Source organism: Podarcis cretensis (genome assembly GCF_951804945.1).
Source record: "Podarcis cretensis genome assembly, chromosome: Z".
NCBI lineage: Eukaryota > Metazoa > Chordata > Lepidosauria > Squamata > Lacertidae > Podarcis > Podarcis cretensis.
The window spans coordinates 40,544,222-41,697,654 of record NC_137184.1 but is presented as its reverse complement, the minus strand read 5'-3'; the positions used below and the strand labels follow the sequence as shown (position 1 = coordinate 41,697,654).

The following is a 1,153,433-nucleotide window of genomic DNA, read 5'->3' as shown; positions in this document are numbered from 1 at the left end:
CTTCAACCGGCTCCCACGTAACCATCCAGCCACAGCTTCCAGACATCTGGTCAGTGTGTCTGGGGCCGAGTCAGGATGGCCATCCATCAACAGATAGAGTTGGGTGTCATCGGCATACTGATGGCAACCCAGCCCAAAACTCCGGACAAGCTGGGCGAGGGGGCGCATAAAGATGTTAAAAAGCATCGGGGAGAGAATCGCACCCTGAGGCACTCCACACACCAAGGAGTGGCGCGATGACAATTCTCCCCCAAGCGCCACTTGCTTATATAGGAGCAAGACACTTTGAACAACTGGATCACAAACTAAATTAAATAGGGCACAGTATATACCTGCTGAATCCTGTGGATGTAATCTGTGAAGGGGGGATTCTTTTTCTCTGCTTTGTTCATTATTGTTATGTGTTTGGCTTTGTTTTAATCAGACTTTGAGCCTTGGAGAAGGCCATGGAAATCTCCTTCATGAAAAGACATCAGAGATGAAGAGAGGAAAATAAACTTGACAAAACCAGGTCACTACACCAGCAAGAGAAAGAAAATATGAGCTGTCCTCCTGGATCAGAGCACAGCATCCATTGTAGTGCAACCACTGAGGTGGTGCCGATTCCAGCTTAAGAAAAGGCATCGGTGGCTGGTGCCCACTGGGACTGGCAGTGCAGAAGGCAGTGAGGCCAAGAGGAGGCAGAGCCAGAGTCAGGGACAGGAAGATACAATGAATTCTAATCTAAGTAACTACCAGCCAGCTGCCAATCTCCCTTTCTTGGGCAAGGTTCTTGAGTGGGTGTTCATGCCAGATCCAAGGACTCTTGGAGGAAACTGATTTTCTAGATCGATTAAAATTGGGGTTTAGGCCCAGTGTTGGCATGGAAACTGCTTTGTCCACCCTGTATGATGACCTCTGCCAGGAGAGATGCCGGGGAAATGTGTCCCTGTTAATTCTCCTCAACCTCTCAATGGACTTCAGTTCTATCAACTATGGCAGGCATAGGCAAACTCAACCCTTCAGATGTTTTTTAGGACTGCAACTCCCATCATCCCTATCTAACAGGACCGGTGGTCAGGGATGATGAGAATTGTAGTCTCAAAACATCTGGAGGGCCGAGTTTGCCTGTGCCTAGACTATGGTATCCTGCAGCAGCAGCAGCAGCAGCTGTCTGATCTCGTGGTGGGTGGCACCACTTTGTGGTGGTTCTGGTCCTACTTGGAAGGTCATTTCCAGAGGGTGATGCTTGGGGAGTGCTCTTCAGCCCCATGGAGACTTCATCGTGGGGTTCTTCAGGGTTTGATTTTATGCCCTACACTGTTTAACATCTGCATGAAACCACGGAGTGGGGTTATCTGGAGTTTTGGAGTAAATTGTCAGCAATATGCTGTTGGCACACAACTCTACTTCTCCTTTACAGGTGGGGCAGGGGATGTGCTGGACCATGCCTTGCCTTAGTAATGGACTGGATGAGGGCCAACAAACTGAGGCTCAATCCAGATAAGACAGAGGATACTGCTAGTAGGCGCTTCCTATGGATGGATGGATGGATGGATGGATGGATGGATGGATGGATGTGGGGGGAGATACACTCCTCAAGGAGAGGGTATGCAGTTTGGGGGATCCTTTGTTGTCACTTGTGGCCCAGGTGGCCTCAGTGGCACAGAGTCCCTTCCATCAGCTGCAGCTGCTCCCCTGTCTGGACAGGGATAGCCTAATTTCTGTAGTCTATGCTCTGGTGACCCCTAGGTTAGATTACTGCAACACATTAAATGTGGGGCTGCCTCTGAAGATGGCTTGTGACCATAATCAGTGAAACTGTCATGTCCTATGTCAGGCCATTTTCACATCTAGCTCACTGCCATCTCCTCTGATGGGCAGCCATCTCTCTCAAAGAACGTTTTCCAGCACTATGATACAAGCTCCATTGCCGCTCCTATTCCTGTGATTGTAATTTGTTATAAATTGTTTTTAATAGCGAACTTTAAATTTCTGTCACTCACCTTGGAACCTGATGGTGAAGGGCCAGTAAAGAAATCAGATAAGCAGTAATGAATAATACGTTCCTAGCAGTTTTGGGGCACTTAGGAGGGCTACGCATTTGAGATCTTGGTAAGACTTACAACACCTGGTAGGGTGAGCAACACATGATCTTTCTTATCCTGTGGGCAGCTGTGATGATAGCAGCTTGCCTTGCAAATTTGTCATTGGGGGAAAGTATGAACCAGAGTGATTTAGGAGAAGCTCTAGTTTTCGGGGGGCTGGTGGTAGGAAATTCTAGCTAATGCTCTTTGCCATTATGCTGCACTTCCTAAGCTATCATCAGCCACCGTGGTAAGGAACCCAGTGTGGGAGGAACCAAACTGAACTGGCTCACCCAGTGATACAAGGCACTAGGGCTGCATAGGATTCAGTACTGAGAGTAGCTTTGATGTGGCAGATGTGTCACTAGGTTGGCATCAGCATTGGCTTGCAGATGCATAGACTAGAGCACTTGGAGCTGCAGGAGCCTTCCTCTCTCTGGGGCCTCCAGATGTTTTGAGCTACAACTCCCTGTCTGGTGTTAAAGGGAGCTGTAGCCCAAAGGACCTGGAGGGTTCTAAGTTGGGGAGGCCTCTCTTACAGTAAGGTGTCATGGACTGGTTGAATGCAGAGGGATGGGGAGAGGAACCAGCTGGGGAACCCTCAAGGGAAGGAGGCTCAGAGCCCGGGGAGTGGTGGTGGGGCGAAGATGAGTGGTCAGAGGGAGAAGGGGGAGAAGATTGGGAAGAGTGTCGGAAGAGGTAACAGGGCTTAGTAAGCTGGGTGAGCCTGTGGCAGAGAGAAGTCCAGAATCAGAGGCAGAAGAAGGTGAGTGGGAGGAGGGAGGCCAAGAGGCAGAGAGGAGTCTGGCTGGTGAAGAGTCACAGGTGTCTGTCCCTCCTGCTGCAGCAAGCTTCCCTTCCCCCAGGTCTCCAAGAACCAGGAGAGGCATGAAGCAGGAGGAGCAAAAGCAGACACTCGGGTGCTTGGAATTCACCCTGGAGAAGAGGAGACATAGCTAGCTATGGGGAGGCAGGGACCAATTGCTTCATGGGGGCAAGACCTGAGTTGCTGTGCAGATCCTGTTTTGCTAATAAAGAGTTAACTCCAGGTTGCTCAGTGTGATTTACTGCTGGCTCACTCCTGTCACAGGGATGGTGAGCCTTTCTCAACCTAAGGGCCACCTTCTGAAGGTCACATGCTGGTGGTGGGTAGGGCCAGAGGCAAAGCGGGTGGAGCAAAGAATATTAGCTCTACCATTGTACAGTAGGCTAGTGTCTTCACACACTCACCCACCCCCTCTGTGCTTCAGGCAGGCAGGCAAGAGGCATTATACAAGTTCAAAGGCACATTCCAGAGGGGCAGAAATGCTCAAGAGCAGGTGACAAGCAAGGTTGGTGAGGGGTGCAAACTGGTAGACTGGGAGGGCTACACTTGGCCCCTAAGCCAAAATGAGGGTTCTTGTGTTAATTCACAAAGCAACTTGTGTTAATTCACAAAACAACTTTGGCCCAAAGGACCTTAAGGTCCATGTTATGTACTGAAGTTCTCACCCAGGGCCAGCAGGGGGATACTGTAGATAGTTCAGGTCCAAATAATAATAATAATAATAATAATAATAAATTTTATTTATATCCCGCCCTCCCCAGCCCAAGCCGGGCTCAGGGCGGCTAACAACAGTCAAATAATCCAACATTCTAAAAACATTTCATTATAAAAATTAATTAAAATCAAATTTATGGCAACCAATAAGCAAAATTCTGTGCAGATTGCCAGAGGGAGTCAGGCTGCGCCCTGACCAAAGGCCTGGTGGAACAGCTCTGTCTTGCAGGCCCTGCGGAAAGATGTCAGGTCCCGCAGGGCCCTGGTCTCTTGTGACAGAGTGTTCCACCAGATTGGAGCCGCAGCCAAGAAAGCCCTGCCTCTAGTTGAGGCCAGCCTAACCTCTCTGTGGCCTGGGATCTTCAAGATGTTTTTATTTGCAGACCGTAAGTTCCTCTGTGGGACATACCAGGAGAGGCCGTCCCGTAGGTACGAGGGTCCTAGGCCGTATAGGGCCGTACATATGCAAATAAGGGGTCAAAAGTGGTACTTTTGACCCCTTATTGGTACTTTTGGGTATGAGGGTCCTAGGCCGTACATATGCAAATAAGGGGTCAAAAGTGACGTTCAGTGATTGGATGGTTACAGAAAATGGTTACTGTTGCGTTCTAGTGGAACTCTATATAAGCAGGCTGACTGAACCCTTCAGTTCAGTTCAGTTCAGTTCTGGCCTGTGAATAAACAAGAGCTGTTTGAAGAATCGCTGTGTCGTCTGCTATGTTCACCCACAACTTAACAGTCCATTTGATTCCTGATACTCTGCCTTGATCACTAAGATTCTCTGATGGGGCACTTCTGGTGGCTCCCCATACCCTCATGTTTGGACCGTCTTTAGTGTGGAAGGCCCTGCCCTGTGCATTTACCTACCAGTGGAGGTCCAGTAGGAATCAGCCTTGCCTTCTTTTAGATCTTACCTGGAAATGTGGCCTACCTAGTCCAGCATCTCACAGTGGCCAACCAGATGCGTGTGGGAAACCCAAAAGCAGGAGCTGAGCACAAAAGGGTTCTCACCTGTGGTTTCTAGCAGCCACTGGTATTCACACTGCCTCTTCAAGTAGAGATTAGAACCTAGCCATCAGGCTCAGTAGCCATTGATATAACCTTATCTTCTGTGAACTTGTCCCATCCTCCTTTAAAGCAACATGTGCATGTGAATCTCCTGCAGCAGGGAGTTCCACGTCCTGGGTCCCCAACAGAAAAGACCCTTTCACCTGTCTGTGCTCTGAAGGGGGAGAGATGCACAGAAGGGTCTCGCCAACCAGCATTCTACCCTCCTGGAGGAAAATAAGTTGTGAAAAGGCTTTAGTATTCCCATGCAACCAATGGCAAATGCACCAGCGGGTTCTACTGAAGGTGATGTGCATTGGTTCCATGTCTGATGTGTCACTATCACCCACATCTTATCTCATCATGAGCTCACCCTGAAAGTGCCCAGTGATTCTGATTGCGAATTTAGTTGCTATGGAGCAGGGTGGCGGGTGGCGATGAGAGCAATAGGAAACCAGCAATTATTTTCCAGCACAATGCTGTATAAAACAACCATCTCTGGGCACAGAGAGGAGAAATGTTGCAATATAATTATTATGCTATATTGCCTCCTGGTTGCGTGTGTCAGCCCATGGCTGCAAAGGCAAACGAGTGCAAATAAAAGTTAGGTTCTTTTGTTTTCACAGAGGGATGGTGAGGATACAAATGATTAAAAGGCTGCATATGGTTTTGGTTGCAGAGGCTATAAAAGTGCTCGTCAATTGCAGCAATCTACCACCCACACAGTCTTTTTAAAATTTATTTTAAATTTAAGAGGGAGGGGGAAATCAACCTTTCTCCAAGAGAAGTGTACCTGGATTCTGGCTGGGCACAGCATACCAGCATGCAAGATCCCTCTAGTTCAGTTTTGTCTGCACTGACTGGCAACAGTTCTCCAGGGTTTCAGGCAGGGGCCATTCCCAGCCCTACCTAATTATATTATTATTATTTTATAATAATATTACCTTTCCCTTACCTTTCCCGCCCCGACCTGGTCACAGTGATCCATGCGACGGTCACCCCAGGCTTGACTCCTGTAATTCGCTCTACGCGGGGCTGCCCTTGAAGCTGTCCCAGAAACTCCAGCGGGTGCAGAATGCTGCAGCGAGGCTCCTCACGGGGTCTCTGCCATGGGAGCATATTCACCCAGTGCTTTTCCAGCTGCACTGGCTCCCGGTGGAGTACAGGGTCAGATTTAAGGTGCTGCTTTTGACCTTTGAAGCCCTTCACAGCCTAGGACCCTCGTACCTACGGGACCGCCTCTCTTGGTATGCTCCATGGAGAGCCTCAAGGTCTATAGATAGCAACACCCTAGTGGTCTCTGGCCCTAAGGAAGTTAGATTAGCCCCACCAGGGCCAGGGCCTTTTCAACACTGGCTCCGGCCTGGTGGAACGCTCTGCCTCATGAGACCAGGGCCCGGTGGGATCTGATTTCTTTCCGCAGGGCCTGTAAGACAGAGTTGTTCCGCCTGGCCTTTGGCTTGGAATCAACTTGATCCCCCCCCCTTTCTTTTTTCCTTTTTCCTTCTGTGACAGAACTCCTACTTGGGGACTTCCCTGGCTTTTTTCTGGCCCACGTAGGACCAGTCTGGATAGTTAGCCTTGGTGAAGACTTGACGTTTTCATCCCCCAAAAAGTTTTTGAGTTTCTGCTGAAATGAGGCTGCATTTTAATGTTGTATTTTAATATTGTTTTTAAGTTGTATTTCAGTCAATCTGTTTTATATTTGGTGTTAGCTGCCCTGAACCCGTTTTGGCTGGGGAGGGCAGGATATAGATAAAATTTATTATTATTATTATTATTATTATTATTATTATTATTATTATTTCACCAATGAGAATACAAAATACATAATAACAAAAACCAAAGCAAAACCAATAACCCCCTCCTACAAACACATTTCAAAGGCTATAGATTGTTTAATCAGCCCAGGGCCTGGTTACAGAGAGACGTTTTTGCCTGGTGCCTAATTATACGTAATGAAGGCACAAGGTGAATGTCCTTGGGGAGAGCATTCCACAAATTTGGAGCCACTACAGAAAAGGCCCTATCTTGTGTTGCCACCTTCCAGACCTCTTGTGGAGGAGCTTATTTTCCAACATTTCTCTGATGAAAATAGGGATGTCCTATTTATTAATAATAATAATAATAATAATAATAATATCCCTCCTATCTGACTGGGTTGCCCAGCCAATCTGGTGGGCTTCCAACAGATATAAAAACATAATAAACATTTTTTTAAAAAAACTTCCCTATGCAGGGTTGCCTTCAGATGGCTCAGGGGTCAGATAACTCCACACCCTCCAACATTTCTCTGATGAAAATAGGGATGTCCTAAGGAAAAGTGGGATCAAATTCCTGGATCAAATCAGAAACAGGGACAGCTTCTGTAAATCTGGGACTGTCCCTGGAGTCTTAAAGAAAGGCCTCAGATTGTGATCACAAGGTTTTGATCAGTTCATATGGGGAGAGGCAGTCCTTGAGGTAAGGCAGTCCTAAACCCATGGGTAGACAAACTAAGGCTCGGGGGCCGGATCCGACCCAATCACCTTCTCAATCCAGCCCGTGGACGGTCCAGGAATCAGCATGTTTTTACATGAGAATGTGTCCTTTTATTTAGAATGCATCTCTGGGTTACTTGTGGGGCCTGCCTTGTGTTTTTGCATGAGGAGAATGTGTTCTTTTATTTAAAATGCATCTCTGGTTTATTTGTGGGACATAGGAATTCGTTCTTTATTTTTTTTTTCAAAATATAGTCCGGCCCCCCACAAGGTCTGAGGGACAGTGGACCGGCCCCCTGCTGAAAAAGTTTGCTGACCCCTGCCTAAACCGTTTAAGGCTTTACAGGTTAAAACCAGCACTTTGAAATGGGCCCAGAAACTGATGGGCTGCCAGTGCAGTTGGGCCAGGATCAGTGTAACATGCTCAAACATTCTTGCCCCAATGAGCAGCCTGGCCCGCAAATTCTGCACTGGCTATTTGCTTTCTGAAAGGCAGCAAAGACGAGAAAAGCATTAAAGCCATCCTCATGCAAGCTCTGTAGGAGACCGAAATGAGGGGAAAGTGAACACTAGGAACATAGGAATCTGTCTTGGACAAAGGCTGTACTGGCAGAAGCTCTTCAGGTTTTCAGGCAGGACCTTTGACCTTCCCCACTGGAGGTCTCCAGGGCTTGAACCTGACACCTTCTGCATGAAAAGGCCAGCTACTCTACCACTGAGCTATGGTCCTACCCAACAAGTACATACAAGAAATCCTGGGGGGGTGGGCGGGGAGTGTGGAGGAAATGCCTTCGTATTAGCTTGTTTTTCATTTGCTAAATTGCAAAGGATTAATTATCCAAATTAACTTGCATTGCTTCAGCTGCATCTCTCAGGTACCTGGCTAGCCATTTATTATGAAATGATTTTTATCCCTTGCTCTCTTCCTATCTTACCGCTCCTGAAGGTTTTTGAATGAGGGAGTTCGGTCCTTCAAAGTCCCATTGATTTAAATGTAAGATATTTAAGTATGTTCTTCACGCAGCTTTGCAAGCCTACAGAATTACTAGCTCACTTGGCCAGACACATCAGGTAAGTCATTTGTGCCACATCAATACCCCCAAGGGGGGGGGGGCGTGGGTGGAATCCAACATGCTTCCTTTTTGCAAAAACTTCCTGCCCTGGTCACCTGGCATCAGTTTTGTGTCTTAAGTCTCTCTTCAATATCCTTTGGACTTCAAAATGCTCAACTTTGGCTGGATCATGTTATTATATGTTACTGCTGCATGCTTTGGTAACCAGGAAATACCTTTTTTTTATAAAACATTTTGCAGCTTTTTATTTGCAGAACATCTTATTTCTTCTCATCATGTTTGTTTTCTATGCCTCTGTTGCAAAGTGACCACATGCAGGAGCATTTTTTTAAAGTAAACACAGTCTTGGTGTTTTTTTGTTTTTTGTTAAGAGCTCCAGTCCTCCTTTTTATGAGATTTATGGCTTTAATTTCCTTTTGTCATGTCAAAAAGAGAGAGAGAAGAACAAAGAGTAACCCCTCCAAAAACAACCCCCATTTCGTAAAGGGCATTTACAGGATGGTTAATGTGAGTTGTATAACGGTGTCTAATTAAACTGCGGCTGTGCAGTGTAAATTTAACATGATTATCCTTTGCCTCGGCAGACAACTTAAGGGCAGTGATTTAGTTGGCAGTAGATGAAGACAGCAAGAGACTCAGAAGCTGCAACAAAATATTAGTACCCAGAAGCACTTCTCTGTTGTTGCTAATCGGCCAGGTACCAGACTTTCTTCACAAAGACAACAACCGCAGGTGTCAATGAGAAAATTACCTAGCAGATAGAATCTTACTTCTTTCTTTAAAACACACACATGCATGTGCAAACTGAGACTGGTTGCTGTGCCACAGACCTTAAAATCAGCGAATAAAGGAGTCAGTGAGAGGATTACGCCTTGCATAAGAGTTTTAATGTCTGTGCTGAAGGTTCAGGATTCATTTGTACTATGTCTCGCAAATTGGCATTGGACTGAGGCAGGAACTGAAACAAATTGTTTGCAACACTTATGGATTCCTTTCCTCCCCCCCCCCCTCCACCCACCAAGAGTGAAAACAAGAGTTTGCTGGGGCTGACTTTCAGTTCATTTCAGTAAGCAACAAGTTCATAAGACCATCACGGAGAGAGTGAGGGTGTTAGATTGGATTTCTATTTGGTGTCATGCAATTAAATGCACCCCTTTATTTCCCCTCCCCTCTGCCACCCTCCACTATAACTGCCAGAGTTATAAACTTTCGCTGGACAGTTAGGAATAAAAAACTATTTTACCCAGGTGTTATTTTGAGGGAGGGCTTTGATGTATTCTTAGGCAGCTGCTCTCAGTTAAGGGAGTGTATTAAGTAGCAGGTGTGTTTGTATACAGATGAGCAGCTATAGTTCATATCTGGACATTTTTAAAAGATCGTTTCTTTATTTAGGGTGCAATCCTACACCCACTTACCTGGGAGTAAATCCCCAAACTCAATGGGATTTACTTACTCCTGAGTACACATGTATAGGTTTGTGCACTCAGTGTAGTATTTATACCCTGCCTTTTAGAGCAAACCCATTGTAAGGTGGTTCACAGCAAAACAGCGAGCAATAAAACATTAAAAACAAGATCAGCAAGTTAGCAGTTGAAACAGCAGCATCTAAAATTATTGTTTTTAGAAAGGTAACTGGAATATTAAAGTTGTTAACATTCACTTGAAAGAGAACACATTTGGGGAGTCTTTGAAAGCAGGGGGTGGGTGGGGTGGGAATCATGGCTTCCCCAATCCTGGGAACTGCAGTTTGTTAAGGGTGCCTTGCTCACAGAGCTACAACTCCCAGCACCCTTAGCAAACTACAGTTCCCAGGATTATCCATGACTGTTCCAAGTGGTATAAGTGTGCTTGTAGAGTGTTCCAGGAGGTTAAAATGTTTTCCCACTTGTCTTTCACCATTGCCATTATTGATGCCAGATTTGTGGTCATTTATTATTTTGTATAGCAGCACAATGGGTGGTGCTTAGAGAACTTATGGTCCAAAACAGCTGGGGAATACCAGTTTGGAAAAAGTAGGAGTGTTAGCTATGGAGGAGAGAGCTAAACTATTCTACCATAATTTACAGCAGTTGTGTGCTTAGCATACTGTAAGGTACCCCTGCCCGTACGGGCCAGTTGTGTCCGACTCTAGGGTTGTGCGCCCATCTCACTTAAGAGGCCGGGGGCCAGCGCTGTCCGCAGACACTTCCAGGTCACGTGGCCAGTGTGACGAAGCTGCTCTGGTGAGCCGGCACCAGCGCAGCACACGGAAACGCCGTTTACCTTCCCGCTAGTAAGCGGTACCTATTTATCTACTTGCACTTAGGGGTGCTTTCGAACTGCTAGGTGGGCAGGAGCTGGGACCGAAAGACGGGAGCTCACCCCGCCGCAGGGATTCGAACTGCCGACCATGCGATCGGCAAGTCCTAGGCACTGAGGTTTTACCCACAGCACCACCCGCGTTCCCTAGCATACTGTATATATAATAAATTTAAGCACTCCCCCCAAAAAAAATTCCTTATGCTTCACATAGCTACAATTCCCAGCACCCTTAAGAAACTACAGTTCCCAGGATTCTTTGTGGGTGGTTAAATGTTCTTTAAATCTGTGGTGTGTATAGTGTGTATAGTGAGTTTGGAGCTGAAAAATCCTAACAGCTCTCTCTCTCTCTCTCTCTCTCTCTCTCTCTCTCTCTCTCATTGTTAACTTTCCACAGATCTTCTTACTCAGTTTAAGTGTTTCACTGAAGATGGGCACAAGGCTATCCAAAGGTAAAAGTAGAGAAATATAATTTCTGGCCTGCTCTTGTTTTTTATTTTAAGAACCAGAGTGCTATAAAAAGTGACGGACCCCTTACAATTTTACAGCCCACTATGATTTAACTGAACTGCAATGACTCATTAGTCAGGAAGCTACTAATATGCCCTAAAGCAGCACGGAAAAAAATACTTACCAAAACCATCTGCAAATTTAAAAAATAAAAAATAAAAAAATTGCAGGTCTGCAAAAATTTCGAGCTTTGAGGCATTTTTTGCACATTTCATCTCAAACTGAAACAATTTGCTGTGTTTTATGCCTCCCTTCCCACCAGCTAATTTAGTAGTACTAATAAATGTCTTCCAAATGTATAAAGTGGTTTTCTTCTCTCCCTGTCTCCACCACCACCACCTTGCCCTACATCTCAACGAGCTTTCTTGGCAAAAGCAGCTTCAAACAATCAGTCCAACATTCTTCAGCCAAACAGAACAGCTAAAAGATCATCTCATCCCAAACAAGGTATAACCAATGCTACATTTTTGGAAAAAGAGGTGCTGAAACTCACCATAAACGACTCCCTTGTTCTCTTATTATGGCAATGGCTCCCACCTGAGAGGTGCCAGAATTGAGTTCCAGTGAGTTCCGGCTGAAAAAAGGGCCTGATTATAACCCACTGGCCCAGCCTCAGTGCTCAGATATAACTAGCAGCCAATAAAAGGCACATATGAGTATCACCACGCCTGCCAACCTAGCAGTTCGAAAGCACGTCCAAGTGCAAGTAGATAAATAGGCACCGCTCTGGCGGGAAGGTAAACGGCATTTCCGTGCGCTGCTCTGGTTCACCAGAAGCAGCTTAGTCATGCTGGCCACATGACCCGGAAGCTGTACGCCGGCTCCCTCGGTCAGTAAAGCGAGATGAGCGCCACAACCCCAGAGTCGGCCACGACTGGACCTAAGGGTCAGGGGTCCCTTTACCTTTACCTATGAGTATCACCAACATAGCTTATTTTGATTCAAAGGCCTTTACCAATACATAGGTGTCTTCCGATGATCTTGGGTATGAATTAAACATTTGACTGTGTGTTTCTCTTTGTTCTGTGCTCTTCCCCAGGAGATCTCTTTGTTTTTTGGGGGGGCAGAAACCAGAATATAGAATGAAAACACTTCCACAACCCAGCCTCCCTGCCTCTACCTCCCCTTGTCTCATTTCCTTTTTGACACCCAAGCAAGCAGCTGACATCAAAGAAAACATTCTTTTTTTGGAAGCATTGCTAAACAAGTTCACACTGAGCTTTGCCCTATGTGCTGCTTGGTTTTTTAAATCCTTGCTCTCGTGTGCATCAATTTATCAAAGACAACAGTTAACCATGTCAGAGGTAAAGCATAGCTCAGGGACAGGTGCACTGCATGCAGAAGGCCTGTGGTTTTCTGGTCTTGGGTCACACACCCAAGTTGGAGGAAACCAACTCTAGGATGAGTCTAGAGAAAGCTCTGGCACTCTCTTCATTTCCACTCTGGTGTGGCTGCAAGGAAGAAATGGCAAGCTTTTGCCTCTATGTACCACAGCCTAGTGTTGCATCTGAACCCTAAACTGTGGTTATTACTATGCTTTATTTCTTTGTTGAAAAAGAGCAGCTTCATAAACCGTGGACATTGGCAATGTCTTGTTTCAGTAAACCAGGGATGGGGAATATGTGTCCCTCCAGATGTCATTGGACTCCAACTTTTGTCAGCCCTATCCAGGTCTAGAAAACTTTAGGATAGAGAGCTGAGATGCCAGGCTACCGGTTGGAATGGGCAATATTGAGCTTGATGTGCCAATATTCCAACTTTGACCAATCCATCTGAAGTACCCGCTACCTAATTTCAAAAGTGGTTCAGAAGATGGATGCTTTCAAATAAAAGGCTCTGTCTCCGCTTCTGCATGGCTTCCAAGAGGTGTCCTGAGAACCCAGCAGCAGCCGTTCCTCAGCAGTTAATTCTCAGTAAGAAATCCTAAAACAGCCTTCTGCATCATAGCACCTTCCAGATGTGTTGGACTACAGCTTCCCTCAGCCCTAGGCAACATGCCCTATGGTTAGGAATGATGGAGGTTGCATCTTAAAGAAGGGAACATCCCACAGGTTAGGGCTGGTGAGAGGTCTGGGTTAGGAGGGCTGGAGAGCTGGAGAGAGAGTCCTGGAGGTCAACATTTGATCCCCAGCCTGAGACTCTTCATTTATGGTATTGTTCTTGTCATTCCATAGGTATATGGTGCCAATGATTTTAAAATGATAGTACTTTGAGAGCATCTAAATAAAAGTTGAATCAAATGGGTTTCACCTTTGTTGTACATCCTAGTATGACCAAGCAATGAATATTCTAGTTCAGGGGTCAGCAAACTTTTTCAGCAGGGTGCCGGTCCACTGTCCCTCAGACCTTTCGGGGGGGCAGACTATATTTTTTTTTGGGGGGGGGAAATATATCCAAGAATCTCCTGACGAGTCTGCCGATTCTCCAGAGAGGAGGAGCAGTGTTCTGCTTTCTACTTATTCAGCTCCAGCACCAAGTCAGTCAGTCAGTTAGTGTGTCGGAGAGAGAGAGAGAGACTGAGTGTTAGAGATCGTGTGTAGAGATAAGGTTGCTGCTAAGAGCAGCTGCAGACACTCAGTGTAGCATTCATTTATGCTTAGACCTATTTAGCTCTGTATATAGTTTTGTATTATAGCTGTAGTTATAGAATAAAAGAAGATATTCTACAGAGCTGCTCTCCGAGTTGTTTATACACTGCCAGACTCTGCTATACTCTGCTGTGCGACGACTGCATTGTGGAAGTGAATCCAGTGCTCACAGCTCTAAGCTGTGAGTCCACAGCACTTTGACCTGGTGGTCTCTGGAAGTGCTACCCAGCTCGCCTAGCCCAGTCGGGGTTGAAGTGCATGAGTCCAGTTGGTGACACTGGCTCAAGGGCGATGCTGACAGATGCAAGAGCGCCACAAGCCCTGGAGGCTGCTTACCTGTGTCTTGCGAACATCAGGGGCTCCAGAGAGGGGATGCTTAAAATGACGGCCGCTAGAGCACTTGCTGATGCTGGCACCAACAAAGCCCGGCCCCCTTCCTCCTCTAGGCATCACGATGACCACGTACATACGCAATAGACAATCTTTATAGAATTCCTTCAAACCATAACAAGTACAAAATGAAATCTTTAGTCTCAAAGTCTCTGAAAATCTTTTAATGAAGCGAGGTACCAGGCTGTGTACAATGAAAGAAGCTGTGAATCTTTGTGTATTCAGCAAATATGATGTCCAACACTGAACAGTGATTCTGGTTATTGACTACTGTTTCGTATAATTCTTTGTCAGCGTGGTGGGAGGATATAGAATTGCTTCATAAACCCATCTTATTTTGAATGAATGTATGTAAATGAAAGTATCAAATGCTGTGGAACAGCGCTCATGTAATAATGTAGTCATGGGGAACATGAGCGCTGTTCCACAGCATTTCATATTTTCATTTACATACATTCATTCGAAATAAGATGGGTTTATGAAGCAATTCTATATCCTCCCACTCTGACAAAGAATTATACGAAACAGTAGTCAATATCCAGAATCACTGTTCAATGTTGGACATCATATTTGCTGAATACACAAAGCTTCACATCTTGTCTTTCATCATACACAGTCTGGTACCTCGCTTCATTAAAAGATTTTCAGAGACTTTATGACTAAAGATTTCATTTTGTACTTGTTATGGTTTGAAGGAATTCTATAAAGATTGTCTATTGCGTATGTACATGGTCATCGTGTTGCCTAGACATTGCTTACATTCTCTTTGCAACACAGGGGTTTGTTTGGTTACTACTTACCCTTCCTCCTCTAGGCAGAGCGGGGAGAAGCCAGGAGGGGGGAGACGTTGCTGCCACCACCGCCATGTGAGGGAAAGGGAAAGAATGCGTTCACTGGCAATCCACGTGGCAATTCCTGGACCCTCTGCGGGCTGGATGCAGAAGGCAATTGGGCTTGATCTGGTCCGCAGACCTTAGTTTGTCAACCCATGCTCTAGTTTCTGAAGAATGGATGTGATCTCTAAGAGGAAGAGATCAGCATCTCCCTCCTCCTAGAGAAGAGAAGAGACTCCATTTCATTCTCAAAAGGTCCCTAAATGAAACAAAGAAACGTTTATAGTTTAGAAACTTGTTTCAAATGTGTTGTGGGAACTGAGAAATGTAAACCTAGCTGAACAATGAAGGTGGATCAAGATGCCTGATGAAACTAAAGCTAAAGCTAGTTCTCAGAAATGTTGAAATAAATACGGGACTGATTAATGTTTTGAAAACAAGCCAGTTTTGCGTTTTGTTCATGAGCATGGCACTCTCTGGCTATACCTTGTGGGTGCCTGTTGCTGCAGGAATTAACACACCTAAGTGTTACCTACCTTGTTTGAACAATAAACAAAAGAGCATGTGTCAGGGGTTCAGGAGCAGAGACACAGGGGAGAGAGGAAATGGAGAGCGAAGGGAAAGAATCTGAGGGCAGCATAGGGGAGTATGACAGTGGCCCGAGAGATTCCATGAGCTTCTCCAGCGATTCAGAAGATTCCCAGAGGGGGGCGCCGATGGCCAGGGCAAGGGGGGTCCCAGGGGGGACACACCAGAAGCAAGGGGCCAGCGGGGACTCCCAAAGCAGCAGGGGGAGATCAGGACCAGTTCCCCCACCAGAGCGGAGTGGGGGGGAAGAGTCCCATGAATCAGGGCCAGCGTCTCCTCCAGTAGGGAGAGAAGATGTGTCAGAGCTGGCCACGCCTCCATCGCAGAGTGAGGGAACAGAGGGGAAGTCAGGTCCAGCTAGCCCCCCCGAGGGGGGAAGCAGTGACAGGAGCAGTGTAACGGTCAGGAGGAAGGTTGCTGGCTGGGCGCGCGCGCCAAGTTCAAATGTACAGGCGCGCGGGACAGCAGGAAGCACGGATTGGGAGCCAGGTCCTAAAGCACGCCGGAGGCAGGGGGAAGAATACGGGGACTCAGCATCAGAAGAGTCCAGAAAGGGCAAGACCCCAGCGGACAGGCGGACCCAGAGGAGGAAAGAGCAGAGGAGGAGGTGGAGCAAGGCTAGAGTCTTAAACTGGTGTCTGGGGGGTGGAGATTCAGACGGAGCTTCAGCGGTCTAGGGTTTAAGACGTAGGGCTGCACGCCGCGGCTTTGAAATCGAAACTGCGTTTCAATAAAGACTTTTGTATATAACAAGAACTGGCGTTGGTCCTTTGTGAGCTGGGACCTCGGGCAGCCCTGACAGCATGTTTATGCAGAGCAGGTCTGTGTAATTGGTCTCACATTTCTTTATTTTCTCTCTTTTCTCTCCTTTCCCCTCTGTTTCTGGAGGGCACTGCATTGCCTACCCTGGGCCAATTTTTAAAATGCAAGCAGAGGAAGAGAAGGGAAGCAGGGCTACTCCATTGGCTTTGCTGAGAGATTTAGCAACTCATCCTTTCCCAGAACAGTTTCCACTCTAGCTGTTGTTGAAAGAACTTCAAGAACTAGGACCCAAATTTGTTTCTTCCTCCCCCCTCTCAGTACTTTTTCCTTCTGTGCTGTATTTTTCAGATTCTAAGCCTATGAGCTAGGTCTGCCTTATAACTGGTTTTGGAAACCCTTCTGAGAGCTGGGTTAACATGACTGGAACTCATACATACATCTTTATTCAAATAAAATAAATATGATTTAAAATTGGGGTTGTTTTTCTTAGCCCCTTTGAGAGCAGGGGAGGGGGCTTTTATTTACCAGCAACCCACTTGGTACATTCCCTATTCCAAATGTGTATATTTAGGTTTATGGAACAAAAATTCCCTATACAGCGGTACCTCGGATTAAGTACTTAATTCATTCCAGAGGTCCGTTCTTAACCTGAAACTGTTCTTAACCTGATGCACCACTTTAGCTAACGGGGCGTCTTGCTGCCGTTGCACCACCGGAGCACGATTTCTGTTCTCATCCTGAAGCAAAGTTCTTAACCTGAGGTACTATTTCTGGGTTAGTGGAGTCTGTAACCTGAAGCTTATGTAACCTGAAGCACATGTAACCGAGGTACCACTGTATTGCCAAAGTGGGGGAAGAGGCTGAGAAGGAGTGATGTCCCAATCAACCAATGGTAGAGCTCTTATACCCTTGCCGAATAACAGCAAAGGTGGAGGGTTTGAACCACACCTTGTCTCCTCTCCCCAAATCCTAAAATGAGCGTCTGTCAAGGGTTGTTTGGGTGCCGGGGGAGATCCTTGTATGTTTGGGCACTGCAGCTAGACTGAGGGCTTCAGCAGTTAAGAATGATGGAACCAAACCTACTCCACAGGCTTGTTGCAAGGAAAAATTAGGAAAGGAGGACTAATGTATTGCACCTTTGTCTCTGTAGAAAGGGTGGCCATGTGTCCTGCTTTGCATAGGGCAGTTCTCTACTTGAATGGCTGCCTGGTCATAGAATCAAAGAACTGTAGAGTTGGAAGGGACTTTGAGCACCATCTAGTCCAGATGTTGTTAGACTACAACTCCCATCATCCCTGAGCTCTGGCCTTGCTAGCTAGGGGTGATGGGAGTTGTAGTTCAACAACATCTGGGGACCCCCAGGTTGAGAAAGGCTGATCTAGTTGTACCCCCTGCAATGCAGCTGTTCCATACAGGGATCTAACTTGCAAGCTTGGCATTATCAGCATGATGTTTTAACCCAGTGGTTTTTAACCAGTGTGCTGTGGCACCTTGGGGTGCTTTGAAGGATGGTCATGGGTGACGCAAGCAACACTGGCCTCTGTCCCTCTTTCCCTCCCTCCCTCCTCTGATGCCCTCTTGCATTTCTGCCCCCCCCCCGGCTTGCACAGGTGTTTGTTGCAGCAGCCCTGGCTACAAGCTCGCCAGGCGAATGGTGCCTCCGGGGCTGGCCAGGGGGAGCTTCCCAGGCACCTGTGCGGCAGTGTGAGGAGGTACCTCTCTTTGGGTCTGGGGGTGGGTGGGAGGCATCTCAGAGACTGCCCAGAGAATTCCCGAGGAGAGGGGAGAGGAGGCTGAGGGAACACTCCACAAGGCAGGGTGTTTGAAAAAGGTTGAGAAGCTGTTAGCTCTGCAGGCAAGGGGTGACATAACTGGGCTCCTGAGACCTACAGAGGTGTTGCAGAAAGAAGATAGTTGGTCAAGGGAGTCATGGATTCAAAAAGGTTGAAAACCTCTGACTTAGTACATGTGAATTTCATGCAAATCTGTCCTGGTTTTTGTTTTGTTTTTGGGAGGAGGAAATATATATTTTTTTCATTTTTTGTGGCGCATAAGTGACCCCTTATCCATAGAGCAGAAATGGGAAGCTTTTAGCTCCCCAGATGTTGTTGAACTACAACTCCCATCAGTCCTAGCAAGCAATGTTTGGATGGCCCCAGGCTTCCCTATACTTTCCTTGGAGCAAAGGCAGGCACTAAGTGTAACAGACAGCATTGTCATGGAGAAAGCTGCTTATTTGCAGTGAGGAAGTCTGGTCCTTTGCAGCAGAAAGGGCTGGGGAATTGGGCTCAAAGTAAGTGCATCTTCCTAGGGCCTTCCCCATGACTTTTCCTGGAAACCAGTTTGCAATGTTTCACGTTGTCTCCACCACAGCTAGATGAAGCTGCAAGCGAAAGGCAGAGCTGGCATTCTGGCTTAACCACAAAGTAGTGTTTGATCATCGAACAATTATTCAGTACATGGTAGTTTGGGTTTAGCTTCAAAAACTGAAACCGATGACCTCATCAGGGCTGGCTCTCAGCAAACGGAAAATCAATTTGTAGAGCTAAGGCCCGGCACAAGAGATAAGTGTACTGCAGGAGCAAAAAAACAGTGTTAGCTGTACCACTTGGAAACTTAAGAAGAAGAAAAGAAGCATATATTTAGCTGCTGTTATTTCTTTGCCTTTCATTCTCTGCGCCTAGATCCAAACCACTGGAAATTTATGGAAGGGCGCTGCAGAGTGGTATGCAGTCAGCAGCGGAGGAGGAGGCGGATAAAAAGCACGCCCGTATCTTTCTTGAATGATTCATTGAAACTTTTGCCCTGCAAACATGCTCCAGTTCAGTTTTATTGCCTTTTTCTTGCCACCAGATAATTCAAGCTGTTTGTTTTTCCTAAGCAGGAGGAAGAGAGGAAATGAACCAAAGGGGCAATTTTTACTTTTCTTTTTTTTAAAAAAAGAGCAATTGTTTCCAAGATAAGAGCCAAAACAGACACCCGGATGGCGCAGGACCCCTGTCATGGCTTTATTGACATTACTTTTCAAGAGTGTGTGGGACTGGGGAGGGGTTTTAATTAACACCATTATTTTTATTGTAGCAATGGCACTGGGAAAGGGGCTGTTTAATCCTTTACCCCAGAGGTGGGCAGGACCAGAAGCAGAAGTGGGGAGAGCAATGAGTGACTAATTCTACCTTTGTGCGGTAGGCAAGTTTCTACACACACTCGCTCAACCCACTGCATCCTCCATCCATGGGCGTAGCCAGGGTTTTTTTTTTGGGGGGGTGGCTTTTATTAGGGGGGAGGCCTTTTGTTGGGGGGGGGCAGAACCTCAGTCTGCTATATATTTTTGTTGATTTTTATTGCCCCCCCCCCCGGCTATGCCCATTCCTCCATTCATCCAAGCAAGCAAAAAACACTAGCTGTGTTTTCACCACTGTTTACTGTGAACTCGCTGCGTTTCCAGTGCTCGGTTTTTAATCCAGGATCATGCAACACTACCTACAATGCAATAAGCATCCTGTACTTTTGCTATAAGTCACTACAGTACTGTTGGATGCATTTTTCCTTAACTCAGCTCCGTTCCAGTTGAAGTCCTTAAGACATTCATCGTTGGGGGTAAAGACATTCCTGCACTGCTAATGCCCTCCTGATGTGTACACACACACTGAAACCAATCTGACACTAATGAAGCTGTGCTGATGTGAACGGCAAGTGGGGGTGGCGGTGGCAGCAGGAAGCCTAAGGGACATCGCAGGGCAGTCACAACTACGACATTGTGAATCGAGCAGAACAGAAGGCAAGAGGTGATGGTGGAGGGTGCCAAATTTTGGCCTTGTGCAGGGCGCCGTTGAAATTTGAAAGGCTGAAATGTTTTCCTGCAGCAGTATGAACACACCCATTCAAGGGCACGTTCCACCCAGGCGAAAACAGTGCAGATGTGAAGCAGGGCCATTGAGCAGTGTGGCCTGAATAAAAGGGTGTGTTGCCCTGGGAAAGCTTCACGGGCCCAATAGAGATGGAGGGCCACATTTGCTCCCTTGCCCAAGTTGGAGGTTCCTCTCCTTTGCTCTGTGTTGTTTTCCTGATTACCTTTTTCAAAAGGTCTCCTCCCTAGGGAGGAGAACAGGCACCATGTGGATACCAGCTGCTTCTCACCCACACTCCTTTTTTTTTTTTAATAATATTTATTGAACATTTTCAAATATAACAGAAAAAAGAAAAGAAATAAAACATCCATTTTATAACCTTGTTTTCATTGGCATCTTTCCAGGACTTCCCCACCCCACCCCCTCTTGTATTCCAATTCCTTCAAATAAATTCAACAGGTTCTTACCCCAAATTTTAAACTTATTATAGTTAACCCAATGTTTGAGTGTTTTTCCATCCCCTAAAATCAACCCCGCTCCCTTCCACGAATTCCCCTCTTTAATATGCAAAACAAATTAAAATAAAAAATAGAACAAAGAATAAAATATAATTTAACACCCTTTGGATTCCAAATTTCCCTCCCCCCTTTCCCGGTTGCGTTCCCCAATGTCCATCAATGCCTGTTGTCATCCTGGAGATCCCACATCTAGGCCGAAATCCTTCACCAGTCCACTTTGCCGTCTTTTTGATAGTCTTTGCCGTCTTTTTAATCATCTTTAGTTTCAAGCGTCCAATCTTGGAAAAGCTCTATCTCAAAAAGGTCCATTTTTCCCATCCAGATCTCTGTATTTAAGAGTAAAAACTCCAATTTTGTTTCTTTAGACCTTTCAAATCTGGATGTCCCAAATGTTCCCACTTCCAGCTTTGTCCAATTCTTGTTGTTCATGTTGTTCTTATTATTCTCTCTCCTCACTTTCCTCTAGTTTCTTTTCCTGCTCTCCTGCAAAAATGTTCCAATTCCAAAAGCTTCTAAATCCCCTACAGAGGCTTTGTTATTCAGGAACAAAACTTTACGTCAAGTTCCTTCCATTCTTCAATAGATAAATCTATTGTCTCCTTTAGTGTAGAGACCTCTGTAGACAAAATAGTGTTCCATTTCTGCAGTTTCCCAGGAGATAGAAAGTCCAATTCAAATTCCATGGCAGCAATACTTGTAATGTCCCACAGCCCCTCTAGAGGGATTATAGTAACTCAGTTTCCTTCCAGATCGCACCCAACAGTCAAAGTAACTTGTTGTTCCTTGTTTTAAACAATTTATATCTAATTTGTAACAAATGTAACCGGCAAAGTCCTCATAACAAAGTCCTCTTTTTATTCTTCAGCTTTGACAGCTCCTTTGACAGCTGTCAAAGCCTCTGTTTCTCCTCTCCCGGCGCTCTCGCGGATCGCTCCCGGTTCCCGGGGGGGGGGGGGTTGCATTTTAGCTCACATTCTACTTTTATCCTCCAGCCCAGTCTTATAATTTTCCATCGTGAAATTAGCGACTTTATCAAAATAAGGTAGCACTCGATCTTAGTTGTTAAATCCTTTGCTTTAAATCCTCTACAACAGGGGGGAGGGTGACTTCCTTTTTGCACCTCCCCCGCTCGCTCCGAATTTAAATTTTTTCCCCCTTTTTAAGTCCAGTTTCCAATTACTCACGGGTTATTCTTTTTAATCTGAATTTTCAATGGAAGAAGTCAGTGCTCTCCGCCAAATGGCATGCGGCTTCGCTCGGCAGGGGAAGCGGAGGACTCATAGCACCACACCCCCCGGCACCCGCTCCGTAGCCTTTAAAAACGCTCCTTCACGGGTCGGGGGGCGCAAACAGTGCCCGCTGAGTCACCATGCCCATGGGTTTCAGCGCCCATGGTTTTTGAGGGTCCCCGCGACGCCGACGCGGTAGAATCCAGCCCCTGCCGAGCAGGCTCCCTCCGGAGCTTGGAGGGAGTCCGCCATTCGGCGATGGCGCCAACCCGGAAGTGCTTCTCACCCACACTCCACCCGCATTAACAGTTGGTATGGAATCAAAGAATTGTAGAATTGGAAGGGACCACGAGTGTCAACTAGTCCAGCCTATGACAATGTGGTTAAGAGGGTTGGGCTATGACCTGCGAGAGACCAGGGTTCAAATCCCTACTCGGTTATGAAGCCCTCTGGGTAACCTTGCGACATCTCTTAGCCTAGCCTACCTCGCAGGGTTATGGTGGGCATGAAATGGAGAAGAGGAGAACCACGTGCAGCTCTGTGACCTCCTTGGAAGATAAAGGCAGTATATAAGTGCAATAAATAAAACAAGCAACGAAACAACGCAGGAATCTTTTGCCCAGCATGGGGCTTGAACCCATTACCCTGAGATTAAAAAGTATCATGTTGTACTGACTAAGCTAGGTTTTCAGTAAGGAAATTAGTGCAGGGGGGACAGTTGGAACAAGGACAACTGCCCAGGGGCCACGTGCCAGTACTGGGCAGGGCCAGAGGCAAAAGACCAATGGTAGGTGGAGCTAGCACCAATAAGAGCCATTGACTAAGAAGGAGGATTCATGTGTGGCACAATGGGTCAGTGCATCTGGCTGTTGTCCAGAAGGTTGGTGATTCGAGCCCACCCAGAGACAGCTGTGGGCAGGATTCCTGCATTGCAGGGGGCTGGACGAGATGACCCTCAGGGTCTCTTTCAGCTCTACAGTTCTATGATTCTAAGTGCCACCCCTTGGACTGGGTGTAAGGGTGTGGGTCCTGGCATATAAAGCAGACTGATGTTGTTGGGGATAGTGGCCCAATTGTCCTAAAAGCCCAGCTCGGAGGAGGAGAAAGAGGAAGCAGGCATCAGGGGGATGAGGCCTGTGCATTTAACTTACAACAACCCTCTCCCCCCCCCCACATAGCTTGAGCACTGCAAAGCCCTCCTTCCCTCCTTCCCTCCCTCCCTTCCTTCCTTCCTTCCTTCCTTCCTTCCTTCCTTCCTTCCTTCCTTTCTTTCTCTCACCTCCCCACACCCCAAGATTCCTGCTGTTTGTCTAGAACAAAGCCAAGGAATAAAATCTGGCAAGGAATTCACAGTGACTTGAAGGGATAAGAATCCTAACCGCTTCTGCCTGTTGCAAGAATGACCATTTGCTGACAGTTGGAACTGCAGAGCCAGACAGTAGTTCTGAATGATGTCAGACTGGAAAAGTCCTCTGCTGTTCCTGTCTAGTCTTCGAAATGGCTTTTGTGGCCAGAGTGAAGTCAGTGACGATGACCGCATCCCAACAAGCTCCCCCCCCCCCCCCGGCTCTTTGCTCCTCAGTCTCTCCCCTCCCTCCCATCTACTCCCGCCTCTGCCCATGCAGAAGTTAAATAAGAGTTGATATATCTCTGTTGGGAGCTGGAGTTGCTTTTGCGGTTACGTGGTGCTCTGGAAAGTAGGTTACTGGGTCAGGAACAACAAGTTCTGACTGTTTGCCAGGCTGCCCTTCCCCTCCTTCCTCTCCCTCCTCCCTTGATCATGTTTATGCTACTGTGACCTGTCGGGCTGAAATGGGTCTTTTTTAAAAAAAAAACAAAAAAACAAAACACACACACACACCCCATAAATGATTTTGGGCAGTGCTGTGAAAAGAAGATGAAGAAAGCCGAGGCATATCTGATTGAACTTGCCCTTTCTTTTGAAACTTGTGCCAAAATAAGTGCAGGATGTGTTTCTGCGCGGCTGCCTTGCAAAAGTAGTTTGGAATCTGATAATGGGGAGCTGAGCATCAGTGTTCAGTAAGTGAAAATGACTGCTTTTCCTTACTAGTGAGAGATCCAAATAATGGCAAGGTTTAAACCACAGAGCCTAGGACTTGCTGATCAGAAGGTCGGCTGTTCGAAACCCCGCGACGGGGTGAGCTCCCGTTGCTCGGTCCCTGCTTCTGCCCACCTAGCAGTTTCAACGCACGTCAAAGTGCAAGTAGATAAATAGGTACTGCTCTGGCGGGAAGGTAAACAGCGTTTCCGTTTGCTGCTCTGGTTTGCCAGAAGCGGCTTAGTCATGCTGGCCACATGACCCAGAAGCTGTACGCCGGCTCCCTCGGCCAATAAAGTGAGATGAGCGCCGCAACCTCAGAGTCAGCCACAACTGGAGCTAATGGTTAGGGGTCCCTTTACCTTTACCTTTATAGAATCAAAGGGAGAGTGTATCTATCTAACCTATTAGCCTCTGGTGCAACCTTGGTGTTATTTTATTTATTATTATTTTTTGGTGTGTGTGTAAGGGGGGAGTTTGCATCTGGCAAAGTCAAACCTAATTAGGTCCATGTAAGACCTCCTCCACGCCAGTTTTAGAAGTAAAATGTTTTCCACCAACTTGGGACATCTTTTCTCTCTGTGTCCATGCACTTTAACATAAGGAAGCAACTCCTTTATGCCAAGTCAGACTACACTGTTCTAAGTAGCTCAGCATCATCAATGGGGAGCCATGTCCCTCCAGATGTTGTTAAGAGTCCAACTCCCACTAGTCCAAGGCAGCTCAAGTTCAACCAATGGTCAGGGGCAATGGGAGTTGCCATCCCCCAGGTTTGGAGGGCCACAAGTTCCCCATCCACAATATTGTACTGAGCACAATTCTCAACCCTCATCCCTGTTCTTTACTGACTGGCTGCAACACTCCAGGGTTGCATATAGGAGCCCTTTGTAACCTAGTCTGGAGACACAAGGGATTGAATTTGCGACATTCTGCATGGAGATCATGTGCCGTGCCATTGAACTATGGCTGTCTCCATAGTCCTAGCTCCGTGAGTAGCAGAGAACAAACCCTATTCTATTTGAACAGTGCTACTCATTATGAGGAACGACTGATAAACACTCTTTGAATATGGTTTTCCTTTAAGTTGTGAACCTACCTGGTAGTATGATTAAGCCCACATTTAATCAATTTTCAAACCAAAATCTGTAGCTTTGTCAAATGCTTTTCAGAAATCAAGATAAATTATGTCCATGGCATTCCCACAATGTACTCAACTAGATTTAGAAAGTTACAACTCATCTGGAAGTTTGGGTTTTAGCACTCAATCAATGAGATTGGTTTTATTTTTCCCGGGAGTCTTTTTTGTTTTTATTTAACTGAAATCATCTTACTTTGTTACCTTCAAGGGTTTAACACCCTTTGACCCAAGAAGAACGCTTTTGTTCCTGCAGCCAGATTCTCTGAGCTCATAAATCTTTGGCATAAAAGTTGGCCAACTTAAAATCTGCTCATTGACCTTGACCTGATGTTTGGAAAGTTTCTGAAATCTTGTTTTGGAGGAATTCCTGATTTGCAGCCAACGTGTGCTTGTGTGGCTTTGCTTTCAGAATTAGTGGTTTATTTCAGGGAGAGCAGCCTTTTGCTTTTTTAAGCACACACACACACACACACACACACACACACACTATAATTAGATTTTTAAAAAGATGCCTTCTGGACATTTCTTTTCACACCTTTGTTCTTCAGTTGCCTTGTATGTCCCCAGGCTCTATTATTTTTTCGCTACAATGGATAACAATACCTGCTCCATTATGTGTTACAGAACAGCCAAAGGCCTGCTTCATCTAGATGGGCAAGGAACTTTCTATGGGCGTTTGAGCTGCAAAGCTGCTTGTTTTCTCCTTAGGTAACTTTATCCTCCAGGGCAGCAGCAGGCTTTAAATGAAAAAGGACATGATGTCCTTTCAAATGTAAATTACCTGTGTTTGTGTTTTAGAATTAAAAAAAGGAGGGGGGAATAACCCACTTGGCACTCAAGGAAGGTACTCCAGATACCCTGCCAGCAGGAGAGTGCAATCTCCTGTAATTAGGACTGTTAATTTCCCTTTGGTTTGACATACATTGACTGTGTGTGCTTGAGTGTTTGTTGTGACTGAGGCTGTGTGCACACTTTACCGTTGGTAGCACAAAGATGTACAGCAGGTCTCCCAGTATAGAATTGTGCACAGTTGTCCTCAGGATGCTGTTTTTATCCAGATTGATTCTAGAGGCTGCTGGGTGTGGGTACTTGATAACACTCTTGAAACCCCCCCCCCCTTAGTTAGGTTTCCTCCCCACACATGCCCCAGGTGAGTGAACAAGGAAGTGGAGATCTTGGTATACACCCACCCACAATGTGGTTGGGCAGATGCTGTAACATGCAGTTCAGCTGCATGCAAACCCAACAGCTGTGAATTAGAGCCCTGGCATCTCCTGGCCTCTGATGAGGGCATCTGGAGAAGGCCTTCCAACCATGCTCTTGGCTTCTGGGCAGGTTCATGCAGGAGCTGGCCATCTTTCAGGTAAAGGTAAAGGGACCCCTGACCATTAGTTCCAGTCGTGGCCGACTCTGGGGTTGCGGCGCTCATCTCGCTTTATTGGACGAGGGAGCTGGCGTACAGCTTCCGGGTCATGTGGCCAGCATGACTAAGCCGCTTCTGGCGAACCAGAGCAGCGCACGGAAACGCCATTTACCTTCCCAGCAGAGCGGTACCTATTGATCTACTTGCACTTTGACATGCTTTTGAACTACTAGGTTGGCAGGAGCTGGAACCGAGCAACGGGAGCTCACCCCGTCATGGGGATTTGAACCGCCGACCTTCTGATCAGCAAGTCCTAGGCACTGTGGTTTAATCCACAGTGCCACCTGCATCCCAATCCTTCAGGTAACCTGGCCCTAAACCAGTTAATTACTGCTGTGTGAATAAGTGGCTCCTTTCATTCTCAAACTAGTGCATTTTTAAAAATATCTTTATTGAGTATATAAACAAAAATAATAATAAGAAGAAAGAAAATACAAAGACCAAAGAATTTCCCATAAAGGAGAAAGGTAGCATTTAAGTTTATAAACTGCTCAAATCTATGTTCGAGTTCAATTAATCGTAGCTGCCTACATATAATTTAATATGCCTATATACAATGTAACAAACAGAAATAAAAAGAACTGTGAATAATTTCAATTAAGTCCATAATACTCTTCCTGCTGTAACCATTAGATCCAAACATCGCCTTCCTACTTACCGTATATCCAGTATTTAATTTTGTCATTATTGTTTTTTGTTTTAATACCATATGTTGTTATTCTGTAATGTCAGAATCAAACTAGTGCATTAAATGACCTTGTAGTTCTGGTGTTCAGGGAATGTAGCACATCAGTGCCCAATTATCCAAGGGACATCCTCGATGACTAGGTAATCAGTAGAATGCAAAAATTGGAGTGATATTTCCATATGGTTACACAGATACACCTGGGTAATGATCAGGCTATGTTTGAAGAGGAAATAGGAAGTTTTGAGTATTCGAGTTAGCACAGCACATACATTCCTGGCAAAATTTTGGTATGGAAAGAACGGAGGAGACAAATTCTTCTTGATTTTGTAACATGCAAATTGTCTTCAAAATACAAAACAATGGCCTCAACTGGATCCATTTAACCCCCACCATTTTGCTGCAAGTGTTTGCACCTTAAAAAAAACCCCACAATTCCACATTGCGTTAAATAACTGTCCGTCACTTAAGCTCTGCCCCCCTTGCTGCGTAGGAGGTGAACGTTTCTCTGAAGGGGATTTAACACAGTTATATAAAATAACAGAAAGCCATCCCGAATTGCTGCAGATAGATTATAGCTGCAGCTTTTGAGCTTCTGCTAGTGTCAGTGGAATATTCCTGAAAATGATTATAATTATGAGACACATAAATAAATGTAAATACTGTCAGTTATTAAGTCAGCATACAGAAACATAAGCAAACCCTGAAACAAAAGAACAGCAGGAAGCAGGAAGCAATGGAGTGAAAGCGTTCTAGTTAGACCATCCAACCTAAGCAATGGAAGATGTCAATAATTCCTTGAAGTATGGATCCTCAGGACTGAATCTTGAGGGCTCAGTCACATGAGAACTCACTCCCGCTGCCTCCACAGATCCTGCAAGATGAACCAATAAATATATGTGAAGATGTCACCTCGTGCCCTCTCCCCAAGCCTTTGAAATGCTGGGGTCAGCTGTAAGGTCAAAGTCCATGTTGCTTGGTAAACCAGATGAAGCAGAACCATTTTGACTAAAAATCTGATGCAGCCCAAGTGCCTCTTGCAGATTATGCATCAGATTATGTGTCAGTTTATTTTCCAGCCACAGTGATCTGCCTAAGCCCAGCATACCAATTCTCTAATATAATCAGGACTCTCTCCCCCCCCCCCCAGCTGGAACTTGCTGGAACTTAGTTCCCGCTCAGGTGGGTGCCATTGCCATTCTAAGAGAACAAGGGAGGTGTTCATGGCGAGTTCCAGCACCTCTCTTTTCTGGAAAAATTGCACTGAATATAATGATGATAATAATTTGCTAGTTCTAATGATTCTGCCCACTCCCTGCTTGTGCAAGAGATTGCCCCCCAGCCATCTGGAGCAGACTGGAGGTGGGGGCAGCGGAGACTGAAGCAGGGCAAGGAAGGAGAAGCCCTGCTAGGTGAGCAGACATCACCTCATGCAGTGGCAGAGCTTCATGCTCTGACACTGAGGGGGGGGGGGGCGGAGAGCAGGCGGGGGCGGGGCTGGCTGCGATGGCACCCCACCGGGATCGTGCTGCCAGGGGCGGTGCAATCCCCCCACCCCCCTTTTCCTCCGCCAGTGGCCTCATGTTGAATTGGATCCCTCTCATTATTTGTTGGTGCTTTAATTGTGGGGTTTTGTATTTTAAACATTTGCTTGCTTTGTAAGCTGTGTAGATCATTTTTATTGATGGGTGGACATAATAATAATAATATAATAATAATTTATTATTTGTACCCCGCCCATCTGGCTGGGTTTCCCCAGCCACTCTGGGCGGCTTCCAACAAAGATGAAAAATATACTAAAATGTCACATATTAAAAACTTCCCTGAACAGGGCTGCCTTCATGCCTACCCATCAATAATGTGTGTGTGTGATCCAAATAAGTTCTGATCTAAGTAAAGCCACTGAAATTAATGTGTCTAAGTAAGTCATGTCTAAGGGACGCGGGTGGTGCTGTAGTCTAAACCACAGAGCCTAGTGCTTGCCGATCAGAAGGTCAGCGGTTTGAATCCCCGCGACAGGGTGAGCTCCCTTTGCTCGGTCCCTGCTCCTGCCAACCTAGCAGTTCGAAAGCACATCAAAGTGCAAGTAGATAAATAGGTACCGCTCCAGCAGGAAGGTAAACGGTGTTTCTGTGCGCTGCTCTGGTTCGCCAGAAGCGGCTTAGTCATGCTGGCCACATGACACAGAAGCTGTCTGTGGACAAACGCCGGCTCCCTTGGCCTATAGAGCGAGATGAGCGCACAACCCCAGAGTCGTCTACGACTGGACCTAATGGTCAGGGGTCCCTTTACCTTTACCTTAAGTCATGTCTACTAATTTCAATGGGTTTGTTCCAAGTAGGGTTAGCATTGGATACAGGCTAATAATAATGTAGTGTGACTGTTTTCTTGTTTTACCTCACTTCTCCCAGGAAGCTCCGCTGAGCCTCAGAACATTGGACCTGTAACTCTGCTCGGGAATCAGCAGATGCAGAGGTTTATTAGAAAGGCGATAGCCTAATTCCAATTCCACCAGACTCAAGTGCATTTTTAATTACATTACCACAAAGGTGCAGAAGTCTGTATGAGACAAGCCTCTTGAAGATTACAGCTCACCACAGAGACTGGATGCTTTTAAATTCTCCTGCAATATGCTCACGTATTTTTTCATGCAAAGAGAGAGAGGTCAGCAGGATTCCTGCCTGGAACATCTACTGATACCAGTTTTCTCAAGTTGCATTAGGCACTGCGGAATATTGCTCTCTCTCCCTCCCTCTCTCTCTCTCTCTCCCCCCCCCCTTCTGTGATGAGGTTTTCTTGCTAACGTTTATGTCGGTTCTAAAGAAAAGAATTGGGACGCAGGTGGCGCTGTGGGTTAAAGCCTCAGCGCCTAGGGCTTGCCGATCGAAAGGTCGGCGGTTCGAATCCCTGCGGCGGGGTGCGCTCCCGCTGCTCGGTCCCAGCGCCTGCCAACCTAGCAGTTCGAAAGCACCTCCGGGTGCAAGTAGATAAATAGGGACCGCTTACCAGCGGGAAGGTAAACGGCGTTTCCGTGTGCGGCTCTGGCTCTGGCTCTGGCTCTGGCCAGAGCAGCGATGTCACGCTGGCCACGTGACCCGGAAGTGTCTCCGGACAGCGCTGGCCCCTGGCCTCTTAAGTGAGATGGGCGCACAACCCCAGAGTCTGTCGAGACTGGCCCGTACGGGCAGGGGTACCTTTACCTTTACTTTAAAGAAAAGAATTTCACATTCTAACTAGGCTCCCACATAGGAAATGTGTCAGGTTACTAAGCGTAAGAGGCTTTAGTCTAGGCAGGGAGGGAGAAGAAAATGTGTTGCTTCCTTAAGGAAGAATAAAATGAAAAAGAGGTCAGTGTGACTAGAGTAAAAGTGTGTCATTTAAATAGGAAAGCAAGAGAGCAAAGGAAGCAGAATAGCTGAGGAAATGTTGCTTGCATAATTCCATAAAACTAACCTAGAGCAGCTCAGAGGACCAATGACTGAGGCAGGAAGTGATGGCATACCCCACCCCAGTATGTTGGTGGAATGGAATTGTTCTTTTTCTGGTCATTTTGTCATTCTGCATCCAGGGCTGTGTGGGGATGGCTGGACCAGGGCTGGGGATTCTGTGGCACCCCAGATGTTGCTGGACTCACCAGTTCTCACCAGCATTAGCCAAATGGTTAGGGAAAATGGGAGTTAGAATCATAGAACTGTAGAGTTGGGTGGGACCACGGCGGTCATCTAGTTCAACCCTCTTCAAGGCAGGAATCTTTTTGCCCAACTCAGGGCTTGAATCCACGACCTTGAGATTAAGAGTCCCATGCTCTACCGACTGAGCTAAGACCTGGAGGGCCACAGGGTTCCCAATGAATAAACCAAGTTGGTATTTTGTGCCCAAACATGCAGAATTCTACAAGGTGCAGAACATAAACTTTGCATACATGACGAATAATCCTTCTGTGCTGTTCGAGCTTGTCATGGAAGCATAGAGCCTGAGGGGCACATTCCATTGTGAGCAACCTTCCAGCAGCCACATGCCACCGGTGGGCAGGGACAGAGGTTAAAAAACAGGGCGGAGCAAAGTCTGCACTTTTTAAAACCTTTGCAGAGTAGGCTGTTTTCTGCACATACTCTCTCACCTTGCTCCCATGTTTCACCCAGGCAAGCAAGAGTCACCACCAGACTTCAGTGACATATTCCAGCCAGGCAAAAACACTCAAGGAGGGTGCAAAGTGAGGGGAATGTCCTGGGGAGAAGAGGGTATGTGGAACCATCCAGTCAGCATGAAAGGGAAATTTATGGCTACTGAATCTTCTCTCCCTTTGTGCCAATTGGAGCTATTCACAGTGAAATAAGGTGACTCATCCCCTCGGGATTGGCTCCTAGCCCCATGTTGGCAGTGCCATTTTTGCCAATCTCCCATAAAAATAACAATTTAAAAATGGCAATTTTGTCATTTGCCCATGTTGTAAACAAAATCTGCCCTTTTCCCCTTACACTTATGAACATTACCATATATCTAAGACCTCAAAATTCCTATCACACCCCAAAAAAAGCTCACAACCTTTCATTCTGGATTTGCATTGTTTGAAATATGGCAACCCTACATCAAGGGACGCAGGTGGCACTGTGGTCTAAACCTCGGAGCCTTTTGGGCTTGCTGATCAGAAGGTTGGTGGTTCGAATCCCCGTGATGGGTTGAGCTCCCGTTGTTTGGTCCCAGCTCCTGCCAGCCTAGCAGTTCAAAAGCATGCCAGTGCAAGTAGATAAATAGATACCGCTCTGGTGGGAAGGTAAACAGCATCTCCATGTGCTTCTCTGGTTTTGCCAGAAGCGGCTTAGTCATGCTGGCCACATGACCCGGAAAAAGCTCTGTGGACAAATGCGGGCTCCCTCGGCCTGTAAAGTGAGATGAGCGCCGCAACCCCAGAGTTGTCTGTGACTGGACTTAACTGTCAGGGGTCCCTTACCTTACCTTACATTAAGGGACAATTTTCCTGCTTCCACCAAAGCTAAGAATTTAGGAACATTGAAAACACAAGGTGCTTCAATTTCCAGAGAATAGTATGTACATTTTCTTATGTACAATGGATCATCAAGGAAAACACAACTGAAGTCATTCAAAAATAAGATATTGGAGCTCTCCAAATCATTAGCATATATACATGCACAGAAAACAGTAGATCTAACTGAAAGGCAGCACATGGAGAACTGCATTGATCATTGCAATGCAATTACTACTACTACTATTACTATATAAGTATAAGATTAAAACCTTAGAAAGGGACATGGCTATAACTACCACGAAGGGACATGTGCTTCTGAATTTGCCACCACATTACTTTCCTTAACAAGCAACAGATCACTGGATTCTTTGGCCTTGACTGTTAGTGGTATGAGAGCATGCTAAATATATTTTGTGTGGATGACACCCAAGATTTTGATTCTGGGACTGTCTGCATGCAAAGTTCAGGCTTCTCCCTTATGTTCATCCCTAGCAAAGTTGCGACTGATAGAGGTGTTGTTGTGATTTTATAAGCAAGCAACTCGGCCACTTTCTGTAGGTGTGATAGACTTCTCAGCCATTTAGACCAGCTTGCCTGGGGCGTCTGCTTCCTCCTAATAAGCCTTCATTGCCTCAACGTCAGTGCTGTAAAACTGAATGACTGTGAATCGGGAATATTTGCTATGCTCTCCACAATCCCAGTGGGTCGTTAGCTTTTTCTTTCTTTCCCCTCCAAAGATCTTAATTAAAGACTGCTTCCTGTTAATTCTCTCTAGCAGCCTATTAGAGCACCCTGGAGTTTAACTGTGCTCTGCTGTCAGTCTTTAGAAGTGGGACAGTGCTTTCTTCATCAATATAGTTATGTGCATGAATTACTGCTTTGATCTGCATGTGGGCTGTGTTTTCTTGGAATCTAGTCATGATCCACATATAGGGATTTGGGTGCACTGATGTGAAACCATTCAAGTTTTATACAGTTCAGTAATTTTAGGGTCTTTTCTTAATGTGGATCTGCTTTATAAAAGAGCAGCTTCCAGGCTGTCCAATTCTACCACTGACCAATCATTGCTCTTCTGCTGTAAGTGGCATGTGGAATTGAAATGGACATGGGTGGCACTGCGGTCTAAACCACAGAGCCTAGAGCTTGCCGATAAGAAGGTCGGCGGTTCGAATCCCCGCAACAGGGTGAGGTCCCATTGATCGGTCCCTGCTCCTGCCCACCTAGCAGTTTGAAAGCACGTCAGGTAAACGGTGTTTCCGTGTGCTGCTCTGATTCGCCAGAAGCGGCTTAGTCATGCTGGCCACATGACCCAGAAGCTGTACGCCGGCTCCCTCGGCCAATAAAGTGAGATGAGCGCTGCAACCCCAGAGTCGGCCACGACAGGAACTGGTCAGGGGTCCCTTGACCTTTACCATAAGATAACAGTTTTTATGTGTGGATATTCCTTGGGCTCCACCATAACTTGTTTATTGAGTATTCATTATGATTTGTTTAGGTTAGATTATGTACTGCTTGATTAGGAATGGCTTAGAAAGTGGATTCCCATTTAGTGCTGTGCTTACCTAATTCACACATTATGAAAACATCTGAGACCTGAAACACAGCCATCCTTCAAAATCCGCTCTTCTGCGAATGTTGCAGTGCGGTTCTCCAGCCAAGTAATCCATACAAAAAAACACATGTGCAAATGTGCATGTAGCAAGTGCATTATACACATGACATGAACCAAACATTTAAATAAAATAACTTTTTGATCCATCTCCTCTTTGGCATCCTTCAAACTGCCATTTATTGCTTTGATGTTTGGTTCATGTTAAAATGAATCTGCTGCTTTCTCCATCAAAATAGAAGAACCTCAAAGTTGCATACAACAAAATTTAAAATTACAATAATAGAAAACAGCCAAAATAAAGTAATGCAGTTAAATAATGAAAATATCTGAGCCACGGGGAAAAAATGTGAATAAAATCACAGGCAGTGTGGTGAAAGTGCTTAAGAGTGTCAGGCTTAAAACATGAGAGACAGAGATTCAAAGCAAAAATGTTGTGTGAATCAGCCCTTGGACTGCATATCATCCATTGTTTAGTAAGCTCTAGGGATCAAAAGTTTCTATCCCTGGAGCTCTTTGCCTTTGATTTTCAGGGGCCAAAATGTCTAATGCCAAAACTGCAACCTACATAAACCAGACGGGCTTATATCGCACACTGAAAACATCTTTAACTTTTATGAACACCATTTGAATGTTTAGGAAGCTGCCTTATACAGAGTCAGATCATTGCTACATCTAGCTCAGTACTGCATGCACTGACTGGCAGTAGCTTTCCAGGGTTTCAGACAGAAAGTATTTTCCCAAGCTCTACCTGGAGATGCTGGGGATTGAACCTTCTGCACCCAAAGCAGCCCCCCCCCCCCTTTCGTTCTGTCAGCCTTATGATTACTTGCAAATCTCTCATTTTGGAGGAGCTTAGCACATCCTTTTCAAAAACAGCATGTGCAATTTCTCCTCCTGCATCTGCTGTGAAAGAGCTTTCGAGTGTTCTGTAGTTGGGTTGCCACCTCCTCTCACTGCCAAAATGCAGAGGTGATAATGATGTAGGTCATTGTGGCCTTCCTGACCTACATATGTCAATGCTCTTCTGGGGTGTTACTCACAGTTACAGATGTAGAACAGACTGAATGCTGTTCTACATCTGGACCTATTATCAGTTAATGAAGAGTCTATTTGTGTATTACCAGGTTATATAAAATAGAGAGCCTGTGAAATACAATAGTATATTCGCTTGTTTCACTCTTCACCACAGTACTGGACTGAATTTTCCATTCGACAGCATTCCATTTTAAACCAATTTCCACCCAGAAAAGAAGGGCTTCCCCCTTCTTATGCAGAAGGTATCTATCCCAAGATCTGGCCTGAGGCAGATGATGTAGAAAGTTTGCTGAACCAAAGCAGGCCTGGTTCTGTTTATGTCTGGAAGGTAGATTGCTGGATAACTCCTATGGATGCTGCCCTCAAGTTCATAAGAGAGAGAGAGAGAGAGAGAGAGAGAGAGAGAGAGAGAGAAAGGATACAATTTTCTCTATTTTTGATATTCAGTTGATAAATTCCAATAATTATAGCGCCAAAGTGGCACCACCCACATAGTAGGAGAAGGTATCAGCTACCTCGCAGAAGCTTCAAGGTTTGCAGAAGTACAAACAAATATTTCAAACATTCCCACCCATGGCCATAACACAGCCCAATTAAGAAGCTATAGAATGCTGAGTGACTGTCAAGAATTGGGTTGGAATAGAAAAATGGGTGAAGAGGAATGGAGTGGCTGGTATCTTGGACACTTGGTGCTTCACACTGCAACATTTTTTTAATAGACCTGTGTTATAGACCTGCCTTTCTAAAACCAGTAGAACCAACAATGGGAGCAACATGCCCCCCCACCAATTCACAACAAAATGGAAGTGGAAACAGATTTCACCCCGACACAAAATAAGGCATGCTTAGAATAAAGTAGGAAAAATATAGCAGGCATCCTATTTCGATTAGGGAACATGCACTGTACCAAAACACCAATAGTTCCTCCACTGCACAATCATGAACAATAGTAGGTTTGGGTTGTAGTCTATATTTCCCATTCGAAAAAGCTGAGAGGAAAACAGTGGTGATTTTAAACATTGGCAGACATTTGAGTAGAGTGAGCAGGAAGAAACACTGGTGGAGGAAGGAAGTGGCAGGTTTGACTACAGTGAGAAGGGAGTTTGGAAAAAACTGTTGTGTTGGCTTTCTGTTGTTAGTTTCTGTGATGTCATCCTTTACTAACAATCCCTTAGTTCTAGTTACAGCTAGGTAGCCATGTTGGTCTGCCATTGTTGAAACAAACAAACAAAAATCCTTCCAGTAGCACCTTAGAGACCAACTAAGTTTGTTATTGGTATGGGATGAAGTGTGCATGCACACGAAAGCTCATACCAATAACAAACTCACCATATTTTTCGCTCTATAGGACGCACTTTCCCCCCTCCAAAATTAAGGGGAAATGTGTGTGCGTCCTATGGAGCGAATGCAGGCTCCTTGGCTTCAGCGATAGCAACAGGACTGAAGCGCAGAGGGAGCGCTCCCAGTCCCACCAGGAGATGCTGGGGACTGAACCTGATGCCTTCTGCATGCTAAGCAGTTGTTCTACCACTGAGCTATGGCCCTAGCTCACAATATTGCTGTCAGGATAAAATGGAGAAGGTGGAGGCTGAAGTGTGTATGCTCTGTGGAGGAAAGGTGGGATAGAAGCATAAGAAGGAATAAAGTGTGTAAACCAGCCTATAAGTGAATAAACTACAGTATATATCTAACATAATTTCCTAATAATTTGTATATAAATTATAAAAGTGGTATATAAATTTTGTTAAATAAAAAAAGAGGAAATGTTCAGACTTTCAAACAGTATGTTATGCCTGAGCCTTCACTGCTGAAACTCCCAACAGCATTTTCATGCTCACAAACACCTGATGAAGGAACCATTGTGACATAACCCATTCAAGCAGAGTGAAGGGGCAAGAGGCTGTCAACAGTGGCAGTAGTTGGGGGCTCCCATCTATTCAAAAGCCACAGAAAGTCTTTTCATACTGCCTGAGGAATTAATCCCTTATTTAACGTTCATAATTGCTGGATCGATTTAACCAGACTGGAGCTAACATTTGCTTGGATTTGGCACCATTGATAGGGAACTGCCTGCTGCGTCCTCTGCTTTGAAGTCACCCTGGTCTTTGGGCCTCCAGCACCTTCTTCAGCATGTCCAACCCATCTAAGAGGCGTATGATACTGGTGTTCCACTGGGTTAGGAAGAAGCCCCTGACAGAGAAGCCGTGCTCTACCATCTCAGCCAGACCTTCTGCCTCTGCACCGGCTTGCAACACTCCTCACATTTCACCCTACTTCACGAGGAGCAAGACACAACCCGCTCTGCTCCAGAGGTCCAGCAGGCGCAAGGTGCCGCGATTGCCGAATCTCACCGACCCCAAGTTTTTAAGATCTGTCATTGGCAGCATTGGCCGGAAGAGAGCCCACAGGCGTGGCAAGCAAAAGAAGACTCCAGCAGGAACAGGAAAAGGGCTGAGGGCTAGGCTAGAGGCAAGAAGGCTCCAAAGCTATTGGCGGGGGGGAGGGATTGCTTTGGAAGATGCCTTCTCACAATCTCTACCCTTGAACCACGTAAGGACATCAGAAGTGCCTGCTGGATTGGCCTGTCTAGTCCAGCATCCTGTTCTCACAGTGGCCAACCAGAGGCCTGTGGAAACAAGAGCATTCTGTATTCCCTTCCTGCATCTTCCAGCAACTACTATTCACAAAGGTTACTGCCACTGACTGGAGGTAGAGCATAGCCATCGTGCCTAGTGGCCATTGATAGCCTTTCCTGCTTAAAAGCATCCAAGTTGGTGGCCGTCACAGCTTTCTGTGGGATTGAGCTTCCAGAGGGGTAGCTGAGCATGCCTGCTGCAGGAAAAACAGGCATTAAAAGCACATTTCTCCCAAAGAATCCTGGGAATTGCAGTTTGTAAAGGGTGCTACAACAGTTTCCAGGATTCTTACAGGGGAGAAGCGATAATGCTTTTAATGTATGGTGTGTACACAGCCTCAAATTAGCTCCACCAGCTCTGTAATATTAGAGCAAAGATTATAATGCATATTGTTGTTGTTGTTGTTGTACTTTTATAAATATTATAAAACCCATTCCTGCAAGCCATGTAGCCTGGAATAAACCCAGTCACCCCTCCCATCATTAATTGTTTCTACTAGGTGGGGAGGGGTGTGGGATCTGCTTCCCTGCCTTGAAGAAACGCGCAGGTCAGGTGTGTGCCCAGACCTGGTCACGCTTCGCAAGAGAGATGTGTTGGTTCAAGGTGGCCACGCTGCCTGCAACTTGCACTCCTTCCTGACATGTCTTCCCCAAACCCCTTCTTCCAGAGGCTGTGTTGAAGTTTTCCATCACGTGGAACACAAACTGGCGGAACTACCTCGAGGCTCAGGCAGTGGTGGAAACCTTCCTCAAGCATGAGACGCCAGAGAGCCTCTTGCAATACGAAGGGATCAAAGCAGCTGTGGAGTCTCTCCTACCATACACGGCACTTACAGAGGCTGGGCCGGTTACTGCAGGCCTCCATGTTCCTTGATTTTATGTGACAAAACGTGAAGTTGCCTGACGCTGCCAAGTGGGACGAGGAGATGGACACGTGATGAGCTTTATTTACTTATTTATTTATTATTAATTTTATTGAGTACAAATTATAAAAAAATACAAACATACAAAAAAAGGAAAATACCTGTAACCAATAAAAAATTAGAAAATATTTTACCTCTTCTCATATTTACAATTATTTACACCTCTACAAAACAATATTCACAATAAAGAAAAGAAATGAAAGGTAAAATATAAAAGAAAAGAACAAGAAGAAGATAAAGAAAAGGAAGAAATAAGATCAAGGATGAGAATTTTAAAAGTAGATAAGTATTCACTATATACAGCTATTTCCAATCTATATTTATGTTCAATAATGTATTTTCATCATATCCTTATCTAGCAAGTCCACCACATGTGGTATAACGTGCCTTTTGTCCTATTACATTTCCAGCATTTATTGTTGTTCATTTTATTCATTTTTGACAATCTGTCAGGAGTTAAGTACCATCTATGATGAATTTTTCTGTAGTTCTCCCTTAATAGGTCACACGCTGTAAAATTTATTTTTTTCTCACCCTTACATGGGTTTTGGATATACCGTATTTTCCGCTCTATAGGACACACCTTTCCCCCTCCAAAATTAAGGGGAAATGTGTGTACGTCCTATGGAGCGAATGCAGGCTTCTTGGCTTCAGGGATAGCAACGTGAAGCCTCCGAAGCGCAGAGGGAGCGCTCCCTCCACACTCCGGAGGCTTCGCGTTGCTTTCCCTGAAGCCTGGAGAGCGAAAGGGGTTGCTGCACACCGACCCCTCTCACTCTCCAGGCTTCAGGGATAGCCGCCTGAAGCCTTTAGAATGCAGCGCAAGTTCCCACTGCGTTCCAGAGGCTTCAGGTTCCTTTCACTGAAGCCAGGAGAGTCTTGCTCTCCCGGCTTCAACAAAAGGAACTCGAAGCCTGCAGAGTGCAGCGGGAACTCGCGCTGCGCTCCGAAGGCTTCAGGGATCTTTGAGGCTGGCAGTGGGGCAAAGCAGCGCTTGCCCCCACTGCCAGCCCCACAAGCTCGGGGGGCAGCGGGAAGGCGGTGTGCAGCCTTTGCGCTGCTCCCCAACCTGGTCTTTGAGGCTGGCGGTCTTTGAACAGTGCTTCCCCCCCCCCACCAGCCCCAAAGAGCAGGTTGAAAGGAACCTGAAGCCTCTGGAGCCCAGTGGGAACTCCTGCTGTGCTCCTGAGGCTTCAGGTTGCCTTCACTGAAGCCTGGAGAGTGAGAGGGGTCAGTGTGCAGTGACCCCTCTCGCTCTCCAGGCTTCCAAGGTAGCCGCCTGAAGCCTCCAGAGCACAAGGGGAACTCCTGCTGCGCTCCGGAGGCTTCGGGTGAACGCACCTTGAACGCACAGAATGCACCTTGTTTTAGAGGGGGAGAACAAGAAAAAAAATTTCATCCCCTCTCTGCGCAGCGCCCCTTCAGCGAAGCAGCAGGAGAAATAGAAGGGGCTCCATTTTAACAATTTTTTTTAACAATCCCTTAGTGTTACTTCACCCCTGCTTTACTCAAACCTCTGCTGCTGTTAAAAACTGTGGGAGATAAGCAGTCCAATCTAACAATGCATGTTCTTGCTAGTTAGCATGTGGAAGGGTCAACACCATAGAGATGTATTGTTGATAGGCAAACTCAGACCATAGAAATGAAATTGGTAGAGAAGGCTCTGTGTGATGTCCTTTCCCCTCTGCTCCTGAGAGGGAAGAAGCAAAAGAATTATTTCCTGTTCCTTCCTTTTATCTCTTTCTTTTCAACCAGCCATAGAAATGAATGTCTGTCCACTTGCTCCAGTAACATCAGGCACATGCCCGAAATGGTTTTTGCGTGTCGAGGTCCCCAGGGCCACCCCAATAACTCACACATCACACAGAATTTTTTGTTTAAGGTTTTTGGCATAATTTTGGCCACAACTTTATTAAAATACAAAAATGTGAGTGGTTGCTTAGGCATTGGTTGCGACTATCTGCCCCCACCATAGGGGACAGACTGACATTCCGCACAATGCGAAAGTCAGAAAAGGGGAATACACTTGGAGGTAGTGTCGGAGCAGGGAACCTGCCCTCAGCCCTCCCCAAATGCAGCCAGGAGCTCATTGCTATGGCCCGAGCCCCCTTGACAGGGTGGACAAGCAATAGTTAGCCCCCGATTTCTTTAACGGAATCCCTTGCAGCAGCAGCATTAGAAGGGCAGGCACAGCCAGTTCATGCCCCTCAACCAACCAAACCATAAACCAATGCCTAACCGTAACCTTACAAGTTGTGACGATTTGCTACACAGTAGGCAAAAACCAAAGGGCCCCAGCCAATCAGCCAGATGGACAAAATTCCTACCGGGCCCCTGCCCCAAAGCAGACGACCCCCATGACAGGCATAGTAAGGTCAAAGCGAACAACCCTATTCTAGGGAGGGAGGGACGGGCAATCCGATGCATGGGCGAAAAGAGAAAGCCCTACGCTCGTGCAAGAAATTTTAGCATTTCTAGCTGTCAATCAACAAATGGCAACATTAACTTCTTCCCAACAACAAGGGAAGCCCCAATCGCATCAGTGGCCAACGGTCAATCAGCCCGCCCCACAACTTTGGAGTGTCCTGGTGGCCCCCAGCGCAACACGTGCTCTCCATGAGGGAGAACACACTTTGCTGTAAACGCTAGTATTTTTCCTGCACTTATTTGTACTGCTGTTGCTGCTAAGGACAAATACTTGGCTGTAAGTAAACTATATGTTTGAACTTACTTTTCAGTCTGTAGCCTGTTTCTTTGATAAACAGGCTAAAAAAGGGGGGAGATCAGCCTTAATGGCTAATTCCTATGCCTTCAATTAATAATAATAATAGTAATAATAGTAATAATAGTAATAATAGTAATTTATTATTTATACCCCGCCCATCTGGCTGGGTTTCCCTAGCCACTCTGGACAGCTTCCAACAGAATATTAAAATACAATAGTCTATTAAACATTAAAAGCTTCCCAAAATTAAACTGCAGAAGATGGAATTTAAACTCTACTTGGCCCGACGCTTTAAAAACTGATCCCTTTGTCTGTTCACCCACACATGTGTGTCTGTGGAGGAATAAAACATGGTTAATTATATTTCCTCACCTACCTAATAAAGCCCATATAAACCAAACACTTCTTTCCTCTCAGTGTTTCTCCTTTCTTGCTGTACTCATATGTCTCCCTCTTCCATTCCTCAGTTGCCTTATATGAGAGAGATAAAGGATGCTGAAGCCTCAGATATTATACAGTACCTTCACAGAATGCATTTCACTCCTGGCACCATGTGTTGTTTTCGATATGGAGTTCCAGATTCAGTGTAGTGATTCAGAAGAGATATTTTATTAACAAGCAACACCCATATATGTGTAACATCAATCAACTGAACAAGCTGACAGGCTTGCTGTTAAAGATTCTATGCATCTTAAAGATGCAGCAACATATATCACCATGGGGTGTTAAAGAAAACTGCAGAATAGAAGGGAGGGTGAGGCATGGAAAATCGGGGTACCCTGTGTGCAAGGGACAGCTGAGAAAGGTAAGGAGGAGGGGACAAGGTAAAGGGGTTGAAGGTGAAAATGGGAGGTGCAAAGTGGGTTACAAAAAGGACTAAATAGTTTGGGGTGAAAAATTAAAGCAAGGGCATAAGAGGGTCTGGAGAATAGGAAGGGACTGTGGCTTCATAACTGGACAAAATATGAAAAAGGTGTTTAGCAGTTGCAATGTGTGGGAGGAGAAGGAGGTTACAGGAGGTTACCATAGGGGTGCTTTGTAGTGAATGGAGGGTTGCACAAAAGGCAGAAAAAGGAGGCACAAACATGGGTGAAAGTGGAAACAAGAGTGCCAAGTGAGGCTGCAGATCAGACTAGAGAGGCAGCTTCAGAAATATGGTTGGGAAGGTGGCAAGGAGTTGCACAGAGTAGGAAGTAAAAGCTCTAAGGCAGAACTTTCCAAACTCTGTGTCACAACACATTAGTGTGTCGGCTGCAGTGTGTAGGTGTGTTGTACGAACGCTCCCTGTGCTCCTCCCGGGGCTGAAAAGGGGTTAGTTTAACCTCCGGTTTGCAAGTAAAGCTGAATTACTGTGTCACGAAATGATGCATGTCTAAAAAGTGTGTCACCAACATGAAAAGTTTGGAAGGCTCTGCTCTAAGGGGTTGGGGGGGGGAGAATGACAAGGGAGTTACCAAGTAGAATTATTATTATTATTATTATTATTATTATTATTATTATTATTAATTGATATCTCGCCCATCTGGCTGGATTTCCCCAGCCACTCTGGGCGGCTTGCAACATATAAAACACAATGAAACATCAAACATTAAAAAATAAGATATCCTATACAAGCAACAAACAAACCAATAAATCAAGAAAAACCAATAACAACAACAATAATAAACAGTTTACAGTTATACCCAAATTAAAGTAACCACAAACCCCAACATTCAAAACATTCAACCAACACCAACCCAACAAAAATGAAACAGAGGAACCTAAAATAGAATTGTTTAAAACATTTTAAAACAGCCAGTTGCCCCAGCCCAAGAGTTGTTCCAGCAATGTCCCAGTGGCCTTCCGGGAGCCTCTTTTAGCTGTCCAGGGTGAGTCTGGGCCCCACCCCCTAGGCCAGGTGGAAATGGGTCTTGCAGCAGAGAATAGTTCTTTCTTCCAGCACTCACAGCAGCAGCAAGGAACAAGCAAGGGCAATGTGTATGTGTATCTTCTTCTTTGGCGATCCCTCATAGCCGAGTAAGATTGTCTTCCATGAACATGGTTTTAACAATGAGTCCGTAAAAGATTGTGGAGGCCAATTCTGGATCCATACGTCCTTCCACAGTGAGGACATTGGTTTCTGGGCAGGAGTTGATCATTGACTATAGTGAAGGCTTGCCAAATGTGCTTTCCTCTTAGCATGTTTCTCCCTTTCATCCTGAGTTTGAGCGTCTTCAAAGTCAATGACCACCTTCGGTAAAGGCTGTTCTCCCATTGGAGCACTCGCAATTCCATTCTAAACTATGAATAGCTGAACAAGTTTCTTCTTCCATCCAGGACACACTCAATAGGAAGCCACAGCAGGGTTTCACTTCCCAATATATGGACATGGAGTAAAAACCTCCAAATCTAAATAAAGAACTAAAACTGCAAGAGTCACTCAAAGTGTCCTTTTTTCTTTTTCTTTATTTCTATTTCCTATATTTTCCCAGTCAAACTTTCTAACTTCTCTAAACAGAGCTTAATAAAACTCACAGCTACCTCTTTTATAGTTGTGTGAGCTCATTTGTTTGTAAAGTGTGTTGAAATGGGGCAATCTGAAATGCATATATGTGTGTGTGTGTGTGTATGCACTGTTGTAAAACTTAACCTCATTTGGCGAATACCTTTATTCACACTTCTCAAACTGTTAAAGCTGCAAAAATCAGGTGCCGTAATCATCTTGTTTACTTTTTCTTCCTGTGAGATTTATTTTAAGGGGTAGCTTTGGAATGCCACACTTCAATGTATTCCCTCTTGTTGCATACACTGCGATGATTTCTTAAAAGACGCAAGATGGTCCCTAGTCAGTCTACTGGTGGTGTGTGGGGGAAAGCCCCCCCCCCCCAAGCAAACCATAACCCCAAATTGCCAGCTTTCATTTTACAAAGAGTATGTTCCAAAAATATGTTGTTGTTGTTGTTTAGTCATTTAGTCATGTCCGACTCTTCGTGACCCCATGGACCAGAGCACGCCAGGCACTCCTGTCTTCCACTGCCTCCCGCAGTTTGGTCAAACTCATCCTATCGTCCTTTCGGCTTTGGCCCAGCCGCTTCATCAGCTCTGAATCTACTTGTACTTGTCCTCCACTCTTCCTCAGTAGCATGTTGGACGCCTTCCGACCTGAGGGGCTCATCTTCCAGCGTCATAACTTTTATATGCCTGTTGTCTTTGTCCATGGAGTTTTCTTGGCAGGGATACTGGAGTGGCTTGCCGGTTCCTGCTCCAGGTGGATCACGTTTGGTCAAAACTCTCCACTATGACCTGTCCATCTTGGGTGGCCCTGCACGGCATAGCTCATAGCTTCTCTGAGTTATTCAAGCCCCTTCGCCACGGCAAGGCAGTGATCCATGAAGGGGCCACCTGAGATATCAGGAAAAATGTACATCTACTATTCTTCTCCTTCTTTTGTGAGAAACTGGCCTGTTCCACCTTTCAGTTTTTCACTTTGCTGCCCAGCCCTGGCACCAAATCATGCAGAGGGGTTGGATGACTTAGAGTTAAAGGAATCCCAAGTTATCTTCTAAGGGCACAAAACAAAGGATGATATCCAATGTTAGTTATACTCAGACTAGATGAGAAACAATGGATTGCAGTAACTTAAATAATTAATTTCAGTGGATCTACTCTGAGAATGACTTGGTTAGATGTCACTAAAAAATAATAAAGTGTCATTACCCTCCACTGCATAACATTTCAGGCTGCTGAGATGCCTCTCATTGGAAAGGCTTTCCAAAACTTGGGTATCCAGCTACAATTCCCATCATCCCTGACCACTGGTCCTGCTAGCTAGGGATGATGGGGGTTGTAGTCCAAAACCAGCTGGGAAATCCTAGGAAATCCCATTACTTATAGAGAACCCAAAACACTTAGAATAACACCTTACTTGTTGGTTGGGAATATTTCAAGCCCATTTGCTTCATGTACATAACACTTAGTACGGCTGAGTATAGACTCACTCTAGGCCCATATTCTGATATTAAAAGGAAATTGGAGTATACAGGCATTTAACTTTTTTAAAAAATGGTAAAGGTTAAATAATAACCCTGTAAGATTATTAGTTATAGGTTCAAATTCTGTATGTCAAGAATCTGGCCAATGGAGACTAGATAGAGGGGGTCATAGTGATGGGAGCCCCTCTGCTTTGGATGCCAAATGGAAGTAGCTGGGAGGATGGGGTTCCACCAAAGACGATTTGTCCACCTAGCCCACTGTTGTCTACTCTGACTGGTAGTAGCAGTCCATACGGACATAGGAAGCTGCCTTAAAGTGAGTCACACCAATGGTCCATCTACCTCACTACTGTACAAATTGACTTGCAATGGCTCACCGCAGTTTCATTCAGGAGTCTCTCCCACCCTACCTGAAGATTCTTGAGTTTGAGCCTTGGACTTTCCACATTCAAAGCATGTAGCATCTTCCAGTGTCTGGGGATGCTAGAAATTAGATCTGGGGCCTTCTGCAAGTCTTTCAACACCTCCGTCTCTTTGTCCCCTGCCTAAGGAGTGCCTGCTTAATCAACTGAAAACTTTCCATCAATGAATCTCACCATTTTAAGTTAATGAACACTGTAGCCCTACTTTTAATGCAAGGGTTGCCCTGCAGTGTCATGAGGCAATTGGTGAATATATATTGTGTGCATAAACAGAACTGAAGTCCAGATCTGGAGGTGCCTCCTGCACCTTTAAGAATGGTACAGAATGGAAAATTCCACAGGGTGTGGCTTCTCCACCCACTACACCACTTAATCATTTAAAACGCCCAACAACCTTCTCATGCCTATGCAACACTTAAAGGCACTGGAACTTAATCCAGGTCTGGACTTGGCAGCTGTGCTGAATAAGCATTGGGATGAAGAAGGGGCAGCTGCCATCCCAAGCAAATGAAGGCAAGAGTAATTGAAGTTGTTTGGAACAGGCTGTATGCAGGTTTGGAGCAGGATCGTGGGCACATTCCTTTCCTTTGGGTCCCCTCCTACCTTGATGGATCCTGACAAACTTCCCTGCTGCCAGGGACAGCAGCAGTGCTCTGAAACAGTACCAGGCTGCTGGAAACCATTTAAATTACCCACATGCCCTAGACCATAGGTCTTCAGCCAGTGAGTCAGGGCCCTCAGGTGGTTTGCAAGGCCACACTTAGACTGACCCAGACCAAAGGAACACTGCATGCATGCCTGGACTAGGACATGTTATTCTGGTGAGATGTTTATTTTATCAGTTTCCATGGCAGAAAGAAAGGCACAAGCCATATATATAATTCAGTATATTCAATATATATAATTCAGTAGTAGTGCTGAACAACACTATGGTTATTGCTATGTTAATATCCATTTTAGGGTTAATAGTGTGCCATCTCCCAGTATGCCCCATGGAGAGCCTCAAGGTCCATAAATAGCAACACCCTAGAGGTCCCGGGCTCTAAGGAAGTTAGATTGGCTTCAACCAGAGCCAGGGCCTTTTCAACTCTGGCTCCAGCCTGGTGGAACGCTCTGCCTCATGAGACCAGGACCCTGCAGGATCTGATTTCTTTCTGCAGGGCCTGTAAGACAGAGTTGTTCCACCTGGCCTTTGGCTTGGAGCCAATTTGATTCCCTCCTTCTCTTTCTTTTTTCTTTTCCTTTCTCCTCCTGCGATGAGGCTACATTTTAATATTTTAATGTTTCAATATTTTAATGTTGTATTTTAATTTTGTTTTTAAGTTGTAATCATTCAGCTTGTTTTTCTTATTGCTTGTTAGCCGCTCTGAGCCCGGCCTTGGCTGGGGAGGGCAGGGTATAAATAAATATTATTATTATTATTATTATTATTATTATTATTATTATTATTATTTTAGCACTATTAAATGTGAATCAAATGTGGAAATGGGTCCCATGTTTCAGCATTGAGTTAAGTGGGTGGTCTTGGGTCTGGATCAGTTGAGGACTACTGCCCTAGAGCAGGGGTGGGAGGTGTTTTTCGGCCCAAGGACTGCGTTCCCTTCCAGGGCCTACAAACCAGTGGGGTGAGGGGGAAGGTGCTGCCTGGAAAGGTGGGCAGAACATTGTATGCGACTCTTTCCTTTATACAGAAGGTTACATTCAGCCATCCAAAAGGCAGAGATTTCTACACTCACACATGCCTCCATCCACCTTTTGAGCCAGCAAGAGGCATTATCCCAGTTTAATGACACATTCCAGGAAGCTGTGTGGCCTGATGGAATCCCAAGAACCAAGCAGAGAGGCCTGGAGGGTTGCATTTGGCCTCCGGGCCTGAACAATGCTAAGCCGGGAGTGTTGTGGAAAATTAAAATGGTGGCTTCCCTATCCAGATAGTCTAAAAGAAAGGCAGGGCTGTTGCCTGCTAGTGTCAGGGTGCTAACACTGAGGCCAAATCCGTACCATACTTTTCATGCAGTATCCTACCACTTTAGGCAGTCATGGCTTCCCCCAAAGAATCCTGAAAACGGTGTTTTGTTAAATGCGCTGAGAGTTGTTGGAGTTGTTGTTATTCAGATCTACAATTCCCAGAATGGTTTAATGGTCAGTCCCTCTTCTCAGGGAACTCTGGGAACTGTAGCTCTCTGAGAGGAACAGAGCATCTTCTAACAACTTTCAACACCCTTAACAACCTATGGTTCCCTCAGCCTAGATCTGAAGAGAATGGGAATGTTCTGGACCTTGGGATGCTGGGCTCTAGGCCCAGAGAGGGGACAAGCTCTGGACAGTTGCCACCTATGGCCTCACTGGCCAGGTGCGATGGGAGTCCAGGCCAAACTGACACTTGTTGCTTTGTGCATAAAGGATGTGCACATGTTTGCTTCAGTGCGAACAAGCCATCTCCTTGCTGCGGTATCCATCCCACATCTGTAAAAGCTGTGAGACCTGGCAGGCTGCTTTACTGTAAGCCTACATTTTTTTCCCTTTTAATAAAGCACTAGAACTGATTGCTCTGGTGCTTTTGACATCCTTCTTTAGTATCCCTGCACCCAAACACTCCCACAAGCCCTTCTTTGGGCTTAGTGGATCAGGACAATCAGACATAATAGCGCCTCTGCTTGGGAAGGTAGCAGCATTCTTTCTGAACTCCCTAGCTATTCACCTCTGTTGGAGGGAAGAGGTGTGTGTGTATCATAGATCCTGTTTTGCACCCACTTAGGTATCCTGTTGCTGTTTGCATTAAAGAAAGAATAACCTTCCAGCCCAGGTGGCTTCTGTACTTGGGAAATATGGGGGGGTGGCACCATCTTTTCCTTTGCTTCAGGTAGCAAATGGCTGCTCACAAGTTATCCAGAAGCAAATGAAACGGAAATCATTTTACCACAAGGTTATATATGAATTTATGGGTTTAGTTTGTACCTATAAAAGTGTTCCATTGTTTGCATTTGGGGTTCCAGTTCTCACACATCAGATGCCTCTGAGAAGGACTGTGTTATCTGATTAGACTTTGTTCACAAAGTTGTGTGTTTACTCTCAAAGTTTATGAGAAAAAAGGAAAAGTACAAGTTACGTGTTTAGAAGACATGGCAAGTGTTATGAAATTAAAATGGCCACAATCCAATGGAGAATTAAGTATCCTTAAGTCTTTGTTGGATTGCAGCTGTTGCTTCTTGGATTTGTTTTCTTTGAGAGATCAGGAGGACAAATGTCTCTTCTCTGTGAATTGCTGAAGTCTTTGACTTCTGCATGCCTCACAGTTGCATATGCCAAAAGTTAAATAGGTGTGTTCTAGTAAGGGATGAAACCTGCTCATTTCACTTTCTGTGTCAGTCTTGAAATTCTAGAAAGTCAAGTCTTCAACCTACTATACAATAATCATCATAATCTATGGCCTGGTAGCTAATGAACTGGTAGCTAATCACATGGTTTTAAGAAACTAAACTTTGCACCGTGTGCTCCTGGAAGTGATTTGCATGTGGTTAGCCTTGGGGAAGTAACAGAAAAGGGGCTGTCTTTCTCATAACAGCCCAGTGCAGGTGCAACACATCTTGCTTGCCTAACCATGGTTAGCTCCTCCCCTTTCCTTCTCCTTTCTCATAGAAATCCCTACTTCCTTTTAGCTTCAGAGCTAACTTTGTCTTATAAGCACATTTCTTTTTGGGTTGGGTGGGTTTTGTTAACCATGGTTACCTCCAAACCGTTTGATTAGGTGCAAATCCACAAACCATACTTTCAGCTAACTAAGGTTACACTCACAGTAATTGGCTGCAATACTGAAAGTGATGCAGGAATGTCCCCTCAAGAAGGGAGGAGGAAGGACTCTGCAAACCCACTGGGTGTTTTTAAACTGCAGAACCATGGTTAAGCAGAATGATGCCTGCATTGGGCCTCTTCTTTGTGAATGAATTCCTGGGACAGATTCTGCAGAACCTTGGAGAGCTCCCCCCAAAAGGCAGATAATCCTGGTTTGAGGCCATTTCTAGAGTGGTCTTTCAGTCAATCTGTATAGGACAAGATTGTAAAACTTTGAAATCCCATTGCTTTCAATATATTAGTGTTCCTGTGTTAGTTTTACTGGTTATAATTCTAGTACTTCTGTCTTGTATTCTAGCATTTCTTTTACACTGTTGTGTTATGGAACTGTGGCTTTTTTTATTCATATACCACCATGCCATGCTAAATTTTAAATTGTGACAAATCACTATATGCCAGAATAGTGCTGCGAATTTCCTTATGGGAGCAGCAGTGGTGTGATCATGAAAACTGTGGGAAAATTACAGTGCAGAACTCCTACAATTTTCTGAGTTAACCATGTTCTCTCTCTTGAAACAATTAACATGGAAATGTATTTATATTCTATTTATTTTCTATACCTCCCTTCATCCAATGTTCATAGGGCGGTTTCCAATATGAGCACTAAACTTCTGCTAGATTCCACTAGATTCCAGAACTGCTTATACATGAAAAATCACTTAAAAATCACTAAAAATAACAGATAAGGAACTAGGAAGACAGAATAAAGTGCTGTCTGAATGCAGCCAAAGTTAAGCATTATTCTATGTGCTTCACTCGCTTTCTATCATCATATTTAGTTGGACTGAATGGCACTTCCCTTTGGGCAGACTTTGGCCATATTTTTTACACACAGTAACCATTTGATTGCATTCCATTCATCAGGAAAATGCAGTTATGAAAAAAAGAAGTTGCAAAATGCACATGAATATGGATGATATTTTAATGGTGCAATGAAACATTTCTATTTACTAAGATGGTGTAAACCATTGAGAAAAAAATAATTTAAATAGTCTGTATCTGTATGTGTGTGTGTGTGTGTGTGTGTGTGCGCGTGTTAAAATAAATAAATAGCATTACAAATGGTACCTGGAAGATTCACATTGAGAGAGAGAAAGAGAGAGAGATGTAATTATTACTTGTTAAAATTAGGAAAACATTTTTGAGGCCAAAAGAAACACAATTAGTTGTAGGTTATGGAAGGTAACGGAACTGCCAACCTAGCAGTTCAAAAGCACATCAAAGTGCAAGTAGATAAATAGGTACCGCTCCGGTGGGAAGGTAAATGGCGTTTCCGTGCACTGCTCTGGTTCGCCAGAAGTGGCTTAGCAATGCTGGCCACATGACCCGGAAGCTGTACGCCAGCTCCCTCGGCCAATAATGTGAGATGAGCACTGCAACCCCAGAGTCGGCCACGACTGGACCTAATGGTCAGGGGTCCCTTTACCTTTACCTTATGTAGCAAAAGCAGCACTGGCTACACACACAGGAGAGAGAGAAGTGTCAGCACTCAGTCTTGGGGCAAGACCACCCAGTGAGGGCTGAGCATGCTCAGTAGCCATGGAACACTGAATGTCCCAGGACAGGGGGCGGACTGAGGAGGTACCAGGATGTAAAAGTTTGCCATATAGAATACCTGCTGTGTATCTGAAGGAGACCCATATTCTCATTTTTCAAATCCACCTAAAAAAAATTCCAATCACGACCATTCTGAATTGTTTTAATTGCTTTTTAAAACTATTTTAGTTGTTATGACAGGCTTGTTTCATTGTATATTTTAATTATGGATGTTTTTCATCTTTTGATTCAACTGCTTTATTCTGTGTTTTAATTATATGTGGATATTTTACAGTTGATCCTTGCATGGCATCTTGGCATGTAAGTAGTATTATTACCATTATTGTTGGGTTGTATTTAACTAAGTCCTACTCAGAGTAGACCGACTGGGAGCACTGAACCTTAGTCATGCCCATTAACTTTGTTGGACCTACTCCGATTAGGACTAACATTGAATACCACCTTACACAGTCAGTCATTTCTGGCTAATAGGCCTATATCAAATCAACATCAACTTTTGGTTTTAATATTAGCTGTGGTTAATCACAGCGGTTCCTACTTTCTTCACCAGAGGCTGAATTGTGTTTCTGGAGATGAATAAGCTTGTCAGTGGGCTAGGTTAATGACCTGACATCTCATTCTGAGTCAGAAGAGACTTGCTAGCTGCATCTCTCGCAATAAACAGAGGCATTGCTCTGGGGAACAAAGCAGTCTGCTTGTAGCTTTCATTAAGAGAAAAGTACCATTTTGGCTCCACTGTGTACTCCACAGAGGATTGAAGTCAATGGCTCTTGCACTGTCGTTGAACTGGCTGGAGGTAGTTGTGATGAGATTATATATATATATTCCAGACAGTGGATTGATCCAGGCAATAAACAAAGAGGTTCTGTGCCAAGAAAAGCCAATTTCTGCTATCAGAATAGATAATGCTACTAAGATATGCTTTGAATAAATTTTGCTTTTGCAGGTCATGGGGCATCAATGTTAGAGCCTATGCAGAGCCTAGGAAAATTAATGGGGTGTACACATGATGGAGCAGGATAAGGTGGTAGAATAGACTCACCACATCAGACTACAGGTGTGAAGTGCCATTTTTAACTCTTGTGCATCATTTTAAAGAACCCCCTGCAAAGTAGCATGTCAGAGAGAAAGGTTTTTGACCGTCACTTTGCCTGCTCTGCTGGCCTTCTAACAGAAGGGAGTTGCTCACACACACATAGGGACATTAAAAAAGGAACCATTCAGAACATTAGCTGTCTGAAGTAATCCATTCTACCACCTCAGCTTCTGACTATTTCATTCTTCTGCATGTGTTGATCAGGTTCATCTTTGGTCACCTCTCACATGGCTTCTGTGATAGTACCAAAAATAGTCTGCACATCTCTTCAGGTGTATCTCAGCAAGCATAAGGGGCTTGTTTTCATTTAAAACATTTGTTTTAAATGAAAGCTGAGGTTCTCCAGGAGATCAGTTCTGCACCAGTTATTGCTTTCTGCATTTTCTTTTCCCCTGCACTGGTGGTTTTGCAGCATGCACACTGACCTCAGACAGCTCAGTTGATTAGAGAGTGGTGCTGATAATGCCAAGGTTGTGGGTTCAATCCCCATTCGGGACAGCTATATATTCCTGCATTGCAGAGGGTTGGACTAGATGATTCTGAGGGATCCCTTCCAACTCTATGATTCTATGATTCTATGACTGCTTATCATAGTCAGCCTTCCTCCCTTAGCTGAGTATGTGGTTGAAATGGGCTGGAAGATCCATTCCTTTGAAGGGGACCCGGAAACTACAACTAATCCAGAATGCAGCAGCTAGATTGGTGACTGGGAGTGGCTGCCAAGACCACATAACACCGGTCTTGAAAGACCTACACTGGCTCCCAGTACGTTTCTGAGCACAATTCAAATTGTTGGTGTTGACCTTTAAAGTCCTAAACGGCCTCAGCCCAGTATACCTGAAGGAGCGTCTCCACCCCCATCGTTCTGCCCTGACACTGAGGTCCAGCGCCGGGGGCCTTCTGGCGGTTCCCTCACTGTGAGAAGCGAAGTTACAGGGAACCAGGCAGAGGGCCTTCTCGGTAGTGGCGCCCGCCCTGTGGAACACCCTCCCATCAGATGTCAAAGAGATAAACAACTACCTGACATTTAGAAGACATCTGAAGGCAGCCCTGTTCTGGGAAGTTTTTAATGTGTGACATTTTGATGTATTTTTATCTTTGTTGGAAGCCACCCAGAGTGGCTGGGGAAACCCAGCCAGATGGGCAGGGTACAAATAAATTCCTCTTCCTCCTCCTCCTCCTCCTCCTCCTCCTCCTCCTCCTCCTCCTCCTCCTCTTCTTCTTCTTCTTCTTCTTCTTCTTCTTCTTCTTCTTCTTCTTCCAAAGCCCTGTATTACCAACATTGCTGGGTAAAATGTTGATATTACACTTGTGTGACAGAGCACAACTGTACTTGGAAACCTAATGCTTCTTCCTTGTAATATCTCCTAGCTGTCCTAAGAGCATGAACCAGGTGCAGCAAGGGAAAAGAGGATACTCTTCCTTCTTATTCCTTCATGTATTCCAGGACTGCATCAATCTGCCCAACCCAAATTTTCTAAAGCTGCTTTTGCAACATGCAACTAAGCCATCCAAAAGAAGCCACCAGCTGTCAATTGTGACCTATCGGGATATTGAGGAGCCCCCAATTTTTGTAGTCCCTGTTTATTAAGGGTTGGTCATGCATGACACTTTCAACCATCCCCAAACCCCCTCAGCCATCACTCTCTCCTTCTTGGAGATGTTGTACTTTCCTGAAAAGTTAATTGAGCTAACAGAAAAAGGAGACAGGCAATTGTTGTTGTTTTTTTGAGAGCTGTGGATGAAAATAGCCCCTTTAGATGAGAACAATCATCTAAAGAGCCCCTTTAGATGAGAACAATCTTGTTCAGCATCCTGATCCAGTGGTCACATCCACACTGTACATTTAAGGCGCATTTAAGCTTTCCCAAAAGAATCCTGGGAACTCTCACACAGTTTCAGCACAGGGAAGCATGAAACTGTGGTCTGCAGAGACGAGAGCAATGGGGAAAGGGCACTGCGATCAGTGGAGATGCAACCTGTTTGACGTACTCAAACTCCACACTGCACAGTCTCCAGAATAATGCAGATGTCATGGCAAGCATTTGAATTTCCCTTAGCAACTGCGGTGCTAAACAGCAGGAGAAAAGTGCTCCAGCCAATTCTCACAGGACATCCCTTGGCATTTTTACAACTTTGCTTTTCTAAAAGAAATCCATCTTTTCTCGATATTGTGCTGCAAAACTGTTGTTTTACATTTCCAGTATAATTCATGAAGTGGCAGCCAAGCCTAGAGATGTTGCCACATGGAGCTGCCATTGCTCTACAATTGTATCTCAACACCCCCCTGCCCCACCAAAGCACACAGTTTGTAAATGTTGTGTTCCCCCCACTCTTTCTTTTTTCCCTGGGCATCCACTAGGGTTTGTGTGTTTGTGACATGCATGCATGGATGCATGAAATAGTTGCCTCCAACTCTGATTCCTGTGATCCAAAGACCCATGCTCCATTTTTATGCTGGATTCTTTTGTTTCTGTTTTAATGGGTGCTGCTGCTGAAGGGCCCTGGACTAGATACCCTTATTGCAGGATGGAGAACCTTTTAGAACCTGAGGGCCACATTCCCTTTCTGGCAAGCTGCCAAGGGCCACAAGCTAGTGGTGGGTGGAACCAAAGGCCAAAATGGACAGCACAACAAATGTAAATTTGTACCTTACTGCAAAGCACTACTTTCTACACACTATCTTTATTTCTCGTCCATCCTGAGAAGCAAGAGGCATTTTGGGGGGCTCAAGGACTCTTACCAGCCAAGCAAAAATGCTCAGGTTGCAACGCAGAGCCAGGGAGTGGTGCAACCTGGGGACAGTTCTGAGCACCAGATAGAATGACCTGGAGGGCCACATTTGCCCTCCTGCGGTTTCCCACCCAGCCTTATTGAGTCCCCTCCACAAGCAGGGTCCATCTCCTCCTCACCACTGACATCACTGCTCCTTTCACTCACTTTCTTCCTCTGGGACCAATCCATGTGGCGGCCAATGGGGAGGGAGGACGAAGCGAACAAAGTGTGCCGCCCCCTTTCCATTCTCCTGTTGATCACAGCCTGCTTGTATAGAGAGGACTGTTGAACAGGCAACCAAGAGCAGCCCAAGATGTTTTGGCACCTGAGGCAAAACGCCTTGCTGCTGCTGCCATAATTGTGATGTGTGTGTGGGTGTTCTGCAAGGGCTTCCCCATAGCCAGTAACATTATGTGTGCTTGGTTTCAAATGCAAGAGGTGGGAGCTGCAGTAAGCTGCAATGTGTACACAGCCTTAGTGTTGCCCTTGCAGAACTTGTCTAAAAAGAGGATGGGGGCAAAACTGGAATTAGCTGCCATTGGCTTTGGCTCTGGCTTTTGTTGCCTTTCTAACCTTCTGCCTCACCAGTTCCAATAGACACGACCACCACCACTGTCCATTGTCCAAGGAAGTTAGTTGTCCAGTACAACCTTCATAAACCTGCAGACCTCCTGACGTTTTGAATTGCAACTCCCAACAGCTCCAGTGTTGGCCGGGGCAGATGGGAGTTGTTGCCCAAAGCATTTGGAGACTGCCAGGTTGGCAAGGACTCATTCAGCACACAAGTATTTGCCAGAGTTTCCTGCTTGTTCCTCTGTGCCACTTGTGTCGAAGGGTGGAGTAAATTCCTGTAGCTGGTGGCACCCAGAAGTATGCAGATAGACAGTTTTTATTTAGGACCAATAAAGCAGCTGGGACAAAGAACAAATGAAGGAAAGGTACACTGCACCAAAATACATGTGCTAAAATAGAACCAACTCTTAAAAAACATAAATTTCTAAGTTTTGAAGCAGGGGGGAAAATAAACGCTGAATCTATTTACCTTTGGTTTGTGTGTGTGTGTGTGTGTGTGTGCAATGAGGTTATAAGAGCACGTAATTATAACCATGCAAATTAACCACAATCCTATTTCAACCCTAGCCCTGCCTTAAATTAGCTCTTGACCAACACTGCTGATCCTGAAATTCCTGTTTAGGTGGGGATATGCCTATAAAACTTTCTCAGAAATTCCCTGCTTGGTTAGAAACAAAATAAATATTCATAGAAATATAAGGACTCGTTGTTTGCACAGCACAAAGTGGACTAATTGTGCCAATGTTTTGGTGCGAATCTGCTAATTCTTATGAACACAGTACAGTGGTACCTTGGGTTAAGAAATTAATTTTTTCCGGAGGTCCGTTCTTAACCTGAAACTGTTCTTAACCTGAAGCATCACTTTAGCTAATGGGGCCTCCCACTGCTACCGTGCCGCTGCTGCACGATTTCTGTTCTCATCCTGAAGCAAAGTTCTTAACCCGAGGTACTATTACTGGGTTAGCGGAGTCTGTAACCTGAAGCGTATATAACCTGAAGCGTATGTAACCTGACTCGTATGTAACCCGAGGTACCACTGTACCTTTGTTGACATTAGCAGTGAAATGCCATCTGACTACTGAAGAAAATTCTGCTTCATTCATAAATGGCTTTCAACACCAAGGTTGCAGCATTTGGGACTTCTTAGTTTACAGAAAAAAAGCGCGTCGGAGGTGACAAGATAGAAGTTTATAACATGACATGGAGAATATGGATAGAGAAAAGTTTTTCTCCGTCTCTTATAACACTATAACTTGTGGGCATTCAATGAAGCTGAAAGTTTCAAAACAGATAAGGAAAAGTACTTCATGTAGCACACAGCTAAACTATGGAACTCGCTCACATATTGGAGAAGTGGAGAAATTCACGGAGGATAAAACTACTGATGGCTTTATGCTAGCCATGATGGCTCTGCTCTGCCTCCAAGGTTGGAGCCACTGATGCTTCTGAATACCAGTTGCGTGTGAAGACCCCCAAACCCCCTCCAAAATAAATCACACAGGACACAGAATATTTGTTTAAGATTTTGGGGGGTTAATTTGGCCACAACTTTATTGATTACAGCATGGGAGTGGTTGCTTAGGCATTGGTTCGTACTACCTGAACCTGCACCGGCAGGAACAGGACTGACAACTGGAACCTCCAGAGGTCAGTAAGGGAAAACATACCGGGGGAGCACAGAGGCAGATTTCCACCTTCTAGTTCACCCCAGATGCTCCCAGGAACTCTGGCCTGGCCCTACCCCTGAGAGGGGATTGGACAGAGCAAATGGAGCCCCTGGATTCCTTTAACAAAATTCCCTAGCAGCAGCAACAAAAATGAGGGGCAGGCACAGCCAATCCATAATCCCCTCCACCAAAGAATGAACTAATGCCTAACCACCAAACTTACAAAGTTGTGACTATCTGCTACATGGTAGGCAAAAACCAAACGGCACCAGCCAATCATCCAAGTGGCAAAATTTCTATGGGGGCCCCGCTCCAAAAACAGATGACCTCTAGACAGGCATAGCAAGGTCAAAAACACAACCTTAAATTATAGGGAGGGAGGGAGGTCCGCTGCACGATGAGAAAGAGCAAGTACTTCGCCTCGTGCAGCCCCTTAAATAGCCCCTTAGTTGCCAATCAAACCCCAGCCTACAGAAAAATTTTCCCAGCAACAAAGAGGCAACCAATGAGGTGCGGAGGTCATCCAAATGGGCCCGCCCCAGCAACAAGCAGGCAGTTGGGTGATCTCACCACAACACGTGGCTCTCCATGTGTTGGCTCTCCATGTGTCCTCTCCTCTCCTCAGGAGGGGAGAGGTCTCTTGTGCTTGGATCTTGCTTGTGAGTTTCCTACATGGGCAAAACAACAACAAACCTCTGGTTATGTGAAACATATTCAATAAACACACAAGACGTAACCGACTGTAAGTTTGAAAAAATAATATATACTATTCATTGTACTGAATTGTAGCTTTCAACAGAACAGCCACTACTGCTATGCTATAAGATCCACTGTCCTGTGATATCATATATGAGCTTGTACTACTGAACAGGCTGATAGGCTAGAACAGGCTGATAGGCTAGATGGACCACTGGCCTAATCCAGAAGGGCTCTTTTGTTCTTACCTCCTCCGACCACATGGGAATGATGTGCTCTTTAGTGTTTCTGAATGGCTGCACAATCCCCCTCCACCACGTGCCCCCCTGGACACAGAGGACTTTCTGCACTGGTTGTTTCTTACGTTTGTTGCTTTGTTTTTATGACACCCAGAGAGGCTTTTCATTAATAAAAGGGTAGGAAACCTTTCTTCATTCCAAAGGCCACATTCCCTTCTGGGCATGCTTTCAAGAGGAACATGACAATGACAGGTAGGGCTGAAAGCAAAGCTGAAGAACAGATGCAAATGTTACTTTTCTACAGTAGGTAGATTCTTTGCTAGACAAACATGAGGCTTTATCAGAATTCAATGACACATTCCAGCCAGGAAATAACATTTAGGGTGTGAAGTAGAGCCAATAAGGGATGTGGTTTGGGGACAGATCCGGGAGCCAGATAGGGAGGCCTGGGGCCTAATGGGCCTGAAGGCTCCCATCCCTGCATTAATGCAATAAATAAACAAACAAACAACATAGCACTGGGCTACTTGTGAAATGTCTCTATAGCCATCCCACCCTCTTCCAGCAAGCACTTTTGCTAGAGAGGCATGCACTGTGTGGACTGTGGTTGCTGAAATGTGAAGGACTTATTTGAACAAACTGGTGAAGCAGGGTATAAATTGCTAAGCAAACGCCATATAAAATGTTCCTGGTGTCTCCACACTTGTGATCTACTCATGATGTCATCTAAAATAAGCACACGCTTTTGCCATTTCCCACCAGTCATCAAATACCAGTGGATTTTTGCTTCATTGCCTTGCATAAGAAGTGGTTTTAGGGTGGCACAGCTGGTGCTGTGGCACTGGGCATTAGCTGCAAGGGCACCATAACAATGCTGTGAAAAGGAGCGGGAGAGGTGGGGGGGGGACACACACACCTAATTTTAGCATCAAACAGGGTGCTGCTGAAATTTGAGAGCCCAGTGTCTGCCACCACTTAGGTAAAGCTTTGCATGTAGGATTGTTTGTTACCTGCCACGCTTGTCTTTTTATTTTTGTGCTTTACCAAGATGTTTTAGTGTGATGGCTTTTTGAATTTATGTACGTTGTCTTCAACAGGCCTCAGAAAGGTGGGACAGAAACCTTATTAATGGTTTTTTTAAAAAAATGTTACAGACTTGATTTCCAGCAGCTGCTCCCATGCTCAACTTACAAAACACTTGCATGTAAGTTCTAGAAGATCCATTATGGATTCCCTTTCATGGGTGTACACACTTGAACTTTGCATTTGCAGTCATTGTTTCTGAGGAAGCACACTCTCATTTTTAAAGAAGCCAAAGGTACCTTTGCCTCTTGTTTTTGTTACCTTACCTTACCTTACCATAGGTAAGGACTATAGCATCTAGATCAAGGGAAGTAATAGTGCCACTGTATCCTGCTCTGGTCAGACCTCACCTGGAGTACTGTGTCCAGTTCTGGGCACCACAGTTCAAGAAGGACACTGACAAACTGGAACGTATCCAGAGGAGGGCAACCAAAATGGTCAAAGGCCTGGAAACGATGCTTTATGAGGAACGGCTAAGGGAGCTGGGCATGTTTAGCCTGGAGAAGAGGAGGTTAAGGGGTGATATGATAGCCATGTTCAAATATATAAAAGGATGTCACATAGAGGAGGGAGAAAGGTTGTTTTCTGCTGCTCCAGAGAAGCGGACACGGAGCAATGGTTCCAAACTACAAGAAAGAAGATTCCACCTAAACATTAGGAAGAACTTCCTGACAGTAAGAGCTGTTTGACAGTGGAATTTGCTGCCAAGGAGTGTGGTGGAGTCTCCTTCTTTGGAGGTCTTTAAGCAGAGGCTTGACAACCATATGTCAGGAGTGCTCTGATGGTGTTTCCTGCTTGGCAGGGGGTTGGACTCGATGGCCCTTGTGGTCTCTTCCAACTCTATGATTCTATGATTCTATGATCATACCTTACCTTACCTAGCTTGTGTTGGCTAAAATACCTGCATAGACAATGCCATATGAGGAAAGCTGTTCTGTACAAAGGAGGCTTCCAACCTCTCAACATTTTCAGGTTGGAATTCAACAGCATGCCAGTAAATTCAGGTCTTGCAATTATAGTTGATGGGGGGTGTCTTTTAACAAAGCCACTTCCCCAGAAGATCAGGCTTTTGGTGATTAGGCAAATAACATGAAACTGCAGTATAAAATGTGAATTAATGCTCGCTTTGATGCAATGTCGTCTAGTCTCCCCACAAACAAATCAGGATGAATTCTCAGTAAGTAGGTTATCTGGAAGCATGCTGAGTCAAGCAACAAGGTCATCTAGTCAAGTACTATCTACTCGGGCAACATCTCTACAGCACCTGCAAGTTTATAGTCAAGGCCTTGTGCCCATTGATTTCATTAGGACAGTCCCAGCCCATATTCTGTAGTTGCATCATGGAAGACACTCCCTTATGGGCAGGTTTCATAACACTCCTGTAATAACGCCTGACTTAGGTGGAGAAAACAAGGCAGCCTTGTCATCTGGCTGAAAAACACTGGAGGAGAAATTAACAAAATCAATCGCTGCAACCATGTGGTTCTTTTTTTCATTGGCTGTTTTCCTTCTTCCAGATCATGTGAGAAACCAGATAATTCACCACATCCAAGCAGTTCCTCCATCGGAAACATATAGCTGGGGAGCCTGTGGTCCTCCAGCTGTTGCTGGATTGTAATTCCCATCATCCCTGACCATGGGCCAGAATGGCTGGAGAAGATAGAACTCAGAGAACAACAAAATCAGGAGAGTCACAGGTTCCCCATAACTGATCTAAATGTTATGACTGTTGAACTGGGACATGGAGAGAAATTAAAGGTCTGAATAGGCAGCCACCTGCACAAAGGGCTTATTTTCCCCCCAGGAGGAGATGTATGCTTACCTGAATAATACAGTGGTACATCGGGTTACATACGCTTCAGGTTACATAAGCTTCAGGTTACAGACTCCGCTAACCCAGAAATAGTACCTTGGGTGAAGAACTTTGCTTCAGAATGAGAACAGAAATCGTGCGGCGGCAGTGGGAGGCCCCATTAGCTAAAGTGGTGCTTCAGGTTAAGAACAGTTTCAGGTTAAGAACAGAGCTCCGGAACGAATTAAGTACGTAACCTGAGGTACCACTGTATGGCACATTCGTACTGAGACAATGGCATAATAAGAGTGGACTGGACTGTATATACTGCAGCTTGCCGCTGTGATTTGAAAAAGAGCTTTGTGATTTTGGAACTCAACATGTATGCTTGTGTGATACGCCAAATCCCAGTGCTTGGGCAGCATCCCTTCAGACCTCGACTTCCCCAGGGAGGGGAAATTGCCTGCAATTGGATGCATCAACAGATGGATCTGTCATCATGTATAAAACTTTGCTTTCGAAGACCAAAGTAAATAGAAGTGGCAATTCAAATTGGAGCTGACTCATTGCATGCAAGTTGCAAGCAAAGGAGATAAAGCTATTTGTTCAACAGCTATTTGTACACTAAATGAAGATGTGGGGGTTGGAGAGGTTATTCTAGCAAATAAAACACAAGAAATATTAAGTCACCGGAGAAGAAGTGACAACAGTGTTTGCTAGTTTGAAACAGTTAGGACCAGCCTTCTCAGATGTGCTGGCTGGGGCAGATAGACATAGCAGTCCATAGCATCTGAACAGCACCAATTTGACGAAGGCTGTTCCAGATTATCTAAGGGGCAACCTAGAAATTATGCTAAAAGTGTCACTTGCATTCATCTCAGACTTTTTATAAAAAAATACATGTTGGAGAGCTGAATTCTATTAAGACTACAGTGCACAGTGATGAAAATATCCCTCCCACCCGAACCTGATATTATATTCTGGTATCGAAACCTTCATTTTCTGTTTCACAATGAATCTGCTTGCCATAGAATTGGAAGGGACCCCAAGGGTCCTCTAGTCCAACCCCTGCAATGCAGTAATCTCAGCTAAAGCATCCATGGCAGATGGCCATCCAACCTCTGCTTACAGACCTCCAAGGAAGAAGAGTCCACCACCTCTCGTGGGAGTCTGTTCCACTGCCAAACAGCTCTGACTGTCAGAGACTTTTCCCGAATGTTTAGTCGGAATCTCCTTTCTTGCAAGTTGAAGCCACTGGTTCGAGTCCTACCCTCCAGAGCAGGGGAAAACAAGCATGCTCCCTCTTCCATGTGATAGGCCTTAAGATATTTGAAGATGGCAATCATATCTCCTCTTTTCCAGGCTAAACATACCCAGCTCCTTCAAGCGCTCCTCATAAGGCTTAGTTTCCAGACCCTTGATCATCTTGGTTGCCTTCCTCTGCACACATTCCAGTTTGTCAACATCCTTCTTAAATTGTGTTGCCCAGAACTGGACACAGCATTCCAAGTGTGGTCTGACTAAGGCAGAATAAAGTGGGACTACTACTTCCTTTGATCTGGACGCTATACTTCTGTTGATGCAGCCTAGAATAGCATTCGCTTTTTTTGCTGCTGCATCTCACTGTTGACTCATGTTAAGCTTGTGGTCCACCAAGACCCCTAGATCCTTTTCACATGTATTGCTAGTAAGCCAGGCATCCCATATCCTATATTTGTGAATCTGGTTCCTCCTGCCTGAGTACAGAACCTTACATTTGTCCACATTGAAATTCATTTTGTTAACTTGCGCTCAGTTCTCCAATCTGTTAAGGTCATTTTGAATTCTGATTTTGTCTTCTGCGGCATTTAGCTACCCCTCCCAGTTTGCAAATTTGATGAGCATCCCCTCAATTCCTTCATCCTAGTAATTTATAAAGACATTGAACAGCAATGGGCCCAGGACAGAACCTTGTGGCACCCCACTTGTAACTTTATTCCAGAACGATGAGGAATTTGTAGCTGGTTCAGTCAGTCAAACAGCTACAAATCCACTTAACAGTTACCTTGTTCAACCCACATTTTACCAGCTTCCTCGCTAGAATATCACAGGGGACTTTGTCAAAAGCCTTACTGAAATCAAGATACACTGTATCCACAGCATTTCCCTGATCCACCAAGTTTGTAATTCCATCAAAAAAAGAAAGAAAGAAATCAGATTGGTCTGGCATGACTTAGTTTTGAGAAACCCATGCTGGATCTTAGTAATCACAGCATCCTTTTCTAAATGCTGACAGACTGACTGTTGAATTATCTGTTCTAGGACCTTCCCTGGTATTGATGTCAAGCTCACCGGTCGGTAGTTACCTGGGTCTTTCTCCCCCCACCTTTCAAAATGGGGACAACAATTGCCCACCTCCAGTCTATAGGGACCTCACCTGTTCTCCAAGAATTGTCAAAGATAATAGACAAAGGCTCTGAAATTACATCCGCAAGCTCCTTTAGTGCCTTTGGATGCAGCTCATCAGGCCCTGGAGATTTTAATTCATTTAAAGCACCGTATTTTTCGCCCTATAGGACGCACCCGACCATAGGACGCACCTTGTTTTAGAGAGGGGGGGGCCAAGAAAAAAAAATTCCCCCTCTCTGCTCAGCGCCCCTTCAGTGAAGTGGCAGGAGAAACTGAGCCCCTTCCATAGAGCAAAAAATACGGTATATCCAAAACCCATGTATGGGTGAGAAAAACATAAATTTTACAGCGTGTGACCTATTAAGAGAGAACTGCAGAAAAATTCATCATAGATGGTACTTAAGAACAGAGGTTTTGACAAATGGACTACCAAAAACATGTGAGGCAAATGGTGGAAGTCTTTTAAAAATATTTTAATTAAGATAGATAAGGATATGATGAAAATACATAATTGAACATAAATATAGATTGGAAATGGCTGTGTATAGTGAATACTTATCTACTTTTAAAATTCTACTTCTTGATCTTATTTCTTCCTTTTCTTTATCTTCTTCTTCTTTTCTTTTATATTTTACCTTTCATTTCTTTTCTTTATTGTGAATATTGTTTTGTAGAGGTGCAAATAATTGTAAAGAAGAAGTAAAATGTTTTCGAATTTTTTATTGGTTACATGTATTTTCCTTTTTTTGTATATTTGTATTTTTTCCTAATTTGTACTCATTAAAATTAATAATAAATAAATAAATAAATAAATAAATAAATAAATAAATAAAGCTCGTCACGTGTCCATCTCCTCGTCCCACTTGGCGGTGTCAGGCAACTTCACATTTTGTCACATAAAATCAAGGAACATGGAGGCCTGCAGTAACCGGCCCAGCCTCTGGAAGTGCCGTGTATGGTAGGAGAGACTCCACAGCTGCTTTGATCCCTTCGTATTGCAAGAGGCTCTCTGGCGTCTCGTGCTTGAGGAGGGTTTCCACCACTGCCTGAGCCTCGAGGTAGTTCCGCCAGTTTGTGTTCCATGTGACGGAAAACTTCAACACAGCCTCTGGAAGAAGGGGTTTGGTGAAGACACGTCAGGAAGGAGTGCAAGTTGCAGGCAGCATGGCCACCTTGAACCAACACATCTCTCTTGCGAAGCGTGGCCAGGTCTGGGCACACACCTGACCTGCGCGTTTCTTCAAGGCAGGGAAGCAGATCCAACACCCCTCCCCATCTAGTAGGAACAATTAATGATGGGAGGTGTGACTGGGTTTATTCCAGGCTACATGGCTTGCAGGAATGGGTTTTATAATATTTATAAAAGTACAACAACAACAACAACAATATGCATTATAATCTTTGCTCTAGTATTACAGAGCTGGTGGAGCTAATTTGAGGCTGTGTACACACCATACATTAAAAGCATTATCGCTTCTCCCCTGTAAGAATCCTGGGAACTGTAGATTACCTTCTACCGCATAGCTACAATTTGTAGCACCCTTTACAAACTGCAATTCCCAGGATTCTTTGGGAGAAATGTGCTTTTAATGCCTGTTTTTCCTGCATCAGGCACGCTCAGCTACCCCTCTGGAAGCTCAATCCCACAGAAAGCTGTGACGGCCACCAACTTGGATGCTTTTATGCAGGAAAGGCTATCAATGGCCACTAGGCACGATGGCTATGCTCTACCTCCACAGTCAGTGGCAGTAACCTTTGTGAATAGTAGTTGCTGGAAGATGCAGGAAGGGAATACAGAATGCTCTTGTTTCCACAGGCCTCTGGTTGGCCACTGTGAGAACAGGATGCTGGACTAGACAGGCCAATCCAGCAGGCACTTCTTATGTCCTTACGTGGTTCAAGGGTAGAGATTGTGAGAAGGCATCTTCCAAAGCAATCCCACCCCGCAATTAGCTTTGGAGCCTTCTTGCCTCTAGCCTAGCCCTCACCTTTTCCTGTTCCCGCTGGAGTCTTCTTTTGCTTGCCACGCCTGCGGGCTCTCTTCCGGCCAATGCTGCCAATGACAGATCTTAAAAACTTGAGGTTGGTGAGATTCGGCAATTGCAGCACCTTGCGCCTGCTGGACCTCCTGAGCGGAGCGGGTTGTGTCTTGCTCCTCGTGAAGTAGGGTGAAATGTGGGGAGTGTTGCAAGCCAGTGCAGAGGCAGAAGGTCTGGCCGAGATGGTAGAGCCCGGCTTCTCTGTCAGGGGCTTCTTCCTAACCCAGTGGAACACTTCTATCATACGCCTCTTAGATGGGTTGGACATGCTGAAGAAGGTGCTGGAGGCCCAAAGACCAGGGTGACTTCAAAGCGGAGGACGCAGCAGGCAGTTCCCTATCAATGGTGCCAAATCCAAGCAAATGTTAGCTCCAGTCTGGTTAAATCGATCCAGCAATTATGAACGTTAAATAAGGGATTAATTCCTCACGCAGCATGAAAAGACTTTCTGTGGCTTTTGAATAGATGGGAGCCCCCAACTACTGCCACTGTTGACAGCCTCTTGCCCCTTCACTCTGCTTGAATGGGTTATGTCACAATGGTTCCTTCATCAGGTGTTTGTGAGCATGAAAATGCTGTTGGGAGTTTCAGCAATGAAGGCTCAGGCATAACATACTGCTTGAAAGTCTGAACATTTCCTCTTTTTTTATTTAACAAAATTTATATACCACTTTTATAATTTATATACAAATTATTAGGGGAGTAAGTTAAAGATATACTGTAGTTTATTCACTTATAGGCTGATTTACACACTTTATTCCTTCTTATGCTTCTATCCCACCTTTCCTCCACAGAGCATACACACTTCAGCCTCCACCTTCTCCATTTTATCCTGACAGCAATATTGTGAGCTAGGGCCATAGCTCAGTGGTAGAACAACTGCTTAGCATGCAGAAGGCATCCCTCTGTGCTTTGGAGGCTTCGCGTTGCTATCGCTGAAGCCAAGGAGCCTGCATTTGCTCCATAGGACGCACACACATTTCCCCTTAATTTTTGGAGGGGAAAAAGTGCGTTCTATAGAGCGAAAATACGGTAGCTGGGTGTTCCCTTACTGACTCTTTCCCTATACTGGGCTGCAGCTCCCTCTTTACATCATTTATTTTGTTATCACCAGGTTGGGCATCACTTTCCTTTTGGGTGAAGACAGAGGCAAAGTAGCTGTTGAGTAGTTCTGCCTTTTCTCTGTCACCCAATAGCATTCCTCCATCTTCCCCACGCAGAGGACCTACCACTTGCTTGTTCTTCCTCTTACTTCAGACATAGCTGAAGAAATCTTTTTATTTTTAACCTCTCTTGCAAACTTGAGCTCACCGAGCTTTAGCCAGCCTGACTTTCCCCCTGCAACTGTTGGCTACTTGTGTATACCCCTCCTTTGTGATTCTCCCTTTCTTCCATTTCTTATACATGCCCTTCTTAACTCTCAGCTCATCTGTAAGCTCCTTATGCAGCCACACCAGTTTCCTTAGATGCCTTCCACTTTTCTTTCTTGTTGGTTTTGTCTGCATTTGGGCCTTCAATATTTCTCCATTTACAAATTGCCATCCTTTTGGACTCCCTTCTCATTGAGTATTTCTGACCATGGGCTCCCACCCAGTAGCTCCTTCAGCTTTTCGAAACTGACCTTCTTAAAGTCCAGAGTGTGAGTGTCTAACTACACTCAGTTTTCCCTTGCCTCTGTATCCTGAACCCCAGGAGAACATGATCACTTCCTCCCAAGTTTCCAAGCACTTCCACCTCATGAATCACTTCCTCCCTATTGGTGAGAACCAGGTCCAAGATAGGTGATCCCCTTGAACGCCCCTGTTTGCGAGGTCTGGTCACAAGCTCCAAGGATCTGCACTGAGCCAAGTTTGACTGCTGCTGGTTGCTAATTGCTCCCCCTCAGATCCTGTGTTCCCACAGGGCAATCAGCCACACACACCCTCAGGCCTGCAAGGAAAGGAAAGTAATCAGGAAAAGTAATCAAGCCTCTGGCAGAGCACTCAGCCACTCCCTGAGTCCTGCTATCAATCTATCAAACTTTTAAACATCTCAGAAAAAGCAAGCAAGCAAGCAAGCAAGCAGCCTTACTCCAAAAGACAAGCTCACCCTCTTCTGTCTCCTCCAGCAATCCTTGTCCCTGTTTGAGAGGTCTAGTCACAAGCTCTCAGGATCTGCACTCAGCTTATTTTTGACCACCTTTATCCTCCAAGAGGAGACTCTTGAGAATCCCATGGACTGCAAGAAGATCAAACGTATCCATTCTGAAGGAAATCGGCCCTGAGTGCTCACTGGAAGGACAGATCCTCAAGCTGAGGCTCCAATACTTTGGCCACCTCATGAGAAGAGAAGACTCCCTGGAAAAGACCCTGATATTGGGAAAGATGGAGGGCACAAGGAGAAGGGGATGACAGAGGATGAGATGGTTGGACAGTGTTCTCGAAGCTACCAGCATGAGTTTGACCAAACTGTGGGAGGCAGTGGAAGACAGGAGTGTCAGCATCGCCCTTGAGCCAGTGTCACCAACTGGACTCATGCACTTCAACCCCGACTGGGCTAGGTGTGCTGGGTAGCGCTTCCATAGACCACCAGGTCAAAGTGCTGTGGACTCACAGCTTAGAGTTGTGAGCACCGGATTCACTTCCACAATACAGTCGTTGCACAGCAGAGTATAGCAGAGTCTGGCAGTGTATAAACAACTCGGAGAGCAGCTCTGTAGAATATCTTCTTTTATTCTATAACTACAGCTATAATACAAAACTATATACAGAGCTAAATAGGTCTAAGCATAAATGAATGCTACACTGAGTGTCTGCAGCTGCTCTTAGCAGCAACCTTATCTCTACACACAATCTCTAACACTCAGTCTCTCTCTCTCTCTCCGACACACTAACTGACTGACTGACTTGGTGCTGGAGCTGAATAAGTAGAAAGCAGAACACTGCTCCTCCTCTCTGGAGAATCAGCAGACTCGTCAGGAGATTCTTGGATATGGGAGGGGTGAAATCTCCTCAAGGAGTGCCTGGTGTGCTCTGGTCCATGGGGTCACAAAGAGTCAGACATGACTAAACGACTAAACAACAACATCTTCCAAGGATCTCAAGGTGGTTTACATGGTTCTCCTCCTCCCCACTTCATCCTTGTTGGCAGATACATGCTCATAGTAAACTCATTATTCACATATGGATCATTATGTAGCCAAAATGCTACCATCAATACACAAAAGAGAAGTATCATCAGGCTTGAAGAGCCCCAAGATATGAAGTTGAAAAAACAAAACTGCAGAAAATAATAAATATGAGAGGAACCCCTTCTGAAATAGTCAGATGAGGAGTGAGCATGCACAATGCCTGTTTGTGGGTAGGGAATGGGGGAATGGGGTGGAATTAGAGGGGAGAGAACAAAGCATTTTGGGAGACAGGATGGCTGGAACTTTTAACAGGAGCACTCCACACTTCAAAATTTCATCACACTTATCACTGCATTGAAGATGAAAGAAAACAAATTGAGAGATAGCACTTTGCCAGCAAAGGTGCTTCAAAATTGGGGCTTCATATTGCAAACAGATCCGTCAGATATTACGAGCGAGTTATTGGCAGCAGTGCCGCAGCACTTATTAGATTTACCTGTGGGGAAAGATTACATGGTGGCTGTAGGGAATATGCGCTGGCATTCTGATCGCTAAGGGATGGTTTGAAAAACTTGCATGTATGAAGAACACGGATCTCACGGTAAGCACTCACAGAGAAGCAGCCAAGAGAGTTCACAGTTGAGACTTCCCATATAGCACTGTCCCAACCATGTTTCAATGGGACATACTCATGTCCATGTGCTTGATGTCGCAACCATGCAGCAGAAATCTAACCATGTCTGCTCAGAAGTACGTAAGTTGCACTGAAATAAGTGAGGCCTCCTCCCACAATTACAACTGAGGTCAGGACTGAGGCACCATGATTCTGAACCAGTTTTTGCCTGGTAATCTTTTTGCCTAAGGGAAAGAATTCAAAATAAAACAAACTGATAAATATGTTCTTTGTTCATAGTATATAATGTATTTCTTTTTGTAAAGGATAGTGCCATCATTTTTTGGAGGGATAGGTCGGCTGTCCGTGTTCCTTCCCGAAGTACTTCCTAGCTGAAAAGAATCAAGCTGCCACATTCTTCTTTATTCCACCTGTTTGCCCATCTTCTCATCTATTTGAGAAACAGAGCTCTCTAAACAACAAAGGCTAACATTATGCATAGCAGAAAGATGCACAGAGGAATGTATGTGCTGCAGGGGGGAGAAATCATGACAATGGGAGGGGGGAAAGAGTAAAAAAGGGCGCTATGAAGAAGGAAGGAGAAAATGTTAAGTTAGTGACTCATAATGCTGTGTGACTAATAACCTAGAACAGCTTGTTTCAAGGGTGGGATCTGTAGAAAATATCTTGCTGAAGAAGCTGAGAGGTTATAGGAACTGATGTGTGGGTTCAGCTTGGGCAAAGAGTCCCCATGTGCCATTGACTGTGAAGGACACTGCTTCCTTTTCTATGCCAGAGTCCTCCTGGGTTCATTTGAGCAGATTTTTCAGTAATGACATCACACACACAAAATCTTTGGGAGATGCAGTTTTCCAGCCAGAAGGGAAACAAAGAAATGCTTAGATTAATGTTGCTAAATTGATGTGCAGTTCCATCCTGTTCATGTTTAGTTGGAGGTGAGACCCATTGTGTTTAGTGGGAGTTTACTTCCTAGTAGGTTACATGTTTAGGACTCAGGTAGGTAGCCGTGTTGGTCTGACGCAGTCAAAATAAAAAAAAATATATATTTTTTAAAAAATGTCCAGTAGCACCTTATAGACCAACTAAGTTTGTTCTGGTATAAGCTTTCGTGTGCATGCACACTTCTTCAGATAGTCTGAAACAGAAGTTTCAGACCATTATGTATAGTGGGAGGGTGATATGCTAAAGCTATATTTGCTCATCTGCATACTATCCCTTGCTTTTTCCTGTTGGACTAATTGCAGTCGTTAACAGTCATCAACAGGTTTACCATACCCATTGAGCCAATCACCCATCTCCTACTACCCTTCTGAGAAATACCCCACTCCACCCTCCCACTATATATAAGGGTCTGGTGACTTCTGTTTCAGTGTATCTGAAGAAGTGTGCATGCACACGAAAGCTCATACCAGAACAAACTTAGTTGGTCTATAAAGTCTACTGGAAAATTTTAATTTTTTAAAATGTTTAGGACTGCAACCCAAGAATGTAATCTTTAGGTCTCCTGCCCGGTTCAGGTGTGTGGCTTACAAGGGAAAGGATACACTGATTATGAATTACTTTCCTGTGGGATAATCACCTACCTTGATGTGATTTCAATGACAGGAGACATTTTTATTATTATTCCCCATTGTGGTGCTGAAACATTTCCGTTTTGATTTGTTTTATTGGTCATTTCTGCCCTGGGAACCTCTTGAGGAAGTAAGATATAAATCCTCTACAGAACTAACCTAGGAAGGCCTACTCAGAAGTAACTGCTACTAAGTTAGTTTTGGTTAGCTGATTAGTTAACTAATTTATATACTGCTTAGTGCCATAGTTTCAAAGCAGTGTACAATGGGGGGGGTGTCGCAATAGTGGAACACCATAAAATGAAGCAGAAAGGCTCACTTGAAATTCTTGCTGATATAATTATGATGAAGCTAATGATAATATAGTCTTCACCAAGAGCTGTAAGTTCAACCAGGGATAAGGCCTATTTGACCTCAGTAGGGAGTCTTGCTCCCAAGTTAAGTGTGGACAGAATTGCAGCCTTAAATAAATAATAAAATAGATAAAACCACACAACTAACCTCTGTTTGAACTCTCCTAGCTCTCATAAGGGTTTTGTTGTTGTTTTTAAAACAAGGCCTTAATAGTGGGAAACTGGGTCCTCCCTTAAAGAGGGCACGTATTGCGGTGAGACCTGGAAAACCGACACCCTGTGTTGTGGGTGGGTACGATTGGTCAGCCACAACACCCGACTGGTAGGTCCCTCGTAGCTAGGTGCAATCTGGCCATTGGGACGGAGTCCAAACGGTTCGAGGGACCTATTTATACCCATGCCCGTGACCCAGAGCTTTCTCTTTTGGCGCATGCATTTGGAACACCAACAGCATGCCCTCTGCGAGCTGAGAGAGCAAGAGCGATTTACCTTTGACGGACCGTCCTGGTGATAGCTTTCCATTATCCCTTCTTTTAATTCCTTTCACCCTCTTCCTTTTCCCTTATTTTGATTTAATCTTCCCCATCCTTGCCCTTCCCTTACTAAGAGGGGCTTTCGCCCCACGGGGCTTGCAGCCCCTTAGTGCTCCGTTTCAGAGCTTTTCGTTCCTTTAATTTTCTTTGTCTTTAGGGTGTCCCCTGAGCACTCCCTTTTCCAATTCTGTATTTGTGGCTTGTGTAGTGATTGCTATTCCCTTAAAGGGCTTCAGCTCTTGAGCTTGTTGATCCAGGGACTCCCGGTGTGCGGTGTTGCTGCAGTGTGGAAAAAACCTCTGCTCAGTAGCACCTCTTATTTGTTTTCAGAGGAGATTTTGCCCACAGGGTTTTGGCCTTTAGCATTTCTGGCTGTGGAGTTTCCTCCATTTCCCTGGACTGGGAGCAGCAATTTTGAGCAGTTATAGCCGCATCTTTATTTTAAAGAGCCTTGACTTCAGTTTTAGTGGGGCAAAGATTTTGAGTTATAGTGATTGTTTTGTTTGCTGTTTTGGCTTTTGAGAGTTCCCTTTCTGTAAGCTTGGTGAATTCTGTACCCCTCTCCCAATTGGCTTAAGGTTGGTTGGGGAAATTCCTGGGGCTGGCAAGCATTTTCCCCAGCTTATTTTGGCAGGAGCACCATCTCGTGCTGCCATCTTGTTTTGGCGGGAGCGCCATTTTAACGGCTTAAGAGTTTATTTATATATTTTGTATTTTGGGAGAGCTTATTGAGACGCCTGTTAAAAGGAACCCTAGTCCTGCTCTCCCTTCGAAAAGGGTAATTAGAGGCCTGTCTCAGTTGCTGCGTTCAGTGCAAGCCCCAGCAGTGCCTCAGCAAATGCTGGATCGTCTGTGTGCTATTGTGGCCAATATGGGTTCAAACCCTGTGGCCTTGACAAGGTTTAATTTGGAGCTTGAGTCATTGGCTCAGCAGTTTTGGAGGCAGCCTGATCCCCAGCCTGGCCCCTCCTCATCTTCTACTGGTTATGAAGCTCATGGTCCCTCTGATGCGAGTGAAGGGAGAGAAGCTTTTGATCCTTCTGGGGCTTTGTTTTCCCAATTGCAGTTTTCCAGGATTCCAGTCCCAGCTAGTTCCAGGGGTCGTCCCAGGAGTATGGGTGCCATGGTTCAGCAGGCCTTTCAGTCTGGACTGCCACATTCGCAGTCGGCACCCCCGGGTTAAGATAAGATAAGATAAATTTATTGTCATTGTCCGTATATACACAGTATACACAACAACGAAAATCAAACACCCAAGACCGGATTCACATACACATTTGCACGTATCTCCAACACTCTCATCCTATTCAGACATAATCTATTAAAACATACATAATCCAGAATATAACACAACCTATTAGAAGCATAGCATAACCTAAAACCTATCTCATTCCTTACTACTCACTGCTTGCTATTTCTTACAACTGGCCCTGAGATCATTGTTTAGTGCAATCAGAGCTCTTGGATAGAAACTATTCAGAAGGTGTGTAGTTCGTGTTTTCATTGTCCTATATCTTCTGCCCGAAGGCAACAGTTCAAAGAGGTTCTGAGAGTCCAGGGCTTCCAGCAGCGCAGCTTATGGGGAGAGGAACTTCTTCTCAGCCAAGCATCGCACATGTTTTTACTTCTGTTCAGGTGCAGCCGGTTCATTCGAGGGAGGCGCTCAGCATCCACTCTTCCAAGGAGGATCTTCCGGTGCCCAGAGTGTGGCAAAAGAGTCGTCGCTCCATGCGCAGGGCCAAGAGGGGCAAAGATACCCGTACTTCTACGGGTATGTCTTCTGAGACATCTGACGATGAGTCAGATGTGGTCCTTGGTCTTTATTGGGGCAACGGCGAAGGGGCTTCGGGCCTTCCCAGGTAGGTGTGGCAGCATAGAGCCAATTCCCACAGGGCTAGGTACAGGCTTCCCCTCGAATGTTTAGATGGCAAACCAGTCAAGGATGTTAAAGTCTCAACCAAAGCGGTCAGGGATACTTTTCCTGGTGCGCACTTGCCATCTAGGATCCGGAATAGGATTCTCAATGGCCAGTATGCTGACATTTTCAAACCCCTTCCCCCGAAGAATGTCCGGATAAGGACAAGCAGGTGGTAGGGGAAGGGGAAGGCCAGCTCCCTTAAGGCTGAGAGCTCTTTTGAGAAATGGATCGATGCCTTTCAGGTATTTGCTGGAGTTATTTCTGCAGCATATCCCCAAAAAAGTTTTCACCTGTGGATTTACCAATCGTTGGTGAGTAAGGATTCTGCATTGGCTGGTCAGGTGGCAACCATAAGCTACGACAAGAGTTTTAGACATTGTGCCGCCAGGATCCCTTCTACTCGATGGGATCAAAAAGACCTTGATGCGTGGACTACTTATGTTTCTCCGAATTTTGAGAGCAAGTCCACTGAGCAATCAAAATCCAAGCAAGAAGTTAAGAAGCCAGGAAGGCGCCTTATTTGTTGGGAATATAACAAAGGATCCTGCTAGCGTCAAGGTTGCAGGTTTTCCCACATTTGTGATAAATGTTTTGGGAGCCATTCTGCCGCTTCCTGTGGAGTCAAGCGGCCCTTTCGTGGGGCAAGGAGAGGTTCTCAGTGGGATCAGAAAGGATACTCTCCTCCAGCAGTCCACGATGTTAAGTGAGGTCTTATTGACCCTAGCTCATACTCCCATTAAGTTGCCCACCTTATGGGCGCAGGCACCCTGATACAGCTGCTGCTTCCTATTTGTGGCTTGGATTTTCTCAAGGCTTTCATATCCTAGTGATCTTCCCGCCTAGGGCTACCAAAGCTGAAAATCAAAAATCTGTCACAGAGTTGCCTGTTGTCGCTAGGAGAAATATCAGGAAAGAACTGGCTTTGGGTAGGATGGGTGGCCCATTTGCACGCCCTCCCTACCCAGATTTGCGTCTTTCTCCTGTGGGTGTGGTACCTGAAAAGGCCCCAGGTGAATTTCACTTAATTCACAACTTATCTTACCAGCAGGGTCCATCAGTAAATGATTCTATCCCTCCTGAGCTGTGTTCTGTTAAGTCTGCCACCTTTAACCAAGTGGTCAAGTTGATCAGGAGTTTCGGGAAGGGTGCACTTCTGGCAAAGTGCGATGTAGAAGCTGCCTTCCGCTTACTTCCTGTTCATCCACGATTTTAAGTTGCTGGGGTTCCAATTGGATGGAGCTTATTATGTGGGTAAAGCTATGCCTATGGGCTGCTCTATATCCTGTGCAGCTTTTGAGGCCTTCAGTACATTTTTGGGACTGGGCTTTGCGTACCAAAACAGGTTTTAGGGGCGTGACCCATTACCTCGACGATTTTTTATTAAATTCTGCAGCCAATTTGGAGGAATGCTTGCTTCTTTTGCATTCTTCTGTTTCCGGCTTTCCGCTTATCCAGGTGTTCACTCTTGGCTGACCTATGCTGGTGCCCTGGGTCAGCGCTACCTGCATGGCAGGGAGCTAGTTGAACCAGAGTCTATGCAACCATTCACTTTGTGTAATCAATAAAGTTGTGCCCTAAATTCTGCCAAAAACAAACCAAAAATTTGAGTCATGTGTGAATTCATTTAGGGGGGAGGTTTCTAGGTCTGAACACGCAAAACACTGATCTTAGAGCATAGATGACAGACATAAAATGCTGTTTCTTGGGTGACTTCCTCCACATTCAGTAAGAGCACACCTCTTTCTGTCTTGGTTCAAACTCTGAAATACCAGTTCTGCTAGTTTTCAGAGTGGCTCAGTTTGAATCTGAGGGAAAGCACCTATTGGCCTGCACCTGTGCCATCCCAATACACCTCCCTCTCCCTCCTCAGTTTCAGAGGGAAACCACTTTAAATGTTTTTTTATGACATCCCTAGGGAAGCTTACCTGCTTCCACCTTACCTCACTTTTCTGCTAATTGTTAAAGCATAGCTATTTCAAGCTCTCTCTTTTTTCCCAAGGCTTCATTCTAATCGTTTTTGAAGTTATGCGCTGATGTAGCTTCTTAATTACTGCATTCTTTGGTTGCATTGTTTAATGTGTTGTTGTATTATTAATAATACAAATCAAACGGGTTATTAGCTGCCTTGTATACTAATTTTTTTTTAATTTTCCTTGTATACTAGAAATATTTTAAATAAATAAATAAATCATACTTACTGACCTTCAGGGTTTGTTGTACAGTATAGATTATAATGGAGTGTATTTGAAATGGTTTGAACACCTTGAATGAGTTAATTACGATTAGTTACCAATGCCTACATGCAGAGCAATACCTCACTGGTCAAATTTCTTTCTGTTGGGAGTTTTAAAGCCAGTGCTAGAAAGAAAAATAAATTAAGGTGGCATCCCTAGCAATGAAGGAAAGGGGAAATTGCTGTCTCTGACTGTTCACAAAAATAGATGGGGCTTAACTCAGTCTTTCCCTGCTCTGGAATATTTTCTTCCTGTGAAAGAGGGACTTTTTGTTAAGAGAAATGGCACTTTCCATCCACTGCAGGGCATTCCTCCTCCCGCCCCCACCCCACCCCCCCGCCAGGCCAGTTCTTGTATCATGTTCCAGGTTTGAGAAGCGGCATTAACAACTTATCCTAATATTTACCTTTTAACAATATTTAAGTTCGAAAAGATTTCATGTGATTGTGTCTGCTAGGCTAATATATGCAAAGTACTGGAAATGAGCAAACAACTTCAAAGAAAAAGTAATCCAGCATTAAAGGAGTGGGTCACAAAACTGGAACATGTCTGAATGAAACTGAAAATGATTTACATCTTACTGGAATGTCAAGACGAAAAAATACTGTTGTTGTTTTTTTTCCCTTGCTTAGAATGGGAGTGTTAATCCTCTCCCTCAATAAAACAGTGTGTGCCTCTGCTTAAGTTATTTGCTTATTTTGTGATATTATTCTCCTATTTTATTATTTTGCTCATTCACCCATTTCAGTGCTTTAATGTTTGCAAGTTGCTTTTAAACAGAAAAGATTCAAATTATATATATTATGTATATATAATTGTATTACATATATACAAGTGAAGCCTGGGCACACCTTGTACATGCTTGGAGGAACTATTAGCCCAGCAAGGTTGTGGAGCTGTGCAATTTGAAGGGAAGGCTTCATAGCTCAGTGGCGAAGCACCTGCTTGGCATGCAGAAGGCCTCAGGTTCAATCCTTGGCATCTGCTTAGTTGGGGCTCAGTATATTAAGCTGAATAAAATCAGTTTTCCCTCCTCCTGGGTGTGCCAAAAAGCAAGAGTGAGGCAAATTCTGTGTGGGTTCTAATGAAGCCAAATTCTGTGTGGGTTCTAATGAAGCCATCACAAATACAAATACACACAGAGAGAGAGATTCAAAACGGCGGGAAAGGAGCAGCCCGTTTGTTCGCCTCGTTCGCGCGCGCGCTCCCTTCCCGAGCGGCCCTGGAGCGCTTGGACTCTCTCTTCCTCTCTGCCTATGTAGCTGTTGCCACCGACGCTCAGCTCTCGGGCTGACCTACTTTCCACGCCAGATTCCCAGCGTGCCAACCTGGGGAGCGCGCAGCACAGGAGCGCGCAGGAGCGCGACGGAGAGAGCACTGGGAGCCCTTGCTTGTCAACTCTCCGTGGCGGCAGCTCATCCTCGGATGGGACGCCTCGCTACGCTACGCTGCGCTGCCTGCTTGATGCTGCTGCCGCCGCCACCGCCGCTCCTCGGTCCTTTGGAGGTTGGCTGCCATCACCACTTCAGGAGGGATGTTCCTGAAATGTGTTCTCCCTCCTCCTTGGCTGTGCCAAGCGAGACAGATAAATAAATAGCGCGCGTGCACCCACACTTATACCAAGGCTCTCTTTCAGCGTGGGTGGCACTCTCTAGCCACCTCCGCCTGGCTGGGCATGATTGGGATGGGTTCAGTTGAACCCTTCCCCGCCTCCACCCCCCCCATAGCAACCCGGCTTCTATTACTATCCAATATCTGGACGGGATGGTGGTCCGACTCTCTTCTGTCAGAGATTCCCATTAAGGCGCGCTCCGTGGGAACATTTCCCCCTCATGCCCAGCGAGTTCCTTCTGCCGGTGCCTGAGGATGCGCTCCTCCTCTCCTTCACGTGCACGAGTAGGTCTCTTAGCTTATCTACCTAAATCTCCCCTCCTCTAAAGTAAGGGAGCTCTTCGTTATGCGCGTCCCACAGCACAGCAGAGGTTCGCTTCCCCGAAGCGCGCCGCCGCCGCCGCCCTACTCAGCGCTTCTCGCTTTTGACACAGCTCTTGGCAAAACGCTCTCTCTCTCTCTGTGTGTGTGTGTCTCTTCCTTCCTTTCCTCCAGTCCCGTCCTCCGCCTCGGCCCTCCCTTCAAAAGATGTGGCTGGCTGACTAAACTGACTGGACTTCTCCGCGAGCTAGAGGCGCGCGCACGCGCTCCCGGGTCCTACTGACCCAGGAGGAGCGGCAGGAGCGCGCCCGCAGCCCGGGCGATGATGCCAAGGGAGGACGGGCTAACCCCAGCAAGCCGTGCATGTATGTGTGTGTGTGTGAGTGTGTTGGGGAGTTACACAACCAGTCAGGGCAGATTGCGTGCTGCAAATGTGAGTTTTCCCCAAGTAAGCCAAAGCTCCCGTCTATCTTTCTCCACCTCTTACTTGGACCAACCCCGTCTTCTTATTTTTAATTTTTAATTTTTTGGGGCGCCCCTTCAAGTGCCCTCATTGTTACCACTTTCTGGAGACGTTTCCCTCCGCCCTTCCTTAAACAGTTTTCGGTTTTATTACGACTGTTGTTGTTATTCTGCTTGGGAAGGCGAGAATCGAAAAGATGATATGTGGTTCCTTCTCCTGGAGGCTGGCACCAGAACTGAGGACCCTCGCTGCTGTTGGTCGGGCATCTTCTTAGAAGAGAAGCTGGGTAAGTTCTTGCACTGGGGGCAGTTCGACTTTCTTTCAAACCGGGGTTCTCCCCCCCCCCACCCACCGCCCCACCACAGCGCGGTATGTTTGTTTTGCATATTTGCCTGGCATGTGCAGGCAGTCTAGGTGCCCGATGTGGGTGGTAACTTACTCTGTGCGGCATTAAAGTTTTGCGTTCTGGGGGTTGTCGGGGTTTATTTGCTCCCCTTGGTTGCAAGGCAATTGTTTTGTTTTGCAACTGCCTTTCCCTTTAATGAAGATGCCTGCAAGGTGAAGGAAATGGATGTGTTGGAAGATTCCCGGTCCGTCCTCGTTTCCTGATCTCCCAAATCGCGCTAAAGTCCTGTTGGTAGGACCTTTTTAAAACTCGCAGCAATGTATTTCAGCCTGAAAAGTAATTTCTTTCTTTCTTTCTTTCTTTCTTTCTTTCACAAATGTGACAGGTTTTGACATCCAGGGAATCTTTAGCTAGACCAGGGCAGATTGAAATGGTCTTGCTAGGTGTATATTATAACTTTGAATCAAATCAGAACCATGGAAACAAATGGAGAAGCATCTTTAATTTAAAGTCATCAAGGCTTACCTGTGTCTGAGTAGATTTTGGTGAACAAATAGCATAATTAATTCGAAATACTATGCATAGTTTGTGTTTCAAAGGTATCATATAAGGAAGAAGGCTGTTCCATAGTGTGCCCAGTTTGCTGTAAAAGAGAGTGATTTATCTTAGGTACAGATGATTGTGGTTGTGATGGATGTTGCCAGCTTTCTCAGTCTTTCATTGCAGAAGTCTATTAGAATGGTCCAACAGCAAAGGGGGGAAGCTAAGTCATATTCTGATATATAGATGTTACATGCGAGGTCAAAAAGTTACTCCCTGTCTGACTTTGCAGACTGCTTATAAACAGGGAATTGTGGAAAAATGCTTATCAGCCGACAAAAACTGTAAATTGATTGCTCTTGTGAGTGGTTTGTATTAGAAATGTACAGCTAAGCCGTGCCCAGGTGACTCAGGCAGTGTCATAACCATCTTACAGAATGCCTGGCCTTTGTAAAATTACACAATCCCAAATGTCAGATCTGAGCCACCAGATATCCCGTTTTACCAGTCTACCTTAGATCCACCGTAAGTAGATTTAGAGAAGCAGCCCTGCAATGAATTGGAGGAGGAGGAGGAGGAGGAGGAGGAGAAGAGGGGCAGTTGAGATGACATGATAATTAGTTGGGCTGTGATCTTCAAAACATACTTGGGAATAGTGCCATGAGCTTTAGTGGGAATAGTCAAGAACAAGTGGACTGAAAACTACAATTTTAAACAATTGAACAAACATCTTCCTGTTTCAGGAGAGATTTTAGGGGGATGGGGTTGGTATTAGCAAACCTTTTTAGCAAGGTGCACTTGAAAACAGACATCATTATCCTCAGACATCCTTAAAAAGGGTGCAGTAGGAATATGCTAAGAGGGAAGAGATTTATTACAGGGAGATTATTTTACCTTGCCCAGTAAAAGCAGTGTTGATCTAATTAGTGAGACAAAATGTTCCATTTGTTCAGACTCTGAAATGTCAGGAGTCATTCTGTTTCTTAATAACAACAACAAAAACCCATACTGCTAATTCACCTGTAGTTGCCTTCCCTAATTTATGGGATTCTTTTCTGCTAATACCTGGGGCTTTGGATAGGTCCATCACCTGATGAAATATATCTTAGCTGATTGGTAGCATGAATTTTAATTGATTCACCAATTAATTAAAGGCAGACGAATCTGCAAAAATGCACATGCAAGGAAATCAATACCGCTGCAAAGAAAGTAAGTAAAACGAGTTACTTAAAAAGAGGGATTAGCTCCTGTGTGAGGCAGAATAATGTGGTATCTAATAGCAGATTTTTTAAAAAATAGATATTTTAATACAAAAACTGTGCATAGAGTGTTTTGTAAGCCCTTGTAACACTTTTTTTCAAAAAAAGTCTGCTGTTAGTTAATCAGCGTTAACATATTTTTAGTAAATCAAGTTTTTTTTAAGAAAAAAGAAAAAACACACTGATTAATGTTAAACCATTTAATGGCCTAATAGTGCACATCTATGCTCAAAATAAAGGCATGCTGTGTTCCTTGAAAGTAAAGCCCATTGAACTCAGCGTAATTTACTTACAAATGTTACAGCTCTAGTTTTGGACTAGTAAGCAGCTTTTAAGATCCAATATCAAAATTGGTACGGACAAGTTTGATGCAAACAGTGTACCATCTTATGGGGGGGGGGGGAGGAAAAGCACTTGTACAGTATAATAGGTGTGGGGAAATCTGAGGTGCCAAATGCAGCCCCCCAAAGTCACTCTATTTGGCCCTTGAGATTTGCTCCAGGCCACACCCTTTTACAAGGTCATGCCCTTGTCATGTCAGGCCACATCCCTCTCTCAACCAGCCCCGCCCTGCACTCTCAAGTCATTTTGACTGACTGGAGCAGGCTTTCTCAACCTCGGCCCTCCAGATGTTTTGAGACTACAATTCCCATCACCCCTGACCACTGGTCCTGCTAGCTAGGGATCATGGGAGTTGTAGGCCAAAAACATCTGGAGGGCCGAGGTTGAGGAAGCCTGGTCTGGAGTGTATCAGTGAAATGTAATAATGCCTCTTGCTTGCCTAGATAGAAAAGCAGTGTGACTGTAAGGGAGAACATGAAAAGATGTGTGTGGTGTAAAAAAAAAACCCTCTTTAGTTTGTTTGGGAGGAGTGGGTATGTTGTGGTGCAGGTATTTTCAATTGTGTCCCTCTCTAGGTGTACCCATTGTTTTGTCTCATCTTCTAGTATGCATGGAATTATATGACGTATTTGGTTGGCAATGTAATATGCTTCTATGTTGGGGATTCCCCATCCTCCTTCTGAGGTGGGGAGGTGCAGGTATTTGGGGCTTATTCTTGGTTTTTTATGTGAGAAGATGAAAGAGTGTAGTTTGCCAACTGCGGAGTTGGGTTGAGGGGATCCAGGTTGGGAGGGTTTGGAATAGGTAGGTTAGTTTTGGGAGTGTGATCATTTTGATCATGGCTATTTTGTCTGAGAGAGTGAAATTCGTGTTATTCCATCTCTTTAGATCTTTGTTAATTTGCCGCCACAGGGGCTTGTAGTTGTGGAGGTACAATTTGTTGAGGTTTCTGGTTATTTGTACCCCTAGGTATCTGAACTTGGTGTGGCAGAGTTTTATTTTGGTGACCTTCGTGAGCTCTTTTTGGGTGTGAGGAGGGGTGTTGAAGCACATAGCTTCCGACTTTGTAAAATTTACCTGTAGGCCCGACACCATTGCAAATTTGTTGAGTTCTCTGATTAGGGAGGTTGCTGTGCTTATGGAATGGATTTGTAAAAATGTTACACGGGGGGGAAAAAATACGAGGCATTACACTTACACTGTAAAACAAGAAAACCCTTAATAAAATATATATATATTTTTTAAAAAAACCCTCTGACTATACAGCCCATGAGCTATGAACATCATTGTTTCCTTAGATTCTCAACCTGTGCACAGCAGCGGAGGAAGCTGCTCAGGCGCCTGGGGTGAGCTGCCCATAGGGATAGGGTGAGCGATCCATAGGGGCAGGACGAGTTGCCCATAGGGGTGGGGTGAGGGCAGGGCGAGCCGCCCACAGGGGCAGGGCACTCCACGGGGCCTCTGGAGTCTGCCTGCCTCCTCCCACTCAGCCGCCCTACAGCTGGGAGGGCGGCAGCAGGTGGACAGTTTGGGCAGGAGAGACGCATGGCTCAGGCACGCTGCAGGCCCCGCTAGCGCCACCCGGCATTTTGTCACCCCACCTGGGGTGACCCGCACCCACCACACACCCCTTCCTCCGCCCCTTCCTGTGCATTTAAAAGGCACATAAGTGATTTATAGATAGAAAATGAAGAAGTTGGCATGTTCAGATGCTTGGACACTGGTGCAGGATGGTCCCAGAGACCCATAGCTATCAGGATTTGATCTATTATGTTCATCAGAGGCTGTGGCCTGTGTGGGGTAGTGGTTAGAGTGTTGGATTAGTGCTTCAAGTTCAGAAGGGGACTTTGGACTAGTCAATACCTCCCAGCCTAACTTACCTCCCAGGGTTGTTGTGGGAATCAAATGAGGAGGTGAATCATGTCCATCGCATTGGGCTCCTTGGAGAGAAAAAAGTGGGATACAGTGGTACCTCGGGTTACATATGCTTCAGGTTACATACACTTCAGGTTACAGACTCCGCTAACCCAGAAATAGTACCTTGCGTTAAAAACTTTGCTTCAGGATGAGAACAGAAATCGTACTCCGGCGGCGGGCGGCAGCGGGAGGCCCCATTAGCTAAAGTGGTGCTTCAGGTTAAGAACAGTTTCCGGTTAAGAACATACCTGCAGAACGAATTAAGTACGTAACCAGAGGTCCCACTGTATAAAAAATAAATATAAAAAAGCACAGGTGGGCAACTTTGTCACCCAAAGGCTGCATGCATCCCTGATGTCATTTTATGTCGTCTTCTTAGGATCATAGAAGGCTTGTCATATACCAAGTTAGAACATTCGTCCACAGATGGTATTTAACATCCACTGGATTGGCGAAAATGTCTTTAAAAAGTAAAAAAAAAGGTATTATGTTGGAAGTGTGAAGAAAATGAGGGATCCTTTTGCCACATTTGGTGGTCCTGTAAAGTAATTAAGGAATATTGGAAAACTATATATAATGAATTTAAAAATATATTAAAAAAAAAAACTTTCCCCAAAGACACCCGAGATTTTCCTCTTGGGGGTGGTAACAACAGATGTCTACCCTCCACACAAAAAACCGAAAGAGTCTATTACTATACGCCATTGCCACAGATAGAACCTTATTGGCACAAAGGTGGAGAACAAGTCTAGTAACCACTAGTGAAGCTTTTAATGTTTGATGTATCACAGTATTTTAATATTCTTTGGGAAGCCGCCCAGAGTGGCTGGGGAAGCCCAGCCAGATGGGCGGGGTATAAATAATACATTATTATTATTATTATTATTATTATTATTATTATTATTATATAAGGAAGAATGGCAGTGTAAAATGCTCTAGTATGCTGAACTGTCTGGTCTGATGAACAGGATAAGAGAAAATGAAGATAGCAAATACAAGGAGGAATAGATAATGTTTATTGACTATTTCAAGAACAAGTACAGACAAATACACAGTTTAGCAGGTCTCGAGTAAATCCAGCAGAGTTGAAATATATATTTTTAACAAATTGGATGATTAAAAAGGTGTGGATTACACGGAGTAGCAGAAAAGCAAAGGAACCAGGAAAAGTGTGGAAGGGAAGTCATACGGTATATGTATACATACTGTATTTGGTACGAAGATGTAAGTGGGACAGGGGGAGAGGAGGGGGCTTAAAGATGCTATTTGTTCCTGTTTTGGAAAATGGAAATTAAAAAAATGGAAAAAAGAACATTCGTCTTTATGCACTGTACACTGACTGGCTCTCCAGGGTTTTAGGCAGGAGGCATTCCCAGCTATACCTGAAGATGCCAGGGACTGAACTTTGTACCTTTTGCAGGAATAGTAGATGTTCTGCTACTTAGCCGTGATCTTTTCCTATTCCTACATCCCATCAGGGCAGTTCCCTTCCCGTTTGCATCCTTATTTTCCTGGACTTTTAAAAGCTTTCCCTCACTCTTTCTGTGCAGTTTTAGATCAGTTGGAAGGGGCAGTTTTTCGCATCATGGAAATAGACGGGTTTTGATTAAATTATTGCTTGTGTGGCTTGTATATGTTTTATTCACCAGCTGTCTGAGAAAAAAAGTGCATAGGCTTCTACCATACATGTGTGAGATACTACTTTCACTTGAAAAGCAATATACATATTTGAGAGTAACTGCTTCAACCCCAGTGGGGCTTACTTCTGAGTAGAACTTCATAGGATTGAGATTCTCAGTTAGTCATAGAGAAAACTAAAGCAGGGTTGCGTCTCGCTCCATCCATCATTAGCTCTGACTCTGTCCACTATGGAATGCGTTCCTAGAGGAATGAATGAAAAATAAAATAAAATAAAATAAAATAAAATAAAATAAAATAAAATAAAAGAAAAGAAAAGAAAAGAAAAGAAAAGAAAAGAAAAGAAAAGTTACCCTTCCTGATCCAGACCACTCCATTTAAAGTACATTACGGCAGTTTTGTGTGCAATCCTAACCATATCTACTCAGATGTGAAACCTATTGAATTCAATGGGTCTTTTTCCCAGATAAGTGGGACTAAGATGGCAGCCAATTTCTATTTTTATTTTGGTGAAGACAGCTTGAATCAGAAAGCCTTTTGGGTGGAGTTGGAGGCAGGGATGTCAACACAAATGAAATACTGGAGGGGGGCAGATAAGCCCCACCCCACGTAATTGATCACAAAATGTGGCATTCACACCATTTGAATAGCCATGCCTATCGACTTTGGGGGTTTTCTTTTGGGGAGCGGGGTAGGATGAAAGGACCTCGGCCTCTAGGAGTTGTCATAGCAAGTAGGCCTGATGACCACTTTGGGGTCTTTTATATTCTTTATTTATATTCTTTATTAAAAATAAAAAAGAATTATAAGGCGAAAGAAGAAGAAAAGGGAGAGGGAAAACTTATAAACTTGCAAGATTGTTATTATACTCATCCTAAACCTGGAATAGGGGACGCGGGTGGTGCTGTGGGTTAAACCACAGAGCCTAGGACTTGCCAATCAGAAGGTCAGTGGTTCAAATCCCCGCGACGGGGTGAGCGCCCATTGCTCAGTCCCTGCTCCTGCCCACCTAGCAGTTCGAAAGCACGTCAAAGTGCAAGTAGATAAATAGGTACCGCTCCGGCGGGAAGGTAAACGGCGTTTCCGTGTGCTGTTCTGGTTCGCCAGAAGCAGCTTAGTCATGCTGGCCACATAACCCAGAAGCTGTACGCCGGCTCTCTTGGCCAATAAAGCGAGATGAGCGCCGCAGCCCCAGAGTCAGTCACAACTGGACCTAATGGTCAGGGGTCCCTTTACCTTTTAAACCTGGAATATTGCACCACTTGGAGATTGCGGTGGTATGCAACACTATTTTAGCTTTCTCTTTAACTAGCCAGTTTTCTGCCTTGGAGGCCTTTCCATCTTTCCATGCAGGAGCATTTGGGCATCTTGGTTCTAGTTGCAGTCGGAAGTTGCACAGTGATTTTTTTCCTTCCCCTACTGCATAGTAATAACAATCTACGGTTTTCAGTGGTAACTTTCCACTTTAAGCCCCCCCCCCCTTTTTCACCTGACAACTGCCGGCAAATATTGAAGTGTTATTGAACCAAATATCTTCTCCCCATATGCATTGCTCTTAATTTACTGCCCTTCGTATGTATTTATGGTGGTGTAAACGCCAGCAGGGATCTGCCCCAATGGATTTCAGTTTGCCAGTAACATCCAGGCTTGTACCATCGATGCTGGAGAAGACTCACCATTCTGTATCACAGCTGTACTGCCAGCCTCTGAGACAGAAGCATGCTGTTACAAGTATTGCTCTTTGCAAAAGCACTTTAAGGAGGAAATGAAAGTTCATTGAATTTAACAAAGTTTTCTTGTTTACTTCAGTTTCTAATAATGTCCTGAACCATATCCTAAACCCATCAGCTCTCTTACAACGGTTGATATGTTCAGGATGCTGTTAGGGACATGGAACTAGAGAACATTTACCTCTGTTCTATTGCTATAGCTGTGTTTCCTCCCCTATGTTTTTTACACTCAGTGGGTTGTAGTCTAGTCAAGAGTAAAACCCACTGAAACTAATGAACGTAATTTACATGGGCATATCAGTTTCAAGGGGTCTACTCTAATTTAGTTAAGCACAACCCCAAATCTAATGCCAAATGAATTCTGATCATGTTTAAGTAAGCGTCTGCAGCCAAGATTACAATCTGAATCCCTGGGACTTACTTCTTCTTAGATGTGCATAATTTTGTACTTTTAAGAACATGGAGAGTGACCTTTTATCTGATCAGACTGTGTGTGCTCTGCTGGGTTTCAGAAAGAGATCTTCCCCATCATGTGCTAACCCAGTGGATGCCTTGAATGATGGTCAGGGGTGCCGCGGGAAACACTGGCCTCTGTCCCTCTCTCCTTCCCTCCCTCCTCTGATGCCCTCTTGCGTCTCTGCCTCCCAAAGACTTACACAGTTGTTTGTTGCAGCAGCCCTCACTACAAGTGAATGGTGCCTCTGGGGATGACCAGGGAGTGCTTCCCAAGCCCCTGTGGGGCAGTGTGAGGAGATACCTCTCTTTGGGGCTGGGCTGGGGCCAGCTTAGAGACCAGGGGCGGCAGCAGCGACTGCCCAGAGGACTCCCAAGGAGAGGAGAGAGGAGAGAAGGCTGAGGGAACACTCCACAAGGGAGGGTGCTCAAAAAGGGGTAAGGGGTTGCCAGCTCTGCAGGCAAGGGGTGACTTAGCTGGGCTCCTGAACCCCAAAGAGGTGCCGTAGAAAGAATGCAGTTGGTCAAGGGGGCCGTGGACTCAAAAAGGTTGACAATCTCCGAGATAAAGGTAAAGGTACCCCTGCCCATACGGGCCAGTCTTGACAGACTCTGGGGTTGTGCGCCCATCTCACTTAAGAGGCCAGGGGCCAGCGCTGTCCGGAGACACTTCCGGGTCACGTGGCCAGTGTGACAAAGCTGCTCTGGCCAGAGCCAGAGCCAGAGCCGCACACGGAAACGCCGTTTACCTTCCCACTGGTAAGCGGTCCCTATTTATCTACTTGCACCCGGAGGTGCTTTCGAACTGCTAGGTTGGCAGGCGCTGGGACCGAGCAGCAGGAGCGCACCCCGCTGCAGGGATTCGAACTGCCGACCTTTCGATCGGCAAGCCCTAGGCGCTGAGGCTTTAACCCACAGCGCCACCTGCGTCCCAATCTCCGAGATGCCTGGGGTTAAATATAGAACTTTCTGCATGCAAGCGAACCTTTTCATACCACTGATCTACTACTCTGTCTTATTGGTTGGCTGCCCCCCTGCTCACCACCACCTTTGCCACTCATTTCCAGTTCCGTATGGGACTGGACTTGGATTCAGGTGGCTCTACTATTCTTTTTTAATTTAGTGCTGTGGCCAATCATTGTGTGTGCATGTGTATATATATGCATGTGTGTCTTAAGGATCTGAATAGTAAGGCTATTGTACACATTAAAATGCAGTGGGGTTGTTTCCTCCCACTGTGTTTCAAGACACATTTTTGTGTTTTTGCACATACCAGAGGGAGGGGCAGGGAAGTCTTCAACAGACCCACATTACTTCTTTGGTTTTCCCATGCTTGCAGCCCTCCTGAACTCCTTTTCGTAGAAGCTGCTATCTGCACATGTGCAAAGGCTGTCTCAAATGTACACACCTCAGCCTAACCACAGCTTACATTAAGCTGGTTTGAGGGAAAGCATAGCAAACAAGAGTTTCTCAAGAAATTGCATATGGATTGTAGCTAACATCATGCGTACTCAAAGTCACCAGCAGTAGCAGCACACTGGAGCCAAAGTTAATGATGATGTGTACACAGCCTATATCCTTGTCAATGTGTATACATAAATTACTAATCATGAAAATCTACAACCCCCTTTTCTCATTTGCATGCCCACGTGTGTCATTGTAGCACATCAGTGGCCTGGAACCAACTCTGTTCTGGTTTAGATAAGCTTCATTGCTTTCATTTGCTGAAGAAGAAGGCTTATTCACTGTAAGCGATCACTTGAGTGCTCATTCATTCATTTCACGCATTCCTATCCTTCCTATCAGTTTTAAGCTGTTCAAGTTACCTTCCAACATTAAAACCACACATAGATTGCAATTAAAAACACAGGAAAGAATGTTGTGAAAATACAGTCCATAAAATAGCATTGGGGGTAATAAAAAAATGCAGAAATCACCGTTCATTAAAGGCAAATGAAATTGTTTTGCATTGGTGTCTAAAACCCAAAGGATCTGGAACCAGGCATGCATATCCTGGAAGCCAGTTCTGTAGACTGGGTGGGAGTAAATAAAAAAATGTAATTTGCAGTTGCCACCCCAGTTTTTGTAGTCCCATCAGCTTCCCTTAAAGCAAATTCCATCTTCAAGAAAGGGGTTTCTACAGGACCTCAACCATAAATCACACACATTCACAGCTGATGCAATTTGTTCTTTTTTGTTTTAAAGAAAACCCTGCATGTTAGCCTCATTTAATGGCTGGTTCTTCCTGCCCTCTGCAACTCGTGTGCAGTTTGCCCAGAGATGGCTCTCGTCCACTTACTTCTGATCATGAACCAGCTGCACAGACTTGTTATTTCCATTTGCATAAGAGAGGTGTTTAATACACCCCCTCACCCCCTCCATCGTAGTCCACCATGTACTGATGCATTCTTCTGACCCCCATAACAAGGCTGTAAATATCTGCAGAAAGTAAAGGTGGGGGTGCATGTTAATTGTTTGGGCTTGTTTTGCCTGTGTGTGAGATGCTTCTGTCAGACCAGAGGTGAATGTGTTACTCCTCTTCTAGTGCACATCAGGTCCTTTAAAAAATGGGCAAAGGGAAGCACACAGCACATAAAACTGCACTAGGGTGTGAAGTCTTGGATGTTCTCCCTGCAGAGGAACAACTGTTTTTTCAAAGGAATTGTGGATGTAAAATATACACCGCCTCCTCTTTCTGCTAGGAACTGAAAACAATTTAAGATTCTTAGCCTGGAGCATAGATTTGACAGCTGATAAGCTGTCCTCTTCCTAGAATTTGAAATAGCAGTGCACTCTCAGAAAGTAATAAAAGAGGAAGTCTGATTTACCTCCCTCTGGTAAGTTATCTGATCTTATTTTGCTTCTCTTACTCTTGAAGTCAGGGGCAAGGCTTCCAAGTTTACATTTTTACTATGTGCCTCTCTCAGCAGATGCAACACGTGTTATATTAACTCTTCAGTTACCACGACGACTTGCATGAGTCAGCATTTTTTAAAAAACAGTAAATCTGATCTTCTCTTTTGCAGCGGACAGCAGTTTAGAGACTGTGGTTGATATTTCCTGTTTTCTATATTGATTTAATGACAGGGAGTCAATGGGCAAAGAGAGTTGCCAAAAATAGTAATTTATGGCTGCTGTCTGCTGATTGATGTTTGTATTGAACAAGTCACATTTGTTAATACTGGAAGATTGCCGGACATCTTAATTTAGGAGTTCGCTACTAACTGAATAATGAGGCACTTAATTTTGCAAAAACCACAAGGCTATTATTATTACAAGTGATTGTTTTGATACAGTAATCTCTCTTCTTCGGCAGGGGTTATGTTCCAAGAGTTCCACATACAGTATACACAAAAATCATGTATAGTATACTGAAACTTTTGGAGCTGCCCCATGGCTAGCTGTTGAGGGGAAGAAACAAAACATCTTTAACACTCCCCAGCCAGTGTACTGAGCCAGCCTTGGCCAGCAAGCAAGGTGGAGAGCTTAAAAGTTCTCGCTTGGTGTGACCCAGTGCAAAAAGAGCTTTTAAACTCTTTGCCTCGTCCGCACAGCATGCTAGCTCTTGGAAGGCTAGGGATACTCATGAGAGGTCTCACCTGGATTGCCCTGCAAAATCTCATGAGAGCATCCCAGAGCCAGTACACTGAGGGGGGCCTTGCATTTGTGCTGGGTAACCCAAGTGGACCCCATGAAAATAGCCTTTAAGTTCTCTGCCTTGCTTAGCATATGACTTGCACAAATTCAACCAGCCCATCCTCAACCGCATTATCAGAGGCAACACGACTGGTTCCCCCACAGTGGGTTACCTCACCGAGGGGGGTGCTGCAGGGCTTTGCAACTATGATGTAGTGGTAAATGCAGAACAGAAGGCAAGAGGTGGGATGGGGAGCGCCAAATTTTGGCCTTGCACAGGGTGCTGCTGAAATTTGGAAAACCAAATGCTTGAAATTGTGCAAGACGGGGTTGGACTAGATGACCCTCAGTGTCCCTTCCAACTCTACACATCTATGATTCTATGAAATTTAAATTGAATTTTAAATTGTGCTTTATTTTTTAATTAATCTGTTATAGTTCTTATTTGCTTATATTATATTTTTCTGATGTGTGTGTGTCTTGACATTGATTTGATTTTGCTTTGTGAACTGCCCAAGGGATTTATGCTATGGGATAGGCAAATATATATGCAACAGGAATCTTCGAATTCAAGCCTGTGGTATAAGCATGCCAACTTAACTTTGTACAGTACTTCAGGAATGTAGTTGATTGCAATTAATAAACAGGATCATATGAGTGAAGGTGGTTCTTTAGCTAGTTGGGTCAAAAATATTTAGTGCATCTTCTAGAATTCTCAGTAGAGCTCAAGTTGGTGCCATCACTTAGCGGACAAAATAGCACACCTATGGAGGGCAGATATACCGTACTTTCTTCTTTGGTTACCTGACTACACCTTGTGTTTGCATTTATCTCCTTCCCAGCTCTTTCTCTGTGTTCTTGCCAGGTTCCCCCATCTGTTTTGTTTTGTTTGTATTTTTACCATGTGTCCAATTCCTTAAGGCAAGAGCAGGGAACCCCTGTCAATCTGAGAGCTGCATTCTTCTATGGACAACTTCAACCTTTTAGAGGCTGCATGCTGCATGCCAGTGGTGGGCAGAGGTTTAGCCAGAGGCAAAAAGTTTGTGAGTGAGCGCAATGCTTCAGGACCACTTTTTAGACTGCATTATCCTTGGTCCCCACGATAGATGACTCTTCAGGAGAGGGACATGGGGAGTGCAATCCTGTTGCTCTTGCTTTACATCTCAGTGACTTTCAGTACTGTTGACCATGGTATTCTCTTGAGTTGGTGGCACTGTTTTCAGTGGCTTCACCTCTACTTAAGGGGCTGACTCAGAAAATAGTGATGGGCGATTATTGGTTTGCCCCCTGGCAGTTGTGCTGTGGGATGTAGCAGGGCATTATTTTGTACCCAATATAAAGCTGGTGACAATGGTCATTATGAGATTTGGGGCATGGTGTCATCAGTATGCTGATGACATCCAACTCTGTTTCTCTGTTAGATCTCATTCAGGAGACGCTGCAACTTTTCTGAGCTGGTACCTGGATGCAGTGGTGACTGGATGAGAACCAATAAACTGAGAATGAATCCTAGTAAGACTTCATGTGTGAGCAGTGCTCAGGACCAAAAGTTGGGGAGTTTTTCAGTTCTGGAGCACTCCCTCTGAAAGAACAGATAGGTACTGTAATTTGGGAGTAGTCCTAGATCTGCCTTCATCACTGGATGCTCATTAACCTCAATGGTGAGGAATGCCAATTATCAATATAAGTTGGTGCACCAACTGTGATTTCTTCCTGGACAGGAATAGCTTGACCACTGTGATTTATGCATTTGTAACCTTGCAATTAGTCTGCAGTAAAGCACTCTGTGGGTTTTCCCTGCACCTTGAAAGCTGGTGCAGAATACTTCAGCCAGGTAATTCAGTGGTGAACCTGGAGTGTCACCTTTTTCATCTGTGCTAAGAGAACTGTGTTGGCAGCCAATTAGCTACCTAGCAATGCTCAAGATCTTGTTATTAACATACAAAGCTCTGAACAACAATAATGTTGCCTGAAGGACCGGCTGCCCCTGTACAAATCTGCAAAATTGCTAGAGATCTTATTTGGGGGAGATTTTACTTGTGGTACTACACCAGTGACCTGCTACTGTATAACATAGCTTTCTATTTTTGTATGTACAATGTCCCTTTAAAAGCAACCCCTATTCCCCACTTATTTTTCTTCCCTTAGAAAGCTGCCTTACAACAAGTCACACAAATGGTCCAAATAGCTCTGCACTGCCTATAGCATTGGTTCTCAGACTCGCCCCCCCCCCCGGCTCACATTTTCAGAATAAAAATTTGCTCATGCCACACTGCATTTCTTATTGATAAGAAGTACGTCGGAAAGCAAAAAAAGAAACAACTTCTAGCAGTGCTTGATTTTGAAAAGGTATCTATCCATATTATGCAAATAAGATAACATTCTGATGCGATACCATATTACACTGAAATGTTTCTTTGTTTGTCCCTGAATCTTCCTGCCACACTTGCAATCCCCTCCTGCCAACCAATGTGGCATGCCACAACCTTTGAGAGCCATGGGTCTATGGTGCCTGAAAGTAGCTCTCCTAGGTTTCAGACAGCCCTACCTGGAGATGCTAGGAATTGAATGTGGGTCTTTCTGAACACCAAGCAGGTGCTCTAGCACTGAGCTACATTCTGTTGATTCGAATAAACCCTGCTTCAGAGCTGCCAGGGAACTGTGCATAACCCTTTAAATAAACCCATTATATTTACTTAATGGGGAACAACAGACAACAAAGGTGCCACCTTGTCTGAACCGTGACAACTCAGAGAAGGAGGAGGTGGTGGTTAAGAATTCTTTGGCCAACAACCCGTTAGCCCCTCCATAAAGTGGCCAGTTGTCAAAATCCTTGTTGTGCTATGTGGCTTAGCATCCTTTTGCCAGATGTAATGTCGTTAGGGGGTGCGGGTGGCGCTGTGGTCTAAACCACTGAGCCTAGGGCTTGCCGATCAGAAGGTCAGAGGTTCGAATCCCGGTGATGGGGTGAGCTCCCATTGCTCGGCCCCAGCTCCTGCCAACCCAGCAGTTCGAAAGCACATCAAAGTGCAAGTAGATAAATAGGTACCGCTCTGGCAGAAAGGTAAATGGTGTTTCCGTGCGCTGCTCTGGTTTCACCAGAAGTGGCTTAGTCATGCTGGCATATGAGCTGGAAAAACTGTCTGAGGACAAACGTTGGCTCCCTTGGCCATTAAAGCAAGATGAGCGTTGCAACCCCTGAGTTGTTTGCGACTGGACTTAACTGTCACCTTTTTACTGTTTACTGTTTTACTGTTTACCTTTTTAAAGTTGTTAGCAAAGACAAGAGGGCCCAGAGCCACTACCAAAATTGATGCTTTAGTCCACATATTTTCTTTCCATGCAGATGTTGCTAACTGTTAAGAAGGCAATCTAGTTTTGTCTTAGTGATTCTGGGGGTGGCTTGCTGCCCAGCTCCGTTTGAATAGCGAATATCTAACCAAATTCCACTTTCTGCAATTAAGCAGAGAGAAAGGTGCAAAGCCCTTGCAAAATAAACATTCAAAACATGGGTGTCATTCAGATATACTGATCTCTGTGCAAATCTTTTTATTTTTATTTTTACTGCCAAGTCTTAATGTAATGCAAGGAGATAACATAAATGCAATGCAAGTGCTAATGCAAGGAGATAACATAAATAAAGTACCTGTTTCATTACTGTTTTCCAATTTCACATGTAAAACGCTGGGAATGATGTTCCACAATAATGGAGTGTGGCTGGAGTTTATTTATGACTACACAGGGCAGGCTTCCTTACTACCCGAGGAGACAATTCTTGCTTCTTCTGAAGCCGAAAAGATACATGTGCATTCTTTGAAGTCAGTCTGCTTTTCTTTAACTGTGTGCGCACATGCGCAAGCACTGTAAGCCCTGTGAGTAAGCTCCTTGAGGATGGCAGATTTCAAGCTTGTTTCATCACCATGGGGCTCCATTCAAGCTATTAGAAAAGCTCTGCTCAACTTCCAGAGTCACAATTTACATACAGTGGTTTGCCAGGCACCATGTCTTAATGCATTTCTTTCCAGCAGCTGTAGTATGTTATTATAGCATAATGGTTGATGCCGTCGGTATCGGGTTCAGGCAGTTTTGCAGCACTATGATTTATATATATTGCTACCAGGCAGTTGTCAATGCCAGTATCTTCGCCATCTCAGGGACACGTAAGATTTGTCCAAAGACAAGTTGGAATGTGCTTAAGTGCTTTAATTAGCTGATTGTATCACTCTTCAGTTTTGCCGTCAATTTTCCAGACACTTTGTAACAACAAATTGTTCTTCGTTACGCACCAGGGTGTTCAGATTATTTTGCCGTTCTCAAAGCACTGCCAGGAACCCGAGAACCTTCCTAGTTTTCCACTTGCAGGCAGGAAGGAAATAGGAAAGCTTTGTTGAATCATGTCTTCTGGGCCTTCATGCAAGGCAAGTAGGTTTGTGTGTTTGCTTCTTCTTCTTTTTTAAAAAATAATGTTCCCAAAGATGGCAAGAACATGCAATGAACCATACACTTGTAAGGGCATGCAGAGAACATTTTGTGAGCTCCACCCTGGTGCAAGAATTCTCATTTCACGTCAGAAGTTGGCAACCCTATTTAGGTAATGTACCTGTACCAGGATGTCACTGTGGTGTGACATATGACTTGTATTTTATGTTGCTTTATTTCAGTGTATGCCTTTTACTGTACAGCCGTGTAACACTTTGGGATTTTTAGTAAAGGTAAAGGTACCCCTGCCCATACGGGCCAGTCTTGCCAGACTCTAGGGTTGTGCGCCCATCTTACTTAAGAGGCTGGGGGCCAGCGCTGTCCGAAGACACTTCCGGGTCACATGACCAGCATGACAAGCTGCATCTGGCGAGCCAGCGCAGCACACGGAAACGCCGTTTACCTTCCCGCTAGTAAGCGGTCCCTATTTATCTACTTGCACCCGGGGGTGCTTTCGAACTGCTAGGTTGGCAGGCGCTGGGACCGAGCAGCGGGAGCGCACACGCCGCGGGGATTAGCTGTTTGTAAATGCTTTTAATCATCCATTCATCTTTATTTAGTTAGCTTAGTTCAATTCTATTCCATTTTACACTTTTTTGGGGGGGGGTACCCTGTAAGCAGCTTATAGCATGTCTTAAAACACAACAAATAGAACATTGTAAAATATCAGAACATGACAAAGCGTGTTCTCCTTCGTGGAGAGCACGTGTTGCAGTGGGGGCCACCAGGACACTCCAAAGTTGTGGGGCGGGCTGATTGACCGTTGGCCATTGATGCGATTGGGGCTTCCCTTGTCGTTGGGAAGAAGTTAATGTTGCCATTTGTTGATTGACAGCCAGAAATGCTAAAACTTCTTGCACGAGGCTAGGGCTTCCTCTTTTCGCCCATGCATCGGATTGCCCATCCCTCCCTCCCTAGAAGAGGATTGTTCGCTTTGACCATGCTATGCCTGTCATGGGGGTCGTCTGCTTTGGGGCAGGGGCCCAGTAGGAATTTTGTCCATCTGGCTGATTGGCTGGGGCCATTTGGTTTTTGCCTACTGTATAGCAAATCGTCACAACTTGTAAGGTTACGGTTAGGCATTGGTTTATGGTTTGGTTGGTTGAGGGGCATGGATTGGCTGTGCCTGCCCCTCTAATGCTGCTGCTGCAAGGGATTCCGTTAAAGGAATCAGGGGGCTAACTATTGCTTGTCCACTCTGTCAAGGGGGCTCGGGCCACTGCAAGAGCTCCTGGCTGCATTTGGGGTGGGCTGAGGGCAGGTTCCCTGCTCCATCGCTAGCCCCAAGTATATTCCCGTTTTCTGACTTTCGCAGGCATGCGGAATGTCAGACTGTCCCCCCCATGGTGGGGGCAGCTAGTCACAACCAATGCCTAAGCAACCACTCACATGTTTGTATTTTAATAAAGTTGTGGCCAAAATCATGCCAAAAACCTTAAACAAAAATATTGGTGTGATGTGTGAGTTATTGGGGTGGCCCTGGGGACCTCGACACGCAAATGAAAATCAAGTGCAAAACCCCACCATCACATTTAATGCAGCATAATTAGCAGCAAAATAGAATACCCCCTTAAACATCAAAAACACTGCAAGTAGAAATCAAATACAATATTTTTTAAAATATCACGTGTTAAAGCAGGAGTAGACAATAGGCTAACTTCCAAATGTTGTTTGAAGTCCCATGTCCAATTTTCCATTCTCTGTTGCTTGCTTCCTGCATCCACATAAGCCTTGCTGTCAGTTTTAGATCATCCGCCCATCACATAGGTCTCCACCCCCTTAGTCTTTTGCAATTTTAGGGTCTCCATACTGACACTGCTTTATTCCATTGGTCTGAACTGTCTCTTGTCACATGTTCTTCATACAGCAGCGTAGCGTTGGTTGCAAGTGCCCGGGACAGGTGGGCATGTGCTGGGTGGGGTGTGTGAGAGCCCAGCCCTCACCATCAATGCTGCCAAAGCAACCTCACCCCTACTAGAGCAAAACAGGGCCACGTTGAGCTTGCCTGCCACCCGTGCAGAGTGGAGCCCAACTTTGCCAAAATGGCCCTTGACGGACAAAGAGGAGCACCGGGCCAGGCTGTGCTGGGGGTGCCTGGTCCGCGCCCAGTGCCATGCCCCCCCCCCAGCACCCCCATGCTATGCCCCTGTCTTCATATGTCCATTTTAACTTTTCATGGCCTTTCCCACTGTATCCGTAACTTTCGATTTCTGTCATATCCAATTATTTGTTTTTCTATCCTTTAATGTTATTCCTAACATTGCATGTCCCATGGCATGTTTCTCTGCATCGTGATCTTGTTTTCTGCTCCATAATGCATCACAGGTAATGCACACGTTTTGACCACTTTAGCTTTCAAGTCTAATGAAACTTTTTTAGTTTTCATTATAAAGCTGAGTTTTCCAAAGGCTGCCCAGGATTGTTTTATTTCTCTGCTTTATTTTCACTGTTTGATTTTCTGTGTCCAATATGACTTTTTATCCTGAATCCTCAGCTGCAGGGCCATCTAATATTTTGCCATGATAGCTGCGCTGTACCTGCATTGCTGGGGGGCAATGCACCTCTGAATGACAATTGCTAGGTACTGCAAACGATTATAGATATATTTTCCTGCCATACATTTAACAAATTGAAATGCTGTTCACATGCTGGCCAATATTTTTTTGTTTCGCTTCACACTTCATGGGTGGTTTAATGTTGTTGTTTCATTTATCTCGTTATAATTCATATGGCTTTCTTGTTGGTTTAACAATCAGCTTGCTATAAATGAATAATTGTAATTAATCACACCATCATCTCTATAAATTTTGCTCTGCTCTGTTGAGATGAATCAGATAATCTTTTTATGTTCTGAGTCCTGCCCCATCCCAGAAGTTACTTGAGGATTAGTGTACGGGAAACATTTCAGGGCCAGACAAGAAGAATGCTTTTTGGGCATTGAGATGATGATGATGATGATGATGATATTTATACCACACCCTTCTTACTGGGTTTCCCCAGCCACGCTGTGCAGCTCCCAACAAAACACTAAAAACAGAATAAAACTTCAAACAAAAAAAACTTCCCAAAACAGGGCTGTTTACACCCCCTCACAATAAACCTCTTCTTTGGCATCACTGAAAGGTCAGGATTTATATGTGATTTTGAAGTAAAAGGTAAAGGGACCCCTGACCATTAGGTCCAGTTGTGGCCTATTCTGGGGTTGCAGCACTCATCTCGCTTTATTGGCCGGGGAGCCGGTGCACAGCTTCCGGGTCATGTGGCCAGCATGACTAAGCTTCTTCTGGCGAACCAGAGCAGCGCATGGAAACGCCGTTTACCTTCCCGCCGGAGCGGTACCTATTTATCTACTTGCACTTTGACGTGCTTTCGAACTGCTAGGTGGGCAGGAGCAGGGACCGAGCAATGGGAGCTCACCCCGTCACGGGGATTCAAACCGCCGACCTTCTGATCGGTAAGTCCTAGGCTCTGTGGTTTAACCCACAGTGCCACCCGCGTCCCTATTTTGAAGTAATGTAGTACTATTGAAATGGTTTGGTTGAAATGGAGTTATAATGGTTCACTTTCAACAAAGTTGTGCACTTTCTGTTATTTTATTTCATATTTGGCTATCAGGACCTATATTTATGGACTTAAGCTGGATGGAGGAAGCTCTCACTCAATATAATGCCATCCTATGTTCCTAAAGACTAGGAAGGGACTTCAGCTTAGAGGTGGAGCTCATGTTCTGCTCATAGAAAGTCCCAGATTCTATCCTATGCATCTCCTGGAAGGACTGAGAAAAAAACCTCCGCCAGATGTTTGGAGGATTGCTGCCAATCAATGCAGACAATACTAAGCCAAATGCACTAATGATCCAAACTTGTGCAAGGAAGCTTCCTATTTGTTATTGACTCCCAACTTGTGATCATGATGAATGGGATTCACTCAACCAACCTGCCAATTTCTGTCTGGTCCCTAAAGATCCACAGCAAACTATGTGGCCACATTGGTCAGTGATGTAAACTGGATCTTCAGGAATTTGTGACTGCACACTGACAAATTCATACTCTCTGGACATTTTAACTGTTCCTTCTCCTCTAGCTAGGTTTCAAGGGCTATGCATCTTTTGAGAGCAATGTACAAGTCTCCTAGGTTTCTTTGGTAAAGGCAGTATATAAATGCTTAAAGGAGGACTTGAAGGAGCTGGGTGTGTTTAGCCTGGAAAAGAGGAGACTGAGAGGAGATATGATAGCCATTTTCAAATATCTTAAGGGCTGTCACATGGAAGAGGGAGCACACTTGTTTTCTCCTGTTCTGGAGGGTAGGACTCGAACCAGTTGCAAGAAAGGAGATTCTGACTAAACATTCGGAAAAACTTTCTGACCGTCAGAGCTGTTTGGCAGTGGAACAGACTCCCACAAGAGGTGATGGGCTCTCCTTCCTTGGAGGTTTGTAAGCAGAGGTTGGATGGCCATCTGCCATGGATGCTTTAGCTGAGATTCCTGCATTGCAGGGGTTGGACTAGATGACCCTTGGGGTCCCTTCCAATTCTAAGATTCTATTATTCTTTTTATACTCTGAACTTTGCACAGGTTTCTTTTCTTTTTCTTTGCAAAGGCAATAAATAAACACATACAATTTAGAGGGAGATGATTTAGAGGGGTGGAGGAGAAGGTTCTAAGTTACATTCTCTTCCCTGGCATTGTGGAATCTTGTAGAAACCAGACTCTTTAGTTAAAGGTCACAGACATTTTTAACTACTGCTTCTGGCTCCTTGCTATACATATGATTGTCCAGTATCTCATTGACCTTGACAGTGCTATGCGGTTATATTTTCACACAAATGAACTCTTTCTGAACCGTTTCTCAAGCTGCATGCATTCATTACATGAAAAAGGGCCATAGCTCAGTCGCAACTGCATGCTTAGCATGCAGAAGATCCCAAGTTCAACCTCTTGGGGAGCAGGGCCGGGGAACACCCTGCCCTAAGACCTTGGAGAAATACTCCTGAATTAGACACTGGTTGTGTTTGCATGGAACACTAGGTGGATTATATGCACAAGCAGTGTGCAATGGCACACAGGGCCTTTGTAGCTGCTATGTGCCTCCAATATGTTAGTGGCTAATAAGCTGAGATCCTAGGGTCCCATCTTCTGGAAACCCAGAAACCATGGTCAATGGCTTTGAAGCAAGTGAGGGTATGAAGCCATGGTTTAGAGATGACCCACTATCTTAGGTTGTTTTCAGTCTATAACTATAGTTCCTGGGCTCACACATAATGGCTTCATTTGCAGATTCCAAGAATCTGTGGATGGCTCTCTCCCAAGCAGGAGCAGGAGCAACAGGCCACAACCCCTGACTTAGCATGATTTCCAAAATGGAGATCAATATTTGTTTTGCTCTAAAATGAACCACGATGTGAAGCCAAGGTTTACCAAACATGGTTTGCTTGAGTGAAGCTAAGCAGGAATCCCAACTTGGAGATATAACTCTGAGCCAGGGATTGTGGTTTCATGCTTGTGCATGAAGGGAAGAATGAAGCAGGAGCAATCTCCGCATTCAGTGTAAACCATTAATTATGGTTAATCATGACATGCAAACGGGAACACTGGGAAGCTATGGTTAAGTACTGATTTCTGGCTTGTTCAGCCACTCATGCAAAGGAAGCAGTCAAGTGGCTGTGAAGGAGTTCTTGAGTATCTGAACAAGCTTGTGTATATTTTCCTCCTTATTTTTGACTTAGCTTTGGATGCAAATAGAGGGAATGGTGGACTAGAGAAGGACCAGTGGTTTAATCAGTAAAAGGCAGTTTCACCCCAAAAAAGTATATTCATTTAAGGAGGAGGACCTGGTATACATTTGCATGGCACAAGCTAGGGTTTGGTCATATCATTAGTTGCATGGCACAAGCTAGGGTTTGGTCATATCATTAGTTGTAGCTGACATAATTCTTACCTCCCCAAGCATTTTCTAAGTCCTAACCAAGGGAACACTGGGTTATAAACATGAGTTGTGCTTTACAAAATGCACAAAATGTACTTAATTTACATCATATATATATATTTTTAATTTCCAGCCTGAAATTTGAAAAGATTTTCAATGAACAAATGTAATGGCAAGATATGCTTGCCATCCATGATGATGGCTGTTAAAGAGTACCCTATTTCTTTCTTCTCCCTTTATGGGCTCCTTGCTAAAAGCTGCAGTTTTGTACTTTGGGGGATATAGTTATAAACCATAAATGCATGCCAATTATGGTTAATAATAATAATAATCATAATAACAACAACATTATTTATACCCTGCCCATCTGGCTGGGTTGCCCCAGCCACCTAGGGTGGCTTCCAGCACATATAAAAACATAATAAAACATCAAACATTAAAAACATTTTAAAAATAGTCTTTTAAAAAAATAAATAAATCAGAAGTTCCTGTTGATGCTGCTCCCATGCTGAGTCATACATTTTGTTAGTTCAATGGTCTGATTAACCACCCAGCCATGCAAAAGAGCTGTAGGAAGAAAGACATGTATAATTTAAATAAGGCTCATCAAAGCCCAAGGTCTTTCTTATATAGTATTTATGGTAACAATTAGCCATAATGAGTGGTCATTATTCCAAAAGGTTAGCTTAAGTTGAGTTTACAGATGCTTTTAAGACAATGCAGCTTTTCAATATAGATGTTTTGTTTTTGTTTTTTTGTTTTTTTACAAAATTTGAGATAAAACTGTTCTGCCTTTGATCAGACATACGTTAATCATACGGGCAGGTGGAGCTTAGAACTCCCATATTATTTAAACTGGTTATTGATTCATTTCGAAGCCTAATTCAAAATTCAGGTTCCTACCTTTAAAATTCTAAATAGCTTTTGTGTGTGTGTTTGTGCGTGCCAACCCCCTGCCATGAAGGAATCTTTCATCCAACATGGGACTCAAACCCATGCCCCGGAGATTCAAAGTCTAATGCTTGACCAACTGAGCTATTACCTGCATGCACCTTTCAGCTCTGGAGGCCCAGTTTCCTCTTGCAATATGAGATTCAGCACATAAGACAAGGCTTTCTCAATCGCTACACCTCAGCTGCAAATGCACTCTCCACTCCCAAGCTGGCCGAATTGTTTAGAAGCACAGTAAACTGCCATACAGCTCAGCACTGCATAATCTGACAGGCAGCAACACAGGCAGAGATTTAATTTGGCATGGAAAACAGTAACTTTACTGCTAAGCTAGTACGGCTGCTCCACCCACTATCTCTATATTTTGCGTGTCGAGGTCCCCAAGCCACCCCTAAATAAATTCACACTTCACACCATAATTTTGTTTACGGCTTCTGGCATAATTTTTGGCCACAACTTTATTACAATACAAACAATGTGAGTGGTTGCTTAGGCATTGGTTACGACTATCTGTCCCCGCCCAGGGACAGAACTGACATCCGCAAGCCTGCAAAGTCAGTAAGGGGAAACATTTTATGGGGAGTAAATGGAGCTGGGTACCAGACCCTCACCTCTCCCCAAATACTCCCAGGGGCTCTTGCAGTAGCCCTTTCCCCCTTTACAGAGGAGCAGACAAAAGCATGGGGAGCCCCTGGATTCCTTTAACGGAATCCCTTGCAGCAGCAGCATTGGAGGGGCAGGCACAGCCAAGCCTTACCCTTCCACCAACCAATTTTTTAACCAATGCCTAACCGCAACCTTACAAGTTGTGACGATTTGCTACGCAGTAGGCAAAAACCAAAGGGCCCCAGCCAATCAGCCAGATGGACAAAATTCCTACTAGGCCCCTGCCCCAAAAGCAGACGACCCCATGACAGGCATAGCAAGCTCAAACGTGACAAATGCCCTAAAATTAGGGAGGGTGGGTGGGTGATCCGATGCGCGTAGCGAAAAGAGGAAGCTCAACGCTGCACGCAGGAAATATATTCAACCAAGGCTGTCAATCAAAATTGGCAACATCAAACTCTCCCCAGCAACCCGAGGAGTCCAGTCACACTGTGGGCCAACCAAACCAACTTGCCCAGCAAAAGTGGGGGGGGGGTGTCTGGTTAACCCCACCGCAACCTGTGCTCTCTATGAAGGAGAACACGCTTTGTAAGGGATGCTGCATTTTGATTGCTGTTGGGGACAGGACTGGTCCAAAACATTTTGACACCCGAGGCAAACCACAAAATGCCACCTCGCTTCCCTGCCAGGAAGAAGGGGTGATTAAAGATCTATGTCAGGAATTAGGTGGGTATAAAGATCTACATTAGGCTCTGCTGCCCCTGTGGAGGCTGTCACCTTGCCTTGCCTCTTCGGTAAAGGTAAAAGTAAAGGGAGCCCTGACCATTAGGTCCAGTCTTGGCCGACTCTGGGGTTGCGGCACTCATCTCGCTTTACTGGCCGAGGGAGCCGGCATACAGCTTCCGGGTCATGTGGCCAGCATGACTAAGCCGCTTCTGGCAAACCAGAGCAGCGCATGGAAACGCCGTTTACCTTCCCGCTGGAGTGGTACCTATTTATCTACTTGCACTTTGATGTGCTTTCGAACTGCTAGGTTGGCAGGTGCAGGGACCGAGCAACGGGAGCTCACCCCGTCGTGGGGATTCGAACCACCAACCTTCTGATCGGCAAGTCCTAGGCACTGTGGTTTAACCCACAGCGCCATCCACTCTTAGGTAGACAAGCCTTATTTGGGGATATGATTGAAACGCTTCCAGAATCTCCATTTATATCTCATGTTTTCTTTCATATACTTGTTTTATCATTTGTTTTGTTTGATTATCTAAAGAGATGATAATGTTTACCACCTTGAATATCAAGACATATAGAAGGGTGGGGAATCTTTGTAATAAATAAGTTTAATTTTTTTTATCTGTATAGCTCTATATAGGTAGAGACAGGCATTGTTAATAATGCAAATACTTTATATATAATTGAATAGCCTACCCACAGGAGTTTTTGAAGTAACTTCAAATAAATCCACCTCATGAGCAGAGATTAATGGGTGCATGAGCTCAGAGGAGGGGAATTCTTTTATTTCTCACACACTTTTAACCATGCAGTCCTGCACATGTTTACTCAGAAGTAAATCCCTCTGGTTTCAGTGGGACTTTATAGTTATCCTTAAGACTGCAGCCTTAAACTTAATTACTGTAAACGTGTGTGTGTGCGCGCCTCTGAATTTAATTGGGTTACAATTAAAGCTAGAGGCATCAGGGGACAAATAAATCAGTGGTCTTTGTGTCTTTGAAGCCCCAAACGCTTACCCTATGTAAGACATGATGGCTGGTTGTCATTAATCAGCGGTGAGCAAAAAGCATTATTTGTTTTTGCAAAACATTATCCTTTGCAGAATTATTTGAACTGTGTTTGAAAAGTGAGGCAGGGGTGCCTATTGAGACACCATAGTGAACATGCATGTCATGCATGAGTTATCCTGCTCCTTACATTCATTGCTATGGAATCTTATTTTTGAAATACTATTAAAAATTCAGGCAACTGTTTTCTTTCTTTCTTTCTTTCTTTCTTTCTTTCTTTCTTTCTTTCTTTCCAGTGCTTTTTTTCTTAAAAAAAAAATGTTTAGGGGTACTTTCATTTTCCTACTCATATTGAGATACTGCCCCTCAATGAGGCCAAACTTAGATTCACAAAATGTTTAGGGATATGCGTACTCCTGCGTCCCCCCAGAAAAAAGCACTCTATCTGTCTATCTATCATCTGCATTTAAATCCCATTTAATATTTCAAAAAGTATCTAAGCAGTGTATCAAAAAGCAAATGTATAAGCATTAAAACAAAAACACAACCTGACTTACGATCAAACCTAATTAATCAGCAAATGCAATAAGTAAAAAAATCAACACACACACACACATATATGCACCGTGGTTTCTGTTTATTTCCTGTATGGAGGCCAATTGAGCTTCCAATCAAATTCTAATCAAGTACAGTTACCTATATATTTTTCTGAGTTTGTGGCATATGTCACCTGTAATTTATATATGGCTTAGTCAGTAAACTTGTTGTACCGCAAGCATAGTATATTAAGGATTGTCATACAGTGGTACCTCGGTTTATGAACAGCCCTGTTTATGAACTATTTGGGTTACGAACTTCCGCAAAACCAGAAGTCTATGAACTTTACCTCGGTCTAGGAATGGAATCCGAACGGTGGAAGGGCACCAACGATGGGAGACCTCACTAGGGTAGGGAAAGCGAGCCTCGGTTGAAGAATGGCTTCGGTTTCAACCTCTTTCACCACCAAAGGAACACAAATGAACAGCAGAGAACCTGCACAAGCAACACTGACACCAAACCCTACATACATTAAGCAAAATAGAAACATCGCCACCTGACCCCCCCCCCATCTCCACCCCTCCACGTCTCAACAAATGAAACTGATTTGTAAAAATGTTGTATGGAAAAAATATGAGAGACATTACACATACTTCTGTAAAACAAGAAAATCTTTAATAAAAGAAAATAAAAGAACGGACTTCCGGAACGGATTAAGTTTGTAAACCGAGGTACCTCTGTATTTACTCCTTTAGTGACTTTATTGTATTGCTCTCTGCGTGCCTGAATCTTTAATTCTACTTCAAAATAAAATCACACCATTAAAAATTTAAAAAATAATATTATAAGAACAAACAAGAAGAATGCTGCATGACAATACAGCAAGATCGCTAATTAAGGGGAAAGGTAAAATCACTATATCCTTTGTAGGCTTGTGGGACAAAAAGGCTCAATTATTAACTATTACTTAACATTTTTTTAGGGTTGGTTGAGCTAAAGCTCAGTTCTTGGATTAAGCCCTGGGCTAAAGTCTTATTCAGCTTTTTGAGGCTGCACCACTTATATGACCCACATATTACAGATAAGGTTTATTTTGACTGTGACATTTTCATTTGCTATATTTGTCACATGCATTTGTCAAGTCTTGTTCCTGGTAAATAAGAAAATGAATCTTCCAGGACCTGGTGGCCACAGGAAAATCAATGGGGGGGGGGCACTATTTCTTATTGTAGATCAAGGGTAAGAAATTTGTGGTCCTCCAAGTGTGATTGAAGAGCAGCTCCCATTATCCCTAACAATTGACCATGCTGGCTGGGGCTGATGAACCTGGAATCCAGAAACTCACAGAGATCATGATAAAGTTGATTTGCGATTTACGTGTGTTGAACATATGTGATATCAACATTACCTGGTTGAAGACTGGCCAGTTGAAATACACAAATTACCGCAAATGCTGAGAAGGCGGAGAGCTTAAAAGCTCTTTTTGCGCAGAGTTTTCCCAACACAGAAAGAGCTTTTAAGCTCCCTTGCTTACTGGGCTCTGAAAGGCTCTTGTGAGATACTGGATAGGCCTGTGAGATCTGGCAAGAATATCCCAGTGCCTGGTAAGAAAGGTGGAGAGTTGAAAAAGTTTCTGCCTTGGTTGGAAGGTAAGATCCATTTGGTGCACCAGCTCCGGAAGGTAAAGATTGCTTACGTGGGGGCTGGTTCCAAGGGGTTGTCTTGACTTTTTAATATTTCAGCTTTACGTGCTCTCCCTGGGACCGAACACCATGCAGAAGGTGAGAGTCAACTGCAACTCTGGGTTTATGATACGTGCATAATTGCAAGTGTGGAAGTTTATCCACGTGTGTCATTGACATTTTACATTTCCTAGCTTATACTTGAAACACCGAGGGGAAACAACATGTGCCTCACCACTTAGGAAAGTTGGTTCACAACATAGGAAGCTGTGTTATGCCTTGTCAGAACATTGGTTCGCTTCCCTTGATGATGCCTGCACTGGCTGGCAGTGGTTCTCCAGGGTTCCAGGCAGGAGTCTTCCCCACCTATACCTGGGCATAAACTTGGCACCTTTTGCACACAAGACCACATGCTCTGCCACTGAGCTATGGCCTTGCCCCTTGAGGCATCACTTGACATTTCATCACCAAAGGACTTAGGGCATATCCACACTTAATAATAATTTAATTATCTACACTAGGGTTACCAGATTTTTTTCAATGAATCCGGGGACACTTTTCAAAATCAGTTGAAATTGATTTTGTATTGGGACTGATTTGTAAATCCGGGAACTGTCCCCAGGAAATGGGGACGTCTGGTAACCTTAATTTACACCCCACCCATCTGGCTGGGTTGACACAGCCACCCGGGGTGGCTTCCAACACATATAGAAATATAATAACACATTAAACATTAAAAGCTTCCTGAAACAAGCCTGCCTTCAGATCTCTCTGAAAGGTCATATAATTGTTTAACCCTTTGGCATCTGATGGGAGGGCGTTCCAGAGGGAGGGTGGCACTGCTAAGAATGCCCTCTGCTCCTCTCTTTCCAGACATAGATTCATACTTAAAAGCTCTGTGTCTGCCTCCATGAAAAGCTGCTCTTTAGCACTCAGTTGGAGTTTTCCACTTATGTGATGTGATTGAGCACTAAAGGGCAGGTTTTCACGAGGAGCAAAAAAGAAAAGAAAATACACTTGGACCCACAGCTTTAAAACATGAACCAAGCCTGGAAAGAGCGGAAGAAAGGTTAAGTGTGGCTATCCCCATTCTGATGAATATTTGAGCTGGCCACACGCGCATACTTTCTTTCAAAACACTCCGTACAGTTCTTGCATTTATCATAATGATTTACAATTAAAGAGGCATGATATAAAAGCTGAGGAAAGGCAGTGCGGAAGGGAATTGCATTCTGCCATGTAATTCAGTTGAAAAAATGTCCAGGTGGAATGGACAGGAGTCTTGAAGAATTCACCCCCCACCCTACCCCGTTTCCCCTCAGTGCTTAATTTTTCTGCAGGAAAACTTCTGTCTCACAAATTCATTAGCGACAACAATTCAGTGCCAATCGCAAATAAGTATTAGGCAAGCTTGGCTGTTGCAATGCTTTTACCTTTGTTTGATCAAAGCAAGTAAAATAAACATTCTACATTATATCACTCTCTAGAGCATTAGAAACATTCCTGACGCAATTTGAATTTTTTGTGATGCATGCGCACAGCTAGTTTGCATAGGGTAGTGCGAATCACAATATTATCAGTTTGCATCTGGAGTGGCATGGCCTAGTTTTCATAGTACAATTTTCCAAATCAAAAATTTCTGCAAAATCCACACCACTGATAAGCAGTGCAGGGGATGTTTTCAGGAGAGGGGAACTCAAATAGCAACTGGTTCTAGCCACAAGCCAAGGGAGTGGGGCCTTGCTATCTATCACCTCTCAGAGGCACCCAGGTGGAAATGACAGCTGATGAGAGCTAGTTTTAGGAGGGAAGGAGCCAAATAGCTCTTGGTCCCAGGTGGAAAAGTGCCAATGGAAGGAGATTTGGGAGGGGAGGAGCCAAAGGACAGCAGTTTCCCCCACCAGGCTGATATGAGGGGTCTTGCTGTCATCGAAGATGTGTATTCGATTGCTGAAACAATTCTGAGCAATGAGCTTCCTAATGATAGTGTTAGCCGCCAGCACTCAATCATTACACTTCAAATAAGTGGGCCCAAAATGTCGGGGGGGGGGGGGGAGTGAAATTACTTATTGAGATTTAAATCGTAAGCCAAGAAGAGGCTTGATCTGATTAGTCAGGGCTGAATAAAAATAGCTCTAAGTAGAATCAAGTAAATGTGTTCAATATATTCCAGACTAGGAGGACTGACAGCTACAGGGTTTGGATCTTCGATGGTGTAGCAGAGGGCCTGTCTCTCAAAACAGTCCAGCTATGGTTGGGATTTGTTCTTCAGTCCCGCACTACCTGGGAACCAAAGCAAGCTGATTTTTCTGCTATCATTTCAACTTCTCAGCAGCCTTTGTAAAAGGAGGCAAGAAGAGGCGTCTGGGCCTCTTGCACTTTTAATAGTTACACAGTAGAGAGAATTTCAACATGTGTAGCTTGCATAGCAATCAACACCTACTGAAATTATCCCTTTTGCAACAACTATTAAAGGAGTATAAACTCTGTCCATTTTTTTTCATCTGGCCACAGCTGCAATAGACAACCAAAGATGTCCTCAGGCTTCCAATAAGCACAGACATAAAACAAGAACAACACATCCTTTTATCTGGATATCAATCAATCATTCAAGGCCTAGAGCCTCTAACCGTGAGACTCGAAGCCCAGAACCTCTAACAGCAACCAGCCATGTTATCAAATGAACAGCCAGCATTTCCCATGCTGCCTCTGAAACAGCCAGCCCCTTCTACGGTTATTAACTCTTTAACTCTGCTGCATGCCTGTTTGCACAGCCAACAGCTGATAAGAGTTGCTGGTGGTTTGGCCTCCTTATACCCTCAACACTTCTCTGGAAACAGCTTTGGCTGTTTACCGATCCCATGCCAATATTTCTGATCCAGCTTTGGTGGGCCACCTCGTGGTTTCTCTCCCACCAGTATGTACCTGCCCCTTTCCCACCGTGGCAGAGCAAATGTGGCAAGAGAACAGCAGTTGGGAACAAGTTCTTGCATGCAAGCGTGCCTGAGGAATACAGCGTTGAATCCTCCAGGCAAATTGCTGCATGCATGCCCACAGAACCCAAAGCAACATACGTGGGTGAGTTTCTTCTCGATGCGAGTGTTTTGATTTCCTTCTAGGATGTGTGTATGTGTTTTTGAAGCTTGTGAGTGACTGAGTGCATTAATGTCATGGCCTCCACTCCCCTGGGGAAGGGGAAAACCTTTCCATCCTGAGGGCCACATTGCTTCATGGGCAGCTTTTCAGGGGCCACATTTGCCAGAGGCAAATGGAGCTGGCTCTTAATTTTTGTGGAGTAGGCTGCATTCCAGCCACACACAAGTCAGGTGTCCCTACATGCGTGCATATGCACGCACACACATCTCTCCATGGTCCTCCAGGCAAGCAAGGGGCATCGTCGCCGTCCAAGACACATTCTAGGCAGGCAAAAATACAGAGCAAGGCTGGCGAGGGATGTGGCTTAATAAGAGTGGTTGTGGCCAGGGAGAGATGCTTGGAGTGCCACATTTAACCCTTGCTGTAGAGGAGCCTCTAACAGAGAACACTTGGCACCTCATCACAGTACACTTACCACATTTGTAAGCCGCTTTGAGGTTTACAATCAATCAGCGGCAGAAATAAGTAAAATAAACAAATGATTCTTTGGAGGATCCATGACAGTTAAACATGTGCCAGGGTCCAGCTGCACACTTGCATTGTTGATTCTTCGTTTGTGGTTATCTGCTGGGATTCTTATAGCTTGGAAAGTGATACAATGAAACCAATTAAGATATACCCTCCAACATCTCCAACATTTCTCTAGTGAAAATAGAGATGTCTGTTGTTGTTGTTGTTGTTGTTGTTATTATTATTATTATTATTATTATTATTATTATTATTATTATTTAATTAATACCTCATCCAGCTAACTTGGTTGCCCCAGCCACTCTGGGTGACTTCCAACAAATAAAAAATAATAATTTGAAATTAAAACTTCTCTATTCAGGGCTGCCTTCAGGTGTCTTCTAAAGGTTGCATAGTTACTTATCTCCTTGACTCGGTGTTCACATGACATTTCTCTGATGAAAATCAGGGCATCCTAAGGAAAAGTGGGACATTTAAGGATCAAATCAGAAACCAGGACAGCTTCTGTAAATCCAAGACTGTCGCTGGAAAATAGGGACACTTGGAGGGTCTGATAAAAGTTTGTAGCGAAGGCATAATACTAGTTTTCCTCTGTGTTTATAATATCTTGGATCTGCTATCTTGGCTTTTTCACCACTCAGGGCTGCGTGTGTCCCTATTTCTCTCTCTCTCATCCCCTTTGCATGCTAAATACTTTCAGGAGTATCACGGAATGACTTTGCAAGATAAGAATGGCATGCCTATAGAAAGGATGGCATAGCAGTGTCCTTAAGCTATCCATTTCCTTCCTCTGCCTTCTGACACTCCATCCCTGCCATCTCACCATCAGCTTTAAGATTATTTCTGTGGCATCAGTAAGGTCGCTGGGCCATGAATGGGGAGCTCAGCTGCAGAACAGATGTGAACCGGATCATTTCAGGATCTCTGAGCCAAATGAGGTTAACAAAGAATTGTGAGCTGTAAGCCTTTATATTCTTTCGGGCTTCTGCGCTCGTTTGTTGTACCTGGGTCAGGATAATGCAGTGCTATGTGTGCTTTTATTTGGCTTGAATTAATATGCACAGAGCTTAAAAATAGAAGATGAAGCCAGTTAATTCATCCCTGCTGTGACTTATTTTGATACTCATTTCAACAGGCAAGCTGATAAAAATCTGTGGGGAGTATCTAAACTTTAATTCTTTGAGTTTTTATGGTTTTGTGGCGGCTCCTTCTGATCACCTCCTTCTGCTTGCTTTGCTAGTGTAAGGATCCAGATGCATGTTTGCACTAAGTTCATTCTCTCCCTGCCCCCCCCCCCACCGCTTTCTCTATATGGCTACTTGCCAGGCTTTAAATATTATTTAAGATAAGCTTTGAAGTCAGTGAATGACTTCCTGGTTGTCAAGAGTTCTAGGCATTCCACCGCTAATACATGCACATGAAGATCAGATAGCAAAAAAGGAATTGTTGAGTAAGTTGTTCAGCTTTTGGGAATTACTAAGGCATTACTGTATAATTGTTTCCCTCTTCCCCAAGTATTTTATTCTGTCCAAAATCAAAATATATTTATTGTACTGACCATAGGACAAAAAACCAGTTACATATAAACAGTGTATACACAATCATTTTAGTCTGGCTCTCTGTTGGTTAATATTGCTACGGGCCTCCACAATCTTTGATGAGCAGTGTGACATCCTAGGCCTCTTGGTGCATATTTCCTTTGGAATGAGGCATGACAGAGACTGCATACCCTCCAACAGTTATCCAGTGAAAACGGGGACATCCTATTCCATAATAATGATAATTTTATTATTTATACACCATCCATCTGACTTCCCCAGCCACTGTGGGCAGCTACCAACATATAGAAAAACATAATAAAACATTAAACCATTTACAGGACTGCCTTCAGGTGTCTTCTGAACGTTGTATAGTTATCTCCTTGGCTTCAGGATCCTCCTTGGCAGGATCTTAGCACCCAGTACTCTCTGCTCCTGTGGTTTCCAGCAACTGGCATATGGGCTTTAAATGTACTTTTATTGTGTGGTGCATATGCAGTCAATGTTTCTTGTATCTGTTTTATTCAGTAGACTATTCTGAATTCTGGAGGGATGGAGAGCAGTAATAAAGTGAAACTGCTTTAAATTAAAACAAATAGAATAATAATACTTACCTACCTACAGGTTTGAAAAGATTGCTGAAACAAGGCATATGAAGTGCTTTGAAACTCCGAGAGCCAAACATTTGTTCAGAGAGGGCATGCCATATTGGAACGCAAACAAAATGCTTCGCATCTGTAAGTGGAAAGGAAACCCCACTGCAAGGAATAGCAGGGTATTGGAAGAGACAGAGTAGATCTGCTCAGTGCCAGCTTATACAGTGGTACTTCGGGATACGAACGGGATCTGTTCCGGAGCCCCGTTCGCATCCTGAACAGAATGTAAGACACGTCTGCGCATCGCGTTTCGCCGCTTCCGTGTATAATGTCATTTTGAGCATCTGCGCATGTGCAAGTGGCAAAACCCGAAAGCATAGTTGTCAACCTTCCCCTTTTTTGCGGGAAATTCCCTTATTCCATCGCCGTTTCCCGCTGCTATCCCGGATTGTTAGATATCCCATAGACTGTCCCCGAGACATGTGAGGCTGCTGATCCCTTATTTTCGAGGCTGCTGATCCTTTATTTTCAAATCTGAAAGTTGACAGCTATGCCCAGAAGTAACACGCTCTGTTATTTCCGGGTCGCCGCGGAGCGCAACCCGAAAATACTTATCCTGAAGCGTATTTATCCTGAGGTGTGACTGTACTGAGTTTTCCTCAGGAGGGACAGTTAGAATTGGGACTTCCAAGGATGCATTTCCTATCTCTAAACCACTTTCTAGCTATTAAACAGTCTGATACAGGAGTCTAGTAGTGGAGACAGCACTGCAGGGGGAGTAGGCCTCAGGGGACAGCGGGGAGCAAATTATGTCCTTCACTCTTTCTCTCGTGTCTGAACAATAGCACTCTTAAGATTCCTATTCCAGTTTATCATTTCTTCATGTCTGGAGCCAGGAACAGTGTTGTGAGATGGAAAATATTTCCAAGGAAGCACTTTTTTTCCATTCCATAAGTTCATTAAGTAGCAATGAATGTATGCTATTTGCAAATAGAATTGCTGTATTACGCAAGCTTGGCAGTTTCAGAGTTTTTAGCTCTGTTTACTAAATACAGGATAAGTAAACATGCTAAATTAGATCACTTTCTAGGGCATCAGAACATTTTCTGATGCAAATTCCCCTGTGAAAACAAGTCTAATTTGCACAGCGACATTTTCTGGAAATCACTCACTCTGGGGTGGGACAATACTGCAACATTTTGCTGCGGGTACTATTTATATTTATTAGTCCAGTTCTGATTCCCGACCTCCACCCTTATCGTGTGAAAACACCCAAGCAAAAGAACAACCCTGAAATTACTACTGCTCCTTTGGGATCGGTTAATAATCTTGACGTCTTCATTTTTGTTGCACCCCCAGAATTCTGTCAAAACAAATCAGCGGAAGAATTAATTTCATAAATATTTCTTCTGTTATGTAATTCCAGAAACCATCTTCATAAATAATTGCTTCAACATTGGTGTGGCAAGAATTCTCCAGCCTGCTTGGTGAGGATATGGCAGGCATATCCAAGCTTTCCATTATTTGCAATACCCATGACACTGTCTCTGTGTGAGTGAGTGATCATGTGCTGGTGTTGATGGGGAAATGGGGAAAAATCAAGGTCCGGCTGGGCCCTATAGGACTCATTAGCACATGGGCACTGCAACTGCCTTTGAATAGTCAGAGCCCATTGTGGGGATGGGTGAATCTGTCCATTTCAGTTTTATTCAGTTTCCCATTTTTACAATCTTAAGTTCAGCTCTCCATGTTTCCATGTGAGTTTGCATTATTGCATGGCAAGACCCCCAAGCCGACCCCCCATTAGAATAAAGAATTTCACACAGACACGGATATTTTGTTTAAGGTTTTGGGGCAAAATATTGGCCATAACCTTATTGATTACAGGAATGGGAGCGGTATTGGCTTAGGCATTGGCAAGACTATATCTGACTCCCGCCCACTTTGCAGGAAGTCTGTACGGGTAAACCACCCAAAGGGAAATTGCCGCTTAAAGTGACAGCAGTGTTCCCCACCAGGCACCTCCACTGCCCTCTCACTTGGATCAAATATTGTCTGCACAGGCAAGCAGACGCCGGTGCCCATTCCCATGGCAGTATGCGCCCAGGAGTGATGTTGCAGCAAGCAAAGCACTTTACCATACTGGATAAATTGTAAATATAGAACACATATAAGGGATTAGAAGGCAATAGAACCACTCCTTCCAACAGACCGCAGTAAAGCTCCAAAGCGATGCCCTTAAAGCCTGACAGATGAAAACAAGTGTGCATGTGCGAGTGATAGTGTGTATGTACAAACTATTATTCACCTGTTGAGTTATTTTCATGAATATATGTATCAAACCTATTATCAGTACTAATTATTATTATTATTATTATTATTATTATGTAAATTCCATGCAGTGGAAGCAACCCAAATTGATTATGCTAAACACGCCTGGTCAGGCCAATGCAATTAAACCAGGAGCTGATTGCTATAAATTTATTCGTTAATTTGACCCAAAGTGTGCGCTTGCAGCGGGCAGTACAAGAAGGAAAATAGATCCCAATAAATAATGCTATGTCAAAATCCAGAAAACCAAACAAGTTGCGGTACTTGAAAGGTTGCAGTTATAAGAAGGACTAGTTGAAAATAAACAACTCCCTTCTACACAGACAGCAGGATCAATCAATTATAATTGCTATTATAGCCTGCAGGGTAATAAAAATTTTAGAGCAGCACTTTTGCTGAAAGGCCAGTTGTAGCACTGAGCCCCAAGAAAATATAAGTATATATATAATTGTGCATAAATTTATATAAACTATTTATTTAGTTAGTTTGATTAATTGATTCTAGGCTGACGGAAGGGAGAACCAGAGTGGGCAAGCTAAAACCACAAGATCACCCAAATGGTGGCTATTATTCATCTATTTGTTTACACCAAATATTTATTATGTGATTTAAATTCTGCACTTAAAGCTCATTGGCACAGCCTCTGCCGTGCCCACAGAACCTCAGAACTATAGCATTGTGACTCTGAGGATCAAATGACCCATATAGGAGTGGAACCTTCAACCTCGGCATCATCGACACCACTCCAACCCGCTGAGTAGGGGTGGGAAATAACCCAAACGGCCCTTCAGAGTAGCGCTGAACAACCAGCGCCAGTGAAAGAAAACAACAGAACAATTAAAGGAGCCTGCAGGCCGAGAAATGTCAAATAAAAGCAATCAGTAAAAGTAAGCCCTTAAATTAAGTTACTTGTATTCGGTACACATGTACAGCTGTCAGCGCAGAACAGAATTATTTTTCTACGCAATTTCACCCAAAGCACACTTTTTTTGGAGAGAAAATTTTCCCTAGTACAATGCATTTTTGTATGTTGTTTTTACCAGCATATGTTTTACTACACACACTTTACCCAGGTTTGTGCATTTTTGTGCATTTGGCTGGAGAACTGTACTGCAGATTTTGCAGCTGTGTGAGTTTTGAAAGATGGCTGTGTTCAGTTTGCATATTGTTGTGGAATACTGTACTGTATTGTGCTCTTTTGAGTTTACCTAGCAAATACTGATCCAACGCATACCCTTACCTATTGCTCTGGTTGCCTGAGATATATATTTTAAGTCCTTATACTACGTACAGTCAGGAAATGTAGTATGTTCCAATCCAGTAATGTAGTAGTTCTTACATGGTTATGTTTCTGCAAAGTCTTCCGAGTTTTCTAGAGCAAGGAAGAGAGGACTGAAGTGCAGCAGACTCTCTTGAAGATTCTTTACTCTGCTGCTGCTTGTATCTAGGTTAATGAAACAGGCTTGTGCATGCAATAAGTTAAGGAAATATGTTACTGGGGCAGGAGAATTCCTGTCTACCTCTCCGTCCCAGAAGAGAAGAAGCAAAACTGTACATCTCCATTCCTCTTTGACATGGAAACATGGCAACTCTGGCCACCCTCCAAAAGTGTCTGTGAGTGTGCATGCTTTACTTTGGCTAGCTAAATGTCATTCTGAGTTTGCAACAGTCTGCCAACAGCAGGAGGCAAATTTTAATGCTGCATGTATAGACTCCTTAATTACCGCATTCTCAGTGCTTAAACCAGCCATAAGGAATATGGAAGCCCTGCCTGCTGTTGAAATGTCATCTATAAAAATGAGGCATAATTGAATCAGTAACACTTTACTGGAAAGGTTAAACTCACACTTTTCTTTTAAAGTCATTGTGCATTCAGATGTCAGACGCAAGCTGTTTCTTTCTGCCTAGAGTTGAGCTTGAATGGCAGATCCTGATTGTTACTATAGATGTGTGCAGCCAGAGCGGTTCAGAGAGCTGTCCTCCCTCCCCAAATGTAGTTATAACGGTATGCTTATTGTAAAGGAATTGTGGCAATCCCATATGTGCTCTGTTGCATAAGCTCGTACTCGGCTTTATGGTTCCATCATTGGAAGCCACCCAAAGACCAGGAAACCTCAAATTGCTTTGAAAGAAAGTCATGAAAATGGGTTTTTGTTAAGGACCCATCAGAATGAGAATTAAGCTTTGCCTAAAATTCTGTGGATTGGAAAGAGCTATCTGGGAAAAATATGGTACTTTGCTCAGGAAATAACCTTCATTCAGCTGTCTCCTCCTAGCTGTTACTAAGGTATGAGCACTTTCCTGAGTATTCATGCCCTCCCCTCTCTGCTTGTGTATGTTTTTATAGGGCTAGGATGAGTACCTTCTTCCTCTGTGGACATCGCTTTGATGGATGGTGTGAAATAGATTGAGAAGCAAACATTGCTACTAATATTTAGCACATACATGCTGCTGACAATTTACAAAGTGCACCACAACCTTTTTATCATATATTTGCCATCACAGTAACCCTCTAATCTGGTTGATGCTACTTCTACTTTGCAGTCAGGAGGCAAAAGGTCAAGGGCTAATGATATATAGGACTGAGTCAGATTTTTGTCAAATGTTGCATTTAGCCATGAAACATTGTTTTGGGGGAAGCATGAGGTTTTCTCAGGTTCATCCAAAGGGCACAAAGATCAGCTTTTGCTGTGAAATTAGAACATCCCGCCCTCGTTGGCAGAGCCTTGCCAAGAGGAAGGAAGCTATGCCACTGAGCTTAGCTGTTGGCATAGTTCGACACTCCTAAGTTAGTTTATACAGCAACTTTAAAGGGAGGGAGTTCACAGAAATATTCAGAACCCTACCCACTTCTCTTGGTAAGAGGGAAATTATATTACTGCACTTTGCTTCTGTTAAAATGTCTGTTGCCGTTGCTCCCTTTGGCAAGTTTGGAAAAGTTAGGGGACAGCAAAGGGAGGGCATTAGTCTCTCTTGTGCCCATCATGACATCATCAGTGGTGCAAGTCGTGGCTGATTCAGCAGAAGTCCAGTTTTGAAATCAGAGGCATTTAAGTTATCCAGACGATGCCATCCAAATTGTTTTCCATTTAAACAGCCCCATTCCAAACTGGATGTGGGTGGGTCTTTCATTACTAATTGCAGCATGTTGCAATTCTGCAAGCGTGCTAATGGTTGCCAAAGTAGCTTCTCATTTTGCACATAGTAAACTTTTGTTACACCTGCAATCTGCAGTTTACAGAGAGGCTATCGCCCTATGACCTATGTGCAAGGAACATGTTAATTCCCCTGGAACTAGGTAAAAATGCTAATATCTACATAGAAATGCTTCTCTGAATAATTTGGTAATTTGTATTCTTTTTTATTATTAATTTGTATACCACCCTTCGTCTGAAAATCCCAGGGCGGTTCACAACAGAAAAATACAAAATTAAAATACAAAATACATAATAAAACCAAACCAAAACAATAACCTACCAAACACATTTGAAAAGCCATAGAATGTTAATCAGCCAAACTCTAAGCAGTCATTAGTAAGCCTGTGACTTTAGGACAAAATGCAGGAAATGCATATTACAGATATTACACTGCAATATTTTGCTCCATATTGCAATTTTTTCTTTTGGGAGAATTACAGTAGCCAGTCAACATGCTCTTATTTATTAATTTGCAGAATTTGTATACTGCTTTATATCCAGAAGTTGCAACAATGGGGTTTACAATATAGTTTTAATTAATTAGTTAATTTATGAAGCATCCTGAATAAATCAGCACAGCAAGATGGAAGCAATCCCAACAAAAGCCAGTATCAACAAGAATGGAAAAATAAGACTGGGAGGACCAAAAGCTTTCCTAAATTAAAGCGCCTTTTCCCACTTTCTGAAAAGCAAGCAGGAAGGAGCATTGAAAAGCCTCTCTGTAGGAAGGTCACTCCAGAGAATCGTAGCCACAACTATGAAGACACTTCCTTTTCAAGGGCTTAATTTTGACTGGGTTGTTGATTGTTTGACTTCTGTTGATTATGCAGAGCAATAAAAGCAGCACTATTTTTCTAGAAGAAGAGGTCCCTTGTTTTCTTATACAGTCATACCTCATGTTACGTTTGCTTCAAGTTGCCCCTTTTCAGTTTGCATCCCACGGCAACCCGGAAGTACTGGAAAGGGTTACTTCCGGGTTTCACCGCTCGCGCATACGCAGATGTGCAAAAAGATGCCACGCGCATGCGCAGAAGTGGTGAATCGTGACTCGTGCATGCGCAGGTTGCGTTCTCTTCAGGTTGCGAATGGGCCTCCGGAACGGATCCCATTTGCAACCAGAGGTACCACTGTAATGGCAATGGTGCACACCTGAGAGCTTATCCCTGTTTTCCAGGGGCAGTCCCAGATTTACAGAAACTACTGGTTTCTAATTTGATCCTGGAATGTCCTGCTTTTCCTTCGGATGTCCCTGTTTCCACCTGAGAAATGCTGGAGGGTATGCAGTTATATGACCCCCAAACCAACCTATAGAACCTATACAACCTATACAACCTATAGAAGACCAGAAGGCAGCCCTGTATCAGAAAGTATTTTTTAATGTTTAATGTTTTATTGTGTTTTTATATTTGTTGTAAGCCACCTAGAATGGCTGGGGCAAACTGGTCAGATGGGGAGGGGTATTAATAACAAAAGTGTTGTTGTTTGTTGTTGTACAGGACATCCCTATTTTCATTGGAGAAATATTGGAGGGTTAGGGTGCAGGGCCATCCCCATGTTTCAGGGAGCCCTGGGACACTGGGAATCTGTGGGTGCCTTTGCCCCCTCTTCTTTCTCAACCATTGCCCTCCTGCCTATTGGCCTCAGCCCTTTCAAGTAAAACCAAGTACAGTATTGACCTATATGTCAGCCCATTGTCAAAAACCTGCTCAAATCTGCTGCTTTTAATGGTAGTTCAAATTTAAAATATACAGTGGTACCTCGGTTTAAGAACAGTCCGGTTTAAGAACAGTCCAGTTTACAAGCTCTGCAAAACTGGATATAGTATCCCAGTTTGAGAACTTTACCTCACCTTGGTCTATGAACGAAATCCGAACAGTGAAAGGGCACCGGCGGCGGGAGGCCTCATTAGGGAAAGTGAGCCTTGGTTTAGGAACGGTTTCGGTTTAAGAATGGACTTCCAGAACGGATTACGTTTGTAAACCAAGGTACCACTGTATATGTTTTTAATTGCCTGTTATTTTACATTTTAAATGTTTGTTTCATATCTGTTATTCAGTTAGAGGTTCTAATCACAGTCAAGCCATAAAGAAATTATGACCAAGATAGGTAATACGAAAAGAAAACTAATCATTTGAATTTCACTGATTGCTTTTAAAAATAATAATTAGCATACAGTATAGCTCGTGGTGCTTTTTCTCTAAAAAAAAGTTTAGGGGTACAGTGGGAACTTGGGTTGCGAACGTGATCCGGGCAGGAGGCACGTTCGCAACCCGCAGCCCCGCGTCTGTGCATGCACAAAGCACGATTTAGCGCTTCTATACATGCACAAGCATCGAAACCCGGAAGTAACTCGTTCCGGTACTTCCGGGTTCGTTGCGGTGCGCGACCTGAAAACACGTAACCTGAAGTGTCTGTAACCCGAGGTACCACTGTACTCCTATTTTCCTACACATATTGAAATACTGCCCCTCAATGAGGCCAAATTTAGTTTCACAAAATGTATAGGTGTATGCGTCCCCCTGCATCCCCCCAGAAAAAAGCACTGCTCAGAGGTATAACTTAACGTGCAATTTTAGGCACAGTCACCCAAGAGTAAAGTCAATGGGAGGACAGACATGTCATTCATTGAGATTATCCCCCCCCCAATGGCAAGGGTAGCTTATCTTTGATCTAATCCTTTCACCTGGACTTTAAATGGGCACAGCACAGGTAGACGGGCAGGTGGATAGAATCACACAGTTACAAGTTTGACCACATCTTATGAAACTTTTCTGACGTATCTTGAATCGATTCTATTTAAAGATCCAGCTTAAAACAAGACGGCGAACACTTTGCACTCAATGTAGCCCTAAACTGTTTAATCCAGTTAAGAATATTTTGACCTTATTTGTACCATCTAGGCTGATTCTTTTTACAGCTCAGCATTCTGCTGCATCATGGCAGAAAAGGCTGTGTGTGTTTTGGCAAACATTTTTACATGCAAAGCTATTCCCCCCAACTTGTGCTTCTAGCCAAGTAAATGTTAACTCCAGCTTTCTCATTTGTTTAGCTGTTCTGCTCTGGCACTCAGACAGTGCAAAGTAATTTGAACACTTGAAATGAGCTCTAATATATATATATATATATATACAGTATGCTGATTATCATTGTTGTTAGCACTGAAGCCTTAAAAATTAAGGATGCAGTCCTAACTCCCTGGTGCTGATGGACTCAAGGAGCATTGCTTTGCCATAAAAAGCCTCTATCAACCTGTAGCCCTCAAGTTTGGAATTGGTGCCCCACACTTGGAGAGCCATGGTTTCCCTATCCTTTCACTGGGGCCTGCTCTGAGACGTTCTCAAATTCTGTGCCCTCCAGATGTTTTAGACTACAGCTTGGGCATCATCTGAGGTGCACAAGGTTGAGGGAGGCTGTGCTGGAGCTCACATAGGGCATACCCAGAGATCCAGTGTTTTATAAAAAAGTGTCAGTGTGGTCAAAGCGTCAAACTTACTTAAACCTCCCCTACTGCAGCAAAACTTACTATAGGTCCTTGGGACACTTACACTCTCTCAGCCTAGCCTACCTCATGGGGATGTTGTGAAGAGAAAGTGGGTTGGAGGTGGGGGGACGACGACCACAAACACTTCCATGAGTTCTTTGGATGAAAAGCAATAAATACATGCAATAAATAAATATATATATATTCATTCAGCTTTTTTGATATGCTATTTTAGTCTTGCATTTCTTGCTTTAGTGTCTTCCCCACTTTCTGTTATGTGTAAAAGTACCTCTGCAAACATGTAAAAATTGCAGTTAGCCATCGGCTAATTAAATGATCTATGACCTTGTAAGGGACGCTGGGTGCGCTGTGGTCTAAACCACAGAGCATAGGGCGATCAGAAGGTTGGCGGTTCAAATCCCTGCAATGGGGTGAGCTCCCATTGTATAATCCCAGCTCCTACACACCAAGCAGTTCAAAGGCATGTCAAAGTGCAAGTAGATAAATAGGTACCACTCTGGCAGGAAGGTAAATGGCGTTTCTGTGCGCTGCTCTGGTTTGCCAGAAGCGGCTTAGTCATGCTGGCCACATGACCTGGAAAAACTGTTTGCGGACAAACGCCAGCTCCCTCGGCCCATAGAGCGAGATGAGTGCACAACCCCAGAATCGTCCGTGACTGTCAGGGGTACCTTTAACTTTACCTTTTATGGCCTTTTAAACTGGTGTGTGTGTGTGTGTGTGTATGTGATAATTCTATGTATTTTTGTGCTTTTAAATTGTAAACCGCCCTGTGACCCTGGAATGAAGGGTGGTATAGAAACATATAACATTTGTGGCTTTTTAGTTTAGATTAAAGATGACATCACAGGCATGTATAAAATCATACATTGTGTGGAGCATAAACATAGAATTGTAGAGTTGGATGGGACACTGAGAGACATCTAGTCCAACCCCCTGCAATTTAGGAATCTCAACTAAAACATCAGTGAAAGAGGGTCCACAATTTCCTGAGGGAGTCCATTCCATTGCCGAACAGCTCTTACTGTCAGAAAGTTCTTCCTGATGTTGAATCGGAATCTCCTTTCTTGTGACTTGAAGCCATTGCTTCAGGTCCTACCCTCTGCGGTCTACTATGACCTCTAGATCTTTGTCACATGTACTACTAGCAAGCTAAGTATCCCCCAACTTATATTTGTGCAGCTGGTTTTTCCAGCCAAAGGGGACGCAGGTGGTGCTGAGGTCTAAACCACTGAGCCTCTTGGGCTTGCTGATCATCAGGTCAGCAGTGTGAATCCCCGTGATGGAGTGAGCTCCTGTTGCTCTGTCCCAGCTCTTGCCCATCTAGCAGTTTGAAAGCATGCCAGTGCAAGTAGATAAATAGGTACTGCTGCGGTGGGAAGGTAAACGGCACTTCCATGCTCTCTGGTTTCCGTCATGGTGTTCTGTTGTGCCAGAAGTGGTTTAGTCCTGCTGGCCACATGAACCAGAAGAAGAAGAAGAATTTGGATTTGATATCCCGCTTTATCACTACCCTAAGGAGTCTCAAAGCGGCTAACATTCTCCTTTCCCTTCCTCCCCAACAACAAACACTCTGTGAGGTGAGTGAGGCTGAGAGACTTCAAAGAAGTGTGACTAGCCCAAGGTCACCCAGCAGCTGCATGGAGACTCAAACCCGGTTCACCAGATTACAAGACTACTGCTCTTAACCACTACACCACACTGGCTCTCCAGAAAGCTGTCTGTGGACAAATGCCATCTCCCTTGGCCTGAAAGTGAGATGAGCGCCGCAACCCCATGGTCGCCTTTGACTGGACTTAACCGTCCAGGGGTCCTTTACCTTTACCTATTACCTCTTCCAGCCTAAGTGTACACAAGTGGACAGAGAACAATTTATCTCCCTTATATCGCAGTGCCATTAAATTATGGAATTTGCTCCCTCCACAATCTGCTCAATGCGTCAGAGAGGACGTTCCTCTCAGGAGCATGCAATTCCTAATTATTTTCACGGCGATCAAGATTGACACTGACCTCAGTGATACCTAGCTAAATCATTGAGACTCCAGATGTGCCTATATGTCCCTGTCCTCTGCTTTTCCTGCATCTCCCCCCCCCCCAAAACCCCCACTCCCGTCTTAATAATTTTAAAGTGTGGGCGTTTTCAACATGAGTAGAGGAGTTGCTTCAGAGAAATGATACGTCTTACAGATAGACAATAAAATGATTCAGGGCAAAGAAAGGTCCTAGCAAATTAAAGCAATTAAAGATTTGATGTAACATGGAGAATCTTATAGATCAGTGGGTGGTACTGCCTCCTGGGGGGCAGTGGGATTAGCTGGGGGGCAAGGAGGCGGTGGGAGGTGGGGACTGGAGGTGTAAGTGACTACCAGGCTTTGAAAAGCTGGTGACACTGAAACAAGTTAATCAGTTTTGTTGAATTAATTCAGCTAAATAGTTTTACTTGGACATTGAATACATGTGCAATTAGTTGTTACGGTTTTGAATTCTACTGTGCTGTTATTTTCCTTAGAGAGTTGTACAAACCGCTAATCTCAGTAATGCTTTTTTATGGCTGCAACCTAGCAGTCTGGTGGGGGGGGGGCACCAAAAGTAGCATTGTAAACATCCCTGGATGGCAGAGTATAGCTGTTATAGTGCCTGAGAGGAACATTACATCATAGAAGTGGGGGGAACTGGGTGGATTTGATTTAAATCAAATCAGTTTATATTTTTTTTTACAGAAAGGTTCAGCCTTGCTGGCATCATCTTAGTATTGACAATCGGAGCAAGGTTTCATTTTTGGTATAATAAATTTTCAGAGTAGTATTTACAGTTCTATCAAAAATTACTGATTTGGTACTACTATTAGAAATACATAGACAGATAATTATGAAATTATTGTGAGGTTTAATAAGTTAACTGTTTATATTTCGACAACTTTTCTGCTGTACTTTATTGGAAGGAGAAAAATAACCATTTCCTTAATAACAATTTAAACAATTAACTAAAACAGTAACATTATAGCATATGCAGTGCTTTTTTCCTGGGGGTACACATACCCTTAAACATTTTGTGAATCCAAGTTTGGCTTCATTAAGGGGGGCGGTATTTCAATATAAGTAGGAAAATGAGAGTACCCCTAAATATTTTTTAGGAAGAAAACACTGAGCATATGTATCCATGTTTGTTAACTGATGTGGTTAAACAATTATTATTATTTTTTTAAACTTAGACTGAGTTTGGAGAGGCTGGCCTTCTTTTTCTAGTGGGGCGGAGAGATACACTTGGTAGGCCTGGGCTGGAAGAGGCTTGCAGAAAGAACAAGGAGGAGGAGAGACAGGCTGATGGAAAGCTGGAAAAGGGGAACCAGGGACTGGAGCAGAGAACTTCAGGGATTCCTGCTGCAGGACTGAAGTTCCGGGTAGAGACTTTATTGTTTGGACAATGCCAGGCGAGCCCTGGGAAGAAGGGCCTGGAAGCAGTGAACTCTTTTATTAGTTGACTGGCAAGCACTTCAAGGTCTCGCCATGGACTTAGAGATCCCAGTTACTATTTCCACACGCCCCTTTGGATTTGCTTCTACATTCAGGTGCCTATTTTGTACAGTTAAGTGTTAGTGCAGTTGTTGGAAACCAGTGCGACTGGGGAAAGGTTGCACTTGCCTCAAGTCTGAGTTGCACAGACATGCAACTGACTTGCACAATTATTACACAAAGATCCCAAGACTTGTGGAGTATTCTGCTCACAAGGCTGCACTTTCATTTTTACTGCTTCACACTGTGCAGATCTATTCCACTCCAAACAATCTATTCCTTGAATCTCTTGGAACTTAGCATTTAAGAGGTAAGGGGTCGATTCTGTGTATATAAATTTGCAAAGGAACAAAATGGGATTAAGGTTTTCCCCCCACAACTCTGTATGTTTATTTTATAACATTTTTCCTGTGAAGAAAAGGCATGTTACCTCTGCAGACACTGTTTCACACTTTTGAGAACTGTAAAAACAAGCATCTGTGAAATATCTTCTTGTTAGAAAAACTGCCTCAAATAATCTTACAGAAACCTCTGGAAGAGCATGACATTGTGAATGGATGAATGGAATTCATTTACCAAAAAATTTAAACATGGCATATAAAGCCTCATGCTACATAATTATAAACACTGTCCAACCACTTCATCCTCTGTCGTCCCCTTCTCCTTGTGCCCCCAATCTTTCGCAGCATCAGGGTCTTTTCCAGGGAGTCTTCTCTCCTCATGAGGTGGCCAAAGTGTTGAGGCCTCAGCTTCAGGATCTGTCCTCCCAGTGAGCACTCAGGGCTGATTTCCTTCAGAATAGATAGGTTTGATTTTCTTGCAGTCCATGGGACTCTTAAGAGTCTCCTCCAGCACCATAATTCAAAAGCATCAATTCTTTGGTGACCAGCCTTCTTTATGGACTATAATGTAACCTTACAGCCTTTGGTCTATAATGTAACTTAAATAGAAAACTATCTTTAGAAATATTTTTTTTCCTCCAAAAGCATTCTATTTTTAAAAAGCCAATTTAAATAATTTTTTTGATTTAAATAAAAAAATCCAATTTAAAATTTAAAAAACCATAATTTATTTATTTTTTTAAAAAAATCATTGATTTTTATCCTCCCTGAGGGGAACTGAAATGGAGGCTAGTTGCCTGAGCTTCTTGCTTAGAACCCTGGAAGTTGCTTAAGAATGCCAGGTACTAATGTCAGCCCTGTCTATGCTAACCTAATCTAATTCAGTGTTTGCATGCAATTTTTTTTTTTAAAAAATAATTATTTTCAAATAGGTTGAGATTTCTTACTGTCAGCCAAATTCTCAAATATTTGCCTATTTTTAAACCAGACATCCTTTCTAAAAAATTTTTTGACTGCTTATCCATGTTTTTAACCAACATCTTGGTTTTATCTGAATTTATTTTGAAACCTGCCACTTCTCCAAACCTTTTAATTTCTTCTCATGCTTTGGGAACACTCTCCAAGGGTTGTTCTAGAGTCAACAGCACATCGTCAGCAAATGCCCTTAATTTATAGACTCTAGGTCTCAATACCTTTAATTTTCCTGTTTTCCCTTATATTCTGAAGCAGTATTTCTAAGGTCATAATAAACAACAGTGGAGCCTTTTCTTCACTGCTATTTTTCTTTTTTAAAAAAGGAATGCTGGAACTCACCATGTTCTCTTAAAATGGCAACAATGCCCACCTGAGAGGTGCCGGAACTGAGTTCTGGCAAGTTCTGGCTTTTCTTCCATATTGTTCTCATGAAGTTTTAAAACTTATGTAGCTGTTAAATCATTTGAGGTGGCGGTTGCACCCACCTAAAAAATGTCCTGGGGTGCTAGGCGAGGTCCTTTGGACACACCGCTGAAAGTGGCTTGTGAGTTCCTGGGGTTGTTATTGGTTCATTACAGTCACTGATGGAGGATGTTTCTGATGGCATGGCTGTGATTAGTTCTGGTTGGGATTTTTTCAAAAGGGAGGATCATTCCCAGCAGTGTAAACGCTGGTGAAATCAAAAGGGTGTGGAGACAGATTGTGGCTTGGTTTGCCTGCCACAGCCCATCTATCAAAACTGGGATGTGATTTCTCATAATCAGTCTGAACCGATGGATTTAATGCAAGTCGTCAGCCGAGAAACAATTTGTTCCATAGCTGTTTTCAGTGAGTTCCATTGTGCTCAATATGTGATTTCACCCCCATTTTTTTCTGTGGTTTTGAACACGTAAACCATGTTCGAGATTTGCACACGGATTTAGCTTTCTGATATAGAAAAGCAAACTTCTCTCTATCTGACATGGGTTGCACTCACACGCCATACTAAATCAAATCATGGACTAGTGTAAATGCACCGGCTGCTGAGTAAGAGATCTTATCTGCTTTGCTCTCCCCTGCGCTTTAAATCAGTGTGGTGCAGCAATAAGCAAAGCTGTGAACCCCGGATCGTGGTTAACCATGATCTGTAGCCAAGGCTTGTTGTATGGCTAACTGGTATCAGCTGTGCAATGCTAACATAAAAATCGCAGAGAGGGCAATGCCCTTGCAATCTCAGGCCTATCATGATGTGTGAACCAGGTTGTTGTGTTTTCCTTTAGGAGAGGCATTTTTATGGTTCCCTATACACCTGAGGTGTGGGTGGCGCTGTGGGGTAAACCACAGAGCCTAGGACTTGCTGATCAGAAGGTCGGCAGTTCAAATCCCTGCAATGGGGTGAGCTCCTGTTGCTCGGTCCCTACTCCTGCCAACCTAGCAGTTCGAAAGCACGTCAAAGTGCAAGTAGATAAATAGGTACTGCTCCGGCGGGAAGGTAAACAGCGTTTCCATGCGCTGCTCTGGTTTGCCAGAAGCGGCTTAGTCATGCTGGCCACATGACCCAGAAGCTGTATGCTGGCTCCCTCGGCCAATAAAGCGAGATGAGCGCCGCAACCCCAGAGTCGGCCACAACTGGACCTAATGGTCAGGGGTCCCTTTACCTTTTATACACCTGAGGATGAGCCGTGGGTGGAGCTGTGGTCTAAACCACTGAGCCTAGGGCTTGCCTACCTTAACTGTCAGGGGTCTTGACATTTACCTTTTTATACACCTGAGGGCCATCTTATGATCTCTGTAATCCTCATCAGCTGTCCAGAGTTTTCAACACTGAAGTAAAACTTCTTTGTTTTCAAGGGCTTCATTGAAAGGTGACCCAACCATTCTGAGGTAGTTACTCTGATGTTTTATTATATGTTTGTTATTTTATGATTTATGGTGTCATATTGTTTACTGCTTTGGTATTTTAAAATGTAAGTTATATGCAGATGTTTATATGTAGATAAAATATTGAAAATTGTGTAGTTGGGTGTTTTGTTTTGTTTTTATCTATCCTGAGCTTGGGTCAGACAGGTTATTTATCTAAATGAATCAGCCAGCATATACAGCAGCATCAACAATTATTGGTTGATGAAGCTGCCACCTTCATAGCATTGGGCAATTGCCACCTTCATAGCACTGGGCAATGTTTCTCATGCCTCTCGTATTCTCCTTGTGTTCCAGAACTCTGTGTTGTGTAAACGAGCTGATGGACGAAGATGAGAAAGACAGGGCAAAGAGGTATGGATATAGGCGCATGTCATTCTCCAAGCTCACCTGTCCTTATCTGAAAATGCAACAACAGTTAACTATACCACTTCTGATAACAATGACTCAAAACCCAAAGACCCAAAATGGAGGGTCGTTTCTCACTCTTGTTTCTTATTCTGTAGTGGTACAGATTTGTGAACCATGCAAGATGGCATCTGTTTTCATCATGACTAACAAGGGTGAAATTATCAAAATTATCAAAGTTTATTAAAGGATAAAACTGTCAAAGTTCATTAGCCCCAAAAGTTCCTACATGCATCTTTTTGATGTTTTAGAAACTGTGGGTGAATAACTGAAATGTGGATCCACGTCATAATTATTCCACCCACACTTTCCCCTAGAATTTGGTTCTGCTGGAGTCAGGACACTGGGCTGGAAATAACTGGAAATAACTCTTTCCTAAGGATGTAAGATCTTCACAATCCTGTTGGGTTCATGCAAGCACAATTGGCCAACATTGTGTTTCCAATAGGGGCAAAGCCAAATGACTGCAGTAGGCTTCCCCCTAACATTTAGTATCCAGCTGTGCAGTGCCTAAGGTCAAGTGTAGTATTTATTCTTATCAGTTTTAAAAAGCACTTATTTCATACTAGGTTTCCTGGAGATTGCACCTGTAGACTTCCTCCCAAATTCAGGGAGTTGCCTCCCAAAGTGGTTTACAAACCATACACCAACACATACACAGTGAAGTATAATATTAAAACCATTTCAAACATCAAAAGCCAACATAAACCATACAATAATACTTACCAGCATAGATCTAATATTTCAGAGCCAGAGAACAGTATCGTATATATGTAACCCAATCACAGGTTGCTTCCAGATGACCTGTTTCTTGAGCACTTACCCTGATTTGTTTTCGCAAAGTTTGCAGAGAGGTTAGATGACACCGACTACTTATTCTTACTTATTTTAAGGGAGGTCATATAATGTTACACCAAGCAATTGTTACTTCATTTTCCCATCTGTTTCCTTATTGCAAGAAACTCACATTTGTGGAGGGTGGGAGTGGGTTTGTGCAGAAGAATGCTGAATCAACTTTAATTGAAGCACCTGAATATGCCAGTATCTAATTGAATCCCACCTAAAAATAACCATAGTCTGGAATCTAGCTGTGGAAGGCTATGGTAAGAAAACAGGTTTTTATGGCTGTTTTTAAAATGTTGAAATGATCATGACCTAAACCTCGATTTCACAGTTCTTTCATTATCCCTTCTTTATTTTCAATGCACTTTTGTGTTTTGATTGACTAGGGCATCACGCAACAAGTCAGAAAAGAAGAGAAGAGACCAATTCAACGTCCTTATTAAGGAACTATGTACCATGCTGCAAGGCCATGGGCATCCACTCAAGATGGACAAATCCACAATACTGCAGAGGACCATCGACTTCTTACAGAAACAGAAAGGTACCTGAACTGCCTGCAGGCTCCTTTTCTCTGCCTCCCTTCTTAGTAGTGCCATTGCTGTTTTTACTGTTACTGAAGTATATTGCACTACAGACATCTTAAAATGCATATCACAAGCTTTAAAAGGTGTGCAATGCCTTGCGATAACCCACCCCACCCAGTTAGCCTCTTTTTAAAGAGCACAAACAAACAGGATATATAATCCCTAGTTTGGGGAAAGAGGGAAGAGGGCATGTATTCCCAAGGCAAATATATTTTATAATAAGCTTTTGAAATGACAAGGATGTGGCTCTTAACGTGGTAAGGCATAAAAAAGGGGAGAGCCTTGAGCTTTTAAAATAAATACTTTAAAAAGAGCTGCATGAGTACTTATGCAAATTAACACGCAACCTTTGCATTTTTTCCCCTTACAAACTTTGTAAAACCCTTGTATGAACATATGGAGCTGCCTTATGCTGATTCCTAGCCCTTTGTGCCTATTCTGTTTGGCAAAGACAGAACTGTAGTACTCCAAAACATGTTGCCCTCCATATGTTTGGACTTCCACTCCCATCATTCCTGACAATTGGCTATGCTGTCTGCGGATGATAGGAGCTGTAGTCCAAAGCATTTGGCAGGCTTCAGATTGGGGAAGCCTCAGACAGAGCTTACAGAGCCTCAGTCAAAGGTCTTACAGAACATCTGTTACATGGTCTTTCTTAACTGGAAATGTCCAGGACTTCTGCATGCAACTCCTTAGAAACTGTTCCAAAACTATAAGAGCGTTGAAGAGAGGGAGATTATTTCATTGTCAAAAATGTCATGCAACCAGTGCTTTTCTTCTAAAAAAATGTTTAGGGGTTCTCTCATTTTCCTACTCATCTTGAAATACTGCCCCTCAATGAGGCCAAACGTAGATTCACAAAATTTTTAGGGGTATGCGTACCCCTGTGTAGTCCCCAGAAAAAAAAGCACTGCATGCAATTAAAGAGGTTTCTGGATTGGGAATCATGGACACCAGTAAGACATGAACATGATTGAGAATTGAATATATTTATGGGATGTGTGTTCAAATGCATGTTTGCCTCAGTGGTCCTATGCATTTGGTCCCATGCCAACTAAAACTGGACTTGGGCCGTGGCATTATCTGCATTCTCCTGTTTCCTAGTCAGATCAATAATTATTTCTAGTACAGGGCTGAATGGGTGATATATAATATGTCTAATTTTTTGATATTGCTCCCTTTAAATGGGCTTCGTATTTCACAGTGTTTGATACTCCTGTGCTGCTCAAAATCATAACTTGCCTGCCCTCCTTGTTTTTTCTTTTAGAAATCACAGCACAGACTGAGGCCTGTGAGATTAGGCAAGACTGGAAACCTTCATTTCTTAGCAACGAGGAGTTCACTCAGTTGATGTTAGAGGTAGGATAGAATTCAAATCGTACAGAATATGGGGGTGGGGTGCTGATGTTCAGTTCTCTTTGTCACCAGGTCATTAATCTTCTGTCCTTCTGAAAGGTCCTAGAAAAACCACACCCAGCGTAATACAGAATGCCATCTGCCAACAGCTTTATACGTGTGACAGTCTGGCTGTGAATTTCACTTTTCACAAACAGCTTGGCTGGCGATATGAAGAATTAAGATTTGAAGCATCTTTCTGGTTTCCAAAGCCTGACATCCAGTTGTTTTGGCAGTGAATAAAATGCCTAACAGCCCTTCTGCGGTTTGTTTAATCATATATTCCCAACTATTTCCCATGTTTACTGTGGGAATTGGGAAGTTCATAAACCTTACACTTGAAGCACCCTAACTACAGATATATTTGGACATTCGCCAAATGATTTTTTTACGTGTTCTGTGAATCATCCTATTTGGGTTTCCATTCTCAATCAGGCTGCACATTTTTATATATAAAAGAGTCCATCTATCTGCCTACTAACTTACCAACCCGTCTTGCTTTTAATTGTTTGCTAAAGCAAGGTTTCCCCTTGTTTTCAGATAGTTCTCTGCTTTTGTTTCCCTTGCCAATGTTTAAGGGTGTGCACTGCCCTAGAATTGCAGTGTCTTGATTATTTCCTTCTCATAGAGATGTGATGACTCACCTTCTTTGGAAAAGAAGGTATGTTTATCTCCATCTGCAAATGCCTCTTGATGAGCGAGTCAGTCCATAGCAGTTCAATCAAAACAGGCTCCTGCCTGAGACGAGACAGGCTCTTCGCAGGCTTCATTTGCAGATAGAGGACTATTTAATGAACCTTCTCTGTGCTCTTTATTTTTAACATTATTTTAATGATTTCCCCATGAATGTGAGGGAGCAGAATAAATTGGGGAGTGGGAAGGAAGGGTACTGGATCCCCCCCCCCCGTCCAAGCTGCTCGTCTTGGCTCCCTGCTGACCTGACAACAAGAACACTTGATCTCAAGAACATGTTGCCATGTGTGCAGCACTCATCAAAACTCCAAGCCTTTTACCACACTGACATAAATAAGAAACATTGACTAGGGAGAGAAATAATGAAATGGAACAAATTAAGTCAGAATAAAGGTAACAGAAAACTTTTGCTGCTGTGGACTCCCAGGTCTCTGTGTTGCTGTTTCAAATAATATGGCTGGGACTTTTCTATGTGGCTTGTGAAAACCTGGTGTTTTTTAATTTTTAAAATACAGTGATGTTCTGGGGAAAACAGATACATGGATGAAGGTAAAAAGGAGCAAAGGTTATTGAGTTCACTAAAGTTCTCACCAAATAGCCTCTGAAGTAGTTCAGGAATAAACTGCTGAAAGGTAGTTATTATCCCACCTGAACTCTTTATTCGCCTTCATGGCTTTGATTCTAAAATGACAAGTGGCACTGAAGAATCCTTCTTAATGGCAAGACTTACCTGAGAGTAACCCCTGAGCTCAATGGGACTTGCTTCGAAATATGCCAAAGGCTTCTGAGTTTGGAGTTTGTACTGCCCTCCCTAATGATTGTTCAAAAATGGCATTGCATAACCAGTCTCCCTCAACCTGGTGCTCTCTAGATGTTGCTGAAGTACAACTCCCATCACCCCTGCCCATTGACCATGCCGGATGGCACTATAAAGGGAGTTACAGTCCCAAACGTCTGGAGGGCAGCTATTGGGGAATGTTAGCATAGACTGTAATGTTATGTACACAGTGTATGTTTCTCAAAAAATCTAATTATACTCATTTCCCTAAGGTGTGGGGGACACATGATGTCATGCAGTGTATAGGTGTGCATTATGTTGGGTAATTATTGTGGGACGCTGAGTTAGGGAAACCTAACAATAATTTATTACTTCGTATTACAGAAGTTCACTCAATGTTATAATTATCCTAACGTTACCTGGAATTTTTAAAAAAAATACTTAAAAGCTCAGAATTTGGTGTCATTTAAGGAAATTGTTTATTTTAATTTTTAACCATATATTTTTTTTAATTAGATATGCAGTCAACTAAGCCCCATAGATTTCATTGGGAATTATGTCTGAATAGATCTGTTTAGGATTGTACTCTTAAGTGTGCTTGAAATAATATGTACTCTACCTGTGCAGTTGTTTACACATCCCTATGCACACAATGAGGGACGCGGGTGGCGCTGTGGTCTAAAACACTCTTGGGCTTGCCGATCAGAAGGTTGGCGGTTCGAATCCCCACGACGCGGTGAGCTCCCATTGCTCGGTCCCAGCTCCTGCCAACCTAGCAGTTCGAAAGCACGCCAAAAGTGCAAGTAGATTAATAGGTACCACTCTGGCCGGAAGGTAAATGGCGTTTCTGTGCGCTGCTCTGGTGTTGGTGTTCCTTTGCGCCAGAAGCGGCTTAGTCATGCTGGCCACATTCAGTGGTGGAGCTTCATGCTTCAGCACCGGGGGCAGAGAGCAGGTGGGGGCGGGGCTGGCACGCATCCCGGGGGTGGGACGCGCCGCCCAAAGGGCCGTGGTGTGCGTCCTGGGGGCGTGGTGCCCAGCACGGGCGGGGGGACAGCCACGATGGAACTCCACCGGGATTGCGCTGCCAGGGGCGGCGTGCTTCCCCGTACCCCTCTTCCTCTGCCAGTGGCCACATGACCCGGAAAAACTGTCTGCAGAGCGGACAAGCACTGGCTCCCTCGGCCTGTAAAGCAAGATGAGTGCTGCAACCCCAGAGTCGTTCGTAACTATACTTAACATGCACATAATAGCCTTTACTCCCAAGAATGTGTAAATAAGATTGCAGCTATTATCGCAAGGACTTACCTCTGAGTAAATGTACATAGGATCAAGCTGCATAGCTGCAGTATTATACGTACTTCTAGTCTTCCATTGAAGACTTACTTTTAAATAAATGTGCTCACAAAACTTTTCGAAATCAGTGCACAGATGGTTTTGCATGACATTTAAAATACCTCATGTTAAAGGAACAGAACCATTTAATTGCTAGCAGGGCCTCTTTATGAAAGGTACATATTGTCACATATGGTGGAGTTGCCCCATAGTTTTACCTTTCTGGAACAATGCTTTTCATGTAATGGGGGGTGAGGATCACAGATCAAAGTGTTTTAATTGCAGCTTTAGCTTTATTATATATACTAAGAACAGCATGATAAACCCAGATTAAAGATTATATTAGTTATATATTTCTGACTGCTAATGACATTTATCTAAGGGACGTGGGTGGCGCTGTGGGTTAAACCACAAAGCCTAGGGCTTGCCGATCAGAAGGTCGGTGGTTCGAATCCCTGCGACGGGGTGAGCTCCCTTTGCTCGGTCCCTGCTCCTGCCAACCTAGCAATTCGAAAGCACGTCAAAGTGCAAGTAGATCAATAGGTACCACTCTGGTGGGAAGGTAAACGGCGTTTACGTGCGCTGTTCTGGTTTGCCAGAAGCGGCTTAGTCATGCTGGCCACATGCCTCGGAAGCTGTACGCCGTCTCCCTCGGCCAATAAAGCGAGATGAGCACTGCAACCCCAGAGTCGGTCACGACTGGACCTAATGGTCAAGGGTCCCTTTACCTTTAATGACATTTATCTATAAGCATATATAAATGGTATTCTAAATTACAGTTTATTGAACTAGCAGAAAAGGTAACACAAAAACTACAGTTAGATAAAGGACAAATAAGACATCCTTTCTGAAGTATGGTATAACTATTATTTTTAATGGAAATAAGGCAGAAACCAGAAGAACACTGACTGTAGAAGTGACTGAAATCCCAACAATCTCACAATAAATCAAAAATAAGTTTTGAAAAAGATCTCCAAGTAATTAGAAAACCTTGGGGGGGAGGGGAAATCGATGAATAAAGCAACATATATAAAAATAGAAAATGTTTGTAAATGTTCGTGGCAGCAACAGACAACTTGGGGAAAGAATTGCAGAATAAAAATAACAATTACATTTGTTTCTAATTTATATATTTTGCTTATTATATTAAAAATCCTTAACCAAATAAATCATATTCAGAGTAGACCCATTTAAATAAATGGATTTAAATTGCTTATGTTCATTGATTCCGATTAGTTTACTTTGAATAAAACTAATGTTGAATGTCACCCAATAATATTATTTCTCTCTCACACAGGATGGAAGCAGGGTTTTTATCTAAATTATTTCTTTTTCCATATAGGCATTGGATGGTTTTCTCATTGCACTTACCACTGATGGGATTATTATTTATGTATCTGATAGTGTCTCTTCTCTTCTTGGGCATTTACCGGTAAGTTCTCACAACATAATGTCTGAAAATCTTACTATTTTCCTTAGGAATGTCAGTATGGATGAAATGCGACAACCATGCATGCAAAGTAATTTTTCAGGGACTTGGATTAAGTTTAATACAACTGTTGTTGTCCCTAAGTAGATATATTTGGATGTTGCTGTCTTTTCTAACCCATGGCTTTCTAGAAGCGTGACAAAAACTTGCAGACAAAAACTTGTTTGGTCAGAAATTGCAGGGGATAATAATGGGTACTTACCGCATGCTGTCTTTAAGTCTGTAGAAAAACTGTCATCCTCATCCCAATATGTACAGTGATGTTCTGAGATTCTGCACGAAGAACTGCCATGGTGTGGTCTAGGGATAGACAAATCGATTAATTTTGGTCTCTCTTGGTCTCTCATTTTCTCATTCTTAAGTACACTTTGCCTGAATTCCTCATGAGGAGTGTGCATTGTTTTTTCTTAAAAGTCCACATGACAGTTTGTGTGCATTTTCAGGTACATTCCCTCATATGGGTACATTAGGCAAAACTGGTATCTTTCAGGACATATGGTGTATTATACATATATACAACCTGACCATACGGTAGAAGAGTTCATAGCATTGATGCCCCAAGATGGTCTCGTTTCTCCCATAGCCAGCAGAAATCAGCCATGGCTCTGACCCTCTCTCCAGCTTGCCGCCTTTTCCAAACTGCAACCTTTTCCCTCCAGGTCACATCCCAACCAACTCTGACTTTGTCTTCTAACTAGGAGGGCTCCCACCCACTTGCCATTAGGCACAGAGCCCCTCTCCATGGCTTTCTTGATAAGCCATTGCCTTTCCTTTATTTTCTTAATGGTTCATTTCCCAGGCGATTAACCCCTCAGGAAACTGGCCTGGCTTATATTTTAACATTTGCCTTGACTAAAACCCGACTCCCACTGGATCCAGGAATTTAGGGGAGTCTGGTACCCACAAGCTCATAAAGTGGGTTGTAATACGTAAATGATATAAAATACCTGGAACATGTAAACTATGCCTATAATAAGAAATACAACATGATACTTTAAAATATGGAAGTTAAGAGGGAGTTGAAGAAAAATAACCAGATTAAGAATTGTAATATATGAGAGAACAGCAGCTAGACAGGGTAGGTTTAACCAGGAGAGGCATCCTTTTGTGTTTTTGCTGCCAGAAAGAGAAATCTAGCTACAGTCTCTATTAATTGTTTGAACCTGCCAAAGGGTACCGTAGTCCAGATACCAGACGTTAGTGTCTAAAATGCCCACCAGATAGTAATGCAAGATACTCCTTAGAGAGAGTGCTCATGTGCTTGACGCCACCTCTCTTAAGTAGGCGTTTTGTTTGTTTCTCTCTTTCCCTGAGTGTATGGGAGACATTTCTCTAATTAACTGTGCTGTAGACTATTCTCTTTTCCATAAGGAGTGCAGATGGCTTCGCTATCTTTTGTAGCTTTGAGCAAAACTGTCTGTTTTCTATGGGTGCTTTTTAAGGCCATCAGATTAACACCACCACCATCATCATCATCATTAACGTTGTGCAGCCAAAGGCCCACCTTTTTTTTTTTTTTTTTTGCTGGTGATATTCAGTTGGGTTCTTCTTTGCCTCCTTGTTCTCTTTGCTTTAGAACAGCTTTCCCTCACTGTCGGCAGAGACCCAGGGTAAATGCAGAGTCAAAATGCAGTCAGCACATTCTAACTTGGCCTTTTCATCTCTGGCCTACCAACTTCCACACTTCTTGTGTTCTGTTCTGCCCTGTGCTGAAGCGTTTTCTACCGTGGTTCAGTTGACAGCACATTGGCTTGAAATAGATCTGGGTTCCTGGCTGAGAGATGCAATTTTTTCAAGGGTGTTCCCCCCCCCCCCCCATTTAAAGCATTATCACTTCACTCTTTAGTCAAAAAAGGCTCCAAGAAAGGATTATAGATCAGTAAAAACAAGGCAGACCCTCTTCTCTGGCTTAACAGTCTAAAATTCACAACACCAAAGGGAAAAATGGGATACAGAGGCACTACTTAAAGTTGCAGCTATTATACAGGGATGGAAACTGGTCTGGCAGCCTGATGGAATAGCTGCTGCTAGGTGACAACTGAGGAACAGCCAAAGAAACTTGGTCTCTCAGCAGAGTGGATAGCATTTCCTCTGCTTTATTTCTCCCCTTCTGCTTTGCAGCCTGATGGAATGGTGCTGCTATGGTGGATAGTTGAGTGAGAGCCAAAGGTACCTGGTCTCTCAAGAGCCAGTTGAATAGTTCTGCTTCCTTTTTCTCCAGCCTTTTCCTAGATATTCTTGGGCAGGTTACTCTTTCCCAAGGTTATAATTAACAGGTCATAAGCCTTGCATGGAAGGATGACGATACTGACTGTGTCTCAAGCGACTGAATGCTGCTCCATACAAACAATTCCCCTAAGAACGAAAGATAGAAATCAGGATGTATTGCGTAGCCTTCTCCTGACATCTTGTTTTCTAAATGTTTGAATGTTTTACCCCCTAATGGGAGAGACATTCCGTCATGCACTTTGTTGGCATCGGTCTGTCTCTAGAAAAATGGAGTGTACCTTTGGGGGTGAAGTCACACTGCTGGAGAATCACAGCACCCGCTGTGGCTGCAGAGACCAATTAACTCATAACCGCTGCCTCTGATGCTGTTTTTGCTGTGTTAGAAGCACTGAAGTGACCTCCCCGGGGCACAAGCCTGGGCAGCGCTCATGGAGGTTCTAGTCTGCCTTGATGACAAGACTCCGCCTCTTGGCCTCCTTGGACCCCTTGATGTGGTCCAAAGGAAATCAGAGCAGTATATTTGGCACCAGCTTGGCTTCAGGAGTTGCTGGAAGGAGGCGTGCAAGATGGCATCAAATAATATCACCTGGACAATGGTTTACCACCTCAGGTGCTGCTCATGAGCATTTGGCCTCAGTTTTCCATATGCAATTCAGCAACAGTAGTACCCCGAGTAAATTGTTGTGAGGATGATAGGGAAAAATGAATGCAATATGGTTGTTGGCACATTATTAGGGTTAAAACCCTTTCCCTACATACTCACTACGTACGTAAACAAGATTTATTGGCACAGAGGTTATAGCATCTCAAAACTGTTACTGAAGTAATTAATAATCATCCTCTGTCTTCTAAATCTTTTTTCAAAAGACTTGTGTGTACATGTCTGCCTCTGAACCAGCTCATGTGTGTGTGTGCATGTGCCCATCATCTTCATGCAGCATCATTGGATGGCTTGCATATGTGAACACACACCAGAGATCTAACAACACCAGCAAATCATTTATGTCACTTGATGTCAACATAAATCCAAATTGCTTACAACAGAAGCAGTTCCCATATTTGGCTGAGGGTCTTCAAGTGCTGAGTGACTATTCAGTGCTGTTTTTAAGTGTGAACCAGCCCTTTCATGTGTTGTGATCATTTAAACACTCTGCTATCGAACATGACAAAGTGTTCTTTTGTATCAGTCAGATTTGGTGGACCAAAATATATTAAACTTTCTGCCTGAACGTGAACAGAGTGATGTGTACAAGCTGCTTTCTCCACACATGCTCATGACGAACGCTGTGGCGACAGATTTCCTGAATGGTAAGTAGCATTTTGTTTATTGTCTCTTTGATAGGAAAGAGAAGACCTGCACAGCAAGGGCGCATCCACAGCATAAATGTTAAGCACTGTGATACCACTTTAACAGCCAGCCTCTGAAATTCACAGGTCTCTGAATTTTGCAGTGCAGTTCTTGCAGTGCAAGAAAAGAATACAAAACTACAGAGATAATGGTGTAAAATTTGCATACAAATACACATAAGAGCGAAAACAACATACAAAATCCATTCTTTTAGGGAAATTTGCTTTGCAAAAATGCATACATTGGGCAAAATTTCCCACAAACATATGTATGTTAGGATGAATGTATACTAAAATCCTGTTGAATTTTCATGATGACTATTTCTCTCTTTTTTTAAAAAAATCACAAATTGATGTGGAAATGTGAAGAATTGAATTTAAAGTGGGGAAAACAGGAAACTGAAATAAAATAAAATGGACAGATCATATCTGCAATTTCAGTAGTGTTCATCTGCCATGAATTTGTCTAATCCTCTTTTAAAGCCTTCCAAGTTTGTGGCCATCACCTCTTGTGTTACCTTAGCCCTGTAAGTAGGACAGAACACTATGCAATGGCTTTAATTCTGCCAGGGCAATGTAAGAACCTCTATTAGGTTTTCCTATCCTTGCTGAAAGAACCGAATCTCTGTCCAGTGATTCTACAGACAGCTTAATTGTCATGTAAGTACTGATTAAGCTGGCAAAATAAGCCTTCACTGGGACTTAAGAGGCACACAGGGCTTCTTATGTCTTGTGCCCTCTGCCCTATTTCAGCCTTGAAGAAGGTTGCATGATTGAATGATTCAGGTGCAGGGTTAATCTAGAAGTCTTATTTAATTCCTGCAGCGTGCTGTTATTAATGTGAATGTGCTTTGGACAAAGGTGTTGGCGAGTGCAAACCAGTAAGCTTTGTTCTCAGCATAACTTTTAGTCCTATGGCAATCAAAGGAAGAAGCTACACAGGCAAAATGATTGGATTTTAAACTTGTGGAGATGTGTCACTTAACCATGGTTTGTTTTTGCTGGCCGTTATTAAGCATTGCATCCAATTGTCAGAAGTCAGAGTTCAGGATGGGCTCTAAACCTGAAGGCAAAAGCACGGTTGAAGTTTTTTCCATAGTGCAAGACATCTGAATAGAACAAACTGGTTGTAGTGACTGGAGGGCATCTGGGTTCTGGTTTGTACAGTGCCAAGCTACATTAATTGCTGCTGTTGTTATTAATGCTAATAGGCTATTTATTGTAATTTTTTTTTTACTTAAAATGTTTCTGCAATGCTCTTTCCTAAAATTGGTTCAAGAGCAGTTTACACAATTAAAATTTGTTGCAAAGAAGTGGCTTTTTCTTGCCATAGAGTGCTGTCATTTTGTGCCCATGTCATTACATTTCTTCTAAAATATTTTATTTTGGGGTTGGATATCCAGTGTTTTCTGAAGGGATGAGGTTACTATTGAAATTTTAAAAAGCATTTTCTCTCTCTTTCTCTTTCAGCTGAAAAACAGATAGAATTTTGTTGTCATTTAGCCCGAGGAAATTTAGATCCAAATGAACCCATTACATATGAATATGTGAAATTTGTAGTGGAATTTAAATATTTTACTAATGGTAAGCCATTGTATTATCACTGTCCCTCTCTCCCCTGCCTATATGCTCATAGAGTTGCCTTAAACCTGTTGAACTTCTATAGTTTCTGGTGCTGACAGTATGTTAATTGGGATTTTTTTTTTTTTAGTGCATGTGGGGGTCATCATTTTTTGCATTGCGGAATAAAGCCAGGGCATGGCATCACAGTGGACATCCACAGTGGACAAATCCCCACTTTCCTTCTGTTTTCTACCAGATCATTTTAGGTCTTCCAAATGTTTTTATTATTATTGAGCATTCATAATGGTTTGTGCTCATGATGATGGTATCAATACTTTAGAGGTTTCCCAGTGGACCTACCGCTTCATTCGCAATCAGTTTATGCTTCATAGTTTCCTGCTGAAATCTTTTAACATTCTGTAACACTGATGTTCTAGTTTATTGCTCCCAACTTGTGTTGCACTGAATGAATTAACTTTATTATGGTCACAGACCAGGATAAAAAAACAACAACATATAAATAAAATAGCAGTTAGGATTTTTTTTTTAACTGATAAATGTTGGAGCAAATAAGAACAAAGAAACAAGCATAGGATAAAACATCTGAATAAAATATAAGATTAAACACGGATAATGGATGGATAAAAACAGATAATTAAAACAGATAAGAACTAAAAACAAATAAAAACATGCAGTTAAAACAACTGTAAGAGCGTAAGAACTAAAAGACTCGCAGTTAAAACAACTATAAGAAGCTGCAGAGTAGAAGAAGCCTCTGAAATAGATGACACTCACAGCATTAGAAACTGATGTGCAAATATGGTTAAAACAGATAATTAAAACAATGTACAACAATAAACTATCCCAAGGGGTTGACTCAGAGTCACCCATGGAACCGAGTTTGGGGATTTTCATGCCGGACTATTTTGAGTCAGGCGATGGTCTGCGCCTACAGATTTGTACACAGAATCTGGCGACCATCCAGGTCTTCTTCTGATCTTTGCCTAACAGCAAAAGGTCAAATTTTTGCTTTTGTGGGAGGTTGTGTTGCACTGTGTAAGGCAAGAGTTCCCTTCCAGACGGTAATAATTTTAATGGAGTAATAATGGAGTAATTTTGGAAAAGCATTGCAAAACAACTAATAAAGCAGAATGATGTGTGGAGAATCCAAAGTAAATTAGCTACTAATGCTCTATGATTGCATCAGGGACATACAGCCCTTGCCCCTGCCCCAAAGAAACCAGTCAGGGTGGGGGGAGGCCCCTATTTTAGTACTGAATAGAGTTGTTTTCTTTTCCCTGTCCAAGGTCTTCGCGACCTTTTTGCAGCTTCATTTCACAATCTTTTCCAGTATAACAATGCTACGCCAACATTTCTGAAATAATCTCTCAAATAAAAAAGGCTTGTTATGCTGGATGTTCATAAAGTTTAGCTGGCTTGGTTTTATTGGCACTGGGTGAATATTGAGGGGGATGACAACCAAAAGTAGACAGGAAAGTTTTGGAAATGCTGTCTTTACTTAAGAACCTAACAAGAGCCCCAGTGAATAACATCAAAGGTGCAAATAGTTGAGCATTCTGTTCTCACAGGGGCCAACCAGATGTTTGGCACCCTTCTGTCTCAAGAGACAATGGAGTGTCCCTCCCAGGGTGAAGTCAAATGACTGCATTAGCAGAATCAAAGTAGACCTCTCTGGGGCGCAAGCCTGGCCAGCAGTGTGCATGGAGATCCTGGGCTGCCCAGATGACAAGACCCCACTCTTGACCTCACTGATGGAAAGCAGAACAAGGTGTTTGGCACCAGCTTGACTGCAAGAGTTGCGGAAGGAGGCGTACAAGTTGCCGTCTTAGGGACCCCACTCTGGATTTGTGTAGGGTTTACTCCTTAGCTTTTTCTTCTCCCAAAGATTTTCCCCAAGGCAGCGAAGCTATAGGGTCTTCCATGTACTATAACTATAGTACATAGGAAAACTATAGAGTTTTCCATGTCTTCTGCCTTACCCATCTGTCCCACTGTAGTCTATGGGAAGCCCAACAGCACTCCCCTCAGCTCTGATTCCTAGCACCCACTGTCTGACAGTGGAGGTGGAGCATAGCAATCATGGCTAGCCTTACCTTCCATGAATTTGTCTCATCCTCTTTACAAACAACAATGAAAACTCAGCTTCTGAATGATCGTTTTGTGCTTTTGCTTTCAGTGCCTACATCTTCTTACAATGGCTTTGAGTCTGCCATCGCACGAGCGTTCCGATCGGCCAACGAAGAGCAGGTCTGCCTAGTAGCAACAGTTCGTCTCGTCACTCCACAGTTCTTGAAGGTATGCAGTCTCTCTGATTAGTGCAGTGTTGTCATAAACCAGGGTAGGGAACTGTTTTCAACCCCCTTTGCATTTCTTTCCTGGGCCACTTAGTGGTGGGCAGGGCCAATGGAAAAAGTGGGTTGGGGCACAAATGTGAGTTATACCTTCGCATTTTTAGGCTGGTTTCTTCACACAGTTGCACACTCTCTGCCCTCCATGCAGGCAAAACCACAGGCATTATTCCAGCCAGGCAAAGTCACTCAAGGTGTGAATCAGGGGAAGTGAGCAGCGTAGCCAAGGGAGGCTTCTGAGGGCCTGTCAGGGAGCCCCAGAGGGCCACATTGGCCTGCTGGAGCCTGAGGACCCCCACCACTGTCTTAAAGGGGCAGGCTCAGTGGGTGAGAGGGGCAGAAGAAGAGAGCTTCTAATGAGTTTCACAAGATCAGCATCTGTTTGTTAATTTTATTTAAGCTATTTGTATACTGCTTAATTACCAAGGCTCCTAACCCAGTGTACATAAAAAAATTACTGAAACATCTCAAAAGTCATATGAGAAGCTGTGGAACTCTGCCGCTTCAGAATGCACATGCATTTTTCATATAACAACTGGCAAAAACCAAACTTCCTGATATCCTGGCTTTCCACATGAGCAGGAAGGTTTTGCTTTTGTTTTAGTATGGGGCAGTACTCCAGAAGTGCTACCATCCCAGAATGACTCTTACATATGACTTTCTATGAATGCATAGTCCAGTTATAAGCCCAAAGAAGGTACTTAACACTTGAAGCCAATTCTCACAAGCAGCAGATGAGCAAAACCATTAGCACTTCTGGACTTGCATGACTGAATGCTCATCTAAATAAACAGGCACACAAGCAAAATCCCCTATACATCGAAAACATACATGTAAACGAGAAGAGCTCTATCCTAGCCATCTGCCTGATCTGCTAGTTTTCTTGGGGGGGGATTATTGAACCCCACTTCATATGAGCCACACCTGTAGCCTGAAGTGGAATAGACCAGATACCAGTTTAATCACCTTATCTGCTGAAAGTTGGTTTTGACTGTAGAATCATGGGAACTTGACTGAATTTTCATACATCATGGATTCAATCCCCACACTAGAAACTGGGGCTTAGTTATAAAAAAAATATAAAATTGCTCAGTGCAAGGCCTGCTATGCAGTGGCGTAGCGTGGGTTATCAGCACCCGGGGCAAGGCAAGTAATTTGCGGCCCCTAACCCATGGATTTGCGCCCCCTAATCCGTGGATTTGCGCCCCCTAACCCGTGGATTTCCCTAACCCCCAGATGTTGTGCCCGGCGCGGCCAGCCCCCCCTGCACCCCCCACGCTACGCCACTGCTGCTATGTAACTGAGGCCCTTCTTCCCAGGAGTATCAGACATGCCCTTCTGTCTTCTGTCAGCTAGAGTTCACTCATAGGGCCATGCTATTCGCTTCCTTAGCTATATACAGCAGCCTGGTATTTAGGTTCAAGCCTTGTAGCAAGAGGTGAGAAGGAATTCCATGCAGGTAGGAGGGAGAGAGAGAGAGAGAGAGAGAGAGAGAGAGAGGGAGAGGGAGAGCACTCCATCCCTCCTAAATGGCTAGCACAGGAATACAGCAGACTGTTGCAGAACAGACATAGTTCTCCATCCCTTGCTAATCTGCCTAGTAAAGGTTTTGGCAGGCTAATGGAATTGGTAGGCTTATTTGCAAGGCTGTAGGTAAGGGCCAACACATGGCTACACAGTGAATCTATATGTGAGATTTCCAATGCTGGTGCAGAAGCATCAGGTTGCATGAAGTTTGTGACAGAATAGCCATGTCCTTTGCCAAGTGAACCTGCAAACCTTCTCCATTATCATGTTCACTTGAGGTTTCTCATCCTTGTTGTTCAGCAGCTTTGGGCCAATAGGTTGTAATGCTCTCTCTGACACTGACTCATTTAACAACCTTGGCTAAGTTAATGCAGCCTTTTGGTCTGCACCCATAGAAAAATAAAATAAGCAAGGAACGTAGAGGAATGTAGTTGGGAGCAATTCTCATCAGGTTTTTTCAAAGGCCTTCAAACCCAGCAGACTCATTCACCATATGGTCCATGTGTTTGTCAGAAAGATGTATTTGTTTTCCAAGAGCTGCATTTAAAAGGGGGGGGGGCGAGGAAAGAGGAGGAAAAAACCTTGTCCTACCATCTGTTTCTGCAGGAACTTTGCAATGTGGAAGAACCGTGTGAAGAATTCACATCGAGGCACAGCCTGGAATGGAAATTTTTGTTTTTAGACCACAGGTGAGATGGATATGTTTGTTTTAAATTAATGCATTTTTAAGAGGAGGGGAGAAACCACCTCAAGGTGGAAGTGTGGGGGGGGGGAAGAGTTGGAGAAGACAAACTCATCTTAATTCCTAATCAGGATTTGGATTCATAGTCGAATTAAGTAAATTTGAGAGCATTAAAATTGACACATTGAGTCAAATGTTTATTAGTTCAGCATTCTTTCCTTTCACAACATCTGCTATTGATCCCCAAGTTATAATACTCAGATGTTAAGAGTTGGTTCCAAAGATTCCCTTTTTATAATAGAAGGGCTTCCGTAACCCAAGGAATGTATTTTTTAAAAATCTACCTTATTTTGTCGCAAAGTATGGACATTACATTTGTGACTACCATTGCTCACAGCCTAGCAAACACAGAGCTATGCTTCATATGCTTATCTTAGCATTTTAAAAACACTGTGTGAATGTGTGCATGACCTTTGCAGCAACTTGTAGCCATGAGTTCCATAGGTAAATTGCACGCTCGGTTAATAATTGTTCCTGTTTCTGTAAAGCAAACAATGACCAAGTTTGGCAGAAAGGTCTGAAGCGGGGGTGGGGCTTATTGAACACATTAAACTGAACACACTTAGAAATTTCCATGCACTTGTGATCTCTGACTTTTCAGGATTTGTGCCTAATGCACAAAGGCCTGAGAGAAGCCCTGTGCATGTAGTAGAAATATGCCTCCTTGCTCCTCTACACATTTTTAACGCTTGTGTATTCTGTCAAAGCATTTGAAGACAACTCTGATTAAGATTTCACCTTGTGGTTTATATGCACAACCTGTTGTTTGACTAATGAATGTGCCTTTGGGATGAAGCCAGACCATTGGAGAGTTACAGCACCTACTGTAGACCAATATGGGAGAGACATGTTTTGTTGCAGCTGCTGCTGATGAATTGCACAACCATCATTCTACAATATGTGGGAAAGCAAGGGTAGTTATCATTCGCAGCTGCACTTGTACTTCACACCCACTAAACCATGGTTTAACGAGACATGTCGGAGCAGGAAAAGAGAAAATGAGAGTCTTGAGAGTGCATAGTTCTGCCTCCCACACAGCCAGAAGTAGAACATAGGCTTTGGCTTCTGTTTAAAACAAGCTGAAGAAACCATGTTTTGAAGTTAGCTTCTGTTGAAGCTGTCCAGGGTTTGTTACTAATTGCAAAACAAGCCAAGGGAAAATGAGAAAAACCTGCTAAAATCTTCCCCTTGACCACATGGAGGGAGGAGAGTGGAGAGGTTGACTTACTTACTATACTTCAAATCAGATCCTTAGCTAATGAAATTGATGTGGTATGAAACTGGGCCAGAATTTTTTTATATTCTTATTAAAAAGATCTAGTCGATTTACAGACCTCTTAGTATGTTTTTCTATTAAAAGATCAAATCTGCCAAGACAATACAAGCAATTAATTTGCAATAAAGTAGTAAACCAGACACAGGCAGCCTTAAATTATTTACATGGAAAGAGGACAATTACAAAGACAAGATATGGATTGTATACAGTGCTGGGGGGGGGGGGAGTATTATGGGAAACCATGTTACTATTTTAAACAAAAAAAGTCACAGGAAATCCTACCTTGAGGCAGTGGTGTGAAACCACTCATATACAGTGATACCTCAGGTTACATACGCTTCAGGTTACAGACTCCACTAACCCAGAAATATTACCTCGAGTTAAGAACTTTGCTTCAGGATGAGAACAGACATCATGCAGCGGTGGTGCAGCGGCAGCAGGAGGCCCCATTAGCTAAAGTTGTGCTTCAGGTTAAGAACAGTTTCAGGTTAAGAACAGACCTCCGGAACGAATTAAGTTCTTAACCCGAGGTACCACTGTACTCAGCCTCTCCCAATTGGATGCATATTATTCATGCTGTATAGGCTTGGCTATCCTAGCTTTCAGAATCCACAGGAAAAAGTTGTGTATATTTCAAAGTACAGTTGTACTTTGGAAGTCGAACAGAATCCATTCCAGAAGTCAGTTCAACTTCCAAAACATTTGGAAATAGGATTGCCATATTTCAAAAAATGAAAATCTAGACACAAAAGTTGTTGAGCTTTTTAAGGAAGTTCAGCAAAATAATAGGCTTCCTGGGCATTTCAGCGATTTCCAACACTGCTTCCAACTGCTATATTCTACTTATGTCCAGGAAATTCCGGACATATACCAAACCTGATCCTCCAGACTATAAGATACTGACAAAGGGCTGTGGCTCTTTAAAGCTCGCTTTGAAGCCATAGTTTCCAGTTCATGTGCAATGGGAAGTTATGGTTCACTGTGGTTCCTGGTTTGTTTTGATAACTCATGTGGAAGAAGGAGCAAAGTGTCAGCAAAGGAACTGCATGCAGGCATATAGACTGACTTATAAAGCTAGATTTGATTGGGTGAACATGGGTTTTGTGTGGGATGGGGCAGGTTAATACTGTGACTTTGCTGACTTGTGTACGTGTGTGCCTGGATGTGCAATATCCTCCTTTTGCTGTTTTATTTGCATTACTTGTCCTTATTCTCCATTTTCCCAATAGTACAATAGGACACTGCAATTTCTGTGTTACTTATTCTTGCATTTCATACCATGCTGAGTCACCAGTTTCCTATTCGGAAATCCTAAGAAGAATGTCCAAATTCCAAGCAGCACAGGAAGTTACAAGCAATGAATAACCTAAAAATGAGGGGGTATGCTTTTTAGCTTGTACTGCTAATACGCCAACTCATTAGCAGATCACAGCTAGGTAACTGTTAATACTTTTGTTATTACTTGAAGGATCTGTTCTCCTTCAACAGTACAGGCAGTTCTGAAATCACTTTACGATCTCTCCACAGCATTTTCTGGCAATTTGTTAACAACATGGCCCTTGTATTTATAAGTGCTGGACCAAAAAGAAAGTTTGACTTTTGCAGCGAATTAGGGGTTTTTTTTTTTGGGGGGGAAGATTTTTAGTGAGGTAAAAGAAATGCTACAAAATTTGGGAACCTGATAATATTAGCTAAACAAAGTGTAATCAAAGACACTTGTAATTCGTGATCTTATGCATGCATACTCAGAAGCCTCTCTTAGTTTTCCTAGGACTGCAGCCTTGATAAACTTCTCTATGGGAAATAATTGGCTTTGCATCAGAGCAACTTTCTGCAACCTGGTGCCTTCCTGGTTTTTTAGACTACAGCTATGTACACACCCCGAGGGAACGCAGGTGGCGCTGTGGGTTAAAGCCTCAGCGCCTAGGACTTGCCGATCGAAAGGTCGGCGGTTCGAATCCCTGCGGCGGGGTGCGCTCCCGCTGCTCGGTCCCTGCGCCTGCCAACCTAGCAGTTCGAAAGCACCTCCGGGTGCAAGTAGATAAATAGGGACCGCTTACCAGCGGGAAGGTAAACGGCGTTTCCGTGTGCGGCTCTGGCTCGCCAGAGCAGCGATGTCACGCTGGCCACGTGACCCGGAAGTGTCTCCGGACAGCGCTGGCCCCTGGCCTCTTAAGTGAGATGGGCGCACAACCCCAGAGTCTGTCAAGACTGGCCCGTACGGGCAGGGGTACCTTTACCTTTACCTTTATGTACACACCCCACCATTCAAAGCTTTATGACTGAGTGGGGGTTTGAGCCCACATCTCCCAGGTTTTAATCCAACACAAACCACTATAACACAGTGCCTCTTTATGCAAAGATGCATAGGATTGCATGGTTAGTGAGATAGTCCCTCAGGCAAATATGGAAGCACTCAATAGTTTTGCTCTGGCGTTCCATAAACATCTATCAATATGCATTCCATTGCCAACATAAGAAGAGTCCTGCTAGATTAGTGAAGCCCAAAATCAGGATGGAGACAAGCAACTAATACTCATAGAGGTGGAGGTCACGCTGCCTCTCAACCTGAATATTCCATTTAGTCAACTTACGCAGGTATTCCGGTAGTGAACTTATTGTCCCAAGAGTGGATCCCTTCTGTAGCCGAAACAGCACCATCCACGCACAAGGGAGCCCCAAGATGTTCAGAAGTACAAATAAAAAGTTTAAGGGCCCTAATGGAGGGAAATCTTAACATCAGCCCAGTGAGGACTGACCATGCTAAATAGCCATGGAATGTCTAGCTGAATGCTGAAGATGGGAAAGTAAGGCAGGTGGAATGGAACAACCTGGAAAAGGGCATGTTTGGCTGGAAACCTGAGCAGGAATAGTTTATACTGCAATGTTGTGTTCAGATTTTGCTTGTCAGTGTCTAGCAGCTACTGATAGACCTTTTTTTTCCTGCATGAAGCTCTGCTTCACATATACAGTAGGATGGCTCACCTGTTGTGAGCCACAATTTCCATCATTCCTCACAATTGGCCATGCTGGGAAAATCTGGAGGGCCACAGGTTAGGCAGTCCTGTTATACAAAGACAACCCACTCAGCCAGTTGTAGGTCTCCAATGAGCATATCTGTGTGAAATCTTTGAAAATATTGGGCATAAACCTAAGAAACACACATAACATGTACCATTTTTGCAGGGGAGGGAAGTATTCACTTTGGGTTGATTTCCGTTGCCCCAATACGTAGCACACTTTGCAACGCACTGCCCTCCCAGCTGAATTCAATCTCGCTGGTTTCTATAACCTATTTGTAGGTTGCTTTGTGACACTTGCCTTTCCTCTTGCAAAAAGCATACTGAGAGTGACTAAAAGGAAGGAAGATGTTATTCTGTTATGCAATAAAAAGCCTCCAGCTTGTTCTTGTGAATGCCGTAATTTCTAAGAGCATTAACTGTTTCCTCAGTGCATACGCACACATCTCTACCCTGAATTGTTTGCCCAAAATTGTGCAGAATTTGCTGTTAACTGTTCCTTCTGAGAGCCGACACAAGCTCTTTGTTGAAAGAGTGTTTGCAGTCCTGTGCATTTTTTTTACTTACCTGGGAGTGCAAAGCAAGACTCAGGTTTTAGTAAACAAGTTTCGGCTTGTGCTGAAAGGCAGGACTGAGGGCATGAACGTGTAGATTGCCAAATTATGCCTTATGTGGAAGGGAAGGATATGTTGTTCTGCTTGCAACTTATATATGGGCCTGTTCTTAGGTGTAATCAGAACAATTATGCAGGAGTCATTGTATACATTTTGTCACACAGCTGTTCGAAGATTATTCCCTGACCATAGGAGACTTGGCTTAATGAAAAGCTTCCCCCAGTGGTGGTTTGCTGTGGTTTGTTGAGATTGGGGTTGGTGTGGGAAGTGGAGAAACAACTCAGCCTACTAGTCTAGTATGCCTTTAACAGCAGGTTGATTTGATAGGTGGCCATAGATGAAGCTTCTCCAGGCAAGGACAAATTCACAGCTAGAGCTCCACTAGCGCTGGTTTGATCCCCATATGGGCCAACTGCATATTCCTGCATATGCAGGGGGTTGGACTAGATGACCCTCAGGGTCCTTTCCAACTCTACAATTACAAGATACTATGAACAGCTGGGGCTTCTGGGAATTGTAGTCCAACAGCATTTGGAGGGCCGTAGGACGCCCACTGCTGTGTTAAAAGGTGATTGTTAGATTAATTGATGGAGGGAACCTCTATCAATGGCTGCCAGCCATGATGACTGTAAGGGACATTTAAATTCAGAAACAGTAATAATAATTAATTTAATTTAATAAAACAAAACTTAAAAATTAAAAGGTTAAAAACAAAAATCACCTGTTATCATGATTTACCCTTACTTTGCACGGTTTCTTCCATATTATTATTATTATTATTATTATTAAAAAACAACTTCACATAAATTGTTCCTTCTCTGCTTTTCATGGGGGACTGGCGGACGAGGAGCTAGGGAGGAAACGGAAGCCCCAGACTTCTGACCACAGCAAATCCCCTGGTTTTGGCCATGTGATTTTAAGACTATGTGCTCATAATGGGTAGAAATATGATTCTTTGTTTAAACAAAAGGTTTGGGAGTCTTAGGAAGCAGCTTCTATAATCATGGCATGTACACACAGCACTAACCGTAGCGCACAAATTGTTTGGTTCCCTATCTGGGAACCCTGAGCGTATGTCAACTTATAAAACCTCCCAGGCATTTGGTAACGAATGACTCACTTCCCTCTCCCCATTTGCTGCTTAAATCCCAAGAAGTGAGTAAACTCCTTAACAACATACATAGGAAGCTGACTTAACATCAGCTCAGGCCATTGGCCCATTTAGACTAGTAGGGTGAGTTCTGATTGGCTCTCTCAAGGCTTAAGGCAGGTTACTTTTAACAACAATAATTATTTACATTGCCATTCATCCTCTTAAGCAATCTCTCTTCAGCGCTAGCTAAGATATGGTGCAATCCTAAGCTCCATTGAATTCAGTAGGACTTGTTTCCAAGCATATTGCAGATAAGATTGCAACCAACACATCTTTCTTGCAAGACATGATAAAATAATTTCAGGATAATGCTCCCCCCCCCCACTAAAGAGCTCTCAAAACAGCAAACTTTGTACTCACAACTTTCCTCCCCTCTTGTTCCAGGGCCCCACCTATTATAGGTTATTTACCTTTTGAGGTGCTTGGGACTTCAGGTTACGACTATTACCATGCAGACGACCTGGAACTTCTTGCTCGGTGCCACGAACACTGTAAGTGTCTCTGTTCACGATGTGCAATGGACTGTCAGATGTGTGTATTTTAATTGCATTTCTTGTTCTCTCCACCCTCCACCCTAAGCTTAGGACACCTGTGCAAATCACTGCAGCCATATGAAAACCATTTGTGATGGAAAACTTAACTGTAAAATGATGTCAACCCAGAGCCAAATTAGACTGGACATTAAACCTATATTTGCATTTAGCATGCAGTGTTGTTTGGCTGTTGTTGTTTTTTAAAATGCAGATTGTATTAGCTGGGAGTATTGATAATGAATGGAATTAGAACAGGCATAAAGGGAATTTACTCTGCCTTATTTGCCTTATTTGAAGTTAGTATCTTCATTGGGAGGAAATATCCTTCCCCTGCCGCCGTTGGGTTTTTCTGGAATTGGGAGAAAAACTCTCACTGGCTCAAACACAAATAGCAGTTTCAAAGGATGGATGGAAATCCATATTATTATCAGCCTAAACCCCCAGATGGAGCTGCTATTATAATTGTAATGGGTTTATTTGTTTTAACATTGTCTATTCTGTTGTAATCTGCCCTGGGACCTTAAGGTGAGGGGTGTGTACGAAATTGTGAGAAGCAGAAAAGAAATCATGTAAAAAAAAGAAGAAAGAAAATGAAAACATACAAACAAATTAATATTTGCATTTTTAAAAGCGTGCATGCTAAAAGCAAAGATGTATTTAACGTCAAATCTAGTTTGGGACTCAGCCTTCTTATGTTACCTCTCTACCACCTGTGTTTTTGAAGCTGTTTCAGAGGACTAAATTGAAGAGACATAGCCTTTATTATTAATATCTTACTTTGCTCAGTGGTTTGCAAGGCACATGCTCCATATATATATATATATATATATATATATATATATATATATATACACACACTCTTCATACATAGGATGATTTCTCTTGGATCTTGTAACGATGGACCCAAAAAGCCCCACCAAGCCATGGCAGTATTTGGTTTCCACATGAAATCTCCAGCAGACCAATAGATGTATTTTTGCTGCAGGGACTGAAGGGAGAAGAATTAAACTGATCTCTGCTGCAGTGCTCACCCTAACTCCTGGCGGTGTCTGGATTGCATGACCTGTTACAGAGTGTGCTGGATGTTCTCGTTAACCAGATTAAGAGGCGTACTTAACTCCCTGCCAAGTTTTGTTGTTCGCTTCTCTTTTAGGTCTCCTCAGGCCTTCGCAGACCCTGGCTGTCTCTCTGGCTGTAACTGCAGAGGGTCTAGGCTGCTTGCTAATACTTTGGGGTGGAGTGGCTGATCCCCCCCCCATTAGTGCTGCTACTATGCCTCTAACGGCAGCCCAATGCATGTAAATTTAACAGGTGGAACTAGATGCCACCCAAACCCCAGGATGCCAGACTTTTGTGTATGCCAAGCTGCTATTAACATACAAGAGGAGAGCCTGTAGGAAAAAGGGGCAGCTCTCACTTTGGGGTTGAGGCTGGAGGAGATAGAAATATATGAACATCTTGCATTTTGTTACTTGTCATTGGTAGGAAGCTTTTTGATATGTTTGTTTGTTTGTTTGTTTGTTTGTTTGTTTGTTTGTTTTGATCAGGGTGTGGGGTAATTGCAGCATTTAGGAGCTTCAGATTTCAGCTGCTTTTCTCAGGGTTCTTCGCTTTGCCAGTGTATTGGGGAATTGTTTCCTCAAGTGCAAATCCCTGCAGTGCTAACACAGGATTCTTTCTGATCAACTCTATGTAGAGTTGCCTGGTTGCAACACAAAGATTCGTGCTGAAGCTTTAGAATTACAGTGGTACCTCGGGTTACATATGCTTCAGGTTACATACACTTCAGGTTACAGACTCTGCTAACCCAGAAATAGTACCTCGGGTTAAGAACTTTGCTTCAGGATGAGAACAGAAATTGCGCGGCAGCAGTGGGAGGCCCCATTAGCTGAAGTGGTACCTCAGGTTAAGAACAGTTTCAGCTTAAGAACGGACCTCTAGAACGAATTAGGTTCTTAACCCAAGGTACCACTGTGCTAGTTAATTAGGACTGCTGGAGTGAGTTGGGCCCCCATCATTTCAAAGAAGCGGAACCTATGGCTCTCCATGTGTGTTGGACTCCAACTCCCATCAGCGTTACCAATAAACACAGGTGATGGGACTTGGAATCCCCAACTCTGCCCAGCAGTAAAAGGGGGAAAAGAGTGTACAACACAGAGACAATAATAATGTTGCAGCACTCAGGGAAGAAGCACCAAACAGCTATTTGTTTTTCAGGTTCTTGAGAAGTCCTACTACCCTTGTTTTTTCAAACAAGCAAGCATACCCCAGACTTGATTTTTCTTGAAACCTTGGAATTATTTGAGTTTGGTGGGTCACAAAATGTACAAGCCCCTTCTGGAAGGACAGAGCAACTTGCCAGTGTGCAGTCTAGCAACTGTGCTCCTGTCTTTCAGCTGATGTGGGAGGTGAGGGGGGCAGGCCTGTTTACAATTTTCGAAGTGCGAAAGCTGTGAACATTTTGAATTAGCAGCTATGCTTTTGCTTTTCAGATCAAATTTCTGCCTCTTTCCATTTTCCTGCTCTGAAAATAGACAGAGGTGTACTTAGATAGTTTGAAAAGGAGGCAGTGAATTTCTGACAGCAACAGCCCCCCCCCCCCCGGCTGAAAAACAAGCTTAAAAGTCAGAGCAGAGTGCAAAAGCGGCCCCAGATATGGCCGGGCAGGAATAGAAGTGGAGCCAGGAGATATTTGAAGGTACTGAGGAGTCAGAATCCCACCTGACACGTTCAACCTTTTTTAGACAGGCCTTTTATTCACTCTATATGAATTTTGGCCCTTACAATGGGTGTTATTTTGGCATGCACAGGGATTATGCACAGCTTTTTATGCACATGCCCGGAAGAGCATTAATGTTTCTCTAGATCAAAGATTACAAAAAGCCTAATACGTTGGTGATGTTAACTAAGTGGTTGTTTTCATATGCAGTGATGCAGTTTGGAAAAGGCAAGTCCTGCTATTACAGGTTCTTAACCAAAGGCCAGCAATGGATATGGTTACAAACACAGTACTACGTCACTTATCATCAGTGGAACTCCAAGCCTGAGTTTATCGTGTGCACCCACACGGTTGTTAGGTAAGAAACGGCACACAATTTCTGCCGCCATTTATCTGCGTCTTCAGCTATGTCTGTTCAAATATTTGGCTATGTGTATTGGCTCGATAAGGCACTCCGTTATATAAAATGATTAGGGTTGGGAAGTGGGGGAGAATGTCACTGTATTTTTATTACTCTTTTATTTTTGGCAGCCGAAAGAGAAGCCTAGAAACAGTATCAGCTGCCAATTTTACTCTGTTCTAGAGGGTCCCCTCTCCCAAGCAATTTAATGGGTAAATGAGAAAAACTGATAACAGGCAGCAGCACAATTAGCAACTTTTAAAGCAAATGGTTCTTTAGAATAAAATCATTTCTCCCTGTCTGTCATCGTATTATATATTAATGATGGCTGCATTCAAATGCAAAGGTAGAATGTGATTTAGTGTTGTGCTGCTTGAAGAGTTATAAATATAATAAGGAGTTATAAATGTAATAAACATTATGACAATGAGCAGCAGCAGCTCATATACTCTCCTCCTCATGAGTGAGGGGGAGATCAGAAGCTTTTGCTTCCAGTTTAGGATAGTCACAATTTATTCTGATGCCTGAAGCCATGGAGACTGTGGTTAGGCTTAGCTGTGATAAGTGGCTTCAACCATAGTTTACAAAGCAGGCTCCCCTCCCTCCGCCCCGTAACCATTGTTAAGATTCACTATAGTTTAGGATTTAGACACAATCTATAATGGAAGTGGAAGCTTCTGATCTCTTCCTTGTGACTTCACCAGAATGGGAAACCGTGTAAGGCCAGTGCTTGCCACAGCACAAACTGGCTATGGTAAACCATGGTTTAGCGTTATGTGCAAATTGGGGCAATAATTGGCAGCCCAGCTCTTCAACTGTAGTTTTCAAATTGTGTTTGAGCCAGTGTTCAGGAACACCTAACAGAGAACCCACCTAACCCATCTCCCACTTCCCTTCTGCTACCAAACTATGATGTTGTTACAGCAGGCATTTGATGAGTTTTGGGCAGATTTTGCCTGATCTCCCTTTGCTCTTACATTTGTTTTTATAGCATTGGTTTTTCAGACATGTTTTATAATTGCGGATTGTTTTAAGCCACTCTGAGCACTGTTCTTACAGTGAATGGGTGGGATATATAAAAAAAGGGGGGGGGGTCTCTTAAAGCCCTATAAGTCACTCCGGTTAAAGATTTTAGATTACCTAAGAGAGCCGCTGCCAGTCAAACTGTTGGGCTTGATGGACCATCAATCTGACTTCTTATGAGACAGCTGTCACATAGTCCCATTGCTCTGATCCAAAGTCAGTGTTCGCCATAGGAAAGTACTGTGCTAGTGGTGAAACTGAGTGGAATCATTAATGGCATACAAGCTTCTGCAAAAGGCTACTTTGCCTACCTCTTTGTCTGATCTTCTGCTGAAATGTATAGTCACTAAGGGTGATGGGTGAGTTTTGGTGAGAATCCTATATGACGAACTGAGTGTGCACTCTAGAACATCATTTCCGAACCTGGTGCCCTCTAGATATTATGGACTACAGTTCTCATCATAGTTCATTGCATCCCCAGTGGTCAGGGATAATGAGAATTGTAGCCAGCAACATCTGGAGTGCCACAGGTTCATGACAACCACTCCTACTGTGTGGATCCATTCAGCCTTTATGACCAGATCTTGAGTGTGCCATTGCATTCCAAGATATGATTAGCATCATGCAAGAGGGCTGTCTCTGAGGTGGTGCCCCAACTGTGGAAACCCTAACCCAGCTTCTCTATTCTTTTCCTTTCCTATGCGATATATACATATATATCACACACACACATATATAGTTATGCTGAGGTTCGAGCTGAAAGAAGAAGAGATCTTGGCCTTGAAGAGTCATCCATTGAACTAGCATCTTCGTCTTTGAAGGTATTGTGTGCTCGGATGAGCAAGTAAGAGCTGTTAGAAACGTGTTTTTGCTCCTGGTGGCAAGATAGCATTTTGGGGACATGAAAACCATCATCAGCATCAACATCATTAGTTCCTCCAGGTGTTACTGGACTCCATCACTCCCACCCAGCCAAGGATGCTGGGAGTTGTAGAATAGCAACTTCTGGAGGGTGCCAGGCTTCCCATCTTGGCAGCAGCTCTTCCAGGTTTTGTTAGGATGCAATTAGTCTTTTTCTAAGCTCCCCCCTCCCCTCCCCCCCAAATATTTTGATATATGATGCCAGGGATTGAAGCAGGATAGGAATGGCCTAAAAAGTTACATTTGGAACCTTTTTTTTGGGGGGGGGGGGAGACGGCATTTGGGTGAGGGACTAACGTGGGGAGAAAACTCTGGATTCCAAAGTTGGGTGAGCAGGGGTGGGCATTCATGTGCGCCGGTGTGTGTGTGTGTGTGTGTGTGTGTGTGTGTGTGTGTTACACATGGCAGTGGTTACAGGTAAAAGCTGGTCTATGGAGGAAGCCAGATTCCACTGATTTAAGTAGCTTCAAAAGGGAGGGGAGATTTGAAAGTCTACCTGACAGCTCCCGGAGTCTGTTACTGATAAAAGTTGGCAGTTACTTTCATAGGTTGAGCCTTTTTATCAGAGTCATTTGATAATTAGAGCTCCTACTCACATAGCAGAGACTCAGTGGAGACTTGACCAGGTGCCATCATCTCCCGGAAGTCTGTTTAATACTATTTTTTTAAAAAACAACAACAGAAGAAGGAATCTTTCTCCCCTCCCTCACCCACATGAATGTTGCTGATTTTCCTACTCCTACTGTTGAAAAGAAAGATTTGTCGAAGGTGGGACGGGGACCTTTGTGCTGGGAATGGCACAGGAAAAGCCTCTCTGGGTCAGATCCATGCCCCACCCAGCCTGGCATCCTCTTCTCTCGGTGGCCAGCCACATTCCTGGAGGAAACCCACAAACAGGACCTGTTTTCTGCCTCTGAGCTACGGATAGCATATAATGTGCACAGTCCCATGCTACCCATACGTGGAATGAGACGACTGGAGGCCAGTTGGCAGCATTTCCAGAAGCTACATCTGTAGGACTTTTATGCTGAATCACCTGTTCTGGCCAGACAAGGATTGGAAGTGAAGGAATGATTTATTGATCTGTTTTCTCTCTGGATTGCTGCTGTGTTTTTAAAGGCTAGGCAGAATGCTGTCCAGAGGGTGGGCAGAGCTGTGGTCATGACAACAGTTTCCATTGCCTTTTTTTTTAAAGAAAAGAAATCAATCGGGCATCGTCATAGCTTGCCCAGTTAATAGGGTCAACTCAGTTAACATTTTAAAAATAAACCTTGCCAGGGTTTTCATAATGAGATGCCGAAGCAGCACCAGAAATAAAATCCAGCGAAATGGATCCACGCATCCAACTACCAAGTTGTCAGGTGATGTGCTTGCCTGTTCGAGTTGGCTCTGTGGCTGCCCCTTTGCCATATCAGAGGCATACATTAGGGTAGGGAGGCCTTCACAGTCGTGGCAGTTCCTGCGCTGCGTCACACTAACATACAGCTGACCCACAGAATTCACACTGCCGGCTGGCACCATCACTGGTCTCTGTGTGATCAGGATCATTAATCTTTTATCCTGTTTTGTTCAGTGGTTAAACACAGACACCACCCACCCCAGTGTTGTCTACAGAACCCCTCAAAGTTGTACTTTTGTTGTGGAGAGCAGACTTAATGTTTTGTACTTGCGAGGTAATTGCATTTCCCCAAGGTAATGGAATCAATATTGTGTTTGCTACGTGGGAGGTTGTTGACTGTGATTGTACGGGCAACATGATGTTCGAATCCTATACATTAACTTAAACAGAGGGCTAACTAGAATTGGCCTAAATACAGCGAGGCCATTTTGCTGCTACGTCTGATGGGAGCTACCAATTAAGGGGCTAATGAAGCTCACGAAGGATATTGCCAGGAAACTGACCGATTCCTTTTTCACCTTCCATACTCATTCCACTCTCTGTAATATGAGTCCTCAGCAACCCTATTTTTCTAGTCGGCCTCCCTAATTTGGCCATTTATTCATTAATTCTGCATATACTGTTGAAAGCCTGTGACATGTTGAGAGAAAGTGGGCAGAAGGGAGCTAATTATAAAAGAGCATTTCTATTTTTATGCACGACTCTGCCGTCATACGGCAGTGATGGGTAAAAGCGATAGGGGAGCAGAAGGACAGAAAAGTCACAATGTCGTACCATGGAAAATGCACCTGGTGCTTGGCAACAGACAGCCTTTCCACCTATTTCCCATAGCAGTGATATGAACCAGTTCACCTGCAGGTAGCAGGTTTCTATTCTTGCAGATATACTGCATTGCCATGGATTCACAGACAACTTTGTTGCTTTACTATTGGGATTATATTTCCGAGAGATGCCTATGTGTCAAGTAAAACATAAACCCAGGGCACTCCTCCCCGCCCCAGCTGGAACTCACTGCAGCTCAGGTCCGGCAGCTCTCAGGTGCGCACTATTGCAATTGTAAGAGAACAAGGGAGGCCTTCATAGTTCCGGCACCTCTTTAATTTCCTAGAAAAATAGCACTTAGATAAACCTAAGACAGGAGTGAGGAACCTGTGGCCCTCCAGATGTTGTTAGATTCCCAACTCCCATCACCACCACCCAGCATGGCAGAGGTCGAGAATGATGGGAGTTGTAGCCCGGAGACACACTTGGGAGAAGGTGGAAAGAGGAATTGAAAAATCATTTGCTCCAAAGAGGGCAGTCTACCTCCATGTTGGAAGAGCAGTGCTTTGCTGCTTTTGCTGTTGTTTGTTAAGCATGTGGTGATCTCCGCTGCTAATGATACGATGCTTTTTTTCTCCTGGGCTTGCCTATTTCCAGAGTCACGGTAGCTACATTGATATCCGGCAATGTGTAACCAACCAAGAAGCCAGCCGGGAAAGGGTGTCGGTGTCATCTCATAGCTCTCGGCGATCTTCTCACACAGCGCTCTCGGACTCTGCATGTAGGTACCACGTGGGACAGCTGTGATACCAAAGGGTGGTTGTGGTTCTAATGCAGCTGGCCAGTGTTCAAGAGCAGCATAGGAGTCAGCCCATCCTTCCCTGATTCTGTTTTCCTTTGCCACTCTCCATCCTCTATAGCAGGACGGAGGCGGGCAGTTGGGTCTGGAGCAGATGGGTGAGGAGCCTTGGATTAATCCAGTTGTTTCTCCCAACCACTTCAGAGTATCCCTTGGCAGCATGAAAGCTTTGTGCCTTGGGCTCATTTGCACGTCCGCTCTCCTCCTGCTAGGTTGGGAAGAGAGACACTGGCAACAGCTCTCCCCCATGTTTCCCGCCTACTCTGGAGGCTAATTTCTTAGTTCCTCGGGAAGGGGTTTTCGGATGCTTTCTTCCATGCATCCTTGAAAGATGCTTCTTTTTTTCAGCCACGTCATCTGTACGGCACACGGATGCCAGCACCCCTACTAGGCAGTCGTTACCGATGGGCCAGTCGGACAAAGCACCTCTAAGACTTGCCTCAAGTAGCAGCACACAGGTAAGGAAGCAGCAGCAGCATCGTTCCCGAGAAAGGAAGCCAGGGAGGGGATTCACCCAAAGAACAAGAGCGCAGATCTTTAGAACACAAGGAGGAAAGCATCAATGTTTTCAAAACTTCTAATCTGAATTGGTACAGTGTATCTGAGCAGTCGGCTACAGTACCTATCCTGGCATTCAGGTAGTTAGTGGGCAGGTTACCTACAGGTTATCCAGAGAGTGAGGGGGAAATGACCTAGATCCCAGGAGTTGGGATTGCTCAATCAGTAGTACATGAGACTCTTAGGGTTGTAGGTTCGAGCCCCACTCTGGGCAAAATATTCCTGTATTGCAGGGGGTTGGACTAGATGACCCTCGCGGTCCCATCCAACTCATAGAATGATTCTAGTCTGAATATGTGCCTTTAACAAGCAGCTTGATATTCAGAAATCAGCATTTCTAACAAAGTTAAAGCAGGCATTATTGCCTGTAGAATAAGCTGCTGTTGAACAGCACATGAGGAGAGAGAGACAGGCTGGTAAGAAATAATAATAAGTATTGGCTACAGGGGTCTCTTTTTGACCTGGCCTAGTGGTCAGCTGACCTGCAGAAGTCTCTCACACAGGTAGGTTTTGGGAGTTTTAAGGGCTATATAAAGGGACTGAAGGGGGGGGGGGATCCATAGGAACATTTGGGATTGCCTTATGCTGAGTGAGTGAGTAAATAAAGATAAAAAATAAAAAATAGCACCAGTTGGTCAATCTGTCTCTGGCTGGCAGTAGTTCTCTTGGGGTTTCTTCAAGCTGTACTGCAAGATGCTGGAGATCAAGCTTGGGACAGATGTTATACCACTAAGCTGCAGTCACCACCAGTTCTGTAATGAATACTGGCCTGGGCTGGGTGCAGAAGTTTAGTCAACACTTTTAACAGGTTAGGAAGGAGATGGGGCAGGGCAGGTGCTGGGCATCTATTCTAAGGTCTTTTGCTTATCAGATGCCAAGTAAGAAGGGAATCTTTTGCTTAGTTCTCAACTAACATGGTGAAGCTGTGGACTGAACAATTGTTGACTGCATGTTTCTGCTTCCATAATTGAATGCTGCTCCATAAAACAATTTCCCTGTGTATAGAAGCCTAGGATTGAAACTTCTTCCTGACATGCTGACTCTACTTTTGCATGGAGGACTGTCCAGTCATGCGCATCTTTATTGCCTTAGTAAGAACTAGAGCTTTGATTAACAAGGAAATACTGTGGCAAATGTTGTGGCTAGATAATCATATTCATCATTGCACTGGGTGCATTACGATCCCCTATTCCCCCCCCCCCTCCTGCAGGGTATTATAACTCCTCAGACGCCCACTGAACATCTCGCTGAACATCTCGCACAGCACCATATGGCACAGGCGACTGTCCCGGCCCAGCAAGCGGTTATGGTATGTTGGAATGGGGGAGAAACTCTGCAATTTGGTTTGCAATTTAATGCAAGCCTACCTAATTCACACTTTGCAGAGCAATGTGCTAACTGAAATACAGCTATCCTTTGCAGTTCATATTTTCTCCAACAAATGCGTGCAAAAATAAGCTGGGTCTTTGGGAGTTATTTGTAGGTGCTTCCAGTCAGCACCCCCTTTTAGATGAACTAGGTCTTCACCTGCCCCACACAGTGTCATGTAGGAGGACTTAAGTTCCCTTCAGAGTGTCAGTATTTTGTAAGAGGGATTCAAGTGCATACCGAAACTTCAGGTTTGCCCACCTGAAGTGGATTAAAGGGGGTCCGCTTGCCTAGTGTAACATATCTACTTTTTAATATACAGTGGTACCTCGGGTTAAGTACTTAATTCGTTCCGGAGGTCCATTCTTAACCTGAAACTGTTCTTAACCTGAAGCACCACTTTAGCTAATGGGGCCTCCCGCTGCTGCCACGCCGCCAGAGCACGATTTCTCTTCTCATCTTGAAGCAAAGTTCTTAACCCAAGGTACTATTCCTGGGTTAGCAGAGTCTGTAACCTGAAGCGTATGTAACCCGAGGTACCACTGTATATAAAAAGAAATGCACTGCAAAGCATAGCTTGTATGAATGATTGACAGGAAGGCATGTTACACCATACAAGTGATTTGGGATGAATGCTTGTTGTCATTTAACTTCCCCACAAGCAAATCCGAATGCATGCTCAACCTCTGCATGAGGCTTGTGCAAGTAAATGAAGATGAATGCTCAATAAACAGATGATCTGCAAGAGATCATGTTGTCCTTTCTACATATGAATGTACAGCTTACTATCTGAAACAGTTCCCAAGCATTCCCCCCCCCCCCCCCGATATACAGCTGCATAGGTTGACATATATTCTTTAAACACCAGTCAATTTGCATATATCTCCATTCATCTCCTCACAGCAGTCCCATTTTCCTTCTGATCTATAACTTGCTCTCCTTGTATCTTAGCCCCCTGCTGTTGTTAGTTTGCATTGCTTAAAATAAAACAAAAATGCAATAAAAGTGTACTTAAAAAGAAACAAAACACCATCAACCCAGCAATACCAGGTGAGCCCCATAGGCGACTGGAGGGCTACAGTAATCATGGTGTGATAGAGATTGTTTAATCCTGCCTGCTGCAGACAGAAGATTCTGACCTTGACATGTTTTTGCATTTGATTTCGAACGTTGCAACGATTAGTTTGGAGACCATTTTTTTCCCTTTGGTATTATTTATAGCCCAGTAAAATGTTGGTTACTGGTTTGTTGTTCAACAGAACTGGAAAACAAATCCTTAAAGCAAAGTTTTAAAAACAATGACAATGAGCCCAATGAGTGGTCTGGGATCACCTGACACTGCAAAGTTGCTAAAGCTCAGCATGTGACAGATCTGCAGTGTCTTATAGAGGAGACCACAGGTCCTTTGAGAAATGCCTGGAACAATAAGTTACGTTTTTAGCATGGAGAAGAGGAGGTTAAAGGGAGACAGGATAGTGGTCGTCTTAATACACACAGCTGGACGATGGAGCAGACTTCATTACTCCAGAAAGCAGGACCAGAATCCAGTGGGTTGAAAATTGCAGGAGAAGCAGATTTCGGCTGAATGTCGTTAGGTGTAAGAGCTGTTTGATAATGGAACAGACTGGTGGTTTCATCTTCACTGGGCGTTATTTAGGCTGAGGCTGCCTGGGTCAGCGATGCTGTAGTTACCTGTTGCATTGCAGATTCTTAGGAACATAGGAAGCTCCCTTTACACTACATCAGGTCATCGATCCGTATAGCCCAGTTTCTCTGAAGGTGGAAATAATAACTGCATGTAAAAGTTGCAGATTGGGTAATGCTCCTTTCTCATCTATGCTTCCAGCCAGTGTATCACTTCCCAACTCAGATAGGGATGATGCATCATTTGAAGGAACAGCTTGAGGAGAGAACGCGCATATTGCAGGCTGACATCAAGACGCAACAAGAGGAACTGCATGTGATCAAAGAGCAGCTTCAGCTGGTGCAGGACTCAAATTTGCAGGTATTTCCTATATAGGGAACCTCAGGCACGGGGGCAAAATGTGGTCCACAGATATTTTGCAAGTCCATCTGTCCACATGTGTTCATGTCAGTCATTTATTGTAAAAGAAAAAAAAGAAAAAGTGGTGGGGATATCAACTTTTATAAAGCTTCCCTGACTGCGGGTGATTATTGCTTGCTATAGATGCAACTGCTGAATGGCCCACACTACAAACCTGAGTGCACTGAATAAACATGCTTAAATCACACAGAGTTGCACCCCTCTTTTATAAATTGCTTGGGTCACAGCCAAAAGAGAGGGCCTTTTCCATGTTGGAATATAGAAAGCTGCCTTTTATTTCTTTATTAAAATATTTATGTACTGCTGCGTCACAACAATATATCACAGCGATATAAAAGTTTACAATAGGAAAACAATCAAACCAGACTGTAATATCATAAAAAAGTTTTAAAGAATTTTAATGGAAAAGCAGCACTGTATACAAGTATTTTAAACAAGTAAATAAATATACTGGCAACTCTCTGCAATCAGGTATGCTGGATCCCTCTTTGCTTCAGCAGGAGTCACTGTGCATACGTTTGTTCCATAAGGCTACACAGCAATTCATTCACCTGACCTTGCAGTATTGCTAATTATGTGCAAAATAACCTCTGATTGCTCAAGTTATTTCTTCCCAAAAAGCCTTACATTTTCTCTTCAGAGTATGTTGGTGTAGGGAAAACAATGACCTGCAGCCATTTGGAAATTGGGGGTTATAAGAATAGAGTCCCATGACACCTTAAAGACTGATGAATTTAGTGTGGCATAAGCCTTCCTTATTCATCATATGTCATGTAGGAGCTACAGTTTGCTCTAGCCCTTTCATTTCAGCATGAGCAAGACTCACTGTCTGTTAGACTGAAACTACCAGAGACCTTTTTCCCACCAGCCTCTGCTGATATAAGCAGCATCCTGCTTATATAGATGCCCAACTCCACATGAGCGTCGAGGAAAAGTGGTTATTGCTTGACAAGTAGAGAAAAGGGAATTTCCTTAAAAGCAACAGTTCTGGGTGTGTTTTTAAAAGAAGTTTAAAAATGCATGTTTGCATTAAAATATAACCCATCCCCCCCCCCTGGTGTGCCAACTCTTAAGTTTTAATCACTGATGGGTTAACATGAGAATATGTTTGATGCTTGGGTGACACCTAATGGCTGTTCTGGATGTTGCTGCCCTTGGCGAATTCTTTTCACAGCACTGTGCTTGCCACAAGCTTAACAGCCCCTAAGGTGTTTTCTGCAACATGGACACAAAAATAGTGCAGTAGTGGTGGGTTTATTCTGCCAGAGGGGCAAGAGTTGGACAAAACTAAACCAAAACATTTGTTGCATAGAATGTTACAGGAATCCAGCTGGAAGTTATGGGATGTGCACTGCTTGGAAACAAAACAGTGTGACAGCCCCAAAACAACAGTATTGAAAGCAGAATTGAATGTGACTGCAGCAATAGCATCAGGAGCATGAATCATCGCAAGTGCACAATAAAAATGATGTCTGGTTGGCCAGCATCTACAGAGGTTACTTTATCAACTTCTGTGAGCCCTGTTTAGTTTGTGCATGCCAAATTTCAAGCCACCATCTTTGTAGGCGTTCCCATGTGTGCATTGCTAGTGACAACCCCCAATGTCTCTCCCCACTCCCACTTTTCCGATAGATGCTGATGCAACAGCCTATGCCCATGGTCTTCAGCGGGGTGCAACACCAGAACCCGAGGAGGCCTTCCCAGCAACAAGCAGCAGCAGTTGCGAGCAGACCAGCCGCGTCAAAGAAATCCCAGCAACAAGGCCTTATGGGATCAAAGCAGTTCTGCAGCACACACCTGGCATCGCCTCAGCAATTCCTCAGGGACCCTTGTGTCACATCATCCCAGGTGGTGGTTTTTGTTCAACATTGTGCTAAATGCATCACAATTTTAAAGCTGTATAACCTGGGGTGGATCTACACACCGGGGGAGTCAGAAATTAAATAGTTATAACAACAGAAAAAAAACCGCTATGGAAAACCACTTAGAATTTTATTTATTTATCTTGCTCTCCAGCACCATCTGGTGTTGCATGTTCATAACACATTCAAAACACTGATTTTTTTACTGATGTATCTGAGTCCCTGGTTACTGCCTGCTCCGCTATAGACCTACTACCCCGACTTTGTACTGCAGTTCTGGAACCCACCCCCATTGTGGTGATTCTTGTTCCTGTTTCTTAGATAAAAAAGTGTTTTTATTCTAGCAGCCTTTGTAATTAGGTTGTTTTGGATATTATATTGATTGCTGTATTTGATGGTTCTTTTGATTCTAGCTGATTACAGGGTTTAGTGACTGATAGTTGAACTTAGTTCACAATCACCACATTTTTCACTCCATAAGACACACCTGACCATAAGACGCACCTAGTTTTTAGAGGGGGAAAGCAAGAAAAAAAATATTCTGCGCAGAGCATGTAAGCGGCTCTCGCTTTTCTTGCTTTAAAGCAAGCAAAGCGAGAGCTGCTTACATGGCTTCTCTCCCGCTTTGCGCAGCTCTCACTTTGCTAGCCCATCCCTCCTCCTGCCTTGCTGTAAAAGAGGAGGAGAAGGAGACACCGCGACAGGTGCTATTTCAAGGGAGCGCTGAGCAGAGCCTGTGTGCGGCTCTTGCTGGCTTTTCCGGGAGGTGGGGAAGGGACGGAGCGCTGCCGTCAGGGTGCAAGGGAGCCTGGGTGCGCCCCTGCATTGGAGATAGTATTTTGGCTGCATTAGGCTCAGCACTCAAGAGAACGGTTTTCCTATTCGTATACCAATTTGCATGGTTGCAAGCTACTCTGAGCCCTCTGTGTAGCGGAAGAGAAGGATGTGAACATACCAAACAATGTGCTCATTCTGACAAAGGGGTGTGTGCATTTATGTATCAGGTACAGCAGCAGCAGCAGCAACAACAGCAGCAACAACAACAACAGCAGCAGCAGCAGCAGCAGCAAAAGCAGGCCATGAGAGGAAAGCAGGTCCAGCAGGCCTGCTTGCCAATGCAGATGAGCATTGCGATGCCGCTGTACAACAACCCAATGGTGTTCTCTCAAGCGCACCCTATCACTGGCTCTACTCCAATGTCAGCTGAAATTGGTGAAAGGCAACAGCAGTCCAATTACACCCAAGATCGGACTCTAAGGTACAGGTGCAGGTATATGTATGCTGAGAAGTCCAAGTAGGGGTCGTTACTGATGGTATTATTATTGTTTTTGCTCTCTCCTGGCGATGAGCGGATTCCACTTCCCTTTGCAGTTCGTTCTGGCAGCCTTCCCCTACGGTGGCTCTCCACATGTTGTTTGACTACAACTCCCATCTTCCCTTGGCTGTGGTGTTGATGGGAGTTGACATCTAGAGGGCCACAGGTTGGAGAAGGCTCCATTGCTTTGCTTCTCCTGGGCTCATTTGTATGAGTAGTCCTTCCAATAGCCAACTTTCCAAGCCAGATTGTGAAGTGTTAGGTACGTCCTGCACTGTTTCCCTGCCCTCACCCAAGGCAAATAATATCAGTGAGGTGAGGTGTGATTGTGGGGAAGGGGCAACCGTTTCTGCCCCTGCAGAAGCCCAGATGAAAATCCCTCCTGGAAGCTGGCATTTGCATTGGGAGGAAATCCCTTTTTGACAACGTGCAGCACCATTTTTTATTTTAGGAGGGATTTTCCTCTTCAGCCTCCGCTGGGGAGGAAGGGTTTAATGCAAAACAACAACAACAAGCACTTCAGAGTGACTCTGGCTGCAAGCTCCCTCCTTCCCTGCCTCAGTGCTGCGCCCTTGAAGAACTTGCAAGGGAGGAGGATGCAGGCAAAATTAGAGTGAGTTGGCTCTGTCTGCCATTGGCTCTGGCGCCACCTGGTGTTGGTCTTCCTATCTTCCTCCCTATCAATCCCAGTGTGCACCACCCACCAGTCTTTCTTCCCTGGTCTCTGAAGAGGCAAGCAATGGCTCTGAAACTGTGCTGGCAAGAGGCTATCGAACCTGCTCATTGCCACGTTGTTAGGTCAGCCTGTGCAGCCTGCAACATCTGGTGCGCATGGGAGCAATCAGTCTTCACAGATCAATACTGGCAGACAGAAGGCAAAAAAAGCCTTCCCACAATTAAAACCAAACAATTTCAGGGTAAGAAGCCTCTATATTAGAAGCTGTCTAGTCCTTTCCCCTGCTCGGCACAGGAATCTTTTAAACGAGGATTCCCTGACATGTGGCTGCACAGCATCTTCATAACTACTTCCACCAGGTCCCAAGATCGCTCTGCTCTGTTCCACTCTTGAACAAAACCAAAGCAAAGAGCGGATATCATGGGAAGCATGTAGAGGACGCATAGGCTGGGCTGCCTTCCTGTCAGAAGTACAACACAAAAAGGGAGGCTAGTACCTCTAAATGGGCAAACCTGACCCTAGACTTCCATTTTCAATTTCCATAGTAGTTAAGATATGAATGCAGGCTGGGCTATGTGCCCTGCATGCTGAACAAAATATTATGCACCCAGGCAACCTAAACTCTCTGCCATGAAAAGTTGGATTCTGCCAGCAGCACACATTATGCAGGAGAGCTCCCATTTCTGACTTTGCCTAAAGTATTCTGCATTTTTAGAATAGTTATAGCTGATTTTATTCTGTGGTTTGGTGACTACAAAAAAAGGGGAAGGAAGAGCCTTTGCTTGCTAGCCACATTAAACTCTTGTCCTGCCATCACTCCTGCTTCCGAGGGTTCAGAGAGCATTGCCACAACTTTCAAGCAGATTGTCACACCAGAGAGAGCTGAAAAAGGTTGCATCAGGGGGTGGTTAATCAGTGGGCACCCAGATGTTGCCAGGCTCCTGGCTCCATCAGCACCAGATCTAGTTCAGCAACATCTGGACGGGGCACCGTTCGGCCACCACTGCTGCGGAAAGGGTTGCGTTTTGAGGCAACCTCCGGTGGTTTTTGATCTGTTACCTGCTACTTGTGTTGCAGATTTGCTCCGGAGCAGCAAGGGCTGCCTGCTGCAATACAGATGCAGCCAATCACATGCGCCGCCACTCCGTCAACCGTCTTCACCTCCTCTGTGATGATTCCACGCGCCAACATCGCCCCACAGCAGAGCCACCCTCCTCCCAACACCCTCCACCAGTGGCAACCGCAGCCAGTTCAACAGCATCACCTCTACCTTCAGGTAACAAGCTACTAGTTTCCAGCGAGATTGTGGAAGGTGTGATGACTGATAAGAATGCCAAGGTGGGAGGCAAGGTCTATAGCTTTAACTATGCACTATGTGAAAGATTGCTTCCTTTTGCTAGTCCTCAAGGCTCAGCTTTACTAGGTGACCCAGTCTTCCAGTATTACGAGAGGAGGGGTACATATGTGGGAGGGCTGGGCGTTCCCAGTGCTAAAGGCTGTTGCATTATCCCGCAGATGCAAGGTGCAGCTGAGCCGGGCCAGAACCAGTGCCTGTTCCAGCAACCTCATGTACCGCCGCAGAACGCCACCATGGGATATTTTCACCACCCGCAGCCGCAGAGCCAACACCTGCAAGGCCAGCCTTGCAGTTTACAAGACCTGCCTGAAATGCAGCTGCCTTGAGGCCTTGGTGGTGGAGGCAGTCTTGGGGGTAGCGGCTGTGCTGAGCAGAAGTGAGTGGATGGAGGGGCAAAGCACAGAGGAGATGAAGGTCCTTCCTTCCTGGTACGCCTGGAAGGTGAGGAACATGCCCGAGGCCCTGGCTGGAGTGGAGAGCAGGTTGGGAGTTTCTTGCACTTACTTGGAAGGAAAACAAACAAAGGAACCACCCAGGAGCGACACTACTCCAGCAAAGTGGGATCAAAAGCCAAGCTTGGCATTTCTTAACCGCTTAAACTGTGTGCAGCTAGAGCATCTCGTCTGTACATCCTTTGGCTAGAGATGGGGGGGGTGAGTGCAGCCCGGGGGCAAGGCTGGTTTATTTTTGGATGCTTCTGTCTGCCAGGGAAGGTTCACTGGCCGATAGGGTTCCTTGCTCACCTGCAATAATTAAAACAAAAATGAACTTAACTTGCCCAAGTGAGGGGGAAAGGATTATTTTTCAGGAGAGCAGCCGCCTTTGTGTGCTGCAAAGCCATATATATGAATATTAGTTATATTTATAAATATGGTAGATGGAATTCTAGCCTGCAGGTTTTTTTGTTTTTTAAATAAAATATTAGTAAAGTTTACACGCTGATGTGTTATGCGGCAGAAAACCACACACCTGTGCAGGAGGCAGCCAAGTCTTATTTTTTCCTTTTTCTAAAATAATCGTTGCTGAAATTCACTGTGAATCACTGTGAACACAGATGGAACTGTAAGCATCAACCCACGACCATATAACTTTTTTTTCTTTTGTGGATGTATTTGTGTATATACAGATTTCATTTTTGTGTAGTAGTTCATGTGTGGATTACTGAACATATTCCCCAGCACTCTATCCCATTACCCAACCATTTCCCTATATGTGAATCCCATAGTTTCTTTGGATAATTGGGTAATGCTGCTGCTGTTTATGACACCACTCTTGCCTGAAATTCTTCTTTTTGCACCAGCCCCTTTCACTGTTAAAGAGTTATGAGAGTTATGATGTGTCTAAGAGTTTCTCCTATTTTGTTGCAAAGTCCAGATATATAAACCTACCTATTTCTACTGCCCATTTAGCCAAATATATATATATTTTTCTGGAGGTGCAAGAAAGAGAATCCTTCCCTTTCTTTCTCTCTGTGTATATCCAATGAACCTTTCTCTGGGGAAGGTATCTTGATGCCCAAAGACAAAAGCAAACTTTGTGGTTTTGCTACTTAGTAGGTAGAATTTGGCAAAGTGGAGTTTCTACCTAAACAAGGATACCTACGATGTTACAAGTCAGTAGCGTTAGCAATAAATTGTATTTTTTTAAATGGTCACTTTAAGTGTGTTTATATATTTATGAACATTTTCTTAAAAAAAAAGAATATATTCTTCAGTGGGTGTGTATACCAAAGTGTCCCCTACTGTTTTGTGTGTTTCCAAAGGAAAATTAATACTTAATTAATTGTTAGGGGCATTTTTTGTTTTGTTTTTGCAAATGTAAGTGTGCTCGACTTGTACATTTTTTATATGCTGGGTGCAGAAGGCAACTTTCACTAAAACTTCTTTAAAGAAAAGAAGAAATGAGGTTTCATTTAGGGATCTGGTTAACAACAACAACATCCACCTGTTGCTGGCTGTTAGGAAGAGGGTTTTTCTACCTGCAACATCAGAGTAGATTCATTTAGTAAAGGTTCAGGGCCATAACTTCAATGAAAAACAAAGCTACAATCGTTTGAAGCATAGTAGATCTGTATTCTGAAGATTCTCAGGCAGCACTAGAGATCAATCACTGTGTACAAGGGGCCTTTTCCCCTTTACTTACCAGTACAGTGGTACCTCTGGTTGCGAACAGGATCCGTTCCGGAGGCCCGTTCGCAACATGAAAAGCCCGCAACCTGAAGTGCCGTATCTGTGCAAGTGCGCAGCATGATTTGGTGCTTCTGCGCATGTGTGAGCGTCGAAACCCGGAAGTAACCCTTTCCTGTACTTCCGGGTCGCTGTGGGATGCAACCTGAAAAAAACGTAACATGAAGCAAACATAACATGAGGTACCTCGGGTTACAGACGCTTCAGGTTACAGATGCTTCAGGTTACAGACACTTTAGGTTACAGACTCTGCTAAGCAAGAAATAGTACCTCGGGTTGAGAACTTTGCTTCAGGATGAGAACAGAAATTGTGTAGCGGTGGCAGCAAGAGGCCCCATTAGCTAAAGTGGTGCTTCAGGTTAAGAACAGTTTCAGGTTAAGAACGGACCTCCGGAACGAATTAAGTTCTTAACCCGAGGTACCACTGTATTGTTAATTCTCTACTACTGATGTGCAAACACACACAACTAAAATTTCACAGGCCCTTCGAAAGTGTACAGGTGTACTTTGCTTGCTTTAATTGCAGTACATAGTCCAAACCTGCAGAGAGTCTACGGGGGGAAGTGGCCCTCTCAGCTTGCCCCGTGTCTTTTAAGAGGAGAATGTAAGGCATTTAAGAGAAGCTTGGAACCATCTTGCTTTCAAGTGTAATGGTGGGTACCTAAAGGAGAGCTTATATCTCTCTCCAATTCATTTCCCCCAGTCAATCTAAGGAAGGAAAGGCAGAGCAGTTGCCAGAGCTTCCTCTGTCTGGTACTTCCCAGTTTGTAGTGGCCCACCCTTCTCCACCAAGGTGTATGTGTGAGAACGGAAAACACAATAGATCTGGAACCAGCTCCTTTATTTAGTCCTTGGCAGGCCCAGGGCACAGTAGACACCTAGGCCAAAATGCCAGTCTAGAAAACAAACAAACAGCATTTCAAAGAATGTAGAATATGGTTTTCTTTATCCCCTTGCTAACTGCAGGAGAAAAGGCTGGAGCAACTCTAGGTATGTCATTATTTCACTGATAGCTGCTCCGCCACCCCAGCAAAATGTTGAGGCTTGCAACCAGCTACAGGGAGCCTGTTTCAAATGTTCGGATTTGTGGCTTTAATTTTTTTAAATAATAAATGTATTAACCACATGCAAGAAACCTAAACGAGAACACACTAAGCACCAACAATGTCAGCTTGTCTGCCATTTCTTGGAAAAAAAGGCGTAGGAAGGCATTATTAAACAACAGCAGCTGTCTGCAAAGGGTTTCACATGTGGGCGCTGTAATGTTGTGCCGGTCTCTGCCAACGAGCTCAGCACTGATGCTCATTTGTTACAACTACAGATGCAATGGAACTAAGGCATTATTAGGCCAGGGTTTGGAACCCAGTGGCCCTCCAGCTGATGTCTGATTCCAGCTCTCATTAGCCCCAGCCAGCGATCATGCATGAAGGGAGTTGCAGTTGGGAGTCAAAGGTTAGCCACCCATTATGTAAAGCTGTGTCTAGTTCTAAATGGGCACCACTGCCATTTCAAGTTGAGGGTTCTCTCCCCTCTCTAACCTGGAATAGGGTCACTTTGCTCCTGTAAGTAACTGGCTTTTGGTAGTGCTAGCTCTCCCTTCAGAAAATGCTGCCGAAATCATCCTATGCAGGGGAGAAAGTTTCTGGTGCCAGGAATCATAGAGGTGGAAGCGACCTTGAGGGTCATCTAGGAATTTGCAGCTGCATCAAACCTGCAGCCTTAGCATTATCAGCACCATGCTCTAACCAACTTGGCTATCCAGCTGAGACAGGAGACATCAGTAGGACCACTTTTAAGAGGGGAGGGGTGCACATTAGCTGCACACCCAGTTCTGCTGTTTACTTGTATCAGTAGTGATGTCAAGGCCACAGCAATCATCCAGTCCCCCAGCGGGATAAGTCCACTCCCAAGAGTAGCGGTATCAACACTTTCGGTGCGAGTGAAGGAGCATCCTCTGTCACTCTTAGGTCCTTTGTTCCGTTGTCACTTTGAGCACAGGGATAACAACCTGCAGAGGTTGTTGACTCTAACTCCCACCATCCCTAGTTAACACAGCCAATAGTTGGGGGTGCACAGCCTCTTTCATAGAAACACACCAATGTTACCTTTCTCCCCCTCCCATCCCCTATCTTCACGCACTTTAGAACACCTGGGGGGGGTCAACCTTAATAAGTTTTTGCAGCAAGTTGTCAACGTGACATCCTTCCCCACTTCCATTTTTTTTTTTAATGTGACAGACTCAGCAGAGGCTGTGGAGAGGAGGTCTGTATGCCCTCTCTGGCATCTACAGCTGGCTCTTTGTCTCCCTCGCAAGGCACTTTGGAATTTGAGGGACAAGAGGGAGCTCCTCATGCAAACCCACTAAGTGGGAGAGCTTGACTGTCTTATTTTAGCTATCTGCACTCAAAACTTTAAATCCAGATTTTGTGGAGAAAACTGGGCATGTTGGTGAACAAAATTAGTTTTGGAAAACACCCCAGTCAAACAGAACCAACATGGTTTGGCATGTCTAAGGAGGGATAATTCATGGATCATCTTACAGTCTTGCAGGGCATTTGGATTTCCCCCCTCTTTTTGAGCCTGAGTTATGCCCGTTTCCCCACAGCTATACAGACCTATATGAGACTACAGTTTGTGGTGGGCTGTGCTTTAGAAATCAAGCCCTTAGTATGGCAGCCACGTGCACTGGGGAAGAGATATTGTTTTACACTGGGGGAGAGGTAAAACCATGCACTTTATTAGTAAGGAACTTCTTCCTTCATAAAACGTTGCACAAGGTGGGAAGGTCGCTGCCTGGTGTTGATTCATCGCATGCACTGTTCAGGGGAGGAAGAAACGGTATGCCAAAATGCATGTTCCATTTTATTGTGAAGTTTGAACCAGTTCTCCCCATCCTCTGACAAGCCATGAGCTGGCACCTTCTCTTCAGTGTTTCTGCAGTGCCTTACTTAGGCAATTGCCTAGGTCAGCTCTGCATTGGGGACTTTAGATTTAGCTGCCACCCACCTTCAAGCTTTCTTTCTTTCTCCCCATCCCAAAACTGATATATTTTTTAAGAAACTGATGCTATCCAATGGTTTACCTCTGTGTTGTGGGAGAGAAGAGTTTGGAATTGGATAGAGTTAATTAGCCGGGAGAATCCAAGGGGACAGTTCTACTGGTTAACAGTTCCATATTAGATATAATGGGCCCATGGACTCTTCGCTGGTGTTTATTTACAACTCTGGCTCAAGAGTTTCCCATGGTGCCTCGAAATACAAATGTGAGAAGGCTATAGCCTCATTTTGATGTATAAAGAGGATTTGTTAACGCAATTAAAGGCTTCAGAAAACAAAGGCACATTTCTGAAGCCTTGCACTTTTAAATGCATTTTGTACATAGATATAAATATATATAAGCTAACGGCTGGTTGATCTGGCCAGGTTTGGTTTGACAGATACAGATTCTTCTAACGTACGTTGTCTATATCGTGGCATATTAACTATGTAAAAAAAAAAACCACATGAAAAGAAAGGACAGAAATGAAAAGATTTTTAAAAAGCAGCAAAAGCCTTAGAATTGAATATTTAGTTTATTTTATATGATGTCAAAGATAGATACATTTATAAATGTTCCTATTCATAAAAGTATTTTGTAAAATGGGCAGGGAGGGGGTGAGGAAGTGTCTTATGGGGGCATTTAAGAATTCTAGCCGGGAATACTCACGCTGTTGTGAAGGTCCATTGGCCAAGAATCAACATGTCTCCCATGTGCTTTAACAGATTTGTACATAGTATTTTGAAAGAAAAATAAAAATGTACTTTTATGAACTCTTACTGGGTGTCTACCTCTTTTGTACTTGGTGAAACGCGCAGTTTCCCCCATTCATGAGAACAGAGCAAGCCAGCTGACCGCTGAACAGAAGTCACCAAAAAAGGCCAATTCAGGATTTCCAGCGTATTACTATAGACAGATTATTTCTACCCCATTCTGCTTACATTCTCGTCAGTTTGTTACTTGCGCTTAGCTCAGTGAGGTTGCCCTGATTACCTTTTTTTTTTTTGAGAGTTAAAAGCAGGTTTATTGGGAGATGGACGTGGTCGAGGCTGCCATGTCCAGGCAGCACCTCTGCGGAGAAGAAGAGATGAGTTTGGATTTGATATCCCACTTTATCACTACCCAAAGGAGCCTCAAAGTGGCTAACATTCTCCTTTCCCTTCCTCTCCCACAACAAACACTCTGTGAGGTGAGTGGGGCTGAGAGACTTCAGAGAAGTGTGACTGGCCCAAGGTCACCCAGCAGCTGTATGCGGAGGAGCAGAGACGCGAACCCAGTTCACCAGGTTACGAGTCCACCGCTCTTAACCACTACACCACACTGGCACCGACTGCTTCTCTGGCCTAGCGGTACTTGGAGGTCAGCACAACGCCGATGCAGCGGCTGTCGATGGAGACGCTGACGCCTGGACCATTGATGTCCATTGCTACCAGGAGGTATTGGTTCGGCAGCCTGACGTTGACGGGGTCCGCGAGCAGGTTCTGGGTGGGCAGGGCACTCAGGTTGCCAAGAGCGCTGGCGATGTTGGTGGTGGGGCTGGCCGCGAACAGCCTGGGCACAGCCTGGACACCAATGTCAGCAGAATGGGACAGGATCTCAGCCCAAACGGGCTGCAAGTGGCTCTGGTTGACTCCGCTCAGCACCATCCTTGCAGTTCAACCTCTTCGGTGCTGTTGGAGTGCGGGCAGCCATTTTATCACCGTCCACCCCGGCCTCCCCCCCCCCCAAGTGGCCTCTCAGAGGTGTTTCTCTCGGGCTCTTCCTTCCATTAGCACTGCTGCCTCTCCCGTGTCCCAGCCTCCCACGGCCTTGGCTGGGATCCGGGACCACTGATTACCTTAACAGGGAGTAGTAAAGGGGCAGACACAACCTTGCCTCTGCTTCTTGACCTCTCTGTGGCTCCCAGTACCACTGACCATATCCTTTTTCCAGGACCAGATCTGTGGAATGGGAACTGGAGGTGCTGTGCTGCAAGAGCCAGTGTGGTGTAGTGGTTAAGAGCAGTAGTCTGCTAATCTGGGGAACCGGGTTCGCGTCTCCGCTCCTCCACATGCAGCTGCTGGGTGACCTTGGGCCAGTCACACTTCTTTGAAGTCTCTCAGCCCCACTCACCTCACAGAGTGTTTGTTGTGGGGGAGGAAGGGAAAGGAGAATGTTAGCCGCTTTGAGACTCCTTAAAGGGAGTGAAAGGCGGGATATCAAATCCAAACTCTTCTTCTTCTTCTTCAAGTCCAGAGCAGCATTTTGAGTGTTGTTTCTGGACTCCAAATCCCACCAGCCCCAGCTAACATGGCCAGTAGTCAGGGATTATGGGAGTTGTGGCCCAGGAACCTCTGTAGGGCACTAGGTTTTTAAAAAAATTAAAAGGCTTGTGGGAGGGAAGGGGATGGGCCATCTCCCTTTTCTCTAACAACACCTGCCCCCTAACCACCACCCAGTTCTCTCACAGTCCCAACGCCTACTCCTTTACAATGTGAAGAGGGTCTACTCTGAATATCTCCCTTTTGCCTCCCTCCCCAAGAAAACACTATTGAAAATCCTACCATCAACATTTTAACCATGGACAGTCAGAGGCATATTGTGAGCCAGGTTTCCACCTGCCCTGCTTCCATGAAATGATCGTTTATTCATCTCCTCTCATTAAAGATACAGTGAATTTGCTGTGTACAGAACATGGTCATCAAAATACAAAACGCCAGCACATAAACATATTTTATTTCCTTGGTAGCAAAAAGGATAAAATAATCCAGTTCCTCTGGAAAACATACCATATTCATCTTATTTAGAAATTTATTCTTAAAGACAATTACACGCATATTTTTTTGTAAGCTTATTTCAATATCTCTCTCCATAAGTTGTTTGTTAGACAGCCATTAAGATGAGGAACTTTGAAGAAGGCAGATAAATACATCTTTTTTGTTGCTGTTGTTGTTGTTGTTCTCCCTAAGAAATTACAGCTGCATCTTTGGCAAACTGTATTATAAAAGTTGCAACTTGTGAGGCAACAGCATGGCTACACACTACAGCAATGAACAATCATTGCAGTTGTTAGTGAAAATTGTTAGTGAAACAACAGCATGGCACAAACACGAAACCCAGACCCAGTGGCCTTCCACCATCTAAGCACACTAAGAAATGGATAGTAGACTTTGATCAAAACTAGCGCCAAGGAATTCGATCCCTAGAGTAGGTTTAATAGAAAAGAAAAATGCTTTTCATGGAAGGTGTTGATCCCAATTTGCCCATTCAGAGCCCTAGGGATTGCTTTAAAGTTCTGTCTTAATAAACTTCTTTTTATGTTGTGAAGGAGAGACTACAGCAATCCCATCCAACACAAAGCCAAAATACTTGTTTTTTTACCAGAGTAAAGGGACTGGAGTCCCTATGTTAGAAACATCCTCTCCAATGCTAGGTGCATGAAACAGACTGTGGCAGTAGAACAGACTTCCTCACCCTGGCAACAGGGTGATATCATTTCTGCAAGTTCTCCCACTTTCTGTTTTTAGAAAAAAGGAAAATCTGCAAGTAGAAAACTAATGCATCAGAGTGAAGCTTTTAATTTTTTTTTCCTGCTAAGCTTCACATTAATAAGGAGTCTTTCAAAAATGTCACTTCCCAGCTTGCATGCATAAAGCTGAAATAGATATGCATAGGTATAATGCTGCCTGCTAAACAACAGCTGTGAGGTCCTGTTTAATTCCCAGGTCAGGACTTCTGTTGCTTCCTGGAAAACATCGACTGAATGTTTCATTTCAGGCAGCCAAGTGGAAAACAACTGGATTTGGGTAAATAAGAGTTTCCTGTAGGAACTTAAAAATGGAGTATTTTGAAAGGGGTGTGGGAAGGAATCAGGCTGCATGATTTGCCCATATTGAACTGAGCAACAGTTTGGAAAAATAAATGCAGAATAATATTAAGAAAATGGATCTTTCTGTTTTGTTCTCATACCTGTGGATGAGAACTCAAGATTCCATCCTTAAAGAATGGGAAAGAGATAAGGGGAAAAGACACGTAAGCATGGAAAACAAGTTTGTAAAGAATCATCTGCTCCCAATATCCAAGCTGCATTCATTGGCAAGGTGTGTGGGTTGTGATCTAAAGACCCACCTCCCTGGGCAACAGAGACAAACAGAAATCAGTCCCTTTTAAAAGGCAACATACGCCTTCCACAGTGCTGGTGTATTTGCATAGAATTTAGAGCGGCGGAAAACTTTGGACCTGTTTCAAAATACTCATAATTAAGATTAAGCCTTGTCGGGGATGCAAATAGAAAGGTCCAAAGAGGCTAAGAGTAAGTGGACTGATTTCTCCTCCTCTGCCTTGCCAGTTGTTAAAGCTTTTCCCTTCAGAGCTGGAAAGCTCATTCTTCCTTGTCTTAAGCAAATATGCCCATTGCTAGCAAATATCTACTTTGCACATATCACCAGAGGCTGTTTGGTTAGATAAGAAGTCTGCACATTTCAAATGCTTTTTTTAAAAAAAGACCTGAGGGGAGACACAAACACACAGAGAGAAAGAACCCTAAACACAGTACCTCTGTCACTGGTACTCAAAATCTGATTAGTACATATAGTATGTATGCTGGTCATTCTGCATATAAAAGATTGTACCTACAAGGTTCTGGAAGATAATTTCCTTACAATTTGTAAACAGATCTATTGGATGACATACTTTGAAAATCAAAAGAAATTGGTTCACCTGAGCCATGGAGAGTTATGGATTCGCCAGGCTCTCTCATCACTCAAAATGCACTATGAACATAGTTCTGAATTGGAACTGCCATTTCCTCTTCTAGCATCAGCTAGCTCCATTTGGCTGAGAAAGACCCTGCAGGGACACTGGAGATTATTTGGGAGGAAGGGGCTTGTTGAAATTTTAGTGCTTCCTATAACCATTATGACATCAGCAATGTCAACAAAAGAGAGACAAGTGAAGAAAGAGACCATAAGCCCCTTGTGTGCGCACGCGTATGTGTGTTTCAATTAAACAGGTACTAGAAACTGGCTTAGTCCTAAAAGCCTACAGAGATATACAAGACACCAGCAGGGAACAGTTCTCCACAACAGTATTCACCTTAACTTCACAATAATCCTTCAAGTATCATGCAATCTGTATTACAAAACTGCTTTATGCTGGCCTTATTTCTACCTCAAAAAGGAAGCAGATGATTTAACGGAAGGCTGCAGCCGCAGGGACCTGATGCAACCTCCGTCCCAAGCAAAGCACACACACCACACCAGTCTGGGCAGTGGCAGCAAAAAGAAATACACACTGCAGACATGTTAGCCAGGGTGGGCAGAGACGTTTAAACCCCTCCATATGGTCCAGCATCCTGACGTGGATGCAAATCACCCAATTCTTGGTCATGAGATACATCATTTGTTGAGTGGACAGTAACCCCTACCCCACCCTCAACTGGTCAACATGAAGGAGAGGCTCTGTGTGTGAACATTTTAGAGTGTGGGGAGGCTACACTTTGGGCTACGCAGTGGGATTTGGCCCCTGAAGCACTGTCCAAGGGTGAATGTGGCCCCTGAGTAAAAAGATAAACTAAAATGTTAAACGCCCCCCATCTAAAGCCAAATCCACACACTAGTGCTGCATCACAGGAGCAAGCCATGACATCTTCCCTTTACCAGAGTGGATTTGGGAAGGAAGCTGCTGTCGCAATGTGGCCTCCATGCTGCTGTGAACTGGGCTAATCTAAGGTAAGCATGGCCAGGGAACCACAAGACCTCCCACAAGTAAAAGAGTCTAGGGCCAGAAATTAAAACAGTGGGGAGGTGAACTGGGTTTGGAAGCTCCCCAAGATTGTATCAACTAGCCACTTTTTAAAAAAACAACAACAACAGTAATGATCAAAAGCAGCACTTGGTCCCATTCACAGAAACAACACAGCTCCCCCCCCCCTTTTAAACAGCCACGCTCAACTGACCATCAAAAAATATCTCTCCCAAAGCAGGAAACAAATTCTACATTCAGAGCTTAAGAAGCAATTCTTTGGAAATCCAACCAACAGTTACAACAGAATAGGTAAAGGCCAAGACCACTCTGCAGCAAAAGTGGCAGACATTACATTCAGCGTGAGAACTATTAACACGAAACGGTGGTTTGGGAAAACAACAGCCACGAACCACCCCCAACTTTGCCCCTGACAGACCAGCTTGCTATTCCCTTCCAAGTTGGCTTGTGTTGGCTGATGTGGTTTAAGTCTCCTGAGTGTACTAAAAATGCAAAATTTAGGTGCAAATTGTCCTTCAAGCTATGCTTATTTTAACTTTGCAAAAACACAAACAACCCTGCCTATGGCGTAGAGGGGAATCTAGATGAATCTTTAACCCCCCCCCCCCAACTCAAGATGCTGAGCTCACAAACAGCCCTCCATCCTTCCAAGTGCCTCTGTGCGGAGCGTCAGGCAGGTGCTATACTCTGGCCTTCGCTTTCAACTGAGAAACTTTAGCGTTTTCCAACTTGGCTGCGACATCTACTGGCTTCTCGAAAAATCTCACCAAAGCAGGTTCATTTAGTAAAGACGCCAGCAGCTGCTCAAAGGCAAACGACCATTCATCAGGTCTGCGTGTGCTCTGAGGCCCACCTCTTTCAATCTGTGGGGTAGGCTGAATCTCTGGGGGCTTCCGGGCATCTTCTGTACCCACGTTGGAGGTGGAAGGGGCCATGCTCTTGGCTGGCAAAGTGGGGCTCTGGAGTCTTCGGCCGACCTCCTCCATCTTCAGCAAGAGGCTGGTGACGGTGGCAATGGCGCGATAGAGCAACTCCTCTTCTGGGTCTCCGTGAAACAAGTTATACAAAGTCTTTGAAAACTGGATGAACTGGGACTGGGGTGGGTGGAAAAGGGAGAAATAAGAAGGCATATTTTACAACCTAACTTCTATTCCCCCCCCCCCCCGTTTCTTTTTCTAAAAGCCTCTTAACATACCGTATTTTTTTGCACCATAACACTCACTTTTTTCCTCCTAGAAAGTAAGGGGAAATGTCAGTGCGTGTTATGGAGCGAATGCCTATGGATGGCGGGGGGATCTGCTGCAGTCGTGAGCAGAGGATCCATGGTTCCCCTTCCTTCCCTCCTCCGTGGCTCGCTTTGAAACAGCAAAGTGGGAGAAGAGCCGCTGAGTGGGGAGGAGAGAGGGACAGAGAGCCTGCTTCTTTAAAGGAGCAAAGCGGGAGAGGAGAGGAAGTGGCTCCTGTCCGGTTGGTTCCTTTAAAGCAAGCAGGCTCTCTGTCCCTCTCTCCTCCCCACTCAGCTCACTACATAGCAGCAAAGTTTTTCAGCTCGCTAAGCTGGGGATGAGTGGGGAGGAGGGAGAAAAGCAGAGCCTGCTTGCTTTAAAGGAGCAAAGCGGGAGAGGAGAGGAGCCTTCTCCCCTTGTACCCCTCTTCTTCATTATTAGCAGCATCCTTCTCCACCCACCCCACACATGCTCTTTGTCCCTTGAGTGCTTTTCCTTCCCTCCCCACTTAAAACGTGGTTACAAAGGATCCTCAGGATTTTTGCATTGGGCTACTCCAAACTCACTGTCAGATCACATGTCTGTGGCCACAGCATGAACCACAAAAAACATACATCCACTGTTTCATTTAGAATATTTTTTTTCTTGTTTTCCTCCTCTAAAAACTACGTGCGTGTTATGGTCAGGTGCGTGTTATAGAGCGAAAAATATGGTATTTACAAAGAGTGCTTCTAAGTGGGACATGCAAGCACGATCTGACAGGCTGGCAGGTACCAAAAGTGTAGCCAGCTACGTTTGGCTGCCAAACAAGGCCTTAAGGACCACATGCAGCCCCCGGGCTGAGTGTTGGACCACCCTGGTCTAGATGTTTCAACCTGCTTTAAATTGCTGCTGGTTTTATATTTTACAGTTACTTTTTTTCTTTTACCAGCTACTGAGGCTTTTACTTGATTCGGAAGATTATGCTAATGCAGTTTTAGTTAACTGTGCTTCTCTGTGGGCGTTCGAGTGTCTCTATGTTTGTACATATTGCACAAACACTTAAACCATTTTTCATGTTTTTATTTTGCAAACTGCCTTGCAAAGATTTTTTTGCCACGGCATAAAAAATACTTTTAAAATGGAACTGTAAAATAAATAACTGAATGGCTTTCACAATGAGGACGTGTTTTCTCTCCTGATCTAGAGGGCACATCTAGGGCTAAAGTTGCAGGATGGTAGATTTCTGCAGAACATAAGGAGAGGCTTCCTGACAGTAGGGCAGTTTGACAATGAACTCATTACTTTAAAAGAGACAGTCATGCCTTGGTTGTTGAATGCCTTGCGACAAACCCGGAAGTGAGTGTTCCGGTTTGTGAACATTTTTTGGAAGCCGAACGCCCAACCATAGCTGTCAACTTTTCCCTTTTTTAAAGGGAAATCCTATTCAGAATAAGGGAATTTCCCTTTTAAAAAAGGGAAACATTGACATCTATGCACCCGACGCGGCTTCCGCTTGAGTGCAAGAAGCTCCAGCAGCCAATTGGAAGCCGTGCCTTGGTTTTTGAACATTTTCAGAAGTCGAAGGGACTTCCGGAACGGATTCTGTTTGAGAACCAAGGTACAACTGTACAATAAAATAGGGCGGATTAAAAGAAGCAATACAAGTACAATTAAAAATTGATATGGATATTTAAGGTGGACATGCTGTGGACTGCATGAACAAAGCTCATAGACTACTGGTGGTCCATTTACCACAGTCTTGGAACGCCTTGACTAGGACTAGTTTGGGCAATAGTACAATATATGAAAATTAGGGTGTTTTTCCCTATCAGGAGGAACTACAGTGGTACCTTGGGTTACATACACTTCAGGTTACACACACTTCAGATTACAGACTCTGCTAACCCAGAAATATTACCTCGGGTTAAGAACTTTGCTTCAGGATGAGAACAGATATTGTGCTCCGGCGGCACGGCGGCCCCATTAGCTAAAGTGGTGCTTCAGGTTAAGAACAGTTTCAGGTTAAGAACGGACCTCTGGAATGAATTAAGTACTTAACCCGAGGTACCACTGTACGGATAAATGAAAACAGGGAAATGGCCAAGCAGCACAATCCATGTTTATCCAGAAATATTCCCCAATGATTTCCACTTCCCAGGTGAGTAGAGAATTGCGCACAATCATATTCCAAGGATTCATGCCCAAGCCCCACCTACACACGTATGTACAAGCACACACACAGATGGGCGTAGCCAAGGGGGGAGAAGTACAACTATACTGGGCTTTCCATGGCTGGGCACCTTCGAGCAGTGGCTGGGCACAGGGATGCCTGAACTCTGAATTTCCTGTGTCAAGAAAGGAATTAGACTAGATGCCCCCACCCCCAAACCACTTCTATAATTCCTTCTTTATTTTAATGACCTGTTACCCTGTTAGCATGTGTCAGGCTCAGGCCTCATTGTTTGCTCCCACCAACCAACCAAACCCCACATAACAACCCCCCCCCCCGAAAGTTCTCCCTTAGGTGAGTTTTACCTGGTCCATGCGGGGCAAATCCTTAATGCTTTCTTCTTTTTTTAGCAATTCATCCTGCCACTGCTTCAAATAGGCCTGGATGTCAACCTTTCCTTTACCTAATTGGAAGGCAACAAGACACAAATGAATAGTGAAATCCTCACTCTATCCACAGCAGTCTCTATGGAGTAGTTGCCCTTGCCAGTTCACACTGGGGCTTTGCAGCAGAGATGAGAACTCCCGAAACCATCATCAGGGATGGTGGGAGCTGCAGTTCAAAGATATCTGGAGGACATCATGTTGGCATGAACATAGTTCTCTGGGTGCCATCGTTTACATAGCCAAAACACTCAGAGGTTATCCGACAGCTTCGGGGGAGACCCAAGGTTTACAGAAGTGCAAAAATAAAAATGTTTAGGTTTAAAATTTGGGGGGGGGGGGGGGAGAGAGACAAAAGTGTCCCAATGAAGACTGAGTATGGTCGGTGGCCATGAAATGCTGTTTTGCAACAGACCAAAAGCTGAATGGGGGAATGGAACACAATGGAACATGGGAACCTGCCTTATCAAAGTCAGATTTTTGGTCCACCGAGCACAATACTGTCCACACCGACTGGTAGCTGGTCTCCAGGATTCAGGCAGGGGATGCTCCCAGCCCCACCTGGCGATAACAGGGATTGAACCTGGGACCCTCTGCATGCAGGTAAAATACCCTTCACCCCATGGAGTGCCTAGAATTCTCAGCATCTGGGTCCCCAGATGTTGCTGAACTACAACTCCCATCACCCCTAGCTAGCAAGGCCAGAGCTCAGGGATGATGGGAGTTGTAGTCCAACAACATCTGGGGACCCACAGGTTGAGAACCACTGCCTGATTGCTGCTACTGTACAGACTTTGGTCTTCCACACAGCAGTGGGATTTCTGTCTCTCCCCACCCCCCCCGGGAGGAGCAGAACTTCCCCACCCTCACTGCCTTTGCCACCTGAAGAACTTGACCTTTGGTGGACAGTATATGGACTGCCCCCATCCGACATGCTACCCTGAGATCTCCAGAGGACAGGCAGGACTCAAACAGAGGAAGAAGGGTAGGCAGATCAATAAAACAACCCATTTTCTCTGCTCTCCCATGCTTTCTATATTGTCAGCTGCAAGATCTGGAAGAGGAATTTGGTGGTTCAGGAGGGCATTCAAATTTCACGACAGCATGCTGGCAGGAGGGCAATGGAAGCTGAGTTTCCAAAAACTGGAGTGCAGCATGTTAGCTGCTCCCAAGATCAAGGGTCTGGAAACCAAGTCTTATGAGGTTGAGAGAAGATTCTAACTCAACAGGAGGAGGAAGAACGTTCTGTCAATAAGAGCTGACAAAACTCCCTTGGAAGGTGGCTGTGGACTCTCCTTCCTTGGAGGTTTAAAGCAGAGGTTGGATTTCTAATGTGTGCTCTAGGTGAGATTCTTGCATTGCAGGGGGCTGCACTTGAGGATCCTTGGGACCCTTCCAACTTTAATATATATATTATCCTAACTTAAATATTACAGCACAGAGTAGAAAACAGCATCTTCCCTACATGATATGTATAGATTGACGCAAGTTCTCTGGATATTAATCATAGAATCATAGAGTTGGAAGAGACCACAAGGGCCATCGAGTCCAACCCCCTGCCAAGCAGGAAACACCATCAGAGCACTCCTGACATATGGTTGTCAAGCCTCTGCTTAAAGACCTCCAAAGAAGGAGACTCCACCACACTCCTTGGCAGCAAATTCCACTGTCGAACAGCTCTTACTGTCAGGAAGTTCTTCCTAATGTTTAGGTGGAATCTTCTTTCTTGTAGTTTGGAGCCATTGCTCCGTGTCCGCTTCCCTGGAGCAGCAGAAAACAACCTTTCTCCCTCCTCTATGTGACATCCTTTTATATATTTGAACATGGCTATCATATCACCCCTTAACCGCCTCTTCTCCAGGCTAAACATGCCCAGCTCCCTTAGCCGTTCCTCATAAGGCATCGTTTCCAGGCCTTTGACCATTTTGGTTGCCCTCCTCTGGACACGTTCCAGTTTGTCAGTGTCCTTCTTGAACTGTGGTGCCCAAAACTGGACACAGTACTCCAGGTGAGGTCTGACCAGAACAGAATACAGTGGCACTATTACTTCCCTTGATCTAGATGCTATACTCCTATTGATGCAGCCCAGAATTGCATTGGCTTTTTTAGCTGCCGCGTCACGTTCACCAACCTTTTTCTGGGCTCCTGTTTAAAGCATCAGCACCTTCACGGTCCTCAGGAGAAGAAACTAGGATAGAAGAGGAGGATGAAAATGGACATAGGAAGCTGTCTCAAACCAGAGAGTTTATGGGTTGGTTTGGACAGAATGCTAAATCATATAAGAAAGAGCTGCAATGAACACTGGGCTCATAACTTTCCCACCCCTCCCTGCAACATGGCCACTTTTGCTTCCATCTTTTAATTACAGTATTTTTTCATAAATATTTTATTTATTGTTATTCATTTTTTTCCTAACCTGATAATAAATCTGTTCTTAATTTTGACAATGGTTTGCTGAGACAAATCATAGTTAAAGAAGCTGGCTTGTTTCAACAACCACTTGGTTAAGAGAGAGGTTTTCAATATTTTTGGGTCCACGGCCCCCTTGACCAATTACATTCTTTCTGTAGCACCCCTCTGGGGCTCAGGAACCCAGTGATGTCACCACATGCCTGCAGAGCTTGCAGCCTCTCACCCACCCTTGTGGAGGGTTCCCTCACCCTCCTCTCCTCTCCCCTCTCCTTGGGAGTCCTCTGGGCAGCTGCTGCTGCCGCCCCTGGTCTCTGAGTTGCCCCCTCTGCCCCAAACAGAGGTGCCTCCTCACACTGCCCCACAGGAGCCTGGGAAGCACCCCCTGGCCAGCCCGAGACATGATTCACCTGGGGAGCTTGTAGCCAGAGCTGCTGCAACAAACGGTTGTGCAAGCCTTTCAGAGGCAGAGATGCGAAAGGCCATCGGAGGAAGGGAGGGAAGCAAAGAGGAACAGAGGCCAGTGTTGCCCATGGCACCCCTGACCATCCCTCAAGGCACCCCAGGGTGCTAAAGCACACGCTGAAAACCACTGGCTTAAGATGAGCTACAGTTTAGAGTTCAGATGTTACACTTAACTTAAATTGAAGTGGAAGCTTCCAAGCTCCTTCTCAAGCCATGGTTTAGTGTCATGTGTGAATAAGTTCTATTCATCCACCTAGCTCAGCACTGCCTGTGTTGACAGGGTTCTTCAAAGCCTCAGCCAGAGAGCTACTTAAATCTTTTTTAACAAGAGATGCCAGTTTTTGTACCAGGGAGCCACTGCATGGAAAGCATACGGTCTGGTCTGCCCAATGAACTTTGGCTGTAATGTCTGAATTTTTTACTACCTGAAATTTTTACAGAAAAGAGAAGCACTGGAAAACTACAGGGTCCCCCCGCCCCCTGCCGCCAGCTGTGATGCATCAAATGCCTTTAAGTTCTGAAAGGCAGCTAAAGAAAAGGGGTCTCAGTTGCAGTTCACCCTATTTTTCTGGTGTCTGTTTCACAGCCTCAGCTGTCTACTGATTAGAAAGATATGAGATGCACACTTTAAAAATTCTTATTTCCTCCCTCAATGGGACAGGCAAATGGTTGCAAATAGTTTAGCTATTACCAAATACAATTTGCTGCATTTTTTTAAAAAAGGTAAAGTTTATTAGTGGTTCTGAGCCACTTTGCAAAAATGGAGCACCCTTGCCACTTTAAATTACCCCTTTCTCCCAATTCTGCTTAAAAGAACAGAGGGAGCGAGGAGAGAGAGAACAGGATATAACAAGTCCTGATAAAACAGAATAAACGGTATTGAAGCAGGATCGTATAAACCCACCCTGATACTGTCATGAACACAAATCATAATGAATGCATGATTTTAAAAAAGGACAACTGGAGGGTCCCAAAGTCTAAACACTATGTGAGCTTTGCACAAGTAAGGTAAAGGTAAAGGGACCCCCTGACCATTAGGTCCAGTTGTGGCAGACTCTGGGGTTGCTGCGCTCACCTCGCTTTACTGGCTGAGGGATCCAGCGTACAGCTTCTGGGTCATGTGCACAGCATGACTAAGCCGCTTCTGGCGAACCAGAGCAGCGCACGGAAATGCCGTTTACCTTCCTGCTGGAGTGGTACCTATTTATCTACTTGCACTTTGACATGCTTTCGAACTGCTAGGTTGGCAGGAGCAGGGACCGAACAACGGGAGCTCACCCCGTCGTGGGGATTCGAACCGCCGACCTTCTGATCGGCAAGCCCTAGGCTCTGTGGTTTAACCCACAGCGCCACCCGCGTCCCGCACAAGTAGATCATGACAAATGCTCATGAGGCAGTCTGGTGCAGCTCTAACAGTCTCACTTCAGTCAATTCTGGTTTCAGTATTTTTAAATGGCAGGGTGCAGTGTGGAGGGCAGCTTCTATATGAAACTACAGACCTGAAAATCCTGCTTCTTTTCCGTCTCAGAAGTTGGAACCTAAAATTCATTTCTTGGCACTTCATGTTGGAGTTCTGCTCCAGCGGAATGGGTGGGGGGAGGATTAATCTCCGCCTGGTTCTATAAACAGAGCATGCTTGAGGCTTACCATTTAATTGGCTAAAGTGGATCAACTCTTCTTTAGATAGCTGAGTCCCTTTGGAAGGGCTTAGGGATTCCACTTCAGTGAAAGCTGCAAAAAAGGAAACAGAATTTTGAGGATAGCAGAGAACCACTGTCGCTAGAACTTTGCATTTGCAAAGGACGTTCCACACACAAAAAAACTTTTGTTTAGTTTATCCTTGCAGCCCATTATTCCCATTATACAGATGGAGAACTGAGTCTGAAAAAGATCATTCCTGCCTCAGGCCACCCTGCCATACAGTAAGCAGCAAAATTGTTATCCTGTTCTTCCTTGAAAGAGCTCGGGGATATATCTCCCCGCTCTGCCACCCTCATTTTCACAACAGCCCTGAGAGGTAATTTCTTAATGAAAGCAACCTACTTTTCTACACAAAATAGTCAAAGCAGCTAATAAGGTATAAGCATAAAACAATAAAATAACTGACATATTAAAACAACATGATAGCCAGCGGTGATAGGCTAGGACCTGGGGCAGGGGGGGGGGGAGGGGACGGGACCAAGTTTCAAATCCAGATTCAGCCATGAAGTTCACAAGCTGATCTTGGGCCTGTTAGTGTCTCTCAGCTTACCTTGCAAGGTTGCTAAGCAGATAAAATGAGAGAGAAGGGGAACTACGTATGCCACTCTGGAGCTCCTTGGAGGAAAGCAATGAAGCTAATAAAATTGCATTTAATAAACACAGAAAATGCAAGCGAGATCTTTCACAATCCCAGGCAGGCAATGGAACAACTAATACATGATCTCCCAAAAGTGACTCACCCGGAGGTATGTGCAATTTGAAAAGCAGCTTCAGCTTTTGGGTAAAGCTCCCATGATACATGACATCTAACAAACAGAGAAGGATGGTGGGGGCGGGGAGAGAGAAAGGTTATTCATATTTAGAAGTCTCAGGTGTACAGGGGAGCGTCATCCCCAACTCTTGATGCCTGGGTGTAATGAAACTGATGGTAAGCATCTGCTTTGCATGTAGAAGGTTCAATCCCCGCATCTCCAGGTAGCCCTGGGAACTGGCCACTGCCTAAGACCCCGAAGAGCTGCTGCCAGTCAGTGTGGACAGTACTGAGGTACATGGGCCAATGAGTCTGGCTCAGGATAAGGCAGTTTCCCAGGTTCTTACGTGGACAATAATGGGCATTATGGACAAATAGTATAACCTGCTAAGATTATTAGCATATATAGAAACAGCTCTCTAAAAACGAACAGTGTGTCACAATATTTGGTTCCAAATCGGGAAAAAAGGTAAGAGAAAATTAAAGTAAAGGTAAAGGGACCCCTGACCATTAGGTCCAGTTGTGACCGACTCTGGGGTTGCGGCGCTCATCTCGCTTTATTGGCCGAGGAAGCCAGCGTACAGCTTCTGGGTCATGTGGCCTGCATGACTAAGCAGCTTCTGACGAACCAGAGCAGCGCACGGAAATGCTGTTTACCTTCCCGCCAGAGCGGTACCTATTTATCTACTTGCACGTTGACGTGCTTTCGAACTGCTAGGTTGGCAGGAGCAGGGACCGAGCAACGGAACTCACCCCGTCATGGGGATTCAAACCGCCAACCTTCCAATTGGCAAGCCCAAGGCTCTGTGGTTTAACCCACACGGATGAACAAAAACTGTCCTTAGTAGCACCAATAAAGCTGAAAGATATAACTAAAGCAATAAACAAATTCCTTCCAGTAGCACCTTAAAGACCAACTAAGTTAGTTCTTGGTATGAGCTTTCGTGTGCATGCACACTTCTTCAGACACGAAAGCTCATACCAAGAACTAACTTAGTTGGTCTTTAAGGTGCTACTGGAAGGAATTTTTTTTGTTTTGACTATGGCAGACCAACACGGCTACCTATCTGTAACTAAAGCAATAAAGAAATTTAAGCCACGTAAAGTGCCAGGTCTACATCCCAATCCCAAATAAAGTGATCAGTCTACATCCCAATCCCAAAGAAGGGCAGTGCCAAAGAATGCTCCAACTATCGCACAATTGCACTAATTTCTCACGCTAGCAAGGTTATGCTTAAAATTCTACAAGGAAGGCTCAAGCAGTATGTGGACCGAGAACTCCCAGAAGTGCAAGCTGGATTTAGAAGAGGCAGAGGAACCAGAGACCAAATTGCAAACATGCGCTGGATTATGGAGAAAGCTAGAGAGTTCCAGAAAGACATTTACTTCTGCTTCATTGACTATGCAAAAGCCTTTGACTGTGTCGACCATGGCAAACTATGGCAAGTTCTTAAAGAAATGGGAGTGCCTGATCACCTCATCTGTCTCCTGAGAAATCTCTATGTGGGACAAGAAGCTACAGTTAGAACTGGATATGGAACAACTGACTGGTTCAAAATTGGGAAAGGAGTACGACAAGGCTGCATTTTGTCTCCCTGCTTATTTAACTTATATGCAGAATTCATCATGCGAAAGGCTGGGCTGGATGAATCCCTAGCCGGAATTAAGATTGCCGGAAGAAACATCAACAACCTCAGATATGCAGATGACACAACCTTGATGGCAGAAAGTGAGGAGGAATTAAAGAACCTTTTATTGAGGGTGAAAGAGGAGAGTGCAAAATATGGTCTGAAGCTCAACATCAAAAAAACGAAGATCATGGCTACTGGTCCCATCACCTCCTGGCAAATAGAAGGGGAAGAAATGGAGGCAGTGAGAGATTTTACTTTCTTGGGCTCCATGATCACTGCAGATGGTGACAGCAGCCACGAAATTAAAAGACGCCTGCTTCTTGGGAGAAGGGCAATGACAGGCCTAGACAGCATCTTGAGAAGTAGAGACATCACCTTGCCAACAAAGGTCCGTATAGTTAAAGCTATGGTTTTCCCAGTAGTGATGTATGGAAGTGAGAGCTGGACCATAAAGAAGGCTGATCGCCGAAGAATTGATGCTTTTGAATTATGGTGCTGGAGGAGACTCTTGAGAGTCCCATGGACTGCAAGAAGATCAAACCTCTCCATTCTGAAGGAAATCAGCCCTGGGTGCTCACTGGAAGGACAGATTGTGAAGCTGAGGCTCCAATACTTTGGCCACCTCATGAGAAGAGAAGACTCCCTGGAGAAGACCCTGATGTTGGGAAAGATGGAGGGCACAAGGAGAAGGGGGCGACAGAGGATGAGATGGTTGGATAGTGTTTTCGAGGTTACCAGCATGAGTCTGACCAAGCTGCGGGGGGCAGTGGAGGACAGGAGTGCCTGGCGTTCTCTGGTCCATGGGGTCACGAAGAGTCGGACACGACTAAACGACTAAACAACAACAAAAGTGCCAGGCATGGATGGTATACCTAGATATTTCTATAAAAAATTATCTGAGACGTTATTGTCCCATATGCAAAGATTGTTTGACAGCATATTGGCTGGCAATATAGTGCCTAAGTCATGGAAAGAGTCTACAACTGTTATGATATTAAAACCAGATAAAAATCCAGAGTCATACAGGCCTATCTCATTAAAATGCAAAAAAAATTTTTTAAAAAAAATCACTGGCATTTTAGTGGATAGAACGGCAAAAATACTACCAAACATAACCTGTTGAGGCTGCTTCCACTGCCAATCTTGCCACCCCAAATGGACAGCGAGTCCATTGGCAAATATAACCAACCCAGCCCAAGACTGAGGAGTACATGACCCTATGGCATGCATTCAGCAGTGTACCCAGAGCAGAGGCAAATTCTTTGAAGTTTATAAGCCCATCTAGGTTCTCATCCAGCAACCGGAATGTCCACAGAGCAAGGGAGTCCCTGTTTGCACAATGAGCCCAAGGGCTCAGGAGATGATAGAGGACACGGAACTGCTGGCAGTCGATGCGATACTGGTCCAGGTAGGGGAGGCTGGGATCATGGTGCTTCACGGCTGGGCTGTCCATGCTCCAGTAGCAGGAGAGAAAATGCTCCTTCTGCAAAATATGCACAAAAGCCCATGTGTTAAATAAAAGCAATACCTGCGGGGGAGAAAGAACAAGGATAAGAACACATTGCTTACGTGTTGTCGCTCAGAGGTAACAGCGACAGGTAATTTCCCATACCTACAACTTTTTGTTGATGTCTTTGCTGCATACAAAAACATGTAGCCATCCCCCCCCCCCCCCCGCAAAGCAGAGAGATGGAAAGAAGACACAGTCCCTACCAGAGAAGAATGGCAGATTGTACTGATTCTCGGTAGTGGCACCCGCCCTGTGGAACGCCCTCCCACCAGATGTCAAAGAGAAAAATAACTACCAGATTTTTAGAAGACATCTGAAGGCAGCCCTCTTTAGGGAAGCTTTTAATGTTTAATAGACTATTGTATTTTAATATTCTGTTGGAAGCCACCCAGAGTGGCTGGGGAAACCCAGCCAGATGGGTGGGGTATAAATAAATTACAATTATTATTATTATTATTATTATTATTATTATTATTATTATGATGCAGAAATGGCAAAAAACGACCAGAAGAATTAGGAATCAGGAAGACCAAAATTTTAATAAGGAATGGGGGAAATATGTAATTTATATTGAAAATTGTTGTAAGCAATTAAAATTATGAGTAGGACTTGAACGTTGGACAATGGTTGCAATGGAGATTTAATAGAACTGGATCAACAGAGAAGATGCAGGAGGGGGAAAAAGTTAACATAAGGACCCACAAAGGGGAAGAAGGAAGTTCATGGGAATTTATGGAATTCATTTTTATTTATTTTTTTGGTTGCTTGACGATTGTTTGTAAATTTGAAACTTAAATATTATTTTTTTAAAAGCAGAGAGAAAGAAAGAAAAGGAACACAGGAATGACTTTTTAAATTTATTTTTACAACTGAAAACCAGCATACAAAATTACAGTCATACTTCACTGAATATCTGGTGGTATTTATTAACCATAATGAAGAATGAGAAGCTTGGGGGATATGGGGGTATCCAGCCCTGTTAATATAGTCAAAGGAGAAAAACAAATATGCCCTGAAATTGTCAGACTGAGTCTCTCTCCAGCATCCGTCTGTGTTCAGGTCAAGCGCCCCGGCAAACTGATGTTCCAGACATTTGTGAACCATGTTTAACATAGGAAAGCATCAGAGATAACTGAAAATGTCTGATGGTCAGTAGAAACGCTAGCTGTGCATTCAATTAGTAGCGTTCCGCCTGAAATCACAGGTCGTAGTTTGTGAGGAGTGTGTTTTTAAATGATATTGCACACACACACACACACACACACATACAAAATATCATTTTAAAGATGCACTCCCCACAAACTCTGACCTGTGATTTCCAGTGGCATGCTACCAGCTGAATGCCTAGTGCCTAAACTGTGTGGGGGGGGAAGAGAGAAAGTACATCGCCTAGAAATTATAAAAATATGAAGTGACTTGATAAATGCTTTAAAATAAGTAGCACTGCCTATTGCTCAGGGACTGCAGAAGCAAAAAGGGGAGGAAGAACAAAAAGTTGCTGGTTGCTATTCAAGCAAACTGGAAATAAATGTGAATTTACAGCTCCTCACTTTGTTCCAGCCTTGAAGCACTAATTCCACTTCTCTGCTTCTTCTTGTGTCCCTTGTCTTTTCAGTTTCCAAGCCCTTGGCAGTATCATCTACTCGCAGTATCTACTTGGCGAGTATCATCTACTCGCAGTATCTTTACACAGTGGTACCTTGGTTCTCGAATTTAATCCGTTCCGGGAGTCTGTTCGACGGTTTGAAAACCAAGGCGCAGCTTCTGATTGGCTGCAGGAACTTCCTGCACTCGACTGGAAGCCGTGTCAGACGTCCGGCTTCTGAAAAATGTTCGCAAACCAGAACACTCACTTCCAGGTTTGCAGCGTTTGGGAGCCGATTTGTTTGGGAGCCAATCCGTTCAACTACCAAAGTACCACTGTATTGATATCAGCCCCTTTGGAAAACTATGGTTTGCGGTTTGTATCCAACGGAGCACTATGTCACCAACCGGTTGATACAAGGATTTACACTTGCACAACTGGACTTCTGTTGCCTCTCCTCCCTTCTGCACACACCCCAAACTTGTTCTAGGGTTTCCCAAACTGCCCAGAGTTTGGGGGAGAACATGGAGTGCATGAGGGACGAGAAAAGTGTTTGTGGGGGGCGGGGGGAGTCCCTCTGTACAAGCATAAATCCTTTCACTGACAGATTGGTTACTTAGCACTGTATTGGATATAAACTAATAACTGCTTCAGGGGAAATACAGTACAAATAAATAAATGATTTATTATTATTATTATTATTATTAGTTTAAAAAGAAGATCAAGAAGAGCTAGCCAGTTTCTAGGAGTTAATCAATTCTCCTCTGTTCTGTCGGAGGTGTGTCACAGTGGGATACTCAAGGGGGAAACAAAGAAATTTTGGGAAACAAGCGCATTAGGCGAAAACAGCTTCTCACCTTGAATAATTCATACAGCTCTTCCAGGTTGCTAGGACTTATTTTCACATCCTGGGAGATAACACGCAGCTACAGAGGACAGAATGAGAGCAACCAAGTTAGGAGGATGTAAATCTCATTTCCCCCTCAGTTCTTTGAGCTTTGACATTAGCTGATTTTCAGCTCGTAAAAGAAGAGGCTGATTTCATCAGGCACAGAAGCAAAAAGCTGAGAACCTTTTGTGCAATTGGGTCGAAACACTTTTAGCTTAACTCTTCCATGTCCCCTTCAACCACTGAATGCAACCGCCTCAAATTTCTGAGCAAAGCCATTTTAGGGTGAAGACAAGGTGCATCTGTGTTCATTAGGAACCCCAAGTTCCCATGCCTCTCTGTCTGGCGCTGTATATCACTACACCTGTCTTCAGGCGATGCCCCTTGCAGACCCTGCTTCACACTCTGTAGAAAAGGAAAATTCTCCTTTGTGGCCTGTAGCCCTTGGGAATGTGCCCCTCAACATGAAAAAGGTTCCCTAACCCTTAAGAACAGAAACAAACCAATAACCTTCCACCACACACAGTTTAAAAGGCAATAGCTTAAGCAGCCAGAGGCCTGGGAGAAGAGGAACGTTTTTGCCAGGTGCCTAAAGGTGTATAATGAAGGCGCCAAGTGAACCTCCCTGGGGAGAGCATTCCACAGACGGGGAGCCACTGCAGAGAAGGCCCTGTTCTCGTGTTGCCACCTTGTGGACCTCATGTGGAAGAGGCACACAAAGAAGGGCCTCAGATCTCAGAGTCTTAGGGTCTGGTTCGGTTCATATGGAGAGAGGCGGTCCTTGAGGTGTTGCAGTCCTGAGTCATTTAAAGCAGTGTCAAGCCACTTTAAATAGCCACCCCCAAAAGAATAGGCTCCCCCAAAGAATCCTAGGGTGTTAAAGGTGCTGAGAGTTGTTAGGAGACCTCTGTTCCTCTCACAGAGCTGCAATTCCCAGAGTGGTTTCACAGTCAACCCCTCTTCCTAGGGAACCGTGGCTCTGTGAGGGAAACACGGAGGTGTCCTAACAATTCTCTGCACCTTAACAAGCTACAGTTCCCAGCCTTCTTTGGAGGAGGCCATGGCTGTTTAAACTGGTATGATACTGCTTTAAATGTATAGTGTGGATGAGATTTAAGTCTAAGAATGTGCAGCTAAAATAACCACATAGTTGCCTTCTGCTTCCCTTCTTGGATTTCCGACTGTAAGCCCCTTGAGGCAGAGATCTAGCCACTTGTACAGTGGTGCCTCGCAAGACGAAATTAATCCGTTCCGCGAGTCTTTTCGTCTTGCGGTTTTTCCATCTTGCGAAGCACGGCTATTAGCGGCTTAGCGGCTATTAACGGCTTAGCGGCTTTAAGAAAAAGGAAACAAACTCGCAAGAACTCGCAAGACGTTTCATCTTGCGAAGCAAGCCCATAGGGAAATTCGTCTTGCAGAACGACTCAAAAAACGGAAAACTCTTTCGTCTTGCGCATTTTTCGTCTTGCGAGGCATTCGTCTTGCGAGGTACCACTGTACTCTTAAAATAAAAAAAGCAAATTATTATAGCAATAATGCACAGCCAGCAAATAAGATGACGACAACTATGACGAACACATTGTGAAGTTACCATACAATGAACAGGGTGGATAATGTTCTTGTTCCACACAGCTCAAGGTATCTGAGCATGTAGTTCACTCACCACATTTTGCTTCGTAGTGACCTCCAGGGTCTGAATGACATACAACCTGTTACGGCGCCGCATGCTTTCTACTTCCTCAAACCGGATGTCACCATATTTCTAGGAGAAGAGCAGGAATCCATCAGGCCGCTTCCAGGGGCAGAGCTAACTGGATTGGGATGCTGTAAAATTCTAGCTACCTGAACAGCAGGATGCAAGACCCGCAATAGGACTGGTAAGCCTCTCCTACCAGGGAAGCATTGGAAGTGCAGTAGCAGGGAGCATTCCATTTGGAACTAAGGGTTAATTCTGTTATCTGTAAGAAGGCTAACCAAGGGGGGCGTGCAGGTGTTGCTTAGCAACCAGACAAAGTGCCTTGAAGTTTACTGAGGTAGGTACCCTGAATGGCTGTGCAGTTCTGCAGGAGCTTTTCCTCTGTATGCTTGGTTAAATGTCTCCCAGCTTTGTACACTGCCTAATGTCAGAAAGACAAAACCACTCTGTTCCTTTCCCCTCAAATGATGTACAGGTTTTGTTCAGTTTTCCTCAGTAAAATGCTCTCAGAATTTCTTTTCTCTCTGGATTATGTCTGCGTTATTTACGCAACTGTACTATCAGGAAGCAGTTTCTAAGATGGGAGGGAACCCCCAGCTCTCATAAAGCCTGGTTTACTTTTGGGGCTAGAGTGTCCAACTAGGACTTGAGAGGTAAAGGTAAAGGTAAAGGGACCCCTGACCATTAGGTCCAGTCGTGACCAACTCTGGGGTTGTGGCGCTCATCTCACTTTATTGGTCGAGGGAGCCGGCGTACAGCTTCCGGGTCATGTGGCCAGCATGACTAAGCCGCTTCTGGCGAACCAGAGCAGCGCACGGAAACACCATTTACCTTCCCGCCGGAGTGGTACCTATTTATCTACTTGCACTTTGACGTGCTTTCGAACTGCTAGGTTGGCAGGAGCTGGGACTGAGCAACGGGAGCTCACCCCATCACGGGGATTCGAACTGCCAACCTTCTGATCGGCAAGTTCTAGGCTCTGTGGTTTAACCTACAGAGCCACCCGCATCCCTAGGACTTGAGAGACCAGGGTTCAAATCCCTACTCAGCTATGAAACTCACTGGATCAGTCACCACCTCTCAGCCTATCCTACCTCACAGGGTTGTTTTTTAATTGATTTATCATAAAACATATGTACAAACTGACACATAGCCATACAAACAATAACAGAGCCATATACATAGCATATTCAGCATAAAAAGCAAATTATTGAGATGCAGTTGCCAAGTTTTAAAGATGTGTCTATATAGCCCAACCACAATGAGGAGTCATGGGATGAGTACTTATTTGACTCTCCCTATTTATATAATCCAAAAATAGAGACTCTTTTGGCTTCACCCCAGATTACCCATCTACATCTGAACCAGCGGTTCTCAACCTGTGGGTCCCCAGATGTTGTTGGACTACAACTTCCATCATCCCTGAGCTCTGGCCTTGCTAGCTAGGGGTTATGGGAGTTGTAGTCCAACAACATCTGGGGACCCACAGGTTGAGAAAGGCTGATCTGAACAGATGTTCCATACATTGCTCCATCACAGGTTTCTTGTGGGGATTAAATAAGGGGCTGGACCATGCGTTCCACCCTGAAATTCTTGGGGGGAAAGTTGGGATATAAATGCAGTAAAATAAAATAAGTCCTGAGGTTCTGCCCCAGGAGATAGAAGGGTATTTCACTGGAGGTATTTAAGCAGAATCTGGAAGGCTATCCCATTAGGAATGCATTCTAGAGCCTGCGCTGAGCAGTGGAGCTAGATTACTTCTAAGGCCCCTTTCGTTCTATTATTAGATACCTTGAAGGAAAAAAACAATTTTACCCACAAGAGGTGGCTTGTTGAACAGAGAGGGGCAATGCAGGAAAGAGGGGGAAAAGCAGCACCCACCCCTCTGAAGCCAATTGGCTTTACGAACCTCATTTGACTCTAGAATCAAGTCCGTGATGTCCACTTTGGGGTGAGAGCTCTTGGCTTCATTCGCACCCGAGGCCTGCTGCACTGCTGGAGGCAGAGGACTGTCCTTGTTGGTAACACTGTCAAAAAACCTTCATTTGAAATAAAAGGGAGTGGGGGACACATGTACAAAACATAGTGAATTAAAAGTGAGTAGAAATGAGTGTTTTTTTTAAAAAAAAAACCACAAAGAAAAACCTTGTTGTGCATGAAAAATAATAATACTTGTAATAGTTCTAGGGGTTGCTCGTGCGTAAATCGGCACCACGCTTGGCTGAGTTACCTGGGTGAACCCTTTCTGTCCGGACAGCCACTCACCTGTGGCTGTCTCAATCGCTGGCAGAATCCGTCAGTGGGCGTTTCTTGAACTTATTCCAGCAAAGAAGCTCTTTGACGCCTAGTCTCCGCCTACTCTCCCTGCGCGGAAGCCTTCTGTGCAGGGAGGGTGTGGGCAGCGGAGGACCCTTACTCTCCCCGCTGGTCTCCGGCGAGGAGTCATGGAGCCACCTCACCGATTCCCCCATCTGCCCCCCTTCTCCACTAGTGTTGCACTGATTTCCTTCCCCAGAAGATGGGCTGCTTCTCTCCCTCCCGGGACGCTCTCCGGAATCCCTCTGGAGCCCTCCCTCTCCCTCTGGCTCCAATGGCAGTTCCCTGACAATACTATAAATGTGCCAACCTGCTATTTTATTTATTAGTGTTGAGTAGTGCAGCTGTGGCTATTTTATGTTTTTTGTTGAGGAGGGGTCATCAGCACAGCGCCTGGGGGTGGGCAAGCCAATACTGCCTATAGCGCCCGTGAAATTCCTCAGTAAGCACCTCCTCAAAAATGGATAGGGCCTGAAATACCGTGTGCTCTTCCATCCCACAGTTCCTGTTTGTGCACTTTTCACTGGATGCCAGGAGGGAAAACTCACCCACACTTTTGTTCAGAACAGAGGAGTAAAGAGTTTTTGCCCATGAGCGAGTGATTTTGTGTCTTCATTCTGCATTTTTATGTTGTGAACCACCCTGTGATCTTTGGATGAAGGGTGGTACACAAATTTTAACAAGCAGTTGGCTCCTTACCTCTCTCGCCCTGACCTAGCCAGTGTGAACCACGTGACGGTCAACTCCAGACTGGCTTATTGTAACTCACTCTACGTGGGGCTGCCCTTGAGACTGACCCAGAAACTCCAGTGGGTGCAGAATGCTGCGGCGAGACTCCTTACAGTAGAAGACCCTCTGAACTGGACCTCAGTGTCCAGGCTGAATTTATTTACGATTACATTCATAGTCCACCTTCCTTCCAAAGAGTTCAGGGTTGCATAGAGGTTCCCTGCTCACCATTTTATCTTTGTGAGGTTAAGTTAGGCTGAGAGATGGTGACTGGCCCAAGGGCATCTAGTGAGCTTTTGTGGCTGAGTGAGGATTCAAACCCTTGACTTCCAGGTCCTAGTCCAACATTCTTACCCCCAAAACAACAATTGCTATTATTATTATTATTAGTAGTAGTAGTAGTAGTAGTAGCAACAACAAGTTGAACCAAACAGCACTTATTTCTGAGTCAATATGAACAGAACTGCACTGTCAGGTCAAGCATCTTAGGTTTTTTTAAAAAAGGCTCTATTACCTGTTGAGGACAGTCACAGCTTCTGCATCATCCTTACAAGTCAGAAGCCTGTCCATGTTGTAATCTAGCACAGCCAGGCCCAGCTGCAGAACAGCCTTGATCCCGTCGTAGAAGAAGCAGTCAACCACATTGACCGCGCTCTCGATGGGCAGCACGCTGATGAACAGAGTGAGGAACCAGGACAGGGAGACGGAGGAGAAGAACGTCATGTCTGTCATGTGCTCCGTCAGCTGCGGCAAATAGTTCCTGATCAGCTCCTCAAACACCGCTTGGTCTACCAAGGCACCTGCAAGACATGATAAAAAGGTAAAGGGACCTCTGACCATTAGGTCCAGTCGTGGCCAATTCTGGGGTTGCAGCACTCATCTCGCTTTATTGGCCGAGGGAGCCGGCGTACAGCTTCCGGGTCATGTGGCCAGCATGACTAAGCCGCTTCTGGCGAACCAGAACAGTGCACGGAAACACCGTTTATCTTCCCACCAGAGCGGTACCTATTTATCTACTTGCACTTTGATGGGCTTTCGAAGTGCTAGGTTAGCAGGAGCAGGGACCGAACAACAGGAGCTCACTCCGTCGCAGGGATTCAAACCGCCGACCTACTGATCGGCAAGCCCTAGGCCCTGTGGTTTAACCCACAGTGCCACCCGCGTTCCTGCAAGATATGATAGCCACCTTCAAATATCTGAAGGGCTTCCACACAGAAGAGGGAACATGCTTGAGTTCTCCTGCTCTGGAAGAGAACCAATGGACAGAGGCGGATTTAGGGCAGCGTAACCGGTTAACCCGCTGTATGGGCAATCTATCCAGAAGATAAATTGTATTTCGAGGAGTTAGTAATCTGACATGGTTACCTTTCCTGCCTCTGTTCCTTCCCTCTCCCTGTCTCTTGTTAATTTGTTTGATAACATGAAGAACAGCCTTTAATATCCTAATCAGCTGGGAGGAAGTAATAGTGCTAGGACTTCTTTGATGCTGGACATTGTTTTGAGAAAGTGAGGCATTGGGAGGGGGTGGCTAATGAATGATCAGCATGTAGCCAGTCAGGCAAGCCACACAGGCTAGGTAAAGGTAAAGGTACCCCTGAACGTTAGGTAGGTCCAGTCGTGGACGACTCTGGGGTTGTGCGCTCATCTCGCTCTATAGGCCGAGGGAGCCGGTGTACAGCTTCCAGGTCATGTGGCCAGCATGACTAAGCCACTTCTGGCGAACCAGAGCAGCGCATGGAAATGCCGTTTACCTTCCCGCCAGAGCGGTACCTATTTATCTACTTGCACTTTGACATGCTTTTGAACTGCTAGGTTGGCAGGAACGGGGACCGAGCAACCCCGTCCCGGGGGTTCAAACCACCGACCTTCTGATCAGCAAGCCCTAAGCTCTGTGGTTTAGCTAGCTAGCTATAAATCGGATGGTTGTGGGCAGAGTTTTGGAGAAGCTTGTGCAGGGACTGATGGCCATGGGGTTGTGCAAACTGAGGCTACCTGGGGGAGTCATTTTGCCGCTTCTTGAGGGCTTCCAAGTGGCAGATTGAAGTGCTTGCCTGGTATGTATACTGTATTTTTTGCTCCATAGGGCGCACCGGACCATAGGGCGCACCTAGTTTTTATGGGGGGAAATAATGGGGGGGGGATATTCCCCCCCCCCCAGTTCCAAAGAGCAAAGAAGCCAAGACAGCGAGCGGGATCCATCCCGCTGGCTGTCTTGGCTTCCTCTTTAGCCGCGCGCAACCTCTCCAGCCGAGAGAGGCTGCGCACGGCTTTGGCAGAAGCCAAGACAGCGAGTGGGATGGATCCCGCTCACTGTCTTGGCTTTGTTTTTAGCTGCGGGGCTGGGGCGGGGGAAGACCCCAGCCCCCAGAACAGGTCCAGGAGCGGCGGCAAGATTGCGTGCAGCCTTGCCGCCGCTCCCAGTGCTTGCAGGGCTGCTAAGGCTTGCAGATATCCAGGCTTCAGTGAAAGCAACGCGAAGCCTCCGGAATGCGGAGGGAGCGCTCCCTCTGCGCTTCGGAGGCTTCCCCTTGCTTTTGCTGAAGCCAAGGAGGCTGCATTCGCTCCATAGGATGCACACACATTTCCCCTTCATTTTTGGAGGGGAAAAAGTGTGTCCTATAGAGTGAAAAATACGGTATATTGCTTGCTGTTTAGAATAAAATCTTTCATCTTCTCATGCACTTGTGTTTTGTATGACTTCTGAATCTCATTTTAAAAGAACCACCTTGTACTGGGCAAGACACCTGCACAGGGCACTGAGACAAGAGGGGGCCTTCCTGCCTCCATCCCAAAGCCTAGTAAGTGCTTAGTTCAGAAAAGAGGTCCTAAAGTTTTCCTGCCTCTTTGCCAAAGCCTAGTTAGCACTTGTCCAGCTTTAGGAAGGAGACAGGACCCCACCAGAGCCTCACACCTTCTTCCCAAAGCCCAATGCCTCACTTAGATGGCTTTGGGAATGCGGTGCGAGGGCTGGGTGGGTGGGGCATCAAATTTTGGCCTTGCACAGGGCACCATATTACGAAATTCCTCCTCTGCAATGGATTCAAGTTAGAAGGAAGGAGATTCTGACTAAACATCAAGAAGAACTTTCTGACAGTAAAAGCTTCTTGGCAGCAAGTTCCTCAGAAGGTGGTGGACTCTCCTTCCTTGGAGGTTGTAAGCAGAGGTTGGATGGCCATATGTCATGGATGTTTTAGCTGGGATTCCTGCATTGCAGGGGTTGGACTAGATGACCCTCGGGGTCCCGTCCAATTCCATGATTCTAAGAGAAGGGGAATGACTGGGTTGTGTTTGGGAAAGTGTACTTAAGGTGACTGAAAGATCAACTTAAATTTTTTGGGGGAAACGCCCTACAATAAAATGATAGCCCTGCAAGAGAAGAAAGCAGAATCGACAGCAGGGCCTGCTTCAGCTGATCTTTTCCCCTCATGCACATGGCCAACCTGCACAATCTTCCCTGTAAGAAGGAAGAAGCATGGGAGGCAGGCAGGTAAACTCAACAACAGAACCAGCTCTGGTTTGAATGTACTCTTCCCCATCAAAACACAGGACCAACCATACATTTTATTTATTTGTGAACTGCCTGGGGTACCTTTGAATTAAGGCATCACTATAAATGGAAGAAAAGAAGGGAGGGAGAAAGGAAGAAAGGGAGGGTAGGAAGGACTGGAAGCAGCACTTATCTGGATGGGGCCAGTGGCCTCAGCTCAATATAGGGCAGATTCCTATAACCCAAACATGAAGTTCTGGCTCCAGATGTTGAGAGGCCCCTTGGACAAGCACTCCATGGGTCCCCTTCCCTATGCAGGCACCCCTGCTATCTCTGCGACCTGTTCCATATGAACTGCCTGCAGCACTGCCCGTTCCAAGAGGAAGGCTCTATTGCCATTGGGATTTATGCACTGGGAATCAAATGCTGGCATCTACTCTTACTGCACAGCAGGTTCTCCTGCCTATTCCTTTCATGTGTGAAAGCGATCATTAAAGTGAAGCAGTACCAATGATTTGGCGGTTGAAATAATCGGGCAGCATCCTTTCGCACACAGCAACCAGGAGCCAGAAAGCTTCTTCCTCCTTGGCGTAAAGGAGCAGCACTGATGTCAGAATGTTCATTGCCTATCGAGCACAGTAAGCAGTGTTAGGAGGGAGAGAGATGTACATCATTTCGTAAAAAGGACATTGAGGACTCGTTCTGCTCCTTGCAAAGCCTGCTTAGCTCTGAGTGTGGCACTTCCCGAATGCACAACAACCACCTGATTCTTGAGCGTTTGGGAAGCACTGTAAAGGTAGGTAAAGGTAAAGGGACCTCTGGACGGTAAAGTCCAATCAAAGGCGACTCTGGGTTTGTGGTGCTCATCTCATTTTCAGGCTGAGGGAACCGGCGTTTGTCCACAGACAGCTTTCCAGGTCATGTGGCCAGCATGACTAAGCCACTTCTGGCCCAACAGGACACTGTGACGAGTGCCAGAGTGCATGGAAACGCTGTTTACCTTCCCACCGCAGCGGTACCTATTTATCTACTTGTGTTGGTATGCTTTTGAACTGCTAGGTAGGCAGGAGCTGGAACAGAGCAACAGGAACTCACCCCGTCGCAGGGATTCAAACTGCTGACCTTACGATCTGCAAGCCCAAGAGGCTCAGTGGTTTAGACCACAGCGCCAACTGCCTCCCACTGTGTGCAGGGCTGAGCAGGCGATGTCAGGTGATTGACAGGTGGGTGTGTCAAAAATCATTCTCCTTACGTGGCCAAAAGCAGCAAGAACCTAAGCACAATCCCTAACAGGATTGAGGGAACTCTAAGGTTTGCAAAAAATAAAAATAAAAAAGTGCTTTGTACCCCAAACAGCTTGGTGGGGACTGAGTATGCTTTTTTGGCGCAGAATGCTAAGTAACTGTTTAAGGGAGGAGAACAGAAAACGAGGGGGAAGGAGGATGAAATGGAAAGGGGCATAGCATCCCTGGACAGGTGCAACCGTGTGGAACTGGTACCATTACAAGCGCCACAAATTACTCCTTCTGCACTTGCAAGAGATTGACCTTTCCTTTGTGCGGTGGTGCCCATACTCTGGAACTTCCTGCAGATTGATATCAAGCAGGTGCATTCTCTGTAGTCTTTTCTGCACCTACTTGAAACATTTTTGTTTAGGCAAGTCTACCCAGACATATAGAAGTTACATGTGTTTTATTTTTTAAGCTGATTTTAATAATCTTTAGAATGCTTCAAATACACCTTTCTACTGTTTCTCCCTTCCCCACCCCGGAATTTTAATGTTCTGTTTTATATTTTTGCAACCCCCTTAGAAGGTTTTTTAAAAACCCCACAATCAAATAGTATATACTTTTTTTGTTAAACAAAACAAATCCTCTGCTGCCAACCTTTTTTCTCCAGGTCCCACTTGTACATATACTATGAACAAACAAAACAATTTAAAAAGAAGAAGAAGAAAAAGAAAAGTTAGCAGTTTGCAGACTATACAAGGATGGCTGGGGCCACAGGCAAGTCTCACCTGGCAATATCCAATCTTGGGGTTCCTGTAGGCGTACGCCGTGAGAACCCTCCTCAGGGCAGAAATGCCTGTGTCACTCTGGAAAGCTGGATGCTCGGGCAAGGAGCGGCGCAGATCACGTTCGATTTCATCCGTTGCCAAAGTGCAGGTACCGAAGGACCTCTCCACCATGTCGGTGTAATAGCCAGGGTTGGTAGCCATGTCATTTACAGCGCCTGCCAAGGTGTTTAGGTCACACTGTTACAGAACAGCCAGGAAGAGGACATTTGTATTTCCCCTGCAACAAGCTGCAAGTGTGCTTATTCCCGCCACCATGTCGGAATAAGGGCTCAAGGCTGATTTGCACCCACAGATTTGCTCCCCACCTTTGATGCAGCCTTTGCCTACCTGGTGCCTTCCAGGCGTTCCAAACTATAACTCCCATCAGCTCCAGCCAGCACAGGCCAGCACTAAGTTGGCAAAAGCTCACCAGCGATCATTTTAAGCAGCCTTCTAGGAATAAACTACCTAGGCCAGTGCTACTCAAACTGGGATCCTGACATGCAGTGCTCCTGCGTGGGTCACACAATTTTTCTTTCCCCATCGTTCCAACCCTCCTCTTTAACTGGGCTAGCACCAAACTATTAACTGCTCTGCAGCCCCTCGAGACACAGGGAGCACCAGGGGCCTGGTGTACTTGGGCGGGGGGAGCATCCCTCCAAAACAAGGGGCTCATCCTCTTTTCGCACCCCCCCCCCCAATTCCTGGATTCCTATCATCAGCATATGCTGATATTTTTATTTCTCGCTCACCTAAAAATATACTTCGCCCGTTCTGTGCCCCCACCTCGATCCCCTCCACTGCCTTTAGAAGACAGCATCGTTCTCTCCCATGCAAAGCTTGAATTCTGTCTAAATACGTATTGCCTATATATATATACACACACACACATACACCTTAATGTTTAGTATGTTATATGGTTTTTATTGGACAGTTTTACAGACAATTGTTGCAAACAGCAACTGGACAATTTTTAAATTTTTTTATTTATTTTGACTGTCAGACCAAAACAGCTACCTACCTGAATCTCACTGCATTGTGGGGTTTTTTTTTTTTTTAAATGAATACTGTATGTAGATAAATAAACATAACTGAAAACCTTCCGAAAAGCAAGAAAAATCCATTACAGTAGTATCTTGGAAGTCGAACGGAATCTGTTCTGGAAATCCATTCGACTTCCAAAACATTCAGAAACCAAAGCGTGGCTTCCAATTGGCTGCAGGAAGCTCCTGCAGCCAATCGGAAGCCTTGGAAGCCCCGTCGGACGTTTGGGTGCCAAAGAACGTTCAGAAACCGGAACACTCACTTTCGGGTTTGCGGCATTCGGGAGCGAAAACGTTCGGGTACCAAGGGATCCAAGGTACAACTGTATTAAGAACGCTTGATTCCTTAACTCTGGAGGCAACCTTGTATGTTGTATTTTCAATACTATTTTATTTGTAAGCTGCCCAGGAAATATTTATTGATATCAATGTAGGTTCCCCGTTTGTGGGATGCACACCCTTGCGAGGCGAGCCTGCCTCCCTAACTACTGACTTTCGGGGGAAACTGAAAGGCAACCCCATAAACTCCAGACTTTTGATGGGCCCATAGATGGCAACCTTGAAATTATGGTACGGGGTTGCTTTTAAAAGGTTTTAGATGGTTTTAATTGCCTTGTTTTATTTTTAATTGTATTGTTTTAACATTTTGATGTCTGCCGTCCTGGGGTCCTTTGGGAGGAAGGGTGGAATACAACCTGAATAAATAAAATAACACTGCAATATAATAATAACAACAAGAATGCATTGCCATGAGAACACAACCGATAGTACCTGAGAAAAGAAGCCAAAGGTCTCCTCGTAACACCTCGGGTATCCCTTTGACAATCAGGTCCCTCGTCCTCCTCGTCCGAAACATACTTACACCACGGCCACATTCTACGAAAAGGATGTTCCAGGACTGCTCCTTCATTTTTTCTTTCAACTAGAAAAGCAAGGTATCATGTACTAGCAGTACATGTGAAAAGGACCTTGGGGTCTTGGTGGACCACAAGGTTAACGTGAGTCAACAGTGTGATGTAGCAGCAAAAAAAGCTAATGCTATTCTAGGCTGCATCAACAGAAGTATAGCGTACAGATCAAGGGAAGTAATAGTCCCACTCTATTCTGCCTTAGTCAGACCACACTTGGAATGCTGTGTCCAGTTCTGGGCAACACAATTTAAGAAGGATGTTGACAAACTGGAATGTGTGCAGAGGAAGGCAACCAAGATGATCAAGGGTCTGGAAACTAAGCCTTATGAGGAGCGCTTTTGAAGGAGCTGGGTATGTTTAGCCTGGAAAAGAGGAGACTGAGAGGCGATATGAGAGCTATCTCCAAATATCTTAAAGGCTGTCACATGGAGGAAGGAGAAGGCTTGTTTTCTCCTGCTCTGGACCAATGGCTTCAAGTTGCAAGAAAGGAGATTCCGACTAAACATTCACAAAAACTCTCTGACAGCCAGAGCTGTTCAGCAGTGGAACAGACTCCCACGAGAGGTGGTGGACTCTCCTTCCTTGGAGGTTTTTAAACAGAGGTTGGATGGCCATCGATCCCGGAGCACGTTCTGTCATGAGCACATTCAGGGGGAACAGAACAGCTTGGGTGGGGAAAGGGATGGGAAACTGGGTGGGATGGAATGGAGTGTCCTAGGAGATGTTGCCTGGCTGCCTCCCTGAACAGGACCACACCACAACTGCAACATTTTGTTGCAGATCCCATTTTTTTTTTGGGGGGGGGTGGAACGTGCACAAGAACGATGAACTCTAGGTGCATAAAACAAAACCCAATGCAAAGTAAGCAAAGATGACAAGTTGGGGTGCGGGGGGATAGAACAGATGTATTTCCAACAACGGGAGCTGCTTTTCCTTCTTACCATTTTAGCGTCCAGATTCTCCGCATCCTGAGGGTGGAAGACGGTCATGAGGGCTTCGGTACTAACCATCTTGCTGTTGTCTTTGTGGCTTGCCATCGGCTGCCCCTCAAAATAGTCTGTGAGAGGCTCAGCATTCGAGCCAGAAGCAACCTGCAAAAAACGCATTTACAACAGGAGCTGTGTTTTAAGAGAAGAAGAAAAAGCAGGCGCACCTCTGAGTGACCTCTTAAACCTTCTGGAAAGTCCCCCTATTCCGGCGTTAGGTGGTATATGAACTAACAACAAGCTCCTTCAGTTTGCAAACATGTGCCTGGTCCCCAAAAGTTTGCTAAAGGTAAAAGGGACCCCTGACCATTAGGTCTAGTCGTGACCGACTCTGGGGTTGTGGCGCTCATCTCGCTTTACTGGCCGAGGAAGCCGGCGTACAGCTTCCGGGTCATGTGTCCAGCAGGACTAAGCCGCTTCTCGCAAACCAGAGCAGCGCACGGAAACGCCGTTTACCTTCCCGCCCGAGTGGTACCTATTTATCTACTTGCACTTTGACGTGCTTTCGAACTGCTAGGATGGCAGGAGCAGGGACCGAGCAACGGGAGCTCACCCCGTCGCAGGGATTCAAACCGCCGACCTTCTGATCTCCCCTGACTCAAAGGAACATAAGGAGAACTCTGTTGGATCAGCTCAATGGCCCAACTAGCCCAGAGTCTTCTTCTCACAGTGGCCAACCCAGGTGCCTATTTTTGGGAGGCCCTGAGAAACTCTCCTCTCCTTCATTTTCCAGCAACTGGAGTTCAAAAGCATAGTGTCTCCAATGAACACAGCCATCATAAAAGACCACCCTCCCCACCCCAGAGTCCTGCAATGAATTAGACAAACAGAGCCTTTACCTCTGTGCTCATGCTCTGCTGTTGGCTTGCTGTGGTATCACATTTCTTCTTCAGTGTTGCCACCAGTTGTTCAAAATCCCGCACTTCAGAGAAACGGAAGGCTCTCTTCCCTCTGGTAGCGATGCTGACAGCTTTGCTACCAGGATCAGACACCTCAACTGAAACAACCTGCAAGTGTTCGCATGCACAAAGATGGCAGTAAGATTGCACTCTTACAAGGCTCGTTCTCACTAAATTTGGCCAAGCAGTTATGGCTTCAAAAGCCTCATTCACTCCGAGGACAGCTAGGGCTTACACTACAGCAGAGTCCAGGAGGTTCGCCCTCTTTTAATTTTGCTTTCAAAGCAGAATCATACCACTTTAAACAACCATGGTTTCCCCCAATGAATCTTGGGAGATGTAGTTTGTTAAGGGTGATAGGAGCTGTAGCTCTCTCTCTCTGTGGGGTGAACTACACTTCCCAGGAGTCTTTGCCAGGGGCGTGATATGCTTTAAATGTATAGAGTGTAAACCCACAACTCACGAGCACATTTGACTTTTGCACATTCAGCTTTACGTGCTTGGCAAAAAAATTAAAATAAAATAAATAGGGAGCAGAAAGGGGACGGGGAAAAAAGACTCCGGCAATTCCACCTGCCATTGAATCCAATGTTTTGATAATACATGGATTTGGCTTTAGGCACGATCGCCAGAACATAATCAAATGTAAGTTGCTGGCTTGCTGTTTGTAGCTATACTCGAACATAGCTCAGTCAGTAGAGCGTGAGACTCTTAATCCCAAGGTTGCGGGTTCAAGCCCCACGTTGGGCAAGAGTCCTGCACTGTAAGGGGTTAGACTAGATGGCTCTTGTGGTCCCTTAAAAGGTAAGGGACCCCTGACCATTAGGTCCAGTCGTGACCGACTCTTGGGTTGCACGCTCATCTTGCTCTATAGGCCGAGGGAGCCGGCATTTGTCCGCAGACAGCTTCCGGGTCATGTGGCCAGCATGACTAAGCTACTTCTGGCGAACCAGAGCAGCACACGGAAACGCCGTTTACCTTCCCGCCGGAGTGGTACCTATTTATCTACTTGCACTTTGACGTGCTTTCGAAGTGCTAGGTTGGCAGGAGCAGGGACCGAGCAACAGGAGCTCACCCTGTTGAGGGGATTCGAACCGCCGACCTTCTGATCAGCAAGTCCTAGGCTCTGTGGTTTAACCCACAGCGCCACCCGTGTCCCCTTGTGGTCCCTTACAATTCTACTATTCTTTTGTCTTTTGGAGGGTCACTAGGCTGGGGCCATCTGGCACCCAGAGCCAGAAAGTACCAGTCTGATTTACTGAGTGCGTCTCCACCCTGCCCTGCCAACAATTTCAAAAGGACTGCAAAAGTGTTGTTAAGATCCTAGCATTAAAATAGTAATAATATCACAACTTCTGGTAAAACAATAGGATGAAAAAAAAGCAGTTAAACCCAGTAACAAGCCCCTCAACTTGGATGTTTGCTAGACTGCAGTTGCTTTGATTCTAGAAGGGGAGGCAGACTTGACAACAGAGTGGCAGGTGGCGGCGGCGGCTTAGCCTTGGCTCCCACCTGACTCACCTCTCTCAGAGGGATGATTACGCAGCACAGGCAACCATCCTGGCTGGCAAAGCAGACGTAGTTCTCCGAGATGCACATTTTCCCCAGAGTATTGTAGTGGCTGAAAGGCACCCATAAGAAACACTCGTGCACTTCCCGCAGACACTCCTCCTTCGGCAGCCTGAAGAAGGCATTAAACTGCTCACTGTGGGCTCTGCTTTCAAGCCCTCTGGAGAGGAGAAAAAACAAGGGGAGGGGTGTAAAGAAAGAAGTGTGGTGGGTTAATTATGTTTGCCTTGCAAAACAGAGGCAGGAAGAAACCACAGTTCTTTCCACGTTATCTGTGTTTATGTTGCTTTCGTTTAGCAAGATTTAAGCACCGTTCAATCAAAACTATAAACAAACTTATAAGCGGTTTGCATTTTAAAATGCTGTAAAATATTCATATATTTTTTAAAAAAAAAAAACGCCACCAAAAATAGGCTATACAAAAACAGTAGGCCTAATAAAATGATCAAAAAACAAGGGCAGGGGGCCAGGTTTTTAAAAACTAACGTCCCTACATAAAATTACACATCTGGACAGAATTAAGTTAGGTGGGGAGGCTGAGCAGCCTAAACAAAGCCCCACTGAGCCTCTGGACTCTTCGGGCCTTCGTTCGCCCTCAATGAAGTCCTCTTCTGAGCTCCAGGGAGGGTCTCCTCGTGAGCCACAAGGGCTCTCTAGCTCTCCTGCCATTCCCTGGTATGATTCCATTTATTACCCTGCTACACATATACGTGGTTGCACTCAAATAGATCTCATCCAAGTGTGTGTGTGTGTGTGTGTGTGTGTAATGCCTGTAAATCTCTAGGTCATGTACAAAAATAATATAAAATCACCATCATAGGAAGATCACAGGAAGCTGTTTTATACAGTGTCAGACAGCTCAGTATTTCCCAAACTTGGGTCTGTTTTTTTGGACTACAATTCCCACCATCCTTGACCACTGGTGCTGTTAGATAGGGATGATGGGAGTTGTAGTCCAAAAACAGCTGGAGACCCAAGTTTGGGAAGCACTGATCTAGTGGATATGGACTACACAGGCTGGCAGTTTAGGGTTTCAGGCAGGGTGTCTATCCCAGACCTACCTGGAGATGCTGGGGATTGAACCCAACACCTTCTGCTCGCGAAGCAGATGCTCTACCAATGAGTTGCAGCCCCTTACTAGAATATCATCCCCAGCTCAGTTTTAGAAGCGAGCAGAGGCAGAAGGTCTTTTTCATTATTATAATACACACACACACACACACACACACACACATTACCTCTTAGTGATTTGCAGGGGATCATGGAGGACAGGGTCATTATCGAACGTCTCCTTGTCAAAGAGTCTTCGAACGGCATATAGGGCCAGCTGCTCCATCAGAAGGAATGTTTCACTGATGTGCAGGAACATGGAAAAATAGTGATCCTCCCCCCGGGAGCAGACATGGATGCTCTCTGTCAGGATGACGTTGGATGACTTTTCGAGCACTGAGATTTCATCCCAGGATATAACAAGTTTTACTGCAGGTGGGAACAAAAGAAATATGTTCATGCCTTTCGGCTTCACGGTGGACAGCTATTTTCCTTCAACCCTAAAGGGAGCATCCCATGAAATATTTTGCGTTTCCACGGAAAGATACCACTGCTTCACATTAGTCTTAAAACATAACAGCATTAAATTTCCTCTTTTAAGCGCTACACATCCAGCTTTGACAACCTGATGTTTCTGGTCACGTTCAGACCATACATTTGAAGGACGATGATGCCACTTTGAACAGTCATAGTTTCTCCCAAAGAATTCTGGGAGCTGTAGTTTCTCAAGGGTGCTGAGAGTTGTCAGGAGATCCTCCATTCCCTTCCCAGAGCTACAATTCACAGATCAATCCCTCTTCCTCATCAATGTTCATTCAGAATTCCAGTCTCACTGAAAATGCCCAGTCCTCATTGGGCTGTTTTTAGGAGTTTGGGGGTGGACATACTGATTTCTCCAATCCAATTTTGATTTCTCCATTGTTTTCTATGGACAGCATTCACTCTCATCGTTGATGAGATTTCAAAATAGCTTCTAGAAAACAGATTTAAGGACAGCACAAATATCCAGGACATACATTCAGCAGCTGGAGAAGGTTGTCAGGACAAATATGTCTCTATAAGTTTCCAGAAACTACAAGGAGGGGGGTACCTGTTGTATCTCAACAGGGAGGCTGTCCCACAAGATGGGGCAACCACAATGAAAAGCTCTGCTCCAAATACAGAGACCTAATGGGCATATGGAAACAGCTTTGACTGGCTGGCTAACCCAGATGAGGGTATCCAATTGGTCTCAAACCCTTGGCGAGTTACAATAGCGGTTCCAATGGTCAAGAAGGCGGTTTCGGCATGTGCTCAGATGCTAATGCGGAGAGGATCTTGGTACATATTAGAATTCTAAAATGGAATATGCTCATTCTTTTTTTCTTGTTTATGGTGTATTTATACTGATCTGCTTTGCAGTACAAGGTTTACAAGCTGTGCTTCTGCTTAAGAAAGCAGTTACAGTGGTAACTCGGTTTTCAAACAGCTTAGTTCCCGAACAACTCAGAACCCGAAAGCTGCAAATCCAGAAGTAGGTGTTCCGGTTTTCGAACTTTGCCCCGGAAGCCAAACGTGCTCCTGAGCTTCCGTTTTTACTGTTGCGCAGCAAATTTGAGTCCGCCGCATAGAAATTAAGGCTTTTTTACTCGCATTTTACCCTTAAGCAGCAAATTTGAGTGTCTCCCCCCTTATCATAATTAAGGCTTTTTTTTTTGCTCCCGTTTTACCCTTAAGCAGCAAATTTAAATCCCACCCCCCATAGTAATTAAAGCATTCCATTTCTGATTGAGGTTCTGAGGTGATATTTGGTGCTTTTCTTTTTGCTATTTTTTGTGTTTTTGTTTGTGTGGCTTTTTCATTTTTGTGTCTGTGGCTTGTTCTTCATTTTACGATTGATTGATTGATTGATTGATTGATTGACTGTGGAAATGGATAAAAGCCCCCCATCCAAACAATGACTATAATCAGTGCAGGTAAGAAAAAATTTAATTTTAATTTTTATCATCTACAATGCTGTCTTATTTATTTTAGAGTACAGAACACTGATTATTGCTTTCATTTTATGGATCAATGATCTCGTTAGATAGTAAAATTCATGTTAAATTGCTGTTTTAGGGGTTGTTTTTAAAAGCCTGGAACAGATTAATCTGTTTTGCATTACTTTCCATGGGAAAGTGTGCCTTGGTTTTGGAACGCTTTGGTTTTGGAATGGACTTCCGAAACGGATTAAGTTTGAGAACCAAGGCACCACTGTACTTCCCTTTATCTTTATGTTATGTTTTTTGATAGACAGTTGTCTTTTAAAGATAAGTATTAATTAATCCACTGGTAGCTTCAGACATAAAGCTCATTTCGAAAGGGAATCACGGCGAACGGGAGGACTCCACTTACTTTCAGCTCCCAGTAGGAAGGAGTAAAAGCTCAGAAAGTTGGTGCTCAGATACAGCCATCCTTGGCAGGGCACCCGGCCTCTCCAGTAGCTGCATGAGTAGTACGTCACCAGCTTCTCTTGTTCAGGTAGCCCGAAACACTTCCCGAACTTCAGGTGAGCCTCACGGAACTTCTCGGGATCCTCCTCTCTTATTAAGGACCCTTTTCCTTCTTCGGCAATCAAACCCTAGGGAAAAAAGGTGAATGAGGTGATGATTGCCAGGTAATCTACCCAAGTCACTCCCCTGAAGCCAAGAGCCTCAGGCCACTGCTTTGTGATGGGGCCAGAGGCAACAGCAGGTAGAGCAACAAGTATGGGCAGTAGGCCTCTTTCAGAACCCCCCCCCCTTGTATAGCTGCTCTATCCTGTACCCAGAAGTGTTGTCAGAGCAGAAAAGCTCAGGTCCAGTTAGGGGTGCAGCCTAGGGAGGGTTTTGAGGGCCAGGCAGCAAGGCCTAGAGGTCCAGATTCAGTCCCAGAGCCTTTCAGCACCCTCCCCTCTTCAACTTTTCTGCATTCCACCATGGCCCCTGGATGCTGGGTAGACACCTGGTTTTCAACATCTTGATATATCACGAACAAAACATTGTGATCCACCAATATATTACAATGTCTAGAATAAGGAGGGAGCTATGTAGAGGCACTGTTTGGCTTCACTGTCCCCCGCCCCCATATTGTGATTTTTGCTGCTGCCGCTGCCCCCTCCATGAGGCAGGGGAGAGCTAAGCCAGCAGAGTTAACAGGTGTTGCAGGAATCAAGAGAAGCATTGGCTGGCTTCATGGTTTTCCCCACACTGTGATGTTTGCATAGCACACATGCACACACATCATGATTTGAAATATATTGCCCGGTCAAAAATTATGAAACTGTTATCATGATGTGGATTTTAAAGTGGTTTTGGACGATATATCACCCAGCCCTAATACTGGGTGCAAGAGTCCCAAAGTTGCTTCGAACCAGCTTCTAACGTACTCTGATCTTCCCATGCACAAAGCTGGTGATGTCCTCACTGGAATCGAACACAGAGAGAGTCGTCATCACATTCTGCTCTAGCCAGTCCCAGTGCGCTGTTATTTCTTCTCTGCTGGCTCCTGATAGGAAACATTAACTAGTATTAAATAAACTTCACTGGGTACACTAGAAGATCCTCCACCAGCTGGGTAAACAAGAGTTCCCCCTTTTTTTCCCCCAGCGACAATCTCCTATCTTGTTGCAAAGTGAGAAAAAAGAGCACTGAGTATTCTGCTGATATTATTCTCTATTAGCCCTCCTGTCTTTTTTAGTGCAGTTGCCCCAAGAAAAGGGACTTGGGGGAGAATCAGAAGTAATTGAAATTGAGTTGAAAATAGGCTTATGATCACAGGGGGCTGCCTTACAGCAAATCAAATATTTTGTTTGTCTTGCTGAGTATCATCAAGGGCCCCATCTGTACTATGCATTTAAAGCAGTATCATATAACTTTCAGCAGTCATGGATTCCCTAAATTAATTCTGGGAGCTATAGTTTCCTAAGGGTGCTGAGAGTTGTTAGGAGACCACCTATACCCCTCACAGAGTGACAATTCCCAGAGTGGTTTCACAGTCATTCCCTCTTCCCAAGGAACTCTGGCGATTGGAACTCTAAGAGAAGAATTGGGGGGTGGGTCTCTTAACACCTCTCAGCACTACAGTTCCCATAATTCTTTAGCAGAAGCCATGACTGCTAAAACTGGTAAGATGCTGCTTTAAATGTATAGTGCAAGCGGGCCCTACATCAGGGATGGAGAACCTATTAAGAGGACTTGAGGATGAGCTTCAGAAAACAATTTCTCATTGGCTTTAGGGTGACACGTCCTTTGGTAAACAGCTCCCAGGTACTGCAGGAAGACAAACATGATTCTTGCTGTGCTTCTGAACAAAAAAACAATAAAATGGATTTCTTTCTCTCTCTCTCCTTTGTGTGTGCTTTCTTGGAGTCACTGAACAATTATCTGCATGAGGTTCCAGAGAACACAAGATTCAAGTGTCAGCAAGGCAAGCATTGCACTTAATATAATAGCACCTGGTTTTCTCATGGAGGGGATACGGTGGGGGGGGGGCATGGATGGCTTGGAGGACCCTATCCATAGCTTCACACTGAATCCAAGAGAAGCACATGCAAGCAGTTGTAAAGGGAACATAGGAAACTGCCTTTAGCCTCATTTGCGCTACAGATTTAAAGCACCATGCTACCGCTTCAAACGGCCATGAGTTCCACAAACAATCCATGCAGATGTAGTTTGTCCAGGGTGCTAAGAGTTATGAGGAGATCCCCTATTCCCCTCACAGCATAGCTGTCAACTTTTCCCTTTTTTAAAGGGAAATTCCCTTATTCTGAATAGGATTCCTCGCAAGAAAAGGGAAACGTTGACAGCTATGCCTCACAGAGCTACAATTCCCAGAGCAGTTTAACAGCCAAGCCTTCTTCCCTGGGAACTGTAGCTCTGTGAGGGGAATGGGGGGAGGGGTGTCTCCTCACAACTCTCAGCCTACCTTAGCAAATTACAGTTCCCTGAATTCTTTGGGGGGAAAGCTAAAGTACCCCTGCCCGTACGGGCCAGTCTTGACAGACTCTGGGGTTGTGCGCCCATCTCACTTAAGAGGCCAGGGGCCAGCGCTGTCCGGAGACACTTCCGGGTCACGTGGCCAGCATGACATCGCTGCTCTGGCGAGCCAGAGCCGCACACGGAAACGCCGTTTACCTTCCCGCTGGTAAGCGGTCCCTATTTATCTACTTGCACCCGGAGGTGCTTTCGAACTGCTAGGTTGGCAGGCGCTGGGACCGAGCAGCGGGAGCGCACCCCGCCGCAGGGATTCAAACCGCCGACCTTTCGATCGGCAAGTCCTAGGCGCTGAGGCTTTAACCCACAGCGCCACCTGCGTCCCGAGGGGGGGGATGGTGTTTCCTGCTTGGCAGGGGGTTGGACTCGATGGCCCTTGTGGTCTCTTCCAACTCTATGATTCTATGATTGATCCTGGGTCCTTCTGCATGCAAAGCATGTTCTCTACCACTGAACAACCGTCCTTCCCAAGGAACCGGGGGGAAGTGATGGGAACCATGATCTGACCCAAAGGTTTGATGTCCCCCTACCTCCCCCCACCCCCTGCACGCTAAACTAAAAGCGAAGTCTTTGTTCTGTATCAGGCAGCATTTCTTTCCCACAATGACAAGGCACCCCAAGTTATCACTGCCATCGTCCTGAGCTTGGCTCAGTTCTGAATTGTATGTACTCACCACATGCAATAGACCAGTAGACTTGAGAATCTGGTGTCTGGTGCAGGATGCGAAAAGGGGCAACTTTTGACGTAGAGTCCAAAACTGCATCCAGGGTCCCCACCAGGATGCCTGTGGGATATAGGACAAAGCTTGAGAGCACAATATATACAGTCGTACCTCATGTTACGTTTGCTTCATGTTACGTTTTTTCAGGTTGTGTCCCGCGACGACCCGGAAGTACCGGAAAGGGTTACTTCCAAGTTTTGCCATTCGCGCATGCGCACAAGCACCAAATCGCACCGCGCACCTGCGCAGATACGGCACTTCAGGTTGCGGGCTTTTCATGTTGCGAATGGGCCTCCGGAACAGATCCCGTTCGCAACCAGAGGTACCACTGTACAAGGTATGGTTTGCAGCGTCTGTTAGAGGCCGGGTTTTGCCTTCCATATGGTCCAGAGAATGATGTATACTCTGGAGCAAGGAAGATGGCAGCTGAGTGGTACATAGGGCCAGCTTTGGGACTGGGCTAGAGAACAATGGTACTGGAAGAAGGTTAAACAGCAAGGTAGGTATTATCTATAGATACATATACAGCTATAGCTATAGCTAGGGAGGGTGGGAATCACGGGTCTCCTGGCTGTATTTGCATTCCCTGGCTTTCAAGGACTGGAGTATAGAGTAGAACAGGGTTTCTACAACTTGGATCTCCAGCTGTTTGGGGACTACAATCCCCATCATCCTTGACCACTGGGTCCTGCTAGCTAGGGATGATGGGAGTTGTAGTCCCAAAACAGCTGGAGACCCAAGTTTGGGAAACACTGGACTAGACCGTTCTCCCCAAATTGAAGAAGGTGAAAACTTTTTTTTTACCAGAGGGGAAGGGAGAATAAGTTGCAAGTGGGCATTTCTAGTGGAAAAAAAGTGTGCTGAATCCCAAAACATCGGGCTGCATTTTTTGTTCTTATTATCTTGATGGCCAAGTTGGAACATAGCCACTAATTTTGGTTACTGTGTGCAATCACACCTATCTGCCATAGGTTGTCATATCACCTTTTGTAGCCACCTTCACAAAGATTACTGAATAGTTTACATTTTAAAAATGGGTCCATAAACAAAAAAGTTAATGGCATTTTGCCCCCCATGTTGCCATTTTTCCAACTTGTGAAATTCACGAAAACCCACCTGCAACCAACTCTCCCAAAATGCACTCAAGTTTTTTAAGAGGCCTTTTAAGGATGGGCAACATTGCATTGCACTGCATGATTCCATGTGTGTATTACCAATGGTGCTTTGTACACCTCCTTCTGGCAACTCTTCCAGCCAAACACCTTGCTCTGCTTTCCCTTGGACCACATCAGTGAGACCAAAAGGGGGGTCTTGTTGTCTGGGCAGCCCAGGATGTCCACACACTCTGCCCAGGCTTGCGTCCCAGAGAGTTCATTTCGGTGCTGCAAATGCAGCAATTTGAATTCACCCCTCAGAGGCGAACTCCATTGTCTCTCTGGATACCAAGAGGCGTGTTGAATTACCACTGGCAGCTGGGGCCCATTAGGACTTCTAGAGACCAACCATAGGTACAGCCAGAGCTAATGATGGGCAGAGCCACCCCCTTACTGGTTGGATGTAAGAAGGCAGGCAAGTGAGTCTGGCTGAGAGCAGGCTGAGATTGGTGGGGCAGTACCCTATTAATGGACCAGCTTCCATGGTGCGTTACACAAGAGGAAATCCTAAAACCCCAAGTGTTCAACTCGACGACACCATGAGTCTGCTGAAATGCAAATCAGGAACCAACTGTTGCTTAACCAGCCAGCACGGATTGTTCCCTACATTTCGTTGCCACATAGTTGGCCTTCAAATTACAGATCACAGGAACGTAAGAAGAAGAAAAAAAACCCTCCTCCTGTGCTGGATCAAAGGTCTATTCAGTCCATGGTTCCTGTCCAACAGCTCCCAACCAGGTGCCTCTAGGAAGGCTATAAGCAACCAGCTTCTTGTACTCAGTCCTAGCCATCTACTAAGCAGGAGTTCACTGTCCGTCTCTGAAAAGGGAGGTTGCATGTAGTCAACATGACTAACAGATCTGGAGTGACCTGCCCTTGTGACATTGAATTCTGCAGAATTCTGTGAAAGGAGCACTAACATTTTGCCTACCCCTGAACTAACCAATGACCAGGTTCACTGGATGAGCCCGAACTCTTACTGCGAGGGGCTTATGGGTGGGAACATCTTCTCTCAACCAACTCTCCCCCACCACTTACCATGTTTCTGCTGCGCATGCTCATGCCAAGATGCACGCAGCACACAATGAAGCCCAAAACTGGCTTGCTAAGAGGAGGGAGCTGTAAAATGAACTCCCCACCCCCTCACCCCACAACGATGCACAGGAACCACAGATCAATTCCTTAACATTTTAGAATAGCCATTAGTTGCTAAAACAAATCTGCGGCTCTCTTAAACGTTTGATAAGGGATGAAACACCCACACAGAGGGATCAATAAGTTGAGTCAAGCAGACAGACCTCATCCGGGACGGCGTCAGAACTTCGTATCGTTGGACGGGGTTGCCAGGGCTCCAGCCAGCTGACTCTCCAAGTGACCTGACATAGCATCACCCCAGGGGATTGTGGGGAAATTCATCCCAGCACTGCTCAGAATGCTAGGTATTCATCAGCAGTAGGTGGTGGAGGAGCCATTGGAGGTTGCCCAGCAAAGCCAGGTGCCAACTCTGGCTCTAATGAAATCTACTAGCTTGGCTTGTTGCATTGCTCAAATCTGTCTGTGCCAGATAAACCTGAGGGGGCCCAGCATCAGAGGAACGCGCTCCTCAAACACAGAACCAGATTTGAATTTCATTTCAGTGAGGGAGAGAGATAACACTTGCAGTCCGAAACCTAGAACTATTGCTTTTCCTGCATGTGTAATCTAATCTTCCCCTCCACTTCAGAGCCCTTAACCGCGACATTACGGATTACATCTAGATTCATTGGAAGAACGCTTCCTTGCTGAATTATTCATCTCGCCAGGCGCGTTTTGCAGCTGCCTCCATCTTCGCAGAGACTTCTTTTATCAGAACACCTTCTAATCTATTCCCGTTGCCCAGTTCCCATAATGACCATACTACAGGGCAGTGGTACTAGTCCATGTTTCCCAGAATGCAGAACTCCCAAAGGCAGCTTCTTACGGCAACGTCTCGGGAAAAGGAAGTGTTCTCGAAACACCAAAACATGCTCTGTATCAAATCAAGAGGGGCGACATTTCGTCAGCATGAAAAGGCGGCTTGCAAATTACCCCTCAAACTTATGCAATGCCTCTTTCCCTCACACATGCCTGCTTCAGCAAGGGGAGGAAAACCAATTAAAGTTGACAAAAACTTTCCTGTTTGCCTGGTCAACGAATGATTGAAAATGGCATGGTGCTGGGTTTGCCAGGCAAGCTGTTCATTGAGCAATCTATCCTGATTTGCTGGCGCAGAGGTCAAACTTGTCCACATCAATCAATAGTTTATCCTGTACTCTTTAGTTTATCCCAGAGGCTCCCAATCTTATTTGGTCTACCACCCCTTTTCCAGAAAGAAAGAAAGAAAGAAAGAAAGAAAGAAAGAAAGAAAGAAAGAAAGAAATTACTCAGTGCCCCCCTGGAAATCTACCTTCTTTAAGTAAACAAACAGAAAGATGCAGTGACAAATTTGCGTTCTTTTTATGTACCGATATTTCTACCTATGTCCTAGTAGAGAAAGATGTTGTAAATAAGACACCTTGAAACTTGAAATTATATATTTTTAAAAAAATTAAAATCTAACCATAGTAACATTTGCATTGCACACAGAAAATTAAGGTAACAAAGGATAATATTAAAATAAAAATTACGATCTGCTGGTGTTGCAGCCCACCTAAAGGTAAAGGACCCCTGACAGTTAAGTCCAGTCGCGAACGACTCTGGGGTTGCGGCGCTCATCTTGCTTTATAGGCCGAGGGAGCCGATGTTTGTCCGCAGACAGTTTTTCCACGTCATGTGGCCAGCATGACTAATCCGCTTCTGGAGAACCAGAGCAGCGCACAGAAACGCTGTTTACCTTCCCACCAGAGCGGTACCTATTTATCTACTTGCACTTTGACGTGCTGCTTTTGAACTGCTAGGTTGGCAGGAGCAGGGACCGAGCAACGGGAGCTCACCCCGTCGCGGGGATTCGAACCGCTGATCTTCTGATTGGCAAGCCCTAGACTCCCACCTGCCATTGGCCAAATAGGCATGCAAGCCTTGATCCACTTCCCGGGTGAAGCCGAAAATGGTTCACCCAAGCCCGGGGGAGGGGGGGATACCCCCCACCTCCAGCATGACAGCCGGAACCAGGGGAGGCATTGTCATCATCCCACAATAGCATCTGATCTGGCGGTCAACATCTTTCTTTCTTTCTTTTATTTTCATTTCTATACCACTTTATATTTTTAAGAAAAATCTCAAAGCGGTTTACAGCATATTAAACATCAATAAAACAATCCAAGAACCAGAGGTGGGGGGAAATAGGAGCCTCCAGATTTTGGGTTCCAACTCCCGTCAGCCCCCAGACAGCAAGCTCAGAAATAACGGGATTCCAACAGTATCCCCCACAACCTCAGGCCTAGACACTGACTCTGTCTCACACAACATACTTATCAATGAAAAAATTGTGCAGAGGGAATAGTTAAAAGATGTGATGTTATTTTCTTTTAAGTCCCAGAACTGAATATCCTATATTAATATAAAGGGTATGAATTTTGGCAGAAAGCATTTGCACTGATTACCGGATTACCGCCTTTCACCAGATAAAAACACAGTTTCTATCTGCAATATTAGTCATAAAGCAAAGGGGGGAGGGAATCTCCGTGACTCAAAGCTAGCTACAGTGCTTCCAGCTAAATTATTCTTTCTACATCCCCTTTGGCACTATTCAATATAAAACAAACTGCAAACTCTAAGATCCTGGCCTCACACCAACAGGCAAGCTCATTAAAGTTTCAAAAGCGCGGAGTAAAATATCATAGCTAGGTATCCCCCAAACCCAAAAAGTGACGCTAGCAAGTGTGTCTGTACATGTGCATATGTATGTGTATAATGCATTTGTGATCATTATGTTACCTGAGATAAACGGTTGCTTTATTAAGGCTCATGCTCTGGGTCAGTCTCATCAGCCTTGCAAATGCCCACTTGCCTGGCAGCCTGTGGTGGGTATCAATTGCTTCCAGGCATAGAAGAGAGTTTGTCCATTAGAAAAGGAACAGGTTCCTACCCCTCCCCAGCCCACGCCCTATTTACAGGCCATCAATCTGCTACAAATGACTAACACAAGCGTAGGTTGCTGTGCCGATGGGCTGGTGACGCCTTTGGACGGATCCGCATAGCAGGCATAACCCTATGCACGTGGCGATTGCAAGGACAAAAACGGGGCAACACTCTCCACTGCTTATAGGAAGCACAGCACGCAAGCAAGATGCATGTGGCCCAGTTCAACAGCCTCCTGGGGGTTGCATCAGCAGCAGAAGCAAGCCATTTTTTTTCTGACAAAGCATGCTGCTGCTGCTACTGCCTCACTCAAACAACCACCTGCTTTGAGAGCAGGTGTTGTGCAGTGGATTAAGGTTGAAAGCCAGGAAGAACGGGGCCATCAGTTGCAAACTCTGTGACAGCTTCAGGGCGCACCCCACCCGCCAACAAACAGAGAAGGCAATATTGGCTTACTGGAAACTGCCTCAGACCAGGTAAGGCTCTTTGTGCAGGTAGCTCAGGTTGTACCCCGAGATTGGCAGCAGCTCTCCAGGACTGCAGGCAGAGGGCGGTTTTCCACATCACCTGCAACCTGATCTTTTCTTTTTAAACAACAACTTGATTTATTCATTTATTTATTTTGAGATGTACAGATAGTTAGCCCTAATATAGAGCAGCTTTCTCTTTAACCTATGACTAACGGTTCTTTGGGTTTGAACCAGAAGCTGCAGCTGGAGAAGAACGATGGCGACTGGAACAATTGGTCATAAGCATGTTGCTTAAAACATTGCACGGGCTGCCAATTTGCTAACATGCCAAGTTCCAAGTTATAGTACTGTTGAAAGCAAACGAATCCCCATAACGACCTTGGACCACATTGTCTGGGGGAATGCCTTTCCCCAGTATAGATGGCCTGATCACTACAAATGTTATATCAGGCCTTCTAACTGTCCTGCAGCCTGTGCAGATCCATCTGGAGACAACCAGGAGAAAGGTTGTGTTGGCACCCACCTTTTGGAATAAAGTCCCAAGGCGACCTTGCTTGGGCTTCGACTCAGAATGGGGAACATGCGCATCTCCAGTCTCCCAAGTCCCATCATTCCCAACTACTGGCCAGGCAGGCTGGGGCTGATGGGAGTTGGAGTTCAACAGCGTCCAGAGTAGTGCAGGTTCCCCATCTGTGGTTTAGATGCTCATTCAATACTTATTTACTCAAGTATTTGATGCCACTGTTCATCTACTGCGGATAATTTGCATTTTCTGGTTTTACTGTACTGGCCTTAAGGAGATAAGTTTGCACACTTGCCTGGGATGTAAGGCAGTGGTATAAAAATGAATTATGAATAAACAAACAAACAAACCTTTGCAATGTACTGAATGGGGCTGGCGTTTCTTCTGAACAAGCATGTTTAGCAAGTGTGTGCTGGGGTGTGCGCGATGTAACTTACTTTTAGCACCACAGTCAGGCCATCCTGAGTCTACATGCTGCTTTTGCTTCTCAACATGCTGTTTCTGTTGCGGATGCAATCCCTAGGAGGCAACTGAACCGGGGCACAGGTATTTAGGTAGTTATCTCACCTGCAGGCTTTCCAGTGGGGAGGGCTATATCCCAAACATAGGTAACATACTGCCTTATGCTGAGTAAGATCATTGGGCCAACCTAGCTGAGCATCACCTACACTGACCGGCAGCTGATCTCCAGGGTCTCAGGAGGGAGTCTCTCTCAGCCTTACCTGCAAACTGAACCTGGGATCTTCTGCATGCTGCGCTTAAGCCCTGCCCGGGGGGGGGGGGGGCTACAGCTCAGCACAGAAGTAGAGGCATTTCCGTAGAGGAAGCTCCAAGTTCATTCTCCTCCATGCGTGATGAGCCGCTGCAGCTGCTGACCCTACTGGTCCATGAAACAAAACTAATGGGTGGTAAGCAAGCAGCCTAGCAGATTGACAAAAGAAACACATTTTCCCCCACACACAATGCATAATCAACTCATGGAATTTCACCAGAACCAACTTAGATGGCCAGTAACTCTTTTGTGTGTGCAGGGCTGTGCTTTTTTTAAGCGTCCATCAAACTGAAGGGGGGGGCGGGGATTCAATTATTAAAGGCTCTTTGCTTTGTTAGCTTAATTGAACCTTCACATTCAGTGGCCATGTATCTCTGAACTCACCAGGTGCTGGGGAAGAACATGGACAGACATCAACATCATGTCCAGAATACGGGAACAGAACACTGAATTAGATGCGGGCGGGGTTTTTTTAATCAGGGCAGGGAATGTGAAGCCTGGGGGCTGGTGGAGGCTCTCCATCCATCTCCATTTGTATCCTTAGATCAATCTCAAGACCCTGACTGGTCCGGCTTCACACCACAAGTGCATTTTTGCCTGGCTGGAATCACAGAATTGAAGAGTGGGAAGGGACCACGAGAGTCATCGAATACAACCCTGTGCAATGCAGAAAGAACTTTTGCCCAACGTGGGGCTAAGATTAAGAGTCTCAGCTTCTTGCTTCCCAGGATGGATGATGGAGTGCATGAAAAAACTAGCCTACCATGCAAAGTTAAAATGCACTCAACTTCTCCACATCTGCATGTGGCCCTTGAAGGATGTTGCAGAAGGGTATGTTTCCTGCAGGCTGGACAAGGATTCTCTGCCCTTGGTTTTTGTTATTCTTCAGTCCCTGTTCCACACTGTAACTAATCCTCAGTACACACCACTGAAAAAAAGATGCAACTGGAAAATTGCTTTCCCTGCCTCCATTTGGCTCTCCTTTCTCTGTGGTTAGTCCTACAGCAAATGTTCTGATTGTAAATGCCTTGGGGCAGGGGCCTGCCCTCTTGTGCTTTGTTAAACTGCCACACAGATTGAAGACACACTTATGAGTAGTTATAACAGGAGTTTTAAATGTTGCCTTGAGCTCATTTGGAAAAGCGAGGAAAGCGTAATGACAGGAACAGCAACAATCAAACAGAACGAACAACAATTAAGTAGAATTTCACCTGACCAAGAGAAGCAATTTATTCTACATAGCTGTTATGAAAAATTGTCTCATCCCTTATATACTCAATCAACGGCCATGTTCTGTAGGTGAGGGCCTCCTGCAGACACCAGGTCTTATCAGGGGATTCATTCCACAAAATGTAGGAGCAGGGTCTTTAGTGTGGTGGCTCCTGCTTAGTCGGTAGAGCAGAAGACTCTTAATTTCATGGCCATGGGTTCGAGCCCCATGTTGGGTGAAAGATTCCTGAATTGTAGGGGGATGAACTAGATGACCCTTACGGTCCCTTTCAACTCAAAAATTCTATGAATTTTCTTCCCTTGACTATTCAGCAGACACTGTCTTTTTGGCACCTGCTGAAGACCTTCCTCTTCCAAAAAGCCTTTTAATAGCAGAGTTCCCTCCCCTGACTGCATCTGTATTGGAACGGCTTTTAGATGTTTCTATTGTTTTATCACTTGTTTGTTTACCACCCTGGGCTCCTTGGGGAGAAAGAGTGGGATATACATTTAATAAATGAATGAATGAATGAATAAAAGCATAGGAACCCTTGTCCTCACTTAGAATCAGGTGTTACCAGGTATTCTTTTATTTGTTTGCTTTGTTTCCTAGGTGTTTTAAGAGCTGTCATGCTAGGGAAAACGCCAGCAACAGAATCTATTCCTGACCCAGAGATGCAGAAATGGGGGGAAACTTCGGCTGCCCACTGCGACCTTTCACACATCTCTGCAAGAAACCAGTTGCCTGCCCATTATTATTATTATTACTATTATTAAGAAGGTGGCGACACCCCGTGGTCATCTTAGCAAGCTAGAACTTTTAAGCACACCAGAACACAGCCAGTTAAAAATGACGGCAGCAGCAACACCATACCAAGCTGAGAACTAGAAAGTGTTTTCTTTTGCAAAGGTTTGCTAATGTGCTCCCTCCTGTGCTCTTAAATGCACCTGCTTCTCGAGACATTAGCAGGTAAGCAAGCTTTTATGCCACAGTCCAAAAGCTTCACCTGCTGGTCTCTTCACTTCAAGGGCAAAAAGGCGGTACCAGGCTCAGAGTGGACAAGAGGCAGAATAAAACACTGCTTCACACCAAGCTAGTTAAAACCTATGGAACTGACTGCCACAAAACACTGCAAATAGCCAATAAATTATACTGTTCCCCCCACTTTTTTTTTTTTTTTTTTGAAAGTAGATTAATTCAGAGGTGGTCTCCACCTTCGGCAGCAGTACAGTGGTACCTCAGGTTACATACGCTTCAGGTTACATACGCTTCAGGTTACAGACTCCACTAACCCAGAAATAGTGCTTCAGGTTAAGAACTTTGCTTCAGGGTGAGAACAGAAATCGTGCTCCAGCGGCACGGCGGCAGCAGGAGGCCCCATTAGCTAAAGTGGTCCTTCAGGTTAAGAACAGTTTCAGGTTAAGTACGGACCTCCGGAATTAATTAAGTACTTAACCTGAGGTACCACTGTATACCTCTTGAACAGCAAGTGCTTGAGACATACTATATAGAAAACCATTAGGCACAACAGTTGCATAGAGCTTCCCTGTTCAGGAGCAGTCAGTAACCCCTCGCAACTACCAGAAGATGGCTTTGAACCCTGTTTCTGGGCTTTTCCTAAAAATATCTGATTGGCTACTGATGGAAACAATATGCAGGGCATAACGAGGTGTTGCATTAGGCCATGTGTAGGGGAACCTTTGGTCTTCCAGATGTTGATGAACTACAGCTCCCACCATTCCTGGCTGCTGCCCTTATTTGCTGGGGCTGGTGTAAGTTGAAGTTCAGCAACATCTGGAAGATGAAAGAACCCCCCCACCCGCACCCCGCATATGCCCTAAACTGGTCCTTTGGTCAGATTCATAGGTGGGACTGTTTTTGCCTTTCTGGACAGCTGGCCACCTCATCTGCACTCAGAACCCCACCACAGCCAGGGTGCAAAAACAACTGGTGCAGTGAAGCGGACTAGGGCACCTCAGGGCCAAGAAGGGGGACACGGGTTCGAATCCCCCCTGCATGTCCAAGTATCTTTCAGCATTAATCTACCTGCCTCGCCAAGGTGCTTGTTGGAATCAAATCAGGTGTGGAGGGAAAGACCCATACCCGGATCTCACCCTAGAGTTCACCTGGTGTGGGGCCTTAGCTCTCAGCCTAACCTACCTCTCAGGGCTTTTTGTGAGGACACAGCGCGCGTGGGGAGGGGGAAAGGGAAAGGGAGGGAGAAGACCCAAATTGAAATCCCAGCTTGCCCTTGCAGGCGCAAAGCAATAACTCTCAGTCTAGCCCGGGCTCCCTCGCAGGGTTGTTGTGATAATGCAAGGGGGGAATCTAACCGGGAGGGGCGGAAAAGAGGGAGAGGGAGGGAGCCGCTGCCTTACCGGTGAGCCCTCCTCCGCCTTCCTCCCCACAGCCTCTCCTCCTCTGCAGGACGAAGTACCGGTTGGAGCGCTCCAAGACCCACAGCTTCAGCGCGTTCTTCAGCAGCACCTCCTCGGGAGTCAGCCACATTATTGCTGCTTGCAGAGGCAGCTCCGCTCAGCCTTCCATGCCCGCCTCCCGCGCTGCGCGCTGCTCCTCCCGGGCTCCCACGTACGCAGACAGCCGGCCAGAGGCTCCCCGGGAGAGGCAGAGGGAGGGGGCGGGCAGGCGCGCGCGACCTGCCCGCTGGGGACTGTAGTTCCAAGGGCTGCTCCTCTCCACGTCGTGCGCCTCCGTGGCGCACTACAAGCCCCGGCAAGCCTTGCGCAGCCAGCTCCCCCCCGCCAGGGCTGCTGCCTCTCCTCTAAGGGGCTGGCCGCCTTTGCCTTGACAGCTGGAGAGTTGGGGAGGGAAGGTTGCCCCCGCCACCGCACCCCAGCTCCCTCTGTTTGTTTTCAAAAAGTGGCCGACTTCTGCGGTTTGTTTCTTGGCTGAAGCCTTCCGGGGAGTGTTGGCCAACTCCGTTGAGGTGGTTAAGTTTGCCCCCCGCCATGCACGTCTCACGACATTGGCAGGGCTGGATCGTGTGCAGAGGAGGGCGCCCAAGTTGGTCAAGGGTGTGGATACCAAGCCTGATGAGGAATGGTTGAAGGAGCTGGGTGTGTTTAGCCTGGATAAGAGGAGACCGAGAGGAGATAATGATAGCCACCTTGAAATATCTTAAGGGCTGTCACATGGAAGAGGGAGCATGCTTGTTTTCTCCTGTTCTGGAGGGTAGGACTCGAACCAATGGCTTCAGGATGCAAGAAAGGAGATTCCGACGAAACAATAGGAATAACTTTCTGACAGTCAGAGCTGTTCCGCAGTGGAACAGAATCCCATGACAGGCTCTCCTTCCTTGGAGGTTTTTAAACAGAGGTTGGATGGTCATCTGTCTTGTTCTCTTTTTTGTTATTACTTGTAAGATGGGAAATGTGGTATTGTTCACTTGCAAAAACCCAATAATTATACAGTGATACCGCTGGATGCGAACGGGATCTGTTTCGGAGCCCTGTTCACATCCTGAAGCGAACATAAGACGCGACTGTGCGTCCGCGCGTGCGCGGGTCGTGTTTCGCTGCTTCTGCACATGTGCGTGATGTCATTTTGAGTGTCTGTGCATGCGCGAGCAGTGAAACCCAGAAGTTTCCGTTACTTCTGGGTCGCCACAGAACGCAACCCGAAAATATTTAAGCTGAAGCGTATTAATCCCGAGGTATGACTGTATTAAAAATTAGCCCACACTTTTATGTCTTTATTATTATTACCTTTATATCCCACCTTTAGGGACGCAGGTGGCGCTGTGGGTTAAAGCCTCAGCGCCTAGGGCTTGCCGATCGAAAGGTCGGCGGTTCGAATCCCTGCGGCAGGGTGCGCTCCCACTGCTCGGTCCCAGCGCCTGCCAACCTAGCAGTTCGAAAGCACCTCCGGGTGCAAGTAGATAAATAGGGACCGCTTACCAGCGGGAAGGTAAACGGCGTTTCCGTGTGCGGCTCTGGCTCACCAGAGCAGCGATGTCACGCTGGCCACGTGACCCGGAAGTGTCTCCGGACAGCGCTGGCCCCTGGCCTCTTAAGTGAGATGGGCGCACAACCCCAGAGTCTGTCAAGACTGGCCCGTACGGGCAGGGGTACCTTTACCTTTATCCCACCTTTACTCCAAGGAGCTCAAGGTGACATATCCCCCCCCCATTTTGCCCCTCCCAACCAGGTGTGTATGCACACTATTTGAATGGCAATGCCCATCAACTTTCGGGGGGGGGGGGCAGCTGAAGACCCCTTGGCCCCTAGGAGTTCGCTCCTATGCTCACAACAGCATGTAAGATAGGCCACACATTCTAGTCATAAGGAATCTAGTCCAACCCACACCATTGAAGGATGTCTGCTGCCAGGGATAATAACCCTGCTGACTTAAGAGCAAAGGCCCACCTCATTTAGCATTCTCTCCCCCCCCCCAACAGTGCTTTCCCTGCTTGTGGCTGTCCTCCATGATATTTCATTGGAGGGCCACGTTTTCTCACGGATAATCTTCTGAGGGGGCCACACAGCCATGATGGGCAGTGCCAGCAAATGCAACCTCTGCTCATTGGTCTTCTAACTGGTGATTCCGGATCTGCTATTCAGTATTCCAGATTGCCAATCAATATACAATAAAATATCAATAAATGGGTTCCCAAGTGCATGTTTGGAAGCGGGTACAGTGGTACCTCAGGTTACAGACGCTTCAGGTTAGACTCCGCTAAGCCAGAAATAGTACCTCAGGTTAAGAACTTTGCTTCAGGATGAGAACAGAAATCGTGCAGCAGCGGCTCAGCGGCAGCAACGGGAGGCCCCATTAGCTAAAGTGGTGCTTCAGGTTAAGAACAGTTTCAGGTTAAGAACGGACCTCCGGAACGAATTAAGTACTTAACCCGAGGTACCACTGTACTGGGTCTGAGAAGGTTGAAGACACCTGCATTTAGACTACCCTCCAGCCATGCAGGCATGCAAGCCACCAGGTTTAGCCACAGCACTTGAGAGCATGGAGCATGCCCACTGAAGGTTGCATCCTGGGGAGAGTCTCAAGGGCTAGAGAGGCCCATATTAGTGGGGCAGGAAAGCTGAAAATAATGCCAATATTTTTCACTTCCAGCAACCAATGTGCCCCCTTTGGTTTCAGATAGTATGTGGTAAGCAGAGTCTAAAAAGCCTGGGACACAAATTTTCAAGGCCCTCTAGTGGCTATGGTGGCTCATTTACCAGAATTAATGTATTTAGTGTTAATTCTGGAAGTATATACAGTGGTACCTCTGGTTACGTACTTAATTCGTTCTGGAGGTCCGTACTTAACCTGAAACTGTTCTTAACCTGAAGCACCACTTTAGCTAATGGGGCCTCCTGCTCCGCGCCGCCACTGCCGCACGATTTCTGTTCTGATCCTGAAGCAAAGTACTTAACCCAAGGTACTATTTCTGGGTTAGCGGAGTCTGTAACGTGAAGCGTATGTAACCCGAGGTACTACTGTATTAAATTCTGACCAAATTAAGCCTCCTAGAGCAAAAATACATTGGGGGGTTGGGGCTTAGTTTGGTCCAAATCAAGTATACACACTAAATACAGTGGTACCTCGGGTTACATACGCTTCATGTTACAGACTCCACTAACCCAGAAATAGTACCTCGGGTTAAGAACTTTGCTTCAGGATCAGAACAGAAATCGTGCTCCGGCGGTGCAGCAGCAGCGGGAGGCCCCATTAGCTAAAGTGGTGCTTCGGGTTAAGAACAGTTTCAGGTTAAGTATGGACCTCCAGAACGAATTAAGTACGTAACCAGAGGTACCACTGTACACCACTTCTGGTAAATGAGCCACTGTAGCCGCTAGAGGGCAGTCAAAATTTGTGTCTCAGCTTTTTAGACCCCCTCTACCCATGCACTATCTGAAACCAAAAGGGCACATTGGTTGTCAGGTGTGAATTGTTCTTTCCAGCTATCCTACCCCAGTATATCACCAGATTTGGCTCCCAGATGTGATGTTCCTCCACCCCTAGGCTAGAACTCTGGATTAGGCCTAGGAGACCAGAGTTCAAGTCCTGACTCAGAAAAAAATGCTCACTGCATGATGTTGGGGCCAGTTGCTGTTCCACAGCTTAACCTACCTAGATGAGGGTGGAGAGAACCATGTACAACTCCTTGTCGTAAAAGTGGGATACGAATGTATTAGTAAGTAAATAATCCCTTTTAAACATCATCTAAGGAGGCATCAGCCATGGGTGGCAACAAATTCCATAGCCTTTGTGTGCGTGCGAAGGCCTCCCTTTTGTTCTGAAGCTTCTTGCTTAGTTATTTTAAGGCAGAGGCATCCTGCCAGAAAACAACTTGGGCACCTTATTTCCTTTGGGGGAAGAAAAGGCCATAGCACATTGGGAAAGTGTGGACAGAGGAGTTCAAAACCTTGTTCAACCACCCAAAGACTCAGTGGGGTTTAGCATCAGGCCTTGGCCATGTCGCTCTCTCTCAACTTAACCCACCTCAGAGGAAATCTTTCTAGGACAGGGTTTATTCCACTTTATCCCAAGCCTAATGAAAGAAGGATATTAGAAAAGCAGCTGAGTGTTCCTGCAAGGCTAAAGGGAGAGGTTTTGTTTTTAGAATAGCCAATTGCCCATAGTTGTAAGGGAGACCTAATGCAGAAAAGCCAGAACCTAGATACAGGTAGAATTGAAACCTGCACAATATATAATGGTACCTCGGTTTTCGAGTGTCTCGGAAGCCGAAAGTTTCAGTCTTCAAACACCGAAAACCCAGAATTGCTTCCGTTTTTGAACGCGCCTCGGAAGTCGAACGGCTTATGTTGAGTGTTTTTCAGTTTTTCCAATTGAACTTGCAGCCAGCCCTTTGCACCTCGGTTGTCAAACGTTTCGGAAATTGAACTGTCTTCCAGAACGGATTATGTTTGAGAACCGAGGTACCACTGTACACGCTTAATCATATTAAATATTGATGCAGTGCAAAATTCTGTACTTTAAAAAATGAAACCTAAGAGCTTGTGAGTTGCCTAAATACTTTTAGGGTCACTGGCAGAAACACTGGAAGGTAGAACAGCTTACCTAGGCAAGTAAGAAGAACATACATTTTCCTCCCCTCACACCCCAAAGGAAGTCTTTTAAAATAAGAACAGTGAAAACTTAACATGCAAGGTAAAAGTCCTGGGATATATCTGACCATTAAAACAGCACCACCACACCCACCAAAACAAGAAACCACCAACACCAATGCCTCAAAACAAGTTTTTGCATCAAGGTGCTGCTGAGCAGGTCTCTAAACCTTGGCATGGTTTATTTGGAAGGTAATTTAATACCTGCTTTCACAATCTACTGGGAAGTCCCATTTCACTAATCCTTCTTTTGAAACATACCAGCTACTTCCTCTTTCATCCATGCTTGTGGCATCCTAAGTGCAATAGGAGGAGCCCAGTGGTTTTTTTTTTTAAAAGCGAAAGCAGTATCAGTGATCTTATGGCAACAGCAAGCCAGACATGCCCTCCTTTTGCAAGTGAAGCTAGCAATTTTGCAACAAGCTGCATCTCCCCCCCCCCCGCCCCCGCCCCAAAGCAACCATTTAGCAACTCTCTTTACTAGCAGAGTTAGATTTCTCCAACCTTTTAAACTAATGGACCATTAGGCCTGGATGGTGCTGTGGATTTCCCCACGTGAACCATTATGTTAGCTAAACTTTGTTCTTGACACTATATAGTGTTTCAAGGCCCAGTAATTACAGAGAAAGTTAATCAGTTTGCAGCAACATGATTTACAAAAAGAGCAATTCCAATTCAAGCACCAAAATTAGTAATTTGTTAGATTTACAGCCTACACCATCCTAAAGATGCATAACACAGGGATATAATCTCCAGCAAAACAAGTTAATGTCCATCATATGAAGTAATCTCTTTACATCTGTCTTTGGACTGATTTTCAGGGGCTACTACATAAGGGGCTGCATCTCCCAGGTAGATTTTCCTGAATAACTCTCGCATGTTAGCATGGGGTACAGACATTTCTGTCCCAAAGGGGCCAGAGGTGGTGGACCAGAACTGGAAAAAGGCACTGCTGGCCACTACCCAGGCCAGCAGTGGGTGTTGAATCTAGGAGTATCTCAAGCTGCCAAGCTGCTCCTTCCAAGGGAATGCAACCCTGTCCAAAACAGGCTATCTCCTGTATGCAACAACTCGGGTCCATAACAGCTGTCCCTTCGGGATCAAGTACAAGTGGTTACCAACTGAGCCATCCCCATCCAATATCATTAAAATATATATTCACCCTTAATATAGTCCTCATAACAGTAGCATCTTGTTATCTGTTATCTCCCTGTTGCAGCTGTGCCGGTTAGTCTCTCTCCACTGCTGAAGGCACACAAGTCTTATATACTTGAGATTATTACACATTAAGTTAACAAGATGGAGGTTATTTAACACTCTTAACCTTCTGAGGTTCCCCATCATGACGATGGTGGTGGGGGTGGTGCTGATGTCATTCAATGAGAGTTAGACTGAGACAAACCTGCTTATAACACAACTGCTTTTATTTATCAAAAATAAGGGAACATACTAAATGGGTATTAGAACAGCGTTATTTACATTTTGTATCCAACGCGGTGTTCTTGTTTTTAATAGAAATCAAATATTTACAACTTTATTCAACATGATGCAAAAATGAGGGGAAATGTACTGTTTTCTCCTGCTAAAAATCAAAACGTTAAAAAAACACAAACGAGAAAAAAACACACAAAAAAGGCCACTTCTGCTAGTGCTAGCCATTAGAAACAGAACCACAGGAGATGCAAAATAAACAATAAAGTGCATTATTCACTTTAGCGGATGAGTGGGTGAAGTTCCACGCTCCATCCTAAGGCACCCTGAGTACCCCCCCACTTAGCTTCATATCCAAATTGCTGTCTCACAAATCAGAAAAAAATAATAACAAAAAGTTCACCCATTCAGTAACTGCCATCTTAGCCATGTTCTCACCCGACCAACACCATTTGGGAACATTCATTTAACTGTTCCTTCAGAACAATGGCAACAAAAATTCCCTCTGAGTTAGAAATCTTCAGCCTTCATAAAGGCTAAAAGCAGCAATATCCAAAGTGGACAGATTTCTGGGCTATGCCCATGTGTTTGCACCAGTTAATTGTAGTCCACAGTAACCTTTGGTGAAGTGTACGACTGTATGTAGCTATTTTTTTCCCTGTATAACGTGCAGATTAAAGGCATCTTAACTTTTTAGTCAAGGGCAGCTCAAGCATTTTTGCAAATTTTAACCCTCAAATCCCATAGAGTAGGTGCAGAAAATTCCTGATATACTTTATAGGTACATCTGACTGGTCCCAGTAATTTAATAAATCAAGAGATGCTGCACTGACTGTAAGGCCACTCTTGCTGGTTTTATATATAAAAAATACTTAACCTAGGCTCATTAAAATGAAAAGAACACGCCCTACTAGTTAACTAAAAACATACGTTCATAAGAAAGCTAACTATGAGACTTAAAACAAGTTAATTCAAAACCAAAATGAAGCAAATGAAATTCTACTGTATCAAAAGTAGCTGAGCTCAAATGGCTTTGTGTTAAGATTCTGTCTTCCTTGTTTGCACTAAAAAAAAAACCTCCCCACAAATCTGTACTCGAGAGTACTAAAACTAATCCCACAAGAAAATAAGTAAATGGTCAGGTCACTCAATTTAATTGCAACCTTAAAATTTATCTCAATATCAAAGCAAAATTGCTGCTACAACAGTCTTATCGGTTCTGTCATTGTTTGATGCTGGTTATGTCAAGTAGATAGCAGATGCTGCAAGAGCTGCTTAGGCTTTCTCTTCACGTACTTCTCCTTCGTCAGCCTCAAAACCTGGATTGTCCAGGTGTGGAAGGACATCTACAGGTGGAGGATCAGTTGCGTTGTTCACAAGATGCAGATTATCACCTTTTACAAAGAAAGGGGGGGAAACAAGTTTAGAAAAAAAATCCCACCCAATCACAACTGATCAAGTTTATATTTTTGTGACATTTCTATGCCTTTGGAAAGTCGGTTCTAAGAAGTTATACTAAATTGGCTCTTTTCTGAAGGCTCTGTTTTGAATTGGCTCTTTTCTGAAGGCTCTGTTTTGGCAACATGTCACTTTTCCACCCTACAAGTTACAAGCCCGCTAGTAGAGCATGTGTCACAGAGAAGGAGCTGCAAGCACTATTGAAATTTCACCAGAGGGGCCTGAGGCAAGCCAATTAACAATGGATATACAGTGGTACCATGGGTTACATACGCTTCAGGTTACAGACTCCGCTAACCCAGAAATAGTGCTTCAGGTTAAGAACTTTGCTTCAGGATGAGAACAGAAATTGTGTTCCGGCAGCGCGGCGGCAGCAGGAGGCCCCATTAGCTAAAGTGGTGCTTCAGGTTAAGAACAGTTTCAGGCTAAGAATGGACCTCTAGAACGAATTAAGTACTTAACCCGAGGTACCACTGTATTGAGTACAAGTTTTTGGTTTTTTTACAAAACTAAATTGAAGCTAGTATTAGAATTGTTGGCCTCTAGAGACAATGCAATGTGCCCCTGGGGGTGAAGTCAAACTCAGCACCAAAGTGATCTCTCCGGGGTGCAAGTCTGGGCAGTATGTCTGGAGGTCCTGGGCTGTCCAGCCAACAATACCCCCGTCTTGGCCTCAGTAATGTGGTCCAAAGGAAAGCAGAGCAATACGCTTGGCACCAGCTTGGAAACCCTATGAGATATTTCACATGTAGCATCTGTGTCCATTGAGTCCATGAGTATGACAAAGTTAACTAACAATAGAAGAAACTTGGCACCTGACTGTTTTTATGTATAGTGGTACCTCGTGTTACAAACACTTCGAGTTACAGACTCCGCTAACCTGGAAGTAGTACCTCAGGTTAAGAACTCTGCTTCAGGATGAGAACAGAAATCATGCGCTGGTGGTGCGGTGGCAGTGGGAGATATTTTAAGTGGGCACAATCTGCTAAAAAAGGGAAGAGCTCCAAGGCTCATGTTGGAGGACTGAAGAGAATACACTGACGTTTACTGGATGTGAACCTCCAGAAGGTGGCAGCAAACACTAGTATTTCTTCATCATTTTTAACGCATGCCTGCAAAAGCTTAGGGTTCACACTCCAGTGCAGATAATTTAAAAATAAATAAATAAATCATGTCCTTTATGATTGGAACAGTGAAGTATGCAATTACTAGTGATATGAAGTGCACAATTGCTCTGCATTGCATTGTACTTTGTACTGTTGTTTAATGTTACCATAAAAACGTAAGACTCAGAAGTGCTACTGCACAGCCATTAAAATACTTACTTTCTGAAGGGGCCACTTCCTCTTGAACCGGCTCGTCATTCCCCTGGACAGAAGCGTATCCAGATGATCCTGTCTCACTAGGATTCTCCTCATCGGTGTGCGAAGGCATGTTAGAGGGTTCGTTGGAGACAGTGGCTGGGAGAGACTCCGCTCTCTCCTCTTCATCCACCTGCATCAAACAGACTTAATGTCAGGGAGCCTCTACTGTAAAGATGCCACTATTTCTAACTGCCAGCTATCCTCCCACCCTTTTCATGTATCGCTGCTGTTGAGCGCTTTGCAAAAGTTGTGATGTTTTAATGCCCCACAATGTAGCTGCAAATGTATTAATTATATATAGATTTTATGGCTGTAAATGACTTAGAAACTGTTTTGGGCAGTATATAAAGAATTAACGCAAAGTTGCTCAGCGATGACAAGCCAGCCTGGAACACAATGAGAAGATGCATATGAAATATGCATATTTTGTTTAGTAAATTAGTGGTGGAGAAATTTGTCTCACTGCACCTTTCATTGGGCCCAAATGCCTTCACAAACTTACTACAGCAGCCAAACGTTCAGTTAAGCTGCCACCTCCTGTCTAGAAGCAGCAGCAAGCCACATAATTCTTAAGCAGGAACTGCAGAGGTACCTCAATTCCCAGTGCCTTGAGTATGTCACATTTACACATGGGGCATGTCCTGTGCTCCAGCAGCCAAGGATCAATGCAGATCTTGTGGAAGAGATGACTGGAAAGGAAAACAAATATTTGTAATGTGACTCAGCAGGTTACAGTAAAACAGTGCTTGCTGAAAAAAGAAGAAGTTTGAAGTGAATGACATTGTTCAGGAGTGGCCCAGAACCTCAGGTAAATACCCTAAGCCACACAAACACTAAACCACAAAGTGTTTGCCTTTTAGTGATACAGCAGCATCTTACTGGGAGAAAAGAAACTGCACAAGCTTTGTGGAATTTTGGGGAAGAGGGGAAACACGCGTAGCTAGGATGCAAACTTGTTGATACAGAACCTTGATGGGAAACTTTGGCTACAAGTAGGGAAAGGGCTCTGTGTGCTCACATGGAGGGTGTGCTCACAGGAGGGTGTTTTGAGTGTCTGCATGTCTGTATGACAAGACCTAGAACAAGTATAAGGGACCTCTGATCCTCCAAATGATGCTGAACTTCAACTCCCATTCTCCCTGGCCACGCACCATGCTTGCTAGGGCTGATGGGAGCTGTAGTTCAGCAGCACTTGGGAGAGCCACTCCTCACCCAGAGACAGCAGAGACAAAGATGTAGGGAACTACAGAGGACTACTTCTACATTCTGCTTCCCTATTCAGCTTCCCACCCTTGTAGACTCTCGGTTGACACCACAGAGCTACAGAATGCCACTGCAGGCTCCTCTTCTCTGGTTCCTCTTTATGGCATTCCATGCGCCTGAAGAAAATGGTTTTGCTTTTGAAAATTAGCCCTGTGTGCATGAGTTTGCAGGTTTCCATTTCAGTTTTGATATTAATCTGTCTGCCATTTAAGGTGGTTAATCTGTCTTTAGTCCCCACTTTTCGGAGCAGGACTAAAATAGCACATGCAGAATGCTAGGAGAAAATGGACTTCAGTAATATGCAAACGGGCTGACTTGCATCAGAGCATCTGAACAATTTCTCCACCCGTCAGAGGCTTCCACCGAGCTATCCGCATGTTGTTAAGATGTGAAGCCATGGTCATTTTCTAAGCACTGAAAAAGTGTAATGCAGCCTTAATTGTATAGCTACTTTTTTTACAAATACTACGCATGAACTGCTAATCTGTTAAAAACATTGTCTCTTTCAGATTTCATTTATGTGCATGCACCTGATTAAGGGGAGTGCAGAAGTCATTCAAGACATGTGCAACAAGTCATACACTTTGCCACAGGGTATGGTTTTGCTGACATGGTTCGTCTCAGTGAGTAACATGGTACTCCTGAACTTTTGATAGCAGAGGCACACTAACACCCAAAAACTTTTACTTGTGGAATGTGCAAGAGAAAGAACAAGTTCAGTCCTTCTGTGTCTGAATTACTCATTTTCTAGGCATGCCTCCTTCTCATGGTGGGCAATACTGCCACATCACTGCACAGGGAGTGACAGAATGATTGAGTGGCATCCAATGCAGACACACAGTAGAATTACCTTAGCTGACTGGAAGGAAGAGAATGCTACAACACTCTTGTGGCAGGCTAGTGTGCTCAACAGAGTGTGGAAGTTACTGAGTTGGCCAGTAACTACAGGGGCACGTTTACAAATTCTAGGAAACAAATAATATCTGTCACTATTTAAAAGCTCTCTTTTCTACATATGGTAATTTTGTTAGTGAAAATCTTACTTAATTAAAAATTACCAAACAATTGAAGCAAGTTTTCTTTTATGAATTTGCAGCTAAAATATTTACCATTCTTGAGTGCACTCAAGGTTTTTTTATTCTTGTTTTGGTATAACCACCAACCTGCTGCCTTAATTCTCACCCCCATCAATGTTACATCTGCCAGTTCTTTTAAACATACTCAACCAAGGCCTTGTGCCCTATTGCTGCATCAAATTGTTGATGCGATACACCAGAGATGCAACATCATTGCTCAAAGCTAACTGCTCATATAATCCTTGGTTCCTTTTAAAAGCTTAAAGCCTTAATCCTTTGAAAACATTCAGGGTCTTGGAATTAAAGCATGATAGTAAATCAGGCAGCTGTAAACCAAGTCTGAAAGTAGCTAGAGCAAAGCTAGCAGGTAAATTGTCAAGTTAGCTAAATCAGGTTCCATCTGTAAAGTGCAGTAAAAGTTGTTGTGTTCGTTGTTTATTCAGTTTATATACCACCCTTTATCTGAAGATCCCAGGTAATAATTTACATAGCATAATAATAATTTTTAAAAATCATAGAAAAACTTTTAACAGTCCCACTTTTAAAAGACCATAGATTGTTTAATGGCCGAAGGCCTGGGTAAAGGAGAATGTTTTCATCTGGTGTCTAAAGTTATGCAGTCATCACCATCACCATCCTGCTTTTCCTTCCCTACTCACAAACTGCCAGCAGCAAATGGGAAAAAGAAGATTATCAGGGGTTCAGGTGAACTTTTACTACTTTTTCCACAATTGCATCCCTGAGTCTGCAACCCTGTGCTACTCATAAAATGAAGGTATGCCTTAAGCTATGGACAAGCTGTTAGGTAGTATAAATGCTTCTGGCAGCAAAGCTATCTGGCTTGCCTGAAAGATTATTTGGGCTGGAAATTTTCATCATTGTGTTTTAGAAGCTAGGTTTCAACAGGAGATACAATAAAGGAAGTTCCTGAACTGCCATAAACATCACACCTATAAGAACCCCTCTTTGGGAGACACCCAATGATGCCAGCAAATAACGACTCCTGTGCAAACCCAACTTGAGAGCTGTAGAAATATGAAATAAAAAGCCCTCACAATCCTACCTTTTTGCATTTACTTCCTGGCTCTCCTGGCAGAAGAACATGATTGAGAGCAGGGGAGGCCCATGCGATGCTTTCCAGATGTTGTGGGTTCCAACTATCTTCACTGAAGAGTAATAGTTGTAGTCCACAACATCTAGAGAACAACATGTTGGCAGCACCCACTGATCTACAGCTTTGGAAAGTTAACACTAACCCTGCTCATCTGAAGAGTGGAATAAAATAAATAAAAGCATTTACAACTTCAGTGTATATAAAGAGGGATAAAGACAGACATGACAAAATGGTCAGAATGTTTTAGCATGAGAATGTAACTGGGCGGTGGGGAATTAACCTACTTGCATGTTAAAATTCGCACAACATCATTTGGCTTGTACACTTCAATGCACACAGCACAGGTATCAGCATCAGCACCGGTTTCCTAAAGAAATGGAAAAAAAAAAACATCCTTGTTAGAGACCTTTGTTTTAAACAAGCATGATAGCATTTAGCAAGTGTGGTAGTCACAAAACAGGGAGTGGAACACTAGGCTTGCAGTATTCCAAAATACTATTCTACAGTTGTGGTGAGTGTTAAGAATACATTTTTGCTTTTTTATCTCCAGGGCGTTAAGGGTAACAATATCTACAAGACGTGGTTTAGCAAAAAGGAAGACCAAAATATATGTAATGGAATCTATTCCATCAAAGCTATTTTACTTTTGCAGTCTTGTAGAATTCAATCCAGTATAAAAATACTGCAAAAAGCCAAATTTGGTTCTAAAACTGAAGCATGGCCTTTCAGTGTTCCTCCTCCAAACAAACTATAAATGTTGTCTATCATTTCCACCCAACCTTTAAGTAAGGACTATTCAATGGCGTTTAAAAATGTGCAAAGCAGTTTTAACAGGCTCTTATCCTTTTATACCTATTTGGGAAATTCATGGCTACAAAAACATCTCTTTGCTGCAGGTAAAGAGGGGTCACAAACTGACCTAGTGTAATATTAATCTTTCTGTATTATAAAAGAAACAATTTTTGCATGATTATATTAGGAATGTCATTAGGATTAACAAAATATTTTAAGACCAAGGGGAGTTCTAAGTAAGCAGTTTTATACCTATGGGGCATTCAGAGCAGCTTCACAGAATAAGAAAAGTAGAACAAAAATTATTTTTTAAAAAACCCCCAAGAGATTTAAAATGTTACCATAACTAAAAAGCAGCAACCTAAAATGCAAATGTGGCAACAGGAGAATATTAAACACTAGCTACTTGCTGAAGTTTCCAAATTACTGTGAAGGTAGGTCAGAGAATGTGCACGGATTTTCAGCAGGATATTCTAGAGCATGTTCAAGCTTGAGTCTCCAGATGTTGAACTACAACTCCCAACATCCCCAGTCAGTTTAGCCAATGGGTGAGTGATGATTAGTTTTAGCCCAGCAACATCTGGCTATCCTAGGTTGAAGATCACTGTGGCATCACCACTGAAAGTTTTTGTCTTTCATGTTCTCCCAACAGACACCCTAATATGATGGGACAGGGAGAAAGAAACTCAAAGTTGATCTTAAGATCTGGTACGTGGGGAACCTTTGGCTCTCCAGATGTTGCTGAATATAGCTCCCATTATCTCTAGCCATTAACAATGCTTGCTGGGGCTGATGGGAGGAATTGTAGTGCAGTAACATTTGGAGGGACCAAAGGTTCCCGACACCTTGCCTAGCAAGTCTGCATGGGAGCAGAGGGTCCTTAAGATAGCCAGGCCCTAATAAGACAATTTAGGGGCTTTAAAGGCCAAGACAAGCACTTTAAACTGAGCTTAGAAACAGGAAACCTTCAAACTTAATATGGGACTGGAACTATATAATCCAATTGATAGTGCCAGACACAACTCACTTCTTTGTATGTGGACTGAAGATTAAGGTATAATTTTGATAGAGGGCTATATACATATAATTTTGTGTATTATTATTATTACTATCATTACTGGTGTTGTCTATGTTTCTTATCTCTGTTCTGTCCGCTCTCCCTTTTCTTTTTCTGTTCTTCTCTTTCTCCTTTCTTTCTAGTCTTTTTGATTCTATTTGTTTCAGATACAGTGGACCGCTCGGGTTCCGAACGTGATCCGTGCAGGAAGCACGTTCGCAACCCACAACGCCACTTCTGCGCATCAGCAAAACGCTTCTGCACATGTGTCGAAACCCGGAAGTAACCTGTTCCAGTACTTCCGGGTTCGGCACGGTGCGCAACCCAAAATCGCACAACCTGAAGCGTCTGTAAACCGAGGTATGACTGTACTATTTTATTGTATTGTGAAAACTTTAATAAAAATCTTGGTGGGGCGGGGAGAGAGACACAAGTCTGGCTGCTATATTTTGGAGTAGCTGAAGGTTGGGCTGTTTTTAAAGGTTGCCTTATATGGAAAGCATTGAAGCTGTCTGTTCTGGAAGAAACTAAAGTGTGGTTAACGGAGGTAAGTTAGTCTGTCTTCACTAGGAGAGGCCAAAAGCAGCATAGCTGTACAGAGTTGGTAAAAGGGTCTACAGGCCACTGCCAACAGCCGAGCACTCAAAGAAGGTGACAGGCCTGAGAACCCGCCAAATTGTTCCATCAGTAGAAGCGCAACCCCACCCAGAGCACCATGAACCACTTTCTCTCAGTTATATTACCTTGTCTCCCTGCTTCAGTGTACGTAGCTGAAGCTGTCCAATGGCTTTTTTGGCATCTGCTTTCAGCCGTCTCTGTAACAGACAAGCACTAGGTCAACACGAAACTTGCTCTCCCATAAAAATCTATAAACACCAACTGCTACACAATTCATTAACGTTGAATGAGGTGTTTCCATAGGCAGATGGATAACTCTTGCCTAACAGTGGCAACCGGAAGATAATTATGAGCCAAGATATGCATGGAGGTTTAACTGAAGTGTTTATTTAGCATTCCTAAAGAACACTGGAGTTTATTTAGAAGGCAACGCTTGCTTGCCACTAAAGACTAAAGGGCATCAAAGTTCTCAAACACAATTCCAATGTTTTCAGAAAGTACTTCTCATTAAAGTATTAAAAAGTCCTGCAGAGACTGACCCCCCCCCCACTTGTTTCAGAATCTCTAATATTCCTTGCATTGACCTCATGTTGGCTATACACAAAACAGATGCAAACATGATCTTTTTGTTCCAGTCATTAGCTTGCAATCACACTCTTGCAAGTCTCTACTGTGTGTTGAACTAAGCCTGTATATCATTTAAACAAAGTCACCCACCGCCCTTAGCTTGTTTGAAGCAATTTCTAATTGGAAAGGGAAAACGTGTGCATTTGATCTAATCTGGAAAGCTGCAGGCTTTTCTAGTCTCTTAATGACAGGAATACTCAAGTATCATGGAGTCTGGTTTGAAATGCACAAATGCATCCTAGCCACCAATCAACTAGAATATTGTGACTCTCTTCCATTTAGCTGCTAAGGAAATTGTTACTAAATTTATCGCCCCACCCTTCACCAGCAGGTACAGTACTAGGCTGTTTACAACAATGTAAAAATTTAAAACAGTTAAAGCAGATTACACTCAAGGGAATAGGCTGGGTCACAGTTGCCACAATGTCAGAAATGAAACTGGATAGGTGGCATTCTCCTCCTCAGCTAACAGAGACTGGCAGATGAGCACAGGCAAGCTAATCAAGTAACTCCTATTGTCCTCAATTTTTGTTTCAGTAGGCCAGCTCCAATCAAAGCTCTGCTTAATTGCCAGGAATGCTACAGCCTTACAACCACACTCACCAGTCTTTTATCAAAGCTGACACAAACCATTCCCAGATCTGCTCTGATCGAACACAAGCCATAGAACAGGAAAAGATGCTAAAAGAACAAGGAAGTTGTTCCCAAGCCTCATTAATCTGATGCTCAAAAAACTTCAAGGCAATAGTAAGCAATATTTGAAAGAGCATCATATTCGGAGCTTTTGGAAGCCTACAAGATCTGCTGGCAACAGGTTTCCAAAACATGCAGGCACTGAGGTGTTCAGGATATTTGCAAAATAAATTCCTTTATGAATGCTGATGCAGTCTTCCCCGCAAGTTGCTTCTTGGTTTCTAGCACCTCTCCTAAAACCGAAAGCCAACAAGCAAACACAAAGGCAACAAATCACCTATTGGTTCACTGCTTAAATTTGCCACTAACATTAACTGAATATACAAGATGAGGTCCTTCCCTGATACAAGAAGAGTCTTTCAGTGGCATGTGGCAGAATGGAAATTGTCTCTCATTTACTTAGAGATTAATTGTCATAATGAGCCCTAAAGATTCACATCCTTTTAGGAGGCTATAAATACTGATGAGCCACAATGAATACATTTTTGCACAAATACGACTCATTTATCATCACAACTCGTAATTTCAGCTAGGTTGGTAAGAAGCAAGGGAAAGGCTGTAATTATGCACTAGAAGAACCTGAATGGTAGCTAGATGCCTGCAGTCAGTCACACTGCTGTCTCTCAAAGAGGAGTCCAACCCATTTAGGATGGGGAGGGCACTACAAATTGGACACTTGGCCTTGGCTCCTATCATTGGAAAGATGTGGTACCAGGAACAGTTGCTCTTACTCCTGCAGTAACTCAAAAGATACTGTTTGAGCATTTCCTGGCAAAAACACATCAAAGAAAACCAGGCATTCATTAACAGTCCTTGAAGAGTAGGTGACTGCTTGATACCTACATATATAAAAAAAGAACATAAGTTAGAAGGTAATTGATTTTCAAGAGGAGCTTATTACAACAAGGTTATTTTCAGCCAGACAAAACTGATCAGTTAAAAAAATTATCACAAGGCAAATACCCTTCTCTGTCTAAAAATCAGGAAGCCTGAACAGTGTAAATTTCATCTGCCAAGCAAGCACTCTAGTCCCTGTTGTGGTTTCTATTTCCCACATTAGATATTGCATGAATAGAATGCTTGAGAGGGGAACTTAATTACAGTGGTGCCCCGCAAGACGAATGCCTCGCAAGACGAAAAACCCGCTAGACGAAAGGGTTTTCCGTTTTTCGAGGCGCTTTGCAAGACGAATTTCCCTATGGGCTTGCTTCGCAAGACGAAAATGTCTTGCGAGTCTTGCGAGTTTTTTCCTCCCCCCCCCTTTTTCTAAGCCACTAAGCCGCTAATAGCCGCTTATAGGGATGCTTCGCAAGACGAAAAAACCACTAGACGAAGAGACTCGCAGAACGGATTATTTTCGTCTTGCGAGGCACCACTGTACCAATACAGAATACACAAAACTGACTAGCCAGGAAATACTAAAGAAACACAAAATAAGTGGGAATATTTTATCCCTTTCAGCCTCTCATCATGATAATGCTAGGCATACAAAAGAAACTGTTATGCAGTTGTAGCAGTGAAATCTACCATAAGCATTCAGATTTCAGTAGAATAGAGGTGTGGAGATGCAGAAAGAAAAGCCAAATGGAACCACTAGTACATTTCCTATACTGGTGCCTTTATAGGCAAAGGAGTCCAAAAATTAGTAGGAGGGAGTCTAAGTACTTCACATCCCTATCACCTCTCAGTGATCAAGCTAACCTCCCTTGTCCAAGATAAACGACTGGGCTTGTCAACTTTTGGGGGCATGTGGGTACCTCTGGATTAGGATTGATATCCTAATCAATTTTCCTTCCCCTATCTTCCCTGGAACTTTTTGCATATAAATTAAAGTGTATTGCAATAATTGCTAGTCTTCATTGATGCCCCCAAATAAACTTTCCCCATGTTCCCATGCCCAGCGGCAGTCCTTACTTGCTATGGTCAAGTAGCTATAAGACTACAATAGGCATTCGCAGTTGTCACATCCTACCCCTTGTAGTGGGATGCAGGTGGAGCTGTGGTCTAAACCACTGAGCCTAGGGCTTGCCAATCAGAAGGTCGGTGGTTCGAATCCCCGCGGCGGGGTGAGCTCCTGTTGTTCAGTCCCAGCTCCTGCCAACCTAGCAGTTTGAAAGCACATCAAAGTGCAAGTAGATAAATAGGTACCGCTCCGGCGGGAAGGCAAACGGTGTTTCCTTGCGCTGTTCTGGTTTGCCAGAAGCGGCTTAGTCACGCTGGCCACACGACCTGAAAGCTGTAGGCCGACTCCCTCGGCCAGTAAAGCGAGATGAACGCCCCAACCCCAGAGTCGTCCACGACTGGACTTAACTGTCAGGGGTCCCTTTACCCTTTACCCCTTGGAGCACCCAGAATCACATTACATGAAGAATTCACTTTTCATATAAGGAACTTCAAACAAGTATTTAAACCATCTATTTATTAGAAGCACAGCTGATTGGGAAACTGGGAGACACTGCTTACTGGGCTCTGCATGGGTGATAAAGAGCTCAAGAGAGACTACTAGACTAATTAGCAATTCCCTGCATAGACTTTGAAAATCCAAGACAACACTCTCAATGTGTAAACATCACAGAACAGAGCTAACTTGTTTAGTTAATGAGATTCAAGTCTCCTTCTTAAGTTGCATATAAAGAGGTGAATCCACCATTTAAGACTCATGGAACCATGATTAATCTTAACACAGATTTTATATAGCATGCTGGCAGAAGTGAGTTGTGATAAACAGCAGCAACTGACCCCCTGAATCCAGCATTTTCTACACACCTGAGAAAAGTAAGCTTTAGCAAATGGCTTCACATGTCTTGAGGAGTAGGGGTGTACATTTCACCATAAACATGAGACTGTGAGAGAACCAGTGTCTACTAACAAGCAGAGGCAAGTTAGAGCAAAAATACTGGGACAATAAAGCCCAGAAAATGCCCTGGTGGGTCAAACGAAAGGCCCATCTAGTCTAGAATGCTGTTCTCAGTATTGAACCAAAGGCCAATTACATGTGTGCATCAGAAATTCCCAGCAAGTGGAATTCAGAGGCATCCTTCTGCCATCCTGCGAGGGACTATTACTGAGGCATCCGTAAGTCCAGAACATTGCCTATAGGGCCTCAGCTGCTAAAGCAAGATCAACTATAGCATGCTGGAGCACTTAGCATATGTTATGTCAGTGTTGCATCAGAAGGCCAGTGTTGATTTTGCTATGTAAATTGGCACATCCAGACTCTCCAGTGAAGAATGCATATGAGAAACTCACCTGTCTCCTGTTCTGAGCCCTTGCAAGTCTAAGCCTCCTTGCAGAATAAAATATAAAGTACCCGACAGTGGCTGCTGTGACGATGAAGAAAGACACAGAAACAAAGAAGATGGAGTAGTTATTCATCCATGATCCGTGTTTTTTCCCCACTTCAATAACCATGGTCACTTGGTAGCCTTGTTCCAGCCTACGGAGGATTTCAATGCCTTTTGAATGGCTAATCATAATGGCCACAGTGTTTCCTGTACCTGTGAGAAAAAGACAGAGGTCTGAGAGTTAGATTTCCCTACCAAAGTTGAGTATTAACCAATAAAAACCCATTTAGTATTCTATATCTTGTTCTCCTTTAATTTTAGGCAATATATGTAAGTCAGGACAGTTGCCTTGAATGAAAAACTGTGGCAGGCATGTCCAACTTTCAAGAGACTGCAATCTACTCCCACTATAAAAAAAACTGGCAGTGGTATATCCATTAAATTGACCAAAGTTGTTGAGGTTTTTTTTGGGGGGTGGCAGGTCCCACAACTGACCACGATCAACTCCAGACCCCCCCCCCCAGTCAGATCGTAATTGACCTGTTGGACATCCCTGAACTATACCCTCCTCCTTTGCCAAAAAAAACCTTAGGGCATTTTTATGGGATCTGCTCCTGGATTTGTTGGAGGGCACACATGGTTTTTTGGGGGGTGGGGGGTTGGTTGTCAAAAGCCAAGGTGACATGTTACTGACTCTTGGCATATTTTTGCACTGAGGCTATTGATTGGAGGGCCAGGATGTCTGATAGTTTAGTCCAGGGTAGAAAAACCTTCCTTCTGTAAAGTACACCACAAGACTCAACATCTATTTTTGTGCAAGGCTGCTCACATTGGAAAAGAACATAGCAAAGCAGCAGTTCAAAACAATGGCCAACCAACAGTATCTGTTGGGGACCTTGGAGAGCTGCAGGCATGGATCTCTCTAAACAGAAGACAGTCTTGTCTACTCAATTGAGAAAAAGTGTGCTCTTTCTAATATATCACTATTTAGTCTGTGCACAATCAAGGTACATGCTGATGCCTTTTATTTATTTACTCTGCCATGTCGGCGTGGGATTACTTTCTACACAGTGCTGAGTACTGTTTTACTTAAGAACATTATTACAATTGGAAAGGTCAGCTATTGTTATGAAAGTGAAGCCACAGACCTGAGGATGTAATGAAAGAGCGAGATGACTTTAAAAAAATAAAATCCCACTGTGGATCAACAGAAGCACAGACTGTCTGAAATAGTGACTGAATTGCAACGTACAGTGGTGCCTCGCAAGACAAAATTAATCCGTTCCGCGAGTCTCTTCGTCTAGCGGTTTTTTCGACTTGCGAAGCAAGCCCATTGACGGCTTAGCGGATTAGCGCTATTAGCAGTTTAGCAGCTTTTAGCGGCTTAGCGGATCAGCTGATAAGCGGCTTAGCGGCTTAGAAAAAGGGGGGGGGGGAGAGGGAAAAAAACCCGCAGGAACTCGCAAGACATTTTCGTCTTGCAAAGCAAGCCCATAGGGAAATTCGTTTTGAGAAGCGCCTCCAAAACGGAAAACCCTTTTGTCTAGCGGGTTTTCCGTCTTGCGAGGCACCACTGTCTTTTGGGGCACCACTGTATCTCTGGCTGCTTAGAACTAAGCTTAAACTCAACAGAATACAGAAAGGGGCTCTTCTCTGATACATACAGAGAAAATATACAATAGCAACATCTAACAAGGACAAACACTTCATGGGAGCATAATTTACTGCACAATTATGACAGCAAGTAAACCCAGCAGTGTTGGAATAGAACCACAAAACATTATAGTTCTTCTTAGGACAGTCAAAGTCAAAGGCATCAAAAGGGTTTCAATACAGTGGTACCTCGGGTTAAGTACTTAGTTCGTTCCGGAGGTCTATACTTAACCTGAAACTGTTCTTAACCTGAAGAACCACTTTAGCTAATGGGGCCTCCTGCTGCCGCCGCACCGCCGGTGCACAATTTCTGTTCTCATCCTGAAGCAAAGTTCTTAACCTGAAGCACTATTTCTGGGTTAGCGGAGTCTGTAACCTGAAGTGTATGTAACCCGAGGTACCACTGTATATCTCTTTTCATATTGCTGCATATTTGTTAATAGAGACTGAATATGTATTACCAATTTGTGATAATTGAACCACCATTTTAAGTTCAAAGAAGTTATTTAAAAGTGCAGCTGTGTTAATATAATCTTTGACCAATATTGTTTTATTAGATTATTAAGAGACTAGACCTAAGCAGCTCAATTTTATCTGCAAGTATAGAACAGCTATTCAGAATTAAACAAAAGAAAAGCCCCACAAAAGCAGCTAAGGTAACCGCTTCCATGAGAATGTAGGAAAGAAGGTTAGCCCAACATGACAATTTGATAAAACATTTCCTTGTATACCCCATTTAAACTCTATACACTAATCACCGATAAAATTATACAGCATGAGGGCTAAACTATGAGTTTTGGTATATGTTTTGAACAGAAATGCAATAAATTTGATTTAAGCATTGGTCAGCTGGGGACTGAAAAAAAGGACATTTAACATTTCCTGGGACTGCAAAGCTGTAGGGAAGCAAACTAAGGAAAAACTCAGAGGTCCACTCTTGCCTTCCAGTAATAAATGTTATTGCAAGGGGGAGACCTGCCGGGCCTCACCCAAAAGCAGCAGCAGTTGACTGGTACTGGCTTTCCCTGTCTTTGCCCACAAGAATACTTGGCTCCCAAATGTTGCTTGCACTGAGATACAGAGCGCAACAGAAGCTTACTCTACCACTATCAGCCAAAGAACAAACAGCTATCATGAGGGGCTGCACATCGCTTCTCCCAGGAAGAACGCTCTGTCACAAGAGACTAGGGCCCTGCGGGACTTGACATCTTTCTGCAGGGTCTGCAAGACAGAGCTGTTCCACCAGGCCTTTGGTCAGGGCGCAGCCTGACTCCCTCCTTTGGCAATCTCCACAGAACTTTAGCTTAATGGTTGCCATCAATTTGATTTTAATTAATTTTTATAATGAAATGTTTTTAGAATGTTGTACTATTTTATTGTTGTTAGCTGCCCTGAGCCCGGCTTCGGCTGGGGAGGGCAGGATATAAATAAAATTTATTATTAACATAGTAGCATGATAAAAGACCAGACAAGTTCAATGTTTGGGACAAACTTTCTGTGCTTTTTTCTTTCTTCCATCCTAAAAATGTCAGGCCCTTTAAAAGTATTATTTCAGGAGTATTAAGTATAATTCAGAATACAGCAAAGGTGCCTGCTTAAAACATTTTTGTTCAGGCAAGTCTATCCAGACATGTAGAAGCACCTACATGTATTTTCTCTCTTTTTAACTACTGGTTGACTTTAAAAATCTTTTGACTGTTTTAAAATATCAATTTCTAACCATTTTTCACTGATAATTTATCTGTAAACGTAAGAGCTTTTCTTATGGCTATAAGAAAGCAATATAGTGGTACCTCGGGTTACATACGCTTCAGGTTACAGACTCCACTAACCCAGAAATATTACCTCGGGTTAAGAACTTTGCTTCAGGATGAGAACAGAAATCGTGCTCCGGCGGCGCGGCGGCAGCGGGAGGCCCCATTAGCTAAAGTGGTGCTTCAGGTTAAGAACAGTTTCTGGTTAAGTACGGACCTCCAGAACGAATTAAGTACTTAACCCGAGGTACTACTGTATATACATTTTGTAAATGAAATAAACACTATTGTCTCAGATTGAGAGGGACAGCAGGCTCTCTTCCCTCTGTTGATTACCACCACCAGTTGAGTTGAGCTGCCCTGCATTGTCTACCTATCAACATTTTCTTGTTTCAAACTGGAGTACCAGTTCCTTCATGCACAAAGTCCAAGCCTCAACCTGCCTCCAAGCTCTAGTGAGAACTGCAATTATGGCAGCAAAGAGTGGCTGGGAGGGGCTGCTGATGCGCTGCAACCAAGTTAAGGCTATGTGAAAGGACATTATCTCCCACACAAACTTGCCTGGGCTCTGACATCTTTGGGAGAGGCCCTTCTCTCAATCCCACCCGCCTCACAGGCACACTCAGTGGGGATGCAGGAGAGGGCCTTTTTGGTGGCTGCTCCCATACTCTGGAACTCCCTCCCTAGAGAAGCTAGACTTCTTCCCTCAGGTTTTCTTTCTGCCAGCAGGTGAAGACCTTGTTATTCCAACAAGTCTTTAGGAACTGACTGTTCCTAAAGAAAGGGAGGGATGGTGCTGTGATGTTTTTATTGCTGGGATAGCTTAGCTCAGTCAATAGAGCAATCTGAGGGTTGAAGATTTGGTCCTTACTATGGGGCAAAGGATTCCTGCATTTCAGAGGGTTGGACTAAATGATCCTCCAAGTCCCTTCCGACTGTATAATTCCACAATTCTATGTATTTTTTACGGCTCTGTTTTTATATTGTTTTAATTCTTTTAGGTTTGGGCTTTTCCATTTTATCTGTGTCTTCTATTTTTATTTGTTAGCAAGTCCTGGTTCAGGAGAAAGGCAGGATATTAAATAAATCAATTAATCTATCAATCTATCTGCAATCAGCGTTCTACTCATGCAAAAGAACATTCAAATGAAATATTAAATGGTATGTTTGATACAGAACTTTGAGACTGCTGGATATTCCCGAACACCTGTTCAACCACAAAACAAAAACAACCCTAGGAATATCAATTAAATATTGGACTATAAGAATGCACAAGTATTGCCACCACTGATGCTTGAACACTTCTACCAACAAGAAATATATAACCTTGAATCTCATTCTCCAACTGTCAATGAGAAAATGTGGCCAGACTGGCAGGCATACAGCCTACCTGGATAAAAACAAAGCAATCTATCCAAGCGTATGTGAGACTGCACCTGTAATTATGTACAACAGCATCCGCTTTTGTATTCAGCCCAGATATAGAACAAAGGGCAGAGGCAGCAAAGCAGGGCCATGTAGTCTTGTACCTGTAATAATCAGTGTGGAGGAGGAATCAGGAAAGCCTGCTACATTATCGCTACCTTCCCACAGCACTAGCCATAACTTGCCATCTTGCAGAGCACGTTATCTCTCCAGCAGATGTGCACCGGGTCAAATCCTAACTAATTGGGGTATACAATAAATCATGACTCAATAGCAAAAGTGAGCCTCCCTGGCAACTGTCCATCTCATAAAAGGCAGAACAGCCTCAAACTCCTACCTTTAGGGCATCCTCCTGTGGGAGGTTTGCCTGGCACCTGCACTGCTATCTTTCAGGCACTAGGAAATGAGTTTTTTATTTTAGTTTTTTTATCTTAGGCATTTTACTTAGTAATTACATTTATATCTTTCCTTCCTTCCTAAGGAGGAAAGTCCTTTTAATGTTATCATGATTCATGATGATGAATCTGTACCTAGCTTTCTGCAAAATCAACTCAGTGCACAAAATCAACAAGGTACAAAATAAAAAATACAACTGGAATGGAATTTATGGTTGCTGTTGAGCAGTTTCAGTTATTTTGCTCATTGTAATTACAACTGCACTGTTTAGAATGCATTGTTGTAATTCTATAGCATAACATCCTGAGAAACAGAATATAAAATTATAAAGGCTTGGCTTTCTCACTTCCTTCTGCGTGGAGAAATCTAGATGAATTGTTCTATAAAGATTTTATATTAATCAAAGATGCACCGTCATGTGCTAGGGGACAGAGTGCAGCTACTGGCAATTTTCAGCAATGGATGATCTAAACAATACACCAGCAAAGTAGTTTGTTCAATCCCACAAGTGCACAGAAACCACTTGGCTGACTCAGGTTTCCCATTACCTTCCAGGATCAGATCAAATTACAAACCAATGCATTTACAAATGACCCAGAGCCCAAATGAGGCCCAATAGTCAACATATTGTGTGTGTGCACATGCCACAGTAAACTCATGCCAATATATCATTAGGTGGCTCCAGTACCCTCAAGCTGGCAATATGAACTCATAGGTGCATTTCTAGCCACGGACTCTCTTTTAAAAGGAGAAAGAAGAATTACTGTACACTTTTGGAAACATTGCTCTAGAACAGTTTTATGTTTTAAGGCCTTTAACACTCAAGTGCAAAGCAAGCAGCCAGGAAGCTGCCAATAGTACTTTCAAACAAGGTGTTACTGTTCTCAAGTATTACTTTTTCCTGCTTTGACTACCACCATCTATTTTGTGAGATTATATATTCATCTTTGTCAGGCATGCTTCCCTTAAGCATTGCCATGGCTACGAACATTTAATTCTGACATAAAAGTCTGCCCCAATCTCTTCGGCAAGCAGCATTGTCTGCAACATCGCCTCTGATCAGTTTCTTATTAAGGAAAAGAGTTGTTTCTTATTAAAGAAAAAAAGGCTTTTTTGAATTGTTCTTTCAAATCCAGTTTTGTAGTGTTAGCATATATTAAACCACTAACATCTGCTGCTGCATTTTTCTAAGGAAAAATATGATTTATAAAAATGCATTGTTTCATAAAAAACTAGTAACAGAGTGAATACCAGTCAAATATGCAAGCTTTAACCTTTTCTTTCCACATGGAAGTCTGCAAGCAAGGTATAATTTACTAGATAATATAAATGCATATTTCCTGGGGAAAGCTAAGTTTAATATATTAAAATTCAGCATTTTCCCCCTCTCTAATTTTAACAATGTAAGACATAAGTTACTGAAAGTTGAGTTGCTGTGTTTCAAAATACTTACTAACCCAGTAAAACTTTGCATTTGTTTAAACGTAACATTTAAACCGCATCAAGAATGGTGGCCTTTGCTTATAAGCAATAAAGTCTGCCTGGCTTGATTTTTATCTTAAAACCTTATAGCAAGTTTTTTTGGGGTGGGGGTTGGCTATTGGGGGGAAAACCCAGAATAAATGTAAAATAGGTTGGGGAGGGTTAATTTTGTTTACTGAACTTAATCAAATCCCAATCACTTAAGGTATCAGATAACTTTCTGTAATTCCTAGAACTGTAGCTTTGGGAGAAGTCTAATAATGTTTGGCTGACATCTGAAGGGTGGATATGCCCAGGCTTTACTGACAGTGAATATTTTAGAGCACTTCATACATTAGAAGATAATACACGAAAGATAGCTCAAGAAGGGGCACAAAATCTAGACTCACCCTTATTTCCAGTTCCAATGCTAAGTACGCTATATTGGATGATGCCCAATAGTAGTCATACTTTGAGCAGATGCATTGAAAGCAATGGACCTACCGTATTTTTCGCTTTATGACGCACCTTTCCCCTCCTAAAAAGTAGGAGGAAATGTGTGGGCGTCTTATGGAGTGAATGCAGGCAGGAGGCTCTGCTCAGCGCTCCCTTTAAAGAGCAGCCCTTCTCCGTCCTCGGGGGAAAGCCCCCAAGAGCCGCACACACGCTCCACGCGGCTCTTTAAAGGGAGTGCGGCTCTTGGCGAAGCCTTAGCCGCGCGCAGACTCTCCCAGGCAGGGGAAGAATTCATGCCACTGCCCGAGAGAGGCTGCGCACGGCTATCCCAGAAGCCAGGACAGGAAGCAGGATCGTGGAACTGCGATCCCGCTTGCTGTCCTGGCTTCTGGGATTCAGAATATTTTTTTCTTGTTTTCCTCCTCCAAAAACTAGGTGCGTCTTATGGTCTGGTGCGTCTTGTAGAGCAAAAAATAAGGTGCTCCAAGTTGTACTTAGACAGTCACCTATTATTCAGTTAACAATTTGCACAAGGTGAACAAGCCTGGAGGCATCAAGTCTACTCTGATAGGAAGTTCTTTGGGGGGAAACTTGCCACTTAGGGTTCCTGAACACTTCACAGCAGAATGTATCCGGGAAGCAATTCCAGAAACTCATTTTCTCACTGAACAGCTGTAAAGCAGTAGGGAGGAAATAATTTGCAGCAGAAGAGCAACCATTCCCCCTTGCAAGCCCCTTCTTTTTGCAGCAAATATGTTTGAAATTGGCAGCAGGGGAGAGGTACACAGAAAGAGTCAGGATAAGCACCCTTTCCCATCCAGGCACTTCAGCGCTCTAGGGCAGGGGTCAGCAAACCTTTTCAGCAGGGGGCCAGTCCACTGTCCCTCAGACCTTTGGGGGGACAGACTATATTTTCGGGAGGGGAAAATGATGCAAGAGCACCACAAGCTCCGATGGCTGCTTACCTGTGTCTTGCGAGCATCAGGGGCTGGCGGCGGTGGAGGGACGATGAGCAGAGCGCAAAAGGGCTCCAGAGAGGGGCTGCTTAAAATGGCGGCCGCTCAAGCACTTGCTGCTGCTGGCACCAACAAAGCCAAGCCCCCTCAGGACAGGGAGAAGCCAGGAGGATGGAGGGAGGAGGTGCCGCCGTCACCATGTGAGGGAGAGGGAAAGAACGCATGCACTGGCGATCCACACAGCGATTCCCGGACCGTCTGCGGGCTGGATCCAGAAGGTAATTGGGCCTGATCTGGCCCATGGGCCTTAGTTTGCCTACCCATGCTTTAGTCCAGGGGGGCATACAAGACTGCCAATCAACACTTGCTCAACCAAGAAATTCAGTAAAATTTCAAGGCAAGCTCCTAGACTCATCTCCATATCTTTCAGCCCATAGATTCAAGAGCCAACACCAAGAAGTTCAAGAGTCTTCCTTGAGACTTTCCTCCTTTTGAACCTTTGCCCCCCTGACACAAGCTCTGTACTGTGTTGTGGCAAGTAAGCAGCTACACCAGCACAGTTCTTAAAACAATGTTGAGAGGAATCATGCAAAGACACCTTTGTAAAATGCCCTGTTATCCTTGGATGAAATTGGCACTGTATAGATTTTTTTTAAGTAAAATAAAATATACCGTATTTTTCGCTCTATAACACGCACCTGACCATAACACGCACATCGTTTTTAGAGGAGGAAAACAAGGGGAAAAACATTCTGAATGAAACAGTGGATGTATCATTTTTGTGCTTCATGCTGTGGCCACAGACATGTGATCTGATGGTGAATTTGGGGTGACCCAATGGAGAATGCCTGTGGATCCATGCTTTCTAATGACGTTTTTGCACCATTGCAGCCCCAGGCAACAGTGGATGCGTGATTTTTGGGGGGCAGGCTGTAGCCATGGACATGCTATGTGCTCTGATGGTGAATTTGGGCTGACCCAATGCAAAGATCCTGAGGATCCATGTGGATCCATGCTTTTTAACCACATTTTAAGTGGGGAGGGAAGGAAAAACACAGAAGGGACAAGGAGCAGGAGAGGGGTGTGCAGAGAAGCAGCTGGCTAAGAATGCAGGAGAGGGGTATAGGGAGGAAAGGAAGGCAAAAGTTTTCCCTCACCTACCCACCCAAGCCAGCCAGCTCGCGCGCTCTCTCTCTCTCTCCCTCCTGCATGTTTTCAGCTTTCCCCTCTGCTTGCCTGGAGGGGAGGGGCTTTCCCTGCTCTTTGTTCCGTTTGAGCAAACACAGCAAGGAAACAGAGGTGGGTGGGCAGTAAGACCCTGAGGCAGAATGCAGGAAAGCAGCCGCTTCCTCTTTTCAGATTTCCCTTCTAGGAGACGCGCAATTTGATTTTTGCCTGCTTTTTTTTGCCTCCGCTTGCACTATTTGGCTCCAGGGACCACACACTCGCTCAATAACACGCACAGACATTTCCCCTTCCTTTTTAGGAGAAAAAATCTGCGTGTTATAGAAGGAAAAATACGGTAATATATATATATGATGCCTTACCTAGGTGTATTCACTTAATTTTTAGAAGGGGCCATGCTACCACTACAAAATGTGCGTTTCACACTTATAACCTCCTAAACTTCCAAGTAAATACTAATTTTCGTAGCACTGCATTGTACTTCCAGCTTAAATGGTATCGTTATTATCTGATGTAAATACAGTCATACGTTGGAAGTCGAATGGAATCCATTCCGGAAGTCCGTTTGACTTCCAAAAAGTTTGCAAACCAATGAGCGGCTTCTGATTGGCTGCAGGTTTTTGATTGTTCAGGAGCTGAAATGTGTGAGTTCCAAGGCATTCAGCAACCAAGGTACGACTTTATTGCATTCAGTATACCTAAGAAGAGCTTGGGACTAAAAGTGATACCTTGCACAACTCACTTTGGATTCAATGAGTCTGCATTGCTATGAAAGTGTCTTAAAACTATCCAGCTGAACCACAAATTATTCCTTTAACCCCGTGATTTTCAACCAGTGTTTCCTGGCACACTGGGGTAGCTTGAATAATGATCAGGGGTGCCATGGGCAACACTGGCCTCTGTCCCTCTTTCCTTCCTTCTCTCCCTCCTCTGATGCCCTCTCGCATCTCTGCCTCCCAAAGGTTTGTGTGGATGTGGCAGCAGCCCTGACTACAAACTCCCCAGGCTGGCCAAGGGGAGCAAGCAAGCAGGTGAGGGAACCCAGCCAGCCAGTCCTTGCTGTTGGGAATGGACAGACAAGTCCCAGGCCCTTGTGGGGCAGTGTGAGTAGGCACCTCTCTTTGGAGTGGGGGGGGGGGGGCAGGAAGCTCAGAGATTGGGGCAGCAGCGGCGGCTGCCCGGAGGACTCCCAAGGAGAGGGGAGAGGAGGCTGGGGGAACTCTACAAGGGAGAGTGAGGCTGCCAGTTCTGCAAGCAAGGGGTGACATACCTGGGCTCTTGAGCCCCACAGAGGTGCCGCAGAAAGAATGTAGTTGGTCAAGGGGGCCGTGGACTCAAAAAGGTTGAAAACCTCAGCTTTAACCACCTTGAAGTAAAAACTGAAAGGTTGTTCCATATGCACAACGATATAGTTGGCTCCCATCACCATCACATATTTATTGAACAACTACCAGCAGCTCTGACTTCACATGTCGCTATTCTAACAGCACTCATTGCCTCTTCTTAGACATTGTTGAAACTAGATTAAACAGCTGATCATTAAACCTAAATATTCCTAGTAATTAAGCCATTGAACAGTTTTTTCATAGCCTTAGCAAACATTTGTCATCCATCACTCAAAACCAATCACCCACCCCATATCACATACCACAGAATAATCTAACCTAACCTCTCTGGTAAATTCTCTCAAGAAGTTAGAGGAGAATCAAACCTCATCATTTTTTATTGCAGCTACTGTACATATTTGAAAAACGTAGAGTAGCCAGTCTCTGCTGAGTACTGCAGAGGTAAACTTTAGGCTTTGCTACTTCAGATGGCAGATGGCACACTACTGCACATATAAAGCCCGATGTCATGCAAATGAGCCTGCTCCAAAATGTTAGCTTTCTAATTGAAGGTTTTTGGGGTGTTTTTTAAACCAAGGAGCATTCAGACATGCAAACCCCCAGCAGCAGTGTGAAGTTGTTCAACAGATATCTGGCCAAAACCAAATTATAAAAATGGTTCATTTAACCATTAAGTAAACAAACGGTGTTTCCATGCGCTGCTCCAGTTTGCCAGAAGCAGCTTAGTCATGCTGGCCACATGACCCAGAAGCTGTCTGCGGACAAATGCCGGCTCCCTCAGCCTATAGAGCGAGATGAGAGCCGCAACCCCAGGGTCGTCTGCGACTAGACCTAACGGTCAGCGGTACCTTTATCTTTTACGCCTAATGCCAGTTGCCCTATCAATGTAGTAGCACAAACATGCTATCACGGCTGCTTTGAAGTTAAGAAAAAGGAGGTGGTGTCATGTCTGCTTTGGCCCTGATCATAAGACCTAAGTGACAAAATGGTGATTACTGGCAAAATGGCCAAGCAGCCCTATAATCCCCCAATGGCAACTCTACTCTTGGTTTTTATAGGTCGGATGAAGATGAGCAGGATGCATCGGCTCCAGCGCGAAAGAAGCGCAAGAGAAGTATGTGTCTTATTCCTTGAAACCTATCTGAGTGCTGGCCTTTTACATTGAAATAAGCAGCACCGGCAGCCTTAGCAAACTTAATATGCCTTCCTAACCTTTTACAGTAACATTATATGTTGTTTAGTTAGTAAAATTCTAGCTAAAGTGTTGGTTTTTAATCCTGGCTTAGTTCCCTAATGCCAAACGGAGATGATGGAGGAGAGATAACCTTGCTGCTTCAACCAAACCTTTCATTTTAATTTCAGTGAATCTTCCTTCCGGAGGCCCATATGCTACAAGGTCTTATGTTACAAGGTCTTACCCTGTTATTGTGAATAGCAAGGTGATTTCAGTTACCGTAGCTAAATTGCATACGTGAATTATCTAGCTTGGATCTTCTACATTTCCTGCTGGCCAGTGCTGCTGCCCCATTATGGAACCCTAGATTTTAATTCTAGAGTACAAGGCAGCTGCTTTTAAAAAACAACAACCCAGTGCCTGCCAGAAAGAAGAAGGAAGATTAATTTCTAGAGCTCTGCTGAGCAATAGCAATTTTAATCAAGTACTGTAACTGATGTTTACCACATCATTGCTAAGCTGAAACAACTATTTTGGTTTTCTGATTTTAAAGGTAAACTTTTGCCTCCTAATTCAAAATTAAGTGAATTAGAGTAAAGGGCCAATCCCGGAAGTTTATCAGAAATAAATCTTGCTTTAATGGGGCCCTTGCTTGGGGTGAACAGTGGTTTAGAAATATATCTATAAATAATTTAATGTCAAATACAGAACATAATTGTATTGGTTTATTTGGATTTTTAGCCTAATCTTGGTGAGCCCCAGTATACATAAAAAGATAACAGGAATAGTTACATAGCATAGATGTCTGCTGTCAGGATAATAGCACCACTCAAATTAAAATCCTGGTTTCTTAGCTCTAGTATTGAAATCAGATTATCACAGAGGAATATCTAAACTGTTAGTCTGGACACTCATAAGTTCTGTAACAAAGTTGAACATTAGAATTATCACATATTAACGGTAAAGGTACCCCTGCCCGTACGGGCCAGTCGTGTCCGACTCTAGGGTTGTGCTGCAAAACTCAGCAGGGTTGTAAGAGGCCGGGGGCCAGCGCTGTCCGGAGACACTTCCGGGTCACGTGGCCAGCGTGACAAAGCTGCTCTGGTGAGCCGGCACCAGAGCAGCACACGGAAACACCGTTTACCTTCCCACTATAAAGCGGTACCTATTTATCTACTTGCACTTAATTGTGCTTTCGAACTGCTAGGTGGGCAGGAGCTGGGACCGAAGACGGGAGCTCACCCCGCCGCGGGGATTCGAACCACCAACCATACGATTGGCAGGTCCTAGGCACTGAGGTTTTACCCACAGCGCCACCCGCGTCCCAGAATTATCACATATGGGCAAGCTAAAAATCCATTTATCCCAGTCTCCAGCTGTAGTCAGCCATCTGCTTTGTGGATACTCATGCAAAGGAAAGTTAAAACACTTGAAAGTCAACTGGGCTTTCAGAGCATCCTTTGATAGTGAATTTGGTTTATCCTGAACTCACAAGGAAAATTTTCTGGTACACTGAAAATGCATATTCTGTGCTGTATTTCAGTATGGAAGGAACATAGGAAGCAGACTTATTCCAGGTTAGTCTTCATGCCCATAGTGTCCACTTTCATAGCAGCTTTCCAGGGTCTCTGGAAAAATATTTCCTGCCTCACCACTACAATGAGTCCTCACAACCGTTTATTTAATTAATTGCTAAAAACCAAGCTATAAGTTTCCGGAAATACTCAACTCTTAAAGGTAGACAGGCTTTCTTTGAAGAGAAGACAAGAACAGAGAGCAATTAGGCATGATGGGGGGGGGGGGAATGTTCACCTCATAATTTTGTAGCTCAAAGTAATTTTGGTTATACCCATTTCAACTGTGCCACCACTATTATCCCCCTTCTCATCTTAATTTATTACCGCTCTTCACCCTAAGATCCCAGGATGGGTTACAACAATTTCAAAATACAACTTGAAGCATATCCTACTGCATTGTGGGCAATATGAGCAAGCAAGGGATCAACTGATCAAACTCTTATTGGCAAATTTGCCCGGAAAATCCGAAGCCTCCCATATTAAATATCTTTTGGAAGACAGGTCAAATGGTATTACACTGGCCGTGGCGAAGTTTCTTTCTGAGGTTATAAGAAACAAAGATCATTATGCCCTAGATAAAGCAAAGTGACTGCCTTGGTTTCTTCCATCTGTCTGTCTGGTCGTTTTAACTGTATCTAGTTTTGAAATTGTTTTGTGGGTCTTTGGACCGCAATAAAGATTTGAATAACTTCAAAAACAGTTTTAAAACCAATTATACTTCATTGCAAAGTAGATGCAATGTCGGGAATATGAGTGGACTACCTGTGGCCTGCATGCATGACCCCATCCCCTTCTTTCCCCAATCCAAGTCTAGAAAGAAACTGCTCTCAAGCAAAGTTTTAGAGCAATGTGGGAAATTTGCACACAGCTTTTTGCAAACCAACCAATTTGTTCTCTCTCACACCAATATGGCATCACTTCCGGGGTTAAAATGAGTAATCATTTACTGCTCATTATAATCAAAATGCTCAAGTCTTGTACAATAATCCATATTTGAGGAACGCAATATAGCTAATGGGGAAAGTGCCTTAGAAAAAAACACACTTTGTTCTGTGGGACTGTTTTTAATCCTTACCAATACAACAGCTTGCTTCTGAAGGTCAATACAGATTACACAAGAAGGGCAATTATCATAGTTATATACTTGGAGACCTGCCGTAGAAAGGTACCATCTTCCCTCAGTAAGCAGGTGATAAGATTCTGCCCTTACAAGTTCACAAAGCAAATATTTATTCTGAATTTGCTAAACCCTGGGCATCTTGCCCTGAAAAAAAAAGTATTATTATCATTATCAGCCAACATTTAATAGCATTTTTTTTTTTTGTTAGAGATTTTAAGTATCAGGCTGGACAAGTTATGCTGCTTCCAGACACTCTGCTCAAAACAAACTGTAGTAATAATCTAACTATTGTAAGTAGGTTAGCAAGCCAAGTTACTATCCTAAGACAAAGGTTCACATTATTATGACTTCATTTGGCCTGAAATGAGCAACATTCCTTCTGAAATGGGTGCTGCGTGTAGCTATATCCACTTACCAACTTGCTTGAGATGAGGGCCCCTGCTGAGCATGACACAAGCGATCTCCCAGAACTCTAGAGATATTGACCTGGGCTTTGAAGCAGGAAGAAACAGTGAGAGAGATTCATGCTGTTTCCGCTTGCTCCAAAAAGCCATTATAGCAAAGCTCTCTCTGGCATATAAAGAAGGGTTTGGAAGAAGGAAAAAGGGAAATGCTAAATTACAGCAGGCTGCTGATGCTCCATTATAAACAAATCTATGTATTATAAACCCCTCAATTTACTGGCACAATTTCACCCATACATGGTTGAAATTGCGCAACTCAAATCACAAACAAGGCAGAGAACTTAAAAGTTCTTTTTCTTCTGGGTTCACTTGGGTTTAGCTCTTTAGCTCTGGAAGGCTCAGGGATGCTATGTCTCCCTCCCCCCACCCACTCCCTAGCTATGGGGTGGCTCCAAGGGTTTGAATATATGTCATTTTCATGTATATATGGAACCCTTAGAACAGTGTTAGAAACTCAGATATATAATCTAGGCGCCAAATGGCTCCTTAAACCAAGGGTTACAGTTGCCAAAACGGAATGTCTAGTTGCCGTTTTGGCTCCAAAGTCTTATTTATCAAATGATGAATTGACTATGATTGATTATCAGTTAAACATCTGACTAGTTCATATGACAACCCTGAGCTAGATTAAGAACTTTGAAAACTTAATGAAAAGTCACTTGATCCAGCGACAGTCCACATATATACTGACTTTTTCCAACCTCCTTTTCTTAAAAGTGACTGTTCCTGCTGCACAGAAAAAGCATTTTGGTTCCAGAAATTCATTCCAATTGTGCAGATAAACTATAACTGATAGAATTCTACAGAATGGGGTACTAGTGTGTGAAAACAGTCCAGATCCAATGATCACCAGGCATGCACCTCCCGATAACGGAGGTGTGAGGCACCATCCTGGCACTCAGGCATTTTCACCTGGTCAAAAGTGGTCCAAAGCCAGGTGCAAAATGCACCTGACTAATTTTGAACACTGCCTTAGAACAAAACTGCTGTGTAAGGTGAGGGACTACTGTACTTCAATTTACAAGATGGTGATTTTCTAACTGTGAACTGATAGTCTATTCTGTGAATAGATTGTTGCTTCAAATGTCAACACCTCTTGATATCAAAACCATAATAAATACAGTGGTACCTCGGGTTAAGACCTTAATCCATTCTGGAGGTCCGTTCTTAACCTGAAACTGTTCTTAACCTGACGTACCACTTTAGCTAATGGCGCCTCCTGTTGCAGCCGCCGTGCGATTTCTGTTCTCATCCTGAAGCAAAGTTCTTAACCTGAGGTACTATTTCTGGCTTAGCAGAGTCTAACCTGAAGTGCCTGTAACCCGAGGTACCACTGTATTATCCAACTGTTTAAGTGAGGGGCGGGGAACCTAATTAGGCCCACCAGTCCTCCCCATTTGGCCCATGAGACCATTTTGACCAGACCACACCCACCTGATCTATATCAGACATCATGTACGACATCAGATGTAGGGAAGGTAACTGCAGGGTTGGTTAAAACAGTGTTTGCAGCTGATCAATAGTGTTTGCAAATCATAGGGCAATATATCACTTTGAGGGGAGCTTGATCCTCAGAAGTCCAGTTCAAAGTGATGCAGAAAGGTAGTCCGGTGTCATTATAATGTCAGGTGACTGACAAGTGAGCAGCTCCAGCCATCATACATGGCCCATCAGGGTAGGGGAAGAGAAAAGCCTATCCTACCAGGCTACTAAGGAAATGCCGCGTTCCCTCTTCCGCATCTTACCTTGACAAATTCACCCATTGCTCCCCAAAGCAACAAGAAGCTAGTTAGTTTCCTTCCCTGACCCTGAAAAATGAAAGTTAATGGAACTTGGACAAAAATGATTTTTTGTATTCCTAAAGGAAAGCAGCTGCTTTGGTTTCTACCTTACCTTCTAAGAATATCCATTTATTCACCATTTAGCCCAGTAGCAAGTGCTGCAAACAGTTGCTCTTGAGAGTCGCATAGGATTTTATAAACTCTATAAACGCTGCCTTGTGCTTTGACAACAACCTGCTTAACACAAATCCCAGACTCAAAAGAGGTTTATAGCGTAGCTGCCACCTTAAAGGGGGACCCGATCGTCAAGTTTCTGTTGACACAGCATGACTATGTACATTAGCTGAGAAACAAGTTCCGCCCCCACATGAGAATGCCTTTAGGCTATCCATACACTAGCCTCCTGATCTTTGAGCCACCAACAGCTGGCTCAGCCAGTGCTAGCCTCTTCCTCCACCCCCAATGCAAATAGGATCCTGTGTAATTTTCCCACAGTCATTAGACATCTGACGTGCAATGAAAACACAGTTGCCCACCAGGCACCAGCAACACTGGCACATAAGCTTGCTGAAAAGTGTGCAGAATTCAAAGGTTCACATTGTGACCTAGGCAAATGAAACACATTTCTCCTTAATTTCATTTTCGTCTTATGGTTGATTTTGTTTGCTCAATGTGGTTTATAAATTGAGAGGCACTAGAAGTTACCTGCTGAGTTTTGCAGCACAAGCAACTCCTCTCCTGACATGGGAGGAGTAGCAGTATGCAACACCTCCTGGGCAGCAGTATGCAACACCATTAACAAGGAGTCTGCATGTTACCTCTCCATCTGGAACCTACCGTATTTTTCGATCCATAGGGCGCACCTGACCATAGGGCGCACCTAGTTTTCAGAGGGGGAAATCAAGGGAAAAAATATGACCCCCCCCCCCATCTCTGGGAGCAGCGGACAGGCTGCGTGCAGCCTGTGCACTCCTCCCAGAACTTTTCCCTCCTTTTGCAGGAGGTAGGGGAATTCCCCCATCGCCCACAAAAGCCCACAGGAGCCACGCACCCTTTAAGGAGCGCATGGCTCCTGCGGGCTTTTCGACCAGGAGGGAGAAGGGACTGACATGGCCCGCTGCACTCCAAAGGCTTGAGGCTTCCGGGACAGCTTTTGTAGCCTCTGCAGGGCAGCAGGGTGGAGGCACCCCGCTGCCCTGCAGAGGCTTTGCGCAGCTAACCCCAAGCTAGAAGAGCGAGACGGAGTGTTCCGCAGCGCTCCGTCTCCCTGTTCTGGCGTTGGGCTTAGCGGCGCAGCCTGCATTTGCTCTATAGGACGCACACACATTTCCCCTTAATTTTTGGAGGGGAAAAAGTGTGTCCTATAGAGCAAAAAATACGGTAGTTTTGTTTATAATACAGTGGTACCTCTGGATACGAACGGGATCCGTTCTGGAGCCCCGTTCGCATCCAGAAGCAAACGTAACTAGTGATGGCACATCTGCGCGCGTGCATCACTTTTCGCCGCTTCTGCGAATGACGTCATAGGGAAACTTCACTCCATAGGGAAATTAAAATTATAGAACTCCAGTATTTAATTTACAGCGGTACCTCTAGATGCGAATGGGATCTGTTCCGGAGCCCTGTTCGCATCTAGAAGCAAATGTAACCTGTGTGTGCGCGTCTATGCGTGTCACGTTTCGACGCTTCCGCACATGCGCGTGATGTCATTTTGAGCGTCTGCGCATGCGGCGAAACCCATAAGTAATGCGCTCCATTACTTCCAGGTTGCTGTGGAGCGCAACTCAAACGTGCTCAACCCAAAGCGCATTCAACCCGAGGTATAACTGTATAGCGAGTACCCAACTGCTAGCACCCCAATGCTGTTCTTTTAAAAGCCTGTCCCTCTGAAACATCCAGTCAATCAGAACAGCCACACCAATACGATTTGGAAGGTTTTTTTTTCAAAACACAAGTGTTATTTCCTACTCACCATGCTTCAGCTCTCCAACTAAAGTGGGCCAAACAAACCCTCAAACATACATATGCATCTGCTACCTCCTTCAGCAAATGTATGCATGGTTGTCTTAAAAAAAATGTTCAGTTCTGGATATGCTAACACTCGGTAAACATGTGATCACATTTACCTACCTTTCAGATTTCCCCATCTACCCCTGACACTCATAGCCTATGTATGGCTCCTGGGCTCAGTGGACTTCCAAGGTCTCTTGCTTCCTATTAAACATGCAAAGCTCCAGTCTGGAGTCCACAAATGTTGGTTTGGCTCTCTGGGTATCCTTTCCTTGCTTTTGCCACCACCAGCAACAATTCATTTGCACAATTGGGGAAGGGGGCTAGGTGTTGTTAATTTTGCATAAAGGGAGTAGGGCGACTCTCTTACTGCTTCTTCCATACCAGCATGCAGCCCCTCACCTGTCCCAAAGTTCTCTGAAATTTATAGGGAGGAGGGATTTAAGTCTGAGATAGTTCATTTGGTAGAGTACAAGACTCTCAATTTCAGCGTCACGGGTTCAAGTCCCATGTTAAGATTCCTGCATTGCATGGGTGACCGTCATCTGCCCCTCCAACTCTACAATGCTATGATCTGGCAGGGTTTGTGGGACCCTGCTCTTGTCCTTCTTTTCTTCAGCTCAATAACTACAAACAATCTCTCAACATTGCTTTTCAGGCTCCTGCTTCCTTGGCCCCATTCCTTTACTCACTTGCCCCTTGACCAGGTTTTTTAGCACTCCTTTGCCCCTCCTCCCCATAATAGCACACAGCCATTCCTGACCTTAAGAATGATGCAGTTTCTTCAGAGATTCCCTGCTGCTTCACTTTTCGATACAATACGATATCTTTATTGTCACTGTCCCATGCAGGACAATGAAATTGAAAAACTACATAAAACTACATAAAGGTAAAGGTACCCCTGCCCGTACGGGCCAGTCTTGACAGACTCTGGGGTTGTGCGCCCATCTCACTTAAGAGGCCAGGGGCCAGCGCTGTCCGGAGACACTTCCGGGTCACGTGGCCAGCGTGACATCGCTGCTCTGGCCAGAGCCGTTTACCTTCCCGCTGGTAAGCGGTCCCTATTTATCTACTTGCACCCGGAGGTGCTTTCGAACTGCTAGGTTGGCAGGCGCTGGGACCGAGCAGCGGGAGCGCACCCCGCCGCAGGGATTCGAACCGTCGACCTTTCGATCGGCAAGTCCTAGGCGCTGAGGCTTTAACCCACAGCGCCACCTGCGTCCCCTATAAAACTACATAAAACTGCATAAAAATGACATAAAGCATTCAAAAACCCCTAAAAACCCCATGCCTCCATCATTAGCCTCAATTCTTCCCTTCTGGCTACCCCCCCTTAGTTCATTGACTATTCACTGGCGTTTCCCAAAGTTCAAGATTCCATTTCAACTGTGCAGCATCGTTTCATAGGAGAGGATGCAAATGTTTCCTCAGAATTGTTATGATGGTACCACACTCATAGTCATTCTAAATAGCCCAAGTCCTGCATGCTTCAGAAACAGTATTTTTCTGTGCATGCTCAATCTCTTTAGCATTAGGAGAAGGTTTGCTATGGTCCCTTCAATTCAGGAGACACAGGAGAGTTCTCTGCCATAGTCCCCACTCCTCCTCATCAACTCTAAAATACAGTGGATTGATATTTGATGCTTATCTTGGTTTAATTGCATGTCAAAGTACATTTGATAAGATAAGAAAAAAGCATTTGGCATTGCCCTGGAGAGGCCCTTTCAAGGAAGGCTGCCTGCCACTACTGATCTTTTCAGGGAGAAATGCTTCAAATGAACCCCATAAACCTCCAGAACTCAATCTGAAATCTCAGTGGCTTTATAGATCAATTCTATGTATGTTTTATTCAGAAGTGCCCCTGTTGTATTCAGTGGAGCTTACTCCCACAAGTGGATAGGGTTGGGGCCTGCACCCATACACATGGATCAGAGTCTAGGATAGATGAAAGCAGTGTAAGTACCGTGGAATTAACACACAATACAATCAATTATGTTCTCCTTTCAAGGCAATTTAACAGTTCTGCCCTACAGTAACTTTTTGTCTCAGCCAAAGCCAATCAATTTATTTAGCATCTGTACAGCCAATCAATTTCTTGTACTATGTAGGCCCTCTAAATGATATCAAGGGAAACTGATTTTCTGACTAGCTATTCATTAGCTGAAGCACTTGTACTACATTAGGGGATCTGGTTTATTCAGTTCGCAAGGAGCAGGCGGCAGGTGGCAGCGGGGGGTGGGGGATGCAGAGACGTCAAAGGCATGCAACAACAAACGCAAAATATATTTTTTTAGTCCACTAAAAGCCACATCAATTACCCACATTTGTAAGCTCCACCCACATTCGAGGCTCATGTTAACTAGAGTACAATAATCCCATGGCACATATGTTTTAATGCCCCTCCACAATGATAACATGGAAACACTAAATAAATAAATAAATAAATCAGTGCATGTTTAATAACTCCCAGAAGATAATAGGCATCTTTTCAGTATTGTTTCATAGCCGTGAGGGACATGCTACAGAGGGAAGTGAGGCCAAGTGTGTTGCTTTCTTTTCTCAAAGGAAAACATTACTACGCAAGACTATTGGTGTCCCTGGAATTCTTAAGTGGAAATTGTTCGTATATTGCTTTTATGCATATCCCCGTCACTGCAACAAATAGCAGCACAGTAAGCATGTAACTAAGACAACTAACTCATTCACAGAAAAACATGAGGCAACAGCATGGCATTAGCACACTAGCATAGCAAACTCAGAAGGAAGGATGGTCAGAATGTTCATACTTCTGTGATTCCTAATCATTCCTACCAATATACAAGGCAATCCAAAGAAATAGAAAATTAGAATTATTTTCCTTGTTCAAACAAGTGATGAAATCCTTCCAGAGCTTGTCAGTGAAAATCTATGAAGAGCACTGCATATAATTAAAATGCACTGCATAAATGCAAATTATTGTAACCCATATTTGTAATGTTAACATACAAATGAGATAAGCCATTGCAGCTTGATTAAAACAGAGTACTAAAGGTTGAGCTGCCTTGTAGACGTGGTGCAGGTGATACCAGGGTCATGCCCAAGTTACTACCATCTCTCACGCGCTTCACATGCAAACACAGGCTAGAATCATGATTTACTACTACATTAATATTGCATATGACACATGAGCAACAAGGGTTACCACATATTTTCTGGAAGGGCTCTTATGCTTTAGGTAGAAGCACATTGTGTAGAATTTCAATCACAGCCAATGTGAACCTATTTTACTTACAAGAACTCTCACCTTGGACTGAATGCTCTTGAACATGTGCAGAGCACCTTTCAGGCTTTAAATTTTCTTCATCTGGCAAGCAGTTAAGATACTAAAACAGAATCATTAGTGGCCAGTACAATCATCAGAATGTACAGTGGTGTCCAAACTTTTTTCAAAGAGGTCCAGATTTGATGAAGTGAAGGGCCGTGAGGGCCAACCAAAGAATTGAAGATGTTGAGCTTTTTTTTTATTATTTTACCCCAAAGTTGTTGAGATTTTTTTAGGATTGAAGTTGTTGAGGTTTTTTTTTTTTAGGATTTAACTCCAGGAAATAAACTGCCACAGGGGCCGGATTAAACCGACTGGCAGGCCAGATTAGGCCCCCAAAACGGACTTTACACATGCCTGGTTTCAGAGGATATCTTATCCAATTTTTAACTGTGCAGCTCCAAAATGACGATTTAAATTTCTACTATCTTTTTTGTATTTGTTAATATTATTAGGATGTCATATAAACTGTTGGCAGATTTCACTAACATATGATGCAGTATATAAGTTGAGTAAACAAATAAATGATACAGAAGCTTCTTAGATGGCTTTTACTCACTGCAAGCAATAAAGCAAGGAATTGTTTGCTGCCCTTTTGCAACTGCTTTGGAGTACTTTCAACTTGTATATAGTGCCAAGACAATTGCTTTATTCAGGATGGTGAGTTGAGTTCAGTAGGAACCAAAACTTGGAAGAGTATCTCCAGAGTTAAGATACTTGCATTTTGGATCTATATGCTATGCAGAAGATAATTTTGTGCTAGCTGAAGTGAAGTAGTGTGGACAATGGAGGAACAGCATTAGTACTTTTGAAGATAGTGTGTGCTCTAGGTTTTTTCCAGGGATTATAACCTCAGGAGCTGCCCAAATTGTTCTTAGGATCTTCTGCCTACTAGAAGTACCAAAGAACATAAGAAGAGCCTGCTAGATCAGGCCACCAGTCCACCAAGTCCATCACCCTATTCTCACAATGGCCCACCTCTTTTAAAGCCATTCAAGTTGGAAGCCATCACTACTTTTTGAGGGAGCGAGTTCCAGGATTAAAAGGATTTCCTTTTGTCCGCCCTGAATCTTCCAACATTTAATTAGTTACTTGCAAAGTGTACAGTGGTACCTCGGGTTACATACGCTTCAGGTTACACACTCCACAAACCCAGAAAGAGTGCTTCAGGTTAAGAACTTTGCTTCAGGATAAGAACAGAAATCGGGCTCTGGCGGCGCGGCAGCAGCAGGAGGCCCCATTAGCTAAAGTGGTGCTTCAGGTTAAGAACAGTTTCAGGTTAAGAACGGACCTCCGGAACGAATTAAGTACTTAACCTGAGGTACCACTGTATTTATGTCTAAACCTAGATGCTAGGTGGTGTGCTCCACGCAACTTACTGGGACACTTCTATGTATGCGTGTGATCACAGTGAGAACCTGGTGGTGCTTCCCCCACCAGGGGGAGGAAGGAGTTAAGTTGAGTGATTCACAACAGTAATATAGCAACAGCCATGGCCAAGAAGCCTTTGCAGTAGACAGTCTGATCCTGTGGACTAGCATCTTTAATAGTCAAGCAACTCCTAGAGCTGTTTTATAGCAACTTCTGCCTCTGGAGTAGAAAGCCTAGAAACTATCCACTTCTTAAGATAGCACACCCATTGCACACTTAAAACCCACGACTTTGCCCAAAGAGTCCTGGGAACTGCAGCCTCTTACGGGTGCTAGGAATGTATTAGGGGGAAGCTACAGTTCCCTGGATTCTTTGGGGAAAGTCATGTGGATCAAGTGTGTGGTGTACGTCTGCCCTCAATTTTCAATAGCCAAGGACAAAAGTCTCTGCAGCTGAATTGGAGAAATACTTTTGTGGGTTGCCATCTTCAACATCAGTGGTCCCTTTAACCCTCTTGCTGCACCTTTCTCTAGCGACTTGGACTACGATGTCACCAACTGCCATGGTCCACAAGAATACAATACCCCCTTCTCTGCCTTTTCCCTCATATCACACCTTCCACAGATTTTAACTAAAAGCAGCCCTGAGAGCTAATCTTGGCTAAAAAGCAAGATATAAATTTCATATACGACAGCAGAAAAGTATCGAAGCTGCAATCGTATGCATCCTAAGATGGAAGCAATACATTAAGGACCCACAGATATATGCAAGGCCCAAATAAGACACACTTTACAAAGCAACCACGCATCAGGCAAGTGCTTGTACACCAAGCGCAAAAATGAGCAATTTTCTTATCTGATTATTGCAACTGAAAACTGCCAACGCCACAAAGGGGTTGTAGAATACCAAAGCAAAAAGAAGAGAAGCTAGGAAATGCTTCTTTCTACTTGGGTGTTCAAACACAGAAAAAGAAGATGGATCATATCTTCTGAGTCAAGCAGAGCAGGAGACTCTTCATATGAAAGATTCCTGCACTGCAAGGGGTTGGGCTAGATGACCCTCGGTGTCCCTTCTGACACCCTCTGAAGCTCACTCTGGGCCAGTTCCCATCTCTTTGCCTACCTCCCAGGGTTGCCATTAAGGATGAAACGGGGAGGAGGAGAGCCATGTCCCCACCCACCTCCCCCGACGCTCCCTCGGAATATAAAGGTGTTATATAAACGCGTTAAACAAGCTGCATATCTACACGCACATAGACAATCATATCTATATCTCCCAGGGTAGCTCTGTTGGTTAGAGCGCGGTGCTGACGGACGCCAAGGTGGCACTTTCCATCCCCTTATGTTGGCAGCAGGCTTATTCTTGTGGGTTGGACTAGATGACCCTCGGGGGATCCCTCTCCCCAAACCCCACCAATTCTGTGCTATACAATACAATGCATTAAAATTTTTAAAAAGCCAGGTTTTCAATCTCAACTCAGAGGGACCAGATGCCAGAAACTGTCTGGTTCCCTCCCTCCCTCCACCCCCCACCCCCAGGGAGCCCCCCACAGGGTAGCTCTGTTGTGGTGGTGTGGTGGTGATGAACGCCAAGGTGGCATTTTCCATCCCCTTATGGGGGCAGCGGGCTTATTCTTGTGGGCTGGACTAGATGACCCTCGGGGGATCCCTCTCCCCAAACTCCACCAATTCTGTGCTATACAATACAATGCATTAAAAATAATAAAAAAAACCAAGGTTTTCAATTCAACTCAGAGGGACCCGATGCCCAAGCGAGGGGCGCGTCCCGGAAACTGTCCTGCTCCCTCCCTCCCTCCGCCACCCACCCCCAGGGAGCCAGCCCCCCACCCACCTCCCCCGACGCTCCCTCGGAATATAAAGGTGTTATATAAACGCGTTAAACAAGCTGCATATCTACACACACACACACACAATCATATCTATATCTCCCCGGGTAGCTCTGTTAGTTAGAGCGCGGTGCTGATGGACGCCAAGGTGGCACTTCCCATCCCCTTATGGGGACAGCGGGCTTATTCTTGCGGGCTGGACTAGATGACCCTCGGGGTTCCCTCTCCCGCAACTCTGTGCAATACAATACAATGCATTTTTTTTTTTTTTAAAAAAAAAGGCAGGTTTTCAATCTCGACTCAGAGGGACTCAGAGATGCCCAAGCGAGGGGCGCATCCCGGAAACTGTCCGGCTCCCTCCCTCCCTCCGCCCCCCACCCACCCCCCCGTTTTCCTCACCCGGGTGGGTCATGGGGTGGACGTCGTTCCCGGACCCCCCAGCGTAGTTGTAGATGACGGCGGCGGAGGCCTCCTTGGCGGCGGCCAAGGCAATCTTCTCGGCGAAGGTGCAGCCGCCTCCGCGCTGGATGAGGGCGACCCACGGGGTGGGCGGCGGCGGGCTGCTGAAGTTGGTGAGCGGGCTGCAGGCGTTGGCCGCCCCGGGCCCTTCGGGGGCCACCACCAGCCCGGACGCCCGGCGCAGGGGGGAGTCCTGCCCGAAGATGCCGCTCTCGCCCACGTTCCAGTAGCTCTCGTTGCTGCCGGGCATCCTCCACGACACGTTCAGCCACGCCGTCCACACCGACTGGGCAGAAGCCCCGTGGCGGGGGCTGCCGGGGCCGCCGCCGCCGCCGCCGGCCAGGAGCAGCGCCAAGAAGGCCCACGAGGAATGCCGCCACATCGCCTCAGAGGAGACCCGCCGCACCACGGAGAAAGAGACGACGCGGGGGGGGGGAACAACAACAACAACAACGCTGCTGCTGCCGCCGCCGTTTGCCTCAGGCGAGCGACTGGCCGGACTGCCGCGCTCTTTACCTGAGCCCATTCCCCGCCCATTTCTGGAGGGCGGGGATTCGAGGGGAGGGGCGGGGCACGGTGGACGGGAGGGGGGGAGAGAGACAGACACGCCCCTCCACACTCCTCCTCCGCGGCCGGCCAGGGAGGCCCACGTGCGCGCAGGCGCGCCGCCGGGTTCGAGCGCTGGCGCCGCCGCCGCCGCCGCGTTCCGAACCTTTGTCCCGGGATCGAAGCGCGTGGTTGGTATCAGTAGAACTCAATAAAAATGCCTAAGTAACTGAGGTTCCGCACACACACACACACACACACACACACACACCCCAACAAGAGATTTGTAGTCTCATGCTGTATGGACTGATCTATTCCACAAGTTATCTTACTAGTAAAAGCTGTCACAGTGTCCGTTCCAAAACCAAAGCGTTCCAAAACCAAGGTGCGCTTTCCCGTAGAAAGTAATGCAAAACGGATTAATGCATTCCAGACTTTTAAAAACAACCCCTAAAACAGCAATTTAACATGAATTTTACTATCTAAAAAGACGGTTGATCCATAAAATGAAAGCAATAAACATTGTACAGTGGTACCTCAGGTTAAGTACTTAATTCGTTCCGGAGGTCTGTTCTTAACCACTTTAGCTAATGGGGCCTCCCGCTGCTGCTGCCTGTTTCTCATCCTGTTCTGTTCTCATCTTGAAGAAAAGTTCTTAACCTAAAGCACTATTTCTGGGTTAGCGGAGTCTGTAACCTGAAGCGTATGTAACCTGAAGCGTATGTAACCCGAGGTACCACTATACAAAGTTAAAAATGAACAATTAAGGAATTTACAATAACACAAAATATTATAATAAACTGTGTGCTCTTAAGATTGTCATCTGTTGTTCCAATGGCGAGTCGGGGAGGGGGGGAACGACATGCTTCAGCCTGAGGGTGGGGGTCATAGCTGTCAACTTTTCCTTTTTCTTGCAAGGAATCCTATTCGGAATGAGGGAATTTCCCTTTAAAAAAGGGAAACGTTGACAGCTATGGTGGAGGTAGGGGCTAGGATTGCAGTCTTAGCAGCCCAAGTTTTAGCAATTTACTCAAGAGTAAGCCCCATTGATTTATGTGAGATGTAGGTTGCCTTGCAGTGCTTTGCTCACCTGGTTTGGGAGTTAGTCCCACTTACCCATGTAAAGGGGAGGGGAATAGCATTGCATTGTCACTGTTTCATGTTATTGCTTGTTTGTTTCTTTATTCATTTGTCTGGCCAAAGCCATTACAAAATTGTGCGTGTGTGTAAAATATAAACAAAACAAAATACACCACACAGTTAAAATAAGGCATTTTGTCATATACAGTCATATCTCGGGTTGAATGTGCTTCGGGATGAGCACATTCGAGTTGTGCTCCGCGGCAACCTGGAAGTAACGGAGCGTGTTACTTCCGGGTTTCGCCACTTGCGCATGCGCAGACGCTCAAAATGATGTCACATGCATGCGCAGAAGTGCCGAAACGTGATCCGCGCATGCACAGACGCGCGGACACGGGTTACATTTGCTTCTAGATGCGAATGGGGCTCCGGAATGGATCCCGTTCGCATCTAGAGGTACCACTGTAATAGTTTGCTACCCTGAAAAATTTAACCTATCATCCCCACAAACGTTCCTCCTTAAAATTGCTACTCTCAAATTGCTAAACAGGCCACTTTTTCAGAAGTGTAGGGGGACCTGTTGCCTAATGAAAAATTAATTAGATACCCAATCAATCTCCCAACTGGAGATTTACACCCGTGAACAAAGCTGCTCTTAAGTTCTTATAAACTGTGGAGTAAGTATGGGGGTTAGTCCTACTTACTCGCAGGTAAGGGGAAAAATACATAGAACTGCATTGTAGCTATGCCAACATCTCAGGTGTGTGCTCAGAAGGAATCTCCAATGATTTACTAATCTTGAATGCACCTACTTGTTCTGTGAAATCAGCTGGTGAAACTAATCATAGCTTTAGTTCCACTTATTTTTAAGGGAATGAAAGTGTAACTAACTTCCTTATTATTGAGGCTTTTTGCAGCTGATTAGTGTGTATCATCTGAGAGATTTCCTTCCCCGCCCCCTTATCAAATGATTGACTTGGGAAGGGACAATTTGTATCCCCATCAGCTATAAACCTCTCTGTCTGCTCCAGTGCTGTGTCTACCTTGAATGCATTTTGGTTTTGCTACCACTGCCAAAATCAGTGAATTCTTTTTTGTGAGGGGGGAAGAGAAGAAAAAAATTGCTTGAGAGGCCACACCAGGCTCCTTGGGCTAGGGGTTGACCACATCTCGTGTAGATCAGCTTCCCCAAACTTGGGTCTCCAGCTGTTTTGGGGCTACAGTTTCCATCACCCCACCATCCATGACCACCTGTCCTGCTAGCTAGGGATGATGGGATTTGTAATCCAAAAAAAGATGGCTACCAAATTTGGGGAAACCCTGATCTAGATATTTTATTGAAGAATTTCTGTACAAGTTTAGCCCAGCAAACATTTGTGAAGGGAAAAAACAAACAAACGGCTGTAGGCTGATGGTTTATACAAAACAGCACACCTAGCATCCTGTTATTGTCTCAGGCCACAAGCACCGAGACAATTCATGAAAGCAAGTGTGGTGTAGTGATTCAGCAGCCTTTCTCAAACGTGGGTCGCCAGATGTTGTTGGACTACAGTGACCATCATCCCTGTCCACTGGTCCTGCTAACTAGGGATGATGGTCATTGTAGTCCAACAACATCCAGGGACCCAAATTTGAGAAATGCTGGATTAGAGTGTTCTCGGCATGTCAGTGCCTCCTAGCCTAACCTTCTTCAAGGGTTGCAGGCATTAAATGAAGAGGATGAGAACCATGTATACTACACTGAGCTCCTTAGAGAGGTGGGCTGTAAATGCAAGATGTACATTACTGGCTGAAGCTGGTGCAAAGTTACCATACAACTGTCTACTCTGTGCCCAGATGATGTGGCTCACTATTGCACCACACATGGCACAGAGTCAGTTTATACATGCATGGGCATCATTTGCTCACCAACCATTTTGGACCCAAGTGCACACTTGTAAACTGGAGAAAGTGTTGTTGCAGTGGCAGCATGCACTATAGCCTGATCTGCTATGATGGCTCGCTCACACGCGTGCCAGTCACTTCTTGATGCTCTGGTCCTTGAAATATGATGATACTTATATGATCCAGTCAATGCTAAGCTGGCAAAGAGCTCAAGAAATATGGCAGCTGCTCACTTGTGCTCACTGTCAGTGCAGTAGCAGACTTCACGATGCATTAAAACGTTTGTTCTCCTACATCTTTCTCAGTCTCATTGACTTTAGAAAATGTGCTCCAAGGTAAATGGGTTGTTGATTACATTTTGAGAGAACCGCAGTGGCGTGGCTGTCTATTTAAAATGAAGCACTGTTGAAAGTTCAACAGAAAACAAAATATGTGCATAACATTAAAAAATAATAATTTCTAGTAGGGTAGTTGTGTTTGTATGCCGGTTGTCTTTGCCCATGGAGTTTTCTTGGCAGGGATACTGGAGTGGCTTGCCGGTTCCTGCTCCAGGTGGATCACGTTTGGTCAAAACTTTCCACTATGACCTGTCCATCTTGGGTAGCCCTGCACGGCATAGCTCATAGCTTCTCTGAGTTATTCAAGCCCCTTCGCCAAGGCAAGGCAGTGATCCATGAAAGGGAACAAAGGTCTGTATAGTTCAAGCTATGGTTTTCCCTGTAGTGATGTATGGAAGTTAGAGCTGGACCATAAAGAAGGCTGATCGCCGAAGAATTGATGCTTTTGAATTATGTTGCTGGAGGAGACTCTTGAGAGTCCCCTGGACTGCAAGAAGATCAAACCTACCCATTCTTAAGGAAATCAGCCCTGAGGGCTCACTGGAAGGACAGATCGTGAAGCTGAGGCTCCAATACTTTGGCCACCTCATGAGAAGAGAAGACTCCCTGGAAAAGACCCTGATGATGGGAAAGATTGAGGGCACAAGGAGAAGGGGACGACAAAGGACGGGATGGTTGGACAGTGTTCTCAAAGCTACCAGCATGAGTTTGACCAAACTGCGGGAGGCAGTGGAAGACAGGAGTGCCTGGTGTGCTCTGGTCCATGGGGTCACGAAGAGTCGGACACAACTAAATGACTAAACAACAACAACAACAACAACAACAACAACAACAACAACAACAACAGTTGTGTTTGTATTGCAGGAAAACCAACGAAGAGTCATCTGGTAGCTTAAAGACTAATACGTATGTTGTTTGGAATAGGCGTTTGTGGACTATGCTACACTTCATAGTCATCCTATCCATGTTTTGGTGACATCTAGAATTGACTGATGCCATGTATATGTCAAAGACTGCTCAGAAACTGCAGTTAGTTCAAAGTACAGCTGCTAGGCTATTGACTGGCACCAATTAGTGGAACGTATATTATGGATATTGAATGACCTTCACTGCCTTCCAGTCCATTTCTGAGCACAATTCCAAGTGCTCAGGAGGACTCAAGAACCTAGGGGAATATCTGCTACCATACCAACCTCACAGGATGTTAATATAATATTTGGAGGCTCTCCTCCAGGATAGTGACCAGAGAGAGAGAGAGCTTTCTCAATGGTGATTCCCTCTTTGTGGAATTCCTGCTCCAAGGAGGCTTGCTTGGCACTAATATTGCTATCCTTTTAATAATCCCAGTCCTTTTAATATATTCGGGTGTTTTTAAAACCTTGCTGTGATTTATTGCACAGCTTGGATGTTTTCTTTCTTGTTTTTATAAACCACACTGGAAACTCTATAACCTTTTAAATCAGCCAAATTAATAAAATACAATACCAGGAACAACCAACAACTCCAGTATCAGAATATAAATGCTGTCTACCCTACCATACTACAGATCAAGACTGCCACATGCTATAAAGACTTTATGGTGACAAACAGATATCCCACAAATGTTTAAGTCATGGAGACCTGTGGCTGAAATCTCACTGCCTTCAAAAGAAAAAACTGTTGGAAAGTTTGCTCTGATTGTTTGGTAAAGTCAAAGATGAGCTGCATTAATGGTGCTGGAAAAATGGGGCAGGGAAATTCCAACCGATAACATTCATTCCAGCATGAAATTATATTTGCTGGCAGATAACTTATGTTGCTCCTGGCTCTATTTGACAACAGTTCTAACTCCCAGTGACCTAGTCCAAAACCCCCCACGCAATCATGAATAGATCTTCTTCCTTATGTTACACTTAAGTAAACCAATTGCTATTGAAAATGCCTGCCTGTTGCAATAAGATGAATGACAATCGAGAACCTCTGAGCATGGAAGGAAAACTGATTGACGTGACCTGTTTCTTGCACAGAGATGTGGGCAAGGCTTGTGCAATGGAAGAATTGTCAGCTCACTTCCTCGTGTGTCCAGCTATTCATGAAAACATATTTACTAAGCAGGTCACAAGCAGGACAGGGAGCTTGGTGCTCGAGGAAGCAAGCAGGTGGGGACTTTGCCACCCACCAGTAATCAATAATTTCTGTAGCAGTTGCACAGGCAGTATTCATTTTACTACAACTACTTATACATCAGCCTAGGGCACAAATTATATGCAGGACAAAAGTAGGGAGCAGCCTTAATAAAATCAACAATCCCTGAACCCCAACTCCTTTCAAATTTTCCTCAAAGGATGTACACATTCAGGGCCATCTTTACCTGGGGGTGCAAGGGGTGCAGGGCACCCGGGTGTTGATTTCTGGGGGGCATGGGGCACCCACTGCCCGCCACTGAAGCTGCCTAAGCTCTTAACTATCTACCTGTTATGAAATAATAAAAATTTTTGATCAGGCTAGAAAAACAAAATACATATATACCTAGGTATTATCAAAATGTATACCTACTGTTTCACTGAAGGACTTTCGACTTTGTGTGCTCATTTACCAAAGACGTGCCACACCAGCAACAGTGCTTGTCATTCCCAACGGCGGTGCTTGACTCAACGACGGCATTTGTCATTCACAAAGCGGCACTTGTCAGACTCAACAACGGCGCTCACAACTAAATTTGGGGGCGCTGGGCGGATCTTTGCACCCCAGCAGTGCATATGCTAAAGACTTGCCTGCACACACTTTGCTTTTGCTAAGCAAGGCTGAGTCGGGTTGGTGCCTAGATGAGAGACTGCCAAAAATCCCTGTAAAACCAACTTGTCTGCCACAATAGAAGAAAAGCAGGATATAAATCTGCTAAATAAAAGCACCCCTTTCCTAGCCTTAAAAAAACAACAACAGCTAAGGAGACTGTCCCCATAGGGAGTGAGATCAAGCCAGCCTCTCACACAGGGCTGTACCCAACTAAGTTCTAACAGTAGGCCCATTGAAGTTATTGGGTCTAAGACAGTCATGCCCATTAATTTAAATGGGTCTACTCTGCATGTGACTAATGCTGAATACAACCCCTGGTGATTCAAGCACCGTATCAAGTCTTAGGGGCATGTTAGGCTGAAATACAGTGACTTGACGTATAGGATAGCTAGTATATTGGGGGGGCTGGATTTGAAACTGGGCTTCCCACCCACAGCACCAAACTGATCACTCCCATTTCAATGCAAGTTTCTTCACTCGTAAGGCTCAACGTTGTTCTGGCAGAGGCAGATTTTGGGGCACATGACTGGTTGGGTTGCAATGGGCACCACAACTATGATGCAGAATGGAAGGCAAGAGGCAGGGAGCACACCAAATTTGGGCACTGCACAGGGCGCTGCTACTGAAATTTGAAACCTCAGGGTCCATCACTGGTCCTGGGAATGCACATGGGATTGTGGGGAGGAAAAGCCTGGTGATTCTTTTGACCATTTTAATGGCAAAATTGAATAATGGGTTGGATCCAAACTAAGGTGGCGGGGGGGGGGGAGGAGAGGAGCAGGAGGCAGCGAGCAGCACACTCTTGGGCCCTCCAGATCTGCCCCCTCTTCCAAATGTCCCCAGCCAGCTGCCTGAGCTCACTGACCCTAATGGATGGGCTGGCAGAGCCTCCAAGTGTCCCTATTTTCCAGGGATGTCCCTGGTTTAGAGAAGCCGTCCCGGTTTCTGATTTGATCCCGGAATGTCTCACTTTTCCTTAGGATGTCCCCATTTTCATTGGAGAAATGTTGGAGGGGATGGAGTTATTGGACCCCCGAGCCATCTAATGGAAATCCTGTCTAGGGAAGTTTTTAAACAAGCATTTAATGTTTTTATAAATCTTGGAAGCTGCCCAGAGTGGCTGGGGGAACCCAGTCAGATGTGTGGGGTATAAATAGTAAAATTATCATTATGGAATGAGGTGTCCCTATTTTCATCGGAGAAATATTGGAGGGTATGGGCTGGCGCTGACTTAGAGCTGGTCTGGGCTAAGAAACTATTTGGAAGAAGCCTTTGGCTCAAGCTATTATCAAGTCAAATTAATGCTTCTAGAAAACAATTAGATGTGCTCCATGCTAATGTCTCCTTTTCGCTGTTTCTGAACTCTTGGCAGTTAATTTCCAGCTTCTATCTGTTAATTAAGGTACTGTGCATCAAACTGCAATGAATGACCTTGGCTGCCTTATACAATCCACTTCCACAAGGTAATTTACTGTCCTCGTAAAGCTGGTCTAATTGTATTTCCAGGTACATTTAGTAATAATGGGTTTACTGAGAATTTTGATTTGAAAGCCCAAGAAATGTTTGTGAGCAAGGCACAGTAGATGAGCATGTCACAAATTAATGAAAACAGGGTTGAAAAAACAACAGCAGGATTTTTTTCACAATGGAGACAAAGACATATCCACTGCAAACCAGTTGAGTGGTGGTTAACCTCTTAAGGAGGCATGCTATGGAAGAGTTTGCTCTCAATTTGTTTGACATTGCAAGAGGTTATATAAATGAAATTGATTTGTGTAGTTTTCCTTTGGCAAAGGAGGGAGTAAAAGTGCCATAAATTACTATTTGTAGGTAACCCAACAGTGTCTTTAGAGTTAATTATACAGGAACCCATTCCTCACTGAATAAAAAAATAATAATCTCAGACAGTTTTCAGTCAGCTTCAAAGAGCAAAGTTGTTACCATTGAGGAAAAGATCGTGGGAAGAGATTGTTCGCTTCTGAACATTAATTAGCTGCTAGTCTTTTTCCCTTTCTCTTCAAATTAGACCTGATAGTCCACACCTGCACATAAGAGGAGGAACTTTAATCTTTCCCATTTGTAACAGCTGGCCCTTCCTTGTAACGTGCTGTTTCTATATTGCCAATTAAGTCCTGACAAGACATGTGGGCAGAGAGCTGTGCACCCCTTGTTTTTAAAAAAGAATTCTGCAAAAGCACAAAGCCAGGGAACTGCAAATTCTCAGCAAGTTTTTAGGCAAATCTGATGAATCAAAAGAATCTCCTCCATTCATGCAGACACCTCCTGAATTTAGGAGCAAATCTAGAAAAAGAAATGAAAGCAATTGAAAATGATCAGAATGCAGTTTCCAGATTCCTGCCAATGTTTGGTGTAGGAATTTTTAAAATGTGGTTTGCTCACGCAATTCCCTGGTTTTTGTGCAAAACTATGGGATCAAAAGAGGAAGCAATAGCCACTTTTGCTCAGGAGCACACTGGAAATACTTACAAACACAGCTGGTAAAGAAATGAAAGCACTAAGGAATAAGTGAGTGGAAAGTGAGTAGCAGAAAGTGAGGGATGATCTACCCATTCAAAAAACCCCCTGTAACTATTAGTCTGTGATCCGGAGTGGTGATATTTGGACCCCAATCTTTCCCATTTTATTAGGTTATTCCTGTGTTGGATAAGGAGGTTAGATTGGTTTCAACTAGGGCCAGGGCCTTTTCAGCCCTGGCCCCGACATGGTGGAACGCTCTGTCACAAGAGACTAGGGCCCTGTGGGATTTGACATCTTTCTGCAGGGCCTGCAAGACGGAGCTGTTCCGCCTGGCCTTCAGCTTAGACTCACTCTGACCCCTTATATGGGATTTGGTATATAAATTTCCCCTTGGCTTTTTTGCTGGCCCATGTAGGACCAGCATGGATAGCTGGCTCGGGTGAATACCTGATGTTTCCTTTCTTTATGGTCTTGATTTATGGGCTACTACTAAAATGCGGCTGCATTTTAAGCTGTATTTTAAGCCGTATTTTAATTAACTGTTTGGTTGTTGTTGTTTTTCTTTTCTTTTCTCTCTATTACGTTTTATTGTAATTCATGTTTGGTGTTAGCCGCCCTGAGCCCAGCCCTGGCCGGGGAGGGCGGGGTATAAATAAAAATGTATTTATTTATATTTATTTAGACCTGAATTTAAAGGGGGACAGCATCAAGACTGGTGTTGTTTGAGGGTAAAGTCATGTGGACCATGCAAATTAAATTGGGATGCAAGCATCTGCAAACACACAGTATACTCTGGTGTGGACAAGCCCTATGTTAACGTTATGGTTAATGGTTTGACTCTTTCTCTCTCTCTCTCTCTCTCTCTCACTCTCTCACTCTCTCTCTCGCGCACGCACACACACACACACTTTAAGAAATAGGAAGCATAGTCCAATCCCTTTCAAGTAGAAATAGAACAGAACAGAACAGCGAGTGCCCCGATAGTCCCATACTCTGATCTAAGTTAGCCTGGCAAAATGGTGCACAAACAATTCTATGCCCTATGGTTGTAGCCCCAAAATACAGCACTGTGACCTGCACAGTGGCTGGACAGGAGTTTCAAGGCAATTCGCAAGGACTTATGTCCTGTGAAAAGTATAGCCATGCATATCTTTTTAAGGTGTGGAGGTGGACAGAGGCACACAGCTCAAATTTTGTATAGGAAAAGGTGCATCCACTGCAGCTGTATGTTAAAGGAACCACTTCCTCTTCTCCTTTAGCCTGGCACCAATCAAAAGCTCCCTGATCGACTTATATAGCAGATGGCCTCTTCCCACCCCCGCACTCTCAGTTGTGCAGATGTAGTGCAGTACCCAGTGGTAAATTTGCTGACTCATTACAATACTCACTTGTCGCAGACTGGCTGGCTGCAGAGGTGGGAGGCATCAGCTGGGGAACCCCCCCCCCCCCCCGAGGGAACCCCCTGGGTAGAAGGCTCAGAGCCAAAGGATTGGTGGTGCGATGATGATGTGCAGTTAGAGGAAGCAGACTTTGCAACACACAACTATAACATGAAGCTGTTGCTGATCCCCACAATATTTACCAGTAGTGGGTCCAATGGTCAAGAATGTGGTTTCTGCAGATGGGGCTCGTCAACCTGAGAAAGTAGCCCGTCTAGGAGAAGGGAAACTCTGATCCTAAACCTCTGCTGCCTTGCAGAATATCTTCCAGAGAAGAAAAGGGGTAAACCCTACACAAATCCAGAGGGGATTCCCTAAGATGGCTGGATGGTGCCTTGCGTGCCTCCTTCCAGCAACTCCTGCAGCCAAGCTGGTGCCAAACATATTTCTCTGCTTTCCTTTGGACCACAGCAGTGAGGCCAAGAGTGGGGTCTCGTAGTCTGGGCAGCCCAGGACCTCCAGACGCACTGCCAAGGCTTGCACCCCAGGGAGGTCGCTGAGAGGCTGCTAGTTTGACTGTGCACTACATTGTCTCTCAAGACAGACAGATGCCAACAACAGCATGTGTCATGGCTGTTAGGACCTGTTCGCATTACCTCTTACTACACATCGGAATTGAAGCTGTTTTGAGAGGAAAAACCATCCAACAGAAGCTACAGGATTGACTTGGATTGTGGCTATCATTGTTAATGTGGTTTCAAAAATTAGCAGTGGGAGCCCACTGGATGGGGAGTAAATGGCAATGTGACCATACTCTTCTATATGCTCAATTGGTTTTCCACTCACCCCTCATTATCATTGCTTTTAAATTCCCTTTCCTCTCCCCAGTGTCAAAGTTTGGGGCTGCGATGGGAGTTTATTTTGCTTAGGTTGCAAGGAACTGTGTACATCTATAACACTATATTAAAATGCAATGTTCAAGAATGAGAGGAATTTCTGCAGAGAGATGAGATATTTATGATTTACTACCAGAGGATATGTGTCCAAACATGTTTGGATGGAAAGACTGGATGTGTTGATTCATCAGGGTCTTTCACTCAAGTCTGGTAGAGTTTCCGTTCGCTGGGGCTGAATCAGAATGTCTTGTTTCCCTCCCCTCTTCCCCCTTTGGGGAGCCGATTACACAAGAGTGGAGCTCTAGGTCTCCCACATGATCAAAGAAATGACACAGTAGACTGGACAGCTCAGAAGCATCAAGTAACTGAAAGTTTGCAAATGGGAGGGGGGCATGTCTGGACATGTCAATATGGGGCTATATATAATATGCACACACACAATATGCAATGCAATTGACTAAATACGGGCATGTGATACAAAGGCAATCCACACTGGGGAAGAAATCACCCAAATTCCAGGGATGCACTTTAGATATATATTCACCATTTTGTAATATTTGCATGCAACATTCTGGGTCTGCAATGTCGGGTTTCCCCATCTCCCTTTATTCCCTAAAGTACGAAGGGGTCAAGACAAGGTTTGAAGTTTATAAGATACTAGGTCCTTCTGGCGGTTCCCTCATTGTGAAAAGTGAAGTTTCAGGGAACGAGACAGAGGGCCTTCTTGGTAGTGGCGCCTGCCCTGTGAAAATGCCCTCCTGTCAGATGTCAAGGAGATAAAAGAAAAACCTACATAACTTTTAGAAGACACTTAAAAGCAACCCTGTATTGGGAAGCTTTTAATGTCTGGTGTATTTGTGTGTGTGTGTGTGTGTGTGTGTGTGTGTGTGTGAATATTTTATTGTAAGCTGCCCAGAGTGGCTGGGGCAACACAGTCAGATGGGTGGGTTACAAGTAATAAATTGTTGTTGTTTGCAATAGCTGGAGAGATGGATGAGGGGAGAGAGTATAAAATAAACGGGGGCTTGAGAATTCTACTCTGTGATACCTCATGTTCTTACCTAGTGCAGCTCCACTCAGAAATCCTCGATTTTAAAAGTACTGTATTTTCAATAAGCTGCTGGGGGTAAAGTAAGTAGAAAACAGGAGAGCAAGTGCAGAAAACAGGAGAGCATGCTTTCCCTTGAGCACTCTTCACAATAAGGTCTTAACAGCTGGTGACTTGCAGTACCATGCATGCTTTGTAAAGAGGAAAGAGCACTTGTGTTTTGAGAGCAGAACCAACTGGTTCCAAGCTGAGTACAATCTGATAAGAGAGCTTTAAACAAAAGTAAGTGACAAGCTGCAAAGCAGTTCAGTGTGTTGCCTGGGTGGGGGTGGGGAATTACTGAGCAGCATAACCTTTCCCTACCCCAATGTCATTTTACCAGAGCAGATTATATTAGACAGGACCAATTCTGAGTTTGGATGATGCACTGAGCCATAAACTGGTGGTTTATTTACTGTATTTGTATCGGCCACTGAATAATATACGTCTGTTCTCTGAGTGACTTAGAAGAGTGCTTAGTGCAAGAGTTTATTTTTTAATTCAGTCCATGGTGAGCAGATTTCCTGTCCCTGGAAGAAGCTTGTATGAATGGAACAATGGACCTGGCTTCAGCTGAGAGATAAGAGATGAGACACTCCCTGCCTTTTTGTTCCTTCTCACAAATGTCTCTGCCATTGGCCAATCTACTAGGATGCATTCAAGGGAGAAATGAGACAGCAGACTGGGACTTGCTGCCCTTTGGTTCTTATTAATGCTTACCCCTATGACATTATGAAATCCAGGGCAATCGAGTATGTGTTCAGGATCATAACCAGATACACAGATATAAGATGGGGGACACCTGGCGTACCAGTTTGATATGTGAAAAGGACCCAGAGGTCTTAGCAGATAGATAGATTTGAAAAGTGTTGATGATCAACTCTAAATTTATTGTTTTTCCATTTGTGAAGGCGTTTGCTCTGAAATGATACCAGGATTCAAGAAAAAATCTATCAGTCTGCTGCAAGTCCACTGTGTGATTGTATTGGCTCAGCTTTAAAGTTCTGTTTTTCCACACAGGATCAAACTGCACTTTGAAAAACAGAGCACAGGACATTGGTATTTATTATGGTGCAATATCAGACTAAGCAGTTGAGATTGCTGAGGAAGATGAGGTCAGAATACGCAACCCAGGAAATAACAGCAGCCATAAATATATCTGATAATCTGGAAGCTTCTTTTTTTTATAAAAAAATGGAATATAAAATAATTAGAAACAGAACTTCTCAGGACAACAGTGCAAAGTTTGCCATCTGTCTTCAAAACAAAAGATAACGTCAAAGACGAGCAGTGCAGAAATGCAGCCCCTGCACCGTTGTAGCAAACTAATAAGGGCCTATCTCGAAAAAGGTTGAGATAAGGCAGATGGCCTGAAGCACAATTTAAAGATTCAGTACCAGTTCTCCCTTGTAACTAATGGATGCACTGTACTGAGTTTTTACTCCCCAGTTTTTTGCAGGATTTTTCCTTTTTTTAAAAAACTCAGAAGTGTGTTAGTGGCTGATGTCCCTGCAGCAATGCGTTCTGCAATGCAGATGTAGCATTCCATGTGTGGATCTGCTCCTATGGAGCTATAACAAGTTAAGTTAAGAACTTAATTCGTTCTGGAGGTCCGTTCTTAACCTGAAACTGTTCTTAACCTGAAGCATCACTTTAGCTAATAGGGCCTCCTGCTGCTGCTGCCACTGCACCACCGCTGCATGATTTCTGTTCTCATCCTGAAGCAAAGTTCTGAACCCGAGGTGCTATTTCTGGGTTAGCAGAATCTGTAACCTGAAACATCTGTAACCTGAAGTGTCTGTAACCTGAGGTACCACTGTATATTGCAAAGGGTAATTCCTATTTCAAGCAGCTTATACCCTAAGGTTTGGGGCTCAGCTATAGTGGGATCCAAAACCAAGGGCAGGTAGTCAGTCTGTTCCACTCAGTTACAAGGCAACCAGATACCCTATCAGCCCCTTGAACCAATGAGCCAAACTTCATGACTCTAAGCAAGTAGGGGCAGAACTATGCTCGTAGTTTATAACATTAAGGAAGGGTTAAGAAACGGTTACCGGGACTTCCGGAGGCGGCGCGAACGGCAATGGCGGTCCTCTTCTTATTGTGAAGGGGAAGCTCCGCGGAAAACGGGTCGTCCGCTACGGCGAAGCGGAGACCCGCATCGGAAACCCACAGGTAGCAAGAGCCTGTGGTCGTGGGACTCGGCGGGTGCCAGAAGCGGCCCCAGAAACGCAGAAGGGACCCCGTAAGGGGCTCCGGAACGTGGAGGGGGTATCGCGGCGCTGTGAGTCGATCGCTATTCCCGTGGAGTGAAGCGGCACAGCCGCTGTCGGTGAGCGCTGCCCTTTTTTCCTGGAAATATCCGATCTTCAAAAAGCAACAATCCGTGAGTAAGAAAAGACTGTAAAATCTGAGCCTAAAATTACTATAAATTCGGCTAAAAGCGGAGAGATATAAACAGGAAGTCCGTCTTCCGCTGCTGCTTAAACTTCAAAGCAAAAGATTTCGACGTTTGGAGCCTTTGAAGAGGCGTTAAAAATAATTGATCTGTGCATTCATTGAAGCTGCTTTTGTGTAAAGTGAGGACTTTACCTATCTTTGTGATTTATTTTTTTTATTTGGACTGTGCTAAACTTCTTCTTTTGAAATTACAATTTTATTGAGAAGCCCAGGTATTTGGACTGCCTGAATAATAGAGCTGTCAGACTGCAGACTTTGACATTTTGTAACTGGGGTTTGTTACAACCTGAGTGTCTACGGACTGATTACATTGAAACATCATTCTGGGCACTTGTTAGAGACAATGTAATGCCTCTTAAACCAACTCTGCTAAATATAAGTTAAGTTGAAGGTTCCTGGAAACTAAATTGGATCTCATTGACTTTTATTGACTTGGCTTCTTCCCTCAAGACATTTTGAGCTCCCTCTAGAGGATTTTGGATTTACAGTTGTGACTTTATTTTACTTTCTCTTTCCTTTCCTCCTATTTGACTGTTTACTCTCTGGGCTGCCGCTTTCCCATGGGAACAACTCAATTTGACCTTGACTATTAGACAAAACTGGAATGAGTGGTGCAAGAAAAAAAGAGGCCAGAGTAAGAACTAGACAAACAACCTTAGCCTTAGCCTCACAGGCACGTAGATCTTCTGTTCCTACTCTGCCGTCGGTAGGGGGAGAAGAAGCTGAGCAATTACAGTTGGAGGATATGGCTGCAGGAGCATCTGGTTCAATTCTAGAGAAAATCTTTGAAAAATTGGAATCTTTGGACAAGAAAGTGGATGAACAAACGGCCAAGATTGACCAAAATGCAGCCTGCCTAAACAAAATAACTGAACAAGTGGCTCTGAACGTACAATCAATTGGACAGTTATCTGAGGCCACTGCAGAAAATCGCAAATTGGCTGAGGCAACTAGTCAAAAAGTTGAAAATCTAGAAGAAGAGGTGAAACCACTGCACAAACAAGTTGGTGAGCAACAGATGTATTTGTCTATGATAGAATTGCGGAACCGGGAAAATAACTTAAGATTGAGGTCAATACCAGAACTTGAACAAGGAAATTTAATTGAGTTCCTGACTAAAGAATTTTCTAAATTCTGGCCTTTAGAGGAGGAAAAGGATTTTAAAATTGTTTCGGCTTTCAGACTTGGAAGGTTGGCAAGGAAAGACAAGCCCAGAGATTGTTTGATAATTTTGAGATCGAAGGAGGAAAGAGATAAAATATTAGGCCTACACTACGAAAAGTCACTGGACATTTTGGGTACAAGAGCTGAAATTTACAAAGATATTCCGAAACAACTTCTGGACCTTAGATCCACCTATCTTGAACTGGTCAAATTGCTGAGGAGCAATTCAGTTATTTTTAGGTGGGAATTTCCCCAGGGACTATCCTTTACCTTCAGAGGGAAGAAGGTTAAAATTAAAACAGCTGAAGATAGAGATAAATTTCTGATTGCCTACGGAGAGGACCTTCAGAAAGGGATTGAATCACCCTTTGGGCCTAGACCGCTATCTATACCTGCACCTTTGGAACCTGAAGATCCAGAGAAAAAGATACCACCGCCAGAGAAATAACAGATTTATTCAGGATGTCTCTGCAACTTTTGAGCTGGAATATTAACGGATGCAATTCCCCGGAAAAAAGGCGGAAGATATTTCATATATTGAAAAAAGAACAATTGGGCATTATCTGCTTGCAAGAAACACATGTGACTAGGCTCCATAAAAAAGTGTTAATAAACAAAAGATTAGGCCAAGAATTCATTTCTTCAGATCGAGTGAAGAAAAGAGGAGTGGTGATCTATGCAAAGGAGAGCCTGTCACCAAAATTTTTATTTAAAGATGAGCAAGGAAGAATTTTGGCAATCGAGGTACAACATCAAGCAGAGAAGCTTTTGATATTAGGAATTTACGCACCAAATGAGGGGAAATCGGAATTTTACAAGAGGTTGCATGAGAGTATGCTGGATTATCTGGACTATGACAACATCATTATGATGGGAGATATGAATGGGGTGGTATCAACTAACATGGATAAGTCACAAAGTCAAAATGTGACAAAAAATGGCAGACTACCTAAGACTTTCTTTGAACTGACTGACAATATGGACTTGATTGACATTTGGAGGACAAGGAACCCCTTGGGAAGAGAGGGAACATTTTTTTCTGAAGCCCAACTGACGTGGACAAGAATTGACCAAATATGGACATCTAGAGGTCTGGCACCTAAGATTAGAAAGGTGGAAATCTGCACAAAGACCTGCTCCGACCATAATGCAGTAAAGATGGACATGAGATTACTACCAACCGGCTCCTTCAGATGGAAGATGAATGACAATTTGTTTAGAGATCAGGAGACTACCAAGAAGGCCCAAAAAGTTTTGAAGGATTATTTTGAGATCCACGGTGGAAAAAAGAATCATCTGGGACACAAGTAAGGCTGTGATGAGGGGGTTCTTGATACAACAGAATGCTGTAAAGAAAAGGACACAAAATGAGAAAAAATATAAGATTTTGGAGAAAATTAAAGAATGTGAGAAGAAGCTAAGATCAAAACCGAAGTCACAGCTGATTCTGAGAGAAATTAAACTCTATCAAGCACAATATTCTAAATTGATAAACCAGGAAATAGAGTGGAAAGTTAAATTAATGAAACAAAGAACATTTGAATCGGCGAATAAATGTGGGAAACTGCTAGCATGGCAGTTGAAGAAGAGACAAAAATTAAATACAGTCACAAATTTAGAGATTGAAGGAAGAAACATTCAGAACCCTGCGGAGATTAGAAAGTGCTTCCAGAGATATTTCAAACAATTGTATACTCAAGGGCCGCAAAATGAGGTTGAGATAGAGCAATTTTTGATAAAGAATGGATTACCAAAACTATCACAGGAAAATAGATCAATCCTGAACTGTAAAATAACACGACAAGAGATTGAACAAGCCATTCAGAATATGCAACTGGGCAAATCTCCAGGGCCAGACGGACTCACTGCCAAGTACTATAAGACACTGAAAGACTATTTGATACATCCATTGATGGAGGTTGGCAATGAAATTCTGGAGGGGAAGAAGGCGCCGGAATGGTGGAAAGAAGCTTTCATCACACTGATACCTAAATTGGAAATGGAAAAGACACAACTCAAGAACTACCGTCCCATCTCCCTTTTAAATGTGGATTACAAAATATTTGCAGACATTTTAGCAAGTAGGTTTAAAAAAGTTTTAAATGAAGCAATTCACAAGGACCAGGCAGGCTTTCTCCCAGGTAGACATTTGTTTGCCCACACAAGGAATATTATTGATATTTTGGAACTTCTACAAACAAATATCAACACAAAAGCTGTCTTGATCTTTATAGATGCAGAGAAGGCCTTTGATAATATCTCTTGGAAATTTATGAAGAAAAATTTGGAAGGGATGGGAGTGGGAAGGGGTTTTGAAAATGGGATAGATGCAATCTATTCAGAACAAAAGGATAAATTGATAGTCAACAATGTGGTGACAGAAGAGTTTAATATTGAAAAAGGAACACGACAAGGTTGTCCTATCTCTCCCCTGTTATTTATTTCAGTCCTGGAGGTGCTCCTGAACATGATTAGAGGAGACCGGTTGGTTGAAGGAATTCAGGTCGGAGCGAAACAGTACAAACTTAAAGCTTTTGCAGATGATCTGGTTTTGACTTTACAGGAGCCAGAATCTAGTACGAAAAGGGTATTACAATTGATTCAAGAATTTGGTCGGGTGGCGGGATTTAAATTAAACAAGCAAAAAACTAAGGTATTGGAAACAAATTTAACAGTTACAGAGTCAGAAAGGTTTCAGAAAGAGACAGAGTTAAATGTGGTTAAAAAAGTAAAATACCTAGGGGTGAACATAACAGCAAAAAATTTGAGTTTATTTAAGGATAATTATGAGAAATGCTGGTCTGAAATTAAGAGAGATTTAGAAAGTTGGTCAAGACTGAAACTTTCCTTGTTAGTCCGGATTGCTGCTATAAAGATGAATGTATTGCCAAAAATGCTTATTTTGTTTCAAACTTTACAGATTGTGGACAAAACGGAGTGCTTTGGGAAGTGGCAGAGAGATATTTCTAAATTTGTCTGGCAGGGCAAAAAGCCCAGAATTAAGTTTAAGATATTAACTGATGCGAAAGAAAGAGGGGGCTTTGCCCTGCCAGACTTAAGGTTGTATTACGAATCAACAGCTTTCTGCTGGCTAAAAGATTGGCTGCTTCTCGAAAACACTGATGCACTGGATTTGGAAGGTTTTAACAATGCTTTTGGTTGGCATGCATATTTATGGTATGACAAGGTTAAGATTAACAAGGCTTTCAAGAACCATATTGTCAGAAAAGCAGTGTTTAATGTCTGGACAAAATACAAAGACTTATTGGAAAATAAAACTCCAAGGTGGCTTTCACCATTGGAAGCTAAGGCCCGGAAAAGACTCAATATGGAGGCCGAATGGCCGAAGTATTGGGAAATATTAGAAAAAGATGGAGATAACTGGAAATTGCAGAGTATGGAAAAAATGAAAGACAAAGTGCGAGATTGGTTACAGTACGCTCAGATCAAAGAAGTTTTTAAACTTGACAAAAAGTTAGGATTCCAGGTGGAAAAATCGAAGTTGGAAACAGAATTGTTAGAGCCTAAGACTAAGGTACTTTCAAGAATGTATAACTTGCTGTTAAAATGGAACACACAAGATGAAATGGTTAAATCGGCTATGATAAAGTGGGCACAGGACATAGGGTATAATATAATGTTTGAAGACTGGGAAAGGTTGTGGACCGTTGGGCTGAATTTCACTGCATGTAATGCTTTGAAAGAAAATGTTATGAAAATGATATATAGATGGTACATGACCCCAGTCAAACTTGCAAAAATATACCATTTGTCTGATAACAAATGTTGGAAATGTAAAGAGAACGAAGGAACTTTCTTTCACCTCTGGTGGACGTGCCCTAGAGTGAAGGCTTTCTGGGAAATGATATATAATGAGCTGAAAAAGGTATTTAAGTATACCTTCCCTAAGAAACCAGAGGCCTTCCTCCTGGGTATTGTCGGCCAGAGGGTGTTAAAGAAGGACCAAACATTTTTCATGTATGCAACAACAGCAGCAAGGATACTCGTTGCCAAACACTGGAAAACCCAAGATTTACCCACACTGGAAGAATGGCAGATGCAACTGATAGACTACATGGAACTGGCCGAGATGACTGGCAGAATCCGAGACCTGGGTGAGGAGACGGTAGAAGAAGACTGGAAGAAATTCAAGACCTACCTACAGAAATATTGCAAATTGTATGAATGTTAAGAAGGATGCTAGATTATAAATAACTTGGCACCATTAAGCTAGATGAAGTGAAATATGAAGATAAGTTAAATTTAAGAAAAGACAAATTTTGGATAATTACCAGGCTGAATTTATTTTTTAGGTTTGAATAAACGATATCTAAAATTAGAAATACAATATTGGAAAAATAGATAACAAGAATTGAAATAAGGGGTAAATTGCTGGTTAGATATTCAAAAATTAGGAATGCAGGAGCGGGAGATGTGAGGGAGTCCAAAGAAGTTAAGAAAATATGTTATGATATGTGTTGTTTTGTTTCTTTATTTGTATGGTGATTAATTTTTTTTTTAAAATAAATATTTATATATATAAAAAAGAAACTGTTACCACAACGTATTTGGACATACAGTGGTACCCAGGAAGTTGAACGGAATCTGTTCTGGAAGTCCATTCGACTTCCAAAACGTTCGGAAACCAAGGCGTGGCTTCCGATTGGCTGCAGGAAGCTCATGCAGCCAATTGGAAGCTGCAGAAACCATGTTGGACGTTTGGGTTCCAAAGAACGTTCACAAACCAGAACACTCACTTCCGGGTTTGCGACATTCAGGGGCCAAAAGATTTGACTCACAAGGCATTTGCAAACCAAAGTACGACTGTATTACATTTTGCTTGTAACATTAATAACACGTTATTAAAATGTGATGCCAGAGACCTCTGCAGAGCAACCAGGAACCAGCACTAAGGGAACCTGCATTGTTGCAGAGGAAACAGGCAAGGAACATTTTTATTTACCAGTATGCCCTATGACGTTTTAGGCATATTGTTCTAATAGAATTAAAAGGGTCAGTGTAGATCCAGCTGGGGTTTCTGTTTGCCTCTCCCTCTATCTCGGGCTACCTTCAATGGCACACTAGGCTGGCCTGGCAACCTAGAATGGTAGGTTCCTTTTACCCTATGCATCAGATCTGTGCAAGCAAAGTTCTGCTTGTAATTTGCTGGATCAGCATAAGTCTTACAACACCCAAGTTGTTGTTGGCATCCGTCTGTCTCAAGAGACAATGGAGTGCACCTCTCCAAAAAGCTGTGCCAGCAGCCCCAAAGTAGCCTCCCCAGGGTGCAAGGCTGGGCAGTGTATTTGAAGGTCTTGCCCAGACAACAAGGCCCCCACCCCACCTTGCTGGTGTAGTCCAAAGGAAAGCAGAGCAAAATATTTGGCACCAGCTTGGCTGCAGGAGTTGCTGGAAGGAGGCGTACAAGGTGCCATCCAACCATCTTAGGGACTCCACTCTGAATTTGTGAAGTCCATCCCTGGCTCAAGCGTAGCAGAAAATCCTCAGGGTTGGGAGTTTGGCAGCACTATGCAGAAAAGTTGTTACGGTCAACTTTCACCAAAGAGACATCGTGAACTGAGCAAAACTTCATTTGGAATGGGGGGGATATAAAAGCACAAGAGGAAAACCACAGGTGTACAGCAACTCAATACGGCAATATGTTACATACGTCATACAGGACATTTTCTGGCACCGCTGTCCTTGTAAACATTGTTGAACACTCTGTGGAGAGTAGCAGTGGAGAATGCCCTTTCTCCTGAGATAATGAGGCACACTCTATTGCAGAGAGTTCCAATCAGTCTCTCTTTCCCCTGCTTGTAGCATCCCATTCTTCTCCCCTCTCAGTATGCTTCTACTATCTACTTGCTAGTCAGAACGTGGCAGTGAAGGGAGCACTAGGCCTGGAGAGCACTAGGTAGACCTATTGTTTGAGTGGGCTGCTCCCAGTGCTTTTTCATTCTTTCTGGGGGTATTCAAAGGTACACAGTACCGGCATATCTTTTCCTAGAAGAAAACCACTGGCTGCTGCTATCAGTGATGCCTTTGCCTGCTGCCATCAGCTGCTTATGCTGTAATGGGAAAGGAACGCCACCTACCTACTGTATTTTTCCGTCTATAAGACGCCACCATGAATAAGCCGCCCCCTATTTTTGAGGACTCCAAATTAAGGAAACATCCCTCAGCACTACCCATGTATAAGACGAGCTCTAATTTTAAACCTAATTTTGTGGTTAAAAAAAACCCTAGTCTTATACACTGAAAAATACGGTGATCTGAATGATGAAGCTCAGGTTGGTAGGATTCTAGGGGGAAAGCAGTTGCTAACAATCCAGCAGTGCCCATGTTGATGCAGTCCTCTCCATGTGGGGGCCCCCCCACATGGCCTGCCAGCATCCCCTTCCCACCTCCAAATTCAAATTGGCTGAGAGGTTGAATATTCAAGGAAAGAACTTTGTAGCAAGAGCATTCATACTCAGCATGGTGGTATCTTGATGCAAAAGACAAGCAGATGGATTGTGATCTTGTAAAAGTTACCAGGATCTTAAGCAGATGTGGAGGAGCAGAGAAGAGAGACGAGTGAAGGAAAACCATTGCTGAACTTTTTCTTTTCTTCTACCTCTGTTGAACCACGTACACAAGCGTAAAAGACTGATCAAATGTGATGCTTATTTGCATGTTCATTACTGGGATGCAATGACTGTGGCCTATTTGTTTTTAGCAAGCGTGTTTAATTTGCATAACTAAAGATGACCACTTGAGGGCGCTATTGTACCAGGATAGAAACCAAAGGAAGAGAAAGTCAAAACTTACTTTATTTATGAGAGCCAGGTGGAGCTCAATGGCTTTTTTCTTTTCCAGCCCCCATCCTCAGAGCTGACCAATAGCAGAGCAGTGTGGAAATGCTCTTCTGCAAAAAAACCAGTACCTTTGCCACCCAGTGTTTTTATTTTTTATTTAAATGAAAGAATGGATGGATGAAACTCCAGCCAACATCATTTTTTCTCTGCTGGACAGGTCACATAATGGGAGGTTGTGTTTTGCATGGACAAGAAACAGGGGCACGAGGGTCAGAGGCAACGGATGAAAATTATTCAGGCATCTATATACACAGAAACAAAACTCAAGGATCCCTGATGCCAGAATAGCAGCTGATGGTGGTGGAAAGGAAGGAGAAGTAGTTCAACTTCACAAGGTCATAAAGGAACATTTATTCAGGAAGCCATCATTTGCAAAATAAATAAAAACAAGAGCAGCCGTTGGAAGCTTCAGTGGTCAAGCTGCAGCTGCCATTTAATGTCCTCGGCCTTTTTCATTTTGATAAAATTCAGCCACCCAGGCTGCAAACTAAAGATAGTTAGATGTATATTTTATCTGGTGAGGGGGAGAGATGGGAATACAGACCCTCTCCATCACCTCTGCCGAAACATCTTCCTCTCCTTCTTTAACAGCTGGTCATTCCAGCTTCTTTTCCTGTTCTTTCCCCTAATTTTTTCCTTTTGTCTCATGCCTTTTGGACTATAAGCATGAAAGGCAGGGATGTAAGCAGCTCTGGAAGGCTTTTTCAGCCGAACAGCATGATATAAATCAGGGTTCAGCAAACTTTTTCAGCAGGGGGCCAGTCCACTGTCCCTCAGACCTTGGGGGGTGGGGGGTAGGACTATATTTTTTTGGGGGGGGAATGAACAAATCCCTATGCCCCACAAATAACCCAGAGATGCATTTTAAATAAAAGGACACATTCTATTCATGTAAAAACATGCTGATTCTCGGACTGTCTGCAGGCCGGATTGAGAAGGCGATTGGGCCAGGTCTGGCCCCCGGACCTTTGTTTGCCTACCCATGATATAAACGCTTTAAATAGATAAACAAATGTTTTCTTCAAGGGGTTTGAGGTGACAAATGACACCTTCCTTCCCATTTTATCCTCACAACAACCCTGTAGGCGAAGGCTAAGAGAAATGTGACTGATTCAAAAGAATTAACCTTCATGGATGACTAAAAATTTGATGCTGGTCTCTACAATCCTGGTGCAACATTTGAACCACTGTGTGCCATTAGTTCAGGCCAAAGCAAGAACATAGGTAACTTTTTGCCTCACCAGGAAAAAAAAAATACTGTATGTGGTAAGTTGTCACCTCACACAAGAGACAGGCTGAGCTTAATTAGCTTTTGGCACTCCGAGCCTTAATCAAATTATAGCAGCTACTGGACCAAGAAATTTAAGGGAGTCTTAACTCATAACAATATATCAGTGAAAAGAACACACACAAAATGTATTATTTTAGGAAAAATTGCTTGCCAAAATAAGGGGGGAAATGTACACTGAAATGTTGATGAATTTTTACCAGGACTTAAAAATAAATCAATCACAAATTGATTTTAAAATGTGCCAAATACAATTTAAGATTGGGAAAAAATGAAAAACAGAGAGAAGCTTGAATTGATAACCTGATCCGTCCTGAGTGGCGGCTGCTGATTTTGGCAGCAACCCTCTATATGCTTATCTGAGAGTAAGACCCACTGAAAGCTACATCAGAATGAAAATGGACCGGATTTCAGCTCAACAGGCTTGGGAGAGGAACAGATGGATTAATGAAAAGTATATCTATCTGTGACTAGTGATCTTTAACAGAAACCTATGGAGTTGGTGAGCAGGTGCTGTTCATCAACAACAAGGGATTTATCTACAACCTTCATCTCTTGTTCCTGAGCATCAGGAGGTGTCAAGCTGACTCCTTTGGTATCAGAAAAATAAATTAAATGGACATCAGGCGCACATAACAATATGTGCTTTTATATACAGTTAATCCCTTGATGTTTTATCGCTGAAGGTTACTGGGAATTTGGAGGCTTCATCAAACCTTGAACTAATCCTGTACAGCAGTACACAGGTGTTCTATTTTTAAAGGCGGTTCAGCTCTCTCTGAGTCTCCTGTGTTTTCATCTCACGGGGTTGATTCTGAATTTCCAGTCTGTAATTTTTGATTATCCGAGAGAAACAAGTCGAATCTGCAACAAAATGTTGCAACATGGGAGTGCTTCCTCTTCCTGTCACCCACCCTTTGCCAATTTTCTGCCCTCCCCCGCTCCCAACAGTGTGTCAACATTCTATTGCAGCTGAGGATACACAGTCCCCATTGGACTGCTTTTGGGTCTCCCTAAACCCTTAAGGTTATTTCCCCCCCTTTTTTGGGGGGGTGTAATTCTGCAAACCTGCTCCTGCCAACCTAGCAGTTCAAAAGCACGTCAAAGTGCAAGTAGATAAATAGGTACCACTCTGGCGGGAAGGTAAACGGCATTTCCGTGCGCTGCTCTGGTTCGCCAGAAGCGGCTTAGTCATACTGGCCACATGACCCGGAAGCTGTATGCCGGCTCCCTCGGCCAATAAAGCGAGATGAGCGCCACAACCCCAGAGTCGGCCATGACTGGACCAAATGGTCAGGGGTCCCTTTACCTTTACCTTTACTTCTGCAAACCTTATCTGCCCAGGTCTCCACTTTCAATTCATAGAGTCTTTTTCACAGTTCGCTTACATGTAGTGAGAGAAACTTTTCTAATAGACATCTTGCGGTTGGGGGAAAAGAGAGGAGAGATATATATCTATATGGGGGTTGTTGTTCTTTGATTCTGTTGCATGGTGTAGGGCTTTTTGTCAGCATCATGTAGATTTGTCATTTGTTTATATATATGTTTGGGGTGGGATGGGGGATTAACTGGGTGATGCCATTTTAGCTACATAAACACTCATAGCCTGAACAACAGAAGGATTTATGCTAAGATATATTTCAGTGGGATCCAAATGCACATTGCTGGCTACCACCCAAAGAGAGAGAGAGGTGTGCCTCTCTGTAGTTGTGGGTGCAAAGGTATACAGGATTACTCACAGTATCTAGTTCTCTGTGGAACTCAGGACATAGGAAACTGCCTTTTACTCCAGCCCAATACTGTCTACCCTGATTGGCAGCAGCTCTCTCCCGGGTTTCAGGCAGGGTTCTCCCCCAGCCCTAGCTGAAAATGTTGAGGATTGAAACTAGCACATTCTGTGTGCAAAGTCTACCACCAAGCCACAGCCTTTCCACAAAAAAATAAATAAATCATACTATAGCGGGGTTACTGTATTATTATTTTTAGAGGACAGAAGGCAAACAGAATGTTAAACTCGGTCTGCAGGGAGCTGAGCTCTTATGGCAGTTCCATAATGGGTGAGCCTGGGGACTGTTCTATCTCAGCCTCAATTCCCCATCTGTAAGAATGGGTTCTAATTTCACATGGTCGTTGAAAGTGTAAGGAGCAATGAGGTAGAATGCAGAATACCTCCATCTCAATAGGAATACATATTTGTTTGGAAGTCCTGCTGAGTTCAAATGGACTTCCCTAAGAAAGTGTACATTGGGGCCACTTCTCTTGCATACTACAAGTGCCATAAAAATGGTTAATACTGTAATCACAGTGATTTATGAATCCACTCAGAGTTGCTCAAAGCAGACACGGTCAACAACAGAAGGTTATCTCTCTGCCACCCCCAATCGGAATCCATTGGCTGAATCTTATTTGGGATCCATCTTTCAGACCCCAGATAAAGGGGGATCTTCTCCTTTAAATTATTATCTGAAGCGATCATTTCAGATTGATTTGGGAGCTGCTAATTTATGTGCTCCTGTTACAGATGCTGAGATAATAAAACAGCACTTTCCTAAATGGAAAGCATGTGTTTATCGAGACAGAATATTTCCTGCATGGAGAACTGATCATAACAGGACTTACCGGGATGTGCCATGGAAGCTGTGCGGTTACCGCGCGAAGGGGAGTTGTAGATTACAACAGCTTCTGCACCCTGCGCAGCTGCACGGTTGATCTTCTCCGAAAAAGTGCAGTTGCCTCTTGCAATCAGGGCAACCCATGGCGATGCGGTGGCAGCAAACTCTGTGTTCCAAGTGCAGGCTTGGTGGTTGGTGGAATTGGGAATGACCACCAACCCCCTCGCATCTGCCACAGGAGAGTCCACCCCAAACTGACCGCATTCACACCTGTCACTCTCTGAGGTGTTGTTAAAGGTGTTGAAATAAAGCAAGCTCACATTGGCTTTGACCCCAACAGCATGTGCGGCTCCCAACAGGCCAGTAAGAACCAGGAAGCAGGCAGAGCTGATTTCCCCCACTTCCTTCATTGCTTGGTCCTTAAAGCATTTGCAGGTACTTTCCGTTGTTGTCAGTCTGCTGCTTCTCCGAGCGGTCTGAAATTTCAATCCGAGGCAGGTAAGCAACACCACTCCTTCCAGCTTCATTAGATCTTTCATTGCGTCATCTCCATTTCAGTGTACTGTACTTATCTCAGGGGAATAAGCTGCCTGATGCTAGAGCCATAGTGCAGAAACCTGTGTCAGTAGCCTTCACACACATGCACACACACCTATATTTCTGACGCTTTTCTCCTCTAGACTGAATTACATCCCTCCCCACCCCCCCTTCATTGCCACAAAGGGGCTTGCTATAAAGTGGTTTGGGTTAAAGGTTCTACACGAGGCTTTTACATCCTGCCTATTGTCTACTCCAAATGAGACAGAAACGTCCGCTTTTCTTCGGGGAATTGCCAGCAAGCAACAAATCAAGTGGCTACAACTGAAAGAAGACCACCAGGTTGAATTTGGGTTGGAAGTCATGGTAGATTAAGCCTAAGATAAACCGGAATGAACTACTGTATTTTTCGCTCCATAAGACGCACTTTTTCCCTCCTAAAAAGTAAGGGGAAATGTCTGTGCATCTTATGGAGCGAATGTGTGTCCCCTGGCAGCGGCGGAGCTGGGGAATCATAGAATCATAGAATCATAGAGTTGGAAGAGACCACAAGGGCCATCGAGTCCAACCCCCTGCCAAGCAGGAAACACCATCAGAGCACTCCTGACATATGGTTGTCAAGCCTCTGCTTAAAGACCTCCAAAGAAGGAGACTCCACCACACTCCTTGGCAGCAAATTCCACTGTCCAACAGCTCTTACTGTCAGGAAGTTCTTCCTAATGTTTAGGTGGAATCTTCTTTCTTGTAGTTTGGATCCATTGCTCCGTGTCTGCTTCTCTGGAGCAGCAGAAAACAACCTTTCTCCCTCCTGTATGTGACATCCTTTTATATATTTGAACATGGCTATCATATCACCCCTTAACCTCCTCTTCTCCAGGCTAAACATGCCCAGCTCCCTTAGCCGTTCCTCATAAGGCATCGTTTCCAGGCCTTTGACCATTTTGGTTGCCCTCCTCTGGACACGTTCCAGTTTGTCAGTGTCCTTCTTGAACTGACTTTGGTTATGGGAGTGGCAGGGGCGTGGCACATCGCCCATGTGAGCATCCTAATGGCAGCACCTGCGCAAGGGGGTGGGGAGAGGCGAGGCAGGGGAAGAGGGCTTTAGAACACTCTTTAGAGTTCGATCTGTCTGAGGGGCTCTGTGACTTGCATGAGAGCAGCCAGGAGCCAGGGCAGAGGGAGTTCTTTCTCCCTCGCACATTCTGTCAAACTGGGATGGGGAGATTATTTCTTGCTTTCCTCCTCTAAAAACTAGGTGCGTCTTATGGTCAGGTGTGTCTCATGGAGCAAAAAAATACGGTATATAGCCTTATGGTCTTGCAAGCACGAAACAAGGTGAATGCACCTTATGTAGTACAGTGGTACCTTGGGTTAAGTACTTAATTCGTTCTGGAGGTCCGTACTTAACTTGAAACTGTTCTTAACCTGAAGCACCACTTTAGCTAATAGGGCCTCCAGCTGCCGCCGCGCCGCCACTGCACAATTTCTGTTCTCATCTTGAAGCAAAGTTCTTAAGCTGAAGCACTATTTCAGGGCTAGCGGAGTCTGTAACCTGAAGTGTATGTAACCTGAAGCATATGTAACCCGACGTACCACTGTATTTAGGAAGGTTAACAAGAATTGGGTCCACCCTCCTGCCCCCCTGTGGTTCTGTTAGGTAACTCTAGACTCTGAATCTATATTTTTTTTTGGGTGGGGGTCAGGCATGTGTGTGTGCCTTAGATGCTAATGTGCATTACTTCCCTTATTTTGAAATGTGGGAAGATAGCCCTTCTTCAAAAATAATAATTTCTGCCATGCATTCCCTCCCCTATCCCTTTAAACCCTCATTCCAACTGAAACAAGCCAAAGTGCACATAATTTGCATTTGCATTGTACCAGGCTCCTGGTCCCCACCTCACCCCGTTATTTCCTCCATTAACCCTGATGTATGGGAATCCTTTGCAGATGATCTCAGTGGAGACAGTCAGTCAGTGACCAGACAGCAGTGACCAGAGGAGAAATGACTGCTGGGAGGAGCACAGAGAGAAGGAACGCCATGGTGCATCTGCATCAGCACAACCAGATGCCTTCACCTGCCCCAGCTGCAACAAAACATGTCTCTCCCACGTCAGTCTCTACAGCCACAGCAGGCGCTGTAACTCTCCATCAGTTTGACTTCACTCCCAAAGGCCCACTCCTCCATTGTCTCCCAAGACAGAAGGAAGCCAATAACAACAAAACTGCTGCATTTAATGCTAAATTTTATTTTATTAATGATAGAAGATACAGATAAGTCCAGAAAAGATGAATATCAAAAGTATTAAGTATCATTTAATAATTTGAAAATTTCAATTTGAGAAAAGAAACAATAAGACATTTTTTAAAAATCTACCTTAACTATCTTATATTTCTATGAAAAGTATAAACCTTAATACTAAAGGGGGGGGGACCAGTACTAAGAATTAATACATTGTATAATTAATTTGTGAATCCTCCCAGCTGTTTTCTTTAAATTTAAATTAGTTTTCTCTCACTTACTGCAAACTACTAAAAAATCTTAATACAAGGAAAAACCCACCACCATAAGTGCAGTTCTGAAGTAAATGTATTCGTACATGTTATGTACATACGTGTTATGTATTCTTCATTAACTATGTTTTTATATCCCATCTTTTCTCCCTGCTCTGTCCATTTTATCCCCCAAGCAAACCTGTGGAGTATGTTACACTGTGAGATAAACACCAGTCCAAAACCGCCAAGTTAACTTTGAACCCAGATACCCACAAACTCTGACCTCTTGCTCTCTCTAACAAAAAAACAACCACACCATTAGATACATTATCCATTCCCTCTTAGCTCTGTGCAACAACCATTATTCTTTCAACACCCAGACAAAACTGTTAACATTTCCCCAGTGGCATAGCAAGGTCAGGTGGTACCCGGTACAGAAAATTTCAATTTGAGAAAAGAAACAATAAGACATTTTTAAAAAATCAACCTTAACTATCTTATATTTCTGTGAAAAGTATAAACCTTAATACTAAAGGGGGGGGGACCAGTACTAAGAATTAATACATTGTATAATTAAACTAATTTGTGAACCCTCCCAGCTGTTTTCTTTAAATTTAAATTAGTTTTCTCTCACTTACTGCAAACTACTAAAAAATCTTAATACAAGGAAAAACCCACCACCATAAGAGCAGTTCTGAAGTAAATGTATTCGTACGTGTTATGTACTGAGTTGAATAGGATCCAAACTGCAGCAATCTGATTGGTCCTAGAACAATAGGATCCAAAATGCAGCAGTCTGATTGGTCCTAGAACAATGCAGCAGTATGATTGGTTGGCAGGAGCCACCCAATCCAGCTCCAGATAGAAGTGAATCCACAACCTGATTGGCCTACAGGAGAATTCCGGAATTAGCCAATCACGTGCAGCCCATTGTGTAAATAATGTATATAAACCAGATACTTTGAGGGGACTTTCATTCCCTCCTTACCACTATGAGCTGAATAAAGAGCATGAAATCCACTCTCGACTCTGAGTATATTTCAGTACGATATTGCACTTGTCAGTAAAATGCAATACAGATTTGCAAAACAAAGTGTAGCAACATGGAAAACTGTGCTCTCCCAAGGCCCAAAGTTGAACGTTCCACCTGTCTTGTTAAATTACTCTGTGGCCAGATACACTTTGTTAAGAAAGACTTCAACTTTGTCTTCTCCCAAAGAGCAGACATCCAGGATGCAGATCACAGGTTTTCTCACCAGCCCACCACCTAGTATGCAAACACAAAGATGTGGACGTTAGTACTAAAAAACAAATGCTTAACAGTTGCTTTGTTGTTACATTCCCAGGAGTATCATCAATGTTACACCCAAAACAGGTAATAAAGCAGAGTGGGGAAGGCAGAGAATCAATCCCTCCTGCTTCCAACATGATGGCAAAGGAAAATACTCTCACAGAAAACTAATCCCCTGTGCCTAAAGCAGGGAACAAAAACATCTGGATGAATCCTCCTCATCCACGTTACTCAACAGCATGGATAAAATCTTCAGAATTTCAACTCATTTCAGTGTTTGGCCAATAAATAAATAAATAGGAAGAAAAGGGGGGAATTTCACTCTTGTTTGGAATTATTAACTCAGCATGAAGCAAAATAAATAAATAAATAGCAACTGCTTCAATTTCAGAAGATTACTTTAACACTGGAGTTTAGGGTGTTATCTAACAGCCACCCAGCATATCTGTAGGCTTCTAGTTTCTGAAGATACAAATTCTAAGATTGACACAATAAAGAATGCTTCCAGTTCCTTCTTGTTTCACATATCCGGGAAGACAGCACGACACAAGGAAAGCTGGCACTAATAAACAGAAAAGCATAATTTGCAATCTTCTATTAGGTTGCGGGTCAAATATTCAAAACCAGTTCCTTTGCAGACACAATTATGCAGGCAAACACATGCAGAGAAATATGCTCATTGAAGCATTCGTGCACTTTATTGCTTACTGTAATTATTTACAGTTGCCAATTAGCAAATGGTTGGAATTTAGAAGAGCCACCATTTAACAGTGTTGCTATTTCTTCACGGAAGAAGCTATGCATTTAGACCTATACTGTTTAACACTGCAACAAGGCTAGGCAAACCGTACTAGATAACAAGCAATCCAGGAGGCAATTCTAAAATAAAGGTTTTGTATTAAGGTCTGTTACGTGGCAAACCTTCATTTACAACTACGCTTGCTTATTTGAGGGCATGTAAGCAAACCATCAATATCATCTAGAAGTTCTTACGAGAAAGTGCATGGGCAATCTTCTTCTGACTTGAGGTCCCAGTTGTGTTAGGCAAATCCACCGTAGCACATTCCATGCCCGCTGCTTGAAGTAAACCTGAATTTTGAGGGTAACACACAGGCAGGAGGGCAACATCTATAGCTGTGTCACGATTCATTCCTGTACAAAAGATGGATATATTTTGTTACCATCAGCTAGCATAAAGAACTATTTAGTTGTCTTTAACAATCCTTTCAGCACAGGGAAATCGCTCATCCAAATACTAGTGTCTACTCTTTTAATGGCAACCTGACAAAGAGTTGAACCAAAGACTTCAAACTTAAACATCAGAATCTTGATTCGCAATGGCCCAGACATTTCCCTGAAAACGTATAAAAAACCACCTATTGCATTCCACAGTAATCTACTGTTTAGCTGTATATTTGATTCCCCCCAACATACAACACTAATCATTGTGTAGGTAGATACTTCAGATAGATAGATAGATGATAGACATAGATCGATCTGTTCATCTCCCCCATAGTTGTCTCTTAAACAAGTCCAATTTAGGTTGAGATGTGACTTAGTTCTGGCTCATGCCCCAACAGCTGATGACCCAACATACTGACTACGCACACAAAGTTTCATCGGCATGCTCTTCCATTTACATACTTTAATACCCTCACAGGTTTTCTTTGTATTATTTCCAACAATATCCTTCTAGGACCAAACAAAGTTCCCTGAAGGATGTACTACTGGTGTCAAGCGAAGTGATAATCTCTCTCCCCCTGCTTCAAGACTTGGAAATTGTGCTCTTGTTAATATAGGACAAGACTGCATTGCCCTTCCACCCCACCCCACCCCACCCTATCCATATTCCAAGCTCTTTAAACACACCTTAATACTCAATTTAAGCTCAACACCTGTATTGAAAATGCTGCCATCTAGTCAGATATTCTACCTTCTTGCTCTTCCACATTTGGGCCCTCTTGCAAGCATATAAATGAATGTGTCCTTGTTCAGTTTCCTCCCCACATCTTTGCACCGTTCTGCATTTGCTATGATTTTGAAATTGCAATCTATCTAAAATCATTCCACTAAAATGCAGGGCTGGTTTCTTTGGAAATGCAGAGGACATTATTTATGTATTCAAGAAGCAAGTGCTGCAAGTTTGAAAAAGGCATACTATGGCTGCTGTCCAAATAGTTTTTTTTTTTTTTTGGGGGGGGGGGAACTCCTGAGTTTCAGCAATTACTTACCATATACAGTATGAGGCCTGCTATTTGAAGAACACAAATCCACCTCCCCTCGAATGTGTAGAAGTAAAAGCAGGTTCTTTGGATCCTAGACTAATCCCCTTACAGTTGCTCTATTTATTCTTCATTAACTATGTTTTTATATCCCATCTTTTCTCCCTGCTCTGTCCATTTTATCCCCCAAGCAAACCTGTGGAGTATGTTACACTGTGAGATAAACACCAGTCCAAAACCGCCAAGTTAACTTTGAACCCAGATACCCACAAACTCTGACCTCTTGCTCTCTCTAACAAAAAAACAACCACACCATTAGATACATTATCCATTCCCTCTTAGCTCTGTGCAACAACCATTATTCTTTCAACACCCAGACAAAACTGTTAACATTTCCCCAGTGGCATAGCAAGGTCAGGCGGTACCCGGTAGAGAAAGTTTCTTGTCACCCCCTCCCCCCACATTGGATTTTTTTTTTTTTGCCTGAAAAAATGGTTTGACTTTATTTCATATTTTTTGGGGGGGGAGCCAGAGTTGTTGATCCTGCGTGCCCCTGCACTTCCCAATAGGATGCTGAATTTTGTTTTGCAGAGATGGTGGTTACTTACCGACAATAGTCACTTGGTAGTATTCATAAGGACAGGCATACTCAGTTTGATCTTCTTTATTTTGCACATATCTGTATTTGGCTGCTTGGAGATTGCACAGTTGCATGAGAAAATCTCCAGTTTCATAATTAAATTTTGATGGAAAGCTTTCGGGGAAAACTCTGCTGTAATGCAGGTGCTGCTCCAAGCGGTCTTTTATTTTATCCCAGAGGCTACTTTCCCAGGAACCTGGTGAACGTTTTGCAGACCAACCGTGCTTCTTTTTGGAAGCTCCTAATATGAAGATAGTAAGTGTGTTGTTAATCTCCATTTACTTCTATAATATTATTCTAGATTGTGTGCATGTGGAATTAGTACAGCAGCACAGTAGATATAGGCTTTTATTATATATTTTCAAAAGAAAATAAATGCAAAGTAGCATTAGCTAGTGTTTCCTGCACTTTTCAAGTTGTAAACTTTCAGAAAATCCAAGTTCAGCAAAAGGATTACTATTCCGGAATGGATTTTTTGTTTATTTCACTCAGTGTATTTCACTCTCTTCCATGCACTGCATTTGCTGAGTTTACATGTATAATAAATAGAAATCCTATTTCATTTAATTAATTTTTTTAATGGAGGCTTCTTCATTTTGTTTTTTCTTTAAAATAAGTACAGTCATACCTCGGGTTACAGCCACTTCAGGTTGCGGTTGTTTTGGGTTATGAACCCGCCAAACCCAGAAGTACCAGAATGGGTTACTTCTGGGTTTTGGTGGTCGCGCATGTGCAGAAGCGCTAAATCAGCTGCCTTGTACTCTAGAATTAAAATCTAGGGTTCCATAATGGGGCAGCAGCACTGGCCAGCAGGAAATGTAGAAGATCCAAGCTAGATAATTCACATATGCAATTTAGCTAACTGAAATCACCTTGCTATTCACAATAACAGGGTAAGACCTTGTAACATAAGACCTTGTAGCATATGGGCCTCCGGAAGGAAGATTCACTGAAATTAAAATGAAAGGTTTGGTTGAAGCAGCAAGGTTATCTCTCCTCCATCATCTCCATTTGGCATTAGGGAACTAAGCCAGGATTAAAAACCAACACTTTAGCTAGAATTTTACTAACTAAACAACATATAACGTTACTGTAAAAGGTTAGGAAGGCATATTAAGTTTGCTAAGGCTGCCGGTGCTGCTTATTTCAATGTAAAAGGCCAGCACTCAGATAGGTTTCAAGGAATAAGACACATACTTCTCTTGCGCTTCTTTCGCGCTGGAGCCGATGCATCCTGCTCATCTTCATCCGACCTATAAAAACCAAGAGTAGAGTTGCCATTGGGGGATTATAGGGCTGCTTGGCCATATTGCCAGTAATCACCATTTCGACACACAGAACTCTCAGGTTGCGGCATTTTATTTTTACTGACTAAAGCAGTCACTTAGGTCTTATGATCAGGGCCAAAGCAGACATGACACCACCTCCTTTTTCTTAACTTCGAAGCAGCTGTGATGGCATGTTTGTGCTACTACATTGATAGGGCAACTGGCATTAGGCGTAAAAGATAAAGGTACCGCTGACCGTTAGGTCTAGTCGCGGACGACTGTGGGGTTGCGGCGCTCATCTCGCTCTATAGGCTGAGGGAGCCGGCATTTGTTTGCAGACAGCTTCTGGGTCTTGTGGCCAGCATGACTAAGCTGCTTCTGGCGAACCAGAGCAGCGCACGGAAACACCGTTTACCTTCCTACCTATTTATCTACTTGCACTTTGACGTGCTTTCGAACTGCTAGGTGGGCAGGAGCAGGGACCGAGCAACGGGAAAAATCCAATGAAATCAAGAAGTTACTGAGAATCTGCCACTTGTGCTATTTTCTTGCTTGCTGCACTAGTGAAGTATGAATAATGAAGTATGAATAAGTCAGGCAACATTTTATTTAGTAGGCAGCTTTGGTTTTCTATTGATAAGTTAAGTAGCATCGTATGACACACAAGGGCACTTTCTGGAGCCACAGTCCTATCTAGAAGCTATATTGGATTCTGCACATATTCACATGCACCCACAAAACATTAAAAAGTTAACTCATTGTTAAGAGCCATCTAAAAAGAGGTGAAATAAATTATTTTGAATCAATCAATCAATCAATCATTTAAATGGTCTCTTTGGTATTGCAACCCTGATGCTTTGAACCTATTCCTGCCCAGATCTAACTACCTCATTTAGCAAGGTCTTTCCCAAATATCTATTCACATCTAACCGGTGGGAACATGGTGCATTTGCAACAGCACAACCAGACGCCTTTCTCAGTCCCAGCTGCAACAACCGTATCGGTCTCCACAGCCAAAGCAATCACTGTAACTCTCCCGTGGTTTCACCCCCAAAGGAAAATACACCTCCAGTGTCTCCCAAGACAGAGGGAGGCCAGCCATGGTATTGCAATGCAAAAGTGATTTCCTTTGTAAATGATAATCTAAGGCATTTTAGAACATTGATGCGGCTCATTTGAAAAGTACACAATTCCCATGCTATGTGTGCCTAATCTTGCTCAGAGGGAAGTCAACAGAACCAGGATTGTGGCCTAACGTAGACAAATGCCAACAAAAACAGAAAGGGAATTCCATTTTAGAGAAATAGCTTACTCCACAATCCTATTCTTTCTCTTCGCTTTACACTTTCTGGGTCCTGTAGGCTGCTGTTCCGGTGGCTGGGAGGTTTGTGCAGAAGTGCCTGCTGCAGGTTCCTGGCTGACCTGTAGAAAATGAACAACAGGAGATATTTTGCCTTATTATTCAAAAACAAAGAATTCAGCAACTTCTAAGTAGCCATTCTTCACATATACATGCAAATTGTTGCATACATAAATAACCTTTTCTGACACCTAGGGATTTCAGTCCGAGTCATCCCCAACAGAAAGGAAAGTTATTTTGAACATGTTTTTTCAGTTCATTATAAATCATTTCCCAGAACCCTTTTACACTTTTTAAATGTCCACCAAATATGAAAGAACATTCTCTCCACCTCTTTACACTTCCAGTACTTATCTGATTCTGTCTTGTACATCTTAGCAAGCCTACTTGGAGTTAGAGACCAACTATGAATCGTTTTCAAATAGTTCTCTTTCAAAGAGTAACATGCTGTAAATTTCAAGTCACTTTCCCAAAGTTTCTCCCAGAGGTTAGAAATCTATGTTGTGCCCTCTATCTACTGCCCAGTGTGTCACTGAGGCTTTAAGTAGCTTGTCTTTTGTTTTGCAGTCTAATAACAAGTCATTTTAGACTATTCTGTCTATCTAATTTAAACATATCATGTAACATATCATGCAAACAGTCCGTAACTTGGCTCCTTAGGTTTTCCATTGATTTCAATTTGGGTTCCCCCTGTGAAATGCAGCAATTCCCTGTAGGTCACCCATTGTCTATCCATATTAACTCTCTTAATAGTACAGAGGTACCTCAGGTTAAGTACTTAATTCGTTCCGGAGGTCCGTACTTAACCTGAAACTGTTCTTAACCTGAAGCACCACTTTAGCTAATGGGGCCTCTTGCTGCTGCCGCACCGCCGGAGCCCGATTTCTGTTCTCATCCTGAAGCAAAGTTCTTAACCTGAAGCACTATTTCTGGGTTAGTGGAGTCTGTAACCTGAAGCTTATGTAACCTGAAGCGTATGTAACCTGAGGTACCACTGTAATAGCCTCGATAGGAGATAGCCATAAGGTGTTTTTCTTTCCAGCAGATTTTTATATTTCTCCCAAACTCTATACAGATTCTTTCTATGAATATGGTTCATAAAACTTTTATAAATTTTCACCTTCCTATACCAAAGGCATGCAAGCCAGCCAAATTTTAAGCCATGACCCTCTAGATCTACATGTCTGCATTATCCAATGTAATCCATTCTTTTAACCAACACAAACATAATACATTTGCAGGTCTGGTGGAACAAAGCCTCCTCTTTCTTTTATATCTATCATAATTTTATGTTTAATTCTTGGCTTTCCCCCCGCCAGATAAATTTAGAAATATCTTTTTTCCATTCTTTAAAGCAGCCTGAATTGTTTACAATTGGGATTGATTGGAATAAAAACTGCATCCTGGGCAATAAATTTTAATGGCTGAAATTCTTTCCAGCAGGGAAAGCTTCATTCTCTCCCATATCTCCAACTCTTTCTTAACCTCTTTCCACAATATAACATAATTATTTTCAAAGAAATTGAATTTTTTTCTGTCAGCCAGATTCCCAAATATCTGGCTTTTTAAATATATTTTCAACCAGACATCTTTTTTTTGACTGATCATCCATGTTTTTAACCAACATTTTGGTCTTATCTGAATTTATTCTAAAACCTGCCACTTCTCCAAACCTTTTGATTTCTTCTAATGCTTTGGGAATGTTCTCCACAGGTTGTTCCAATGTCAACACCACATCATCAGCAAATGTCTTTAGTTTATAGACTCTATGTCCCACCTCAATACTTTTAATTTCCCCATTTCTCCTTATATTCTGAAGCAATATTTCTAATGTCATAATAAACAGCAATGGAGATAAGGGACAACCTTGTCTTGTTCCTTTTTCTATTTGCCATTTGTCTAAAAGAATATTGTTTATTAAAATATTTGCAGAACTGATAGCTTTAATTCCAGCTAGGAAAGAATTACCTGTTTCCATTTTTTCTAACACCTTAATAATAAATGACCATGAAATATTATCATAGGCTTTCTCTGCATCTTAAAAGATTAGTGTGACCTGTTTTTCATTTTTTACCTCCACTCTATTAGGTTAATAACATTTCTTATATTGTCCTTCAAATATACAATGGTACCTCGGGTTAAGAAATTAATTAGTTCTGGAGATCCGTTCTTAACCTGAAACTGTTCTTAACCTGAGGTACCACTTTAGCTAATGGGCCTCCCGCTGCCACCGCTACGCGATTTCTGTTCTCATCCTGAAGCAAAGTTCTTAACCCGAGGTACTATTTCTGGGTTAGTGGAGTCTGTAACCTTAAGCTTCTGTAATCTGAAGTGTCTGTAACCCAAGGTACCACTATATTTTAAACCCTAATCTAGATTCGACTCCAGTATCAGAGCCATAGGGATTAGTTTATAGGATATCTACAGTCTTTCAAATATGATCTACTAAATAAATTATTTTGCCTACCCCCCATTTAGTTTCTCGATTCATTTCCACCTTTTTTTCACATTTAGAAAGTTTTAAATATCAGTTTGAATACTCTTTTTCTTAAAAAATGGAACATCCACATTAAACCTTTAAAAGCCTAAGCTAAGCCTTTCAAACTCTATTTCTTCTTTAAAAATGGGGGGAGGGGGGAAATGTAAAACACAGTATTCAAATACTTATGCTGTTAATTCTCAAGCACCATACCTGTTCTGGTGCCTCAACCGGTGCCTCAACTGGAGCCTGAACTGGAGCCTGAACTGGCGCCTGAACTGGCGCCTGAACTGGTGCCTCAACTGAGGCATCAGGAGATACGTTGCTGCAGTCGACATATTTTACAGCACCAATTATCCCCCGAATAGCAATGCGTTTGTGCTCCCTGTAGTGCAGTTTTCCAATCTCCTCCCCAATTTCATTGACGGTTTTCAACACTGGATCAACTGCAAAATAATCATCATCATCATCATCATCCCCCAGAACTTAGCTTTGAACAGAAATGCATCTAATCCCCACACAGTGAACCACTATAACTAAAATGTATTAACTGGAAGTTGATTTGAATAATTGTATTAATTGGGAAATAATTGAAATTGTTATAATTTGCCTAAAAATAAACTTAGTTTTAAAGAAACAATACTACCAAAAATTATGAATGTAGGATTCAAAAGATTCAAATGGAAAAGCACTTAATGTTAAATTATTGCTTTTAAATTGGTACAGATAAACCTCTGATTGATTTTCATTACTGGCCACCCTTAGACTACAAACAGGAAATAAAAGTCCCCACTGCTCACCCGCTATTTCAGCACTGCAAGTCCTTGGTACATGTGATATGTGGGGGGCCTTGAGATCAGAAGTGTGTGTTCATCTTAATCTTGTACTGGAATAATTTCATTTTACTGACTCACATATATATTATTGAATTCTACCCCACATTGTGGTGCACACATATATATGTAAAGAGCTGGGGAAACTATATAGAAATCTTTGTCTAAAAACCCTGCTAACTGGCTTGCTCTGATAGTTTAATATTTTTCTTCTTCGTCAATAAACTTCCCAAACAAATCCCCTATTCCTCCTCTACCTTTTGGTTTAGTGTATGACTGTTACTGGTATAGTTTGTTGTTTAGCATTGTGATCATTTACTAAAAAGTACAAATAAGTGAATAAAGCTGCACAGAAATATTTCGTTTAATAACATGACTATTGCTAAGTGGCAAACATGACTGAATGAAAATGAGGACAAAACACAACACCTGCAGCAGTTTCACAGCACTTCAGAAAAGTGTCTGGGGCTGGTGGCAAAGGATAATATCCGCCAATGAAAGTTTTGTTCGCATGAGAAGATCCCTCCTGAGTTCTTCTCCAATGAGCAATGCTTCTTACTCTGACTTCATTTTCATATGGCTGGCCTCTGTGCCACTCTGTTAAGAAAAACAAACAAACAAAAAAGGCTGTGAAAAGCCTAATAAAAGTATAAAAATATTAAAGCAACAACTTTTTATAAGTGACTGTGCCAATAGAATTATAGAATCGCAGAGCAGGAAGGGAACTCAACAGGTGGTGGCTCCATGAAGAACATTATAGAATTAATAAATGGTATCGGGAATGTTGGTGATGAGGATTCTAGAGACCGTGTAGGGATAGGAAAGAACTGCAGCAGTTTCTAAGCTGCCTAAGAGGCTCATTGCACGCAGACCAGTCTGTGGGATAGCTCAGTCAGTAGAGCATGAGACTCTTAATCTTAAGGTTGTGGCTTCAAGCCCCACTTTAGGCAAAAGATTTCTGCATTGCAGGGGGTTGGACTGGATGACCCTCGTGGTCCCTTCCAACTCTACAGTTCTATGATTCTATGAAGTTATTGTAGTGCACCATTTCACAGGAGATTTAATATTCTTCTGCAACTTCTCTGTGACCCTGGCTTTATTTCCAACACCAGAGATGCAGTACTCTTGCTAGAATCCCACAGATACAGACCTAACACGAGACCAGGCTTCCTCAACCTCAGCCCTCCGGGTGTTTTTGGCCTACAACTCCCATGATCCCTAGCTAGCAGGACCAGTGGTCAGGGGTGATGGGAATTGTAGTCTCAAAACATCTGGAGGGCTGAGGCTGAGGAAGCCTTTAAAGCAAATAAAATAAAATAAAATAAATTACAATCAAAAATGAAAAACAAAATGGCTGAAGCCCAAAGGTAAAAGGGGAACAAAAAAAATGTGGTTAAGATGTACATGAGCACTTGAAGGTGTATGTTACAAATTGCATGTATTAATTATGAAATTAGGGTTTATTTACCGCAAATAAACATTTCACTTTCATTAGTAGTTCTCAGGTAAGATGGAAAGGAACCTTTCCCTGCAATCTCTCGGATCACCTTCAGGTGTGTACATACGAAAAGTGACCCTGGAGATGGAGAAAGAATGCATCATTTTTTTTCATAAGTGTTATTTCATTTCATTTATTTATTTCACACATACTATTCAGTATTTATGTATGCTCAGAACTATCAGGTTTTAAAGCAAAAGATACAAATGGCAGCATTTTTATTGTTATTTATTATTATTATTATTATTATTATTATATTATTATTATTATTATTATTATTATTATTATTATTATTGCACTTCCTACAATTCCTAGCTCAACCAAAATAAAACTTTTGTTCTACCAAGCAGTTAAAACTATGTGACTTGGTCGTCGTTCTCACAAACAGCAGATGAGGAGAAAAACCAGTTACTGGTTTGCATCACTTTAGATTGCATGCATGCCTCCTTTGTGTTGAAAATAGTTCTCTGTATAGAAAATCAAATGTCAGAGATGTTCTAGTCTAAGCATCTTGTGGATGCAAGAGTGTTTTGTGTAGCAATAGTATCTGCAGAGATAGTATTCCAGCACATGAGCCCTCACCTGCAGTTTCAAATAGTACTCACCAGATCCTAGTTTATTACATTTTCTGCTTGGAGAGAACTAGGAAGCTGAGGTGGAAGATTACAGATTAATTGTGGGCTTTGCAGAAGCATTTATCTGTCCTCTGTAGGTAGCCATATGCAGTACTCAGTCTACTCAGAGCAGGCAGTGAAATGAAGGAACATGACTGACTTAGGTCCATTAATTTCAATGGATCTACTCTGAATAGAATTTAATTGGCCCAGGATGTTGTTGGACTACATGGACCCTTGGTCTGTTGCAATATTGCTCAGGCCCAAGCCTACACATCATCTCCGACTTTTAACTTGCTATTTGTTTTTTAAAAGGTCAAAAGTCTTGCTAAATTCCCAAATCCTGCTACACACCTAAACATAACTCTTTGGATTATGATTTAAGGCCATGAAATTTACACCAAAGGTTTAAGCCACTCATAGATAAATGCTAGAGAGCACTTCATATATACCGTATTTTTTGCGCCATAAGATGCACCAACCATAAGATGCACCTAGTTTTAGAGGAGGAGAACAAGAAAAAAAATATTCTCTCCCTCTCTGCTCAGCACCTCTCCAGCAAAGAGGGAGGAGAAACGGAAGGGGCTCTGTTTCTCCTCCCACTTCGCGGAAGGGGCGCTGCGCAGCTCTCCCTCTCTGCGCATTGCCTCTCCAGCAAAAGCAACACAAAGCCTCTTGAGCGAAGAGGGAGGAGCGCTCCCGCTGCGCTCAGGAGGCTTTGTGTGGCTATCGCTGAAGCCAGGAGAGCAAGAGGGATCGGTGCGCACCGATCCCTCTTGCTCTCCTGTCTTTGGCGATAGCTGCGCAGCCTGCATTCGTTCCATAAGACGCACACATATTTCCCCTTACTTTTTAGAAGGGAAAAAGTGTGTCTTATAGAGAGAAAAATAGGGTAGTTCTCCCTTCCGAAACAAGGGAGAAAATATATATAAACCTGCCTGAGCACCATCACACGCAAAGATGCGCAAGTTTCAGTTCCTCATTTCTACTATTCTGTCAGGGGCTTTAGAAGGAGCTGCAATGGTATTGTCTGCCAATACCCAAAATTAAAGCAAACTTTTAAGAAAAAAGGTATTACAAGATTTGGGGTGGGAGAAATGCAGAGATATTTTTTTATATAAAAAAACAAATACTTGGGTGAATTTTCTCAAATATTTCAGGCTGAGATGAAGAAAACAATTGCAGGATGAGATTCTTATCTGAGGTTCCATCAGCAACCAGCACCCAACGATAGATCAAAAAGTCTTCTCCATGCTCTGTAAGGACAACAGAAATGTTGAACATTTTCAGAAAGTATTTTTGAATTAATTGTTCATTAGCAGAAAAATATTTAAAAATAACCTGTCTTCCTTGTGCGCTGAGTCCTCCCCACAAATTTCACAAGCCCAACTACATCACAGTGTTCAATGTATGGTGTGACAAGCAGCTTGGATCTGTAATACAGAAAAGTACAAGTGATATTTGCAGCACACAGTAATATCACCATGTTTATAAACACAGTGCTCCATCTCTCCAGTTAACCTGAATCTGGACAGGTTGTTGAAGTTGTTGGACTGGTATCTGAAAACAATAGCTTCATGGGAGCCAATAAACTGAGCCTAAATCGTGATAAGACAGAAGTGCCGTGAGTAAGCAGTTCCCGTATCTAGGAATTAGGTGAACAACATGGCTGCCCTCCTTCTAGAGGAACAGGTTCATAGTCTGGAAGTGCTCCAGATTCCACTGGCTCACCAGATTCCCAAGCATTAAGGAGAGATGATGACCAATATATGTAAGTTGCTTCATCAGCTATGACGTTTCCTAGACTGGCAAAGCCTGGCCTCAGTTGTCCGTGCTTGAGTGACCTCCCACCTGGATTATTATAATCCCCATTAATTTATTTAAATATTTATAACGCTGTTCATCCAAAGATCACAGGGTGGTTCACATCATAAACATGCAATTTGGGAACACAAAATACATCACAATAAAACAAAAATGAACCAATAACCCCCACAAAAACATAGAATGCTTATCAGCCAAAGGCTTGATGAAGAGAGATGCTTTCTCCTGGTGCCTAAATATATGTAATGAAGGTGCCACGTGAACCTTCCTGGGGAGAACATCCCACAAAAAGGGAGCCACCACAGAAATGACCCATTCTCATGTTGCCACCCTCCAGACCATTCGTGGAAGATGCACACAAACATGATTAGTTTTATCTTTCCTGAAAGGCATGAGGGCTTTGGTCTAGTCTTGAGAGTTCTTGTGCCACCAGCTCAGGGGTCTGTCCTTCAAGACATCCTGGAAGCTGCAGCTGGTGCAGAGTGCATCACCCAGATTGCTACAGCCTGACAAGGCCAAGTGTAAGTAGTCCTGCGGGTGATGCGCTAGCTAACAGTGAGCTACTGTGCCCAACTCACAGTGTCAGTACTAGCATGCAATGCCCTAACCAGCTTGGGATCAAAGCACCTGGAAGAATGCCACCCCTGTTGCCAATGGGTTACACATGGTTGATACTGTCCCATAATGGGGCCTTCTTGGTGACAGCTCCCCATTTATTGAATGCTTTCCCTGTTTGAGTCTCCTTCCTTAATGGCATTCAATTTTATTTTTTATTTTTTAAAAATCCTATTAAACAAGGCATTTGATGTATGCAAGATACTGTTCATGAGAAGCCTGAAGTGAATAGCCATAAGGATCAAGCTGAACTTTTAAAATGCTATTAAAACTTTTAAATGTTTTTATTTACTGTATTTTTCTGTGTATAAGACACCCCCATGTACAAGACGACCCCTATTTTTTTGAACCCTGAATTAAGAAATAAATATTTCTTGAGCTGTTGAGCTGCCAATCCCTCACTCGCCCACCCGCTCGCCACATCCAATCACCCCCCACTGCATTCACTACCCGTGTATAAGATGATCCCCCCCCCCATTTTTGCCTACAAAATTTTAGCAAAAAAAAAAAGTCTTATACACAGGAAAATACGGCATTTCACCTTCAATTGTATTGCTCTTCTGCCTCGTTTGCTGCTACTTTGGTAGCAAAAGCAGGATAGAAATGCAATAATAAATAGATAATGCTTAATGACAAAGCTTTTTTTCCTCTGTTACTTTCCCCCTCCCTCCTCCTTCCCACTTTTGTTACATTATTGATGCCTGCCTTGTATATTGCTACAACACATTGTCTCCAAAAAAGAGAACATAAAAAGCCTAACCTTGTGATAAACTGATACTGAATGTTGGGCAATCTCCATTCCACTTTAACGTCGTCTTTTGGAATGATGGTAATTATAGGTCTTTGCCCAGCGTTTAGTGTTAGTTCTAGGAGAAAAAGAAATTAACTGTGAGAACACACATTGAACAACTGAGATCCTGGCTGCCTAAGTAGTTCTGCTACTCCTGTATGCATAACAAACACTGTTATCCCCCAGACTCAATTCTTTGGGTAGCAGAAGGGATTTAAAATCAGATAGAGTGCCACTATGTTTGGAGCTTTTCTGGACAGTCTTCTCACTAAGAAACTATTTAACAACTGCCTCCCTCGGTTTTGCCTTCCAAGATCAACCATAAATAAATAATGTGAGTGGTCATATCAAACGGAAGAAGCCTGAATCCTTAATGGCAGAAATTCAAAATACAGGCTGAATAGCGTTTGAAGATTGAAGACAGAGAATTGTTAGATTGGAATTTCTTCAAAAGAGCTTCGATGTTAAAAATGGTTTCCCTCCTCCCTTCAATGGAGTAACAGAACGTTAAGCTAACACCCAAGAATGGCTCTGTGCTGTAAATGTTTATGGAGTTCTCTAGATTAAGAGGAGGGACCAAGTATTTTGTTTTATGTAGCTTGTGGGACTTAACAACAGGTATTTGAAAAGCCAGTGTCAGGGCTACCGACCTAGTGTCTTTTACAAAATGGGGGTCTTCCCATCATGAGCTGCAAAGCCCTAATATCTATTTCTGAATCAATACAGATATCTGAAATATCAGCTGAAATAGTTATGCATAAACTTCACTTAGTCTTAGCAACACGGAACCAAGGCACAAGCAAGGTTTCACTTTCAGTATTACTCTTTAAACAAGTGAGCGAAGCAGTGCTTCTCAAGTTACACAAAGAGAGTTGTGTGTGATCTCACAACAGGAGAGGGACACCTGTGGCCCTCCAGATTCATTGATCTGTTTTTATGTGGTGTTATAAAATAATGACATTTTAAAGTGAACTTTGAAACAAAATTACATGCTAATTACAAAATTACATTCCAAAAAGAACTATAAATCTGGGAGATTATTTCATGAGCTTTCCATGAATGCTGTGGGAAGATCAATTCTTCTGTCAGAAATTTTCATTATTTAATTTACATTGTTCCTTGTTAATTTCATTTGGCCGTTTTCCCTCTCCCCTATATTATTTGTTATCTCTTCATGATTACACAGACTTATTTAAGATGTGTAAAAAGAAGAAACTTTGTTTCATCAGTCCACTGAGAATATGTTGTAAATAATAATAATAAATGTCTTAAATTGACAAATTGTGACTTGAACTTCTCTTTCCTCCTAGCCTGAAGAAACATCTCACTTTCTCCCCAATGCATTATATATACATATGTAAAGCAAAATAATTTGAAGGTAATCATACTGGTTACAGAAGGCGTGATGGGGGTATCAAAGAGTTTTGTGGATTTAAGGAACAACAACTGAAAGTTACTATTACACAGCAGATGAAAAGTGTGGTTGACTTGGGAGAATAAGGAATTTCATCTTTTAACACTTTTGGGGTGGAAACACCAAAATGATTTAAAAAACCCACATTTTTTACACCTTAGTTCTGCAGCCAAGGCAGTAAAATTTTACTTTCTGTTCTAGGGGCAGTTGATTTTTTAAAAAACGATAGTGCTATTTTCCCCTCAAAGTGATCAGTGTATCCCCTTCATGAACTAGGTATAGATTTCAATGTGCCTTAATACAGTTATAATCAATGAACAGCCATATGCTTTCAAATGGTCAGTGAAACTAAACATACGTTGCCACCCACTGCAAAAAACAACAACACATTGTTGAACAACAATTAATATTCAAAATACTTAACCTATTGAGAACAATTTCTTCACGCCAATGGATCCAAGAGTTTGCTGTGTTTTAGAAAGGCAGCTTCTTTTAACACCATAGTTTTCAAGAAGCAACACAGTGCCAACGTTCATACTGTTGTACCATTCAAAACACAATTCCTTCCATAGCACCATGGTCATAGAACCGGAACGATCAGCCACAATGAAAGATGCCTAAAAGAGATTAAGAATATGAGCCACAAGATCTCAGCAACACTGTGGAAGAGTGAAAAGTATTGTTGAACTGCTCTTTCAAAATGCCTGTGGCTAATCTGTACTTTTCTGATGGCATGCTCCTCCTCAGTTTATCAGCTGTGCATAAGGTGCTGCATAGGAACAGAAGCAATGCTTCCCCCATTCAGAAGGCTTAAAGTCTAAGATGGCAACCCTATGGACATCTGCATGGTAGCAAACCCCATTCAGTGGGACTTGTAGGTGGGCCCAAGTTCTGTGCAGTAGTGGTCAAAATAATGGCATACACAAAGTGGAGTTGGATTAAATTAGGCTGCAACTTTATTGCACCAGGTCTGGCACATGGTCAGCCAGCTTGCTGGCTGGCTCAACAAGCTGTCATTGGACAGCTTGGGCGAACCATTACTGAGGTCCACCATGGTGTGAACTGTTTCTGGAAGAACTCATCTAGTCCCTGGCAGGAGACATCTTGGCCTGTCAGCCCTCGACTGGGCTTCTGAACAGAAAGCACCACACTCCAATATCCCTTATGGGGGTCCTCCACTGGGCTGAGGCAGGGTGCCCCTCTCTACTAAGGATTCAGCCCAATGCCTCATCCACCATATGAAAGTTGTGACAGTTGCTATGAGATGAGGTAGGAGAAAGCCCATAGGACCCAGCCAATAAATGTGCAGGCGAAATTCCTTCTTGGGACCTGCATCCAGTGACTGACCTCCATCTATAGCAATGCACTTACAACAAAAAAATTCAAACAGTGTGAGAACAACACAAATGGTGAGAATGCATATTATATGCATGGGTGGAAAATTCAGGCAAAGACTATAGAGGGGAGATTGGGAAAGCCTGCCTTAGATGCTCCTAAAGTATCTCTTACAACTCTACAGTTATATGAAGCAGAACGGATTTGGAAGTATTCACTTCCAGCCATCTCTGGAGTCTCTCTCCTCCCTCCCACACTCCAGGAGGCCAGCAATAATTCATCCCCAGCTCTCCAGGTAGACCCTGCCCACTTTCCAGCCTGGGTCTGCGTCATGCCAAAGGAGCCAGAAGCAGCCCCACCCACCTGCACCGAGCTGCAGAGACCTCTCTGAGTAAGCTGAGAATGGCACATTCTGAACAAATGAACAACAGAGCTGGGAGGCAGCACTGCAAATCTAAACATGGAAGTTACACAGAAACTACTTTTTTGTTATACTTTTGAGTCAGTATAACAGAATCAGAGAATTGTTATACCGACTTCTACAAAAATAACAAACCCAAACCTGCACAAGAAATGCAAGACAAACTAGGGGACACACAAATACCCTGGCTAACACACCACCAACTGCACACCTTCTTAAACAACCCAGCAGAAACGGCAGCAGCAGTGGCGTAGCGTGGTTGTCAGCACCTGGGGCAAGGCAAGTAATTTGCGCCCCCTAACCCGTGGATTTGCGCCCCCTAACCCTAACCCCCAGATGTTGCGCCCGGTGCAGCCGGCCCCCCCTGCACCCCCCACGCTACGCCACTGGGCAGCAGTTATTAGGCCTTTGACCACTTCTGAAAACCTTCTCCTAACAGCAGAGGGACATGGCAAGGGCATGGTACCCACAATATATAAAATACTGCTCCATCCTACAACACCCCCCCATCTCAATCAAAAAAACAATGGGAGCATGACATAGGTTACAAAATAAACCTACCCAATGGACTAAACTGTGGTCTAAACCACCCTTTAAATTCATCTCAGCAAAAAGAAGGGAACTCACATTGAAACCTATCTATAGATAAATCTCTTTCACTGCCAAAAAACCAATAAATGAATAGAAATAGAACCTACCCAAATAATGACACAAAAACCTTATACATACACTATGTAGAAGAACAAAAGTTTACTACCCCCTCTTCTTCCCTCCCTCTTCCCCCCAAATTTATACTGTCTATATAACATCAGTGTCTCACATTGAATATGAACAAACTGTGTGAAAGAACTCTTTGAACTGAAAGCAGAGACGCTGTATGTACTTCTGTAACCCAAGAAAATATTTAATAAAAACATTTTTTTTAAAAACCAGCATAGAATTGTAGAGTGGGAAGAGAACCAAAGGGTCACCTATTCCAATGCAGGAATGGCATATAAACTAAGGCTAACAAGTGAAAATAAAGTTGTAGCAAAGAAAGTGATGTGTAAAACTGGTAGCAGAAAGCTTAACATATGGCTTGGTAATAAAAAAATAAAAAAATAAAAAATAAAAAATAAAAAATAAAAAATAAAAAATAAAAAATAAAAAATAAAAAATAAAAAATAAAAAATAAAAAATAAAAAATAAAAAATAAAAAATAAAAAATAAAAAACCTTGCTGTTTAGCAATCGGAAGGTGAAAAGAAAGGCAACACAACAGGAAGTGAAGTTTTCTTCCAGCCACTAGAAACAGCAAGGGGGGGGGCAATGAAAAAGGGCTTGTGAAAGTTGAGTTTGTGTGCTATAGACAAGAGTAATGTAAAATCACAGAATCATAGAACTGAGGAGTTGGAAGGGATCACAAGGGTCATCTAGTCCAACCCCCTGAAATGCAGGAATCTTTTGTCCTTGGGAAAAACCATCATTAAAAGGGGTTAAAAATAAATAACGTAAGTGATTCATGGGGAGCCATGTAGGGCAGTGTGTTCTGCAGTCTGCATGTCGTTTCAACAGAATTAAGAACACTTTTAAAAATTTCCATTAGCTGTGGCATCATGATTCAGCATTATGAAATTTTGAAAAGCCTTTGAAAGCCGTTTTTGTGTGCTCAGGATATTGAAGAAAGTCTAATGAGAGTAAGGCTCCACAAAAATCAAGCCGTTATTTCACAGGTAAATTGTAAATTAGTACAATATGTATTAGCACAGTGGTATATTCATCAATAGAACTGTTTCCATTTCTACCTATATCAAAGCAACAAGATACTCTCAAGATACAGTCAATGAAATAAACAAGGAGATACATTTAACTCAGTTCATTTTGACTTTAAAAAACCAAAAACAAAGCCTGAACTCTAAATAACTGCCATAACAAATTGTATTTCATTTACAATTGTATTTCATTATGGCTGTTATTTAGAGGAAGGATTCAGAAATAAGAATTAAGGTTTTTATCAGCATAGCAGATTTAAATGGACGCACAACAAGATGTAAGCATGTTAAGATCTGTAGATAGCCTACCTGGTACGGCTTATCAACAGCCAGACTGGGCTTTCCGTAGTACTGAAGTCTCCCCCTGTGGGTTATTTTAATGATAATAGGATGGGTGCCAGTTTTAATCTTATTGCCTATTTTGTGGCCAAAGTCTCTCTGCAAATCTCGCAGAGTTTTAACTGCAGAGTCTAGGAAAGCAAAAAGAGATTCAAAAGTGTATAGGTGACATAGTTGGTTTCATCAGCACTGCCACTACTACAAAACTTATTGCGGCAAAGGGATAAGTTACAAATAACCAAGCACTGCTGATCTTAAAAACTGGTCCTGCCAAGTTGGCTATTCCTAAAGGTTGCTCTGGCGCTGTCTCAGAAAAAAGCAGCCCAAGAATTCCAAGGTGTCATAAATAAAACGAATGAAGTGCACAAGGTGAACACAAATGCACAAGTACATAAACCACACGTCTAAAATTGTGCAGGAGAGCATCTTGACTCTTAATGACCCTAACACCCAGAATATGCGTATCCCGTACCTATTCAAAGCCTAGAACCGAAAAGCTGTACTGTAAGCCGCCCGGAGTGGCTGGGGAAACCCAGCCAGATCGTTAGGGTATAAATAATAAAATTATAATAAAATTATTAAAAGCACACTCTATCAAGTTTGGGTCCCAGTGCAGTCCCACACAACACAAAAACACACCTAAATAGCCACCATGTTGGACCAAAATATACCTGAATAAGACAATACACGACACCAAACATATTCCCTCAAATTCAGCTTGTGGGCTTCTCCTGCAAACCAGGCTCTCAACCCAGAATCTGACTGTTCACATTAAGCCAGACTATAGATTGTCAGTGCTTAAGTCTAAGAGACAAATTTATTGAACCCAGTAACAACAGCGGTATATCCCAGACTATCCTACCCATTAGTCCCATGCGTCCAACAACCCACTATTGATGACCCACCCTGCAGCAGTCAACTCACCCTCCGCAAAGTCATCTTCTGGATCCTTTTTCCCCCGCCATCTGTCCCCATACGGATCTTCATTATTCCACAGTGGAAGATAATACTTCCACCTCCCCATCAGCGGCACGAGCGGCTTCCTTCTGCGTTCGGGAAGCTGTTGACCCCGGACAGCATCACTTCTACTGGCCGCGCCAAGAACTTCCAGCTGTTCAATGCACATAACCCAGCTATCAAACTTCTGAACGAAAGAGCACGAAAGCTCTGTGATTTGCACCCGCAGGCCACAGCGAAGGGTATTTGTCTGCACCAAGCGGTTCAACTCGGGGGCCAGAAAGCATCTCTCCCGGTACACGCCGTCGGAAATAGTCACATCATAGAGGTATTGGAAGCCAGTACGCTTGGGTGCCTTGATGAGGGACGAGGCACGAAGGCGCACCTGCCTGGCGAAAGGATCCGGCTGCTCGGTGGAAGGACCAGGAGTGTCAACACGAGCGGCCACTTCTCCGTAGGAAGAGGCACGCGTGGATATATTGCTAGCAGAAATGTAGCTGACGCGTGTCTTCTGGGTGGCATCCTTCAGATACCTGTCCAGAGATAACACGGTCACCGGCGGAGCAGCTACGAAGGTGGTCACATGGTCGTGAACCACGGCAGCTCGGCAGCACGCCACGAGTATCCAGGAGAGCCGACCCGTCCCGTTTTCCATGTTCCTCCTCCTTTCTTGTGTTTCGGAAGAAGTGTCTTCAAGCCATAGCTCCAGCACTTCTTCTTCATCACTTGCAATGGCATCCAGCTCGTCCCTTTCGGGGCTGTATGTCCCCATGATCAGACTCTCTGGCCCGCCACACACAGACCCACAACAGCTGCCCAGTCAACTTTAGGTGAGTAAGGCGGAGAAGGTAGCTGTCGGTCTATCTGCAGGTCCAAGAGCGCAAGGAGAGAACTTCTTGCCGATTTTGAGAGCGAGCGGGATGGAGAGAAAAAAACCCGAACAAATCTGTCCAATGAGCGGGCTCGAGGCGGAGTTTCTATGATGCTGAAGGGGATGAGGGGCGGGGGGAGGGCGGGGATTCGCGGTGGAGAGCGCCTGTTGCGCTTTATCAGAAAAAGAAAAAAAAACCCGGGCGCGTTTGTTCTTCTGTTACAGTTCTGTGATTCTAAAAAAAATTAAAATAAAATAAAACCACACACAAGAAGGCAGCAGTGTGCTGTTACTGGGGAGTAAGTAGCACTGAACACTATGGGACTTGCTTCTGAGTTGTTTTTGCACACATCTTATCAGAAGTAAGCCTTCAGGAGTTCGGTGGAACTTTGCCCCGAATCAGTTTCCACTAGGTTCTTTCGCTTTTTGCTGCTGATTAGCTCAGCTGTCTCCTCTGGAATATGAGAAAGGGATGTTTTAGACACAACAGCATGAAGCGCGTGGGATCACTGATTTAAAAGAGAAAGAGCGTAAAACCGTTTCGGTGTCCTTGAACTACTGACTAGTTTTTAAAGGCAAATTTTTAGTTATACGGAGGTGTATTTAATATATATATATATATTTTTTAAAAAAACAACCACACACAAACCAAACACGATGTTGCTTCTTGCATTTCGTTCTGGCGTTTCATCTTAGTTTTGCAAACTGCTCTAGAATCATTTCTGAAAGGTGGCACAAAATTTTTCGTTTCGTTGAAGTCAGTTAAGCAAATTTGAACACTATGTACAAAATATTAAACGGCCGTTGATAAGAAAAACAGAAAAGCATGTTTTAAAAATAAAAATCTAAGACATTATTCTATCCACAACATTAAAAAGAAGACATTTCCATTGCTGGCATTTGTATCCTTACATTGCCTTGAAACTATTTTTTTCGCCAATTTTCCCTTTACTGGCCACTCCACAAACAAATGAACCGAGTTAATCTTTTTCAAAATAACACCAAAGCATGTTTTCTGCAGCTATCTTTTTACAGGTTCATTATGGCATATGTTTTGGTGATTTGGTGCCCAGTCAGGTGTATTTTGCCTCATTTGGATATATGTATTATATGTATTTGTGAGTAGAAAAACGGGGAAATGCTAGACACCTGGAATAAAAAGGCTATTACATGCAAGAGAGCCGTTTTGTGATATATCTGTGTACAGTCCCAGTGTGTACAGGGTAAGCAGAGCGACTATTCTCAATTACTATTGGTAGTAATAGTAGGAGACCTATTCCACTGGCATAGTAAGTGGAACATAGGAGAAGATGCAGGATCCATTTTCGTGGAGGATCTTAATGCATGTTCTATGAATGCCTGGGAGGGAATATGACCTTCCCCTGCTTAGAATCTTCCTAAATTTGCTTTGCTAGGGGTTTATTTAATTTGTATGCTGCCCTTCACCCAAATACAAAACAAAAAGAAACCAATACCCCACCCTACAAACACATTTTAAAAGACATAGGATGTTAATCAGCCAAAGGCTATGGTTAAAGAGGAATGATTTTTCCTGGCACCTAAAGGTGTATAAGGAAGGTGCCAGGCACATGTCCTGGAGGAGAGCATTCCACAAGTGTGTAGCCACTGCAGAAAAGGTCTGTTCTCATGTTGCCACCCTCTGGACCTCTCATGAAGGAGGCTCATGAAGAAGGTCCTCAGAGGATGAAAGCAGGGTCCAGGCAGGTTCACATGGAGAAAAGTGGTCTTTGAGGTATTGCAGACCTGAACCAGTTAAGGCTTTGCAGGTCAAACCAGCACTTTGAATTGGGCCTGGAAAGTAACTGTCATCCAGTGCAGTCAGGCCAGGATTGATGTAATGTGCTCAAACCACTTTGCCCTGGTGAGCAACCTGGTTGCTGGATTCTGCACCAGCTGGTGTTTCCAAACTGTGTTCAGTGCATGAACTACATACAAAACATTGTTTAGTGCAGTCAGGCCAGGATTGATGTAATGTGCTCAAACCATCTTGCCCTGGTGAACAACCTGGCTGCTGGATTCTGCACCAGCTGGACATTACTAATTTAAGACTCTTAATTTTAATGGTTTTATCTGAGTATACACCATACATTTAAGCACATAGCTTCCCCCCCAAGAATCCTTGGAGCAGTGGTTTGTTAAGGGTGCTGGGAACTGCATATTTGTGAAGTGTAAACTATCGTTCCCCATATTCTTTTGAGGAGGAGGAAATGACCTTTAAATCTTGGAGATAGTTGGTACAACTCGGAGAATGGGAGTGATTTCTGTATTGTTTTTTCAAAGCACAGGCGCATGTTGAATACTGTGCTCTTCCAACAGAAATAAAATTGAATCAGGTGTGCTTAGTTCTGGGCTGCTCTAATTATACTTGACATTATATTAGTTATCACCAGAATGTAAGGGTTAAAAGAAATCCATTTTTCCGCTCAGAATATTGCTTTATTTTTGCTGTTACAAATATACAATTTGAACATTAAAGAACAATTAGTATAAAATAAAAAATTCCCAATGACATACAGTACATAGCATTTATTGTTTTCACTTTCTGGATTCACAGGTTTGGGCTAGAACAATGCAGCTTGCAAAATAAATGTAAGTGCACAATTTATTGCTTTCATTACTTTTTTTACAACAGTAAATTACAAATATGGAGAATTCTTTTAAGAAAAGCAGTTGTGGGAATGACTAGGACATCAGTATTGCTGGATTCATATTAACTATTATATTCTCTCCCTAGAGCATTTTATCCTGAATAATTATTTCACTTGAAATTTGTTTTCGAAAAACAAGCAAGCAAGCAAGCAAGAGCAGAGTTTTTAAGGCTGCGATCCCAACTCTGGTGGCCTGAAAATTAACCCCATTGAATTAAATAGGGTTTAGTTCTGAGTTAGGATTGTGTTAATCTTCTCAGGGCTCCCTGTGCATGTATCCTACCTGACTTGCTTACACAGAGGCTAGATTATGCCTGGTATCTATTGAACATTCATTCTGATTTGATAGCTGGGAGGTTATAATGATAATCAACAGTTATCCTGCTTCACTTGCTTGTAATCTTCCCATTGACCTTAAGTCTTCATAAGTCTTCCTGTTAATCAGTATGTTTCCATGCAAGTAACTGCAAAAAGTCAGTAGAAAAAGGTAAAATTGTTGGGTGAGGACTGGGAATGTTGTGTCTCTGAAACCCTGAATTTCTGCCAGCTGTCAGTGCAGCCAATACATATTGGTCCAACTCAGTTTAAGGTAGCTTCCTGTGTTCCTTTTGTATGCAATTTTACTCAAAAATAACTCTAATGGGGTTGAAACTTGCTTGCAAGAAAGTGGGCAAGGAATCACTCAGCAACCTGATAGTTCACCAACATTCGCCTTTCTATTTTCTTCTTCTTAGTGACATTTCACATACCTTTCCTGACCATTTATTCATTTCTCCCTACTGGCATTGGTTGACTCTCACAGCGTTGCTCTTCCTAACTGTTGCATTAAGTGTGAACTATGAAAAAACCTCGGCTTTTTGATCTACCATGCTTAGGAATAACAGACCCCTATCACCTAGCTTTTGTTAATCCCACAGCAAAAGAATAATGTCTAAAGACTGCTTATCCCACAGCAAACTAATAATAAAGATAACAGTACATATTCTTACACTGCAATTCTATGTGTTTTCTCAGGCATTGGTCCTGCTGTGGCCAGTGGGGCTTCCTCCTTGGTAAGTGTGTGTAGGGATGCAGCCGTAATGTCCAGTTTGTGTTCTCTGCAAGACCTCACAGACTACAGTTCCCATCAGCCACAGTCAGCATTCAGTCAGATATTTAGTCTAATAACATCTGTAGGGTGCCATGCTGGCCATCATTAACTATTTATCATGAGCGTACAGATTGTACAGATTGCTCCTGTCTTGCTAGTGCATGGGAGCAAAAAACCATGATTCTTGGCTTAGTTCAGGGCTCACGGTTTGCTTTTCCTATATCAAAACCTTATATGCAAGCCAAGGTTTGCTCTTGGCATAACCACTGTAGTTTGCTTGGAGCCGAACAACTACAGATGCAATCGCAGCCAAGGGTTGTGGAGTTTTTTTCCCTCCCACTTGCAAAAAGGAGGGGAGCAAAACACGAGCAATCTGCATGTTCTCAATGAACCATTAACCAAAACTTACAGTGACACGTGAATGCAACATGGAGAAGTGGCAACTTAAAAAAAAAAATTGGGTGGCATGTGGCAGGTAAGCCCCACCCCACAAAATCAATCACGGAACACAGCACACACATACCATTTGAATGGCAATGCCCATCAACTGGGAGGGGGGAGGACTGGCCCCCTCAAATAATTTATGGAGGGAGCTGAAGGGACCTTTGCCTGTAGGAGTTAGCTCCTTTCGCAGCCTGTATATCTGCTGTTTTTTGTGCGAACTTTGAACCATCAGAGACTTGGGAGAGAAAAGCCACCATCCCTACATACCCTACATAACCTTTGCCACACATCCCCATACCATCCTATTTTCCCTACTGATAATTCTGTAATTCAGGAGGGAAATTCTGCTGTTGCTCTTTGCCCATCCCATAGATACACTCTTATAAAAAAAGAAAAGAAAAAAGTTAGCAAACCAACGGACTGAGCTACATAGGAAGCTGCATTAAATCAAGTCAGACCAATGGTTCATCTGCTAATCAACACTGGCTGGGAATGGCTCTCCAGGGTTACAGACAAGGGTCTTGCCCTAAACATACCTGGAGAATTCGCAGATTGAACCTAGAACCTTTTGTATGCAAAGCGATTGCCCAACTACAGAGCTAAGGCCCTTTCCCAGCCACGTAGCTCAAAGTGGAGGAATCATTTATCTCATTATGTATGCCTGAAGCCTCTGAAACTTTTATATACCAATTACAACTGATGATATTAAATCAACTGAAATTTCCCCTTTTCATTTTAACACTTTTTTTTTTTAAAGCATTATAAAAACAAGTTGGATAAGTGCTGGTGAACACTTGGCTTTCAGTGATGACCATTTGTTAACTTAAAGTAGTTTTCTAAAAGAGAAAGCAAAAGATGGTTTCAGAATGTCAGGGTGACTTGCAGCTCTGCTGGTCCTTTGACTGAAATTGACAAGATGCTAACAGATTTCAAGCCCTTTCTTCACGAAGTACCACACTGATTTCATTGCGGTTTATTTGCAGATGATAGTTTCAACCAAACAAGGGCCATTGCAAGCAAGTTCAGCTAAATATCTTAGGAAGTTAGAGGTTTTTGGCATTTGATGATCTGTCTCCCGAAGTTCACTTTTGTGTGTGTGTGTGTACAACTGCCTGAGGCAGTTCCCCCGACAGTTGCGAGACATCTTTTCGCATCTATTTGCATCCAAATGTCGTGGAAAATACCTGGATGATCTTGGATAAACTCCTTTCTTGAGTCTCAGCAACTGAGTTAGAATAGTGGACTGACTGACTCAATTAACTCAGTCAGTAGAGCATGAGACTCTTAACCTCACGGTCAAGGGTTCAAGCCCCACGTTGGGCACAAGAGTCCTGCCTTGCAGAGGGTCAGACTAGATGGCCCTCAGGGTCCCTTCCAATTCTACAATTCTGTGATTCTATGAAATCACAAAAGGCAGGAACACAAACTATGTGACAACACAACTGGACTCCCCTTCTGCAAGTTAAAGGTACTGCAGCAAATCACAACTTCACAAGTGACCTACAGCCCATTCTTGGGAATACTGAGAAAAGCTGTTGATGGAATACCATTGTCAACACACAGACAGCTACCTAGCTTGAAATTACCACTCGCTGGCAATCAGTTGACTAGGGGACACATCAAGGGGTGGGATCCTGTAGCAAACCAAAGAGCACTTTTAGATACAAATCTGACACAAATAGCAAGAAGGCCAACCAACCAACTGATGGGTGAACCTTTGACTATCCTAGCCATTCCATCAAGGGCCTCAAAATGGCTATCTCCTCCATCAAATTCTGGGAGGAAGATACAGTGTGAAATTGTGCAATAGGAGCAGATGCAAAAAGCAAACAAACGTGTAATTTCATGAAGCAAAGATCACAGCGGGAGGTTTCCGCTTCTTGTAAAACACGATGGAAGAAATAAAAGGGGCATCGCTTTAAGGTGGAGACTCTAACAATGGATATCGCTTCAGCATTGGCTTCCTTGCAGTTGCTTAATCTGGTGTAGTTAGCCGCACTCAGTCAACGCTTCAGCTTGTAGAATAAAATCAAAGAACTTTCTCAGACACCTGAAGTCAACCTGATCAGAGCACTCCAGTATCTGTTCTGCATATTTTAGCAATTAACTAAAATCGTTATAGCTTTGCATAGGTACATAGGGAGTTGCCTTAGTCAGGCTAGCTAGTGCAGTATTTTATGGTTTTGACAAGCATTATCTCTCCAGTTTTTTCCAGTCATACTGCTGAGATAATGCCAAGGACGGAATCTGAAACCACCCGCAAACATAAAATGTGTTACCGAGTCACAGTGTCCTTTGAAAATACATCTGACTGAACATCATCTGAAGGCCATCTTATGGTACCTTGCAGCTTCTGTTCTGGCACATCTCTATATTAATTTTAAAATACTTAATTTCCCCAACCTCCTATTCCCCTCCACCCCCACCCCAATAAAGACTGCTGTATATCTATCTTGGATAAAAAATATTTTGTATCAAGTTTTCAGTTATTATATAATCATAGTATGTAGTACTTTTTATAGTGCTTTGCATTTTTCAAAGTATTGCATGAACTTTAGCTAAGTCACAATTGCACATGTAAACCTGAAAGCTGAAGTCTAGAGTAGCCCAAAATATAAACCCCTGAGAATATAATTTCATGGTGGAAAAACACCAGTGTGTCACTATTGCTCAGACATAATTCATACACAATGCGTATCAGGAGTTTTCTTGTTTTTAAAGGCTAATCAACTGGCAAATTCTGCTGTGTTAAGCTCCCACTGAAATGAGCAGGAACCACCCCCCCCCCTTTCAGCAAGAAGTCCCCAGTGAACTGCGGCCCTTGTTCCTTTGGGTTGAGAAAAGAACATATTTACAGACTTATACATAAATAGCAATTTCTATTGAAACCAGATTATGTCACCAAAAAAAAATAGAAGGAGCTTGGATGCTGCACTTGAAGTAAGGGCCACTAGTGCAAGCAAGATTTGTAGGATCCATCTACAAACACCCCATGTCTGTAAGCAATACATTGCTGTTTAAAATATCATTAGAAATACATTATACAGTAATAGTGTATATAGCAGTGTACTGTCATTACGTATACAAGGTTTCAAAACCTGATAAAAATCAGGATGTCTCCAGGAGAACCCAGCAGTCCCAAATGACTTACGGGTAAAACAGATCACTGGGGACTTCTCCCGGACTTGCCCCGACTGAAAAAAGAATCCAATAAGTCATTTTTGCAGAGAAGTAAAAGTTATTCCTTGTAAGTTCTGAGATGAAGATGAATACTTCTGGCTATGATTTTTCAAGAAGAGCAAAAGGATACAGAACCAATTTAACATCAAGTGGATTTCCAGCTCACAGCAAGACATATATCTACATATTGTTGTCCAGAATGAAAAGATAAAACACTTAGCAAAACAACATTACAATATTTATGTGAAAAGAAAAGAAAATCGAATTTTTCCACAGCTGAAGGACGGTATAATGATGGTAGGGTTCTTGCTACTCCTTGTGGAAAAATATGGAAACGTCTGCAACCGGCTTCCTTTTTACATCCAGTGGGAAAGATCAAACGATATTTCATTCTGATGTGATTTACCAGTTGAATAGTATGTTCTGGCCAAGTGTCATAAAGTATATTTGACTGCTGCCTCCAGACTGCACAGATGCAAAGAACACCTTGAGAAGAAATTTTGGGGGGGAGCTATTGTTACTTTATGTTGATAAGAACATTTTAGCCATATCTGAGACACACACACACACACACACACACACCCCATGTTAATTCAAAGAGATATGCACTTCTTTTACTGTTTTAAAAATACAAAAACTGTCTAGTTGAATCAGACCAATTTCACCAGCTCCAATGTTCTGCATCTAACAGCAGCAAGCCCAATGAACCTTGGTGTTTACAAGCAATACATGAAAGTTTGTCCTAAGGATCTGGCATAAAGATGTGTGCTGCGGCAAAAGGAGATTGAACTCAGTGACCAATACTGGTCCTAGGCATCTTTGTAATTATTATTTTTCCCCTCATTCATTTTTTAAAGGCGTCAAAGTAATGAATCTCATAAGTTAATTACACAGAAGCACTTCCTTTTGTTTGTCATGCTGATTATTATTAAAAGGGCTACATTAATTGTCACTGCATGATGTATTCTCCATTCACACACATCAGAAAAGAAGATACTTAGAACCATTTATCAATGGTTTCAAGTGGGCGGTAGGCTCAGTTTTAAAAGAAACAGCAATTTTCTCAAGAAACTACAGGATAGATATGGAGTGTGGCTAACGTCATGTGTGCACAGGATGGATTCAAAAGCCACTGGTAGGAGTAAATGGTTATGTGCACAGATAGCTCTGAAGTTCAGCTTCTGGATCTTCAGCAACAGAGTAGTCTGCCCAGACCACAGGGCTGTCTGGGCCTGATAGGAATTGGAAGCCCAACAGCTTATGGCATCAGCTTCCAGAAAGCTGGCTTAGACCCTGCTGGACTTGATGGACCAATGCTGTGATTCAGCAATTGACAAATGAGTGTTAATGGTGGTTGATGGCTTTTCAATAGATCAAAGGGCTAGAAGAATATTATTAACTGATTTATTGATTGGACTTATTAGCTGCTTGTTACCCAAAGGTCTCCATGCAATTCACAGCACATTTAAACCTAAGCAAAGACAAATTATAGCATAATCAGGCACACACAACACTCCTACAATTCATTTGCGATTGGATGTTCCCCCCCTGGGACCATGGGGGAAAAGAAGGGCAAATAATAAATTAAAATAACATGACACCACCACCAAACAACACCCCATTAAAATTGGGAAATTTCTCAAGATGTTCTGATTTTTATTTATTTTTTTAAAAAAGGGAAAGGAAATTTGATGCCTTTCCCAAGCCTGAGTGTATTTGTGTAAAATAACAGAAACAGGTTTTTGGATATTAAAACAAGACAAAACAAAACAAAAGACAAAACAAAACTGCAGTTTGAGAGAGATTCAGAGAGAGCTGAGTTGGGAGGTGTAAGCTGAAAACATCTGGGGATATGATCACAAAAAGCAGTGGATCTGCTACTTGCAGGAGTGCTTAAGTTATTCGTGCTCTGCCTGTACATGTGTGAATAAATCCAAACATTACAAAACACCAAGAGGTTGGCAGCGATCTTGGCTTTCTAAAGAAGCCAAACTCAGGCAACATCTCACTGCTTGGAAAAGTGGAAAGTGCCCAACCAGGGCTGTCTTACCCATAGGTGCTAGAGGTGTGGGGCACCCGGGCGCCAGGCTCTCAGGAGCGCCAGGCCGAGAGTCTGGGGCCCGAGAGTTGAGTCTGGGGAAGAGCCTATCTGCCTGTCAGAGTGCTGTGGTGGGCTCTTCTGCAGCGGACGGCTCTGCGCCATGAGTTGGGGGGCGACTGAGCCAGCGAGACACTGAGGCGGCTGGCCGGCTCTGCCCTCCTGCGCACCTGGGACTGGGCAACCGGGGGGCGGTCACCAGGTGGATCAATCATACAGAAACTAGAGGGCACCCCACCAAAATTCCACCTTGCCCAATTCTTGCAGGATAAGGATACTCATACGACCCTGAAAGTGGCAAGGTTCCTGGTCGCTGTCCTTACCCAAAAGCGACGCCAAGGAGCACTACAAGCTAACTAAGGCGTAGTATGCCATTCTATTCTATAGTATTTTATTGTTATAGTGGTGTTTTAGTGGCTGTTTTCCCCACGTGCACAAGTTGTTATTTATGTGTCGTTTTTACCTGTATGGGCCTATGGCCGTAAATAAAATTACTTACTTACTTTGCACCCCGGTGCCACATATCCTTAAGACAGCCCTGTGCCCAACAATAGGTTCCCCTTTGTAGGGATTTTTCAGGCAGGCAAAGGTACTCCAACAATACCTTCTGAGAGCAGAGCTCCCTCCCTCAGCAGCTGTAAACAACTGGCAGCTCCCCAATCTGATGTAGAGCCCTGCCTCTCATGAAGAAGAGAACCAACACAACTAATTGTTTTTCTTACGTTGGCGTGTGATCTTGCAGCGTTTAGCACACGTACCTTATCATTCCTTTCACAAAGAAACTTCAGCTTCTGCGCTTTCTTGTGCATAAACACACCTTCCAGGCTTCCAGTCTCCACCGAGCGCAGTTCAATAGCTTTCTCTCCCCAGCCCATAACTTGGTTCGATTGAAGGTAGGCTTAAAAAACACAAAGGAGTGCATGTTAGTAGAGTAAAATGAAGAAACAAAGAAGGCAGGGAGGGACAAAAAGAAGAAGAAGATCATTGTTAGGGTTTTTTTTTTTAAAGGGAGTTTGTCAAGGATGTGGGAATGTTGTGTGGTTGGGGGTTTTTTTTTTGGTAAGCAATATAAAACAAATAACTATAAACTATACAAATTGTGCATTATGTGTTGAATATGAAACTATGAATTATGTAGACCAGTGAAAGTTCAGACAGGGTGGAGGGTGAAAAGTTACCTGAGAAATTAAGATTAATCATGGTTCTGATTGGTTCACAGTGCTCATGGGAGCACAGAGTCCATTGATGTCAACCCAAAAGCCCAGGTCTGTCCCAATACTGGGATATGCAGTTATTGTAGCTTATAGTGTCCAAAATCACGCATACTGTGCTGGCCATGCAATTATTCTGTTTTATCATTGCTCTCACAGCTGCATGATGCCAGCAGTGTGGCGAGGGGCAAACCATAAAAAAAACAGGGGAAATTTGCAAGCTTGGTTTAGTCCCCTCCACCTACAAGCTGATTGACTCGTTGAAATTAGGCCATCCTGCCAGGCCACTGTGGCTAAAATAGGAGTTGCCAGGCATCCGCTTACAGCATGGTCATGCGGGAAGAAGATGGCAGTGGAACTGGGCTATGGCTGGGGGGCAAACATCACTCCCTGGAGCCCCAGGTGAGCAGAGATTAATGTAAAATAATAATACAGTAATAATGCCAAGTTGCATAGAATGAGCCTGCACCATCGGGACTCTTTATAACTCATAACAGATGTCTTCATTTTCCAGAATGCCTTTATTCTGACCAATCAAAACATCTTAAAATGGTCCTCAAACATTTCAGTTCACCAGAACTCTTCATCAGGTCCAATGTTAAGCAAAGCAGTGTGCAAGTATGACAGGGAAGCTGCCTTGGAATTGAAGCCATAATGTCTGCATTGATCAAAGGTTTGTTCTTGTTGTCTAGTCTTAGAAGGGGTGTGGCTATGGACTGTCTGTCAGAATTTATCTCTGCATCGCACTTTCCCAATAAGAGAGTCTAGAGGATGTCTCAGCTCACTAAGAGTTAGCATTTGCATCGCTTCCTTCCTTAATATGCAGCCAGAGCTTTATATGCTAACAAAGAGAATTTTGGGTTGGTCAAGATTCCTCTCCTTACCCATCTCCCATGTGTGTGGAGAAACTATTATGAATCATGGTTCACCTCCTGCTTCCTTGCCCTAGGCAGGACACTTGAAACTGGTTTAGAGGTACAGTAACAACATCTCCCAAGGTGGAACAGTAAATGTGTTTGCATTGGTATTGTGGAGGAGCCCTTATATTTTTAACTGAATTCTCATTGCCTTCAGCAAGCAGAACTCTCAGGATTCTTTGAGCAAAGGTGTCACAGTGTTATACTAAATTTTCCAGGTTATATATAATTCTCAGGGAGGCTGCAACAGTTTGGGCCAGGTTTCTTCCATTTCTACAGAACAAGGCTATAGTTAGCTGACATTTCTAGAGAGCCACAAAGCATCCTCAGAAGTGTGCTGGCAACCAGAGAAGACGGGATGTGTGTTTCCTCCAGGGCAAGTCTGAACTTGCCTGATCTATTGTTAAAGTATCATGTTGTAGCTTGGTCTTCCTATAAATATATAGCTAACTCTGTTGTTAGATGCTTGAGAATCAGTCTCAGTACCAAGAGATTCTGGATTTCTAACCCAGAAACTTCTGGATGGGTTTGTTTTTTACTACAATTCTCCTGCAATGAAGTGAGATACAATCTAGTTGCCTATTACTCCAGTTTTTGCTGATACAAAATTCTGGACATTTGGAGCACAGGAAACCACCTTACACTGGGTATGACAAATGGCTGTGCAGCTCAGAAGTGCCTACATTGACTGGCAGAAACTGTATGGTGCAGTGGTTAAGAGCGGTAGACTCTTAATCTGGTGAACCGGGTTCACGTCTCTGCTCCTCCACATGCAGCTGCTGGGTGACCTTGGGCTAGTCACACTTATCTGAAGTTTCTCAGCCCCACTCACTTCAGAGAGTGTTGTGAGGGAGGATGGGAAAGGAGATTGTTAGCCACTTTGAGACTCCTTCGGGTAGTGATAAAGCAGGATATCAAATCCAAACTCCCCTCCAGCTGCTGCTGCTGCTGCTGCTTCTTCTCCTTCTTCTTCTTCTTCTTCTTCTTCTTCTTCTTCTTCTTCTTCTTCTTCTTGATTTCAGACAGGGGACATTCCTAGCTCTACTAGCAGATGCCAAGGATTGAACCTGGAATCTTCTGTATGCAAGGCAGATATGCTACCACTGAACCATAGCCTTTCTCTGTGATGACCCTGTTAGGACAATTCTATTTCCTTTGTGCATTTGTAAATTTCTACTTAAAGTAAATCTGTGCATTCCATTCTTTTTGCAAGAAAATAATATGGAACATTTTAACCAAATTTATCTGCCCACTTGTATTTTCAGCCACATTGCTAAGAAAATATAAGAGGGATATGCAAAACTAAGCATGGTTTCAAACTGGAGGGGGGAACCATGCGTTGATATTCCTGCATTGTACAAGGTTAGACTAGATGACCCTAGGGGTCCCTTCCAACTCTACAATTCTATGATCATATCCCTTCCCACTATTTTATCTTCGCTACAATCCTGTGAGGTGGGTGGGAGACAGTGAATGTCCCAAGATTTCCCAGTGAGTTTCAAGTTTCCCCACCCTAATCCAGTGCCTTTAACTACAATATTATACTGGCTCTAACTGTTAAAACTCATTACCAGTTTTGATTTCTTAATGAATGCCGCTATTCCTGATAGTAAGAAGAGGAGACTAAGAGGAGATATGATAGCCACCTTCAAAAATCTAGAGGGTTGTTACATGGAGGGTGGAGCAAGCTTGTTTTCTCCTGCTCTGAAGAGTAGGACTCAAACCAGGATAATGAGAAGTAAAAACTCTCCCACGGATTCCAGAGGTGTTATAGAAGCCATGACAGTAAACTACGATAACTAGAATAAAACGGATATATGCTTGTAGTGTAGATTTTGAGAGGTCCCACTTTTGGATAAGGTAAATTTCAAACTTTCAGCTTCTGTTTCCATTTGAGAGGGGATGTTGTGTTTCTAAAATATCATTCTCTCTTCCTGTCCAACAAAGCCCTGTCTTTTAGTCGTACACCTCTAGAATAGTCAATAAATTAAATACTGGAGTTCTATAATTTTAATTTCCCTATGGAGTCAAGTTTCCTCATTCCAATTACTAAATTGGCTACATACCTTCTGTCAGCTTAAAATGAGTAAGATGGGTTTTCCTTGACCTGCATCTATAAATTATATTTCATCCCTTACTAATTTTTGCAAAGGCCTAGACATTTCTTTTTCTTCCTAACATTGTGTAAGTAGCAGCTAGTTGCAATTGAGAACTAGTCCATATTCCTACAAACTTCAAGACAATTGGGTGGCTATGGGGATCTGTCAAAAAGAACAATTTAGCCTTTAAACGGCTCAGGGCGGCAACATCTCAAAGACTCTCTCTTCCCATATGCAGTGACCCAAGACTTGCAGTCGTCATCTAAGGCCCTTCTTCATGTGCTTCCTCCATATGAGCTAACACCTAGGGGCTGTGGGGGCTTCAGCCCCCACAAAAAATACTGCAATACACTCTACATGGGGCTTACCTGTGAAGGTGACTCGGAAACTACAACTAATCCAGAATGCGGCAGCTAGACTAGTGACTGGGAGTGGCCACAGGGATCACGTAAAGGATCTTCACTGGCTCCCAGTACATTTCTGAGCACAATTCAAAATGTTGGTGCTTACCATTAAAGCCCCAAACAGCCTCAGCCCTGTATGCCTGAAGGAGCGTCTCCACCCCCATTGTTCAGCCCGGACACGAGGTCCTCGTCTGTGGGTCTTCTGCTGGTTCCCTCACTGTGAGAAGTGAAGTTACATGGAACCAAGCAGAAGGCCCTCTTGGCAGTGGCACCCTCCCTGTGGAATGCCCTCCCATCAGATGTTAAGGAGATAAATTATTACACAACTTTTAGAAGACACCTGAAGGCAGCCCTGTATCTGGAAATTTTTAATGTTTGATACTTTACCATGTTTTATATATCCTGTAAGCCGCCCAGAGTAGGAAACCCAGCCAGATCGGTGGACGGGGTATAAATAATAAAATTATTATTATTGTTTATTATTATTATTATACAGGGTTTATTGTCTGTCTCTTTGGTTATAAGTCACTTTGAGTGGCCCTGGGCAAGACAAAGCTATTGAGAAACTTAACCACAAATAAACAAGGAAAGAAAGAAAGCCTAGTAAACCCCATTAAATAATGTCAATGGTGCAATTTACAACACATCATTTTGCATTGTTGTTGTTTTTTGAACGAAGGAACTTAAGAAGAGATCTGCTGGGTAAGACCAAAGCCCATCTTGTCTATCTTCTTCTCACATTGGCCAACCTGATGTTATTATGTTATTGTTATATCTACAGGAAGCCTGCAAATGGGAGTGAAGTGCAATGTGATTTCCCAGAAACTGGTATTCAGAGGAGTACCACTTCCAATATGGGAGGTGGTCCACAGCTGTGGTTCATGATTAGTTGCTATTGGCAACCTTATCTCCATGGTCTTGTCTTAACCCTCTGTTAAAATCAACAATGAACTAATTCTCACAACATTCTAGTGAATTTGGTTGATCCATGACACCCTCCAACATTTCTCCGATGAACATAGGGATGTCCTATTCAATTAATAATAATAAGGATGATGATGTTATTATTTATACTCTACCCATCTGACTGAATTGCCACTCTGAGCAGCTTCCAACTTATTAAAAAAACACATAATAAAACATTAAGCATGAAAAAAGCAACAACCCTTCCCTATGCAGGGCTGCCTTCAGATGTCTTCTAAAGGTTGTATACAGTAGTTACTTATCTCCTTGGCTTGGCGGTCGCATAACTCCATACCCTCCAACGAAAATAGGGGCATCCTAAGGAAAAGCTGGGCATTCCAGGATCAAACCAGAAACCAGAATGGCCTCTGCAAATCTGGGCCTGTCCCTGGAAAATAGTGACCCTTGGAGGGCCTGCATTCTTTATATCAAAATCAATTCCAGGAAAACCTTGGCTATACTTTAGAACCACAGTAACCTCAAAGATATTGTTTATGTGATATTGAAGCCTACTAGGGCCTACCCAGATTTTTTTTTTGTTTTGTGATTTGGGGGTGGGGGGAAGCCACCAATTTGGCAGAAGATGGTCATCAGGTGGGGATGAGCAAGCAAGCATTGGACCACATTCGTCCTCACATCTGCCATTAGTTTATCACCAACCCCTTCTGGGACAGAGGGAGACCGGCTGGTGAACAATGCATATGGCATTGGTAAGAGAAAGGAGGTTCAGGGAGCTCTCAGTTGTGGGCTGACCGTTCTGACCCCTCAGTGCCGGTTGGCTACCAGTACCAGGCAGGAGAGGGGAAACTTATGATGCTGTGATACCAAGGGCATAGGTAAATTTATTATTCTTATTCACCCTCACCACCACCACCATCATAAATTAGCAGCTTAATGCCAACCTAGACTTCTAAGCAGTTTATGAAGTAAACCCTAGTAAGCATCCTCGTTCCACTAAAGCAACATACCAATTTAAGCAGAAGACTCAGTTGGAAATGAAAGAAATGCTTCTTTAATTGTACTAGAAGGTCACAGAGTGAGTTAATTGGATGTTGCTACTAGAACGCCACAGCTGCATCATATCAGTTTGAGGATGTTTTATGTGGGAACAGATACTAGAGTAAAATAACTTCAGAAACAAAAGCCATCTGTCTGTGAAAAACAAGTTTGTTTTCTCAGTCATTATCATCAGGTAGTGTCAGCAATGTAGGATGGACTGAATTGGGAAATGTTCCTTATAGGGGGAAAAATGCTGTCTGAAACACTTCTGGAATAAAATACCTTCTTGTTTTTTCTTTCTACTTTAAAGAGTCCTTCAAAGAGTCTTCTAAGGATGCTGGGAGTTGTTAGGAGACACCACTTCTATTCCCCTCACAAAGCAACAATTCCAACCAGAGTGGTTTAACCCTGGGAACTGTAGCTCTGTGAGGGAACTAGATGTCTCCTAAAAGCTCTCAGCACCCTTGATAAACTACGGTTCCCAGCAGTGGGGGTCTTCATGTTTTCCTCCCTTTCTTCTCTGCTGCACCACAAACACTGTCATATATTCCTAATTTAGGCCAATGTGAATTAGAGAAATATACCACAGCACAGAGTTTGCTTAGAAATGTCGGCCGTGGCATGGGGCTGGGGGAGAAACCAGCTTGCACTGCACTGGGAAACTTTTGGAAAGTGGATCGCAGCCTGCAGATTGGTCCATTTCATTTGGGAAACAGTTCCAAGAATACTGACAGAATCTCATTAGAGTACTGGGTGGGGAGCAACAGAGTGATCTTGGCATGGATTCAGGAGCCACCAGTATGATCCAGTAGATGAGAACTTTGGTATTTTCCCTAGAATTTGCAACATTAAAGCAATGATGGCATACTAAAGGAGACTCTGAGCTACTCTGGTTCATAGGGATTAAAAAAAAAATATCAAAATGCCGCTGATGCAATGTGGCTGCAGCTTTGTCGAGGAAGCAACATGTATGAGACAGAGCTTGGAAGCTAATGCCTGAACCTTAGGAAATCACATTTGCATGGTGTGTTTTTTTAAAAAAAATTATATCCTGCCCTCCCCAGCCGAAGCCGGGCTCAGAGCGGCTAACAACAGTAAAACGATAAAACATTATAAAATCATTTCATTATAAAATTAATTCCAATCAAATTAATGGCAACCATTGGGCTAGAGGTTCTGTGAGGATTGCCAAAGGAGGGAGTCAGGCTGCGCCCTGACTAAAGGCCTGGTGGAACAGCTCTGTCTTGCAGGCCCTGCGGAAAGATGTCAGGTCCCGCAGGGCCCTGGTCTCTTGTGACAGAGCGTTCCACCAGATCGGAGCCACAGCCGAAAAGCCCTGGCTCTAGTTGAGGCCAGCCTAACCTCTCTGTGGCCTGGGACCTCCAAGATGTTTTTGTTTGAAGACCGTAAGGTCCTCTGTGGGACATACCAGGAGAGGCGGTATCTCCCTCTGAAAGGGAGGCAGAAATAGAAAGAGCGGAATGGCAGGGACACAGAACCTGTGGTCTGTGTATTTAAAATATATTTAAAGAGTTATGGGAACTGTGGGTTTACCCCCTCTCAAAACTACAATTCTCAGCACCCTTAACGAACTACAGTTCCCAGAATTCTTTGGGGATAAGGCCTGAGCTTTAAATGTGTAGCATGTACATAGCTCAGCTTCTACTAGCTCAAGTCAGCTTGTCCCTTAAGTCAGGAATAATGGAAAACAGAGTTCAAAAACAACAACATCCATAGTGCCCACAGGTTCCCCATCTCAGCTCCTCAGGACCAGGTTTCAGTGCAGACAGCTCTGGCTCTTACATGGCTTTCCCACATGACTCTGGCAATGGATTTTTAATGGGGGCTTGGTGATAGTAGGCCCCTGAGGGTGGGGGAGAGACTTATCAATGCCTGCAACCAAGTATCCAGCCCTGGTGCAGATGACTGATGCTATTTCAGAGAATGACTGGGCTTTTATGTGCACAGTCCAATTGCTCCATTTAGTCCAGCATGATATTCCCACAGTAGCCAACCATGACTTTACATGCCCTAAGTCTCATGCCTGTCAGATTTTATTTTTTTAAAGGGATTTATATTCTTACCATTCCCAAAAGAAAGGCTTCTGGTTTCTTGGGAAATGTTCTTTATTTTATTTTTAAATCATTATAAATGAATTTGTTTAATCCTCTTTTAAAACCATCCAAGTTGGTGGCCACCATCATATCTTGTGGGAGTGAGCTCCACAGTTTAACTGCGCACTGTGTGAAGAAGGAGTTTATTTTGCCCACCCGGAGTGTCCCAGCATTCAGCTTCTTTGGTTGTCCCCGAGTTCTCACATGAGAGGGAGATAAGTGCTCTCCAAGCAGGTGCCGTGTGCATTTTCCCCAAGCAGAAAAGCCAGTGTACGGACAACAGGCGCAGGATGATCTGGGGCACCTTTCAATTTTCTATTTTGTTAGTTTAGAAAAACAGTGACTTACAGGAAGCATAACAGAGGTTTATTCAAGTTTATTGAACAGAGGTTTATGGAGTGGAGAAAGCAAATCAATGTTTTTCTCCCTCTGTTGTAATACTGGAACTCAGAGTCATCCATACGTTGTGAACCACCCTGAGATTGACAGCTGAAGGACGGTATTTTAATAATTTTAATAATAATAATAATAATAATAATAATAATAATAGGCACACACCTTCACTGTCCTCTTTTGGGAACCAGCTAAAAACATTTTTGTTTAGGCAAGCCTATCCAGTTATGTAGAATGTTGACATGTGTTTTAATCTGGTTTCAGCTTATTATTGGATTTAATTATTATGTTTTGATTGTTTTAGATAATTGCTTTTGCTGATAACATCATTTTTTTCTTCTTTTTGAGGTAGTTGTTGTTTAAGGATCAAGTGGCATATGATTCATATGTGAGAGCAAGATGCAGGATTAGATGGTCTTTGGGCCTGATCCTGCTTAGTTTTCATTTTCCCTCCCTCCCGGCAGCTGTGTTCTTTTCATTCTTACCTACAGATGCTGGCATTTCTCCCCACTGCAAAACATTTTCCTTTGAGAAACGTCCATATATGTTGATGTAGACCCCTTCATCTTCATAGGTAAGAAGTAGTTCCATTCCACTGGTATTAGGGAGTATGATAACAGCATGAGGGTGGATATTCCCTTGGATCTGAAACAACATTTTATTGAAATTTATATCATGGAAAACACTGTCATTTTAGCAACCGCAGTCCACCAATCCTGGCCGAGCATTAAAACCAATGAAGATTCTGGGAAACCACAGTAATAATAAAAATTGCTTGAAAAAGGTCTATATGCTTCCTGCTGCCATTTGGCGATCTAGAGAGCATAGAAATAGCAAGAAATACTGAGTTACCAAGTGAAAAGCCAACATGGATGGCTTCAAAAGAGAATAAGAAAATTTATTGAGGCTAAGACTATTAATGGCAACTAACCACGCTGGCTATCTTCTACCTCCACTGCCAGTATTTAAAGGGGAAAAAATATTTAACTATCAAAAAGCATACAGTAGTCACTGTCCAAGTCCAATATTTCACTTTGTATTCTGTGTCTTGTGAGCAAAGAGCGAATTCAACGCAGTAAGACTAACAACGGCATTATAGAAAAAGGTTATGCATTATGCTTCAACGTAGTGATTGTTTTCTTTAAAATATTTGCAAGCAAAATTTTAGAAACCAAACACTAAACCACATAAAACAAAGTCTAAGTTGATAAAGTAATATTAAAGCTATATAGACAGATACAGATAAATATAGATATGAATGGACAAAGAATAAACTTTTGTTTTTCTTTTCTCTTAGTGTTTTTCACCAGCATAGCAGACATACTTCCTGCTTTACAAAAAGTGAGGGGAAAACTTGGATTAGAATTTGTTAGGCAGTGTGCAGATTTCACATTATCTGACCAACATTGTTTCCTTTCCAGAACTAACCATTTGGGTGGTGACAGTGATCTAAGGAGGATTTGGAGAGTCGACTCACTTGGCTTCCCTGTTTAAATAAAATTTTGTATGCATTGCATTTACTCATCTATGAGCTAGAGGCACAACGAAGATAATAAATTGGTGCATTAAAGCTTTGCAAGAGAGCTCTGGATAGTCTGCATATATTAAAAGAATTCAGCATCTAAACTTGCAAATATGCAGACAGTGCAATAACACAGCAAAGCTCCCATTGCGTGTCGAGACCTCGCAGCCACCCCCGTGTTGGGAATAACTCACACAAGGACACGGATATTAGGTTTATGTTATTGGGCAAATTTTGGCCACAGCTTTATTGAAATTACAGAATGTGAGCGGTATTTGCTTAGGCATTGATTGGACCTGACTATATCTGACTCCTGCCCATTGTGCAGGAAGTCCCCAGTAAGGGTAAGCCACCGGTAGGGGGAGCCCTGTTTATGCGAACCAACTCAAGCTCCCTCTGGTGTTCCCGTCGGGGTCGTGTCAAGGCCTTAGCCCCCCAGCCGGGCTTCAGACTAGATCAACACCCCCAGATTCCTTTAACGGAATACCCTTAAGCATGGAGGGTCAGGGGCTGGCCGGGCTCTGACGTGGCCGGGATCCCCCAGGCGACGGGGGACAGTGTCCCCTGCCCCCCGTGGGGAGTGGGTGGCCACGCGGTCCACCACAACTCCTCCCCACTGGGAAGTGGAGCGGATTTGTTACAGAACAGTTTACTAGTCTGGGTGTCATATTTAGCACGAGCTCAATACACAGTGTAGCACTATTTATTTTATTCTAAGCACCATTTCCTATTATTCAACCTCTTTCTTCCACTTTGGAGGGAGAGATTGCCAGCTCCCATTTCATTTTAGCCTTCGGCCCTGATAGCTTTTATCTCAAAAAAATTCTGCGCTATCTTTAAAAGATGCACTGCACAAAGGTCGATATATCTGAGAGTCAAGTTGGCTACTGCGTGGGGAAACTCTCTCAATCGCCTTGGGAAGGGAGGAGAAATCAAACAGCCTCCTACACACACCTGAAGCAAATAGCAGTGTTCAGATAAGAAGCACTTAAATGAAGGTACATTAAATGGGGGTACAGTTAATCTCCTTTTCTCAGCATCAAGGCTCTCATGCAAATGTCTCCTCAGAGGTTTGCTAACCAGAGAAAGAGCCATGTTTACATTCCCCTCTATCTGTTTGTTTGGGTCTGCTCCAGATGTTGGCTACAGATTCCATCACCCCTGACTATTGTCAACGCAGATGGGGCTGATGGGAGCTGGAGTCCCAACAACATCTAGGTTGGGGGAGGCTGCACATATAGCTCAAAGGTCATTCAGAAGCTTGTGTTCAAAGCATGTCAAACACACACACACAAACAAATACAGAGGAAAAGCAAGCAGCGTTGAAGAAAATATACGCATTCAACTCACTCTCAGAAAAACCTGGTGATTCATACTGCAAAATATTCAAATAACTTTAAGCAATTTAGAATATCTCAAACCCCTAGCCCACTTCCTGAGATAGATAGGGAGAGAGAGAGAGAGAAATGATTTGTAGTACATGCACATGAAAGAGGGCTGTGCTTTGTTTTAAGAAACCTTGAGATAAAAACGCATACTGAAAACAGTCCTACCCTGTCTATGGTACCAGGAATAGGATTAACCTGAGTATCTAATTCAATTCTGAAAGATCCATGCAATTAGCATTTTCACAAGGAGAACAAACACCAGAACTCCCCTGTTGCTTTTCATGAAATGCAAAGCCACATGCAACTCAAAGGACATCCATTTCTCTACCACATCAATGCCATGTTTGACCCATAAAGGAACCACAGATGCTTTACTTGCCAAAGTGAGTATACCCATTCCAGCCATGCAGTCTGGTGTCTCTGCAGCCACTATCCGTAGTACCAGGACAGGTATCCAGAGCCGGAGAGCAATTTTGATGCGTTGCCTTGGTATTACTTGCATGACCAATTGATGCGAAAGGCACACACACACACACACACACACACACAGAGAGAGAGAGAGAGAGAGAGAGAGAGAGAGTGGGAGCCAGATGCAGATATGTCTACACCTAGTCTGTTGCCTTTAAAGGAAGCCTAGGATGCTGATTCCAGAAACCTCTTTGAAGAAAATTATATAGCGAACCTCTCACATTCGGACCCTTCCTGGAACAAGTCCCAGCAGCTGCAGGAATGACACACTTATTTAAGTTCCTGCACTCTTGGGGGTAAAGTGTATTTTTAGTGCACTCTGTCTCATGGTGGACGAGTGAGCAGAATAGTCACAACCATCCATGGGGAGCTCTCATATTGAGGGCATTGAGCTGGGAAATATTGCTTCTCTACATATCTAATTAAATTGGAGGCTGCTGCGACCAGCATCATTTATTTTTTCTGAGGCCTCGTGACATTTTTCCTTCGCCATTGCACCACCTTCTGCTCAAAATGTGGTGTCACCTCTCATCCTCTCTTTACAAACTCTTCTCAGAACTCATTCATGCCTACAGGTTGCAACAAAAAACCAGGACACCATCTTCTGGGGCCACACTCCCATGTAAGTCACGTGACCTATGCGAGATTGTGCCCCCTCAAAAAAGGTGACCCATGTGAGATCGTGCCCCTCCCCAAAACTTTTTTTTTTGGGGGGGGATCACAGTGAAAAATTGTGCAAGATCACAACAAGACAAAACAGGATGTCTTGGGTTTACCAGGGGATTAACTATATGCGCAATGCACAATCTTGTTTTTATTAACACACCCTTTCGACAAAATAATAAATTTAAAACATCATGGAGGCACCCTCAGTTGAACCACTGGCATCTCTTAGACTATGGGAAATGGAAATGTTTGTTTATTCGGCTTTACGCCCATCATAAACCACAATACAATACAACAAAACAAATCAAATAAAACAGCGAACTCGTACAAACCACAAATAGTATAACACAGTTCGCAACTCATAAGGACAGATATTAGACTATGTAATTGTCCAAGCTGAAGATTGCTGTGATGTGCTCCTTACCAGAGCTATGACGAGTGTTGACAAAAGCAACAATCGCAGATAACAACAGCTCTCAAAATGAACCATTAACATTAGGACCAGGTGTTTAACAGGGTTGTGTTAGCATCCCAACTCTATTCATTATTTTCATTGCCATGATTCCACACATTGTCAAATGGAAACTCCCCACCGGAGTAGAAATCATATATCGAACAGATCGAAAGCTTTTCAATCTGAGTAAGGTTACCGTAACTTCTGTCAGAGAGCTTTAGTATGCTGACGACAATATAGTGTACACACTCAGAGGATGATCTCCAAACCATCCTAAATATCTTCGCAGAAGCTTACGAAAAGCTTGGCTTATCTCTCAACATCCCAAAAACCAAAGTGCTGCACCAACAAGCACAAAACAACCCCTCTGCAGCACTACAAATCCAACTTGATGGTGTAACGTTGGAAAGTGTCGGTCACTTCTCCTACCTGGGCAGTTATCTTTCCACAAGGGCTGATATTGATGCCAAGATCCAGCATCACCTGAGCTCTGCCAGTGCAGCTTTCTCCTGATTGAAGTGCAGAGTGTTTGAGGACCAGGACATTTGCAGGGAAACCATAATGCTTGTTTACAAAGCTACTGTACTGCCAACTCTACTGCATGCTTGTGAAACATGGACTACTTATAAACGCCATCTCCAACTCCTTGAAAGATTCCATCAATGGTGTCTCCAAAAAAATGTACACGTCACTTGGGAAGATAGGCAAACTAATGCCAGTGTACTGGAAGCAGCAAAGATCACCAGTGTCAAAGCAATTATTCTTCAACATCATTATGATCACCCGTGTCAAAGCAATTATTCTTCAACATCAACTTTGTTGGACTGGTCATGGTGTTTAGATGCCTGATTATCGTCTTCCAAGCAACTACTCTATTCCGAACTTAAAAATTGAAAGCGTAATACTGTTGGTCAACAAAAGAGGTTTAAAGACTCTCTCAAGGCACATCTAAAAAAATGTAGTATGAACACCGACAACTGGGAAACAGTGGCCTGCAAGAGCTCCAATTGGAGAACAGTCTTTACCAAAAGTGTCATGGATTTTGAAGACACTTGAACTCAGGACGAAAGGGTAAAACATGCTAAGAGGAAGGCATGTTTGGCAAACCCTCACCATGATCAACTCCTGCCCATAAACCAATGTCCCCACTGTGGAAGGACGTGTGGATCCAGAATTGGCCTCCACGGTTACTTACAGACACACTGTTAAAACCGTGTTCATGGAAGACAATCTTACTCAGCTACGAGTGATCGCCAAAGAAGAACAAGGGGAAAAAAGATAGCAGGCCGCCTTAGAGTACAAGGTCCTTTTGGGCCGGTCCCTGTTCTATTTTTCCCGTGCAAAATCATTAGCATTATTCGCTCATGGCACTCTATTAATTAAATGGAGTAGGTGTACTAAGTTCAGAGGAGCTTAGGCTTAAATCTCTACCCAAATCTTGGGCCAGACACTATCTCTTAGCCTAAGCTTTCACAGGGTTGTTGAGAGGAGAAAACTGCGTCAGTGGTAAGGGGAGAATTGTGTATGCTGCCCCCAATATATTGGAAGAAAAGCAATGGCCAATAAATAAATAAATGAATCAAATAATTAAACAACAACAATACCCAAACTGCATGCACAGAGAGGACCAACTTAGATTTATAAAGCTCTGTATATCTTGAATGGTGCCACAATCAACAGGGATACTAGATCTTAAAATATTTTTCTTTAAGTATATTTTCTGTATATCTTGAATGGTTCCAAAGTCAACAGGGAAACTAGATGTTAAATTTTTTTTCCTATCCAGACACGTAGACATTACCTTGTTCGAACCTTTTACTGCTAATTTTAATTATCTTTTAAAATGTTTTTAAATTTCTCGTTCTTAACTGTTTCTACTTGATGGCTTTAATATTTATTGCAAACGACTTGGAGATTTCGTTACATTTATTGCAATAAATCTTGTTAAACAAATGAGAATTTCTGGCTTCTGTGGACCCACGTGGATGGAAATGTGGAGTAGAAAAAAATATTCAAATAATGATAATAATCACGGCATTAATAGCGATGAGACCCTCTTTAACTGTATAGGCTGAAGAAGAAACCCCCCCTGCAAACTGTCATGATTCCTGAAGAATGATGTATCTTACATGTGTGGGAAGGTACAGGTCGTACACTGAGCCAGAGTCCACATCAATAGCATGAAATCCAACTGGTGAGCCATAGATCACTTTTAACCTCTGTCCATTCTCAACCGTCAAGTCAACCAACAGTGGTTTGTGGTGAAGTGAAGTGAAGGACTGTAAAAAGAAGAATCAGACACTGTGCATCTTACTGTTAATTAAACATGTAACCAAAAAGAGTCCTGATTAGCATTTCCCTTTGTCTTTTCACAAAGGTAAGGTAAAGGTAAAGGACCTTTGGATGGTTAAGTCCAGTCAAAGGCGACTATGGGGTTGCGGCGCTCATCTCACTTTCAGGCCAAGGAAGCCAGCGTTTGTCCACAGACAGCTTTCTGGTTCATATGGCCAGCATGACTAAACTGCTTCTGGTGCAACAGTACACCATGACAGAAATCAAAGCACACAGAAACATGTTTACCTTCCTGCCACAGTGGTACCTATTTATCTACTTGCACTGGCGTGCTTTTGAACTGCCAGGTTGGCAGGAGCTGGAACAGAGCAACAGGAGCTCACTCCGTCATGGGGATTTGAACCGCTGACCTTCTGATCACCAAGCCCAAGAGGCTCAGTGGTTTAGACCACAGCGCCACCTGCATCCCTTTTCACAAAGAATGACTGCAGTCATGGACTATGAGTTATGAGAACAGGATACAGTGAATACCTCAGTTGGTTAGAACACGGTCCTTACAATGCCAAGGTTGGAGGTTTGATCCCCATAAGGAAAAGCTACATATTTGTGCATTGCAAAGGGTTGGACTAGATGAACCTCAGGGTCCCTTCCAACTCTATGATTCTATGACATATCTATGAGATAGCCCAAGTTATGTGAGCTGAATTCATGTTCCCATAAAGCTGCCTATCTAACCCCACATCAAAATAAATGAATGAGAGAAATAGTGAGTTTGGGCAAACACATTCTACACTACAAATTTATAGCAGCCTTAGACCACTTTCCTGTCATGGCTTCTCCCAAATAATCCTCAAGACTGTAATTTGGCAAAATGCTGAAAAGCCTCTTGTTTGAAATCTCTAGCCTACCTTCACAGAACTATGGTTCTCAAGTTTCTCTGGAAAGAGGGAATGGGCAGTGAAATCAGTTTAATACCATGGTGCAAATTAGGAAGTGCTGCAACCTTTGCCTGATTAATCAATGAGATTATAAGATTATAAATCATTCTGGTCAATGAAGAAGGCAGCAGATTCTGATTATTCTGATTTTTTAAAGAACTATGTTAATGCACCAGATAATACTTTATTCGGCTATAAGCCCACAAGGTAAAACAAATCAATAGATAAAAATAGCATTTAACATTCTAAAATATCAACTAAAATATTTCAACGCATAATCTCCATCACACTACTTACAATCTCTAGATGTACCATATTATGGCCTTGAAGATAAGGATGGTGCATAGAGTTTACTAGATTTTTAGTAGTCATGCAGCATTTCATGAAGTCTTTTATATGAAAGAACTGAAATCAGGAATCTGGCAACCTGTAATGTTCTATAAGAGTCAATGTCCTGGAGTAGATAAGCTAGATGTAGTTCAGGTGGTTTAGCAACAATTTCCAGAATGATTGAACTCAAAATCCTTGATCGGGGAACAGTGTATAAGGGGCAATTAAACAAGATATGATAAAGGGATTCTATTGATTTGTTGTCACATGCGCATAAAACAGAGGTTTTACCGTTAGAAAATCTATTGCTCAGCACATTTGAGGGGAACACATTAAATCTGGCTCTAACAAATGCAAATCTATGCAACACAGCCGATAAGGTAGACAGATATTGAGGTATCTGGGACATAGATGTAATGCCCTGATTTATCGGGGAACATGTACCTCCACCTGTAGTAAGATTTTGTTGCAAATCAACCTCCTCCAATCTTTGTTTGATGACCTCTTTAGCTGTAATTAGATCTAAATTAAGTATATCGGAAGGAGAGATTCCATAAGACAACAGTTTGGAATGGATTTTTGTTGCCCATGGGCTGGTGAATTCATCTCTCCAAAGGCACTGAATAAGGTGGTAATTTGGCAATTTATGCCAAAGGGACAGCCAATAATCAAAGGCATGTCTCTACATCAGAATCTCTAAGGAGGGGGTCTTAAGTTCTAAGCGAATGGCAGAGTTGCTTACACAGGAGGGTAGTTTCAAAAGGCGTCTTAGAAAAAGATTTTGCAATGTCACCAGAGGCATGAGGTTTACAAAGGCGCCCCATAAAGGGACCCCATAGGCCATAGTTGCAACCACTTTTGCACTGTAAACTTTTAAGGCGGATGGAACATGCATAGCCCCCTCAGAAAAGAAGAAGCGTAATAGAGCGTAGATAAGGGCTTTAACCTTATTTTGCAAATATGTGATATGCACTTTCCATCCCATATTATACTGGAAGTAAATTCCTAGATATTGAAATTTGTAAACTTGTTCAATTGGCTTCCCCTCGAGTTCCCATCTATACAGTTTACGACTCCTGGAAAAAATTAAGACTTTAGATTTGGAATGGTTAATAGTAAGTAGATTTGTTTGGCAGTATAACGCAAAAATCTTAAGGGCCCTCCTCAAACCGATTCGAGAATATGAGAGAATCACCGCATCGTCAGCGTACAATAATAAGGGGCAGCGATAGTCTGCAAGCCTGGGTGCATGAATGGTGGTTTGGGCCTCAGCTAGGGGGGTTCTCATGTCACTAATATAGAGGTTAAAAAGATAGGGGGCAAGGATGCACCCTTGTCATACCCCCTTATTTATTGGTACAGAGTTTGTGAGATCGCCCTCAGGTGTTAACCTCACCCCAGCGGCCGTCTCTTCATGTAATTTAATCATAAGCCACAACAGCCTTTTATCTATGCCCCACTTTGCCAGTTTTTCCCATAACAGCTCTCTAGAGATACTATCAAAAGCCGCCTTCAGGTCTATAAAAGCGGCACATAGAAGACCATGAGTGGGGGAAGAATACTTCCGCGCCAGATGATATAGAATTATAGCATGGTCAATAGAAGCGCGATTTGGTCTAAACCCGACCTGTTCATGGCCTATCAGATTGGAATCTTCGGCCCATTGGGTTAGTCTGGTTAGCAGGAAGCGAGTATAGATTTTCCCGATGATTGATAATAAACTGATGTTACGATAGTTTCCTGGGTCCTCTGATGGTCCTTTTTTATATATAGGAATTATGATGGACTCCTTCCATGATCTAGGTATCTGGCCCGTGGCATTGATTGCATCAAAGATTTTTGCAAGAATTTTGGCCCACCATGCTGGGTGTTGTTTAATAGCTTCCGCCGGCATCAGATCGGGCCCTGGGGCTTTATCAGTTTTCAGTTTAGCAATTAAATCTATTATTTCCTCCGGGTCAGTATCTGGCCATATGGGCAAATGACTTGAAAGAGTATCAGAGTGAATGTTAGAGATATCTGTCTGGGAGAAATATTTTCTTAGAAATTGTTCCCATGTCGGGGCTGGGATAACCGTCAATGGGTATTTCCTCGTTCTTTTGTTGATTAAATTCCAAAAACCGCGAGAGCTGCAAAGCTTAGAGGCAGCAATCAGCGCTTGCCAACGTCTTAGCTGCCACTCATGCTTGGCTGACTTCTGTGCCTGTTTATAAGCAATTTTGGCCTGCAAGTACTCTGGGGGGAAGAGTTTCAGCTCCAGAAGATTTGTATCTGTTGTAGATAAAACAGAGAGAGAGTCTAGCTTGCTTACATTTGGAATCAAACCAAGGTGCACCGAACCTGGGTTGATCTCGGTTAACCAGGTGAGCCGGCATCGTAAAGAAGCTAGTTAAATCTGCAGAGAAGTGGGAGAACCACTCCAGTATCCTATTTGGTTCTGACAACTCCGCCATTGAAACAGTAAGGGATTCGGAGATATTCCTCTGGAGGAATTCTGCATATTTTTGGGCCTGTTTCATAGACCATTTAATGCCTCTTACTTGAGCTGCGGCATTTAAACCTACATGAATTGGGTGTGTACCGCTAACCGGGTGCCAGTCAAGCGTTAGCTTGGCCGCTAGAGGTAGGTGGTCACTGGATTGTACATTGTCTACTTTGAAATAAAAGAAGTTTGGAAATAGGTCTTCTGAAACTAGAAGGTAGTCTAGGACACTATTTGATGTTGTGCCCAAGTGAGTGAATTCACCTGGCACGTCTGGAGGGCAGTTGCCATTTAAAATGTTCAAATTCATACGAATGGCCAATTGATAAAGACGGACTCCCGCCTCATTCACTCTGTTGTCCTTAGATTAATGCACCAGAACATATCTGCCTTTTACCAGGCTAGTCTGTTTTCCTATCTAAACCGGTGGTAGTGGCTCTCAGGAGGTGGATCTAGACACAGGATAGTTATAAAAAAAGAAAAAAAGATCTCTATGGAAAATTGCATTTTAAATTTTTCTGCTGTCTGGCGCCATCTTGTGTTGCATGTTTATAGCGCATTCAAATCACTATTTCTTTACTAAATGTAGCTGAGTCCCAGGATTTCAGGCAGAGAAGGGTCTTCCAACTCTACAGTTCTATGATTCTAAGTATTTGGCTTGAATCCCCAAGAAAGCACTCCTGTCCAGCGTTAAAGGCAGCATAAGACATGCCTGAGACTAGGTGATAGTTTCTGCCATGTTTGGCTTACCTGGGTTTAGCAGTTACACTATATAAGGAAGGAAACAAAAGCCTGGAATGGGCACGTGTTCCCCTGCCTTCCATTACATTGCCTTCATGTTCCCTTTCATATGCAAATTTATGCAACTTTAGTTCAATTAGGTTACTAAAACTAATATAAGCAAACATAAATATTTGGGCGCCACCCCATAGGTTATTTGCCACTGGGAGTCCAGTAATTGTCAGACAATGATCTTTTATCATTACAGGATGAAACAGGGACATGATTAGAACTCTGTTCGTGTGTGTTTTGGGTGCACATGTGTAGAGAATACTATGGAAAGCAAGTATGAATCTCTTCATATTTACTTACCTTGAATGCCATAAATTTGTGATATGGTTTAGGAGCCCAGGCGTAGACTTCAACTGAGTTTTTCACAGCGATCACAAGAAATTTGATCCTCTCGTATTTCACTGAAAAGTAATAGTTTTCTTTTTTTAATGAGCTAGGCACAGAAATTGGGAAAGGTTCTCTAAATCATTCTTTGCACAGCGAAAGTGCGAAGAACAAGTTTTTAAAAACTCAGTTTTCCAACAACAACAGCAACCACTATTCAAATGATACAAGCTAAATAATAACTAGTCAAGACAACGTGTTCTAAGGGGGAGGGGTGGTGACAACAAACCCAGAGCCCAGACATTTAAGCAAGCAGACCTGTATAAGAAGTCCGTATATCAGACTGAACATAATGAATTTGGCTTACAATAATCTTACATGGCTTCAATGTTTACATAGCTATCTATCCTGATATTTCAATCCCGAGACCAATCACAGTCTTCGATTTATCCATACACTCAGGTTCACATTAGAGATGAGACGACAGTCATAAACCCTCTAACAGAATTGTTATGTAACCATTTAATATATAATTTTATTAAGTTTTCTGTTGTACAATTTAAAACAAGTCATTTTACATTCTTAAGATATCAATGACTTCCCTTCTTCTCTTTCCATGGGTCATTTTACATATCATAAATATCTGTATATTTTACAAAAACAAAACCATTCAGTATTCCATTATTGCACCCATCAAAACTTGTTTACACTGTTTAATTTATCTTAATGCTGAAAGCGTTTTCAGCTGTGCATAATTATTTCCCATAAACTTTTTCCAATCTTCTTTAAACGTATGTTCTGCTTGTTCTCTTATTCTATATGTTAAATCTGTGAGTTGTGCATATTCTGTCAACTTAAGTTGCCATTCTTCTTTAGTTGGAACCTCGCTCGTTTTCCATTTTTGGGCTAACAAAACACAGGCTGCAGTAGCAGCATACATAAACAACCTTTTGAGACACCTAAACAGAAAGGACTCTGGATTTTTTGGGGAAAGTAGTAGTAGTAGTAGTAGTAGTAATAATAATAATAATTTATTATTTATACCCTGCCCATCTGGCTGGGTTTCCCAAGCCACTCTTGGTGGCTTCCAACTGAATATTAAAAACCATAGTGTCATACATTAAAAACTTCACTAAACAGGGCCGCCTTCAGTTGTCTTTTAAAACTAAAATAGTTGTTTATTGCCTTGACATCTGTGGGAAGGGCGTTCCACAGGGTAGGCACCACTACCGAAAAGGCCCTCTGCCTGGTTCCCTGTAACCTCACTTCTCGCAGTGAGGGAACTGGCAGAAGGCCCTTGGTGCTGGATCTCAGTGTCCGGGCTGGATGATGGGGGTGGAGACACTCGTTCAGGTATACAGGACTGAGGCCTTTTAGGGCTTTAAAGGTCAGCACCAACACTTTGAATTGTGCTTGGAAACGTACTGGGAGCCAATGAAGATTTTTCAGGACTGGTGTTATATGGTCTTGGCAGCCACTCCCAGTCACCAGTCTAGCTGCTGCATTCTGGATTAATTGCAGTTTCCAAGTCACCTTCAAAGGTAGCCCCACGTACAGCGCATTGCAGTAGTCCAAGCGGGAGATAAATAGAGCATGCACCACTCTGGCAAGACAGTCTGCAGGCAGGTAGGATCTCAGCCTGTGTACCAGATGGAGCTGGTGAACAGCTGCCCTGGACACAGAATTGACCTGCACCTCCATGGACAGCTGTGAATCCAAAATGACTCCCAGGCTGCGCACCTGGTCCTTCAGGGGCACAGTTACCCCATTCAGGATCAGGGAGTCCTCCACACCAGCCTATCCCCCAAGAACAGTACTTCTGTCTTGTCAGGATTCAACCTCAATCCGTTAGCTGCCATCCATCCTCCAACCGCCTCCAGACACTCACACAGGACCTTCACCGCCTTCACTGGTTCTGATTTAAAAGAGAGGAAGAACTGGGTATCATCCGCATATTGATGAACACCCAACCCAAACCCCCTGATGATCTCTCCCAGTGGCTTCATATAGATATTAAAAAGCATGGGGGAGAGGACAGAACCCTGAGGCACCCCAGAAGTGAGAGCCCAGGGGTCTGAACACTCACCCCCCCACTTTCTGGACATGGCCCAGGAGAAAGTAGCGTAACCACTGTATAACAGTGCCCCCAGCTTCCAGCCCCTCAAGATGGTCCGGAAGGATGTTATGGTCGATGGTATCAAAAGCCGCTGAGAGATCCAGCAGAACTAGGAAACAGCTCTCACCTTTGTCCCTAGCCTGCCGGAGATCATCGACCAGTGCAACCAAGGCAGTTTCAGTCCCATGGTGACTGGAAGGGATCCAAATGGCCCGCATCCTCCAGGCGTGCTTGGAGTTGTTCAGCAACCACTCGTTCAATCACCTTTCCCAAGAATGGAAGATTTGAGACTGGGCAATAGTTGGCCATATTGGCCAGGTCTAAAAATTTTTTTAGAAGTGGTTTAATGACCTCCTCTTTCAGTGGGCCTGGGAAGGCTCCATCACAGAGGGAAGCATTCACCACCCCACAGAGCCCATTGCCCAGTGCTTCCCGGCTTGCTTTTATCAACTAGGATGGACAAGGATCAAGAAGACAGGTGGTTGGTTTCACTTGTCCAAGCAGCCTGTCCACATCCTCGGGGGGTAACAGATTGGAATTGATCCCACGCAACCTGACTAGACAGGACTCTAGCACTCTCCCGCCCCGGCCCTGCTCCCACGGTGGAGTCTACCTCCTACTGAATCTGAGCGGCTTTATCTGCAAAAAACTTTGCAAAAGCATCGCAGGAGATCTTGGGGTCCCTACCAGGCCCCGATGACAAAGGTGGTTATGATAGATTGCGAACCACCTGAAAGAGTCTCCTGCTGCTGTTTTCTGCAGATGCAATAGAGGCAGCGAAGAAGGTCCTCTTCGCTGTTGCCATCGCTACTTGGTAGGCTCGACGTTGAGCTCTAACCCGTGTCCGGTCAGCTTCAGAATGAGTTATCCGCCACTGGCGCTCTAGCCATCTCAATGATTGTTTCATTGCCCTCAGATCCATGGAAAACCACAGGGCTGTCTGGGCTCCATGCAATTGGAGAGGGTGCTTCGGAGCCAGACAGTGAATAGGCCTGGTTAACTTCACATTCCAGCGGGCTACCAGGGAATCAGCTGAAAGGCCATCAACTTGGGATAAAACATCCTCTACCACTCTCTGGAAACCATTTGGATCCATTAAGTGGCGGGGGTGGACCATCTGAATCGGTCCCACCTCCCTGCAGAGGGGAAGGGTCGCGGAGAAGTCCAGTTGCACCAAGAAGTGATCTGACCATGGCATTTCTTTTGTTTCGCTTTTAGTTAGTGTCAGATCACCAACATCCATAGAGGTGAACACCAGGTCCAAGGCATGTCCGCGGCTATGAGTTGGGCCAAACTTATTCAGCGACAGCCCCACGGAGGCCATGCTTTCCACAAAGTCCCGAGCGGCCCCTTGTAAGGTCGTGTCGGCATGGATGTTAAAATCCCTTAGGACAACCAAGCTAGGTGTCTCCAGGAGCATATCCGCCACGACCTGAAGCAGCTCGGGCAGGGAATCCTTGGTGCAGCGGGGAGGTCGGTACACCAAAAGGAATCCTGTACTGCCCCTATTGCCCAACTTCCAGAACATGAACTCAGAAAACTGGGTCTTCCCAATAGGACGTCTGGTGCAAACTAATGACTTCCTAAAAATCACTGCAAGCCCCCCCCCCCCAATGACCTGGGTTGCTGTGCATAAGAGAAACCTGGTGGGCAAGCAGCGGCAAGGACAGGCCCATCTGCTTCATCCAACCAAGTCTCTGTCACACGTGCCAGGTCAAGTCCTCCATTCACAATCAGGTCGTGGATGGCAGTGGTCTTATTCATCATTGTCCTGGCATTGCACAGCAATGATTCCAGTATCCTTCTGGTCAGGACCAGATCCGAAGGCTGGGACAGTCCTTAGACAACGACTAAACCTGCCTCCTCAGTAATGACATGGTCTGGTCTTAGCATAGCTCCTCCTCCTGCCTGTGATCACTGAGATTGGGTACCCGGTGCTTCTGCCCCTGTGGAACCTGCCCCAGCCATTCTGTTGGCTGAGGCTCACTCCCAGGTAGCCCTGACCCTTTCCCCTTATAAAGCAAAATTCAAACTACACAGTAGCCTAACAAAATAGTAAAAGTAAAAACAAAGCCAAAAACAATTATACTAAAATAAAACTCAACCCCACCCCAACTCAACATTTATCCCACCCCAAACAAAAATAAAATAAAATAAAAATATATAAATAAAAACCGCCGTACTTTTAAACATCCCCCCCCAATTCCTTATGGATCATTTCCCAATACACTTTTACCCTTTTACAAGTCCACCTCATATGAAAGAACATTTCCTCTGTATGTAACTATTTAGGATCAAAACTGGTAAGAAGTGATAATGCAAAATCTTGATGGGATATTGCTCCTAGTTGACAGTGTCTGTAGTGTAGGTTGTTCCACAAGCAAATAACCTATTTCAGCATGTGGATCTGAATAAAAGGCCTTAGAAATCTTGCTCATGTAGACAATAGCTATATTATCTCAGTGGTGTCAACCTCTGAATCTGGTGTGTTCAAATAAGCCCTCAAAGAAGGGGTGAGGAATCTCCATCCTGCAGGCCCATTTTGCTGGAAGGAGGTGTACAAGACACCACCCAACCACTCCAGATTTTCACAGGGTTTACTCCTTAGCTTTTTCTCTTCCTGAATTAACAGGAACTAAAACATTATTTTAAAGATCTTGAAGTGAAACAGAATGCATCAGAGTTAACAACAACAACAACAACAACAACAGAAATCTTGTGCTAAAATTGGCTATTAGCAGCCCACAAAGGGAAAACTCACCAACTTTGTAGTGTATGCAGCCTTCCAGGTCACCCACAGACACCCAGCCTTGTCGCTTTTCCACATCTGGGTCATTCCGCAAGATCTTATTCCTCAGCCAGGATAGATAGTAGACACGTAGCTTGTTCTTTTTTCCTGCCAATTTAATGGAGCAGAAATAGAAAAGGAATTTTGTTTAAAAACTTAATTTCTCTACATGACTGTGGAGTGCCAGGCTGTATCACACCACCAACTTGGCTGAAAGTAGTTTTGAGGTTGGTAATATCTTAAACTAAGAGGAAAGATGCCTAATATCAAGCCAGTACAGTGGTACCTCGGGTTAAGAACTTAATTCATTCCGGAGGTCCGTACATAATCTGAAACTGTTCTTAACCCGAAGCACTACTTTAGCTAATGGGGCCTCCCGCTGCTGCCGTGCCGCCAGAGCACGATTTTTGTTCTCACCCTGAAGCAAAGTTCTTAACCCTAGGTACTATTTCTGGGTTAGCGGAGTCTGTAACCTGAAGCGTATGTAACCTGAAGCATATGTAACCCGATGTACCACTGTATTGTCTATTCTGGCGGTGTAAGCCCCATTCCATTAGGACACATTTAAAACATGTAGCTTCCTTCCCCCCAAAATCCTGGGAACTGTGGTTTGCCCCACACAGAGTTGCAGTTCCAGCACCATTAACGAAGTACGGTCCCCAGGGTTTTTTGGGGGCAGGGGGAGCGGAAGCCGAGTGCTTTAAATCTGTGGTGTGCATACCAAACCTCTGTCTTGCAGCTGTTTCCGCAAAGACTCGGGCAGAGGTCTTTCTGATATCTACTTGACTAATATCATTTTTAGCAGAGATGTCAGGCAGCGAAGCCAGGGTTTTTCTGTGTGCAAAGCTCATGCTCAGTGATGGATCTATGTTCTCGGATCATCACAGTCAGACAGAAAAGCAATAGCACCACCTTGTGGTGAGAGAACGTATGTAAAAAAAGTAAATGAATACTTGTGTATCTGTGGCCTCAGACGTGTTCCTAGTTCAGTTAAGCTTTCGTTGTGTGAGCCGAGCCTTCTGAAAGGCACCACTCCTTAGTATCACTAGCACAACTGCAGCTCAGGGTGACGTTCCAAACAATCTGTTTTGCACCCCAGATCTGTTTGTTGGATCTCCTTTGTTTACTTTGTAGTAGCTCCTTCACTCCACACCCTGTAAGGCGAGGGGTGGTGAACCTTCAGCCTGGATTTGTATTCATGTGCAGCCCAGTGCTGTGGTGGAGATTAAAATTGCCCCATCTCAGCATTGGGCAGGGTGGAGTGGTTTAAACTGTAATGTGTGGTGCATCTATGTGTCTGTGTGCATGTGTGTGGGTGGTGCTGTGGGTTAAACCACAGAGCCTAGGGCTTGCCGATCAGAAGGTCGGCGGTTTGAATCCCTGCAATGGGGTGAGCTCCCGTTGGTCAGTCTCTGCTCCTGCCAACCTAGCAGTTCGAAAGCATGTCAAGTGCAAGTAAATAAATAGGTACCACTCCAGCGGGAAGGTAAACGGCATTTCCGTGCGCTGCTCTGGTTCGCCAGAAGTGGCTTAGTCATGCTGGCCACATAACCTGGAAGCTGTACACCGGCTCCCTCAGCTAATAAAGTGAGATGAGTGCTGCAACCCCAGAGTCAGTCACGACTGGACCTAATGGTCAGGGGTCCCTTTACCTTTTATAGTATATTGGCCTATATCATGTGTGGGCAGGGCAGAGGGAGGGCGTGTTGCTATGTATTTATTTATTTCCAAGGTGATGTAAATGGTTGCTGTGTGGTCTGCCTGTGTGCTGAGTGCGTCTGCTGCACATGTGGGGTTGTGTGTGCATGCATGCATACATGAGAGTGTGCTTTGTAGCCCTCAGTTGGCAAGCACTGAGCATGGGCCCTCATTTTGTGTGTGTGTATGTGTGTGTTTGTGTGTGTGTGGAAAGCCCCATTACTTCATCTTTCAACAAGTCTTATTTACTCTGTTTTGATTTTGTTGGTTCAAAACATGTCTTAAAGGTTGAGGGCATTCTGTTTTAGTGAGTTGTTCCCCCCCTTTTTTTGGTCGTAAGCCATAATCTTTGTGCATCAGCATTGTTCAGAACAACAAAAAATATGGCCACTCCTGTAGCTATAGGAGATAACTTTGCACGGGAGAGTTATGGGTCTTATCATGAAAAACCACCTGGATGGGGTTAATACCTGTCTTTCCATGCTTTTGACATAGAGCAGTTCGTAATGTGGAAGTCTGAACACTCTAACAGTTTGTTCCCATAAAAGTTAGTACTGTATATAATTTGCAAACTTTTGTGGAGAGTCTAGGGCTAGATCGAAACCCACCTTTTAAACGTTATTAGAACAATATTAAAAATATCATTCTAAAATGTCAAGGCATTTGGTTTCTTCCTTCGCTACCTTTCCCACAAAGTTTACCAGGTATTTTTTGGGATAGAGATAGGTCTGCAGCGCCCTCTGGTGCCACATTTAAACAGCACATCACTAATGTTTGAAAAGAACTTCCTATGGCAATATGGTTATCAGAACCATATTTGAAATTCATTTTTAGCATCAAAAACCATGAGTGCACATCCACCCTAGGCCACACCTACCACCATCATGATCATTACTATTAATGTTAAAAATGTATATCGTGCTTCCTAGGGCCCAGGTGTCAAAGCAGCTTGTACAGGTACAAGATGCAAATTTTAAAACATAAATTAACTTTCAGAAATTTAAAGCCTCAGAAATGTAAAACCTCAGAAATGCAAACAAACAAAAAGATTCTAAAGCATTGGAGAAGTACTCATGATGCAAAGCCCTCCTGAAATAAAACAGTTTTAACCAGGCGTCCAAAATTCAGCAGCGATGGTGCCTGTCTGACTTCTAGTGGCAAGGAGTTCCACAAGAGTAAGACTCATAAGCTGAAGGCATCTCTTCTTGTTGGCAAGAGTTGTGCTAACAGGACTCCCTCAGATGATACCAGTGATCGAACAGGGATGGCCAGGGTAAGGTGGCTGTGACCCATAATTTCAGTACACTGATATCAGACATATACATGCCTAGCCTGTGCTCTGGGAGGAATAATTTAATGGTTGCTGCCATCAGCTTCCAGGGCAGGGATGGAAGCCACATTAGAGAAACAAACACAGAGAGATTGATGCTGTTAAGACTCAGAAGCCAGCTTTAAACTAGTTTTAAGTATCTGGTGTACTCTATAAATCTTGCAAACCACTTTGCATACTAAGCAGGCAATGAAACACCCTGAATCACATCTGCCCTAGATACAAGGATTGTAAGCATCAGGAGGGGCCGACGAGTTTTTACAACTCAATTTGCAGTCTAATCTTCTTTGTAATTGCTTCTGGTCCTACTGTAGGTCAGATGGTTCTAGGCACCAAACAAACCTGAGATGGTAATTAGCACGTTGAGTCCTTCGAGCACATCCATCTGTTGGAACCGCCTCCTGGTTATCAATGAGTAAACTCTTCCTTGCCCGCTTCTGTCTAGAAGCCACAATCCATTTTCAGTCCCCACAAGCAAATTCACCCCTGTTAAAATATGGAAGAACAACAAAATCAGCGCAAGTAATCCTGACAATATAAACCATCTAAAGGCAATTTGGACCACTTCCTCACTGGAGAGCGAATGGATGGAACAGCACTTTGGTTACTATATTGGTATCCAAGAGCTCTTACTCAAGACAGGTGGGACCTGCAACGTGGCCTGCGCACACATTACTGCCTTTAAGCACAGCTAGGCTGTTGGTTTTCTCAGTTCCTGTGGAAGCTGGTTTTGGTGGGGAAGTGCATCAAAACACAGCATTTAATACTAATCAGAGAATCGTTGGAAGGGGTCACTGAGGGTCATCTAGTCCAACCCCCTGCAATGCAGGGATAATAATAATAATAATAATAATAATAATAATAATAATAATATTTAGAATCATAGAATCATAGAGTTGGAAGAGACCACAAGGGCCATCGAGTCCAACCCCCTGCCAAGCAGGAAACACCATCAGAGCACTCCTGACATATGGTTGTCAAGCCCCTGCTTAAAGACCTCCAAAGAAGGAGACTCCACCACACTCCTTGGCAGCAAATTCCACTGTCAAACAACTCTTACTGTCAGGAAGTTCTTCCTAATGTTTAGGTGGGATCTTCTTTCTTGTAGTTTGGAGCCATTGCTCCATGTCCGCTTCTCTGGAGCAGCAGAAAACAACCTTTCTCCCTCCTCTATGTGACATCCTTTTATATATTTGAACATGGCTATCATATCACCCCTTAACCTCCTCTTCTCCAGGCTAAACATGCCCAGCTCCCTTAGCCATTCCTCATAAGGCATCGTTTCCAGGCCTTTGACCATTTTGGTTGCCCTCCTCTGGACACGTTCCAGTTTGTCAGTGTCCTTCTTGAACTGTGGTGCCCAGAACTGGACACAGTACTCCAGGTGAGGTCTGACCAGAGCAGAATACAGTGGCACTATTACTTCCCTGCCCATCTGGCTGGGCTTTCTCAGCCACTCTGGGTGGCTTCCAACAAAATATAGTAATATAGTAATATAGTAATGCATCAAACATTAAAAGCTTCCCTAAACAACTAAATCTCAGCTAAAGCATCCATGACAGATGGCCATCCAACCTCTGCTTGAAACCCTTCAAGGAAGGAGAGTCCACAACCTCCCGATGAAGTCCGTTCCACTGCTGAACAGCTCTTACTTCCTGATGTCTAGTCAGAATCTCCCTTCTTGTAACTTGAAATGGCAGGACAGATATGGATGCAGCTAATGTTGTGTGCATGTCGCTTCCCAAACCAGCAGTGAGAGTGCACTGGATGCAGATTCAATGGGAGTGTGTGCATGGCCTTCATGTTGCAGTGTGGCTTGTTGCTGCTCAGGGTGCCTGCCAGCCAGCCAGCTGACCAGCTGTGACCTTTCCCAGAAAGCTCCATTCTCTTCCCCCCCTTCTTGCCATCTCAACAGAGAGCATTCCATGGTCACTGAGTATGCTCAGTCCTCATTAGACTGTTTGGGGGCTGGTCCACTCTGCCCCCAAATGATTTTGATTGGGTTTCGATAACAACAAGAAAAGCAGTGTTAACAAAAACTGAACTAAGCTAGCGGAGGCATCTTATCATATGGGTCTTACAATGCACATATTGTGAGTCAAACTACTCTTTGTCAATTTGAGTCATTTCCTCCCCTTAGTAAATCTCTCATTTGTCCATCAGGAAAAGGGCACTTTAAAAATATAACCCGTCCACAGATTGACGACTCGAGTTGTTGGAGGTTCTAGTAAATTCCGATTCTTATTGACATATGCCAGAAAAGGCATCCAAATCACATCAGATTAGTGATTTTTCTGCCACCCCTCCAATTACTGTTTGCTATTTTTCTGCCGTCCCTCTAATCACACTACTGTGATATGTCAGCCTTTCAAAGAAGGCCAAGACTTGGATATTATCTAGCTACCCTTTGGCCATAAATCCTGTTTTCTGGTGACATGCCAACTCAGTATGTGCTGCCGCAAACAATAGTGCTACCCTACTGATTCTTTGAGAACTCTACAAGAGGTTCAAGCCTTGATTACCCCTCCTAAAGTATTTAGAACCTTGGGGTTCCCCTGAGCCTGCTGGTGCCCCACTGTTGTGCATGGGCATTCTGGTTTTGGCTATATTAGTATATTCAGCGAAAGTTTCATTCAGAGGTAGCATGCCAGGGAATAACCCCTGCTGTGGGGCAGATATGGGGTGGAGCAATCTGCCCTCAGGTCCTGCTTTGTGGGCATCTGGTTGGCCACTACTAGAATCAGGGTGCTGGACTAGATTGTTTGCTGCTCTGATCCTGCAGGGGGTCTACGTTTGTTTTTTGTTTATATTTATTTAATTTGGGTTGGGGGTTTTTTAGGGGGGTGGGGAGGTTATTTGCATTTCTCTAAAAGGGTAGTGCTGTGAGTTAAACCACAGAGCCTACGACTTGCCAATCAGAAGGTTGGTGGTTTGAATCCCCGCAACGGGGTGAGCTCCCGTTGCTCAGTCCCTGCTTCTGCCCACCTAGCAGTTCGAAAGCATGTCAAAGCGCAAGTAGATAAATAGGTACCGCTCTGGCGGGAAGGTAAATGGCGTTTCCATGTGCTGCTCTGGTTTGCCAGAAGTGGCTTAGTCATGCTGGCCACATGACTCGGAAGCTGTACGCCGGCTCCCTCGGCCTATAAAGCGAGATGAGCACCGCAACCCCAGAGTCGGTCATGACTGGACCTAATGGTCAGGGGTCCCTTTACCTTTACTAAAAGCATTTAATAGGGACCAGTTTACCTACGATGCTGCCTTACTCCACATGCGCCCAAATGACTGATCAGTGGAATTGGCATTACTGCAGGTGCCAAATAATTTGTAAGAACTCATTGAGTGTGACATCACTTGCACTTTGGAACTCCATGCCTACTGAGATTAAGCTGGTGCCTTCAGTGTACTCTTTTTGGCACCTGCTAAAAATATATATTCATGTTTAGATAAGCCTACCCAAATTCTTAGAAACGCTGGTGTGAATTTTAATCTGTTTTAGTATTTCAACTTCTTGCATGCTTTAATGCATTGCCATTTTTCCTGATTTTATAGTTTTATCTTTGAGGGTGTTCTTTTGTGTGTGTTTTTACAATCAAGCAGTGTGTAAATTTTGTTAAACAAACAACTTAATATCTAAACATCTCCAAATGGCATGTGAAAATGATATGAAACAATCAAAGTGTCATAAAAGCTGCAAAACGGCACTATGAAAACAGATTTTAAAAAGTAAAAAGATGATTTAGGAAATAGCAGGGTTCAATTTCATGGGTCAGGAATAGTCTAGGCAGAAAGAGATGCCTTCACAAGATGTCTGAAGCAACTGATGGACGATGCTTCATGAATGACATTCCACAGAGCAGAGACAATGACATAAAATTCCAGTTTTCGGGTCACCGCACAGTGATAATCCATAGAGTGATGGCCTAAGTCAAGACCCTGGGGGAACAGGCAACATGTGGCATTTAAGGCTTATGTCTGTCATCCCAACCTATGTACCTAGGATTAAGTACCACTGACTTCAATAGGACTTACTTCTGAGTAGGCAGGGTTAGGATTGCTCTGCCAGTTAGCTTTTGTGGGGAGAGAAGGGCCCATTGCAAGGTAAAAATTTTGAGTTCCCATAGATTTGTCATGAAATGTCACTTGGAGTGGGGTACCCACTCTCGAGAAACATCCTAAGAAGTTAAACAAGACTTGCAAAATTTCTCTGGGTGAGACCCTCAAGTATCTGTCTACAGTTAAATTGTTTTCAAGCCAGAAGAAGTGCTGAGGGGACTGCGGATTTGAGCTGACACCCAACGGGCGAGGCTTCCATTTGGTTGCCATGTTTGATAAGCTTTCTTATCAAAGTGTTCCTGGCGGAAATAATGAGATGGCATAAGGTATTACGCAGCACAAAAAAAGAGAAAAAGCAGTGGAATGCTAGCAATGGGCTGGTAAGAACATAGCGCTCTCCACCTCAGCACACATATCATTACCAGCTTTGCTATGGTGCTCTGTTCTTAATTTAAAATCTTGGCCTCCTCCAAACATACATCACATGAAACCCAGAGAGCTGTAAACTGTAAATCTACATTTCCTGGGATAATTTCTTCCGGCATTTCATTCATTTATTTTGTTTCTCATTTAAGGCTCGAATCAAGGCAGGAGGTGTGGGTAAAATATTGTATCAGCTCCATGGAGCTTGTCGTCGTGCTGCCTGGTGTCAGGAAGATGGAAAATTAAAGCTGATGGGGAGCTAAGGCATCAATAATGAGGATGGATCTTTAAGTGACAGGCGGTGCAGTCCATCCAGCATTTCGGTATATCACACTCAGATGTAGGAAACTGGGCTTCATGTCAAGGCCAGCTCAGAGGCAGAGAATTGCACTGAGGATCATAGTACATTCTAAGACCAATGGTAGCTGAGATGCACTTGTGGACGCCACAAGGCTGCGATCCTGCAAACCTTCCAACACCCCTTCCAGGATTTCTGTTGCAGAGTGTTCTCCACTTCAGAAAGTGATGGGCTCAAGTTACTGGCCAGGACAGAAAATGTACTGGTATCACAAGACTTCCCATCTCTGGGCATGACTTGAGAGGCAGAAAGAAGCAAAAAACTGACACATGCTCTAGACCAGGTCCCTACTGATGCTCCAGAAATGGGTAAGACTGGGTTACAAAAACTCAGTTGCTACCTAGCTGTTGCTTGAGCAACATCTCCTTTTGGACAGTTCCTCTGATGCTTTAGTGCACTTTGTATTGAACCTGATCTTGCCTTGCTAGTAAGTGCTCCAGCTGCATTCCAGGACACCCCAACAATCAGGCTGAGCAGGAACGGGGCAATTTACTGAATGGGAACAGAAACAGGACTGCAATACCTCAAGAACCGCCTCTCTCCCATATAAACCGTTCTGGACTCTGTGTTCACCCTTCTTTGTGTGCCTCTTCCATGAGAGGTCCAGAAGGTGGCAACATGAGAACAGGCCTTTTCTGTGGTGGCTCCCTGTTTGTGGGATGCCCTCCCCAGGGAGGTTCGCCAGGCACCTTCATTATATATATTTTAGGTGCCAGGTGAAAACGTTCCTTTTTAACCAGGCCTTGGGTTGATGAATATTTTAAATGTGTCTGTGGGAAGGGGGAGGTTATGGCTTTGCTGTTGTGTTTTAATTATTTACTCGAGAGCCAGTGTGGTGTAGAAGAAGAAGAGTTTGGATTTGATATCCCGCCTGCCTTTCACTCCCTTTAAGGAGTCTCAAAGCGGCTAACATTCTCCTTTCCCTTCCTCCCTCACAACAAACACTCTGTGAGGTGAGTGGGGCTGAGAGACTTCAGAGTGAGTGGGGCTGAGAGACTAGCCCAAGGTCACCCAGCAGCTGCATGTGGAGGAGCAGGGACGCGAACCTGGTTCACCAGATTATGAGTCTATCGCTCTTAACCACTACACCACACTGTAGTGGTTAAGAGCGGTAGTCTCATAATCTGGGGAACCGGGTTCGTGTCTCCGCTCCTCCACATGCAGCTGCTGTGCGACCTTGGGCCAGTCACACTTCTCTGAAGTCTCTCAGCCCCACTCACCTCACAGAGTGTTTGTTGTGGGGGAGGAGGGGAAAGGAGAATGTTAGCTGCTTTGAGACTCCTGAAGGGGAGTGAAAGGCGGGATATCAAATCCAAACTCTTCTTCTTGTTTTTATCCGGTACTGTATTCTGTGAACCACCCTGTGGCCCTTTGATGGAGAGCAGTATATAAATCTAACAAATAATAATAGCAACATAGGAAGCTGCCTTGCAGTGAGTTAGGCTATTGGTCCATCTTGCTGCAATATTGGCTACACTGACTGGAAGCAGCTCTCCAGGGTTTCAGGTGAAGGTCTTTCCCAGTCCTACCTATGATCATGCAAAGTAAGTGCTCTTCCAGGGTGCTATGGCCCTCTCCCCCTATATTTTTAAAGATCTGAACAAGCCTCCAAGCACCTCAGAATCGCAAGCCATCTATTCCTGCTTCAGATAAACTTTCTTACCCCACAATGCGGAACACAAGATCTCAGAGTTGAACTTCTTTTTGTATTTGCGGATTTCTGGGCTGTCACTCTGTGGGCGGATATTGGTGGGGTTCACGTTGACAACAGAGCCTTTCCTTGCGTTTTGCCTGCTGGTGGGCTCTGGTTTCACATTGGATGCTGGGGAAGAGAAGCAGAGGCTTTTTATAAAACGATTGTTATGTTTTCTTGCACAACATATGGATTGTGAAGCAACTGTGCCCCACACTCTAAGTGTGCCCCTCATGAAAGCAGGATTTCTAATCTCTTTTTGAATGACATCTAATATGTCACATCCACAATATACATTTAAAGCATACTGCTTCCCCCAAGGAATCCAGGGAGCTGTGGCTTGTTAATGATGCTTTGTGAGAGAGCATTTGCTTTATGGTGTGGATGTGACCTAAGGGCCAGACCACAAGTGATACTATTCATTTGCATTTAATGTGCACATTTTAAAAATACAAATAGCAACTACTGGAAAGAGCCTAATAATGTTTAGGATCAGAGCAGGTGGGGTACAGGGAGTTTTGTCAGTCTTGACAAAAATCATTCGTTTGAAGCAACTATTTGCATGGTATTCCCTATGCATTGACATTCCATATTGGCACCAGTAAATGTGACAGACCAGTGTATTCAGCCCACAGAACAAAGAATTATCTAAGTAAATAAGGTGCTTGCTTGCTGGGAGAAGGTCACTGGAGTCCGCCTTCTACCAGGTGAATTTGCAGGTCATGGAAAACCATACATAATGGTTTACCATTCACGGTTCACTTGAATAAACCATGAATGGGAAGCCAAAACCGAAGTTTGGCTTGGAGCAGAGGTGGATTAGAGTAGTGCGACCAGTTCTGCCGCCCTGGGCACTGGGCCTAGGGAGTTCTCCAGGGCATTGCAACTATGATGTAGTGAATTGAGCAGAACTGTAGGCAGGAGGTGGAGGGGGCATCAAATTTTGGCCTTGCACAGAGTGATGCATAAATTTGAAAGACCCAAGTCCACCCTTGCTTGGAGTGGAGCAAGCCATGATCCTTGTAAGGCTAAGACAGAGATTCGGATGGGTGACTATGTTAATTTCAGTTTCTCCCAGTTTCTCATCTTTCTAATATTAAGTCCAGTTCTCTACATTTCCACATCAGTTTGTGATTTAAAAGACAACATTTCAGTTTAGTCCTGATATAACCTTTTTGTATGCATTTCCTTCCTAGGAAGAGTGCACGTGTTGCGGTGAGACCTGGAGGAGGGGAGGAAGAACACAATTTCACTCCTCCCCTCCAAAAGAGGCAAATATGGCATGTTCTGCAATTAAAGCAACTGTACTTACGAGAACCACAGTTTGGCCCAGTTGGACTTGAAGGAGGTGACATTTGTAGAAGCCTAGGATCTATGAATGATGTGAATGATGTCGTAGATGAGGAACTATTTTTTGAGGGGGTGTTGTTAGTGCTTGGTGCCTAAAATGGGGGAAAAATTAAGATGAAACAAAGGAACTTAATCACAACCGACTGCATTGATGGTACTACATGTATACTATACGGTGACCTTTCCCAACCTTGGACCCCCAGATGCTGTTGGAATATAACTCCCATCATTCTTAAGACAGCAGAACCAGCAGTCAGGGATGATGGGAGTTGTAGTCCAACAAGATCTGGGGGCCCAAGGTTGGGAAAGGCTGCTGTCTCTGGGATGGATGGTTCTACTCCAACACCCTCCTTAAAAAACCCCAAACGAAACTAAAACCTTGCTTTGAAAGTGATACCACAACTTAATTACAGTGGTACCTCGGTTTACGAACTTACCGTAATCTGTTCCGGAAGTCCGTTCTTAAACCGAAGCTGCGCTTTCCCTAATGAAGTCTCCCACTGCCAGTGCCCTTCCACCATTCGGATTCCGTTCCTAGACTGAGGTAAAGTTCATAGACTTCTGGTTTTGCGGAAGTTCATAACCCAAATAGTTCATAAACAGGGCTGTACATAAACCGAGGTACCACTGCAGAGCTTATGTACATTGCATTCTACTGGGTTGCTGCACTAAGATACTCTGTGGCCAATGATAGTAGAAAGCCACCTAGGCTGTGAAGAAGAAACTGGGGTAATATGGGAAGGAGCAGTAGATCTGACCAGAGCCCTAGTTGATTCAACAGTAGAGTCTGGCCCTCTGCTCTGAAACCCCCTCCAGACATCCAGTAAGACTGGGTACTTATCAGGGCTCTGGAATGGAAGGTGTGCAGAAGTTCCAGCTGGGGTAGCTCTGTTGGTAGAGCATGTGGCTCTTAATCTCAAGGTGATGGGTTCAAGTCCCATGTTGGGCAAATAGATTCCTGCATTTAGACTAGATGATCATTGTGGTGCTTCCTTAACTCTACATTTCTGTGATTCTCTGATTCTAAAAGGTGGAAGTGGATCTAACTATTAGAAATCTGGATGATTAGCAGTGGATTGTACTCTAAAGCTTCATTGGAAAGGAAAACAAAAACAAAGGGTAAATAAATCTAGTTCTTTCACATCTAGAAAAATTATACACCAATAAAATGTGTTGGGCAGGTAATTTCTCTTCACCACCACACAGACACACATGATTCACCATTAAATCTCCCTTCCAAAACAGCTTAAAGGAGAAGACTGAAGTAAATGAGCATAAATGCTTTCCTTTAATTTGGAACGTATAACAACCTCAAGTAACTGGCACAGCCTCCCTGCAGATCCATAGCAATGCAGACCAAAACTTCTGGCAAGATGCAATGGAATGCTAATGGCCAATATCTATCACCCCTCAGCATAAAACAGATTTTGCCTTATTACAGGGCTTCAGAATGTACAACATTTTAGACATTGCTGGACATCTAAAACTAACAACAACATCAACATCAACTCAATAGTCACGTTGTGCGACATGCTCACATAACTTGCGCAGCATGTGCATAATATGCCAGGCAGCGTGCGCAAATGATGTCAGCAAGTCATGCGGAATATACACACAGCGTGAGCATGTTGCAAGGCGATGACATCAGCACATCGGTGGTGCTGGTCCCCCTCAATCACAGGGGCAAGCCAGCGCAACTGTCCTGAGATATGAATTTTTGCACACAACTTCTCCTATTACACACTTTTGCAAGGCATTTCCCCTAGTAGTTTTGTATGTTATTTTCATTACAATGTGCATTTTTTGTGTGTATACTTTTTTGATTGGAGAACTGCATCATATAATTCAGAGAAGTTTGAATCTCAAAAGAAGGACTGCATTTCAGTTTGTTTATTGTCATAATATGTGACATTTACCTTGTTGGGAATAGGCTGGCTCTGAGGTTCCGGAAAGTGGTTCTGAGCAACTTTCAGCTGGTTTGCTGAACAATTCGAAACCTGGCTCTGTTGCAACAGGTCTGGGAGAAGATAGTTTTGGTTGCTCATGCCCCAGAATCGTTCCTGAGAACTGCAGCTGAGCTTTCCTGCAACATAACCCTGCACACAATGACAACTTTTTAAGAGCTGTTCTGTGACCAGAAGTCAAGCTATTCTCCCCTCCCTTCCTCCCAGCATGAAGCGCTGCTCACTTGTGGTAACACTTATGGTAACAAATGCTGGTGAATGTTGGAAGTCCAAATCTCTGTAGTACATCACAGCTAATGAAAATCAGATTATGGCAGGAATGTCAGCGCATCAGGAAAAAATGTAATAAAATAAAATGACACTGGAAATGGGATTCTGATGGATGGGAGCTGCTTAAAGGACACTAGTAATGCTCCATGTTTATACAGTGAAGTTCATCTTCAAAGCACTTCGCAAATGATATCTAATCCATCCTCTCAGGCCCCCATGACACAGAGCCAAAGAAGCATTAGCATTCAAGCAACAGGGTAATGAGGTGGAGTCTCTTTAAGAAGCCAGCATCAAAACTAGAAGAAGGGTGAATCTCAGAGATTGCTTCACCTTGCAAGGGTGCCTCTTATGATCTTCTACTAGGGAAGCTCTACCCACAACCCCTTTCTTCCAGATGAAGCCAGAAAGGTGGCTGGGAGGAGGAAGACCTTTTTATTTGGCAGTGGTGCTGAGGCTTGGTAAAGGTAAAGGTAAAGGTAAAGGAACCCCTTACCGTTTGGCTTACAAACAATAAATAACAATGACATGATAAAAAGGTAAAGGTACCCCTGCCCGTACGGGCCAGTCTTGACAGACTCTGGGGTTGTGCGCCCATCTCACTTAAGAGGCCAGGGGCCAGCGCTGTCCGGAGACACTTCCGGGTCACGTGGCCAGCGTGACATCGCTGCTCTGGCGAGCCAGAGCCGCACACGGAAACGCCGTTTACCTTCCCGCTGGTAAGCGGTCCCTATTTATCTACTTGCACCTGGAGGTGCTTTCGAACTGCTAGGTTGGCAGGCGCTGGGACCGAGCAGCGGGAGCGCACCCCGCCACAGGGATTCGAACCGCCGTAGAACACCACAAATGCAACATGAAGCAGACAACATTAATCTTATGTACAGGATTAGTCTCCATGAGGCCGAGCCTCAGTGCTGGGAGAACAGCTGAGTTTTGCTTCACTTCCAAAGCATCTCTACTTATCCCTACATTCCAAGCGGAGAACTATGTTTAAAAACAAATTCTTAGTCTTAGTTGTAATAAATCGGCTTATAACCGTGGCTCATGAAGCTGGTTCCTCCACTGAGAAAGGATGTGCTAAAGGTGGGGGAGAAAAGACAGGGTAGGACCACAACCAGCAAATGAAATACTGGAAGATGCTGTTTTCAACAAGAAAAAAAGGAAAGGAGCAGAAGTGGAAACCAGACCTGAAGTCCTATCCTCTGATCTGAAAACCCAGGTCCTTAGTTCCAGATGGTAGGAGTAGATGGGCTCACTATTGGGGTTTTTCCTGCATAGAATTGGTTAAAAATACATTTCATTGCCAATGTGTTTAGCACTGCAACATGTGAGCAGATTTGAAGGCTCAGCCCTAGGAAGTATTATCCTGACATAAATTTGGGAGTATTGCAGAGTCTTTTGGTCTCAGGACTGATCCTTCTGGTGGCTTCACTCACTGCCGTTTGTTTATTTGAAATACTCAAAATCTCTCCACAACTGCTCAACATAGCTCACAGCATCTATTTAAGACCATTTCATTCAGCAAAGACAAACCTAAAGCTGAAAGCATTTTTTTTAAAAAAAAAACTTTAAAAAAACATACAGTTGTACCTTGGATCTCAAATGCCTTGCGACTCGAACGTTTTGGCTCCCAATTGCCGCAACTCCAGAAGTGAGTGTTCTGGTTTGCGAACGTTCTTTGGAAGCCGAACGTCCAATGCAGAGCCGGATTTAGGTTTGATGAGGCCCTAAGCTACTGAAGGTAATGAGGCCCTTTATATGTCCAGCTGTCCTTTGTCAACAACAAATTGCCACTGTGTTGAATATATGCTACATGGTAATTTATGGACCTCATAGGTATCTAAAGCCGTTTGCACATAACAAATAGGAGCCTGCACAACACAAAACACTCTTGCTGTATTTTGTTTTTTATCTTCTATTTTGGAAATGTACATCCAGGGGAGGCAGCCAACTTTTGGAGCAATATTTTATCCCCCCTGCTCTGTGAAGTCATCCTCTTAGAAGTACTTGAGCTTCCCGTTCCTGGTTCCTAGGAAATTGGGGGAAGTCAGCTGCAGGTTCTCCTCTCTGTTCTAAAAAGCAGGTGTCTTCCCCCAAAGGATCCTGGGAATTGTAGTTTGTTAGGGCTTCTGGGATTTGTAGGTCTGTGAGGAGGAGGAGGAGGAGGAGGAGAAAAATAAGAGTTTGGATTTGATATCCCGCCTTTCACTCCCTTTAAGGAGTCTCAAAGCGGCTAACATTCTCCTTTCCCTTCCTCCCCCACAACAAACACTCTGTGAGGTGAGTGAGGCTGAGAGACTTCAGAGAAGTGTGACTGGCCCAAGGTCACCCAGCAGCTGCATGTGGAGGAGCGGAGACGCGAATCCGGTTCACCAGATTATGAGTCCACCGCCCTTAAGCACTACACCACACTGGCCTCTCTGAGAGGGAATCTGCAATGCCCAGGATCATTTGGGGGACGTCATGTGCTTTAAATGCTCACTGGATGCACTTTAAATCAGAGGATCTTAGAATTGTCGAGTTGTGAGGGACCCCAAGGGTCATCTAGTCCAACCCCTGCAATGCAGGAATCTCAGCTCAAGAACCCATGGCAGATGGCCGTCCAAGCTCTGCTGAAAAACCTCCAAGGAAGGAAAGTCTTACCACCTTCCGAGGGATTTCCTCCCACTGTCAAACAGCTCTTGCTGTCAGAAAGTTCTTCGTGGAGTTGGAATCTCCTTTCTGGTCACTTGAAGCCATGGCTTCAGGTCCTGAGTGCCTCTGGAGCAGGAGAAAACAAGCTTCCTCCCTGTGACGCCCTTGAGATATTGACAGGGCTCTCATATCCATGTCCAGAGGGACAGGGAGCAAAACATCTCTCTCTCCCCTTTCCCCACCCCATGAAGAATGGCAAGGGGTCTGTGCATCCAGCAGGTAAGAAGGTGGAGTGTGGAGCCCAGCCAGGGGCTGGCAGTGGGCAGGATCCTTGCACTGCCAGGGGTTGGACTAGATGACCCTTGGCACCCCTTCCAACTCTGCCATGCTATGATTCTCTCAAGCAGCTGAAGGAACGGGCGGGGGAGCAAGATGCAGAAGAAGGGGAGGCACAACCACACACCCCAGCAGCCCCCCTGGCCTTACCCACGGTGGCCTCATCCCAGCACACTTTGACTCCCCTGGTTTTATTTTTCTTCATTCAGCTGCCGGACAACCCAGCAGCCTGGCCCCTGTTTGCCCACTGATGTCACAAAGTGCTGCTTTGCAAGCAAGCCTTATAGTGCCCTGCAAGGGGGATGCCTGTCAGATGACAGTGAGAGTTGGTAGAGAAAGATGGATTCTCAAGGTAGGAGGCCTAGAGGAGATGAGTGGCAATATTATTATGTGAGGTGATGCTATTACAATTTCAAAGGGAATGTCAAGCAGGGAGGGAGGGGGAAGAGAGAGAGTGGAATTCTGGTGGAGATGGAAGATGGAAGGAGGCTTGGAAAGAGTTTGAAGGGGGGGCAGGTGAGAGTCGGTTGAGAGCGGTTGGTTCTAGAAGAGAGCACGGGGGGGGGGGGCTGAAGCTGAGCTGGACTTAGAAGCAGCAGCAAAGCCGCCATTGCTCTCAGCATGTGGCCGTTCAGTGCCGAAAAAAGGGGGTCTCTCCCAACTTGGCGGCAAGAGGATTCTCTTAACTCAGGTGAGCCATGGAGCCAGGGCTTGGCTTGTACAGAAATAGTACCTTAGGTTAAGAACTTTGCTTCAGGATGAGGACAGAAATTGCGCGGCGGCAGCGGGAGGCCCCATTAGCTAAAGTGGTACCTCAGGTTAAGAACAGTTTCAGGTTAAGAACGGACCTCCAGAACAAATTAAGTTCTTAACCCGAGGTACCACTGCACTGCTAAAACCAGATGCCTCACCTCCCCCTCCAAGCTTCACAGAACTGGGCTATGCCTGATTATCGTCTCCCAAAGCAACTTGTTGTTGTTTAGTCGTTTAGTCGTGTCCGCCTCTTTGTGACCCCATGGATGCCAGGCACTCCTATCTTCCACTGTCTCCCGCGGTTTGGTCAAACTCATGTTGGTAGCTTTGAGAACACTGTCCCATCATCTTGTCCTCTGTCATCCCCTTCTCCTTGTGCCCTCCATCTTTCCCAGCACCAGGGTCTTTTCCAGGGAGTCTTCTCTTTTCATGGGGTGGCCAAAGTACTGGAGCCTCAGCTTCAGGATCTGTCCTTCCAGTGAGCACTCAGGGCCGATTTCCTTCAGAATGGAGAGGTTTGATCTTCTTGCAGTTCATGGGACTCTCAAGAGTCTCCTCCAGCACCATAATTCAAAAGCATCAATTCTTTGGCGATCAGCCTTCTTTATGGTCCAGCTCTCACTTCCATACATCACTACTGGGAAAACCATAGCTTTAACTATACGGATCTTTGTTGGCAAGGTGATGTCTCTGCTTTCTAAGATGCTGTCCAGGTTTGTCATTGCTTTTCTCTCAAGAAGCAGGCGTCTTTTAATTTCGTGACTGCTGTCACCATCTGCAGTGATCATGGAGCCCAAGAAAGTAAAATCTCTCACTACCTCCATTTCTTCCCCTTCTTGCATTTCCTTCTCATTGGAATGATTTTCATTTTTGTTTTCGTTCTCGGTCCACATGCGGCTTAAGCCTGCCTTGTAGAATTTTAAGCATAACTTTGCTAGCGTGTGAAATGAGTGCAATTGTGTGGTAGGGGCTGTGTTGGGGGCTGCAGTCCCATCTCGCCCCAGCCCCTCACCCCCCTCCTTCTAAGCCAGGGGTCAGGCGCCCAGGCAGGAGCAGGTTGGCAGCCTGTGGTGATGTGGGCATGCGCAGCCTGGCAGGGGTGCTTGTTCTGCCCCCCTAGAGAGTACAATGCCCTTCTTCCTTTGCAGGGCCGTGGTTTGGGGAACCAGCAGCAGCCCAGCGGTGCAGGGAAACCCAGCAAAATCCGGAGGTATGTTGTGACCTTGTGTGGCAGGGGAAGTGTTTCCCAGTGATCTTGGGGGTGGAGGAGGAAGGCCTGATTTAGAGATCCCTATAGTTTTATGAAGAGGGTTTCTCTGTGGTCCAAGCAGGGCCCTAGCTAGGGGGTGATGAGGTGGGCCCCCACCAGGGGCGCAGGTGAGGGGTGGGGCACAAAATTGGCTCATAAATATGTCTAAATATATAGATGATAATAATAAAAATTATCATCTATATATTTATCTGGTTCCAAATCCTCCGAACAATCTGACTAACAGAGCTTGTTTCTTCCTTAGGTGAGAGGCCTGCCAGAATGAGGGGGGAAAGGCTCCCACTTCAGGTAAGTGGAAATGCCAACCAAGTGCCCCATATTTTAGAAATGTTTCCTTCCCATGTCCCCCCTCCCTCATGCGCCAGACTGGTGCTTGCTGATTCCTCCGTTTTCTCTGCAGGAAGGGAGTCTTTTCCCAACGTCTACTTCATTCTGGTGAAATCCCTGGAGGGATGTGGCGAATGTGGTGAACGTCAGGTACTGGGACAGAAGGAAGGGGTCCTTGTGGAACTTCATTTGGGGGGGTCATCAAAAATGGGGCAGTAGTTTTTCATCTGCCCCAGCCCCTTCTCATCAGATGCTTCCTGCTTCCTCCACAGGACCACGGCTCCAGGGATGAGGCTCCAGCGCCTGCTCCCGGGACGAAGAACAACAGACCATCACGGCGGTTCCCGGCCCCTGATCCTCGCCTGCCTCACCATCCATCTGTTCCCCATGTGGGCCATACTTGGTGCAGAAGCAGCAGCCAAGGTTTCCCCCCATCAATAACACCTCAAGAGTTATTCCAGAGCCGGGGGAGACTTTGGCTGCTGCCTCTGTGCCAGGCCGATCGGGACGGAGCCCAGACGCCCACACGGAGGAGTTCAGGGTGGGGCAGCTTAGAAGATCAGGTAGGATGAAATGCCCCCTTCCCAGGTCCCCACCCTCCTGCACCAGACTGGGGCTCGCGTGGCTGGAAGCCAGGCGTCAGCTGATGTCTCCCTTTGTTTTGCAGCAAGGAGAAGGTTCAGCCTGGGAGCCGCCGCATCCTGGGAGGGACTGGAGCCGAGACAACGGCCTCTCGCCTCACAGGTAAGGGGAGAGGGGGATTTCATTGCTTTGCTGCTCTATGCTTTGCCACTCACGATTTGTGGGTTGGGGGGTGCGGGGAGCGGGCACGTCAGAATGTCACCCCCCTTCAGGATGGCACCTGGGGCAGCCCGCTCCCCTGCCCCCCATCGGGACGCCCCTGGCCACAAACAGGATTCGAGCCCAAGAGCCCTATGCTCACCTGGGACTTCCTGCAACGGCTTCTTGAAGCCCCGTCCCTGGTCGTTTGGTCTGTGACAGACCATTCACACATTCAGGGATTCCTTCTTTCTTGCAGGGTATGCACCACTGTGGCTGCTGCTGAAGCCCCCTCCCCACAAATAAAATATGTAAGAGGAAGAAGGGAGAATTTGCATGGAGCGGGGAGAACACCCTGCTCCGGACTTCCAGACCAACTCTCTGACTTAAAACCAAGGCGTTCCTACAAGAGCCAGTATAAAAATAACATGGAAGCAGTACAGAAATGGATAAGGCGGAGCTATAGCTGATAAGGGATGCAGCGCTCCAGGTTTGGGCAAAGGAGGACAGACCTGGGCTAAAATGAGTCTTCTTCTCCCACAGGCCACGTCATGTATGCATCTTTGGAAAGACTTTCTGAAGAAAGCAAGTAGTGCTGATAACTCTCTGTTTCTCCTATAGGAAATATTCCACCTGGAAACTTGGGTGAATTTATGAAAATATTTTTTTGAGGTTTTTTCCTTGGAAAATGTAGAACTAGACCACGAGTCAAACCAAAACCACATGTCTTGTATGAAGTCGATGTCTATATTAAAAGTGTTCTCTTGTGGCTGACAAAGAGTCCTGTCTAGGTTGTCACTGTGCATTTTGCAAAACTGATTTGTGGGCAGAAGCATCATGCCAGTATTTGAAATTAGCCAGGCGCATTTTGCACCTGCCTGTTGGCCACTGGTGATTATTTAATGGCCAAAGGCCTCGGCAAAGAAACATGTAATGATGGTGCCAAGGTGAGCCTCTGGGGAGACTCCCCCGAGCTGTCAAAATGAAGGGAGAAGGGAGGAAGACCGCCGGCAAAGCAGCACAGCTCGCCCCCTTATCCTGATGGCTTGGGGTAGACTTGGGAGTTGCGGGCGGGCGGTGCGCCAAATGTTGCCCCCTTCAGTGTGCGCGTGTGGCTGCACTCAAAGATGTGCTGCTGCTCATGAGGCAAGGAAGCCCCCCCCCATGGGCGGGGAGAGCCTGGCTTATTGCTGGGAAGGGGACGCGTCACAATGCAGCTCAACCCTGCTCTGTTCCACAGGCAGCGTTGAGTTGCATTTTGTCACCCCACTGTTTATCAGCTCCATCTGGTATGCAGGATGAGACCCTCCCTGCCCGTAGTGGTGCATGCCAAGGTGGTGTATGCTCTGGTTATCTCCTGCTTGGACTACTGCCATGCGCTCCATGTGGGGCTACCTTTGAAGGTGACCCGGAAACTGCAATTAATCCAGAATGTGGCAGCTAGACTTGTGATTGGGAGCAGCCGCCGAGACCATATAACACTGGTCCTGAAAGACCTACATTGGCTTCCAGGCTTCTGTCTCTACATAGAGCCTCCATCAGCGTGTCTGCTCTCTCTGAGCGGCTTAGTCATGCTGGCCACATGACCCAGAAGCTATACGCCGGCTCCCTCGGCCAATAAAGCGAGATGAGGGCCGCAACCCCAGAGTCGGCCACAACTGGACCTAATGGTCAGGGGTCCCTTTACCTTTACCTTAATAATAATAATACTATGGCGGGACCCGCCAGGCCTTCCTGCGACTACAATGGCCCCCCCAGGCCTACCTGTGGCTGTGGCAGGCCTTGTAGGGTAGGCCCCAGTGAGCCTCCCTGTGGCCCCCAAAGTTGGGCAGAACCCTGTGTGGGTGCATGAGCACAAATGCGGAGCCAATTGCGCAGCTGATAGGTAATTATAACCTACTGCCACCTGTGAGGATGTACAATGTGCAAGCTTATTTTAATTAAAATTATAATTAAAATTTTTAAAATTAAGATGTGCAATAGGAGCAGGCCTCTTCTTATGTTCTGAACTCCAATGCTCTGCCACATGGATTGTTTATGGCGAGTGCATGCCATGAAATGAGTGGCTATGGACCTGGCTGCCAGTAGGTGATCTCTGACCTCTTCCAATCCTCTGGTCCCATGACAGCTGGAATGCTCCAGCTGCCTGTGAAGGCTTCAGTGTTTGAATGCCTGACAGTTCTGGGAAAGATGAGGCTCCCATTAAGAACCAAGATGGATGCTGATAGCCTTTGCGCAGCCATTCCCCCTCTAAGCTCTGCTGAAGCAATAACCCACAGAGATGTATTTTATGGCTGGCACCAAAGATAGAAACCAGTCTTCTGTGTGGTTTGCTACAAGAGATAAACAATGGACTGGAGCTAAGCATCTGCGGGTGCCAGCCTGTATGTTTGCAGGCAAACCGTGAATCTTAAGTAGGAACAGCCTGATGTTTCAAAAGCCAAATCGCTAATTGGAAAATGTGGAAATGAGGAGGAGGCCAGGAAGCATTTTGCCTCCTGCTTAGCATTAAGAAACCACAAAAGTAAAACATGAATTGCAATTCTTTCTCTCTTACGAGTTCTGCAAACCTTCTTACAGATTCAGCTCTTGGAATAGGAGCAGGGAGGAGGAGGAGGAGGAAGAGGAAGAAGAAGAAAGGGAAGAAGGTTTGTATGCCTTCTCCTCTCCTCACCCCCTTGCCATGCTCCCAACTCTGCTTCAATGCACTGGTGCCTTTTGAAGGCTTGGGCAATCTTCACACACTCCGACTTTAGGACCTATCTACATCACAGCCAAATTGGCTTAATAGCCATTCTTGAAACCCTGGAAATTGTAGACCTGTGATGGGGAAGGAAAGTATCACTAACCAAATTCTCGGCATGCTGACCAAGCTCCAATCCTACAATTCTTTGAGGAAATAATACAATCTCCTTAAATTTACAAAGTAGGTACAAACTCAGCTTTGTGGGGTCCATAACCTATAATCAAATGTTACAGAGCCACCTCTCTCTCAAACAATGGCTAAACAGAAGAGCAAGCTTAAGTGATAGTTACAGAGGAGGGCTGGTTTCTTGACAACCACAGAATTTGTTTCAGAAACTGGTGCTTCTAGGAGAATTGAGATCTTCTGCAATAAGTGGTTATGACCTAGGTCACATCCACAGCATACATTTAGACCATAGGTGGGGAACTTTTTTCTTCCTCCACAGGCCAAATTTGACAGGTGAGTGAGGCCACACACCTGCCTGTCACCTGATGTCACTAATAATGTCAGGGGGTGGCGTGCTTTGAAGTCCTGGAGTCAGATTCTGGATTTCACCACAAGGGGAGGATGTACGGTAAGTCTGGTCGAAAAGGCCTCAGTCTGCTTCCAGCAAACTGGGACTTCCTGGAACAAGTTGCTCACTTGGACTTATCTGTGGCCCTACAACTTCTGACCCGCCTTGCCTTCTTTTCCATGGGACCCAGAATCGGCCAGGGAAGACAACAATGGCATTCTGCTGGCTGGCAAATTCCCATTTATATAGGTCTGTGGGCTGAATACTTCCCTAGGTTGTCTTGTAGGGATTCACCTTAACTGGCTGCTGCTCTGTTTTCATTGGAACATCATCTGCCTCTGAGACTCTGAGGGTCATGGGTCTGAGTCCCATGTTGGGCAAAAAGATTTCTGCATTGCAGGGGGTTGGACTAGATGACCATTGTGGTCCCTTCCAACTCTACAATTCTATGAATTTTTAAAATACATTTTCAATCTGATTACTCCAGTTTTCACAAGTCAGGGATGAGAACACATTTCAGCCTGAGGGATACACTTCTTTCTGAGCATCTTTCTGAGGGCCACGCGCCAGTGGTGTGAGGGGCCAGGGTCAAAAGCGAGTGGAGCAACAACAGACGTACAGTTCAGAAGGCTAGTTTCTATACATGCTCACACAAGGTTTAAAGCAGCACCATTTTACATTCAGGATGCTTTGCTGTGCCACGGAAGTGTAAATGAAGCATTGATCTAACAGACATTTAATCTGGTTTAATAACCTTTCATAATTCCCTCCCTTAACCTGATTAATTCTCATAAAATGTAAGGATAAAATATGGCTAGCACGTTTAGCACGTTCATTCCAAAGTATGAGTAATTAGGAGTAGAATCCAAATGTACAGACTAGCATGCAGAAAACTGGAATGCTCGGGTTGCGAATGTGATCCATGCAGGAAGCACATTTGCAACCTGCAGCGTCCGCAACCCGCAGCGCCATGTCTGAACACACGCGGGTTGTGATTCGGTGCTTCTGCACATGCACAAAGCACGATTTAGCGTTTCTGCGCATGTGCAAGCACCGAAACCAGGAAGTAACCCGTTCCGGTACTTCCGGGTTTGGTGCAATGCACAACCCGAAATCACACAACCCAAAGCGTTTGTAACCCGAGGTATGACTGTATCAGTTCCTGCTTTCCAGCCAATGAGGACAGCAACTGCAAATTATTATGGGATGCAAAGCTCACCTGGAACATTAGGGGTCAGTAGAAACTACATGGGAGACTGTGGGACTTTAGAATGGGTCAAATGAAGTCATCAATTTGTCTTGGGTCAGCCACTATCTTTCTGCCTTAATACTTTCCCAGGGTCAGTTTCTATAGCACTCCATCCATGTATGATGCTTGCAAAGGGTAATATTAGCAATATTACCAGAGAATGGCAGGATCCCCAAGGCCGTGCTCTATGGGGTGCTGGCTTCAGGCACTAAGTCCGTTGGCAGACTGACTCTGCGTTACAAAGATGTCTGCAAATGTGACATTAAAGCTGGCAACATCAATCCCACCATGTGGGAATCCCTTGCGGATGAACACAGTGCCTGGAGACTGAAAAGTTGTGCACCCCTAGTAGTGACCAGCGGAGGAATGACCACTGCAAGGAGCGAAGGGGGAAGAAACGCCATGGCACATCTGCAGCAGCACAACCAGATGCCTTCATTTGCCCCAGCTGCAACAAAACATATCTCTCTTGTATCAGTGTCTACAGCTACTGTGCAGGCGCTATGACCTTCTGACAGTTTGACTTCACCCTCCATTGTCTCCAAAGACAGATGGTTGCCAACCAGCATGGCTGCAATATTAGCAATCAGAATTTGATCTCTCTAGTTCTATGCACAGAGGGATGCCCCTTTGAAATGGGGGCGTTGAATTACCTTCTGATCCACTACAGAACTCCGAGGGTTCGGTTCAGTCTCATCTGGAACTCTTGCCCTTGAGAAACCCATCATTCCATTGCTGGGTAGTTGCCTAGTTAACAAATGCCAATTAGTGAACAGAGATGGGGTAGGGAAGGCAAGAAAGAAAGGAAAACTCAAAAGGAAAAATCCATATGCATTCTAAACAAAAATAAAATAAAGTTACTCAATAGGAACAAGTGTCTTGCCTTTCTTTCATTCCCTACAGCACAAAGCCCATCAAGAGTAAAATTCACATTTTACTATTAATTTTTTTATTGATTTATACAAATATTTGTATACCACTATTCATGGGTTTTTTTTAAATAAAAAAAATTCAAATATCTTCTCAGAGTAGACATACTGAAAGACATGGCTAACTTAGGTTGGATAAAACCACTAGCTTAAAAAATGCAATATGAATCGCCTCTGATCTTGGATGGTTGAGATGTGAAATCAGATATCGAGGGCTTCCTGAGTCCCATGGAGTCTGGAGTGGCTCTGCCTGCTTTCAAACAATCATGGCAATTTGGGCAGCGATCAATGGCAGTTAAACAGGATTTGCTCCAAAGATATACAGTCCTATCAACCAAAAGTAGCTTTCAAAAGGAACCGGAACAATGTTATTATCTTTTGTTTCTCTTGGTCCAGGGGTGGGAAACTGGATCCAGAAAGATGTGACTACTGACTTTTCAATCACCTGGCATCATAGGGCATCAGGTGATTAAGACTTTGGAAGGAAGAATTGGGAATGTACTCGAAGCTGCCTCTCAATTATTCCATGAACATTGGGAATGCAAAGGAAGAAACTTTACAGCTGTAGGCTTAAATTCAAGCTAGGGCTGCAAAGATTCCCACTGAAAGTGGGGCATTGGTTTCAGCATGAATTTAAACCCAGCACTGACTGTAAACACAGTCTTCTGCAGGAGGTCTCGAATGGAAACAGTCCCAATGAGGCTGGCATTCAGTGCCAAATTTAAAAGGCACCATAAGCAAGCTCTGCTTGCTAAAGTAGAACCATGAACATGCTTTAAGGTTCCAAATTGCTTCCCTTTGCATTTGTGGAGCAAGTGTGGGACAGGTGGGTTTGGCCAGAGGAAAAACAATACCGTGAGCCAAATGAGGACTCTTAGCAAGCTTATTCCAGCCCATAGGCTGGAGGTTTCCCATGCATGTATTAGCCCTATGCACCCAACAGGAAATGATCCCATGGTGGGGAAGCGGAATCTAGCATTTAACTTAAATGGCAAAAGACACAGGTGGTGTTATCAATTGGAGCTGACACGCATGCTCTCAAATCTCTGGCTGCAATATGTATGAACGTGGTCATAAAAGGATAAGTCCTTCCATGTTTGTTGCTGGGAAGTGTTTGTGTACCACGTGCCACAGACGGTGTCACTCATTCTTTCACCATTTAAGTTGTGAACAGGCTTTTTACTGGGAAGCACAAATATATGGATTGTTTCTTCCTAGGGCTTTCTAGTTTTTTGATGCAGCACACCGAGACCAACAGTCATGTGAAAATTGTGCTAGGAATGAGTGTTGGTGGTCAGTGTTGACAGATGGTATGTGAATAAAAGTCACATGGACCCTCCCGGTATGATATAACACCTTGTTTTTGCAGGAACACTAAACTGAAAGAACTAGAAGCCTTTAGACTGGAATAGGGCACACTGGAACTACAATACCCTGCAGAGATATGCCCCTGGTATGCCCCGCAGAGGACCTTAAGATCCACAAATGACAACATTTTGCAGGTCCCAGGTCGCAAGGTGGTTAGATTGGTCTCAACTAGGGCCAGGGCCTTTTCAGTACTGGCCCCGACTTGGTGGAATGCTCTGTCACAAGAGACTAGGGCCCTGTGGGACTTGACATCTTTCTGCAGGGCCTGCAAGACAGAGCTGTTCCGCCTGGCCTTTGGTTTAGACTCAGTCTGACCCTTATACCCTTACGGTTTTGATCTGTGGGCTACTTTTAAAATGAGGCTGCATTTTAAATTGCATTTTAACCTGTATTTTAAATTGGTCCCCCCCCCCATTATGTTTTTATTTTACTGGTGTTAGCTGCCCTGAGGCCGGCTCTGGCCGGGGAGTGCAGGGTATGAATAAATAAATAAATAAATAAATAAATAAATAAATAAATAAATATTACAACAAGTGCATCTAAACTACCCTCCTTAATTACCCAATTTTTATGGAAGTTTGTCGATTCTCCTAGTGCAATATGAGACTAACTCCAACCAACCATTATGGAGACAGTTCGTATCTTTTTTCCCCCAGGGGTATATAATAAATGAAATTAAAATTATAACTTCTGGTTGATAAATTAAATGTATTATTTGTCTATATAAAGGGTCTGGTCCCACCAGTGGATGAGTTAAGTATACATATTCTAACTCTAACTAGTATACATATTCTAACTCGATATTGCTCGAGTAGCAATATCCAATAACCTTAAAAAATCATGGGCACTTACTGTAAGTTGTAAACCCCGGGCTGAATATAAAGGGTGTTGGGGTTTGCTCATAAGGTAAAATTAAGAAACATGATCAGAATGAGGGAAGGCAGGCAACTTGATAATTTTTATAATTAAAAATGGATTTTAAAAAAATGCATAGGTAAAACAAGATGTAAGAAAATATCTGCCCATTTGTACTGCTGGAAACACAATATGAAATAGTATTTTTTAATGAAGTCTCTGACCTTTTGCTGGATTATGGAAGTGTGTTTGTGTTTATGTTTTTATACATACTGTACGCGTATAAACACCTGTGGGATGTTTCTTTACGCTTCATGCTTGCATTATGCTGTGATACAACAATGGGGGGAGATGGAAAATCTAACTAATCTTCAATTTATAATGCATGGACAGAGGAAAGAGTAGGAAAGCCAACCGTATCTGATTGCCATCGTTGTCATCGTCGTCACTGCTGCACACCTCATCACTGGAGGATGAATATTCTGATGATTTCTGAAGCAAGCTGCCACCATCTCTCCCCTTGCCAAAAAAGGGTGGACTCTGGAAAAAGAAGAAGAACTTGATTGATTGATTGCTTCTGTCCACACTGGAACTCACCTCATATGAGAAACCCAGTTTATTTTTTCTTTCAGGTTGTCCTAGAATAAGGGCGATCATTCCAGAATCATACTGCAACCTTCCTCAACCTGATGCCCTCTTAATTGGGCTACAATTCCCACCAGCATGAGCACCAAGTTGGAGAAGGCTGCCACAGTGGAACCAGATGCTTCTCAGGGAATAATCCACTCAGGAGGAAGTTTTAAGCCCAGGACAGAAAGCTCCACTGGATTAAGTAGGGTGTAATTCTGAGCAAAGTCACAGTGGCTCAAGCTACACACGATGGTGGTAGACCTATTAAAACTCAGCTTGTGCCAATCACGTATAAATAGCTTGTGCCTCCCCGGTTTTTAAACAAAATGAATGCACAGGTTAGGTGAGCCAAACCATTACTGTTCCCACTGCTTATCACCCCACTGCCTTCCCCACACCCCCATTGTTCCCCCCCCCCGACAGGTTCCCTTACAATACTAGAGGCCACCAAGGCAGGGGGAATAATATTTGGCTGCAGGGAGGTCAGCTATGGATGAAGAGCTTGGCACCTTTTTTGCTCAAAAAACATCAATACCTAGTTGCTCCAACCCTTGCTTTATAGGTGACTGGAGAAGATCCATATTTAAACAAATAGGTCTGTTGCTTCCATGTGTAAGGTAAAGGTAAAGGGACCCCTGACCATTAGGTCCAGTCGTGGCCGACTCTGGGGTTGCGGTGCTCATCTCGCTTTATTGGCCGAGGGAGCCGGCGTACAGCTTCCGGGTCATGTGGTCAGCATGACTAAGCCACTTCTGGCGAACCAGAGCAGCACACGGAAACGCCGTTTACCTTCCCGCCGGAGCGGTACCTATTTATCTACTTGCACTTTGATGTGCTTTCAAACTGCTAGGTTGGGAGGAGCAGGGACTGAGCAATGGGAGCTCACCCCGTCGCGGGGATTCAAACCACCGACCTTCTGATCGGCAAGTCCTAGGCTCTGTGGTTTAACCCACAGCGCCACCCGCATCCCCTTCCATGTGTAGGGTGACCCTAAATTAATATGGCACAATGGCAGAGAGCATGCTTTGCATTATCAAGTGCCTGGGTTCAATCCTTGGCATCTCCAGGAGGGTCTGGGAAACTCTAGCAAACTGGTGCCAATAATCATAGACACTACAGAGCTAACTTGGTGTAAGGCAGCTCCACACGTCCACATGATTGGCTTCCTCTAGAAGGGGAGAGTGGCTAATTCTTATCAAGATATTTATTTTAAGCACATAGCTCAAAGGTTCCCTTGTCTGCAATCCTCTTTGAAGATAATTTGTCACTGCAGCAATAAAAATAAAATCTAATTTGCTCTGCATGGTAGTCGAAGCCTCATGATCTAAATCTTGGAATATTCAAAACACCAACTGAGAGGCAAAAAACAAATGAAGTATGCTGCTTGCTTTTGATCTGTGTTACACACTTACACACACAACACACACACACACACACACACACTGCCCCATTGACTGATCTATTAAAAAGACAAAAAACCCATACAACCAATTAAGGGTGTGTTTTACTTTAAAGGGCAACAAACACAATCCTCAGAAGGAGATGAAGAAGAATTGCAATAGTTGAAAAACATGCTTACAGTAAAAATGAAACCTACTGAAATATGAAACTGATGAGATGCATTTCCAGGTTTCGTGTACGACTGGTGGTGGCTGTTTAGCCTGGATGACCCTGGATGTCCCAAAAAGAAAATTTCAGAGAGAGAGATATTAGTTCATCAGTCATACCAAACATGTAAATAAGAGGATCCAATCTCAAGGCATGCAAGGGAGGCCTGGCTCAGTGGCCACTGCTGCGTCTTGTGAGAGCTGAGTCTGTTGTTTGACTATGAACTGTGTGAAGAAGTGCTTCGTTTTGTCCCTTAACAGTCACTTTCATTGGGTGGCCCCAGGTTCTGGTATCACAAAAGTTCTTTCTCCATAACATAATTTCATACACCTTTATCATGTCCTCCCTTGCACATTTCCACCACCACCTCATACTAGAAAGAAATAGCAGGTTGCTGAAACTATATATAGAACTATATATTTAAAAAATCCCAAAGAAGAAAACCTGTATCAACAAACCAGAGGCGCTTAGCAAAATTATATTATGAATAGAATGGCCTTGCTATCATACCCTGTCCCACTGGGAATGGAAGTGCCTCACAATAATTGCTTGTGTGGACAGAGAAAAGTGTGACCTGTGGATTACCTGAAGCCGATCGCTTGTTCTGATGAGATGCCGACTCCCTTTGTCTGCTGCTGCTGGAGTTGCAGCAGCTGTTGTTGGTTTTCGTTGCGGGTCCCCCCAGGGATGGTTGCTGTGTGCTGTAGAGAACAAAGACCAGAAAAGTGTGTGTGTGGGGGGGGGGAGCAACAACAGACGATGAGAACTCCCACTGCACATTGTTCCAGGGTCTCAAAGCCACTTCTAAAAACAGCCCAACCAATGCTCACAATCTCCTTAGGCGGTAGCTATTATAATATCCAGGTGGAAACTTAGCATTCCTGGAATGGCATTCACGTTTAAAATATGCAACAATATTAGGGACACTTCCCTACTCCCCAGACATGGAAATAGGCCTCTTGGGACATGTAATGTTTGACTCAAATATTAGATGAGCTTCATGACCCCTCAATTCTTTTCTGGCTTGGATTGCAATCTGAGTTGGGGGGGGGGAGGTGAGGGAATCCACTTCTCTCTTCCACCTACCCAGTCCCTATCAAAATCCTCTCAACTCTTTCTGTCTTTATCAAGTGGTTTAGGGACACTGATGTTTTCTACCTCTCCCACTCCCACTGGCAGCTACCATTATTGGATCAGCAGCAGCACCTGTGCACAAGGGTGGAGCAATGTAGGAGGCTTATCCATGCATTTATTTATTTAAAGGATCACTGGGGAGTGATCAGATGGGATGGCCTCAGAAAGCAAAGCAGAATGCCAGTTATGCCATACTGTTCCCTGATTATCTGGGGGAAATGGCTCATAGATGGCATCTGCCTGCTACACCGCAATGAATTTGTACAGATATATATCAAAGTAAGTTTAAGGAGGAATCACCAAGGAGCTTACCTTGATGGGTAACTCTGGTGACCAAGATGATCTCTGGTATAAATTTTTGAGGTTGTCCTTTCTGGAACCTTAAGGATCAAAGAAAATATGCCTGTTCACTATTCTTATATACACACACGCATAAAACAGTGCATAGCCACCTGCCTATAGTCAGTATAGGCACAGAGTATTAAAAATGTAGCCCATCACAATCATTTTACTGATATTCAGAAAACCTAGTCCCCAAGACCCCAATGGAAAATATGTGAGCAATGTTTGGTTTTATTTAAAAGGGAAAAGGGGGGGAAAGCACAGGGACTTCTAGTGGGCAATGAGTAGGAATTCAAGGTTCCATAAGAAGATCTCAACTGGATTAAACCAAAGGACCATCTGCTTGTTCTCATAGTCACAAGCCTGATGCCTATGGTAATTCTACAAACAGGCTTGTCCCTTGCCTTGGCTAGTGTACAAAAAGTAAACTACATAGAATAAGCAAATCACCTTCATGAACGTTAGAATCCTACTATTTCTTCATATAGAACAGTTTTGGCCAACCAGTAGTCCTCAAGATGTTGCTGGGTGACAACAGACATGATTAATTTAGTTTATTGCCCACCCTTCACCATACAATCCCAGGGAAAGTCACAACAAATGAAAATTCAGTTCCCATAATCTCTGACCATTGGCCATGTTAGCTGGGGCTGATGGGAGTTGGAGTCTAGCAACATCTGGAAGGTCACAGGTTAGCCACAGCTGACAAAGGACTGGGTTTACTTGGGAACAGAAGTTTAATATTTTTAAACTCTTATTAATCTATGGACAATCCAAAGAATTTCCCAATACCTTTGGAGGTTGCTCTTCACATATGCTCCAGAAGACATCGTCCTGACTGGGTCCCGCTGGGGTGCCAGCCACATCAGACAACGAACTGCTGTGATACATATCTCGACTGGCCCGTAGGTTTTCACTCTTCAAACAAACGAAACATACAACAAATTCATTTGTCATGGGTTGCACCCAAATAGTTTTTACTCAGTGTAGACCGAATGATGGCCCAGCATCAACCAGAGCACCAAAGGTCCCCCATCTCTGAGGGGGTTACTTTCAGGGCAGGCACCAGGGTTTGGAAGAAACTCAACAGGATGTAGTCTAGCATCCCTTGCTAGCTAAGCATCTGAGTGAAAGACCTCCTTAGTCAAGAAGGTTGTGTTGGAGGTTCCCTGAAATGCAGTACAGTATAATGCCTGATTGGTTGTGGGTTTTTTTTTTTAATCATTGTGGGTTTAAAAACAACCATGGCCACCATCTCACCAAAACATGGGTTTCAGGAAAATAAAAATGGTAGCCGGGAGTGCCAATCCCTCAGGGACCAGAATGCAGGGTTCAAGCAGTAGTAGGTGTTCTCATAGTTGGAAGGCTCTGGTATTTACTAAACCAACGTTCATGATTGTACTGTGGCTGATTTAGACAAAAAGCTTCACATAATGGGAGAGATTTGAAAGAAAAGAGCTTCACGTTGGTGTTCTGGAGGCAGCTCAATTCTTAGAGCCAGAACATGCCTCCTTTGCCAGTGTTTTTGCACCGACTGACTTGAGAGGGTAAACCTTTCCACATTGGGCTTTCTCTGCTTTGCACATTGGTGCAGTTGGGGAGATTTGGGCAGGTGCAATTTGTCACAATACGTCAACCGCTGAAATCTCTCATTTATGCTTAACCATTAATAGGTAAAGGATGGAGTCTTGACAGGGCAAATACAGCATTTTGCTGAGCAATACTGCAAGGTTGTTTCTGATAGTTTAGGGACAAAGCAAGCTCAGAGCAGGCCTGGATAGCTTGCAGGCAGCAATACATTGCTCAAACTGAGGAAATGGGCCATAGCTGGAGGCTTTATGGAGCCGGTAACACTCTTATTAGCCGCTTTAAACCACCTTATAACTAGGGATGGGGGAGGAAATTAGATTCAGATCACAATGAAAGGTGACTCCACTTAATTCACACTTGGTAGGGGGGAATATGAGAAACAAAACCCAGCCATGTTTCAAAAGTCACAGCTATCTGAATTTTTCAACCCAGTTCTCCAGTTCTACAAAAATGCATGAAGTGTCCATAAAAATGTGCACTGTAAATAACAAGAAAAAACCAGTGTGTTAGAGGTGGTTGCCTTGCCAAATTGTGTATTATGCAAAATTGTACACAAACACAAAGATTAGGAAGAATTTTTATGACTTTCTTTTTTAATCACAAACTGATATGAAAATGTGGAGAACTGAACTTAATGCTGGAGAAAAGAGAAACTGAAATTGCCAGATTTCATGGGTCATAGCATAGAAAACCTTTGACTGGTGTCTCTGGGCAGGCACCCTAGGAAGAAAGTTATGGTGCAAAATGTGGAGGTACCTTCTAAGTGATTTTGTGAAATGTGAGCGAGTGTGATTTGGCTTCCTTGTATATTTTATAGCACATCTCTCTGTGTGTAATGAATATTGTGTGATCTCCACAGTCAGGGATACTGGGATGTAGCTTACTTCCCAAGGTAAGCATTAGGCTGTTGTTGGTAGCTGTCTCTCTGATATTTTGTTATGCCACTCTCTACTCTATGGCAGCCATTTTGTGACTGGCACCACCAACACTCTCTCAAAATTCAAAATGTGTCCTCTGGTCTGAGAGGGTTGGTGACCCCTGGTCTAAGCACAACAGAGGACAGGTCAGCAGATGTGGTGACACTGAAAATATGGTGCTTGAGACTGCCTGCCAGAGTCCAACAGTGAGAAAGCAACCTCCTTACCTGTCAGGGACTGGGCAGAGGAGGAGTGGTGGAGACCACCTCCCCATCCTGACCCTTCCAGGGAGGAGGTAGAGGAAGAGAGTATAGATTTACAACAGGGGTTTGAGGGAGGTCGCAGCGCAGAGGCAGATGAGGGGACAAGCGGGGAAATCATGGGAGAGTTGGAACAACACTCAGCTGACAAGTCGTCATTAGAAAGCATTCCAGACCCTCCATCTCCCTGAACCCAGTGAGCCTTAAAGTAGGAGAGCAAAGAGCCCAAAGACAGAGGACACTTAGGAGCACCCATAGAAGATGATGATAATGAATAAGGAAGTGGGAGGGACGGGGTGTGGAGATTCACTCAGGACAATGACATTATCCAAGAGGCTGGGTTCTATAGCCTCTCTCTGTAAAGACTGAAATAAAAAAGGACGGTAATAAACTTTTCCTTGTCTTTATACTTTCTTGGGCAACCAGCCAGGAGCCACTGACAGCATCCTGAAACTACCTGTGCCTTACAACTTACAGCTTATTCCTCAGCCTTGGTTTAAAAACTACTTTATACTTAAATACAGTCAGGGGTAGGGCGGGGAAAATATAGCATGCAATTGCAAAACAACAGCAAGAGAAGTCTTGTCTTCCTACCACATAGAAGTCTTTTATACAACACACCCTCAAGCAGGGCTTGAGATGCCAGGCTTCTGGCTCAGCATGAAACAGGACCACTTTGAAATCCATGCATCCATCGGGTGATGGGGCCATGTACATGATTTAGATACTTCAAAGGACAAGAGCAAAAAAGAATCTGTTCAAGAGATGTCGATCAACATTCCTGGATTCCAGAAATAAATGGTAATATGAGGACCATGGTCTGGCTGCATTTTTTGATGGTATGTGCTGCTAGGACAGCCCTCTTGAGTGGACTGATATACAGGGGCTGGGTTTCAGGCACTGTGTTTGTGTGTGTGTGTACCAAAAGCCAGAATGTCTTCTCCAGTTCAAACCCCTGGAAGTGAACGACTTTAGCTTGAATATAGGAGCTTATAGGACAGCTCATAGCAGTTGCTAGAGAGCAGGGGGTGGGGAGGAGAAAAGGCTGCCATCGCCACAGCCCAACCCCACACTATGTGCCAGCTCTTTCTAAAATATATTTATTGTTGTTGTTGTTTAGTCGTTTAGTCGTGTCCGACTCTTCGTGACCCCATGGACCAGAGCACACCAGGCACTCCTGTCTTCCACTGCCTCCCACACTTTGGTCAGACTCATGTTGGTAGCTTTGACAACACTATCCAACCATCTCGTCCTCTGTCGTCCCATTCTCCTTGTGCCTGCCATCTTTCCCAACATCAGGGTCTTTTCCAGGGAGTCTTCTCTTCTCATGAGGTGGCCAAAGTATTGGAGCCTCAGCTTCAGGATCTGTCCTTCCAGTGAGCACCCAGGGCTGATTTCCTTCAGAATGGATAGGTTTGATCTTCTTGCAGTCCATGGGACTCTCAAGAGTCTCCGCCAGCACCAGAATTCAAAAGCATCAATTCTTCGGTGATTATAAATTAAATAATAAATTTATTTATTGGTGTATATTTTTCTTTTTGGAAATATACCAAAGAATAAAATAAAATTGGGATCCATCTCAGGATGGTGGAGGGTATGTTCACTGTGTCCCATTGGTGGCACTCACCCTTATTCTGATAGGAAATGCTCTGTGGGGGGCAAAAATGGGGGGGGGGGTCAAGGAGGGTCAGTTAGCGGGGAGTGAGACATGTCCCTATTTTTGTCTGAGGAATGGTAGAGGGTATGGTATCCTCCAGTTGGAAACTGCAGTACAGGAGATTGCTGAGAAAAAGGCTGCAGGACTAGATGGGCCACGGCCCTGATCCTGCATAGCTTTTCTTATGCTCATGTGATGGGCTGAAACCCAAGTCTCTGACAGACACCACAGCCCTCGGAACAGCACAACCCAACAACTCAGGGAAGTCCAAGATCTGAATCTCTAAAGGCCCCCTTCCGCTTCGCTCCAGGAGACCCAGTGCTGCCTTTGTGTTCCCTTTGCCACTGCTGCTGTGAGCCTGGTTCATACACTTCCTATATCCTGATGTGGCCCTGACAGAAATAAGGAGAGGGATGCCCAGAGCTATACCATCTTGTTCTGCTATTCTGCCAGATATCACATGCTGAGAAGGAGCGGAGCTCTCAAAAGGGGTATTCTTTATTCATTAGCAGACATTTCCCTCCTCTGAGTCACAACCGATTCAGGGTCACAATGCGCTGATAACTGCTGTGCTTCAAACTCACTCCTTCAAATGCAAAAGAATAAAATATTTTTTATGAAGATGCAACCCCCCCCCCCCGATCCCCTGTAGCTCTTAAAGATACCCTGGCAATTTTTGCAAGAATAAAAAAAGAGTTTAAATGAATGATAATGCTACTAACGCAGATGGCGCTGTGGGTTAAAGCCTCAGCGCCTAGGACTTGCCGATTGAAAGGTCGGCGGTTCGAATCCCTGCGGCGGGGTGCGCTCCCGCTGCTCGGTCCCAGCGCCTGCCAACCTAGCAGTTCGAAAGCACCTCCGGGTGCAAGTAGATAAATAGGGACCGCTTACCAGCGGGAAGGTAAACGGCATTTCCGTGTGCGGCTCTGGCTCGCCAGATGCAGCTTTGTCACGCTGGCCACGTGACCCGGAAGTGTCTCCGGACAGCGCTGGCCCCTGGCCTCTTAAGTGAGATGGGCGCACAACCCCAGAGTCTGTCAAGACTGGCCCGTATGGGCAGGGGTACATTTACCTTTACCTTAATGCTACTAACAAAAAATAAAAAGCTGTTCTGTGGGGTGTGTGTTCTTCTTCTTCTTCTTCTTTAAAAAAGAAAACACCTGTGTGAATAATTCGGCAGAAGCTAGAGTCCTAAGCACACTCAAGACATTCCAGTTTCAATATGCAGCGTCTGTCTCCATCCTCCCAAGATAACCTTGCAAGGAATCACACAACTAAACCAATTTAGAAACAAACAAACAAACAAAGTAACTAGGGATTTCAAAGTCTGCAATGCAATGTACGTTTAATTTGGAGTAAGTTCTGCTGGGACTCCAAAGGGATTCATTTTTGAGAAAATGTGTTGTGTGGCTGCTAGACGTCCATAGGGAAGTGAAGACAAAACTACAAATTGCATGTAGCCCCACAGTTCTTTGGGGAAGTTTGCTCTGCTTTTAAGTGGAACACTGCTGGGAAGTTAGAGGGGCTTCTAAAGCCCATTTTCGTTCAGACTGTATAGCTCTTGAAATTCTCTCCCCCTTCCCTGAGACATTTACCCCCTCTTGGGGAAATGATGGGAGTATTTCTGGCCACTTCCAAACTACCTGCTCCTTGTGAGTTCATCCTGTTTTGTTTGCTGGGTAGCTGGACAATGCCAGCTATTTACTGGGCATTAATTCTGATTTGTTTGTTTGGAGGCTAGGTGACCTTGTGTCAAGCAAAAGTTGCCCCACACTTTCTAGTGCATATCCTGTCAGTTTCCTTATTGCAAAAACACACACACAAAAACCCACCTCTGGTTTGGGGTGGGGAGAACTGGGCTTACTGCACAAGAGCTCCAAATCAACTTGAACAGGGTACCCTGAATTTGCCAGTATATGATTGAATTCTTACCAGAAAATAGAGACGGACCGGAAGCATTCTGTGCCTTTCCTCCAGCAAAGAGCTGGGGGAGGCATCTGTCCCTGGAAAAATAGCACAAGGGCAAAGTGTCCCCCCCCTTTCCCTTGTGGAGTTTTTTCAGGAAAATATTCCATGTGTGCTCATGAAAGTACTGTAGGTCCTTGAAGTCGTTCCTTCACCTGTGTTCCAGAAGAAACATAGCAGAGAGCTGATGGTAGAAATGTGAGTCTTTACTTCCCTGCACTTGCTGCAATGCTAAGTGGGGCAGAAGGGGGGAGAGAGAGATCTGTTACTACAAACTTCTGCTCATGCCTCCTCATCCAGCAAGGTGTTCAGCTGTTTTATCTCAGTTCTTGGAAAATATTTTACCTTTTTCCAGCAAACAGCTTTTTCAGCAGGAATGGCATCTAATAATACGGTACTTAAAAAGACTTGTTTTCCTCTTTTTTTTGTCCAATATGATTGCAACTAATGATAGTATTTATTTAACCAGACTAGTTTGTAGTGTCAAGCTGTTCTCAAAAAGCAGCTAACCCTGGTATGAGAAGGTAGGCGTTATCAAGCCTGTTATCAAGATGCCTGTCATTTTCCCAGAGCCTGAGTCAGCAAAAGCCTTAAAGCATTTTCCGAACTATAAGCCGTTCCAAAGGAACAACTGAAATCAGCAGAAGGAGCTGCTTGCATGCTTGAAAGTTCGTGCTGCCAATAACTACCTTGGTGACCTGGATGGGCAAGTTGAGTGGCATCTGGGAACAGCCCATGAAGCATCTAGCAAGCAGCAATTTGATGAGTTACGAAACAAGGGCTGAGTGAAAATTGCTGTCGGTTTCACTGCTCCACTTGCAGGTAGTGTAATGGGGGAGCCCTTCCAGCAATTCAAGGGGTTGTTGTTTAGTCGTGTCCGACTCTTCGTGACCCCATGGACCAGAGCACGCCAGGCACTCCTGTCTTCCACTGCCTCCCGCAATTTGGTCAGACTCATGCTGGTAGCTTCGAGAACACTGTCCAAGCATCTTGTCCTCTGTCGTCCCCTTCTCCTTGTGCCCTCCATCTTTCCCAACATCAGGGTCTTTCCCAGGGAGTCTTCTCTTCTCATGAGGTGGCCAAAGTATTGGAGCCTCAGCTTCACGATCTGTCCTTCCAGTGAGCACTCAGGGCTGATTTCCTTAAGAATGGATACGTTTGATCTTCTTGCAGACTCAAGAGTCTCCTCCAGCACCATAATTCAAAAGCATCAATTCTTCGGCGATCAGCCTTCTTTATGGTCCAGCTCTCACTTCCATACATCACTACTGGGAAAACCATAGCTTTAACTATACGGACCTTTATTGGGATGGCAGATAAAACTTAGCCAGGAGGGAAGTTCAGGAGGCTGACAATTGCCATTGCTTCCAATGAATGACACAGCAGGATAATGAAGAGTGCGTCCACATAGCAACTTCCTGTGGACTGCTTGTGCAGACTCGCGTTTTGCATAGAATCCTCACAATATAATCCTGTCCTTTGGATGAAAGATGCAAGGGACTGGTTCATAAGCTTTAGCACCTTCAAGTGTTCAAAACACTTCACAGCACTGGAAGAACCCCAAAAGGATCTTCCTCGGGATGAGCATTTGGGTGCTTTGCTTGCTCCGCTGGGGGGCTGTGTCTTGAGAAAAGCTGAGATCCCATTTTCAGGAGACAAGCCCACAATGGTTCTTGAACTGGCGGCCCAGGAGATAATCAGGCAACAGGTCAACTTGTCTGCCACCACCCACCTCAGGCCAAAAATGAGGGAACTTTCAGGAGTTTAGCTGTGCTAGCAAAGATACCTCTTAATTCTGATGGACTAAAGTAGGTCAGGTGGAACCTCAACACCTACTTATGCTCCCAAGTCAGGTAGTTTACCAGTATGAGATGCAATTAGCAAGCTTATATGGAGTCAGAGCATTGGTCTAGCTAGTTCAATATTGCTTACACTGACTGGCAGCAGCTGTCCAGGGTTTCAGGATGGAGTCTCTCTAAGCCCTACCTGGGGCCTCCTGCATGCAAACAGATGCTCCAGCACTGAGATACAACCCTTCTTCCGCTTCTCAGCTCACTGATGAGTGCTGCTTGTCTGTTTTCTAATCCCAACTTTATGGAGAGCAGAGTCTGACACAGGGAAGCCACAGCCCAAACAAACAGAGACAGACCCTCCTACCCAACCTCCCTCACAAGGACCTCTGTAACTTGGCCCTCTGGGAAGAGAACCTTCCTTCGTTCTCGCTCTGCCAAACACAAAGATACATTTATTGTGCACTATGAATTATGCACAATAAAATATTTCCAATGGAAATACAGCAGATATAGTGGGCCAAGGCTTTTTGTGCAACATGCAAGAATAATATCCCAGAATTTATCCAGTCAGGCATTAATGTCATCACAAATAACAGTCATTTAAGCAGACGTTGCTAGGCCTGCCTTGCATCTCTTGCTTATCGTTCAGCAGGAAATGGAAGTATTAACAAACAATTGATTGTCACAGCCCAATTCTGTCTGAGTTCTAGGCCAAAAGTGGGGAGAGGAAAAGAAAAATATAGAAGGGTTTCTTCTCCATTTGGCCACTGCAGAAGCTGACACGAATTTCAGGAGAGGGCAGCTGTATTTCTGGAAAGGGATTTAGTGGAACAACATCTGCTTTGCATGCAGAAGGTCAATGGTTCAATATCTGGCATCTCCATGCAGGAAAGACTCCTAGTTTGAAATCCCAGAGAGCTGAAATTGATATAGATTATAGTGAGCTAGATGATCTGATTCAGTACAAGGCAGCTTCCTGTGCTCCTGTATCACCTGATTTATTTCCTTCTCTGTAGCACAGAAAACATAAAGGCAGAGAAACTGGACTGTGCCATTGAAAAGAGGACCTTTTTAAAAGAAGAAGAATTGAAACATATGTTTGGGGAAGAAATATTGTTTGGAGAGGGTAACAAACCAAGGTTTCGCATCATGCCTAAACCATCTCTAGGAAGAGAGGAGAAATTTGATTCCATTTACATTTAAAGGAAACTTACCTAAGGTAATTATTTCCAAAACAAGAAGCAAAACAAACCACAAAATTCTTCAATTTTTACAGCGCAATTCCCCAGCCAAGTAATATGTACAAAAGTGCATACAGTAGCATATGCATATAAAGTGTGCATTTAAATTAATAGAATATTGAAAACAATGTAGAAAAATGCATTATATTTGGAAAAAATAGCTTTGCAAAAATGTGTACGTTAGGCAACAATGCCTGGAAAAATGTAGAATAAATTCACACTAAAATGTTAATGAATTATCCTGAAGATTTTGTGTGTGTGTGTGTGTGTGAGAGAGAGAGAGAGAGAAACTGATGTGGAAATGTGAGAGAAACAAAAATTGACAGATCATCTCATCTCATAGACCTCTACAACTGTAAAAAACCTTCAGTGGGAATCTCCTACCTGAGCCACCACTGCTCTTTGCAAAGCTGGAGTACATGGGCTGGAGTTGCTTCCAGAACCTAGTCGACCATGTGAGGTGGCATCATGCCCAAGAACGGCTGCCCAGTTGAGATCAGTTTGGATACCATCACTCTTCTCACGCTTGCTCTCAGTCTGGAAACAAACCAACAGAGACAGACATATTCAACAAATTCAACAATGAGATGGGTGTCTGTTTACCCCTGTTTTTGTTGAGTTGCCCTGTGTATAAGGAGATAAGGTGCAGACATCTGCAACATTTTCTTGCTTGCGTTTTCTATATTTGCTGTTAAATCAACAACGTTAAAATTCCAAGGGCTATTCGACAGCAATGGGTATGTAAATGAAATGGTGGCTTTGTTTGCCTTCACAGCGGAGACTCCCCCGCACCATGGGCATGTCGTGAATTGTTCTAATGATCGATGACAGTATGGGTTTTGACATCCTGTACCCATTTTATCAGATTATGGTTTTCACCATGACCTATGGTTCAGACAAATCCATATATGATGTACCTGTGCAGGCCCCTGCCATTTTTGGATTTTATTTTGCCCTGGTAGCTCAGTACAGTACTGTTGTTATGGCTTAAGGCCAAAACAATAAATTTACTTACTTCTGATATTGCAGCTATGACATATGCCTGTCAGATACAAAGCCCTAGTTTCTTCAACTAGACTGCCCTGTGCATTTTCCTCTGGCTTCACCCCCTCAACCCCTCATTCTTCACTAGTTACCACAACTCCTCCTCCTATTTTATAATGATGCCAATTCAAAAGGGACTGCTAGATCAGTACTAGAAGTTAAGTAGCAATCATGGGATTCCCAGTTCTGTATCTGCACCTACCATGATTGGAGGTGGAGATGTTTGGAGGGGAAGTGGAAGGCAGGATATTGTGCATAACCCTTCCTTTCTGGTGTTGCTGCTGACTGGTGTGTGTGTTCATGATGGAGAAATGGCTAAGGATGAAGGGGATGAGGTGGAGAAGCATCAGGCAGGGGAAAGTGATATATTCCTTCCACCCACTGATTCTCCCTTGCAGTCATCTTGAAAGGCTTTTCCATGCTCATCTTAAAGGGTGAAACATGGGGTTGGGAATCCAGGAACTGGTGAATAGCTTTTGCTTCTGCCCTTGGCTAGGCTAAGACAGGGGTAGAAAAGCTTTTGCAGTCCAAGCACCTCACTCTCTTATGTTCAGCTTTCTGAAGGCTGCATGGCATTGATGGGTGAAGCAGGGCAATGGGTGTGATTCCTACTTTTGTACAGTAGGCTTCATTCCAGCCAGTCAAATGCCATCTGTTTCTACACTTGTACACACCTTGTACACAGCAAGAGGCTTTATTGCTGTTCAAGGACACATTTCAGCCACCCAAAAGCACTCAGGGTGGGTGTGTTCCCCTCACATTCCCTCCAACATTTCTCTGACGAAAATAGGGATGTCTTTGTCATCACCATCCCTTTATTATGTATACCCAACCCATCTCGTAGGGTTGCCCCAGCCACTCTGGCTGGATTTCAGCATCTATAAAAACACTATACAGGGCTGCCTTCTGATGTATTCTAAAGGTTGTAGAATTCTTATCTCCTTGGCTCAAAGGCTGCAAAACAGCATATCCTCCAGCATTTCTCCAAAGAAAACAGGGACGCCCTAAGGAAAAGTGGGACATTCCAGGATCGAATCAGAAACCAGGATGAACTTTGTAAATCCAGGACTGTCCCTGGAAAACAGAAACACTTGGAGGGTCTAGCCTCCAAGAAGAAGTGGCTTGGAGGAGATACAAATATCTGAGCACAGTTGGTGCTGACCTTTATAGCCCTAAATGGCCTCGGTCCTGTATACCTGAAGGAGCATCTCCACCCCCATTGTTCAGCCCAGACACTGAGGTCCAGCACCGGGGGCCTTCTGGCGGTTCCCTCACTGAAAGAAGTGAGGTTACAGGAAACCAGGCAGAGGGCCTTCTCGGTAGTGGCACCCGCCCTGTGAAATGCCCTCCCATCAGATGTCAAGGAAATAAGCAACTACCCTACTTTTAAAAGACATCTGAAGGCAGCCAGTTTTTAATGTTCAATGTTTTATCATGTTTTCAATATTCTGTTGGAAGCCACCCAGAGTGGCTGTGGAAACTCAGCCAGATGGGCGGAGAATACTAATACTAATACTAATACTAATACTAATACTAATACTAATACTAATACTAATAATAATACTAATAATAATACTAATAATAATAATATGCCCAAGAGCTAGACAGAGAAGCCTGAAAGACAAGGCCTGAAGCCAGACTGTGGCCTTTAAGGTTTCTCTATGTGGCCCTTGTGATTTTCCACACCCCTTCTTTCCCAAACGCCCAATGGCTCTGCTTTGCCCTCTGAACGTTTCCACCTAGCTGGAATGTATCCAGGGCAGTGGCGTGGCGTGGGGGGTGCAGGGGGGGCCGGCCGCACCGGGTGCAACATCTGGGGGTTAGGGTTAGGGGGTGCAAATCCACGGGTTAGGGGGTGCAAATCCATGGGTTAGGGGGCGCAAATTACTTGCCTTGCCCCAGGTGCTGACAACCCACGCTACGCCACTGATCCAGGGACTCTGATAAAGCCCCTAGCTTGAATGGATGGAGGACGGAAAGTGATGTGTGAGTGTGCACAGAACCTAGCCTCCTGTGCAAAAGTAAAAAATTGCATTAGTTCATACACCCACTTTTGCCTCTGACCCCCCCCCCTGACCCGCCCAGACAGGAATGCATCCATGCATCTGGAGAAAGATGATATAAATAGTCACTGAATAACTTCTCTCCCCAAAAAATGCAGGCCCACATTTTATTTTATTTTTCGACATGCAGGCTGCCATGCTTTCCTCCAAGCAGATGGCGACAGCTTCCTTGTTAATATAATGCCAGGAGATTCACCTAAATGACAACCATCTTGATAAGAAGTAATTATTATTTCACTGGGGGGAAATGGTTTGAGTCAATGATTTTGTCCCTGTGAATCCTAACAACTCCCCTCCCTCCCCGAGCAAAATCGACATGGTGCCAAATGGGATTAAAGGAACTGAACAGGCAGAACCACAACGGCGGCGGCATAGCGTTGGAAACACACAAGGCACAATCAGCACTTGCAAGAGAAACTGCGTATTTATGTCAGGCCCAATTTGCTTCCTTTTAATGCCGCACACTTCCAACAGAGACTCACTGCCTACAACTGCTAATGTCAGAAATCCACAACAGTACATTTCGATTAAAATTTAACAGTAATGGCATGGACTAAATTTTACAATGCGTTTCATTCCAGTACAAAGAGGTCATTTATGGAATACATGTCAGCGATGCAGATGAATATTGGAGCTGGCATTTTGCGATGTGTGTTTCCCTCCCCTCGGGCTACAGACTTTAAAAAAAAAATATAGAGAGGAGAAAGTTGAAGCAATGAAGCAGAGCAGCATTTCCCATCCCTTAAAGCAGGATTGGCTAACCTGTAGTCCTCAAGCTATGCCTGCATTTCCAACTCTTACTATCACTGACCATTGGCCTTGCAGACTGGGGGATTGTGGGAACTGCAATCCAGCAATATCTAAAGGGCCAAAGGTTAGCCACTCCTGCCCTAAAGATTAGAACAGGCATAGGCAAACTCCGACCCTCCAGATGTTTGGGTCTACAATTCCCATCAACCCTAGCTAATAGGACCAGTGGTCAAGGAAGATGGGAATTGTAGTCCCAAACATCTGGAGGGTCGGAGTTTGCCTATGCCTGGCTTAGAACTACCCAACTACCCAACCAACCTCTAATAAGTCATTTATACTGACTCTTTGCTGAACTAATGATTTTGGGGAGCCCCCAAACTAGAGACCACCAGTGGCCTTTAACCAGAGAGTAGATCAGAGCTTTCCAAACTTTTCATGTGGGTGACCCACTTTCTTGATGAGCATCATTTTGTGATGAAGTATTTCAGTTTTACTAGTAAACTGGAGGTTAAACTAACCTCTTTCCAGCCCTGGCAGGAGCACGGGGAGTGTTTCCATGACACACCAAAGTCATTCAGGTTTACTAGCAAACCGGAGGTGCACAAAATTCCTGAGCATCATCTACCCAAATGACTTCTGCTAGGAAGCCGAGCCATTCATCAAATTCAGTTCCCACCTATCTGTAGTATCTAATGAAAGAGGAGTTTCGCCATTCTCAGTTCTATTGCTGGCTAAGAATGGTGTCTCTCAGTCAGCTGCATTATCTAGACAAGATGCCCGTCTTTATATATTCTGCGCTCATTCACTTGAACACACACCCTGGATGCATACTGACAAACATCAACAATGATTAAAACCCACAACCCACCTTTCAGTATGCATTGAAAGTATACTTTAAAAAATTTATTACCCTAACTGGGAGTACAATAAGATTGTTCACTTAGTTCTCACTGAAGCGGTAAATTTCTGTCTCAGCTGTAAAATTCAGACTACTTGAGATGGGCAGGGCCGATGTTTGTTTACTTATTTAAAACATGTTTTTTTTTAAAAATCCTACTCTTCATCTGAAAAAAGGCTTCCAGAGCACCTAACAATTATCAATAATAACATGGGCCCTGCCACCGGTCCCTAATATAAAAAACACAACATAAATGGAAAAGGAAGAGAAAAAAAGTTAACATAGAAGCTGGAATGGAAAGCATTCAAAGGGAGGAGAAGTAAAAACTGCTCGTTTCTTTGCAGGCCTATCTCTCCCTCTGCTACAGCCTGATGAATGCTCTTCTATGTGCACACAAAACACTCCATGCACTTAGAAATATAGCATATCAGGGATAGGCTTAGGCAAGAACACTTCTCCATGGCATGCTAGTTTTTTCTAGGCAGATTTTTTTAATTTCTTGCATGGAGGAGCATTCAGTCACTTCAGCTCACACTGAAGTGGTTGAATTCACACTGGTCTGAATTTCTACAGTTGTTCCCTCTAAGGCTACAACCACGAGGAAAGCAACAAAACTCCTTAGCTTTTGTTTAAAGGTTTTAACCAGCTTCCTTTAGCTTCTTCAGAGGACGCCTGTGGATCTCAAGACCCAGATAGCTGTCCTTCTTCCTCACCCCTTAAAATCCAGGCTCCTAGATCCTTCCATGCATTTGCAGAAAATGGCAAGCTTAGCTACCCACAAATGGTTTCTTCTTCTTTTTTAAAGCACCTGCTTTTTTTTTTTTTTAAAAAAAGAAAACCAAATTCTTGGTTGAATTTCTGTACAGCCCAAACAACAATCCATTTGTCTGCAGCCTTGAAGTAGAAGCAAATGGTTACCAACCATGTGATAGCTTAAACCAGAGATGGGGAACTTTTTTTCCAGTCTAACGGACAGAGTCTCTCCCAGGCAACCTTCTGGGAGGGTTGTATGCCTGTGGTGGGCAAACCAGAAGCAAATGTGAATGCTGTAAGGGATGTGATTCTTACCTTTGTACAGGCTATGTCCCAGCCAAGTCAGAGGTTGCTGCAAATGTGCACATGCACACATTCTCCAAACTGACATGCAAGGGGCATTATAATGGCTCAAGCTAAAAGTACGTGAGGAAGGTGCAGAGGAGAGCTAGAGATGCATAGGGCTTGGGGAGAATCCCAAAGGCCATACAGAAAAACATCAAGGGCTATATTTGGCCCCTGAGCTTGAGGTTCCTCACTCCTGGCTTCCGTTTTCTCCAAGTGAAATTTTGAGCATGTTTAAAAAACCCCACCTGCCCAAGCAGATCATTTTCAATCCAGAGAACAACCCATTCCCAGAGCTGCAATGTACCTCTTTGCTTGCACTGTTCGATGGGAGACGGGTTTGGGGGCTGAGGAGCTTCGGGGGATCTTTATTCTTCTGCTTGTGGTCATGTTGGAGAGAAAGCAGCTGTGTTTGATCTTTAGGAAGAGTCCGATGAAGCTTCTTGCCATGATGCACTTCTTCAACTTTTTTCTAGGGTGGGAAAGAAGCAAGAAAACACTGTGAGGAAAGAGGAACCCAAAAATTTATAAACCCAATGGACTTTTGGCTAGGTCTGGTGAACCATCTCTTCCCTCTAAGGACGAGTCCAAATGCCTGAATCAGAACCTGCACCTGATTCAGGCATTTGGAACCATGAGAGCATGGTGGCTCAGAGTAGGACATGTGCCTAGTAGAATTCAAATAAGTAGGACCCACAACTAGGGATGTGAGGAAGCAGCAATTTCTGTCCTGCCCTGGGTTTGTTGCAATCAGCATTGCTTCCATTCCACTACACTTCAGCTTCAGTTAAAACTTATGCTAACTGTCTTGCTACCCTCTGTGACTGAAACGTACGGAATAACCTGGAAAACCACCACCACCTGGGTTCCTCTTTTTTTTCTGTTTACCCTATTTGCTTCTGAATGCTTGGGAGAGGAACAGGGTTTTGCTTTTCCATTTTTCTTTCAGGTTTTACATCTCACATTTGCCACAGAAAATGTGGAGATATTTTCTCTTCTGCAAAACTACATCCACACCTGATAATTTTCCAGTTTCTTGTCTCCTTCCACTTTGCTCCACTCATCTTCATGACTTTGCAGGACATCTTTATCCTTCTCCATTTTGTTTTGAGCTGCCTTGATCTCCGGACATCTCCTTTCGAAGTCCAAATGCTTCCGAAGCTCTTCTCTCTTCTGGTGCTAAACACATGCCAGGAAATAATATTGGTTTCATTTCATCTCCCATCATAGATTGCTCATAAAAGGAATTGTTATTAAAGTCATACTGCTGCTATGGCTAATTCTGTGCAAACATGGCTTTGAAAACAAGGAGACCCATGCTCTACAATAGCTACTAATCTACAAAAGCTGGAAATGTCTTCTCATCTTTATTAACTTGTGTTGACAAGCTAACTAGTAAGTGGTCTGAAAGAAATTGCCCTGAAGTATCCCAAAAGAGAACAGCTTCACTGGGAACATCAAGATGCCAACGAACCCTTTGCTCTTGCCTTTGTGGTGGAAGCAAATACACCAGTAAGCCTTCCATCAACCAAAGTTTCCTGTTTCATCTGATCTGGGAAACTAGGGTTATTGGCTCCAAAACAAGCTGGGATATGGAGGTGTTGGGTTGAAGTTGGCTTCATAACCTTCATTAACCAAACTTTCCCAGTTCATGTGAACTGTAGTCAGCTGAAGTGATCCAAGCTCATTTGCTTCCATCACAAACTAGGCTACATTTGTGGCCACAAGATTCATTCATACATTGGCTGGTTAAACCAAGATGTGATAGTTTAAACTAGTTCATTGTCACTCATCAAAAAGTGTGAGCACTAACAATAACATTTATAAAGATAGGAGTTCAGTTCTGTAAGTGACCTACCTCAGCCACCAGTAGCCTTGCTCTAGAACAGAGTCTGGAATAGGGGCAAATTACACCAGCACCATTTACTCTAGTGTAACCTGCACTTGCTTCCTATATTTTGGATGGCTCTGCACATATCCCTCCAAACTGAGACGAAGTTTATACACATAAAACAGCATTCCCTGCTACCTCTGTCCAGCAGTGGAGAACCTGTGGGCCTCCAGATATTGTTGGACTAGAACTTCCATCACACTTGATTATTGGCCATACTGGCTGGGGCTGATGGGATTCTACCTGGAATCTGGAGAGCCACAGATCTGCCACCCCTGCCTCTGTCTTTCTCGCCTCCACCTGCTGCCTTGCCAATATCAAAATGCAGACCATAAGCACCTTGGGGTCCACGGCCTGGCCTTTTTGCTATGATTTGCATAGGGTTACACTTAAGCTACTCTGCATATGTGCACTGCCAACACTAAATAATAGCAGGAATCTGTTTAAAAACATCTGCACTGTACATTTAAAGAGGCATTGTACCTCTTAAAATGGTCACAGCTTCCTTCAAAGGATCATGGGAACTGCAGTTTTTAAAGGTGCTGGAAGTTGTTAGGAGATCCCTCTTTCCCCCTTCACAGAACTACAATTCCCAAGTTCCCTGGGAAGAGGGGCTAATTGTTAAACCACTCTGGTTTACAGTTCCCAGGATTCCTTAGGGGAAGTCATGGCTGTTTAAAGTATCATGATGATGCTTGAGATGGAGTGCAGATGGGGACACAAGAAACATGGCTTCCTTTCTTATTTGATATTTGTAATGCAGTACTACTGTCATGCAGGAAAAAACAAACAAATCTGAATCCAGATCGTACATCCTCCAACTTTTTCCTCTGCAGCTTTTGTTCCACAATCCGTTTCTGCCTCTCTTCCGAGAGCTGCTTTTTGTACTTTTCCTGGTCTTTAAGCTGCTGTTTCTGGATCTGCTGCTGTCGCTGAGGTTCGGAATGGCTTTTGTTCTCTTGCTGAAGCCTCAGGAATTCGCGGCGGAGGGTGGATTCACCAGGGAGATTAACAATGGAGCTTAATTTTTTTTTTTTTTAAAAAAAAGGAAATATCTGTTTGACTAACCATAATATTAAGGCGACAGAGCAAACACAGTGCCACAGGGGAAATGCTTGCTGTCCTAGCTTACAGAAGAAGAATGTTCCAGGAAAAAAATAATCACAGAATCTCTCTCCCCACCAGCCCTCCTGTATATTTACAATGCCTCTGTTTTAACAACACTTCAGAATCCAGGCTAAAGCTGATTATCTGTTTGTTCACTGGAGACTTTACTTCACTGTTGCCTTCCCAAAACAAATTTTAGCATCTGTTCACACTTTATATTCATCAGCAAACACCGAATGGGAACAAGAGACAATTCAGATATATATATATATATTTGAGTTTTCATGGAATCCCATTTCGATGGCAAGGGACAGGGGGAGCACCAGGTCAATGCTTCAAACTCTAGTGGAGTTTCCCTCAGATTTCAGCAGCCGAAGTAAGTAAGTAAGATATCCAGCATGATTATTTTGTTTATTAGGAGTAAGAGCTGCTTCCTCTATTTCCATAGAATCCTAAAACTGCTTACCTGGTAGTAAATGTAATTTAACTTAGTGGGATTTGCTTCAAAGTAGGCATAGTTGCACTGTGAGCTTTTAAAGTCTGGCAAGCACAACCCCAGCCTCCTCAACTCTTCTGCAATTCCCTCAACATGGCAAATCATTGGGGCTTACTTCTGACTAGGCCTATTTGGTTGAGGGGGTTGGTTGGGTCACAAACTCTGTGTCTTCCTTTCTCAGGAAGAAGAGGAGCTGTAGCTCCCTCTTCTCTGAGCGAGATAGATATGGTTGCTGTGAACCAACCCTGCTCACTGCATCTGTATCTGTCAGGGACTCAGCGGGAGCGCAGGGAGGAGAGGAGATGGAGAGCGAGGGGGAGCAATCTGAGGGCAGCGTAGGAGAATATGACAGCAGCCCGATAGATTCCATGAGCCTCTCCAGCGAATCGGAAGATTCACAGAAGGGGGCGCCGATGGGCAGGGCAAGGGGCGACCCAAGGGGGACACCCCAGAAGCAAGGGGCCAGCGGGGACTCCCAGAGCAGCAGTTGGAAATCAGGACCAGCTTCCCCACCAGAGCGTAGTGGGGGGGAGGAATTCCAGGTGTCAGAGCCCACATATGCACCACCAGCGAGAGAAGATGAGTCAGGGTTGACCACGCCTCCATCGGAGAGCGAGTTAACGGTCAAGAGGAAAGTTGCAGACTGGGCGCGCGCGCCAAGTTCAAAGGTACAGGCAAGCGGCACAGAAGGTAGCCCGGATAGGGAACCAGGTCCTAAAGCCCGCCGGAAGGAGGGGCAAGAATCGTCAGGGTCAGCGTCAGAGGAGTCCAGGAAAGATGAGACCCTAGTGGGCAAGAGGGCCCAGAGGAGAAAGGAACTTAGGAAGAGGTGGAGCAAGGCGAGGGTCTTAAACTGGTGTGGAAGGGGAGGAGACTCAGACGGGACTTCGCCGGTCTAAGGTCGGGACGTAGAGCTGCACGCTGCAGCTTTAAAATGGAAACTGAATCTCAATAAAGACTTTTGTACATAATTACAGCCTAGCGTTGGTCCTCTGTGAGCTGGGACCTGGAGGCAGCTCTGACAGTATCCTTCAGGGAAGAGGGAGAAATAGTGACCAGACGTGGCTGACGTGGACTGTGAGTGGTGGCAGGCATGGACCAGAGCCTGCCACCTGAGATGGTAGCCTTATCAATGGGCCTCAGTGAGTGCCCAAACATGCCAACTCCTGATACTGGCCCTATGTGGCTCCTTCTTCCAGGGGAAGAGTTTCCAGGCCCCCTGTGCAGGCAATCATGCATGGGAAAGAGCAACTTAATTCTGCCGCTCTATCCAAAATAAGAACGCATCACAAGGAAATGACTCCAAAAATTGCTCTGGAAGTGTACAGATCAAACTTTGGAGTCATCTCTCTCCTGGGTGCAACCCAGATCTTATCTACAAATGCAAAATGTAACCTTGGTTCTCCTTCATCTTCATTCAGCTCATCGGCTTCTTCCTCACTTCCACTGTATTCATATTCTGTTTCATCTGAAAGAAGAAGGAAAACCAAATCTAGCTAGGAAACTTGACTGCTTTGTGTGTTACAATCTGCCCCCACATTTATTGCAACGAACGCTGGAAACTGTCAAACATTTTAAACATACGAGCATTCACTTGTTTTCTGCTTAAATGCTATATTATCTGATTTTTTATCTTACTGATCTGTAATGATGATGAAGTCTTGTAAATGCCTAATTGCCTAATCAATCTTTTACTAATATGTATATGTAGCTATAGTCAGCTCTCAGTGAAGCCCTACTTCAGTTAAAAAAACACAGCTTCACACACAAGCTATTTCAGGCACACAGCTAAAAATGCAGTATGTGAATGCTTTGAATGCAACCATCACATTTGCAAAACTGTCTATCAGGTCGTGTGCTAATCAGGGAGCCAGAGTTGACTGAGGCTCCCTTCTGAATGTATATTCAGGGGCAAACCCAAGTTGGTCAAAGCATAATGTGTGAAGGTAAAGCTGGGACAGAATCCTGTCTGAAATTCCGGAGAGCTGCTGCTGTTCAGTGCAGACAATACTAAGCTAGATGGATCAATGATCTTCTCAGTATAAAGCCGCTTCTTATGTTCCTTTGTTCTCTTCCATGCAAAATTTTGCTAAGGTTAACAGGGAGGAAGCTGGCAGCAATGTATTTATTCAATTAATTAACTTCATGAAATTGACACACCTCTTGATTGTAAAAAGCCTCAAAGCGTTTTACAAAAGATAAATCAGTAAAGTCAAGAAAAAATTAAAACCCCGCTTTAAAACATACAAAAGCTAAAATACCAAAACAAATAAAAATTACCTCAGCACCTGGGTAGGCTTGTCTAAACAAGAATGTTTTTAGTAGGCACCTGCTTGATCTCAAGAAACAGGGGGTTCCAAAGTACCACACTAAAATCTCATTCTGACAAATGTGGAACAGGTATTATGTAGTCCCTGCAGCAGTGCCAATTCTCCCAACTGAAGTGGTTGAATTGGCACAGGTTCGCTAAGGCGATCCCATAGGTAATCTGGTCCCAGGTTATTAAGCTTTAGTCCTTACCTTTCTCTCCCTTCTTCTTCCTGGTCCTATCTAGATGGTCTTTTAGCAAGATGCGCACCTGTCGTTCATTCTGCATGTCTCTGATAAAGGAATGTTTAAGCAGGGTATCTGTTGCTGGGCGATGCACGTAATTCTTAACCAAACAGGTGTCCACAAAGTTCAGAAATTTCTTTGACCTAAAAACACAACAACAACCTAAAGACTTCTTTTCACTCAGGAATTCTCCCTTGCAATTCCTCAAACAGTTTAGAAGAATATCTCAGCAAGTCTAAACTACTGCAAGGCACTCTATGCGGGGCTGCCCTTGAGACTGTCCAGAAGCTGCAGCTAGTGCAAAATGCAGCAACTGGACTATTGTATCGCATCTCCCATCATGTGCGCATTACATGGCTCCTAAAGGAGTTGCATTGGCAGCCCATAAGCTGCTGGGCTTTGGTTTTGACCTACAAAGTCCTAAACAGTTTGGGACCAGGATCCCTAAATACAGGATCCCTCCTTACTGCCTTGCACTATTGCAATGACTGATGAGGCCCTCTTGGTTGCACTGCAACCTTTGGAAATTCAGTTGGCGGCAACCAGAAAGTGTCCCTATCATGGAGCTATCTCACTTCTGAGCTTAGGCGTGTGCATCAGATTGGTGTCTGCTACTACATTCCATGCTACCTGCTCAGGAGATGTCAGGGATTGACATTGGGGCCTTTTGCATGCAAAGGGTCATCTACATTGGCAGTCCTGTACTATACCCCTGAGTCACTCCCTTGCACTACTTTAATGTAAACCATGTCTGCACAGAGGCCGTTGCAACAAGGGACAAAACTTCCAGTGCAGATAAGAGCTTGGAAGGAATCAATACGATCACAATATCTGGGATGCGTAGAAAGCTTTCAATAGTTTGAATTGAAACAGCTGCCAAAATTATGCTCCAAGCCAGCATATCAATGACTACTAGCTATGATGGCTATACAATACCTCTACTATCAGAGGCAATATGTTGATGGAAACCACAGGTGGGCAGAGTGCTGTTGCGCTCATGTCCATGATGCAGGTTGGTCCCTGTGGAAACAGGAAGCTAGACTTGATGGACCACTGGCCTGATTCAGCAGGCTCTTCTTATGTTCTTAACAAGTTAGCATTTATTGCCATTTAAGGGAAGCCTCTTACCATTTTCTGGATTTCAGTTTTGGGGGAGGGTTTCGTGGAATGAGAAACAGAGCCCTCATGGGATGCATGTCACACAGTGCTGCAAGACGAAGAGGAAGAACAAGCACACATATGCAATCTGTTAAAATGGATACCTTCAGCCTGGCTCTCCCAATCCTGCCATCATTTGATTTCTCTATATTTGATTGCATTGCATGCTTGATGAGAACATGTGAACAGACCTTGCTTAAAAGCACTGGGTTGGATCCAGACTTAATTGTACTTGCAACAGCACCAACAGGGTTTAGGTTAGTCATGACTCACAAGTCCCATTGATTTCAATGGGCCTGCTTTAGGTATGAGTAAGTGTGGTCTATTGTGTACAAGGCAATCTGAAAATGCTATCTATGTTGTTCTAGCTGTGATGTCACCTTCAGACAAATGCAAGTTCCTCGTGAGCTAACAAACAGCATACAACATTTCATGAGCAACTCGCATGCCTTAACTAGCCATTGATGGCAGCAAGGTGGCTGGCTCCACTTATAAGGCTTGAGTTTCTGACTGTGTGACATGATGTGAAAATCATCACTGTGGTGCTTGATCCATGTTGTTCCAAGTCTTCACTAGATGTTATAGCTATCATGTGATGAACATGCATATGTGAGCCAGCCCTTCCTCTTGCTGCATGCTTGGCTCTTCTAGCAAGCCAAATGCATTTTACTTCATTGGCTGGAGTCTTGTTATTTTGTAAGATTCTCTGTATCATTTATCATGGAAAACCACAGCCTTCACAGCTCTGGGAAGGGTGGGTGGGAGAATGAGATTTGTGGAACAGGCAAGTACGTTGCCAGGGGTGGATTTAGGACTGTGTGCTGGGCTTTGGGAAGGAGGTATGAGGCTCTGAAAGGGGTTTAGAGTCCTTCCATCTCATTCCCAAAGCCTAGTTAGCACTTTCCCAGCTTGGGGAAGGAGGTAGGAGGACTCTAGGACCCTCCTAGAGCCTTTGTGCCTCCCTCCCAAAGCCAGACACCTCCTTACCCATCTTTGGGATGGCAGTGTTAGGGCTGCCAGTGGGAGGGGGGAGTTTGGGCCTTGCATAGGGTGCCTTAGTACCCTAGTCCACCACTGATGTTGCATTGGTTTTCCATCACAGAATGGCTTCAAAAGGGTTGGGTGGAAATTGGCTGCATGAATGAGTAGCAAAAAGTCCCTTGCTTTGAGCAACAGTGCTGCTGCTGCTGCTATGTGTGTGTTTACCTCTAGTTACAAACAAATCTATTATTCGGTTTAGTAACCAGAAGGACAATTTACTGGAGGCTATGTAAACTTGGAAATACACATATTCAGCCAATGTTCTACATTCAACAAGGGCACTGACATTAAGACTGAACATGTTATAGAAGGCAAAACAAAACTAAACTTACGAGGAGCCCCTTCGGCCATCTCGATAGCTGTGATTCCCAGTGACCACAAGTCACTCTAAAGGAAAACAGACAATGCATAAACATAAAGGGACAGTAGAGAGCAGGTTGGCACCACTTAGGGCCTACCAAGTTGAATGCAACTCAACCATTGCATAGGGATGGGCAAATGTGCTGATTTCACTTTCTCTTTTTCTCATCTTTCCAATCTTAAGTTAAATTAACCACATTTAGACATCAGTCTGCATTTTTTTCAAAGGTCCTCATGAAAATTCATCAGCATTTTAGTGCAAATTTCTTCTAATAAATACATTTATGAATGCAATTTTGCCTAATATGCACATTTTTGCGGATCAATTTTTCCTAATACAATGCATCTATTTATGTTATTTTCATTCATGTATGCACACTCTGCTTTAGTGCATACATTTTTGTACACTTCACCTTTCTGGAGAACTGCACTGCAAATTTCAGAGAAGTGCAGATTCCAAAGGATGGCTGTGCTTTGGTTTCTGAATCGTTTCAGAAAGTGCAAATTAGGTGGGATCAACTTTAAGTGCAAACTAAATCAATCCTCTCCCATACCTACCAATGTATGGGTATAGGGATAGGTTAAAAAAAAATCAAAAAATTGTCCAGTAGCACCTTAGAGACCAGCTAAGTTTGTTCTGGGTATAAGCTTTCGTGTGCATGCACACTTCTTCAGATATAGGGATAGCTGTTCAATCCTTTTAAGCCTACTTTCACTGACAATTACTTAGGCTTAACCCCAGACAGAGTGTTTAATTAAGAACAATAAAAATAAATTCTCAGGAAAACTGAAATCTCTGATGAACAGGATCAGAGCTACTAATTTCCTAAACCCATTCCCACCCAAGCAAACCACTTCCATCCTCTCCCAATTGTCAACTGTCACTTCCCAACTGTCGTAAGTCTTAAAATGTTATACTCCAAGGGGTCTTCTCCTTCCTTTTCCCTCTCATCAGTCTATTACAGCAACAAAACACCTGCTTATTCTGTTCATTGGCCAAGGTTTTAAGTGAGAGCAAAGTGACTGAAGGGGAATCAGAACTGAGCAAGAAAACAGAGGGAGAAAACAACAAGGTGTGATGTGATCAAAACAAAAAACAGGGAGCTGACTTTAGATACAGAAGGGATGCTGTGGAAGAAATAGCCGTGGTCTGGAAGGTGGTGTAGGGGACAAAGGAGGGCTGGATAGAGAAGAGTACATAAGGCAATATTTATGAGGTGGAAGACTGTTGTGGTGCAGATCACAGTGGTTGATTTCAAGAAGTGGAGGAAAAAACCAAACATCTTTGTTTCCAGAGCAAAGAAAGAAGTGAGAACAAAGCATGTTTTGGCCAAAGTGCTTGGAGAGGAGGTGGGCAGGAGGTCAGCCAGCAGCAACAGGACTTACTCTGTAGTCATATGTTGACTCTGGGTTTTCATCACAAGCAATGACCTCCGGTGCCATCCAGTAGGGGGTCCCAATGAATGTGTTCCTTCTGCCAATTGTCCTGTCTAGTTGGGCACTCACTCCAAAATCCACTGCAAAAGCCAAGCAGGCACAAGCAATGAAGCAAGCGAGGGGTGCGTGGAACCACACAGCTGGTTGCAAAAAAGCAGAGCACGACCACAGGGAAGGGCCCTCATATGCTCCTGGTGACGTGCAGCTGAATGCATGAACTGAATCCAGTCAAAACATTGTGCTTGAGGTGATGAGGGGGGATAAAGTGCTCAGTTGATCAAGCAATTACATTGTCTCATGTCCAATGTACTGCTAAGTTAAAAGTCATTCAGCGATATGCTTGTTCTGCTGGTGAAATGTTTTGCACTAGTGAAACACCATTGCACAACCAACCTAAGCAGGTTTCTGGTACTATGTTGTGAAAAAGATTGCACAATCTGTTGCACCAGTTTCTGATAGTGCAGCTATTGCAATGCAGCTATTGCATGGGATTCTGCTCTTGCACAACAATAAAACTTGCATTAGCTGAAAATGAACATTGGATATAGCCCATTTAATTGAGACTGATTAAAAACTTGGTCCAAGTGAATCAGGAAGGTGTTTTTTTTTAAAAAAAAAAATTGTTAATGCTTTTTAGAAATGTAAGTATTTATAACTCCACATTCTAAGAAGAGGCATTCCTCTTTTCTTAGGCAGGAGGGAATCACTCTGTTAGAAACACCCTCTTAGAATGGACACTCCTAGTTCTTCATCACACAATGATGCTTCTTGCATGTTTTTGAAGGGTGAGAGTGCCTCTTCAAATGCCCTCCTTTGAAGAGGCACCCTTCTTTAGAGATGGTGCCTGCTATGCATATGTAGGCATTATTGTGAAAAGTAAAAATGCGTTTCCCCCCTTCAAAACTAATGCTTTTCTCGCCCACACATTTATGTGTATATAATACATCTAATTAATCAGTTAAAGGACAGTCAATGGCTGAACATATGCAGATATAGGCTTCATTTAGATGTAATGGAAAGCCATGGTTTCCCACTATGGCAAGAAACAATGGCAAGCCTTAAGATAGTGCATTCCCTCTCTCCTGATTTGTACTATCAAGGAAGAGGAGCTTCTGATTTTAAGTTAACCAAAGTTCCCCATAATGTCCAACCTTGGGGAACTATGGCTTGCTTAACCTTCAAGAGCAAGCCAGGATTAGAAACCATGGTGTGATCCTGGCTTGTTCTCACTAGCTATAATTAAATCAAACAGTCCTTTGATTTAGGGCATCACAAGGAACTGTGGCTTGGTTAAAACTGTAAATTGATGCTTCCAATCTCCTCACAGGCACAAACAAGGCAGAGAGGGAAGCATGTAAGCTTGAAGGTTTGCTGTGTGTGTGTGTGTGTATACAAAATAAAGTGAAAAAAGAAGAATCAAGTTCAATATGTGCTAATTTATACACGATTCTTATAAATGCTAATACATATATGATTATTAATAACTTACTATGTTCTGTATAAACATATTCCAAATATAAATATATTTATCTATACAAAGTCTGTGGCTACAAGCAATCCGTTCATATGTTGCAAGTGCCACCACATATTATTCTCATAATGGGATGCCATGGGTTCCTGTTGTCCCTGAGCTGAGCCCGCGCAACATGCACTCCATCTGAGCTCAGACTAAATATTCTATCTGTGGTGTTTGAGCTGCTTTGATCACTCGTGCTGCCTACAACACTTGATACTGCGGGTGTCAAATTATAGTCAAGCTGTCAAATTATGTCGTCAAATTATGGGCATGCATATGTGAGCAAACCCTGAGGACAAAGGTTTAACAACTCCGTAAATCACACTTCAGGCTCCATCTCTAGTCTCACTGAAGGAGCTACAGGTGATTTTCTTCACTTGATGAGAAAGCTTCCAAGTGTGTATTACAAAGAAAGAAAGAAAAATTAAAGGGAAAGGTACCACCCCCCCTAAAAAGGTAAAGGTAAAGGTACCCCTGCCCGTACGGGCCAGTCTTGACAGACTCTGGGGTTGTGCGCCCATCTCACTTAAGAGGCCAGGGGCCAGCGCTGTCCGGAGACACTTCCGGGTCACGTGGCCAGCGTGACATCGCTGCTCTGGCGAGCCAGAGCCGCACACGGAAACGCCGTTTACCTTCCCGCTGGTAAGCGGTCCCTATTTATCTACTTGCACCCGGAGGTGCTTTCGAACTGCTAGGTTGGCAGGCGCTGGGACCGAGCAGCGGGAGCGCACCCCGCCGAAGGGATTCGAACCGCCGACCTTTCGATCGGCAAGTTCTAGGCGCTGAGGCTTTAACCCACAGCGCCACCTGCGTCCCTGCGCCACCTGCGTCCCTGCATAAATAAATATAATTCCCAATAATTCCGTATCTTCATGACAAGGGAAGGGTGGATCTGTCTCTTTCCAGGCCACATCCATTTTGCTGGCATTCATTCACAAATCCATTCTGCCCTGTTTGTCTTAGTTAATCTTATATTCTCAAATTTCAATGAGTGGATATGCAAAATCATTTTTATACAGTGGTACCTTGGGTTACATATGCTTCATGTTACATATGCTTCAGGTTACAGACTCCGCTAACCCAGAAATAGTACCTCGGCTTAAGAACTTTGCTTCAGGATGAGAACAGAAATCGCATGGCAGCAGCGGGAGGTCCCATTAGCTAAAGTGGTGCTTCAGGTTAAGAACAGTTTCAGGTTAAGAACGGACCTCCGGAACGAATTAAGTACGTAACCAGAGGTACCACTGTATATGTATTTTATTTCAATGTATGCATTTCTTAATGTGTCCACCTTAGCATTTTTAAAAAGGCTTTTCGAGCTGAGAACTGCACTACAGAATTCAGAGATGTGAGGAACCTGATTACATTCTGAGCCCCACATTAGTCTGCGGGGCTGTGGATCAGGGTCTGCTTGCCTCAAAATTCACAAATGTGAAATCTTTCAAGTGTCCCTATTTACAACACTACAGTTACCTCTGAAGCTTCGCTACTCGTTGTGCATTGCAGCGGCAAGAGATGCATTCAGTAGCACATAACAGTCCCCATCAAAAAAGACAAGGAACACATACCCAGCTTCACTTCAGCATTTTCTGTCAGGAGCACATTCTGCCCTTTAATGTCTCGGTGGATAACATGATGAGCATGTAAGTGTGCTAATCCCTGGAAGATAAAATAAAACCACACTGAGCTATCTTGCCCCTTCCTGCTTCTATTCAAACTAGACAACAAAGCTCGTATCTTGGGTGAGGAAATGACCTCTCCCACTGCCTCATTCATTCATCATCTAAAGATAATCATCTGGGGTGGGTAGTGGGAGGGAGGTCCTTGTAATAAAGAACATATTGCAATGCAGTTGACTGTATGGTGACTTGCCCAATACTGTTGACATTGTGCGCTGTCTAAATAGGCTAAGGATAAGGACCTAAAAACATAAGAACAGCCCTGCTGGATCAAGCCAAGGCCCATTTAGTCCAGCATCCTGTTCTCACAGTGTCCAGCGCTAGATGCTCTGATGGGAAGCCCACAATCCTCAGCAAGAGGACCAATGAGTCAGGGAGATGACAGCACCCATGGCACATGCCGGCACCACTTACGTTGAAAAATACAGATTCTAGAAGCAAAATTTAGGTTGCTAGGTAAGATGTTTGTTATGTACTGAGTTGAATAGGATCCAAAAAGCAGCAGTCTGATTGGTCCCAGAACAATAGGATCCAGAATGCAGCAGTATGATTGGTTCGCAGGAGCCACCCAATCCAGCTCCAGGTGGAAGTGAATCCACAACCTGATTGGCCTACAGGAGAATCCCGGAATTAGCCAATCACGTGGGGCCCATTGTGTAAATAATGTATATAAAGCAGACATTTTGGGGGAACTTCCATTCCTTGCACTATGAGCTGAATAAAGAGCATGGAATCCACACTTGACTCTGAGTATATTTCAATACTGCAGTTCTCTGAGGTTTAATTTTAAGAAAGGGTGCTACCTCCATGCATGGGGCCAGCTGCTCTTCTAACATACTGTTTGGCTTCTGCCTCCCCTCCTCACAGACTGCCATTCCATTGCCACAGAGAAAGCTCACTGGGCTACATGGAATCCCCACTTCCTCCTCTCTTTCCTGCTTCTGAAAACATCAAACTTCCTCATTTTCCAGTAGCTTCATAGAAAAGTCATCATAGCACAGCTCTTGAGTTTACACTTAGTACGTGTGATGGTGTCATATGCATGCCATCCCAAGTCTGACTCAAACAAAAATTAATTTTTGCTTCTGTATTTCATGGAGGTGACTCCTACCCTGAGAACTTCTCTGCATATATATGCAATCCAGTCTTCTTTGAAACAGTTTCCTTTTGTCTTCTTCACCAAATCTGTCACAGAACCAGCTCCACAATATTCCATCACCAGCTGGGGAAGAGCAAAAGCACAGTTATTTATTGCTGAAAAGAAGAAATTTAAGTAACAGGTACATTATTATTATTTACCTGGTTGCAGTTAAATGCAACATTTTATTTATTTATTGGTAAGATCTTCCCCCTATTGTGTGGGCAGGTGGTCCCTCCCCCCTACCTAGCCTGATCACCTTGGCAACGCCTTTCCAGGTGGGATTGGGCAACTGGCTGAGGTAGGCGGAGACCTCCAGGTATCCCAAGCCTGAGCTAATGGTGCCACATAGGGTCCAGGGGACTGTGCGTGACCACACAAAGGGCGCCCCCCATTTAATGTGGGCAGCGGTCATTACTTTAATTTAAAGCAATTTGCTTAAGGTTTGACCAGTGTCAATTGGTTTACCTGCCATGGCTTCAATATTGTATGCTGTTGGGTTTTGTGGTTTTATCCTGTTTTTACTGTTTTCTCATATGATGCCCAGAGAGCAATAGCTACTGTCTAATACATTTAGAAAATAAACAATCACTGCCCCTGGGAGACAAAGTGTGGTTTGGGCATGCCATCTGAACTGAGTGCATGTTAGCTTCCTGTGCATGTATGGCTGAATAATTACTGTGTTCCTAGCACTTGCCAGGGACGCAGGTGGCGCTGTGGGTTAAAGCCTCAGCGCCTAGGGCTTGCCGATCGAAAGGTCGGCGGTTCGAATCCCTGCGGCGGGGTGCGCTCCCGCTGCTCGGTCCCAGTGCCTGCCAACCTAGCAGTTCGAAAGCACCTCCGGGTGCAAGTAGATAAATAGGGACCGCTTACCAGCGGGAAGGTAAACGGCGTTTCCGTGTGTGGCTCTGGCTCTGGCTCTGGCCAGAGCAGCGATGTCACGCTGGCCACGTGACCCGGAAGTGTCTCCGGACAGCGCTGGCCCCTGGCCTCTTAAGTGAGATGGGCGCACAACCCCAGAGTATGTCAAGACTGGCCCGTACGGGCAGGGGAACCTTTACCTTTACCTTTAGCACTTGCCAAGTGAATCTAATGGCTGGCAAAAGGGTAGGGACCACTATGTTGTTATTCCATGCCATCTCAAATAATGAATGGGCTGGATCTGCTTTAGAAAGTGACTGTTCAAGGATGGAAGAAGAGCATCTTTAAGCTCCTGTTAATACTAGAATTTGACCAGTTCTTAATTTTGGAGTGTCATCCACTTGGTCTATAGGTATCACTTTTGCCACAGGTACCAATCAAGCACACAAAACAAACCCTGTAAACTAATTGGCAATTATTTTCAGCACATTTACCAGGTTTATTTATTCATCAACAGCAATTTTTTTACCATGCCTTTTAGCCACAAGAGCTCCCAAAGTGACTTGTCTAATATTAGTTAAAAGAAACACACACAAGCCAGTTCCTGCTTGCAATCTAAAAGACACAACACATAAAGAAGAAAGGATGAGGAGGGAAGAGGAAAACACACATATTCAGACCCCAGTTCATAAAAGCTCCATAGCAGCTCTTATAAAGACCATCTGGAATGGAAATGTTCAGAGAGAAGAGGAGGGACCAAATGAAGCTGGTTTCTCAGCCAAGCTGATGGTTAGATCTTGCTTTCCATCTGCCTGAAGAAATGGCTGTTGCTAGATGACAGCTGAGGACAGAAAGAACCAGATGGAGCAGGCGCCTTGGGAGAGCCATTGAAATTGCCTTGCCTCTCTCTCTGCTACAGCCTGATGGAATGGCTGCTGGTCAACGATATTAAAAACAAACATACTCATGCAGACACACACTGCATTAAGTTGCTAATGTTCCCGTTGTTTCCATCTTGCCTGTAATAACCTTTTAAAATATGTATATATAACTAAAGCACCTTCTAATGCCACAGTCAACATTTGCATCTATTAGATTCCTTTGCTCTGGTCACAACTGCTAATTTCATGGACAACTGTGCAAAACGGCAATTACAGTGGCCATCAGTCGGCTTCCAGATGGTCGATAACCATGGCTGATCTCCCTATGCAGCCACAAAGTTACAGGCATGGAGAAGACCTGAAGGCCAATGAGTCCCATGTTCTGCACTAATGTATGATCCTCCCTAACAAAATATTAGCCCATGTCTCCCAAATACTAAACTGCAGGCAGGATAAGCCAAAAAGCTTCCTGATCTATGCACTGGTGTCCCTTGTGAATAGAGGAAAAAGGGAAGTGCTTGCCTTCCCAGAACAAGCATGGTTCATCCACTCCTCATTCTCCTTATAAGCAGTAGCAGAAAATGTGGAGTGCCTCTGCTCACCTGTGACTGCTGCTTGGCCACATTGCTGCTGCTTGCTGCGAGGTAGAAAGGAAAGGTCAGCCAATGGGGAGGCTGGTGCAGTGCAAGCCAGTGTGGCCTAATGGTTAGAGTGCTGGACTAGGACCTGGGAGAGCAGGGTTCGAACCTGTACTCAAACCATGAAGCTCTCTGGGTGACCTTGGGCCAGTCACCATCTCTGAGCCTAACCTACCTCACAGGGTTGTTGTGAGGGTGAAATGGGGGGGGGGGGGAGAGCCATGCACAACACCTTGAGTTCCTTTGAAGATAAAGGTGATATATAAATGCAAGATAGAAATAAAAATAAATAATAGGATAACAATCTCCACTTAGAAGGCTTGTTGAAAGAGGAAAGTCTTCAGTGGGTGCCAAAAATAATAGAAATGGTTCCTGTATGATATGTTTCAAATGGTAGGTGCCACCACACCAAAGGCTTGATTCTCATTTCTTGCGGAACAGACTTCCTGATAAGATGATATTTGCAGAGTGCAATGAGCAGTTGGGTATGTAAAGGAATTTTCGGAAATTCTTCTACACCCTGATTCTACTAACTGGTCCCAGTAGTGGAAGATTCTACCAGTGCAGTGGAAGGGGAAGGGAATTGTTCTGAAATGCTTGCCCTGACAGAATGTTGGGGAAAGTGTGACACCGTATTACTCCCTTAGTTCAGGAAGCAAGGAATGAAGAGGGGAGAGGGAGAGAGAAAAAGAGAGGATATAAAGGAGCTGAATGGGGGGAGACCGTTATTCCCTAAATGGGCACCGAGAGTAACTGATTAAACAGGGACCTTTAAAGATGCACAAAGAGAAAACTGGATACCTACCCACAGCTGGTCATCCTGACCCACAGGACTTTTCTTTACAAATGCTCCATAATATGTTGCAATGTTCCTGTGATGGGAATATTTCTTCAACATGTTTATTTCCAGTTTGATTTCCTCTTCTTCATCCTTGGGCAAAAAGAATGGTGGGGAGATTACAGGGGCATCAATTTACAGCGAGAGTTCTCAGAAGCCTGACCTGAGCCCAGTGAAGAAAGTCTACTCAAGGCAGTGTTTGTGGAACTCACTGCCACAAGCTTGGAGAGCCTTAAAACGAGACTGGACAAGTGCTTGGCAAACAGGTTCACCAACTGCTAAGGGCTTAGTTGCACATGACTGTTATGTACTGAGTTGAATAGGATCCAAAATGCAGCAGTCTGATTGGTCCTAGAACAATAGGATCCAGGATGCAGCAGTCTGATTGGTCCACAGGAGCCACCCAATCCAGCTCCAGGTGGAAGTGAATCCGCAACCTGATTGGCCTACAGGAGAATCCCGGAATTAGCCAATCATGTGGGGCCCATTGTGTAAATAATGTATATAAAGCATACATTCTGGGAGAACTTCCATTCCTCCTCACTACTATGAGCTGAATAAAGAGCATGAAATCCACTCTCGACTCCAAGTATATTTCAATGATGTTAAATGCACTACTTCCATATGTCATGATGCTGATGGAAATTGCTCTCCAATGCAATGAGGATCAAAGCACCCAGAATTTGCTTAGGTAGTATCTGGCCTGTAAACAGCAGCAGGACCAATCCAAGGCATTTTGCTGTCTGAGGGAGAGAATCAAATGGTATCTTACACCTCACACATCATGGTGGTACATATTGCCCAAGGCTAGCCAAGTTACTCTGTAACCTTGAAGCAGAAAATCCTACAAGCACCTCCCCACCTCCCTGGCAGTAAAAAATACTGGGCTCTTTTCAATGCTGGCCCTTCTCAAATTACACCCATTAATGGATATGCCTCACTTAGGTCCATTAATCTGAACTGTATGCTCTCTGCTCTTTCAGAATCAGTTTTCTGAGGCCACTGCCTCATTTTGCCCTATGGCAGAGCCGGCTTTGAGCAAACCGTTGTTCAAAGCAGCTCTGACATGCGAAGGAGATGTTGCTTGCTTGACATGTGTTATTTCTTGGGTTGATGTTTACATTCAGAAACCAATCTGAAACCCACCCAGACCTAAGGTGCAAAGCACACGCCTTTAACCTCAAAAGAAAGACATTCACATTATGGCTAACTTCATTTCCGATGACCTCCTCTATAAGTATTATTATTAGTATATATTTATTCATACCCCACCTTTTCACCTGACGGGGACACGAGGCATCTTACAGATAAAGAAAGACAGCTAAAAACAGACAAAAAACCCCCAAATCATAAAAAGCAATTAAACATATCTATCTATCATCTATCTATCTATCTATCTATCTATCTATCTATCTATCTATCTATCTAATCATCTATCTATCTATCTATCTATCTAATCTATCATCTATCTATCACATGACAACATTAACTGGCAACATTAACTCCACCATGTGGAAAGCCCTTGCAGATGATCACGGTGCCTGAAGACAGAGGAGCACAGAGAGGAGGAGGACCAGAGGAGGAATGACCACTGGGAGGAGCACAGAGAGAAGAAGCACCATGGTGCATCTGCAGCAGCACAACAAGACACCTTCATCTGCCCCAGCTGCAACAAAACATGTCTCACCCGTATTGGTTTCAAAAACTACAGCAGATGCTGTAACTCTCCAAATGTTTGACTTTACCCCCAAAGGTACATTCTTCTATTGTGTGCTGAACCAAAGGTGAACTGTTCTGGAAGCTCTGCAACTGCCATCTTGGTAGTCAAGATAACCCCACAATTAATTGGTAGCTGTTGTAGCAATGAGCTCATATATGTTTATATGTGTTCGCTTTGATACAGGCTAATTGGCTTGCTTTGAAGTTATCCTTATTTGGGGGCTTGGGGTGTTGGGCTCTGAGCCCAGAACAGGGAACAATGTGCAAGATTTGGGTATTTGCCACATGCCCTCATCTGGTCAGGTGCTGCTTTGTTTTCTAAAGTACTTATAAATGTTGCTTAGGTGTGGACAAGCTATCTCCTTACCACAGTGTCCTTTTGCAAACCTGGCAGGGTAATTTCCTGTAAGTCTACACCTTTTTGTAGGTGCTACTCTTTTTGAGAGCCTTTTTCTGGTATACCTGCACCCAACCACTCCCATGAGCCTTCCTTTGGGCCTGCAGTTCAGAACGCATTGTCTCCTGAGACAGACAGGTGCCAACTCAGAATATACTGTTAAAAAATATAATCACCACAAAAACAGCATAGCACCAGACCCCTCACTAAAAGCACATACCCTCCAACATTTTCCCACTGAAAATAGGGGTGTCCCATTCCATAATGATAATTTCTACTATTTCTACATCACACATCTTACTGGGTTGCCCCAGCCATTCTGGGCAGCTTCCAACATACATAAAAACATAATAAAACATTAAACAATTTTTTTTTTAAAAAAACTTCTCTATAGAGGATTGTCTTCAGACAGCTCAGAGGTCAGATAACTCCATACCCTCCAATATTTCTCCAATGAAAATAGGGACGTCTTAAGGAAAAGTGGGACATTCCGGGATCAAATCAGAAACTGGGATGATTCCTCTAAATCAGGGAAGTTCCTGGAAAATAGGGACACTTGGAGGGTCTGAAAACAGTCAGTTCTTAAAACCACGTTGGAACAAGAAGGTCTTAGCCTGACAGCAGGACAACAATGAGCGAGCCAGTCTAGCTTCTCTAGGGAGGGAGTTCCAAAGTCTGGGAGCAGCCACCGAGAAGGCCCTCTCCACAGTGTGGCTGTGGGTGGCGGAACTGAGAGGAGGGCCTCCCCTGAAGGTATTAGAACCTGGGAATACAGTACAGTGGTACCTCGGGATGCGAACGGGATCTGTTCCAGAGCCCCATTCGCATCCAGAAGCAAATGTAACTAGCGATGGCACATCTGAGCACATGTGCGTCACTTTTCGCAGCTTCTGCGCATGTGCATGTCGTCATTTTGACCGTCTGCGTATGCGCGAGTGGCGAAACACGGAAGTAACGCACTCCGTTACTTCCGGGTTGCCGCAGAGCGCAACTCGAATGCGCTCAACATGAAGCATATTCAACCCGAGGTATGACTGTCTTTCAGACAGCTTAGACTTTCAGATGTTTGGACTTAAGTCATATAGGGCTTTATAGGTCATAAATGGCACTTTGAATTGTGCTCGGAAACAGACAGGTAGCCAGCCTGTAGAGCTGTTGTAAAAAGGGAGCTGCATGCTCCCAAAACTGAAGTTTCCGAGCACTTTCCAAAGGCATTACAAAGCATTATAAATCTTTCCCCAATTTTTCGAGAAGCAAAAGCTGTGCTTCGCATCCACCATAAACGCATTAGGTGGGTTGGATTTAGATTTGGAAGAAGGCTACCCAACAACCACCTGGAGCACAGGGCTCAGAGGGGTACCTGTCACAGGCTATCAGCTCAGTTTCCTGCAAAATAGTACAAAGCAGCTGGTCTTCACTTGAAAACCTGGCACCCATTCACTGCGAAGCCATTGCTGTGTTAACGTTCTTGTAAAAAAAAAAAAAAATCAGGCGTGAAAATCTACCACAGATTCAACAACCAATGTAGCTGATCCTACTTAGATGCTTGCACGTTTATATGGAAGGGATAAACTGTGCATGCAAATTGTGCATCAGTGTTGTGAAATGGACTACAGTCGCAGCATTAAAATGCTCCCCCCCCCACACACAAAAAAGACACCCATATGAAGCTACTTGGAGGCAGACCATAGTTCCATCTTGCTTGGTATTGTTTACACCAGGAGTCAGCAATCTTGGGTCTCCAGATACTGCTAGACTTCAACTCCTAACACCCCCATCCTTCATTGCCAGAGTGGTCAAGGGTGGTGGGATGTGTGGCCCAACAATATCTGATGACCCAAGATTGAGGAAGGATGTTCTACAACATGCGACGGCTGTTTTTCCATCCCTACATGGAGTTGCTGGGAACTTAACCTGGGGACTTTCACATGGAAAGAGTGTACTGAACAACTGAGCTATTGTGCCACCGTTATCTCAAACGCAACCTCCAACTACACTTTAGGGCTACTAATCTTGGGTATCTTACAGAGCCGCTCTTATTGACATAATGCATACAATAAAAAGCAGGCACCTTCAATCTTTTCAGGCCCCAGACCCATTTAGGGTCCAAATATGCCTTTGAAGACCCATCTCTTAATCTTCTACTATACATTTGCATGGTGGGGGTGCTCCTCTTGCAACCCACCTTGAATCAGGCTACGATCCACTGGTGGGTCCCAGCCCATCAGTTGAATAGCAGCCTTGAAATCCACTGTGTGAATTTACGATTAGTTTGCAGTACTTATCTGGCATTATGAATGGAGGAACACAAAGGAATAAGAGCCGAATGAACTAGAGTGTCTGGCAGCTGCCTTCGTTATATCCGTTTCCCCTCAAAAAGAAGAACGCAACCGAGACTTTGATCTTGTCGAAAAAGAGCCCTGCCCAGTTAATTCTGTCAGATAACAGGAAGTGCGGGCGCTGGGGAGATGCTTGCAAAAACCACACTGACTCTCATATCCAATGCAGCAGACTGAAAGTTCCCAGGCCCCTCCCAAAAGCTCGACACTGAAGCAGCTCTTCCTGACAGATGGGCAAATCGTCCCAGGGTGATCACCACAGCATCCTGCTGCCTGAGCAGTTTACAATGAAGTGGCTCAAGATCAAAGCTTAAAAATGAAGGGGGACCCAGAGCCACTAAGCTGCCAGAGTCCTTCAAACAGAGCAAGCTACACTTCACAGCCACTTTAAAAGCCGAGGGTGCAAAAAAAAAGGAAAGAAAAGAAAAGGCCTTTTTCAATGGCAGCACCTCAGTGACAGAGCCTTGTACCCAGAAGATCCCAGGTGTTGATCTGGGCCCTGCTAGGCCTGCAATGTGGACCACACTCAGCAGTTATGGTATGTTTTGTGCACACAGAAGAACAGCCACGATGGATCGAAATGGATGACGATGTGCAATGTCTGTCTCCCCTGTACAAGCTGATCAGTTTGCATTTCTGCTACTTTTGATAATGACTCACGGAGACCTTGGCATTATGATTAGAAAAGAAGCCGTGTCGCCTAATCAAAAGTGAGAGCATAACTTGTTTTGGCAAACCAATGCAAAAGGTCCCTGAGCAGGGAACTGATGATGCAGCAGGGGGTTCGAATTGGTCAGATTTCTCCCTCCCAGGTCAATCATGGTAATTCATAGTCCATGTTTTATTCCTTCTTCTTCTTTTTTTTTTTTTTAAAAAAAAACTTCAGTACAAAACCTTTGACAGCTACCACCAGTCAGAGAAGCCAACACTGGGTCAACCATCTAGCTGGTAGTAGGGAGCCCAACGTATCCACTCAGATTTGTAGTCCTGGGCGGCAGCAAATAAAAACTGTCCCCCCCCCCCTTTCTTCTTTTAAACAATTGGTGGGGTGGGGAATTGAAAGATGTATTTGCATCAACAACTTGTGGGTTGCCGGCCTGTCTACAGTGGCCTAGATTTAACAGAGCAAACGGCTGGTATATGCAGGGGGCAGTGATGTTATGAAAACGCAGCAGGGGCTGCAGTGAACCGACAGGAAATCTTCTATTTGCTATCTCTGGAAACAGATAATCACCCAGAAATAAGTAGGAAGAGGCTCCATTGCTTCATTATTATAGACCAGAAAAATATACACAACTAAGCATCATCCATTGCCATGCCCCAATTGCACAAGCATGATTGAAAATGGGACCAGCTGCCTATATAACCATCCTCAGTTGCCTTTGGAAAAGGGATGTGTGGTGCAAAGAACTGTATTTATACAAGCAGATCATTTTCTCCCATAAAGAAGCCATAATTTTAACACTCAGGGACGGGTCCCTTATAACGCCCCTCTTGTAACTTGTAGTATTAACCAGTAAACTCCTAACAACTCTCAGTTCTCTGGGCAGTTAAAATGTAGAAAAAATGGCTATGCTAGAGTTATAAGCATGCATATAAATGCATATATTTGTGAAAATGGCAAACAGAGATGCATTATGTTAGGAAAAGATTGCTTTGCAGAAATGTATAAAAATGAATATATTAGGAGAAACTTAAACTAAAATCTTAGGAATTTTCACGAAAACTTAAAAACAAGCCAGCAAACCAGCAAACAAACAAACAAACAAACAAACAAACCCATAAACTGTTAAACTTGGGGAGCTTAATTTAAGGCTGGAAAACCAAGGCTGGAGGAACCAAGAGAAACTGAAATTGCCAGATGTTGCCACCCCTAAACAACCTTCCGTTCCATTTCTTCTTCAAGCTAGAGTGTAACAGAAAGCTAGAAACTGCTTCTTTTCCATAGAACCCCCTCACCACTTCCAGAAAAGCCTGGTGATCTCTCTGCTCACCTCCGTCACATTCATAACCTTGATTGCTGCAAGCTGCCCAGTCTTCACATGGCGACCCTGGGAAGGCGATAAGAACACAATACAGGCAAGTAAGCACACAATGCTGGCATAATTATGCAGATTAATGACCTGTGTAAGCCACTGAATCAAAGCACCAATTTTTCAGCAGACACAATTTTAAAACTGCTCAGCTGAGCGAAAGTCATTTGTACAGCACCTGACAGTGGGCACAAAAACTTCTAGGATGATAGTCCATGACATGGCTAGCAGAAGCGGAAAGTGAGGATGTGAAACCCTCACCCTACATCTGCCTACGTCCTGTCCTTTGGGTGATACTGAAAGAAGATGAGACAGATTTCTGGAGGTAAAGGCTGTCAAAGGGGACCAGCCATGATGCCTATGATCTGCCTCCATAATCAGTTATGCTTCTGAATGACAGCTGCTGGAAACCACTGGAGGGGAAAGCTGCTGTTGCAATCAGGTCTTGCTTGCATGAGCTGGGTTCAAGGTTCTTGTATTGATTTATAAAGCCCTGACAATTTGGGTCCAGGATATCTCAGGGATTGCCTGAAACCTTATATATCACTGCGTTCATTTGCAGGAGTGTCATTGGTCATCCCCCAAGTTGGCAAGGCTCATTTGACAACATTGAGAAATCAAGCTTTTAGTGTCATTGGCCCAGCCCTGTGGAACTCCCTGCCAATAGAGATTCAGTGGGCACCTTCTGTGTCAACTTTTAAAAGCCTTCTGAAAACGTTTCTATTCCTCCAGGACTATGCAGCTAGTTAAGAATGCACCCCCCACAATGGATCTACAGTGGTACCTTGGGTTACAGACGCTTCAGGTTACATACACTTCAGGTTACAGACTCTGCTAACCCAGAAATAGTACCTTGGGTTAAGAACTTTGCTTCAGGATGAGAACAGAAATCACGTGGCGGCGGCGCAGCGGCAGCGGGAGGCCCCATTAGCTAAAGTGGTGCTTCAGGTTAAGAACAGTTTCAGGTTAAGAACGGACCTCCATAACGAATTAAATTCTTAACCCAAGGTACCACTGTACTGATGTTTGTTTTAAATTTCCTTTTATCTAGTTTTTAACCTTTTATGATTTCATTGTCTGGTTTCATGCTTTTATATTGTTGTAAACAGCTGTGATATATTTTTCATGATAGAGCAGTATATGAATATATTTATAAATAAATAAAAATACAGCCTCCCCCGCCCACCTCTAAGTCAGAGTAGCAGACAATGCTCTGATTGGCAGATTGTTCAGATAAGTAAGGAGTCTGAAAAACCAGTATACTCCAAATTCCAAGAACTCAGGAAACTGTCTGATACCAGGTCAATCTACTTTGTCCATCTAGCGCAGTGTTGTCTGTTCTGACAGGCAGCAGCTGTCCAGGGCAGTAGAGTCTGTGGCTGTTGGGTCCCCAGCAATGGCAAAGATGGAATATCAGGTCCACGTAAATACTGCATCCCACATGCAGACAGGCCGCACAGAACAAGCTTCCATTGACAGTGAGACTGAATGTTTCCTAGGATTCCAACACCCAAAAAGTGCTCAGCACCCTGACACCACCACCAAAGCTTCTGCCCGATTTTGGGTGCTAACGCCCTTCCACCAGCAACCCTCCATGCCCCCACTCCTCATTGTAATGCTTTGGAGAGGCTTCCTGGGGGATGCAGAGAGAAAGAGGAGATGGGAAACATTATTTCTATGAATCTCCTCACACGCACATACTTATCAGTGTGGCTGTCTGTAGCAGAGCTACTCCTAAAAAGGTAAAGGTAAGGGTACCCCTGCCCGTACGGGCCAGTCTTGACAGACTCTGGGGTTGTGCGCCCATCTCACTTAAGAGGCCAGGGGCCAGCGCTGTCCAGAGACACTTCTGGGTCACATGGCCAGCGTGACATCGCTGCTCTGGCGAGCCAGAGCCGCACACGGAAACACCGTTTACCTTCCCGCTGGTAAGCGGTCCCTATTTATCTACTTGCACCCGGAGGTGCTTTCGAACTGCTAGGTTGGCAGGCGCTGGGACCGAGCAGCGGGAGCGCACCCCGCCGCAGGGATTCGAACCGCCGACCTTTCGATCGGCAAGTCCTAGGCGCTGAGGCTTTAACCCACAGCGCCACCTGCGTCCCAGAGCTACTCCTACCATTGGGCTAAGTGAGGTGACTGCCTCAGGAAGCAGATGCTGGGGGCGGGGGAGGTGCATGGCAGTAGACCCCTTGCTGATTTTAAGTTCCCATGACCTGTCCTGGCCACCCTAAACTAGACTGCTACTTCAGGTGCAGGGGAAGATGCTAACACTTCACTGGTGCTGTGTAATGGACACATCAACACCACAGATTTAAAGTACTAAGGTACCATTTTGAAAGTCATGGGAACTGCCACTTCTAAGGCTGATTAGAATAGTTAGATGCCTCTCAGAACTACAATTCACAGCACCCTTAGCAAACTACAGTCACCATGGGTTGTTGTTGTTTTTTTGTGGGGTGTGGGGTGGAGGGTCATGACTTTTAAAGTGGTATAACAGTGATTTCAGTGTGAGGTGTGCATGTGACCTGAGATTCCACTGCCATCCTGTATGTATGACTTCTGTATCTAGAATGGAAAATGGACAGCACCATACTTTTGCCCCAAGCAGCAAACTGCAGTTTTGCAGAGTTGGCTGCTGTCTGAGACAGAGGAGATCTGCGCTTATTTTGTACCCAGCCAATGCCACTCACTTCCACATTGCTTCCTACCACAGCTCTGCTCCTTTATGGAAAGCCATTGTTTGCAAATGTTTCCAGGCATTGAAAACTTCACAGTATAGTACGAAGCCCTTCCAGACAGGCTGGCACCCTCATTTAAAGCCCAAACTTTCCCTGGCTATTTTCCCTGGAACTTGAAATGGTTAATATTCTTTTTCTTTGAAAAACACACACACACACACACACACACACACACACACACACACACACACAGAGAGACCAGGCTTCCATTGCAATAAATGGCCCATTTCTCAAGGATCACACCATTTTAAACCCAGAGCAAATGATTCACATCGCCCATTGTGACAGCTGGGCTGGGGGTGAAAATCCATCACTCCATGGCAGTTAATTAGCAAGGATCTTTCACCATAAAGTACCCAGATGAGTCCTTGATGGGTTTATGCAGTTCTGATGAAGGACTGTCCCTTTTGTTTTAATCACCTCCTAAGAGAGCCTGGGAAGGAGGGAGAGGGAGAAAGAGATATGCTGCTATTATAAACTCCCAACGGCAGGCTCCTATTGTTTGTGTGTTCTTTGCTTTCTTGATTCAGCATAATCAAATCAGAACAGAGAGATTGTGTTTATACCATCACTTCATGGATGCAAAGCACAGGTAAAGTTTGTAATTATAACAGGTGGTTTCAGTTAGGGAAAGGGCCTTAGCTCAGTGATGTTCTGCCAGGGTTCAATCCCTGGCAGATCCAGGTAGAACTGGAAAAAACTCCCCATCTGGCATCCCGGAGAGCTGCTGCTAGCCAGTGTGGACAATAGTGTTCAAAATTCTCATTGTTCGGGTGCATTTTGCGACAGGGAATTTCATTAGCACGAGCAGTTTCTGAACTCTGGGAACAGTACCGCACCTAAGATTTCAGATTAAAACTACAGAGTGGGAGGAAAGGAGGACCTTTTTCTGCCTCCCCGCTTCCAGCTATTCTCTGAAGACTGGAGAAAAGACCCTCTTATGAATATTAGGTGGGTGGGCAGGGGAAGGATTAGACCATGTGAAAAATGAACATAGTATTTCAGATGCAGTTCATTCATCTTCAGCTTCGTATTCTTGTTATAAAAAAGCGTGCTTAGACATTCCATTGTTGCGCCCATAACTTAGGTTTAAGCTCCTAGCTAGCTCCTAGCTTTCATATCTCAGTTTCTAACACTAACAATACTGACCTAGATGGACCAGTGGGCTGACAATTATAAGGCTGCTTCCTATATTCATAATCTTAAAGGACCCCTGGATGGTTAAGTCCAGTCAAAGGCGATCAGAGGGTGCGGTGCTCATCTCGCTTCAGGCCGAGAGAGCTGGCATTTGTCCACAGACAGCTTTCTGGGTCATGTAGCCAGCAGGACTAAATCACTTCTGGTGCAACAGAACACTGTGACAGAAACCAGAGCGCATGGAAACACTGTTTACCTTCCCGCCACAGCAGCAGTACCTATTTATCTACTTGCATTGGCATGCTTTCGAACTGCTAGGTTGGCAGGAGCTGGGACAGAACAATGGGAGTTTACCCTGTCACGGGGATTCAAACCGCCAACCTTCCAATCAGCAAGATTCCAAGAGGCTCAGTGGTTTAGACCACAGTGCCGTCCTTCATAATCTTACTATGCTATTACTATAGAACCGAGTGATCCATAATAGACATTGTAAATCACGAACTGTGGAGAGACTGAAAATGTCAGTCTCAAAACTGTAAGAAGCCAAAGTTTGACACAGTTGTATCCCAAAGAGATAATCTGGTTTAAATTTAGCAAATGAGCACAGCAAAGTTCAAGCTGCTAAAAACTGTTTCAAAGCAGATTCTGGCCTGCTTCTCAACAATTAACATGAGTCACCCATCCTACAAGTCAACTAGGGCTGCTTTTCTCACATTGCCATCGTGTCAGAAGCACGTCAGTATTCAGAACTTTACAGGTTTGTGAAGACTAAGTGCATTTAGGCAAGGCAGGAGCAGATGCAGCATGGAAAAAAAATGGGAAGGGGTATAAAAAAATGACTTGGTCAGGAGTACACAGTAGGGTAAGCGACCAAACCCGAAGAAGAAGGAACCTACCACCAAGCTTGGCTAAGTATTAAGAATGCCATGGCATTTTAATAGGACACAGGAAGGAATTCTCCCCAACTATGATTTTGGTTTCCCCACACACACTGTATGAGACGGTACATATGGCCACAACTGAAGATGGAAAGAGTTGACAGAGGAGACTTATACCATGAAATTAGAGGAATTGCTTTTGGTGATGCTGTATCCGCCTCCCCCAACAATAGGCAGAGGAACCACGAAACTTGTTTTGCATTAGGTGTTGCAGTTTGCATCTTTGTAATGGCATTGTATAAAGAGGGACTACCAGGTGGCCTAGTGTCATAAAATATTCCCCTGAATGCTAAATTCCCTCCTTCTCTCTCTGTCTCCCCCCCCCCCACATTTTAACATTCAGGGATTACAACACATTTCACTCTAACATATTAAAATAGCCAGCATTTCCCACATAAGAATACGGTTCCCAAGGCAGCAACAAACACTGGCTTATGAGGGCTTTCCTCTTGTCTCTTGTGCTTGCCTGAGGATGTTTAACCTTAAAGAAAGGGGTGTTGATGCTCTAGGGGCAGGAAGACCACATTCCTTTAAGGGCAACTTTCCAGGGGCCACATGCCAGTAGTGGGTGGGGCCAGAGGCAAAAGTGGGTGGATCAATCAATGCAAATTTTACCAGGGTACACCAGGCTGCTTTCTTCACACTCCCCTCCTCCTCCTTGGGATGTCTGCATTTGCCCCCTGGCCTGCCTTGCCCTATGGAAAGAGGATAAAAAGGTAAAGGGACCCCTGACCATTAGGTCCTGTCGCGGACGACTCTGGAGTTGCGACACTCATCTCGCTTTATTGGCCGAGGGAGCCGGCATACAGCTTCCGGGTCATGTGGCCAGCATGACTAAGCTGCTTCTGGTGAACCAGAGCAGTGCACGGAAACGCTGTTTACCTTCCCGCCGGAGTGGTACCTATTTATCTACTTGCACTTTGACGTGCTTTCGAACTGCTAGGTTGGCAGGAGCAGGGACCGAGCAACGGGAGCTCACCCCGTTGTGGGGATTCGAACCCCCAACCTTCTGATCGGCAAGTCCTAGGCTCTGTGGTTTAACCCCCAGCGCCACCCGCATTGCATGGAAAGAGGATAGTCCCAGGTAAAAGGGCAGCCTGGCCCTGAAGCTACGTGCCTAGCAGTGTGTTCTGGCACAGAGGAGAGACCTGTGGGGAAGGTGGCAATCCCTGTGCTGTTCTTTCGGTGTGTGAGATGCATAACTTGTATTGACCTTCGGTGAAGTTTAAGCAGCTTAACAGCGTCTAGAGCTGCAACATCTGGGCCCCAAAGCATTTCCTTCCATTGTAGAAGTGGAAATGCAGAATGTGTCCTTTGCTTAAGGTTTCTTGAAAAGAGAGAGAGGGGGGAAAGCACAAGCAGAAGGAAGTATGAAGAGGAAGGAGTGGAATGAATAGAAGATTCAAAACATCACCAGCACCTAAATGTGCATAATGACACTTTGCATGGGGTAGCAGTGGGGGACAGCCTCTATCATGTGCTTGCTGCCACATCAACTATACATCTGTCAATATATTTGATTTAGCATTTCAGTTTTAAAAGGCTGTTTTTTTAATGGCTGAAGAGAGGTTGTTAAATAGCCACACCCACTAAAATCAGTGGTGTTTTAATTCTGATAATGATTAAATAGGGACAGCCCACGACATTTCGCTGTCTCCGATGGAAAACCCATCTATAAACTGAATGTGGAGCATAACCCAATTGGAAGTTCTCCCAAACAAGCTTTTTTGAAATGGTCCTGGCACAAAGGTTGTAATTCCACTGCCCTGCTAAAGCTAAGCAGCAGCAGGGCTTATCCACATCATAAATTTAAAGCCCTTTCAAAGCACTTGGCTTTCCCAAGGGAATCCTGGGAGCTGTAGTTGGCTAGGAATTGTAACTCTCTTTATTATGAAGTAATAGACCCAAACAGGTAAACTACAGTTATTGGGATTCCTTGGGGGGAGACCATGTTCTTCAAAAGTGTGTTCAATGTGCCAAGGGCCTTCTGGCGGTTCCCTCGTTGTGAGAAGCCAAGTTACGGGGAACCAGGCAGAGGGCCTTCTCGGTAGTGGCACCAGCCCTGTGGAACGCCCTCCCATGAGATGTCAAAGAGAAAAACAACCACCAGACTTTTAGAAGACATCTGAAGGCAGCCCTGTTTAGGGAAGCTTTTAATGTTTAATAGGTTATTGTATTTTAATATTCTGTTGGAAGCTGCCCAGAGTGGCTGGGGAAGCCCAGCCAGATGGGCGGGGTATAAATAATAAATTATTATTATTATTGTTATTATTATTATTATTAAAAATATATATTATCAAGGCGTTTAGAAACCAAGTCTTATGAGGAACGATTGAGGGAGTTGGGTATGTTTAGCCTGACATAAAGGAGATATCTGAGTGGAGGGCTGTCACATGGAGGATGAAGCAAGCTTGTTTTCTCTTGCCCCAGAGGCTTCAAGTTACAAGAAAGGAGATTCTGACTAAACATTGGTAAGAACTTTCTGGCAGCGAGAGCTTTTTGATAGGAGAGCAGACTCCCTCAGAAGGTGGTGGACTCTCCTTCCTTGGAGCTTTTTAAGTAGAGGTTGGATGGCCATCTGTCATGTATGATCTAGTTGAGATTCCTGCATTGCAGGGGGCTGGACTAGACCAGTGTTCCCCAAGCTTGTGTCTCCAGCTGTTGTTGGACTACAACTCCCATCATCCCTAGCTAGCAAGACCAGTGGTCAGAGATGATGGGAACTGTAGTTCATAAACAGCTGGAGACCCAAGTTTGGGAAACACTGGACTAGACCCTTCCAACTCCACAAGCCTATGATTCTCTGTTCCTGCCCCCAAAGAGTGTGTTAAATGTGTTTTAAATGTATGATGTGGACACGTCCGTACAGAAGAATACTATACAGAGAACTGAACCTTGCTCTAACAATGGTTGCAGGACAGTATACACCACTGCACCTGGGGGCAGCAGGATCGTTCAGAGATTAGCAAGGCAGAGGACATGGTACACACAGCTCTAATTTCCAGCAGAAAGAAATAGATGAGCAGCTGAAATGAAATGAGTGGAGTGGTTTGGCTGCCACTGCCTGCCACTCAGCCATGCACCCACCCCAGCAACTTCTGCTTAAAGCAATTAGAATTCTCAAGAGGAAAAACAGCTGATTGGGCAGTTCCAAGAAAACAGCTAAATATACAATGGCAGCAGCCTGACCTAATGACTAAACAAGAAGAGAAAGAGAGAGGGAGAGAGAGAGAATGCTGCTCTTTCTGGCAGCATGAAAGGAACACAAACAAGGAACACAAGCTTTGCCGAGACAATATCACATACTTGGGATGCACGTTTCTTGGTCCAAACAACAAAATGACTTCCCCAGATTTTGCAAGGCGAAAGTAAAACTTGCAACCTGGAGACTGATTTGAAGATTCGGAAGCCAGTCTTCACCAACTGCTGCCTTCTGGATGTTTTGAACTACAACTCCCACCAGCTCTGCCCAGCACTCTGGGGGCGGATGAGAGTTGTAGCCAAAAACATCTGGAGGGTGCCAGGCTGGGAGATGTTGCTTTGAATTGAGTTGGGGGATCCTTGGCCATTGAGACATTGCTGAGCTGCAACTCCCATCTGGGCTTGGGTCAAAAATTCCCCACCTTGGCTTTAAAAGCACCCACTGAATGGGGAAATATGAAGGTTTGTGACATCTTCCATCTACTTTCCTACCTTGCTATCCAGATGTGAACTGCAATCCCGCCCCCCAAATCTCTACCTTAAATAATTGCATTTTTGTGATCACTTATCTGCAGAAGCAATTTGGCCTTTCTTTTTTGCAAATGGACTGCTTGAACAGATTTAATAAATCTTTTATGTTAAGATGGAAAGGGCAAACATTAAAGGAATGCTATTTCTCTTTCAGCTTCTTCTTTTTTAAAAAAATTGTCAGGCTCACTGCAAACTACATGTGTGGACACTGCACGTAAATAAATCACGGAGTCTGTTATCTAAATTAACAGTAAATTTATTTTATAAATGTGTCTTTCCTTATATAATTTGGGGTGAATGTTCTCAAGAACAAAGTTATAAATGCAAGATGTCTGAGCAAATGCAGCGTAGCAGAAATGATCTGTAAATTGTTTATTCATTGTTGTTTTTTCCATTTAAAATCCCAAGTTTCTTTTAAAGAAAACAACAGAAGAGAAACCCTCATAAAATTTTACTCAACAGAGCCAGAATCTTTCTGGCATCAAAAGAATGCATTGCTTTTTAAAAAAAAGAAAAAAGAAAAGAAAAGAAACTAGAGAGAAAAAAGTATTTTATCATATGATTTTCTCTAAAAAGAACTACCCCTTCTCTGACTAAATTACTTAAGTGCTACTCAAGATGCAGTTGTAAGGAACAAATCAAGTTCCTGAGTGATGATATAAGCAATATATGTGGATTCCCTCCCCCCCCACCCCCTTAGGGCAAAATAATGTGTTGTTATTTTGCAAGCCAAGCAGAAGTCAATGAAGGGCTGATTAAACTTGAACATATATCTTGTGTGTGGCTTTGGTCATAAAGCATGGAGCCAGGGACCAATTTATAGTGAGATTGGCATGGCACTGTTCTACGTTTTCCATGAGAGACAATATGCTTCTGAATACCCGATGCTGGGAATTGCAGGTGGGGAAGAATGCTGTTGTGCCCTGGTCCTCCATGCAGGCTTCCCAGAGGCATTTGGTTGGCCACTGTTGAGAATAGAATACTAGACTAGATGAGCCATTGGCCTGACCCAGCAAGGTCTTGTTATGTTACTATGAGAAAAGCGCATCTTCATCCAGAACAGGTGGCACCTTGCATGATGCTGCAGATAACCAGTGGGGAGCAGTTGCAGTTCCCAGGGTCTCAGACTGAGTCCTATGTTGGAAAAGTACATTGCATCTGCTTTTCCTCTAGAAGACCCCTCATTCAATCAACAGCATTTCCAAGCAGCAGTAGGAAAAACTTCTGCCTGAAACCCTGCTGCCAGTCCGTGTAGTCATAACTAAGGTAGATGGAGCAAACTAAGCTTGTGAGCATGCTGAACAGCAAACAGGCACAGGCAAAACAAGATTAAGATGAAGAACAAGATATCCTTCCTTGGAGATTTTTAAGCAGAGGCTGGGTGGCCACCTGTCTTGGTTGCTTTAGCTGAGATTCCTGCATTGCAGGGGTTGGACTAGATGGTCCTTGGGGGTCCCTTCCAACTCTATGATTCTAAGTCCCACCATCTGCAATGGGCTTAATTAATTTTGGTTAAAGACACTAAAAGCTGCAGTAATTAACTCAAATTTACCTGGGAGGAGTAACCTTCATTTAACTCGGGACTTGCTTCTGAGTAAACCTGCAGAGGAGTGTCCTGTGGCTTTGGTTGGATCACACACAGGGTAGTTTTAAGTGACTCATTCCGTTAGGGCAAGGATTTCGTCCCTGTACAATTATGGAACTTCTGCCTCCTCCCTGGGAACTCCCGGAAAGCTCCAGATTTGGGGAGGATGCATTGTACATGCAGGGGGAGGAGAGTTCCAACGCACAAGCCTGAATCCTTGTGCTAACGGAACGAGTGCATTGGGTCCCGCCCACAAAGCTATCTTATACTGCTCTCCCTGTGCGTAACGGTTTCTTTTCTGGCTTGTGGAATAAACAGGGTTCTGTGGATTTGATGGGAAATAAAGCTGTCCTCTTCCACCACAAAAAGGATGCCAAATGGTAAAGTGGCTATATCCATAGGACTCTGTGGGAGTCCGAAGAGCCCTATGCTGATCTTGCCCCGGTGACTGTGGTGGGATTGAGACCCTCCGGTGCAATAGGATATGTGTCATTAATAGGCCACATAAAGGGCCTTCTGATTATATAGTTTCTGGATGTGTTGGCAAGGAAAGAGTAAGAACCACTTCCAGCAAACCAAAGGAGTGGAAATGCTACATGGTTTCCTCTGTGTGTGTGTGTGTGCGGTTTCCTCTAAGTTGTTTCCGTCTACTGGTCCTAGACATTGTTGGGAAAGGAAAGGAAAGACACACACACACACACACACACACACACACACACACACACAGTCTTTAAAAGCTGTTAATAACTATGCTTGAAGAGGAAAGCCCTTGTATTCAGGGTTTGACACATGCTAGGACAATTAGTGTGGCCATCTGCAAAGGAAGACCTAAAACTGTGATGTACCATTTTTTACATGGCATGAATGTCTATGGGGGGAAACAAACAAACGCTAAAATATAAATAAATCAGGATTGGGCAAACATTTTACCTACTACTGGGTTTGGGAGGGAAGGAGACAATCAACCCCACCGCCATGACTTTCTTTGAGCTGCCATTGTGGCTAGAATCCACAGGTGCTCTTGGCCTCCATGAATTTGTCTAATCCTCTAAAGCCATTCAAGCTGGCGGTCATTACAAGTAGCTCTTGTGTATGAGCAAATTCCATAGTTCAGCTCTGTGCTACTTCCTTTTGTCTGTTCTGAATCTTACAACATTGAGCTTCACTGGATGTCTAAAATAAGAACCCCTTACTTCAACTCCATATGAGAAACCCGCCCCCCCCTTTTCTCCAGGATCATTAGGAGGTTTATTTGAATTGTTGCTTTGGGAGCCATTTTCAGACTACCAGACAATGGTTTAAAACTTTTGAAACACTGATTGGATGGTTGACGGGGGCTTTTGACCAAAGCAATGTAAAGGAGCCATCTAACTTTTGTTTTCTCCTAAAGGTCACTGAGTGGCATAAATCAGCCAGTCGTCTCCTACTGTCCCTCTTGGTAACTCCACAGCTGTCCTCAGTTGGAGTGCTCAGTTGCAGAAGTGCTTGCAGCTCTGTGGCCAAACCTACACTTTGTTTGCAAGGGAGTGCCTGGTTTGATCCCTGACATCTCCACTTTAAAGAAGATCTCAGGTAACATACCTGATAAAGCTTTTGGAAAGCTGAAGGGACCCAGAAGACAGGGCCAGAAAGATGGATTGACATTGACATTAAAATGCTACTTAGGGCCCCTCCATGCAGGTGTTTTATTATGGGTATATTGGGCAAAAGGTTCTTGACGCAACCATGGTGGGTCTATTCTGATAGAATAGCTGTTCTGTGGTGCTTCCCCAAGCTACTGCATTAGCCACATTTACACCATCTTTAAAGCACTATGATACCACTCCAAACAATCATCACGGCCTGCAAGTGCTACAATTGGAGAGTAGCCTTCACCAAAGACATCATGGACTTTGAAGAAGCACAAATGCAGGATGAAAGGGAGAAACATGCTAAGAGGAAGGCACATTTGGTAAACCCTCACTGTGCCCAGAAACCTACGTCCCCACTGTGGAAGGACATGTGGATCCAGAATACAGAATATGACAGTCATGTATAGACACACCAACCATGTTAATGGAAGACAACCTTACTCGGCTATGAGTGATCACCAAAGAAGAAAGAAGTAGTTTATTAAGAGTGCTGAGAGTTGTTAGGAGTCCCATATTCCCCTCACAGAGCTACAATTCTCAGAGTTCCTCATGAAGAGGGATTGGTTGTTAGACCACTCTGAGAACTGTAGTCTGTGAAAGGAATGGGGACTGCCTAAAAACTCTCAACACCCTTAACAAACTACAGTTCCCAGGGTTCCTTGGGGGAAGGCACGACAAGTGGTATCACAGTACTTTAAATGCATGGTGTGAATGTGGCAATTATTGCCGCACAACAAAAGCAGGGCAAAAATAAATCAGAAACATTATTGGTAAACTTCGCAGGTGCAAACGGTATTCAAAGCATGATCGTGTATGACTGCCCCAATAGCACCATGAGCAGGAACCATCATGAATGTGCATTGAAAATGGTGTCTGGAGGGGCCACAGTGGTGTTAGTGTAGGCACTCTCTGAGCCACCTCACCCACAGGACTTAACCCTGAGATCAAACGCTTTCCAAAAAACCAAAGCTGAGACCATATGAGATCAATAGGCAGGAAAAGAGAGGAGTGCAGGGCAGACGAGGCAGCAGTGGAGAGAAGGATGGAGTGGGGAGGGGGAAGGAGACTGAAGGATGTGGTGTTGGGAGAGGAAGGAGGAGGAAGTGGTATTGCACCAGCTCTGAAGAAGTATTTGTTTATTGCAAAGATTTCAGGGATTACAATAAGTCTCTGTGCAGCAAGACATATATTTCTGCCCCTTGTGGTCAAGGCTGGACAGAAGATTTTGCCCTCCCCAAAACAGTAGTCACAAGTGCAGTATTTAATGTTTCTCTGTGCAAGAGCAAAGGGGCACTCTCACAGACACAAGGGTGCAAGCTAAACCTTCTCTCTGCACTTGGGGACTACAGTGACTATTAAAAGTAGCCTCTTCTATTTGCATAGCCCCACCCCTTTCATTTGCATAAAATGGTTTCCTCTCCATACGCCACCACACTTTAATAGGAAACAAAGCTGTCTTTTCCATTGTGAGCTTGGGAAAGCTTTCTTCAGTCATGGTAAAGAAAAATCACTTTGGAGAGGAAGATGCAAGAAGTTTAAGGCTCAAGGCCACAGCCCAATGCATTTGTCCTTCCAGCCTGCTCCTCCCCCCCCCATTCTTTTTGCTCTTGGGCGTACATGTTTCTTAAATTTAGCCTTCCAGTAATTGCCTCTGGTGCTCCAATCTGCTCAGGCTTTCTGCACAGCACACAAGCTGCTTTCACACTTCATAATTTAACAAGGCCATGCGATCCATTGTACTCTGCCCATATTTCTTCCCCCCCCCACCACCGCTGCCCAAACAAAAAGATAGTTTTATTTATTTATTTCTCTGCTCCAGAGAAAGGCTAGTCTCTCAATTGGCTGCTTTTACACAGCCCCAGAAACACCATTAGTGGGGGAAAGAAAGTCCTTTCCGAAACAAAAAACCAAGAGCTCAAGTCTTTCCTCCCCAGGATCAAAGGACGGGTCTTGCCATGCTAACTGTAAAAGTCTGCCTGCTTCAAACAGGACACTCCTCTATTTGAAGGCACCCTCTAGTTGAAGAGCTGTCCCGTCTAAGCCGCTTCTTTCTGCCCAAAGGAGGGTTTGTCCAGTGTTGTTGTGCGGCCAAGCTAATCTGCAATTAATTTTAAATTGCTCACAGTTCATAACAGAAACAGAGAGAAAACAATGCAATGTCAACAGCAGCAACAACACCACACCCTCAAAAGACAATGTTCCAAGTTGTTGTGGGTTTTTTTAGTCCACTGGCAAGCATCTATCAGGGATAAAAATGCATTCTCATCATGACATGCCTGCTCACTTGATTTGTCTCCCAACTGTAAAGGAGCCTGGAAGGAAAGTCACGTGACCAGGACTAGCAGAGAATGAACAACCAAACAGCCAGGGTGAAAGATCACCTACCAATCAAAGAAGCGGGGAGGAAATGACAATGAAACCAGCAGTGCACACAACAGCTTTGTTGTGGATCAGATGGAAATCAGTTACATGACACCTTGCAGGAAAACACAGTTAACAGTTTACCATGAATGCACAGAATGTTCCTGCTTTGCTCAACAACATTGTAGCCAGCAGGCATAACAAACCATAATCTCAAGCTTGGCATTATGAATGAACTGGGGACTATGGCTTGTTTGGAGTAAAACAAGCCACAATCCCCAGTTCAGACATAATGCTAAGCCAAAGTTTGGTCTTGGCTTACCAATCATGCAAAGCCAATCATGACTTCTGGTTCATAAGGAATGCTAAGCCAAAGGCCATGGTTTGTTGCTCTTGCTGGTGAGAAAGGAGGAGTGCAGCAAGAGTGAGTGCCACATCCACAGGCCACCATTAAATAGGGTTTACCCATGGGCCATTGACTCAATTCAGACTTTACTCCAAATTGTGGTTTGTGATATTTAGAACCCACACCATGGTTTGAGTTTACAAACATATGGCAGGCAAACCATGGTTTTGATGTATCTGTTTAATTAATTTTTTTCCTTGGCTCAGAGCTCACCTTCATAAGTTCACTCCTGTCCCCATGGTGCGGCAGCTCTTGACGCACAGCAGTGGTGTGTCTGTGAATTCAGAAAGATAAGCAAACCACCCCTAGCACAAATGGTGGCTTTAAAACCAGCTTTGAAACATGGTTTCAGATCTGGACTAAGGAAGCCCTCATGAACTGTGGTTTGTAAGCAGGTTGGCTTGCCAGACCAAGGTTTGGTGTAATGTCTGAGTATAGCCATTATGTCCAGGATTTCAGTTTTGTCAATATGCCATGAAATATATTGAGTTTTGTTCATTACCTTATAGACTTGCCCGTACGTCCCATTTCCAACAACTTGTACTAGTTCAAATATCCCTGCTGGATCCTGAAAAAAATAACAATAAAGAAACACGTTGATTAATTTTACTTAAAGAACCAAGCTATTTTCTCCTATATGACTCCATCTCTTGGATTATGAAGAATTAGGGGTACAACTTATTTGGAAGGTCTCCTGCACAAGATTATTTGAAATGAATGGGACCTGCACCATAGCCAGTTGGGCACATATGCACACACGGTAGATGTGTTCTATTGCAGTCCTATTGCAGCCCTACCCAATCTGGTGCCATCCAGATGCTTGCATGGCCCATGGTCAGGGGTGATGGGAGTTGTAGTCCAGCAACATCTGGAGGGTGACAGGCTGGGGAAGCCTGCCTTTTTCAAATTCATTGGGGTGAAGGAAGCATTTCCTCCAAAGAGTTAATGGCGTAGCTATGTTAAAAGCCATGTGGGCCAAAGCAGGTCCTGGAATGTGGAAATGCCAGTGTAAGGGAGCCACAGCTATTCTTGTAAAGCATGGAGAGAACAGAAAATTAAACTGTGCTCAACCTCACCCAAGCCAAAGGCAGGCAACCCAGTTTTCTAAAAACAAAAAGTTTGGAAGGAAGATCATGGGGAAGCCTGTCCAAAATCACAGAGGAGCCAGTGCCAAATTGTTGCAGTACAAATACTCTGGGGTTTCAAAGGGCAGTGCCTAAAAACTTGACCAGCAAATGTTGCTTCATTTGAGACTGCAAAAGAGGATTGTTTAAATTAAGGCTACCAGATCTTTTTCAATGAGTCCGGGGACGCTTTTCAACTTCAATGGATTTTGTATGGGGACTGATTTGTAAATCCGGGGACTGTCCCTGGGAAATGGGAACGTCTGGTAAACTTAGTTTAAATATAACCTCCTGAATTTAGAAGTTGGATCTACCTGCTGCTTCTGTCAAGGTCACCAGCTTGAAAGTAAAAGGAAACTACCCAAAAACACTTTGGGTACTTGAATGCTTACATTTCAGCAAGACAGCAAAGCCAAAAGGACAATCTTGATAACTAAAAATGTGCTTTTGTCCTGATGTGGTTGATTTCCAGCTATTATCTTGCAAAGTCTAAACAATGCGTAGGTAAACTAAGGCTGGATCAGGCCCAATTGCCTTCTGGATCCGACCCACAGACGGTCCAGGAATTGCTGCATGGATCACTAGCGCACACATTCTTTCCCTTTCCCTCCCATGGCGGCGGCAGCAGCAGCACCTCCTCCCTCCCTCCTCCTGGTTTCTCCCCGCCCTGCCTAGAGGAGGAAGGGGGCTGGGCTTTGTTGGTGCCAGCAGCAGCAGTGCTCGAGTGACCGCCATTTTAAGCAGCCCCTCTCCAGAGCACTTTTGCGCACCACTCATCATCCTCCCGCCACCAGCTCCTGACACTTGCAAGACACAGGTAAGCAGCCACCTGGGCTCGTGGTGCTCTTGCATCATTTCCCCCCCAAAAATATTGTCTGGCCTCCCACAAGGTCTGAGGGACAGTGGACTGGCCCCCTGCTGAGAAAGTTTGCTGACCCCTGGTCTACACTAATGTGCAAGAAACCCTTGATGTTCCATCGTTCATTTTATATACAAGAAAGTTTACCAGTAAAAGAGTTTTGGAACAGCAATAACCTTCAAGTCAGAGAGAAAATACTTAGCTGTTTTATCCTAAAAAATAAGAGCATCCTGATTACATCTAATTATTTAACTTGGCAGATTATTTGGGAGGTGCAAGGTACTCTTTACAAAAGAGAAAGTGGGTTGTTTCCCCTTTTAATGTTGTTGAGTTTATTTGCATTTTATTGTAAGCCCTCTAAGATCCGATGGACAGATTGGACTATCCAAAAACAAACAAGTTAATAATAGGATTTTATTTATTTATTTTTAAAATCAATTTCTCATGCTTTCAAGCATAAAGAAAACAAAACCAAAACTGCAAAGTCTTGGCTTCCACCTGGTTTAAATATAAAGGAAACACAGTATGCTCTGGTTTCCTGTACAGATTTCTGTCTAACAGTTTTACAGAGGAGCATGAATATGGCAAGTTAGCTTTCGTGGCATCCAGGTCAGCTGCCTTGCTCCAGCCTTTTGGACTCCTCATCCAATGATAAAGACGAAGCAAGAAGAGCAGCATATGGTACAGTGCATTACAGTAATTAACCTCAAAGTGATTAATGTTTGGGTCAGGATTTTGGCATCTGCCAAAGGAAATGTAGCAAACTTGGCAGTAGCTGGATAGCAAGAGGCCATACAGACCCTGGAATACCAAATGCTGTTGGAGAGGAAGCTCTATATCAAAGACACGTCCAGCTCTGAGACAATTAGGAACTTGGCCTGGTTGGAAGGCTAAGCTGTAATAGACCACAGAGTGCTCCAATCAGAACAAGGACAGATCCAAGGACTAAAGTCAGAGCCCAGCATAAGGTGTCTGCCGTCTGTAACACAAGGGCCAACGGATGGCAAAAAGTCATCTCCCTTTTCAAGCAGGCTTGTGCGCAGTGACTTGCTTATGATGAGTGAGAGCTGGCCTCTTTGCAAACAGGAGATGGAATTCCTGTGTACTGTGAGAACTTCGGTTCCTTTCTTAGTGAAGGAACTATGTCCAAGTGGTAGAACATAAACTGAAGGCCCAAGTTAGGATGGGTCCTTCCATGATGGGTAAAATGACACCCCTTCCATACTGATGCCAATTAGACCATGAGTAAGCAAACTAAGGCCCGGGGGCCAGATCTGGCCCAATCGCCTTCTCAATCCGGCCCGTGGATGGTCTGGAAATCAGCGTGTTTTTACATGAGTAGAATGTGTCCTTTTATTTAAAATGCACCTCTGGGTTATTTGTGGGGCATAGGAATTTATTCATCCCCCCCCCCCAAAAAAAATATAGTCTGCCCCTCCAAGGTCTGAGGGACAGTGGACCGTCCCCCTGCTGAAAAAGTTTGCTGACCCCTGATTTAGACTGACAGTTCAATCTTACTTCAGCGCTGGAAATACGACAGCATCTTTCACCTGAGTGCAGAAGGATCGCTTACCTCCAACACCTTGCTCCTTCTCACATTGCTCCACCTTGTGCCTGCTCTGACAAATTCTGCCAGCATCTGTCACATGGACAGACCAGTGTGTGCTTGCCTGCTATGTTGGCCAGGAACCTTTCCCGACACTGTCTTGACTACCCAAGACAGCTAGATAGCCTAGGTCAGCAAAAATGGAGCATCGCCATTGTCAGGTGCTGGCACAGGAGGATGGGAATGGTTGAAGAGAATGGCACTCAAGCACCCACTAGCTGCTATTTACACTTAAAATCCACCTTTTCTCCAAGAAGCTCAAATTGGCATCCATGATTCTCTCCTTCTCCATATTATCCTCACAACAACCTTGTTTCAGAGACCTTGTTCCCCGGAGACCCACAAAACACATTATGCCAATCCATGTTCCTGTATGCACCACAACTTATAATAGTACACATCTATAAAACACACGTGGGACGCAGGTGGCGCTGTGGGTTAAAGCCTCAGCGCCTAGGGCTTGCCGATCGAAAGGTCGGTGGTTCGAATCCCTGCGGCGGGGTGCGCTCCCGCTGCTCGGTCCCAGCGCCTGCCAACATAGCAGTTCGAAAGCACCCCTGGGTGCAAGTAGATAAATAGGGACCGCTTACCAGCGGGAAGGTAAACGGCGTTTCCGTGTGCGGCTCTGGCTCTGGCTCTGGCTCTGGCCAGAGCAGCGATGTCACACTGGCCACGTGACCCGGAAGTGTCTCCGGACAGCGCTGGCCCCTGGCCTCTTAAGTGAGATGGGCGCACAACCCCAGAGTCTGTCAAGACTGGCCCGTACGGGCAGGGGTACCTTTACCTTTACCTTTTATAAAACACACACTTATTAAATGATCCACAAATTAGTCTAAGCCGTGGGAAGTGGTCTTCAGTTTCCTGGAGAATTTGTAAACCAAATGAAGCTTCGCCATTCTCCTGCAAAGTTATCTTTGTACTTTGATGCACTTGCCAATCTTAATTTGTGAGTCAATTTAGCAGTGAGGGCAATATGCCATACTCTATTGCATCAAGCATTTAAGTTTACACCTTTTAAGTCCTTCCAAAATGTGGGTATAACCATACATGCAACAGTTAAGAGAAATCCAGTTAGTAGCACATCCACCAAGTCCTGATTCTTGTTTAATTACAGATTCAGTAATGCAAGTTCTGAGGTCTTTGTGACATGCTGATGTGTAATTGTACTTATCTCATTAAACACTCACTCCCCAAAATTGGCCACCTTCAGGCACGTCCACCACAAGTACCTATAGCTGCCTCTCCCCACACCCTCACCAGCACATTGGTGAAATATGCTCATGCATAGCTGAAAGTCCTGCAGAACAGAGGTGTGTGTGCCCTCCTAAGCTAGCCTCCTTCCCTCCAGATGCTGTGGATGATACAGATGAAGTGGAAAATTCTTCATAAAGGCAAGCAAAGAAACATAATTAGAGTTCCAGGATACATTTCCAGCAATGCAAACACATTCAAGGATGCTGCAAAGCAAAACTGGGGGTGTGCCTGGCCTGGGGAGAAGGGGAGAGTTCTGAGGACCAGATAGAGAGGCCTGGGACCTGAGGTTCCTTATACCTGCCCTAGTTAAGCATCCTTAAGATTGCAGTCATGCCGTGCACACCTATATGGGTCTTTTCAGAAGTAAGCCCTATTGGGTTAATGGGACTTCTCAGCAAGCATATGACTAAAGAACTGATGTCATTAGTTTTGCAGCAAACTCTAGCTGGACTGAAGCCACCTAGAAGAGACGGGTGGAAATACTGTGCAAAAAGCGAAACAGCAGTGGAATCAAACTTGGACAGATTGTGCAAAAAAAGCTTCAAGGGGATCAGCTGCAAACATACAGATTGCAAGGACAGGTGCTGGAAAAACGACCTGCAAAATTAATCCTATTTCACAGAAACCTCCAGCGATCTCCTCCAGAAGAAATTAACAAGAGTGATAAATTATATAGCCAGAAATCAAGGAATTGGACTCTGGAGGTTATAAATATATACATAAGGTAAAGGTACCCCTGACCGTTAGGTCATCCACGACTCTGGGGTTGCACACTCATCTCGCTCTGTAGGCCAAGGGAGCCAGTGTTTGTCTGCAGACAGCTTCCGGGTCATTTGGCCAGAATAACTAAGCCACTTCTGGTGAACCAGAGCAGCGCACGGAAACGCCGTTTACCTTCCCGCCAGAGCCGTACCTATTTATCTACTTGCACTCTGACGTGCTTTCGAACTGCTAGGTTGGCAGGAGCAGGGACCGAGCAACGGGAGCTCACCCCGTTGCGGGGATTCGAACCACCGACCTTCTGATCGGCAAGCCCTCAGCTTTGTGGTTTAGACCACAGCACCACACGCCGTATGTATATACATACATACATACATACATACATACATACACATCTCCAACAAAATTTAACTGAAGTGATGGACTTTGTACTAGATGTACCAGATGTTTCTTCCTGGCTGGAAAAGTCTGCAAGATGTGTGTTGGAATCTTTTTATTTAACATGATGAACAAAACACAGCAAGAGTTATGGTGGTTCCACATTGCAGGGTGCATTCATATGACCAGTTTTTTTCTTTTCACCCATGGGGCGATGCTTATTGGAATCCCTTTATGACGGAAACCCCTTGCCCATCCCAGTCCTGGGAACGACTCGATATGCATTCAAATCACAGGACTAAGCAGAACTTCAGCCAGGTTTTCTTTTTATATATATGTAAAAAAACACACAAAACAAAACTCTGCAAACTCATGTTTGCTGATGATAAGGAGGGAAAGCAAACCTCTCTTACAAACCCAACGGTTCCCTGGCCACCACCCTTCTCAGTGCTTTTGGCCAGGGATTGGTTGAATAAATAAAGGGAAGGACTAAACTTTGGGTGGACCCCATCTAGAAACTGCTCTGGAGCTGCAGAGCAACTGAAGTCTGTTTTCTGGTGTGTTTTTTTAAAACAAATACAAAGTCGCTATTCTCCTGCCAAAAGATCAGGGGTGGGGAGGGCCGATGAGCTCTTCAAACATACTGGCAAGGCTCACCTTCAATATAACAGGACCCCTGAATATCTTTCAAAAGCACAGCAGTTTGGGGGAGATTGGTTGCCCAACTACGATGTTGCTGTCACCCTTGGCTCCTGGCTTGGTGTGTTTAATGGGAGTTGTAGTTCAGGCTCATCTGGAGGGCCAGAGATTTTCCCCTCACACAACTGAAGAGCAGGAACCTATCCTGTGTTACTCATTCTCAGAGGACACCTATTGAGATTATTAACACAACTAGCTTAAGCCTTTTTTGCACTTGTCATACGAGGCCCTTCTCTATGTCCTCCATCCCCAAGAGGTCTGGAGGGTGGCAACACGAGAACAGACCTTTTCTGTGGTGGCTCCCCATCTGTGAATGCTCTCCCCAGAGAGGCTTTATATGTTTTTTTAGGCACCAGGCAAAAAACATTCCTCTTTACCCAGGCCTTTGGCCATGAAATAATCTATGGCCTGTTAAAGGTGGTGGCAAGGCTGCTATTGTGATTATTTTCTTATTATGCTGTCTAGTGTTATGCTGTTATGTTATATCTTATTATGCTGTCTAGTGTTATGCTTTGCATTCTGTTTTTTATTTTTATTATGGTCCACAAAATATGTTTTCAATGTTGTACACTGCCCTGGGATCTTTTGATATAGGGTGGTATGTAAATCGAATAAACAATAAATAATAATAGCATAATTTTGAATGGTCTACATGGTGTGGAACTTAGTTGGAGGCAGCCCAAAGCCTTTAAAGATATACACACCAAAATGTGTTGGCTAAGTGTGCTTAACTTTGAGAGTTCAAAGCTTCGGAGAAGAGGTGGTGAAAGGCGTGCCTGCAAGCAGTGCTGATGGTGGGGATTAGGCAAAAAGTGAGTGGCTCTAGAGGCAAAAGTAGGAGGAGCAACAGTTGCGCCTCTTGCCTTTGTACAGTAGGTGGCAATCCAGCCACGCATACACCAAACATCTCCATCCGCCAACCTGGCAAACTAGTGGTATCGTCCCAGGACATATTCCAGTTGAGCAAAAACAATTGGGGGAGGGCATGGTGCATGGCAGTGAGAGCCATGGCCTGGATATTGGGTGTGGCCTCTGGAGCACCCCAAGAGCTGGAGAAGGAGTCCTGGGGTGCACAATCGGAAGCGTCTGTTATGTATTACCAGCAAGTCACTACTTCTCAACCTCAGTCCCACCCCCACCATCATCTGTGACAAGAGGATAAAAGTTTTGGACTAATTTATAAGATACTGTACTTGAAAGCATTAGAAAAGCAACACCTGCATGAGCTGCTTTGACCATATGAATTCTAGAATCTATGGCTGAAAGCTTTTAAAAATATAATTAAATATATTTGCATTGAGCCATGATGAGAACTGGAATGTTCCAGATTCATGTCTGACTCCAGCTATTAGTACATCAGATGGGATATGGCATGCTAATGTTGCCTCAGCCCCCTGAATATGCAGAATGGGCTCAAGAAGGAAGCAAGGTTGGGCAATTGCTTGGGTTCCCAAAACTGGTCAAGAGCCCAGTGGCACGTACCAGCACTCTAACTGCACCCAAGAAAGTCAATGTGTTGGATTTCCCAGTCTACACACTGCACCTGCTCCAGTTGCCTATCGGGATAACCACACAGGCTACATTTCAGGGCTGCTGTACAGATCACTGAGATAATGTTCGTGTGAAAGGGCAAAGAATTCTCATAGCTCGTTTTGCCTCTTCTGAGTTTATAACAGGCGCTTTATCCAAGTTTCATCTCCCTACTCCATCCCAGATACAGCAGGGAAAATAATCACAAACATAGAGCCCTACCTTTCAGGGCTGTTGTGAAGTTTTTAAGAAAAAGCATATAAAACATGCAGTCAACTTAACTGCAGGTGCCTCCGCACAGGTCCCCCCAGCCCCTCTCAGAGCATGCACAGCTCATTTGCAATGAGGTGGCAGGAAGATGGCTTCCTTAAACCAGGTCACACCATAAGCCCATCAAACTTAGTATTGTCTACTCTGACTGGCAGCTGCTTGCCAGGGTGTAAGGAGGTTCTGGTTGTCAGAGTACAGGGTTCAGTCTCCTGGACCTTTTAACTGGAGATGCAAGTGATTGGACCCTGAGCAAGAATCCTTGCTTTCCAAGGCTGAGATGAGGGGCTGAATTCATACCGAGAGATACTCAATCATGTCTTAGCTCAAATCCCACTGATTTCAATATAAACTAGGTACAACTTGGAGCCTGAGGTAATCTTTGTGCTTTCCCTCTGTGCCGGTTTCTGTGTGGGTCCCTCCACAAATTGCTAGGAGAATCGTGACAAGAAAATGGGTCTTCTCAGTGGTCCCCCGCACCCCCGTCAATGATGGCTTGTGATACCAATGTCAAAATCTTTCTAGCAGCAGGCAAAGACATTCTGGTTCTCCCAGGCCTTTGTATATAAATTTCATTGCTGTGCTGAACTAGTCTATGTTGAGGGGTAGGTTATGGAGGCATTGTTTTCATTGTTTTATTACTTTAATACATATATACCGGTATAATGTACAACTTATTTCATTTTGTAGACTGCTTTGAGAATTTAATGTAATGCAACTGATAAGCTGAATAAATAACAACAACTTGCAACAGGTTGCAATCCTGAAACCATTCACCAGGGAGTCAGCTCCACTGAACTCAGCAGGTATTACTTCTGAGTAGACTTATATATAGGCATATGCTGTTAATATCCAGTCCAATGCATGCAAAGCTCTTCAAGCCCTAATGATAATAATACCCAATTTATTTTTATTTTATTCAGCCAGAACTAAGGAGAACTCAGTTTGAGCGCCTCTCATGTGGGCGCCATTACCATTCTAAGAGACTTTCTAAGAGAAAAATAGAACTGATAATACCAACAAACTGGATTGAGACTAAGTTAGTTACACGTAGTTCTCGCTGAGGTCCTAAGTCATGGCTAACTTGTTTGTTTCAACAGTTCACCCAACTTAGCCTGTATCCAACGCCATGCCGCCAACTAAGAGACCCAAAGCATGCTTTGTAAGAGCTGAGCTGCCAGATTACACCAAGAGGTCCTTGCAAGACCACTTCTCCCTGAAGAGCAAAAGTGACATCTGGGAAGTGACATCTTTTTGCTGCCGCCAGCCCCTCTGGAGCCAGCTGTAAGCCCTCTAAGAACACAGAAATCTCAGACCGTTGGGTCCATCTAGTTCATTAGTGTCCGCACTGACAGGCAGCGGGCTCTTAAGGGTTTCAGGCAAGGGGTCTGTCCAAGCCCCTACCTAGAGATGCTATGCGGGGTAGGCACCCAGGACTTTCCGCATGCAAGGTCTGCCGCTGAGCTGTGCCATGTATCTCCCCATGGCTCCCACGCTCCAGCTCGTCTCTCCCTTCCCAGCCAGGACATAGGCACTTACCCTGAGCGCAGACAGGTCGATGCTGTCCAGGCTCCTCGCCGTGTAGTCGCTGGCCATGACTTCTTAACGATGCGGTAGCGGCGGGTCTCTGCGCTGCGCTTGCCAAGCGCTCCTGGGGCACGGAGAGCCGTTGGGGACGCAGCTGCAGTTGCTAAGAAAAAGAGAGGGTTGTAGAGGAAGTCCCCGGGCACGGGATGCTTGCTGGGGTTGAGGACTTGATCGGCTTTCAATCTCCTCCGCCTTTTCTTCTTCTTCTTCTTCTTCTTCTTCTTCTTCTTCTTCTTCTTCTTCTTCTTCTTCTTCTTCTTCTTCTTCTTCTTCTTCTTCTTCTTCTTCTTCTTCTTCTTCTTCTTCTATTTATTTCTCTCCTTCCCTTGCCAGTCTAACGGTCCCGGTGGCTCAGCCCTTGCCAGGCAGCCTGTCCATACTAGCCGTTCGTCTCTTGGTGACAAACACAGGAAACCTGACATGCAAATCCGAGGGGGAACAGCGAGAATGGAAAGGAAAGGGGGGTGAGAGAGAGAAAGGTCCTTCTCTTCCCCCGCCCCCCGCAGTCAAAGGGCGAGGAAACAGCCCCAAAGCCTCCAGCCTTTGAAGACAAACAACTTTTGCACGGGCATATTCTCGGGAAAGTTTGCAAGGAAGTGACGTGCCGCGGAGGATGGGCTCAGCCGGACTGAGCTGGAGAGTTGAAGGCGGGTGATAGTGGGGAGATTGATGCAACAGCTGGATCTGGCGGGAAGAGGGGGCACAAGGGGTGTCCGTGCTGCAGGAAACAGGTCGGGTATTCTGGCTCCTTCTGCTACTGCCCAAAGGGGACAGAAAGAGTGCGTTTTCCCATACCCACTGACACCCAGAACCAGATAGTTGGGGGATGGGGGAGTGTGGCTCTCCAGATGTTGTTGAGCCGTAAAGCAAAGAAGAGCAATGGTGAAGGATGAACCGTGTATCAAGGGCCGTCATTTTAGCTGGTGAAACTTGATTTTTGCAAATTTACAAATTTGGATGTGAGCAATTCAAATCTGCTATTATTTTTTTGATTCGACAACATTTAGCTTGGTAGGTCTGTGTTTGATGGAAGAAGCACATTGGCTTTTGGAAAACCCAAAAAACTTTAATTTTACCTTCTGAAAATGTCAGGTAATGATAAATAATAATAATAATAATAATAATAATAATAATAATAATAATAATAATATATTAATATATAATATAGCTGCAAGTCCTTGGCAATCGTTTCTAATGATTTCTATGCAACATTGCACACTTTTTTTTACCAAGCAAACCAAAATAACTTTTCCAAGTCATGTCACAACTTTTTAGCACCCCTCATCTTTGGAATGTGAAAATTGAAAAAACTAAACACACCCTAGCCAGGTATTGAAGTGCCAGACTAGGACCTGGGAGAAACAGTGTTCAAATCCCCACTCTACCATAAAGCCTATTTGGAGTGACTTTAGATCAGCCACTGCCACTCAGCCTCACAACATTGCTGTCAGGATTCAGTGAGGAGTGGACAAACCATGTACACCACATTGAGCTCATTTGGGGGAAAGGTGGGATATGCATGCCCCAGGTGCCCAACCCATGCCTTAAGGACTGGCAGATTTGGTCTAGCAGGAGATTTGCAGTGGACTAAATGTATAAAGCGTCCTCCCTGTTTGACAGATTAGTTGTTGTTGTTAATTGCAATTTTATTGCCCAAGTTTATTCCAAAGATAGCAAGGCTGTTCTTACCTTCTGTCTTCACAAGCACTTTGTGAGGCAGGGTAAGTAGAAGCTGCAGGCTCACAGCCACCCAGTGACTCAGCTCGCCCTGCCATAATTTCAGCATGCTAACCACTAAAGCCTGCAAAGAAGACTGTAACCAGTGGAGGTTCTGCTTGGCCTGTTTCTACATAGCACTCAAATGTATACAACAGGCAAAGCTGACACAAGCACCATAGCTTCACCACCCCCTTTCTAAAACCTACAATTTTCCTTCTAGGGGGCTTTTTACTGTAAGGTTCCTCAGATGTTTCCACTGCAGGGGCCTAGCCTTGGAACTTACAGAACGAGAATCCACAAAATTGCCCCCTGGGCAAGCACAGAGTGCATTTCACTCAGCACTCAGTTGGTTAGAGAGTGGTGCTAATAATGCCAAGGTTGCAGGTTCAATCCCCATATGGGACAGCTGCATATTCCTGCATTCCACGGGGTTGGACTAGATGACCCCAGGGACCCTTCCAACTCTACTTTCCTAAGATTCTATGATATTGGGTGCCCTTAGCTTCCACATGCTTGTCTCATCCTCTTTTAAAGCCATCTAAATTGGTGGCCATCACTAGGGGCTGCATGACACACCTCCCCTACAGAATCCTGGGAAATAGTTTGTCTCATTGAGCTACAATTCCCAGCACCCTTAACAAACTATAATTCCCATTATTCCTTGTGGGTGGGAGGGAATGTGCTTTACATATTATGGTGGGCCTGCAGCCTCAGCATGTCTCTTACAATGCTGAGAAGAGGCATTCTCTGCTCTGTGATAGAGGCTGCCTCTCCTAAGATAGCAACCACCATGGGTTTGGATGGCCTGAAGGAGACACCTACTTGTTGAAGCATGCCTGCCCGGTGCCTTCGGGTTCAGTCTGTATGAACTGACTCAGCACATCAGATCCCCTGCAAGCCACAGTTTTTCTTCCATGTTGTGATTTTAGCGAGAGGCTTGAGCCTGAGTCACGATGTGTGTGTCAGCTCTCTATTAACACACATGATTGTGGCTGCGGATCCAAACAGCTGTGGGACAGAATGCTGCAATAAATCATGAAGCAATTTCCTTAAAAGAGATTCCAAGAGGCTTCTCCGGACTTCAAAGAAATCCCGCACTGTCACCCTGCACACACACACACACACACACACACACACACACACAGTGTGCTCAAAAAACCCTGCACAAACGACACTGACACAAAAACCCACACATACAAAAACCCACACATCCCGACCCCACCCTCACCCACCATGGCCCCCTCCACCTCCCCCCTTTTTTCTTCCTAATGTAACCCTAATGTCTCAACAAATGAAACCGACCTATGGAAAATGTAACTTGAAATAAGAGACATTGCGCATACCTTTGTAAACCAAGAAAACTTTAATTTATTTATTTTTTAAAAAAGCAGCAGCACTGGTCAGGGTGGGTTTTCATACCCCCCCCACCATCTTTGTTCTAGCAAGTAGCACCACAGATGAACCAGCAAAAGAAGAAACCCACTTTAAAAAAATAAAAGAGAAACAACAACAACTCCAGACTTATTTAGAAGAGGAGAGAAATGATAAGAAGCCCCATGTTCAAAACTATAGCAATAAAAGTTATAAATATTAAAAGAAGATGCTAAAAATAGAAGCTGTAATCCTAAAACAGGGAGGTCATTGGAATTATTGTTATTATTTCCTCATCCTTCACCAGCGGGTCCTAGGATGAGTTACAACAATTTACAGTTTAAAATTATAAATGAAGCAGATTATAATCACAGTAATAAGAGTGGGTACTGAAAACATACTTCCCAGGTCTCAAAGAGGTTTGTCTTCACTATACAAAAGCTGTATAGTGAAGAAGTCAGGTGCACTGCTGTGGGGAGGGAATTTTACCATTTCAGAGCCACCAAGTGGCCACCTAGGCCACTACCACCACCTGAGCTACCAAGAGGTGGAACTTCAAAGAGAAGAAGAAGAAGAGTTTGGATTTGATATCCCACCTTTCACTCCCTTTAAGGAGTCTCAAAGCGGCTAACATTATCCTTTCCCTTCCTCCCCCACAACAAACACTCTGTGAGGTGAGTGGGGCTGAGAGACTTCAAAGAAGTGTGACTGGCCCAAGGTCGCACAGCAGCTGCATGTGGAGGAGCAGAGACGTGAACCTGGTTCCCCAGATTATGAGACTACCGCTCTTAACCACTACACGTTTCTCTCTAGTCAGGGACAGAGGGTGGCGCTTGGGGGGGAATTGTCATTGCGCCACTCCTTGGTGTGTGGAGTGCCCCAGGGTGCGATATTCTCCCCAATGCTTTTTAACATCTTTATGCACCCCCTCGCCCAGCTTGTCCGGAGTTTTGGGCTGGGCTGTCATCAGTATGCTGTTGACACCCAACTCTTTCTGTTGATGGATGGCCATCCTGACTCGGCCCCAGACACACTGATCAGATGCTTGGAAGCTGTGGCTGGATGGTTACGTGGGAGTCGGTTGAAGTTAAATCCTTCGAAGACAGAGGTCCTTTGGCTGGGATGGGACGATATGGGATTTAGGGGGCAACTCCCATCTCTTGCGGGAGTGCAATTAGTGCCAGCACCGTCCGTTAAGAGTTAAGGGTGTAATCTTCGATACTTCCCTCTCCATGGAGGCGCAGATTGCAGCTATAACAAAGGCTGTATTTTTTCATCTCCACCAAGCTAAGCAGTTGGCTCCTTACTCTCGCCCTGACCTAGCCACTGTGATCCATGCGATGGTCACCTCCAGACTGGATTATTGTAACTCGCTCTACGTGGGGCTGCCCTTGAGACTGACCCAGAAACTCCAGCGGGTGCAGAATGCCGCGGCAAGACTCCTTACGGGGTCTTCGCTGCGAGATCACATTCATCCGGTGCTATACCAGCTGCACTGGCTCCCGGTGGAGTACAGGATCAGGTTTAAGGTGTTGGTTTTAACCTTCAAAGCCCTATACGGCCTAGGACCCTCGTACCTACGGGACCACCTCTCCTGGTATGCCCCACAGAGAAACTTACGATCTTCAAATAAAAACATCTTGAAGGTCCCAGGCCACAGAGAGGTTAGGCTGGCCTCAACTAGAGCCAGGGCTTTTTCGGCTGCGGCTCCAACCTGGTGGAACGCTCTGTCACAAGAGACAAGGGCCCTGCAGGACTTGACATCTTTCCGCAGGGCCTGCAAGACAGAGCTGTTCCACCAGGCCTTTGGTCAGGGCACAGCCTGACTCCCTCCTTTGGCAACCTTTACAGAACTTTAGTTTATGGTTGCCATCAATTTTGATGTTAATTAATATTTTAGTGTTGTTAGCTGCCCTGAGCCCGGCTTCGGCTGGGGAGGGCGGGATATAAATTATTATTATTATTATTATTATTATTATTATTATTATTATTACACCACACTGGCTCTCTGAGGGCCACGCTCTGCCCACATACTTTTGCCTCTGGCCCATCAACCTTTGGCAGGTGACACATGGAAAGTTAGCCATGAGGACTGCAGCCCTAGGACTGAAAAAAGATTCCCTGCCTCTTCCTTACTGGAATTCAGTGGAAGATAATTCCTCTGCAAATGTCTCATTAGATGTGGCTGGACCTTCAGGCCATCTTCAGAGGTTCTTCTTTAAGCTCAATTTCTTTCCAAACAAGGTGCTGGAGGGTGACTACATAAGGAAGGGCCTTGTCTATAGTGGCTCCCTTGTTTCACAGCTCTTCTCTACGGTCAGGTCTTTGAGTGCTAATTTTGGTTTCTCTCTCCGGCTGTGGCTGGTTTATGCTTGATCTGTGTTGTGCTTTACTGCAGAGCTTTCCAAACTTTTCATGTTGGTGACACTCTTTTTAGACATGCATCATTTTGTGACACTGTAATTCAGTTTTATTAGCAAACCGGAGATTAAACTAGCCCCTTTCCAGCCCTGGGAGGAACACAGAGAGAGCTCTTGTGACAGACCTATACACTGCAGCTGACACACTAATGTGTCACAACACACAGTTTGGAAAGCTTTGCTTTACTGTGTTTCTGTTCTGGTTGTTGTTGTTGTTGTTGTTAATGTTCATTTTTTTCTGTATGTATAATAATTTAAATTTAAATACTTTATTGTCACTTGTACAACTTGTATACAGTGAGATTACACGAGCACCCCCCACTCAGCTCTCTTAGTCTTAATTCCCCTTGTTTACTGAGGCACACCCACCAAACCCAAAAGTCAGTTGCCTGTTGTTATCTTTTCATTCAGCAGCCCACGGATAGAAGCTGTTCTTTACCCTGTTGGTGCGACTAATCATGTTTCTATATCTTCTGCCTGAGGGCAGGAGATCAAGAAAGTGCCGGCCAGGGTGTGATTCATCCCTGAGAATTTTCCTCACTCTCCTGAGGCAACGTTCTTCCTCTATTTCATCCAGCAGATTCACGGAACAGCCCATAATATCTTGTGCTGTATTCAGCACCCTTTGTAGGCACTTCCTATCAGATGATGTCAAACCAGCGTACCACACCGTGATGCAGTATGAAAGGACACTTTCTCTTGTTGACCGGTAGAAGGAGATCATCAGAGGTTGATTGACATCGTTCTTCCGCAATACTCTGAGGAGATAGAGTCTCTGTTGGGCTTTCTTAACCACCTGGGTTGTATTTATTTTCCAAGGTCTTCACTGAGATAATAATAATAATAATAATAATAATGATGATGATGATGATGTCTGGTTGTGTGTTTTTTTAAAGGAAAGAGACAGAGAGGAAGCAAGGAGCCGCTGGCGCTCCCCACCTCATTTCGTGGCAATTCTCAGAAGAATGCACCTTGTGCTTCCCTTTGAGGATCGCCAGGGCACCTTCCAGGAAAGCTGAGGTCCCTTTGGCCCCTCCAATGAAATATTTGAGGGAGTCCCCCCCCCAAGTTGATGGGCATTGCCATTCAAATGGTGTGGATGTGCCATGTCTTTTGATTGATTATGCCAGGTGGGCCTTATCTGTCACCCTCCCCCAAAAATATTTTATTGAAGTTGGCACCCCTGATCTTGGTTCAGATTTTCTTCCAGTATGGGAACATGCAAACAAGTTTTACTCAGGGCTCTTCCTGACATCGTGATTATTTGCATTCATGATGTGTATCAGGGTGGTTATATGGGATTCAGCGTTCATTACCATTTGTGCCTGTGAAACCTTTGGGTCTAGCATACTGGTTCATTCCCAGTCGGGGCATGTCCCCTAACTTTCTGCTGAAATCCAGTGATTTGCCATACCACTAATGTTCAGCTTAAGTTCGTGTCTTGCATTTGTTGCCCTATAGTGCAAGACTCCCCTCCCCATAGATGGCAATAATGCAACAACATTGGGGAAGCATCAATATTAGCAATAACTAATAATAGCAACTGATGTGTGCATGGTATAGTATAAATTCATGACGAATGCACTATTACTGTGTCAAAGACATGTTACAGTATACACTCCTGCTGCAAACAAAAACAAACAGAAAAAACCCAGTGTGCATGGGCCCATAAAAGTAAATACCACTGAGGCCAAAGAGACTTCCTGCCAAGTAAGTGTGCATAGGATTGCAGCCAGAACTGTAATAAACAATAATAATATATACATGGGAAAGTCACTGTAGTAAAGAACGTCATGGGAATGGTTGTCTTCTACCTGAGACCCTGGAGAACTGCTTCCAGTCAGAATAAAAATAAAATAATACTGGGGTATATGGAAAAATCATCTGTCCTGGTAGCTTCCTAGGTTTCTATGGCGAGGCCAATTTTTGATTCATGTTCTCTTTGCCTTCCAGATGCTGTGGGTTAAACTACAGAGCCTAGGACTTGCCGATCAGAAGGTCGGCAGTTTGAATCCCCGTGACGGGGTGAGCTCCCGTTGCTCGGTCCCTGCTCCTGCCAACCTGGCTGTTCGAAAGCACGTCAAAGTGCAAGTAGATAAATAGGTACCACTCTGGCGGGAAGGTAAATGGCGTTTCCTGGTTCACCAGAAGCGGCATAGTCATGCTGGCCACATGACCCGGAAGCTGTATGCCGGCTCCCTCAGCCAATAAAGCGAGATGAGTGCTGCAACCCCAGAGTCGGTCACCACTGGACCTAATGGTCAGGGGTCCCTTTACCTTTACCTTTACCATGCAGGTAGTTTTGACTTAGGGACCCTGAACCACAAGCCTGGGGGCTGAATGAACCCCTCCAGGACTTCAGGAAACTCCCCAGGCAACCTCCCACTGTCCCTATTCTACACTCTCCATGAATACCTTTTGCGTGGCTGGAGCTGTGCCCTTGAAGTGCTGCAGTACCTCTTGCTTGCCTGTATTGGACAGGGCTCAACCAATGCAAAAATTTAGCAAGCAAAGATGCCCCTCCTACCCCAAATGTTGTTAAAGTAATAGCCAGAACTTGGCCCACATTGAATTTCTGTTTCTCCAGCCTCTGTTAAAGGTTAAGAGCAGGGGCAGTCAAAAACAAGTAGGCAAAACCCATGATGAATCATTTTTACAGAAATGCAGAATGCTGGAAATAGATTTGCCAACCCCCATTGCATGACGGCTGGTAAAAAAAAGGGGGGGGGATTCAATAAACCCTACTTTAAAGCTAAAGGATGCTTGCATGGAAAAGGGAAGTGAGAAGAGGAACTTTGCTTCGTTCAGCAGAGGAAATGTGATTTTGCCCAAGGATTGGCAGGGGTGGTGGTGGTTGGTGGTAGAGAAGGAAGAGAAATCCAGTTCAGTTTGTACTTAAAGGCAAAGCTACCCAATTCAGAGTTTCCAAAACAATGTGAAGAGCAAACATAGCCGTCCTTTTGAAATCTGCACTTCTTTGAATGTAGCAATGAAGTTAACCAGCCAACTAATGTGCACAAAAATGCTGTTTTAAATTGTTTTTCATTACAAATTTTGTTGCTGTTGTTTTTAATGTTGCAACCTGCCCTAGGACCTTAGGGTGAAGGACAGGTAATTGATGATAATGATGATGACACTAGGGTAAACACGCATTGTATTAGAGAACATTGCTTTCCAAAAATGGGTATATTGAACAAAGCTGTGTACAAAATGTGTATACTGGGACAAATTTGCAATAAAATGCTGGCAAATTTTCATGATGAGTTTTGGGGGAGGGGTTTTAAAAAATCCAACTGATGTGGAATGTTGTCACCACTATTAAGGCAGGAATATATTTGCCCCCTCGCTACCCTGCAGTAAGAATGTAAAAAAGAGCCTGTTGGATCAGGCAAATGGTCCACGTAATTCAGGTTCCTGCTCCTACAGTGGCCAAACAGATGCCTATGAGGAGCCCCAAAGCAGGACCTGAGCACATGAGCACTTTTCCTTCCGGTGGTTTCCAACAAGTGGTATTGAGAAGCATTTCTGCCTCTGGCTATGGAGACAAAGTACAGCCATCATGGCTAGTAGTCATGGATAGCCTCTCTTCATTCATGCATATACACCACTGAGCATGAGAAAAGTCTTAAGGATTTATGGGAGTCTTCCATTCCAAAATATGCCTGGAAAAAAGAGTACAAAAGTCACTCGTAATATTAATATACCAACAGGTTATTATTGAATTCATTAATTTAACAAGCTTTAGGTACCACCTATTTATTTTTTTAATCTCTAATCAGTTTACATAAAACAGTGTAGAATGTTGATTAAAACAGCAATGAAAGCAGGCTCAAAAACTGTAATCAATAAAGTGATCAAAATGTAAATAAAATCAATAGATTAAAAAAAATATACAAAAAGAGTTACACGTTTGGGTGGGTTTGCCTTAAAAAAACCTTTTTAGTGGGCATCACAAACTGCAATGAACACAAATGCCTAATACCTATGGACAGGGAGTTTCATTTTTAATTTTGAAAAGGTGTTTAATTTATTTTAATAAAACACCATTTAAAATAGTGTAATTAAAAAAGTGGCTAGGCAGAATCACCCCACTACAGCTTCTCCTTGGTTCTGTACTGAAGGTTTACCCAGTGAGGCCTTCCTTGGAACTTCAGCCCCAATTCACATCCATCCTTAACTCATCCAGGTGGGTTGGAACATGGGCTGTAGGCTAGAACAAGTCAAGCCCTAATACAAGTGCAGCCTGGTCCATTAGTGCAACTGCCCCATTGTCCAGTCTGTCCTCAGCCAGTCTCCACCTGCCTGTCTTTTTTCTTAAAACCAGTAAGGGCGTTGCTCTCTCTCTGCTGCTGGCTCTGCCTGCTATTGGCTCCAGGCTCCACCTACTGTGGTCTCTCTGCTTTCCACCTTCCTATACCTAGTGAGAACAAACCAGCCCTGCTTAAGACTGGATGGATGGATGAATGGACAAACCAGAAGAAAGAGCCAAAACCCAGCACAGCTCTAATATACCTTGCTGCTCAGACAAAGCTTCACTAGGAAAGGAAGACTATTTCCTCCCTTCTGGGGTATAAGGATCCAATGGTCAGCTTGGGTGGGTGGAGTCAGCCCAGAAAATTCTTCACTGAGAAGCTGCCACCCACAGTTCTGTAATTCACACACAAGTTCAATCAGCTGCTAGAAAAACCCTGCATTAGGCAATCTAAAAGGAAGTATTGTGGTCCTCTTCTGTTGGGTGGATTGTCATCTCCAATCCTGCATGTTCCTGCAGACACATTCTCACATATTGGTCACACAGGCACAGAGTGTGTCACACCAGCTGACATGTAACCAAATATTTCTGTCTCTACAGACTTAAAAGAGCAGCCTGATTAATTCCCTCCTGCCTGAAACAGGATGAAGAACCCACCATGAATGTTAGAAGCACCCATCATAATTCTCATGATCTCACAGTGGTTTTGGAGTGGCTGGATTTGCAATAATGGTGCCAGTCCTGTGTAGATCTGCAGGCATGTGACCTTGAAGCTCCAAAATGCTTAGTGTAAAACCCCAAGAATAGAGGGGTGGAAACCATTCAGACTTTTAAACCAGTGTTTAAGAGATGGGGAATCTGTGGCTCTATAACTCCCTTCATCCCTGACCATAGGCCATGCTGGCTGGGTCTGAAAGAAGTTGGAATCCAACAACAACAACAAAATAATTTATTATTTATACCCCGCCCATCTGGCTGAGTTTCCCCAGCCACTCTGGGCAGCTCCCAATCAAACGTTAAAAACAGTACAGCATTAAATATTAAAAACTTCCCTAAACAGGGCTGCCTTAAGATGTATTTTAAAGATAGGATAGCTGCTTATTTCCTTCACATCTGAAGGGAGGGCGTTCCACAGGGCGGGCGCCACTACCGAGAAGGCCCTCTGTCTGGTTCCCTGTAACCTCACTTCTTGTGATGAGGGAACCGCCAGAAGGCCCTTGGCGCTCAACCTCAGTGTCCTGGCAAAACGAGGGGGGTGGAGACGCTCCTTCAGGTATACAGGACCGAGGCATCTGGGAGGCCACTGGTTCCACATCCCTGGCTTAAGAGCTGGATGTTAAGTGTGTAATATTCTTAAGTGTGTCCCTTTTGTGCATCCACTCACACAGTTGCACACTTTCCTTAAACCATGCACTTCTGCAGACTCCAGGAGACCAGTGGAACAGTTGCTTCATTAGAATGCTTCATTTGAATGTGTTTCAAATGTGCTTCAATAGGGTGTACACCACCTGAACTTCAAAACCACATGTGATTCTAGAATTTCCTGCATCTTAGAACATATCTTGGAGTGAGGAAATAGCACAATCACAGATTCAGTAATAATTGTTGAGCAAGCTGTTTAAAAAACAAACATATTTTTCTTCTGCTAGATCCTGGATGTAAGGATACACAGGATATCCAAAAGAAGATGATAAATGAGCAACTTCCTCTCTCACCAGTTCCTGAATGGCCAGACAAGGCAGGAAGAGCTGCTCCTCAGCAAGTTAATGATTGAAATGCATGTCTGGTGACTCTACAGGACTTCCCCTCCAGTACAGCAAATATCAGTCTGAGGTTGTTTGCAGCATTACCTATTACTATTAGGGATGGGTGGGAAATTGGATGCAGGTCACGTTTAAAGGTGGACCTACTTGATTTGTGCTTTCCAAAATAATACACACACCAAACACAGCCATCATTTGAAATTTGCACTTCACTGAATTTTGCAGTGCAAGTCTCCAGCCAAGTAATGTGTACAAAAATGCATATACGTAAGCATGCATATAAATTCATATGTATGTAAATAAAAATAATGCCAACAAACGCATTATATTAGGGAAATTGCTTTATAAACATGCACATATTAGGCAAGATTGCAGACCAAAATGTACCTATTAGGAGAAACATACACATAAATGCTGGTTAATTTTCATGTTGACCTAAGAAAAAGGATTGCAAACTGATGTGGAAATGTGGAGAACTCAACTTACCATTGGAAAATGAGAAATGGGGGGAAATGGAAATTGACAGATTTTCCCATCTCTTTCTCTTATTTTAGATGTTAGTTGAGATTCCTGTTTTCCAGGACATTAGACTAGATGACCCTTTGCATCCCTTCCAACTCTACAATTCTATGTTTCTATGGGTTTTAGGCCTGTTTGGATTTGCCCATGACCATCTAAATGACATTTCAGTATAATTTGAATTCAGTCTTCCTTGAAGCAGGATAACTTTGCAAGAAGCGCATTACTAAGCAGAATATTATTTTAAAAAAACATACATTAAAGGGGAAACCTGCCAATGGAGCTCATCAAAAGTATTTTTGAGCAAGCATGCTTAGAGTTCTTGTAAGAAGCACACATATTATCACAGATGTCTTTACTCAATAATTAGGCTTATTTCTGTTTCCTGTGTTTTGTTGCAGACCCTATGCAAGGGTGAGGACCCTGTGGTCCTCCAGATGTTATTGAACTTTGAATTCCATCATTCCTGACCATTGGCCATGCTGGCTAGGGCAGATGGAAGTTGTAGTCCAACAGCATCCAGAGGGTCAAAGTTTCTCCTACCTCGACTTCCGGTCGGCGCCAGCGCTTAATGGCGGTCCGAGCCTCGAGCTCCGAGGCAGGACTGCTCCGTTAGTTCGGGTCTCACCCGCTACGGCAAGCGGGGGACCCCTAAAATCACAGGCGCGGAGCCTGTGAACAAAGGAGATTCGGTGGGCACCCTTTGCGCCCCCCGGTACTGTGAGGGAGCCTTTTTAAAGGCTTCTGAGCGGCATCGGGGTAAGCGCGGTGCTGAGAGTCGTCACCCAGCTAGCGGAGTGAAGCCGCGTCGCCATGAGCGGAGAGCGCCGATTCCTTCCTGCAATTGGAATTTGACTACAACACCCGTGAGTAAGATTGAAAAAGTAACGGGACATTAAAAAAAAAAATTTGGCTGAAAACGGGAAAGGCAAAAATTAAGGAAGTCTGCCTCCCCGGAACTGCAGAAGAGATAAAGCAACGAAAATCAAGCTGCACTTAAAGGGAATCTTTCTAATTTTTTTAAGCTGTCAAACTGACATCGGACTTAAAACCTCCCCCCAGATTGGCAGGAGAAGGGGGGAAGGGATTGGAACGTTGTTAACCTGCTGGAAAATTAATGGAAAATTAAGACCTTCCATTGCCAAATCCCCCGGGGTCGGGCTGCCCAAACAAGACACCGGGACGTGGACTGTCAAACTTTGAGAAGTGGGGACTTGTTTGTAACAAAGTTACCGGACCTTAGACGTACTTTGTTGCATTTTGGCCACATAGAAAATAGAGACATTACAATTTGGATATTGGAAACTTCTGGCTACTGTTATACTTCCTTGCCTCTTGGTTTTCTTCTATCTTTGCCATTTGGATACAATTGAATGCTCCCTCTAGAGGGTTCTATGTGAAACTGTTGCACTTGGAAAAGTAACAGTGGGATTTTCCACTTGGGAATCAACTCTGTGAAAACGACCTTGAGGATATGAGTGCCCCTACAGAAGAGATAGTAACAAGGCAGAAAGCAAAACAATCTCACAAGAAAAGGGCCTCTATATCAGGAACTGCAGCTGTGCAGGAAAAAACACCAGCTTCTATGGATCCTATGACTCAGGCACTACTTAAAATAAATCAATCCCTGGAAGCATTGACAAAGCTATCGACAGAGAATTCTAAAAAATTAACAGAGTTAACAACAAGGTTGGATGTGAATACAGCTAGTGTTACATCGAACACAGATTCTATAAATAGATTAATTCAGGAAAGTTCAGAAACACGAAAGATTGCAGAAAGTGCAAAAACAACGGCTGAAGAGACAAGGGAAAAATTTGGGCCTATTATTAAAAAAGTGAATGAGCATGATGCAGCCCTCTCCTTACTGGAACTTCAACGTAAAGAGAAGAATTTAAAATTTAGATTGGTGCCTGAAGGGGAAGGGGACAACCTTGTGAAATTTCTTACAGAGAACATCATAACTTTTTGGCAGGAGGAATGGGAGGAAGATGAGGAACTTGAGATAATATCAGCCTTTCGACTGGGTAGAAGGCAGGATAAAAAACCAAGGGACTGTCTAATTACATTGAGATCAAAAGAAGAAAGAGATAGAATATTGAATTTGCATTATCAAAAGGCATTGGTGATCCAAAATTGTCAGATACAGATTTTCAAGGACATTCCTAAATACATTTTAGAGGTGAGAACATATTACAAAAGCTTAGTAGACCTGCTGAAGAAAAACACTATACCATTCAGATGGGAGTTTCCACAAGGATTGTCCTTTAACTTCAAAGGAAGGAAGATTAAAATAAAAACAATTCAGGACAAAGAACAATTTCTGGAGAAGTACCTGGAGGATCTGCAGAAAGGAACCGTGGAGGAGAGGGAACCACCTGATATAGCAAATTTGTCATTTGGACTTTCACTACCACCATCGGAGGAAGAGCAGAAGCTTGGAGCAGTTGGAGGAACAGCTACCTAAATACAAAATGTCTCTGCAACTCCTTAGTTGGAACTGTAACGGTCTGAACCTTCCTCGGAAAAGACGACAGGTTTTTCACATTTTGAAGAAAGAACAATTAGACATAATATGTTTGCAAGAAACCCATATTGCCAGGATACATAGGAAATTACTGATAAATAAGAGACTTGGTCAAGAATTTATCTCATCAGACAAAGTAAAGAAAAGAGGTGTGGTGATCTATGCAAAGGAAAAGTTGGCTCCAAAATTGATATTTAAAGATGAACAAGGAAGATACCTGGCAATTGAAATACAAATTCAAGGAGAAAAGATATTAATTGTGGGAGTTTATGCCCCAAATGAAGGGAAGGCCGAATTCTTTAGGAAGTTGCATGAGACATTAGTTGACTTTTTAGACTATAAAATCCTAATGATGGGAGATATGAATGGAGTTGTCTCAACAAACATGGATAAAGCACAGAGACAAGTGATTTCAAAAGAAGGGAGACTACCAAAGATCTTTTTCGAAATGACTGAAACAATGGACTTGATTGACATTTGGAGAATAAAGAATCCTCTAGAGAGAGAGGGAACCTTCTTCTCTGAAGCAAAAATGACATGGACAAGAATAGACCAAATCTGGATTTCTAGTAGTCTGGCGCCAAGAACAAAAAAAGTAGAAATATGTCCAAAAACGTGCTCCGACCATAATGCGGTGAAGATGGAGATGAAACTAACAACAACTGGATCCTTTAGATGGAGAATGAATGACACCCTATTTAAGGATGAAGAGATCCACAAGAAGGCCCTTAAAACATTAAAAGATTACTTTGAGATGTGGAAAAAAGAATAATTTGGGACGCAAGTAAAGCCGTGATGCGAGGTTTCCTAATTCAACAAAATTCTATTAAGAGGAAGCAACAAAATGAGAAGAAGGAAAAAATTTTAGAAAAAATAAAAGAAGGAGAGAAGAAGTTGAGGTCTAAACCAAAATCCCATGAGATTTTGAGAGAAATAAAGTTCTATCAGATGCAGTACATGGAGCTTATGAACCAACAAATAGAGTGGAAGATAAGGCAAATGAGACAAAGAACTTTTGAATCAGCGGATAAATGTGGGAAACTTCTGTCATGGCAATTGAAAAAAAGGCAGAAAATGAACACTGTAACAAGTTTAGAAATGGATGGAAAAATTATCCATAAACCCAATGAGATCAACAATTGTTTTCAAAGCTTTTTTAAGAAATTGTATGCACAAGGGCCAATCAACGAGCAAGAAATAGAAGAATTCATCAGAAAATACGGTTTACCAAAAATCTCAGAACAAAGTAAAAGGATCTTAAATGAGGAAATAACAGAACAAGAAATAGAGGGTGCCATTCAAAATATGAAATTGGGAAAATCACCAGGACCAGATGGCCTGACGGCCAAATACTACAAAATGTTGAAAGAATGGCTGACACAACCATTGAAGGAAGTTTGCAATGAAATTTTGAAGGGGAAAAAGGCACCTGAATCGTGGAAAGAGGCTTTCATCTCACTTATACCGAAAACAGAGACTGAGAAGAACCAGGTTAAAAACTACCGCCCTATATCTTTACTCAATGTGGATTACAAAATTTTTGCGGACATTTTGGCAAAAAGATTGAAAAGAGTTTTAGCAGAAGAGATTCATAAGGACCAAACAGGCTTTCTCCCAGGTAGACATATGTCAGACAATGTGAGAAACATTATAGATATTTTGGAGCTGCTGGATGTTGACATTAATAGGAAAGCAGTTTTGATTTTTGTGGATGCGGAGAAAGCCTTTGACAACATTTGTTGGACTTTTATGAAAAAGAATCTCCAAGGGATGGGGGTAGGCCAAGGTTTTGAAAACGGTATAGGTGCAATATATTCTCAACAAAAGGCCAAATTAATTGTAAATAATGTGGTAACAGAAGAAATACCTATAGAAAAAGGTACACGACAGGGTTGCCCAATATCCCCTTTGCTTTTTATATCAGTCCTGGAGGTATTGTTAAACATGATTAGAAAGGACCAGTTGGTTAAAGGAGTTCAGGTCGGAGTTAGACATTATAAATTAAGAGCATTTGCAGATGATCTAGTATTGACTTTGCAACAGCCAGATACTAGTACTAAAAGAGTATTAGAATTAATTGATATATTTGGTCGAGTAGCAGGTTTTAAATTGAATAGACAAAAAACGAAAGTGTTGGAAAAAAATTTAACAATGGAAGAAAGAGAGAGTTTTCAGAATGAAACAGGCTTGGAGATAACAAAAAGGGTAAAATACCTGGGGGTAAACTTAACATCCAAGAATGTGAACTTATTTAAGGACAATTATGAAAAATGTTGGTCAGAAGTTAAAAAAGATCTGGAAATATGGTCAAGGCTGAAACTTTCCTTGCTAGGCCGAATCGCTACTATTAAGATGAATGTACTGCCTAGAATGTTGTTTTTATTCCAGACGTTGCAGATTGTGGACAAGATGGAATGCTTCAAGAAGTGGCAGAAAGATATATCAAAATTTGTCTGGCAGGGCAAAAAGCCCAGAATTAAATTTAAGATTTTAACTGATGCAAAGGATAGAGGGGGGTTTGCCCTGCCGGACTTAAGACTTTATTATGAATCAGCAGCTTTCTGCTGGTTGAAACACTGGCTACTTCTTGAGAACACTGACATTTTGGATCTGGAAGGGTACGATAATAGTTTTGGTTGGCATGCATACTTATGGTACGACAAGGTAAAGGTGTATAAAAGCTTTAAAAACCATATTGTAAGGAAAGCATTGTATAACGTTTGGATTAGATACAAAGATTTGTTGGAAAGTAAAACCCCTAGGTGGGTGTCACCAATGGAAGCTAGGGAAGTAAAAAAGCTTAATATGGATTCTAAATGGCCAAAATATCATGAGATTTTAGAATACGATGGTGAAAGGGTGAAACTTCAGAGTTATGAGAAACTAAAGCCTAAGGTCCGAGATTGGTTGCATTACCATCAAATAAATGAGACGTTTAAACAGGACAGGAAAATAGGATTTCAGAAAGAGAAGTCAAAATTAGAAACAGAATTGTTGGAACCCAATACTAAGAACTTATCAAAAATGTATAACTTGCTGCTAAAATGGAATACACAGGATGAAACGGTGAAATCAGCTATGATTAAATGGGCACAAGATATCGGTCATGATATTATGTTTGCTGACTGGGAACAGTTATGGACCACCGGTATTAAATTTACTGCATGTAATGCATTAAGAGAAAATATTATGAAAATGATCTACCGGTGGTACATGACCCCAGTCAAGCTTGCAAAAATTTATCATTTGCCTAATAATAAGTGTTGGAAATGTAATGAGACTGAAGGCACTTTCTACCACCTTTGGTGGACCTGCCCAAAGGTTAAAGCTTTCTGGGAAATGATCTATAATGAAATTAAGAAGGTCCTTAAGTGGACTTTTCCTAAGAAACCAGAGGCTTTCCTCTTGGGCATGGTGGGCCAAGCGGTGTCAAGGAAGGATAGGACTTTCTTTATGTATGCCACTACAGCAGCAAGAATTCTACTGGCAAAGTATTGGAAGACGCAAGAACTACCTACTCTGGAAGAATGGCAAACAAAGGTGATTGACTTTATGGGACTGGCCGAGATGACGGGCAGAATCCGGGACCAGGGGAAAGAGACAATGGAAGAGGACTGGAAGAACTTCAAAATATATCTTAAAAATAATTGCAAAATAGAGGAATGTTAGGATGTCAGGGGGTAAGAAGTAAAGAATTGCAGCAGTAAACAAAAAAACTTAAGAAACTTTTACGAAAGGGAACTAAGACAATGGACTTAAGGGTTGCTAAAGAATTATTAAACAAGGATGCAGGGATGGGGAGGTATGGGGAAGTCAAAGAAAGAAGGGTAAGAACCGATGAGTATGATGTGATACTGTTTTATATTGTTCTTTATTATATGTGTGGAAATTAATAAAAATTATTATAAAAAAAAAATATAAACAATAAAACACTCAAAAACTAAAAAAAAAAAAAAAGTTTCTCCTACCTCTCCTACAGTTCTTCCCTAACAGTTCAGAGGTATACACTGAGGTTCCAGTTACATTTCCTGACTAATAGCCATTGATAGCTATCCATAGGTAGTCAACATACTGCCCTCCAGATGTTGGAAAGCTTCAATCCTCTGCATACCGACTTGGCTTGCTGATCATACTGCTCATCACTGGATCTGCCTCTGCCCACAATCAGCTACAGACTGATTGACTTTTCTTGCGGGTCCTTGGAAACTTTATAGGATAAAGATTCCATACCTCTACCTTAATCCACCTTGAAAGGGTCAATATATTCTATTTACTAAATGTGCATGACTGCCCCCTCCCCCACTTTCTCACTCTCTCACACAATATCTGTTTCCTTTCTCTTTCTTCTTATTCTGTGGTGGTTACTTCTGAGACACTTCCCACTTTTAAAAAATGATGAAATGGAGGCCAGTGCAGAAACACCACTTGGGTTAGCTCTGAAATAGTTACCTTTTACTTTTTAGGACGGGGGTTGGTTTGAGGTTTACCCTACAGAGACTGATTATTGTTTTGCAATGGCATGCCTGCTTGGACAGATGATATTCTGCTTAACTTACAGTATATAGCAGCTGTGGGTTTTCCCTTTACACTGCTGTGAAGAAAGTTCAGTGGCTTGTTTAGCAATCATTCCCTCTCCCCACCACCACTTCCCCAATTCTCATGGATTTTCACTAGCCTCCACTGAGCTCAAGGGCAACCAGGGATGCAGGGACAACTCTCAAGGTCATATCTACACCACACAACCTTAATACCTGCTTAGCAGCAATTCCTGCTCTCCAATGATCCTGGGGTTTGTGAAGTGGTCTAGATATCTCTAATAGAGAATTCCCAGCAAACAGTGCCATTCCTATCATTAGGCAGAGTGAGGCAACTGCCTCAGGCTGTTGATGCTGAGGGTTGCAGAGCAGGAGGGTGTCTTAGAAATAAATATAGAAAGCAGTATAGAAATAAATGGAGGAATAAGAGGATAGAACTGTAGGGGCCACATGATCTGCTCTGCATCCTCTAAGCTAGTCTGCTGCTCCCCTGTGCAATGGAGGTCCCAGTCCCATTGCCAATACTTAAGTAAAATTCAAGTACCAATCTGCTTGGCATCTGTATGTGAAATGTGGGGAAGAAACCTTTTCAGGTTTTGCCTCAAGTTCCAAAATGTCTTTGGTTGGCCCTGTCAGAAACCTACACTTCACAGAATTTTTGGAAGGGAGGGTTATAACAATTAATTTAGGGATGGGGAGAATCACACAAGAATTTGGAGTTAACCTCCCCAGACTACATCTGAAATTGTGCCCAGATCAGAACACAGACACAGAGATCAGTTTACATGTCTACAGACCTTTCTGAGAATAGTCAGCTCCTATTTACTGTTTTGTTGCTGCTCTTGTATAGCTATGAGTGAAGCCATCTCTTTCCCTGTACAATGCCCTTGGAATAAGGTAAAGGTAAAGGTACCCCTGCCCGTACGGGCCAGTCTTGACAGACTCTGGGGTTGTGCGCCCATCTCACTTAAGAGGCCAGGGGCCAGTGCTGTCCGGAGACACTTCCAGGTCACGTGGCCAGCGTGACATCGCTGCTCTGGCCAGAGCCAGAGCCAGGGCCAGAGCCGCACACGGAAACGCCGTTTACCTTCCCGCTGGTAAGCGGTCCCTATTTATCTACTTTCACCCGGAGGTGCTTTCGAACTGCTAGGTTGGCAGGCGCTGGGACCGAGCAGCGGGAGCGCACCCCGCCGCAGGGATTCGAACCGCCGACCTTTCGATCGGCAAGTCCTAGGCGCTGAGGCTTTAACCCACAGCGCCACCTGCGTCCCGTAAAAGCCAATTTTTGTAAGGTCACAAATTTAAGCTGCATTTTAACTTTCCATGGTCAGAATTGGGGGGTGGGGTGGGGGAGTGAGGCTTAATTCAGGCCAGTATAGTATTTGATTGAATGAACTACTCATGTGCAAGCAAGGGACATGAACCAGATTAAGAAAGTTCCACCCAACCATAACAGCAATAACAGTATATACTGTGGACATTAAGATTAGATGCTTTCAAATGTTTTTAGATATTCTAAATGGTTTTAACTATGCTTTTTAAAAATATATATTTTTAAATGTTTTAAATATGTTTTCAGATTTCAGCATTGCTTAAACATTTTGGTGTTTGCCGCCCTCTGCTCCTTTGGGAGGAAAGATGAGATACAAATGTAAAAATAAGTAGGTAAGTGAACGAGTAAATCAAACAAATGAGATTCTTCTGGCATCCTAATAATTCCTAATAATTCTCCCTCATTCCAACCTACAAATAGCCAATGATGCTCCAGCTCATGTGCCAGATCTAGCCACTCTTTCATTGGCAAGGCAAGTGGAAAGGATTCAGACACCTTTCCACAAGGGACTGAACTGAGATCAACAACTCCTTTCCCCCAAAAACCATTAGATAGTAATTACTTTGGGCTCTTATTCCATTGTTCTGCTTGGCAGGATGGAAGAAACCACTGATTTGGAGGCAAAAGGCCTGTGCACATTTTTCTTTTTTTTTAAAAAAATTAAAAAATCCTATTAGGGCTGACTTGAGCCAAGTCCCCACTGGATAGACTTAATGAAATGAATTTTGCCAGTTGTTACTAAGCCCCTAGGAGGTATGGTTGTTTGAGTCCTCTCTGACCTCTTTCTTGGCTGTCTCAGCTTGATGTTTTCTATTACAATCCATTACAAATCACTTTTGCTTTCAGAAGAGAGGCCAGCAGTGAGGCCTGCTGGAGAAAAACAAACCACAGCCCAGCTGCAAATCAATGCGCAGTTTGAGTTATTTGATGCAAATCTGAAACGCCAGCGGCATATATTTGGATACAAAGGTTGTCGGATCATAAGGAATTTTAGAGCTGAAGAGGACTGCGGTGGAGGTCTGCACACAAGAAGAGCCTGCAGGATCAGGCCAGAGGTTCATCTAATGCAGCATCCGTCCAACCAGACACCTATGGGAAGCCAGTAAGGAGGACCTCAGCACAACAGCACTCAGCCTACTTGGGACTCTCTGCAAATGGTATTCAGAGGCATACTGCCCCCAACAGTGGAGGTAGAAGATAGCCTTCGTGACCATGAGCCATTGTTAGCCTTATCCTCCATGAAGTTGTCTAATTCTTTTTTTTTAAGTTACAGATAGGTAGCCGTGTTGGTCTGCCATAGTCAAAACAAAATAAAAAAATTCCTTCCAGTAGCACCTTAAAGACCAACTAAGTTAGTTCTTGGTATGAGCTTTCGTGTGCATGCACCCACCACCCTTCTGAGTAATACCCCTCCCCACCTTCTCACTATATAGAAGGGTCTGGTGACTTCTGTTTCAGTGTATCTGAAGAAGTGTGCATGCACACGAAAGCTCATACCAAGAACTAACTTAGTTGGTCTTTAAGGTGCTACTGGAAGGAATTTTTTTATTTTCTTTTTTTTAAGCCATCCAAATTGGCCATCTTTATCTCTTGTCAGAGCCATTTCCACAGTTTAACTATGTGTTGTCTGAACTTTTGCCTGTCCTATTTTTTCAACATTCAACTTCATGGAATGTCCCTAAGTTCTAGTGTTAAAAAGGTAAAGGGACCCCTGACCATTAGGTCCAGTCGTGACCGACTCTGGGGTTGCAGTGCTCATCTCACTTTACTGGCCGAGGGAGCCAGTGTACAGCTTCCGGGTCATGTGGCCAGCATGACTGCAAGCTGCTTCTGGCGAACCAGAGCAGCGCATGGAAACGCCGTTTACCTTCCCGCCGGAGCGGTACCTATTTATCTACTTGCACTTTGATGTGCTTTCGAACTGCTAGGTTGGCAGGAGCAGGGACCGAGCAACGGGAGCTCACCCCGTTGCGGGGATTCAAACCGCCGACCTTCTGATCGGCAAGTCCTAGGCTCTGTGGTTTAACCGACAGCACCACCCGTGATCTAGTTCTAGTGTTATGAGAGAATAAAAACTTTTCTTTCTCCACTTTCTCCACATTATGTGTGATTCTGTATACCTCTATAATGTCTCATATTCCTTGCCTTAGCTCTGAACTAGAAAAAAAAGCCCCAGATGTATCCTTTTTTCATAGAGGAGCTGCTTCATCCCTCCTTCACACCCAACTATTGGGGGGGGGATGGCATTCCCATTCTGTTGGATCATAATGACTCAGGGTAGCTTTATCATGTCGCATTGTGAAGACAATGGATGATTCACCCATGTGGCGTTTCTATCACAAAACATCACAGAGATTGACTAGGTCTATTGCCAACTTAGCTATTTGCTTTGGAATTGAGATCATTCATTCATCCATCCATTCATTCAGTTGTTGCAAAGAATCTGGACATCACTGCTGCTAAATTATTGCATGCCTATTATTTCCTTTCTGTGTTCCGATCTTTTCAAAGATCCAGTCTGTGGCAATTTTTCTGACTATGAATACAATTGCAGTGTGCTCGCTTCAGCAGCACATATCCTAAAATGGGCAAGATGAATGCAATTGTATTGCCAGTTTGCCCACTGTGGACTGATCATGTGCTATTGATGCACTTGGCGGGAGGAGTGGTCTAGGCTGGTGATGCCCTGCTGCTCTGCATCACTTGCCCTGCATTTCCTGACTTTACTGTGGATTGAACTTACCTGGAAGACTTTGGAGATTGGCCTTAGGAACTATCAGTCTAAAGGGAAGCTCCTTAATAGAATACCAGAGTGGGTGGAGAAGGCAGCACTGGCAGTCTGCAATTCAGGGAGTTTGATCTTGGGAGGAGAGACACCCAGAAAGGTGCCAGCTGACATTACCCCCTCCAGTGATATTTATTAAAGCAGAGAAACAAGAGTAAAGTTGAGAGTTTAGCAAGTGCTTCTTCCTTTTTGCAACATTTTTTTATAAACCTGTCAGTTCGGCCCTTCCCACACTTGGAACTTGGACCCTGGGTGTATCAAATCAAGTACACTGCCAGCACCCCTGAAATTCCCACCATGGGACCTGGTTGTTTGGGCTCCTGGGCAGCTCCTGAAACTCCCACCCCACCCCCGGGGCCACAGAAGCCAGGCAGGAGATCTGGGGTGTGTTTGCTCAAAAGTAAGCCCCATTTGGCCCTTGAAAATGCTTGGGATTGCAGCCTTCGATCAATAAAGGTATTCCCCATTTGGAGAGGATTAAAATGACTTCAGTTTGTCCCAGCCACTGGCCTTACTGACGTTAGCCCTTTAATTAGTCATTTCCTGAACCCATTCCCTACAAACCACTGGCATGATCGAGATCAGCCCTTTAATCACTCATTTCCTCTTTGTAGCCAGAGGAATCCTACCATTTTCTTAGCTGTTTATTTTAGGGCTCATCCACACTTCCCGACATCTTTTCTTATTTTAGGTGTGAAATGTGTCCACCCCCCCCATCCCCTCTGCTGTTTGCTCTGATTAAAGCCTGGATGCCAGCAGCTGAATCAGGTTTTATGAGTCCCAGGGAAAACCTGTAGAGAGATTTGCCCCACTTCCTAAACCCTTCCAAAAATAGCTCCAGAATGGGATTCCTTTTGGCTTTGAAGGCACATTCTTCCATTGTCTCTTGAGACAGATGGATGCCACAAATGGTCTATCCCTCAAAGATAATTTTTTCAGTTGTCTTTTCAGCTTCTGGAAAGTGCACTTCCAGTTCTCAGTGTTGCTGATGTGATCTAAGTTTTTTATTATTATTATTTAGAGATTTCCCCTTTAGTTTAGTGCTCATATGAAAACTTTGATCGTATGATATGTGCACAAAAGCATAAGTCTGTTGACTTTGCAGTTTATTGTTTCTTCTGATTTTATGCTTGTTTGTTTTGAAGATATCTCTGTTATTTGCATGGCTCAAACCAAGCAGAAGACCAATGACACTGCTGTTCCAGAAGCTGGATCTGCAGGTGCTTCTGGCCTTGCAACAAGTGCAATGGAAGGCAAAATTGCAGTGGGTGTAACAACAGTGGGGCACAGCTGCATAAGGTACTGCTGGCATCTAAATGGCGACAGCTCAAGGTGTTTTGGTGCCTGAGGTGAAATGCCCTGCTACCACCCCATGATGCAAGAGGTGTGAGGCTCTGCAAGGGCTTTCCCTCAAGGGCCCAGAGTGGAAAAGAACAAACTCCACAAGGGCTTATCCTCAAGGAAGTGGCTGCTTCACATCACTTCATCTATGGCAGGGGTGGCCAACTCCCAAGAGACTGTGATCAAACAATGCCAATGTAAGTGCAATGGCAGATGAGATTGTCCATGTTATCTGCCCCGCTGGACACCTACCCCTTTTTATTGTTTTTTATTTTTTCGGTAAAATGCATAAAGCTGAATGCACACAAATTGCAAATGACCTGTACGGTGGGGCCGCAACTTATTCTCACTTTACAGCTTTGCATTGGGGGTGGGGGTTGGAAAATAAATAAATGGAGAGTGGGGAAAACCTGCCATGGAAAGAGCTTCACTTACTGGAGCTCTTGCGTGTTCCTCCCAAAGACCAGTAAACAGTCCTCCAACTCACCTAAAGATCTTTGGGAAGGTTCCTTTGATTCTGATAAAGGTGGAATATAATCAAACTTCCATGCAAGTTTTGTGCAAGCAAATCAGGAAGAATGCTTAAAAAATGGGTTGCCTGGAGGAATCCTATGTACATGGGCACAGTTGCCCTCTCAATAAACCCTCCCAAGTTTTGATGGCTGATATGTGGTCTGAAATAGTCCAGCTGATTTTATGATTCCACATATATACTGTACCTAGAACCTGCTTCCCAAAATCACAAGTTTTCTCTCTCTGCTGTGCTATAATGACTCCAGTGGCCACTTGGCCTATGCTTGTAACCTCATTCCTCCAAGAAAGGCAAGTCCTAGGCTCCCTTCAGTGCCTGTAACTCACCTGCCCATTTGGAAAAGGAAACTGACTTTGCTGGGTTCAGCAAGATCTCTGGATCTGATCTATAGACTTTTCTTTGCTCTCTGGAGGTGGGAAGGGACAGAGAGCATATATTCTTTCTGAAATACATCGTTTTGACTGCCCAGTAGGGAAATGACGAGTGAGCCCAAAGGTTATTTGAGCAGGCTTTTGCAACAGTTATGTCTTTTGCAGCTTATATTGCTGATTCTTGCAGATTTTTGGTAATGTTCCCACACCCAGTTGTACCATATGACTCTGGTCTGTGCCAGCGTTGTGTGTCAGGAGACGCTGTTGTAACAATATTCTATTTTCTCCACTTTCCCTGTCCAATAGTTTGTGGCTGAAGGTGTTTCGCAGCCATCTGGATGTGCAAAATAACAACAGGCAACTCAGTCCTTGATGCAACTTTGAAGACCTCAGTCTTTTGCTTAACAATGTGACAATGCCCTGAATTGAAGGAAAATAAAAAACAACAACAGCTGCTGCTTTGTGTCTTGGAAAATCTCCTGCAACGTTAGCACACCAGACTTCTAAAGAATGGCAGAATATGTTGGCTGTCAAGGGTAGCAGTTAAACATTAAATAATATTGAAGTAATTCGTGACAGGACGTGGGTGGCAGTGTGGGTTAAACCACAGAGCCTAGGACTTGCCGATCAGAAGGTTGGCGGTTCGAATCCCCATGACAGGGTGAGCTCCTGTTGCTTGGTCCCTGCTCCTGCCAACCTAGCAGTTCGAAAGCACCTCAAAGTGCAAGTAGATAAATAGGTACCGCTCCGGCGGGAAGGTAAACAGCGTTTCCGTGCGCTGCTCTGGTTCGCCAAAAGCAGCTTAATCTCTCTGGCCACATGACCCAGAAGCTGTACGCCGGCTCTCTCGGCCAATAAAGCGAGATGAGTGTCGCAACTCCAGAGCCAGCCACGACTGGACCTAATGGTCAGGGGTCCCTTTACCTTTACCTTTACCTTTAATTTGTGACAATGCCACAATACTTTATATGAATTGCATGGGGGGTGGCTGTTCCCCTTTCCCTGAAGACATTTTGAAAGAGAGAGTTCATGGTGTTGTGGGCATCACACCTTCACATCTGGAAAACAGGTTTTGCAGTTGTGTGTGTGGGCGGGGTATTTGGTGCTCTTTCAAAAATACACCAAACCTGCTTGACCAGCGGCAGCTTTGGGACAAAAGACAAATGGCACTATCTCAGGGCCTCTCTATCACAGCTACGAGTCTATAAAGGACAGGGCCTGGGGAAGACTCCTGAGGAAGGCCCACAGAGATAGCAACAGTTACAGGCCATGATATGAGCTAAAAAGTTTTTCCAAAATAACCACAGACAGCCCAGCAAATAAGTGAGAAATGGATGAATGGGTTAATATAAGAAGGATGCCAGTAGATGGAAAATAAGAATCACATGTTTCTCTCCAATCATACCTGACCATTGGCCATGCAGGCTGGTGCTGATGGGAGCAGGAGTTCAACATCTGGCAGCTTGAATGTTCCCCATCCATGGCTTTGAGAGAGATGAGGGAGCATTGCAGGTAATTTTAGACCCTGGATAAATTTTAGACCCTTGGCCATCTTTAGATGGTGATGTGCATTACTTCACTTAAACAAAGTAACCCAGACCTCCTGAGACAGGCAGCTGAAGACTCTGCGCTGCCTCAAAGGAAAAGATGGCACTGCCTCCCATTCCATGTACAGAAGCAAACTGAACTGGCTGATGGACCTTCAACACTGGGCAGCATCTTCTACTGTACCTGAGAGCCAGGCATAGCACAGGGCAGGCCACTCCCAGCTCTGTGATCCAACGTCTTGCCATTCTCCTGGATCTGCTGCTTGAGGCAGACCTCACTCTACCTATTGGAAAGGTCCCTGCCTGCTGTATCTAGGGACCCTCCTGCTTTAGAACAGAATAGCAACCTGCTGGATCAGGCTAATGGCCCATCTAGTCCAGCATCCTACTCTTACAGTAGCCAACAAAATGCCTATGGAAAGCCTGCATACAAAACTCCAAGAACACTTTGTTGGAGAGAGAGGTTTGGAAGAGAGATTCTTACTCTCTTGTAGCACAGTTAGCTGAATGGATATTGCTCCAAGCACATTAAAACTTTGTTAGATGTACATCTGCCCTTATTCACCTTTAAGCAATTGTTCCCCATGAAAATACTTAGGCTAGAATAAATCAGACACTTGACTTTGTAAATAAGTGTATGCTTTACTCACAGAGTTTCAGAAGTTACAGCAAACAAGTCTCCATTGGCTGGCAGTAAAGCAAAGAAGAAAATGTTCCAAATGACTTGGTTTCCTTACGGAAGAATCATGCAGTTTTTGTGTTAGCAAAGAAACAGGCTGTAAAAATCTCCTTTAAGAGAGATTCATGCACTTGGTTTTCTACATGAGCTGGGAGCCATGCTTGGCTGAAGCTTCAAGGAAGCAGGAGAGAGAGAGAGGGGGGGGGGATCAAAGGCTGCTGGGAGCCTGCTATGTCGCACCCATGGTCACTTGAGCTCAGGGCTCAGGTTAACCATTTCATGCACACAAGTGTAAGCCAATAACTGTATATTACAATAATTGCCCTTCTCTGATGAGCACATGCATAGATATACAAAATATAACATGTTAAGAACTCCCAAATCCCATCTTGACCTCTTTTCTTCTTTTTTCTGTCTTTAATTTTTTTATTTATATGCTGACAGATAAACTTGACATACAAACATAACAATTAAACATAAAAAGTGAAAAAATCATAATAAAAATATGTTAATACACAAAACAGAAAAAAACCAATCTTAACAATATTAACAAAAAGGAAAAAAAAGAAAAAGAAAATAATGATTAAAATAAACACATATCTTAAAAATAAGCGATATATGTAACCAAATTTCATATCCATTTTCTTTGTTGACTTCCTTCGTCCTCTATGGGGGGGTCTAATATCAACTTTAGTAATCTGTTTCCATTTGTCTACTTATTATCTCTCCTTGTAATTCTTTGTAATTATCTTTGTAATTATCTTTTTTCTAATCATATATCAATTTGCAGAAGTTAATTGAAACAAATCCAAGCAGGGATTTGGTTTTTGAAGAAATGAAGAAAATCTCTAAAATCTTTGACCTGCAGGTTCTCAAAGCTGTCCCTAGGTAGAGGTTTGGTCAGTGTGCTGGCTGTCCAATCTCTTTCACTGAGAGAACCTGTCTTTCGGCATAAGATTCCCACTGTGTCTGCAATGCTTGGTCTACAGTTGTAGTTAAGTACAGGAGCTTCCCTAGGGCTGATCTGTACTCAGTGTTGTCTGGCAACAATGTGGATTCATCCTTCCCCTTTACAAAGTCCGTGGTCATGGGTGTATGTACTGGTTTAGTGTCTTTCAGTCCAAGGGTGTTTGGTAGATCTATGATCTTCTGTCTCTGGTTCAGAAGAGAAGATCTATCTCACTTTTTTTCTGTGTGAACCTCAAAGTAGAAATTCACATTCCCTAACTATTTGATTTCCACTTGTTTATTTAAATAGTTCACAAGTTCTGTGTAATCTTTTCAAGCACATGCACAAATCAGGTTGTCAATGTAACACAGAATGTAGCAAAGATGTCCATTTTTCTTTCTACTGTATAGGCATTTGTCTCCATTGCTTTGTGTGTAACATAGCTGCTCGATCAGGCCACTCAATTTGTCATTCCAAGCTCTAGCAGCTTGTTTCAGTCTATATGGTCCCTTTTGCAGTTTGTATCCTAGATAGGCTTGATTTGGTTTGGTAAAATCTTTTGGCTGTAGCATGTAGATCTCCTTTGAGAAATGCAGTCTTAATGTCTTTGTGTTTAAGTTGCATTCTCTTGGAATGGGTCTTGGACAAGTCTATTTGCATCTGATATTCTTCCTCTGGATTACTGGGACAGTCTATGATAGTTCCAGCTCTGCCAGCTTTGTTTAGTTCTTTGAAACTCTATGTACATGTCTTATGCTGACCTTGCCTGTATTTAAGTCCTTGAAGCCTTTGTTGCCTTTTTCATACCCAATCATTATAGTCCTTTCTGCTCTGGGATCAAGCTTATGTCTGTTTTGGTGAGGTATAGAAGCATAGGAAATGCTACCAAATATGCATATGCCACAGTTAATATGGTATGTGTGTGTGTGTTCATTCATTGATTGGCTGTCTGTTCTGCAGATATACTTTTACACCACACCACATGTGTCTTAGCATGCAGTCAGTCATTTCTATGAGAGACCCACACTTCCTCTTAACTATCAAGTTCTGTTAGGGTTGATGAGCAACAGTCCTTATGTGTGTGACCCCTTGCTGATTCAGATACCGTTGCATTTCATTAGAAGCATCGGAAGGGCATTCAGTTTCTTCTCAAACTTGTTGCTCACCTTTGCAACAGTCTCGGAGCTTGTCAAAAGTTTCCCTTTTAGGATGTAGGCTGTGCGATACCTTGATTGATCATGCGGAAAGATTAGAACATACTTAATTCCTCCCAGTGAAAGGACATGGAATGGGCCACACACTTCACTATATTTCATCGCAAGCACACAGGTGCTTCTCTTATCAGTGCATGGGTAAAAGCTTGGCTTGCAACTTTTCTGTAAAATGTAATTTTCACAATTAGCTGTGTCATATGAGCCAGGTGTTACCTGAAGACCATTTGCCAGTTGCTCTGGAGTTCCTTTACAACATTCCGACTCCATGCTATGCCAGAGCTCCAGGGTGGCTTCATCCTTCTGCTGGGTATGAGAAACACCTGCTACCTCTTGTCAAGCGATTTGCTTCATAGATGCCATTACAGTGGTACCTTAGGTTACATACGCTTCAGGTTACATACACTTCAGGTTACAGACTCTGCTAACCCAGAAATAGTACCTCGGGTTAAGAATTTTGCTTCAGGATGAGAACAGAAATTGTGCTCTGGTGGCACGGCAGCAGCGGGAGGCCCCATTAGCTAAAGTGTTGCTTCAGGTTAAGAACAGTTTCAGGTTAAGAACGGACCTCTGGAACGAATTAAGAATTAACCCGAGGTACCACTGTAGTTAAGTTTGTTTCAGCATATAAAACATCATCTTCAACTTGGCATTTGCCCTTCTCAAAGTGCACTGCAAACCCTTTCTTGTTCAATGCAGAAACATTTAGCCTATTGCAGACTTGGAACATGTAAAACATCAACCACATTATTGCCTCTTGGATCTGCATCTTTACTCTGCATCTTAAAGTGCTGGATCTCTTGCCTTGGATCTACATTGCATTCACCCTTAGCAATCACAATGTTCCAATTTGTGGCTTCTAGACTGTTAAAGACTGCCACAGTCTGTTTTGGAATTTAGTCCTGGCCCAAGAAGTTCCTTCACCCATCTGGGCTGAAACTGCTTCCTAAAAATGCCAAATGCAAATTCCAGTTTCCTTAAAGCCTCATCTGCGGATTCACATTTTTTTAGTCCCAACAGGGAAAAAGGTGGGGTATAGATAATTAATTAATAATAGCAACAGCAGCCACAACAACAACATGGATCTGCATGGATTCTCTAAGCCAGGGTTTCCAAAGCTTGGGTGTCCACCTGTTTTTGGACTACAACTCCCATCATCCCTAGCTAGCAAGACCAGTGGCCAGGGATGGTGGGATTTGTAGTCCATAAGCAGAAGAAGACCCAAGTTTGGGAAACCCTGCTCTAAGCTTTGTGCAATGATCCTCATGGCAAAATAACTTTCCCTAACATATTTGCATGCTTCCTCATCATATGTGGGTCTGGGAATTCTTAATGCATTTTAATGCCCCTTTAACAGGATCTCCAATCTCATTTTCCATTGGGCATATGTGGAGTTAGTAAGCTTTGCAGGGGTGAAGCTATGCCTACTCATTGGATTCTGGGATGCTTTGGTAAAAATACAAGTTACCCCAAAATGCACAAAAAAATCCAACCAAAACTGAAAAAAACAAAAAACAATGCTGAAAAAATATATTTAAAAAGTGTATAGAGACTAGATTAGCCTAAATTGGGACACAAAGCTGGTGGATGGGGAAAAGAAAAGTGAAAGGGGGGATGGGTCTCTAACCTCCTTAGCAAGAACAAAAGAGCAAAAAGAAGTCTCAAAACAAAACTCAAAAGGCAAACCATTTCTCTCAACAATCTACATACTGCCTGGGCCCCAAACCTGATGTTAGAGAGAGTGATTTGGAAAAGATATTCTTACTCTTTCATAGCAGAGTTAACACAGTGGCAATTGCTCCAAGCATACTAAAACTTGGTTAGATTTACATCTGCCACCATGCACCTTTAAAGAAATGTTCCCCATGAAAATACTTAGGCTAGAGTAAATTACAGACACTTAGCTGTTCAAATAAGTGAAGATTTTACTCACAGAATTTCAGAAGTTACAGCAAACAAATCTCCATCCATTGGCAGTAAAATAAAGAAGGAAAAGGTTCCAATCGACATAACAAGAAATAACTTGGGTTTCCTTACAAAAGAATCATGCAGTCTTTGTGTTTTTGCAAAGATGCAGGCAGTAGAAATCTCATTTTAGAGAGATTCATTCACTTGCTTTTCTACATGAGCTGGGAGCCGTGTTTGGCTTCAGCTTCTTGGAGAAAGCACAACAGAGTGGGGGAGGAGAGAATCAAAGGTTGCTGAGAGCCTGCTTTGTCCCATCCATGGTAACTTGGGCTCAGAGCTCAGTTTAACCCTTTCATGCACACATGTGAGTCAGTAGCTTTCCCCTTCTGTGGTTTCCAGCAACTGGTATTTGGAAGCATGGTACCTTCAAGCCTGGAGACAGAGCATTGCTTCTTCTTCTGAGGGGGCTTATGACTTCTACCCCCAAATTCTTCCCCGGTAGCACGACTAGCTGCCGGGGGTATAGGAGAACTCACAAGCCCTGATGATTCCCTGCTCTCCAGGTGGCTGGGTCTGTGAACCACAATTTACTTTAAAAACACACACACACACACACACACACTGGACAGTCCAGGTCATAGTGATAAATTAAAACAGCACCTTCTAGTCAACCTTGGTGAACTGCTGCCGCCAGGTATATCCAAGGGAAACATGCCTTACACCAATTCCACTGACTGGTGGCAGTTCTCCAGGGTTTCAGACTGGGTTCTCTCCCAGGCTTACCTGGAAATTCGTGGAACTGACCTGGGGATCACCTGCATGCAAAAGTGCATGCTGTACCACTGAGCTGTGCTACCTACCCAAAGCTTATCCAAAGTAGCTGTCAGAGAGTACTTTTCACAGAGTGTCATTGAACTTGGAGACATCCTTGGATGTAGTTCATTCCTTCCTCCATAGAATTCACAGGAACGGTTTAGCCTCAGAGAGCCCCTCTGAGGTGGTTATTAAGCTAAGAGAGCATGACTTGCCCAAACCACTTGATAAAAATGCCCTTGTTTTATTAGCTAGGCTACTCACTTGCAACTGGATGCAAAAGCATATTTCCCCATATTTCCCCATATTTTTATTTCTAAGTCACATAAATCTTTATATGCTAAATATTGGTGCAAGCACTAGGTTCTATTTTAAATTGTGGTAACCTTTCACCACCTAAATTTCCTAATCTGATTATCTCCTGATCCCACTACCTTTGTAAAACACTTATTTATATTCCAGCTTGGCTATATTGCAATGCAATAAAATGCTGGCAGCTTGTTATCTGCTTTTATTGGCAGGTTTCCCACTTTACAATTTAAATCATAAATGGCTTGAGGGGAGAGAAAGAGAGAGAGAGAAAGAGGGGACTTCTGATTGGCTCCAAATATTTTGAGTTTTCCCTTCAAAGTGATCCCATTAAACTCTGCTTTAATTGTCTTCAAGCAGGTTGAATGAATGTTACATCACCGTCTTTGTGAATATTAAATGCTCCTTTCTTGTAATTATGTGTGCATGAGAAACCTGGCATTTTTCACTGTCGTCTAAACATTGGACTCAAATTGGTACTTCAGCCCAACGCTTAATGAAGAAAGGGAAGGAAGGTTAAGTGTTCCTCAACAGCAAGGAAAACAGAATCAACATTCCTCACTTGTTTGTAGGAACACAATGAATTACTGCACTCTCCCATCTATTTTCATGTTTCCTCTGTAAAGTATTGTGCAATTTTCTCCATCACTTATAAAATATTCAAAAGCCCTGTATTCTCTCCATTCATTTTAGTGATTGGCTCTGGCAATGCCATGTTTGAAAATCTATGGGAGCTAACATTTCTGAGGAGTTAGTAGAGACAATTGTCCATTAAATGAATTCTGTGAAGTGGGTGACAGTGCAACTCTGCCAGGACAGCTGAAGAACACTGAAATCCCAATCCCTCTCGTGAGGGATTTTTTGTTTACAGTGTATTTCTGCACACTTCCATTTTTGGTGAATTTTAGAATCCACCTTCTATGAATAATAAAATATCTATCTGTCTTGCACCCAAAGGGACCTGGAAATATTATGAGGATAATTAACAGGATTACCTATGGTAAGCTTAAAGCAAATGAAAATGAAAAAAAAAAAATCAGTATGACAAGGAATTGAATATACAGCTGTATAAATCAACCTTGAAAACAGGTGTTCTGCCATTTCCCATGCTGGAAAACAATGGGTGACATTCAGTGTTACAGTAGGTGCATTGATTACGGCGTGTCTACTCTGAGTATGACTTAGTTGGATATCACCCATAGGTTCTCAAATGCATATGAAACTGCTTCATACCAGGTCAAAGTATTTGCCTCCTGCAGAGCTTGTCTAAGCCCCCGGGCAGGAATCTTGTTAGAATGAAACTATGAACTTAAAAAAAGAAAGAGAGAAGTGGCCAGTCCCTGGTGGGGTCCCCTAGTTGGTTAACCCCACTGAGGCCTGGAGCAAGTGTACCCAGCTGTCTCCCAGCCCACTCTGCACAGGCCCGGCAGGGCACATGAGACCTCAGGCTGGGAGGCTAAGCCTCTCTAGCTGGCTCTCAGGACTTTGCCCAGGCTACAACCCTCACCATTTCTGTTTAGCACCCTTCTCAAGTGTTTTTGCCTGGCTTGACTATGGCATTGGATTGATAAGCCTGGAAAGGGAAAGGTGTGTTAGTGAGTGTAGAAACTTGGCTATTGTACAAAGGTAGAATTGACATGTGGTTCTTTGCCAACGTTTGCCTCTAGCCTTGCCCACTGCTAGAATGTGGTTTCTGGAGATTGCCCATGGGTGAATGTGACCTGTGTTGTAGTGTCTTTTCCTCACTAGTTGCTATGCAAGCCTTTTAACCCGAGATTCTCTTGCAGGATCCAAGAGTATGCAAAACCTCTGTGCTATGTCGCTACCAATTGGGTGGGGAGATGTAATCATATTTTAGATTAAATGGCTGGTAAGTCATGCCCATAACCTTCCATTTGGTTAAGAGAGTCCTTGCCAAGTGAATGTCATGGAGCCATTTTGAGAGGAAGAAAAGTCCTCCCCACCCTCAAAAGCAAAAGGGGAAGTGTCATGCCAAGATTCCAAGTTATGTATACAGTGGTACCTCGGGTTACAAACACCTTGGGTTACAGACTTTGCTAACCCGGAAATATTACCTCGGGTTAAGAGGTGTGCCCCATGATGTGAGCAGAAATAATGCGCCGCTGGTGTGGCAGCAGCAGGAGGACCCATTAGCTAAAGTGGTGCTTCAGGTTAAGAACGGTTTTAGGATAAGAACGGACCTCCAGAATGAATTAATTTCATAACCAGAGGTACCACTGTACATTGTTGAATTATGCAATACACAACTTCGAAGTCTCTGATGTTATCTAGATCTAAGGTATAGAGATACAGAGATACAGAAGACAATAATAACACTTAGTGAAAATGGTAAAGGAAAACTATATTCAAAGAGATCATTGTACAGTAAGAAATGGATGGATCAGGCAATTTCAGTTCTTTCCATTTCTCATTTTCCCATCATAAGTTCAGCTCTTCACATTTCTAGAGCAATTTGTGATTAAAAAAGAAGAATCGTCATTAAAACCCATCAGCATTTTAGTCTGAATTGCTCCTAATATACACATGTTTATCTGCAGTTTTGACCAATGTGCACATTTTTCACGAGCAATTTTTGTATATTTTTTTCATGAAAACATTCCATTTTGTGCACCCTTTCTCCAATAAATGCATTTCTTTTTCATAAACATTTATTGGTTGGCAGACTGCATCACAAACATCACATAATGCAAATTTTGAAGGATGGCTGTGTTTCAGTTCTCATCCCGTTTCAAAAAGTGTGAATTTGATAGAGCCACCTTTAAATGGAAACGGAGCAGAATTTCTCCCCCAACTATACCAAACATTGGCAAAATATACTTTGCGATTGAAGGTCAACTTAATGGATCATGGCCACGGCTCCTGAAATACAGGGTGCTCCCATTCTGATCATTGCAAAATAGAATAAAATAATTGATTAACAAAGCAGAAGTCCTTGTGTCTATTTTCATGCTCAGTATAGTGCTCCATGTTCCTTGTGAATGAACCAGAGCTTAAATAGTGCGGAAATGAAAATGAATGAAAAACACAGTTTCATTTAACTATATGCAGCTCTTTTCATAGAGAGTTCCTCATGTCTCCCAGTCATTATAAGCTGCACATTTTCCCATTTACAAGAACATAAACCAGTGTAAATACATTTTGGGGAGTAGGATTCTTAAAAAAAAACCACAACAGTGAAATTTTTGAAAATCTCATTTCTCCCTTGTGATATAGGGGTAATAATGGCATAATGATCTCTTTGACTCTCCATAGAAAAATATAGTATGCAACCTAGTGTGCCTTGGGAGTTTGACTACAAAGGTTAAGAGTTCTATGCTGTGTAATAAATTAAAATTAATTTCATAGTTTTGTGTTGGGATAAAATGCATGCATAGCAGACAGGAAACAGGGAGTGGAGGGGGAAACTTCCAACAATTCTAGCAACAGGAGAAGTGAATAGCATTTGAAAACATATTTTAAGGATTACAGGATAAGCCCAGGGAAAGTAGCTACAGAGGAGCACAGGACTTGAGTGGATGGATTATTGGGGTCAGTTCTTATGTATCTTGGGACAGCAGATTGATTTGCTCTTCACAGCATACACTGCACTTGTTTAATATTTTAATAGGTGGGTGATGGAAAAAGCCACTTGAAACCATTTCAAAGGGGATTCAGACCGCTATTTACTTAGTGGCAGTGACTTATACATTTACTCGTCAATACAGCCTGCAAAATAGAAGCATCTGAGACAGGATGCAAGAGAGGGCTGGGCCCCTGTACCTTTTGCAGTTGAGTAGCAGAATTTCAGCAGAGGGAACTTGGCACCAGGAAGCTCCCTCTCCCCTAATCCTAGGATTGCTAAAGCACATGAAGGGAGATGTCCTATTTGAAGCCCATCTGCCATGTTCCATCTTCAGGCAGGTTTCTGGCTGCCACCACAAATCTCCCTCTCCCTCTCAAGCAAGTGATGGGTGAACTCTGACTGGCCATTCTGTATCATGTGCACCTTGGCTCACTGGTGTGCTGGCCAGTGTCACAAGGCCAGCTTCGTAACCTAGGATGGGGTAGACAACATGCACCCAAGGGTGCCAGTTTGCCTCCCAGTACAACCTATGATGCCTTTGAAAGGTCTTACTAAATATCCCCTTAAAAATCCACAGAGCACATGTGACTGCTTGTTCTTCCTGCTTGAACCCCCCTGATAAAACATGACCAAATTTCATTTGATAACCCCAGGACTGGACACCCACCATTGTGTCTGTTCTGATGTGAGGAGACGGGCAAAGAGCTTCTCCCTGTAAGCAGTGGCTGATGAAGTGTTTCTTCACCACTGTTGATGGTGGTGGTGGAGATACCACAGCAGTTTGTGCTTCTGTCTCATTTACTGCTCTTTTAGACATGGCAGTCATTTTGTGCAGTGGCGGAGCTTCATGCTCTGGCACTGGGGGGTGGAGAACAGGCAGGGGTGGGGTTGGTGCGTGTCCCGGGGACATGTCGCGCTGCCCGTAGGGGCATGGCATGCATCCTGGGGGGCGTGGCGCCCAGCATGGGCATGGGAGTAGCTGCGATGGCACCCCACCGGGATTGCGCTGCAAGGGGCGGTGCACTCCCCCCGCATGCCTCTTCCTCTGCCAGTGATTTTGTGTTACGCTGGGCCATTCATTTTGTGACTGCTGCCCATGCCAACTATTACAGAAGCAGCTTAACAAGGTGATAAACTTCCTCAGTAAATTGGCAAGAAGCAAATGTCTTGTCCAAAGCAAAAAAGTGTGAAAACAACTGGAATGCCATGGAGGGCTGTCTTCTGCAGCTCCAGGCATGCATTTCCAAGCTTTTGCATGCCTGATATGTGTTTGGATATAGGCAGCACAGTTATGTTTGCTAAACCAAGTAAGAGATGCTGAGCTGGATAAATCTGTCCCTTTTGGTTTCTCTTCATGTTTCATTTCCCCAACCTTAAGTTCAGGTCATCCTATTCTTAAATGCTCAGCCTTACACCTCCACCTGCAAACCCTACAACAACTTGCATGCATATTATTGTGCATTTTCATTTTGCAATTCCATGCACATTTCTCTGTTTATATGTATTTTTGTACACAATAATGCCTGGCAAAAACAATTAGCAGGCACAATTCCCCCTTCCATAGGATGCCTTTTTGTATGTTATTTTCACTATTTATTTATTTTTGGCATTCTTGTGGTTAGAGAATCTTTTCAGAAAGTGTTTGGTGAGTTCTCTTTATGTTGTAATCAAACTTCTCTCTTGTCCCTAAGTAGATGCCGCAAGTGCTTTCTATGCCATTCTATAGTTATATGGAAGCTATCAACTGAATCTATTGTTTGGCCCCATCTGCACTATGATACCACTTTCAACAGTTATGGTTTCCCCCCAAAACTCCTGGGAGCTGTAGTTTGCTAAGGGTGCTGAGAGTTGTTAGGAGACCCCTATTCTCTGCAGAGAGCTACAGATCGAAGAGTTCCCTGGGGAGAGAGATTTATTGTTGAGCCACTCTGGAAAATTTTAGCTCTGTAAGAGGAAGCATTGGAGAGTCACTTCCAGTTAGTGTAGGCAATACTGAGCTATACATTGTGATTCAGTATTGGCCAGCTCCCTATGTTCCTGTGTACATGTATGTAAAAGTGCACACATTGACCAAAAATGCCAGGTTTGCATCCCATTGTTACTTCTTTTCCAAACAGGAAACTCCCCAGCTGGCTTTGCAAAGTAGGCACATACTTGCACAGGGGAGGGGGATCTCAGAATGTGAACCATTCTGTCAACACAGGGGAATTACAAGTACATAAGAGACTCCCAGTTTTCAATGTGACAGTAGTTCTTTCTGGTAAGTATTGATAGTTCTCTGCAGAAACTAAGCATGCACGATGAGCATGGAATTCATTGCAGCATATGCACACCACCCAACCAAGGACATCAATATAAGTTCTACTTTTGCCAACTAGGAGATGCATACAAGATGGTGCATTAAACATACAGGACACAAAGTTAGTATCTGGTAAATGCCAGCTCTTACATAAATGGAGCAAAAGAGCTGTTCCTCCACGCAAGCTGATTTGCGCTGCAGCGCCAAGAGACACTCATGCCGATTTTCATTAAAGTAATGTTGGAGGGTATGTGGCTCTGCTCCACAACTTCACACAATAGTTTTTGCTTGGCTGCTTCCATGGAAGAAGGACAGAGGGGTGTGTGTGTGTGTAAGTTATCCTGCTATACAAAAGTTACATTAACATTCATTGCTCTGCCCACTTTTGCCACTGGCATAGATGCTCTGGAAGATTTTCCAGAAGGGAATGCCGTCCTCAGGCTATCAAGCTTCCCCACCTCTGGCCTAAAGGTTAGTGTAATGGTGATGAGCACCCATCCCACTACAGTTGTGATGGGAGTAGAACTCAGGTCAGCGTCAGAAGACCCTGTCTCCTTACTTTGGAGACGCATCAGGGTCATGGTGAGAACAAAGATTGACCGGCTACCAAGGCAAGCCAAGATCTGCTGAGCCCCACCTTCAGGCAAGGTAAGGGCAATTAATTCGTATTGTTTTGATTCATAAATTTATTAAATTAATACATAATTCATATCCTCCAACACTTCTCAGATGAAAATAGCGACACACCTGAAATATCCTAATTCTTAAGCTAGCAATTGTTTTGTAGGCTGCTATGCTGTTTTTTTCACACATTGCTAAAGGTTCTGGTCTTCTGTGTTACTTAACCCTACAGTAGCCCTGTCCAATGAGGTGTATGTTTGGTTTAGCAGTAGCAGTAGCAGATGGCGGGCAGCAGCATTTTCCTGTCCTGGTAGCAAATTAATTGCTGCTTACTGGGAAAGTGGGAGGGGCAAGGTGGTAGAGATGTTAGCGTTGTGCAATCATACTGAAGAGAACAATTGTGTTGCACAGCACTAACCTCCCTACCATGTTGTCCCTCTCCCTCCTTGTAAGCAGCAGTGACCCACCTGCTTGGTCAGGTAAGCACCATTGCCCTACCCAATGTCCTATACTAAATATGTTATATCAACAATTCAAAACATACCTCCGCTGCTGCAGGACATACTCTGCTGATGTAACTATGCCTTAGTATTTGTAAATATGTATTTCTTTGCATGCAGGCTAGAATCAGGGTGCATCCACCATAAGCACTCATTTAAAGGCTGAACTTCTAGAGAACTTCTAAATCCTCAAGAGTGATCATGTTAGTGACTCACACAAACTTATTGGAACAAGACATCCCACAGTGGCAGGAAACAGGGACAAAATAGTGGTTTACAAGGGCCAAATTAAAAGAAAAAGAATAAGGTGTGCAGTCTTTGGTTGGGCAACATGTTAACTCGGATAACCAGAAGTGAAGAGAGATGGATAATTCTCTCATGCCAGCTCTGAGATTCTTAAGTGCTCAGTGCAAAGCAAGATGGTGTTGGGGGAAGTTATCCAGTCTTGGAATACTTAATATCACTGCCTTCTAGAGCCTATCATGTGTGAGTGGGAGAAATCACGTGGGACAGGTAGGAATGGGGGACAAAAGTTTATTCAGTTTGTATTTACAGGTGAACCGACCTAATTTGCATTTTCTGAAACAATATGTGAACCTAATACACTACCATCCTTTGAAATGGGCACTTCTCTTGTGTTTTGCAATGCAGTTTTCCAGCCAAGATTTGGTTTGTACAAAAACACACATACCAGGATAAAATGTGGGTAGAAACACATATATTAATAAAATAACATACAAAAAGGAGAAGCATACATATTGGCGGTGGGAGCGGCGGCGGCGGGGTGTTCTGCAAAAATGTGTATACTAATGCAAAATTGCACTAAGCAGCTGATGGGTTTTCAGGAAGATTTAAAAAAGAAACTTGTAAAAGTGTGGAGAATTGAACTTATGATTGGAAAAATCTGAAGCTGAGAGAAACTGAAACTGTCAGCTCCACCACTCCTAAGGACAGGCCACCAGGGTTCCTAGCATGAGGACACTCTGAGTCTGCACACTGCCGAGAACAGGCAATGCCGTTGCAAGATGCAGCCACATTGTCGGTCCTTCCCCTGTGATGAAACTCCTCATAACATTATTGAAGTGTCATGGGATGGAGCCACAATGGAACAGCAACCACGTTGCTCTTGTAAAAAAAAAAAAAGAACCAGTGGTGACTGGTCCATTGGGGCAAAAGGGGCATTGCCTCACCAACCTGCCTGCCCTCAGCTAGCACCTGCCTGCCTGCCTTTTTACAGGCTCCCAGTCAGGAGGTGGCCAGTCACTGGCTCTGGTTTCACCTGCAATCCATCTTCTTTTCTTCCACCCCAACAATCTCAATGGGCACCAGCGACCACTGATCCTAAGTAGCCCACTGACAGCAATACAATGGGACTTGCTCAGAATGAATCTTTTACAGCATTGTACCCAAGGGATGCAAATTCTACTTCTGTTTTTAGATGATTATCAATATGACTGAAGTTATACCACTGGTAACCCGAACAATGCAGCACTTTTGTTTGTGAGTATTGCTGTATTTTTTTCTTTCTATTGTTGACATTCTCTGTCAAATGTCAATTTGTAAGCTGTTACACCTTTAAATCTGGAAAACAGAGGGAGGGGGGGGGAATAATAATATTCCTGTGCAAAACTTACATTACCATTAATACAAATTTTACAAGGTCAAGAAGTCTAAGAAATGTTCCAATCGGCAGCTGGTTAACAAGACAATACCATTGGTACATAAAATGCAAAAGGGAGAAAGTTCTTAAAAACCTGCAAAGCCAGTTTAAACAAGTTTAAAAGAAAAAAAACCCTAGAGAAACAAAACTTTTGTTAAATGTCCTAATTTCTTTTAGAAAAACACAACGGCAGCCACTGAGTTGAATCGAGAAATATCTTGAGGATGAAATGATGGAGGAAGTGAAGTGGACAACGTGTTCTCCAAGCGTAGGATTTGCTGAATGAAAACTAGAGGCTATCACCTGCAAATGTTCATTCACCTGAACGACCTTCCAAAACGTATTGGTGATTATCTTATAAGAAAGATGTCCTAAAATATTTCCTTTACAGGAATGTGTCCTCTAGGCATGATTTGAAAATACAGTAATTCATTGTAGCTTGTTATGTTTCAAATTTTCAAACTGTGTTGTTGTTCTTACCTACCTATGCTCTTTCTATTTAAAAAAAAAATCCATTTATATCTCTGAATTACTAATATATAAATATGGACTATCACATATAGCATTAAATGTCACTCCATTGTCAGGCTGTAAACTCTACTTCAAAATACTCTCCAATGCCCTCATATATATATATATATGTATATATATATTTCATATAAAGAAGCATTAAAACTGTACATTAAAAGATATGAACTTATTTGTGAACTACAAAAGTAGGTTCCTCCACCACCTGCTAATAATTTTTGAAATGTAAACAAAGAGGTTCAAGTACAAAAAGTGTGTTACTTGTGACTTGGCAAAATATTTTGGCACCTGATGTTATATGGGTTCAAGGTCCTTTTAATAATTTGTCTCACTGATGCTCAATAAATCAGTTTCAAAATGCTTATATCTTTGCTACCATATATCGCTGGTGAAACTAAGCTCCCTTGTTGACAATGGTAGCAGGGGGTTGTTCCTATGGAATTCCTGTGTTTCTTTCATGCTGCTATTAAGCGGCAGCTGTCCATTGAATAGCGTCAGGGGTATGTTACAGTAAGTGTGATGATTACTGCTTATGGTGGCTAACGGCAAGGTTGCAGACTGCATGTCATACTCATATCCTCTGCAGTAATGTCTGGTTTGCACTGGATCTGGTTGTTGGTAATCGGTCAAGTCGGCCTGAGATGCAACCAAGGAAGCAGAGGTGTCCGTCACAGCAATGGAAGGCACCGCCTGAAGATCCCCAAAGAGTCCCTGTTCAGCAGAATCTAGGACCTGGCGCCGAGATAAAACCTCTTTTTTCTTTGCAGGCATTTCATAGAGCAAGGTCTTCCAAAACTTTGAATTCAGTTTGTTGCTTTTTGGACCATTCCACTTGATGACTGAGGAAAGTTTAATAGTGTGCTTTAAAGATTCCACTTCCTGGTAATTCACTTTGCTTTTTAATTCAGGGCATTCAATGAAAATCACTTTGATATCTCCACTGACAAGCATGTTATGCAGTCTGTTTTCCATCTCAAAAATACTCCACCCTCTCCTGAGAACGTAATCCGGAGTTAGGATGATAATGAGTCTTCGGCTTTGTTCTATGCATCTGGAGAGATCGTCAAGGTATGCTGTAAACAGGAAGAAGCAGAAAGACAGTAAAATAGAGAAAAATATACACCGCACCAAAGTAACAATGAAAAAAATTAGCCTTGCGATTTAAGTAGAGGGTAACCACTCCCTTGGGGACGTGGGTGGCGCTGTGGGTAAAACCTCAGTGCCTAGGACTTGCACCTGCCCACCTAGCAGTTCGAAAGCACTCCTAAGTGCAAGTAGATAAATAGGTACCGCTTTATAGCGGGAAGGTAAACAGTGTTTCCATGTGCTGCGCTGGTGCTGGCTCGCCAGAGCAACTTCGTCACGCTGGCCACGTGACCCGGAAATGTCTCCGGACAGCGCTGGCCCCCGGCCTCTTAAGTGAGATGGGCGCACAACCCTAGAGTCGGACATGACTGGCCCGTACGGGCAGGGGTACCTTTACTTTTACTTAACCGCTCCCTTATACCTTGGTCAGCTCTACGGTCTTTCTAGATTATCCAAGAGCACTTCTCAGGAGATGACTGTGCCTTCTCTATGTCTTAAGCATTCTCTGTTTTCACATATCCTGTGGAGAAGGCATGAGCTTCTGCCCAGGTAGATCAGTCATCTCTTGCTTCACAGATATCCTAGTGGTTTACATGTATTTGTTGCAGTAAAATGCCTCAAATGCGAAGAGCAAATGCACATCTCCAAACAGGCCATGGACATGTGCATGGGAGTCACAGAAAATCATAATTTACAACTTTGTGTTGTATCCAATGAGGTGATGTCACGTAGTGGTATACTTGTTCTGATGGAGAAACATTTTGAGCCAGTGGAATGCTGTTGTGCAATGAAATACACAAGCAGATTGCTGGTAACTTTGTTCCACAATAGACTGTGCAATGTGTTTCACAACAAGTTACCACTAGCACAGCTGTTGAATTGGATTCCTCTGTTGCACAGCATTAAGACTCCTGCACAATTAGTGCATGAAACAACTAATTCTACTTTTGACACCACCTTTCTCTCTGCTGAGTTCTACATGGATTAAGGAGGAAGAAGCTGACAAGCACCACCACCCCAGGGCCATCCATAAGGAGGAGGGCTGGCGGAGAACAAACTGGTAGGGCAGTGCCCCATTTATGCAAATAGACCAGACTCCTCTGCTTTTGCTTCAACCACAGCAAGGTACTTACTGGGTCTAACCCCTGGATTGTCACTTCTGAGTCCTTCTTCCTGGCTCTCTCTTGGCAGTTTTCTGGGGCCCAGTTTGGAGAGCTGGCCACAAGTTGAGAGCCACCATGATTATAATCAGGAAGCTTTCAACCTGCTGCCTCTTGCACTGAGCTGATCAGGGCTGCAGACTGAAGAACAGCCTGGAAGAGGATGCCTTCCTCTCCCACCCCTCACCCCCCAGGCTGCAGGTTTGTCTCCTTTGGCTCGGGAAGCCTCTAAAATGTTCCATGTAAGCTCTGGGCTTTGCCTGAGCGTTGGTACCCCATCTCTGGCGCTTATTCCACCATCTGCTAGTTTCTCCTAAGATATGGGAATTTAGGCCTCTGGCTCCGTAGCCAGCTGTGCCTCAAATTCAAATGTGGCTCTATAAGCCTGCTAGCCCTCAGAACTCTCCTTAGACCACAACTTTCCCCAGTCACACTACTGACCCTGCTCTGTTTCCTTTCCAGGTAACACACCTTGAGTGTTTTACCTGGCTAGAATTGCTTGTCTGGATGGATGATAAAGGTGTGTGTGTACAAACTAGCTGACTGCCGAAAATAAAATTTACATTAATTGCCCTGCTCACTTTCATTTCTAGCCCCACCCACCACTGGTTTGTGGCCCCTGGAAGGTCAATCAGTAGGGAATGTGGCCCTCAGGTTGAAAAAGGTCCACCCCATTCCATTTTCTAGTCTTCCTACAAGCTCAGGATCATGACACCACTTCTGCTTCATTGCTCCTCCCTGCATGACCAGGAACTACAGAATAAATTATGCAAACAAAGGAAAAATATATACATTTGCAAAATTTATTTGTTCGGAAATATAAAGTTTATTTTTTCTAGTTTTTCTTGGTGCACAGTTTCAATTTAATTTGCTTTTTTTAAGAAAAAGCACAGGAGTACAAATTGCTTTGCTGACATATCAATATAATGCTGGTAAAGCATATTTATTGTAAGTCAAATGAGAATTTTGAAATGCCAGCTCAAGCAACCATTTTTGGAAATGCTTCTGACACATAAGATAAGAATGTTTTAAGGTGTGTGCATTTATACTGGAGATGGGTTCAGGGAGGAATTATCTGGCAATACAAATGCAGGTGGCATTTTATAGATATTTTATGAACTGCTCTTGCCTAGGATAGGCCACAATGAGGAATTTGCTGTTTATGATGATCCAGTGATACTGTCCAAATCTATTCTTTTCAATAAGAAAGAGATTGAAGGACAAAGAGAGAGCCAGTTAACCAAAGACTCAAAATATTAAATTTTCCTCCCTGATTACTATTGACAAGACAATCACTCCCTTCCACTGCACAGAGTTTTGGAACTCAGACTTATTGACTCAGGTCATATCGGGGAAGGGCCATAGCTCAGTGGTAAAGCACCTGCCTTTCACACAGAGGGTCCCAGGTTCAATTCTCAACATTTTCAGGTGGGGCTCAGGGAGATTGCAGGCTGAAACCCTGGAGAGCTGCTGCCAGTCAGTGTAGACAACACTAAGCAAAGTGGAACAATGTCTTCCAATGTTTCTGTTCCTATGTTTAAACTGCAGATATATTCCCCCAAAGAATCATAGGCATTGCAGTTTGGTTGGCAGACAGAGAATTTTATTAGAGATTCCTAGCCCTACCCCACAAAAGTATAGGCTGGTACTTGATGCCAGTCATACTCAAGAGTACACCCACTGAAATTAATGAACATTACTAACTTTGGTCCCTTTAATTTCAATGGGTTTGATTTCAATAGGCTTGATTTTGACACAGAAACTGCTTGGGCCGTCTTGTTTGATGACATATGTTGGGAGAAAGATAAACACAGCCCACTTGTGTAAGCAAACAAAGTATTAACCTGGTGTTGAAGAGCTTGTCACAGCAAGGCCAGCTAAAGCTCTAAAGGAAGAGCACTTCCAAGCAAGCCACACCTCTCAGGGAAGGGCCTTAATTAAGATCTTAAGGTACTAATGGTGAAGGACAGTATGGGAACATGCACTGTACTCCAGCTATTTGGGTCCCAAGCTTTTCAGGGCTTTAAAGGTAAACATCAGCAATTTGAATTGGGCCCAGCAGTTAAGAGGCAAGTAGTGTAAGCATTTAAGAACTGGTGAGTCTTGCCACATATGGACAGTTGTCCAAGGTCACCAGACGTCCCCATTTTCTGGGGACAGTCCCCGGATTTACAGCTTTCTCAGTGTTCACATGTACATAGCGAACAATAAGTGTTCCTGGATTCATTGAAAAAAATCTAGTAACCTTACTATTGTCAGGCTGTTGTCTTGCCACATATGGACTATATGAAAGCCAACAAACTGAAGTTCATTCCAGGTAACACTGTTCCCTAGACAGGATGGGTGGGAGGTGTCCTACTCTTGATGGGGATACATTCCCTCTGTGCAAGTACATAGCTTGGGGATACTGCTGGATCCTTTGCAACTGCATGAGGTTCAGGTGACCTCGGTGGCCTTCCATCAGCTTTGGCTGGTGGCCCAGCTATGCCCTTATCTAGATAGGGATAGCCTAACTTCTGTTGTCTACACTCTGGTAACCTCTAGATTAGATAACCACACTGTGTTATATGTGAGGCTGCCTCTGAAGATGGTTCAGAAACTCCAGCTGGTTCAGAATTCAGTGGCTAGGTCACTCACTGAGACAAGAAAGTCTGAGCACATGACACCAATCCTGGCCCCACTGCACTGGCCGCCAATCAAAGTGCCCCAATTCAAAGTGATGGATTTGCCCTATAAAGCCTTAAATGTCTTAGGGCCCCAATTCAAAGTGATGGATTTGCCCTATAAAGCCTTAAATGTCTTAGGGCTGCTATACATCAAAGGCCACCTTTCTCAGTATAAACCAACATAGACCCTGAAAACATCATCTGAGGCCGTTCTTCATGTGCTACCTTCATGAAAGGTCCAGAGGGTGGCAACACAAGAACAGCCTTTTCTGCAGTGGGTCCCCATTTGTGGAATTCTCTTCCCAGGGAGGCTTGCCTGGTGCTTTCACTACATACCTTTAGGCACCAGGTGAAAACAGCTCTCTATAACCAGAGTTTTGTCTGGTCTTTTAAATCTGTTTGTGGGTTTCTGGTTTGTTTTTGTTTTGGTTATATACCTTGGGATTTCATTTTGTATTTTTATGTTGTAAACCACCCTGTGATCTTTGGATGAACGGAAGTACAAATCTAATAAATAATAAATGAATAATAACAAGAATTATTCTGATTAGGACTTGGTTCCCAGGCCAGAGGAGGGACGAAAAACAGGTGGGGTTTTAAAATAAAATAAAATGCACCCTATATTATTTCCATATATTGTGAAATTTATTCAAAATAAGGCCTCAAAAGTTCTCCTGCATCCATTTAGGTTCTCATAATAGCAATAAAACTGCATGGAAACAAAGTTGGGTTATGTATGAATTAAGAGCCAGCCATTGCCCAGCCTGATTGTTGCCCTCCGTTGGATTGTAAATATGACAGGAAATGGATCCTTAGAGCCAACATACTGAATCAGTTTTGTTTCATGTTGTTGTTGTTATAAAGCACATGGCAAATATATTTTCCAAATGTCAAATAATTCCCCCCGCCATGATCCAGACAGCTTCACTGTACTAGTGACTTGCTGTCCCCATAGATACCTCTTTGGCAGGAGGGCAGACAAGAAGAGTTGGGCAGACAATCCCCTCCCATTTCACCCATGCCCCCTGGTGGAGAGGAGGACTAGCCAAAGTCCTTCTCTACTTACTTCTTTCAACTCTCCTTCCATTGGAAGATAGGGGCACCAGTTGGAAGAAGAGCCTGCAGAAGAAAGAGCACATTGTAGGGGTTGTTCCAGGTGGAACTCATCCCACATACAGTTTTGGCTGTGCGGTTCAGCAAATAATGATCATGATAATAAATGGTTTGGTGGTTTTATGGGCTAGTAGGAGCAGGCCTCAGGGATACCTGTGGGCTTCAAGATGTTGTGGCTCCCATCAGCCACATTCCACATGGCCAATGACACAGGGTGATGGGAGTTATAGTCCAACCACATCTGGAAGGACAAAAGTTCCCCACTCCTGCTTCATACCACTGTTTTTTTCAAATTATTGGTGTAGAAGACTCTTAACTGCTGCATCATCATCTTGATTCACAGGATCAAATTTACATCAATATTCAATTCTTTTTATTATATTCTTATCACAAAGAAGGTTGGGAGAGGGAACCAGTGAGCCTATCAAAACTCTGGTGAAAGCCCTAATGATTCCACTTAATTTTAAGGTCCATTCCAGTGCAAATATCAGCTTGCCATTGAAGCACTGCCTTCAAACTGCATTATATACACTTTGTATGAAGTGGAGAGTAACACAACCACATGCTAAGATGCAGCACAAATTGCCCACATAGATACATGTGCATCTGCTTTGCTTTCCTCCCCAAAAGAACAACATGGTGCTGGAAGCTTGCAAGCCTTATTTAATGCCTCACTGGAACACAAGAAATTAAGGATAAATTCTCACCCTTACTGACCACCCCCTTCCCTGACATCTTCCCAGGGTACTGGACAAACTGCAGCACAGAAACAGGGCCTATTTTCTTAGCAAAGGCGCAGGAATAAACATAGGTGAACAAAGCGGGGGGTGGAAAGGGTTGATCACAAATGGATCAATCAGAATTAATGTGGTGTAGTGGTTAGAGTGTTGGACTAGGATCTGGGAGACCACTTGCCATGAATCCCCACTTGCCATGAAACTCACTGGGTGACCACAGGCTTGTAATTGCCTCTTAGCCTAGCCTATCTCATGGGTTGTTGTGGGTATTAAATGAGGAGGAGGAGAACAATATACATCACCCTAAACTCATTGGGATATAAATGCAATCAATCAATCAATCAATCAATCAATCAATATTAAAAATCCACATCATGGTTGAAAGCTTGTCCACACTTATTGGGTTAGCTTTAGATATAGACGAGCCACAGTTTCATCTGTGATATAAATGCAACTTTTCTGGTGCCAATTGAAAGTGGAATCAAATTTCCATTAGACTGCTTGCTAAATTTCAGAGCAGCCTAGATCCTTTATTTTCCATCTCTGATCTTGGACTTTGAAGAGCCACCACTATTACACGGGGGGGGGGGGGATTCCTATACAGTACACAAGCACACTGGTGATTTCTTGCAGCTGCTCCAACCTGTACTTGGAAAACCTGTGTGACAAAGTTTCCCACTCACTTCAATGGAGCTGGCTCCCCAGTTGAAGTAAATAGGAAAACTCAGCTACACTGGTGTTCTATCACATATTTATGAAGATGTGCAGAGGGAAAACACTTCCAGCAATGTGTCTGATGCTAAAGCACAAGTGCATCTCGAGCTGCTTTGTAGTAAGCAAAATAAAGTGGGCTGCAATGGACCATTCTGTTCTTATGGGGGCAAGGACAGTATGAACAAGCTCTTGGGAGCACAATTATCACTTTGGAGAGGATTGTACTCCACCAGGTTCTGAACAAACACTGCATATAGGAGTGGGAGTAGAATGTTGTTAAAACTGAAGGTATTGGCATGGAGATTTGGACTCTATGTAAGCAATTTTTTCATGTGCTAACCCCTTTCCAGATCAGATACAAACACATTAATTACTGAATGTAGCTAATAAATGGACTGGGATTCAGAGGCGCCATCTTCTGAAGCACACTGAGGGCGCCCGACGCAACATCCTGACATCACATGTATAACATCCGGATGTTACGTGTGCAATGTCACACATCGTCCTGACGTCGCTCTGTGCCTGGCTCCAAAAATGGGGGGCCCTGCCCCCCCAAACCCCCATTGAGGAGGCCCACAGTTCCTCGGCCCCTTGAATTCAGTGCCTATGCTGGGATATATGTTGCCCTAAAGAACAATTTGACAAAAGGTATGTCAGTACCATCAGCAGTATAAAAACACAACACATGCTTACACTTTCCTAAATTTATGAAGATCCATAAGCCATTTTAACATTTTCTCCACCTTTATAAAAACAAAATAAAAACCATTAGTAATTTGTTGCTGCAAGATGTGGAGATGGTCACTTGTCCAGAAGGCTCAAAAAATTAAATGGCGAACAACCACCATGCCTCTTTCCTCATAGAGTTTTCTTTCCAGTGCGTGTCTTCCAAAATGATCATGTATGATCATGCATGTCCATCAGTAATCATAAACCATGACAGTTAAACAGAACCTCCATATTCAGAAATGGGATACCTCTGAATACCGGTTGCTAGGGATAAGCAAAATGGAAAGGGTATTCCTTGCCATGGCATAAAATTTATGGCAGTTCTCAGGAAGTTTTGCCTTTCCAGAAGTTGCTGAGCTACACCTCCCACCATAACTGGTCATTGGCCATGCTTACTGGGGCTCATGGGAGTTGCAATACAACAAGATCTGGAGGACCACCAGTTCATTATCTGTGCTATTAAAAAAGATGCAAGAATACTTTATACTGTAGAGGGTAGTCTATAAACATACCAAATAAAATAAAATAAAATAAGACCGACTTTGACCCTTAAGTGAAATTATGACCAGTTATTTGACAGCACTGAGATTCATTTTTGGTAGGGATCAGGAGCAGCCCCATAGTGAGCCAGAATGAACTGTGTGGCTCAGGTGGCAGATCAAGAGGGTGTGTGGATAACATCTCCCCAACCCAATTTCCCACCTGCAAAGCTGCCTTTTCTCATCACCACCACATCTGCTGGTTGCTGTTCCTGAGGACAGCTGTGGCAAAGCTGCTGTCTGAGGTCACCCGACTCACAGTGCCTTCCTCAGAGTGCAGCCCTGATAGGAAAGTGTGGTCCTGGAGTTCCTGGGAGGTGGCAATTGGTGGGTGAGTGGCAGCTGGCTGGTGGTGGGGAAGCAGTGGCAGAAGATGGTGGCAGCAGGTGGAGAGAAAGAACTGGTGTTAAGAGGACCTGGGAGACAAGGGCTCAGATCCCTACTCAACCATGAGGCTCAGCCTAACCTACCTCACAGGGTTGTTGTGAGGATAGAATGGGGAAGATAGACACATGCACCCCACCCACTAGGAGCTTCTTAGAGGAAAAGGCAGAACAAAAATGCAATATAAATAAGAGGGCAGCAGTGAAGCACCTCAGGTGGCACAGTGTCCCGTGCAAGCCCTGAAGGTGTAGATTCACCACCAGCACATTCTGCAGCTCAAGATTTTGTGCTGTGGTGGCTACAGCCATGCAGTCTGCTTCTACTGTGTACACATCTATGCAAACAAGAAAAATGTTACTGGACTCAGCATGCCTTTCCCCAGGGCTGGCACTGCAGTCAGAACTGATAGCTTACTTTCACTGCTCTTCCCCTTCTTGCTCAGCATCTTTCCAGCAGGTGGAACCCAATGCCCTGTCTTTTGTCACCCTGGCGAAAACCACAGGCTTGCAAAGAGCAACAGGAGGAAGCTCTGGCTGGCTTGTGAGGCCAGATCTAAAGGCACAATCCGGCAAGCTTAACCATTCCTTTGTGAGAAAGAATTAAGTCATTTGTGTGAGCAAGATGGCAATGCCTGTTTTTACAGATCACGGCAGCTTTAGAAAAGGACCAGTGCACCAGCCTTTTCCTGTCTTTCATCTTAGTGGGCAAGTCAAGCAAAAAGGGTTTTCTTGTGTGTGTGTTTCTTTGTGGCTGATTAGCTGCTCTCCCTGTGCAAGGGTCAGAGGGGGCAGGGTTTCTGTTGAGGCAGGTGATTAGCTGTGGGAGGAGCTTATCAGAGCTTGCAGGGCAGCAGCTGAAGAAGGAGCAAAAAGGGTTTTCTCGTGTGTGTGTGTGTGTTTCTTTGTGGCATGTTTAGCCTGGAGAAGAGGAGGTTAAGGGGTGATATGATAGCCATGTTCAAATATATAAAAGGATGTCACATACAGGAGGGAGAAAGGTTGTTTTCTGCTGCTCCAGAGAAGCGGACACAGAGCAATGGATCCAAACTACAAGAAAGAAGATTCCACCTAAACATTAGGAAGAACTTCCTGACAGTAAGAGCTGTTCGACAGTGGAATTTGCTGCCAAGGAGTGTGGTGGAGTCTCCTACTTTGGAGGTCTTTAAGCAGAGGCTTGACAACCATATGTCAGGAGTGCTCTGATGGTGTTTCCTGCTTGGCAGGGGGTTGGATTCGATGGCCCTTGTGGTCTCTTCCAACTCTATGATTCTATGATTCTTTTTTCTGTTCTTTTTTAACAGAGAGAGTAGCATTGTTTGCCCTCAGCATCAGGTATCAGAAGGTATACTGCTCTGAATGTGGAGGTTCTACTTACCTAATCATTGGCCTGTCCTCCATGAATAACTGTGTAGGCACCTCAGGTATTGACTTAGAAAGGAAGTTTTATTTCCCAACTAGAAATAAGGGTTCTATTTACTGCAAACTCAGGGTTTTACTTTAAAAAAATTTTTTTTTAAAGAAACCCAAAGCAGCCTGCTTTCAAATTCATATTCTGCATTGTCATCATTTGGTGGAGATTAAGCATTCCTTCCGTTCTGCATGAAAGAATCAAAATCCTTTCAAAAACCATGAATCGTCCCAGTTGCAAGGGAGGGAAGTGACAGGATATATCACTCAATGCTTAGCAATGAGAGCTGACGTCCTCAGGTAGTGTATATTTCTGATGATGGTTAATGACTCTCTGAAATTATGCTGATGAGTCTTTGCTGCAGTGCCTGAATGACAGGTGGACACAAAAGAAAATGCCATCCCGTCTAGAGAGAGGCACCTGCAAGGATGCCAGTTCATTTGAAGCATTTGTTCTCTTCATAGAAAATAATAATAATTGTGACTTAAAATACTTTGATTCTGCTCACTCCTTAAAAAACAAAAACAAATTACGCCTGGGAAAAGCAGCAGCTGTACATGAAACAAAAAATAATTGTTCCCATAATTGGCTTCATGGAGTGTATAGTCATACCTCATGTGTGTTTTAACTTGTTATGTGTCTGCGTGTAGATAAGCAGTTGTGATGAACCAAAGGTGAACTGTTCTGGAGGCTCTGCAACCACCATCGTGGTACTCAAAATAACCCCACAATTAATTGGTAGTTGCTGTAACAATGAGCTCAGATATGTTTATATTCACTTGCTTTGATATAGGCTAATTGGCTTGCTTTGATGTTAATCTTATCTGTGGGCTTGAGGTGCTGGGCTCTGAACCCAAAAAGGGGAAACTATCTGTAAGATTTGGGTGTTTTCCACCTATGCCCTCATCTGGTCAGGTGAAGTGATGGGAAGTCTAGACCAAAGTGGCGTATGTTGCTTTGTTCATAAAGGATGTGTACATGTTTGCTTCGATGAGAACAAGCCATCTCCTTGCTGCAGTGTCTGTCCCGTGTCTGTAAAGGCTGGGAGACCTGGCAAGCTGATCTGCTGTAAGTCTACACCTTCTTTTAATAAAGCACTAGAACTGATCAATCTGGAGTTTTCGACATCCTTCTTTGGTATCCCTGCACCCAAGGTTTCTGACAAGTCCTCCTTTGGTCTTCTGGTTCAGAACAGCAGTACACCAATAATGAGGAACAAGTGCCTCTCTGGATGTTGCTAGACTACAGTTCTCCTCATCCTTGATCATTGGCCACACAGGATAGGACTGTTGGGCTACATCAGGGACAGGTAACTGCTGGCTCTCCAGATGCTATTGCACTACATCTCCCATTATCCTGGACTATCCTGGATGCTGGCAAGTGAAGATGGGGTGTGAAGTTCAGGAACATCTGAAGGACACATGGTAGATTTGGGGAAGAAATTTGATTCAGTCTGTATTTAAAGGTGGACCTACTAATCCACCTTTTCAAACACAATTTGAAAACTGAACCATGGGCATCCTCTGAAGTCGCATGCCTCTAAATTTTGTGACGCACTTCTTAGGGGGCAGCGTGTACATTAGTCTAAGTGCATATGCAAATGTGTATATTAGGAGACAATTCACTAAAATGCTGATAAATTTGCACGAGGAGTTTTTCCCCCTAAGAAAAACTGCAAATTGCAGTAGAAATGTGGAGAATTGAATTTACAATTGGAAAAATGAGAAACTGAGGGAACCAAAAGAGATCTGTCCAACTCTCTTCTGGATCACATCATTGCTTGACCACAATTCCTACCACCTTTTGCTATTGGGCCATGCTGACTGGGGCTGATGGGAATTGGAGTCCTACCACCCTGGGAGGCACCAGATTTCTCATCCCTGTCATAGTATGTGACAGGGACTGAGGATGAGTTTGAAAGACCTGCTACAGGGGCAATGGCCTTTCACCATTCCAAAATATGAATGGGATACCAATACAATAAAAATGTACATACATACAATCTACTTCCCTTCATTAAATGTTTCTGCAGCAAGGTGGGGGGACGACGACAAGGTGCTTCACACAGTGGTTTAGCAAGCTGCTGTGTGAAGCACCACTCTGCTCCTTTAAATGGGTGTGGTGCCTGGGGCAGGAGAAGCTTGGGACAAGCTGTTGGGGATATTTGAGGAGTAGATGAAGTGTAAAGGGAGGAGGTTTTGATCAGGTGTGTGGGAAGGGCAAAGGGGTAGGCAGAGTTGGCTAATGGAGTGAGCAGGGGTGGCAGCCCCTGGTATGCAATACATATGGTGCCTGGTTTCCCCCCTTACAAGAAAACATGTCTGCAAAACTCTCTTTTTTTAAAAAAATGCAACCTGATTTGGCAGAGCCACCAAGAGCCAAATGAAATTACTCTGGAGGCCTGAATGTGGAACTCTAGTCCTGAATGAATTTAGTAGCATTTCCCAAGCAGGTAATGGGCTAGTCTTGCACAATGGCATGCACATCAGTGTTCACTTGAACAATGGCAGAACAGGTTGTAACACTTCTCTTCCCTTGGCTCCCAAAATCATGTTGTTAACTTAATTTGAATGCTATAGAAAAGGCAGAAAGACAACCTGTTTTCTGCATGCTATTTGTGCCAAAATCCATTGGTTGCTAAGTTCCAGGGACAAACAGCTCAACTTCCTATTCATCTGGGGTTAATTAGGATCAGTGCTACTACTACCTTCATCAAATTAATCTACCCAATGAAATTTAGAGAAAGGGTATTCGCAAATAATAAAGTAATAAAATCTTTGGCTAAGCTGTTAAAACATACCCTTTAATACTAACAAATGTTTGGGGGTGATTTCTCCTGTTGTTAATTCTTTTTAATGTCTGTTTGCATTTTATAATTGTTATCACAGGCAGAGTGCAGATAGAATATTCTCAATTGCCTAACTATGGTTAGGAAGTTTGCTATGTTGTTATAAGCCCCACACATATTTTCCCTCATGCAAATCCTCCACAGTTTCCAGTATTAAAACGAACAATGGTGCATATTACTTCTGCAACAGCACTAACCAGATTCCCTTGAAAACACACTTTAAATCCTAATTTAAAACTTTCATCCTGAGGAGAAAACCTGATCACTATGTCTTAGTGTCAGTGGAAATTAAATGCAAAAGATGTAAAGGAAAGGGACATTTATTTGCACAGTAGAAGGGTTAGTGGATGGAAGCTATTCTGATACCACAGAAATTCACAGGGTCTAATTGCCTGCTTTTTCTTTCTGGTGTAACATGATTGTAGAAAATATAATGGCCTGGCACCTGCTCTGTGTTATCAGGACTGGAACTCTTAAGAACTTGTGTCTGAGCTTCTCCCTCCCTCTCATTCCTCCTTTCCTGTGTGCCATGGCTTTTTTAGATTGTGAGCCAGAGGCAGGGACCATCTTACTATTGATATTTAGAAGGTGCTTCCTCAGCTAAAGGACAGGGTATAAATGCCACAAACAAACAAAAAAGTGAATGTGACAAATGTAAAAGCAAAAGCAAATAAGAGCTGCATTTTTGCTAGACCTTGGCACTGCAGTTCTAGTTGACAGAACTGATTTCAGAGGTTGACATCATTGGGCACCTTCCAAGATCCACACCTCTGCAAAGGGCCCACTGTCAACTCCCAGAGTCTCCAGGCTCTGCTTCTTCTCTTTGCTGTGCTGGTCACCAACCAAGCTTGCATGCAGATAGAGGGGCAGGCGAAGAGGCAGGGACAGCAATGAGTGGCAGACTTTACACTTTCTCACTGGGCAGATGTGAAGCTTGGGCCCAAAGGCAGCGAGGAGACCAGTGAAGAGGAGATAAGCTAATGGGTTACCTCGTTCCACAGGGCCCTCCAAAACCTAGAGCTGGCATGGCCAGTCACTAGAAGATTGTCTTCTCCAGAATTTCCTTCCTTACCAAGTAACCTTTTTCTGACCCAGAGTCTCTACATTTTAGCTTTGACAGCAGGTTGTGTAGAACCTGTGCCTTTCCAATTGTTGTTGGATTCCAGCTCCCACATCAACCCTAGCTAGCATGGCCAATGAATGAGCAGGGGTGATGGGAGTTGCAGTCCAGCAACTTCTGAGAGCCACAGATTCCCTGGCCTTGGGTTAAAGCTGAGTCCAGCAGCTACCCCTTTTGTAAAGCTCACCAGTCATGCCTCATTGTTGTTGGGACTTTGTATTTCGTTTTGGAGAGGGCCATACAAAAAGGAAGCGGAAGCTTATGAATCAGCATGCACTTTTTTTGTAGCATGGCTGGCCTATGCCCGAGGTGAGCAGTTGCCTCAGGGTGGCAGACTCCAGACAGCTGGGAGCAGCTGCAGATCTGACCTCCCTTGAGCGTGCCCTGCGCTTGTTGGCCTCCTCCTTCTGCCACTGGTGGGGGGCACACAAGGGCAGGCACACAGTGGAACTGGCAGTGCTGGGGAGCCAGTAGTTTTGTCTTCAGCAGTAAAATGTCATGGGCCAGCCCTGCTTAGCAGAATTGCACAGGTAGTCTCATACCCCAAGGTGACAGGTACTTACTCCCAGTAGGGATCAGGTCCCTATCCGGAATGAAGAGTTTGTAACCGTAATGCTTCTCCAGAACATCTGGCAAGATTTCAAGGGCAAATTGTTCCTCTTCACTGTTGTCGCAGTCCAGTGTGTCTGGATCCACTTTTGTGTAAGAGAGATAGGCATCGTATTCCTTGTTGTCTGTAAATAAAACCACAAATCACTTTTAAGAAAGAAAAAGAAAGGAAAAATACCCTTGTACTGGTGAGTTATGTCCTTGTACCAGTGAGATAATGAAGAATGCCTGGGTCCGGTGCTAGCTAGCAATATAGGCAGCTGCCTTGTGCCAAGTCAGATCACTGGCCCACCTAGCTCAGTATTCTCCACACTGACTGCCAGCAGCTCTTCCGGGTTTCAGACAGGGGTCTCTCCCAGCCCTCCCTGGAGATGTTGCTGGAGAATGAACCTGGAACTGTTCACATATTATGTACTGTCAGTTTGTATTAAATATATTAAATATTGATAAGTTGTCAATGAATGTCAAGCATCAACCTGTATTTCTTCTCCACCCCTGTACTTCTACATCCAACATTTGTAGCAAGTTTCAAAGGACTGGGAACTTTGTAAATGAAACCAGCAGACCTAAGCAATTTCATTGCCTGTATTAACGCACAATTACATTGTATATGCAACTGGCTTAATGTATATATTGAATGGATTTATTTACTGGAGCTTTTAATGCAGAGGCACAAAGCTTTATATCACTTTTCAGGTCTGCTGGGGGCAAAGACATGGCTGAGACAGGAAGTTCTGATAAGTGTTTGTGAGAAGCTACCATTATTAACAGAAAATGAAAAATTGAACAGTTAATGCAGTGAAGATAAAAGTACAGAATGCACAGAATGCTGCCTAGGACCAACGTACCTACGGGACCGCCTCTCCTGGTATGCCCTGCGGAGGACCTTAAGGTCCACATATGACAATATTTTGGAGGTCCCAGGTCGCAAAGTGGTTAGATTGGTCTCAACTAGGGCCAGGGTCTTTTCAGTACTGACTCCGACTTGGTGGAACGCTCTGTCACAAGAGACTAGGGCCCTGCGGGACTTGACATCTTTCTGCAGGGCCTGCAAGACAGAGCTCTTCCGCCTGACCTTTGGTTTGGACTCAGTCTGACCCTTATGTTTCCCTCCCCTTATGGTTTTGATCTATGGGCTACTTTTAAAATGAGGCTGCATTTTTAATTGCATTTTAACCTGTATTTTAAATTGGGGTTTTTCCCCTATTATGATTTTACTGTAATTTTACTGTTGTTAGCTGCCCTGAGCCCGGTTCTGGCTGGGGAGCGTGAGGTATAAATAAAAATTATTATTATTATTATTATTATTATTATTATTATTATGAACAATCATCAACAACAGCAACTGGGGATGGAGGATAAGAAATCATTAGCAGCAAATCTAAAAGAATACTTTGTGTAAAAAAAGGGAGGCTAAATATCCACTCATATGTGTCTCCCAAAGTATGGTATTTACCCAGATTTTCATCAGGTGGATCTGGCTGAGACTTGTGAGGAGAATCAGGGAAAGTGCAGACATTTCTTTTCTCAGCTAGAGAATTGATTCCCCTGCTCTTCCTATTGAAGAAAACAAGGTGTTCCAGTGAGCTGTTACTGGTTCTAGCAGGGTTGGCATATTTCAATATGAGAGGAAGGCTAGATGATGGATAGGCCGAGGTTGGATCCTGGCATGGTTCGCTTAGCAAAAGGAAATCAGCTTTTAAACCCCCAAGGAGCGTGAAAGTCTTTCGCTTTCCTGGTAAATAATGGAGTGTGACGCAGCAACTGGATGATGGAAACTCTGGTTTATAGGAAGAATATCCCACCCTGTCGTGCAATTAGATGCATGGTGCCAGTAGTGGGTGGCGCTGTGGTGTAAACCACAGAGCCCAGGGCTTGCCGATCAAAAGGTTGGTGGTTCGAATCTATCAGTTCAAAAGCAGTGCAAGTAGATAAATAGGTACCGCTCAGGTGGGAAGGTAAACGGCGTTTCCCTGCACTGCTCTGGTTCGCTAGAAGCGGCTTAGTCATGCTGGCCACATGACCCGGAAGCTGTACGCCGGCTCTCTCGGCCAGTAAAGCGAGATGAGTGCTGTGACCCCAGAGTCGTCTGTGACTGGACCTAATGGTCAGGGGTCCTTTACCTTTTTAGCAGTAGTGGCTTGTGCCCCTTGGGACTAGTAGAGCAGAAGGAAGGAAGCCAAAGTCAAGGGTACACAGTGCCAACTAATTCTATAATTTTGTCATAGAGTTGTAAGGGGGCCTCTAGTCCAACCACCCGCAAAGCAGGAATATGCAGCTGTCCCTTATGGGGATAAAACCCATGACCTTGGTGTTATCAGCACCACACTCTAACCAACTGAGCTATCCCTTGCCCTCATCCTCCTCCCTGCTGAGTTCTACAAGGGCAACACAGAGACTAAGGAAGAGGCAGATGACAGGCTGGGCCACTCAGTTTCCAATCCTCTTCCCTTTTGCCTGTCCAGCCAACCTCAAACCAGCAGAAACCATCACCTTTCCCCTCCCATCCACTTACTTAGTTGCTGCTGCTGCCCCTGCTTAGTGTGTGGCTGCTGCTATGCAGCATGTCAGACACCAGTTTTCCCCAAGGAGTTTGAGACAATGGAGTTTCCCCCAAGGATTACTGGCCGCATCCGAAGAAACGCCTGTTCCCACTGATTTCCTGACCTGAACCTCCTGTTTCAATTGCTGTGTGCTGTTTTAATGAGCTTGTTTCACTGCACATCTTGATTGCAGAATATTTTGCTGGAACTATTCTGTTGTGCATTTAAATTATTCTTGTTTATATTCTATCTAAGTGTTATACCTAAGGGACCTATCTAAGCAATATACCTTGAGGGACATCTTTCATCCCAACCCTATCACTGGGGTATTCAGGGAAGTTACTGTTAGTGCCCCCCAATGGCTCAGATGCACACCTCATATCTACCGAGAGCTGTGTGCTCAGTATTGTGGGTCCAGTCTTGTGGAACTCCCTGCCAGTTGATGTCAGTCAGTCCCCTCCCCCTGCTGAAGTTCCAACACCTATTGAATGCATTTTTTAAAAAAAATTATTCCAGCAGGCATTTTAATTGAAGTTTGATGCCATAGTTTTAACTGATTTTCATTTTTTGTATTGTACCTTTGCAATAGAGACTACTGCAGTTAAGTGGTACATAAGGAGTTTAACTAAATATATTGTGATTATTATTTGATTGCTAATACCATGCTTTTCACAACTCCGGTTAATGTCAACGGTGCGTCTGCAGACAAACTTCCCAGCGGATTGTGCCTGCCTGTTGTTGTTGTTGTTGTTGTTGTTGTTAATCAATCTCCCCCAAAGCCCTTAGTACATTTCACATCTATTCTCCATTCCAAAGGAGACAGTAGCTATTCAGCATTCTGGATGCTCAACAGAAAACAACAACATTTGTCATAGTTTTTTGGAAGTGCACTTACCATCCATTGCTTCGTCACCTCCAAACATCTGTCTGTAACATAGCATCAGTTCTATGTTGTAGCATTTGTAGATCGTTATAAGTAAAACCAGCACGAGAAGGATGGCTCCCAAACCTCCGGCAAGTTCGATTTTTGATATCAGATCTAGAATAAAGCAGGGAAAAGATGGATGGGCTAGAAAATGGAAGATTGTTTCTGCTGCTGTTGTTTGCCTTTCTATCATGCCCTTCCTCCATGCAGCCTAGGGCAGCATTCATGGTCTTTGTTTATTTGATTTATAACCCACCAAATCCCTAAAGCAGGGTTCAGCAACCTTTTTCAGCCGTGGGCCGGTCCACCATCCCTCAGACCATGTGGTGGGCTGGACTATATTTTTTTTTGGGGGGGGGAAATGAACAAATTCCTGTGCCCCACAAATAACCCAAAGATGCATTTTAAATAAAAGCACATATTATACTCATGTAAAAACATGCTGATTCCCAGACTGTCCATGGGCCGGATTGAGAAGGCGATTGGGCCACATCCAGCCCATGGGTCTTAAGTTGCCTACCCCTGCTCTAATGCTTCTGGGAGGGTGGGGGATCCCTAGCACAATGGAATACAATTCAGCTGAAATCCCCCACTCCTTTCCTGACTTAACCACAGTCTCCTAAGGTCAGTCCAGACAAGGAAGTGTTGCAAGGCTTATGAAAGGTGCTCAGGCTTAGACATGAGTGAATCTACAGGAGAAAGGAGTTCCATAACTGAGGGAAGCCACCAAGAATACCTGTCTTTGTGCCTTTACGGTCTGCATCTGACACAAGAATTATATCATGTAGTGGGGGCTCCTGGTGGATCTTAGAAATCACAACTGGACACATCAGAAGAGGTGGTCTTTAAGCTAAGTCAGGTTTAGGCTATTAAGCTTTAAATAAATTTAAGCCATTGCAAGTACACATTTATTGAGTAATCTGAGGTCAGTTCTTCACATCATAGCACATGTACATCGTGACCCCAGGAAAATGCAAGTTTTAAGTAGAGCTGTACCTATTTTTCACCCATGCATATTTCTGAGGCAAAATGGGTGCTTTTGTCGGACCCCCAAACCCCACCAATCTCTACCTTCTGCTTTTTGAGCTGCTGTTTTTTCTTACACCCACTTGCAGTGATAGTTCTGCTCAATGGCTGCTGCCTCAGCACCATTCTTTGTAACTTCAACCTTAGTGAATCAGGGATCAACTGGTGAATGTGACGACATCATGGAACCAATGATGATTTGGACATGTGGCGACAACAGTGAGGGCAAATGAAGCTGCATTGCCCTTGCCTCTCTAGGATCAGCCTTGTTGCATCAAAATGTGATTTTCAAGCATAAATCCCATTGAGAGCAATAGGATGCATTCTGAATGTACATTCCTTAGTATATATGCAGATGGCCACAACAACAACAACAACAACCCCATTTCCATTTTTGGTTACACATTCCTGTGCATATCCTGGTTGACAGCCTCTACTTTTGCGGCGGTTTCATTGCTGCACAGTGTCAGCTCATTATGCTGAGTCAATAGGGATGTGTGGATAAGTATACAGTCATACCTCGGGTTACAGATGCTTCAGGTTGCATTTTTTCAGGTTACGGACTCACCATAACCTGGAAGTACCAACACGGGTTACTTCGATGATCGCACACCCGCAGAAGCACTGAATCGCAACCCACACGTGCGCAGACGCGGCGCTGCGGTTTGCGAACGCTGTGGGTTGTAAACGTGCCTCCTGCACGGATCACGTTTGCAACCTGAGCGTCCACTGTATTCTCATTCCATTTTGTTTCACACATGTCCCAGTCAGTGATCCATTCCACCCCTATTTCAACATTCTACAGCTGTTTAACACCCCACCCCACTTGGTTTCCAGACCCATCATCATCTTGGTTACCCTCAGGGGTGGACCTAGGTAATATGCTGTCCTGTGCAAGTCCATTTGATGTCTTCCCACCTGCTCTTGCAGGGCTGGCCTTATTCCAGGATTTGAGAAGGAGGTGCAAGGCTCTGGCGGGGTCCTAGAGCCCTCCTATCTCCTTCCCAAAGCTGGGAAATCACTTTCCTGGTCTTGGGAAATGGGCAGGAGGACTCTGTCAGAGCCCTCACACCTCCTCCCCAAAGCTGGACACAGTATTCCATGTCTGGTCTACCAAGGCAAAATAAAGTGGTACTGTTACTCCCTTGATCTGGTCACTATGCTTCTGTTGATGCAGCTTAGAATAGCATTAGGATTTTTTGCTGCTGCATCACACTGTTGACTCATGTTCCGCTTGTGGTCTGCTAAGACATCCTATTTTCACATGTACTGCTCGCAAGCCAGGTGTTGTATATTTGTGCATCCGGCTATTTGTGCATCTGGTTATTCATGAAAATGTCCACGACACTGCCCTCCAGAGGAATGAAGCACAAACATTATGCTGGTGGAAATTTGTTGTGCAACAGATGGCACGATTTACTTTGCTACAAAGTTACCAGCAACCTGCTTATTATGCATTCTCTTGCGCAACAACATCCTGCTGGGTCAAAACATTTTGCCAGTGGAGAAAGTATCCCACCCATTGACTTCAAATTAGCACTACAAACCAGATGCACCCCAATACACACCAAAAAGTAACAATAATGCAAAAGTAGATGAGACATTTCATTATAGTACACAATGCTACTAAAACCAGTGCCTAAAGACAGTGCCCAGCGTGGGATGATTATTCCCAAAGGCAGATGACATCTTCAAACTAGCCCCTAAAAGAAACCATAAAAAGTAGATTTTTAAGGCCAGTCCACCTCTAGTTTCCAACACCAATTGTCAAACATCAACATGATTCACTATGACCATATCTGAATGGCACTGAGAAGCACTTCTTAACGGACTGAGATGCCGTTTCAAATATAGCACAGGCACCCGATGCTCTTAACCTTGCTTTTCAGTTCACCCAGCCATTAAAAATCACGAGGAGCCTGTCTAATACTATGAGAGATACTTCCAAGAAGATGTATTAATTTACACCCTCTGTCAGTGCAGATATTTATTGCTATGATAAATAAGCATTGGAAAAGGCATAAAACTCTGGCGATGTAACGAATGAAAAGAGGCAATGTGAAGCTTTCCAAAAACACAGGCGATGCAATCGGTTTATACACCATCAACGTCGCCTTAAAGTTTACCCAGAAAGTTCAGGAGTCAACTTTTCCCCTTGCAACTTATCCTGCTTCTGTAATTTACGTCTGAAAGTATTTGTTTATATCACGGTATCAGAGAACAGCAGAACAAAGAATAGAAAGGCTTCCTCGTGGTAATTGTTTCTGGAGCCCAGCCATGGATCAAGCCCACTGGCTATATTTCCCCCCTAAAGCTTTCTGATGTGACTGGGCAATTTCAAATTAAAGAAAGGACAACATGCAATGTGTTATTAATCCATGGAACCTGCTGCCACAAGATGCAGTGTTGAACATTAGCTTAAATGGCATTAAAAGGGAATTAGAACTTGGCAGGTAGGTTTATCAGAAAGGCTATAAGGAACCTGGCAGCTTCATATATATTAGGGGCAGCCAACATGTTCTCCAAATGTCATTGAATTAAAACTTGAAGCATTTCTGACTATTGGTATGATATAAAAGTCCAACAACATCTGTAGGTTGGCCAGCCAAATATATTTAATTCATTCATCCATTTAAAGTATCTACAGCTTGCTCTTTAGCCAAAGAGATCCCAGAGCAGCTCATTTGCCAATAAAAGCAACACAAACAGGCTTATAAAGCATGATATAAAAGGAAAAGGGGAATGGAGAAGGAAGAGGAAGAGGAAAGCAAGCAAGCAAGCAAGCAAGCAAATAGTGGACTCATTCTCTTGCTAAAATGGCAATATCAAGCAGACTTGAGGGATTCCTCAGGGGAGAAAGGGAATAGAATATTCTGGAACAGGGCAATTTCTAGAGTTCCTTGAGGAGAGGGATAGACTATTAAACCACTCTGGAAATCGTAGGGGTGTGTGGGAACTAGGGGTCTCCGAACTCTCAGTACTCTTGACAAACGATTCCCAGGATTCCTTGAGGGAAGCCATGGCTGTTTAAAGTGGTATGATACTGCTTGAAATGTACAGTTAGTATGGGCCCTGTGACAGTGGTAGATGCCATTCACATTTAAAATGGAGCAGAGCTTGTAGTTTAAAGGCCACAGGGACACATGGGTGAATTGTGTGTGCTGAACCTCCATTTAGCCATGTCTAGACACTAGACAGCTTTCCTGCCAGCTGGGATCATGTCTGGTATTGAAACTGGGATAAGAGAAATAGTGCAGACCCTCCAAGTATCCCTATTTTCCTGGGATGTCCCTGATTTAGGGAAGTTGTCCCAGTTTCTGATTTGATCCCAGAATGTCCCGCTTTTCCTTAGGATGTCCCTATTTTCACTGGAGAAAGGCTGGAGGGTATGGAGTTATCTGACCTCTGAGCCATCTGAAGGCAATCCTGTATAGGGAAGTTTTTTATGTTTAATGTTTAATTATGTTTTTATAGATGTTGCAAGTTGCCCAGAGTGACAGGGGCAACCCAGCAAGATGTGTGGGGTATAAATAGTAAAATTACCATTATAGAATGAGACGTCCCTATTGGAGAAATGTTGAAGGGTATGAAAGTGCAGGCAGTGGGAAAGTCCAGCAGTTCCAACCCATGACCTGCTTTGATCCTTGTGATGAACCAAAAGTGAACTGTTCCAGAAGCTCTACAATCACCATCTTGGTAGTCCAGATAACCCCACAATTAATTAGCAGTTGTTGTAACAATGAGCTCATATATGTTCACTTGCTTTGATATAGGCTAATTGGCTTGCTTTGATGTTACCCTTATCTGTAGGGTGCTGGGTTCTGAGCAAAGAAAGGGGGAACTCTCTGTAAGATTTGGCCATTTGCCACCTATGCCCTCATCTGGTCAGGTGAAGTGATGGGGAGTCCAGGTCAAAGTGACATATGCTGCTTTGTGTATAAAGAATGTTTGGGCATGGATAAGCCATCTCTGTGATGTCCATCCCATAAAGGCTGGGATACCTGGCAGGCTGATATGCTGCAAATCTACACCTTTCTTTAATTAAGCACTAGAACTGGTCTCTCTGGTGTTTCTCACACCTTTCTTTGGCATCCCTGCACCCAACCACCCCCACAAGCCCTCCTTTGAGCCCTGCGGTTCAGAACTACTCTTCAAATTGTACTCCCACCCCCTGCTCTCTAAATACCAGTTGCTGGAATTTTCATGCTGGGAGAGCACTACTGTGCTCAAGCCCTGCTTTTGAACTTCCCATACGGTCGGCCACTGTGAGAACAGGGGACTGCATTAGATGGGACCTTGTCCTGATCCACCAGGGCTCTTCCTACGTTCTTAATGTCTGATGGTCAATAAGAAGCTAATGGTGTACAAGCATCCCTAAAACCAGCTAGGAGCCTTGTATAAACCTTCCTAGAGCAGTTGAGTCAGACACCCATCCAGCATGTAAAAGATGCTATGCTGCTTTCAGCAACTTGAGCAAAACATTGAAAAGATACGCCTGTTATAAAAGACTGCTTTGTGGTCATGGGGAAGTGAGGAAAGCGGATTTTTTTTTGTGTGGGGAGGGGTTGTTGTATCTGCTCAAGTTGTTACAAAAACAAAACAAAACAAAACAAAACAAAAAAATTCCTTCCAGTAGCACCTTAAAGACCAACTAAGTTAGTTCTTGGTATGAGCTTTCGTGTGCATGCACACTTCTTCAGATACACACAAAACTAAAACAAAACAAAACACTGATAAATTGTTTTGCTTTGTTTTTAATCAGAAAAGAAGAAAAGAAAATATGTCTCTAGGATAAAAATCCTGGAGTAATCCCATATTCTCTCATCTTATTTCTAAGTAGTAAAAAGTAACACAAAAAGTTTCCTTATACTGAGTCAAATCATTGGTCCCTCTAGCTCAGTACTGTATACACTGACTGACAGTAGCTATCCAAGCTTTCAGAACAGGAAAACCTACCTGGAGATGCTGGGGATTAAACCAGGGATATTCTGCATGCAGGCCAGATGTTCTACCATGGAGCCATGGCACTTCTGACACTGTATTTCCAGTTCTTAGGGATATGGGTGAACAATGCAATACTTATTGACTGGACAGTAACACATTAACTCTCACCCAAGGGAGCTTTGGCCTTATACTTTAGGCCAGAGGTTACTAACCTAGAACCCTCTAGATCAGCCTTTCTCAACCTTGGGTCCTTAGATCTTGTTGGACTACTACTCCCATCATTCCTAGCCATCATGGCCAGTGGTCAGGAATGACAGGAGTTGTAGTTCAATAACATCGGTGGATCCCAAGTTTGAGAAAGTCTGCTCCAGATGGAATACAACTCCCATCATCCCCACCCAACACAGCTAATGGTCAAGGATGATGGTCCGACACATCTGGAAGACACTGCAGACAGAGCAACTGCTTCCTTTAGCCACCTTGTGGGGAGCAACTACATGTTCAAAAGATGAGAGGTTCACAATGAATTCTAAACACTGATTTGAATTACCAACAGTTCTTTTGCCAGCAGACTTCTAGAAGTAATATATTATTTGGAACACTAAGGTGGTTTCAATATTTTAGTGTACAGGATAAGCACTGAGCCGAACACCAGATGATTAAAATGCAAAGGTAGATTCCTGCTTAGAATATGAAGTCCCCCAAAAAACACTTCACTCTTGTCTTGCATGAAGCAGACATTCTCAAGCGCAAGTGCTAAACTGACACTGATGTCTTACTTCCTTTTAATCTGCAATGTGTAACTTGTCAGGAACTGGCGGAGCAAATCAGCCTGTACTCTTGAACTGAAAGACAAGTTGTTCCTCTTGTAAGATGTTTATAGAGTAGTTAGAGTTATTTTTTTCCCTGCATTAGGGAGAAAATGTTCGTAAGATGCTAACTACACCCTGCATATATTTCCTGAAGCAAACATGGTTTTGAAATCTTGTGGCAGTTGTGGTAAGACAATGAGGGGTGGGGGGAAGCAATTGGCAGAATGGGTGGCTTGGCAAAGGGTTAAGCACTCCTCCCCTCTACTATTGTGCCACTCAAAATTCTTCCCTGAAACAGCTTTTAATTTTAACAGCAACAATAATGTTGGAGCTCAATTACATCTATAGGCATATATCATGCAGCTAGCTCCTAAGATTATTTTCTCCTTCTCCTCATGGAAGTCTTAACCAATTTCCTTGTTCTGTATGGAGTGGAACTGTGACTAGGTAGATGGGCAACAGCAGAAGTGGCTGCTCTGCATGACCCCAGCAAAAAAGTATGTTCAGGCAGCATGGAAGCAGAGACTAGGTAGAAAAATCATTTTTATAAATTGACAAAACCAGTTTTTTAAAAACAACAACAACCAAGTCCTGTGAAAGATGCTAGAAGGGTTGCTGACCGTGGGGTATAGAATATGAACACCATGATACAATCATTTGGTTTATTATGACTTCAAGTCTTTGGGGAGCAAGTGCTGGATGTGTGCGATCACCCAGCACTGAGTGCAATGAGTCACAAACAGGTGCCTGAATTTCTGGGAGGAACTCTGAAATCCTCAGAGTCCGGGGAAAGTCTGTACCTGGAAAAGAAACATCAGCATCACCTTAGCTGGCCAGCATTTGTGGCCCTCTTTGAGGTACGATCTTAGCTAGAGCTACCAGCAAATTTCAAAGTTCTCATGGCAATTTTTAAATGCATGTATGGTCTAGGTAAAATATTGATTCAGTGGTTCAACAATATAAAAATCACACAAACTACGTTGCATTGTAGCCTGAGTCAAATACCTACACACAACCATAATCTGGTATTTCCATATCCTTAATTATTGCAAATCCCAGGCTGCATGTAGTGGTTTGGCTTCACCCTCAGAAGCACACTCCATTGTCTCTCAAGACATATGCCAACAACTCACCCATCTATATTCCAAACAGGGGTGGGGGAAACCTGTTGCTCCCTTGATGCTGTAGGACTCCAACAGCCATCAACCCAACCAGCATGGCCAATAATGAGGGATGATGGGCTCTGCAGTGCAGTAACAGCTGGAGGGCCACAAGTTCCTTACCCCTGCTTTAGAATATGCTTCACTTGATCCATATTTCTGAGGTCTGTTCTCTCCACCCCACCCTGTGAGATTAGAGTGCCCATATGCTTCACTATTTAGAGGACACTATACAGAGTCCTCTATCCAAGTCCAGTTTAACGCTTAAGAAAAAAACATAAGGGGCTGTGAAGCGGCCCAGAAACAGTAAGATTGCAATACAGTTGTTGAGCAGACACAATGGCCAATTTGCATCTCTACATGTAAATTAGCATATGCACAATTTATGCAAATCTCTGTCCTCTTCAATCCTCTGTTTGGGTGATGCATTTCCTCTTTATTTGGCAGCCTATAAGCAGCTACCTTAGTAGAAGCAGCCTGTTTACTTAGATGCTTGTGAACATGCCAGTTCTTTTGTAAATCAAAGCTTATCACTCAGAAACAGACACCTTCTGAGCCTCCTCCTTCCACCCTGTTGGATAAATGATATTAACAAGTGTGAGTGACCTGGGAATGGTTAAAGGAAAGTCTGGTATGTTGGGAAGCTGTGCTGTGTGTGGAAGTGTAAAGTCCAGGAGTACTCAGAGAAGGGCCTCTGAAGATGACCTGATAAGTATGTGAATGATTTTATAAGGGGTTTGATGCACTTTTAACAGTGCTAAATTTTGATGGGTTGACAGCTGGTTAAGCTTCTTGCACATTTTAGAGATCCCTGTATTCTCATTTGCTATTGTTCTTCAAAATTCTTTGTACAGTGGTACCTCGGGTTACAGATGCTTTGGGTTACAAACTCCGCTAACTAGGAAGTGGTTGCTCCAAGTTAAGCACTTTGCCCCAGGATAAGAACAGAAATTGTGCTCCAGTGGGAGACCCCATTAGCAAAAGCACACTTCAGGTTAAGAATCGTTTCAGGTTAAGAACGGACCTCTGGTACGAATTAAGTTCTTAACCCAAGGTACCACTGTAATGTGTAGTGATTCTGTAACTTGGTCGATGCCCAGAGTCATACAGGTATCTTGACAGTAGGAAATACCACTGTGCCATGATGGCAAGTTCTACTGGTGGAATAAGTTGAAAAATGTGGGGGGGGGGGAAACAGGTTTTCATCAAAATAAGAAGTGGGTCAAATGTCTTCCCCATTTCTGCTTAAGGAGTAGCTGTGAATGTTGAGAAAATGAGATGGAGAAGACTGGGAGGTAAGCAAGATGGCAAAGGAGTATAAAACGGCTCAAGAGTAGAAAATAAATTTGTGTATTTTATTTGTTGGGCAGTAGAGCTCTAGAAGAAATCACTGGAGATATTAGTTTGCAAATACTGTGGTGGGAGAGTCACCAGCTTAGTTTCTTCCAAAATCATGGTGTGGCCACAAAACAGAAAAATGAGTAACTCCCCCCCCCCCGAATACCTCTTTTACGCAGAATGATGCTTGCACGTTTCCGTCCATTTCTGTTTTCTACGTGGCATGTATAATTGGCCAGATCTGGCTCCTTCACAACGTCAAAGATTAATGCCAACTCCACTATTTTTTCTCCAAGATGCTCTTTGAGAAGCCTAAGAGAAAGAATCATTTTTAGAAGATTGTCAGGCTCACATTGGCAGGGAAACTGAAGATGGATTGGATTTATTCACAAAGCATCTCTCTCTCCCTCTCCCTCCCCCCAACTTCCTCTGGATTGCATTATAGTATGAGTGCAAAAATTATCTTGTGGTGGAGGGGAAAGTGGGTCAAGGAAAAGAGGTAGATGAAAAAGAAGGGCAATGACATGCTTTCATGCAGGAGGTTCAGTCCTTGCCATTTCCGGTTAAAACAGGCCTGTGGCCCACCAGATGTTTCTGAAGTATAATTCCTATCTCCCCTGTCCATGGGTCATGCTGGCTTGGGCTTATGGGAGTTGGAGCCTGGCAACATCTGGTGGGAGTGATGACTGTTTCAGATCCTGGACAGCTGCTACCAGTCAGAGTAGATGATACTGGGCTAGGAGAAGATATAGTCTGACCTGATAAAAGGCAGCTTTCTCTTTTAGTTATGCAGTGACCCTTTCCCACAAATATGCTGGGGGAAACTGCAGTGATCTAAGAATGTGATCTTCAGAACATCAACTCCCATGTATATCCTGAATTATGATTGTGGAATTGGAAAACACACACAGTGGGCCAGATTCAGCTAATGAGTCCCATTTGTGGAAGCCCCACAATAACGTCTGTTTGAGCAGTAGGGCTTTCTGCCTCCTTCCATATGCCCTACCCAGTGCTGGGAGGGGTTGGTAGAATCCCAAAAAACAGTGGGGAGAGAAGAGGGGAGATCATTCTGTCTGGCAATCAGAAGTGCTTGTGCTAATGGAAGGATTGCTGTAACCCTATGCTGAATTCCTCTTGGGGTTATATCATAAATTACGACAGCACTTCACACAAAACTGTTGTGCTTCTTGACACAACATTTGGCAGAAAAAGACATTGGGTTGTATCCTTAATCTGGTACCCCAGACTACTTGGGTACCCCAGTAAAGGGGTCCACGGATAGGGTTCTGTCTGAAAGCCCAGAGGTAGGCTGCTGGCCTGTAGAACATCCCTAAATGGCATCCTGGTGGGATTTCCCCATTAGATATGCATCAATGGATGGTGTCCATTTGCCAGGATTGCCCTGGATGGAGATATTCACCAGCAATAGGTTTGCTCTGTGCCAATTCCAAAATCCAGCTTACATCTGCAATCAATAAAGTTTTGGCCACTTTGATCCCAAGCTAGCGTCATGTCTTTCTTACTGCAATACACAGTTGTCAATCTCCTCCCTTGGTAACACTGGCCTGCTGCACTGTGGCCCTTAATCAGGTCTTGAGTTTACAAATGCATGAATAGCAGGACCAGCCCTTGAAACACAAGCCTTGGGAACAGCGGTGGAGCAAGCCAATCGGGTGCCTGGGGTGTTATGTGTGCCCTGTGCCCAGGGGCAAGGCCAGCCGCCCATGGGGTGGGGTCAGCTGGGGCAGGACGCTCTGTGGGCCTCTGAGGAGTCTGCCTGCCTCCTCCCACTCAGCCGCCCTACAGCTGGGGGGGAGGCAGTGGGCGGACTGTTTGGGGCAGCACGGAGCCTGCGGGTGCCCAAGCCACCACGTTACTCCCAGGACAGATGCGTGGCTTGGGCACGCTGCAGGTCCCGCAGTGAGTGCTGCCCGGCATTTTGTCACCCCCCTCAGTGGTGACACCTGGGGCGACCCACCCCCACTGCCCTCTTCCTCTGCCCCTGCTTGGGATGATGTTCTTTGTATCTGAGCCAGTTATGGAGATGTTGATGAGACCTGGTTTCATATATGACTAGCAACGACAGAGTGCCACATTTGCAACTGTATCAAATTTAAACTCAAGGCCTTTTACAACTTTGATACCTCCCCCCCACCCCACGACTGAGTCATACAGATTTTGGTACACTTAGACTGCAGATTTTCTGCTTGCACCTGAAAGCTTCCCATGGAAGCCTGGCCTCTTCTCAGAATCGAACAAACCATCTATGTAACAGCAGTGATAAGTGTTCTCACTTTGTCGCTTTGCTCCTTCCTATAATTCCTCACGCTGTTGGAGGTTTCACTATCCCCCTCATTATCTCATGTGGGTGAGAGTGCAAAGAGGTAAATTAATCAAGGAGGGGTAAAATAAGGGTTTAATTCAATGTGCCTCCATCCTCACTCTTCATGCAACCCAGTATGAATCTCATTTTTTCTTATCTTAAAATAAAATAAACAGGAAACATGGTGTGCAAGGGGGTGGGTAGGGGACCAGAAATGGATAGACAATTTAATAGTTTCTGGGAAAGCCTCTTGAGAAATTTGTACACTGTTTTATGGGCTCAACCAAAGAAAGAGAAAAATTAGCAACTGATAGGGTGATTTATATGCAGTAAAATTCAAAACTGAACAATTTTCCTCTGTTACAGCAGAAGCGGCAGTATTGAAATTCATTGCGGGTTGCTTCCCAATCAGACACAATTCACAACCCTCCAGGCAGGCTTAAAGACTATTATTCCTTGTTTAAGAGGACCAGTTCGATTTACACAATGTTTTTATTACAGCTCTTAAAAACCCACCTGGCAAGGAGATTTCATTCTTCCCTCTTCCATTCTCCCCCCACCCCTCCCAATCAGCCATTCCTTTCAGCAGTGGATCAGGTGGACCCCACCATGTCAGGGAAAGACCTCAGAGTTATCCCACATCTTGCTGGATGATGGCAATATGGGCTGAGCTTTTCTCTTAAAGAGTCAGACTTCTTGCCTCTGTGCTACTGGCAAGACAGGTTGCTGGTTTTTACTGTTACTTTAACAGTTAGGAAGCCAAAGAAAGAAAGAGGCGTGTGGCTAAAAAGAAGGGGTATTGCACTGTGTCTGGGGCTTTCTTCAAGGAGCAGATGATTCAACTGGGGGAAAGCATAATACTAGTCCCCATAGCACTTCTCAGACACCCCCAGGCTCTCAACACAGCTTGGGATAGGGGGCAGTCCCCTACAGACTGCTCTCTTCCTTCTTAGCATTCCTTCACTTCCTCCATCTAAGAGTGAATAAGTGCTCCTTACAACAAGGCTTGTAGTAAGTTACCTGTACCAGTGGGAGCTGATAGACAGAAAGGCAACCTCTTCCCCCTCTTCCCTGATTCCTTCTCTTTCAGTAACTACTTGCTGGTAAAGTAGATCACTTCCTTTAAGGCTTTGCTTCCTTCTTCTCCAAGTTTAGTTTGTTCAAGTCAGTATGCATGTGCCAGCGTGTGCTGTTTTTAACTTCTTGACTCCATCTTTGGCAGCATGCAAGACCTATACTCAAGGCCTGAAGTTTTCTTTATTTCTTTCAACCAGCGGTCTTACCAGCCTAATCCACCCCCACCCCCTGTACACTGCTGCAATATATTTACCGTATTTTTCGCTCCATAAGATGCACCTGACCATAAGACGCACCTAGTTTTTAGAGGGGGAATGCAAGAAAAAAAATTCTTTAAAGGGAGCGCTGAGCAGAGCCTGTATGCATCCCAGGCTCTGCTCAGCGTTCCCCTTCACGAGCCGCGTGGAGCATGTGTGCAGCACTTGCAGGCTTTTCCCCGAGGAGGGAGAAGGGCAGCCTGTCACTGACGGTACAAGGGACTCCAGAGACATCTTTGCAGAATCTCTACAGTTTCTTCAGGAACAAGAAGGAAGCACAAGCCCAAATGATGCCAAGGAGTTAGCCATCTATCAACCAACAGCTAGACTAGGTAATGGTTCTCTGTTCAACACAAGCAGCCTGCTAAGTACACAATTTTGAGATACATGGTGGTTGCTGTTGTTGTTTTTAATTCTGGAGTGGTGCCATGTACCTGATTTCCCCTTCTTTAATGTGATTTTCGAGCTCTTCAATAAATCTCTCTCCTCGTGTCCAGTAGATCATTGGACCAGACTCTCCGCTGAACCCAAAAAATGCTTTGCAGGCAACTGTTAGTGGTTGACCTGAGAAAAGGCGCAGAACAAGGAAAGTTAGATGGATGGTTGTAAGGATGAGAGCACAATGGTCTATACATTTCTTTGTCAAAGAGGTTTTTTAAAATAAAAAAAAATCCGTTTTGGGATTGAGCACTGATGAGTTTTCCTTAAACTTTATTTTAGCCTGAGGCAGGCATAGGCAAACTCGGCCCTCCAGATGTGTGGGAACTACAACTCCCATCATCCCTAGCTGACAGGACCAGTTGTCAGGGATGATGAGAGTTGTAGTCCCCAAACATCTGGAGGGCCAAGTCTGAGGGCTGCATTCCTTTCTCAGCAGCCTTCTGGGGGCTGCATGTAAATGATGGATGGGGCCTTTGTACAGCAGGCTTCTACAAATACACATCCCTCACTATCTTCCATCCAGGGAAACAAGGGGCATTACCAGAGTTCAAGGACACATTCCAGCCAGGCAAAACCACTCAAGGAATGTATGAAACAGGGTCGGTGGGACTAGGCAGAGGCTGTGACCTGAGGAGAGTCCTGAGGATCAGACAGAGAAGCTTGGAGGGCTGCATTTGATATAGCTGTGTGTGGCCTGAGGATAGAAATTTTGTGACACTTCTCCACAACATTAACCCCATCAATTGGCTCATGCATGCCCCATTCTTTTGCCCCATGCTTTCTAGGCAGAGGTCCACTCTTTCCCAGTCTGTATCCAAGCATTTTTGGTTTGCCTCATTGCTTTCCACAGGAAAACTCAATCATTACTGCTGAATTGGAGTAAATTACATACTGAGTTTCCTGCAGATTGCCAATTGCTCCAATTTAGTGATAAAGAGCAAATTTTTGATGGAGGGGTGGGGATGCTGTCGGACCTTGACCTGGGAAGCCCGGACCTGTTCCTAGAAATGCAGAGCAAACGTAAGTGCTGGTGAACCCTAAGCTTTTGTTCCACAGTTTGCCTTGATATAACAGAGGGCATCTCTATAAGGTTGCAGTTTTGTGCACAACTACTTGGGTGAAAGCTCCCTTGAACACGGTGCAATTTCCTTCTAAGTAATTTTGTATGGAGCTGTGCCAATTAATATGCTTTTTAGAAATGTTTAGCATGTGCTCATGAGTGTATGCACAGCTCTTCTTTGATTTTTATAGGGAGAGGCACTTATAGCAATATGAGAAAGGGGAAAGGAAGAAAAGCCCTGAGTTGTGGTCAATCAATATTGACAGCATCTGCCCTTTCTACAGTATATCACACTGGGAGGTACTAGTCAAACAGCTTGGGCTGCATGTTTCCTATTAACTGACCCACCAAGGTTTCTTTTTTTAAACCAAGAATTCAATGAGAGGAAATGGAAATATTCCAAAGAGATGTCTAATTTCTACAAAGCAGAGAACATTTCCTGAAGGGATTCAGACTGTTAGAAGAAATAATAACAATAACAATAACAATAACAATAACAATAACAATAACAATAATAATAATAATAATAATAATAATAATAATGTTTAAAACCAAAATGCAGTAGGAATAATTCGCCCCATTTGCTAAGCAGACAGATTTGCAATCCGGCATGGAAATTCACTTCCTGAAATGTTTATTAAGTGCTGAATTTAAAGTGTTTAGGGCAAGGGGAGTGAGCAGACGAATCCTACTCATCTTCATCTGGAGGTGATATTGCTGGTTTCAAATGGACTTTCTGGTTCAGCTGTAAACTGCACTGAAAATACTTTATAAGAAAACCTATCAAGTTTTTAATACTTGTGTGTGCTGAACCAGGTTTGGGGTTTGTGAGTGGAGGCAACTGGGGATGAAATTTATTGGAGTAAGGAATGTTGAAAATTTTGGGGAACCTGGAATGAACATGGAATGGGCTGGTGGATGGAACTTTATCAGTTGAAAGCTGGAAGAGGGAACCGGTTGGAACAGAGGTGGAATTAGCTGATTACTAGGTCTAGTAGGGTTCATCCAAGACTTCCCAGTTTTCTGTGAATTTTTCATTACTCCTCAAACACTCTGGGATTTGTGGGCAAAGGCACTTAAATAATGCAGCTGAAATCCAGAGATAAAAGAAATCCTGATAACACTTTACAGATCAAAACTGAACAAAACCTGGTGTATGGTATCTGGAGAGACAGAGGACCTTTGCCTTTCTTAAGCCAGTCCTTGTACATAGCAGAATGACATTTAACCAAATAAACAGAAGCAGACTCCCTCAGAACTGTACAGTCAATCAGGGCATGTGCTTACTTGGCAAATATCATGGAATTGCCTGGTTGCTAAGCAGTACCCCACCAGTGGTGGCCCTTGTGCTCTCAAAGCACCCTGTGTTTTGGCACCCCTTGAAGGGTGGTGCCCAATGTGATTGCACCAGCCGCACTACCCTAAAACAACCTCTAATCCCACCCTAGGTTAGCTGATGTTCTGTAACCCTTAAGTTACAAACATAATGATCCCTGCTGTTGCACTTTCAACAGGGTTAAATCAAAGCAACTCCATGCTTTAGACAGGAAGCTGCTGCTGGTGCTTAGGAATGAACAGAACAAGAGAGGAAGCTCTTTTCTTTTCTTTGTTGCTATGCAAGAAGATGACTTCCTGTGCAGAGTAGCTTCTGCCTCTGTGCTCAACAGAGGTGGAGATGGGGTGTGTGTGTGTGGGGGGGGAAAGAGCACATACATCATGCACAATCTTTGGGGTGCGCCCCATGGGGGCAATTTGAAAATTGGGAAATGCTGCTTCGACAAAGGTCCTCTTCCCTGGCTCTTGGGGCATTGTCCAAGGTTTCACATGCAGTTTAATTGCACTGTGTATTAGAGGAAAGCACTTCGCAGCACTCTGGTTTTAATTACTTTCCTTTTAATATCTCCCTTGGTTTATCTAATTAAGCATCAAAGGCCTGCAGAATGCATACAGCATCTTTGTCTCAGATCGATGTCCCTTTTGGCCATCAGAAGTGTAGTCCAATAGTTTAAAGATGCACTGGAGGAAAAATGGGAGCAGAGTCGGCACATTCCTGATGCATTAACATTTAATAGGATATTTCAAGTGGCAAAAAGGAAAGGTGGGCTGAGTAGAGTGTTAGAACATCATTAATTCTCCACTTTAAAGTGGGGTCACCTTGTTACATGAAAGGCCCTCAGTTCCCAAGCTGGAAAAGTCTTCTTTAGCTTTCCTTCTTCTGTTCTGTCAATCAGGCCTGTTTGTTTCAAACTCCCTGCTGATAAGATCATGAAGGGCCTCCTCACTAGCTAAAATGACTTCTGATAACTTGATTGCATTATGCGTGCTTTGCTGGGGCACTTGCTCGGTGAGTTTGTGTGACTTTTTGCGCAGCGCATTATGACATCGTTCATAAAGAAACAGGAAGAAAAAAGGAGTGCCATCAAATTGCCAGGTCTTGGATGCAGGCAAAATAACCTCTGCTGATTTCGTAACAGTCTTTGCTAAGGCTCAAAGCAGAGTTTGAAATGATCATATAAATATTATATCACTTATCACATCTGTAGCTTAACTATTGCTAACTGACATCACCCATTTAAAAAAGTGACAATCTCTGGAAGGCTGACCAGGTATTCTTTTCTATTGTCATCCTTTTGACAAGTGATGCCAGGTAATTTTCAAATACTTAAGCATTTGGCACAGAACAGGGTGGAGAACATCAGGCCTGAGGAATGAAGCAAGGTTTGAATTTGTGCTGTACCCTACAACTATGCCCCCTGCCCCATCCCTTTTTACAACAATCTGCAAATGAGGAATTTCCCCCACCCAGTGCAGCAATACCCCCCCCTCCACTGCATCCCCATTTATTTTTGCTCAATATCCAGCAAAAAAAAATATGCACTGGGAGTTGTTAGGAAACCCCTATTCCCCCCTACACAGCTACAATTTCCAGAGTTTTTAAAATAGTCAATCTCTTTTCTTAGGGAACTCAGGATTGGAGCTCTGAGAGGGAAATAGGGATCTGCTAAGAACTCTCAGCACCCTTGATGAACCACAATTCCCAAGATATTTTAGGGAAGTCATGACTGTTTAAAGTGGTATGATAGTGCTTTAAATGTCTAGTGCAGATGAGGTTTCAAATGCTTTCTGATGCTCTTGTGGCTTTTTACTAGAGAAACATTTTTATTTACTTGGTCCTAATAAAGGAATTATCCTACAGTTAAACTTTTGGCTTCTATGTTGAATATCAATTTCCATGCAGCTCATTTCAATGATAAACTATGGGCACAATGTCAGCTAAAAGCTGCTGATCCTTAAGCAAAAGACAGTATATTTCAAAATATAAGCCATGGAACTCAGCAACTAAAGAAGCAAAGCAAATGAAACCAAGGATGCCACAATTCAACATTTGCAAAAAGTGAGGTGGTGGTAAAATTTTGACGTTTGCAGGTCAACATATCCTTTCATCACAATCCACACTGAAAAAACACTTAGTTCTAATTCCTTACATTCTGAAATTAATGGTGCTTCCAGGTGGTTACTAATTTTGAAGTTGGATTCAATCACATTTCAGCAAATTCAAGTTGTACATTTAAAATTGGTCTGGTGCTCCTCTGCAACAAACAGCTCCCCCCCAAACACCTTTTGTATTCAATGGGTAAAGCTACAAGAAAAAGCACTGGAAAGTGTGGGATAACAATTGCTTGATGAGACATCATATAACCTCCCTGCAAGCTTTGTTCAAACACATTAGGATGAATGGCCAAAAACCAGATAAGCTGGAAATGACCTTTGCTTACATTCAGAGCTTGCAACTCTTACCTTATCATAGTTCCACTCCCTTGATTAACCTTCCTCCTTGCCACCCAGTCTAGGCTGCAAGCCCCTAGGAGCTAAGAACCTGCCTCTTGCTTATTTCACTCTGCACTGCACCATGAGCACACACACACACACACACACACACATATATATATATTTGCTAAAGATCCACTTGAGTTTAGAACGATAAAGTGTGGCAGATATTTAACACTAGAGGGTGCCCTTGCAATCTAAGAACATCCTAGATGCTGAGAGAAAGGATGTGAAAGCAGCTTCTCTGCTCAGCAGGTTTAGAGAGCCGCATGTAAAAGGGACCCCACTAATCACAAGTGTAGACAGATGATTTCTGCTCTGCAAAATAGACGCTGTTTTGCTATACAAAAATGTTTTTTTGCTATTGCCATTAAAAACACACACATTATTGCTGTTGTTGTTTTATTGCTGTATAGAAATGCTAGTCAATTAATTGTACACATTTTTGTCAGTTAATAAATGGATTAAATCACCCTATATTTGCATAGTGATAACAATAGTTCTGGGAAAGAAGAGGGCATCCCAATGAAAAAAGAAGAATGGCTCGTGAAGATGATGGAATAGATGGCTAGACTAACACTGAGAGTTAAAGAACAGAATGAAGAAAAAATTCTTGAAGAATGGGAATATTTTTCAGAATATTTGAAAAAAAAGTCATGGTTATGTTAAAATGTTAAAACGCATGATTTGAAGTACAACAGCAGATGAGAAGTGGTAGTTTAATAATTTATAATCAGCACTTATAATGGGTATAATTATATAGAGTAGCTTTATAAGGCAAGACAGTGGTTTTCAACCAGTGTGCTGTGAAACCCCTGGAAGATGGTCATGGGTACTGCAAGCAACACTGGCCTCTGTCCCTCTTTCAACTCTGCCCCCCCCCAGCTTGCACAGCTGTTTGTTGCAGCAGCCCTGGCTACAAGCTCCCCACGCGAATGATGCCTCTGGGGCTGACCAGGGGGTGCTGGTTGCCAGAAGATGAGGTGGCCTTGGAGTAAGCAAGCAAGTGGGGGAGGGAGCCCACCCAGCTAGTCCACCAACACTTGCTGTTGGGAATGGACAGACAAATGGGAGGCAGGCATTGCACTGGCTTTTCTTGTACTTGCTGTGTGCAAGGCCTGCTTGGGAGTTGAGTGCCTGGTGCTGATGGGGAGCCAGTCTGTCTTGGCAGTGCCCGCTGCTGCCACTGCTGCCTCCCAAGGTGAGTAAGGTGCTGGCCTCACGTTCACCTTTGGCCATTCTCTGTCAGGCCACTAAGGCTGGAGGCATTCTCTTCTCAGTTCCCTGTGGGGCAGAGCAATAGAGCAGTGTTTCCCAACCTTGTGCCTCCAGCTGTTTTTGGACTACAATTCCCATCATCCGTTGCCACTGGTCTTGCTAGTCAGGGATGATGGGAGTTGTAGTTCAAAAACAGCTAGAGGCACAAGGTTGGGAAACACTGCAATAGAGCACCTCTCTTTGGTGCAGGGGCAGCATCTCAGTGACCAGGGGCGGTGGCTGCCCGGAAGACTCCCAAGGAGAGGAGAGGAGGCTGAGGGAACACTCCACAAGGGAGGGTGTTCAAATAAGGGTGGGAGGCTGCCAGCTCTGTAGGCAAGGGGTGACATAACTGGGCTCCTGAGACCTACAGAGGTGTTGCAGAAAGAATGTAGTTGGTCAAGGGGGCTGTGGACTCAAAAAGGTTGAAAACTTCTGCTTTACGAGAACTAAGGTAAGGTAGGGCAATATTATTTCTCCCCCCCCCCCCATACTGCAGACCAGAATGTAGGGGCTAAGGCTACTTCATCCAACTCCGCACAGTGCCATGGAGTGAGATTTCACCTGTGGGTGTATGTGATCCAACTTTTCTCTGCCACAAGGAGTGGAGAAGGAATTTCCCTGAAAACTGATGAACTGAAGAGGCCAGTTCCACACTGCTGTACCGATTGGCCCTAATAAAGGCACTTTTGTATGAAATAGTTTTGCTCCTCTGCCTTCCGGCCTTGTTAAATCAGTTTAGCAACACTTAAGAATATTTCTGCAAGACGTTCAGTGGCTCCATTCCTCTCCCCAAACTCAGCCAAGCAGTACTATAAAAGCAGCCACTGAAAGTTAGTCCGTAGTTCAAACAACATTTGAGTTAACACCATGCAAAATGGTACTTTTGGCAGTTGAGCATGAAGAATAACCTGCCAGTATACAATGGGTTATTAAGTTACAAACCTGTACATTTGCTTGCATGTTAATTCACACACATGCACACACTTTAAAGCATCAGCTCTAACAATAGGCATGCACAAGTTCTTGGCAAGAGAAAGAAAATGCAAAATAGCTTGTGCTTGCTTGTCCTGCTTTGACCTGCACTGCTTGGTGGCTTAGCAACACGTTATTTTGTGTGCATACAGTGGGGAGGGGAGCCCTTAAAAGCTCCCGGGCCTTAAAAGAAATCTTGTGTGAGATACAACTGTAGAGTTAGAAAGGACCATGAGGGTTATCTAATCCAATACCCTGAAACAATGCAGGAATCCTTTGCCTAATGTGGGTTTTGAACACACAATCCTGAGATTAGGAGTCTCCTGCCCTACCAAACATCTCAGAGAAGAGAGCCAGTGTAGCATAGCAGTTCAGGAACATGCTATTGCACTCAGGTCTTGCATGTCAGCTTCTCATGGGAATATGGCTGGCTAGTGTGAGAACAGGATGCTGGACTAACTGGACTACTGACCTGAGTCAGTAAGGCTCTTCCCCTGTTGGAGACCAGGGTTCAAATTCCCCTGGGCCAGTCACCAGCTCTCAGCCTCTTATAGGACTGTTGTGAGGATAATATGGAGGTGGGGAGAGAACCATGCAAACCCTCTTGCTCTCACTGGAGAAAAGTTGGACTATAAATTGTTACCACCAAGGTCTCCTGGTGATTTATAACACCTGTGTAGGTAAACACATGTGACTCTCAACCCTGAGAAAGTTGCTTCAGATGCTCTGGTACAAGTCTGTCTTAGGCGTGCCCCTAAAAAGATGCAATGTGTGAAACAACCATCCAGTTTTATAGCCCCAAAAGTGTGTGACATGCGAGAGGAAAGAAGTAGGGTCAATTTAATGTTGCAGAGGAGTCATACAAGTGCAAGCTGAGATTGTGCTCTCAAAATGTTACTCCACTGGAAGGGTGACACACACATCCTTTGGAGCAAAGCTATCACTTGATGAGCATCTGAAGAGAACGTGCAGTTAATCTGTCTTCTCCCCTTTGACACAACAGAGCTAGCTTCCACCACCTCCACCACCACTGTGAGCCAGCCAAAAAGGTGCAGATTGCATGGGATTGTAGGTCAGCCACAGACCGCTGGAAAGATACAGAAGTAGAGTGGCACATTGGCAGGGTGGCACATTCTAGCTACTTGCTTTGCTACAGTGCCAGCTTATCAAAGTGTACCAGCTCATGGATTTAAGAGAAGGATTTGACGGTCATGCCTTGAACACCACAGAACATGTTTTCAACATTTTTAAGAATGAGCACATAATGATGGATTAGGTTGTTTAGCAGCCAGTGTGGAGTGAAAATGACCACTCCAAGGGCTCTACTTTGTTTGTCAGAAAAACCAGCCTGAGAGACAGCTGGTGTGGTGTTGTGTTTAGTATGTCAAGATAGGATCTGGGAGACCAGGGTTCAAATCCACACTTGCCATGCAGTTCACTTTGGGTCAGTCACTGCCTCTCATCCTAATAACAGGGTTATTGTGGGCATTAAATGAGGGGTAGGGTAGGGGGGAAGCACCATGTAACCACCTGAAGCTCTTTGGAGAAAAAGCATGGGACATAAATGATATAAGTAGATAAACAATTTGATTGACTGCTTTTCCAGGGAGAGAAGAAACCATTTTTTGGGTGTGGGCCTCTCCAACCAGATGCCTTTGAGAAGTCTCTTGGAAGCCTCCCAGAGTGGCTTGGAAAACCCAATCAGTAAAAGGCGAAAGATTTATACGATCTGAGGAGAAACCAGAAAGTTAAGGCTTTCTGGGAAATGATATATAATGAACTAAAAAAGGTATTTAAATATACGGTACCTTCCCTAAGAAACCAGAGGCCTTCCTTTTGGGCATTGTCGGCCAATCGGTGCCAAAGAAAGATAGAACACTCTTTATGTATGCAACAACCGCAGCAAGAATACTCATCGCTAAGCATTGGAAGACACAAGATTTGCCCACTTTGGAAGAATGGCAGATGCAAGTGATCGACTATATGGAGTTGGCAGAAATGACTGGCAGAAGAAGAATCGGTGGAAGAGGACTGGAAGAAGTTCAAAGAATATCTACAAAAACATTGTAAAATGTTTGAATGTTAAAATGATGTTGGATATAAAAATAATATGGCATTAGGAAATTGGTAAAAAGAAATATGCAAAAAATGATGTGGAAAAGAAGGGGTAAGACCAGAGCATTATTATGCTGTGATTAAATAAATGATACAAGGGATTAAGTTATAATGAACATCTGAAATATGTTTAAAAGAGAAGGAAAGTAAACGCATAATAGGTTGAAGTATACAATATGGAACAAGATTGGAAAGAGGGTAGGAAATTGCTAAAATTGATTGTGTAAAGGAGAACACAGAAAAGGGAGATGTGAGGAAGTCAGGAAAGAGGGTTGTAGAGATAGTAAATGCAAGGAATAATTTTTTCTTTTCTTTTTTCTTTTTTTTCTTTTTCCTTTTTTATGCTGTGCCGTTTTTGATTCTGTCTGTTTTTCTTTTTTGATTCTTGGTTTGATTGTTGTTATTGGTGTATCTTTTTTGACTTTGTTTTATTATGAAAAACCTTAATAAATATTTATATATATATAAAAAAGGAAAACCCAATCAGATGGGTGGGGTACAAATAATAAAATTATAACAATGATGATGTTGATGATTTTTGTACCCAGGATCTGAGTGAAACAGAGCTCTGCTCACCTGCAATTTCCAGCCACTGCTATTTTGAAGCATGCTGCCTTTTTTAACCCCCCTCCTGCTGCTGCGATATTAGCAGCAATTAAGTTCTGCATCCTCCACAATGCCCAGCACACTCTTGGGTGTCGTAGAGGAAGAATGGTGACTACCCTACCGAAAACGGTGGAAAAATTATTGTATTTTTGTGAAGGGTGGGGGAGAGGAAATTCTCAGAAATTTTCAGCTCAACTCTACTTGCAGCCCAGGGAGATGTAGACACATGTAAGGCTGCCTTTCATCCAGAAGTGTGTGTCAGTGTGTATGTGCACATGTGTGTGTGTGTCTGTGTGTGATATTTACTATGAGTGCCACTTGGAGCATGGGATTTTTGAGCACTGATTTTCAAAGCAGTAACAAGCCCTTCAGAATGAGATGTGCAAAGGGAGAAAATTCATCCTCATGCCCTGACATGCTCTAGCCAATCAAATAATCATACCGCCAAGTTAAGGCTGCCATTTGCTTCTGCCAAGCATCCAGACAATTATGTTAACACATTGTTTCTGATCTGATGGTCTGCACTTGAACCCAAGCAGAGGTTGCTCTTGTTGACTAGTCACAACCCAAGATGGTGCACCTGAGACTTGGCGGATGGCTGGGGTGGAGTGGAATGGCAGGAGACTGGCTAGGAGGTTGTTTTCTCCTTGCCTGGTTTCTTCTATTGCATTCATTGTGCTACCTTCTTCCCTCTTCCGGGTTTCAAGTAACAAACATGCCTCTCCTTTAAAGGCAGGTTTTCTAGTTATATCTGGTTGCCTTTTTATTTTATGTTGAATGGGAAGGAAGACACCATCTTCTTGTTTGCCTCAGGTAGCAGAAAGTCTTGAGCCAGCCTTGCACAAGGACCATAGCACAGTGGTAGAGAATCTGTTTCACAAATTTCAACACCCAGCATTTCCAGGTAGGACTAAGAATGTCTTCTGCCTGAAATCTTGCTGAGCTGCTGCCGGTCAGAGTAGATGGCACTGCGCTAGATGAACCAATGGTTTGACAAAGCATCTTCTTCTGTTCCTAAGAATGTGTGCAGGAATCTTCTTTCTCTCTGGAAAATCTGTTGATGGAATGATGCCAGGCACATCTCAGGCAAGAAAAAGAAGAAGAAAAGAAAACCCATCTGAGATCCTTGTGTCTGAGGCAGCCTTTGGCTTCAATTAAGTTGTCAGCCCGGCCCTTCATCTCAGCATGCCCAGAAGGTCACCGCAGAGAGGGATTTGACTCAGAATTGGCTTAAAGTGAAAGTAATCAATGCAGAAGCATCAAGTATAGTCGGAGCCACAGTTGGTGATTGTTGAAGGCAGAAGGGGAGAAGAAGCAACAAGCAACTTCAACAACAATGGCTGATGCGTCAATGCAGCCTTGTATAAATCTTTGTGTGTGTGTGTGTGTGTGTGTGTGAGAGAGAGAGAGAGAGAGAGAGAGAGAGAGAGAGAGAGAGAGAGACTGGAATCATGCCTGCTATTCTACCTCCCATCCTTCTAGCAACTGGTATTCAGAGCATACTACCTCAGACAGCAAAGGTAGAACATAACCATCGCGGTTAATAGCCCTTGATAGCCTTATCCTCTATGAATTCATCAAATCCTTTTTTTAAAGCCATCCAAGAAAGTGGCAATCGCTGTCTCCTGTGGGAGCGAGTTCCACAGTTTAATTATGCATTGTGCAAAGGAGTTCGTTCCTTTGCCTGTCCCAAACCTCCCAACACTCAGCTTTTTATCATCATCATCATCATCATCATCAAAATTTGTATACCACCCTTCATATGCAGATCTCAGGGCAGTTCCCAGCATAAAAATACAATATAAAACCACAAATACATGATAAAAACAAGAAAAAGCAAACAAAAAAATAACCTCCTTCCCACACCTTATCATTGATAGTCCTGGGTTCTAATGAGGGAGAAAAAAGCTTTTCTCTAACCACTTTCTCCACACCAAGCATAATAATGTGAACGAAGCAGATACATGAACATGGCTTGAAATCCCTATCAAGCACCATGCCTGTTCCCAACTGTACAGAGAGAGCCTATGAATGGACAAGTTGTGCTTGTGTGTTCAGATATTCAGCTGCATATCTTGAGGTCAGGACAGGTGAGGAGAATAGATAGAGTTCTAATCAATCCCCTCCATCATTGCAGATGACCCTCATGGTCCCTTCCAGCTCTACAATTCTATATTGACTGGTTGCCTATATAGGGCTAGTGTTTTTGTTAAACGGGTGGCAACTATTTTAGGTGCGTCCAACTGATGCATGACTGCTGATGTTTGGGTCCTTCTGGACCTGGAAGAATGCAGAATGGGGGCATAGTAGGGATAGGGAGGGTGCACTTATGCATTCTCTGCTGATGCATGCAGGGGACCAGGGACAGAACTGCTGTGTGAAATGGTCACAGCCATTATAGCAATGCAAGGGCAGACTTTGGACTTTCAACTTTCAGTTGAACCCTGTGCAAGCCCAACATTCAGCCTCTTGCCTACCTTTCTGTTCAATTCACTATGTCATAGTTGTGAAGCCCTGCAGCATCCCCTAGGCTCTGCCCTGTGCGACAGAGCCAGTCATGCTGGCCAAAATTGGCTTCTGTAGTAATGTGGCACAGACCACCCCCAGCTTATCCAGGAGGGGCTTTATCAGGAAAGTACTTAGCACATCTTATCAGTTGAGTATACAACATCCACATACTCATCTACAGCTGTTAACCCATCCAACAAAGACAGCCCTTGATCCTCTCTTGACCAAGTACCAGTACATTTCTATTCCACCAGTGCTATTTAGTTTCACCCTGGCCTGTCCCTGCATGTTCACTGTAACCTTCATTTCCCTCACCAAGAGTTCTGCTTCCACAGTAGGGTTACCATCAGTCTTCAGCAATCAGCTGGTGACATGGAGACAAGAAGCAACATCTGCTAATGTCTGCAGAACAAACCTGGCCATGGCCTTCTTTCGGGCGCTGGTGGCACAAATGTGTAGGTAGCCCTTCTATTGCCCTAGCCCTGACTCAACCCAACGTTGTGCCACAAGAGCCAATGGACAAAGCCACAGTGTCTGAACTTGCAAATCTCCCTGCTATGCAGCCTTTGTCTTTAGTTTAGCATTGAGTGCCAGCAACTCAAATATCAGCATAAAAGAGTTAAGAATCTGAAAGGAAAGCAAGAATCCGAGGCAGAGCACAAAGGCAATGCGGTATTACCCACCCCCACCCCACCCTTTGTTTCAGAGACCTCTGTGCGAACCCTTGGTTCCATTTTGGAAAGCCATTTGATCCATTAAAACAGGTGCTGCCTGATGGCAATGTCTAAATTGATCTGCCTGTGCTTTGGGAACATAGGCCATTGGGTAGCGTACATTAAGGGAAGGGATGTTAGCAAAGAACTGGTTTTTTTTTAAAAAAATAGTAAAGGGGGGTAGGGAAGGGTTGTGAACAATAACACACATTGTGCTGAGCCACATAACTCATAAATGCTTTGCATTAAAAAGGGACAGAAGGAGCCTCCCAAGGGACCAATGGTGTTCTTCGGAAACAATAGTGCAAGTATGCAGAACACATGGCTTCCAGATGTTGATGGACTTCAAGCCCCATCAGCCTCAGTCAGCATATATGGTAGTCTGGGGTAATGGGAGTTTTGTCCAGCAACATCTTAAGGGTTGCAGATCCCTCCTCTCCAGAATAGAGGATGAAGGGAAAAGACAGGTGCAAAGCTAGGCAAGAGATGCTGGCAGAGAAGATAGAATACATGAAGCCATTGGGAGTGGTTATTAGGAGTTTCGGAGCAGGGTGCCATCAGCATGCTGAGGACACTCGGTTCTATTTCTCCATAACACCTGAATCAGGAGAGGCTATGCAGTCCCTGGGTTGCTGCCTGGACAAAGTGGTGAAATGGATGAGGGCGGAAAAGACTGCCATGACAGAGGCACTTTGAGTGAGTAGCTCCTGTGTCTAAGAAATTGGTCAGTCACCTACCCTGGGTGGGGTTGCACTCCCCCTGAAGGATCAGGTTCACATACTGAGGTGCTCCCAGATCCAGCTGTGTCACTGGAGGCTCAGGTAGCCTCTCTGGTTAGAACTTACGTTTACTAACTGTGGTTGGTTTGACAACTTTGGCCATTCTTGGAGTGGGAAAGCTTTGCCACAGTAGTTCATGCACTGGTTTCTCCAAGGCTGGATTGCTGCATTGAGTTCTATGTGGGGCTTCGCTTGTGCTTAATCTGGAAGCTGCACTTAGTCACTGAAGCATGATGTCAACACATGAGTGAGGCCTTGTCAGCACATAACATCTGTGCTCAAGAGATCTGTATTGGTTACCAATTTGCTATGGGGCCAGCTTCAAGGTGTTACTATTAGTATATAAAACTTTTAACAACTTGGGACCAGTTTGCCTATGAGATCACCTTATCTCACATGTGCCCACTTGACTCAATCAGTGGAATTGGAACTGCTACAGATGACACATCATTCCTGTTCTGCATTTGTAAGAACTCCATCGTTTAGTGTGGCATCACTTGCACTTTGGGACTCCCTGCTTCTTAAGATCAAGCAGGCGCCTTCACTGTACTCTTTTTGGCACCTGATAAAAACATCCCTGCTTAGGCAAGTCCATCCATATGTTTAGAAAGTAGAGGCAATCTGTTTTAGTATTTTAAGTTTTGTATGTTTTAAGTTGTAATTTCTATTGATTTTACTGTTTCATCTTTTGTAAACTGCTTCAGGGTTTTATTTTATTTTATTTACAATCAAGCAGTGTATAAATTTTATGAAATAAAAATAAATAGGAAACAGTGTTATGCTACATCGCACCCTGTGGTGTAATATATTTATGTTTTTAAATGTAAGTTGCTTGGAAAACTTTTTAAAAAAATTATCAGTATTTTCCACACAACAACAACAACACGAAAGATATCAAAAAATAACAATACACAACACACAAAAATCAACATTCGAAAACTAAAGAAAGCAACAACAACAAAAACAAAAAAACATATCCATATCTCACAAGTTAATATTATAAACACTAAAACAACAACAAGACATTGACTTCCACCAATCCCGCAGCACCTCCTTTATCTCTCATTGTGTCTTCCTGTTTTCCTGTTTTCTTTATCATCTCTATCCTAACATCTAGATATAAATCCTTCTTTCATATCCTTTCACTTCACAAGGTTATTCCAGACTCAGCCAGATTTCTGCCCTCAAACCTTGACTTTTGAGGTATTCATTTAGGCACTCCCATTCTTTTTTTACTTCACTTTATGGTTTTTGTCTTATTATGTCTGTCAATTTGGCTAATTCTAAGTATTCTGAGAGCTTACATAGCCACTCTCCCCTAGTGGGTAAGTGATTCCCTTTCCAGTATTTAGCCACCGGGATTCTTGCTGCAGACGTTGCGTATAAGAAAAAATTAGTTTTGTCTTTTGGAATATCGTCATTTAAAATTCCTAAAAGGAATGCCTTTTAGGTAACAAACGACTATAATTATCATCATCATCAACAACAACAATAATAATAATGTTGCATCCAATGCACTCAGAATAGACCCATTGAAATTAATGGACCTAAGTTAGCCATGTCTACTGATGGCAATGTCAGACCATTTGGTCCATCAAGTTCAGCATTTTCTACAATGATTGGCAGTGACTCTCCAATGTTTCAGGCAGGGTCTTCTCCATTACTACTTGAAGATGCTGGGGGTTGTGCTTACAACCCTTTGCAATGCAAAGCATTGGCTCTACCACAGAGCCAAAACCCTTCCCCCAAAACTAGCCCTCAGGCTTGAGATTTCTGGGGAAATTTACACTTGAACCATGTTTTTTAAAAGGCACAACAGCCCCAGAATTGTAGTGTGCAAAATGGGCAGTGATGGTGGCTGAGGAATGGCTGGATATAAGGAAGAACAGAATGACAAGTCTTCTTTCTTCTTATGAGGAAGAAGGAATTTCAGTGGTCACAGCTTGTCAGGCAGAGTTGAGGAAGGCTGAAATTGCCCTCTTTGTACAATTCTGAGATTGCAGAACAAGCCAGAAAGAAAAGCAAGTATCTCTTTATCACTGCTTGGCAATGTGTGCATAGAGGCGTATCTAGGGGTTGACGGGACATGGGTGGCGCTGAGTTTTAAACCACTGAGCCTCTTGGGCTTGCTGATTGGAAGAGTGGCAGTTTGAATCTGCATGATGGGGTGAGCTCCCTTGCTCTGCCCCAGCTTCTGCCAACCTAGCAGTTTGAAAGCATACCAGCGTAAGTAGATAAATAGGTACTGCTGTGGCAGGAAGGTAAACGGCATTTCCATGCACTCTGGCTCCCTTCATGCTGTTCCATAGTGCCAGAAGCGGTTTAGTCCTGCTGGCCACATGAACCAGAAAGCTGTCTGTGGACAAATGCCAGCTCCCATGGCCTGAAAAGCAAAATGAGCACCGCAACCCCATAGTCGCCTTTGACTGGACTTAACCATCCAGGGGTCCTTTACCTTTACCTAGGGGTTGGTTAAGTTGGCCCCTGCCAAGGGTGCAAGCCTGGCGGGGTGCAAAAAATGTGCCCCTCCACTCCGCTGCTTTGGGCACTGATGGGGGGCCCAAAGGATGGGGGGCACTGATACAGCTCCTTGCCAGGGGTGCAAGGGAGCCTAGATATGCCTCTGTGTGCTCAGGACCTACTGTTCTTTGTTTTTCTGTCTAGGCTTCTGTGTAAGACAGGCAAAAATTCAGCTAGTTTGGTGTCGCTTTCCCCCACCTCACATTCCTGTTCAGAAGCAGACTTGAATAGTTTTCATAGAGGCCAGGGATCTCTTAGCAAGCAGGCTGGTGTGTGGATATGTGTGCCCCTGGCTGCTGACAGAGGTGATAGCAAGGTGTCGTTTCAAAGAAGAGGAAGAGCAAACAGCACCAGGCCTCTGTGAAAAATGCAGAATAATAAAAAAAGGATTTAATACTCTCTCGGTGTGTGTCTGCTGTACCCACGAGTCCAAATATTAATATTATCCAACATTCATGCATGCCATTTTTAGGAAGCATTATGCTGCACAAGGTTTTTGCATTTTGGATGACCCCCACCCCTTCTCTCAGCAAAACCACTCTCCGGAATTTCACTGCATAGTATGAGTCTCATTATTTATGGGGAAGGAATTGTAAGATGGATATGGAAAAAACAATATGAAAGCTTAATACTGGGCTTGAGCATCAGGCATGACTTTTATTCAAATATTTCTAATAAGTGGGGAATACTAATGGAGAGGGAAAAAGCTGAAGCACAAATGTAATCCAAGTGCCATAAAGAAACCAATAAGGGCTAAATTGGAACAATCAGGAGGATAACTTTACATAATGTAGCGGGACCACCCTGCAAGCTTTCAATATAATTTTGTGCCTACAGTCAAACAACCATTCTATTCATTGTGAGCAAATGTGCAATAGCTACAGAGGTCTGTAACTGATTAAGTACACTATAAAATAGCTGCTACAGTGGTGCCCCGCAAGACGAATGCCTCGCAAGACGTAAAACTCGCTAGACGAAAGGGTTTTCCGTTTTTCGAGGTGCTTCGCAAGACGAATTTCTCTATGGGCTTGCTTCGCAAGACGAAAACGTATTGCGGGTTTGCTTCCTTTTTCTTAAAGCCGTTAATACCCGGGGAATCCATGCTCCGCAAGACGAAAAAATCACAAGACGAAGCAACTTGCGGAACGAATTAATTTCGTCTTGCAAGGCATCACTGTATTTACAATCTTGTGGCATCAGTTTAAAAGCTTGTACTATCCAGAAGAGAGAAGAATTCAGATATACTATCTGACCAAGTGCAGCAATGTCTACCTACTTTCAGTAGTGGCAACTCTGCAGTAATTTGAAGTTTCCTGTGATAACTCAAACAGAGTTTTACACCAGCATTTTAAGCTATGTTACATACTCTCTCTCTCTCTCTCTCTCTCTCTCTCTCTCTCTCTCTCTATCTGTTATCTTCCTCATATTATGACCTGCTTTCCTCTAATAAACCTTCCCCCCCCCCATTGCTTAAGATTATGTTTCTGTTTTGCCATGGGATATTAAAAAAACCCTCTGGCTTGTCAGTGTGAACCTTATTGTTAAAGGTAAAGGTAAAGGTACCCCTGCCCGTACGGGCCAGTCTTGACAGACTCTGGGGTTGTGCGCCCATCTCACTCAAGAGGCCGGGGGCCAGCGCTGTCCGGAGACACTTCCGGGTCACGTGGCCAGCGTGACATTGCTGCTCTGGCGAGCCAGAGCCGCACACGGAAACGCCGTTTACCTTCCCACTGGTAAGCGGTCCCTATTTATCTACTTGCACCTGGGGGTGCTTTCGAACTGCTAGGTTGGCAGGCGCTGGGACCGAGCAGCGGGAGCGCACCCCGCCGCGGGGATTCGAACCGCCGACCTTTCGATCGGCAAGCCCTAGGCGCTGAGGCTTTTACCCACAGCGCCACCCGCGTCCCTGAACCTTATTGTTACTTGATCCTAAACTACTTGGATGTAATACTCCTGAGGAGAGAATAGTGAGGTTGGCAAACACCCTGTGTTAAAATAAGGAAGTGGTTCATGGATTTGATGTTATTTCCAGGCACTCCAATTTTGAGGTTAACCAGGCATCTCAAGCCATCTAGCCCTGAGTCCACGAACTGTTTTTATAAAGGAAGGCTACTCACTCTTTCATTTTAACTCGTGTTCAAACTGAGCGAAAGGAAACTGTTGCATGGGCATGCCATAAAGGTCACAGGCTAAGGGTCACCTGCTCTTTAAAGCTTGGTTTTCTCTCCTGTGGATCATGCCACCCACCTCTGCTAAGACACACAAAGATGAAAAGCTTGTGTGCACAGACCTCACTTTCCAAAAGGGAAATGGGCAGTGTAGCCTTTTAATGCCCTCTGCACATTCTTAAAGGATGCATGAGTACAGAGGTGCAGGTTTCTTTTCTCTAGACCACAAGTAACCAATGTAACCTTGCTGTTTCAGTTTCTGAAATGCGTTTTTTCTTCTCTCAACCTGTGTCTCCAAGCGATGTTATCTCAGCAACTACCATAGGCTACTCATACAGAACAAATCAGCTTATCCATTTCAAACATAACAGAAGTGGGGTGAGGGGAGGAAATCTGCATCTCAAGAGCATCAGAAGGGTCATCTGCAAACATGGAAGGAAGAGGGAATCATGAAGAGTCTGCTACCATTGCATGACCAGGAGAGACAGCCCCAGCCCCCAGGGAACGTGGGAAAGGAAATAAAGACTCTGACAACGTTATGGAATTACCAGTAAAATAAGGCCACAACTTCATTAAACTTCTGAATGTAGGAAGACCTTGGCTTAGGCCTTGGGTGTGTATCCCTCTCAGCCCCCCAGCCGGGGGGAACTGGGGCACATCAGGGTAAATGGGATATGGGGGTACTCTGCGAGATGTAAGTGTAGGCAGGCAGCCCAGCCCATATCGCCGCATGCAGGGTAGTTCACTGACAACCTTTCAATTGGGCCAGTGACACCCATTTATGTAACCCCTTTAAGAAGGGGCCTTGGAATCGCCACCGCAGGGGTGTGTGTCACCACTTCAACCCACCCCCCCCCCGCATTATAGGGAAGAAAAGACTAAAGGATTCTAGCCAAGGCCATAACTGCCAAAGTTGTGACGAATTGCTACGGGGAAGACAAAACCTGCCAGTGCAGGAAAATTTCTTCACAGTCCTTCAGCAATCAGTAAAAGACCATAGCAGCGCCTGCTAAACAGGAAGAAAAAGTTAACCTGTAAACAAGAAACATTAACAAAGGGAGGGTAGGGAGGCTGAATCTCCAGAGCCGACTGCCTGGCTAATACCGGCTCCTCCCCCTACTTATAATGGGTCTGGCCCCACTTCCCAGGAAATGAAACTTAAAGCTGAGGCCGGGCTTGAACCTCTGAATAATACAGTGAGAAGCAGGCCAGCCCCCTTCTACTAGCAAGTTCCCTGGGAACTGTAGCACCACACGCGATCCCGCAAAAGGCACCCAAAATATAGTGTGAGTGCTCATTTCTGCACTCCCATCTCCCCAGAGCAGGTAATATCTGTCAGAAGGCAAAACATTCCATTCTGTCCTGTTCTCATTGAATGCAGCACTGTTTCTCTTCCACTGCAGTTTCCCTTTTGCCAAAACCTACATTATTAGTCTCGCTGCCTGTTGTGGTGAAGTTACGTAACTTAGGTAATTAATTACACAAACTACATTGTTATTATAAATTTAAAAAATTAAGAAATTGTCCAATAGTACCTTAGAGACCGACTAGGTTGTTCTGGGTATAAGCTTGTACACTTCTTCAGATACACACACAAAAGTTTATACCCAGAACAAACTTTGTCGGTCTCTAAGCTGCTACTGGACAATTTTTTTAAATTATTTATTGTGTCAGAGCAACATGGCTACCTACCTGAATCTATATTGTTATTATGTTTTTCAGCCCCATACCTTTCAGTGCAAAGGAAGCACAATGTGTGGGGGTGTGGATATAAGGCAGCTTCCTATGTCCCACAGGCAAGACTTGAAGACAATAGATCTCTCTTTATGTTGCTTCCTTGAGACCTGACATTCAACAGCATACTATTCCTGAACACGCAATTTCCAGTTAGACATCATACTAACTCGAGTCCCTTAAAAAGTATTGTTGATCTCCAGGAGACTCAGGGGAAGGAAAAAGGAGTTTGCCAGAGGTCAACTGCCTTCTGATAGCAGCCATTCCATCAGGCTGTAAGAAAGGAAGCAGGGTCACTGTAATAGCTCTCCTGAGAGATCAGCAACTTCTGGCTCCTCCTCTCCTTGGAATATTCCCATCACAGCTTGCAAGTATGGATGGAAAAATCTATCAGATTTGGTTTGTCTTTCCTACAGTCTTAAATTACCGTATTTTTTGCTCTATAAGACGCACCAGACCATAAGACGCACCTAGTTTTTGGTGGAGGAAAACAAGAAAAAAAATATTCTGAATCTCAGAAGCCAGAACAACAAGAGGGATCACTGCACAGCAAAAGCAGCGATCCCTCTTGCTATTCTGGCTTCTGGGATAGCTGTACAGCCTGCATTTGCTCCATAAGACGCACACACATCTCCCCTTACTTTTTAGGAGGGAAAAAGTGAGTCTTATAGAGCAAAAAATACGGTAAGTTCTACACAGTTCCCTATCAGTTTGTGATTAAAAAAAAACACTTCATGATAACTCAACAGCATTTTCCTGTCATTTTTTTCTACTTGTAAGCAATTTTGCCTTTATACACATTTTTGCAAAACAAGTTCTTTTCACTAATACATGCATTTGAACGAACACTTTCTCCAGAATTCAGAAAAAATGTGAACTTCAAAGGATGGCTCTGTTTCAGTTCACATATACTGTTTTGGAAAGTACACATTTGATATGTTCGCCTGCGAACTGAATTGTATTTCTCTTCCATGCCAACTTGCAATGAGGAACTGGTTCCTGAGTTTGTTTCTTTCTCTTACCCCCCCCCCCCAATCCATTTTCCTTTCATGTCGAGCCTTTCACGTTGTAAGCCTGAGGGCAGGGATTCTGCCACCTTGTTTTCAGTGATCTGTACCCTCTGTGAGAACATCTTCCCTCCCTTCTATGTCTATTTTTCATAGATGAGAGAGACCTGAGCTTCCAGGAGTACATTTGATTTCTGTATTCAAGAGATGCTCTGTAGGATGCTGGGCTGTTAACACAAAGCAAGAGTGATGAGGCAGAAGCATTCGTGTTGGTGGAATAGCAGAGAAATGCCTCTCTTCTGCAAACACAGGGCTTGATAGTTCTCTTTCATGCAGACCCACATCCACACCAAGCAGCATAACAGAAATGGATGTGAGCGAAGCCCCACGAAGTTGGACTGGTTGTCAAAATGGTATAATTCAGAAGAGGATAAAAGTGCATGCCGGAGCCAATTTGATGGCCAATTTGAGGCGGGTTATAGGGCTTAGAAATGTATAAAGCAGTAGGTGGCTACACCGCAGGATACAACCCCCTGTACACCAATATGATTCAAATGGAAAATTGAGCCATTTTCACTGCTGTTGAATCTTTTCTGTTTTAGTAAGCATTTCCAATGACTCTTTTCTTTTTCTTTTTAAAAAAACTGCTTTGTATGTATTTTCTCAAGGTTTCCCCCATGCTTAAAACACTATTTTGGGTTGCATCAGTGCAAAGTGTTGAAGGCATGATGTGGGCATACTTACTATCAGATGGTCCTGCAGCTATCAAGGATCTTTAGCCCTTACCGACCCTCTTTATTTACTAGTAAATACAGTTTGCCTTGGATGCGGGTGGCGCTGTGGGTTAAACCACAGAGCCTAGGACTTGCTGATCAGAAGGTCGGAGGTTCGAATCCCCACGACGGGGTGAGCTCCTGTTGCTCAGTCCCTGCTCCTGCCAACCTAGCAGTTTGAAAGCACCTCAAAGTGTGAGTAGATAAATAGGTACCGCTCCGGCGGGAAGGTAAACGGCTGTACGCCGGCTCCCTCAGCCAATAAAGCGAGATGAGCACCGCAACCCCAGAGTCGGCCACGACTGGACCTAATGGCCAGAGGTCCCTTTACCTTTAACTTACAGTTTGCCTTCTGCATGCAGAGACATGCTCCTGGGTTGCCACAGAGAAGCTTCCTTCCCCCAATTTGAGAATTGTTTAAACATCATCATCATTTATTTATTTATTTATTTATTTATTTGTTAGTTAGTTAGTTAGTTAAATTGATATACCACCCTTCATCTGAAGGTCACAGAGGGCTCTCATAGAATCATAAAATTGTAGAGTTGGAAGGGACCATGTGGGTCATCTAGTCCAACCCCCTGCAATGCAGAAATCTTTGTGCCCAACATGGGACATGAACCCACAACCCAGAAATTAAGAGTTTCATGGCCTACCGATTGACAAAATGTATAACAACAAACCAAGAAAAACAAACCAACCAAAAACACTCCTATAACCACATCCACATGTAAAAGTCCATAGAATGTTAAATCAGCCAAAGACCTGGTTATAAGAAAACATTTTTGCCTGGCACCTAAAGGTATGTAGTGAAGGTGCCAAGTGAGCCTGACTAGGGACAGTATTCCTCAAATGGAGAGCCACTGAAGAAAGGGCCCGTTCTTGTGTTGCTGTGGTAAAGGCCTTTTGTGGAGGAGGTGATTACTGCATAGTCTGGGTTGGTTCATATGGGCAGAGGCAGTCCTTGAGGTACAGTATTACGGTTCTGATCAAGTTATCTAATAATAAGATGGCATGGTTATTCCAAGAGGCATTTCTGAGAGGGAAGGAACCAAAATAGCAGCTCGTTCCAGATAAACTGATAGAAGGGGCCTTGTCTCACCCCTCCATCTAACTGAATGTGATGAATAGCCATTGGTGGCGTCAGCTGAAGACTAGATGGCTTACATCATGGCAGATGGGCAGTTGGTGGCTTGAACTCAGCAGCATGCACACACACCCCTTCCTGGGCCGTTGATGGCCTAATTAAAAACGTTTTCCAGTTGTAAAGAGCAGGAACCCCACCCTTTAAATGTTGCAACTCTCTTTTGGATGTGGGCACAATGTGCATAATATATGTGTTTGTAGGTAATGCTGCACCTGAGCAAATGTGCTCCATAACTGGGAAGCCCTGACTGCTGTATAGTGCTGCTAATGAATTTAATTATTACCACAAAATGAATTATTGCTCGACACCGGTGAGGTCCATTGATTTTCCTGATAGATGAATGGCTCAGGAAAGTATGGTGTGACAAAAATAATTAAATTAACATACTATGTATGAAACAAAGACAATCTGCCCAAGGTAAGTGATTGTTTTGAACTTTATTAGCTTCCCTTTGTTCAGTGTGATGAATTGCACTGTAAAGAATCCGTTAGATGCTTCTCCTCCTTAATCTAATTCAATATTATCTTTTATATCTCAGTATTTATCTTAATCATTGCAGTGTTATGAAATTTGGTTTATTGAATTTTTTTTTCTTACTGTGAAGGCTTTCTTCTCATTGTGTGTGTGTCTTTTCTATGTAAATGAATCAATAAGCTGTTTAAATTTTAAAAGGCAGTGCCAGTGTTATTATGAACATTTGTTTGTTTGAGACATTTTTTTACCCCACTCTTCAGCTGACAAGGCTCCCAGAGAGGCTTATGTAAGATCAATAAGCCTATCATTAAACTGTAAAAATAGACGATAGCCATATTCACAACATACATTTAAAGCACTGTGATACCCAAAGAATTCTGGGAGCTGTAGTTTGGTAAGGCTCATGAGAGTTGTTAGGAGACACCCTATTCTCCCCACAAAGCTACAATTCCAGGAGTTGTTTAACAATCAATCCATTTTTCCAGAGAACTCTGTGAGTTGTAGCTCTGGGAGGGGATTAGAGGCCTCGTAGCAACTTCCAGCAGCCCTAACAAGTAACATAATTATTTGAGCTCATTATTTTGGTTTATCACTTTTCCAATCTTAAATTCAATTTTCCAGATTTCCACATCAGTTTGCAAATATTTCTTGAAAAGTTATCACAAAAAAATCATTAGGGTTTTAGTATGCATTCATCTGAATATATGTACATTTTTGTATGCTATCTGTCCTAATATACACATTCTTGCAAACCATTTCGCCTTATACAATGTATTTCTGCATGTTATGTATGTATTTTGTTTTATATCTGCAATCTTGTACACATTATTTTGGCTGGAGGACTGCACCATAAAAATTTAGAGATATGCTCATTTTGAAGGACAGCTGTGTTTGTATATTGTTTCAGGAGGTGTGAATTAAATGGTGACTATGGGGTTGTGGCGCTCATCTCGTTTTCAGGCTGAGGCAGCCAGCGTTTGTCCACAGACAGCTTTCTGGGTCATGTGGCCAGCATGACTAAACTGCTTCTGACGCAACGGAGCCCTGTGACAGAAACCAAAGTGAATGGAAATGCCATTTACCTTCCTGCCGCAGTGGTACCTATTTATCTACTTGCACTGGCGTGCTTTTGAACTTCTAGGTTGGTAGGAACTGGGACAGAACAGCGGGAGCTCACTCCTTCGTAGGGATTTGAACTGCCGACCTTCTGATTGGCAAGCCCAAGAGGCTCAGTGGTTTAGACCACAGCACCACCCACATTTATGAATTAAATAGGTTCATTTTAACATGGAAACCAAACCAAATCTCTCCTTGATTCCTGCTGGTTAGTACTTGCAACACCTTTTTCTCTCTGAAGTTGAATACTGAATTGTACAAGACTCCCATTCCACTCTTTTCAATTCTTTGAATTGGCATCTGCAGCAGTGAGTTTTGACAGCACACAGCACACACAGAGATATCTGCATATTAACAAAAGAGTTTTGGGAAAGATGCCTGGAAATTTGGGGGGAATGCACAATTCCTCAGCATTGCAGGACAGTTTCTCTCCCTTCCATTTTTTATTCATGGAACATGAGCATATTTCCCTGAACCGCTTAGAAAATGCACACCGTAGCTTTAGAGGCAACACTGACATGGCACAGTGGAAATGCTTATTTTATTGGACCTGCCAGACGTCCCATGCGGCGAACAACCTTTCCTTCAAGTGCCAACCACTGTTCTTTTCAGATGTTTTCTTCTCATTGTTCTGAACAGCTGGCAGCTTCAAAACTCAATGTCTGATCAAGGTCTCAATGCCAGGAAAGGAATAGTTTGAAAGGATGTTTAAGAAGTTGGGAAAGCAATGCAGTAATTACCCGCCACTGCAGAAATCAGGATCAATATCCCTCTGAAGCCACAAGTATCCTGACAGCGTCCTTTGATGTAGTGAAAGGTGCACAGTGTCAGGTGCATAGAAATTAAGCACACAACCCATGTATAACTGCCAGCAAGACATATTCCGTGTTTCTTGATGTCTCAACTAATCCCAGCCACTACATTTGATGCATTGAACGGGTTTTATAAAATAATAAAAAGAATTCTACATTTCTCAGTGTTTTGGTGGTTGTTGTGGGATACTGTCAATGAAATTACCAAATTGCTTCCTTGCTGCCAGATGTGCTGAAGCAATGCTTGCTGACAACCTCAGAGTTGATGGGATGGAGTGGTACCTTCACTCCATGACAGCCCTGGACCTGGGGGCTGATTTGTCCTTACTCCAGTGCTTCCATGTGCCCAAAGAGTTGGCACTGGAGTTCCAAAAGGCTAATCAACAGCCTACACCTCATCTGTTCTTATAGATTTTAGCCCAGTGGCAGCCAATGTGATGCCTTCCAGATGTTATACTGTAGTTCCCATTATCCCTGACCATTGATCATGCTGACCCGTTCTAACCCTTCTTGATCCCACAGCTCCCTAGAAATCTACCTACCAGTTCCCACCTATTTTGAACTCTTCTTATCCCCTGGCCTTGTGGTTGTGGTGGTCCTCCTGCCCTTCCTTCTTCACAAATCTTCAGGCATGATTGTGTTGCTAGGCTCCTCCCAGACTGTGTCATGTCTCCAATTGTGTCATTTTTTTTCCTGCTCTGCAATCTACCCTCCATACTGAAAACCTCCCCCAGGGACCTCCCAAATCATTAATGTCAGTTGAGGTTGCTTGACTCTGCATACCGTTAATTCAGAAATGTTAGGTCTCTGGGATGTTCCTTGCACTTTCTCCATCCCCAAACAAATGGTATAAAAACAACTCTGTACTATAGCTCAAAACCTTTCCTAAACAAGAAAGGCTTCACATGAGCCCAGAGTCTGCAATTGAGGGAGGGGGTGAGTTCTAGAGAGTTGGAACTCCCACCCACCCACTTGGGACCTGAGCCACACTCTGAGCCTGCATTTCAGAAGCATGCATGAAGCTTTTATTCTTGAGGCAAGATATTGGGCTGGATCGGTTTGGAACTATTTATTTATTGAGAACATTTGTGTGGGACACATATCCTAGGGCAGTTGACCATAGCAAAACAAAACACAAGCAACATGAAAGGTGCTCCAAATGCCCCCGAGTGAAATCACCCAGGACAACTACCAGTGTCTTACCAGTATTTCAGAAGTAGTTTAAAAGTATGAGCAAATACCCAGGTTTTAGTCTGGTATTTAAATGAGAGCAGGATGAATGCCTGAGATGCTTCCTTGGAGGAGGAAGTTCCATAACTGGGACACCATCATTGAAGAAGTCCCTGGTCAAAACCAACTTTTAAAGCCTATTTTTTGGAATCAGGTGGCCTAGTCATTAATTGGCAGGCACAATTCACTGAGCAAATAAATCCATAACCATGAATTAAATGTGGCCATATCCTGGCCACTGGCTTACACTGAAAATCTAGTATGCTAATTTGCCAATTGCATGTAGGAAACATATTATTGCGGTGCTGGAGCACTGGTGGATTGTTCTAATTTTAATGGTGCAATAAATCATGTACTCACAACTTTTGGCTGTTGAATTCTTTGTCTTCATTTTGTTGTTTCTACACCAACCAGCACCATACCCTCTTGTTGATACAGGATTTCAAAGGCCAAAAAGAACTGTCTAATAACAGAGTTCATGCATCCCTGTGTTAGGATTGGCAAGCTCTTTGATTGAAGCCTACCAACATCTTTGTTGAGCTGTGCTAAGCAAGCTGTGCCTTTGCACTTCTGATCCATTTGGAGAAAGCAACAACACCTGACATCAAAAGGGCTCCCAGTGGAAAGAGCCCCTTCCTTAGTCCTGCTTACAACAGGAGCAGAAGGCATAATAAGCACCTGGGGGATACACCAGGCAAGAATCTTGTTGCAAGACTCCTGCCTGTGCTGGGAAAGTTAACTTTCCTAGAGATTAAGCACTCAGTGATGTGACTCGGTGAGTACATTTCAGAAAGTTGTGTGCAGATTTCTCGAGGTGCCGATCACAGACTGGCAGACTGCAGGGAACCAGACTGATCTTTCTGGCATGCACTCATGCTTAACAATATATTTTCTTCAGGCAGAAAGTTGTGTTCTGAGCAAAGGGAATGGCCTAGAAGCTGTTGGTTTTAATGGCAGAGCTCTTGCTGTGTGTAGTGGTACAGTAAGAAGGCCCCAGTAGGGTCCTTTGTTAATCCTATTATAGTCTCATTTCAACTGTTAGTAGCACATTTGGGAGGACACATTTGGGGCCACACATTTAGCCCCAATATGAAGCTCCATGGCTCCTCTTCACCCAACATATGGTTAGGGGTGGCTAAGGAGTATGTTCAACCCATGTGAATATCCCATGTGTCATGACTCCCTCTGAGCCCTGATTCAGACGAGGAATGGGAGGTATCTGATGATGAGGACCTGGCTGGGGGCAACAGAGATGAGAACTATGAAGCAACGCCCCACTCTGCTCCTGGATGTGCCTGGTGGGAAACCCCCAGCCTATGGAGGATGTGGTGGAGGGCATCCCAGCAGCCCAGCTTGCCAGGACAGCAAGGGAGAGTTCACAGGAGGTGGTATGGCTAGTGATGTCTCCCAGGGAGATGGTGCATCAAGAGAAGAGAGGAGACACACAAACACCCCGAAGGAGTGCTCACCATCATTCAGGTTTTCCCTCGGGGACAGAGATTCTTACAAATAACTTAGCTTTTTCTGCCTCTGTTTGAAATCTCGATAGATATGCGGGGGAAGACCCCCAAGTTGTTGCTCCCACTGCCCACTCACTTAAAGGAGAGGTGTGGAGGCAGGTGTTTCAAACAGCTTGTGTTCAACAGCTCCTGCAAGTTGGTGGGTGGTGGTGGCTCTTAACATTCATAGACAAATTGCATGAGGGGCTTCAAATAACTCCATTGAGGAGTGCTGTAATAATTGCTCATCAGTTGGACAAAGGTTCAATCCTGCTGCCTTGGCTGTGCGATCCAGTGCCCTGCTGAGATTAAGACACACAGCCATTGCAGAATGAAACCCTGTCCTTCTGCCAATCAGCTGATGAGTGGGCAGGTGTGATTTGGGGGAAATGGTTCTGTGGGCCAAAATCAGCTCACAGACCAGAAGTTCCCCACCTCTGCTATAAGTGACGAAAAGCACAACCAAAACCATGTATAACAAAATACTGCCTTATACAAGGCAATCTATAGAAAAAATAAAATCCATTTAATATTCATAGATAATTTCAAAAATTAAAGGCAAACATTCCCCTTTCCATTCACTACAATTTTGTGACTCATTTGCAATTCCTCAGTTCATAAAAGTATGCTGAAACCATCATTGCAAGTCGCACCGGCAATTGTTCCTGACCAGAAGAGCACGTTTAATGAGCTATGCTGACCTGCTTCCACCTCATTAATGCCTTTTAAAAGCCGCTTCTTACTTCAACATCAAGATCTTAGGGGGAACTAAACTGACATTGCATGTACTGTTGTGCTAACAAGCAACAGGGCCTGCACCTCTCAGCCTTTGAGAAAACTTTTTTTAAAGGAAATTACCCCATTTTTTCAAGTACAGTGATTCCTAAACACTAGCATCTCAGGTGAAGGAGACTTAACTTCAACTACTATTCCATCAGACATTCATAATGATTGGTTTTATTCTTTCTGCAGGTTATATACAATCATATGTTTATGTCTTTTTCACTTTTTCAGTGGTAAACTAGTTGGTGCTGTGTAGTTTTAAATGTTGTTGTTGTTTTGCTTTTTGCTTTCTCTCTCTACCTCCACACCAATGTCCCCTGGCCACCTTGGAAACATTTTAAACAAACAATTGATGATAAACAACAGTCATGATAATGTACAGTACACAATACATAATTTGTAACTTACAACAACCATAACTAACACTGTGAAGGTATAGTACATTATTAATACAAAGTAGGTGGTTTATAACAATGAGGATTAAATACATGGCTGGTTTTTATCTTGTAATTAATAGTACCCAAAAACTGATGAAGAGAGACCTTTTTTCTAGAAATGTATTGGCTTGAGAATTGCAGCTGACTACTACCAAAATATGTTTTATTCCAAAGAGAGAGCAATTTCCCAGATTCTTCTGATCCACTCTATGATTCTCAACTTCTGTGGATTTGCAGTGAAATGTAATGCATTTCCTTGTAGTGTCAATAAATTCAGTACTAATTATACTGGCTGGTTCGTATGCTTTTATTGGTATTTTTAGTGTGGTTTTCTTGTTATTACTGAAACTTATATGGTTAGCTGTTCTGGGCTCCCACTGGGAGAAAGCGCAGGGTATAAATCTATGGAAAAAAGTAAGTAACATTCACTCGGCTGTTCTTGGTGTGGATTTCAGTATAAAATGGCTGCATAGAAATCGCATGAAGTCAGAGACGTCAAAGTGGCCATAAATCAGTGGTAGGTAGATCTGAAGGGATCAATCTATTTCTCGCCATTTTTTTTTTTTTAATTCTCCATTCATAATTGTGTTTCATCCCATTACTGCATTAATCTGCCTTTTAAAACAACAACATAATCTGCCTGGAAAATAATTTATCACAAAATGTGTGTTCAATTATGTAGTTCCTCTCACTGTATGCATGCCTAAAATTATGATCAACTTTAGCTGGTAGCCCAGCTGGACTTGTATCTCGACAGGGATAACCTAACTTCTGTTGTCTGTACTCTGGTATTCTCTAGGTTAGATTAATGTGTTATACGTGGAGCTCCCTCTGAAGACAGTTCATAAACTTCAGCTCGTGCAAAATTCAGCAGCCAGGTTGCCCACTGGGGCAAGGCAGTTTGAGTATACAATATCAATGCTGGACCAGGTGCCAATTAGTTTCTGGGCCTGATTCAAAGTGCTGGTTTTGACCTGTAAAGCTGTAAATGGCTCAGGACCGCAATACATCAAGGACCGCCTCTCTCAATATGAACTGACCTGGACCCTGTGATCATCATATGAAGCCTTCTTTCATGTGCCTCCTACACTAGAGGTCCAGAGGGTTTCAACACAATAATGGGTCTTTTCTGGGGTGGCCCCCCACTTGTGGAATGCTCTCCCCAAGGAGGCTCACCAGGTGCCTTCATTACATATCTTTAGGTGCCAAATGAAAAACATTTCTCTATAACCAGGCCTTTGTCTGATTAAAGAATCTGGGACCTTTTAAATGTGGGAAGGAGATACTGTTTTTTTCTGTTTGTTTGTTTGGCTTTTTAAAAATGTATTTTGTATTTTCCTTTTGTATTTTTATGCTATGAATCACACTGTGATCTTCAAATAGAGGGTGTGTATATATATATATATATATATATATATATACACACACACACAAACATTAAAATATGTATTTTGGTATGTTTGGGGCAGTAAGAACTGTACTGATAAACTGTGTATGTAAAATAGCATCTCACCACCTATATACCAAACTGATCACTGTGTTTTGCAAGAGAGGGCATTTTGCATATACCATCCAGTGCAGAGGTCAATTCCACACAATATTGGAACATGGCCTTTAGTGTGGTGATGTCTATCTATGGAACTCCCCTCTGTTACATATCAAACAAGCACTGTCTCTATTGCCTTTCAGGTGCATTTTATATATATATATATAATATTTATTAAATTTTAATATAACAATAAAATACATAGGTAATAACACAATCTTTTCCAAAATCCACATTTCATATTCATCTTTGGACTTCCTCACAACCCTTGTTCCTGCTTTCTAAACTCATAAATTTTACCAGCAAATTATTAACTTGGTTTAGTTCATATAATATAATTTTTCAATATTAATATCTCAAATTTTAAAATTTAACATACTCTTGTTGACACTTAATTATAAAATGTTGCTTATCCAAAATTTATCTTTTCATCTTCCAATTAAATTTAAATTTGTATTCTTTATAATTAGTTTGTTGAAGCCATGTTTTTGCTAATCTTACATCTTTCTAAACAATCATACAATTTACAATATTTTTGTAAATAATCCTTGAATTTCTTCCAGTCTTCCTCCACCAGTTCTTCTCCCAGGTCTCGGATTCTGCCCGTCATCTCCGCTAATTCCATATAGTCTATCAGTTGCATCTGCCATTCTTCCAGTGTGGGTAATTCTTGAGTTTTCCAGCTTTTAGCGATGAGTATCCTTGCTGCTGTTGTAGCGTACAAATTTTTCTTCAAAAACTTCCAGGAGATATTGTCAAAGGCCTTCTCCGCGTCTATAAATATCAAAACTGCTTTTGTATTAATGTTTGTTTGCAAGAGTTCCAGAATATCAATAATGTTCCTAGTGTTTGCAAACAAATGTCTACCTGGGAGAAAGCCTGCCTGGTCCTTGTGAATTACTTCATTTAAAACTTTTTTAAATCTACTTGCTAAAATGTCTGCAAATATTTTGTAATCCACATTTAGGAGGGAGATGGGGCGGTAGTTCTTAAGTTGTGTCTTTTCAGTTTCTAGTTTGGGTATCAATGTGATGAAAGCTTCTTTCCACGACTCCGGTGCCTTCTTCCCCTCCATAATTTCATAGCAAACCTCCATTAATGGATGTATCAAATAGTCTTTCAATGCCGTATAATATTTGGAGGTAAGCCCATCTGGCCCTGGAGACTTGCCCAGTTGCATATTCTGAATGGCCTCCTCGATCTCTAATTGTGTTATTTTGTAATTCAGGATTGTTCTGTTCCGCAGAGACAACTTTGGTAAACCATTCTTCTTTAGAAACTGTTCTATCTCTGATTCATTTTGCGGCCCTTGAGTATATAGTTGTTTGAAATATCTCTGGAAGCACTTTCTAATTTCCACTGGGTTCTGAATATTTCTTCCCTCAATTTCTAAACTTGTTACTGTATTCAGCTTTTGTCTCTTTTTCAGCTGCCATGCTAGCAGCTTTCCACATTTATTTGCCGATTCAAAGGATCTTTGTTTCATTAACTTAACTTTCCATTCCACTTTCTGGTTTATCAGTTTTGAATATTGTGCTTGATAATGTTTGATTTCTCTTACTATCTCCTTTGATTTTGGTCTCGATCTTAACTTCTTCTCTCCTTCTTTAATTTTCTCCAGAATCTTATCTTTCTTATCGTTCTGTACTTTTTTCTTAATAGTATTCTGTTGTATCAGAAACCCCCTCATAACCGCCTTACTTGCGTCCCAGACAGTTCTTTTTTCCACCGTAGTGTTCAGGTTTATCTCAAAGTAGACCTTCAAAGCTTTTTGGGCCTTTTTAATAATATCCTGATCTCTAAACAAATTGTCATTCATTCTCCATCTAAAGGAGCCGGTTGGAATTAATCTCATATCCATCTTCACCGCATTATGGTAGGAGCAAGTCTTTGGGCAGATTTCCACTTTTTTTATCTTGGGTGCCAGGCCTCTGGTTATCCAAATTTGGTCGATTCTTGTCCATGTCAGTTGGGCTTCAGAAAAGAATGTTCCTTCTCTTCCTAGAGGGTTCTTTGTTCTCCAAATGTCAATCGAGTCCATGTTGTCAGTCATTTCAAAGAATGATTTCGGTAGTCTGCCGTCTTTTGTCACGTTTTGACTATGTGACTTATCCATGTTGGTTGATACCACTCCATTCATATCTCCCATCATGATGATGTTATCATAGTCCAGATAGTCCAGCATAATCTCATGCAGCTTCTTGTAAAATTCCGATTTTCCCTCATTTGGCGCATAAATTCCTAATAACAAAAACTTTTCTCCTTGGGTCTGGATCTCAATTGCCAAAATTCGTCCTTGTTCATCTTTAAATAAAAATTTTGGTGACAGGCTCTCTTTTACATATATCACCACCCCTCTTTTCTTTACTCGATCCGATGAAATAAATTCTTGGCCTAATCTTTTATTTATTAACACTTTTCTATGTAGCCTAGTCACATGTGTTTCTTGCAAGCAAATAATGTCCAATTGTTCTTTTTTCAAAATATGAAATATCCTTCTCCTTTTCTCTGGAATGTTGGCGCCATTTATGTTCCAGCTCAGAAGTTGCAGAGACATCCTGGTAAAATCTGTTATTGTTCTGGTGGTGGTATCTTTTTATCCTGGTCTACAGACCCCGGAGGTGTAGGTGTAGGTACAAGCTGTAATCCAGCCCCTGAGGGTCTTTCAATTCCTTTCTGAAGGTCCTCCCCGTAGGTATTCAAAAATTTGTCTCTGTCTTCAGCTGTTTTAATTTTCACCTTCTTCCCCCTGAACGTAAAAGATAGTCCTTGTGGAAATTCCCACCTAAAGATAATCAAGTTGCTCCTCAAGAGCTTGACTACTTAAAGGTAGGTGGATCTAAGATCCAAAAGTTGTTTAGGAATATCCTTGTAAATCTCTGCTCTTTTGTCCAAAATTTCAAGTGACTTTCCGTAGTGTAGTCCTAGTATTTTGTCTCTTTCCTCCTTGGATCTCAAGGTAATCAAACAATCTCTGGGCTTGTCCTTCTTTATAAGTTTCCCAAGCCTGAAAGCAGTCACAATTTTAAAGTCCTTTTCTTCCTCCAAAGGCCACCACTTGGAAAATTCTTTTGTTAAAAACTCCGTTAAGTTCCCTTGTTCATGTTCAAGTTCTGGTATAAACCTCAATTTTAAATTATTTTCCCTGGCCCGAAGTTCAATCATAGACATATAGGCCTGTTGTTCCCCAACCTTCTTGTGGAGTGGTCTCACCTCCTGCTCCAATACCGCAGTTTTCTGGATGGCTTCCTCTGCCAATTTCCGATTTTCTACCGTGGATTCAGATAAGTTGCTAATTGCTTGCGCATTCAAAGTGACTTGTTCAGTTAACTTGTTAACAGATTCTCTGGTCTGGTCAATCTTTGACGTTTGTTCATCCACCTTTTTATCTAAGCCTTCCAATTTTTCAAGTATTTTGTCTAATACTGAAGCAGTTCCACCTGCTGCCATATCTTCACCCAACAGCTGCTCACTTTCTTCTATGATGATCTACGCGGCTGGGAAAGTAAATTCAAAGTTGTTTGCTTTTTTCCTCTACCCGCTCTTGTTTGTCTCCCAGTGCCGCTCATTCCACTTCTGTCTACGAGTCAAGGTCAAACTGAGTATGTTCTCATGGGAATCCACAAGCCCATAAGATAAACAACCAAATAGGAGGAAAGGAAACCAAAAGGAAAGTCACGTATAGTTGTAAATCCAAAAATCCTCTAGGGGGAGTCCACTTGTATTGTAGGGAAGGAGTCAAATTAGTTAGTATCAATTATTAAAAATTTTCCAAACTTCAATACTTTAAAAAGAATGTCCAAACAGCCTTTAATTTCCTAGAAAACCTTCAGCAATTATATTTGGCAGAGTTGGTCTCAATATAAAACAATGTCTCAATAAGTGCAGAATGTAACAGTTCCAAGCAACAGTTCCATTTAAGCTCAGCTAATACTGGCTCCAGCAACAAAATATCAAAGTCTTGCAATCTGACAGTTCTGGTGTCTAGGCAGCCCGACTGCCTGGGATTTTTTGTCAATTTGTAAATCCAACAGTGGAGGTGTCCCACAGTTCATGAAATAAAATGAGGCTTTAAAAAGTTAAGTCCTAAAGTAGCTTAAATAGATGTAAGAGTTGATTGTCTTTTGACACCTCTTCAAAGACTCCAGACATCAAAGCCTTTGCTTTAGATCTTAGGCAGTGGCAAGAGACGGACTTCCTGGTTACGTCTCTCGCTTTTAGCCAAATTAACAGAAATTTTAATCCCGAACCTTGTCTTTTCTTATCTTACTCACGAGTTGTTGGTTTCAAGCCGAATGATTCCAGGAAAAGAGGACAGCGCTCGCCAACAGCAGCTACGCGGCTTCACTCCACAGAAAGAGCGATTGACTCACAGCACCGCACCCCCTTCTACGTTCCGGAGCCTCTTACGAGGTCCCTTCTGCGTTTTGGGGAGCGCTCCTGGTGCCCGCCGAGTCCCACGGCCACAGGCTTACGCTGCCTGTGGTTTTCCGATGTGGGTCTCCGCTGCGCCGTAGCGGACGACCCGTTCCTGTGGAGCTCCCTCTTCGCAGTTAGAAGAGGGCAGCCATTGCCGAACGCGCCGCCTCCGGAAGTCCACCTTTCAGGTGCATTTTGAAGACTTTCCTCTTTCAACAAGTGCTATCTTGGTTGGTATCTGCATTAGATTTGAAATTGATTTTATAAATGTAACTGATGTTGTGGTTTTCAATTGCTTTATATGTATTTCTTGTTTTTGTTTTTACATATGCAATAGTTTTACTATGTATATATCTCTATATATAGTAAATTGCTTGAGATGCCTCATAGGAAAAGCAATTCATAAATGAAATAAATAAACACACACACACACACACTACTACTACTACTACTACTACTACCAATAGCAAATTTTAGACAAGTGTAAAACCCAAAGGACAGCTATTGTTCTCCTGGAATAATGTGCGAATCAGAACTTATCAGGAGAGCTTGTAGCAGGATGCACAGAAAATGAACCCCTCAGGCATTGCTAGAAATACAGCACAAACCACATTCAACCCCTTGCACCTCCTGTTACAAGGAGCAGGTTGAAATTGCTAGGAATACACCTGAGATCTATCAGTCTAAACATCAAAGAGACAGAGAGGTTACCTCAAGAAATTAAAGATGCAGGGATAGTCAGGGAATCTGGACATCCCTGTTTTAACCCACAAAGAAAAAAAATTATTCTGCAAACTAAGTTGCACCCAAATTTCCAACAGTCACTTTTGTCAGATGAAGATGCAAATTGTATGTGAATTGCTCCTTATGCGTATCATCACAACAATTGGTTAAACAAAGAGTAGCAAAGGTAAACGTGATGCATCTAGCACCAATGTGCTCATCTCCTAGACTTCTCACAGTTCTGGGTTTTGCAGCTTCTTTGGGTACTGATATTTCCAGCAGAGAAGTAGTTTGCGGTAAGATTAATGGCATATTTATCCAAGAGGTGCACTTTGGATTCCAGCGGCCATCTGGAGTGAACCTCACATTCATCAAGCTGTCCCCACCGGGGAGACAAGGAAGTTCATTTATCCCGTGCTCAGGTCTGATAGTGTAATTGCATTAGGAAAACGTAGTTTACCTACTGGATGCCATTAGCGAATTCACGTTTGTTGCCCTTACCTCTGTCTGGTGAAGGAATGCTGCTATCTAGCATTCAAGGAAATCTGCATGTCATTTAAAATATTCAGCACCTAAATGGGTGATGACAAACTACTTCCAGCAGGGATACACACTCCTGCTGATCTGCCTGCCATCTGACAGCTGCTATGTGCTTAGCATCACTTTCTCAAACTGGTCTCTCAGCTGCGTCCCAGCGCTCCACAGAGAACTCTTTTTTCCCCTGGGTGCTCCTCTTGTAAGGTCTCTTCATGGAGCTCAGCCACTAGTGGCCAGCTGCTAAATGCTGTGTCTATGTGGCAGTTGCCACATGCAGTGAGCTGTTTCACAGGCACTGGAGAACACGATGCATTGTCTGCCTCCCCACACACCAGAGTCCACCTGCGTCAAGGACTAACTAAGCCCTAGTTTGTCCATGTGGCATTTGTCCATGGCTCCTTCTACAAAGCTGATTTGTTTGCTCTGCAGTGCCACCACTGGAGATGGTCAGAGAGTGGAACTGCAGGCCCCTACCCAGGAGGGATCAGGTGACAAAAAAGAGCCAATAGCGTTTTATCCAGCTCTACTCAGCAGTTCATTGTACACTCTGAATATTTAGAGGATGCTCTCAGACCACCCAGTCTGCAAGCACCCAGAACCTGGAGGACCTGTGGCCCTCCTGATGTTATTGGAGTCCAACTCCCATCAGTCCCAGCCAGCATGACCAATGGCCAGAGAAGATAGGAGTTGTAGTCCTACAAAAACTTGGAGAGGCAGAGGTTCCACAACCCTGAAATAGGGTATTCAGAATCCTCTATTTCCAAAATGTCAAAGATCAAAAATTTGTTGAGCTACTTTTATATTAGAGTAACCAAGGATTTGTCAATTTCGGTCCTCTCAGTTTCTAATATTTCCAGTCTAAATTCAGTTATAGTGGTACCTCAGGTTACATACGCTTCAGGTTACAGACTTCGCTAACCCAGAAATAGTGCTTCAGGTTAAGAACTTTGCTTCAGGATGAGAACAGAAATTGTGCGGCGGCGGCAGCAGGAGGCCCCATTAGCTACAGTGGTGCTTCAGGTTAAGAACATTTTCAGGTTAAGTACGGACCTCCGGAACGAATTAAGTACTTAACCTGAGGTACCACTGTATTCATATTTGGAAACCAATGCCTATCAGAAACAGTTGAAAGAACTGGGCATATTTAACCTGGGGAAGATTTAAGGAAAGACTTGATAGCTGTGCTCAATATATCAGAGTGCTGTTGTGCAGAAGATGAGTAGACTTGTTCTCTGTTGCTTCAGAGTACTAGAACCAGTGGGTGGGAATTTGGGGGGAAGCCAATCTTGGCAAAGATTAGGAGGAATTTCCTAATTTTAAGAGCTGTTTGACAGCAGGTCAAGGATGGCAGTGCCTTGGAAGGTGGTAGGTTCTGCTTTGCTGGAGACATTGAACAGAGGCTAAATGACCACCTGCCAAGGATAATGTGGTTGAATCTGCGCTCTAGATCCTGCACTGAGAAAAGGATTCAGCTTGGTGGCATCCAATACCAATCTCAGTTCTCTTGACACTGCAGTTCACATATCTGAATCCACCTTTCCTGAGGTTCTTATGTTAGTTCACAAAGCAACTAAACAACTCTGGTCCAAAGTACCTTAAAGACTGCCTGCTTTCTTATGCTCAAACAGGATCACTGAGGTTTTCTGATGGGCCACTTCTACTGGTATTCCACACATCTGAGGTTTGACAGGCATTTACCAGGGACCAAGCCTTTAGTGGACGCAACTTCTGCTGATAGAGGTTTGGCAGGAGTTATACCTGGCTTTAAAGATCTTCTGAAAACTGTATTATTCAGACAAGCCTTTAGAACCTGAGATTTCTTTCCCCAACTAGCTCTTATTGATATGTCTGACTTTATTTCCATTTTATTATAGTATTACATTTTTAAAGATATTTACCGCCTGTGTGGTTTATAAATGTTTATATATATAAATTCCCGCAGCAAGGAACATATGTTTGTGACTGCAGGATCTTCCAGTATTCTATTTACTCACTACAGGCAATCCTCATTTTGTGCGGGGGTCCCATTCTGGACCCCTTGTGTGCATCACTGGAGCAAGCATAAGCCTGCTCTGCCCCACCACACCCTTCTCTGTGACTTTTTTGGGCTACTTCCAGTTTCACTGCTGAGTGTATGTGCACAATTACGTGTCATCCAGACACATCTAAATCAGGAGATGCCTGTACTAATAAATTCCAGATTTACTAGCACTGTACTACAATGTCAGATCGAAACTGGGGCTGAATGAAAGAAGGTGGCAATCCCCTCTTTACAAAAGGGACACAAACGATGGAATTGCATTTCAGCTCTACATTTGAGGTTTATGCACATAATAGATTGCATTAATCAAAGACAGAGATCTTTATATTGCTGTCAGAAGCTGAAGAAGCTTTACCAGTGAGTCTGAGATATTGGTCAAACTTTGTTAATCTCTTGGGCTGTCTGCCTGTCAGAAGAATTATATGGATTAGCAGGCAATAGCTCATTAACAAGCTAATTATAACAAGGTCATGGAAGCAATACCGCTTTCAAAATTTATGGAGAAATGAAGTTAATAAGGGCAGCATCTTTACATCTGAATGCAGATTGGGGACAGAAAATATTGTCTTACTTTAGTTCTTAGTCAAGGAATGATGCAAACCAGCATACTTTATGTTTAACTGAATGCTTCATAGATTCATTTGGTCAGAACTGAGGAGCAGTCTTTTCCAGATATTAGAATACTTCCCTTATTAACTTCACTTCTCTGTATATTGCTTGTTTTAATAACATGATGCTCTTTGTACTTTTCAGCTTGACAAAGAGCTTTGTGAGGCTCAGAGGTTTATATGTCATCTACCCACAAACATTAGAGTCAATTAAAAATGCCATACTAGGTTCAGACAGTTTGTTTGTTTTGTTTTTAATATCCTGGCTTTCTTCCAATATGATGCTAGCATTAACACTCTCTTAGACAGTGGCAGCTATAAATAAGTTCTAAAATGAATATACCTTTGGGTCTGCTGCTTTTTCAAGTAGCAACGGCCGTAAAATTGGATGGCTTTAAAAGAGGATTCGACAAATTCATAGTGGATAAGACTACTGATGGCTCCTACTAGCTATGAGGACCAAGTCCTACCTCCACTATCAGAGGCAGTATACCTTTGAATACCAGTTGCTGGGAAACACAAGCAGGGAAAGAGCACTAAGAACCTGCTTGTGGGCTTCCTGTTAGGGAATACGGTTGGTATCTGTGAAAACAGGATGCTGGGCTAGATGCAACTAGATGGACTAGATTATGGTTACCAGATTTTTTTTAACGAATCCGGGGACACTTTTTTAAAAAAGCTGAGTAGCAACAGGGAGTCAGTAGTGGGGATAGTGAGGCAAAAGACCCTGGGCCCAAGCACACATGCATATTGTATAAAGGTGCAAAGCCCTTCTTTCGCACCCTGGGCAACTATGCGCTGCCTGCCCGTGACTCCTGAACCTTCCCTGATCCCCTTGCCCCTTTGTTTTGACAGATCAGGGGAGGCTCGGGAGTCATGGGCAGGCGGCCGTTTCCAGGAGGGGCCGGCCTGGTAGTGCAGTTGGCTCTGGCTGGCTTCAGGAGCTGCTCGCTGCTGTAGCGCAGGAAAAATGGCGGGCAGCAAGAAGCTCCTGAAGCCAGCCAGAGCCAACTGCGATAACAGGCTGGCTTTGGGCTGCTGAGGCTACTGCTGCCACGTTTCCCAGGGACCGATTTGCAAATCTGGGGGCATTCTGGGGATGGAATTTGTCCGGGGACAGATTTGCAAATCTGGGGACTGTCCCCAGGAACCAGGGATGTCTGGTAAACCTAGACTAGATGCAGGAGGCTCTTCTTATGCTTTAGATCTGGGGGCTATTGTCACTTTCTGAACCTGTTTCCCATATATTCTTGTCTTCAGCCCCTGTGTATGGGACAGTTCACTGACTGGCTGCTGAGCAATGGATAGGAAAGCTGGAGGAGACTAGGGATATGACAGCACAGTGGAGATGGAGTGGCCCACATAGGTCATATTTCCATTAAAATGGCAAGTGACCTTCTTGACCAAGCCATTGGTTTGAGGATCAGGGCTAGAGATGGCAGTGGACACAGCCAGCTACTAAAAAGGATGCCAGCTGCTGATGCTGGCCCTGGGAGGAATTTTGGCATATGAAGAGAGATGTGACATGTATGTTGCTATTGTCATCTGTGACATGTTGAGAGGGCAAGCTATCAGTGGGGAGTAATTTGGGGAGAATTTTCAGATATAGGAGCACAGGAACCTAGTAAGTTGCCTTATACAGTGTCAGATCATTGGTCCATCAAGCTCAGTATTGTCTACACTGACTGGCAGCATCTTTCCAGGATTTCAAACCAGGTTCTTTCCCCGTCCTGCCTGGATAGGCTGGGGATTGAACCTGGGACCTTCTGTATGAAAAACAGACGCTCTACCACTGAGCCATGTTGCTTCTCTGCGGTACTGCTGGATGCTGTCACCACCAAGTGTGTAAACCAGGTGAGAAATGTACCTCCTCAGGCATTTATTTCTTATATCCTTTCTTCCACAGATGTATATCATCAGAAGCAGCTCCATCACCAGCTCTTCAAGAGCAGTGAATATAACCCATCTGATGTACAATTTAAAGGTAACTGCAGAACATATATAACTCTTACTGGGAATCTGCTATGGTTTCTGAGCAATGGATATGTGATTCTTTCAGTCATCCCTGTGGAATTTAGTTTTTTATTAATATTATTTTGCATCAGGAAAGAGGTCTCTGCTCAAAGCAAAGGGAGTTTGCACACACGGCATAGCTGAGCGAATGTTTCATTCCTGCTCCTTATCAGAGACATGCATTCATTGATCAGAGGGGAGAATTTAGCCCAAATGTTAACACAAACAAATCTAATGATGCAAATCAAATAGACAAATAGGCTGAGGGTGAATTTCAAAGCTCTTTCCAATTTAGAAACACAGCTCTGGAGCACTGTGCCAAGCGCAAATTGCAATGAATTACGAGCAAGCTCCAAAAAAGCGACTGAGAAAATTGTATGATTAAAAGGCAGTCATTTTGAGCAACAATTGCCTTGCTACAACACACAGGACTTCTAAATTATACACATCAAAGGGGGCAATTCACTGCTGGACAATAGCAGGGAAGTTAGTCCAGAATTCTTTCAATTTGTCTTGTTACCCTATTGAACTTCAGGCCCTTTTTTGTGCAAACTGATCCAGCTTTCAAAGTCAATTCCATGGGCAATTAGGCCTTCTTCGCACCTGCTCGGAGCAGCATGAGAGAGCCACTTCCATGCAGTGTGATTTCATGCTCCAGGGGTGTGCGCATGAGAACACTATGACCATGTGGGTGGTGCCAATTGCATGGATCTTTCTAATCGGATCAGTGCTCTTTGCCTCAGTGGGATGCAGAATGCATGAGAAAGACCTGCACAGTATGTCCATGTGATAGTATTATATGCACAAATGCCTGTGCAAAAGCGGCTCCCCTGCTCCTCGAAGCATGCCCAAAGAATGCCTCAGTCTTGAAATATTCTGATATTGCATTCCTTTATGACTGAACATGCAAGTATAGGCAAACTTGGGCTAGCGAATCCTGAAGGTTGCTTTGTGTCCCTGCCACCACCACCATCTCTTTGCAGAGCATAGTGTAGTACAGCAAGCTGGAAATGCAACAGCAGGGATCATTCCATTTGCAACATTAGGGTTAATTCTGTTAGTGTTAAAGTCAACTAGCCAAGAGGCAGAGTGGCATGAGTTTCAATGATACACTACGTGCTCTGATTGGCTGTGTAGTTCTGAGGGAGCTTTCATTTGTATGTTTTTGCTTGCATGGCTGCTGCTCCAAAGCTCTGGAACTCCCTCTCTAGAACAGCTAGACTGGCTCCCTCCTTCCTGTCCTTCTGGCAGCAGCTGAAGACTTTCATGTTCCAACAGGCTTTTGGGAACTAACTGCTTTTAATGAAAGGGCTGGTGCCATGCTGTCTTTATGGTAATAATTGGTATGAATTAAACAGATTTTATAGATGCATATAGCATTATTTCTATTAATGTTTGGGTGCTTTATAAATGATAGGTTTTTCTATGTTTTCAGTGGTTCTTGTTTTTATCTAGAAGCTGCCTGGAGTTCCATCAGGGGAAAAAATCAGGGTATAAATAAATATACAGTCATACCTCAGGTTGAAGTAGCTTCGGGTTGAGCGTTTTCAGGTTACGTTCTGCGGCGACCCACAAGTAACGGAACGCGTTACTTCCGGGTTTCGTCGCTCGTGCATGAGCAGATGCTCAAAATGACATCACGCGCATGCACGGAAGCGGCAAATCGTGACCCACGCACATGCAGACGTGGGCTATGTTCGCTTCAGGATGTGAAGGGGGCTCCGGAACCAGAGGGGTTCACATCCAGAGGTACCACTGTATATCAATAATAATGCTAAAGTCACTTCTGCCCTGCAGAGGTGGTGGGATTGCGGGCGTCATGGCCCCACTATGCGCGCCATGGCTGGAGCCCAGCCCCCGTGCAATTGGGAGAATCCCCGGCTGTGTCACCCCCTGGCCAGCCAATTGGCTGGCTTGGGGGGCGTGGCCCGCCCGATTTAAACACAGGCATGGCTGGGAATCTCCCTCTTTTCCCGCATACCAGCTGTTCCTGTTTCCTACCCTCCCGCCCTTTAAGCTTTTCATTCCTTGACTTGGTTTTCATCTACCTCGTAGCAAATCGTCACAACTTTCTTAGTACTGGGGTTTAGGCCATTGGTATTGGTATTGTTTTGTAGATGGAAGAGGGGAGGAAGAACCATCACCTGCCCTGCATATTGAAGAGTAGTCCAATAAAGGATTCAGGGGGCGTGGCCCTGTCCGAAGCCTATGGAGGTGAGCGCCTAACGCACGCTCCCAAGCGGTGACCCCGGGGGAGTTCCTAGTTTATGTGCATCAGCAGGACTGATGGTTAACCCTTCCCAGACTTCAAGTGGACATGCTGAAGCCGGATAGTCTGTTAGGACCAATGCCAAAGCCAATACCGCTCATCACCTGTAACCAATAAAGCTGTGGCCATATTTAGCCCATTAACCTTAAATAATTGTGCCATGTGTCTTTATTTCCACTGGGGGCGGGGACGGGAACTCGCCACGCAACAACAATAACGACGACAATAACAACATCTCCCATAGATAAAACCTCTCTTTCTTGTCAAATTATACACTGCCCCCCATAGGAACCTGTTTGGCCAGTGTGAGAACAGGATGCTGGATTAGATGGGCCACTGGCCTGATCCAGCCAGCACATCTTATGCTCTTAGGTGATGACGACAGCAGGTAGATCAGCAGTGAAGCATATCCTCTGCATGCAGAAGCCTCTGGATTCAATCCTTGGTATGCTGGCTCAGATCATACCTGCATGTGCATTGTTTCATCAGGGTGGTGCATGCCCTGGTTACCTCCTGCTTGGACTACTGCAATGCACTATACGTGGGGCTACCTTTCAAGGTGACCTGGAAACTACAACTAATCCAGAATATGGCAGCTGGACTGGTGACTGGAAGCAGCTGCCAGGACCATATAACACCAGTCCTAAAGGATCTCTACACTAGCTCCCAGTATGTTTCCAAGCACAATTCAAAGTGTTGGTGCTGAACTTTAAAGCCCTAAACAGCTTTGGCCCTGTATACCTGAAGGAGCGTCTCCACCCCCATTGCCTAGCCTGGACACTGAGGTCCAGCTCTGAGGATGAAGAAGAAGAAGTTTGGATTTGATATCCCACCTTTCACTCCCTTTAAGGAGTCTCAAAGCAGCTAACATTCTCTTTTCCCTTCCTCCCCCACAACAAACACTCTGTGAGGTGAGTGGGGCTGAGAGACTTCAAAGAAGTGCAACTGGCCCAAGGTCACCCAGCAGCTGCATGTGAAGGAGCGGAGACGCGAACCCGGTTCCCCAGATTACAAGACTACCGCTCTTAACCACTACACCACACTGGCTCTCCACACTCACCACACTGGATCTTTTGCTGGTTCCATGACTGCGAGAAGCAAAGCTACAGGGAACCAGTGAGGGGGCCTTTTTGGTAGTCGTGCCCACCCCACAAAATGCCCCCCAAGCAGATGTCAAACAGATAAACAACTATGTGATTTTTAAAAAGAATCTGAAGGCAGCCCTGTTCATGGAAAATTTTAGTAGTTGATGTTGTATTGTGTTTTTACTGGTTTTTGTTGGGAGCTACCCTGAATGGTGGAGGTAACCCAGACAGATGGGCAGCATATAAATAAATCATCACCATCTCTGGTTAGGGCAGTCTGAAACCTTAGAGACCCACGGCAAGACCAGAGAATTTGAATGCTATGTGAGATGGGCTAGGGGTCTGCCTCAGCATAAGGCAGGTTCCTCATGTTCCAATACATTTCCAGGAAAGGGCAAACAATAACAAAATGTTGAGGTGTTCAAGAGACTTTAATCTTTCTCTGGCTCTCAATGCACCTCAGTAACCCTGGAGTTGACAAATGCAATAACCTTCGCACACAAGAATTCTGTTCCTTTATTCTTTCTCTCATCTGTTCTGCTTCTGGTGCTATCTGGCAACAGCACCGCAGCCTTGGCGCACACTAGTGGCGGCTTCTCGGCCCCATGCACTGCTCCATCTGTTTGCGTGTGTGAGCGGGAAAGGTGCCATTGTTGGAGTCCTTGTGCCATGAATTATACATGCTGCTGGCAGCTCTCGGCAACACTCTGGGTCAAGAAAGCCACAGGCCAGTTGTGATGCGGGACCAGAAATTGGCGGATAACCTTGCAACTCCATTCAAAGAAACAGGAAGATCAAACTCTCCAGCGATCTCAGTCAGAACAGTGGCATTCATGTGTTTCAAGAGCTGCCTTATGGAAACTAGAAGCACTGAAGGAAAATGCTCCTTTATTGCCACCAGGAACTTTAAACAGGAGGTAATGGTTATCAAGAAAACTGATATGTGTGCATAGCAGGGTTGAAAAAATACCTAAATAAATCACTCCTTCTATTAGCAAACTCAGCTGGTGAATGCCAATAGAATTGTTGCCACAGTGTGGCAAGTAAAAAACAAGAGAGGGTATTGTTATGCTTGAGGGAAACCCAAAGTTTGCAAAGGCACAAGAATATTGATTGATTGATTGATTGATTGATTGATTGATTGATTGCATTGGGCAACCTTCCCTGTCCTCAAACAGCTCAGTGAGAACTGAGGATGTTCAGTAGCCAATAATTTGTTGGTGGGGAAGGGGAGGCAGGAAGGAGAGAATGGAGTGTCCTGGAAATGGGGATGGGTGGCAGGCTGAAACCCTGTGAGAAGGACGCCTGACAGATGTGGTTTCTTAGGGATCTCCTGTCTCCATGAAGTTCTTAAACCTTTCTGGGCTGCTCTCATTATCAGAAAGGGTCAGGTTAGAATGAGTAACATTCAGCCTTTTGTATTGACATGGTTCTTAAGTAAATCTATAATGCCCTTTTGTGAGGGGGGCAAGGGGGGGCAAAGAGAAATATTGGGGATCAGTACATTCTAAAAATCAAATAACCTGTGCCCCTTTCAAGCCTCTGCTGTTTTTTTCTGGATGTCTCTCTTCCTTGCTTGACATCTGACAACACTTTCAAGGGGAGCATAGGTGCCACTCTAGCTGTGGGATGCTGCCAGACAGCTATAAAGATCAGTTGTTCTTTGATGTGTTATCTTGTCCTTCAGGGTCAGCCTGTAATCTCCAGCTTAGGAGTTTAGCGGGCTGCAAAACATCTCAGGTAAAAATGACAATTTTCCAAGGGGTTTATAACGTGTCTCAGATTTATAACACATTGAAAGCTGATGCTCATTAAATTCAAGCTTGGATCAAAAAGTCGCTTCAAACATTCACATAGACATTTGCTTCTTCCTGGAGCACTGAGCATTGTCTGTGGTCAAGTCAGCTTCTTTGATGAGCTACTGGAGAGAAGTAGCTAAGAGGCTGAGCTGTGAACCAATCAATTCCTTGCTCAGATCTTGCCTCTGCCGGAGATGGTTTTATGTGGGTGCCCTTTTCTTTGGGAAAGGTCATAGCTTTGCATGCAGAAGGTCTCAGGTTCAATCCCTAACATCCCTACTTTAAAGGAGATATTAGTCAGTAGAGCTGAAAAAGACTTCCACCAGGGAGTTTGGAGATCAGCTCCTAGTGAGAGAGCAAACAATACTAGGCCACCAATAAGAGGAGGTTCCAAGCAGACGAAAGCAAGTATTTCTTCACACAAAGCATAGATAAATTCATTACTACACAATGTGGTGACAGTCTTCAACATAGATGGCTTTGAAAAGGGATTACACATATTCATGGAGGATAAGACTATTGATAGCTACTGGTCATGGTGGCTATAACCTCCAGGAACAGAGACAGCATGCCTCTCTGAATACCAGTTGCTTGGGATCATAAGCAGGAGAGTACTCAGCTCCCTGGTGAGACAACATTAGCTGTCCATGGTCCTGACTTCTTCCTTGATTGTAAATTGACCAGTCTTTGCCTGACTTGCCCTAACCAGAAAACACTATTTGACACAAAGTGAATTGGGATTTGCTACACTGATTTTCATTTGAAAACCCAGTTCAGAATAACACATCTATATACAGAGATGGCTGTGATCCTGCTCATTTTCACTGCAAAAGTCGGAGAGCACAGGTTTTTTTCTCCTGAAACTATTTGTGTGATGTAGCCTGAGCCTGAAAGATATCCTAATAACACCAGCATACGATGGAGATGAATACAAAAATGTTAGATGCAGCAGAATAAATGATAAAACTGCTTTTTATAATTTAACCCCAGTAAAAGTGGCTGAATCATACTTATTTTTTTCCTAAAACCACACAGGGGGCCTTTTGCGGGAAGGGGAAGCACAGAAAGCCATGCTGACTAAACCAGGAGGTCATCTGATTTGCTCAGTTATTACCAAACCAAGGATTTTAAAGCTAGCATTACAAATAGAAGAAATGTGTTTTGGTCTCTGCTTGTTAAGTCTCTGTAGCATTTCTGTTGTGGCTTACCTATAGCAGGAGTGGATCATCCACTCATGTCTCTTTTTTAGCAAGAAAAAAGAAGAGAGCTGCTACAACAGGGTGCCAAATTCTTATGTGCATGCATATTTAAATTTACAACCCAGTACTGTGGCCCCTATTTAACTGGGTGGCCCAATTTGTTGTATGTGCAGGGGTGAAGGAAATGCGTTAGGTTCGGATGTGACTGATAGCCTCCTGGTTTGGGATGTTGCTCTGCCATGCTGTGACTAAGTCCTCCCCTGGGAGCCAATCAGCTCTCAGAAGGTGCAGAGGAACAGATGTGAGGGAGAGCCTTTTTCTCTTTGGTTTGCTCCCAGGCCAAGGGAGGCCAAGCTGTTTGGTATTGCTGTCAACAATGTAATTGCTATTTTGATTGTAAACCGCTTAGAGGTTTTATTTACAGTGATTAAGTAGTATAAAATGAATGTGAAATAAAATACATACATTTTATTCCTCATCCTGTTTCCCTCCCAAGTGCTTATTATTGGAAATGAAGGTAAGGCTTCTGCCTAAAAACCTGCAGAGTAGCTGCCAGCAGGTGCAGACAATACTAAGCTAGATCAATCAATGGGTCTGACTTAGTATAAGGCAGCCTTCCATATTAAAAATAATACTACTGCTGCTAATAACCTGCTACTACCAATCAAAATGTCCTTCATCACAAAGATTGGTAACAGCCAAAGCAAAACCTTATTTCACTTTCAAATGGAAGCTCTCCTTGTTAGTATAGCTGGTAACTGAATGCAGAGAAATCAAACCACATCCCAAGCTTATGCACCCATGAAGTCATAATTTTCAAGACAGGCTAATGGGCAGCATAGATTTGACCTCCCATTCAGGGCCTCTTTAAACAGATAGGAAATCAGGGTTGCAGAGGTTGCAGCCTTTGGGGCATGTAATCAGGTGTGCGATTCTTAAGAAACTGTCCTCAAGATTCAGTTAATTAGATTTCATTATTTCATTTATTAAGACAATAAAGTGAAGTTGTCGTAGTCATGCAGAAGAATCTGACAAGCCTACTTTACAAGAGTACTGTACATTGCATTGCATTAAAGTTTAAGAAATGAATCTACTATGAATGGACTAAAAGAGATGTCCACTAAATTGAGGAGATGTATGGAAAAGTGACTTTGGATCAGGTGAGACCTTGAATAATGAGCAGGATTGGCAGAGAGGATTTTAGGAAGGTTAGGAACATGGGAAAATGCATTGTATTAGGCCAGGCTATTATGCCACATCTGCTCCATAAATTTAAAGCACTCCTATACTACTTTAAGCATCATGGCTTCCCCCAAGAATCATGGGAACTGTCATTTATTAATGACCTCCTAACAACTCTCAGCACCCTTAACATACTACAATTCTCTGTATTCTTTGTGGGGTGTTGTCTATTCAGGCAGCAGCTCTCCAAAGCCTCAAACAGAGAAATGCCTTCCTAGTCATCTGCTATCAGAACCTTTAAAACTGGAGATGCCTGGACAGAACCCCTTCCCCAATCGCTTGCTTGAAGAATAGGACCCGGCTTCCCCAAATGTCCTGCATATTGCCTCTTGGATTTTGGTACAAACCACAGATCTGCTAGTTATTATGTACCTAATAATGTTCACCTCATTCTCAAATATCCGTTTCCACAATGCATTCTTAAGAGCAGGATGAAAGGCAACCACAAGCTTGTACCAACTAGTCATCACACATTAACAATGTTTTGATTGCCCAACTGCAGCTGAATTAGGACCTGTGCATGACGTCTGTGGGTGCATGTGTTTGAGGAGGGAGGGATGGAAGGGGAGAAAGGGAGAAAAGGAAAAGAAATGTCTACATTACAATGTGCTGAGGACAGAAGGAATATGGGGCATTCTTATCTGTGGCATGCAACAGTCAGCCTACCTATTCCAAAAAGTTCTTTTAGACAAATGTGGTCTGGATCACAATGATACCGAAGTTGGAGGCAGGCCAGAGAAATGGTGCTGTGCATCCATGGGAGGAAAATTGTGCTTTTGTAAAGGCAGATAAATCCAGTTTAGGATTAACTCCAACACAGAGTTGTGGAGTTTGTTTAAATGACCACGAAGCCACAGCCCGCCCTCAGTCCTGGTTTTGTGCCATTTTGGCCCAAGAGCTCTTTGGAAGATGAGCTTCTGGACTTAGCTATCCAGGTAAATGGGCTTAACCGGCAATCACAAACAAAAAAAGAGACAAGATGGTGACCCAATATAACAAGCAAACAAGGGTGACTAAACACCTTGGAAATCTCGGTGCTTAACCCAAGAAACCCTCCCCACCAGATTTCATAACCCCTGGAAAAACTTCAGTATTGCTGAAAGATACAAGCATAAAAATATACATTTGGTCTGACTGTCGGCTGTGCAATATCCTTGCAACCTAGCTCCCTAAGGAGTGGCTCAAAAATGCACGTCCACAACATGATGACTATAATATCAAGGACTGAACTACTGCAATGTGAAGGATGATTCACCATCACACTGCAGGTTTACGGTATCTCAAAAACAATGCTTGTGGGTTCGAGGACCCGTACCCTGCACAGTGGAATGAAACACAAGGACACGTGATATAAGGTTAATGGGCAAGAAAAGGCCACAACTTTATTGATTACAGCAAGTGAAAAGGTATTGGCTTAGGCATTGGATTACGTCAGCTGACTCCACCCACTCGGAGAGGGGTGAGTCTAAAAAACAAGGGGGGTTTATTCACCAGTAGGTGGAGCCTGTTGATGCTATAAGCTCTCCCCTGATGTCACCGAGGGTTGTGCCATGGCCTCCCGCCACGCAGGCATCGGACAGAATACACGACCGCCGGATTCCTTTAACGGAATACCCAAAAATTGATGGCCACACCTAGCCGTTCGCAACAGGACGACAAAAAGTGAGGGTTGGAGGCTGGCGCCGCAGCAATTTAGGCTGCTGTACACGCCCCCCTTGAAGGCACCTGGTTGGGTGCCTGCCCGTGGGCGTGGGCGCCAGCCAGGTGAGTGGGAGGCAGGGGGCAAACGCCCCCTGCTTGAGGCGGAGTCTGGCTCCCGGCCACAACCGCTCCCCTCTCTTGCAGGGAGGAGAGTATTTTTCAGTGGAGTCACACAGTTCATGTATTTGCAGGTCACAGGAAACAACAGATAATGGGTTACCCTTCATAGTTCACTTGAACAAACCAGGGATGTGAACCCAAGAAGCAAACTTGGCTTATCATTATGGAATAAAACCTTGATCCATGGTTAAAATGTAAATTAAGGGATGGGTGAATATGCCAGTTTTGATTTCTCTCAGTTTCTCATTTTTTCCATTCTAAAGTTCAGTTCTCCACATTTCCACATCAGTTTATTTTTTAAAGGCCCTCAATAAAAAAATCAGTGTTTTAATGCAACTTTCTCCAACTATGTACATGTTTCTATGCAATTCTGCATATTATAAACAGCTTTACAAAGCAATTTCCACATCTTACAAAGCATAACACATATTGGTACATTATTTTCATCAATATTTGCATCCTCATGCACACTTCTCCCTAATAGATGCATTTTTGTGTCGATTACTTGGCTAGAAAACTGCAACCCAAAATTTGGAGAAGGGAACATTTTGACAGATTGCTGTGTTTTGGTTCACAAATTGTTTTGGAAGGTGCAAATTAGGTATGTTTGCCTTTAAATGCAAATTGTAGCAATTTTTTTGAAGAAGAGAGGGCACACTTCACCAAGCATTCCCTAGGTTATGTTTAACTCCTCCTGGATAATAATAATAATAATAATAATAATAATAATAATAATAAACATTTGTATACTGCAAAGTATCCAAATATTACAGGGCAGTGTGCAACATAAAAATACAAAATGAGAACACAAAATACACGACCAAAAAACAAAAACAAATGAATAAGTCCCCTCCTACAAACACAATTAAGGAGCCAAAGGCCTGGTTATAGAGGAATGTTTTTGCCTGGCACCTAAAGATATGTAATGAAGGTGCCAGGCAAACCTCCCTGGGGGGAGCCATCCACAAATAGGGAGCCACCACAGAAAAGGCCTGTTCTCATGTTGCTACCCTACAGACCTCTTGTGGAGGAGGCATTCAAAGAAGCACTCAGATGATCACAGGGTCCAGGCCAGTTCATATGGAAAGAGGTGGTATTGCAGTCTTCAGCTGTTTAAGGCTTTAAGGGTCAAAACTAACACTTTGATCTGGGCCAGGAAACTGATTGGCAGTTAGTGCAGTTGGGCCAGGATTGGTGTAACATGCTCAAACCATCTTGCATCCTGCACCACCTTGGCTGTTGAATTCTGCACCAGGTCCAGAGTGTGGCCTGCCACATTCGTTGGGCTGATGACATGTTAGAACAGCCCCATGGTTGCCGTGGCAGCCATGAAGTCCCAAGCCACTCCAGAGCCAGGGAATGTTTATTTAATCATGTAAACCAAGGGTAGTTAATGTGATGCTCCCCCAGATGTTGTTGCACTATAACTCTCATCAGTCACAGTCAGCATAGTCGATAGCCAGGAATGAGTGGAGTTGTATTCCAGCCTTATCTGTATTGCTACTGCTAATGCAGACTAGCTCTGTTTAATAGCTGCTTTCTTTTGGGACCAATGGAATTTTTAGTGGTAGTTTACTCATATAGTCTGCAAGCTCAGAAAGGGTTCTGAAGAAAGAAAACTACAAGAAGTCCACTCTTGTTGCACTGTGTTTGATTAGCTCGAATGGGGATTCTTAGGTCTGGGGACCAAATTTAGCTCTCCACATGTCACTATCTGGCCCTTGAAGCTCTTTTCCAGACCATACCCCTCAATGGCCCTGCACCACATCCTGAATGATTCTGCCTGGCTGCAATATTTATTTGAAGCGTGACCATGCTTCTTGGTTGCATGGATAGAGGATAGATAGGGGTGTGAGAGTATGTATAGAAATTAACCTATTCAACAAAGATAGCCTTCACGTTTATTGCCCTGTCCATTTGGCCTGTAACTCTGCCCACCGCTGGCATGAGGCCCTTGAAAGCTTGCCCAGAATATCATGTGGCCCTTGGGGTGAAAAAGATTACTTGCCCCAAGATAAATCAATCAGCATATCATTCAGACACTTAGCATGATAATCTTCATTATTCCAAACTGTCGAACACGAACTACAGTTCTATATTTTGCCGAATGTCCAGGATATTTTGCCTTTGGCTCTCAGTTAACAAAATGAGTTTTTTAAAAAATAATTAAACAAATGCACTCAAGAGATAATTAATTCAATCATGGCATTTTTAGGACTTGAAGGTACCTTGAAATGCCATTCAGGTCTCATTTGAGTAGGACCAATCATGCTGATTAAACATTCCTGGCAATTGTTTCTCTAATCTATTATGTAAATGTCTTCCCTTGCTTTATCACTTGAGTACTTATTGGGGTTAGAGGTACTCTCATTTTAATCTTATTTGCCTTTAATTGACTAGGACAGTGGTCTAGCAATTGCCCCGAGGCTGCAATCCTAGCCATAAAGGTAAAGGTAAAGGTACCCCTGCCCGTACGGGCCAGTCTTGACAGACTCTGGGGTTGTGCGCCCATCTCACTTAAGAGGCCAGGGGCCAGCGCTGTCCGGAGACACTTCCGGGTCACGTGGCCAGCGTGACATCGCTGCTCTGGCGAGCCAGAGCCGCACACGGAAACGCCGTTTACCTTCCCGCTGGTAAGCGGTCCCTATTTATCTACTTGCACCCGGAGGTGCTTTCGAACTGCTAGGTTGGCAGGCGCTGGGACCGAGCAGCGGGAGCGCACCCCGCCGCAGGGATTCGAACCGCCGACCTTTCGATCGGCAAGTCCTAGGCGCTGAGGCTTTAACCCACAGCGCCACCTGCGTCCCAATCCTAGCCATACTCAGATTGAAAAGAGTACCATCAAGAACAGTGGAAATTTATTCTGAGTAGGCATGCATGGGGTCATGTTTATTAGTCACTGAGAGTAAGTCTGGCATGGACAGTCACAGGGTGATGTAGTGAAAGTATGTACATAAGAATGTAAGAAGAGCCCTAGTGGATCAGGCAATGCCCATTTAGTTCAGCACTCTGCGCTCACAGTAGCCAGCCAGGTGCCCATGGGAAGTCTACAAGCAGGACCTGAGGGCAACAGCGCTCTCTCCAATTGGTGATTCCCTGCAACTGGTATTCAGAGGCTTAGAACATCTTCAGAACAATGCCATCCTAAACAGGAGCCACTGATAGGTTTATGGTCGAGGCCGGCCCTAACATTAGGCAGCAAGTGAGTACAGTGGTACCTCGGGTTAAGTACTTAATTTGTTCTGGAGGTCCGTTCTTAACCTGAAACTGTTCTTAACCTGAAGCACCACTTTAGCTAATGGGGCCTCCTGCTGCCGCCGTGCCGCCGGAGCCCGATTTCTGTTCTTATCCTGAAGCAAAGTTCTTAACCCGAGGCACTATTTCTGGGTTAGCGGAGTGTGTAACCTGAAGCGTATGTAACCTGAAGTGTATGTAACCTGAGGTACCACTGTACAGCCAAACATTGGGAGTGGCACTCTTGACACTCTTGCACACACATTCTCACATGCAAGCACACTGGGCACACACAACAAGAAATCCCAGCACAATATCTAGTTTTCTTTTCTTGCCTGCATTGTTAAACTTCCTAAGGTCTTGGAGGGACCAGAAAATATTGCTTGAGGAGATCAGGACCCCAGATTTGGGGAGGGGAAATTTAGCCACCCCTGCTTTATAGGAATGCCATACTTTAAGAGGCAGATATGAGAGCCTAGCAGAATTTCACCCCCTGGCATTTTCTCAGTGATATTGATATGACTATGCTCCATTATCTTGCTGTTCAGAAGCCTTCCCCAGCCTGGTTCCCTACAGATATCTTGGACTACAACTCCCATCAACCACAGACAGCGTGTTCAGGGCACCAGGTTGGGGGTGTCTGCTACTGGGCACCCCTATTAGATGCACTACGGATCCCCAGTTTGGATCTTACACTTCCTACGATTTAGGAGGAGCCGTTATGTATCTTTTATCACAACCATGGTTATATACCATCTTGCCATTACTTTGTAATAATTATCTCCGACTGCTGTATTAAGAGATGATAGTTCTCAGTCCACATATTGAAAGGGACCTTTCTTGCATTAATCCACACCTTCCAAATGCTGCTGAACTACAACTCCCATCATCCCTGGCCATTGCAGGGGCTGATAAGAGCTGCAGTTCATCAGCTTCTGGAGGGCCAAAGATTAATTTGGACAGCAGATTGAATGATTCAACTGTCTAATCCATATACTAAAAATATGTCCCAGATTATATTGATATGACTGTGCATGAAACCTGCCTGCAACCACTTCTCTCCTTACAGTTGTCAGTGTATGGTAGGGCTGTGGGACGTTTTCCCTTCCAGATGTTGTTGGACTATAACCCCAATCATCCCTGATCATTGGCCATGCTGGCTGGGACTGATGGGAATTGGAGTCCAGCAATATCTGGACGGCCGAGGCTCCCCAGCCCTGATGTATACAGAGGGGCAAGAGGCCTTCTATTAAGAAAACAACAACATCAACAATTTTATTATTTATATCCCACCCATCTGGCTGCATTTTCCCAGCCACGCTGGGGAAAATAAGTAACGTGAATTATCTTGGAAGCAGGCCTTGAATTATTCTCCCCTTTCAATTATTTTCCTCATAAATATTACTGTTGCAAGCTGGCTTTCCTGTTCTTGCTACTTAAGTAGGTGGATAGATGGAAATAAGAGGAGTTTGAAGAAGTGGAATAAGACATGATACAGTTAATTTGCTTTTCAGCTATTTCAAGGTCATTGAACAAAGGCAAATGGAATTGTGGTGGGTTTTTAAAAAAAATCAAGTGCAGATAGTCAGCATTCACACTGTTCAACACATATAATGGGCGCAAAACCCACAGGTGTTTCTTCAAAGGAAATTCTAATTTCCTACAATGCAGTGCCTCCAGCATAGTACCACTCTGTGGCATTGTGGGAAACTAAAAAGAAACATTTTGTTTAGGCAAGCATACCCAACCTTGCATATCTTGGTTTTTAAAACTGTTGACTTTGGTCCACTTTCAACAAAGTAGGCGCCCACTAGCACAACAGGACTCCCCACATCCTTTTCACTCGTGCACCACCCCCACCCCCAATTGGCTCAGGGGTTCTTCCAATGGGACTGTTCCATCAGTCAATCTGAAATGCTTGTGCTGATGGAGCAATGGGAAGAATGTGATGTTGAATGGCTGCCTATATCTATGTTTTGAGAGCATTTACATGTTTTTAAGATCTGTTGGTTGTATGACCATTCTATACTATTATATGTAAGTTGCTCTGAGAGATATTTTAAATTATCTTTAAGCAGCATCTAAATCTTGTCGAATAAAATAAAAATAAAATGCCAACTCCCAGATTCGGCCACCTGGCTTTAAAAAAGAGAGAGGGACAGGGAGAGGGAGAGGACTCTGTGATAGGTCCCTGCTTGGGCAATGTGGCTCCAGCAGCTGCCATATGTAGATATATGACAATTCTTCTTTGAAAAGTAGTAATGTTTCCATCTCTCTCTTGAGAGTCCCATGGACTGCAAGAAGATCAAACCTCTCCATTCTGAAGGAAATCAGCCCTGAGTGCTCACTGGAAGGACAGATCCTGAAGCTGAGACTCCAATACTTTGGCCACCTCATGAGAAGAGAAGACTCCCTGGAAAAGACCCTGATATTGGGAAAGATGGAGGGCACAAGGAGAAGGGGACAACAGAGGATGAGATGGTTGGATAGTGTTCTCAAAGCTACCCGCATGAGTTTGACCAAACTGCGGGAGGCAGTGGAAGACAGGAGTGCCTGGTGTGCTCTGGTCCATGGGGTCACGAAGAGTCAGACACGACTAAACAACTAAACAACAACACCACTGGGGTTAAATTTACGGCATGTAATGCCTTAAGCGAGAATATTATGAAAATGATTTACAGGTGGTACATGACACCAGTCAAGCTCGCAAAAATATATCATTTGCCCGATAATAAATGTTGGAAATGTAAAGAAACTGAAGGTACATTCTTTCACCTTTGGTGGACATGCCCAAGGATTAAGGCTTTCTGGGAGATGATCTATAATGAAATGAAAAAGTATTTAAGTATACTTTCCTGAAGAAACCAGAGGCCTTTCTCCTGGGCATAGTCGGCCAATTGGTGCCAAAGAAGGATAGAACTTTCTTTATGTACGCTACAGCAGCAGCAAGAATACTCATCGCAAAGCATTGGAAGACACAAGATCAACCCACCCTGGAAGAATGGCAGATGCAAGTAATGGACTATATGGAAATGGCGGAAATGACTGGCAGAATCCGAGACCAGGGAGAAGAGTTGGTGGAAGAAGATTGGAGGAAATTTACAGAAACATTGTAAAATTTTTGAATGTTGATGACATTGAGATGAAATGAAGGGGTTCTAGTAACAAGGTAAAAGACTATGTAAGAATGGACTGATGGTAATTGAAAGTTTGAAGTTAATGAATTTGCTGAATTAAATTTTAAATGGAATACAAAAAAGGGAGGCATGAGAAAGTCAGGAAAATAAGTTAACTAAAGAGGAGAAGATAAAAAAGAGGGACTTTTGTTTTTCTGTTTTTTTTGTATCTTGTATTTCTGTGTTTTTGTATTTTTTCTTGTGTTTTCTTTACTGCTTGTTTTACAACTTTTTATTGTTAAAATTCAATAAAATATCATTAAAAAAAAATAAACGACTAAACAACAACAACATTTCCATCTGAATCCTCCTTTGCTTCCATTCCCCCTGCCCCATGACATCCTCAGTTGAAAACAGAGACATTTCTCACTCCCTCCCCACCAAACTGACCTCCTCAATTCCCCATTTTTTGTCATACGCTCCATACTTTCCAACATTTCTCTGCTGAAAACAGGGACGTCCCATTACATAATGATAATTTTACTATTTGTACCCAGCACATCTTACTGGGTTGTCCCCCAACACACAGGGCAGCTTCCAACATATATAAAAACATAAAAAAATTAAACATTTTTTAAAAAACACTTCCTTATGCAGGATTGTCTTCAGACGGCTCGTGAGTCGGATAACTCCATAATCTCCAACATTTCTCTGATGAAAATAGGGACATCTTAAGGAAAAAGTAGGACATTCTGGGATCAAATCAGAAACTGATACGGCTTCTCTACATCATCCCTGGAAAATAGGGACACTTGGAGGGTCTGCCCTCCTTTAGCATTTCCTATAAGAAGAAGGGAAAGTGCCACCACTACCACACCAGTGGAACACAGCACACACGTCCTCCACCGTTCTGAGAAAACCCCTTCATCCTGATTTTATTTTATTTTATTCTTTGGTAGATTTAGAAACTGAAAAAACACACCAATGTTTTTTAATAGAAAGGGGCAAGATTAGATACAGGCACTCAAAGCATCCCCCCCCCACACACAAAAAAATCAATACTCCATGCACTCTGGTCCCCAGCCCTCTACCTTCACCTCAGAGCCAGTGCATCACACAGGGCTGTGCCTCGGCAGCTGGAGACTCTTCCTCCTCCTGGCCCATTCTCCAGCAGCTGTAAAAAGCTGCTCAAGGGAGAAGGCCAGAAGGAGTGGTCATGGAGAGGCAAAGGGATGCTTCCTTGCTGCCACTGCTTGGGACAAGTGCCAGCTCATCCTCCTCCCAGAGCTTGGTGAGGGAAATAGGGACAGTTTGGGATCAAATCAGAAGCTGGGATGGCATTTGTAATTCTGGGAGTGTCCCTATGAAGGTATGCCATGAACACAAGTGGAGTTAAGCAGTGTAAGCAAGGCCTCCCTAACAGGATGTCATCCAGAAGTTGTTGGACTATAATTTTCATAATTCCTTATTATGAGCCATGGTAGCTGGAGCTGATGGGAGTGGTTGTCCACTAGGTGGGGAAAGGCTAATGTACACTACTCACCATAAAGGGTAATAACTTTGTGAGTGAACCTTGCCTCAGAATAACCAGTACCTCCATGCACTTAAGTTTTCCACAGATTAATTCTCTGGTTTATTGGTTTGTAATTAAGACTAAGGAGGGGGACCAGGACTTATGTTACCCAGGAGATGAAGCTCTATATGGAATCTGTCAGGACCATCTACGTGCATGTTTACTCATAGGTAAGTTCCATTTAGTTTAATGAGGCTTACTCCCAGGAAAGTGGATATAGGATTGCAGATGTGAGTTTCATCAGTTTCATTGGCTTTGTTTCTCATTCATTGTCACAATCCATTGGACAGGTTGCAATTTTAGAATCTTGTTAAATAGAGAAGAACAGCTTTCGATATGTGACAGGATCTGCCTCTTCCCCTCTCAAGATGTCTCTTCAATTTTTTTTCCCTGGCATCAATTATTAGAAACTCAACACTTGGAATGAAATAGTGCAGCAATTTTCTTTGAAAGTCTAACAACTATTTATACCAGTGTCACAGTCTATTCCTAACAGATCCAGATCAACACAAAAGCCCCCTTTATAGCACTCATTACTTGAAAGCCAGAGAACCAAGAAGACACAGACAGACACACTATATTCATGCCCCAAAGATATTTCAGTTTTTAAAAAGCGATGCCAAGGGGAATAACATTTTCAGTCTGAGTCCTAATGAATTCATTATGAATTATATTGGGAAAGAGCTAAGTGAGATTGTTTGAATGATTCTCATCTTCTTACAACAGGGATTTTGAACCACCTCAGGCTGCATACATAGCATACACTTGAAGCACATGCCCTCCTTCAAATCCTGGGAACTGTAGTTTTTAAGGGTGCACGGAATTGCAGCTCATTTATGGGTAGAGTTCCCAGGATTATATGGGGGGAAACAATGCGCTTTTAATGTATGGGATGTCTGAAGCCTCTGCTGAAGAGCTGCTCATCACTGAGGATTCAGGGAAATGTTCCAAGATGCATTCTCTCTGTTGAGGGGGTAGGGATTGGGTCACACGCTGTTATTATGTATGCATGGAGGGCACACCCTAGTGCAGCAGTCTTCAACCAATACAGACCTGGGACATACCTTTCACAGTATCACACATTTGGAGACCCATCTCTCAGCGTTTTTTGCCATCTATTTGTGCAACCTTAGATAAGGACATGACCTGATATTGGGTCCAGACCCACCATTTGAAGAGCAAATGCTCTAGAGCACCCTCAGTATTCTCCATTGCGGCTATACGTTTTAGTGGAGTCGCTAAGTGACTTTCAGAGAAGCATTTAATTGAAGAAAACTGCCCAACTTACTTCTAAATGCCATTTCAAAGCCATTGGCTTGGAACCATGAAAAATGAACATTTTTGAGGCAGAGGGAGAGAGACCAAGAGGAATAGATGGAGAAAGACTGAACTGGGAAGCTTGTGGTTTGCATGCTACTCAAGGCTGCAGAGTCAACATATTATTATTACTATTGGGTTGTAGCCAACGTTAGTCCTGTTGAAACTAATAGATACAACAAACCCAGGTTCATTAATTTCAATGAATTTACTCTGCGTGGGACTAGCATTAGATTCTTCTTCTTCTTCTTCTTCTTCTTCTTCTTCTTCTTCTTCTTCTTCTTCTTCTTCTCCCTACTACTACTACTACTACTACTACCCTGCCATCCAAAGGAGACTAGGGAACTCCACAACATATTGCCCTAGCAAGTCTCAGCAAGGTCCCACCCAGTGCTTGACTTATGGAGGGAGAGTCAGGGGCCCCTTTAAGAAATCCACAGTTCTCACCTCCTATTAGATATAATGGCTATGTTTCTCCCTCTACTGCTGGAGACACTTGGGCCACTTGCTGGGAGTCACATGTGGGAAGGGTACTGCTGTGTTCAGGTTCTGCTTGTGGGCTTCTGGTTGGTCACTGTGAGAATAGGATGCTGGACTAAATGAACCTCTGGTCTAACACAGCAAGACAGTTTTAACGTTCTCTCAGGTTTATTCAAATCATGGCCACTATATTCTTTTTAAAACAGTAGCTAGGGGAGGCATCAGAAAAGAAAGAGGCCTAGGGCACCTTTGCAAACACCCCTACTCTGTAATTTGATCAGTGGCTCTTCTGAGACCATCCTGGTCACCTGTTGATTCCAGTTGACTTGGCCTTGTGAATAATCCTTCCAGGCCTCACCTTGGTCTTTGCTTGGGCAACAACCAGGCTCTCTGGCTTTCTTTTCCTCCTCTAGCCTATCTCCTTGCCTGCCCCCTTCCCTATTTTCCTCCCGGTCCTTCTGCTTGCTGCTCCTCTTCATCTTCATTGCCATCCCTCCTCCCTGTGGCTGAGCATATTAAGAGTGGTTCAGGCCTGGTTTGCAATTTATTCTTCTCTGATATATGCATTGTAGTTTACCTCCGAGTGAGCAACTGCTTCATTTCCTTTTTCCTTCTGTCATAATTTGTCACTATTCATATCTGATAATGTAACTCCAATTTCTAAAGGGCTTAGAAGGCAGATGGTGGTGCTTAGGGTTATATGGAGAAGCTCTAACTTCTTTTATGCCATGTAATAGGGTTAGATGACATGGCGCCTTATCCAATTAGAAATGTGACAGGCACATAGTGTAAGTGAATGCCAAAGAATTTCAGACAAAGTCTAACTGGGACAATCTGTACAAAAGCAAGAGCTGAAAATCACTGCTAACATTCCTCCCTCCCCTCTTGCACTTTATAATAATGCAGTAAGAAAGTGAGATTTCCATACTTCCTGACTTGACTCGGGCTGTGCCAGCAATAGCAAGCTTTCTTGGATTCACTGTCAGCCATCCCTAGAGAACTTAGTCTTGCCTGGGCTACACTGGAGCCCATTTCCCCTGCACAAGAGCTCCTGGGATTAAGGTAATTGCTGTTTGCTAGGACCTGGTAATGGAAGCTCTACTGGCAGAAGGATGTGTTGATTATGTTACATACCAGCTGCTGATATTCCTAAGTTTATATGAATTTGGGGAGCCTTTCTAAACTCACTTCTGCCTACGTGAGGAAACCTTACCATTCCAAGGACTGTGTTTCCTTTTGGACTGTTAAGAATTTGGTAAATATAGTGCAGAAAGAAACAGTCTGATAAGACTGCTAGTTGAAAGACAAAGAAAACTTACAGGTCTATTACCCACAGCAAGCATAGCTATTCTGAATACAGGCATTTAACGTGGCCAAAGTGGAGGCACTAGAACACACAAGCTCCTACAGCTAGCTCACACTGTAACTAAGGAGGAAAGTAAAAGCCAGAAAAAAAAATAATAATACACTGTGCCAACAAGTAATACTAAAAGAGAAGGCATCATTAAGGAGGTTGCCTTTTGGTCTATTGCCCCCTACTGGTTCAGGTGACTAACGACAAGTCTTGTTGCTTTTATTCCCAACACAGAGAAACTTCTGAGAGCTGTTAGTGGGGTGGGAGAGCTGCCTGGGGGGGGGGGGGAATCACAACTGGCAATCACCATGCCCCTTGGGTTTCAAATGAGTCTAAAAAGCCTGGGACACAAATTTTAACTTCCCTCTAGCCTAGCAGCTATGGTGACACATTTACCAGAAGTAATGTCTTTACTTATGAGCATTTACTTAGCTCGGTCCCTGCTCCTGCCAACCTAGCAGCGCGAAAGCATCTCAAAGTGCAAGTAGATAAATAGGTATCGCTCCGGCGGGAAAGTAAACGGCATTTCCGTGCACTGCTCTGGTTCACCAGAAGCAGCTTAGTCATGCTGGCCACATGACCCGGAAGCTGTACACTGGCTCCCTCTGCCAATAAAGCGAGATGAGCGCCGCAACCCCAGAGTTGTCCATGACTGGACCTAACAGTCAGGGATCCCTTTACCTTTAAATGCTTAGGAGGCTTAGTTTTATCCGAGTTGAGTGTACATTTCCAGGTAAAGGTAAATACATTACTGTACTTCTGGTAAATGAGCTACCATAGCTACTATAGGGCAGTGAAAATTTGTGCCCTGGGCTTTGTAGACTCGTCTGCTATATGTTTTGGATTTATCTGCAGTCCCCAGAATGTAACCCCCATGTAAATTGCACGCTCATTGTACACAAAACTGAAGGCAGGTCATCTCTGCTGCATGCATTATGCGATCCTTAAATTATGCATGGGATATAGGTGGACATTTAATGAAACTCACAACTCCCACCCCAACTTCCTGCAATATTATCCAACTTTACCACCCACCTGTAGTTTTCACAAAAAACAGTAGCTACAGGTGACATCACAGAAGGCAAAGGTATGGGCCCTCTGAGCAAATTTGAGCAATGACATTTCTATTTCACATTCATTTCCCCACTTACATAAGTAAAGCAAAAACCCAAATAGAATCATAGAATCATAGAATCATAGAGTTGGAAGAGACCACAAGGGCCATCGAGTCCAACCCCCTGCCAAGCAGGAAACACCCCTGCCAAGCAGGAAACAGGAAATGATTTCTTCAGTTGCAAAACTTAGTGAAAAGCAATGTGTGAATCAAGCTTAAGGTGCAGAAATGTCCCTGTTTAAGAAGGAAAGATTTCCTAGTATCTCTACCCAGGCAGAATCACCCTCCTCTCCCTCTGCCATGCCTTTCCTTAACTACAGGGTTACCTTCTTCCCTGTGACTATGGCCTCATTTATTATTTGCAAGGGTCCTGCCAGCAGCAGGAGCTCCTGCCATTCTGATGAAGCCAAGGTGGCTTCTATCACAGATCCCATTAGTAGTGACAGCACCAAAGCCTTCTGGGCTGCATTAATGCCGCTGCTGCTGCAGCTGTTGCTCATAGTACCCAAACTGTAGATGGAAATAAGATTCAGTGCCACTGGAGATAAAAACAGTTGGGTACTGCAGGCAGGCAGGCAGGCAGCGGGCAGGGGGGCAAATAAGCTTGAACAGTCTAGAAATATACAGGCCACTTCTACAAATGCATTTCTGTGTGTGAATATCAGTAAGCAAATCATTCAACTCTATGCATTTTCACTCGCGTTAACCACATTCTCTGAGGAGGAGGAAGGGAGAAGCTATGCCTGATGCTCCAGATTTATCCTCTCCTGGACAAAGAAAAGCTTTGCCACCAGTTTTTAGGCCTACCACTGAACTCTAATTATACCACTGCTATAATTCATTCTGCTTGGGGCTGTTCTCATGGGGAAGATTGTAGCTCAGTGGAAGAGCAGAGCTTTTGCTTGCAGAAGATCTCAGGTTCAGTCCCCAGCATCTGTAGGCAGGGCCGCGAAAGACTCTTGCCTGAAACTAGCCCAAGTATACTGAGCCAGGACTGATCAGGTCTGCGGTCAGCACACAGCATACTTGGAAAAATGTTGGACACCCAGCAGGACCCAAAACCACTGCTACTGCCAGAGATCAATACATCCTACCTGGGTGATAACTTTGCCCCTGGAAAGTGAGAAGTTGCTTCTAGTTATGCAGGCCTCACAGCTATCTTCACAAATAAGGCTGGTTCTATAAAGAGCACTGCTGGGACAATTAAATAATAATTAAATTTTTTAAAAATAAATTCCTTATTTTAGCCTTTTGTTATGAAATATATATTGTCATGCCTTAATAAAAACAGGAGGGCTTAAAAAAGTACTGATGGATTAACAGGCAATAGTCCATGCAAATATAAGTGATTCATTTTGCTTTGCTGTTTAAGCATTTTAATCTTAAGGAAGGAAGATCTACAAAGCACTGCCACACATGTCTTATCCATTTCCTCCTCCAGTCTAAGTCATTCTCCTCTTGCTCTCACCCAGCCTGCATAAAGATCTTGAGGTTACAAGTTAGTATCTCAGTAAGAAAGTCTAGCCAGTCAACAAGGCCAGTTGAGCTGGTCGCTTCTCAGGCACCAAGATAATACTCAGGCCCCATCCACACTATATATTTAAAGCAGTGTCACAGAATCCTAGAATTGTAGAGTTGGAAGGTAGGCTGAGGGTCATCTAGTCCAACCCCTTGCAATGCAGGAATCTCAACTAAAGAATCCATGGTAGGTGGCCATCCAGCCTCTGCCACTTTAAACAGTCATGGCTTCATGAAGGAGTTAGGAGAAGGTTAGAAGATGCTGTGACAGCCATCTTTAGATACAGGAATGCTTACCTCTGAATTGTTGCTGGGAATCACAGGAACAGAGAATGATGTGCTCAGGTTCTGCATTCTAGCTTCCCACAGGTATGGTTGGCCACTGTGGGAACAGAGTGCTGGACCACATGGGCCCTTGACCTTATTCAGCAGGCCTCTTCATGTGTTTCCCCCCCTTCCTGGTCTCCTCCACCCCTTTTCATGAAATGAGATGCTTGGACCATAGGTTGCCCACTTCTGTGATACACAGCTGGAAGCACGTTTCATTGAAATCAATGGCTTGTATCCATTGTTTGTCATACTTGGAGAAGACCCACTCAAATTAGCAAGCATTACTCACTTTGGTCCATTAATTCCAATGGGCCTACTCTGAGTAACATTTGGTTGGCCATGATACATTGGGACTTAGCTATAGGCTGGAGCACTGAGGATTGCTTTTGCAAACTGCTCCAGCAATTCTTGGCTTGGGAGAATTTGCTCATTCCCACCCTCCGAACTGTAATGCATCATAAAATGAATAATGTTCATAAGAAATGATAGGTTAGATCTGTGTAATCTTTGTTTTTGAATGACTAAGCCTCACCTCGGTCTGTGATTATATTAATCCACCCACCGTGATAGCAAACTTTCTCCTGTGTTGATACAGTACTGCCCAGACATCAGACTACTGAAAGCCTGCCTGTCTCCACCAAGAGAGGAGCAGGGAAAATTCTTTGTATGAGATGCTGGGCTTTCCACTACAAGCAAAATGAGTCACCAACCTTCTCATGTTTGATTGTGGGTGGGTGGGGAGAAGACTTTGGGATATAGAATTCTGTTTGAGCCAGAAATATTTTTAGCCTGGCTTCTTTAAAGATTCAGTTGTCAAAGAACATCAAACATTGGCTGAGAACCTATTACTGGCAGCCAAAATGTTACAACCTAAAAACTGGAAAACTAAAGAAAACTGGGAGCGCTTCACATCAGAGGGAGGGAGAGGGAGAGAGAAGCAGGAAGCAAGAGATGCAGGCAATCATTTACTGCAGAAATCATTTATTGCTGGGCTAATTCCCAATGCATCTTGAATATGTTTTTTTTTTAGCAGCTCTATTATTTTCATACTTAGTGGATTAGTGCATTAATTAATTTATTTACCTTGGTGTAATACATGGAAAATGACAAATCAGATGAGAAGATTGCTTCTGCATTTTAATTTTTTGCCCTTAGGAAACACTGGCATTTTTGAAATGCATTGGGAATTAGCTTGCACTTGAATGTTTACTGGTAATTGTTGGGTTTTAGAGGCTGTTGGCATCTAAAAACTGAGAAAGCAAACTGGTCACAGGGCCCAGAAAGTCTGATGATTGATATAGCACATGAAAGAGGAATGTTAGCAATTTTAGAGTAGTATTTTGGCAGTCTGAAAGTACACCTCCATACCCCAAAGCTGCACACCTTTCTTCACAACACAAGGAACATTATTTAAGCTTCCCACTAGGGGTGAATGACTCTCTCAATCTTCAATGCTCTCAGGTTCTCATATTCCCAATGTTATGTCTGGTTTGCTCCATTTGACATTTTCTTTCTTAAAAGTCTGCAGGAAAACTCATGCACATTTTTGTGTGAACATCTACTAATATTTTTATATGCAATTTTGACCAGCTTATGCATTTTTCGAACAATTTCTCTCTAATAGCATACATTTCTGTATGCCATGTTACAGATCTCAAATGATCTGAACCAGATAGCCTCATATTTAGCCATTCTGGTTCATATCTGATTCTGATTAGTTTGTGACTCCATGCACATATTATATGTCTTCTGTTTATGAATTATGATACAGTATAGTGTTATAAAAATATTGTCCGTATATTATTATTTCTCCCATTCTGTGAAAGTGGCTGAAAATCCTTTGCAGGGTGTGGGGGCACATATCTCATAAATGTGTGTGTGTGTGTGTGTGTGTGTGTGTGTGTGTTTAGAGTGGGGGAGCAATGTTTTCAGCCCAGCACTAAAAAATAGTTTTGGCCTTGACAGATTGTTATGCCAGAGAGAGAAAAGATGTATCTTCCATAAATCCCTTTCTCTGAATTTTGCAGTGCAGATCTCCTGTGTGTGTTTAAAGTGTGCATATAAATGCACATATTAGTAGGAGAAACATACAAAAACGTGTTTATTCAGAGAAATCCAAACTAAAAAGCTGATGCATTTTCATGGGGATTATTTTAACTAAAATGCACAAATTGCTGCAGAAAGGTGGAGAATGCAGTTTAATACTGGAAAAATTGAGAGAACGGAAATTAAGAGTTTCCTCCATTCCCTTCCACAGGTAGCTATTACTTCCCTTGCTACTAACACCCTCTAGTACTAGTAATTCCCTTGATACTAGTGTGCGCTGCACCCCTTTCCGCTTGGCAGCCAGTAATTCCCAGGAACTCCCTCCCTACGGATTCATTACTGATCCCATAATTAAAGATGCATTTCAGGATTAAACAAATGGTGTGCGAGTTATATCTAAAACCCTCATAAACTTTAACTATTTATATATGTATTTTCCAAATCCCCACTCACAAAGCACATTTGGCTCAGAAATCCCCTCAAAAGCCTCCTCCCTGTGAGGCAAGCCCAGCCATAACTCATCCTTAAAAGACAGCTGAAATATGCGCTGCTCTGAATTGTTTTAATATTGCTCACAAGGGAACGGGGAGGAGAATTAAGTGCCTTATGCTGCCGGCTTCTAAGTATCAAATGGATCATCATAAAGCTGAAAACGTAAAAATCATTTGGAACCCTTTTAGAACCATATGCTCAGCTTTGTAGATGATCATAAACTATAATGTTGCGCACTGCAAAGCTGACGGATAGAGAGATTATCGGCACCCATTATAAAAGGCGGTTATATAATCAAAGTATACCAAAATCTTTATTGTGCCATTTATGGCATGCGTATGTGCCTGTGTACACATGCAAGCAGACCCCTAAGCTCTTTGAGCAAAATAATCCATAGGAGGCACCTTAGTTCAGTTTTTGGGGTGGGTGGGTGTGCACGCACATATGAAGCTGCAGCAAACACACTTCAATATTGGGCAGCAGGGAGCCCAACCTCCCCCAAATGTGTGTTGGTCATAGTCAGAGTAGACCCACTGAAATCAACAGACATGACTTGGGCTCCATCTGCACTATACACTCAGAACAGTATTATGCCACTTCAAACAGTCATGGCTTCTCCCAAAGAATCCTGGGAACTGTAGTTTGTTAAGGGTGCTGGCAGTTGTTAAAGGTAAAGGGTAAAGGGACCCCTGACCATCAGGTCCAGTCGCACACGACTCTGGGGTTGCAGCACTCATCTCGCTTTACAGGCCGAGGGAGCCGTTTGTCCGCAGACAGTTTTTTCTGGGTCATGTGGCCAGCATGACTAAGCCACTTCTGGCAAACCAGAGCAGCACACAGAAACGCCGTTTATCTTCCCGCCTAGGCTCTGTGGTTTAGACCACAGTGCCACATGGTATAGTACTATGCCACTTCAAACAGTCAAGCCAAAGAATCCTGGGAACTGTAGTTTGTTAAGGGTGCTGGCAGTTGTTAGGAGACTCCTATTCCCCTCACAGAGCTACAGTTCCCAGGGTAGTTTATCAGTCAAGCAGTTAATTCCTCTCCCCAGGGAACTCTGTGAGGGGAATAGGGGTTTTCTTAACAACTCTCAACACACTTCACATATCACAATTCTCAGGATTCTTTGGGGGGAAGTCGTGGTTGTTTAAAGTGCTTTGAATGTAATGTTGCATATAGGACCAAACATAGGTTCATTAATTTCTGTGGGCCTCTTCTGAGTAGGAGTTGGATATAACCCGGTTTGTTTTAAGAATAAGGGTTAGGGTGAATGTTCTAATTCCTCAGAACAGCTACAAGTCCCATCCTACTGTACCATTGGTCCTGATGGCTGGCGCTGATGGGAGTTTGAATCCAACAACATCTGGATGGCCATACATTCCTATCCCTGGCACAGGCAAGTCTTTTCTCAAGGTAAGGGATTTGTGCCCTTGACTATGGTTCTCATTCTGAGGAAACAAAATGGCATCCCAAGGCAGTGGGGAACTGGGAGGAATGACTGTGAATGTTAAACTCCTTGCTTTCGAATAGACAAAATTCCCCCTCCTTTTATGGCTCGCATAAAGGTAAAGGTAAACGGACCCCTGACCATTAGGTCCAGTCATGGACGACTCTGGGGTTGCAGTGCTCATCTCGCTTTATTGGCCGAGGGAGCCGGTGTATAGCTTCCGGGTCATGTGACCAGCATGACTAAGCCGCTTTTGGCGAACCAGAGCAGCACATGGAAATGCTGTTTACCTTCCTGCTGGAGTGGTACCTATTAATCTACTTGCACTTTGACGTGCTTTCAAACTGTTAGGTTGGCAGTAGCAGGGACCGAGCAACGGGAGCTAACTCCGTCGAGCGGATTCAAACTGCCTCCTTCTGATTGGCAAGTCCTAGGTTTTGTGGTTTAACCCACAGCACCACCCGCGTCCCTATGGCTCGCATAAAGGTAAAGGTACCCCTGCCCGTACGGGCCAGTCTTGACAGACTCTAGGGTTGTGCGCTCATCTCACCCTAGAGGCCAGGAGCCAGCGCTGTCTGCAGACACTTCCGGGTCACGTGGCCAGCGTGACAAAGCTGCTCTGGCGAACCGGCACCAGAGCAGCACACGGAAACGCCGTTTACCTTCCCCCTATTTATCTACTTGCACTTAATTGTGCTTTCAAACTACTAGGTGGGCAGGAGCTGGGACTGAACGACGGGAGCTCACCCCGCCGCGAGGATTCGAACCGCCGACCATGCGATTGGCAAGTCCTAGGTGCTGAGGTTTTACCCACAGCGCCACCCGCGTCCCTATGGCTCGCATACTGGGTTATAAAATGGTGTCTATTTTTGCCCAACCCTGGCAGAAAGCAGTACTACACATACCAGTTCTCTGTCGTGTCTGAAGAGGACCGCCAGGCCTGAACACACACAGATCCATCCAGCTAGCTCACAAAATTAAGCCAAGCCTTAGACAACAAGGTTTCATGTTGAACTTCAAGAAGCTTTGGCTCCAGCTACTGACCCACCTGGCTCTGTAGCTCAAGCTTTTATATAAGGCATTATTTCATCCCTAGAAACTCAGCTTCCAGACCCCCATGTCAGCCCACGTCCATTGATGGGAACTGTCCCTGTTTGCATTTGCACCTATCTATCTGTTTACTCACTATGCAAATTATCTACTGAGCATGTTCAGATTTTCACCGTGGTCCAAAAACAAGGCTTAGTGACTGACTGACCATGGAAATGGAATAAGCACCATGCATGAATTGATTTTTTTTTTTAAAAGCAAGTGTAATGAGTTTGGAACCAATCCGGGAATAAGATTGAATGTCCCTAGATGAAGTGTAGAAAAATATATATAGGGGGTGGTAGAAATTCACTGAATTTTCAAGTGTGCAATTGCAATTTTGCTCAGTGCACATATGAGAGAACTATTAATTCATGCGCTGAATGGGGGAAAGGCAACTAAAACAGGTGGTCTATTACCAGTTCCATTAAACAAGAAATTTATGCGTTACATATCCATCTTGAGGCAATTAGGCTGATCTCCCTCCCCCCCCCTTTTATGGCTTCATTGAAAACTTCTGGCAATGAAGCAATTAAAAAGTAACTATCCAAGCATTTATCTAGGATATCAAAGACAACCAGCTCAGCCTTTGAATCGGAACCAAGTTGCTTCACTCTCCACTGGGGGTGGGTGGGGGGGGACTATTGACAACTGATAAAGCCAATTTCTCAGCTGTCACGCAAATATAATGCAACTTTTATCCACTGTCTGCCAAAATCACACAGTGTGGAATTGCTTACTCATTATCTGCTTAATTTTCTGTATGGAAAAAAAAATTAAGGCAAAGGCTCTACTCTTAAGGGCTGGTGGTCTCTAAATCAACAGGAAGAGGGAAATACTATATGGCTATGCTCTGCCTCGATGGTCAGAGACAAAAATGCTGCTAAATACCAGCTTTTGGAAACCTCAGATGAGGAGAGTGCTCTTGTGCTTTAAGAAGCCTAAATTTGTCTGTGCATGTAAATAATCATATGCAAATTCAGTGCAAATTTATGACATGGGCCCATGCCCTGAAGTACCTAGCAATGCCCTTACAGCAAAGGGAACAGGTGGCAAAGTTAAACCACACACAACTGTTCAGTGGGAGTCAGAAGCTCAGAACGAGGAGGGTGGGACCAAAAGTCAGCCATTAAAGCTAAGGGGTTGAGCTGAGGAACATACCTAGAGTCAGAATAAACCAGAGCTTTGAAAAGCTATCATTGCCCAGGCAAACTTCCCTCCCTCCTGTTGCAGAAAGCCTGTACAGGAAGAATGAATCCAATACTTGGGAACATTCTGTGCTGTGGTGTAGTGGTTAAGAGTGGTAGACTCGTAATCTGGTGAACCGGATTCGCGTCTCCGCTCCTCCACATGCAGCTGCTGGGTGACCTTGGGCCAGTCACACTTCTCTAAAGTCTCTCAGCCCCACTCACCTCACAGAGTGTTTGTTGTGGGGGAGGAAGGGAAAGGAGAATGTTAGCCGCTTTGAGACTCCTTAGGGTAGTGATAAAGTGGGATATCAAATCCAAACTCTTCTTCCTCTTCTATTGTCTGTGGAGCTCCTGCAGCTTAGCTCTCATAGTTTACCACATTGGTCAGCCATGAACCAAGCTGATGGCTTTCAGCTTCATCTCTGGTAGCTCCTGATAATAGGGGTTAGCACACAGAGAGCACTACAGAGAAATATTTTTACTACTGCAGTATAGCGGTGTTTCAGATTGCATGTGCAAATGCTTACAGACACTCAGGGGCAGCCATGGAATTGACCCCAAAGGAAGCATTTTGAAAGCAATTGTGGCTAACCCTTTATCTCGAGAAGGGAAATGGAATGAAAACTATATCTTGCGACAGGAATTAATATAGCATCAGTAAGACAGAACTTTATCTGCTTTTGTTTAGATATGTAGGTGGCCATGAATCTTTCAGAAGGCTTTTTGCAGAGACTCTAACACAAACAATCTGAGAAAACTACTTGGGCAATGGCTGCACAGGATGTGAGCAAGCCCTAAAGCAGTTCAAGATGAGAGAAAAAGAGAAATAGGTATGTGTGTGTGTGTTCCTCATGAAAACCCGCCTGCATTTTAGTATTTCTCCTAGTATACATATTTTCATATGTCATTTTGTCTGATATACACATTCTGATGAACAAGTTTACTTTAATATAACATGGTTTTCTATGTTGTTTTCACTAATTTATGCACTTTTGTGGACATTTTACCCCTGCATATGCTGCTGCTGCTTTTTTGGCAGGAGAACTGCACTGCAAAACTCAATTTTGAAGAATAGCTAGGTTTTAGTTCTCGTACTGTTTTGGCTGTAACCTAGGTTTGCCTTTAAAATGAGTTGAATCAAATTTCTTCCCCCACCCCTAGGACTGGAGGGGCAGTTGAATATAATTTCAACATTGCTAATGGGATGTTCTCCACCACATCCAGGGGTAACAGTCTAATTGTGGGGTGCAAGACAACTTACCTGGCACACATAGCTCTGACCCTCCAACAGAAGTATAGAGCCAAGGGGCTTAGGAAGAATAAATAGCCAGGGGGCTGCTGCAGCTTTTCCCAACATCTGCCACCAGAAGCAGGGGACACACTCTGTCAAATGCAGGGCTGGGAAACATTTAGCCCTCCAGATGTTGCTGGACTACAACTCCCATCATCCCTGATCACTGGCCACACTGGTTGTGGCAAATGGGAATTGGAAATCCAGCAATCTTTGGAGGGCCAAAGGTTCCCCAGCCCTGTTTAATGTTATAGCCGTGTGTGTGTGTGTGTGCACATGCGCTAGGTTCCATTTTAGGTAAAATTATCTGCTTCATGCACTTGCTAGCATTTCTTCCCCTTCCCAACTGTGAAAAGTGTTTATATTTATGTAATAATCCATACCTGAGGCTCATGCTGAGTAAGTGTTATGCTGAGCCTGGCTGATAATGATTAATACGCAGTTTAAGACTCCTTTGGTCCTGCCGGAGGAAGTGCCACTGTGGTTGGGTGAGATGCTAAAACTTTGCTTGTCCTGTTTGTAGAAATAACAGGCAGCTGGCCAGAGTTCACATTGCTACACTACAATGGAAGGCCATGCTCTCATCAGCAATGATTCATGCATGGTATATATTTGGCCACTGTTTTGCACATTTATCCTGAGATGCTATACACCAGGGATGCGGAACTGTGGCCTTCCAGATGTTTCTGGACACATTTATCCCATGGGTCAACATTCCAACCCCATGCTGCTCTTTCATTTAGAGGCAATCCAAGCTGTTTAACAGTCAACCCCAAAGGGCAGCTATAGCCATTTGGGGAAGTCCACTCTAACCCTAAGTTTCAAGATACCTTCAGTTACATGTGTACCAAATTCCAGCTTTCTGGTTAGCATGAAACTAGCTTAAGCAGTTTTCACCTTGGGCATTTTGGAAATAATGGGTTGTATTAAACTAAGTTCTACTCAGAGTAGTTCTACCCATTGAAATTAATGAACCTAAGTTATTCATGTCCATTAACTTCACTGGTTCTACTAGCATGAACAGAACTAGCATCAAATGCCACCCAATCTCAAGGATAAGGAACTTGTGTGCCTCTAGTTGTTGCTAGACTTCAACTCCCGTTATCCCTGACCATTGGCCATGTTGGCTATTGGGAGCTGGAGGCCAACATGATTGGGAAGGTCACAGGTTCCCCATCTTTGGTACACACACTCACCTAACTGAAATAAGTCCCACTGTACCCAACAGGGCTTACATCTGAGTGTGTGTATATAGGTTTCTGCATTATGGGTCTAATCACATGGGCTGCATAACATGGAAGATATAATGATAGTTGATAGTATCATGATTATTGATTGTTTTATTTATCACCATTGCTAGCCCTTTTCACATGGTCACCACATATGCTGTATACTTGGAGGGTAGGGGAATTGCACCCACTGCTCCCACATCTTATCACCACACATCTGTAGGCTATGACACAGAACCGATGAATGTGTGGACATTGGGAGCAGGGACAGAATGTGCAATCTCCTGGACTTTCTGTGCAGTGGTGCCTGGTGCCTGCTGGGGCTGGCTGAGAGGAAAATGGGGAGATCAATAGCAGGAGGTGCTAAAGCAAGCAGAGCCATTTGTTCCCAGGTTTGTCTCCATGCTCCTTCCTGCTAAGTTATACAAAACCAAAGCTGTGGGCACACCCACACCACTTTTCAAGTACATTCAACACACATTTAAAGCACATGGCCCCCTCAAAGAATCCTGGGAACTGTAGTTTGTTAAGGGACCTGGGACATAGGAATCTGTGAATGGGAATCTGCAGTTCTAAGTATTTCTGTAGGAAAAGTTATGTGCTTTAAATGTGCATTGAATGCATGGTGTGTATCTGCCCTGAGATTGAAGAGAAGGCAGCAAACAGCCAGGACCACCCCCATGACTGATAGTAAGAAGGCAAGTAGGTCAGGGCTGGTTGAAGAAAACTGGATGCTGGTGGAGCAGTGCTTTGGATGCCCTAATGGACCAACCTCCACAGCTTCCAAGTGTTCAGCCCACATGTGAAAAAGGGAACAGAATATGAGTTTTATAGAGTAGCATAGACAGAAAGAAAGATGGTAGGTTGATGTCTAAAGTCTAAATGTTTGCAAGGGAGGGAGGGAGGGAGGGAGGGAGGGAGGGAGGGAGGGAAGGAGGGAGGAAGGATGGAAGGAGAGATGAAATGTAACAATGGCTGAATGTAAGTCAACACATTCAGAGTATGGTCTGAAGGCACACAAGGCCACCAACTTGCCAAAGCCAAGCAGGTCTGAGCCTGCTCAGTGTCTGGATGAGTGATCACATATACCTTCAAACTACTTGTATGCCATCTTAGGTTCCATGACTGAAGAAAGATGAGATACAAACTCAAGGAAATAACATTAAAAACAAATAATCAATATTCAAGTTTCATTCTGGTTGGAAATGGAAAACTAAAGGATTATGCAGTTGAATTTCCTGAATTTTGAGGAGGGCCTTGAAGGACAAGAATGAGGTGGAACCACCAAACTCCTCAGAGGGTGAGTTCCAAGCATGGGGGACACTGAGGTATGTAGTTGCTTAAGGAAGCAGGAGACATTTGACTAGTTGTGAGTGTTAAGGGGTCTGAAAATCATAGGCAAGCCTACGAAACAGAAATAAGAAGAGAAAACTGTGATGGTCCATATTTCCCATTATAGCTCTAACTGTGAACTTTGCTCCTTCAACTCTATTGCTCCTTAGGTAATTCAGTAGGGATCAATCTATGTTACAGGATAATGAAACAGCAAACAGGAGGATTAGTTCCAGACATCTGGTCCATGCCAAGAATAATAGGTCCCCAAGGACTGACTTTCTTCACTGCAACAGGATTCATCAGATGCGCAACAGCAATTATATGAAATATAATCATTGAACTTGGCCACGCCATATTGGCTGCTCTTGCTGCCTTGCTGAAACAAAGGCTGCTGGGGGGGGGGGGGCTTCTGTGTTGCCACTTCAGGATTTCCCACCCCAAGCATTTGCACGTGTTTGCTTCAGCTGTCTGTAAAGGAATTTGTTCACAAAGTATAGAAACTGAGAACGAAATTATGTAACTACCACTATTTTACAAAACAAAATAGAGGCGGTGTTATATAACATCCTTCTTTTCAAAGGAAGGATCGCATAGAGTTCTTCCCTTCCCACCCGCACTATGGCACTTTTCTAAAATCTCTTGTTTGTTCTCGTCTTACTTTACAATATCTTGCCTTGCAATGGCTTTGTTTTTTGTTTTGCTTGCTTGTTTGTTTGTTTTGAAGAAGAGAATCTGCTTGTAATTGCTTCATGGATGCAAGGGTTTTCTGCATTCACCACTGGTCAACAGTGATGGTCCTGTCATTCCAAGAATCCTTTTTTGGGGATGGGGAGTGAGGTGCAGTATTTCAGGTTTTGTAGAATGTGATAAATATGGGCACCAGGCACCCAGCTTCTGTATCCCCTGACCAAATGAATGAGATATACATTTGGACCTGTAGAGGTTGGAGGTGGGCTTCTGAAAAGAGATGCCAACCCACAGCCTATTGGGAATGCTGTTTAGTGCAGAGTTCTTCAACCTCAAGTCTCCCGATGTTGCTGGAGTACTAGTACTAGACTAACACTGGTCTAGTACTGCAACCACTTGGACCACTGCATTTCAGTATGAACAGCTGTCATATCTATGATGGGTGACCTCAGTCTTCACCGGCAATGAAAACAAACTTATGCTCCTTCCAGGCTCTAGGGATTCACAGTAACACATACTTATGCATCTGTCATGCCATGAAACAACAACAATGAACAAGCCCTGACAATCAGGTAACTTCATGTTAGAGCACACAGAAGGTCGAAGCTTCAACCCTAACATCTCCAGGTAAGGCTGAAAAGTCCCATATCTGAAACTCTGGTGACGTACTGCCAGTTGGAGAAGATAATGAACTAGCTGGAAGTTGGCTTCATGGTCCTGGCCTTGAGCTGAGACTAGGAGGAAGAAGAGCCAGCTGAGGACAAGGCTGCTGAACCACCAGCTGCAGAAGTGAACTAGGTCCCTAATACTGATGGTTCAAAGCCAAGAGATCTTGAGCCTGGTGTTCTGGAACATGAAGATCCCAAACCAGGACTCTGACAGATGCCATCCTCCCAGCCTGACTCAGGAGATGAATGGAGGGCATCCTGTATCACTATGCCTGCCCAACTATGCAGGGAGCTCACCAGGTGGGAGTCCAGAGAAAGGTAAATAAAAGCTCATCTTCAGGCCATGGCTGGACCTTTATAAACCACAGTATCCAGACCAAGGGAGTTGAGCTTGGCAAGGAGGAGAAAGAGAAGCAAGTTGCTTGTGTGGAACTGTCCATAGTGTTGCATTGACCCAACGGATACATGGAACAGTGGGGAAAGGAGGACAGCAAGTGTCAACCCAGCCCCCTACTTTCTATATATTTGATTGACAGGAACTTTGAGGGGGGGGGTTATTTAAAAAACCCCGTACATAAACTTTTCCATTTCCTCAGAGTTTAGGAAGGTGTCCAGGAAGATACTTTTTTAAAAAACAAAAACCCTCCAATTTTCTTTTGTTCAATGTCTAGCATCAAGTTGTCAGTGCTTACAAAGTCTCTTTTTATAAAAGGCTACAGCTGGAACTTTCAGGGGGAAATGCAACACCATTTATTTCAGGGATAAGGGAAAACGCAGCAGACGTTGCCTAGACTTGGAACACGGCATTCATTCGTCAATAGGTATCAATCCTGCTAACAATCATGACTCCAAGCCAGCTTGTAACAGACTTAGTGTGATAAGAGGGAACACAGTACGGATTTCTTGGCTTCTCTCCATCCCATAGTTTCCTAGGCAGGATAAGTTTAAGTGACTTTTGGAAGCACTGCAGTGAGCTGTGAATGATGGATGAAATGAAAAATCTTTGCTCAGTGCACAGAGAGTAGAGGCGACGCTCGCCAAATCCCTTCTCTGCTGTGTCACTTATTATCTAGACACTTGATATGTGTCTTCGTGCGAGACACATCCCCCCGAATCCCCAGCAAGCCCTACCTTTTTTAAAAAAGAAAAAGAAAAAAGAGGGAATATTTAAATGTAGTTTTCCCCTCTGATACTTCTGCATCATTTATTAATGTGCTTTCCTTGCTATTCTCTGCCTATTTTGGTGACCTTACTAGCTACAGAGGCATTATGTACACAAGGATCAAACTGTTGGCTACAGTTTTCTTTTGGAAAAAGATTAAGAGCACTTGAAAAGTAAGCCAGGAGATGTTTATGAGTTTTCATACCATTACATACACAACAGATCAACAAGACAGTATGTTCTGCAATGAGTACAATCAGAAACAAATACGAGGATTATTTGTGTGTGAAATCTGGCCCTTTACTTCCACAGAGGTTCCCACTTTTCTACCCCATAGTCTTGGATATCCACATCCATGTTATAGGAAATCTTGGAAATCGCTGGAAATTGGATGTGCATCCTAATGTGGGATTATTTTCAGTAGGATACATATTTCAATGGAGAGCCTGCCTCTCCATTGACTTTCCGTGGGATGTGCATCAACATGCAGATTGAAGCATGGCTGCTATTCATTACTTCTGAGATGCATGTCAAAGTACACATCTAAATACAGGTGTTCTCACTTGCTTTCACTGGGGTGCATCACATTTCTAGCTTTTTATCATCCCCCCCCCCCAAAGGAAGCCCTTGGGGAAACCTAGCCAGATAGAATTGGTGGTTTCTGGTTAATTTTCAGATCAGAAATTGAATCTTCCAAAGTATCATACCATTTTTAATCAGGACTCTGTGCCAATCCACAAAAAATTGAATGTCTGGATAAGCCAACACATAGACATCACTAGAGACAGATATGTCAACCCATAAATAATAATTTTGAACAAAAATACTTTACATATACAGTGGTAGCGCGGGTTACAGACGCTTCAGGTTACAGACTCCGCTAACCCAGAAATAGTACCTCAGGTTAAGAACTTTGCTTCAGGATGAGATCAGAAATCACATGCCAGCAGTGCGGCGGCAGCGGGAGGCCCCATTAGCTAAAGTGGTGCTTCAGGTTAAGAACAGTTTCAGGTTAAGAACGGACCTCCGGAACAAATTAAGTTCTTAACCCGAGGTACCACTGTATGGACAACAGTCATCAGATGTTGAGTAAATCAGCAATGGACACACATGTGTGAGCCAGACTTTAGTCTCCTTTCAGAACAAACTGGGGAGGGGAAATGCAAAGAGGCATTTTGTTAGTGAAGCTAAGATTTTTAAAACTAGGGAGGAATTGCTGGAGCTGATGCCAAAAAGTTAAAACCGTCCAGTGACCCAAGCTATTCTTAGGCACAAACCTAGGGTTGGCCAGATTTGCCTGTTTCTGCACAAAACAGGTGCGCTGAGACCAGAGACATAGCTTTCTGCTGAGCTGTTTGAATTACAGGGGACATCCACTACAGTTACCCTTGTGTCTCATTCTGATGTGAATCAGGATCTAAATTTGGTTCAAAACAATCAGCTTTAGTGCTGAAAACTGGTGATTTCAATCAAGAATGTAGTGGAAAGAAGTAAAACAAATAAAAATGATAGACTTAGCCAGCTGTTCTATTTCTCCCTTTTTTAATCTCATAATCACCCATTATTGTCTTCTAAAAAGTCAGATGCCTTTGATTTTCTTTTCTTTCCTTTTTTTTTAAAAAAGATCATCTATGATTTCCAAAAAACAAAACACCCCCCCCCAACAAAGTATATGTTGTCAACAGTGCTATGTACAAAGGGTAAGGTTCCTGGATCAAAATTTCATAAAAAGGAGGCCCTGTTGCATTTACAGTGCTCAGAAATAAGAGGCATTCACCAATGTCCCATAAAAAAATGTGGCGTTCCACAGTAAGATCTGTTTGTTCTGGAGGGAGGGGAACAGGAGGGAAGGGAAGTGTTTCTTATATCACTACTTTCAGCAGCATTGCTACTACGAGATGTGTGATGTTTACCACCTGCAGGCTTACGGAGCAGAGGTAGCAGAACACCTAGAAGCACTTATCATTTACACTTATCATTTGACAACCTAAAGGTGATAACCTGCTATTAGACAAGCTAATCTACACAAAGAATAATAAAGAGAAGAGAGATCGAAGAATACAATGTCCTCTCTCACAGATATGTCTTTAACTTTTGCCCCATTCAGAAAAAAGATGTGTTCTCTAACTATCCATCCATCAGTTGTGCCAGCAAACATTCCTCATAACAGCCCGATATTCAATCCAGGTTAATATCCATTTATTCCTCCTTCTGCTGATGTTTTCCCAATGTTCAGTCCAGGCAGCACAGATTCATTACTTTTCCTTCCCATCCAAGAAGTCTAATAGAGATTCCCCAATTTTAATTATAAATAAGTGTCAGCCATAATACTGATCCAGTCCAACCTCACAACTTCCAGGCTAACCCCCCCCCCCATGAATTTCTTTGCGGTGTTTATAATATAACAATATTCCACTTCCATTTCCAGTTGCCATAGTTTTCCATCCTTATCTTTTAGAAAGAAGCTGCTATTATAGCCTATCAGTAATCACTGATCATTTCCTCTTATCACGCCAAACGATTAACTACCAACAAGAGTCAAGCTGGGAGGTGATGATAAGCCAATCACATATTGGCTATCTCTTGTCAAGTGCCTGCTTTCCTCACTACCACCACCCTCTCCAGGTATCAGTTATCATGTAAATTAAGCATGTGGATTCGGGGCACAAATCAACACATCTGTCATCCTAGCATCTCTTTGCAAATGTAGTCATCTAATGAAAAAATAGCATGCCCAGGGAGAATGCTCTTGTCAGTTTCCATACTGTCTACTGCTAATCAAGGCCATTTGGCAATGAGAATACCAGCCCCCACAAGAGATGGCTAAAAGGCAGAAAATAGCCTGGGACATGATACATTTTGGCACCTGAGAAACACAAAATGGGTGCTCCCCCACCAGAGAAGAAGGGGGTGAGTGAATATCTACATCTGGAACAATGGAGGCAATAAAGATCTACGGGAACAAGGAGGGAATCAAATCAAGTGGGAATTAAAGGGGAGCTCCCACCATTTCTTCCCTAGAGTTGGGAGGAGGGATTGGGGGTGTGTGCCAAAGGGGAGACAGATCCAGCCTCCAAGGAGTGCACCACAGTCGTTGCTGCCACTGTGGCAGCAGTAGCAACAGTAGGTGATGCATTCATAGAATCACAGAACTGTAGAGCTGGAAGGGACTCCAAGAGTCATCTAGTACAACCCCCTGCTATGAAGGAATCTCAGCTAAAGCATCCATGATTACCCAACCTCTGCTTAAAACCCTCCAAGGAAGGAGAGTCCACCACCTTCTGAGGGAGTCTGTTCTACTGTCAAACGGCTCTGACCGTCAGAAAGCTCTTCCTGGTGTTTAGCCTAATCTCCTTTCTTCTAACTTGAAGCTTGGAGGCCAGATCTGCTGTCCCTGTGCCTCTCGCCACCCAAGGCTGCAGCCTCACCTTGCTACATGGGTGGGTTGGCCCTGCCTGGGCATAAGGTACCCACCAGATGTAAAAAGGTCTGAGTGTATGTTTTGCATACACTCCAAGCAGCTTGAAAAAAGAATTAAAAAATACATGAGAGTTGTATGCTGTATGGCCTAGGATGACTCCAGGGGTCCAGAAGGATAGGCCTGGGTATCACCCAGAAGTCTGAACTTTCCTACCCTGATATAGAGCCTAAGGACCAGTAGCATCATCATGTTACTGTTCCTGTCCAAACACAAACACAGCAACAAGTCCTGCCTAGAAGCGGGTAGCCCCACCCCTGTATTTGTAGAATCTAAAGCTGAATGAGCAAATTCATTAGAACACCTTATATAAAACATCTCTCTGTTTTTAAGGGCCTAGACCCATCACTCATGAAAGGGAAGCAGGCCTTAGAGGAAGGCTGAAAGTTCCCATCAGAACGTCCAATTTCTGGATTAGATATAATGAATGTTTGCCAGGAGTCAGGCAAGGGCTGGGCCGGATAGGCAGATTTATTTACCAAAATCATTTGAATACACTGCAGAAAACCCCGTTCTGTCTCTACATGTCCAATTCGCGAACAGAGAAGAAGGCTGAAATCCACTGAATAAATTACCTGTTGTTAATTAATTATTCACCCAGCTCTAGTCATTGTCTCCGGATCAGTGAACTATAATTTGTAGCTTAATCATGGATGGCTGTAATATATGTAAATTCCGTACCCATAAACTATTCAGCTTGGGCAGTGAAGGATGGAAAATGCTTTGAGTTAGCAGAGAATCGGAGGAAGCTTGAGCAGTAAAGCATGCAGCAACATTTGCGAGCCACATAATTGGAGTCCCTTGAAGTAAACTGTTAGGCTGGAGCGCTGCTAAAATTAAACTGATATTTATTTACATGCTGGCCAAATAGATCTCTATTGGAGGGGGAAGCAAAATGAGGGTCAGTACTTTACAAGGATTCCCCCCCCCCCAAAGCCACAATGGCCATCTATGAACTTTGCACATAGAGATGCATTGTGACCTCTCTGCCCACAGTTCCTGTCCATGCCCTACATCAGCACATGACATTAGCACAAAGCTGTTAGCACACAGTGCTCCAGCATTGCCCCCAAGCCCTCTGTTTTGCATTGAGCAGGTAGGAATGGTTTTATCTGTCAATCCTGGTTTCTACCAGTTTCTCATTTTTCCAGTCTTATGTTCCGTTCTCTGTATTTCTAGATAAGTATGCAAGTCCTCATGAAATTTCATCAACATTTAGTACAGATTGCTCCTAATACACACACTTTTGCCTAAAGTGCACATTTTTTTTGCAAAGCAATGTTCCCCAATAGAATCCATTTCTTTGCACGTTATTTTCACTAACATGTGCATTTTTATGAACATTTTGCCCTAGTTATGCATATGCATTTTTTGCACATTACTTGGCTGGAAAACTGAAGTGCAAAATTTGGAGAAGTGCAGATGCTGAAAGGTGGCTATGTTTCCGTTTGTGTATTTGTTACAGGAAGTGTGACTTTGGGTAGGTTTCCTGCTCAGAGCTTTTTGGAAGTATTTATCAGTATGTAAATGTTTCTAAATAAATGAATCAAGTTTCCATCCCATCACTATGTTCAAGCTATACTGCCAGCTCTAATTTCTTACAGTGCTCTGGCTGCATTGCTCTGGTGCAGGGTGGTGGACCTCAGGCCCAGGCCCTCTCTGTCTGGCCCTCAAGAAAATCTCTTTAGGCTGCACACCTATTCAGTCATACCCCTCACCTGACTTCCTTGACATCCTCCTTGAGTGTTCTTGTTTGGCTGGAATGCGCCCTTGAACTCTGATAATGCCTCTCACCTGCCTGGATGGAGGATAGAGAAGGGCATGTGGATTTGTGTCTATTGCTGCTGACTAAAATTGAAGCTAGGCCATAGGGCAGCCATTTTGGCACCCACAGCACTTTCTCAGAATTCCAAATGTGCCAACTCTGGTTGACAATCCTTGCGCTACACCAAGTGCCAATGTAGATTACCATTTAAGCGCATTGATGCCCTTGCTGTATGGTAAAACTGACAGGGTTGCAAAGATGACCAAGTTACCCAAGTTAGATCACCTGCTGGCAGCACCCAACCGTGTGACTTTTCTGCCTAAGGAACCCAGCACCATATTGTTATACTCTAGGGGAATTTAATTAACACTTTCTCATTATTAATGCTCTATTGTTGCCCTATTGAAACCAATTAGGAAATCCCATTTCCCCCCTCCCTTCCACTCTCATAAAAAGAAGCCCATTAAGCTAATCTAGATGCCCTAATCTTTGATAGCCAACTGTGGGGAAAGTAGCATGATGCACGATCTTGACCTTTACCAATACTGTATATTTTGATTGGCTGCCTGTTCTGCCACTTCTCGTCCATTTAGCAAAGCTGTAAACAAGGGAAAATGCTGAATGGCACAGCCTAGCAAATTGCAGAATGTTGAAAAGGTCAAAATAGCACAGCAGAATGTTACTATCCTGTAATTTACAGAGTATATGAGCCATTCACATTCTAATAACTCATTCTCATGACAAGCCCAGCAAAAAGACCATAAAAGTCACAGTGTGAATCCATTTCAAAAGTTGGATCTTTTGTTTTCTTTTTTTTCTAATAAGGTTGAGAATGGGATGCAAACTTAACCCAGTTTTAATTTCTGTTCCTCCCTCTAGCACCTATATGCAAACCTCCACCCCACCCGCAGCAATGCCTCAAATAACACCTCATAAAAATGAACGTTGGCAAGTTCTCAAAGCCTAGCCATGAGCAAGAAAAACATTTCAGCCGATATCATTTTCTATTTGTTGTTTTCTGAAAACAGGTTGAATTGCAAATCTTCAAGTGCATTCATTAATGTAAAACAGAAAACCTATTGCGTTGGCAATGGGAAAACTTTTCCACCAATAGACTTCTCTCCCCTCTGCCCCCATAATCAAGTTAAGTCTGCCAGTTTTCTGGGAGCTTCCCAGGGACCTGTGTGTGCTAACCTTTAAATGACTTCAGGCAGAAAGGATACATGTTTCTCACGTTTGTGAGGATACATGTTTGAGGCCCATTGACACCACTGGTTCTATACAATAGGGGCAGTGATACTGATATACCGGTAACCACATTCCAGGTACTACTTCAAAGTTATGTGGGGGAAAGACAAGCATTTCTCAGTAGCAATATACCCTGGATTGGGTGTGGGATTAGAAGGGCCTTTAGTCTGATGACCCAGCAAAGCTCAACTGCCACAATGGGGGCTTGCCAGGCCCATGCAGAGCTTGTTTGAGGCCCAGGGTGGGAGTCTTGCTATAATAAAGTTATAAACACAAACAGAAAAAGCAGGCAGTCCCTAATGGGGGCCCCTGGTCCTCCAAGGCCTGAGACAAGCGCATGCAGCTGCCCTCCCCCTCCCCCCGGCCTGCTGCTTGCTTTTGGATTTTGAAGTTTTGTCTCATCGATATACACATTTTTGTAATCAGGGTCTCCTAAGGTCATGCAGTGGAACCTGCAGGTGGCGCTGTGGGTTAAAGCCTCAGCGCCTAGGGCTTGCCGATCGAAAGGTCGGCGGTTCGAATCCCTGCGGCGGGGTGCGCTCCCGCTGCTCGGTCCCAGCGCCTGCCAACCTAGCAGTTCGAAAGCACCTCCGGGTGCAAGTAGATAAATAGGGACCGCTTACCAGCGGGAAGGTAAACAGCGTTTCCGTGTGCGGCTCTGGCTCGCCAGAGCAGCGATGTCACGCTGGCCACGTGACCCGGAAGTGTCTCCGGACAGCGCTGGCCCCTGGCCTCTTGAGTGAGATGGGCGCACAACCCCAGAGTCTGTCAAGACTGGCCCGTACGGGCAGGGGTACCTTTACCTTTACCTTTAACGTCATGCAGTATTATGTGGATTTTCATGCAGACTTCCCCTCAATATATGCACTACATGCACATTTTCTGATTGGAGACTTTCACTGCAGTTTTGAAGGATGCTTGTGTATCAGTTCATGTACTATTTTGGGAGGTGTGAAGACAGGTATGTTCACATTGAAATGCAAACTGAAGCAATTTCCCCCTCTCACATCTGCAGAGCTCCCTTGTTTGCCAGGAAGGGAGCTTGTTCCAGGTTTTTCCCCTGGCAGAAGAAGGTGCCCTTCTTTCTGGGGAAACTCAGTCAATGAATGTCAGATGTCCTGACCTGGGAAGCATGGCTACATGAATCTGGAACAGTTGAGGGAGAAGCAATAGGTGGATATTCTGGAGAAATACAAGGGGTAGGGACCTTGAGGAATCATTCAGTGGCGTAGCGTGGGTTGTCAGCATCCGGGGCAAGGCAAGTAATTTGTGCCCCCTAACCCGTGGATTTTAGTAGGGGCAGAGAGCTGCGAGTGCGAGCGGCCCCCCCCGATGTTGTACCCGGTGCGGCCGGCCCCCCCTGCACCCCCACGCTACGCCACTGGAATCATTCTCTGGGGCTGTGCCCCAGTCAGAGGAGAACCACCTGTCACCACCAGCATCAATAATCATCATCATTACCCATTTGATTAAAGTGACATACATGGTTCTCCCTTTCTCCATATTATCCTCACAACAACCATATGAGGTAGGTTAGACTCAAGGGCAGTGACTGGCCCAAAGTCATATTAATGGCTGAGTGAGGATTTGAACCCTCATTTCCCTATAGTCCAACACTCTAACCCAGCTTTTCTCAACCTTGGGTTCCCAGATGTTGTTGGACTACAGCTCCCATGATCCCTGACCACTGGTCCTGCTGGCTAGGGATATTGGGGACCCAAGGTTGAGAAAGGCTGTTCTAACCACTACACATGCAAGTTCTCTTAGAATAGAGAACTTGTACTACAGCTCATTACCCTGAAAGAAGGTAGCGGTGAAGTCACAGTTTTCTGTGAACAGTCTATAAGTGCTCCTGAGTGTTACTGGTATAAATATATTCAGTGCTTTTTTCTGGGGGGGTGTGCGCAGGTGTATGCATACCTCTAAACATTTTGTGAATCTAAGTTTGGCCTCATTGAGGGGCCATATTTCAATATGAGGAGGAAAATGAGAGTACCCCTAAATATTTTTTTTAAAGAAAAAAAGCACTGAATATATTTAATTGTTAGCAAACCCCATAGCCCTCTTTGAAGTGTGACAATAGATACTGGGGAGTTTAAGATACCCTCCTTCTGGGTTAACTTTTATCTAAGCCAACAGAGCTGTTTTTACATTTTTAGTGGGAACAAATACTAATGAATTGGTAAGAGCAGGATTGATCCCAATGCTGCTACACTCAGCAATGAATTTTCCCTGGCTCCAACTAGGCTCCAAAGGAAATATTTCACCTCCTTATCAAAGTGTTGGAGAACCCAGCCATGTCCATAATGGAATCAGATCTTTAGGACTGAAAGCTTTGAGCAAATCAATCAAGGCTGATGCTTTGATTTAAGCACACTTTAAGGAACTTTCCAAACAAATAATGGACTATCTAAATATTTTATCTATAGGAAAATAGCTTGGGGAAGTTTGCAGAATTGTTCGTATATTGGAAATTCTTTTATTTTTTAAAATTAGTTTACATTTTTAGCATTAAGTTTTCTGATATGTTTTGCAGGAAGTCATTAATAAATGGAACAAATGGGTGAAAAAAATTCTGGGAATTGCTCAGTATGTCAGACCAAATGCTGGTCAATGAAACAAAGGCTGAATTTTTAAAAACCTCAATCCTAAGAATGTGAAAGTGTTAACAAATGCAGAAGAGAAGGATGTTTACTTCAGATAAGACTAAGATGCTTTACAAAGTAAAATAAGTTCAAATGGTACATAGAGGAATGCACTTTTAATCAATCAAATTTATCATCCATAGTGATGGCAGTGGCAATAAAATCATGGACAAGACTAAACAAAAACAAAAACCCACAAATGTAGTGAATGCAAAGCAGAAGAACAGGTGAAATGGTTGGGCAGAAGCCACCAGGAACAGAAAAGCTGTTCCAGTGGCAGAGCATCAGCTTTTCACATGGAAGATTCCAGGTTCAATCCCCAGCTTCCCCAGGAAGGGCTGGGAGACATCTCTGTCTGAAACCCAGGTGAGCTGCTGGGCAGTCATTGTGGTCAGCACTGAGTTATATGGACCAATGGCCTGATGGTATAAAACCACTCATTGTCTTAGGTTAGCTCAAGCACAGGAGAAATGGAAAGGGGAGTTTAGCTTGTATACAGAGTGTCGCCAAGGCTGGTTGGTTGGCATCCGTCTGTCTCGGGAGTCAATGGAAGAGTGCATCTTTGCTGGGTCCCCAACCAGTGGTAGATTTTGTCCTTTGAGACTGATTGGGCATACAAAGGAGTCCAGTGGTAAGTGGAGCCAGAGCCAATGACAGGCAGAGCTAATTCGAGTTTGTCTCCATCATCCTCCCTGCTGAATTCTTGAAGAGTTAGTTGACAGCCAGTGCCACTCTCTGGACTGATTATAAGTACAGGTGGAAAGCAGACTGAAATTGGTGGGCAATGCCCCATTTACTCTAATAAATCTGCCTCAACTGGCCCCAACAACTGCCCACAATTGCCACCTGTTGTGACCAAGTCTGCCTAGTAATACTTTTCATATTGTTACACCCACTGAGATCCTGTAGGATGGAGCACCCTGACAACCACACATCTGTTAATACTCTTTCCTGTCTTACTAAGGCAAAATGAGTTTGCAGTAATGTGTCTATTGCCAAAGGACTATGTGATCTTTCTAAAATAACTGTGAGACAGAACTTATGAATGTGAGATTGGCTGTCCTCTTGGGATTAACTTATTGTCTGCCTTAGCATGGCAAACGGAAATTAATATGATTTGGAGAATCTTCTTCATTTTGTAGCTCTCTTGAAATCTTATTCTAAATTTCGAGCACCGTAAAATGGGAGCTGGGGAGAGAAAATATGTGAAAAGCAACTCCAGCTTTCAGTTTCTGTCTCAGTTTGACAGGATTGTTTTGATCTTTGTCATCATATAAAGGAATGGAAGAAAATGCTTCTTAGTAAGAACAAAGCCAACTTTAGGTATTATCTGAAGTCTAGAGACTGCAATTAGGTCAGATAACTAGTTAGACTTACTGAAGAGCCTGCTTAGATTCCATTTAGTTTGTATGTTCCTTGTTCCAAGTACAGCAGCAGGGATCATTCTGTTCCTAACTCAAGAGTTACTTCTGTTAGTGTTGAAGCCTACCAAGAGGAAGACAGGCGGAGGTGTTGCTTAGCAACCTAACAGAGTGACATGATGTTAGCTGAGGTAGGGTGTGCCCTGATTGGTTGTGTCATTCTGAGGGAGTTTTATGCAACAGAGCACTAGGGGGTTCAGCCTCCTCCTGGGCTACATTGCTCCCTGGGGCTGCTTCACATCCTCACGGGCTGCCCACTTTTGCCTTGTTACCCACCAACTTTGGCCCCTGGTTTCACCCAACCCCAGTATGTGACCTGTGGAATGTTGGGTTGGGAAAAGTTCCCTTCTCCTGTCATTAACTCCACTGTGCATTGTATGAAGAAGCCCATTCTTTTGTCTGTCCTGGTTCTCCTGCAAAATATTTTCATTAGATGACTTACTTACTAGTGATATGGGAGAGAAAGGAAAACCCATCTTTCTCTCTCTCCACTTTTTCCATAACTGAATAATTGTCTATCATGCCCCTACCCTGAGTACTGTTAAGAATACATCATTTTACAAGCATGTTTGCTCCATGCACAGTAAGAACAGGCTGTTGCATGTGCCATTTCAGACACCTGTGACACCATCCATCATCTTCTCCAAGGACCCACAGGCCCGTTTTCTTAAATAGCCAGTTAGCAGAGTTCCTTGACACTACACAAACCCATTTTCTGCAGCTGTTGTGGCAATAAATTCCACCCTTATAAATGAGAGCACTGCAAATTGACTTGCATGTAGTAACGTCGGCAATAAACTTTTCTGGCTTTATTCATTTTCTCCAGACTGTTATCCCCCCAAAAATGCAACTTACCCAGCTGGACATCTATCATGCTCGTCTGGTTCTCCATAGGGTACATAGGCTGAGGAGGCCTCTTAGTGACTAAGGCTAGAAGAGAAAAATGAGACAAAAGAGGGATGAAGAAAACTTCAGACAAATGGCAGAATAAGGAAAACAGCTGTCACAAATGGCTGCATTTTTGTAGTCTTGGTGCAACAAACATTTATTATATTTATTATTTTGGTAGTGTCAGACTGCAGCAGGAATATAGGGACATAGAAATCTGCCTCATGCTGAGTCAGACCATTGGTTCACCCAGCTTAGTATTTCTGACACTGCCTGGCAGGTGCTCCCCAGGATTTCAGATAGGGGCTTCTCCTAACCCTGCCTAGAGATGCTGGCAATGGAAGCTGAAACCTTTGGCATGGGAAGTAGATGCCCAACCACTGAGCTATGGCCCTTCCCCCTAAATAAGCCCATGTGGGTAGCTAAGATTGGACAAATCTGTTAATTTAACTTCTTCAGGTTTCTATTTTTTAAAATCTTAAATTCAGTTCTTCACATTTGTGCAACAATTTGCTTTAAAAAAAATCCTCATGAAAATTTGCCAGCAGTTTAGTGCAATTTCCCCCCAATTGTATTTCTGTATAACAACAACAACTCCTTTATTGTCATTGTGCAACCTGTGTACAATGAAATTAAATGAGCCTCCCTCCCCCCCAACACTCAATCTCTTATTAAACAACACACCACCTCACAAGTCAATTTTACTATGTTATTTTCCGTTCAACAGCCCATAGATAGAAGCTATTTTTTAGCCTGTTGGTATTGCTGATTATACTTCTATATCTCCTGCCTGAGGGTAGAAGATTAAAGAGGTGATGGCCGGGGTGTGAGTCACCCCTGAGACTTTTTCTTGATCTTCTAAGGCAACGATCCCTTGTGATGTCATCTAGCGGGCTCAAGGGACAGCCCATATCATGTGCTGTATTCACCACCCTCTGTAGAGTTTAGAATGGCATATACTGCCCCCCCCAAGCAATTTCCCCATATAAAGCATTTTTTATTTTGTATAGCCCAAGTTCTCCTCTTCCCTTACTATCTCCTTCCATCTGCTTCCATCATTTCTAAATGGCCTTGGCCCAGTATATCTGAAGGAGTGTCTCCACTCCCATTGCTCAGCCCGGACACTGAGGTCCTCCTCTGAGGTTCTTCTGCTGGTTCCCTCACTGTGAGAAGCAAAGTTACAGGGAGCCAGGCAGAGGGCCTTCTCAGTAGTGGCACCCTCCCTGTGGAACACCCTCCCTTCAGATGTCAAGAAGATAAAGGACTACATAACTTTCAGAAGACACTTGAAGGCAGCCCTGTATCAGGAAGTTTTTAATGTTTTACTATGTTTTCACATAGTAAGTTGCCCAGAGTAGCTGGGGGAACCCGGCCAGATGGGTGTATTATTATTACTATTATAACCCCTTCTCAAAACTCCTTCCCTTCCCCCATTTTTTCTGGTCTCCCCACTTCCTTGCTCTCTGTCTCCCTAGGAGCCAATCAGCCTGAAGGGATGAAATGGGAACATAAAAATAGCCTGCTGGATCAGGCCAATGGTCCATCTAGTGCAGCATTGTGTTCTCATAGTGGCCAACCAGATGCCTGTGGGAAACCAGGAAGCAGAATATGAAGAAGAGAAGAAGAGTTTGGATTTGATATCCTGCTTTATCACTACTCTAAGGAGTCTCAAAGTGGCTAAAATTCTCCTTCCCTTCCTCCCCCACAACAAACACTCTGTGAGGTGAGTGGGGCTGAGAGACTTCAGAGAAGTGTGACTGGCCCAAGGTCACCCAGCAGCTGCATGTGGAGGAGCGGAGACACGAACCTGGTTCACCAGATTACAAGACTACCCTCTTAACCACTACACCATGCTGGCTCTCATATGACTGCAGGAGCCCTCTCCCCTTCTATGGTTTCCAGCACAGCTATTTGGAACCATTGCTGCCTCCAACTGTGGAAGCAGAGCATATAGCCATCATGGCAAGTAGCCATTGATAGCCCTCTCCTTTAGGTATTTGTCTAATCTTCTTTTAAAGCCATCCAAGTTGTTGGCCATCACTGCCTCCTGGGGAAACTAGTTCCATAGTTTAACTATCTGCTGCATGGAGAAATACTTTCTTTTATCTGACATAAATCTTCCAACATTCAACTTCAGTGGATGTTCATGAGTTCTAGTGTTATGAGAGAGGGAGAAAAACTTCCCACTTTCTCCATGCCATGTATAATTCCATAAATGTCTACCATGCCTCCTCTTGCTTGCCTTTTCTCTAAGTTAAAGGGAAAGTATTTGGCTAGCATAGATACCTGCTTCCAAAAACAGGTAAGAGATCAACCCCTGGCTTTACAGGGTTTCAAAGAGGGTGCATTGCCAGTCCTACGTGGAGATGCCAGTGATAAGCATTCTGTGCAATCTCTGCCCAAAGCCCCTGCCTGAACCCAGAAAATTCAAGTAGCAGATCTAGACCCTTGGAATTATAATCACCTCACCAAGCTAAGGTGCAGACCTATAGAAGTTCTACCTTCCCCAATCCACTTCTAATAAAATAACATTCCAGTATTCATATCAGACTTTCAGAGCAGATTTTCAGTTATCTACTTCCCTACATACAAGCAGGATACATTCGGATGAAAATTTCTGTTTACCCAGGCAGAATAATCATGAGTGGATCTCCTAAGACTTATGTTGCTTACACGTACAATTTTATTAGAGCAAAATGGGAAATTCCATTTGTAAGAATGGAATTGGTGCAAGGCACCTCATTCCAAACTCAAAAGTGACAGTGGGCCCCTAGGAAACATCCAGCCCACTGAAACAATTAAATTACTTTTGGAATAGCTGAGGAGCAGAAAGTTGATGGCAGGAACCTAATAATCAATTTCTTTTGCTAACACACTCAGGACCTCTGAATGCTATTAGAGGAAGAAGGAAGAGCTGTCATTGCTACCTAATCATATATGGTGCTATCTCTGTTGAGAATTTTCAAAAGCTGTGGGATGGATCGTAGCACAATTCTCAAATCCTAATTTGCTTCAGCATAGATACTAAGGACTAATTTATGTGACTTAAAATTGGCTCTGGCCACGCAGAGAGTTCAATCTAGGGCACAATTCAAGATACTGGTGAATGGTTTTAAAGCCCTGAATGGCTTAGGACCAGCACTGCCAACTCCCATATCAACTTGGCTGCTTCCTAAGATCTGATGCAGAGACCCTGCTCTGTGTCCCACCTACAGTGGGAGCAACAATGGGCAGCAAGAGTTTTCTTTCCACACTCCTCTCTCCTAATCCTTTTCCCCTTTGTGCTGTACCTTTTAGACTGAAAGCCTGAGCTCAAGGCCTGACTTATTATTTAAAGTTTGGATGAGGAGTAGGGTGAAAATAGGGGGGAATCCTTCAATCTAGTATAAAATGAAGGAGCTTAGGAGATAGAAGTACCTGGACAAATCTGTCAATTTTGGCTCTCAGAGTTTCTTATGCCCCCCCTCTATCTTATATTCCATTCTCTAATTTTCCAGAACAATTTATAATTCTTCTTTTAAAAAAAATCCTCAGGAAAATTCATCAGCATTTGGGGGGCAAATTTCTCCTAATAAATGCATTTTTGTATGTAGTTTTGACTAATATACTTTTTTTTGCAATTGATTTGTGAGTTGCTGTGCCCATCAGTTGAAGCTGGACCACAGGGTGGGAGCTATAAAGGTTCCCCACTTTGGATTAGCATGTAAGGTTTCACAAAGTCTAGGAGTCGGTGGGTTGATAAAGGGGTGAGGTTTGCTGTAGGTGGTAAGTTTGCATGGTGTTTCCCACCCTCCCCTGTAATTTTTGTACAGCTTTTTCCTTTTGCAGGAACTCTTGGAGAAGAGGCAATCTGCAACATGGTCAAACAGTAGGGTGCTATTGTGAAAGGACAGCAGAAGACACAAGGACCATTGACATCCATCCTAAAGAACATAATGAGCTGTTGTTCTGCAATGGGCAGAAGGAGCCGTTATCCCTCATTCTGATATCGAGGTCCTGACCTACACTAGAAAGTCTCGAATCCTAGTATGCTCCATTCTGAAGAAAAGTAGCTCCATTAAGAGACTGAACTCGCACATGAAGTAGCTCCAGAACCTGCCGTGTATATATATGCCTGTGTGAATGAACCCTTAAGAGTTTTAAACCTCAGACTTGGGAACACTTTCGAACAGAGGACTGCCCTAAGGAAGGGTGTAGGCATTTCTCCCTATCAGTAACTGGCCACAAATTGCTGTTGCTGAACAAATGAGTGTTCTTCCTCAGGTCTCTCCTTTTACCTCTCCAAACTTAGATATGAGGTAGTATCACAGGGTAGTGTGATTGCTGTGTTTTCTTTTCGGTGCAACCGTCAGGCCTGGGTACAGTGAGGTGAGAGAATTTGACAAAATGGAGGTCCACACTTTAATACAGTAGCACGAGGGGAAGGGAAGAACAACCGCTTAGCAGGCAGAAGATCCCATGTTAGATTACTGACGGCTCTGGGCAGGGCTGTCCCCTGTCTGAAATCCTGAACAGCATTGTTCAAAACATATTTGAAACCTGAGAGCACGGTTAGGATCCTGGGTAAGCCCAAAACAGCTTTCAGGGGTTGTAAATTCCCCCCAGACTCAGGAGAGGCCTTATTAATTATACCCTTTTAACACTCCTTAAAGGTAAAGGTAAAGGGATCCCTGACCATTAGTTCCAGTCGTGACTGACTCTGGGGTTGCGGCGCTCAACCAGAGCAGTGCAGGGAAACGCCATTTACCTTCCCGCCAGAGTGGTGCCTATTTATCTACTTGTACTTTGACATGCACTTTGATGTGCTTTTGAACTGCTAGGTGGGCAGGAGCTGGGACCATGCAATGGGAGCTCCCCTTGTCACGGGGATTCAAACCACTGACCTTCTGATCGGCAAGTACTAGGCTCAGTGGTTTAACCCACAGTGCCACCCACATCCCTTTAACACTCCTTATTTTATTCCAAATGGTTAACTTCAACATTGATTTGCCAAAATGACACAGGCATTTAATTTTGGAAGGAATCCTTTTGTGTCCACTTCAAGCTTGGCCTATGAATGTCTTATTGCTACTCTGCTGGCAGAGCAAAAAACCTCAAAGGTTTTCTGTTTTTATTTTTTAAAAAGAAGTAGGGGGGAAACTCCTAAACTGGTATTTGTCTGCTCCCTTAAGAAACATCTATTATTTAGCAGGAATGCACAACAGCAGTTTCTGTAATTCTCTGCATAACTTCATAGAATAAAGTGGTCCTATTTTTCTGCACCTATTGACAGGGGCAACTAAAAGTCCGTACGGTTAAAATATGTGGCGAGGCTTTGATAAACTAAAAGTTATTATATTGTTTTCCCCCTAGTTCTTAAAAAAAAATCATTCCCCACAAGCAATCTAGAGAAGCCAATTAAAAGCAGGCTACACAGAAGCCCCATCATTAAACAAGCGACTACTCGTGGTGCTCATGAGGACCCAAAGGAGGAAATGCATTAGGTATCACTATAAAATGATGTGGAAATATTATTTCTCTATCTGCAATTCAGATGAATAGCAGGTGACAACCTCCACCCCCTCAGGTGTGCTCAGAGCAATTGCAGTAATGCTGGGACTATTAAAAGAATTGTAGACCTATTTCCCAAATGCAAAAAAAACATGCAGAGGCAAAGAGACCTGCCTTTTGCCAGGCAGAACATGGCAAATATTAAAGAGGATGTGTGTGTTCATTTTAAGATTGTTAATCCACTGCTACCATTTCCATTTTACTTCCCTCCCCCCCCCAAAAAAAAATCACCAAATGGCCTCCTTGAACAACTCGGAATCCCACCTGAACCCTTATGTCCCAGGCTGATACCACATCATCCGCAGGGCTGCTGCTAGACACAACCTGTGGAACAGAGATTGGGCAGATACCCTTCCTTTTCACCTTTAGGTGAAATGCTTCATTATGCCAACAGCTCATATGGAGCTGCTTAATTTTTTTATTATTATTTAATTTTTCCCCCAGTGCCCAGCCATTTTAATAACTGTTTTGTATTTGCTGTGTTTTATACTCTGGGTGTTGGGAACGCGGGTGCCGCTGTGGGTTAAACCACAGAGCCTAGGGCTTGCCGATCAAAAGGTCAGCGGTTCGAATCCCCGTGATGGGGTGAGCTCCCATTGCACGGTCCCTGCTCCTGCCAACCTAGCAGTTCGAAAGCAAGTGCAAGTAGATAAATAGGTACCGCTCCGGCGGGAAGGTAAACAGCATTTCCGTGCGCTGCTCTGGTTCGCTAGAAGTGGCTTAGTCATGCTGGCTACATGACCTGGAAGCTGTGCGCTGGCTCCCTTGGCCAGTAAAGTGCAACCCCAGAGTCGGCCACAACTGGACCTAATGGTCAGGGGTCTCTTTACCTTTATACTCTGGGTAATGTACGGATAGTTTTATAAATAGATAAATATTATTTCAGTAGTGCTTGACTGGAAATGCCTGATTTCTTCCCTTCCTTAGTATGGAGACAATACATAGAGTATAGTGAAATATGGATCATGATATCTCACTTAGAAGGGGAAACACACACACAAGATGAATCCCACCCTTCTATAGTCTCTTAAACTTAGCATCATTTTTGTTTTGCTTTCAGCTATTTTCTTGGGGGAAACTGTACAGCAGAGTTTATCTGGCAGCAAAATCCAAAGACAGCTATCAGGAGACCCAAATGCATTTTCTGGCTCTGGAAATGAGTTAGTGGTGGATGTTTGCCAAAAAATGTCAAGCTTTCTCAGTTGGCCCGGTAGTGATATGATTGAGCCAGAAAAATAGATATAAATATTAGGCAAGGAAGGAGTTGCATGGTTCTGTTGAGTACATAACATTTGTAGGCTTGGGACTCTGAAAACCGCTTTGCTATACATGGCCTGCTGGAATTCACACTGATCTCTTTAGGCATTTTAAACATTGCTTTCATGAACGGCATAAAACACTTTCAGGGAGCAAGTGGTCACTGAACCAAACAGATACGTGAAATAAGTAACCCATGGCTGAATGAATTCAGAGACTATTTTCAAGGTTGGAAATAGCACACAAAGGTTAGCTGTTTCGTCCTAACAGCTTATGAGGGGGCTTTATCTTTGTGCTGATTGGTAATGGTGGATCAGATTCCCTAAAAGGCAATTTAGCTGCTGTTATTGATCTTCTGCAACGTGCTGTCTCTGGGGGGTAATGGGCATGCTTATGGTGTCCTTCAAACAAAGGTGTGTGTGGGGGGGGACCTGTGGAACTTAAGGTGTTGTTGGACCCTAAGTCAAAACACCATGGCTAGTAATTATTCCTAGAGCTGCATCCACCTTTTGCCATATAGATGCACCTCATTCCCCTGCCCTATGACAGTTAAGGTATTTTGTTTTGTAAGAACCCACATCTTGCTGAATTTACAGTGCTGCGTTCCACGACTTGCTCTGTAATAATTGTAATGGGTAGAATTGCACTATGACAGACATTCCATCTGAGCATGTATTGCAGCTTGTCAGGCAGAACAATCCCATCTCTCATCCCCTTTCATCATGTTCTGGGGGTTCTACCAACACCCTCCCCCCAGCCAATTTTGGGAGCATTGGGGGATGTGCAGGAGAGGACTGGGGGTGTGAGAAAGCTTCATTACACAAGTGGAAACCCTTTCACAAGGTTTCCATCAATTGGGCTCATTAGATGAACCCACCCAATGGTTTTATTGGTTAAAATTGTGCATATTCTGTTGTGGTAACTCTCCATAGGTGTTTCTGCTGAAGCGGTGGTAAGAAATATTATACAGTGGTACCTTGGTTTAAGAACTTAATTCATTCTGGTGATCTGTTCTTAACCTGAAACTGTTCTTAACCTGAAGTACCACTTTAGCTAATGGAGCCTCCTGCTGCCGCCACTGCATTGCCGCCACACAATTTCTGTTCTCATCCTGAAGCAAAGTTCTTAACCCAAGGTACTATTTCGGGTTAGCGGAGTCTGTAACCTGAAGCGTATGTAACCTGAAGCGTCTGTAACCCGGGGTACCACTGTAATGGATTCAAGTTTTCCCTGCGAAAAAATCTCCAGATCACTGTGAAATAAATAAATGATTTGAACCAAGAAATGGCACCAAAATGGCACAAAAGAGCTGGAGAGAGCTGGAGAGCAGGGGAAAACAGCTTGTACAGCTGCTCCAAGTGTCTCACCACCCCCATTCAATCACCCTCCATGGGTTTCTTCTTCCTGGCCAGCAGAAACATTGCATGGGGGGTGTTGCTCCATTCTTCCACCCACTTACCTGTCAATTCCTTCTACCCTCCGGTTGCCATCAGCCTCCCCACAAACAGGCAGCAGCATTATTTCTGGTGGGTGGGGGAGAAACTAGATAAAAATAAACCATCTCAAGCAACTTCCAAAACTAACAGGGAGGGCACTGAGAAGTCCTGCAGCAGCACTGGGCGCTGGGAGCTACCCAGCCACTGACCCAATGACCACCCCCAAGCTCAACTTTCCAGTCACCGGAGGCAGGCACGGTGTGTGTGCATGCGCAAGGTGTCTTGCTGCTTGGGGAAAGGGACTGGAACGGACAGGATTCACAGAGAAAAAGGCACTTCCTAGCCTCTGTCAAGAGCGCCCTCCACACTTTACATGATTTCATGTATAGATGTGAAGCCTGATAACATAACCCCTGCATAAGTAGGGGAACTCCTGTACTTGTTGTGTAAGCAAAGGGGAGCTCACCCATAAGTAATCCATAATACAAAATGGAATCTGCAGTTTTTTGTAGGAAGGAGAAATATGGAATAATTTGCACATTATGCATCAGGCCGTAAGGCTCCCACTGAGTTCAGCTGAGTCAAATTGCAGTCCTTGGGCTCATGTATTTTCAGTGTGTGGCAAAATACACACTAATTAGCACAACTTTGAACCCTTGGCAAAACAGTTAATTTCTTTCTGAGGGAGAGGTAAAACTTAATTTCCAGTACTCTGCTTATTGTGATAACAACTGGCAACGCAAGCTGTAATGAATAATTGATATCTGTAGGTACTGTGAGTAGATTTATTATGGATATTTGCTGTTGTTGTTTTTTTAAAAAAACTGTTGATAGTTTCTATATTTTGATAACTTTACTATGTCTACTTCTTTTTAATGTCTCTTGATTTTATTGGTATTTTCTTATGAATATTTTATATTATTTTATGCAAAGCACTTTGAGATTTATTTTTATTAAGTGATATATAAATCTGGTTAAATAGAATAAATAAAAATAGATTGTCATTTTGCTGTTGAAAATTGAGCTGGGCCTCACGGCAAGCATTGAAAATGAAGGATTGCTAAATTATGAGGATCAGCAGCAGCATGGGGTGGGTGGGTGAGCTGAAGAAAATGTTTCATTTCCTTCCATCTTTACAAAGAAATGCCAACTTCCTTCCTCTAACCAAAAACTCTGGCACTGTCTCCCCATTAATCAGCAGAAGGCTTCTCCTACTAGTTATTCAGGAGGCTGGCATCCATCTTGACAGCAGATCTTGTACATTTGAATAGCATCCGCTGGGGGCAAAATCATGGCTTGCCAAGATTTTTTTTGCAGAAATTAATTCATCTCTGAAGTTAATTCTATGTTCATGTCCAGCTCAAATACACAACCTCCCAGATAACATTTCAGTACGAATCTTATGCAGTACGATACTCTTGTGACTGACAAGGGAAGCAAACTAACCGAACAGAACACGGAGGGAAAGTAATAATTTTATGCATGTTACTGGGTTGGGGGCGAGGGGAAGCCCTTGGGAATTAGATAATCCACTGGGAAAGGAAACTAATGCTGCCGAAGACAGAATTGGGATTCAATGTGACCTTGGCAGATTGGAGAACTGGGCCCAAACTAACAGAATGAATTTCACAAGCTCTGCATGGGCCTGGTAAGCAGGTGCAATCTGCCCTGTTTCTGTCCTGCTGCAGTTTGGCTTCTGCTAAAACCTACTTTGCTTGTCTCATTATTTGTTATGGCTGAAGCCAACATAATTAATTAACTAGTGAACTACACAATCAATTTCAATGCATTGCAATAGAATGAAAATGTCAAAAACAATGCAGAAAAGAGCACAACTATTTATGTAACCTTTGGGGGGGGGCTGTTCCCCTCACAGATACAGTTTTCAGAATTCCTGGGGAGGAGTAATTGACTGCTAACTACTCTGGGAATTGTGGCTCAGTGAGGGGAATGGGGGTTTCATAACCAAGCTTAGTACCCAAAACAAACTACAGTTCCCAGAATGATTTAGGTGAAGCTATAGCTAAAGACACCTGCTTCTTGGGAGAAAAGCAATGACAAACCTAGACAGTATCTTAAAAAGTAGGGACATCTCCTTGCTGACAAAGGTCGGTATAGTTAAAGCTATGGTTTTCCCAGTAGTGATGTATGGAAGTGAGAGCTGGACCATAAAGAAGGCTGATCGCCGAAGAATTGATGCTTTTGAATTATGGTGCTGGAGGAGACTCTTGAGAGTCCCATGGACTGCAAGAAGATCAAACCTCTCCATTCTGAAGGAAATCAGCCCTGAGTGCTCACTGGAAGGACAGATTGTGAAGCTGAGGCTCCAATACTTTGGCCACCTCATGAGAAGAGAAGACTCCCTGGAAAAGACCCTGATGTTGGGTAAGATGGAGGGCACAAGGAGAAGGGGACGACAGAGGATGAGATAGTTGAATAGTGTTCTTGAAGCTACCAGCATGAATTTGACCAAACTGTGGGAGGCAGTGGAAGACAGGAGTGCCTGGCGTGCTCTGGTCCATGGGGTCACGAAGAGTCGGACACGACTAAACAACTAAACAACAACAAATGGCTGAAGTGGAACTATAGTGCTTTAAATGTATAGTGCAGATGAGGCCTTGGAAAAAAGTGATGCCCTTTCTTTCTACTCTGCAAGGATAAAGATGACCTAAGGTAGACTATCTGTGCCTAATGCTCAGGCAAGGGCTTCTTTACTGCTTGCATAAAATAAGCTCTGACATGTTGCACCAGGCAGGTGTACTGCCCAGGGCAAGTAAAGCATTAAGAACAGATATGTAGCATTCAGCCTTAGGCTGAGTCTGCCCCAGATGCTCCCACCAGTCTAGTGTGACAAGAAAGAGACTTGCAGCATTCATTGTCACTCTTAGATCTAAAATTGTGTGCACAGGGCTCAGCCTAATTCCAAATCAGGGCACTTTTGCACAAGAGAAGTCTATGCCCTCTAATGAGCAGTCTGCACTATAACCGGGGAAATTATTCTGGGGAAAAGCCAGGTAGGTCTCCCCACTGCCAAGAGGAATTCCCATATAAACAGTGGAAAGCCAGCCATACTACAGCTTGTATCAGACTCAGAGAGAGACTGTGCCACAGTGGCAGAGCAAAAGTTTGCCTTGGTTAAAATACTCTTCAGTTAAAAGAGTCATATAGTACAATGACAGAATATATGAACTGTATGTAGGAAGACCTAAGTTCAGCCTCTTGCATCCTCAGTTAAGAGCAGGGGAGGGGAAACTTCTTCATCTAACACATGGATTCTGCTCAACAGCTGAGCATGTATCAGTGTTGATATATGAAGCATATCTGCACCCCGATTCTTTTAGGGGAGGTCCAATGGCTTCTATTTATTTTTACAGAGTTATTCAACAACTTCTATATACCACTTGATTGTAGGAGAACTTGTCAGGTTTGCTGAAGTTAGTTGATTTTTAGCGTGGTGTCCTTGTTATTCTTAAGCATGATTTATTTTACTTGCTATTTTTGAATTGGGCCTGGAAACTGCTTGGCAGCCAGTATAGTTGGGTCAGGATTGGTGTAATATGCTCAGACTGCCTTGCCCTGGTGAGCAACCTGGTTGTGGAATTCTGCAGCAGCTGAAGTTTCTGAACTGTATTCAGAGGCAGCCCCACATGCTAGTTCAAAAGCAGCAGTAATAAAGCCCTTGCCTGAGAGTTAGGCACAAATACGGTATCCTTCCTATAGTGGTCTATGAAATTCCTAGGGATGGTGCTGTGGTCTAAACGACCAAGCCTCTTGGGCTTGCCGATTGGAAGGTCAGCAGTTTGAATTCCTGTGACGGAGTGAGCTCCCGTTGCTCTGTCCCAACTCCTGCCAACCTAGCAGTTCAAAAGCACACCAGTGCAAGTAGATAAATAGGTACCACTGTGGCAGGAAGGTAAATGGTTTTTCCGTGTGCTCTGGTTTCCGTCATGGTGTTCCGTTGCACGAAAGTGGTTTAGTCCTGGAAAGCTGTCTGTGGACAAATGCTGGCTCCCTCAGCCACCTGAAAGCGAGATAAGCACAGCAACCCCATAGTTGCCTTTGACTGGACTTAACCATCCAGGGGTCCTTTACCTTTACCTTTACCTTTAAAGGTAAAGGTAAAGGGACCCCTGACCATTAGGTCCAGTTGTGGCCGACTCTGGGGTTGCGGCGCTCATCTCGCTTTACTGGCCGAGGGAGCCAGCATACAGCTTCCGGGTCATGTGGCCAGCATGACTAAGCCGCTTCTGGCAAACCAGAGCAGCACACGGAAATGCCGTTTACCTTCCCGCCAGAGTGGTACCTATTTATCTACTTGCACTTTGACGTGCTTTCGAACTGTTAGGTTGGCAGGAGCAGGGACTGAGCAACGGGAGCTCACCCCTTCACGGGGATTCGAACAGCCGACCTTCTGATCAGCAAGTCCTAGGCTCTGTGGTTTAACCCACAGCGCCACCCGCATCCCACTTTTACCTTTACCTTATTTTAATTCTGGACCGTGGTTTGTCAATAAATACTCAAATAGCCTATTCCAACTTTATCACAGATTTGTTTACTATGGAACAATCAGCTGAAAAGGTTCAACTCTCAAGAATTCTTGACATGGATACTGGTGGCTGCAAAATGGAAAACATAATGCGACTTGCAACTTGTACTCTGATATAAACATAAGTGGAGTTTAGCACTAGCAGAAAAAATAATGCATGTTGGTGGGATGTTATCATATATAAAACAACAAATATAGACACACAGCACTCCCTCTCCATGACACAACATCAAATTTGGCTTTTCTAATGGTTTTAAGTACTCTGCTTATCTGATTCAAGTCTCTTCCAGATATCCTGCACTGCTTTTTTAAAAGTATTTGTATTTGTACTATTATTTTTGCTTTATTGGATTGTTTGGCCTGCTTCACTAAAATGTTTAATGAATAATAGAATCATGGAGTTGGAAGGGATCCCAAGGATCATCTAGTCCAACCCCCTGCAATGTGGGAATCTCACTAAAGCATCCATGACAGATGGCCATCCAACCTCTGCTTACAAACTTCCAAGGAAGGAGAGTCTACCACCTCTCGTGGGAGTCTGTTCCACTGCCAAACAGCTCTGACTGTCAGAAAGTTTTTACGTATGTTTAGTTGGAATCTCCTTTCTTGCCACTTGAAGCCATTGGTTCAGGTTCTACCCACTAAAGCAGAAGAAAACAAGCTTGTTCCCTCCTCCATGTAACAGCCCTTAAGATATCTGAAGATGGCTACCATATCTCCTCTTAGTCTCCTCTTTTCCAGGCTAAACATTCCCAGCTCCTTCAAGTGCTCCAGAAATGACCAGCACTGGTGCTGCTTGAGCTTTGGAGAACTCTGTTCCACCCCTTCACAGAAATCCTTTCCCCTGCTAAGCAGCCCCTGGGCTATTTATGGAGATATACCTATAGTAACACTTCACATGGTTATCGTGAGGATAAAATAGGAAGGGAGGGGAATTATTTTCAGTATCAGAATGATATTTGTATAGATATGGGTGGGGATTTGACCTGAATGACCACCCTGCCCCAAGCCTTTAGACTGCTAGACTAATGAAGGTTGTTTAATTAGGGCAAATGGGGCTCTGCCCCACTAACATCAAGCTGCCTTCAGCCAGATCCCACCTGCCTATCTTCTTAGAACAAGACCAGGTTGTGGAACTGGCTATCAGCTTCCTCCTCTTTAAGTTCCCCAGTGTTGCCTTTGTAGAACTCATCAAGGAAGGAGTTGGGGTCAAAACTAGAATAAGTTGCCTTTCCTTGCCATTGGTTCTAGCGCAACCTACTGTTGGTCTCCCTGCTTTCCTCCCTACCAATCCCACTTCTCACCAGTCATCACTGTTGCTAGAGTGAGTCAAGCTAGTTGGGCAAGTACAGCCCAGCATATTCTCTTTTGTTTGGAGGGGTGGAACTGATGGGTTTGAAAGGCAGGACTTAGCACAGAGTAGGCAAATGGCTGGAGATTTCTCTCTGAGAGGAGGATCCCTTTCCTTCCCCACAGACTCTCACTGCTCTCTGCAAATTTGTTTTTTGGTTGTGTAGCTTTGGGAAGATACCATGATACTGGTTCTCTGCAAGAACTGGATGATGCTAGCATGCTCCCTATGAATCTGACTGGGAGCAGTTAATTTGGAGCTATGATGTGTCTCCATCTGTGCTCAACCAATAGATGATAGATGATTAGATTAGGTAGATAGGTAGGTAGGTAGAGAGGTAGATAGGTAGATGATAGATGATTAGATAGATAATAGATAGGTAGGTAGGTAGATAGTAGGTAGATAGGTAGATGATGATAGATAGATAGATAGATAGATAGATAGATAGATAGATAGATGATAGAGAGTAGAGTTAGAAAAGTGGGATAGAAAAGTTAGGAGCCAAATGGCTTCTGGGACCTGGGTTATGGGCCCCAAAACAGAATGTCTGGTCACCAATGGGGGGGGGTGTCAGCAACACTTTTTATTTATTATTTTGATAGGCATGAATTAATACACAATTCACATAAGTGACCCATTATTAATATCACATTTTAGCACAAATTATTAATACATGTCTAATTTGGTGTTTACAATAAAAATTATTGGCACCATGCTTCAGTTTTCAAAACACTCTTCTCTTTATTGTTAGACTTCTTAACATATTGGCTATCCTTATGATGTACTTCAAGGCTTCAAAGCACATTCATTTCAGTCATCCTTGAGTGTCAGCCAGGCGCAAAAATATATATAAAAAAATGGCACCCAGACTTTTTAAGGTGCTCGCAAATGGAGAATCTTTAGGCACAAAATGCACCTGGCCCCCTGCTAATTTTGAACCCTGATCGATGATAGATATCAGTGAAACCATATATCACACAAACTCCACAATCTGCCCCCCCACGGTCACCTCATTCGAAGGATATTTGTCTGAACCCCTGGAACCTCAACACCACTTTGACATTTAAATTTATTTTAAAATTTGAGACTCCTGCATGGAAATTAATATGGAAAAAGGTAAGAGTCATCCAAAGTGGTTCATTTGGGAAACACACACACAAAAAAAACAAAAGGCACCATTGTTGCATTTCTGACTAATCTGGTAGCAATTTGGCATTCAGGAGATTGAACTGCCTTTCCTTTACTAACACAGCAATATCAACCTGACAAAATGATTACGCCTGCATCCGTCATTTGAAAGAGCTGAAATAAAGTCACTATAACACAGTGCTGTCAGAGGATAAATGTCTCCGGCTTTGAAAATAAACATCTCACACTTATTTTCCATAAAATGTCTCAGCATTCAGCTGGGAGCAAGGGAGACATCATTATCCTGTGACATAGTTCTGTTCTATTTGAATTTTTTTATTCAAGTAGGAAATCCATCACTTGTCGGCAACAACCGGAGAGCATAATGATTCTCGATTTTAGATTCCCTGTTCCAGCACGTCTTGCTAACTTTGCATTAAACTTTCAGTTTCTTCTCCTTGTGTTGGAGAGGCAGCTTGGCTGAAAATCTCCTGCTATGTCGCTGAGCAAATAAATAAATGCAGGGGATCTCCTAGATTGGCTATGTTTTTCCCCTTCCCTATGTGGAGACTGGGTACACACATCAGGCATCTGGTTGGCTACTCTGAGAACAGGATGCTGAATTAGACGGGCTAATGCCCAGAGAACAATAGGCTCTTCTTATGTTATTAGCTACGCATCCGTTTGTCAGTAAGAGATTCCTAGACTGATTCTGCTTCTTATGAACATAAGACTGTAAGAAGAGTCCTGCTGATCATACCAGTAGATACATATGAAAAGCCTGCAATCCAGACAGGAGCACAACAGCACTGTCCTCTCATGTGGTTTCCAGAAAACACTATATTTTATTGTTGTAACTTGAAACAAAACTTGCATCTTTCTTAGCTTTCACTGCTGCATTGGGTTTGCAATACTCCTCATCTTTGGTTTAGATGTGTGGGGGTGGGGGTGGGGTGAACAGCCTGCTCCTCCTGGCTTAATTGCATAGAATTGCATATTTCTATTGACTCATGCAGGGGAAGAAACACTATCATTTGAGGAGAAACATTTTTCACCCTTTCCTGTGGCTTGTATGTAGGTCAGGGAGGGGAGCCCCAGGCCAAAGGCTCAAATCCCCCCTTCCAGACCACTATAAGGCCCTTGGGACTGTCTCCAAGCCATACTCTCCACCACCAGCCCTCCAAAGTTCCACCTCCCCAGCCTGTACCCCTCTCCAGTCTTGTTTGTGGTCTCAGTGTGTTTCTGGCTGGCTAGATTGTATCCTTAAATTATGATAATGCCTCTTGCCTGCGTGGATGAAAGGGTGTATGTGTGTAAAAACCACTTACTTTTGCATGGCTGGTATGCAGCCTCTAACACTCTGTCTCTGGCTGTGCCTATTACTTGCATGTGGTCTCCAGAAGGTTGCACACAGTGGAATGCAGCCCTTGGATTGGGGGGAAAAAGGTGCCCTGCCCTTGACATAATTGGGGAAGTCAAGCTTAAATTTCCCCTCAAAATTCCTCTGTATTGCCATTGAGGTACAGCTGCTCTGGGATCCTTTTCATTCATGTTCTTCCTTTTTATCCCCCATCCCCCATCTCTCCTCTTCAGGAACAGTGTAATATTAGTGTTATATGCTCAAACCATCTTGCCCCAGGGAGCAACCTGGCTGCTGAATTCCACCGTAGCTGATGTTTCCAAACCATCTTCAAAGTCAGCCCTCCACACAACACGCTGAAGGTTGCCGGAGTGCAGACAACAGAAATAGGTTATCCCTGTCCAGATAGGGGTGTGCTTGGGCCACCAGCCAAAGTTGATGGAAGGCACTCCCACCGAGGCCACCTGAGCCTCAAGCAACAGCAGTGGATCCAGAAGTACCCACTAGCTTCTTCGGAAGGAATGTAACCCCATCAAAAGCAGGCAACTTCACATCCATCCGGTTTAGGGAACCACCCACTAACCGTGCCCCAATCTTATCTGGATTGAGCTTAAGTTTACTGGCTCTTATTCAGTCCATTACTGAAGCAAGACCAGTCCAGATCAGTCCAGCAGTTCTAGTGACACATTTGCAGTTGTCATGGGGAAGCAGAGCTGTGTGTCATCAGCATATTGCTGACAATGTACTCCAAAACTCTGGGTGACCCCCTCAATGATTTCATGTAGATGCTAAACAGCATGGGGGATAGAATTGAACCCCACATTGAAGGCTCCACAGGGCTGACCCTCTGCATATTGCTGAAAATGTATTCTGGGTGACCCCCCTCAATGATTTCATGTAGATGCTAAACAGCATGGGGGATAGAATTGAACCCCACATTGAAGGCTCCACAGGGCTGACCCTCTAAGCATCATCCTCTGAAAACGACTATCCAAGGAGGACTGGAACCACCACAAAGTGGTACCACCCACCCCTAACTCAGACTGCTGCAGAAGGATACCATGGTTGAAAGAATCAAAGGCCAATGAGAGATCAAGAAGAATTAACAGGGACACATTTCCTCTGTCTCTCTCCTGAAAGAAGTCATCATACAAGGTGACTAGAGCAGTTTCCATGCCAAAGCTGGGCCTAAACCCCAGTTGAAATGGATCTAGAAAATCTGTTTCCTCCAAGGGCACCTGGATCTGGTCCATGACCACCAGCTCAAGAACCTTGCCCAAGAAGGGGAGATTAGCAACTGGCTGGCAGTTACTTGGGTATTCTGAGTCCAGGGAAGGTTTCTTAAGGAGTGGTCTTACCACTGCTTCTTTCAAGCACACAGAACACCTCCTCTTGCAAGGAGGCATTAATCACCTTCCTGGCTCAGTTTCCATGAGGCATCCTGAAGTGATCAATATTTTTATGATTCTTTTTTCTTTTCTTTTTTGAGGGGTGATGCATGCAGTACATTCCTATGAAGTAATTATTGTTTTAAGGATTGCAGCTTCTTTCGCAATGAAACCAAAGGGAATTAATTAAAAGTGTTTAAACACAGGCTTAATTGTATAGATTAGCTTAGGTTCTGATCTTGTCTGGCAAAAAAACATACAGGAAGCTTACATCAGACATGATTAAGTTCTCCTAAACTGTTGCACACACACACAGAGATTCTACTTTTTCACTGTAAAAATGATTCATTGATGTTAGAATCAAAATTTCACTTCAGTTAATGAACTAAAAAGATGTTTTACACAGTAGACGCACCATTTCATCTCTACTCTAAACACTTTGGACTTTGTGTTGAGCACCCTGCTTTGATGTTATCCTTCATTTCAAGGATATATATTCTTAATTCCCCCCTCCCCAAATTTTTTTCATCTTACTAAAAAGGGGAAAAAACAAAGCAAAGTGGTGACAGATGAAGCAAGGGTCCACCATCCATCTTGAAGGGAGAGCAGGAGACTTTGCATGCAAATGAAGACTATCATTCACGCCAACCTGACAACTAGAGCATGGAAAATCTGCATTCAATTAACACTCTATGACCAATAAGACCACTTCTTACAGACACCTCTTACATAAATGACAATTATGAGTGGATTTTGAAGTCTTAGGGTGCAATCCTAACCCCAGCTGTTGCCTGCTGGGGCTTAACAGAGCAGGGGGAGGGCACAGCGGCACTTGTGGGGAAGTGCAGGCTGATCACTGCACCAGCTTGAATTGAGCCCCATGCCATCACATGATGGCAGTGCAGTTGTCTCATGAGCCAATGGATCCCTGGCTGATTAAGCCACTCCCTGCCTCTCTCCACCCCCCCACCCCCGTTTCTGAGCTTTTTGCCTGCCCATACATTATGCATGCATTGTTACTTTGAAACCAAAGTATGCATCCCAACACTAAAAAAAGGGTGTCCTATAAACATCAAGGCAATAAAGCATGGTTAGAAACATTAGCACCAGCAGCAATAGCACTATACTTATTTTAAAGGTCTTTAAGTGTGTGTGTGTGTTTTGACACCTTTTCTAAAAGCTGAGAAAAAGAGGGTGGGAACTGGACCATAGCTCCACAGGGAGTGCATTCCACAATATAGGAATAACACAGGAGAAAGCCCTCTCACACTTGTCTGTAAAGAAGACTTTTGTAACGATAATCTGTAGCTCAGTGGTACGGTATCTGCTTTTCATGCAGAAGGTCTCAGGTTCAATCCCTGACATCTCCAAGTAGGGTTGGGAATGTCCTCTACCTGAAACCCCGGAGAGCCACTGCTGGGCAGAGTAGACAGTGGTGAGCTAAATGGACCAATGATCTCACTCTGTATAAGGCACCTTCCTCTATACAGCAGCCAGGAGGACAGTGCTCTAGGGACAGAATGAGCCCCCCCCCCTTTGGAGCTGCAGCAGGTTCCCAGAAAGTCAACTTCTGAAACCAACTCTGCAATGAACAACACTCCCATCTATCCATAATTCTGGTCTAAGGCTCCTGAAAGCACATTTAGATTGGAATACCATTCCAAATTTGCAGCTGGTGTTATTCATGCTCTCTGCACTCTGCAGGTGTGTTTTAGGCTAGAGCAAACAAAAACCACAAAATTGAGACTTGGGCACTTGATAAGTTATATCAGCTCCGTGTTGCATTCTTTGGGTAAGCTCAGCTCAGCTCAACCAAAGCAGCAGGATGCTCACTCTCTAAATCCCAAACAAAGTCAGATTAAACACTCCCATAAGCACTTCTCATTAGGGCTTAAGCCTTCAGAGAGCAATTCTTTGTACATGCCAAACCAGATGAAGGTACTTTGTGGGAGAGGGACCTCCAGCAAAGCAAGAAAACCCACCCTTTTTCTTTAGGATGAACTTTTAAATAAATAAACAGACTGCATAATAAAATGAACACACTGCAGCCCATAAACATGGATGTAACTAATGTTTGTCAGGGCTGGGCTGGGGAATCAGATGGTGTTATTTCGTATGAGAATATGGGTGTTGCAATTATGGATGGGGGAGAAATTCAGTTCAGTTCACATCTGAGGGGAAATCCTGGAACACTTCCTGGAACACAGATATCCATTCAGATTTGCACTTCTCTGAGTTTTGCAATGCGGTTCTCCAGCCAAATAATGCGCACATATTAGCTGGAAGTGTGCATAAGAATGCATACCTTAGAGAAAACATACAAAGGTGTATTATCTCAAGGGAAATTGTTTGCAGAAATATTAGGCAAATTTGCCTACAAAAATGTGTATGTTAGCTGTATGTGGAATGAGGAGAAATGGGTTGAAGAGTTTTAAAAATGAGAAACCAGCAGAAACTGGAATTAACAGATTTGCTCACCATTAGTTACAAGCAGGTCTCTGTTTCCACCTGTGAAACACTGGAGTAGATGTAGATGATGACCAGCTTTGCACATAAAAGATGAAGCAACATGGTGCTGCCCAGCCATAGGCAACAAGGAATTCCATGAAGGTGACTGAGAGGAATGGCAGAGCAGGGATAGAGGGATCTAACATACCTGTGTGCTCAGCATAGGAGCTGAAAATCTACCAGAGGACAGAAACCCTTAGGCAAGCTGATGGAAAGATGGAGCTCTCCACTCTACCTCTTCTTGTCTTCAGTAGGCTAGCACTGCACCCCTTGCCCATGACTATAACTTTTGTGGGCTTCTTTAAAAGGCTGAATAGGTGACAACTGTGACTCCTATTTCTGGCCCAATAAAAATGTACAATAACTCCTATACAGCTTGGGTGCACTGATAATGGTAGATTTTAAATAGCATACCCGCCATGAGGAGTTGGGGTGGGGGTTGCCCCAAGAAACCTTACTATATCGAGCAGTGATGGAAAGACTGGTCTATTTTAAGTTCCTTTCCCTTTCACATATCTTCATTCATAAGTCTGTCCCAATGCAGTGTCTGCATCAATCTGCAACTTTTTTTTGTCAAAAAATTGTGTGTATGTATGTATGTATGTTCACATACACAACACACACACATGCATTTTGTCCCCTAGTATTGTCAGGGAACTGCTATCAGTGCCGGAGGGAGAGAGCAAAAGCCAGAGGGATTCCAGAGAGCGTCCAGGGATCGGGAGAAGCAGCCCATCTTCTGGGGAAGAGAATCAGCGTAGCACCAGTGGAGAAGGGGGGCAGATGGGGGAAGTGGCGAGGCAGTCCCATGACTCCTTGCCTGGGAGCAGCAGGGAGAGTAGGGGTCCTCCATTGCCCACACCCTCCTTGCGCAGAAGGCTTTTGCACAGAGAGAGTAGGAGGAGACTAGGCGTCAAAGAGCTTCTTTGCTGGAAGAAGTTTAAGAAATGCCCACTGACAGATTCTGCCAGAGATTGAGTCAGCCACGGGTTCACTTTGGCAACCCAGCCAGGTGTTTGCACCCAGCCGGGGAGATAAGCACCGGCTTACGCACGAGCAACCCCTAGAACCATTGCAAGTATGTATTTATTTCCTCACCCCCCATGCATATTAACCTAAAACTGTTTTTTTGCAACAACAACAAAAAAGAAGAAGCAGGGAAATTTAGAGAAGTGGGAAAAATGAAGGATTACCTTGTTCTGGTCTATGTATTTAGCCCAGGAACTGCAAATTAGATCAAGTAACTTAAACATGTAGACCATATGAAATCCTTGAGGATTCCTGGGATCAATCAGAATACATGATCTGCCACTTGGGCTTCCCCTTAAAGGCAGGGCTTGTGCTCTTGGAGGAGGAGTGTCTCACGCCTCTCTTCTGCCTTCCTTGCAGTGTCAAGAGTTATTTTAATCAAAGAACATCCAGCTAAGGCTTTCTGTTCAAAGAAAGCTGCTTGCGGGCTTGGTTGGTTTCTTCCAGATAGAGTGTGCGATGTCTGAGTAAGCTTGTCTCTAATCTGCATCTCAACAGGTATTGGGGCAATGCTACTCTCTTAAACAAGACTCAAAAAATATCCCCCAGTAGGAATGAGGTATTTTATAACAAGACTGGGGGGGGGGGGGAGAGAGAGAGAGAGAGAGAGAAAGCACCACAACACATTGCTATGATGTTCTAGAAATCAATGCATTCTTATAGCAGAGGGTGGCCCATGAGGGCACTGCCTCAGCAATCTCAGTTTCCCCTCAGCCAGCCTTCCTACTTGCTTACAGCCAGTTCAGTGGCTATCACTTTCCTTCTCTTTTGTCTCATAAAATCATAGAATAGTAGAGTTGGAAGGGACCTCAAGGGTCCAATGGGGACTGAACCCACGACCATGGCAATATCAGTACCACACTCTAACCAACTGAGCTAACCAGTATCTCAAGAGTGCTGCCCCTTGTAAAACCAAGCCGGGGGATGGGGGGGGGAGAGGATGCTTGAGAGACCCTGAAGAACTGAATAGGTATAGCTACACTACAAACTTTAATCGGTTTCAGGGCAGTTTAATTGTCGCGGCTTCTGCTGGCGCATTTGCATGGTGCCAGTCTCCTGACTGCCTTGCCCCTTCTACTCTTCCTCCTGGTAAGCAGTAGTAACTCTGCTGCTGGGGGGCCAGGTTAGCACTGCAGCACCACTCCACCACCTACAACTGCCATTTCCTGGTGCTGCACATATACATGGTTGCGTGTGACTGGACCGCGCACAAGTGGGGGAGTTGTCTGTGTAAATTTTGGGAACCTTAAATATAGGTGCTTCTGTATGCAAAGTGTATGCCCTACCCCTCAGCTATGGCCCCTCCCTGCAGATGTTACTGTTTATAGCCAAGACAACATACTATCCATGAAGTCATACACACACACACACACACACACACACACACACACACGAGAACAGGATCTATTCATATTACATCTGTCAGCAAGCATAATGTACAAGCAGAATCTGGGTCCCTTCTTTCTGCAACTGGCACCTACCAAGCTGGCAGTGAAAGATATCTGGTTGCTGGGCATGCACACACATAGACTCTTATATGCAGCAGTGTGAAACGTATTCTGCTGCTGGGTCGGTTGTGCCCTAATTTCTGACGGGTGCAAACTCCAGTGATCCTTGGGGCTGAGCACTTCTCAGACTGATGCAAACAAGAAGAATTTTATTTTATCATTTCTGCAAAGTAAAAACAAAAACAAAACCCAAGCCTCATCTTCAGCACTTCTCTGTAGAGTTTTCACACCTCATTACCAAAGTACCATAAAGGGAACTGAACTAACACGCCATACGGCTAAATGCCACAAGTATCTCTCCCTTTGACAGGACTGTCAGGCCGTCATTTCAGTGTTGCAGGTTTTAGGCTGAGGAGTTCAGAACCTTTGCAGGCAAAAGCCTTGCCCTGCTTTTCAGCCTTTAATTGGCACAGCCTCTGCTGTTTGCAAATTGACGTGGTTGGGGATTTTCTTACTCTTTTGGAAAAAAAAAACAGACGTTGGGGTTTTGCTTTGCTGTTGCCTTGAAAAACAACGTAGGCAACTGATGGCAACAAATACTGATATTGTTGTTATTGTTATTATCAACATTATTTTTATTATTCTAGGAATCAAGAAACTCCAAAGCGATTTCGTATCAATGTAGCCTCTGGCTTCTGCATCTATGAATGATGAGAAACATTACTCCCAGTGACATCTCTTTGTCAGACTTGCTGAGGCTAAAGATAGACAGAATCCATTTGTATAAATTGCAGCTTTGCTCCTGACGGATTACAAAAATATATGGTGCTCGGCTTAGGTCTCAAACCATTAATATAGTTAAAATATGCCATCTTTTTTCTCCCCCTGGTGAGTACCTCCAAAGCTATCATCAATCAAAAATAATTCACTAAATATACAATTTAAGCAGCAATAGAAAGAGAAATATGGCACACTATATCACCTGTCATTGCATCAAATGTCTCTATTTGTCAACCGGAGCAACAACTGAAGATTTTCAAGGTCTGTGATATGCACGATTCATAACCAGATTCCTTCCTACACCCAACCAATCAGCGTTGCACCCTTCCAAAGCAGCCTTCCCTAACATGGCGCCATCGAGATATTATTGGGTCACAACTCCCACTGTCCCTGACCATTGGCCATGCTGGCTGTGGCTAATGCAGTGAAGTAGCACAGGTTGCCAGGGTCAGGGCGCCAGAGGAAGGATGGCTGTGCCAGATCAAGACGTCACCGCTGAGTTGTAGCAGTCTGACAGGAGATGAAGGAGACCGGGCAGCATGTGCAGAATGAGGCAAAATGAAGGGAGAGAAAGAGGCTTGAAGCCACCCCGTGAGAAGGGCAGATCTGAGGGCTATGCTGCCCCATTCATGAAGGAGGAGGAGGCTGACAGGCCCACTTGCCTCTCTTTGGTGGGCAGTGGCAGCTACCAGTGGCGTAGCATGGTCAGCACCCGGGGCAAGGCAAGTAATTTGCGCCCCCTAACCCATGGATTTGTGCCCCCTAACCCGTGGATTTGCGCACCCTAACCCTAACCCCCAGATGTTGCGCCCGGTGCGGCCGGCCTCCCCTGCACCCCCACGCTACGCCACTGGCAGCTACTGTGGTGCCCACCCCCTCCCTCTTCAGTGGCCCAAGGATGGGGTGCCTTTGAGCATCCCTTCGCTGCTCACAAGGAGAAGGAGATGCCACCCTGAAGGCCCAGCCCAGGCCAGGCATGGTTTGGCTTGCCCCTTGTATCTCCAGCCTTGATGAGGGAGCCTGTTATGGGGGCAGCTGGTTGCGCACCCTTGTGCTTCTTCAAAAATCTGTGCCCAAGGCCACAGCCCCCCTGGCCCTCCCCATGTTACACCCCTGGGCTTATGCAAGTTGTCATCAAGAAACACTTGAGGACATCAGCCTGGGGTCAGCTGATTTTGGGAGTTTACATGATCTGTGTATGAGGAATTCATTGAGTCCACACACACCGAAGCAAACTTAACCTGATCTTCATCGATGGCAACTGACAATTTCTGTTTATTTCCCACAGTGTGAATACATGTAATATGCATTACACTGTATGCCAATAGCAAAACCACCCTGGTGAAGTGTGGATACTTATGTGGTCATAACAGCGCCACCCATGCAGAAGAGATATCAGCAGGCAGACTTTAAAGTGGAGACATGAGAAGGGGTACATTCCAAAACGGCCCAGTGAAAACTGAACATGATCACTTGATGGGAGCGTTTGTGTGGAATGGAAAACCATGGGAACAAAATGGAGCTGAAAGGGAAAATGACTGGCTGGAGCCCTGAGCAGGAGCATCCTGAGCTGCAAAGTTCAGCTGCAAGGCCAACTTACATATTTGATAACTCATCTGTTCATAGACTTGTAAACTGTGTCCAGACACACTGTCAGACTTTCCTGCAATGAAATTCGTTAATGTGGCACATCCTAGCTGCAGTGCCCTTTTTGCTGCATGACATTGAGCTACTCTTCTCTATACATTTTAGCCAAGCAATATGTTCCTCTCTTTTAAAGTTTATTTTAAATACCAGTCATGCACATAGTCTTCCATCGAAAGAAAGCCATCCCTCTCCTGTCTACTCCCTTCCCTTGTTTGAAGCTTATTTTAATCAAAGTTGGAGCAACATTCCAAAACTTAAGCACTTCAGCTTGGAAACGAGGCTCCAGTAACCAACAATGCCTACAGCATCCGGATAAATTACTTGGCATGGGTATTCCTGTTTACTTCAACTTCAAGTGAAGGAGGCAGAATTAGTCTGCTCCCAGAGGTTAGATTAAAAGGACCTCATTTAGCAAAGTCATGGACAGAGCAGAAAAGCCAAGTGTTTGTTAAGTAATGTCGAATTTGCCAAGTGCAGCACCAGTGATCCATGCAGCCAAGAATTCCCTCCTCTGAGCAAAACTGGCCAATCTCTGAAGTGCTCAGGATGGCAAAACTGATTCTCTAACACAACACATCTGCACCTGGCTCAGCAAGGAGAGATGGGAAGGGTGTGTGTGTTCTCTTCTTTCCAAATCCCCTGCCCCCAATATCTCACAGGCAACCAGCTTGAGCCTTGAAGCATGAAATACGGTTGTCTTTGCTTGGATAGGCATTGAAGTCATTAATTATAACCCAGATTGCAATCCCTGTCTGTACATTGGTCTATACATTTTTAAGATGCTTTTCATTCCCCCAAGGTACCCTACAGTACAGGGCCTGTTTGCCTAGTGATGAGGAAGAGCTGAGCTCTCAACTCTTGTGCCTTCCAAGAGGCACTTGAGGCCGTAAACTGCCCTCAATGTTTTCTCATCCCAACAGCATCTTGGCCAAAGTCTGTGCCAGAAACGGTGGGTGGGGAAAGGGGAGAGGGAGAAACTCTATAGTGAGACCACCATCTTCCTCTAGTTTATTTATAAAGGGCCTACAATCACTACGTGCTAAACAATCCATTTTAAATATGCAATACTGTGCCTGCAGGCCCACAGTGGGAAATGGACTGAAATTATAGGAAGAGAAAGGGGGGTGGACAAATAGGGTAGTGGCAGAAGTCCTTTAGCCTTTACACTATTCTAAACTTAGAGATATTGTTACTGGTGAGTTTGAGTAAGGTAAAATAAGCATACAGAAGAACAATCCTTACTGAAGCAGAGACAGCATGGCTTCTGCAAGGGCATGTTCTGCCTCACAAATCTTAAGAGTTATTTCAGAGTGTCAACAAGCATATAGGGAGAGGTGGTTTGGTTAACATAGTATACTTGGACTTTCAAAAAGCATTGACAAAGTAACTCACCAAAGACTGCTGAGTAAAGCTTAACAGTCAAGGAATAAGAGGAGAGGTTGTTTTGTGGATCAGGAGCTGATTAAGTTGCAGGAAGTGGAGAGCAGGAATAAAGGGACAGTTCTCCAGATGCAGGGATGTAAAAAAATGGAGTCCCTCAAGGATACTGGGACTTCTGTTTTTTTAGCTTGTTCATAAACAACCTAGAGTTAGGAGCAAGCAATGAGGTGGCCAAGCTTGCTGATTATACAATACAATAGGAATAGGGAACTAGTGGCCCTCCAGATGTTGCCAGGGTTCAACTCCCACCATCCCACCTGGGGACGATTGGACTTGGAGTCCATCATCAACTGGAGGGCCACAGATTCCCCAGCAGAACAAAAGCTGTGCAATTGCTCCAAAGCGTAGTAAAGTTGCCATCAGCTGCCTGGCACCACTCCCTAATTTGCTATAGAGTGGCCCAAATGGAGTATTGTTAGAGAAAAGGTGAATGCTGCTACAGTAGAACCAAGGACTTAAAGATGTCATGCTGATAGGCTGGCATGTAGGTCACCATGGGGCGCTAGCATATTCCACTGGATTAAGCTTTTTTAAAAAAAAAATATAATGAGACCACATCCAAGGGATTCCTGCCTGAAACAGGCAGTCATGGAGAATAAGGCTATCTTTGGCTACAACTATGATGGTTAAGTAGGATGTCTCTAATGTCAGTTGCTGGGAACCAGAGGTAGGGAGAGGGTTGTCTCACTCAGGTCCTGCTTGCATCTGGTTGGCCACTGTGAGAACAGGGTGCTGGACTAGGTGAACATTTGGCCTCATCCACCAGGGATCTTATGTTCTCAAAGTTGGTTGGAAGAACTCAGGTAGGTCAACACGGGCCTCCTAAAGAATAGCTGAGAAGCTCAGCTAGGGCACAACTGAGCAGGTGGGAACGACAGAAGAGGAAATTCACCAGCGAAGGTGAAAAGATCAAAGAGGCTGCTCTATCATGCATGAAAGGAAGACATAGGTCAAAGGGTTGATTTGAGTTCTTTCCCCACTTTTAAAGCTGAATATAATGTGCTTTCATCATAAAAGATGTGCGATCACACTTTTGAAACTTGGTGGTATGGTTACCTCCATGTAGGTGGATACACTTTTTAAATGCACATCTTTTCACCTGTCCCTTACACTAGAGTTCCCTCAGGTTTTTGCTTTTGTTTTAAATGGATAATGATAACCCCAGATTTGGAAAGCTTCCCAGACTGTACATCTGCCCTCTTTTAATGCAGTGAATTTATTCAAACTTGCTAACCTCTGAAATATTTGAAGGTGGATCAGCTGAGAAATCAGACTGAAAGCTAGCTGGCTGGCATATGCAATCTAAGGCCCCACCTGCACAATACATTTAAAGCAGTATCATAGCACTTTGAACAACCATGGCTGAAAGTTGCCAGGAGACCCCTATTCCCCTCAGCTCCCCAAGTGGTTTAACAATCAATTCCTCTTCCCAGGGAACTCGGGGAATTGTATATCTGTGAGGAAATGGGGTTTCCTAACAACTCTCAGCCCTGATTGTGTTGGATCACCCACATGACTGGTTCAGGAAACATGGGGGGAACATGGGAGAAAGATTTATACCAAACAAAAGCATGCAACAGAAACCACAATGGTTTTAATACAGTAGATGAATATCGGCAGTATCAAAAATGCTTTGGTAAAAATATTTCCAAACTATCAAAATTGATATTTTAATCCTAAAACTGAAACCATAGCAGTAATCTGAGTTCTATCTAATTTGCTGAGACAAGTTTGTAGAGAAGCACTTGGTTCAGATTTTAGGCAGATCTAATTGACAAAATGACACCATATAGATGCAGAAAATGGATTATATTATTTCTAACAGGCTCTGGAGCAGTTTGGTGGAAACAGAGCAAAACAGCACCTCTCTGTTGACTTCTTCATTAATTTTACATCCCTCACGAGAGATAACAAAAAGTACATTGTCCATTTTTGAGAACTACCAGGGCCTATTATTTAGAATGGAAACTGGTTCCAAGTGTGCTCTGCAACAATCCATCATCAGATCCAGGAACAGAAAAGAAATTAACCTTTTTGCCACCATAGTAAATCTGGAGGAGGAGAAGTAGTAGAAAGGAAAAAATGTAAAATGAACTAAAACTCCAAAATGTAGACAGCTGGAAATGTCTTGTTTTCCTCATATATTGTTCCCCTCCAAAATCAAAAAATGTGATCAAACAACATGGAACTTTACAGGAGGCCACCATTTTTTATTTCTTTTTTTTAACAAAATCATTAGAGGAACAGTGCATACATGCACCAACTCTTAGTCTGTTTCCAGGTCCAATGTAAAGTGCTAATTTTAAAGTGCTAAACAATTTGGGACCAGATTTTTAGGAATATCGTTTAAATAATGTAGTTGGAATCCAGAGTGAAAATAGAAAACTGAACAGAAACAATGTAGGATTTTAGGAAGGCTAAACAGAGTGGTTTTGTCTTTCTTGAGTCATGCTTTGTGCCTAGCAGGGAGGGACATATTCAGCTAAACATACATAGGAAAACTCCCTCTAAACTACACAGCCAATCAGAGCACATGTTGCCTCACGGAAGATCATGTTACTCTGCCTGGTTGCTAAGCAACACATCCACCCATCCCTCTGGCTCGCTGACTTTAACACTAACAGAATTAACCCTTAAGTAGCAAACTGAATTATCCCTGCTGTTGCACGTCCAGCATTGGTTAAATAGAAGACATCCTCTCATATGTACCTATCCCAAACTTAAGGTCACCTATTCTGGGTGCCTCCACTGTAGGAAGGCAGAAGAGGACCTTTTTGGTACTTAGCTCCCTTCCCAAAGAGGTTCACCTGGTACCATCATTGCGGTTCTTTCAGCCAGACAGAGACTGTTTTACCTAAACCAGGCCTTTTACCTAATTAGCCAAAATTGGTCCTCTCTTTTATTTTATTTTTAAGGATCTGTGTTTTAACTTTGTGGCTTTGTTTTCTTGTTGTATTTGGGTTGTTTTGATTTCTTGGGTTTATGTCTTGCTCTGTATTTTGAATTGGTTCAATACTTAAATTTCCAATAAGCTGCCCAGAGATCTTCATGTGACAGGACAGCATGCAAAATGCTGTTAATTAAAATAAAATAAAATAAAATAAAATAATAAAATAAAATAAAATAAAAAACACACCTGAGAATGTCAATGTCACCTTGTCTAGGGCTATATCCCTATGGGAATGACCCCCCCCATTCTCCTTTTGGACAGTAGGAGAAGGGTCTTTGTGCCTTGCTTACATCCCAGAGAATTTGGATGTGGATGGACGTTTGCCTGACCAAGCAAGAAAGTTCTTATGAATTGCCTAAGTTTTCTCCCTTCTTCATCTTTTATGATCTAACACTTACATGTTGCCTTGTGAATGCCAATCTTTTAATGCAAGGAAGGTTCCACATTATCTCCCCCAAATACGCTGATACCAGGAACTGAAGAACGGAAAAAGCACAAAGCCCGTTTCAGTCAGTACATTACCGCAATTTCTTTAAATGTGCTACATTCTTTCAACACTCTTGGCTTTAACAGCCCTTAATGCAACATCTGGCACAGGAAAAGAAAAGAAAAATCAAATGAGAGATGATTGGGGGAGGGGGGCCACTCAGGAAATGCAAAACTTCTCTTGCTGTCATTCTCAATAGGATAACATCTTTTGCTTCTGTGTGATGCAAAGAAAAGCCGATTGGGGGGATCTGATGTATCATCTCCAACAAAATGATTTATCAGAATTAAACATCTACTTGCAAGTATTTTCTCCTTGGCCAAAGCCTCTTGGACAGGCATCCAGTGCAACAAAAGGAATTTAATCCTGATGCAAGTGAACAGGCAGCAGGAGGAAAATCCAATCTGATAACATGAAACATATGCTTTTGTTCCTTTTTAAAGATTTCATTTACTGATCCAGCATTTCCCCTTCAGTTGGAAATGTTACTGCTCCAAAGCAGCTGAATCTGCAGAAACATCAGATTTGTAAAGTTGTTACCCAGTAAGGAATCATTGGCACATTTTGCCTACTACTATCACACTTAGCATGGCTCTTCTGAAACTGCTTCTGGCACACAAAGATGGAATCTGGTGCCTTTTAAGTAGTTACAGTACTGTATATGAACGTGTCTTTTTAAAAATAAAAAAGTTGGTGTGAAGCTTGATTGCCCATTTCAAAGGTTTGCTCATTCCAGAATTTCAATGCTCCATCAACTAACTCAAATTTTCCAGGTCAAAGTCCATTGCAAAGTCCACAGACCCTGTGGCAGTCCATATTTTGAATACTGTGGACTTGGAAAAAGTGGAGAGGAACAGAGAGGATTTTCTTCCTCTCTCATATCCGGAACCATGAACCACAGTTTTGGTGAACAGAGACTCCAACATCCTCTCTATATGCCAGAGTTAAGATTTGTTCAGCTCAAGTGAATGATTGTTTCAATTTATATCATTTCTTTTTAATTCAAGAGCCCCATCCATAGCTGTAGTTAATACACTCCTTTTATGAATTTTAACCTTGTGCCTTTGAGATATCAACCAATTTACATAACAGGCCTTCTTGCCCATTAAGGTGATATGCAAACAAGCCTTCTAGTTGACAGATGGGGCTGGGGACTTTATGCTTAATTATAAACAGAGAGGCACTTCCAACATAAAGGTGAGTCTGCATTTACATTTAACCCTTGGACATGAACACTTGTGAGAAAAGCTCAGAAGATCTCTGCTACTTAACTAGTGACGGGTTGTTGTAATGGCTGTTTCAAAGCTGCAATAAAATTTGAGGATGGTGAACCTGCTAACATCACTTTAATACATAGGTGGGGAATTGTGGCCCTTCAGATGGTACCATTGTTCCTGATGAGTATCTATAACTTATGATTACTGAAGAAAATAATGTTATGCTTATAAACTTGCAGAAGACAGGGGCTGACACCCTAGGATAGAGAAAGGGAAACTGTTGTTGGACTACAGCTTCCATCATCCATTACCTGTTAGCCGTGCTAGCTAGGGCTGATGGAACTTGGAACCTGGAACATTTTGGATAGAACATCTGCAGGGAAATTTGGTTATTCACCCCTGCCATAGGGTCACACAGGCTGGATTTAAGAGTGGCTCTGACTCCCACACCCCACTCCTGCTCTTCATCTTCCCCCTCCCACCTTCCTATTCTCCTTCAACCCACTTTTTCTCCCTTCCCCTTCTCCCTGCCTCTGAAGGACCAAGGGAGAAGGTCCTTCCTCAGAGCAAGGCATTCTGTGTGAGGTGACTGGGGAGTGCCTGCAGTGCCACCACAGGTACAATGGCTGTGTAAAACAGCATTTCTACCCACTGTGGAAAACTGTAGCAGCAGCACTGACACTTTCCTGGCCACTTCATCCATAATGGCTTGTCTCTGAGGAATGACCTCCTCAGCAGCAAGGGGAGGAGGGCTGGAAACCTTGCCAGAGGTAGTGATGGGTGGTGTTGGGAGTAGTTATAATGAAGGCTAGAAACTAAGGGAGCAAGTGAATGAGCTCCCCACCCAGAAGGGCCTAAATTTTCCACCACCCCTTCATTTTAGACAGTTGTTTGAGTTTGCCTCATGATAGCACCAACCCTGGATTTGTACAGTGAGTGTGGATAAGCACACAAATATCAATGCAAACTTCCTCATCCCTTGTGAGGATGTCTAGCAATAGGTGGCCCAGGATGCAGTTCATGTCACTACCTGAACTTTCCCCATCTCCCGTCTCAGGGTCCTTCTGCTCCTTCTCTGACAAACCCTACCAATCCTGCTCCAGCACCACTGGGCCCAGGCCCCACTCAGCTCCCAAAGTAAGAAGGAGCAAGAGACAAGCCATTGCATCTTCAGATGTTGATGGACTACAAGTCCCAGCCAGTGGTCAGGGATGATGAGAGTTGTAGGTAGCATCATCTGAAGGGCAACAGGTTCCCCACTTCAGTGTGAAACCAGCTTCAATTAGCAAGGTAAGATTTAAAAGCAAGTAACAAAATGCCTTAATCATGTTCCCATGGACTGCAGTGCAAACAGAACAAATAAATCCATTATTGACACTTAGAGAGAGCAAAACGTGTCCTCAGAGATTCCCCTAAGCATAATCACTGAACAATACTAAAAAAAAAAAAAGATGATTAATGGATCATCCATCTGTAGTGGGACGCACTTATTTTCGGTGCTCATCCCAAATCGTTCCATAAACTGTCTGATTCTGTGTACTTTTATATAAATCAAGCTTGTCTCTAAGAGTAGGGTATCATCGCAAACCTCATAAAACAGGTTTCACTGAACCCAGAATAAGACATGATTAACATAAAGATATTATTGATTTTAACAGAATTGAAGGGGAAACGAGGAGGTAAGCGTCCTACATTTCAAAACATAATATCTCAAAATGTCATTTGCTTGCATGAGAGACCAGGAAAATAATATTGTCGAATTCCTTTAATAAACAGAGCGTGGATGCCCCATAATTCCTGCTTTTTGTTTTTGTTTTTACAAAGAAAACATTATAGCAAATTCTTAATATTTTAGAATAATTCTGCTTGTAAACAAGTTATTGGGAGGGGGACAGAAGCCAACCAAAGCCAATGTTTTTTAATTCACCATACTTTTAAAATAATTGTGCCACTTTAAACAGTCATGGCTTTCCTCAAAGGATCCTGGGAAGTGTGTTAAGAGTTGTTAGGACGCCCCTATTTCCTCTCACAGAAGGGAAAGCCATGACAAACCCTCTTCCCAGGAAACTAAGATACTTCCACTAACCATAACTAGTTTTGAAATGGCACTTCAGCCTACTATGTCAAAGCATCCAGGCACTTGCTAAAGTTGAAGTTCATGGTTAAGTCCTAGATTACCACAGGATTACTGCCAAACTACTCTCCCCTATACGCTCATGGGGTTCAGACTGGCAGTAACTGACTAGGACCAAGGTCTTGGATTTTCAGTGGATAGGCTTGAGGACTACGTTGACCCAGTGAGTGGCAGCTGTGAAAAAAAGGTGAATTCCATGCTCGGGATCATTAGGAATGGAATTGAAAATAAAACTGCTGATATACAAATCTATGGAGTGACCACATTTGGAGAGTCACAATAGCTATGCTCTGTCTTCCACAGTCGAAGGCAGCAGTCTGAATACCAGTTGCTGGAAACCACAGGAGGGGAGAGAACTCCTGGGCTCCAGCCCTGCTTGCATGTTTCCTGCAGGTGTCTGGTTGGCCACTGTGAGGATGGGGCACTACACTAAATGGGCCATTGGCCTGATCCAGCAGGCTCTTCATATGTTCTTAGAGTGTTGTTGTTGTTGTTGCTTAGTCGTTTAGTCATGTCCGACTCTTCATGACCCCATTGACAAGAGTATGCCAGGCACTTCTGTCTTCCACTGCCTCCCGCAGTTTGGTCAAATTCATGCTGGTAGCACTGTCCAACCATCTTGTCCTCTGTCGTCCCCTTCTCCTTGTGCCCTCCATCTTTCCCAACGTCAGGGTCTTTTCCAGGGAGTCTTCTCTTCTCATGAGGTGGCCAAAGTATTGGAGCCTCAGCTTCACAATCTGTCCTTCCAGTGAGCACTCACTGGTTCTCAGAGTAAACCAACTGAAAAACATATCCTTTAATTCCGGTGTGTCTACTCTGTGTATGACCAACATGGGATACAAGCCATGTTTAATGAACGTCTCCTAAACTGAACAGTATTTTGACAGAAGGGCCAATTTTAATGGAAGAATACTCCAGCATGGCAGAGTGTTCCATCAAGTTGCCACTGAAATTTCATGGAGGGGGGAAAGTGAAAAGGAATTTGTGATGTGCATTCTTAGGCAAAAGTCTTATGAATTTCAAAGGAAGTAAACATGCCTTTCTTTTTACCCCTTATTTTCACTTAATATTAACGTATCAACTCATGCTAAGATGGGAAGTCGTATCTCAGTGTGAATGTGTGGCACATGCTATTTACAGACAGATTTCTTGATGCATTTTCATTCATTCATGAAACTCCACTTAAAACCTGAGGGAAGCCCTCTATATTTGAAAGAAATCTCTGTGTTGGGAAAAAATAACAAGGAAATAAATAAACTCCGCTAGAAATATTATCCCACAGAGTCTGCAAAATACGTTAAATTATGGAGAATTGAAGTGAGATGTGAAAGCTGTTGAAACCATTTATTTCCTGGAGAGTAGTAAACACCACATATTCTTTATTAATCTATATATTTCACATAAGCACATCATTACTTGATTTAATCTGTAAGCATACAACACTGCAAAGGCATTAATAGGGGGCACAATATGGTAGATAAATATAGGCTCTGGAATAAATTCTGCAAAAAATAATAATAATCAAACCCAACAGACATGGTATGGGGGTCACCATCTACCCTCTGCTTACAGAAATGATATTAATTATTTTTAGACATTATAATTAAACACCAGCTGTTACGATAGGAATGCTGTCAATAACTGCAACCCCCCCCCCCAAAAAATTGTTCTAGAAAATAGCTTTAAAAAACATATTTTGCAATCTCTTCAGGACTAGAAGGAGAAAAATGAAAAACTCTTCTGATTAGAATATTATTCATTTGTTTTCTAGCATGATGTTATGAACTGCTCTTTCACCGACTTGTCTTTGTGATGTTACAAGCCAGTTCTAGTTCTCATTCAGTCAATGTGACATCATCATATTCTGCTTACATTCCGTCTGATTAGCCAGGATTCTTCCTGCAAACAGCCTTGATTTGTTTGCTGCTGCTGCTGCTGCTGCTGTTGTTAAGGCACTGAAGCTATAGTTCAGGGATAGCCAGTGTGTTGCCCTCTAGTTGCTGCTGGAATCCAAGTCCTACCATGTTTGATGATGGACCTGGCTGGCTGGGGACAGGGGCATACGAAGGGGGGGCCGTCCACCCCAGTCAGCGCCTTTGGGGGGGGTGACAAGATGGCCCGCTGCCTCCCCCCAGCTGTAGAGCAGCAGAGGGTGCACACGCTGTCAGTGTGGGCGCCGCTTGCACTACATCCACACAGCATCCATATGGGCTGCCGCTTGCGCACAGCGTCTGCGCGGGCATCTGTATAGGTTGCCGCTTGCACACGGCATCCGTATGGGTGTCTTTATGGGCTGCCACTTGCATGGCAACCATACAGGCTTCTGCGTGTGCACAGTCTGTACGGATGTCACACATGCATCACCGGGCAGTTCACCCCACCCCTTGCCATCCCACACTGGGTGATGGAGAGGGTTCCTTCGCCACTGGCTGGGGAGTTGGAGTCCAACAACCCTTGGAGGCCACCTTATTGGTTATGTGTCACAAACATTTTGTTAAACTTAAATGTATGTATTTATTTAACAAAAGTTATATATCACACGATCACAAGAAGACTTCTATGCAGTTTACAAAAAAAGCTGATGGATACACCGTTCAGCTGGCTGCAAAAGATTGACTCCTCCACAATTTACAAACTTATTACAAGCATGCTCAAGACGGCTTACAACAGGGAAAAATAATCACACAATTCAAAATTCAAAAAGTTCAAAAATCATTCCATAAACAGAAGCTTACTGGACTGAATTCAACACTGGTGATGGGGCAGACAATGTCTTCCACAGCATCTGAGGGCAGCAAGCTAGCGTTAAGGTCACAGAGCAGTGAACATAGCACAAATAGCTCTATTCTCCAACACAGAGAATGGCAAGCTCTGTTTCCCCCATGCACTGACCATTCACTGCCTGAAGCAGCTGCCTCCCTTTGCTTAATGGTAGGGCTGGCCCTGAGTGCATATGAGCATTGCTGGTACCTAGAAGAAGTGAATTCCCCCCACCCCATATTTACAAATGTTTCAAAGTTCTCACATTCACAGTACTGAGATATTTGTAAATTCCAAGACTCCTTGGCAGCAAAAGTTTTCAGGGCAAGCAAAAATGCTGTGAAACACACACACACACACACACAGCATAACTACAGGTATTAAATCTATGAGTCTGAGAATACCATGGCTTGTCAATGCTGATTTATGGATGCTGTTTTGCTAATGGAAATAAATATATTATCTCAACTATAGAGGATAAGGCTCATAACTCACTAACATGTAATTTATGCCTTTTAAAATATTTCACTGTTAAGATACCTCCTGGTCTCTTTACATCTGCATCACAGATCACTCTGAGGCTCCAATGTAAAAAATATGTGTGATAATACATATTATCTCACGCATTATCCAGATACAGCATTTCCTTGATTATCCAAATAATGAAATGCTTCGAAGCTTTTGTCATGCTTTCGCTCTGTCATATTCAAGCTATCACAGCAGAAACAAAATGGGTAAAGATGTGTGTGTCCATTCATATGCATTTCAGTTTTTAGCCAGCTGATATTGCTTATAAGAAATGGAGTGGTCTGAGTCTGTGGTAAGTCTGGCAGACCCTCTGAAGCGGCATGGTTTGGCTCCACGCTGGCAGTTTGCGAGGGAGGTGTAGGTGGGGCCTCACCATCTGTACGTGTCTCTTCTTGAGCCGCAAGCGCAGTTGGGGGCACCACGGTAGTGTCCAAGTCCCCAACCCTGCGCCTAAGCTGGTCTATGTGCCGTCGCCACAAGCGTCCGTCTTTGAGTGCCACCTGGTATGAGCGAGGTTCAGTGACTCCCACTACTGTGGCTGGCACCCAAGGAATGTCCCCCACATAGTTCCGGGCAAAGACCTGGTTTCCTGGGACAAATGACCGTGGCGCGTTGGCACAGCCTGGGGGTTCAGCCACGGCAAAGTCCGGGTGTAGCTGGTCGAGCGGTGACCTGAGGCGGTGGCCCATAAGCAGTTCAGCATGAGGGGTGATGTGTTGCACGAACAAGTATTCGGCGACCCGCTCATGCCAGTCTCCCCGGTCCAGGCACGCCAGTGCCTCTTTTGCCGAGTGCACCATTCTTTCCGCTTGCCCGTTGCTGGATGGATGAAAGGGTGCCGTTAGGGCATGGTGGATGCCCAGTCCCAAAAGATACCGCTCAAATGTGCCTGACGTGAACTGCGGTCTGTTGTCAGAGACAAGGACATCAGGACACCCATGCATTGCAAACAGGCCTCGCAGCACCCGGATGACGGCTTCGGTAGTGGTGGAGGGCATCAGGGCGACCTCCAGCCATTTGGAATAGGCGTCCACCACTACCATAAAGGTCCGGCTGTGAAAGGGGCCAGCCAGATCGATGTGCACCCTCGACCAGGGTGTCTTTGGTGTCTCCCAGGTGTGTCCCTTAGCTGCCGGTGGTGCAGGCCTCGACTCTTGGCACGCTTGACAGGCGGACACCCAGGCAGTGATGGCATCGTCCATATTAGGCCACCAGACGTAACACCGAGCCAACGCCTTCATTTTGACAATTCCCGGGTGGCCAACGTGCAGAGCCTCCAGGACACGCTGACGGAGTCCCTGGGGAATCACGACGCGGTCTCCCCACAGCAGACAGGCGCGATGAGCTGAGAGTTCATGTTGTCTGGTTGCGAAGGGCTGGAACTCCGATGCAAAAGGCCCTTGTGGCCACCCCCTCCACACCCAGTTGAGCACCCGGCTGATGGTGCGATCCTGGGCAGACGCGGAGGCCACAGTGGCAGCCGATACAGGCGCTGCCGGAAGATCCTCAATCAGAAGGAGCGATGAAGCTGGAGCCGGGTCTTCCACAAATGCTGGAAGAGGGCAACGGCTGAGGGCGTCGGCATGGCCCATCGATTTCCCAGGGCGATGGATGAGCCGGTAGTGGTAGGCAGCCAGGAAAACAGTCCATCGCAGCATGCGTGGCGAGAGGACCGGTGGAGTTGGACGATCACCGGCGAGGAGGCCCAGGAGTGGCTTGTGGTCAGTGATGAGGTCAAAAGTCCTGCCATAGAGGTATTCATGGAACCTCTTCACTCCAGCCACAAGTGCCAGTGCCTCCTTGTCGAGCTGGCTGTAATTCCGTTCCGTCGGAGATAGCGTCCTGGAAAAGTAGGCGAGCGGTGCTTCTCTTCCTTCTGGAAAACGGTGACTAAGGACAGCACCGATGCCAAAAGGTGAGGCGTCGCAGGCAAGGACCAGCGGCCTGGATTCACTGTACTGTACCAGCACACTGTCTGATGAAAGGAGAGCCTTGACCGCGTTGAAGGCCGCCGTCTCCCGATGACCCCAGGCCCAAGGCGTCTTTGTGCTAAGGAGTCGGTGAAGAGGCTCAGCCACTGTGGCTTTGTGGGGCAGGAACATGTTATAAAAGTTCAGCAGCCCCAGGAACGCCTGCAACTCCGTCTTGTTCTTTGGGGTGGGGGCCTGCTGGATAGCGCGGATCTTGGATGTGGTCGGGTGAAGGCCGGAGGCATCGATAAGATAGCCCAGGAACTCTACCTGTGGAATGGTGATCTGGCACTTTTCCCTCTTTACCTTGAGCCCAGCCTCTTGGAACCTGGTCAGCACGGCACGGAGGCGCTCGAACAGCTGCTGGTGTGAGTCTGCAGACACCAAGACGTCATCAAAATATGGTACCACGCCCGGAAGCCCTTGCAGGAGACGCTTCATAAGGCTTTGGAAGATGCCAGGAGCCACACTCACCCCGAACTGCAACCGGCGGCAATGGAATGCCCCCCGGTGGGTGACGATCGTCTGGGCTTCAGCAGTGGCATCATCGACGGGCAGTTGTTGATAGGCTTGGGCAAGGTCCAGCTTAGCGAAGACCTTACCCTCACCCAGGGAATGCAGCAGGTGTTGGACAACAGGAACTGGATAAGCGTGCTGTTGAAGTGCCTTGTTGATCGTGCACTTGTAGTCAGCGCAGATTCTCACTGACCCATCTGGCTTGACAGGCGTGACGATGGGGGTTTCCCACTTGGCGTGGTCAACCGGCTCCAAAACTCCTTGGGCGATCAGTTTGTCCAGTTGTTCGTCCACCTTAGCCTTGAGAGCAAAGGGAACCAGGCGTGGCTATAGCTTGATGGGGGCGACTTGTGGATCAAGGCTAAAGGAGATGGGCGTACCTGTATATTGCCCCAAGGTGCCGTCGAAAACCTCGGCAAAGTCTTTGACCAGACCCTCAGTCTCTGCGTTAGAGATGCAGTTGATGCCGGTGACTTCCAGGCCGAGGGCATCAAACCAGTCTAGCCCTAGGAGGCTTGGCCGCTGACCTTCGACCACCACCAACCGGAGCAGGCCCGAAAAATCCTTGAAGGCAATCCGGAACCGGCCAACGCCTACCACGGGAATGTCGTTTCCCTGGTAGTCTCTCAGGTGTACGCGGTGAGAGTCGAGTTGCCTTTTGGACACTCTGGGTACCAGTCTTTTAATGGTGCTCCATGACACGATGGACAGGGCAGACCCGGTGTTGATCTCCATGTCACATGGAGCTCCTTCAATGAGCACCGTGACGTTCAGCTTGCGTCGCGTAGGCGAGTCGGTTTGGCCAATCGTGGTTCCAGACGGGCAGCGGCAGTTGGTGAGAGCGAAACAACTTTCCTTGGCAGACTGGAGTGAAGACTTAGACTTGCGAGTCGATGAAGGGGGGGGTGTCAGACGGAGCCGATCGGCAGACCTTAGCGATGTGGCCCCTTCTGGAACACTTCCTACAGATGGCGTCTCTGAATCGACACTTGGCACGGGAATGGTTGCCTCCGCAGCCGGCACATTCCGGTTGGCCCTTGGACTTCTGTTGGAACTTCCTGCGCTCCCGCTTTGTCTGGTGCACGTCATCGTCTTCACTGGAGGATGCCTCATCACTGCTGGCCTCTTCATGATGCTCCGGAACTGGCTCCCTAGCAAGACGCGGGCTGCTGGACTTGCGGATCTCCTGGGCGGAGCATTCAGCAGCTTCTGAGGCCACAGCCTCCTCAATGGCTTTCTGTAGCGTGAGGTCTGGCTTGGTGAGGAGACGCCGTTGCAGATGGATGTCCCGGACCCCGCAGACGATTCGATCCATCAGGGCATCGTCTAAGTCTCGGAAATCACAGTGCATTGCAGCCTGTCGCAGGGCGGTGGTGTAGTTGTTGATTGACTCCCCCTCTGCCTGGTTCCGGTGGTAGAACGCATGGCAGGCAGCAATCTTGGACGGCTTTGGTGCGTAGTGGTTGCGGAGCTTCTCTTGGATCGTGTCCCATGGTGTTGCCTGGACTGCTTCAGGCGCAACCAAAGCTCGGGCCGTCTCAAACACCTCAGGCCCACAGAGGCTGAGGAATAGGCCCCGCTTCCGATCCTTTGATACTGCTGTCAGCTCGTTGGCTTGGAGGTAGCAGTCGAACCGAGCGAGGTAGGAGTCCCATGATTCAGAGGCTGGCGCAAAAGGCGGTAGAGGCACAAGTGAAGCCATGATTCCGATGCTGGTGTGAAGGGCGATGGATGGAACACAGTGCTCTTAGCCAGAACAGTCAGCTCTGAATTGGTTCTGTCCAGTGATTTCGCTCAGTGATTTCGCTCTGTGATTTCGCTCTGTGATTCAACTATATACAGTATCCCCCTGCTGGCCCAGGGTGAAACTTCACTACATAACATAATGCTATATATTTTACCCTGGGTAGCCTTTGAGAACATAATTTGATCCCCATGATTAAAGCTGAAAGTTTCTTTCGATAAATGCCTATTGCCTTACACATATATGCCTAAATGGACTAGCATATTTTTTTTTTTTTTTGAGATTGCTCAAATGGCTTGTGATTTAAACCCAGTGTGTTCCAGCTGCAATAATGGTGATGCCATAGCTCTCTTAAGTACAGCCCCCTCTGCTACTGCTTTTGTTCACTGGGAAAATTGCTAAATCACATCCGAAGGAAGTGCTTACATCCCCTAAGGTTGTGAGTATAGGCATTACTGTGAGTAAATGCAGCTGACCATGTACAAAAGGATACCTTAACCACAGCGTGAAAGAAAATACGAAGATAATTGCATGACTGCTCAGAAAGGAGCAACTCCCATTCATATCAATGGAGCTGCCTGCTACAAAAGTGGGGTTGTGAATTTCAGCCTTATACAGTTAGGTAATGATCCATCTAGTTCAGCATTGTTCACTTTGCCCAGCAGCTGGGTATAGACAAATCAGCCCACTTCTAGTCTGTTTTACTTTTCCATGCACATGCATTTTTGTTTTTTTTAAGGCATGAAAATCCACATTATAATACATATTTTAAAACATATTTTCTCATTAAAAACATATCATTTCCTAAAAGTGATATTTTTCAGAATATGCATTTTTACATGTCATTTTTATATGCAGTTTTTTGAGATTTACACATTTTAGGTGCTTGTAATATTTTTAATTGTTTTTATCTTATTTTAAATTGCATCACTTCACCGTTTTGGTGTTTGCCGCCCTGGACTCCTCCGGAAGGAAGGGCAGGATAGAAATTTAATAATCATCATAAGGATTTAAGAACACATTTTGACATGTTTTTTTAGCCAAGAACTGTGCTGCATCCTTTGGAGAAGCACTGTCCCGATCACAGCGGTGTAGCGTGGGTTGTCAGCACCCGGGGCAAGGCAAGTAATTTGCGCCCCTAACCCCTAACCTGCCGCCGCTTCCAGCTTCTTCTTGCTGCTGCCTGGGCTGGGGTATTTATGGTAAGGTAGCCACGGCGGCGGCAGCGGGTCCGTGTCAGGTGATCTGAGGCGAGTTGCCGCTGGCGCTGCCGCCCAAACGATGCCACTTGCCTGGAGGAGGAGGGCAGAGAGGCGAGGAAAATGCAACATGGCCCAGCAGCTGCAGCAGCAGCGGTGGCGGGGCTGTGAGGAGGGGTTGCCTGGCATGCCCTCCGCGGCCCTGACGCGCGGGGACTGCGGCGAGCACTGAGAGCCGCTGCCTGCCGGACGCCTTCAGCCCGGACGCATGCACAGCTCGTCGGTTCTGCGAGACATGGGGCTCTGCTACAGCCTGCGCCCGAGGCTCTTCGGCGACTCCGGAGGCGGCGAGCGCCCCCCCAGATGTTGAACCCGATGCGGCCGGCCCCCCTGCACCCCCCACGCTACGCCACTGCCTGATCATAACCCATAAAGACAGAATTCCTCTGTCTATCAGTGGCTGCTAGCCATGGCAGAAGCAATGCTCTGACTCCATGGTCAGAGACTGCATGCTTCTGAACACCACTTGCTGGAAACCACATGAGGGGAGAGCTGCTGTTGCACTTGGGTCCAGCTTGTGGGCTTCCCATAACGGGCATCTGGTCAGTCACCATGCAAATAGGCTGCAGGGTGAGGCTGGATTTAGGCCTGATCCAGCAGACCCTTCCTATGTTCTCAAATGATGGTGGCTGGGATTCCTTGCACCCTTCATTCTGATTTTCTGGCTGCTTTATTTCATGCATTGTTTCGGCGTGTTGTATCTATTTTATTATATCCTATTTTGTTTTAAACTGTTTAGCGTAATTACCTCCAGATTAGATTATGATTTAAGAAATACAGATCACTAATTGCCTACGTATTAGTTTATCAGCTAGTTAAGGAATGCACTAACTAATGAAATCCCTACTGGTAGCAGTTCTCAAGGTTCCCAGGCTAGCTCTTTGGGGGTGTTTTAAGTGGAGATCAATCCTGGGACCTTCTACACCCAAAACAACTGGCTCTGCCACAGAGCTATAGCTCAAACACCATATTCTGCCATGCTGCAGATGTTCCTCAGCTCTACATCTCTTTGTTCATGTGTCTTTGTCCTGCTATAGTGGTTAGCTCCCATAAGCAGCTGAGGCCAAGCTGAGTGTATGGAGAAATGCTAAAGTAGCCTCAATTATCATAAGAACACACAACAAGCCCATCTAGTCCAGCATTCTGGTCTCACAGTGGCCTACCAGAAGACTATAGGAAGCCCAGAAGCATTCTCCTCAATTGTGTTTGCCAGCAACTGGTATACAGAGGCGTACTGGATCTGACAGTGGAGTTGGAACACGGTAATCAAGGCGAGTAGCCATTGATAGTCCTATCCTCCATGAAAGTGTCATCTTGACACACACACACACACACTTCTGCCATGACTGATTTCTAATCACAAACAGAAGCTCCCTTTCTCAACTGGTAGAAATCTCAATTGACTTTAATAAGAAACTAATTGCTGAAAGATTAGAGCCTGTTTTATGTAACAAGCTACAAAGCAAATCAGGACAAGATGATAACAAGATGCAATCAGGAGGTATTAAAGACAGCAAAATAGCAATGAAAGGCTGGGAGGAAGCTGCAGTAAGCAAAATGATTTTTTAACACACACCCCTCCCTGCAAACACACATCACATTGCTACAAGGAAACTGAATGTTCCCCCTAATTAAGGAGCTGCTTCACATTCTGGATCATCCTTCCAAACCAGTACAGCAAGCAAGATTAAAAGTGTTGGAAGATTTGCTGTAGTTACTGAGCTGCATATTAAGCATGCAGCTTTATTAGATCTTGACGCATGCTTACCTTGAGCCTCCATTTACTTTTCACTTCTTGAATGCTTGGGTGTTATGAGCTCAGAAAGGAGTTGATGGTGTTTCTAGCCTGCCCTGTAACTTCCTGCTCCTTTTAAGAGGGAGTTCTCAATTGGATCACATGAGTAATTGCATAGGTTTGATAATGCACTGCAGTAGGGAGTGGCCAGCCAGTGGACAGGTTGGTGATATCCAGCATTCTCAAACTGGAATTTCAGTACACTCATATGCTAGTGTTCTGTGGTTCAAAAACTGGCAGCATTATCTGCATTGCCAGGTTCTAATCCCTGCAGGGCCACCCAAGACAGATAGGTCATAGTGGAGAGTTTTGACCAAACATGATCTACCTGGAGCAGGAACCGGCAAGCCACTCCAGTATCCCTGCCAAGAAAACTCAATGGACAAAGACAACAGGCATATAAAAGTTATGACGCTGGAGGGAGCCACTAGGGGTGCATCGGAAGATGGCTGACAATAACATCTCTCCGACCCACACGAGGTAATTAAGAGGCTGTGATGGGAGTAAACAGCCTCCCGCCCCCCCCAAGCATGTGGGGGGGACTGCCCTTGCCTGCTGTGCCCTATACCACCACTGAATTTGAGGGGGTGGGGGCACTAGGCAGAAAGCCCTTGTGCGGACTTCAGCGCTCCTGGACGCTGTCTCTGATTCACACCTCTAGCTGCAGCAACTTCAAAACAAACAATTAGGAGGAAGCTAATGCACATATTTCAAGGAAGAATGGGGAGTAAAGACTGCTAGCTGAAGAGATCTCTGAGAAACAAGACGGGTCGGAGGAACAGGAATAAATCATGAGAAGACACACCAAGGCTCGGTATGTTCGGCAATGGGACTGGATGGGGGGGGGACTTTCCTTTCTTTTTTCTATGTGATTAACCAAGAATCCCCCCCCCCACAAGTCACAAGTCAGAAATGCCGTTTAAATGACTTAAGTTGAGGATTTAAGTCTGTGTGGAGATAATTTTCTAACCAAATCATGTTTTAAGGAGATCGTGGAAAGTATAAGAGCTTGGGAATGACGCAGCAAAAAATAGCGTCGCCATTTTGGCAAGTTCTGTCGAAAGACTTATGTCTGGGAGGAGGAATAGATCTGTTTTCATATTGTGGGTGAGCCTCCTCAGAGGGACTAAAGAAGGCGACAGATTTGTGAGTCTAATGATGGAAAGAGTGCTTTTATTTATGAAAGTGATGATATATGGAAACCATCTCGACATGATGATTGGACGAATGGAAAAATTCACACAGGATTACAACTGGTGTTTACCTGCTTAAGGAGATTATCAGAAGAGATCATAAAGAAAAAAAGAAAAATATACGAACAAGACGAGATGTGGGAACAGCAAGATAGGACTGGATAGAATTATGAACATTATTTGGACAGATTTGTGGATATTAACGCAGCAGCAAGAAGATGATTGGAATTCCCTTCGGAACTTGAAATATGGGTCCCCCCAACAAAAAATTTAAAATTCGGCTTTGTAATTCGGAATTTATGTGCTTTGATTTGATTTGATTTGATTGGTCAGTTAATAAAAAATATTTTTTTAAAAAAGTTATGACGCTGGAAGATGAGCCCCTCAGGTTGGAAGGTGTCCAACATGTGACTGAGGAAGAACGGAGAAATCTCTATGTGGGACAAGAAGCTACAGCTAGAACTGGATATGGAACAACTGATTGGTTCAAAATTGGGAAAGGAGTATGACAAGGTTGTATATTGTCTCCCTGTTTATTTAACTTATATGCAGAATTCATCATGTGAAAGGCTGTATAGGATGAATCCCAAGACGGAATTAAGATTGCCAGAAGAAACAGCCTCAGATATGCAGATGACAAAGCCTTGATGGCAGAAAGTGAGGAGGAATTAAAGAACCTTTTAATGATGGTGAAAGAAGAGAGCGTAAAATATGGTCTGAAGCTCAACATCAAAAAAACTAAGATCATGGCCACTGGTCCCATCCCATCACCTCCTGGCAAATAGAAGGGAAAGAAATGGAGGCAGTGAGAGATTTTACTTTCTTGGGTTCCATGATCACTGCAGGTGGTGACAGCAGTCATGAAATTAAAAGACGCCTGTTTCTTGGGAGAAAAGCAATGACAAACCTAGACAGCATCTTAAAAAGCAGAGACATCACCTTGCCGACAAAGGTCCGTATAGTTAAAGCTATGGTTTTCCCAGTAGTGATGTATGGAAGTGAGAGCTGGACCATAAAGAAGGCTGGTGGCCGAAGAATTTATGCTTTTGAATTATGGTGCTGGAGGAGACTCTTAAGAATCCCATGGACTGCAAGAAGATCAAACCTCTCCATTCTGAAGGAAATCAGCCCTGAGGGCTCACTGGAAGGACAGATCCTGAAGCTGAGACTCCAATACTTTGGCCATCTCAAGGAGAAGGGGGTGACAGAGGACGAAATGGTTGGACAGTGTTCTCAAAGCTATGAACTTGAGTTTGACCAAGCTGCAGGAGGCAGTGGAAGACAGGAGTGCCTGGCGTGCTCTGGTCCATGGGGTCACGAAGAGTCGGACACAACTAAACGACTAAACAACAACAATCCTGGTCTGATCCAGAGTTTGCTTGCAGGTCTGCTTGCAAAGCCAGATCAATTAACTCTCTTAACAGTGCAGTCCTAACCATGTCTAAGTCCTATTGAATTCAGTGGGGCTTACTCCCAGGTAAGTGGAGTTAGGATTCCAGCCTAAAACCTATTTAATGAACTAAAAAGCATATTAATTAATTCAGCAACACATTTTAAAACATAATTCAAAAGCAGCAATTTGGTCTAGTGGAATTTTTACAGTGTATCAAACCATGGCTCTCTGACTTAGGGATGGGGAACTTTTGGACCAGGAGCCCTCTGGTGCTCAGGACTCTCCTCAGGTGACACACCTCCCTGAGCATTTGCCCGGCTGAGATCTTTCTTTAAACTCTGATAATGCTTACTTATCTAGGTAGACGATAGAGAAGAATGTCTGAATGTAAGGAAAGTAGCCTAGGTAAAAGAAAGGTACATTTCACCTTTGGTGCTTTTCTTATTTTTGCTTCTAGCCCTATTCATCACTCACATGTAGTGCCTAGAAATTTGCCCAGAAGGGAATGTGGTCCTTGGAAGGTTTCCTACGCTTACTGTCTACATGTATGCTGTTCTCCATTCAGATTCTCCTCCTCAGCCATGCACGCATACCCAGAATTGACATCACAGGCAAAATGTCTGAACATGGCAATTTCTGGGGCCCAAGCCTACCAGATGTTTAATTCTGCCCTCTTCACCAAGGACAGAACACTATTTCAGCCAAACAAGCACCTGTGCTTTTCTGCCAGAGCTAATGTAAAAAGCACAGCACTGGGCTATAAATCAGGAGAATGATGACTCTCCTTAACAGTTCACCCATGTTACCCATTTGCTTGGGATTTCTCCCTAATACTTTCCTTGACTGTATTTATTTACCTACACAGCCTGTCAGAGATGTGGAATTTGCTTCTGGTACTGCACATTATATTTTATTTAAACTAAGGAATGCCAAGCCCCCACAACTTGCAATTTCACAAAGTGCAGGACAACCATTATTTTTCCCTAGCAAACCTTTTAGCCAAAATAACGAATATCCTCTAGGCTTTTCAATTGAAGCTGTTGGATTTTGTTGCCTAAATGAATAGATATTAAACAGAGCAGGGCTTTCAGCTTGTGATCCTTGGTACAAGAATGGGGATGCTGCAAGCATGCCCCTATTTTTGTTTGTGAAATGTTGATGGATATAGTGGTTCTCCTTGCACTTAGTGGCAACTAGAGATGCAAGAAACCATTGCTTTCCATAGCACTTTGTTTTTGCCACATACAGTACTGTTTCTATTCCACTTCAGTTTGTCTTCTGCCCAAAACCATGTCAATATGACAGAACTTACACTGCCATTACATTATTCCACCCCATTTATTTCAGTGCAAAGGAAACATAGCAACCAATTATGTATCATTTGCAGGCTGAAAGCAAGAACAGCAGCAAATACCGATCATATTCACTGTATTAATTTCCATTCCAAGCGTGAGATGAATAAGTGAACATCAGCAATTTCCACTCACATTTCCTTTTTTCATCAGAATTCTCTGACATCCCTAATGGCAACAACCACCCTATTTCTCTCTTCCCCCTCTTTTGTGAGGGCTGAAATCACAATCTTATGCGGATTAAGAAATACTGCAACAGCCAGGGATTTATTTTTTAGCCAGAACTCTCTGGAACTCAGTTCTGGCACCTCTCAGGTGGGCACCATTGCCATTCTAAGAGAGTAAGAGAAGCGTTCATGGTGAGTTTCAGCACCTCTTTTTCTGTAAAATAAAAATATAAAATAGTCCTGTCAACTCTGAATACCAGGCCCTGAAGACAACAGAGCAGGAACATCACCTCTTGATATTGTTGGGAAATAATGCTAGACTAGCTAGGTCTAGTGGACTAAGTGAGCAGCAACTGTGGCTTTTGGGTCATCCTGAAAGATAAATCTGGGCTGAATTTGTATGCTATCATGGTCAAAAGTCACAGTTAAGGAAATAAAGAGTCTTGCTGAATTAAGTCAGTGGCCCACCTAGTTCTCAGTGAACCAGCTGCCTAAGGAAGTCTGCAAGTAGCAGTCTCTCCACTTTCCATTCCTGGCATCTGGTAATCAGAGGTATACTGAATACTCTTGACAGTGGTGGCAGAACATAGCTATGGTGACTAGTAGCCACTGATAGCCTTATTGTTCATGAATGTCCCTAATCCTCTTTTAAAGCCATCCAGGTTGACAGCTGTCACTACAGCTTGTGAGAGTGAATTGCATGAAGGAGTACTTTTGTTTCTGCTGAAATCTCCCAACATTCAGCTTTGTTGGGTGACCCTGGTGCTAGAGGAACCTATCTGCCATGAATCCTACTTTGAACCACCCTCCTGTCTTTGTCTCTTCCATGGTTACAATCTGTGTGCAACCCATCAAGCTGGCCCAAGTCACCAAAGTGCTGGGCCAGACCAGCTCACAGGGACAGTGCACCCAGGTCTGTGCACAAGTCATCTGCAATGTGAAAAACCCAATTCTGGAAGGGGATGTGCCCTGAAATCTGAACACACTGAGCCCAATGTGTGTTGCAGTTTGAATCTTGTCTGTGAAGTTACAATTTAAATATAGGTGTCCCCACAATTATGTGGGGGTTATGTTCCAGGCACCCACAGGCATAAGTGAAATTGCATAAAGTGGGTGACACCCTCTAAAAAGCCTCTAAAAGCCTATTTCCTCTGCTTTCCAACCTTCTCTCTTGCTCTCTCTCCATTCCAGACCAAAATATCTAGAACTGAAGCTCTGGTTCTAGCTGGAGGCAGGAGGATGTGTGGGAAAGTGGCTGCTGCACTGCCCCACACATTAGCTGTTAGGCGGGGAGACTGAGCAGCCTAAACAAAACCCTGCTGCTTCCACGGTATCTCTGGGGCTTCCTCTGCCCTCTTCAACATCTTCAGACTCCAGGGTCTCCTTGCGAGCCACAAGGATTATCCAGCTCCCTCACGCCATTTCCTAGTATGATTTGATTTATATATTTATTTCTCGGCACCACACATATATGTGGTCATGCATGTGTAGAACGCGCCTAAGTTGGGGGATGCCTGTATATCCTTGTGTCTGTCCTAACTCTGTTAAAAAATAGGTGCCAGGTGGCGTGAACCGAGTAGCTGGATAAGCAAACCCTTTTGGTGATGCTTCTGCTCACAAAGGTTATTACAAAAGATGTCAAACATTCATTTTAATTTGATTTCTTCTTTTTTAAAAATAAGCACCAAATTCTGTCACATGAATGAGGTTTCTGGACAGCATGTATAGGATGGGAGTGGGGGAATCTCGGGCTTGGGGCCAAATGTAGCCCTCCAGGTCTCTCCCTTGGGACCCACCCCAGGCCACACCCCTCGCTGACCCTGTTTTGCAATCCAAAGGTTTTGGCCTGTTTAGAATGTGACCTTGAGCTGTGATATCCCTCTTGGAGAATAGAGAACCCTATGCATAGAAACCAGACCCTCCATTTCAAATTAAACATATTTTATTATACCAAATATTCATTGACTTCCCTCCCTCCCCTTCCAAGGTTCGTTTAACTTATCCAGCATTCCTGCATATTTTAATATATTCATCTAATTCAATTTACCTTTCTCACATCACTTCAAAATATGTTATATTATTGAATTACTTTAATACTGCCAGCCATTTAACTGTGCACAATTATTTTCAATATACTCAACAACAAAAATTCCACTTCTCTTTAAATACCTCTTCTTCTTGTTCTCTTATTCTACTTGTTAGACCCGCTATCTCTGCATATTTTATCATCTTAAGTTGCCAGTCCTCGTTACTAGGGACCTCTCTCACTTTCCACTTTTGGGCTAACAAAATCCAAGCTGCTGCTGTTGCATACATAAATACCGTATTTTTTTGCTCTATAAGACTCACTTTTTCCCTCCTAAAAAGTAAGGGGAAATGTGTGTGCGTCTTATGGAGTGAATGCAGGCTGCACAGCTATCACAGAAGCCAGAACAGCAAGAGGGATTGCTGCTTTCACTGCGCAGCGATCCCTCTTGCTGTTCTGGCTTCTGAGATTCAGAATATTTTTTTTCTTGTTTTCCTTCTCCAAAAACTAGGTGTGTCTTGTGGTCTGGTGCATCTTATAGAGCAAAAAATACGGTAATTGTTTCTGACTCCAGGGAACCTCTGTCTGAACAATTCCTGGTAGAAATGCCTCTGGGGTTTTTGGGGAAAGTTATTTTAAACATTTTTTCATCTCATTATATATCATTTCCCATTATTATTTATCTATGTCCACCACATATGAAAAAATTTCCCTCTGCTTCTTTACATTTCCAACGCAAGTCCGATTCCAAATTGTACATCTTAGCCAATCTACTCAGAGTTAAATACCATCTATGAATCATTTTCCTATAGTTCTCTTTCAGTGTGTAGCATGCGGTGAATTTCAAATCATTCTTCCAAAGTTTCTCCCAGAGGTTAAATTCTATATTGTATCATATATCCATTGCCCAGTGGGTCACTGATGCTTTAACCAGCTCATTTTTTTCTCATTCCAGTAAGAAACCAGACCCTCCAAGTGTCCCTATTTTCCAGGAACAGTCCTGGATTTACAGAAGCCATCCCAGTTTCTGATTTGATCCTGGAATGTCCCGCTTTTCCTTAGGATGTCCCTATTTTCAATGGAGAACTGTTGGAGGGTATGGAGTTATGCAACCCCTCAGCTAAGGAGATAAGTAACTATACAACCTTGAGAAGACATTTGAAGGCAGCCCTGTATAGGGTAGTGCTTTTCTTTAATTTTAAATGTTTTATTATGTTTTTATATATGTTAGAAGCTGCCCAGAGTAGCTAGGGAAACCCAGTCTGGTGGGTGGGGTATATATAATTAATAATAATAATAATAATAATAATAATAATAATAATAATAATAGAATAGGCCATCCCTGTTTTCATCAGAGAAAGGTATGGCTTAGCTGGTGAACAAATGTAAGGTTTACATTTGTTGCTCCACTCACTTTTGCCTCTGCCTTCCCTCCATACATGCAACCTCTGGAGGGTGCCCACAAGGGAATGCAGACCTCAGGCTCCCTCTCCTTGGTATAGGAAGGGACACAGGTGGTGCTGGTGTCTAAACAACTGAGCCTCTTGGGCTTGCCGATCAGAAGGTTGGCGGTTCAAATCTCCGAGATGGATTGAGCTCCCGTTGCTCTGTCCCAGCTCCTGCCAACCTAGCAGTTCGAAAGCACTCCAGTGCAAGTAGATAAACAGGTACCGCTGTGACGGGAAGGTAAACGGCATTTCTGTGCGCTCTGGCCTGCATCACGGTGTTCCATTGTTCCAGAAGTGGTTTAGTCCTGCTGGCCACATGACCCAGAAAGCTGTCTGCACAAACACCGGCTCCCTCGGCCTGAAAGCAAGATGAGCACTGCAACCCCATAGTTGCCTTTGACTGGACTTAACCATCTAGGGGTCCTTTAGCTTTACCTTTTATATTGCTAAAGGACAGCAATGTTTAAGCAGGCCCTTATCCTTCTGGGTCCTTTTGCATCATGCTTCCCCTGCCTACTTTCCCCCCTCAAGTGTATTGCAACCCAGATTAGATTAATCCATTTTAACTTTTCCTGCTGTTTGTAATGAAGGCCTAACAAAAGCGAAAAGTGCCACAGCAGACAATAGGTCTATTTCCCCCATACAAAAGCAAGGCAGATAAGTTGTACATGCTAATTATATGCTGAAAGGCTAGAAGACGTTTGTCAGATCAACTGGAATCTGGCATAATTGTTTTGAACAGATGATTATGTGTCTAGTGTTAAAAGAAAGTCAGCAGATGACTTTTTTTAAAAAAAGAAAGAAAATAAAACTTGTAAGTCTGAAAAGTAATTACATCTTCAGTAAAAGCTGTGTGTGTATGTTAATTATAGAAGGAACATGCATACCATTTAAGATAAATTCTTCAGACAAAAATGATAGGTATTGTTGCATAATCATTTCCATTTTTCCAATTGATACAAGCAAACATTTGCCTTCTTCCATTTCTCCTGCCATGTCAGGAATAATCCTTGTGAAGTCAGCAGATTCATACCACTGGCAAAAGAAGAATTGGGAATTTGCCTCCCCAAACATTAAGATATTCTCCAGAGGCCTGGATTCTAGGACTCTGTCCAAGTGAATGAAGTAAGGTAGCTGCCTACCCAAAGACAGGGCCTTTTCAGTAAAGGCACCCTTGTTATGGAATAGCCTCCCCAGAGAGTCTTGCCTAGCACCTTCTCTATGTCCCGCCCCACCACCAAAGCTTCCTAATTGTGTTTTAAACCCAAGAAGTAAACAATTTAGGTTTTCACTGTTGCAAGGCAAGTTGTCTATGCTGAGATTCCTGCATTGCAAAGGGGTTGGATTAGATGACCCTTGGGTCCCTTACTACTCTACACTTCTATAATTGTATGATTATGTACATCATTATGTATGATTCTTTAAATATTGCCTTGTTTGTGAGCAGTTTGAGGAGCATTTATAGATGGGTGGCAATGTACATTTAATAAGCAAGTAAACAATGAAAAAAATTGTTTTTTATTGTTGAATTTAATTATTGTGTGTTATAATTTGCAGGACAGTGACAACGCCATCCCTGGTTTCAGCCGCCGTGCTTGAGGCGAGGATATTTTTCAGGCTTGGGTGAATCCTCTTTGGCTTCACCTGGGCTCAGGAAGTGGACCCTGGCCAGTCTGTGCAATTGGCCAGAGGCAGGCCAGTTGGAGTGCTGCCCCTGCCCCTGGGGCAGGTAGGATTGAACCAACAGGTTTTGCTCCAGTCTGCCCCATGGGGACTTAAATCCAGGGCCCTATTCCACCTCCAGACACACAGCTTCATCAAGGTACTGGGTTTCTTCAAGATCAGGGATCATCTAATAATAACTCAGAAATCCAGGTCAGGTTCATCAGTGCTGATCCTGGATTCTTTTCTAGCGAAAGATGAAAAGCCACTCTTTCACAACCGCCCACGCCCCATTAAAAATACCACGCCTAAGCCATTTGGCCAGTGATACAAAACACTCAAAGGACGCAGGTGGCGCTGTCGGTAAAAGCCTCAGCGCCTAGGGCTTACCGATCGAAAGGTCGGCGGTTCGAATCCCTGCGGCGGGGTGCGCTCCCGTCGTTCGGTCCCAGCGCCTGCCAACCTAGCAGTTCGAAAGCACCCTTGGGTGCAAGTAGATAAATAGGGACCGCTTACCAGCGGGAAGGTAAACGGCGTTTCCGTGTGCGGCTCTGGCTCGCCAGAGCAGCGATGTCACGCTGGCCACGTGACCCGGAAGTGTCTCCGGACAGCGCTGGCCCCTGGCCTCTTAAGTGAGATGGGCGCACAACCCCAGAGTCTGTCAAGACTGGCCCGTACGGGCAGGGGTACCTTTACCTTTACAAAACACTCATGGTTGTCAGAGGATTCCATTGTCATTTCGGAAACTGCTCACCTTAGGTTCAAGGTGCAGAAACTGCAGCTACCTTTTCTCCACCCCACCCCCCTTTCTTTGCTTTACTCTGCATGAGGATGAAGTTCCTTTATAGTCAGACCATTAATGCATCCTTTTGTAACCTTGGTGTTATCTCTCACCAGTACCTTTTCTTTCTCTGCTCAAAATCCCTTACGTTGTTGAACTGTGCAGATGTCACCTTCGGCACAGCCTACTCTGAGAAGCCACATTGTTAATAAGACAGGGATTCTGTGGAGGCAGCACGATGTGTGGGGGAGCATGATTTTGTTATGGAAATGGGAAACACTGCTTCGTTTGTGTTCAGTGCCTGAATTTGCAAACCAAAGCAGTTTAAAAATAAATAAATATGCAGACTTCCACAGGAAAAGCAAATACCATTGCACTTCTTTGAGCAGTGAGAAGTTCCAGTGGTGAATCACCTACCACTGGAAGGCTCTCTTTGGAAGGAGGTCCATGGAGGGTTAATGGCATTTCAAAAAAAAATGGATACTAGGGGTAGGACTAAAGGTAAAGGTAAAGGGACCCCTGACTGTTAGGTCCAATCGTGGCCGACTCTGGGGTTGCAGCGCTCATCTCGCTTTATTGGCCGAGGGAGCCAGCATACAGCTTCCAGGTCATGTGTCCAGCATGACTAAGCTGCTTCTGGCGAACCAGAGCAGGGCACGAAAACGCCGTTTACCTTCCCGCCAGAGCGGTTCCTATTTATCTACTTGCACTTTGACATGCTTTTGAACTGCTAGGTTGGCAGGAGCAGGGACTGAGCAACGGGAGCTCTCCCCGTCGTGGGGATTTGAACTGCCAATCTTCTGATCAGCAAGCCCTAGGCTCTGTGGTTTAACCCACAGCGCCACCCATGTCCCTCCTTCTCGGAGTAGCCCCATTTAAATTAATGAACACGACTAAGTTGGCCCAGGGAGGTCACTTCGGTGCTGCTAATGCAACAGTCTGACTTTACCCCTGGAGGTGCACAAGACAGACCGATGCCAACAAAGCAACAAATTATTATATACCACCCTTCATGCAAAGATAATCATCGACAATAATAATAATAACCATGTGACACATATGTGCTGGTTTGGCATGATTGTGCTTCCATGCAAGAGCTCATTGCACAAACTTTTTCCATGTGAAATTTGAGCTAGACTGTACCACCTCCATTATGCATACTTTGATCTAAGCTGAGGGCCACCACAATGGTGCCCACATGATCACTGGTCATGAAGGCCTTTCAAGGCACCCAGTCCTCTTCTAAGTTGATGGCCATCACTGCCTCCTGTGGCAGCAATTTTCACAGTTTTTCCTTGCACTATGTGAAGAAATACTTTCTTTTATCTATCTTGAATCTTCCAGAAATCAGCTTCACTGGATGTCCATACAGGTTCTAGTGTTATGAGACTAGTTTCTAGCTATATGTGAGACTAGCTATAGTTTCTGCTGCTTTATACTGCATTTGAATGTTGTGTTTTGCTTTGTGACCTTGTTATGCAGTCAGCCATCTAAACATAATAAATAAAGAAATTACAGATACACAGGTTGAGCATAGGTGGATGAACACCTTAAACCTGCTTTTCCAAGTCTGGTGCCTTCCAAGGTACTTGGACAAGGATTATGGGGATTGTAGCCCAATGAGAATTTGGTGACCAGCAGGTAAAAGAAGACTGTCTTACACCCTCCAGTTGACAGTCCAAAGCCCACAGCTGCCATATCAGATCTCCAGAGGACAGAGACAGCTAGCTCCCAAAGATTGCCAGTTACAGAGTCAAAACTCAACACTCTTTGTCTCTTTCCGTGGTCCGTGTTTTGCTTTCTTCACAAACTTGTAGATTACACTATCCTTAGCTGAAGTTTGTGTGTGCATGTTACCAGCCATGATGGCTGTGCTGTGCCTCATGGCTGGAGGCAGTGATGCTTCTGAATACCAGTCACTGGGAGCCACAGGAGGGGAGATGGCTCCTGTACTCAGGTCCTGCTTACAGGCACCTGGTGATCACCATGAGAACAGGATACTGGATTAGATGAGGCACTGGGCTGATCCAGAAGGTTCTTCTTATGTTCTTATGTCAGAGAGAGGGAGGGAAAGAGGGAGGATGGCATTCACTTATCAGAGTAGTCTCCAACTATTCCCTAGTCACTGTGGGCCACTGTAGTTACCCTAAGAAAGAACGTAGTCGTTCACCTTCCAAGAATCATTAAGGCAATTCTCCAAAATTCTTCTGGCTCCATTTACCCTACCCTACCCAGCATTCACAGTTAAACCACAGAGCCTAGGACTTGCCGATCAGAAGGTTGGCGGTTCAAATCCCCACGACGGGGTGAGCTCCCGTTGCTCAGTCCCTGCTCCTGCCAACCTAGCAGTTCAAAAGCATGTCAGAGTGCAAGTAGATAAATAGGTACCGCTCAGGCGGGAAGGTAAACGGCGTTTCTGTGCGCTGCTCTGGTTCGCCAGAAGTGGCTTAGTCATGCTGGCCACATGACCCAGAAGCTGTATGCCGGCTCCCTCGGCAAATAAAGCGAGATGAGTGCCGCAACCCCAGAGTCGGCCACAACTGGACCTAATGGTCAGGGGTCCCTTTACCTTTACCCAGCATTCACACCCCAATCTTACCATCTTTTAAAATTTTCTAGCAATGGTTCCTATGCCCACATGTACAAACCTGATCTTGGATAAAACAACACAGATGGCACAATGAGTTCATGACACTTCAGCAGGTTGTTCAGCAATTCCTCCTGCCAGATCAAACAGGCAGCCACAGAAATCCACCCCCAGCCAGCCTTTGTTGTTGTTTTGGACTACAACTCCAATCAGCCAGCATGACCAGATTTGTAGTCATAGACACTCAAAGGTCACCAGGTTGGAGAAGACAATTGCCTTACTATACCAATACCCAACTTCACTTGATTTGTATCCCTGGAGACATGTGCATTCCCCAACCTCACCCAAATTGGCAGATCCAACATCTGACTTTCACTGAGATGAGAGGTCTGAAGTTTTTTCGTCTGAAACCAGGCACACAGATAAAAGCTTAAGACTTGAACAGTCTCACCCTACAATTTTACTGTTCGGGTCTCAGCTGCTATTATTCTTATTCCAAAATGTTGTCTTCTTTCCTGCCCATAAACTTGCTCCCTTCAGCACAGGTTTAAAATACCCACACAAGGAATTGCAGAGCACCGTCAAAACAATACCAAATTATAACCAGACAAGCCTGTTTTGAATACAGATCGGTCTTGGTTATTTCTAGCTTTTTATAGGCTATCCCTCGCATTATGATTACTTCTTCAGTTTATATTTGAAAGATCAGGAACTGTTGTCATTTCCTATTTTCCTCTTCTATGCGACTCCTCTAAACCCCCTTCCATCCAACAATATTGCATCCGTAAGAAAAATAAAAAATTAATATTTATGGCACTAGTGCCACATTCCCAATCTACATCTGGGAACAAGGCATCATGAGTTCTCTAGACCTTGGTTCCCAATTGGTGGTCTGTGGACCCCAGGGGTTCCGCATAACCCACCCAGGGGGTCCGCAGCACAATTCAAATAACAAAAAGTACCATAGAGATATCAAATTTTTCAAAAGTAGGGGAGTACATGGTTTGGCTTTTGGAAAAGAGGGGGTCTGCAGTACTTAGCTAATTGGAATCCACTGGGCTCTGTGCCATTCTGTTACCAAGGAATACTTTTAAGGATAGCCCAGTTTAGGCATCCTAATAGAGGATGTAGAGTAGAGGGTGCTAGTTCCACCCCCAATGCCATCTCCAACAGTGTTGGAGTCAGCCATGCTCAGTCCTCAAACCTGGGCCTTTTCAGAGGAGAAGCAGAGCCGACCAGGAAAGTTCCCCACCACCAGTGAGCCTAAGGAGCCACTCTGTACCTAGACACCCCCAGAGCCACCAAGCAGCAGAGGAGTTGGTGATCCAAGCAGACCCCCAGCTGATGCACTTGAGGCTTTTTGGAAGTAGGGCAAACTTTATGGGAGCACCTGAATGCCAGGAAAGGGTGAGGCTTCCAGCTCCTACATAAGCGCTCAGCCTGAGCTGTCTTATTGTTGAAGCAACAGCTCCAATGCAAAGTGTCCCTGAAGTGGGGAAATAGACAAGGACTCTCCATGAGTTGGGAGGGATGACTTCAACTCATTCAATTCTTGATGCACACCACTTCTATGGCTTCAGGCTGTGAAACAGTTTATAAATCAGTTAACGAAATTAAAGGAATAAGTGAGTCACCTTTTGCGACTCGTGTAGATTCCCCTCACAGCATGGAATCCTTATCTCTTAGTTTTCTAAATTGCATGAGGAGCCTAAATGAGTATAAAAAGCTTCCCCACTGCAGACCTCCAATGTGTGCAGGTGAGGAGGATGCTGATAGGATGTGTGTCAGGATGCTCTTCCCAGCGTCTTTCATGTGATTCTTTGAATGGCCACTTTATGTAGGCATCTTAGGCTGGCCATCCTATCTAGCATGCATTACTTGCATGCACAAATGAGCCCCCTGCCACACATGTCAATAACACAGCTCACATCTCACCTTAGCAACAATGCTTTTTGACAAAGTCAGCTCACAAGCATCAAGCAAGGTGCAAGCACCCACAGAGGCCGCAGAAACCAATTGCTTTGCAGAACTCTGACTTGACTTATTGCCATGTTTTATTTATTGCGGGCACAGCTCTTTCTTTCCTGCAGAACGAAAGGATATGAGGGATTTTGTGTTGTATTTTAACAATCTTTATCTAACAACAACACCCAAACAAACTAGCAAACAAAAACAAAAAAAATCCAGCCAGCAACACGCAAGCTGTTCCCCACCCCCCTCATCTCTTCAATTTTTCAGGAACTTTTTATAATGCTTGGTTAGCTCTAAAGCAGATCTGTTTTAAGACTTCACACTTGGGTAGACTATGCCACGGACCTTGAAGAGGGAGAGTTAGTAACTCCTGACGACTGAAATCTGTAATCAGGAAGTGGAAATTCAGGCTAGGCTGTCTCAATTTTGGGAGGACCTGCACAGTCTTATGCAAGTAAACCTTCTTCGACTCAAATGGACCATTTATGGACCAGTGGCAAGCACTCCTGAATGACCCCAAATGAGAGCAGCTACCCAAGGACACTCTTTTGCTTCTAAGCAGCAAAATGTGCTGGTAACAATACATATCCCATGTTCTTTTTCAGGTTGCACAGACAACTTGACATTTTTACCAGACTTCTAGTTTCCTTTAAACTGGGGTGGGGAAATTCAGGTCAAATGTGGTTCTCCTGGTCTTCCTACCTCACTCTAAGGACTTGACTTGGCTTTCCTCCTAGGCCACACATCTGACTGGCCCCACTATGCATCCTCCTTGAGACTTTTTTGCCTGGCTGGAATGTGTCCTTAAACTTCCATAATGGCTTTTGCATTCCTGGATGGAGGATAGAGAATGTGTGCAGAAGCAAATCTACTGCACAAAAGTACGATTTGCACTCATTTCCCCATCAATTTTTGCCTCTAACCATGTCTGCTCCAGGCATGTGCCCCCCCCCCCCCGGTTGTACGGAAGGGGATGTGACCTTCAAGCTGAAAAATGCCCCTGCTTTAATCATATTTCTCAGATGTTTTGCCTGAAGATCAGCCACCAAAATATCAGTGGCAACCCCAGGATTAACAAGATAGCAATTTGCTTGGTTCTACTTTAAATATGATTTGGTCCACTGGGTCAGATGTGGAAGCCAGTGGTACGTGGAAACACTTACTGAGATGTCAACAGAATCAGCCATTTTGGTATACACACTTGGTATAATGTACTCCCTCCACCCTCCAAATGCTTTCACTTGCACTCTAAAGTTTATTTTCAGCATGTTTTTGATGCTTTCCCATATACACAGAATTAGTTGCTTTATCAATGTGCAAAAACTGAGTTATACACAGAGGCTGCTTAGCAGATCCCTTTTGGCAGGCTTTTCCAGAGAGTAAGGTCTACCATGGAAAAGCAATTTCCTACACTGTAACTAATTAGGGTGCACTCCTAATCCTACTTACCCAGCCGTAAGCCCCACGGAATTCGATAGGACCTTATTCTGAGTAGACATGGCTAGGATTGCACTGACATGGTTAGGATTGTAAACACCGAATCCAATGCCACTCCTACTCAAAGTATACTAAGTAATAAAGTGGAATGATGTGTGGGTGGTCCAGCATGACTGCACTATTATTGGACATGCTTAGGACTGTAAACAGAGGGATATGGAATAGAGGTCAACTTGTTCTTACCAAAGAGCAAGTCAGGAGGCTAGTCAGAATACAGAAAAACAGGCTAGGTTAGGAAGGCTTCGCCACTTAAGCAAGGCTCACCTGCAAAAGGAAGTTCTTATCTACTCCTTCATGCCTAGAAAGATCCAATGTTCAGTCTGAAGAACCTCCCAGAGTGATTCTAGAAGGTTCTTCAGTAAGGATGCTGACACCTGAAGTTCAGTGATTCACCACAGGGGACAGTCCTACATGTATATCAGCAGTTCCAGACTGATCTCCAGTGCTATGACTCATCCGCCACTAAGATGTATCCTTCATAATTATTGTAGTTGCCAGAAAGCTGGGACACTACAGGAGATCAGAACCCTGTCCAGCTCCTTGTGGAGACTGGATGCAAGGCAGCTTTGAGCAGCAAGCAAAGGACATTGCTCCGATGGATTGTCTGGAGCCAACTGTGGGGCATCCATTTGCATCCGAACACAGATGAAATCTGCTCCTTGGTCTCAGCAACTATCATGCAAAGCTTTAAAGTTTAAATCAGTGCAGTTTCAAAAGGTTCAGTCTGCCATCTTGATTCAAAATGGTGTCCAAATGTCTTCAAACCTAGACGATCTCACTGATATTTCAAAATTTCAATATTTTAAAAAGCAGTATCTTAAGAAGTGCCCAAATGCAGAGTAAACAGAAAAACTAACAACTTTCTAAAAAATTGTAGTAGTAGATTCATTGTGGTTTGTGCTCATGATGGTACTGGCTGGGGCGGTTATAAACAATCCCAGTTTCAACACTGTTTGAGCCTGCTAGAGTTTTAGGGTGGTCCTGCTGCTTTGTTTCCAGTCCTTTAGCTTTTCATCCCTCAAATGTTCTGGGGCTGGGGAGGATAGTCCCACTTTTTCCATGGTATAGCGCAAGAGTACCGCTCTTGGATAAGCATTGCAGAACAGCTAATAAAGTGGAATGGTTTGTGGAAGACCAGTGTAAATTCACCACTAATGCCTTATTATCGTGACATAGTGCAGAATGCATTCCCCTTCCCCCCCCAAAAAACCCTACCAATCTGGAGGGGCCCTAACTGGAACAGCTTGCAAACTGATTCTGTTTCAAGGCATGGGACTCAATTTCACTGGCCGTTCTAGTGATGTGGTTCTGACAAATGTCTCTGTTACCCATTGTTCTCCCTTCTCTGTTAGATTATTTTGGAGCCACTGACAGCAAAAAACCCCTGTGTGACCTCAGAGCCTCCTGAAAACTGCAACAACGGCTCTGTTATTGTAATGAAAGAGAAACACCAATCCCCACATGTAGCAAAATATTTTTAGGATGGCTATTTACCTTCTATAATTCATCATCTAAGTACAACCCCTCTCCAAAGCCCTATGCACTGAGCAGGTTTTTTGACAAAACAGCATTTGATGTTGTTAATAATTAGCAAGAAAGGTCCGCGGAGACTACAAGAAGTATTTGTTCTCTGATTTTTTTATTTTTTTATTTGCTCTTCTTTTCTTATTCTACAGTGACAGCAGAATCATGCAAAATGGAAGTTAAAGCTAAATTAGAAGCAGTTTATTTCATATATTACTTCAACGAGGTGATATTAAACCTGTAAACACTATAGGTTTAATGTATTTCTTAATTACACTTACCTCAGGGTAATGTGCATTGGTTCTCCCCCTGCCCCAATACATACCATGTTCTCTCCCCACAACAACCCTATGAGGTAGGTTAGGCTGAGAGAGATGGATGCAATTCACACATAACACTAAGGGTACTCAGCAGTATAAAATTGTGACTGCTTTGCGGCTGGTCATCCTGCCGCTGAAATATCCAAAAGCTAAGCCATGGTTTGTCTTAGCATTTCACCAGAACCCATACACATGATTTGCCCCACTTTCAGCCAATGTTTGTTCTTGGCTCGCCACCCATGGTTTTTCTGGGGAAGACAAATTGTCAGCCGAGGTTAAGGCATAGCACTAAGGCTTAGCTACAGTTAGCACAACACGAATATGGCTAGGGGAGGACTGAAAGAGTTTCGGTTTCCATTGTAAGTACTGTACTCACATGCTTGTGTGTTAATGTGTATGCCTGAACTGAGCCATTGACTAGCCCAGGGTTACCCAGGGAGCTTCATGGATTAATGGGGGTATTGGATTTCCTCTTGTCTCAGCCCAAGGCGCTACACCATCTTACCTCTTTCAAAGGAACCTTATGGCTTATCAACTGGGCTAGGAAACTGGAACACAGAATCCTCAGCATTCCAAAGAAATTCCAGGATTCTTTGGAAGAAACCATGGCAGGAAAAAAATTCTGCAACACCAACACACATTGGTAGCCCACAAATTTCATCCTTCTCCAACCTGCCCAAACAGCTGCACTCCAGATGTTTTGGAGTATAAAGTCCCATCAGCCCCAGCCAGTATGGCCAATAGTCAGAGACAATGAGAGCTGTAGCCCAGCATTTTCTGGGCTGAATACCAAGTGGCTGAAGCGTTTATTGCCCTTTTCCTGATCTGTGGGACATTAATGGCTGCCTTGGGGGCCAAGGAGGACCTTACTGAGCATATCTTGCATGCTATAAAATGGAAGATGAGGTTGAAATGAATTGTGATATTACGTTTATTATGCTAACCATATTGTTCTATGGTGAATTTTAATTATGGATGTTTGAGTGGAATAGATTTATTGTGCAATTTAATTATGTATGGTTTTTATAATTGATTTTATAACTGTAAACTGCTTAGATGTCATTTTGGCATATAAACGGTACATAAATTAAATGATAATGATGATCATGCAACTTCTCCACTTTGGCAAAAAGCTCAGAAAAGGATTAAAGCCACATTAGGATGAAAGACTGAACACGAGAACCAGTGGTCAAAATCTACCAATTACCGCTTCAATCCATTAATTGCCTTAAGATTCTAATGAGTTTTAAAAGCATGGACTACATCCTCCATCATGCATGACCACGGGCCATGATGACTGGGGCTGATGGGAATCAAGAGTCTGACTAAGACTTCATGTTCAGGGTGAAAACTGACGCAAACACTTCCCCAACGGTTCCTTGATAGAAGCTTTAATTCTCGGCATCTGTGAACTCTATATAACATCCTGAATTCATTTCCTTTACTCTCATAATACCAATCTATCAGGCAGGTCTTAGCCAAGCTTGCCATCAAAGGGTGAACATGAAGAAACAGTAATTGCCATGACCTCCAAGAAAAAAAGCCTGGAATGCTCCAATTTAAAACATGGTCATGTTCTGCAAAGTGTCTGAAAGTGAGATTGATAATATTCTTGAAATGCAGTCATTTTGTCAAAATGGAAGTAGCTACATTTTCTTCACTCTGCAACTCGGAATATGATTTGGGCAAAAGGACAACCCATTGCAGTTAGCAGAAAATAAATGTGATACATAATGTGACCTCTTTCTTTGTTTAAATCAACCTTTTTTATTTCTAGTAAGGTGTCTTATTGATCCATCCCCTCAAAACATGCTTTAGCCAGGCTTTCCCTTATAATATTTCATCACTTTTCATTTGGATGCTTAAGGTACCAGAGATAAGAAGATCTCACATGGGCTCAAATGCAAGGCTACTCTTCAATGGGGCTGCATTTATTCATTTAAAATATTTATATAGCACCCTTCATAAAAGATGGATTCTAATGTTGTTCTAAGTTAAACCACAATTTTAAAATACATCCCCAGCAAAACCATAAAGCACAGAGGCAATTGCAGCCAATGAAAACTCACAAATAAATCGTATTCCAAAAGCCTGTGTTTCCCCTATGTTTTGTTCATAACACATTGTTCTGTCAGTCATTACTGTACAATAATCAAGCATAGAGAAAAGAAGCAATGCTCACAAGTCTCAACAGGGATGGGCAAACCTGTCAATTTCAGTATCCCTCCGTTACTCACTTTCCCAGTCTTCAGTGCTGTTCTCCACATTTCCACATCAGTTTGTGGGCTATTTTAGCGCAGATTTTTCCTAATATGCATATTTTTTTGTATTCAATATTGCCAGATAGACACTTCTTTTGCAAAGCAATCCCCTCTCATGCAGTGTTTATTACTTCTGCCAATATATTCCTTTTTCCTGAACGCTTTACCCTAATATTTGTACACATTACTTAGCTGGAGAATTGAAATTCAAAATTCAGAGAAGTGTGGATTTTGATGGATGGATATGTTTCAGCTTGTGCATTGTTTTTATAAAGTGGACGTTCCCAGTCACTTGGGGCTCCGAGGGAGCAGAGCCTGCTGCTCAGTCGCAGCCCAGCTCATGCTCACCCTTCCTTATGGCAGGCTGCTTCATACCAGATTCATACCCACTGCATTGGCCATACCCTACTTGCATGCGTAACCAATAAAAATTGTGGCCTATTTCAACTCAAAATACCAATTTCCTGTGTTTATTTCTGTGTCTTTCTGGCCCTTGCTGCACCTATGACAGCAGGCTAGATAGGTTTGCATTTAAATGAAAACTGAATGGAATTTCTCCCCCATCTCATCATCATCATCATCATCATCATCATCATCATCATTTTATTTGTATGCCGCCTGTCAGGGAACTGCCATCAGAGACAGAGGTGGAGGGAAGGCTCCAGAGCGATGCCGGAGAGGGTCCCAGCAGGGAGAGAGGCAGCCCAGCTGCTGGGGAAGGAAATCAACGTAACACCAGGAGAGAAGGGGGGCAGATGGGGGAATCAGAGAAAAGGCTCCAGGACTCTTCAACGGAGACTAGTGGGGAGAGCACAGTTACTCTGCTGCCCACACCCTCCCTGCTCAGAAGACTTCCGCGCAGGGAGAGTAGGAGGAGACTTGGCGTCAAAGAACTTTTTTGCTGGAAGAAGTTTAAGAAACGCCCACTGACGGATTCTGCCAGCGACTGAGACAGCCACATAGTGTAGGGCTGTCCAGACAGAAAGGGTTCAACCAGGCAACCAAGCCAAGAGTGGCGGCAACTTACGCATGAGCAACCCCCTAGAACCATTACACCGCCTTTCCCTAGTTAAAACAATGCTCAAGGCAGCTTACAACATGACAAGATATCTATGTAAGAACAATATCTAAAGGCAAATATTGGTTGGTAAAAATCAAGTTGGACTTGAATCCTTTTCCTATTAATTATTATTCAATACCCACAACATCATTCATGTAATCACCAGATTGATTGGCGCTTACAGGCCCCATTGTCCTAAAATGTCTGGGCTTTGCACCAGGTTGGGAAAAGACTGGTCTAGGAATGTTTGGGTATCTCACCAACCACATTGGGATATTTGAACAGGATGACAAGCTGCCAATGCTTCATTTCTGTACTATGCAGAGACTGGAGCATGTGAAGGATCCCCTCCTGATGACCTTGAGATGTAAGGAGATGAATTATTGTGGCTTCTTTGTCATCTAGAGATGAAACACCAGTGTCAGTGGCCCTAGCAGTAGAGACGCCTCATCCTAATAAGCAAAGCCTTCTTTTTTCCTATGCCAAAGACATACTGCCAGGGGAAGCGGGGGGGGGGGGGACCTCGCGCACTACAGCAGTATAATATTTAAGCCTTACAAACTCTTTATTAAATGTGACAGCAACAACTGTAGCAGCTAGAACACAGGCAGAGCAAGGAAGCAAATAAAGCTATTTAGAGGTTTGGAGAAAGTAGCATAGTTTTAAATATTAAGTAGTCTATCCTGAGCTGATAGGGGTATAAAAAAAATGGCAGCCAGTCAGAAACTTCAGAGGGTGTCGAAGATCAAATGTTTTCTTTCATTTCCCTTCCTCTCTTCCTCATCACATGTCTACCCATTTCCTTTGGAGGGAAAAGGAAAATTTTCAAAGGTCTGTATAGTTAAAGCTGTGGTTTTCCCAGTAGTGATGTATGGAAGTGAGAGCTGGACCATAAAGAAAGCTGATCGACGAAGAATTGATGCTTTTGAATTATGGTGCTGGAGGAGACACCTGAGAGTCCCATGGACTGCAAGAAGATCAAACCTCTCCATTATTAAGGAAACCAGCCCTGAGTGCTCACTGGAAGGACAGATCCTGAAGCTGAGGTTCCAGTACTTTGGCCACCTCATGAGAAGAGAAGACTCCCTGGAAAAGACCCTGATGTTGGGAAAGATTGAGGGCACAAGGAGAAGGGGACGACAGAGGACGAGATGGTTGGATAGTGTTCTTGAAGCTACTAACATGAGTTTGACTAAACTGCGGGAGGCAGTGGAAGACAGGAGTGCCTGGTGTGCTCTGGTCCATGGGGTCATAAAGAGTCGGACACGACTAAATGACTAAACAACAACTACAACAAAACAATTTACAATATTTCTAGACCTCACTTAATTGAAATGGATTTATCTGCAGAGTCTCCAAAGTTTCCTTGAGCCAGACCCAGGATGCACTTACGGGCAATGAACCGAAGAAGACTCCTGCTGGATCTGAGCAAAGGCCCACCTAGTCCAGCATCCTGTTCTGACAGTGGCCAACCAGATGCAGGAGCTGAGTGCAAGAGCACTCTCCCCACCTGTGGTTCACAGCAACTGGTGTTTAGAGGCATTTCCTGCCTCCAACAATAAAGGTAAAACAGAACAAATGAAAGCTAGGAAGGAGGATACTATTAATTCGGAACCCTTTGACTGGGCAAGCCTTGGTTAAGGAAATTTAGTAAGGGGGTTGTGGGAACAGGGTTGGCCAGTAGAATGGGGGAGCTTCCATGCCCTGCTAGCTTTTTTAAAGTACCTGTGCAGTCCCACAACCCTATATCAAATTCTTCTTTTCCAGCGGAAATACAGAGTACTATCAGCTTATAGAATCAATCATCTTAATGGCCTGGGGCATTAATTATTGAATCTGTGAGATGAAGAGCATAATCTGAGGGGCGAGGGGAGAGCCAATCCGATTCCTTCATGCTTATAAAACACTTCATGATCCACAATTTCACATTCACTGATGATGCTGATAATGACGAATGTGATTATTTTTTCGCCAATTGAGCTTCTCCTGGTTCCTTGGCTACCTGGTTCATACCCAGGACCCATCCTGCAACTCCCTTTAGCTTCCATCCCTTCTTGTTTAGTAGGTATAACAATTAAGACATCACCTATGGTGTGGCAGATACCGTAGTCCAGGGTTGGGGAATCTGAGCCCTTCCAGGTGGGGGTTGGCCTCCCATCAGCTCCCATCGGTGCAGCAGAATTTGCACCAAACTGCAGAAAGTTTACAGATCACATCTGTCAGATAGCAAAAGGTCATCTGCACTGCTTTGCATGCACAAGGTCCCAGTTTTGATCCCATGCTATCTCCAGGCAGGGCTGGGGAAAACTCCCTGCCTGCAACCCCAGAGAGTTACTGCCAGGCAGTGTAGACAGTACTGAACTAGATGCACCCAAAGCCCTGGCTCTGTTCAAGGCACATTTCTATGTCCCAAGAAACATAGATGTGATTCATTGCCGTCATGCAAATACAGAACGAACAAAGCATATCCATATGTCAACCAAGCATATCGGCAAAGCACCTGAGAAATGCCCGCAACTCAAGGAGATTAAATGTGCTTGTGTGTTTTTCACCTGTCCTTTCATCTTTAAAATTGCAAAGGACAAAGCCAGCATCTGTAATTTATTAGCATCTGCATGTTGGGGAGGATCATGGGGAAACAACAGTTGCCTGCAGCGATACCAACTAGTGCTCTGATCCTGTCACATCTCATATGCCAGACTCCAGATTTAGGCTAAGTGAGATCTACTTCTCCCTGAAATGGTAAACCTGGCTCTGGGCTATAATACTTCAGACTGCAGGGGGAGGTTATCACGACTGGATACTCTTTATACAAAATCATCGCCATCCCTGCAGACAGAAAATTAGCAAGCCAGAAAGAAGAGTTCTTATCCAGCCTATTTTTCCTGACATGCTATGTACAGAGCTTTTCTTTATATTGAGGAGCATCCAACTTTCAGTCATAATTATCTGTAGTCTGCAGTGGAGCAGTCTAGAAACATAGAATTGGGAGGAATTCTAGTCCAATGTCCTGTCCATGCAGGGCACCCACTACTACACAGAGGCTCTGCTGCTATGCTCCACTTAAGAGATTGATCATATCACTGAAAATTAGGTCTTAGGAGCCGAACTGGAAGTCTGACCTGCTGCAATGTCAGAAGCTGCTGAACCTGTGTGTGTGACTAAGTCACCAAGGACTCAGCTATACAGCTGCAAATAAAATGTTTTAAGTGTATTTTAAGTGCACTATACAATGTGACACTTGATGTTGAGCCTCATGGAAAATTCAATGCATTTTCAAAATGTTTTATATGTGTGTAGATTCCACCCAAGTTACAAACTACATCTGATATGGCATTTTTCAGAAGAAGAAGAAGAAGAAGAGTTTGGATTTGATATCCCACTTTATCACTACCCGAAGGAGTCTCAAAGCGGCTATCATTCTCCTTTCCCTTCCTCCCTCACAACAAACACTCTGTGAGGTGAGTGGGGCTGAGAGACTTCAAAGAAGTGTGACTAGCCCATGGTGACCCAGCAGCTGCATGTGGAGGAGCGGGGAATCGAACCCAGTTCACCAGATTACGAGTTTACCACTCTTAACCACTACACCACACTGGCTCTTGCGCCCCCCCTCTGAAATTTTGTTTCCCCCACCCTAGTAAGAAAATAACTTTTGCAGAATTTTGTTCCACTATTCTCCACCATTATTGGGGTGGGTGGGCACTGCTATTTTCCACCCATACTGACCCAGAACAATAGTAGGTCTGGGGTGTTGTGGAGGATGCAGAATGTTGGCCGGTTTTCTAGCAAAGATGTCACTTGGGCTGCCACCACTGAAGAAGAAATTAGGGCAAAAGAAATAATACTGTGCCACTGGCAACAGTAATGGTGAGCCTCAGCTCCAAGAGCTTCTCAGAGAAAATAAGAAGAAGCTGATGGATCCATCCTATACTTACAGTAGTCAACCCATTTCCCCTAGGAAGCCCACAAGCGGGCCATAAGCACAACATCATTCTCCTCACTTTTCCAGCAGCTAGAGGTAGAACATAGGAATCATTTATACCTTTTGTCCTTGCCCTAGAGAAATTCAGTGAACACCTCCCCCCAATTTACCCTTCCCACAAACAGGGTGGAGAATTTGTGCAAGAGTCCATTTGTGCAAAGCTCTATCATCTGCTGATTTAAGACATGAGAGAAAGGGAATTAAGTTGACTAAAGAAAGTGATGGAGGAACCCATCACAGTATGATAAAAGAGAACATTATTTGCCATTCTAATTACTTTGCATGTTCACAATACAGGCAGGCAGCTTGGGAAGCTGTAAAGCAAAGCACTCGGAGTAGCTGGGTGATATATAATTCATAGACTGCAGCATATTGCTACATTTCTCATTGCGTCTTTTACAGTACTTCTAAGGGAAATCTGGCATAATACCCCCCTCCATTTGTCTTTTGGAATCATTTCACATCAACGAGCATACAAACAGCTCCTACTCAGTCAACAGGCACATCTCTTATCTTTATTGACTTGGGTACCAAAAATTAAACAGCAGCTTTTATTGAATCATCCAGAACACTGACACATTTTCTTCTCAATAACTTTGATATGCTGAGGTTGTATATTTCTCTCTCTTCGTTTGGAAGTCCATCATTACCTGCAAATGAACACAACTGCTTACCCTGCTAATTTACCTGCCCATCTTGCAGGCAGTATATTATCTTGATGAAGATGGGTAACTTTGCCTACCTACCTGCCTGTTGCATAGGGAATGGCGGAGTGGTTCCATTTCTTCTGCTACAGCAGGGATGGGGAACCTGAGGACCTCCAGGGGTTGTTGGACTCTCATCAGCCCCAACCAGCATGGCCAATGATCAGGCATGATGGGAGATGTGATTCAACAGCACCCAGAGAGCCACAGGTTCCCTATCCCAGTTCTATGGGGCTGGTTCACCTGGGCATAAGGTAAAGGTAAAGGGACCCCTGACCATTAGGTCCAGTTGTGACCGACTCTGGGGTTGCACGCTCATCTCGCTCTATAGGCCGAGGGAGCCGGCGTACAGCTTCCGGGTCATGAGGCCAGCATGACTAAGCTGCTTCTGGAAAAACAGAGCAGCGCACGGAAACGCCATTTACCTTCCTGCCGGAGCAGTACCTATTTATCTACTTGCACTTTGACGTGCTTTCGAACTGCTAGGTTGGCAGACGGGAGCTCACCCCGTCATGGGGATTTGAACCGCCAACCTTCTGATTGGCAAGTCCTAGGCTCTGTGGTTTAACCCACAGCGCCACCCGCGTCCCCTGGGCATACTCAGCACCAAACAGTGATTGTGAGATCAAGCAAAGTTGGTGTGGTGTAGTGGCTAGAATGCTGAACTAGGATCTGGGAGACCAGGCTTCAAATCCCCATTCAGCCTTGAAGCTCACTGGGAGATTTTGGACCAGTTGCCACCTCCCCATCTAACCTATGTGGTTGGGAGGATATCATGGAGAGGGAGAGATGCATGTATGCCTCCTTGAGCTCCTTGCAGGAAAGGCAGAATGTAATAGTGGTAGTAAAAGTGATACTGTCACAGTTCTGATACCAGAAACAGAACTATAGAATAGCCTTGCACAATTTCACATTGTTTCTCAATGGAGTTGCTTCATATATTCAGAAGACCACAATTGACCAGGCATCTCTTCTTCACATACTCACAACCACCTGATGTGATTGCATGCAGCTGCAGCACATGTGTGCTTCAGTTCAGAAGGCACTACCCATACATGAGAAAAATACAGTGGTACCTATGGTTAAAGACGCTTCAGGTTACACATACTTCAGGTTACAGATTCCACTAACCCAGAAATAGTACTCAGGTTAAGAACTTTGCTTCAGGTTGAGAACAGAAATCGCACAATGGCGGCACGGCAGCAGCAGGAGGCCCCATTAGCTAAAGTGGTGCTTCAGGTTAAGAACAGTTTCAGGTTAAAAACGGACCTCCGGAACGAATTAAGTTCTTAACCGAGGTACCATTGTATAGGCAATTGACCCTGCCTTACATACCTGTGGCATTCACACACATACCACATCTGGAATCCCACTGAGTTCAATGGCATTTAATCCCAGGCACAGAGAAGGCGGCCTTAATATTTTGATCCAACCCATTGGTTCTTGTGCAAGATCATAATATATAATAGCAGCACTATATTTAAAAAAAAAAAAATCGACCTGAGAAACGCCACTACATATCTAAATGCAAAAAGCACTGAATATTTCACACGATGACTCCTCTATAAAACCACTTATCCCAACTCTCCATATTTACCAGGACCAGTCTCTAGTTTCTGGCACTAGTCCTAAATCACAATCTCTATGTCCCCTTTTTAATAAAAATTTAGGGAGAAGATGTACAACTTCTTGACTCTATGGTGTCAGGATCAGTCCCTGGCACCTCCAGGTAGGGCTTTGAAAGATTCCAGGCTTGATTGGTTGCCTCACCTTGACTCATAGGTGGGCCAGCCCTGGAGGAGATTCTCCCATCAGCCTCAGTCAGCATGACCAATTGTCAGGAACAATGGGATGAGTAGTTCAGCAACATCTGGAGGGCGACTGTTTCCCCACCCACCCTCTGCTTCATGTGTGGCCAAAGTGGTGCCCTCCAGATGTTATGGACTGCAACTCCCACCATCCTTGACCACTGACCATGTATGTGCAATGCTACCACACTCCTCCCCTTGCACTCTGCCCTTCTTTTACCTATCCAAGATGGTAAAATGTTGCTGAAAGTATTTGAACTGCATCGATTCCATAAGAAGAGCAAAGAGGTCCACAGTTGAATTCAAACTCCCCATTCAATAGTTTCCCTTAATAGGAAGCTGTTCTTGCCAATTTAATGTCAAACTGATGGGTAGGAGGAAGGCTTTGGGGATATTGAGGGAGCTAGGGAGGATGTGGCTTTGGTAGCCATTCTTTTTGGGGGAGAAAAGAGATATTTAAGGTGGCCATGCCCCCTACATCAGGGAGAATAGTCATCTGTCCAAGGACAATCCTGTATCTGAGGAGCTGCCTGGCCAAGATAAAAAACTATCAGTAGGGAGAGTGGGGGCAGCCTTGAAGCTACCCACCAACAGGGAGCATCTAGACACTAGACTAAGTAGGGGCACAGGACACAAGGGCACAACCTTCCTCACTGTGGTGAGATGTATTGCATTTCTTTTTAAATCACAGTAGTCATTTCTAGTTTTGCACCTAGACAATAAATTAGCTTATTCAAATTTCATGCAAATTGCTGCCATCTGCATAAAAGACAGCTCTGTGAAATATTGGGGGGCGGGGGCACATCCTACATAGCACTTGAAAATAAGATATGGATGGTGCAAATCTCAGCTGCAAAGAATGCCATGGTCGTTTCTCTGCCATCTGTGTCATCACTTGACCTATTTCTCTGTTGGTAATGGAAGCAGCTTTCTTTCAGAAAAATCAAAATGGTAAGCATTTTGCACCTTTATAAGAAATATGGTAGAGCAAATGCTTGCAATTACATCCTGTCAACTCATGGGGCTTCCAGCGTCCTGTGGGTGAAAGCTGGGGTGAGTCAGGTTCATGAGGTGGAGCCTGATGGGTGTTTTCCTCAAATTACTGCTCAAGAGAATGTTTTAAAACTGTTTTTAGAATGTTTGTGACTGTTTTTAGAACACTTTCTAAAATGTGCTCTTTATTACTGGTGTATTTGCTGACCTAGGCTCCCTCAGGAAGAAGTATAATTTAAATGGATATATAATACCTCACATCTCAGTATGGAAGAGTCTGACTAGGTGATCTGTGTGCCTCGTCTGTCTAGGTCAGGGGTAAGCAACCTAAGGTCCAGGGGCTGGATGCGGCCCAATTGCCTTCTCAATCCGGCCCATAGATGGTCTGGGAATCAGCATGTTTTTACATGAGTAGAATGTGTCCTTTGATTTAAAATGCATCTCTGGGTTTGTGGGGCACAGGAATTCATTCATTTTTTTAAAAAAAAAGTCCTGACCACCACATGGTCTGAGGGACAGTGGACTGGCCCCCTGCTGAAAAAGTTTCTGGCCCCTGGTCTAGGTGCTATCTGCTAATGAGAATCTTCATGGGGTCCACTGGTCTCCATTCTGGAGGTACCTACTTTTGATCTAAGTCTGACTGGGGAGTTTACTTTGATATAACAGCATGATAAAGATGCTGGGGTTGAAGGAGATATGCTTGCTTTGGTGTGTCATCCAAACTGGAAAGTGGCACTTCCACACCATTTGTCTTTGGCTGAAATGAAATTCAGGCAGCTTGCTCCAGTTGAGAAGGGCATCCAATACGGAACAACTACCACGGCAAATTCCCTCCCAATAACAGCAGGCACAATTTGAAAATTAGGGAATTAATGAGATTTAAGAGAGATTAAATGAACAGGGAGTTCAAGCAGAAGCATTCAATTGATGTAATTGAGTGGAATAATTTGTCATGGCCAGAGCAACTGATTGTTGCACACACAAATTTCAGAAGTAACCGGGCAGTTGAAATTGGCATTTGAAAGAAGACCAACAAGAGGCAGCAATAGGGATGGGACACTGTCTTCTGCAAAACTAGAGTGAAAGTTGGGGCAAAAGGAACTTCCTGCCCAGCAGCAATGTCATAAGAATTCAGTGTGAGAATTTATGAAAACAAGTATTCCATTTGTAGTTTTCTGAAGGTAGATGGGAAAACAAGCTACGCATTTCAATAATGTAACCAAGGTGGATCATTGGAACACCTGCTCTAGACATAGGAAGGTGGGTGTGTCACATGCCTTCAGATCACACATGAATCACCCACACACCCCACACACCCCAAAAGACAGGTGAAAAAACAAGATCTTGCTCAGTGGTTTACCAAGGGAAGCTGCTCAAGCAGACTTGAACCATTCTCATTGGTCCTAAGTCTAACACAGTAGGTTGGATATGAAGAGCCAAGTATAACATTTGAATACTTCCCACCAATGAGACACCCCGAACTGCATATGAACACATATGGTTTTATTAGCTTTAGGCACATGCTTTAACAAGCTCAAAATGCTGTACAGTCTCTTCCAACTGCAAAAAATGGTGGAACAGCAACTTCTGGAAATGGAGTCCTCAGACTTGGTACAAGGCAGCTTCCTGCATGTTCCTGTCTTTCAGGGCTCACTGATTGTTTACACAAGGATCAATGAATAGGAAATTCAAGTGCCAGAGATCCCACCAAAACACACTGGGATCTTGGTGCTCGAAGCTCCACCAAAATCTGGAGTTAGCTCCATAATAAGCTACATTCAGCTTCAGACTGCTTGTGAGAGCCAAACAACAAACAAACAAAAAACCCAGATATATGCAATATTGGGCAGCAACAGTGGAGGGGTTTTGCTGAACAGGAATCCTTATGAGTAGTGAGAACTTTTAACTTCAACATCAGCACCTTCAAAATATGGACATGCACCAGTGCTAGTTCTTATGGACCAGGTGGTCCTTTGGCCTTATCCAGCACAGCTCTTGCTATGTCTTTATGTTGATAAAATATTTGCAAATGGTAGGGGCATGGATTCCCAGGCTGCATTTTTATGTGAAAGGTGCCCTGATGAGCTCTACCTCTTTCAGAGAGGTTATCTAACTAACGGTAATTTTCTGCTCTACTAGCTGACTTTGGAGTTACCTTATACTTTTGCACAGGTGATTTGCGCAGATGGGCTGCAAATATATTGTATGATGTTCTGTTGATGTCTGTTTGTTTGATGTTCTGTTGATGTCTGTAGTGCCACTTTAGAATGTAAGATAAGGCAGGGTTAAAAAAAAAAGTTCTAAAAAATCATTCTAAGCATCAATTTTTCTGTATCAATTTTTTGGTATCTGAAGAAGTGTGCATGCACACGAAAGCTCATACCAAGAACTAACTTAGTTGGTCTTTAAGGTGCTACTGGAAGGAATTTTTTTATTTTGTTTTGACTATGGCAGACCAACACGGCTACCTATCTGTAATCAATTTTTCTGACCTCCTACATTTCATGCTCTTTCCCTTCAATTTCACCCCAAAAGATTCTTACCTGTAACTTTGAACTCAGTTGTTCGTCGTATCAGCTTTCCTTCAAATTTTAGCTCACAAGTATAATTCCCACCATCTTCTTCCTGAACATCTTGTATTAGTAGAGTGTTCTCTTTCTGAACTACTAGATTTCTCCACATTTTTGGCTTACACTCCTGCAAAAACACATACACACACACACAAAAACACAGAGTCTTAACTTGGCATGGTAAAGTAATGTTGCATGAAACAGAGCATCCAGATCAAGGAAAGTAATAGCGGGCACTCTGTTCTGCCTTGCTCAGATCCCACCTGGAGTACTGTGTCCTGCTTTGGGCACCATAGTTTAATAAAGATAATGACAACCTGGAATGTGTACAGAGGATGATGACCAAGATGATCAAGGGTCTGGAAACCAAGCCTTATGAGGAATGGTTGGGGGAGATGGATATGTTTAGCCTGAAAAATAGGAGACTGAGAGGAGATATGATAAATCATATCAAAATATCTGAAGGGCTGTCATGTGGCAGCTTGCTTTTTGCTGCTCTAGAGGAGAGGACTGAAACCAATGGCTTCAAGTTACAAGAAAGGAGATTCCAACTAAACCTTAGGAAGTACTCTGTGACAGTAAGAATGGATGGAATAGGCAGAAGGTGGTGGACTCGCCTTCACTGAAGGTTTTTAAAAAGCATTGCAGGAGGTTGGGCTACATGACCCTTGAGATCCCTTCTAACTGCACAATTCTATTATTAAATTCTATTCTAATTATTTAATTCTATTAATAATAATAATAATAATAATAATAATAATAATAATAATAATAATTCTAGTCTAATTATTTAATTCTATTATTATTATTCTATTATCAAATATTAAACATTAAATATTGTGTGTGTGTATGTGTATATATATATATATATATATATATATATATATATATATATTTCTATGATTCTAGAAGCATCCGGTTGTTCACTGTGAGAAGAGGATGCTGGACTAGTTGGGTCATTGACCTGATCCAGAAGGCTCTTAGGTTCATCCCCTAAACTGCCCTGACATTGGCAGGTCTTATGGGCACTTCTTCTTTTTTTGTATCTGTATAGGGTTCATTCCCAGCCTCCCACATGTGTTGGCAAAGCACTTATAAGTGTGCCCCATCCTGTTATGCCCCATTATGCCCCATCCCTGGTTCCTCCCCTGCTTTGCCTCCATCTAGCTCCAAATGGACTTGCGCATTGGTGGCCGGACACACCTAAAATGGTCGTCGCCTGTAGTTTATCAGCTTTTCAGACCCACAATCTGGTTACCTTTCAAAGCACTTAGTTTTATCATTTGGGCCCATCAATTATGGACCGGCTGGCAAACCCAACATCAAACTTTTTGAATAATTGATATGTTTGTTATTGTAGCTACACTTTCTCTGCCTTGAAATTGCTAATACCTCTTCTATACTTGTCTCACAAAAGTCATGTTAATGACTCCCTGCCCTTCACCTGCCAGTCTGATAGGTTTTCTTTCAAATTTTCTTGTCTATCTTCAATAATAAGAGAAGAGCCGAAAGACAGATCACATATTGCTGCCTAAATTCCACCCCCACTTCCCATCTCTCATCCCCCCACTCCCACTCCCACCCCTCAGAGGAGAACAGCTTTTCTATTTAAGCCTTGCTCATTCAATTACATCTTGACTCCTGCACTCAATCCATGTTGTCACAACAATCCTTTAGGCCTAATGGCGCTAGGGAAACAGTAACAAAGACCATAATTGTGCAAATCCTTAAGAGAGCCATTTCACGGGCAACATTTCCATAATAAAGAAAACTTACACTATGGTTAAATATAAGGGTTTTGATGGAAAGTATTCCGCCTGGAGCAAATGTTTGGATGTATAAACACAATCATGTGTTAAGTACTGTGGACTGGGCTTTTCCCCTTCTAGACTGATACTTCAAATGGCAAGAAGTCATCTCTGCATAAGACGAATACAGATATTGGGGAAAGTCCATGGCTCAGTGGCAAAGCATTTGTTTTGAATGCAGAAGGTCCCAAGTTCAATCCTGTGCATCTCTAGGTAGGGCTGGAAATGACCCCTGAAAGCCTAGAGAGCCATTGCCAGTCAGTGTAGACCAGTGTTTCACTGTTTGGGACAAGAACCACCAATGGGTCTTGAGCCATTTTCAGGTGGGTCTGCCCATGCCTAGTGTCTCTTCAGTTGCTTTCTCCACCAATAGCAGAACTAGCAACTCCTTGCATGCTGAGCAAAGGTGGTCTGGAGATAGAGTGTTAGATATTCTTCTGTGAGAGAATCATTTGTTCCAGAAACAGAGAAGAACAGAAAAGTTTCAAGAAGCAACAGAAGGCTGAGAAGATTTTGCCTATGCTAGGACGTTTTCTGTGGGAACTGTTCTTTAGAAATGCGCAGTGCAACAGGAAGCACTGATAACAATGGTTCTGTGTAGATTCTTGTGAGTCTCTTGCTTGCATCTTGCAGTGAGAGAAGCAGAGAGTCTTGGACTCTTGTTGGACTTTAAGTTTCTTCTTCTTCTTTGGTGATCACTCGTAGCCAAGTAAGATTGTCTTCCATAAACACGGTTTTAACAATGAGTCCGTAAGTGACTGTGGAGGCCAATTCTGGATCCACATGTCCTTCCACAGTGGGGACATTGGAGTTGATCATGGTGTGGATTTGCCAAGCATGCCTTCTTCTTAGCTCGTTTCTCCCTTGCATCCTGAGTTTAAGAGTCTTCAAAGCCCATGACACCTTTGGTAAAGGCTGTTCTCCAGCTGGAGCACTCGCAGGCCAGTGTTTCCCAGTTGTCAGTGTTTATACTACATTTTTTTAGATTTGCCTTGAGACAGTCTCTAAGCATGGCAGTGACAAATGCCTGTATATATTTGCTACCAATATGCTTTTCTGCCTGTCAAGTAAACCTCTACTGAATCTTTATGGCATCCATGTATGTTTATCACCTACTGTGTGTACCTTCAACCCCAAAGATGCTTCCAAAGAAGGAGCTGCGTTGAGTTGTAACTCTGCTGAGTATGGATACTGGCACACACGTACAGAGAAAGTGATGCTGGACCTGATCCTACTAAATCATCCATCAGAGGTTGATGGATTGATCCAACATACAGATCTTAGAATCAGAGAATTGTAGAGTTGGAATCTAGTCCTTCCCCCTGCAATGCAGGAATCTAAATGAAAGCATCCATAGCAGATAGTCATCCAATTTCAGAAGGTCTCCTTTCTCTGAGAGAAAGGGCCAGGGGTTATGTGTTGTGGTTCGAGGACCCGACCACCGCGACGTGAAAAGAAGACACAGGGACACGTGATATAAGGTTAATGGGCTAGAAAAGGCCACAACTTTATTGATTACAGCAATGAAAAGGTATTGGCTTAGGCATTGGATCGCGAAACAAGTGGGTTTATTCACCAGGGGTTCATCACCTGTTGATGCTAATCCAACTATAGGCTCACCCCTGCTGTCACCGAGGGTCGTGCCATGGCCTCCCGCCAAGCAGGCATCGGACAGAATACACGACCGCCAGATTCCTTTAACGGAATACCCCTAAACATTGAAGGCATAGGTGATGGCCACACCTAGCACTTCGACACACCACAGCACATTATTCCAATGCCTAACCTACCCACCAATACCACAAAAGTTGTGACGATTGCTACGAGGTAGGCGAAAAAACCAAAAAGCCTAATGCCAAATGGAAAAACTCCTACCAGGCCCCCCGTGCAACCGGGGCGACCAACCTAAGGTCCATAGCAAGGCCAATGACCTAAGCCCTAACTCAATGGGAGTGGAGGGTGGGTGACTCGCACAGGACAACGAAGAGAAATGAGGCCGGGGAGAGGCTGATGCTGCAGCATCAAGGCTGCTGGACACGCCCCCCCATGGCACCTGGTTGGACGGCCACCGGGGGGGGCGTGAGCGCCAGCCAGGTGAGCTGGAGGCAGGGGGCTACGCCCCCTGCTAGGGGTGGTGTTCAGGCTCCCGCCCACAACCACTCCCCTCTCTTTCAGGGAGGAGAGTCTTTGAAAGAAATTAGACAGAGAGGTAAAAGGTAAATATTTATCAGCAGCAGAATTATTATAGTGTTAAATAATCTAGGGATATAAATAAAAGAGATAAGAAAGGAAAGCTGTTATAGAAGGAGAAGGTGAATGCAAAAGGACCAGAAGAATGAAAGAAATTGGTCATTTGGTGTGGACTTCTGCAAATAAAGTACAAGCCGAGTATGAAAGGAGAATGGCAGAAGAAATTACAGGAGATGGGTAAAATAAAAAAAAACACTTTGAGAGTAATGCAGGAGTGGGAAGGGGAAAATATAAAAAGAAAGGCCTTCCCCACTTCAAGCCACTGGATCAGCACCTTTTGTCTAAAATGTGGAGGCTTAGTCCTGATACCTCCAGAGCAAATGTCTGCACTTAGCCTGAGGAAAACTGAGCTATGGAACTCTTTACAACAAGGAAAGCACTGTTAGTGATGCCAGTAATTTCCAGTTGATTATGCCAAACTCTGCCTCCATGTGTCACCATTTTGTGACTGGCAGGCCTCAGCATTTCCCACCTATCACAAGGGGGACCTGGGGGTAGTAGGTCTGTGAATTCCTGTTGTAGACAGTACTGAGACCAGTGGTTCAACACTGTGCAAGATAACTTAATGTGTTGCTGTGAACCTCAAGAGTTTTGCTTGCCACTGTCAAAGAACCCAAACTGCAGGGTTTGTTCTGCCATTGCAAGACCCACTGGGGTAAATTCACAATTTCAACATGCATAAAATATAAGAACCCAGGGGATAGTCTGATGTGTTCCCTTCCCCACACAGCAATCGTTTTCTTCCTCCTTCTCTTTTTTTAATGTCTTGTTGCCACATTGCTCTTTTTGATGTACAATATCAATTCTGCTCAATTTAATCAATGTGACAGCTTAATAGTTAGCTGTCACCCATCAGGCAGATGTGGTATAACTTATGTGGGGCACACTAATAATGAAAGAGGAAAGAGTTCGGAGAGCTGGTGTAGTGCAGTGGCAAAGCGACCAACCTACAAATAAGAAAGCTGCTGGTTTGAATCTGGCCTCTGCCATGAACTCACTTAGGCCAGTGTTCTTAAATCTGGGGTCACCATATGTTGTCAGACTACAACACTTGTTGTTCCTGACCATTGGCTTAGTTGGTTGGGTCTGATGGGAGTTGTGGTCTGACAGCAACTGGGGATTCAAGGTTAAAGGGCACTGCTTCAGGTAAGCCATTCTCTGTTAGCTTCAGTCTCCCCATCTGCACTATGTAGGTTAACAATATTTACTTAGTATTTATGTATAAAGATACTTGTACATCGCAATTTTGAAAAAAACAAACATAAAAAACATAAAAGTAGTTTACAACAATTAAAACCACATGAAGTTTTAAAATCATAGATCACCAGCTAACTATTATAGGATTTTTATTATTATTAATTGACTGTGAAGGCAGGCAGCATAGAGCAATTTTCAGCAATTTTTCAAGAAGACATGCGCTGAAAATCTATTGGAGTGGACCAATTACACTAGAGACCTGATTTCCTATCAAGGTCAGATGAGCCTCACCAACTCAGGAGTCAACTAGTGATGCTCCTATAGATTATCTTGGTGGTCGAGCTGGAATTTAAGTGTTTGGATAGTCCCTAAGGCACTCTGGACCTCCGCTTTTCATGGCTTTATAAATTAGCACAAGGACCTTGAAGCTGGCTCAGCAGTAAGTGGACAGTCAGTACCGATGCTTTGCACAATGGTATCACAGGTTGTTGACCAGATACCCCCACCAGCAGTCTGTCTGGTCCATTCTGCACCAGCTGGACCTTACAGACCACACTTAAGGGCAACCCCACATGTAGCTGGGGTTGGTGAGTAAAGAATTTATTGAAAAATAACTTTGACTTGGGTTAAAATGAAATTGCGGTATACAAGTGTTTTTGAAGACCTTATCCAACTCAAAGCCCCACTGCTCTTATATTTCCAAAATGCACTCAGCTGTAATCTATGACTGGCTTGGGCATTCGGCATGATGAACCACAATGGCACCGTCCAGGCACATCATTGGAGCAGTAGCTCAGGGACTCACACAGCAGACAGAAACACAACTAATTTTTAAGTGAAGTAATACACCAAGGATGCAGAACCTTTTTCAGCCTGGGAACCACATTCCCTTCTTGGCAATAGTGGGCAGATCTGGAGACAAACGTGGGAAGAGCAACAAATTCCCGCATTGCAGGGGGTTGGACTAGATGACTCTAGGGGTCCCTTCCAACTCTAAGATTCCATGATTTGCAAATTTACCTTTGTACAGCAGTTTCTACACACACCCCTCTCTGCCTTTCATCAACGCAAATAAAAGGCATTATCAGTGTTCAAGCGTACATTGCAGCCAGACAGAAACACACAAGGAGGGATTCAGGGGCGCTTGACCTGGGAAGGGTCCCAAGGGCCAGATAGAGAAGCTGGGGACATGTTTGGCCGTGAGCTTAAAGTTCCTCACCCCTGTAATGAATAGAAGTCTAACAAGGGGACCTTCTACTAAGACCTTTAAAATCATGAGCTGTAGCCAATGTTAGCCTCATTGGAATGAATGAATGAAAATGACTACAGGTGAAACTCGGAAAATTAGAATATCGTGAAAAAGTTCATTTTTTTCAGTAATTCAACTTAAAAGGTGAAACTAATATACGAGGTAGACTCATGACATGCAAAGCGAGATATGTCAAGCCTTTATTTGTTTTAATTGTGATGATCATATCTCATATATTAGTTTCACTTTTTAAGTTGAATTACTGAAATAAATGAACTTTTCCACGATATTCTAATTTTCCGAGTTTCACCTGTAACTTAGGTCCATTAATTTCAGCGGGGTTACTTAGTTAAATACTTAGTTAAATACAACCCTACATAGCCACAACCAGTGGAGGCTGGTCCATTAGGATGAATGAGGCATTGCTCCCACCAAGCTCAGCCTGTCCTCAGCTAGCCCCCAACTTTCCAGTCATCTACCTCCTTTGTCTCAGCATTTTTTTATATAAAACTCAGTAGGGAAGAGTTTGGGAGCAAAACCAGAAGTGGTTGGCTCTCCCTGCTTTCTGCCCTTCTACCCCCAATAGGCCCCAGCCTCCACTGACTACACCACAGTCCATGGATGGGACTCTTCTTCCTCTTTAATGCACAGGGAGATGGTTGCTCCGTCTTACAGTTTCCTCTTTAACTGGACCAGCTTGTATAAATTTCTCCAGACGTTTGGGGGCAAAGCTGCCTTAATAGCTGACAAGATACAAGAGAAGAAGAAGATCTCGTTTATCCTTGCCCCATGTCACAGTGCATGCTTTTGTCAGCCTTCGTTGAAATATGCAGGGATCTTGTGAATGAAAAAACAGACTGACAGAGCATCACTGGGCTCCCTGCTCTCTTCTGACATATCATGGCTCCCTGCATGTCATCCCAGTTCCAAATAAATTATTTGTGCACAAACCGAACACAGTGAGGCTGATGAGATGGAACTCAAATTGCCCAATTTCACATTGGCAGCTGTACTCAAACAAAGTGGTGCTGGACTGATGGAAACTCCCTGCTTGACATTCCAATTTATGTCGAGTAAAGAAATTTCTTGCCTTGTGTGGCATTCCATTATTTTTATAAATATATATAAATGCAAATTTGTATTGCTTTTAATTTTTTGCAATAACTCCCCCCCCCCCCCAAGAACTAGAAAGGTGTTTGGTGGCCTCCAGGTGTTGTTTGATTACAATACTCATTATCTCTGACAAATCACTATGCTAGCTGGGGGTGATGGAAGTTGTAGTCAAACAGTCTCTGAAGGGCACTATGCTGGCTAATCCTAACCAGAATGAAGGAAAGAAGGAAGGAAGGAAGGAAGGAAGGAAGGAAGGAAGGAAGGAAGGAAGGAAGGAAGGCTAGATGAAATTAATGAGAAAGAAGGAAAATGAAGAAAGGAGGTGGATCAGCCCATGACTAAAGGAAATTCACAAGCTGCAGTACTTCAAGCTTATCATGAAATTCCAATCTAGTAGGTATAGGTGCCTATCTAGGACAAATGACAATGATGTAAATATCTTATTATCTGAAACAATATGAGAATTGAAATACAGTCATGCTTTGAAGTTTGCGGTTACTCAAATTTTGCGATGAAGTTCTTCAACGGCCTAATGTTTACAAAATAAAATATCCTATGAGAAAGTTTGCATAAAAATGATTATGTTAGTGAAAGCAGCATAAAAATATATTATGGGAAATTGCTTTAAAAAATGGGTAGAGCTGTCAAAGCTTGCATACCAAAATGTGCTTATTTGTTGTTAGGGGATCCCAATTTCCCTCACTCATAGAGCTACAATTCCCAGACTAGTTTAACACTCAATCCCTCTTCCCAGGGAACTCTGAGAATTGTAGGTCTGTGGGGGGAACAGGAATCTCCTAACAACCCTCAGTGGGACGTGGGTGGCGCTGTGGGTTAAACCACAGAGCCTAGGACTTGCCGATCAGAAGGTCGGCGGTTCGAATCCCTGTGACGGGGTGAGCTCCCGTTGCTCAGTCCCTGCTCCTGCCAACCTAGCAGTTCGAAAGCATGTCAAAGTGCAAGTAGATAAATAGGTACCGCTCCGGCGGGAAGGTAAACAGCGTTTCCGTGCGCTGCTCTGGTTCGCCAGAAGCAGCTTAGTCCTGCTGGCCACATGACCTGGAAGCTGTACACCGGCTACCTTTGCCAATAAAGCGAGATGAGTGCCTCAACCCCAGAGTCGGTCACGACTGGACCTAATGGTCAGGGGTCCCTTTACCTTTACCTTTTAACAACTCTCAGTTCCCTCAACAAACTACACCTGCTGAGATCCTGAGGGTCCTACTCCTGCCTCTCTCTGCCAGGTCTAGGGTGGGGCCTGACAAACTACAAAAGGGCTGTTGCTGCCCAGCAGAGAGTACTGTTTACATTCTTTTAAATTGCTTTCTAATTGTGTGTTTTGTTTTATTTTTTTAAAACTGTTTTTAATTGCTTTGAACTTTTTATGTGTTGGGGTGGGAGGTTATCCAGCTTGTTTCTGTTTATATTTTGATTATGTGTTTTGTGTTTTTATATTGTAATTTTATCTTGTGATCCACCCTGAGACCTGCAGGTATAGGGCAGTATATAAATAAAATAAAATAAAATTACAGCGCCCAGGATTCTTTGAGGAAAGCCATGACTGTTTAAAGTGGTATGATGCTGCTTTAAAAGTACAGGGCAGATAAGGCCTAAATCCTGTTGATTTCAGTGGGGAAAATGGGGTTAGGACCACAGCATTAATAAAGTGGTTAGCCCACCAATGTTGGCCAATTAAAAGTGCAAATTTCAAGAGTTCCACTTCTTTGTGGGCCTCCCTCCTGAACAGGACCCACCTTGCCCCCACTTTACTGGTAGTCTACTGTGTGGCAAATGCCCTTTTTATTCTTTTTAAAAAAGGCTTTTAACTTTTACCATCTGTCTCCTTGTGCTTTTACTCTGCAACTAAAGGTTCAACCACTGAGCCTCTTGGGCTTGCCGATCAGAAGGTCAGTGGCTCGAATCCCCGTGAGGGGGTGAACTCCTGTTACTCTGTCCCAGCTCCTGCCAACCTAGCAGTTCAAAAGCACGCCAGTGCAAGTAGATAAATAGGTGGCAGGGAGGTAAACAGCATTTCTGTGTTGTGCCAGAAGCGGTTTAGTCCTGCTGGCCACATGATCTGGAAAGCAGTCTGTGGACAGATGCGGGCTCCCTTGGCCTGAAAGCGAGATCAGCACCGCAACCCCATAGTCACCTTTGACTGGACTTAACCACCCAGGGGTCATTTACCTTTAGCTTTTACTCTGCAACTACCTTTACTGTGAGTGTGTTCTGCTGTTGCTTTTAACAAGCCTTGTTCATATTTAAAACTGTTTACATTTTATGATGAGCACTTGGTGTTTTATGCATTCTGGATGTGCGTGAGTTTTTTTTCTTTCCCTTTGCCACCTCTGACTGCCAGGAAAGGAAAGTTATAGACCAAAAAACCCCTACTAATCAAATAAATTGAAGCCATTCATGTCTACCCAAGCTTTCCTTCACCCTTAATTGTTATTAATACTCAATGTCTGTGGTCATTGAGTGATGATATTACTGATGATTCTGTATTATATTATTGTGTGGATGGCTTTGCTATTTCCTTTTGCGAATGAAAAGCAACATAGAAGTCTTCAAAAAATATATAAATATTGCTAGGTTTTTCTTCTTGCACACCAACCTCAGAATTCCCTCTTCCTTGCAGCTCAGTTGTAGGAGAATGGTGAAGCTTCCAGGACTGGAAGTAAACTTCTTTGCTACTAAAGATGCTCTTGAACCCATAAAATACTACATTTAGAAAGTGACCACAAGGACTAGACATAACCCAGCATGAATCCCACTAGCATTAATGGAACTTCTTTATTCCCTCTGCACTACAAAAGTCTTTCCAGCCTGGTCATGGTGAAGAAATTCGCTGTAAATTGGAGTGCATTAACAAAAAGACAAAACCTATTGCTGTATTACCTTGTACCATATTACATCTGGTTCTTGGTTTCCTGTTTTATAATCCTCAATATCTGGGCAGGAAATTATCTTTGTTCTAGTGATTTCTGATTTTTCTAAGTAGCGAATTGTGCTGTTGTAGCAAAGCCCAGATTCATTTTCTGCAACTGTCAAGGACATCGACACCTTCATGCAATATGTTGAATTTCTGCAGAGAAACAACAAAGGGTAACGTTAGTAATGCTATAATAATAATCATTTTAATAATAATAGAGAATTTTTAGATGCTTTGCTGCTTCATTCACACAAAGCAATGAAGGAAAATCAGGATGTTAAAATTGACTACAATATAAAGGTGATATACCTTCTTAAAAAACACAGATAAAAATACTTTAAAAATCCTAGCAGCATTCAGAAATTAAAACATATGATAAACAAGGTGAGGAGGAGATAAAAACACTACCACTTTGACAGTTCTTCCACTATAATTTCATACAAACTGTTGTATAAATTATGCCAAAGGCTACAGGGTTCAGAAGAAAACAAAGGATTACAACAGAACAAATAATTCACTTCAAGTGGATAACAAGAACCACTCTGGGATCATCAGGCTCTAGCTCATCCTTTCTCAACTTTGGGTCCCCATATGTTCTTGAACTAAAACTCCCATTATTCCTGACCACTGGCCATGCTGGCTAGGAATGATGGGACTTATAGTCCAACAACATCTAGGGACCCAAGGTTGAGAAAGGCTGCTCTAGCTCTCTGAGCTCTTCCTACAACTTCTTCTTGGTCTGACTACCTCTTCTAGGATATCTCTATAGAGCTTATGACATCTTGGAACACATTGATATAATCGTACACATTTCTACTCTGAAGAAATTTACAAAGATCCAGTAGGTAGGTGATCGGAAAGACCCTTCCTGAGACCCTGGAGAACTGCTGCCGCTCAAAGGAGACAAGCTTCCTCAACCTGGTGCCCTCTGGATGTTTTGGACAACAATTCCCTTCTTCTCTGACCATTGGTAATGATGGCTGGGGCTGATGGCAGTTGTTGTCCAAAAACATATGAATGGCTCCAAGCTGGGGAAGGCAATACCGATGTAAATGGACAAACCCTCTAGCAAGGTAACTGCATTCAGATGTTATCACCTATGCTTGAGGGAGAGTGACTAATTACTAGGATATATGATATTCAGCAATACTATTACCAAGAAATATTGTGTGGTAGATACAGACCAGGTTGAACAAACTTCACGTTCATTGAAACTATAAAGTTATGACTAATTTATACCATTTATTTCAATGGAACCCATGTTCAAGTAACTTGGGCTGTGTACACATTACCCATTTTATTCCTGCCCCAGCATGCACCCTCTGCTGGTGTCTGAAGTCAAATGCACAGGACATCAGCCACAAGCCATGGGTATCTTGTAGCTTCTTGAGAAATCCTCCTGTTTGATGCACTTTCCTTGAAACCAGCTGCCATCCAATATGAAAATGGAAGCATGCTTAAGCAGAGGCATGTACATTTCACACAGCCATTACGTATGCACAGATAACAGCTTCAGTGAACTAGAGTTCAGTGTGGGGCACAAAATCAGGTAATGGGCATTGGGTGAAGACATCCCCACCCCCTCTCAGGTGTGTACAGAAGTGTACACATGTGACTTGAAAAGCCACTATGATGTATACATAGCCTTAGTTTAGAACCAACCCATGGTGAGATATCCATATTATATACAGTCATTATATACTAGAACAAAAAAAATGAAATAACACAGTCTCTAAGCCTTGGGTGCTGTTTTGCTTCCTCAGAAACCCATGCCCATAAAAACCAGCTGTTTTCTTTTTTAGCCTTCCATAATTATTCACACCCACCCCATCAAGATGACAACCCCCTCCCTGATGTTGTTGGACTACAACTCCCATCATCCCTGACCATTGGCTATGCTGGCTGGACCTGATTTTATTTGGTGTCCAGCAGCATCTCAAGACGCACAAGCTAGCCACCGCTGTTTGAAATCGTAAGATGAAATATTAAGGGTGGGAAAGTGGGTTTAAAATGCTCACCTTTCACTGCACTAGACAAACACCGTTAAAACAGCTCACACTGCTACTTATTATGGTGTTATCATCAAGTATTTACAGACCGCACAGGAATGTTGCGACCCAATCTGTCACATTCTGAGTTTCATTAGGCATGATAGGAAACACAGCCCTTTAAGAGCAGAGTACAAAGGATGACAGATCTCTTAATGAGGACTGTATTTCCCCATCATGCCTCTTTTTGTCACTTTAATTGGGTACACCAAAGCCAAAGGGGTTTGGAATAAGACTGACATGTTGGATGGTTACAAACCATCAAAGAGAAACCCTTGGGAGGAATTTGCCACAATAGGAGATGCCAGATCCTGATGATTGGTACACCATGTTGCAACTATATATTCACACACACACACACACACACACACACAAGCAAACACGAATCAGTGTTTCAAAATTATTTCTGTGGCCAGAGGAAGAGGGCTTATAAAAGACAATATAAAAACAGGAGAAGAGACCTGTTGGATTGGGCCAAAAGGCCAACATCCTGCTCTCACAGTGGCCAACTAAATGCCTATAAGGAAGACCACAAAGAGGACTTGAGTGCAACAGCTGTCACTTGGGACTGTCAGCAACTGGTATTCACTGCTTCTGACAGTGGAAGTGGAGCATCGTCATTACAGTTGTAGCCATTTATAGCCTTAACACACACCCCACCCCGCCCCATGAATTTGTCTAATCCTCTTTTAAAGGTTTTTTGACCATCACTTGCTGGAGTGAATTCCACTCAGCATTTCCCAAAGTGGCACTGGGGGGGGGGCTGGGATGACACAGGGGAGTAATAGGAGCCTCTGGTGCAATTTTGAAAAATGGCGCTTACCTCCAGGTTGAACGCTGTTGCAGGATGGCAACAAGCCCCTCCCCCCCCCCGGATCCGGCAGTTGAGCTGGAGGCGAGGGGTTTTCCTGGGCTGGTAGATCACAACTAGCCTACCTATTTATAATTTCAAGCTTTAATGTGTCTTATTTACAACAACTTTCTTTACTATGTTGTAGGACGTAGGAATAAATATACATCCCTAAAAAAACGCAAAATTGTCACTGAATCTTTGGAAGAGAAGGCTGGTCACCAAAAACTCAATCATAGGCATGTGTAATTGAACTGCTGAGTCTCACTGAATTTATTGGGAGTTTGGTGCAGCCTTACACTCACAGAAGAATGAAATCAAAGATATCCTGAGGTGGTAGATAGGATTCTATCACTTCAGAGTCTAAGTAGGGGGTTAGGGATGGAGGAAAAATTCAATTCAGTCTGGATTTAAAGGCAAATCCAGGCAATTCATACTTTTCCAAAGCAACATGAGAACCAAAACTGTCATCCTTCCAAATATGCATTTGTCCAAATTTTGCAATGCAGTTTTCCAACCAACCAGTGTTTACAAACATGCATCTATTAGGTGAAAGTGTAACTAAAAGTGACCATGTTAGTAAAAACAGCATACAAAAGTGCATTACATGAGAAGAAATTGCTTGCAAAGACTGTACATTAGTCAAAACCACATACAAAACTGTATTTATCAGGGGAAAAATACCCACTAAATGCTAAAGCATTTTCATAAGGATTTTTTTTAAAAAAATATCTAATTGCTGCAGAAGAACTGAATTTATGGTCAGAAAAATGAGAAATTGAGAAAACTGAAACTGCCTTCTATCCATAGTACAGGTGGAGCAACACCACAGCACAAATGCTGTGCCCCCATCCTCCCACTCAGAACTTACTGCCTAAAACAATTCTCCTTGCTGCTGATTTGTTTCTGGGCTAATCCAGAGTGGAGGTCTTAAGATTTAAAGCCCTTGAGGTCTTGGGGCCCAGTTTTCTCAGGAGCCACTTTTTCCTATATTCTCCTCCTCACATGTTCTGATTGACAGCTGGGGCATTGCTCCAAATTATTTAACCACAAGAGGCGAGGCTAATAAAAAGGGGTGGAGCCCCTACCATTATTACACCTCCCCTATGGAATTCCTTGCTGAGCGAGGCCTGCCATGGCCCATCACAACAATGCTTCAGGCAGTTGACAAAGACTTGGAATTTTTAACAGGCTGTTAGTTAATTTGGTGTTTTCTGCTGGCTCAACTCTATGCTATTTTCATGCTGCTGAATTTTGTTTTCATGAGAACAGTTCTCAGAGGGGTTTCCACACACAATCTCTCTTGCTAGGAGCCACTGTGAGGGAAATGGGGGTCCCCTAACAACTCTCAGCACTCTTAACAAACTACACCATACTTTTATTTGATGAAAGCTGGGATGTCCTAACATACTGTCCATATTTCTCTGAAGGAAATAGGGACGTTCTAAGGAAAAGTGGGGACACGGGTGGCGCTGTGGGTTAAACCACAGACCCTAGGACTTGCCGATCAGAAGGTCAGCAGTTCGAATCCCCGCAACGGGGTGAGCTCCCGTTGCTCGGTCCCTGCTCCTGCCAACCTAGCAGTTCAAAAGCAAGTCAAAGTGCAAGTAGATAAATAGGTACCGCTCCGGCAGGAAGGTAAACCGCTTTTCCATGCACCGCTCTGGTTCACCAGAAGCGGCTTAGTCATGCTGGCCACATGACCCAGAATCTGTATGCCGGCTCTCTCGGCCAATAAAGCGAGATGAGTGCCGCAACCCCAGAGTCGGTCACGACTGGACCTAATGGTCAGGGGTCCCTTTACCTTTAAGGAAAAGTGGGATGTCCCAGGATCAAGTCAGAAACCAGGACTGTCCCTGGAAAATTGGAAAATTTGGAGAACTTGGAGGGTCTGCTGCATTTCCCAATTTTCTTTCAGGAAAGCCATGTCACTTTATAGGGGTATGATCCTACTTTAAAACTGAAGTGCAGGTGGAGTCTCAGCCTGTGTTGGATTAACTCCTGCTATCCTTGAGAACTGTCTCAGGTCTCCTAGGCATCCTGCTATTGGCCATACTTGGCTAGAAGTCAGTTTTCCCCAGAACATGCCCCAGAGAGATACTTTCAGAAGTCTTTCGGAGGAAAATCCACGTTTTCCAGCTGCCCATGCGTCATAATTCAAATTCATTATTTATATAATCAGCAGACTTGGAGCATTTGATAACAATTAACTTACCTGGATGATTATGGATCTTTCTGATTACAAAAAGAAAGGTCAAACAGATTGGAAGTCTGGGTAAATAAGGAGTTCATGAGAGGGTTGGTTTTTTTAAAAAATGAGCATTTGGTCTAATTTAATAGCGCCATATTTTTCTGCTAACAATCTTGCATTATTTAGCTCATATTTTCAACACTGCCCATGGCAGTTTCTATTTAAAGTGCTCTGTGGAACAAGGACCTAAAAACGCACAACTCCCCTCATTAGTTACAATTAAGGGTGGGCAAGGTTGAGAAAACTGACTGTCTGATTAGCAAAACACTGTGTACACGGCCAGGGGGGTGACAAGAGGGGATTAATAGGGCACACACTTCAGAAATAGGAAGTGTCCAGTATATGTGCTATTACCCATGATCAGCAAAGTAACCAAATGGGAATGTGCTTGGGCATTCCCATGAGTACAATTCTCAAGGGCATCCCATTCTGGCTCAAGACAGAGGGTTGCTGGGATGAGTTTTGACATGCAAAAGTATGAATAAATATAGGGCAGTTGGGGGTGGAGGAACGGATGCATCAATATAACCAACGTAGCCCATCAGTTGGTCGGATATTGGGAAGGACGAAGGTCCAATGGCCTGACAGTGCAAGGCAACTTCCTACAAGCCAATTGGAATCCACCAGACCCTCCTAAGTCCTAACATCCAGGTCGCCTGGATTTTTTTTTAAGCAGGAAAGGGCAATAGCTCAGTGGTACAGAACTTGCTTTGCAGGGAGAAGTTCCAGGTCAAATTCTGGGCATCTCTAGGTAGGGCTGGGAAAAACCTGTCTGAGGTTCTGTCTGAAACTCTGAAACTAAAAAATGCAGTTGGTGGGGTCCTGGCTAATGGTGACTGCTTAACACATTAGTAACTCTAGCTTTGATGTTTCTTAAGGCTCCAGTGTTGCCTTCCCAAGCCTACTGGGACCCTCCCCTGGGTCATCTAGTTCTAACTTCCTGAGCTCCTCCTATCTTTCTTCCTGATCTGACCAATCCCTCCAGGACACCACCACATGGTTTATGGCAAGTGCTACAGTAGTGAACCTCCTACATCAGTAGGGGTTTGGACTAGAAGATCACTGAGGTGCCTCCCAATCCTAGGATTCTACTGTATGCTTCTAAACCTTGTCTTATTATTGTTCTCTCACTGCTTTTCTAAAAATAAATAAATAATATGATGCCTCTCAAAAGGCATGGTTTTCTCCCCCTGCTCCAGTTACTTTTAGTTTTGGAACCAATGGATTTCCTTGAAAGTACGTGTTGGGTGGCTGCTGTTATCCTTATTATTACAACCTCTCTCCTCATTTTGCTTAAATAAAAGGTTATTTTATTTGTTCTCTTGGGGAAAGGAATCATTGCTTTATATTTGTTTTCATTAGACTCTCATAGCTTTTGCTGGGTGTTATTTGCAGTGGTCTGGGGTCAAGGAAAGAAATGGATTTGCACTCACAGAACAAAAAAAAAAAAAGGGAAGAAGATGTTCTTGCATGGCTAATGTGTTCACTTATGTGGGTGGCTGACAAAAAAAAAGGACCCCAATCTCCTTTAGGTGTGAAGAAATGACCTCAGTAAGAACAGACACTATACTTTGGAAGGTTGTTCCAAAGTGGAGGTAGGGAACTTCAGCTCAAATAAATGAAGACCTAAACACATTAGAGAATACCCAATTCTGCTTGAAAGAATGAGGTTCATTACTATCAGATTTTGAAGGCACACAACTATCCTAGTCTCTGCTAAGAAATCAGACAAGGTACTTGAAGGTTGATCTTATAAAGGAGCTTTTGGTTATTCCAATGTGTCATTCTGCCAACTATCCTGATTCCTATTGTGTTGCCTTCCAAAGGCTGACACTTGTCTGCACAAAAAGGATGTGCATTAGCTGAAAATGTGTGTGCAATTCTGAAAGTTTTGGTTTGTGGGTGGAAGGATCAAACACAATCCATTTTCATTTTTTAGTTTATCATCTTTAAAAAATTGCAATTAGAACTTCAGAATAAATTTACTTGCCCAGCCCATGGGGTCATCTAACCCAGCATTGTGGTAATGCTGTGATAATGACCATGATTAATATTGAACAAAAAGTATATAACATGTTAGCATCTGGAAAATAATTTTCAGCTCCTTATTGCCTAAGCCCCTTGGTGGAGGCATTAATGCAGGAGCTCATAAACTATCAAAACCACAACTTTATATACCTCACTATCAGTTTATATGGTTTTGAAGGCTGGTCATTACCACATTCACACCATACATTTAGAGCACTATCATACCACTTTTTAAAAATCAAAAGAATTCTGGGAGCTATAGTTTATTAAGGGTGCTAAAAATTGTTCAGAGGCCTTTGTTCCCCTCGTAGAGTTGCCATTTTCAGAGTAGTTTCACAGACAATCTTTCTTCCCAGGGAACTCTGGTAACTGCAGCTCTGTTGTGGGAATGGGGGATCTCCTATCCACTCTCTGCACCCTTAGCAAACTACAGCACCCATAATTCTTTGGGAGAAGCCACATCTGTTCAAAGTGGTATGATAATGCTTTAAATGCGTAGTGCAGATGCAGCCTAAGTCTCTGATTCCCGACTAGTTCTGTTCAAGTGTTATATTATTCCTGTGTTCACAATACAGTGGTACCTCGGGCTACAGACGCTTTAGGTTACAGACGCTTCAGGTTACAGACTCCGCTAACCCAAAAATAGTACCTCGGGTTAAGAACTTTGCTTCAGGATGAGAACAGAAATCGTGCTCCAGCGGCACAGGAGCAGCAGGAGGCCCCATTAGCTAAAGGGGTGCTTCAGGTTAAGAACAGTTTCAGGTTAAGAACGGACCTCCAGAACGAATTAAGTTCTTAACCAGAGGTACCACTGTCATAGCTGTCAACTTTCAGATTTGAAAATAAGGGATCAGCAGCCTCACCTGTCCCAGGGACAGTCTACGGGATAGCTAACAATCTGGGATAGCAGCAGGAAGCAGCGGGAAATGGTGCTGGAATAAGGGAATTTCCCGCAAAAAAGGGGAAGGTTGACAGCTATGACCACTGTTTATCTTAAGTGATGGTCAGATTCCTCCTCCTTCGTTCAGTATTGCCTGAGCAGGAAGGAGGATGGGGACTGAACTCAAATTAGTTGGTGCTGCCTATTGCAAAAAATGCCACTACTGCAAATATACAAGTTCAGCATGAATTGTTGCTAAACTCCACTTATGCTTAGCCTCTCTGCCTTCCACTTCACTGGTTGCAATGGGTAGCCACCACAACTGCCATTGCTTATTATCTTTCTAATATGATTCTGCTCATTGAGCTACCACGTTTTAGTGCAATCACTAGTGTTCTTCTGTGCAACACCTCCAATTCCTCCCCCTGCACCAATAATCCAGATGAGTCAGCATGTAAATTCCCCGTCTTATAAAACAGCAAAATAGCACATATATTTTTGATGCCTTTATTGCAACCCACCTTAATCCTTTGGCATTGCTCCCTCTTTCTCGACAGGGTTTCGTGCACTCTTCACTTACCGCACCATATGGTTCTGTCACACTCTCTGCCTCCCATTGTTGGAATTCAAGTTTATCACGGAGGCGGGGGCAGGGGGGGGGGACTCAAATTGCCAACACAATCACTGGGGTGCATGCTCTAGAATCCTAAGGAAATCTCCCACTGACCAATCAGGTTAAATGTAATCAGAGAAATGTCACTACAGGCGAATATAAAAGTTTAGCATGAATGTTGGTTTTGACATCGGATCCCCCAAGAGGCATTTCCATGGTTCAGTTATCAGGAATATAATTCTTACCAAGGCAACAGAAAGGACAGGGGAGGATTCCTTGTTGGTTTTCTATCTTTGATGAAATGGATTTTTATATAATAATACACACACACACACTCACACACACATACACTGCAGTGCCTAAGCTTTAATAAAATGCTAGATAAATTTGGATCCTGATATTAGAATATTTGCCTCTGAATACCAGGTACAGGAGGGCTATAGCCTTCAAACCTTCTGTGTGGAATTCCTGGAGCTGATTGCTGTGGGAAGCAACACACTGGATGAAATGAACCCTTGGCTGATCCAGCAGGGCTCTCACATCCCCTTGATATTGTGAAGGCCTGAACAGGTTAATAGGCCCTCCCTCTAACAAACCCTCCAAAATTTCTTTGATGAAAATAGAGATGGCCCCATATGTTCCAACATTTCTCTGATGAAAATAGGGACATCCTAACGAAAAGCAGGATATTCTGGGATCATATCAGAAACCAGCTTCTGTAAATCTGGGACTGTCTCTGGAAAATAGAGACACTTGGAGGGTCTGACACAAAAACATTATAAAACATTAAACATAAAAAAACTTCCATATACAGGGCTGCATTCTGATGGCTTGGGGGTAAGATAACTCCATGCCTTCCAATATTTCTCTGATGAAAATAGGGACAGCCTAAGAGAGATGTGGGTGGCGCTGTGGTCTAACCCACAGAGCCTAGGGCTTGCCGATCAGAAAGTCAGTGGTTCGAATTCCCGCAATGGGTGAGCTCCCGTTGCTCGGTCCCTGCTCCTGCCAACCTAGCAGTTCAAAAGCATGTCAAAGTGCAAGTAGATAAATAGGAACCGTTCTGGCTGGAAGGTAAACGGCGTTTCCATGCGCTGCGCTGGTTCGCAGAAGCGGCTTAGTCATGCTGGCCACATGACACGGAAGCTGTACGCCAGCTCCCTCGGCCAACAAAGCGAGATAAGCACCGCAACCTCAGAGTCGTCAGTGACTGGAGCTAATGGTCTGGGGTTCCTTTACCTTTACTTAAGGAACAGCAGGACATTCTGGGATCAAATCAGAAACCAGGACAGCTTCTGTAAATCCAGGACTGTCCTTGGAAAATAGGGACTCAGAGGATCTGCTCTAATACTGAACTTGGGCAAGATATGCTTGATAGCTTTGCAGTTAAAGTAGACCCACTCCACAAAAACGGAGGCATCTGTATGTACATGGGAGCCTCAAAGTAAGTAATATGGTGGGAGGAACCCTAACAAATCTCCTATAGGGAAGAACACCCAAGTTTCTTGTTTTTTTCCGATCTTAAGCTCAGTTTGCCACATTCATGCATCAGTTTGCATTTTTGAAAAGGCCTTGTGGAAATTTATCAGCATCTTAGTGTGCCCACTGTCCCCTAATACATGCATTTTTGCACGCATTTTGTTTGAACAGAGAAGTGCACCACAAAACTTGAAGAAGTGTGAATTTCAATGGATCACTGCATTCTGGTTTGTGTATTGCTTCAGAAAGCACATATGAAGTTAGTTCATATGAAGATGTGAACTGAAATGAATTTCTTGCCAATATTTATGTATGCAACTATGGCGGCAAGGTTATTGATTGCCCAAAATTGGAAAAGCAGCAGCCTCCCAACTAAAACAGACTGGTTATCTAAAGTGATGCAATACTTCCATATTGCCGAACTAACAGGGAGGATAAAAGGAGATATGGTACAAAAAGTGAATAAGGCGTGGGCTATCTTTAAGGAGTGGGACGCAGGTGGCGCTGTGGGTTAAAGCCTCAGCGCCTAGGGCTTGCCGATCGAAAGGTCGGCGGTTCAAATCCCTGCGGCGGGGTGCGCTCCCGCTGCTCGGTCCCAGCGCCTGCCAACCTAGCAGCTCGAAAGCACCTCCGGGTGCAAGTAGATAAATAGGGACCGCTTACCAGCGGGAAGGTAAACGGCGTTTCCGTGTGCAGCTCTGGCTCGCCAGAGCAGCGATGTCACGCTGGCCACGTGACCCGGAAGTGTCTCCGGACAGCGCTGGCCCCTGGCCTCTTAAGTGAGATGGGCGCACAACCCCAGAGTCTGTCAAGACTGGCCCGCACGGGCAGGGGTACCTTTACCTTTACCTTTATCTTTAAGGAATACAGTCATACCTCGGGTTGAATGGATGAATATTTTCAGGTTGCGCTCTGTGGCGACCCGGAAGTAACAGAGCGTGTTATTTCTGGGTTTCACTGCTCGCACATGCACAGACGTTCAAAATGACATCACATGCATGCGCGGAAGCGGCGAAATACGACCCACACAGTCGTGTCTTACGTTTACTTCAGGATGTGAACAGGGCTCCGGAACGGATCCTGTTCATATCCAGAGGTACTACTGTACATCAAAAATTATGTGGAAAAAGTAGAATTTCTGACAGATACTGAGTGAATCCAGAAAATGATTAGAGTGAAAGAAGAGTAAAGTTAAGATACAAGAAGAGATTAAAGAAATAATGAAATGCGTTTAAGCTAGTTGGAAAAATAAAGTAGCATAACAAGAACAGCTGGAAGTCAAGTCACTTGGTGAGTGTCCGTATGGGGTAGGTGTGTAAGTATGTTGATATGTATAGTATAGGTAGGTATTATATAGATATTATATAGGTAGGTATTATATAGGTATGTTTTATGTTATGAAAATTAGGTAGTGTGTTGTGTACGTGTATTGTGTAAATGTATATGTATGTGTTTTATATGTTAATAAAAAAAAAAGAAAAAAGAAATGAATTTCTTGCCAACCCCTAATCATGGCTGGTGACTGAGGCTGGCATTTCCTGCCCCCACCCCCAAAACACACTTAAAAACAAAACAAAAAGACCTGATAGTGCTCCTGGGAAATATTCTGTGTCATGTCACAAGAGTCACACTCATTCAGGCATTCAGAGTACAAAGGTAGCAAATGGGCTGCCAGCTGGAACTCAACTACTGCTTTAAGCCTGTCTTTGTTGTTTAAAGGGAATAAAAAAATGTTAAGGAGGACACTCTACCACATCAGCTCATGCTGAGAGGGGGGCAGAAAGAGCACTGCTCTATTGTTTCCAGACCCCCGTGCATCTACCTGCTCACACTTTTAAAGTTTTGAACAATTTAATGACCTCTTTATCCAAGTATGCACACCTGAACTTTGGTTGTTGCAAGTCTTAAATCCTTCCCTCATCCTCCACAATAAATTGTCATACCTTCTGTTGCACCAAATGTGGCATTACCAGCCTAAAATCAACTGGTGAAAGATCCACAGTAATAAAACTGGTTGACAACTCATAAAACTCAATACCTTTGTATTGTTTGGGGTTGCCATTGAGGGGGAAATGGAGCTCTTCTACCTGCAAGCATGGCAGAAATCCAGCTAGTCAAATCCAGCTAGTTCACTCCAGTGAAAGAGGGTGCAAATTTGCGTATGACGCAACATATATGCACATTTGTTTTGCAGCCCTCAGCAACATTTGAGGCTCTCGCACTGCCCAAAGCTATATAATTAAGTTGCTGGGGAAATCATGTGAATTCATCAGCTGATCGATATGTGTGTAACTGGTTTAATTTCCAAAATTAATGAGAGCCAACTGGCAGCACTGCAGGGCTGTAGCACAGCAGTTGGGCAAGGAAGAGGTCTGTGAGAGTCCCTGCTTTCCCCACATACTAAACAGGCACCCAGACAGCCTGGCCACACTATTGTGTTCCTATTAAATATGGCCCAGGGATAGGAAACCTGTGGTCCTCCAGACATTGCTGAACTACAGTGCCCATCATCCCTGTCCATTGTCCATGTTGCCAGGGATTCACAGGGGTTGGGGTCCCAACAACATCCAGAGGGCCTCTGGATCTCCATCCCAATTAAAGTCATGATTTCCAAACTCATCTATAAATTGGCATACAAAAATTCTGTGCAGATTGGTGCTCTCTTTTGGCCTCCCCCCCCCCCCAGCAACGGAGGGAGGGTCCCTGACTTCTAATGTCTTACCTAGCATAAAAATTGGCAGCCATATTTGCAAATGTGTCAGGAAGCAATCACCATGCACAGCAGCCTTTGCTGCAAATGCAATCCAGGTGTGAGAATCACAAGGCATGGCAAAAGAATCAGTGGTGGTGGTGGTTGTTTTCCCCACAGTCTGCACCCAATGGCAATGAAGTGTGATGTTATTACAAATTGCAAGGAGTACTATCTAGCAACTCCCTCTGGGGCTGAGGTTAGCAGCAAATCAGCTTTGTTCTTAGCTGAAGCTGTGGTTTTCCTTCTTTTCAGGAGAGCAAATTTTACATCTTTGTTTTTGTCCCCTAAGCAGATTCACTCAGGACTCTGGATGGTGATCAATGCCGACCAGCATAAACTGAACTTTTATATCTGCTAATAAAAATAGCAGAATCCGTATTTTAGGCAAAGGTGCAATCTTTATTTCTTTTTTTAAAAAATCACAACCTAATGTGGAGAACTGAATTTAACATTATAAAAATGAGAAACTGAAAGAAACAGAAATTAGCAGATTCTTTCATCCCTAGTGAATTCCGAAGTCCTACAGTTGAGTTGTATGGTAATACAACAGCCTGTGGTTTGCTAATGCTGAATTTGCAAATCATGTGGCTTCATCAGCTGATCAATATGTGTAAAATTGGTTTAATATGCAAAATTTATATAAAGAAATTTACAAAATTATTTATTATTAATAATATTAAAAGTGCCTGGAAATCTCCGGGCTACTATGAAGTTGCCAGAACATGCATCCACAGACAATTTGTGCTGATGAGTTTTAGCCATCATGGATTTTGGATTTATGTTTTATTTCAACCAATTATGGTGGCAGATAGTTTATTTCCTGGTGCTTTTGCCTGAAATGTTTCAATCCAGAGCGGAATATTTGCAGCTGATTTGTTAAGTTCTTGAAAAATGAGGCCTTGTAATGGAAACGCTGACAGTCTTAAACTACGGTAGCATCAGCAGGCAGAGGAAGATTAATGGCATACCGACACGCTGCAGAATGCATTACTTTCTATACTCTGCTCAGAAATGTCAAGGTACCCAAGCTGTGTCTCTTAACTGTGGTTTGTGTTGGGTGACACAACATCATGCGGATGGTTGGGAGACATGAATTGGAAGCCAGGGTGAATTATGTTCAGATCACAATCGTCACGCTTCCTTCTAGCATCATGACAGAAACGAATCACTGTCAGGGTCATTAGGACTTCAGCTATGGTGGCTGGAACCTGGGCTAGTGAGGACCTTTAGGTTGTGTTAGTAGAGTGGTTGTGTGTCCTGTGTTAGTCCTCTATTTGAATGTCTGATGAGTTAAAGATAAAGACACATAACAAGGGATTTCAGGGGCCATCAGCACAGGTTCTGAACCTAGTCAAACCATTGGCTTGTCTGGCTCACTGCAGTCTATCCCAGGGATGGGGAATCTCAGCCCCAAGAGCCAAATGTGGTCCTCCAGGGCTGTCTGTCTGATCCTCAGGACTCTTCTCAGGCCATGCCTCTCACTGGCCCTACTCCACCCTCTTCTTGGGTGATTTCGCCTGGCTGAAACCTGTCTTTAAACTGTGCTTTTTGTTTGCCTGGATGGAAAGGTGTGTGGCTGAAGAAGGAACGGCCAGAGTCCACCTTGCTCCCACACTCTCCCTCTTTTCTTTCTCTCTGTCTCTCTATTGGATGGAGAAGTGTCTGGCATCTGGTGACTGGAATGTAGCCTAATTTATAAAGGCAAGAATTTCATACCTCGCTCCACATACTTTTGCCTCTGGCCTTGCCCACTACTAACACATAATCTCTGAAAAGTTGCTCATGAGGATATGCAGTCATTGTGCTGAAAAAGCCCCCCACCTCCCTAGTCCATAAGGACTGACAGTGTCTCTCCAGGTTTCAGACAGGACAGGCATCTTTTCTAACCTTACAAGCAGGTGGCCAGAGATAAGAGTCTGAGACCTTTTGCATGCAAAACATGATGTCATGGACTGGTTGGGCACAGAGGAATGGTGGGAGGAACCGTCTGGGGAACCGTCATGGCAAGAAGGCTCTGAGCCTAGGGATTGGTGGTCGGACAAAAATGAGTGATCAGGGGAGAAGGGGAAAAACTGGGAAGAGGAGGTGTTAGAACCTGAAGATGTTATAGGGCTTAGTTAGCTGTGGGAGTCTGTAGCAGAGAGAAGCCCAGAATCAAGGCAGAAGCTGAAGCAGGAAAGTGGGATGAAGGAGGCCAAGAGGCAGAGATGAAGAGTTCTGGCTGGTGAAGAGTCTGCAGCCTCCTGCTGCAACAGGCTCCCCTCCTCCCCTGTCTCCCAGAACCAGAAGAGGCATGAAAAAGGTGGAGGAGAGGTTGGCTTCTTGTAGGCTTAGACCCTGATTGCATGGGAAAAACCCTGGAGATGAGGAGACCTAGACAGCTGTGAGGAGTCAGGGACTTCCATTCTTGGCAACTGCTTTTCATGGAGTAAGTCCACTGGGAATGAGCTGCTCTGCTCAATAAGCCTGACACTCCACCAAGTCTGTGGAGATTGTAATTTTGCTAATAAAGAGTTAATGCCAACTTTGAAATGTGTGATTACTGACAGGCACACACATCTGCTGTAATACTGGGCTACAACCCTTCTTTGTAACTATAGCTCCATTTGCTCCAAATATTCTAGCTGTAGGGGGTTAATTTCACCAGCATTTGGACCTGGGTACCTAGCAATATAGCCCTCTCTGCTGTGAAGAAAGCCAGCAGACAAGAGCAGTCTATTAAGTACAAATGTAAACATCTGCTTACTCAGAAGAGAAGTATGTTGTGTGCATATATCTACATATCTATATCTGTCTGGAATTATGAGATCAGTGGCATGGGCATCCAGGGGCTAATACATTATTAACCCCCCAACACACACACATTTAATGAAATCAAAATGAATTACTGTTAACTGAATCCTCCACTATTTCAAGCCACCTGCAATTTGATAAACAAAGAAAATAAGAGCACATTGCCAAATTCTGGAAAGGGGACAAAAAAAGAGATAGATAAATGCATTGAAGCAAGAAATGTGGTCTTATGTATAATTACAAGAAATAATGCCAAGAAATGGAGTACTCAGACATTTCTTTTTTTAAAAAAAAATGGGAAAGGGGAAAGAATAAAAAATTCCTCCCTGTATAAAAAGTCCTGGCTTGAACAAAATTATTATTAATGATCAATTATATAATTGTACATAATGCTGCTGCTGCTGCTGCTGCTGCTGCTGCTGATGATGATGATAATGATGTTATCCATACAGATCCTGAATAATGGAAGTTTTCAGGCAAGGTCACTGTTGTGCTCAGATTGTTTGTATAGGTGGCAGGAACTCCAGGATAATCAGAAAAAGTCCTAGTGGGAAACACAGATTCCTCAGAGCTTAAGGCCTCAGATGCTGGGAGGCACCTGTAGCCCTCTAGATTTCATTACATAGCTCTCTTACTCATGTTACATACAGCCATGTGGCTTGCAAGTGTCCATTCATCTGCAAAAGGCAAGTGTCCAAAAACTGCCCCAACCTGAGAAACATACAAGTCATCAGCTTTGTAGCTGATGCCCTCCAAAAGTTTTGAGCTACAGCTCCCATGAGCCTTAGACAACTTGGCCAATGGTTGGGGATGGTAGGAGTTGTAGTTCAAAACATCTGGTGGGCACTAGGGTGGGGAAAGTTGCCCTATTGGCTTTTAATGTCACCTGATTCTGGTTCGGTGGGAACCTGAAGTACCACTCACCAGCCATCCTTTAGCAGCAATGCTGCAGGGCTGTCAAATAAAGCCAGTTACATAAAGTCTCCCACTTGCAGCAAGCTGCCATTTTGGCGCAGGAAGCAGTGAGGTACCTAAGCTCCACCAACTTAATGGGAGGGAACTATTTTACAATCACTGAAATACTCAATTATGCATCAAATCCACTGCTTATAGCACTTCAATTTTAACATTTTAATACAATAGCCAATCCTATTAAATGCTATCCCATCAGGGGGCCATGGGAGATGCAGTAATGGACACAGGTCAGGCAATGGCATATCAGAGTCATGACCCAGACTGTTCCATTTGTTTGCTTGTCAGTCTCTCTGCCCTTGGAGCAGAGGCAGTTTGGGCTGGAAGCACGTTCAGACCTCTTTGCATTTTAAAGTTCTCCTGGGTGAACTTAAAGGCAAACTCATTCATTTTAAAAGAAGATCGCATGACCTCCTTGGTCCCCAATGTAAATGTGTGTTTAGGAGAGGTACTCCTCTGCTTGTTAAATGGTCCCTATTCAGCAAAGCTCTGAAATACATCATTTTGAGTGTGAGATCAAACCCATCGACTTGAAGTCACAAAGCAATGTTGGACTGATTTGAGACTGGCAGTGGCAGTGCATGCACAAGAGGTAAGGATAGCTGACTCAGTTTCTCTTTCTCTTGATTTATCATTTTTCCAAACTTAAGCTCAGTTCTCAACATTTCCACATCAGTTTGCCATTTTTAAAAAGCCTTACATAAAAAACTAATCAGCACTTTGGTGCTAATTTCTTCAAATATACACATTTTTATATGCAAAACAGACAGATTTTTACCAAGCACTATACCCCAGCGGGTGGCGCTGTGGGTTAAACCACAGAGCCTAGGACTTGCTGATCAGAAGGTCAGCGGTTCGAATCTCCACGACGGGGTGAGCTCCCATTCCTCGGTCCCTGCTCCTGCCAACCTAGCAGTTCCAAAGCACATCAAAGTGCAAGTAGATAAATAGGTATCATTCTAGCGGGAAGGTAAACAGCATTTCCGTGTGCTGCTCTGGTTTGCCAGAAGCGGCTTAGTCATGCTGGCCACATGACCCGGAAGCTGTATGCCAGCTCCCTCGGCCAATAAAGCGAGATGAGCGCTGCAACCCTGGAGTCAGCCATGACTGGACCTAATGGTCAGGGGTCCCTTTACCTTTACCTTTATACCCCAGTTTAGCATGTTAATATATGCAGTTTTATGTACTCTATTTGCCCTTGCATATGCATTTTTGATACACATTACTTGGCAGGAGTACTGTATTGCAAATTTCGGAATACTACTATTTTCAAAGGATGGTTGTCTGGCTATTCACACCTTGTTTCAGAAAGTGTGGATTAAGTAGGTTTCCTGTTAAATGCGAACTGAATTCAATTTCCCCCCATCCATAAGTGCTGGTCACCATTGCCTTGAAGCAACTTGAAAGGATGGGGGAGGAGCTGTTTTTTTGTTTTTGTTTTTACAACAGACTGTTTATGTGCAAAAGCCTGCCTGATTATGTACTTCCAAAACTTCATTTTTCACCCAAGCAAGAATGAGGAAAAGAAAGCTGTTCTTCATGCACAGAACATAAGGCAGGCCCATGGAGCATAGCTGGTGCATGTGTGCAGTAGGACAAATCTTCAGTGGTGGTACCTAGCAACACACTGCACACATATCCTTACAGGCCACAACATTTTGTAGACCAGACACACTATGAAAAAACAACAACCAACAGTGTGCATACAGGAAGAGAAAGCCCTCTTGGAGTCAGAAAACAAACTTTAATCTAACAGCAAATGTTCGTAGTGTTGTGACAGTCACAGAGAATATCCAGAGATATGCAGAAGTATGTCTCTTCTGAAATCCCCCCCCCCACCTCAGAGCCATATACATGGTCCCCATGTATGAATGTCATAGCTTTCTCCCCTTTGTGACAGCTGACAAGTCTTTCCACCCTGGGTCTGCATGCCATTTGTTTGCTTTTCTTGTGAGGGTATTTTGGCTGGCACATCCCTCATAGCAATTGTCACAGCTTGTTGGTGGTTAAGGCATTGTGTTGGATCCTTAGCCAAAGCGGAGGGTGGGAATCAGGAAACCCACCCCACACCCACTCCAGGGGACCTGCGTACTCCATTAAAGGGGTCCAGGTGGCCATGCTTCTGCCCAGTCACCCAGACAGGGGCTGAAGGGCCATAGCAACCCCCCTTCTCTCTCTCTCTCTCTCTCTCTCTCTCTCTCACACACACACACACACACACACACACACACACACACACACAATGGCCTGATTTGATAGGATGATCCTCATCCCAGGATTGACCCTTCTGATCTATCAACTAGCAGTCGGGCTAGATGTTTCAGGATACACACCCAATGCCTACGCCAAAGCCTACGGACATCTGTAACCAATAAAGTCTTGGCCTCTTTAATCCAAAGAAGTTTGTCCCATGATTATTTCATCCTTCGTGTCTTGTTCACCCCACACCCCTGGCGCCGCTGGCAGGCTCACTGCACCTGGGCCCACAACCATCACTAATATGTTACCATTGCATCAATGATGTATTTCAAAATGCATACACACACACACACACAAACCAAGTGTAGAATGACTCTTTTTTTTTGTCGGGTGCTCAAGTAAGCTTTGTCAGAGGTGTGAGGGGACATCTCTGTGACCACTTGAGATCCACCTCCTGCCACAGAGATATTCCCCTCACCTCCTGGCTTTGCAGAAATACAGGGAAATGTCTACCAATGTCACCTGTCCCACTCCCACTTGCAGCTAATATAATGGGTTTCCCAATTCTCTGCTTCCTCTGTAGTTGCCATAGAATGGTGCTATTTTAGCTACATAAGAAATGTTGGTTATGCCTGAAAAGCAGAAACGGAAAGGACTGTATGTCTAAATCAATGATGGGGAACCTGCAGGGCTCCAGAGGTTGTTCAACTCCAGTTCCCATCATCACTAGCCATCACGGTCAATGGTCAGGGATGTTGGGAGCTGCAACATATTCCTTATCCCTGGTGCCAATCAATCTGCAAAGATGTTACTCTGAGAGCTAGTTTTGTTGAATCTGCTATTTTGTAAGGCTTGCTTTACTCAGTTGTGCTACTACCTAAAGTAGGTATCCAACAGAAGTGGGTGTAATTATTATGAATGGTATGAATAGTACCGGGTGTGATTATTTGTAAATACACCATGTACAGCACTGGTTCAAACCTATCCCTCATGGTTCTCTCCCATTCCTCTGCTCTCTGCTATTTGTTTTGCATGCCTCCACCTCTTCCTTCCCAACCATTAAAATTTAGATTGTAATTGTAAGATCCTTACAGCAGAGACCCTTTATGCCCTTCTTCTTTTTGCTACATTGACAATGCTATCTTAAATAAAAAATTAATCAGGATTCCCAAAGAAAGAAAGGAAAATGAGAAGCAATACAGATTAGCTGTTTCTATGATGCATACATAAGCAGTTTTATATGGGCAACAGAAACCCACTTCACATCAACTCAGAGCAGGACTTTTAGTATGACTGCCCCTGTTCTGTGGAATAGCACTATTGTTGAGATCCTGGCTATCTGCACTTTCCAGAAACAACTGAAGACATTTCTGTTCTTACACGCTTTCCCAGCTAGAAGAGTGGGTTTCTGCCATGCATGTCTACAATGCTTTGCTTTTTAAATATTTCTGCTGTTTTTATCTATTTCTATTGTACATCGTCTAGAGATCCTTCCATGGAAGGTGATTAATAAGTGAATTATTATTATTATTATTATTATTATTATTATTATTATTAGGCTCGGGCTTGAAAGCTGGAGTTCGAAACATCTGGAACCAGGCTGGTGAAGCTATTGCACCGTGTTTCAGAAAATGTGGTTCAAATTCCCCACAGCTCTGAATCTTAAATCAAAGCACCATTTCAAAATGCATTAAACCTGCAATTATAGTTTAGCATGATACACACCTTAGCACGCAGGTGTAGAAACCACTGTCTTGAACCTCTGCTGCATGAAACCATATGGAGTCTTCGTCTTTGCTCATTCTGACTTCAGAGAAGATAATGGGTTCTTCCAAGTCTCCTTTGTTTTTGTACCACATAAGACGAAGGCCTGTGCTTTGAGCCATGCTGTAGTTGGTCCTGATGTAGCTGTAGAAAAGGGCGCATTTCACTCGAACGGGCTCACCTGCCAAAGCCATGTATTTCTTGAGATCCACTAACCAGTCGATGCAACCATCCACTGCAAACAAAAAGAATAAGTATATATACAATATGTGTGTGTGTGAGTGTGTGTGAGTTTGTGTGTGAGTGTGGGTGTAAGTGTGTGAAAGTTTCAAAGTCTCTAATAGGACAGAACCCATTGAAATTAATATATCTAAGCTAGATATATGCCCATTAATTTCAGTGGGTCTGCTCTGAGTAGGACTAACATTGGATCCAAACCATTGTTCCCTACCTGTTGGCAGTCCTACCAGTAAAACATGGAAAATGGAAACACAAAACCACTTAGGAAACTGATATAAATTAATCTCATCCCTAAAGAAATAACAATTGAAACAATGCTATTTACCACTCCATGATAAGACATGAGACTAATTAAAAAGTGATGGTTTACATTACCCATTTTGACATAAACACTCTAGGTAATTATTAGAGGGCATTGGTGGCTTCACATGTTCCCATTCCCTTTTCTATGTTTCTTTCATTCCTGCTGCCAAGATGCACCATCCTTAATTAATAATTCTAGAGCTTTCACCTCAACCACTTGACCCAATTGACCAGTTTAGTGATTGCAATTTTCTTCCAATAGAAAAAAAAACACCTAGAATGGCATCTGTTCTCAGAACCACCTCTTCCACTTTCTTTTTCCTATTTCTAGTGAGCTATGTTTTGTGTAAAATACTGATTAGTGGTGGAGACAAAATCCACACCATGTTTAATTTTGACTTGAAGGCAACCCTGCAAGGCATTTATTAGAAACCAATTAAGATACGTACTTGAGTGTACAAGGACTTGAGAGATTCCGCAGAGAACATTTATAATTTTGGCAGAAAAGAGGAAGAGGCTAACTTTTTGTGTTTCATGCAATACCTTAGTCATTTAGCTAGTTTTCGTTCCCACCCCGAGGCCCCTTCTTGTGCTTTCATGGTGACATGAGTACCACTGAAATGGGAACTGAAATGTGGCTCTTTCCCAGGCCCACCCGAGAAATTCCAGGCAATGTGGGAGGAACTCTTTGGGGCAGGGCTACAGCTCAGTGAAAGTGAGAGTGCATCTCATACCCTCCAACTGCCCCCAAAACACCAGGATCGCCACAAAAAAACATTAAGCCATCAAAGCTTCTCACTTTTTCAGCACAGAGTCCCAAATTCCCAAAGGGCCTTCCCTTCAGTACAGTGTTTCAATGTGTTACTGGAAGCTCAGATGTGTGTGTCTCTCTAACACATTTCTTAGATCTATGCCTCCCTCCACTTAATATGGTGCCACTTCCTCTTTTTATGAAAACAAGATCTGGGTCACCTGTGTTTCCCAAACTTAGATCTCCAGCAGTTTTTGGACTATGGCTCCCATCACCCAACCACTGGTCCTGGGAGTTATAGTCCAAAAACAGCTGGAGATCCAAGATTGGAAAACACCAAGATAGATCAATACTCTGTGTAGGGCAAATTCCTATGTTACAACTGTATACTGTAGTTTGCATGGAACTTAACCCTGCTCCCTCAGTCAGTTGGTCTCCCATATAGAAAGGGGGGGGGGAGTGAAGGGAGTGAGGTCATTCCCATCAGCTCCAACCAACATTAGCAGTAGCCAGGTATTATGGGAATTTTAGTTCAAAACATTTGGAGGGCAGCTCATTGGCTTACCCTGGAATAGTTTTTGATGATAAGAGTTCTCCAGTGTGAAGTACTTGTAGAAGCCATTTTTATACCATTGTGATCTGGCAACTCCTGCAACTAAGCTGGTGCCAAACATCTACTTTCCTTTGGACTGCATCAGCAAGGCCAAGAAGTGGGTCTTGTCATCTGGGCAGCCCAGGATGTCCATGTGAGAGGCAGCAGTTACAAGTTACCAGTCTCCACAGTCACAGAAGGTGTTGTGATTTTTCCAGCAGTTTCACTTCCTCCCCCCCCCCCCCGGGCATACTCCATTGTCTCCAATGTAGGCAGGTGCCAACAACTGGGAAAAAGCCATTCTGGTTTCTTACGACATCCCCTCCCCCCGTGGTATTTTAGGGTAGATTGTTTCATTGCAGCACTTCTCAGTTCAAGCGATTTTGCTACATTTAACAGCCCGTTCATTCCTTTCTTTAAAAGCGGAGATAAAAAATAGTTGAGGCAGAGAGTGAGTGAGTGAGAGAAAGAGAGTTGCAGCCCAAGTCACTGCAGCCCAAGTTTCCTACCCTTCTCCAGGGATGAAGCACCAGAGACCCTTCTGATACTGCTGAGCTACTGCATCATCCCTGACCACTAGCCATGCTTGGCTATCAGAGGATGGACTCCACCACCTCTGGAAGCCCACAGTTTCCCTCATCCCTGCAATGCAAATGTATTATCTACAGTCACCTTGTGGGGGGCTTATGGCTTCATGAATGTAGCAGTAGCTCACTTGCATCTAAGAGCATGTCAAGCATCATGAGCTTCCAGATTCTTCTGAGCAAAAGGCAAGAACTCCTTGCTTCCCTCACCTGCAGGCTGACTTCCTCCCTCTGTCTTTCTGTCAGACCCCCCCCCCCCAAAAAAAAAAACCTCAGCTCATAATGCTGAGTGGCTGGGGAGGCCTGGCCAGATGGGTGGGGTATAAATAATAAATTATTATTACAAATTATTGTAATGGGAAAAGATGAGTAGTCAGAACTAGCTAATTGCATCAGGCTCCCCCCAAAAAGCTCAACAACTTTGATCAATCCAATGGGTAGATCACAGCCAGTTTATCTTAGATTTTAATCTTTAAGCTGTTGTTGTACACTGCTGTAAATGTATATTTTATTCATGCCTGGCCTAAGGGGAAGGGCCATCAAGGTGTAATTGCTGAACAGTGGCCAGTCAATGATGCAGTGCCTGAACCCTGGGTAAACAGCAGAGTTGGGAGATGGAGGTAACAGTGGGAGTGATGTCACACAGTAAAAATGTGTCCCTTTCAAATTTAGAGATGGGCTTGATGAACTGCTGTGAAAGCCAAAGCCTTCTTGGCAGACTGGCTGTAGGCAGGCTGGGAGAGAGACATGGAGATGTCTGGAATCCAGTGCTGGGCTGCTTTGAAGAAATCTCTCTCCACTGAAGATTTTGCTGTAAATGTGTCTAAATAAATAATATCTCAAAGACACTGCAGACTCCTCTGTGCCTTATCTTCCCCAAAGGAATATCGACCCTGGTTGAGTGCCGAGACGCCTTGGAATCTCATGCCCCACTCAGCAGAAATTGGGGTGGCCAGTACCACTGGTTACAATTGCACTGTTGCGTACAAAGATCTCTCCTAAATCCATCACTTACCAAAATCCCAGCCCTCTTTGACAGTTCTCTCTAGCTCTTAATTATTTTTCTTTAGTTACTTTAAGCTCCTCTCAAATCCCTTCAAATCCAGGCTTAGAAGACTAATTTCCAAATCACAGCATCTCAAATTTAATTACAGTGTGGTCACTTGAACTGAGCAAGTGAACCATATTTCAAATGCATTTTGCATGGTTCAGCTAAATTTCCATTTGTAAACCTTTGTCATGTAAGGTTTCAAGACAGGTTAAGTTCAAGAGGCAGCAGGCATGATCTGAAAACTAATGCAAGAGTCATGTGTAAAATAAAATAAAATAAAATAAAATAAAATAAAATAAAATAAAATAAAATAAAATAAAATAAAATAAAATAAAATAAAATAATAAAATGTTATTGGCGTTAATGACACACAAACCCTCTTTTTCAGAAAATGTAACTGAAGTATTAAAATGCAGAGCCTGAAAAACCTAGCCACGCTGTCTGTCCTCCTGAATAAGTAGATACATTTTCATTATAATCCTGTAATATTGCACTGACAAAAACATGGATGCTCCTGGATATGAATGGATGGAGCTAAGGCCAGAGTTCACAGGTCAATTTCTGACATATCAGGGTAGGACTGGGAAAGACTCCAGTCTGAAATACTGGGGTCATGCTGCTATTCATTGTGTGGTCAGTATTAGACCAGATCAGTGCTTCCCAAACTTGGGTCTCCAGCTGTTTTTGGACTACAACTCCCATTAACCCTGGCTAGCAGGACTGCTGGTCAGGGAACTGTAGTCCAAAAACAGCTAGAGACCTCAAGTTTGGGAAACACTGATATAGACCAATACTCTGTGTAGGGCAGATTCCTATGTTACAACTGCAAACTGTATCAGCAGAACAATTTGCATGGAGCTTAACCCTGCTTCCTCAGGGAATAACCTTTCTGAATATTCTCTGCATTATGCATCTGATGGTTAAACAATCACAACTTGTTTCATGGCATCATAAGATGGTGAATAAGCATAGATATGAAGCAAATTAGATTAAATAATAAAAAGGACCTCAGAGTGACCTTAACAAGGGCTGAACATTTATCTTTCATTGCTTAGAGGTTGGTTGTTTGAACAGCTTATTAAAAGTGGATCTTAAGGTTGCCCTAAGAAATCAAATACAGCTAACCCTTTAGACCAAGAAAACAGGCAGTCTATATTCATCCCTGTCCTTGGTTGAATGGTACACGTGGCTTTGGTTTGTGTAAACAAAGTCTGCTTGATTTGACATTTAGGGCAGTGCTTGTACTGAAAGCATCCTTGTTGTTGCTTTCAAAGTGAGAGATCAAGAACAATCCATCGTTTTCATGTTATTTCACCATTCATAGGCTTGATTGTCATGATAATGGACTTCTTCCGCAATCCTCATCAAGCTTAGACTCTTGGGTAGGAATAGGACAAAAGCCATGATTGTAACCATCTGCTCAAAAAGAGCAGGATGAAGAGGGGCTTCACATAGCCATAATGGGCAGCTATGCCCTTTCTACCTCTTCCCAGCCATGCCAGGTGCACAGCAATGGGCAAGGACAGAGATGACATACCAAGATTCACCCCTCCAATAGGGAGATGGCAGAGCTCAATGGTAGAAGACATACTCTGCATGAAGGGGATCCAGAATCTACGGTAGTTTACATTTCTATCCCACCTTTCCTTCAAGGAGTTCAATATTGTCCTCTTCCTCTCCTTTTTATCATCACAACAACACTGTAGGTTAGGCTGAGAGTGAGTGATTGGCACAAGGTCACCCAGTGAGCTTCATAGCTGAGTGGGGACCACTGGCATAGCAACTGCCAGCAGCCCCTAGGGCACCCAAAATTGCTGAGCTTTTTTTCAGAGATAGCCCTGCACAAGCCAAGCACCCGGAAGGGGCAGTGACTCCAGGGCCCTGCAGCACATGTGCCACCCAGTGCCCCCCTGGCCCCCCTGGCCCTGCTACTGGTGGGGATTTGAACCCTGGTTTCCCAGATTTTAGTCTAACACTCAGTTCACTATACCACACTGGCTAGTATCTTAGGGAGCACAGCTAGAAAAGCATGCTCTCTGCTTGAGAATCTAAAGAGCCTCCTTCAGACAGGGCCAACTAGCCAATACATAAAATGGAAGATTGCATTTTATGAGTTTGGGGTTTTATTTTTTGAAAACAGCAGGCATGTGGGGGGCAGCGTAGTGGCAATCAAGACCAAGAGCATTCTGTCCAAAAAAGAAAGTTTAATATATTCCCTGCCATGCTATGGCTCCAATGGAAATCTCTCTCGCTACTTCAAGCTGTTATTTCCCCTGGGATGGAATTTGGCATTGTTAGGAAGGACCAAAATTCAGAGGTAGAGCTCATGTCATATATGTAGAAGGTCTCGGGTTCAATCCCTATGCACCCCCAGGTATAGCTGCGTAAGACCCCTGTCTGAAACCTTGGACATCTACTACCAGTCATTGTAGATATAATGCATTAGGTAGATCAATGGTCCAAACTAGTATAAGGTAGCTGCTTATATGCACATGAATATGGTTTCAAGGTGTGTGTGCTTTACATCAGGACCAATTGGTTGTTGGCATCTGTCTGACTCAAGAGACAATAGAGTGTGAATCTAAACTGCTGGAGAATCACAGTGCCCGCTGTGGCTGCAGAGACTGGTAACTCATAACTGCTGCTTACCATGTTGTTTTTGCTGCATTAGCAGCATCAAAGTGACCTCCCTTGGGTGCAAGCCTGGATAGTGTGTATGGAGGTTCTGGGTTTCCCAGACGACAAGACCCACCTCTCGGCTTCACTGGTGTGGTCCAGAGGAAAGCAGAGCAATATGTTTGGTGCTCGCTGGGCTGCAGGAGTTGCCAGACCACAACTGTAGAAAAACAGGTACCACAAGTACTTCATACTGGAGAATTTTCATCATTAAAAACTGTTCCAAGGTAAGCCACTGTGTTGCCCTCCAGATGTTTTGGACTACAATTCCCTTCATCCCTGGCTACTGGTAATGCTGGTTGGGGCTAATGGGAGTCATAGTCCAAAGCATTACTTGAGGAACTGCCTTATCCCTTATATACCCAGCAGATTACTGCAGTATGCAGGAGACTTTTTCCTAGCGGTCCCAAAGAGATCCGAAGTACGGTAAGTTGGGGCAGGTCTTTTAGTGTGGCTGCTCCTGCTCTGTGGAGCAGTGTTCCGGTTGAGATATGACAGGTGAAGACATTTTTGTTTCAATAAGCTTTCTCGGTTGGATAGATATTTTTCTGCCATGGGTGCCCACTTTGCATTGATTTTTACATTCATTTGCTGTTATTTTCTGTGCTGTTTTAAACTGTTTTTATTATATTGTGCACATTGCCCAGAGACATATGTGGAAGGTGACATAACCTCAACATCTGGAGGGAGCCACATTGGCTAACCCAGAATTATACCATATTACTCAATATGTAACAACTCCAGAGACATCCTGGGGCAAATTGGGATCTTTTTTTCTTTTTCTTTTTTTAAAAAAGTGACATAATACATTTCCACACTGACAAGTCTGTCTTTTTCTTCAGCTGGGTCCAAATATTATTACAATTTTGTACCAAGCACAGCAGTTAATGATGGGAATAATTAAAGGATGTGGATGCCTCTGTTGAAAGGGAGCAATGTATGTAAGCCATGATTCTTCATTGTTTCTGCCTGGCTTGGAGCTCTTTCATTTGTTGCCTGGCTAAGTCTTCAACGAGCTCCAAGGAGATAATTACAAAGAGCAACATGTTCTGAGAAACTGACTGAAGACTATTTATAACAGGGTACGTAACATTTGATGACATTTAGGGGAAGGGTGGGGGGACTTGAAATGAGCTTGGACTAAATCATAATCATTGAAGAGAGGCTAATCAAACAGAAGATGACTCCCCACCCCCCGCGCCCGTGTCATTTTCTCTCATTGAAAGCCACATCAAGAATGTTTCTTCTTTTCGTAGCTGTGCATGGGCTCAAATCTAGGTCAAGCTCTCTAAAGCTTATGCTGTAAAGTAAGATTCCCTCCCACCCAAGATAGTAACTGAACTACCAGTCATTGGAGCACAAAAACCGCGAGTTTTATCTGAAAAATTCCCCATGCTATTATTTTAAACATGATGGGGGCTACAAAAATGGAGTTTCATATGCTACTATCATTCTATCTCACCCTTCCTTCAAGGAGGTAAGGGTGGTATAGCTGGATCTTTCCTCCCCACAATTTTATTCTCACATCCTAGTAAGGTAGGTGCATCAAAGCAAGCTTACCACCGTTTTCTCCTGCCCTTCTTTCAAGGAGGTAAGAGTAGTATATCCCAAAGTCCTCAGCATAGGGGGACATCATTTGCTTTTCTTCTAGAAGGTCCCAGATCCAATGTCAGACATCTCCAAGTAAGGCTTGGAAAGAGTCTTAGTGTGAAACTCTAGGGAGCTGCTGTCAGTCAGTGTAGACAATACTAAGCTAGATGGCCCAATGTAAGGCAACTTTCCATGTTCCTATGCAGCATTTCATCCTCACAATAGCTATGTGACATAGGTGTCTTAATGGTAATCTTGCCATCATTTTATCCTGCCTTCCTTTAAGGATGGTCTGTCTTGTTTCTTTTCCTCATTGTTTTATTCCCACAACAATCCTATGAAGTAGGTTGGGTTGAGACTGTCCCAAAGCCATTTGAGTTTGTGTCAACCTTGTTCTGATTAGAGACATTAATAATTACACCATGCAGCTTCTTTCAGATTATGTCTATACCAACCTATTTCCATACAAGCCAACTCCTGGGATGTGTGCCCATGACATTTTATTCCAGAATCTTTGGAAATTGTTTCTTCTAGGTAGTGCACACACAGCCTAGATCTACTGCATTTTTGCCACCAAAAAGTGCTTCTTGAGAAATTGGTTTCATTCTTAAAATAATAGCTCTTTGCAGATTAATTCTGCAATACCTTGCAGCGGGGACATATGAAAACAGATGAGGGCATTTCCAGCAATGGGAGTTGATCCACACCTGCCCAATAACAACTGCTACTTTCTTATTCATTCTCCTAGGGCATGTGCAAGGAGGAAAAGGTGTAGATAACCTAATTGTCAGGAACTACCAGGGTGCTGATGAGTGTGCCCCAGGGGGCAGCGGGGCTGGAGTCCAACTCAGGAGAGACATGTAGTACTTTCTGGGGACCCATACCAGCCAGGAGGCAAGAATCAGAAGCAGGGGAAGTTTCAGAGCTGGAGGGTGGAGAAGAGGAAGAGTCAGGTCAGGCAAGTGAAGAGCCAGGTGCTTCCCCACCCTCTCCTGAACCACTACCTCCCAGAACCAGGAGGGGATTGAAAAGGGAGGAGCAGAGGAAGTTTCCACACAGAAACAGTCTCTGGCTACATGTACACAGCCCTTTGGGAGAAGATATATAAACCATTGGAAGGGGAATGGTCCCCAATTGCTGCAACTGTTCCATAGAGCACAGACCTAGCAATAGCTGCCTAGCAGTTGTATTGGTGTGCGTAGATATCCAGAGCTGTAGAAGCGACCGTGAGTGTTACCTTTGACAATAAATACTTAACTATCTGCCATGTGCATTCCTTTGGCTGGGAAGCGCCCTTGATACCAATCAAAGGGAGTGGTTTCAAATGCATATCAAGCAACCACAATCTACTCTGGTTTCAGGATCTAGAATCAACCCAGATTGAAAACAGCATGTTGAGGATGAGCATGATTCTGCATTGAGAAAAACTACATTTTTTTGCTACAAACAGGTTAGTGCACACGGAACCTTGGTCTGGTCAGTGAAGGGAGACTTGCCTCGGGAACCCCATGTACCACAAAGAAGACTAACATAGAATGCAATAAATAAATAAAAGGAGGTAAATAATGCAGCACACTGTTACAGGGTGTAGTGACTGGCTGCCAAATCAGAGGGTGGTATAGCACAGGATATGTATGCAGGAGGTCACATCTCCAAGTAAGGAATACTTGTATGTAAAGCCTGTGTCAATGGCATTTGCTTTCGAGGGCCACAGGTCCTCCATTCTGGTGTGCATCAGGACCAGCACAAGGCGTTGCATTGCCTGAGGTGGGTAGGCAGGGGCTGTGTTGCCTCCACAGCTACTCACCTCCAACTGTTCACTTCCTCTTCCTACATTGCCTCCTTCAGGCAGGCATGAGAGGGAAGGAGGGAGAGAGCAGAGTGGTGGTCATCATCATCAGCAGCAGCACAAGCAGATGGGAGCAGTGCCAGCCACACTGAACACAATGAAGTTCTCTGAAGGGGCCCTTAGGATAACACATTCTCCTTATACACACTTACTTGAGAGTAAATTGCATTGAACTCAATGGGACTTGGAAGTAGACATGCATCAGATCCTGCTGTTAACGTGCAGAAGCCCTCAGAATATAACCCTTATATCAAGCAACTAATCATGCTCCAAGTTTCAGGAATAGATGAAAAGGAAATCTTGAAATCCGACAATGGATTGTCAATGAACTTCACTGCTGGCAAGCCAGAGTATATATTTCTCTATCTGCAATAATTGTACAACATGTACTGCAGTACGCCACATTTCAAATGATTTGCTGTGGTTCATATTTTAAATAAATCCAGTGGTCTAGAGATTCTGGGTGCATTTTAGCATGAACCATAATAATTTATGAGCAATTATAAGAGAGCGTGTACACAATCACTAAGTAATTTGTCTCTCTGCTTGCTGTCATATGAATAATCTTTACATTCCAAATCTGCCTGTAACACTTTTTGTAAGCAACTGTCACCCGAAGCAATTCATAATTGTGGGACTGTTAGACGTGTCAGAATTTTTAAGCTCAACGTAAAAATGAAAATGAAAAAAAGTTCCACAACTCAGGCTATTTTACTGTTGCATATGCTCCAGTATATTGCAAGCATGCCCCATCAAATCACTTCATGCTGTTCCTTGTTTCCAGTAGGAACAGTTGAATCTGGTGCAATTGGGGAAACGGGGCAGTGCTCCACCAACCTCAGCCTGCTCCCTGAGAAGTTTGGAGAATGGAGAATGGAGACAAAACCAGGAACAGCTGGTAAGGTTCTCCTGGCTTCCCAACCCAGTGGATTACTAAGAGGAGAGGGGAGAGGTGCAAGGAGCTTGATCTGGTGCAGCATCCGGTGGTGGAACCAATCTAACACTATAACCACTATGTTTTGCACTGGGCCAAGCCCTCTGCTTGTTATCACTCCCTTCACATTCTTTGTAAGTGCCAGCAACTCGCTGTGTAGGGAAGCCAGGAGGCCAATGGTGCCTCAACAGCAAGACCTCATGCTGGACACAGTTGACTGTGCCTGAGATTGGCTTCAGCTCCCATCTATCACTGACTTCTCAGATTTCTACCCCACCCATCCAAATGGGCACCAGCTGAGTAGGAATTTTGCTGTAAAAGTCTACAGACTTAAACATGGAACTGTAGAGTTGGAAGGGACCGGGTGGGGGCATGTAGTCCAACCCCCTTGCAATGCATGTATCCTTTGCCCAACATAGGGCTCAAAACCATTACTCCAAGATTAAGTGTTTCATGCTCCACTGACTGAGCTATCACAAAAGGTGAGAGCCAGCATGGGGTGTAGTGGTTAGCTTGTTACACTCCAGCTGAGAAGATCCAGGTTCAAATTGCCACTCAGCCACGGAGCTTGCTGTGTGAACTCTCAATCTAACCTACCTCACAGGGTTGTTGATAGGGAAAACCAGGATGGGTGGGCTACACTGCCTTGAGATTTTCAGAGGAAAGAGGGATACAAATGTAATAAATAAAATCAAGGGAACAATGATTATACACAGGCACATATAAGTGTATTCATATACCTACACACATGTGTCCCAAAACTACAGGACTAATTCAAAAGACCCAAGGAATCTTTGGGCTCAGGTTTCTCAAAGAACAGCCCTTCACACCACAGGAAGAACCACAGAAAGAAAGTTTCAATAACAATTTCTGCAATTGCAGAGAAGGTGGGGCAGTCTGTGGTTCAAATGACAAAATGTAAACAATGTTGTTTGGTATGCCCAAACCTGAAATAACAGCTTGGATCCTAGAGCACAAGATCCTAAGAAAAGCCCCACTGAATTCTGATCAAAGGCCCCTCTAGTCCACAATTTGCCTATGGGAAGCCCACAATGTGATTTGAGTGCCTGTAACACACAGTGAGGTGGGGCACCACTGCCCACCAAATCTCTGGTTGCTTGCATTGCTGCTGCTTACCAAGGGTGAGGCACCAATAGGGTTGGCACAGTGCAAACACACCAGCAGGTCCACAGGATGGACTCTGCTGGTCCATTTGCACCACACTGACCTTGATGCTGCCCTCTTCATTCCCCTCTGCCTCCTGATAAGCAGCAGCAATATGCTTGACTGGAGGGCAGGTAGCACCCTACCATTCTGCCTGTTACTAATGAGCACAGCAAGCACTCTCATTACTCATGATCTCCCACCTGTGAGTCCCAAAAACTAGTAGAGGCAATATACAGTCATTATCATTAGCATCTGTTGATATTGTTATCCCCCATAAATTTGTCCAATCTTTTGGTAGATAGACTCCATAGTTTGTGCTGTTTGAAGAAGTACTGTACCCTCTCTTTTGCCTGTCCTGAATCTCCTTGGCATGGTATTCAAATTATTCCTGGTCACTTCTTCATTTGCTTACCTCATGTTGTAGTGCTAAGATGGTGAGGCTTATGGCTCTCCAGATGTTGTTTGACTGCAAGCCACCATTGGCCATGCTGACTGGGGCTGATGGGAGTTGTAGTCCAGCAACATATGGAGGGGCACAGGCTCCCTGCCCCTGTACGATACCTTTACTAGGAGAAAAGCTAAGTAAAGCAAAATCTTGACATTCCTGTTTCTGTTGCTTTTGAGCAGTCTAGAATACTGAGATGTTGTAAACCAGGGGTAAATAACCTTTTTAGAAAAAAGAGGGAGGGAAAATGTAATACCTGAAACAATATACAGTTAATTTCTATACTGCTTCCAGTTTAGGGGCTTCCTCCAAGGAAATATACCTAAGATTGCACCTCAAGTACTGGAACCAGCAAAGGCAGTGCTATATCCAAATATAAGCTGGCTCTGTCCTCAGTGGTTTCTATTCAGTTCTGTGGACAGGTGCTACCCAGAACGTAGCTGAGAGGAGCAAAGCCTCACCCCCAAAACTACGTCCAGGGACTCCATCCCAAAACTGAGCATCTCTTTCCCTTCCCTGCCAGTCCTTTCTGTGGACAAGCTGAAAAGTGCTTCATTTGAGGGCACCCTTTGTGGGTGAGGTCACAACTTGTTCCCTAAGCCCAGTAGGGGGCTATTTGCATGGCAGTCTTCAAAGTGCTTGATAGCCTTTGGTGCAAGGTAAAGGTAAAGGGACCCCTGACCATTAGGTCCAGTCATGACCGACCCCAGGGTTGCAGCACTCATCTCGCTTAATTGGCCGAGGGAGCCGGCGTACAGCTTCTGGGTCATGTGGCCAGCATGATGAAGCTGCTTCTGGTAAACCAGAAGCAATGCACGGAAACGCCATTTACCTTCCCGCTGGAGCAGTACCTATTTATCTACAGTGGTACTTCAGATTAAGTACTTAATTCGTTCCGGAGGTCTGTTCTTAACCTGAAACTGTTCTTAACCTGAAGCACCACTTTAGCTAATGGGGCCTCCCACTGCTGCAGCGCCACCAGAGCCCAATTTCTGTTCTTATCCTGGAGCAAAGTTCTTAACCTGAAGCTCTATTTCTGGGTTAGCAGAGTGTGTAACCTGAAGCGTATGTAACCTGAAGCGTATGTAACCCAAGGTACCACAGTAATTGCACTTTTGACGTGCTTTCAAACTGCTAGGTTGGCAGGAGCAGGGACCGAGCAACAGGAGCTCACCCCACCGCAGGGATTTGAACCATCAACCTTCTGATCAGCCATCCCAAGGCTCTGTGGTTTAACCCACAGTGCCGCCCGCATCCCAACCTTTGTTGCAAAGCATAGTGCAAATGATTGCATATGTTGCATATAATTAACTATACCAAAGAAAAAAAGCTCACCCCAAGATTTCAGTAAGCATCAAGGTCAAGAACACCCAGTTCTGATTTCAACTGCACAATATTGTAAAGGCTATGAAACAAACACCACTTTCTAGCTGATTGCTCACTGGCAGCCTATTAAGGCTGGGGCCTATGATAAACCTACAATCAGCCTAGGTAGGGAAGAAATTAGTGTTCTGCACCATGTAGAAGAAAGAAAGAGTGGTTTAGTTGAAATTTATGCAATTTTTTATTTATTTTTTGCACCCAGCTTGAAAGCAAAATTTTGCAGGGCTCCCAATGTACCCTGTTCCTTTTAGGTACCAATGCTGATTTACAAACTAGGGGGGTCACTTATGGCATCACTAAGAGAGAGAGAGAGAGAGAGAGAGAGAAGACACAGATCTGCATACAATTTGTATATGCTAATTCATCTGCATATGTTATTTTAATTTAAATAGAAATATAATGCAGCTCACTGTGGTGGGGAGGACTGCGACTGTGTGCCTGCCTGCTCAGTACAGGTGGCGGCTATTTATGAGTGACTTCAAGGATGCTCCCTACTATAGAAAGGTAAATTTTACATCCAGTACCTTGCTCACTTTTGCCTCTGGCTCATAGCCCCTGGAAGCTTTGAAGAAGCGACTGTGGCCCTCAGTGTCAAACACTGAGCAGGCAGTAAATCACACCTTTCAAAGTTGAAGTTAACTCTTTATTAGCAAAAATACTATCTCCACAGACTTGGTGGCCAGGTCTAATGAGCAGAGCAGTTCATCTCCAATAGGTCTTGCCCCATATCAGTTCCCAAGACTGAAAGCTCCCACCTCCCCACAGCTGTCTAAGACCCTTTCTCTACAGGGCTTTTCCCAAGCAATCAGAGATATACAGCCAATCTCTTCTCTGCCCTTTTCATGCCTCTTCTGGTTTTGGGAGACAAGGGGGAGGGGAGAGAGCTTGTTTCAGCAGAAAGGGGAGACACCTATGACTCTTCACCAGCCAGACTCCTCTCTGCCTCTTGGCCTCCCTCCACCCCCCGCTTCTGCTTCTGCCCCTGATTCTGGACTTCTCTCTACCACAGACTCTCCTGGCTCACTGAGCCCTGTTACCCCTTCAACTTCCAACACCTCCTCTTCCCAGTCTTTCTCCTCTACTCCCTGTGGCCACTCACTGTTGTCCGACTACCACTCCCTGGGCTCTGAACCTTCTTCCCTTGTTGGTTCCCCAACTGGTTCCTCCCACCAATCAGTCCATGACCCTCAGGCTGAAAAAAGGTTACTCTATTCTATGTGGAGCACTCTTGTTCCAGCACTCAGCTCTTCTGAGTGAAAAGCACATCTGTACAGAGAAATCTGTGCATTTTATGATGGGTGATGATGAAAAACAGCTCCACACTTTGGATTCTACTGTAGTTAAATAGTCATCAATGAAAATGAGGGGAGAGCAGTCAATTGTTATGTTGCTCCTCCAAGGATATGGCGGAAAGCAGAGAAAGGGAACATATCTATTAAAAGGCCACCTAAGCAGCATGGCATATTCCATCAGGAGACGCATTAACATAGCCAAACTATCTTGCCAGTGAAAAGGAACAGATGAAAGGGGGAGGGGGAGAGAACAGAAAATGTATACTCCTTTCTGACTCTCATCCACTAGACATGTTTTAATAAGGTACCATTTGATAATATTTCATATTTTGATCAATTAAAAGCTGCCCATGATTCTGACCCTCTTCTCATTTTAAATTGCATTTTGCTCTGAAGCAGACAATAATTCTGAGGGAAAAGACTGAAGCACATTGGCCTCTCTGCTGTTATCAAGCAAAATGACTTTTTTGTGATTAGAGTTGGATGAAAGAGCACATGTAAACTGTCAGAAAGTTTGTCTTGAGTGAGAGGATAAGTAAAGCAAGCACACCATAGTGGTTTTATAGCACCATATTGCCCAAATAACCCATGTTGTTGGAGTGGTGTGATTTAGAAGTGCATTATTTGGTCACATACAAAGCAGAAAATATACCCCACACTGCCTATTTGACAGTGACCCAGCTGGACCCAGAAATACCCTGTTAAGGATGCAGTGCTCAGTGTGTCTAGAAGGACACAGCAGCAGATGAGAATTGTGCTTTTGTTTAATCAAGGGCTCTGTGAAGAGGCTGCTAGGCAAGTGGTCAAGCAAGCTTGCCATACTTTGAAAAAACCCATTCAACTAGACTGATCCCTAATGTGTCCCTTTTAGGATTAGCATGACAAGCTGCAGTTTGGTATTAGAGCATAAGAGAGCTTGTAATGTCTGAAAGAAAAGCTTGTGCATTTGATTCCCCGCCCTCTGTTACCTAGTTACTAATTGCAGCTGCTTTTTCTACTCTCATACATGTGCTGTGAAATTGACTGGACCAGGCCACAGCAAGCGGCTTCTACTGCAGTAAGTTTTAGTCCTTATTGAGCAAAGAAACACTGAAAGAAATCAATATTCTTCAGTGGCATGGATCCAAGGAAGACTAGTCCTATATGCTTCGCAAGAGTATTGCAAATACTTCTAAAATAGTTCCAAATCTCCTCTAATAGAAGGTGTCCATCATGAGCCATGACTTTTGCATCACAACGCATGCACATCTGTCACATAAAAGCTGGAAACTGCTTTTGAGTTTTCCAAAGGCTACAGAGCCTTAAAATAGCAAGTTCGAACAGATAGTAAATGCAAAAATTAATACTGTGGACATTTGTGCCCACACCTGAAATAACAGGCAAGATGCATCGCACTGAAGCAAATCTAGTTCAGTCACTAGAGCATGGGACTCTTAATCTCAGAGTTGTGGATTCAAGCCCCACATTGGGTAAAAGATTCCCACATTGCAGGGGTTTGGGCTAGATCGTCCCTTCAACTCTACAATTTAATGATTCTATGATAAAAAAACCCTGGAAGACCCTGATGCTGGGAAAGATTGAGGACAATGATAACTTGAAGAATTTCAATGGAAGATTGAAGGATTTTGACAAGATGAGCTAAATGGTCTTGAAGGTGCACAGGACATATCTCAGCTGCAGACCACATACTTCATATTTAGATGGTCCCAGGCTCAGTCATCAGCATCTTTTGGGTAGGGCTAGGAAATGCCTTCTTTTAAAAAACCCTGTAAAACCACACACGGTCAGTGTGGACCAGCCTTCTCCAACCTAGTGTTTTCCAGATTTTTTTGGCCAGCATTCCTTTGGCCAGCATTCATCCTTGACCATTGGCCATGTAGGCTGGAGATTATGGGAGATGTGGTCCAAAACACTGGGAGGGCACCACATTGGAGAAGGTTGACATAAACAATTCAGAGTGAGAGAGACTGAATTTTTGATGTGGCTTCTTATTTATCTGTTTACCTTAATTTAATTTCCATACCATCCTTTATCTGAGGATAACAGGGTGGGTTTACAATATAAAAACACAAAAATACACAACATAGTGATGAACAAAAACAATCCTTATCCCCCCACCCCAGTTTAAAAGGTCATAGATTGTATAATTAGTCAAAAGCCTGAGAGAAGAAGAATGTTTGTGCCTGCCACCTAAAGATAAGTAATGAAGGCACCAGGCAAGCCTCTCTGGGGCGAGCATTCCGCATTTTTATGCCACTACACATGTAGACCTTTCAATTCAGAAATAAAAGCTGCAGCAGGAGACTTCACTGAGTTCTACTAGACAGGGCTCTATCAAAAAGTAGAACCCAGCATGTCTGCCAGGCAACCTGACAGTTCTGATGGCAGCTTTCTACCAGGGTTGGGAGTGGGTAGGGATGTCCAAGAAGATTCAACTGATGGAGAGGAAAGCAAATGAAAACTGGCAGGTTAAAGATTGCCCAAGATGAGAATGCACCATCTAGTGTGCTTTCTGCCATCTTTCCATGTGGTAACCAAAAGATGTTCCCAGATACAGGTTACCCCCAAATGAACCTTCTCAGCACAAGGTTTGCCACTTGAAAGGAATGTGTTTTCCACACCTGGCACACACTGCAAACCTCATAATCAAGTATTTATTCTGACAGAAAACAATAGGCCTTTTAAAAATATATCAGCCATTCTGAGTGAGGAAAAGATTATTTCTTTCTCTCAACACATCAGGGAAGATGTACAGGTAGCACAATTATTAATGTGTATGGGTAGGTGGCCTAGGATAGCTGACATTCAGGAACAGAGGAGACTATGACACACAAGTTCTATTTTCACAGGGCAAAGAGATGAAACAGATGAATATGAGAAGTCTCAATTCTTGCAGACCTGCACCACTGCAGGACTACAGTTGGGTAATCTGTAAGAAGACAAGAGCTCTGCTAGATCATTCCAAATCTATAGTGGCAAAACAGAGCCTATGTTGTTCAGACACTATATGTCATGGAATACCAGTTCCTAGGGGACTACAACTATAGAGAGCTATTGCCCTGACTGTGGGCTTCTTTGGAGGATAGGAGAAGGGACATAGTTCAGTGATGGAGCAACTGTTAAATGCATTATTTTACCCATGGTTCAGCAGTAGAGCATCTGCTTTGCATGCAGAATGTCCCAGGTTCAATCCATGGAATAGCAGGTTGAGCTGGAAGAGGCTCCCCATCTGAAACCCTAGGAAGTCACTGCCAGTCAGTGTAGACAAGACTGAGCTAGATGGACCAGTGGTCTCTCCTGAGATGGGAGATTCATGGAAACAGGATGCTGAATTACCAGGTGGCTGTTTGGTCCCATCAAGCACTATTCTTAAGTCAAGAACCACTGACAGTATTTCTTAGAGGAAGAAATGAAAGGGGGAAATGTATCTGGTTCACATTTTAATGAAACCTATCCAATTTTCAGTCCCTGAACTAATATACACAATACCCAACCCATAATGCAGCTAGCCTTCAAAATTAGCACTTCTCCAAAATTTGGAATGCAGTTCTCCAACCAAAATGATTATTAAGTGAAATGGTGCATAAAAATGCCTATGTTGGTGAAAATAGTGTGCATCCAATACATTGATTTGATTGAAATTACTACTTACAAAAGTGTGTATAAAGTAGGGACAATGTGCATGAACATGCATGCAGATTGCCATGCAGCCTTTATAACGGAGAAAACCAAAACAACGCAGAAATTAGCCAAGCTAAATTTAAGATCAGGAAAATAAGATATGAAGAAAGATCAAAATCCACATAGTCATCTATCACGAATCAGAGGTTGATAGGCCATGTACAATGTTGCTAAAGCTCCATTGATATCAATGGGATTGAAGCAACTCAGTTGCACAGAAGATCACAGTCCCTCTTCTTTACTGCCAGCCATTACTCACTGAACAGTTTCTTTCCCTCTCTGTTTTATGCCATCCCATCCCAACATCTGGTAGAGCTAATTTCAACTGCAGTGAGCCAATTAACATTTCCACTCAAATGACTGGAGGACCTTTGCTTGAAAAGGTGTTGACCCTTTCTTGAGACTAAGGTTTGTCATTTCTTCTCTCATTTCAATTCATTAGCTGCATGCACACAGGAGAATATAAATGGCTTCTGTGATGAGAACATATAAGTACGCATTTCATTACACCAGAAAAGACACTTTCAAATAAAAAAGGAACTTCAGTGTTTGTTTGGTTTAAAAAGAAAAGAAAAGGAAGCATGATTATTGTTTGATCAGCAAGTGTCAGTCATGGATATATTAATTCACATTGATTCTATTTTGAAAAATAGCAATGAAAGGATTGGAAAAGAAGTATTGTTCCAAAATACCCTACAGAAAACTCTGTAACTGCTCTCTGGTTCTAAATGTATTTGTCCAGAATTCTGGCATGAGCAAGACTACCAGAACAGATTATACTAATACTACATCAACTACATCTCTTACCGGACGCAGGGTAGCGGGAGAAAAAAACAAAAACAAAACCTACATCTCTTACCAGTTCATGTCTGGGCTCAATTTTAAAGTGTAGCTGTTGACTTTTAAAGGCCTAAGCCAGCCTTTGGCAATCTGGGACCTTCCTGGTGTTTTAGACTACCGCCCCAATTATCCCAATTAGCTAGCTGGGGCTGATGGGAGCTGTAATCTACAACAACTTGAGGCCCTTGGGTTGGCAAAGGCTGCCCCAGACCCTTAATACAGCCTTCCCCAGTCTGGGTGCCCTCTGGATACTGTTGGACTGCAACTATCATCAACAACCAACCAACATGGGGCTGTGCTGGTGGGGGCTAATCAGAGCTGCAGTCCAAAACATCTGCAGTCCATTCATCCTGGTTGGTGAATACCAGCCTAAGGGGCTCTCCAGGACCACATCAACCACAGTTTGTTCCTTTGAGGAAGGACCCTTCTTCAGATGAAGGCACAGACAAGCAGTCCAGACAGTTCTTTAGGAATAATGCTGTCCCTCCAATACACTGGTGGTACTCCTAGAGTTCCAGGGAACAGCTGTTGGATAATAATAATAATAATAATAATAATAATAATAATAATAATAATAATAATTTTTATTTATACCCTGCCCTCCCCAGCCAAGGCCGGGCTCAGGGCGGCTAGCAAGCAATAATAAAAACAAGTTGAATGAATACAACTTAAAAACAAGATTAAAATACAACATTAAAATACTGAAACATTAAAATATTAAAATGCAGCCTCATCACAGGAGGAGAAAGGAAAAAGAAAAAAGAAAGAGGGGGAGGGAATCAAATTGGCTCCAAGCAGAACAACTCTGACCAGGCAGAACAACTCTGTCTTACAGCCCCTGCGGAAAGAAATCAGATCCTGCAGGGCCCTGGTCTCATGAGGCAGAGCGTTCCACCAGGCCGGAGCCAGAGTTGAAAAGGCCCTGGCTCTGGTTGAAGCTAATCTAACTTCCTTAGGGCCCGGGACCACTAGGGTGTTGCTATTTATGGACCTTGAGGCTCTCCGTGGGGCATACCGGTTCCATAGGTACGAGGGTCCTAGGCCGTAGGGAGAGGATGGGGAGAGGACAGGGCAGTGACTGGTTGGCTGGCCAGTAGCACCAGTAGCAGTCACCATAATAGCAAGAGTAGTGACACAAGGCATATATGAGAAGGAAAGGAGTGATTTGGGGCAATTCTTCTTCTGCCTGCCCCAGCTAGCAAGGACACCCCATCCTCCCCAAAATAGGTCCAGAGAGGGGAGTAAATTTATACAATACATGAGAGAACATTGTAAACATTTGAAAATGCTCGCAGGTTTGAGTTTAAATATTTTGTAATGCTAATTTTTTGAATCTCTTTACAACTATTAAGGTAAATTTTATAAGCATGAAAGAAGGTAAATAGGTTGATATAGAAATGCTAAGTTGTAAGTGAATATTTATGAAAGACAAGTAATGGGGGGGCTCAGTTTGAGCAAGACTATAGGTGATGTTATGATTTTAACGGATTGTGATTATGGTAAAAATAATGTAAACTCAATAAAAATTATGCTAAAAACAAAAAACAAAATTGGTCTAGAGAGTCACTGAATTGCTTCCCTCCCTGAGCTGCAGACAGGTTCATTCCAAAAGTGGCAGGACACTAACTGCATAGCACCCTTTGATTCTGGGAACACTGTTTGACAGTGGGCCAGTGTAAATACATACAGTAGCACTCTGTTCCCACAGTGGCTATCCAGAGGTCTGCAGAAAGCTCACGAGCAGGGATTAAGGGAAACAACCCTGTTGTTCCCCAGAAACAACTTCACTTTCTTCTTGGTATTCCTAAAGCAAGGGTGTTATGTATTGAGTCAAATAGGATCCAAACTGCAGCAGTCTGGTTGGTCCTAGAACAATAGGATCCAAAAGGCAGCAGTCTGATTGGTCCTAGAACAATAGGATTCAGAATGCAGCAGTCTGATTGGTCCTAGAACAATGCAGCAGTATGATTGGTTGGCAGGAACCACCCAGTCATGCTCCAGATTGAAGTGAATCCACAACCTGATTGGCTTACAGTAGAATTCCGGAATTAGCCAATCATGTGCAGCCCATTGTGTAAATAATGTATATAAAGCAGATACTTTGAGGGGACATTCATTCCTCCTCACCACTATGAGCTGAATAAAGAGCATGAAATCACTTTGCGACTCTGAGTATATTTCAAAGGCCCTCCATGCCTCTCTGCTTGGTCCTCTGAACTCTTCCCAAGCCACACCTGCTCCCGAGCCACAATCTCCAGGTCATGCTTCTTAATTTCAGCCCCCCCCCCCCACTCCTCAATGTGTCTTTGAACTGTGACCATCCCTCTTTCATGTCTGGATGGGTGATAGAGTGGGGGTAGTGTGTGTATTTTACTCTACAAAATTAAGGATTGCTCCACCCAATTTTGCATCTGGATCCAGAAATCCTTTGGTAAGTGGCCCCCAGAAGATGGCCCAGATGTAAATATAGTCCTTTGGCTGAAGAAAAGTTCCCAACCTCCGACCCAAAGCTATCATCATGAGGCAGATGGTCCCACCATGGAGGATTGGTCTGTCAGTGAAATTCTGATCTAGGAGACACAAAGCAACTTCATGGTTCTAGTTTTTAAAACCCACTGCTGTCCCCGATACAGTGGTACCTCGGGTTACAGATGCTTCAGGTTACAAACGCTTCAGGTTACAGACTCCACTAACCCAGAAATAGTACCTTGGGTTAAGAACTTTGCTTCAGGATGAGAACAGAAATCGCGCTGCGGCAGCGGGAGGCCCCATTAGCCAAAGTGGTACCTCAGGTTAAGAACAGTTTCAGGTTAAGAACGGACCTCAGGAATGAATTAAGGTCTTAACCCAAGATACCACTGTATTATCAAAATTATTATTTTTCAACCAAATTAAGAGAGACATGAAAGCCAGCACCACTTTATTTCTCCTCTGCCTCTTATGAAAGAAATGGATATTTCAGCTTGGTCTTGACAGTGTAATAAATGCAATTATTACGATTTACATATTAAAGCCATTATTATGATGTCTTCATTGCAAAATGCCTCCAACATGATGACTTTGAAAAGAATTCCCTTTGCAAATGTACTTATGTCAGATCCTGCTGTGTCAGGGCTGTCAGTTTTAAGAATTCTCTGATGCTTCCCCAAATCTCATCTTAATCTCTTTTAAGAGGCACAGGAGTCCATGTAATTGAAAGCAACCAGCAGTTGTTGTGTCTTAATGTTTATGCAAGGCAAATAATAGAGTGGCAAAACTCTCCCTCCAGCCAACTTTTTTGAAAAGCCTTGCTAAATCTTCAGTCTCCATGACAGCCCGCCTAAGGCACCGTAGCCCATTACATTGTAATATTTTGCTAGTTTAAAGCCAAAAACTTTATTCTAAATGTCATCAAAGGTGATAAGAACTGAAGTGTTCCTCTTTCTTTCTATTTTTCAGATGGATCAGTATGCCTAAAGTAATCAGTGTCAGGAAATATAAGCTCATTTGTGAAGAGATGAGAGCTTAAAATAGCAATTTTTACACACTCACTCACTCTCTCACACACACACATCTGTGCATGTGTGCATGGGCAGTTAAAAGTAAATATGTCAATTTCATGACAGCTATCCTGTCAAAACAAAACAAAAAAAGTTCAGAGACTGTAAAGAACTTGTGGGGGACTAAGGGGCCAAGAAAAGTTTGTAGCAGATGTGGGTTCAGTTTCAGAGGCCTAGCGTTGCCAATCAGCAGCTAAGGATGCCAATTTTTCGTTCTGGAGCAATAGTGATGCTTCTTGACTAGTTGCTAGAATTTTCATTGGGGAGGCCAACATTTTAAAGATTTAAAACATTACCCTGTCCCTTATGTCAGTGATTTTCAACCTTTTTTGAGTCCATGGCTCCCTTGACCAACTGCATTGTTTTTGCGGCTCCCTTGTGTGAGCCACTTACATTGGGGTTCTGTTACAAGACCCCTTCAGAGAAGGGGTTGTTCCTTGCCCCTTATGTGATGGGGTGGGGCATTTATACATTCAAACCCAAATTCCCCCAGGGCCCTAGCTTAGTGAAAAAACATCTGCTTTGCATACGGAAGGTCCATAGCTGTCAACGTTTCCCTTTTTTTTAAAAGGGAAATTCCCTTATTCTGAATAGGATTCCTTGCAAAAAAAGGGAAAAGTTGACAGCTATGAGAAGGTCACATGGTCAATCCATGATATACAGGCAACTCCCAATTTACATGGGGGTTATGTTCCAGGGCACCACACGAGTGAAATTGTGTATATTTGAAACATCAGTGAAAAAGTATGCAAATGGTGGGGGGAGGGTCTTAGGAATAATGGCCATGGGAGCTGCCACTGCTGCATCCCCACAGGTACGCACCCAAGAACTTGAAGCCTGATACACAGTTGTCTCATTCTGACTAATGGTAGGACCTGGTTGGCATCTGCCCATCTTGAAAGACAATGGATTGAAGGTCAAACTGTTGTATTAGCAGTGACCTTCCCAGAGTGTAAGCCTGGACAGTGCGTATGGAGGCCCTGGGCTGTGCAGACACTGTTCAGACGAGACACTTCCTCCCTTCTTGGCCTCACTGAGGTGGTCCAAAGGAAAGTAGAGCAATATGTTTGGCACCAGCTTAGCTGCAGAAGTTGCCAGAAGGAGACACTCAATGTGCCATCTGACCGTCTTAGAGACTCCATTCCAGATTTGTGTAGGTTCCCAAAGGCACTGGAGGTTTAGGATCAGAATTTTCCTTCTCCTAGCTGGGCTCCCTTCCCAGGTTGACGAGCCTCATCTGCCCCTCACTTCCCTCTACAGCATGTGAAAAAACCACCTTCTTGACCATTGGACCCACTATTGGTCTCATCTGCTCAATCTGCCAAAGCCTGTTTTTGTATGCAGAGGATAGACAAGTCCCTAACTCACCAAGGGTTTGAGACCCATCAGCTACCTTCACCTGGTAAACTGCTTATTGTTTTTCGTTAAGTGATACGTATGTTTTGCTAAATAATTATCCTGTAATATTGGAAGCTGGGGTGTATGGGGTGTTAGGGGAGGTAGTACTTTTTGTGGGGGACACCTTGTGCTCCTTCTGGGGTAGTTTGTCCACCTTTGGTCCTCACCTGGCACTCAGCTCTCACCTGTGGCTCCTAGAAGCTGTCAGCATGTGACAGCAGTGGTAGAACCAACCATTCTCTTATCTCCAGTACTCTCCTTTCTTGGATGTGCCTCTCCAAGCACCCATGAAGATTTTGAACTGGATTTTATGGTTTGGACTTAAGTTTTCAGCCAACTTAAGATGTCAAACTAAGTTAAAAGGAAGCCCTTCAAAACCCTACTTTCTAACACTCCAGCAGTGCAATCTTATTCATGTCCACTCATAAGAAATCCTTGCCAAGTTCCCTTGCCTGGGAGTAAGTCTCTTTGAGTAGACAGGCAGAGGATTGCAGAGCAAACTAATATTTACTTAGCAGCAGTATTCCTGCATCTTGTTCAATAGAATTGTGTGTGGTGTGCTGCTTCAGATCTCCACAAACAACACAACTCAAACTGAACCTTGGACTGTAAAGCCAAAAGTTAATGAGATTTAAATTGGTAACAGCCAAAGCTTTCCTTTAAAGAAAACATTATCGATTTTAAAAGGGCAATTTAATGAAAAAGAATGAGATTCGTCCGGATTTTGCATGAACTGTATTAGCGATTAATTTTAAATAAGGATATGCATCACAACAAAATACGCAGAAGTTATTTACATATTTCGGACCATTTAACTGCACGTTCTTAAAGTGCCTAATCACCCAGGAACCATTTTCTTAATTGGATTTTGGGCACAAATGAAATCTAAGACCAGAAAAGCTACTGCAATGCAACACTCCATACAACATATAGCTTCTTTCTTGAAGTTAATGGCTCACTTTCCACTCAGCCCTGGGACTCATAAACATGGGAAACCAAACCGTACTCCTTAGTTTGATAAATATCTGCCTGGTTGCATTAAGCAGAGACAGTAAATTAGATGCCAGAGCCTGACTGAGCACAGATATGATTCCCTGCCTAGCAAAAACCTGCAGCAAATGTGATTACATGGGACCAAAGCCAGAATTTGAACCCATGGCCACTAAAAAAATAGTTGAATTGATAAGTTGCTCTAAGAGGAAAATGTCAATGGGTAAGTGATATTTCCTCCAACTGTTCTCCCTCCCATCTCTACTGCACTCCACCAGTTGTAGTTCTTGGCCTCATAAATGCAATCTATACATCACAATTAAGATTCATTTCTAGAGAATGCAATTTTCATTCCATTATTTCCACTTCATCCAAGCTTGTTGTTTCCCAGGGCAACAGAAATGAGCATCATGACCACAGTTCATTATGGGTGCCAAACATGGCAGAGTCAATGGGAATCTATGCTGTTTCTATACAAGACATGGAAGTTTTGGGTTGACATGACCCCAGGAAGCATGATGGACTCTCACCCTAATCTGGACAAGAAAAAGTCAGCTGGATTAGTCAGGGCCGGAGGCAGAGATGCTAGATCCAAACTCAAGCCACTCATGATGACCACTGGGCCTGACTCAGAGCCTGGAACTGTCAAACTATCTGGGGTTGATGGGGGCTGTAATCCAAAATATTTGGTCACTAGGTTGGAAAAGGGAGAGAGAGATAGAGAGAGATAGAGATAGATAGAGAGAGAGAGAGAGAGAGAGAGAGAGAGAGAGAATCATCTGCCATTAAATCTTCTACTGGATTGATTTGACTTAGGTCACATCCACACTTAAAGCACTTGGCTTCCCCCAAAAGAATCCTAAGAACTTTTGTTTGCTAAGAATTCTGGGAATTGTAACTCTGTGAGGGACAAACTACTGTTCTCAGTATTCTTTGGAGGAAACCGTTATGGTTAAAGTGGTATAAATGTGTTTTAAATGTGTTGTGTGCTGTGGATGTGACCTTGTTTGATTCATTCCCCATCGGCTTGTTCACACATGCACTTACACCACCTTCACTCAAGTGTGTTATATCTGTGCATGATCTATCACAGGTTATTTCTATCATTTCACCTTGCCCCAAAGACAATGGAATTCAACAGAGACAGGGTCAGAAACAGCAGGTGTCATCCTTGGGTAGCTGCTGAGGAAGCAGGACCCTAGTAGAGTCCTCCACCTCCTCCTCCTCCTCCTCCCCACTCCTGTCAGTTTCAGGTAGCCACTATCTTTGTTTCTGAAAATGTCCCAGAACTCCTTTGCAGAAGGAAGAAATGGTTGCTACTTGGAGCTGCCCGTCCCACCAAGTCAATCCTACCTAGGCCTCCCCCAAACCTCAGGAGGATCACCATTGCTGAAATAGGGCTCACTACACTGTACTTTGTCAACAGTCCCCTCAGCCCTGAGCAGAATACACGTTCTGCTGTAAGCAATCAAATAATGTGCTCATGGCCAAGCCCAATTCCCTTTTGTTCTTTGAATGCTCAAAGCAGAAACTCCACTTATTGTTAGCATGCTACATGAACAAGTAATCTCTTCTTCTTGGCTCTATTTCTTTTCTTTTTTTTTTCTTTAAATAAGATATTTGTAACATCCAAGCGGAAAAGATTATGTCACTTACTTCAAGGGAGATGAAATACATATGCTATTTGTAGGTAGCAAGATTAACATGCTAATGAAACTCCACGTCTGTTAAGGGTGCACTTTCAGCTGTGCTTTCCTTTTGTTAGATAAAACCAATCCACTGAAGGTGTTGTCAACTGAGCTTGGTTAACACAGACACACCGGAAGGGCGGGGGAAGAAGGGGAACCAGCTATGCTAATATGACATTTCTCCATCCTCCAAACAATGCGCTGTGACAGGTACCCTACAAGCCCTGAGTATTGGACTATTCTGACTAGTATAATGTCACTGTCAGCTGCCTTTGCTGTCTTTTAACATACCAGGCGGAGAACATGCCTGTCCTTTGGTGTTCAACACAAAGAGTGTCATCTGGACAGGAGTCAGTTGCATGAAGGTTGTGATGCCATTTGTAACAGAATGTTGGCTTCCTCAAGCAGCAAATGGCACCAGGGCTTTAAAAAGGTAAAGGTAAAGGACCCCTGACAGTTAAGTCCAGTTGCAGACCACTCTGGGGTTGCGGCGCTCATCTTGTTTTACAGGCTAAGGGAGCTGGCATTGTCCACAGTTTTTCCGGGTCATGTGGCCAGCATGACTAAGCCGCTTCTGGTGCAACAGAACACCGAAACCAGAGCAGCGCATGGAAACACCGTTTACCTTCCCACCAGAGCGGTACCTATTTATCTACTTGCACTTTGATGTGCTTTTGAACTGCTAAATTGGCAGGAGCTGGAACCAAGCAATGGGAGCTCACCCCGTCGCGGGGATTCAAACCGCCAACCTTCCAATCAGCAAACCCAAGAGGCTCAGTGGTTTAGACCACAGTGCCACCCGCAATCCAGGGCTTTATTTTCCCATTAAATAAATCATATTATTTAACACGACTGCCCAGAGCAGTGGTCCCCAAATTGCCTGCCCCCATGAACCACTTAAAAATTGCTGAAGTGTTTGGCAGAAACACAACACGGGGTTTTTCCCAGCTGTTGTAGCAACTGTAATAATAGAATTATAGAGTTGGAAGGGACCCTGAGGATCATCTATTCCAACCCCCTACAATGCAGGAAGATGGAGCTGTCCCATATGGGGATCAAACCTGCAACCTTGGCATTATCAGCACCATGCTCTAACCCACTGGATTTCAACCAGTGTGCCATGGTACCCTGGGGCACCTTGAAGGTTACTCAGGGGAGCCACAGGCAACACCGGCCTCTGTCCCTTTTTCCTGAGGCAGCCTCAGAGTAATCAAGCAAGTGGGCAAGAGAGCCCAACCAGCTAGTCCACCAACCCTTGCTTTTGGGAATAGACAGACAAGTGGGAGACCAGGCAGGCAGGCACTGCGCTGGCTTTTCTTGTGCTTGCTGTGTGCAAGGCCTGCCTGGGAGTCGAGTGCCTGGTGCCAAAGGGGAGCCTTTCCACCATGCAGGCCCGGCAGCACCCGCTGCTGCCACTGCTGCCTCCCAAGGTAAGGTGCTGGCCAGTAAGACCTTTGGCCAGTCTTCATTGGGCCGCTAAGACTGCAAGCATCCTCTTCCCAGGCCCCTATGGGGCAGTGTGAGGAGGCACCTCTCTTTGGGGCTGGGGGTGTGGTAGCTCAAGAACCAGAGGCAGCAGCAGCGGCTGCCCGGAGGACTCCCAAGGAGAGGGGAGAAGAGAGGAGTCTGAGGGAACCTTCCACAAGGAAGGATTTTAAAAAAGAGTGAGAGGCTTCTATCTCTGCAGGCAAGGGGTGACATAACTGGGTTCCTGAGCCCCACAGTGGTGATGCAGAAGTAATGTAGTTGGTCAAGGGGGCCATGGACTCAGAAAGGTTGAAAACCTGTGCTCTAACCAACAGAGCTATCTAGTATTGTTGTATGGTTTTTAATTGTATTTTTACTGCTTCTTTTATTTCTTATGTTGCATTTTATTGCATTAGAATTTGAATTCTAAAAGATTCAAAATTTAACTGTGCTTCACAGACATACCAGGATTTCAGGAATGTGTCTCTTTCTGCCCTGCCTGGAGATATTCTGCATACAAAACAAATGCTCTATCACTGAGCTCAGGGGCAGAAGAAAGGGGTGTGATGGGGGTGGGTTGCTCCGGGTGTCACCACTGAGGGGGGTGACAAAATGCTGGGCGGCACTCACCGCAGGGCCTGCAGTGCATCTGAGCCACGCATCTCTCCTGGGAGTGACGTGGTGGCTTGGGTGCCCACTGCCTCCCCGCTAGCTGTAGGGCGGCTGTGTGGGAGGAGGCAGGCAGACTCCTTGGAGACCCCATGGAGTGCCTGCCCTGGCTGGGTCCGCCCCATGGGCAGCTGACTCCACCCCCGCAGGCAGCTGGCCCTTCCCCTGGGCACAGGGCACACATGCCACCCCAGCTGCCCGATCAGCTTGCTCCGCCACTGACTGAGCTATAGGTCTTGCTCTGTTAAAAAAACCAACAACTTAAAAAACTATGTCTGTCTATCTATATCTGAACTTTCACATTTCTCTAAAGGAGCAGAAGTAACGTAAAATTTTAATGACAACAGAAATAATTGCCAGCTGCTCTAGGTAGAATTTGCTGTGTTTGCACTCTAACTCTGATACCCTTGCCCAATGGGACAAACATCTCATGGAATATAAAGTGTACAGCATGCCAATCAACATTCAATCTGATCCTTTTTTCCCCTGAGCAATCTACCACATTTTCTCACCTTTCACAGCCATGCAGAGGATACCAGGCCCAATCTGTATATGCCATTTTACAAAAAAATCAAAAGTTTGTGTGTGTGTGTGTCTTGGTAACAAGAAATTAATAAGCCTCATCAAATTGGTTTTACTGCCCTATTATAATCGCATCCTGCAGTCATTTGTGTCAGCTACAGTAACTTCATAGAAGAGAAGCGGAACTAAATTCCTCCCGTTAGTGTTTCATTGAGAGTTCTTTTTCTGTGGCTGAACACTTTTGGCTGACCTTTATAATGTCCACAGAAAAATTTGGTCATATTGGCAACAGCAGAGCAAGTTTTCAGCTGCACGATTCAACTTCTGCTTAAACATTAGCTGATGAAATTAGTAAGGGTTTAGATTAGAGACTGGCACAAAGGACCACTTAAAATTATCCACCCTATTGCTAGGTGGTGAAATGGATCAGGAACCCACCAAATATCTCCAGGGGGAGGAAAAATTATCCAAGAACTTATCATGGGTGGTGCTTGCCATTGGCAGCGATTGTAGCATAGTTCCTTTCCTTTCCTTTCCCTTCCCAGAGTGGCAACAGTATTGGCTCTTTTGCCAGCCTGGCAGCCACTTGTTGTGAACAGCTCTGTGATCTTCAGATGAAGGGTGGCATACAAATTAAAGAAATAATAATAATAGTTTTGAACCCTACATCAGTGTTTCCCAACCTTGTGCCTCCAGCTGTTTTTGAACTACAACTCCCATCATCCCTGACTAGCAAGACCAGTGGCAAGGGATGATGGGAATTGTAGTCCAAAAACAGCTGGAGGCACAAGGTTGGGAAACACTGCCCTACATAATGCCCTGGACCTAACGATCCTCCAAAGCACCATGGGAAGAAAATGACAGCCTTACATGCATGCCCTGCCAACAGCTGTATGTAAAGCTACACGTAGGAATATAGGAAACTGCCTTCTTTTGACTCAGATCATTGGTCCATCTTGCTAAGCATTGTCTGCAAGGTCTGGCGGTGACTTTCCAGGATACCAGGCAGAGTTCTCCATCCCTGGGGTTCTCCATTCCTGGGGTTCTCCATTCCAGGGTTCTCCAACCAGAAAACTTTCTTGTGCAAAGCAGGTGCTGTCAGTGGCATAGCGTGGGGGGTGCAGGGGGGGCCGGCCGCACCGGGCGCAACATCTGGGGGGCGCGCACTCGCACTCGCAGCTCTCTGCCCCTACCTGGCTCACTCATTCTCCACGGGTTAGGGGGCGCAAATTACTTGCCTTGCCCCGGGTGCTGACTACCCACGCTACGCCACTGGGTGCTGTACCTCTTTGACACAACACTTTATAGGTCAGGGAAACCTATCCTATTCCACTATGAAATCACCAAAAATGCCCTTCTTCACTTCCTTCTAATAGACCCATGAAATAATAGGGGGAGGGTTTTCCACTCAGTGCTAGAATTGGTCAAGCTTCCTTCCTCCTAACGCTACATCATAGGATGTGATGTGGAAGAAGGGGCAAACTCCTCCACTGATTTTCCTCAGAGGAGGTTTGCACAATAAGAAAACGGTCCCGCTGAATTTTTAGGACTATCTAGCAGAAGAGACAAAAAAATAATAATGAGTAGGCAGCCCTCCTTTGGTCAGGAAGAATAAACAGGATGCTTTGATTTGAGAACAGGGGAAGATTTGTGAAGAGGATAAGTGATATTGAAGGGCACGGGCAGGAAATGGAGTTTTCTTTTTTCTTTTCTTTTTTTAAAAAAGGCGAACTTGATGTTCTGCAAGATGGAGAGAAAAGACTGAAAGAGCCATTGCCATAGGCTGCTTGCCAAAGGGCTGTTTCAATGTCATTGCACAGGAAAAAAATAAATAAGACACCAGTCGTGACTGATTAAAGTTTAATTGACTTCTGCTTGCCTCGGCTCCGTTAAATCCCACAATAGCCATTAAGCATTGCTGGAAGCCAATAGAAAGGACTTGCCCCTAACGGGTTTATTTGTTATTCCTAGATTTTTCGAAGCAGCTCCCATTTAAGCATGCAGCACTTAAACTTTCACAAAAGAGGATTCACCCCTGCAGCTCAGCCAAAGTCTGATCACTGGCTAATTCGAGGAAAGCTGCTGGCTTGCACTTCGGAGCCTTGCCCACTGCTTCGGATCACAGTTAGCAGCCTTATACCAGGTCAGAACACTGGCCTATCTACCTCGGTGTTGTCTGCTCTGAATGACAGAGGGTCTCCACTAAACAGTTTACCATTCTTAAAGCAACTGTGGGAGTCACTTTAAGAATGGTGACCTCCAGAGCTATGCAAAGCACAATGCACTCCTCCTCTTCCTGAAATTACCGTAGCACCTCACCCCCACTAGTTTCACTCCACAAAATTTCGCCAAAATGAATGGGCTTTTTTTATGGGGGCATGAAAAAACACTCCTCCCATTTCAGCTCAGTCCTAAAGTTGTAGTGCACAAAGAGTGCTTTCCAAAAACAGTTCACGAAGACCTCGCATATCAAAGAAAATCACACAAAGCAACATTAAGAGCATTTACACCTATACGCACGCTAGGGTAGCACCGTTGGTAGAGTATGAGACTCTTAATCTCAGGGCTATGCGTTCAATCCCTGCATTGGGCAAAAGATTCCTGCATTGCAGGGGGTTGGAAGAGATTACACTCGTGGTGACTTCTGACTCTACAATTCTGTGATTCTGTGATTTGGTTACATCTCCCACAAATATACAATCCAAAACACACAAATAAACACTCACTAAAGGACGGGGGTGGCGCTGTGGGTTAAACCACAGAGCCTAGGACTTGCCGATCAGAAGGTCGGCAGTTTGAATCCCCGCAACGGGGTGAGCTCCCGTTGCTCGGTCCCTGCTCCTGCTCACCTAGCAGTTCAAAAGCACATCAAAGTGCAAGTAGATAAATAGGTACCACTCCAGCAGGAAGGTAAATGGTGTTTCCGTGCGCTGCTCTGGTTCGCCAGAAGTGGCTTAGCCATGCTGGCCAAATGACCCGGAAGCTATACGCCGGCTCCCTCGGCCAATAGAGTGAGATGAGCACCGCAACCCCAGAGTCAGTCACAACTGGACCTAATGGTCAGCGGTCCCTTTACCTTTACCTTTTAAAGCCATGAGGGAACCAATGCTGAGGTTATCAACCAGTCAAGCATAAAGAAAAGAATAAAATAATTCAGTCAGCCTATAATATCACTTGATAAAGCCACTTGAGTTGATGTAGGAAGCTAAGCATGCTCTTTGACCAAAACGTATTTTAAAAAACAGTAGACAAATAGTGTTCAACCATTGTTTGGGGGCAAAATAAATGCCCAGTCATATAACACAATGAGGCATAGGCACCAATTCCCCAGGACTCTGAGTGCTCAGATTTCCACATTTTTATTTTTATTTTTGCTGTGGGTGCCAGTGGTTGCACGGCCTCTGCCCCAGCTCTGCATACCTCCCCACAATAGCAGCTGCCACAGCCCCTTCCCACTGCCCTTGCCCTGATGCTCACCTCTGATGCTCTGATGCTGTGGTGGCGACTGGACCAGGGGCTGGGTCTCCTCCACAAGGCCCCATGGTGGAGGCTAAGGCCCCAGTCCAATCGCTGCCACAGTGCCGAAACACGCGCACCACGGCGTAAAAACATGACATCACAATGTCACATGATGTTGTCACATCATGTTATGATGTCATCACATTGCGGCGCAAAGTGCGTTTGCTGGGCATACACAATGTGGGGCCCAAGTCAGCACCCCTGCAATGAGGGGGGCTTGGGCAAGTCTCTTTCTGTCTCCCTCCCTGAAGATCAAATGGGATAACCTGTCAGGACCCAGTGGGGCCAGGCTCCAGGATATCAAGGTTTGTTGCACTTCCTAACTCCTACACTCTTATTAGGTGTGTGTCAGAATGCTGTCAGCGCCTCCCTGCTGGTTGCCCAGGAAAGTATAAAGACAAGAAAAAGTTTCTTACCATTATTTTTAATTTCAGACTTTACAGAGAGAGGCTATAGAACCCAGTCTCTTGGATAATGGCATTGTCCTGAGTGAATCTCCACTCCCCCATCTCTACTTCCTCATTCATCATCATCATCACCTCCTCTACAGGTGCCTCTAAGTGCCCTCTGTCTTTGAGCTCTTTGCTGTCCTACTTTTAAGGCTTGCCAGGTTCTGGTAGGTCTGTAATGCTTTCTAGTGACAACGTGTCAGCCAGCTGCTGCTCCGGCTCTGCCTGCTCCTCCTCTCCCATTATTTCCCAACTTTTCCCCTCTTCTGCCTCTGAGCTGTGACTCCCCACAAACCACTGTTATAAATCTATACACGCGTACCTCGGGTTACAGACGCCTCAGTTTGCGTTTTTTTGGGTTACGGACTGCCAAAACCCGGAAGTATCAGAACGGATTACTTCCAGGTTTCGGCGGTCACACATGCGCAGAAGCGCTAAATTGCGCTTTGTGCACGTGCAGAAGTGCCGAATTGCAACTCACGTATGCGCAGATGCACCACTGCAGGTTGCGAACGCTGTAGGTTGTCTGCACGGATCACGTTCGCAACCCGAGCGTCCACTGTACTGTCTTCCTCCTCCCTGGAAGGGTCAAGATGGGGAGGCAGTCTCCACCACTTCTCCTCCCCTGTCCATCCCTTGAAATCACCCCATCTCCAGTGTCTTCCTCCTCTGTCCAGTCCCTGGCAGTGTGTCTGTACCAGGCCTGTGCAGAGCTTGTCTGAGGCTCAGGGTGGGAGTTTTGTTAGAATAAAGTTATAAACTCAAACAGAAAAGCAGCCAGTCCCTGGCAGGGCCCCCTAGCCAGCTTAGCCCTCTGAGGACCAGTGCAAGTGTACCCGACTGCCTCTTCCCTCTGCACCACATCCAACAGGGGTAGCCTACGTGGCTCTAACATGAAAAAGTGGCATACAAATAAACTCATGATGGTGACGATGGACATGGTGCCCTGCAGATGTTGCATGCTTTCCATCATCCTTGACCATTGGCGATGTTGGCTGATGGAAGTTCAGCAACATCTACTGGGCACCACTTTGGCTATTCCTGACATACACCCCCCCCCTTTCTTTTTAAGGGAGAAATGTATCTTTCCTGCCTACCACTAATCCTTGCCTGATTCCGCTGGGCAAAACTGCTTTGATAATAAAAGCACAAGCATCCTTTCCACAACATCCTGAAGGTCAAGTGACTCAGGATTCAAAAATCCTGCTCTGAAAGTTGAACTAAAGCTTTCTGGCAGGTCGTCATGATGTGGAAACAATTCTGTTTAATACTTCATTGAAGTAGCGGGGCACTGCCGTATTACCCCTGGCAAAGGTCTTCCATATTGGTGGAGTCGAAAGGGAGGGAAGCAGCCTACCACTTTGTCTAGGTAGGCAGAGCTTAAGTAACAGGGCCTGAGTGAAGTGTTATGGAGCCAAGAGAGAAGCTAGCGATAGATCCAAAAAAACAAGTCTCTTGCATAACAGCCACTGGGGGGGTGGCTGTGGGGAGATAGTAACCTGAGGCAAATGAGGGCCTGAACCAATTTTAGCTGCCCCCTGGAGGTTTGACATCATCTTCATGGCATTCATTGAAAACTTGTCCATGGTTTCAGTCAAAAAGAAACGGAATTACAGAAGTGTGTGTGAGAGAGGTCTAGTACTTAATGTTACATCAGTTATTGATTTAGATTAGGGGTAGGGAATCTCAGACCTCTGAATCTGGCACTCAGGACTTTCCCCAGGCCACCCCCCTCCTTGGCCACCCCACTCAAAAACCCTTCTTCACACCCTCCCTGAGTGTTTTTGTGTCTGCAAAAGTGTCTTTAAACGCTGCTTATGCACCTTGGTTGCCTGGATGGAGGTGGTGTGTAGAAACTAGTACAAAATTGAAAATGCACATTCATTGTTCCACCCACTTTGCCTCTGGCCTTGCCTGACACTGGCATGGTTGCCCAGACTAGACGATTGCCCAATGAAAAGAAATGTTTCCCTCAGTCTGAGAAAAGGTTCATTATCCCTGTTTTATATTATGGCCTGTGTCTGGGCTGGGTGATGGGCAACAGACTGGAGCAGGTCAGGAGACAGGAGCCAACAATCAGGGTTAAAGGAGCCATCAGGATTAGGGTGGAAGACCAGGAATACTAGACATGCCACAGCTCAAGTAGAACTTGTTTGCTCACCATGGAGACAAGAAGCCCTTTTATACTCCCTTCCTGCCCAAAAGGATCAAATTTTCAGCTTTATGGATAGAGCCAAGCTTCACCAGAGCCAGGAAGGACCCTCAATAAGAAGCTATAGTTGTACACTTCACTTCACTTCACAAAGGGCAGTAGTCAGTAGACAATGACCCAGTTATGCACTTTGGATTTCTAAAGCATTTACAGCAGGGGTGAGAAACCTTTTTGCCCCAGCAGACCAGATCTCCATGCTCACTCCAGGAGCAAACTTTGACAAATGGGTAGGATTACCCACCTGTCAACCATCTGATGGCTTCATGCTGCTGGGTGACTGACAGGTGGGTGGTCTTGCCTTCAAGCATGTGGGGAAATGGTGACCAAGCAGGCTTGAAGTCCCTGTTTGTCAGTGAATTATATTCAGGAAAACTGTTCTGCAACTACATTAGACAAAATTGTATACAAAAATGTGTGTACTAGAGAAGATTCGCACTAAGATGCTAATGAATTTTCACAAGTTGCGGTGGTTTTTTAAAAAAGGACACTGATATAGAAAACGGAACTTAACATTGGGAAAATGAGAACTGAGAGAATCTGTAATTGAGAGAGAAAGGAAGGGAGAAGATTGAGTTGTATAATGGCATGGCACAATAGTTGGGGTGGACAAAGGTAGGCCACTCGTGAATGGCCTGAATTTTCTTCTTGTGCACTGCTGTACGGACAAAAACCTAGCCAAGCAATGCACATTTAAGGGACGGTGAAAATCATTGCAAAGAGCTTATGCAGCAAGTCAGCAAAAATGGCTCTCTGTGAATGTGGTGGAGGGGAAGGGGGGCAGAAAAGAGGTCAGATACAGTCTGGGTCAGAGCTGGTGGTGTTGCGGCTTTTCAATTTGGTTTTAAATGACCTAAAGAAAGACTGTCTTTGTAGAGAGTGGGAAAATGCTGACACCATGAAAGGGCAGGTGTCATGAATACAAAGGAGATTGCACACTGGAGTCTAGATTGCTGAAGGAGGTAGATTATGTGGCATCGGCTGCTATTTCAATAATATCCAAAACCTAAAATAGAGAGGCTAAAGTACCCCAATCTACTACAGTTTAATAGCTCTTTGGCCAAGGCTGAAACTATATACAAGGATGCTGGCACAAATGGAATTCTTCAGTTGAGAGACAATGGAGTGAGCCCCCTGGGGTGAAGTAAAACTGCTGCATTAGCAGCACCAAAGTGCAAGCTTGGGCAGCATGTATGGAGATCCTTGGCAGCCCAGATAATGACCCCCCTCTTGGCCTTGCTGATGTAGTCCAAAGGAAAGCAGAGCAAGATGTTTGGCACCAGCTTGGCTGCAGGAGTTGCCGGACAATAGCATACAAGGTGCCATCGAACTGCCTTAGGGACTCCACTCCGGATTTGTGTAGATATCCCACAAGACAACGGAGGTTTAGGATAAGAGATTTCCTTCTCCTAGATGGGCTACCTTCCCAAGTTAACGAGCCCTATCTGACCTTCACTTCCCTTTACAGAAGGCGCAGAAACTGCCTTCTTGACCATTGGACCCACTATTAGTCTCATCCACTCAATCCGCCAGATCAGTGACACCATCACAATATGCATTTCTCCACCAATGCCTTTCAAGGACAGGGACAGGGAAATGTATGCTTTGATGAAACTGCGCCACATGGTGCTGTATTGCTTGGCAATTAACAGCACAACCCTGCAAGGATCTCAGAAGCCCATTCACAGTACCTTGGAGCAAGGCTTATAGTGGGTCTGACTCTGTTCCTGTCAAGATAAAAGAGGCAACCACTAGCTGCACTTTCTGGAAACCATGACATTTTTGTTCTGACATTTCCCCCCCTAGTTGGATGAATAGGTCTCTGCCATGGGTGACTAGTTTGTATTGTTTCTTAAAACCGCTCTGCTGTTATTTTTCTGTGCTGCTTTTAACTGACTCCAGCTGTTGCTATTGTGTTTTGTACATTGATTTGGAAGGTGATAGACAGACAGATAAATAAATAAATAACAAGTCTACTCAGGAGTAAGTCCTATTGAGTTCAGTGTGGCTAGTATAAGACTGTAGCCTGAGAGAAAACTCAACAAGAATATGCATTTTAAAGTAGTGGCCTTGAGTCTCCAGCAACATTTATGGGTTGGATATCTTAAGCCACTGACCCCATGCTAAAAGTATGGCCAACCCTACTGCATGACTTATTTTAATATTGATGTAGAGATTCAGATCAACTTCACAAACATGTTAAAGCAAAATGGAAAAAAAGTACCATCATCATCACTGACTTTATCACATTTCGAGGTTCAGTGACAGAGTTGCATTGTACAATCCCAACCACAATTGGCTCCAAGACAACATGTTTATCTTGCTTTATTTCAACGTGTGTTCTAGCAAAATATGATGATAAATTTGCTGGGGAAATGTTAGAGGATTCTGCTTTCCATGAAACTAGTCATATGTATAACAGAATGAGAAGCAGCAGGTCACAATCTAATGTTGCATGGGAGAAGATAATTATGCAAGTAGCCTACCACCAGAAGAGGGAGAAGTGATAGCCATTTATACTACTATTGTTACATATCCTCAAAGGATTTGAGGACACAAAAAGTTCTGGCACTAGATCAAATAAAATCCCTAGCAAAAATCAAAGACATTCTTGCACTGGACCACTCTGACTATATAAGTTCCACAGACAGAACAGCAAGCAACTCTATCAGAATAGAAGTACTACCATTATAATCAGTGAAACTAATTAGACCCCAGGTGTGAATACACCCAAGATCAAGAAAAAGTGCCCTCCCTCCAGTCTCACCCCTTAATGCAATCCATCTAAGGTTTGTTAAACTGAAGTTCCCTGTTACACCCTTACCAGGAAGCTGTGATTCAAGCTCTGACTAGAAACAAAGCTGGTAAACCATGGTTTCATCCTGGTTTGCAAACCAGGGTTGTAGTCAGAGCACAAACAATGATTTCCCAGTTATGTACGAATCGGGCCTAAGTCTTGCTGAAAACTTAATTTGGCGATTCACACATGCATGCACACCTATGCATATTGAAAGAGTCCATACAGCAGCCAAATATATTAGGAATGCTTCCTCACTGTCCACACAGATAAGGTCTTCTTGAGCATAGTGATGTATGGGTGGGAGGAGAGACTCTAGCTCAATGAAGACCCAGAGATACTCTTGGTTGGTGGCAAGGAAAAATGCCAAAAATAATACATTGTTCTAAAAAATCTCCAATAGGAAAAAATATTTTGCCCAGTTAACTAGGGAAGCTCAATGTGTGAGGTCTGAGCTGGTTGCTCCAAATTCAGACTGCATGGCTCTTACAAGCCACCTCTGACACAGATGCTATCAATGTGTGTGTGGTGGGGGGTTGTGTAAACCTCCCTAAAGTCTGACATATTTCATTACAGCCAAATTGAACCTCTTCAACATTCCTTAGAAGTTCACCAGCCGGTAACCTCCAAATTCAACCCTATTTGTCCAAATGGATTCCAGTATCACCTCTGCAATATTCAAAATGTGCTCTCCTCCACTCCACAGTATATTCAGCTCATTTTCAGCTACAATCCTATATGTACTTCCTTGGGACTAAGCTCCAGGGAATCATTAGGACATGTTTCCATGTTAATGTGCTTAGAATCACACAGTTATCCACCCACTTTTATCACCTCCTCAACTCCATCAGATGTTGCTAGCACTTCTAAACTCACCTGGAATTTGATTGCCCTTTAGGTGAAACCCAACAGCAGCACTATCCTGCTGCCCACAGGAGCCCCATCTGCTTGCAAATATTTTGGTGCAGAAACTCAGCCCCTCCAATGTACACAGCAACAGAAAAACCTTGTTATCTCCCTGTTAAAAGATAATGACCTTCGAAAGATTGCCTCTGGTTCCAAACACTCTCGTGTTTCACATTACCCAACGGTAAGCGCCTCTGCTATATAACTCCATGCCGTCATGGGACCAAGCATGAGACAGACTTCCTCCAGGTAGCAGAGATTCAAACAGATGGCTAAACCATGGCTCTTTCAGAAGCAACATTCCATGGGGTTTCCTCTAGCCAATCTCACTGTCTCAGAGGAGAGCGGGCCGATACACCTGACACATCTGTGCTCAAAGACCCCCTGCCTTTAAAACGACTTTTCAGAGTGTTTATTGGAAACAACAACATTAAGATAATGGCAAGGCTGACAGTGAAAAATGCTCCGGGGAGGGAAAATAAATGAAATCAATTAGTATTATAAATACAGGCCGAGTTCTTGGTGTCCTGCACGTCAGTTCTTTAGACCAAATATTCTCAGACTTAGCAGAGAACAGCAAGCAGATTTGGGATGTGATCTTACTAACGAAAGAGAGTGGGGGGTTTTTTTGGGGGGGTACAGACCGTCTGCTGCTAATTTTAATTCTTCCCATGGTTTTTGTACTTTACGTAAGGGGAAAATTAAAATGTTTCATAATGTGTTTCTATGTTGTGCATGAGTGGACCTTTGTGCCTTCTCTCTAAGACACAACATTTTCAAGGAACAACACAGCAGATTTCAGAATGTGTCGGTCAGATGGGGGGGGGGACAACAGTTATTTTATTGACTTGGAATGCTTCTCCTGTTCATTTGAAAAAAGAAGAGGTGGACCTAAACAACAACTCTTGTAAAATGAATGAAGTGTCTCTCTTTTTTTTTCAGGTCAGTTGTCACTCTTTCTGAATTGGTCCCTGAGCAGATCACACAACAGATGGAAAAGGCCGTTTTGACATGACTCTTTGGCTTAATTATAGCATTACCAGGACAGCATATGGACTTGGAATGTGCAAGAGGATTTATCAAAGGAAGCTTTGTTTATGGATAAATCCAGCATCAGGAATCTTGCTCATTCTTGAACATTTACATTATGGCAAATATCCCCAAATTGGTGAATGCCAGAATTCATATCTTTGCAATCTTCTCTCTATGAATGCCCCACAAGTATAAATAAACCAATGGGTTTTGACAGTCACCTAAGTGTGACTGTCATCATTCACTAGTATTTGTCCAACAAGTGGGGATATATGACTGACAATCATGACATTTGCCTGGGATTATCAGCATCTGTATGTGAATGTCAGCCGTCATCACAATTTTGATCATGGGTTCGGATCCTGAGGAAGTGAAAGAAGGAAAAGTTTCCATTCCCTTACCCTTGCTAAGTACTCTGAAATACCTCTCCATGTGTTCAGGGCTGGGTTGCAAGGGAATAATCAATCAAAAAGGAAAAGGTACCTCCAACCTCATTTTGGGAGATACCTCCTTCCCCAGGGGCCATGTATGCCCCATCCAACATGATTCAGGAAGATCCCTCTGGCGAAAACTGTGTAGATGGTACAGTGGAGAAGGAAAAATGAGAAACTTGCCTTTCATGAACTTCCTTCTGTTCACTCATGTTAGAATCCTAGGTATTGACTGTGACACTTCATTTAACCGCTACTCAGTCTTTTTAATTGCCCTAATCCTGCTAAAGATAGAAAAAACACTTTACTAATCAAATATTGAAAACCAGTAGTTTACATTGCTGCAAACAATGTGGGGAGAGAGGAACTTACTACCACTTAAGGTGCACATGTACTAAGGTTGGCCGGGACTCTTGCAATGCAGGGGTAGCTAACACGATACCCTCCAGATATTGTTGGATTCTACTTCCCATTAGTCCTAGTCAACAAGGCCAGGGATGAAGGGAGCTGCAGTCTAACAGCATCCAGAGGGCAAAGTAATCACAGGGTGAGTTGCTCCTCTTGAGTCTGCAATAGTTCTGCGCCCCTCACCACCCATTAAATAACAGTTTAACAAGTTCTTGGAAATTTTACTTATGAACAAGATTTTGAGAGGCAAGTGATTTCTCTTACATTGGTGATTTTCTTCAAAGGTGGTGACCGTTTCTTACCATTTTACCTCTATAAGGGAACCTCTGACACTCACTTCAATATTTTGTGATATGAAATGAGAAAATGAAGTTGTAATTGAATATTGTCTGTAGCCTTTACTGTAATGAAAAGTTGGCTGCTTTTGGGGGGTGGTGAGGTGTGAGAGAAAGACAAATTATAAGCTGCCTTGTGAGGACAGTGTCCTAAAAGGCAACCCACATATATAGGTTTACGAATAAAATAATATTATAGATGACATTCTGTTAAGAATTATGGTTTACAGTGCAGGGCTACATCTATATAACAATGGTGTCCAGTTTCTCCACTATGTTCTTTCCTACTAGGCAGCTTTCTCCAGTCATATACCCTCCAGATATTATTGGACTACAGAGCCCATCATCCTTTGACTACACTGCATTGAGCTGATGGGAGTTAGAGGCCAGCAACATCTGGCGAGCCAACTAAGGGAATGCTGTCATGGAGTCTCAGAGGCCCCAGATCCTTTTACCCACACAATTTAACTGAAAAGCAGCAGGGCTGTAGCACAAAGCAAAGCACACTTAGCTTGTGAAAGGCAAATGCCCTTACATATAAAGAGGAGGTTTGGAAATATCCCTGCCTTCAACCCACAAGACCTGCTGCCAGTCAGTTAAAAACAGCACTGAGCTACCCTGGCTCAGTAGAAGCAGGCTGTCATACTGTCTAAACAGCTGAGTTTATGAATTAAGTGAGGTGGGGGGAAGACTGAGTGGGTAACCCTCTTTCTCCCTATGCATCAAAATAAATGAAATATTGAGTTTGTTGGGGTCAGTTAGAGCCCTAATACCATAGAAGCATAGTGTTTCACTCCTATTTACTTTAATTGGGTTCGAACTGATCCCCGGTGATATTTTCATTAGTGAAAACCCCCAAATTAAAAAATACAACAGCGTAAGAACCAACTCCTAGCAGCTGAGGTCCCTTCGCTTCCCCCAATAAAATATTTGAGGGTGCTGGGCCCCTCCAAAGTTGATGGGCATTGCATCCAAATGGTGTGCATGCACCACGTCTTCTGACCTATTATGTGGCTGGGACTTACCTCCCCCCCCCCCCCCCCCAGTATTTTATTCAAGTTGGCACCCATGCAAAACAGCAAAGTACAAAACACCATGGACTGTGAAATAGCTGGATCCTTAGTGCTGTACAAGCACATCTTAGGTGGAAGACATTTTATAGTCCTTTGGGGACTGTTGCAATTAAAAAAATAAAACCACTCTTATCAATAGTACATCAGCATCTCCTGGAAGTTGCGTACTAGGTATAAGGAAATCTGTCATTTTTTGATCCTTGCAGTTTCTCATTTTTTGCAATCTCCACATCTGCACATCTGTTTGTGGATTTCTTTTTAAGTCCTCGTGAAAATTCATTGTCACTTAAGTGCGAATTCCTCCCAGCACAAACTCTTTTATGTATGCAATTTTGGCTAATATATCCCTTTTTGCAAAGCAATTTTTCTAAAAGTAATGCCGTTTTGCACATTACTTACACTATTATTTTATGCAGCTTTTACCCTGGTATGTGCTTTTGTGCACATTACCAGGTCAGAGAACTGCACTGTAAAATTTAGAGAAGTGTAATTTTTTAACCGTGGATGTGCTTTGGTTCACATATTGTTACAAAAAGTGTGAACTTAACAGGTTTGTTTTCAAGTGTGACCTGAAACGGATTTCTCCCCCATCCATACATGGAGCACACTTCTGAATTCAGAGTCAAAAGTTGCACCACATTACAAGGAAAGTTTTAAGAAATATATTTTCGAACAAACTTCATCCATCCCCTCCTCACCAACAAAACTACCAGCGTCCTTCCAGCTTCCTTGTTCTCAGCAGTAATTGTGTCAGGTCCCAGGAGCAGACAGATGATTGCACAGAGGCAGGCTGGTTTAGCGATACAACAATGCTCTGTTTTGAAAGGCTGGGGAAAGGGGGAAGCTTGTTCTCTCTAGTTTTGAAGGAATCCATGCCTCTTTCAAGTTAAAAAAAATATAGAGAAGTCATTGTGCATTTGATCAGCAGCAATAAGAAAGTCGTGTATTCTAAACTAATTTCAAAGTTTTTTTTTAATACAATAAAATACTTTTACCTTAAATCCATTTTCTAAAAAATAAAATAAAAATAAAAATCTCCAAGGACTGCCTGACTTTACTCAAAATCTGGTACACACCATACTGGAGAGCAAGGAATGACTCAGAAATGTGGAATGTTTGAGCAGAACTTGAGCCTAAGATTAGACTACTAAGCTGAGGTCCAGATCTCCTTCAACCCAAGGGTTCCTAAATGAACCCCCAGAAAGCAGTTGCAGCAGCTAGTTTAGACATACTAGGAAGCTATGTCCTTAACAAAAAAAGGGCCGCTTGGTCACTTTATCAGTATTAAACAATTCTTCAAATCAATTGTTTGACACAACATAGATATGTTAAAACTCAAGAAAGTAACTAGATCTGAATGAACTGTTGTTTGTTGTGTTTTTATTAAACAAAGACAAAGGACTGAGCTAGACTGGTAAAGAAAAAGCGATTTATATGCGTTGTATGTGCAATATAATATTGTGCCACCAGATGGCTACGTGGAGTCCCGTTTTTCTCTACTTGTTTTCCCTGTTTAAATTTACAATGCTTTTAACTGAAACGCTTCTTTGATGTGTCTAGATCCAGGCAAAGTTTCCATCATGCAGCAGCACTGTGCTAGTGGATGCTTTGGCATAGCGATGTTTTGATGTGAAAAAAGGTGTTAAGCACGTGCCTGCACAATAATGAAATGTGACAGACATAAGCCTTCACTGAACAGCAAGTTCTAAAAAGGATTGTAAATACTGCTTCAAGAATATACAACTGTACACAATTACTCTCCAGAGACAAATGCAATCTTGAAAGTGAACAGTTTCTGAAATTCCTTGGCAATTACTCTCTCTCAAAAAGGAGGAGGTAGAAGGCAGTTTTCCTTAAAGTGCATTTGTCAACAAGGAGCTGCTGCTGCTGCTGCTGCCATCATTGGGGGAATAGTCTGATTTCAAATAGACTTTGGAAAGGGCAAGAGAGATTATATTGCTACATGCTTCTAGAGATGTGAGGAAAATTGGTTAAGTTTGCATTTTAATTTGAACCTCTGTCATTTGCAGTTCCTGAACCACCAAATTGAAGACTGGGGGGCGCGGGGGATTGAAAAACTGAAATTGACACATTCATCCATCCCTAGTCACTTCCAACAAGTGATGAAAATGTCCACTAGTTTATGGTCTTTCTAAGCAATACTTTGCTTATGTAACACATATATATGGTATACATTGGTAGTCTCCATCCTTTTCAGACTTGTTTGGGTTAAAGGCCCACCTTTAGCCTGGACATGCATTTACTGGCCCATTTCATAAATTTTACCATGTATTTGTATAGTGGTAGTGCTACTGCTGCAGCCCACCTAAGATCCAGCTGTGACCCAATAGTGGATCCTGACCCACCAGCTGAAGGCCAGTGGTGCAAAACAGCACCAGTTCCTCCCCCAAACAAGCAGCCTCTTCACCCGTCTTTCTTGCTGGTTATCTTTAACAGCTGCTTCAGTCCCCATGGAGGCATGTTTCGTGTGGTCCAGACACCAACCATGAAGGCTCATTGTTGCAGAAAGATCTCGCCCCCATCATCATCAAGTAATCCAGAAGATGGTTCCTTGACAGCCATTGAATATTTGGGGCATGTGTGTCAAACCTTTTTCAGCCCAGGGGCCACATTCCCTCTTGGTCAACTTTCCAAGAGTGGGCAGGAACAGTAATAATAATAATAATAATAATAATAATAATAATAATAATAATTTATTATTTATACCCCGCCCATCTGGCAGGGCCTCCCCAGCCACTCTGGGCGGCTTCCATAGAAACCAAAAATACAGTAAAATATCACACGTTAAAAACTTCCCTGAACAGGGCTGCCTTAAGATGTCTTCTGAATGTCAGGTAGTTGTTTATCGTTTTGACATCTGCTGGAAGGGCGTTCCACAGGGCGGGCACCACTACCGAGAAGGCCCTCTGCCTGGTTCCCTGTAGCTTTGCTTCTTGCAATGAGGGAACCGCCAGAAGGCCCTCGGCGCTGGACCTCAGTGTCCGGGCAGAATGATGGGGGTGGAGACGCTCCTTCAGGTATACTGGACCGAGGCCGTTTAGGGCTTTAAAGGTCAGCACCAACACTTTGAATTGTGCTCGGAAACGTACTGGGAGCCAATGTAGGTCTTTCAAGACCGGTGTTATATGGTCTCGGCGGCCACCCCCAGTCACCAGTCTAGCTACCGCATTCTGGATTAGTTGTAGTTTCCGAGTCACCTTCAAAGGTAGCCCCACATAGAGCGCATTGCATAGTCCAAGCGGGAGATAACCAGAGCATGCGCCACTCTGGCGAGACAGTCCGCAGGCAGATAGGGTCTCAGCCTACGTACCAGATGGAGCTGGTAAACAGCTGCCCTGGACACAGATTTGACCTGTGCCTCCATGGACAGCTGTGAGTCCAAAATGACTCCCAGGCTGTGCACCTGGTCCTTCAGGGGCACAGTTACCCCATTCAGGACCAGTGGCAAAAGTGGGTGTGGCCAGAGGCAAGAGAGGGTGGAGCAACAGAAGTGGCATCAGTAAGCCATGAAAGAGGTTTCTATACACAAGCACATCTCTCTGCATCCTCCATGCAGGCAAGCAAGCAAGAGGCATTATCCCAGTTCAAAAACACAATCCAGCCAGGCAAAAGTACTCAGGGGAATCCAGCGCCAGTGAGAAGCATGGCCTGAGGAGGATCTGTGGAAAGTCCTGAAGGATGAATAGGGAAGCCTGGTGGGAACCTTTGGCCCTCATCTCTGAGGTTCCTCATCTCTGCTTTAGAACATGTCTGCAGGATGTGATGGTGGTGAGTAGAATCCCTGAATCATGTAGAGTTGGAAGGTTAGTCGAACTCCCTGCAATTCAGGAATTCTGCCCACAGTCGTTCCTGGGTGGGCTTGAACCACCAACCTTCTGGTTAACAGCCAGACGAACTGACCCATTTGCACCAAAGGGATGGAAGAAGGTGCAATTTTCTATTCTGCCCTGTATTTGCCACATTTTCTGTTCTGCTGCGGTTTGGCTTCTGACAAAAAACCTATATTATTCATCTCACTGTCCACTGTGGTACAGATACCTTGTCATTACATTATTCTACCCCATTTATTTCAATTAAAAAAAGAGAATGTAATGCAAATTGTGTGGGTGGGTGATCAGATACCAATCAACTGCAAACTGAAAAAAGTAACAAAATAAAAAAATTCCTTCCAGTAGCACCTTAAAGACCAACTAAGTTAGTTCTTGGTATGAGCTTTCGTGTGCATGCACACTTCTTCAGATACTGAAGAAAAAAGTAACAACACCAAAAGGAATAAATACTGTTCATATTCACTGGATGGATTTCCATACTGGACATGGGACAAATAAGTGAAATCTATTCCTGCTTCTGCTTTCAATGGAATTATCCAGCTTCCCTAAAACAAGGATCACATTCACATGCATGCATATCCCCACATGTAAAAAATATACCGTACTTGGGGTGCAATCCTCTACCACCACTTTCAGCCTGATGTGATAAAGCCCAGCAAGAACTCCCCCAATTTATTTATTTTAAATGTTATTTTTAAAGCATTTTGCTAAAGTTCTATGTATGTTTCACAAAATATGCCACTGAAGCACAGTGTACTCAAGATAACTTTAAAGGAGTACCTTTGACATTTGAAATGTTCTTGCTGAAATAGTTGCAGTGCACAATTCATGTTGCATTAACTTGAACTGACTGTGTTGCAACTGAGCAAAGGAAAATGTATAATGGAGGAGCTTTGGATGGTCTGTCTGCTGACTCTATCTGACCTTAAACAATAGATACCACTGTAATCTGATGCAGAAACTGCTGCTCCATTGGTGTGGGCAATTATTTTGAACTTTCATTGTGTCTGATTCCATACAATTTATTTTCTGTAAAGGAGGGAAATCAATGACTGAATATGGAGGTTTGGCAGAGAAGGAGAAACACAGGCTGCATGCAATTCAGATTGGATACATGAGCATGGCTATCTCTCAGTGGTATAAACACACACATGCACAATGCCATCAACAACTGGTCACATGAAACTTTGCAAAAATGAAATCTGGATTGGGGGTTTTATGGGCAAAGCCTATATTTCAAAGATTCCTTTAAGAAAATCATTCAAAGTTCTACCCCCAAAAGGATTTCATTCACATTCAGTTTACCTGGTAACTTTGGGAGCATCTTTTGGGTGCAGTTCAGAGATTTATTTATTTTTTAAAAAAACCTAATTCAGTGAAGCTCATTAAACCAAATAAGTTCATTCCAAGCACTGGAGGGAAGTGGGCAGAAAGTGTGAGGCAGAGAAAGAAGGAGGAATCTGCCCTCTTTTTAAATTGCCCTGCCCATTTATTACTCTAGCCTCACCCACCTCTGTCATAAGGTCCCTCGATGGAGAAGAAGTCTTCCCACTCCTGCCTTAAACTGATGAAATACCTGTGTTTTCAGAAAAGCCACAGAATTTTTGACTTGTACAAGAGGACCCTTCACTTTTATTTATTTACTGGAGGCTCAGAAGCATTTTCCTCGAATGGTTCTGAAAATCAGGTTACCGCGTCACTCAAATTCTTAGTGGCTCCAAGCCAATTCCTGCCAAACACAATTTGCTTTCAGAAAACAAAACCTGCTGAACCTGTCTAATGTGGATCGCAAGAGATGCTTGTCTTGAAAGGTTCTTTAAAAATGGCTAGCATGTTTGCATTGTATTTTTAAACATCTGGCTGCTGCAGAAGAAAATACACTAAAAAAAGCACAACCTCAGCGCCATCAAAGCTACCTCCAAAGACCATAAGACATGGAAATTATAAAAGGTTTTGTTAATGAAGGCTGGAGTCAGGAAGGATGACTACAAGATGAGCCACTGTTTGAGGAGCTGAGCCTTAGAGGAAAAAGGAGTATAGCTATCCAATGGAAAAGGACAGCATGGAAGACAAAAAAAAAAAAAAAACACAAACACAGAGGAACCTCTGGATTGAGACACCATATTACTACCAGGGCTGAAAAGATCTGATGATTTCAGACATCTTGGTTTCTCATTTTTCCAATCTTAAATTCAGCTCTCCACATTTCTTCAGCACTATGTTGTTGTTTTTTTTAATTCCTTATCAAAATTAATCAGCACTTTGGTGTGAATTCATCCTAATAAACAATTTTCGAATGCATTTCTGACTACTGTATTATTACTATTTTGCAAAGTTTTCCTGAACATAATGTATTTTGTATGTTTCTCCCCTTGAATATAATTATTTTTATGCATAATTTACCCTAACATGCATTTTTGTAAATGTTGTTTGGTTGGAGAACTACATCACAAATTCAATACAAGAACAAATTTCAAAGGATGGCTGTGTTTTGGTTCCACATTGTTTAGGAAAGTGTAAATTTGATAGATTTGCCTTCAAATGCAAACTGAATAGAATTCATCGCCCATCCTAAATACAGTAGAACAGAAGGACTTCTTTCGGACATAACTTGGCCAAGGTCCAAAGACTCCTTCATTGGGTGCTTCCAAGGGACTGGTCATAGCTGTAGGGATTTTTCTTTCTTTCTATCAGTACCAGGCCCTTCTTTATCACAAACAGCTGTTTGGGCCACCTTCTGTTTCACAAGCAGGCAAGCAGGTTGTCGTGCAGCATGGGGTGGGGGGTGAGGTGTGGCTGCTGCTCAAGAGCAGGTCCAGCTCATGACATTTGGCACCTGAGGCTAACTACAACATGGTGCCCTCCAATACCAGGGAAGAAACAGGGAGTGAAGATATACACTGGGAACAAGTAGAGAGGGGATTCAAATCAACCTTATCCGATGGTTAAAGTGGGAATCAAAGGCTGGGGGGGGGGCATTCTGACTCATGCCTTGAAGGTGCAGACCCCACGATATCCCAGAAGGGAGCCCCTGCCATTTAATCCTTAGCATTGTGAGCAGACCAGAAGTGCCTCCTAGACACCAAGAGGCCACTGCAGAAGTGGTATGGGGGTGGGTGGGAGCTGCTGAACAGTCTCCAAAGAGCATGATGTATTTGTTACTGCAGAAGACAGGAGTGCCTGGCATGCTCTAGTCCATGGGGTCTCGAAGAGTCGGACACGACTAAATGAGTAAACAACAACAACAACTGTGACAGCAGCAGCAGCCATGGGCAATGCGTTCCTTGGAGGGTGGATGTGCTGCCCCTGTGGATCCTGCCACCCAAGGCAGTTCCCTCACCTTGCTTCCTGTGTGGGCCGGTCCTGCTCAAGAGGCTCACACCCAAAGCCCCTTATAGCATGCTTTCCCAAGCAGAGCTGCAAGACCTATGGTAGCATTTACTTAGGCTGCATCACCACTACAGAGTTAAAATGGGTTTAACCTGAATTATTTGGTTGAGAAGCATTTTCATTTATAGTTTTGGGGATCATCAGCAAGGAATACTAGCCAGACTATAATTGCCAAGGTTCTTTAGAAGAAGCCATAACAGTCAAACTGGTGCAACAGCAAGCTAAGTTCATGGTGGCATAGATAAGCCCTCATTTAAACATATTTTTGTACACCATCTCTTTAACCTCCACATTGAAAAGATCCCCACAGTACTCCAGTTTGAAAAAGAGTCTGCTAAAGCATTTTTGAATCGATAATAAAAAAGCCACCCTGGTTTCTCTCCCTCGCCTTACTAAAATCCTTTAGGGAGGAAAAAGCATCGAAAAGTAATCTAATCTTCCATCAACCCCTATAGAAGCACAAATTAATGGGTTTTACCTGTCACCCAGCCATCCTTAAAAATAGCAACACATTGTTGCAGTGCCCTGGGCTCTTACATTCCCAGGTCATCACTGAACACACACACACAGATAATTTTTTGTATCACAACCAGCATTCTTCATTAAACACAAGTAGCTAACACTACAGTGCTTCTGTCTTGCCTCTTCTCAGGTTAAAAGGGCAGACCGTTATCTTTAGAAGACTAGCAGGGTGTATTTAGCTCTTTGATGCAACACCACCAAGTTTTGCAAAGGGACACAGAAAGGCAATGTTTTCATAGCTGATGCCAACAGAGGACCTTGGTATCATTTCTTGGAGAAGGAGCTGAAGAACCTCCAGTAGAATCTGCTAATTCTTGCCATTGCTAATAGTGATGGGACAGTAGCTGTACATCACAGAATGAGTACATAATAAAGTCAATAAGTTGGTCCAAGCCGCCATACAAAGAGCCACAAGCAAACTTAAGAAGCTGCTTCTGGTTCATCTAGCCCAGTATGTTCTACATTATTCTCTACACTGACTGGCAGTGGCTCTCCTGTCCTAGCACTTTCCCCAAACCAATGACAAGTGCACTTAGATGAAAGGAAAGAAATGCTCTGTCACCACAACTAGAGGCAGTAATTCTTCTGAATATCAGTTGCTGGAAAGAACAGGAGGGGAGAGAGCTCTTGTACTTGAAACCTGCTTGCTGGTTTCCCACAGGAATCTGGTTGGCCATGTTGGATCAATCCATCAACCTCTGATGGATGATTTAGATGGAACTGGGTTCGGCATCACTTTCACTGCGCATGTGATCCAACAGGCCACTGTGAGAACAGGATGTTGCGCTAGATGGGCCACTGGCCTGATTCAGTAGGCTCTTATTGTGTTAAAGACACAAGCTCATCCAGGTGCCCTTACAAGAAAAAGGAGTAGCAACAATAAATCTAGTCCTGGACCAAGGGCTGAGATTCACAAGCCTGAGTTTAGTAATAGGAGTTCCAAGAATGCCTAGGCACTGCAAACTTGTTCCCATGGGTTTTCCTGCCTACCCACCAAGCTTTTAAGAAGAGGCAAAGAATACATACAAGAATCCCTGCAGGAATTCCTGCCCGCTCTGACTAAGACATCACCTCTCCTTGTTTTTCTTGATGTGCCATCTCTCTCAGGAAAACAGCACTGGGCCCGTCTCACCCTATGAATCCTGTGCATATTTTAGAACCAAATACATTTTGAAATGCTTACACTGCGAAAAAATATGTATAAATACAGGGGGGGGGTTTAAAAAAGAATTCATAGATTAATGCAGAGATGGGATGCAAAATAATTATGGCCTTTCTGCTCTTACCACTTCGATCTGATGTTTTCAAGAGTGAATTTGCTGCTGATTGTCTGCACCTTTGGTCACGCACTGCTGTTATCCAAGACTGAGTGCAAGGTTTTCCTTTCTGACCTAATGATAGGTTGTGCCAGAACTGAGAGACGTCATGTGACTGTTCTCACACACCTTACATACCCTTGTGTTTCTCTGGTTTGCAAATGTCAGAGTTACGAGCACCTGCACAGAGTTAGCACTTTCTTTGTTTTGTTTTTTTTAAGTGCCTAATATTCTGGAATTCTAATGTTGTGGGAGTATAGAAGGTTAGAAGAGAAACTACATGTCTGTTTGGGCTATGGCAAATCCTGTTATTGTGATGAGATTTTGCACTATTGGGAAACTGCTCGAATACATACATGAACTAATAGCAGCAAATCAGATTCAAAGATTGCAAGGAGACAGTTTCCCAAGCTGTCTACGCCCAAGGGAGACTGAGCTAACAATTTATGTACTCATTTGACAAGGCACTGGTATAAGGTCAAGTCACTGTTTCCATGAACCACACAGCCAAAATTTCATGTAACAGTGTGAGAGCAACTCTAGCTTCCTTCGACTGCAAGCTGCATTGGTTCTTAAGCTCCACCCTTTTTATCTCTTGCTAATTACTTTTCTCCACAAAAAGACATTGCAAAGGACCACCCAAAAAAATTAATGTTTCTTTTATGAGGCACTGATAGTGGAGGCTTGGCCACTGGGGCCTAGCCTTCCATCAACTTCAGTCTGCCTCCACTTGCTTGCCTTCTTATTCACAGTACAGCAAGCAGCATGGGCTTTCAGCTTCCTCCTCTTTAGTCTGTTTGGCCCTTGAGTTTGGCCCTTGCAGAACTCTTATGAGAGGAAGACGGCGGCAAATCTAGATTTCATTGATTCTGACTGTAATTGGTCTCCCTGACTTATTCTCTGCCAGTTCCAGTGGGTACCAGCCATCCCTGGGAATTAAGCTTGCAAGAGGAAAAGCTAAAAGCAGATTCACTTATTGCAATTTGGCATTATATTAATTTACATCATTCGCACACTGCCAAATTAATGATGTCCTCTGGATGGGTAACAATATATGGCAGGGAGGTAGAACATGTGTAAAACAGCAGAACTGGCAGGTTTGAGTGTTAATGTAATTCAGCAATGTTGGTTTTCGTCCAAAATAACACAGGCAATTATCCACCATATTCACAGCAGAGCCGCTTCTACTCCTGTTCCTGTGGAGACCTGTTTATGCCTATAGGTAGATCATAGACTGATAGAACTGTAGAGCTGGAAGGGACCCTGGGTAGGCTTGAACCACCAGCCTTCTGATTAACGACAAGACACACTAACCCACTGCACCACCTAAGGACTAATAAAAGCAAGGAGGAGCAAAAGCCATGTTAGGGTATGGCACATAGCAGTTGAGACAATTTATTGAGTCCACATACACACCATACTTAATCGAAGAGGTATGGTGATATCATTATGGCCAGAACTAGTGGGTTCCATTTCTCCTTTGTTGTTACTATTGCCTTTCAGATTCAGAATGAATTCCGATTCCAATATGGGCATGCAGGCTTCTCAACATGTGAAATGTTGCAACAGCATTCACCCAGATTCCAATACAAATAATAGTGATTGGGCCACCAACCCTCTATCATTCCCACACCCAGGACAAGAAATCTCCTTATATACAGATGCAGATGTTGTTGTGCAAACTATGAATCTCACTGACCTCATCCTGGTGCCTGTCTTTAATATACATGAGACAAACCTGCTGGATCAGACCAATGGCTCGTATAGTCCAACATCCAGTTCTCACAATAGCTGACCAGATACAATCAGCCCATCCGATATTCCCAGTAACTGATACTCAGAGGCATAACACATGTGAGACAGAACACAGACATCATGTAGACAAATTAGTGCAAAGACAAGGAAGGGCCATCATTTTGCAGGGGAAAATGTGTGGGGTTCAATTCGAGGGCTGGGAAAAATTGATGCCTGTGATCCCAGGAAGCTGCTGTCATGAGAGCAGATAATACAGAGCTAGAGGGGACAATGATCTGAGAATAGATAAGGCTTCTTCCTGTAGTGCCTAGAACAGTAAGAGGAACACAGAAATGGGATCAAAACAACCAAAATGCACCTGACTAGAGAAAATGGGAAGCATTTTTATATTCTCCTCCCCTCAAAAAAGAATAAAAAATTAGATGCATTTCAGCTCAGTCACCATGAAAAATGTCAGCATTTCAGCAACATAGTTCCTCCCCCAGAAACACAAGATTTTCCAATCCCTGGATCAAGCCAACCAAGGGCACAGCAGATAACGATTTCCATGTACACATCCAGTTTTATTCATGCACAACAGCTTTGCTGGATGGCAGCCCTAGCCTTTTGATCTCTGATATGCACTGATACAGTGAATTTCCTGTGGCATAGAATTAATCCAGGACGTTGTAGCTGACATGGTCAGCTTACCATGTCATGCATTTTTGTATAACATGATTTTCCACCTGCCAGTCATCTTCACTGGTCATATTTTCTTTCCCTCCCCCCAAAAGTACCCAGCAAACTATAATTGAAAAATGGACAACTTCCTAAATCAAATGGGACTCTGACCCAAATCAGGAGGGGAAGGAGCCATAATTCACTCTGGCACCCTAATTAATTATCACACAAATTGCTTATTGATTTTCTTGTATTCACTCTGACACTGTATGAAGCACACTCATTTCATACAAAAGTGCTGAGAGAATGGGGAAAGGGCTGGAAGGCCAAAATGCATCTGAGTGTTTGGAAATGTGAAAGAGGGGCATATGCAGACATGTCACCAAGGGTACAAGTACCTGTCTTTTAAAATAAGGCATTCCACCATCAGGCAACACACAGTGTTTCAGGCAAGCATCTTATCAGCTAGGCTAGTTCCTAGACATCTGATAAGTGATGGAACTGTCTAGTTATTAGGATCCTTTGGGTTAAAGGCTGGCCCAAGTAGCAAAGACCCATATGGGGCAGCAGGTTTTTTTTTTTAGGAATGCCAGCATTCTAGGACAGGAATGGGAAACCTGTGCCCCTTCCCCAAATGTTGCTGGATTACAACTCCCATCATCCCTTACCATGGGCCATTCTGACTGCTGGAGGTGTTGGGAGCTGAAGGACTCAAGCAACATCTGGAGGGATACCAAGTTCCCAACCCTGATGTGCTGTGTCACTGCCAATTGGATACAGGGAACCAATCACATACGACTTCCTGCTCTATAAATTCCTAGTCATGTTCAATTTCTCAGAATGTATTGGCCTATGTCAGTTTATTAATCCTGATATTGCAGGCAAGAGATTGAGGCTGAGACATGATGGCTTCTCTTAAGTCACCTAATGGCAAAGATAAGATTTCCAGTTGACAACTCAGTCTCTGCACTATTACACCACACCAGCTCCACACTACAGCAGCTGGGAAACTGCATTCTAAGCCATAGCTTATTACCATTGATTATAACCATTTGTGTTGTCATCTGTGCTAAAAAGCTGTGCTTTTTCACCTTAAGTTTGAATGACTTCTAAAAGCTTTGTTGGATTGAGAGTTACATGCAGAATGAAAGCTTCCACATTTATTTACCATCAAATCCTTCATTTTGTTGGCTCTTATCCAGTATGTTATGGAGGCAAGACATCAGTCCAGCATGTCATCAGCGTACTGCTGACAACTTACTCCAAAACTCCAGATGACCCCACTTAGCTGCTTCATGTAGATGTTAAACCTTCTTGGGCAAGAAAGATGGCAACTATACCCATTTTAGGGGCAGGGACAATGAAGCAGAAAGGCAGTGACTTGCCCAGGGCCACCTACTGCATTCAGGTCTGAGCCTAATTTCCAATTTAAGATCCCCATAGGAAACTATTTCAAGCTGTTAGGCATTTGGCCAGCAAAGACTTTCAGGCAAGACTCTCTCTCTTGCTCCAAAGCTTTAGAATCAATAATATCAGGAAAACAGAGCTGGACAGTAAGACTTCTGGGATTGGACAATTTGCAACTAACTTCCTTTAAAAAAATGTTCCAAGGCATTGGGGGGGGGGGTGGCTGTCAGAGGTTGTTTCCTTTCAGAAAAGCAAAGGCAAGCTTTTAACACATCAACAAATAAAATAACCAGCAGAGGAATTCAGAATTAGCAACAGCATCAACTCATATGAAAGCAGAGGTAGCTAACTCCCAGCTCGGGAAGCCTTATCCAGTGCCCCAAGCTATATTTTCAAGTGCAGCTGTGAGAGCCTTCAGGATTGTTCACATGTCACTACTTCCTGAAAATGTAAGTGAAACACATTGTGGGGATTTTCCTCCCTAAACCAGAGTTGAGGAACCTGTGCCCCCCCATCACTCCCAGCCATTGTGGCCAATTGTCAAGGAAGTCCTACAGCATCCGGAGGGCCAGAAGTTCCCTGCTCTAAACTGTCCATGGGAGTCGCTTTTGCTTTATGTAATGCATATAATGGAAGTTTGAGAGGGCGTTGTTCTGGGTCTTCTGCTGACCTACCACAACAGGACAGATTGTGTCTGTAGGAGGCAGCTCCAAAGCATGGCTCGTGGAGGGCCAGTTCATAATACGCCCCAGACTCAAGTGAAATGTAACACTTGGGGGATTCCATCAGGGAGCATGAAAATAAGTCTTTACCTACAAAAACAGCATTCTGGGCTGACCTGAACACAATATGTTTCCCATTGGCAGGGAGCTTTATTAAAACACAGACATATATGCGGGAGCATATGATCTTGAGATCTCTCCAGCTACATACTGAAGTGATGTAGCCATGAGAGAGGCCGAAACTCTGTGGTAGAGCTTTTGCATGAAGGAAGTCACAGGGTTGCTCCGCAACAACTCCAGGTAGGGCTGTCTGAATTCATGGAGAGCTACTGCCAGTCTACAGTGGTAGACAATACTGAGTTAGAAGGACCAGTGGTCCATTTCAGCAGGAGGCAGTTTCTGATGTGCCCAAGAGATGTGCCCAAGAGACAGTTTATGCAAGCTGATTGTATAAACTGGCTCTGTCTTCTTCCTCAGTTTATTCCTAAATCTCCCCAAGTCTCCCCAGCCCACAACCAGAACTGCAGATTGACTAAGAAGGAATTCTGTGTAAGAGATTATAAATACTTAATGGGTTTGGCAAGCATGGAAATACAGTGAAGAATTACCTCATTTTCCTATTTTCTGCTCTAAGTCCTGGCCAAAAGCACAAACACCCAATATAAGCTTAACCCAATAGATTGCTTGCAGAATTCTCATGAGAATAAAGCTAATTCAGTGCAGTAGTGGGAATGAAAGTAAATGGGTAGATTAAAGGCTCTATTCTAAAAAAAAAATACTTCTACACAATTGTGTTGGAAATAATGGTTCCACAATCATTCTTGACTGAAGACAGTTGTCAACATCCTGCCCCACTCTTGCAACGTCCCTTCACACTCTAGATTGACTATGATACAAACTCTCTCTGTACCCCAAACAGATCTAGGCAGACTATCTTAGTAAATGCTCTGGTCTGGGTCATGGGCAAAACTTGCTTCTACCTCTAGACACTGGATTTGTTGTGAGAGGCAGGGTACACGTTTAACCCTTATCCCAGAGATGGGAAACCTATGGCTGCCCAGGAGCTGTTGTTGGCCACAGGTTCCCCATCTCAGTGATGACCCTTGACCCTTGCCTTTAATCTCATATTGTAGGGAGTTGGTTCCTAGCACTGCTAGCAAGTTCTCTAGCGGTGACAAATTGAGAACTGGATGAGATTTAGAAGCCACCAAGAGTTCAGGAACCCTTGATACATGTTTAGTAGAATGTATGAAGAAGCCCCCTTCATCTAAGCTCACACAGATGGGGGCAGGGCTTGTTGCACCTTTAGACGTTTAACTTTTGCATTTTCAGGAAAACACCAGAAGAAGTCTTTGATAACTAGCAATCACTGATGCCAAGATTGCTCCTGTGTCCAGCTTCAGAAAGGGCTTAGGTAAGAGTGCCTTTGTGTGGGGCCTGGGAAACTGGCATGAAGCCACTTCTGGTCTATGAAGCTGGCAAGTTCCAGCATACGAGAGAGGTGGAGAGAGGATATTTAAGTCCAGGTCACCCACCTCCTCCTCCTTTCTGAGCACTCAGTCAGTATGCAGTATGAGTTTAACTGGTTGCCACAGTTTGGACCAAGTAAGCAGTTGGCTTATTTTTTGTATTTTTCTATTACTGGTCTATAGAGGGGAATTCTCTTGCCTGTTCCACACTGGAGTAGGAGCAGTTATGAGTGGATGCTGGATAATTAGGTAGCTTGGTTATTCCCATGGGTCCCTTGGAGGTGTGCTGGGAAGGAAAGAGGTTCAAACAGATGGTGACTACCCTGCAGCATGTTTGAGGTGAACAGTGGTGCCAGAAACTTGCACATTAGGCTTTGTGACCCATGGGGCAGGGTATGGATCGCTTTTGAGGTTAACATGTGTCACTGACTTGGGATTTTGCAGCCCCTAGAGCAGGGGTCAGCAAACTTTTTCAGCAGGGGGCTGGTCCACTGTCCCTCAGACCTTGTGGGGGACCTGACTATATTTGGGGGGGAATGAATGAATTATTATGCCCCACAAATAACCCAGAGGTGCATTTTAAATAAAAGGACACATTCTACTCATGTAAAAACACGCTGATTCCTGGACCGTCCGTGGGCCGGATTTAGAAGGCAATTAGGCTGGATCTGGCCCCCGGGCCTTAGTTTGCCTACCCATGCCCTAGAGGGTGTGAATCAGGCATACTCTTCAACTTAAGGGGATATTAATATCAACTTAAAAAGCAGAGACGTCACCTTGCCGACAAAGGTCCATATAGTTAAAGCTATGGTTTTCCCAGTAGTGATGTATGGAAGTGAGAGCTGGACCATAAAGAAGGCTGATTGCCGAAGAATTGATGCTTTTGAATTATGGTGCTGGAGGAGACTCTTGAGAGTCCCCTGGACTGCAAGAAGATCAAACCTACCCATTCTTAAGGAAATCAGCCATGAGGGCTCACTGGAAGGACAGATCCTGAAGCTGAGGCTCCAATACTTTGGCCACCTCATGAGAAGAGAAGACTTCCTGGAAAAGACCCTGATGTTGGTACAGATTGAGGGCACAAGGAGAAGGGGACGACAGAGGAGGAGATGGTTGGACAGTGTTCTCGAAGCTACGAACATGAGTTTGACCAAACTGCGGGAGGCAGTGGAAGACAGGAGGGCCTGGCGTGCTCTGGTCCATGGGGTCACGAAGAGTCGGACACGACTAAAAGACTAAACAACAACGAAATATCAACTATTGGGGATATTTACTACTCACAGTTGCATATGTCATTATGTTCTGATGCTATATTTAATAAAGTGGTCCTAGTCTTGCCCCATACCTTGTGTCTTGCCTCATTATTTCCAGTATCCTAATGTCATCCAGTTCAGCTTTTAATGATTTCATTGTGGAACAGCTCCAGTGCTATCGTGAAGTCCTTGGTTTATTGAACACCTCCCTGAACTTGTCAGTAAACAGTGAATATGATCCACACAGCAGCAGGGGTGGGTATCAGACAGTTTCCCAGATGCATAAGTTTCTTGTGTTATCCCTCAGCATGAAGGGCTGTGAAGGCTACAAGTTTAAGCTGGGCCTTTTGCCTGGGCAATGATAGTCTTTCCCAGCTCTAGCTTGTTCCCACTCATGGCACTTTCCCTTTTTTGATCTCTTTGACCTGTTTCCTGGCTGATGGTATGGTTCTTCTACCTGGTATCTACCTACAACCAAGCAGAGCTGCATTCGCAGTAGAGCTGAACCACAATTTCTCCATGGAGATTTTTCTGAGAAAACAACAGGGATTTTCCTGTGCCTCATGCATCTTGAAAAAGATGACTGCTTTGCATAGTTTTCTCCAAATATTTTCAGATATTTGTTATGGGTACCCCAGAACGATGCCATGTCCTGGGCATTGTGGAAGATGAAGAAAGGAGGAAAGCTGCTGACACAGTTGCTGCTGCAATTGCTTGCAACACACACACACACACACACACACACACACACACAAAAAAACAACCTGGGGAGTAGGGTGAAACAGTAAGAAGCTGTGCCACTGCCAATGGTGAGTCCCATACTCAAGATAAATGGCTGGGGGTGGGATTCTTAAGAAATATAGTGAAATGGTCTTCTCATTTTTTGCCCACCAATAAGAAAGGGAAACACAGTGATTGGTTTATGAACACTTGGTAGAAAATGAAGCTATCGGTTGAAAGAGGTAACTATAGGTCTGGATGGTGATAAAGAGTCAAGGAAGCTTCCCCATACCTGTCCCTTTCTGGAAGGAAAAAAACGTAAGTAATCTGTTTAACATGAAAGTCAATTTTAGATCTTCTTTTATTACGCTTTATGGCCTGTGAAGTGCCTTCCCTTTCATGCTTTCAAGTGAATGGTATGCAATTCCTGCATGGATGATAGATTTCCCTTTAGAAAAAGAAGTGAAGGTCTTAACTTTTTAATACAAATCATTCCCCAGGAATCCTTAGCTGCAGCTCAAGCTGCTTAATTCAAAGAGTTATATCGCTCATTTTAAGAAACTTTAAGTGACATTAATCAGGCCCGGCTATTTTTATTATTCATGTATAACAATGCTAATCTAGCATGACTAGACTCTTTAACCAGCGTATTAAAAGCTTTTCCTCCCTAAAGTGGGATTTAGTGGTTTAAAAAAAGCATTATTTTTTTTTACATAATCTGCTTACGTGTGTGTGCTGCATTTACTGAAGATTAACAAAAGGGTTTCATTATTAAATAGCCATTAACTATTCAATTGTCACTGTTCCATCCTGATCTTCTGAAAGGCAAGATCATCACACATAATTGTAGGGTTCGTGACAGCTCCCGTAACACACCACATACATTTTTTAAAATGTTCACTTGTCCCTATCTCCCAATGACAATTTTCTATCCACCCACTAAACTACGCAGCCTTTGTGAAGCAATAGCCGAACCGAAGTTTCTTAAGCTAGTCTCCTTTTCCCACCAGAGCTTCAGATTCCTTCTTTCTAACCCAGGGATGGAGAAACTGCGCCCTCCAGATGCTGTTAGACTCCACATGCAAAAGCGCTCCATGTTCAGTTCGGAAGAAGTTTTTCCATGGAAGGAAATCCCCTTGAAATCCCCTTTACCTTTTTAATGCAGTTTAGTACTGCTTGCACAACCCGCCCCCCTACCCACCTTTTACAGGTGGCCTTTTCTTCTCTGTTTCAGATTCCAGCCAACCCATGGTTAATGTGCTTGGGGATGGGGAGCTGGGGGTTCTCCATATGTTGTTGGACTCCAACTCCCATCAGCCCCAGCCAGCATAGCCCAATATTCAAGGATGATGGGATTCAGAATCCAGCATATATGGAAGTCTACAGTTTCCCCATTCTTGTTCTAACCCCATCTGACAAAAACTTCAAAACCGTGAAGTATGCTGTCCACCTAATCCAGGATTACCTCTGGGCAAGGTAACACATGAAAGTTTCTCTGTTGAGGATGCAGCATCTAATGGTGACTTGGACAGGCCACCACACAGGTCAACAGAACTTTCACATGATCTCACTTTTCAGTTGCAACATTCACCTATGGAAACAGTGAGTGATATGTCTACAAATGTGAACCAGTCTTCAGGCATTTTGCTTTCCAACTCTGTATTGTTACTGATTACCAAAGAATTGGATTTATAAATGAAGAATGGGAGAAAGATCTAGATCCCTGAGGTTCAAGAGGTCAACAACTCCATATTCTGGCATACTGTCCCGGTTTTGATCAAGTCCCAAGATCTCATTTCTACTGCCCAAATCCCCATCCTAAATTTGAAATCAGGAATCCTGCTTCCAATCATTGGAAGAGGAACCCAGGTCCTAGAAGCTTAGGAGATCAATGCTCCCATCCTCTGGCCTTTTCTTCTGATATTGACCAGGCCTTCCTTGAAAATATGTTTCTACTGCTGGCAAAATCACTTAAAGATTATGGATGGAGTCCAGAGAGAAAAGTATTTGTGCCATTCTACTTGGGAGGCTGAACAAAACACAGTGTATAATCTGAGAAGAAAGGAACAGAGAGCCTTGTACATAGCAGGGAGACATTCAACTAAGCGTACAGAGGAAGAACTCCTTCAGAACTACACAGCCAGAGCACATGCTACCTCACTGAATATAATGCCACTCTGCCTGGTTCCTAAGCAACACCCACCCACACAACTGGCTGACTGTAACGCCAACAGAATTAACCCTTAATTTACAAATTGAATGATCCATGCAGTTCTAGTTCCAACACCAACTGCTCAGTTTCCAAAATTTGAAGTAAGGACTCCTGCTTCCAATGCCCTACATTGTTGTCATCTCTCTATCTCAAGAGAAATGGAGTGCCCCTCTTGAGATGAAGTCAAACCACTGGAGAATCACAGCACCTGTGAATCTACAGAGACCAGTAACTTGCAACCGCTGCTTCCCGTATTGTTTTTGCTGCGTTAGCAGCACTGAAGTGACCTCTCTGTGACGCAAGCCTGGGCAGTTTGTAAGGAGATCCCTGGGTTGCCCAGACAACAAGTCTCAGCCTCGCTGATGTGGTCGAAAATAAAGCAGAGCAATATATATTTGACACCAAGTGGGCTGCAGGAGTTGCCAGAAGGAGGCTTATAAGATGCTGTCCAACCATTTTAGGGACTCCACTCTGGATTTGTGTAGGGTTTACTGCTTTGTCCCTTCTTCTCCCAAAGATGATCTGTAAAGCAGCGGGTATGCATTTTTCCTCAGTGTTTGACCCCAAAGCATTTCTCCTGAATGAGTATAATAATAATAATAAAATTTATTATTTGTACTCCGCCCATTTGGCTGGGTTTCCCCAGCCACTCTGGGCGGCTTCCAACAAAGACCACAGCTTTAGGATCAGAGTTTTCCTTCTCATAGATGGGTTCCCTTCCCAGGTTGACAAGCCCCATCTGCCCCTTGCTTCCTTCTACAGCACGTGCAGAAACCACCTTCTTGATTGTTGGAGCCACTTTTTCAATGAGTGGTAGAGGGATCCAGATCCTTGAGGTTCAGGAGATCAATTCTCTCTCTCCCTCTCTCATACTCTGGCATACTGTCCTGATCTTGACCAGACCTGAAGATCTCATTCATACATTCAAAAGGAGGACTTCTGCTTCCAGTGAAGAGAGTGATCTCCCCTCTCAACTATTCCCATCTTATTATGCTGGTGTCTTGAACTAATGAGGCTCAACACTGCAATGAGTGATACACCCCCCCTCCCTCAATCTTATTGTTTCAGCATTTGCTTCAACTAATGCAGTCTGACACTTTCTAATGTGATCAGTCTTTCATACCTTAATGATGACAACTAACACTAATTCAACCTGATTCTAATAGGATATGATGTGGAAAGTTGTTGATGTGATGAAACAGAAAAGTTGAGTAACTTCCAGTTCACTTTCCAAGAAATTGATTGAGTTGTACTGGTACAGAAGAAAACTGGTACAGAAGAAAACATCTCCTACATAACCACATATCTAATACTACTGGGGTTCTTAACCTGTGGGCCTCAGAAGGATCATGAACCAGGTGCAGATATAAATGATTTTTCCAATGCAATAAAAGAAATTGTAGACAAATGTTTGTGTATATTTTTAAAGGAAGGGGGCCTCATAGCTTTCATTAGATTCTCAAAGTGGTCTGCAACCCAGAAGAGAACCACTGCTCTATTAGATCATGTGTAACTCATCTACAATTAAAGGGGTGGTTTATTTTTCTTTTGCTACTTCATCTTAGCACTGCCATCATGGCACGACCAGATGTCTATGTGGTTGCTTTCACTGCTGAGAAACTGCTTTCAAGGAAGGGGCGCAGTTCAGTGGCAGAATATCTGCTTTGCATGCAGAAGGTCCCAGATGCCACCTCCAACATCTCTAGGTAGGACTGGATAAGCCCCTGTCTGAAACCCTGGAAAACAACTGACAGACAAGGTAGAAAATACTGAGCTAAATAGACCAATAGTCTGACTCGGTATAAGACAGCTCCTTGGGGTTTCAGACAGGGGTCTGTCGCAGCAGGGAGACAGCAGGGATTGAACGTGGGATAGTCTACATGTAAAGCAGATTCTCTGGCACTAAGCTATGGACCTTCCCCAGAGAAAGGGGCTTCTGTGGAAGTTACCAGGATTTGCCATGTTGAACTAGGCATCTCATGGACTAAGCTACTGCTTAGGACTGACAGTGCTTAGACTTCAGAACCTCTTCATGCACCTCGGGAAAGGGCTACAGCTCAGTCAGCAGAGCATCTACTTTGCACGCAGAAGCACCAAGCTTCCATCCCTGTGTAGGAGAGACATCCGCCTGAAATATGGAGAGCCTCAGCCAGGCACCCTGGGGGTCGCGCTGCTGGGGGTGGTGCGCTCCCCCCACATTCCTCTTCCTCCGCCAGTGACTACAGTGGATTTGGGGCTCAAGAACTCCTACTCCAGATCTTATTTTGGAAATGACCGTCTGAAGGCCCAACCACCCTAAAGCAGAAAAAGACATCTGCACAAATACCTTGTTCTGGTTTTACATTTGCAAAGGCCTTTTGCTCCACTTCGCACACTCACAGCTGTGGCACAATGGGTCAGTGTGCCTGGCTATTAGCCAGAAGGTTGGCGGTTCAAGCCCACCCAAGGATGGCTGTGGGCAGAATTCCTGCATTGCAGGGGGTTGGACAAGATGACCCTCAGGGTGCCTTCTAGCTCTACAATTCTATGATTCTATGATTCTCCCCTACTTCAGGGTCTTTCTGCCAATGAGAGCAGAAGCATTCTGTGCCTGGGTTCATTATTATGTGGGAAGCCTTGATGATAACCAGCCCTTTGTCCTTTGAGTTCAACTGCCAAAAGGTCATGCTTTTAAGTACTCAAGATCTCATGCAGAAAACCCCACAGGCTACACTTGGGAAGGTCGTTCCAGTCCCTATGACCCCATTTTATTTATATCTCAATGTCATTGCAATGAAATTTCAGTTTGGTGGCAGCGCATGTGTGTGAAACAAGAGTACCAAATAATACTTCCCCAAGAATGCAGAATCAATCTGGGAATGTGCTAAAGATATCTCAGCATAACCAATACTTTTTTTCCCAGTCGGAACTCACTGGAACTCCGTTTCAGCACCTCTCAGGTGGGCACCATTACCATTCTACGAGAACAAGGGAGGCATTCATGGTGAGTTCTGGCACCTCTTTTTCTAGAAAAATAGCACTGAGTATAACCATCTGATTTGTATGTGTTCCCTCACATGGTATTGCATATTCAGGATTCTTAGATGCAAAAGAAGATACGTATATGTTGCTTTTGGAACTGCATGTCTGTTAAACAACTTACTTATGGCATCTTGCTCCTCATTCATAACAACATAATGATTTTCAATGGTTGTTTTTTCTATGCTTTTAGCGGTTCTTATTTGTATAGGTGGGACGCGGGTGGCGCTGTGGGTAAAACCTCAGCGCCTAGGACTTGCCGATCGTATGGTCTGCGGTTCGAATCCCCGCGGCGGGTTGAGCTCCTGTCGTTCGGTCCCAGCTCCTGCCCACCTAGCAGTTCAAAAGCACCCTTAAATGCAAGTAGGTAAATAGGTACCGCTTTATAGCGGGAAGGTAAACGGCGTTTCTGTGTGCTGCTCTGGTACTGGTTTGCCGGAGCAGCGTCGTCACGCTGGCCACGTGACCTGGAAGTGTCTGCGGACAGCGCTGGCTCCCGGCCTCTAGAGTGAGATGAGCGCACAACCCTAGAGTCTGTCAAGACTGGCCCGTACGGGCAGGGGTACCTTTATTTGTATAGGTAAGATGCCTTGAGTCGTGTCAGGGGGAAAAGTGTAATAATAACTGTAAAAACAGCAACAACATAAGAAGACCCCTGCTGGATTAGGCCAAAGGGGGCCCCAGACCAGCATTCTCTTCTTGCAGTGGTCAACCAGATGCCTATGGGAAGTCCACAAAGAGGACCTCAGTGCAACAGTTCTGCCCCCACCTTGGACTGCCAGCAGCTGGTATTCAGAGGAATACTGCAATCTCCTAGACTTTGCCCAGTGTCTATATGTGTGTGTGTATTGTAAAAGTGTTCCTGTTATATATATATATATATATATATATATATATATATATATACACACACACACACACACACATATATATATATATATATATATATATATATATGGACAGATCGTGAAGCTGAGGCTCCAATACATTGGCCACCTCATGAGAAGAGAAGACTCCCTGGAAAAGACCCTGATGTTGGGAAAGATGGAGGGCACAAAGAGAAGGGGACGGCAGAGGATGAAGTGGTTGGGCAGTGTTCTTGAAGCTAACAACATGAGTTTGACCAAGCTGTGGGAGGCAGTGGAAGATCATGAAGAATCGGACATGACAAAACAACAACAAATATGTATGTGGGGGGGGGGGACAATTTTAGAATAGGGCCCTACAAAACTTCATTTGGGAGATCCTCCAAAAGTCTGCTCACTCAATACTTTCCCTGACAGAGGGTGGATTTTCCGTGATCACAATCACCCTCTAATAATTTAGTGATCCTGGAAAAAAAACAAAAAAAACACAGCCTGTAGAGTTAAATTTTAGAACTTTGTATTATGGGCTAGAGTTAAGACTCCACCCATTCAACCTTCCTTTGCTCTGCTTTTCAGTTTCAGTTTTTGCTCTCAATGTAGCCTGCAATCAAGATGCATGCTTGTTTGCCTGCAGCGAGAAAAGTTTGTTTCTTCTGCAGTTATTACAATTAGCAGAGCAGCATTGTGGGGTTACTGCTAAAAGGTGAGATAAAGAGTTAAAGTGATGGGGGGGGGGGGGAAACAACCCTACTATTTACCCGTTACTCTTTTGAAACACTCACTACATTCAAATTATAGTGGATATTTTTCTTCTCTTTCTTAAGTACTTGATGGGGAAAGATGAAAACAGCTGTAGGGGAACAGAAACACTGCTGTGCACACTATGGATAGCTGACAGACTAGAAACCTAGGCTGTAACAAAGGCCTATTTTTTATTTTCCTAATCTTTGCAGCTCAACATGAGACCTTTTTAGGGTTTCTAGACATAAAAATCGACTCAGCAACCAGTTTAAAAAATTCCAGTTGCTATCCACATGTCCTTCCCTAAACTTGGAATATAGACGAGTTTGTTTTTCAAGTGGAATTTAAACCTGAGGTAACTAACCCAGCATCAAAGCCAAGCTCAGAAGCTCACTGTCATTACCAAAGTAATTCAGTTCGTGATGAATCAGAATGCAGGGACAGACCACAGGTGAAAGAGAACTGGAGCTAAAGGCAAAGTTAAACTTTTGAGACTGGTATTCCTGAGGATCTCTCGTAAGGGGTGAGACAATTCAACAGATTTAACTTCATTCATACCCAGAAAACAGTGTGGGGTTGTAATTTCCAACAAGAATGGTTTCAAAATTATGAATGGTTAGAATATTCTCTACCAGCTGATACAGTTTCTGTCTATGCTTGTCTAAACCTCCAGCCAAATATGTAAAAATAAGATGTCTTTACTTTGAGAGGTTTCAAAGACTAGAAGAAGGCATTTGAAAAATCAAGAGGGTTTCACAAACATGGTTCATGTTTCAGTAATGTTTACGTGGCATGAAAAAGAAACTTTTGGTGCATGTTTTGGTATCGCCTTGTTTGCTGTATCCTTAACATTCCTTTCTTAGGAAACAAAAAAATGCCAGTCATTTCATTCCTATCATACATACTTATTCTTCTGTTAACTTATAGAAAGGGCTATGTAAACGTAGGGTTGCCATATTTCATTAAGTAAAAACCAGGACATCCCAAAGTTGTTGAGCTTTTCCTTTACAAAATTGCCCCCCCCAACCATGATTTTTCTGTTGACTTGCCTAAGATCCAGGAGAAAGTGCCACCTTTCATAAATTCTCCCCGGACATCAATTCCACCTTTGAAATCCCAGTAATGTTTGGGAAATTCCATACATGTGGCAGCCCTAGTAAATGTCAAGTTAACACACTTTCTGTATGGGGGTGGGAAAGGCCCCTGTCTTTCCCTTTCCTTGGGTTGGCCTTTGCATCTTCTCCCTCTGGAGAATGGGGAATTGGTTGGCACCTTGTGCTTCCCCCCCACACAAAATGCTCTGACTCTAGGGCTGATACTCTCTCCAACAGTGTGGAGAGAACACAGCTATAACTGCTGGCCCACCAACCTTAGTCTGTTTTCAGGAAGCCCCCACTTGCCTCCTTACTAGTCCAAGGGGTGGCACTGGCTGTCCACATGCTCCTCCTCAGTCCCTGTGTTGTCTTTGTAGAACATTGTAGAACTTAGAAGGAGAATGGAGCACATTGGCTCTAGCCCCACCTACTGTTGGCCTCCTACCTTACACAACATCAGTCCCAGCCACCACTGGGTGCTGGTGCCTGCAAAGGTATCATAGCACAGTTTCACATGTCAGGGAGTAAGGAAAAGGGAGAGTGAAACAAAGAAAGAAGCTCCACAGTGGTTGCCGGGTAAGAGATGTTGAAGGCTCACAGGCCATCAGAACAATTACAGTCAAACTTAGTACTCTTGGGAATATACAATAATTTTATTAAATTTTATTAAATAAGCATACTGCCCTTTATCTTTTAATTTCAGGGCAGTTCACATGGTGTTTAATCTACCGTACTTTTCTAGATTTCATTTCCTGCCACAACCTCTCAGCATTTATGAATGTGCTTTTTGAATAATGTGGGTGTTATGATATTGCAATGGCCATATTAGACATACTGTACTGTGATATGACACTTATCAAGGTGGCCTTAAGTTATGCCACCTATCAAGCACACATACAAACAATGAGATGTTTTGCTTCTTCAACTGTAAACAGCCTGCAACTTTTCTTCCAAGCTGTTTTTCAATTCTACCTACCCCCATCTAAATATTTCTATTTAACTCCCCTGCTCGGCACATAACCACTAGACAGTTCCATTTGCTTCACTGAACACAAGTAACAATCAAGAAAGATCAAAAGCCATCCTGTTTTGGAGATAGTAAGGGAAAAGACATCATCCCGGCTGAGAGTATCTTATATAATCCCCACCAGACACAGTGAGTAAATAAATTGGCAAAATCTTCTTGTTGTTGTTTTTTAATGTCACTGCGGAAAAACATCATCAAAGGCAGAACAATGACAAAAACGATGACAGCGACCGTTTGGGGAAAAGGGCTCCTGTGGCCGATCCTCAGCTGGTGTAAAGTAGGATGGGGCCATGCTAAAAGGCCAGCCAAGTTCAATGGAAACAGCAAGACTTTCCATAAAACTTAAAGATATGCTGAGTACTGGCAGGGAAAGGTTGCAGGAGCTAGAGAGGCTGCAGGTAGCCAGAAGTTGGTGCAGTTGGCTAGCAAGGAGTCTGGAAGCAGGAAGAGGCAATAGTGGGCTAGCAGCCAGTGAAACTTCTAGAAGTACAGATGAACAAGAGTTAGAGACCAAATCTGGCCCTCCAGACCTCTCTATCAGGCCCTTGAGAACCTGCCCAGGCCTCACACCCTCATCAGTGTGGGACATTATTACAGTCAAAGCCAACAATTCATGTTTTGCTAGATAGGCACATGAAGAGTCTGAGGCTCAAAGAGCTTTCCTTGTAAAATTTGCTAGAGAGAACTCTGTGAGATCACTTCCTTTATCTGCCTTAGGAGGAAGCTATAATACTACACATACCTTGGGATGAATACACTTCAGGTTAAGCATTTTTGGGTTGCGCTCTGCGGTGACCCGGAAGTAACAGAGTACATTACTTCTGGGTTTTGCCACTTGTGCATGTGCAGATGCTCAAAATGATGTCACACGCATGCACGGAAGCGGCAAAACGTGGCCTGCACACGCGCAGACATGCAGTCGCGTGTTATGTTCACTTCAGGATGCGAACGGGGCTCTGGAACGGATCCCATTCGCATCCAGAGGTACCACTGTACTTTCTTCCTATCTAGGTCTCACTTTCTTCATCATGCCTCCAAGCTGACCACACATGTGTGCCTGAGCTCTGCAGCTCAGACACCATTTTCAAATTAGATATTTGAACTTTAGTAACTAAGATAGCTTTTATAAACCTGCCTTCATTTTGCTACTGTAATTGCTGCTTCAAAACCTAGATATGTAAGGAAATACTTACACAAAAAATGTGTTTGTGTGCGTGTCCCCAGAACCTCTCTTCCTGCACAGCCACAACCACTGGGTTCTTCAGATTACAGTTCTTTGTTGGGGACAGGATGTTACATCACACACTATCCCATATACTTCAGCAGCAAATTGTTGGAGTGCCACTTTCCCCTGTGGCCTGTCAGTCCCTCAAATTCCTTCTAGACCCTCTCTCATGCTGAGCTTTGGCTCAACCAGAACTTCTGGCAGATCCTTTCTGCCCTATCCATTTCCTTCCTCCTCAGTTATAAGGAACTCTGAAGCCACACTGTCAACCAGTGAATCTCTCCCCAGATGTTCCTTATCCGTTTTATCAGGCCACATTGCAGGGAGGAGAATTGGCAAGTCTTGTCTGGCTGCAGGCTTGTCTCCCAATCATTCTCCACCAGCATGCCCTGCTAACTGGGTTGCTGATCCTATATTCACCGAGGACAGATGCACAGAGAGTAGTGGGGTGGTCCTTCACATCCTTCTTCATGTGGAAAGAACCCACTCTGACTTGGTGCATCTCAGCCAGTAACTGCAAAAGCCGCTAACTGGACTACATTCCATGGTCCATCCCTTTCTTCACTCCGTTCCCTAGGGATCTATTTGCACCACCAATACAAGGTCTTGCTGGCCAGAAAAGTCAAATAATTAAAGTTTGACAATGCTCACAAATGCCCATAAGTGAGCCCACTCTGAAAACTATTGTATAAAAATAAAATCCTGTTATCCATTAACATCTACCTCCCTCTCTCCTAAAGAAAAAGTTAAGAGCGTTCTAAAAATGGAAGCAAGTTCAATTTGACTCAAAGCTTTTAAGAAAACTTTGCTCCAGTAGACTTTTGAGTGCACAGCAAATAGAGCCACACACTTGTTAGGAGCTCATTATATCTTTTCTGACATTTATCTTCAATCAGTTTCCTACGATTCCATTTAGAGATTATTAAAAAGAGAGGAGAGAGAGGTGGGGAGGGAAAGAATTGTGAAAGTGAAATGAAGGTGAAATGAATCACTCTAAAGAGCATGTATCAAAGTGGTTATTAAATGATTTTTAATTGTTGATGGCCAGCTTAACAGTGTCAAGTGGACAGCAGCGAGCTGAATATATATATATTTCTGGAATTTCCACCACTGCAATCCTGCCTGCAAATGCAGTGCTTTATTGCCTCTGCATAGGACTAAATGGCTTTTGAATTGTTGTTGTTGTTGTTAGTTGAATTTGTATACTGTCCTTCATCCAAAGAGCAGCAGCATCATTATTGTCATTTATAGACTAACTGGAGATCTTGAAGCAGTTTACAAAAGATAAATGTGTGTGAGGGACTGAGATTGTGTGTGTGTGTGTGTAACACACACTAGCACAGTACATACAACAGAAATGATGCTAAATATTCTTGAAATATTTGAAGATGCTTCTCAATACCCATTTAGTGCCTCTTTTCCAAAGCTAAAAACATATCCAGTTCCTTCAGTCCTCCTTCCTAAGACTTGGTCTCCATAGCCCAGCTTCATCATCTTGGTCACCTTCCTCTAGTTACATTCCACACATCTCTCCTTCTCCTTCTACCACCCCTTGTCCCTTGCTTGATCCTTCCTAATAGCAAATACTTCTGTCCTTCCGTCCCTCTGCTCTGCTATCTTTGAGCAATAGAGGCACGCATACACACTGAGGTTTTTTGCAAGAGGGGGAAGCCACGTCCATCTGCTGCTACAGCAAAAGTGCCGCCTTGGGCACCTGCCATGGGGTGCTGACTCATAAGGCATCCCTCATGGGAATACTTTGTGCCAGCACTTGTAGCAGCCTGAGTGTTTGTGTCACTCCCGGCCCTTTGTTCAAACTGAGGAAGAGTCCCTAAAGGTATGTTTCCCATTTGCACACAACAACAAAGCAGAAGGCTTGCTTAGGAGTGCTGAGATTCATTAAATACCAAAAAGCAGTACTTAACTCTATTTTCATCTTAATAAGTATGCTTATGGATGGATTCCTTCACATAGAATACCAATTAGGACATGCCATAGAACTTCACCTGCAATGTCCTTTGGTTTCCTTGGGCTACGAATGAGTGTTGTTAGCCCTCTAGAGCTATTTATATAAAAGGGAAGCTGCAAATGCTTTAAATAAATACATGCATAGACTTCCGGAGGCGGCGCGAAACGGCAATGGCGGTCCTCTTTGCGCTGTGAAGAGGGGCCCCGCAGAAAAGGTTCGTCCGCTACGGCAAAGCGGAGACCCACTAAGAAAAACCACAGGCAGAGTGAGCCTGTGGCCGTGGGACTCGGCGGGCACCAGAAGCCCCCCCCCCCGAAACGAGGAAGGAACCCCGTAAGGGGCTCCGGAGCGTGGAAGGGGGAGCGGTGCTGTGAGTTCATCACTCTTTCTGCGGGAGTGAAGCCGTGCGGCTGCTGCCGATGAGCGCCGACCTTTTTTCCTGGAACATCAGACTTCAAACTACAAACCCGTGAGTAGGGGATCCTAAAAATTTGGGACTAAAGTGATTGAAATTCGGCTAAAAGCGGGAGACGTAACCAGGAAGTCCGTCTCCTGACTGTGCTTAAAGGATCAAAGCAAAGACTTTGACAAGCTGGAAGCATTCAAAAAGGGCTGTAAAAAGTGTGGATTTTCGCGCAATAATTGAACTTTGTTTTTAATAATAATTGAAAAGACATAATTTTGCTTTAATTTTGCTGGCTTTTGATTGGACCTTTCCTCTCCTTTGTAGATTTATAAACTGAGAAGCCCAAAGTCACGGACTGCCGGGGCAACAAAGAGCTGTCAAATTGCTGAAATGTTTTTAACTCTGAAAGTGCTACATTTGAGCGCTACAGTTTAGTTACAAACTGGGGAACTGTATCTTGCACATCTTTAAAGACTTTGTTTTAACATTGAGGAAGCTCTACAAACCAAAAGGAATTTGAAGGCTCTCTTTAAATCTGTTTTTAACTGCTGGGATTTTAATGGTGGAACAGTCCTTTCTTTCTGCTGAAGCACAAATGTACTCCCCCTAGAGGACTTTGGATTTATAATTTTCTGGGAACTGTACTTTGTTTTGACTTTTTCCTGCCTTGTTGTTTACTCTTTGGAACTGTCTTTCCCACGGGACTGTATACAATTTAACCTTGGCACGTAGTCAGGACTGGAATGAGTGGCACAGGGAAAGCAAGATTGGCTAAAACGAAAGCTAAACAACTAGTACAAACAACTTTGACTTCTCAGCCACGCAGATCTTCTGTCCCAGCTGTTCTAGTACAAGAAGAGGTAGTTGCGCAAACTGCACCAAAGGATATGGCATCTGGAGAATCTGAAACAGTTTTAAATCAAATTTTGGAACAACTGGCAATTTTAAATAAAAAGGCGGATGAGCATTCGTCCAAAATTGACCAAGCAACAGCCACTATTAGCAAACTGACTGATCAAGTTGCTCAACATACACAAGCAATTGGGAATATTCAGGAAGCAACTGTGGAAAACCGTAAATTGGCTGAGGAAGCCAATCAGAAAGCAGAGGCAGCCAATCAGAAAGTTGATGCATTAAAAGTGGAGGTAAAGCCCTTGCACAAACAGATCAAGGAACAGCAGGTCTACCTGGCTATGACGGAACTGAAGAATAGGGAAAATAATATTAGGTTGAGAGCTATCCCAGAACTTGAACAGGAAGATCTGATTGGTTATCTGACATCAGAAATTACAAAGTTCTGGGGTATAGAAGAAGATAAGGACTTTAAAATTGTAACTGCTTTTAGATTGGGAAGAGTGGTGAGGAAGGACAGATCCAGAGACTGTCTGATCATCTTGAGATCTAAGCAAGAGAGAGATAAAATACTAGGCCTTCATTTTGGAAAATCACTTGTTATTCAAGGCATCAAGGCAGAATTCTACAAAGATATCCCGAAACAACTTTTGGACCTTAGAGAAACTTATATAGAATTAACAAGACTACTGAGAAGCAACTCAATTCCCTTTAGGTGGGAGTTCCCTCAAGGACTATCCTTCAACTTCAAAGGAAAGAAAGTTAAAATCAAAACAGCAGAGGATCAACAAAAGTTTTTGAACGACCACGAAGAGGACCTACAGAAAGGAACAACAGGATCTTGGCCACCACCTCCACCTATACCTACACCTGCACCTACACCTTCGGGACCAGAGGACCAAAAGAAAGAGACGCCACCACAGGACTAACAGACTGATCCAGGATGTCTCTGCAGCTTCTTAGTTGGAATATAAATGGCGGAAATTCCCCAGAAAAAAGAAGAAGAATTTTTCATATATTGAAAAAAGAACAAATGGACATTATTTGCTTGCAGGAAACACATGTGACTAGGCTCCATAGAAAAGTGTTAATTAATAAAAGACTAGGCCAAGAATTTATTTCATCGGACAAAGTTAAGAAAAGAGGAGTGGTGATTTATGCAAAGGAGAGCCTGTCACCAAAACTCTTATTTAAAGACGAGCAAGGAAGAATTTTGGCAATTGAAATACAGGTCCAAGGAGAAAAGTTTTTAATATTAGGAATTTATGCGCCGAATGAGGGGAAATCAGAATTTTATAGGAAATTGCATGAGACAATTCTGGACTATCTGGACTATACCAACATCATTATGATGGGAGATATGAATGGAGTCGTCTCTACAAATATGGATAAGTCACAAAATCAGAATTTAACAAATGACGGCAGACTACCTAAAACTTTCTTTGAACTAACTGACAATATGGATTTGATTGATATATGGAGGACAAAGAACCCCTTAGGCAGAGAAGGAACCTTCTTTTCTGAAGCCCACCTGTCATGGACAAGAATCGACCAAATATGGATAACTAGAGGACTGGCACCTAAGACTAGAAAAGTGGAAATCTGCCCAAAAACCTGCTCCGACCATAATGCTATGAAAGTGGAAATGAGACTTATTCCAACCGGTTCCTTCAGATGGAAAATGAATGACACCCTATTAAGAGATCAGGAGATTGTCAAGAAGGCCCAAAAAACTTTAAAAGACTATTTTGAAATAAATTTGAATACTACGGTGGAAAAAAGAATAATCTGGGACGCAAGTAAAGCAGTTATGAGAGGGTTTTTGATACAACAGAACACAATAAAGAAAAGACTTTGGAATGAAAAAAAGGATAAGATTTTAGACAAGATAAGAGATGGCGAGAAAAAATTGAGATCAAAACCTAAATCACAGGAGGTTCTGAGAGAAATTAAATTTTACCAAGCACAATACGCTAAATTGATAAATCAAGAAGTTGAGTGGAAAATTAAACAGATGAAACAAAGATCATTTGAATCAGCGAATAAGTGTGGGAAACTGCTTGCATGGCAGTTGAAAAAGAGACAAAAATTGAACACGGTTACCAATTTAGAGATTGAAGGGAGGAATATCCAGAAACCAGAGGAAATTAGAAAGTGCTTCCAGAGATATTTCAAACAACTTTATATGCAAGGGCCGCAGGAAGAGACTGAGATAGACCATTTCCTAAAAATTTATGGACTACCAAAATTATCCCAGGAAAAGAGAACAATCCTAAATGATAAAATAACGCAACAAGAAATTGAGGGTGCCATTCAGAATATGCAATTAGGCAAATCTCCAGGACCTGATGGTATTACCTCCAAGTATTACAAGACATTGAAAGATTTTTTGACACAACCACTAATGGATGTCTGTAACCAGATCATGGAGGGGAAGAAGGCACCAGAATCGTGGAAAGAAGCATTCATCACATTGATACCTAAAGTGGAATCTGAAAAGACTCAACTTAAGAACTACCGTCCCATCTCACTCCTAAATGTCGATTATAAAATCTTTGCAGATATTTTGGCAAGTAGATTTTAAAAAGTGCTAAATGAAGTAATTCATAAAGATCAGGCAGGCTTTCTTCCAGGTAGACATTTGTTTGATAATACCAGGAACATTATAGACATTTTGGAACTTTTGCAAACTAATATTAACACAAAAGCAGTGTTAATTTTTATTGATGCGGAGAAGGCCTTTGACAACATTTCTTGGAGGTTTATGAAGAAAAACTTGGAAGGGATGGGAGTGGGACGGGGGTTTGAAAATGGAATAGAGGCAATTTACTCAGAGCAAAAAGCTAAATTGATAGTTAACAATGTGGTGACAGAAGAGTTTAAAATTGAAAAAGGAACATGACAAGGTTGCCCCTTATCCCCTCTGTTATTTATTTCAGTCCTAGAGGTGCTTTTGAACATGATTAGGGAGGACCGGTTGGTGCAAGGAATACAGGTCGGAGTGAAACAATATAAATTGAAAGCTTTTGCAGATGACTTGGTAATAACATTACAGGAGCCAGAATCTAGTACGAAAAGAGTTTTGGAACTGATATATGAGTTTGGTCGGGTGGCGGGATTCAAATTGAATAAGCAAAAAACTAAGGTTTTGGTAAAAAAATTGACATCTTTGGAAGCAGAAAGGTTTCAGAATGAGACAGAGTTAAATGTGGTTAAAAAAGTGAAGTACCTAGGGGTTAATTTGACTGCTAAAAATTTGAATTTATTTAAAGATAATTATGAAAAATGTTGGTCAGAAATTAAAAAGGATTTAGAAATTTGGTCAAGATTGAAACTTTCCTTGCTGGGTCGAATTGCAGCTATAAAGATGAATGTATTGCCAAAGATGTCGTTTTTGTTTCAAACTCTACAGATTGTGGACAGAGTGGAATGTTTTGGAAAATGGCAGAAAGATATTTCTAAGTTTATCTGGCAGGGCAAAAAGCCCCGAATAAAATTTAAAATATTAACTGATGCAAAAGAAAGAGGGGGGTTTGCCCTGCCAGATTTAAAGTTATATTATGAAGCTGCAGCTTTCTGCTGGATGAAAGATTGGTTACTTCTTGAGAACACTGATGTCCTAGATCTGGAAGGGTTTAACAATGCTTTTGGTTGGCATGCATACTTGTGGTACGACAAGGTAAAGATTCATAAAATGTTCAAAAACCATATTGTCAGAAAAGCAATATTTATTGTCTGGACAAAATATAAAGACTTATTAGAAAGTAAGACCCCGAGATGGCTATCACCAATGGAGGCTAAGGCCCGGAAAAGACTCAATATGGAGGCCTGCTGGCCGAAATATTGGGAAATAATAGAAAAAATTGGAGACAAATGGAGGTTGCAGAGCATGGAGAAATTAAAGAATAAGGTGCAAGATTGGTTACATTACGCTCAAATTCAAGAGGTTTTTATATTGGATAAAAAGATAGGATTCCAGGTGGAGAAGTCGAAATTAGAGACAGAACTGTTGGAACCAAAGACTAAGGTACTTTCAAGAATGTATAACTTGCTGCTTAAATGGAACACACAGGATGAGACCGTTAAATCAGCCATGATAAAATGGGCTCAGGATATTGGGTATAACATTATGTTTGAGGACTGGGAAAGGTTATGGACCACCGGAATAAAATTCACGGCATGTAATGCCTTGAAGGAGAATATTATGAAAATGATATATAGGTGGTACATGACCCCAGTCAAGCTTGCAAAAATATATCACCTGTCTGATAATATATGTTGGAAATGTAGAGAGGCTGAGGGGACATTCTTTCACCTCTGGTGGACATGCCCAAAAGTGAGGGTCTTCTGGGAAATGATCTATAATGAACTAAAAAAGGTATTTAAATATACCTTTGTTAAGAAACCGGAGGCCTTCCTCTTGGGCATTGTCGGCCAGAAAGTGTCAAAGAAGGACAGAAATTTCTTTATGTATGCGACAACAGCAGCAAGAATACTTATTGCAAAGTATTGGAAGACACAAGACTTGCCCACACTGGAAGAGTGGCAGACGCAATTGATGGACTACATGGAATTGGCTGAAATGACTGGCAGAATCCGAGACTTGGGAGAAGAAACAACGGAAGAGGACTGGAAGAAGTTTAAGGACTATTTACAAAAACAATATAAGTTGTATGAATGTTAAGTATCTGCACGATTTAGAAAATCTCAGTTCCAGCAAATAGATTTTGTAAAATAGAAAATTAAGTTATAAGTAAGAAAAGGTCGAAATTTAAGGTAACAATATGTTTAAATTTAAGGTATGAGTAAATGATAAAAATTATCTTAAATTTAGAAGTATAATATTTGGAAAGTATAAAATAAGGTATGAAACAAGGTAATAATTTGCTGATATTTTTAATATAAATAATGCAGGGTAAAGAAGATGTGAGGAAGTCCAGTTAGTTATATTTAAAAAAAAAAATTGTATTGAATGGTTGGTTTTTTTTCTTTCCTTTTTTATCTTTTATTTCCTTTTTTATGGTTTTTTGGTGTATTTGTTTTGGCTTTTTTGTGTAAAATTTAATAAAATAGTTACATTCCACACATCTCTCCTTCTCCTTCTACCACCCCTTGTCCCTTGCTTGATCCTTCCTAATAGCAAATACTTCTGTCCTTCCGTCCCTCTGCTCTGCTATCTTTGAGCAATAGAGGCACACATACACACTGAGGTTTTTTGCAAGAGGGGGAAGCCACGTCCATCTGCTGCTACAGCAAAAGTGCCGCCTTGGGCACCTGCATGGGGTGCTGACTCATAAGGCATCCCTCATGGGAATACTTAGTGCCAGCACTTGTAGCAGCCTGAGTGTTTGTGTCACTCCCGGCCCTTTGTTCAAACTGAGGAAGAGTCCCTAAAGGTATGTTTCCCATTTGCACACAACAACAAAGCAGAAGGCTTGCTTAGGAGTGCTGTGATTCATTAAATACCAAAAAGCAGTACTTAACTCTATTTTCATCTTAATAAGTATGCTTATGGATGGATTCCTTCACATAGAATACCAATTAGGACATGCCATAGAACTTCACCTGCAATGTCCTTTGGTTTCCTTGGGCTACGAATGAGTGTTGTTAGCCCTCTAGAGCTATTTATATAAAAGGGAAGCTGCAAATGCTTTAAATAAATACATGCATAAACCTTCAGTAAATCCAAAATCAATATTTCTCAAACATTTCAGAGCAAAGTTGCCACCTCCTTGCAACTAAAACCATAGGTTCCTCACCATTCATACACTCCCTTCCCTGGAAATTTGCTTAAAGGCTTCTTAAGAATAAGAATTACCCTTTGTGGGTAGAGCCCACTCCTTATATTCCGAAAGAGTCACTCTTCTGTGGACACATCTCTCAACTGGAAAGAGGCAGCTTTAGAACCCAGAATCACAAAAAGGGTGTTTAAATGAGTGTGCATCTGTGCACCCAAATAGCTGAGCTGTATACTTGCAGTTATCCACATGTAACATCCAACAAGCGTGCAGTCTTGAATGTGCGCACACAATAGCTGACAACAATTATGCTGTACAATTATACACACCTCTGTACAAACACTTGGGGCATGTGCACAAGCTTGTGCTTGTCTTCATTGTAACATGTGAACAAACCTAAAGAGATTCAATGATCACCCTCTTCTGGGGGTGGCAATTCTGTTAGATCATCACCAGTGCTGTCTGGGGCCACTAGAGTTGGCCTACAAATGAAGTAGATGAACGGCCAATGGAGCTAGAACCAATACCAGGCAGAACCAACTAATTCTAGTTTTGTCCCTATCCTCCTCACTGCAGAGTCCTAAAAATGCCACACCGAAACGAAGGAGCAGGAGCCTGACTGCCATTGTCATCCTGTGGATGACTCAGAAAACAGGCAGTTAAGGGGTGACATTGATGCTGATGGACTAGCCTCCACTTTAGGAATGATTGACTACTCCAGTGGTATCTCAAGGTAGAATTCCCCATCCAGTGGGTGGGTGCTAGGTAGAATCATGCAGCCTCTTCTGTGGGTAGATGGTCCACTGAATTTATTTTCTCCTTGAGGCACACAGTTTATGAAATCTCCGCTCAAAATTCTTGGGGTGATTCAGCCATTAGTTTCTGCTACTTGAACATGTTTTGCTTTTCCGCCCTCCTGAAACTTTGGCAAAAATGCCCAAAAATAGTTCTTCCTTTGCATAGTGAGGAATGGGTACTACTTGTTGAATTCATCCTCTGATTCACCTTTCCTTTAAATAATTTAAAGGGAGATCTAATATGCATTTTAACAGGCTGATGGAAACAGGCAAATGGCCTAATCTTTTGGAAGTGCTGCTTACTCACAAATTCAGCTGAAATTGAAGGAGGCTACAGAGACACTGAGCACTTTGTAAAAAACAAAAACAAAAAAAACAGGGCGACTGATTCTCCAGTTCCATAAGAAAAAGTTTATCAGTGTTTCTTTATTGCAATATCATTTCCATTTACAGTGGTAGCTCGGGTTAAGAACTTAATTCATTCCAGAGGTCTGTTCTTAACCTGAAACGGTTCTTAACCTGAGGCGTGCTTTCGCTAATGGGGCCTCCCGCTGCCGCTGCACCGCTGTCGTCTGATTTCCATTCTTATCCTGGGGCAAAGTCCTTAACCTGGAGCAACCACTTTCTGGTTAGTGGAGTTTGTAACCCGAAGCATCTGTAACCCGAGGTACCGCTGTACAAAAAAGGAAAACATTTCAAGCACACTAAAAGCTACCAAAATCCTATTCTTTTTGCTTTCACAGTCTCCAAAGTTAAGAATGCTTGGCTAAATCACACACTCCACTCACAGCAAGACACAAGGCTTCCTGCAACATCAGGAGGTGAAAAATGGGAAAGGAGATGGGTTGCCCGAAAATTGCAAAAGCCAACATGTCCATGAGGCACCCTAACCCAAAAAAGAATCTGCATCAGATTCCATCTAGGCAACCACTAAAGCCCACCGAGAAATCACAAGGGAATAAATAGAGCCCTGCTGGGTCATAACAATAGGGATGGGGGAGGTATTAGATTCAGATTGCATTTTAAAGTGTACCAATCTAATCTACACTTTCCAGAACAATACATGGACCATCCTTCAAAATTAACATTTTCCCACGTTTTGCAGTGCAAGCAAGTGCAAGTTTAATTCTCTGGGCAAGTAATGTGAAGAAAAATGCATATACTAGGGTAAATGAGCTGTGCATAAAATGTATATATTAGTGAAAATAATATACAAAAATATGCAAAAACAATTTTCTGCCTGCACATCAGACTTTCTGTCATGGAGCTATGGCCCCTCAGATAACAGTCCTAGATCAGTGGCAGAGCATCTGTTTGCATTCAGCAGGTTGCAGTTTCAGCCTAGAGGTAAGGCTGGAAGAGTCCCTGTTTGAAATGCTGGAGAGATGCTGCCAGTCAGTGTCAGCAGTACTGAGCTAGGTAAACCAATGATTTGAATCATCATAAGGCAGATTCTTGGGGCAGAAAATTCCATCTGGCTGGGCCACTGCTGGAAATGGAAAGTTTGCCTACAATAGGGATGGCCAAAAATGTCAATGTTGGTTGCTCTCAGTTTCTCCTTTTCCTAAACTTACGTTCAGTTCTCCACATTTTCAGATATGTTTGCATTTAAAAAAGAAAAAGAAAGTCCTTATGAAAATTCAATAGCATTTTAGTGTGAATTTCTCCTGATACATCTTCTAACACATAACACATTTTTAGTATGCAATTATGCCCAATAATCACATTTCTACAAAGCAATTTTTGCTAATATAATGCAATTTTGTACAGCATTTCCAATAAAATATGAATTTATATGCACACTTTACACTATGCATTTTTGTACATGTTACCTGTAAAAGGTAAAGGTACCCCTGCCCGTACGGGCCAGTCTTGACAGACTCTGGGGTTGTGCGCCCATCTCACTTAAGAGGCCAGGGGCCAGCGCTGTCCGGAGACACTTCCGGGTCACGTGGCCAGCGTGACATCGCTGCTCTGGCGAGCCAGAGCCGCACACGGAAACGCCGTTTACCTTCCCGCTGGTAAGCGGTCCCTATTTATCTACTTGCACCCGGAGGTGCTTTCGAACTGCTAGGTTGGCAGGCGCTGGGACCGAGCAGCGGGAGCGCACCCCGCCGCAGGGATTCGAACCGCCGACCTTTCGATCGGCAAGCCCTAGGCGCTGAGGCTTTAACCCACAGCGCCACCTGCGTCCCTCATGTTACCTGACTACACTGCAAAATCTGAAGAAGTGTGAATTTTGAAGGATGGCTGTATTTCAGTTTGCATCTTCTTTCGAAAAGTGTGAATTAGATATGTATGTAAAGGCAAAATGATTTTGATCTAGATGCATCTTGGTTTGATCCAGCAAAGTAATTATTATGTCTTCCCAGTGCTATATATATATATATATATATATATATATATATGTATGTTTAGGGGTCCTCTCATTTTGACTAAATGAAATCATCATTTTATAGTTCAAATCAGGAAAAATAAATACAGTAAATAGACAAAAGTACATACAAAGATTCACAAAACGTGTATAAATGTGTGTACCCCCAGAAAAAGCACTGTGTCTTCCAATATACATAAAAATGTAAGGCTGTCACCACTCAGCTCCCATTGGAGGATATGTACTACTGCATCACAGTCCTGGGTTTGCATGAAGTCACAGAGCAGCATGAAGCTGATGAGCAACATGAGCAGGGCAACAGCCTCTAGTTATATCCATATATATGTAGGCTGTGGGCAGGTATCTGAATTGCACAGAAACTGGCACATCAGTGTAAATGCACAGGAGCTGCAGAATTGACCTCACTTTGAGGTTTAAGAGAACAGTTTAATAAATGGGAAGGGGGAGGAAAAGCTGTATGTCAGTAGCCTCTTTTATCTACCAGTTGGAAATGACTTAAATTGGTATTAGAGGCCACTGTGAGATCATGCCTGGGGCACTGATTTCTTTCCAGTGCTCCTGATTAAATTAACAGAAAAGAATTTCACAATGAGTATCAACCAAAGCTGTCCTGACAATGGGATTGCTTCAGGCTGCAAATGCCTACATCATCCTACTGGGAAGTCCAGCAGAGTCTGGGCCAGCTGAATCCATGCTGGGGAAAAAAACCCCCAAAATACACCATGACAAATGAGGGAAAGCAAGAAGCCTTGATTTGGCAAGGATACAGAGTAGTTCTACAACATATGCAATTTTCTATCGCAATTTTCTTTTCTAGACTAGAAAATAACCCTTCAATTCAGGCTCCTGCTCTTCTCCTGCCTCCATTATGCAGCTGTCATCATGCAAAAAGCATACAAAGAGAATCACCTAGATTCAGAAAGACATGCCCTGGGTGAAAAATAAAAAGTAAACTACACAGCAACCCAAGGCAAGCCAGGGTAATCACACTTAATAATTGCAGCAGGAGATACTAATGTGTTTCCATTGCATAATTGCACTGAACTCAGTTGGTGGGATTTTTAAGAGCAACAATGGTAGACAAGCCCAACTGACTTTCAGTAAAATTCATATGTCACTTAAATGATTAAAAGTTATGTGCAGAACAAAGAACCTTACAGTCTATAGACAAACTGAGTAGCCAGTGCAATGCAGGGGACCATTCCCTTTGTCTTAGCTCAGTGGCAAAGCATCTGATCCACATGCGGAGGTTCCCAGGTTCAATCTCCAGGTAGAACTGGGACTATCCTTTGTCTGAAACCCAATAGAGGAATTGCCAGTGAGTCTAGTTGGAACAGTAGTCTGACACACACTTCCGGTTGTACTGTGCTTTCTTAGAATTTGCACTGGATCAGCAACACTAGCCAAAAAGCTTTTCATTTATATCCCAACAAAGCAACATTTAAAAAAAACAAAAACACACGCTTTTTACTGCTGTATCAGAACAAATGAAAAACCCCTTAAAACCCAAATAGAAATTTGTTCCCCTTCTGATCTGATCCTTTCCTGGGCTCTTTCTGCCCAGTTGTCTCCAGAGCACGTTGCTGTGCACTCCCCGTCCTCTGTCCCACACTATTTTTTAATGTGTCCCCCTTTAGCAGTCATATAGGCATTGTGTTCAACCACATATATGTGAGCGAAAGCACTTTTCCTTTCCAGTGCCCAATGTGTGTCAGATGTGTGACCACAACGCAAAAGTTAGGAATGACTTCGGATGAATGTACACTGTCCAAATTGCACTCACGTCCCTTGGCTATAAGGGACATGGGTGGCGCTGTGGGTTAAACAACAGAGCCTAGGACTTGCCGATCAGAAGGTCAGCAGTTCAAATCCCCACGATGGGGTGAGCTCCCATTGCTTGGTCCCTGCTCTCGCCCACCTAGCAGTTCGAAAGCACGTCAAAGTGCAAGTAGATAAATAGGTACTGCTCTGGCGGGAAGGTTTCCGTGCGCTGCTCTGGTTCGCCAGAAGCGGCTTAGTCATGCTGGCCACATGACTTGGAAGCTGTATGCTGGCTCCCTCGGCCAATAAAGCGAGATGAGTGCCACAACCCCAGAGTCGGTCACAACTGGACCTAATGGTCAGGGGGTCCCTTTACCTTTACCTTGTTGGACTCCCCTCTTGGGGTTTCCGGAGAAGTGACAACATGATGTTAAGTGCTTGTGTTCAGGAACACAGTGAACTGCAAGAATCCCCGGAAAAAGAACAACAGAAAAGGAGGGCATGTGCAGCTAAGCTGAACCACAAGGGGGCAGAGAAAGAGGAACAGTGGAACAGCAGTGGATGGAATATCAAATGTTTTCAGGGATGCCTCCTTAAAACATTGCAGTGTGGCATGAAGAACAGGATTCCTGGACAAAACTTATGGCACTACTGATCTTCAAGTGGGAGGGGGTAGATGTGAGAGAAATGGAAGTGTGGTTAGGCCCTCAGAGCATGGCATCTTTATATCTTCCTATGCTCCAGTGATGGATGACCCCTTATAAAAATAAAAATGAAGGTGTCATGTCCAAATCCCACAAAAATATCAGTACACATGCTTGATATTTTGAAGGAAACAGGGAATAGGCAACTGCACTGCCAAGCTAATTAAATATCCTAAATTCCTATTCCAACTACTGTCCCCTATTTAATGGCTCATTGATTTTTGAAGCCAAACCAATTTCCTCTTTCATTTTCATCAGGATAGTTACTGTAATGACGTGCCATAAAAATTAGACAACATGCTGAAATGTGATTTAAAAACATCTGTACATTCAATAGCAAGCACACATTGGACAGAAAAAGAAGCTGGCAAGAGAACACTTTGTCTGGCTTGGCAAGAAACAAGCACCACCAGTCAAGGCACAATAATCAGACTACAATAAGAAAACATATTGAATACTGAAGGTAAAAAGATAGCTAATGTTAAGAACCTAAAAAGAGCCTTGCTTGGTTATGCCAAGGGTCCATCTATCCCAGCCTCCTGCTCTCACAATGCCCAATCAGAACCAGGGGGGCGCAGCAAAATGTTATGGGGCTCAAGCTTCCTGGATGTCCCACTGGCAGTGCTCATGGTGATGGGGATAGAGTTATACTGGAGCAAAGGGACAGAATGCATTTTCCACAAGCTCACAGAAGACTATATCTGAAAAAGCAAGAACAATCAGAGGCGCACACAAACACTACAGTGAGTGGGTCAGTAAATTGCCTCCTGCAGTCCAGCCACAGGCTTCAGCTCAATTAATTTCAGAAGCACACAGAGGAGTCCAAAATACTATAACCCAAGCTTTCTTAGCCATTGATTTAATCAATCAAATAAATCAATGCGTTACTCAGGGCTATTAGGAAAGTCAACAGCAAACCATAATTATTCACACGAAATAATGAGCAACATCGCCATGACTACCTACTTAGTGGACAATGCCGAAGACATCAATGCTTGCAACAGAGGCATCTTTCACTCTGACAACCTCCCCCTCCACCCCATGTGCAAACACGAACTAGATTGGCATTTAATCCTTACTTCAGCATTGGCGGCACCCTCCAATTCACCTGCTAGTAGACAGCAAGCTGGGCTGGTGGGGCTCACCTGACTTCCTAACGGATGAGTCCGTGCTGCTTTCCAAGAAGGAGAAGGGGAAGGCAAGGCAGTGGGGAGGATGGTGCACTGCAAACACAGTGGCAAGAGCACTGGATTGGTATTTGCACCATGCTGACTTCCCCACCACTTTGCCCCTCCCCATTTCCCTCTCAGGAAACAGAAGCAACTCAGCTGTGGGGAGGTCAGCCAAGTGCTACCATTCCACACTATGTCCTAAGCGGGCTAGCTTAGAAGGCACAAGGCAACCATTTGGCACATGCAGCTATGTCTAGCATCCCTCCATATCTGCTGCCTTATGTAGCTTTCTCACCTTGCCTAATAGTAGGGTTGGCTTTGTCAAGCACCCTTTCTCAAACATTCGCAAAATCACTAAAAATGGAAATATTTCACTTTTGACTGCTTTTCATTCCCTATGTCAGAGCTTTTCAAACTTCTCATGTTGGTGACACACTTTTTCGGCATGCATCGTTTCACAACACAGTAATTCAGTTTTACTAGCAAACTGGAGGTCAAACTAACCCCTTTTCAGTCCCAGGAGGAGCGCAGGAAGCATTTGCGCGACACACCTACACACTGCAGCCAACACACTAACATGTCACGACACACAGTTTGGAAAGCTCTGCCCTATATGTGATAAAAAGAACCAGATCAGAAATGAGAACTGGTCCCAAAGAAAAAGAAGTCATCTTAGTGTCTCTAAGCAGCAATAAACAGGTCACTGTTCACAAAGGCTTAGGGAATGTCAGAGGATCATTATAGGGGAAAATAACTTGAGACCTGTCTGGGGAAGGTTGAGAGAAAGGGATACTTTATAAAGGATATGCTGATACAGCTTTTAACTATAATGATGTGAATTCAGCTGTTATCTAGTAAATTTTGTAGGAAACAGTGTATCTAACAAACTAGGTCAGGAACCTGGGAGAGGGGGTACTTTTCAATGTGCTTTATTTCATTTTAGGATTCCTTGATAGTTTCCCAAAACTGCATAATGGAGCATTTTTCACCTTTGGGCTAAGTGCTTTCCAAAAATGCACAAACTGCAGGAGGAAAATGGCTTCTAATAATGGAGGCCACATGTCACAAATGCCATTGCGAAAGCATGCCAATTTGAAGACTGTTTCGCCTTTGCATTCTGCTTCTGCCGTATTATTAACACTGAGGTTTAGGCAAGCCTCGTGCCTCATGTGGGAAAAGCCCTTGTAAAGCATGGTGCCTGAGGGAAAACTCAAGCCAAACCATTCCCCTACTATTGCCAGTACCATAAATAATTTGTGTGATGGCGAGGTAGAGAATCAACAGGAATGAATCAAGTATGATGGAAATGACTGAAAAGTATCTCAAAGACACTAAGACTGGACAGCCAGGTATATCATTCACCATACTGCTAGTACTGCTGCCCAGTTAAGAGTTCTAATCACCCTTGGAGTTCCTTCCAACTCTACAATTCTATGATTCTATGAAAGCTGGCACCTAGTCTGAAACTAGCATCTGTAGAAGCAGAGTTTCAGCTTGAGCCCGGAAGTGACAGTGGAGGACCACTCAGGATCCACATCCTGCTACTGAAACTCTTAAGGGAGATCAGACCTAGGGGTTGAATGTAGCCCTCCATCCCTCTCTAGCGAGTCCTCAAGGCTCTTCACAAGCCACACCCTCTTTCCCCAAGCCACGCCCCTTATTATCCCTGCTCCACACCCTCCTCAAGTGATTTTGCATGATTGGAATGCCTCATTGATATGTGATGCTTCCTCTTGCTTGCCCGAATGGAGGTTGGCTATGCACCTATATGCTGTAAATGCAAGAGGTGGGGTGGGACTTTATGCACAAGCATGCAGAAGACTCCAGGTTCAGTCCTCAGCATCTCCAGGCAAGGCTAGGGGGACACTCTTGCCTGAATCTCTGGAGAGTCACTTTAAGTCAGTGCAGCCAATGCTGAGCAAGGTGGACAAATGGTCCAAATCAGGTTCCTGCTTCCCTATGGCTTTTGCTTAATTGTAATTCAGCCTACAGAACTAAAGTAAGTGCAATTGCCACATCTGTTACTGCATGCTAGTTGTGGACAGGGCAGGGGCAAAAGTGTGTTTTGCCCCTAAGGTTGCCTTGAGCAGAAAACACTTGCCTTCCCTACTCGAGCTCTGCCACAGCACAGAAAAACCCATGGCTTTGGCTTTGAGCCAAAGGCTGCTTGCCAGCCTTCCTGCAGGTTTCCTGTAGTGACTGCCTATATCTCTCCACCCATCCAGTTCATATGTTCATGCCCAAATACCTGCCTGCTGCCATCCTGCTATGTTTTTTTCCTATTCATCCAACCCTACAGATCCTAGTTTCAGACTAGGTGCCAGCTTTCATAGAATCATAGAATTGTGGAGCTGGAAGGAACCCTGAGGGTCATTTCATCCCAATCCCCTGCAAGACAGATAGTTCTTTTATATTTTACAGTTTTGCTAGAAACTGATTTCTTCTCCCGAGAAAAGTTCAGAGATGTCCACACTGTATTCAAAGCAAAACCACAATTTATTTCTTGTTAGTAATTAATTAATTAATTAACTATTATTCTCCAGCAGGTCTCAGGGTGGGTTACAACAATGCAATGGAGAAGCTAGCCCACTGAGCCATGTTCAGTGGATTTCTAAAGGGACTGGAATTTCATTCTCAGTCCTTTCTACACAGACAGGACCCAGGACTGTGTGTATAACACGGTCCTCCTGAAGCATGGAACGCTGCAGAATGTGGTATTGGTTGCAGAAACCAGTTTCCTAAATATCTCAGCTTGCTGCCGCTGCTTTCCTTTCTAAAAAATTACGCCTTTAATAAATCTAGTCTTTATGATTGCAGTGGGCAATACCAAACAAATCTCAGATCTCAGCACCTCAGTGAATTTATCCATCACTGTGGGGAAGCATATAAACCTTTGAACCTCTCTATGACTACTAGAAGTGAAATAAATTATGCAAAATAGTTTTCCTTTTAAAAAAACACACACATAATAGGTTATACAAGACAGGAAACAACATGCACATTTACATAGTTACAAAAGATGGCCAACACTGATGCAGAATTTTGACCAATTATTATTAGTTTTTAGCACAGCGTACGTACAGTCTTTGTCCGCTTCTGCCAATAAACTAAGACTTAAGTTTTAGAAAGCAGTGAAGCATTTCATGTAGTTTTTAAAAAGAACACATTGGAGGAAATTGCTACTTAATTTGTAAATACTAACACCCAAAGGAGTATACATCAGTTTTCCTTGTGGGGCAGGGGATGGTTTGGCAAAAGCTCAGCCTGCCACTCTCTCTCTGCCCCTGCTTTTCTGCCATGTGGCAAACAAGAGGGGAAAAGCTTTAACCTTGCTCCATTGAGCACACACTCCAGATTGCCACCTCAGCAATTTTGATGGCAGCTGTCAATTCAGAAAAAGTTAATCGGAACCGAGAGATGACAGGAAAATGCTGAGCCGATGCGACGGTGATGTCAAAAATTCGTTAAGGCACACTTCCCTGAAGGAAAGAATTCTGCACCTTAGCAGATGGCTAGTGGTCAGGGAGAACCCTTTTTAATAACCAAACTGTGGGAAACTGATTAACCCTTGTCATGCATGCATAAATATACCTGACTAGGTTTCCAGAGGGCAGAAGAACCATTCTGGAATCAGATGTACTGTTGCCTCATCTCTGCCAACTTATTTTGCATAATGCATTTTTTAATTATTATTTTTGGTGGGAGCGTGTGTGTGGGGGGGTGCTACTTTCTTTTTGATGAGCAAAATGCAAATGGTAGTAAACTAAATGATTTTGTATACTCAGCATTACTGGAGTGTAAGAGGATTCACTCACCCCTGGGAGCTTAGACTTCAGTAAGGAGAGCTGCAACCAGCAGAGGCACAACCAAGAGTGACATGATTTCTGGCATGTCCCCAGAGTCAACCCTGAGTGAACTTTCAGGGGCAACATAAGGGGAGGCTACATTGGGACCGTAAGCACGAACTGCAAGGAAGAAACAAGTGGGGGGGGGGCTTTTAGAAAAGTGATATGATGGCTGCAGAGCTGGGGTCAGGGAACAGATCAGGAGTCATGAATCTGGGGTCATAGGCAATCAAATGCCCTCCAAAACGAGCCCTTCAAAAGCCTCCGTAAATATCCCTTTAAAACTTCACAGTGCACAAGATATTGGTTGTTGTTCCTGCTCAGTTCCTGTTTGTGGTGGCTTGGCTTCTCCTACACTGATCATACACCCTGCTGCATGCTCACGTTTCATTGAAAGTCAGCACTGGAGGCATAGCCTATCTAGTGTGAACAGAGGTGCAAAGATACATAGCATAGGTGTAATGTAAGTGCCTGTGCTTTCTGTGGATTGTGGGTACTGATGTGGAGGGGCACGGCAACGCCATGTTGTGTTCCTATCTTTTCCCATGCCCCTTTGCTTAGGTGTGGCAGCTCTTTTGTGTTATGCCACAACACCATGGCAGATATTTTGTGACGGATGCTCACTGTACTTGCACATAACTCCAAGTGTGACCAGTGGCCCAGAAAGAAATGGCAATCCTTGGAATAGCCTGGAGTTGAGAAGTATGTCCAAATATCAAATAGTCCGGCCCCTGATGCAGGAAACCCATTGCAACAGCATCTCTCATAGTTTGTCATCAAGCCTCTTTTTAAAAACCAAAGGGGTGAGAGTGAAAGAAGAAACAGAGACTAAGCATGGTGAAAGGAGAAGCTAGAGAAGCCATGTACTCAAATCAGAGTAGGCCACACCCCCTCCACAAAACAAACCCTTTCCTATAGGGGACATGGAGGGGGGGGGATTTCATAACTTTTTTTTTTTTTTTGGTCTTTTTCCTCTTCACATTCTGTACCACATCCTGGAGATGCAGGGAAAGAGCTTGGAAGAGTAAAGCTCTTTTATTTATTATATGGAACATTTCATAGACTTGTAGAGTTGCAAGGGACCCCAAGGGTCATCTAGTTGAAGCCCCTGCACTGGAGAAATCCTACCCACAGCCGTCCCTGGGTGGGCTCAAACCACCAACCTTCTGGTTAACAGCTGGACACAGACCCATTGTGTCACATGTAACCATAGCTCAGTAATAAAAGCATCTGCTTTGCATGCAGAAGATCCTATATTCAGTCCCTGGTCAGCAAAGGCTGGTCAGTCAGAGCAAATGGGGCACTGCCCCTCCAACCTCAGTCTCCTGGCTATATCCAGTCTAGGGGGTATATACCAGTCTAGGTATATCCAGTCTAGGAGGTCTCAGCTACCTCCTTCTTGCATTGCCCTTGCAGAGCTCAGTAGAGAGGAGGATGAGGACAAAATTTAGGATTAGTTGGTTCTGCTTCTCACTGGCTCTGGCTGTGCTTGTCATTGACTCTGACTCCACCTGCCATTGGCCTCCCTGCTTTCTGCACCACCAGCCCCAATAGGCATAGTCGCCACTACGACTGGCCTCTCCACTTAAAAGGATCGGGTAGCAGCTACTGGGAAAGATCCCTTCCATTTGAGATCCTAGAAAACTGCTGCCAGTCAGACAAAGATGCACTAGATGGACAAATAGTCTAACCTGGTGCACAGCACACTCCTCTGCCCCTAACATATCTGCATAGTGTGAAACCAGCAAAATGCTTGTAGCTGGCATGATGGGCACAGAGGTGCCACCTTCTCTGGAGGATTGAGGGGGCTCGCGGGCAATGCTGCATGACGTCCTGACGCCATGCACACTGAACATTGAGGAGGCCTGGATCCTTCAGAAAAAGAAAAAAAAAGATTAGTGGGACCCATGGTGCCTTGGGCCCCCAGGATCCTGCACCCATGGATGGGTAAATGGAGACATAGGACCCGTACACTTCAGGAGCTCCTGCTAATTTGTCACCTCTCACAAAACTTATGTGAGAACCAATACAGACCAAATGTGCATAGTCACACCGCTTCATTTACATAACCCTGTGTTCTATATTGTAGGGTATATTCAGATGTGGGGAATGTTGCTTGCTGGATAATAATAATAATAATAATAATAATAATAATAATAATAATAATTTATTATTTATTCCCCACCCATCTGGCTGGGTTTCCCCAGCCACTCTGGGTGGCTTCCAACAGAACACTAAAATACAATAACCTATTAAACATTAAAAGCTTCCGTAAACAGGGCTGCCTTCAGATGTCTTCTAAAAGTTTGGTAGTTATTTTTCTCTTTGACATCTGGTGGGAGGGCGTTCCACAGGGCGGTGCCACTACCAAGAAGGCCCTCTGCCTGGTTCCCTGTAACTTGGCTTCTCGTAGCGAGGGAACCGCCAGAAGGATTACTAAGCTAGTGCTTCCGTCCCATTTTTCTAATGCTTCTTTCACACTGCAGTTGTGCCATGGAACTGTGGCTTTCTGATGGATATACCATCATGTTGCGCTACATTTCATTTACACCAGTGGGTGTGGTGTGGCACAATGACCGTCACTGGACAACATTGCTAGTCAACCACCCTCTCTGCATATGCCTACTTTTGTCCCCCCCCCCCACTGAAAGTGGCAGGAAAGAACCTTGAGCTGGTACACCACCCTAAATTTCATCACTTTACTCCTGTGATTTTCTTTTTTTAATCTGGAAACAGATTTAAAAAAGAAAAATCAAACATAGCAGAAGTGAGTGCTTAACAAGCACTATATTCCATTAGTTTTACGGAAGTAGTTTTCGCGCTGTATCAAGGCTCAGAAATTATTTGGAAACTAACAGTTAGGAAAGTGTTGGGATAAATGGAGCAAACTGTCACATGAAGGCAGCCTTGGTCATACTATTGAGAGATCAGGAACTGCTGTTAGGAAATGTTGTCTATAGGTGGACAGATCAATCATCACAATCAGAAATCTCACAGGTATGTAATAGCCAAGTCAAGATGATGCAGAATAGAGGGCTGAGAGAGGGCTCCAGTGGGATGTGGAGGATTCTGCTGGAACCGGGGCAGCCTGATAGTGGGGTGAGGGTCCTCAACTTGCTCTCTCACCTCACCCATCTCCAAAACGAAAGCCTCGAGCCCCACCTCCCTCTCCATTCCCACTTCCCTCCCCATAGCAGTTGGAACCTTTCTCTGACCCTTCCCTCTGCCGTGGTGCTGTCAGACACTGGGAGTAGCCCTGTCTCTCTGGAGGTGGGTGCTCCACTGGCACTGTACTATTATACATTCACTTCTATACCACTTTATAATTTAAAGAAGAAAATCTCAAAAGAGGTTGACAGCCTACACTGAAACATAAAATAAAACAATCCAGTATAAAGCATTACAGAAAAAGGTCAAGTATAAAGTATACATTCAAAAGCAACAAAAGTAACAGGAAACTAAAATATTATCTTTACAATTTTGAAATAAAAAATTACGGTACAAAGAAGGTCAGGTTCTGCACATTTAATACAGCGAAGTTTAAAAAACAAAAAACAAAACCTTGAAATGTTTCAAGAGAAAACGCTACTAAAGGAAGAAAAATGTAAAACAAACATTTAAAGCAGCATAATTAGCAAGGGAATAACATATTTGCTGCTGCTGCTGCTGCTGCTGCTGCTGCTGCTGCTGCTGCTGCTGCGAGTTCTTCCAATGGTGTTTCATGGCAGACGGCAGCTGTGGAAGCTCAGGACTGGTGACCTGGGTCTGCATTAAGTGTCTGAGCGAGCACATATGGAGTAATGCTGCAAGTAAATTGGTCCCAAGTTCTTAAGGATTTTATATATCAATGGTAACATCTTGAACTTGGCCCAGTATATGCAATATTGTCTCTTAAAGTAGAAATCTAGTCCCACTTGGAGCTAGACCTTTTCTTCCTGTTAATACTATTACTTGCAAGGAGATTCTTAATATGAGAGAACTTTTGCAGATGGCATTCTCCTCCCTGCTGCCCCGGGTGCCTTTCATGGCCTCTCCTTCCATGATTCTAGCTCACCAGCCTCTGCTACTCATCTTCCTTATAATTCCTACCACCTGCTTACTGGTCAGATAGAGAGCTAATGAGCAAGCAGGCAGTGGGAGTTGCTGTTCCGCCTTCTCCATATGACCACTAACACTGTTGTCTGGCCAGGAGTGAGAGGTGGGTGACAGAGCTGGTTGCAGTGGTGGATGAACAAGGTCTATGTGGCTACTCTTCTTAAGTGGATGGAACATTTGGGATATTAGAGCAAGGAACTCAGGATGCAAGGAAGAATGTGCTAAGAGGAAGGCACACTTGGCAAACCCTCCCCATGATCAACTCCCACCTGGAAACCAATGTCCCCACTGTGGAAGGACGTGTGGATCCAGAATTGGCCTCCACAGCCACTTACAGACTCATTGTTAAAACCATGTTTATGGAAGACAATCTTACTTGGCTACGAATTATCACCAAAGAAGAAGAAAAAGGACAAAATTGGTCCACTGAGTTGCTTTAACTTTTTGTCATCCTCCCTAGTGTTCCAAACTTAATCCCGTAGACAAGTGCGCACATACCTTTTTGACTCCAGCAGTCATTACAAACGACAGCTGTGAGAGCGTTTTACATGTTTCCATAATAAACCTCTCTGTCCTGATTAAATATTAATGCACCATCTCTCCCCATTACCTATTATGTCATCAGTCACATCAGCTGCAGCAGGAAGGTCACCAATAACAAGATAACAAGGATGCCTCTCTCTTTCTTCGAAACAAAAACAAAAAAAACTAAATAAAAAGAAACCCCAAGCCGCACTGTTTATAGCAACTAATAAAACCTCTGTGAAGACAAGCGCTATTTATTAGCATAACTGATATACAAGCGCGTGGGAGGGGGCATAAATAGGAGGATGCTTCCCTGCCTTAAATTTGTTTATCACACTTATAAATATTTCAGACGCGCTGTATTTTCATCCGCAAAAACCAGCACATAGAAACATCACATAAGGTGAAAACAATATTCAGAGGTCTTTCTCCATGAACTGTTTCATTGCACTGTGGAGCCTTTGGGTGGAACCAGACAAATAGTTCGGTGCTAGGGCATGTGTTTTGCAATCAGAAGGGTCAGGGGATCAAAATCCCTGGCATCTCCAGTGAAAGTATCTCAGATAGCAGAGCTGGGGAAAACGACTATATTACAGGTGAAACTCGGAAAATTAGAATATCGTGGAAAAGTTCATTTATTTCAGTAATTCAACTTAAAAGGTGAAACTAATATTTGAGATATGATCATCACAATTATAATAAAGGCTTGACATATCTCGCTTTGCATGTCATGAGTCTATCTCATATATTAGTTTCACCTTTTAAGTTGAATGATTGAAATAAATGAACTTTTCCATGATATTTTAATTTTCCGAGTTTCACCTGTATATCCTGAAGACCCGTTGCCAGTGTAGCCAGTTCTCACCTAATGTACCAATGGCAGCTCCTATGTTTCATGTGGGTGGATGAAGCAGCCAGTGCAGATCTTTCAACACTGGCATGGTATGTGTAAAGCTGAGTGTCCCACTACAAAGGCTGTAAGGAGGCCGCCATTTCTGTCTTGCCCTGACTTCCACACTATCAGAACAGTTTCCATTCTGCTACAGTTCAGCTTCTGCTAAAATCTGTTTTATTCATCTCACTATCCGCCATGGCCAAAACGAATAAATGTCAATGCATTACAATGGAAAGGAAATGTCTAAAATAGTGCAGATAGTACATGGCTTGTGTGTGACATTTGTGGGCTAAAAACATCTAATGATACCTGATACCAGGCTGATTCACTTGCAAGATTTCTGTTCCCGACTTGCCAAATGTGGAAATTTCCGCTCTTGTTTCATTTTCTGATAGATTTTTCCCCATATCACTATCCACTGAACAACAAGCAGTTGCATTACCACGAGCAACTTCTTTTCATCTTATTCACTAGTTTCTTTCCTCTGGTGTCAACACTTCTGACTGATGTCCTTTCATATAATACCTCAAGGACCACCTCTCCCCATATGAATTTAACCAGACCCTGCAATCATCCTCTGAGGCTTCCGGGTCATGTGGCCAGCAGGACTAAGCCGCTTCTGGCGAACCAGAGCAGTGCACGGAAACGCCGTTTACCTTCCCGCCGGAGCGATACCAATTTATCTACTTGCACTTTGAGGTGCTTTCAAACTGCTAGGTTGGCAGGAGCAGGGATCAAGCAACGGGAGCTCACCCCGTTGTGGGGATTCGAACCGCCGACCTTCTGATCAGCAAGCCCTAGGCTCAGTGGTTTAACCCACAGCGCCACCCGCGTCCCCTACATATATTTAGGCTCCATACAAAAGCATCCCTCTTCTTCTAGGCCTTTGGCTAACTGAACAATCTATGGCCTTTTAAACTGTTGGGGGAGGGAGATATTATTTTTGTTCATTACGTACTATGTTATGTACTTTTGTATTTTATATTGTAAACTGCCCTCTTATCCTTGGATGGAGGGCTATATAGAAAAATTATTATGATTATTGTTGTTGTTGTTATGGTTATTGCTATTAGTATTCCCTGTTAGCTCAAATAAGCTACCAATTCTGAGTGATTACGAAATGCAGAAGGTCTGGTTATTGGCACTTAACAGCAAGCTAATACTAATTTGTTAAAACTGCTGGCCTTGCTTATGAATGAATCATACCTTCCCACTTAGAAAGCATATATAGAGATGTTCTACAATCTGCATCTTGATGTACAAAGATGTAGCACATAATATGATACACTGCCTTGAAATGATCAGTCAAGCTGAGTGGCCTTAGACATCCAGATAGCATTTGTGTACTATCACTTTGCTTAACAAGGAAACAGCTTACTAATCAGCACAGAAGAGGAATCTTTATTAAGGTAATTAGAATGAGCTAAACGGCAGCCTGGAAGATCAGAATCCCAGAGGGCAGAAAAACACAGAAATGACTCCATCACAAGGAAGCCCTGTTGCAACAGAATTGTGAATTTCACAGAGCATCTAATCCTTGTAAGACATTAATTGTGGGGGGAGGGTTATGTGTACACTGTATTGATATCAATATAACCTGAAAGCCAGTACTGTTGATGTGCAAGCAAATAATCAGAGTAGGACATCTTGCCAAAGCAGTGGATTTAAAACCATAATTAAGAACACGAGATGAGGCCAGTTGCCAATCTGCTCCAGCATCCGGTTCTCACAGTCGCCAACCAGAGGCCTGTAGGAAGCCTACAAACTGGAAATGAGTGCAAAAGCACTCAGCTTACCTGCCATTTCCAGCCACTAGTATTCACACGCATATTGCATCTGACAGTAGAACAGAGGCATCATCTGCCAAAGAATATTGAGGAGGTGCAACGCAACATCCTGATGTCACTCCATGTCTGGCTCTGCATTCAACCTCAACCATAGGGGAGCCCGCCCCCCTCAAAATAAAAGATTGAGGGGGGTCCAAAGAGCCTCAGCCCCCTGGAGCCGGCACATATGCAGTGGAGATGGAAACTAGCAAGCATAGCCAGTAGCCTTGCCCTCCATAAATTTGTCTAATTCTCTTTTAAAGCCAGCAAGGTTGGTGGGAATCACTGCCTCTTGTGGAAGTATGTTCCACAATTTAACTTATGCTAGCAAAGACATCACCTTGCCGACAAAGGTCCGTACAGTTAAAGCTATGGTTTTCCCAGTAGTGATGCATGGAAGTGAGAGCTAGACCATAAAGAAAGCTGACTGCCAAAGAACTGATGCTTTTGAATTATGGTCTGGAGGAGACTCTTGGACTGCAAGAAGATCAAACCTATCCATTCTTAAGGAAATCAGCCCTGAGGGCTCACTGGAAGGACAGATCCTGAAGCTGAGGCTCCAATACTTTGGCCACCTCATGAGAAGAGAAGACTCCCTGGAAAAGACCCTGATGTTGGGAAAGATGGAGGGCACAAGGAGAAGGGGACGACAGAGGACGAGATGGTTGGATAGTGTTCTCGAAGCTACCAGCATGAGTTTGACCAAACTGCGGGAGGCAGTGGAAGACAGGAGGGCCTGGCGTGCTCTGGTCCATGGGGTCATGAAGAGTCAGACACGACTAAATGACTAAACAACAACAAATTGCATGAATAATGGTTTTCTTCTGTCGGGAATCATCCAACATTGAATTTCACCAGATGCCCATGAGTTCAAGTGCAATGAGAGAGGAACTAAACTTTTCTCTACCCACTTTCTCCATGTTGTGCATAGCTCAATATATTTCCGTCATGGCACCTCCTACTTGCAGATAGCTGTGATGACTGGAAAGAATGGAAAGAGAAGCTGCTGAATTGCAACTTATTACCAAACTTAAAACCATGGAGAGACCTGGTCTGAACAAAGACATTGGATTCTTATCTCATTATACATGACAAAGCCATTTTTCACCTTCTCACCCCTTGCTTTTTCCTGTAAGACCTATTGCAGTCGTTAAGAGTCGTCAACAGGCTCATCACAGCTATCTGCCAATCACCCAATCCCACCACCCTTCTGAGTAATACCCCTCCCCACCTTCTCACTATATAGAAGGGTCTGGTGACTTCTGTTTCAGTGTATCTGAAGAAGTGTGCATGCACACGAAAGCTCATACCAAGAACTAACTTAGTTGGTCTTTAAGGTGCTACTGGAAGGGAAAAAAAATTATTTTGTTTTGACTATGGCAGACCAACACGGCTACCTATCTGTAAATAAATAAATGTTATTACACCAACCTTGAGAGCCCATCCACAGAAAAGCAGTCTTTGCCAGGAATAAATACAGCATGTGAATGTTGATTTCCCCCTCTTTATTTCCCAAAAGAACTGAGAAAAGAATCTTGGGGAAAAAAAATCAGAACATGCATTCAGCTTGTTGTGGGGCGAGGGTTAGGAATGGGTTGAAACAGAAAGCAAACATTAACCTGGCAACTCCTACACTTTATAGTAATATTTAGCCCCCCAACTGAAGTTTGTCCTCAGCAATGTTAGACTGCTAGCTCTATTAATAACTTAATGCACAATAAATAATACATTATTCAGAATAGCTTGTACTTTTACATTTGGTACAATACTCACAGGCTACTGGCACCAGCTTACACATGATTGCAAGTGACACCTCAAACCCTTTCAAAGGGGGAAAAACAGGACCCACATCTGCCCAGTGTAATGCTCATCAGTGCTTCACAAGTATCACTGAGAGGCAGAAGACCTCCTGTCATAGCACGGGCCTCAAGCTTGGAGAAGGAAGAGAGTTCAGCTGGGGAACTGAGCCAGTCTCCTGATTCTAGTATGTAGTTCACAGAGCTCAGAATGCTCTGAGACTGATGGTTCAGAGCCCTTGTGACTTAAAACCAGTGGCCTGGAGCCTGCAGAGGACCTTCACAGATGCTGCCTCTAAAGAAGTCTGGCTCACCAGACAGAGGTGGATTTAGGAAAGCGTGACTGGTTTGGTCACACTGGATGCAGACACTTGGAGGTGCTGCAACTGTAATGTAAAATTGAAGGTGAGAGGTGCTGAATTTTGGCGCCACACAGGGTGCCCCTGAAATCTGAGAGCCCAAGGTCTGCCACAGCACCAGAGGAGTGGAGTGCCTCCTGCACTATCATGCCTGCCCAAAGGTGGAGGTTTCAGCAAATGGGAAGGCAGAGAAAAACAACGAAGTGCTCATCATTTGCACCAGGAATGAGCCCTTTCGACCAAAGAGCTTGGGCATGGGGATGGGAAGAAAGGATTCACAAGACCTCAATTGATCTTGAAGCTTTGTTGGAGCAAGCCACTCAGAGCTACCCATGGGACTGCAACCACTGGCTAGTCTTAATCACGCAGATATCTGATATGGAGGGATGAGAACCAGCGAATGATATATTCTGGAAGAGAGAAGTAAACACTGGAAGGGATAAGTGACATCTAGTTCAGGTGTGGTGAAGTTGTGGCCCTCCACATGTTGGTGGACTCTTGTTCTCATTAGCCCCAGCCAGCATGGCCAATGGTCAGGGGTGGTGGGAGCTGTAGTTTAGCAATGTCTAGAGAGTCACAGGTTCTAGTTCAAAAACCTGCTCTTCTCCACAATGGCAACTCCAGGGACAAAGTGTGCTCAAGTAGGCCCCCTCCATCTGTCAGGGAAGCCTCCTGATGGGCTTCCCCTACTGCCAAGCAGTAGTGATGGGTCTAGTCGATATTGGAATTTCTTACAAAGAAATTGTGAGAACACAAGGCCTAGGCAGAACTTGGTTTCATTTGGCATTGCACTGTTGTTCCTAAGCAAGAGTGAATACTCAGGATCATTTAACTCAAGTCCTGAGCCTGCAGTCATGAACTGTAAATTTACCGCACATCAGTGAATCACAAGGAATCCAGCAAATAATAAGCAGAGTTTCCAGGGTAGAAATCAGCCCATGCCTGCCATAAAGTAGCACACAAGTGGACAAAGTGCATAAGCCCAAGATAACAAGTGGACCTGCAGTTAACTGTTGCAACATAGAGAGCATCTAGCCAGGACTTCATCAGAAATGTGCAATGTATCAATGCAGGGAGATACATGGCAGCCCCTTCCCTCCCAAAAACTGTGGAACATTCAGACCCTTCCTCCACATATGCTCCAGACATCATAACAACATTTATCTTGCTCAGTAACAATCTAGATCCTCTTGGCTTTGCTGCAGTGTCAATGCCTCCAAACACAGGCTACAAAGGTTTCGGAAAGCTAAACAGCTCTGATCTAAGGTGACGTTTTAGCAAAAAGAGCCATGGCTCCAAAGCAGGGCTTGCTTTTCTTTCCTTTCATTTACAAATGCCTTCCACATGAAAGAAGAACAGTTCAGAGGATCAAAACAGACCACCTATGCAAAAGGGGACAGCAATGGCACTGTTCAGTTGCTTCCTCTCACCTTTGCTACGGTTTAGTCAGGTTGCTATTGGGGGGGGGGGGAGAGAGAGAGAGAGAGAGAGAGAGAGAGAGAGAGATGGCCACCCTTCCATTATCCAGAAAGAATCGTGGAAATTCTTGGCATGGAACAATGTCACTCAAACCTGTTCTACAATTTTCCTTTACAGACTCTGATCAATGATAAGTGGCAATGCATCTGCAATAATGCATAACAAAAACAATGTTGGGGGGGGATTGTTTTCAGATTAATTGAAAAATAAGAAATGTGCAACCATTTGAAGAGCCACAAATATCCAGAGAAGCAAGCAGCAAATGCTCATTTCCACTAGCAGTACCCGTAAGGAGGCACATCTAATTAGGCCATCTAATGCAACCCTTTGCAATGTATGAATTCTGCCCACAGCCTTCCCTGGGTGGGCTCGAACCACCAACCTTGCGGTTAACAGCCAGGTGCACTGAACTTAAGGTCAGGCTCAATGCTCCATTCTCAGGGGCCTCAGAAAACATTAGCAGTGCCTCAGACCTACAATGGGAGAATAATTCTGATATGAATTTAGAAGTCAACTATCCTTTCTGCCACAACCAAAGCTTTGTTTCTCCTCCTTAAGGCATAGACCACATCATGCACAAATCCCTTTATGCAAACATGGCACTGGCAAGATATCATCACATATGCGCATGCACACACAGATGTTATTCCAGAGCTGTGTGCTGTGGTTAGATTCCTATAGTTCATTTCACATTTTTCTTTGTTCCGCTGCCATCATACACTACTGTATTAAACATTCATGCTGCTGTTCCATCTGGAGAAAAACCAGGTCAAGGCCCAACTGTATTAAGGGTTACCAGCCAGGATCCTATGCATTATGCATCTCCATGCAAAGAAAACATGCCAGAGCCACCTCCCTTTAGCTTAGATTAAAGTGTTTTCGCTCAGACTCGCAGTGAACAAACATACATTCAGACCATACATTCTGAATCAGCAAGTCAAGACCGCTGAACTTCCATCAATTCAGTTTGCATCCAGAGTGCAGATTGATCCAGAATGCTGGGTTTGCAGATAGATTTCTCCCACAAGGGAACAGCACAATGTCACTTCATGCCAGGAAAAAGGATTTGCAGCACTTAATTTAGGCATCATGTTAAAACTATAAGTCCGCACCCCCCTGCCCAAGCCCCCAACGTTCCTATCTCTGCCAGGGATGCTTTCAATTACAACAGTCCAAAAGGGGCTTCTTCAATGTGTCCAGCTGAATGCATTGACAGTCCTACCCATAGTCAGGAACCTTGGGTTATCAAGGTTCCAAACTGCATGGAACACACTCAGGCTGCATTCACACGGCAGTTTGTTCTGTTTCCCTGACATTTATCTAACTGTTGATTTCCACTTTATATATATATCCTTCACATGATGTGAAAGCCACTTCTCAAAACCTAGCAGAATATAGTTGAAGTTCGGCACTCATTTCCATGTTAATCGCTTAAAAAAAAATACCTGTTTGCTACCCAAATAATCCAGAAAATTGCAGGAATAAAGCAACAAAACTTGGATGGAATACTGGCATACAATTCTTTCTTTCCGTTTTCATGGGGGAACAGAAACATGCATGTGCAGAAAGGGTGGGGGAGTAGTGCTGTTGTTGAATGATGTTTGTTGCTGTGTCACATGACCACACCCTCTGCTGTGAATGAAATTTTGCCTGGCATGCCAGTATATTGCTTAAAACAACAACAACAACAACACACACAAACAATTCCACAAAGCAGCAGATACTGCAGTATGAAAGGAACATCGAAAACAGGACAGAAGCACCAGCATTATTATCAGGGAAACTAATGCAATATTCCCCATGTCTGAATGGACCCTTAGAAGCTAGCTTCTGACACCTGTGTTTTCACACAAAGATCAAACATGAAACCTCCAGGGATTAAGAGGGCATGCATCACAATGTCCCCAACACAAGTTGCTTTTAAAGCAGATAGCATATTGCATCCATCACCATCCTACGGGTCTCAAAATATTTTTGACTACAACTTTGGACTGCAGCCTGACTGGGCCTAATGGGAGTTGTAGTCAAAAACATCTGGAGGACTCAGGTTGGTGAATAATGCCTGAATAGGGCTAATGTGAATCCAGTAATCAAGTAATTTTCTTAACAGACATCTTACATAAGGTCAGATAATACCACCTAGTGCAGTGCTCTAATGGGCAGTTGCTCTCTAAACTGGATAATGTGGCCTGATCTTTTTAACTGGACATGCTTGGAATTGAATCTGGGGCCACCTCCATGCAAGGTGTGCTCTAAAACCACTCTGTGGCACCACAGGGCACCTGGTGGGCCACTGTGAGAACAGGATGCTGGATTACATGGGCCTTTGCCATGTGTCAAACTATATGAAAATGTTCTTTGCTTGGAGAGATTCCAGTCCGAGTCCAGTTTTAAAAATAAAGACCCAGAAGAAGAAGGGAGGGAAGAGGCCTTGAATTTGCCAATCAACTTTTTGCACCTGGACATCAGATTGAGCAGCCACGTGGATCAAATTATCTGCAATATTGTGAGACGGCTTGTATTTTAATTTAAATTATAAAATATAAAGGTATGCAGCCAGACATACAACTACTATGTACATCTGTGTCTACGTTTGTCCTTTTCCCCCTGGTGATGAAGAAATAGTCACCCTAATGGCAGCATCATTCCCATTCTGTAGGACAGAAGGAACTGGACATCAGGAGATGCTGGAACCAGGCCCTATGATAGCATGTCACAGATTTGTGGCTTCAGCCAGCACCACAGTGGTGGACTGATGCTACACCAATGACAGTCATGGACCCAATTTGACCACATATAACAACACACAGGCAAATGATTTTAGCCCATGCATTACCACATTTTTCTTTTTTTAAAAAAAAGGCCTGGCTTTATCAAACAGCCTCCTCTGTCCTCTGCTTTCATTAAAATACTATTCAGTTGGCTGAAGTAAACAAAGGAAACTTAAGAGCTCCCTGGTCTCCCATTAAAACCCTTGGCCCACTCTAAAAAGCCATTTAATTATCAGTTCAGAAGCCATCCCTTTATTTACCTGACTGAAACGAACATTTGCTCTTAATTAGCCAACTGGCTGAAACTCAAGGAATCAAAGTGGGTGGGGAAGCTGATAAGCAAACTGCAATACAGATACAATCTGCCAAGCAGGTTGGTCAAGAGAATTAGATTTACACCATCAGAAACTGCTAACGCTCCAACTGTTCTCATGTACTGGAGATGTTTTGCATTGCCTGATGCCAAGCCACTTCAGACACGGCTGCCCCCAGTTTGATCCCTACTTTTCCATTTCTAAATATTGATAGCCAGGGTGGTGCAGTGTCCTGCTGTACAGAGGACAGCCCTCTCTTTGAAAGTCTGCCTAGTTTAACAGCAAATAAAGAAATAAATGAACACAGGAAGGGACAGTAGGATGGGCCTTAAATAATACAGTACATTAATGGGGGGGGGCGTGTCACCAGGACAGAACACAAGGTCTTCTAAAGAGGTAATATATTTCTATTTAACTTTTTCTTATTCAATTTTATAACAAGTTTAACAAACAAACAAAAGGAAGGACAAGAAAAAAAGAAAATAAAAAGCCAAGGAAAACATCAGTTCACATTAATAATACAATGACCATTAGTATATCTACCTTGGTTTAAACATGTAAGTCAGTATTTGCCATCCAGATGCTCTGATATATATACAAATGAAATTGATGTTTATCAGGGGGAAAAACAATTCAAAAGTAGCAAAGGCAGTAAGGTCCTTGGCTCATTGTATAATTGATGGTGGGTGTTCATCCTTCCAGTTTCCATATGTAAGGGTGCATACATACCATGCATTTAAAGCAAATTCAAAGCAGATCTCTTCCCCCCCCCAAAAAAAAAATATCCTGGGAACTGTAGTTTACCCCTTGAAGCCTGACATGTGGTGTAGCATTGCTGATCACAAACTCTGTCACATACACTATTTCAGCTGCTTAATTTTCAGTATGCACACTCTGGATCGTTCATGTACAACCTGTTCACCTTGCTCCTTAGATATCTCTTATGACAATCCATTCCAGCTAGCTGCCTATTTTAGGAATCTGCATGTTGTTAAATACTGCAGAGCTCTTATTCTGGCCAGAATTAATGTTCTTCCATCCCAAGTACTTTGGGACAGGTAAGCTGCCATCCCTTTTCCCTTCAGGCTATGCACTTGTAATAATAGGAAGTAGAGTCTATAGAACATGTCTTTCTCTCCTGTAATTTCTATGCTGGACTTCATATGATTGGCCCTTTGCTTACCAAACTTCCAAGAAGGTTGATTCAATTTTATATTCAATGGAAGGTAAAAATGCAAAGGTGTCTCTCACAGTGGCTGAATTAATTCTGGTAGCAGTGAGGACAAGAGAACAGTTCAACACCTGAAGCTGGAAGGACAGGCTTCAGGGAATCACTCAGTATTATTGTTGTTTTATATCAGGCATAGGCAACCTCAGCCCTCCAGATGTTTTGGGACTACAGTTCCCATCATCCCTGACCACTGGTACTGTTAGCTATGGATCATGGGAGTTGTAGTCCCAAAACATTTGGAGGGCCGAGGTTGCCTATGCCTGTTTTATATGATTGTTCTTCTTTTGCACCTTACAATCTGGTTTTCCCTTAGGCTTATGTGCTATGTGCTTTAAATTTTTTTAGTCCATCGGTTGCAATAAATTGCTTGATTGATTGAATATGCCCACAGAGTTGCAAAATGAATGGTCCAGTGTGGATTGCTGCTATTCTGGGAGCAGGTTCCAGATAACTGGGATTGTCATAAGATGATAGGAAACTGCAAAGTCATACTCTTTGTCTGTGGACCCCAGAATTGCCTTACTGTGGACATTGAAGGCTCATCTATTTCAGATGGATTTCTTGTAAAAGGAAAGGAGCTGCAGCCCACTGGATTGCAATTGGCTGTAAGGGTTTTAAGGCTTACTTGGTTTAAAATGGTATTGTGCTGGTTGGGTCCCGTCTTTTATTACTCTGGTGAGCTTTATGGTTTTTATGTTGTGGCATAGTATGATAATTTTGTAAGATGGTCCTGAGTGTGTTTTAATAGAAGGAATGGGGGGGGGGTATTTGATTCAGTTCACATTTAAAGGCAAAACTATCTAATTAATACTTTACAAAACAATATATGGGCTGAAACACAGCCATACTTCCACACTTGCAGTTCCCTGAATTTTGCAATACAGTTCTCTAGTCAAGTAATATGTACACAAATTATTGTTGCTATTATTAGAATTAATTACCCACTCTTCGGCAAGGTACCAGGATGGGTTAAAGCACCTTGACGTACAATATTTACTTCCAAAACAAAACAAAAAGTACATTCTAGGGCAAAGTGAACAGGGGAAATGCACATAATTGTGAAAATAACATGCAAAATTGCATTGTATTGGGGGGAAATGGCTTTGTAAAAATATACAAGTTGCATATAGAAGTGTATATATTAGACAAATGTGCATACAAAGATACATTAGGAGAAATTCACACTAAAATCAGATTTGCAAACTGATATAGAAATGTGGAGAACTGAATTTAAGATTGGGAAAATTAGAAAAGATAAACTGGAATCTCTGTTTAATTCTATATGGAAGCTACCTTGTGGCTGCATATTTATTTATTTTAAACAAATAGCTGATTAAAGCTCTGGCTCACAGTGGTTTTCCAGGGTCACAGGTAATGATGTTTCCCATGATATGTTACCTGCTAGGTGACCTTTGAGGTCCCTTCCAACTTTATAATTCTATGGTCCTTTTGAATGGAGGCTCCAAGGACTGAACCTACTCTGCTGACTACTATAACAATGAATGTATTACCAAGAATGTTATTTTTGTTTCAATCAATTCCGGTGGGAGAAGAGTTTAAATTAAAAGAATTTAAGGATTTATCAAGAAAGTTAACAACACGGATACAATATCATTAACTGAATGAAGTATTTAAGAAAAATAGGAACTGAGGGTCTGGGGAACAAATATCACAAATGGAGAGAGATCTGTTGGAATGTAATATTAAAGTTCTGTCTAAAATGTATAAGATATTATTGGACTGGGAAACAAAGGATGAACAATTAAATGATGCATTGGGCAATAGTTATTGGTTATAATATAGATATGGAAGCATGAGAATGATTATGGACTACGGATATAAAATTTACAGCAAGCTATGGTTTAAGAGAAAACTATATGAAAATGTTATTTAGATGGTATCTAACACTGAGTAAACTGGCAAAAATATATAAATCAAAATTGAATAAGTGTTGGAAATGCAAAGAGAAAGAAGGTACTTTTTATCATATGTGGTAGTCTTGCAGTAAGGTTAAAGCTTACTGGGAAATGATATATAATGAATTGAAAAAGATGTTAACATTTGTAAAAAAATGTTCCTTCTGGGAATTATAGGGGTAGAACTACCTAAACAGTATAGAAATTTATTGATGCATGCGACTACAGTGGCAAGAATGTCATTTGCCCAAAAATGGAAAGAAGGAGTCCCAATGAAAGAAGACTGGATACAAAAACTCATGGACTGTGCAGAAATGGCTAAAGTTACTGGAAAATAAGAAATCAAGACAACAAACTTTTTATAAAAGAATGGAAATGGTTTATTGATTATGTACAAATAAATTGTCAACAGATAAGGATATTGGCAGGATTATTGAAATAACCTGAAGTTTCATAAGAGTAAATAGTTAAAGTAGATGAATAAAAGAATAAGTTACGTTAACTTAGAGTATGCAGGAAATGAAAAATATAAATTTAAGGAACCGCAGAAAGAGGAGGAAGGAAGTCAAGTTTTGTTAAAATGACTGTAAAACTATTGAAATGCAGATAACTGAAAATTACAAATAAAAAAAAACCAAAGCACCTGCTCTGCCACTGAGCTACAGTCCTTTCCCAAGCCACGTCTGACTGACAAGACACCATTCCCCTGTTGCCATGCCGTTCCATTGTGATTAACAGACCAATACCTCAGGAGCGCAAGCACGAGAGCTGCCACACTGGGAAGTCTTAATTGGCATTAACAAATATTTCAGGATGTGATGTTTTGCTAATTAAGAGAGGGAAGGAAAAGTAGGCACTCTGTTAAAGTTTGCTTTGCAGTAATAGTGCCCTTCAGATGTTGGCAGCGATGGTGATAAAACAGTAACGCATTTGCAAACGCCAGTTCCTCGAAAGTATGAGCCTCTTTATAGCTTTTTATGTGCCTACAGCAAAATAAAGTCTCATTAAGACTCTCAAAGCAACTGCTCGCTGTTCTAAGTGGTGGGGAGGTCCCCTACTCTCTCTACCCCTTCAGACACTCAGATGGTTTGATTTTAAGAGCTACCAAAGCAGCTAAAAGATTTAAAATATAACAAGTTATCACTGGGCTCAAAGGTGTCTAGGATGGAAGTGATGTGGGGACCTTTTTGCATTCCATTAACCCAGACATGATTGTTAGCAATCTGGCTAATCTTAAAGCAGATATTTGGGTCTTCATCTGTTTTTATTTGAAAACCACTGCTCTGGTTCAATCCAAAAGAATATGGGATGGAGGGAAAGTATTGAGTTGACAGGAATGCTGTTATTTATTTTAACTGAGCAAAAAATTGCCCATGTGAGAAAAGTAAATAAAACAGTAATCCTTCCGAAGGGCTGGGGTGGAGAGAAACGAGGGGAACTGCAACTTAGAAGGTGGTCTTATTTGCACAGAGGAGTAAGATGCACAGCAAGCTTACAAACGTTTACAAAAGGGATCCTGTCAATTCCGTCTTAGTGACAATTGATGAAAATGTTTGATAGGGACACTAGAATGAGTGAGGAAATTGCTGCCCAAAGAAACTGCCAGTTAATCTGCCAGCAATATATATATCTCCTTACCTGTGGTCAAGACATATTTTTTTTAAAAAAAGAACCCAGAAAGGTGAAACACCAACAGCAATAAAAATCGTAATGAGAAATGTTTGCCCTGAAAGCACAAGAGACACGGGTTAGGGAGAGAGATAAATACCTCCTTTAACCTTCCTTTATTATCCAAGAATGGTGGGGAAGGGAAACTATGGTAGCTTCCACACTACTGCTCTTTCATCAGTAATATGAGGAAACAAACAAGATTTATTACTACCTACAATGGACAGCCATAGTGCTCTGCTTTGTGCCCAGAATGCAGAGACTCCCAAGCACATGGAGAAAAATAAACACTTGTGTGTTTTTTTAATTTGTATGCATACTGTTTCTTCCTCCAAATTAATGCAGTTTTCATTGATTAATCTTCAGCCTCTTAATAGTTTAGTCAACTATTTAACTCCAATGAGATGCTTCTTGCTTATGGTGATGGAGCAGGGTGCAAAAGTATTAGTTGGAAAACTTCAAGTGCCGTATTTTTCGTTCTATAAGACGCACCTAGTTTTTGGAGGAGGAAAACAAGAAAAAAAATATTCTGAATCCCAGAAGCCAGAACAGCAATAGGGATCGAAGCGCAGCAAAAGCAGTGATCCCTCTTCCTGTTCTGGCTTCTGGGATAGCTGCGCAGCCTGCATTCACTCCATGCATTCACATTTCCCCTTACTTTTTAGGAGGGAAAAAGTGAGTCTTATAGAGCAAAAAATACGGCAACTGAAAGCAGGGATCTTGGAGGCACTAATGTATTCAAATATGTACCATACAAATCTTTGGAAATTATCTGTATTCTAAGTTTTGTATGGATGATCATGGAACAAGCCAAAGACTCGGCATCCTGTTTTCACAGAGACCAACCAGATTCCTGCAGGAAGCCCGAAAACAGGACCCTTGAGTAGAAGAGCACTTTCCTCTTGTGATTCCCCAGAGGCACACTGCCTCCAACAGCTTGTTTCATGAAGTTTCCAAACATTCATGCAATTTCCAAACCCATGTTCTAGCATTATAAGAGGAGAAAAATATATTGCTGTCCACTGGATCCATCTCATGGACAACTGCATAAATCTCTTGCCAAGTATTTTTTTTTAATTGTCTGAAGGGATGGGATTTAATTGTCATAAGGGATGGAGGGATGAATTTTGTTTTTATTTGCATCTTAATGAAAAACAACCTATTCCACATTTCTTGAACTAATACATAAACTGAAACATAACTATCCTTCAAAATATGCCCTTCTCCAACTGAATAATGTGTGTGAAAATGCATATATTAAGGGAATACAGTGGTATCTCGGGTTACTTAATTCGTTCCAGAGGTCCGTTTTTAACCCGAAACTGTTCTTAACCTGAGGTACCACTTTAGTTAATGGGGCCTCCCGCTGCTGCTGTGCTGCCGGTGTGAAATTTCCATTCTCAAAGTTCACAACCCGAGGTACTATTTCCGAGTTAGCAGAGTTTATACATAACCCGAAGTGTTTGTAACCTGAAGTGTTTGTAACCCGAGGTACTTCTGTATGTGTGTTAAAAATGCGTTAGTGAAAATAGCATACTAAAATGCATTATATTAGAGAAAACTGATCGTACACACACACACACACACACACACTGCAAAAAAAAAAATCTTTATTAGGAAAAATTCACACTATAATGCTGGTGAATTTTCATGAGGACTTTTATTTTTTTTTAAAGATATTTATTTAACTAATTTTAAACAAAAGACCTCTAAGCAGTTTACAAAACTGCTGTGAAATTCTGTTTCTACAAGAATATGCATAGATTTCCAATGTTGGCCTCAGAATTGCGACTCACACTCAGCTGAATAGCTACAAATCTCCAAGCCATTTTGATCATTTCCAAAATGATAGTGTATTTACATGCCTGCTTATTCCATCTTGTTTTCTCCAAGACCTCCAGGATGAGCATGAAATAACTGGCATTTAAAACCTAATCATCTTTGTGAGCTATTGTAGAATCACTGGGTCGGGGCACACACACACACACACAAGCTGCTGAGTTTAAACTAGAATAATAATTTAATTCTCAAGTACAGGTGGTTTAAAGAGCTTTTTAATACATGACTCACTGACCTTCCACCATCAAAATGAAGAGGAGAGTGGCCTGAACTGCAGTATACTATTTATAAGATAAGATGATTAACTGGGTGCAAGAATATTTTCTAATCAAACTTGGCTCTAGGGTAACACCTTTCCATCAGCTTATAAGCAATAATGAATTGTTCTCTTGGGGTGGATTTTGTCACCTTGATTCGCACCAACGTGAACCTACAGACTAGAGCTGTTTCTAAACTATATGCACAACATGTTTAATTTTGGACAGTCAGGCAACCTTCTCTGAATTATTTTGCTTTAAACTGTCTAACCGTGCAACACTAGACACGTCTATTCATAAGTAATCCCCTCCACAATACCCTAACTGGTTTCAACAGGACATTCTGAGGTGTAGGGGTGTGTGTGATTGTCTTAGTCAACCAAGGACCTGACCTTTTAAAAATAGGTACTGTACTTCAGAAATTATGAAGCTTTTAATGAAAAGAGTTCCATCTACATTAGGCTATCCATTGGCTGATATAGGGTCCAGTCTCCTAAGGGAATGATCGATCGGTTTGAGGAAGATGTGACATCCTTAGTTCACACACCAACTCCCCACACACCCAATTAAGCATGTACTTCCTGAGGGGGGAAATGGTATTTTGATACCAGGCTTCTTAATTTTTGTCCCTTGAGGAAAAACCCTTGCCTCCTTCGCCTTCATCCTTGAGCCATTTATATCACAGACTCTTTAGGGGCAACATCCCATGTCCCTATTTTTTTCAGACAAAATGTGCCACATTAAATAGGTGTTGTGTGAAGAAAATGACCCGATACATTTTGCTGCGCTCAGGACCAGCAACAGACATTGAAGAGAGGCATAGATGTCAGAATTACTGGGGGCAGGGAGGTTTGACAAATTGTTTTCAGGGACAGAATATGCTTCTGTCTGCTTAGGAGCACAGAGAGCTGCCTTAAACAGAGTCAGATCATTGGCCCATCTATTCAGTGTTGTCTGCACTGACTAGCAGGGACTTGTCAGGGTTTCAGGCAAGGAGTCCTTCCCAACTTAACCACTCCAGGGATTGAAGCACTGAGCTACAGCCTTTCCCAAACAGAAAGACATTTTGATTCTGCATGAGAAGAGAGTGGGCAAGAGAGCAGTTGGAGAGAAACCTGTTTTCAGTTAATCCAGTCCAGCATCCTGTTCTTACAGTGGCCAACCAGATGCCAAAGGAAGCTTGGGAGGAAGATTTGAGTGCAACAGCTCTCACCCCACTTGCCATTCCCAGCAACTGGTATTCAGACTGCAGAGACAGAACATAGCCATTGTAACTAGTAGCTAATGCAAGCCTCATTCTCCATGACTTGGTGGTCATCATTACATCTTATGGAAGCAAATTCCATAGATTACCTTCCAAGATTCATGCTTCCAAGAGAGAGTCTTGGTCACCCAATGGAACTGACCTCCAGGGAAGATATAAGCTGTGTGTCTTCACACAGCATGTAATTAGCTGGTGAACTATTGCTTCCAGGGCTGCATTGATGGCCACCAGTTTACATGGCTTTTAAGAAGGGATCTGGGTCCATTCATGGCAGCTAAGCCTACTGGTACCCATTAGCCTTGGTAGCACAGCGGAACCTCCATCTTAAAAGGGTTATATCTTCAAGTCTCAGATGCTGGGGAGAAACAGCCATAGAGGATTCCTGCCTTCATAGGGTTTATGATCTTCCCAGAGTCACCTGCCTTCAGGCAGTGGCGGACCTGTGGTACTATAGCACTCTGTACAAGGCCAAAATCTGTCAGCCCCTCTCCCCCAGTCTTTGTGCTGCCTTCACAAAGCCAGGTAAGTATGGGATGGAGTGACAGCCAACTGAGTGCTGCCACCTATCAGAAGCAGTAGCTGTCATGTTGGGTCTACTGGGAGAGCAGTTCACAGATCACTGCAGGGGGTGGTCTGTGTCCATCAGCAATGCTATGCCAAGGACCTGGCACCAACCCTGATTTTGCTGCCCACTGTTGAAAGCAAAAGCCTGTTGTAGGTGAGCCTGCAGCCCTGATCCAGTAGAACTGTTCTTAGGACCATATACTCTCAGGACCATAAAGTTCTTACTGTTCTTGTACATGCCATTTTTGGCTTTGTATGACTTCCATTCAGTTTCTCTTTAGACAACCCTGGACTTCCAAAAGCAATTATCAAGCCGTTTAACTAATGAGAGCTGACTAATTAGTTTGCTACCTGCTGCTTCCATCAGATACCAGTTCCATGTCCGCTGATATATAAATGCTCAGCATCTGTCCATTCCCCAAGTAAAATATAACTTCCAGCAACGGCGCAGGGTGATTTATTTATTTATTTATTTATTTGAAGATGTCCTTCGCAACTATTAATCTTATAAACGTCAATATTACAGGCAAACACACAGTTTTATTTAGATAGATCATTCTTCCCTCCCTCCATCCCCAGCTGCATCCCCTCCTCCTCCAGGGCTGCAAGTATCCCCCTAATAGGGTGATTTCCAAGCAAAAAATTAAATAGAGGAGACAAGCGGGAGCTGAAAAGGGCACTGTTGATTAGTGGGGTCAAGCTATTGCAGCAAAGCAAAGAGCCCTGATTCAATACCAAAAAAAGCAAATCTATTTCCCCCAAACACAGATTGTTCCAATGCAAGTGGATGCCATTTGCTGCAGTCAACTCAAAGGGACATAATTACCCACCAGTCATTTGAACTTAAATGTATTAAGCTATGCAGTGGCTGTGATATATCTGCAGGAGCAGATCTAACCCACAGCCACTTATTCAAGTACCCACAGAACAAGAACCAAGGGTGTTGCTCTCTAGCAGATCCAGGGGACCTGCCACCCTAGCCATGGATTTCTTGCTCCTTCCCCCTTCCTCTTTCAAAAACTTTAACACACACAAAACAAATGTTTTTGGCTTTTAGAGCAGACTTCCTCTGAAAGTCAACCTAAATTTGCACCTATACATATGCAGGGCTCTACATGGGGCTACCCTTGGACCTGGTCCGAAAATACTGTGGCTAAACAGCTGGCAGGGGCAGATGCCCGCCAGCACATAACTCCAGTGCTTAAAAGCTTGCATGGGCTGTGCATATGTTAAAAGGCAAAGTACAAGGTTCCTGTAGTAATTTGCAAAACCCTTAACAATGTGGGTCCAAGATATTTTAAGGGCCTCCTGATCCCCTATATATCACTGCCTGATCACTGAAATATCTGGGGGGAGTCTCTGATAGTAGTCCCACATGACTCAGATAAATGGCTCATATGCCCCAGGAGCTGTGCTATCGGCATTTTGGAATGATTTTATGGAACCCCCTCCAAACTAAGATCAGATAGGCCCCTTCCATGTGGAACTTAAGGCACTTGTTGAAGACCCTTCTGTTTCAGCAGTCTCTTCAAGGACCTTTTCTGTTTATTACTACTTTTAAATTATCTTATCCACCATGTGGTTTTTTAAAAATTATTTTTTGTGCTTACCACTTAGAAACACTAGTAATTATGCAGTACATGATAGTTTAAATAAATAAATTGCCTCCAAAAGGTCAGCAGCCACTGCACTCCCTGGACCAGTGAAAAAGAGTCTGTGAAAAAGATCCAGCAGTTCAAGAATCTTTCAAATTCTTGAACCAAATCTCATGCCACTGACTGCTACCTGGCATCAAGATTTGCTGCTCCCCTCCTAGTCCATTGAGATTGTTGTAAAGACAAGCAACTAGCCAAGCCGCCACTACCACCCTCTGCATTTCCATACTTTTTTGTTGCTGGCTTCTCTGCCTTTCTTTCTATCCCATCCTGGTCAGTTTCCTGCCTCCTCTTGCTATGCTCTTCCTTACTTGATAATTATTCCCTCCTTTCTTCAATTCCTTGCCTACTTATATTTTCAGTTCTTACTCAGTGTGTTGCTATTCTGCACCCTTCTTCAAACACCACTGTGCTTCCTCTGTAATCCAATCCAAACAACCATCTCAGCCAGTTTCCATTCTCTCCTGGAATGTGGACTATGTACACCAATCCAAGGCTTATTCCTAACCAAACTGGCAACTGTTTTTTCACTCATAGAAGATGGACTGTGAATATGATGCACTACTTGCATGTACACAGTAATCAATACTGCACATATTTCCAGTCTACATGGATGCATTTATTCCTCCCCATACTGCTGGTATTTACAGAAGCTTAAATGCAAAAGAAATCCCACCCACAGAGATAATCAACCTGTGCACCACAGCTTTTTTGAGAGAATAGATTACTGTCCTTTAACAATGTACCAAAGCGGTGAGGCAGCACAGGTCTTGTTCAAAGCTCATGTCTTTTTATATCCCCACTAGATCCCTCATCCAAACTCCACGACCACAACAAAGCAATTGCTAATCGGTAGTGACCTTCTGCATTGACAGTCCCCACTTGTGGGGATTAAAATTGATTTTTTTCCCTTCCTCCTCATCCTGTGCATATAAAAACCTGGTGACCTGCCTTCATGTCACTATTTGAGAGCATGCAGTGACACCCAGAGTGGAAGAGCTGAAATCAGCCGTTTCTTTCGAAACAGCAACATCAAACTGAGCATGAAGGAAGGAGCAGCTCCAAAACATAATGGCAGAAGCCTGTCCTCAGAAGATGCTTTTTAAGCTGCACCTGAAGACCTGCCTCCTGCCAAAACGTTGCATAAAGAAAATGAAACAGAATGTGCAGGAAAGTTTATTCCAGTAATTAATCCTCCAGAAAACAATATGCAAGACCGGGATTTGTTTTGTTTAGTATACAGAACAGCTTCAAAATACAGATTAAGGGAAGGGAAGGTAATATTCTCTCAGTTGTACCACATACTGTAAGGATGTCCAAAGCTGGCAGCATCAAGCTGGCCCATAAGGCAATTCCATTTCATTGTTGTTGCTATTGCTGCATACCACGTCCCAATCTCTGAGTGGTGTGATATTCCAGGGGTTCTGGGTTTCTACTGGCACTCCTCAGTAGTCGATTTATAAAGCCCTATATATAGCTTGGGAGCTTAGCTACCTGATGGAATGCCATCTCTTATATAGCCCAGCCTATGCATCAAGACTATGGGGAAGCCCTCTTGTCTATGCCACAGTTGACCAAAATTTGGTATGTGGTAATGTGAGAGTGGGCTTTCTCAGAACCAATGCCCCGATCATGGGATTTCTTCCCCTCACAGATATGGCCAGCACTGGGCTCTGTTGCGCTGACGACTCATTTATTTTACCCAGGCATTTGGAGGCCTCTGCTGAATTGCGGATCATCCTGTTGACTTTAGGCTGTTGCATTAATATGTGCTTTGTATTGATTTTAACGTGGCCCACTCTGGGATTGCCTTGACAAGGAGGAATGAAGATATATTCTAAATAAAATCTAGGGAAGAAAGTAAAGGCTTGACTTGGATGGCAATTCTAACCCCATTTACCTAGGAGTAAGTTGTTAGAAGACCCCTCACACATATACCTTTTCAGAGGGGCTTAACGGTCAATCGTACTCTGGGAATAGTGGCTCTGTGAGAGAAGAGGGATCTCCTAACAACTCTCAGCACTTGTGGCAAACCACAGTTTCCAGGATTCTTTGGGAGAAATTTAAAGAGCCGTGATACTGCTTTAAATGTATAGTGCAGGCAGTGGAGGACCTTGTGGTACAACACCCTGTGTGATGCTAAAATTCCCCCCAGCACTCACTTTCCATTCTACATCATAGTTGTGACACCCCCTGCAGCACCCCCAAGTTGTGACCAAACCGATCATGCTCTCCTAAATCCACCTCTGGTGCAGGTGCGACCCAAGTTTCACCTCCAAGCTTTCTTCATTTCATTTTAGTGAGCTGCTTTGTTGCTGCTGTTGCTGTTGAATAACTCGGAGTCATAAATCCTTGCAGATCTACTGCAAATCACCCAGTGGATCCTGATCTACCTTCTGCCCATTCCTAGGGTAAATTATGAACCACCATAATTATGCATTACTTACAAAAGCTCCCAATACATGCTAGGTGCTGTATATACACAAAAACAAACTGCCCCCTGTCCAGATGTTGTCAGACTCCAACTCCCATCAGTCCCAGCCAGCACAGCCAATATTCAGGGTTGATGGAGTTGGGACATCTGTGTGGCTACAGTTTATCCATTCCTGCTGTAGAGTCACAATCTGTACAACATTGACACAAAAGCAGGGGATCTGGAGTGAGATATGTCTCAGAACTTGTGGAGTGTTGATGCTTGTGGAATGTTGATGCTCTGTGGCGTCCTCTCCTTTGGGAAACAAGCCACTGATTCATGCTCATGCATTCTGCAGTGCCGTAAGAGAAGGGCAGCTACTTTGTGCACAATTTAGCACTCAAATATTTCAGAGCCGGCTATTTAAGGGCAATGCATTCACTCTTGCTCATTAGCATTTGACCATGAACTGAGGCAGAGCTTCAGTTTGCAAGGATAGAAGATTTTTCTTTCATTAGAACAGCTAGCAATGGCCGGTAGAACATTGCTGGGCGAAAAGCATTTGTTGTGTTTTTAAGGAGGAACCAAGGATTCATTTCCTTCAGCATCATTGCTTACAATCTAGAAAACCACACTAAACAACCAAGAAGGATACTGTGATTTCTGCTGAGCTTTATAACGTCAATACCATTCCCCACAATGCTGATCACAATCATGACATCCAACATAAATCGGTCATGAGCTATTCAAGAAGGTTTCAGATCGTATTTGTGTCAGGAAAGGCATAAGTGGCCAGGATATTAGTGCAATTTCAAATGCTTATGGAGATGTTGTACCCTTTGCTGTCAGAAACATGTTCAAAGAAATGCAACCATAGTTTCCCAGGGTAACTTATTATACCCCCCCCCCCAAATATAGGAGTGCCTTTTAATTTTTTGCTACATTTTGATGGCACCCTTCCTCCAAGTTGCTCAAGGTAATATACATGCTTGTCCCCCTGACCTTGCCATTCTCATAACCATCCTCTGTGGTGGATTAGGCTGAGAGAGTGTCAATGGATCAAGGTCACCTGGTGAGTTTGGTGGGAGTACTTCACACACAACACTGTGAGAATACTGAATGCAACCATAAGCAACAACTGAAATGCACATAATGCTACATACAATGGGCACTATACCAACTGAACAGGTACAAGTGGTGGTGAAGGAGAGGGGGAAGGGGGGAACTGTATCATGCATAACACATTGTTCTATTACATGGACTGTCTCCTAGTTGAGATGTTATTACTGACCCAGCTTCATTAAGAATAGGGGTCATGGAGACCATGTCACCTCTAACTTCAACAAAATTAAAGCTGGGATACGGAAGCTGTGGTCCTCCAGATTTTATTGAGACTCCAATTCCTGTCAGTCCCAGATAGCATGACCAACAGTCAGAAATGATGGGAACTGTAATCCAGTGATTTCTAACAGCAGAATCAAATCCCAAAATGAAAGTGTTTCCATCTTTCTTTATTTCCTGAAATCACTGTGTTAAGGGAGCAAGACTTTAAACAGGAAGGTATAAATTATGTTTTCCCCTTCTTCTACCAGAAATTAGACTGTGGGTAATAACACTATTATGCAAGCAAACTCTGTAATGTTCTCTCTCTCTCTCTCTCTCTCTCTCTCACACACACACACACACAGAGAGAGAGAGAGAGAGAGAGAGAGAGAGAGAGAGAAATCTGACTAAAACCCAACAAACAATTGGATTCCCTATTGAAGCTTATAGGTGGAATTGTCAGAGACTGCAACCTTTTAAGCTGCTTATTTCCTCCCTTTTAACTAATTGGGAGGGATCTACATTTCAGTTAAAAATGCCCTTGACATTACATTTAACACCATCATTTTTTTTTTCATTAACCAAGTTCCAATGCTCTTATAAATCTGTATATTCAGCAGTACAAAAGAAACCTGATTCAGCAAAGAAGTCAAGGAAACCACCCAATTCTAGGTGTCCGCCCAAGCTCCTTGAAAGCTGTGAGACTAGCAACTCCACATTGCCCAGGACAAAGCTAAGATGATTGGGGTTTTAGCTGATCACAGCAGCCTATTTAATTGTTCACCAAAACTGGCAGAGCAGAGACCGCACTCCACCAGAAAGGATGGAAATTTGCCATGAGCACCAGTCCTGCTTATGGGTGCTACAGACTTGATGCCTGCAGCTCAGAAGGTCCAAAACCCATAAGAACTTCAGCTCAGAAGGTCCCAAACCCAATAATAATCTTGCTGAATAAAAATGAAGATCTGGCATCCTTCCTCTGAAAGTGGCTAACCAAATACCTAAATATAACTACTTTCTTTTGTTTGGCCTGAATTTAACGCCATAACTTTAAATGGCTATCCTCAAGTTTTGATACAGCAGATGTTGTTGTACTACAGTTTGTATAATGATTTACCATTAGCAATGCTAGTTGGAGCTGATGGGAATTGGAGTCCAACAGCTCCATGCTGGCTACTTAGGTACAGGGCAGGTATGGTCCTTTATCACATAAGTGGCATATAAATTTCTTTGTTCACTTTCTCAATGCCATGCCTAATTATATATGTCTCTCTACCCCCCATCCCACCCCATACCTTTTTTTCTGAACTCAAAAGGTCCACACATTTACTTTCCCTTGCTTGGAATGTGCTCCAAAGCCTAGCTTATTCTGGCCTCCATTTTCTGACCAGTGTCTCAGCAGAGCCAGCCCCACAGGGGCATCTGCTGAGACTCTGACCGGCAAAAGAGCAGTCATTCTTGCCCAAAGCATCAAGAAGGTCAGAGTTGGTGTGAGAAAATTGTCCATTTGCTCAGGTTAAGGACCTATGCTGAGTGTGATTTTTCTAGGTCCCCAACCCACCCAATAAGCCTAGAAGTCAGCACAGCTAGGCAGAAGGGGTATGTATGTATATATGTATGTATATATGTTCCTCAGTTACCTATACTAAAATGGGACCACAACTCAACGAAAGAGAGCATTGATTTGTACATACAAGGTCCCAGATTTAATCTCTGGCCTTTCAAGGTGTGGCTGGAAAAGTCCCCTGTTTGTTTGTTTGTTTGTTTGTTTGTTTGTTTGTTTAAAATAATATTTATTAAGAGTTTAAAGATTACAAAAAGAAAAAAAAAGAATTAAACAAATTAATATAATACAATACAAAAACAAAAACAAAAACACTACATAGAACATTGAATTAACAAAACAAAACAAGAACAATTAAAAACACTTCCAATATTTCCAAACTTAGCTTTCATTCACTTGCTTCATTGACTTCCTCACGCCTCCCTTTTTGTATTCCACTTCAATTAACTGTTTCAGCAATTCTTTTCCATCTTCCTCTGTTTTCTGTCCTGTAATTAATCTTAACATATTCTAACCTTGTTTTTTTCCTTTTAATACATTAACAATCTATCTGTATCTAGTTCCTTATAACATTTCTGCCAAAGCCATATAACTTCATTCCACCATTTTTCTAAAGCTCATTCATTTTACAATATTTCTGTAAATAATCTTTAAATTTTTTCCAATCTTCTTCCACCAACTCTTCTCCCTGGTCTCAGATTCTGCCAGTCATTTCCGCCAATTCCATATAGTCCATCAGCTTCATCTGCCATTCTTCCCGGGTGGGTAAATCTTGTGTCTGAAAAGTCCCCTGTTTGAAACTATGGACAGCTCCTGCTAAATCAGTGTATGCTGGATGGGCCAATGTTGTTGTTGTTGTTGCTCTTCTTCTTCTAAGATTTTTAGAGTGCTTCACAGCATAAAAAGCCATCAAAATTGTGTACATTATGAAAACAGAATAAAACACAGAAATGCAAACTCTAAATTCCACCCATACAAACTCTTTTTAGAAACTGAAACAATTTCATCACATATATAATTGATCTTCCATAAAATACTCGGTTTTGCCTCGGGGAAAGCCTTCCTAAACAAAAATGTCCTCAGTAGAGAAAGATCCACTTTCCGCCTCAGTTTACTGCAGTTTCATATGTCCTATAATTATTATGGGACTTTTTTCCAATCTCAAATTCCATTCTCCACATTTCCACGGCAACGGGCAATTCAGTAGCATTTTAGTATGAATTTATCTTAATAAACACATTTTGCAGTTTTGACTAATATACACATTTATGCAAGCAATTCCCCTAATGCAGTATATGCATTTTTTTCCAAGCAATTTCCCAAAATATGTGCTATCTGGGGTTGTTGGTTTTTTTTTCCACTTTTTACCCAGATACATGCATTTTGTTCAGTATAAGACTGCAAAAATTCAAAGGATAGCTGTGTTTCAGTTCACATATTGGTTCGAGGAATGGGTAGCTCTCATTAAAATGAAAACAAAATCAAATTTCTAGTTCATTCCTAATAATCATACAATTTCGCATAGGCACATCCAACAACCTGTTAACTCGCTAAGTGCCCAAGGGGGTAACACTCAGGGTTTTCCTTGTGAGGCAACCATGTGTTTGCATAACTGAAGATGCCTTACTGTTTTGTTTTTTGTATTTTATTCTGTGTAAGTTTATCAAGTTTTTTTTAATAAGACACCATTAAGCAGCACATAAAATAAAATAAATCACATTGAGAAGAAACTTTAAATTGTGTGTGCCATGGTGTTTTTAGCAATTTAATTAACCCTGACTTAGGAGGGGGAAACTAGGTGGGTTTGTTTTTTTTAAAAAAAACAGCACACCAGCACACACACAGCTTTTCTGTACTTAATTACAGAGGGACCTGAGATTTCTTTAGTGCAGACTTATTGCACTCCCTCAATGCACACACACCATTTGATCATAAGCATTAAATGCAGTACATAGTTTAATTTTTAAAACCTCTTTGGTAATGCAGACTGTAGGCCCATTTTTGTGTTTAATTTTTAAACATCACTTTAGCCCTTGACTTTACTGCTTTATTTTACTTTACTGTAGGGCCTTTCAAGAAGGCTCTTACAATTTTAAGTAGGCAGAATATTTCCCGGCATTCTCATCAACTTGCTACGAACAAGATGCCGAAGGGAAATTACTACTCAAGGGAGCGATTCTGCTTGCAACAATAGGATCTGCACAGAGAGTTGTGATGTGGGCGTACACCCGCGTTGCTTTGTTTTCACATAACGGGGGGGGGGGGTATCTGCTTGAAGTGGACAGACTGAAAAGATAATATATGCTAGAGAAAAATATAGTGGAGAACTAGTTTCTTGAAAGTAAAGCAAAAAACCACAAACTAACTTGGAAGCTGTGTCAACCCAACATTTATTGCCTGAATAACAAGATGTACAGCCTTGGCCGTCCTGTAACCATTAGGTCTAGCTGGATTACTTAGTCGCTGTACTTTATGCTCTGGTAATATCCAGAATGGACTACAGCAATGCACTCTATGTGGGGCTGCCTTTGAAGCTGAAACTTCAGCCAGTACAAAACATAGCATCTAGGTTGCTGGCTGGGGTTCCATAGCTTGCTGAATCAGGTCACTGACCCATCTTAGTGGAGCATCCTGTTTTCACAGTGGTCAACCAGATGCCTGTGGGAAACCTACAAGCACAGGAGCACTTTCCCCTGGTTCCATGGTTTTCAGAAGCTGGTATTCAGAAGAATTTACTCCTTCCAACCATGAACACAGAGCATGGTTATCATGGTTGGTAGCCATTGATAGTCCTTTCCTCCATCAATGTATCCAATCCTTTTTCAAAGCTGCCCAATTTAGTGACAATCACAAATACATGGAGGATACAGCCATCAATGGTGACTAGCCACAATAACTATGTTCTACTTCCACTGTTGGGGGACGCGGGTGGTGCTGTGGTCTAAATCACTGAGCCTAGGGCTTGCCGATTGGAAGGTCGGTGGTTTGAATCCCTGCGACGGGGTCAGCTCCCGTTGCTCAGTCCCTGCTCCTGCCAACCTAGCAGTTCTAAAGCACGTCAAAGTGCAAGTAGATATATAGGTACCGCTCTGGCAGAAAGGCAGACGGCATTTCTGTGCGCTGCTCTGGTTCACCAGAATCGGCTTAGTCATGCTGGCCACATGACCTGGAAAAACTGTCTGTGGACAAACGTCAGCTCCCTTGGCCAGCAAAGCGAGATGAGCACCACAACCTCAGAGTCATCCGTGACTGGACTTAACTGTTACCTTTACCTTTTTTTACCTCCACTGTTAGCGGCAGTGTGACTCTGAATGCCATTTGCTAGGGACTGCAGATGGGGAGAGTGTTGTGATACTCAGGTTCTGCCTGAGGACTTTGCACAGGCATCTGGTTGGCCACTGCGAGATCAGAATGCTGGACTAGATGGTCCTTTGTCCTGATCCAGCAGGACTCATATTCTTTTGGAGCTGGTCTTAGAGCTAATGGAACGGCCCTGATTCCCATCTGCCCCACTATGACAACCTGCTGGACTTGCAGGGAAGATCGTTACAGGGAAGATGGTAGCAGACTAGTAAGTTGCCTTTCATTCAAGAAACGTTTTCATCAATTTCTAATCTTCAGTTTGTGGAATGTATTGTTAATCTTCTGACACCTCACAGGGTTTCAATGAGAACACTCTTAAGAGTCTACAGAATATGGTTGCCTTGGTCCCTTCCCACCAAACAAAACTTCTGCAGCAGAGAAAGCTCTTTGACCCAGTCTGTCAGATGCACCAAATTATTACTTACCCAGCAACAAGTGCTGTCAGAAGTTCAGAAATCAGAAATTGTCTTGCTTGATAGAATCTGAAGGTTAACCGGGGTAATGTGTGAAAAAGCAGGGATTGGGAACTTTTCCAATTATTGCCCCATCAACTGAGGCCAGAAAGTTCTTCCTGGGCCAAGAAATCATGTTGTATTTTTTTTTTTTTAATGTTTTCCTTCATTGTTCCCAAACCAGCATGACTTGAATGAAGGGGCTGGAGAGGAAGTCAAAAGTTCACATCCAGACTTCCTCCATATGGCACTGACTCACTATGTGAATCTTACTTCTCTGTGTGATGAGAAGGGCTCACTGTCAGGATGAAGCAAGCTGGGGAAGAAGAAGAAGCCTGGGGAAATGGGTTAAGAGCAGCAAAGTACGGATCACAGAACAAGATTGCGCCCTATGCACGCTTCCCTGCTGCCCTACATAGTAAACACAATTCAGGGCTTCAAGAAGACCCAACATTCCCTGCTCACAACTATCATCTTTCCCACAAGCAAATATATTCACTGAAGTGTGCATCTATCTACAGAGCTGCTTTACGCTACATATGCTGTACGATGCCCACTGTGGGATCCATGGAATGAAGAGCACACACCAAATAATGCAGGTGGTGTTAGATGCATAGCTAACATTCCTTCATTTATTTAAAACCTTAATTCCCACTTTTCTGCTGTTAATATCCAGGGAGGTTTACATAACATTCCTATCACAGAAAATATACTAAAACCAGCAATAATTGAAATCCACAGAGACTTGTGTGGGAAGAGAGAAGGGAGGAAGGATTGTTGTTGTTGTTTTACAAAATATTATAAATAACACAGGAAAGTTTGGAGATATTCTTCCTGATTCTGACTGTTGTGCAAGGGAGGTTGGAATAGGAAATAAGCTCTGGCAGGGATAAGGAACCTATTGCAGCCCACGGGCCACATAGCTCAGTCGGCAGAGCATGAGACTCTTAATCTCAGGGTTGTGGGTTCTAGCCCCACATTGGGCGAAACATTCCTGCCTGCATCGCAGGGGGTTGGACTACATGATCCTCGTGGTCCCTTCCAACTCTACAATTCTACAATTCTATGATTCCCACAAGGGTAACCATCCAGAGGCCACATGCCTGTAACAGTATTCTCACAGAGGAACAGGATGACTGTTATTCATTCCTCTATATGACAAAGGTAAAACACTGCACTTCAGAGGTTGGAAGGCCATCTGTCATAGATGTTTAGCTGAGATTCCTGCATTGCAGAGGGTTGGGCAAGAAGATCCTTGGGGTCCCTTCCATCTCTACAATTCTACGATTCAAGGACAGTGATGAAGTAGGGGCAACGCTTAGGAACACAGGAAGCTCCCTTACAACAAGCCAGTTTATTGGTCAGCACTGTCAACACTGACTGCCAGAGGTTATCCAGAGTTTCACACAGCAGACTGTACCTGGAGGTGCTGGGGATTGAACCTAAGTTGTCCTGCATAAAAAGCAGATACTCTGCCACTGAGCCACAGCCTTGCCGCAATCTTAACTTGTTTGCTGATCCCAACACTGAGCCATCACATCGCTTCTCCCCTCTGCCCCCAGCCTCAGGTTATCATTTCAGTTGGATAACCCCAGTGGGTCAGTGCGTCTGGCTATTAACCAGAAGGTTGGTGGTTCAAGACCACCCAAGGATGGCTGTGGGCAGGATTCCTGCATTGCAGGGGGCTGGACTAGATGGCTCCCGGGGTCCCTTCCAGCTCTACAATTCTGTGAAAGGGCTTCAGCTAGTCTTATTTTAAACAAACAAGCAAGCAAACAAACAAACCTTCTGATTGTTGGGTATATTTTTAAAAAATTGCTTTGGATGGAGAAATGCAAAATAAATAAAATAAATTTATTCAAGCTCTATGTTAAACAAATACCAGTGGAGCTTATAACAAAATTACAGACAAGCAATTTTAGTTCTCTCAAGGGCCTTCCATACTTCAAGGAAAACATCTTCCAATTATCATAAAAAGCTATCTCCAATTTTCACAGTTCATCTATAATACGCTGATTGAAAATGTAAAACAGAAGACTCAGGTATCCCCATATAATCTACTGTAACCGTATCCTCATGAGTAACAACAGCCAGCTGAAACAGCCAGACTGATACCTTGCTATTTAAATTCAGATTGCTGGGTGTTTATTTTAGAATCCCCAGTGGAGAAAAGAAACTAAATATTTGAGAGGAACAAGTATTTTCTCCTTTGTATTAATTTTCTCTCATTTGAAAGAAAATGAGAAATAAAAGAGTTGCAACAAATTAAACAGCAAATACAGATGCACTAAAACGCTTTTCAAGAATAATCAACAGCCCATCCATTGCACATTCAGGGAGTGAATATAGCATTTTGATTTTGATTTAGATATGGGGGGGGGGGGAACCTCCAATACCCGAATCTTACTTCCAACCCTACAGTCACCAAAAAAGCCATGTTTATTTGCTGTGTATTCATGCAAACAACAGAGATTCAGTCAGCTGCCATGGCGAAGCACACATTTTATGCAGAAGTGTGAAAAAACCTGCTTAAGCATTGGAGGGGATATATATTTTTTTATGTTTCAAACCAGCTCAATCATCATTGAAGGACCAGATCCTCAACTCCATAGCAACCCTGTGATTACCATTTCCCACTGCTGCACCCCTAAAGGTTTAATTTTATAAAGTGTAGGAGAATGAGTTTCCTTTCCCCATGAGAGTCCACCCCTTGAGTGCCTGTGTGATCATGCCACCTGATGAGAAGGAGACCATGTCCAAAACCATGATGGGCAACTTCCCCCAAGGGTGGGTAATTCTGTGTGCCTCTGCATCAGTAGTAATGGAATGATCTGATCCTACCTGAGACAGAGATAAGGGCTGAATCATCCAGCCTTAGAAGAGCCTGGTGGGAAGGAAGCATGGCTTGTAAAGAGGCACAATGGGCAGCCTTTGTCAAAGGTGAGTAATTCTGAGTTAATGGGAGCCTTTAGCTCACAACTGGGCAACATGCAGCCCTGACCTATTTTTAGGTGGCCTTCTGAAGCTGCCTTATTCTTTCATCCAATCAAAAGTTTCTTCTTTCCTGTTCAATCCTTTCCTCTTGCCAGATCTTGTTGGCACAGGACACTAAAGCCTGTTGATGCTTTGTGCTCTGCATTCTTACAGGCCCAGGCATTGTGCTCCCCATACCCCAACCCATATAAATAAGAGACCAATAAGACCATTTTGGATCAAAACAGGCCACAACTTTATTGAATACAGATGAAAGAGTTTTGGCTTGGGCATGGGGCAATAAAAAATAATTTTGGCCCACCTGCTGGAAGTGATGCATGCTCAATCCATTTAGGGGGGTTACTAAGACTTACATCAAATAGGGTGACCCCCGCAGGGACCACAGACTGGGGGGAGTGCCTTAGGCCCTGTCCCCACCTGGGTACGTGGACATGACCACTTCCCCCAGATCCCTTTAACAGGATACCACAGCGTTTAGAGGGGCAGTTGGAGACTAAAACCTCCCCTCCATCTAAGACAAAGGATTGCCCCAATGCCCAACCAGTTGTAGCAATTGCTATGAGGTAGGAAAAACCACTGGGTCACTGTCAGTTAGCCCAGTGAGCAAATTCCTGCCTGGCCCCTTAAAGAATGGTAGCCACAGCAAAGTCATTGACTATCAGCTTAAACTGAGGGTGGACGGGCGGGGAAACCCGACAAAGGAACAAACAGGTAGTGCCCCAGGTGCTGGCTGCTTAAATGGCCAAGAGGCGGAGCCAATGGAAGCCTTCAAGCTCCATGGCTCCACCCCCTGGCACGGCTCTAGCCCCAGTCTGCATCCCCATTTGCCAAAGCAGTGTGCAGGCTAGGATCCGTCTCTGATAGGAAGGGTACTGAAGCCCCAGTGGAGCCTCTGCCACACCAAAACAGGTGACCAGACTTATATGGCAGACCCAGACAGTGGGATTTACAGCTGCTCTGATGGGGACTGGGATTTCTAATCTGAGACACATTGCCCCTGAAGGAATGGGGCACTCAACAGGGAAAAGATGGCCCATTCTTACTTTAGCTCATCACTTGGATGGTACATGAATGTGTACCTGTTCCCATAAGATGATATGGGAACATAAGAATAGCCCTACCAGCTCAAAGGCCTATCTAGTCCAGCATCCTTTTCTCATGGTGACCAACCAGATGGGGTACCTGCAAGCAGGACCTGAGAACAACAGTTCTCTCTTCTCTTGTGATTCCCAGCAATGGGTAATGAGAATCATCCTGCCTCCAAGGACATAGCCATCATGGCTAGGAAGCTACTGTTTGCCTTACCCTCCACGAAATATCTTTTAAAGCCATCATAGCTGGCAGCCATCACTATATCTTGTGGAAGTGAATTCCAGAGTTTGCACACTAATGAAGTGTTTTTTTTAAAGCAAAAAATGAAAGGTGGGCATTCATTATTTGCTAATGGCCTCTGCAGGCTGTACAGAGCACTGGCCAGGACACAAACTGGTATCATGTAAAAAAAAATTAAGTGGAATCACATCACTGTAAACTAAATATTGATGCAAAAGAGGCTTTGTGCTTCAGCAGCTTTGACAGATGTTTCTGAGTACACATCTGCCTTTAATATGTAAATCTATCAAAAAGCAAAAACATCCCTCTTGCAAGAAAGGTAAAGGAGGGGAATTATTATTCCACAGAGCAGAGGAATGGTCTCATCGGCATCTTTCCAAAAGTAGCGAGAATCTTCTGAAACAAGCAACATGAGTGAATTGGGAAAGAGGAGAGATTATTTAAATCAGGGGCAAGAAAGCTGTAACCCTCCAGATGTTGGTGGACTACAACTCCCATCATCCTGACTCAGCCACGCTAGCTGGGGTTGAGAGTAGTCAAGAGTCTGCTAACATCTGGAGGTCACAGGTTCCCCAGCCCTGACTGAAAGTGAGAGTTGTAACCTCAGGAGTTTGAGCCCCTCGTAATGTATTTTTCAGTTTGTGGCACCACATTGACATCCCACTTACCCACTCCCTAAAACACAGATATACTATACAAGCCCTGCTGGATTAAACAAACAACCCATCAAACCACAAACGCAAGGGTGAATAACCTGCAGCTCTCCAGATGTTATTGGATTCAAGATTTCATCAGCCACAACCAGCATGGTCCATGGTCAGAAGTGATGGGAGCTTGTAGTCCAAAAACATTAGGAAGTCCTTGGGTTTCCCAGCCCTGATCTACTCCATTTAAACAGATGCCTCTCAACTAAAGGCAACATTCCCTCCCAAGCCCACCTGCAGATTGCAGGACTCACTTTCAGGCCCAAGCACGGCAATGATTAGCTGGGACTGAAGGCATCCTATCTGAAGACAGTGCTGTGTAGGTAGGAGAGTCAGATGAGCAGTGAACTGTCAATGGATTCTGGATTCAACTAACTAGCCCCACATGCAAGGACTTCCACTAGTGCAACAGGACTTTTTCCACCCTCTCTTTCCCTCCACTACACCCCAAAATTGGCTCATGTGGGTATCAGAAGAATCCCCCAGAACAGCATGCAAGGGGAAGAGAGGGCAAATTGTTCCATCAGGCAGGCAGAAACTGGATTGATCTGCTTATCACTATGTTGAATTCCTCCTGTTATATATGTGTGCGTGTGCTTGCTTGCATGCATGCATGCAGTGGAGGCAAAGAGAAAAAGACAATATCATGAATCAGTCTGGGATTTGTAACTGAGAATTCAGTATAGAAATGGTATAGAAACTATGGAGCAGGAAAGAAAAGCAGAGCTGGGCTCAGCCTCTGCTAAACAATTAGCAGGAACTAAGAACATGAAATCTGGGAATCAATATTAATCTGAGGCCCTCTAGTTAGTTTCAATTCTTGGAGACCTAACAGAAGTGCCAATGGTACAACTCCGGTTACCAATTATAGCCCAATCCTAAGAGGGCTCTTAAGATGTCTCAAGTGACTTAGGAATGACTTCATCCCTGCAGAACAAGAAAGGGACAGGCTTCATTTCTCTGATGCACAAAGTTCTTGTTTTATTAAAGCAACAACAACTGGACTTCAAAAACTTCATCGGAAGGCTCATCTCCACTTCATAGAGTAAGTGTGGGTTCTGAACCAGAGGTGTTGATTCCTACTGAGTAATGAGGATATTCACTGATAGCATCATCTTTTGCAAAAGTGAAAACATCAGTTAACTCTGCTCCAACAGTATCACCAGCATCAACCCTTAAGAACATTAGAGCCCTCTTAGATCATACAAATGTTTCATCTAGTCAGCATCCTCTTCTCACAGTGGCCAAATAGATGCCCATGGGAAGCTCCAAAGCAGGACCTGAGCACAGCAGGACCCCAAAGTCCTTAAATCTGACAGATGTTTGATTGTACAACTGGCTGTTCTCATCAGCATCTAATGTACCGCACTGTACCTCCTGGATCCCACATCCTGCGTGAAGAACAGGTGTTACTAGTCATTTAAACTGCCTAAAACAATAATAATACCTCTCAGCAGCAAAAGAATCCACATTTCTGTGGTCATCAGCACAAGTGGAGATAGTAATATTGAAAGAGAAGACCTTATAATCTCGATTTTAGCTGTAAAATTATTTGATGGTTTTTTGGGGGGGTCAAATAGAAAAGTTATTTAGGATTCACTGAGAATCTAGTTCAGTGATATTTCAGGAGCCAGATCCATTCAATAAGACCACATTAGATCTGCAAAGCATTATAGAACTGCTAAGATGCTTCCCATACCCCTAAAACTAATTTCACACCCAATGAATCTTGCACTTGATCATGCCCAAACAGAGGGAGCCCACAAAAAAATTCATCAAGTGTGAACTTAGTAAGCACAGCAGAGCAATACTTCAACAAACACCACCTTTTGTCCCGCATTTCTGAAGAATGAATTCAACCACACCATGTACCACTACCATACCCCAAGATGCTCCTGAAATCATCCCCAGGCAAATTTCTCTGTGAATTCTGGCATTCTGCATTACTTGCTCTTGCTGAATCAATGCCATGGAAAATCTCCATTATCCCATTAACACACCCACACACCATGTATTTTGTGTGCATCATTGCATGCACAGTTTAGAACACATATCAGTTTCTTAGGGAGCAATCCTATGCACAAGGAGCCAATGTTAGTTAAGCATTTTTAGAGTCCGTTCTTCATCAGTCTCCACGAAATGCACCTCTTCACCCTAGCTTTGACATCTGAGGTGTATATTTTTAGGATCCACCCAATTGTTTGTGACTGTAAGTCATTTTGAACTGTTTTTAAGGTTGAGTTTTAAATTGTTGTAACCCACCCTGGGATATTAGAATGAAGAGCAGGTTTTAAAAAATTAATAATGAAATAATAATGAATAATATTGATTATTAGAAATCGCATTCGAAAATTATCAGTAATCCCTCCAGTCACTTGCATTCTTCCCAGTCTTCCTGGGTGCCTGCACTTCCTGAAAAGCCCATGTTATCCTCAACTGGACTTAAGTGACGGAAACTGGGGAGGCTGCCTACCATGCCCCTGACTGATAAAAGGAAGGATTTCCCTTAAAAGCAAAATCTGCAAGCATACCCATTGCAGATATTCAGCAACCAACCTCTCTGGCTTACTGCACCTCAGTTAAAGCCCAGGTGAACATATCATGAGGTAACTCCTTCCCTGGGGCTTTTTCAGATCAGAAAACACAGGCAGCCAGGGAGGCTGCAGACCATCAGACAAATGTTTAATGTAAACACAAATCACCACCATCGCCCTTGGCCACCTCACACCTAATGTCAATATTGCAACAGGCCAGAAATATAAGGGTATTCTAAAACAAATTCTTAAGTGCCCTGTGAATGAGAAAGAAAAACAGAAGCTTATTTAATGGGGGAGGGGGAAGAACCCTCAAAAGAATTTTGAGGGCAGATTTTAGCATAACATTAGGTGATATGCAACCAATCCACAGTTTCTTTGATTTCTTCCACAGTCAGATTGTATTCCACTCCCATAATAAATGGCCAGTCTGATTCATACATACAACTAAATTAATGTATCGCATAGGCAAAGCTAAACCACAAAGCTAGCAGAGTCCCTGGGACTTATTTCTCTTTGCCCCATGCCCACGAGCATTAATTCAATAGCTCTTTTAAAAAAATGGAACGTAACTTGCATAATCAGATAAATTATTAGAGGACCTATAAATCATTACCACCTAATATGACTGCAGGCAGAGTCAATGCAATTTGCAGATAAATATGAGAAATGACTGCTACTTTTTACTGAATTAAAATTGGCAAAAATTCTCAAATGACAAATGATTAAGGGAACGTTCCATTTATTTGTGAAGTAAAAGGGGAGGGAAAGCAGGCAAAAGGCAGGAATAAATCTCCCTTTTTCAAAAGTTTGTTTGCGATTTGTCGCCAAAGCTAAATATTAATCACAAAATGAAAACCCCCCAATATTAATTACAGGTCAGGTAGAATCAGAAACTTGAAAATGCACTATAAGTCTTAAGAGATTGTTAATAACCTTTCTTGAAATGAAATGCTAGCTAGCAATAAAAAAAAGGTAGAAAATGATGCCACTGGAAACTAAAAATAAAAAATATTGCCTCTGAGAAATGGAAGTGCATGCAAACTCTGGTCTACATCAGCACCCTGAAAAACAGCGCTATTACACTCTTTATTATATCCTTGTCATCTCAGGGCTAGCTAGGAGAAACTCGGCATCTAAGACTTCATTGTTCAACCTGTTCCTATCAACAAACACAATGGCACTCAAAGTAACTTGTAGCAAACAGTAGTTTTTATGGCCTACAGCCGTGGGGCATGGGCTTAACTTCACAGTGGGCCCCAGTGCATCCTTCCTCTCCCTTCTTAAGACTAAGAGTATGTAGCATAACAAGCAGTGGCCAATCCTAGGGCTGTGTGTGCATTCAATTCAGTTAAAGCTCAAACGAATTCAGGCCGAGTTCGGGGGGAATCCAGGTATCATTCGAATCAGGCTGAGATAGCTGAGGTCACCACAGGTTGGGGTCTGCAACCCAGTGCAATCTAGGGTTGTCAGGGGGTGAGGCATTGGAAGGAGAGGCAGACATGTGGGCAAGAAGGAGAAACATTCTGTGGGTAATCAGAGAATTTTATCCTGTGAAGTGCTGGTTGCTACAGTTTCCAGATCAGCTTCTGTAGATGCAAAGAGCAACATCTTGCAGGTCCGGAAGGGGGAAGAAAATGTAGTCTCTCCTCCTTCCCCTGCTGCCCTCCCAATCGTATGCTAAAAATATGATTTTAAAAACCTTTTGCCCACCCCATATTCTTTGGGGGTGGTTCCAGGTTGGGGCAGGGAGTCCCTAGTCTGACCCATGGCTGAGAATCTGATCTGGGGGGGGTTGGGGGGTTGGTATTGGGGCCACAAGGCAGAGTGAGGGTGCCATGCACAGCCTTAGGCAATACAGTGTGGTACCCCTTCAATCGGGGAGATGTTCCCTGAGCTGGGCCTGCTGGAAGTGCAACAGCAGGGATTATTCATTCTGTAACTCAAGGGCTAATTCTGTTATTGCAACTCAGCTAACAAAGAGGTGGTGTAGAGGTACTGCTTAGCAACCAGGTAGAGTGGCATGATGTCTACGACATCAGAGCATATGCTCTGTCGGTTGTGTAGGTCTCAGGGAGTTTTCCTTTTTGTGTTTGGTTGAGTGTCTCCTTGCTATTTACAAGGCCAGATGTAGAACCATAGAATTGTAGAGTTGGAAGGGACCATGAGGGTCATCTAGTCCAACCCCCTGCAATGCAGGAATCTTATGCCCAATGTGGGGCTCAAACCCATGACCCTGAGATTAAGAGATTAACCTCTTCCTCCTCAAATTACACAGCATTTTCTGCTCAGTTTCCGCAGTAAAGAGTTATCAGGATTTCTTTTCTCTCTTGGTCTGCATTATTTAAGAGACTTAGCTAACAGCATGTTTTATACTATGCTGTGGATTTAAAATGTTTGATAAGCAGTTCTGGATTTTTTGTAGAAACACTTTGTAAAAAGAAAAGATAAACTAATATACTAGATAAATTGTCATCACCTCTTTCCTGGAAAAAGGTGACTGTCACTTAAGCCCCCCCACCACCACCAGTGCATGTGTGAAATTAAAAAGCAGAAACAGCTCGCCAGATGGGGCAGCATAATCACAATAACTTTCCAACAGGTAGGTTGCTGTTGCTTACTGTGAAGGAGAAGGGAGGGGAGGCAAGGATGACAGGTAAGGTAAAGGTAAAGGGACCTCTGACCATTAGGTCCAGTCGTGACCGACTCTGGGGTTGCAGCGCTCATCTCGCTTTATTGGCTGCGGGAACCGGCGTACAGCTTCCGGGTCATGTGGCCAGCATGACTAAGCCGCTTCTGGAGAACCAGAGCAGCTCACTGAAACGCCGTTTACCTTCCCGCTGGAGTGGTACCTATTTATCTACTTGCACTTTGACATGCTTTCGAACTGCTAGGTTGGCAGGAGCAGGGACCGAGCAACGGGAGCTCACCCTGTTGCGGGGATTCAAACCGCCGACCTTCTGATCGGCAAGTCCTAGGCTCTGTGGTTTAACCCACAGCACAGGTAGCATGGTGCAAATACACTAGCAGGAGCAAGGGATTGGCTCCATGCCTCCACCCACCAGTGTGTTTGCACCATGCTAACCTCTCCACCATCGCACCTCTACCCACCTTATCTGCCAGGAATGAGTGTAGCGGCACTGCCCCACCAGGCATGCTACTTCCCGTGAGAATGTAGAAGCTGCACCAAACCAAAAGCAATAAGATGGCTCTTTTGTGCTAAACAGGAAGGCAAAAACTAAACCACACTCCTGCCTTGTAAACAAAGAACAAAAAACCTGCAGACTCTGTAGCACAGCCATCCACCACCATGCATGGAGAATGAGATGACACAAAATCTTATAGCTGGTCCTATGCAGATGAGACACCAGGAGAAACTTGCATTAAAATAAAACTCATGTCTTATATCTCCAGTTCAGCTGTATGCTGACCACAAGGCCTGCAGGAGCCAGAGACAAAGAAACCAAAAGGAGCAGAAGGACTGAAAATGAGATGACCCTATCAGCAACCTCAGTCCAGTGGCAGAACTTTGCAAGGTGCAGTTACAGGGTTGAGTCCCTGGCACCTCCTATTTATTTATTTTTCATTTATTTATTATTTTAAAGGATCAGGGAGCAGAGAGTGGGAAAGACTTCTGCCTGAGAACCTGGAGTACAGCTGCCTGTCTGCCAACTCATAGGGAAGAGAAGGAACCACTACGTTTTCATATGAAGCTGCTTAATTTGAAGTTCCTCAAAGAACACAAGAAAACAGAAATACAATGAGCCTTCCAAATCCGCCCTTCTCCAAATTTTCTGATACAAGCTCTCAAACAAATTATTACAAAAATGCATTCATTAGGGGAGAAAGTGTGCATTAATAATGAGAAACAGAAACAGAAGCTGACAGATTCATTCATCCATGTGTCTTTTTATTTGGTTGCTCAACAAAATTTTATAGACTGCATCATCCCCACCCCCAAATTAATGTACAGTTGAACCTCATGTTACGTACCATCCTCATTGTGACCACTGCAGATTACGAGCTCCACTAACCCGGAAATAGATGCCCCTTGTTGTGAACTTTGCTACGGGATGCGAGCAGAAGTTGTGCAGCAGCAGCGGGAGGCACCATTAGCGAGAGCGCGCCTCGGGTTATGAACGGTTTTGGCTTAAGAATAGACCTCCAGAACGGATTAAGTTTGTAACCGGAGGTACCACTGTAAGTGGTTTGCATAACCACAGAAGGTCACCTGTAATTGCCTAGACAGAGGGCTCCTCTAGATGTCCTGTCTATTGTGCATTCATGATCATTTGTGCTCATGCTGGTATCAGGATGGTGGTTATACCTTATCCCACTATTGAAACAGTCTGCACAGGCAAAAGATTTGGGGTGGACGTATTGCTTCATTTATGAACGGTGGATGTCCCATAACGCCCTATTGAAATAATAGAATTATAGATTTGGAAAGGATCATAGGAGTCATCTAGTCCAACGCCCTGCAATGCAGGAATAATAAATCCTGTAATGTTTGTGTTTGTGTTTGTGTGTGTGTGTGTGTGTGTGTGTGTGTGTGTGTAGTTCTGATTTATTTACTTTTCTTGCACAGCAGCAGTAGGGTCCCCCTACAGATGACAATAATGCAGTAGCATTGGTGAAGCATCACAGAACAACTAATAAAGTGGAATAATGTGGACCCAACAGTAATGCACTATTAATGGCATCAATGACATGTTGCAAAATACACTTGCCAAAAAAGGTCGGGAGGCTTCTTCTGTGCTGGATGCTTCGTTCTGAGAAACACCTCTCCTCACATGGAGATTAATAGTGAGTATGCTTTTTCTGTATGCGAAGGGCTGCATGGAAATTCTCTACTGCTGCTGCAAATACATTGTAGCTGCTTAAGAAGGCCGATAAATAATATTTATGTGTGGCTACATGGCACTGTGCTGCAACATCCCCTCTTGGTGGTGCAGGTCACCTAGTCCTTCCTCTCACTTCGTTTGCTGTTTGCAGTAAACATGCCATCTCCCTTAGAGAAATGTCCTCCAAGTCAGGAATTAACGAGTGGCTGCCCTATCGCTGCCATACCCTTTCTTGCCTGAAAGGAAGATGGGAACTAGATATAGCAGGATGTGTGTGGTTGCTGCCAAAGAAAGAAGCTGGTATCAGAGAGAAGGGAAGCAAATACCTCGTGCCCCATTGCTGGATCCGTTGATGACTGGTGTCCATTGGGACTGGTATGGCGAAAGGCAGAGAAACCATAAATAGGTGGTGCCAAAGCCAATGACAGGCAGAGCCAGCTGATGGTACTTTAGTCCCCATCCTCCTCCCTGCTGAGTTCGACAAGGGCAACACCTTAGTCTCTGTTGGTTTTTGTATTTTAGTTAAAATGGGAAAATAGATATTAGGTATAATAAAGAGCGAGAATTCCCTAGATGCCTGTATACAGGTTTTGGGCAAGTAGTCTTTGGTGAGGTTGCCCCATCAGAGATTTAAAATCACAAAACATACAGCAAATGTGGGGAAAATAGGCTATCAACCATTTAAAATATCCCTGTCTAAGTTGCTTCCCACTTTTCTTTGCATAGAAAGCCACCACCCCTTTGCTAAGTTAAAAATGGTTTACTTACACATTCTTCAAAGATCAGATTTATGTGCTTTTCCATACAGCAGCAATAAAAGAACGGCAGCGTAACTTAGGTTCCATGATGTTTCTGAATCATTTGTATAGAAACACAAAGATGGCTTGCTAAAGCCACATGATCTAAGCTTGGAGCATCTAATTTTAGACATCCTTACTGGCAGGGTTTACATGATTAGGTAACCCTTCCTCCAACAGTAAGGTGGTGTGATCTAGCTAAGCTTAGCAGGACAGCATACTCTATGGTATTAACCCCTCCATGCATTAATTGGAGTAAAGATGTTGGTTATATGAGGCTGGATAGAGCCCACAGTCACAACTCCTTTGTCTCAACTAAGGTGGAAGGAGTTGACAGAAAGTGCCACTCCTTCGGTTGGTTGCAAGTAGTGAAGTAGGCAGGTGGATTGGATGAGGGCAGACTAATGTTGGTTAAACAGTGCCCCTATTCACCCTAATGCAACAGCCTCCACTGGCTGGATCTTGTGTTCATTTGAAGGAGAAACACTTTTCATATGCACAGAGTTCCCACTTATATGGATGGCATTACCTAGACAGGTTCTGTTCATTTGGTGATAGACTTGGGGTGGGAAAGATTAATTGGCTCCCTTTCCAGTTACAGGCATTCAGGTCTTCCCCTATAGTCTTATCTCCTGGGGAGGAATCCAGATGACCATTTCTGCAGCTTCTACTTAAATACTGCCAGTCAAGGAGAATACACAAACTTCCAAGACAGTCCACTCCACTGTCAAACAGTTCCTACAGTTATCTAAGAACTAGAGGCAAATATAATCAACGTACCAATCAACTAAAACCCATGCAGTTCTACTATGTACATGAGTGTCTGCATATGTTTGTTTATATGAATATAATTTATGCCAAGAAATGGAAGAATTTAGGAATAAATCGGGTAACTCTTTGCAACAGAAAGCTCAGTCTCCAAACTCAAGTAATTATTTGGGCTGACCAATTTATCCTACTCACTCTTTATATCATTTGGAATCAGATGATGGGCATTGCTTAGGCATTCTGCATACCTGCTCATTTTTAGACCTTATGAGATTGTTTTATATTCCCATAGAGTCTCCACCCCCTGATAAATGGATGGCTCTGCTGGCTTTTCTGCACAACAGCCTTGATAACTTGACTTAATTAATTTGTTTAATTTATTGATCCAGAACATAGGAAGAGAGCATTCTCTCTTAAACAGACTCTTCATCATGTTGACTTTCGAACTAAATGTCTCTTTAAAAAACCACACAAACACATTTGAAATTTACTTACAGTCCAATGCCTATCTAAGACAACACATGCAAATCAAGATTAAATACAAATTGGTGCCTTGATTTTGCAACCAAGAGGTCAAGTCCTAACGTATTTTCTTGCTGTCTGTTGCACTCAAGGCTTATCCACACTTATCTTTTGCCCTTCTCTTTCCAGGTACAGCTCTGCACTTTAAAGCTTGGTATTATTATTATTATTATTATTATTATTATTATTATTATTATTATTGCTCTGGAGCTTTCCCCACAAAAATCTGTTCTTTAAAGCTGCATCGGGTTTTCTGTGGTTTGCCTTTTGCTCCAATACAGCTTTAAAGAGCAGGTTTTTTGTGGGAAAAGCTCCAGAGTGGGTGGGGAAGGCACTTAGGTATGGACCTTGAAAATGCTGACTATACCTTGAAAACACAGAGGAAAGGTATGTGTAGATAAGTCCTTAGTGTGTCTTTTGAAATAAATATGCTCAGACCTACAGCTAAAAGAAGATGTGTAGAAATATAGGACAATCAAGGTTCTTTTTTCTAGTTTCATAGGCTGCGGGGTTCCCCCCCCCCCCCCCGAAAAAAATGATTCCAGAATGCACTTCCCTCAGAAGACCGAACGCAGAGCCCAAAGAAGATATTGTCAGGCTCAAATTTCTCCCTCATCTCTATAAGTGAAATCAGGCAGGGAACACTCAAAGGAAGGGTCTTTTTAGTGGTGGCACCCTGCTTATGAATTGCGTTCCCCAGATAGGTTCACTTTGCACCTATGCTATAGTCTTTGAGGCACCAGATATTTCATTCTCTCAGGCCTTTTTCTTTCTTTCTTTTTTTACAATTGATTCATTTACTCTAGTGCTTTCATAACTTTGCACTAACTTATTCCCCCCTGGTTTTATACTAGTTTTAAATTGTTTTCAGCGGTTGTCATCGTTGCTGGTTTTAGCTGTTTTGATTTATTTATATTTGGTTTTAATATTTCATTACAGCTTAAAATTTTAATTGTATTTTTAATGGTATGTAAACCACCAGGGAACTCAGGGTGATATAAAAATGTAATAAATAAAGGAAGATAGCTGAATTTAATGGCAGGCAACCAACTAAGGTGCCAAGCTCAAGAATGCCCATTATGGACTACTTACTCAAAAATCCTCTTTGTTATTTAATTACTCAGTCTCGCTGGCCTTTTGAGCTTCCTACTCTAAGTGCTTAAATTCTAGCTGTTCTCGCTTTGCCTAGAAAAACCTGGCAAAGCAAGAAAAGGCCACAGCAAGAAAGCTTAAGCTCATAGCTGTTAGCCTCAACGGGATCACCTCTCACCAGCCTCACATAACTGCATGAGAACCCTGGGTATGTACATGTTTCCCTTTTGGCCTAATTCAGAACAAATCATCTAAGAACACACCCAGAATGAAGTCCTCTGAGAGCTCATTTGCAATAAACTTTGCACCACCCTTAAAGCACTATCACTGCTGGCCAGTCCATTAAGAGCTATTAGCATGTCTTCAGAACAGGAATTTGCTACCAGAGGGATATACAGAAATTCAATTTATCTACTCACGTCAGTTCCTAGTTAGTCACAAAATTATTTTCTCATCATTATCATGTTATGGAGAAACCACTCCAGGTATATTCTGACCTATGAAAGGACTCTTCAGTCAGGTCCCATTGTTCAGTCCTGGGTGAGCTCTGAAGAGATCCATTAAATAACAACAACAACAACAACAACAACAACAACAACAACAATGGCAGGAGAAAGAAACTATGCCAGCCCACATTAAGCATGAGCCATCAATCCTAATTTATAATATGTATTAACACAGGCAGTCCATACTGTATATCCAGACAGATTTTCTAACCCAGGTTAAACAATTCTGAGATATGCATTCAAATGCAGAAAGGACAGTAAGATCTTGAGACCATTGAGTAATGGATGGAATGGACTTATAAAGGAAACCTAGGAAGCTAAGAAGGGACGTGGGTGGTGCTGTGGGTTAAACCACAGAGCCTAGAACTTGCCGATCAGAAAGTCGAAGGTTCGAATCCCCATGATGGGGTGAGCTCCCATTGCTCGGTCCCTGCTCCTTCCAACCTAGCAGTTTGAAAGCACGCAGTGCAAGTAGATAAATAGGTACCGCTCCAGTAAACGGCGTTTCCGTGCACTGCTCTGGTTCACCAGAAGCAGCTTAGTCATGCTGGCCACATGACCCAGAAGCTGTACGCCGGCTCCCTCAGCCAATAAAGCGAGATGAGCGCTGCAACCCCAGAGTCGGCCACAACTGGACCTAATGGTCAGGGGTCCCTTTACCTTTACCTTAAGAAGCTGCCTTGAACTTAGACCATTAGATCATTAATCCATCTAGATACAGTCATACCTCATGTTACGTCTGCTTCATCTTACATTCTTTCAGGTTACGTCCCGTGGCGACCCAGAAGTACCAGAAAGGGTTACTTCTGGGTTTCGCCGCTCATGCATGCGTAGAAGCACAAAATGACGTCACACACACGTGCAGAAGTGGCAAATCACAACCCGCGTGTGCGCAGACACGCCACTGCGGGTTGCGCTCTTTTCATGTTGCGAACGGGCCTCCGGAACGGATCCCATTGGCAACCAGAAGTACCACTGTATTATCCATACTGACTACCAGCGGCTCTTCAGCATTTCAGACAGGGAACATTCCCAGTCCTACCTGGAGATGTCAAGAACTGAACCTGGTGTAAGGACTGACATTATCCGAAACCAGGAAAAAGGGACGTTGGACAAAACCAAAATGAGAACTTCTTTTTTATAAATCATTTTATTTTTGGAATTAGTGTAATACTAATGAAACACTAAAATGTGCTGGAAAGGAATTAATTGGCTTTAGCAGAAAGGTTTGAAGGAGTTAAGTTTAAATATGGTTTAAATTTCGGAATTTTAAGGTTTTGAAAGCAAGACAAGGTTAAATAAATTAATGGTAAAATGAACTGTAAAAATTTTAAATGTTAATAATGTTGAAATGAAATGAAGTGGTTCTAGTAATAAGGTAAAATAAGAACTTGCAAGAATGGGCTGATATCAGATGAAAATTTCAAGTTATAATATAAGAGGATAAACAAGTAAGGGTAAATTAAGAGGGTATGAATTTGCTGAACCAACTTTTAAATGGAATACAAAAAGGGAGGTGAGAGGAAGTCAGGAAAATAAGTAAATGAATGGTAAGAAATTGAAAAGAGGGATTTTTAATTGTATTTTTCTTCATTTTTTGATGTTAAATTTTGGTTTTTGTATTTTTCTTGGGTTTTGTTTTGTTTGTCGATTACTGTTCTGTAACCTTTTTCTTGTTAAAATTTAATAAAATATCATTTTTTTAAAAAAAAAGAACTGAACCTGGAACCTTCTGCATGCAGAGCAGAATATCTAATACTGAGCTATGGCCCTTCCATATGACCAAAGGAACACATGTGAAATTGACATAGGTCAGAAATAGACCAGTCATTTCACCATTACTACCATGTCTATGCAACACTGTGTATATCCCACATTGGCCATGTTCACAACATATAACTGGGTAAAATAAGCAGCAGTTACTTCATCTTACACTCGCAGAAAGGTTACGATCTAGCACAGCAATCCAATCCAGATGGCGAGAAGGCAAAAACATCCTATTTTTATCCCCTCCTCCGAGTCTGTCTGCACTGAACAGACAACCGAGGCAAACACATTGCAAGTGATTAATTCCATCAGTGAATAGTAACCAACTGTTAATCTTTAGAGACATCCTGTATTCGGGGCTAAAGGTCATTTTATATCAAAGAGAGAGCGAGAAAAAAGAAAATGCAACACCAAGAAGAAAAAGAAAACACCAAGGAAAATTTCACACCAAGGAAAACAACTTTGCATACAAGTTTGCAACTTGTTTTTCTTGCAAATTTTACATTTCTTCTACATTTCAGAGATTGTCAAAGCATTTGGCATATTTCTGGTAGAGCTGGGCCAACACTTTTGGTATTTTTTCCCCACTAGTTGTAAGGGGTGGGTGAATCTGTCAATTTCACATTCTCTGCATTTCTCATTTTTCCAGTCTTAAATTCAGTTCTCCACATGTCCACATCAGACATGTATATTTTTGTAAAGTCCTCGTGAAAACTCATCAGCACTTTAGTGCAAATTTCTCATAGCAGGCACATTTTTCTATGCTATTTTGCCTAATAAACACGTTTTTGCAAAGCACTTTTCACTAATATAATGCATTGTTGTATGTCATTTTCACTAATACGTGCAGTTTTACTCTGATTTGGGCATTTTTGTACATATTAGCTGGAAAATTTTGCATCGCAAATTTCAATGAAGTACACATTTTGAACAATGTTCAGATTCATATTGTTCAGGAAAGTGTGGATTAGATAGGCTCACTTTTAAATGAGAACTGAATCAATTTTCTCCTTCTTTCTGACTCTGGGTGGTCCAGAGTGCCCAAGAGAGGGAAATTCGCTTTAGCATAAATTTCTATACTTCCCAAGGTACCAAAATACTTGGTACCAAAGGTACCAAAATACTATCTTGGCTCCACCCAAGCCCAGCCTTCTGTTGAGATGACTCCACAGCTTCTGTCACTAAACCAGCCTGTTAAGAGGTGGCTGTTACTTACCGGTAATTACCCAAGAGCTCAGAGCCCAGCCAGGGCAGCATTGATCTCTTCTATTTCATTATTCAAATAAAACCTTAACCCACCTTTACACATTGATTATGTGCTCCTAAGGCAGTGTACTGTAATTCCCAATAAATTAGCAGCATTATAAAGTGTCCTGTTTTTCAGGCAGTGAGTTGTAATTTGGAGATACTTAGATTGAGATGCTGAAACTTATCTGCTGTCTGACAGGCTGATCCCTCAAGCAGCCATCTTTATTCAGCACACATGTAGAACACAGCATTATTTCCCTAATAAAATTTGATTATTATTTTATGAATTAATATACAGCTCAGATGGCTTCTAAGCAGTTTAGAAAACATAAAAGCCTGCTGTACAACAGTTGGTAAAATACACTTTTTTATAAATAAAAAAGTACACAATAAAACAATCTCATCTCAAAAAACATTAAAATATAAACCACCATAATTAAAATGCCCAATATTATTATTATTATTATTAAGGCAATCCTGATAAAGCAGTGTGACAGTTAGAACAGCAATTACAACAGGAGATTCAGGTCAAGAGGGAAAATGCCCTGGTATCTTTCATACAAAATACATGTGTGCCATTTGCTAATGTTTTGTGCTAGACACAGAAAGGTGAAGATCACTTCAAAGAAAACTGCAAGAAAAGTATGATTGGGTAGAAACTCGTGCCGGGCGGGGGGAGGGAGAGAGACAAAGGGGGGGGATGGGTCTATCTCCTAGAAATAAAAGGGAAGATGCTTCCTTTGAAAAAGAGGGATTAGTGTAAACTACTGCCTCATGTTCTGGAAATCCCTGGCTTTTCAGAGCTGCATTGACTCCCGCAATTTGAAGTCACTGGAACTTACTGACAATTATAGGATAAGGTTCCTTGCACCACAGCTTCGCTCTCCATTGCCAATATCATTTTTCCCCCATCTTGTATTTGTGAAAATCCAGACAACTTTCCTCTCAAGCTGTCGCATTCCTGCCTTTTCCTTGGGGTCATTTGGTTTTGTTTCCAAGCAGCAGTTTTGTAATGACATCTTTTTTTAAAGCTGCCAACACAATTGTAGTAGAAGCCTTTCAGATGCGAACCACCGAAATGCTAGCGTCTCACCTGCCTGAAGAATATCAGGAATGTAGTTGTTTATGTGAGGATGCTTATCTCACCTCTCAGCCAAAGCAGGCCCCAGGGGTGGCTTGCAATAATTAAAACGTAACAATAAGATATAGGACACAAAGTACAAGACACAACAAAGCAGAAAGCAGAGAGCTAACACAACAAAGTAGAAAGAAAGAAATCTAGAGAACTTAAGCCAAAATCGGCTAAAATAAAATAATTAAGAGAGCTGGCCACAAAAAAGAGGCCTGGGACTCTCAGGGGGCGTAGCTCACAATCTGGGGAGCCAGTGTGGTGTTACGGTACCAGTAGACAGCCATTGTGCTGCAGCAGTTAGAGTGGTGGGCTAAGGACCTGGAAGGGCCGGGTTTAAATCACCACTCAGCCATAAAGCTGATCTTAGACCAGTTACTGTCTCTTAGCCTAACCTACATCACCGGGTTGTTGTGATGATTTAATAGGCTTGAGACTCTCTCCTGGCCACATAGCCTGCTTTTCACTCTCTCACAGACACACTTTATGGCCAGTGGCGTAGCATGGGTTGTCAGCACCCGGGGCAAGGCAAGTAATTTGCGCCCCCTAACCCGCACGCCTGGCACACACACACCCTCCACAGTGGGCGGCGACCCGGCGGCCCGGATCAGATTCGCACAGCAGAGAGAGTGTGTAAGCCAGGTAGGGGCAGAGAGCTGCGAGTGCGAGCACGCCCCCCAGATGTTGCGCCCGGTGCGGCCGGCCCCCCCTGCACCCCCCACGCTACGCCACTGTTTATGGCTCCACTTTTGCACCCAACTCAAATGTTTCTGGAGGACTGCCATGCCATATGTCCAAAAAATGTCTATAAAACCATGTATGGCAACTGTTTCCAGAAGTGTTCTAATTTTGCAACCCTACCAAAATGTCTGGGTTGTTTTGTCCCCACTGGTAGTTTGGCAACATACGCTCTGTCATTTCTCCAAGCAGATCTTCACAAAAGGGATGGGGACTGAGCACCCTCTGAGCCGGTGGGAGGACGTAGGGAGGATTGTGGGCTCTGCAAAGCTGTTTATGTTGGCAGAGCCTCCTGCATGCCCCATGGCCACTCTCTCCAGTGTTGGATGGCTGGTGGTGGTCTCCCTCCCTTTCGGGGGAGGGGGAAGAGAAAGGAAGAAGGCAGCAGGAAATGCAGCCCCTCTTTGCATGTCTCCTCTCCAGCAAGGAGCATTGTTTGGAAGGATTAATGGAGCTGTGTCTTTTCCCTTTACCTGAGCTTCCCCGGAAGGAGGATGAGGAAGGTAGCAGGTGGTTCTGTTTGGAATGTGCCTTTGAACTCTGATATTGCCTCTTTCTGTGTGCAGAAACCAGCCTACTGTACAAAAATCAAATCCACATTTGTTGCTCCACCCATTTCTGCCTCTGTCCCCGCCTACTACTGGCAGTGTGGCCCATGGGAGGTTGTCAAGAAGGAAATGTGGCCCTCAAGAAATCAAACGTGGTTCCCCATCACTGACTGCAGGTTTTCAGTCTCTTAAGAGACTGAATGCTTATATGGCCCCCTTCCAAAAGCAAAGAAAAAGCAGCTCAGTTGCAGAGCACCAACTTTAAACACAGGAGGCCCCCAACAAAAAAAGGGCCAGGGTTGCGAAAAACAATGTGGTTTAAGTAAAGGTTGAAGGAAACAGGTGAAGACCAGGGGTGGGGTGAGGGGGACGTGATAGCACTCTTCAAATATCTGAAGGGCTGTCACACAGAATAGGCCAGAATCTTGTTCTCTGCCCCTGCCCAGAGGGAAGAAATAGGTCAGGGTTGCCATATTTCAAACAGTGAATATCCGGACAGAAAAATGGTTCAGCTTTTTTTTTGACAAAGTTGTTGAGCTTCTTGAGCAAATATACATTGCAAACCTAGAAGAGGTGCAATATGCTTCTGATATATTTTAGTTGAGCATTAGGAGACATCTATTGATGCTAAGAATAGTTTAATAATAGAACTCATTAGCTGGTGTGGGCCAGGGTGAGCTCTCCCTAGCTGAAGATCTTTAAGCGCCATGCTATAGTTCAAGCAGGAGGTTGGACTAGGCTGTGAGAAACAGGTGGCTGAGGAGAGCAGGCATATGCTAATAATTATGGACAGGTTGCCATGATCTGTGGAATGCCACAGATGTGGGCAGACTTTAGTCTACCAAGTGTTGCGAAACTAGAGCTCCAATCATTCCTGGTCATTGGCCATGCTTGCTGGGGCTGTAGTTCAGCAAACACCAGGCGGAACACAAGGATGCCATTTAGTCATTGCTGTTGCTAGACCTCAGGGAGTCATAAACTGGTCTTCACCCAGACAGCTGCCGGAGATCCATGCTCACTTTCTGCTTGCCCCCTAACTAGATAACATAATAATAATAATAATAATAATAATAATAATAATAATTTATTTATTTATTTATTTATTCATTCATTCATTCATTCATACCGCACCCATCTGGCTGGGTTTCCCCAGCCACTCTGGGCAGCTTTCAACAGAATATTAAAATACAATAATCTATTAAACATTAAAAGCTTCCCTAAACAGGGCTGCCTTCAGATGTCTTCTAAAAGTCTGGTAGTTGTTCATGTCTTTGACATTTGGTGGGAGGGCGTTCCACAGGGTGGGTGCCACTACCGAGAAGGCCCTCTGCCTGGTTCCCTGTAACTTGACTTCTCGCAGTGAGGGAACCACCAGAAGGCCCTCAGAGCTGGACCTCGTGTCTGGACTGAACGATGGGGGTGGAGATGCTCCTTCAGGTATACTGGACAGAGGCCATTTAGGGCTTTAAAGGTCAGCACATATGCTCCAACATTCATATTCTCCAACATTCCTCAGATGAAACAGGGGCAGATCTCAGTCCCTCTGCCCAACTGAGCCTCCTCAACTGCCCATTTTTGTCACCCACCCCCACTAGAGCATTTCCTATCAGAAGAAGGTACCAATGGGACACAGCACACAAGCCCTCCACCATCCTGAGAAAACCCCTTAATCCCGAATTTATTTTATTTCATTCTTTGGTAAATTTGAAAACAGAAAAGCACACACTGATAAAGGAAATTTTAGAAAGGGGCAAAATCAGACACAGATGTACAAAGCATATACTTTTTTTACTAAAAAAAAATTAAATAAGTCTCCTTGCGCTCGACTCCACTCCCCCTTCCTTCCCTCCCAGAGTGGCCCTGCCCTCTGCCTGCGCCTCAGAGCTAGCAGGCCTCTGCAGCTCCTCACCTGCTCCCTAGCAGCTGCCACCAGCTGCCCAAGGGAGGAAGTCAGCAGCCATGGAGAGGCCCTGGAGAGGCAACACTTGGGAGAATTGACAGCTCATCCTCCTTCCTGAGCTCAGCGGTGGCAGCACTAGCAGGGAAGCAGAGACATTCTGGGATCGGATAAGAAGCCAGGATGTCTTTCGTGACTCTAGGACTGTTCCTGGAAAATCGGAACACTTGGAGGGTATGCTAGATGCAGGGGTGGACTTTGTCTATATGGTGCTCTGAGTAAGGACAAAATGTGGCACACCCTCCCCCACCCCAATATTTATTATTTTCACAATGATTCCTTTTGGTAGAGTTGCCTTTTATGGATCTTCTCAGTAGGTACCCATATAAATACAGGTGGTGGTTGTTTTGTGCCCCCTTGGCAGGGGAACCACCCACAGTGCCCCAAATCTGGCACTGCAAGATGGACACACAATCTCCCCAAATCTGGTCCACAAGGACCACCACTTCAAATCTGTGGTTCTAAGTTCAAGCCCTGCCACTGACAATTCAAAGGATTTTTTGGTAAGAGAACTGGAAAAGATTTTTATTTTATTTTTTACCTGAGCCTTTGGAAAGCTGCTGCCAGTTAAAGTAAACAGCAGGAGACTAGAGGGAACAATGGTCTGACTCAATTTGTAGGGCAGCCTCATATGAGATTCATTTCTGTGGTAGTAACAAAAGTAATAGGAGACTGGTCTTTAGTCATGACCTTTATTTTAAAGCCAGACACATAACTCTATTTTGCTTAGATTGCTTTGTAAATCTCAGGAGGGCATATACTACTATATTTCAATTATTTAAGGATCTGTGAACATTTACAAGGCTCCTGGCAACCACCTATTTTCATTATGAATTCACCGCTCACACACACAAACACACCCCTTGCTTATCCTTATTAGGGCAGTAAAATCTGCTAAGGTGCTCATGCATTGGGGGAGTGATGGGGAAAGTCTATCCTCCTTAAATGACACTTAAAAAACTGGCCTGAAATTGTTGTATGAATACAGTTCACGTGGTTTCTCTTTTTTTCCACCATGTCAGTGTTGCACAGCTCAGAAATGTAGGTTGTGCTCCATGAGAGACACTTTAATAATGCAGGACTTTACAAGGTCACTGAAAAAACCACCATCAATATACTTCTTGCTCTTTGAAATGCTAGCTCTCTCCCCCTCCACAACACATATGTACAAAAGGTTAATACGCCCCTTCGAGGTTGGCAATGTACTGCTGCAAAGTTGGGTTTGCTGGGGAAAGGTTCCATCTGACCATCTTTTTAGCCCTGCAGGACCAGCACCTAAAATTCCAGATTAGAAAATCATGGTGGATCAGGCACAAGAACATCCAGAGTATGTGTCTAGTCCAAAATTAATCCAAATCTGCCACAATTCTATTTGGTGCAGCCCAGATGCTTCCCAGCCAGCTCCACTCAGCACTTACTGGTGCAAATTGGGTCACCCCACTGCACAGGCAGGCACAGTAAATCAACTATTCACTCTCTCACTAAAGACAACTCAGTCTCTCTGCCCCCTCCCCACAGCCACGTCTACATCACCACTTACTTCCTCGAAAAAAGAAGATTCGCCAGCATTTCAGAGCAAATTTCTCTTAATATACATGCATGTCTGTATGCAATTTTGCCCAATGCACATTTTTCTAAGGCAGCTTATCCCAGTACTGTATAATGCATTGTTGTGTGTTATTTTCACCCACATATGCATTTTTATTCACATACCTACTATATGCAATTTTGCATGCTTCACTGCACAGCAAAATCCAAAGAAGGGTGGTGTCTTTCAATGGGCATATGTGCTTCAGTTTGCACATGGCTTGGGCAAGTACCAGTTAGGTGGATTTGCTTTTAAATGTGAGCTGGATTGAACTTCTACCCAATCCCTATTCAGAATCAAGAGTTCCGGAGCCCTGTTCACAACCTGAAAGGAACGCAACCCATGTCCGTGCATGCGCAAGTCACGATTCGCTGCTTCTGCACATGTGTGTGACGTCATTTTGCGTGTCTGTGCATGCGCGAGCAGCGAAACCCGGAAGTAACCCTTTCTGGTACTTCCGGGTCGGCGCGGGACACAACCTGAAAAGATGTAACCTGAATTGAACAAGAGGTATGACTGTACAGGATTGCACCACAAACACTTTCATCAAATGCAGCCTTGGGCTTTGTGATAGAATCTCCACTGTTATCTATGTGTTTTTGCACTGCGATTAGTATGACTATCCTCCCAAGCTCAAAGCCTCTTTCTGCTGAGTAATGAAATTGACTAAAAGGCAAGGAGGAGGGGGGGGAAAGAAGCCAAACCGTCTAGTGTCACAAACTGAATAGATCACACATCTGAGAAGAATGCAAAATTCTTTCTTTATCAGACCAATTGCAGTGGTAAATGAGATCAGGTCAAGAGGTGGAGAGGAGACCAATTTTCATTTCTGAGCTACCGCAGAAATAGATCCAGCAGTGCTGCAATCTTAACTTCACTTTGCAAAGAGTAAACTCCATGAAATTCAATAGGCCCTTGCTTCTGAGTAAACATGGTTAGCACTGCAACTCATTTTCTGGAAAGGTGCATCGATGTATTTTGTTGCCATTCTGGGAAAGATGTCTGCTTGACAGGACGGGAAATAAATTGAGAGAGGAAGGGAACACAACATGAAAGGTTGTGCTTAATGTAGCTCCCTGGATTGTGGCCCTTTGTCTGTAGGGTGCTATATAAATTGGTTTTCGTTTTGTTTTGTTTTTAAAAAGCATGAAACATTTACTGCTCTCAGCAACTTTCGGAGATCTAAGCTTATTGATTTACACATCGATGAAACTTGTATTTTGCCACCTTGAGTGTCCCATCCTCCCAGCCCTGAGCCTGATTCAAGTGTGCATGAGGCAAAAATGGAATCCCCATCAGGGATAAGCAGGAAATTCAATATTGTTTGCAATTTAATAAGATACTATCTAATTCACTCTTTTCAAACCAGAACACAATTATCTGTTGAAATTCCAAACTGAATTTTCCAATGCAGTTCTCCAACCAATAAAGATGTACAAAAATGCAAATATTGAGGGAAAGTGTGCAATAAAATACATATGCACACAACACATAATATAATGTAATTTTATTAGGGAAAGTTTCTTGCAATGTTAAAACTGCATACAAGGAGTTTTAACTAGTCCTGCTCAAAGTAGCCCCACTGAAATTAACCTAAATTAGTAGCAACCACAAATTTCAGCTGATCTACTCTAAGTCAGACTAATGTTGGATATAGCCCAGAATCGTATATTATGTGAAATTTGCAGTAAAATGCCAAAGAATGTTTATGGGAACGTTTTCTTTAAAAGAATGCAAATTGCTGCAGGAATTTAAGATTGTAAAGATGAGAAACCGGAAGAAACAAGAATTGATAGATCTCGGTTGGTGGAGAAAAAGACTTAATCTCAGGGTCATGGGTGCATGTACCATGTCAGGCAAGAGATTCCTGCATTGCAGGAGGCTGGGCTAGATTACCCATATGGTCCCTTCCAACTCTACAACTCTATGATTCCATAATCTGTCCCTAATCCCTGTAATTCACCAATTCTTCAGATCGTGCTGTAGTGCTGGCCCCTATAATGAAATCCTACCCATGGGCTAAAGTTTAACTAGCTATAAAATGCTGCATGTTCCAATTTTCCAAGAATGAGGTGAGGAATTATGTGGGGAATTAAAATCCATGTTTCTGGGTAGTCTGGGAGTACCTTAATCATTTTGAGATATGCATGCCCACCCCACCACCACCCCAACCTGAATATGTAAGCAGAGTCATATAGCTATCTCCCCTTCAGACTTCACTAGTATTCAGGACACCTTACACCACACACCATCAATTTTTTAGGTCTTTCAAATGAACGACTCAGTGGCTGAATCAGATGTAGGTTCTGGATTTAATGGTCATATGGAAATTCTCTCCCAGTAGAAAGGCAGGTACTGTCCGTGCAAAAATTCATACATCAGGTCTACTCCAGGAGCCCTCCACATATGAATGCTGCTATAGCAATCTTATTTCCTGATTCGTTTTTAAAATTGTGTGCATTATATGTTTTATATGCTTACTCTATGGCATTAAGCATGTTATATGAGGCTGGTTATCCTACAGGCTTGACACTACATGAATGAATCATCCCTCCTCCTTTGCATGCTCCTTCCCCGACCCTTCCCCTCATGTTCTCTGATAAATTAGTTACGTTCTGGTTTGCAGGAAACTATAGCTTGACATTACATCTGAACAGGCAATCTGCAGCCTGCAGTTGCCCTGAAAACTAGGATGGTAAATCAGGATCTGATTTTAGTTTGCAGACAAACACAAGCCGTTATTTGCTGGTGCAATCCTCTACATGTCTGCTCGGAAGTCAGTTTCATTCAGTGAGGCTTCCTTACAGATAAGTGAGCACAGGACTGAAGCTTGGAGCTCATTCTTGGACCATTCATGAAATGTCAAAATGCGATTTGGTATGACATATGAATAGAATCACTAAGTAAGATGCAGGTGTCTTTTGTATATAAATGTCTCACCCCACTGAATTCCAATACTCTTTGCAAAGTATTTTTAAACACTTAAAATTAATAGCAAGAATAGATAAGACTAAAAAAAAAGATCAGTTCTGCCTCACAGCCATGTTAAATAAATAAGAGATTCCATTACTAAGGGAACATCTGGCACAAACTAGCATTTGTTTGGGGGGGAGGGATAATAGGGTCTATTAGAGAGCAATCAGCATTAAAATGTCATTATTTACCCACAATTAGCACTCCTTGGGACTGCTAGCATTGTAACTGTAGTTCATTTGGAATAAAGCAAATAGAATTATAACATCTCAGTTGACCTTGGGTAATGTTGGTTATTTGCAATTCACCGGTTGTATAAACCATGATTTGTTCACCTTTTATCTGCACTTTTGTCAGAAATCACCAACCATGACCTCCATCAAAAAAGAAAATGTCATGAAATGCAAAATTAAGAGCAATGCAACTTAAAAGCAGCAAATCAGGTTTAAAATCAATTTAAACCCAGTTTCAAGCTGCAGCAATATATATGTATGCAGAGAGAGAGAGAGAGAGAGAGAGAGAGAGAGTTGTTTTGAATTTCTATCTAACAGGAAGCCTGCCAAATCTCGACCTGGAGGATATTTCAGAACCACAGTGCCACCACAGAGAAGGCGCAGATCTTTGTGGCCATTCACCAAACCGTGCAGAATGATGGCAGAGTGAGCAAGGAATTCCAAGATTTATTTTAAAAGCCTGGGCTGCTCTATATTTCCCCATATACTTTTTATTCACAAAAGCAGCATTACAGTTGATGACGGCCAGACCCACTATATTTATCCCCTATCCGCCTCCCTGTTGAGTTCTTCAAAGGCAACACTGAGGCTGGAGAGGAGGAAGCTGACAGACAGTACTGCCCCTGTATTGGTTGTAAGAAAGAAAGCTGGCAGATAGAGGCAGGTGAAAGTTGGTGGGGCAGTGCTGTGTTGGCTTTAATAGACCAGCTCTGGTTGACACCAGTCCTCCACTCAAGAAAACAGCCTGTGTGGTTGCTTACCAGGAAGGAAACAGAAAGGAAGAATATGCACAACTGAATGTCACATCCAGTTTGGGCCTCCCCTTTGTGCTCATGGAGGATTTACTTTTGGCAGGGGAAAGCTACAATAAGAGTTCAAGTGATCCTGCCCCTAACAAGTGAAAGACCAGGTGAGAGACCACATGACAAAAGACTGCAAATATCCAAAGATCATGTGACGCTGCCATCAGTGCATGTGTTAACTCCATATGTTAAGCTAGAGAAAGGGAAGAATGGGTTTAATCAGGACAGTGCTGAAAAAACGATTTAAGATATTTGCATCTCCCTGAAGCTGCAAAACTACGAAATCCGAGTTTGGGACATACAGAAGAAATCATACTGTGGAAATGCAGCTTTAAAAACTCACAACTGTGGTAAATCTTCTTCTGTAACTTAATTCTTACTGGAAATGCAAAGGTCAGGAGATTTCCTTCACCTTTTCAGAAGGTGTGAAAGATTGTGCTGTGCTTGAACTTTCTGGTGACTTTTATAAAAAGGCGGTATAGATTATCAGATATGTGAGGAGGGGAAAGAGAGCCTAAGCATTTTTTGCGCTAATAAATTACTTTGAGCAAGATCAAATTTCCCAAAAACTCTTTCATGCCTCTTGAATGAGTACATGATTCTAAGTGCCATCACACCTTTGACTACAAAAAAATATAAAAGTCCTCCAGATATTCTCAGAGGCTTTGAAAATTTGAGTCCCAAATGAAAATTGTTGTATACTCGCATTTTTAAAAAAGGTCCCAGTGATAAAAACGTCAAGGGAGTCAAATTAACCTTTCTTTGATTGACGACTAGTCTGCCAGGACAGATGCATATTTGAAGTTGTGAAGTCCATGGAGCTACACAAACCAGCAAGGCCAAAATCAATAAGAGGTGAAAATGAAGTGTTTGTGTATACCAAGAGTTGACAGCACTCCCGCATGTTATTTATTCATATGGCTTTGTGAAAGAAATCTGCCTGTAAGGGTGGGAGAGCAGATTGATGAGACTGATGGTTTGGACCTGGCGGGAAGCGGGGGGTAGGGGGGGGACTGAAAACAAATCATATTATTAGCATTAGTTTTTGCCAGGGTTCTGGGGAATTCAAACCTCTCTCTTGCGAGTGACACCCATCTATAAATGTCTGGATATTCAAATTGTTATGGCCTGTCAAGGATGCTGTACAAAAGAAGGAACTCCAGAACATTGGCCTGAAGGAAGCTCTTTTCAGAAATAACTAGTCGCATGCCTGCCAAAAAATTCTCCTTCCTCTTCCTTTCACCCAACCGTTCTTGCATGTGAAAATTAACTTTCAGGAGGTATTTGAAAACATTCCTGTTTACTCAGGGATCTGGTGGCTGAAGAATACTGTTTCTGGCAACCTTGAGATCATTGGATGGAGGTATGTTTTTAATTGTAATTGTTTTATAAGATGTTTTAATGAGCATTTCTAAAGTGCCCTGAAAATGAGGCAAAAAATAAATAGATATAAAAGTTTCTCTCCACAAGGTAAGGAATCATTTGAGAACCTGAAGGAGAGGTATGGCACAGTACTAAAAATACACTTTTCTTGAAGAGGCATATTTTGTAGATGTCATGATGCGATAAGCATCCCTATTTAAAATGTGCCTTGGAGTCTGTTTCGATTTAAAATATCTGTTTGGTTTCTCCTCCATTCATCCAGCTTTGAGACTCAACAACAGCTGGGATGGATCAGGGTAAGGCAGCCCATCTCACCTGGCCTCCCAGTATGGAAGTCACTGCCAGTATCCAAAAGGGAACAGGGGACAGGGAGGGCAGCACGGTGAGGGTGCAGCAGCAGAAGCTTTGGGTGAACTCCACTGCTGCTGCCACACCATGCTGACCTCATCACTGCCTTGCCTTTCTCCAGCTCAGTTACTGATTGTGATTTCCATATAGAGAAGCCAAGTTAGCAATGCTGCATCACCTTATTCTGCCACATTGGACATTACTGTTGAGACTAAAAAACCCAGAAGGCAATGTGACTGTGAGACAGATATATCTAGATGTCCAAAAGACTATAAAAGGAGTAAGCATTAGTTGGCAACAACAAAGGAAGAGCTGCAACAAATGGTATCAGCCAAAAGTCAAGAGGCAGATGGATTTTCTGATGCCTGGAGACAGGAAAGGAACTCTGAAAAAACAAATTTGACTTAAAGGTTTGCAGACTTCTGTAATATAAATGCTGTAATAGGAAACAACTATTTCTGCCTAAACTGCTTAATCCTTATCTGAATTTTAATTTCATGCATTTGTCTGAATTCCCTTGGTAATGCATTTCCTGCTAGGTTCGATGGGGTTCAGCCCCATAATGTATTTTTCAACATGAGAGCTCTGCAATAGGAGCTGTGGAGTTACATGCACATCTTAGGGCTAAAGAACAACAGCCTCTCGGATCTTAAGCGCACATTCTCCAAATACTACTATTCACATAAGGAGAGCCCTGCTGGATCAGTCCAAAGAAGTCCAACGTCTCGTCAAGTACCCTGTTCTTCAGCATAGTTCTCTAGATGCTACATGAGTGGAATAGTGTTCTTCCAGTAGTGATCCCCACCATCCCCTCCCTGCCTCTGAGCAGGGAGCTAATAATTATCCATCATGTCTAGTAGCCACTTATGGCCTAATCCTCCATGAATTTGTCTAATGTCCTCAACACTGTTCAAATTGGTGGCCATCAGCATATATTGTCCATAGTTTATGTGCTATGTAAAGAAGATTGTCCTCTTGTCTGACATGAATTTCCCAACATACAGCATCATTAGATGGGCCTGGATTCTATTATTATGAGATGTGCAACTGTTTACCCAGAGACCCTAACATAACTTCCAGCTAGGTTTGCAGCCAGGTCACTATGTGACCAAGACGTTTTGCTTCCTGAGGAAAAGGATGAGATTCCACCCCACCCCAATGATATGTACAGAAGCCGAATGGTCTGGCTGTTGCATCTTACTCCAACAATGGCAATGGTGTCCTCCGGTGCACCTGAGGATAGTAGGATATTTTAGGGAGGGTGTGGCAGGCCTGTAGCACATAGTTCTGATATTTCAGCAGAGAATTGTGAGGAAGCTCAGAAGGAACAGCTGGAATGCGCCTCCAGCCTGCCACCACTGCATTTGTTGCCTAAGGTACTTGCCTCACTCAGTCTAATGGTGGAGCCAACCCTGATGATAGCTAGAACAGTTAGGAAGAAGAAGAAGAAGAGTTTGGATTTGATATCCCGCCTTTCACTCTCTTTAAGGAGTCTCAAAGCGGCTAACATTCTCCTTTCCCTTCCTCCCCCACAACAAAAACTCTGTGAGGTGAGTGAGGCTGAGAGACTTCAAAGAAGTGTGACTGGCCCAAGGTCACCCTGCAGCTGCATGTGGAGGAGCGGAGACATGAACCCGGTTCCCCAGATTACGAGACTACTGCTCTTAACCACTACACCACAGTTTTAATGGCAGGCTTAAACAAGTGGTAAATGCTGCAATCCTATAAACACTTACCTGGAAGTTTCCCTGAAACATGTGGGTCTTACTTCTGAGTAGACAAGTATGAGATTTCACTCTGCTGTGATGTCAGTGAGACCTGACAAGATTAAAGCAATTTAGAAACATCAATCACGGCCCTGAAAAAGTTGGCCAAGCTTTCAAGCCACATTTAATTTCTTACTAACCAAGGAAGCTAGTGGCAGCTTTCCTTGTAATTATTCTGCCCAGCCTTAAACTTCTATTTACCTTGGAAAATGACTTCGGTGTTGTACTATTAATTATTTTCAGAGAAGGCCTAATGCAATTGGTGGTCAGAACTGATGAGTGTGTTTTTAAAAGAGAGCTAATTGGGGATCTGGGGACCTTATTAAAATCTTTTCTTTTCCAGAAAAGTTGCTTGCCTTTTTAACTACTAGACTTCTCTCAAAGAGCCAGCTCCATGCCATCATTTCAGGAGACACGTTTAGTGAAGGAAACCTCAAAGAATAAAAAGAATTGACAACAACAAGTGCTTTCATAGGGAAACTGACAGATTCCAAGCGGGGAGGGGGGAGGCGGGGCAGGATTAATAGGACTGAAAACACCTACTCAAATGTCGAGGTGGGAATTTTTGCTCACATATTCCTTAGAGGCAAAATTCTTATCAAAGTGCCACTGTTCAAAAGCAATTCTCCAGAGGGGAAAACAGTTCAGAAGGTGGAACCTCTTCTTGAAGTGTGAAATCTAATAGGATAATGAGAGCATACATGCTTACCAAGTAATTTTTCAGCTTTGAAAAAAATAAAAAATAAAATCTGCAGTTCACAGAATCTAAAAATGTCCTGAGGAGAACTAAAGCCAGAGAAACCATGGATGGCTAACTTGAGGCCTACGGGCCAGATCCAGCCTCTGATGAAATGACAAAATATAGTAGGTAACTTATATAATTTGCAGCCATGAGACGTGATTATATCCACTGGCACAGTATGGCATCAATCAATTAATTAATTTCCTAAGGCAGCAAATTCTCATGGCAGCAAATTCTGTAATCATCAATCAATCAATCAATCACTTCCCATAAAGCATCCTCAAACCATTTATCAATAAAAACATTTAACAGGCATGACCTAACTTTTCGTGTGCATGCACACTTCTTCAGATACCAATAACTTTGGTATCTGAAGCAGTGTGCATGGACACAAAAGCTTATACCAAGAACAAACTTAGTTGGTCTCTAAGGTGCTACTGGACAATTTCTTAGTTTTTATTTATTTATTTATTTCGACCATGTCAGACCAACACGGCTACCTTCCTGAATCTTTGGTCCATGAACTTCAGCAGGTGTGCTCTGAGTAGGACTTATGGTGCATTCACACGTGGTAGCTATTGCATTTGTTTTCCTGAATATTATGCTAGTGTTTCTGTACCAGTATCTCAACATCCCTTTCATACTGCAGCACCTGCTGTGTTATGGAACCATGGCTTTTTGACTGATATACCAGCATGCAGTGCTATATTTCGTTCACACCAGTAGGTGTGGTGTGACACAACAGTGACTGTCACTACTCCCCTACCCTTTCTGCACATGCATGCTTTCGTCTTCCCCTCCCCATGATTCAATCATGAAAATGCAGGAAGCATCTTCACGCAGGTACACCACCCCAAATTCATACTACTGCCATCCTTCAGACTTCTTTTTACATTGCAGTTCTGTAGCTAACTATTGTTTTCTACCAAAATTTACTTGGGTAAAGTGTGAATAAAATGCATTTAATGGCGAGAGAAAAATACATAGTGCATTATTTGCCAGGCAAGCATTCACCTGAACTTCCTGATTGAATTGTTTGAATTGTTCTTTTGATTGTTACGCTTTTTAACGGGCTTGCTTTATTGTGTATCTTAATTATGTGTTGATATTTTATGATTGATTTTTAATACTTGCAAACCATGTAAAAGCCATTCTGGCATGTAAATTTAATAATAATAACATGTGAAGAAGGAAAGAAAACTGAGTGGTGTGTGAACTGTGGAAGTAAGTTGTGACAGAGAGAGAGGGGGCGACGGAAGGAAATTTGGTATAGAGACAGTCCAGGGAGGCAGCTGTAGGAAAGGAATCTCTTGGTTTCAGATTTAGCAGTAGCCAAAAAGAAGCAGACCCAATCAGACTGAGAAGATGCAGTCACAGCTGCTGGAGTCTTTTCCCCCTTCGGGTCTACAGAAGCCACAGTGACAGGAACATTCCTAGAGCATCTGCAGTCCAGAAGAAGGGAAAGAGCAGCAGCAGCAACACGGCTTTCATTTTTTAAAAACCAAACAGATAAAGAGCAATGAGGCAGTGGACAACTTGGCCACAGCTAGCCAGGCTGAATTTAAATTTTGGGTCACTGTCAAGAGTTAAGACAGTGGAAAACTGGAATCTGAATCTCCAACGTGTCATTTTCTCATCTCTAGTGTCCTTGAGCCATGAAATACTTTTTTTGGCCTCTTTCCGAAATTCCACACAAACTCATATGTCCATTCATTTAATTTCTTTTTTATTTGCCTGGCGCTTTCCCACAAGGTTTGTGTCCAAAGCAGCTCACAGTATATCTAATGAACAGCAAAAACAATTCAGGAAAAAACCCTAAGAATTACAAATCATCATTACAAAAAGAGTTACAAAAAGTCAATGCACCATTTTTTAATATATATATATATATATATATAGTACAACAATGCACAACATTGTAAAAATAAATCCTACAATTGGTTAGCTTACAGAAGTAAAGTTGTTTGCCCCTCCCTTCTACAGTCCCCTGAGAAGCCTTTCTGGGAGGTAAGTTGGGCTCTCAAAACATGCTGAATGGGACACAGAAGACAAAGGAGTGATAAACTTTTCTTTCATGGAGTGATAAACTTTTCTTTCAAGTTCCTTCCATGAACTTCCATTTAAGTGAGCTTTATCTCAGGATCTAAGGCAATGCTCACACCCCTAATTTAACATCTTGAAAACTAAAAAGGAGATAGAACAAAGACTAACGCAGAAATGGCATCACTCTTCAATTGCCACTCTGGTCAAAATGCCCTGTTGTCAATCCCCAGCCCTCTGCTTCTTCCTCCTGGGAAATCCTGACTCATCTGTGCACTCAATCCTTCTTCTGCCAGAATCCATTTCATCAGATGCATGGAGTGCAATACTCAATTGACAGGTGTGTGTGTGTGTGTGTGTGTGTGCGCGCACACACACACACACACACATGTACACACACATGTACACACACACGTACACACACACACACACACACACACACGTACACACACACACACTAGTACAAAGGTGGGTGGGATGTAAAGGTCAGAGCTAAATGGCAACGGAATTCAAGGAACAAAGCCTGTGACAGTTCAATTTGAGCATAAATGTATGCCCAGTGACTCTTTGCAGCAACCGTGGTTAGCTTTTAAGTGATAGTTTGCAACACAGCTTTGAACCCTGATTTTGAAGCCAAGTGTAGTTAGAATATAAATAGATTTAATGCATTGCAAGGGTTAATCTTTGCTACGGGCCATAACTCAGTGGCAGATCATTGACTTTCCATATATATATATAATTTACATTTCTGATATATTTCGACACAAGAAAACACACACACACCCCGAATGTAATAGGAAATAGGAAAAAGAATATTACATATTATATTACATTTTAAAAATACAGTTATTGGCGGACTTTCCTTCCTCTCCTTCCATGATTCCTTTTATCTTCCACTTCCTCTCGCGTTTTCTTAGTTTCCCCAATTTTTCTCTGCTTCTCCTGTTAACTCCAGTTCTAACCTGTGCCGCTGAAAATATTACCATCCTGCTAGGCCACAGCATCTGCTTCCCAAGTTAATCCTCAGCATCTCTAGGTAGGTCAGGGAGAGGCTCCTGTCTCACATCCTAGAGAGCCACTGCTAGTCAGCATAGACAATACTGAACTCAATGGATTAATGGTCTGGCTCAATCTAAGGCAGCTTCCTATGACCCTATGGATGAAGTATACCTGTTGGATAGGGAAGCAAGGCCTGGATCATGGAAAATGTGCTCAACTCTTCTCCACTAAAACACTAAAAATGCAGCATGTCAAGGAAGCTAACTGTGCATCAGCATCAGGCACCTGCTGAGGGTTACATCCCATTTGAGGATGTACACACACCTAGAAGCAACTTGCCCAGCAGGGTGGAGCCAAAATGCCAGCTCCCTGGTATTGGAGTTGCTGCTGCTGACTGGGAGAGACAGGGGAAGGAGCCAGGTAGCAGGCAGGTCAGCGCAGTGTGGGTGCACCATCTGAGCCAGTCTGGTGTTCTTGCTGGTACCAATCTCCCCTTGGTAAGCAGCAAAGACCCTACTGCCAGAAAGCTGGCATTGCACTCCAGGCAAGCGTCTCCTGCCTGGAGCTTCTGGCCATTGTCCTCATCTTCCTCCTTGCTCTTGCTATCTCTTCACTTGCCCTCTATGTATGCACATAGTAACTAGAAAGCTCAACTCGGCATAAACAGATGGACTTGAGGGCAAGGGAAGGGCCGTCAGCTTATGGGGAAGAAACAAGGCAGCCGCTCTGTTGCTAAATTGCTAGTATTGACAAAACAAGGTTATCAATAGCTGACAGCCCTTCCTGTAAGTAGGAACGGGCAGCAGAAGTAAGAAGCTGCAGATCGATTAAAGGCTAATTCATGTGTTATTCAACAATTGCTGTGAATGAGAGGCAATGATCTATGGGCTGGGCTTCAGCCATGGTTCAGAAGGACAGTTTTATCCTGCTTGTCAATGCTTGGCTATGGCAGGGGTGGCTGACCTGTGAGTCTCCACGTGTCACTGGGATCCATCTTCCATCAGCCCCAGTCACAGTGACCAGCAGTAAAGGCCAATGGAAGCTAGAGCCTAAGAATCTCTGGAGGGTCACATGTTAGCCATCTTTGGATCTACAAAATATCATCTTCCCCTTCTTATAATAGCTCACAGGACGAAGGAATCACATGACCAATTCATTGCTATGGAAAGTGCACCAGTACCCTCTGCCCCAACCTCTAGATATGGCAAGGAGATAGGGACAAATCTGTCCTTCTTGGTTTCTTCTCAGTTTCTCATTTTTGGAATCTGAAATTAAGTTATCATTTCTGCATCAGTTTGCAATTTTTCAAAAAAGAAAATTGTTGGCACTTTAGCATACATTTGTCCTGATAAACACATTTTTTCAAGAATATTTTTCACTAATATATGTATTCTCAATGTACACTTTCTCCTAATATATGCAGTTTGGGGCATTTCTTCCGGGGGGGGGGGTGGATAACTACATTACAAAATTAAGAGAACTTCACATTTTGAAGTATAGCCATGGTTCAGTCTGCATATAGTTTCCAGAAATGCAAATGAGGTAGATTTGCATTGAAATCTGATTTGACTTAATTTCTCCCCCAACCGTAATTGCAAGAGGCAGCACAACTTCCCATGCGCTAAACTTCCCCATGCCCAGTTAATTGGTTGGGCCTCAGAACACAGGTCACCATTCTATAGTGATGCTGCAATTCAAAGGGGGCAACATTCATTTTGAACAAAACCCAGTGAAAAGGCAGCAAGAGGGGGGCGGCATTTGTTGCTAAAAGTGCAACGAAACTAGGTTAGCATAACAGTGCTGGGCAGTGGAGGTAAACGTTGTGGAAAACTCTAAGATGGGGGCAGCAGATAGGAAGATATGCAGATTTGTGACCAGGCAGATGACAGCTGTTCAGAGCAATGATCCCTTTTTATTGTAACCTGATATGGGTGTGAACAGATGGCAGCTGCTTGCATTCTGAGCTCCACATTTTTGTGCTAAAATGCAGTATTCTTTTTTGTTGTTGCTGTGGCATAGAAAGAACAACGCACAATACTTTCAGTCATTGGTGGCTGGTCCTCATTGGGACTGGTGGAGCAGAAGGGAGAGAGTCCATCTGTTGGTGGAGCCACAGCCAATGACAGTCAGAGCTCAATAATTCTAGCTTTGCCCCCATCCTCCTCTTTACAAGAGGCAACACTGAGACTAAGGAGGCGGAAACTGGCAGCCAGAGGGTGACCTGCTGGGCTGGGTGCAAGTAAAGAAGTCTGGCAGGTCAGGGCTATGGGAGAGCCGGCCAAGATTTGTGGGACAATGCCACATTCACCCTAGTAGACCAGTCTTTACAGCACTGCACTTCCAGCTGCCATGGCTATCTCACCTTGCAGACTAGGACAAAAGGCAGTGTGGGGAAAATATTCCCAAAACAAGCAGCTTCCTCACTCCATTGGTAGAGCCCCATGGGTGGGTGTGCTGGGAGGTTTTCTGTATATAATTTTATATACAGATTGGGTGGTTTGTATGTTTTTTTTTTTCTTTCTCGTGCTCATGATTGTGAATTTGTATTGTATAGGATTTAATGTTTAAGCCACCATGAGGACACATGACTCACTGTGCAGTAGAAACATGCCTATATGTTATTTTCTTTGGAAATAAAATAAACAGGAGCCATAAAGCAAAGGAACTGCTCCCCATTGATCCAGGCTGTGACCTAGAGGGAGGGAAGTGCTATTGAACCCAAGGGGTAAACATGAAGAGTATTGGCCTGCAAGTCCAGCTGCCCACTCCAATCCACTGTGCTTTGCAATGGTTGCAAAGATATCTCCTCCTTCAACCTGCTTTTGTGTTGGGAGGGGGTTCCAGCTGCATCACTCTGTCCTCCAAATGCAGTTGGAACCGAAGGACTTTAAAATCTAGAAGCTCCAAATGTGGCCACAAGAGCTGCGTTTTTCAAGATGCAGGCAAAGTGGGAAAGTAGAGTAGAGTGGCTAAAGGAAGAAAGACGCTAAGCAAGTAAGGTTCAAGGAGGGCTGGAGGAGTAGAAAGAAGGTGGGGGGAGGAGGGAGCTTGGAGGGAGCTAGGCTAGTCCCTCTGGTCCATGGACTGCACACCACTGGTTCAGAGTCTTAGTGGACAACGCACAAATGTATTCATGTAGACCTGCAAGATTGGTGTTGTTTTCGAAAGAAGCAATTTGGAAGAAGCGATTTGGAGTACCAGAACATCTGATTCCCTGCCAAAAAAAAAAACCTACAAAAGGACACACAAAAATGTTCAGTAATCCAATAAGGCCAACAACTGCAGCTTTGATGCATCCCTACTGTCTCTGCATCATCTGACATCACAAGTGCAATATGAGCACTGTTCATCTCCAGAAAGCAAATGGTCCCTGAAGGATGCACAAATATCCACCACCCTTCTATTAAGTTGCACATTGCCTGTGAAAAAAATAAATAATGCACAAACATCCACTCCAATCACATGAGCACCAAATACCTATTTTATTATCTTAAGCTATGTGGCCAACCATGCATAAAAGCAGCTCATGCTGCAAGAAACCACAGTGCTAATCAGTATCTCTGCATACCTTATCCCTAATGGAAAAACTGCTTGTACGCATGCACACAATGAAAAGGAAAGTGTTTTTTTAATAAAAAAAAAGCACACACCAAAAAAAAACCTCCCAGATAACTTTTGATATGATTCAGAGGGAAAAGAGGAGCTTTGCCAGTTCTTCTGCTACCATCCACCCAAAGCAGATGTATAACATCTGAAGGGCTTTGGTCGCTTTCCTTAAATATTTGCTACATGAAGCCAATGGATTAGGGTGCCAAAACCAGTGGCGTAGCGTGGGGGGTGCAGGGGGGGGCGGCCGCACCGGGCGCAACATCTGGGGGTTAGGGTTAGGGGGCACAAATCCACGGGTTAGGGGGCGCAAATTACTTGCCTTGCCCCGGGTGCTGACAACCCACGCTACGCCACTGGCCAAAACAGGAGTGTGCATATGCACCACAGTTCCATAGAGGCACAGGGAAAACAGCAGAATCAGTGCAGAATTCAGCTTCAAGTTTCTGGCACTTATGGTTGTGAAAATATGCTTGAAATAACTTCATGTCCTCCTCACTTCTCCCAACACTGCCTTGGTGAAATCTCATAAGCCAGAGAGAGGAATTAGATTGTCAGGGATTTAAAGACAGAGGCATCAGTACAGCCTGTTTTAAACCTCCCTGCTTATGGAAAACCAGGGTTTAAGGAATAAAGACCAGAAACACAGGAGGCTGCCATACCACAGGTCAGACTGTTGGTCTATCTAGCATAGTGATTGTCAGTGACTTTCCAGGGTGTCAACTAGGAAGGATCCTCTCACATCAACTGTTACACAAGATCCTTTTCATGTGCTCTACTCACTGAGCTATGGCCTTTCTCTAATGCACAAGGGAGGGGTGTTTGGTTTTGCTTTGTGTACATTAAAATATGCAATTCAGCCTCCGGTATGAAATAGTATAGCAAGAATATAGGAAGCTATTTTATACTGAGTCAGGCCTTTGGTCCACCTACTTCATTGTCCACACAGCTGCCCAGGGGGCATTCCCAACCTGGAGATGCTGCGGTTTCAACCTGGGTACTTCTACCACTGAGCTAGGACATTAATTTTGCTGAATATATTAGTTGGCCCTCTTCACTCTCAGTGATACAGCCTAGGCAAGAACACAGAAAGACAGGAGCCATGATCTTGGAACTAGCAAAGGCAACAGAAGACATGTTTCCTTCTGATCTTACGTCTAATTTATTTCTCATTCAGTACAGCGTTTGAGGAAGCTTCTGACATGCTATCTATTACAGGGAAGGCATCATAGAGATGGGAATAAAAACAGCTCATCACTGTGCCCTTGGCATAGGCATCTCTTGATGTATTTGTTCAGCTCTGCCAGTATCAGTCGTTTCTTTGTTGCCTTGACCGTGAAAAGAAGAGCTAGGGAGGGGGGGCAGCATAACAAAGACGATTCACTTGTAGGAGAATGTATACCTCGCTTCCTCTCAGTTGCTTAATTGCTATTATTTGGCACATGAAACAGCTGTGCAGAGTAGGTGGGAGGAATGCATTCTTTTTTCTGTCAAGTTATCCCCTCTTAAACTATCTCAGTTCATAAGAATATCTCTGAGCCCAAGCCTCTACATGCCACCTTCCAAACTTCCAGCACAAATGAGGAGGTTCCCTGACTTGAGAGGTGGGCAACTGGTGGCCAACAGTCCAGCTCAAGTGATCTTTGGTGCCAGGCCTCCATCCCACAAGTCAATGATAGTGAGAATTACTCAGGAGTGTAAGGAAGAGTTCTTTGTTCTGGGTAGTAATGGTGCAGGCTCAGCAGCCAGCACAGGATCCAAAAGACATGGTTTCAAGGCAGTAGGACAGGATACCCAGAACTGGACAGAAGCAGTGAAGATGCCTTGACAGCCACCAAAACCTTCCTCCCATGCTTTCAAAGAGAAGGGAGGGCAAGCTCACTCACAAGACTATGAGATTGTCACATATTCAGATGTCCACTCCATCAGGGCTGGTGTATCTGAATGTACCTCCAGAGGAAGCAACTGGTTCTGACTGGCAACACTATGTCCTGCCCTTCTGATCCAGCTATTGGCAAAGGTGCATCTGCCCTTTGCCAATAGCTCCTCCTCCTCATCCCTTCCCACTAGCTGGTTGATGTCCATGTGTTCTGAACCGCAGGTCCAAAGGAGGACTCATGAGAGTGGTTGGGTGCAGGGATACCAAAGAAGGATCTCAAAAATGCCAGAGAGATCAGTTCTAGTGCTTTATTAAAGAAAGGTAGATACTGCAGGAAGGAGGTAGCTTGTCCATGCCAACACAAACATTCATACCGGTACATTCTTTAAACACAAAGCAGCATATGTCACTTCACCTGACCAGATGAGTGCATATGTGGTCAATACCCAAATATTACAAATAGTTCCCCATTTTGGGCTCAGAGCCCAGCTCCCCAAGCCCACAAATAAGGGTAACATTGAAGCAAGCCAATTAGCCTATATCAAAGCAAGCTAATATATGAGCTCATTGCTACAAAAACTACCAGTTAATTGTGGGGTTATCTGGACTACCAAGATGATGTTTGCAGAGCTTCCAGAACAGCTCACCTTTGGTTCAACACTCCCCACCCCCACTCTCCAATGAGACTCTGCAAAATCTAGAGTCACAAGAGGAGATCCTCCATCCTGCATTCTCCATCCCACATCCCACATCCTCCATGTCTGGGTGCTAGCCTTCAAGCCCTCTCCACTTCTTCTCCTTCCTCCTTTTCCATCTGGGATTGCCAAACCACATGCAATCTTGATGGCATTGAGGCAACCATGACATCTGGCCTAATATGATGAGGATGATGAGAGAAATGAATGAAAGGGGTGCAAGGAAGGGACAAAGTGCTGCTGAGAATCAACAGTGGTGATAGCACTATTTCACTCAAGTTGATATGTAAGAAGGCAAAGTATTTTTTCATTCTGCCCGGTAGTCATTGCATGCAGCATTGTTTGTGTTGCACTGCAGTTCAGCTTCTGTCAAAAGCTAAGCTACTCATCTCATTCTCTGCTGTGGCAAAATTGCATAATTTACGTATTTCGTCTAATTAATTAAATAAAGAAATCATGTCATTTTGTTGTCGTTAGATTATTCCACCCTATTTATTTCAGTGCAAAGGAAACACAATGCAAATGAAGGGGGGGGAGAAGAAATCAATTATATATTATTTGTGGACTGAAAGCAACAATAACAGCAGTGAATACTGATCATATTTGCTGGATTGGTTTCTGTTCCAGCTGGATCGGTTTCTGTTCCAGACACAAGATGAATAAGCAAACACCAGCAATTTCTGCTCCTGTTTCCAATTTCATCAGAACCTTCTGGCACCCCTACACTCAAGAATGGTTTGCAAGATTTCCATGAGCATCTGGTTGGCCACTGTGGGAAAAGGATGCCAGTTTCAATGGCCTTTTGCCAATCAAGCTCCTCTTACATTCTTAAGTAAAAAAGAAAAGAAAAGTGACACATCCCTTTTTGGCCCTGAATATGCCCACCACTGGCTTTGGTGCCACCCACTACTAGTAACAGATTACTCCTGGATGAATGCAGTGTGAGACAGAAAAGTTTTTGAACCCCTGCCTTGCTTATTGTTTAATTTGGAATTCACGATCACTTATTGTTTGTGGTAGATTAAAAACTGACCCCACAAAAAGTCTCACTGTCCTTTCCAGGTGACAATGTATCTGGGTGGTTGCAGCTATTCTCTGCTACAGTCATATCCGAATACTGAGTAAGAGGGGGCATAGAGCTGGTTTAGTTACTCGATGCCTGCAACTGCAAGCAATGGGTTGTTGTTTTTTGTGATGGTGCCCATTCACACAACAACAAAAACCCTTTTATATCCCCATACATAAAATAGGATTCTTCTCATGGGACACAGTCCATGTATTTGTCAGATACAGAGGAAGCAATATGCAGGTGTGAGCCAGAATAAATGAATAGTAATGCTCAGTTTAGGGACGCAGGTGGTGCTGTGGGTTAAAGCCTCAGCGCCTAGGACTTGCCGATCAAAAGGTCGGCGGTTCGAATCCCTGCGGCGGGGTGCGCTCCCGCTGCTCGGTCCCAGCGCCTGCCAACCTAGCAGTTCGAAAGCACCTCCGGGTGCAAGTAGATAAATAGGGACCGCTTACCAGCGGGAAGGTAAACGGCGTTTCCGTGTGTGGCTCTGGTTCGCCAGAGCAGCGATGTCACGCTGGCCACGTGACCCGGAAGCGTCTCAGGACAGCGCTGGCCCCTGGCCTCTTAAGTGAGATGGGCGCACAACCCCAGAGTCTGTCAAGACTGGCCCGTACGGGCAGGGGTACCTTTACCTTTAATGCTCAGTTTATTTCACAGCTTGGGTACAAATAATTGGCTCTCTGCCACAGTGGCACCCGTTTCTCAATTAACATGGTGCATTTAGTCTTATTATTTTCAGACTGTCCCCATTTCTGAACATCCTGGATCAATCCAGGTAGACCCAAACTGTCCTGGGGCAATCCAGGACTGCCCCAACCCAGTCAAATTCCAGGTCAGTCTGACTAAGCCTAATTCAGTTTGGAAATCCAGCCTGATCCAGCCCTCACACAGGTTCCTCACACCTGTTTTAAATTCTCAAATACCTATATCAAACAACTTGAAAGAGACAACATGGCAGGGTTGCCATATTTCAAACAGTGAAAATCCAGACAGAACTTTTTTGGCAAAATAGCTATTTTAAAAATGCCGTTTTTGAGCTGTTTTTATGGAAATTCAACAAAAACGTCACTGCTGACATAGGCTGCCATACGTCTGGATTTCCCCGTGCATCCCCCCCCCCCCCCGGATTACTGCCCAGACACTACAAAATGGAAGCTGAACAGTTTACTAATGAATACATTTCAGATTTTCCACCTTGCCTCCATTACTTACAGCTTTTGCTTAGGCAAACAGCCCACCCTACAATTGTGAAATAGATCAATTTACAGGCACCAAGAAGCACTATATTAAAAAGTGATAGTTACTGTAATATATTCCATAAGATGAATACAATGGCTGGTATTTGAATCCACAAGAGCATTATTATTTACCTCCCTTCTATTGAATACTGATCTGGGGGCTTAGCAAACAGAAAGCTGCTTAATTAAGTGATTTTTATCTCAGGGAACTCTGATTTAATAATAAGAGGTGGTTTAAATATCAGTTGGCATTTTCGTCATTCAATTTCCCCCAGTTATTATTAAGAATAGAAGCAGTGTGATTGCAATAATGATTTTTTCCCCCAAGTCTGTGGAAATGACTTTTAAATATGTATTCATAATGGTACCATTTCCTGGAACTTACTCTAATCTCAAACACTCAGTGTTTGAAAGTGGGACTCTTAAGTGGAGATAAGCCTCTTCTTATTGCACACAATACTGATTTCAACAAAAGACTGCTGCAAAAACATTCCTGAATGGCTCCAATAATGGCATCAGAACTGGTCTGTCACCAGAAAAGGTTGTTGTAAAAGGGTAAATGTATTTAAACAAAATGGCAGCCACCACATTAGGTCCATCACAGATTTCCTCCTTTCACATGTAATGATTGTGTCAAAGGGGGTGTTAGAGTCAGAGGAATCTTGCACCTTCTTACACCTTACCTTTGGTCTTTTGAATTTCTGCGTCTCCCTGCGCAAAGCCAAATTTCAGCGCTCCACCCACCTCTGGCCTTCTGTCCTGCTCAATTTACTATGTCAAAGTTAGGACACCCTGATGTTCCCCCAAGACTCAGTGACCAGTGCGGTAGAACTGGTCACGCTGCCCTAAATCCACTTTTAGGCACATGAATAAACAAAAGAGCCTTCTTTGGTTGTGCATAAATGGACAGACTGCCCTCCTTCCCTCTTCCTCGCTTTGCCATCTGGCACACCTGAAGTATTGCGAGTGCTAGAAAATGCTATCCTATGTTGATAGGAAATACTGAACTTGCAGGCACTGGAAGACCAACTGAGTTGCTCATTAATATAAATGAAAACAAAAGGGGGAAATGATGGGTGGCAAAAATGAATTTACTACGACTGAAGCATGAATGAAATTATTATAATGCCAATGAATGAAGAATAAAATAAATCAAACAATTAGAAGGTGGGTTGTGATTCACCTTGCAATCATATCCACAAGCCAGATCTGACCCATATGCAATGGTTGCCTAAGCATTGAAAAACCTCTTGCAGTGCTGCTAGGTACATAGTGCTTAGAATTTCCACAGCTGAAGAAGAACTATGTTCCATGAATTTCATTGGGTAGCCTTGAGCCAGTCACTATATGACGACAACGACGACGACAACAACAACAACAACAACAACAACAACAACAACAGCAGCAGCAGCAGCAGCAGCAGCAGCAGCATTATATTTATACTCCGCCCATCTGGCTGGGTTTTTCTAGCCACTCTGGCCGGCTTCCAAAAAATATTAAAATACAATAGTCCTTCAGATATTAACAGCTTCCCTAAACAGGGCTGCCTTCAGATGTCTTCTAAAAGTCAGGTAGTTGTTTTTTCTTTGACATCTGGTGGGAGGGCATTCCACAGGGCGGGCACCACTATCGAGAAGGCCCTCTGCCTGGTCCCCTGTAACTTTGCTTCTCGCAGTGAGGGAACCGCCAGCAGGCCCTCGGCGCTGGACCTCAGTGTCCAGTCTGAAAGATGGGGGTGAAGACACTCCTTCAGGCATACGGGACCGAGGCCGTTTATGGCTTTAAAGGTCAGCACCAACACTTTGAATTGTGCTCGGAAACATACTGGGTGCCAATGTACATCTTTCAAGACCGGTGTTATGTGGTCTCAGCGGCCGCTCCCAGTCACCAGTCCACCTGCCACATTCTGGATTAGTTTTAGTTTCTGGGTCACCTTCAAAGGTAGCCCCACATACAGCGCATTGCAGTAGTCCAAGTGGGAGATAAATAGAGCTACCTGGCAAGACAGTCTGTGGGCAGATAGGGTCTCAGCCTGCATACCAGATGGAGCTGGTAAACAGCTGCCCAGGACACAAAATTGACCTGTGCCTCCATGGACAGCTGCAAGTCCAAAATGACTTCCAGGCTGCGCACCTGGTCCTTCAGGGGCACAGTTACGCCATTCAGGACCAGGGAGTCCTCCACACCTGCCTGCCTACTGCCCCCCCAAAACAGTACTTCTATCTTGTCAGGATTCAACCTCAATCTGTTAGCTGCCATCCATCCTCCAACCGCCTCCAGGCACTCACACAGGACCCTCACCGCCTTCACTGGTTCTGATTTGAAATAGAGGTAGAGTCTCAGAATTTCCCACCTCCAAGTATTGTCATGAGCAGGACTCACCCAGCTATAGAAATAAACTGTGATCTAGTCATAAAGGCACATTTTGGCTTGTGGGTGACAAAATTCTATGGGCACCTTCCTCAGCATTGCCTCCACCTTTGGAGGATACACACACAAGCAGCTCATCAGCTAACAGCCCTTGCATTTAAAAGCAGAAATTCAAGTTGTAAAGGGAAATGAAGAATAAAACAGGTGTCAGACAACTCTGATAGATCTTGTTCCAAGAATCCTATTATGGCAGGCAAGAACTATTGAAAGGAGGAATCCCTATTTGCTTCCTTGACCAAGGGCCCAAAGTTTCTTTCAAGGGCCAAGCTGTCTAAAGCTGGTGCCAACAGGGGCCAATAGTTCATAACTTAGCAAGAAAAATGTGCCAGGGCAAAAGTAACGGTCATCTTTCACTTTGTGTGAAAGGAATAGGAGGATTAATGCATAAAGGAAAGGGAAGGGGAAGATGGACAGAGGGCTGTGCAGAGATGAATGAGCAAACCATAGACACTTGCATGCATTGGAGATAATGGGCGGATGGAGGGGGATGGCAGAGTGAATTGATGGCTAGATGATTGTGCTTTGGAGCGCATAGCTGGTTAGATGGATGGGGGACTGGACTGATGAAAGGTAAAGGGAGGGTTAGATGAAGAGTTGTACATCACAAAAGGATGGATGAGCAACCCTTGCAGTGCTAAAAGAATAGACTTGAAGTAGTCCTCAGCACATGGAACATTTGAAAGCCAACCCAACAGCCTTCATTCTTTGCAGTTACATCCTCAAGCTATATGGATCCTCTCACAACATTTAAATCACAGAAGGTAATATGTAAGATAGGGGGCACTGAACACAGCAAAGGAACCACAGAAGGCACATGCAGCAAACATAGGACATGGGCTCAAGGAACATCCAAAGGCCATGGTGGCCATGTTCTACCTCCAGGCAGCATTCAGAAGTAGAACTTAGCCATCATAGCTATTAGACATTGAAATAGTGATCCTCTGGATGTTCCCAGACTACAGTTCCCATAGTCCCTGTCCACTGGTGATGTTGGCTGGGTCTGATGGGAACTGGAGTCCAGCAACTTCTACAGGGCCACATGTTCCTCCCCTAAAAGGTCCTTTGCATCCAACAGAGAGGCTTTCTCTATGTCGTAGATAAATTTTAAATGATTTTATACAAAAGGCAATCCCATTGAATTCAATGAGGCTTCATTGAATTCAGCGGGGCTTTCTTTTAGAAAACTGTGCATAGGGTTGAAGACTTGTTCCCTTTATCCAGGATGAAATACAACATTTGTTGAAGGCGGGGGGAAACACCTCTGAAACTTGTTTTCTCACTCTAACTTTGAATTCTTATCCCTCTCGACACGCACAAGTGGTGAAGCTATTAGCTATATTAAAAATGGTAAAACTGCACATTCTAGGGTTACATATATATAGGCTTTCTGCAATAAGAACCCTAAAATTGTGTAGAAACAGCCTCACTGAGAAAACGGTGCATAATTAGAAAAGCTGTTTCACAGGCTTTGAAGTGAGAGTTTAGGCCCCTTTTGCGAGCTAAGGAAAGCTACTTTGCCTGTCAATGTATACATAAATATATACACATATGGGTTCTTTCTACACACATTAAACAAATCAGCAATCCTCATGTTGTATTTAAAGGTCAGGAGGGATTGTTGTTTTCTGAAAGGCCTCCAAACCCCATAAAGGGCTGCAGCTAAGTAGGATTACTTTCCTGCAATGTGTGGATACAAAATGTAAGCTGATTAGGAATTTCATGACCTACATCTGTACATGAAGAAGAGCAACCGTATTTTTGTCATTCCACCACCACCTTCCTTCCAAAGATTACAAAACCAATTTGGATAGTTTCTTATTCTGCATCTGTGCTCTTCTGGTCCCATTCCCCCTCCTCTCTCTCTTCTGGAAAAAAAAGATAATGTGCTCCAACAGTGTGCATGTACCCAGAAGCAGTGGTAGAGTGTAAGGATGAACGAATCTGTCAATTTCAGTTTCTCTCAGTTTCTCATTTTACCATTCTTAAATGCAGTTCTCCACATTTCCACACTGGTTTGCAAACTTTTTTTTTTTAAGGTCCTCATCAAAGTTCATCAGCATTTTCATGCAAGTTTCTCCCAATTTACATGCTTTTCTTTTTACATGGCCTTTAATTTGAATTCAGCCTGAACTTTTATTTTCCTTCTCTTCCCTCCCCCTCCTCTTTTATGAAGATCACCCACTCTGAGACCCCCTCAGCTAATTCTCCTCTGGCCCAAGTAGGACCAGTTCAGCCAGCTAGCCCTGGGGATTATCTAATTGATTTTTGAATTTTATTGTTACTCATGTTTTTATACTGTATTTTATGCTGCTTTTATAATTAAGTGTTTTAAAGTGTTTAGAATTTAGTCCACACGAGTGCCACAGAAAGAACGCAGTTGGTCAAGGGAGCCGTGGACACAAAAAGGTTGAAAACCTCTGCCATAGAGTATTGAGTGTATTGGTGAGTGGGGAATCTGGAAATGGGGTGTGTGTGTGTGTGTGTGTGTGAAATGTTTGCTTAGAGGGAATAACTGGTTGAAATTCTAAATATGACCCCTTCCTTGTGAAGCAAAAATACACTGTTCATTTTGCTGTTCATCCCACCTGTTACCTGGATTTCCCAGCAGCAAGCTTGATTTTCTAATACTTCTCCCCATTGGCTCGCAGAACCTGTTTTGCCTTTTAGGGTTTTCTTGGCATTTTTCTTACAAATTACCTGCACCCATTTGAATTTGCCCAAGCCCTAAGGTCATCACCATAAGTCCTGCTCTCCAACCCACCAATAAATTATGTTACACTAGCAGGCAAAAGAGACAGGGTATTTTTCTGTGGTGGCCCCACATTTGTGAAATGGCCTCCCAGGAAATATAAAGCGAGCCCCATTCATTCTGGCTTTTAAATGGGGTTCAAAGACCTATTGGCTTCCAAAGGGTCTTTCAGACGAGATGTTTTCATTTAGTTCACATGGGCCAGTCTTGCATTATTTTAATGGGTGTTCATTTGTTTTCTAGCTGGTTTCAAATTGTGCTCTTACTGGCTTGATTAGTTTTAGGGACTGCTTGGCTGGATGTTGAGTTTACGTTACTTATTGTTCTGAATTGTGGGATTTTCTTGAAATATGTATACAACACAAACACACAAGTAGGCTGCCTTGCCCTGAAAGGCACCCTTAAAATATCCAAGCAAATAAATCTACAAAACATTTACAGGAGACCAGATAAGAGGCAGGAGGAGTGGCAAGACAGCTTCTAGCTAGAATTGCTGAGCTGTAGGAAGAGCCACAATGTAAAGTCAATGGCATTCAAAGCACTAACAGCAGGGGATCAATTGAGGAGATGAGGGGGAAGAGAAAGGAAGGTAGTCAAAAGTGTGAATCTGGAGGGAGATACAAGGTCAGAATGGCAGGTGGGGAGGGGAGAGGAATCGGAGTAGCAGAACAAAACCAACCCTTTCACATTCAGAGCTCATCATCCATGCAGCAAAGGTTGCTATGATTCTAGCCTGCCCTCTTGCTACCCTCTATAATGCCTCCGCCTCCTCGCAGCCAAGAAACCTACCCTCTGCACTATGCTAACTAGTCCTGGCATGCCAACACACAAAACACAACCGTGTTATATAACAACAAAGCATGGATTCTTGAGTAGGAAATAAAACACATGCAAATCTATATCTCAAGTATACTTCCTTTGTATATTGTAAACTAATTGTCCGAGTTGGCTTCTTTAAAAAAATTTTAAAAAGGAAATCTACGTTGTACAAGTGAATGGGGATGTTTTTGTTGTTGTTTTAAAAAAGGACATAGTGAGAAAGACTAGTACGGAATTGTAAAAGGTTGCCAAAAAAATATTTATGCTGATTTATAGCCCACGCTATCCCTAGGGCTCAGAGTAGGTTGCTGCAATTATTCAAATATAGGGTAGGATGACGTTCTCCACCCCCCCCCCAGGCCCGCAAATTAATTTAGACAAGGCAATAGGGTAGGAAGCGTTGAGACAGGGAGAAGCAACAGAGAAGGAAGAGAAAATTAAAAGAACATTATACATCTTTATAATGAAGAGATAATGAAAAGTTCATTGAGTTGAGAGCATCATTAAGCTGCTCTTTTAAGAGAACTAGCTGTGAGCCAGGAAGCCTATAGTTCACATCTAATCCCAGTCTTGAATTACCAGGTGGCCCTGAGCAAGCCATAACTTGAGAAGAACCATAGCTTAGTAGTGGAGCTCATGCTTTGCATGCAAAAGTTCTCAGGTTCAATCCTACCACCTCAAATTTAGGGGGACCGGGAATCCGATGGTAATAGGTGATGGGAAAGATCTGCCTCAGAACTTGGAAGTTTGCTGTCAAATAGAGTAGTTAATAGTGGGGTAGATGGACCAATGGTTTGACTTGGTAGGAGGGTATCTCCAGATGTTGTTGGACTACAGTCCTGATCCTTCCTAACTGACCATGTTGGCTAGAGATGATGGGGTCTGGAGTCCAATAGGATCCCCTGGTAGAAAACAAAGATGCTCCGTAGTAGACCATCTGCTCTGCATGCAGAAGGGCCCAGGTTCAATCCCCAGCATGGAGACCCATGCAGGAAACCCTTGAGAGCTGCTCTTGCTGTGTAGCCCAGTGTTACCAACTGTTGTTGGATTACAACTCCCATCATCCCTAGCTAGCAAGACTAGTGATTAGGGATGATGGGAGTTGTAGTCCAACAGCAGCTGGGGACCCAGGTGTGAGAAACACTTGTGTAGCCAATACTGTGCTAGACAAACCAATGGCCTGACTCCGTATAAGGCTGCTTCCTGTATTCATTTATTTATTCATATTTATATTCTCGTTTTCAGCATTTACACCTTGCCTTTTACACGTATGCTTTACCAGGGTGACTAGCAAAAAGGGAGCAATAAAAACACAATAATGCAGTGAAAGCACAATAAAATTAAAATTAAAAGCAGCTGGTAAAAAACAGCAGCATAAAAAAACCTATTGTCATATATAGTAACAGCAAATTCAGTTCTCCAAGTGCTGGTCCTAACACAGTGAAAATCGCGAAAAGGGGGTTGGGGTTGGTGAGAATATAATGCTGGCTAGCTACTGGAGGTGGGAGGAGTTATAGAACGGAGTGCCCAGAAACATAAAGAGGAGTACTCCACACTGCAACGTTCTGCAACATTCTGTTGCAGTTCCCAATTGTCAGGCCTTCAAAATTCACATTTATATAGACTGGGGATCTTTAAGTTTTTTTGGCTGGTGCTGAAATTACTGTATTTTTCACCCTATAAGATGCACCAGACCATAAGACGCACCTAGTTTTTAGAAGAGGAAAACAAGAAAAAAAAATCTGAATCCCAGAAGCCAGGACAGCCAGCGGGATCACAGTGCAGCAATCCCACTGGCTGTCCTGGCTTATGGGATAGCCGCACGCAGCCGTGGTCCCTTTAAAAAGAATGCGGAATGTGTGTGCAGCTCTTGGGGGCTTTTCCCCAAGGAAGGAGAAGGGCAGCCCTTCTCCCTCCACGAGGAAAAGCCCCCAAGAGCTGCACACACGCTCCAAGGGTCTCTTTAAAGGGAGCACTGAGCAGAGCCTCCTGCCTGCATTCGCTCCATAACACACACACACATTTCCCCTTACTTTTTAGGAGGGGAAAAGTGTGTCTTATAGAGTGAAAAATATGGTGCATCAGAGCAGGGGATTGGACACCAGCTTGCTTTGCAGGCCTCCTGTAAGAATTACTGAAACACATAGTATGCATAACATTTGGAGCACTTAGGAAAGTGTGGCACGCAAACAGCATCACCCTTTCCATTTGCAAAATCAGGTGGTGAGTGCCAGCAGAAAGGGAGCCAAAACAGGACTACTGACAAACAAGAGAGAGGTATTGAACCCCAATATTTGCAGAAGTACAAAGCCTATTAAAAATAAGAAGAAGAATGCAAAAACCTAGGAGTCCAATAAGGGCATGTTCATTAGCTCCAGTAGGGTGACCTCATGGCCTACTTTACAGGGAACAGTCCTCTACCTTGAAGCTGCTACCCCTGTTGGAATTCTGTCTTCTGCACAATGCTTAAAGGTGCAAAAGCTCTGTACTCTTTTTCCACCTGACCATCAAAAACACAACATGAAGTGTGAAAAGAATGAATCCTGTCTAGAATTTGCAGTGTTGACACTCCAAACTCTTATATATATTTTTAAAGAAGAAAATGCCCAGTATTCAAATATTTCTAATGCAATTGTACAACCTTGCCAAAAATCCATTCCAAAATTAAAGGTGAGGGATAAAATGTGCTGCTTGTAGCATGATCCTCCCCCTCCCCCTTCCTCTGACCAGATTAAGAGCTGTTCAATAGAGGTATAATAGAATCTGTAAATCTACTACAACTCAGAAGCAGTGAAGCTGACATTGAAGATGCAGAGCTGTCATATTGGAGATACCCTGCACAATGAAGAGTTGCCATCCCAGTCCCGATAATATATCATCTGGCCATGGTAAAGTGAGAATAAAAAGAAGAAGAAAAGGCTGGGTTTCAACAAAAAAGAAAGAAAGTCAGATTAGACTGTGACACAAAAGCAACCAGAAGTTCCATGCTGAATAGGGATCGTGAGGTATTAAAAAGGCAAGATGGGGGGAAAGTGGTTGGCATTGTAAAATTTCGCACATGCAGAAAGCTTGCCGGAGACATTATTACCAGCCATTCAGAAACTGCTGGCCTAAAATTTCATTTTCATCCAATGTAACAAAGGGCTCACTTTGTCACAAACCATCCTGTTCCTGGAAGCATATTTGGTCTTGAATCTGCAACTCCCCCCCCCCAACTTCTCATGGTTAGAGATGGGGAAACGGTGAACCTCCCCAGCTGTTTTTGTATAGGAGCTCCCATCATCCCCAACCACGGCCATGCTGGCTGCAGCTGATGGGAGTTGAAGGCCAGCAACATCTGGAAAGCCTGAGGTTCCCCATTGTTGCCATAGGCTAAGGTAGAAGAGCAGCCTTAGGCCTGTTTTGAAAATTAATTAGACCCTTGAAACCTTTCATGGAATGTGCTTGAATGCTTGAAAGGGCTCAGTGCTGCATGCTGCCTCATCCACAAAGGGGAAAACATACACCTTGAATTCAGGACAGTTTAGCTGGCCAGTGGATGTAGCTTCCTCAGTAGTGAAAGAGGTCTACTGGTCTCCTTTTTTCCCCAACTCTGTAAAATGAAGATGCTGATAATGGTAGCATCTCTCTTTCTTCTGCTGCACAGGGCTGACTCCACCATTAGGGGTATCCCTCGCCATCTCCCTCTGTTGGAAGACAGCTGTTTGTGTGCCATGCAAACTACCCTAAAGTGACCTGTTGCCATCAAGTGTGCTAGATGATGCTACCCTGTTTCCGGTGTTGAAATCAGATTCAACTGCCAAGCCAGTCATCTTCCTATAGGCCATAGGAACATAGCCTTATCCTGAATCAAACAATTGGTCAGTTGCTCTCCAAGGTTTCAGAAAGGGGGGTGCTCTTAGCCAGTGTTAGAAACTGAGGTATGAAAGCCAGGAGCTAAATGGCACCTTAAACCTGGGTTATGGGTGCTGAAATTGAATGTCTAGGTGCGCTTTTTTATAACAAGAATGCAAAGCTGAAAATGAATGAACTGCAGCTAAAATCTTATGTTCATTTTTCAAATGGTCTAGTCCTCATCTGAAGACTGAAAAAAAAACAAAGCCATACTTCCCCTGCCCACCCCCCTAATATTCTTATGAGGGTCCCTTCTCCAGTCCTCAGAGATTGGCTGCAAGTGGAAGGCAAAAAAAGGTCCTCCTTTTGTTCCAGCAGTGGCAGCTTTAATCTGAAATCTTAGGGGCAGTACTGCTCTCAGAGCTCAGAAACTGCTCACATTACTGAAATTCTCTGTTGCAAGATGTGCCTAGAACAATGGGGGTTTCGAATGCTGCTCTTAGCCCTATCTGGAGATACTAGGGCTTGAACCTGGAGCTTTCTGCATTCACAGGAAATGTTCTACCATTGAGCTATGGCATCTGAAAAATCCTGGAGAGCTGCTGCCGATCAAACATCAGAGTCCAAACATCAGAGTCTGTATAAGGCAGCTTCCTTTGCTCCCATGTGATTTTTTTATTGTTTTGTTTCTTAAAAGTAATGGCTATGAACTTGCACATAAGAGGGTGTTTGCAATGTGGTCCAACGTGGGCAAAATTCAGTCAGGTCAGAACCACCAAATTCCTTGTAAAAGTCCATTTCAAATTGATTCCTTCACCATCCAATGTGCTCACTTGCAGGAGACACCATTCCCCAATAGCATATCCACAGCAAGCACAGTTCCCTTGCTGAGCATATAACCACCATTGAAGACTACACACAAGATGCAACACTGCTGCCAAGCTTTGACTACAAGACATCATGAGTGCACAATTTATCTTATTTTAACTTTTTCGGTATTGTGTTTGAACTCCTTTTCCATTGCCTCATCCCAATCCTTCCTCTTCTCACTCTATATATTACATATGAATACACACACACACACACACACACACATATATATATATATATATGAAATGATAGTGATCGCTTCTGAACACACAAGACCAGAAATAATAGAACATCATAAATTATTGAAGATGCAAAGAGCTCTGATATATAAAGCACTAACATTCCCCTCAGCTAGATTCAGTGTACAAAGAGAAAATCCAGGAGAGAGAAAATTAACCACTAAGGCCTTTGTGAACCTCCAGGCTAGACTACTGCAATGTGCTCTATGAGAGACTGTCTTTTGATTACTATTTGGTGCCTCAGGGGTGATCCACCCACACTATTTCAGCAGGACAAGACTCTAGATGAAACCCTTTCTTTCCACAGAAGAAAGTCAGTGCAGATTCTGGGGAAACTGGTACAATGCACAGCCTCCAAAGATCTGGTCAGTGGGGACTGCAATTTCTCTATTGCACAATGGCTGTGTTGTCCAAATGTATGGAGAAGGGGTGAGGGGGAGATCGATGTAGTTCAGAACTGCTTTAAAATACTAGCAATGCAGTCTGAGGCATGTTACACTTAGAAGTAAATCCTCTTAAATTCAATGGGGTAGGCTCCCAGGTAAAGAATATTAGGATTGCAGCTGATAGGAACATATACAAAACAACTTCATTTGATTTGATTTGTTTTAAACTCCTTCAAAATCAATAGTAGTACAGACCAGAATAAAAATATCCACTTGGAAGGCTTCATTTTTTAAAAAGGAAGCTATTTGATACATAGCTGTCAACGTTTCCCTTTTTTAAAGGGAAATTCCCTTATTCAGAATAGGATTCCTCACAAGAAAAGGGAAAAGTTGACAGCTATGATTTGATAGCCCCTGAAAATAAAACAGAGATGGCACCTGACTGGTAATGGAATATTACACCATATCATACTAATTTGGACCATTGGTCAGTTGACCTCAGTATTGTGTAAAGCAGAATTAGCCAACATAGAGGCTTCAAAATGTTACTGGACTAAGACACCCACCCTCCTCGACCATTAACCATACTAGCTGGGATGGAAGGGATTTGGAGTTCATTAACATCTGGAAGGTATCATGTTGGCTACTTCAGTCTACGCTGACTGAGATTGGCACTTCATGGATTCAAACAGAACCCAACCAGCAGCTCTTTGGAGCATGCCTTTTCCTTTAGCTCTGCTGAGCACTTCCAGAGAGGATGTAGCTTGTCAAAGGCTACTAAGGAAGGTTCATGGCTGGGCAGAAACTTGAATAGCCAATGCACCATGCTTTATATAACTCTCTATTCCAGGGGACCAAAAGTCCCACACTACCAAACTAGCGGTGGGTGGGGGAGGTAGACACACACGCAGGAGTAACAGAATATGCTTAACTGCAAGGCATACATATAATCAAAATGATACAGTGGAAGAACCTAAGGCTGCAAGCAGAAGCACTCATAATGTTTGTTAATGGCTCACCAAGTTCGGTCTGCAGGGTATTGTCTCTGGCATGCAGAGACATCGGAGTGACAAACTCCTGTGAGAAGTACAGAAAGATGAGTGCTGAGGCATTGGCAAGCCTGCCTGCAGCACTTCTGGCACATGGTGTCATTGTGTCAGAATTAGCAGAGGTGCTAATTGGCAACCCCTACTAGGCCTGATGAATGGGCAAAGAGATCTAGCTTGAAACGGAACACTCAGCTAATTTCAAAAGATGAGCAAGTGTAAGCTGTCAAACACATTCAGCTACCACCCTGTCATATTTCAAAAGATGTGCATACATAAACACACGGAGAGAAATACAGCTTTCTCCAGAATTTCTATTATTTTGTTGTTATCTCTGTATAATGCCACTTAGCTGATGATACTGCTTGTTGTTTGGCTGAACTTGAGGAAGACTCCAGCCCCCACAACACCATTAGTGTGAACACACACAGAGAGAAAGAGAAATATTCGAAACCAAAACAGATAATCCTTAATGGAAGCTAATTTATTCTAGCCTTCTGCGGCAACTAACCATGTTCTACTTCCAGAGTTGGAGGCAGTATGCCTCTGAATATTGGTTGCTGAGAATCACAAAAGGGAAGAGTGCTGTTGTGCTCAAGGTGTTGCTTGCCAGCTTCCCATGAGACATCTGTCTGGCCACTGTAAGAACAGAATGCTGGACTAAATGGGCCAATTGTTTATATTCTACATCAGGGACTTTTCTTGGAACCCCACTGCAGGGGTGTGGAGAAGGAAGGTATTTGGGTGATTTGCAATAGAATGTCAAGGGTTTCTGCTTATGTTATATTGTCTTGCCCAGGATGTGTATTCTGTCTGGGGGAGGCTGGTTCATTAGGGTGAATGGAGCACTGCCTCATCAACCTCCATTAGTCCCCACCAAGCCCTCACCCACCTGCATTTCTGTTTACTAGTCTAGGGTTTGGCTCTGACTGTCAACTTCCTCTTTAGTCTATTTTGTAGAAATCAGTAGGCAGGGGGATGTCAATTAGTTGGTCCCACCTGCCATTAGCTCCATCTCCACATATTATTGGCTCTGGCTCCACCTACTGTTGGCCTCCCAGCCTTCTGCCCTATCAGTCCCCATGTGCACTGATTCTGTCCCTTGGTTTACATCATCCTGTATTCAGCATTGCGAGGCAAGACAGGAGGATTCTGCTTTTCCCCTGAACAGATATAGAATGTCTGCAACATTAATCCCTCAGAAGCTGACAGAAAGAGTGTGAGAGAGAGGGCGGGGGGAGAGTCTTTTCAAATGCCTCTCCATCTTCCAAAGAAGCAAACGGGTTGGTGATATATTGCAGCAAGGAATACGCAAAAGAGCTTCCAGGTTTCACCATCTCTACAGAGAGGCTTCCTTTCAGTTCCTCTCGAGTGAACCTCTAAGCTCTATTACAGGCGCTTGAGATTATGTTGTCATAACTACATCTTTGTGTCTGAAATGAAGTGTGGGCTCTTAGGTGCTGCTCTTTTTATTAGATAAAAATCCTTTCAAAATTGGTAAATTAATGGCTATGTACCACAGACATACGAGCTGCGGAGATAAAAGGGAAAGAGCAGGCAGAAAGCAAGCCTCCTGAGTTCATTCTAAAAGAAACTTCACTCGCAATAACCCTTTCAGGACAACAGATTTGAAAAGAGCCACAGAGTGGTTTATTCTTAGTATCTTCAAATGCAATTTTTAAATAAAAAAAACCTATTCTTGTCTTCTAATAAGAATATGAAATTGAATAACCAGCAAAGCTTTTAGAAATGTCACATGCAGAACAACGCCACTGAATTAAGACTTAAAACTCCATAAGTGTTTTAAGGCTGCCAGAGCAACAGTTGGGTTACAGCAGAGGAGAGGAACCCAGGCCCAGGGGCAAGATATGGTTCTCCAGGTATTTCTCTTTCTGGCCCCTACAGGGCCCTGCAAGTTTGCCAAGAAGGTCCTCAGGTTGAAAAGGTTCTTCAAAATCCAGGCTCAAAAGCCTCTCTCCTCATTTATGTCCCTTCACAAACTAAAAAGTTGGCAGAACCGGCTTGACAATTTCATATGGCAAGATAAATGCCAAAGAATGCTAGTGTTGACCCAGGAGGAAGAACTGGGTGGTGGTAGTAGGTGGTGGCAATGAATATCTTAAAGGAAAGGTTCGACTCAGTAGATTAGCTGGAGGGAAAAGCTATTCTTCTCACAGAGCTACAATTCCCAGAATATAATAGTAAATTCTTCTTCCTTGGGAACCCTGGAAATTGTAGCTCTGTGGGGGAAATGAGAGTCTCAAAGAACTCTCATCACTCTTAACAAACTACAGTTCCCTTTTGAGGAAGCTATAACTGATTAAAGTGGTGTAAGTGTGCTTTAAATGTATATTGTGGATTAGGTGGTCAGGATTATTCTGTATCAATCAAGTGGACAGGGCCAGTCCAAGGCATTTTGCTGCCTGAGGCAGAGCAGGGGAAAAATTCACCCTGTCCCCACAACAAATCAAGGTGCATTAAACCTGAGGCTACAAATCCCACAAGTGCCTGTTTAATCTTCTCAAATTTAATCTTGTCAAATTAAATAACTATCAATTTGCTGAGTTTCATGACACCCAATGTGTGCTGCCTGAGGCAGCTGCCTTACCCTGCCTAATGATGGGGCTGGACTTGCAGGTATATAATTTGGTACAAGGCAGAAAATAAAAATACTCAGGAATCTCAACTTCCATTTTCTAAGAAGAAGAAGAAGAAAAGCAAGTTACCCGTTTTCAGCCAAGATATAATTTGATCAGAATGTCATCACTATATCTGGTATTTTAAAAAAGAAAAAACCATCCAAATGTATTACTGCAGTAGGCATGAAAGGATTTATTCTAATCATAATGAGACACAAATGCTTTGCCAAGAATGTGCATCCATTGTTTCATTAAATCTCTTGCTTTGTGTTTAAGTCATTTTCAGATTCAGCTGCCTATTTGAGAGGTGAAACCCCTAAACATGCAAACATGTTAATTGAGTTTTGCTATCCTCAAAAGACTATAGAAGAAACCAATTATCACACACATTTGATGGACTGCAGCAATCAGATACCCAGTTGCAGGGGAGGCAGGTTTGCTTCTAGTGGTGCCTCAGCCAACTGGCTGCATGGTTAGTTTCACACAATGGGAAGCTGCAGTCAACATGTCCACCAAAACAGCAGGGGAGTTAGCAAACAAAAACAAATCAAATCAATACAAAACAAATGTTTTTATGAAAAGCAAAAGAGAAAAATCATACAGAGTTTCCAAAAAAAAGTACACGGGGGATAATTAGGACACTTTTATCAAAAGGCATCAAAGGAGAGGATAACTTTGTATCACTGACAACTACTGTAGGCATGGTTTCAGCAAAGCTTAAAACAATTAATTCCCAAATTGCACACCATGAGGAATACAGTCATTATATAATTAAGGGCTCCTTGTAAATCCTGTGCAACAGAGGAGGTCATCTGTTGCCTCTCTGTGTGATTCACCCACCCACTGTTCTGGCCTTGCCTTCTTGCTCATAAACAATTCTGCAGCATCTCTACATCATGCAGCAGTAGATCATTCAACCACTCTAAGTACAAGGTCATGCAGAAGAATTAGCTACCTGCAGAGAAGTGGGTATGCAGAGAAGTGGGTCAGGGCTCAAAATGGTGACTCAGGCAGATGTATGGAGGGCAAGCCCTGTTGAAGGTGGGTGTAATGGCCCAAGCTTCAAACTCAAAAGAGGAAGATAAGTCAGCCAAATCCAAAGCTGCTGTGTACCTGACTGGGAAACTGAACTAGGCTCCTCACTCTAACCCTGGAAGACAGCAGAACTAGATAACCCTTGGGGACTTTTCTAAGAGCTTGAGGAATTTAGTACTTCCTATATTACTACAACCACTGAACAGCACAGGGAGCACTAGAGATGTGAAGGGAGGGTTTGTTTTAGTCACCATTTTAAGAACATCCCAGATTCATAGTTTCTGAACTAATGCAGACTGAAACACAATTCCCCTTTGAAATGTCTCTGTCTCCCAAAGCTTTCCTGGCTGTTTGTGCCAAATAGTGCCTCTGGAGCTAGCATGGGGATGCTGGCTGATAGGAGCTGAGGTGACCTTAGAGTAAGCAAACAAGTGGGTGAGGGAGCCCAGCCAGGTGGTCCACCAGCCCTTACTGTTGGAAATGGATGGACAAGTGGGAGGCCAGGCAGGCAAGCAGGCGCTGCACTGGTCTTCCTTGTGCTTGCTGTGTATAATGCCTGATTGAGAACTGAGTACCCAGCACTGAAGGGGAGCCTTTCTGCCTTGCAGGCCTGGTGGCACCTGCTGCTGCCACTCCTGCCTCCCAAGGTGAGGAAAGTGCTGACCTCACATCCACCTTTGGTCAGTCTCTGTTGGGCCACTAAGGCTGGGGCATTCTCCCCCCAGGCACCTGTGACGCAGTGTGAGGAGGCACATCCTCTCTTTGGGCTGGTGGTTCAGAGACCAGGGGTGACTTCAGCAGCTGCCCAGAGGACTCCCAGGAGAGGGGAGAGGAGAGAAGAAGAGAGGAGAGAGGATAGGAGGCTGAGGGAATACAGTGGTACCTCCAGTTACAGATGCTTCAGGTTACAGACGTGTCAGGTTACAGACTCTGCTAACCCAGAAATAGCACCTTGGGTTAAGAACCTTGCTTCAGGATGAGAACAGAAATCGTGCGGCGGCAGCAGGAGGCCCCATTAGCTAAAGTGGTGTCTCAGGTTAAGAACAGTTTCAGGTTAAGAATGTACCTCCGGAATGAATTAAGTTCTTAACCTGAGGAACCACTGTACTCTACAATGGAAGGTGTTTGAAAAGGTGTGAGAGGCTGCCAGCTCTGCAGGCAAGGGGTGACATAACCGGACTTTTGAGCCTCAGAGCATGTTTCCCCACAGGGGAGCCACAGAAAGAATGTAGTTGGTCAAGGAAGGTGTGCAAATGGCTTGCTGGGAGCTGTCCATAGTGCTGAATCCAATGGTCTGTTTTGCAGGTCTTCTCTGCCATGACTGCATTCCATCCCTGAATTGTGAATACAAGCTACAGACAAATCAGAACAGTAGGCCTTCTTGCTATTTCATAAAACTTAAAGTAAATCTTTCAGGATCTAAGAAAGAAGTGTACTTCCAACTTTAATTCAGAAAAAAAATGGCCCTCACTTATCAGACATTTGAGGAACACTGGCTTAGATGAATTGCCCAAACAAGGCTTAAGCAGCCATTTCCCCAAAATGTGAAGGTGGCAATAAAACAGAGTTTATCTTTAAGAGATAAGCAGCAGATGACCCTATGGCTATTAATCCTCAATATATTTTTGTAGTGGTTCAGAGATCAATTTGCTAAATAAGAGAACATTGATTTCAAGACTTTCTGTCATTACACTTTGACATCGCTGGCTAAGTAACCTCTGCAGCTAAAAAAAAGCTGATCAATCCCTGGTGGCAAGCAGATAGAGGGGGCATGGCAGAACACATGCTCTGCATGCAGAAAAGCCTCTATTTCCATCTCCAGCATCTCCAGGTCAAGGATCCCAGGTAGCAGAGCTGGGAGAATGACCTCTGCCTGAGGCCTAGTGATCCACTGCTAGACAGAAGAAACAATGCCAGTGATCTGACTAGGTATAGGACAAATTCATATAACTGAATATGAATAGCAAGCAATCAGTAAATTACTTTATACACATCACCTGAGTTCCACAATCCTGACCATGCAGATGGGAGTGCTGAGCCAAGAGCTTGTGCAAGGCCCAAAAGGGGAGTTTGCAGCTAACAGGTGGCATTTAATAATTGACTTTGTACCCTGCCTTTCATCAGATCCCAGAAGAGGCAACAATGCAAGACATTTGTAATACATGCAAAAAAGAATTAAAATAATCAGTTACAATGATCAAACACAACACACACCCATTATTAAAATACAGCAGTAACCGTAACCAGTTTAAAACAGATGCATCAAGGTCACAACTCCTGACTAAAAGTCTTGGAGAAGAACCAGCATCAAAAGTCTGACATTGATGGTACCAGCTAAACCTCAAGAGGCGAGGACGTTCCTGTTTGTTTGAAAGAAAAGTTTAAATAATTTCAATAAGATTAGCAACATTCCTCAGGAGGGTTTCAACTCATCTCTCTCATTTCTACAAAGCAAAGCTTGGAAACTTTTTAAAATCTTTGTCCCTTTTGCAAGGAAACTTCTGATCCTAAGCAGAGTTGGTATAAAGCAATTTTGTATCCAAATGGCATCACTGCACACCCATGCAAACTAGCAGAACGCAATTTTTATTTTATTTATTTATACATATTTTTTTACAGGCTACTCTATAACAGAAGTTTTCTGGGTGGCTTGCAGAAACAAGACCCACGTTAAAACCATCCCAATTACCATAAAAATACAATAAAGTGCAGCAAATAAACACATTTCTAAATCCAAAAAGATGACTTCAAAAACAGAAAGCAGAGTTACCGAGTTCTGCAGCATTACGGTAAATCAAATTAAAAGCGTGCACACACACACACAGAGTGCTCGTGCATAATAAAAAAATCACAAAACTAATACAGTACTAAGCCACCATAATAAATAAATAAATATAGGTAAATTGTTTGTATTTTTAAGCCCTTTGCTTTGTGCTAGAAATGCATTAATGTTGGGAGGTGGCTTTTGAAAAAACTGTTTCACATGTGGCTGCCCAACAGAACCCATGTGGCAGAGGTACACAGAAAAGAGCCTTCGATGATTATCTCAAAGGCACAGGTAGGTATTTGTGTGAAAAGGCAATCTTTCAGGTCTGAGGGTCCAAGCCATGAAGGGCTTTGAAGGTCAAGACAGCATACAGTTCACTGGAATCAGCAGAAGCCCCATTGCAATGACAAAGGAGCTGGATAAGAGCACAGATTTGTTTCATCCGCTGGCATTTGCAATGTCCCCAAAATCCAACATTTGATCTAATCTCATGATTAGAACATCTACCGGTAATTCTGTACAAGTCCATCTTTTCCAAAATGCACCTAATACATCACAACTATTGCTCCAAACTCCAAATGAATCTCACCCTTAATCTATTCATTACTCCCCTCCACAGAAGACACAGGTTTCTAAACAACAGAAGGACATGCTGTTTAGGGATATGCCCTCCAGATATTTTGGACTACATTTCCCAGCAGTTCCAGTTGGGATGACCAAGGTCCTGGATGATGGGAACTGTAGTCCAAAACCTCTGGAGGACACCAGATTAAAACTCTGCCACACATCTTAAGGTGGCAACCAGTCATGAATTCAGCATGGCAACTATTTAAAATGGCTCAGAAAAACACAACAGTTCACAGGATTCCTTCCCTGCTTTCCCTGGTATAGAGTGAGTAACTCCTAACAAATGGAGCTGATTAATTTTTCTGTTTGCCTAATGTTTACACACAGATCATACTGTTCTCTAATTTATTCATTACTCAAATTATGCAAACATTTTGTCAACCTAGACCGCTTGTGCTGCAACTCTTTCAAATTGCAAATTGTGACTATTACTTTCAAAATGGAAATAATGCAATTCAGTGCTACTGCACACCAACTAATTTGTAGGCTACCTAATTTGTGTAACATACACAACTGATCTCGCTAATTAGCACTGAGAGTGTGTCTAGTTGTTACCAGTGTTCATTATATTATAACAATATTTAACGTATTATAAAGACTGCTAAAAATGATATCTAAGCAACATCGCATGGCTTCTGCCAATAACTAAAGGCTGATTAATCACAGAATGTTAATCACTTAGTGATTCATGCACCCAGTGATGGAAATCAATGTATGAAATCATAGATTTACAGAATCATAGAACTGTATAATTGGAAGGGACCACAATGGTCATTTAGTCCAAACCCCCACCTGCAATGCAAATATCTTTTTGCCCAATGTAGGGCTCAAACTCACAACCCGGAGATTAAGAATCTCATGCTCTACCGACTGAGTTATAGCCACTTGCAATGCCCAGTAATAGGCATTCAAAGGCATGCTGCCTCCAAGATTGGAGGTAGAACTTAGCCAACATGACTAGTAGCTGACAGATAAGCTCAGTGTGCCCCCCTTCCTCTTTACACTTACCTCTTCCTCACCACTGTTGCCCATTTGCTTGTCTTTCCCTCTGAAGCCAAACGCGCGCCCCCACACTTCTCAGAGAAAGAGAACCAAGGGTGCCAAGCCTCCTCCCCAATTGCTCCCTCTCCTTGTAGGCAGCAGATAAGCAAAAGCAACAGGAGACTGGCAATACCAACACCATACTCTGCCCTTGTTTCCAACAAAGCCCATTTACACAGCCAAGTGCTGGTTACCAACTGTCAACCAACTGATATGTATCCATGTGTGACTCAAGCCTACAATCTCATTAACTGAAGAGCCAACAGCTTATATTAGTACTTTGGTCAAATAAAATGGAAAACCTAACGCGAATTAAATGCAGTCCTAACCTCCCTTACTGGGGAGTAAGCCCTATTGAATTCAGTATGACTGACTTCTGAGTGGCATGGTTAGGACCATACAGTAATTGTGTTTAGAACTGCAGGCTGAGTGACCATTATTTTAAACAGTTACATGACCTGTGTGCTAAGTGGGCATATTGAAAGCAAAATGCATTTCCTTAAAAGAGGGGAGTGACTGCCCTGTGTTTATTTACTGCTACTATTATTGTGATTAACCACAAAGGAGATTCTTAAAATACAACTTTCTTGCACTTTACATCATAAATATATCTGTGAACCTTTGTTAAGATTCTTGCCTTCTCTTTTCTGAAACCTTTCTCCTTCTGAAATCTGCATCCAAGCTGTTAAATTTCCTGAAAGCGACCTTATCTGTAATTCCATATCTGAGGGAGCATCAATATATTTCAAAATTCACTGCAAGGTTTTACAAGATCCACTCCCCATGCTTTTACTTAAGAGATGCCTTCAATCCATTCTAAAGAAAATAAGCTCAATTTGTTATTCAATAGCATTTGTGCAAAGGTAATTTTAACACAGCCTTCCTACACACAACTTTTAGCATCGTTTGCATAGAACTTTGGCTGTGAAAACTAACTTGAAGCCTCACTCATTCACTCTTCCTCTTTAGCATTCGCCTATCACATTGGGAAGGAATACTAAAGTTACAAATCTGTGACTAACTCGGGGTTTCAATCAAGTTTCTGCAATGGAAAAGCTTTCCCATTAAACCACACTTCACTCTTCTTTCTAATAAAGAAGATAGCAATGGCATGAGTTGCTAATAACAATGCCCCAATGTCACCATGAATTTAAATCTCTTAGAGGGGCAACCTCACAAATAAGTCTACAGTACTTACCGTGCCACCCTACTCAGTTGGGACTTCCTCTCAGGTAGTAGCCTAAAGCTACGTTTACATGCCCCCACTGCCCACATGTACCAACCTCAAGAGAACAATTTAAATCAATTTTTAAAAGCATAAAATCATCACTGCAGTTTAGTTCCAAGCAATATAAAAGACACAGGCGATATTCAGTTTCAGATCACTTGCATGGTTTCTAGTTTATCCCAGTGGCATCCATTTGAGGCACATTGATGGCAGCAAAATAATAAAAGAAGAATTAACTTGTTTCTTGATTGCAAGAGTTTCCCAGGTCTGGTCCCCACAGAGGTGACACCTACTCACCATAGATGACCAAACATGTTACAGAAATACTGCTCACTATGACTTTCTTTTCATTGGGAAACCTATGAAAAATATCTTGCCAATGTCAGTAACAAAATATTAGCAATATATAGTATATTGCAATTAGTGGTCCGTCTGGATCGATCCAGGTGGAACAGAACTTTCTCTAGTTAAAGCTCTTGATATTATTGTAGGATGAGCAATAAAGTTGCTCTCAGGGCCAGGGTCAGTGGCAAAAAGTGCATACGCCAGGGGTTTGATAAAGATCAAAGGAAGCAGACTAAAATAAGTGTTCATCTGCATGATTCTTGTTTGCTCATATCGTAACGCATAGCTCATTCAATGTCTTCACAATAATTGAACGAACAGTCACAAGACATTTAGATGTTAAATCATAAATCACTATTCTCTTTTGGTGTGAGGAGGAAATGAAGGGGAACAAAACAAGTGGAAATAGTCAAATTCCAATACCAAAGTGTCTCCTTTTATTGAAAGCAAGACCTTGATATGTGTTGGTTCAAATATGAATTAACAATTGCACCATGTAGATAGATCTCTCATTCAACTGAATAACACAATTCATGGAAGAATTGCCTACACTTACACCTGTGAAGAATTCAACAGCAGATTTTACACTTATTCCTCTGCGCCCATCATATGCAAATTCTAGTAAGCTGTTATGGTAAAAGAAGGCCACGACTTTACTGATTACAAACAATGTTTGGCATAGGCATGGAGTATGGATCTACTGACTGGGCACCCTAAGTGCTGGTCAATGCACTGTCAGCCCACAGTGCAATTTGACTAATGTTGGGGTCTGTGGTGGCATAAACCACTTCTGCTGAGCCCCACTAGCAGGCCTGTCAGCCTCTGCCCTCCAAGATCCCTTAAGGGGATCTCTCCTTACAGTGACGCAGACTGCCCCTCCCTTACCCCTCCCATTTAAGAACTGAGCCCAATGCCTCTCCCACTATCACAAGTTGTAATGAGAAAGAAGACAATTAGAACACATCCAGTTTGCGATGACAACCCCCTGCCCCTACAAAACCAAGGCCAGGCAGGCAGCAGGTAAAAAGTTTCTCTCTGCCCCTGAGAACCAGCAGCTGACTGATGACCATTAAAAATTCCCTTTCCATCAAGAGAACCAACTGAATGTGTGTGTGTGTGTGTGTGTGTGTGTGTGTGTGTGTGTATAAAAAGGGGTGGATGGGGAAGCCCTTGACAATTAAGGTGAAGAGAGCATGTTAAGTTCCCCTTTTATGCTCAGGGAGTAGACCATTCCAAGGGAGCCTCCTTCAGCTATTGCCCTCATACATTATTCAGTAAGGATAACAGGCGGATAAAAGACTGCTTGGATTTTAACATGTCTTTTACCATTTTCCAAAGTATCTGCCCCCTTTTTTTACAGGATCACCATGTACTGTGTGGGGGGGTCAACTTTTGGAGCCTGACACACCCACCACTTCCCTTTGCTCCCCCCCCCCCCCGCTTACTTATTTATTTCCTTTTCCACACGGCCCAGTGCCACTGAACTGCCATCTCCATGCAATTCTCCCTCTAATATATTGCAACAGAAAAACTGGAACTCTTGTGAAGTGAAAACTGCCAAACCACTCTTGGAATCTCTCTATTCAAGTCTTGCTTCCATTCTGCTGTATGGTTATGTGTTGGCATCTTACATATGTTAACAAATTTAAAAAGCACCCAGGCCTGTAGGTCTACAGCAAGGTTTCAGTTTTGGTCATATCCCAACATATCTCTTGACGTCTAATCAATCCATCCCATGGCCCCAATCAGGCCAGCAGGGATCCTAACTAGGCCCACAACGAAATTTCCCCAAGGCACATTGATCTGCCCTACACCTTATGCCAGGGCAGATGGGGCAGATAAGATGTTTCTCCTTGCCTGAATAATATTTGCATAGTAAATACCTGCAAATCCCAATACCTGTGCTCACACAGTATGATTTAAGATAGCAAGTGTAGAGGTAAGCATGTGACCTGGCATCACAATGGTGTCAGATGATTGACAGGTTAGGCAGCCTTTGGATCCACACCCACCTGTCAAAATGGCCTTTGGATCCATTGAGTGGCCTAAGGATGCATCACACCAGATGGAAAAGGTTTTTCAGTCCTGATACATGGGACAGGGAACTGGAATCTACTCTTTAATTTCTGGTAGCAAAATACTGGAGCAGTGGCCTCACTCAGCAACAAGTTAACCTTGAATGAAGGCAGCAAATCTGGGCATGGGCAGTGGCCCAAGATTGACTCAGGGGTCACATGGTGACCAAGATGAGAAGGATTCTGGATTATCGTGCTATCCCTGCTCATCCTTCCTGAAGATCTCTCCTCCAGCCTAACCCCCTTATGATATCAGGAGCCAGTAAGCCATACTTTACCTGCAGCCAATTTATACCCCACAGCACCCAGCAAAAGATCACAACCTACATCCTCACAGCTCCCCGCAAAACAAAAGATCACTCAACATATCCAGAAGTCTGAAAATGCATTTAAACAACTAACTTAAAAAAACAACCACGGGTTTGTGAAGTCAATCACACCTTTCTTTCTCTCTTCAAAGACCCGAGTCATTATTTTTAATCACTTGAACTGGCAATCTCTTCTTGGATGGAGGCAGCAGTGAGTGCACAACTTTCTCTCAGGGATTATCAATGCAATATCTTCTTTGCACTCTTCCAGGGACTTTTAACAAGAGCCCTGTGAAGTGCCCCATCAGGAACCCAACAGGAACATAACAAGCTGCCTAATTTCTTCCCAGATTTCCAACCCCCCTTTGTCTTTATTTGAATCCTTGCATTCTTCAAGAGTAAGCCTCTGATTCTCCCTGAAAAAGGCCTCTGCACCTCAGATTTTCATTAGAACCGCAGAAACAATTTGCCTTCCGAGAGTGCCTCATTTGCCTTTTCCACAAGTGCCTCATTTATTCAGCTATTTGAATGGAAATCCTGACTGTGACTTCAAATGCCCACTGACCTACCTGCTGCCTCATAATGCGAGCAATCATCTCCCATTTTGCCCTTTCCATACCCTCCGGCCGACTCAATTCATTAGCATACCATTAAGCATTTCTGGCAATGGGGAAATGTCCCATTCTCTCTCACTACATAAATATCCTCTCTCCACATTTAACTCATCATTCTCAATCAATGCTTGTACCATTCCGCTACAAACTTCTTGAGATGCTAAGAATGTTTTTTTCTTTTCTTTTTTAATTGCCCCAGCATGTGCTAGGAGCCTACATATTTGGCCTATTTTCATTCCATGACGTATTCACATGTGCAATGAATCATAGGCCCATTATTTTAAAAATAAAATGAAATGAAAGGTTTGCATTAAAACCATATATGCTTTCCCCTTAACTATGCATTTTGTATGGTTTTCAATGCATTTTCCCCTAAAGCATGCATTTTGCTTTTGGAACCATAAGAGCACCACAAAATTTAGAGTAGCGTGCAATGCAGTTGATAGCTGCATTCTGGTCTGCATTCATGTCTAGGGCTGGTGAATTAAGCTGGTTCACTTTAAATGCAAACAAAATGAATTTCCCCTTCACCCCTAACATATCTAATCCCCACTATCAAAGAGACATGCTTCCAAGTGGAAAAATCTGTTGCATACCCTCCAACATTCCTCATATGAAAACAGGGGCATTTTCTACAGCCCACCCCATGCCTCTTCCTCCTCAGAGGCTGGGGGCAAGAACGCAGAAGCAGTGGCTGAACAAAGCAAGCTGGAGCCAAGCGAACATAACAGTCACTCTTTAGCACCTAAGACCCCTTTGCTCCCCTCACAGGCAGGCCCTACCCTCTTTGTTCCCCCACTCACCACTTTCTTTATGGCAGACCAAGCAACTTATGAGCAGGAAAACGATGGGCATTCAAGTGACCCAGACATTTCCCTGCCCCCATAAAAACAGGAAGTGGTGCCATATTGAAGGGGTGGAATGGGAGGTATAGATCTAAAAAATGTGGTGGGACACACAGATCTGAACTTCCAGTAACACCTTGAAACATGGTACTGAAGGGAAGGCATCAGGAATTCAGAACTCTGCATGACAATGTGAGGAGCTCTGATGGCTTAAGAGTTTTCACGAAGACCCCATTACTTTGGGGCAGTTGGAGGGTATGTCATTCTGGAGTATACAAAGCTAGACAGAACCAGATCTGCTCTGGGGCTTGTTTTCCTTTTGCATGATAGTCCTTCTGTGGCTGATTCCTCTTGTGTAATATCGAGTCCAGTCCGGGTGCTCATCCACCCATGCACAAATCACCTGCAGAAGTGCTCAGAGCTACTGACTATGAGCCAGCAGGCATCATACAAAAGGCATATATTATAAAGCACTGGTGACTGAAGACTAGGAATTGAGCCAAAGGTCTTATGAAAAAGGTGGGTTTTGAGACACCTAACACCAGGGATTACCAACACTTTGGGACTGGTAGGCACATCTGCAATTTGGAGAAAGTACTCTGCTAGCCACATGACCCGGATAGTCCCATGTCTGTGGACAAACACCGGCTCCCTCGGCCAATAAAGCGAGATGAGCGCCACAACCCCAGAGTCGGCCATGACTGGACCTAATGGTCAGGGGTCCCTTTACCTTTACTGTGGGCACCAGTCACAAAATGGCTGCCATGGGGTGTGTATGCTGTAACACAAAATGGCTGCCACATCTAATGGAGTAGAAAAAGAAACAAGACTGCAAAATAGTGTGGGTTTGCTTGCCCATCAGCTACCCCACCAATTGAGAAAAGGCATCTACATCAGACACTTCCACAGCGGCTCACAGAGGCATCCTTCCTCTGTCCAGTCCTGACATTCAGTGAAATATGGACATGTTTCAGGGGGCATGTTCAGTACAGGAAAGGCTGCTCCAGAATAAACAGGAACAGAGTAGACAATGCAAACAGATTTTTACACATTGTGTGGTTGCTTTTTCAGAGGATACTTATTAAGACCTTTTGCAGGCACTGGCAGAGAGTGTGGTGACCAGAAGCACCACAGGGATGACGCTGTACTCCAATTCTGAATATACTTTGCCCAATGATATACAGCAAGAGCCCTATTTTAATTTTTTTAAAAATGAGGACATGTCAGGATATCAAGAAAGACCAGGAACATATTCTGCGCCCCTCTATTTTTTGAATGCACTTCTAGTGCTCAAGAGATAAACTCAAATTCTAATAAAGCAATTTGTGGAGGGGGGGCAGGAAAGCTGGCAGAACCACCTTCAAAAAGAGTTGAGACCTTGGGATGTTGAAGGCTTGTATACACTTATTACGATCACTTGAGCCACAATGCTGGTGTCACAATTAGCATGCATAATGAGGCAAAAGTATTGGTTGTGTATAAATTTCTTTGCTTCTTCAATTATCCAGCCAAGAGGCCACTTGGCAATTAGCTTTAAATTACTCTGTTAAATTACTACCTGTGCTGCCTTTTGTGAAAGCAAATGTCTTACCACCTTGTTGTGCCTCCCTTTTGAGGTGAACTTCCAGCAACTCTTCAACTTTGAATGAAAACACCAAAGCCAGCCATCTCCATTGACATGCATCTGGGATAGTCTAGCAGTCACTGCAGGCTTTCAAAGTGTGCCTCCACTTAACCCTGGTGCCAAGTCCAAGAAGGTGGGCCTCAGGTCACCCATCTAATACTCTCACTAATTCCATGAATTGAAAAGGTGATTATATTTTTTTGAAGGAAAAATATAGGTATACTGCACCTAAGCTAAACAAAACAGGTAGTGGAAACCAGCTTCAGTGAGTATACTAATGACACTTATGTATTTAATTATTAAATTTGTATCCTGCCATAGGAGACCAACTCTGCCCCGCTCAACCACTAAAGTCAAAGTGATATGGATCAGAACAGCTTCCTCGCCCACAATCAGATCATGGATGAAGATGGACTTACTCAAAATTGACCTGGCATTCAGAAGCAACAGCCACAGACCCAAGGACTGGCTGATAGGACAAGCACAATTCCTTGGCTTAGAGGAAGGGCTGGAACATGGCACAATCACTAATTGCATGTGCCCCTTACTAGACCTGCCCCACCCTCCAAACTATACCTGCCCAGAACCACTGAGACTGGGGTCCCCTGATAATAATAATAATAATAATAATAATAATAATAATAATAATAATAAATTTTATTTATATCCCGCCCTCCCCAGCCAAAGCCGGGCTCAGGGCGGCTAACAATAATAAAATAGTACAACATTCTAAAATCATTTCATTATGAAATTAATTCAAATCAAATAGATGGCAACCATTAGGCTGGCTGATATCCCTGGCTACTCGTTTATGTCCTTTAATTTAAAAAGCAACAAAAATCCCAAATTTAAAAACACACAAGTTAAAAAGCAGTTAAAAAGATATAAAACATTTTAAACAATAAGGGCAAGGCCATCCCTAGATAAATGATGTTATGGGGATGGCCATGGCACCCTCATCAGCCCAGGTATTGAAACAGCCCCTAATCCCTTTGGGAGTGAGGTCAAGCTGTTGGAAGCTGCTGCAACCTTCCAACAGCTTGACCAAAGGCACCCTCTTCCATTGTCTCCGAAAACACATGGAAGACAACCCCTGGTAGATTGAGCCCAGGTGCACTCTCAGTCAGTCAGTCAGCAGGGTGTGGTTGGGCAGGCTTACCTTTGCTAGACAAAGGTGTAAAAAGAGGAGGATGGACTCCAGCAGCTGTGGAGGAGGGCCGGAAGAACAGCTCCCTTCCTCCACTGATGGTCTCTGACAGCTGCTACTTCCTAGAGCAAAGTTGAAATCCCCATATATATACATTACTGTGCTTGTTCGAAGATGGGGAGAACACAGATCATCCAGTTCAGAGGTCTGCTATGGGGTTATAAAATAGGATGCGTTTTTATTTTATATATATATATATATATATATATATATATATATATATATATATATACACACACACACACACACACATACACATACACATACACACACACACACACACACACACACACACACACACATATAATCTCCATTTATCAAGGCAAAACTTTAAAAACTTGGATAAAGGCAACATTTGGATTGGTGAAACTCCACAGAACCATCTGAATAAAGAAAGTAAATACATGGGGGTAATAGGTGAGTCTTCCAATAATGTATTTCTCCATGGGGACTTTTTTGTTTTGTTTTGTTTTTTAAACACCTTGATATCAGATTTCAGAGGTCAGACACCAATTTCAGGGATCAAATATCAAGCCCACAAAATTGATATTTGCATTTCTGCTGGGAAATCTGTTCCCCAAATACTCCATTTCAAACGCTTGTCTTCATAATTCACTGTGACATGTTCTTTAGCAATCTTCCAATACACAATTCATTGCCGTGCCATGCAAGGATCTAAATGCAAGACATGAAGCTGCATCCGTTGCGGTGGAAGAAAATCAGCTTCAGCTGTTATGAAGCTGTGTTTTGATTGATATGTGTATTAGCTGGTCTGAGTACTCTTCCTATATGTCACAACAGAATGCACCTGGGGAAGTAGCTAAATAGCAGAATGCCATTGGGTGCTATACATGGGGCTGCCTCTACAGATGGTTCAAAAACTTCAGCTGGTGCAGAATCCAGCTAGTTTGCTCACTGGGACAAGATGGCTTGAGCATATAATGGCAGTCTTGGTCCGACTGCACAGGCCGCCAAAGTTTCCGGGCCCAATTCAAAGTGCTGGTTTTGATCTATAAAGCCTTAAATGGGACCACAATACCTCAAGGACCGCTTCTCCCCATATAAACCAACATGAACTCTGTGATCACCATTGGAGGCCCTTCTTCCACAAGAGGCACAGAGGGTGGTAACACGAGGATAGGACTTTTCTGTGGTGGGTCCCCATTTGTGGAATGCTCTCCCAGTGAGGCTCACGCGGCAACTTCATTATACAGTCGTACCTTGTTTTGCGACCGGGATCCAATCCAGAGCCCTGGCCACTAGCCGAAAAGGACGCAGGGCAAAGCGCCGTGTCTGTGCATGCACACGGAGTGGTTTGCGCTTCTGCGCATGCGCGAGTGGCAAACCCGGAAGTAACCCGTTCCAGTACTTCCAGATTTTGGTGGTCCGCAACCCAAAAAAACCCGCAGCCTAAAGCGTCTGTAACCCGAGGTATGACTGTATTTTTAAATGGAAAATTAGGTGGCTCTTCTGCTGCCTGTAACTTTAGTGTCTTTCTCTTTCTATCTCTCTCCCCCCCCCCGCCCCCAATAACCTCACAACTGACCTGGCTGCTGCTAGGATAAATTAAAATAAACTTAAGAAATTCATAGATGCCCATTCCAAACTCATTTGCTTCAATGTCACCCATTTCTTATTGAATAATGAATGCAACAACAGGAGCCATTCATTTCATTTCTTTTTTTTTATTCATTAACAAATGAAGGCACATCCTGGATATGCTGGATCCTATGAGGCACAGCTGGGATGCAGGTGGCGCTGTGGGTTAAAGCGTCAGCGCCTAGGGCTTGCCGATCGAAAGGTCGCGGTTCGAATCCCTGCGGCGGGGTGCGCTCCCGCTGCTCGGTCCCAGCGCCTGCCAACCTAGCAGTTCGAAAGCACCTCCGGGTGCAAGTAGATAAATAGGGACCACTTACCAGCGGGAAGGTAAACGGCGTTTCCGTGTGCGGCTCTGGCTCTGGCTCTGGCCAGAGCAGCGATGTCACGCTGGCCACGTGACCCGGAAGTGTCTCCGGACAGCGCTGGCCCCTGGCCTCTTAAGTGAGATGGGCGCACAACCCCAGAGTCTGTCAAGACTGGCCCGTACGGGCAGGGGTACCTTTACCTTTACCTTTTATGAGGCACAGCATCCGATGCAGTACTACACAGAAGGAGGCCATTTGTCTTCCTCCAACAACAGCAAGGCCCGTCAGCTTAGAAATCAATCTTCGCGTTGTCTTCAAGAACCTTGGGAAGATATAGCTGCCTTGTCTTTGGCTTACCGAAGATCAGTAGGACAAACCTGTAGGACTGCCAAATATAAACCGATAACATCCATGACACCAAATGGACAGAAGTCCGTCACTTAACGGTAGGTTATATTATTTCCTCAAGCATCCAACCAACAATGCTGTGCTGGCCAAAGCTGGAGTACAAAGTATATGGAGGGCATCAGCAGGGGCATAGCATGAGGGGCACACAGGGGCAGTTGCCCCAGGTGTAAAATTGTTAGAGGCGCAAAATTTCAACAGCCAGTGCTGCCTCAATACAGCTGCACACTTCCGTCACTGGGCTCCATTGAAAACAGCTTCTCCATGCCAAGCAGGAAGTGACCTCTCCAGAAAACAGAATGACTCTTCTTTTCTTATCTCTGTGGCTATTATCTCCTGGGTGATGTGGACACCATCAGGAATTTGAAAGTGCACTCCATCTGTTTCTCTCCCACCCGCTCCATGTGGTCCTGGGCACTAGGAACCCATGTTATACCACATGGTATCAGGCTGGCGAAGAATGATGTGGGAGGTATGCATCAGTCCTAGATTCCTCAAGCAGCCCAGGGGGCCACCAGGTGGCGCATTGGAAGATGGCCGACAATAACATCTCTCCGACCCACACAAGGTAATTAAGAGGCTGCTATGGGAAGTATGCAGTCTTCCCAACCCCCCAGGGAGATGGGGGGACAGTCTTGCCAGCGGTGGCCATAATGCACCCCCGGAATCGAAAGAAGGGGGTGCCAGTCACTTGGCACAGCCCTCGGTGAAGTCGGCTCTTCCCGGACACCGTCTCCAATCTGCACGTGCTGGTTCGCTTTAGCTCGGAAATATAATTGGAGATATAATTGGAAATATATAATTGGAAAGGAGCTGAAGCACATATATTGAGCAAAGTTCGAGAGATAAGGCTGCTGATTAATGGATCTCTGGGATCAGAGCGGCGGGAGAGGACAAATAAATCAAGCGATGAAGCGCCATTAAGAGATTGGTATGTTTGGAGAGAAGAAGGGGGGTGGAGGAAAAAACTTTTCTTTTCTTTGTCCTATGTGAGTATTAATAACCCTCCACCCCAAAGAAAGAAGAAAGAAGAATCGCCGTATTTTATTTATCATAAGCAGGAATTTAAAAACTGTGTGGGATGAATTAATGATGAATGAAGATAGGATTGGTAAATATCGGAGAATGGAAAATTCTATGACGCAGTTTAAAATGGCGTCTCACAAGACAGGCTTGTTTAAGAAAGACGGGGGGAGGAGAACCAGGACTCATTGGAATGTAAATGATGATTGAATTTGATTTTAACCTGGCAGAGCCCTCTATGAGATATTTTACAAGCCTGGGGAAACTAAAGGGCAGACCGAAGATAAATCTTTGAAGGAGGAAGGGAACGGCGGCTGTCCCGAGATATGGCTTGTGGAGTGTGTAAAACCCACACAGACGATGTTTGCTCTAACCTGCTTGTGAAGATTATCAGAGATCGCAAAGAAAGGAATATATGACAACAATAAGAAGATGAAGAAAGTAATAAAGAGACTATCTGGATAGAACTGGATAGAACTTTAATTAAAGCAGTAATAGAAGTGATGTTTGGATCCTCGTTCGGAGCTTGATGTATGGGTACCCCCAACAAAAATTGAAAAATTTGGCTGTATAATTTGGAACTAATGTGAATTGAAATAATGTGATATGATTGGCCTGTTAATAGAAATTATGTTTTTTTTAAAAAAAAGATTCCTCAAGCAGCCCTAGCTTAGTATGGAATGATAGTACTGTGGATGCAAATGGAACCAAGATGGCTTCAAGGTGGGGTTTTTTATATATTTTATTTATGATTTTCATTTATATACATTTCAGTGGTAGTTTAGCAGTAAATCAAACATTTCAAAATTCAACTTCCTTCCTCCTCTTTCCGCGGTTCATTAAATTTTTTATCACCATTCTCTGCATATTCTAAGTTATATTAAATCATTATTTTCTTCATCTATTTTCATATATCTATATTTTATAGTCCTGCAGGTTATTACAATAGTCCAGCCAATGCCAATGTTTACAATATTTTATAGTAACTGAAGGTTATTACAATAGTTCTGCCCAGTGGCGGAGGAAGAGGAGTACGGGGGGGGAGTGCACCACCCCCAGCAGCGCGATCCAAGTGGGGTACCATCGCGGCTGCCCCTCAACCTGCGCTGGGCACCATGTGGGCAGCGTGCCACACCCCCAGGACACATGCCAGCCCCAGCCCCACCTGCTCTCTGCCCCCCCCCCAGTGCCGGAGCATGAAGCTCCGCCACTGGTCCTGCCAATGTTTTTATCTGTTTGCAAATTATTTGTAAATATTCAATATGCCATTTCCATTCCTTTATTAAAAAGTTTGTTATCCTGATTTCTTATTCTTCCAGTAAAAATAATGCTCAGGCAAGTGCATTACTTCTTTAGTGAACATCCACAGTTCAAGACCTTACAGATCAGCAGCTGCAGCTAACCAATATAACTGTTCTCTCCAGTCTTCTGGTAACTCATGTGACAGTGTGCTTGGTTTGCAGAGTCAAGTGCACACATAAAGCAATGTTTGAAACAGCTATTGGCTTGCAGCCTAAGTTTTCTATCCTATGGCAGCAAGGAATGTATTGGTGGTGGAGAGGACCCTTCTTAGCCAAACACTGGAAAAAAGGCCAGCTGCTTCAGATTTATTTGAAGGAAGTCCTAGAAATTGCTGAAATGGATGAAATTGGCAAGCAGATGGGCTTTATAGGGAGAAAAGTGCTCTGCATGTTCCAGTTGAATTATTGAATAAATGTTTTCCTTCTTTATTAGTTACTGGAGCACATATGGTAGGGGAATAGTACTGGAAATATATAATATTTATACAATGACATAACATGCATGGCACTATGCAGAGTCTTATGTGCAAAAAAAGACAAGTCCCTGCACACAAGGAGCTTGCACTCTTAAGGTGCAACTAATAAGTCCAGTTAGTGGAAGCCCACACATGGACTTCTGCTTATGCAACAGGGCTTTCCCCACTCTCCTACCCTTGGCACTCTCCCAAATTGGTTCGAGATGCTTGGGAGGACACCCCAGAAGAAAGGAGGGACCATTCTGTCTGGCAAGCTGAAACACTGGCCTTAGTAGACAATCAACATAGCAGTGAGGAAGATCAAAGTCGAAGGGAAAGGAGTGGGGAGAGAAATATAGGAAAGGATGGATGTAAGAAAATAAAAAGTATATTTATTTAATGACATTTATCATTCACTTCCCATAAAATATTTCAAAGGAATTTCACAACAAGAAGCAAATATAATGATTTTTAAAAGTATTTGGTGGTATTCAGCTAAGTCTTACTCAAAGAAAACCTGTTAAGATTAATAGACCTAATTGTGTAATGTCCATGAATTGTAATGGGTCTGCTCTGAGTATAACTTATTTGAACAACACCCACTTTGAGCAGTGCACCTTCTCATTTTGATGGTGTAACTGTGGACAAAGGAGAACCTATTTTCATTTATGGTGTCCTAGTCCTATGGCTGTAAAATTTTGGGAAACAATACAGAAGGAAGTTCTTGTGATTTTGAATGACAGATAATGCCCACATCTAGACTGATATGATTGTCCTTATTGAAAGCTTCTAATCTCACTATTAAAACCCTTGCTTTAATACCCTTTCTTATTAGGGCAGATACACTGTCCACAGCTCAAACATGGAAATCTTTGGAAAATCTGAACTTGACTTTATGGCCCATAAATGTCTGGAAGATGGTGATAGTAGAAAAGCTAACACATGAAATTAGACTGGTGAGAGGTGTAGGAGAAGCAAGCAATTTCTGTGCAGTGTGGCATGCTAATAATACAGAAATGCAATACCCTCTGTCAACAACTGTAACACATATCTAGAACCTATGGAAAACTAAAACATTGTCTTTATGTTAGATGGCGTGTGATCTGTTGTTGTTATTAATAATATTTATATATAAGAACAGAAGCCATGTTGTATGGAAAACTGATTCCAAATCCGATACAGATGTGGACTGGGAGAAAGATCTCCACTTAAAAGGCATGCGGGGGGTGGGGGTAGAATGGACTTGGAGAAGCACTGAAAATGCAATATGGACAACCCCTGTCTGATATGCACTAGAAGGGCAATCCAGTGAGCAGGTGCCACCACACCCAAGACCCAATTCCTATGTCATGCAGAATGGACCATTTAGTTTCAAGGGTGAGCTTTATGGGGTATAATAATAATTAATAATAATAATAATTTTATTATTTATACCCCACTCATGTGGCTGAGTTTCCCTAGCCACTCTGCTAGGCTGCATAGAAAAACTAAGGTTAGAAGGACTTAATGAAGGAGGGCTTACGTATTTGGAAAGGAAGTTTCTTGCATGAGGAGCACCTAGGGAGTACAGTATGCACAGAATTATTATCCTGTGCCCACTTGGGACCAAGTCCACTGAACTCAATAAGAATTAACTTCTAAGCAGACAAAGACAGTGTTGTGCCTCAAGGGAGCAGGGTTTTTATAATGGTCTAATGAAAAATATTAAGCGATGTTGAGAACAATATGAAAAAAAATGGCAGTGGCGGATGCCTCTTAGGAATGGTAAGGCAGAAGACAGAGAGCTCAGTAGTAGATAGAGGCAGAGCCAATGAGAGACAGGGGCTGTCTAGTTTCAACCCCATCTGCCTCTCTGCAGAGCTGTGCAATGGCAATACTGATAATAAGTAAGAGGAAGCTGCCTTATATCAAGTTTGACCAGCTCAGTATCATCTATTCTGACTAACAGTGGTTCTGCAGGGTTTCGGGCAGAGGATAATCCCCAACCTATCTGAAGATATTAGGGATAGAACCTGGGACCTTCTGAGTCCAAAGCAGATGCTCTTGCACTAAGCTGTGGCCCTTTCCACAGGTGGGGGCTTGCTGAGGGCAGACTGAGATTGGTGGGCCTTTGCCCCACTCACCCTAATGGACCTGGTTCCACATGACGTAAAATTGTTATCTATGAATTATTCAGAATAGCAGACCCTGCAAATTAAGACTTATGATGGACATTCCTCCCTAACTGAGAATGATTGGAGTGGTAGTTTTTTCTTCAGTGACCACCAGTTCTTGGGAAGTGAGACTGACCTCCAATTTCATGCCATTTTGACCATCGTACCATTGCTACTGAGGCATACCAGCAACTGGTCAATGGCAAAAATGTGCTAATAGGTATTGTTCAGAGCCTGGCTCTGCACATTTAAATAACTAAATGTAAATGCTGGAGTCACTTGTTACCTAAAACAAGCTGACATCAAATAATCAAAACCACTTAACACTGCGGCGCCAAGTGACAGCATCCAAGAATGTCAAAATGAGGGTGCTGACATGTCCTGCTCATTACAATTTGCAAAATGGATGCTGCCAAGTTGGGTGTTGAGTGCAAGATCCCAGCCCCTTCCCACTCTCATAGATCTTGTCAACCTCTTGCTATTTTTGCAGCTCTTTAAGCATGAAATGTAGGGCTGTATTTATACTGGTGTTTTAAAAAAAGAAAAGGGGGGGAAAGAAAATTTACATCTATAGATGAAAAAAGGAAGAGGACGTGCAGGAGGGTATTTTTTTCTGTTTTGGCACAGGGTATCTGGAAGGCACCAGGTTAGTGAAGGCTGTGCAGAACGAAACTTAGTTATATCCAACAGTCTTCACACTTCCTGAATGCCCATTCCAAACTCATTTCCTTCAATACCACAGCTTCTTTCTTTTCCCCTAAGTGTTGTTCCCATGTTGGCACTTCAAGTGGCAGCAGTTGCAACTGTGTTAGCAGCCTGGCCCCCCATCTGACATCCCCTACATTGCCTAAGACCTAGCACCTTTTCAGGGTATTGTGGCAGGGAACTGACAGCTACTGCGCACACAAAATGGTGGCTGGAGATTGTATATACCAATTTCCCCCTGTATGCCTGCTGCTCAAGCTATCAGTTTTGTTGTTGCTGCCAACACACACATCATGTGTGCTCAAGTGGGAGATATCAGCTGAGTCACACCAAGGTTTGCAGAAGTACAAACATTAAAGTGGGGGTGGGGAGAATAAATGGAACCACAAAAACTGTCCAGTTAAGACTGAGCATGCTCAGTGGCCACAGAACGTTGGCTGGCTGTTGGGGAGAAGGGAAAGTAATGTAATGGAGTTTAATGTAAGAGGGGATGCCTAAAACAGTGAACAGAGCATTCCAGACATTGCAGCATTTTGCTGCAGGTCTCACTCATTATGATTAATAGCTACTGATATCCACAACTTTGCCTAATGCCCATTTAAAGTCAATGAAGCCAGTGAATAGGTCTTACATCCATCTTAAGGGCTATAAACAGCGTTATCTGTCTGTAAGAACGACTTCTTTTCTTACAACCAAGCAGTAAATGTGCAACAGATTGCACAATCTACTGTTCAACTAAGTTACCAGGAACCTCCTTATGTAAAGGTAAAGGTAAAGGGACCCCTGACCCTTAGGTCCAGTCGTGACCGACTCTGGGGTTGCGCTGCTCATCTCGCTTTATTGGCCGAGGGAGCTGGCGTACAGCTTCCGGGTCATGTGGCCTGCATGACTAAGCCGCTTCTGGCAAACCAGAGCAGCGCACGGAAACGCCGTTTACCTTCCCGCCAGAGTGGTACCTATTTATCTACTTGCACTTTGACGTGCTTTCAAACTGCTAGGTTGGCAGGAGCAGGGACCAAGCAACGGGAGCTCACCCCGTCGTGGGGATTCGAACCACCAACTTTCTGATCGGCAAGTCCTAGGCTCTGTGGTTTAACCCACAGTGCCACCCGCGTCCCTTGCAAAACAACATTTCACACTGGCACAAAACATTTGGCCAGGAGAACAAGTACACAATAGAACTACTTCCCAGATAGCTCAGTCAGTACAGCAAGGGACTCTTAATCTTAGGATTGTGGGTTCGAGTCCCATGTCAGACAAAAAGATTCCCGCATTGCAGAGGGTTGGACCGCATGACCCGACTCTACAATTCTTTAAATCTAAGTGACTTTAACCTAGCACTGCATTGGATATAAACTATTGGCACTTTAATTTTGGGGGTGTGGGAGCACACTTGGCAGGACATTTAGCCTGCTTCATGGCTAACTGACCAACCTATTTGCTGGGAGTACTTCCTTTTTTTTTTAATAAAATTTTTATTAATTTCCAAATTTTTAACAAACACAAAAACAACATAAAGACAAACATAAAAAGTCATACTTTCTTTACCTCATTTCCATAAGCCTCTTTTCCCGGACTTCCCCATACCTTCCCCTTTTTGCATCCTTTATTTTAAACAATTGATCAGCAACCCTTCTTAGCCAATTAAAAATAAATTCATTCTCCTTTTCGATTTCACCCTTAACTTATCACAATTTATCGCTGCAGTTCTACGTCTTCCTCTCCCTCTGCATTTTAGCACTCCTCAATTTTATAGTAACTCTTAAGATATATTTTAAACTTCTTCCAATCTTCTTCCACAGTCTCTTTCTCTTGGTCGCGGATTCTGCCGGTCATTTCTGCCAGTCCCATAAAGTCGATCACTTTCGCCTGCCATTCCTCCAGCGTGGGTAACTCTTGTGTTATTTGCTGGGAGTACTTCCGGAACATGAAAATAAAAGACTCGTAACAAATCATGATGAACAACAGGAGAGGAAGTTTTGCTCATGCAATATGTCAGAACATCTGGAGAGGCTGCACCACTGCTTTCAGGAAGCATTTCATTCTGATCCTTCTCATTAATTCAGTCAAACTTCACAGAGCTCTGCACTTGGTTAAACTTTGTTCTGCCCATTAATCTGTGCCCGATGAATCTTCAATACAGGTGCACTTCGGTTAGTAATCACACTGTTCTATTTCACATGCAGATTAGTCTTACCCAAATCTGCATAAATTTGTTATGCATCACAGCAGAAATGAATGCTCAAACAACTTTTATTTTTATCTAATCAAGGAACTGCTTAATGAAAAATGAGCAACCGAGTTCATGAGATGCACCAAGAATGGACTCGGGGGACTTTTCCTACCTCAGGGGGACAACAAACAACCATCTCCAGCGTTGAACTTTAAGGATGAAAATCCACAACAGTGAGACCTTTTCTCCTTTTTTTTGCCCTTATGGACAATGGACTATTGTAGAGAGTATCTTGTTGCACTTACCTGTAACTACTGTTCTTTGCATGGTTTTCTCTACAGTCACCCCACATGTGAAGTCCAGATTGGGGGGGACGACAACTGCAGGAATAATGTACCTTGTCCTTGACTGAAAAGGCCAGCATCTCAGTTTCCCAATTCCTCTCCAACATTGAAGAAGCATGCCAAAGTATTGCCCAAACTGCCTCCCCCAATTTGGTGTCCTCCTGATCTTGGGGACTCTGACTGCCCTCTGACTGCCATCAGCCCCAGCCAGCAAAGCCACTGGTCAGGGACAATGGAAGTTGTACTCCATCAATCACTAAGGTGTACCAGGTTGATGAAGCAGATCTCTCATGCGCTGATCTCAAACTCAGAGCCATCATCAAGAGAGGAAGGATGTTGGGATTTTCTAGAAATCTTGACCTTGAGAGTATTTCTATATATATTTCTAGTTCCCATCTTGCTCCTTGCTCTCTATGAGAAGCAAGTTGTTGTTGTTGTTGTTGCTGCTGCTGCTGCTGCTGCTGCTGCTGTTATTTTGTACTAGTTCCAAACTTTGGAATACATTCGCCCTGGAAATTAGGATGGTACTGACAATTCATTCTTTTAGGTACCTCCTAAATTGCCTTTTTATTCAACCAGGCTCTTTTTTCAGGATAAGATTGTGGATATTATTTATTGATATGTTATGTAAATAGGTTTTATACTTTGATGCTAAGTGGGCATATGTTGTAAGCCACTTAAGTGCAGTTCACTGTAGAAAGGTGGCATATAAGTACACAAAACTTACTGTTTTAACCTTGGATTTGATTGGCATTTATTCTTAGTACATAGCCACAATATTTTTCAGGTATCAGGCGGTTTATAAATACCTATTTAAAGGAGCAAGACCAGGTTGCTGATCTGCAAAGAACTACAAAGAATGAATGGCCTCTGTCTGTTGTACCAGACAGTACTTAAGTTCTTACAGAGTAAGCACTGAGCTTCAGTGGACATTGTCATAGGGAACAGTTGTAGCTAAGTGGAAGAGCTTTGTATGTAGAAGGTCCCAAGTTCAATCCCCACCTTCTCCAGGTAGAACTGGTAGAGGCCCCTGCCTGGAACCCTAATGAGATGCTGCCAGTCAATGTAGACAATACTGAGTTAAATGGACCAATGGTCTGATGCAGAATAGGGCAATTCCCTATTATTAGGAAATCCATAGCAAAAGCAGATAGCCAGGACGGAGTTCTACCATGCTGCGGACAGTAATAGACAGTCATTAGTGAATGGGCTAATGTGCACATTCTGATGTAGCCCAATGCTTCTTCTGCAGTTCCACATTGACACAATCTGACTGGCTCCACAGTCAGCAATGCTTTTGAATACCAGTTACTGAAAACCACAGGAGTGGAGAGTGCTGTTGTGCTGAGGTCCTGCTGGCATCTGGTTCACCACTGTGAGAAGACTGAACTATATGGGCTATTATTCTGATCCAGCATGGTCTTACAGCTCCAAAGCCTCAAAGCAGTGAGACTGGGCCCACAGTAGACTTGCTTGTTGCACCTAGTTTGATCTCATTGGATTTGTTTAAAATTTAACTTCGGATACCCCCCCCCCCTTCAGTTGCTTCAAATTTGTTTGCACAGGCAAAGCAGAACTGGAAGGTGATGTACTGTAAGTCAACAAACTATGGGAAACTTAAGGGCCCTGGGCTTATTTCTCATTCATCATAAGTGATCATGTAAGCAAAGAAAGGTTTCTTCTCTATCTTGGGTAGAGTTCACCATTCCACAAAAAATTGTAGGGCAGCTTCTTACATCCCTTCATTTCCTGACAACTGATCACTTCAAACTGAATGTCTGAACTTACTCCATTCAAAAGCACTGCATTTCAACTACCATCAGGTCACTACTTGATGCTGCAATCAATGAGTAAATTGAACCTGCATGTATAATAAAAGACAGCCCATAGTCAGGGTGACAGAGTTACCAAGACTGTATGACTAAACAACCTAGATTCCCTGAGTGTTTTGCTTTTCAGACAGGGGATGTCTTCAAGTTGAAAAATGCCTTTTAAAGCATAATGCCAGCCTGCCTCTCCTGCTACAGAGAGACCGGCATTCCTGGAAAATGTCTCTCTGAACCTCGTAACTTAATATGTGCTTATCCTACCATTTGTTTGATGGCAGGAAGCCTGTTTTATGGAGATGCATCCATTCCAGATGTTAGAATAATAGAATTACACTCTGGAGACTAAAGTCCCGTCCCCCACCACCACCCGTCCGTCAAGCTCCTGGTAGATTTCCACGTTCAGCAAGCCATCTCTTACTGCATATAACTTATATGTAATTGCAGCAAGATGAGAAAACCAGAAGTATTCTTCTGGGTGCAATCCCCTCCAGGCCAACCTAACAAGATGGAGGGCGACCTTGGAATTTCAAAGGACAGCCTGGTTCATTGCAAACAATTTTGTTAAATATCAAGTATTTGTTGGTACAGAGGATGCATTCCACAAGGCGGATTCCAGGGACTGCCAATGAGGTTGTCAATCTCACTCGGTGTCCGTCTGAATTTACAGATAATTGAGAGGGTTATATTCCCCAGATTGCTATGACCCAATCTGCATTCCTGGAATGACCAGTATGCTCCCATATATTCTCCGGCCACGTACAACCTAATGGCATTTGTTGCAGCTAAAGCAATTCCTTGTCCAAGATGCTGAACGCTGGAGAGCCACGCACAAGGGCATTCAACTGGACCTGGCTGCTTAATAACCCTGGGGTCAGAACTGCAGATGTCTACATTAGCACAAGATTCAGAGGGCAGCAGATGGTTAGGAAGCCCTTACTGAGAAAGCTCTAACAGTATCCAGAAAGTTTGTTTTTATTTTTTTAAAACACAACCACAGCAAGTAGCTTTAAAAGAAAAGAAAAAGTGTAAACGATGTTCAACATATGGTAAGCCTGACTGAATATTGGAGACAAAAATCAAATTATTACAGTGAGATTGAAGAAAACCAAAAACCAATTAAAAAAGCACAAGCAAGCTTTATGATAAATAATGGAATGCACTCATAGGAAATAATGCCAGTTCTATTTGAAAGTGAAACAGGAGGAGAGAGACAAATTGGAAAGCATTCATAAGTGGGTAGATACAAATCCCATTACCATTTAAAACTCACAGCCCTGGAAGTACACCTGAACAAGATGAGTGACATTTCTAGGTATTCATCACAAATTAAAAAATAGTGCCCTGAATACAAAAGAGGAGGGAGACACATGTTTACTTAATAAAACTGTGACTACAAGCTGTAAAGTTGCAAGGGCCGTGGACCATCACAGCTTAATTATGAGTTATTGTTACCCCTGCCCAGGCTGTAATACTTCAGGCAGCAATGAAGAGGTTGCTTTCGTGTGTGGCAAGGGATAATTTGGTCTCGCAAAATAACACCCAAACATTTGCTTTCCATAAAAGATAGGCCTGAGATCTGCAACAAATGGATGCAGTGCTGCTGTTTAATATTCCATCTGTTGCATTGCCCCCTTGGGTAAAAGGTAAAGGGACCCCTGACTGTTAGGTCCTGTCACTGACGACTCTGGGGTTGCGGTGTTCATCTCGCTTTAGTGGCTGAGGGAGCTGGCGTTGTCCACAAACGGTTTCCAGGTCATGTGGCCAGCATGACTAAGCCGCTTCTGGTGAACCAGAGCAGCATGCAGAAATGCTGTTTACCTTCCCGCTGGAGCAGTACCTATTTATCTACTTGCACTTTGACGTGCTTTCAAACTGCTAGGTTGGCAGGATCAGGGACCGAGCAACAGGCGCTCACTCCATTGCGGGGATTCGAACCGCTGACCTTCTGATCAGCAAGCCCTAGGCTCTGTGGTTTAGACCACAGCTCCACCCGTGTCTCTGCCCCCTTGGATACTTACCTGTTAATTTTATTTTCAGTTGTATGTATTACAAATAAATATTATATACATATGTAATAAAAGAAATGAAGTTCTTAAATCTCTGGGTTTATAAGCTTTAGACTGTCTTCTACCAATCTGTATGTGTTTTATGCCATGGTTACTTTGCTGTTGCTTTTACTGAGTTTCATTTTAGTTTTATTGTACACTGCTTTGGCAGCCCATAAACCTGAAGAGAAGAACAGCTGTAGACATAACACTGGGAAGGCCAGTAGTGATACATTGTTATGGGTAGGGTTTGGTATTCTTGCTGCAAATCTAAAAAAAAATTGCTTATTAGATGCTTATTGCTGCATATCAATGTTTTGGTTGTTGTGGATTGTATGCTCTGATTTCATTATGTGATCCACCCTAGGATTATTTGAGTGAAGGAGAGTGGGATAGGAATCCACACAAGTAAGCAAAATTGATCATAACTGATCACAACGCAGAGCACCCTCTCAGTATTATGTTGGTACTCCATGCTTGCTCACTTTTACAAGTGGAAGATAATGTGTACAGGCTTTCCAATGCAGGTGTCTGTGCCAATAAGCAAATGTCCAAGGGGCATGTTCAGTGAAAATATTAGATACATACATACATAATTTTATTTGTATGTCACCTTTCCACAGTTCAAACCATGCCCAAGGGGGCTTTCAACATGAAAAAATACGTAACTACAACACAGCAAAAGCAGTCATAAACAATAAATAATACATAAATAAATACATAGCCAAACTGAACAATTTCCACATAAATCACAACAAGATCTAAAATAAGGTTCAAAAGAAGCAACAGCCCCCTCCAAAACAAAATACCCCAAACACCCCAACATTAGCATCAGCATGATCCCGCTGCTCCTTTTCTCTGCACATAGAAGCTACACATGCAGAATGCCTGGATAAGTGCAGTGTTTTGAGAACCTCCACAAATCAGAGGATGCACCATTCAGAACAATAGGAAACAGATTGGTTCAAGCGCACATGATCATACCTTGATGTCTGCAACATCAAATGATACAAGTAACATGTGGGTTTTAAATATCTCTGTTATATTTATGTTTCACCTACCTTCCAAGGCACACAAGGCAAAGTACTTGGCACTTCTTCTCTTTCCCTCAACCTCTTTTACCGTCAAGTGCTTTGATTCCTTTAACAGGTGTGCAAGTGTGTGGCCCAAGGTCAGCCAGTGAGTTTCATAGTTAGATGAGGATCCAGGGTCTTGCTGTCTTAAAACCTCTAACCAGCACACCACACTGGGTCTGAGCCATCCCAAATCTTGCACCTTTCACCTTGCTTCCTATCACTTCAAAGCACAACGCTATTCCACAGAGACCATTTACACATTTAACTGCCAGTCATCAGCTGCTAAAGGAATCATAGCACAGAGAAATCAAGGGATGTAAATGTGTGTTTGGCTGAACCAGCTTTGTAAATGTTAGAGCAGACTTTTTCAACCTGGTAGCTTCCATTTGTCATTGGATTACAACTCAATTTATCCCTGACCATTGGCCATGCTGGCCAGAACTGGTGTGAGTTCTAGTAAAACCTATATCTGAAGGGCATCAAGTTGGGAAAAGCCGTGCTAGAGGAACTGGAGTTGCTTGCTCGTATACCTAACTCCCTGCAAGTAGCTGCAGCAGTTAACTCCAAACCAACCAAACCACCAAGACAGCTGAGAGTGACGAGGTTGTAGCAGAACATTCACCATCTGCTTCTAGTGGGGAGGTTGGGGCTCAAGCTACAGAGCACTCCCAACTGCCTGCCCCTCAAAGTCTTTCAGTAATGCCAATAACAAAATGTGGCAGGAGTCAGCTTACATTGCACGAGGTCAGTGTGTTTGATTAACTTCCCCTGACAAGAGAAATGACAAGGGCTGCATCATATCACTTGCAGGATTTAAAGGGAATCTGCACTCTTTCTCCCTCTTTCTTGCAGCAGGTAGCAAAAGGAACACATTAACTAAAATTAAAACGCATGACTGTTCTGCTGCATCCTGAAAAACAATTTGAGTTGTACCATACAGCCACAATAGTGATGTCCACCAAAGACAGGAGAAGATGGTGACCCAAGCCATTGGAGACTAGTAGGCCCAAGGGTTCTGAATTAGGAGGGAAATCTAGACAAGACCAGGACCCTGGACAAAGCCACTGAGTCAGGACCATGGTTAGCAGCCTTGCTGCTAAGGCGCTGTCACAGCACTGTCCTGGAGCAACATAAAGAGCTTTATAGTCTAATGCAGTGTTTCCCAACCTTGTGCCTCCAGCTGTTTTTGAACTACAACTCCCATCATCCCTGAATAGCAAGACCAGTGGCAAGGGATGATGGGAATTGTAGTCCAAAAACAGCTGGAGGCACAAGGTTGGGAAACACTGGTCTAATGTATGTAGTGTAAGAATAAAGCCCTTTCCCCAAGTGCTGCATCTAGTGAATCAAAAGTGACCATGCGTCTTCTGCAGCCACTGGCTTCTTCTAAACCAGGTGCAGCCAATGTTGTGCATCCAGATGTTGTTGGACACAAATTCCCACCAAGTCAGTGATGTCACCACTGTCAACCACTAAGCCAAATTTGCCCATAAGATGCTGCAATACTCAGTCTTTGGAGCTTATCAAGAAGGAAATAAACAAACTAAGCAAGGAAAATGACAGCAGTGTGTTAAGCAAAGACCTGATAGCAATAAGGAAGCGGAGGCCCTGCAGATAAAGTTGGACTACAACTTCAATCATCACAACCATTAGCCATGATTGCTGAGGTTGATGGGGCTGAAGTCTGACAATATCCAGAGGACCACAACTTCCCAGTCCTTTCCCAAGCATTGATTTATAAAAAGGTCATGCATTCACTATCCTATGATAACCATCCAGATTGTGTACCTCTGGACCGTTGCAAGTAATGCAAGAAAATAAACTTGGAAAAATAATTTAATGCTTGCCAGGATTGCTACAATTGCTGCTGCTCGCTAAAATGATTTGAGCATAGATATCTTTATCACAGTTACATTTATCCTTGTCCTGCCTTTGCTTTTCATGTAATAGGCAATGAATAGCAATAACCTGCCAAGCTATTCATCTCAATTTGCATATGGTAACACTTGCTTCTAATCAGGTTTCTGCCCGCAGTTAATACAGTGGCCAACGTCACACCCATTTGAAAGAGAATGCCAAGTGGGCAATCAATATTTTCTTGTGCTTGCAGAAGAAGTGAGGCCTTTGACACCAATTGCCTGAGTTGCTGAAGTAGCACAAAATTTTCAGACATTCTGGGTGCTTATAGAACAAAGCTCTCGGTATCAAGTATGAGGGAAGGGAAAGCTGTCAGTCCAGCTGGAATTAAAGCCTAAAACTAAGGCCAGGAATAGCTTTGTGGGGCAAGTTGAAGACTGGTATCACAGAAGCATAGAATCCTGAAGCACGAGAGCTAAAGGGAAGAAAGAGTAGCCAATTGATTGAGCAACAATAAACCTACAAGACATGGTTTTCACCGCTCAACAGCTTCAAGAAAAATGCAGAGAGCAAAACCAACCCCTGTATATGGCGTTTTTTATCTGACTAAGGCCTTCCACATTGTAAATCGTAACGCCCTGTGGCCTGTCCTTCTGAAAATTTGCTGCCCAAATAAATTTGTGAACATCCTTCAACTCCTCCATGATTATATGACAGCAGCAATCGCAGATAACAATGGCTTTCAAAGTGAACCATTCACAGTGGGATCAGGTGTTAAACACAGTTGTGTTATCGCCCTGACTCTATTTATTATTTTCATTGCCATGATCCTACACTTTGTCAAAGGGAAACTCCCCACTGGAGTAGAAATCATATATCAAACTGATGAAAAGTTCTTTAATCTGAGTAGGCTGAAAGCAAAGAGTAAGTTTACTGTAACTTCCGTCATAGAGCTTCAGTATACTGATGACAATGTAGTGTGTGCACACTCAGAGGATAACCTCCAAACCATCCTAAATCTATTTGTAGAAGCTTACAAAAAGCTTGGCCTATCACTCAACATCCCCAAAAAAACCAAAGTGCTGCACCAATAAGCACAAAACAACCCCTTTTGTGGCAGTGCCACAAATCCAACTCAGTGGTGTAACTTTGGAAAGTGTCGATCACTTCTCCTACCTGGGCAGTTATCTTTTCACAAGGGCCGACATTGATGCTTAAATCCAGCATTGTCTGAGATCTGCAAGTGCAACTTTCTCCCAATTGAAGTCCAGAGTGTTTGAGGACCAGGACACTCGCAATAAAACTTAAATGTTTGTTTACAAAGCTACTGTACTACCATCTTTACTGTATGCTTGTGAAACATGAACCACTTATAAATGCTATCTCCAACTTCTTGAAAGATTCCATCAATGGTGTCTCTGGAAAATTTTACACATCACTTGAGAAGACAGGTGAACTAATGCCAGTGTACTGGGAGAAGCAAAGATCACCAGTGTCAAAGCAATGATTCTTCAACATCAACTTCGTTGGACTGGTCATGTTGTACGGATGTCTGATAATTGTCTTCCAAAGCAACTACTCTTTTCCAAACTTAAAAATGGAAAATGTAATGCTGGTGGTCAACAAAAGAGGTTTAAAGACTCTCTCAAGGCAAATCTTTAAAAATGTAGTATAAACGCCAACAACCAGGAAACACTGGCCTGCAAGCGCTCCAATGGAGAACAGCCTTTACCAAAGGTGTCATGGACTTTGAAGACACTCGAATTCAGGACAAAAGGGAGAAACATGCTAAGAGGAAGGCACATTTGGCAAACCCTCACTGTGATCAACTCCCACCCAGAAACCTATGTCCCCACTGTGGAAGGACATGTGGATCCAGAACTGCCCTCCAAAGTCACTTACATACTCACTGTTAAGGTCATGTTCATGGAAGACAATCTTACTCGGCTATGAGTGATCGCCAAAGCTGTGAGCCCCTACATTGTTGGCTCAGGTTGTATACATGTGTAAATAAATCACAGATCATTGAAACACCACAGTCTCTGTTGTTCCTTATTCCAAGGAAATTGAAACCTATGCCTGGGAATCCTTGAAATTCCACACCATTCAGATATTGGTATGGCATGCAGCACTATATACAGCACTAAGGCCACATATTTAGCACCTGCTGTTTTCAAGTTCCTTTTTTAAAAATGCATTATCTGAATGGGTGTGCTAACAATCCCAGGTTGCTGACTAATTAAGTTTAGGTATATCCTCCAAAGCTGCTTGTTTTGCACACTAATTGAATTTACAAGCAGTCAAGACTGGCAGGTTCCACAATATTTGCCAGCTCCCTTTCACAACCATTTTAAAATGATAGAAGACCAGTCAGCATGTCACTCCCTGGGAATATGCAACACATTGATGACATTTTCCCCCCAATCAAGCAATAGCAGATGGACCAGTTTGCATTCTGTCTGAACTGTCTGTCCCAGATTTTTGGCAAAGATGTTTATTTCTCCTGATAGATGAAAGTCATCTATAAGATGCTTTAAATCAGGGAGTGGGAGACCTCAGACCTGTAGGCCAAACGTCGTCCCCCAGGCCTCTCAATTTGGTCCTTGGCACACTTCTGAGCCCACACCTCCTTCCAGGGCCACATCTCTTCTCCCTAAGCTACAATCTTAGCTTGGAACTTATCTTGGAATGGAACAGGCTCTGTTCCAAGCCCTTTCAAGCACCCTGAACTGTGATAATGCTTCCTGCTTCCTGTCCTGCATGGATCTCTGCCTTTTGCATGGCTTGAATGAAACCTCCTCTGCATCCTGTACAAAGGTGCATCCATTGCCCTGCACTCTTTTTACTGCTGACTCTGCCCATCACTGGCATAAGGGATCAGACCTTCAGATGGCTGCTAATAAGCAAGTCTTCCAGCGTGCTTACTAGCTACCCTAAGTATCTTTGTTAACTCAGAAAGAGATATAATTTCACCTTTCTGGTTCTCCTCTTTTCCAGACATTCAGTAAATAGCACAGGCCAAGCTCTCTACCGGAGCATTGCTATGCCCAAGCAATGAAGCACAGCTTGAAAAGACAACTGCAATGAAAGAGGGAGCCTGAGATTCTGGAGCTTCTATGACCCTTGCACTTTTCACATCAGTGCAAAGAGTGCCTTCCCTGCATTGTCAGATCTTTCATACCGTCAGCTTTTTTTACTGCTCTAGCCAAGCCTTCAGATGTTTACCCTCACTGGCTGGCTGGTTGGCATTGCAGTGTTTTTTCTATTTGGGGGGCCACAGATACTGCAATTCTCTACCCATGCTCTGGATTTCAGGAATTTTACAGCACCTTCCATGGCAGAACACACCTTTGCCTCCAGCTTCTAAGTTCTATCCAAAGGTTCCTCTAGCTACATGACAGACTATGCAGCTATCCAATGCAGGAGATGTGGAAGGAGCCATTTTTGATTGAGGATCTAGTTAGATGCATCTTTGCATCTAAAGTGCGTTTGAAGTGCAGGCTTCAAAATAAAATTTTCCATAATCACCTGTGAGAAACTTAGATCACAGCTTGCATGGGGGGAGGAGGTTTCACTCTTTCCTTTTGTGCTAAAATCCTGAGGAAAATGCCCCTTTTGAATTTGCCTTGTGTGCAGTGCACACAGCTCCTTTAAGATGTAAGGGGTGCTGCCCTACCACCTCACCCTGCCCACACCTGCCTGCCTTCCCCCCCCCCACTTTCAACCAACCCAGACTATCTTCAGTCAAACTCTTGCTCTCAGAACTCAGGAGGAGGAGGAAACAAGGAGTAGCTGCCTCCTGAAATCACTGGCTCTGGCTCCACTTACTGTTAGTCTCTTTGCCTCCCACCCTGCCAGTCGCAACATGGACCCATCACCACTGCTTGTGGCCGGGGCGGTGGGGCTTATTAACACCAACAGAAGATTTCCTCCTAGTACCAGTTTATGAAGGAAGATTTTCCCTCAAAACACCAGGAGAGGGAAAAGTTAAAGCAACCTTCCACAGGTACCTAGATAGCTGCCTTATGCTGTGTCAGTCCATCAGTCCATCTAGCTCAGTATTGACTACACTGAGTGGCAGTAGTTCTCCATGGTTTCTGGGAGGGTTCTCTCCAAAACCTAACTGGGGATTAAATCTAGGACCTTCTGCATACAACATTTTTCTTTTCCTTCCTTCCTTCCTTCCTCCCTTCCCTCCCTCCTCCCTCCATCCTCCTCTCTCTCACACATGCACTACAGTTGATGTGATTTACACTATAAAAAACAACACCCCTCCACATTAAATTCTAATTCAGCCTTCAGTTTGGGACAGGCCAAAGAAACAACAATGACTTGCCTCCTGGATAAAATATAGACAGATTTTCCATTTCTTGAAACAGTTCCGTTTCTTGAAACGCCATCATCTTGGTGGAATAAGATGACAAAAACGGAAAATCCAAAGCTGGAAGTGGCTATCAGCGTACCTCTGGTGTGGTCTCTTTACTATATTTAAGGTGTTATGTACTGAATTGAATAGGATCCAAAATGCAGCAGTCTGATTGGTCCTAGCACAATAGAATTCAGAATGCAGCAATCTGATTGGTCCTAGAACAAAAGGATCCAAAATGCAGCAGTCTGATTGGTCCACAGGAGCCACCCAATCCACCTCCAGGTGGAAGTGAATACGCAACCTGATTGGCCTACAGGAGAATCCCGGAATTAGCCAATCATGTGGGGCCCATTGTGTAAATAATGTATATAAAGCAGACATTCTGGGGGAACTTCCATTCCTCCTCACCTCTATGAGCTGAATAAAGAGTATGAAATCCACTCTCAACTCCGAGTATATTTCATAAGGGATGTGGAAACTTTGGCCCTCCGGATGTTTCTTAACTGTATTTCCCATCAACACCAGGCAGTGTAACCAATAGTTAAGGTTGATGGGAAATGTAGTCCAGCACCATCTGGAGAGCTGAAGGTTCACCACCTCAATATGCAATCCAGAGCCACTCTTTGGAATGGAAGCTTCTCCTCATGCATGCTATCTAGGGGTTGGTTACTCAGGGATAAGCAACATGGCCCAGTGCCAGAGAGTCAGCACCATCAGGCAACTGCTCATAGCCCAAGCCTTCACAAAGACCCACGACCACCAACTGTCCTGCCAACCCCAAGCAGACCCTCAAAGGACACATGACATATAGCCAAATGCCATCTACTGCAATTCTTTCTATGTTAGGCAAAGGGGGAAAAACAACAGCCACCCGTTTTTATTCTAGTATCAGTTTTTGTGGACTAGAGTCCCATTTCATCAGATGCATAGAATGTGGTCCTCAACCGACAGGTGGATGGATGGATGGATGGATGGATGGATAGATGGATAGATGGATAGATGGATAGATACAGGGCTTTTTTCAGCTGGAACTCACTGGAACTTAGTTCTGGCACCTCTCAGGTGTGCGCCATTGCCATTCTAAGAAAACGAGGGTTCATGGTGAGTTCCAGCACCTCTTTTTCTAGAAAAATAGCACTGGATAGATGATATAGATGACAGATAGATAGATAGATAGATGATATATATATATATATATATAGAGAGAGAGAGAGAGAGAGAGAGATGATAGATGATAGATAGATAGATAGATAGATAGATAGATAGATGATAGATAGATAGATAGATAGATAGATAGATAGATGATAGAGATGATAGACAGATTACACACACAAACACTAGTGCAAAGAGTGGTGGGATGTAAAGGAAGGTCAGATCTAAACGGCAACAGGATTCAAGAAACACAACCTGCAACAATCCAGTAAGAGCAGGGCTGTCCAACAGGTCAATCGTAATCTTTGAACCCCCAGCAAAACACTCACAAAAAACCTCAACAACTTTGGCTCCCTAAAAAAAACTCAACAACTCTTACAATGTTTGGAAGTTGAATGCCCCTGAGTTAGAGCCTAAAAATAGGCCAAATGACCCTTCACAACAACTGTGTTTGTAAGACAGTTTTGAACAGTGATTCAAAAGGTAACCATTGTTAGTGTAAGCATAGATCTAATGCTGCACAAGGATTAACGTTGGGGAGGGCTCATAGCTCAGTGGTAAAGCATAATAAGTTGTTGTTGTTGTTGTTGTTGTTGTTGTGTTGTTGTTATCCACTTTGCATGCAGAAAGTCCCAGATTCAATCCCTGGTATCTCCAGATAGGGCTGGGATTGTCTCCTGTCTGAAATCCTGGAGAGATGTTGATGGTATGTACAGTGAATCATTGATCTGGCTCAGTACAAGTCAGCATCCTATGTTGGAAAGGAAAGGATAGGAAATGATTTTTTTTTTAATTGCACCTTTGAGCCAGTGAGGATATGGAGAAACTGCCCGTGTTTTCTGCTCTCTCTGACATCCTCTTGCTGGATGGCAATATTCATGGCCATCCTAATATTCAACCGAGAAGTATGGATCATCTCATTTCTCCCATCTGCTCTTCAAAGAGCTCACAACAGCTTAAAAGGAGAAATGTGCTCTTAAGATTAACACAGGGAGGAGATTAGCACAGCAACACCACTAAATAACTGAAAAGCTTTGTTAATTTGCAAGATTACATTTGGTGTGTGATACATCCCCTCCAGAGACTCTTTAACACTTCCCTTTGCAGTAGGATTTAATTACAGTAACAGCTTATGAATGAATATTTAACTGTACAGATTACTAACTATCATGCATTACTACAGAACAGTAGTAATGGGGGGGGGGGGCTCTTGAGTTTTACCTTTGCCCTGTGTGAAATTGCCATAAATGACTTTTATTTAACATTGCTTCACAGCTAAAAATGTAAGGTGTGTGTGTATATTATATATATATATATATATATATATATATATATATATATATATAAAAACATTAGGAGGCCACTTGTGAAATCTGAAATTAGAAAGCTGCTCAACCCCCAGTATAGCTAGAGGCAGAGAAAAATTGTAATGGAATTTCACCGTACAAGTCAAAAGCCTTCCTTTTTGAATTGGATATGAATTGGCTGAAGTAGTTAACCATTTCTGAATGGGAAAAGGTGGGCAGGTGAAGCAAAAGGGGTGCGTGGGCAGCCTTTTTAAGTAGTAACAATGTTTCAATACAGATGTGACGTTTCCTGACCACAGTTAAAAAATCAGAATCATCTATGGACTCCAACATGAATTTTCACTTTCTTCAGCTTCTTAGCGTTATTTTATTTTATTCACTGATTTAAAAGACTTCTTGCTGCCCTTCACAATAAGGTCATAGGGAGGGCTACTATAAAAACCTGTTCCAAATGGAACTGAACAGGATAAAGAAGTGGGGTTCCCCCCCAGACCCCCCCCCCCGGCATAACTGTCAAAAGCCACAACCTGGGCTACATCCATATCACACATTTTAACAGCCAATACACTGCTTTAACAGTCATGATTCTACACCGCCAACTCCCCCCCCCCCGAATCCTGGGAGCTGCAGTTTGTTACAGCTGACAGTTGTTAGGAGACACCTATTCCCCTCACAGAGTGTGGGGCCCAGACTTCCATGTGAAGATAAATTGTCTGTTAAACTACTTGAGAATTGTAGCTCTATGAGTGGAATGGTGGGTCTCCTAAGAGTTCTCAGCAACACTTAGCAAACTACAGCTCCCAGGATTCATTGGGGGAATCAATGAGTGTTTAAAGTGGTATGATAATGCTTTAAATCTATAGTGCAGATGTGGCCCTGGTGTCCTTTTTCTTTGTACCAATTCCCATCACTACAAATATTGTCCATGCTGATTAGGGCTAATCGGAAGCTGGAATACCTTCCAGGTTGGAGGAAACTGTGTTACACCCTCCACAACTTCATAAAACAGAACCACAAGATGAACCTGCTCTACAAAAAGTCAGAAATCTTGCCTCATATTCAAAGACACAAAAGTCACAAGATTCCACAAAGATGTAATTTCCTTACAGAAAAAGCAATTAAACTGGGATGTAGATGGGAGAGGACTTTCCGATCTTGGATTTAACTTTGTTCTCTGTAGCAGCCAAGACTTGGAAAGCGGAAAGCTAAGCAAATAATTGTTTTTAAGTTCAGATATATTTACAGCCTATATATCCTTTGCTTGATATTCCACATATTAATTTACTCTCTAACCAGGCACATTTCTGCAGCATTTTAATCCACAGGTTGCAAATACCCTTTAAGTCATTATTACTTTCTCAAAACTACTGTTCCTTCTATGGCTACCACCAAGTGAGGGTGCCTATATAAAAAGGAATTTAATTCCAGCATCAATTCACGAGGGGGGGGGGACGACCCTAAGGTGAACCAGAGAAGCAAGGAGCCACAATTAGAAAAGAGTAATACCTCTTACAAAAAAGTATTAAGAAGGGAATTAAGCTCTGCCATAGGACAGTGTGAGTTACACAGCAATTAACTGCTGAATAATTGGAATCAGCTGTAGTTTTGGACATTCAAATTTACTGAACAGTAGCCAAGTTCAGTAAAATACAAGCAAGCCCATAATTACTAAAGAAATTCTCTGATGTCAAATTAGCCACTGCTTTTAATGATGTTAATCTTCAGGCATGTTAAACCATGGATTGCGTTGGTTTATATACAGCATTTGCTAGCAAGTGGTATTAAGAAGCCATATTATAAAATGCTTAAGCACCAATTATAATTGCATGTTTTAACAATGTTTCGTTAACTGAAACCTAGAAACTTTCCGCTGTTCTCAGCCCACATACCTATTTGAGACAGAAGTTGGCAGGAGTTTGTTTTTTACAAAGTGGGTGGCAAGAGCACAATGTATATCAGGAAGCAATAGCAACTTGCTGGTTGGGGTGGAGCTGTTATGTTAGCCTCCCAGCAGGAGGGACACTGTTGCTTAACCGAAGGCAAGGGCAAGGTGGCCCAGAGGTCAGATCTGGTGGAGCCAATCTGGCACTCCTGCTGATGTGCTTGCACGGCACCAAAGTCCCTGCCACCTCTCCTCCCAGTAAGCAACAGTAACCCACCTGCCAGGAAGCTAATAGAGCAGCTTCTTCTACTGGAGTTGGTGGGGCAGAAGACACAGAGGTCAATGGTAGGTGGAGACAGAGCTAATGACAGGCAGTGCCAACTAATTTTAGTTTTGTTCATATTCTTCTCCCTGCAGAGTCCTAGAAAGGCAACGTTAAGTCTATGGAAGAGGAGGAGAGCTACGGTAGGTCCATCTCCTGGATTGCTTATAAGTAAGATAGCTGGCAGGCTGGAGGCAGACTGAGGTTGGGGAAGCAGTGCCCAGTAGCCCCAGAAGACCAGCCCAACACCACCCAGTGCAGCCTTACCCCAGGTTGTGCTAAACCTACATTTGCTACTACTAGAGATGGACAAATCTGTCAGTTTCACTTCTCTGTGTTTCCCATTTGTTCAGGCTTAAATTCAGTTCTCCACATTACTGCAGCAATTTGTGATCTTCTTTCATCAGCATTTTATAACAAATTTCTCCTAATAAACACATTTCCGTATGTCGTTCTGCTTATATAAACTATTTGCAAGTAATTTCCCCCAGCCTAGTGCATTATTGATGTTAGTTTCACTAATAAATGCATTTATATGCACACTTTGCACTGATAATATGCATTTGTGTCCACATTACTTGGCTGGGGCAGATGGGTCTCATCAACCGGGGTAGGTAGCCCGTCTTGGAGAAGAAAAACTCTGATCCTAAACCTCCTCGGCCTTGTGGGACATCTTTGGGAGAAGAAAAGTCTAAGGAGTAAACCCTACACAAAATCCAGAGTGGAGTCCCTAAGGCAATTGGATGGCACCTTGTAAGCCTCCTTCCAGCAACTCCTGCAGCCATGCTGGTGCCAAATGTATTGCTCTGCTTTTATTTGGTCCACATCTGTGAGTCTGAGAGAGGGTCTTGTCATCTGGGCAGCTCAGGACCCCCATGCACATCTGCCCAGGTTTGTGCCCCGGGGAGGTCACTTTGGTGCTGCTAACACAGCAGTTTGGCTTCACCCCTGGAGGCACACTCCATTGCTTCTAGAGACAGTTGGATGCCAACAACCTAGCTTGGGAATTGCATTGCAAAATTCAAAGGAATACAAATTCTGAAGGACGTCTGTACGATTTGGATAAATTCGCCTTCCCATTTAAAGTTTGCCTTTAAATATGAAATGAGTTGAATTTCTCCATCATTCCTATTTGCTACTGAAGTACTTCATCTGAAGCACAGGCCTCTCCTAGAACCCCAGTCAGAACACAGCACTGTGAAAATCCAACCACCTCTTCAGAATGTGAGGTTGCATTCACAACAGAATCACAACAAGCCAGCCGTTTGATCAAACCTACTAAACACACACCCAGATGTTGATCCCACAAAAACTGCCACTTCTGTACAATATTGGAACCATTAAATCCTAGCTGCTGTCAAAAATAGTTTACAGGTAAAAGGAGCAGACGGAACCAGGTGTCTCTCATTCAGACATTCTGATATATATATATCAGAAAGATATTTACTTAAATATATTTTTCTGTTTTGCAGTGAAAGAGCATCTCATTCCGGTTGTTGGGGTTGTCTTGCATTAGGCACACTAAGGTATAATATACTTGTAAAAGTCAGATCTCCTTTAAGGGTCTTATTGTGTGCATGAAGGTTGTGCATTATTACTGGTGTAATTATGGGGATAATTTAGTACTCGTGCTGTGCCTTCCAACAGGGAGCTCTAAAAGGTAATTTTCAACTCCTTAAATTTTGTTTAGGTTGTTAGGAAATATTTTTAGATCTAGAAGAGGGAATTTTATTTTTGCATAAACTAATAGCCCCTTAAGGATGTGCTCTTAAAAACATCATCAATCTGGTATGGGATGATGCAAAAAGAAAGCAAACTAAGCCATGATTCTGTTTAATGGTGACTAATTTAGAGGGTTATTAGATTTCGTGACCAGAATCTCAAGCAAGAACATTCATTGCCCAGTATAAGCCAAACCCTGAACGAACAAGGCTACTTTGCACAAAGAAACCATCTGAAAAAAGAGGAAATATTTGTTGAGAGGAGGAGAGAAGGGGGAGAAGTTGTGTATAGATTCACTGTTCTCAAAATGTCACGTTGGTATCTCCATGGAGGAATAAAGAGTTGCTAGGGAAGGAATGATGTCTTCTGGGGGGCTGTGACACACAGCAGAAGAATGAAACAAAGGGAACAAGTACAAGAGGATGAACTTAAAAAATTGCTACAAAATTTCTAGAGCATCCATGTTCTTCAGATGCTGTTGGCATCCATCTGTTTTAAGAGACAGTGGAGTGCAGCTCCGGGGTCAAACTGCTGTCTTAGCAGCACCAAAGTGACCTCCCCCAGGGCACAAGCCTGGGCAGTGTGTCTGGAGGTCCTGGGCTGCCCAGATGACTAGACCTCCCTCTCAACCTCATGGATGTGATCCAGAGGAAAGCAGAGCAATACATTTGGCACTAGCTTGGCTGCAGGAGTTGCTGGAAGGAGACGTACATGGCACCATCCAATTGCCTTAGGGACTCCACTCTTGATTTGTGTAGTTTACGCCTTAGCTTAAAAAAAAAAAAAATCTGCAAAAGAACAGTTGAAGTACACACCTTGTTTTAAGGTCACCTATAGCAAAGCAGCCATGAACTTGTTCACAATTAAGTTGATGCCAACTTAAGTAATAAAATCAATGTCAAAATAAGCTGCTCTCTTCAGGTCAAATATGTACATACCCCCTTTAACTGGTCCAAGACACAGCTACAAGCAGGGGGATAAACTATATATTGCGTGCCAAGGCCCCATGCCCCGCAGTTCCTTATTAATTAATAACACAGAAACGCAAGTATTTAGGTTAATTGGCTAAAACATGCCACAACTTTATTGGCTGCAGATGTGAGCAGTTTGGCTTAGGCATTGGTTGAAGCAAGGCTATATCTTGACTCCCGCCTGTCTGCAGGGAGTCGAATTAAGGGTAAACCACCAGAAGGGGAAGCCCTAAGACTTACATCAAATAAGCGGTCCCCATTGGGGTCGTGGCATGGCCATAGCCCATGTTTGGACTCCAGGCAGGATCCACACACCCCAATCCCTTTAACAGGATACCCTTAACGAGGAGGGGCAGGCAGAGGCTACAACCTCCCCTCCCTTAAACAAAGGCTTACCCAATGCCTAACTTTACAAAGTTGTGACAATTGCTACAAGGTAGGTGAAAACCAAATGGCCGGTGCCAATTCACCAAGTGGAAAAACTCCTATCCAGTCCCAATAAGGCGGCTGACATTTGTCCATAGCAAGGTCGTGTTATACCAAAGCTTAAAAAGAAGGCAGGTGGGTTGGGAGAGGGTAGCCCCCCGGCCGTGCCATGGTTTAAAACACCCACGGCCACACCCCATGCAGGCATAGATTGGCCGGGTGGGCCAGACACAGCCAGTGATTGGTGTGAGGGGGACATCAACTCCCCACCCTTGAGCTGGATCACGGTGAGAGCCCAGATGCCTGACCACAACCACAAAGGTGAGCAATCTTATACTGCAGCCATGTGTAATGATGGGCTTCTTTGTGTCTCAAACCCAAAGATTGCACCAGGGTCTGAAATCAGGTGATGCTGGACCTAAGCAGGTCTAGGGGTGGTTAGTGACTGGATGGGACACCACCACACTTAGGGTTTAATAATACTTACCTCTCCTCCATACTGCATGCCTTAAAGCTCTGTGTCCAGGCGTGTCCAAGCACACTTTCCCCACAAAAACCCACTCTTTAAAGCTCAATCAGAAAAAACAGAAATCTGCAGAAAACTCCTATTGCCATTTGTTGCATTTCAGATTTAAAGAGCGGGTTTTTGTGGGGGAAGCTCTGGGGCAAAAAAAAAGAATAGTGCTCGGACATGGAGCTTTAAAGCAAAGACCAGTGCCGGGAAAGAGTGGGGCAAAAGTAAGTGTGGATAATCCATATTTGAGTTTCATGGTGGAGCAAAGGTGGGATACAAAATTCTGGGATGGAGAACCTGTGGCCATCCAGATGTTGCTGGACTCCAACTCCAAAGGGTCAATGGTTTGGACTGATAGGAGTTGGAGTGCAACATTTGGATGGCCGCAGGTTCCCCAACCCCAAACTAATCTAATTCTATTAAACAAAACAAATGAATTAATCCCAGGTCTTCTTGAGCCATTCACTGGTTCTAGTGAATCTGGTGGCTGTGCTCTGGTTTGCCAAATGCAGAGAACTGTTCAATGTTGGGCCAAAACATTTCACGACAAAAAGTAAAGCAGAGCAGTAATGAGCAGATTTGATCACTCCTAAAGGAAGAGCGAAAGTCTGTAAGTAATGGGTTGCTGAGTCACTGTTAATAAGAGTTGCGTTGACCTACATAGAAGTTCCATTTTGGAGGGAGATTTTTTTCACTGAAGGCCTCAGATTTGCCTAAAAATTACAGATGTCATTTTGAACAGAGATATTATAGTCCAATAACTACACTGTTCTTCCATGTTCATCCCATTAAGCTGAAGGTCCATGGTTCAATACCCAGCATCCCAAGGTAGAGTTGAGAATACCCCTGTCTATAGCCCTAGAGAGCTACTGCATGTCAATGCAAACAGTGCTGAGCTAGGATGGCCCAAGAGGCCTGACTCAATGTAAGGCACCTTCCTAATTTGCAGGAGTGGGAGATCTTCAGCCCTCCAGATTTTGCTGGACTAAAACTCCTATCATCCCTCCCATTGAACACACTCGCTAGGGCTTGGAGTCCAGTTACATCTGCAGACCAACCCACTGCATCCCTTAAAACAAACATGAATTGTCTCAGTCTGAGTCTTCTCTGGCCCATCAAATCAGAACAAAGCATTCCCCAAGGTCTGAAGATCTGCAGGGAAAGAAGCTTAATTGCACAACATGTTAGGTTATATTGAAATGCAAACTGGACTATCATGTGGCAACTGAATGTTCTGGAGGCTGCATTGTAAGGAAAGACTGACTGACAGGGCAGCCACGTGTTCCTGATTTACAGAGGACAGCCCTCAATTGCAATGGCTGTCCAGTCCTAGTCCAGTTCAAAGGGGAAAGCTCAAAGAAGGCAGAATAGGAGAGGCCCTGAAGCTGCTCATCAACAGTGCATACATTCCAGCACTTCTCCAATGAAAATAGAGTCATCCTATTCCTTATTATTATTATTATTATTATTATTATTATTATTACAACATTTATACCCCACCCATCTGACTGGGTTGCGTCAGGCACTCTGGGCAGCTTCCAACATATATAAAAACATAATAAAACATTAAACATCAAAAAACATTCCCTATACAGGGCTGGCTTCAGATGGCTTGGGGGGTTGAATATCTCCACACCCTCCAACATTTCTCCAATGAAAACAGAGACGTCCTAAGGAAAACTGGGACATTCTGGGATCAAATCAGAAACCAGGACGGCTGTAAATCCAGGACTGTCTCTGGCAAATAGGGACATTTAGAGGGTGTCTGACAGTGACAGCAAGAGGTGCCCTATTTCTCTTTAAATTACAGAAATTATTTCTTAATTTGCATCTATAAATTAGCATATGTAAATCTGCATGCTCTTCTGTTCTTCTTTTAACAAATGCATTTTCTTTTTGGGGTGACGCATTAAGATGACACCCTTCTGATTTAATAATGAGTTCACTTTGCTGCTCAATAGACCCAAGAGCCTGATGAAGATGCAGCTTCCTGACCTTATGCCTCTTGAGAGAGACCTTATGTTTTAAGCTCCAAAGATCACTGGTTCAATGCTGACTGGAAACTCAACCCTAACCTAAATAGGACAGGTGACATTTGTCAAACCTTTGCAAGGGTTTACACACTAAAGATGGGATCTCAGGGACTGAGTGCATGTGTGTTTTATTTGTAGTACAAGTGTACCCTGAGGCTTCAAATGCAACCAAGACAGAATTGTGCTAGCAATGAGCCAAGTGGAAAGTGGAAGCAGTGTTTACTTTCTGCAGAGAAATAAAGGTCCACCACCACATTTAATCAGCAAGAGCTTAAACTGAGTTGTTCCACTTTATTGACTACAGAGATTTCTGCCTAGGATCTTGGGGAGGTATTGTTAACATTCCTATAAACATATTTAATTATTTGTTCAAGAACCCAGAGTGGCTTTGAAGAATTACATAAATCTTAAAAAGAAAGGGTTTCATGTCTCCCACTGCTTAAATCCCAGATTAGCTTTAAATAATATTACGGTCGGTGCATAAAGCATTCACAGTAAAACACTTTTTTATTTTTTAAAAAATTAAGCTAGCATGTGAAAGGCCAATTTTCCCCACCCTAGATAAATCAGAACTCTGCTTTTCCTGGTGAAAATTGCTCGCAGGCCAAGCCATTCACTGGAGGATCTCAATCATTTCGAAAACACTAAGAGTTAACATGCCAAGCAGGAATAATTACTAAGATATTGTCAAACTGTGACTGTTGCATATATGGCATTCATTTCTTGAAGCAGAAGTTTAAAAGCACCTGCGAATGGCAACAGCGCACTTGCCCCCTTCATCTGTACTCAAGAATCCTCTTACACATCCAAATAAAGTGCATAGTTAAGCAGACACATACAAATCAATGTGGGTTTGGAGTGTATTTGTGTGGAAGGTGAAAGCCTAAGAAGAGCCAGCTTCCCTGAGGGCTGCATTGCAGCCTCTCCTGCCCAACCATGCCTTCTCCAAACCAAACACATTGCTGTGCCCTCAGTCACATGATAATGCAGCAGCAGGAGCCAGACTCCCTTGCTTCTTCAGCAGCCTGCCTGTCTCCTGGCCCCACTTCTGTCTCACAGTCTGAACTGTGCCCTGCCCCAGCCTCTTCCAGCTCACTAAACTGTTTACCTCTGTTACCAACACCTCCTCTTCCTCACCTTCTCCCTCTTCTCCCTGAGACCACTGTTTGTTGTCCCCACCACCACTCCCTGGACTCTGAGCCTTCTTCCCATGGGGGTTCCCCAGCTGGTGCCTCCCACCATTCCCCTGCGTCCAACCAGTCCAGGACTGCACTGAAAACAGGACAGGGAAGGCACCTGCCTGATGTCAATAAGCAGAGAGTAACAAAGCATAGATACTGTCATGCTAAATACAGGGGGGAGGGTTCCACGTATTTATATGGAGGCACCACATGCCATAGGTCAGGCTGTGACCTGGAAGTACAGCGGTCATCAGTGTGGTACCTGCAGCTACATTTGCAACCACAGGTGCCTTCCCTACTAGCCACAGAATTTCCTCCATATACATCAAGAATAGGCTTGTAAGAAACATTCCATTGTAGCCACTAGAATAGGTTGCAGCATGTGCTTAGCTGCTGTGTGTGTGCGCGCGTGCACGCATGCATGCGTGCGTGCGTTGCCCACAACAGCTTTCTTTTTTTCTTTTTTTAATTATATTTTATTAATTTTCCATACATTCATACCACATTACAATTTCTATTAAATTTTCCATTTTTGACTTCCTTCGGCTTCTCTGCCAATCATCCAAATTCTGACTTCTTTAATTCGCATTTCCAAATTTTGTTATTGCCTTTATGCCTACCCCCCACTTCTATTTTACCTTTTTACAATATTTCTTGTACTGTTACAGAGCTTCTCTAAATGCCATTAGCGTTATTCCATTATCACTTATACATTCCCAGTATTCAATTAATTTTCCCCAGTCCTCGATGAATTTTTGATCTCGTAGGTATCTGATCTTCCCAGTCAGTTTATCAAGTTCTGCATAGTCCATCAGCTTCATTCTCCACTCCTCCAACGTTGGTATTTGTTCTTGTTTCCATTTCTGGGCCAGTACACAACAGCTTTCTTGGTGTACCAATGGGCCCACAGGCCTCAAGAGGTTGGTGGTCCCTGTGGTGATAAGACTCAAACTTCCAAACCACCAGCTTGGAAAACCAGTTCCTCACAGTATGTTCCTGGGTGTTGTTTTTCTTCATAAGAAGCAACATAAGAAGCAAAAGAAAAGAGGAAAAAAGTTGTCCATGCCTAGGCCACTTAGAGACCCACAGGGTGGCTTATGAACTCTGTTTTACTTATGTGCATTGTTATAGAAACAAGTGGGAGCAGCAACAAAATGTTGCAGTACAGAGTGCGCTGAATTCCAGCTGCTTCTTTTCGTCCCCCTTCCCCTTTTCCCCACCTAGCTCCCAAGGAGTCAGTTAACGTTCAGTGGCAATTGAGCACACTCAGCCCTCACTGAGCTATTTGGGAGGGGGGATTCCCTGCTCCTCTTTTTCTTTTTTTTTCTTTTTTTGGTCATTATTAAAAAGTGCTTTTGTACACCTGCAAGCCTTGGGGGTCCACCCTGCTCTAATTCTAATGATATGCTCTCCTGTGCACGGGTGGTGCAATTTTGGCAATGGAAGCACCAATGCCCATGGCAATTTTATAAACAACCGTCTGACGCTACGTATTTAGGAGTTCATCAAATTAATTAATCTCAGCCGCACCATACATCATGAGGGAAAACAGAAACCCATTCTGGCCTGCTTAACACATCGCCACCCGATAAAGACTCCCCTGTTTCCCAGTTTTGTCATTGGTCAACAAAGACCGCCTTTACACTGTTCATCCCTCTCGTGACAAAGCAGTAGGAAAGCACCCTGTTGTGTTCCGGTGAAGTCATCCATTTATTTTCCATAGCCAGCCAGAGGCTGTTGAATCTGCCAGAAATACCACGGCTGCTCAGCACTCTACAGATATTTTTTGTCAACACATGGGTTACAGAGAGGGTAGGCAGTGTTTAACTCCAGATGCTGTTTGACTCCGACTACCATCAGCCCCAACAGCATGATCCATGGTCAGGGATTAAGGAAACTGTAATATAACAGCATCTTGAAGGCGCCTCTTTAGTTACCTGTGGGTTACATGATACTGGATGAATGTTAAGGATCCTTTACCGAGTGACAACTGGCCACAGTGTACAGGCAACTGCTTGGGGCAAGCTAGCCAATTCTGGGCCCTTCCAGACATGTTTTATATTGTGCATTCATTTGTACTCATGAGCAGGGCTGGTCCACTCAGGAGGCAGAGTGTGGCAACCAGCTCGGGTGACAGGATATACAGGGCAGCAGATCTGGTCTCCAAGGAATGCAATGCCCACTACTACTATTGTCCAAGTAGCAGCAACAGCTGTGACACATTGCTTGGAGGCTGGATCTATCACCTCCTTGCAGCCCCCATCCTCAGTGAGCTCTCAGCATACAGGCCATACTGCTGGCCTCCTCTCCCCACCCCTGGCAGAGGGGTCACCTGGGGTCTGCACCCGCTTGTCATGGTTCACAGTGGGCCCCACCCCTACCCCAAACAGCCTTTGATTCCCAGTTCAACCATTGAGCAAGGTTGATTTGATTCCTCTCACTTGTTCCCAATGTAGTTTTTCATTTACCCTCTTGTGCACCATGTATATCTTTATTCCCCACCTTGTTCCTGATGTGGATCTCCATTCACCCTTTCTTCCCTGGTGGGGGAAACAACATTTTGTGGTTTGCCTCAGGTGTCAAAATGTCTTGGGGCAGCCCTGCTCATGCTAGTGTTGGGTGATACACGCAATTCCAGTTTCTTTCTTTCTTTCTTTCTTTCTTTCTTTCTTTCTTTCGTATGTTAATATTTTTATTAAAGTTTTTTTAACACTACAGTAAGATACAGAAAACTAATGTAAATTTTAAAAACAGCTTCAGAATTCCAGATTTTTTGTTTGTTTTTGTTTTAATAACTTTTTATTATTATTAAAGAATTTCGCCATACAATAAGGAAACAGCTACAAAAACTACAAGCAGAACACGTAGAATACAGAGTCCTCTTCTGGAGGCAATTTTCAGCCCCCACCACATGCAGAAGGTAGAAGCCCCTCCCAGCATCTCACCCTAGGAGACCAACACTTCCTGTCTCCCACTCAGGGCCCTCCATCCACCATTCTCATGAATACTTAATCCATGGACCTTAATCAATGGACCTTAACAAACACAGGGCTCCAAAAAAAAAAAGAGAGAGAGAGAGAGAGAGAGAGAGAGAGAGAGAGAGAGAGAGAACAAAAAAAGAAAAGAAGAAGATATTCAAAAAGACAAGAGGAAAAGAAACATTAGAGATAGATAACAAAAGACTTCCAGTTTTCCATCTGCGGTTACATTAAAAAAAAGATTATTTAAGACATTCAGTCCATGTTAATAGCTACCTTCTCCACTTTCTGTTAAACAACATTTCTTTTGAGTCAGTGTCTCAGAATCATTAATTTCTCTTTCCCCACAAAAAGTCCAAGAGGGATTCCCAAATTGTTATTATTATTGGTAATTAACTTTGCCTTCATTAATTCCCACCGCCATTCATCCATACTGGGTAATAATAAATTCTTTCATTCATGTTAAAATCTCTCCACTGTGATCACATACTGAGGGGGGGGGTGTCATTTTTTTCATTATATGAGCTCACTTCTATATGCTCAAAATCCACTTCCTTTTGTTTTCCATTTTCTGTTGTGTTTACGATAGTACCCTGATCTCCTCCTCTAGGACCTCCCACTTTTGTTTTTCCCCAGTCTTTTTCCAGAGATAGTTTCATGAATTTAATAGCATTGTTCTCTGAATTCACTCCAAATCATATGTAGAATGCTACATTTGAAGTTTTTCCGAAGTTTTCCCCCCCCTCTCATTTCCATCATCTCTTTCTCTGCATCTATGATTCCATCCTCTCCTTCTCCTCTAAACTCTTGAATGGAAGGCACTTCCATTTCACCATCTGCTTTCTCCCATTTTACTGTTCCCCATCCAATTCTGCCAGTTTTTCATCAATTTGGTCTCAAGTCTCTAGATAGTCTCCATCTCCATTTTCCATTTCATCTCTCTCTGATTTATCAAATGTTGATCTGATCACTTTTCATTGTTCAGCCTTCAACTGCTGAACAATCCCAATAGTCACCAAAAGATTCAAAATACCTTTGCCATACTGAGAGTTTCTGTTGTTCCACTTTAAGAATACAGTCACAGTCAAAGTAAGATTTTTTTTCCAACAGAAAGTAATTCATTCATTCAGCCTTTATTGGCATAATAGAGAGTAATTTACTTCCAGTTTATCAGCGCCATATTTTTTTTAAAGAATAAGAAGAAATAGATATTTTTCACACAAGGGGTCACCTCACCTATTTAATCTTTATTGCCAACCCTAAATCCAGTTTTCTGCTCTTGCTTAGACACTTTAACAACCAATTTTCCTTTATTATTCTTAGCGACAAAAGGTAGTTTTTGCAGGATTTCCAATTATAGATTTTCACCAGCAGACAGATAAATCTCTCTAAGACAGTTTTTTTCTTGTAGTGCTTGGGCACCATGTCAGGTCCTATGCTTGCCAGCTCATTCCAACCCCTTCTGAACCCCTAGGTGCAGACAGCAGAGAACAGCAAGATTTCCGATTGTGAAATTTCATTTCTCTCAATGTCACAGAGTTATCTTGTCTCAAAAGTGTTTAAGAAAGAGAGGGTGCAAATCAAAGAGATCTTATGTGGCGTTTGGATGCAATGTCAGTCCCTCGGCTCACCAGCTCATTTTAGGCCCCTCAAATCCCCCCAGGTGCCACAGCAGAAAACGGCTTTGATCAGAGCATTTGAGGTTACTCACTCGATCACTCTTTATCACAGAGTGATTTGATAGTCAGAACTTCAGCCTGATTACCATCGATCACCACGTAATTATCTTCTGTCAGTAGAGAGCTGATAGAAAGACAGCCAATCCGCCATTTCCTCCCCCGGAAGTCTCCACAATCCAATACTGTTTGCACCTGCAAAAGTTTCAGGCTGTGCATTGGTGCATGTCCCATAGCTTCCTGCTGAAATCCTGTAACTTTTAACTATAGGTTAAAAATATTTACAATCATTTGCATGTAAATATATATTAGGTGGCATTCAGCTAAGCTTAACTCAGAATAGACCTACTGAAATTAATGGATCTAACATAGTTATATTCATTAATTTTGATGGTTCTATCCCCGAGTAAAATTTAGTTGAATGTCACCCTTTAAGCTTCAGACTGAAGAACACAAATGTGGCTTGATAAGTGTATTCCTTTACTGGGGAAGATGATTGATTCCATCCTCTTAGCTTGTTGCAAAATTATATCCTCTGAACAGTTTTCCTAGGTGTTCGTTTCTCCCCAATACAAGCCTCAACATGGCAAATTAGAGCAAATCCTCCCAGCGCGTGCCACTGATCAATTTGGAGACAAGGCTCTATGTGCGACATCCTTCTTTTGAAAAGGACACAGTCACTAGTTATGCTTCAAGGAGCAGCCTTAAAATCTGAGAAACATAGAAAATCCATTTAGCACATGACATTATCGAAAGAAACATCAATAGCTTTGCTTCAGGAGGCAACCCTTTAAAAAAAGTTGTGAGGAAGTCTGCATTGATCAATAGACCCAAGATGTCACCTATTACACACATGAAACTTTCCTATATGCAGAGCTTGAGCTCAGAGATAGTAGCGAAAGCATGTATTTGCTTATGAAATGCAATGTTAGAGATACATAAAGGGGTGGGGGTTCCTTTCAACCTGCACCACCAGGGAGAAAAGACATTATTTACTCTTCTGTAAGGCACCTTGAAATAAGGTCAGTACTTATATAGAGATACAACTCTAGCCAAGTTGCACATCTTACAGAGTTCAGGTTTTGCCAACACAACTGAACCCTTAGTAAGGATCAAGTTAGGAGAGGAATTCCATTTCAAGAGGATGGGAGACAAGTCTTCCAGGACAGGCCCATGAAGCATGGGGCAAGATTGTAAAATGAAAGAAACTTGAAATGCACACACTCAAAAAGTATTGTCCTATTTAAAGTTAGGTCCAGCCTCCTTTTCATCTGAGTATGACTCAAGGTGGGATACACACCTTGCATTGGCTAGTCCTCTCCCTTCTGTAAGTAGAAATCAACCAGTTCCATAATCCTTGTAAGAAAGGACACTGCATATTTGTAAACGTCTACCATCTAATAAGATAAGGCTTCTTTCCCATTGGGGAAAGTGAAAGGACTAGCAGCAAAAGTGGGATTCAGAGCAAGTGGGCTTTTCTGTTATACACTCAAAAAAAATCCTTGAGATTTCCAAGCATTGCACAGGAATGCTTGGTGCAACTGATTTTGGGGTACTCGCATATCATTAAGAGATCAGAGCTCTGATTGTGCCATATGTTACTTGCTAAATTGCTACTCATAGGCAATATGAATTCACTACCAAGTAGCACACACACACACTTACACTTGTACAATTCCAACAAAAGAAGCACCCCACACACATCTAAGCAGCATTAAGGAAAGGGGTTTGAACTACTTTCATAATTTGCTTACTTTAGCATCGTGCAATATGTAACTATTTTACTCTTGCGTTAAACAAAGCACAACTATCTTAGCACCAAATATTTTCTATAGAGGTTGGCAAGATCAAGCCTTTAATACTGGAGAAAGAAGAATCCCGAACAAGAAATCACTTGTATTCTGGCAAACCATTATATTACACATGGGCAAATTTCACAAGGGATGCTTAAAAATGGTTGTTGCATTTCCTTGGCCGTCAAAGTATTGTTATAAAAAAATACATTGGCAAAAATGTATATTATTATGATTAAGCTTGTTAGTCACTTGTTAATTACGTAGTTCTTCAAACAACTCGCAACGTATTTTAGACATAGACGCAAGTAAAACACATTCACATAAAACATGCCATTTCATGAAAGATTCAGAAAGTAACACCCATCCCAATAGCAGCAGCAGAAAGCTTCAGCAGCACACTAACAGCAGACATAATCACCATCATAGTCCATGAAAAGAATAGTTCTAATCGGGCACCAAACAAAATGTCAGTAAAGGTGCTAGATGGACCTTGCTAGCGATGACATTCCACAAACAGGAAGCCACAACTGAAAAGGCCTTCCCCCTTCATCCTCCAACACTCCCTCAGACAAAGCACACAGAGAAGGGCCTCCTATGATCTAAGGCTCTGTGTAGGCCTTTATGTGGAGAAGCATTCCAGAAAACATTGGGGTCCACTGCCGAGGTGTCTTCCTAGAACAGGGGTCACCAACCCAGTGCTTGTGGAGAGCATGTTGCCCATGAAGGTTTCTCCTGGGCAAGTGCCCTAGACTCTGAACTTGCATTTTTTTAAAAAAAGTAAGTGCCTAGCCCTTCTAGAAAGAACAAAAGAAAGTTATGAAGCAAAATGTGCCGGTACCTTCTAAGCAATTTATGTAAAATGAGAGTAGTGTTTTTCCTGGTATGGAGGAATATTTTTCCTAGTATGGAGGAATGCTTCCTCTTGTTGTTAGATATAGCTCAGTTGGTAGAGCAGGTTGTGGGTTTGAGTCTCACATTGGCCAAAAAGATTCCTGCACTGCAGGGTGTTGGACTAGATGACCCTCATGGTCCCTTCCAACTCTACAATTCTATGATAGTGTCAAGGGTGCTTCCCAGCCAAAGGAATGCAGATGGCAGATAGGTAAGTATTTATTGGCAAAGATAATACAGTCGCTTCTACAGTTCTGGATATTTACGCACACCAATCTAGCATCACAGGCAGCAATTCGCAGATTCACGCTCTATGGAGCAGTTGCAGCAACATGGGGCCACTCCCCCTGCACCAGTTTATGTACCTTCCTCAACGGGTTGCACGCATGCAGCCAGAGACTGTGTCTGCGCAAAAACTCCCTTTTCAACCCCCTCCTGATTCTGGGAGGCAGTGGTGCAAGAGAGGGTGAGGAAGCACTGGCCCTTCACTTGCCTGACCTGCCTCTTCCTCATCCCCTTCCAACCCATCCTGTGCTCCACCCTTCAGCTCTGAAGCTTCCCCTGCCTCTGATTCTTGCTTCCTGGCTGGTACAGGTCCCCAGAAATCACTGACCCGCTCTCCTGAGTCAGACTCCAGCCCTCCAGCCCCCAGAGCATGCTCATCAGCGTCCCACCAGTCCCTGACAGAAAGCAACACCAATAGCATCAGTGCTTATGTCTGTGAAGTCTATGATAAGGACCTAGTTGACTTCCTATAAAAGGCAGAAGCTTATTGGGGATGGTTCTCTCTTCTTCTTCTTCTTCTTCTTTTTCCATGTTATACGACATTTGCCTTTGCAGCCATTTTGTGTTATGTTATGCTCCCTCTGTGGCAGCCATCTTGTGGCTAGCAACCCTAGCACTCACTGAAGATTCAAAATATGCCCACTAGTTGAAAAGGATTGGTGACCCCTGTTCTAGAAAGAACATTTTCCCAGCAATAGTGGTGTTCAAAAATGAATTAAAATTTCCATAGTACTTTAAGTATTTTAAAATAACAGCATAGTTATTTGGGGTTACGAAACGTTTCTGTGCCAGATTTGATGCAGATTCTGCTCTTTCATTTCATCAACAAATGACACAGGCTTGTCACTTATGTCTGTCTTTAACTTTTTAATAACTTTTTAATAGTTTTATTGTGTGGTTTTATATTTCATTACTTTAAAACACTTCGATATTTTTTTTCTAAATGACATAGCAGTATACAATTATTTTTCTATAAATAAAACAAATAATAACCCTGATTGTTTCCAACACTCACAAATCCCTTGGTCCAAAGCACTCTACAGTGGTGCCCCGCAAGACGAACGCCTCGCAAGACGGAAAACCCGCTAGACGAAAGGGTTTTCCGTTTTGGAGGCGCTTCGCAAAACGAATTTCCCTATGGGCTTGCTTCGCAAGACGAAAATGTCTTGCGAGTTCCTGCAGATTTTTCCCCCCTTTTCCTAAGCCGCTAAGCCGCTTATTAGCTGATCCGCTGATAAGACGCTTAACAGCTGATCGCTAAAAGCCGCTAAACCGCTAATAGCGCTAATCCGCTAAACTGTCAATGGGCTTGCTTCGCAAGACGAAAAAACCGCTATACGAAGAGCCTCACGGAACGGATTAATTTCATCTTGCGAGGCACCACTGTATATCTGACAATAACATTTGCAACTGATACACTACATCTGAAAGTGCATTCTTAGCAGCTGCTGTGGAACTACATCTGCTTAGATGTGAGCTATTTTGCCAAACACCTTTTTGTAAAGAAACGAAGGTGCTTTTTGAAGAAAAAGAAGCACTTTGCAAAGAGCCCCATTTAACAAAGCTCTTTAGCATTTCTTCCAAAAGGAATATAAAATTCAATGAATCAGTCATTCAGTTATTGTTAGTATTGAGGACACTGAAATAACAGCACCTCTATTAGTTGTCACCATTTAAGACTTTTAAAATAACACCTTCTTTTTAAACCTAATACTTATAGCAGAACACTGACTATATTTTAAAGAATCACCCTTTGCTGAATTTTGTCCTTCATGTGCATAGGCAAGCCTCAGCAAACCCTTACTATACAGCTATAGAATGCACAGCAGAATGGCTCAACAAGGTTACTGGAAGCAGCTTTCTGGAACTTACCCGAATTTCTCTTCGACACCAGCTTCACATCAGCGCTGAATACACTGCAACTCACAAGGAACAAGAAGATGGACAGCTTCATCTTGGAGTCCCTTTGGCAGCTGAAATACAAACATGATATATAAGGTCCTTATCCAAGCACCACACATACTGAGTGTCCATGTGATCAGTTTTGCAGAGGGCAGCTTCATGCTTGAAGGGTTGTTTGGGTCCAAATCTGGTTGACATGTTTTTATTATTTAAAAAAAAAACTAAGAAAAGAGAACAGACTTGGGTCTTTGAAGTTTCCTGTCTGCAGTTAGCAATTAGATGACCACTTGAGACAGCAGATCTTCTCGAAGCCTTATCCACTACAACAGGATGCATTTTTTATTTAAATTATAAAGGTAAAGGGACCCCTGACCATTAGGTCCAGTCGTGGCCAACTCTGGGGTTGCCCTGCTCATTTCGCTTTATTGGCCGAGGGAGCCAGCGTACAGCTTCCGGGTCATGTGGCCAGCATTGCTAAGCCGCTTCTGGCGAACCAGAGCAGTGCACGGAAATGCCGTTTACCTTCCCGCCGGAGCGGTACCTATTTATCTACCTGCACTTTGACGTGCTTTTGAACTGCTAGGTTGGCAGAAGCTGGGACCGAGCAACGGGAGCTCACCCCGTTGCAGGGATTTGAACCGCCAACCTTCTGATTGGCAAGCCCTAGGCTCTGTGGTTTAACCCACAGCGCCACCCGTTTCCCTTCATTTAAATTATAGTTACTCTTAAATTGACATCTATAGCTATTAGAATATGCAAATTGGTGCCTTTGTTCCCTTTTGGGTTATTATTTTTCTCTTTTGTAGCCACCCAAAGACACACACACATACAAATATCTAGTCAATACATTTATTCCTCTCTATTATTACTTCTTGCTTATTGCTGGGACGCAGGTGGCCCTGTGGGTTAAAGCCTCAGCGCCTAGGGCTTGCCGATCGAAAGGTCGGCGGTTCGAATCCCTGTGGCGGGGTGCGCTCCCGCTGCTCGGTCCCAGCACCTGCCAACCTAGCAGTTCGAAAGCACCTCCGGGTGCAAGTAGATAAATAGGGACCGCTTACCAGCGGGAAGGTAAACGGCGTTTCCGTGTGCGGCTCTGGCTCGCCAGAGCAGCGATGTCACGCTGGCCACGTGACCCGGAAGTGTCTCCGGACAGCGCTGGCCCCTGGCCTCTTAAGTGAGATGGGCGCACAACCCCAGAGTCTGTCAAGACTGGCCCGTACAGGCAGGGGTACCTTTACCTTTACCTTTATTATTACTTAAATGCACTTATCAGTAGAGCATGAGACTCTTAATCTCAGAATCATGGGTTTGAGTCCCAGGTGGATTCCTGCATTGCAGGGCATTGGACTAGATGATGTTTGTGGTCCCTTCCAATTCTATGATTAATATTTCAAAGATCTCTAAGTGGTGTAAAGTCCCCCCCCAAAAAAAAAAAAATCACATTGAAACTAAAGCTATTAAAATATGTCCACTAAAGCTTCCTCTCTGGTACAATGGCTGAAGCTAGTTATTTAAGCAGCCACGCTAACCCTACTCACTTGAGATAAACCCCAAGAAATTCAGCAGGACTTACTTCTGAGTAGGCATGGTTATGATCGCACTGTTACAAGTCTGAATCTGTGCTCAAGTGAAAGATGGAGCGATCCCTCCATCCCTCCCTCACTTTGCTTTTACATCAGTAGCCCTTCGGTAGTGACTCAGCCCATTCTCTGTTTTTCTCCCCCCCCTCCCAGTCTTAAATTCAGTTCTCCACATTTCCATATTAATGTGCAATGGGGAAAAAATCTTCATGAAAATACATTGGTACAGTAGTGCAAATTTCTCCTACTATACAAATTATTGTATGCAATTTTCCCTAATAAACACAAATTTGCAAGCAGTTTTCTGCAATATAATGCATTTTTCTATGATACTTTCACGAATATATGCATTTTTAAGCATGCATTCCCACAATAAATACGTTTCTAAAAACATTGTTTGGTTGGAGAACCTCACTGCAAAATTCAGAGAAGGGTGAATTCAGAAGGGCAGCTGCCTTTTAGTTCATACATTGTTCCAGGAAGTGCAAATTAGAGGGTTTCACATTAAAATGTGAACTGGACCAAATTTCTCCCCTATCCCTTTGGCACATACAACTCTATCTGCCCACACTTCACCACTGCTCACTCACCACAGTGCTTTCCTGCCTTCCAGTTGTACATGCAATCAATATACAGTACAATGGTACCTCAGGTTACATACGCTTCAGGTTACATACGCTTCAGGTTACAGACTCTGCTAACCCAGAAATAGTGCTTCAGGTTAAGAACTTTGCTTCAGGATGAAAAGAGAAATCGTGCTCTGGCGGTGCGGCGGCAGCGGGAGGCCCCATTAGTTAAAGTGGTGCTTCAGGTTAAGCACAGTTTCAGGTTAAGAACGGACCTCTGGAACGAATTAAGTACTTAACCTGAGGTACCACTGTATTGCTTTTAGATCCCCTATTTTGCAAATCCTCTGGAAAAGGACATATTTGTATTGGGTCAAGACACCTTCAATATCTTACTCAGGATTTTAACGCCTGCAGTTAGCCACTCTCTTGGGTTTGCTCATTTCAGTTTCTAAACTGCCTCTGCTTGTTAACAACACTAACACTGCAGCCTACAAAAATGAACAGCATAAATTGTATACCCATCATGTCTATAGAGTTAAAATTATCCCAACGCCTCCTTAATCATGTCTATGAGATCCTACCTCAAAACACGGTGCTTTGCACTTAGATGAGACAACTGAGAAGGAGTTTCACAGATGTAGGGGTAATCACCAAACACACCTCTTCTTAAAAAGAAAAAGGGGGAAAAATAGTTTTCTGAACAACAAGGGACAGAAATAGAACTGGCTTCAGGAAGCATCATTACTTACTTATATTGCACTATTGACGCCCATGGTACTTTGCAATGCATGAGTGTACAACCTAAACTTCTCCACAGCAGAAACAGAGAAGAAATGAGAGAGACAAGTGAACAATGGAAGATTTGTTCCCAGAAATTTCAGGTTGGCCCAACCAGCGGCAGAGGAAGCCGCTCAGGCACTTGGGTCGGCGCACCCAGGGGTGGGGCGAGCCACCCATAGGGGTGGGGAACACCTCAGGGCCTCCGGAGTCTGTCTGCCTCCTCCCACTCAGCCACCCTACAGGTGGTGGGGAGGCAGCGGGTGGACAGTTTGGGCAGCATGGAGCCTGCATGTGCCCAAGCCACTGCAGCTCTCCCAAGAGAGACATGTGGCTTGGGCATGCTGCAGACCCCGCGGTGAGTGCTGCCTGGCATTTTGTCACCCACCTCAGTGGTGACACCCGGGGTGGACCACACCCACCGCACCCACCACACCCCTCTTCCTCCGCCCCTGGGCCCAACTTGAGGATACCCACTTTTTAACACGATGAATAGTTCCTATAGTCCAGAAGAAGTCACCATCATGCAACCGACAGTGCAGACACAGAAGCTAGTCACAGGCGTCTGGTTCTGCATAACATTCAATTGCCTAAGGCATTTGGATGCTTGAAGTGAATGACAAGAAGACACCTCTCACAATGCTACTTCAGCACTGGTGATGTGACAGAATCAGGCAATAGTCCACAGTCAATAGGGGACTCAGCAGATTACAACACAACCAAGGACCAAAACTAGGAATCAGGTGCAAGGAGTCAGAGACCTGGGTTTTTTCCTCCAGCAAGTGGATGACTCTAGAGGAAAATCTTGTATAATCAGGCCTCCTAGATCACAGTTGTTGGGAGTGAATGAGTTCCAGTGATTGCTTAGTTATAAATGGACCCATTATTCACAAGTACACCCTTTACTCCTGAGTAGCATCATGACTTTGGATACTTAGATATATGCTATGTTGATGTTCTTTAGTCAGGACCAGAATCTTTGTGAACCAGTATTCTCAGGGGCTGTGGGATAGCTTCAACTTCTCCTCTGAAGGCTGCAGAGGCTCTTCAGTTCCTCACAGTCTTCAACCTGTGGAGTATCTGACTCATCATTGAGGATGCCATGTCTGTAACCAGCTCAGGGTTGAGCATGACAGCCACCTTTCCAGGCACTGCCCAGACTTGCTTAAGCAAGGTGGAGGTCCTGTGTATCTTTAGACCAAGGGACCAGAGATGTGACTCCTCCCCATGCTGTTGAGCAAGGACTGTGAGCCCTCCAGATGTTGTTGGACTCCAGAAGCCACCCCCAGCCAACATGGACCCAGGGATGATGGGATTTGGAGTCTAACAACATCTGGAACACCACAGGTTGTTCCCTGCTATAAGGCTAGAGGGAAAGGGCTGTAGTTCAGTAGTGGACAATTGGCTATGCATGCAGAAGGTTCCAGGTTGAATACCGGGTATCTCCAGGTAAGGCTTGATGAGAACCCTAACTGAAATTCTGGAGAGCCACTACCAGTCAGTGCAGACCATGTGTGAGAAACTTTGATCCTCCAGATGTTGCTGAACTACAACCACCCTGAGACCTCCAGGTATAGGGCGGTATATAAATTCAATAAATAAAAAATAAATAAATCACCTATGGCCACTGGCTGTGCTTGCAAAGGCTGACAGGAGAATAGCCACAGGCACCAACTCCAGGGAGCCCTGGGGGACCGAGCACCCACAAAATTTTGTTGTTCAGTACCTGCTCTGTGGGGCTTTGGATGTGACTTCCAGGTCCTGTCTGAGGCCTCAGGGGGCCTTGGACACGATGTCCAAGGGCCTTGAAATTGGCATCCTAGACCTCACAGGGCATCTGACATCACTTTCAGGGGTGATATCATGTTATGTTGATGACACTGGGCACCCATGATCTGGGGCCCAAGTCAGCACCTCTGAGCATTGCCAATGGCCAGGGATGGGAGTTGTTGTTTGTCAAGATCTGGAAGGCCATATATTTCCCATGCCTGGTGTGGACAATACTGAGCTGGATGGATGGGCCATTGGTCTGACTTGGTCTAAAGAAGATTCCTCTGCCCCCTGGGCATCCCACTGGACTCAAAGAATGAGAACATGGGTAACCACTTAGAAAGAATGCCGTGTTCCCAGAAAAGAGGGGTGTCTGCTGCATTTTTCTTCCCACTCCCAATCAACATTTCAAATGGAAGCTTTATTATAAGACAACTTCCACTCCACCCCCCTCTTTCCCACCCTGAGCATCTTAGTACCAGCATACCACTCTGCAAAGCGAATGTAAAAGGCTGGGTATAATCACTTACATGATAGTGATTACTCTGCTTATTCAATTATTTCAAAATTACCATGTACATTTTAAAGATTCTTTCTTCCCTTCCATATTATGGGCTATAAATATGCAGCGCTTCGTATTCCTGAAGTTTTTGTTCCCTTGAGCACTCAATGCTTTCTGGTTCCCTGGGGTTAGAGCACTAGAGAACCAAAAGAAAACTGGGAAAATTATGAGATGTGAAAGCTGTCCGACAATGGTTAATGAAGGAATTAGTATGCTGGGGGGGGGGGAGTTCTTAACCTTTCCTCGGAGTATCAAATCCCAGTACAAGAAGGGCCATCTTGACAAGAGAGCGATTTTTTTCCCTTAAAGTAATTGAACTAAATCTTATGACAGATAATTGTAATGATGATGTTATGCTAGGATGATTTTCAAGTGTAGCTTTGCAAATTACTTTCCCCACTTTGCTCTCTTCAGATAGAGACAGGTAACTTCCATAGTGTATTACAGCACGGTCATATAAATGTCTGATCAGAACTGAGTCCTATTGAGTTCAAATGGACTAAGTTAGGGTTGTATCCAGCATACTCTGAGTAGACCCACTGAAATTCAGTCCTTGGAGAGTGAGTGTGGTGTACAGTGTCAAACTAGGACATAGGAAACTGAGACTCCAATCCCCACTCAGCCATAAAGCCTGTGACCTTAGGCCAGTCGCTGCCTCTCAGCCTAACCTACATCATAAGTTGTTTTGGAGAGAGAAAAAATTGGATAAAATATAATCAATCAATCAATTAATAGTAAAAGCCAATTAATATCAATGGGTCTACACCACGTTGGACATGTACTTAGATCTACTTAGAAGTCATTGCTACCACATTTGTTAAATGGGGTTAGAAATGCAGGAAAATGGGTTAGGAATGTGACCTCGTCTCCTCTTCCTGTCGTCCCACCACTAAGTACCTAAATGTGCAGAAAGCATGCTTGTTTAAAAAGGAGCTCCCCCCCAAAGCTCCTGTAATCCCCATCCTAGCTAGAAGAGTATCTCAGTAGCCATCCCAGAATCCCACCTTCTACTAGAAAGACACACTCAGTGGGGACATTTCATGTGGTACTGTAGGTAGAAGGAAAGACAAGCTACCCACCAAAATACAAGTACCCATTAAGCATTGTTACAGAATCGCTTTTCGCCAGTCACATGATGCAAGATGATCCTATACTCTGGAACAGAAGGGCAGCCCCTTATACTTCACCAAAAGAGATTTGCATATGCTAAGCTTTTGGGGCAAAGTAGTATCATTTAATGTGACCAGGTGACCTGTGCGTCAGCTTACTCAGCTGCCCAGAGTTGTTGCCGCTGTTGATGGGCAACTTCAAAGCCCCTCCTGTCCCCCCTCTCCTTAGGGTTCTTTAACTTTAAACTAGACTTGGACTGAGCTGTCCTTCAAATAGAGGGCTGTTCTCTGTTAAGTAGAACATATGGCTTTCATACTCCAAAGCAAGTGTTCATAAGAATGCGTGCCTACAAATAAAATCCTATGTGCATTTGCTTAGAAACAATGTGTATTCAACAAGGAGCCAAATGGCATCAGTTGGTGCAAAGAAGCTGGGGTGGGAGTAATTTTTAACAGAAAACTGGTATGGGGCCTTGGTCCAGAATGTGGACTGGGGCCCCAAGGATGATGTTTCTTAAAACTAAAGGTGGCCACTTTCAAGACCCTAATAGTAGTTCAGCCAAAAGAAAGGAAGAGTACCACTGTCCAGGTATTCCTTCTTTATGGATTCTAGAATAAGCATTATGACACACTACACACACACACACACACACACACATTCTTATAGAAATATTAGGCATGGCAGGCCAATTAAAGTCTGCAGTATAATGGTATGAGTTTGTGGGTGCCAGAACCCTCTAATCCCTGGATCCAGCAAGTGTTAGAATTTAATCTAAGCAATAAGACTTTTATTGTGTAAAGTGAGTTAGACTGGGAGTTAGTGACTGGACCAGAGTCAACATCTCAGCATCATGGCTGGTGAGGTCTTTGTCCAACACTCTGTCCACCACACCATCCCAGTGCTGTTAAACTCCAGAACCTCAAATTTGGAAAATAATGATCCTCTGTCTTTAAAATGAGGTGTGCATTTTTCAGAAGTGAAATAAAAATTGGGGCAATCTCTCTCACACACACCAGAAAGAAAAACTTTACAAGGAAGTCTGCAAAAACAATTTCTAAACAGTCTTTTAAAGCACACATCTCAGAATGAGGTTAGCAAAATTTCTTGCAAATTAGTTGTTTTTTCAAAAAAGTACTTGTCAGAAATAAACGAAAATAATTTAACCCTGCCTGGTTTCAGTTCTCAAAATGTCACTGTGATTTTGAATGATTGCCTCCCTCTGCCAGTCAATAAATGCACTAAGAATCCCATGATGCTGCTATCCCTGGGTAAAAAAGAGTTTGATTTTGGGATGGTTTGACACCTCCGTTCCTCTTTCGCCTCCAGCAAGCCTGACATTTACATAAATATGTTGTAATAACATTAACAAATACTGGGGACTGACGCTTAGCAACACTGACACGTACCTGTAATTAAGGCTACACATTATAATGTGATGGAGATTAATTTATTGGATGCAACAGATTTCACTATTGGTTTCCTGCAGTTAAGGAATTGCCAAAAAAAAAAAAAATCACGTGACAACAGAATCACAGCTAAGCAGAGTAATATCCCAAGGCTTTGTGTTATGTGGCTTTAGGGTGCAATCCAGCTGCATTACGCTCAATGAAAGCCTTGCCCCTGACTTTAGAAGGGAAAGTGAGAAAGCAAAAGCTGAACTAGAGGTGAAAAGTATGTGCCTGCTGCAGAGGAAGTCAGCCCAGTGTCAAGATCCCCCTCCTCTCTGCCATGAAAGCATAGCTATGAATATACATTACATTATATGATCACATTTTAACATGCACTATCCAGGGAACCTTCACTGCAGATTCAGGGTGCACCTAGGTGTTTATAATGCAACAGATTAACTGAACAGGGTTATACCCAAGTCTATGACAGGACTCTTAGCACAGACCTGTGGCAGGCTTTCTCCTAATGCATGGGCAGCACTTAAAGAGCCATTGCAGATCATTCACTCAACCTGAATAAATACACATGACCTCTGCAAACAAAAAAAGGGGGCAGTGTGTTGCCGCTAAATGACATTGTTCACAGTGATGCCAGGAAGACAATTTCATTAGATGACAGGATTAGACATCCAACTTCCTTTCTGTTCTGAACAAAGGAGAGGTGCAAAGAGCTTCTCTCTGTAACTGATGTAGGTGCCTTTTCCCCTATACTGGTAGGGCAAGTGCTGGGGGTGCGCACCCACACCATTCTGTGCTCTTGTTTCTTTCTCTGCTCCATCAGATGTGGCAGCCAGTTTGTGCTTTAACACACTCCAAGACACCCAGACCTCAGCTGGCCTAATCCAAAACTGTCTCCCAACAAGTTGGGTGGATCTCAAAACCACCCAGATTTGGCCTGGCTCAGTTTGGACTTCAGCAGAACCTGGATCATAGCCCTAACAGGAGTCAGGTCCTCTTCTGCATCCAGCTACTTTAACATCAGGAAGATTGAGTAATCCCTGGGCCCTTTCTGGCCAGAAACAAAAAGCAACAAATGGGGTTGATTGCACAAGGGAAAGCAGAGCTATTTCAGTCTGAACATATGACTCCCCAGAATGGATTGCATCGGACAATGCAGACATCCTAGATTTAGAGCAGTGGTTCTCAACCTGTGGGTCCCCAGATGTTCTTGGACTACAACTCCCATCATCCCTGAGCTCTGGCCTTCCTAGCTAGGGGTGATGGGAGTTGCAGTCCAACAACATCTGGGGACCCACAGGTTGAGAAAGGCTGATTTAGAGGGTCATGATTTAAAAATTGGCTGGCACACATGCCTTTGGTATGGGAAGGCAAAAAATCTGTAAGAGTTTTATAAACCATATTCTTAGGAAGAATCTGCACAGAGTTTCAGAGAAATATAAAAATCTGCTGGAAAGAAAAACACGTTTATGGCTATTTCCCATTGAAGCAATTGCAATTAAAAGAGTCAATATGGACAAACAATGGTCAGCTTACAGGGAACTGCTGGATTTTAGGGGGGGGGGCAAACTGAAACCAATGGAAAACCTAAGGAGCCAAGTTACGGACTGGTTGCAATATCACAATATACATGATATGTTTAAATTAAATAGACAGAATGCTTTTTTGAACCAAAGCTCACAATTCAGGGAGGGGGGGACTCTTGCAAAACAAAGAAAAACTTTTGTCTAAAATGTATAATTAGAATGGGAATGGGAAACAATTATTATTAGAATGGGAAACAAAGACAAGCTTCTTAAAGCTTCAATGACACACTGGGCAATAGATATAGGACACAATATAGATCTTAACCTCTGGGAGAAACTTTGAAATTTACAGCATGTTATTCATTGAAAGGGACGCAGGTGGCGCTGTGGGTTAAAGCCTCAGCGCCTAGGGCTTGCCGATCGAAAGGTCGGCGGTTCGAATCCCTGCGGCGGGGTGCGCTCCCGCTGCTCGGTCCCAGCGCCTGCCAACCTAGCAGTTCGAAAGCACCTCCGGGTGCAAGTAGATAAATAGGGACCGCTTACCAGCGGGAAGGTAAACGGCGTTTCCGTGTGCGGCTCTGGCTCACCAGATGCAGCTTTGTCACGCTGGCCACGTGACCCGGAAGTGTCTCCGGACAGCGCTGGCCCCTGGCCTCTTAAGTGAGATGGGCGCACAACCCCAGAGTCTGTCAAGACTGGCCCGTACGGGCAGGGGTACCTTTACCTTTTATTCATTGAAAGAATATTTGATTTTAAAAAAATATATTTCCGATTTTTCTAATAACAACATTTTTTCTTAACATATCATCTCCAAATTTACATTGATTGACACCCCCGATTTTCCTTTCCCCCCTTTTATTTCCCTTGCATCTAATTATTTTTCTTCACTTAATTTCAAATTCTTTTTCACATCCTAATTTTACCTTCAGTTCATAAATGTTACAACAATCCTGCTAGTGTTTCCACGTTTTTACAGTGCTCTTTAGAGTAATCTATTAAAAAAATTCCATTCTTGATTTAGTTTTCCTTCATCTTGGTACCTGACCTTCACGGTTAATTTAGCCATTTCGGCATAGTCTATCATCTTATTTGTCCATTCTTCTTTCGTTGGGACATTCTCTTCTTTCCACTTCTGGGCAAGTAGCATTCTGGCAGCTGTGGTCACATACATAAATAGTCTCTTTTGCTTCTTTGGCACTTTAAACATCTCCTAGTATTCCTAGTAAAAGGCCTCTGGATTTTTAACAAACGCATTTTTAAACATTTTTTTCATTTCATTGTATATCATTTCCCAGAAGCCCCTCACCTTTTTACACATCCACCACATATGAAAAAACATACCTTCTTTATCTTTACATTTCCAACATAGGTGAGATGAATTTTTATACATCCTAGTAAGTTTTAACGGTGTTAAATACCATCTATACATCATTTCCATATAATTTTCTTTTAGTGAACTGCATGCCATAAATATTAAATTCTCTTTCCACAGTTTTTCCCATGATTCAAATGGTATGTTATACCCTATGTCTTGTGCCCAGTGCAGCCTTACAGTCTTGAAAGAAAACTATTTGAAAATGATTCATAGATAGTACTTAACACTGAGTAGGTTGGCTAAGATTTACAAGACAGAATCAGATAAGTGTTGGAAGTGTAAAGAGGTGGAGGGAATGTTCTTTCACATGTGATGGACCTGTAAAAAAGTAAAAGTATATTGGAGAATGATTTATAATGAAGTGAAAAAAATGTTCAAAATTACTTTCCCCAAAAAGCAGAGCCCTTTTTGCTGGAGATCACCAAAACTGATATCCCAGGTGTCAGAAAAGCTTATTTATGTATGCAACAACTGTGGCCCGTTTTTTGTTAGCCCAAAAAGGAACGTGAGCAAGGTCCCAACTAAAGAGGATTGTCAACTTAAATTGACAGAATATGCACAACTTGCAGATTTAACACATAGAATACAGTGGTGGAGGAAGAGGGGGGCAGGGGGAGCGCACCGGCCCTGGCAGCATGATCCCGGCTGCCCCCCCACCTGTGCTGGGCGCCATGCCCCACAGGCAGTGTGCCGTGCCCCCCAGGACACACACAGCAGCCACACCTCTGCTTGCTCTCTGCCCCCCAGTGCCGGAGCATGAAGCTCCGCCACTGATAGAATAAGAGAGCAAGAAGAACATACATTTAAAGAAGATTGGAAAACATTTATTGAGTATGTGGAAAATAACTGTGTACAGTTGAAAATGCTAGCAGCGTTAAGATAAATTCAACAGAGTAAATAATTTTTGGGTGTAAAAGTGGAAAATTGATTTGAATGGTTATAGTAGGAAATGCAGGGATGTAGGATATGTAAAATGAACCATGGAAAGAGAAGAAGGGAAGTTATTGGATACTTTAAAGTTTGTAAAATGTTTATCTGAAATTGTAAAAAAGAAAATTTAATAAAAATTATTATAAAAAAAGAACATTTGACTCCCTGATCCTGTGGTCTTCCAGATGTCCCTGCACTCCCATCACTCCCAACAAGCAGAGTCAATAGTCAGGGGCAGGGGCATCATCTTGCCTTCAGGATTGTGGGTTCCCGCCACCGTAATGCAGACATGAGACATCACATGCACACACCTGGACATTGTGTGTATGATGTCACATGCACAACACACAACATCATGTTTTGGGACTCCCCCCCAAAATGTGATGTGATGTTGCATATTGTGCTTGGGATGTCACACACACTACATGCAGGCTTGTGTGTGTGATGTATCATGTCTGTGTTGTGTGTGGTGGCTGGCGCTGCTGGCTCCTCTTCCTCCTCCTCTCCACAGGCAGCAAGGCACCCTTTTCTGTGGGGAGGGGCTCAGACTCGGAGGCAGAGAGATGGAGGGTGGAGCTGAACTGCTTCTCTCTCAGAGGCAGTGCTGCAGAGGCGGGCTGGCTCTCTCTGGCTTTGCTGATTGACATTATGGGTGTCTAGCTCCTACAATTATGTTATGGCCCCTTGGAATTAGCTCCTATGGTCAGGGATGAAGGGAGTTGGAGCCAAACATCTTGGGGGGGGGAGGGACACAGGTTCTTCACCCCTGGAAATGGCAAAGAGATCCGTATTTCATTGCTAAATCCAATTACAGTTCCACCTCAAAAAATAATGTGAAACCTCAATATAAAAAATGGTACATATATGGAACAGTGCTATAGTCCAATAGTACGACAGAATTTCTTTTATCAGGGTAATGCCCTGTTCAAGCCTTATTAGGGAATATTTCAAGTGTTCCTTAAAATAATTTTTTTTTAAATCCCATTAAAATTATTGCTATTTTTGACAGTCTTGTTCCTGATGTTAACAGCACATTTAATATCATTGCAAAAATGCAAAGTCTGGTTTTATCCTAGATATTTCTATGTAATGTTGGACAGAGAACAGTTATAGGCCCATTTTTAGTGCATTTACAAATTGGAAGAGGGAGAGAGAGAAATCATTTAAGTTACAGTGCTGTATGATATTAATATTTTTTAATATTAAAAAATAGCAGTACTAGCCCCTACACAATTTTCAATTATTTGAACTTCATGCATTCATAAACCTCATACCAACTGGAAGTGTGAGATGTCAGAAAGTTGCTCCAATTAGTGAAGGTATTAGCCACAGAAATGTGTAACCACAGTAGCCTTCCTTCCATACAACTGTATGGAACATCAGTGGGTAGGGGCAGAGGGGAAATTTGATTCAATTTGCATTTATAGGCAAACCTACCTAATTCACAATTTCCTAAACACGCCAACTGAAACACAGCCATCCTAGGAAATTCACAATTCTCCAGATTTTGCAATACAGTTCTTCAGCCAATTAACTTAAACAGGATACTGTAGAGTTGGAAACTGTAGAGTTCAGAAAAGAGCAACCCAAATGATCAAGGGGAAGGAGTAATCCCTCTATCAGGAAAGGTTGCAACATTTGGGACATTTTAATTTAAGGAATTTTAATTTAAGGAATTTGTGGGTGGCGCTGTGGGTTAAAACACTGAGCCTAGGACTTGCTGATTAGAAGGTCGGCGGTTCGAATCCCCACAACGGGGTGAGCTCCCGTTGCTCGGTCCCTGCTCCTGCCAACCTAGCAGTTCGAAAGCACGTCAAAGTGCAAGTAGATAAATAGGTACCGCTCCGGTGGGAAGGTAAATGGCGTTTCCGTGCACTGCTCTGGTTCACCAGAAGCGGCGTAGTCATGCTGGCCACATGACCCGGAAGCTGTACGCCGGCTCCCTCGGCCAATAAAGTGAGATGAGTGCCGCAACCCCAGAGTCGTCCGCGACTGGACCCAACAGTCAGGGGTCCCTTTACCTTTAATTTAAGGAAAAGGCAAGTGATAACGTGATAGGAGCTCATAAGCTTATGCATGGCATGAAGGAAGTGGACAGAGAACTCAGGGACAACCAATGAAGCTCAGGAGAAACAAAAGAAAGCACATAGTTCAACTCTCTCCCGCAGAAGGCAGTGATGGCTACCAGCTTGGGTGGCTTTAAAAGAGAATTAGGCAAAGTAATGGAAGTAAAGTCTATCAGTGACCATTAGCCACAGTCAAACGCAGTCATGCCTCTGAACACCAGTGGCTGGAAACCACAGGAGGGAGAGTGCACTCATGCTTGGACCTTACTCTCAACTTTCCCATGGGCCTGTGATTGGCCACTGTGAGAACAAAAGATTAGCCACTGGCCTGACTCTGCAAAGTGCATCTTAAGAAGCTCTCAAAACACTTAGCCAAGTCTTACAATACTTAGCCAAGTCATGAGCTCTGAGGAGATGCCTAGAAGAGTTTGGCTGGATTAGGATGAGGAGTGGAAGGAGGTGAAAGAGTTGCTGGCTGACAATCCCAGGCATGGACCCAGCAAAGCTGTCAACTTTTCCCTTTTCTTGCGAGGAATCCTATTCGGAATAAGGGAATTTCCCTTCAAAAAAAGGGAAACGTTGACAGCTATGGGACCCAGCAGGCTGGGAAAGGCCGTAGCAGGCCCCCATGAAACTGCATGTCCTATTTCCATAAGTTTACATTGTGAAAGAGAACAAAAAGCAGGAAAGTTATTTTCTTCCAGGTGAGGGGCGTGACCTAGCTGAGTCCAATATCATGCATTAACTATCCCTGTGTTTGCTAGTTATGCTTGACTGTAATTTCCCACAGAAACATCAGAGCCGCCTGAGAGAGTGTCACAGCTGAGAAATCTGACTCAGGGGTGGGACTTAGCAGATTATCACCCTTCCGCTCCATGCTATCCTTACCCACAATCTCTGCTCCAAGTCAGCTTGAGCCAACCCTGCTTCCCACACTACCAATGGCTCAGTGGGACCTATGCAGCAGCACTGGTTTACATTTTCCACAAGTTCATGGAACAGATGTTCTATCAATGTCTATTAGATATGATTATCACACTGAACCTCCATGTCCAGAGGTTGTGGGTAGTATTCATCTGAGTCCTACTCAGAGTAGCCTGACTGAAATTAAGAAATTTACATTAGTCATGCCCATGGACTGCAATGTGTCTACTCTGAGTAGGCCTAGCACTGAATTCCCCTCTGTACAGCCTTCATTACAGATGCTTACAGCCACATGAATGCTTTTCCAGTGCCTGGTAAATTCTATTCTTTGTTCTCCTACGCCTTTTAGCAAACAATATTTAAATACTGAAGCCAGCATTTTAATAACTGCTTTTATGGCAGTCAGGATAGGGAGCTGACTTTTACTGAGTCAGGCAATTGGTCCATCTAGCTCAGTAGTATTGTCTACCCTGACTGGCTGTGGATCCCTAGGGGTTCAAGCCAGGAGTCATTCCCAGCCCTACCTAGAGATGCCGCTGCGAATCTGCATGCAAAGCAGTTGTGTTAGCCCTGAGCTAAAGCCCCGTGTCTGATCTGACAAGGTTGCTTTAATTCTCCATTCTCAACTCACGGAATTGCTTTCCTTCCTTGTCTTTGTTTTATGGGATTTCAGTGTTTCTTTGATGGCATAAGATTAATCTTCTGTTTTAGACTATTTTTTGTTACACAGCATCCAGAGAACTGGAGTCCTAAGTTACTGGGCAAACAGCAGATACAGCAAACTAAAAATATGGGCATGGCTATCATACCCTGCTTGCAAGAGGTTTCCAGTTGGCCTCTGAAGAAGAATGCTGGACCACAGACACTCTAATCCAGTAAAGCAAGATGCTGGGCAAACATATACCTTGCTCTGTTATAGCAAAGTGATTCTAATGGGTTGCATTGGACCAAGTCATATTCAAAGTAGACCCAGTGGCAGCTGATCTACTGGGACACTGCTCTACCAACCCCTGTATGCTGTCAGCCATCCCTCACCTGCCTGCCTACAACCAGTCGGTGGGGGGGAGGTGGTCTTGCCTCCTTGAACTGCAGAGGGAAGACAGTGCTAGCTAGCTATTTATTTATTTATTTATTTATTTATTTATTTATTTATTTATTTATTTCTAAATTGAGGGTCTGTTCCCCCAAATGCTTTCAACAGTTTGCAAATACCATAGATAGCAATTTCTGTTCTGTTTATTCTTAGCACACTAACTTTGCTGTTTAACGAGGATCTTCCTTTCATCAGCTCCTCTGCTCCACAGACATCTCAGGTGCACCATGACACCATTTTTAAAAAACAAATCCCAACGCCGCCCCCACCCTCCCCCACCGGCAGCTGTGTTTCTAGTGTCACACACATGCTTCTGAAATGTCACGTTACAGACTTACAGATCACAGGCCCTGTTTAACAAACACCTGAAGCTTGACAGCATAAAAAGCAACCCAAAAGATCAAAGGAAAAGAACGTCTGTGCCTTTCACCAGCAGAGCATCGAGCTTGGCTTCCTCCAACAGACATGGCACTTTCCTTGCACACTGGCAAGTAATAATTTATTTTGGATTATTTCGCTGTGCGACTTTGGGTCACCAAGGTAATTAGACAAACATTTTCAGCAAAGTCACTGTCCACCCTCTTCTCTCCCCCCACTCATTTATTCCCCATGGTAGCCCTCACCTCCTCCGTCTCTGACCTCATTAGGAATGGGTGGTTTTGTCAATTTCAGTTTCTCCCAGTTTCTCATTGTTTCAACCTTTTTTTAAAAAAAAATCTATTTTATTAAATTTCCACAATTTTCACATAAAAGTCCAATACATAATATTTTATTGTGTTTTATCGACTTCCCATCTCATTTTCTGCAGTGTTTTGTTTAAATTCTATCTCGTTGCTGCATCCTATCTTCATTCTGTTATAGCATAACCATAATACAACAATTATTTCTGCTGCTCATAGTTCAATAAATGTAGCAGAGACCAAACATTTGGTCTCCCATTTGGGATCTCATTTTTCCAAGCTTAGCACAACCTCACATCAGTTTGTGATTTTAAGTCTGGGAAATTCAGCAGAATTTTAATGTTGATTTACTCAAATATATGCATTTTTGTATTCAGTTTCACCCAACATGCACATTTTTCATGAAGCAAGTTTCCTAAGCATTGCTATTTTCACCAACAAATCCATTTTTATGCATGCTTTACTCTAGAACATGCATTTTTGTATACATTATTTGGCTAAAGAACTGCACTGTAGAATTCTGTGGAGGGCAAATTTTGAAGAATGGCTGTACTTTGGTTCACATATTGTTTCTGAAAGTGTGGATTAGGCAGCTCTCACTTTAAGTGCTAACTGAATCAAATTTCTGCCCCCATCCCTAAACCCCAATGACCCATAAGCTCTGATGAAATAGGGTTGTTGTTTTCCTCCCACAAGCCACCATATTTACCGCACAATTCTGTATATATTTATTCAGAACAGTCCATGCTCTTAATTAATGATTTATATGCTGCTTACTCAACAGAAGGTGTCCAAGTGATTTATTTAAAAAAATTAACCAATGAAAACCCTTTTGACTGAAAATGAACTGCCAAAAACCACAAGTGGCAAAGGCAGTCGTAGAAAAAGCACTTTTCCCTCCTGCCACAGGAAGGCGTGCTTCTTCAGAGGGAAAGCAAGCAAATTGTGCCCTCCCTGAAAGAGGGCATGTGTTGCGGTGAGACCTGGAGACTGACCTCCTGGTTGTGGGTGGGTCTATTGGATAACCACAAATCTGGATAACCAGATTGGTAGGTCCCTCATAGATGGGTGCAATCTGGCCAATGGGACGCAGTCCAAATGGTTCGAAGGACCTATTTATGCCCATGCACGTAACCTAGAGCTTCCTCTTTTGGCGCATGCATTCAGAACAACTGCCCACCTCTCCCTACTTTTAGGGCATTTTGCAATTGTCCTTGCTATGCCATCGTGTGTCGTCTGTCATTGGGACAGGGGTACAGCAGGAATTTTCCCCACTTGGCTGATTGGCTGTAGCCATTTGGGTTTCACCTGCCACATTGCAGGTTGCAGATAGGCACTGGTTCATGTGATAGGGATGGGAGAACGGTCTCGCCATCCCTATGTGAAGGGTATTCCATTAAAGAAATCCAGGAGCTCGAGTTGGTTTAGTCAACCCAGGGGAGCATCTGGGAAGTGAACAGAGTCTGTTCCCAGGGTTTTCACCTACCTCAGGTGTTCACCCTTGGCTGACCTATGATAGAGCTCTGGGTCAGCGCTACCTGCAAGGGTGCAGGGAGCTAGTCAAACCAGAGCCTATGCAACTACTCACTTTTCTGTAAATGATAAAGTTGTGGCCTAAATTCTGCCAAAAACCAAAACTAAAATTTGAGTCAAATGTGAATTTATTTAGGGGGGAGGTTTCTGGGTCTGAACATGCAAAGAGGAACTAGAGCAAAGTACCCCTGGGACACGAAGTCTTCTTATACTCCTTCCTGCCCAAGAGGAGCCAATGGGCAGCCTGGGTGGACCCAGTCCATAAAATTCTTGCCTGAGAATCTGTAGTAACACTGCTTGCCACATAAGGTTGTGGCCAGCAGTTCCCAACAGCTGGTGCCAGCTTCAACTTGTGCATCACTAAAAAAGAAAAGGAAAAATTGTCTGACAGTCAGAGCTGTTTGGCAGTGGAACAGGCTCCCACAAGAGGTGGTAGACTCTCCTTCCTTGGAGGTCTGTAAGCAGAGGTTGGATGGCCATCTGTCATGGATGCTTTAGCTGAGATTACTGCATTGCAGGGGTTGGACTAGAGGACCCTTGGGGTCCCCTCCAACTCTATGGTTCTTTAGAATGTTTCATTCATATACAGATTAATATTTAAAAAAATAAGACTATAATTTATTTTCAACCATAAAAGCCCTAGTAAAAGCCCATGGTTGTCTTCATTGCAGCCCCTCTTCCCATTACTCCATTCACTTGTGTGGAATTGGAGCTGCAGCCTGGAAAAACCCTGAGAAAGGAAACCCAGCTCCAAGGCTTGACAGCAAACAGATGACAGGAGGTGAGCTGGAAGCAAAAGAAGAGGAGACAGAGCTGAAAAAGTTCCAAGTTCCAAGCTGCAGTTCCAACAGTTCGCCACATGGGGCAGCTGCAGGACACTGTTTTCCTGCCCTAACCAATGGCATTGCTGGACACTCAAGCATTATCTCAAGAGCTCAGGTTCCTGATAGCTGCAGATGTGAGAGTGCTGCTGTTACATGCATGCTTGTATATTTGCATGTTTGGTTGGTCTCTGCTATACATATTTTGGATCGGCTTGTAGGTATTATGTTAGCTGTTGCGGTTTATATCCGATGTTTAAGAGTCTCTCTTGGCTAATGGTTGCCCGCAATTCTCGAAAATGTGGAATGCTGACTGCAGTTTTTATTATTATTGCGGTATTTTTAGGAGGTTGTAAAACTGCTTAGAGATTTTCTTCAAAAAATTAAGTGGTGTATAAATTGTCTAAATAAATAAAATTATGTAAATGTGCACATGCTAATTTATGTGTAGGCCTTTAAGCAAATTAAGATGGTGTGTCGCTAGGGTCTCACCAATAATGCACTTAGTAACATAGCCGGCAGCCTTATAATAAAGGTTTTTTAAATTGGGTGGGCCAGAGAGAGAGTAAGAGAGGCAGCAGCTCTGAGACCTAGAACAAGGCCCCTAGGTGTGGGGGAAAGATGTCCTATCCATGGTATACATCAATGGTTAACCTCATCATGTGATGCTCAAATCCACTGTCATTTTGTTCTTATGTTGTCAGAGTGTTAATAAACCGTGGTTCTTTAAATTAGAAGAAAATACTCTCAGAACCTTACAAGATCAGGTCAAAAGCTACAATCTTCCATCTGTGTGCGAACATTTATCTGTGTTAATTGTAAGATTATTCCTGCACAATAGTCCTATTCAGAGGACAAGTTTTCACCTGGCCCACACAGTTGCTCTGTGTCTAGCCTGTTAATCTCAGGGCGATGCAGAGAGCAAGAGAGAACCCACTTGCTTATTACATACATACTTTCCCCCATCAAATAAGAAAGAAAGAAAGAAAGAAAGAAAGAAAGAAAGAAAGAAAGAGTGATATATGAATTCACGGAGGAATGTACAGTTGGAGATGCAGGCTTCTTGCCTTTTGCTCATATACGTCAACAAAAATACGGTTCAGCCTCAAGAGTGTTGATCTGTGATCTTTCCCGGGACCACGTGGCTTTCGTCACCCAGCACCTCCCCCCACCCTCCTCAAGCAAGCCTTGTCAGTGTGAATCCCAACACACCAGCTGTCTGGCTTCTTCTTGAAAACACACACACAGATTTATTACAGGAAAACATAAGAGACTAGTCTGTTCCACTATTAACAAAAAAAAATTAAAAAAAAATAGAAGAAGAAGCAAGCTGTCGTCCTTTTATTCTCAGCCACCTCATCGAACAGACACCTCAGCTACTCACAGAAAATTGAGATAGCTGCAAGCAATATCACAGGATTGTAGCTCAGAAAAAGATCACATGCTTTGCACATGCACACACACAGAGAACAGTCCCAAGTTATCCTCAGCTTTGTTTTAAGGTTCGCAAATACCTTGGAATGCTGGTGCCAATCAAGATAAGGTAGCCTAGATCAAGGGGTGGAGAAACAACGGCCTTCCAGATCAGGTGCAGGGGACATTTTTGGCCCAGTGGTTCAGATCTTTATATCTCCCCACACACCACACCATGACATCAGGTGACTGACAGGTGGGTGGGTCTGCCTACAGGTCAAAGTTGACCTGCAGGTGTGAATGGGGGAAGACAGTATCCAAGAAAGCAGCACATGGCTGGTCTTGTGACACCATTTTTCAGTGAAACAGTGACAAATACTGCAATAAACACAGAACAACCAGTTGGGATTTAAACAGGCCACAACTTTATTGACTACAGGTGTCACCAAGTCTTGGCGCAAGATACTGGGTGTGTCTCCTCAATCAACCAAGCCATCTGCTGGTTCACTATCTTGGCGGGGTTAACCAAGGTTACAGATCACCCTGTGACACACACTAAAGCAGGGCAACCATGCCTGAGATCAGCTTGGTGATCTCACCTGCAGCCTGGATTCCTTTAAGAGGATACCCTAATTCCTTGGACTGGTGGAGATTCCAATTCCACCATCCAACTAGACTATAAGGATCCACCCCATCACCTCCAAGTTGTGATGGTTGCTTCGAGGTAGGCAAGAACCCCAGATGGAGCCAGTGCAGTGTATTGGTTAAGAGAAATGGACTCATAATCTGGGGAACCGGGTTCGCGTCTCTGCTCCTCCACATGCAGCTGCTGGGTGACCTTGGGCTAGTCACACTTCTCTGAAGTCTCTCAGCCCCAGTCACCTCTGCTACTTTATAGCAGAATCTGTGTAAATTCATTTGGCTAGAAACTGTATAAGCTCATTTTTGGATATCTGTTCCTAGGTAGTGAACCAGTGTTTCTTGATCTTTAAATCTGTGCAAATGTTCAGTGTGGTGTAGTGGTTAAGAGCAGTAGACTCGTAATCTGGTGAATCAGGTTCGCTTCCCCGCTTCTCCACATGCAGCTACTGGGTGACCTTGGGCCAGTCACACTTCTTTGAAGTCTCTCAGCCCCACTCACCTCACAGAGTGTTTGTTGTGGGGGCGGAAGGGAAAGGAGAATGTTAGCCGCTTTGAGACTCCTTAGGGTAGTGATAAAGCAGGATATCAAATCTAAACCCTCCTCCTCCTCCTCCTCCTTCTTCCTTCTCCTCCCCCAGACAGGCCAAAGCTGGATGGATACCCACCACCGCAGCCTACGCCACACCACAGCCGCCCTCTCCCCCCCCAGCTGACAGGTGTAATTTTGATTGTTACTATGTTTTGTAGTTTTATGTGTTTTTATATTGTAAACCTCCCTGTGATCCTCAGATGAAGTATAGAAAATGAATAGATAAATGAAAACAATTCACACTTTCCAAAATGCTCTGAAAACTGAAACACAGCCATCTTTCTGTGATGCTATTCTCCAGCCAAGCAGCATATACAAAACATGTACAAAAACATACAGCCTAGGACAAAGTGTGTACAGAGGTACACATATTACTGAAAACATAGAAAAAATGCATTACATTAAGCAGCTGGTCCAAAATGTGAACATTAAACAAAATTACAGACAAACCTGTCTGTTAGGAGAAATTGCTGGTGAGTTTTCATACTGATCTCCCCCCGCCCCCCAGGAAAGAATGCGAACTGATGTAGAAGAGAAAAAAGGAATCCCTGTGTCACTACAGATCTGCCTACCCACACCCTGCTAAGGGTACCAGGCATGGCTTTCCATTACTGCTTTTAAAAGGGAGTTTAGCAAACGTTAAAGATTTAGCATCCCACAACATTTTAAAACATAAAAACTTCAGGGACGTTACTCAAAGCTCAAATATATTCCACTGAAGGGGGAAAAAACCCTACATATGATTAATGCCATTTTCATACTAACCCACCTCCCGCCAAGCACTGAGCTAGTGACATGTTTTGCACATAGAATTTTTAATATTTTCTTTCTAAAGGAAAGGCTTCGACTGAAGGAAGAGAGACCATTTTAGCAAAATGCCCCTTCACCATGACCCTCTGTGGCTCTAAGTAGTAGTCCAAGGTGGAAAGATTGATACACTTTCAGCTTCAAAATGGGGTGTCGGTGATCGAAAGGGATGCAATAATATAGAATTCAAAAAAAGACACAAATACAATGTCCTCTACACAGACCTATCACTGCTCCTAGCACTTTGCAGAGTACTGCAGGCAAAAGAAATATCCCTGCTCCCAGGGAGTTTTATATTCTATGGTTCCATGAAATTAAACTTCATTCCATTTATAGCTTTGGATTTAAAAGATTACAGCTGCAATCCCATCTGCAGTTACCTGGGAGTACATCTCATTGAACTCAATAGGACTTACGTCTGATTGGACATGTATAGAGTTGCACTGTACAATTCAAAGAGCTGATGGGATTTGAAAGGATATCTATGAAAGAGAACGGCAGTCAGTGTGGTTTTCTCCAAATATTGTGGACTCCCATCAGCCCTAGTCAGTATGGCCAATGGTCAAGTATGATCAGAGTTGTCATCAACAACATCTGGAAGGTGCCACCCCTGACTTGGGAAGCAGCTTCAGTAAGAAGGGGAAACAAAGGAGGAGGATTATATCCCTTCAGCCATTTTTAGTTTAAGGTTACCAGACGTCCCCGTTTCCCAGGGACAGTCCCCAGATTTACAAATCAGTCCACATACAAAATCAATTGAAGTTGAAAAGTGTCCCTGGATTCATTGAAAAAAATTTGGTAACCTTATTTTAGTTCATGCCGTAAGAATACTGTAATTCAGCTTCCAAACCATTAGACAGAACCAGGTGAAGAGGTCAGGCATTGGTTATGCTTAGCAGTTTACAAAAATTATAATGATATCTCCATATTGAAGTGTGAAGATCTTCTGCAAATCTTATAGACAGTGGAAAGGACTAAAACTGTAATGAGTACTTGTTCAAGCATTTGTGCTATATAGGCACACTTGTATTTATATAGCATAAGCATATACTGTTTCCAAGCACTTCACATCATTTATTACAGCAATGATAGTACAGTAATGCACCACAACCCAGTAAGAAAGGATTGCTTGAAGTCACCTCATGAATGAGGAGGTGTAATTTTGAACTAGCAGTTTTCTCTCTTACCACTACACTAACCAGTTCTTTCAGGCTAATTGCATTGCAATCTTTAGTTTCACTTTTCACACAAACCTGCCTTTCAACACATCACAGCACACAAATGTTTTATTTCATTTTATCTCATCCTTACTCAATATGGCATAGGTGTCTCTCCCTGACACCCAATTTATTCATAACCAAGCCTGCAAGGTAGGACAAGGCTCTCATCAGCTTCAGGAATTTTGAAGCAAAGGGTGTGTTCACATCACCACCTTAGAGGGCAGTGAAGCTGAAGGTTTCTTTCCCCAGTTCATTTCGCAACTCTTCCCACACCCACACATAAAGCTGTTCACATCAGCACAGCTTCATTGGAGTCAGTCCTTTTCTGTTTGCGGACACACCAGGGGCGTTGACACATCGGGAATGTCTTTACCCTGTGCAAAGTGTGTCCACAAACTTGGCTAGAAGTGAATTAAGAATGGCTTAAGGATTCCAACTGAATCTAAGCACGTTTGAGCAACAACACATCAAACAGTAGCACTTTATTTTTTTAAAAGTGCTGGATTAACATGGGTTAAAAATCCAGCATTGGGAACATGGTGTGGGCACAGAAAATGGGGGTCTGAATGCAGCTGAAGTCTCCCCAGTCCAAACCTTGACACTCATGGATGGACCTTTGACCATCCATGTTGTAGTTCAATTCCCAGCACCCCAGATGGACCACCAGCAATCAGCTGACAGGCTGATGTGGGTTGGGAGTTCCAGGCCACAGGTTCCCCAGCCCTGCTCTCTTCACAACTATGCCACCCTCACAACTACATACACTTCCAATTCCTTCACCTGGCTTTGATACGGATCAGAAATCGACAAGTCCTTCCCCTCCTCTTCTGCCAGGAGATTCACACTCTCTACAGATTCTTTCCCAAGTATTGCTTCCTACCTCCACTTACCTCTCAGATGGATCAGCCAGCAGCAAAAGTTAGAACTGGTGTTTTCAAACACCAGAGTCTGCAGCCAGGCAGGCTCCTAATCAAAGAAGTTATCGCAAGGCAGAAATCAATGTTCTCGCACCAGCCTGCCATCCCCTGGGCAAGAGACTCATTGACAGTGCCAGTTGCTGGTTTACTTAACTTCTCTGTTGACAAACTCTCCTTTTTTTTACAGGGAGGGAGTTTCTGGGTCTATCGGAATGGACCCAAACTACTACCCCACTACAATACAGTTTGTCTGCAACCATCCTACTGGACTCAAAGAATCACAGATCAATATAAAAGCCATTTATTCCCCCACCCACCCTGCCCTGCAAAAAAACAAAAAACCAGAAACATAAGCATTTTAGGGCTCAGTAGGTCTAAAATGCCCAAGTTTTCAGATTCCCTGCAATGTTTTAGTAGGCTGGATAGATCTGGTATTGATCTCATTTTGATCATTATTATTTTAATATTGCATTAATGTCTGAAATTATTATTTACAGTATCCTGGAATCCATGTTTGGATAAATGTTGAGGGGGTGTGCGTGTGTGTGTGGCATTAGATTATTATTTCATGAGCAGCATCTATGTATCTTCGGGGGGCAGGGGGGACTGGCAGGATCTATGAAATCAGCTGGGAGAATGTTGTCCAAGACGATACAGGCTAAGTCTGATCAAAAGGAGTGAACTATATGTCCACAGAGGTCACTCTCACCACTCTCCATTCCCTTAAGCAGTAGGATAAACCCATAAAATCCATCCCCAGGGGAGCTTGAGCGTATACAGAAAATCTGTCTTAGCAAGTTCAAAATTTCAAGTGGGGGGGGGAATAGAGAGGAATATATATATGCACTTTGGAATCCAGGAAACATTCAACAGACTTCCAGTAATATTAAGGGTGGGCTGAGGCTGCACAAAACACATGTGGCATGCTTTTTAAAAATGCACCCTGCATTTAGTCCATGCAACACAGAAGAGCTCAGTGGAAGGAAATTGATAAGCGAGACAGAGGGTCACACTCCAAAAGTGAACTACTTAAATATATCAGGGGGCTTTCCAGGTGATCATTCACCGCCACTAGGACTGCCAAGTCTTTCCCCCCCCCCCGCCCCCTGCAACAGGGTTCCTGCTCCTTTTCAACACCTGTGTATCAAGCAGAAATTCAGCAGGTGAAGCTCTCCACATCATTCAGGTATGGTCCTGGAACAAGCTCCAATAATTAACCATCTGCTTGCGACACAGCTGTCCAAAGCACAGGACCACCACCACCAACCCCTGCTGCCAGGCAGCCGGAAACCAAAGCACGTTTGGGCCATTTAACGCTAAAACTGCCAACGGAGGCAAGAGCAGAAGTATACGGCATTTGGTCGTGCAGTGATTCAATCTACTTCCCAACAACAGATGAGGGTGCAGTTAATAACGTCCCTACAAAAAGAGAGAGACGGAATGTGACAGGCAGTATCTAGCCTGCTTTGTAACCACATATACTCTTGCTTTCAGGTGTAAGAGGCAGGTCTGGAGGACTCGGGAATAAAAGGAAAGCACTCTGCGCATTCTCAGGCGTGCTGAGGTTTGTGGTTTTTTTTCCACACAGGCTGAGCCCTTGGGTGGAAAACGGGGGCCGGGAAGGGAGGCAAAGATCACAGTTCCCAGGGGGCTTAGTTCCACCTTTGCGCCTTGTGTCTGAAGAAGAGTTTGGGAAGCCCAGAGAGAATGAGCCACATGCAGAAAAGCCCATAAAACACACACACACACACACAGAGAGGGGGGGAGAGACGAAAGCCATGCAACGCATCTTACCTACAACCCACACAGCGGGGACCTCACAGGTAGTGGCGCTCCATCCCCGTACTCTTTGCAACAATCCACTAGAAGTAGTATCCGGATGTCCCCGCTCCCTAAGGAAACACAGGCTCACATCCCTAGCATGCCAGGAGAGAGAGAGAGAGAGAGAGTCCTCTCTGGGTTGAAGCTGCGTGTTGTTGTTGTTCCCCCTTCTTCAGTGGCTCGAGCTAGCCGTGGAAAGGAAAGGAGACACCTCCGGACTCAGCAAACCCCAGAAGTGCCTCTGAAACCACGCGGAGTCCTCCCTTTTTTGCCTTGCCTTCTCCCTTCACCTGAACAGGCTCTGGTCACGCGATTGGCTTGACGACACATCCACGGGTGGAAAGAAACTTGCTTCACCTTCCCTGGGCATCTGTCAATCCAGCAGGACTCAGGAGCCCTGGATCCGTCTCTTCTCTCCAACCCCCTCCCCTGCCCCCGCCGCCACCCCCCACCGCGCTTTGCAGAATCGAAATAGGAAGGTTTGCTGTCTACACGTTTAGGTCCTCTGGTTGATTTGGGTTTTTGCTTTTGTTTGTTTGCTTTTTGTGTTTTGTTTTTTGGCAAACGACGAAGACACCTAGAGGGGGAAAGTTGCCCCCAAGAAAGAAGGGAGCTTTAGAAAAATCCTATTAGTAGGCGCAGAATATAATAAAGAGTTCAGTTCGCGTTCTCTCTCTCTCTCTCTCTCTGTCCCAAGTGGTACTGGGCATATCAGATTCCTATTCAGAAGTGCTCCAAAAAATCCTATCCAACTGCTCCCGCAAACTCTTGAACTACCTCTCCCCAGACAAGGGTATTGCAGGGGAGATGGAGAAACGAAATAGCTGCGAGCAAGTCCCCTTTTCATTAGAGAGACCGAGGGTGGGGGAGGAAATCGTCCCTCCTAGAGGTTCTGGGGTTTTTTTATTTTGTTTGTTTGTTTTTAAAGAAAACCCGCTCTCCACCCGCCCCCTCCATTCACAAGGCAAAATGTCATTTCGCTTACTTACCTTTCGGAGGGATCAGCAAAAGAGCTGCGTCGCTGCACCGCCGCCTGGTGGCCAGAGTAGAGATAATGCGCTTCCAGGATTTCGTACACCTAAGCGTTTTGCGTCCGCGTTGCCTTAGTACTGTAGCTTGTGCAAATCCGGAGCTTGGATAGGAATCAAAAAGGGAAATTCCCCTACTCTCTTCCCCAATGCAACCACCCTTTTCTCTCCCCCCCCTTTTTTTTTATAAGAGCGACTATCAGACAGTAACATTTAGGTTGAATGTCAAAGTGGGGCAACTAGATGCCAAAGAGGAATATGCTTTTGCACTTTTAATAGGTACACACCTATTAAGGGGGACGTTTTGGCAGGTGTTGTTTGTCATGAACTTTTCTCTTCCACACACCTATTAAAAACGCAAAAGCCCTGTCCACCTTTGCATATGTCCAAGTATTTTGGTTCTGTAAGTTCTGCTTTTGATACACAGTTGGCTGGTGAAGACTGGTCCGTTAAAGCAAATGGGCCACTGCCCCCCAGCCAGCCCCCACCTGCCTGCCTTCTCCCTTATATACAGACCAAGCATTGCCTGTCAGCTTCCACCTCCTTAGTGTTGACCATTGTAGGACCCATAAGAGAGGAGGAAGAGATCAAAACTGGAATTCGTTGGGCTTGCTTGTCTCTGGCTTTGGCTCCATCTACTGATGACTTTCCTTCCTTTCTACCCTTCCAGGCACAGCGGGGAACCAGCTTTGGCCACCCCTGTAGCCACCCCAACCCCTATGCTGATTTAAACAGAAGTTAGGTCATTTGAATGAAATTTGCTGCACTCCCAAGTAAACATGTCTGGGTATGCAACTTTGCAGACCAATCCTAAGCATACATACTTGGAAGTAAGGATCCACTGAGTTCATTGGCATGTACTTCCAAGTCTAGGGACATGGGTGGTGCTGTGGTCTAAACCACTGAGCCTCTTGGGCTTGCCAATCAGAAGGTCAGCAGTTTGAATCTCCGCAATGGGATGAGCTCCCGTTGCTCTGTCCCAGCTCCTGCCTACCTAGCAGTTCGAAAGCATGCCAGTGCAAGTGGATAAATAGGTACCACTATGGCTGGAAGGTACGTAAATGGCATTTCCATGCAGTCTGGCACTCGCCCGGTCCTCTGGTTTAGTCATGCTGGCCACATGACCTGGAAAAGCTGTCTGTGGACAAACACCGGCTCCCTCAGCCTGAGAAGCAAGACGAGTGCTGCACCCCATAGTTGCCTTTGACTGGACTCAATTGTCCAGGGGTCCTTTACCTTTTTACTTCCAAGTAAACATGCAAGGGACGCAGGTGGTGCTGTGGGTTAAACCACAGAGCCTAGGACTTGCCAATTAGAAGGTCAGCGGTTTGAATCCCCGTGATGGGGTGAGCTCCCAGTACTCGGTCCCTGCTCCTGCCAACCTAGCAGTTCAAAAGCATGTCAAAGTGCAAGTAGATAAATAGGCAGGAAGGTAAACGATGTTTCCATGTGCTGCTCTAGTTCGCCAGAAGTGGCTTAGTCATGCTAGCCACATGACCCGGAAGCTGTACGCCGGCTCCCTCAGCCAATAAAGCGAGATGAGCACCGCAACCCCAGAGTCGGTCACGACTGGACCTAATGGTTAGGGGTCCCTTTACCTTTAAACATGCAATGGATACTGCTGCATCCCTTTGTATTGTTCAGGTGGGTGAAAGTTAAGGTGAAGTGGTGTTTCTTCCTCCTCCTCCTCCTCCTGCTGCTGCTTTACTTCTTCTTTAGTTGATTTCCAGCCCTTGGAGAGCCCAGTGTTCTAAAGAGGCATTTTTAAAAGTTTCCATTTGCTGGAGTACCACCTGGGACCATAACGTTTTTACTTATTTCCCCCTACAGACCTATGGCCAAGCTCCAGCTTATATCATCACCACATTCAGTTGGTAAAGCTTTGTTAAGACTAGAGCACAAGGGCCAGGAACCTCAGGCACAAAGGACAATTGGATTCAGGCTTCTCGGTTTTTCTAGATTCTCCTTAACCATGCCACATTTAAGTGGATCCACTCCACCCCCTCCTCCAGGGCCATTGGTCTATTGTGTTGTTAAGCCGTGCTTGCCAAGCCCACCCAGCCCAAAACTATGTTTGAGTTAGGTCCATTGAATACAGTGAGATTTACTACCAAGTAAATATTAGAGCTGCGCAGAGATGCCTTGATCCACACCATAGCCCTGAACCAGGGACCCTGGAGAGGGCAGATTTCCTCTGTGCCAGTGGGAGCTACCCTCCCCTGTATCCAGCCATGTATCAATTGGGGGGGGGGCTGGACTAATGTTTCATTTTTCAGGATATAGTCCTGAGAGATGCTGAATCTTCTTCATCCCCCCACCCCACCCACCTACCAAGTCAACTAGGCAGCCAGCTAGGGCACAGACCTCAGAGGGGCAGAGAACTGACCTTTGAAAGGCACATCTTCATACACATTAGTTTTTGTTACGTCTTATACGTTTCTGATAGGACACGGGTGGTGTTGTGGGTTAAACTACAGAGCCTAGGACTTGCAGATAGAAGGTCGGTGATTCGAATCCCCGCGATGGGGTGAGCCCCCTTTGCTCGGTCCCTGCTCCTGCCATCCTAGCAGTTCAAAAGCATGTCAAAGTGCAATTAGATAAATAGGTACCACTCCGGCGGGAAGGTAAATGGCATTTCTGGGCGCTGCTCTGGTTTGCCAGAAGTGGCTTCATCATGCTGGCCACATGACCTGAAAGCTGTACGCTGGCTCCCTTGGCCAATAAAGCAAGATGAGCGCTGCAACCCCAGAGTCATCCACAACTGGACCTAATAGTCAGGGGTCCCTTTACTTTTACCTTTACACATTTCAATAATGCATACCTTTTATATTTTGAAGAATTTCATCATTTTTGAAGTAATTCACACATTAGAATTGTTTTTATGTATGTATAAAATAAATAGATTGTTGAGTTTATTGGAAGTTACATTTTACACACACACTCACACAGTGAAAATGCACCTAATTTTAAATCTTATGATCACTTCTTACACTTATTTAGAAAATGGTATTCATTTTACTAGTGAGCTATGGCTGATTAAAAAAATGACCATCTGGAGCTCAGTACAGCAAACGAAAGGCAGAAAAAAGCTAAGGAGCAAGCAAAGCCAGAGGGGTTCTTCCTGAAATACCTTTGTACACAACTGAAGAACAAGACTAGGGCTACACTCTTGCTGAAACTAGCAATGAGGGAGCTGAACATGGTGCATCTACTAGAAATGATAGAAACTCGAAGACAGAAGTTTCACAAACTGGAAACATTTCTAGAAAACACAGAGAGGAAAAAAGAGGATGTCAAGAAAATGGAGAGTACTGCAAAGTCTTGCAAAAGAAGATGGCATTGTGCCTGTCTTGAATTACAGTGACTCTGCTAACTAGCCGAACTATTGCAATGATTGCAATAGCTTGTAATGCAACATGGGCCACAGCAGGATGCATCGCATGGCTTCCCCAAAGACTTAAAAAATATATATCAAAAAATTCTCCATTACAAGAGGAGACTAGCAAATGGTGAAGAAGTGTGCTGTCAGTGGTTGATATATTAAACTTCAAAAGATATTTTCGTTGTGTGGCAAGATGTTCACTAAAAAATAAAAATAATGCATGATCCCTACAAGAAACAGTTTCAAAAGTCTGGAAGAACATTGGAACAATTCTGTATTCAAATGAGAGGAATACTGACCATTTAGAAAACTATCAGACCTGGAGAGAACTTGAATTGTGCTTATCTAATGAACGATGACAAATCTTGGAACACTTGTTTGCTTTGGTCAGAGTTCTTGGCATGCAAAGCTTGGCATTCCTTCTTCATGAATGAAGAAGAAGAGAAGAGTTTGGATTGATATCCCGCTTTATCACTACCCAAAGGAGTCTCAAAGCGGCTAACGTTCTCCTTTCCCTTCCTCCCCCACAAGAAACACTCTGTGAGGTGAGTGGGGCTGAGAGACTTCTAAGAAGTGTGACTAGCCCAAGGTCACCCAGCAGCTGCATGTGGAGGAGCGGGGAAGCGAACCCGGTTCACCAGATTACGAGTCTACCACTCTTAACCACTACACTACACTGAACATTTGCACAGATTTAAAGATCAAGAAACACTGGTTCACTACCTAGGAAAAGTTATCCAAAAATGAGCTTATTCAGTTTCTAGCCAAATGAATTTACACAGATTCTGCTATAAAGTAGAAATTTTTAGCACATGCAAACTCAGCCAAATACAACTAAATTATTCTGGACTGGGCACCTAGTGTTAGTCATATTAAACAACATCTTCTTTAAGTCAGTCTTGCAAGCAAGCTACCACAGACTAAGGAAACTGATTTAAATTCATCTACAAGTGACCAAGAATTACCTTGCAGGAGGCAGGTGTGACAAGAATTTGCATAGGAAGAGGCATGCAAGTGAGATTTTGATGTGCCTGAAACTGAAATTTTTAAGAGATTTGATTTTAAATATCACAGTTCACAAGACTATTCAAAATTATTTTAATATTTCTTTTTCAGTTTTTTTATTTTGTATTTGAGGGGGGGAATAACCAAAGATTGTTCTATTACTTATTATTGCTATTTAAAATAAATTTTGCAGCTTCAAGTTTTGTCCTTTTCTCTCTCTCTCTCTCTCTCTCTCTCACACACACACACACACACACACACCCCATATGTCTATGTTTGAAAATCAAAGCTAGTCATTTGGGACTGGGGGTACAAGTAGCCCAGGGTGCAAAATAGCCTGGCACTTGTACCCCTTCCGATGAGAGCTGTAGGGTTTAATTCTGCAGGATGCTACTCATTGAACAGTTACCTCCAAGGAAGCCCCTTGTGGAAAGCCAAGCATTCTACTCTGCATGGCGCTGCTTCAGGGCTTGCGGCATCAGGCAGGAATGAGAGGTCCAGCAGGAAGCAGGCAGGTGGGAACTTCTACCTTGTCCCAGGAAGTCACAGCCACTCAGGTGTGACTTTCAGTCTGTTCACATGTCTAATAATAATAATAATAATAATAATAATAATAATAATAATAATTTATTTATACCCCGCCCATCTGACTGGGTTTCCTTAGCCACTCTGGGTGGCTTCCAGTAAAATATTAAAATACAATAATTTGTCAAATATTAAAAGCTTCCCTAAACAGGGCTGCCTTCAGATGTCTTCTGAAAGTCAGATAGCTGCTTATTTCCTTGACATCTGAAGGGAGGGTGTTCCACAGGCTGGGTGGCACTACCGAGAAGGCCCTCTGTCTGGTTCCCTGTAACCTCACTTCTCGCAGTGAGGGAACCACCAGAAGGCCCTCGGTGCTGGATCTCAGTGGGCTGAACAACAGGGGTGGAGACACTCCTTCAGGTATACTGGGCCGAAGCCGTTTAGGGCTTTAAAGGTCAGCACCAACACTTTGAATTGTGCTTGGAAACATACTGGGAGCCAAAGTATCTGATGTCTTCATCTCCTCCACCCACCAGCACCACCCATCAGCCCCAGATCCCTCTGTCCCATCCAACCAGCCTGCAGCAATCCAGGGGTGACTGAACCCAGCTCGAGCAATGCCTAGATCCCCTCAAATCTTTGATACAGCACTCTGACCTCAGCTGAATCCAGTGCACAATTACATTGCAGCATTATAAAGCAGTCATTATGCATATGTATTTTAATGTAAGGATCCGCTGGTGGCATGTATTCCCAAGTAAACAAGCATTCAATCCACTAAAAGAGACCACTCACAAATCAAGAGTCCCTGAAGTCTGTGGGTGGATCTACACACAGGGGGGAAATGCTATAAATAAGCCAGAAATTAAATCGTTATAATAAAGGGGGAGGCACTATGGAAAAATCTTTTAGAATTTTTTTGTGTTCTCTTGCGCCATCGGGTGTTGCATGTTTATAACACATTCAAAACACTGTTTCTTGACTAATGTAACTGAGTCTTGTGTTTCATAAATTCTCCCTGAGACAAAACAATGGAAAAAAGATAGAAATGCAGATGAAACTCTGGTAGAAACTTTAGAACTGAGATCTGTTAATTAACTGTTGCCCTCTTCTCCTGTGAATATGTGACTATTCTAAATAGAAACAAATAGAAAAATAAAAACAGGTCTATTTTTACTCAAGCTGAAATTAATGGACCTAAGTTAATCATGTCTATTAATTTCAGTGGGTCTGCTCTCAGTTGGGATACGAGCCGCTATGTGTGACTCCAGCCCTCCATGTAACAGGGAGCCTTTTAAATTCAGACAAGTTGAAGAACATGAAAAATATAGATCTTTTTTTAAAAGAGCACTTTAGCAATTCCAGGAGTGTCACATTGGTGATCACAGAAAGATTCTCCTGTATACAACAAATGAGCAAAAAATATTGCAGAACCAGAGTGAGTCAGAAGAAAATCAATAAAACAGCCAATGTTTAATATCTGTATAAATCTTTCAACTAATTAGAAAGGCCTTGTGAGGTGGCTATCTTCATATGATCAGGTTGTTTTTTTCTCTCTCTCTCTCTTTATACCAGAATACTGGCAGTTTTAGTAACCATGTATAATATTTGACACTGGAGCTGGGTGTTCATTTCTCCTGGCACGATTATGGCGTAGAAGTGACTTGCTTTAAATTATGTATCAAGTTGCTTGCGAAAAGCCACTTTTTAGCTGAATTAAGCTATTAGAGGTACCAGCATAGAACATCCCCTGGAAGTTCAAAAATATACAGCAAAGTGAAATTATACTTAATGATACCTTTGATTTATATTTTAATTTTAAATGACCTGATAAAGCACTATCATTAGGCAAACTTTAAGCTTTTTCTAATAAATCAGAAATACCTCTGTGATTATACTTTGCCGTAAGAGACAGCTACATTATGCATGAAATGAGAGGCTCACTACCAAAAATTGATTATTCTTTTTTTAAAAAAATAAAAAACCCTCTGTATTAAGTCCTCATCTTTGCTTCATTTCAAGATGAAGGGTTGCATACAGCTACAATTTTCTCAGAGTAGACCCAATGGATTGTATCCAATGTTAGTTCTATTCCAAATAGACTTATGGAAATTAATAGACATGGCTGGCTTGGATCCATTAACTTCAATGGGTTTATTAGGAGTAGAACTTAGTTGAATGCAAGCAACTCACTGAAATTAATGGTTGTAAATTAGTCATGTTCATTAATTTCTTTACTGAATGAGTCAGAGTAAATGTGGAAATATTGGGATGAGGAGTCATTACCGAGAAGCTCAGTTCTGCTGGAACTCTGCACATGCCCTAAAAATATGTGTTTATTTTGGCTTTGATCTGAACAAAAGTGTGGCACCACTGGAAGAAGAAACCAAGAAAGCTACAGTAGTTCAAGCTAAGTATTCCCCATCAATGGGTTTGGTCGTGACCCATTGGTAAACATACTTTGTCACTTCAGGTTGTATCCTTTCTTGTGGTAACTTGAAGCCATAGGTTCAAGCCCTATCCTCTGGAGCAGGAGAAAACAAACCTGCTCCATCTTCCATGTGACAACCTTCCAGATATTTGAAGATGGCTATCATATCTCCTCTCAGTCTATTCTTTTCCAGGCCAAACATACCCAGCTCCTTCAACCGTTCCTCATCAGGCTTGGTTTCCAGACCCATGATAATCTTGGTTGCCCACCTCTGCACACAATCCAGCTTTTCAATATCCTTCTTAAATTGTGGCACCCAGAACTTGACACAGAACTCCAGGTGTGGTCTGACTAAGGCAGAATAGAGTGGTACTATTACTTCCCTTGATCTGGACACCATATGTCTGTTGATGCAGCCTAAGATAGACCCAGCTTTTTTGCTGCTGCATCACACTGCTGATTCACATTAAATTTGTCATCCACTAAGACCCCTAGAACCTTTTCACGTGTACTACTGCCAAGCCAGACATACCCCATCCTATATTTGTGCATTTGGTTCTTCCTAAGTGCAGAGCCTGGCGTGCTCTGGTCCATGGGGTCACGAAGAGTCGGACACGACTAAACGACTAAACAACAACAAGTGCAGAACTTTACATTTGTCCCCAGGGCCAGATTTAGGTTTGATGAGGCCCTAAGCTACTGAAGGTAATGGGGCCCATTATATGTCCAGCTATCCTTTGTCAACAACAAATTGTCGCTGGTTTTTGTGTTGAATATATGCTATATGGTAATTTATGGACCTAATAGGTATTTAAATCCATTTGCACATGTTGCTATGCAACCAGGTCATGCAGAATATAGGCACCCTATATATGGAAATGAGCAAACCAGTGATATTTTAGGGAGCAGGCTAGCAGGTGCAGCCCATTACTTACATCATAAGAGCCTACACAACACAAAACACTGTTGCTGTATGTAGGTTTTATTTTATTTGTTTTTTATCTTATATTGTGGAAATGTACATCCAGTGGTTGTTTTTTTCTTTAATTTTTTTGGGGGGCCCCAAGTGTGTGGGGCCCTAAGCTATAGCTTGTTTAGCTTATACGTAAATCCGGTACTGTTTGTCCCTAACCCTATCGAACGCAGGTTACATTCCAACTATGCAAAAGGTTTCTGTAACTCTCCTCCCATCTCATATTGCCATATTCCATTCAGGTTTTTAAGCAGAGATTGGATGCTTTAGTTGATATTCTTGCACTGCAGGGGGTTGGACTAGATTCTCCTTGTGGGTATCTTCCAGCTCGACAGTTCTATGGTTCTATGATTCTACTGTACACAGGTAAAATATCACACCTGTTGCTTCACCTGCATTTTGCTGATGTCGATGTTCCTTTGGGTGTACCCAAAGGAAATGTGGCCCTTGGCCTGGAATGGGTCCCCACACTTCTGCCCTGATCTAAAAAAATGCTGTTAAAGAAAACGTTCACCAGTTCAGAGGTTTTGCACTCAAATGAGTTTCCCACCATGACAGCATGTTGTGCAAAGGTCACCACTCTTTTCTAGTTCTTGAAGTGTTTCATTGAGTAAGAGTGAGAGAAACAGATCAAATTTCCTCTATCAAAGTGGATGGTGTGCTTTGCTCTCTGAAGAACTTCGTTTCTTCTCATTATTCATGTTAACAGAGAGAGGCACATTCCGACAGCACTCTCAATGAACTCTGTCACACTGCTATTTTCTATTTTATTGTTTCTTACATTCTGCTCAATGGAACACGTATCTGTTCAGCTTTTCCCCCCTTTATATTTTTAAAAATTGGTTTTCCAAAATCTTTTATTTCTTTCACAGAGACTTCTACTATTCTACTTTGTTCATTCAGGTGTGCCAGCCCACATACGTACTTGGTACATTTGGTATCTTCCTGCTCAGCTTCCTGGATCAAAGCCATCTTAATACTTCCAGGACCCATCTGCACTACACAGTGAAAGCAGCACCATGCCACTTCAAATGATTATGGCTCCCTACTGTGGTTTGTTAAGGGTGCTGAGAGTTGTTAGGAAATCCCCTATCCCCCTCTAAGAACTACATTTCCCAGCGAGCCCAGGGAAGAGGAATTGATTGTTAAACCACTCTACAGCTTTGCACAGTTCCCAGAATTCTTTGGGAACAGCTATGGCTGTTTAAAGTGGAATGATACTGCTTTCAATGCATTGTGCAAACAGGGCCTCAGTTTATCCTGAACAAAAAGTTTCTACATGGTTATTTATTTTGATTGTTTGTATGCCAATACAGTTGACTTTTTCTTCTACTTTGCCTATTTCCAATCTTCCATTTTCCCCTCAGTTGATTTATTTGCCTAAATGTCTATGTCACTCTTCTTTGACCTGTATTTAGTGCCTGGTGAAGGGAAGGGGTATGTTTTCCCCCCTCTGTCACTTGCTATTCTTTCCTCTTTCTTTAGCAGAACTGCATATAGATTCATCTCCTCTATTTTTACCACTTATACAGCTTTCCCTTCATTTACACTGTATAAACCTTTTGCATTCCTGATGGTATCTCACTCTCGCTCTCTGAAAATATAAATACCTCTTTCTTTTTATAAATATTTATTTATTTCACAAGATTCATATGCTGCCTGATAATTTTAAAAAGCCTCAAAGTGTTTTACAAAAACAACAGAACAATAGAATCCATAAAAAGTTAAAAAAATAACAATTTAAACCATTCAAAAATTAATTAAAATCAGCAATAAACCAAAAATCAGATTAAAACATATGTCGGTATTCTACACATCCGGATAGACTTTCCTAAATAAAAATGCTTTTATCAGGCACCAGGAGTTCCAAAGAAGTTTCATAGGAGATTTATTTTCTGATGTTTTAATCTACGGTATGTTTCAAATCTTGTACACTGTACTCTTTATTTGTTCTTTGTAAGCTGCTTTGAGAAAAAGTGCGAACAGTGGAGTATACATTTGTTAAACAAAACGTATTGTTTAAAATGTGGCAAACTCTCAAGAGTCATTCATCACCTTGAAAATTAGAAATTTAGAGGGCCCTCATAAGCTGGGACCCTAAACTGCAGCTTACTTGGGTTCTGCATAAATCCATCAGTGCTGGAAGAATAAGGTCAACTTTCCCTGAGTCGTGGTCATGAGGAGGATGGTTGATTCGTCTACTCATGTGCTTTGAATCAGGACCTGAATGACAGGACAGATGTTTGTGGGGCAGCAGTATTCATTATAATGCTGCTCAGATGAAACCTAACCAGTGTTGAAGCAACATTTGATCTTGTTGTGCTTCCTGTTGGACAGCTCCAGTATTATCAACTGTGGTATCTTAGACATGCTGGACAGCTCCTAGTAAGGAAGACTTTGAGCCACTTAGCAGAATGACAAAAAGGGAACACCAAGCTATCTATGCTCAGGACACCCAACTTAAGTAACATAGGGAACGGTGTGAGGCATATGCATTGTTCGCCATGCTTCGTGATGCACAGTATCACAGAAATTATTGCAGCATGTCTGAATGGAAGGTCAGTATCATTCACATTGCAGTTGGGGAGCTGAAGCTGAGAAAACAGTGGCTGTTAAACCAGTTCAGATCTGTGGCACAGATCGTCCTTTATATGTAACAACTTTTGAGTCTGATAAGATTAAAACCCTTTGAGAAGAACCAATGACCTGGATAATTCAGAGCAGATTTTTATAACAGAAATTCCACCCCCACACTCCAACTATAGATTTCTGTACATTTTCTTTTCCTACTGTCATGTTAGGAACCTTGAAACTGAATGCTGACTGGGAGGAATTTGGTGCATACCAAGGTGGTAGTTGTCAGGTATAATAATTGCCAGTAGTTCATAGGAAGTTCATTAGTTAAATCTCATGGGTATTGTGGAATGCAGAACATTGAGAGCTGCTGACATGGACATATTTAATATTCTCCTGTAAATAAGCTCTAGTCTGCTTTTCTTTTCTTTTTTCAATAAGCAGCTATATTGACAAAATATTCATTATGGGTTGAAGCCCATACACTGTGTTATATAAATACCTTTTACCCAGCCAATGAAAAGAAGCAAAACTTAGGCCCCCATCTGCATAGATTTCAAGCAGTCTTATACCACTTTAAACAGGCATGGCTTCTCCCCCGAGAAGCCTGGGAAATGTAGTTTGTTAAGGGTGCTGAGAGCTGTTAGGAGACCCTTATTCCCCTCGCAGAACTACAATTTCCAAAATTCACTGGGAAGACCAAGTGATTATTAAGCCACTCTGAGAACTGGAGTTGTGGAAGGAAAAAGGCCACCTAAAAACATTCAGCATTCTTAGCTAACTACAGTTCCCAGATGCTATGGCTGTTTTTAAACTCGGCACATAACATTGTCTTACTCTGAGTTTGTCTCCCCAGTAATAACAGCCAATGTGGAGTGGCAGAGACTGGGAAACACTGCTGGAAGTACAGTGCAGAGATAATTCAATGTACCACTTACAGGTTAGTTTTGTTAGTGGTAAAGTCAACTAGCCAAAGGATCAGAGGGGTGGAGTTATTGCTTAGGAACCAGACAGTGAAGTTAGTTAAGTGAAGTAGCATGTGTCGTGCAGTTTGGGTGAAGTTTTTCCTCAGTATGTTTCTGTTGAATGTCTCTCTGCTTATAAATAAAGTAAGAAACACAAAGCCTCTCCATTTCTTTCTCCTCTAATTATGCACTGTTTTTATTCAGTTTCCTAAGTGAAAAGTTATCAGGATTCATTTCCTGTCTGAACTCCATCTGTCTTATTTAAGAGATTTTGCTAAGAAACACAAGATGATGATGTTGCATGATCAGTAATTCTCCAAGACCAGGGAAGGGGAATCTGGACTCAAACCCTCACCAGCCTGCTGGTGGCAAGTTAAAAGTAGGTATAGAAAGGAGAATTCACTGGATGACCAGATCCAAGTTTGGGGCAAGTATTCATTGATGACAGAACCCCAGCAGAAATTTAAACTCGCCATAATATGCAGCAAAGTGAAGCATGGAAATATAGGCTGTTAGACCTTTGAAAAATGTATTTCCAAGTGAGTTCCAAAATAGTCCCCTCTTCCCCATACATAGCAAAAGATCAGACATTTAGTAAGTTAAAAATGGTTTACTTAACAAACTCTCCAAAGGTCAGGTTCCTGTGTTTTTCCATACATCAATCAGAAAGGCAGCACAGGCAGTAAAACTTAATTTTGTTCCAAAGTGCCTTACTTATTGGCATAGGAACTCAAGAGCGGCTTCTGAGAGCCATGTAGTTTGAACTTGGAGCAACCAGCTGAGTTTGTCAGGTAGACTGGAGCAGGGAGACAAAGGCTTGATTGCCTAATCCATCCCAGTGAGCTAAGCCTAGCAGGACAGCTTACTCTATGGTCTTAACCCCTTCATGCACTAATTAAGCATGTTAGTTATATGAAGCTGGTTATCCCATATACCCAGCATGGTCAATGATCGGGGATGGTGGTACTTGAGATCTAACAACATCTGGAGGACTTAGATGTTAACAGAAACAGTGCAGAAACAGTCACAGGGATGTTCCCTGCCAAGACCTAGCTAGGCTAGCATGGGGAAAGGCTTGACTCTGTATGTGAATGGCCCATGTGGCTGCCAGGTCACTACCCAGAAATCTTGCCCTGCCCACTTAAAAGTTCTGAAGCTGTGGAAGTGTATGCAGCTATTGCTTTTCCTGTCTTTTACCCATGCTGTATTCCAGGCTCATTGCAGCAAACACAGCTCTGAGTTTACCTACTGGAATAAGTTCTTTATTTTACTTTTTTTAAAAACCAGACACTGTTGGTTTTGATCAGGCTTCCTCAACCTCAGCCCTCCAGATGTTTTGAGACTACAATTCCCATCATCCCTGACCACTGGTCCTGCTAACTAGGGATCATGGGAGTTTTAGGCCAAAAACATCTGGAAGGCCGAGGTTGAGGAAGCCTGGTCTTGATCTTGTAACTACACCCCTCCTCCTCTTGAAGATTGCCATCATTTCCAACTCATACTTACTGAAATCTGAGGAACAATTCAAGAGCGGGGGTGGGGGGGTGTCAAACAAAAAACAGGAGCCCATTCACTGCATAAGCATCTTGTTTTGCCAAAATGCAGGGGTGAGCAGGGATAGCCTTTGGTTGTATTTTTTTTTTCCCTTCTCATTGATTTCTCAAAGGCTTATGACTATTGACTGTGTCCACCTTTTTCAAATTCTGCAATGTTATCCAATCCTTCAGTGTACCATAAAAGTGATTAATGCACAATATGTGGAGTGTTTTGGCTCTATGGACTGATGGCTTCATTATTGACAAAATTGCTTGCGACTAAGAGCCTGCAATTAAGAATCCATTTACTTCTGAGTAGTCCTATTAAAATAAACGAACAGCTGATAAGTGGGTTCTTGATTGCTTCTTAAAGTGATCACGCTATGAGTAGGAGGTTGTAGCTGAGCGGTAAATGTTTTGCAGGTTGAGCATTCCCAGGTTCATCCTCAGCAGTGCTATTTAAAGGGTAGAAAGGGTAAACTCACATTGCTGTAAGACCAGCAGCCAATGGAGGCTAAGCCATTAAGGTGAATTATTATTATTTATTATTAATTAAATATGTGTACCACCCTTTATCCATAGATCTCAGGACGGTTCGCAACATAAAATTACAACATAAAAATCACAAAATACATAATCAAATAAGAAAAAAAAACACAAAACAAAAATCCCCACTCCCACACACATTTAAAAGGGCATTGAGTGTCAATCAGCCCAGTCTGGTTGAAGAGAAATGTTTTCACCTGGCGCCTAAAGGTGTATAAGGAAGGTGCCAGGCAAACTTCCCTAGGGAGAGCATTCCATAGACAGCAAGCCACTGCAGAAAAGGCCACTTCTCATGTTGCCACCCTCCAGACCTTTCATGGAGGAGAAACATGAAGAAGGATGCCAGAACATGATGTCAGGATCTGAGTAGGTTCATATGGAAAGAGGCAGTCCTTGAGGTATTGCAGACCTGAGCCATTTAAGGCTTTGTAGGTCATAACCAGGGGTCAGCAACCTTTTTCAGCCATGAGCCGGTCCACCATCCCTCAGACCATGTGTGGGGCTGGACTATATTTTGGAAAAAAATATGAACAAATTCTTATGCCCCACAAATAACCCAGAGATGCATTTTAAATAAAAGCACACATTCTACTCATGTAAAAACATGCTGATTCCCAGACCGCCTGCGGGCTGGATTGAGAAGGCGATTGGGCCTCATCCGGCCCACAGGCCTTAGATTGCCTACCCTTGGTCATAACCTATTGAACTGGGCCCAGAAACTAATCGGCAGCCAGTATGGTCAGGCCAGGATTGGTGTAATATGCTCAACCCATCTTGCCCCTAATAATCAACCTGGCCACCGAATTCTGCACCAGCTGAATTTTCTGAACTGCCTTCAGAGGCAGCTGTACATAATGGGGCATTGCCCAACCAACCCCAGTCTCCCCTCAGGCAGCCCACACCTGCCTGACTTTCCGATTACAGCCAGTCTACAATTCACATCGTACTGCCTATCAGCTTCCTCTTCCTTAGTCTCAGCGCTGCCCTTGTAGAACTCAGCAGGGAGGAGCATAGGGACAAACCGAGAACTATCATTGCCTCTAGCTCCACCTGACATTAACTCTGGTTCCACCTACTGTTGGCCTCCTTGCCTTCCACCCTACCAGTCACAGATGCTCTCATTCTTCTAAGGATGTCATAGGAGGAAGGAGGGGTGGGGACATCAAGAGAGAACGGTGTTCTTTTTGAGCAAGGATGAAGAACCTTTCCCAGCCCAAGGGCCATATTCCCTTCTGGGTAATCTTCTGAGAGTCACATGCCAATGGTGGATAAAAGCAGAGGCAAAACGGTACACAAGGCAGAAAATGAAAACGTTGCCTTTTTGCAAAATTTATACACACCCGCACAGAGCCTTCCCTGTCCTCCATCCAGACAAATGGGAGACATTGTCTGATTTCAATGACTCATTCCGGCCAGGTAAAAACTCTTGGAGTACAAATATTGGTCAGGGAGGAACATGGCCTGGGGACAGTTTTGAGGGCCATACAGAACGGTCTAGAGGGCCACATTTGGCTCCTGGGCCTGAGGTTCCCTACCTCAATTTTACCTCATAATAAGCCCTATTTTCAAATATATATATTCAAAAACACCACCATGAAAGTAAAGTTATAAGTTTAAATATAAAATGAGTTGCCCAGAGCCAAAAAGACTAGCACTATTTTCAGCAGATGAGAACCACTTGGTATTTTTCAGCCATCTGCAAGTAATGTTTACCTGAAGCACCTCCACATAATTATATCACTTCCTTCTGCCTATATTGCAAGTACCCATCTGTCTAGAGTACAGCTAACTATTCTGTTTATGATCTTAATGATAGTTGGTTTCACTCTGAAATCAAGATGAGGAACAGTAAGCAAAGATTAATATGCTTTTGTGCTTTCCACTTCACCAGTCAATCCAAAGTTTCAGGAACATCTTACAGGGTCACTTCCTGTTCAGGATGGAGTACTGGGGGCTTGTGGGGTGTGGGGTGTTTATTGCAACATTTGTTTCTTGACAAACATATAGGTTGAGTAGGTGGGAAGAAAGCAGCCACAAAGGTAAGCAGTGCAAAGCTAAACTTAAACAGATCTCAAAATCCTGGATTAAAGACCCTGTTTCATAAAAAGGTAAAGGGACTCCTGATCATTAGGTCCAGTCGCGGACAACTCTGAGGTTGCGTGCTCATCTCACTTTACTGACCAAGGGAGCCAGCATACAGCTTCCAGGTCATGTGGCCAGCATGACTAAGCTGCTTCTGGCGAACCAGAGCAGCGCACGGAAATGCCGTTTATCTTCCCACCAGAGCGGTACCTATTTATCTACTTGCACTTTGACGTGCTTTCAAACTGCTAGGTTGGCAGGAGTTGGGACTGAGCAACGGGAGCTCACCCCGTCGTGGGGATTCAAACCACCGACCTCCTGATCAGCAAGCCCTAGGCTCTGTGGTTTAACCCACAGCGCCACCCAGGTCCCATAATCGTGTCTTATTTAAAGTCAGCCATTCTTGCTGTAACCTAACCAAAAAGTTAGGTCTTATGAGAGGCTGATCTTACAAAGACAAGACATAAGGATCTTGATAGTGGGCCCCCTCATAACAGTGCAAACATTTCTCTGTCCATTGGTCTTAGGGAACTTCTGCTTCATATTAAAATATGCAGTATTTCTAATGGGAGGGATTTACATCAGAGTAACTGAACTCAGAGTGTAGCCCACGTTGTATTAAAAATGAAACCATGAAAGAAAAGCCATATCTATTTTCCTTTGGTAGTTAAATTGCTTTTATATTGCCATATATCATTTGGATCTTCCATTATTTTGTCACATTAAACACTTATACTATCCAATTCTCACAGGCTTTTTGAGCTGTCAAGTATGACACAATGCTGTAGGATTACAGACTAAATGTTATGCATGGGTGAAATCCCAAAAGATGATGTCAAGCATGGGAGAAGATTTAATCAGTGTTGGAAATAGCTATATTAAAAGGCAAAGTTAAATCTACAATCATTTTTCCTCCCCTTACACTAACACCAAAAGATAACAAAGAGATATTGCAAAGATAGTACACATCAGATGTGCCCCAGTGCCTTGTTTCGTTTTGTTTGTACTTAAAGAATTGTGCCTTTGTCAAATCTGCTTCAATGTCAACTTTGTTATTTGGCAGAGAGAAGAATTCAGATTTTGTACAAAAATAAATAAATAAAGTGACAAATTTCCTTCAAGCCTATTTGAGCCTGTGCTCCATTGCATTGTCATCTAATTCTGGTAAATTCCACACATCCATAACTTAGTTACTTGGGTTTTTTTAAATCCCACCTTTCCTCCAGGGAGTTCAAGGTAACATACATGGTTTTCCCGCTCCCTGTTTTATCTTCACAACAACACTGTGAGGTAGGTTAGGCTTAAGATTTCTGAAATAATAAATGCACTGGTGCCTTTAAACCCCAAACTGTATCTTTTATCAATTCTAATGAGTCCAATACAGACTTAATGTGTAAACCACTTCTAAAAATTCTATTATAGCTGCTCATTAGACCATATCAAAGAGCTGGAAGGAGTCCTCGGGTTTTTCTTTAAATATTTTATTTAAATATTTCTTTAAATATTTGATTCAATAAAGGAATGTTTATTCTCATTACTAAGAAATTGAATTATAAATTAAGGGTACATATTTCAGAGTGTAGCTCAACCTTTGGATTTTGTCTCCATTTGGCAGCTATTTGTTACTTGTATGACAGGCCAAACACAGGGGTGGGAAATACCAATGAATTATGCCTTTATTTGGTATTTATAACATTTGCTTTGTATTCTTTCTGTACCAAGTCAGCTTTTGCTGTAACATCTAATTCACTGTGTGGTCTCTTGAGAACGTACTTTATTTTATGAGGTAATGGCTGGTTTTGTGTGTGTACTGGGGGTTTTCCTCTTCTTTTTCATATATCTTATTTCATATTTCTTATTGGGAGTTATTTTTAACTTTATAATAAAGTCTAAAGGATTTTTTTTAAAAAAAAGAATGGGAAAATATGAAACTGAGAGAAACCAAAATTGACAGATTTTCCCATCCGCAGAGGAAAGGTGGGGCAGAGCTCTACCTGTACAGTGGTACCTCAGGTTAAGTACTTAATTCGTTCCAGAGGTCCGTACTTAACCTGAAACTGTTCTTAACCTGAAGCACCACTTTAGCTAATGGGGCCTCCTGCTGCCACCACGCCGCCGGAGCACAATTTCTGTTCTCATCCTGAAGCAAAGTTCTTAACCTGAAGCACTATTTCTGGGTTAGTGGAGTCTGTAACCTGAAGCGTATGTAACCCGAGGTACCACTGTAGTTTTATTACTGCTTTTATTAAGTACCCACAGTACCACTGCAAGGGCGTAGGACAGGGAGAAAACTAGGGCAAAATTACTCCATTTCCAGTTACTTCCCTTGCCAGCCCCACCAGGTCCATTAGTAGCCAGCCACCATTGATTAGACAGCAATAGATCTAACCCAAATTGCCTCCTCTGATTGGTAGCAGTTCTTCAGCTTCTTGGATGGGTGCCGTCCTTAGCTCTGTTGGCTGATACCTTGGAGCAGCTGGACACTGAGCATCCCAGAATTGAACATATACACTCTACCACTGCAGGTGTGGAGGTCCACACCACATGCTCCACCATCTACAGCCGTATCTTGCCTGCAAAACATACCATCTCCCACTGAACAATATGCCCACTTCAAAACAAAACAAAACTCATCACTGTTTCTTTTATATGCTGAGGAAAGACCTGCCAAAAAAGTTGAAAAACATCTTCATGTATGCGACAACGGCCGCAAGAGTTCTGGTAGCACAAGGATGGAAGACTGAAGAAACCCCAACTAAAGAATCATGGCAACAAAAATTGATGGGACTATGCAGAACTGGCAAAATTGACATATAAGCTACGGGACAAGGATAACTGTGACTTTAAGGATGAATGGGAACCCTTTACAAAGTATCTGAAGACGCAACAAAACAAACTGGACTCCTTGGCAGGTTTTGAATAAACATTCACAAACTTTTTATTGATAATAATCAGCTAAATAGTTTGAGGATCTATACAACTTTGTAACATGCAGAAAACAGCATTCTTAGAGAAACCAAAGACTGGAACTGAGGGAAGTCGGGGGGGGGGTGGGTATTCCTGCACTGCAGGGGGTTGGACTAGATAAGGGTTTTCCCAAACTTGGGTCTCCCAAGTGTTGTTTGACTACAACTCCCATCACTCCTAACTAGCAGGGCCAGTGGTCAGGGGTGATGGCGATTGTAGTACCAAAAAAGTTGGAGACCCAAGTTTGGGAAACACTGAACGATATGATCCTCAGGGTCATTTCCAAGTCTACAATTCTATGATTCTATGAAATATCACTCTCTCCAAATCAAAGATCTTGTCATCCAGTTGAGTTCTGGACAATTTTACTGAGTTTAAAGAGCAAACACACACACACACACACACACAGAGAGAGAGAGAGAGAGAGAGAGAGAGAGAGAGAGAGAGAGAGAGAGAATAAAACCACACTGACAACCATACTGATTACAGATAGGTAGCCGTGTTGGCCTGCCATAAAAAAGGTAAAGGTACCCCTGCCCGTACGGGCCAGTCTTGACAGACTCTGGGGTTGTGCGCCCATCTCACTTAAGAGGCCAGGGGCCAGCGCTGTCCGGAGACACTTCCGGGTCACGTGGCCAGCGTGACAAAGCTGCTCTGGCCAGAGCCAGAGCCAGAGCCAGAGCCGCACACGGAAACGCCGTTTACCTTCCCGCTGGTAAGCGGTCCCTATTTATCTACTTGCACCCGGAGGTGCTTTCGAACTGCTAGGTTGGCAGGCGCTGGGACCGAGCAGCGGGAGCGCACCCCGCCGCAGGGATTCGAACCGCCGACCTTTCGATCGGCAAGCCCTAGGCGCTGAGGCTTTAACCCACAGTGCCACCTGCGTCCCCGGCCTGCCATAGTCAAAACAAAATTAAAAAATTCCTTCCAGTAGCACCTTAAAGACCAACTAAGTTGGTCTGAAGAAGTGTGCATGCACACGAAAGCTCATACCAAGAACTAACTTAGTTGGTCTTTAAGGTGCTACTGGAAGGAACCATACTGATGTTTTTCAGTCACCCTCCCCCTGAGCATCCACTGACCCTCACCCCTTCCCCACAGAGCTTAATGTTATCAGCACATCCAAAGCATATACACTGCTTCAAAACCAGCCATCGAACCCAATATTCAAGCACACAGCACAATCCCAAGCATGTTAACACCAAAGTTAAGTCCTATGGAGTTAAACAAAGTAACTGTGGGTAGGATTGCAGCCTGACTGTACATTTTACTCTGAAGTAAGAACCACAGTGTTCAGCAGGATTTGCTCATTAGTAAATTTATTTGCGGTTTAGTCCTTAACCTGTTATCCAACTTCCCCATTCATTTTAACTCCCTTATATTGATCTTGCTCACATCCAACGCCACACAATTACCTCCTGACATCTTTTTTAATGGAGCGAAACAGGACGGTGTTGCTCAGTACGAATCAAGGAAAGTGCAACAGAGAATTTATTCTAAGATTGAGAATCCCAGCACATCTGAAGGGATAAATGGCTGGCATTTATGTGCCCATTGCAATAAATGTGAATAGTTAGTTATGGCTAATTTAAGTTGCATTGATTTCAAGTGCAAATAATTTACAGTGCAATTTAAACCATGTCTACTCAGAAGTAACACCTGTTAAATTCAGTAGGGCTTAGTCACAGGTAAGTGGAGTTAAGACGGCAGCCTCAGTCTGGAAGCATCCTATGGTCTTCATCAGGACATATTTGGCTACATGTGTGACATATTTGAGAGCCCATGTGGTGTGATGGTTAGAGTGTTGGACTAGGAGCTGGGAAACCAGGGTTCAAATCCCCACGCAGTCACAAAGCTCACAGGGGAGGGGCCTTGGGCCAGTCACTACCTCTCAGCCTAACCTACCTCACAGGGTTGTTGTGGGAATAAATGGGGAGGGTGAGAACCATGTGTACCATCTTTAGCTCTTTGGGGGGAAATGTGAAATATAAAATGCAATAAATAAATAATATAATGACTGTCAGAGCTGCCCCTAGGTCCCAGCTCACAGAGGACCAACGCGAGGCTGTCGTTATGTACAAAAGTCTTTATTGAGGTTCAGTTTCCATTTCAAAGCCGCAGCGCGCAGCTCTACGTCTTAAACCCTAGACCGGCGAAGTCCCGTCTGAATCTCCTCCCCTCTGACACCAGTTTAAGATCCTAGCCCTGCTCCACCTTTTCCGCTGCTTTCTCCTCCTCTGGGTCCTCCTGCCCGCTGGGGCATCCCCCTTTCTGGACTCTTCTGACGCTGAGTCGCTTAACTCCTCCCCCTGCCTCCGGCGGGCTTTAGGACCCGGTTCCCAATCCTCATTCTCTGCTGTCCCGCGCTCCTGTACATTTGAACTTGCCTCTCGCGCCAACCCAGTGACCTTCCTCCTGACCGTTACACTACTTCTGTCACTGCTTCCCTCTTCCGGGATACTGGCCGGATCTGACCTCCCCTCCGTTGTCTGACTCTCCGATGGAGGTGTGGTCAGCCCTGCTTTATCTTCTCTCCCCGGTGGGGAATGCACTGGCCCCGATCCTTGGGACTCTTCCCCCCCACTCTGCTCTGGTGGGGAAGCTGGTCCTGATTTCCAACTACTGCTCTGGGAGTCCCTGCTGCCCCCTTGCTCCTGGGGCATTCCCCTTGGGAACCCCCTACCCCTGGCCACTGGCGCCCCCTTCTGTGAATCTTCCGATTCGCTGGAGAGGCTCATGGAATCCCTTGGTCCACTGTCCTCTTCTCCTACGCTCCCCTCGGATTCTTCCCCTTCGCTCTCCATCTCCTCTCTTCCCTGTGCCTCTGCTCCTGAGCCCCTGACAATGACTAAAAATAAAGGCATCCAAATACTTGATTCAATCTATGTCTACTCAGAAGTAAGTCCCACTGAGTTCAATGCTCTCAGATAAGTGTTTATAGCATGGGGTGGAGGACGTCAGGCCCAGGGGCAAAATGCAGCTCCACAGACTTCTCTGTCTGGCCCTTATGGCTCTCCCCATGTCACACCTCTCATGACCCCAACTTTGTACTCTCCTTGGGTATTTTTGCCTGGCTAATAATGCTTCTCACTTGCTGGTAGGGAGAGGGGCACTATTTGTCAAGAGCAAGCTAGCAGTAAATCACACGAGGTAAGTGGAGTTAACTCTTTATTAGAAGAAACGATCTGCAGAGGAGTGCCAGGCCTAATGAGCACAGCATAGTCTTGCCCCTATGAAGCAGTTGCAGAGACTGAAGGTTCCCCCTCCCCACAGCTGTCCAAGTTTCCTCCTCCCCAGGGCTTTCCCCAAGCAATCTCAGACTGTGCCAGCATGAAGCCAACTTCTCCTCCACTCTCTTCATGCCTCTCCTGGTTCTCAGAGACCAGGTGAGAGGGGAGCTTTGCACAGCAGGAGAGAGAGACATCCATAACACTTCGCCAGCCTGAGTCCCCTCTGCCTCTTGTCCCCCCTCCTCTCCTGCTTCAGTTCCTGCCTCTGATTCTGGACTTCTCTCTGCAACAGACTATCCTGGCTAACTAAGCCCTGTTACTTCTTCAGCTTCCAACACCTTCTCTTCCCAGTCTTCTCCCTCTGACCACTCATTGTCACCCCACCACCAGTCCCCAGTCTCTGAACCTTCTTCCCTTTTCTCCAGCTGGTTCTTCCAATCAGACCCTAACACTATTTTACAAAGGTAAAACTCACATTTATTGCTCTGATCATTTTTGTCACTGCATGTCCTCCAAAGGGTTGCACAGAAGGGAATTTGACCCTTGAGCTTAAAAAAAAAAAAAATGAGAAGGTTCCCCAGTCCTGCTGTGATTTGTTTTAAAGCCTAATGCCCACAAAAGCTCTTCCTGGTGCAGCAGAGGCCTTTCACGCCTCTCTACTAGTAATGGGGAACATGAGGCCCATCAGATGCTTTTATTTATTTGCGTCAACAATTTATATAGCACTTGTCTACAATTATCTCTAAGTGGCTTACAAAGATATAATGCCAAAAAGCCACAACTAAAACTATAATTAAAATTCATGCTGGAATAAAAACGAAGTATTCAGTAGGTGCTGGGAATTCTGTGGCGAGGGAGCTTGTCTGACCTCAGCTGAAAGGAAGCTCCATAAAATGTGGCTGGACTACTGCTCCTATCATCCTTAGACACTGGCTGTGTTGGCTGTGATAGGAGTTGGAGCCAGTCAATCTGGAGGACCAGAGATTCCCCATCCCTGCTTTATATAGGAGCATATTCTGTGGCCTTACAAAACAGCACAGCAGGATCCCCACACTGTAAGAAGTATGAAATGCAGTATCAACCAAGAAGTCTTTCCAAATTTGCACTGCCACCCCCACCCTTTCATCTATGCATCGTTGTTAGACAGCAAGATATCTCAGATATGCTCAGATATCTTGGCCTGGATCCTCTGAATCTATTTTGCTGCAGCATGATGCCAAACGTTCTTACGGCCACTGAATAATCACAGCGGATGTCAAATCAGTTCTGTGATGTGTCCTGAAAATCCCTTTTTGAAGCAGTTCCCAGCACTTGTCACTTTATGACCAATGCAGTCGAAAGCTTCTGCATATTTCATGAACAAAGGAAAACTGACTTCTCAACACTGTTCCTTTTAATACTCACATGAGAGAGAGAAAAGCACACTTTCGTAGATTCAATAAGAACCCTTCTTAGGCATTTGCTTCTGAACATATGAAAGGGCCTGCAGGAACTCACAGGGCTCACTCTGACCACTTGGTGGTGGTGCACTTGCCAGCGACTCTTCCAACCAACACACAATCAGCTGGGATTGAAGGGGGAACCTTCATAGTGCAAAGGTTTTCCAACATGGAAACAGGAACCCTAATTGGCCACACCTGTGGAATCAACTAGTACCATACATTCACACAGCCCCTTATCATTTATTCAGGAACAAATGCCTGAAGAAAACGAATGATTTTCCCAAATTCAAACATAATTTCCCCAAATTTCAGTGTAGAGTTTACACTGCACAGCTGAGATTTGAAAGCTCCAGTGTCTCACCATGAAAATAAACTGCATATGATGGGGGGGGGGGGGGAGGTTGTAATATTTGAATTTGGGCTACAATATTCAGTGCATTTGTTTTCATCTAATTTCGCATGTTTACATTTATATTCACAGCTCCATACTTATTTTTCTCCATTAGTTTCAATTCGTATCAGACAATATACTTAGCTTGAATTCTTCATTTTCCTGTGTCTTCCAGCGCGACGTTTATTCAACCACAAATTCTTCTCCACTGTGCTTTTGTTTTGCTTTTTGTACATTGTGGTGTTAGTCTGATTTAACTGCATGAATGATAAGGCTGGCTTCTTCCCAAGAAATTATTTTTAACTCATTGCATAATTATGGAATTCATTATCACAAGATGCTGTAATGGCCAAAGGGAGCTACTTTATACCAGGTCAGTGATATATTTCCAAATGCTCAGCTGATGGATTCAGCCTTCCCTAGCCTGCTCCCAATCAGAAGGACTTTGCTGCTCCCCATGCTGCTATTACCTTTAACCTCCTTCTTGCCATTCTCCTAAGCCAGCCAAGATCATAGATAACAACTCTGGGGGCTGAGCCACTTTGAGCCCCACAATGTGTGTTTTTTAGGGAGCTGGGGGTGCATTGTTCAGAGGATAGAGGAGGGCAAATGCAGAGCTAGGAACAGTGAGGCATCAATGGCTGGCAGCTGCTGCTGCCGCCACCACTGGCCAGGGGTGCCTTCCCCCCATCTTTCCCTTGTGCACTTGGTGTCAGGCCCCCACAATCTTTCTGAGAAGTTGATGCCTCTGGCCAAGATCAGTGCTCCTCATGCTGCTAGTACTCCATTCTCCAGAAGATTACTGACTTACAGCACCTGTTTATTTAACATTCATCCTGATTTGCTTCACAAAGCTTATGTGGAGTTTAGACTGTATCTGGTCTTTATTTAGCATTTGTTCTTATTTGTTTTCAAGGTGTCAATATGTCTTCCTGTTAACCAGTCATTCATTCCACACTTTCCAAAGCATGTCTCTTGTTTGTTTTTTAATTGATTTGTTGCAGAGCACTTTAATCCACCTTAACCGCATAAACCTACTTTTCCTTAAAACTTTAGAAAGTTGCTCCTTTTTTTAGCAAAATGGTTTGTGCATTGTTAATCTTCAACCCACCTGCCCCCACCTCTTGGGTCAAACCCAGAACATTCCCACTGTTTTTTAATGCAAGTGCTTCTTATGCTTTTGAAACCACCATTTGTTGCTTTCCAGAGTTTACATAGTTTGCACCAACGGTCTCTCCATTTTTCATACAACAAATGAAGAACAATTCCATTTTTTTACTCTGTGGAAAGGGGCACTAAGCTATAGCCAGCTTCATGTTGACATTTGGCCATTAATGCATTTTGCTGCGCCAACATAATGTTTTTCATAATAATAATCGGCTGTTCGTCTCTTGCCAAGACTATCGCTTTTGCTTTGGAGGGAGGCTGCAACCATTTTTTATGATCAGCAGAAGTGATTTTTCTGTTTTATAAAGCCTGTAGTTATCTTTAAACCTTTGTCCTACAGATTCCCTTAATGTATGCTGCTGTATCTTATTCCAAGGTCTCCCCAGCCTCTCTGCTTAGCAAGTCATACTCCATTAAATGCCTTCGAACATGGAGACCTTTTGGTTTAACTTCCTTAATGCCTTATCCGAGGTCTTCCTGACACCCAAGGCCGCCCCATCAGGTTTTTTTGCTTTGATTTGCTTTAGAATGTGACTTTCAGCCACATTCCTAAGTGCTTCTTTAATGATTCACTATAATTCATTCTCATGCCATTCCACGTTGATTTCTGTCAATACAGGAAATCTCTTTCTGACCTCAGTGTAGAAGGCACTGTAAGATTCTGAAAGTCTCCTGGAAAAGATAGGTGTCCATTGCATATACCAGAATTCAATGAACACACACATCAGCACATAATTCCATTGCTTAAAAGCTTGAACTGGCTACCCATATGTTACTGTGCTGAGTTCAAGACTGCTGCATTAATTTATACTTAACTTGGGCCCAGGAAACCTTTCTGAACTTCAGGCACATGACTAAGACTTTCTTGTTCTAGCAGGCATGTTTAGATAGTGTGTGGTTTTATTATAAAGTTTTGTTGTTTTATTGCTTCATTTTCTTTTGTGATTTGTTTCTAATGTACCGTAGTACCTCAGGTTACAAACAGCGTAGCCAGTGAACTTTTTGGGTTACGAACACTTCAAAAGCAGATATGTGTGTTCCAGTTTGCATTTTGTTTTCAGATTGCAAACATACTCCATTCGAGGGTACGCTTCCGTTTTGTCGGCACAGCCTTCCCTCATTCAGAGCCAGCTGCAGCAGCATCACCCAGAAGCAGAGAAGTGGTCCTTGATGCTGCAGTTATGTGTGTGACAGAGTAAACCCATATTACTCGAGTGGTAATAAGCGCTGGGCTGTAAGTGTGAAAACGCATCTGGTTTCTGGGGACTTCTCTGTGTGCGGGGAAGACAGAGAGAGACTCTTATTGTTGTGCTTCCCCTGCAGAGCAAGAGACAGCTTGGCTCCAGAAGTGACTGCCATGGCATTCCCTCACAGGGCGCAGGACAGAGTGGGCAGGGTAAGGGTTTTTATATTGGGTAGTAGATGGCAGCCTGGTCTATTGCTTTCATTTTTTGGATCAATGGTCTCATTAGATAGTAAAATTCATGTTAAATTGCTGTTTTAGGGGTTGTTTTTCATGGTCTGGAACGGATTAATCCGCTTCCCGTTACTTTCTATGGGAAAGCACACCTTGGTTTAAGACCGCTTTGCTTTAAGACCAGACTTCTGGAACAGATTAAGTTCATAAACCAAAGTACCACTGTGCACTGCTTAGAAATATTGGTGATTAAGTGGTATATAAGACGCGTCTTAAATAACATAGAAATTCAGTCAGTATTACAATAGTTGGGACTACAGCAGACTGTTACAGCATGGAGTACTCCTGTTCAGCCATCCAGTCAGCCAGCCAGGCCCTCTTGCAGGACACTGTGACACTAAGCGTGTTCAGTCATCATTGGAGTTTTCTTTGAGGGTGGGGGGAAGGTTGCTTCAGGCAACTTAGCAAGGAAACCAACTCTGCAAGCAAGTGGAGGGACCCAGTTGATGAAGCATCTCAGCCCCACCCCCAGCAACAGTGTCAAGGTAACAGGTAAGTCAGGTGTCCAGATCAGACCATGGCAGATTATTTCCTCTGCCCTTTTCTGATATAAGAAATCCCAACCTCTCAAGAATTTGATAAATATCAACAACAGGTAAGCAAATAGAGGGCCAGCAGGGACGTATCCAGTGTATTGTACAGAATCTCTTATGTATAGCTATCTCCCTGCTGGACAGAAATTGTATGGGCATGCATGGTACAATGAGTGCCTGGGCCTCTCCTCTGAGAGGAGAGAAATTTGATTCAGTTCAAATTTAAAGGGAAACCTACCTAATTCACATGTTCTGAAACAACACACGAATGGAAATACAGCCATCCTTTGAAATCCACACTTCTCTTAATTTTGCAGTGGAATTACCCAGCCAAGCAATGTGTACAAAAAAGTATTCACTAGTGTAAAGTGTGTATAAGCATGAGTATATTACTGAAAATACCATACATTATTTTTTTATTATATTTCAGGAAAATGCTTTGCAAACTGTATGTATTAAGCAAAACTTTAATCATCATCATCATCCACCAACTCATCTGGAAATGTAGAGAATGGAGCAGAAGATTGGAAAAATGAGAAATTCAGAGAAACTGAAATTGACATGTTCACCCATTCCCCAGTTGGGCCATAGATGTTATTTAATGTTGCTAGCCGCCTAACACTTTGCTTTCCCCCCCACCCCACCCGCCCCCGATCTGCCTTATATTCTTCTCTGTTCTTTTTGTTGTTGCTGTTCTAGCTGCTGTTGGGTCCAAATGAAAGGCACAGCTGTTTTGCCTCCCACTCAAGCCAGTTTTGCAACTCTTCCCTTCTGCCCAGTTCACTTTGATCTCTCACAGTGGTTTGGACCCTTCCATGTTTCCGCCCTGCCGTCCAAGAGTCGCATTAATGCATCTGAAATAACTGAACAGAGTCCTAATGCAATTCCATAAATGGGCAGTTAAGTTCGTGTTCATAACCACATCATGTTTAATAATGGAGAGGCCATAATAGGCTTTAAAACAATTATCCTACTATAAAGTTATTCCAATGCTTGGCCTTGGCTGCTAGTTTCCAGTTGGCATAATTAAAAAAAGGGAGAGAAGCAAAGTCTGATTTACAAGACATTATGAAACGAGCCATAAACTTTTAAAATTGGCTCTATCTTTTGGAACTGTAGTTAATCTTGAAGAACCCAAGACTGAGTTTGCTCTTTGAGCAAAAGGAGCTGTAAGAGTAATCAGTGGGTGGTTGGCAAAGCCAAGATGAAGAATTGGGGCAAGAAGAGAAGTTCATTCCCCATTAGATCGATCCCATTACCCATTTATCACAGAAAAATGTTAGTTTAAGACAAAAATTAAAATCAGTTTTCCTCATCTGCGGCAAAAACTGGTTATGCGTTGGAAGTCACTGAAGCTTTCCTAATTTCAACATCATTATTCCTATGCTCATATCAGAGGAGTCATTATATTTCAGATTCATTAAATTACATCACCCAGTGTATTTTTCTTGTAGCCAGAATAAGGCATGCTATTTCTGCAAACCTTTGTACAGCACATGAAATTTTCATTTTCCAAAATGAAAATCTTAATAAAGGTCTCCTGGAGCTACATTCCAAATAATGATGCAGTAAGGTCACCTTGAAGTAATAAGCCCAAATGAAGCTCTTTAAAATGCACACTTTTAAAGCATATCCCCCTTTAATTGGGGATGTGTCCTCAAAGTGCATTGTTCAGATGTTTCAGCTTCTACAAGATAAAACTGTGTGTCTCCTATTGAGGAGGAACAGTGCAGGATTCCTCATGAGAATTTTCCTAAAATTTCTATTTAAAAAAACACATTTTTATATGTTGTTTTGAGTAAAGTGCACATTTTTGCAAGAATTGTTCCCTGTCATAATGAGTTTTTGTACAGTATTTTCATTAATATCTCCATTTTTATTCACACTTTCCCGTAATATATTATTTTTTTGGTAAACACAGTTTGGCTGGAGAACTGCATCACAAAATTTGGATAAGTGCAAAATTCAAAGGTTACAGTTTGCATATTGGTTTTGGAAAGTGTGAACTGGATATATCCAGTTTTAAGGTGGGGTTAAAATGCATTTCTCCTCCATCACTACTCCAAAGCATTTCCACCAAATAAAGCCTTCTCAGTGGTGCCCCCCTGCTTTTGTGGCTTCCTTCCAAGAATAGTTTGACTGGCATCAATCTTATTTTTCTGCCAGTTCCAAATGAATAACTTTTCATTTGCAAAGGCATCTTAGTCTTGTTTGTGTGCTTTAATGACCACTGGGGTTTGTTATTTTGTTGAAATTTGCTATATTCATTTGCTTTTACTTGTAAGCTGCTCTGACAGCCACGGCTAAAGAGGTGCTAATAAATAAATAAGATGTGGCTAGTGATCTAGGGTAAATGTAGATAACTCTACTCAGTCATGTTATTTATTACATTTTAAAACCCACCTTTTCTCCAGAGAGCTGAAGGTGATGCTCACCATTTTATCTTCACAATGACCCTTGGAGGTAGGTTAAGATGGGCAACATTGACTGGCCCAAGGTCACCCACTGAGCTTCATGGCTAAGTGAAGATTTAAACTCTCTCCAGCTCTGACATTCTAACCCAGGGGTGTCCTCTAGATGTTGCAGGCTAAAACTCCCATCATCCTGGATGACTGGGTCATGCTGGGTAGGGTTGATGGGAGTTGAAGTCCAAAACATTCAGAGATTACTATGTTGGCTATCCCTGCTCTAACCATTGCATCACACAGACTCTCTACAGATCAACACCGCTGTAACAGTCATTTGCCTTCACAAGAGCACCTTTGGGAGTGGAGCTGGGGAAGTCCAACAATCTCTAACTGAGAATTCCCACCTCCTTCTTTGGATTAATTATGAGAGTAGAGCACCTTTGCATCAGCATTCATCACCCTGTTACCCTCCAGGTGTTTGGGGGTGCATGGCCCAGTAGCTCCAGGCAATATGAGAAGCCATGGCATGTCAAGGTGGTATAAAACCAACATAAGTTACTATGTAGAGATACCCTGCTCTCAAACTAATGCAACATAAAAAGATGCCTTAAAATGAGCCAAACCATTGGTCATAGAATCATAGAATCATAGAGTTGGAAGAGACCACAAGGGCCATCGAGTCCAACCCCCTGCCAAGCAGGAAATACCATCAGAGCACTCCTGACATATGGTTGTCAAGCCTCTGCTTAAAGACCTCCAAAGAAGGAGACTCCACCACACTCCTTGGTAGCAAATTCCACTGTCGAACAGCTCTCACTGTCAGGAAGTTCTTCCTAATGTTTAGGTGGAATCTTCTTTCTTGTAGTTTGGAACCATTGCTCCGTGTCCGCTTCTCTGGAGCAGCAGAAAACAACCTTTCTCCCTCCTGTATGTGACATCCTTTTATATATTTGAACATGGCTATCATATCACCCCTTAACCTCCTCTTCTCCAGGCTAAACATGCCCAGCTCCCTTAGCCGTTCCTCATAAGGCATTGTTTCCAGGCCTTTGACCATATTGGTTGCCCTCCTCTGGACACGTTCCAGTTTGTCAGTGTCCTTCTTGAACTGTGGTGCCCAGAACTGGACACAGTACTCCAGGTGAGATCTGACCAGAGCAGAATACAGTGGCACTATTACTTCCCTTGATCTAGATGCTATACTCCTATTGATGCAGCCCAGAATTGCATTGGCTTTTTTAGCTGCCACGTCACACTGTTGGCTAATGTCAAGTTTGTGGTCAACCAAGACTCCTAGATCCTTTTCACATGTACTGCTCTAGTGCAGTACATCCTACACTGCTTGGAAGCAGTTCCCCTAGGTTTCAGGCAGTGAGTATTTCCCATTCCTACCTGGAGATACTGAGGGCTGCACCTGGGACCTTCTGTATGCAAAGCAGATGTTTTACATCCCTACCCCGAGCATTTATGTCAGGTTCTTCATCAAGGATAAGTTTCTGCTGAATTATCTTCGGAACATCTGTATAATAATGCATGCCTAGCAGGGAAGAAAGAACTCTCGGCAGTGTTTTCCCAAAATGAACATATCTGTAACCCCACGTTGACAGGAAAGAGGCAATTATTCACAAAGGAGATTGTTGGCTGAATTCCCTTGACAGGAAGACATACTTTGAAAGAGAACACACCACGGGCATTTGGGCGGAGGGGGGCCAGGGAGAGCTTGCAGATTCCCTTCATTAGTACAGGGACAGGCCCTTGTTAGTTAAAGAAAAGGGAGTACTAAAAAGTGCCTGAAATCCACAAAAATGAAGAAAAGCAAAGACAGCAATGGCAAGAATCTCAAGAATGAAGTCAAGCTGGGAATCACAAGAGTTGCAAGAGAGAACACAAGGGGGAAGTCTGGGAAGGACCGTAGCTTAGTGGTAGAGCATCTGCCTTGCATATAGAAGGTCCCAGGTTCAGTTCCTGGTATATCCAGGATGGGCTGGAGAGACTCCTACATGAAATCCTGGGGAGTCGCTGCCAATCATTGTATTCAGTACTGAGACTGATGGTCATTGACCATTGATTCAATACCCTTGTTTTGATAATACACTAAGCTGCTGAATGGAAGGCAGCAACATTGCAGCTCACTTTCAGGGTTGGTAGTTGTACGACAGCACACAGAGTGTAAAAGGACTGAGAGATTGTGGGGGGGGGAGGGGGATTCATTTAATCTCACTGTAAACAAGTGGTACAGTGACAATAAAGTATTTCTATTTCTAAGCCTTGGCTAACTATGGCTTAGTATGTTATCCAAACAACATTGTTAACATTGTCCAAAGTTGGTCAAAGGAGCTATCTCACAGACAATCAGATCAACTATCGCTTGCTATGTGACTACAAGCAGTTTAGTCATGCTGGCCACGTGACCTAGAAAGTCTGTTTGTGGACAAACGTCAGCTCCCTTGGCCTGGAATCAGAGATGAGCACTGCACCCCAAAGTCAAATTCAATTGGACTTAACCATCCAGGGTTGCTTTACCTGTACTTTTACCTTTATCAAGAATTATTCTTGGTGGGTCCTTCTCTACAGCTCCAGCCTGCTTTCCTTTTTCTGGACAATGCATCAGCGGCATAACCAGCCTGCTTGCTACTAACTTGCTGGGCCAGAATACTGGGTGGGGAAACCTGCACTGCAATTCCTCCAGCGCTCACCAGCCTGCTTCCTATTGGCTGGCTGGACAGAGTCGCAAGCTAGAGGCATCTTTTGTGGCATTCCTGATTTCCCATTCACTTCTTCACCCTCCCTCCTCCCAGACACAGAATTAACCCCATCACTGCTGCATCCTTCACCCCTTTATTTTCTAATGCATGGGTTTTGTTTGCTTTTTATTGCCTTTTCTTTTCCCATTCATCCTGTGGAAACTGTATCCTGTGTCAGCTGAAATAATCAGGGGAGAAGAAGCAGGGGTAGAAACACCCACCCCAGTAAGAGATCTTCACCCTCCCTCACTGGCTTCCCCCTCACTCTAGTGAAACACACACACACTTTTACAGAAACATTTGAGGGTTACCTCAACTAGGCCAGAATGATCTGAGGTGATGAGACAAGTTTCTCTTCCACACAGGTGACAGGAGAGCCCCTCCATTCCTAAGGATGAGAATCCACAGGACATCCAGCTGAATGGGGAATATCATAGACACTTTGATCACCACACCAAGCAGAATAATGCCTCCTCACTCCACTTGCTTATTTACACCTTTGATTCCTGCTAACGTTCTTGTCAAACGAGTGTGGATTTACGATTTTAATTATGCTAGGCTTGGAGAGATTTAAACATCTGTTATAGGTGTTCAATAAGTATTAGAACAGCAATCAATTCCCCCTCTTTAAATAGAGCTAAGATTTATGGCTATCTGCGAATAGCTAAAACAGCGGAGTTATTTTTGAAAGGGAGGCAGGAGGGCTTTTTAATTAGCTCATAATTAATTCTATTTGGAATGACTAAGACGAAACATAACAGCATTACAAGACGCTATAGTCGCTTAATTACAGAATTTGGCGTGTCGTTATCAGATCCCCTAATGGTGGCATGGTAGCAGCAGCGCTGCCACCCAGCATTTTGCAAGCCATTTATGGATTATCTGTACTTCTTCACCTATAATACGAAGATTGGTTGTGTTTGTATTACAGAACATTAAAGCCAAACCAGGGAAAGGGGCCATCCAACTCAAGCCTCACTCAGTATTCTCAAAACAGTTTTGCTCCTTAAATTGTTCTGTAGAGCTACATGTTGCTATTTGGTATGACAGGAGAGGGGAACCACATCCAGATGTTGGACTGGATTGTTATCTTATCCATCCACCCACCCATAGGTCAACTTCACCAGGTGGGTGGAGTGGCCCACCCAGCAATCAGGTAACCCATTTTCAATACCATGTGTGGTTTGGGATCAAACCACTTCACACACAAGCACCAGTGAGCAGACAATGGTCAGGGGTTTGGAAAACCCAATGCTCTTGAAAGTGTGGCTGCGACTGTTCTCCTCCTCACTTGAAAAGGAATGATTAGGAACTCACTCTAAGCTTCCAATTCTTCCTAAGCAGTCAAGTCTTTTACCTGCCTCAGGATGAGGGAGAAATTTGATTCAGTTTGCATTTAAAGCTAAATCCAGTGCTTTTCTCTGGGGGTAATCAAGGGGATGAAGTACCAGCACCCTTTGAAGAGGAGGAAGAGGAGGAGGAGGAGGAGGAAGAGGAAGAGGAGGAGGAGGAGGAGGAGGAGGAGGAAGAAGAAGAAGAATTAGAATTAGAAGAAGAAGAAGAAGAAGAAGAAGAAGAAGAAGAAGAAGAAGAAGAAGAAGAAGAGCAGCAGCAGCAGCAGCAGCACTGGTTAAAAGTGTGGTAGTTACTATAACAACTTCATGGTGAGTACCGGCACCTTTTTTTCTAGAAGAAAACTGCTGGCTAAACCTATCAAATTTGCATTTCCCCAGTGGCATGGTGTGGGGGGTGCAGGGGGGGCCGGCCGCACCGGGCGCAACATCTAGGGGTTAGGGTTAGGGGGCGCAAATCCACGGGTTAGGGGGCACAAATCCACGGGTTAAGGGGTGCAAATTACTTGCCTTGCCCCGGGTGCTGACAACCCACGCTACGCCACTGCATTTCCCAAAACAATATGTGTACCCAAACATAACTGTAATGGTTCTAGGGGGTGCTCATGCGTAAAATCGGCGCCACACCTGCCTGGGTTGCCTGAGTGAACCCTTTCTGTCCGGACAGCCACTCACCCGTGGCTGTCTCAATCGCTGGCAGAATCCGTCAGTGGGCGTTTCTTGAATTTCTTCCAGCAAAGAAGCTCTTTGACGCCTAGTCTCCGCCTACTCTCCCTGCACGGAAGCCTTCAGCACAGGGAGGGAGGGTGTGGGCAGCGGAGGACCCATGCTCTCCCCGCTGCTCTCCGGCGAGGAGTCATGGAGTCACCTCGCCGATACCCCCATCTGCCCCCCTTCTCCACTGGTGCTACGCTGATTTCCTTCACCAGAAGATGGGCTGCTTCTCTCCCTCCTGGGACACTCTCCGGAATCCCTCTGGAGCCCTCCCTCTCCCTCTGGCTCTGATGGCAGTTCCCTGACAATAACTCTCATTCAAAAACTGGACTTTACTGAATTTTGTGGAGTACTTGCATATATTGGATGAAGACGTGCATAAAAAATGAAGGCATTAGTGAAAACATAACATACAAAAAAGTAGTTTGTTCATGGAAATTTCTTGCAGAAATATGTACGTTTGTCAAAACAGGACATAAAAATGTATTTAGGAAAGAAACTCGTACTAAAATGCTGGTGAATTTTCACAACGATTAAAATAAAAACGCAAATTGCTACGAAATGTGGGATTTAAGGGGGGGGCGATTCATGTTAGGAGGGAATGGAAACAGACAAATCCTGCCATCCCTATACCTGCTCTACACCTGAAATCACATATCAGATGTGAGAGAGGTGGGCATGGCTTCAAGAAATCAGTCTCATGGGCCTAATTGAGACATTAGTGTCATTTATGAAAACGAAAACAATGCAGATGGATTCCCTACAGTTTTATATAGTGGAACTTCACTCTAGCTGTGGCACAACAGCTCTGACTAATGTGCTACTCTAAAGGATACCACAAAAGACATAAATAAACAACTGAGACAGTGTAAGAAATTTCTGGTGCCCCTCAGGAGCTGAATTCTCCATAATATAGAAAATGCATGGAACAGTGCTTCCTTTTCTCTGTCCTTTCTTGCATTGTTTTTTAATCTCTTATTTCAAAGACCACCACATGCTGAGCAAGTGGAATCTTCCTGAAAGACCTCCTCACCCAATCGTTCGACTGAAATTAGGTTTTTACATTAGCAAGTAAAAACTTTTATTTTGTGTTTTATATGTGTTGTGCAGAGGGTAGTGGGACAGGCTTATACACCAAGGTACAGATAACCAGGGAAATCATATTGATAGTCCAGTTTGCTAGAGAGAAGCTGGATCAAGGAGGCGGGCAGTATATTAGGGTTGCCATATTTCAAACAGTGAAAACCCAGACAGAAAAGTTGTGGAGGAAAAAAATAAAAAAGCTCTTTTTGAGCAGTGTCCGGAGACAGATATTCTGGATAGGTCCAGGAAATTCCAGACATATGGCAACCCTACAGTATATTGGAGGTAATTTTGGAGGGCAAGGGTCATAAAGGATTCACACGTAAACAATTTTTGAAAGAGGGAGTGCAGGGCATATGGCTTCAGGCAGATCATGGCGAGCAAGCAATTTGCGCCAACAAAGTCCCATCTACAGCTGATGTGTTATTCCAGGGATAGACCTCTAGATGTCAGCTCTAACTCCCATCAGCCCCAGACAGCATTGCCAATGGTGTGGGATGGTGGGAGTTGTATTCCAAAACATCTGAGGGTTATCCCTGCCTTATCCCTCTCCAGTCTCTGGCCCCTTGCTGAATCATTAAAGGGTCAGACCTTTGTCTGGAGCATGAATCACTCTCTGCTACCTCATGCACTGGCGGAGGAATGGGAGTGCAGAGGGAGTGGACCACCCCCAGCACCACTATTCCAGTAGGGTGCCATTGCAGCAGCCTCCCCCCCCCGGACACGAGCCACGCATCCCCCCATGTGCTGCATGCCACGCCCCCACAGGTGGCACATCACACCCCCAGAACGTGCACCACGCCCCTGCGGGCAGCGCACTACGCCCTCGTGGGTGGCATACCATGCCCCCAGGATGCGTGTCATGCCCCCACTTGCTCTCCGCCCCAGTAGCGGAGCATGCAGCTTCACCACTGACCCAATGCCCAGTGACATTGCAACAGGGGGTCGGGGCGCCCCAGGTGCCATGTCTGGAGGGGGTGACAAGAAGGCACCCACAGGGTCTCGCAGCAGCACAAGCAGCCATCGCGCCACCGCAACTGCATGTGCAGGCTCCTCCGTTCGCAGCTGTAGCAGCGACAGAGGGATCCCGGCACCGTACGTACGGCGCTGGAGCAGCAGCGGTGGCAAACTGCTATGTACAGCACATGTGCGGTACGCTATGTACAGTGCATGTGTTGTACGTAGCGATGCCGCACATGCGCCCTACGTAGCGATGCCCCACCTTCGTTCACCCCTGCTCATGCCTGGTCAATGAGCAGACACTGGATGGGGGACACATGGCACAGGGAGATCAGGGAGAGTTGGGTTTAGGAGGAACTTCCTTTGGGGTCCTGGTTCAGGAGTCTTGGAAAAGGCACTAAATCGTGCTTATCTGCTGGTGATTCAGGTGACATAGATTGTACCAGTTTCCACACCCCAGTCCTCATTGCTCCTCATAATAATCACTTCCACCCAAAAGCAAGTCACACCCACTTGGAACTATCTGATTCAGGCTCCTTCTTCCTTAGCTGGAAAATTCAGTCCTACCTTCCTCTTTGCTTTTTGTTTTCATTAGGTTTTATTAAAGATTTTTCTTGTGCAACAAAACAAGAAAAAGTACATATAGCGTCTTCATCTTTGATTCATAAGACTCTTTTTCCACCTTTTGTTTATGTTCAGTATGAGACACTACGGTCACAGACATCTTGTAGCTGGGGTGGAAGACAGGAGAGAAAGGGACTTTGAGGATCATCTAACCCCCTGCAATACAGGAATCTCCCATAGGGAGATTGAACCTGCAACCTTGGTGTTCTCAGCACCATGCTCTAACCAACTGAGCTATCCAGACCCCAGTGTTCTTTCATTCTATTGCTATTGTGTCAGCGTAGGGTTTTGTGTCAGCATCCCATCCTGACTGGCGTGTGGTAGCCACCAACTGTCATGGGCTGTTGATGAAAGGCCTTCTAGCTATTAACGACCACAGAGGAAGTATCAATTGATCATTACTTACCATTAGCAAGCAAACAAGCCTTTAAAAAAAGATAATCTAACTGCCATTATAGTACTTACCCCATGATGACCATAGGCCATTGTATTCCCCCCACCCGCCATCATAGAACTCCTGGTTATCCCTATTGATTTCCCATAGATCAGTGGGATTGCAGTGGATGAGTATTGACAAGGTGTGCTGTTACATCAGGCATATTATTGATCCCGCAATTAAACACTATTGAACGGGACCAGTTAAAAATGAGAGATCCTATCAAGTGTGTAAGCCAAGGAGGCCCTTGGGAGATTGCAGATATACAAACTTGTGCACTGACACTCTCAGTCCTACACACACACACACCAATTCGGAAACCTCTGTGTGTCATTTCTCCATTCAACTCAGCTCCCATTTTGCAACTATCTGCTTAATTAGTCAGGTGGTTGAAGTTAGTGATCTATTTCATGAAGGTGTTTGTTCTCCAGCGGTTGCATCGCAAGCATTACTTTTTAAAGGTGCACTTTGCAGTTGACTTCCCACTTGAAAAGAGACTGACACAATGAATTGGCCTGGTAAAAGAGAGAAATTCATTGCAGCTGAGAATTAAGATCTCCTTGAGACCCACAGCTGCTAGCGCACAGACATCTATTGAATCATGATCTGATATTGTCCTTTCTATTTCTGAATTTCAGAGGTGAGAGTGAATCCATTTGGAGTCAAACGATGCTGTACAGAAGGTGGTATCAGGAGGATCAGGGGAGCACCAAGGTTTGCAGAAGTAGGGGGGGGGCTGGAATCTTTAGTGAGGAAACAAAAATTTGGAGAGAACCCCAAAACTAGCCCAGTAAAGTCCAGGTTTGCTCTGAGATTATGGAATGCTGCCTGGCTGTTGGGAAAGGGAAGCAAAACTGTGGGTGGAGGGGGATTGTCATGGTTCCACTTGTGTCGTATTAATGGCTACAGAAGTTGACTGATTGGGTACAGGAATGTCTCCAAAACTTGGATTTCCAGCTGTTTTTGGACTACCATCTTCCCTGACTACTGGTCTTGCTAGCAAGGGATGATGGGAGTTGTAGTCCAAAAACAGCTAGAGAACCAAGTTTGAGAAACACTGGGAAGGGTCAATCCTTTTTCCATGTCTCATCTGTGTAAAAAGTTGGGAGTCAGCGTGATTGATGTATCACAGGACAAGGAACCCTTTTCAGCCTGAGGGACACATTCGATTCTGGAAAACCTTCCAGGGGGCCAAATGGTAGTGATGGGTGATAGATACATAATACTTTATTCGGCTATAAGCCCACAAGGTAAAACAAATCAATAGATAAAAATAGCATTTAACATTCTAAAATATCAACTAAAATATTTCAACGCATAATCTCCGTCACACTACTTACAATCACTAGATGTACCATATTATGGCCTTGAAGATAAGGATGGTACATAGAGTTTACTAGATTTTTAGTAGTCATGCAGCATTCCATGAAGTCTTTTATATGAAAGAACTGAAATCAGGAATCTGGCAACCTGTAATGTTCTATAAGAGTCAATGTCCTGGAGTAGATAAGCTAGATGTAATGGTAGTGATGGGTGAAGCCAGAGGCAAAAGTAGGCAGAGTAACAAGTGTGAATTGTATCTTTGTAAAGTTGCACATCTTTCTCTAGCAAGCAAGAAGCACTTTTGCCGGAGTTCAGGGATACATTCCAGCCAGGTTAACATAACATATTTGAGCAGGACTGGTAAGCAGCGTGGATGTGGAGAGGGTATGGCTTTGGAAGAGTCTCAACAGCTAACTAGAGGGACCTGTTACCTCAGTTTCCCCAGCCCTGATGTTGACCTAGCTCCTTTAGAGAAAGGGGCATGGCTCAGTGGTAGGGCATCTGCCTTGCATGCAGAAGGTCCCAGGTTCAATCCCCAGGACCTCCAGATAGGACTAAGAGAGACTCCCTGTCTGAACTCCTCAGGAGCCACTACCAGTCAGAGCAGACCATACTGAGTGAGATGCACCAATGGTCTGTTGGGGAGAGAGGTTTGGAGAAGAACTCCTTTGCTCTCGTGCAGCTGAGTTAGCACAATAGTGATTGCTATCAAGCACATTGGACCTTAGTTAGACTTTACATCTGCCCTCATCCACCTTTAAACAAACATTTCCCACAAAAAATCTTAGGCTAGAATAAATCACAGACACATAATTTTGCAAATAAGTGAAGGTTTGACTCACATATTTTCTAGAAGTTGCCACCCACTGGCATTAAAACAAAGAGGGGAAAGGCCCCAAATGACTTTAAAAGAAAAGGGCATGGTTTCTTTACAAAAATGACCGTGCAATCTTTGGGTTAGCAAAGATGCAGGCTATAAAATCTCCTTTTAGAGACTTGCCATGGCTGCACTGCTGAGGCCTTCTAAGCCACACATTACCCACTCTGGTAATGAGCTCGGGGCTCAGGTTAACTCTTTCATGCACACAAGTGTGAGTCAGTACAGTGGTACCTCAGGTTACATATGCTTCAGGTTACATACGCTTCAGGTTACAGACTCCGCTAACCCAGAAATATTACATCGTGTTAAGAACTTTGCTTCAGGATGAGAACAGAAATTGTGCTCCGGCAGCATGGCGGCAGTGGGAGGCCCCATTAGCTAAAGTGGTGCTTCAGGTTAAGAACAGTTTCAGGTTAAGTACGGACCTCCGGAACGAATTAAGTACTTAACCCATGGTACTACTGTAACTATATTTTACAATATGCTCTGATTATAAATAATAAAATGCATCATTAGTCATCCTTCTATGTTCCTCCCATCCTTGGACACAGGGAAACGTCTTCACTAAAGGAAACCTGAAAACTTTATATTAGAAGTCAGTAGACAATAGCCGAGAGTTCAGGGTACACTACAGCAGGGATCCTCACATATAAGGAGTAGCTAAGATGTTGTCCTAACACCAGATGCACACACCCTTCACTCTACCCTTAAATGAGCAGGATAGGGCCAGTCATTTGCATACCTCTCATCCCAAATGAGAAGACTGTGCTTGTAAGCATGCACTTCTATGGGAGTGGGGGATTTTGTTTGCACAAGCTCAATAGATGGCACATACCTGTCTCCATTCAAAATAGGAGGCAGCTGCTTTTCCAAGTAATTGTGACTATTTAATCAGTTTCAAACCTGGATGTTAAGAAGGAGAAGGAGGAGAAGGAGACCCTCTCAGGACTTGACAATTTCTGAAGACCAGATTAGATTATACTAATCATGGTTCAAACTATTTTAGTATTCGACAAATGTTCTTTTCCCCAAAGTGCAGGAAAGGCACATGGTGAGTATCTCATATGGAACATCTGGTGCCAAAAAAGCAACCCTGACAGCAGTGAAAAGATCAACGGCAGCCACAAAAACATTAAAGGATTCCTCCAGCCTATTGTCAGAGTAAAATGTATATTTAAAGCACCTCTTCTCAAGAGCAGGCACATTTCCCTCCGGTATGGAGAGTCGTGTCATCATGTGTGTGAAGCTATAGTAATTGTCCAGCCCCTGTGTGTTTGCTTTTACAACTGCTGGGGGTTAAACTAGAACTCAGAACCAGCAGGAGGATTTTTCCTAAAGGCAGTTGAAAGTAGACCCAGTGGCCCTTTGATCTGTGCTTAAAGCATAAAACAGGATAACTGTCACCATCCTTTTAGAGCAACTTCAGAATTCATCCCTCACGTATGCTGCAAGCAGAGAAAGATATTGTCAGGAAACATTGTGGGCTTCACAGTGGTTGCAGGTTGGATCTCCTAGCACCTTTGGCCCACTGCTGTGCCACCTCACCCAGGCAAACAGTTTCATCTCCAAAGCTTCACAGCACCACCATTACTAACATTTGATAACCACATGCTCTGTATCTATGATGCACTTGTCTTTCATCAATAGGTAGAGTCAGAAGGTAGGATGCTTTTCACAAAGGTGAGCAGCAGATGAAGAGAGAGAGGTTAAACAGAAGCTAATGGGGGAGGTCATGGGATTTTGCAACCTTTGTCACTGGGCTACTTGTTAAATAAATGCATTAAAAAGGAGAGGCTCTGCACAATCTGACAAGCCACAGACTACTGAAGCACAGTGTCCACAGCTCAGAATGGACCACGAGCTTACATATGTGGTGGACCTGTAAGAAAATAAAGGAATTTTGCAGTGTAATTTATGAAGAGCTCAAAAGGATGTTTAAGATCTCCTTTAAAGAAACGACCAAACCAGAAATCTTCCTCCTGGGGATACTAGGCACAGATATACCTAAAAAAAGCAAGGGGGATATTCTTGTACGCCACAGTAGCTGCAAGAATATTAATCGCTACAAACTGGAAAGGCGAAAAGATCCCGACTAAACTGGAGTGGCAAAGTAAACCGTTAGAATACGCCAAGTTGACAAAAATGACAGGGAAACTGAGAGGTCATAGTGAACAGACATTTATTAAAGAATGGGACATTCTTTAAAGAATAGGACTAGCCGCCTGAGAAACAGTTTTAATCAAAATATGATTTTGGTTTTAAACGCAGTGTAAGGTAGTCTCTGTGGGAGTATATTGTATTTAATTATGGGGTATCAGAGTTTTTAGGGGGTTAACCAGGCTGGGATAGCAGGCTTGTTGGTTTTTGAATGTCTGGTGTAGATTTTTTTTTTCAATTTTGTTGTTCTGTATGGGACAATGACAATAAAGATTATTGTATCGCATGTACAAAAATATACTTTAAGGAACATTGTAATAACATGACATCAATGGCAGGCCTTGAATGACTTCTGTGATGTTGTGGATACTTATAGGATAGTAAGTCTTTAATGGAAATTAATAAAGGAGAATGGATAGTTGTTAGAAAAAATAAGTGGTAGATGCATGATGGGGTGATGGGAGTTGTTATAGTTGTAAGAAGAATTTATTGTCATTTGTTGTAAAATTTATTACTGTTTTCATTCTGAATGAATTTCTGTTTGTTGTTTTTCTTTAACTTCAATAAAGCATTTAAAAGAAAACAACAGAATGGACCACAAGCTTTGTATGAAGAAGATGCCAAGGTTCTACTTCAGGCATTTCCAGCTGAAAGGATTCAGTAGTAAGAAAAATGGTTTTGCCTTGGAAAAATCTAAGTTGGAGATGGAGTTGTTAGATACTGAAGGTAAAATGTACAAGCTTTTGCTGGAGTAGCATACGAAAGATGAACAAGTTAAATTGGTGATGATAGATTGGGCAAGAGATTTAGGACATAATATAATGTTTGAGGACTGGGAAAGATTGTGGAAGAAAGGGGTGAAGTTCACCGCATGTACTTTGTTAAAGGAAAATATTATGAAAATGATGTATAGATGGTATTTGACTCCTGTAAAATTAGCAAAGATGTATCATAATTGTGATAATACATGTTGGAAATGTAAAGAAAAGGAAGGAACATTCTTTCATATGTGGTGGACCTGCTCCAAGGTGAAAGACTTCTGGGAAAAGATTTATAATGAATTGAAAAAAATGTTGAAATATACATTTATAAAGAAACCAGAGGCCTTTCTTCTTGGAATAACAGGTTCGGAATTGCCCAAGAAAGATGTTAATCTATTTTTGTATGCCACAACTGCGGCTCGTATTTTGTTAGCTAAAAAGTGGAAAACTCAAGAATTACCAACAGTAGAAGAATGGCAGATGAAGATAATGGATTTTATGGAGTTAGCCGATCTAACCGGAAGAGTCCGCGACCAGAAGGAGGAGAAACACCACGAAGAATGGAAGAAATTTAATGATTATTTAGCTAAATTTGTTAAGCTAAAATAACTGGAAATAGCGTCCAGATACTTAATGGGCTTAGGATTATATTTATGTTAACTGATAAAATACTATGTTTAATACAAGAAGGAGAAGATTTAAAGATGTTAATGTTTAATTTAAAGGGTATTAAAATTGGGATTTGGAAAACCGCTATAAGGATATGCAATGAAATTCAACTAAGGGGAAACAAAGTCATTTTACAAAGTAAATAACTGTTATTTTCAATAAGGTTATGATTTATGTTTGTTATGTTTTGTTTGTTTTATGTTTTTGTTTGTCGTTGATATTGTAAAAACTAATAAGATTTTTGCAAAAAAAGTATATATGAAAGGATTCAGTAGTAGGTGATAGGCAAGATCTCTACCTGAGACCTGGAGAACCATTTCCAAGCACAGTAGACCAGGGGCAGGAAACCTTAGGTCTGGTCACATTTGGCTCCCAGGCAAGAGTTTCCTCATCCCTCCTACAAAGGGACAATGATCAGAGCACCAGGATTGTCTTCAGCTTCTTGTTGTCTGGAATCAGGTTGTTTGGAAGACTGTCTTCCAACTCATACTAACTTAACCTTACCACACAGTGTTGTAGTGGTCCAAGGTCACAGGAGGTCAAAGATCCAGTGCTTTTTCTGCAGCAGGGTCCCTGAAGGTCCCTGTTTCCAGAGTCCTAGAGACACCCAACTGGCATGAAAGTGGAGCTTCTTTAGCTACTATATGCCCCGAAGCTCAGCTTTAAGAAAGAGTGAAAACACAAGGTGCTTCTGTTTCAAGAGAATGGTGTGCAAGTTCTGTTACATACAATGGAATTTTGAGGAAAGGAAAGCACAACTTAAGTCACTCTGGAATAAGATAATGGAGTACTCCGAATCATTTATCTATGCATGTGTATGGAAAATAATAGATCTAGCTGAAAGGCAACACATGGAGATCTGCATTAATCATTGCAATGCATCCCTAATAGTTGTAAGTTGCACATGACTCACTTCCATAAAGCAATATGCTCAACATGCAAGCCTGGTAGGCCTTCACCTGCCCCAGCTGCAACAAAACATGTCTCTCCTGCATCGGTCTCTACAGCCACTGCAGGCACTATAATCTTCCAACTGTTTGGCTTCACCCCCCAAAGGTGCATTCCTCCGTTGTCTCCCAAGACAGACAGATGCCAACACCAAAAAGGCATCCCTAATTAATATAATCATTGTATAATTATAAAATCATTGCATAATCTTAGAAGACTGTATTACTTTAGAATGGTTATGACTCTTATGAAGAGACCCTGCACTTCTGAATCTGCCACTGCAATGCTGGATCTTCATCAGAAGGCCTGACTGTGTGCCCACTTGTGACTGCAACTCCCACTGGCCCTGACCATTGGCCTTACTAGCCAGGGCTGATGATGTCCAACATTATTTGAAGGACTGCAGTTTCCAGCCCATGTCTTACACCTACTGCAGCACACCCCTTCCAAGCGGCAACCATCAATTGAATAGTTTCCCAGTATGAATAAGCGTTGGGCAACTTAACTTTTAATGAGCCATTTCACACCATATACATCATCACAGCAGATCATTCCCTTTTATGCTCACTTTCCTCATAAAACAATAAAGACTCATTGTCTTATATAGACCTCCAATGATCATGACTTAAAACCTAATCACAATTCCTCAGGACTACTTAATAGCATAGATTAGTATAATTAATGTGCTTGGTTGAGGGTTTAAAATGACAGCTCTGTGATCTGGCCACAAACTGCATTGCCACCTTTTCTCCACCACCCCCATTCTGGAAATATCAGTTGTTTTAGGTGTATAAAATATTTCTACTAGAAGAGGGTGTTTTTTTAACAACTGGATTCCAGCCTTAGATATTAAATTTCTTAGGTTCATATCCTCAGGGACAGACTATTAAACTCATGCATAGTAGGTATTTGAGATTTGCAAGGACTTTTATGCCAGATAATGTTAATTTGCCTTCAGCATCATTAAGAAAATTGAACTATTAAATAATCTTCAAATGCATTAACTAAAGAGAAATCAAAGCCCACAGCCAGCAATTTAGCAGTTGGGAAATCTGCAAACAGGCGTCCTAAATCAATGTGAAACAGTCCAAATACAATTAATCTAATGTTATGACGTTGTGTAATTTATTAAATAATATTAATAAAGTTGTCATTTAAAAATATGTTTTATTAATTTAATGAAATGAAAAAGTAGTGTCATTTGCACTCATTTCTCCAAGTACTGGCAAACAGGAGCAGGTTTCTTTCTCAATGGAAGAATATGGTATTCACATCTTCCCTTCTATCTCTGTAACTATGAGAACTAGAGACTTAGGTTTTTCTTTTAAAGGAAAGCTGAGCGTTCAGGAAAGAATACTGCAAGGCAGGAGAAGCCAGCTCAGCGAGTCTCCGGATATGTTTTTGCATCCATTTTAGGGCCCATTTGTGGGTGGGGAGTGGAGTAAATGGTGGACAGAAGAAAAGGGGCATACATCTTCCTTTCCAATTCCTAAAAAGCATTTTCTGAGCTTTTTACAGGTCTCAGAATCCAGCTGGAGAAAAAGTGGGAAGAAAGCAGGCAGGGAAAAAGCTGGTGGTTAAAGATGCTGGGGAGAAGGGGTGAAAGGAAAACTGCCAGTTGAAAGATAATATTAGAACCTTGCAGCTCTATCCCAAATATGCATGGAAACTCTGTCTGCTTTAAGGCCACATCCTTGTAAATTATAAGTTTGTGCCAGTGAAGGCTAATCTGTTAGGGCAAATGGAGCACCGCCCCCTTAACTCTGCCTGCTCTTAGCCAACTCCCTACCTGCTTACTTACAGCTAGTCCAAGGGGCAGCACTGTCTGTCAGCTTCTGCTTCCTTCATTGCCTCTGTCTGCCATGGCAAGCATAGAATTTGTTAGCTCTGCCTGTCATTGGCTCTGTCTCCACATACTTTTGGGCTCCCTGCCTTCTGCCCTACCAAACCCAATGGGTACTAGACATGACTAGTTTCAGTACTGGGGGGCAGCACTTACCGGACCTCCTGCCACCATTGTCACTGCAAATTACTGATGAGGAGAGAGGAGAGGGAGAGGCAGTGGTGGGGTCATGGCAGTGCAAACACCCCAGCGGAGCTAATCTGGTTCCTTCAGCAGTGAATCTGCAATATACCAACCTCACCCTCTCAGTAATTTGCAGCAGCGCTGGTAACAGGTCAGGTAAGCACCACTGCACCGCCAACCTATAGGGCATAGATTATCTCTGACCACACAAACCCAGTGCAGTCCAATACTAGCACAATGTGGAGTTCTGTCTTTCACCAATGTGATTTCCCACTTTGAGGTTTACAATGCAATTTTCTGAAACACTTTTGTTAATGTGTCTAGATCCAGCCTTAGTTGGATACAATCTAATGAAGAGTTGTATCTGACCTTATTCTCCAACTTCCTCTTTCCTAGATTGCTTCAATAGGACCTGTTTATTGAGCATTCATCCTGACGTGTGCAGGGAGATCAGATGATGTTGGCTATTTAATGAGCATGCATTTTGTTTTCTTTGTAGAGAGATAAGACAGTGGTGCATCAAAGCAAGTGTCATCCCACGCTTTTCCAGTTCATTTTCTCATCACTTTTCTCATCTCAAAACTTCTGACCTTTTGGGGAAGCAGGTTGGTTGCCAAGACCTCCCAGACAACTATAACTGTGCAGCTTTCATTAGCTAGTATAAATCCCACCCTGAAAGCGCCCATAATCTATCACAAACAGTCCTAAAATATGAAAGCCTTGCTTTTACCTCATTCACTCTTTGTTGGTTAATTATCTTAGTGCTCTAGCAGATTATGTCATTGCTCTTGCCCTGGAAAAAAGTTCTGGAACACTCCTCTCCTCCCCTATCTCACTGACTCCTGCCTTAGACATTCAGTTTTGGAGTTACTTTTTTTCTGTTTCTATAACAAATTCACAGCACATAACACAATGTATTCTGCATCAACCCTCCACGCCCCTAAGCACTGTTACGTGTGGATCGCTAAAGAAAAATCTCACTGTACAGCTGCTATTACTTAGCATCTTTCAGAAACCCAAAAGATAAATGAATTGGGTGCTGACTAGCATGTCCAAACATCACAAGGCTTGGCTCATGTTTTGATCACCAGGCAAAAGAGCACTTAAGCAACATCTCCCTAACAGCTAGAGGGTGGGAAATAATCACATTTGATGGAGAAGCGGGGAGAGGAGTCGGGGGGGGGGGGGGAGTCCAAACTCTCTTGACTGGTAATGAAAGCATGCTGCATATTTATTCAGAGGGCTAATAAGTGCAGAAGTTCAAAGGAAGCACCAGCAGGCAAATGTTTTCTCTCTTTTCCTTCTGACAAAGAAAGAAGAAGCACATTACAACCACAAGGCAGGATTTCATTGCCTTCTAAATATGAAAGATTAGAGAACCATCTTTTTCCCCCAAAAAAGAAAAAAATCAATTTTGTTAGCTGACCTCTTTAAAGCTGACAACATCGCCTTCTAATCTAAAGTGATTTTCTCCCCAAATAAAAAAATAAAATGAAGCTTGAACAGTTTCCTTTTCTCCATCTCATCAATTTCCACAGACTATTGCTGTGAAATTAGCATATGAAACTGCCTGAGACTGAATCAGACTGTCAGTCAAAGTATCTTGCCCAACCAGTTTTGCTACTTTGGCAGGCAATAGGTCTCCCAAATCTTAGGCAAAGGTATCTGAGATGCTTTACCCATCTTGTTCTCTTGATGTCTTGGGCCCTCCCCAAATACATAAGTCTATGCACATGGCTTATACAGAAGAGCCTGCTGGATCGGGCCAAAGTGTCATAAACCACACAGCACTAGCAGGATCAGGTCCTTCTTACACAGAAGGAGGAAGGAGACAAAGAGGAACCAGAGTGAAGCCTGAATTGGAAGAATTTGAATTGGAGGAGTGGGGAGGGGTCTCCCCTTTCCACTTCAACTTCAATGAAGGAGTAACAAGAATGCTGGCTTTCCCCTCCAACCTTCCTATGAAGCAGAGAGCCTCAATGAAGGCTGAAGATGACTTTGATCAGCTGAGGTGGGTGGCTGAACAGGGGAACCAATGACCAGATAGGAGCCTAAACAAGAGAGGGAGCAGACCTTCAGAGTCTTCCAAGTGAACGCACCGCATCTCATATTTGAAAGCTGTGCTGGGTGGGGACTTCTTGGGACAACTTTGTTGAATCTAAAACTCTGAACTTCTTGCTTTGCTCCTGAACTCCTGAATCATGACTGCTGAGCACTGTGTCTGCAGATGTCATGGGCTGGCTGGATGTGGTGGGAGGCACTAGCTAGGGAACCCCCTAGGGAATCCCCAGCTCAGAGCCAAGGGATCGGTGGGATATAAATAAAATAATAATTTTATTCCTGGAGGAAGGAGAAGAATGGCTTTAGTCAGCATACAAGATTCTTCCCCCAGTTCTCTGCCAACTGAGTTGTGCGGCATGTGAGAACAAAAGACAAAGTCTTTCCAGCTGCAGCTCCAATATTATAGATGGCCCTTCCCATAGAAATGCCTCCATCATTGAGTTCATCAAGGTAAACAGGAAAGTTTGGGATGGGGAGGCTAGTTGGGCAAGCAGCTTGGCTGCCTAAATGGGGAAAGGTCTATCACACCTACCACCACTGACAATATTCAAGGTCCTTGGCCTTCTTCCTCTCAGCAAAGCTGCCTTAGATGCCTTCATAGGTCTTAGCCTCTCTTTCAACTCCTGGGCATTGCTCTTTGATGCCTTCAACAGTTGCACCAGCCTCTTTTAGGTTATACAGTCCCTACTTCAAACAGGAAGCCCTAAAAACTTGAGTAATCCCTACAGTGGTCTATCTGGAGGCTTATTGGAAATACAGCCTTGCTTCTTTTGGAATGTCAGTGAAAGAACATCTCCTTTGCACGCAGAAGGTCTTAGGTTCATCACCCAGCATCTCCAGGTAGACCTGGGAAAGATTTCTGTCTGAAATCCTGGACAGCCACTGCTGGTCAGTGTAGGTAATACTGAACTAAATGGATCAATGGTATAAAGTAGCATCCTACATTTTAGTATCATGGCTCTTTTTTGTTCTGATGATAATGAAGACACATCGTTCACACACAGATGCCCCCAAAAAAGAACACGGGCTGCTCAAAGTCCATTCACAGATATGCCATCTGACAATTGCACTGAATATTTTCCCCTGCATTAGGGCTTAAGTGAAGTTGTTACTGAGAATATCTCCAGGAACAGATGGGAGCTTGAGAATCTCTCTTCCTCTCCCTTAGACATGAGAGGTACGTGCATTAACAATTGCCACTCTTTATTTCATTTCCTCTCCTAGAAAAAAGAGAGGGGGAGAACTGAAGGGTTCTAAAGTGACTCATCTGATTATTATCAGGTGTTGCAAACTAATCATTGTGGCAGAGAAGAAACACTGAGAAAACCCTTTCCCCCCCATACCCCCCACACCCATTCTTCTTTTTGCAGGGGAAACCTGCTTGCTATCTCTTCTGGCAGATTTATTAAAAGCCGCAACTTAAATCTCAGTGTGAAACTTATTATGGTCATCATGTGACGGTCTTTGATCTCTGGGAAAGAGGCAGCCAAAACTATTCGAGCCTGCCATCAAAGCATCACTGCCAAACATTTCTCTCAGAATAAGGTCAAAAGGGTTCCATTTTTATTTTTATTTTGAGCGAGAAGATTCCCACCACCACCGCTGCTCAGACAGTTCTGGGGTGGGATTAAAGCACCAATCACAATTCCACAGCACAAGTGCTTCACAATCTCATTCCAAGTCATCTGTGTGTAACAATACTGCAGGGTAGACAATGACTATCTTGCATTTTATATGCAGAGAAGTCAAGCCTAAGCTTCCACTCTGAATTCTTTGTCTGGAAGATGGGTGTCAAAAGATGCACTTCCTCAGGACCACCTGCTCTGTGCTATCTACCTTGGAGAATTGTCGGAATACACCTGTCAAGCATGGCATGATGGAGCCTGTGATGGAAGATATGAAACCATGGGTACAGTCAAGGGGAAGTGGGGGGTGCAATAAAAATACTTAACTGAGGTTCTGCCCCCCCCCCAGCTTGAAGCCTGCCCCCCCATGCCCATGTATGAAGCCCCTCTTAATTGTTCTCACCAGTCAAGAGCATAAGGTGGGCAGTGATTGTTTCATGGCAAAGTTAATGATAAGTATGGATGGATGGCTTTATTCCAATTCATATACCTCCACACAAGCTTGTGCAAACAAATCAGGATAAATGAACAGGTGGCCTGGAGGAGCCTTCCTTTTCTTGTATCCTTGTTACAACCACTTTGGCTTGGAGCTCTCATCTTGGTCTCTGACCTCTCATTCTCTGCTTCCGGCTAAGTTCAGCCTAGAACCTCTTGTGACACCATTGTGCTGATATGTATATGTGCTACTCTCCATTTGCTACTTACTGGGCCATCTGTTTATGGGACCAGTTCTGAAAAATTGCTTCCTTCTATTCATCTCTTCCAGTCTCACAAGCCGCTGAGACCTTCCCCTTCCTGGGAAGTGGAAAGGGCAGGAAGCCTGATTCAGCTTTCACTTCTTGCCCTCCTCCTGAAGAATAAAATCGCAGTAATCTATCTAGTAGGCTATCCTATTTTAACAAAATGAAAGAAAAAGTGCTCTTCGTGTCCTTTGAGCAAGTGACCTAGACACATAATTGATTCCTTGGACACTTGTGACAAGCAATCATTTTCAATTTTCCTCTGCCTGGATATTGCATTGATCCTTGGGGCACTCCTTATCAATCTCTAGGCTTTCTTTAGCAAAAGAAAAAGTCCACATTTCCATGAGCAGTGCCAATTCTAGGGTTTGATGTGCTGCCCCCTTGACCAAGATGCTCACAGTGGGCCTTCCTCCTAGAGTGCACCCTCCTCCTCCTCCTCACCACAGTCCCTTTGATTGGCTGTGGGTGGAGGGAGAAGCAATCTACTACAGAACCTCCCATCAGCAAGAAAGCAAAGGGCAAGAGGTGACTGCTCCTTGGTCCCATCCCAGCAGTGTCACTGCAAATACAGCCCCTCAATTTTGTCTCGTATAAATAAACTGTGAGGGACGCGGGTGGCGCTGTGGGTTAAACCACAGAGCCTAGGACTTGCCGATCAGAAGGTTGGCGGTTCAAATCCCCGTGACGGGGTGAGCTCCCGTTGCTCAGTCCCTGCTCCTTCCAACCTAGCAGTTCGAAAGCACCTCAAAGTGCAAGTAGATAAATAGGTACCGCTCCGGCGGGAAGGTAAACGGCATTTCCGTGTGCTGCTCTGGTTCGCCAGAAGCAGCTTAGTCATGCTGGCCACATGACCCGGAAGCTGTACGCCGGCTCCCTCGGCCAATAAAGCGAGATGATCGTCACAACCCCAGAGTCAGCCACGACTGGACCTAATGGTCAGGGATCCCTTTACCTTTACTTAAATACACTGCAGTTGGAAATAGTGGGCAAAAGAAACCCCAAACCACTCAGGATTTTCCACTCCTGATTTAGGAGCAAATTGTCATGTAGTTGGCTCGTCTAAACTTAGAAGTATTCCCAAAAACACCACTGCATTTTGAATACTAGGGTGCTCATTTCGTGTAAGGCTACGTAGTTTTATCATAATTCATAGTAGCTGTGGTCTATATTATATAGTGTAGAGGTATAATGAACAATTATTTACTTTCATCTCTGAATCATTGCATCAGCATGATTTAACCCTTAAATGGATAAGTGGGGTCATATTTACTCCACCTCTTTCCCATTTTTTCTATATCACCATGGCAACCACTTCAGCAGTGTTGCCACATTTGGTACTAATGTACTGGATTTGGTATTATTTTGACCACTAAAGTATGGAAATATGACGACTTGTGTACTACCACTGTTACCACTACTTCTACTACCACTAAATTATTAGTATATAATATATATTTTATCTTGCCATTTTTCCTTTCTTCAGATGTAAAAATATTATTTTATAAATAATCTCTCCAAAATGTATTCTCATAAAGCATGAGCCCAAGAGAGAAAAAAGACAAGAAAAATGAAGGAAAGAGTCCACAAATGCTTTTTTTTTATAAGATATTTATTGAAATTTTCAAAAAGAAATACAATGTAAAACAGAAAAAGGAAACAAAAATACAAACACAAAAACAACTCAAAACACAAAATAATTTCCAATTACTTATTTTCTTTTAACCTATTTTCCAGACCTCCTCATACCTCCCTTTCTTATATTCCAGTTCAAATTATTAATTCAGCAAATCCTCACCATTGACCTTTACTTATTTCAAAACCTTATTTTCCATTTCTCTTAAGCATTACAGCTGGAAACCACTTAATTTCTATCCAACATCATTCTAACATTCATTAATTTTACAATATTTCTGCAAATAGTCTTTAAACTTCTTCCAATCTTCTTCCGCCGACTCTTTTCCCTGGTCTCGGATTCTGCCGGTCATTTCTGCCAATCCCATATAGTCGATCATCTTCATCTGCCATTCTTCCAGGGTGGGTAAATCTTGTGTCTTCCAATATTTTGCGATAAGTATTCTTGCTGCTGTTGTCGCATACATAAAAAAAGTTCTATCCTTCTTTGACACCAATTGGCCAACTATGCCTAGGAGAAAGGCCTCTGGTTTCTTCAAGAAGGTATATTTAAATACCTTTTTCATTTCATTATAAATCATTTCCCAGAAAGCCTTAATCCTTGGGCACGTCCACCAAAGGTGAAAGAATGTACCTTCAATCTCTTTACACTTCCAACATTTATTATCAGGCAAATGATAAATTTTTGCAAGCTTGACTGGGGTCATGTACCACCTGTAAATCATTTTCATAATATTCTCTCTTAAGGCATTACATGCCGTAAATTTCATACCGGTAGTCCATAACTGTTCCTAGTCAGCAAACATACTATTATGTCCAACATCCTGTGCCCATTTGGATTAAGTGCAGCTTCAAAAAAAAATTTTTTCCATTGAACTCCCCTTTAGAATTGGAGCAAGAAGAAACTATTAGAAACCTCACCCGCAAATAAGTAACAGTTTATTTGGGTAATCATGCACAATATTTTGGTGAAGGGGCAGATGCAGAAAATGGAAAGGGAAAACAGAAAGAAGCAGGCATACAAACACATATGGAAGTGAATTTGGAAGATAAGAGGAGTAATCATAATGTAGGGATGGACACTGGATGTACCACAACCAGGTTTCCATCTCAAAAAGTATATTGCGAACGGTGACTTCCTTCTGTCTAAAACTTTCCCAAAAGACATCTGCAATCAAGTTTTCCCAGAAAGCATGCTAACATTTCAAAGCACTAATGTAAGAGAGTGGCTTGTCTGGAGTCGACAGAAACAAGTTTTATATTGCTTTCCATGTCAATTGTTTTGGCACAAGACAGTCAAGACTAGCACTTCTGTTTCAAAGTCTGCACTGGTATCTGCTGAATGCTGGGAATCTAATAGGAAGTGGCAGGAACTTTTCTACAGGAATCCAAAACATGAAAAAGGCAATAGTCACAGAAAATGGTGAGAACTTAGGAAGGCACCTGCTGTGTGTGACAGGAGCTGACATGATCTTAGAAGCGTCAATCAAAACTGAAGCTGTGAAACGGTACAATCTTTTAAAGAGTACCACCAATGTGGTACTCTTCTTGGAAGAATGTGACCTAGCATTTTACTAGTTCATCCCATCAAATTCATTATTCAAACAACCGAAGCTTTTTAGGACTCATTGAACTGCTCTCCAGGTGGGATCCCATCCTTCAGGAACATGTGCTAGGTGTCCAGGAGTCTTAGAAAAGGAGAGGGCAGCTTCAAGTTCATTATCTGAATCCAGATGATCAAATGTGTAACGTGTTGAATGTGTAAAGCCATTGCAGCTCACTTGACTGACATTAAATTAGCACTGGAAGACCTCCTAGAACTAAATTTGACCAAAACTAGAAATGAATTCCATGGAGTTTTATTATATGTGACATCTTTTGCCTGTGTGTTAATGTCAGCCGTGTGGTAAAAAAAATTAGCTGGCACAGATCTAATACTCCAGAAGAGGCCTACTTCAGAAACTGTGTTTTATGTTATGGTAGCCAATGTTATAGCATAATTAAATGTCCACTTCAATGTTGTTAAGCAGTTGGCAGGGGGAGGGGAGGATTTCATGTGGAAACATACCATGTCTGAAAGTGATGTGGAGAGAAAAAGTTTTATCTTTATCAGAGCAATATCCAGCTGCCCTTAATGGTGATGGTTTTGGAACAGAAATGCAACATCTACCTTCTGTACATAAATCAAATTTTGCAAGTGCACAGTTAAAGCCATTACATCTGTTGAACTTGTTAACAAAGTACAGACACGGTGATCTGTTTTCAAATGCTTGTGTTAATTTAAAAATACTATTCCAGCAATAGTTGCTCCTGGAGAGAGGTCATTTAACAAATTTTAGCTAATTAAGAATTATTTAAAGTCTACAAAGTCTCAGGAACATCTTGTGGATTTGGCCAGGCTAAGTGTTGAAGCAAACATTCCAGAACAATTAATTTCCATGCTGTGATTCAAAAATTTTCACCAAAAGGCCAAAAAGTCTCTTTCTAAAATGTAAATAGTAAGTTTAACTACCGTATTTTTCGCCCCATAGGACGCACTTTTTCCCCTCCAAAAATGAAGGAGAAATCTGGGTGCGTCCTATGGGGCGAATGCAGGCTTTCGGTGAAGCTTGGAGAGCGAGAGGGGTCGGTGCGCACCGACCCCTCTCGCTCTCCAGGCTTCAGTCAGACATCTGCAGTCTGGGCAGCCCTGCAGGAGGTCCGGCAGGGATGTCTAGGCTGCGGATAGCAGCCTGCTTCCCAGAGCGTTGGGCGCCCTGAAAGCAGAGCGCCCGGCGCTTCGGGAGCTCATCCGCAGCCTGGGCAGCCCTGTGGGAGTTCTCCGCAGGGCTCCCCACGCTGCGGATAGCAGCCTGCCGCCCAGCGGGCAGACATCCGCAGCGTGGGGAGCCCTGTGGGAGTTCTCCGCAGGGCTCCCCACCCTGCAGATAGCAGCCTGCCGCCCGGCGGGCGGAGCGCCCTGAAGCAGAGCGCCCCGCACACCGGACAGACATCTGCAGCGTGAAGAGCCCTGTGGGAGTTCTCCGCAGGGCTCCCCACCCTGCGGATAGCAGCCTGCCGCCCAGCGGGCGGGGCGCCCTAAAGCAGAGCGCCCTGCGCGCCGGGCAGACATCCGCAGTGTGGGGAGCCCTGCAGGAGTTCCCCGCAGGGCTCCCCACGCTGCGGATAGCAGCCTGCCGCCTGAGGCAGACATCGGCCAGCCCCACAAGCTCAGGGAGGCGCAGCGCCGTTCCTCGACCTGGTTCGGTTTCCCCAACCTGCTTTTGGGGGGGAAATAAAGGGGGAAAATTTTCCTTTATTTCCCCCCCAAAAAAACTAGGTGCGTCCTATGGGACGGAGCATCCTATGGGACGAAAAATACGGTACTTTTTTTATTAATACTAGTGTCTTCTGATGGTCTGATCTACATTGCAATATACAAGGAAGTTGCAAAGTGAATTCTTTCTCCTTACCTGTATTGTTGTTGCTGTTTAGTGGTGTCCGACTCTTCGTGACCCCCTGGACCACAGCACGCCAGGCATTCCTGTCTTCCACTGCCTCCCACAGTTTGGTCAGACTCATGCTGGTAGCTTCCAGAACAACCTGTATTGTAGCATAAACAAAGATATTTAAATCAAATGTGATGTTTATCTCTGATCCTCTTTTGTTTTATTTATATTTATTGTGGAGTGAGTATAAGAACATAAGGCCTTAAATGCTCCACTCCACCCCTTTCTCATCTTCCATACCCTTTTTGAGCTTATGGGCTACAGTAGGGTTCAAATCACAGAACTGCAGAGTTTAAAGGGACTATGAGGGTCATTTAGTCCAGCCATCTGCAATACAGGAATGCATTGCTCAATGTGGGGCTCAAACCCTTGACCATGAGATTAAGAGCCTCATCTGGAGCTGCTGGGGATTGAACCTGGGACCTTATACATGCAAAGCAGATGCTCCACCACTGAGCCTTGAGCTCTGTTCCCATATCTATGCCTAGAAAATCTTTACATGTATAAACCAGTCTATTCTACATCATGATAACATTATCCAAATTTATATCTATATCAATAAAGGTAAAGGGACCCCTGACCATTAGGTCCAGTTGTGGCCGACTCTGGGGTTGCGGCACTCATCTTGCTTTATTGGCCGAGGGAGCCAGCGTACAGCTTCCGGGTCATGTGGCCAGCATGACTAAGCCGCTTCTGGCGAACAAGAGCAATGCACGGAAACACCGTTTACCTTCCCGCTGAAGCAGTACCTATTTATCTATTTGCACTTTGATGTGCTTTTGAACTGCTAGGTTGGCAGGAGCAGGGACCGAGCAATGGGAGCTCACCCTGTCGCGGGGATTCGAAACGCCAACCTTCTGATCGGCAAGTCCTATGCTCTGTGGTTTAACCCACAGCGCCACCCGCATCCCATCTATATGAATATCTAGATCTATATCCTTCAAGAACTTTGTGACTCCAAGAACTTTAGCAACTGTATGCATATCCATGCACGTACCATGTTTGTATTATAACAGTTTGCTTTAAAATATTCATTAAATGAATGACCATTAGATTAACTGACCTTCAAAGACTTGCCTAACAACTGAAATTTGTCAGGGGGGGGTAGAGAAAAGAGAGACACTATTCCAAAGTTTTTACTTTGCAACAGGCATTTTGGTTGTTGTTGTTTTTGTTTTTGTTTTAATTTTTCTTAACACTTTTACAATGTCCCTGCTACCGTGTGGCTGCTCCATCTGTTACTTCCTTGCCATGCGGCCTGTAAAGAAATTTTCATTGCAAAATAAAACAGGAAAACAGATCAATGCACCAAGCCATTTCAACTGAGATGGGATTCTGTTTTCTTTCTTCTGGTGCAGCCTCACAGGGCTATGCATGAGATTGCCTCCCATACTGTCAGAAGGGCTCTGGGCACATACTGGAAATTTAGGCTTGTTCCATTAAAGTGGGGGGAAGTGCTCTGCGATCCTAGTGCAACAGATCTACTTTGTACATTCGTCACTGGTACCTGTGTCCCCCCAGGTCAAACTCTGCTTTGTGTTGGAGGTTGTGTGGGGAGGCAGGAATATGCCTCCATAGGTGGTGGGGTTGCCTAAGCATCAAAGCATTTGGGAAGAAGCTTTCTGAGGAAGTTCATGCAATAACAAATTAACAGATTATACCAAGCCCTCAAATGGGTAGCTCAGGGTTGTGGCTTCAAGCCCCATGTTGAGTGAAAGACCCCTGCATTGCAGGGGATTGGACCCTTGTGATCCCAACTCTACAATTCTATGATTATTAGCTCTACTTTCCATATTCAGTGAGGAAAATCTTGTTCTATTGTTTAAGGATTTGCCTATATTTATTCTGACTGCTGCAAAATTCATTACTGCAAGACTTTGGAAAGCCCTCATTTCTAATATGTTTGAAATTTGTTACCAACAACTATGGTCTGTTGCTTTGATGGAATGACAGGCTGGATAAAGGAAGGCATGTATGATACTAATCAAACTGATAGTTTTCATGTGTACTGGTATAGATTGATAATGTTTGCTGCAATGGAGGGACAGAATTGCCAACCACCTGCTTACACATGGATCACTCTAGAAAGACATGCTTAGCCAACAAATATTTTATATAAATGTTAACTTTCATACTGGAAACAAATGACTCATGACTAATGAACTTTGACTTAAAAGGGACCTGAGTGCTATTTGTTTATTATTGTTGTTGTATTTGCTTTTGTATGAAACCAATAAAACATACATTACCTATGGGGTATGTTGGACTGCAAGGCAGTGACTTGCCCATGGGATTTGAACCCTGGTCTTCCAGGTCCTAGTCCAACACTCTGACCACGGGACCACACTGGCTAGAGAGCCATTACCAGCCAAGACAGAATAGGCTATACTGAGCTTCACAGACAAATAATGTGACTTGCTATCAGGTTGCTTCTTATTTTTATTGATTTTAAATATTTCGGTGCCACCCTTTAGTAAAGCTGAACCAGAGTGGCTTACAAAAACAAGAGGAAAGACAAATAAAATTATAATTACCCTTGTTTACTGGGAGGGGGAGCACCACATGCAAAATATCCCTAGCAGAATGAAGGGTAACGCATGGATGTCTTTAACTCACCCACTGGCAAACTATGTGAGCATTTGTTTCTGGCAATCATTTAAGACTTATGGGCAATTATCTCAGCTGCCTAACCCTTCCCTGTCACTCACAAAGGGACCTTGCTAAGCAGGAACTAACACGACATTTGGCTCATTTGTTCATCCTTAAAATCTGTAGACGAAGTAATTTTTTCTGGAGGAAAAAAACACATAATATTTCTGTGACAAGTAGACTTTGGAGAGGGAGGAGGAGAATGCAAGCTATTTTTACAACCGCCCCAGTCTTTCCCTTAGGGTGCTTTGTGCAGAGCACTCTGGGCAATTCCAGAGTGAAAAATCAAAAGCTCTGTGCATAAATATACATGCCTTAGCTTTCACCCCTTATGTAAATTCAGTCAGCCGAACCTATTGCTTTGCTTGAATCTATCAACCTAACAAAACGGTTCATGCTCTGTATTTACTGGGGTTAGCTTGGCTCTTATTCCCAGGGATATTATGCAGGTAACCAAGCTAGATGCAGAAAATACAGAGATCTAGAAGTTAGCGTAATGTAAACTGCCCAGTAAACTGACTGAGAGAGAAAGGTTCAGAAAACGTGTGCAGTTTTCTGGGTTTGTATCAGCAATCCAAATGTTCAGTGCATCAGTCTTGAGGTTTGTCCTTAAACAAGTTTTGAACTCATCAGGTGTGTGTCAGAAGAAATGAAAACAAAACAGGGCAGCTGGGCCTTCTCATTGGCTGCTCCCAGACTCTGGAACTCCCTCCCTGGAGAATCTAGCCTGGCTCCCTCCTTGTTGTCCTGCCGTCAGAAGGTGAATGACCTTCTTGTCCCAACAGGCTTTTGGGAACTGACTGCTTTTAATTAAAGGGCTAGTGTCATGCTGTTTTTATTGTAAGTAGTGGTATGTGTTAAACAGACATGTTTATATTATATATTTTTAATTCTATTAATGTTTAATTGGGTTTTTTTAGTATTTCTTTCTTATGTTTTTAGCAGTTCTTGTTTTTATCTGTAAGTCACCTGGAGTCCCATCAGAGAATTGGTGGGGTATAAAAAACAAACAAACAATGAATAATAATAATGCCATCTGAGAAGCAGGAAGAAGTCTGCAGAAGTAGAGTTTTAAAGAAATAAAGTTATGGAAGAACCATAAGAACAGCCTAATGGGGAGGGAGACTCAGAACACTCAGTGAGGAAAAGTTGTGTGTCAGTTGGAAAAGACATACAAGAAAACGGGGGGGGGGTCACTGCACTGCAGGAACAGCTGGCTATAACAATGTATAGGACCACTGAAGTTGCAAGATGAAGAATGAAGATACACCGCAACATTTTTTTGCAGATAGTTCTTGCTCCATGTTTCATAATAGTCATTTGGCGAAGCCTTCCAAATGAAAACTCTACCCTAGTCTGTGCTACAAGCTATTATGGGACCATGGCAGGTTTTTCACTGACTACAGACTCAACATTCCAAAATATTCACATGCAATTCCTCTAGAGGAATATTTTTCCTAAGGAATTTACCGGTCCTTGCAGTTGTTGTGTGTCCGTGTACACTTCTGCAGTATTTAGCCACTATTTTTCATCCCCTTTTATGTTTTTCTAGATATCTAAATAAGCTAAGTAAATAAAAGCTTGCCTTCTAGCATAGGTCATAAAGTTCTCATCTTACTTTATGAAGCAATGTATTTTTTTTATATAAAAAAATCAAAGACAGAAAAGGGGAAAGAAGCAAGGCAAGAGGTTTTCTGTGGTGTTTCTGGTAGAGAACTGGCTGTTTCCATGTCGTCTGTAACCTTTGTGTTTAACTCAAATGACACAGAACATCAAAAATTTAAAAATGCCTCAGACTTATTGGAGGGCAACACAATTGTGACAACCCAAGGCTGCCACCAAGAGACAAAGGACATCCTGTTGGGTTGCAAAAACACAGTTTTCCATTAACCCTCAGAGCACTGATATGTACAAAAGATTTATTTGTGGTATTTGAGGAGCCTTCAGCAGGGAAAATGCATTATCAGAAGAATTCCACATTCCAACAATAGTGTGGCTTTAATTCAGCTTACCTTTTACCTGTATTAGTCGTATTGGCCCAATATGCACTGTGCCTTTAAAGAAGTATCATACCACTTCAAAAAATCATGATTTTTGCCAAAGAATCCTGGGAGCCATAGTTTGTTAATGGGTGCTGAAAGTTGTTAGGTGATGCCGCAGGAAGAGGAAGCTGACAGTGGGACATGGAATGAGGGCAGACTGAGGGTGGTGGGGCAATGCCCTAATTCCCCTGTCTGATGAGCCTCCATTGAAGAGGAGGAGTCATACCTGGGCCAGCTCATGCATGAGGCAAGGTGAGGCAACTGCCTTGGGCGGCGGAATCCACAGGAGCCAGCCTCCAAGCCGCCGCACACTCCTCAGAGGCCAAATCTCTCACCTTCACAACAGCCGCCCCCCACAGAGGCCTCTTTGCAAATAGGAGGTGCTGCTGGTCTCCTCCCACCCATAGGGAGGAAACAGCAGAGGCTGCCCTCTGGGGGGGCCGGGTCTCCTGGGATCTGCATTCACCTGGTGTGATTCAGAGCAGGGACCTTTCCCCACAAACACACACAATGGCCTTGGATTCCCATTTAAGCCATTGGGTAAGGTTGACTTGATGCCCTCCCTTGTTCCTGGTGTCAACATCTTCATGGTTGGCCAGTGTTGGGGGAGACATGCAGGTGTCAAAATGTCTTGGGCCAGCCCTAAGTAATAATGTTGTAAGACAGGGACAAATGTTTCAGGCTACCAGTATGATCTTCCATTCTCTAGATTTTTGTACCCTCCCCCACCCCTGCCAAGTGTGGCCAGGAGGCCACTGGTCACCCTGTAAACACCCCATGCCCCCTTCTGAAGCTGTGTGCACTGGAAGCAGTAAAATGGCTTTAAGGTACCCAGATATTGCTGGGGAGCCATTGGGTTCCCTTGGGACGCTCCTCTGAATAAGATTTACATTGCCTGCCCAAGACTTGGGAGAAGGGCAACACTGGATGGATCTGATACTGCAGTGCCTGGAAGCAAAGCTGCATAATTTCCCAAAGAAATATTTCTAGCAGCAAACCACTGATTTTAATGTAAAGGTTTTTTAAAAAGAAGAAAGAAAACAGCATGGCATTAACACCTGGGTCTCATTAATATGTATGCCAACCTGTTTCCAAAATAAAGGAATCTGAGTAACCCTGAGAAGCTAACCCGCACAGAGACACACGCTAACCATTTCACATGGAGATTTTAATTTAACTTTAGGCTATAATTTGAGGTCTTTAAATTGAGCATCCCCCACAAAAAATAAACCCTAACCCATCACTTTGACTAATGATGACAGGGCAACCTAGACAGTGCAGACACAGTGCATAAAAAGGATAGCCTCCTGTCTCAATGTGTGATCTACAGAACATGGAGTAGAAATAAGAGAAATAGGAACATAAGAAGTTGCCTTATACCAAGCACAAGGCATTTGGACAATCTAGTTCAGTATTTGTCAGGGACTGGCTGGACGAAGAGGAGTGGTGGGAGGCACCAGCTGGGGAACCCCCAGAGAAGGAAGGCTCCCTGGGGATTGATGCTGGCACACTAAGGAGAGATCAGAGGAAGAAGATTCGGAGGAGGGCCTGGATGCCGAAGGGGCAACAGGGTTTAGTGAGCAGGAAGAGCCGGTGGCAGCAGTTTAGACTCCGAGGCTGAAACAGAGGAGAGGACAACTGTCAGGGGGCAACTGAAGAATCCAGGGAGTCTCCCTCTCTGGCTGCAACAAGCTCCCGTGTCCCCCTCCCCCATCTTCAAGAACGCACAAGATAACAAGGAAGGCAGAACAGAGGACAGAGGTGTGCAGGTACAGTTTGAGACCAGTTGGAAAACATCCAGGAGAGAAGGAACCTTAGAAAGGGTGGAAGGCATGGACCTTCAGTCCCAGTAGGGACCTACTGGAAAGGGTTGCTGAGCTATATGCCATTTCCTTGAATAAAGAGTTAACTTCACTCACAATGGAGCCCTGCGTCTTTCATGCTGACCTGTGTGAAAGGTCAAACAATTCAGAATGTGGAAGACAATGTGTCATAGTCCTATGCAGAACTCAAACTAATACAGAAGCTGCTTAACATAGGGATAAGGAACCTGTCCAGATGTTATTCGACAGCAACTTCTATCACCCCCAGGCCATTGGGAGTGAGGAACCCAATATCATTCAGAGGATCCTGTGCCGCATCCCTGCTTTATATGAATGTTAGATACGATCAGCATCAATGTGATCTACTAGGGACTAGCGGCCATTGGCAATTAATAACAGTAGCAATATTAATTGTGTAAACAAACACCTAAGAACAATTACTTTCTACAGCAAAAACTAGCAGCTCCCAAGACTTGTTGATACCAAGTTCCACATTGTAAAATGTGGCAATGAATTCCAATCTGGCAGCTTTATGTTAAGCATTCCCCTTTGAAATGCTTTTTTAAGAGTACAGCCACTTTAATGTCTGCAACAGAACATCCTGGGAAAATGAAATGCTCCTCCGTTGGTTTCCCTCTGTTATCATTTCTTATGTATGATTTGCATCCATTTATTCTCTGTCAAAGAGATTGATCTATTTTTAGCATGCCTAAATGGCAGACAGGCATTGTTAGCAGATGACAGCTTACATCATGTTAGTGACTGACGCCCTAGGTATGGCTGGTGTTTGTCTGGTCCCATGAGAGTGTTGCCTGAATAAGTATTGTGGGGAAACCATGCTCGAGTCAAAATATGAAATTCCATGTTCGCAAGGTGAGTTCCCTGTGAGGTCTGCCTGTGAGATCCTCTGCTTGCCCAGGCAGGAAGGCTAACAATAGGAAGAAAATCCTTATCACTTCCTCCAACCCAAGAAACAGACTCTGTCTCATCATGCAGCCATAGGGATAGGATGCAGGATCTGTGAACCATCTTCAGAGACAGCCCTACATATAACACATTGCGGTAATCTAACCTAAAGGTTACTGAAAGCAGCCCTGTATAGGGAAGTGTTTAATATTTGGTGTTTCATTGTGTTTTTATATCTGTTGGAAGCTGCCCAGAGTAGCTGGGGCAACCCAGTCAGATGGGCAGGGTAAAAATAAAATCATCATTCATCAACAACATCATCATCAACAACAACAACAGAATTAGGCTATCCCTGTCCAGATAGGGGCATAGCTGGGCCACCAGCCAAAGCTGATGGAAGGCGCTCTGGGCCACTGAGGCCACCTGAGCCTCACGCAACAGCAAAGGATCTAGGAGTGCCCCCAAGCTATGAACCTGCTCCTTCAGAGGAAGTATAACCCCATCAAGAGCAGGTAATCGCCCAGCCATCCTGTCCAGAAAACCACCCACTAACAGTGCCTCAGCCTTATCAGGATTGAGCGCTGGTTTGTTGGCTCTCATCCAGTCCATTAACAAGGCAAGACCCTGGTCCAACACATCCATCACCACACCAGCAGATGTAAAGGAGATGTAGAGCTGTGTGTCATCCGCATATTGCTGACCACATACAGTGGTACCTCGGGTTACAGACGCTTCAGGTTACAGACTCTGCTAACCCAGAAATAGTACCTTGGGTTAAGAACTTTGCTTCAGGATAAGAACAGAAATCATGCAGCAGCAGTGGGAGGCCCCATTAGCTAAAGTGGTACCTCAGGTTAAGAACAGTTTCAGGCTAAGAACGGACCTCCAAAACAAATTAAGTTCTTAACCAGAGGTACCACTGTACTGCAAAACTCTGGATGACCCCACTCAGCAGTTTCATGTAGATGTTAAACTGCATAAGGAATAAAACTGAACCCTGAGGAACCCCACATTGAATGCTTCATGGGGCCAAAGAGCACTCCCCAAGCATTATTCTCTGAAAAGGACCATCCAAGCAGGACTGGAACCACCACAGAGCAGTGCCACCAATCCCTAACTCAGCCAGCCGCCCCAGAAAGATACAGTGGTACCTCAGGTTACAGACGCTTCAGGTTATGCATTTTCAGGTTACGGGTGCGCTGAAACCCAGAAGTACCGGTACGGGTTACTTCCGGGTTTCGGCCCTCTGGCATGCGCAGAAGCACTAGAACGTGCTTTGCACATGCGCAGAAGCGGCGCATCACATCACGCGTGTATGCAGACTCAGCGCTGCAGGTTGTGAATGTGCCACCCACACAGATCACATTCACAACCCGAGGTTCCACTGTACCATGGTTGGTGGTATCAAAAGCCATTGATAGGTAGAAGAAAATTAACAGGGACACATTTCCTCTGTCTCTCTCCCAAGAGACATCATCATAAAGGTAAAGGTAAAGGTACCCCTGCCCGTACGGGCCAGTCTTGACAGACTCTGGGGTTGTGCGCCCATCTCACTTAAGAGGCCAGGGGCCAGCGCTGTCTGGAGACACTTCCGGGTCACGTGGCCAGCGTGACATCGCTGCTCTGGCGAGCCAGAGCCGCACACGGAAACGCCGTTTACCTTCCCGCTGGTAAGCGGTCCCTATTTATCTACTTGCACCCGGAGGTGCTTTCGAACTGCTAGGTTGGCAAGCGCTGGGACCGAGCAGCGGGAGCGCACCCCGCCGCAGGGATTCGAACCGCCGACCTTTCGATCGGCAAGCCCTAGGCGCTGAGGCTTTAACCCACAGCGCCACCTGCGTCCCTAAAAAAGCAAAAAGCAGTTTCTGTAATGAAACCCTGATTGAAACAAAAACAAAAGCAAACAAAAGCAGTTTCTGTAATGAAACCCTGATTGAAATGGATCCGGGGGTACAAATGGTTCTCCTCACCCTAAGTAAGGTTACCAGACGTCCCCGTTTCCCGGGGACAGTCCCCGGATTTACAAATGAGTCCCCATACAAAATCCATTGAAGTTGAAAAGTGTCCCCAGATTCATTGAAAAATATCTGATAACCTTACTAAGGAGGCAACCTGAAGCTTATCCTCAGCTAAGGTCTCTGAAGCACACTGCAAGGTTCCCAGGTCATGACACCTGAGAGGCTTTATTAGACTGAGTTCTGTGTTACTCCTTCTGCAGCGCTCAAAAAAAATCCCCAGCCTTTGAACCTAATTTTCATTTTAAAATATTTTTTTTAAAAAGGGTTGTGCAGCATTTTGAACAATTGGCTGACAGATGCTAGAGCTGAACTCTAGAACAAAGCTTTTTCTGCTCCCCCACCCCAACAAAAATAATTCAGAATGTTCACTTTCTGTGTATTAATTAAACTTCATTTCCAATGCTTTTATGTAAAGTAGTGCAGAATTAATGGCTTGTGCGCTCGCAGTCTGTGTAACTCTGCCAGGCCTCCACTGCTGCCTGTCTCCATTTTCCCATCTTTTATGGTTGCCCAAAAACTATTTTCTCCAGCAGAAATTGCTCAACAAACGACTGTGTCACATTTAACCTAGGTAATAAAGAGCTGGCAGACGTCACCCACTCATTAAAGTGGATGGGCACCTCATTGGCATTTGTTAGTAATGATTGATAGGATATTATTAGAAGGAATAGTGATAAGCTAGAGCATTTCTAACAGTCTGGCCTATATCCATTCATTCCTTATAGCCATCAAAGAGGCAGTAGAAATAGCTATGGAGCACATCCCATCCTGTCTTTGCAGAACTACAGAGCTCTCATTAATGCAAAGATGCCATTGGAATTCCGGAATGAGCAATTGGCAGAAAAGCGCCCGCGTTCCTAAGCGTGCATTGAACATGTTTGCATATGCAAGAGAAATCATTTTAAAAATATTAATTTCCCCCCAAGGATGGATTGTGTTTCACTGCGATCCCAGGCTCCTCATTTATAAATTGCATGGTTATGGTAAGCCATGCTATGCTATTCCGGGTTTTTTATATATATAAAAACAACAACACTCCATTACAGAAGCCAGCTCAAGCAGGCTATTAAAACCATTGCTTTATAACCACCTAGGATGTCCTTGGAGCATCTGCCCCAAGGGGGTTGTAGAGGGAATGGGGTGAAGGTCACAGGCTGCAATAACACTTCAGCAGTTTTCAATAAGATATTGTAGTATTTCCTCAGAGCTTTCGTAAAGGATGGGTTCAGCTGCCCCGTGGCTCCCTCCCAACCAGAAAGTTCCAGCAGGGGAAGATCAGCCTGACCCCCATTCATAAGCCACAGGACAGAAAGCAGAAAAGGGCTTGCTTCCCCAAGAGAACTCCCTTCTGTGTCCAAATGCCTGTCAAAAACTCACCTCTTATTCCGTCATTCACAAAATGATCACCCTACTCTAACTTGCCCTATACTTCACTCCCCCTGTGCATTTTCAGACTGTCCCTCTCCTGCTGGTGGCATTCAACAACATAAGAGCAAATTCAAGTTGTGCAGCTAAAGTGGATTTGGGCTCTTGCGCAACAAAGCTACCCCTCCATTTAAAAAATCAGACTTTTTGCTGTAAGGAAAGAGATTGGGAAATGCACTGGATAAGCAATGGGTAATTCCCGCTCAAGGCAACCTCATATAACTTCCCCAGAAACAAATCAAAACAAATGCTCATTAATAGTGGGCTGGTGTATGATTCTAAGCAAATGTTGTGTAAATGAATTGTGACGAAGGCTCAGCAAACAGGCCATCTGGAAGGGACCTGTATCTCTGGCCCCAATTCATCTAAAGTCAGTTGTGAATAAGGTTGCAAACTATGCAAACTTATCAGGGAATCAGCCCCATTGAATACAATCGTATCTCTGCTTACGTATCCCTTCAGGATGCATAAACAGCGAACCTGTAAGTATACTTCCGGGGTTTCGCCATGCATGCAGGCGCAGAAGCACTCTATCGCGCCATGCATGTGCGCAGAAGCGGTCCCTCTGGTTGCGGAAACCTCGGGATCCGACTGGAGCTCCGGAACGGGTCCCATCTGCAACCGGAGGTACCACTGTGTAGTGGGACATCCTTCTGAATAAATATGCATAGGACTGCAGTGTAAGTCCTGCTGAAATCAATACAACAAAAGAAACTCATGTCCCATTGCTTTCAGCTGAAGCATTGGAAGGTACCACAAAGGTCATCTAGTCCATCCCCACACTATACAGGTATCTTTTGCCCAATGTGGGGCTCAGACCCACAATCCTGAGTTTAAGAGTCTTATGCTTTACCAGTTGAGCTATCACAGACTTTTGCTAGATTCGGGCCTTAGGTCATAAGCCTGAGGAAATGAAGATCTTCATTTTTATTCCTCCAGTTCCCCCAGTTTGTAGAACACCCCTCATTGTGTCAATGTGATTCTAATGTTATTTTGTTTTATGAATAGTACTTAAGTTGCAGAAATAAAGAAAAAGTATTGGAATACAACCTGTCTTTCAATGGCTACAATCCTCAATATCTAGAAGCAAAGGTAAAGGACCCCTGGACGATTAACTCCAGTCAAAGGTGACTATGGGGTTGTGGCACTCATCTTGCTTTCAGGCTGAGGGAGCTGTGTTTGTCCACAGACAGCTTTCCAGGTCATGTGGCCAGCAGGACTAAACTGCTTATGGTGCAACGGGACACCGTGACGGACGCCAGAGCGCATGGAAAAGCAGTTTTCCTTCCCAATGCAGCAGTACCTATTTATCTATTTGCACTGGCATGCTTTCAAACTTCTAGGCTGGCAGGATCCACTACATCAAACATGTAGAATTACACTACATCATGGTAGAATTCTGTGTCATTCTACTTTCACTTTTTCAAAAAATATTCTAGTCCTCATGAGTGAAGCTATATCTTTGAAAGTCAAAGCAACAGTTCTGCTTTTGTGCCATCAATCAGTTAATGAAGGAGTTAATATCATGAATTGGAAGACGACAAAAGCTTGGCACATTTGCTTGTTTGTTTATTTAAGGCGCCTGCTGTTTAACAGGCTCAATCTTGATTGTGAACATTCTGAGCACATAACAATACTCTTGGTCAACCGGGTGGGTTGGCATATGTTGGATAAGCCTGGCAAAGCAGAACTTGCCCAATTTGCTTGACCCTTTCCAACTTCATGCTGATCCTCTGCAGAAAGCATGCAAGTCAGCTTGCAATCCTCTACATCACAGCACTGACCTGCCTCATTATGCACAGCCACATGGCTGTCAAGCATTCACCAATTATATCCCAATCCTATAAAAAATGTTGCAAGCAGCAGAAAAACATCCCTGCCCCTATTGTTCCCCCTCCAATGTGTGCGCATACCTCTTAAAGGCACCATCTGTGCATGAAATTCCCAAGTGCCCACTTAGCTTTAAGTGCTACAGTGAGTATGAAAGTAACAATTCCTGAAAAAGGCAAGAGAAAGGTTTCTTTCCTTTAAATTGATCTTTATTACGGCCATTGGCCCGTTACACAACGGTTTCTTTCCTTGCTTAGGCCATGCCCACCATGCTGATTTTGCAATGGCCTCACCTGTCTAATTGCGGGGGCAGACATCATGGGTCCCACTCAACAGAATGAGCAGAAGTGCCCCCCAATGCAGCTGGATTGGCTTTTCGCATTTTTAAACAAGTGAGGTAAAGCATATTACCATCTAAAGAAGAGGAGCCCAATCTGTAAGACCCTGAAAGTCCTGTATACATCATTTTATATGAAGATGCCTTACATTCAGGTGGGCGATTGGCCTATCTATTGCAAAATCCTCAACTGTCCCATTTTAAGTGGGACATCCTGGAATCACATAAGCCAATCCCAGCTTCTGATTGGATTCCAGAATGTCCCATTTTCTGGCATGAGTCCTCGCACCAGAGATGCCAGACCAAAAGACACTCACTCTGGTGCACAGCAGCTGGGTCGTATGAAAACCAGACTGGAGGATGCTTGTTTTTCATCCGAGGACTCTGACGTGTGTCAGTTGGGTTGCACCAGAGCACTGGAATGAAAGTCACTTGTTTTTTGTTTGTTTTTCTTGCAAGACCAAAAAAATGAGTGCCCTTTGGTCTCATGCTTTTGTGCATGCAAGAGAACTCAGGACCAAAAAAGGAGCACCCCAATTTTGGTCCCAAGAATGTTGGAGGGGATGCTTTTATTCTGTGGAATATGAACCCCCAAGGACATAAGAAGAGCCCTACTGCACCAGACCAAGAGCTCACCTGGTCCAGCACCCTACGTCCTATAGCAGTTAAGCTTCTGCTGCTGTTCCCCAGCCACCATTAATGTGGTATTCTACTTATGACCATGGATTCCATGGGTACAAATATAGGAAGAGTGTCAAGCCCGAAACACTGAGGAATAGTGTCTGGAATAATGCAGGTGGTCAATGGGTTTGATGCAGACTTGGCATGAATCAGGCATACTTGGGTGCACATCCTATTCCAAATAAACAGCCCAAATGCACATAAGAAAGCAGATAGAGGATCCACAGCCCACTCTACACATTACTGCAGCCTTACCAGCCCTTTCACCTCCCTTCTGCCACAAAAATAACAGGAGAAGAGCCGTCATGTTCACACTCGACATCTTTATTACAGTCTGTTCATTTCCTAATTACCACCACAAACTGTTTGCCCTGCCTGAGGGCTATCTTCTTCAAGAACCAACCAGGAAAATGTGATATGTTTAGCTAAAGAGAGCACTTTTTGAAGTCTACATTGCGAAAAGAAATTTATGGAAATCCTATTATACAGACAAGCTGAAACGTTGCTCTGTGCCAGCCTTCTCCAACCTGGTGGCACCCAGACTTTGGGGGCTCCAGCTTCCATCAGTCTCAGCCAGCATGGCTATGCCACATGGGGCTGGTGGAAACTGGAGTATGAGGGCAGAAATGGGTTGAAGAAGGCAACTTTATGCTAAGCCTGCTTCTCCTGATGATGATTTGTTAGTCACATTATCTTGCCTCAGGCTTACAACCAAACAAACTGATAAAAAAACCTCCACATAGAAACAGTAAAAATCAAGAGGAAATAGAAATACATTAAAAGTATCCTTCCTACTTCTGAAAGGCCACAGGCCTAGTTACAGAGGAAAGCTTTTGCCTGGCACCTAAAGATATATAATGATGGCACCAGGAGAGCCTCTCTAGGGAAGACATTCCACAAGTGGGAAACCACCACAGAGAGGCCCCATTCATGTGTCTCCACTCTCTAGGTCTCTCATGAAGGAGGCACGTGAAGAAGGGCCTCAGAGGATGATTGCAGGGTCTGGCTTGGCTCATATGGGGAGAGGCGGTCCTTGAGGTATTGTAGTCCTGAGTCATTTAAAGCTTTATAGGTCAAAACCAGCACTTTGAATTGTGCCCAGAAACTGATTGGTAGCCAGCTCAATTGGGCCAGAATTGTTCAAACCATCCTACCCCAGTGAGCAACCTGGCCACTGATTTTGTGCCAGCTGAAGTTTCCAGACATTCAACAGCAAGGCCATAGCTGAAGTTTGTGGTGCACTCAATAAATGGTTAAAGGAACGCTTTTTGCTGCTGCATGACATAAAAGCTCCAGTCTTCAATTCATTATTTCTGATACGTTTATATGACAAATGTCAGCACAACAGTGACCACAATCTTGTTTTCAGGTAGAACAGCCACGCAGTTCCCTGCAACAAGCAAAACACTGTAATGCAAAATAAAAAATAAAAATGCTGCCAAACTAAACCATCAGATGCATCTTTCCATTTAACATGCAGGTTTGCCTGTCTTTAAATGCAGACTGGCATCAGCTGGAGGGGCTGATAATTAATGAGATCAGGGTGTGGAAGAGGGAATTTAATATTTTTGTTCCCTGCTAGAGCCCTGAGGAAAATCAGGAGAATCCCTCATCACTATCAATTTAAAGACCTATTTAATGTCACATCAAGGGTATTTCCAGATGTCCTTTTTATAGGTTCGAAGCAAGAGGAAGAACAAGCAAGCGGTAGGTCCTCTGCATGGAGAAGGTGGAGAAATGCTATTGGGTGACAGAGAGAAGGTGGAACTACTCAACACCTACTTTGGCTCTGTCTTTACCCAAAAGGAAAGCAATGCCCAACCTAGTGGTAACAGGTTATAAGGAAGGATCTGCAGCCCAAGAAGGGAAAGAGGCAGTAAGGGGACACCTAGCTACTTTAAATGAATTCAAATCTCCAGGCCCTGAAGAGCTGCATCCAAAAGTATTAAAGGAGCTTGTGGATGTAATTTCAGAGTCTTTGTCTATTATCTTTGAGTCAGCAAGCACTTAGAAAAGGATGTGGTAATTACTCAAAAACAAGTAATGCCAAATGAATCTCATTTCTTTCCTTTTTATGGAACTACAAGCCTGGTGGATCAGGGGAATGCTGTGGACATAATGTTTCTGGATTTCAGTAAGGCTTTTGACAAAGTCCCCCATGATATGCTTGAGGAGTAGCTGGTAAAATGTAGACTGGACAAGGTAACTTGTAAGGTAGATTTGTAGCTGGTTGACTGGCCGAACCAAAAAGTGCTCACTAATAGCTCCTCATCATTCTGGGGAAATGTGATACACAGGTTACCACAAGGTTCTGTCCTGGGCCAATTGTTGTTCAACATCTTTATAAATGACTTGGATGAAGGTATTAAGAGGATGCTCATGAAATTTGCAGATGAAATGATAGTATGAGGACAAATATACATGATCTTTGCTTTTAGGGACTCCTACAAATGAAATCAAAATAAAACCAAACAATCATATCATATACCATTCAATTATATCATATGATATTATATCATGCAATCAAATCACATATCATGCAATCATATATCATATCATACAATAATATACGATACAATCAAATCAAAATGATGTGTAGATGGCCCAGTATGAATCCATCACCAGTGCGCTATTACTGCACCAATTGCATGCCACAAAATTTAGCTGCAAAACCACCACTATGGTGGTTCCCCACATGTGGCCCTCAGATGGTTATGTTGATCCATGGAACGGGGGAAGAGCAAAAATATAAAAATACTTTTTTATAAGGAAACATGCATTCATTTTCTTCTAGCCATTAATTTTTATTTTATTTGTTTTAGAGAAAATGAGGATTAGCTATGATTTTTTCTTTATCCCAGTAGCCGCAGGTGCAACCTGAAACCTGTTAACAACTAGCAGCAACTAATCCCATTAAATCTGCAAAACTCCTCCAGGATTCCATCTTAAGCTGTTACAACTGCGGACTTCATGCCTTTCACATCATGCTGGCTTTTTCCTTGCCCTGTAGCTCTATGGTAGAGCACGTGCTCTGCACACAGAAGTTGCCAGGTTCAATACCCCTGTTTGAAACATTCAGAAAGCCTCTGCAGTCAGTATATATAAGGCAGACCTTGACAGACCAATGACCCGCCATGATCCTATGTCTTCCTCATCACCACTCCATTTTGCCTAACACCCAGACTCAAAAGGTCTCAAAAAGCTTGCCCACCATTTTATGATATTTTGGTTGGTCCTAATAACGGTACTGTTTGATGGCAGGGACATCGTAAAAGGAAGGTTCAAAGGAGTGTAAAACAGGGGGTAGAAACAAAATTACTCATAGGAACAATGGGATCCCTGTTTGGTGTAACAACCAAAGAAGAAAGGTATTTGTTTTCCCCATGGCATGTCATCCTTCCATTAATACACCTGTACATTTCACTGTGGGAGAGATGCATGACTTTCCATTTGAGTGGTCCTCCAGGAAGCATGAAATGCAGACACGCACACCTCTTCTGCATACACTTTCCCTACTTCGTGACAACATCCCAGCCGAGCCCAAGTCTTTATACAAGCCATGCACAGAAGAGTCACATGTGGAATGGTGCCACCACTAAACAGCTTGCCTGAGGAATTCTCACACTTGCTCCATTCATTGTCAATGTTGCTATTTAAAGAATTTTTAGCTTGCTCTCCCAAAGCAGCTTACAGATCACAACAAGCAAGAAGGTCCCTTCCTTCAGTCTTATGAACTAAAAAGGGCAAGACACAAATGGAAGAGGAGGTAGAAGGGCAGGAGGGAATAAAACTCAGGCGTTACTTCTTAGTTACAAAGTTATTGTAAGGAGAGCTGAAAGTTTTCAAGGAGGAGGAAGGGGAGCCAAAGGTTGTTGGCCTTTCTGGAGAGGAGATGGGGAGTCTTTACTAGGGTTGCCATATTTCAAAAAGTAAACACCAGGACACCCCAAAAGTTGCTGAGCTATTCTTTTACAAAAATGCCCCCCAAAAGGCGCTTTCTTGATTGACTTGCCTAAGATCCAGGACAAAGCACCCTAGGCCTTACCATCTATCCCCAGCAGCCCAACGAAATGGCAATTGTGGATATTGACAATTTGCAAGCATGTTCTCTGCACAGCCCTGCACGTTGCAGTACCCAATGATCCACTTAAGGAGTTTACTGTGCAGTCCTGTGCATGATTAGTTTGTCACTTTGTTGTCAATCATTCACCACCATGAACAACAACAAAAAAGCAGGCTCAGAGGTACATAATCCACCTGAAATCCAACACTGCCAAAGGACCTAGGGACAAGGCCTTGGCTAGCCATCAAGTAGCCCCAGATTCTAGACAGCTGCAACCAGGGGTCCACCAAAGGATGGAGTCCACCCAACAAGAAACCTTATGTAGGCTGCTGAAACATGTTTCCTCATGCCACTGTATTCACAGGGTGCTGCTTTCCATTATCTCTCAAAATGCTTCAGAGCATTCATCTCATCTTCTGCTTTCCAACATACGGCCAGGCAGTTGGTGTATCAAATGGACCCGCATTGTCTCATGTGTTGTTGTTTTTTTGCTCTTGCTCACCCTGTCTGTCCCATCCACCTGTTGTCTCTTGGCTTCTGTTCAGCTTTGTTCGTTTTTCTCTAGAACAAGGACAAATGTTTTGTCAAGTATTTTTAAGGCCCCAATGAACAAAACATATCACGTTCTGGATCTAGAATTGGGTTTTCTTTCACAGTGGAGGGGCAGTCCACAGCCTGTCCCTCTTCCCATAGGACAAAAAAAAAAATCAAACTGTGATTGTGGCATTTATAAGCTTATAGGCTGGACATCTAAGAGGTGTTTGGGTGTGGTTTGCTTCACTTAAAGTGGGACTTCCTTCCTAGTGGCTACTACTGATAGACCACCCTTGGACAAAAGTTACTACAGTGGAGGGCAATGAACTACTGACAAATTAATATGGCACAGGATTGCATTAGAGAGACCCCCTATTCCCCTCCCAGAGCTACAATTCCCAGAATTCCCTGGGAAGAGGGTTTTGATTGTTACACCACTATGGAAATTGTAGCTCTGTGAGAGGATGAAGGGTCTCCTAACAGCTCTCAGCACCCTTAACACACAGCTGTTCCCAGTATTATTGGAGGGGGGAGAAGCCATGTCCGTTTAATGCAATGTGATATTGTTTTCAATGTATAGCACAGATGGGGGGGCTTACTTTGTTTAGAGCAGGGTAGCCCAGCCACTCAGAACAAATGTTTCTGCCCCAAGACCCCACTAATATTGATGACAGCAAGTTATTGATAACAGCTAATAGCTATCAATACCTTTTTCCAAAAAATTGTCTAATCCGCAGGTAGCCAACATGGTTCCCTTCAGATGTAGCTGGATCAGGTAGCATGGCCAAAAATGGGAGCTGGAGTCAAAGCATCATAGAATTGTGGAGTTGGAAGGGGCCCCAAGGGTCATCTAGTCCAGCCCCAGGATTCCAGGACTCTCAACTAAAGCATCCATAGCAGATGGCTATCCAACAAAACCTCCAAGGAAAGAGAGTCCACAACCTCCAGAGAGAGACCATTCCAATGACCAACAGCTCTTACTGTCAGAAAGTTATTCCTGATGTTTAGTCAGAATCTGCTTTCTTGTAACTTGGAGCCATTGGTTCAGGCCTAACCCTCCAGAGCAGGAGAAAACAAGCTTGCTCCACCTTCCATAGGACAGCCCTTCAGATATTTGAGGATGGCTATCATATCTCCTATCGCTGTCCTCTTTTCCAGGCTAAACATAGCTAGCTCCTTCAACCAACAAAACATTTGGCAGGAGCCATGTTGGTGCCTCATTTAACTAGCATCCATCACGTGAGGCAACATAATAAGAGCTTGCTGGGTCAAGGGCATATCTAGTCCAGCATCCTATAGCTCACAGTAGATGCCTCTTCAGGGAAGCGCCAAAAGCAGGACCTGAGAACAATAGCTCTCTTCTCCTCACTTGTAATTCTCCTGAACTGGTATTCCTCAGCGTTCTGCCTCTGACAGCAGAGGTAGAACTTAGCCACTATACCAATTGCCTTTTCCTTCATGAATTTTAAAGCTAACCAGCAAATGCCATTCATTACTTTGTACACTGAATGAAGAAGCATGATGATTTAGTGGGCCTAAGTGCAGAGTGCGAAACAGGATGTATATTCAACTTTGGAGTAATCTGTGTTATTTCTGAGAATTTATTCTGGCAAGAAGGAAAGGGAACTATGCAATAAGCAAAACCATGCCAAAAAAAGAAAGTGGGGCATTAAAAGAGGCAGGGCATCAAGGAAGCAACAAGGAGGGCACGGGAGGCAGGAAGCATCACCCATGAGAAGCCCTGGCTGCAAACAGGAGCGCAAAGCTAAAAGGACTAACAGAAAAAATATATATGCATAAAATATGATGCAAGATGTTCAAGCAAATAATAATAAAAAATTCAAGTCCTGAACATGTAGGAGTTTGCTGTAGGAAAAGCAAGCTGCGAGGCTCAGTGAGATACTGCAGCCAAGCTAATTTATCGGCATAGCAAAATGACATTTCCTAAAACAAGCTAAATGAATTACTCGCCTTGACGCTCCCAAAGGGACCACAGGGGGAAAAGAAGAAGAAAAAAGGGAACTGACAGAAAATGACAGATCACCGCCTTCCCAGCATGGTACAAGAGAGCGGTTCTGACAGAGATTCAGGCATGTGGGCCAGCAAAAACCCTGTCATGTGGTCAATGCAAATGGCAATCAAGCAGGCATCAGAGGGGAGCATTTCCACTCGGGATGATGCCATGAGAATCAAGGTTCATGGCTGTCAGCTTTACAAGCAAAAGCTGGACCAAACACGCAAGGCAGCCATTTGTTTCCAGCCACACTTCAAAGAGCTGGTGATTTAGAGCAAGGAAGTTAACCTCTTCTCTTTCTCTCTCTCTTTGTCCAGGGGTTGCATTCAGCCTTGGTCAACCCTGCAGCCATGCAAGCCATGGGTGTGATTACCTCTTCAAGGTGTGACTACCTCTTCAAGGGGGGCAGGAATCACAAACTGGTGTGGAAAGCAAATTCAAAATTGGAAAAAAATGAGAAAGTGAGAAAATCTGAAACTGACCAATTTGTCCATCCTTACCAACAGCTGATTTGAGTAACGCCCATCAACCACTGTGAAGGCAAGACACAAGAATAGCATATATGGGTGCTAAATATTTCTTAATACTGTCTCTGCTCAGCAGACTCTTCTTTGCCACTGTAGTGCTTTCTCAATAAGGTCTTGCAAAAAGCCAAGTGCAGCCTGCTGGAAAGGAACAGCATTAAGACACCACTGACGGCCCTGGAAGCAATGCTTCGCTGAAGCAGCTAAGACTGCAAAAAAACACTCGCCAAATATAGCTCCTTGGACTAGAGAACCCAAATCCCAGGTGACAGAAGAAAACAGCTCTGCATGCGCTCCAAAACCGAATGCGAGATTCCTTAAGCAGGGCCAAGCCACAATCAGCACCAGGCAGTATTTGGTGATAGATGAGCAGTTCCCTATTTCGCATTAAGCAGGTAGACAGAGAGACTATTGGGAAGCGAGGCCAGCAGTAAACTAGCAGAATTTCCCACTCATCATGGTCAGATGCTTGGTAGCGGGGGATGGGGATGCCTATAATTATAGCAGCTCCCTCTACCCAACTCTCAAGCTTGCTCTGATACTCCACAGATGAGAATGCAGAGACATACCTAGGCTCTCTTGCATCCTTGCCAAGGAGCAGTATCGGGACCACCACCCCTTCTCTTGTGCTCCTCCACCAGGGTGCCCAGAGGAACCTGTGTGTATTGCTTGGCCACCCAGAATAGTGAGGGAGCAGCCTGGGGGGGTGCATGTGAGTAGGAGGGTTGTACCATCCCAACTCCCTCCTGAACCAAGATCAGAAATTATTTACATCCATATTGGAATGCTGACTAAATTGTATTACTGCTCAAATTGTAGACCCTGATCAAACAGGGTTCATACCCAAAAGCAATGTTATTTTTCTAGAAGAAGAGGTGCTGGAACTCACCGTAAACACCTCCCTCATTCTCTTATAATGGCAATGGTGCCGACCTGAGAGGTGCCGGAACTGAGTTCCAGTGAGTTCAGGCTGACAAAAAGCCCTGCCCAAAATAAATATTTCAGACCCGGTCCTAATATTAATTGTGGTTTATTTGGTTTATTTGGCCACACATTCTAAATCTTTGGCTGTTTTGCCTCTAGATGCTTATAAAGCATTTGACTGTTTGGAATGACCCTTTTTATTAAAAGTTATGGAGATATAGTCATACCTTGGGATGAATACGCTTCAGGTTGAGCATTTTGGGTTGCGCTGCGCAGCGACCCAAAAGTAACGGAACGTGTTACTTCCATGTTTCGCCGCTCGCACATGCACAGACGTCCAAAATGATATCACGTGCATGCGCGGAAGCAGCGAAATGAGACCTGCGCATGCACAGACATGTCTTTCATTTCTTTCAGGATGCGAACGGGGCTCCGGAATGGATTCCGTTCGTATCCAGAGATACCACTGTACTCAAACTAGGTTCTAGATTTACTTAAGGACATTGCTCAACTCTACAGCAAAAACACTGCTATTGTTTGCACAAACTCTACTGAATCAATACCTATGGAAATTCAATGTGGTACTAAACTAAGCCTGGGAGTCACTTTGGACTCACAGTTGTGCATGGAGGTACAGGTAAATTCTGTATCCAGGGCAGCTGTCTACCAGATCCATCTGGTACACAGGCTGAGACCCTACCTGCCCGCAGACTGTCTTGCCAGAGTGGTGCATGCTCTAGTTATCTCCCGCTTGGACTACTGCAATGCACTCTACATGGGGCTACCTTTGAATGTGACCCGGAAACTACAACTAATCCAGAATGCGGCAACTAGACTGGTGACTGGGGGCAGCCACTGAGACCATATAACATCGGTCCTGAAAGACCTACATTGGCTCCCAGTACCTTTCCGAGCACAATTCAAAGTGTTGGTGCTAACCTTTAAAGCCCTAAACGGCCTCGGCCCAGTATATCTGAAGGAGCATCTCCACCCCCATTGTTCTACCCGGACACTGAGGTCCAGCGCCGAGGGCCTTCTGGTGGTTTCCTCACTGCGAGAAGCAAAGCTACAGGGAACCAGGCAGAGGGCCTTTTTGGTAGTGCTGCCCGCCCTGTGGAGCACCCTCCCATTAGATGTCAAAGAGATAAACAACTACCTGACATTTAGAAGACATCTGAAGGCAGCCCTGTTCAGGGATGTTTTTAATGTGTGACATTTTAATGTATTTTTAATCTTTGTTGGAAGCCACCCAGAGTGGCTGGGGGAAGCCCAACCAGATGGGCGGAGTAAAAATAATAAATTATTATTATTATTAAACAAGGTTTTCCACTTTCTCCTCTACTCTTTGCCCTCTCCCTCATAATAATAATCTAATACATGTGTTCCAGAGGGGGTGACGACAACAGAGCGAACATCTGTTAAATCTTTATGCAGTTGTCATTATAATGATGATAACCAAACCAAAAACAGCCATCCTGCAAGGACAGAAAGAGCTCAAGTGCTTTGAACAAGTGGCAAACCTAGGGATTAATTTTGACAAATCCCAGCTGATGTTTCTCAATATTGGTCCTTCGGACCAGTAAAATGGCATGAATTCTAATCTGCTACAATTTTTTTCCCTGCCTAAGAGTCCGGATTGCTATTTTTTATTTTTTAAAAAAATCTAAATTATTTAAACCAAACTACATTCCTTTAATCAATCAAATTGAAAAAATGGCTCCTAGAATGAAAAAAGTTACCACACCTGGTGGAATCTCAGCAATTCAAGTAGTCTCAGGTCTTCTCTTTTTATCTCGTGTCCTTCCTCTCTCAACGCCCCCCCCCCCATCTACTCTTAAAAAATGACAGGCACTAATCAGTAATTATGTATTTGTTAACAAAAGAAAAGAAAAAGCTTTTAAACTGCTGTACAGAAAATGCCCTATGCCTTCCAATTTGTTTTTCTGTTAATGTTATGTACTGAAGTTCTCACCCTGGGCCAGCAGGGGGATACTGTAGATAGTTTTCACTCAGGTCCACGTCAGTTATTTTAGGCGGGAAACCCTGGGTTGTTGTTGCTACAATGTTGACAGCCGGCTACCTATAAAAGCAGGCCGGCTGAGCTGTTTGCAGTCAGTTCTATTCCAGCTTACAAAATAAAGAGCTGCTTTGGAGAAATCGCTGTGTCGTCTGCTATGTTCGCCCACAACTTAACACTGGCAACAAAGGTGGGATCGATGGACATCAGAGCACAGCCAGATGCAGCCACCTCTGAGCAGAGCTGAATCACTGAGCTGAATCACTGAGCGAAATCACTGAACAGAACCAATTCAGAGCTGACTGTTCTGGCTAAGAGCACTGTGTTCCATCCATTGCCCTTCACACCGGCATCGGAATCATGGCTTCACTTGTGCCTCTACCACCGTTTGCGCCAGCCTCTGAATCATGGGACTCCTACCTCACTCGGTTTGACTGCTACCTCCAAGCCAACGAGCTGACGCAAGTATCACAGGAGCGTAAGCGAGGCCTATTCCTCAGCCTCTGTGGGCCTGAGGTGTTTGAGACAGCCCGAGCATTGGTTGCGCCTGAAGCAGTCCAGGCAACACCATGGGACACGATCCAAGAGAAGCTCCGCAACCACTACGCACCAAAGCCGTCCAAGATTGCTGCCCGCCATGCGTTCTATCACCGGAACCAGGCAGAGGGGGAGTCAATCAACAACTACACCACTGCCCTGCGACAGGCTGCAATGCGAGTTCCGAGACTTAGACGATGCCCTGATGGATCGAATCATCTGCGAGGTCCGGGACATCCATCTACAATGGCGTCTCCTTGCCAAGCCAGACCTCACGCTACAGAAAGCCATTGAGGAGGCTGTGGCCTCAGAAGCTGCTGAACGCTCCGCCCAGGAGATCCGCAAGTCCAGCAGCCCGCGTCTTGCTGGGAAGCCAGTTCCAGTGCATCATGAAGAGGCCAGCAGTGATGAGGCATCCTCCAGTGAAGATGATGACATGCACCAGACAAAGCGGGAGCGCAGGAAGTTCCAACAGAAGTCCAAGGGCCAACCGGAATGTGCCGGCTGCGGAGGCAACCATTCCCGTGCCAAGTGTCGATTCAGAGACGCCATCTGTAGGAAGTGTTCCAGAAGGGGCCACATTGCTAAGGTCTGCCGATCGGCTCCGTCTGACACCCCCCCTTCACCGACTCGCAAGTCCAAGTCTTCACTCCAGTCTGCCAAGGAAAGCTGTTTCGCTTTCACCAACTGCCCGTCTGGAACCACAATTGGCCAAACCGACTCACCTACACGACGCAAGCTGAACGTCACGGTGCTCATTGAAGGAGCTCCATGTGACATGGAGATCGACACCGGGTCTGCCCTGTCCATCGTGTCTTGGAGCACCATCAAAAGACTGGTACCCAGAGTGTCCAAAAGGCAACTCGACTCTCACCGCGTACACCTGAGAGACATTCCCGTGGTAGGCGTTGGCTGGTTCCGGATCGCCTTCAAGGATTTTTTGGGCCTGCTCCGGTTGGTGGTGGTCGAAGGTCAGTGGCCAAGCCTCCTAGGGCTAGACTGGTTTGATGCCCTCGGCCTGGAAGTCACCGGCATCAACTGCATCTCTAACGCAGAGACTGAGGGTCTGGTCAAAGACTTTGCCGAGGTTTTTGACGGCACTTTGGGGCAATATACAGGTACGCCCATGTCCTTTAGCCTTGATCCACAAGTTGCCCCCATCAAGCTAAAGCCACGCCGGGTTCCCTTTGCTCTCAAGGCTAAGGTGGACGAACAACTGGACAAGCTGATCGCCCAAGGAGTTTTGGAGCCGGTTGACCACGCCAAGTGGGAAACCTCCATCGTCACGCCTGTCAAGCCAGACGGGTCAGTGAGAATCTGCGCTGACTACAAGTGCACGATCAACAAGGCACTTCAGCAGCATGCTTATCCGGTTCCTGTTGTCCAACAACTGCTGCATTCCCTGGGTGAGGGTAAGGTCTTCGCTAAGCTGGACCTTGCCCAAGCCTATCAGCAACTGCCCGTCGATGATGCCACTGCTGAAGCCAAGACGATCGTCACCCACCGGGGGGCATTCCGTTGCCGCCAGTTGCAGTTCGGGGTGAGTATGGCTCCTGGCATCTTCCAAAGCCTTATGGAGCGTCTCCTGCAAGGGCTTCCGGGCGTGGTACCATATTTTGATGATGTCTTGGTGTCTGCAGACTCACACCAGCAGCTGTTCAAGCGCCTCCGTGCCGTGCTGACCAGGTTCCAAGAGGCCGGGCTCAAGGTAAAGAGGGAGAAGTGCCAGATCGCCATTCCACAGGTAGAGTTCCTGGGCTATCTTATCGACACCTCCGGCCTTCACCCGACCACATCCAAGATCCGCGCTATCCAGCAGGCCCCCATCCCAAAGAACAAGACGGAGTTGCAGGCGTTCCTGGGGCTGCTGAACTTTTATAACATGTTCCTGCCCCACAAAGCCACGGTGGCTGAGCCTCTTCACTGACTCCTCAGCACAAAGACGCCTTGGTCCTGGGGTCATCGGGAGACGGCGGCCTTCAAGGCTCTCCTTTCATCGGACCGTGTGCTGGTACAGTACAGTGAATCCAGGCCGCTGGTCCTTGCCTGCGACGCCTCACCTTTTGGCATCGGCGCTGTCCTTAGTCACCGTTTTCCAGACGGAAGAGAAGCACTGCTCGCCTACTTTTCCAGGACGCTATCTCCGACAGAACAGAATTACAGCCAGCTCAACAAGGAGGCACTGGCACTTGTGGCGGGAGTGAAGAGGTTCCATGAATAACTCTATGGCAGGACTTTTGACCTCATCACTGACCACAAGCCGCTCCTGGGCCTCCTCGCCGGTGATCATCCAACTCCACCGGTCCTCTCGCCACGCATGCTGCGATGGACTGTTTTCCTGGCTGCCTACCACTACCGGCTCATCCATCGCCCGGGAAAATCGATGGGCCATGCCGACGCCCTCAGCCGTTGCCCTCTTCCAGCGTTTGTGGAAGACCCGGCTCCAGCTTCATCGCTCCTCCTGATTGAGGATCTTCTGGCAGCGCCTGTATTGGCTGCCAATGTGGCCTCCGCATCTGCCCAGGATCGCACCATCAGCCGGGTGCTCAACTGGGTATGAAGGGGGTGGCCACAAGGGCCTTTTGCATCAGAGTTCCAGCCCTTCGCAACCAGACAACATGAACTCTCGGCTCATCACGGCTGTCTGCTGTGGGGAGACCGCGTCATGATTCCCCAGAGACTATGTCAGCGTGTCCTGGAGGCTCCTCATGCGGCCACAGGGCAGAGTCCTGCTGAACTGCTTATGGGCCGCCTCCTCAGGTCACCGCTCGACCGGCTGCACCCGGACTTTGCCGTGGCCGAACCCCCAGGCTGTGCCAACGCGCCACGGTCATTTTTTCCAGGAAACCAGGTCTTTGCCCGGAACTATGTGGGGGACATTCCTTGGGTGCCAGCCACAGTAGTGGAAGTCACTGGACCTCTCGCTCGTACCAGGTGGCACTCGAAGACGGACGCTTGTGGCGCCGGCGCATAGACCAGCTTAGGCGCAGGGTTGGGGACTTGGACACTACCGTGGTGCCCCCAACTGCGCTTGTGGCTCCAGAAGAGACACTTACAGATGGCGAGGCTCCATCTACACCTCCCTCGCAAACTAACTGCCAGCATGGAGCCAAACCAAGCCGCTTCAGAGGGTCTGCCAGACTTACCACAGACTCAGACCACTCCACTTGCGGAGGCTCCACCCACAGCAGCGGATCCAGGGGATTTGGTTTCAACGCCACCTAGGGTCGCACCACAGCCTCACCAAGAATTGTGTGGCCCCCCGGACTTGGCTATCAGTCCCCGGCGGTCTGGCAGAGTTTCCAAGCGCCCAACTTATTTAAAGGACTATGTTGTTGGACATGTATCACTGTTGGTCTAAGTATGGGAAATGTAACCAATATGCTTTTGTGCCTAATTGAACCATTACGTGTAGTGCTGTATATAAGGAAACCATTACGATTGTAACTAACGCCTTATCTCGGTGGGGAGGGGTGTTATGTACTGAAGTTCTCACCCTGGGCCAGTGCGGCCGGCCCCCCCTGCACCCCCCACGCTACGCCACTGCCAGCAAGCCTTTAACTGGGACCTGTGGCAGCCCAGCTATTGAGTCCTCCACCAAAAAACTGTCTAGCCCAATAGGGTGATTTATCAGCACAAAAAGGGAGGGTCACTCTCCTGCCTGCAGTGATAAAGCCAACATTCTCAGGCATTCCCCAAGCAGGTAGGGAAGAGGGAGGGGGGAAAATATGTCTATATATGGCACTGTGGTAGGTCCATCTTTACATATCAGCACTTTCTCTAGAGCAGCACAAGCTGCAGAAAGGCAGTGACATCTAGTGGCAGCCCCCAGTATTTATGGAAAAAGCTCACCATGGTTGTTCTGTTAACACATTTCTTTTAGGCAAGATGCAGTGTAAAGGCAAGGCAGTTTGACTGCTTCAGCATTTAAATAACTGGCACAAAATTAAGGCTTGGATCAGCATCATGTAGAGGGCCTTTTCGCACACAGTCAGATCAAAGAGAAGCACACCTGAGCATTCTGTGAGACAGGCAGGCAGACACAGACATACACAGAGAGAGAGAAAGAGAGGGGGGGATGAGGAAATTCTTGATTTTGGATTATAGCACAGGGCCTCCAAATGTTATGATATTCCATGTCCCTTCTACGTCCATTTCACACATTGCATAGCACATCCAGAGGATATGCTTCACAGGGTTCTGCAGCCATTTCTGCTGTCCTAACAAGCATAACTGTAGGATATGTGTATTTGCAAATACAACCTTTTTAGGGTGCCACACTGTACATGTAAACAACATGGCTTCCCCAAATGAATACTGTGAGCTGTAATTTAACCCCTCAAAAAGCTGCAGTTCAGTTCCCAGGATTATTTGGGGAAAGCTGTGTGCTTTAAATGTGCATAGAATTACAATTGTGTGTGTGAAAGAGAGAGAGAGAATGCAAGGCCACACATACTAGCTCTCTTTCCAGGTCCTCCTCCAAGCCATGCGGTCTGAGCTGCAGCAACCAGCTCAAAACCTTCACGCACTGAGCTTCTCTGGTAGGTGAACAAAGGCTTGATTACCTAGTGTCCTTCACAATGTGAGATAAGCCTGGCAGAACAGCTTTCTCTATGACATCAACTCCTTCATGCATTAATTAGGCTTAAGCATATTGGCTACATGAACCTGGTTATCCCACAAAAGTACAGTAAAGATGTGACATAAGATTAAAGCTGTGCCTCTAAATTTAACTGAGTAAAAAAGTGAGTGTGTCTGCTGTCAGAAGCCTAGAAAATGCTGCTTCTCACACACAGAAACATACTACTACTCACAACATTCCCCACACACATCCTCATTAATTTCACCCACCCAGCCCTCTCAAGGTTTCTCAAAGAATGTCACATTGGTTAAGGGGAGAAAAACAGTCCCCAGATTAGCTCCGACAAGAGAGTTATACAATTAAGGCTTCAAATTGCAGAGAGCTGTTAAAAAATATTGTCTTTGATTTATTTCACCCCTGATTCTCTGCCAGCCCTGCAAATGACCCGATTAATCAAGAATATGCTTATTCAGTCTGACAATATCTTCCACAGCCTCTCTTTGGAGGGAAGTTATTAAATCTCCCTTTGTAACAGTCATGTATTTCGCAGTTATTCATGAGCTCTTAAGCATGGCTTTTATACCTATGTACTTGTAAGCTGCTTTGAACCTATCGGAGAAACAGCCCAAACATGTTCTAAATCAGTAGTTCCCAAACTTCTGCAGCCCACCGCCACCTTGGTTCCATAAATTCATCCCTACCCTATAAAAAGAATTCAGAATAGCAGCTTGCACAACCCACTAAGAAAGATAATAACACAATAAAATTCAAAATAGAAACAATTAATTGCATTTATTAAAAATCCAGTTAAATAAAATCGTGATATGGAATTATGAAAAACATTGATGATGATGAGAGGCAGGACTATGATGTTGAAAGTGCTTCAGAATTCAGACCGTGGGAAGCCAAAACAAAAAATTATTACAATTTGGAAGACATTGGACTTTTTTCTTTTTATTGGATTTGATTTGATATGTTAATTGGATGTTCTTATTTGGAAAATTAATAAATGCTTTAAAAAAATCCAGTTAAAACTACAGTCATACCTTGATTGTCAAACGGAATCCGTTCCAGAAGTCTGTTTGACTTCCAAAAATGTTCAACAACCAAGGCACGGCTTCCAATTGACTGCAGGAGCTTCCTGCATTCAATCAGAAGCCAGGTCAGACGTTTGGATTCCAAAGAATGCTTGCAAACCGGAACACTCACTTCTGGGTTTGCAGCATTCAGGAGCCAAAACGTTTGAGTTGCAAGGCATTCGAGATCCAAGGTACAACTGTATTACGTTTAATTGATTCAACAAAATTGACGAACTTGATCCACTGATGCCAGCTTTTCAAAGCCTGATAGTCATTTACCCCACCTGTGCCCACCCTCTGCTGCCCCTTCGCCTTTTAGTGCCCCCTAGGTAATCCCCCTCAGGTGGCAGTAACACCCACTTTGGGAGCCACTGTTCTAAATAAACAGTTCTGTTATGTCATGATTTGGTGAAAGGCAATTGAATATGCTGGCTCTATAGAGCAGAGCTTTCCAAGCTGTGTATCTGCTGCAGTGTGTAGGTGTGTCGTGCGAATGCTCCCTGCTCTTCTCCCGGAGCTGGAAAGGGGTTAGTTTAACCTCCAGTTTGCTAGTAAAGCTGAATCACTGTGTCGCGAAATAATGCATGTCTAAAAAGTGTGTCATGTCACCAAAAATTTGGAAAGCTTTGCTCTAGAGAATGTGTCTCTCTCTGGCCATACATTTCACAGCATGCATGTAAAGCACTGTGATACCATTTTAAGCAGTCTTGGCTTCCCCCAAATAATTTGGGGGGCTGTAATTTGACAAGTGTGCTGAGGGTCATCAAAAGACCCTTATTGCCAGAGCTACAGTTCTCATACTGGCTTAACAATCTATCCACCTTCATAGGAAACTCAGGAAATTGTAGCTCTCAGCACCCTTCTTGGCACCCTTAACAAGCCACAACTCCCAGAATTCTTTGAGGGAAAACATGACAATTTAAAGTGGTATCATATAGGTAGTGTGCATGTGCTCTCCATACGCTCTTGTTTATTGATGGTTCCCATCCACTTTTATTTTAATTCCTTTCTAGGAAAATATGTTTTTCAGAGCAGCTTAGAGAAACACACAGCAGAGAACGCCAAGTCCACTACCTCCCACCCGAAGATTAAACATGTTTTTTATGTCTTGGAATTATCTTTGGTCAAAATAACACATCGGGTGGGGGGGGGGCGTGGAACAACCCATCCAGATAGATCAGCTATGTGTGCGCTTAGCAGTGATTCCTGTGAAGAGAACCACTTTCAAATTCTCCTAAAATATTATTGTTATGTCTCCAACCCTCGTAAACATCTGCAGTGGGAAACTAAATTTGCAATTTATCAAGCAACTCAGTTCTATTAATATGGGTCGGAAGAGAAACAGAAGCCTTGTTTTCACATCATTGTGCAATCTCAGGCCTGGGAGTACACAGTTCTCCAGGCCTATCCACCTCACCCTTGGGGTCTCTCCTCAATAGCCCCCCCTTTGCTGTCCCTCCCCCCAAGTATTTTTGATGCTGGAATGTGTCCTTGGCCACACCTTTTTTTGCCTGCCTGGACAGAGAGCAGTGTGTGTGTAGAGACAGACTTGCCTATTGTTCAAAGGTAAAAATCTACATTTGTTTTTCCTCCTCATCCCTTCTGCTGCAGGAAATAATACATGGTTCAGCATAGCCTTACATCCAAAACCAGGCTCATTGTTTCTTTCCAAAATAAGTTCTTAACCCAAGGTACCACTGTGTATAGGGAAGGTTTCTTAAATGCTTAATGTTTTAGTATGTTTTTATATACAGTGGTACCTCGGGTTAAGTACTTAATTTGTTCCGGAGGTCCATTCTTAACCTGAAACTGTTCTTAACCTGAAGCACCACTTTAACTAATAGGGCCTCCTGCTGCTACCGCACAGCCAGAACACAATTTCTGTTCTCATCCTGAAGCAAAGTTCGTAACCTGAAGCACTATTTCTGGGTTAGCGGAGTCTGTAACCTGAAGTGTATGTAACCTGAAGCGTATGTAACCCGAGGTACCACTGTATGTTGGAAGCTGCCCAGAGTGGCTGGGGCAACCAAGTCAGGTGTCTGAGGTATAAATAGCAAAATTATCATTATGGAATGGGGCGTCCCTATTTTCATCGAAGAAATGTTGGAGGGTATGTACAAGTCACACATGTTTTGACTGCATCACAGCAACTCCCTTACATGTCTCGCATGGCAATTATGAAGAGGAGTTATACAGCCTACTAGCCTTGCAAAATTGCCCATTCATCAGGGCTAGCAGGAATGGTCCTTGTGCCAAATTTTTAAAACAGTTCACTGTGACCATTATGTTGTTATTTACTTGCTGTTATAATTATCATTTAATTCCCATGCGGCAATCAAAGCAATTTTCAACACATATAAAACAGTTAACATAAAACTGCATATACAAGAACACTGATACATATTTTTAAAAATTATGAATATAAAAACAGTTTAAAACAATAGCACACATAAACATGATAGTTTTAAAGCCAAGACAAACAAGGCCTAGTATTGTATGTGCATACACACACAAGACAGAATGGCTTCTGGCCATTGAGAAACCAAATTGTTAGCCAACCTTGTTAGTCACAAGGAAACAACCAACTACTCTCCCTTCCTGCTCCTTAGCACCACCCACAATTCATTTGAAGCTCAATTGGCTTTCATTGGAGATTGAACATCTTTCCGCTTCTTTCTGTTTGAAGCAACATAACCGCCAAAGCAGCCTGACAAATCACTTGGCGAGCCCAGGAGGCAGCTGTGGTCAAGGATTTATAGTGTCTACAAGCTGTTAAATGACATTCCACTGCATTCAAAGAAGCTTTTATTTTTATTTTTTTTAAAAAAAGTGGAATAACAAGAGAAGCTTTAATGCACTTATAAATTGCAGAAGTCACATCCAAAATGCTTCAAGGCAGCTTGCTTTCCAATAAATACAGATCAGGGCAACAAGCTTCCTATATGAGCAAAGGCCCTGCAAAGTAGCAGTTATGCCACCACCTAAATAATAGTTAAGTGCGCATTGAGCAATCAAGCTGATTTCTGCTCACCTGCCTATGTCCACACACACAGACCTTCCAAGTGTCCCTGTTTTCCAGGGACGTCCCTAATTTAGAGAAGCCGTCCCAGTTTTTTATTTGATCCCAGAATATCCCGCTTTTCGAAAAAAGGTAAAGGTAAAGGGACCCCTGACCATTAGTTCCAGTCGTGACTGACTCTGGGGTTGCAGCGCTCAACTCACTTTATTGGCCAAGGGAGCTGGCGTACAGCTTCCGGGTCATGTGGCCAGCATGACTAAGGTGCTTCTGGCGAACCAGAGCAGCACACAGAAACGACGTTTACCTTCCCACTGGAGCGGTACCTATTTATCTACTTGCACCTTGACGTGCTTTTGAACTGCTAGGTTGGCAGGAGCAGGGACTGAGCAACGGGAGCTCACCCCGTCGCGGGGATTCGAACTGCCGACCTTCTGATCGACAAGTCCTAGGCTCTGTGATTTAACCCACAGCACCACCCACGTCCCACCACTCACATCCCTTTTCCTTAGGATGTTCCTATTTTCATTGGAGAAATGTTGAAGGGTATGAATGTTGGAGGGTATGTTGGAGGGTATGAAGTTATCCAACCGCTGAGCTGTCCAAAGTTTTTTTAGGTTTAATGTTTTATTCTGTTTTTATATATGTTGGAAGCTGCCCGGTGTGGCTGGGGCAACCCAGTAAGATGTGTGGGGTATAAATAGCAAAATTATCATTATGGAATGGGATGTCCCTATTTTCATTGGAGAAATGTTGGAGTAGATACGTTCATTTCAGCCCTTTTTGATTCTAGGTTTATAAACCAAGCAGCCCTTGGGTTTTCTCAAGGTATGTTGGTTGCTAGGCAACCAGCAAATTGACTTAGGGTAAGGGTAAGGATTTGTATGATGGCTGCTGATGTCACACAGTGTCTAAAAACTCATTAAGCAAGAAATATTCCTCAGCGCCAATAGTTGGTGCCAATGGATGGTGAACTACAACTCCCGTTATCCCTGACTGTAGGCTATTTTGGCTGAGGTTGATGGGTATTGTAGTCCAGCGACTGTTGGGCCACAGTTTTTCAACCACTGTCCTGCACAGCTCTTATGAAGAAATTAGGAGACTTTCTGTTAGGACAGCTTGCAGTTTGGGTGAGTTAGGATGGAATGATAATTAATTTTCGATTTCTGGAATTCAAAGGCTTCATTCATGCAGGAGCAGATTTGTCTTGGCAGGAACTATTTACACAGGGCAGCTGCTCTGGTTCACCAGAAGCAGCTTAGTCATGCTGGCCACATGACCCAGAAGCTGTACGCCAGCTCCCTCGGCCAGTAAAGCTAGATGAGCGCCATAACCCCAGAGTCGTCTGCGACTGGACCTAACAGTCAGGGGACTGTTTCCCTTTAACTCACCGTAGCCCAGATTCAGCCATCGGAAACAGCGTCCATGCAGAATCGCTTAAATATCCTGGAAAATCTGGACATATGGCAACCCATGTCAGAAGTGTAGATTTTGGAGAATTTCCTTAAAAATAGCTTGAAAACCTATTCTTTTTTGAGATCTTGCCAACAACTTTGCCAAAAGAAAAGCTTTCCTTTTTTGAAGTATGGCAACCCTAATTTACAAAATGATTAGAGATGAAAGGGAGCGACAGCAACATGGTTCTCCATGCTGAGAGAACTGGGGGGGGGGAGTAATCTTGTCTCAACTTTTTGAGGAAGGAGTTAACCTAGGGGGGGAATGTCTAAAGTAACACATGCATTAATTAGAAGGAAATGTATTTGCTTTTCTTCGACACTTTTTCCCAGATGAAAGGCTGCAGGCTTCTGAAATGCCATTAAATATCTTCCCTTCTGTCTCAGCTCTCCAATGGGACCTCTTTAGACCACAAAGAAGTTAAAGAGGAGAAAGTGGACACACATTATTGTAAAAGATAAAGTGTGACATGCAAACTCTCTAACCTGTTGGGGATGTTTTAAAAGGGCTAGATTGCCAGTACAGTGGTACCTTGGTTTTCAAACGCCTTGGTACTCCAGCAACTTGGAACCTAAACACTCCAAACCTGGAAGTAAGTGTTCCAGTTTGTGAATGTTTTTCAGAAGCCAAACGTGCTCCATTTTGAGTGTTACGCTGAGGTCTGCTTGTTTTTGCTATTTATTTTGCAGTTTTGTTTTTGTGGCTCTTTTTTGTTTTGTTTTTGTGACTGTGTGGAACCCAGTTCAGCTACTGATTGATTGATTGATTGATTGTGACTGTAGTACATTGTTTATTGCTTTCATTTTATGGATCAATGGTCTTGTTAGATAGTAAAATTCATGTTAAATGGCTGTTTTAGGGGTTGTTTTTAAAAGTCTGGAACGAATTAATTCATTTTGCATTACTTTCTATGGGAAAGGGCATCTTGGTTTTGGAATGCTTTGGTTTTGGAACAGACTTCCGGAACGGATTAAGTTTGAGAGCCAAGGTACCACTGTACTCAAAGCCATAAACAGTAAAATAGTATGAATAATAAAATTATCATTATGGAATGAGACATCCCTATGTTCTTTGGAGGATGCCACATAAATTGAACTAGTTACATTAATATTTAGTCCAGATTATTTTTCTATTTCTAGAAAAATAGGTTGTTACAGTAAGTGTCACACTTTTTAACAACAACAAAAAGAAGTGTCAGTACTGTGTACCCTTGAGTACGCCCCGGGGGGGAAAGCACTGCTCCTAGCTAAAAAACATGATTGCAGTTTTAACCCCATTTACCTGGAAACAAGCCCTACATAGGTCAACAGGACTTTTAAATAGATATGGTTAAGATTGCATTGCAGATCAGAATACATGCAGAATTATAGAGAAGACAGACACCAAGTAACCCACCAACCCAAAAAAAATCTAATTAATCTCCAAAGAGATGTTTCCTGACACACTTTTAGGCTCTCATTAAAAAGAAGATTTTGCACCTCTTCTTCCCATTTCAGAGTAATTGCAACATTTGTCCGCTCAGATGCTTGTCAGCTTGGACCTTCCACACAAGTCAACGAGAGCATGGGGAGGGGTTTAACATACAAATCAAAACATTCCTTTGCTGAAAACTATGATCTACAATATTCTTCTTTTGGAAGATCATTCTGAGGAGCCAACTAATTTATAACAGCTTGTAAACAGCAAGCCTAGTGTAACCTAGTGTAACCTAGTGTAACTCCTATTCTGAGGAGCCTATATATATCTGAAGGACCTATTCTGAGGAGCCCTTTTCCTAGCACCCACCACAGACATGTTTGACAAGGGCCTTCTCGGTGGCTGCTCCCAGACTGTGATACTCCCATCCCATCCACAGGAGTGTCTGCTTTCTGTTCCCCTTCTGCTTTTGTTTCACCAGCAGGTACTTTTTGTATCCCAAGAGACCTTTGGCCACTCTGTTGCAGCAGGGTCTTGTGAAGGTGGGTGTTGTACTTCTCTGTGTGTGCATGCACACACTTTTAAATGGCTTTAAGTGTTTTCAGTGCTTTTTTTTTCATAGGGTTGCTTATATAATACTTTTTCATATCTATATTTATTGCACTTTGTTGTATCTGCTTTAGTTTATACTGCCTTGGGTGCTGCACAGAGAGAAAAGTGAGGTATACATACATTTCACTTTTCTTTCAAGGTCGTGTTCTACTGTTCCAGATGAAATATTCCAGATCCTACTGGATTGTGCTTTTTAAAGAAAGGCAGATGACAAACCAAGATGCTTTCAGATTTTTCCCACTTCAACACTGCAGACTTCAAGAATGGCTAATGCTCAATAATACTACACAATCAACAGCTTATGGGAGTTGGGAGCCATGTCGTATTTCAACTTGGAATTTTCCCCTCTACTGCCGACAAGAGCTGTGAGTAGCTTGTGTAACCAAAACAGCAGGACCTATGCACAATATGGCTGTATCAGTATCAGCATGCTCGAAGTAACCCCAAAGTTTTCAGTAGTACCGAAACCATATGGGGGACCCCCAAAACAGCCCAATGAGAACTAAGCATGCTCAGTGACCATGGAATGCTGACTGTAGTGGAACAAAATAAAAACTTGTGGCAAGCAGGGGGATAGGGAATGAAGAATGGAATAGATAGGATGAAATCTTCCACTTGTTGGAATGAATTCTTCAGCATAAAGTAGCTAAGTTCAAGCTTGCATAATTTGTTATATGCCCACAAACAGGGTTACTAGTTCACAAAGACCCCACAGCCTTGGTCCAGCAGAGCCAAACAAGGAAGATTAGTCTACCCCCCCCCCACCCTGCTCCCAGAATATCCAACCGTTTCCTAGCCTATGTTCACTACCATTTGTTTTTTCTGTTAATTATGGTCCCTTAATTGTGCATTTGACCTTCATTTTGTAATATTCTATTTGATGCTTTAAGTTAAGTTGTAAACCACTTTGAGATCCCCCCCCTTTAAAAATATAAAGCAGAGTGATAGTCATGTGAGAAAATAAAATAAATGAGACCCGGCACACACACCCCATTGCCTAAAGCTGCTTTTCACTACAATAATTAAACAAATGGGAATGGGAATTCAATTCAGTTTGCATTTAAAGGTAACACTACATAAGTCACACTTTACCAAGTAATAAACAGCCTGAAACTACAAATGATAATTTATGTTGGAAATGCAAAGAAAAAGAAGGTACTTTATATCATATGTGGTGGACGTGTCCTAAGGTGAAATACTTATGGGGAAAGATATATAATGAGTTGAAAAAAATGTTGAAAAATACATTTATTAAAAAACCAGAAGCCTTTCTACTGGGAATAATAGGATTGGAATTGCCCAAAAAAGATGTTAGACTGTTTTTGTATGCCACTACAGTGACAAGACTTTTATTAGCTAAAAATTGGAAATCGCAAAAGATACCAACAATAGAAGAATGGCAGATGAAGATGTTGGACTTTTTGGAGCTGGCCAACCTGACTGGAAGAATCCGTGACCAGAAAGAAGAGGAGACACAAGAGGACTGGAAGAATCTTAAAGAATATTTGGCTAAATATTGTAACATAAGATAAAGAGAAATTTATTGGAAGTAATAATTAGGCTTAGGGGTGGAATAAGAATATGTTGTTAATAAATATTAAGGATGAGAATATTAATAAAGGAGAAGAAGTTAGAAAATGAAAGAAGTTAATATTGTTAGAAAAATGAATTTGGAGAACTGTGATAAACAGGTGATATAATGTAATTCAGTTAGAGGGGATTTGAGGAAGTCAGTTATCAATGCAATGAAATTAGGATTTGGAAGTAAAAATTCTTTTTTATGTGTTTTTCTTTGTTTTTGTGTATTGCAATGTTTTTCCTTTTCTTGTTTCTTTTTTATGTGATAAATGTGAAAAGCAATAAAAAAATTGGGGGGGTGGGGGACAAAGGAGGAAAAAATAATAATAAACAGCCTGAAACACAGATAGGGAGAAGGCTAAAATGCTCCGTGATTTGTTTTAGCTTGTTTTATTTTGATTAGCTGCAAAAAAGCTCATGTGTTTTAATGATGCAGTTTTAATTATTTCACCGTGACCATTCTTGTGAGGGCAGCTAGTGTGGTTGCAGCTGGTTTGGTGCCATGTTGACCCAAAAGGAATGCTTCTGGCTGAATTGAAGGACAATGATTATCTGAGAGTTACTTCCACAAAATTTCTCAGATAACACATTAAAGCTGTGTACAGGCGGGAGGTCCGTGCTTCTCTTTCCAAAACACAAGATAGCCCTCAAAATTAATACTTCCCTGAGTTTTGCAATGCAGTTCTCCAGCCAAGTCCAAGTCCATATATGGGGGGGTAGAATGTGCATAAATATGCATAGATTAGTAAAAGGAACATACAAAAGTACACTATATTATGGAAAACTGCTTTTCAAAAATGAGTATGTTAGGAGAAATAAGCACTAAAGTGCCAGGGCATTTACATGCAACATAAAGTTCGTCCCTTTGCTGCCTCCTGGACAATCCCATCTCCATGCTGTGAAAAGCTTTACTTGGAAGTATCTGCACAACAAGCTACTAGAAAAGGCACAAGAGAATGGTTGTGTTCACCCACACTTTTAAAACACATGAGTTTCTACACACAGAGAGAATCCTGGGAACTGTAGTTTGTGGAGGATGCTGGTCACTGCAGCTCTGCAATGGTCAACTAACAACCACAGGAGGGCCAGAGCATCCCAATTTCTGTATTACCAGCCTGGCCATGTCACTTATTTAAATTAAGGGAAAGGACCATAGCTTTGTGCTAGAGAACATGGTTTTCATACAGTAGGTCTGACGTTCAACATCTCCACGTAAGATGGGGACATCCAGTCTGAAACTCTGGAGAGCCATTGCCAGTAAGCATAGACACCAGTGAGCTAAACAGACCAATGTTTTGATTTTGTATCCTATGTTCCCAAATCATGCTCCACTATCCATGTTTTCCACAAGAGGGAGTGTGGGTTCACTTTCCTGGCAGTTTCTGTTCTCATAAACATCATGACAATTTCATAACAACATTGGCAATCGCTCCTACTCAAAACACGCAAAAACACCACTTCCACAGCCATATAAACAACTAGACCATGGGTAGGCAAACTAAGGGCCGTGGGCCGGATCAGGCCCAATTGCCTTCTGGATCCAGCCTGCGAATGGTCTGGGAATTGCCGCATGAATCACCAGCGCGCACATTCTTTCCCTCTCTCTCCTATGGTGGCGGCAGCAGCGGCACCTCCTCCCTCCCTCCTCCTGGCTTCTCCCTGCCCTGCCTAGAGGAGGAAGGGAGCTGGGCTTTGTTGGTGCCAGCAGCAGCAGTGCTCGAGTGACCGCCATTTTAAGCAGCCCCTCTCTGGTGCCCTTTCATGCTCTGCGCCGCCACCAGCCCCTGATGCTCGCAAGACACAGGTAAGCAGCCACCTGGGCTCGTGGTGCTCTTGCATCATTTACCCCCAAAAAAATATTGTCCAACCCCCAACAAGGTCTGAGGGACAGTGGACCAGCCCCCTGCTGAAAAAGTTTGCTGACCCCTTAACTAGACTCAACAGCACCCTAAAATCATGTCACTAGGCCCAATGCTTTGAATTAGAGACACGCTGAAGCTCTCGGCAAGACTGGGCTAGTACTGTACAAATAAACCAGATGTGTCCTCCATATGTTGCTATAAACTACAGCTCCCTTCAGTCCCAGTGAGAATAGCAGTGGCCAGAGAAGATGGGAGTTGTAGTTCAGCAGCAGCATCTGGAAGGCCAAATGTTCCCCACGCTTTATAACACATATAAAATATTTTCCAAACACAAACAAGGGAGGGATGAATTGTCTCTCCCCCTCCCCAACTATTCTGACTAAACACCACTGGAAATCTGAGAGAGAATTGTTTTGAAGAGAAGCATCTGTCGAATAATACTTCTCTGCCCTTGAAGCATTTTTAGTGGACAAATAAGTGAGATAAAAATACTGGCTAACTAGCCAGCATTCCCAGACCTGGTGCCCTCCAAATATTTTAGATTCTAACTCCCAGCACGGTCATCCGGTTGGGGAAGACCTTAGTCCGAGAAGTGAACATCCCACCAGATTTAACCGGACTTAATGCTGGTCCACCGTTTTGCCTTCCAAATGTCAAGCAATATTCTTAAAAAGATAAGAAAAACATCTACACCTTAAAGTTACACATTCTTTCATTTCTCACGGTCATTTTGTGCTTCTGTGAACTTCCAGAGGTTCATGGAGACATTTCTATCAATATCCTTTTCTCTGGCCAGCCAGGTTTCTGCACCACTCAGTCAACCCTAACCCCAAGTATAGCTATGGCAAAGAGCAGAGCCTCCAAGTGTCCCAATTTTCCAGGGACGTCCCTGATTTAGAGAAGCCGCCTTCGGTTTCTGATTTTCAATTTTTCCTTAGGATGTCCCTATTTTCATTGGAGAAATGTTGGAAGGGTATGAAAGAGGTACCTCCCATGTGTCTGTGGCAGTGTTTATCAACCTTTTTTTTCCAACTGTGGCCCCCTTCCAACCTTGATTCCACCCTGTGGCATCCCTTTCCTACCGAAAGGTAGCTATATCATTTATTTGATTGTAAACAGAATAGCACCCCACACACTAACACTGCTGCAGCCACATACCTTGTCCATGACAAATGAGATGCAGATGGCTTGGTGCATGCAGTGGGAGAAGCAAACAGAAGCGACGTTGCAGCAGAGTGCACATGGCAATGCAGCCACTGGGAAGCACGGTCACTTCTCTGTTCCCTCTAGGTCTCTGTTTTCTATTTAATTCGCTTCTCTGTTTTTTGTTTTGTTTTTTCTCAGTCTCTTCTCTATTTTCTTCACTTTTCACTTTCCTCTGTGGTCCCCTGGTCCCATGCCATGGTCCCCCATTTATGCGATTTTCGCCTGTGGCCCTCTTGGAATATTGTCCCCATGTTGGAAAACACTGGTCTATGGGTAGAAAAACCACGTGGCTGGCATCTGATTTGCAGGAGGACTTGCTACTTCTTAGCCCAGGTTGTAAAGGTCCCCCATCCCTTCTGCTGCTATGGGACCAATTGCAGCCTCAGTCTGCAACTAGTACAGTTCCCCAAAGTGCAATTTGAACATGTTAAGAGCTGTTTTCTTGAAAGCTGCACCCACACAGCCATAACTAGGCCCCAGGACTGTGTGTGTTTTCCCAGACATACCTGGGATTCGTCCGTTGGAAATAGCGCCTGGGCAGAATTTCTGAAAATTGGTAAAAATGTCTGGGGAAATCCAGGTGTATGGTAACCCATGTTGGAAGCGTTTTTTTGGTGAATTTCCTTAAAAATAGCTCTATTTCTTTTTTGCCCCCCAGCCAAAAAAAAAAAAAAGGCTAAACTTTGCCAAAAAGTTTGCTCAACTTTTGTGTCCGGATTTTCACTTTTTGAAATATGGCAATCCTTGGAGTCCCTTCCAGATCTACTGTTTGATGATTCTATGACTAATCCTGCAGCAATTCACCCTCAATGAAAACACAAATTCCATGGATAATTATTTATGCTGAAAAGAAAAGCATGCTGGGCTATGTATATATGTATTTTGCCCATGTTAGGCAAAAAGATTCCTGCATTGTAGGGAGTTGAACTAGATTACCTTTGTGTTCCCTCCCAACTTCCAACAATTTTATACGCCTTACACTGCAAGCTTCTGCATGTCTACTCAGAGTTAAAGTCCCATTTAACTCAATGCAGCTTACTCCCAGGTAACTGGGTAAAGACTGCATTTCTACACAGTGCAATCCTAACAATTTTTACTCAGAAGTAAATCCCACTGAGGTCAATAGGACTTGTTGTTGTTGTTGTTGTTGTTGTTGTCCATCTTTCCCCTGACAGGGATTCAATGCAGGTTACAGCTAAAATTTTATTTCATTCTATTTGTCTGTCAAAGGTGATGTACATAATCCCTTCCCTTGCACATTTCTTCCTCAAAACAATCCTGTGAGGTAGGTTAGGCTGAGCAATTGTAATTGGCTCAAGGTGACCATGTGAGCTCTATAGGTCAGCTGGAATTTGAACCTGATATCTGAGTATATTAGTATGTGCGTTGGGAAGGCAGGGACAGCAAAGAGCTCACATAATGATTATTTCCAGTATTGAAATAGGAAGGCTAGCAGGGGTCAGCAAACTTTTTCAGCAGGGGGGCGGTCCACTGTCCCTCAGACCTTGTGGTGGGCTGGACTATATTGGGGGGGGGATGAACAAATTCCAATGCCCCACAAATAACCCAGAGATGCATTTTAAATTAAAAGCACACATTCTACTCATGTAAAAACATGCTGATTCCCGGACCATCTGTGGGCCGGACTTAGAAGGCGATTGGGCCAGATTCAGGCCCTGGGCCTTAGTTTGCCTACCCATGGCTAAAAGCATGTAACCTCTTGAAATTTCCAGAGGGCACTAAACATTATGACTTGATTTTTTGTGTTTCTTTTGTGGTGAATACAGTCATACCTCGGGTTACGGACGCTTCAGGTTGCGTTTTTCCGGGTTATGGACCGCCAAAACCTGGAAGTACCGGAACGGGTTACTTCCGGGTTTTGGCGGTTGCGCATGCACAGAATTGCAATCCACGCATGCGCAGACGCTGCGGGTTGCGAACGTGGTAGTTGGGAAGGAGTTATATAACTTGTTGAGTCCTGTTTTATGCCTTTTGTTACATTGCTGGAATAAAAATAAAATAAAAGTTGATTTGTTCGCATTTTCCTTGGCTGGTGTATAACATCGACTCTTGATTCTTCGGTAAAGTCCACCTTAGAACTGGTCTAAGCTCTGGCTGGATTCCCCTAACATTATTATTTTTTTTATTTCAACAACCGGTACACTTAAACTGATATAATTATGGGGTCTGAACTTACCACAACTGTCCAGAAAGCAGAGTTTCAAAGAAAATGTCAACTCAGTGTGTGGTACCTGTCAAAAAGGCAAATTCCATGTTAGGGATAAATAGGAAAGAGGTTGAAAATAAAAACGCAAACAGTATTATAATACTGTTATACACATTTATGGTGCAATCATATTCCGAATCATTCTGTTGTGATTAAAAAGGTAAAAGGTAAAGGACCCTGACAGTTAAGTCCAGTCGCGGACGACTCTGGGGTTGCGGCGCTCATCTCGCTTTACAGGCCAAGGGAGCCAGCGTTTGTCCACAGACAGTTTTCCGGGTCATGTGCCCAGCATAACTAAGCCGCTTCTGGTGCAACGGAACACCGAAACCAGAGCAGCACATGGAAACACGGTTTATCTTCCTGCCGGAGCAGTACCTATTTATCTACTAACACTTTTTGGCGTGCTTTCGAACTGCTAGGTTGGCAGGAGCTGGGACCGAGCAACAGGAGCTCACCCCGTCGTGGGGATTCGAACCGCCGACCTTCTGATCGGCAAGTCCAAGAGACTCAGTGGTTTTGACCCGCATCTGTTGTGATTATGGTACCTTAAAAAAGGATACTGTAGGGAACGTTTCTGAAAAGAACAACCTAAATAATCAACTTGCTGGAACAACTCACCTATGAGGAAAAGTTACAACATAGTAATAATAAAAAAAAAAGGAAAGGAAAGGTTGGAACTTCTTAGTTTAGGGGGAAAGGTGGGTGAGTGGGGTATATAAAATAGTGAATGATGTGAAGGGGATAGAGAGATAATTCCATTCTTATTTCATAATACTGGAATCCCCTGGTCATCCAGTGAAGCAGAATGGTGGAAGCATAATAGACAAAAGGAAGGAGATCTGCTTTATAAGTTGTCCTACAATGCTTCCTCCCATGTTATTGCATTACAGTGGTACCTCGGGTCAAGTACTTAATTCGTTCCGAAGGTCCGTTCTTAACCTGAAACTGTTCTCAACCTGAAGCAACACTTTAGCTAATGGGACCTCCCGCTGCCGCCGCACCACCAGAGCACGATTTCTGTTCTCATCCTGAAGCAAAGTTCTTAACCCGAGGTACTATTTCTGGGTTAGCGGAGTCTGTAGCCTGAAGCGTACGTAACCTGAAATGTATGTAACCCGAGGTACCACTGTATTACCATTTGGAGAGGCCCCCTTGCATTATAGCGCAACAAAAGTGGGGAGGGGAGAATAAATGGGAACATTTGCGATATAAAAATTTGCAAAGATCTCAGCAGGAAGTTGCAGGACACACGCTGATTGGAAATGAAGCAGCAAAAGCCAAAAGCCAAAAGGCAAAACTTATGCAGGGGTAAATGCTATTGAAAGTGGGATAGTGTATAACCACTCCAATACCACAGAGTGCACAAATCATCATGAATGAGTAATAAAAAGGATTTCTGAAAAGACTCTTAACTGCAGCTTTACTGCCTCTGAGGAACTGGCACTAGAATCTCACTTCAGAGTGAACATTTTTAGAATCAGGCTGAAAACTTGAACTCCTTAACCTGAAACTAAGTCCTGATTGGCAGTATGACTCCTAATAAATGTGCACTTATTAAATGTGTTTGTTTATATTTCTGGCAACTCTTTTCTGGTCTTCTCTGAACATCTCACATGGGAAACTATTGACCTTTGAAAGCTTCAGGAAACAAGTTAAGGCTTATCTGCCATTTTTAGTTGTTTATGGATAGTTACTCATTTCATTTCACTTTTAATTTTTATACCGCCTTTCTATATTACTACACACAAAGTGGTTTACAAGCTGAAGAAACAACAAAACAGACAACAGAGATCACACACATAATAACAGTTAGTACCAATACAAAAAAGTTACAATAACTTTACAATGAACAACTTATATCAAATAAAGCAATATTCAATAATCCATAAGAATATAATTGTTGTTGTTTAGTCATTTAGTCGTGTCCGACTCTTCGTGACCCCATGGACCAGAGCACGCCAGGCACTTCTGTCTTCCACTGCCTCCTACAGTTTGGTCAGACTCATGTTTGCAGCTTCGAAGACACTATCCAACCATCTCATAGTAAACAGTAAAATAAAGTATCAGCAAAATATAATTAAACAAAGAATGGCTAGTACAGCCTTTGAAGGAAGTTTGTAATGAAATACTGGAGGGAAAAAAGGCACCAGAGTCGTGGAAAGAAGCCTACATTACACTTATACCAAAAACAGAATCGGAGAAGACACAGCTTAAGAACTACCGCCCCATATCTTTACTCAATGTGGATTACAAAATGTTTGCTGAAATTATGGCTAAAAGACTAAAAAAGGTATTGGTAGAAGAAATTCACAAAGACCAAGCGGGCTTTCTCCCGGGGAGACATTTGTCAGATAACACAAGGAACATAATTAATATTTTAGAAAAATTACAAGTGAATATAAATACTAAAGCAGTTTTGATATTTGTGGACGTGGAGAAAGCCTTTGATAATATTTCTTGGAGTTTTATGAAGAAAAACCTACAGGGAATGGGGGTAGGCCAAGGTTTTGAAAACGGTATAGGTGCAATTTATTCAGAATAAAAAGCTAAGTTAATTGTGAATAATGTAGTAACAGAAGAGTTTAAGATTGAGAAAGGAACACGACAGGGTTGCCCAATCTCTCCATTGCTCTTTATATCGGTCCTGGAGGTTTTGCTTAATATGATTAGAAAGGACCAATTGGTTAAAGGTATACAACTCGGAGCCAAACAGTATAAATTGAAAGCTTTTGCTGATGATTTAGTTTTGACATTACAGGAGCCAGAATCCAGTACTAAAAGAGTATTGCAATTAATTCAAGAATTTGGTCAGGTTGCGGGATTTAAGTTGAACAAGCTGAAAACTAAGGTGTTAGAGAAGAACTTAACAGTGATTGAGAAAGAAAGGTTTCAGAAGGAGACAGGATTAACATTGGTTAAGAAAGTGAAATACCTGGGGGTTAATATGACCGCTAAGAATGTGAATCTATTTAAAGATAACTATGAAAAATGTTGGATGGAAGTGAAAAAGGATTTAGAAATATGGTCAAATTTGAAGTTATCATTGCTGGGCCAAATTGCTGCGATAAAGATGAATGTATTGCCTAGGATGCTGTTTTTGTTTCAAACATTGAAAATTCTGGACAAGATGGACTGTTTCAAGAAATGTCAGAGATATATTTCTAGATTTGTCTGGCAGGGCAAGAAACCTCGAATAAAATTTAAGATTTTAACTGATGCTAAAGAAAGAGGTGGATTTGCCCTGCCAGACCTGAAGCTTTATTATGAATCAGCCGCTTTTTGCTGGCTGAGAGAATGGCTGCTTCTTGAAAACACGGATATCTTGGATTTAGAAGGTTTTAATAATGTTTTTGGGGGGCATGCATATTTGTGATACGATAAGGTCAAAGCACACAAAGCTTTCAAAAACCATATTGTCAGAAAAGCACTGTTTAATGTCTGGATAAGATACAAGGATTTATTTGAAAACAAAACTCCAAGGTGGTTGTCACCAATGGAAGCAAAGGCTCTGAAAAAGCTCAATATGGAGGCCAATTGGCCGAAATATTGGGAAATTTTGGAACAAGAAGGAGATAGATTAAAACTGCAGAGTTTTGACAAACTAAAAAATAAAGTACGAGATTGGCTTCATTTTTATCAAATAAGGGAAGTTTATAACCTGGACAAGAAAATTGGTTTTCAGGTGGAAAAATCAAAATTGGAAACAGAATTGTTAGACCCTAAAACTAAGAATTTGTCAAGAATGTATAACTTGCTGTTGAAATGGAATACACAGGATGAAATGGTTAAATCTGTTATGATTAAATGGGCACAAGATGTTGGACATAACATAATGATGGCTGACTGGGAAAAGTTATGGACCACGGGTATGAAGTTTACGGCATGTAATGCCTTAAGAGATAATATAATGAAAATGATGTACAGGTGGTACTTGACACCAGTCAAGCTTGCAAAAATTTATCATTTGCCCGATAATAAATGTTGGAAATGTAAAGAGATTGAAGGTACATTCTTTCACCTTTGGTGGACATGCCCAAAGATTAAGACCTTCTGGGAGATGATCTATAACGAAATGAAAAAGGTATTTAAATATACCTTCCAGAAGAAACCAGAGGCCTTTCTCTTGGGCATGGTCGGCCAATTGGTGCGAAAGGAGGATAGAACTTTTTTTATGTACGCCACAACAGCAGCAAGAATACTCATTGCAAAGTATTGGAAAACACAAGATCTACCCACCTGGGAAGAATGGCAGATGAAGGTGATGGAATGCATGGAACTGGCTGAGATGACTGGCAGAATCCGGGACCAAGGAGAAGAGTCGGTGGAAGAAGATTGGAAAAAATTTAAAGTTTATCTTCAAAAATATTGTAAAATTAAGGATTGTTAGAAAGATGTTGGGAAAAGAAAATTATGTGGTTTTGGTAGAAATGACATAAAGGTTTAAGTAAAAATGAATTGGTGAAAGAGAGAACGTAAAATTATAGTATATGAAGACAAATTATTAAGATAAAAACAAGGTTGGAAGGATTTGCTGAAATAACAATTCGAATTAGAATACAAAAATGGGAGGTGTGAGGAGGTCAAGGAAATGAGTAAAGGAAAGAAAGCTATGTAAAGGTTCGATTTTTTGATTTTTTGATTTTTTTATTGATTGTATTATTTCTGTCTTTTTTATTTTTCTTCTTTTTCTTTTTTCTTTTTGTAACCTTTATAATTTGAATAAATATTTTATATATATATATATATATATATATATATATATATATATATATATAAAATTAAACAGTTTACACTTTTCAGTTAAAATAAAGAACTACTATGGAAGGACAGATCCTGAAGCTGAGACTCCAGTACTTTGGCCACTTCATGAGAAGAGAAGACTCCCTGGAAAATACCCTGATGTTGGGAAAGATGGAGGATACAAGGAGAAGGGGACGACAGAGGACGAGATGGTTGGACAGTGTTCTCAAAGCTACCAACAGGAGTCTGACCAAAGTGTGGGAGGCAGTGGAAGACAGGAGTGTCTGGCGTGCTCTGATCCATGGGGTCATGAAGAGTCAGACACGACTAAATGACTAAACAACAACAACAAACTAAAATCAATAAAAAATAACAGCAAGTCATGATGCATAAAACACCACAAACATGGAACACTATGTAAAAGGATCAAATTGAGAAATAAAGACTCACAGCTTTGTTTTTTTAAAAAACCAAAAAACTCTGCTATTCTCAAAATCATTGTCTGGGGAAAGCTGCTAGGACTGGAGGGTGGGGCAAAGCAGATGGAAAATGCCACTGCCTGATTAACTGCAGGAAATCACTTTCTCTAGAATTTTCTTTCTTTAGAAATGTGCTTCAGGGAAATCCAAAGCTCTGGATCAGGCTTGTGTAAACCTGATCTTCATTAGTGCTACTCTTTCAGGACTTGGAGAGAATCTGGATTCAGGTTGCATTTAAAGGTGAACCTCCCAGATTCATAATTCCTCAGTTTGGCTTCTTCATCAGGTACTTTCTTCAGCCACCTGGACATACATTTGTGGTAAAGCAGATGTGGTAAATGGACTTACTTCCTGGGCAGCTGGTTCACTGTCTCCTCTTGTCTCTTTCCTGGACTTTGGCACTTTGAAAAATTGTGTACACATCTAACACCTTGATGCCTTAATGAAAAATGGAGGGGGGATATAAATTCTGAATATTTATCCTCCCTTTCTCCCTCAAAGGTAGACCCAAAGTTTTACACACACACACACACACACACAAATCAAACCAAGTTCACTAATAAAACAACAATAAAACATTAAAATATAAAAGCTGCAAAAGGTAATGGCTGGCTGCAAACTACATACAACAGTAGAATAACTCATATACTAAATTACATTACAGTGGTACCTTGGGTTACATATGCTTCAGGTTACAGACTCCGCTAACCCAGAATAGTACCTTAGGTTAAGAACTTTGCTTCAGGAGGAGAACAGAAATCGTGCTCTGGCGGCAGCAGGAGGCCCCATTAGCTAAAGTGGTACCTCAGGTTAAGAACAGTTTCAGGTTAAGAACTGACCTCTGGAATGAATTAAGTTCTTAACCCGAGGCACCACTGTAAAGTTAGGATCCAAAGACAGCTGAAAAATAACCAGAGAATGTTAGCCAAAGAATTCTGGAAGACCTGGAAGGAATCCAGTAAAAGGACTTTCCACATTTCTTCCAGAAGGTGCCACAAAGTTAGTGCCACTTCTGAAAAGCATGATAGAATCGTAGAATTGTAAAGCTGGAAACCCCTGAAATGCAGGTATCATGCAGCGCAGGAAACATGTTTCTGGATTGTTGTTGTTGTTGTTTAGTCGTTTAGTCGTGTCCGACTCTTCGTGACCCCATGGACCAGAGAACGCCAGGCACTCCTGTCCTCCACTGCCCCCCGCAGCTTGGTCAGACTCATGCTGGTAACCTCGAAAACACTATCCAACCATCTCGTCCTCTGTCGCCCCCTTCTCCTTGTGCCCTCCATCTTTCCCAACATCAGGGTCTTCTCCAGGGAGTCTTCTCTTCTCATGAGGTGGCCAAAGTACTGGAGCCTCAGCTTCACAATCTGTCCTTCCAGTGAGCACTCAGGGCTGATTTCCTTCAGAATGGAGAGGTTTGATCTTCTTGCAGTCCATGGGACTCTCAAGAGTCTCCTCCAGCACCATAATTCAAAAGCATCAATTCTTCGGCGATCAGCCTTCTTTATGGTCCAGCTCTCACTTCCATACATCACTACTGGGAAAACCATAGCTTTAACTATACGGACCTTTGTTGGCAAGGTGATGTCTCTACTTCTCAAGATGCTGTCTAGGCCTGTCATTGCCCTTCTCCCAAGAAGCAGGCGTCTTTTAATTTCATGGCTGCTGTCACCATCTGCAGTGATCATGTTTCTGGATACACTTGCCAAAAATGTGGTTCACCCGCCCTGCTGTGTATAGGGACCCTTCTACTCATTTTGGAGTGGGGTCCTGGGCTTCTTCCTGCAGTACTAGGAGTGTAGCCTGAATTATGGTGCTGGAGGAGACTCTTGAGAGTCCCATGGACTGCAAGAAGATCAAACGTATCCATTCTTAAGGAAATCAGCCCTGAGTGCTCACTGGAAGGACAGATCCTGAAGCTGAGGCTCCAATACTTTGGCCACCTCATGAGAAGAGAAGACTCCCTGGAGAAGACCCTGATGTTGGGAAAGATGGAGGGCACAAGGAGAAGGGGACGACAGAGGACGAGATGGTGGGACAGTGTTCTCGAAGCTACCAGCATGAGTTTGACCAAACTGTGGGAGGCAGTGGAAGACAGGAGGGCCTGGCGTGCTCTGGTCCAGGGGGTCACGAAGAGTCGGACACAACTAAACAACAAACCCCACTGAAATCAAATGGGCTGACACACCACCTGTGTAGCTGTGCATAGGATTGCCTCTATCAGTTTTTCATGTTGAAACTGGGGCAGAATTTGAGCAATAGGAAGTGCTTTCTCTAGCATCAAGCCCAGGAATGCAGATGTGTGTGGGCGTAGAGGGTGGGAGCATATTCAACAGAACCTAGGAGCCAACTCCTAGGGGCTGAGGTCCCTTTGCCCTCCCCCCATAAAATAATTGAAGGGGCCATGGACCCCCAAAGTTTAGGGGCATTGTCATTCAAATGGTGTGTGTGCACTGTGTCTTGTGATTAGTTATGCAAGGTGGGGTTACCTGCCCCCCCAAAAATATTTTATTCAAGTTAGCACCCTTGCAACAGAGTGAAAGGTTAGAGGGCAAAGGCTATAAGAAACCATCGTAAAGTATGAAAAATATTTCACTCTCATATCCATTTCATTAGATTTAATTTTAATTAAAGTTCTAGCATCCTTGCTGTCTTGCAATTTTGCAAAGTCTGGTGATGAACTTCAGAAATTGCAGGGCACTCATTTATTTATTTAAAGTATTGTTTAAATACCATCTTGGGGGGTCATAAAAAAGAAGAAGAAACCTTCTCAAAGCAGTTTACAAAATGAAAACCTGAAGCAGTAATGCAGAAAGTTTTAAATATGAAATAATATTATACAAAATAACAATATTAAACTCTCTCTCTCTCTCTCTCTCTCTATATATATATATATATATGAATGATTTGGAACACCATGTTTATGCTGTTGATAGAACTACATTGCGTTACTGTACGTGATTATTATTTCGGTAGAGAGGAGCAGAATAAAATAACAAATAAAAGTCAACAAAATGGGTGTTTCGACTTTATTGTGCATTGCATGAAATGCAGTACAGGTGCTCATCTATACGCAGAAAGTCCCAGGTGGGGCTGGGAGAGAACCTTGTCCAAAATCCCACACAGCTGATGCCCTTCTGTGGGGCAACACCGAGCCGCCTTGACTCTCCGTAAAGCAGCGTCTTCTGTAACTGTAGCCATATCAGGATACTTTTTAACCCCTTAAGAAAAAGATAGGACATATGCCAAATTCATGGAGAATAGGGATAGAAGGGTCGGAAATTCCCTGTTTTTATCCTTGCTCAGGTGCACCCCATCCATCGTCTCCAGAGAAAGATGGTCAAGATTCTAGAATCGGACTGCCTGGAAAGTAGGCACCCTTTACAGTAATAGTTTCTCCGACAGAACTTTCGAATCTGTCAAGCCACCCTTGGGATAAAAAGCAACTCAACTCATCTGGCTAGTAGACTACACCTCGGGCTGGATGCTACATTATCCGGAAGCGGTTGCTATTCGCGTTCTTCTTCCCAGGGGCGGCCTCGAACCCCCACCCCATCCCACCCCACCCCCCAGAGGCCAAGTACCTGCCCAGGGACATTGTCGCGCCCGCCCATGAAATATAATACGGGCGTTGTCCGCTCCAATAAAACTCGGCGTCGTGCGATGGGCGGCTAGTAACTATGGAGAGCGCCTGCTCCTCCGCTGCCCCCGCCCGACACTCGCTCACCTCTTACTTCATCGACAGCATCCTAGGCAGCCGGAGCCCCGACGCGGGACACCACGGTGAGCGGCGGCGGAGGAGGAAAAGGATACGGTACCGGGGTGATCAGTGACTGGGGCGCCCTTCTTCTAACTTGCCCCGTCCATCAAGATGGAGAAGAGGGGTTTTAGGGAGACCCCAGGAATGCCATTGGGCCCAGGGGAACTGAGTCGGGGGGGGGCGGTTATGTCCAGCGTTGCAGGCAGAGAACTCCAGGGTGGGAAAGTTGCTAGAATTCTGATCTGGGGGGGGGGGTGCAAAACCTATTCGCTCATCTCCACCTGCACCTGTTTAGGCTCAGCCGTTATCGCCGCAGCCCTAAACGCAAATCCTAAACATCTTTGCAGCCAAGTTACTCCATCAAAACAGAACTTTACCCCCGCGTCCCCCATACCTTACGTAAGCGCAAGTGAGGCTTCAGCCTTACTTTATTCGGTGTTGTCGGGGTTTGCGCAGACTTTAAACACACCAAAAACTGTCCTATATCCTGCCCTGACTGGCATACATCACTTTTAGTTCCAAGCCTAAATTTTACTTTACTTGCCTATTTGCCGGGGGGGGGGGTTTAACTAGCCTTTGTTCTATCCCGCGGAACTCCCCGAGGCTTTACTTCCAAGTAAACGGAGCTGCGGCGGGAGGGGGGGTTGCGGCGTGCGCTTTTTCAGGACGCGATCCTGACGCCCGTTTCACTCTCCGTAGTGACTCTCCAAGGGCAGGCACGGACGCGATTCTTACCTCGCCTCTACCCCTCCACTCACAAAAGTTCTCCTTTTCCCCTCCTGCAAGCCGGAGACCCCGTCGAGCCGCCGAACCCACCCCAGGCCCATCCGATGGCGGAAAAAATGGCCCCAGAACTCCCGGCGGGGAGAGGCGCGGACCAGGGGAAGGGAGGAGAGGAAGCTGGAGGGAGAGGCGCTCCAAACATCCCAGCGCAGAACGCAGCCCGCAACCCCGTCGAGGCTCCTGGGCCCGCGCCACCGAGGAAGCGCCGCTACCGGACAACCTTCAGCGACTCCCAGCTGGATGAACTGGAGCGCGCCTTCCGCACGTCCCACTACCCCGACGTGGGCACCAGGTAGGCTAGGTGCGCCTTCGGTAGCAGGAAGAACAGGTGTGTCCCCATCTGCACTATCCGTCTAAATACCGCGTTGGGACTGTAGTTTCATCCTTAAACGAAAGTGCCCAAGATTGGGGGAGGAGAGCCACGTGCTTCAAAAGTATGCTGCTGGTCTTTTCTAAGTCTGTCTTTGCGGTCTATATTGTCGGCGCTAACAGCCTCTCGCCAGGGTTTCAGACGGAGCGTTCCCATCTCCTACTCGGAGACGCTGGGGCAGCGCCGGATTTAGGCCGGTATGGGTGGTTCCCTTGCACAGGGTGAAGAGTCCAGAGGGCATGCAAACATAATAATAATAATAATAATAATAATAATAATAATAATAATAATGCCTATACAGTGGTACCTTGGGTTAAGAACTTAATTCGTTCCAGAGGTCCGTTCTTAACCTGAGACTGTTCTTAACCTGAAGCACCACTTTAGCTAATAGGGCCTCCTGCTGCCACTGTGCTGCCACTGCACGATTTCTGTTCTCAATCCTGAAGCAAAGTTCTTAACCCGAGGTACTATTTCTGGGTTAGCGGAGTCTGTAACCTGAAGCGTAAGTAACCCAAGGTACCACTGTATCTATACAGGTACCTACTGAGAAGATCCAATTTTTAAAATAAAAAAAACTGTACAAAAAGAAATTGTTGTGAAAATGCAAAGGTTCCAGGTTCAATTCCTGGCATTTCCAGTTACTGTGGTACCTCTGGTTACAGACACTTCAGGTTAAAGACACTTCAGGTTACAGACTCCACTAACCCAGAAATAGTACCTCGGGTTAAGAACTTTGCTTCAGGATGAGAACAAAAATCGTGTGGTGGTGGCGTGGCGGCAGCGGTAGGCCCCATTAGCCCAGTTTCAGGTTAAGAACGGACCTCCAGAATGAATTAAGTTCTTAACCTGAGGTACCACTGTAAAAGGATTTAGAGATTTGATGGGGATGCCAGTTAGATATTTCAAGGGAAAGTTTAATTATGATAAAAGTGTGTATTGGCAATAAGTAATATGAAATCAAAATATGGAATAGATGGGAGGTTGGGTCTTTAGTGTTAAGACCAATTTATGTTTTATTGTTTGTTAAGAAAATAATGTGTCTATGGTTATTCCTGTGTGCAAATTTGGTATTTGTGTTTTTTCTTTTTTCTTTCTGTATCAATAATAAAAATTCATTCTGGAGGTCTGTTCTTTTTATTATTATTAAGTTCTTAACCTGAGGTACCACTGTAAAAGGATTTAGAGATGGGATGGGATGCCAGTTAGAACTGGTTAGAGCCAAAAATAGTAGGCAAGGTGGATAAACAGTACAGGACAGTTCCCTATGTTTTATATGTCAAGGTTGTTTATTGCATCACTCATTCCCCAGCTCATCTTGCTAATGCCTCTCTGTTGCTCTCCACTCCACCTCACAGTGTACCTTGTTCAGCAATTGCTTATCAGGTGCAAGCCAGCCAACCATTATAGTTGGTGCATGTCACTCATTCCACAGCTGTAACAAATTGGTCTTTTAGTGTGGTAGCACCTACACTTTGGAACTCCCTGCCTATTGATGTCAGGCAACCAGCTGCCTTTGCTGTATGCTTTTTCTTTCAGCACCTGCTTAAAACATTTATGTTTAGGTGAGCCTATCCAGACACACAGATGCTGACACTGGCCTTAAAAATCCGTAACTAAAACAAGCAATGAAACAAACAATTATATAAAGCATAACTAGAGGTGCCATCTGGAGGTGGAGGGAGGGATGGACCAAGGACCCCCAATATTTTCAAAGAGGGAGCAGTTTTCTGAGTGCATGTTTCCCTGCCCAAGCTGCTTCAGGTTGTGGTAGATGTTCTCCTGGAGACACCTAGCCTGGTAGAACCTGTTCCCTGGTTCTGCTGGATCTCTCAGCAGCTTTTGATACCACTGACCATGGTATCCTTCTGGATCACCTAGAGGAGTTGGGAGCTGGGGGTACTGTTATGCAGTGGTTCTGCTCCTTCCTCCTAGGCTGTGTCCAGAAAGTGATATTGGGGGTGAGTGGTGCATGCTCTGGTTATCTCCTGCTTGGACTACTGCAACACACCTTACATGGGGCCACTGGTGGAGGAAGAGGAGTGCGGGGGGAGCGCAACGCCCTCTGCAGATCGATCCTGGTGGGGTGCCATCATGGCTGCCCCCCACCTGCACTGGGTGCCACGCCACCGCAGGCAGCTTGCCACACCACCGGGATGCGTACTAACCTGCCTGCTCTCCGCCCCCCGGTGCCAGAGCATGAAGCTCCACCACTGCATAGGGCAACCTATGAAGGTGACATGGAAACTACAACTACCGTATTTTTTTGCTCTATAGGACGCACCCAACCATAGGATGCACCTAGTTTTAGAGGGGGAGAACAAGGGGGGGGAAATTCTCTCCCTCTCTACGCAGTGCCCCTTCAGCAAAGCGGCAGGAGAAATGGAGCCCCTTCCATTTCTCCTCCTGCTTCGCTGAAGGGGCGCTGCACAAAGAGGGAAAGCTGCGCAGCGCCTCTCCAGTGATGCAAAGCCAGGAGAGCAAGAGGGATCGGTGCACACCGACCCCTCTCACTCTCCTGGCTTCAGCGAAAGCAACGCAAAGCCTCCAAAGTGCAGCGGGAGTTCCTGGCTGAAGCCAGGAGAGTTGGTGCGCACCGATCCCTCTCGCTCTCCAGGCTTCAGCAAAAGCAATGCGAAGCCTCCGGAGCACGGATGGAGCACTCCCTCTGCACTTCGGAGGCTTCGTGTTGTTATTGCTGAAGCCATGGAGCCTGCATTCACTCCATAAGACACACACACATTTCCCCTTACTTTTTGGAGAGGAAAAAGTGCATCATAGAGTGAAAAATACGGTAATCCAGAAAGCAGCAGCTAGCCTGGTGACTGGGAGTGGCCACCAAAACCATATAACACCAGTCCTAAAGGACCTTCACAGAGCTTCACTGTATGTTTCCGAGCACAATTCAAAGTGTTGTTGCTGACCTTTAAAGCCATAAACGGCCTTGGCTCAGTATACCTGAAGGGAAATCTCCACCCACATCATTCAGCTCAGACAATGATGGCCTTCTGGCAGTTCCTTCATTCCAAGAAGTGGAGTTACAGGGAACAAGGCAGATGGCCTTCTCGGTAGTGGCACACTGTGAAATGCCCTCCCACCAGATAAAGAACTGTACAGCTTTTAAAGGACACTAGAAGGCAGTCCTGCGTTGGAAATCTTTGGATGTTTGACATTTTATTATTTTTTATATGTTGGAAGCCGCCCAGAGTGGCTGCAGCAACCCAGCCCAATGGGCAGTGTATAAATAAAATGATTATTGTTCTGGCTGCAATTATTATTATTATTATTATTATTATTATTATTATTATTTATTATGTGAGCCCATTGGTCTGTCTTACTCACTCTTGTCATCTCTGACTGGTAGTGGTTTTATTCAAGGATCTTTACTTTCCCTAGTGAGGGATCAAACCAGGCACCACCTGCAGAGGGTCTACCACAGGGCAATGGACCTTGCCCCCCACCATCCAATTCCAGTTGCGATGGAACTCCAGCCTCTGCTTTAGCAGATCTTGTATTCATGAACACACCACACATTTAAGCATGTGACTTCTCCAAAAGAATCCTGGGAACTGTAGTTTAACTCCCACAGAGCTGCAGTTCCCAGCACCCTTAGCAAACTATGCTTCTGATGATTCTTGAGGAGGATCTGATATGCTTTAAATGCCTTCCTCCACCTGTATCCCTTCCCTCGGTTCTTCCCCTGTGTTGAATTATACTATAGATTGTAAGCTCCTTGGGGCTGAGACTTTGCCCTCATATAAAGCAGACCCACTGGTAGCACTGTATACAGAATGCTGCAATAATCATGTTCAAAATGCATATTTTTTTCTCCATTGGCAGGGAGGCACTTGCAAAGAGCCTGGACCTTAAGGAATCCAGAGTTCAGGTAAGATACAGCTACTTCAGGTAAGCTGCCCAGAGTCGCTGGGACAACCCAGTCAGGTGGGCAGGATACAAATAATAAATGTATTGTTATTGTTATTGTTGTTATGTTTCCGTGTGCTCTGGCACTCGTCACAGTGTCCTGTTGCACCAGAAGTGGCTTAGTCATGCTGGCCACGTGACCCAGAAAGCTGTCTGTGGACAAACACCGGCTCCCTCAGCCTGAAAGCAAGATGAGTGCCACAACCCCATCATCGCCTTTGATTGGCCTTAACTGTCCAGGGGTCCTTTACCTTTTACCTTATTACATATGCATATTTTATTTGTTGTTGTTGTTGTTTAGTCATTTAGTCATGTCCGACTCTTCATGACCCCATGGACCAGAGCACGCCAGGCACTCCTGTCTTCCACTGCCTCCCGCAGTTTGGTCAGACTCATGTTGGTAGCTTCGAGAACATATTTTATAGTGCTAGGTAAATCAAAGTCTGACTCTGAATGTGAGAAATAGAAAAGTGAATCAATCACTATGCCAAATCTGGATGTTACTACTCTTTTGCTTGTCTTCAGAATGGAATGGGGGTGGGAACTGTAGAAATGTCTCACAGGTACAAACCAGCCTTATCTCCAGAGCTTTTTCTGCCCCCCCCCAGCTGGAACTCACCAGAACTGCACGCCATTGCCATTATAAGATTTGGTTTGGTTTTAAACACAGTGTAAGGAGTCTCTATGGGAGTATATTGTATTTTAAAAATGGGATATCAGAGTTTTTAGCAGGCTAACGAGGCTGGGATAGCTGGGATAGCAGGCTTGTTGGTTTTGAATGTCTTATGTAGATTTTTTTTTCCAGTTTTGTTGTTCTGTATGGGACAATGACAATAAAGATTATCGTATCGTATCATGGCAAGTTCTCGCCCCTCTTTTTCTAGAGAAATAGCACTGCTTACCTCAATCCCTCATCACAGCATTGGCTCATGCTCAGCCCCACATTCCCCCTACCTCCTTTTTCCTTTGCTGACACATCAATGACTCCATTACAGAAAAGTTGTTGTTGGTTCAACTAAGGCCTCATCTTCACTGTTCACTTAAAGCCAAGGGTAGGCAAACTAAGGCTTGGGGGCCGGATCCAACCCAATTGCCTGGTGTTTTTACATGAGTAGAATGTGTACTTTTATTTAAAATGCATCTCTGGGTTATTTTGGGGGCATAGGAATTTGTTCATTCCCCCCCCCCAAAAAAAAATAGTCCAGCCCCTCACAAGGTCTGAGGGACAGTGGACCAGCCCCCTGCTGAAAAACTTTGCTGACCCCTGCTTAAAGTGGTATTTGTTGTTGTTTAGTCGTTTAGTCGTGTCCGACTCTTCGTGACCCCATGGACCAGAGCACGCCAGGTGCTCCTGTCTTCCACTGCCTCCCGCAGTTTGGTCAAACTCAGGCTGGTAGCTTCAAGAACATTGTCCAACCATCTCGTCCTCTGTCGTCCCCTTCTCCTTATGCCCTCTATCTTTCCCAACATCAGGGTCTTTTCCAGGGAGTCTTCTCTTCTCATGTTGTGGCCAAAGTATTGGAGCCTCAGCTTCAGGATCTGTCCTTCCAGTGAGCACTCAGGGCTAATTTCTTTAAGAATGGATAGGTTTGATCTTCTTGCAGTCCAGGGGACTCTCAAGAGTCTCCTCCAGCACCATAATTCAAAAGCATCAATTCTTCGGCGATCAGCCTTCTTTATGGTCCAGCTCTCACTTCCATACATCACTACTGTGAAAACCATAGCTTTAACTATACGGACCTTTGTCGGCAAGGTGATGTCTCTGCTTTTTAAGATGCTGTCTATGTTTGTCATTGCTTTTCTCCCAAGAAGCAGGTGTCTTTTAATTTCATGACTGCTGTCACCATCTGCAGTGATCATGGAGCCCAAGAAAGTAGAATCTCTCAGTGTGGTGTACTACCCCTTTAAACAGTCATGGCTTCCCCCAAAGAATCCTGGGAGCTGTAGTTTGTCAAAGGTACGCTGAGAATTGTTAGGACATCCCAATTCCCCTCACAGAGCTACAATTCACAGAGTTCCCTGGGAACAGGGATTGGTTGTTAAAGCACTCTGGGAATAACTTGCAGAGGGAGTATGCAGCCTAGGAGAAGCTGTGACCTGGAGATAGTTCTGAGGGCCAGTCACTGGGTGTTGAGGGCCACATTCAGCCGCCCAGGCCTGAAATACCCCATCCCCGATTTAGATTTAATAAACACTTTGGTAGTTTACACTTCAAAGCTGATCTTTTTTGTTTAAAACCCAAACCCAACAAGCCAAATCTTGATCACTTTAAATTGAACTTTCTCTTATTTCTCTGTTTTTAGGGGTTCTCATATTTCTATGTAAGACTCCTTGAGTCCCTATCAGGGAGAATTATTATTATTATTATTATTATTATTATTATTATTATTATTATTATTATTTTAGTCCAGGAATTGCTGGAAAATGCCCAGGTTGTATGGCAAGCTGAGCGCTTTTTTTTTAAAAAAAGAATATTTTAAAAATCAAAGAAAAGCCCCCAAATGGGGGGGGGGTGTTCCCAAAAAAGATGTCCCCCTCCCCACCCAAAAAAACTCAACAACTCTGCCTGGATTTTCACTTTGGGGAATACGGGAAACCTACTATTATCATGATGGTTATGATTCCCTGTCTACTGAAGGTTCTCCTTTACTGCCAGTACTTTAGATATCATGGCTTTAGGGGATATTAAGAATAAGAATAAGAATAAGAATAAGAATAAGAATAAGAATAATAATACCCCACCCATATGACTGGATTGCCCTCTTTCCTCTAGCTACAGCTCCCTGTAAAAAAACCAGGTGCAACAATATTCATCAGTGACACTAAAGAAATAATAACAACCCCCAAGCCATTCAGCTGTGCTTTGTCTCTGTTCTGACCTTCACATCATTTCCATGTGTACATGTTTCTCTGCTCCTAGGGTCATAGGCTCTGGTTTTGTTATTGATTCCCAAAGAGTGGTGCATTTGCATTAACAACATCCATAGGCAGTTCCTTGGATTCTTTGGGGTGGGGGGAAGCTGTGTGGTCTGAATGTGATTCAAATGCATGGCATGTACACAGCCCTAACATGGCTTTCATCGCTGGCATTATAGCAGTCTTCGGGGAACAGAAGGTAAGAAGAAGGGGGATTGCTCTAGAGCAAGGACAAGAAACCTCCAAATGTTCTTGGACTCCAGTTCCTATCATCCCTAACCATTTGCTGGCTGGGGCTGATGGAAGTTGGAGTCCAGCAACATCTGGAGGGGCACAGGTTCCCCATCTCCTGACAGATATACAGGAAATGGCAAGAAAAGGAAATAAAAAGTGGGTCACAGCCCTTGGTGACGGGTAGAAAACCATTGGTCCATTATAATATTTCTGGGCTTTAGGCTGCAATCCTGTACACACTTGCCTGGCAACAAGTCCCACTGGACTCAAATGAGAGTTAACTCTTAACAGATATCTCAAGGATTGCACTGAGTCAATAATAATGATGGGACAATAATGGAAGTGTAAATAGAAGTGGTAACCATTGCTAATGCACTGCAAATCTCTCTCTCTCTCTCTCTCTCTCTCTCTCTGAAGGTTTGGTTTCAGAATCGAAGGGCAAAGTGGAGGAAACGAGAGAAATCTCAAATTTTAAGGAGAAATCCGAACCTGGCTGTGACACATCCCTTGGGTGTGTACTTGGATATGCCATTTGGTGAAACACCTATCCTTGACTCCATATGGAGGAGATCAGTGCCATTCCCACCCATGGTTATGCCAGCTATGGCCCCCCCTTTCTGCCCACCAGGCTTCACTCCCTTTGGCCTCACCTGGGCATCCGTATTCCAGAATCCAGTCATGAGCCCCCAGTTTGGAAGGTAAGAATCCAATCAATTTGAAGGTTGCATATTGAGATTAAAATAGGAGAATGCACATCTGACTGCCGGATCCTGCACAGAGTGAGGCATGCTTTTAAGTATCCTGATTTGAGTGGGCTTTGCTGTGTCTTAAACAGAGGCACTGCAAAGGAGCCTTTTGCATAGAGCCCTCGTTCTCCCACTTCTACCCTTGGTTTTTTTAAAAAAAATTGTTAATATCAAATAGATAAGACAATAATTATTTTTTATACTTTTCAAAGTCAGTCTAGATTTGCATCTATATGTATAGATTAGCATATATAAATTTGTGTCCTAGGCCGATACCCTGCCTATAAGGACTAAGCAACCTTACTGGTCTTAAACTCCTTCAGCAGTGGTTTTTACCCAGTGTGCCATGGCACCCTGGGGTGCCTTGAATGATAGTCATGGGTACTGCAGGCAACACTGGCCTCTGTCCCTCTTTCCATCTCTCCGTCCTCTGATGCCCTCTCGTGTCTCTGCCTTCCAGAGGCTTGCACAGCTGTTTGTTGCAGCAGCACCAGCTATAAGCTCCACAGGCGAATGATGCCTCTGGGGCTGGCCAGGGGGTGCTGGTTGACAGGAGATGAGTAAGCAAGCAAGCAGAGGAGGGAGCCCAGCCAGCTAGTCCTCCAGCCCTTGCTGTTGGGAATGGACAGACCAGTGGGAGGCCAGGCAGGCAGGCACTGTGCTGGCCTTTCTTATGTTTGCTGTGTGGAAGGCCTGCCTGGGAGCTGAGTCCCTGGTGCTGAAGGGGGGCCAGTCTGCCATGCAGGGTCAGCAGTGCCCACTGCTGCCTCCCAAGGTAAGGTGCTGGCCTCACGTTCACCTCTGACCAGTCTCTGTTGGGCCACTAAGGCTGGGGGCATTTTCTTCCCAGGCCCCTGTGGGGCAGTGTGAGGAGGCACCTCTCTTTGGGGCAGGGGTGGTGGCAGCGGTTGCCTAGAGGACTCCCAAGGAGAGGGCAGAGGAGGCTGGGGGGACTCTAAAAGGGTGGGTGAGAGGCTGCCAGCTCTGCAGGCAAGGGGTGACATAACTAGGCTCCAGAGTCCCACAGGTGTAAGGCAGAAAGAATGTAGTTGGTCAAGGGAGCCGTGGACACAAAAAGTTTGAAAACCTCTGCTTTAGAGGGTCAGGCTGTTATGCATGCGGAAGGTCACAGGTTCAATCCTTGCAATCCCCAAGTAGGGCTGGTAAAGATTCCCTGTCTGAAACATTGGAGAAATGCAGACATTCAGTGCAAGCAATACGGAGCTTGATGGACCAATGGTCCTATTCTGTCTAAGGCAGCTTTCTATGTCCATAAGAAGTACATCAATTGTTATCAGTTCAGTAAAAAGAAAGAGAGAGAAAGTTCAGTTACTTACAACTAATGTTAAACATTAAAAACCCAGCAAGATAATGCCATAAGTCGAAATAAGAACCAGAAGTATAAGTAAAAAAAGTGTTGTGGTATCGTAAAGACCTAATAAATTTATTGTGGCATAAGCTTTCATGGGCTCCGGTTGCCATCTTAGGCAACAAAGTTCTTCAAAATTGGGTGCCCTGTCCTATGCTGAGCTCCAGAGGGTAGCGGTGTAAACTTGTGAAGGTGCTTTTATTAGTCCACTGGAATATGGCTCCCTGCTCCTTTGAACAGCTTGAAGGTTGCCTCCAAACCACCCTGTTTCAAAAGCAGGTCGAGAAAAGCGTTGCTTTTTGAAAAAAGAGCCCCATTTGGCTTCCTGGACTTTTATTTATTTATTTATTTATTTTGAAGTTCTTTAGATCAAGAGCATAACTCATTTTATTTATTTACTTGCCAATCATGCCAGACAGCTTATAGTAGTATCCTTTGACTCGTTTCATTTGTCAGTGGTACAATGGCCATTACGAAACAGGATGTACAAGTATCTACAATCACAAATTGGTAGCAGATCTGAACTCCTGTCAGGACAAACATGAGGGAAGCAGGGACCGAGCATGGCACTAATATATAACACTAATCGTTATAGATTAACAACATAAAAAATACTGTTTTGGATGGTCCTTTTACAGCAGACATCCTTGGACAATGGCAGTGCATTTTTTGAGCTGCTTCTGCAAAGATTCTATAATCCTTAGAGCATCAATAAAAGATTCTAACAGTATTTAAAGTAGTTTTTCCCCAAATAAAAGACATAAGATTAACAGTGTAATCCTATATCTCAGAAGTAATCCCCATCAGATTGAAATGGACTTCCCCATCAAATAAATACGTGGAGGCGTGTATGTTCCCACCATGGGAGAATGTTAGAAGCTCTTTTCAGGAAGGAGTCAAGTGACACGGAGCACACAAAAGTGGGCTTGGTACCCAAGGAAGTAAGGAAGTAATAAGCCAGGCTGGCACCAAGGATCAACATCATTGGGCAGCAGCCAAGACTCACATCCCAGCCAAGGAGCTACTACCAGCTCAAAGAGCCCACCACCACCCATTCTGCTGTTCCTCCACATTAGCTATTTGCTGATGTTTCCGTCCCCTCGTAGCTAATGATCCATGTCAGGCAGGAGCAAGGGGAAGGAGCAGTTTTCATTACGTTCATCATGCCTCTTTTCCCACTAGGTGGCTCTGCAAACTGGAGCCAAACGGGAGAGATCGAGTGAAGAGACAGTGGCAGTAGCTGCAAATGCTAGACATAAATGTCAAGGATAGGGGAAATCCAGACCGGGAAAATAACATGGGGAATATTGGGCTTTAACTCTTCCTTACCCTGTTGAAGTCACCCCTCTATCCCTGGTATTTGTTCCCAAAAAAAGAGAGCAAATTGAAGGGGGTTTTTGCTTTGTTTTTTGCAAATAATGTAGCTTGGGAAGCCCAGTCCAGATTGGGGTCACAGCAGACAGCAATGGTTTAAATTTCCTTAGCACCCACACCAGGATCCCAACCCAGACCAGGCCCTCTCTTGCCTACATTTTACTTTTTTCAAAAGCCTTTCACGCAATTGCCAACATATCAGTGCCCAGCAAGATGAGGCACCATTCATGCAACTGATCTGTTTTAAAGGGCCTTATGTTCCTCAGCAGGACCAGAGGGGGTGGGGGTGGGCAGGGAACCAAGCACACCCCCAGACCTGTAACTCCCCTCCCTCAGCTATGGTCCATGTGGTTATTCGAAGAAAATACACTTTCCTCATACAAATTATAACTGGGTGACAAACTGGAAATTAAAATAAGGCTGTAGTTCAAAGCTTGCTACCTGAAAAGTTAACTCCATCAAAATCAATAGGATTTAATTCAGATATAAGCATATGTAAAGTTGGAGCTTGGGAGCAAAATACACTGTTATTCCTCTTCCAAAACTCCTAACGTGAGACAAACTTCTCCCAAACCACACACGAATAAGTTCCTTGTTTCTTCAATGAACCCCTATTTTTATGGCACCACCACTGTTTATGCTAGCTTTTAAAATAAACTTTTTATTAAATCATCATCCCCATCATCTGTAGCACCATGGACTTAACTTGGCCTGCAACCTCCACCTGGAAAATGAGCCTAACGGCCACAAGAGTTTAGTACTTTGGGTGGGGGGCAGTTATTATTGTTCCTTGTCTACTCAATATGTGTAACATCTTGCTTGACAAGGAGTTAGGAAAGACTATAAAGCTTACTCATTATTTCACGACACTTTGGTTGATCATGACAAAGGTATTGCAGATTTTGGAGTTTGACATATATATCAAATTATTTGCTCATAATAAGCCACCCCAGACTATAGGCAAAGCAGGACGGAACACTCTTAAAAGAAAAGAGATTTGGAGCAAATCTACCTTTTGTCTGGTGCCCTTCTGTTCTCCTTTGTAGCAACATGTTGTCCCTTAAAGTAATTAATATTGACCTTCTCTTTCTTCCCCAATGAATATAGCTATTTTGGTGGGTTTGGTGGGTTAACCCCCTTTCGGACAACTGCTTTGGCTTCAATGAACGCACCTGAACCCCCAGCGGAGTCCGTTGCAACGGCCGTTGCTGGGCCCACCCCAGCTGAAAGGAGAGATTCAAGCATTGCAGATCTGAGACTTAAAGCAGAAGAACACGCCCAAAAAATCCCTGGGCCCACTTTTGCTAGTGCCAATGAGGATCTTCGTTAACCGCCTTCATTTGGCAGACTTGCACTCTGTTCTGAGCCTAAAGGGATCCAGCTTCAGGGCACACCTCATGATAGATGATATTTGCTGTCAAAATGCATTTTCCTGCTTGTAGCAAATCAGAATGCTGATATGTTATGATAACTTAATACGTTGCATCTATTGTCGCAGCTGCGGTATTAAAAAAAAAAATCCTTAGATATAACGTTGACTTGTTACATACAATGAACAATTATAATAAAATCCTAAAAGTAGAATGGATGTAGTTTGGATTTATTTATTTTTTAACTGTGGGTCCTTTGTTTCAGAGTTCATAGGGAATCACACATGCATGCACCCATAGCACAGGGGAGCCTTCTCTGCCCTCTAAGTATTAGGCTCCAGCTCCCATCATCTCTTAAAGTTAGCCATGCTGGTTGGAGCTGATGAAGCCCAACAACCACTGGAGGTCATTGGACTGGGAAATGTGCAGGGGCTAAGGGATGCAATTCTATGCCTGCTTACTGCCCTTTAGATGTTGTTAGAATCACATTGGCCCCTGCCAGCAGGGCAAATGGTCCGGAATGGTGGGAGCTGTAATTCAATGGTTTCCAAAAGGCACCCTTTTTCCAAAGGCTACCCCTGTACTAGTACATAAGGCCGCAGCTCTGTGCACGCTTAGCTGGGAGTAAGCACCAAGGTATGCAATTAGGAATTACTTCATTCACAGGGTTGCACTGTGGGTTTCCTTCCCCACTCTGTTGTTTTTCAAATAGATTTCTGCTGAACTTTTTTTTTAGTTATACAGTGGTACCCCAGGTTAAGTACTTAATTCATTCTGAAGATCCGTACTTAACCTGAAACTGTTCTTAACCTGAAGCACCACTTTAGCTAATGGGGCCTCCTGCCGCTGCCGCACCACTGGAGCACGATTTCTGTTCTCATCCTGAAGCTAAGTCCTTAACCTGAAGCACTATTTCTGGGTTAGTGGCGTCTGTAACCTGAAGCGTATGTAACCTGAAGCATATGTAACCTGAGGTACCACTGTAATAGAAACAAAAAACAGAACAGTAGCAAAATACAACATAGCTTGAACCATCTCAGGTTACCATCTCAGATACCAAAGGAAGCACTGAGCCAGGAGGAGAGAAAAAATTAATTAGCTACATGAGTTTGTCCAAGGACCTAGGTGACTTTGTGGAGTCAGTCCAGAAAGAAAGATGACCCAGTGGCAGCTGACGTGTCCTCCCCTCATTTTGGCATGGGAAATAAACCAAAGCCAAACTTCCAGAAAAAATGTATTTTCAGGTTTCACCTCTGGTTCATCTGCATTCTTGAGTTAACTTATCATCCAATGCCAACTGCCAAATCCTTGCACTCCACACCTTGACAGAGAACTTCCAAGATTTAAGACTATTCATTAATAGGGTGGGTTGCAAGTGTGCACTGTGGTTCTGGAAGGTCAGATCCCACATTCTCTTTAGCGATCACTTGTAACCAAGTAAGGTTGTATCTCATAAACACGGCCACAAATGCCACAAGCACACCATGAAAGCCATTCCTTCTTGGGCTTAGCTCCCCATCTGCAATAGGGGCATACTTTATAGGGGTGTGGTAAGGATAACTGGGTAATGGAGGAGAAGCGTTTTGAGTGTCAGATAAGGCAAGCCCCCTAGAAAGCAGCAGTTTGGGGTGAAATCCTCTAGCAGGCACCGACATAGCTGCAACCGATTTGAAGACCTTTCTTAACAAGGCACATACTGCTCTGTTTTTCCCAATTGCAGATTTTCAGCTTTGCTTTTCAAGGATTCATTCTCTGTTCCCAATGCCTTTTAAGAGGAAAACTTTTTTCACTACTAATGCTTTGGAATTGATAATCAAAGCCATAGAAGGGAGGATGATACAATTGCCCAGAACATCCTGTTATCACTTTTAACTTGTTGAAGACACGGTTGGGGTACCCTGTGACACATCTCAGAGAAAAATCAGCCCTAGTCAACCTATCCTCTTGGGTTTTAGACTACTAGGAGCTCAGAGTCATTTACCCAGCCCAAAAAGAGTAAGCAGGGCAAAGGAAAAGCTTCACACCCAAGGTCTAACCATCACATGCTCCTTCAAGCTTACCACTTGGCCAGTGAGAAAATACCAATGGTGGGGTGGAAATTCTGACAGGATGGCTGATGCCTTATGCAGAAGGCTTTCAGTTCTCAGTGTCCAAAGAAGAAAGCCAAAGGAAAAAGCTTTGCCTTGTAAGCCTCAGGTCCATAACTACATTCTTAAAGAAGCTACAACTGGGGGGGGGGCACACACTCACTAGATGGGCCAGGTACTATTTTTCAGCCTCACCTACTTCACAGGCTTGTGAGGATAAGATGGGGGGAGAAGAATAATGCATGTCACACTGGATGAAAGCTAAGATATAAGATATAATGAATAAACAAACAGCCATAGCTGAATCACAAACCTGTGTATTCGTTAATGCCAAGGAACTCAATAGAATTCGAACCCCAGGAACTTTACTGAGAACTGCAGGCTTCAAAAAGTGCTATGCCAGCTTTCCTGTGAATGGTGCCTTCCGACTGTTGCTGGACTACAGTTCCCACTGGCCCACCAACACGGTCAAGAGGGATAATGGGAGCTGTAGTTCAGCAACATCAAAAAGGTCAGGAGTTTCCCAGCCCTGTGCTATACAAATCCTCACATGACTTCTGTTTGATTAAAAAATAATAGAAACCAAAGTGCCCACAATGAGTAACCCAAGTTGGCAGATGGGTCACGAACAGGGCCATAGCGTGGGGAGGCACGGGGGGGGTGCCCTGGGTGCAAAATTGTTAGGAGGCTATATCTGAAAGCCCCACTCTTTCCCTGCAGACCCTCTCAACTGTTAAGATCAGCAGGTGGGTCACTCTTGATAGTCCCACCATCCTCAGAATTGTGGGGAATGATGGTCATTTCTGACAGGAATTCCCTCCACACAGAGATTTGTCCAGCATCGTCACTGAGTTGCTTCCACCATGTGCTGAAGACATTTATGCTGACATTTTGATATAGTTCAACTGCAACTCCTATCACCCCTGGTCATTGCCAGTGCTGGCTGGCCTGATGGGAGTTGTAGTCCAGCAACATCTGGAGAGTATCATGTCAGCTACCAGTGATTTAGGTAATGGTAAAGGTAAAGGTAAAGGGACCCCTCACCATTAGGTCCAGTCATGGGCGACTCTGGGGTTGCGGCGCTCATCTCGCTTTATTGGCCGAGGGAGCCGGCGTACAGCTTCTGGGTCATGTGGCCAGCATGACTAAGCCGCTTCTGGCGAACCAGAGCAGCGCATGGAAACGCCGTTTACCTTCCCGCCGGAGCGGTACCTATTTATCTACTTGCATTGGCATGCTTTCGAACTGCTAGGTTGGCAGGAGCTGGGACCGAGCAATGGGAGCTCACCCCATCATGGGGATTCAAACCACCGACCTTCTGATCAGCAAGTCCTAGGCTCTGTGCTTTAACCCGGAAACTGTGACAAAAAGTCATACTGATGGGAGCTTTTCTGGCTCTGGTGCAAAGAGCCCATTGCCATGTTGCAATCCTTCCCAGTCATAGTCACCCCACAGTCTCACACGCATCAGAGTGCAAACACACACACACACACACACACACCAATCCAAATAGCAGAGGGTTAGGTGTGGAGGAGAAATCAGATTCTGTTTGCATTTAAAGCTGAATTTATCAGATTTTCACTTTATGAAATGATATGAGAACCATAACATAGCCATCCTTCGAAATTTGCACTAATCTAAACTTTACAGTACAGTTCTTCAGCGAATGTTCAGAGAAATGCATATACATTAAGGGTTAGTGTGCATAAGAATGAACAGCCATGTGAAAATAACATACCAAAAGGTATTATATTTGGGGATGTTGCTTGAAACAAGGTGTACAATAGTAAAAACTGCATATTAAAATGTGCTTAATTGGGAGAAATTCACACTAAAGTACTGAAGACTTTTCATGACTTCACAAATTGCTGCAGATATATGGATAGATGAATTTAAGACAGGAGAAATTAGAAAGTGAAAGAATCAAAACTGATTCATCCACAGGCAAACACCTGCTCTGCACCTTTGACTGCTCCTGTTCTGGGCCTAAATGTTTGGCAGTCTTAACTATATAAAGGGATTGATGAATCTGTCCATTTCCATTCTCTATGTTTCTCATTTTTCTAGTCTTAAATTCAGTTTAAATTCCACTCTTAAATTCTCAAAATTTCTGCAGCAGTTTACAGAAGATGAAGAAGAAGAAGAAGAAGAAGAAGAGGGGGAGAAGGAGGAGGAGGAGGAGGAGGAGGAGGAAGAGGAGGAGGAGGTTTTTTAAGAGGGGGGGAGGTACTCACCATGAAGTTGTTACAGTAAATGCCACACTTTTGGGGGAACATTTGGGGGGAAAGAAGTGCCGGTATTGCATACCCTTGAGTACCCCCAGAAAATCATCATCATCATCATCATCTTGCATTGCAGAGGGCTGAACTAGATGACACTTGGAGTCCCTCTTCAGTTCTATGATTCTATGAAAATTATTCTACATTTTAGTGCCAATTTCTTGTATGCAGTCTCGACTAATATATACATTTTGCAGGCATTTTATCCTAATATTATGCTTTTTATGTTGCTCTCACTATTCTCTATTCATTCCAACAATATATGATTCTTCTTCTTGTTTGCAAAAATTTGTTGCAGAACTGCATTGCAAAATTTGCATAAGTGCGAATTTCAAATGGTTGTGTTTCCATTCTCACGTTGTTCCAAAAAGTGCAGATTTGATAGATTTGGCTTTAAATGTGAATGGAACTGGATTTCCCACTCATCACTACTCCATTCCTAACCATGTGAAACACTGGCATGACATTATGGTTTGTGACTGCGCTTGCACAGCAACCCTTCAGGTTCAGCTGGAGAGATGGGTGACTGCAGAATGGACGTGCTTGATCCTTTCCCAGATACCAATCACCCCCATATCCCTGAACACATATTATTTCCAAAAGGTAAATTATGAAATCATTGCATGTGAGGAGAGAGGGAGGTGCATGGCAAAGAGAGGTAGAAGGGAGAGAAAGAAAGATGGAAGAGGGAGAAGGAGAGAATGTGTGAATAATAAGCCAGGTGTTTGAAGAGGAGACAAAAGCAGTAGCACAGTAGGGTGTTCAAACTCACAAATCTGCATTGAGAAAGGAAGTATTCATGAAGAAAATTAATTTAAGAAGTATGTAGCTCAGGTTCTGAGCCCGTTAAGTCCCTTTAAAAAACAGATTAGCAATTCAAACTTCTTCTTTTTTTTATTCTAGCAATCTCTTAAACAATTAGTGCAGTAATTGGAAAAGGGACTCTTAAGATTCAGATACAGATGGAGATAAAAGACTTTCCACCAAGGGCTTTTTGTCTTCGTTTTGTGAGCTGCAGGGATGCACCTGCCTTTAACAATCCGTGGGACCAAAGTGCTGAAGGAGGACATGGAATAGGGGCAGGGGCAGACTGAGCCACAACGGCATACAAAATTACTTAATTCACTTAAAGTTGCCATAATTGTTTTGATAGGGAATGCACGAGGAATCCTTTCAATGCAGGTTGCTGTTACATGTAAGTGACCACCTTGCAAAGTGGTCTGCCCAAAAATGAATTTTGGGTGGGTGTGGTTTCCCTTTCTTTCGCATTCAACCCCCCCCCCAAGGATATATGGGCTTTTAATTTACAGTGGTACCTTGGGTTAAGAACTTAATTCATTCTAGAGGTCCATTCTTAACCTGAAACTGTTCTTAACCTGAGGTACCACTTTAGCTAATGGGGCCTCCTGCTGCCGCCGCGCGATTTCTGTTCTCATCCTGAAGTAAAGTTCTTAACCCGAGGTACTATTTCTGGGTTAGCAGAGTCTGTAACCTGAAGCGTCTGTAACCCGAGGTACCACTGTATGTGTCCTAGTCCAACCTGTTGAAAGGATTGTCAATTGCTAGTCCACTAGCTGGGTTTGGATTGCAAAGCAACTTTTATTTCATCTTTGCATTTATGTCTCCTACATTTCAGTAGGAGGGCTAACATTATTTTAGTTATTTAATAAAGCATCATCAGAACTCTACAACTGAGAAACAAAGGGCTGTGCTCAACTAAAGTGGAATTCTACACACATTAAATGCTTAAAAAATGTTTTGAAAAATACATTGAATTTGGCATAGCTCCCGGTCGCCATCTAGTGTCACCTATATTGCACTTTACAACACATTTAAAATGTTTTATTGGTAGCTGTATAGTCCTAAGTCCTGCACACAGGAGACCCAATGACATTGATGGACCTTAGTTAGTCATGCCTATTAACTTCAGTGGGTCTACTCTGAGTAGGAGCACCATTGGCTGCAACTCCAGCATCTCAAATAAATGTAGAACACTTCAACAGATCTTTACAGTGGTATAGCTTTTCTGGTTTGGGGTGCACAAGACTTTATAGGTCATCCAAAGTTACATTTGTCTCACTACTTTCCCCAGGGAAAATCCACTGTCAGCGAGCCAGCCAGCAATAAATCACACAGAATAAGTTAACTCTTTTTTAGATTAAAGAAGGTCTGCTCGGGAGGCCAGGCCTAGTGAGCACAGCAACTTGTACTGGTAGGTCTTGCCCCTATGAGGCGGTTGAGTAGGCAAAAGAGCCCTGTCTCCCCACAGCTGCCCAAATCTCCTCTTCCCCTGGGTCCGTCTTAAGCAATCAGAAACTACGCCAATACACCTGTCCCTGCCAACACACCTGTCCCTTCCTCATACCTCTTCTGGTCCTCGAAGACCAAGGGGGAGCGGAGCTTGTTGCAGCAAGAAGGGGATACATCCTGGCTTCTTCACCAGCCTGGCTCATCTCTGCCTCTGGGCTTCCCTCCTCTCCTGCTTCTGCCTCTGATTCTGATTCTGGACTCACCCTGCTCCCTAAACCCTGTTGCCTCTTTAGCTTCTCCTTATGACTACTCATTGTCATCCCACCCCCCAATCCCCAGCCTTCATTCCTTCAGGGTTCCCCAGCTGGTGCCTCCCACCATGTTTCTATGGCCAGCAGTCCATGAAACCTGCTTACCACTGAACCGGAACAAACACAAATTGGGTTTTCAATGGATTGACATTGGCTCCAGTTCAGCAGTAAAGAGCAGGTTTTCCCAGGGAAAATGCCAGGTCACATAGAAAGCTGCTTCGACTTGTGCTTCCTAAATGCAGGACAAGCAAAGTGTGGACAAGTCTTGAATATGTTGCTAAGTTTGTATCCCCCAAGTAAAACGATTTGCAGGCAACTTTTACAGAATTCTTAGGTGTTACTGGTTTTAATTTTCTCCTAATCCTTCTTAAAAAAAAATGTTACCAATGAAAACTGTGTCATTAGTGGGCTTTCTTGTAATTTCTGAGTTTCCTTTCCCCCTAAATATATGGAATCAAATCTATTTATTCATTAATTTTAGCATTTAAAAGTCTCTGGGCTGAACATCAATTAAAGCATGATTAGATTACCCTGGAAAATGCAGTTTAAAAACAAAGGCCACAGACCAATTTAGAAGAGGTCAATCTTGTTTAGCCACTCTCTCTCTAAAGCCTGGTAGAAAAGGACAGTCTATACTGCTTTTTGATAGGTGGGGGGGGGCTTAGCCTATGTCCCTTAGAAAAGAGTTCCATAGAAGGTGTGCCGCCTCCAAGAAAAAGAATTGACTTACACCATACAACAGCAGCAACCAGACCTCCACTGCTCCTGCCATTGGTTTTCTCCAACCCACAGAATCAAGAGGTGCACTGCATCATTTCCAGCTACAGGTGAGCAGGAAGGGATACTGTTGTATGCATGCCAGGGATAGGGATAGGAGATAGAAGGCATGCCAGGGAAAAGGGCTCAGCCTAGCATTTCGACTGGCAGGCTATTTGCACATTGCAAAAGAGAGAGAGAGGTGCAGATGTATGCCCAGAAAGAGGACAGAGATTTCCATAGAAATCCAATACAGTCATACCTCGGGTTGTGAACATGATCCGTGCGGGAGGCACATTCGCAGCCCGCAGCGTTCACAACCTGCAGCACCACATCTGTGCACACACGTGACATGATGTGGCGCTTCTGCACATGTGCAAAGCATGATTTAAAGCTTCTGTGCATGTGCGAGTGCCAAAACCTGGAAGTAACCCGTTCTGGTACTTCCAGGTTCGGCGCGGTCCATAACACGAAAATGCGCAACCCGCAGTGTTCGCAACCTGAGGTATGACTGTATCCTGATATTTATGAAAACATGGAAATAATGGGGTTGTGCCTAGTGTTAGCCATGCTCACCACAGACCCATTCAACTTAATAGGCCTGAGTTGGGAATGTTCATTAAACTGAATGGGTCTACTCCAAATGTGAATAACAGTTGGATACAATCCAATGTATAGAATTTAAATAGGTATACGGTACATCTGCTCAAAATAGAGGAAACAGTATGCCTGTCAAGATGCAAACTTCAAGATGCCACTTCAAGGTCCTGCTCCTCCCCCCCAGTGATTCATATATTTAACTATACAGTGGACGCTTGGGCAGTGGCGTAGCGTGGGGGGTGCAGGGGAGCCGGCCGCACCGGGCGCAACATCTGGGGGTTAGGGTTAGGGGGCGCAAATCTACGGGTTAGGGGGCGCAAATTACTTGCCTTGCCCCGGGTGCTGACAACCCACGCTACGCCACTGCACTTGGGTTGCGAACGTGATCCGTATGGGAAGCACGTTCGCAATCCGCAGCGTTGGCAACCCGCAGCGCCGTGCCTGCGCATGTGCGTGTCATGATTCAGCACTTCTGTGCATACGCAAAGCACAATTTAACGCTTCCACGCATGTGCAAGTGCCAAAACCCGGAAGTAACCTGTTCCAGTACTTCCGGGTTCTGCACGGTGCACAACCCAAAACCGCACAGCCCGAATCATCTGTAACCCAAGGTACACCCCTTCAAATAAAAAGAGGACTATCCCCTGATAGCTCTTGAAAAAAAGATTGTCCTCAAAGAATTGTGGAGTTTGAAGGGACCCAGCAGTCATCTAGTCCAACCCCACGCAACACAGGAATCTCAACTAAAGCACTTGTGACAGATGGGCAGTGATACAAAACCTACCAACAATGTTCCCTAATTTGTTGCATACCATGCTTTTTTGAATTGCAATTTGAATTCCAAATAATTGCACACAACTAAAACCAGTACGGATATTTAATGCAATGGATGAGCCATCTCCAGTCTTCAGTCACAAATCCTGGTCTAGAGTTTATCTTTAAACCAGAGTTGGGGAACCGTTGGCATTCCACCTGCATTTGGGCTCCGGTCTGCCCCAGTCAACGTGGCCCATGGTCAGAGTTCCGTGGAGTCTCTGGAATGCCCTTTCACATGCTGCTCATGAGGAAGAAACAACAGCAAGCTTTAAAAACCTGCTAAAAGACCCATCCATTTGAGCAGGCATTCCCTGGCTCATAAAATTCATCACACCACTTTATTGTTTATTTATATTTAATTGATTGTTTTTTATGGCTTCTCTGTTTTTACTGATGTATTTCTTTGTATTTTTGGTTTTAAATGTTGCATATATTGTATGTTTTTATTTTTCCATTATCTTACTGTGTTTAGGGATTTTGCATATTAAGTGGTATATAAATATTATTGATGATGGTGATGAATAAATGCACAGACACACAGACCACACCAATGGTGCTTAAGGATCACTGCTGGTCTGCATACCACAGTTTGGGAACCCCTGGAATAAAAAATAGTGTTGTTGTGAGGGCCGTCTTTAACATGCTCCGCCAGGGTGCAAAGATCCGCCCAGCACCCCCAGATTTAGTGCTGCCCACGTCTACACCCAAGATATACTTCTCCACAGTTGCAGGCGAGGCCATGGCGGGGGCGGCCTGCTCTTCCGAGTCCCACTGCCGTTGCCCCTCAAGAACCGGGCACCTGAGCTCTGCAAAGGCATGCAGCTTCACATCCAGACACTTTTAAAAGCTCCCCAGGAGCAGGAAGGAGAAGAAGAGAGACACTGCAGGGCCAACGCCTCTCCATGCAGGGCGGGACTCCAGGGAGAAGAAAGTGGCCAGGGTGGAGGAGGCAGCAGCAGCTGGCTTTGAAAATTATTTATTATTTCATAACAGGTAGATAGTTAAGAAAAGGAGGCAGTGAGAGATTTTACTTTCTTGGGCTCCATGATCACTGCAGATGGTGACAGCAGCCACGAAATTAAAAGACGCCTGCTTCTTGGGAGAAGGGCAATGACAGGCCTAGACAGCATCTTGAGAAGTAGAGACATCACCTTGCCAACAAAGGTTCGTATAGTTAAAGCTATGGTTTTCCCAGTAGTGATGTATGGAAGTGAGAGCTGGACCATAAAGAAGGCTGATCGCCAAAGAATTGATGCTTTTGAATTATGGTGCTGGAGGATACTCTTGAGAGTCCCATGGACTGCAAGAAGATCAAACCTATCCATTCTTAAGGAAATCAGCCCTGAGTGCTCACTGGAAGGACAGATTGTGAAGCTGAGGCTCCAGTACTTTGGCCACTTCATGAGAAGAGAAGACTCCCTGGAGAAGACCCTGACGTTGGGAAAGATGGAGGGCACAAGGAGAAGGGGGCGACAGAGGACGAGATGGTAGGATAGTGTTTTCGAGGTTACCAGCATGAGTTTGACCAAACTGCGGGAAGCAGTGGAAGACAGAAGGGCCTGGCGTTCTCTGGTCCATGGGGTCACGAAGAGTCGGACATGACTAAATGACTAAACAACAACAACAACAACAACAAAGATAGTTAAGAGCTTAGGTGGCTTCAGCAGCGGGCGCCTGGCGCTTGCAGAATTCAGCACCTGGGTGCCCCACACCCCTTGCACCCTCAGGTAAAGATGGCCCTGGTTGTTGTTGTTGTTGTTTTAAAAAAAGTGAAGCTAAATAAACTTCAATGAAAAATTGAGCTTTTCTGACAACAATTTTACCCCCCTTTCCAACCAACTTTCGACACATCCATCTCACCAAAGAAAATCCCGCTTATTCAATCCTTACTTTCATGTAAAGATGTGAGCAAAAAAATCGATATAATGAAAAGTGGTGGGGTCAAAATCACAAGTCTGCTCAGCAATGAACCAAGCATCAAAATACTGGCATTAGAAACATACACTGAATGTAAGGAAGAAAAATCCATTTTTTTAAAAAAAAGTTGTCTTAACAGTCACGATCTTTAGAAAATGAGGACAAAAGTACTTGATATAGCCGATAAAAATAAGGGTTGGGGTTGGGGAGACAAAACACACACACAACTTTACAGTGTTTGGAATGAGCAGCCTAGTGACATTATTGTGAACTAAAGCAGAAGACTGTGAGACAGCTTGAATTACAGTTTCATCTAGTTTTAAAAAAGGCTTGTTGGTAAAATGTATTTAGGTAATCTTCTAAAGAAAAGTAATATATTGCATTTTTGTAAGCATCCAGTTGCCGCGAGAGACTTTTGACAAAAGTTGACTTTCACACACAATTAAACCAAATAATTTCAGTTTTCTAGTTTCACAGAAGCCAATCCAGACAGTGCCTTATCTGTGGTCCTATTTGGTGCTGATCAAAATCACAGGATTAATGTTTGTGGTAGAAGTCAAGAAAGGATGGCATTATTCTAGCTTTATTTTCAAGAAAACGAAGGTGTGAGGAGTGGGGCTGTGGAAGCGCAGGACTCCAGGTGGAAAACTGTACCCAAAGCCAAGCGGCCAAGAAGTGGTCAGAGAAAAATCTTCCTTACCTTTTCTGCCCCCTACTTGAAACTGAATAAGCAAGGGGTTTGTGCCCTGTGCATCAATCAATTTGCATCGATACTGGGTGGGCCATAGCTCAGGGACAGAACTTGTGCTTTATCTGCAGAAGGTTCCCTGTTTGAACACCAACATCTCCAGGTAGAGCGGATAGAGATCCCTGTCTGATATCCTTGACAGCTTCTGCCAGTCAGTGTAGATAATGCTGAGCTAGATGGACCAATGATCTGACTCTGCAGCTTCCTATGGCCCTATGTTCCTGTGTTCTATGAATCTGAGGCACAGCCACCTTTGCAGACAAGTTGCTGTCTGCAAGATTTCAGGTTGCCCATCAAACTGACTTCTGTATGTGAACTTGGGAGGGAACATCTTGTCTATTCCCTCAGGTGGCAACACTCTTTAACAACCATTCCCCTCTGGGAACTGTACCTCCATGGGGGGGGGGGAATAGGGGCCTCCTAACAGCACCCATAACAAACTACAGCTCCCAGACTTCTTTTGGGAAAGTCACATTTAAAGTGGCATCATTTAAATGCATGGTGTGAGTGTGGCTTTGGAGAAAGCTGTTATGCAACTTGCTTCCCCTTGGAAACATAAGAAGCTTCCTTATACCAAGACAGACCACTGATTCATCTAGCTCAGTACTGTTGACACTGACTGGCAGCAGCTCTCTGGGATTTCAAGTGCAGGACATCCTGAGCTTTACTAGGACATACTGGGGATTGAACCTGGGACCTTCTACATGCTCTGCCCCTTCCACAATAGTGTGTTGCTTTATTGTATTTAATATGTATTACAAGCGGCCTCAAGAACTTCTGTTGTCAGGCAAGATAGAAACACTCCAGGGGCTGCATCCAGGGTGAGTGAGTTGCATTTAGTTCCCATTGATGGGGTATAAATGCAATAAATAAATAAACTCCCATCAGGAAATTGTGCCTTTGTCCAAAGCCATGGATGGAGCTACGTGCAAACAGAACCAATACGCTGAATACTCATTTGCTTTGTTGAAGCGTGTTTTCAAAATGACACCACATTTTTATAAAAAGAACATTGCCAAAACTGTCTACCCCAAAGGAGGACATGAAGGGACTTGAAGCTTTCGTTAGCTCCAAATGGACATGGTTTTTCATTTTGTTTATTGATTGTTAACTTTTGTTGTTACATTCTAAAAATTAAATAAAAACGTAAACAAACAAAAATGTTATCATGGGATGCGTTTTCAAAACAACGCATTTTTATAAAAAATATTACCACCATTTTGACATTGTCTTCCCAGAAAGAAGATTTGTGGAGAGGAAAGTAAAATGATGATGATGATGATGATGACGACGACAATGTGATGATGATATGATGATGATGACTGCCTGGGTCCATCTTGGGTGACCTACTAGGGATGGAAAGACCTGTCATTTTCACTTCTCTCAGTTTCTAATCTTTTCTATCTGAAATTCACTTCTCCACATTTCTGCAGCAATCTGCAATTTTTTTAAAAAAAACAAAAAAACCTCATGGAAATTCTCCAGCATTTTAGTATGACTTTTTCCTTTTTATATGCAGTTTTGACTAATGTACATATTTTTGCCAACAATTTCTCCTAATATGGTGCATTTTTTGTATGATATGTTCACTGACAGTTTCATATTTTATTCAAACCCCCCCCCATATATTGCTTTCGTGAATAATATTTGGTTTGAGAACTGCATCGTAAAATTCAGATGTGCAAATTTCGAAGGATGTCTGTGGATTGGTTCTCATATTGTTTTGTATCAAATGAATTTGATACATTTCACTTTAAAGGCAAACTGAATCAAATTTCTCCCCTACCCCTTTGTCCTACACTTCCTGTGCTGTAACATCATAGAAGAATGTCTTCATTTACACCTGTGTCTCCCTCAGATGCCTTGGTCTCAGTGCTGTCATCCCAAGTTGCTAGGCAAGTTACTATGAGAGCCAGGACCTTTTAAGTGGCTGCTCCATTACTCTGAAATATCATCCCAGATAAAATTTGTCAGTCCCTCTTCCCCTTTGGGCAATTTTTTATACTGAGGTTGAAAACATTTTAATACTGGTAGATTTTTATTCTGCTTCTAGGCTCAGGGAAGAGCAGTAACTAAGCAGCTAATTTGCACACAAAAGATATCAGGTTCAATTGCCAACATTTCACAGAATCACAGAGTTGGAAGGGACTCTGGGGATCATCTAGTCCAACCCCCCTGCAATACAGGAATATGCAACTGTCCCACACGGGGATCAAACCTGCCACCTTGGTGTTATCAGCACCACTCGCTAATCAGTGGTGTACCTAAGGATTTCACTGCTCAGGGCGGTCACTGACTTTGCTGCTCATCTCACTGTTCCTCATCCAGGAGGCCCACCAGTTGGCCACGAACCTCCCCTCCGCTCCAACTGCCCTTCTTTTTCCCTCCTTTCCAAGGGGTGGGAAGGAACTCTGTTCCCTTTCACCACAGACTCCTGCTCTTCTTCACTTTACTTGTACAGTCATACCTTGGTTGCTGAATGCCTTGGAACTCATACGTTTCAGCTCCCGAACAATCAAAACCCGGAAGTGAGTGTTCCGGTTTTCAAACAATTTTCAGAAGCTGAACATCCAAGCGTGGCTTCCGCAGCTTCTGATAGGCTGCAGAAGCTTCCTGCAGCCAATCAGAAGCCGCGCTTTAGTTACTGAACATTTTGGAAGTCGAACGGACTTTTTTTCTTTTGCTTCAACCACAGACAAATACTACAAAAACGACATGATGTACAGTGGTACCTCGGGTTAAGAACTTAATTCGTTCCAGAGGTCCGTACTTAACCTGAAACTATTCTTAACCTGAGGTACCAATTTAGCTAATGGGGCCTCCTGCTGCTGCTGCCATGCAATTTCTGTTCTCATCCTGAAGCAAAGTTCTTAACCTGAGGTACAATTTCTGGGTTAGCGGAGTCTGTAACCTGAAGCATATGTAACCTGAAGTGTCTGTAATCCGAGGTACCATTGTATAGGGAAATAAAACACTATGCTTATTTTTTTGAAGTAAAACTTTAATTCCAACTGATCTATCCCAGCTTGGCCTGGTCATACTTTTTCAAAACGCGTCCCTGCTTTCCTACTGCACATCTTGACACGCACATATTGTGCTGGTGTGGCAATTTAATACGCTTGCATTGGGTGTTCGCTGTGACCAAATGAAACCCCCTTTCTAGGTCTACCCCACCATGTCTCACTGATTTCTTTTTGAAAAGCAAAAGCTTAAACAGTACTTAAACAGGGGATGGACAAAATCATATATGCCTCCAGTTTGCTCATCTCCCATGTGCACATGGGCATCCAAAGCACACAACCATCACAAAACATGGGACATATATGTTTCGGAGTGAATCTGACACTTTTGACATGAGAATAGCAGAGAGAGGTGTCCATCGCCAGTCCTCACATCTGGATGACAACACTTGTTTACCAACCAAAGCGCCAGTATCAAGAATATTTGTTGCAAAAGACTAAATAACTTCAGTAAGTATTTGGGTATAATTGCTAGTCTTCCTGTGAAAGCCTGTATATTATATCTATGTCACATGCACAAAAACATGCTCATCATTTCTTCCATATGATTCACTAAGTACAGCAGGCTTCTTAGAGGAACAGAGTTCTTGGAAAAGATTTAAACTATGCAGAGCATTTCTCCCCAATTTGTGCACGTGCTATGGAAGGACACAACCTTCCAAGTCCTGCTCCTTGGCCCACATTTCAAGGGAAGCAATGGCAAAAGATGCTACATCCCTGCCAACTTCCAATTCACCTGCATCTGCATTATTAAAGAGGCTGCTCACCTTGCTCACCTTGTCAGGTTTGCATTATTTGGTACAGAAAGTAAACCAATTCTAATTAATTCAAGAAGGTTCTGGAAGCGTCTCTGGCTGATGCCAAGCTGGTGCAAGCTGGAAGTTTCAAGCTCATTAGTAAGTTCCTATTCTGCCTGGAAACAAGCAGAAGGTTCGTGATGTTTGAGTTAAAGGTAAAGGGACCCCTGACCATTAGGTCCAGTCGTGGCCGACTCTGGGTTTGTGGCGCTCATCTCGCTTTACTGGCCGAGGGAGCCGACGTACAGCTTCCGGGTCATGTGACCAGCGTGACTAAGCTGCTTCTGGCAAACCAGAGCAGCGCATGGAAACGTCGTTTACCTTCCTGCCGGAGCGGTACCTATTTATCTACTTGCACTTTGACGTGCTTTCAAACTGCTAGGTTGGCAGGAGCTGGGACCAAGCAATGGGAGCTCACCCTGTCATGGGGATTTGAACCGCTGACCTTCTGATCAGCAAGTTCTAGGCTCTGTGGTTTAACCCACAGCACCACCCATGTCCATGATGTTTGAGTTATTCCTTCAGAAAAGATGAACAGCTGGTTCAAACCGGTTCTGTTACCTCTTTCTGTCAAGGTCATTGTGTCCTGTAATAAAAGGTCAGAAGGAGCCTGGGTTTCATTCTCTGTCTCTCTTTCCTTCTGGTGTGGTGTTTTGTACATAAAGTCATACCTTGGTTCTCGAACATAATCTGTTCCGGAAGTCCGTTCAACTCCTGAAACTATTCGAAAACCAAGGCACGGCTTCTGATTGGCTGCAGGAGCTTCCTGCACTCAAGCAGAAGCCGTGTTGGACGTTCGGCTTCCAAAAAATGTTCGAAAACCAGGACACTTACTTCTGGGTTTTTGGCGTTTGGGAGCAAAAATGTATGAGTACCAAGGCGTTCGAGAACCAAGATACGGCTGTAGTATGTTTAAGTGCTAAGATTTTAGTCCTGTTGTAAGTTTAAGTTAAGTCTGCTGCAACTGGATTCTTAAGGACTGTGCCAATCCTGAAGATGTATGGATTTGTTACCGTTATGCTCATTTGCAATCAGTAGTAAATAAAGCTCTGCTGAATTAAGCTGATTGCCTCAGAGTTATTTTTTGGGAACCCTGCAACGTGTTTAAGCTTTTTACTCTGCAAGCTATACGTTGAGGCCTGCTCTGGATCGATACAGAGCAAAAGCACGACACACCTGCCCACCCCTTTCCTGTCCTCTCCTTCCCAGCTTTCGGTCTAAAGTCCCTGGCTTTGCTAGGAAGCAGAATGTGTTATTGACAAAGGACCATCAAACAAACCTATTTCATCTTCCTCCTCCTAACTCTGCATTTTGTTTTTGTTTTTTGCTTGGGAGTGCTAGATAGATTCATCCTGGAAGCGAAATGCCCAAGGACACCCCCATCCCTCCCGCTCCCAGTCAAGCTCAAGACTTTTCCTCCAAGCTAACAAGCTTTTTGCAAGGCAACCTCAGACAGCCCCGCTGGGCCAATCCAAAGTGCATCAATAAATGACAGGCAGAGCTTGGAGGAACTGGTGGGGTAGGTACTTGTTTTCCACATCCAAGTACAACCCACTCTCTCTCTCTCTTTCTCTCTCTGATTCATCTTTTTTTCCCCTGTAGACTAAGGCGGGGAGAGGAGGCTCACTAAGGTTGTAGTTGGAGGTTTATTGCATGGCCCAGATTATGCACGCTGGAGGAAGAGCTTGGTGGCTTCTTGATGCACTGGCAAGGAAGCAATGCCTGAGCCAGAGCAGGTTGCAAGCCATGGCTGTGGTGTCGCCCACCTAAAAACAGGTGCCACCTGGAGCAGTGCGCCCTCCACGCACCCCTTAGCTATGCCAGTGCTAACTGAGCTATCCATGCCAGGTTTAGAAAGTCTCCTGCCTGAAGCCCAGGAGAGCCAGTGCAGTCAATGCAGACAATCCTAAGCTAGATGGATCAACGGTCAGATTCAGTTATGTAGCAGCTTTCTATGTTCCTAAAACTATTTTATTCTTGAGCTGCTTCCTTTTGATTGTGTTTTTCATAAATTGGTGTTTTTGTTTTAATGCTCGTTTGTTTTTAACTGTGTTGCGCTCTGTGTTGCTAACTACTTTGAGTGCTCTATGAGCAGACAAGTTGGGTAAATATGTAAAATTACTTTTTTAAAAAACCTAATTACAGTGGTACCTCAGGTTACAGACGCTTCAGGTTACAGACTCCGCTAACCCAGAAATAGTACCTCGGTTTAAGAACTTTGCTTCAGGATGAGAACAGAAATTGCACGGAGGTGGCTTGGCGGCAACGGGAAGCCCCATTAGCTACAGTGGTGCTTCAGGTTAAGATCAGTTTCAGGTTAAGAATGTACCTCCGGAATAAATTAAGTTCTTAACCCGAGGTACCACTGTACTCATGTAGAGGAGGAGTCTGTAGGAAGTCATTTTCAGCCAAGTTCAAAGGGCTGGTTGTGGTATCTAAAGCCTGATAAAGCTTGGGCCCAATATACCTGAAAGATCGTATTGCTCCAGTTGCATACCCTCCAACATTTCTCTGATGAAAATAGGGACGTGGGGAAGCTTCTCCCATGTTTGATCTCGCCACAAACATAGATGTCATATAATAATCAATATCTGTCGCCTTGAACCAAGTGCAACCTCTCAGCCTAACCTTGCTCACAGGATTGTTATAAAGAAGCAACAACTGAACAAAGCAACAAATATTACCTGTGTACAGTAGGCTACATTCCAGACAAGCAGAAGTCAGAAGCTTCTTCATCTACGCAAGCCAGAGGCATTGTCACGATTCCATTGAGACAAATTCCAGCCAGGGAAAAGCATTTGAGGAGGGTGACCAGTGATCATGCGCTTTGAAGAGAATCCAGAGGCCAGACAGAAAGTGCCCTCCACAGGCCTAAGGTTCCACAGCCCCTGATATATCTATAGACAGCCTTCAGAAAGCTATTTTGACATAGGAAGGCCTCACACAGTGCTGCAAATCCAGTGGAGATTGCTGGAAAATACAAAGGCTGTTTTGAACAAACCAGAAGCTTTAAGGGTGAGGGGGGAAATAAATACAAGCAGCAATCTAAACAAATTTTAAAATAATTTCACGAATGGTTTCCCTTTGGGGAGGATAAAGAACTCTGGCTACTTTTGAAGTCACTTTCGATTGATAGCCCTCTTATTAGACAAAAATTAGTGTCCAATCAACTGTGAAAAAGGCAAGCCATTATACGTTAGGAGAGCCGTCAAAGTGACATGGACCACTGTACATCTTGACACTTACTACATGATCAAAGTAAACTTTACTCTCCATTGCAGATCTAATGCAGCTGTTAGTTTATCACCTTCCCGTGCTCAAATGGGCCCATCGTGTCACCTAGGCAGAGATGACAAACCAAATAAATAAATTGCAATGTTATCTCTTTGCGCTGCTCAGGTACAGCAAACAGGAGGAACAGCATTTAGTATTCCGTAATGGAGTTAGGAGTAATTTACAGAGAGATAATTTCTTTTGGACCTAAAAGTGTCCTGCCTCCCTGCCGTGCAGACAAATAGAAGTGGCTGGCAGGAAATGGGGCATGATAATACCCCCCTTTAAATAGAGTAACAAAATGGAAATTCAATAGGCATGCATTACAAAATATACAGCTACCCGTTATTCAAACCTTTGGTGTGCTTTTTTTTTTATAGTTGTTCACAGCACACACAAGGGGAAAAAATATTATATTCGCTCTTAGAGCCCATTTGAAATAGAAGGAAAGTTTAATCCACGTGCTGGATGTGTGTTTTGGTGTGTGTTTTAAAGGACTTGCTTGGAAAAGTTAACCACCAAAGGAAATTTTAGGTCACCTCTCTGCACCATACGTTTAAATGACTCTTAGACCACTTCAACAGTCATAGTTTCACCCAATGAATCCCAGGAACTGTAGTTTGTTAAAGGTGCTGGGAAATGTAGCTTTGTGAGGCAGTGGCGTAGCGTGGGTTGTCAGCACCCGGGGCAAGGCAAGTAAATTGCACCACCTAACCCGTGGATTTGCGCCCCCTAACCCTAACCCCCAGATGTTGCGGCCGGTGCGGCCGGCCCCCCTGCACCCCCCACGCTATGCCACTGCTGTGAGGGGCCATTTGCGAGCTCTCAGCACCCTCAATAAATGACATTTCCCGGGATTCTTTGGTGGAAGCTATGACTGTTTTCAAGAAGCATACGAGCACTTTGAATGCATGTTGTGCTTGTGGCATTTAGACAGAAGACGGCTGGGAGTTAAAAAGGAGGACTCAGCTTGTTTCATGGAAAACTAAACAAATTATACATTCCCAGCCCTAGACATTTTGCTGCCTGGGGTGGAGCAGCAAATGGCACCCCATAACTGCCCTTACTCACTTCAGAGTGAGTAGCACTCAGGGCCAGACAGCTCACAAGTGGTTCCATCTCTCCCTGGCAGTAAAACTGCAATAATCATTCAATTTTGCTGCCCTTTCATGACAACCAAAACCAGCTACTTGAGACAATAGGCAGAAAGGCCTGTCCTGGATTCATGCTTATAATGGATGATTGATGCACAAAGAACCAACCCAGTTTAGGCCTACTATGGATTTAGAAGTATAATGGATGGTTGTTGTGGCAAGGCTGCCCCAATCCAATAGGCAGGTATGGGGAGAACCCTATAAGAAGCAGATGGCCAGCTGCTTGCGTTGCTTTAAAAGAGGTTTAGACAAAATCACGGACGATAGCATGATCAATGGCTACTTTCCCTGAGGGCTATGTTGTACCTCTGAATGCCAGTTTCTGTGGATCACTGGTGGTGAGAGAGCTGTTGCGTTCAGGTCTTGCTCGTGGATTTCTCATAGGCATCTGGTTAGCCTATGAGAACAGGATACTATTGGTCTCATGCATCAGGCTTCATAATTTCTTATGAATTAGAAGTGGCCTCTTCATGCAGTAGGACCCCTTGCTTTCCCAGAACATCTGAACTGGGCCTCAAGTGCCCCCTGAGGAACAGTTTAATTAAACCATTAAACTGACTACCACAGAATGTGGCCATCACCACAAGCTTAAAGGTAAAGGGTAAAGGGACCCCTGACTATTAGGTCCAGTTGTGGCTGACTCTGGGATTGTGGCGCTCATCTCACTTTATTGGCTGAGGGAGCCGGCGTACAGCTCATGTGGCCAGCATGACTAAGCCGCTTCTGGCGGACCAGAGCAGCGCACAGAAACGCCGTTTACCTTCCCGCCGGAGCAGTACCTATTTATCTACTTGCACTTTGACGTGCTTTCGAACTGCTAGGTTGGCAGGAGCAGGGACCCAGCAACGGGAGCTCACCCCGTCGTGGGGATTCGAACCACCGACCTTCTGATCGGCAAGTCCTAGGCTCTGTGGTTTAACCCACAGCGCCACCCACTTAGATGGCTTTAAAGAGGGGATTCTCTAACTCCATAGTGGGAAAGGCAACCTATGGCTACTATGATGGCTCTGTGCTACCCATGATGCCTCTGAATAATACCTTAGGTCCTACAGATGTTGCTGGACTAAAACTCTGATCAGCACTAGCAAGCATGGCCAATGACCAGGGATGATGGGTCGACAGAGCATGAGACTCTTTATCTCAAGGTTTTGGGTTGGAGCCCCATGTTGGGCACAAGATATCTTCATTGCAGGGAGTTGTACTCGGTGCTATTTTTTCTAGAAAAAGAGTTGCTGGAGCTCACCATGCACACCTCCCTCATTCTCTTAGAATGGGAATGGTGAGAGGTGCCAGAACTGAGTTCTGGAAGCTGGAAAAAAGCCCTGGTCCCTCCCAACTGTACATTTCTAAGAGTTGCAATCCAGCAACTTCCAGAAGGCCAAAGATTCCTCACAGCTGGCCCTAGGGATTAATTTATATGCTCTGTCCTATCTCCCTGCCAGGGTTTCTTTTCCCCCTTCCCCCCTCCCTTTTCCTTTTCCTTTTTTGAATAGCTCTCACCAAACTTTTTTTAAAAATAAAAACCCACAAATATTTACTGTTTTTTAAGCAAATACAAATGCAAGAACCATTAAACACTTATCCAGCAGTACATCTAAATGGTGTTTGTTCTCTCCATTGACTTTAGACACAAGCTCACACATTCAGTGTTCAAACCTATCAGTTAGAGCAGCTGGTATAACAAGGTCTTGGTTTTGGCCATTAACGTGGTTAAAGGAAGGGTTCCACATTTCTTGGATGGTGTCTCTCTTTGTTATGCCTTCAGTTGCCCTCCGGTGTCTGGTGGGACACTCAGACATTGCTGTATCCCAGATATTATTTTCCCATATGTTCAGGGGTATTTCAGCATGGTTATTCCATTGCTGAGCTATTGCTAATCGTCCTGTGGTCAGTAAGAAGCCCACTGGCTTAGCATTTAAGTATCTGCTTATAACCACAGCATATACTTTCCATCAGAATCCTTTTGGATACCCAGTACAGAAGCTAAGCATAGATTTAACTGTTATTGGGAATAACTCCAATATTTGCATCACCACCCCACTGCCTAATAACAGCATCTTTCATAAGAACATAAGAAGTTCTAAACACCTGCTTGTCTGTTTCCGTCTTTCCCTTTCCCACCTCTGTTTCCCAGGGTGGATCTAGACACAGAAAAAAAAATCACTATAAATAAGTCAGAAACTAGCTCCTTATAACTAGGGGTGAAATATAAAAAAAGTGAAAATCTGGAAACAAAACTTTTTTTGCCAAAGTTTTTGAACTTTTTTTTGCAAATTCTTTTTCTTTTTTTAAGTTTTGAGCTATTCTTAATGGCAATTACTGCCAATTTCTACACTTCTGACATGGGCTGCCATACATCCAGATTTTCCCGGACATTTCATCAGTTTCTAACTGGACACTGTTTCAGATGCCCAAACCCCAGCTAAGTCCGAGAAATTCCAGATGTAAAGCAACCCTGTTTATAACCAAAAGGGGGGAAATCTCTATGGAAAATCATGTTTTAAAATTTCCTGCTCTCTGGCACCATCTGGTGTTGGATGTTTATAGCACGTTCAAATCACTGTCTCTTTACTAATGTAGCTGAGTCCCTAGCCTGCTCCGGATGCCTTTCTTTCCAAGTTACTTTGATCACTGGTCCAGTGCCTTCATAGGTGGCAGGATCGAAAAAGAGCTACATGAGGCACACAACCTGGGGGCTTTGGCAGACCCAGTGGTATCTTCGACTTGTCCTCTTTGACCCTCCTGCCAACTTCCAAATTGCTTTCAAGAGTTCTACACATTTCAAAAAGTGGGTTCCCGTGTAACATGGGGAGCTGCTGTGCTGTTCACGGATCATGGCCTTAAAGTCCCCTTGGGCACATTGCAGGTCAAGTCACACAGTGGCCCTTTCGATCCCAGCCCTTGTTTTTAATTGAAAATATACAGAGACTTCCATCAGAATCTGTTAGATGGAACTTCAGTCTTGTCTCTCTCCCCAGATGACAAATTACTAAATTTAGGTGGAGGGGGCGGGCAAATAGGATATAAAGAGCTACTGAACCAAAAATGATTGGCATTAGCTTTAAAGCTAGTGATTCTCCCCCCCCCCCCCATCCCCTTATTGATTCTAAACAGAATAAATCCCTAAATGGTAATAGAGTTCAATTTAAATTACTTACAGCAAATGCTGCTTTTCAGCTCTTGTCAGACAATCGTGCTGTCAAGTCCATTTTATTCTGACAAAGCAAATTAATGAGGATAAAAAACAGCGGTAATTTGAAGACAGTTTCTACAAGTTAGCTTTTATGTAGCACTCTGAAGCCAGGATTCAGATTTCACCCTAGTGCTAGGAACATCTTTTGCCTAATTACCACTTTCAACCACCATATATAAAAGCTTGCCCAATAGGCAAGAATGACAATACAATAGTAGTAGTAGTAGTAGTAGTAGTAATAATAATAATAATAATAATAATAATAATTTATTATTTATACCCCGCCCATCTGGCTGGACTTCCCCAGTCACTCTGGGCGGCTTCCAAAAAAAAATTAGAATAATGTAATACATCAAACATTAAAAGCTTCCCTAAACAGGACTGCCTTCTGATGTCTTCTAAAAGTCTGGTAGTTGCTGTTCTCTTTGACATCTGATGGAAGGTGTTCCACAGGGCGGGCGCCACTACCGAGAAGGCCCTCTGCCTGGTTTCCTGTAACTTGTCTTCTCACAGTGAGGTAACCGCCAGAAGGCCCTTGGTGCTGGACCTCAGTGTCCGGGTAGAACGATGGGGGTGAAGACACTCCTTCAGATATTCTGGGCTGAGGCCATTGAGGGCTTTAAAGGTCAGCGCCAACACTTTGAATTGTGCTCAGAAACGTACTGGGAGCCAATGTAGATCTTTCAAGATTGGTGTTATGTGGTCTCGGCAGCCACTCCCAGTCACCAGTCTAGATGCTGCATTCTGGATTAGTTGTAGTTTCCGGGTCACCTTCAAAGGTAGCCCCACGTAGAGCGCATTGCAGTAGTCCAAGTGGGAGATAACCAGAGCATGCACCACTCTGGCGAGACAGTCTGCAGGCAGATAGGGTCTCAGCCTGCGTACCAGATGGAGCTGGTATACAGCTGCCCTGGACACAGATTTGACCTGTGCCTCCATGGACAGCTGTGAGTCCAAAATGACTCCCAGGCTGTGCACCTGGTCGTTCATGTTGCAGGTGAAGATATAACCACCACAAAATTTCAACAAACACTTAGAAAAAATAACATATTTTGAAGTGTTGTAAGAAAGGTAAATTGAATTAGATGGATATATTAAAATATGCAGGAATGCTGGATAGGTCAAACAAACCTTGGAAGGGGAGAGAGGGAAGTCAATGAATGTTTGGTATAATAAAAGATGTTTAATTTGAAATGTAAAATTTGAAAATTCAATAAAAATTATTTTAAAAAATTAAAAATATTATTGGTGGCAGTAGTTAGTTTGTTTATTCATCACCCACAGGAGCTGTACAACATGCAGTAAAAACTGCTAAAACGGTTTAGAAACAACACAGGAAGCAGTAGCAGATCTAAAAACAATTCAGAGTAGCTTTCAAGGTAGAGCTAAAGTGTTTCGGAACAAAAAAATGTCTTCTATTGTTTCCAGAAAACAGAGATAGTTGTAACTTGATGGAAATGCTCTTCCACAAAACAGGAGCCACCACACTAAAAGCCCTGCTCTGAGTCACTATGGAGCAGGCTTCCGAGATCCATGGAACTTGTAAGAGAAGTTTTTTTCAGAGGGCAGGAAATGTCATGTAGCATATACAACTCTATCCAGCCAACAGAGGGGTACAGCAAGGAGGTCTTAGGAGGAACAGCCAAGGAAAATCTGCCAATTTAGGCAGATGCCTTACTTTGACTAATGGTAGGGGAGGCTCTAAGGGATGCGGGTGGCGCTGTGGCCTAAACCACTGAGCCTCTTGGGCTTGCCGATCAGAAGGTCAGCAGTTTGATTCCCCACAACGGGGTGAGCTCCTGTTGCTCTGTCCCTGCTCCTGCCAACCAGCAGTTTGAAAGCACATCAAAGTGCAAGTAGATAAATAGGTACCACTCCGACGGGAAGGTAAATGGCATTTCCGTGCGCTGCTCTGGTTTCTCCAGAAGCGACTTAGTCATGCTGGCCACATGACCTGGAAAAACTGTCTGCGGACAAACGCCGGCTCCCTCGGCCTGTAAAGCAGATGAGCGCCGCAACCCCAGAGTCATCTGCGACTGGACTTAACTGTCAGGGGTCCTTTACCTTTACTTTTTTATGGGTGGCTCTGTGGTTGGGACGCAGGTGGCGCTGTGGGTTAAAGCCTCAGCGCCTAGGGCTTGCCGATCGAAAGGTCGGCGGTTCGAATCCCTGCGGCGGGGTGCGCTCCCGCTGCTCGGTCCCAGCGCCTGCCAACCTAGCAGTTCGAAAGCACCTCCGGGTGCAAGTAGATAAATAGGGACCGCTTACCAGCGGGAAGGTAAACAGCGTTTCCGTGTGCAGCTCTGGCTCGCCAGATGCAGCTTTGTCACGCTGGCCACGTGACCCGGAAGTGTCTCCGGACAGCGCTGGCCCCTGGCCTCTTAAGTGAGATGGGCGCACAACCCCAGAGTCTGTCAAGACTGGCCCGTACGGGCAGGGGTACCTTTACCTTTACCTTTACTGTGGTTGGGTGAGTATCTGGAATTACTTAAGTTGCTGTTGTTGTTCACAAATGAATCTTATTGCTACATGTTTTCCTCTCCAGGTTGAAAGGAGCTTGGCTGAGCAAAGCAGATAGGACTGGAAACGGGCTTTTGGAGACAGGAGATAAATGGGCAGGAAAGGTGTTTAAGTGCCCCTTCGCTGCAAGCATTCTCTTCATCACATGTCAGCAGAGTTGGGACTATGCCATGCATATATATGCCTGGCATATATTAGGTGAAAGTTCCTGTATTTTGTACAGTATTTTGACAATAAATGCAGGTCCCGCAGGACACAGGACTCCAGGTGGGGTATGATCAAAGCAGAATAGAGCAGAACTATTACTTCCCTTGATCAGGACACAATGCTTCTCTGAAGCCTAGAATAGCGTCACCTTTTTTGCTGCTGCATTACACTGTTGATTCATGTTAAGCTTGTCGTCTACTAAGACCCACAGATCCTTTTCACCTGTAAAGGTAAAGGGACCCCTGACCATTAGGTCTAGTCGCAGACGACTCTGGGGTTGCGGCGCTCATCTCGCTTTATTGGCCAAGGGAGCCGGTGTACAGCTTCCGGGTCATGTGGCCAGCATGACTAAGCCGCTTCTGGCGAACCAGAGCAGCGCACGGAAATGCCGTTTACCTTCCCGCCGGAGTGGTGCCTATTTACTTGCACTTTGACGTGCTTTCAAACTACTAGGTTGGCAGGAGCAGGGACCGAGCAACGGGAGCTCACCCTGTTGCGGGGATTCGAACCGCCGACCTTCTGATCGGCAAGTCCTAGGCTCTGTGGTTTAACCCACAGCACCACCCGCGTCCCTTTTCACCTGTACTACTATTGAAATTCATTTTGTTAGTTTCAGCCCAGTTCTTCTTCTGTCTTGAACCAGATTCTGCAATGAGTGTCTGCAGTCCTTCACCATCCCACCTGAATACCCTAAGCTATCCTTCTCTACACCTACTAAGCTAGCCTGCTGCCTTCAAATTAGGCATATGATGCATCCATTTCCATCCCATGCTTTGTCCTTTGCACTCTCTGTTTCCATTTGCTACAGTTCAGTTTATGCTGAAACCTATCCTATTTATCTCACTATGCTTTAATTATCATAATTAATCATAATTAATTACTTGATGTATTTCAATGGAAAGGAAATGTCAAAAACAATTCAAAAAATAATGTAATTATTTGCATAACAGTTGCAGACTGGGGGAGGGGGCAGTGATAACAAATACCATTCATATCCACTTGCATGATTTCCGTTCCTGACCTCAAACAAACATGCAAATTTTGGTAATTTCTCCTTCTATTGACAACAGAAGTATCTAATATCCCTGCTTCATATTCAGTAGTGGGTGCTGTGTCTTCAGATAAGGTTCAACTGATAGTTAGGGAAGATTCAGTATGTGGGATGGGAGTTCTCACCACAAAGAGCAAAATATCGCAGGACACTCCTGACCACTGTTTCTTTTTCATGACATTCCTTCTCTCAGAAGAACAATGTTCCATGCTAAGCTGATGCTTGTGATATAAGGTGAAATATAAACAGTAATGCTTAATCTTCAAAGAAACCCCTTGAAGATATGTATTGGTAACTAGACATTTACAAGACAGATTTTACTAACTTAAACAAAGTTAAAATTGCAGATTGTCATTTCCCACCCCCTGAAAACCTTCCATTTAGGGGAAAGCAAATAAAAACAGCGAGTCTCTTTGTCCTTCACCTCCTAGCTAGAAGCCAAACTGATGCTATGGCAAAAAAAAAAGCATTAGTATCTAACAACTCAAGGAATTTCAGATTACTACATTGTCTTCTAAATTGCTGCAATCATGTTCGCTACATACATTGCTGTAAGCAACTGTAAAGTCTCATGTTATTGGTTTGAATTGTTAAGAGATTACCATTGCTCAAAATTCCTTGGATCAGCATCCACTCAGGAAGGAAAAACAAAATATTTAGAATTTTGTTCCCAAGAAAAAACTTCAGACAGACATGGAGAACTGAACTGTCCATTGTTTTGTTTTGTTTTTTTAAAAGTATGTGCCAAAGCCAAAATAGCCAGAAAGCAGAATACCAAACTTTTTTTTTTTTTAAGTATAATTGTTAATGGCTTAAAACGGGAGCTGTTGCTCAATTAAAGACATTCTAATCTAGAGCAAAGGGACAAGTTGGATGAGGAATGTGTATTGAAACCATGCATGCATTACACTGGTCAACAACAAATTTGTTGTCTGCATTTTTTCAGTTGATTTAGGATGAATCTGATGTGCTGAATCCAAAAATCACATTGGTTTTGCTCAGTCAGGTCAAGTTTTTGAGCTATGGCCACATGTCATTTTTTATGTTTTTGTTCACATGTACGCTTGTGTGGAGCATTTTAGGAGAAGTTGGTGGGGGTAAAATGCCATGTCGAATAATTGTTTTGATTGGAAATGATTATTTTAATGACAAGAAGTATTCAGGTCCGATAGTTCTGGGTGATTATGTCGAAAAGGGATCAGTTTGAAGTCATAAAACCTCGAAACCTTCCATAAATTGGTGCGGCAAAGCATAAAGTTGCTTACCATGCTTATTTTGGTATTAAACTTGGTGACCAGGATAAAGCTTGGGCACCACACATGGTGTGCAAGGCATGCACCGAGACTCTACGTGGGTGGACCAATGGCAAGAGGAGTCTGAACTTTGGAATTCCCATGGTTTGGAGGGAGCCAACAAACCATGTCACTGACTGCTACTTCTGCGCTGTTGATGTGACTGGGATCAACAGAAAGAACCGGAGCAGCCTCAAGTATCCTGATCTTCAATCAGCACATCGTCCTGTAGCTCATTGTGATGAAATTCTAGTGCCTATCTTCGGAGAACTTCCTGACATTAGTGACAAAGATGCCTCCAGTGTTGAAGACGAAGAAGTTCTTGAAGATGATGCTCCACATCCATTTTCCCAAAAGGAGTTGAATGATCTAGTTCGCGACCTCAGCTTGTCAAAGGACTCTGCCGAACTGTTGGCATCCAGATTGAAGGAAAGAAACCTCCTCTCTGACAGTGCTCGCATCAGCTTCTTCCGCAACAGGCATCAAGAGTACCTCCGTTTTTTCTCAGAAGAGAAGGACTTGGTGTACTGTGCAGATATTGCGCAGCTTCTGCTCAAGCTTGGAGTGCCACAATACGAACCCAAAGATTGGAGACTGTTCATTGACAGCAGCAAGCGATGACTGAAATGTGTTCTGCTACACAACAGCAACCAGTTTGCCTCTATACCCCTGGCTCACTCAAGTACACTGAAGGAGATCTATGAAGCGGTGAAGTATGTGCTGGAGAAAATTGGTTATGATCAGCATAAGTGGTTTATTTGTGTTGACCTGAAGATGGTGAACTTTTTGTTGGGACAACAGTCTGGCTTCACCAAGTACCCATGTTTTCTGTGCATGTGGGATAGTAGGGACCGTGCTCAGCATTACACGAAGAAGGACTGGCCTGTGCGGGAGGAATTGGTGCCTTGCTGAAAAAGGAACGTCATCAACGACCCTCTGGTGGACAGAGACAGAATACTCAAGCTCGGCTTAATCGAGCAGTTCGCCAAGGCTCTGGACAAGGATGGTGACTGCTTCACTTACTTGTGCCAGGCTTTTCCAGGATTGACCATGGAGAAGTTGAAAGCTGGCATCTTTGACGGTCCTCAGATCCATCAGCTCATCAGAGATCCAGAGTTCGGAAACTCAATGAACAAAGTGGAACTGGAAGAGTGGAAGGCATTTGTTCTGGTAGTGAAGAACTTTCTTGGCAACGATAAGGCCAGAAACTACGCAGAACTTGTCAACAACATGCTGACTGCTTTCAGAAACCTGGGCTGCAACATGAGCGTCAAGATGCACTACCTATTTTCACATATGGACCAGTTTCCTGAGAACCTGGGTTCAATGAGTGACGAGCAGGGGGAGAGATTCCATCAGGACATGAAAGAGATGGAGACCAGGTATCAGGGTCGCTGGGACGCAGTCATGATGGCTGACTACTGTTGGACTCTGAAGAGAGACCTCCCTGCCGATGAGCATTCCAGGAGTTCCAAGAAACAGAAGTTCAAGCCCTGAAGTTTGAAAAATGGTGAAGCAACATGCAATTTACGTGTACTTACCTTTATCAATGCCCACCATTCAGTTTACAGTAATCAATGTTTCTATCAGGTAATCAATATATGTTGTTGGAAAAACATTATTTTCTCTTAAAAACATATTTAGGATGATATGTGTCGACAAAAATCAGCTGATAATGCCACAAAAATGTAATCGATTTTGTCACAAGATCTGATTTTTTTCAAATCAACATATATATATATTTTTTAAAAATAATATTTATTACTTTTAAAACTTACAATAAAGAAAAAGAAGAAAGAAGACAAAAGAGAAAAAAAGAACAAAAAAGAGAAAAAACAATACAATACAATATATAAACTATACAAAACACAACCTTAACACATTAAACTAAACACAATAAACTAAACAAAACAATACAAAACCAATTTAAAAGCATACATCATACCTTTTCCACATTCTATCTTTCATTCCCTTGTTTCCTCGGCCTCCTCTCACCTCCCTTTTTGTATTCCATTTCTATTAGTTGTCTCAGCAATTCCTTTCCCTCTTTCTCTATTTTCTGTCATATAAATGTCTTAACATATTTTTAATCTTATTTTCCATTAAAACTAGTATACTTATTTAAGCTTAACTCCTTAAAACATTTCCACTAAGGCCATAAAATTTCATTTCAACATTTTTCTATCACTCATTAATTTTACAATATTTCTATATATAAACTTTAAATTTTCCAATCTTGTTCCACCGTCTCCTCTCCCCGGTCTCGGACTCTGCCAGTCAACTCCATACAGTCCATCAACCTGGAGATCTTATGTCCGAGGCTCTTAACTCTTTTCCACGTCCCTTCTGCAGGTCTTCTTCATATTCTTTGATGCTAAAGAGCAGATCTCGGGGAAACTCCGACCTAACGATGCTTTTATTCCTTCTCGACAGGTCAGCCAAATTTCCATACTTAAAGCTAAGATCCATAAAGTATTTCAGAACATTGTCAGGGAACTGCCATCGGAGCCAGAGGAGGAGGGAGGGCTCCAGAGGGATGCCGGAGAGCGTCCCAGGAGGGAGAGAGGCAGCCCATCTGCGGGGGAAGGAAATCAGCTTAGCACCAGTGGAGAAGGGAGGCAGATGGGGGAATCGGTGAGGAGGCTCCATGACTCCTCGCCGGAGACCAGCGGGGAGAGCACGGGTCCTCCACTGCCCACACCCTCCCTGCGCAGAAGACTTCCGCGCAGGGAGAGTAGGCGGAGACTTGGTGTCAAAGAACTTCTTTGCTGGAAGAAGTTCAAGAAACGCCCACTGACGGATTCTGCCAGCAATTGAGACAGCCACGGATGAGTGGCTGTCTGGACAGAAAGGGTTCACCCAGGTGACTCAGCCAGGTGTGGCGACGACTTACGCACGAGCAACCCCCTAGAACCATTACAGGCATGTTTCAAGATTCCTCCAAATCCAAAGGCCCCCAGAACTCCAATCTCCTCCTGACCCAAGTCCATGTCCCAAAAGTCAGTTAATCACTGCATGGAGGGATCTTTCCAACTTTCCTTTTCCAGTCCAGGCCGGGCTCCGATCCTCAAAATCTGACTTTTTCTAATTTCAGTCATAAAAGGCCTCAACTTATAGTCCTCAATTTGCCTCTGTAAGGCTGAGGCTCCCACTTGTATTACTTTCGGTTTGACAACAACAACTTTCTCCTTTTCCTTTTCCACAATTTGTCCTGCTAAAGTAAATTCCTGTATGAAATCCTGAATAATTTCTGTTTTGGTGCTCACTTTTTGTCCCAAATTAATCACTTTTTGTCCCAAATTAATCACTTTTTGTCCCAAGTTATCAATTTTAGTAGTCAAAACATCCGTCTTCTTGTGAAGTTGTTCCAATGAGTAGCTTATCTTACATAATGCAGTCGTTAAGGCTTCTCCTGTTGACATTCTTAAATAGTCCAAGGTCAATCCCTGATTCTCACAGTTCTTATCATGCAGCTGGAGATTTCCCAGCTGCACTCTTGTAACAGTTTCAAAAGCTCCCTCTAGAGGGAAACAGTCTCCACTTGTATCAATCCTTTCAAGCACAGTTCAAAAAGTAAAGTTAGTTTCAATTTTCAGTTACTTTTCCTCCTTTTTAAACGCAAAAGAGGACAATGGAAACAATATATTTCTCTTATTTAACTAACTGTCAACATACGTTTTCTTCACTGTCAATGAACTCTCCCAAAAACGTCAATCTACTGGCAGCTCATTTCCAGGTTCAGAGCAGTGGTAATTTAATTTTTATCACTCTCTCCTGCAGGCTACACAATCCAAAATTTCCCCCCTCTTCTCCTGCTTCCAAGGGGGGTTTAATGATTTCAATCGATGGAAGTTTAATCCTTTACATAAGGCTTTCCAAGACCTTAGCTTGCAGCTTCTTTGCTTCAGTCTATTTACAAAAGGGGAAGGCGGACTTCCTGTTTGAAACCTTCCCATTTCGGTACCAAATTAAGATGTTTGTAAATCCAATTTTCCGTTCTACTCACGGGTAGTTGTTTGAAGTCAAATTGTCCACAGGAAAAAGTCAGCGCTCTCCGGCAACAGCAATGCGGCTTCACTCCGTGAAAAAAGCAATCAATTTGAAGCACTGCACCACTCACCCCACGTCGCTCCGGATCCCCAAAACTGGGTTTCCCTGCGAGCAGGGGAGGCGCAAAGGGTGCCAACCGAATCCCACGTTCACAAGCTTCTCCCGCCTGTGATTTTAGTGGGTCTCCGCCTTCACCGTGGTGGTCAGACCCTGATTTCCACGGAGCAAATTCATCCCGATCGGAGGAACTCCGCCATTGCCGGAGGCGCCAACCCGGAAGTCCCATTTTTTCAAATCAACATAGCACAAAAACCTGACCTGATGGAGAGAAACGGATGCCATTTCCTGATTCAGCAGTGCAAAAATACCCTAAAGCAGTTGTAGAAATCTAGACAACATTCAAAAAGTAAAAAATTGTTGCCCAGTGATTATTAGACTGCTGTAATAAGTTAGGCATGGGGCTGCCTTTGAATATTGTTTGAACCAGTCTTCAACAACCGCCTGCTCCCCAGTTTTTTGGACTGCAACTAGCATGAGTCCCTGCCAGATTGGAGTAGTAGCCCAAAACATCTGGATAGCACCAGGTTGGCCAAGGCTGGTTTGGAAACAGCAGTTGATTTAGAATACAGCTGTTTGATTGCTGTTGAGACACTTATAATCAGTTAACACTTTGTCAACTGCCCCAGGTCCACGTCTGTTTCCAGGCTCAGTAGAATATACTGGTTTTGTTTGTTTCTTAAATCAAAGCACAGTTTGTGCCAAGGACATCTGAAAGATCAGTCAGTAAAGGCCCTTCCATAGATTTCTCCACCATCCAAGGCACCTGGGAGCAGTGGCCGTGCCATGATTGTGAAGAAAGAGTTCCATGCCCAGTGTCATTTCAGCATCTGGCAAAAATCTTTTTATACTCCATTTGATCTTTTTTATACGCTGCCACTAAGGATTTTTGCCTTTTTTATGGGAGAAAATTACATATTTATAGGGAGATATCCAGTGTTTGCCATACAGAGTTTTCTTTTAAGTTGTTTTAACCAGCCCTGGAGCCTTATAGTGAAGGGTATGTAAGAAATCTCATAACTAAATAAAAAGACCCATTGAGAACAAAGGGTGTACGGAACTTAAAGCCATTTGTTTCAATGGGAATGACTTAGTTGCCAGTTTATTTTATTTTGTGTACAGTGGTACCTTGGTTCTCGAACTTGATCCATTCCGGGAGTCCGTTCGACTCCCGAAACCATTCAAAAACCAAGGCACAGCTTCCGATTGCCTGCAGGAGCTTCCTGCACTCAATTGGAAGCTGCGGTAGCCCCATCGGACGTTCGGCTTCCAAAAAACATTTGCAAACCAGAACACTCACTTCTGGGTTTGTGGCATTCAGGAGCCGACTTGTTCAGGAGCCAAGTCGTTCGAGAACCAAGCTACCACTGTAGTTGTAACTGCGTCACCCATCCTTGAAACTCTACTAAAAAGTGGAATATAAATATTTACTTCTGTGAAGAAGTGCTTTTTTTGGAATGTCACGATCTTCCAACATTGGGCTTCATCGGATGGCCCCAAGTTCTCACAGAACCCAAGGCAGCATACATGAGTTTCCTAGGCAGTCAGTCACACATTAGGACATCACTGACCAGACTCAGACCTGGACCTTTGCTTCAACAAGCTTGTCCTGCCACCTGGAAAGCAGAGTGCAATAAACTCTTTGCCCTTTTCTTTGTGAAAGCAACAACTTGCAGTCTCAGGAATGGGTTCTATCAACAGGAACACAGGAAGCAGAACCTAGGAAGCCACCTTATATAGAGCCAGATTGCTGGGTGCATCTAGTTCAGCATAGTATACACACTAACAGTGGCTTCCCAGCATTTCAGGCAAAGGTTTTCCCCACATTACCTGGATATGCCAGGGATTGAACCTGGGACCTTCTGCATGCAAACCAGATGCTCTGCCACTGAGTCTTAGCTATCTCTGTTCTTGCACGCTTTCCAACCAATATTTTTATCTTATTCAGATGCAGTCCTGCCCAAATGAATTTCAGTGGTTCCCAATCAGCTAATTATTGAGGACCCCCTATTTTTCAAAAGCCAAGCCACGGACCCCTCTACTTTTGCTAATGTTGATAACTCTAAATTGTTCAAAGCAATTTGGGGAATGTGGGGTAGCCCTTAATAAGCAAAGGATTTTAGGTATACAGTGGTACCTTGGTTTTCAAATGTAATCAGTTCCGGAAGACCGCTCGACTTCTGAAACGTTCGAAAACCGAAGCATTTACTTCTAGGTTTTTGGCGCTCAAAAACCAAAACATTAGACTTCTGAGACATTCGAAAACAGAGGTACCACTGTACTAAAAAACCAAACCATGAAATTTTTGATATTACTGCGCAAAAAATGCTGAAGATTTGGTTGGGGGAGCAGAAATAAACTGAATTTTATTAACGTATAGTACAAGTGAACAAATTATGACATGTCAAGCAGCTACTAAACCTTAATAACAGATCTAGATCTAGATCTAGATCCAGGGCTCTCTTTTTTCTAGAAAAAGAGGTGGTGCAACTTGCTGAGCTGTTTTTATGGGAGCACCCACCCAAAGTTGTTGAGCTCTTTGTAGGGGGAGCAGCCAAAGTTGTTGAGCTTCATCATCATCATCATCTTTATTACGGTCAGTAATAAACAGTAATTTAGGAAACAGATAAAACGGGTGAATGGGGTGACTCAAAGAAGGGGGAATGCGTGAGAGAGACTGAAAATCAGCTAGAGGGTTAAGAGCAAGCAGATGCAAAAGCAACTATAGAGGGGAGGGTGTAAGAGAGGGAACGGGTCTTGCGACTGAGCCTTGTATTTAGGTCTAGTGCATGACCCAAACCATCACAGCAGCGCAAAGTCTGGCTGAGTATATTATGTCTGGGTTTGCATCTTGAAGTAGCAAGGAAGTATAGAGTTGCTCTGTCCGTCCAGGGAATTTGTGTACTATTGGCAGGATGAACCTGACTTGTATGTCTGTATAATACTGGCAGTGGAAGAAGACATGTTCAGTAGTTTCTAGTTGCCCTGAGCCATGGCGGCACTTCCTCTCCTTGTACGGTACCTTCCTAAAATAGCGTTCCTGGATAGCTTGAGGGGAGGGCCTGGCACTGGGGCAAAGTGAAGGCCCGTCACTGTTTTGGTACTGGGTTGTTTATACATGGCATTTGGGAATATTTATGGCATTTGGGAATTGACCGCTGTGGCGTTTCCCCTCCTAGGTGTGTGACATCATACTGGGTTCATAAGGAAAGGGTTAACTTATTGTAAAATGACTAACCAATGAGAACCCAAGGGGGCAGAGTTAACTGTGTATAAGGTTTAAGCACAGAGGGGTTTGGGGAGAGTTAGAGTTAGGGTGGTTGAGAAGACAGTCTGGAGTTAGAAGAGACGGAGAAGCGAAGTCTGTGGGTTGGGCTAGTTTGGTGTGAGAGAGTAAGAGAATTTGTTAAGAGGAGTCAGTCAAACAGTTGAGATAATCAGTCAGAAGGTATTAGGAAGATATAGGCCAGTAAAGAAACTAAAGTTAAGAAACTGACAGGAATATTATCTGAGAAACCATAAACTTGTTGATGTTTATAAAATAAACTTGTTTATTTGGTTCAATTTTAACAACTGTCTGGTGTTTTACCTGAGAGTAACGAGTTGGTGGGAGCGGGGAAGCGAGCACAGTGGTGGCACAGGGATCAGTAGACTGTTAAACATCCGGGGACCCTGTGTGATCACCACAACCGCCAGCACACAGCCCCAAGCAAAAAAGGTGCTGGAACGTACCTAAGAGGTGCCGGAACTCAGTTCCAGCAAGTTCCGGTTGAAAAAAACCCTATCTATATCTGCCACCATGTGGCTGGGTTGCCCCAGCCACTCTGGGTGGCTCCCAACAAAATGTTAAAAACACATTAAACCTAAATGTGATGGGAGAAATCATTTCTCTTTTTGTTCTGAACAATCCCCTTCCACATCTGGTTCAATACTTCCTACTTTTGTTCTAAAATCTGGTTCAACATGCCTGGCACCAAGGTTGAAGCGGCAGCCAAGTGCTCCCTCCTGCAGCCCCTCTTCATCCCCCAAAAGAATCTGCCTGACGCCGGCCCAACCCCTCAAAGTGGAAGCGGCAGCTGTGGTGGTGGTCTCTGTTAAGTTGTGGGCGAACATATCAGACGACACAGCGATTCTTCTAAAGCAGCTCTTTATTTGTAAGCTGGAACAGAACTGAACTGAGGAGCTCAGTCAGCCTGCTTATATAGAGCTCCACTAGAATGCAACAGTAACCATTTTCCGTAACTAGCCAATCACTGAACGTCACTTTCGATCCTTCATTTGCATACAAACTATCCAATCACTGAACATCACTTTCGATCCTTCATTTGCATAACTATCTACAGTATCCCCCTGCTGGCCCAGGGTGAGAACTTCAGTACATAACAGTCTCAGTAAAACACGACCCCTTGCCTCTCCTCCCCCCCGAGGCCAATGGGCACAGAAGCACTATCATTTCACCTGCTATGGTTTCCCACACACAGGTAACAAAAAAGAAAAAGGGAAAAACTTTATCCCCACCCCAATGTACATCTTTTCATGCTCAGGGAATTCCAAGCCAAAAGGCTGGTGCATGCTGGTGCCCATTTCAGGCAGCTCAGGAAGCTATCTTAGGGCAAGCTTGAAAACTGTCCTGGTTTCATCACCACCACTTGGGACCATAACTTTCTTGACTTTTAGCTTTGGACTCTGAGAAATCTGGAGGAGAGGTAATTTATGAGAAACTTTCCTGGTTTCCCCAACCACCACCACCCCAAATCTGGTTCAACATCAAGCCGATTTCTGTGCTTGTTCTTCATATAACAAACTGTTGAAATGTTTGTTCACAAAGATATGTGGAACAAAAGGGAACTATACATTTCAAAGCTTTCTCACCTAACTTCTTATAATCAGCGAAAACCTTCACCCAGAATTGGTCCAGTCCACATTCTTTGAAAAATGATTTCAATGAACCGTCACAAGTTACGTCAACAAGTGCCTATTGCACTTCCGCAGACAGAGCTGTTAGTTGTACATCACCACATTCCTTATCCATGAGTTTTCAGGATTTGGTGCAGGAAAGTAATCTTCTGGTATCAATTCTTTGTCAGTGGTCTCCAGTGTTGGGATGTTAATGAGGCTTCCACCTTCTACTCAGCTTGCCCATAACCTTATTTTTTTAATCACTGCCTCAATCTTATCTTCAGCGTAGAAAATATTCACATCACTACCTTGAAGTAGTCTTAAAGTATGTGAAAACATCTGCTAAGTAGGCTACCATACACAACCACACAAAGTCGTTCAACTGATCACATGGAAATTTTCAGAAAAAGTCATACTTCATCACGTAACTCAAAGAATCGCTTCAGTATTTTCATCCTTGACAGCCAACACACTTCTGTATGTAAAAATAACTGCATATGCAAGCAAGCAGGCATTGGTCGCAAGCAGAGGCTGGGGTGGCCCATGGAAGGCTTTCACTGTGCAATTAACAAGATAAGTGAGTCCCCCAGCAGGGGATGGTGCCGCGGACCCCCAGGGTGCATTCTGCGGACCCCCGGATCCCTAATTGGGAACCACAGTATTAGATCATAAAAGGATAAATTTCTGTGCATGAAATCATTCGCTAGAGATGCAAACCAAGTCCAGTTCTGTGCCAAGCTCTGTAGGAAGCTGCTACAGAATCTCTGAGGAATGTGCATACTTAACAGCAGACGGAAGAACTCACTCTTAGTAACAATTAAGTGCTCCTCAAGAGAGGCCTGCAGACTTCTCCCTCCTTCTTCTCTAGAATAATAATAATAATAATAATAATAATAATAATAATAATTTATTATTTATACCCCGCCCATCTGGCTGGGCCTCCCCAGCCACTCTGGGCGGCTTCCATAGAAACCAAAAATACACTAAAATATCACATGTTAAAAACTTCCCTGAACAGGGCTGCCTTGAGATGTCTTCTGAATGTCAGGTAGTTGTTTATCTCTTTGACATCTGGTGGGAGGGTGTTCCACAGGGCGGGAGCCACTACCGAGAAGGCCCTCTGCCTGGTTCCCTGTAGCTTTGCTTCTCGCAATGAGGGAACTGCCAGAAGGCCCTTGGCGCTGGACCTCAGTGTCCAGGCAGAACAATGGGGGTGGAGATGCTCCTTCAGGTATACATGCATGCCCTGCTCCTTCTCTGGTTGATCTTAACCATGGTTGGATTGGAACACGCATTCATACTAAACCATGATGAAGGAAAGAGATGCACATGGGGCCAGCCCAGGACATTTTGCTTCCTAAGGTGAAGGACAAGGTGGTGCCTCCTCCCCCTTCCATGTACAAAAACCATTTGGATGGGCATTTGAATCTTACATCAACACAAGTGGTGGGATAGCATCCTCTTCTGCACCTGAAGCAGCAAGCTAGTTTAGGAGTGAACTGCACTGCAACAGAAGGGGATGACTAAAAAAAACTCAGGAGGAACAGCCAGTGGGATTACCCACCACCACTGTCCCCCAGCATCTGCAGAAAGAATTGCTTGCTTCTCTCTGCCAAATGGTAGGACTGGCATTAAACAGATACAAGCTTGTAACCCATTCCCATTCAGTTATCTATAGAGAAGAGAGCAGCAGTGCTACATTGGTGTGTACCATGTGATTACAGTTGGACAATGGAAGGCACATTGGAAAGAAGAGGTAGGGTGTCCAATATCCACATTAACAAACACCCCAACATCCATCTTTCACAACTGTATAGCCGAAGCATATTGACAGCCCAACATAGGCTGGATGAATGTAAGATAAATGGACTTCATGCAACTAAGCAAACATGACATTTTCCTTGCACTGTGATCACAGATGAGTCATTAAGTAAAATGATTAATCACAAATCAATGTTACTAAGCTCCTTTAGAGACGATGTGGCCCTTGTCATGCAAGTATAAGCTCTCCATTTATGGGCTAATGCATTAATTCTCGCTCTCGGGCTGTTGTTGTTGGTCTTAAACATCACAGTCTGCCGGAAATTTGTGTGCAATTAAGCTCAAGTGATGACCTCCTTATACACATTTTGGCACTTTTTATCTGGTAGCATGCTGTGCAAATATATAAATGAATTCAAGCATTATATGGAATTGCATTAACTGTAATTTCCAGGCAGACAGATATATTTCAGAATTTTAATACATTCACCAACAAGGTATTCAGCACCATAAATTACTCATTTTATCAGTCTGCAAATAGTTTTATCGGTCAGTGAGTGGATTTGTTCTAGGGCATTATGATCGACTGTTTTGCAGCTGGACGAAACGCAGCTGGTTCCTTTCAACTGGTTTTTGTTTTTTCCCTTTTCCCCAGATCTACTGGTTTGGAAAGAAGGAAGTGGATTTGTCCTAAGAATTACACAGAACATCCGTTCTGAAAGGAGCATGCTGACTGCCAATCCACTATGGAGCCAAATTCAGGGTTCTTACGTTGGCTTATAAAGTCCTTAAACAACACAAGGTTTGGATACCTAAAGGAGTGTGTCTTCTCCCTTAAAGATCTGTCCAGAGATCTTGTGGGGATCCCTTAAAGATCTGTCCAGAGATCTTGTGGGGAGGTCCTTGCAGCTCTACCATGGGCAGCTGAAATTCACCATGTGGCAGTGGGTCTTCTTGGTGATAGTGGCACCCTGGCTACATAATTCTCTCTCTTCCCAAGATGCAACCGGCACTGATTCTTTTAAGCCTTTAAGGTGGGTGGACATACACACCTAAACATGGGTTTGTCCAACTGAGAGAGCCAGTATTCGTGCACATGCTTTGAATGGAAAATAGGTCTCGGATTCAGTCCCTGGCATCTCCAATTAGGATGAGGCAGCAAGTGGCAGGAAAGAGCTCTGCCCGAAACCCTGGAAAGCTACTCCCAGGCTCTCCCAGTCTGCATACACAGTTAAAGCACATGGCTCACCCCCCAAAGAATTCTGGGAACTGTAGTTTGTTGTCGATGCTGGGAATTATAGCTGTGTTCAGTGCAAACTACGGTTTCCAGGGTTCTCTGCAGGAAGCTATGTGCTTAAAAACAGCCCCAGAGTAGACAGTACTGAGACAGGTGGATACCTGGTTTGTGACAGCTTCCTATATCCACTGATCATTCTCCCTCATCGTTTAAAATAGGTTTCCTTTGAACGGCTGCATCTCAGTGACAGAGTAACTGCTTCATGTCCTTATTCAACTCCTGCAGTGCCCCATCAACCCCAAGGGGGATCAATAATTTGGGAGATGCTAACCTAGTGCCTGGGACCCAGGTGGCGCTGTGGGTTAAAGCCTCAGCGCCTAGGGCTTGCCGATCGAAAGGTCGGCGGTTCAAATCCCTGCGGCGGGGTGCGCTCCCGCTGCTCAGTCCCAGTGCCTGCCAACCTAGCAGTTCGAAAGCACCTCCGGGTGCAAGTAGATAAATAGGGACCGCTTACCAGCGGGAAGGTAAATGGCGTTTCCGTGTGCGGCTCTGGCTCTGGCTCTGGCCAGAGCAGCGATGTCACGCTGGCCACGTGACCCGGAAGTGTCTCCGGACAGCGCTGGCCCCTGGCCTCTTAAGTGAGATGGGCGCACAACCCCAGAGTCTGTCAAGACTGGCCCGTACGGGCAGGGGTACCTTTACCTTTACCTTTTAACCTAGTGCCTAATCCTTGGTTCTTATTGCAACTCAGCCTAAACATGTGTAATTGAAATAATGACATAGTCTTCCCTTGCCCCCTTCTCTAATGTTTCACTGTGCCTCTTTTAGGCTATCGTACCCGTATTTTGGAAAGTACCAGGAAACTAAGATGGTGCTCTATCTTTAGAAAGGGGTTCCTAAACTGTGATCTGTGGCCCAAAAGCTTCATTCAGGTGATCCACAACATGTCCACATTAAACATCCATATTGATTCTTAATTGTATTTGTATTGCCTCTTTTTATCTTATACATTGTATAAGACTTATTGCTCCGTATTACAATTTTTATTCTATGGCGTTCAAATTACAATACGATAAAAAAGTAATACTCAATAAAAATACAATTAAAAACCATGAGCCATTGAGCACAGTGCATTACAATTG

General features: G+C 43.8%; 8 protein-coding genes and 4 long non-coding RNA genes across 28 annotated transcripts; 5 read left to right on the top strand and 7 right to left on the bottom strand.

The window, feature by feature from the left end:
- Positions 1 to 33,839: 33,839 nt before the first annotated feature.
- LOC307208343 lies at positions 33,840 to 42,403 on the bottom strand. The gene is made up of 2 exons (XR_013835112.1): positions 41,372 to 42,403; positions 33,840 to 35,068 (listed from the first exon to the last, which is right to left on the bottom strand). It is a non-coding gene; the product is annotated as an uncharacterized lncRNA (long non-coding RNA).
- An 18,371-nt stretch (positions 42,404 to 60,774) lies between these two features.
- LOC307208349 lies at positions 60,775 to 174,364 on the top strand. The gene is made up of 2 exons (XR_013835118.1): positions 60,775 to 60,920; positions 170,925 to 174,364. It is a non-coding gene; the product is annotated as an uncharacterized lncRNA (long non-coding RNA).
- On the bottom strand, positions 63,947 to 66,041 carry LOC307208293 (uncharacterized protein). 2 transcript variants are annotated; one of them, XM_079962960.1, is made up of 3 exons: positions 65,927 to 66,041; positions 65,095 to 65,481; positions 63,947 to 64,214 (listed from the first exon to the last, which is right to left on the bottom strand). In XM_079962960.1, the coding sequence occupies exons 2-3, from the start codon at positions 65,411 to 65,413 to the stop codon at positions 64,009 to 64,011; spliced, it is 525 nt and encodes a 174-aa protein (XP_079819086.1). In that variant the 5' UTR covers positions 65,414 to 65,481; positions 65,927 to 66,041; the 3' UTR covers positions 63,947 to 64,008. The 2 variants fall into 2 exon arrangements, with proteins under 2 accessions (XP_079819086.1, XP_079819085.1); XM_079962959.1 differs by lacking the exon at positions 65,927 to 66,041 and having other exon boundaries at positions 65,095 to 65,910.
- Positions 77,687 to 174,364, top strand: PASD1 (PAS domain containing repressor 1). Of its 9 annotated transcripts, none has more exons than XM_079962739.1 (20): positions 77,687 to 78,178; positions 127,479 to 127,535; positions 128,819 to 128,973; positions 130,284 to 130,375; positions 134,560 to 134,649; positions 138,123 to 138,243; positions 139,753 to 139,866; positions 142,043 to 142,161; positions 144,348 to 144,430; positions 150,931 to 151,037; positions 154,009 to 154,156; positions 155,961 to 156,042; positions 158,961 to 159,084; positions 159,511 to 159,620; positions 160,931 to 161,029; positions 162,935 to 163,093; positions 164,786 to 165,004; positions 166,026 to 166,273; positions 168,084 to 168,282; positions 168,522 to 174,364. In XM_079962739.1, the coding sequence occupies exons 2-20, from the start codon at positions 127,504 to 127,506 to the stop codon at positions 168,687 to 168,689; spliced, it is 2,469 nt and encodes an 822-aa protein (XP_079818865.1). In that variant the 5' UTR covers positions 77,687 to 78,178; positions 127,479 to 127,503; the 3' UTR covers positions 168,690 to 174,364. The 9 variants fall into 9 exon arrangements, with proteins under 9 accessions (XP_079818865.1, XP_079818870.1, XP_079818863.1 ...); XM_079962744.1 differs by having other exon boundaries at positions 77,688 to 78,178; positions 164,786 to 165,001; positions 166,038 to 166,273; XM_079962737.1 differs by having other exon boundaries at positions 77,688 to 78,178; positions 164,786 to 165,001; positions 166,020 to 166,273.
- Positions 174,365 to 174,732: 368 nt separating this feature from the next.
- Positions 174,733 to 176,785, top strand: LOC307208345. Its single transcript, XR_013835114.1, has 2 exons — positions 174,733 to 175,565; positions 175,821 to 176,785. It is a non-coding gene; the product is annotated as an uncharacterized lncRNA (long non-coding RNA).
- On the bottom strand, positions 176,133 to 227,339 carry TBC1D8B (TBC1 domain family member 8B). 3 transcript variants are annotated; one of them, XM_079962659.1, is made up of 21 exons: positions 227,090 to 227,339; positions 216,497 to 216,607; positions 214,217 to 214,335; positions 213,205 to 213,430; positions 211,020 to 211,260; positions 209,734 to 209,941; positions 208,153 to 208,320; positions 207,269 to 207,418; positions 206,188 to 206,338; positions 204,335 to 204,549; positions 202,826 to 202,943; positions 199,345 to 199,630; positions 197,695 to 197,824; positions 195,753 to 195,851; positions 194,058 to 194,126; positions 191,348 to 191,588; positions 188,464 to 188,529; positions 187,670 to 187,753; positions 185,280 to 185,336; positions 183,071 to 183,168; positions 176,133 to 180,421 (listed from the first exon to the last, which is right to left on the bottom strand). In XM_079962659.1, the coding sequence occupies exons 1-21, from the start codon at positions 227,217 to 227,219 to the stop codon at positions 180,008 to 180,010; spliced, it is 3,381 nt and encodes a 1,126-aa protein (XP_079818785.1). In that variant the 5' UTR covers positions 227,220 to 227,339; the 3' UTR covers positions 176,133 to 180,007. The 3 variants fall into 3 exon arrangements, with proteins under 3 accessions (XP_079818785.1, XP_079818786.1, XP_079818787.1); XM_079962660.1 differs by lacking the exon at positions 214,217 to 214,335 and having other exon boundaries at positions 227,090 to 227,227; XM_079962661.1 differs by lacking the exons at positions 214,217 to 214,335; positions 227,090 to 227,339 and adding an exon at positions 223,167 to 223,243.
- A 5,863-nt stretch (positions 227,340 to 233,202) lies between these two features.
- Positions 233,203 to 272,854, bottom strand: RNF128 (ring finger protein 128). Its single transcript, XM_079962846.1, has 7 exons — positions 272,252 to 272,854; positions 246,542 to 246,789; positions 242,098 to 242,169; positions 239,790 to 239,872; positions 236,645 to 236,741; positions 236,014 to 236,182; positions 233,203 to 234,624 (listed from the first exon to the last, which is right to left on the bottom strand). The coding sequence occupies exons 1-7, from the start codon at positions 272,835 to 272,837 to the stop codon at positions 234,506 to 234,508; spliced, it is 1,374 nt and encodes a 457-aa protein (XP_079818972.1). The 5' UTR covers positions 272,838 to 272,854; the 3' UTR covers positions 233,203 to 234,505.
- A 29,852-nt stretch (positions 272,855 to 302,706) lies between these two features.
- Positions 302,707 to 325,248, bottom strand: RADX (RPA1 related single stranded DNA binding protein, X-linked). The gene is made up of 14 exons (XM_079961835.1): positions 323,806 to 325,248; positions 322,852 to 323,012; positions 319,461 to 319,653; positions 317,593 to 317,698; positions 315,735 to 315,826; positions 315,527 to 315,649; positions 313,750 to 313,857; positions 312,711 to 312,878; positions 311,662 to 311,894; positions 308,922 to 309,031; positions 307,539 to 307,594; positions 306,310 to 306,582; positions 304,473 to 304,631; positions 302,707 to 303,455 (listed from the first exon to the last, which is right to left on the bottom strand). Exons 1-14 carry the CDS (start codon positions 324,608 to 324,610, stop codon positions 303,349 to 303,351), a joined length of 2,694 nt encoding a protein of 897 aa, XP_079817961.1. The 5' UTR covers positions 324,611 to 325,248; the 3' UTR covers positions 302,707 to 303,348.
- Positions 325,249 to 326,407: 1,159 nt separating this feature from the next.
- On the top strand, positions 326,408 to 329,661 carry LOC307208310. The gene is made up of 2 exons (XR_013835065.1): positions 326,408 to 327,822; positions 327,866 to 329,661. It is a non-coding gene; the product is annotated as an uncharacterized lncRNA (long non-coding RNA).
- A 2,647-nt stretch (positions 329,662 to 332,308) lies between these two features.
- On the bottom strand, positions 332,309 to 454,961 carry NRK (Nik related kinase). Of its 2 annotated transcripts, XM_079962646.1 has the most exons (31): positions 454,324 to 454,961; positions 444,850 to 444,915; positions 429,781 to 429,837; positions 423,299 to 423,424; positions 420,087 to 420,197; positions 418,865 to 418,955; positions 415,730 to 415,860; positions 414,316 to 414,370; positions 412,913 to 412,991; positions 411,752 to 411,927; positions 410,627 to 410,699; positions 408,441 to 408,648; positions 406,755 to 406,916; positions 406,045 to 406,209; positions 400,269 to 400,421; positions 391,254 to 391,379; positions 390,432 to 390,499; positions 389,571 to 389,686; positions 388,975 to 389,048; positions 387,163 to 387,287; positions 384,249 to 384,342; positions 372,672 to 372,851; positions 370,718 to 370,847; positions 369,376 to 369,534; positions 363,221 to 363,364; positions 359,824 to 359,958; positions 354,923 to 355,023; positions 349,918 to 350,067; positions 343,776 to 343,935; positions 334,949 to 335,088; positions 332,309 to 332,578 (listed from the first exon to the last, which is right to left on the bottom strand). In XM_079962646.1, exons 1-31 carry the CDS (start codon positions 454,378 to 454,380, stop codon positions 332,495 to 332,497), a joined length of 3,696 nt encoding a protein of 1,231 aa, XP_079818772.1. In that variant the 5' UTR covers positions 454,381 to 454,961; the 3' UTR covers positions 332,309 to 332,494. The 2 variants fall into 2 exon arrangements, with proteins under 2 accessions (XP_079818772.1, XP_079818773.1); XM_079962647.1 differs by lacking the exon at positions 372,672 to 372,851.
- Positions 376,122 to 379,866, top strand: LOC307208294 (uncharacterized protein). The gene is made up of 4 exons (XM_079962961.1): positions 376,122 to 376,308; positions 378,579 to 378,869; positions 378,974 to 379,050; positions 379,708 to 379,866. Exons 1-4 carry the CDS (start codon positions 376,207 to 376,209, stop codon positions 379,733 to 379,735), a joined length of 498 nt encoding a protein of 165 aa, XP_079819087.1. The 5' UTR covers positions 376,122 to 376,206; the 3' UTR covers positions 379,736 to 379,866.
- Positions 454,962 to 494,778: 39,817 nt separating the features above from the next.
- On the bottom strand, positions 494,779 to 990,106 carry IL1RAPL2 (interleukin 1 receptor accessory protein like 2). 5 transcript variants are annotated; one of them, XM_079962769.1, is made up of 11 exons: positions 989,687 to 990,106; positions 963,553 to 963,653; positions 724,031 to 724,304; positions 703,407 to 703,593; positions 692,865 to 693,018; positions 617,332 to 617,406; positions 528,398 to 528,527; positions 524,473 to 524,618; positions 514,997 to 515,140; positions 511,513 to 511,683; positions 494,779 to 497,519 (listed from the first exon to the last, which is right to left on the bottom strand). In XM_079962769.1, the coding sequence occupies exons 2-11, from the start codon at positions 963,632 to 963,634 to the stop codon at positions 496,819 to 496,821; spliced, it is 2,064 nt and encodes a 687-aa protein (XP_079818895.1). In that variant the 5' UTR covers positions 963,635 to 963,653; positions 989,687 to 990,106; the 3' UTR covers positions 494,779 to 496,818. The 5 variants fall into 5 exon arrangements, with proteins under 5 accessions (XP_079818895.1, XP_079818896.1, XP_079818894.1 ...); XM_079962770.1 differs by lacking the exon at positions 989,687 to 990,106 and adding an exon at positions 987,866 to 987,970; XM_079962768.1 differs by lacking the exon at positions 989,687 to 990,106 and adding an exon at positions 966,313 to 966,524.
- Positions 990,107 to 1,153,433: the final 163,327 nt, after the last annotated feature.

Excerpts from the sequence above, each read along its gene's own strand:
- LOC307208293 (XM_079962960.1), bottom strand. The coding sequence starts at position 65,413 with ATGTCCAACCCATCTAAGAGGCGTATGATAGAAGTGTTCCACTGGGTT. Across the intron at positions 64,215-65,094 it reads TCCAGCGGGAACAGGAAAAG|AGGCTGTGTTGAAGTTTTCC; the intron begins GTGAGGGCTAGG and ends CCCTTCTTCCAG.
- PASD1 (XM_079962737.1), top strand. The coding sequence starts at position 127,504 with ATGGACGAAGATGAGAAAGACAGGGCAAAGAG. Across the intron at positions 154,157-155,960 it reads TGCACCCACACGGTTGTTAG|TTATGCTGAGGTTCGAGCTG; the intron begins GTAAGAAACGGC and ends ACACATATATAG. Across the intron at positions 159,085-159,510 it reads AGCGCTCTCGGACTCTGCAT|CCACGTCATCTGTACGGCAC; the intron begins GTAGGTACCACG and ends TCTTTTTTTCAG.
- TBC1D8B (XM_079962659.1), bottom strand. The coding sequence starts at position 227,219 with ATGTGGCTGACTCCCGAGGAGGTGCTGCTGAAGAACGCGCTGAAGCTG. Across the intron at positions 202,944-204,334 it reads CCAAGATTGGATATTGCCAG|GCAATGAACATTCTGACATC; the intron begins GTGAGACTTGCC and ends TGTGCTCGATAG. Across the intron at positions 185,337-187,669 it reads CCACTTTAGCCAATTAAATG|TTTCTTCTCCTGAGGACCGT; the intron begins GTAAGCCTCAAG and ends CTTCTATCCTAG.
- RNF128 (XM_079962846.1), bottom strand. The coding sequence starts at position 272,837 with ATGGGCTCAGGTAAAGAGCGCGGCAGTCCGGCCAGTCGCTCGCCTGAG. Across the intron at positions 242,170-246,541 it reads GGGCTCAGAACAGGAGACAG|AGACGGCTGAAAGCAGATGC; the intron begins GTGAGTTTCTCA and ends TGTCTGTTACAG. Across the intron at positions 236,183-236,644 it reads TCAAGGCACTGGGAATTGAG|GTGGATGAAGAGGAGAGAGC; the intron begins GTACCTCTGCAG and ends TGTTTGATGCAG.
- RADX (XM_079961835.1), bottom strand. The coding sequence starts at position 324,610 with ATGGGGACATACAGCCCCGAAAGGGACGAGCTGGATGCCATTGCAAGT. Across the intron at positions 317,699-319,460 it reads GAAGAAATTGTTCTCAATAG|AACTAACACTAAACGCTGGG; the intron begins GTTAAGTATTTT and ends TTTTTCTCCTAG. Across the intron at positions 312,879-313,749 it reads AAGTGAAATGTTTATTTGCG|AGTGGCACAGAGGCCAGCCA; the intron begins GTAAATAAACCC and ends TTTTCTTAACAG.
- LOC307208294 (XM_079962961.1), top strand. The coding sequence starts at position 376,207 with ATGTCACAAAGTGCTGCTTTGCAAGCAAGCCTTATAGTGCCCTGCAAG. Across the intron at positions 376,309-378,578 it reads GAGAAAGATGGATTCTCAAG|GACCACGGCTCCAGGGATGA; the intron begins GTAGGAGGCCTA and ends CTTCCTCCACAG. Across the intron at positions 378,870-378,973 it reads GGGGCAGCTTAGAAGATCAG|CAAGGAGAAGGTTCAGCCTG; the intron begins GTAGGATGAAAT and ends TTTGTTTTGCAG.
- NRK (XM_079962646.1), bottom strand. The coding sequence starts at position 454,380 with ATGGCCAGCGACTACACGGCGAGGAGCCTGGACAGCATCGACCTGTCT. Across the intron at positions 387,288-388,974 it reads CTCATCAGTTTCATATTTCA|AGTCCACCCTTTTTTGGCAA; the intron begins GTAGGTTTCATT and ends TTCTTTTTCCAG. Across the intron at positions 369,535-370,717 it reads TGGGCCAAACTGTGGTTCTC|CATCCAATGTGAAACCAGAG; the intron begins GTAAGTACAGTT and ends TCTCTTCCCCAG.
- IL1RAPL2 (XM_079962768.1), bottom strand. The coding sequence starts at position 966,473 with ATGATGCTTCCTGAAGCCAGTTCTATTTCTGTCCCTTGTTGTTCAGAA. Across the intron at positions 963,654-966,312 it reads GCAAAGCACCGTGTTTTGAG|CTGCCAAAGGGACTCCAAGA; the intron begins GTAGGATCTCAT and ends TTTGTATTTCAG. Across the intron at positions 724,305-963,552 it reads GGTGTCGAAGAGAAATTCGG|TGGATGGTTGCATCGACTGG; the intron begins GTAAGTTCCAGA and ends TTTTGTTTGCAG.